Raw genomic sequence first — 1,153,433 nt, forward strand, 5'->3', positions numbered from 1 at the left:
CATTAATCAGTTGTTGGAATGTGTGTGCAAATCTGTTAAGTTGGAAAAATTGAAGAACGTTTTCGTCTACTGTTATGCATGTTGCAGCTGTTTGCGTTCTGTATTCATTACATTATGTCTACTTTGCTGTGACCAGTTTATACTGTTTTGTGACTAAATAAAAGCAAACTTGCAAAATTTCCGTTTGTTGTTTTAATTCTGGACACCAGTGTACATTTGGTTCAGAAGACTTACAACCACAACCCTCAACCACTTCTGTTTGTTCCTGCGCCACCACAAATAGTACGAAATTATTATAACTGTAGATTACTTCGAATAAGTGTGGGAAAGCCTCTAACTGCGTAGCCCTGTGATGCAAATATTTGGATGGTTTGTAGGACGATTTCAAGCCTCCAAGTCTCCTGCAAATGAGCTGCCATTTTGTCTCTAATGACGACGATGTCGACGGGTAGCTGTAATACACGTGCTTTGATTAGAATCTGGAAATAAAACTGCACAAGCAGGATTCAATGCAACGTTTTATTGCTACGAATAAATGCACTGACTGGTACTTCAGCTATTGTTTTTCACTTTTGAGTTTTCATGCTGCATCGTTTTCCTCTTGTCATTAGAACTCACTAGCAGCAGACGGAAATTCAATAGACCTGTCTTGATTAACGTGCCTGGCGTCGTGACAGCTCCTGAAACATTTTAACATGTTTAAGTTCAGATGACGTTCCAGAAGTGATTATTACACCTTACATATAAGGTAAGGAAATCTGATATCATGGGAGCATACAACGGAAGGAGCAAGGAAGATGTCAAAAGTAGACTAGCACATGCAAAGAGGGCATTCCTGACCAAAGAAATCTACTGATATTGAACATCGATCTTGATTTGATGAAGTAATTTTTAAGAATGAAGTTCGGATCACAGTATTGGATGGTAGTGAATCGAAGACTGCGGGAAACCGGAAAAAAGAGGAAATGGTATAAATGGATGACTAGACAGACTGATAAGATAAGGAGTTGGGAGTTTTCCGCAGTATCGGCGAAGAGAGAAAGAAGTGGTAAACACTGACAAGAAGAAAGGACAGGGTGATAGGACATGTCTTAATACATCAGGGAGTAATCTCCGTGGTACTAGAAGGAGCTGCAGAGGGAATAACCATGGGTGTCCGCAAGGGGGAGGGGCGGGGGCGGGCCAGAGGGGGCAGTTCCGCCTAGAATTTGGAGTACAGAGTATATTCAATTCTGCGGGCTATCAGAATTTTTGTACCGCCTGTAAAATATAGTTCTTGTGGCTTGACACGTATCGATACTGACGTAAAAAAGGGCAATATTAGAATCCTGCCCCCGCTTCCCTACCCCCTCCTTCTCCCACCTCACCACCTCTCTCCTGGATAAATTTTTGGTTACGCTCGGAAGCCAAGGTTTAGAATACATCTAACAACCAACTGAGAAAATAGGATGCAAGTTAAAATTTGAGATGACGAGACTGGCACAAGAAAAGAGCTCTTGGTAGGCCGAATTAAACGAGTTGGAGGTCTGATGACGCAAGAAAAAGTAAATTACTCAGCTAATATTCATTCACGTTGGAACCCTGATTTCATTGATAATATCAGTGAATTCAGTCGTGCGTCAAACCTAAATTTTTATCTAGGTAAAGTTTTTGGATGACGAATAAAGAAAAGGTCCATAAGCTGGAGTACTTCGCCATTCAGCTATTGATTTTCAATTTCAGTGCTACAATCATTATAGCACAGATAAAAAGTTTATGTGTATTGTCACTGAACGTAACATAACGTTTAAAAGAAGAGAAACTTAAAACAGTTGTAACTATATCGAACCAGACCCAAAAAGTTTCTACATTTTTGTGTTACATACCAAATGCTCTTTGTACAAGGACACTGGAACAACTACTATGGGATTTTGTGAACATGGTCAGTATGATCAACTACTTTAACACTCCCAGACTTCTTTCTGTGGGATAAACGAAGAGCATGGTATGCACTGCGCCTGCTACTTCTTTTGGATTAATTCAGCACAAACCTTACATACCTAAAACAATTATAAATCTCTTTTACGGAACTGAAGTGAATGCATGTGATATACCCTGAAGATCATAAAAAAACCTGTTGATTTAAAATATTGATAACCTTGTGTGAATGCTCTGAAAAGCTAATCATTTGCATATCACAGCATCTTCTACCTGTCGGCTAAATTTCACGTCTGTAGCACGTCATCTTCGTGGTGTAGCAATTTTAATGGCCAGTAGTGTATTTGAACGTCTGTCCTCCAGAGTGAGGCTCCAACGTCTTAGCCACAGCGCCACATTCTTCGGCAACACAACAGAGACCGAAAAAAGACTTTAATATGGAAATCCCTCCTCTCGAATTTCGTATGTCAGAGGAAACGTGGAAAGACAATTGTTATTTTTGAATTAGTTTCTAAACTACTTAACTGAAAAAGCATAATAAGGTTTTGTAGCCACCTGCAAAAACAAAGGCGTCGTTATAATATTTATTTGGACATGCCATATTAAGTAAAAAAAAAAAAACTATCACATGGTAACTTACCTCCACTGTAACACACTTCACAAGTGCATACGCCTTCTCGCAGGTGTCTGTCTCAACTGAAAAAAGAAGTATATAATCATATTAAAACAAACGTAATCCTTACGGAACAACGATAAACAGTGCACTTTTTTTAACTTATTAAATTGCTCTTTCATGTCATACTTCTGGGGTAGGTAAATTTCTAAGCGCACCCTGCCACACAGCAAATGATTTTACATTTTTTATCACTAACAATAAAAAATGATGACGATCCCATCTGGGAGCGAAATGGGTAATTGTTGTTGTGTCAGTACTTTTGGAGACTTTAAAGAGTACAGCACAGAGGCTAAGGCTGTTTCAAGTACACATGTCCTTACGAGGATTTTCTACTTCCTATCACAACATACATGCGCTTGGGTGAGAACTCTCTATGAGGATAGTCATAAGGTTTTATTTATCACTTCAAAAATCAAAACCTTAGTGACAGTGTTACTTCTTCTCTGATATTCATTGTAACATATTTTTCTCGGAGCGCTTGGTGGAGACTTTGACTGTAGAAGTCTGCATTTTGGCCGTTCAGAAAGTGTTCCACGTCGAAAATTACCTCGTCGTCTTTCTGGAACTGACTGCCTCGTACGAGGAGAGAGGAAGAAGTCAGAGGATGTCATGTCAGTAGAACACGAGGGATGAGACAAAATTAGATAGCCCAAAGAAACAACATGTATGTGTCCTCTGTAAAATGAGCCGAGGTGTTGCTTGTGGAACAAAAACTGTCTCTTGGACAGCTTCCCGCCGTATCTCGACCAGAGGACCTCCCGTAATCTCGTCAAGAGATTTCGGTAGTTGCATTCCTGTAGCGGTTTGCCCCTTACGAACATCATCTGTTAGCATACATAACACCATAGCAGCATCACATTGCCAGATGATGGTTGTATCTTTACCTTTTACGACTATGATGAATCATGCCCATTGCTTTGCTCCTTTAGCACTCGTCCATGGTGTTCATGCGACTAAAGAAGTCATCTGGACTGGCCTGACACAACCGCAGTATTTCCGCTGATAGCTTGGTTCGATTTTTTTTTATCCGTGTGTCAGGTTACAGTTGTGGGTGTCATTGTGGATGTCAGAATGACTCGCTTCAGTTGATCTCAGACAGTCAGATTGCTCCCCTGTGCGGGGTGTGGCAGTGTCGTGCTGGAGGGCGTCACTGCTAGCGATGTGAGCTTCCTCGCCTCGCGTCGCCTCGCGTCGCCTCGCCTCACACTAGAGGCACCATTCCTATCCCCGTCCCGACTTGTCCCGTCTTTGTAGTGGAAAGATATCGGAAAATATGTACCTAATGAAACAAGAGTGTCCATAGAAAATACGGCACCTTGGTGCTGTAACTCATACAAGGTGAGAAACGCTTTGTTCATCTGACAAGCTATTAAATGAAACTGTGGTCTGCATTTAACTCTGCTTACGATAATATTCTCTGCTGACATACACGAGTAACAAAACATTTCGATCACAAGTAACACACATAATGAAAAAAGTATTAACAGTTGACAAGGGTCACTATGAACCCTACACGTGAATACTTCGACATGGATTGGATAATTCAAGTGGATGGGATACAGCTGGACTCTACATATGATTTATCGGTATTTAAATCTGTAATGATCGTTCACTGATTTTCCATGTCAGCCGGAAGGAAGAAAGAATTACACATGCAACTAGCACTCTTGACTGATGGTGATGAATCTGTCGATGCTCGTGAAAGTATTTGATTATGAAATGTAGCTAGCCATAACAGCATGTCGCTAAATTCACGTGCATTCTCGCACCCTGCTCGCCAGCACTGCTTTTTCTCTCCATGCTCAGCTCTCTGACGTGTGACGTAAGGTCGCTTTGTGATCTGTTGCAGAATGCAACACATCAGGTGAAGTGTCTCACTCAAGTGTTCTCAGTCGATAACTGAAGTCTTCCCTCTATAGAGCTGCTTGATGTCGTGTCGTGTGTCCTTCCCGACGAATCACTTAAGTCTGTCCTCAACTGAGAGCAGATACCAATTATCCTCTCTGTTCTCAATCGATATCCGAATTTATTGTGCAAGTCTGCAGAATTCGAAGGCGCCAATAGCCAGGAAATCATATATCTGTTAGCACATCAAAAATCTCCCCTCCATGCTAAACTTCACTCGTTACACGCGTGGTCTTGGAGCTCATAAACTATTCTTTTTCTCGCTCACTGCCCGCGCTTTTCGATGTCTCAGCAAACGCAGACTCCTCCACACAAGCACTTCTTAAAATTTGTCATTTTGGGACCCACTTGGCAGTATGTGTATGACGCCACCCACCCGCATATGGCTAGGAAGGAAAAGAAAATCTTTCACGAAGCTGGCGAACCACTTTCCACTGCATAGCAAAATGTCTGCCTGTTTCTGCCCATCACATAGCGTTCTTGGAAATCAAATCCTCAGCATAAAATTCTTTTGAAGTTTGTTTGGCCTGCATGCCTTTCATTGTGAAAATTGCGATTTGAAAACTGCGATATCATACAGAGTGCAGATGTTCGCACATCACATTAAGCACTTCTGTGGCTGCAGGCATGGACCCACGTCACTCGTGCAAAGCATTATGCAAAACCGGCAGTAAGGCACGTGGTCGTCGCCAGTTCCTGACAATAGCGAGGCCTGGTGTCCAGTACCTGCTTCCTCGTGGTCGCTGTGGCTTAATCTGCTCATTCGCACCAACCTCCGCCCCCTCCTGCTTAGCGGGTCTCCTACCTGTCGGACGGTGTGTGGGCACACTGCGACTGCATTGCAGACCCAATCTGTGCCCAGTTATGTGGCAGTTTTCACCATGTCAAAACAGAAGGTAAGAGTGTGGCATGGCAGGTAGAGGTCGGGTTGGCTGGTAGCAGTGCTCTGGTGGAGCCGATGCATCCGGACCCTGGGCCTGAATGCTATAAAATAATACACCACAAAGGCGAACATGTCAGGGCAAGCCTGCTCAGTGGAGGGGTGGGAGTGGGGGTGGTGCCGGGGGGGGGGGGGGGGGGGGTCGGTTGGCCAGCTGATGCGCTTGTGAATAGGCAGCGTTACACAGTCTGCTGAAAAAAACGGCTCTCAGCTCATATGCGGTTGTTGTAACACTGGATCACTGGCCTGGTCCATCCAATTTGGCAAAAATGGTTCAAATGGCTCTGAGCACTATGGGACTTAACATCTATGGTTATCAGTCCCCTAGAACTTAGAACTACTTAAACCTAACTAACCTAAGGACATCGCACAACACCCAGCCATCACGAGGCAGAGAAAATCCCTGACCCCGCCGGGAATCGAACCCGGGAACCCGGGCGCGGGAAGCGAGAACGCTACCGCACGACCGCGAGCTGCGGGCATCCAATTTGGCTCATCATGCACTCAAATGCACTGAAATTCATGCAAGACCTTCACCAGGAAAAGGTATTAATATGGAGTTACGTGGCTTCGTATGCCAATCACTGATTTAATTAATTACAACTATTCATTTAAAGATGAGAATTTAGTTTAGACAGTACTGATTATCAGTCAAATTATGATTTGCATACGAGACAGGCTGCCAAGTGTCATGAGCAGTTGTGGAACCCAGAACAACTCCCATAAAAATATATTCTAGCACACACACACACACACACACACACACACACACACACATCATCAACGAAATTTATGGCATCCGAGTTACACTTTATCATCCAAGAATTGAAAGCTTCTGTTTAATGTCAGGACAGAGTAAATGATCAGCTGAATTGGGAACATAAGTCATTATTTGGAAGGGACAGATATCCTGACGTTCCTTCGAGATGATAAATACGATATCTGTATCGGGAAGATCAGGCTGAGATGTGAACACAAATAATGTTTAACATCAATTCTTATTTCATGTGGAAAGAAAGCGTGTTGTCGACATATTACCGGAATGAACCGAGTTCCAGCTAGCTAATTCATATGTGTAAATGAACATAGCATTTTATTTGAAGTTCATAGTGGTCTTCAGTTGACAGTGGTTAAAAACAAAAGTATAATTTATGGTTGTATTGTACACAAAACTTGCTATTATTCAACAGTTAGATGAAACTGGCGTAACTGTGTAATATCAAAGCTCATGTAAAATAACGGAAAGGCAACCATTCACCAATAGGGAACTGATGTGTGGAGCATCGTAACACAAAACAATTTTCGAGGTATTGCTCTTTTGCTAGTAAGGGTACACACATTCACACAAATAACTACACAGACACGCAAACATACACTCTTGCGACAGCCTCGCTGCTGCGGCGGCAGTGTGGGTTTGTGTGTCTGTGTAGTCGTTTGTGTGAATGTGTGAATGTGCACTAGCCACACATGTTATGAGTTCATTCAATGTACTGACGATATTTTAACTTAAGAGTCTGATTAAGCTAGAGCGGATCTACTGCAGATTGCCTAAAATGGACAAGCAGGTTCATTCGTTGTCTCCCAAACTTCTATCACAATTTATTTGCACTTTTTCGTGTCTTCAGTCTTCTTATTGGTTTGATACGGTGCGCAAGAATTCTTCTCCCGTGTCCAAGTCTTCATCTCATTACTTGCTCCGAACGTCCTCCATTATTTGAAGGATATTCCAATCTCTGTCTTCCCCTAAAATTTTTACCATCTAGACCTCCTTTAGTTTCACGGAATTTATTCCTCTGCATCTTAAATCCCTTCACCCTGTCCCTTCTTATAAATGTTTCCCACAGTTTCCTCTCCTTTCCGATTCTACAGAAAATTTCTTCATTTCTTATCAGTCTACACAATTTTCAACATTCTACTGTAGTACTCCATCTCAAACTCCTCGGCTGATACGGTTTCTTATTTTATCACAGTCCATTATTCGCTTCCATACAATGTTCTGCTCGAAAATCACGTTCTAAGAAACGTGCCCATTAAATTAAGTTCTGTGTTTGAGGTTAGGCTTCTTTGGTCCAGGAATGCCCTCTTTGCCTGTGGTAGCCTGCTTTTTATGTCCTTTCTTCGTCCGTCATACGTTATTTTGCTTTCAAGGCAGCAGAATTCCTTTACTTCGTCTACTTCTTGGTCTAAACTTCGATGTTCAATTTATGGCTAGTCAAATTTCTGCTACTTCCCGATATTTTCATCTTTATTCGGTTTACTGCTTTCATTAGGCTGCTCATTCATTCCATTCAAAATGTCCTGCAATTCTTCTTCACTTTCACTGACGATAGAAATGTCATCAGCGAACCTTATCATTTCATTCCCATTCCTGAACCTACCTTTTATTTGCATCATTGCTTCCTCGATGTATAGATTGAATATTAGGTGTGAAAGGCTGCATCCTTGTCTCACACACTTTTTAATCCGAACACTTCATTCTTGGTCTTCCAGTTTTATTGTTCCCTCTTGGTTCCTGTACATATTGCATATTATCCGTCTTTCCCTGCTGCTCGCATTTATTTTCTGAGAATTTCGAACATGTTGCACCATTTTACATTGCTGAACGATTTTTCTATGTCGACAGATCTTACGAACGTGTCTTGCATCCATTACCAGCTCTACGTCAAAACTCCATCTGTCGTACCTATTACCTATCCTGAGGCCAATCTGATCGCCGTCAAACGGATCCTCAGTTTTCTTCTCCGTTCCACTGTATAATATTCTTGTCAGCAACTTAGGCGTATGAGCTGTTAAGCTGATTGTGCGATACTTCTCACACTTATCTGCTCTTACTATCTTCAGGGGTTGTGTGACATTTTTCCTAAAGTCCAATGGTATGTCTCCAACTCTTAGTTTAAAAACCATCTTGAATAGTCATTAACTGCTATTTCACCCAATGCCTGTCGGAAACATCCGCCTTCCACCATTTTTGATAGAAAGTCTCCCACAGCCCTGATTCTAATACTAGATATCCTATGTTTACATATCGATTCCTATTTCTTCTTATATTTAACAAGATAAGTCCTTTCTCTCGTAGAGGCCTTCTGTGTCCTCTTTTTCTCTTATCTGCCTTTGTTTTTAATTTCGCTGATAGTTGTTTTGACTTTTGTATATGCTGACTCCCTCCTTCCACAGACCTTCTCTTTTTCGATTTCTTCTCATCACTCCTGCAACGATTTCGCCTTGGCTTCCATGTAGCTCCTGCGTATTTTATTCCAAAATGACTTATATTTATGTATTCCTGTCTTATCATAAATATTTTGGTACTTCACTGTTTCATGGATCAGTTAGGGTGTTTCTTCTGTCAAAAATGGTTTCTTCGCAGTTACCTTTTTTGGAGCTACGTCTACGTTACAAACGACTGTGATTACCCTTTAAGAGAAGTTCATCGCTCTTTAACTGAATTGTCTACTGCGATGTTCATTATCGTACCAACTACAACATTAGAGACCTTCAAGCGGATCTCATCATTCCCGATTACATCAGTTTTGCACTGGCCATCAATGCCATACGATCATTTCATTTCATTTCTAAACTCAGTTACTCTTTCTCTTTCTCATTCCTACTACCAAGGTAATACCTACAGCTTTCCAGTCACCCACGATTGTATGATTTTCATCTGCCTTTAATACTAAATCACTTGTTCAGTCTCATCATATACTCTCTATCTCCCCATCTTCTGCTTGTGACGTCGGCACTGATACCTGTGTCACTGTTGCTGGTGCAAACTGCTATCAGTTCTGATGAGAATAATTCTATCTCTGAACTGTTCGCAGTTACTCACTCACTGCCCTATTCTTTTGTTCATAAAGATCACTCTTCCTGTTACACACTTTTATGTTGCTGTTGATATTACCGTACAGTCGTCTGATTAGAAATCCCTATCTTGTTTGCATTTCAATTCACAATTTCGATATAGCTGAAAAGTCTCCCCCATTAACGATCTTTACTTTCACTGTATACGTTCGTTGAGGTTAAAGCATAATATCATTTGTAGAAACGAGCACTGTCGGAGGCTTACCTCTTCCTGGGACACACATGTCGATCAGCTCGCCGTGGCCGTCTACAGCTGTACCGTCGTGGCTGGCGAGGAACACAGCTTTAGTGACGTCACTGTTGATGGTCCCCTTGTCGTCCATCTGAACAAAAATGAGACCTGTCACACAATATTTAAGTACACACGAAGGCTATTCAGAAGATCGACCACGTTTTCATGCAATATAGGAACTAGTGTGGAGAACGGAAGAATCGCTTCATTGACTCATGCAGCAGGTCAGTGTGTTTAGAGCTGTGGTTGTGAGAAAGCCACATATCTATATTTCGCCTATAGCAAGTGTTGAAGATGGGCACTGCTACTGAAAATATCGTCATTGTGGAATTCATTCTGTAATACCCAGTCTAGTGACAAATTTTGTATCAGAGGTGAGACTGGCAATCGATCCTCAAGAACAGAAATTAAACTTTTTTGTAAGCTAGCAGCTGTGCACGAAATATAGGATTTATTTATTAGTAATTAATAGTATTGTTTTTTGTATCATTCTGAACCTGGAGAAGAGGTCATTATTCCTGAAATTCTGGTTCTATTTCGATTAAGATGCAGTAACTCACTGCCCGCTATCCACTCGGAGCACGTATTGATCTCACTGCGGACTTCTAGACTAAACCAAGCACAACTGATTTCAGCAAAGTGTACGTGCCTGAAGATGGCGTTGTCGCAAAGCCGAAACTAGTAGTGAAGTAAATAAAAAAAAGGACTCTTAAGTACAGCTGGAGGAATTGCATTTTTAATAAAAATTAACAAGCCACAACTGATAATAGAATTTAAGTCAATTTACAAACGTTTAGCAGTTACAGTGTGTCAACATATTCTTGTGCAGTGGACTAATTCTGTTGTACATGTTTAAATTTTTTAAAGTTCTCTACCAGACAAGTTCAGGACAGAGAAGGTTAGTTCTGGGACAGTGTGCCAATCTGAATGTCAACAAGACGTACCGCCAATGAAACATCCGTCAGGGCATGAGGCGATCATTCCCACACTACCTTAGGTCGAGGCAGATAGGAAGGCAAACATTGCTGTGCTACATAACAAGGCACCGTGAGATAACGGTACGTAACTTCACCACCCAAGCGCTACTACAAAATCAAAAGTAGGCAGGAAGAACCGAACATGGCGATCCACAACAGTTATAGAACTGACGGGTCCGATGAAAGAGGGAAAATGAGCTCATACACTTAGAGCCACGACATCACAGGTGCTGGCTCAGCCCTTTAAGTAGCGAGGCTTATAACACATTCTGTCGTGCTGCCAGAGAGAATGACAGTCTATTGAGTTTCAGTGAAACCACGTCAAGGCAATCGATGGGGGCGAGCCTTCTGCTTGCTTGCTGACTTCAATACCAAAATGCAGCCAAGATGATGCACACCACAGCCTAGATCATTGTAGATGAGGAGACTGGTGTGCAGCCAACCTTCCTACACTGCAGGTGATCGCGGTGATCGCTTCCATTTTGAGGCGTGGCATGTCCGTGTAGGCCCCTGGCCGACCCGTGAACGTCTCGTGCCGTCTTGGCTGAAACATGGTGGATGATCAGGGCCCAGTCCACGACAACCGACATTCTGGGCCACAGTCGTCAGCCTCCACCTGAGCACGCTAAAGGACGTCCATGTGAGTGCAGAGGTGGAAGCCGTGGCACTGGGTCGTGGAACGTCTCCTCCGCTGCTGCCAGCACAGCACGCGGCCGTGACACGGACCTGCCGGAGGGAAATCGTGACTCACTGACGAGTCATCAACACTCTTTACGGTTCACACCTTTACGCATGGACGACGACCGCAGCACTGAAGGCACCTGTATGCTTTACTCGATAAATAAATGTTATTGCCGGTACCACAGTGTCACTGACACCTCCCGGCGTGTAATGGACTACTTGTACACACTCCGTGCTCGATCTCTTGTTGAAAACATATCCCTAGCAACAATATTCCTGATATTAGGTATTATTATGTTTCATCTTTTTAATTTCTGAGCAATTGTACGAGGCGTGATTTTTTGCATGGTACCTGACCACGTTGGGAAACAGGGTAACGACATGGCCGAAAAAACCGCCAAGGAAGTATGTTGGGATAGTGCTGTCCATCAATGTCACATCCCGTTGCACGCCACATCTCATTGTATGACAGATACGTCATGTGTCAGTGGGAGCCTGAATGGTTGCAGGTGACAGACAACAAACTGCGGTCTCTCAAATCGACCACAAACTCTTGACTGACTTAATGTCAGCCTCGCCGCTGGGAGGAGGTTTTGCTTACCGGATTGCGCATCAGGCATAGCCTTTCACACATGGCTTCCTCCTCTAGTGGGAACATCCACCACTCTGTGACACTTTCACTTCAGCATATTGTGGCTACGTGTGTCCTATATACTGATATCAGGGCAGTCTGCCGACCATCCTCGCAGATACCGATACCAGTGTCACAAGAGTGGTGAAATTTTGTGAACTATCAGGCCTCATCCCTAAACTGGTGGGGAAGGGCGCCAGCCTTTAATACGTTATAAACGGCTCTGCATGCGTGGACAGCCTCTTCCCCACCAATGATATTTGCATGCTTTTCCTCAGGGCGCTGATGACACTGATGTCTAGCGCCCCCTCAACCCAAATCATCATCATCACCATCATTCACTTCTCGCCTTTATGACGTCTCAAAGTCTGCTAGGATACTTTCAATGACGTCTCTAAAATCTGTGGAGGAATGAAGAACCGAAACCACAGAAGGTAGTGATGTTTGACGGTGGATACGACGATCTGTCTGATCCTAAAGGTGTTCCATTTGGTTCAGGTTGAGACAATGGGCACCGTAATCTATTTCAGGAATGTTATTGTCCACGAACCGTTGCCTCACAGATGCTGCTTTGTGACAGGGAGCATTGTTAGTTGATCAGTCATCATCTACACACTGTTTCTCTACTAAATACAGTACATAATTCTGTGAAATGTGTCCATATCCTGAGCATTTAGCGTTTCAACATAGGATTAAACACCCAACCGGTTGCACATAAATGGTAGGTACATTGACCTAGGTTTCGGCACCTACTAGGTGTGTCTTCATTAGAACAAATGTTGCTAAATCCTATAAAATAATGTATAGGAAGTGAGGTATGACCAAAACACATTAACCAAGATGACAATTTTCATGACGCATTAAGATTACTTACGTAAAATAACTTGGGTAAAAAGCAATAGTCAGAATCTGAAGCAGCTATGCTCCTGTCAAAAGTGAAATATAACTATCTAGCCTTTGGCACGTGTGTCCAGGTGGGAACAACATCAGACTTATCGGCCCAGTGGCTTACATTGCTGCCACGAGAACAATACGAGTTGTGCCGCTTATCAGGCGCGGACAGTAACATGTGCACATTTAAACCATTATAACAGATATTCTTATGGGAATGAGGAAGCATTTTTCTAATCAGCCATTCATTGTGCAGTCTCTGTACCTTTGTCATCTGACAAGCTTAATGAAGAGATGAACATAATAAAAACTACTGCAGTTAATAACGACTATGATCCCATGTTAGTTGACAAAATTTTCAAAGTTAAAATTGACGTTCAAGTGACCACTTTAGGCAGCAATGCTATTCCTAACAGTAACGAGCATAACAATGTTTTGCCGATACCGTTTATAGGTTCTAATTCGTATAAAATCTGTCGTCTTCTAATTGAAAAATGTGTCTTCAAAGTTGCCTTTTCCACGAACAATAACTTGCAAAAAAATCTCATCCTAAGTCTCAAGTGCACAGTTGCTCCGATAGACAATTCAGGAGTGTATAAAATCACTTGTAATACGTGTCCTGTTTATAATGTAAGAAAAACTGGAAGGTCTTTTAACTTCAGGTACAAGGAACATTTGTTGGAAAAAAAAGAGGCACTAATGTACTCAATTCCACTTTTTCTGATCATCTGCTAATTTTCGGAGACAAACCGAAACGCGTTGAACAAATTTCAATTTTACGTAGAGAAAAGAAAGGTCATAGACTCGATGTACTCGAAGAGCTAGAGATTTTCAAGCCTATTTCTAAAATTGATGAACAGTTACAACTAAGTAACAGAAATTTTTTCAATTTTTTCAAGCCACTATTCTCGGAATTTTGATTCCTCTATTTATACTGTATTTTCCCTAATTTTGGTTTCGAAACATTATTTTCGCCTGATCTCATAGATATGTACTGCTGAAGTAACCTTCATGCAAATATTTTCTGTATTATAGAAATGTTTTTAAAAATTTTCTGTGTCATTCTGTCCTTTACGTAATAGTAATTTCTATAAAGCCTAACAAATGGCTCTATTATACTTAATCTGCTTGACTGCTGTGTATTTTCAAAAAGACATTCAGCTCCCTTTATATTTTCTTTTTAAAATTAACTGCCTTTTTTTAAAGCTATTTCTGTTACAATTTTTGAATTGGGCACATGTTAGATGTTGTGATAGACGGCGCAAGTTGAATTGTTTTCGTGACAGCTGTGTAAGCCACTAGGGCGATCGGTCTGATGTTCCCAGCTGGGCACACGCGGAAAAAGCTAGAACGTTATATTTCATTTTTTACAGGAGCATAGCTGCTGAAAATTCTGACTATTGCTTTTTACCAAAGTAATTTGATGAAAGTAACCTTTGTGCGTCATGAAAATTGTCGTCTTGGTTAATGTGTTTTTGATCGTACCGCATTTCCTATGTATAATTTTATAGGATTTAGCAACATTTATTTTAATGAAGACACCCCTAGTAGGTGCCGAAACCTAGGTCAATATACCTACCATTAATGTGCAACCGGTTGGCTGTTTAATTCTAGGCTAAAATTAGTATACGGTCGCTGAATAGGAGCCATGTTTAAAAATGTAGTATTCAGCGTTTTTTATTTATTTGTTTTTTATTTTTCAGCGCAGTAAGGTGACCTCCCCGTAATCACGAAAAAGACAGTCATACAGTGACACAATCTTCTCTGTACTGTTGGCACTGCACATGATAGCAGGTAATGTCTTCCACGCATTCGCCAAACACAAACACTTTCATACAGGGTACAGCGCTATTCATCGCTCCAAATCACTGGGCAGTCATCCACTGTCCAGTGATTTCGTTCTTTACAGCACCTCGAGTGTCTCTTGGCACTGAGTTCAGAAATGTGCTCGATTATTTAGCTGGACTGCTGTATTTGGAACTCGCAAATGATTTCTTCAGTTGATTTCATGTGACTTTATAAACCACCCTCCGCACTGCTTTACGATCCCTGTCCGTCAGTACACGATGACTGTCTAGTCTTCCTTTAGCTGTGGTTATTTCTTTGCGTCTCCACAATAACACCACCAACAGTTGAAATAGGTGGTTTTAGAAGCTTTGAAACGTCCATGATGGATTTGTTAGTCAGATGAAATCCAGCAACTAGTCAACGTTCAGTCACTGAGCGCTCTTGATTGATTCTATGTACTGTTATTGCTTCTCTGCTAACAACACAGTATTTCTCACATCCATTTACTCAGGACGGTCCGTCGCTCTCGTATCGCGCATTACATAGGGATGACGAGAAACGTCGAATCCGATATTGTAATTTATGTTTTAAACTATTTACCACATCATTATTTTGCAATTAATTTCCTTTAGTAGTAACTGAATCAATCGTTGTCCTACACATTTGTGGTTCCAGTATTCATTCCAATCTTTTAGATAATTTACTATTAAAATGTAGTAATTCAAATTTATTTTTTATTTTGTATCTAAAGAGAAACATTTTGTGGTTTGAACTTTTGCTTTTGGGTAGAAGTACAAATATCAGACATTTTCGTGTTGTTAACAGTTATACGTCTTCGTGTTTTTTGCTTCCGCTCTTGCTTTTTATTGTATGTGTTTTCTTGTCTCTTTTGGGAGCTGTGTTCATACACCTGTGTATTTTAATAATGTGATCTGTGATATTTACGTATATATGTGTAGCTGTCTGTGAAATGCGAGCCACTATAAGGTAGGCTTACACCAACCGTAACACAGCAGGAATTTCTCATTGGTCGATTGTTAATATAGACTGAGTAATTAGAATATGACATCTGGACGATGAGGGAAACTTGTGTCTACTTCCTGAAATCTGTCGTATTGCAGCATTCTAAATTCGTGGCTGAAGTTACTTGATCTTTCAGTTAGTTCTAGACGTTATTACGGTTCATATATGTTTACTGCGTTCGATTGGAAAGAATTCACATTGTATATTCGTACGAGTCTTATCATGTAATAATGATTAATAGTGATGGATAATGCTTGGAATGGGAATTTCAAGATTATGTTAAACATGAATACTGGAACCAGAAATGTGTAGGACAACGAATGATTCAGATACTACTAAAGGACGTTTGTTGCAAAATAATGATCTGGTAAATACTTTAAAACAGAAATACAATACCGGATTCGAAGTTTCCCGTCATCCCTAAGTATCATATATTAATAGTGAAGGATAATGCTTATCTCGTTACTCACATGTTTATTGGTGGGAACTGTACGATTACAGTGTCTTAAGTCATGGTTTGAAAATGGACGTGAGTGTCCGAAACTAGTCACCACAAATAAATGACTGTTATCCCACCTGTGACGGATATTAAAGGAACTAATTTGGTAATAGAAGTAAGTGTGGTGGAGCTAGAAAGTACAGAGGGAGATCAAGGCTACACTTGTATTTGTAATACCGTTTAATATTACTAAGATAAGCATTGGACTGGTAGAAGCTAATAGGATCACGACACACCTCAATAGGTATTCCGATACAGTTTGATATTACAGTGATAACCACTGCACTGGTAGAAACTAATAGCATCACTACATCATCTCAGTAGTGATTGCAACTCCATTTAGTATTACAGTGACAAACGTGGACCAGCAAAAACTAATAGATCACCTCAATATTTACAGCAGTACCATCTGAAATTTGTGAGTACCGCTCGAGTGTTTGGAAACCGTACCAGGTCGCATTGTAGGAAGACATCGAAGCAATTCAGAGGCGGGCTGCTAGATTTGTTACCAGGAGGTTCGAGTAACACGTCATTGTTACGGAGATGCTTCAGGAACTCAAATGGGATTCTCTGGAGGGAAGGTGACGTTCTTTCTGTGAAACACTGTTGAGAAAAATTAGAGAACCGGCATTTGAAGCTGACTGGCGAATGATTCTGCTGCCGCCAACACACACTGCGCACAAAGGCCCCGAAGATTCGAGAAATTAGGGCTCATGCGAAGGCATATAGACAGCCATTTTTCCCTTGCTCCATTTGCGAGTGGAACGGAAAAGGAAATGACTAGTGTTGGTACAGGGTACCCTCTGCCACTCACTGTACGGTGGCTTCCGAAATACTTTGTAAATGTAGATGTAGTGATGAACACTGGACTAACAGAAGTTAATACCACCATGACTTCACCTCATTAGTGATTGCAGTAGCATTTGATATTACAGTGATAAACACTGGGTCAGTAGAAGCTGATAGCGCTACATCAGCTCAATAGTACTTGCAATAATATTTTATATTAAAATATAAACATTGGGTCAGAAGAAGCTAATAGCATATCAACAACACCTCAGCACAGATTGCAGTACCATTTGATATTACAATGACAAACATTGGACCGGAAAAAGTTAAGAATCACGACATCTCCTCAATAGTACTAGCAATATCATGAGATATTACAATGATAAGCACTGAACAGAAAGAAGCTAATAGCTTCAGGACATCACCTCCATAGTTATCGCAATACCAATTGATATTACAGTGATAAACACTGTTATTGACTTTCCTAACTTCATGAAAGCCATAAGAAATTTCATTTGATTTTTCTCCTGTATTCAGATGACTGTCTTGAAACCACTGACGATTTTTGGGGTCTACTGCAGAATATAGCTGCCTCATCGGAAGTTTTGTCCTATACATTCACCATGAAAGAAAATTCATGTTTATACGAGTTTTTTTTTAGTTGTTAAGAAGATTTCCTTAACGAATACATAAGAAGTGGGATACGGAAGTACTAAGAAATGACGATATACACTTGAAGTTCTCGAAGGCTATAGATACAGCAATAAGGAACAGAAAGCTATTGAGAGAGATGGGTAATATAAAATATGTACAAAGCCGAGAGGACTTAAAGCTGCACATCGAAAAAGCAACGATGATAATAAAAGAAAGGTTCAGGAGTCGAAAATCAAAATCCAAGGTGAAATGATATCAGTATATGATTCGCTCGTGACATTGCAATTCTGAGTGATAGTGAAGAAGAATTACGTAATCTGTTAAATGGAATGAACAGTCTAATGAGAGTAAATATAAGACAGACGAAAGTAATAGGAAATAGCATAAATGAGAACAGCGAAAAACTTAACATCATGATTGAGGGTCAGGAAGTAGAAGAAGTTAAGGAATTCTACTATCAAGGCTGCAATATAACCAATGTCGTACACTGCATGGAGAACATCAAAAGCAGACTAGCGCTAGCAAAAAGCGCATTCATGGTTAAGAGGCCTTCATTTGAGGAAGAAATTTCTGAGAACTTACATTTGGAACACTGCATTCTATGGCTCTGAGCACTATGGGACTTAGCTGCTGAGGTCATCAGTCCCCTAGAACTTAGAACTACTTAAACCTAACTAACCTAAGGACATCACACACATCCATGCCCGAGGCAGGATTCGAACCTGCGACCGTAGCGGTCGCGCGGTTCCGGACTGTAGCGCCTAGAACCGCTCGGCCACCCTGGCCGGCCTGCATTCTATGGTAGTGAAATATGGACTGTGGGAAATTCGGAACAGAAGATAATCGAAGCATTTTAAATATTAAAAATTAGATGGACTGATAAGGTGAGAACGAGGAGGTTCTGCGCAGTATCTGAGAGGAGAATATGTGCAAAATAGTGACAACGAGAAGAGATAGGATGATAGGACATCTGTTAAGGCATCGGTTAATGACTTCCCTAGCACTAGAGGGAGCTGCATAGGGCAAAAAATGTAGAGGAAGACGGAGACTGGAATACATCCAGCAAATAATTGAGTACGTAGACTGCAAGTGCTTCTCTGAGATGAAGACGTTGGCACAGGAAAGGAATTCGTGCAAAAAGAAAAAGAAAAAAAAAAAAAAAGACATATGCTATTCACTTACCGCGCCTGTCTGCAGTAGCACGCACTCGAAGAAGCACTGGAAAAGAAGGAAACCTCAAGTTTATTCGTGAAATATGCTGGCCACTAGTCTGTGACTCTCAGACGAAACAGCTAAAAGAGAAACTCACCTTCGCCACCAGATCTTTCTCGTCGTCAAGAGACCCAGTGGTGAACACGCTGTCCCAGCTTTCTGTAATGTAAAACAAAATTACTACTGTTATCTTTACAACTATAACCTTAAAGCCTAACACGCTATTTCCTTACTGAAAGGAGCTTAGTCTGTATATTTAATACGTTTAAAAACTTGTTGCATTATAATTTAAAGATTGCTTTTGCCGGATCCTCTATTAGGGTCCACTGATGTGTAGCTAGACTCTGGCATTTGTACAAAAATTCTAAGGTGAACTGCACGTTTTAATACTATGGAATGGTTTGCAAAGGTTACAAGCGAGTAAATACCGTTTTATATGATCTACTGCAGATTAAAATTGTATGACAGACTTGAACTCAGATCAACATATCTGCTTTCTGCGGACATTACAGTACAATAACACAATCCGTGCACACCTCAGGGATTCACTAAAAGTTACAATTTGTCACTTACATCTCTCAGTAACTTCCACACTCCTGCAAGCTACCGCTAGAGCACCTGTTGAGCTTTCAAAGTATGGTAACAAACAAGGGACAACCGAAATTTGAGGCGAACATGAACAGTGGAGCGCGTACCGGTAGTGCAATTGGTAACACAAAAATAATCTTGTGAGCGTCTACACTAATTCACGTAGAGTCTATCACCAAATCTCTGTAGGACCTTTATGTTAGTCAATTCATTGTGTCCCCATCATAAGTGCTTTTAATGTTAAAAATAATTTAGCTCTTTCTGTGTCATTTCCGATAGTAAATGGATTCTGAAAGTTTGTTTTCAATTGAAGGAGCTCTCAGCAAAAGACTAGGAAGAGTAACACAAAAAAATGGTATTTTCAGCAAGTAATCCCGTTTAGCCTTAAGCTGGGAGATTATGGGTTCTAAAGAGCTTTAGCTAGATTATTGTAAGCGTACTTACTCTGAGATAAGAAGTACGTGTCGTTGCACTCGTTCACGGCCGCCTTTAGCTGGTTTTTGGTGAAAGTCTCTCCTGCTCTACAAATGCCATCCTGAAATGTCAACCGGAGAAGTACAGTTTAGTTATTGTACAGGACGCTGAAGTGTTTCGAAATGATGAACTTAACAGCTTTCATTGGAGCATAACAAAGTTAAAACGTCAATGGGCAAAAAAAAAGTTTGCCTTAGCTTACGACCTGCGTCTCTCCATCAAGTCATTGTTGGAAATTATGTTTTCTTTGGCTAATTAGTTAATGAGTTCTTGGAGGTCTGCTCCTTCTTCAAAACTAAATAAACGGGATCTGCTCCTTCTGCAAAACTAAATAAAAGGCAGTTTGTTTTTATATCATACTGCATAACGACACCGCAAGCAGACAAAACACGACTACACACAGCTGCGGTTGTCAACAATGTGAACACTAAAAACACTTCACTAACACACAACTAATATATGTACTTTTTTTTGTCATCAGTCTTCTGAGTGGTTTGATGCGGACCGTCACGAATTCCGCTCCTGTGCCAACCTCTTCATCTCAGAGCAGCACTTGCAACCTACGTCCTCAATTCTTAGCTCGACATATTCAGTTCTCTGTATTCCTCTACAATTTTTGACCTCTACAGCTCCCTCTGCTACCATGAATGTCATTCCCTCATGTCTTAACAGATGTCATATCATTTTGTCTCTTCTCTTTATCAGTGTTTTACACATATTCTTTTCCTCTCCGATTCTGCGCAGAACCTCCTCAATATTTAGCTTATCAGTCCAACTAACTTTCAAAATTTGTCTGTAGCACCACATCTCAAATGCTTCAATTCTCCTCAGTTCCGGTTTTCCCCACAATTCATGTTTCACTACGATATAATGCTGTACTCCAAACGTCCATTCTCAGAAATTTCTTCCTCAAATTAAGGTCTATGTTTGATTTTCTCTGGACCAGGAATGACCTTTTGCCATTGCTAGTATGCTTTTGATGTCATCCTTACTCCGGCCGTCACGCGGCTCGTGATCTTGTGGCTAGCGCTGCTGCCTCTGGACCACGGAGTACCGGGTTCGATTCCCGTCCGGGTTGGGGATTTTTTCTGGCCGGGGACTTGATGTTTGTGTTGTCCTCATCATTTCATCATCATAATCATCACCATCATCATTTGTGACAGTGGACTGTGTAGAAAATTGGACTGGTTTGTGTTGTCCTCATCATTTCATCATCATAATCATCACCATCATCATTTGTGACAGTGGACTGCGTAAAAAATTGGACTGTGTAAGAACTGGGACTTCGTACAGGCGTTGATGACCACGAAGTTGAGCTCCGCACAAACCAAACATCCGTCCGTCATTCGTTATTTTAGTACCTAGGTAGCAGTATTCCTTAACTTCATCTACTTCGAGACCATCAATGCTGTTCTCATTTCTGCTACTTCTCATTACTTTCGTATTTCTTCTATTTAATCTCAATCAATATTCTGTACTCATTATATTGTTCATTCCATTCAGCAGATTATGTAATTCTTCTTCACTTTCACTCAGGATAGCAATTTCGTCAGTGAATCGTATCATTGATACCCTTTCCATCTTGAATTTTAATTCCATTCCTGAATCTTTCTTTTATTTCCATCGTTGCTTCTTCGATGTACACACTGAACAGCAGGGGCGAAAGACTAAATCCTTGTCTTACACCATTTTTAATCCGAGCACTTCGTTCTTGGTCGTCCGCTATTATTATTCCCTCTTGGTTTTCGTACATATTGTATATTACCAGTCTCTCCCTACATCTTACCCCTTTTTTCTCAGAACTCATAACATCTTGCACCGTTTTACATTGACGAGCGCTATTTCTAGGTCGATAAATTCTATGAACGTGTCTTGATTTTTCTTTAGTCTTGCTTCCATTATCAGTCGCATGGTCAGAATTGCCTCACTCGTGTCTTCACGTTTTCTAAAGCCAAATTGATCGTCATCTAGCACATCCTCAGTTTTCTTTTACATTCTTCAACTTGGCCGTATGAGCTGTTTAGCTGATTTTGCAATAATTCTCGCACTTGTCAGGTCTCTCAGTCCCGAAGACTGAGTCGATGATATTTTTTTGGAAAGTCGTATGGTATGTTGCCGGACTCATACAACGTGGTTGCTTTATTGCCACTTCCCCCAATGATTTTAGAAATTCTGATTGAGTGTTATCTATTCATTCTGCCTTATTTGACCTTAAATCCTCGAAAGTACTTTTAAATTCTGATTCTAATAGTGGATCCCCTATCTCTTCTAAATCGACTCCTGTGTCTTCTATCACATCAAATCTTCCCCCTCACAGAGGCTTTCACTGTATTCTTTCCACCTATCCGCTCTCTCCTCTGCATTTAACACTGGAATTCCCGTTGCACTCTTATCAACCTTCGTTTTAATGTCACTGAAGGTTGTTTTGACTTTCGTGTATGCTGAGTCTGTCCTTCTGACAATCATTTCTTTTCGATGTCTTCACATCCTGCAGCCATTTCATCTTAGCTTCGCTGCACTTCCTATTTATTTCATTCCTCAATGACTTGTATTTCTACATTCATGAGTTTCCTGGAACATTTTTCTACTTCCTTCTTCCATTGATCAACTGAAGTATTTCTTCTGTTACCCATGGTTTCTTCGCAGTTACCTTCCTTGTTCCTATAGTTTTCTTTCCAACTTCTGTGATGGCCCTTTTTAGGGATGTCCATTCCTCTTCAACTCTACTGCCTACTGAGCTATTTCTTTTTGCTGTATCTATAGCCTTAGAGAACTTATAGCGTATCCGTCATTCCTTAGTACTTCCGTATCCCGATTATTTGCGTATTGATTGTTCCTGATTAATGTTTTAAACTTCAGCCTACTCTTCATCACTACTGTATTGTTATCTGAATCTATATCTGCTCCTGGGTACTCCTTACAATCCGGTATCTGATTTCGGGATCTCTGTCGGACCATGATGTAATCTAGCTGAAATCTTTCAGTATCGACCCGGCTCTTTCCAAGTACACCTCCGCCTCTTGTGATTCTTGAACACAGTAATCGCTATTACTAGCTGGATTTTATTACAGAACTCAATTAGTCTTTCTCTCTCATTCCTTGTCCCAAGCCCATATTCTCTGTAACCTTTTCTTCTTCCCCTACAACTGCATTACAGTCTCCCATGACTATTAGATTTTCATCTCCCTTTACATACCGTGTTATCCTTTCAATATCTTCATATACTTTCTCTGTCTCTTCATCTTCAGCTTGCGGCGTCGGCATGTATAACTGAGGTATCGTTGTCGGTATTGGTTTGCTGTCGATTCTGATAAGAACAACCCTACCACTGAACTGTTCACAGTAACACACTCTCTGCCCTACATTCCCGTTCATAACGAGTCCTCTACCGTTATACCATTTTCTGCCGCTGTTGATATTAAAATATATTCATCTGACCAGAAATCCTTGTCTTCTTTCCATTGCACTTTCCTGATCCCTACTATATCTTGATTGAGCCTTTGCATTTCCCTTTTCAGATTTTCTAGTTTCGCTACCATATTCAATCTTCTGACATTCCATGCCCCGACTCGTGGAACGTTATTCTTTCGTTGATTTTTCAGTCTTCTTCTCATGGTCACCTGCCCTTTGGCAATACGTTCCCGGAGATCCGAAGGGGGACTATTCTGGAATCTTTTGCTAATGGAGAGATCATCATCATGACACTTCTTCAATTACAGGCCACATGTCCTGTGGATACACGTCACGTGTCTTTAATGCAGTGATTTCCGTTGCCTTGTGCATCCTCATGCCGTTGATCATTGCTGATTCTACCACCTTTAGGGGCAATTTCCCACTCATAGGACAAGAGAGTGCCCTGAACTTCTGTCCACTCCTCCGACCTCTTGATAAGGCCGTTGGAAGAGTGAGGGTGACTTCTTACGCCGGGAGTATTCGGTCGCCAATGCTGATTATTAATCAAAATTTAAGCAGTGACGCGATTCGAACCCGTGACACGAGGACGTTTTGATTAGTGATCAAAGACGCTACCCCTAGACCACGGGGGTAAAAAATTTGAAATAAAGCAATGCGAAAGTGAAGCCTGTAAGTGAATCTGTGTGTCGTCAGATAATACAGTCTCAAAAATCGTAAGTAGGACCTTTCGCAACTTATGCTTCAAAAACTTGTTTCACACCTGACACTTAGAGAATAACGGGAAGACTGTAATGAAGTAAGATACCTGGAAATATTACAAATCATATTACACTATAAATACATTGGCGGAAGGAATCGCAATACAAAATGTTCAAGTATGTGTGAATTCCTAAGGGACCAAAACTGCTGAGGTCATCGGTCCCTAGACTTACAAACTACTTAAACTAACTTAACCTAATTTATGCTAAGAACAACACACACACCTACGCCCGAGGGAGGACTCGAACCTCCTGCGGGATGGGCCGTTCAATTCATTGCCAAGGCACCTCAAACCGCGCCGCTACTCCGCGCGGAGAATCGCAATAACAAAAAAATAATGTAGAGCAATGAAATTGCAGGAATACATTTGTCTAGCTGACATATTTAAGTTGTTAATATTGCAAGATCATAGATTAATGTAAGCACGAGATAAGCCATTGAAAATGTGTTATGCTGGTACATTAATACCTGATGTAACCGCCAGGATGTTGAATGCAAGGATGCAGACCTGCATGGGTTGTGTTGTACAGGTGCCGAATGTCAGCTTCTGCAATCGAGCTCCATACCTGTTATACTTGTTCAGTCAATACAGGGGCGGTTAATGTGTTTGTGGATGACGCTGTAGTTGTACGGTGATGTCCCATATCTTCTCGATTTGAGACAAATCTGATGATCGAGCAAGCCAAGGCAACATTTCGACAGTCTGTAGAGCGTATTCGGTTACAACAGCAGTAAGTGGGCGAGCATTATCCTTTTGGGATAAGGTGCCTGGAATGCTGTTCGTGAATGGCCGCACAAGAGGTGTAATTACCAGACTGACGCACAGATTTGTAGTCCGGGTGCGTGGGATAAGCCCGAGAGTGTTTCTGCTGTCATACGAAATCGCACCCCAAACCATAAATCTAGGTATAGGTCCAGTGTGTAGATAGGTTGGTGGCATGACGTCAACGGAACTCTTCGCATCCAACACAGGGCCATCACTGGCACCAAGGTAGAAACAGCTTTGATCAGAAAGCGGAACAGACCTCCACCCTGCACTCCAATGATCTCTCACTTGACAATGCTGAAGTCGCAATTGGCATTCAGTGTAAGGCACGCTACAGGGAGCTGTTCTTCATATCATTGTGGTACCAACTGCTGCTCAAACTGCTGCTGCAGACGCAGCACCAGTTCGATGAGCTGCAGCCATACATCGAACTCGATGATCTCTCCTCTCGATAATGCCACGTGACCGTCCGCAGCTCGGTCTTCTTGCGACCGCACATTCCCGTGACCACCTCTGCCAGCAATGATATACAGTGGCTACATTCCTGCCAAGTCTTTCTGCAATATCTTCAAAGAAATATCCAGCTTCTCATAGTCCTATAACACGACCTCTTTCAAACTCAGTGAGATACGGATAATGGCGTCCTTATAGCCTTAAAGGAATCCTTCGCCAACATCAACTCACCTCGTCGAATCTCAAATATAACAAACACTCACGACCGTTACGGCGTGTTTTTAAAGCAAACCTGATTTACGTACTCGTAATGGCGCTACTAGCGCCACTCTGATGCAGGTGGCTCAAAATCTGAATACACTTCATGTTTCAAATGTAGAGACACGCCTACCAACTCCTTCTTGGCTGCGATTTCTGTCCGTCAGAGTATAACAAAGATGTATTACAGGCACAGAGGATGATTCATAAATAAAACGCTTCTGTGGTATAAAATAAACAATTTTATATTTAGTGACATAGAGGGAGCTCATCTCCAGGTAGATAATCGGTACACAAGCGACAGAATGTACTACTTAATACGTTCCAAAACGCCGTGTATCTTCATCTACATGGATACTCTGCAAATCACATTTAAGTGCCTGGCCGAGGGTTCATCGAACCACCTTCACAATTCTCTGTATATTCCAATCTCGTATAACGCGCGGAAAGAATAAACACCTATATCTTTCCGTACGAGCTCTGATTTCCCTTATTTTACCGTGGTGATCGTTCCGCCCTATGTAGGTCGGTGTCAACAAAATATTTTCGCATTCGGAGGAGAAAGTTCGTGACTGTAATTTCGTGAGAAGATTCCGTCCCAACGAAAAACGCCTTTCTTTTAATGATTTCCAGCCCAAATCCCGTATCATTTCTGTGACATTCTCTCTCATATTTCGCGGTAATACAAAACGTGCTCCCTTTCTTTGAACTTTTTCGATGTACTCCGTCAGTCCTACCTGGTAAGGATCCCACACCGCGCAGCGGTATTCTAAAAGAGGACGGACAAGAGTAGTGTTGGTAGTCTCCTTCGTAGGTCTTACATTTTCTAAGTGTTCTGCCAATAAAACGCAGCCTTTGGTTAGCCTTCCCCACAACATTTTCTATGTGTTCTTTCCAATTTAAGTTGTTCGTAATTGTAATACCGAGATATTTAGTTGAATTTACGACTTTTAGATTAGACTGGTTTATCGTGTAACCGAAGTTTAACGAGCTCCTTTTCGTACTCATGTGGATGACGTCACACTTTTCGTTATTTAGGGTCAACTGCCACTTTTCTCACCATTCAGATATTTTTTCTAAATCGTTTTGCAGTTTGTTTTGATCTTATGATGACTTTATTAGTCGATAAACGACAGTGTCATCTGCAAACAACCGAAGAAGGCTGCTCAGATTGTCTCCCAAATCGTTCATATAGATAAGGAAACGGGATTCTTCCGGGGCTGTCACGTCGTGTTATATTGGTTATAGATAGGTAGGGTCAAGTGCTTTATACAGCCCTTGGGATAAGGACCATTTGCATACCAACAGAAGGACCGTCTCAGTGTCACTATGCTGCAGTACAGGGTCAAAGTATGAATATTACACACTTCTACCTTTAATTGCAAACATTTTAGTTTAGGCTTTACCGTGACTGTTATTTACATTAAATTAAACAACAAGTTTACTGTTACCAGTCAATGTCTATTTATCTCCACGGCGCGTTTCAAAGGTTTAAACTTCCATCATCAGATGGATTTACATTTGTTAGTATGACATTTGTGTGTGTTGTAATACGATTTTTTTTTGTAGGAACTTATGGCACTCTCTCCAGTGCTCACAGGTTCCTTTAACTGTCGTAGCACATCACATGTATGACAGTGTACATGTGGTGTGTTACGACAGTGAAAGGAACCTGTGACAGCTTAAGACAGTGCCACAAGTTCCTACAAAAAATTCGTAACACAGCACACACAAATGTCATACTAACAAACGTAAATCCACCTGATGATGGAGGTTTAAATCTTTGAAAAGCGTCGTGGAGATAAATAGACATTGACTGGTAACAGTAAACTTGTTGTTTCATTTAATTAACACTTCTACCTGCTTAGACAAATGGAGCAAATCACATTGTGATATACAGTGGGTCTTACGGGACATATAGAGGTACGATTAGTTCATTGGCAGTACCACAGAAACACCAAAGAAAGCGCGTTTTGCCACTTTTTCGTACTAAAACTGAGCCGCAGTATCCAAGATCACTACGCACAGTGAATGGATGTAGTTTTTACAACATATTCTTAAGATCCCGATGTCGAACAAACTTGAAAATTTTCTCGACGTTTTTATGCGTTTCCGAAATATGGAGCTGCAAATTTACCCTACCTGTACACGTAAAATCTGGGGTGATGCCAAAACGTAGTTTACAAAGTGACGTAGCATGGAGAAATGTTCTGTAAAGGATCTCCGTAATCATCAGAGAGCGAGCTACAGTTAGGGGAATTTGTGGGAGTGAGACGTGAGTTGCATGTTAAAAAGAATGCTAATTCGTTCACAGGCCAAAAGTTTTGGCATCATTTTTAAAGGTGCTGAGGAAGTTAGAATGACGCAGCTGGTAATCCGTCTTTCAGAGCCTTTCAATAAGGAGCATATTCACGTTATTGTTGGTAATTATAATAACATATTTGCTGTTTTCTATCAAATATGTGAAGAATAATCGTTAGTAAACAGTTGTTAGTGGAAACTCATGTAAAGAAAAATTAGTAATTCTCTGCAGCATTTGTAAAATTCAACTTTCTGTGTTAATGGAGTACCGGAAATGTTAAAATTTCGTGTAATGACAATTTCAGGAATACTCAGAGCTCGAGGTTACCCTCTCGGACTAAGAAAAATGAGGAAAATTAACTAATCTCCTTCTACAATTTTTAAAACATGTGTACAAAATTAAAATTTCTCAGTAACGTTTGTGTTAGATACCCACAACAACATTTTTTTATTAATTAAACTTTTCAATATTTCTGATTTTTTGATTTTTGCAATATAGGAGTAGGCTATAATTTCTTTATCCGACGTCAGTTTCTCGTAATCGAGCAATCTGAAATTCACAAAGATGAAACAATCGTAATAATTCAAATCTGGATAACAGGGTTGATGAGCCGTGGAATTGGCTGTCGGCAGTGGCAATTACAGACGCGTATACTGGGCACTTGTTCCAGTGAAATACAATTCTTATTCAATAAAGATGTATTCAATAAAGATAAATTAATTTACAGGGCATCCAAAAATAATTAGTTACAAACTAATAAGAGCAACATAAAGCAAAATTGAGACGTAATAAAAAATATATAACGTAAACGGACACTGGTCGCTTTCAGGTATCGCGGGAACTATTTTACGTAGTAAGTAATGCCGCCCGTATTTTAATTCGGAGAGAGAGAGTTTGCATACATTAAAAGAGTGGCGGCGAGCGCTACAGCACGGCCGTAATTTTCAAGTAAATGAGACTGTGGCACTAATTCCGTGGTCCTGCCGTGCTAGACGCGTCCGGTTTGCTCGTATCGTGAGATGTTAGCTCTATATCAACTACATATATACTCAGGAAGAAACTGTACAATGCTTGGCGGGGGTACATCGCACCAGTATTATTGATTTTCTTTCCTATTCCATTTGCCTTATGAATCAGAGGCAGATCACTGTTATGTGCATTTATACGTCTCGTACTCTCTCTCGTTTTCATGATCCTCATATATATATATATATATATATATATATATATATATATATATATTCCCTAAAGGTACACAACAGGGTTTAGCGAGAACTAGGCCTTCTGTCTTCCAGGCATTCTCATTTAAATTTCCTCAACACCTCTATTATTCATGGGAAATATCCCAACCTGTTACTATCCTTGTAGCGCATCTCAGAATTTGTTCTTTGTCTGTTGTCATGCCAACTTGATAAGGATTCTAAACAATGGAACAATAGAATTGACCGTACTACTTTCTCGAATGCAGTGGATTTCTCCAGAGAAATAAAGAGAGAGATTTCTATTCGTCTTTCCTACTACAGATTTACGTCGTCACCCCATTCAATATCTCTTCTTGGTTTTGTCCATAGATACATATTCAGTTTAACGTGCTCAAGTTCACCACTAATCTTATTATTGGATAAGATCAGGTTCTGTCTTTTTGTTATATGACCCATTTATCCACGTTTGATGAGAGATGCCTATCACAATCATCAAGTCGAAATTTTGTTAATATCTTTCTGCAATTCTTTACTTTCGTACAACGACGATACTCCCCAGTGCAGTTCCATCAGCTGGTAAACTTATGGTGCTGCTCATCCTATGTGGAAAATCGCTTATGTCTATTGTGAATGTTACCGTAAAATGGTTTGAGTAGAAACAGTATTCAATTGACAATTTTTAAAATAAGTATGAGAAGAAAAATTATGTGTACCTAATTGTAAACTCGTAATTACATTTGAGACCTGATTTATGCTTTCAGAACACAAAAAATAAAAACTCCGTATTCCTATTCATCCTGCTGAGAGCGATGAATAGGTACAACAGTATTAATGCTATTATTTTTTTCTGTTTATTGCCTTTGGGGTGAATAGGGCCATATCAATAACTGTTTTGGACCTAGGAGAATAAGAAACAAAACTTATCTGTTTGAAAAAGCTTTTTATTTAATGCAATAGGAAATTGAGTGAATTGTTGTTTCTACTCGTTTTTTAAACAAAGTTATGTCTGTATTTACATTGTTGTAATATTAAATTTATGAACTTGATTTGTTTGTTCATACTTTAAGTCAGTGACATCATGTTTAAAAATTATGTCTTTGAATCTACAAGTCGTACCCCTAGAAGAAATGAAGGGCTTTCGAACATCATCTCCTTAAATAATAAATGACTTCTCATCCGTTGGAATAAACGTATTTAGTCGGCCATGATTTTTTAAAAAAATATCAACATAACCTTTACCATATAAATAACAAATTTCATACCGAAAAATCGAAAAGACTGCTAACTTTTTGCACATGCTTTGTCCATAGCGTAATCTCCTGGATTGAGAAAAATGCCAGATGGTTCTTCGTTTCCATCAAATTCTTCGCCTTCTTCTGAAGAAACAGCGACGATTATGGTTTCTGTTCACCCCACAAATTACGGAAACACTACCCCACATTAGCCGAAACACAAGTCAAAATGAAGTGTACTTCAAAAGTAAACGTTTGCTTAGTGAAACGGAATTGCAAATTTGTTTTCCACGTACTTAAATTAAAACAACACCATTTAGATTGGTACTTACAGATAAAGTTCGAAGTAAGCAAAGTCAGCACCCTATCTGACGTTTGTCATATAGTACAAAAAACGTCGACTTGTAGTGTTGTCAAGTTTGATATTCATAGTCTCCTCGTTAGATTTGTTCACTACCAAACTAAACAAATCTTTGAATGATATTCCCATATGCCTTCCGACTCGGTAGGAAATAACAGTAAGTGTCGTTACTATTCTCCCCATTGTTTCTATTCACCGCATTTTAACGTAGAAGTCGTACTGCACACCTCTTCCTTCCCTGTGGAACATTCGCAGTCCAATAAAGCGTACTGGACTCTGTTAATGAAGCATCCCTCCAGTCAACAACAGATCTGAGTAATTGTAGCAATCGTATTAATGTGAGGTACAGCGTCGAACATATACGAAGACGCAATCGACCTCTTCACAACGATCTGTGATTTGCAAGATGTTTTGTCTCCAGGGTGTCGTAATTTCTGAGCTTACAATACGCTCTAAGGTACTGGAACGGTCGGACATCAACGATACTGGTCTCTAACTCTGCGCATGCAGTACATTGAGGTCACAAAAGTCATGGGACAGCGAGATACACATATACAGATGGCAGTAGTTTCGCGTACAAAGGGTATAAAAGGGCAGTACATTGGCGGACCTCTCATTTGCACTCAGATGATTCATGCGAAAAGTTTCCCGACGGGATTATGACCGCACGACGGAAATTTGCAGGCGTTGAACTCGGAATGGCAGTTGGGGCTACACGCACGAGACATTCCATTTTGGAAATTGTTAGGGAATCAAATATTCCGAGATCCACAATGTGAGAAGTGTGTCGAGAATACTAAATTTCAGGTATTATCTCTCACCACGGACAGCACAGTAGCCGATGACCTTCAGTTAACGACTGACATTCAGCGCCGTATAGGTAGAGTTGTCAGTTCAAAAAAAATGGTTCAAATGGCTCTGAGCACTATGGGACTCAACTGCTGTGGTCATAAGTCCCCTAGAACTTAGAACTACTTAAACCTAACTAACCTAAGGACATCACACAACACCCAGCCATCACGAGGCAGAGAAAATCCCTGACCCCGCCGGGAATCGAACCCGGGAACCCGGGCGTGGGAAGCGAGAACGCTACCGCACGACCACGAGATGCGGGCAGAGTTGTCAGTGCTAGCAGACAAACAACACTGCGTGAAACAACCGCAGAAATCAATGCAGGACGTACGACGAACGTATCCGTTAGGACAACGTGCGAAATTCGGCTTTAATGGGTTATGGCAGCAGACGACCGATTGCGAAACTCTTTGCTAACAACACGATATGGTCTATAACGCTTCTCCTTGGTTCGTGACCGTATCGGTTGGAACCTATACGAGTAGAAAACCGTGACCTGATCAGATCATTTGGTAAGAGCTGATGGTAGGGTTCGAGTGTAGTGCAGACCCCAGGAAGCCATGAACCGAAGTTGTCAACAAGACACTATGCAAGCTGGTGTCGGATCCATTATGGGGTAGGTTGTGGTTACACGGAATGTGCTGCGTCCTCTCGTCCAACTGAACCGATCGTTGGCTGCAAATGGTTATGTTCGGCTACTTGGAGACAATTTGCAGGCATTCATGGCCTTGTTCCCAAACAACGATGTAATTTTTGTGGATGAAAATGCGGCTTGTCGCCGGGCCACGATTCTTGTGTTGTCTAGTTAATTGTAAATGTTTTTTCGTAACATCATTTTGGCCACTGATGTTAAGGAAGAATGTTTACAATTGACTGTATAGTAAGTATTCATTACGATTTGATGATGCTGAGATCGAAACACGTCAATAAGGAGTAAAGAATGAAAAAAAGGGCTAAGTGACCAAAAAAGAGTAATTTATTAGTTCATTCATTGACCTGAGATGTGATTTTGCCTCAAGTGTAGTTATTAAGGCCTTACATGGCCAATAATGTCGAAAAGCGATCTTAATTTTCTAAATAACTTTATTTGTCTAGATCTTGGGTTATAAAATGACATGACTTGTTTCGATTGTGCTAGCAATCATCTTCAGATCTAAAACAGACAGAAAAAGACTGTTAGTAAAAAAGTTATATCTACTTACAATACGTACAATACCAGCCGAAAAATTCTTCTATACGAGCATAAAAAAGGCGAATAGGCTCCTGTTTATTAAAAGACATTGACTGATAAGTGGTGTTCCAGCTGCCTCATTCTACCTTCCTCTGCACCTTTAAAAATTTCGCCAAAAGTCTGGCATGCGAACATATTCCTGCTCTTTTTAACACGCAACTCACTTCTCACTCCCGCACACCCATTAGCCCATTGCTGTAAGTCGCTTATACTCATCCACTCCCACCTGCCCATTCTCACTCACTCATTGAGCCGAACTCATTGTCATTATCTCTTTGTGTCTCTCTGTGACTGTGCCCTGTTTCACGTTCTGTCCTTCTCATACTTTCTCAGCTGACTGTTACTGTCTCCTTCTTGCTCTCTCTTACTGCTACTATTTCATTTATTCCTTCCACTGCTTCTGTCTCTTTTTGCTGTCACTATCGCTCTCCTCCTTGTTGTCATTATTATAGACTCTGCCTCTCATTATCATTCGCTTTCACCTACTTCCTCTTACTCTGTCCCTTTACTTAGGCTCCTTGTCACCGTCCGCTCGGCTCCCCCCCGTCGGAGGTTCGAATCCTCCCTCGGGCATATGTGTGTTTGTGTGTGTAGTCCTTAGCGTAACTTTGTTTAAGTTAGATTATATAGTGTGTAAGTTTAGGTCCCGATGACCTCAGCAGTTTGGCCCCATAGAACCTACCACAAATTTCCAAATTTTATCTCTCTCCTACTGACCCTCACTCCTTCACTCTTTTCCTTTCTGTCGCTGTGAACTATGTCCGACTGCCACCGTGTCCTCTTTCACTCTCACTGCCATTGTCTCTCCTTTCTATACCACTATAACTGTCTACTTTTTTCCATTATTTATTACCCCTATGAACCACGGACCTTGCCGTTGGTGTGGAGTCTTGCGTGCTTCAATGATACAGATAGGCGTACCGTAGGTGCAACGACAACGGAGGGGTATCTGTTGAGAGGTCAGTCAAACGTATGGTTCCTGAAGAGGGGCAGTAGCCTTTTCAGTAGTTGCAGGGCAACAGTCTGGATGATTGATTGATCTGCCCTTGTAACACTAACCAAAATAGCCTTGCTGTTCTGGTACTGCGAACGGCTGAAAGCAAGGGGAAACTACAGCTGTAATTTTTCCTGAGGGCATGCAGCTTTACTGTATGATTAAATGACGATGGCGTCCTCTTGGGCAAAATATACCGGAGGTAAAATAGTCCCCCATTCGGATCTCCGGGCGCGGACTACTCAAGAGGGCGTTGTTATCAGGAGAAAGAAAACTGGCGTTCTACGGATCGGAGCGAGGAATGTCAGAGCCCTTAACCGGGCAGGTAGGTTAGAAAATTTAAAAAGGGAAATGGATAGGTTAAAGTTAGATAGAATTAGTGAAGTTCGGTGGCAGGAGGAGCAAGACTTTTGGTCAGGTGAATACAGTGTTATAAATACAAAATCAAATAGGGGTAATGCAGGAGTAGGTTTAATAATGAATAAAAAAATAGGAGTACCGGTAAGCTACTACAAACAGCATAGTGAACGCATTATTGTGGGCAAGATAGACACGAAGCCCACGCCTACTACAGTAGTACAAGTTTATATGCCAACTAGCTCTGCAGACGATGAAGAAATTGGTGAAATGTATGATTAGATAAAAGAAATTATTCAGGTAGTGAAGGGAGATGAAAATTTAATAGTCATGGGTGACTGGAATTCGACAGTAGGAAAAGGGAGAGAAGGAAAGGTAGTAGGTGAATATAGATTGGGGCTAAGAAATGAAAGAGGAAGCCGCCTGGTAGAATTTTGCACAGAGCATAACTTAATCATAGCTAACACTTGGTTTAAGAATCATGAAAGAAGGTTGTATACATGGAAGAAACCTGGAAATACTAAAAGGTATCAGATACGTTATATAATAGTATGACAGAGATTTAGGAACCAGGTTTTAAATTGTAAGACTCTTCCAGGGGCAGATGTGGACTCTGACCACAATCTATTGGTTATGAACTGTAGATTAAAACTGAATAAACTGCAAAAAGGTGGGAATTTAAGGAGATGGGACCTGGATAAACTGACTAAACTAGAGGTTGTGCAGAGTTTCAGGGAGGGCATAAGGGAACAATTGACAGGAATGGGGGAAAGAAATACAGCAGAAGAAGAATGGGTAGCTTTGAGGGATGAAGTAGTGAAGGCAGCAGAGGATCAAGTAGGTAAAAAGACGAGGGCTAGTAGAAACCCTTGGGTAACAGAAGAAATATTGAATTTAATTGATGAAAGGAGAAAATATAAAAATGCAGTAAATGAAGCAGGCAAAAAGGAATACAAACGTCTCAAAAATGATATCGACAGGAAGTGCAAAATGGCTAAGCAGGGATGGCTAGAGGACAAATGTAAGGATGTAGAGGCTTATCTCACTAGGAGGTAAGATAGATACTGCCTACAGAAAAATTAAAGAGACCTTTGGAGAAAGGAGAACCACTTGCATGAATATCAAGAGCATTGATGCAAACCCAGTTCTAAGCATAGAAGGGAAAGCAGAAAGGTGGAAGGAGTATATAGAGGGTCTATACAAGGGCGATGTACGTGAGGAAAATATTATGGAATAATATAAAGATGAAGTGGGAGATATGATACTGCGTGAAGAGTTTGACAGAGCACTGAAAGACCTGAGTCGAAACAAGGCCCCCGGAGTAGACAACATTCCATTAGAACTACTGACAGCCTTGGGAGAGCCAGTCCTGACAAAACTCTACCATCTGGTGAGCAAGATGTATGAGACAGGCGAAATACCCTCAGACTTCAAGAAGAATATAATAATTCCAATTCCAAAGAAAACAGGTGTTGACAGAAGTGAACATTACCGAACTGTCAGTTTAATAAGTCACACATACTAACGCGAATTCTTTACAGACGAATGGAAAAACTGATAGAAGCCGACCTCGGGGAAGATCAGTTTGGATTCCGTAGAAATGTTGGAACACGTGAGGCAATACTGACCCTACGACTTATCTTAGAAGAAAGATTCAGGAAGGGCAAACCTACGTTTCTAGCATTTGTAGACTTAGAGAAAGCTTTTGACAATGTTGATTGGAATACTCTCTTTCAAATTCTGAAGGTGGCAGGGGAAAACTACAGGGTTAGAAAGGCTATTTACAATTTGTACAGAAACCAGATGGCAGTTATAAGAGTCGAGGGGTATGAAAGGGAAGCAGTGGTTGGGAAAGGAGTGAGACAGGGATGTAGCCTATCCCCGACGTTATGCAATCTGTATATTGAGCACGCAATAAGGGAAACAAAAGAAAAGTTCGGAGTAGGTATTAAAGTCCACGGAGAAGAAATAAAATAACTTTGACGTTCGCCGATGACATTGTAATTCTGTCAGAGACAGCAAAGGGCTTGGAAGAGGAGTTGAACGTAATGGACAGTGTCTTGAAAGGAGGGTATAAGATGAACATCAACAAAAGCAAAACGAGGATAATGGAATGTAGTCGAATTAAGTCGGGTGATGCTGAGGGAACTAGATTAGGAAATGAGACACTTAAAGTAGTAAAGGAGTTTTGCTATTTGGGGAACAAAATAACTGATGATTGTCGAAGTAGAGAGAATGGCAAGGAAAGCGTTTCTGAAGAAGAGAAATTTGTTAACATCGAGTATTGATTTAAGTTTCAGGAAGTCGTTTCTAAAAGTATTTGTATGGAGTGTCGCCATGTATGGAGGTGAAACATGGACAATAAATAGTTTAGACAAGAAGAGAATAGAAGCTTTCGAAATGTGATGCTACAGAAGAATGCTGAAGATTAGATGGGTAGATCACATAACTAATGAGGAGGTATTGAATAGAATTGGGGAGAAGAGGAGCTTGTGGCACAACTCGACTAGAAGAAGGGATCGGTTGGTAGGACATGTTCTGAGACATCGAGGGATCACCATTTTAGTATTGGAGGTCATCGTGGAGGGTAAAAATCGTAGAGGGAGACCAAGAGATGAATACACTAAGCAGATTCAGAAGGATGTACGCTGCAGTAGATACTGGGAGATGAAGAAGTTTGCACAGGATAGCGTAGCATGGAGAGCTGCATCAAACCAGTCTCAGGACTGAAGACAACAACAACAACAACAGTTACTTTTTCGTCTGTCTCCTTCTCTCTCAGCATATAAAAAAGTGCGAATATGTTCAAATGTTTTGAGAAAATTTTAAAGTTGCTGAGGAAGATAAAATGAGACAGTTGGTACACTACTTTTGAGTAAGAGTTTTTTAATAATCAGGAGTGTAATCCCCTTTTTTTGTTCCCACAGGTGCATTTTTTCCTCTGGTTCCTTTCTTTTCCCTTCTACAACAGGGCATCCCACTCATATGAAAAGAACTTAATGGGTCAGTAATATTTTGACGATTTTCTTTTGTGAAACTGAAATAACGGAAGACTATATTATGATCTCACACCTCAGACCGGATTTTATGTGCACAAAAATATTGCATGTGCATCAATACAGCAGAAATGTAAGCTTCCAAAAACCCTTCTGATGATGATGGAGACATTTTACAACATTTTTCCCTGTGCTACGTCACTTCATGAACTACGTGTTTGCCTCATAGCGGATTTAACGTGCGTATCTTACGTGTACCAGTAAGTTAAGGTTGAACCTCTGTATCTCGGAATTATGTATTCCGCATTTTCTCGGGAATCGCCAGTGAACTAAATGGTGCATGCATAAGACCTCTTAAGGAGCACTGTAGACCACATCAAATGCAAAAAGAACCAACTGATTTGCTCCAGTTGTCTAAGCTGGAGGAAGTGTGTAATATTCATAATTTGACTTTGTACTGTAGGATGGTTACAGTAAGACGATCCTGATGGTGGGAATGCAAATGGTCGCTGATACAAGGACTATCCAAAGCAATTGAGCCTACGTTTATGTCACCAACAGAGCCCGGGGTATGAGCCCGCGGAAAAATGTCGTTTCCATGCACGGCGTTTTGGAACATATTGGTAGCTCGTACCGTCGCGTGTGCACCAATAAAAAGAGTGTACATGTCATTCGTTGAACAATCAAGTTCTAACATGGAGACCATATGCCTATCGGACTTTTTGCAAAAACAGACATAATGTCTGATGGGATAACCGCAATCAGTGGTTTTACAATGTTGGTTATAATCCGTTTTGATTGCAAAATGTTTATTCACATGACCGGTTTCGGTTCCTCTAGAACCACTTTTAGATCTGCAAGATGGATTAAAAGTAACATTGTAAAATCGGACTTTTGTAACATTTTAGATATATGGGACGCGGGGTTCAGGACTGAAATATCAATCTTTCAGAGCGTTTCGATACAACTGTCAAAAATTCTCGAGAAAGTCGACTTCAAAGTTTTCGGAACTTCTTTAATGAGCTAAAATAATCTAGTGTCTTTGATGAGCAGAGTGCCTCTTTGATAAAGTGCTCTCTTGTAATGTGGGTAGACTGCGTTTCATACCAGGCGGACTTAAATTTTTAAACAGAGGTACATGTACTACGAACATTTCCGTGAATCGCAAAGTACATGAAAAAATGTTGGTAGCGCTCCATGCTGGTAATCGCTGGACGAGTTTAGTTTAAATACAACATTCATCAAATATATGCTGATTAACAAATATCTGTCATTAGTTTGGAAATGTATGTTTATTATTTCTAAACACGTATCGCACACAAAACTTCAGTTTTCATTGCAAACTAAAATTCTTAAACGATTTTTTATAAATTAAGATCATTTAAATAAAAAAAAAAACATTACAACTTAATTTTTTCATGTGTATGTAGTTTATGCTTCAAATAAATACTCGTAGAACTCGTACAAAAATTTGAAACTGGAACTGGAAATCGACCCAGCCTACGTGGCAGGCGAACAGTCTACCACAATACCACATTTTTTAAAAAAAGATATATGTTTTTATTCAGCAAGAGGTATTACAAAACTTTTACATTTACTTTGAATGAAACTTTTAAACAAGATGTACAAATGGTGAGAAATTTTCTCTTTCACATTTTCTCTATAGTGGGGGCGAGTTAAGTAAAATGGAAAGAAGACGAAGACCTCTTCACAGACGACTTACTGCAAAAAGGCAATATCAATGTAATTTTTCTAAGAAGTTTCACCAAAATGTTCATATTTTTTAATTCCACAAGTATTTAACGTTACAAAAGTAAGCACTCTTGTGTTTCCATGCTAATACATACGTATTATAAAAATGGATATGTGTGTGTGTATGTATGTGCGTGTGTGTGTGTGTGTGTGTACCTTACTGACAGGTAACAATCGCTTGGGGGGGGGGGGGGGGAAGAGGAGGAGGGGGAGGGGTAAGAACCACCTATCTATGAAAGGGGTGGCGTGGAAAAAGAAGCGTACCCCACGACGCGTGAATTTCCCGACTTTATTCGCTCAGTATTTGAGAATGAGAGCACTTAGCGACTTGCAAATAAACTTTACACGTAATTTCAAATCTTTACGAAATTTCTTCTCCATAACGATCCCAACAAAACGATGAAAGGAAAAAGGATTATCGCTTAGTACTTTTCCGCTGTTCATGCCTCTGAGGCATGACGTTATAATTTATTACTTCTTTACTACTAACTATATTCGCGATACATTTTTCAGACGGTATTCACATATAGCATTGAATGTAACTGCATAATTATATCAGTGTACGACAAGTAGTTCAGGAGATATGACGTCATAAAGAGATACGTGAAAAACTGCCGCATCGCGCATGACGTTTAAATTTATTCGTTCTTTGCTACTAACTCTATTCGAAATAAATTTCAAACAATGTATCCGCATATCTCGCTGAATATATCTACAAAATTATATCATCTTCGGTCCCAAGTACCTATTAAAAGTGGAAGAAAGCTATTATTGTGTTGACTGCTTTGTGTTAATGGTAGTTAGTCATGAACGACGCTCAAAACATTTTCTGAAACCATTGTGAACGTTTTGTAGATAGTGCCATATTTTATATCTCAGGACTTAAGCAGGACAATTCTACAAAGAAATTTGTAAGTTCAGGGTTGCTTCATGTAAAAAAAAGCAATCATTTGCTTTATTCATGTACCTCATATTTGCTTTAGGTTTCAAAATAGGTCAAGATACACATTTGTTATCAAACCTTTCAACAATTAAAAATACTTAAGCAATATTACTATAGCTGAATTTTTCAAAGCATTGTTGCTTTGCCTGAATTTACCACATGGATCAGTGTTTAAGTTAGCATTGCTTGTCCTAATTTAATTTTATTTCTTGTGGAATGTGTAAATTAATTTACGTTGGTGTTGAAGCAAAGGAACACTTTGCACTGCTGACACTGTACAAAGCTGATGCCCCTACAGCCTTCAGCATGATGATCACCTCATCATATGAACATGACTGTCAAACCTGGTAATCAAGCTAAAAAATATACGAGGGTTGCACTGCTTTTTTTTCTCATCCGAAAACAACGCTACGAATGCGAAACGTTACGTATATATTATTTCAAGTCTCCTGAGTGAGCGCGACAAGTTTTCTTCACTTCAGACAGATAGCATAGCTGCAGGACAGTTTCAAAATGGCGTCTGTAGGTGATGCACGTTACAAGCAACGTGCCGTCATTGAATCTCTCACTGCAGAGAAAGAAACTGTGGGGAATATTCACAAACGCATGTGCAAAATCTATGGAGCTCCTGCTGACGACAGAAGCACAGTTAGTCGCTGGGAACGGCCATCAGAAGGTGGTTCGACCGAGCTCCACGATTTGCAGCGGTCGGGGAGACCATCCACAGCTGTCACACCCGACACACCTGACCTAGCCCCCTCGGACTTCCACTTGTTTGGGCCATTGAAGGATGCCATTCGTGGAAGACATTTTGAGGACTATGGGAAGGTGATTCACACAATGAAGCACTGGCTCCGCCTACAGGACAAAGATTGGTACCGACAGGGCATACACGCCCTTGTTTCACACTGGGGAAAGGCCATACAACGCGATGGTGATTACGTGGAAAAATAGGATGTGTAGATAAAACACCATTCTTTCGTGTGTGTAATTCTCATTATGTTCAATAAAGAATTGCTGAAGAACAAAATGCGGTGCATTGCTTTCTGGGCAACCCTCGTATAACCCAACTTCACAGTTAGTTTGGTTTGGCCTTCAATTTTGACGATTTTGCTCCACTTTGGTGTTTGAGTAACTTCTGACTGCCGGAGATTTTCTCACTGTCCCTAACAGTGTGCTCAGCTTACTGACAGTAAGAGTATTTATGAGTGTATTTCGCTTTGCTTCCTTGGATGTTGTTTTCATTTTCATTCAGAACTGTTGAAGTTTCAGTCGACTGTCGTTGCTATGTAGCACGATGAGTTATTCAATTTCTTGTGGCGTTGGATTCAGGTGGTCTGTTACATGTGGTTGATGTGAATGTTATACCACAGCTTGCACTTGATTTATTGCTTCCATCTCAAGTACGGTCAGTAAATTCATTACTGTATCAGACTTCTACTTTCTCGGGGACTGTGATGGTTTTCCACCACCTTCTCCTTCTTCTGAGTTCAAAGTTTCCTTTCCCAGTGGTCGCGTTTTCTTCTTCTGAGGATTGTTTATAGTGAGATGATACTACATTCCAGTTTATGGGCCACTAACTTTTCGACAAATTCCCGCGTCAACCACTGTTATACTGTTTTCTTAGGTAGTAGTTACGGGTTGGAACTGAGTGTTCTTTCCACTTACGTCACTACCAGTCTCTTCATCTAGTGATGCTTTTCTTGTTTCTTTACTCAAAGGAGGGAAGTCGTCAAATAAGACACTCAATTTTGGTGGCTCCTCTATTATCCTGTACATTAACGGCAGGTCTCATATCTTATAGTTGTTGTCTGGTACGCTGTTTTAGTATATTGTTCAAAACAAAGACCCACTGCGGACACTTTTCGCGAAGGTACGCTGGCTCGTTACACAAACGACAGATAGGATTCTGTTCTGAGGTGATAACATGTGCCATGCAACCAGATCTGGGATAGAAACTCTAATAAACAACTGCACTGACCTGATGCCATTGTAACACTGATTCTTGTACGTACTGGACCAGCTTTCAAATGGAAAGTTTTGAAACTGGCCATATTTTGAAAGAACCTGTACTAAATCATTATTTCTTAGTTCTGTCTGCAATACAAATGTCAACCAGACGAAAACAGACGCAAAATACCCAACATTGGCGATTTTTTACAGAAGCACGAAATTTATCGCGGACTTCAATGCGATATGCCTATAACAGTTTCCACAACGAAACTTTGTTTCGAAACCTGGCAGAAAATCCAAAGAGATTCTGGGCGTATGTGAAGTATGTTAGCGGCAAGAAACAATCAATGCCTTCTCTGCACGATAGCAATGGAGATACTATCGGAGACAGTGCTGCCAAAGCAGAGTTACTAAACACAACCTTCCGAAATGCCTTCACAAAAGAAGACGAAGTAAATATTTCAGAATTCGAATCGATAACAGCTGCCAACATGAGTATCGTAGAAGTAAATGTCCTCGGAGAAGTGAAGCAACTTAAATCACTTAATAAAAGCAAGTCTTCTGGCCCAGGCTGTATAGCAATTAGGTTCCTTTAGGAGTAAGATGATGCATTAGCTCCATACTTAACAATCATATACAACCGTTCGCTCGACGAAAGATCCGTACCCAAAGACTGGAAAATTGCACAGGTCACACCAATATTCAAGAAAGGTAGTAGGAATAATCCACTAAATTACAGACAATATCGTTAACGTCGATATGCAGCAGAATTTTAAAACATATATTGTGTTCGAACACTATGAATTACCTCGAAGAAAACGGTGTATTGACACACAGTCAGCATGGGTTTAGAAAACATCGTGTTTGTGAAACACAACTATCTCTTAATTCACATGAAGTGTTAAGTGCTATTGACAAGGGATTTCGGATTGATTCCGGAATTCTGTATTTCCGGAAGGCTTTTGACTGAATGTGACTGAATTTGTGATTTCCTATCAGAGAGGTCACAGTTCGTAGTAACTGACGGAAAGTCATCGAATAAAACAGAAGTGATTTCTGGCGTTCCCCAAGGTAGTGTTATAGGCCCTTTGCTGTTCCTTATCTATATAAACGATTTTGGAGACAATCTAAGCAGCCGTCTTAGGTTGTTTGCAGATGACGCTGTCGTTTATCGACTAATTGAGTCATCAGAAGACCAAAACAAACTACAAAACGATTTAGAAGTAATATCGGAATGGTGCGAAAAGTGGCAGTTGAACCTAAGTAACGAAAAGTGTGAGGCCATCCACATGAGTGCTAAAAGGAACTCGTTAAACTAGATATTACAATAACGAACAACTTAAATTGGAAGGAACACATAGAAAATATTGTGGGGAAGGCTAACTAAAGACTGCGTTTTATTGGCAGGACACTTAGAAAATGTAACAGACCTACTAAGGAGACTGCCTACACTACGCTTGTCCGTCCTCTTTTAAGATACTGCTGCGCGGTGTGGTATCCTTATCAGATAGGACTGACGAAGTACATCGAATAAGTTCAAAGAAGGGCAGCACGTTTTGTATTATCGCGAAATATGGGAGAGGGTGTCACAGAAATGATACAGGATTTGGGCTGGACACCATTAACAGAAAGGCGTTTTTCGTTGCGACGGAATCTTCTCACGAAACTCCGATCACCAACTTTCTCCTCCGAATGCAAAAATATTGCGTTGACACCGACGTACATATGGAGGAACGATCACCAAAATAAAATAAGGGAAATCAGAGCTCGTACGGAAAGATACAGGTGTTCATTCTTTCCACACGCTATACGAGATTGGAATAATAGAGAATTGTGAAGGTGGTTCTATGAACCCTCTGTCAGGCACTTAAATGTGATTTGCAGAGTATCCATGTAGATGTAGAAGCTCCACACACGTTATGTCACGTTCTTCGAAAATATGTTCCAGTACAAAAAATGCCATATCGAATCGGCAGCTGTAACTATTAAAATTATTTGGAGACGTCATAAAATATGCCATATTATCTGCTAAAATGTAACGATATACACACATCAAAAAAAGTTTTGCATCACCTCGTTTCCGAGAGTTCCGGAACCTGTACAGAACATTGGAATAGAGATCAACATAAACATCATTTCCGACCCTTTTATTGCTCATGAAAAGGACACATTGCATGTTGTACCACCTTACAGCGAGACCTTCAGAGGTTGTGCTCCAGATTGCTGTACACAGCGGTACCTCTAGTACCCAGTTGTCGTCCTCTTGCACTGATGCAAGCCTGTATTTGTCGTTGCACACTATCCACAACTTCATCAAGGCACTGTTGGTCCAAATTGTCCCACTCCTCAACGGCGATTCGGCGTAGATCCTTCAGAGTGGTTGGTAGGTCACGTCGTCCATAAACAGCCCTTTTCCATCTATCCCAGGCATGTTCGATAGGGTTCATGTCTGGCCACTCTAGTCGAGCGATGTCGTTATGCTGAAGGATCGCATTCACAAAATGTGCGAATTGTCGTCCATGAAGACGAATGATCGGCAATATGCTGCCGATAAGGTTGCACAATCGGTCGGAGGATGGCATTCACATATCGTAATGCCGTTACGGCTTGACCACCAGCGGCGTACGTCAGCCCCACATAATGCCACCCCACAACGTCATGGAACCTCCAGCTTGTTGCACTCGCTGGACAGTGTGTCTAAGGCGTTCAGCCTGACCGGATTGTCTCCAGACACGTCTCTGACGATTGTCTCGTTGAAAGCATATTCGACACTCATCGGCTAAGAGAACGTGATGCCAATCCTGAGCGGTCCATTCAGCATGTTGTTCCCATCTGTACAGCGCTGCATGGTGTCATGGTTGCAAAGATGGACCTCGCTGTGGACGTCGGGAGTGAAGTTGCGCATCATGCAGCCTATTGCCCACAGTTTGAGTCGTAACACGATTTCCTGTGGCTGCACGAAAAGCATTATTCAAAATGGTGGCGTTGCTGTCAGGGTGCCTCCGAGCCACAATCCGTAGGTGGTGGTCATCCACCGCAGTAGTAGCTCTTGGGCGGCCTGAGCGAGGTATGTCATCTACAGTTCCTGTCTCTCTGTACCTCCTCCATGTCCGAAGAACATTACTTTGGTTCACTCCGAGACGCCCGGACTTTTCCCTTGTCGAGAGCCCGTCCTGGCAGAAAGTAACAATGCGGACGCGATCGAACCGCGGTATTGACCGTCTAGGCATGGTTGAACTACAGACAACACGAGCCGTGTACCTCCTTCCTCGTGGAATGACTGGAACTGATCGGCTGTCAGATCTCGTCTAATAGCGCTGCTCATGCATAGTTGTTTACATCATTTGGCGGATTTAGTGACATTTCTGAACAGTCAAAGGGACTGTGATAAAATATTCACATTCAACGTCTATCTTCGTCTATCTGGGAACCGAGGTGATGCAAACTTTTTTGATTTGTGTACTTGGTATAGCCTGTCTTTTCTGCCCTATCCTGTATCTAATAATCAGTTTCAGCTGCTCTATTCGCCACACGCTTATGCATAACGTTGAACACACTGTCAGATTATCAAGCTATCTTAGTATGTTATCGATAAAATCGACAATGGAGATTCGTCATGCAAATCACATATACACTGCATTATTCAGTACCATTGCATTTCAAAAGCCTCTGCTCATTCCGTGTCTGAAGTACTTATGGTCCACGTTTCACTTGTATATAAGTCTACGCTCTATACAGATATCTTCAGAAAAGACTTCCTAATACCTAAATTTATGTTCGGCGTTTTTCGGATATGATTTTTGTGCCACAGGCATTTTATATTTTTCCGCCAATGTCAGTAATATTGCTGCCCAAGGCACAAAATTCATCGACTGCTCTCGGTGGCTCATTGTCTAATCGAATTTCCTCGCTATCGTCTGATTTAATTTGACTGTTTACAGTTATCTTTCTTTTCGTTTTGTTGATTTCCGTCTTGTAAATTCTTTTGAAAACACTGTCCATTCCATTCAACTCACCTACCATGTCCATTTCTGTATCTGACAGAACTGCAGTATCATTACCAATCTCTAAGTTTCTTCTGTTTTTCCTGAATTTTAGTTCCCTCACCAAATTTCGCTTTGATTTCAAATGGTTCAAATGGCAGCACTATGGGACTTAACAGCTGAGGTCATCAGTCCCCTACAACTTAGAACTACTTAAACCTAACTAACCTAAGGACATCACACACATCCATGCCCGAGGCAGGATTAGAACCTGCGACCGTAGCAGTCGCGCGGTTCCGGACTGAAGCGCCTAGAACCTCTCGGCCACCACGGCCGCCATTCGCTTTGGTTTCTTATACTACTTGCTCAATGTACAGATTTAATAACATCACCTGACTCACTCCCCTCTCATCCACTAGGGAGTTTAGGTGGGAAGTTCGAGCAGCTAGTGGGTCGGTACTGAATCGAACTGAGGAAAAAAGAACTTTGTGCTACACCATCTTGAGTAAAAGAAGGCATCCGTTGATGGTACACATAAGAGGAATAAAGGCATAAAGTGATCGTTAGCTTCGTGATAGAGGGAATTGTGGGTGTTAAAAATTATTGAGAGAGAGAGAGAGAGAGAGAGAGCGGAAGCACTGAATGGAGTAAACAGATGTAAATGCTTGTAGATTGAAGCGGCTTCCACAGGATGGACTAGCATGGGGAGCTGTACGAACCCAGTCTTCGGACTGAAGACCACAACAACAACATCTCTACAAAATATTCTGCTACGCCAAAAAAGACTTTCCTCTACGTGTTTGTAAATAAAAAAAAAAGGTTCAAATGGCTCTGAGCACTATGGGACAACTTCTGAGGTCATCAATTCCCTAGAACTTAGAACTACTTAAACCTAACTCACCTAAGGACATGACAAACATCCATCCCCGAGGCAGGATTCGAACCTGCGACCGTAGCGGTCTCGCGGTTCCAGACTGAAGTGCCTAGAATCGCTCGTCCACTCCGGCCGGCTGTAAATAGTCGTTTAAGGTGTTAACATTAAAAAATTTCGGAACCATTAAAGGCATCGGGATTCACACAGATGAATTATAAAAATGTGTAAACGACACGTATTGTCTTATAATAGCAACAATAATAAGAGAAATATTTTTTTATGGCTACAGTTCCAGCTCGCCCTGCAATACCCTGTTTACGGTGCTCCCTTTGTGTTGTTTTGGAGCCGACATGGTTCGCGGGTGTGACATTCTGTTCTGTAGTGACTTTTGCTGCCATCGTCCTCTCAGTTTTCGTCACAATCCTCTTCAACGACCATTTGTCCCGACCACTCAACACACACTGGCATCCGCGTTGTGACTGAGTGCTCCCCTGGTATGCGATGTAAATTTTCAAATGATGCCTCTCGAAACACGGAGCGCTTTGTCTGCCTTGGTTACGGAAGCACCCATCATACGAGTGCCAACAGTGTGCCCAAGTTCGAATTCATGTAGCTCCGAGACATGCAGCCAACGCGACACAGAACACTGTCCTGGTCCCCAATATCATCTGCATTTATATTTATGTTCAAACAGGAATTCCTTGCCGTGTTCCCACGTTTTTGTTCAATCCTTATTTATAGCAGCGCACTATTCTGCGCAAATGATGTTTTAAGTATGTATATATTTTTCTGATTAAAGACACCTCGTAAGACGTGTAATACAGTGAAGCGCCAAAGAAACTGGTATACTCGTAGGCATGCGTACTCAATTACTGAGATATGGAAACAGGCGAATACGGCGCTGTGGTCGGCAACGCCTATACAAGACAACAAGTGTCTGGCGCAATTGTTGGATCGGTTACTGCTGCTACAATGGCAGTGAGTTTGAACGTGGTGTTACAGTCGGCGCAAGAGCGATGGGACACAGCATCTCAGAGGTAGCGATAAAGTGGGGATTTTCCCGTAGGACCATTTCACTAGTGTACCGTGAATATCAGCAATCCGGTAAAACATCAAATCGCTGGCATCGCTGCGGCCAGAAGAAGATCCTCCAAGAACGGGGCCAACGACAACTAAAGAGAATCTTTCAATTTTACAGAAGTGCAACCCTTCTGCAAATTGCTGCAGATTTCAGTGCTAGTCCACCAACAAAAAGCGTGCGAACCAGCCAGCGGAACATCATAGATACGGGCTTTCGGAACCGAAGGCCCACTCGTGTACCTCTTACACGACACAAAGCCTTACGCCTGTCCTGGGCCCGTCGACACCGACGTTGGACTGTTGATAACTGGAAACATGTTGCCTGGTCGGACGAGTCTCGTTTCGCATTGTATCGAGCGGATGGACGTGTACGGGTATGGAGACAACCTCATGAATCCGTGGACCCTGCATGTCAGCAGGGGAGTGATCAAGGTGGTGGAGGCTCTGTAATGGTATGAGCAGTGTGCAGTTGGAGTGAATTGGGACCCATGATAAGTCTAGGTACGACTCTGATAGGTGAAACGTACGTAAGCATCCTGTCTGATCGCCTGCATCCATTCATGTCTTTTGCCATTGGGCAATTTCAGCAAGACAATGTGACAACCTAAAAGTCCAGAGTTGCTACAAAGTGGCTCTAGGAACACTCTTCTGAGTTTCAACGCTTCCGTTGGCCACCACAGATATGAACTTTATTGAACACATATGTGATGTCTTGCAACGTCCTGCTCAGAATAGATCTCCACCCCCTCGTACTCTGACGAATTTATGCATAATCCTGCAGGATTCATGGTGTCAATTCCCTCCAGCACCACTTCAGACATGAGCCAAGTCCATGACACGTCATGTTGTGGGACTTCTGCATACTCGCGGGGGCCCCTACACAGATCTGTCAGTTTCTTTGGCTCTTCGGTATAGTTGCACACTGAAACAATAGAATATATGCAATCTATCGCATATGGAATAAAGTCTCAAAAATACTTACGAATACGACTGCACCCAACAGCAGAGTAACTGTAAAGAATCGGACAGAAAATGTCATGGTAGCGTCCTAACGTCCCGTCGTCCCCAAACAATTGGAAATCCGTGGAGGTGCATCCTTTATTTGAAGGATATCTGCCCGCGCAGGCACTAGTCGTTCCCACTGATTATCTGTCGGCGCTGTTCAGAGAGCTTCCGTTGCGCCAGTCTTTACAAAATTGCCACCCAAATCGCCGTCGCATGACTAGAACTGCGTCGTTTAGCTACTTTTGTGTCACGTATGCTGGGAAACACGATACGGAAATAGCCCTATTCGCAATGCTAGAGCAGTAGACGATGACGAATAACTTTGTTACTCGTCCTCTTACAAAAAGTCTGGTAATGGATTGCGAAGGCCATCCTCGAAATTTACCTGCTATTTACCCCCACCATACGGCGTCGGCAACGGCATATATCAGCAGAAAGTCTGGGCATGTTCGCAGGCACTGCAGACGCTCTGCTACAACTGTGTGAGGAGGGAAGCACTCGGGTCACAGGTAAGACCGGGAACAGGACTGTGGGACCATCGGCTCTGGACAGGGTAGGGCACGGCATGGTCGATGTACGACGTAAGCAATATGTAATTTGTACCTGTTCTGCAAATGTAAGACATAAAACATATTAAAAGGAAGGTCAGCGTTGGTCGCAATATTGATGTTTTATTGATAGCAGAATCGATTTTCGGTCACACAGTGATCATCTTCGGTGCTGTACACATTCAATAAACAATAAAACATCAATATTATGACCAACGCTGACCTTCCTTTTAATATAACATATATGGTCGTGGTGCACACAGCACTCCATGGAGTCGCCAATCAATAAAACATATTGTTGTTTTGACCATGAGTTCGAAGACTGGTTTGATGGAGATCTCCAATGTTAGTATATCCAGCGCAAGTATCTTCACCTCTGAATAACTATTGCAACCTACAGCCATTTGAACGCGCTTACTGCGATGAAGCCTTGATCACTCCTTTCGTAAAGTTTCGCCATAAAGTTTTGTTTCTCCAGTTCTATTCAGTAATACCTGATTTGTTATTCGATCTACCCATCTCACGTTCAACATTCTTCTGTAGCACCACACTTCAAAAGCTTCTGTCCTCTTCTTGCGTGATCTGTATGTCGTCAACGTTTCCTTTCCGTACAAGGCTATATCTTCCTGCAGTTCTGTTATTTATTGTGAATGATTGGGTTTAACTGTAGGAATGCCAACCTTCAGTTGCCGAGCACTAATGTTCCGTAATAACATCAGTTCTGCTAATGTTGCTCGGGTGAACCGATCGTAATTGGGACCTAACAAAAAAAGTTCCCGAATATTGTCACTGTAGGAAGTGGTACTGGGGACCTAAAACATGTGATCTGACTGCGTTTATGTGATCGAACTCCCTACAACAGTAAAATTCCAACGCTCGGAACGTGAAACAATTCTAACGAGTAATCCACATCAATTCAAAGAAATTATTCTTCCTACTACACACATCAAGCATTAAATAAACAGAAAATTGCACTGCACTGCAATTAATTGAAAATAACTCAAAATATTGTAACGCAAATCCTCTCAATATGCAAAGGAAAAGTGCTGAACACAAAATTCTGTGTACATTCTCCCAATAACAATACATTCACTGTCCCCGTGCAAATAGTTAACTATCTTTAAATGCAAGTCAGGCAATGTCAACATAAATTATTCTGACCTGGTGCAATAAAAGTTTTACGTCAGTCGGTGACGAGCACGAAACTGTGACTGGCGTGTACAAAGTTTTAATCAAATATTCTTTTGGCGCGGCGATTGCATCCATGGAGTCTGTCCTATGCGACTCACTGCTTTCTCGCCTCCACAGCTTAGGCATTCTTCGCCCAGATACTCGCCTTCCGGGTTGTGATGTAGCGCGGTGCCTCGTAAATTCAACATATTCCAGATTTTCAAAAACATAAGTAATAAAATGATTTTTCCCCATCTTGCAGCCCTTATCCCACCACTTAGCAAACACTTTTAACACATCGTCCTAGCTTTTTATTGTAGGTTATTTTACCAGAAGAATAAAAAAGCGAATGTACTGCCCATAAATTCCGACCGTTACCGCTTTCAGAAAAGAATTCCTGAACCTTAATTTCATGTTTTCTTTTCCAGATATTCTTCTTTTGCTACTTTCAGTCTATCCGTTATATCCCCTCTGTTATTTTGCTGTCCAAATAAAAGGACTAATCTACTACTTTTGGTGTCTTACCTAATATGATTCTATCGTCACCACCTGATTTAATTCACCTGCATTGTGTTGATGTTCATATTATAAACTCTTTCTAAGACATTTTCCATTTCGTTAAACTGATCTTCCGAGTCTTTTGCTATCTGTGATTGGGTTGAGATGTTACTTCAAAATCTCAAAGTTTTTATTTCTTTGTTGTTTATATGCAGAATGAAGTGACAAATGAAAATTTATATCACGACTGGGATTTTTTTTATCTCATTTTTTTCCGTTTTATTTGTTCCGAGCGGACGTCTAATGACGCTTGTTCAAGTTCATCATTGATCCATTAAACTCAGTTATTTTTTTATTAAAGAGGGCAACTAACCCTCTGACCGAATGTGCTGAGCAACCGTGCCGGCAGGATTCGAACCCAGGTCTACTGCTCAGTAGGTAGATGTGCTAAGCACTGTTGCTTTGCACAGCGCACGGGCTATCTAGCACGCCTATCCCCGTGAATCCAATTTCCCTTTCACGCCTCAACCGATCTGGTGTTCCTCCTAAACTTGAACAGCATTCCAGAGGCTCTCCCATTGTATTGTATGGGAATAGCACCTCAGCATCGAACGGAACAGAGGAAGAAGGGGGGGGGGGGGGGCGTGCTTTAATCAAATGAAACTATACCGTTCCAGAGACGTTTTCAATTCTCAAACGTCTGTATTGTGAATATTTCTGAGACTTGAAAAGGTCTCCAAAATATATACGAATATGCATATATGCACAGATGCCTAAGTTCTGACAAGGTTTCTGGTTATGCACAGATGTCTAAGATATGAAAAGGTTTCTGTGGCCATATACGAATATGCATATATGCGTATACACAACATAGATGTTTGAGACTTAAGGTCTCTGGAACAATATAGTTTCATTTGATTTTTTATTTCTTCTCCCTGATCTTTCATTCCTTTTACAAAGTTCTCCTTAGTTTCCTTTACTGCTTGCTCAGTGTCTTAACTGCCTGAATAGGTGATAGGCTACAACACTATCTCACTTGCTTCTCGGCTACTGCTTCTTTTTATTATGTCCTTTGACTTTCATAATAGCAATCTTGACTCTGTAGAAGTTGTGGACAATCCTTAGTTCCCCGTCTTTTACCACAGTTTCAAAAACTGCATTCAAATCAGCTTCCTCTATATGTGCAATTGCTATAAATGTAAGTTTGCCCTTCTTCGACCTTTTTACTATAAGTCGTAAGATCATTATTTCCTTGGGTTTCCTAGATTTCTCCGGAAGCGAAAGTGATCTGCACGAGTTAGGCTTCTACAGTTTTTCTTCGACCTTTTTACTATAAGTCGTAAGATCATTATTTCCTTGGGTTTCCTAGATTTCTCCGGAAGCGAAAGTGATCTGCACGAGTTAGGCTTCTACAGTTTTTCTGTATCCTGTCGGTATTTTGAAATCATTCCTTTTAAATTGATAGCTCGGTAATATTCGCACTTGTCTTCTTTGGAATAGGAACGATTATATTCTCCTTGATGAAGATTATTTCGCCAGTCTCACACATTTTGCATACAAGATAAAATAGTTTTGTCCTGGCTGGTTCTCCTAAGGATCTAAATAATTCTAAGGGAATACCGTCTACTCCAGCTGCGTTGTTTGGAATTAGGTACCGGTATTCCCACATGTGTCTTTCAGTGCTCTGTTAAATTCTTCTCGAAATATCGTGTTTCCCATATCGTCGTCATCTTGTTCCTTTTCTTTTTCTACAATACTATCTTGAAGTTCGTTTCCGGAAACATAGGCATTTATAACTGTTGCTAAACCAATAAGGAACTAGTAACTACTATTTATCTGCTAATCAGAATGAGTAGCTAGTATTTATCTGCCAATCAGAATGAATAAATGAAAGAAGGCAAAGCACCTAATTTTCTCCTTCCGGGACAGCCATAAATATGTCGACCGATTCTTCCTGCGCTAATATCCGTATTCTCAATGGTATTTCAATATTTGTCATTCCTTCAACGCCGAATCAGGTGACGATTACCAATACCGGAATATCATATCACGCGTCCAACTAGCAGGTCCCTTCTTTTAGAGAAAGCCTTCTGTACCCTTTTTGCATTGGCTATTCGTTCTAATGCATATTAATTTCGTATTTATCTATTCACATAACTATGTTTTCATTGTAACGAAAACAAATCCCTTCTTCTTTTGGTGTTTTTACTATGCAGGATTCAATTTCCCACAATGGTAGGAGATATATGTTTGGAATCGGAAACTTCTTATTTTATCTGTGTGCTTTTGATAATAGCAGTTCTCACTGTTGACGAATTCTTTTACCGTTTCTTCAATCTGCTCCTCGATCGTCCACATATCTACAGCCTTTTTCCTCTTAGGCGAAGAACTACAGACATTTCCCAAATTTGTTGTTTAACAGGCCGTGTTTATCGTTATATTTTTATTCCACATAAGTTTGATATTTTGTTGTTCTTAACACAAATTCTGTCTTAATCGAGGTGTACATCGCACTTGTGTAGCTTTTTACCCCTAATTTAATTTTGGCGATAAGGGTGTACGGTATCGGACCTTGGCGTTACTGTTATGTGTTAACAATAACTTTTGCTCCCGTTGAGAAGGTTTCGTTCATTTCTATCATGTCCTCTTAGATATAGACATTGAACAGAATTTTCAATAAGGTTAAACTTTCTTTAAACCCTTTACAGTATGAACGAATTACTTAAGACACTACACTTATTTTACTTTCATTTCCGTGAATGTTACACATAGGTCGTCTATCTTTGCATTTCGGTTTCATTCTTTTCACCTCTGTTTATACTGTTATTACATTTAGCTAACATTTAATCAATTCATTTCAGGTTCCGCAGTTACAGCTTGTTTGAAACAGCAGCTGTACTAGAAGTCATGACGCAATGAGTCGTCATTGAAAACTTAGGCTGAAGAATGGGGAGAAATTCAGAGAAAACTCGCTCGAATCGTCGCAGGTTTGTTAAGTTAGAGCGATAGCGGTACAGTAATTTTCTGATGCTTTCAATGGCAGGAAGTGTAAGCAAGACACTTTGCAGGCAGAAACTGTCGTAATACGAGTAAAAAAGATACGAGTCAAAAACCGTACAGTTCTTCCTAAATCAAATTAATGTAATAATGATGTTTGTTAGATTAGATAGAGTCGGACATTTGTAGACGTAAGAACGGCGAATGGGATAGGAAACGGGGAACGGCATCAGTAATCCACGCAACACATAATTAAAATGTAGATGTGACTTTGCGTAATCGATAACGGCTTTCTTCAGTGATCAGTATACTTCTCTCAACAGCTACTGGCCGAAGGAATTCCATCAGTTCCATTCGTAGTGTCTGTTGCAAATTGGAGAGAACTAAGTTATCAACTTACTTATTTAAACTATAAGAAATAGAACGATGCATGTGAACTGCGGACCGAGACGGCTGATCAGCTAATCGCCTTATCGGCTAAACCGTTAATCGGCCCTGGACTGTCGCTGTCGAAACTTGTGAAGTCATTTTACTCACGTTCGCGAAACACGTAGTTCTGCTCATGCACTCACTTTTATTCACTTTGATTTACTCGCAATTCGTGCAGGTGTGTCACATTCGCGCTTCATCGTGTTCTACATAGGGAAAGTACAGAGAAGGAAGAAGAGTTTTTACGGAAGCAGATGGAAGACTTGAGGAAAGGAATCATCGAGCGGTTCGGTTTTGTTAAGAGTTAGCTTCAAATTTTTGCCCCAAGAACTGAAGAAGAAGAAACCGTACGACTTATTTTTGACTGGCGTTCTATGAGAGACAACCAGCCAATCTCATCGTGGTGTCTCCAGGGTAATGCTAACCGGCTGACTACTCCCCTGTCCGCCGTTCACATGACCCCAGTTTACCCCTGTCCGCAGTTCACAAGTTGTGAAGGGAGAAACTGGATCAGCCTCGATATAGTGAAGTTGCATAATGTTTAAAAACCAGTGCTTTGGCATCTTCTTCAGGTCAATTTCTTGACTTAATGGCCAAGGCGCACTGTTTCAGAGCTCGGTCCAATAAGTGCTCAGATAGTCTGTCAGATCCCAGTGCACTAGGACTGGCACCTGTTTTCCTAATTAGCAATGCTCTTCAAAACATTTCCGTTTTTAGGATTCTCCCTACATTCAATAAAAAAAATTCCCAATAACTTGATCGGAGTCAGTGGATTAGATTTACTTTAAATTTATTTCTGCGTCATTGTATCCCAGACAAAAACACATACTGTGTGTGTAACTAACTGTAGCTGTCCATTGCTTTACACGAGCTGTAGGTCTCGCAGGCATTGAATTAACAGTGTTACTATGCAGTACATGCTACAGCAGACATAAAAATAAGTGTCTTTTGTGTCTGTACTGGTATTTGACGAATATTTTAGAAAATGAGAGAAAAATGGAAAAGCATTTTTAGGAAACGAGCTAAAACTTCTGACGTCCGTTGTGGCGACAATCCCATCACTAGATTACGCTTGACGTTATATATGCGGCTCTTTAAAACTCCATTTTGACAATTTCAATTCAAATTAATTTCTTGATCTTAACTTTCCGGCAGTTTAATATCTGTCACAGTGTTACTTCTGTATCTGATCTTTCATTGATAACACGAAGTATTGTACCATACCCAAATTATATATGTTTTACAATATGTTTTCATAGCTGGAATTTCTTTGTCTATGCAGAAAGACTTCCAGGTTATGTATGTCTTGAGCAGAGATTGCCAGTTAATCCTACAAATCAATAAATGTAATGTAATGCACAAAACAGATGAAGAGATCCGAAAAGCTTGAGAAAACTGTCAGTGACTGGAATCAGTTACAACTACAGATATCTAAAAGTTTCTTTCCAGAGTGTTTTAAGTTGCCACAATAAAATAAATGTCACCATGGAGAAGGCAGATGCGAGTCTCATATTCATTGGCCTATTCACACATGATAGGGATCGCCATCTAAACACTTACCTACAAAAATCGGAGAGCACACGTTCCCTAATGAGTCAAAAAACACACTATTTCTCCAACGGCCACAATGCTAAAGTTAGAGAAATTCTGGCTCGTTCAGAAGGGAAGCGACAGTCTTTATTTTGATAAAATTCTCTCGAGTTTCCAGCCACATCAAGTGGTTTAAAATGCACAAGTTTTCGGCGGAGTACTCTTCGGTCATTGTCAAGTGGCGACTGTTTATAGGTTGCTGCTACCTTCCTTATATAGCCGCGCTGCCTCCTTTGATGTCACTTGTGCCCGTTCCAATGCCGTAATACAGGGTAATGTTTTCGTTGCGCGCATGCCTCGCCCACTTCAGTCTTCCGATGGCTGGGTCCCAAGCCGTACTTAGGTGTAGGCCGCTGTCTTTAGTGTGGGTGTTGTCACAAATTTTTCTCTCGATCGGTTCTTAAATTGCTTTATCTCAGAAACTGCTAGTCAGTATAAATGATATTTTTTAGAATGCAATACGATGTCCGTCTTCTAAAGCATGCTCCGCTACTGCTGATTTCTCGGGGTACCGGAGGCGAAAGCATATCTCTTGTTGTACATGGCGCTGTTCAATAGTACTCACAGTGTGTCCAGCCTAAAATTGTCCACACCCACATGGTATGTTATGTACTCCTGGCGTTCTGAGGCCTACATTGTCTTTTACAGGCTTCATGCGTTGTTGAATTTTTGTTGGAGCCCTGAAGACAAAATCGATTTATGCCTCTTTAGGAGCCGGTTAATCTTTCCTGCTACTGAGCCACAGGACGGAAAAAACACCAGCTTCTTCGAGTCGTCCTCTGGGTCCTTCCGCTTTGTGTTTTTGGAAAGAAGGCTTGCGAAATCTGCTCGTTGTCATTGCCGGTTTCGTTGAATACTTTCCGTAACTGCTCAGTTTCTTTGTCAGGTTTTCAGCGTCTGAGGAGGCTTTCTCTCGGTAATCGAGGGACCTCAGAACAGAACGTTTCAGTGACGGACGGTGATAGCAGTTAGCGTGCAGATAGCGGTCTGTGTCGGCTGTGGGCTGAGACACTCCTTTGCTTTATGGCAGACGAGGACGTCAAGAAAGGCAAGGCAGCATCGGTCCCTACCTCCATCGCGAAAATGATGTTGCTACGGATGTTGTTGATGTGGTCCAAGAATTCTCTCAGCTTTTCTCCTCCATGGGATCAGACAACGAACGTGTCATCGACGTAACGAAAAAAGCAACTTGCAGGAGCTGTTTCCAGGGCAATGTCCACAAAGCGCTCCATAAACACGCTGGCTATAACTGGAACTAATGGGCTCTCCATTACACAAAAAATAGAGTGACGTCAGAGTATGTTTAAATAAATCCACAACAGTGTCATCAAATTAAGTTGGAGAGCAGATTTATGGAAACTTAGATGGGAACACATGTTGATAACAGCACCACATCAAAGCTGATCATAATATCTCCTTCTCCAAGACGCAGGCATTAAATTTCACCGACGCGGAGTAAGTAGACTGGCCACATGTTTCCAGAGTCTGTAAGTCGCCGACCCAGTGGTGCTCACGATGAGACATAGAGGTTTGTTCTCTGGAGGAGCATACAATGTAGGTGGTTGAGAGGCCCGAGGGAGGAGGTTTTAATGGCATTCTCTTCCAGTGAAGACCTCTTGAGAAGCTCTGACCTCTTCCTCATTACCTGGGTGTTACGTTCCTTGATAATTTTTTATATGCCAACTTTGCGATAAAAGTGATAATACAGACGATCTACGGAACACGTACCTAACGACCCAATTGTCATACACCAACAGCTGATTACTCATAATAAAAAAGTATTTCCCAGCAGAAGGCCAGAAAAAAAAACCCGCTATCGTTTTAGAGACAATGACTAAAAACACGGCGTGTACATGCAACAACAGTATTGGTAACGTAGGGCGATTAGTAAGTACCCATCGAGAGGCAGGTCATCACAGACGGAGCAACAGTCGGGCAGATATAGGGAAAGGAATCGGCAGTATCCATTCACCTTAATCGATTTTTGGAAATCTCTGAAAACCTGTGGAGTATCTCAAACGGGTTTCAACTCGAACGCAAGCCCGATGACATAACCACACCACCATCTCTCTCGGTACTCTATCGGAGTGTGGAGGAACATCTGTCAACAATGCACGAATCAGGAACTCTGTCATCGGGTCAAACGAGAAGACCGAGCGATCGTCATTTAATGGATATTATGTCATGTTACCGTGATTTTAAGTGCCGAACATGCTACAGTAAGATAAACTTCAGTAGATGTGGCAATTAAATGATGCAGTTTATGTAGTGATGAGTCAACTATTTCACGATGTTACTTTACATCCATCGGGATGCGTGTATTAATTTCTTATACTTATTCCTGCTGAAAGGTAATGCCACCAAGTTTTTAATTCTGTTCTCAATAATGATTGATATACATATTATGCGATCGACAGTTTCGCTTCGCTGACACAAGTCGCAACTTCTGCCGTTTGAGAGGATTTGCCATTCAGCAGTTGTGGTACTGTAAGTTAGGTAAACTCATTCGACACGGCAAAGGCGTACACATTGGATGGCAAAAATAAGTTTTGAATTGTCCTGACTTCAAAAACCCACAAAATCAACAATGATATCGATTGCTGGTTGTCCTGAAGCCAAAATGACATAAAAAGCAACAGTGAAATCGGTTTTTAACTGTCGTGATACTGGCACAAGATATTTGCAGTATGTCGTCCACTGCTTTCTGCCACAAGCTGAAATCCAGAAAGAGCTTGTTCCGCAACAGATCGGAATGTCCCAGGTGACACGTTCAGAATACGCTGCGCATTGCGTGCCTTTAATTCAGCTACATTTGTAATCGGAGCACGGAACACAGCATCTTTCAGATAACCTCACAGCCAGATGTCACACGGATTGAGATCAGGTTATCTGGACGACCAGGCTGTAAGAAAATGACGGCTGATAATTATAACTTTCCACATCCACGCTGTTTAAGGGCTGGAATGACGTTAGTGCGCAAAAGATTCTTATAGCGTTTACCAGTCAGGCAACGTGATCAGTACGACCCATCTCCTCGAAAAAAGTAAGGAACAGCCGTGTACCCCGCGTCTTTTATTTCTCATATTGTGGTGCAAACAGCGCCATCTACTGGTAAAATTTTTGTTAAATCTTTTTTTTGTTTGTTTCCATAACGTTTCCCCTTAACATAAATATGTCGGTGCATGACAAATAATGGGCTGTAATTGAGTTCCGAAGAGTTCGTCGACACATGGAGTACCCTATCCTTCACGTGACAATGTCAGGGGCACACGCGACCACTCCTTCGTTCGGGGTCCACTGTTATCGATCATCTTGTTTCCAAAACTTAAAGGACACCTTGGAGGACTTGATAGTGGCGGTTGCAAGCAGAGGTGAGGTTTTGGTTCTGTCAGCAAAATCAAGCATTCTACGGTTACTTTATTAACAAACGTCTTTCATTGGCAGAAATGGGCCTCTGGTCTGGGTGACTGTGTTGAGAAATAAACATGTAAACAAGAAGGATAGAGAGTAGGATTTTAATAACGGCTGTTTTACTTAAAAAGCTTTGAGAGTTTTCAGATAGAGACTACGGAGGTACTACTTTCTAGCTCGTCTCTGTTCATTCATTGAAGAAAACAACACACGGAACTCAAAAATCAATGTTTTGGTGAAGAACGTCTTAAAACTCTACTAAACATGGGTTACAATGTTCTGATACTTTTTCCATATAAACGTACAGTAGGCCGAACACTAGATGTGACTACAGAGCTCTCTCATTTCTGATCCTACCATTACGCTCAGCAGTTTAATTATGGAAACAAATAACAATGAACTGACCTGTGTAACCAAGCAACTGAGAAGGCCGTACGCTCTGCCACACAAGTCAGGTTCATCTTAAATGAGAACAAGGTGATCGAAATCGAGAAAAAAATTCAAAGCGTGAGTCTTGTAAAAAAGAGAACAAAGTAGTGTCCATATAGCCTGCCTAATAACAGGAAAACCTAGGAACAATGTAGGATCTATCTGAAGGACCTGTATATGGCAAGTGGCTGCATCCTTATATCCTGATTAATAAACACAGAAATACAGGTATACTTACTATTTATATTTCTATATGTTTCTGTAGTAGGCAACGGCCTTGCCGCAGTGGATACACCGGTTCACGTCAGACCACCGAAGTTAAGCGCTGTCGGGCTTGGACCGGCACTTGCATGGGTGACCATCCAGGCTGCCATGCACTGTTGCCAATTTTCGGGGTGCACTCAGCCTCGTGATGCCAACTGAGGAGCTACTCGACCGATTAGTAGCGGCTTCGGTCAAAGAAAACCATCATAACGACCAGAAGAGCGGTGTGCTGACCACACGCCCCTCCTATCCACATCCTCATTGAGGATGACACGGCGGTCGAATGGTCCCGATGGGCCACTTGTGGCCTGAAGACGGAGTGTGTGTGTATATATCTGTAGTAACTTCAAGGAGGAAAGTGAATTGACTAGATTTATAGCAGATTTCTGTAGGGTATGTTTTCCATGACAAGAGATTAAAGTTAGTTTAGTACGCTACTTCTATAAACATGTAAATACACCCGTTTGGGAAGAATTAAGGTCTCCGGAAAAAATTGTCTGAAGGACTCACTTTCATCCTGACTCACTTTCACTCCCGAAATTTGGCGATGAATACGTTAGCCACATGGTACAAAATTCAGTTTAAGATCTAACTGTAGTTGTTATTGAAATTTCAGTTCAGATGAAAATAAGAGGCAATCCTTTTTACCCTACTACAAATCTTTTTATTGCACTGCAGAGAATACAATACTGTCCATTAAAATTGATACACCAAGAAGAAATGCACATGATAAACGGGTATTCATTGGACAAATATATTATACTAGAATTGACATATGATTACATTTTCACGAAATTTGGGTGCATAGATCCTGAGAAACCAGTACCCAGAACAACCACCTCTGGCCGTAATAACGCGCTTGATACGCTTGGGCATTGAGTCAGAGCTTGGATGGCGTGTACAGGTACAGCTGCCAATGCACCTTCAACACGATACCACAGTTCATCAAGAGTAGTGACTGGCGTATTGTGACGAGCCAGTTGCCCGGCCACCACTGACCAGACGTTTTCAATTGGTGAGAGATTGGAGAATGTGCTGGCCAGGGTAGCAGTCGAACATTTTCTGTATCCAGAAAGGCCCGTAAAGGACCTGCAACATGCGGTCGTGCATTATCCTGCTGAAATGTAGGGTTTCGCAGGGATCAAATGAAGGGTAGAGCCACGGGTCGTAACACATCTGAAATGTAACGTCCACTGTTCAAAGTGCCGACAATGCGAACAGAGGTGACCGAGACGTGTAAGGAATGGTACCCCATACCATCACGCCGGGTGATACGCCAGTATGGCGATGACGAATATACGCTTCCAATGTGTGTTCATCGCGATGTCGCCAAACACGGATGCGACCATCATGATTCTGTAAACGCAACCTGGATTCATCCGAGAAAATGACGTTTTGCCATACGTGCACGCAGGTTCGTCGTTGAGTACACCATCACAGGCGCTCCTGTCTGTGATGCAGCGTCAAGGGTAACCGCAGCCACGGTCTCCGAGCTGGTAGTCCATGCTGCTGTAAACGACGTCGAACTGTTCGTGCAGATGGTTGTTGTCTTGCAAACGTCCCCATCTGTTGACTCAGGGATCAAGACGTGGCTGCACGATCCGTTACAGCCATGCGGATACGATGCCTGTCATCTCGACTGCTAGTGATACGAGGCAATTAGGATCCAGCACGGCGTTCCGTATTATCCTCCTGAACCCACCGATTCCATATTCTGCTAACAATCATTGGATCTCGACCAACGCGAGCAGCAATGTCGCGATACGATAAACCGCAATCGCGATAGGCTACAATCCGACCTTTATCAAAGTCGGCAACGTGATGGTACGCATTTCTCCTCCTTACACGAGGCATCACAACAACGTTTCACCAGGCAACGCCGGTCAACTGCTGTTTGTGTATGAGAAATCGGTTGGAAACTTTCCTCATGTCAGCACGTTGTAAGTGTCGCCACCGGCGTCAACCTTGTGTTAATGCTCTGAAAAGCTAATCATTTGCATATCACAGCATCTTCTTCCTGTTGATTGAATTTCGCATCTGTAGCACGTCATCTTCGTGATGTAGCAATTTTAATGGGCAGTAGTGTATTTGCAGAAACTCTTACATTTAATGTGTTAGGTTAATTTATGATTGGAAGTAGCACTGCAATACACCAGAAGTATTTAACTGTCATACGTTAAGTAAATGCTCATCACATGGTGAATGTGGCTGTCCAACCGTTTCCACCACGCGTTAAAACACGTTTAGTGAACGTTATTCAAAAGTTGCTGCTGTAAACAACAAATTTTCTGGTAAGTTAACACATATCGACAGCCTATTCGCGAGCCGACAGAGAGGGTGCTTCGCCCACACTCATCTGCTGAAAAACCCACATCCTATATATTTAGCTTAGCCTCCGACTACCGACGAAGCACGTAAGCCTTTCCCTCTTGATGCAGTTCCACAACAGCCGTTCATCAGCTCTGTATCTCTTTTCTTAAGTTTTTCCTTGTCCTTCGTGTAATTATTTATGTGCTGTCCATACATTACTAAGACACAAAATTTATTATATCTGTAAATTAAATACGGTAAGAGTAACGTACTTTTCGATGTGACACACTCCAAAAATTCTTACGCCTGAAGTTCTTTAGCTAATAAGTGATAACCTCACACATGACTCACTTTAAGATAATCCACTATGCAAGTTGCTTGTATTCTAAACATTTTTATCTACGTCCCGTTCTGAGTCCAGTGAAGAATGCCAAATAAGGTAGTGATGACAGATTTTGCATTTGCACACCAGTTTCTGGCAGTTAAATTCCTCTTAAATTTGGACTTGCTAATTAGTATTATCCTCCAACAATTTAGACCTTTGTAAAATGTCTCTCGTTCCTTCATTGCTACACATGAGCTTCTGAAGCTATAGACTCTGAACACCATTTGTGAGCTATCTTTTCTGTTGGTCAGAATTTCTGGCTTAAAAAGAATCACTGCTTTAACAATCATAATAGCGGTCTAAATCACGCAATCAGCATATTGCTATCGCGTCAATCCTCCTCTGACAATACCATTTACCAGTAAGTTAGATGTGTGAGCTCCTACCATGCCTCTAGCTCTGCTTTCCACCATCACACGGAATGTCGAAGTTTAATGGATCTCTAAAGCTCATATCGCCACCGAATCTTATGTCTCGTATCTTTAAGGGAGGTAACCGCTACTGACTAGATTAACCCTATGATCAATTGTATTATACTATGTCCCTATTAGGACAAACTTCAGACTGTCGATATCGAGAGGATAGTATTAGTGAAATTTTTCAGTGTAAAATCCGTGAAAATAAAAGTAAGGATAAAATAAATCTAGGGCACCAAAATGTAAAAGATTTGAAACAACTTAAATAAACTGCTTTGTTTAGATTAAGTGCAGCCTGCGAATGATACAGGTATGTAACTACTTTTTAAAAACTGTATAAAAACTGAAACAGGATGCTGAAAGTGGGTGGAAATAGCTTTGCTTCTATTTACTTTAGATCAAGCATGAATAGAGAAGGCATTATTATTCATATTAGGGATGAATTTAAAAAGCATTGTTATACTGGAGTCTTTCAGTGATCGGCATTTTGAAGAACTTCGCAGAAACGCACCACAAGGATTCTGTTAGTAATTTTGAGCTACTGGTGAAAGAAATGAATGATTTATTAATACTTCTGCTTAACTTCTAAATAGATCATATTTTAAGTTTTTATAGGCCATAGTTATTTCAATCATACAAGTCTCCCTTGCCATTTCATTATATCTGTTTACAAATCGTGACCAGTGCCATCACAATCATACACATTGTTAATGATACCACTTACTTTGAAAAATTATGGTAACAATCACATACATAACAGTCCCACTGATCATTATGTTCAAATAATGAAATTTAATATCATGAAATATGACATTAAATCAATGAGAAGAGAAAAAAACAAAGCAAACAGCAACAGAGAAGTGTTAGATGTACATAATAGAAAAAAAGTAATGACTGGAGAGAGGTATGCAAAAGGCCAATGTGAATGAAAAATATAGTACATTATGTAACAGTCGTATGCTGTTTCTTCTTTGAAACACATAGTTTTAAGTCAATTAAAAGATCCTAAATTATGGGCTACGAAAGGTACCATGACGCCATGCAAACTTAGTAGAGTCGGTTTCGACATTAATGTTCATTTTTATCACAGGTCTAGATAACATTACAAAATGTATTATAGAATTTGAATATATAAATCACAGTATCGAATATTACGTCTTTCGCAGAAATCTTAACTCCTCTACCAACAAAACAAAACTGCTGCAAATATAATAAAAATACTACTGGAAAAGAAATCTGGGAAATAAAAAATGATAAACGGATTACAGATCAGCCTGAACTTGCAGACACATCCAGTAATGTTTCTCTGAGAGTTCCATATAATTTAGGGTTGAACAGATTGTCAGGTAATGACATACAACTGAGAAGAGCATATCACAATAAGTTTGCTGTAAATAAGCTGTGTCTAACATCTCCCAAATACCTCAAATTAGTGTGTTATGTATTCTAACACCAGGGATTTGTAATATATCAGCTGATATTATGAAGCTTTTATAGTGATATTGTCCACAGAAGACTTAATTATGTTGTTCTCAAGCCACCTCAAAAAGAGGAAATATTCTTTAGTAAAGAGAAAACATATTTTCAAATAATTTTGAGTAGGACATGTACACTGAATATAGCAAAACACCGTCAGCACAAGCAGAATAGATTTTCAAAATTACTGTCAAGTGAACGGAACATGTTCTGTACGAAAACTTTTATTTTAACATCAATAGATTATTTTTCGCCATTAGAAATTTTTGTTATTTAGCTAAATGTAAGGACAGTGGTTGCAGAAGACATAACGGCAACCTACAGTGAACGAATTACAAGATGAATATTGCGTTTTCAGAGAAACTACGTTGCAGACCTTACAAACGTGACACAATAAAACCAAACACATCATAAAAGTTATTACAATGACACGACCTCTTTGCAGATGTAAACATGACTCTACAACAAATATTCAAAAAGTAACAACTGTTTTGAAAAGTTATACGTGTTTTCGAGTGCTCGGCGGAATTTTACCTTTGAAAAAGATGGATCAAAGAGTTTGCAATAAACTGAAAACTGTTTTGAATTGTAAATATTAAACCTGGCAATAGAAGTTAATAACGATTATACCACTGGAGCGATCACATTGTATGAAGTATAGAATGAAAGATGATGGTATGAACAAACACCATAATAGACGACATTTCAAATTCTGCACATGTATGTACAGACATGAGCAAATGATTTTATAAAAGTTAGATATGCAAATGTGCTACAGCCACTCATCCTCCACAAGCGACACACAGTCTGAAGGAAGTATGAGTTACCTACTTCCTCACCTAATCGTCCCAGACTATGAGTACGTACACTTAACTTATAGATATAATTTAAGTGATTATTTATGTAAGCGACCAGTAATAAATGTTATATTAAATAACTAAGAAGGTGCAAATAACAAAAAGTAAAATACAAGAACAAAAGTATAGGTACCTAGAGGACGAAACGACGCTCCTTCTTCAAGCTGGCAATATGTATCAGGTGTGATCAAAGAGTAATGAGGATTTTTTTTATTTCGTGGCCTTTATATATCCGATTATTAAGATATTTGATCGTTTTGATTCATATGTTCTTGATGTATGTTGGCATTTTTAGCTGTTTTGAATATTTAGTTTATTGTTGTCAGTCGAAAAGTTATAAGTGTTTTCGAGTGCTCGGCGAAGTTTTACCTTTGAAAAACATGGATCAAAGAGTTTGCATTAAATTGAAAACTGGAATAAAGTGCAGCACGGCATTTGAAATGTTGACTGCTACTTTTGACGAATCTGCTATGAGTAAGACAAGAGTTTGTGCGTGGTATAAACGTTTCAAAGAGGGTCGTGAAGACGATGAACACAACAAGAGCCCTGAACGCCCCAGCACATCAATTACTGATGACTCCGTGGTAGAAGTAAAGAAAATGGTTCTGGAAAATTACCGAATCGCCATCAGAGAAGATGTTGATGATGTGAACATATCCTTGGGCTCATGCAAAGCTATGTTTTCTGATATTTTGGGCATGAAACGTGTAGCGGTAAAGTTTGTTCGAAAATTGTTGGATTCCGACTAAAAACGACGTTGCGTAGACATCACTCAGAAATTTTTACGTGAAGTCGACAACGATTCAGAACTTGGAAAGAAGATTATAACAAGTTACGGAGCGTGGGTGTACGATTATAACTTCGAAACCAAGGCCCAAACTTCGCAATGGAAAGTGCCTGAAGGGCCAAGACCAAAAAAAATCGACAAGTTCCGTAGTGTGTGAAGGTTCTTCTCACTGTCATCTTCGATTACAGTGGGATAGTGCGTCAAGAGTTCCTACCTTATGGCCGTACGGTCAAAAAGGATTGCTTCATGGAAGTTAAGAGCCGTTTGCGTGAACCAATTCGAAGAAAATGACCAGAATTGTTGCAAATCCGCTCGTGGAAACTGGATCATGGAATGCTTCCGATCATATCTGAATGTTTGTTCGTCATCTTTTGGCAAAAGACAAAACAGTTATGTTGTCTCAGCTACAGTATTTGCCGGACGGGGCCACAAGGGGCCTCCTGAAGAGAACCATGAAAGGACATTGTTTTGCCACCACTGATGAGACAAAAGCTGAATCGCCGAAGAATTACTTTGAAGGGGACAAAGTTGCTGAATAAATGAAAATTTTTTAAGAAAAGAAAAAATTACCTTTACTTTTTGACCACACCTTGTATTTGATACTTTTAACGTATTTATGAATATCGCTAATAACAAGTAATTCTGTGTTGTATTTGTAATGAGACAGTGGAAAATGATCATAATAATTGTAAATATACTCTAGTAATATGTATATATATGAAATTAACGTTCGTTGTGGTGTTGGTCGTTGTTTTAATATTTCACACTGATTCAGTAATGTGTAAGGTATCAGAAAGTATTTAATGGCGAGCAGTAATGTCAATGTGGTCTTTCGTCTTTCATATGTGGTCGGTGGTGTTTGTCCGTTTGAGGCTGTATCTGGAGTTTATTCAGCGGCAGTGGAGACAGCTAAAAAATATGGATAGCTGTCTATGATTAAACATAAAATAACATTGAAGAGTGTAGGTAGGACTTATTTTTGGTTGAGTGCAGGCTCTTACTTTAGCTATTCACTGGATAGAATATTTGATGGCACTTTCTGTGTCTGAGTGCCAATATGAACCTTAACTTCATTTGTATGGGAACTGAAGCAGCTGAGAAGTTTAACTATTTTGCTGCATTTTCTACTGACAATCTTATTTGATGGACGTGCTTGCTTGTTTGCACAGTGATTATGTGGCATAATGTTATTGAGTTGAATGTTGCAATTTATATTGAGAAACTGTGCTGTAGGACTTTAAGTTTATGCTTTCGAATTTCGTGGTCAATGAACTTTTAAACGAGCTTGAAACGTATGTTTTCCATTTACAACATCGTCTGCTGCAGTACATTAATTTTTAGTTATCTTTCTTTTCATTTGAATCTCTATTTGTGGAACGGTACGAATCGCAACGTATGAATTACTTGCAAAGAGTCATTATTCTGTTTCCACATTATTAATCCCACGGGATTTTACTCCATGACTTATTAACCTGATGATTCTGTAAAACACCGCAAAACACGATTTTTTTGGTATTTGGATTATTGCATTCTTGTTAAAGTCTGACTGTTGTTTCGCCTATCTCATATATCACGTGTACCTAGTAGGAAGCTCTGTCGTGGTTGGTTCTGCTTAGGACCTTAATAATGCCGAATGTGTGTCGTCTGTTCCCGACGTCTTGTTTGGATGTAGGTCTCAGTCAAGTTATTCACTTAGTATCACAACCTCCATTTCATCTTCATTCACTTCTTTTTTTTCTTTTATATTATCTTCAGGCTTTCTTCCTGAATCTATTCCTTATATATATTTCTTCTTCTTTTAATCTGTAGTATAAAGGTCGTTTCAGTTAAAGGACTTTGTCTCAGTGTTGCAATTTTCATCGACTTTAGTGTCGTATCTTTAATTATGTCAGTAATTGAATATATCAGCATCATTACTGTTCGTTAAAACTGAGTGGTCAAAATACAAGTGTATTATTCCGTGACAGTTTCTTTTATCATGTGCCCATTAATGTAAAAAAAAACAAAAAAGTAGAACTTTATCATTTCTTTGCCATTTACGGATTTTTATTTATAAACTTATTCCACATATATTTAAAGTAATAGCATACATACTTAGTGCTGCTAATACTACATAGGACCTGCTTCGGTCAAAAAAAGGAGTATGTTCTTAATCTGACTAGTTTTGTAGTTTTTACGTTGAGGCAAGACTTTTTGGACCATTAGAGTAATTAACTACATCATAAATTTTGGGCCAACATTGGCTGATTCAAATTTACACTGTGCAGAAACTGTACTTACCCCGTGTAATGGGCAAAGTTCTGTTGCAGTTCGCTATAACTTCAGGAATGTTAACCTTCGCAGCTGCTTCTTCTGCTCTGGACATTGGACACTACAACAGGATATCGACATCATAAGCGTCTCCTCTAACGATCAATAAACACATTCTTCAAGAATTTGTTATTCATTTAGACGTTAAAATAACTAGGAAAAAGCTAGGTGAGCACTAGACAAGTTAAATGACATTTATTAGTGTGTTTTTGGTAACAGCCGAGTTGTTGTTTCCTTGTTTTGCACCCTATTTCGACGACACAGGCGTGGCGAGTTTTGGCGTTATTCGAACCTGCTGACTGGACTGCAGCCAGGCAACGAGTACACACAACGATGCAATTCTCAGAAGCCTAAGAACACAACTGGGTTGTCGTCTAAATATTGGGCAAAAAAGAGGGAAACGACAACGTTGCTGTATACCTGTCAATCAGTAAGGCCGAGAAATCCTGGGAGATAATATGAAATCCCCCAATCGGATCTCCGAGCAGGGACTACTCAGGACGACGTCGTTGTCTGGAGAAACAAAACTGGGGTTCTACGGATCGGAGCGTGGAATGTCAGATCCCTTAATCGGGCAGGTAGGTTAGAAAATTTAAAAAGGGAAATGGATAAGTTACAATTAGATATATTGGGAAGTAGTGCAGTTCGATGGCTTGGGGGAACAAGCCTAATGGTCAGGTGAATATAGGGTTATAAATACAAAATCAAATAGGGGTAATGCAGGAGTATGTTTAATAATGAATAAAAAAAATAGAAGCATAGCGAACGCATTATTATAGGCAAGATATGCACGAAGCCCACGCCTGCGACAGTTGTACAACTTTGTATGCCAACTAGCTACGCAGATGAAGAGATTGAAGAAATGTACGATGAGGTAAAAGAAATTATTCAGACAGTGAAGGGAAACAAAAATTTAATAGTCATGGGTGACTGGAATTCGATAGTAGGAAAATGAGGAGAAGGAAAAGTAGTAGGTGAATATGGAATGAGGGTAAGGAATGAAAGAGGATGCCGCCTAGTGGAATTTTGCACAGAGCATAACTTAATCATAGCTAACACTTGGTTTGAGAATCATGAAAGAAGATTGTATACATGGAAGGGACCTGGAGACACTGGAAGCTTTCAGACAGATTGATTAATGGCAAGACAGAGATTTAGGAACCAGGTTTTAAACTGTAAGACATATCCAGTGGCGGATGTAGACTCTAACCAAATTCTATTGGTTATGAACAGTAGATTAAAACTGAAGAACTGCAAAAAGTCGGGAATTTAAGGAAATGGGATATGGATAAACCGAAAGAACCAGAGGTTGAGGAGAGTTTCCGATAATGCGTTAGGGAACGACTGACAAAAATGGACGAAAGTAATATAGTAGAAGAAGAGTGTGTAGCTTTGAGATATGAATTAGGTCAGGCAGCCCAGGATCAAGTAGGAACAAAGACAAGGGCTAGTAGAAGTCCTTGGGTAACAGAAGAGATATTGAATTTAATTGATGAAAGGAGAAAATATAAAAATGGAGTAAATAAAGCAGGCAAAAAGGAATACAAACGTCTCAAAAATGAGATCGACATGACGTGCAAACTGACTAAGCAGGGGTGGCTAGAGGCCAAATGTAAGAACGAAGAGGCGTATATCACTAGGGGTAAGATAGATACTGCCTACATGAAAATTAAAGAGACCTTTGGAAAAAAGAAAACCACTTGTATGAATATCAAGAGCTCAGAGGGGAAAACCAGTTCTAACCAAAGAAGGGAAAGCAGAAAGGTCGAAGGAGCTTTTAGAGGGTCTATACAAGGGCGATGTACTTGACGGCAATCTTATGGAAATGGAAGAGGACGTAGATGAAGATGAAATAGGAGATATGATACTACGTGAAGAGTTTGACAGAGCACTGAAAGATCTAAGTCGAAACAAGGCCCCAGGAGTAGAGAACATTCCATTAGAACTACTGATAGCCTTGGGGGAGCCAGCCCTGACAAAACTCTATCATCTGGTGAGCAAGATGTATGGCACAGGCGAAATACCCTCAGACTTCAAGAAGAATATAATAATTCCAATCCCAAAGGAAGCAGGTGTTGACAGATGTGAAAATTATCGAACTATCAGTTTAATAAGTCACTGCTACAAAATTCTAACACGAATTCTTTACAGACGAATGGAAAAACTGGTAGAAGCCGACCTCGGGGAAGATCAGTTTGGATTCCCTAGAAATGTAACAACACATGAGGCGATACTGACACTACGACTTATCTTAGAAAATAGATGAAGGAAAGGGAAACCTACGTTTCTAGCATTTGTAGACTTAAAGAAGGCTTTTGACAATGTTGTCTGGAACACTCTATTTCAAATTCTGAAGGTGTCAGGGGTCCAATACAGGGAGCGAAAGGCTATTATAACTTTTACGGAAACCAGACGGCATTTATAAGAGTCGAGGGGCATGAAAGAAGCAGTGGTTGTGAAGGGAGTGAGACGGGGTTGTACCCTATCCACGATGCTATTCTACCTACATATTGAGCTAGCAGTAAAGGAATCAAAAGAAAAATTTGGAGTAGGAATTAAAATTCATGGAGAAGAAATAAAAACATTGAGGTTTACCGATGACAGTGTAATTCTGTCAGAGACGGGGAAGGACCTGGAAGAGCAGTTGAACGGAATGGACAGTGTCTTGGAAGGAGGATATACGATGAACATCAACAAAACCAAATGAGGATAATGCAATGCAGTCGAATTAAATTAGGTGATGCTGAGGGAATTAGATTAGGAAATGAGACACTTAAAGTAGTAAAGGAGTTTTGCTATTTGGGGAGCAAAATAACTGATGATGGTCGAAGTAGAGACGATATAAAATGTAGACTGGCAATGGCAAGGAAAGCTTTTCTGAAGAAGAGAAATTTGTTAACATCCAGTATAGATTTAAGCTTCAGTAAGTCTTTTCTGAAAGTATTTGTATGGAGTGCAGCCATGTATGGAGGTGAAACATGGACGATAAATACACTCCTGGAAATTGAAATAAGAACACCGTGAATTCATTGTCCCAGGAAGGGGAAACCTTATTGACACATTCCTGGGGTCAGATACATCACATGATCACACTGACAGAACCACAGGCACATAGACACAGGCAACAGAGCATGCACAATGTCGGCACTAGTACAGTGTATATCCACCTTTCGCAGCAATGCAGGCTGCTATTCTCCCATGGAGACGATCGTAGAGATGCTGGATGTAGTCCTGTGGAACGGCTTGCCATGCCATTTCCACCTGGCGCCTCAGTTGGACCAGCGTTCGTGCTGGACGTGCAGACCGCGTGAGACGACGCTTCATCCAGTCCCAAACATGCTCAATGGGGGACAGATCCGGAGATCTTGCTGGCCAGGGTAGTTGACCTACACCTTCTAGAGCACGTTGGGTGGCACGGGATACATGCAGACGTGCATTGTCCTGTTGGAACAGCAAGTTCCCTTGCCGGTCTAGGAATGGTAGAACGATGGGTTCGATGACGGTTTGGATGTACCGTGCACTATTCAGTGTCCCCTCGACGATCACCAGTGGTGTACGGCCAGTGTAGGAGATCGCTCCCCACACCATGATGCCAGGTGTTGGCCCTGTGTGCCTCGGTCGTATGCAGTCCTGATTGTGGCGCTCACCTGCACGGCGCCAAACACGCATACGACCATCATTGGCACCAAGGCAGAAGCGACTCTCATCGCTGAAGACGACACGTCTCCATTCGTCCCTCCATTCACGCCTGTCGCGACACCACTGGAGGCGGGCTGCACGATGTTGGGGCGTGAGCGGAACACGGCCAAACGGTGTGCGGGACCGTAGCCCAGCTTCATGGAGACGGTTGCGAATGGTCCTCGCCGATGCCCCAGGAGCAACAGTGTCCCTAATTTGCTGGGAAGTGGCGGTGCGGTCCCCTACAGCACTGCGTAGGATCCTACGGTCTTGGCGTGCGTCCGTGCGTCGCTGCGGTCCGGTCCCAGGTCGACGGGCACGTGCACCTTCCGCCGACCACTGGCGACAACATCGATGTACTGTGGAGACCTCACGCCCCACGTGTTGAGCAATTCGGCGGTACGTCCACCCGGCCTCCCGCATGCCCACTATACGCTCTCGCTCAAAGTCCGTCAACTGCACATACGGTTCACGTCCACGCTGTCGCGGCATGCTACCAGTGTTAAAGACTGCGATGGAGCTCCGTATGCCACGGCAAACTGGCTGACACTGACGGCGGCGGTGCACAAATGCTGCGCAGCTAGCGCCATTCGACGGCCAACACCGCGGTTCCTGGTGTGTCCGCTGTGCCGTGCGTGTGATCATTGCTTGTACAGCCCTCTCGCAGTGTCCGGAGCAAGTATGGTGGGTCTGACACACCGGTGTCAATGTGTTCTTTTTTCCATTTCCAGGAGTGTAGTTTGGACAAGGAGAGAATACAAACTTTCGAAATGTAGTGCTACAAAAGATTGCTGAAGATTAGATGGGTAGATCACGTAACTAATGGGGAGTTACTGAACAGAATTTGGGGAGAGGAGGAATTTGTGGGACAACTTGACAAGAAGGGACCGGTTGGTAGGACATGTTCTGAGGCATCAAGGGATCACCAATTTAGTACTGAAGGTCAGTGTGAAGGGTAAAACTCGTAGGGGGAGACCAAGAGATGAATACACTAAGCAGATTCAGAAGGATGTCGGTTGCAGTAGGTACAGGGAGATGAAGAAGCTTGCAGAGGATAGAGTAGCATGGAGAGTTGCATCAAACCAGTCTCAGGACTGAAGACAACAAGAACAACAACAACAACAGCATGAGGCACTTATTTTTTTGTCGTTTGCTTTTCCTGTAGGTGCGTTTTCTGTATTTTTCACAATGACGGGCAACACTTTAACAACGGAGTTTCAATCATCCGTCCATCGATACATGATATGCTAAGTATGAGACAATAAACGCTGCGTTTCCCATCTGCGCACTGGCGTCATTTTTCACAGGTAAGAAAGATCAGCCGGCCGAAGTGGCCGAGCGGTTCTAGGCGCTACAATCTGCCTCGGACATGGATGTGTGTGATGTCCTTAGGTTAGTTAGGTTTAAGTAGTTTTAAGTTTTAGGGGACTGATGACATCAGAAGAAGTTAAGTCCCATAGTGCTCAGAGCCATTTCAACCATTTGAAGAAAGATGAGTTCCGAATACTTGTGTGGCGCTTTATATATGTTCAATGTTAAATCTCGGAGATCAGAAACGCAGTTCTTCAATAAATTTGAATTTTTATTTATTTTTTTATTTTTTGTTAAATTTCTCCATCCCTCTCAACAAAATCTTACATAGATCTCGTCTCTTGTCTCTCCCTCTTCAATCAGTAGCTCAGATCTTGTGTAAAATCTGAATTAAAGAACATACAACGTGCAATATATAGTTTTAAGAAGTCGACAATCTCACAATATCCCATTAATTTAAAATCTTGAACTTCGCAGCCGTCAGAAAGTGTAGTATTATGAGATACAATGGGAATCTTACAGTTAACCATTCACACATCAAAAGTTCGTTCAAGCCTTTACGTAGGTTTCGATGAATATAGACCTGTCTTCCTCAGAAGAAGTAATAGCACCTAAAAATAGGGTGCATTACAAGCAGTACATGTAAGGCACGTGTGCAGCAAAATGAAAGCTAAAAATTACATATATTGGAAATACGTTTTCGTGTCACATATTGCGTGAAAAGAGAAACGAAGTCGAAAATCTTAGCCAACAGTAAAAAGTATCTATACAAATTGTGTGGCATAGCCATAAGGCTTAGTCAACAGTAAAAAATGATCCACGTACAATCTAAGACAAATATGCATCATACATATCAACAGTCAACTAACAAAACAAAAGGGACAAGCCCGCCGGAAACTTATGCTCATGTGGGCTCATATGAGAAGCGGTGCCGACCACAAAAGACACCTGATATGTTAATAAAATTACATAAAATATCAATACAGAAAGAGTAACATAGTAAAACTTACAAAAAAGAATATAAATCTACGCAAACGGGATCATATTTACGACGAACATTAAAGTAGGATAATGACAGGTGGCGTTTTTGAGTAAGATAACATCTGGAAACAGCGTGGAAAACGCGGTGCAGCTGCTGTGGCAACTTAAGAACGGGCCGAAAGCCATCAAAAAACTTTCTGTTTTCAAGCTGTAATTGATCATTAAGAATAATGCCGCTATAACTGAAATCGTGCTTAAAAATTCGAAATTCTGCCAGCAAGTCCAACCTACAATCCTTCTCTTCCCTACGCAAAATAACCGTGTCTTCCAATTTAATAGTGGAATGAGTACATTGTAAAGCCATGAGCATAAGTAGACCCATGAACGTCACCACCTAGTTTACCCAATAAATGTTCTCCCAATCTAACTTTTACTGCTCTTCCTATCTGCTTTATATAGAAACAAGCACAGTCACTGCACCTTATTTTATAGACGCCATAATGAGAAGTAGTTCGTCAATACGCTTTAAGGCGTGAATAAATTTTTTCCAGGAGTTTTGTTTGTTGGAAACGAAACATGACAGGTACATTTCTTAGTAAGAAGGCGGCTAATCTTGTATGAAATGTTCCCTACACACGGTATGGAAAAGAAATTCCCTATCTCTTTACTATTTCCCAATTTGTAGCCTCCTAGAGTGGACTATTTTTTAGCAATTTTATTATCAAATATTCGGTTTACTAATTGCGGTTATTATTGGCTGTAGTTTTAATCAGATTTATCTCTTCCCGAAAATTCTCACGGGATAGCGGAGTAAGCAAAGCATGATGAAAATTAGAATGGAAAACGGCCAATATGTGTGCTTGGCGGTAAGCCGTATCAACCAGGGGTAGTGTTATGTGAACAAATTTAGTTACGAACGATTCTGAAGTTAATTTTATCGCTCTTTATACACAAAATAAGATAGGAATGTCAGTTCACTAATTCCTTTCTATTGTTCTTTAGCGAACACTGTTTATATCTGTCGAAACCTAAGTAAAGGTCTGAATACACGTTCGACGTCCAAGTGGTTGGCTGTATGATTTCCATTGTCCTCTGTTAACTGTGTACACGTTATAGAGGCTGAGACATCCAAAGAGAATACATATATCGTGGTGTAATTTTTGCTTAGCTATCGTGAACCATGCGACAAATTTTATGAAGCGTACCAGTAATTTTTAATCTTTATAGCTACCGAATTTAGAGAGTGACTTTGCTTTTTTTATTGGAATCATAGGATTTTTCTACGGTGTTGTGAAAGAGGTTTGGAAGAGGAGCGATGTTACTTGTATGATACGTGATCAAATAACAAGATAACAGTGCCACAATAAACTGTCCTGTAACTCACGTAAGACCCGTGTGTTTACATGTGTGCTTTTGGCCATCAATCCATGTTTTACTATTGTAGCGATCAGACTGCTTGAGAAGCTATCATTTCACAATAGATATGACAACGGAATGCGTGGATATGCTTTTCATTTACGGCGAATGTCCCTGAAATGAAGCTGCAGTGTTATATTTCCCCACACTGTAACACCCGTACCACGAAAACAATCACGTTTGAGAATTTTCCTCTGTGTATTATGTGTTACCACCTTTCGCAAATGTGAGGGTACGGCCAGCACTGTCGAGCATGATCTTTTTGGTGGTGCAGGTGTTATGGTGTGCGGAGACTAACGTTCCGTGGTCGTGCTGACCTCCAGATCCTTGTATCGGGTGCACTCGCCAGTTAATGTTATCGTGACACTGTACTCCTTCTCCTGTGTGTATTTTGAGCGGGACATTCGTCAGTGCATCGAACTGCATAGGCGGAGGAGCTCTTGGAAAATGAGGATACTAGGCGAATGGACTGGCCGCCCATTTCTCCGATTTAAATCCCATAGAGCACGTGGGTGATCTTCTTGGGAGACATATTGCAGCCTGTCCATATACAGCAACGAGCTTCGAGTTGTCAACAACGCTGGTGGAGGAATGGAACGCCCTACCGCAAGAATTTCTTACCAACCTTGTGGTCAGTATGGGACCAGGTTACAGAACATGCAATGCCGTCTGTGCTCATCACAAATCTTATTAGGAACCATGTACTATCCATGGGACCATCACAACTCAGGATGACTTTAGTGTAATGACTGTCTTTGAATAAAAGTATCATTCCTGTCCGTCTTAGTGCTTATTTCTTTCCGCTACTGTACTATCCTGTAACAGTTCTGTGTATGGTCCGTGTTTCATCGATCTATGTTACCTGGTAGCGACACATCATGCGAGTCACTTGCGTTCTTAAGTTTTGCGTATCACGCTGTATAAGCGAAGCAGGGACGAATAACGAATCATACTTGCTACGATAAAACTCTAAAATACTACGTCCGAGCAGGCCTCATAATTCCCAACGGTAACGACCGACCGCCGTGTCATCCTCACCTGACAGGCGTCACTGGATGGGGAGATGGAGGGGTAGTGTGTGGTCAACACACTGCTCACCCTGCCATTTTCAGTTTTCGTGACTGGAGCCGCTACTCCTCAATCAAATAGCTCCTCAGTTGGCCTCAGAAGGGCTGAGCGCATCCCCCTTGCCAACAGCGCTCAGCGGACCCAGACGGCCACCCATCCAAGTGCTAGCCGTGTCCGATTTGGTGATCTGACTGGAACAGTTGTCACCACTGAGGCTAGGCCATTGGCGCCTAGCTACGATACAGGCAGAAAATGGAGAAATCCATCGGTATAAGCGGCTTTGAGCATCTGTAGGAAGTGGTTGAAGGACCATGAAACCACATGTCCACATCTCATCACAGATTGGAGGCTTGTCTGCTTTGTAAAGTACGATAGGTGGCGATCTGTGGTAGATCTGTTGACAGCGTGCAATGCTGGTACAGGAACAAGTGTTTCGGAGCACGTCATTCAGTGCACTTTGTTGTCCGCACACAGGACCTCTATGTGCACCTATGATGACCTACTGATATCGTCAGTTCTGATAGCGATTTGTGCAGGATCATCGAGACTGGACCTTGGATCAATGGAAATGTGTTGCCTGATCGATGGTCAAGACCGGATACACTATTACCCAGGCGAAAAGCTGCTCGAAACCGGACCATGCTACGGCCGCAGGTCCGTTGGGGTGGAGTTATATTATGGAGGATATTATAGTAGTGATAGAAGGCACCATGACCTCTGTGGACTACATGAACATTACTGTGGGCCAGCTGCATTCCTTCATCCTAGGCGCCTTCCTCAACAACAATAGTGCCACGCAGTAACTGTCCGTGTCACAACGCCAGATTCGTGTTAAAAGGGTTTCAGGATAATTACAGTCACATCGATGTTTTGGCCACCTGTATCACCCAATCTGAACCGAATGGAACACCTGGGACGCTGCCAAGCAGGCCGGCTTCTGTGGCCGAGCGGTTCTAGGCGCTTCAGTCCGGAACAGCGATGCTGCTACGGTCGCAGGTTAGAATCCTACCTCGGGCATGGATGTGTCTGATGTCTTTAATTTAGTTAGGTTTAAGTACTAAGTCTAGGGGACTGATGACCTCAGATGTTAAGTCCCATAGTGCTTAGAGCCATTTGAACCATCTGATTTGAGCTGCCAAGCAGCAATCCCGTTCCTACAATCCACTGGCCGGGAATTTATGGGAATTGTGCGACCTATGTGTCCACGTCTGATGCAACATATTTCCGAAAACCTATCAAAGTTTTGTAGAGTCCATACCATGCAGAATTACTGTTCTATTGCCTTCCTAAGGTGCACTGTTAAGCAATTTCTCGTAATGTTTTAGATCACCAGTGCACTCGTATATGGGGTCGCCTGTCTTAGGTTCTTCGTCCCGTATAACTTTTTGAATGGTCTTAAGTTGTTGTAAATATGAAAGATTATTGCAAATAATCGGCTACCAGTCCGGAACGCGATTGTCTGTGCAGGAAAGATTGACTCGATCGCCGGGAGGGACGCTACCTGCATTGGCTGAACAACAATGACGCAACAACAAATCCTCCAGAAATGTTCACCACTGCCAAGCTGTTAAACGCTGCATTATTCCACTCGATGCTGTGTGTGAAAGACTAATAACATCGTGCAACAGTGAAAATACATTAAACTAGCTGATTCTCATGCATTCCACTGTGCTGACTACAAATATCAGAAGGAAAACTGGAACTTAGCTCCGGTTTTTGATTTACGGTGAAAAATATAAAAACTTAGTTTCCAGCACTCGTGTAACTGTTACATAGGACAAGAGCGAAACAATCAAATAACCTCTGGTCATATCATTTCAATACCTTAATTGCACAGAAAAGTGATTGTAATTTGTCCTTAAGATTAGTTCTAAAGGGATTTTTACCCAACTGTCTTTTTCTTCTTTTTTAAAGAAAATGAACCATGGATGCGAAGCATAAAAGTAACTGAAGGAAAATTCACAAAAGTGAGTGAATCAAAGGTTGAAGAACGTATCTTCATAGTCCACAGATTCGAAACTTTTTCACTGAAAAGCAGTTTGCTCAAATGTTACATGGCGATGAGAAGTCTACCTCGGAAAGTTTTAAAAACGTCACTTTCAATTTATTACGAAATAAGAGAGCATAAAATTATAAGGAGCTTGTGAGTGAACTGTTGTCATGTTTTGAAAGTCTTTCTGTAATGTGTGTGAGAATACTATTCCTTCAGACCCACCTCGACTGAAAATAGCGCAGCACGTTCTGACGAACTGGACGAGCGATTTCTTTAGAATATTTGCAGTCATGCAGTCTTGACAGACGAGGCCTGGGCTGTTGCCTGGGGTGCTCCACACGTAGCTTTTAAGCGCAAGTCAAGCGGAAACGCAGAAATAATTTATAGTTAGTTCAAAAGCTCTTCAAAATATTAGGTTACAATACTGATAACGGTAAAAGTGTTTATATTACTGAATATGTGCTCTAGTGGGACTCTCTTCATTATGAATTAATGGACTGTTTGTACCTATTTAGCAAATTCTATAAGAAACCATAAAAACACGGAAAGTTATTAGTTAGTTTTGGTTTAAATTAGCGATTCTGTGAGTTGATGTTAATCATTGTTTACCACTACAAGGCATTTAACATCATCCGGCTGATTTTGTATATCAGGGATTCACAATTATTTACAAATTTCTTATACTGAATGATACTTGGGTATATTCCTACTTAAAATAATATATCTGAAGCCAGAGATAAGTAGTTATTTTACTGGTTATTTTTCATCATATAAATGCAGAAATCCTAAATTTAAGTGTTCTACAAAATTTCAATGAAAGTTTGTTGCACATTGTAACTGGTAATTGCAAAGGCAAATAAAAGAATTAAAGCCACGATCTTCCTAAACAATTGTTTGAATTGTGATTTTCAGAATATTTATTGATGTTTCATAAAGGCTGAAACTGGCTAGCTGTGTTTGGGGAAAAATGTAGACAAATATTACCAACTGCTGGTAGTTTTCTTTACTGGACCATCTAGATCAATTCACTGCAACGAAAATATCTGAGAGAGAGACATCCAGGTTTTTATTGTTTTTCAGAACTAACTAATAATTTGAGTTATTAAAAATTTAATAATCTCGATCGCAGTAAAACAATACAAGTCGCTGTTTATCTTCCAGCCAGCGACATCAAATCTTGAAGAGAAAAAAAAAAGAAGAGAAACGGTAATGTTTGTCTTCGTATAGATGGATCTCTCCTGAGCCACTTTCTAAGACGGGATTGGTTTCGTTATTAGCGAAAATTGTAGTTTTTTGTCAATTAATATTGTCAAAAATATCGTATAAACTACACATTTTATCGCTACTGATACTGTTTAGTCAGCTTTCGATTTTTACTCGTTAATTCCGTGAATTTACATTACCTCGACGAACACGTTTGAGAAATCGAGGACACTAAAAAGGACGTATGGGTGAAACTTATGAAACCGGTAGTGATAGTAAACGAAGAACTCCTTTTCCATACCTGAGCTGTAACAAGATTTATGGTACTAGTTCGCTGAACGATAAAGAAGGAATGAAGCGCTATCAACGTGAGTGTGACATGAGGTATGTGAGGCTGGGGTTAACGGACTGCAGCGATAAAGATGAAACATAACTGCGGCTATGTTCTACACTACGACTGTCTCACAAATATTTTCAAGTAATGAGATAGAATGAAAACATAATATTCAGACGTGACTGGTGGTTTTATGGTATGGTTACCTTTCTTTGTCAGCAGGAGGGCGCTCTCTGAATTTGAAAAATATAATGTTCTTACTAGAGAAGTTTTATTTGCTCACACTGGAGTAAATATATATGCAGACAAGTAGTTTCGGAAATTTAAATTCCAGTCTTCAGACCATGAGCACAGAACACCCATTGCGCCACTCAATGTAGTCATAAACATATTTCAGAGCATTTTGCTGAAGAAGACTCACCGTTGTAACGTCATATATACAGTAAAAGCATACTTGTGCTAAAATATATTTAGTTCACAGGGATTGCTTACTGTGACATTACATTGCCGTCGTCTTCAACGAGTTACTCCCAAATATGTGTATGCTCAGTTCCCTATACTGAGTGACACAATGGTTGATGTATGTAGATGATCTGAATATGGCAATTTCAAATGCCGAAACTAGTTGTCTGTAAATGTATTTATAGCGACGTGCGGAAATAGAACTTTTGTAGTAAGAACATTACATTTTCCAGTTTTACGATAGCCTGTTAGAACGAATCTGCGAGACTGTCGTACATTCGGCACCGATCTCTTGAGAAACGAAACATGTTGTAGGACTGGACGAGAATCGAAGGAGGAATTCGTCGCGTCACCCCAACATTCGCCTTAAGTGAACTATGAAATCCACTGAAAACACATGAAGAGTTATCACATTACCAAAGAAGGTACGAACTGACAAATGGTAACATTGCAATTGAGTGAAGCAGGCTGGAGGAAATACGAAGATTGCCTTCAGAAAAGCCAGGAACATAATAATGTTAACTCGTACTTGGTAATATAACTGACATATAAAGGCAAATCTGGATACTTTGATGGTATTTGTAGCTGAAGAAAAGTCGCTATAAAATTTAAGCTGAATAAGATGATGGAAACTGTCCTAGCAGCCTCTTATTGTTAGAGGGCCCGCAGAACCGATCCGCAAGATGGGTTGCTGACTCCCCTTTCAGGAGCGCAGAGAGAAACATCACCAGCGGACAGAAACAATAACAGACTTTCCAAATAAACACGGGACTACTTGGCCAGGCAACATGTGACAGTGTTCCACCAATCGGAACTCATATGACTGATGTAGCCCTCCGCCGACCTGGCTTTATACGCACTCCTAGACCGTCAGACCGGCAATGTTTACCAACACTTACGAACAGCTCCGGCCAGTACTTACGCCGGCCTAGCATTGTATTCACTCGCTGTAGCATTGTAGTAGCATGTTGTATTTCGTATTGTGTAGAATAGATTTTGGTTAGTACTTTTCTTTCATTGTCTTATTTCCTTATTTGGTTTTTACCACAAGAGTTGTGTGTTTTTTTGTCATTCTTGCGTTTAAAACTAAATGTATGCCAAGAAGGCGTTTTCTTCTTTAATTATAATAAAGTGTGTTCAAATTGACTGTTAGTTCTGCCGAACGCAGGACACAACAGAAACCTTAGAGTAGGGTGAGATACAGAAACCATCAATTGTCCAAGTCATCCGCTATCAAGTGGGAGTAACAGGGATGGAACTACGATAAATGCGTGTTTGTGTCATAGGTATTGTAAGACATATTGAAACTTCTCACCACTTATATGTTCCAGGCCAAAGAAAAAATGGAGTGGAAAAGAAGATCCAGAAAAAGAATCAATGTGAAAAAGAGGATGGGGCAAAGAGGGCCAGATATTAACGCTGATGTTCATGGATGACGCATCACCTACAGCAGATAGTGTGAGTAAGGAAGTCATATCAGAAATGACGAGTGGATAACCCATTTCGCTCAAGATATGTTTCGAGGATGAGTTACGGTATATAGAAACGAAAGTTGCCAAAAGTAGCAGGATGCTAGAGAGCAACTTATTAAACATAAAATCTGCGAAAGACATAACAGTAAAGTAAGTGAAATAATAGTCCTACAATCCACAACTCGGCTAAATCAAGAGATACTAGAAACAGCTTTCAACAAAAAGTATCTACTGCCTTTACACATTAATGGGCTAAAAAGTAGATTTAATACCATCTGGTGACTTTGCGGACACGGGCGGTGGTAAGGATATAAGCGGAGCAGAGACATCTACATCTATATATACATGGTTACTCTGCAATTTACACTTAAGTGCCTGGAAGAGGGTTCACCGAACCATTTTCATATTACTTCTCTACCATTCCACTCTCGAATGGCGCGTGGTAAAAAGGAACACCTAAATCTTTCCATTCGAGCCTGATTTATCTTTTTATTATGATGATCGTTTCTCCCTACGTAGGTGGGTGTCAACAAAACATTGTAGCCTTCGGAAGAGAAAGTTTGAAATTTCGTAAATAGATCTCGCCGCAAAGAAAACCGCCTTTGTTTGAGTGACTGCCACCCCAACTCGCGTATCATGTCAGTGTCACACTCATCCATATTGCGCGATAACACGAAACGGGCTGCCCTTCTTTACACCTTTTCGATATCCTTCGTCAGTCCTAACTGGTAAGGATCCCAAACTGTGCAGCAACATTCCAGCATAGGACGGACAAGTGTAATGTAGGCTGTCTCTTTAGTGGGTTTGTCGTATCTTCTAAGCGCTCTACCAGCAAAGCGTAGTCTTCGTTTCGCCTTCCCCACAATATTATCTATGTGGTCTTTCCAGTTTAAGTTGCTCGTAATTGTAATTCCTAGGTATTTAGTCGAATTGACAGCCCTTAGATTTGTGCGATTTATCTTATACCCAAAATTTATCGGATTTCGTTTAGTACCCATGTGGATGACCTCGCACTTTTCTTTGTTTAGTGCCAATTGCCAATTGCCACCATACAGAAATTCTCTGTAGATCATTTTGTAATTGGACTTGATCGTCTCATGATTTTACTACACGGTAAATTACAGCATCATCTGCAAACAATCTAAGGGGGCTGCTCAGATTATCACCTAGATCATTTATGTAAATCAGGAACAGCAGAGGGCCTATGACACTACCTTGCGGAACGCCAGATATCACGAACGGAAAATCATTCTAGCAACAATACGGACGGCAAATGGAGTCCACTGACATAAACGTCTTTGACAAAGGACAGACTATTATGGATCGATGCCTGGAAATTGCGTGAAACTAATCGGCTATTCGCGTACAACCATCGTGAGAATCTATCGAAACTGAAGTAAGGTGAGATGTTGGACGTTGACACCCCAACACGCAATTTGGATTTCGGAGGCTTGACTGCTCCGTAAAGAGGTACAGTGAGCGGTGCGTGACAGATGTGACGACGGAGCTTAATGCTGGTCTAGGTACAAGTGCCTCGGAGCACACTGTACAGCACACATTGTTCAAGACAGGGCTCCGCAACAGACGACGCCTACGTGTTTCCACGAAGACCCAATGAAAACTACATCAACGACTGCAGTAGACACTGGATTGTCCAGACCAGTGGAAACGTGTCGTCTGTTCGTATAACTCTCGTTTCATGTTACGCCAGGTCGATAGTCGTGTCCAGATACGCCAGCATCCAGACAAACGGCTGTTCAAAACATTCACCGCGCCACGACGTAGACAGCATTATACCGGGTGATCAAAAAGTCAGTATGAATTTGAAAACTTAACAAACCACGGAATAATGTAGATAGAGAGGTACAAATTGACACACATGCTTGGAATGACATGGAGCTTTATTAGAACCGAAAGAAGGTTCACAAAATGTCCGACAGATGGCGCTGGACAGCAAAACTGCTGTTACAGAATCGCATCATCTCCAGCCTGGCTGATAAACACCTGCTGGAACGTACGATGTTTATGCAGGATCCCGCTCCACCCCATATTGCCAGACGCGTGAAAGATCCCTTGCACGCGTCGTTTGGTGATGATCGTGTGCTCAGCCGCCACTTTCGTCATGCTTGGCCTCCCAGGTCCCGACCTCAGTCCGTGCGATTATTGGCTTTGGGGTTACCTGAAGTCGCAAGTGTATCGTGATCGACCGACATCTCTAGGGATGCTCAAAATCCGACGCCAAATGCCTCACCATAACTCCGGACATGCTTTACAGTCCTCGACTACAGCTATTGTTGAGGAATGATGGTGGACATATTGAGCATTTCCTGTAAAGAACATCTTTGCTTTGTCTTACTTTGTTATGCTAATTATTGCTATTCTGATCAGATGAAGCGCCATCTGTCGGACATTTTTTGAACTTTGTATTTTTTGTGTTCTAATGAAACCCCATGTCATTCCAAGCAAGCGTGTGAATTTGTACCTCTCTATCTACATTATTCCGCGATTTATTCAGTTTCCGAACGTACACTGTCTTTTTGATCACCCGGTACCTTGGCAGTGCTCACCCGCGCTTGCCAGGGGCCTGACCTTCTAACTGAGGGCACTGTATCAGTTACGGACTACATGAACATCACTGGGACACTTATGTTCTCCGATGGCGCTGGAATCTTCCAGCAGGCTGACTACCCACGTAAGAAGGTCAGAATCGTGGTACAGTGTGTTGAGGAGCGTGACAGTGGACGTGAGATGATGGCTTGATCACGAAATTCGAATGATCTGAACCCGATGCAATACAACTAGGGCGCTATCTGGCGCCGGCTCCGCTTCTACAAAACATCGCCCGCAATTTTCGGGAACTGCGTCACCTATGTTTAATAATCAGATGTGAAATACCACTGGAAATTTTCCAAGAACATGATAAATCCATGTGATGTATTGCGTTGCAAAGATGGACCATTGTGCTATTAAGAAGGTGATGACAACGTATTCTTCCACGTGTAGCGTGAGTCAGGTAAGACGTAACATCCCTTGTAATTAGCGACTGGCTCAAGATCAGGTTTTCGGCACATGATAGTATCTCCACAGACCGGCACACAATGTTGCACGATTGATCGTTTAAACCAGAATCAGTATGCTTTTTAAAAAAAAAATGGGTCGTTGTGCTTTTATTAAGGACGTTAAAAACTCTAGGAAACACGCGTAAAGTGGCATAATGCTTGATAATGTTGAACTTTGCGTTAAAGTATTGGAGAAATGTGTTAAAACTGTTGTGGCGTAAACACCGCCAAATCGGCCTTCCGCAAGACTGAACCATAGTATCATTTGATGCCTGTTTATTAGCCCTCGTATCGTGCCACGCTTTCACCAACAGATCTTCCGAATCCTACACCTACACGCTCTTCACATCCTATGTCAATGAAACTTCAGCCACTTTGCTCCTACCTGATAAAGATATCTGCCAAGGGATCTAACCATCCTTCCAGATCTAACAGAACACTCTCTCCACATATCAACGCTCCTCTCCACCTCCATCCCCATCCCTTCTCACATCCCTCCCTCCCTTTACAAATGCTTGTTTCGGTGCCTCCCTCTCCAAATCTTCTATCCCACATCCCTTCCAATACACTCTTCCTTCAGTAACCCTACCGGTCATTACATGCGACTCCAGTAAAGGGAAATGCTCCGTTTATGTGAAGACTACTGTTAACTGATTGTATTTTAAGAAGGCAGCAACGTTTTACATAAAATCTGCAATTTACAGCCATCCCGTTTTAGTAAATGCAAGGAATCTCCATATTTTATATTTTTAATATCTGTATTGAAACCGTGTCTGTATGTCTATTAATACTTTCTACTGAAGAGCGGCCAGCTCTCCCTCGACCTGTTGAGCGAGGGAATAGAATGACGACAGAAAGAACGAAAACCAGAGATGTAGTCCCCATAACGAGCCATGCTTCAAAGGCGATTGAAACGACAGTTTCAATTGTGTTTTAGTTTCGAAGTAATGCTGCCTAGTGCAACCACTTTAGTAATTCTCCGGCTTATTCATCATGTGCAAACATTTATGAATTTTGCTTCAAAATTTATGTTGGGTCGGACATTCGGCTTGATCCTGATATCTTGTTTGATTCACGCATCAGAGTTGATCAGTCAAAGTGCTAGATTACGCCAGACGGTGTGGCCGAGCGGTCTAGGCGCTTCAGTCTGGAACCCTGCGACCACTACGGTCGCAGGTTCGAATCCTGCTTCGGGCATGAATGTGTGTGATGTCGTTAGTTCAGTTAGGTTTAAGTAGTCCTAAGTTCTAGGGGACTGATGACCTCAGATGTTAAGTCCCATAGTGCTCAGAGCCACTTGAACCATTTTTTTGCTAGATTACGAGATGGCCTGTGCAAGTTACATAATCTGGTATCTGTTCGGATATTATTATTGAAGAAACATATATATTTAGTACAACCGTGCAGCAGAGCGTAGAAGTTTTAGTGTGTAGTTTGTTAGTGCTCCCGAAATGACTTTATGCATATTTCAGCATAAAGTTCAAGCGAATGTTGCACCTTTCGTTCTGCAAAATAGTGGCAAGTTCAAGTGCATAGCGATCATGCACCCTTCTCTCAAAGTGCCTCACAAAGGTTCAATAGTATTGAGATCTGGTAACTGCAATGGCCAGAGGAGATGTGACAACTGATCCTCATTCTCAAAAAACCAGTACTGGACTATTAGAGCTGTGTGAACAGAGGCCCTGTCTTCTTGGAACATAGCATCACCATTGGGTAACAAACACTGTACTCTGGGATGGATCTGATCAACCAAAGTGATCGCATAATACCTGGCAGTAATCTGACGAAGCAGAGTAATCTTGATAACCATGGAACCATGATACGACTACGCAAATCATCATGGAACCTCCGCCGTGTTTCCCTCTTGGGATGTAAAATTGGTCAGAAGTTGGAAACAGTGTGAGACAAGACTCGTCTGTATCACGTCATCTTCGTGGTGTAGAAATTTTAATGGCCAGTAGTGTAGTTACAGAAGCCCTAAGCATTTCCCCACGTTCTAATTATCTCCGTCATGGTGAACTTATAACTGCACACAACACTATTCTGACCATGGCAGACATTTGCAACGTGTTGAGGACGCTGTACAAGTGCCGTTCGTGATCAAATACAACAGCACAACCTAAAGGCTTGGCTAACATCTGTATATACGAGGGCAGTTCAATAAGTAATGCAACACATTTTTTTTCTGAAACAGGGGTTGTTTTATTCAGCATTGAAATACACCAGGTTATTCCCCAATCTTTTAGCTACACAACACTATTTTTCAACGTAATCTCCATTCAATGCTACGGCCTTACGCCACCTTGAAATGAGGGCCTGTATGCCTGCACGGTACCATTCCACTGGTCGATGTCGGAGCCAACGTCGTACTGCATCAATAACTTCTTCATCATCCGCGTAGTGCCTCCCACGGATTGCGTCCTTCATTGGGCCAAACATATGGAAATCCGACGGTGCGAGATCGGGGCTGTAGGGTGCATGAGGAAGAACAGTCCACTGAAGTTTTGTGAGCTCCTCTCGGGTGCGAAGACTTGTGTGAGGTCTTGCGTTGGCATGAAGAAGGAGAAGTTCGTTCAGATTTTTGTGCCTACGAACACGTTGAAGTCGTTTCTTCAATTTCTGAAGAGTAGCACAATACACTTCAGAGTTGATCGTTTGACCATGGGGAAGGACATCGAACAGAATAACCCCTTCAGCGTCCCAGAAGACTGTAACCATGACTTTACCGGCTGAGGGTATGGCTTTAAACTTTTTCTTGGTAGGGGAGTGGGTGTGGCGCCACTCCATTGGATGCCGTTTTGTTTCAAGTTCGAAGTGATGAACCCACGTTTCATCGCCTGTAACAATCTTTGACAAGAAATTGTCACCCTCAGCCACATGACGAGCAAGCAATTCCGCACAGATGGTTCTCCTTTGCTCTTTATGGTGTTCGGTTAGACAACGAGGGACCCAGCGGGAACAAACCTTTGAATATCCCAACTGGTGAACAATTGTGACAGCACTACCAACAGAGATGTCAAGTTGAGCACTGAGTTGTTTGATGGTGATCCGTTGATCATCTCGAACGAGTGTGTTCGCACGCTCCGCCATTGCAGAAGTCACAGCTGTGCACGGCCGGCCCGCACGCGGGAGATCAGACAGTCTTGCTTGACCTTGCGACGATGATGACACACGCTTTGCCCAACGACTCACCGTGCTTTTCTCCACTGCCAGATCACCGTAGACATTCTGCAAGCGCCTATGAATATCTGAGATGCCCTGGTTTTCCGCCAAAAGAAACTCGATCACTGCCCGTTGTTTGCAACGCACATCCGTTACAGACGCCATTTTAACAGCTCCGTACAGCGCTGCCACCTGTCGGAAGTCAATGAAACTATACGAGACGAAGCGGGAATGTTTGAAAATATTCCACAAGAAATTTCCGGTTTTTTCAACCAAAATTGGCCGAGAAAAAAAAGTGTTGCATTACTTATTGAACTGCCCTCGTACGTTCTAGCATGAATTTCTTGGGGTGTCTGTATATTTTTTGTCCAACCCCTGTACATTTCAGACAAATTCATTCAGAAAAGAGTTAAATTTATATTCGATGTTAATATGTCCTGTTAACATACGCTTTTCTTGCATTATACGTAAGACTGGAGTGTTCTTCGATATTTTACGTTCATTTCATCAGAACATGGCTTACTTACTGACAGCGACTTGTACCAGCACGGACATTACGGCGACGCAAGCGGCCAGCACCCGCATGGTGGTCCCCCAACATTTACCAGTTCGCAGCACAGGTGCGGTACGGCCTCTCATGTTTATGGCCACAGAGTTTCAAAAGAATCCTTTTCTCCTGCTGCTACCTTGCGTTACAGGCAATTTACTATACAAGCAGCACTTCGGCGAACCAAATTAGAATGCTTTGTTACGCGTATTGTTGCCCTATGGCTCGTGACCCACTCTGGCCGTACGGCACGGGTACACTTTGAGCTGCGCCTCTGACAATACGCAACCTTAAATATGTATACACCATTTTACGCAATCTATTAATCGGGAAGCAGGAATCTGGAATTTCCTCCTTTTCCGAAGCTCTCTCGATTTTATATAATTCTCTGAAAATTGATTGCGGATTTTGGATGTGAGTAGGCAACAAAGGAAATTGAGTTAAAGTTAATAGCTTATCAAAGTGGTGGAACATATTGTGTTTACTTCCTCAGTTTATTGACTCAGCTTTGTTTGTTGATTGTTGTTATGATTTCAGAAATTGCACTGAGCACGCTAGGGGTACAGTCCAATGACCCTTGTAATTCGACAAGTGAGTGTCAAATATCTTTCAGTACTCACTGTAAATTTTCCAGTGCATGGGGTCGCTCCGTTAGTTCCCATCGGATATTCGTAGCACAGAAAGGCCTTCACAATAAGCATCCAGTGGTATGTGATTGCAGGCAGAAGGCGCCTGAATCACTTCTTTCAGAATAAGTAAACAATAACTGTGAGCGTGTGGGTGCTACTCTGTCATTCTGCAAAACGGATTGATCTGAGATGTAACCTTTACCCTGTGGCTCCCGCAAGATGCAATTTCCACCCCCACACTATTACAGAAGTCAGACGCTCCTAACGTTCTAAAGAGAAATGCCTGAAAAACTTTCAGCAATAAATATCTTCTGGAGTCGCCCGCTGTAAGGAAATGACACAAAAATTCACAAAATTTCTCACGTAACTAGTGGGATACTTGGGTACTGGAGTAGTGCTAGTTAGTGTACGAAAAACATGACACTAACGAAAATTATTATTTATTTTGCAGGAATTTTGAGAAATCACAATGGCACTTTTAGTTATGAACTGAACAAGTTATTTCTGGGTTCTTTTCGGAATGTGAAGTTACCTCTTAAGGATAGGATTCGCTAATGAAATTTCTATACAGAGTTTAAGATTGTTATTGACTTGGCAGAATGGCTGAGAGCCGTGCCTACTCAACTTCAATAATTATCCGTTAGAATGTTGCTAGGTACGGTCTCTTCCATTACTCCTTCAGCTCAAGGCGTCAGGAATATCGTCTGTCAATCAGCATTGCTCTTCTAAAACGGCAGAATGACGTTTCGTTTAAGGCGACCAATCCAGAAATCTGTAGCATCGGCGTTTGGCGTTTGCTGTCTCCCTGTGAAAACCTCTGAAACTGCGTTCTATGTTTGTAAAGAACGCGTAGGCTGGGCGCTCCCACACAATGTAGCGGAATTTGCTTTTAAGCCTAACACGGTGTTGTTCTCCCCTTTCACTTGGGCAAACGTCATCCGCTCCACAGGCGGCCAAGGTTGACTCGTCCTCTGAAGGGACCGGCCTCCTGGCATGCAGTCTGCCTCTCTCGAACTATAAGCCCCTGTGACCGTCGTGTCTGGAATGTATGTATGTATGCCAGCCTCAAGTATTTCAACCATGGTGTACTTATTTATTATTTGCGTATCGTCTACATGAATTCATACAACACTAACTTTATCTTATCGAGTTTGGGTTCGAATGAAGCGTCTTGATGTGCGGAATATGATTGTGACAGCAGAATATGTAAGCAATGAAAGTCAGGAAGCCATGACGTCTTAGATAGCAAATGTGGTAGGTAGAATGGCGGATTGTAATATGTGCCTCTTGGTCCAGAGTCTATATGATCAAAAGGATCCGGACACCACTAAAAACATACGTTCTTCATATTAGGCGCATTGTGCTGCCCCCTACTGCCAGGTACTACACATCAGCGACCTCAGTAGTCATCAGACATCGTCATGCAGCAGAATGGGGCACTCTGCGGAGCTCACGGATTTCAAACGTGGTGAGGTGATTGGGTGTCACTTGTGTCATACATCTGTACGCGAGATTTCCACACTCCTAAACATCCCTAGGTCCACTGTTTCCAATGTGAAGTGGAAACATGAAGGGACACGTACAGCACAAAAGCATAGAGGCCGACCTCGTCCGTTGATTGAGACAGACTGCTGGCAGTTGAAGAGGTCGTAATATGTAATAGAGAGACATTTACCCAGACCATCACACAGGAATTCCAAACTGCATCAGGATCCACTGCAAGTACTATGACAATTAGGCGGGAGGTGAGAAATCCTGCATTTCATGGTCGAGCGGCTGCTCATAAGCCACACATCACGCTGGTAAATGCCAGACGACGCCTTGCTTGGTGTAAGGATGGTAAACATTGGACGATTGAGCAGCGGAAAAACGCTGTGTGGAGTTACGAATCACGGTATACAATGTGGCGATCCGATGGCAGGGTGTGGATATGGCGAATGCCCGATGAACGTCATCTGCCAAAAATAAAATTCGGAGGTGGTGGTGATATGTTGTGGTCGTGTTATTCATGGAGATGGCTTGCAATCCTTGTTGGTTTGCGTGGAACTATCACAGCGCAGGCCTACATTGATGTTTTAAACACCTTCTTGCTTCGATTGTTGAAGAGCAATTCGAGGATGGCGACTGCATCTTTCAACACGATCGAGCACCTGTTCGTAATGCACGGCCTGCGGCGAGGTGGTTAGACGACAATAACATCCCTGTAATAGACTGGCCTGCACACTCCTCACTTGAATCTTATAGAACAGCTTTGTGATCAGAATGAGATTTTCACTCTGCAGTGGAGTGTACGCTGATATGAAACTTCCTGGCAGATTAAAACTGTGTGCCCGACCGAGACTCTAACACGGGACCTTCGCCTTTCGCGGGCAAGTGCTCTACCATCTGAGCTACCCAAGCACGACTCACGCCCCGTCCTCACAGCTTTACTTCTGCCAGTACCTCGTCTCATACCTTCCAAACTTTACAGAAGCTCTCCTGCGAATCTTGCAGAACTAGCACTCCTGAAAGACAGCGTATTGCGGAGACATGGCTTAGCCACAGCCTAGGGGATGTTTCCAGAATGAGATTTTCACTCTGCAATGGAGTGTGCACTGTTATGAAACTTCCTGACAGATTAAAACTGTATGCCAGATCGAGACTCGAACTCGGGAACTTTGCCTTTCTCGGGCAAGTTCTCTAGCTCTGCAAGGTTCACAGGAAAGCGTCTGTAAAGTTTGTAAGGTAGGAGACGATGTACTGGCAGAAGTTAAGCTATGAGGACGGGACGTGAGTCGTTCTTGGGTAGCTCAGATGGTAGAGCACTTGCCCACGAAAGGCAAAGGTCCTGAGTTCGAGTCTCGGTCCGGCACACACTTTTAATCTGCCAGGAAGTTTCAGCTTTGTGATGTTTTGCAACGCCGACTTCGTGCCAGGCCTCACCGGCCGACGTCGATACCTCTCCTCAGTGCAGCACTCCGTGAAGAATGGGCTGCCATTCCCCAAGAAACCTTCCAGCACCTGATTCACCTTGTGCCTACGAGAGTGGAAGCTGTCATCAAGGCTAAGGGTGGGCCAACACCATACTGAATTCGAGCATTACCGATGGAGGGCGCCACGAAGTTGTAAGTCGTTTTCAGCCGGGTGTCCGGATTCCTTTGATCATATAGTGTATCTTGGATTTATTGGAAAGTGGAAGCATTATATCAAATTGTAGCTCCACTTATAAGCTCACCTATCAAAACATTCGTTTCCCCTTTAAAAGACCTCACTGGTCTCTGAAGCACTTAAGATGGCGTGTAACTAGTACAAGGCAGTCATATAACCCTCTACTGGTGACGTAACTCATGGCAGTGAAGTGCTGCCAGTCGGTTGTATAGAAAAAGCGCAGTGACGTAGATCGACGTGGAGCCATGACAGAACGTAGAAATAAGCTGTCCAAGCTGTCGTGATCGTTATTATCGAGAGTGATGTGACGCTTGGCCTCCTTTGTCACCCGGCTCTATTCTTCTCTGTCGATCACTTTCCTTCTCCTATTCCTGACCCCCACTGCTTTGAGGTCCTCCTCCTTATCGTGGAGCCATCTTTTCCTGCGTCTTCCTCTTTTCCTTGTCCCTTCGGGCCAACTCTTAACACGTCGCGTATCTGTCATTGTTTATACTCGGCAAGCCCATCTTATTCTTGCCCCCTTGCTTTTCACTAGAGTATTCGTCTGTTCAAAAACTGTCTGTACCTCTGTGTTTGTCATTACTTTCCAACTCCCTTCATTTCTATCAGCCCCAAATATCTTTCTCAAAATCTTCCTTTCCCATCTCCATAATCAGCCTTCCTTCTTTTGTGATACCCAGCCTTCCTACCCATACATTACTCTATAGTGAATTATATTTGAGTTTTTGTGCTCTGACTAACATTTCTGGACTAGAATATATTCTGCAAGAACTAATAACACCGATTTCCACTTACCATCTTTACTTGAATATCTGCTGTTATTATCGAACCTCGATATTTAAACTTTTCCACTATTTAGTACTCTCTCCAATTTTTGTTGTTGAGGTTTTTCCTATATTCCCACTACGATCGCTCAACATCACTCTGTTTTACCTGCACTGCCGGAAAAATATTAGTACGCCCTTCTAGATGTTTCCTGTTCACTCAAGGTTAATGGATGCAACAGTGCGTATAGAGGACATGAAATGATTACATTTAAAATCAACAGCACAAGTGGTTCTGAGGTACCAGGAACGTGGCGTAACCTTCATGAATTGCAATGTAGGCGCCGACTGTGGCATCCAGTCGATCGTAGAGGTAGCTAATATTCGGCCCGTCATACCCCACATGTGCTCGACTGGAGACAAATCCGGAGATCGTGCGGACCAGGGAAGCTGCTGCGCGTCTTGCAGAGCACGGTGAGTTTCACTGGGTGTGTGTGGGCGAACATTCTCTTGTTGGAACAACTCATCACCTTCCTGTTGCAAGAACGACAAAGGAAAGGGTCTAACAACATTCTGCAAGCAACGAGTGCTGGTTAGCATCCCCTTCAGGTGTACAAGAGTTGTAGCTTATCGCAAAACCTTAAGCACCAGTGTGTCTTGGACGAATGTGCTCTAGGCGACAGTACTTACCAGGTCTATGATGTACGTGCAAACGACCATCACTTGTGTGCAGGCAGAATCTGCTTTCATCGCTGAAGACCACAGTGCGTCAGCCCAAGGCATTTCGAGCCGTGCACGTCGATGCTGTGGCGTCAGTGGAAGATGAGCCAGAGATGTTCGTGCCCGTAGTCCCACTGACAATAAATGGCTTGCAGCAGTTCGCGTTGACACAAATGGGCCTCGTATCTCTGCTGTGGTAGCTGTATAATTTCAGTTAGCCCTACAATATGATGATCCTGCCGGCCGTCTGTGCTGCGTGTGCAGACCCTCTTCTGTGGTTGTGAGAATGTTCAGTATCGTTGCACAGCTGACGCAGCATGTCCAACTTGTGTGGCAATCTTCCGAAAAGACCATCCTGCCACTCGGAAGTCCACAATTTGACACGTTTCAAACTCGCTCAGTTGACTGTAGCAAACACGAATGCACCTCCATGGCATGGTTGCGTGCTTAGTACACACGTTTGCACCCCAATGACACTTCTGGTTGTAAGCGTTCCCTGTGAAAAGTTAGAGACAGATGGCGCTCTGATAGCTATACCACTACGCTATGTGTTGGTGGACAACGTTGAAGCCATTATCAATACCTTTACTATCCCCCAGGTGGCATATGCCGTCATAGTATCAAAATCGACGTCTTCCCAGGTGTCCTAATTTGTATGTGTTCACTTACAGTCCTATCGCGCTGATGCTTCCAATGTAGTGCAATTATCGAATGAATAAGTTTTTTTTTTGTCATCAGTCTACTGACTGACTGGTTTGATGCGGCCCGCCACGAATTCCTTTCCTGTGCTAACCTCTTCTTCTCAGAGTAGCACTTGCAACCAACGTCCTCAATTATTTGCTTGACGTATTCCAATCTCTGTCTTCCTCTACAGTTTTTGCCCTCTACAGCTCCCTCTAGTACCATGGAAGTCATTCCCTCATGTCTTAGCAGATGTCCTATCATCCTGTCCCTTCTCCTTATCAGTGTTTTCCACATATTCCTTTCCTCTCCGATTCTGCGTAGAACCTCCTCATTCCTTACCTTATCAGTCCACCTAATTTTCAACATTCGTCTATAGCACAACATCTCAAATGCTTCGATTCTCTTCTGTTCCTTAACTTCATTGACTTCGTGACCATCAATCCTGATGTTAAGTTTCCCGCTGTTCTCATTACTACTACTTCTCATTACCTTCGTCTTTCTCCGATATACTCTCAAACCATACTGTGTACTCATTAGACTGTTCATTCCGTTCAGCAGATCATTTAATTCTTCTTCACTTTCACTCAGGATAGCAATGTCATCAGCGAATCGTATCATTGATATCCTTTCACCTTGTATTTTAATTCCACTCCTGAACCTTTCTTTTATTTCCATCATTGCTTCCTCGATGTACAGGTTGAAGAATAGGGGCGAAAGACTACAGCCTTGTCTTACACCCTTCTTAATACGAACACTTCGTTCTTGATCGTCCACTCTTATTATTCCCTCTTGGTTGTTGTACATATTGTATATGACCCGTCTCTCCCTATAGCTTACCCCTACTTTTTTCAGAATCTTGAAGAGCTTGCACAATTTTATATTGTCGAACGCTTTTTCCAGGTCGACAAATCCTATGAAAGTGTCCTGATTTTTCTTTAGTCTTACTTCCATTATTAGCCGTAACGTCAGAATTGCCTCTCTCGTCCCTTTACTTTTCCTAAAGCCAAACTGATCGTCACCTAGCGGATTTTCAATTTTCTGTTCCATTTATCTGTATATTATTCTTGTAAGCAGCTTCGATGCATGAGCTGTTAAGCTGATTGTGCGATAATTCTCGCACTTGTCAGCTCTTGCCGTCTTTGGAATTGTGTGGATGATGCTTTTCCGAAAGTCAGATGGTATGTCGCCAGACTCATATATTCTACACACCAACGTGAATAGTCGTTTTGTTGCCACTTCCTCCAATGATTTTAGAAATTCTGATGGAATGTTATCTATCCCTTCTGCCTTATTTGACCGTAAGTCTTCCAAAGCTCTTTTAAATTCCGATTCTAATACTGGATCCCTACTGGATCCCCTATCTCTTCTAAATCGACTCCTGTTTCTTCTTCTATCACATCAGACAAATCTTCACCCTCATAGAGGCTTTCAATGTATTCTTTCCACCTATCTGCTCTCTCGTCTGCATTTAACAGTGGAATTCCCGTTGCACTCTTAATGTTACCACCGTTGCTTTTAATGTCACCAAAGGTTGTTTTGACTTTCCTGTATGCTGAGTCTGTCCTTCCGACACTCATATCTTTTTCGATGTCTTCACATTTTTCCTGGAGCCATTTCGTCTTAGCTTCCCTGCACTTCCTATTTATTTCATTCCTCAGCGACTTGTATCTCTGTATTCCTGATTTTCCCGGAACATGTTTGTACTTCCTCCTTTCATCACTGAAGAAGTATGAAGGCAAAATCCAAGACCATTCCAAAATCTGGTAGTGGAACAGCCAGATAGAACCACCCAACCGATAAACCTTGCTATAATTAACATTTTATTTCAGAAAACCAGGCGATATTACGATGAGTTTAGTTATAAAAACAGAAAAGTGGGCAAACCAAATTACTGACCAACAGTGACATTTACAATATCCGGAAGTCAACAGCCCATTGTAACCTCCTCGATTGAACTGCAACATTATCTGGAGAAACGTACACATCGTTACCTCACGTCGGTTGTCAAATATAAATGGTCCATCATCATCAACGACAAATCTTCAACTGATTAAGAACTCCACAAAATGCACCCCAGTCAGACCGGCCACGGCATTATTTGTTGAAATATTGACACATTAATCCAAAGATCTATTTGTGTACACGCAGGTTGCGACAATAAAAGAAAAATGACTGACTGAAAGCGTCATTGTCTATCATACAGATGATTATACTTTTCCAATTATTGTCACTTTAAAAAGATAAAATAATAAAATGGCGTCTGATGTTGTAATCAGAGCTAAAACATCCTAAAAATGGTCGTAGGTGCAGAAACTCTAAATAATATTTTCATTTCATTTATTTATTTATTTATTTAACCTGATCTTGCTTGGCCAAGCAAGTCCTCTCTTACGCCAGACGGGAGTTTTACCATTTTTACCTAATAATTTCCTTCAATTTTAATTTGATAAATAGTATTAAAATGATTTTAGCGTCTGAAATGCCAGTGCGACTAAATAATACTGATAGTGAACTGTCGTTGTTGTTGATGTTGTTGTTGTGGTCTTCAGTCCTGAGACTGGTTTGATGCAGCTCTCCATGCTAGTCTATCCTGTGCAAGCCTCTTCATCTCCCAGTACCTACTGCAGCCTACATCCTTCTGAATCTGCTTAGTGTATTCATCTCTTGGTCTCCCTCTACGATTTTTACCCTCCACGATGACCTCCAATACTAAATTGGTGATCGTTCGATGTCTCAGAACATGTCCTACCAACTGATCCCTTCTTCTAGTCAAGTTGTGTCACAAGCTCCTCTTCTCCCCAATTCTATTCAATACCTCCTCATTAGTTATGTGATCTACCCATCTAATCTTCACCATTCTTCTGTAGCACCACATTTCGAAAGCTTCTATTCTCTTCTTGTCTAAACTATTTATCGTGCACGTTTCACTTCCATACATGGCTACTCTCCATACAAATACTTTCAGAAACGGCTTCCTGACATTTAAATCTACACTCGATGTTAACAAATTTTTCTTCTTCAGAAACGCTTTCCTTTCCATTGCCAGTCAACATTTTATATCCTCTCTACTTCGACCATCATCAGTTATTTTGCTCCCCAAATAGCAAAACTCCTTTACTACTTTAAGTGTCTCATTTCCTAATCTAATTCCCTCAGCATCACCTAATTTAATTCGACTACATTCCATTATCGTCGTTTTGCTTTTGTTGATGTTCATCTTATACCTTCCTTTCAAGACACTGTCCATTCCGTTCAAATGCTTTTCCAAGTCCTTTGCTGTCTCTGACAGAATTACAATGGCATCGGCGAACCTCAAAGTTTTTATTTCTTCTCCATGGATTTTAATACCCACTCCAAATTTTTCTTTTGTTTCCTTTACTGCTTGTTCAATATACAGATTGAATAACATCGGGGACAGGCTACAACCCTGTCTCACTCCCTTCCCAACCACTGCTTCCCTTTCATGCCCCTCGACTCTTATAACTGCCATCTGGTTTCTGTACAAATTGTAAATAGCCTTTCGCTCCCTGTATTTTACGCCTGCCACCTTCAGAATTTGAAAGAGAGTATTCCAATCAACATTGTCAAAAGCTTTCTGTAAGTCTACAAATGCTAGAAACCTAGGTTTGCCTTTCCTTAATCTTTCTTCTAAGATAAGTCGTAGGGTCAGTATTGCCTCACATGTTCCAGCATTTCTACGGAATCCAAACTGATCTTCCCCGAGGTCGGCTTCTATCAGTTTTTCCATTCGTCTGTAAAGTATTCGCGTTAGTATTTTGCAGCTGTGACTTATTAAACTGGTAGTTCGGTAATTTTCACATCTGTCAACACCTGCTTTCTTTGGGATTGGAATTATTATATTTTTCTTGAAGTCTGAGGGTATTTCGCCTGTCTCATACGTCTTGCTCACCAGATGGTAGAGTTTTGTCAGGACTGGCTCTTCCAAGGCTCTCAGTAGTACTAATGGAATGTTGTCTAATCCGGGGGCCTTGTTTAGACTCAGATCTTTCGGTGCTCTGTCAAACTCTTCATTTCAACTTCATCTAATCCTCTTCCATTTCCATAATATTGTCTTCAAGTACATCGCCCTTGTATAGACCCTCTATATACTCCTTCCGCCTTTCTGCTTTCCCTTCTTTGCTTAGAACTGGGTTTCCATCAAAGCTCTTGATATTCATGCAAGTGGTTCTCCTTTCTCCAAAGGTCTCTTTAATTTTCCTGTAGGCAGTATCTATCTTACCTCCTAGTGAGATAAGCCTCTACATCCTTACATTTGTCCTCTAGCCATCCCTGCTTAGCCATTTTGCACTTCCTGTCGATCTCATTTTTGAGTCGTTTGTATTCCTTTCTGCCTGCTTCATTTACTGCATTTTTATATTTTCTCCTTTCATCAATTGAATTCAATATTTCTCCTGTTACCTAAGGGTTTCTACTAGCCCTCGTCTTTTTACCTATTTGTTCCTCTGCTGCCTTCACTACTTCATCCCTCAAAGCTACCCATTCTTCTTCTACTGTATTTCTTTCTCCCATTCCTGACAATTGTTCCCTTATGCTCTCCCTGAAATCCTGTACAACCTCTGGTTCTTTCAGTTTATCCAATTCCATCTCCTTAAATTCCTACCTTTTTGCAGTTTCTTCAGTTTTAATCTACAGTTCATAACTAATAGATTGTGGTCAAAGTCCACATCTGCCCCTGGAAATGTCTTACAATTTAAAACCTGGTTCCTAAATCTCTGTCTTACCATTATATAATGTATCTGGTATCTTCTAGTATCTCCGGGGTTCTTCCATGTATACAACCTTCTTTCATGATTCTGGAACTAAGTGTTAGCTATGCTTAAGTTATGCTCTGCGCAAAATTCTACCAGGCGGCTTCCTCTTCCATTTCTTAGCTTCAATCCATATTCACCTACTATGTTTCCTTCTCCCCCTCTTCCTACTCTCGAATTCCAGTCACCCATGATTATTAAATTTTCGTCTCCCTTCACTATCTGAATAATTTCTTTTATTTCATCATACATTTCATCAAATTTCTTTGTCATCTACAGAGCTAGTTCGCATATAAACTTGTACTACTGTAGTAGGCGTGGTCTTCGTGTCTATCTTGGCCACAATAATGCGTTCACTATGCTGTTTGTAGTAGCTTACCCGTACTCCTGTTTTTTATTCATTATTAAACCTACTCCTGCATTACCCGTATTTGATTTTGTATTTATAACCCTGTATTCACCTGACCAAAAGTCTTGTTCCTCCTGCCACCGAACTTCACTAATTCCCACTATATTTAACTTCAACCTATCCATTTCTCTTTTTAAATTTTCTAACCTACCTGCCCGATTAAGGGATCTGACATTCCACGCTCCGATTCGTAGAACACCAGTTTTCTTTCTCCTGATAACGACGTCCCCTTGAGTAATCACCATCCGGAGATCCGAGTGGGGGACTATTTTACCTCCGGAATACTTTGCCCAAGAGGAGGCCATCATCATTTAATCATACAGTAAAGCTGCATGCCCTCGGGAAAAATTACGGCTGTAGTTTCCCCTTGCTTTCAGCCGTTCGCAGTACCAGAACAGCAAGGCCATTTTGGTTAGTGTTTCAAGGCCAGATTAGTCAATCATCCAGACTGTTGCCCCTGCAACTACTGAGAAGGCTGCTGCCCCTCTTCAGGAACCACACGTTTGTCTGGCTTCTCAACAGATACCCCTCCGTTGTGGTTGCACCTATGGTACGGCTATCTGTATCGTTGAGGCACGCAAGCCTCCCCACAAACGGGAAGGTCCATGGTTCATGGGGGGGGGGGGGGGGGGGAATAATAAAGTTAACACTGGCAGTACCTGTACTGGAGATGTTAATCACTTCTCTCATATAATGCGGAAGGTTATTCCAGCGTTAGGTTCCTGCTATTGAGAAGGACTTCAGGAAAGAGGCTGAACAATGGATTGGGACTGAAAGGATTTGGTCTGTTAGGAATGGGTGTTTCTCTCATGTTGTTCCAGTTAGAGCGTTTAGGGTGAGGAGAGAGATTAGCGGAAGTGTTCCGTGATACAAAAGTAGAGAAGACGAGGGCATGGAAATCTCTACGCTTGTCAGCATGCAGTCAGGATAGCTGTGCATATGATTGTGAAATATGATCAAAGAGTCGCATCATCGCAGGTATAATGAAGATAGGCATTAATAACCAGTTCTTGGCAGTGTGACCTTTCCTGAGAAAGGTCTTGCGGAATAACATCGCTGTAATCAATAATTGGGAGGATAAGTGCCCTTCCGAAAAGGCCTCGAAAGGTACCGACCGTTTGCAGTGTCATCCTCAGCCAAGAGACGTCACTGGATTCCGATATGGAGGGGCATGTGGTCAACACAACTCGCTCCCGGCCATTGGCAGTTTTCACCACTGGAGCCGCTACTTCTCGGATAAGTAGCTCCTCAGTTGTGTTCGCAAGAGCTGAACGCACCCCGCTTGCCAACAGCTCTCGGGGATCCCGACGGTTACCCATCCAAGTGCTACATAGTACGACAGCTGATCTGACTGGAAATGATGGCAAGATCCTTGGCAAAGTATAAGTGTACAAGTTTCTGTTTCAAGCCAAGAGGGAATATACCTAACTACAATAAAGTTTAACGAATAAAGCTTATTGTTGATCAAGTCACAAAAAAGTTCGTAGACTGATGACAAACTGCTACGTGATTAAGTGAACTGAACTCGAGTCCCCAATACAGCGGTTGGCGAAAACAGTAACCAAATAAAATAAATTGTAAATAGCTGGAAAACAGAAGTGGTGTTCACAGCTAAAATTAAGCGTAACTGAATTCCACACTAACAGGAGTAAATGGTATTCTAATTGACACACGGTGTGTTAACCCTTAGTGCAAATCAGTTACGAAAAATAAGTAAAGTTCCCACTGGAAAGCTGACTTGAGAATCAGTCTCAGCGTAACAAACTCTAACCCGGCTTCAAGTGCTGCCAAAATGGCAGTTCTTCTGAACAAGTGGCAGAAATAAAAGTCCTGACCACTGCAGATTATCTCTAATTACCCACTGAACTAAATATTTCACATTGTCACGACCGACGATGTGAAAAATTCCTATCATCAAAAAGACTGCAGCTGATCACTGCTCAGATAAGCTTAGGTCTTCACTCTCCAACTCTGTACCAAACATTGTGGAAGATGGTCACCGATCTTTTAAGGCCTCGGCTCTCCATTGGAAATCCAACACTCTACATTGCTTAATGTCTTCCTGCTGTCATCAGCCTCGCTTTCAACTTTTTACATGTAAATACAGTTGCAGAGCAGACGTGCTGCAAATAAGTCCATTATTTTGAATGCAACTTTACCCTTCCTATTTGAAAAAGTCATATAAACTACACTTTTTCACATAAATGACGGGTCTGTCGCTTAGATTTTCGAGTTTTTTTAGGTTCAAGCCCTGATGCAGAAATGCGTGTGTAAAACGAGTTTGCACCTTGAAATAGTTTGTTATCGGCATTAGGCTGGGTTTCCAATGTTGGCCAATTTTTAACTTCACTTACTTCCGCCAATTTCTGTGGATTACTATACGTTATGATCTTCCATCGATCTCGTCCATTATACGGACACCTGTTGACAAGCGGGATGCACTCAGCCGTCGCTAGGCAAACTGAGGAGCCACTTGATTGAGAAGTAGCGGCTCCGGTCTCGCAAACTCACACACGGCTGGGAGAGTCGTGTGTTGATTACAAGCCCCTCCATATCCGCATCCAGTGACCCTTGTAAGCTGAGGATGACACGGAAGCCGGTCGGTACCGTTGGGCCTTCCAAGGCCTGTTCGAAAGGAGTTTAGTTTTAGATAGCACTCGTGGATGAAAGGATACTGAGTGACAGTCTGGAGGACCTTTCCAGAATAAAATTTTCATTCTGCAAACGAATGTGGAGATTAAAATTTTGTGTGCCCGACCGAGACATAAGTCAGTTTTAGTGTGCCAAGAAGTTTCGTATCGCCGCGCATTACTAACCAGGGTAAAAATTTCATTCTGGATTAGAACCTACAGAAATAACTATCCAAACGTTAGTAGTCCTTGAGTACGAGAAACTGATTCGTCTATTGAATCATATTAAATGTTTCATATAACAGTAATAGAATACAGTAGAAAACACAAATTTGTTTCATCCAAAAAGTAAAAGAAGACATAAGATCACAATGTCAACTGCCGAAAGTCGGCGCTGAAACATTTATTTTCCCATTGTCTCCATTTCTGCATCCTCAGTTGCAATAGCAGCTCGATATAATGAGAGCTACAGCAAGGGAAACAATAAATCTTTCATATCCTGAAGATCAGTGGTTCTACATTTACACAAATGGTTCATTAATGGAAACAGAGAGATACGTTGACGTACGACTATTTTTTTCTGTCAATGTTTAGATCCACATAACTCAAATTTTGAAGTGAAGTTGAAGCCATTAGAACTGCAAGAAATCAGCTAACTATCTATGAGCACACATTCGACAGAGAAGTTATCAACACACAGGTTCCAAAAATGTTTCAAGTGAAAAAAGTCCAAGAAACAATTTCATGTCTACAACATAAAAACTAGACAAGTACTACCCGGTGGCTACCATCTTACGGTGGATTACAGGGTAAAGAGAAACCAGGTTTTCTAGACAAAAATGGCACAAGAATGACACTGAACGTCTAACATGCCGTGTTTTGCAGGGAAACGCATTGTTAACAAGACACTTCAAGAAGAATTAAAACGATCCAATAAAATTTCATGTGAGGGAAGGATCTGGAAAACCCTCATGGACGACTCGGTAGTACCTCGTGGACGAAGAAGAGAAGCTGTTGCCACACTGTTAAGCTACCCATCTGCATAAGATCTCGAGCCTGCCGTCTCCAATATGTGTTCTGTGTCACAAGATTGACTCGATCATGAACGAAGAACATTTAAAAGAGTGTACAAAATTTAGTGACTGTAATTAAGGTTTAGCAAAATTGTATTTGGAGTTAAGAAGGCGAATAACAATAAGTCAAGTGCCAGAACATTAAAATAATAATAATAGTTATAATAATAATAGTGAGAATAACGTTTGTCCAATGACTATCTCATCATACATTAAGTGACGAGGTAAGAGATGCCGCAATTATTTTTTATTTTGTGCGTGTGTAGCGCTTCAGGATATTTTAGTAATGGGGGAAATGAGAAATGAAAGTTCTGTGCAGATTTGACAGCGACTGCGGGAAGGAAAGGCCCGGAGGATTGCAGGCGGGACTCTCTCTCCGTTGCAGCAGATCACCTCATCGGTACGATGTTAACATCTCCTCGACGAACGTAATCAGACAAATGCAATCAGACGAAATGTAATCAGATCCTGCAGGCTTAAAGGCCGCCCTCCTATTCACGACTTTCACCAGCTCTTGCAACTAGCATTCAGTGACTCATTGGCTGTCTCTAACATAAGTGCCAGTTAAAGTTTTCGTTTTATCTGTCTGTGAGCTGCCAGTTTGTTCACCGATAGTTTGGCGCACACTTTCTCAGCTATCGACTGACTTTCTCCCTGCTTTCGATCGAGTTAATGGTACTGTGCATAAGGCACTGAATCAGTATTTACCAGGAGACGTATTTTTGTCAGCTCATTGTGACTTAGGTACTTTGTGGGTTCTCCACATCACTTCACAGGACGTGCCATGGTCACTTCTTTTCGTTACACTTCTCTAGCTGCAGAACTGGTTTGCCCGGTGTAGTGCGGCAAATAATGAGAAGAGGGAGACATGAGAACAGCGAGAAGCTTATCACCATATTTGGTGATCACAAAGTTGACGACGTTAAGTAATTCTGCTACCTAGGCAGCAAGATAACCGATGACGGTCGGAACAAGTAGGAATAAGCAAACTGACAATAACAAAAAGGGCATTCGTGGCCAAGAGAAGTATGCTAGTATCAAAACTAAGTCTTAATCTGAGGAAGAAATTTACGAGAATATGTCAAAAATCCGCCTTAGTTGCGAAATGTTTCTGGTCTCCTTCCGAAGCATAAAATAAACTAATACATGCCAGAATAAGTCACGGTCAAACATAAAAAGCTAAAGTACCGTGTTATCATGTCAAGCTACGTTACTTAGCTGAGCAACAGCCCCGGCCCCACTTCGTGGAAAGCGGTCGGTTAGCCGCGGACGCTATGTTGGAGCTGACTGTGGCACGCGGATATGTGCCGAGCTGTTCCTCAGCTAAGTAACGTAGCTTGACGTGGTACCACGGTACTTTAGCTTTTTATGTTTGACCGTGCCTTATTCTGGCATGTATTAGTTTATTTTATGCTTCTGAAGAAGGCTAGATTACTCTAGCTGAAACCTGGGTAAAGACCAGAAACATTTCGCAACTGAGGCGGATTTTTTACACATTAATTTATCACAGTTGCTGACAGGGCTGCAACATGTTAAAAATTTATGAGAATGTACATCTGGAGCACAGCATTGGATGTTAGTGAGACATTGACTGTGGGAGAACCGAAACAGAAGAGAATCGAGGCCTTTGAGACGTGGTTTTACAGAAGAATGTTGAAAATTAGGTGGACTGATAAGGAATCCGGATGTTCTCCGGAGAATCAGCGATGAAAGGAGTATACCGAAAACACCGACAAGCATAAGGGACAGGATCATGTGACATGTTTTAAGAAATCAGAGAATAACTTCCGTGATACATGGTATCAGCAATGTTGCCTCTATAGCCGTCCATAATAGCGAATGTGTTGCTGGTGCATGATTTTATGCACGAACTGATCTCTCGATTACGCCCTATAAATGTTCGATGGGATTCATGTAGGGCGATGTAGATGGCCAAATCATTCGCACGAATTGTCCACAATGTTCTTCAAACCAATCGAGAACAATTGTGATCCTGTGACATGGCTCATTGTCATACATGAAAACTTCAGCGTTGTTCGGGAAGTCCATGAATGGCTGCGAATGGTCTCCGAGTAGCCGTATATAAACATTTCCAGCCAATGATCAGTTCAGTTGAGCCACAGGACCCAATCCATTCCACGAAAACACAACCCATACCATTATGGAGTCGCCATCAGCTTGCACAGTGCCTTTTTGACTACTTGGGTCCGTGGGTATGTGTGGTTTGCGCCATAGTCGAACCCTACCGTCAGATCTTACCAACTAAAATCGGGGCTCATCTGACAAGGCCGCGGTTTATGCAGTCGCCTAGGGTCCAACCGAAATGGTCACGAGTCCATAAGAGGCGCTGCAGGCGATGTCGTGCTGTTAGCATAGGATAGCCAGTTAACGCCGAATTTCATCGCACTGTCGTCCTACGTCCCACATTGATTTCTGCTTTTATTCCGCACAGTGTTGGTTGTATGTTAACACTGACAGCTCTATGCAAACGCCGCAACTCTAGATCATTAAGTGAAGGCCGTCGGCAACTACATTGCCTATGGTGAGAGGTTATGCCTGAAATTTGGTATTCTCGGTACAGTCTACACTGTGGATTTCGAAATATTGGATTCCCTAATGATTTCCGAAATGGAATGTCCTATTTGTCTAGGTCAAACTACCTTTCCGCGTTCAAATTGTGTTGATTCCCGTCGGGCGGCCTAATTACGTCGGAAGCCACTTCACATGAATGACATAAGTACGAATGACACTTTCGCTAATGCATTGCCCTTTTACACATTTTGTACACGATACTACTGCCCTCTGTATATGTGCATACTGCTATCCCATGGCTTTTGTTACCTCAGTGTAAACAGGACGGATAGTCACAGGTATTTGGTGTCGGTGCATGGAGAGAGTACACCGCCACGTAAAGTGCTCTTGCAACACGGCCACGCTCGTCCCCGTGAGAAGCAGAGAACCACTGCTGCCATCACCGCAATGGGTTTTCAGATACTGCCCCACCCACCGTATTCTACTAACTCGGTTCCTTTAACTTCTACAGGCCTCCCTCGGACTAATTTTCTAGTCTGTTCCACCCACCGCAGGACAGTTGCTTGCAGTTCCTGGAAGTCTGCGAAATGATGTCCATGCAGAGGTTACTTCATAGCGCCGAATAGATGGTAATCAGAAGGGGTAATATCAGGACAATGCGGTTGTTGTGGCATTACACGGAACGTCATTTCAGCGATAACAGCCGGGATTTTTCAACTCATATGGGGAAGAGTGAGACAGGGTTGTAGCCTCTCCCCGATGTTATTCAATCTGTATTCGGAGTAGGTATTAAAATTCATGGAGAAGAAGTAAAAACTTTGAGGTTCGCCGACGACATTGTAATTCTGTCAGAGACAGCAAAAGACTTGGAAGAGCAGTTGAACGGAATGGACAGTGTCTTGAAAGGAGGATATAAGATGAACATCAACAAAAGCAAAACGAGGATAATGGAATGTAGTCAAATTAAATCGGGTGATGCTGAGGGAATTAGATTAGGAAATAAGACGCTTAAAGTAGTAAAGGAGTTTTGTTATTTAGGAAGTAAAATAACTGATGATGCTCGAAGTAGAGAGGATATAAAATGTAGACTGGCAATGGCAAGGAAATCGTTTCTGAAGAAGAGAAATTTGTTAACATCGAGTATAGATTTAAGTGTCAGGAAGTTGTTTCTGAAAGTATTTGTATGGAGTGTAGCCATGTATGGAAGTGAAACATGGATGATAACTAGTTTGGACAAGAAGAGAATAGAAGCTTTCGAAATGTGGTGCTACAGAAGAATGCTGAAGATAAGGTGGGTAGATCACGTAACTAATGAGGAGGTATTGAATAAGATTGGGGAGAAGAGAAATTTGTGGCACAACTTGACTAGAAGAGGGGATCGGTTGGTACGACACGTTTTGAGGCATCAAGGGATCACAAATTTAGCATTGGAGGGCAGCGTGGAGGGTAAAAATTGTAGAGGGAGACCAAGAGATGAATACACTAAGCAGATTCAGAAGGATGTAGGTTGCAGTAGGTACTGGGAGATGAAGAAGCTTGCACAGGATAGAATAGCATGGAGAGCTGCATCAAATCAGTCTCAGGACTGAAGACCACAACAACAATGGGGAAGAGCATTGTCGTGTCGCAAGAGCTCTTCTCGTGACGGTGCGCACTGCCACCAGTTGCCTGTGAATATCCGCAGTTTTTAAAACCTCCTTTCACAGAAACCATGCCGTTCAGTTCTGCCCTTGATGATCACATTGGAAGTTGTCCGCTCACGCAATGACAGCAGTTGCAGATATTATACATCTAGTGTTGGTGCTGCTACCTACGGTTAAACCAAAGTACTACATATTTGCAACTGCAGTGGTGAATCAATGATGGAAAAAAGTAATGTGTAAATCAGTATCGAACTTCCGTACTATTTAGGGGAAGAACTGAATACGATACTAGGCGCTACAATCTGGAACCTCGCGACCGCTACGGTCGCAGGTTCGAATCCTGCCTCAGGCATGGATGTGTGTGATGTCCCTAGGTTAGTTAGGTTTAAGTAGTTCTAGGTTTTAGGGGACTGATGACCTGAGAAGTTAAGTCCCATAGTTCTCAGAACCATTTGAACCAACTGAATACGACAGTGGAGAAGATTGTATGTCGTAGGTCAGGCCGTAATCAGTTGGCAGAAGTAGTAAGTTGACGTTCAGCTTCTTTCTTCCGTTACTAAAAATACTTAGTGCTAGTACCACCAGTCAGCCGGTCAGTGTGGCAGAGCGGTGCTAGGCGCTTCAATCTGGAACCTCGCGACCGCTACGGTCGCAAGTTCGAATCCTGCCTCGGGCATGGATGTGTGTGATGTCCTTAGGTTAGTTAGGTTTAAGTATTTGTAAGTTCTAGGGGACTGATGACCTCAGATGTTAAGTCCCATAGTGCTCAGAGCCATTTTTGAACCACCAGTAAGTCTGAATAAGTTCCATCATGATGGTTTTGGCGTGATAAGATCTGCCTTAAAGGAAGGGTTACTACTTTCCTCATTTCTAGTCATATAAGTATTTTCTTTTTGTTATTATGTGACGCGGTTGAATATGTCCAGAAGGTTTAAACATTTCTGATGTGTAGATATTTCGACAGAAATAGTAGACAAGGGCTGAATAGCTTCATAGAATGTGTGTGAAACAGAGTGGCAGCTATTTTGTCTAAACGCTTTGTTAGGGCAACTGCCCACAGCCTATGGCTAATCCAATTCTCGTCATATTCTTCGTCACACCAGCGTTGCGAGCCAGCGTCATAACGACCCCAGTGGCTACATAAGGCGTAACTGCACAAATTACCGTCAATTTGTTGAAGACTCCGAGAGATCTGACGGTCTTAGTAGCGTAAAATTAATTTTTAGGTCTCAAATCGTACTTTGCTATTTGGATGGGAAAAACTTATACTGAGTATCTAATCGCTCACTTCCCACTCGACTTGTTACGAGTATAATTTTACAGAAACAAGCCTTCGGCAGTGTCCTGTGGAAGTTTTTAAAAATACATCATTGATTTGGGGCTTTATTTTTACCTACGACATTACTGAATGCAATGTGATCTACGATAGTTACATATATTACGTTTTCTATAAAAGAAAAAATAATCAAGTTTAATATCTTTTACACTTCCATCTATATACTGCGAATCACTGTGACGTGGTAAATCCCTCTGCACCAGTTACTAGGGCTTTTTACCGTTCTATTCACATATGGACCACAGGAAGAATGATTGCTTAAATGCTTCTGTGAGTACTGTCTTCTTAAACCATATGGGAGAGAAACGTATTCCTAGATCCATCACTGAAAGCTGGTTCTAAAAGCTATCTGTGTAGGTCCTCACGGTATAGTGTGCGTCTATATTCAAGTGTCTGCCAGTCCAGTTCTTTCAGCCTCTTCGTGACTCTTCCCGATGGATCGAACAAGCCTGTAAACATTCGTGTTGCCCGTCTCTGAATACGTTCATTATCTTTTGTGAGTCCTACATGTTACGGGTTCCACACAACTGAACAATATTCTAGGATGAATCGAACGACTGTTTTGTAGACTGTTTACGCTGTATTTGTAGTGCATATTGTAGTTCTTCTAGTTCCTTTTCCATCTTCTGTATGGTGCTAGTGTGAATTTGAAATGTGTATGTGATTTTTTGCCCTGTGTCATCATTCCATTTCACGTCCCTACAAATTTTTACACTCAGGTATTTGAATGGGTTGACCAATTGCAACTGTGGCTCATTGATATTCCAATCATAGGATGTATTAAACCGGGGACCTAGAAACGACGGTGAGGCCTCTTCCCGCCTTAGCCCTCAGTGGTTCACAACCCCACAACAGGCACAGCAGTCCACCCACCTCACTGCAGCCCCACACCGAACACAGGGTTATTGTGTGGTTCGGCCCCAGTGGAACCCCCCGGGAACGTCTCATACCAGATGAGTGTAACGCCAATGTTTGCGTGGTAGAATAGTTATGGTGTACGCGTATGTGAAAACGGTGTTTGCGCAGCAGTCGCCGACACAGACAATCATAGGATACTTGTTTTATTTTTTTGTTTTGTTTTGTAAAGTGCACCATTTTACATTTCTGAGCATTTAAATAAAGTTGCCAACTTTTCACTACTTTGAAATCTTATCAAAATCTGACAAATTGAATGCGCAGCTTCTTTCAGACAGTACATCATTGTAAAGAATTGCATCTCCTGCGAAAAGTTTGAGGTTACTGCTAATATTTTCTGCGCGGTCATTAATATACTGATTTGCAGGTGAGATAACTGTACTCTCACTACTGATAGGAATACAGTTGTGTTGCAAGGTACAACATATTTTATCATGAATCATAAAATGTATTAGCTACTTTAAGTTTTTAAATATGTTGCTGTGTCGTAAATAAAGTGAAATAGCAATTTAACAAATTTTTTGCGCGAGTGACATTCATTATCATAGCTGGGCATCTCTGACATATTCTGAGTCGTGGTCACCTTTGTGCTCATACGGCAAAGACTACCAAATCCACCGGTAGTCTCTCAGCCGTTAGGTGTAAAACCCAATGGGACTCGGGGCAAGTAAGGCTAGTAACCTGCTTCCCTGGTACTTTAAATATGATGCTGGCAACAATCAGAGCAAAATGCCTCGGACCTTTGGAGGTGACGGAGTCCCACCTCTAACTGACAAACCAGGGGCTCCTAAGTTACGACTTGGAAAACAAATGGTAGTGAGATGGGGAGCTATTAATATCAATGGGGGCTACTCTGGGAAGAAGGTAGAGCTGGCAGAGGCTGTAAGTAAGATGGGGCTGGACGTTTTAGCTGTTAGTGACATTCGGGTAAGGGGTGAGAAAGAAGAGGAAGTGGGAGAATACAAGGTCTACCTGTCAGGAGTCAAAGCAGGAATAACACAATGGGGTGTAGGGCTTTACATCAGGAAAGAAATGGAACCCAGCGTAGTTGCAATAAGGTATGTAGACGAACGACTGATGTGGATAGATTTGACAGTGTCTAGCAATAAAATTAGGATTGTGTCAGTATATTCGCATTGTGAAGGGACAGATCAAGGTAAGATGGATCTTCTTCATGAGGCACTCACTGACGTAGTTATTAGAGTAAAGGACAAGGACAGTGTTCTGCTCATGGGTGATTTTAACGCCAGGATTGGAAATCGAACAGAAGGGTATGAAAAGGTTATGGGTAAATTTGGAGAGGATATGGAGGCCAACAGGGACGGGAAACAACTCTTAGATTTCTGTGCCAGTATGGGCTTAGTAATCACAAACTCCTTTTTTAAACATATGAACATTCACCGGTATACTTGGGAAGGCAGGGGAACCAGATATGGCATTGACTATATAATAACAGATCAGGAATTCAGGAAGGCTGTGAGGGACACACGTGTATTCAGGGGATTCTTTGATGACACTGATCATTATTTAATCTGCAGTGAAATTAGGATTGTGAGGTCGAAAGTGCAGGAGGTCAGGTCCATATGTAGGAGGATAAGAGTGGAGAAACTTCAGGATGAGGAAATCAGGCACAAGTACATAACAGAGATCTCAGAAAGGTACCAGTTAGTTGAATGTAGTAAATTACAGTCATTGGAAAAGGAATGGACAAGGTACAGGGACACAGTACTAGAAGTGGCTAAAGAATGTTTTGGAACAGTAGTGTGTAAAAGTAGGATGAAGCAAACAGCTTGGTGGAATGACACAGTCAAGGCAGCCTGTAAAAGGAAAAAGAAAGCGTATCAAAAATGGCTACATACTAGAACTCAGGTAGACAGAGATAGTTATGTTGAAGAAAGAAACAAAGCCAAACAGATAATTGCAGCATCGAAGAAGAAATCTTGGGAAGACTTTGGAAACAGGTTGGAGACTATGGGTCAAGCTGCTGGTAAACCATTCTGGAGTGTAATTAGCAGTCTTAGAAAGGGAGGTAAGAAGGAAATGACAAGTATTTTGGACAGGTCAGGAAAACTGCTGGTGAATCCTGTGGATGCCTTGGGCAGATGGAGGGAATATTTTGAAGAGTTGTTCAATGTAGGTGAAAATGCGATCAGTAATGTTTCACATTTCGAGGTAGAATGGGATAGGAGTGATGATGGAAATAGGATCACATTTGAGGAAGTGGAGAAATTGGTCAATAGATTGCAGTGCAATAAAGCAGCTGGGGTGGATGAAATTAAGTCAGAACTCATCAAATACAGTGGAATGTCAGGTCTTAAATGGCTACACAGGATAATTGAAATGGCCTGGGAGTCGGGACAGGTTCCATCAGACTGGACAAAAGCAGTAATCACACCAATGGGAGAAGCAAGGTTACCCAAGAGACTCATGGGTTCAGCAGTAGAGGGTAGGAGGAGTCGGGGCAGACCAAGGAGAAGGTACCTGGATTCGGTTAAGAGTGATTTTGAAGTAATAGGTTTAACATCAGAAGAGGCACCAATGTTAGCACTGAATAGGGGATTATGGAGGAATTTTATAAGGGGGGCTATGCTCCAGACTGAACGCTGAAAGGCATAATCAGTCTTAAATGATGATGATGATGATGAGGTGACCAAAATTTTCGTGAAGAGTCACTATAGGCACAGTATGGCTGTGCTCTTTATTTCTTTTGAAATTCAAGTGTATTACTTCTAGTGGATGGTGTCTAAATGAGCCTCTTCATAATGTTTCAATAAATTTCGTCATTTTATATGTCGTTTAGCACCCTATACTTTCAGTACATTCAGTAAACATACCAGGACTAAAAATCAGCAGCTGAGTATGCCCCAATCAGGCACAACTGCATACATTCGCTGAATTCGTATTTATCCTATGTCTATTTTACATCCATGTATTGATTTATTACGTATCTGTGCTTCGTAACCTTCCCCGGACTTAATTACAGTGTACTTATATTGTGCCGTAATCCTTCTTTTCCACTTCTGCCATCTTAGAATGAGTGAGTGAATGATTATGTGTATTGAGTTTTCGTAATGTCTGGTGGCGGGCAAACTTCTTGTCTGCTACTGTGGCAGTTTAGCCAACACTGGCGTAAGCTTAGAGAGTGGTGAGGGGGTTTCTTTCCCGTCTGGTCGAGGCGCTATTGTGCCTACGTCGGCAAGGAGTGGTAAGGGTGTTATCTTACTACTTCAGCTACTTGTGTGTGGAGCCCGTATTGGTCATGGTGCTTGGCACTCGATCACGGTACTTTGAAGAGAGAGGTTGATTGTGGCAGCTCGTTTGAAATATTAAGTACGGTAAGTGCGTCTGATCAAGTCTTAAGCTTCGTTTCTAGATTCAGACCTATATAATCACCCAGAGTTTCATTCGGAATGGGGAGTGGTAGATTTTACTGGTAATTATTTTGTACAGCCACAACTTGAAAAGTATGGGCGTGGTGTGCGAACTCTGCTTTGTCTCAATTAGACTTCGTGTTTCCCAGTGTGAATGTGTGTGCGCTTGTGTTTTTTTAATACAATTTATTCTTCTGTTTCCTGAGTGTTCCGTAATTTCCATCTGTTACTGCACATGCTCTTGTTTGTCCAATTTCACGTGTTCCTTGTTGGTTTGGAGAATCTTCAGTTCTCGGAATCTGTTTCATCTTGCAATTGTTCCGCCATAATGTACTTATGTGGGTAATATCTTCCACGGATTGAATGACTTTTCAGAAGTTATATATAGACCTTCATAATCACGCAGAGTATTTCATTCGGAATGAGGAGTGGTAGATATCACTGGTAGTCATTTTGTGCAGCCAGAACTTCGAAACGTAGGAGGGTGGTGTGCGATCTCTGCTTTGGTCAATTAGACTTCGTGTTTCCCAGTGCGAATGTGCGTGTGCTTGTGTTTTTTTAATACAGTTTTTTCTTCTGTTTCCTGAGTTTCGTGAGTGTTGTGTAATTCCCATCTGTTAGTGCACATGCCTTTGTTTGTCAAATTCCATGTGTTCTTGATGGTTTGGAGAATCTTCAGTTCTCGGAATCTGTCTTATCTTGCAATTGTTCCGCCATAATTTACTTATGTGGGTAAATCCTTCCACGGATTGAACGACTTTTCGGAAGTTTTATACAGTCTCATTTTGTGAGGCTGTAGCCACGTGACTGAAAAACGAACCAGCCTTCAGCTCGTTGGTTTTCCGTGCTTGTCCTATTTGTGTCGGGCTTAAAATAGATTGCCTTCTTGTGGATGTTACGTTTTACATGCAATCTGATCTCCTGATAGTAATTTTCGTTCAGTTTCAAGGCTTGAGTTTTCAGCGCTTTACGTTAGGCTATTGGAGCAAACCTTTTGTCGACTCTATGTGTTTGTGGTTCCTTTTCTACCTTCTGTGTGGTGTTAGTGTGAATTTGAAGCGTGTATGTGATTTTTTGCTCTTAGGTAGTCTCTATTTTATGAGACCGTAATGATTTACAAGCCCATCAGGCAAGGTATCTGATTATTGGTTGCATTATTTAAGGTAGGTACCAGCAACCATTATGCTTTTATATAAATGTAAAGTGCTTTTACAATTTGAAAACATAGAATAAATGTACAGACCAGTGTAAGTTCAATCTCACAACCAATGCTTTATCCCGCATATTCCAATCTCTGTTTCACAGGATGCATTCTGCAGCTTTTGTCACTTGCGCAATTCATGGTGGTCTATTTATTTAATTGCTTATCAGATAAAATTTTAGAAGTATGTTAGAGGCCGTTCACCGCTCAGAAACAATCACCTATACGACTGAATCGTGCACATTACTCTAGACATGTCTGCCTTCTTCCAGAACTGGACACAAAGTCTCCAGAATCGCTCCCTTAAGCTTTGCACTCGAAAAGTCCCGGTCTCCACTTGACTCCAGCAGTGTTCCGCCACTCCCAAATCTCATTGGCTGACGGCCATTTCCACTAAAAATACATCGTTCTCAAGCTCTACAGATATGATTTGACTCTCTTGACAACGTTCATTCATTAAACTATTGTATCGTAACAACATAAAATAAAAGTTTTAAAAATTCGGTTACACTCAGATAGTTTGCAATAATTATACATAAAGGTTTGTCCGTAATTAATAAACACGCCAATGTAAGAGCTTAAGTGCGCTCACGATGAATGACAACAGATTGCCTTTAGTATACCATTTAAACAATTGTTTATGACCCCTTGACTGAAATGTCCTACGGTTCTCTGTTCAATTGTGGTGTCCGCTAAAACATGGGATCGACCATTTTAAAATTACTACAGTTTTTTAAATAGTATTTGAAATCAACATTAATATAAACTTTCTGGCAAAGCAGTAAATTGTTCATTCTATAAATACACGAATACGACAAATTGTGAGGTATTCACTGTGTGTTCATTTGCTGTGTAACTATGGGGAATACGATGTTCTGACGAACATTTCCACAATGAAACGCATATAAAAGACGTCGTAAATCAATAAATAAAATAGATACAGATATGTAGCTTTAAGGTATGGTAGGTGTAGTGCAATACTATCATTTAAGATATCGCATGTTGAAATCGCATGAAGCGATTGAAAGTTGTCAGTTCAGAGTTTCATTGTGTAAATGTTTGTTCACTGTGAAATACTAACCTCTGATTTTTAAAGTTATTGGAATAATTGTCGTGTCATTGGATCGCGTCATTTATATGAGATCGCAAATGTATTCATATCTGCATTAATATTTGATGTGAGTTGTTGTCGAATCACAAAGAGCTGTAACAACCATCTTCAAGACTGTCAAACACTCTGCGATTTCCTGGAGCATATTCTGCACAAATGCAATACGAACATCAGTCGTCCAAATTCTCAGCTCTGCGCTTTACCCGTTTCCGGTGAAGTGCTGATTTCCTCTGCACCTGAGTTTGCCCACAGCCGTGCAACAAATTCATCTCTCCTCAATACCAGCCTTAGGTGTACGAATAATTCGGCCACATACTCTTATTGTTACAAATGGAGCCCATATACGTAAGCAGTATGAATGGACCGTGCATATGTTTTACATGCAATCTCTTTTGCAGTTTCTTAGCACGTTTACGAAGAATCGCAGCATACCATTTTTTTTATCCACAACTACGTCACTCATGGCATCACAAGTGCGGCTATCAGGTGTTGACAGCTGCAGTGATTTTTATTTGCGGGGGAAAATTTGTAGGCAAAATTCACTTTTTATTTTTGTTTTGCGTTGTATTTTTCGAATCCCGTCTCATCCGTAAGTGTCTGGGGACTCATTTTTGTGCCGGCCTTAGCTTTAACATAAGACAAAAATTTCAATTGTGGAACAAGTCCTGTGTTAATACAAATTGTTCCAAATGATTCATTCAATCTCACAACACTGTATCTTTTACGTGTAGGGAAACAGAAACTTATAGTCGTTCTGGATAGTTACTCCTAGATACATTACGGTAGATGCTATTTGCAACAATATGTCAACAATGGTGTAGTTGTAAAGTAGTAGATTTCTTTTCTATGTCCGTAAAATATGTTACATTTACTTACTTTAAGGGTCAAACTTCAGGGATTGCGCCGTTCATCAGCCTTCTGCAGGTCATTCTGCAAATCGCTGCTGTCTTCTGGCCTTGCTACTTTCTTATATACAACCACATCATCTGCTAACAGTCTTAAGGAGCTTCCTACGCTGTCTGCTACATCATTTATGTACAATGTAAACAGCAACGGTTCTATCACATTTTATTGAGGTATTATCTTTAAATCTGTCGATTTTTTTTCCGTCCAGAGTGATCTGTACTATTCTACCTGCAAGAAAGTCTTGAATTCAATCGCAAATCTCATCCGATACTCGGTAGTTCGTATTTTCTCAATAAATGGCATTTCGGGAACACCTGAGGCCGTTGTCTACTGCTCCATGGATCTCCTGGAGGAACAGGACAAGCCGAGGTCTATGTTTGTGAAACCTACGGTGACTTTTATTCTCTACAAGGGTCATAATACTTGAGCATAAAACGTATTTCATAATTCTGTAACAGATTAACATCGACGCTATAGGCCTACAATTATGTGTATCTATCCTACGACCCGTCCCGTCTCGGGAATGACCTGCGCGTTTTTCCAGTCGCTATGTGCCCTTCGTTGCTCCAGCGATCTACGATAAACTGCTACTAGAAGGAGAGCGAGTTGTTTCGTATAATCTTTGTAGGATCGTAAAGCTGTCTCATCTGGTCATGGTGCCTTTCCACTGCTAATCGATCGTAGTTGCTTTTCTATACCGCGATCAGCTATCTCAGTATCTGCCATTTCGACGTTTGTATGATAGTTGAAAGGAGGCACAGTGTTGCGATCTTATGCGGTGAAACAATTTCGGAAGATCGAATTCAGTATTTCGGCCGGATTTCTCTTTCCTTCCGTTTCGGTGCCAATATGGTCACAGTGAATAAATAGACGATTTCGAACCACTTACTTATTTTATGTAAGACCAAAACCTCTTAAGGGTCTTACACATATCGACTGACAATTTTACTATAAAAGATATTACATTTTTCTCTCAGTGCACTGTTTACGTTCATTTTCGCTTCTTACAGCTTTTGTTTATCAGCTAGGTTTTGGCATCTCTTGACCATGTGATAAGGCTCTCCTTGTTTACGTAGCAGTTTTAAGTCTGTTGAATCCCTTAAGACCTTGTTCGGAACATAGTTTTGTAAGATACATCGAACAGTTGATTTTTTCCATCTGTGCTCCACATTTTCGTCCTCACCACTAAATATTTGATGCTGGCTACTCAGATACTCTGCACTCTGTATCATGTTACTCTAGCTGAGCAAAAATTGTTACGGCAGGAAACTAAGTTAGGAGCAATAAGGTACTGGTACCCAATTAAGAGAAGTCCACAATTAACATTCAGTTTATTTACGCAAATGCAATTAAAAAATACTGACACTAAAATTTTCCAGAGTCCCTTAAAAAGGCGTGAAAAAATATTTACAACGCTGTAATAATGCAACTAAATAATTTCCTTTCTTAAATTTACAATAATATAATTACTAATGTGGAGGCAGTAATCTAAAGTTTACTCTCCTTTAAAAGGTAACAGTGTCATCTTGTGTTAGTTAACAGTTTGAAACCAATATTATACACTTCCAGCTCTTAAGCCCGCGGGAACGTGGTATTATTACTCTCAGTGCGCAATTAATTCCAGGACCATCAATAAAATGTTACAATTACAAAAAACCTATAGCGCAAGTAGTGTTATGCCAAAGTACCAGAATTATCATAGAGGACGTGGGAGTGGTGGCACCGCTAACATCTGGTCCGGTACTCGGTAGCTTGTATGTGTTGCACTAAACGGCAATGCGAGAATACGAAATCAATCTGAGCGCCGTTGCATACAGCTCTGTGGATCCCATGGAGGAACAGGACGAGCTAAGGTTCCCGAAAGTACAGAGTCAGTTTAATCTTTACACAATGCAGTCGAAGCCCACATAGGTTTTCATTAAACACCAGGCAATCCGTTACTGACAGTATTCTTTAAGCAATACCACAGCTCGCTTTGTACCTACACACTTACACAGTTAAGAATTAGAGTGACAAGAATTAAAACATTCGTGGACACACTGAAACACGTATGTAACGCAGCAGCGATGGCGAGGCATTGTAGCATCTGTGACCAGAGAGTATGCGCTTGACCGCGCGAGTGTTGCGAGCGGTTCTCAGTCAGTAGTAGTCTTTGCGAGTTAGTTGTCGCTATGCAGTGCAGTACAGTCTGTCGTTGCGAGTCTGTCAGTGGTAAAAATTTATTTATTGTAATTATTCTCCAACAAGTTCCCCAATAATAATTTTTATTTCAAAAGCATTTTTTCAAAAAATTTAGTTTTTTATTGAACTCAAGATTTCGTTGCACTTCCCATTTCATTCCACTTCTTTTGAAGAAAAATTTCACTAGAATCAAAAAAAAAAACAGAATATTATTATTTGCAACGCAGTTCCTCCAAGCGGTGCGCAACAACAAGAGCAGATATGTGACATCCATTTATTCCGAGGTAAGACTTTAATTCTGATTGTTTTACACAGGGCCAAAGACCGATATTTCGGTTTAATTGAATTTTTTTGTCACTGAATGGACTTTAATTTTTTGAAGGATTTATATTTGAGTCAGATTGCGAATTTCACATTTTTTGTTGCCATGGTCAGTACATTTCATTGTGGGCAGGTTACGCATAGAGCCATGTCCATCAGCATTTCTACTTAGTATCGTCCTTTTCTTTTAAAATTTTTGTAGGGAGGTTACACTTGGCTCCCATTTGTATTGAGTATTGTCATTTTCATTCCTTTTAAAATTACGGTGGGGAGGTTACACTTGGCGACACCCAGTCCAGGATCGTATTTCGTTGAGAGTCTTTTGAGCGACAGTCAGATATCTGCTCTTATTTGCTTAGATAATTAGGATTTGGCGCAACGCTTTTAATAATATTGTGACTTTCTTTCTACAGGTCAACGGCAATTTGCTGCTTTGTTGTATTTGTGTGTTGCTTTTGCATTGTGCTTATTTGTTTTGTGAAAAATTTTGACTATTGTAAAAATGCCGCGAAAGACTGTGAATAGTGTATCGCGAAGTATTGTGAATGAAATTACCGACTTAAACAACGTGACCGATAGTAATTGTGATACGCAACGTAATGATGACAATCCTGCGTTCACTAACAATCAGTGCATTCCAACCACTAATGATGACTTTCACCTTAATGATGAACAAACGAACTCAATTGTCTCGTCTGTTAACTTGACGACAATTGATGACGCAGAATGCTCTATGGTAATGAGCGCTGCCGAGCTTAACACACCCGATTTGGAAAATTTAAGTGACGAACAGACGAATTTGTCTAATGAAAGTGATCAGGATACACAAAGTACGACGGATTTATTTAATTCCGGAACAGTGTCTGACAATGTACATCCGACTGATAAACGTTTTTGTAAATTACAGAATGACCAAATGGTCACACAAAACGCGACAATTGTAGATACACCATCAAACAGTAGTGAGAATAAAGTAGGTAATGTTACTTTGGAACAATTTATGACAATAATGCTACAGTCTAAGAACAAAAATGACGAAAATTTCAAACACTTAAATGAAAAACTTGACAATAATGACAAAAAACAAGACAAACTTAGTGAACAGGTCCGACAACAGAGTGAAAATTTCAAACAACTTAGGGAACAGAACAGACAGCTTAGTGAACAAATTAGAGACGTTGCCGCGCAGTGCCATGACACTAAGGAACAGTTGCGCGTGGAAATTGAGGCTTGTTCACGAAAAAATAGCGAAGAAATAAAGTCTGTTGCGCAAGAATTAAGGGAAATGCAGACAGCCGCAACAGAAACACTCAGAGACGAAATTAGCGAAGTCGCCAAACAGTGCTCTGAAAAAGCTACACAATTACGGGACGAGTTTAGAGCAATGACGGTAGAACTTTCGCGCACTATGGACGCAAAGATAGACGCGAAATTCGAACAGCAGAACACTCAGATTAACGAGCGCTTTAATCAGCACATACAGAACAGTGATACGCGTTTCCGCAAATTTATTCAAGATCAAAACAAAGTAAAACGACAAGTCATGGAATCAATCACTGCACAAAGACAAGAGGACAAACGTAAAATATTCGCGAAAGCGAAGACGTATGTAGACAATAATATTACTACAGTGTCCGACAAAATTAATACCATAGAACAATTGAACGCGGGATTACGGGATGAAATTTCTGACCTTAAATCAAAAACAGATACACACACAGTAAATATTCAAACAGTGACAGACAGATTCGAACAATTAGATCTAACACAGGATTGCGATGTCATCAAAGCTGATGTTAAAAAACTGAGCGAAACTAAGCGCAAGTTGCAAAAACAGATTAATGCGTCTGATTCTAAAACCGATGATCAGGTTAAAATACTGACTGAAAAATATGATGAATTGGCCAGTCGTATTGATGTTATCGAAAATACTAATGACAATAAATCAGACGATACTGCACCGGTTTCATTTAACCAAACACCTGAATTTCAAAATTTACAGCAGACAATTAATGAGATCGATTCGTCTAATAACACGTTGCATAGAAAATTGTCGAATTTACAACAAGAAGTAACAGAATTAAAAACTATTTCAGTCACCAATAACACATCACAACAGACGCCACTTTATGAACATTTGTCAGACTTACGCAGCGTGTATAATGTGAGCAATTTACAGCAACTACGCGACTTAAAATCCGAAAAGCCACGCGACTTAAAATCTGAAAAACTACGTAACTTGAAGTACGAAATGACACAGACAAACAAATTCACACACAAACCTGAACGTGTTATCAAATTCAGTGACGAGAACGTTGATTATAAGGAATTTGCATTTGTGAGAAAATGTAAGGAATTTAATAATGGCAGAACACAGATACATGATTTGCATTGTATACGACAATTTATTTTTGTACTTTCACCGCTATTACCTGTAATGCAGAAGCTAGCTTTGAACCTGATGCGACAATTTGGTATTGCATTTTTATCAGCATTGCCTATAATGCAGAAATTAGAATTAGCAAGAATTCAGCGATTTGCTTTTGGAATTTTACCGCTATTGCGTGCAACGCAAAAGCTAAAATTTAGTTGCAGTGCGTAATTGACCTCAGGGGATTCATTACGCTTTAATGAATATGTGCCGTAGCGAGCATAGGGCCCCGAGCTGTAGTAGTGCTGTTTCATCTTTAGTTTTCTGCACTGCTGCCTTTTCTTCTACTATCCTTTATATCTATCAAAACTGCTCTTTAACTATTGCTCTACTTAGAATTAAGAAAAATGACTAAAGAAAACCCGATGTGACAATCTTTTACCGAATGTGACAATTTTCAGTAGGCACTCCCGTAATGACAACTACCGCCGTAAATTTAATAACAGATAAAATTGTAATCATCAGTATCGTCAAAATTTTCAGCAATAGGAACCATATTTTTGTAACAATAGATGTTTTTCACCACAACAGCATGAAAGTAAGCCGCTTAGCATACCTAACCAACAATGCAGTCTACAAGGTCAACCAAACTTTAATGTTTCGCCGCGTGCACGTATAGTTCCAGCTCCAACAAATAGTAACGCATGGCAGCAAAGAAATAACTACGTACAGACAACACACCATTTCAACTCGTATCGGAATGCGCCGTATAGAAATTACTATCATGACAGACGTAAAAAGAATGATGAGCACAATTTTCAGCGTACATTTCATAACAGTCGATCCTTTCAGCAGCAAGAACATCAGCAACAACAAATAATCATGAATGAAACAGACAATAGGTGTCATCCATAGTGTAACACGTCAGTAAGAAATAACAGAACAGTTCATATAGTGGATATGCCACAACATTCTACCGTAAATAATAACACGTACGATAAATTTTAACCAGATACAGCACAGATTGCATATTACAGTAACGCAAACATTACTTTTGACACGCAGAATTTTGTTCACGAGAATGTTATTTGAAACATGCTTTGTTGAATGCACCACTATTATCGCACCCAGATCTTACTAGAAATTTTTTCCATTGCCACCGACAGTTCTAATACCGCTTTAGGAGTACACATTTTTCAGGAAATTGAAGAAGATGGTTCTACAGTAATTAAAAACATCGCATTTGCAAGCCGCATTCTGTCACCTGCTGAACGAAATTATTCTGTTACAGAATTGGAAACATTATGTGTTGTATGGGCTTTCACGAGATTTAGGCACTTTCTTTATGGCAGACATACCACTGTTTACACAGATCACAGAGCGATACAATTTTTACTTTCAGCTAAATTCACTCACGACAGATTGAGCAGATGGAAACTGTATTTACAGGAATTTAATTTTACGATTGTTCACATTCCCGGCACACAAAATGTTATAGCAGACGCACTATCGCGTTCTCTCGGTAACAATCAGCAAGACTAGCAACCAACTTCTGCAAAACAAATTTCAGTGTCATGTACATTCAGCAAGTTGCATTTGAAAATTTTATTTCATCGTCATTACAGGACATAGCGCAAGAACAAAATAAAGACAATGTGTGGAAAGAAATTTAACAGCTTTGGCAAGATAAGAATAATGTTACGATTAGAAACCACTACACTGTACGCAATGACATTCTGTTTCGCCGCTCTCATCCTGACAACAACAATTGGTTATTATGCATTCCTGACGAACTGGTTAACAAACTAATTTGGTACACTCATTTAAGTTACGCACATTACGGAGCACGAAAATGTTTTCTTATACTGAGACAGAACTGTTATTTTGCCAACATGGAGAAACGTATACGACGAGTTTTAGCGTCTTGTAAAATTTGCCAGAAAGCTAAATCAGACACCACTTCACATATTCCTCCTTTATATCCCATTATACCTGTGAAATTAAGACACATGGCCGCTGTAGATATTTTTGGTCCGATTCCCAGAACTAACAGAGGTTTTTGCTACATATTTGTCGCTGTTGAGCTCACTTCAAAATTTGTTACTTTCACTCCATTACGCAAAGCTACTGCTAAAACTGTTTCAAATGCATTTATAAAACATTTTCTATCTCATGTAGGGCATGTAATGAAAGTAATTTCCGACAATGGATCACAATTTCGTAGTAGTGTATGGACACGCATGTTACGAGCTAGAAACATTTCTCCGATTTATATATCCAAGTACCATGCTTCTTCGAACCCCTGTGAAAGATTAATGAAGGAAATTGGTAAACTGTGTAGAATATACTGCCACAAAAGACATATTGATTGGGATACACACATACTCTCATTCCAAGATGTAGTTAATTCCATTCCAAATGAATCCACTATGCTATCTCCGACTGTTATACTGAAAAACGTTGAACCACCGAACAAAATTAAAGAATTAATAGAATTTCCCAAAAGTCGTCGCCTACGACATCATGAAATAATTGACATTGCGCTGAACAACATCAAACGTGCCGCAGAGCGCCGGAGAAGACAGCAAAAACAGGTTTGTACACGCCGCGTCTTTCACGTTGGACAGAAGATACTAGTACGTACACACTATTTATCCAGCAAATTAAAAGGTAAGTGCAGTAAATTTGAACTTCTATACGCAGGTCCATATCGGATTCGCAGCATCCCTCACCCCAATGTTGTACACGTCGAAACTTTGAGAACCAGAAAATCGAAAGGCAATCACCATATCTCAAACATTAAACCGTTTATTGAGTGAAACCACTGTATGATTCAACACACTATGATGCCATTTACTAATGCAATTATTTCACGTGACTAATTACTGATGATTATCGTATTTTTTCTTGGCAAGTGCCCGGCAAGGTAAGGTTAGCAGGTCGCTCTTCTTGTCGTTACACATCAGACCGTGCATATTTTTCCAGATGAATTTACACATTTATGACTATTTTTGCAATTATATTTATGTGACTACTTATTGATGATTATCGTGTTTTTTCTTGGCAAGTGCCCGGCAAGGTAAGGTTAGCAGGTCGCTTTTCTTGTCGTTACACATCAGACCGTGCACATTTTCCATTTTTTTGTGTATATGACTGTACTCCAGTTTTGTTTGTATGCACTATGAAATAGTTAAGATATAACACACACCAGTCGACTTTGACATTTTTTGTTGCCATATGACACCTCAAGATCGTGAATGTTTAACATTTTTTTTGCTACTGCATTGTATTATTCTGTGTATATCTTTGTTTTTGAACACTGTCAATGTTTTTGACATATTACGTTTTCTGTCATGTTATGCTGTAGGGTTAATTATGTTACCATAAACCAGTCATTATCTAGTGGGTATATGATTTAAATGCAGGACATTAATCTTCGTTCATCAATTTCAGAAAGGAATGATGATTCTAAGAAATAAATTTAACATAAATGGGAATTTCACCTACGGAATAAACGAAAGGAGATGCAATAACTTTATGAGGAAGAGTAAATGGATCAGGATTAACAAACATTAACAAGAATATACTATACTCATCACAGAATAGCAGTCTTAACTAATTTTTTCTTTCAGAATACAAGGTGATTGATGCAGGCTGTCAGAGAGAACTACACATCTTAGTTTTAGTGATGAAATATGCTAGAGATAAGGAATAGTTATGTAATGAGTAATGAAGTGATTTTTTGCAGATGATAGTGAATACTGATGAATAATGATGAAGGAAATGGTATTATGAATAATGAAGTTTTTCTTTACAGGTGATGATAATGGTGAAGTTATGATGATATGGATAATGAAGTTTTTCTTTACAGATGAGGATAATGTTGAAGTTATGTATTTATGCTATGTAGTTATTTAAGTATTTGTTGCAGTTTGCTTTGACAGCAGGTGTTACATTGCATAGTAGGATGACTGAAAGTTTTGGAAAGGACAGCTATGGAACACATTTTTATACACACTTCACTGCCTGTTAATTCGAAGTTCACTACTTTTCAGCATAGTGTGCGTTTCTTCTTTCAGGTCAATAATCCGTTTTTGTATTTTTTCCAGGAGAAGTTTTTCATGACACTTACTAAACCTGTTACTTATTATACCTGTTCTAGTACTTGCATTTTTATATTTTTACCCATTTGTGTCTATCGTTTATAAATGTGATCACATGTACTGCCTTGTTACATAATCTTGCTACAGCTGACTCATGACGAATGACGTTACCTATCCTCATTTGCAGCAATAGGTCAAAAGCAAAAAGTATTATGCCTCAGCAATTAATTATCGATCCCAACGCAATGCATTGCTACCAAAAAAATGTATTACCAGTCCCACATAATGTCACTAGTTTATGATAATTCTGAATAATACTGATCAACTCTGAATAGCATGTCACTTGAGTAATGACCTCTTAATGAGACTATATTCAAAATAATGCTTTGTCACTAGCTAATAACTGCCACTGTCTATTATAATGATACTACGTATAATGCCTGTGATTATTAATGATTTGCCTGTAATTAACTGATTTTAATAATGACTTTGTAATGGTCTGAATACTACTGAAGGAGGAACACTGTTTATTGTAATGTTACCACTTATAATGCTTGTGATTACTAATGATTTGACTGTAATTAACTGATTTTAATAATGCCTTTGTAATGATCTGAATACTACTGAATGAGGAACACTGTTTATTGTAATGAGTACTTGTAATGCCCATGATTATTAATGCTATGACTGTAATTAACTGATTTTTAATAATGACTTCGTAATAATCTGAATAATACTGAATGATGATTTTATTCAATACTTGCTGGCCACTGAGTGCCAATAATTAATGTCACTCCACGAATTGTTATTAATTATGCCATTGATTAGCTCTTGTTTCCAATGTTGATACTTTGTTGTTGGAAATGAATGTGACTGTTTCATAATGCTTTGTAATTAGGAAAAGACTAATGATTCTTAATAGATTGGAATGACACATAATTAATTAACTATGGTACTGTTTAATAATGCTTTGTAATTAATTAAGGCTAATATTTCTTACTATATCGAAATGACAAATGATTAATTAATTAACTGTAATTAGACAAATGATTAATTAACGACAAATGATTAATTAACTGTAATTAGACAAATGATTAATTAACGACAAATGATTAATTAACTGTAATTATACAAATGATTAATTAACTGTAATTAGACAAATGATTAATTAATGACAAATGATTAATTAACTGTAATTAGGAAAAGGCTAATGATTCTTAATTATACTCTGTAACTGGAAAAGAATGCGATTATTTAATAATGCTTTGTAACTAGGAAAAGAAGATTACTGATTCTATGTAAAACAATTAATGAACATTTTTCTGTAATACTACATACATGGTACAGAAATGTTCAATAACTGGGCTATGAATGCCGCACACTACTACTGTAATTGACAATATTATGTGACTTAATGTCCTTCACCTTATGAGCTGACTACCCTGAATTACTGCAATGTCCATTTGTCCTGTTTATCCTAATGATCATGGAGCACTATCTTTGGTTTTGCACTAATTCTACGTTGGTGTGCCTTGTAAGAGTGTGGTGTTGACACGACATGCTGTCCACCACCATGAGCGATGAAGACATTATTATGGTCCCACTGTTTGGTGTACCTAATGTACTGCCAAAATGAAAACATGGAACATTACTACGACAGTTCAGTGTCTTGGCTACACTGATAAATTCTGATGGGAAAAGAACTTCAAGTTGTGTCACTTGGTGTTGTACTTCTGTGGAAAGATATGGACTTTCAGAGCAGCTGTGTGCAATCTAAAGTGCTACAACCATGATGCAATCCTTCCCTTTCCTATCCTGATTCTTGCCACATAGTTCATAGGTTATACATTTTTCGATTCGCTGAATGCGAATACACTTATGTCACTTGTCAATATAATATTTTTGCCAGTCTGTTCATTTGTTCTGAATATGCTAAAGAATATTTTCAGTGCCTGTGCACTTTATTATCTGTCAAATAATTTGTATATATTTTTCTGATTTGTTACTATGTTTTGTACTCACATTTTGTCTTTGTCTGATATATTTTGTACTTAGTGCGTGTGCACAACATTTACTTTATGTACTACATCTAATTATTCTTGCCAGTCTGTTTATTTGTTCTGCATATGCTAAAGAATTTTTTCAGTGCCTGTGCACTTTGTTATCTGTCAAATAATTTGTATATACTTTTCTGATTTGCTACTATGTTTTGTATTCACATTTTGTCTTTGTCTGGTATATTTTGTACTGAGTGCGTGTGCACAACATTTAAATATTCTGTAAGTTGTAGAATTTTGTTAATTAAAGAAAAATTTTGCCGCGCTTGGCAAGTCCAAATGACTCACCATCGCTGCCAAATTTTTGCCCCCCCAGTGGAGGGTTATGAAACACGTATGTAACGCAGCAGCGATGGCGAGGCATTGTAGCATCTGTGACCAGAGAGTATGCGCTTGACCGCGCGAGTGTTGCGAGCGGTTCTCAGTCAGTAGTAGTCTTTGCGAGTTAGTTGTCGCTATGCAGTGCAGTACAGTCTGTCGTTGCGAGTCTGTCAGTGGTAGTCGTTGCGAGTCTGTCAGTCTGTCGTTGCGAGTCTGTCAGTTCAGTCGTTGCGAGTCTGTAGCTCGGTTTAGTCGTCATGCAGAGCGGTCGGTCAGTAGTAGCAGCCCAGTGCGGTTGTGTGATGTAGGCGGTCGGCAACACTGGTCAAGATGGTGAATAAGGTATACCATTAATTAATATAATCATTAGATAATGTAAAAATTTATTTATTGTAATTATTCTCCAACAAGTTCCCCAATAATAATTTTTATTTCAAAAGCATTTTTTCAAAAAATTTAGTTTTTTATTGAACTCAAGATTTCGTTGCACTTCCCATTTCATTCCACTTCTTTTGAAGAAAAATTTCACTAGAATCAAAAAAAAAAACAGAATATTATTATTTGCAATGCAGTTCCTCCAAGCGGTGCGCAACAACAAGAGCAGATATGTGACATCCATTTATTCCGAGGTAAGACTTTAATTCTGATTGTTTTACACAGGGCCAAAGACCGATATTTCGGTTTAATTGAATTTTTTTGTCACTGAATGGACTTTAATTTTTTGAAGGATTTATATTTGAGTCAGATTGCGAATTTCACATTTTTTGTTGCCATGGTCAGTACATTTCATTGTGGGCAGGTTACGCATAGAGCCATGTCCATCAGCATTTCTAATTAGTATCGTCCTTTTCTTTTAAAATTTTTGTAGGGAGGTTACACTTGGCTCCCATTTGTATTGAGTATTGTCATTTTCATTCCTTTTAAAATTACGGTGGGGAGGTTACAACACTAATCCAACTAGAAGCAATCACTCACAGCTTCCCCAATGAGCCATTCTTATAACTTTATAGGAATTTTAATTTATACGACCAAAAGGCCCATCCCAACCAGTATCTCAAGATAAAAGGGAGCCAACAAAAATCAGTTGAGCTGTTGCTAATGTTCGCCGGAATCAGAATTCTGAAGTAAAGAGGCGCTTATCAGGAAACTTACACTTAACGTATAAATATGTGATGTATATAAATTGAAACATGTGTACAGCTGATCCAGTATCAGTTTTTCTGGTAGTAACCTATTATTTAAGTTTAACAGGGCCAGTATAGGCTTTAAGGTAGAACCTACAATTTTTTTTTTTTTTTTTTTACTTCGAATCACCCATCTCTGGGGTACGTCAGAACAATCACTTCTTAGATGCTTGTCCTCTCTTTTTCTCCCAATAGTTTTCACTCTCTCTAATCTCTTCTTTCTTTCCTCCTCTGATATCTGAATCGGTTTCCTGGTGTTGATCTTAACTTGGAACCTCTTAGTTTTGTCTTTGGTCACGGTCTTGACTGTACGATTCAGAACAAGTCAAAGATTTTCAAAGATTTGCTTATTAGTCTGTCGGGATTCATTTGCAGTATGTGTCCATAGTAATCAATCCTCCTTTTCCTCGTGGTTTCCGAGAGTCTCTCCGACATTGCGTGGAGGGCTTCGTTTCTATAGAAACTTTATTTCTTATTTTGGAATTTGAGACCCATGATTTTCCTCAAAATTTTCCTCTCCTTCATTTCCAATTTCTCCATTTGTCCCTTCCTCCCCATGACTAGTGTCTGCTTAGATTGCTTCCGTCTTAATTACTGTGTTATAATCCCTTACTTTGGTGTACCAAGAGAGGGCTTTCTAATTGTATGTGTTTTTTCTGGAAAGCTAGTTCCATTTTGCTCCTTCTGGCTTCAATTGCTTTCTCTTCAAGGTTGTTCCATCCAATCCATTCCCCTAGGTGCTTGAAACTGCTGACTACCTCTATTTTTTGAGCTCCTATTTTAATTCTCTTAGGAGTATCTAGTATATTCGTCATAATCTCTTCTCGTAAGAAATGTTAAATCCTAATTTCCCTGCCTTCTCTTGTAACTCAGCGATTTTTTCTTTAGCTTCCTCCATGTCGTCAGCAAGTGCCAAACACTTAATGGTGTTTCCTCGTCTCGTTCTTGCATTCCATTCTCTCACAACTTTTTCGAGTGCACAGTTAAACAGCAGGGGTGAGACACCATCCCCTTGTCAGATCCCTGTTCTGATCTCAAAAGGTTCCGATAGTTCACCCATGAATCAGACTTTAGAGGACGTATTCGTTAGCGTCTTCTTGATGATGTTTAGAGTTTTCCCATCCAAGCTAAGCTCACCCAAAATATTGAACAACGACTCTCAGTCTACGGAATTGTAAGCTTTCTGAAAGTCTACAAAAGTCACTGTATACGGTTTCGCCTTCTGCTTCTGATATGCTAAAACGTTTCTGAGGTTTAAGATCTGTTCAGGGCAGTATCTTCCTTTCCCAAACCGTACTTGATACTCCCCAGTTCGGTAATCCAACTGAGATTACGTTCTTTGTAGTAAAGCTCTGGACAATATCTTGTAGGTCACATCCACCAGGGAAATCCCTCTGTAGTTGTTGGACCTTTTATGTGAAGAGGGTGTATGAGGGCCATTTTCCATTCCTCTGGAATGATTCCTTTCTTCCATATCTCCTAGTTTTACTAGCATACTTCCGTAATTCGGCTGTTATCTGATTTTCCCCTGATGCCTTGAAGTTTTCCATATGTTTTAGTATTGCCTGGCTCTCACTTACAGATGGGGGTTTAGGGTCTGGGTTGGATGATGACTTCGGTCCACCATAGAACGCCATCTCTTGGTGTGGTTCCTCGCAGTTTAGAAGTTCCAAGAAGTATTTTGCTAGTATCTTACAGTTACAACTGTTACTATACGCCATGTTCCCTTTTTTGTCCTGAACGAGAGTTGGGGGTTCATATCTGCTTAGCTTCTCCCTGAAGATCCGACAATACTTTCTAATGTTCTTCTTAGCAAAGTGGTCATTTACCTTCCTGAGCAGTTGGTCTTCTTGGGCCTTCTTAAGTTTCTTGATTTCCTTGGACACCATCTTTCTAGTTTGCACAAAGTGATACCAGGCACTCTCGTCCTTTTTTGGTGCCAGATGTGCCACGCCTTCTTCCTCAGATCAAGTAGTCTATTACTCATCGTTCCACCACCTGTGCTTCTTCATCCTGGTAACAGGACCAAGCTGCTCTGCCTTGGTTATAAGACTCTTCTTCATCTGATTCCAGTCCTGGTCTTCTAGTTCGCTGGTTAACTTGCCACATTCCTCTTTCCTCTGATTTATTTTCTCTGGTTTAAATCTCCTTGGTGCAAGGTTTTTTTCTGTGAAAGTTACTCTTGGGGATGATCTTCAGTTTCACTTTAGATAGGTAGTGGTCAGAGTCGAGGTTGGCCCCTCTGAGAACCCTAACATTTTGGATTTCCTTACGAAATTTCCGCTTTATCGCAACATGATATAACTGGAATTCTCCCAGGAAATGGTTAGGTGAAATCCACGTCTTCTGCTTTCTTGGCAATTGCTTAAATGTAGTTGACTTCAGGACCGAACAGTGCGCCTTGCATAATTCGATGAGCCTGATATCATTTTGGTTTGTCCTGTTATGTGCCGGGTATATATGCCTGAACCTTTTCTCTCCCACCACTTGGGCCTTAAAATCCCCTAGAAGGATGACGTTATGTTTTTCGGAGATCTTTTGCATCGTGTTGTGTAGTTTGTTCCAGAATAGTTCCACCTTCTCCATATTCTTTTTGTTGTCAATGTTAATAGGGACGTGAACGTTTACAATGGTATATCAATTGTTGGTCGACTTAAACGTGAGTGTGGATAGCCTTTCAGAGGTAGATGAAAACTGATAATGGAGCCTAATACTTTCTTGTCAATTACGAAATCTGTCCCTAGGTTGTGAAAATTTTTCATAACTCTTGTCCCCGTCTTCCCCTTAAGTATAATTCTCCCGATTCAAAGCTGTCCTCATCCAACAACCTGGTCTCTTGCACAGCTGTAATGATGAATCTATCTTCATTTAATATGCCTGTTAGAGTCTTGTGTTTCCCCACTTTCAAAAGTGAATTTGCATTAAAAGTTGCTAAGTTGTTTGCTTTCCTGTATTGTATTTTGTTTGAGGTTCCATGACGCTCCGATTCGTCTTTGCGTGACATTGCCGACTCCCCAGAATCGGAATGTCTGCTTGCGCACTTATGTGTGGTGGGTTGACCACCTGGGGTAATTAGTTGCACATCACACTTTTCCATGATTGATAATTTTTTGAGTTCTGAGGCTGACTTCTAGAGCCACCTTTTATTGCCACCGAGGTTCTTAACCGCGAAGGATTATTCACAGCCGTCCCTTACATGGAGTCAGACGCTCACCAAAGACCGCCCAATTTGAGAACAGTCGCTTTTGGATTTTGATTTGATTTTTAATTAATGGTTAACTCCACTAGGCTCTTCCGCTATCTCTGTCGTTGGAAATCATATTCGTCTTCCACCTTCGAGACCGTTGACCAGGTTTCATCTAGCAACATTAGGCAGGGGTCCCATTTTTTTTAACGAGGTGTTACAGCTCACCCTCCTCCTTCCACATCACTTGGGAGATGAGGCCCCGGGCTTGTACCGGCAATGTCGGAGTTAAGCTACCATCTATCGTAAGCTTGTTTTTTTTAAATATAAAGTCAGTAAGACATGTCCACGGGTGCCTCACAAAACAATAACTTAGGAGATTAAACAGCACTAAACTTTTTTTGCCTATCTCACTCAAATTTGCAGCAGAATAGATTAACTGCGACGCTTCGGCCCCCTGTTAGCTGGTTAATAATTATGAATTCAGTAAACGTATATACCTTATTACGCCGTGGATGTTCTAGTCCAGGCAAGAATTCAGTATTTGCAATGCTCCAATGGCACCCAGTGTGCCACCGCATTTGCGACTGAGCTTCAAGGCCGGAAAGAAGAGAAATACTCCCGTCAGTCATGTACAATGGTTGCCACTGTGACATACATAAAGAGAAATTACTCCACCAATTAATTACTAAGAAAATCAAAACATAAAATTTATAATTCTGATGCTTCAGAAAGTGACAAGCAGAATTTTCAAGCAAGCACCCACAAATGTATTATGAGTGTTCCTGCCTGTGCACAATCCTTCGATTTTCAAAATACCTATGATGCAAAACTGTGACGCCAACTCAGTAGGAATAGAAAAATCAAGTGTGGAGCACATTACTCCACAACTTAATCAAATACAAAACTTTTACACCATACTGACCTAAACGCACGAGAGAGCGAAGCGATTAGAAACGGGCGTCGGCTTGCTTTATCAACTGGTGGAGCCTCACAAGCAGACAAAAATATCACGTTCACCCCAGACACAGCTAAAAAATATGAATCACAAAGTAATTCGGAAATGTCGCAGCTAATTATCAGCACAAAATTGTTTTTCAGGCACCTGTCAGCAGCATCGATATACAGAAATGAATGGCACACACTATGTTATCTTGCAATACATTTCTTCACCACCAGTTTCGATCATGTACTATTTTCATAGTTCTAGCACAAAAACTGAAACAAAATGAAAACTGTTAATCTCAATACAAAATATATTTTCATGATAATTATTAATTGGAAAGAGTTAAGTGTACTTACGAAAAATATCTATTGTGACAACTTCACAAGACATACATACTATTTAGCCAGGAAAGTATAATCCATTACTAACTTGAAAACGTAAGAAAATTGATACTTAACGCCGTATTGCAGGCTTAACCAAACAGCAAACAAAACTGAAAACACGAAAACATATGAGAGCAGCAAGTACACCGCACCACTGCTCAGGCACAACAAGACCCAGTATGTTAACACAAAAAAGTTGGTGAAAGAAGCTAAAAGCCAAAGTCAAAGATACTAGGTCGAAGACCACATAATTGTACACTGTAGTACATTCACAGAGATATACACATGCACGCAAATTACAATAAAAGAAATACAATAAAAGAACATACAGTTATGTAAGGGTTTTCCTCTTTTCCAGTACAGTATTATGCAATATAATAGTCACATGTTACTATTGTAATGTCACACGATATTAAAATGTCGCATGATGAAAACAAACCAATCTTTTGGTGGAAACCACCACATATGAAAATATACATAGACATGTACAATATTATACAACAGTCACATTATGCTATTGGCATGTCACATGATAGTACAATGTCACATGATATAACGTACTTAATATGGTTAAATCGTAGTTCCTTGGCGTGGCCTGACCTTGTCATGTATCAGACACCCTTTTCCCAACTCTGTACAGTTTTTACATGTGCATTGTACATAAATTTTTATAAACTGGCCCCTTTCTTGTGACATCATTGTTAGCTGTGACAGCAGCTTCTATCTAAATCTTGTTTGCACATCTAGCAGGCTGCCACTTCTGTTGGTATCTAAATAATGTGTTAAGAGAGAGTTTGTTTACTACGTCACATTCATGCTAAGATACTACAGTACAGTAAGTATGTACCTTTTCTGTTATTAGGGACTTAATACTACAAAGGTTTAATAATTGTTTGTCTTGGATACAAGGGTTTTATATTACTCACACCTCAACTCCCACATTGTCTTTTCCAACATTTACATTTCTATGATGTAGGAGTGTTTTAGCTACTATTAATATGTATTTTGCATTGTCACACACATGGCACAAATATTGAATAATATATATATATATATATATATATATATATATATATACGTTGGAATAGAACACTGAGGCGTCTCTGCGACCCCCGCCCCCCTCCTTTTTAACCCTTTCAGATCCTCTGGCTACTGGCTACAACTGTGTACATTAAGTTTTACTGTGTCTTAGCTGCAACAGAAGCATTTTTTCTCAATGTAAACTTGAGGAACACATTTGTTAATGTTCAACCATTTCATCATCTGCAAGTACTGCCACCTGTTGGGCGTCACTATAATATCAGTAAGTCAATGTAGCAGTGTGCAGCACCAGACTACACGGATGTGGATGGCTTGCTACGTTCCACTGTATAATTGAATATTGTTATTGTTGTTTTGCTTGGTAATTATTGAATGATCATTTTACAGTTTATTAAATAGAGAATATTTCGTAATTAGTTACTTTAGTGCATAAAATGAAATCAAGCATACAAAATGTTTTTAAAATGGGTGCATATGTTTCTATAAATCATATATCTAAAATCGTTAAAAAGTCACCTAAGAGCTTTACCACATAAGGAAAAGTTTTCCTTTATCCAGAAAAAATTCAGGTCGGAAACGGATAAGGTATTACAATTTTATGATGCAAGAATAATTTCACAGGTAGTGTCATCCAGTTACGATCACCTATGTAGCCGTCCGTTCTGGCCGAGCGGTTCTAGGCGCTTCAGACAGGTTTGAATCCTGCCTCGGGCATGGATGTGTGTGCTGTCCTTAGGTTTAAGTAGTTCTAAGTCTAGGGGACTGAAGACCTCAGATGTTAAGCCCATAGTGCTTAGAGCCATTGGAATCACATATCTTCTGATTGTTAAATTCACTGTTAGGTTTTTCATACCGGTGATGTTGGATTATATAAGGTGTATTGGGCATATGCTACGTTCAGATTACGGGTGAATCAGTTGAAATCGGTTAGAGATTCATAGTGGGGTCACACATGTTGTAATAAAATGAGGACGTGATGCTGGAATTGTTTTGGCTGTTTTTTAGTTTTTATGCTGTTGTTTTTAGTCGTATTGCCTCTTATAACGTTTTGCATGCCTATGTATGCTTTTCTTATGGTATAGTTCTCACCAAATGATTGGTTTGTAGTTATTTGACTCTGTAATAGCACTAGACTTTGTAATAGTATCATGTGATTATAGTATTACATTATACTGTATGATTTTTCTCATTTTGTGTTCTTGAACGTGGGTAGCACACTGGAGTCGCATCTGGCAGCTGCAATCCCGCGTCCGGCCATCCTGATTCAGGTTTTCCGTGACTGCAGTTACGCGAGCGTCGAGGGTCGACAGAACTCGTCTGTCAGTGTCCATCCACCATCTCTATGAAAGAGTCGAAACCGGTCACTCACACCAATGAAAAAAATTGCGATCAAGATGGTTTTAAATTTTAATTTTATCAAATTAGCCAGTCTGTTTCTTCCTATATTATTTAGGTGCCCGCTTATAAAATAATTTGGAACAATATTGTTTTATCTGTATACGCCATATATACTTGCATCTTAGGATTTGTTTTTAATGTATGTTACTGTTGCCCACCTTGGAGATAAGATTACCTTATTACTATGGGGCAAATAGTTGTTGTTTATGAACTCATTATGGAAGTTTGAATGCAGACATTCACTGCATTTGTATGTGCTCTGGTAGTCTAAATTACTATTTAACGAGACAAAGATTTGGCACTCAAAATCGTGTGCGACCAGTTGTCGGTTATAGCATTTGATAATGTAGTTCGGAAACAAAATGTGCTACAAATAAGCATATTTGACGACTGATGGCGTAACGTTCTCAGTACCAATTCATGAGATAGTTGTATGGTGGCTACACAACAGAAACAAAGTTTGATTAAAAGCCTACACCTCCAGACAAACTCCACTCTCATTTCATAGTCAGCAGGATGGAATTTCTTCTGTGTTACGACCCTGATTTAAGTTTCAACTTAAGCTTGATAACTATTTGTGGTAAAAAGTTTAAAATGTCTATGGCTATCTCAAAAATGCATGTAGTAACCTTTAAACAAATTTATAATAACAAACTGACAGTTGCTCAAACCTAAAACAGCATTCACATAAATCCCCTTTAACAAAAGAACTTGAAATACACAACAAATTACAGCGGGACCCCCTTACCATAAGCTTTGTAATTACTTAACTCAAGACCAAATCTGCAGCATTAAAATTCATCCGTTACTACCTCAGTGGGATTATGGAGCCGTACTCTTGCTATCTTATTTTATTTTACACGTCGTTCTAGCGCATACTTCCTGGCAATACATTAAACACATCATTAAATTGATGCGATAAGACGTGATTAAGAAATCAGTCACTATTGGTCCCACACATGCAAACAAATAATGGGCCCCACCAGAGCAAACGCAATTACAACGTTGTAACATGAACAGTTAAAACAAACAAATGACCAGCCACGAAATAGAGGAACTAATGGTGCCCCACAAGAGCAGAGTGAGTTACAGTTTTGCAAGATGAACAACTACAGCAAACAGATAGGCAAGTACTCAATAATAGTTACTCAGCTTCACGTGGAGCTATCCAGAACTCGTGTGTAAATGCAACCAGGATGCAAGCAGCGAGAGTGTAGTGACAGCTGTACAGACATCCACTCGTTGCTCTAACCGCCGATCTACTTCGGGCAACACCAGTATTGTGCAACCGAAGCGCTCTTGCATGCAAAGGTGGAGCTCCTTTCCAAATTACGGCTTCCCAAACAACGGCTCTCAACTATAACTAAAACACCGACTCTCAACTATAACTAAGCCGCGCTGACATATCGGGTGCGGCCAAGTCGTTTTCCGCCACATACGAGCACGTGGACTGCTCCCAGTACTGCGCCTCGCTCGCCACCTTTCTCGTGCCGCTGCTAAATCGGGACTCTTTCGCTGCTCGATCCACAAAGGTGCTGTTGAAGTACCATGCACTGCGAAATAAATGTAGGCCAAGTGTGAAATTAATATCTGTGTTAAAAATTCGTTGTTAAAGGGTAGGATACTTTATTAGTTTTTGCAACTACCTATTGGGTATAAATAAAGTTCAAAAACTAAAATATGTGTTTATGTATGTAAGATACACAACCAAGTTATTTTTTTCAATACGAAGCACCCTAAGGCAGTATTTTTCACACCTTTAAGGAAAGTATGGTTGGTTGACAGTGTCAGCCACGCGACCACTGACGTTACAAAAACTGACGTGACAATTCTAGGGTCATGAAAATCTTCTGTTTACTGTGGTTACTCCTTCGCTGATCATTTCTACTCTTGTCCAGCTTTCATATGACGACAGCTGTCGCACCACTCAGTAGTCCGCTTCTTACTGTTGTGTACAAAGTCTTACGTAACATGCCTGAGCCATTATGAGCTGCTACCCAACGTCATACAGAATGCAGCAGATGGCAGCGTGCATGTGTCACAAGATTAGCAGTCCTCCGGGAAGAAAGAAGTTACACGCTGACTTCAGTGTCTCACCCAGCCCTAGCCAGGAAAAAAAATTGAAATTTTTACAACCCAAAACGGCCGGCCGCTGTGGCCGAGCGGTTCTACGCGCTTCAGTCCGGAACCGCGCTGCTGCTGCTACGGTGGCAGGTTGGAATCCTGCCTAGGGGCATGGCTGTGTGTGATGTCCTTAGGTTAGTTACGTTTAAATAAGTTATAAGTCCAGGGGACTGATGACCTCAGATGTTAAGTCCTATAGTGCTTAGAGCCATTTGAACAACCCACAACGAACTCAAAGGAAATGATGCAGCAAAAGATGCAGGGCAGGGCATCGGGCATAAAACCAGACATACATTTATCAAACGGTTCTCAACGAAACGAAGGACAATCTAAACAATGATTTAAATTTGTTTCTCGCTACTGTGAGTCGAGCGGCTTGGTCAGTATACCATAACGCCTATGGCAGTTCCTGCTATGAAAACTTTCTTTGATGGAAACGTCTGATAAGTACTCTCGTTGAAACCTTGACAGGTAGGTGAGAAGCAGTGCATTATGGTCACTTACCTTTTTCACTAGTGTAAAATTCGTGCCCTCTAATCTTGAATAACGTAAGGGATTACTGATCATGTACATCATTACATTTCGATCACAGTGCATTCTACTGTACACAATATTAAACTCGTCAAGTGAAGCAAAAATTTGTAGCAAGTCATCTGATATCCTACTGGCTTTTAGCAATGCGCCTGGCTGCTCTCGTTAGATACGACTCGTCTTTCCTCCTGCTCGACATTGACTGAAGGATATTTGTGTGCGAGGACGAGAAAATTACTTTTAGTACATTTCACATCTCTTTATTTCGTTGTGGGTAAATACAGTTGCCGTGCAGCAGTGAGTGTCAGAATGGTTTGCGTGGTCCGCTGGTGGTGGCGGCGTTCCACGCGTGCTGTGATGGGCTGCGCTGATGGTTGCCTGAGTGTGGTCTCAGTGAGAGCTTCCTAGCCTCGCCAGTTTCTGAAACACAAGCCACAAATTCATTTCAACAGAGTTTTTTAGAGTAGAGAATCATTGCAAAGCTTGAAAAACTAGTATGATCAATCGTGCCATCAAGCTGAGCAGGCTGAACTAAAAACTACAAAATGTGCAACAATAAAGTTTATGACTAAACAGCACACCGTGAGCTCGGAATTGGCAGTAACAAAGTACACCGTATTAGAAAATATAAATACATTCGCGAATGGATCACTGAAAATTTTAACAATTAGGAAGCCTGAGAACCTGTAATTATGAAAATAGAAAACGAATTTCACTTTAAAAAAATTAGACAAAAATTACATTTCCTGTAACTGCAAAATCCGACGTTATAGAATAGTGATCAAACTAGAAAGACTCTTCTTGTCAGAGACACATGCTTTTCGACACAAAATGTCAACAAGTGAATTGGAAGTAAAAGAACTAAGAAATGAGAAAAATTTAAGGACCGAAATAAGTGATGGAATATGTCATCCAAAACCCTATGCAGAAACCTACAGTTCAAACACTAAATCAGAGTTACAATGCGTATCCTAACGGCTCAGCTAAATGGAAGCACAGAGAAAATGGATCCAAACTGTATAACCCATCGGAATCACACATTTTTGAAAAATAAGTTTGCTAGATCGAATTGATAAGAAACTAGGATCGCCAAATTTAAATGACCGAGATTCAATCAGGGAAGTCAACCACGTGATTTGGAGGAAGAACAGAGGAGGAGCAAAAAAGACACATGGGTGCAGCAACGGGGACACACTCACTTGTTGACGTCAAAGAATATTGGTCTAAAACCACCGCCAACAGGTATCGATTTCGCGTGACCTGGACGGCTCATTCGCTAACAATGAAGAATAAACAAATAGTACAGTAGTAGTATTGCTACAAAAGAAACTAGATTGCCCGCGTTTGCTATCTCTTTCTGGTTCTTCCAAGACTTCTTTTTCTATGTGGCGCATATTTCATTGTTTGTAGTGGTAATCGCCTCTTCAACATTCTTTTCACGAGGTCCACTTACTTTTATATTCATACGTTGTTCAATTGGCTCAACGTTTATCTCTTTGCCAATATCTTAGTTTTTATTTTATATAAAATCGTCCATCTTGTCATAGTTCTTAGGAACGTTGTTACAGACGCTTGAGTCTTAGTTCTCTAACGTTTATTAAAAGCCCAAGCACAATTGACGTAGAATAGCACAGGAACTGTCATAATTTTATAAAATTTATTATCATTTCTTTTTCCAGCTTATTTTTTAAAGTATGGTTCACTGTACCACATACCCAAATATTAGATTTTACCACTTTTATCAACAACTCGATCTTATAGATACTTGAAACTTAGTGCTTGCTCTATTATCTTGTCATGAATGACAATTTTTAATCTTACATGTTCGGCTATTTGGTCTATTATCTTGTCATACATCACAATTTTTGGCCTTATGTTCGACTCCCCTAAATGCTGTCACTTTTGTCTTGTCGCTAGAGACCTTCATATTATATTCCCGGCACAGTAAGCTTAGTTCGTGGACAGTGGTTTACCGTTCATCTTCTTCATCAAATGTAATTAATTGGTTATCAGCAAATAGACTATGTGTGTTCCGTATGATATTTTTAAAATAGTTTGAACTAAAAATTACTACTTTCTCAAGAGATCGTGAATTTATATATGTGCAGGATGTCCCAGGAGGAATGGTCAATATTTAGGTGTATGACAGGAACTCTCATTTGCAGCGAAAAACTTCATATTGACATATGTACAATTCCGAATGCATTCGCGTAGAAAGGTGATCCACTCATCGGAGTCATATGAACTTACCTCTTTAACTAAACAGCTGACGAGACCGTACGCTCTTTCACAGAAATCAGTTTCACCTGAAACAGAAATGAGACAATCGAATTACATAGAAGTTGCCATGATTTATAAGAAACGTTTTATTTGTGCTCAGAAACTGACGAAAACAGAGATCCAATTGAAATGGTAATGCACCAAATTAAAATATAAATGAAAATAAAAGATGCACACTACTAGAATATTTATTCAAAAAGTAAAGGATATTTCCGGAAACGAACATGGCTATTCCCTGAAGCGAAGAGTTACCACAGTTTTTTTTTTTTTTTTTTAATGGTTCAAATGGCTCTGAGCACTATGGGACTCAACTGCTGTGGTCATAAGTCCCCTAGAACTTAGAACTACTTAAACCTAACTAACCTAAGGACAGCACACAACACCCAGCCATCACGAGGCAGAGAAAATCCCTGACCCCGCCGGGAATCGAACCCGGGAACCCGGGCGTGGGAAGCGAGAACGCTACCGCACGACCACGAGATGCGGGCTTTTTTTTTAATAACATACCTAGGGATCTAGAATATTTCTCCACTTAGACATTTCGAACATTTTACAATTTGTCTTGTCTCCACATATGCTTAATTAAGCCCTCCACATTTCATTGCGTAACCTAATGATTCAACTGGTCCATAATACCGTCCCTGAGTGTTTATTAATAACATGTTCTTTGAGTTTTGGAACGAGCTGATCGTCCGCACAGGCTAGATCTGGGCTGCAGGGAACGTGGTTAAATATTTCACAATCGAGTCGGTTCTTAGCAGAATAATTTATACATTATGAATGAAACACACACAACACTGGTATAACATTCTACAATATTTATTATTAGTTACACGAACCTGTAGCACATACTATGCTGGATGGACCATTGATCGAGACTGGGCCAAATATCTCACGAAAAAAGCGCCAAACGAAACTTTTCTAGCTTGAAGGGGGAAACCAGATGGCGCTATGGTTGGCCCGCTAAATGGCGCTGCCATAGGTCAAACGGATATCAACTGCTTTTTTAAAGTAGGAACCCCCATTTTTATTACATTTTCGTGTAGTACGTAAAGATATATGAGTGTTTTAGTTGGACCACTTTTTTCGCTTTGTGATAGATGGCGCTGTAATAGTCACAAACATATGGCTCAGTATTTTAGACGAACGGTTGGTAACAGGTGGGTTTTTAAAATTAAAATACAGAACGTAGGTACGTTTGAACATTTTATTTCGGTTGTTCCAATGTGGTACCTGTACCTTTGTGAACTTATCACTTCTGAGAACGCATGCTGTTACAGCGTGATTACCTGTAAATACCACATTAATGCAATAAATGCTCAAAATGATGTCCGTCAACCTCAGTGCATTTGGCAATACGTGTAACGACATTCCTCTCAACAGCAAGTAGTTCGTATTCCGTAATGTTCGCACATGCATTGACAAGGCGCTGACGCATGTTGTCAGGTGTTGTCGGTGGATCACGATAGCAAATATACTTCACCTTTCCCCACAGAAAGAAATCCGGGGATGTCAGATCCTGTGATCGTGTGGGTCATGGTATGGTGCTTCGACGACAAATCCACCTGTCATGAAATATGCTATTCAATACCGGTTCATCCGCACGCGAGCTATGTGCTGGACATCCATCATGTTGGAAGTACATCGCCATTCTGTCATGCAGTGAAACATCTTGTAGTAACATCAGTAGAACATTACGTAGGAAATCAGAATACATTGCACCATTTAGATTGCCATCGGTAAAATGGGGGCCAATTATCCTTCTTCCCATAATGCCGCACCATACATTAACCCGGCAAGGTCGCTGATGTTCCACTTGTCGCAGCCATCGTGGATTTTCCGTTGCCCAATGGTGAATATTTACGTTATCGCTGTTGTGCATAGAAATATGGTACGGATGAAATCGGTGTTGATGTAGCATTCTCAACACCGACGTTTTTGAGATTCCTGATTCTCGCACAGTTTGTCTGCTACTGATGTGCGGATTAGCCACGCAGCAGCTAAAACACCTACTTGGGCATCATCATTTGTTGCAGGTCGTCGTTGACATTTCACATGTGGCTAAACACTTCCTGTTTCCTTAATAACGTAACTATCCGGCGAACGGTCCTGACACTTGGATGATGTCATCTAGGATACCGAGCAGCATACATAGCACATGCCTGTTGGGCATTTTGATCGCAATAGCCACAGATCAACTCGATATCGACCATTTCCGCAATTGATCCATTTTAACACGGGTAATGTATCACGAAGCAAATACCGTCCTCACTGACGTTATGTTACGTGATACCACGTACTTACACGTTTTTGACTATTACCGCGCCATCTGTCACAAAGCGAAAAAAGTGGTCCAACTAAAACATTCATATTTATTTACGTACTACACGAATATGTAATAAAAATGGGGGTTCCTATTTAAAAAACGTAGTTGATATCCGTTCGACCTATGGCAATGCCATCTAGCGGGCCAACCATAGCGCCATCTGGTTTCCCCCTTCAAGCTAGACGAGTTTCGTTCTCTGTAGTTTTTTTGTTTGATGCTTATTTCGTGAGATATTTGGCCCGGTCACTATCAATGGACCACCCTGTATACGACAGTCTGACAGGGCGATACGTATCCGCTTGAAGGAACACCACAGAAATTGAAAACTAAAAAAAAGGAGACTAGTTTTGCAGACCACATGCTTAAGGAAGACTATAGTTACAAAGTGAAACATGAAGTACTACATCGCATCCATAAAGGAATGAAGATGAACTATCTCGAAACAAAGGAAATTAATAAACACTTGTCCATCAACACAAGCTTAGTACTGAATGACCAGAGACAGTTCCCTTACTCGCCAGATACTACTCGTAACCCCATTCAAGCCATGTTGTAAATTATCCCTCTTAATTATATACCCCGTTTCCTTTATTTCAGTTACTACAATTTTTCTCGTTGTGTTCAAAAAATTTTACTTTGTATGATCACAGCTACTTCACTCAGCTGTTTAATATCACCATTATATCCTATGTGTTTTAATTTATGGTGGATTAAAGACACGATTATTTTCTTCAGCCATACCTTTGGAACATGTCACGAAAGTCTATGGCTGAAATATTTTCTCTATGTACAACTGTTGTTATTTGTCTACAGTTCATTAGTTAATGTGTCACCACTATTTTATCTTAGTTAAATAATTTTACATCGTATTTAGACTGAAATAAGTCCGCTTCTTTTTTCCTAATTCTAACATTAAAATTTTTCCTTTCTGTAAATGGAGATACTCTGTACATGCTGTGGTTTAAAATGTTTGATTCAACAAAATTTCACTGCACACATATTTATCTTTGTACCTGAAGATGGCTTCACAGCCAAAAACCGGTTCGTCTAAGAAATAAGGTTTATTGTAGAATATTACACCAGTGTTGTGAGTGTATCATTTATAGCTTGCTGCTCTGTTAAACAGAAGTCGTAGAATGTCAGCAAACAGTGCTGGAATTAGGGAAACACTGAGCAGATACGAGCAGGTGAAAATTTTCTGTCCTTTGTCAAAAAGAATTTGATACTTGAAAATTTAGTTAGAATGATGTGCCTGAGAGGTCATGGAAGTTCTGGTGATTTATAGAACAAGAGCAAAGTCGTAGTTACCGAAATTATTTACATAGTGGGTAGATTTTATTACATCGTACGTATGTAGGTTGGAACAAAAATATACTGACATTTCGAGGGGTTGTAGTGTTTTCGAGCACAAGTAGAGGCCAGGAACCCACCGCCACAAAAGTTATCCAACTATGCATTTTTTGATGCGGCCTAACAAAAATTCCCCTCCTGAACCAACCTCTTCATCTCAGAGCAACACTTGCACCCTACGTCCTCAATTATTTGTTGGATGTATTCCAATCTATGGTTCTTTATTCCACGATTCTGCGGAGTACCTCATCATTTCTCATCTTGTCAGTCCACCTAATGTTCGACATCCTTCTGTAACACCAGATCCCAAATGCTTTGATTCTTTTCTTTTCCGTTTTTCCCACTGTCCATGATACACTGGCATTCAATACTTTGATCCAAACGTATAGTGTCGGATATTTTCTCTTCGAATAAAGGGCTATGTTTGTAACTAGTAGTCTTCTCTTGACGAAGAATGCTCTCTTTGCCTGTACTAATATGCTTTTTAAGTCCTACTTTCATCGTCCATCATAAGTTATTTTACATCCAAGCTCGCAGAATTCCTGAACTTTGTCTACATCGTGGTCACCAGTTTTCTGTTACTTCAGATTAATTTCATGTTTTTTCGCTTTACTCTCAATCCAAATTCTGAAAACATTAGACTTCATGCCACTCAAGAAATCCTGTAATTTTTCTTCACTTTCACTATTTCAAGAATGTCAGCGAATCTTATCGTTGATACCCTTTCACCTTGAATTTTAACTATACTCTTGAATCTTTCTTTTTTTATTAGTCGCATTGCTTCTTTGACGTATAAAGTGAACTGTTGAGATGAAAAACCACATTCCTGTTATACACACTTCTTAATCCGTTCATTTCGTTGTTGATATTTCAGTCTTATTATTCCCTATCAGTTCTTGTAAGTACAGTATATTACCCGTCTTTCCCTAGTTCTTACTCCTACTTTCCTCAGGTTCCTTGCAACGTTTTACATTGTCCAGCGCTTTTCCTGCGTCGAAAAATCCTATTTTGATTACAGATTCCATTATCAGGCACCAGGATCAGAACTGAGTCTCTAGTGCCTTTACTTCCCCTAAAACCAAAGTGAATGCCATCTAACAGGTCCTCAGTTTTGTTTTTCCCCCTTTTCAGCTACAGCTGCTTCTGTAGTGATTCAAGGACAGTTTACGCGCTCCAGAATGAGATTTCCACTCTACAGCGGAGTGTGCGCTGATATGAAACCTCCTGGCAGATTAAAACTGTGTGCCGGACCGAGACTCGAACTCGGGACCTTTGCCTTCCGTGGGCAAGTGCGCTACCAACTGAGCTACCCAAGCACTACTCAGGGCTCGTCCTCAGAGCTTTACTTCTGCCAGTACCTCTCCTGCGTAGGAGAGCTTCTGTAAAGTTTGGAAGGTAGGAGACGAGGTACTGGCAGAAGTAAAGCTGTGAGGATTAAGTCGTGATTGGGTAGTTCAGTTGGTAGAGCACTTGCCCGCGAAAGGCAAAGGTCCCGAGTTCGAGTCTCGGTCCGGCACACAGTTTTAATCTGCCAGGAAGTTTCAGTTTACGTGCTATTATTAGCTGAAATTTAATCAGAAATTAGTGTTTTCCCTCTTTCCTTCTAACGACGCCATACTCTGCTATAGCTCTGTTTTCTTTTCCTTCTGCAACTACCACGTTCCAGTCCCCCATTATTATTAGCTAGTTAACCACTTTTGTGTTCCACAGATCATTTGATCGAGCTCTTTTATCGACATAATGTCGAACGACTCAGTTTACAGGACATGTATCCAAGATTAGTGCTAATATTAATATTCATTATTTTTTAGTGCTACTCATGCAACTACACTTAAAAACAAAATCCTTTTTTTACTTTTTAACTTGTTTTGCTACCTGCCAGACATTTTATGTGGTTAAGCAAATTTTTGTTGCTGATAATTGAACTCCTTTCTGAACCACTGATAGCTTTAATGATGGACAATAATGGTCATTAGATTTTCATTTCCTTGAATTGCCCGTTCAATAGCCTCATATTCTCTTTCTTTTTAACATTTGAGTGACGTCCGCACGTATATGCATACCTCAACTGTAGTTGATGACTTCGTTTTACTGTTTATTCTGATAAGAACAACCTTATTTATGAATTTGTTCACAGTAACTCACTCTCAGCCCCATCTTCCTATACATAAAGAATCCTACTGCCGGCGTCGGTGGCAGAGGGGTTCTAGGCGCTTCAGTCCGGAACCGCGCTGCTGCTACGGTCGCATGGTCGAATCCTGCCTCGGGCATGGATGTGTGTGATGTCCTTAGGTTACTTAGGTTTAAGTAGTTCTAAGTTCTGGGGACTGATGACCTCAGATATTAAGTCCCATAGTGCTCAGAGCCATTTGAACCATTTTTGAATCCTACTCCCGTTTTACCATTTTCTGCTGCTGTTGACGTTACCCTTCATTCGTCTTGCTAGAAACACTGTATGTAGACTGAGTCTCTGCATTTTTCTTTTCAGATTTTGTGGCTTCCCTACCATGTTCAAACTTCCGACATTCCACGCTCCTACTTTCGTTAGTTACTCCACCTTTTTCTCATGATTACTCTCTCTGAGATCCGAATGGGGAACTAATCAGGAATCTTTTGCGAGTGGAAAGCTTGTCGTGACACTTTTTGAATTACAGGACACGTGTGAAAACACATTATATGTCTCTGAAGCGGTGATTTCCGCAGCGTTCTGCATCCTCATGCCGTTGATCACTGCTGATTCTTCCTCTTTTTGCGGCAGTCCTCTACTCCAAAAGGAAGATACTGCCCTGAAATTCTGTCCACTAAAGTGCGTTTAAGCTGCAGAGGAAAAAGCACCTGTTAGGCCATCGCTTTTCAGGAAAACTTTAGTTGTACCACTGACAGCCGTCATTGTGGTTAGTGGAATGTTATTCACATAGGAGTGGATGCAATAGACGCAACCTTCTGAACACATTAAGGTTCATTGGGAGGAGTCCCCCACCGATCTGTCAAGGATGATTTACGTTTGCTGCCGGAGTGGTGTCTTATTTCCGGGGGTACCCCTATAACTTCCTTTCAGAGCATTGGTCACTACTCTAAGTGAGTCAATCAAGACAACCCGTAGATACCGATGAAGTTTGGTGATGTATTTTTGCTATCTCATCGCCTCTCTCCCTTCTGCCCCCCTCCCCCCTCTCTCACACTTTGTCTGTAGAAACATGTTTGAAGAGATTGTAAAGGAGAACGTGAAGTGATCGGTATCTCACCTCTGCCAGCGACGCAGTTGTCGACCATTTCACTGAGGCCCTCGATGTTAGTCTCGTTAGGGAAACGGCGAGTCATCACTTTGATCAGGTCGACATCGAAGTCACCTTCCGAATCGATCTGTAAAAAGACAAAAAGGTTGTACAATATGAAACTAGAAAAACGTAAGGTTTACAAGATGAATGATTTGAATTGGTTGTATGTGAAATGTCACTCCTTCGCATCGTTCTCTACGTTCCTGCAAATCGATCTTGTCATAACTTTGAAAGGAAGTAAAATACAAATATTCATATAAAAGTCTTTGTTTGAATCTGTTTACCAGAGACATGTAGCCTGTTCTCTAAGTGTGCTCAGCTCATCGGGTGAGAAAACAATCGTTAAAAGATTGCACCGATTTAATGATCCTTTTCCCTCTAACTCCAAGGACCGATGACTTTGTAGTGTAGTCCACTTAAACTCCATGTATCACCACAATCCAATCCGAGGTGGTAGTGCGTATCCAATGGCAACGTTCTCGACGAGGCTTAAACTCTAATCTTCCTTCTTTTTGCTGTAGGTTGTGAATTAAATCGGATTCCAATCCTGTACATAAGTTTTCTCTGTGCGAGCCTCTAAAGGGTAGAATAATCGTTACATAGGGAGTATTTAGTCCATGACACATTCATCTGGCGCATGTCAAATTTCTGTCTTGGTGTATCAATTAACGGAATGAACAACTCAACAATTCACACTGCTAAGGTTCAAGCCTGGAACACCGACAAAGTATAATTGATAGAGGATTAACTTACACCGTGGACTCTTAAGGCTACAAGCAATCGAAGAAGAAATGAAAGATTAAGGTTTAACATCTCGATGATGTGGTGATTAGACACATATCTCAAGTTCGCGTTGCACTGTGACGAGAAGGAAATCGGTCGTAAGTTTAAATGGAACCATCCGGCGGATTTCTTAAGTGATTTAAAGAAACTATGTGGAATATAAACGTGGGAAGCTAGGAAGAAAATTCTACCCAGTCATCCAGAATAGCAGTATCTCATAACTCTGCCACCTAGCTCGCTCATTCAGATCACAATCTGTAAGACTCATATACGGGATCTGTACTAAAGAGGTTTTACGTGTGATTCTGAGGCATTTCGTGACGTGCTGTTTCGATCTACGGCTGAAGGGCCGGATTACAATTGAGGATATATGCTCATTCGAGGAGATGCAAGACGATCGAGCAGCCAAAGGAAGAAAATTACTGCTATGACAAGATTACGTTGTAATATCAAGTGGTTGTGTTGTATATGCAGAAGTGTGCTGAGGAATGGGTGTTGGTATGGCTTATAATATTATAATATATGTATATAATATTATAATATATAATATACATATTAGTGTAGGGTTGTCAGCAATGTATAATACCTGTTGTTCGGTCGTATACAACACTCGTATACCCTTGGTTAAAAGTTGTCATGAAACGCTGATGTCTTTAGTTACAGTGATTAATGTTTACAGCTACCAACACTCCTGTTGATGGGTGATCTCATTGTCACACCAAATTACATCCACCGGAAACAGGAAACGTGCCGCAATTGTAATGAGAGGCAATGCAGTCTATCAAAGCATGTTGAGTCGTTTAGTCAAAGCATGTTGAGTAGCCTGTCGGGGTGACCGAGCGGTTCTAGGCGCCACAGACTGGAAGCGCGCGACCGCTACGATCGCAGGTTCCAATCCTTCCTCGGGCATGGATGTGTGTCATGTCCTTAGGTTAGTTAGGTTTAAGTAGTTCTAAGTTCCAGGGGACTGATGACCTCAGTAGTTGAGTCCCATAGTACTCAGAGCCATTTGAACCATGTTGAGTAGTTTGTCTGTCAGTACACCCCTGACAGAAACGGTGAATCATCCAGAATACATGGTCGGATGTCACTGTAACTTCGAACATATAAACACTATCGGTGGCTATGTAATTAATTAAAGTTGCGTTTCTCTCTGGATGGCTGAGCCCCCATCAGAGTGCATTTGGGTTGTTCGTGTTCAGCGTTCAGTCGAGTCGGCCCTAGATGACTCCTGACAGGTTCGAATCCTGCCACGGGCATGGATGTGTGTGATGTCCTTAGGTTAGTTAGATTTAATTAGTTCTAAGTTCTAGGGGACTGATGACCTTAGCAGTTAAGTCCCATAGTGCTCAGAGCCGTTTTGACTCCTGACAGCTTGCAGCGCTGTTGCCAGCTTTCAGCTGCGAAGTGCTAACGGCTGCAGGCTGAAACAGTAGCCGTCTACTGTAACGACAATGAGGCGTCGCCACAGAGGCATTTACACAATCGCATTACGTTATTGGTTGAGGTAGGCCCGCGAAGCTTCCGCACCCAACCCTGCCGCAACTGACAGGAACTAACTTACGACGAAACATCCACAGGGCTGGTAGTGAATATAAAGGGCGTGAAGCTCAGATGTTGATTGATCACGTTAAGGGCATGTGTAGCCATGTGAGACAGCTTTATCAGCAGTTTGAAAGAGGCCTCACTATGTGTCTCCATTTGGCCCACTGGTAGAATATCTACGTCTGGGGGGCATTCAGATGTGACAATGATTCGATGTTGGACTGCACTGGAATGTGAGAATAGGCAATGTTCCAGTTGACAACGTCTGACCACCGCAAGCGGAAATACTGTGCACCAAGCATATCATAACTCCATCATATCTGTGTCTGCCATCCGAAAACATGTAATGGACCCTCTATAACATTCAGTGTCATTCCAAACCATTAATGGGCGACTAGCGTCAGCCATACTAGCGAATTACAGGCCTACCCTTAAAACCACAACAAAAACGGCTGCGTTTGGAGTGGTTCCTTGACTGGGAACCATGGACTGCTTATGCAAGACGTCGTATTTTGTTCAGCGGGAATCGCCGTTCTGCTGTACCACGGATCTTCGGCGGTTTTGACGGCGGTCTGCAGAGAGGTCCCCTTCTTCCAATGTTATGGGGAGATACAGCGGCATTACTCCTGGAGTCTGGCGTACGGAGCCATCGGCTATGGCTTTAAGTCACGGCTGTTAGTGAGGGAACTCTCGACGGGAGCAATCGTACGTCACGGTCATCCTACGCCCTCAAGTATTGCCTCTCGTGCGACAGTATTGTGTTGCCATTTTTCACCAGGGTAGCTACAAAATCTAAAAAGGGAAATGCAAAGTCTCAATCTGGATATAGTAGGGGTCAGTGATGTGAAATGGAAAGAAGACAAGGATTTCTGGCCAGATGAGTATAGGGTAATATCAACAGCAGCAGAAAATGGTATAACTGTGGAGGATTCGTTATGAATAGGAAGGTACGGCAGACACTGTGTGTCACTGTGAACAATTCAGTGATAGGGTTGTTCTTAAAAGAATCGACAACAGACCAACATTGTCAACGATAGGTTAGGTATGCATGCGGACGTCGCGAGCTGAAGATGAAGAGATAGAGAAAGTATATGAGGATATGGAAAGGATAATACAGTACGTAAAGGAAGATGAAAATCTAATAGTAATGGGGGATTGGAATGTAGTTGTAGGGGGAGACGTAGGAAAAGAGGTTAGAGAAGAATATGGGATTGGTAGTAGGAATGAGAGAGGAGAAAGACTATTTCAGTTCTGTAATAGCGAGTGTGCTGTTCATAGATAAAAAAAGGTAACTGCGAAGAAACCATGGGTAAAAGGACTGACTCATATAAGAAATTCAAAATAACCTTCGGTGAAATTAAAAGCAAGGGTGGTAAAATTTAGAGTCCAACGGGAATTCCACTGTTAAATACAGAGGAGAGAGCGGATAGGTGGAAAGAATACATTGAAAGCCTATATGAGGGAGAAGATTTGTCTTATGTGATAGAAGAAGAAACAGGAGTCGATGTAGAAGAGATACGGTATCCAGTATTAGAATCAGAATTATAGTGCGATTTGGAGGACTTAACATCAAATACGGCAGAAGAGATGGATAACATTCCATCAGAATTTCTAAAATCATTGGGGCAGGGGCAACCGAACGACTATTCGCGTTGGTGTGTGGAATGTGTGTGTCTGGCGACATATCATTTGATTTGCGGAAAAAATATCATCCACACAATTCCGAAGACTGCAAGAGCTGGCAAGTGCGAGAATTATCAGACAATCAGCTTAACAGCTCATGTATGCAAGTTGCTGACAAGAATAATAAACAGAAGAATGGAAAAGAAAAATGAGAATGTGTTAGATGACGATCAGTTTGAATTTAGAAAAGGTAAAGGCACGAGTGAAGCAATTGTGAGATTGCGGTTGAAAATGGAAGCAAGACTAAAAAAAATTAAGACACGTTCATTGGATCTGTTGACTGGATAAAGCATTCGACAGTGTATATTGGTGCAAAATGTTCGTAATTTTGCGAAAAGTAGATGTATGATACAAGGAGAGACGTGTAATATACAACATGTACAAGAGCCAAGAGGAAATAATAAGAGTGGACGACCAAGAACGGATTAAAAAGGGTGTAGCTTTGCGCCCCTACTGTTCAATCTGTACATGGAAGAAATAATAATGGAAATAAAAGAAAGGTTCAAGAGTAGAATTAAAATTCAAGGTGAAAGGTAGTCAAAGATAAGATTCGCTGATGACGTTGAAGAAGAATTATATAATATATAATGGACTGAACAATCTAATGAGAACAAAATATGGGTTGAGAGTAAATCGAAGAAAGACGAAAGCAATGGGAAGTAGCAGAAATGAGAACAGCGAGAAACTTAACATTAGGAGCGATGGTCATGAAGTAGATGAAGTTAAGGAATTCTGCTACCTTGCAGCAAAATAACCAACGACGGACGGAGCAAGAAGGACATCAAAAGCAGACTAGTACTGCCAAAAAGGGCGTTCCTGCCCATGAGAAGCCTACTGATACCAAAAATTGACCTTAATTTGAGGAAGAAATTACTGAGTATTTATGTTTGGAGCAAAACATTGTCCGGTAGTGAAACATGAATTGTGGGAAAACCAGAATAGAAGAAAGTCGAAGCATCTGAGATGTGGTGCTACAGACGACTGTTGAAAATTAGGTGGACTGATAAGGTAAGGAATGAGGATGAGGATGTCCTGAGCAGAATCGTAGAGGAAAGGAATATGTAGAAAACACTGATAAGGGCAAGGGACAGGACTATAGGACGTCTGTTAAGACATCGGGGAATTACTTCCATGGTACTAGAGGGAGCTGCGCTAAGTTCTATGTTCATTTTGTAGGATAGACTGTTATAGGGCGCCCATGTACGTAACTTGTCTGTGGTAATTCAGCACTGAACGGTCACCGATGAGAGACATGCTAGTATGTCTTAGAGTGCAATATCAGACGTACCATGCCTAATAAGGCACTGTGGTGCTGACATCAACTTTAGGGTACACTTCTTTACCAGACGAATTTCACGTGTAAAATTGGAATTACTGATGAAGGGCGGGAGTATTTAAAGGCAGCTTTCATAAGAAGGAGTAGTCACAGCAGAAAGAGATATCATCTTTCGTCATAGTCCTAAGCTGATATTCGGTTTACATTTCAGCATAGTTGTATCTCTTCATTTACGCCCCAAAGTTTCAAATTTTTCTGCAGTTCATAGGCACTTCAATTAAACTGGCTTCTCACGTAACACTGACCTGATAGTAATGAATGAGAGAAAGTGACTGGCGAAGTGTTTTGTCAACTGGAGAGGAATGGGGAGAAAGTTGCACATATGCTTGGGTAAGGTACTATCGCAGTATCCCTTAGAAGCCATTTATGGAAACCAGGAAAAGGTTTCATAAAGATTGTGATGGAAGTAATAGTGTGCAAGCATGAATTCCCTTTATTTCATCAGAGCACAATCAGTTTCACCTTCTTGGTCGATGTCAAGAGCCTTAAAACGTAAAGATATAAGTGATTACAAAAGTTCGTTTTAGCTGGATGGGGATCTGATCCTATAAAATTTAGCGTCGAAATGGACACTATCTCATGAAGACCCCAGACGCCTTTCTAATTAGAGGTTTTAACGTAATTAGCAGCGTGACAGTATACATAATCTTTATAGTGCGATTATACGTGTATTTGTGACGCAATGCTTCACTATTTTCTCTATCGGGCTATTGAAGATTACAGTCCAGTCGGAACACGCATAGCCGTAGCAATACTTGGACCGGTTTTGATTGTAATGAACTTTAACAACCTATATAACGTAATTAAATCCTGTATTCAGAAAATACCCGATGTTTTATTAATGAACTAGTATTTGTTTAAAATTTTAATCGCATGTTTTAACACAGTAATGATGTTCAGTAAGTTTTTAGGTTTTGTAGCGTTTTCCTTTACTCTTTCTGTTGTTTTATCCATTAGTGCAGATACTGGTATGATAAAAAGAACATTACTTGTAGTAGCTGCAGCCGTTCGCATTTTCATTTGAGTAAAATGACAGCGGATAGTCAATCAATTGCATCACGTTTCATTTATTCAAGTCCTGTTCCACCAACCTCCTGTCAGTATCTGCGGGGATACACATTGCTAAATTGTTCCGTGTGTATTCAGATCTGTTTTCTGTTGACTGTTCGGGACTAAGTAGCATAAATATTTATTATTCCATAATTTTAGCTGGTAAAGATGATTTTATTATTCGTACCGATTGCTCTCTGATGTTCTCGCTGGGTCTGTAATGATTTCATAAACTTCCAGGTAAAAAGATTATATTTATTTTCCCATATTTCTTTATTTCTGTATGTGACATATCCTGAATTGAAAGCCCCTGTTAACCTTCCGTATGCACACTTTTTGAACTTGAATATACCTACGCATGTTAAGAAGCGTCTGTATTTCCCGAATCAGGAAATAATGTCCACCCTGAGACGTGTACTACAAACATGAAAGACATGTATGATGGTGTAAGACGATGAAACTACCCGTAGAAGAAACGTCTTTAAAGAAATACTTCCAAGCACGGGACAAGCGATGTCGTCTGAGAATACTGCGCTACAAACGACAACAAAGGTGTGCGTCTTTTAGACTTCATATTGCAAATAGATATCTAAATGCACTAATAATCTTGGAAATGGGAGCCTTCCGTACATGAATAAAATGAACCACTTTAGTTTGAAGAAGAATGAAGGATTTAATGAGAGCGGCAAAACACTTACCTCACCGGACCTGTCCGTCAGGCAGTGTATGTAGCACTGAAACAAAGCATGCCGTTGTGATTCTTCGTTAATTATAAAAATAAAACAATGTATTTATGGATTCAAGGAAAAAAAACCAAAAATTAGCTCACCTTAGCCACGTAGTCGTTCTCGTTTTGCAGTCTGCCGTGGGAGAAAAAGTAGTTCAGAGTAACTGAAAAAGCGGGAAAATTGTTAATTGGTTTCAAGTATGTCACACTACACAGACAGATAAAAGATGGATACTGAATCAGAATTTTAAACTGTAGGTCAAATATTCTGAGTTCGATGTTAGTCAAAAAAACTACGTCCCGTGGTAGTGAAGTTGGAGTTAGTAAAAGAAAAAATTGTCCCTGGATACTTAAGTTTACCCCTCCCTACCGTAAATACGAATGCTTGCGTAAGGTATGTGTGTAACATTCGTTTGTATCATCACAGCAGTCCTTCCTAAAGTCAGATATGATGCGACCGGATAGACGACGTGATTTTCGCACGATTTGTGTACTTCATCTGTTTCTTAGTCACTGGCCTCCTCAGTACTTCTGCTCACGCATCAAATACATATCTTCATTCCGCAACTGCACTCATATTCATAAATTAAGGATAAGACAGATGCATGGTGAAACAATGCTCTGGTGGGCGGTTTCCGGGTTTAAATCACCTCGGGGTGTGACCACACGGTGCATTTGACCTGCGGTCGTTGTACGGTGGCGCTGGCAGCAGTCCACATACGCAGAGGTGTGTTGGTGCATGTCAGAGTACGGTGCAGCGAGTAAGTGGGCACACGTTTTCAGACGTGCTAATGGTGACTGTGGGTTGAAAATGGCTCAAAGAATACATACTGATGTCGTTATGAGGGCTAGAATACTATGGCGACTGGAGGCTGGTCAAAGAGCAGGTCGTAGCACGGGCCCTCCATGTGATCTCACGATTATGGCAACGATTACAGCAGACAGGAAACGTGTCCAGGCGCTACAGTACGGGACGTCCACAGTGTACAACACCGCAAGAAGATCGGTATCTCACCATCAGTGCCCGCAGACGGCCGCGGAGTACTGCAGGTAGCCTTGCTCGGGACCTTACCACAGCCACTGGGTCTCCAGACACACAGTCTACAGACGACTGAACAGACATGGTTTATTCGCCCGGAGACCTACAAGGTGCATTCCACTGACCCCTGGTCACAGGAGACCCCGTAAGGCCTGATGTCAAGAACACAGTACATGGTCATTGGAACAGTGGTCCCCGGTTATGTTCACGGATGAGTCCAGCTATAGTCTGAACAGTGATTCTCGCCGGGTTTTCACCTGGCGTGAACCAGGAACCAGATACCAACCCCTTAATGTCCTTGAAAGGGAACTGTACGGAGGTCGTGGTTTGATGGTTGGGGTGAGATTATGGTTGGTGCACGTACACCCCTGCATGTCTTTGACAGAGGAACTGTAACAGGTCAGGTGTATCGGGACGTCATTTTGCACCAGTATGTCTGCCTTTTCAGCGGTGCAGTGCGTCCGACTTTCCTCCTGATGGATGATAACGCACGGCCTCGCGAGTTTCCATCTTGGAGGAGTACCTTCAGACAGAAAATATCAGGCGAATTGGGTGGCCTGCCTGTTCTCCAGACCTAAACCCCATCGAGCACGTCTAGGATGCTCTCAGTCGACGTATCGCTGCACGTCTTCAAACCCCTATGACACTTCAGGAGCTCCGACAGGCACTGGTGCAAGAATGGGAAGCTATACCCCAGCAGCTGCTCGACCACCTGATCCAGAGCATGCCAACCCGTTGTGCGGCCTGTGTACATGTGCATGGTGATCATATCCCATATTGGCGTCGGGGTACATGCACAGGAAACCGAGGCGTGTTGTAGCACATGTGATTTGGGACGGTTTTCTCAACTTATCACCAATACCGTGGAGTTACAGATCTGTGTCTTGTGTGCTCCCTATGTGCCTATGCTATTAGCGCAAGTTTTGTGTAGCGCCACATTGTGTGGCACCACATTCTGCAATTATCCTTAATTTATGAGCATGAGTGTATGTATTAACGAAAGTATGAATGGCGATCATGCAAATGTAGGCGTGGAAGGACTCAATGTGTACAAAAAAAGTGAGCCTAGGCTTCAGTTTAGAATGGCACTTCTCCTCCAACACTCAGCATTTCTCCTACAGTGCCTGCCCGTAACCCCCACCACTACCGCTCTCTCCACGACCTTCCAGCCAACTGCGCCGGCCGCGTTACACTGCGCGGACTGTACGAATGCAGGCAGCTTCGTCCGTCGCTGGGGCAGTAGCGGGGTATTCAGACATTTCGATGGCGCTTGGTGGCTCTAGTAAGTGACCTCAACTGCAACTGCCCTGGCATGTTTTAAAGCTATCCATGCGCCCATGCTAGGCTTGTCGAACCAGTCGGACTTTGAATCGGTATCCGCTGTATGCCGTATGCCTACCTATGTTTTTCCTGCTGCAGGCCGCCGCTGAGTGGGACGAGCATTGAACCAATACTCTCGTAATCACCGAGACGCAGGACGCCAGCTATCTCCCGACGCTCGCTTCGACTGGGCGAAATACAGCCACGTCACCAACAGCGTAACAACATTCGGCCCCTGTATGCCAACCACAGTGCTCGTGACGCCGATTCTTGCCAACGTGAGCCGCCAGAAAGCCACCTGAGCAGGCCCAGGAAATGATTTCTAAGCGGCGACCTACACTACAAATAACTGAAGACGTACATGACTGTGTAAGGCGGTGAAAATACCTGTAAAAGAAACATCTTTAGGAAAGTACTTCCAAGCAAGCGACAACATAGACTTCATTCATCGACACTAGCTCGCAGCAACGGACGCGGGTTCACGCCTGTACCAACTATAGCTTGCTGGAGTAATAGAGTTTGCATCTACGCCATTTTTCTCGCTGCAGCCACTTTAAACTCTGACTGACTTCCGTTGCGTTTGCAAAACCCAATGAAGCCAGAGTGTCCACGTGGAAGTGCCATCGCCGTCCTCATAGAAGAACGGTTCTCCCTGCCCCCCCCCCCCTCCCCCCCCACCGCCCTAGTCCCTGTAGCGGTCATTGCACTCCCTGATTCCTGACCCTCTAATTTTTTTTCCCCCACCACACCGCTACAATAGACAATAGAACATAACCTCCTTTTGCGCCTAACAACTGTGGAATAAATTACCCTGATAAGTATCTTATCCAAAAATTACACTGCACCTAAGAGAAGACTTAAGTTATGTCTGTTAATCCCTTAAAGCCGTGTGCCACGAATTCACATCATACCAATTCGACACCAGTAAATGGTACATTGAATGATATTTTCACTGTGCAGCGGAGTGTGCGCTGATAGTAACTTCGCGGCGGATTAAAACTGTATGCCGCACCGAGACTCGGACTCGGGACCTTGGCCTTTCGTGGGGAATTGCTCTACCAACTGAGCTACCCAAGCACGACTCACGCCCCCTCCTCACAGCTTTACTTCTGCCAGTACCTCGTCTCCTACCTTCCAAACTTTACACAAGCTCTCCTACGAATCTTGCAGAACTAGCACTCCTAAAAGAATGGATATTGTGGAGACATGGCTTAGCCACAGCCTGGGTGATGTTTGCAGACTGAGATTTTTACTCTGCAGCGGAGTGTGTGGTAGAGCACTTGCCCGCGAAAGGCAAAGTTCCCGAGTTCGAGTCTCGATCTGGCATACAGTTTTAATCTGCCAGGAAGTTTCATATCAGCGCACACTCCGCTGCAGAGTGAAAATCTCATTCTGGAAAACTCCCCCAGGCTGCGGCTAAGACATGTCTCCGCAATATCCTTTCTTTCAGGATGCTAGTTCTACAAGGTTCGAAGGAGAGCTTTTGTAAAGTTTGTAAGGTAGGAGACGATGTACTGGCAGAAGTAAAGTTGTAAGGATGGGGCGTGAGTCGTGCTTGGGTAGCTCAGTTGGTAGAGCACTTGCCCGCGAAAGGCAAAGGTCTCGTGTTCGAGTCTCGGTTCGGCACACAGTTTTAATCTGCCAGCAAGTTTTATAAATGGTACATTAATTGTGTTTGAGAGCTAGTGACGTTATGTATACTCGAAGCAACTAACGTTTCTGAAATGTGCAACCATTTCACGAGTGTTTCGGATAATTCTCGAGCGCCTTGCATTTCATATGCCTTTGTTCACGGCACCTGTGCTCACGAGTCCGCCCCTGTTAGCTGAGTGGTCAGCGCTGCGGAATGCCAAGCCATGGGGCCTGAGTTCGATTCCCGGCTGGGGCAGGAGATTTTCTCCGCTCAGGGACTGTGTGTTGTTATCATCATTTCATCCCCATCTCCGACTCAAAACTCGCCCAATGTGGCGTCGAATGCAATAAGTACTTGCCTTCGGCGGCCGAACTTCACCGGGGGGGGGGGGGGGGGGGGGGGGGGCCCAGGCCTACAATGCCGTACGCTCATTTCCATTTGTGCTCACGTGCAGTTATCGTAGTTGTTTCAAGAATTACAGTTAGATGTATAAATGCCTTCAGTTCTGAAAATGGTTTGTTTCTTCGACACTACTGGACATTAAAATTGCTACTCCACGAAGATGACGTGCAACAGACACGAAATTTAACCTACAGGAAGAACATGCTGTGATATGCAAATGATTAGCTTTTCAGAGCATTCACACAACTTGCTGACATGAGAAAAGTTTCCAACCGATTTCTCATACACAAACAGCAGTTGACCGGCGTTGCCTGGTGAAACGTTGTTGTGATGCCTCGTGTAAGGAGGAGAAATGCGTACAATCACGTTTCCGACTTTGATAAAGGTCGGATTGTAGCCTATCGCGATTGCGGTTTATCGTATCGCGACATTGCTCCTCGCGTTGGTCGAAATCGAACGACTGTTAGCAGAATAGGGAATCGGTGGGTTCAGGAGGGTAATATGGAACGCCGTGATGGATCCCAACGGCCTCGTATCACTAGCAGTGGAGATGACAGGCATCTTATCCGCTGTAACGGATCGTGTAGCCACGTCTCGATCCCTGAGTCAACAGATGGGGACGTTTGCAAGACAACAACCATCTGCACGACGACGTTTGCAGCAGCATGGACTGTCAGCTCGGAGACCATGGCTGCGGTTACCCTTGACGCTGCATCACAGACAGGAGCGCCTGCGATGGTGTACTCAACGACAAGCCTGGGTGCACGAATGGCAAAATGTCATTTTTTCGGATGAATCCAGGTTCTGTTTACAGCATCATAATGGTCGCATCCGTGTTTGGCGGCATCGCGGTGAACGCACATTGGAAGCGTGTATTCGTCATCGCCATACTGGTGTATCACCCAGCGTGATGGTATGAGGTGGCATTGATTACACGTCTCGGTCAGCTCTTGTTCGCATTGATGGCACTTTTAACAGTGGACGTTACATTTCAGATGTGTTACGACCCGTGGCTCTACCCTTCATTCGATCCCTGCGAATCCCTACATTTCAGCAGGGTAATGCACGAACGCTTGTTGCATGTCCTGTACGGGCGTTTCTGGATGCAGAAAATGTTCGACTGCTGCCCTGGCCAGCACATTCTCCAGATCTCTCACCAATTGTAAACGTCTAGTCAGTGGTGGCCGAGCAACTGGCTCGTCACAATACGTCAGTCACTACTCTTGATGAACTGTGGTATCGTGTTGAAGCTGCATGGGCAGCTGTACCTATACACGCCATCCAAGCTCTGTTTGACTCAATGCCCAGGCGTATGAAGGCCGTTATTATGGCCAGAGGTGGTTGTTCTGGGTACTGATTTCTCAGGAGCTATGCACCCAAATTGCGTGAAAATTTAATCGCATGTCAGTTCTGGTATGATATATTTGTCTCATGAATACCTGTTTATCATCTGCATTTCTTCTTGGTGTAGCAATTTTAAAGGCCAGTAGTGTATATTGTCTGTGACGTGTCATAAATCACTTTTTGCCGCGCGGAGTGGCTGCGTGGTTAGAGGCGTCATGTCCCTGATTTTGTGGCCATTCCCGCCGGAGGTTCGAGTTCTCCCTCGGGCATGGGTGTCTGTGATGTTCTTAGTATAAGTCAGTTTAAGTAGTGAGCAAGTCTAGGGACCGACGACCTCAGCAGTTTGGTCCCTTGGGAATTCACACACATTTACTTTAGATCACATTTTGGTCTAATAAACTAGTTGTTCGCGCAGGTGAATCCAAATATACTGTTTTTGTAAAATACGCATCATTAGATATTTGTCTGTCTTCGTGGGGGCGAGCTGGAGATGAAAACAAGTGAAGTGAAAGCAAATAATTCCGTTAAGTTGTAGCACCAAAACGCTTGAGTGAAGAATCGTGTTCTTAATATATATACTTTAATTTATACTTTAATTTATTAGAAAATACCAATAATTCATACGAACATCCGACCTCGACATTGTTTTGTGTGATTATATTTCTATTTTACTGCGATGTGGACTTTTAATGAACTGCTAGTACTCTGAGGCTTTTATTTTAATAGCAGTCCCCGAGGTTTTATGCACCACGAAATGCAAATGGACATTTCAAAGCTCACGTACCATCTTCGAAGAGAGCCTTTCACAGTTTCAAATTCCCCGTAACAAACAAAATGATCTAACAGAATTCAAATGCAGAATAACGGAGACATGAAAAAATGAGAGGTACGACGACAGCCAGTTTAGAGGGCTAACTACTATGCAAGGGGTATCGGGGGCCAACAAAACCTCCCGTCTACCAGAACTGACACATTCGGTCGTTGGCGTCAGGTTACGGACACAAGGAAAAGATGTGAAAGACCGAAGTGTAAAGGACTGACAGTCTTCATCGTTAGCAAGAGTAACATTAATCTGTTTCTGAGAATTTCACGAATATGGTTATATTTTTTAATTAACAAATATACAACCAAGTATTTTTAAATTTTAATCATGTAAATCCTATCTATGTATCGTCAAAATGCTAAATAAAGATCTTTTGCTGAATCGGTTATTATTACTGTCCAATTACTCAAATACTTTTTATCGCAAATATGTGACATTCCATGACAGGTATAACATTTCTTATCTTATCTTGTGTACTCTGTAACGCTTCCTTGCTGGTTACAAGCAGAAACTTATTCAGGTATTAAGGGATTACATCGCCACAGCTTCCCTCTCGGCGTATTCCAACCGTTTTTCTTTTTTTTTTTCTGTCCAACAGGGAACCAATATTTCAGTCACACTGTAAACTATGTGTGCTTTTCTCATCCCTCTGTATTTCTGTTTTCTTCCCTTTATGTCATTTGATAATCATATCCCATTATTTCTCCCTGCCTGTTTGACCAGTCGACTTAATATCATACTTTCATTCCTTCTGTTCTGTTCTCCCATGTTTCTACCGGAAGTCATTATAACTTTGAACACGAACATTATGAGAAAATTGCTTAATACTGTTAGTGCGAGTGACATGTGTTACAAACTGTAGTGTTAATTCACTAATGATGCCTGGTTAAATGTGAGAAAGAGCCTCAAGGCCCCTATCTTACGAAGTGAAAGAAATGCATAAATAAATAAGCGCTCATTACAAGCATTAGGCAAGAAAACAAATCCTAACAAAAAATATATCACAGTCAAAACTCAACCGGACATTGCTGCTGTTATACCAGTTTCGATTGGACTGTCTTCTTCAGTATCCCTAAGATGACATTTATGAAGCGTTGCATTACAAGTACACGTAAGTTTTTGCTGTACTGATAAAGACACAAATACTTTGCTAACCTACATGAAATGTAAAACATTATTCCACGGAGTGAATCTTGATACTTGATCTAATGCTGCAAAGTGTGTCGTGCGTCATCATTCAGACGAGGATCCTACAAGAAAACTGATTGGAGCTAGTCGTTAACAAATCATCAAAGGGACAGATGTAGCTGTCGGAGCGCTTACAATATGGCTTCCATGCACGACTACTCGTGCAAGTATAATTGCACTATTGTTATTTTTAGTCACGACATAGCTTATGGTTTCATTCCGTTTTTGTCAGGTGTTCTGTCGCATTTACATCAATGAGATATAAGTGATGGGCATACATCCCACATGAATATACGTGAATAAGGTAACCAAATGAATTACCATACACAGTAAGTCTCAATTGCAATAAATAACATCTGGAAAAACTGTTGTGGGTATGTTTAAGCCATGGTTTTCATTCACATTTCAATTACTGCATTTTAGTTTCTCCCCTTTCTCGCTTCCCCGTCGGTTTATTTTGAAACATAGTGAGATTAGGGAGTAACTCCCCCTTTCCAGCAGTTCTAATTTTTGTTTTTCAAAATTTCATTGTTTGAATCAGTTTAAGCCAATAGCCCTCTACAGTTCATTAATCGCTCCTACGTCTTCAAAGAACTTTTCTATATTCTCTGTCTTCATTATGACATAAAATATACTAAACTCCCTCCATTCATTTGCCATCCTGCCATTATCGCTTATTTTCATTTTCACTCCCCAACGTTTTCGATAGATCCTTGGCATGGACCCTCATTCTCGGGGTTACCCATTGGTATAGCACAGTGATCTCGCCCAAAGCCAAGAAGCGATTCTTTTTGGTGGTGTAGCTCTCAGAGGCACTCTGGGTTGTTCTCTGTGTGAGACACCTCTGCGCATCTCTGTGAGTCGCGGCTCATATGAAAGGGGGAAGGGGGCGATAGGGGAGTTTGATGGGGCCGGCGCGATGCCTCCTTGATCACGGAGGCTAAAATGGTTGAAACGGCTCTGAGCAGTATGGGACTTAACAGCTGTGGTCATTAGTCCCCTAGAACTTAGAACTACTTAAACCTAACTAACCTAAGGACATCACACACATCCATGCCCGAGGCAGGATTCGAACCTGCGACCGTAGCAGTCGCGCGTTTCCGGACTGAGGGCCTAGAACCGCTAGACCACCGCGGCCGGCGATCACGGACGCATTTGGGAATCGCAGTATGAACATACTCAACGCTGGGAAATCAGCGATTGATGCGTATATCTGTTCCTCTGTTGCTTGCGCATTGTCATATGTGGGCGATGTCAACGTCCTACCTTTCTTCCTGACGAGTATCACCCACGTCTGTGTGGCCTTGATCAAACTGTTGGCACAATTTCACTACGGCTGGACACATTAGTCCATACACCACCAGAATGTCAGGGTGATTGTGTGTACAATTTAGACCTACATCTGCATTTACCCCTAGATGAATACTCCGCAAATCACGCTTAAGTGCCTGTCAGATCGTTCGTCCAACCACCTTTACAATAATTCCCTATTATTTCATTCTCGAAGAGTACGAGGAACAGAGGAACACCTATATCTATCCGTGCGAGCTCTGATTTCCCTTATTTTATTAAGACAAACGTTTCTCCCTATGTACGCCTGCGTCAGCAAAATATTTTCGTATTCGGAGGAGAACGTCCATGACTGAAATTGCGTGGAAAGATCCCGCCGCAACGAGTAACCTCATTGTGTTAGTGATGTCCACCCCTAATCCTGTATCATGTCCGTGACAGTCTCTTCCCCACTTTTGATAAAACTGAACGTGCTGCCTTTCTTTGCGCTTTCTCTGTGTACTCCCGTAATCCTATCTGGCAACGATCCCACATCGCGCAGCAGTACACCTAAGACGACAGACAAGCATAGTGCAGGCAGTCTCTTTAGTAGATCTGTTACTTTCTAAGTGTTCTGCTAATAAAACGGAATCTACGGTTTGCCTCCCCGCTGCATTTTCTGTGTGTTCTTCCCCTATTTAAGTTGTTCGTAATTGTTATTCCTTGGTATTTAGACGAATTTACGGCCTTTAGATTCGAATGATTTATTGTATAACCAAATTCTAACCGATTCCTTTTAACATTCATGTCGATGGCCCCACACTTTTCATCATTGAGGGCCAATTGTCAATTTTCGCACCCTTCTGATATCTTTTCTAAATTGTACTGCAATTTCTTTTACTCTTATGACGACTTTTCTAGACGATAAACGACAGCATCATCCGAACAAGTAAAGACGGTTGCTGACCCACGGAAACGGTACTCTGCTACGTACTTCAACTTTAGATTATGTTTCCAGTTGTCGCGCCATTTCACCCGCACACTGTGATGCACCTGCTATCTGTAACGCAGCAAAACCGTGGATACAGGAAGCGAAGAGCCTGTACCTCTAGAGGAGAATACTCCTCCACTCTTCTTGCATAATGGTCTTAGGGTAAGACGACATGTTAACTTACTTTTTGAAGTCCTCTTGTATATTAGAATCTTTAAACATGCGGATTGTTATAATCTAAAAATAGTTATCGAAAAAATTTGTATGTTACTATCAACTGAATGTTGCCTGCACATTTCTTACTAACTATCTACGAAAAGACCTATGACTGTGGGGAAAAAAGCTAGGTCTGAATAATACTCAGCAGTTACTTTTCTTGGTGTTGCAACGTGTTTTACACTAAAGAGCCAAAGAAAGTGGTAAAACTGACCAATATCGTGTAGGGGCCTCGCGGGAACGCAAAAGTGCCGTAACACGACGTGGTACGGACACGACTAATGTCTGAAATAGTGCTGGAGGGAATTAGCACTATTAATCCTGAAGGACTGTCCGTAAATCTGTAAGAGTAAGGGGTGAAGGGGGGGGGGGGGAGGGTGGAGATCTCTTCTGAACAGCTCGTTGCTAGACGTCCCTGATATGCGCAATAATGTTTATGTCTGGGGAGCTTGGTAGCCAGCGGAAGTGTTTCAACTCAGAAGAGTGTTCCCGGAGCTACTCTGAAGCGATTCTGGATGTGTGGGGTGTCGCATTGCCCTTATCGAATTGCCCAAGTCTGTCGGAGTGCACAATGGACATGAATGGATGCGGGTGATCAGACAGAATGATTACGTATGTGTCACCTGTCAAAGAGGTGTCGAAACGTATCATGGGTTCCATGTCGCTCCAACTGCACACACCCCACACCCTTTTTGAACAGTCCCCTACTGACATGCAGGGTCCATGGCTCCATGTCGCTCATGTCGGCACCAATGACTCCTGCCGTCTGGGTTCAGAGGTCATCCTCAGTTCGTACAGGCGGTTGGCGGAATTGGTGAAGGCGGAAAGCCTAGCTCGCGGGGTGGAATCAGAGCTAACTATTTATAGTATCGTTCCCAGAACCGATCGCGGTCCTCTGGTTTGGAGTCTAGTGGAAGGCTTAAACCAGAGGCTCAGACGATTCTGCGGAGATCTGGGGTGCAAATTTCTCGACCTCCGCTATCAGGTGGAGAAATGTAGGGTCCCCCTGAATAGGTTAAGCGTGCACTACACGCCGGAAGCGGCTACAAGGGTAGCGGAGTACGTGTGGAGTGCAAATGGGGGTTTTTTAGGTTAGAGAATTCCCTCCCTAGGCCCGACAAGACGTCTCCTGAGACACGGCGAGGTAGGAGTAGGCAAAATGCAACAGGGAATAACAATATTAATATGCTAATGGTAAACTGCAGGAGCGTCTATAGAAAGGTCCCAGAACTGATCTCATTAATAAACGGTCACAGCGCCCATATGGTACTAGGGACAGAAAGTTGGCTGAAACCAGAAGTAAACAGTAATGAAATCCTAAACTCAGATTCTAATGTATACCGCAGAGACAGGCTGGACAGTGAAGGGGGAGGCGTGTTTATAGCGATAAGAAGTGCAATAGTATCGAAGGGAATCGACGGAGATCCGAAATGTGAAATGATTTGGGTGAAGGTCACGGTTAAAGCAGGCTCAGACATGGTAATTGGATGTCTCTATAGGCCCCCTGGCTCAGCAACTGTTGTGGCTGAGCACCTGAAGGATAATTTGGAAAATATTTCGAGTAGATTTCCCCACCATGTTATAGTTCTGGGTGGAGATTTTAATTTGCCGGATATAGAGTGGGAGACTCAAACGTTCATAACGGGTGGCAGGGACAAGAGAATCCAGTGAAATTTTTTTTAAGTGCTTTATCTGAAAATTACCTTGAGCAGTTAAACAGAGAACCGACTCGTGGCGATAACATATTAGACCTTCTGGTGATAAACAGACCCCAACTATTTGAAACAGTTAACGCAGAACAGGGAATCAGCGATCATAAAGCGGTTACGGCATCGATGATTTCAGCCGTAACTAGAAATATTAAAAAAGGTAGGAAGATTTTTCTGTTTAGCAAAAGTGACAAAAAGCATATTACAGAGTACTTGACGGTTCAACACAAAAGTTTTGTCTCAAGTACAGATAGTGTTGAGGATCAGTGGACAAAGTGCAAAGCCATCGTACAATATGCATTAGATGAGTATGTGCCAAGCATGCGCGGCCCGCTTCTGCTGCAGAGCGCGCCAAATTAGATAGGGGGCGCAGTATTAGCCTTCTCCACTGCGCAGGCGCCGCCGCGCCAATTTTCGGTATGTATAGAACGACGCGCACCAGTAATCTTCAGTCTCGTACTGACCTGAAGATGGCTGCATGTTTGTTAGCCGAAATATCGTGCCAAGATGTCAGCGTGATCCAGCTGCAAGCCCGAAATATGATGGACCAAGATCGTAAGATGGAAAAGAGTCACTGTGGTACAACAACAGAGTTAGAAAACTGCTGCGGAAGCAAAGGGAACTTCACAGCAAGCATAAACATAGCCAAAGCCTTGCAGACAAACAAAAATTACGCGAAGCGAAATGTAATGTGAGGAGAGCTATGCGAGAGGCGTTCAGTGAATTCGAAAGTAAAGTTCTATGTACTGACATGGCAGAAAATCCTAAGAAATTTTGGTCTTATGTCAAAGCGGTAGGTGGATCAAAACAAAATGTCCAGACACTCTGTGAACAAAATGGTACTCAAACAGAGGATGACAAACTAAAGGCCGAAATACTAAATGTCTTTTTCCAAAGCTGTTTCACAGAGGGAGACTGCACTGTAGTTCCTTCCCTAGATTGTCGTACAGGTGACAAAATGGTAGATATCGAAATAGACGACAGAGCGATAGAGAAACAATTAAAATCGCTCAAAAGAGGAAAGGCCGCTGGACCTGATTGGATACCAGTTCGATTTTACACCGAGAACGCGAAGGAACTTGCCCCCCTTCCTGCAGAGATGTTCCGTAGGTCTCTAGAAGAGCGTAGCGTTCCAAAGGATTGAAAAAGGGCACAGGTCATCCCCGTTTTCAAGAAGGGACGTCGAACAGATGTGCAGAACTATAGACCTATATCTCTAACGTCGATCAGTTGTAGAATTTTGGAACACGTATTATGTTCGAGTATAATGACTTTTCGGGAGACTAGAAATCTACTCTGTAGGAATCAGCATGGGTTTCGAAAAAGACAGTCGTGTGAAACCCAGCTCGCGCTATTCGTCCACGAGACTCAGAGGGCTATAGACACGGGTTCCCAGGTAGATGCCGTGTTTCTTGATTTCCGCAAGGCGTTCGATACAGTTCCCCACAGTCGTTTAATGAAGTAAGAGCATATGGACTATCAGACCAATTGTGTGATTGGATCGATTAGTACCTAGATAACAGAACGCAGCATGTTATTCTCAATGGAGAGAAGTCTTCCGAAGTAAGAGTGATTTCAGGTGTGCCGCAGGGGAGTGTCATAGGACCGTTGCTATTCACAATATACATAAATGACCTGGTGGATGTCATCGGAAGTTCAGTGAGGCTTTTTGCAGATGATGCTGTGGTGTATCGAGAGGTTTTAACAATGGAAAATTGTACTGAAATGCAGGAGGATCTGCGGCGAATTGACGCATGGTGCAGGGAATGGCAATTCAATCTCAATGTAGACAAGAGTAATAGAAAGATAGATCCCTTATCATTTAGCTACAAAATAGCAGGTCAGCAACTGGAAGCAGTTAGTTCCACAAATTATCTGGGAGTACGCGTTAGGAGTGGTTTAAAATGGAATGACCATATAAAGTTGATCGTCTTTAAAGCAGATGCCTGACTGAGATTCATTGGAAGAATCATAAGGAAATGCAATCCGAGAACAAAGGAAGTAGGTTACAGTACGCTTGTTCGCCCACTGCTTGAATACTACTCAGCAGTGTGGGATCCGTACCACATAGGATTGATAGAAGAGGTAGAGAAGATCAAACGGAGAGCAGCGCGCTTCGTTACAGGATCATTTAGTAATCGCGAAAGCGTTACGGAGATGATAGATAAACTCCAGTGGAAGACTGCAGGAGAGACGCTCAGTAGCTCGGTACGGGCTTTTGTTAAAGTTTCGAGAACATACCTTCACTGAAGAGTCAAGCAGTATATTGCTCCCTCCTACGTATATCTCGCGAAGAGACCATGAGGATAAAATCAGAGAAATTAGAGCCACACAGGAGCATACCGACAATCCTTTTTTCTGCGAACAATACGAGACTGGAATAGAAGGGAGAACCGATAGAGGTACTCAGGGTACCCTCCGCCACACACCGTCAGGTGGCTTGCGGAGTATGGATGTAGATGTACATGTAGATTTAGATACCCGTACACGTCCATGTGCTCGATACAATTTGAAACGAGGCTCGTCCGACCAGGCAACATGTTTCCAGTCATCAACACTCCAATGACGGTGTAGACGGGCCCAGGCGAGGCGTAAAGCTTTGTGTCGTGAAGTCATCAAGGGTACACGACTGGACCTTCGTCTCCGAAAACCCATATCGATGGTGTTTTGGTGAATCGTTCGCACGCTGACACTTGTTGATGGCCCAGCATTGAAATCTGGCGCAATTTGCGGAAGGGCTACACTTCTGTAACGTCTAACGGTTCTCTTCAGTCGTCCGTCGTTAGACCCGTTCTTGCAGGATCTTTTTTCGGCCGCAGCGATGTCGGAGATTTGATGTTTTACCGGATTCCTGATATTCACGGTACACTCATGAAATGGCCGTACGGGAAAATCCCAACTTCATCACTACCTCGGACATGCTGTGTCCCATCGCTCATGAGCTGAGTATAACACCACGTTCATACTCACTTAAATCCTGATAACCTGCCATTGTAACAGCAATAACTGATCTAACAGCCGCGCCAGACACTTTTTGTGTGACATAGGCACTGCCGACCATACCGCCGTATTCTGCCTCTTTAGATGTCTTTGTATATGGATACGCTTGCCTATTCCAAATTCTTTGGCACTTCAGTGTAAATCGGCGATACGAAATGGTGAATAAAACAGTTTTTAGGCCAGCGGAAGCGACTAGCAATAAGTAAGAATGAGACGTACTCATTTTATGGTTGGAAAAGTCGTGTGATATAATTGATGGGCTAGTGAAAGTTGTTGTAGAAACGTAGATGAAACACAGTACCTGACGGAATGACCAATGGCCAGATTGCTTTCACGTATTCTAAAATCGACAATTTGTCTTGAAAAGTGACTGTATTTACCCTTAGGAATGGGGAAAGTCTCGTTGCATTCCTCGAATAGCTCAGGAAGGTTAATCTTCGCAGCTGCCTCCTCAGCCCGAGACATTGACTCCTGAAAGAATAAAAGTTAGTAAGAAAAATGCCGGCGAGCATCACTGCAGAAAAAAACAGGATATAAAATAGAGAAATCATATGCGATAGAATGCAGATAGAACTACTTTTCCAAGACAGGAACTAAGTCGAAAGAAAGAACAAATGAAATTTTGCAAAGACGTACAATTAAATTGTGGGCCATTCTTACGGTTTATGTAGCATACCGACACTTCTTGCAAATACAGTTTATTTCTATCATTTCTAACCTTAGTGTTCTCGCAGGTATATCTTGTGGTTGTGGTATATTATGTTAAGGTTTTAAGAATATTCTGAATATTATAATGACTACAAATTTTTAAACACCTCCATATTTTCTGTTATTTATTAACATCGAATGCAAAAACTATTTAACTATTGATAATGTCTTTCAAAGTGTTGTCTTACCAGTAAGCTGTAGTCAGGCTTCGTTTCGCGTACCAGGCTAGTGAATGTATCTCTTATGCTCAGATTTACATTTTAATTATCCCCCTCTACAAATTATAAAACACCTTCATGTTTTCTGTTTTCTATTAACATCGAATGCAATAACTATTTATCCATTGACAATGTCTTTCAAGGTGTTGTCTTAGCTATAGCCTGCAGTCAGGTTCCATTTCGGGTACCGGACTAGTGAATATATCTTGTATGTGCAGATTTACATTTTAATTATCCCTCTTTGTATTTTCTGTACCACTCCTGTATTATTTAATTTCTACACACATTTCTCCTGTTGAGTCTTTTAATTATCTTGCACCATCTTGGAGAACTGTAACAATGTGTAAAAAATTATGCTGATATGTTACCCCCTTATTCAGGACAATGTCTCCACGTTAATGTCAAGTCTTCCTTCAACAGATAACTCTCAAAGACACAGAATAAAACCCACACCCACACCTACATTTTGATAACCCACGTTTATTCTTGTATTGGTTTATAACCATTCTTCCAAGTTTTGTAGTTCCTGTAAACGCTACATAGAAGCAAATATTTCATTCATGAAAAGCAGCTGGTGTATGGTGACGCTGTCGAAAAGGAAATGAATGTCGTGTAGTGGCCGAAAACCACTTCCAAGGTGTCAGCAAGTTAGAATTCTCATCCAGTGTGGGATATACTCCGTTACTGCAAAACCATCAGCTAACAAACTGTGGGGTTTGGTGGTCATTTAGAAAGATGATAACTTGGTATGCACATGGTCTGTGTTCGATCTCCATTTGAGGTGATGAACTTTAATATGTACGAAGAGACCATCTTCACCTCTGATATTGCCAAATGAATAAAATAGGGTAGCGCTGTGGTTCAAAATACACATTACACGTGATTTTCCTTCACTACCGACAGAAGCAGGGTCGGTCGAGTTTGGGCCATAGTAGATGCGGAATAGCAACAAATAGAAGCAATGCCACCAATAAACTTTCAAACACTGGAAAATTTAATTTTAATTGGTTAATGAATCATCATGTAATGTCGCTGGGCATTTTTTCCTGAGATGTTGATAATTTTGGTACTAGAGTGCCCTTTGAACTCGAATGTCTTTTTCAGTGGTATTTAACCCCTTTTCGGGACTATACAACTTCACTACTTCATTGTTTCTCCATGACTGCAAACTCGTCAAGGTCTCCACGTAAACATGTTTTTGAGCTCGAATCCTGGCCTGCCACAAAACATTTTTCTTGTAATTTCTAACGTGTACACACCTAACTGCTCCAGAAAAATAATTTATGAGCGCAAAGACTGGTGATCAAGAATTTTACATTATCACCTCTCCTTCTCTTACCGGCAAAATAGTAGCAGTGAAAATTTCATCCAGCACCAGAATTCGAACCCGAGGCGGGTAAAAGTCCCATTAATGTTCGATCACGTTATTGGTGATAAATCTTTGGAAACAGTAATAACCGTAAGACAGGAATAACAAGCCGGAGGGACCTAAGTGTAAAGACCACATAAAACTAACTGTAGGAGAAAAAGATACCTATGTGAGATTCACTGAAGGAAGCTTACGGAAATGTAATTTATCCGCCAAAGAAGTGGACAACAAAGCACCTGCAAGACCGGTTCTTGAGTTTAAGGGTTGGCTACTGTGGATGTTAAGATTGTCAATAAAATTCATCAGGGTATGTGACCGTATTGTCAGTACGTGAAAATTATCCGTTTCAGCCACTGCAGCAAATGGCTTCCCTCAAGGTGTTGTACTGACTGCTAAATGGAAAAACTTAGTTTCTTATATACTAGTGGAAAAGAGTATTTTCGTATTCTGGTAGGATACTGAGGATGGGGAAGAGGGGTGTTAGACATCCTTTATTGGTGTTGCGTTATTTCTTGTCAGTGATGAAAACAGACAAGAAATAAACCCACCCCTCCTCTTAATCCTTAATACCCTATCAGATTACGAAAACAACCTCTTCCACTAGTATATAGGAACTTTAGTTTCTTTCTCATTCAGCACAACTGCCTGAAGAGGCCATTTCCAACAGTCATCGAAACGTTAGAGAATTTTACATATTGTCCTGTCACATAGCTTGAAGAATTTTGTTAATGATTCCTGAGTATTTGGTCATCTGGCTAAGATTCATGCAAGGCTGAATTAGAAGAATAGAGAATCTCCGACTTACAACTACACGTTTCGTCACTGGATCGTTGGATGGTGAGAGAGCGTTACGGAGATGCTCAAAAAACTCCAGTGACACAAGAGTGTCGTCCTGATTCACGGAGAGGTTTAGAATTGAAATGTTGCGAGCATGCGTTGCAAGAAGAGTCATACGTCTCCGGTATTACTCGCAACAACATAATGAGAGAAATCAGTGCACATGTGGATGTTTATCGATAGTCGTTTCATCCCGAGCACTAACCAGGAATGAAACATGGAAGGCGCAGAATCTAGTGGTATTAGAAGTAGCCTCGGCAACACGCCGTTAAGCTGACTTGGGGAGTATAGATACTGGTGTGGAATTCTCACATCATTTTGATGTGCTCAATGCATCAAGTGGGATGAGAGGAAATAAAACACTGGTAAAACGTGCTTAAAACGTGCTTACATTCAAGTTGTGAAATACATATACTGAATAAAATTTTTTCGAAATAATCTGAGACTTGTCTAGATCGCTAGAAGAACTAGACAGATGAATCCCAACTGATTTTATACAAAAGATGTCATAACAATACGCTGGTGTTTACTACCAAAACTGATTGAGAGGTCGTGCAGACTTACTGATATCTCGGCCGCCACCAGAAAGCCTAATCCAGCGACACAAACCACCAGGAGAGTTTTCATGGCGGACTCCCTGCACAGCCGGTTGACACTCCAGCGTCCTAAGCGTTGCAGAAACCACAGTGGCACATTCTGGGCCCTAGTTATGTTCGTCGGAATAACGTGTCCGTTTTTTTCCGAGCCGTCACCTTGCTTCACGGGCAATTTGCGATCCGCCCATTATGGCCATGTGACCTATTTGGACTTCTCCCCTGTTGCTGTAATCGCGCACAGACTGTTGGACATGGACAATAAGGGGCAGTTTGCGGCACGCGCTGCGGATGTACGTGGGCGCTCTTTCGGGAGAAATGGAGGGTAATTTCAGCCAGTTACAAATTTAGTACACTGAGGCTGAAAGACTGGGCAGATCGTAGAATGTTACAGATTGCAGACTGGCCGGAACCCAGAGCCCTTTCGGGAATGGCTCAGGGTTTTAAATTGTGCATCATTTCCTAGTGGCTGATCACATGCTGAATACACGTTTCGTTTCTTGCCATAATTCGTCTGCATCCGTTCCGTCATTAGTGCCTGAAAAGGAAAACTGTTAAGTATTGTTTCCGGCGAGGAATATGTTGGATGATACATAAACTTTTATCTCAACAAACAGGATGCTTATAACTTAATCGTAATATTTACTTCCGAACTTAAAATGACTTGAGAATAAAGCTGTTTTATTTGTACTAGTGCTGGCTGTGTGTGGTAATGTTATGTTAAAAAATATTAGATTGCTGCACAAATTCTTAGCATTTTTATTTTGCTTTTAGGTATTTCAATTGCTACGGTCTTATTTATGGATTGTCATTTTTTATTTGTTGTTCACTGCTGCTGTTTGAGTTTACATATTGTCGTTTTGCCATTTGAAGATTGTGAGTGGACTGTGGACGCCATAAGATTGAGTGCCAAGTGGAGAAATCGGAACATTCCCAATATATTCTTTTGTTTGAATTCAATAGAGGGATGATAGCAGTGGAAGTTGAGAGACTTGCACCGTTTGTGGGGATAATGCCACTGGACGGAGCAAGACAAGAAAATGGTTTTCTCATTTTAAGGAGGTAATTTTGAGTAGTGAGTACGATACGAAAATGATGCTGCTGGTCATAGGAATTACGCAATCTGATGCTAATCTCGCAGCAAGAGTAGGGCCTATAATGCCATCATGAAATATCTATCTACGAGGAATTCATCAAAGCGGATAATGTATTGCTGAATCAGTCTGTTGCTGTGTATGCAGAATAACTTTCCTGGAAAAACAGATTTATATCCTTCAAAAGAGACCAATTTCAAAACGACAGTGTTAGTTTCATTAAGTATTTTATTCACGTTATAAACCATGTATCAAAGCATAAGTGTAAAAAAGTAATAAAAAAACGGAAGTGTACCCGCCTAGTCTCTATGGATTACCCAAGGTGCACAAACCAAAGATTCCTTTGAGGCCTACTGCGAGAGTAGCAGAGTCTCCCTCCCAGGAATTAGCTAGACACCTCGCCTCATTACTGCAGCCTCAAGTTGGAGGAACTGACAGTCATATGCGTATCATTTCCTTGACAAATTAAAAGAAATGCACGTGGGCCAAGGTAATATCCTTGTTAGTTTTGATGTAGTTATTTATCATGATTCCAGTGAACGAAGCTACCTCATGTACAGTGGATATTTTTTCAGCAGATGTTGTGGTGTTATTCAGACAGTTTGACTGGGTGCATGGGCAATCCTCTTAATTCGGTTGTGGCCAATTTTTTTATGGAGAACTTTGAACAACGGGCGTTGCAGGCTCCTAATAAAAGACCAGTGACATCGATGACACTATCGTAAAATGGACCAAGGTGCAGAGAAACTGGGCGCCTTCCCGATACATCTCAACAGCACCAGTCCAAAAATACGATTTACTGTGGAGACGGAGAGTAAGGGCCAACTTAATTTCCTGGATGTGTCGGTTACCAAGCGGAGGGACGGGACGTTGGGATATAGGGTATACAGAAAAGTCACGTACACTGACCTTTACCTGCACAAAGATTCTAACCACCACCCTAGGCAGAAACATTGGTGGATAGGGTGCGGAAAACTTTCGAACCGACTTTTTTAAAAGATGACCTAGAACATCATCGGTCGACGTTCGAGAAGAATAGTTATTGGATCAAGGAGACAGATCTAGGGAGAGAATCAGGATCGACAAGGAACGATGGCCGCCCATATGGAAAGTTTTCCTTCCGTTCATCAGTACGATTAGGGATCGCATAGGAAAAATGTTGCAAGTATGGTGTGAAAACTACCTTCAGACCAACCATGAAGACAAAAGAATGTCTAAGATCGGCAGATGATTGACGACGTCCTTTGGCTGCACGGGGTCTACATAAAGTTCTTTGTAATCGGGGTTATAGGTACCACAAAAAGAAGTCTGGTTGAACGCGAGAGGAATTGCCTCCTGGGACATACGTATAAATCAGCTGTAGTGGAACATCATCACCAAAAGGGTTATCATGAAATAAAATTCACTGAGGAGTATCATATCGAAAACACCGCATTATCATCCACATATGTATAGAGAGGCTATTGAGATTTATAAACAATAATTGTAACAGAGAAGAGAAAAGTGTTAAATTAGATAAAATTTGGAAGTCAACATTGCAACGTAAGATTGACGATCGATTACTTTCAGTCCAGAATGTTGGTACTACTTAATATAATCTCGTAGCCGACGCCATGTGATGAACTGTGGTGCCTTCTACACTGCCCATATATTCCTCGCCCCCTCGAGTTCTGGTTACAATTCGCCATTTCATCTCTGAAGACGTCTTCCGCAGTCGGAGAGGAAACGGTATCAGAAAGTCTTATACATCGAGCACTGCCTGTTAGACCCGAAGTTTAAAGTGATGTCAATACCAGCCGTGAAAGCTTACACAGTTTGATAAAAACATTGTTATCCTGGTGTCCAGATTGTAGTTCTCAGAAATTTTTTCCGAGTAAACAATTCTGGATGTTGCGTCTTGCAAGGCTGCTTTTTGTTGTCTGCCTCAAGAAACACTCTGTGTCTTACAAACAAGGGATATATAGGAAGGAAACGTGACAGAACTTCGACCAACATCCGACTTCGTTCGCGGGTGTGATCGAAAGTTTTTAATCGTGTAAAATATATGGAATATTTTCTCCCTGTATCTCAACCTACAGCGCAAAGATGCTTAGTATATGGAGCAATATGCTACACAGCAAAATAATGGCACAATCAAGAAACGGGTAAATGACCTGTCTAGGAAGGCAATGCAATCCTAACTAACAAAGCAGAAGAGTTCTGCCAGTTGGGAAACAGGACACGCGTTGTGACAAACATCTACAAGATCTTTGCAAATAAACAGCAAGCAAATGGTCGATGTATGTAAATGATTTTCTTAACTAAAGAAGCAAGCAAATGGTTGTGGTACTTGAATTATTTTCTTAATGAAAGCAATGAATCATATAAAAATTGGAACAAAAATGGCGAAAAGAAACGCCACAATCTGAATACGACCGTCTGCTGTAATTATGGAGAGATTATCACTGAGAAATCCACTGGCAGTGTTGTCAGAGTTGTCCGCAGGTTAACATGTAGAGGGGGAAGCAGCATCAAAGAGAAAGGGAAAAAACTGCAAGGAAAAGCTGGATACAAGTATTAAAACAACTTATTTAATAAGTCTGGAAAACAACACTAACAAAATTTGCAGGAAGGGATAAGATTAAAATAATACTCGATCTTTAATCATATCTGAAAATAGCTATAAGTACGTGAATATTTTTGAAGTTTTCCGAAACAGCTGTAATCCTAAGAATGCTGAAAGTGAAGAAGTGTGCCGCGTGCGATTAGCCGAGCGGTCGCCGGCACGGTAGCTCAGCGTGTTCGGTCAGAGAGCTGCGTGCTCTCTGTAACAAAAAAACTGAGTCAAGGCATCAACGATCAACTTGAACGGATGTCTTGTGACGTCCGCCCAGGCCAAACGCAACGAACAATACCGAACAAAATGAAAAAAAAAAGTGGTTTAAGGCGCTGCAGTCATGGACTGTGCGGCTGGTGCCGGCGGAGGTTCGAGTCCTCCCTCGGGCATGGATGTGTGTGTTTGTCCTTAGGATAATTTAGGTTAAGTAGTGTGCAAACTTAGGGACTGATGACCTTAGCAGTCAAGTCCCATAAGATTTCACACACATTTGAACAATTCTTTTTTTGGAGAAGTATCAGGCCAATTTTATGTGTGATCAAAACGTCTGCTATAAATACTTAAATGGTGACTACAGGGAAAAGAATTTAAAGAGAAATGGATGAAGAACAGTTCGAATATAGAAATGGCAATGACGCAAAGAACGTGACTGGTTTATGAACGATGTTTTATGAAAGATATCTTGCTGAAGACAAGTGCACGTAGGATTCCATTTTTCGAAGTACTTTCTAAGATTGAGGAGGATAAAACTTATGGAGACGATAGTTGACATTAAAATCAATTGCTCACAGATTATTAGGTCATTTCTAAATCGTATACGTACAGTACATGAAGATCTTCATCTTCATTATCACATGGAAAAAAAATGAGAAAAGAAGAGTACGACAATATTTATTCAGTACTTGCGATGTAGTCACAAGAGAAATAAAAAAGAACAAAAAATAAGAACAACAATGGCTTCAAGGTTAAGCAACTTGGGAAATAGTTGAATGAACCTTTCATGTGGATAAAAGTGTAATACCCATACTGCTGAAACACGGACACCACAAAGATGTGATAACATCATCAGAACGTTTGAGAAGTGAGTCTGGATGAAGCTAGAAGTAGTTGACTGGAAAGAATAGCGAATGAAACAGTATTAGAAAGTGTATTGAGGTGAGGCAAATACTAAGAACGATTAAGCGTAGGAAAAGAAATTAGTTCAGTCAGTTAATCAGAACAGGCAGTTTGTTAAAGAAGTATGGTTAAGAAGAAACAGTGAATGGGGTAAAAAATGAAAAAAACTCCGTGTAAGTTGAGTAGGACTCGCCCACCGAGGGTTCCGTGCAATCTTTTTACATATATAGATAGTTCAACCATCGCGGGAACTGAGAGTGTTGGTATCGATACCGGCAAGATATACGTCTACCCATTCCTGAGAAAAAGAGGTCTTAAGGACAGTTAGATAATAAATGAGAAAAAATTATTTTTTCGTGTGGTATGGTTAAAAATGATAGATTTTAGAATATTTTGCCTTGCTTTTACTGTGAAACTTTGCTTTTACTGTGAAATTTTGCTTTTACTGTGAATCTTTGCTTCTACTGTGAAACTTTGCTTCGTGCCAAATTTCATGATTCTAGGTCAACGGGAAGTATCCTACAGTTTTTGAAGGATTGAGTTTACGAGTATCAAAATTTTTGACATACAAATAGTCGTAGCTTTTGATTGCATTGACTTAGAATTTTAATTAATCACACCGCTAAGGGTCGATAGAACTAATATGCTACGTAAATTTCAGTTTGATACGTTCATGAGAAAAGGGGTCTTAACAGTGTGACCCATACATAGACAGTTGGATAACAAATGATCAAAAAAATTTCTTATAATTTCCTATAATTTCAAATCAACTATTTTAGGATTTTTTCCTTTAGTTGTTCTGTAAAATGTCGCTTCTTGAGAAATACCCTATAGGTGTCGATGAGTGAGTTTGCATGTATAAAAATGTGTGACATAAATGGCCGTACCCTTTCACTGTTTAGACTTAGAAGCTAACATTAATTACACCGCCAAGGGACCAAAGACCTTAGTAGGCGATATAAATTTTAACTTCAAACGTCTTCCCGTTCTTGAGAAAGGAAAGGTCCTTAACAGAGAGACGGACACACAGACAGGTGCATAACAAATGACCAAACATTTTTGTGTGTGTTATATTTACAAATTAACAATTTTCGTATTTTTTCCTTTAGATGTACTGTGAAACCGCGCTTGTTGCCAAATTTCACGATTCTTGGCCAACAGGAAGTATCCCATAGGTTAAGATGAGTTTACGAGCATCAAAATACTCGTATGGCTGTATCTTTTGAATGTATGAAGATAGAAACTACAATTCTTTTCCACTGCCAAGGGAAAGCTGACCTTTGTGTGTGGCACAAATTTCAATTACATACGGTTACATATTCCTGAGGATAAAGGTTTTTTTACGCTCTGCCGGACTGATAGATGGACAACAAAGTGATTCTATAAGGGTTTCGTTTCCACCGAATGAAGTGCGGAACACTGAAGAGTGTGAGAAAGGAGACCGTATTGACTGACATTAAGATAAATTATTTAATACTGTGAAACAGAAAAGGAAAAATGAAGAACACCTAAAAACGGCTTACCTCGTGGTGAAATACTTGTCGTAAGGAAATTACGTCCATAAGTAGCAAAGATAAACTACTACCTACTGCAAAGTGTACGCCAACAATGTAATGGCTGATGAGAGTTCCTCACTGAAAAATTTCTCACTTGTTTCCACACTTACGCAAAGAGCAAAAAAAGAATGGCCACACAGATGTTGCGAATTAAAGTAGGTTATTTTTAAAGATCAAACAATGAGAAACAAAAGTAGACTGATTCCATAGCTCATTGATAGAGGCCACTAGCCAAGGGAAAGCTGACCTTTGTGTGTGGCACAAATTTCAATTACATACGGTTACATATTCCTGAGGATAAAGGTTTTTTACGCTCTGCCGGACAGATAGATGGTCTAGGGGTAGCGTCTTTGATTCATAATCAAAACGTCTACGGCCCCGGGTTCGATCCCCGCCACTGCCTAAATTTTGATAAATAATGAGCATTGGCGGCCGAAGCCTTCCGACATAAGAAGTCAGCCTCATTCTGCCAATGGCCTTGTCAAAGAGGGCGGAGGAGCGGATAGAGGTTCAGGGCACTCTCTTGTCCTAGGGGTGGGAAATTGCCCCTAAAGGCGGAAGAATCAGCAATGATCAACGACATGAGGATGCAGAAGGCAATGGAAACCACTGCATTAAAGACACGTAACGTGTATCCACAGGACACGTGGCCTGTAATTGAAGAAGTGTCATGATGATCTCTCCATTGGCAAAGATTCCGGAATAGTCCCCCATTCGGATCTCCGGGAGGGGACTGCCAAGGGGGAGGTTACCATGAGAAAAAGATTGAATAATCAACGAAAAGATAACGTTCTACGAGTCGGGGCGTGGAATGCCAGAAGCTTGAACGTGGTAGGGAAACCAGAAAATCTGAAAAGGGAAATGCAAAGGCTCAATCTAGATATAGTAGGGGTCAGTGAAGTGAAGTGGAAGGAAGACAAGGATTTCTGGTCAGATGAGTATCGGGTAATATCAACAGCAGAAAATGGTATAACAGTTGTAGGATTCGTTATGAATAGGAAGGTAGGGCAGAGGGTGTGTTACTGTGAACAGTTCAGTGACCGGGTTGTTCTAATCAGAATCGACAGCAGACCAACACCGACAACGATAGTTCAGGTATACAAGCCGACGTCGCAAGCTGAAGATTAACAGATAGAGAAAGTGTATGAGGATATTGAAAGGGTAATGCAGTATGTAAAGGGGGACGAAAAGCTAAGAGTCATGGGCGACTGGAATACAGTTGTAGGGGAAGGAGTAGAAGAAAAAGTTACAGGAGAATATGGGCTTGGGACGAGGAATGAAAGAGGAGAAAGACCAATTGAGTTCTGTAACAAGTTTCAGCTAGTAATAGCGAATACCCTGTTCAAGAATCACAAGAGGAGGACGTATACTTGGAAAAGGCCGGGAGATACGGGAAGATTTCAATTAGATTACATCATGGTCAGACAGAGATTCCGAAATCAGATACTGGACTGTAAGGCGTACCCAGGAGCAGATATAGACTCAGATCACAATATAGTAGTGATGAAGAGTAGCCTGAAGTTCAAGACATTAGTCAGGAAGAATCAATACGAAAAGAAGTGGGATACGGAAGTACTAAGGAATGACGAGATACGTTTGAAGTTCTCTAACGCTACAGATACAGCAATAAGGAATAGCGTAGTAGGCAGTACAGTTGAAGAGGAATGTACATCTCTAAAAAGGGCCATCGCAGAAGTTGGGAATGAAAACATAGGTACAAAGAAGATAGCTGCGAAGAAACCATGGGTAACAGAAGAAATACTTCAGTTGATTGATGAAAGGAGGAAGTACAAACATGTTCCGGGAAAATCAGGAATACAGAAATACAAGTCGCTGAGGAATGAAATAAATAGGAAATGCAGGGAAGCTAAGACGAAATGGCTGCAGGAAAAATGTGAAGACATCGAAAAAGATATGATTGTCGGAAGGACAGACTCAGCATACAGGAAAGTCAAAACAACCTTTGGTGGTGACATTAAAAGCAACGTTAGTAACATTAAGAGTGCAACGGGAATTCCATTGTTAAATGCGGAGGAGAGAGCAGATAGGTGGAAAGAATACATTGAAAGCCTCTATGAGGGTGAAGATTTGTCTAATGTGATAGAAGAAGAAACAGGAGTCGATTTAGAAGAGATAGGGGATCCAGTATTAGAATCGGAATTTAAAAGAGCTTTGGAGGACTTACGGTCAAATAAGGCAGAAGGGATAGATAACATTCCATCAGAATTTCTAAAATCATTGGGGGAAGTGGCAACAAAACGACTATTCACGTTGGTGTGTAGAATATATGAGTCTGGCGACATACCATATGACTTTCGGAAAAGCATCATCCACACAATTCTGAGGACGGCAAGAGCTGACAAGTGCGAGAATTATCGCACAATCAGCTTAACAGCTCATGCATCAAAGCTGCTTACAAGAATAATATACAGAAGAATGGAAAAGAAAATTGAGAATGCGCTAGGTGACGATCAGTTTGGCTTTAGGAAAAGTAAAGGGACGAGAGAGGCAATTCTGACGTTACGGCTAATAATGGAAGCAAGGCTAAAGAAAAATCAAGACACTTTCATAGGATTTGTCGACCTGGAAAAAGCGTTCGACAATATAAAATGGTGCAAGCTGTTCGAGATTCTGAAAAAAGTAGGGGTAAGCTATAGGGAGAGACGGGTCATATACAACATGTACAACAACCAAGAGGGAATAATAAGAGTGGACGATCAAGAACGAAGTGCTCGTATTAAGAAGGGTGTAAGACAAGACCGTAGCCTTTCGCCCCTACTCTTCAATCTGTACATCGAGGAAGCAATGATGGAAATAAAAGAAAGGTTCAGGAGTGGAATTAAAATACAAGGTGAAAGGATATCAATGATACGATTCGCTGATGACATTGCTATCCTGAGTGAAAGTGAAGAAGAATTAAATGATCTGCTGAACGGAATGAACAGTCTAATGAGTACACAGTATGGTTTGAGAGTAAATCGGAGAAAGACGAAGGTAATGAGAAGTAGTAGAAATGAGAACAGCGAGAAACTTAACATCATGATTGATGGTCACGAAGTCAATGAAGTTAAGGAATTCTGCTACCTAGGCAGTAAAATAACCAATGACGGACGGAGCAAGGAGGACATCAAAGCAGACTCGCTATGGCAAAAAAGACATTTCTGGCCAAGAGAAGTCTACTAATATCAAATACCGGCCTTAATTTGAGGAAGAAATTCCTGAGGATGTACGTCTGGAGTACAGCATTGTATGGTAGTGAAACATGGACTGTGGGAAAACCGGAACAGAAGAGAATCGAAGCATTTGAGATGTGGTGCTATAGACGAATGTTGATAATTAGGTGGACTGATAAGGTAAGGAATGAGGAGGTTCTACGCACAATCGGAGAGGAAAGGAATATGTGGAAAACACTGATAAGGAGAAGGGACAGGATGATAGGACATCTGCTAAGACATGAGGGAATGACTTCCATGGTACTAGAGGGAGCTGTAGAGGGCAAAAACTCTAGAGGAAGACAGAGATTGGAATACGTCAAGCAAATAATTGAGGACGTAGGTTGCAAGTGCTACTCTGAGATGAAGAGGTTACCACAGGAAAGGAATTCGTGGCGGCCCGCATCAAACCAATCAGTAGACTGATGACCAGAAAAAAAAAGCATATGTGATTGGCAGCAACTTTTACTAGGCACCTATTGTATCATAATGTCGGCGTAAGTGTTTTCTATGCGGAGGAACCGGTTTTGATTCCCGGTATTGCTAAGACTTTTCCTTGGTGGGAGGACTGGGAAGGGGTGCAGTTAGTCCCTTGATGGCAGCTGAGGAGTTACTTGGTTGGGAAGTAGTGTCTCCGCGGTCTGGAAAGTCGGCAAAACGACCAGGAGAGCGGTGTGCTGACCCCATACCCCTCGACACCACATCCACATAACGCCAAAGGCAGAAGAAGGCACGGCACGGCGGCCGGTCAACATTCCTTTAGCCTTCAAGGCCTGGACGAGGAGCTCGTTTTTATTACATTAGAGTATCCGTGACATTTTGGGAGATTTCAGCAACGATGTGTGATGTAGAATGATGTAGTGTTGAAAACGCTAGGGAGTTACAGAATAGCAATTTCTATGAGGAAAGACAAGAATGATGGAACATATCTCTTTGATGTACTGTGAAAATACTTCAGACAGGTACTTGAGTCGTGGCGGCTCGCTCAGAGACGATCTCCCACCGACAGCAGACTCTTTGGTCGGCTGCTGATTCGCAGGCAGCGAGGTCGGGTAGCTCGCAAGAACGAAATTAGGCGGAGGCCGGTGGAGTGGAGCCATAATCTGACGAGAGATTTTTTGAAGGTCTGTGTTGTTCTGGGTCTGGCAGTACATTGCTGCCATCATCATTCTTGAACCGTGTATTTGTCGCATGCTGCCTTACATGCAAGATTCTATTTATTTCGGCCTTTCCTCTGGCCGATCTTTAAAGAAATGAAGATTATTATTTCGGAAACCAAGGTATTACATATCCCTGCCCTCTTTAATCTATTCGATGTGACCACCTTGTCCTGATCTTTCACCTCTTGTTGGTGCGAGAGCGAGATAGCCTCTCAATTACGATTGGAGCTTTGCTGCCTCGCCGAAACTGTAATATTTTTAAGCATGATGGGCCATTGTTCTCAAGATCGCATGTGAGTGGTTTTAATTTAAGCCTTAGAGCGCTCGTTTGCATGAGGAATTTATGTCTATTTGTCCACTGAGCCCGCTAAGTCTCCGCCGTGTCCCACGCCACCATGCGGTTTTGCAGGTAGATGTCCAGTGCGTATTATTTACCTGTCTGCTTGCTGGAAAGAGAGACGCAAACTTTAAGCTAGTAGAGTTTCTCACTTCTCCCAGTTTCTAAATTTTGCTGAATGCAGGTCAATAGGTACTAAAGTGACTGAATTTGACCTTAGAAGGTTATTTATCTTCTTTACTGTTAGTTTTATGGAACAATGTAGGATGGCTTTAAATTTTTTTCTTATTTTCAGATATGGGTCACTTAAAAGTTTTAGTGAGTTCTTTCAGTTTTCTTATTAATCAGTTGCTCTTATTAATTGCTGGTATTTGTTATTTATGAAATAAGGACCTATTTGTATTTTTATCAAACGATGAATGTTGTTGAAGAGAAAGCCCCTGGAGTATGCATACACTCACGTCCGAGCCGCTTTTATTTGTCCCACCCTATACTTTTTCATTTCGTTGTTACATTTCAAACTGTTCTACTATGCGTGTCTTGTCAGCAATGTTTGAATGATATATATTAATTGGTAGTTAAATCCAATAAGTCTTGAAATGGCTGAATATTCTTCTCGTTGTGGAATGATGCACTGTCTTCATAAGGTGCTTATTGAATGGGATTGTTTAGTGATAAAGCTGAATATACATATGTATATACAGGGTGTCCCATTTATCTTGACCACCAAAAATAACTGTTTGTCCAGATGAAAATTACAAAATGTTTCAAGCAAATGTTCTTTAGCCGCCAGGAAGACATCAATCAGAATGATTGCCTTCGTTGTAGCTTTGCTTTTTACAAAGATGAACAGTGGTAAGACTTTTTTAAATGCCACCCTGTATTTTTTATTCGGTAATTCATTTCCTCTCCTAAAGACCTATTCAAAAATGTATCACAGTGTACAATACAGTGAAACACAAATTTATTAATTAAATAACACAACACTGACTTTGAAGCCGGGATCACAAACTCGTCCACATCTACATCTAGATCCATACTCCGCAAGCCACCTGATGGTGTGTGGCGGAGGCTACCCTGAGTACCTCTATCGGTTCTCCCTTCTATTCCAGTCTCGTATTGTTCGTGGAAAGAAGGATTGTCGATATGCTTCTGTGTGGGCTCTAATCTCTCTGATTTTATCGTCATGGTCTCTTCGCGAGATATACGTAGGAGGGAACAATATACTGCTTGACTCTTCGGTGAAGGTATGTTCTCGAAACTTTAACAAAAGCCCGTACCGAGCTACTGAGCGTCTCTGCTGCAGAGTCTTCGACTGGAGTTTATCTATCATCTCCGTAACGCTTTGGCGATTACTAAATGATCCTGTAACGAAGCGCGCTGCTCTACGTTGGATCTCCGTAACGCTTTGGCGATTACTAAATGATCCTGTAACGAAGCGCGCTGCTCTACGTTGGATCTTCTCTATCTCTTCTATCAACCCTATCTGGTACGGATCCCACACTGCTGAGCAGTATTCAAGCAGTGGGCGAACAAGCGTACTGTAACCTACTTCCTTTGTTTTCGGATTGCATTTCCTTAGGATTCTTCCAATGAAGCTCAGTCTGGCATCTGCTTTACCGACGATCAACTTTATATGATCATTCCATTTTAAATCACTCCTAATGCGTACTCCCAGATAATTTATGGAATTAACTGCTTCCAGTTGCTGACCTGCTATTTTGTAGCTAAATGAGAAGGGATCTATCTTTCTATGTATTCGCAGCACATTACAATTGTCTACATTGAGATTGAATTACCATTCCCTGCACCATGCGTCAATTCGTTGCAGATCCTCCTGCATTTCAGTACAATTTTCCATTGTTACAACCTCTCGATACACCACAGCATCATCTGAAAAGCCTCAGTGAACTTCCGATGTCATTCACCAGGTCATTTTTGTATATTGTGAATAACACGGTCCTATGACACTCCACTACGGCACACCTGAAATCACTCTTACTTCGGAAGACTTCTCTCCATTGAGAATGACATGCTGAGTTCTGTTATCTAGGAACTCCTCAATCCAATCACACAATTGGTCTGATAGTCCATATGCTCTTACTTAGTTCATTAAACGACTGTGGGAAACTGTATCGAACGCCTTGCGGAAGTCAAGAAACACGGCATCTACCTGTGAACCCGTGTCTATGGTCCTCTGAGTCTCGTGGACGAATAGCGCGAGCTGGGTTTCACACGACCGTCTTTTTCGAAACCCATGCTGATTCCTACAGAGTAGATTTCTAGTCTCCAGAAAAGTCATTATACTCGAACATAATACGTGTTCCAAAATTCTACAACTGATCGACGTTAGAGATATAGGTCAACTTGATGGAGTTGTCAGAAAACAAAGGAAAACCAAGTAAAAACATAACACAGAACTGACTTTGACTCTCCTGTACCATTGCCCAGGAGTAGAACATTCAAAGGTGCTCAAAGTGATGACCTTGAACACCGATAAACTGGTGCACTCGTTGAATGTAAGAATTATATACTGCTTCCAGTATTCCGTGCTGTAGAGAATTACAAGTAAGCATGATACGTTCCTGCATGTCCTCTGGAGTTGTTGGAATATCGCGATAGACAACGTTTTTAACGCACCCCCGAAGATAAAAAGTCCAGAGGATTTAAATCAGGAGACCTAGCAGGTCAAGTAACTGTTCCTCCTCGATCAATTCATCTGGCAGGATACCTCCGTTTCAAAACATGACGCGCAAGCAAGGCATTATGTGCTGGACATCCATCGTGTTGATACTACATAAGCTTTCTGGTTGTTAGCGGCACTTCATCCAGAACAGGAGGAAGAATTCGTCTGAGGAAGTTGGCATACGCTGTGCCGTTTAGACTACCATTGATGAAATAGCAGCCAATAATTGTAGTACCAGGCATCCCACACCAGACATTATCTCTCAATTGACGCTGATGTTCCAACTGTCTAAGCCAGCGTGGGTTGTCGCTGGGCCAATAACGCATGTTCATTGTATTTACTTGTCCTTTGTTTGAGAAAGATCATTCATCGGTAAATAGAACATAGGAGAACAAGTTCGGGTTGGCGAGGATTTGCTGCTGTGCCCACTGACAGAACTGTACACGATTCTGAAAATCATTCCGATGCAATTCTTGATGTAGGTGTACATAGTAAGGGTGGAACTGGTGACGTGTAAGAATACGTTGTACACTGGTTTTAGGAATGCAAATCTCGTGTTCAGTCTGTCGTGTGCTCACATGTGGATTCACAGCAACGGAAGCGAGAACAGTTAACTTCCACAGCTTTGTCTGTGCGAGTGCTACGACGATTGCGTTTTCGGTGGTTGAAACTTCTCGTTTCCTGAATTGTCGCAACAAGACGAGGAAACATCCGACCGGAAGGTGGGTTCTTGTCAGGATATCGCTCTCTGTTCAGTTCCTCTCCCTGCGCAACATTTTGACTGCCTTCAACAACAACAACAATAACAACAATAAAAGAAACGTTATGTCGATGCAGTTTGTAGGAAGGACAGCCTTTACTGTATGCCTACTCTATACAACAGTATTTAAAAGGACTAAACCACTGTACTAAATGTACCCATACATAAGAAAACAGTATTGCAATTAATGTTCTGCTAACTTACATTCCCCATAGATGAGTAGCATTTCTACCTTGTCCTCGTTGGTGTACATTCTACTCACACAAGTCTTCAACTGACAATGCTTGACGAAATGACGGGTGTGCATTCTGCTTATTTTTACATTTGTCCTCTGTAAACGTCAGCACGTGGATGTGTTCCATTACCCCGAGTAACTGCACTAAGCGCTGGGAGCGTCAACGTCAGTGTTGTGTCATGTAATTAATAACGGTGTGTTTCAGTGAATGGTACACTGTGACACACTTTTGAGTAGGTCCTTAGGAGAGGAAATAAGTTACCGAATAAAAAATACAGGACGCCATTTAAAAAAGTCATACCACTGTTCACATCTTTGTAAAAAACAAAGCTACAACGGAGCCAATCATGCTGATTGATATCCCCATGACGGCTAAAGAACATTTGCTTGATAAATTTTGTAATTTGCATCTGCACAAACAGTTATTTAGGGTGGTCAAGATAAATGGTACACCCTGTATAGGTGTCTCTCCCAAGAGTCGTCAGATGCATTTTTTCTCGTGTTTCAGCGGATATTTACACTTCAGTTTTTGGAGTGCGTAGCTGCAGTCAGCCCAAACAGACACTGATCATCGAGTCTTTCATGCGGCGCCCGTGGTGACGGAAAGCCTCGGTTTGTTTCCTGTTTAAAAAAAGAAACTGCGACGCGCCACCGTTGTGTAAAGATTTGCTCAAAAGTTCCTTATAGTGTACTTATAAATATTTAGGGACTGTTTTGGGGATCTACCTGCTTATTCAGGTAGTGAAGGGAGACGAAAATTTAATAGTCATGGGTGACTGGAATTCGTCAGTAGGAAAAGGGAGAGAAGGAAACATAGTAGTTGAATATGGATTGGGGGGAAGGAATGAAAGAGGAAGCCGCCTTGTAGAATTTTGCACAGAGCATAGCTAACACTTGGTTCAAGAATCATAAAAGAAGGTTGTATACATGGAAGAATCCTGGAGATACAAGAAGGTATCAGATAGATTATATAATGGTAAGGCAGAGATTTAGGAACCAGGTTTTAAATTGTAAGACACTTCCTGGGGCAGATGTGAATTCTGACCACAATCTATTGGTTATGAACTGCAGATTGAAACTGAAGAAACTGCAAAAAGGTGAGAATATAAGGAGATGGGACCTGGATAAACTGAAAGAACCAGAAGTTGTAGAGAGTTTCAGGGAGAGCATAAGGGAACAATTGACAGGAATGGGGGAAAGAAATACAGTAGAAGAAGAATGGGTAGCTCTGAGGGATGAAGTAGTGAAGGCAGCAGACGATCAAGTAGGTAAAAAGACGAGGGCTAGTAGAAATCCTTGGGTAACAGAAGAAATATTGAATTTAATTGATGAAAGAAGAAAATATAAAAATGCAGTAAATGAAGCAGGCAAAAAGGAATACAAACGTCTCAAAAATGAGATCGACAGGAAGTGCAAAATGGCTAAGCAGGGATGGCTAGAGGACAAATGTAAGGATGTAGAGGCCTGTCTCACTAGGGGTAAGATAGATACTGCCTACAGGAAAATTAAAGAGACCTTTGGAGAGAAGAGAACCACTTGTATGAATATCAAGAGCTCAGATGGCAACCCAGTTCTAAGCAAAGAAGGGAAGGCAGAAAAGTGGAAGGAGTATATAGAGGGTTTATACAAGGGCGATGTACTTGTTTACAATATTATGGAAATGGAAGAGGATGTAGATGAAGACGAAATAGGAGAGAAGATACTGCGTGAAGAGTTTGACAGAGCACTGAAAGACCTGAGTCGAAACAAGGCCCCGGGAGTAGACAACATTCCATTAGAACTACTGATGGCCTCGGGAGAGCCAGTCATGACAAAACTCTACCATCTGGTGAGCACGATGTATGAGACAGGCGAAATACCCTCAGACTTCAAGAAGAATATAATAATTCCAATCCCAAAGAAAACAGATGTTGACAGATGTGAAAATTACCGAACTATCAGTTTACTAAGTCACAGCTGCAAAATACTAACGCTAATTCTTTACAGACGAATGGAAAAACTGGTAGAAGCCGACCTCGGGGAAGATCGGTTTGGATTCCGTAGAAATGTTGGAACACGTGCGGCAGTACTGACCTTACGACTTATCTTAGAAGAAAGATTAAGGTAAGGCAAACCTACGTTTCTAGAATTTGTAGACTTAGAGAAAGCTTTTGACAATGTTAACTGGAATACTCTCTTTCAAATTCTGAAGGTGGCAGGGGTGAAATACAGAGAGCGAAAGGCTATTTACAATTTGTACAGAAACCAGATGGCAGTTATAAGAGTCGAGGGGCATGAAAGGGAAGCAGTGGTTGGGAAAGGAGTGAGACAGTGTTGTAGCCTCTCCCCGATGTTATTCAATCTGTATATTGAGCAAGCAGTAAAGGAAACAAAATAAAAATTCGGAGTAGGTATTAAAATTCATGGACAAGAAGTAAAAACTCTGAGGTTCGCCGATGACATTGTAATTCTGTCAGAGACAGCAAAGGACTTGGAAGAGCAGTTGAACGGAATGGACAGTGTCTTGAAAGGAGGATATAAGATGAACAAAAGCAAAACGAGGATAATGGAATGTAGTCAAATTAAGTCGGGTGATGCTGAGGGAATTAGATTAGGAAATGAGACGCTTAAAGTAGTAAAGGAGTTTTGCTATTTAGGGAGTAAAATAACTGATGATGGTCGAAGTAGAGAGGATATAAAATGTAGACTGGTAATGGCAAGGAAATCGTTTCTGAAGAAGAGAAATTTGTTAACATCGAGTATAGATTTAAGTGTCAGGAAGTCGTTTCTGAAAGTATTTGTATGGAGTGTAGCCATGTATGGAAGTGAAACATGGACGATAACTAGTTTGGACAAGAAGAGAATAGAAGCTTTCGAAATGTGGTGCTACAAAAGAATGCTGAAGATAAGGTGGGTAGGTCACGTAACTAATGAGGAGGTATTGAATAGGATTGGGGAGAAGAGAAGTTTGTGGCACAACTTGAATAGAAGAAGGGATCGGTTGGTAGGACATGTTTTGAGGCATCAAGGGATCACAAATTTAGCATTGGAGGGCACCGTGGAGGGTAAAAATCGTAGAAGGAGTCCAAGAGATGAATACACTAAGCAGATTCAGAAGGATGTAGGTTGCAGTAGGTACTGGGAGATGAAGAAGCTTGCACAGGATAGAGTAGCATGGAGAGCTGCATCAAACCAGTCTCAGGACTGAAGACCACAACAACAACACCTGCTTATAAATATTTAGTGACTGTTTTGGGCATCTACCTGCTTTTTGTCAAATCATTTAAACCAGCCCCACGCCCTCCCATTGTTAGATTTAAATTGGGAGTAGGGTACCAACTTTTTAACCCTCACCTCCAAAGACCTACTGGACTATGAGCTCATAAGCAGATAATATTGTAGAGGTATGCGACAGTATATAACGGTAGCTGCTGAAAAAGATGCTCTTCTAAACAACAGTCCATACGAGCAAACCAGTTTTATGCGGCCTGAAGGAGCGTTGTATTTATTGTTTGGCAACTTCGAGGAGCGTAGAGTTGGTTACGAGGGGGGTACCGGGATGTCATAGGCGTGATCACCCTGACGGATGTGTGTTTTTTGGCTGTGTTCGTATCGTGGCTAGTCTCATCTCCATGGTGGAAGATTACAGTGGCTTTCCTGTCGTACAGAGTGCGTTTTTACGTTACGTTGTTACATTTTGTTTCTACGACACTCGAAGTTGCTTACTGGAACATTTGCTCTGATATTCCGTGTGTATGAGTTTTACTTATTGGAATATTTTACTGACCTGTAATTCTTATCAAGTCTTCTTGAAAGGAGGAGGCCACTGTAACTCAGACTGATGTTTAAAGGAACTTTAAATTGTAATTTCCGAGCACGTCTGAAGCATGAGCCACGAATTAATGTCGTAAATTCTATCCTGTGCACAATTATTTTAGTGGGATGAAATGCCATATTTGGATTGGCTTTGGTTTGCTATGTCGCCACTAAATTATGTAACGTGTCTAATGTGGCCTTATTCATTAATGTATATTTAATGGTTGATTAATCATATTTCCCTTAAGAAAATTTCAGCCTTAAATTAAAATTATTCTAGGTTATGTTTTGCCGTAGTGGCTGAATGATATGTGCTTATTACAATACAGTTGCTCACGTAGGAACCAGTCCGTTTCAGCATACACTGTGTACCACTGCCTCAAACTGCCTTCGCAGAGTTGACTTTATTATGAGGTGCTGAGCCTATTGCAGAAGTGTTTCTAATCCTCCACCACATACAATGTGAGATAAAAATTCATTATTTTAGTTGTAATTTCGTTTTAAAGCTTAAAGTATAAAAAATTTAAAGGATTCCTTGGTGTTTGCGGGGTCTGCTGAGGCTGTTAGATCGTTATTTTCCTTCTAAAGGAGATAATTCACGATCTCTTGGAGTGCCTGGATTCAGACTATACACTGAAGAGCCAAGGAAACTGATATAGGCATGCGTACTCAATTACGGAGATATGTAGATAGACAGAATACGGCGCTGCGGTCGGCAAAGCCTATAAAAGACAAGTGATATTACAATAAAATGAAAACCCTTACCTGCTTACAGGCGTTGACATACGTCAATGGGGACAAATGAAAATGTATGCCCCGACCGGGACTCGAATGCGGGATCTGCTTACATGGCAGACGCTCTATCCATCTGAGCCACCGAGAACACAGAAGATAGCGCGACTGCAGGGATTTACCTCTGGCACGCCTCCCGCAAAACCCATATTCTCAACGTATTGTCCTGCACTACATTCGTAGTGCTCCCGCCCATTATACTCATTACTCGCGGCGCGTTGCCGATTCCCGTAAGAGTTCGGGCACTGTTTGTGCATTCGCACAGAAGAAGAAGATGGTCAAGTGGCCGGTGAGGCTGAACTGTATATATACTATGATGGTACTGTTCTTTCGGACGTCCGAAAGAACAGATACCATCTTAATATATATATTTAACGAGTGTATTGTGAATATCAGGAATCGAGTGAAACATCAAATATCCGCCTGCATGATCGTGACCATTGTAATATCATTCTAACGAGCTGCATGGTCACCGATGGTATCTGTTCTTTCGGACCATTTCACGAGTATATCGTGAATATCAGGAATCCGGTGAAACATCAAATCTCCGCCTGCAAGAACGTGACCAACGACGACTGAAGAGAATCGTTCAGCGTGACAGAAGGACAACCCTTCTGCAAATTGCAGCAAATTTCAATGCTGAGCCATCAACATGTGTCAGTATGCGAACCATTCAACGAAACATCATTGATATGGGATTTCGGGGCCAAGGCCTACTCGTGATGACTACTCGACACAAAGCTTTATGCTCGCCTAAGCCCGTCGACATCGAAATTGGACTGCTGAAGACTGGAACATGTTGCCTAGTCGGACGAGTCTCGTGTATATTAGGGCAATTGTTCTCCACTGCAGTAACGCCTCATTGAGATTTCTCTAAGAGGATCGTCAGTGACGGGGTTCGTATGAAATCCGCCTACTCAACCTGAGGCTGTCGGCCAAGCTGGTCCCGCTAGTGCGCTGTCCTGGTGTTAAAGCACGACTGCTGTGCCCTCTCTCTTGCCGCGGCATTCTGCGTTGGCCGTGGCGTGTAACCAGCCATAGTCCCGCTCACCTACATTGCCGATGAGTTACCGTGTTTAGGACATATCGGTTTTCTAGGTACTCCTCAGGGATTGCTGAAGTCTCTGGTAATTAATCTGCTTAAGTGGGCCCTCAGTCATTCTTTTTGCCGTTCTGTTACAGCTAAGTTCGTTTTTAGTAAATTAATGTACGTGGGTATTTTCCCTAAGTCAGGGGAATTGAATTTAATTACTACAATGTAAGTTACTATTCATTAAAATCAAACCGAAAGTTTCTATTTTAAATACTTTCTTAAAGGACGGATCATGTCTGTTGTTAATTGAAAGTAAGTTTTGAAATCTGTGCTGTGCATTATTGGGTGTTGTGTGTTCATGTTATCCAGGACCATTTGCATGTTGGTAATCCATCAGATCTAAGATACTGCTCGTGTTAAAATTCTTAATCATTGGTACTATAAATGCTTATAATTTTTTTAGAAGTAATTTGTTACTTTTGGTAATTGCTCTGTATGGCACAGTGTATTTCTTACCTTATATTAAATGTTATGAAAAGTTTATGTTATTTGTAACCAAGAGTGATTCATAAATTATGTGTATTAAACCGCTGAATCAAGCATTTGAAATCCCTAAGGCCTAGTCTTTCCCGTAAAGTCTTGTGGCCACTTAAGAGGCCATAATTTCCCATTTTACTGTACAAAGGGAAATTATCCCCTGGGCAAATGCTCATGTCCTTTCACAAAACTGATGAAGCATGTGTATCGGTTATGTCCACAAGAGGGTGGGGGGTGGGGTGGGGGGGTGAAATTTGGTGTGGCATGATCCACATGATGTACAATGGTACAAAACAGGAAATATTAATAAGATCATAAAGCTCCCCACAGAATATGACCCAGGCTGTTTTACAGTGGGTTTGAAACGATTGCCTAACACGAAATTGTTGCTTTTATTTGTTATAGGTACCTATAAGACTATTTGTCATATTTTGAATATCACTACCAACCTAAGTTGAAAAATTTGTTACCTACTTACTTTTTAGAACAGACGCCTTTGTGTGATTTTTGAAATAAAGATCAATTTGTTATCTTCCACTGTTCGTAAAGAATTTTTTACGCTGCATATGATTACCGGAAAATTTTGTTACCTGTAGGATTTTTAAAAAATCTGAAAATTGACCGATACTGGAATTTTGAGTATTCCAGCTGATGCGAAGTAATCGTTCAGTGCTGTTTATTTAATGTTGCAATGTTGTTATGAAATAAATGTATTTTTTTTCCCTGAAACTAAGTTGAAAAAGTATTTTCTTTTCCTAGAACAGTGAATTACTAGCAAATGTTTAAGTGGAAAGGATTTTCTGGCGAGTCAGTGAGAGGTGCAAATATGCCGTTCCTTTCAGGCTCAAATGAGTAATGGCACAGTCTCACCCCACATGAGATTGTGATTAAAATAGGAAAACCTTCTTACTCACAGGATTTAAAAATCTGAAAATCGACAGATATTGCAATTTTGTATATTCTAACTGATTCAATGTAATGATTCAGTGGTGTTTATTTTATGGTTCAATGTTATCCTTAAATAAATGTCATTTTTGCTCCTGAAATTAGGTTGAAAAATAATTTTTTCCCGCTCCTGCCAGTAGGCTCAAATGAGTATTGGCCCAGTCTCGAGCTACGTGCTGGATGAATATGTTCCACCAGAAAAAGCTGTATTCTCCTGCCCCCCCTCCTCTCCCCACGCCATATAAAAATTTCTTTGACCCAGGTCCTGCAAGAGGATTTGTGTAGCAATGTTGTAAGAAAATGTGAAAGTCATACAATTATTTACACGGAATCCGTGTAAGAAGAACCGTAAAATATAGCAGATTCTCACCCCATTTGACGGTATACAATTCACTATCAAACCGGACACTTTTGCCGAGAAAGATAAGGTAACGGCGGGTACAGAGAACATCCAGTTTATTGAGTAACGGTGCGTCACTCATGAATGCACGTTTGATCCCTTTTCTGCTAAAAATCTAAAAGCGAGGGAAACAGTGTGCATCTGATAGAACAACTTGTTTCCACTACAGTCATTTAAGCCTTCTAACGTGCGACTGTCTGGTACCACAGAACAAGGTTAAACAAACTGATGGCATCGGTTGGTAGTTCGTGGTAGGAATCACGGTGGATCACCAAAAACTGTAGTAAGATAAAGGCTGTTTTCAGGTTGGATTTACCCTTTGTTCGTGTCACCTTAAACAATGAACTGACATGTGCTTTGTTTGATTCACACAGCTATACTTCTTAGCTTGATTATCAATGGTATTTTAAGTATTGTGTGTACTGTATGTATTGAACCGGGGACCTAGAAACGACGCTTCATCCCGCCGTAGCTCTCTTACTCACAACGCCACTACAGGCCACAGGCGTCCACCCTCCCAGCTGCCACCCCACACCAAACCCAGGGTTATTGTTCGGTTCGTCCTCCATACCAGACGAGTGTAACCCCAGGTTTTTTGCGTGGTAGGGTAATTATGGTGTACGCGGGCGTGGAGACAATGTTTGCTCAGCGATCGCCGACACAGTATAACTGAGGCGGAATAAGGGGAACGAGCCCGCATTTGCCGAGGCGGATGGTAAACCGCCTTAAAAACCATCCACAGACTGGCACACCGGACACTAATCCGCCGGGAAACAGCGCGTTAGACAGCGCGGCTACCCGAGTGGGCCTATTTTAAGTATGCTCGCATTTGTAAATTTATTTACTTGGTTTTCAAGTAATGCCCTACTGTCAACAGGCAATTTCTGCCTATGTCATGAGAAGTCCGTCTCATGGGTAGTCGTTGGAATGTCATTATCCATTGCCGTGTTCTATACCTTCATAGCCGAGTCCGTTACACTGACAGACAGTTATTTTCAAGTTCCAGCGCAATGAAATATATTCGTTGTAAAGTCGTCATTACATACAAGGTGTCTATAACGTTCAAGATAAAATTGTTTCTCTTAACGTGGCTCATCTGAACGAATTAAAAACCAAGCAGTTGGTTAAATTACTTTATTAGTTTCTTGATGCCGCTACCAACGAATAACGGATCATGAAGTACCAGATTTAGCTTATGGATCAAATTCAAGTTCATCAAGCACCCCACCATTACCACAACCACTATGATAGTAAATTAAGGAACTGATTCCAGCTGCTGTACTAATTTTCACCAGACTTTACACGGGGCCATCTGGATATATACACAGCAATCATGAGAATTAAGGGGCATCAAATCTGGGAGAATTTAAACTTAAGGAAATTGGTCAGTCAGTGTCAGGACTGTGGGATGGCCAAGCCTAACAGAATACCGGTCGAGGTTTTCTACATTCTACCCATGAAGACAGACCCATGATGAGCCATTTTTCGATGATCTGGGACTCCTTACCCACACAAAAAACAGTTATAGGTACGTATTCGCTGTGATTGACGCATTACCCCGTTTTGTTTGGTTTGTTCCGAGTATGGAAATGACTTCAAGAATTATTGTCCAGCATATGGCAGAAATACAAGGGTTGTCCAGAAAGTAAGTTCTTATCGGTGGGGAAATGGAAACCACAGTGATAACCAGAAACGTTTTATTTGCAACAGTTAGGTACACCTTCCACCTACTTCTCTACTGTGGTGTGTGTACTGTAAGACCTTCGGTACACACACCATCAGATTATTTGACTTGTCGCTCTAACAAAGTAGGCGAATGTCAGCAATATGTCTCGTGGTCTTATCGTGGCGTGTTTATCTTCTGCCGTTAGATCAGACGATAGAAATGCCACTTGCACGCTTAGAGTAGCAGATTGACGGTGACCAACTTTAAACAGAACTTGATTAATTTTCACACACATTTATTAAAATAGTAACAAGCATAAACCTTACGTAACTTGATTCTGGATGCTATTTACAATTGACAGTCTGAAGTTCCTTTGGTCTTGGTACGTTAATCTTATTCTCACATATCTCTGATACTTGACAAAAGTGTCTATACATTTATCTTCATGGCTATGTACAGGAATATGGTAATCTTATTAGGCGTAGACTGAAACTTGACTATAGACTGGTACAGACTAATGCAGACTGGTACGGACTGGTGCAGACAAATGTAGACTGACTAATCGAAGGTCTGTAAACTTGTGCGTTCAGGTATCATTGCGCGAGTGTGATCCGTGAGGAGAAAAGGTTCTACATTAGCAGCAATCTCATTGGCTGCGTTACATATTAATACGCGGATCGGCGGAAGCAGAATTTGGTCCGTCTCTAAGGCAGCGCCATCTTGTAGTGCGGAGATGGACGAGCGCTGCACCTGCACTGTTGTGCTTAGCGAGGCGCGCTCTAGTGGGAAAGCTGTGTACGCGCTGACTATGCGGTACTGTGTGCACAACATCTACATAGTTGCTGCTCTAGCTTCGAGTGTTATCGTAGTGTTGTATCAGCTTACCAGTATCCTCGTCCTAAAAAGCAGCTGCCTGTGCTTTTGGCCAGCTCGTTCTCTGTGGAAAAATTTTGAGCAGAGATGAGACTCAGGGGGAGCAAATTACGGACTGTATTGTGGGATCAAACACTTCTCATCGGAAACGCTGCAGGTGCATCTTCATTGTTCGTGCAGTGTGCGGCCGAGAATTGGCATGAAGAAGGAACTGCTTGACAGTTGTGTTATGTGGGCTGCATGACACAGGCGAAATCTCTAACCAGGCCATCATACTTGGCAGGAGACGCTATACCCTACGCATCTTTACGTGCTCACTGTTCACTCAAAACTGAAAAGAGCGACGCGACACGATCGACGGGATACTGCCCAACACATCTGTGCAAAACTTTACCATATTTTCCCAGTGGTTTCCATTTCGCGACCGATAGCAGCTTAATTTCTGGACAACCCTAGTATTTTCTGTTTTTAGGCTACTCAGGGTTCTGGTAAGCGACAATGCTTGCATCTTATTTTTCAAGGGAATTTAAAAAATTGTTATGTTACTGTATTTTCTCATATTGTGACCACACTTTATTTCCTGCAGCCATATTTTGCCGAATGATTCAACTGTTATTTTGAATTAGCCCTTACTAAATTCCATGTTCAAGCCCAGGTAAAGTGGGACGATTCTATGAACTAGCTTAATTTTGCCTTTAATACTGCAGGTCATAAAACATATGGGACAATTCCCACTAAGTCGATTTTTTCGTATCGTATTAGCTCACCTATATCTAGACTATAGTCGACAAATGGCATTCTTCCTGAAATTATTCAACCTAATACGATTATAGAAAACTGGCAAACTGGAAACAACGATATTCGCATCGCTCAGCAGAGGGAGGTTGCTAGTTATAACATGGGGAGGCACCCGACCTCATTTGTAAAAAACTTTTGGGCACATAGTAAGTGTAGTCAGAAGATTTCAACTAAGAAGCAAACTTCCAACACTTCATGTGAGTAGATGCAAGATTGTGGAACTGTGAGCCAAAAATCGAAAGCATGAAACACCAGGCCTTATTGCAGGTCTGATTAGGGGAAATGAAGTGCTCATACTCGTTTTTCATCCTTGATGGGCTGAAGACTGAATGCATTGTAGGTACTGATTTTATAAGAGAAGGGACGAAATAATCGACCTCTTTGCTGGACAGCTGAATGCAGGAGTAGGTTGTCAAGGCGTCACCTTGGATTTGGTCATTGTAGCATGGAAAGTATTGTCAAGTGAAGGTGAGATATCATCAAGCTCACAGGTCATCACCTGCAGTATGATATCAATGTGTTTGCAGGTTCTGCGCATAACATTCGTCTAAAAGTTGAAGAATCCGATTGTCTCCATGCCACACAAGTCTGATTTAGGGCAGTTACTAAAAGCCTATGTTAGTGTTTGGGGAATGCCCTGGAATTATCTATGAATGTAAGCTTGATGTTTACCCAGATCAAACCCACTGACATGCCTCTCACAGACTGGTCTGGATCAAGCGACTAGTGATCTCGAAGAAGACGTGAAATATAAATTTAAGACTCAAAATACAAACAAAGGTTGCTAATTCATTACATCCTTAATTGTGACAGCTAACTTATCTAGAATCTGGAAGATTTATATTGGCTATGCCCCTGTCAAGATTTGAAACAGTTACACCAATAACATTTGGACAGACAGGGGACTGTATATGTGTTGTACAGGATGTGGATATAGTTCGTATAGTTATCTCTATGTACACGTTTTATCAGTACATGTTCATCTATACTGCACACGCACACGTTTTGTTCCATTGGTATTGGCTATAAGGTGAGATGTGTCACATGTGAGACCTTAATTTTCTATTGAAATCACATTACAGTCACATTGCAGTGATATCTGGTACTGAGCATTTACTACATCTACATCTACATACATAATCCGCAAGCCACCTGACGGTGTGTGGCGGAGGGTACTTTGAGTACCTCCATCGGTTCTCCCTTCTATTCCAGTCTCGTATTGTTCGTGGAAAGAAAGGTTGTCGGTATGCCTCTGTGCCTCTGTGCCTCTCTGATTTTATCCCCATGGTCTCTTCGCAAGATAAAAGTAGGAGGGAGCAATATACTGCTTGACTCGTCGGTGAAGGTATGTCCTCGAAACTTCAACAAAAGCCCGTACCTAGCTACTGAGCGTCTCTCTTGTAGTCTTCCACTGGAGTTTATCTATCATCTCCGTAACGCTTTCGCGATTACTAAATGACCCTGTAACAAAGCGCGCTGCTCTCCGTTGGATCTTCTCTATCTCTTCTATCAACCCTATCTGGTACAGATCCCACACTGGTGAGTAGTATTCAGGCAGTGGGCGAACAAGTATACTGTAACCTACTTCCTTTGTTTTCGGACTGCATTTACTTAGGATTCTTGCAATGAAATTTTGATGACCATACGTACATTTACTACTCACATAGTTGGATCACAAGCTGTCGTGTCTTTGTATGACGGTTTTGGTTGGTGGCGAGAAAGCAGGTTAGTTGTTCTGATGAGATGCACAAGCACAACCACCCTCTTGTTTCCATATACCGCAAACTCCCTCTTATTGCAACACGTTTTATTTAGACAGATGTGATGGCTCTGTGCAGTAATTAAACGTGTTCATGAAGGAAAGTTACATATTCGCTCTGTAATACAGGTCACTTGTGGACTGTATGCGTACATCAGTCATCCAAGATGGAGCAAGATCATTTATAATTATTTGTTTATTCCTTATTTAGCTGGACCACTCGTCAGACAAACCACATATACCAAAGATATTACAAAACATTCCCAACAATAATAGTAATAACACTAACGACAGAAAGAATAACAGTAAAGGGTATTTATAACAATAATTGGCTTATCAGATTTGATTCCATGATTAGTATTATCAGAAGCGGAATGGGTCAAGGAAGAGGAGAAAATTAAAATGACAATGACAGTCAGTGTTGGGAAAGAACAGAATTTATATAGAGAACTCTGCCAACTAAGGGAAAAGGGTAGGGGAAAGTTCTGGAGGTGTGGGGCTGTAGAGAGTGGGCTGCATAGAATGTGGGAGAGATGACTTTTGTGATAGAAGGTGACCATTAGCTGTCTTTTTGAGTTTGTAAGGTATTTAATTTTTCCGATATTTTGAGGAAGATTGTCACAAAGTCGGGTTTCTCGAACAGGAAATGATTTTGTTGAGAACGAGCATTTCTGTTATGGTGTTTAGACAGTACTGTAGAGTTGGAGACAAATAAGAGGGAATACAGTAACTGAAAAGATGAGAGAGTTTGATAGTCTCTAGGCTTACTGGCAAGTAGCCATGATAATTGTTCGTAGGCGAGTGTAATATGTTCGAAAAAGCGTATGTCACAAGTGTATTATACAAAAGCACTCAACGTCAGTTTCATCCTACGTGAGCCTTCGCATGAATGACCTCAGTCAATAGCATCACCATAGTCATGTATCGGGAGCATTAGTCTCTGAACTAGCTTCGTTTTAAGCTTGAAAGGAAACACTTTTTTATATTTCTGTAGTGAGAGAGGTGAGGTGACACATTCCTACAGACTGCAGTTGCGTGTTTAGTCCAGTCTGAGTAATGGTCCAGAAAAATCCCCCAGTTCTTTGCAGAAGAAGAGATCATTTCTGTGCTTTATAGGATTAATGGTGGAAGAGCTTCTCTGAACTGAGGGTTGGTAAGTTTTTGTGAGCGACTAAGATTGCTTGCGTTTAGAAGTTTCAAACCTACGCTACACGCAAAATGTGTAAATAATCGACATTTATACGCTGGATGGCTGTACACAAGTATCTTGAACTTGCACCTAAATATAACTGAATGTCGTCAGTGTATAGGTGATGTTTTCAGTACGAGAGAATAGTTTACACATCATTAACGCATAATGAGAAGAGTAATGGGTCCAACACTGATCCCTGTGGGACCCCTGATGCTACATCTCTCCATTGTACCAATTTTTTCTCCGAATCACTACACACTGTTGGCGAGGTGTAAGATATGAGTGGAACCACTGTAGAGCACTTAAAGAAAAATTTTTTCTTCGATTTTAGCGAGTAGAATGTCGAAGTCGACAGTGTCAAAAGCTTTGCTGATATCCAAAAAGCACATAATAATAGTGTGTTGTTTCTTCACAGCTTATTTCAGTTCGTCAGTCACTTTATTTAGAGCAGAGCTGTTTTGTGAGAAATGGGACTGGTATTTGAATGCAAATGAGCCTGTAGGCGAGAGGGTAACAGTTCAAAGAACTCCTGATAACGGCTGTTGGGAAGATTCTGGAGGTCAGAGAATGGTTACAATTATGTTATTTTGGGCAGTAGAGGATCGAAGAGAAAACCGATCAATTGCACTGTTATGCCCTGTTTTTGTGCTTTGGAGTTGATGAACGTAATCGCGCAATTGAGTTCTTGACTGTGTTCGACGTTACCGGCAGCAGAAAATACTTTCGTTGTGCGAACCATTGATGCTTCAAGTGACTCTGTGGTTTGCACCCTTGTGTATTGATCAAGTAAAGATGAAATACACGCTTAGATCCTCAGTAGCAATTAGAGGATCACTTGCAGATTTGAGTTTGCGTTTATCTAGACCACATAGATTTTTCCGCGGGTTGCTGGGTTTGCGAAAGTCATCACTTGGGAGGTTGGCATACCTGAGCTTTTAGGTGCTCAAAGATTGATTAACTCGGCTGCAAAGTTGCTTGTAGGTGAGATGATTATCAGAGGTAAGGTGCCTTTTGTATGTCCTCAGTGCTGTATGTCTGATACTCATTAGGTGCGTGAAGTGGTTTGTAAGTCATGGTGCAGGTTTTCCCGTTCATCGAATAAATTATTGAGTCTCTAAAGTAAGATAACACATTATCATATTTTCTGCTGTGGGTCCCAGGAAATATCAAAAGTATCATCTGTAAGCTGAGACACTGACGTCCGGTTACTTTAGACAAAAGGGCATCAAGGCGTTCTCCATCAAGAAACTGTTGACTGCCTCTCCAAGAGGAGCATTACGGAAAGTCAGTTCTGTCCAACTCAAATCCCATATGAGAATTTCAACTCGATGGTCACGAAAGCTGCTCGTCATGACTGGAAGTGCGAGCAGCACGTGTTCCACCACTATAAGCGAGACCATACAACGGGACGTATCTCCGCGGCCATGGTTCACCTCGGTGAAGTTTAGTAGAAGTCATGTGACCTCTCTGATGCGCATGAGCTGAGACATGGGTGCTTCCCCACCAAACTGTACTGATTGAAAATCATCGCTTCTGCTTACAGTGATCAGGAAACAACTGGCGGATCCGAACCACGTCGTATTGACACGTAGCAAGGACTCGAGCGACACGTGGTCTTGGTCAAACAATTGTTTTGAGGTCTACTCCCTCCCTACAAATGTAATTGCTTTACTTCACCGGTTTGATATACAAAGGTTTCACTTGCTCGCAAACTATCCAGCGCTGACCTGTAAATTGTATGGATGTAGTCCTCCCATTGAACCAACCCAGTCCGAAAACTGGGACATCTGTTTGTGGTTTTAACTTGAGTTAAGAACTATCTTTGCAAACGACGCCGTTGTCCAGATTTTAATTGTAAGTTTCTGTGGATGTCACTCTCTTTGGGAACCGACATGGTTCGAACGCTGGTCGTAATATTGTGTGTGTGTGTTTTTTTTAAATTTATGCAAGAAACTTATCACTGTTTATCACATTCTTATCATTGTTCTACTGTGAAAATTGCACGAATGTTAACTTGGCACTGTTGTCACTATCGCTGGTTGCATGGTTTTTACTTTTCATTAAGAGCTTATCTTGAAAGCAGATGGCAGTTATAAGAGCCGAGGGACATGAAAGGGAAGCAGTGGTTGGGAAGGGAGTGAGACAGGGTTGTAGCCTATCCCCGATGTTATTCAATCTGTATATTGAGCAAACAGTAAAGGAAACAAAAGAAAAATTTGGAGTAGGTATTAAAATCCATGGAGAAGAAATTAAAACTTTGAGGTTCGCCGATGAGATTGTAATTCTGTCAGAGACAGCAAAAGACCTGGAAGAGCAGCTGAACGGAATGGACAGTGTCTTGAAAGGAGGATATAAGATGAACGAGGATAATGAAATGTAGTCGAATTAAGTCGGGTGATGCTGAGGGAATTAGATTAGGATATGAGACACTTATATTTAAGGAGTTTTGCTATTTGGGGAGCAAAATAACTGATAATAGTCGAATTGGAGAGGATATGAAATGTAGACTGGCAATGGCAAGGGCAGCGCGGAGGGTAAAAATCGTTGAGGGAGACCAAGAGATGAATACACTAAACAGATTCAGAAGGATGTAGGTTGCAGTAGGTACTAGGAGATGAAGAAGCTTGCACAAGATGGAGTGGCGTGGAGAGGTGCATCAAACCAGTCTCTGGACTGAAGACCGTCACAACAACAACTTTTCATTAAGGGCTTATGTTTAGAAATCGAACTCTTTTTTTGTTTTTCTGCTGTGGAAATTGCAGTTATGTTAATGTGACACTTTAGTAGCTACAGTTGGCGGTGTAGCTTCGCTGCCCTATGCCAAAATAAATAAATAAATAAGTGATGGTCCGGATTGTCTCGAGTACTGCGGTGGAGGGAGTCGGTAACGGCTCGCACGTCGAGGTTTGATGTATCGGAGTTGTGCAGCGCGGCCGCCGCCAGTCTGCAGTCGAGCTCGCCGCTGAGTGCTGGGATGCCGGCCGGCGCGGCCTCCTCCTCCGAGAACGGCTGAACTCTTGCGCCGCTGACGTCATACGTGGTGGCATCGCTGCACGCTCCTCGTCGTCTTAGCACTACCATTATTTTAAAGTTACACACGCAGCAGTCCAAAGGAATTGAGCTGAGCATGGTTCACAACAGCAGCACTGCTAAAGAATCCCTTCACACTTCGAATAAACTGGCGAGATGTACGGAGCACTGTTCAGTCTCTAGGCACCACCTCACATACGAATATAAGTGAATTTAAGGGCCCCATACACGAGCGACTGATCGCAGCGATCCGTCGCATGGGCAGTCGATAGCTTGTAGATGGCACGTGTGTGGACAGATTGTAGTGATCGATCGCTGATGGCTGATCGCATGGAAGTCGCAGGCAATCTGATGGATCGCGTGTGATTCGTACTTGCAATGTGGCTGCCTGGTTATCAGGAATGTACGGTAATATGGCTAGACTCTTTTCTCTAACTAGTAAGTGTGGTTGCGCAATTTTATTCCGTTTCGCTTTGCCCTCGTTGAGTAAGAACTTTACGATAGAATTTATAATCATTCGGTGAAGTGGTTACCGGAGTTGCCATTTATGTAGAATTGGTAGGAAGTTCATGACAATAGTCGCGTTATAATGGGCTCCATCCTATGATTTTAATTTATTTAGGATGTAATTACAGGCAATATTAAAGTTTTTAACTTCTAAATGTAATGACATGCGAACTGCAGCGTTAAAGAGGACTTTAAATGTTCAGAGTAAATATAATATACAGCTACTCTCAAGTCGCTTGTCATTTCATATCTGTGCGAACTCCAAGTTAAAATCTGTTGCCCAGTTAATTTGTGTTATCTATTTAAGTAGTGCACTCTGATTTGGAGCTTGGATCTCAAATTCTCTAAATTATTTTTCTGGGTCAGGGCAACATTACACATGCAAGCAGTTTCACAAATGTCATACAACAAAGACAGAGCCATTTGAAATGGAATATCGATAACGCAGTCGTGGTTATATACGTTTTTGAAAATTTTTGTCATATGTTGTAAGCTTCTTGTCAGTACATATTACGATTATGTTTTGTGTGCTTAGCCTGTCAGTTAGGTACACTCAGTAACTACAACACTTGCTGCTGTGGTGTTACTAATTTGTAAAACCTTCATTTTGCTTGTACGGTGATTTGGTGTAAGACAACACTTACAGTATTAAATATGTGAGTGTCTGTGGCTATATTGCCATCTACATGTACAAAACTCGGTACGTTGTTGATTCATTTTGCCTGCGAGGCTAACAGACGTAAATTAATACTATATTTCAGTGTGAGTGTGATTAGTTGATTAGTTTTAAGTACTTTGTACTTTCCCTCGTTCATTGTCTTTTACCTGATATTTTTTAAGTGATATCTAGGAACCTCTGTTTGATGTCTTAAGTGCTAAGGTCTCGATGAAGAACAAATGAACAAATGTAATTAATGTCAACTTTAGGACAGCTGTACCATAGGGGCCCAAACAGCAACTATTTTTGTGAAATAACAATTTTATTTTCGCTCATGAAGATATCTTTGAAATTATAGGCGAAGAGGATTGTTTAATTTCAGTTCTCAGATGTTTTTCTTAACTGATACGCTAGTATTTTTGCCTGTGCCTTCACTTCTTCTGGCGTAGGCCTCCAGTGAACAACAAAAACGTTCTTGGTACCTGGTCTGTCTTTTTATTGTACGCCTATTTAATTTTCCTAAAGGTCAAGAACACTGTCATTTACATTAAATAATTGTTAGTAGCATCCAACAAGGAAGTTATTTAATGATTCATGCAAAACTAAGGACTTGTCTTAACTATTTAGTAGAAAGAGGTCACCCTACAAGCACGGATTATTGACTAATGTTTCTTAAGATTAGGTTACGTTTCTGTTTGTAATAACACTTGTGGCTGTTCATGTAATATACTGCTGCGACAGAGACGGAGCCCACTAAAGTAACATTAACAAAAATATTTCTCCTCACAGATACAGTCAGTGTTATTAAACGATCTGCATCTTCAGTGAGGCTACTTATCATTATTTGATACATGTGTAGCAAAGGTTCAATTGAAAATTTCGGCAGTAGTTCACCTGAATGGAAACTTTTTACTAACTGAAAACTTATATATTTTCAATTAATTATGAGAATTTTTATTTATAATTTACATTTTTATTAATCTGTGGATGCCACAGACACCAGAGAATATGTGGCTGATTGTGATTTAAATACAAGTTACACAGTGTGGATTGAGTACTGTGTTCAGAATATTCAGTTAGGATTTAGTTTTGTTAGAGATGATGTGTAAATTGTGGTCTCGTAGTTAAACCGGATTCGAGACCACGGCTTTCCAAAATTTTAACGGCCATCCTCTGCATTCATCCTAGGTAATGGCACTGAGACATTCTAAAATGTTCAGGGTTATCAACACTTCAATATCCGGTGAGTTTGGCAACAATGTAAGACTTTCATCACACATGAAGCTCACTAATCTCAATTTTTAAAATATTGGCTATGACACTGAAACGAATTTATTATCATTGCTGATGTACTGTTTTATATGCTGAAGTATAAAATATTCTATACAGTTAAATTATCCCACCTGAAGTGCCGGCTGTAACTAACGAGTGGTAAATCGGATGTGTTAGCGGACGAGCAATAAATCATAAAATCATTTACAGACAGTGGTAAGTCAGGTGTGCTAGTGGACGAGCAATAAATCATAAAATCATTTACAATCAACGAATTCTTCCCTATGTCTGATGGAGATGCCTGACATGTTGTAACGCGCTAACCAGTACTCATAAGTTTTTAGTACATTCGCTGTTCGCTTCTGTGGGCAGCAAGCTTATAAACAGATGGGCCCCATTGTTGATGGACAACACAGCTATGTGTTGAGGTTATTCTTGAGTGCACCAGCGGATAAGCTAATTAATTTAACAAATCCACCTCCAGCGCCGCATGTTGGTCACACTGTTCAGTACATTTTTTCGTTTCTGATTGTGCATGTCATAGAATAACATAAGCAAATGTGGAAATCTTATGAATTCTGAAAGGTGTTAATGCTTCCTCCCGTAAATTATTTTACTACATTCATCGAGGTTGTTTTCGTCTCAGCTAATACAATTTATTACTGTGTTATGTCTATAATTATATTTCTTAGTGAACTGAATCATTACTTTCGTTCCTCGTGCATTTGTATGTTTGTTGTTTCATTCAGTACAGAGTATTAGGCAAGGAGCATCTGAAATGCGCAATGGAAGAATTTCTTCGCAGAAATTAATTTCCTACATATAGTTTGCCTTGGATATTAATTTAGAATTTAGTACAAAACTTATTTGTATCATATGATCATAAGAATCAGTAACGCCGCTCAGAAAATAGCGTGTCACTCAGAAAAGGGTTATAAATTTCACTATTTTAATGCACAGTCGCATTCCTTGTTGTTTTTGGAAGTTACGCCACATTGTATGTGTGTGTGTGTGTGTGTGTGTGTATGTGTGTGTGTGGTGTAACTATGTTGATAGACATATTTTCCTGGGAGAAAAATGTGAACTCTTGGTTGCTGTCAAACAAAGAAAACTCATTATTACTTTTTAAAAGTATTTTTTATTACTATTTTGTGCTTGATACATCAGGCGCAGCTGTGATCAAAGAAAAGTGTAATGGCATTCTTTTTAATTACTTGGCTACCTATTTCCTGCCAAAATGTGTGTTCAACTGGAGTGATGCATTCTTGATAATTCCTGAAACAAGTTCATTAACAGATGTTATAGAGAAAATTTCTTCTCTATATAACCTTCAGATTCAATATTACCTAAATAAGTATTTACAAAGTACATACATTAATATTAATGGTGTGTTCCTAGGTATACAGCCGAGTTGTTGTTTGTATTACAAGGGAAAGAACAGCTGGTCTGTATATCCAGAATCACACCACTGATCAGTCACACGCGGATAATGTGCGATATCACAATACACGGGTTATGTTTATAGATATGATTTTCAAAATAATTATTTTTGCATTATCTAATCTTATCTTATATGTTTCAGTGGAAAGCATATGTGTTTTACGCTACTTGCATATTGTGTCTGACAAAATCGTATCACGATGTTATACTGTTTACTATGGCAAATGTACTTAAGCATGGACTGTCTCTGTGACATTACATTATTACTAACATATACTTCCCTATATGATATTTCCTTCGGAGATGCGTACACAATGCTATATTTACCACACATATGGCAAAGCTATTTGTAGGATAGTTTTTCTTTTATCAATTGCTTGTTCAGAAGATATAAAAAGGTTCCCTATCTCAGGACAGATGAACGGATCAGGAGAATAATGAGGTGGCCGTTGTTGCACATGTAACGATCTGGGGTGCAACTAAAATAATTCCTTAATGACGAGTTGAGTCATGAACATCTAGATACTGGGATTTAAGTTTAGAGATAAAAATGCGTATAAAACTAACATCATTGAATAAACTTCAAGGACAGTCTGGTTTAGATTTACTGTAATAGACAACTGTTCTGAGCATTCCTCAACAGTTATTGTGCGTATTGGCTGCCCTTGTCGCTTACAGCGGCCTGTAGATTTCCCAAAGTCAGTAGTCTACATGATCTCTAAGATCTCAAAATCGGGGAAACTGATTTTATTTCACTACAATTTCTGAAATGTATTATTAAACGTATTCATTAATCTACAAAATGTCAATTTCGTTCTTTAAGCATGGTACACATTGTTAAGATTATCCAGTCGATGTTACATACGAAAAAGAAAAATCTTTCAGACAAATAGAAGGTACAGTTTAAGAAATCTATTCAAAGCAGATAATTGTGGAATATTTCCGTGTTTGAAATTTGCGATTTTCCCCAATTTTCAGCAGGTTCCTCTGAATGTGAGGTACACAAACTGATTCGACCTTCAAGTTTGTTTAAAATGCTCGTAACCTGAAGAACATTTCTGAGTGCAATTGCTAGTACATTACGTATGGGACTCCCTGCCTTTGTATCATGAAAAGTTTAGTGCGGGAAATGTCTCACTGAGAGATATTTCGAAAAAGTATCAGGGACACATGACATATCTTACTACGAAGTCTGCCGCTACATCACAGTGTCAACTTCAAACTAGTCTTTATACGCCACTGTATAAAACTTACACAGTTAATAGTCAAGGGTACCTTGAGAAGTTTTAGTTACGCTATAGGCAGCAAGAAGTCTTGCAACCGAAATGAAACGATTTACTGGCAAACATCGTTTAAAATGCTCTGATGATTACCACTATAACATATTATCATTAGTTTAGCCTTTGTATGGTGTTATATCGTTACCTGCAGCACATACAAGGCGAAATTAATGGGCTGACCACAGCCTTAATCGTACATTACACTGCAAATGTGTAAGTACTGCAATACTATACCAATACATTTCCTTGGGGATTATTAATTACAATAATCGGTTCGCTGTGACCAGTACCACGAACCGTCGTCAAAGTTACACTGTGCTGCATGAAAGCGGTTATACTAAATATATTGATATTACGAAATAACATATGTTATAAATATTAACCAAGTAACTTAAATACGTTGCAGCATGGAATTAATAATACATAAGAAAAATAGTACGAGTTGAATCTTAAGTAGTTAGAAACATTTTGTTATTCCTGGTTGGTTAGACGGAAAGAAAGAAGAAATAGGTTTTAGTTACCTCAGTCATGATGCACTTAACGATAGCGTATGCCCTTTCACAAAGGTCGACCTCACCTGAAACATGAATGTACTAATTAAAGAACTTTCCTTATTATTTGCGAGGAAAAATACCTATGAATCTACAGATACATATTTCACAAACACGTGAAAATTGTTCACTGGATAGTAGTGATCGTAGGCGAGTTTAGTGACTCGTTCTGAGGTACAGCATTCGTACTTGAGAAAATCTTTATATTCACATAATTACTGAAAACTATTTAAACTTGTGTTGTTGTTTAGAAACAGTCGCCGGTTTTCTTTGAATTCGTTTATTAACTGTCATGACACATTTTGGATCTAGCGCATCTGATGAACTATTATAAATGCAAAAAATTTTACAGAAACGCAAAATTCATATAAAAGGCAGTTCTAAACGAACAACATTCAAGAACAATCAGGTTTTTTTATACAGAAATAAATAGCGTTTTAGATACAAACACATGAGACTCATGAGTCTGTGACTTTGTCTTTATATACTGTCACTACCAATATGTAAAATAACAGGTATCACCAATAGTTGCACTTTCAATCCTGGCTGTTGAAATAGCAGACAAGCAATGGCCAGCACCAACGTGTGGGCCGGGAGGAAGGCTCGGCCACATTAGGTGATGTAACAGTGTCAATGCACGTTTGAACAGCGCACCACAGATTCGTGTCAAAAGCAAGTATTACACTTAAAATTTTAAGAGGCAATTGCCAAAAGTAAGTGTCAGTATACAAAATATTTAAAAATTGCTTCCCTACATACGGGCAAATATCTTATCTTTCTTATAAAAATTCATGTTTTCATAAAGCCAGCGTATAAAATTATTTAGAAGGCTTTTTGTTTGTATACACATCTAAAATTGTCACGATATAGCCAAAAGAAAACTGTTAGAATACTAGATGGTTAAGTAAATTAACATAAAAACACATTTTCATTTTTATTACAAAACAGAAGTTCTTAACTTTTATAGGAAGCTTTCTTTCCCGTAAAATTTCTAACATAACATCTGTTACTTTTGTATGTTTACAACTGGTCCTCAGATGACGGGTTAAATCCGAAACGCTTCATGATGGTTAATAAACAATTTCATAGAAAACGGGCTACTGTTTTTAAGCAACCTCACAGTGTTTTTAAATTCTTTTCAATAATTATATTCATAATCGTTACGTGCCTCTACAAGGACTTTCAATCTGATTTAGATTTTATATTCACATTCGCTATGAAATAAATTGTCACACACAAACAAGGTGCAAAATTTTAACTGGCGTGAAAGCACACTATGTAATGGCAAAGTAGTCTCGATTTCGAAGATATTACCACATCCAGAAGCGTTGAAAAGTGATAGTTTGGTGACCCCAAAACAAGACGATAAGGAAATAAGGATAGGCAAGCTACGTAGAACTCTGCGTTATACAGGCAGCAGATCTCAAACACAATGCCTTCCTCACCAATATAGTGGCACAGTTCTGTACCCATTACAGTACTTTCACCATACTTTATCAGTGTACGAGCCGCATTTTATTTTAAATGGTGGTGATGAATTGATGAACTAATCGGTTTTCAGTGTTACTTATCAAATAAGACAAATCTGCATGAAAACTTCCATATAAGATTCTCTCGTGTCGTCTACTTTAAATCAATGAGTGTATTGGGCAAACAAAGATCTTTAACAGTTCCACTGCATTTAATAACGATGAATGAAATTGCTAACCGGAAATTGCAAAGAAATATTTATCAGGTACTAATTTTTAGATAGAGGACAAAGAATAGTGATGCGGGAGGCTCTGACATGTGGGTCACCGATTTTGGTTAAGTTTTATGAGGACGCTCTATATTGAAAATAAAGAGACACATGTCCCGGATTTTTGCTAGACATATCTTAGTTTTTGAAAAAGTTGATGACGGAAAATTATATTTCCAGTGCTATACATCAAAAGAGAGTCAAAAACCGAACATTTTCATCAATACAATATGGGATCCAAAGTAAATAATATTTAACGTTTTTGTGTTTTCATGCTGTAGCTTGGATAACCATCAATCAGTGTCTCTCATAGCGCGGTCGGTGGTCGAGCGGGTAAAGCGTTAGACTACCAAGTCGGCTGCCAATATTCGATTCTCGGTTGCGGCATTATTTTAGATACGATATTTTTTTCCGTGTATCAGATAATATTCTCGTAATCGGAATACTTTTCTTTGCCTTTTTCTGAAGTAAAACATCGGGAGGTGTAATTAATATTCAAAAAAGTATATCTCACAATGTACTGAGTTATTTTCTTCGTGATGCATACTACAACAATACATCTAAAGTACTGTGTGTTATTGTATAAGCCTAACTGATCGTCTGTTCGTGAGCGTTCTCACATTCAGTGGGGTGAAACTTATCATACACCAAGCAAAACATAAATATTCCTCCCGTCATGCCGCGTACGTGAACGAAATTTCACCGCGTTGACATGTTTTCTGATACATTGTTTGTGAAAAACATATCTGATTCACGTTGGTAAAAATAGACTGGGTGCGTAACAAGCATATACAAGCATATCTTGAAAGACAGGCGTGAACAACCGGCTATGGAGTAACGCTTAAATTTTGATAGCATCCGACCTATCTTGGAATTATCTGCTCTGTTGTGATGTCACACGATTTTGAAGAAGAGCGATGAAATTCTTTACTTGTCAGAAAAATGAAGCGTCACATGGTTGACACAGAAAGGTACGTCTCTGGAGTATAATTTTCACGGAGCAGGTCGGCTGGGCGTCATCACGTCCGAAAGTCCTATCTAGCGCCCCATGTATCATGATGAAGGTAAGCGCCAATACATTGTGTATATTTAGTTGATTATTAATTACACCTCCAGCTTTTTGCTAAAAAATAAGTAAATAAAAGTAAGTAAAACAAAATAAAAGGAAATAATACTCTGATAATGGGAATAGCGTTATCAAAAGTCGACAAAAATATCGAATAAAAGAAAGCCACCCTCAAGAATCGAATACGGACCATCAGTTTGGTAGTCTAATGCCTTGATCGCTCGATCGCCGATTTCGCTCTGCTAAACGCAGACTGCATGTGGGTACCCAAGTTACAGCACGAAACGCAAAAACGGTAATAACTCGAATTTTGTTAACGCTAGATCCAATATTAATAAAAAATGTTTGTTTTTAGATACTCTTTCGACGTATAACACAGAAAACACGATTTTCCGTCATAAAATTGACCTCGATTTATTTTCAAAACGTAGGAAGTGTGTACGAAAAATTTTCAGTATGGAATGTCCTTGAAAAACATGGTTAAAATCGTTGACCCAAGTGTCATCCCCTTCCCTTGTGAAAAATCTTCCCGGCACAACCACGTTCACATCAGAATAATATATTAACTGCTCCAGACGATGCTCGAAGTAATAAGCCACAAATATGTTTTGCCCTGTTTAAAAAAAATGAACCAGAAAGGTTCACTGTTTTGTTTGCTTTTATGACCATGAAATAACTGTGACTAACGATTTTTCCCCCTTGTTGTTTCACCCTGTCGCAGACTACATGTGGTTCGAGCAGGCTCCCAGCAGTAGCATCTACACCTGCTCTTCTGGGATTTACAATACGCAGAAGCGGCGTTAACATAACCAAATGCTTTCAAAATACAGATAGCTCGTTATGAATCTTTCAAAAGATAATATAAACAAGTTTTATTAATTTACTGAAAGCCGGCCAGTGTGGCCAAGCGGTTCTAGACGCTTCAGTCCGGAAACGCGCTGCTGCTACGGTCGCAGGTTCGAATCCTGCGTCGGGCATGGATGGGTGTGGTGTCCTTAGGTTAGTTATGTTTAAGTAGTTCTAAGTCTAGAGGACTAATGACCTCAGATGTTAAGTCCCATACTACTCAGAGCCATTTGAACCATTTTTTTTTAGCGAAAGTAACTGATGGTTTGTGTTGAGTTCACGTTGTTGGTGGAGGGTGATGAGTACTACCAGGGAGTAAGGATGGAAACGAAATATGATAATGTAATTTTATATGTGAAATAGATGTGGTATTCGGTGACAGATATTGTGGATTTTATAATAGAATTTGTTTTGTGATTGGCCCCTAATCAAAATTGAGCGATAAGAGAGAAAAGGACTGAATACGTTAAATGTCCTTACGTGAAGATGACAGTGGTAGTGGGTTGAGTCTTAAAGATATTAGGACAGGTTCATGGTCATGTAAGAGATGCTGGTTACAGTTTGGCTGGGCAGGACTGGACATGTGGAGATTGTATTGTATCAGCATGAAAGAGTGTGCTGGCGCAAAGCGAGACACTAAGTGGGTTAGGGAGTAAGGAGAAAGTGGTAGAGTGGTTGGTGTCAGCTTTGTGGGAATCGTAAAAAATATTTAGGTAATCGGGTATGCCAGTGTAGGTGAGAAGAGGCATTTTATAAGTTGCTAAACGATTTTGGATTGTTTTGGGGGAAGAGACCAAACAGCGTGGTCATCGGTCTCGTCGGATTAGGGAAGGACGGGAAAGGAAGTCGTCCGTGCCCTGTCAAAGGAACCATCCCAGCATTTGCCTGGAGCGATTTAGGGAAATCACGGAAAACCTAAATCAGGATGGCCGGACGCGGGATTGAACCGTCGTCCTCCCGAATGCGAGTCCAGTGTGCTAAGCTAAACGATTTGTGTAGGGAATGTAAATGCATACAAGGCGGTTAAAGATTTACAGTGATGGAATTCTGGGGTGAACAGACATGCTGACGAGGGATATAATCGCCTAGTTAGGTGACTTCGTGCTTAGGATGTTGTGGATTTCCTGTCCGATGACTGATAGGTTGAATTATGGATAAATAAAGCCATTTTCACCCACTTTAAATGAGGTGAATCTAAAGCGTCTACTTAGAGGTCTTTATAAACAGATTTCGAAAGCAGCTGCAGTAATTACGTTCTAGAAAATAGCATCTAATTTGCTAGCCAGCACTGCCAAAAATATGGTAATAATAACTAAGTGAAGCACAATTTGTCGTGCTGTTTCACACTTTTAATTACTAAACTTTAATTTCTGTAATAATTTGTTAGAAATGACTGTGTTCCACAGACGAATCCTAATTTTTTTTTATATCGGCTTACGTCCATCTTGATGACGTCAACCTGTTATCTTTACACTCTTGTGAGTCCGATAGAACAGCAACAGCTCTAATATTGTCACATGCATTCGCAATCTTAGTCTTAACTGCTGTCATCAATAACATAGTAGCGAAATGAACAACAATTATTGTCATTCCACCCATGCAGCTGAGTGTAGAGAGTTGAATCAGTTACAGTTTCATCAACTCTTGCATCAAGAAGAAGCGCTGTTGACTTACTCCTCTGTGCGACACAGGTGTAGGTTGTCTCGTCGAGGTGTGCGAGATTGGGGCTGTTGGGGAAGCCCTGAAGTACCATCTTCAGGAGATCTTTGTCGAAAGCTCCATCTGCATGCATCTGAAACGTCGAGAAATATTGTTACACGTTGTTCTGCAAAACATTGACAATATGTTCGCAAAAAATGTAAGGCTGTTGACGCTACTGTATTACGCGTTACAAAAACAGTCCACTATCCTGAAAGTCCAAATCTTGATACACTCTTATATCTGACGAATTTTTATTGGTGTGTAGAACCAGATAAATAAAATTAACGCACATTATCGTTTGCTGCGATATTACAGTTTTCTCATGATCATAAGACAGCACGTGAATGATCTGAAAGGCAAGACATATGGTATAAAGTTAAGACAGACAGGGGAAAGTTCTTATTTGTCGCTGTTACCGACAGCTGCACTTCCTTATCAGTAGCTTTGTTATGATGACTGACGGTGAGTAATTAAGCTACTGCCCGTCAATAACGTCGGCTGCCTTCGCGAGTCTGCCTGTTTGGGCTCGTGATGGGCTCCCTGCTTTCCTCCCTCCAAAGCTGTGCCAATGCGCGATGCGTTGACATGCGAGGCGTCGCTGCGGAGCAGTGCGTACTGGTGTGTGACTTGCGTCGCGTCTATGCATCGTGCTATTGAGTAGCATCATTGTACCATGTCTTTATTATGCAACAAATAGTGCACAAGTATGGATTAAACACACAGAAGATTGTGCAAACACTGTATTCAACGTTTTGAATCATATCACGTGATGAAGATCAAAAGCAAAGAGTGAATACTTTTTTCGAATAGTAAATATTTTTTCCCCCGATTCACGTAATGTTCTTCAAATCAATAAGTATCTTGTACTCAACACTTTATAAAGTAGCCTGTATTCTTCCTAAGGACTCAAGCTGCTTCCATACCAAAACCATCGCAATCTGTTCAGTGGGTTAGTCGTGCAAATGTGGGGCATCTATAATATTACTGTGGATAAGACATACAATTACGATATCGTTTTCCGTGATCCGATTTGTATGAAATAAAACCTATCCGGTGACCAAAGCTATGCTCAAGTTACCTGTGAAAACTCCATGAAAATCCCTCTAGTTGTTTTGTAGATTAGCGTGTCCAAACAGAGAAACAGATACGATAGTTTTAGATAAAACTTTAAATCACGATAACATGATCCCATTTTTGGTGAAATAAAGCTTACACGGTGTACCATGGTATGTTCAAGGCATCTGCGAAAACCCAAGAAAATTCGTCTAGTAGTTTTAGAGAAGAGTGTTGAGAAAGATACGACAGTTTTTCATATTTGTTATTAATACAGATACAGACAGAAGATAGATATTTGTACATTAATTGTTATAGTATTGTAACTACATCTGCATCTACATACATATTCCGCAATCCACCATACGGTGCGTGGCGGAGGGTACCTCACACCACAACTAGCATCTTCTCTCCCCGTTCCATTCCCAAACAGAACGAGGGAAAAATTACTGCCTATATCCCTCTGTACGAGCCCTAATCTCTCTTATCTTAGTGGTCTTTTCGCGAAATGTAAGTTGGGGGCAGTAAAATTGTACTGCAGTCAGCCTCAAACGCTGGGTCTCTAAATTTACTCAGTAACGATTCACGAAAAGAACGCCTCCTTTCCTCTAGAGACTCCCACCCGAGTTCCTGAAGCATTTCCGTAACACTCGCGTGATGATAAAACCTACCAGTAACAAATCTAGCAGCCTGTCTCTGAATTCCGTCTATGTCCTCCCTCAATCCGGCCTGATAGGGATCCCAAACGCTCGAGCAGTACTCAAGAATAGGTCGTATTAGTGTTTTATAAGCGGTCTCTTTTAGAGATGAACCACATCTTCCCAAAATTCTACCAATGAACCGAAGACGACTATCCGCCTTCCACACAACTGCCATTAAATGCTTGTCCCACTTCATATCGCTGTGCGATGTTACGCCCAAATATTTAATCGACGTGACTGTGTCAAGCGCTACACTACTAATGGAGTATTCAAACATTACAGGATTCTTTTCCTATTCATCTGCATTAATTTACATTTATCTATATTTAGAGTTAGTTGCCGTTCTTTACACCAATCACAAATCCTGTCCAAGTCATCTTGTATTCTCCTACAGTCACTCAACGACGCCACCTTCCCGTACACCACAGCATCATCAGCAAACAGCCGCACATTGCTATCCACCCTATCCAAAAGATCATTTATGTAGATAGAAAACAACAGCGGACCTACCACACTTCCATGGGGCACTCCAGATGATACCCTCACCTCCGATGAACACTCATCATCAAGAACAACTTACTGGGTTCTATTACTCAAGAAGTCTTCGAACCACTCACATACTTGGGAACCAATCCCATATGCTGGTACCTTAGTTAGGAGTCTGCAGTGGGGCACCGAGTCAAACGCTTTCCGGAAGTCAAGGAATATGGCATCCGCCTGATACCCTTCATCCATGGTTCGCAAGATATCATGTGAAAAAAGGGCGAGTTGCGTTTCGCAGGAGAGATGCTTTCTAAAGCCGTGCTGATGCGTGGACAGCAACTTCTCTGTCTCAAGGAAATTCATTATATTCGAACTGAGAATATGTTCGAGAATCCTGCAACAAACCGATGTTAAGGATATTGGTCTGTAATTTTGAGGATCCGTCCTTCTACCCTTCTTATATACAGGCGTCACCTGCGCTTTTTTCCAGTCGCTCGGGACTTTACGTTGGGCAAGAGATTCGCGATAAATGCAAGCTAAGTAAGGAGCCAATGCAGTAGAGTACTCTCTCTAAAACCGAATTGGAATCCCATCAGGACCTGGCGATTTATTTATTTTCAACCCATTCAGCTGCTTCACAACCCCAGGGATGTCTATTACTGTGTCCTCCATACGGGAATCTGTACGAGACTCAAACGGCGGTATGTTTGTACGATCCTCCTTTGTGAAAGATTTCTCAAATGCTAAATTTAAAATTTCAGCTTTCGTTTTGCTGTCTTCCGTTGCCAGGCCAGACTGATCAGTGAGTGACTGGATGGAAGCCTTCGACCCACTTACCTACGAAGGCTATCCACAAAGTACATTACGTTTTGGAATTAAAAATAAATAAAGTATTGGAAAATTCTTTTATTATATACAGATGAAAGCCACACTTCAATACTACTTTTCTACATAAGTGCCAGTTAAATTAAGGCACTTATCGTAGCGCTGGACGAGCTTGGAAATTCCTTCGTCGTAAAATTCGGCCGCCTGCCCCTTCAACCACGTGGTTACCTCTTCTTGAAGCTGTGCGTCGTCATCAAAACGCTGCATAGCCAACCACTTCTTCATTGCTGGGAATAAGTGGAAGTCGCTCGATGCCAGGGCGGGACTGTACGGCGGATGAGGAAACAACTTCCACTTAAAAGATTCGAGAACTTCACGAGTGGCATTTGCCGCGTGGGCCCGGGCGTTGTCGTGACTCAGCAAGATCTTTGAGCCCAACTTTCCCCTGCGCTTGTTTTGTATTGCTCTTCTGAGGTTGTGCAGAGTTTGGCAATACCTTTGAAAGTTTATTGTAGTGCCTCTTTCCAGGAAATCCACAAAAATCACACCTTTTCTGTCCCAAAAGACAGTCGCCATCACCTTCCTTGCCGACAATGTCTGCATGCATTTCTTGGGTTTTTGGGGGGAATTTCTGTGCCCCCACTGCATTGACTGCAATTTTGTCTCGCAGTTCACATGCTTAACCCATGTTTCGTCACCAGTAACGATGCGATCGAGTAATGAGTCGCCATCTTTCTCGTAAGCGTCCAAAAACGTTAACGCTGCAGCCATTCACTGATTTTTGTGAATCTCTGTCAAGATTTTTGGTATCCATCTTGCACAAAACTTGTGGTAACCACGCTTTTCGGTAATGATTTCGTGCAACAAACTTTGTGAAATTTGTGGAAAACTCATAGAGTGTTCCGTTATTGTGAAATTACGGTTTTCACGGACAACGGCATCGACTTTTTCGACAAGTTCGGCAGTCACTATGCTGGGTCTTCCACTTCGCTCTTCGTCGTGAACGTTAGTTCGGCCATTTTCAAATTTTATGACCCATTGACGCACTCCACCTTCAGTGATTATGTTGTCCCCATACACTTCACAAAGTTGCCGATAGATTTCTATCGGTGTACAGATTTTTGCAGTCAGAAACCTTATTACAGCACGCACTTCACACTTCGCAGCATTTTCAATTAACGCTGACATTTCAAATTGTCACAGTAACTCAACGGAGTACAGCACGAACCTCTCACTAGCACGGCGGAATACTATGACACCAAGATGGCCGCGCTAGCCCCGCCCCTAACCGACACAAACGAAAACGCAATGTACTTTGTGGATAGCCCACGTATTTTACGTAAGACCAGAATTTCCTTGGGTTTTCAGCAAGATCTTTTGCTAAGGTATGACGGTGGTAGTGGTTGAATGCTTCGCGCATCGCTATTTTTACAGCAGCACGAATCTCTACTAACTTTTGCCTGTCCTCATTCTCCTGATCTTTCTTGTACCGCGAGTGCAACTGTCTTTGCTTCCTGAGCATTCTCCGAATTGCGCTGTTAAACCACGGTGTGTCTTTTCCGTCCATAACCCACTTTTTCGGTACATATTTCTCCAATGCGTGATCTACAATGTGTTTAAAATTTGCCCATATTTCTTCCATGTCCATCGTACCGGAAGTGAATGAAGTCGATTCATTTATTAAGTGGAATGCTAGCAACTGCTTATCTGCTCTTTCTAGTAAGAATACTCTCCTAGCCTTCTTGAGCGACTTTTTAACTTTCGTAACCATAGTCGTAATGACAACATCATGATCATTAATCCCTGTCTCAACACTGACACCGTCGATGAGGTCTGGTCTGTTCGTGGCTACCAGATCTAAAATATTTCCATTACGCGTTGGCTGTCGATTTAGCTGCTCAAGACAGTTTTCAGGTAATGTGTTCAAAAGTAATTCACACAGCGGCTTGTCTGTACCACCTGTAATGAATCCATAGACATCCCAGTCTATACTAGGTAGGTTGAAGTCGCCTCCGACTAATATAGCGTGATCCGGGTACTTCTGCGATACAGAATGTAGACTCCCTTTGAATGATTCTAGAACTGTCACGGCGGAACCTGGTGGCCGGTAATAACACCCCACAATTATTTTTATTTCCCCTAGCCCTGTTAAACGTGTCCAGATAACTTCACAATCACACTCTACTTCCACCTCAGTAGACACAATATTTTTGTCAACTGCAATGAAGACACCACCTCCTACGGTGTCTAATCTGTCTTTCCGATACACGTTCCAACCCTAACTAAATATTTCAGAACTTCCTATCTCAGGGTTCAACCAGGTCTCAGTCCCCAGTATAATTTCCGCGCCACACGCTTCCTGGAGGGCAGTAAATACAGGAACTTTATTCCGAACACTCTGAAAATTTACTGCTAATACCTTGATAGCAGAAGTGTCTTTACACTGAGCGCGTACTGATTTCCCTGCCTGCACGTCGACTGGCGAGTGTTCATCAGGACACCTCGCACTACTGCCTAGCCTAAAAAACCCCCATGTGCACGCCACAAGTACTCTGCTACCCGACTAGCCGCTTCCTTTGTCTAGTGCACTATGCCGCTATTATGCATCGGTGACTTTTATTACAGTTTTTCAGATCCGAACTGTACGCATGTGGTTGCTATGGGTCACACGAAAGCCTTATAATGCAAAACTAAAGATAAACGTCACACGGATTAAGGAATGAAGAGCTGTAAGATACGCTAACCGCAGCGGGAGATTGAATAAATATAGAAACGTTTTTCAATGGAATATTGCTCTCTAATAGGCTAGGATGACTTAACTTCAAATTAACAGAAATACCAATTTCTGTTGCTGACTGATGTGAAAATTACGCAGCATAAAAAACTCCCCGATTACAAAGTAACGTGCAGCGGACAGTAGAAGGAGCAGAGTGGTGGGGGGCGCGTCGTTAAGTAGCTGCCTACGTGACGTTTTCAGTGTACGCCATGGCGTGGTCTGGTGAACATCGTGCCTTCGTAGTGGAAGATTTTATTCAAAATGGCGAATCGCCTATTAATACTCAACGTGCTTTTCTCGTTCGCTTTGCGCTCGGACGACGGGACCCTGTTCCCGATAAGAAAACAATTTATTCTTGGGTTGCTAACTTTCGTGAGACAGGTTCCGCATTAAAAAGGAAACCACCTGGACGACCACGGACTGCAACAGGCCCCGGAAATGTTGATGCAGTTAGAGCTTCAGTTCAACAATCTCCTCTACGATCCGCTAAAAAGCATGCGGCAGCATTACGGATATCTGATCGAAGTGTGAGAAGAATCTTGCATCGAGATCTTAAAATGCATCCTTACAAAATTGTAACTACGCAGGAACTGAGTGAACGAGACTGTGGTGTCCGTGTAAGTTTGTGCCAAGACCTTCTTCGGAACATTCGTCCCAACGATATTGTGATTTTTTCTGATGAAGCACACTTTCACCTTGCCGGAACAGTGAACAGCCAAAATTGCAGGTACTGGTGTGAACACAATCCCCAAGAACTTCATCAACGACCACTTCATAGCCCTAAAGTAACAGTATGGTGTGCTGTTTACAATTCCGGAGTGATCGGTCCTTACTTTTTCGAAGAAAATGACAGGAATTTAACCGTCAACAGTGAACGCTATTGTGCCATGCTCCGCGACTTTCTTCAACCGCAACTAAGGGAGCTTTTTGGTGAAATAGAGAACGCGTGGTTCCAGCAAGATGGTGCTACTGCCCACACAGCGCGGCAGTCACTGGCATTGGTGAAGGAAATGTTTCCTGGACATGTGATCTCGTTCCGTGGAGACATTGGCTGGCCCCCACGATCGCCGGACTTAACGCCCTGTGATTTCTTTCTTTGGGGCTATTTAAAAGCAAAAGTTTATGAACAACGTCCACAATCTTTACGAGCCCTGAAAGAAGCAATTACACAAGAAGTTGAAGCTATTCCACCTGAAATGACTCAAAGAGTAATGAATAACTTCAGGGAAAGACTCAAACAGTGTGTCGACAGTGCAGGAAGCCATTTAAGGGATGTTTTATTTAAAAAGTAAGACCATAAGAGTATTTTCTAAAATGGCATAATATGTACTTTTATTTAGTATAAATAAAATTGTTCTACCTTATTTGGTTTTGTTTTTATTAGCTTTCCTTAAAGGGGAGGTTTTTCTGCCGGACCTTGTAAATTCTGGTTGCAAAATACTGACACGATTCCTTACAAAAGAAGAGGAGAAATCGTAGAAGCTGTCCTCGTGGAAGATCATTTTTGATTTTGGAGACATGTAGGAAGACGCCAGACAATACTAGCCCTACGACTGACGTTAGAAGATAGGTTAAGGAAAGGCAGACCTACGTTTATAGTATTTGTAGACTTACAGAAAGCTTTTGACATTGTTGACTAGAATACTGTCTTTGAAATTCTGTAGGTAATAGGAGTAAAGGACAGGGAGCGAAACACTACTTACAACAGAAACCAGACGGCAGTCATAAGCGTTGAGGCCATGAAAGAGAAGCAGTGGTTGAGAAGTGGGTGAGACAGGGTTGTTATCTATGGCCAATTTTATTCAATCTGACATTGAACAAGCATTAAAGGAAACCACAGAAAAATTTGGAGTAGTAATTAGAGTCCAAGGAGAAGAAATAAAAACTTGGAGGTTTGCCGATGACATTGTAATTCTATCAGAGACAAAAAAGGACTTGGGAGAATAGTTGAAAGAAATAGAAAGTGACTTGAAAGACAGGTTCGAACGGCTCTGAGCACTATGCGACTTAACATCTGAGGTCATACGTCCCATAGAACTTAGAACTACTTAAACCTGACTAAGGACATCACACACATCCATGCCCGAGGCAGGATTCAAACCTGCGCCAGTAGCGGTCGCGCGGTTCCAGACTGGAGCGCCTAGAACCACTCGGCCACACCGTTCAAAGGCGGGCATCAGATGAACATCAACAGAAGCAAAATAAGGACAATGGAATTTAGTCGGATTAAATCAGGTGATGATGAAGGAATTAAATTAAGAAAAGAGTAACCTAAGGTAATAGATAGGTTTTGCAATTTGGGCAGCAAAGTAAATGATTACGGCGGAAGTAGAGAGGATATAAAACGTAGGCTGCCAACAGCTAGAAAAGTATTTCTGAAAAAGATAAATTTGTTAACATTTAGTGCTGTGCAGTCTTTTCTGAAGGTATTTGTCTGAAGTGTAATCATGTACAAAAGTGAAACATGGACGACAAACAAGAAGAGAATAGAAGATTTTGAAGTGTGGTGCTATAGAAGAATGCTAAAGATCAGATGAGTAGATCACGTAACTAATGAGGAGGTACTGAATAAAAGTGCGGAGAAAAGAAATTTTTGGAACAAAGACTAAAAGATAGTACACATTCTGTGTTGACAGTACAACAGTACATATTCTGACACATCAAGGGATCGCCACTTTAGTATATTGGAGAGAAATGTGTGTGTATGAGAGGTGGGTGAGGGGGGGTGAGGGAAGGGGAGGGGGGTAAAAATCATGGAGGGGGACCAAAAGATAAATGCAGTAATGAGATTCAGAAGGACGTAGGTTGCAGTAGTTATTCGAAGATGAAAAGCTTTGCACAGGATAGAGTAGCATGGAGAGCTGCATCAAACCAGTCTCGAACTAAAGACCGCAACAGCAATTACTGTTTCTGTCCCTGACTGCTGACTGAACTCCAGCTAGAATAGTGGCTACCGTTGTTGTTTCTGTTGTAAATAGCAATATCCACATTTAGCAATATTCACCTTATTTTAATCCTTATTTATCGGAAAGACATCTGCAAGGAACGCTCTAAATTCACGTCACTGAATGTGAGGATGTTGAAAGCCACTATTATTTTGCAGTGAAACTGTGTTATATTGAGAGAAATGCCCTGTACAGACGTTCCATATGTACTTACCGCTCCTGTTCTATCCAGTAAGCAGTAAAACCAACACTGAAACAGAAATATTTTTGTCTATTAACGAAACAGTCATGGAGGTGATATACAACAGTTAATGTTTATCAGGATGAGGGCAACAATTTGGGGAGACTATAGCATACACTCTTTACAGTAAAATAGTTCTTACCTATATTTTAAGTAAGAAATGAATTGAAAAATTAGGTAAGGACACTTAACAATGAGAAACCGACTGATGATGGTGATTTAACCTATAACATTCAGGTTTGCGCCAACATTTTCATTCTCCTTCAACATTCAGGATAAATCATTAGTTGTGAGATCTGATATAAGCCGTCTGGTTGAACTGGTTTTTAATTTGGATACAGTTTTTTTCCCTGACTATATCACTCGCCATTAATTAAAACTTCTGGGCTGAATTGCCGTGGACCATATATAGAACTTCTTGTCCTTCCTGACGTTTCGTTGCCTACTGCGGGCATCTTCTGAGGTGAGTCGGCGACTGGCTGCTAGGCGCTGGAGGTCCCGCTTATATAGAGCGCTTAGATGGCGCCACCACTCGTCACGTGCTTTAGACTTTAAAACTATCTCTGGCTATTGCCATCTCTCTCGATTACAGATAATCGAAGTCGAAAGCACGTGACGAGTGGTGGCGCCATCTAAGCGCTGTATATAAGCGGGACCTCCAGCGCCTAGCAGCCACCATCATCGTCATCGCCGCCGTCGCCTTCGCCTTCACCGTCACCGTCACCATCTCCGGCGCCGACTCCAGCCCCGGGACCTGCCCCTCCCCGCCACCTTCCCGTTGTTCCCGTCCCCCACACCTCCTCCTCCGCCGTCAAGCGCCCCTGTGGCACTCCTGCTTCCTCTGCTTCCAAAAAGGCTGCGCCTCGTCATCCTTCCCCCACCCATGATGCCATGGAAGTCTCCCCGCCTGTCCCTGCCCCCTCATCCTCCTCCTCTCTCCCTTCCTCCTACCGCTACCTCCTCTCCCGTCCTGATCCCTCTCTCCTTGAAGCCCGGAACCTCACCCTCTTCCTTCGCCAGCATTGTCCTGGTGCCCCCATCTCCCTCCTCACTCCTCGCCGCGATTCGGTCCTCATCTCCTCCCCCAGCCCAACCCTCCACACCTACCTCCTTTCCCGCATCCCTGTCACCCGCTTTGGCCCTCATGCCTCTCTCACCCCAGCTCCTTCACCACCTCTCTCCCGCCAACCCCAACCTCCGCGTCGCCCGCCAACTCTCACCGCCGTGATCACTCGGCTTAGTCCAGTGATCACGGAGGAGGAGGTGTTGGCGGAGCTCCAGGCGCATCCCCATTTGGAGGTGCGTGCGGTTCGCCGCATACATAACGCTGCCGGCCCCACCCGCCTTATGCGGGTTTTTTCTGAGCACGCCCCCTCCATTGACCGTCTCCTGAAGGAGGGTGCCCTCCTTTTTAACCAGCGGTACAAGGTCGACCCCTCCCGTTCCCCTCGTCAATCCCTGCGCTGCCAGAGGTGTCTGCGCTATAACGCGCACCCCACAGCTGAGTGCCGCGAGGCCCCCACCTGCCCGCATTGTCGGCAAGCGCACTTCCTCAGGCAGTGCCCTAACCTCCAATCCCCTCCTTCCTGCAATACCTGCAATCTCCCCCATCCCACCTACTCCCAAAAGTGTAAAGCCCGACCCCCTCCAACCACTCCTGAACTCACCATCCCTGTCCGTCCCCTGGACGCCCCCACCCCTCCTGGCAATTCCCTTCGTCCCCCCCCCTACCGCTGAGGACATCATCAGGTTCCTTACCATCGTCCTCCAGAATGTTCATCCCTTTCAGCGCCCACACACCCTCCAACAGATCTCCCTCGCCGCCCGTTCCATATTCCAACTCAAGATGTACGCCACCTACTCCAACAACCAGGCCCATTTCACCTTCTCCCGCCTCGACACCCTCGTCTAAATCCCTATCATGGCGCGACAGCAACGTATCCTTTTCAACAACATCCGCTCCCTACCCGCCAACAGGAACCTCTTCCTGCACACCCTTGCCACCCACCGCGTGGATGCCTTCCTCCTTAATGAAACCTTCCTCCAACCCCACCACACCATTCACACTTCGCCCTACCTCCTCCACCGCTCCGATAATCCCCTCCCAATTGCGCGTGGCGGAGTTGCCATTGGTCACCACCGCCAGATCCCCGTTCGGCTCCAACCTCTCCTTCCCGACCCCACCGAACACCTGATCCTTAGTCTCTTCTTCCCCGGCCTTACCGTTACCTGCGCCACCATCTATGTCCGCCCCCATGCTCCTATTCCCTTCGACTTCCTCTCCCACGTCGATCGTACCTTTTCCTCCTACGTGATCGCCGCCGACCTCAACATCCATAGTCGTTCCGCTGCCCAGTTACGGCGATGGCATCGGTTCCTCTCCACCCTTCAAGGTGACCTCGTCCCCATCCCCCGGCATACCCATCCTGAATCCAACTCCACTCCTGATGTTATCCTCTCCTCCCCCAACCTCCTTGGCCGCATAACGGTGGATGTCCTGGAGCCTATTGGTAGCGACCATCTCCCTGTCCTCCTCAGCGTTTCAGACGGTCGTCGCCCTCGCCCCGACCCTCATACTGACCCTCCCCCTAAGTATGTCCATGACTATTCCCGAGCCGACTGGAATGCCTACCGGGATACCCTTTCCACCCAGGTCGATAGCCGCCCTCTCACCTACCACCACCCTGACGATGTCACCCATGCCGCCTCCTTTCTCCAGCAGACCTTGTCTGAGGCCGTGGAGGCCCACGTTCCTACTGTCGCCATCCACCCCCACCGTCCTACCTTACCCCCACAGGCCGTTCTCCTCCTCCGTGAATCCCGTCGTCTCTACCGTGTCTTCCTCCGCACGCGTGACCCGGACACACTACGACGCCACCGGCAACTCCAGCGACACGTTCGTAATTTGCTTGCGGCTAAGAAACGCCGGGACTGGCGACAGACATGCACCCGTTTAAATGCAACCCTACCAATCAACTCGTCCAAGTTCTGGTCGGCCTTCCGTCGCCTTACCGGAAATAAACCCTCCCCCTACTACCCTCTTCTCCACGATGATCACCCCTTCCCTGACACCCTTAGTAAGGCCAATCACTTTGCCTCCTACCTCCGATGTCTTCTCCATCCCCGACGATCCCCAGTTCGATTACTCCCTCTTCCCGGATATCCGCGATCGAACTGACACCTCTGTCCCTCCCCTCGCTCCTGGTTTCCAGTACTTGGACAACATTACACACACGGAACTCAATGCCCCTATCACTACACAGGATCTCATTGTTACACTCCGCACCAAACGCAACACCGCTCCTGGTCACGATCGTGTCACCTACCGTCACCTTCGTGAAGCTCCTGTCTCTTTCCTCTCCACCCTGGCCAGGCTCTACAATGTAGTCCTGTCCACCGGTTACTACCCCGACCTGTGGAAAACCTCCCGTATCCTCATGTTCCTTAAACCTGGCAAACCGCCGTCCGCCGTCTCCTCCTACCATCCCATCAGCCTTACCTCGGTCTTCAGCAAGGTCCTGGAATCTATCCTCACCCGTCGCATCCACCAGCATCTCCGCCAGCACCGCCTCCTTCCCGTCACTCAGTGTGGCTTTCGGCCGTCCTTCTCTTCCGACGACCTTCTCCTTCACCTCACTCATCTCCTTTCCGAACAGCTTAATTCCCGCCGCTCCGCAATCTTCCTCTCCCTGGACCTCGAACGTGCATATGACCGCGTATGGCATTCCGGTCTCCTCTTCAAGCTCCAAACCTTCGCCCTTCCCATTAACTACGTCCGTCTGATCGGCTCCTTTCTCTCCCGCCGTCCTTCCTATGTCACCATCCATAACACCGATTCCTACACCTTTTTCCCCTCCGCCGGTGTGCCCCAAGGCTCCGTCCTCTCCCCCCTTCTGTACCTGTTGTACACGGCGGACATGCCGCCGCCGTCACCCCCCGTCCACCTTCTCCAGTTTGCCGATGACACCGCCCTCCTTGCCCTTGCCCCCACCCTACAGCGCTCCCAACGCCTTCTCCAATCCCATCTTGACCGGTTCACCACTTGGTGCAACCAGTGGTTGCTCAAGGTCAATCCCTCCAAAACCCAGGCGATCATTGTAGGCAAAACCACCCCTTCCTTCCGCCTCCTTGATTTCTATCTCACCGTCTATGGCCGTCCTATCGCCCTCACTCCCACCCTTAAGTACCTTGGCGTCACCCTCGACCGTCGCCTCTCCTGGACTCCCCATCTCCAGACAATCCAAGCCAAGGCACGTTCCCGACTCCGTCTCGTCAAGCTCCTTTCCGGCCGCACGTGGGGTCTGGACCCCTCCACAATCCTCCACACCTATAAATCCCTCATCCGCCCTATCCTTTGTTACGCCCATCCAGCCCGGATCTCCGCCCCCCCTACCTTCTATAAATCCCTCCAAATCCTTCAACGCCATGCTCTCCGCCTTGCCTATCGCATCCGTCTCCCCTCCCCCACGCGGATCCTGTATGATCTCATCCCCTTCCCCCACCTCCTCCTTTTCCTTGAAAGGATACGTATCCTGTACACCTCACGTAAACTTGATCCTCCTCACCCGCTCGTTTCCCCGATCCTCTCCCACCCCCGCCCGCTGCCGCGCCTGTATTCCCACGTCCCACCCGGTCTCCATCTCTCCACCCTCCTTACCCTCTCCCAAGGTGGCTTCCGCCAGCTCCCCCTCCCTGATGATGTCCTCGTCCCCTCCATCTACCCCTCTTATCAACTTTGATCCTCCCCCCCTACCTCCTATGTCCTCTCCTTTAATCACCCTCCCTCCCTCCCTTCCCTTCCCTCCTCTTTCCTATCCCCCCTCCCTCCTCCCCTCTCCACCGGGCTTCCCCTCCCCCTTCCTCCCTCCCCCTCTCTCCTTTGCCCATGGCATCTCTGCTCCCCCCTCTCCCATTCCCCTTCCCATTCCTCCTCCTCCACCTCCTCTCTTGGCAGGTCCCCGGACTCGTACACGCTCAGTGAACATTCGCGCGCCGGAGATCATCGCCGTCAGTGTTTCGTGTGTGTGCCTTCGTTTGTGTGTAGTGTTGTTCGCCGTCACGCCCCCACCGTTCACGTGCCGTCGCCATCATCCATGTTCTGTGCATCGTGTCGCCCAATGTTAGTGATGTTTCTCATCCAGCGTGAACGGCTACATGTTTTTTCGATTTTTAGTGTCTACATTTTTTTTTGCCCACCGTTATTACTGTCTACTCTGTGCCACCTTTCTGTACTACTTGTTGTATCACTCAAGGCTGAAGAGCGGCGTATTGTGCTGCTGCCAGCCCGCCTTTGTATAAGGTGTTAAAAATCACAATAAAGAAAAAAAAAAAAACAAAAAAAAAAAAAACGCCTAGCAGCCAGTCGCCGACTCACCTCATAAGATGTTGCCTGCAGTAGGTAACGAAATGTCAGGAAGGAGAAGAAGTTCTATATATGGACCACGGAAATTCAGCCCGGAAGTTTTAATTAATGAAGACGCCGGCCGTGAAAACTTACATGTTATGATATATCACTCGCCTTCACTTGTACAGAATGTGCTAGTATGGCGTTGCTAATCTCTTGGATTAAAACGATAAAGTTATAGAGCGGCATCTAACGTGCTAAAAACCGCAAAAGACCGGTGCTTCTTGTTAGGGTACTGAAAGACGAAACACCGTTAGGTATCACTGTCTCGTCGATGATGACGTCATTAGAGACGTGGCAAAAACTCATCTCACATTGATGCGGGGGGGGATTGGCCTTGCCCTTCTCAAAAGATCCTTTCCGACAAACACATTTATCATAAATAAATACTATGGAAACCAAAATTTGTGTGGGCAGACAGGGATTTGAACGATGTCCTTTCCGAATGCGAGTCCAGCGCCTTACCACTGCGACGTCCTTCTTGGTAGTTCTATCACTGCGTGAAACGGTATTTAAGGCTTTTACGGGTTCAGTTCCTTCATTTCTTATGCACAATGATTACAGCACATAATACCTACTGATATAACAGTGGCTTTTGAAAGCTAAGGCATTAATTGCCAGAAACGTATATTTAAAAGTAGATTCTCATTCATACGAAATTTTAAAGTTACTCTATTTTTGTGCTCTCATTTTCAAAGTAACTGGTAATAGTAACATCATTTTAATTAGTGTTAGCCTAATGGATTGATATCCCGCTTATTGTAATACCAATATTCAGAGAACTAGAATCACGTACATTTCTGTGTGTTAGTAACTGAAAGACTAATGAGCAAAGGAAATCCAGAATTTCCCACCAAGGTTTGGATTGCACTATTTCTCGCGACAATGTAGAGCAGAATTTGACTATGAACAATTTTAACAGGCTCAGATACCCTTGTGGTCGTTCCAATGCCAGGTTACAAAAGTGGAGTTAACCCGTAGATATTTTAAGGGAAAAATGTAAAACGCGAAGCCTACTAAAGAAGTAGGAAAACTCTAGTCTGAAGTTCCTTCGACGACAAATTCGTTAGAGGCAGAACGCAACTGCTGATATACAAAGGTTGGAAAAGGAAATCTATTGTGTCCTACTGAAAGAAACCAACTCGTAATGTTAATCGATTTAGCGATACCACGGAAAATATAAATTTGTATGGCTGGAAGTGTTGATTTGAACCTTGTTTCTTCAAAATGCGAGTCAAGTAACTTAACCACAGTGAGACATGGTTCAAATACAGAATAAAAGTTAATACTGGTGATGAATAAACGAACAGGTCAGTAAGTTTGTAGCTGCTTGAATTGTTTCCTTCCACAAAGGTTCCTACGTATAGAGCCTAAAGAAACGAGACTAGGTAACCGTTGTTTATCCTAGATTTGTTTGTATGTATTCTACACAGTTACGAACACGACAGTTCCATAAAGTATTTGCTGCTATATCCGAAGCATTATATGAATCTCTACAACTTGCCTTTTGCTGGTATTTGCTCTCATCTATCACGTGACCGTCACTGAGAAGATTATCCCAGCATCCTGGAAAACATAAGACGTGTTAATAAATTTCAATCCTTTCACTAAAATTTCTAGAATAGCCAACACATTTATTTCGTTTACAAAAACCTTCCTTTCTTTCCACAGTCATTCGTGTAATTTACTGACAGGTTCAAAGATTTAACTTCATTTTCTTTAGTAAGTTTTACAATAATTTTCAATTAAATCATACAAAAAATTTCATAGTGTTTCCCAAGTCTGGCAACATCGATTATCATTTATTTGCAATACACGTATTGTACCAATTAATAAAATAGTCGAGATCGCAAAAATCACTTATTTAAAAATGATGACTGGTTTCGGCTTGTATGTTGCCCATCTTCAGATCCAACACACCACATGGATGCAGCCGGCGGTGCACGAAACAGTTGCATGAACCCACAGCAGCTGTTAGCAGCAGAAAGCGACTGTGACACGACGCAACTGTTCCGTGAACCAGCGGCTGCATCCATGTGGTGCGTTAGACCTGAAGATGACCAGCATAAAAGTCGAAACTGTGCATCATTTTTAAATAAATGATTACTGCCATCTCTGCTGTTTTATTCATTGATAATTTATAATAGATCTGTCAAATCTCCAAAACATGTTACTTAAAATTATAATCGTTGTAACTGTTGCCTTTACAACCAGAGAAAGGTAGGTAGAATCTATGAACAACAAAATACATTACGGATCTCCTCGTCCCTGTGAGCTACAGAAACGTCTGCCCAACACCGCACAGTATTCTACATCCGTCCATAACCGACAAGTGTCTGTGTGAATGCTGTAACTGGTCAATCTTGTTTTCGTGGTCCCTAAGTAGGCAATACGCTGGCGGCTGCAGTGTATTGCTACAGTCTTCACCAAACAGTGATTCTTTACATTTTGTAAATAAGGTTCAGCGCAATAGTTGGCGCCTATCTTGAAATTTCCGCTAATTTAGCTTTTTCAGCATTTCCGTGACGCTTTCCCGTAGATCAGACAAACCTGTTACCGTTCGTGCTGTCGTTCTTGCCTCTACCCTGCCTCTACATATGGGTTCCACGCAGTTGTAAAACATTCGAAAACAGAGTTTGCTTTGTAGATTAGTAGCATTTTCGCAGCATCCTACCAATGAATTGAAGTCTGATATCTGTTGAACCTACAATCATCCACCTCTACATATTGTTAGACTTAGATATTTATGTGAGCTAACCACTTAAATTTGTGACCATTTATATTACAGGCAGTTACAAAGTCGTTTCGACTTTTCTGCAGACGTTTCGCTAGGAAGTTGTTACGTATCCTCCACACAGTCTCGAAATCTCCGCATGCGATTTCCATATTTCTGGAGGCCGGAAGAAAGATATTATTGGCCATCGATGGGCTTCGGACGAAGAGGCCCACACCTGTTTACAATCATGGTTCCATAGGCAACCGCAAACATTTTCCCGTGAAGGTGTTGACCGTGTTGCCTCAGTGGGATAAGTGTATTAGCAGTTATGGCGACTACTTTTGAAGTAACGAACAGTTTAATTACTTTTGTCCATGTCACTCATATTCATCTGACTGCAACTTACAATAAAGGAGCAAGTACTGAGAAAGCCACTACATAATAAATCTTCACTATCACAAAACCCCACAACGTCATCTTAATCAATACGATAATGGAAGTGAAGTATAGGTGCGTGCAATGACGGTTCCATAGGTAACCACAAACATTTTTCCGTGAAGGCGTTGACCGTGTTGCCTCAGTGGGGTAAGTGTATTAGCAGTTATGGCGACTACTTTGGCGGTAACGAACAGCTTAATTACTTTTTTCCATCTCACTCATATTCATTTGACTACAGGTACTGAGAAAGCCACTACATAATAAATTTTCACTATCGCAAAACCCCGCAACGTCATCTTAATCAATACGATGATGGAGGTGAAGTAAGTTAGCTATAGGTGTGTGCAAACGTCATCGTCATTGCAGATATTATGTAAACGGCAATGAAGTTCACTGAAATTATATAAAAGTATTAAAATAGTTTCAGCGTATTTTAGTATCACTGCCTGCCTAAGAAATCGGTATTTGTTTTTGTCGAGAGCGCAGGGTACCATTGCTAGTGAGTCGTGACTGGGCTTTTGCCACAAATATTGCCGACTCTTGGTCTACAAAAAGGACAACTGCGGCTTTGCCAAAACGGCTGAAACCCTCATCTTACAAGTTGTGTCTTTCATATCAGTCTTCATCAGCAAAGGTATCGCCATGAACTGTTAAAAGAGTATTATCTGCGTTCGTTGCTTCTGTCGCCGAGGTAATAATCAACCATGCCACAACGGTTGTGGTCACAAGAAACGTGGCCTGAATCACAATTCATTGAACATTCTAATTGTGAAGGACGCATAAACTGTAACAAAAATTCGTGAGTGGAGATACTTTCGTTCGTGTACGTCGCGAGACAACAAGCAGCTGCTCCCGAAAGGGGTACTCGTACGCTCATGAAAGTTTCGGGAGTGTCGTTCGGGTGAAATGATAATAATTACCAGAAATGGTGTCGGCCATGAGAGGCAAAACTAAATATCTGGTCTAAATATCCCAAATATTTTAATGACTTTCAAAAAGTCGAGATGCTAGTAAATGAGTAATGTGAACATCTGAAAATAGGTTGTAATGCATCGCAAAATGACCATTGTGGTTGAAGTGATAATTACAATTTATGATCATTGTATTACTAAGAGGACATTGCAGCCTACATAAATGTGTGTGACTGGTAGAATGTACACTACTGGCCATTAACATTGCTACACAAATAAGAAATGTTATACGAGAACTGACATGTGATTACATTTTCACGCAATTTGGGTGCATAGATCCTGAGAAATCAGTACCCAGAACAACCACCACTGGCCGTAATAACGGCCTTGATACACCTGGGCATTGAGTCAAACAGAGCTTGGATGGCGTGTACAGGTACAGCTGCCCATGCAGCTTCAACACGATACCACAGTTAATCAAGAGTAGTGACTGGCGTATTGTGACAAGCCAATTGCTCGGCCACCATTGACCAGACGTTTTCAGTTGGTGAGAGATCTGGAGAATGTGCTGGCTAGGGCAGCAGTCGAACATTTTCTGTATCCAGAATGACCCGTACAGGAACTGCAACATGCGGTCCTGCATTATCCTGCTGAAATGTAGGGTTTCGCAGGGATCGAATGAAGGGTAGAGCCACGGGTCGTAACACATCTGAAATGTAACGTCCACTGTTCAAAGTGCCGTCAATGCGAACAAGAGGTGACCGAGACGTGTAACCAAAGGCACCCCATACCATCACGCCGCGTGATACGCCAGTATGGCGATGCCGAATACACGCTTCCAATGTGCGTTCCCTGCGATGTCGTCAAACACGGATGCGACCATCATGATGCTTTAAACAGAACCTGGATTCATCCGAAAAATTGACGTTTTGCCATTCGTGCACCCAGGTTCGTCGTTGAGTACACCATCGCAGGAGCTCCTGTCTGTGATGCAGCGTCAAGGGTAACCGCAGTCATCGTCTTCGAGTTGATAGTCCATGCTACTGCAAACGTCGTCGAACTGTTCGTGCAGATGGTTGTTGTCTTGCAAACGTCCCCATCTGTTGACTCAGGGATCGAAACGTGGCTGCACGATCCGTTACAGCGATGCGTATAAGATGCCTGTCATCTCGACTGCTAGTGATACGAGGCCGTTGGGATCCAGCACGGCGTTCCGTATTACCCTCCTGAACCCACCGATTACATATTCTGCTAACAGTCATTGGATCTCGACCAGCGCGAGCAGCAATGTCGCGATACGATAAATGGCAATCGCGATAGGCTACAATCCGACCTTTATCAAAGTCGGAAACGTTATGGTACGAATTTCTCCTCCTTACACGAGGCATCACAACAACGTTTCACCAGGCAACGCCGGTCAACTGCTGTTTGTGTATGAGAAATCGGTTGGAAACTATCCTCATGTCAGCACGTTGTAGGTGTCACCACCGGCGTCAACCTTGTGTGAATGCTCTGAAAAGCTAATAATTGCATATCATAGCATCTTCTTCCTGTCGGGTAAATTTCGCGTCTGTAGCACGTCATCCTCGTGGTGTAGCAATTTTAATGGCCAGTAGCGTACTTAGATCTTTGCCAAGTACTGAGATGGTAATTGTGTGCGTTGTCCCCCGAATTGCAGATAATTAAGCATACAGTTAGTGGATTAAACTGTAGTTGATGGCTGCGGCAGTGAAAAAACAAGTGTCGAGGCGAAAAACAGATATGTGCGATCAGTGATCTAGGCATACAGTCGTTGAATATTGCAATGCATGAGCTTATATTGCATATTATTATCTGTATGTGAGACTTTGTGAACTGTGGGCGCAGGGTTACCTGCCCACTATGCTTTTAACCCCTGGGCCACTTACATTAGTTTAAGTCTAATTTGGTGCTACCTCTATAACATGGGCTAGCCTGGTAGATAATGGGTCTGGACCACTTCACTGCATTCCCATCTCATGAGCAGCTCAGTCCACGTCCATATCTCTGAAGATGCTGCCTGAGTTACAGGAAAACACTTGCATTGTCAATATTCGCAGCACTGCAAGTCATGATTTTTGATCGTATCCAAAGTACTGTTTTAAAAATTTTGTATTCCTTGTATTCGTGCTAAAATTTTTAAACTCTCGAAATACTTTGGACTCATACGTCATGTTGCTTTAAGAAAATCCATTTATAGCGGATGATCAAAAAGTTTCCATTTGAAGGTCGCACTAACCCGCACGCTACATGTTGGTGCCTATACATGTCTGCATCAGAGTTGCGCGGGGTTGCATACACGCTGCAGTAACGCCCACAAACTGAAATTTTTTGATCGCCCCTTACATTTTCAAAACAGTTACGCTTGGTTGCATACACGCTGCAGTAACGCCCACAAGCTGAAATTTTTTGATCGTCCCTTATATTTTCAAACCAGTCCTTTCCCCACAACTTCACCCACCTATGAGTTCCACACTTACACTCCTGGAAATGGAAAAAAGAACACATTGACACCGGTGTGTCAGACCCACCATACTTGCTCCGGACACTGCGAGAGGGCTGTACAAGCAATGATCACACGCACGGCACAGCGGACACACCAGGAACCGCGGTGTTGGCCGTCGAATGGCGCTAGCTGCGCAGCATTTGTGCACCGCCGCCGTCAGTGTCAGCCAGTTTGCCGTGGCATACGGAGCTCCATCGCAGTCTTTAACACTGGTAGCATGCCGCGACAGCGTGGAGGTGAACCGTATGTGCAGTTGACGGACTTTGAGCGAGGGCGTATAGTGGGCATGCGGGAGGCCGGGTGGACGTACCGCCGAATTGCTCAACACGTGGGGCGTGAGGTCTCCACAGTACATCGATGTTGTCGCCAGTGGTCGGCGGAAGGTACACGTGCCCGTCGACCTGGGACCGGACCGCAGCGACGCACGGATGCACGCCAAGACCGTAGGATCCTACGCAGTGCCGTAGGGGACCGCACCGCCACTTCCCAGCAAATTAGGGACACTGTTGCTCCTGGGGTATCGGCGAGGACCATTCGCAACCGTCTCCATGAAGCTGGGCTACGGTCCCGCACACCGTTAGGCTGTCTTCCGCTCACGCCCCAACATCGTGCAGCCCGCCTCCAGTGGTGTCGCGACAGGCGTGAATGGAGGGACGAATGGAGACGTGTCGTCTTCAGCGATGAGAGTCGCTTCTGCCTTGGTGCCAATGATGGTCGTATGCGTGTTTGGCGCCGTGCGGGTGAGCGCCACAATCAGGACTGCATACGACCGAGGCACACAGGGCCAACACCCGGCATCATGGTGTGGGGAGCGATCTCCTACACTGGCCGTACACCACTGGTGATCGTCGAGGGGACACTGAATAGTGCACGGTACATCCAAACCGTCATCGAACCCATCGTTCTACCATTCCTAGACCGGCAAGGGAACTTGCTGTTCCAACAGGACAATGCACGTCCGCATGTATCCCGTGCCACCCAATGTGTTCTAGAAGGTGTAAGTCAACTACCCTGGCCAGCAAGATCTCCGGATCTGTCCCCCATTGAGCATGTTTGGGACTGGATGAAGCGTCGTCTCACGCGGTCTGCACGACCAGCACGAACGCTGGTCCAACTGAAGCGCCAGGTGGAAATGGCATGGCAAGCCGTTCCACAGGACTACATCCAGCATCTCTACGATCGTCTCCATGGGAGAATAGCAGCCTGCATTGCTGCGAAAGGTGGATATACACTGTACTAGTGCCGACATTGTGCATGCTCTGTTGCCTGTGTCTATGTGCCTGTGGTTCTGTCAGTGTGATCATGTGATGTATCTGACCCCAGGAATGTGTCAATAAAGTTTCCCCTTCCTGGGACAATGAATTCACGGTGTTCTTATTTCAATTTCCAGGAGTGTATATTAAACACACCTCCTTCTCCCCCTCTCTACATCTACTTCTTCCTCCATTTGTAGGCCCAACTCATCCTCCAACCTCTATCTCCTCCTCCCCACTCATTCTATGTCTTTATCTTCTCCTCCCCCTCTCTTTGTCCATTTTCTCCACATCCTCTCTCTGACCATATCTTCCTCAATTCTGACCATAAGCTTCTGCCCTATCTCTTTTCATCTCTCCCTCCCTCTATTTCTTTTTCACCTATCCACTATTCCTCCATCTTCCACCTGCTTCTCCCCGTCCACCCCTCTCTCTGGCCCTTTCCTGATCCCCCTCACTCTGTCCATCTTCTCCTAAATCCATTTTAACCTGTCCCCAGTCAAACTCGTCAGCATGTGCAGTGCTTGTAATCAAGTTCAATATAGCAGACTGATACTACTCCCACAACAAGCCTGTCATGAAGGACTATGTAGATGCCTGGTAAACCATTTCTTGCCCCTGATATGTTGGCTGCCTGCAAAGCTGATTGATTTGGCAGCCTGATACTATTCCCACACTATATGCCTGTCATGCAGGGTAGCCAATATGCCAAGGGGCTGGAAAAACTCGCTGCCTGCAAAGATGGTTGATTTGGCAGGCCGATGCCATTCCCAAAGAATTTTCCTCTCATGCAGGGCAGCCTATATGTGAGGGGCTGGAAAAATTCCTCTTCACCAGTATTCCATGCCACAGTCTGGAAAACGCCTTTTCGCCATTATCATTGCCCCTATTGTAGCTAGGAGGTTACAAAACCCACAGTGCTGATACTCACAAGGCCTGCTGTTTCTGTGACAGATGTGGTTGAAGTCGTTCAAGGGGTTTGGGAGGAGGTCCTGGTCGTACCTAAACACAGTCTTCACAGCCTCATATCTGACTAATGTTTTTCGAGATTCGTGTTAAGAGCTCAAGTTTTTGTCACGTACATTCCTACTTAAAACAACACTCAGTTCATTCAGATAAATCCTAGAGATATGATCACATTTTTCGATATGTGTTGAATCCATAAAGCCAAGACCAGCGACTCATTTGGGGCCCTGTCGTTATCATGCCCCAGCTGTCACGAATATTTGAATGGTACTAGCACAAACTGTCATCCTTTCTCTTTAAAACAAGGATGAAATGAGTGGCTTTTAAATTATTTGCAAAGTTATTAAGGTTAGAAATTACACTGACAAAAACTGATACCCAATTGGGTCTGATTGTCTCTCCACATCTGGCATCGATTTTATATAGACATTGAAGGCCAATACATACTCCCCTACTCATTCTGCTCATTTTTCTTCTTCTCCTTCAATTCATAGGTAATGAATTGAAGCTTGAAGAGTCTTCCACAATAAAACACGAAAATGCGTGATGTACTGTATGATTCTGTGATGATGGAGATGGGTAAATATATCAATCTGAGGTAAGAGAGCCTTGTGCAGAGACGATCGAATCGAAAGTTATAAACGAAAAGCTATCTGATACCTCTGACACTGGAATATATGTAGCGCTACTGATGTTTCAAGATTGTAGGGTAGGCAACGTCGAGAGACGGACCAAATAAGAAAAAAATTTCAAGTAAATATGGACTCCAAAATGCATACTTCAAGCGCTGTGAGCACTTGTTCATCTCTGATAGCTTGAAACACATCTTTTTTACTGCAGAAGTGCTTATAGTTCTTAAGGTAGGCATTTTAGAGCCCGTATTTACTGTACAAATGTTCATGTTTTGGTCCACACTATCTCCTCCAAAAATATAGAAACCGAAGAGCTTTCAAATGGTTCAAATGGATCTGAGCACTATGGGACTTAACATCTGTGGTCATCAGTCCCCTAGAACTTAGAACTGCTTAAACCTAACTAACCTAAGGACACCACACACATCCATGTCCGAGGCAGGATTCGAACCTGCGGCCGTAGCGGTCAAGCGAGTCCAGACTGAAGCACCTGGAACCGCATGGCCACACCGGCCGGCAAAGAGCTGTCAGTAGAAGAGATGTGTTTCAAGTATTTACTTGACAGTTTTTTCTCATTTTGGTTCGTAGTAGCACCTTTGTATGTTGCCTACCCTACAATCTTAACAGAAACAGTATCAGTATGAGTATCCACTGTTAGAAGTGTGAGAACGATTTGCGCCTATAACTTTGGAGTCGGCGTTTCCGGATCTGGGTCCCTTACCTCAAATTGATACATTTACCTTTCTCCACCAATACTGAAAGTCTATAACATCATCACAGAATCACCCTATACATTCAAAATGTAGCAAATATTACGCCTATGATGTGGACGGCGATTAAAGAGACAAATATTTGTTCTCTTACGCATCGGCTTTCAAGCCACTAAACGCTCATCATCAATGTCTACTTTACAAAAATAATATTTTGAAAACCACGTGCTCATTGTTGCCAAGTTATTGTGGTGTCGTAGAATCTACAAGCATTAATTCTGAACTGATACTGAGTGACATACATTCGTTGATCCCTCCCTCTCACTATCAATTTAAGATCAACTAGAAGCATTCGATATAGATCTAACAGACTGCTTCAGATCGAAACTTCTTTGTTCATGACAGTCCTAATTTACTTTGCGCTTTTGGTTGCCTTTTTAGAAACCATACCTAAAATTACATTTGTTGAAAATCAGACCCACCTCTTATTCGTAGTGATATAATGAGTCTCTTCAGGGATACACTCCCAAACTAATCCCACGAAGGCTCATATCAGAGAACTGCTCAAACTATTTTAACACCTTAAAAAAAGCCTTTTGTAGCATTTGAGGTATCTCAGTCAAAGCAGGAGGTTTAAAATACCTCAATTCAAATAACTGCTTTAACCTAAAAGACTTTGATTTAATATTGATTATTAGAAACAATGATAAATTTGAATCGAATACTTTGAAAATATTTCGTCTTGCTCCCCAAAACAAAGGCAGTCATTTGATATGCATAACAACAATATTCTGTTTAGTTTTTATTTTGTCACTTTTGAAAAGATTCATGTTTTTATGTATTTTTACCTCTGCTACCCTCATGGAAACCCATTCCAGTCCACACATTACATCATGATTTTCATGCAGACAGCACTGGCGATCGGTGAAGGAATTTAATTTTATTATGAAGTACTACATTTTGCTTGAAGTCGAGTTAAAAGCAACTTGTAATCATGAGGTATAGCTGCGTCGACGTCAAAACCCGACATTTTAAAAAATCCTGTCGCAGATGAAGGACAGAGTGACCAGTAGTGGTGGATCTGACAGCAACAGGGGAGTCTGACACATACGGGTACTGTTTGGGGACAGCTGTAGGCAATGGTACCGTGGCATTTGTTTTTGTTGGTGCTGGAAATTAAGAATAAAAACCACAAATAAAGTGAACTTTTTCTTCCTCATTGATATCACCATACCACTCTGCCATCAAATGAAGCCGTGCACGTGTAATCCCGAACGAAACTATATTAACCAAGCAGAGCATAGCGACAGGATCTGTGGATTTGGGTATATGCTAATGGTCTCGATTTAATGCCAGAAAATAAACATAGGTAGAACTTCGTGCATTTGAAATACTGTGAATCTATGCTCATCTGTTATAGATGGGTTAATTGAGCCTTTTCATTAGAGACCACAGCGGTTTGGATTTTCATAGATTGTAACAAAATCTCGGGCGATGTACTCTCGGTTCGAAAAATTTGTGTTTCTGTAAATAATAACTTCTGGTGATGAGTTCGCAGCGGCTTTAAAGCTATCGCGTGGGAGAATAAATATTTCAAGATAAGAAACTGGGACTTGTTTCATCTTCGCATATCTTGTTTTCAGTATATTAAGGATATTTAACACAAGTTGTGCATGCTGGCAGACAAAATCTGGATCTATGAAATGCAGTCATATCTCCAGAACAGAGAATGAAAGAAGCACACACATCATTTTAAGTTGAGGAACAGTAACAAGGCACACAACCATGACGTTTTCCCAGACGCAGCACAGAGATGAACCTAGTGGAGGCTGAGACCCTGGTAGCTATTTTTTTTTCTAAAACCTCGCAATGAATAAGAGTTATAAAAGTGCCTGGACATCATTTGATGGCCCAATATCCGGAAAGATCTGTAGATTCCTAAGCAACCTAAGCTGCCTACAGCTAAGATAAAAAGTATTCTTTGAAATGTTAAAGACAATTTAAGTCTCGGTAAGACGGGACTGTGTCGCATTCTATGCGAATTTGCCATGTCTTACTTGGGAAGACTATCAGAAAAGCCCAGGAGAGATGCAAGAAACATTAGCGACGTACCCGACTTGCAACAACCAAGAAAATCAGCTGTCGTCGACCACTGCCTGGAATATACGAACGAAATCAAATACGACGAGCCCAGTATAGTGCTGCAAACGCCATGTTTTTGTAACAGCATAGGTATTGTATTTTATTGAACTGGGGACCTAGAAACGACGGAGAGGCTTCGTCCTCGCCGTAGCCCTCAGTGGGTTCACAACCCCACAACAGGCTGCAGCAGTCCACTTACACCACCGCCGCTACACACCGAACCCAGGGTTATGACAGCATAGGTAAGGAGTCCGTCGAAATAAAGCTATCAGGAAACCTAATAAACTGGGACAGAGCTTTCAGTTGAAACAGAGCTTGGGAAACGGCACTCAGTTTAAGATCTCGCAGGCCATCACATCTACTAGAGCCGGAAAACACTGAAAGAAGAATACGGAATATCACGAGCTCTGAAAAACGAAAGACTGTCAAAGGGCGTAGTTGGCATCGGGAATGGAACTCGCCTACAAGGCGTGAGACCAACAATATTTCACAACCTGTCCAGACAGCGAGTACACGAAACAGCACAAAACCTGAAGAAGACTGTTGGGTCGGTCGTTGAAATATTGTGCATAAAACGGCAGAGCACCCACAAGCACAATATTAGCATTGTTTTCTGGATGTTGGAAGTACATGTATTGATCAGTGAGAACGTGGTGGCCATCTACTTAATGTCCACATTTGGCACGGATAACAGCGGTGACGCGTCTTGGCATGGAGCAATCTGACCTTCGTAAGTCGCTGGAGGGAGTTGGCACCACATCTGCACACACAAGTCACCTAATTCCCATAAAGTCCGGGGAGTGGGGTGATGAGCTCTGACGTCACATTCAGTCACATCTCAGATGTGTTCCATCGGGTTCAGATCTGGCGAACTGGAGTGCCAGCACATCAACTGGAACTTGCAACTGTGTTCCTTGAACCACTCCATCACACATCTGGCCTTGTGAAAAAGGGCATCATCTTGTTGAAAAATGCTGCTGCCGTGGGGAAACATAAAGGGGTACAAGTGGTATTCAGCCAGTGTACGATACCCCTTGGCCGCCATGGTGCCTTGAAGGAACTCAACTGGACCAATGGATGTCCACGTGAATGTTCCCGGAGCATAATGGAGCCGCCATCCCGCAGTACAGGTGTCAAGCAGCTGTTCCCTGGAAAACGACGGAATCGCATCCTCCCATTGGCATGATGAAGAAGGTATCAGGATTCATCAGATCATGCAACGCTCTGTTACTGCAGCAATGTCCAGTGCCGATCGTCACGTGCCCATTTCAGTCGTAGTTGACGATGTCGTAATGTTAACAGTGACACATGCATGGGTCGTCGACTCCGGAAGCCCATAGTTAGGAGTGTTCGGTGAACTGTGTATTCAGACACATTTCTACTCTGCCCATTATCAAATTCTGATGCAAGTTCCGCCACAGTTCACCACCTGTACTGTTATACTAATCTGCCCAGCCTATGACGCCCGACACTGACGTGGAATGGCCGTCTAACCCCTCGACATCTGGACGTCGTTTCACCACGGTGTCGCCACGTGTTGAGGACACTCACTACAGTACTCCTCGAACATCCGAAAAGTCGTGCGGTTTCCGTGTTGAGCCTCTGCGCCATCACAATCTGCTCTCAGTCAAACTGAGATAGATCTCGCACCTTCCTCATTCTGCACACGGACTGAAAGCTCTTGACACTACACACACTGTTTGACTAGCAGTCATTCTTCGTCAGGTAACGCTGTTATCGTCTGGACGGGGTTATATTGACAGCAGGTCGGTGCTCATAGCGTTCTGGCTGAGAAGTGTATATTTGCGTGACAGGGGCCTGGAATGTGGTACGTAAACAAATTTATTTTCTTGATAAGTAATTATTCTTTTTCTCCCTTATTTCCCGACAGTTTTACTGTTTTCTTCCTTGTTAATTAAGCATCCATATCCTGCAAGGTATTTAGACATTTTAAACTTATGTGAATATATGAAGTGTTTTGTATTTGCAGTATTTTGTGCAACGTATTATCTATTCTATTTTCTAGACCAGACTAAAAAACAGCAAATAAATAAGTAAAATATATGTGCTAGTGCAACCCTAAGCGTTTGGTTGTTTGTGCAGATACAATGAACTCGCGGTTCTGCGTTAGTGTCAATCTCATATGCAGTGTTCTCAGGTTACTTACTCCATCCTAATTTGAAAGTAGCGTTACACTCCGCCATCGTGGCCGGGATGTCAGTATTAGGCAACATCTCGTCACCCTTGGTCGGCTGCTACAAAAAGAAGAGAAAATAATGATAGTCATCACTAAAAATAAAAGTACAGGGTAAAAATTGTTGAACCATATGAAAAAACGGAAATTAGTTACTAATTACGGCGTGCACACACTTTATTCAACATGTAGACGTCACTGCAGATATCAAGACTTGGATTGTGACATGTTCGATTTGCCTGTCATCATTGGCGATAATGTGGCGCAAACTAATAGCGAAATTCTGCGTGACCCTCCGAAGTGTCGGAACATCGATGCTGTCGATGACCTCCTGAATGACTGTTTTTAACTCAGTGGTCGTTTTGGTGTTATTGCTGTAGATCTTGTCTTTAATATAGCCCCACAATAAAGGAGTCGCGTGTGTTCAGATCCGGAGAATAAGGGTGTTTACCTGTTGCTTTCGCACATACAGGCAGGTATGAATATCCAACGAGTGTATTTCACTCTGCCTACAAAGCCCGACTTCCGCCTGCTACTGCATTTAGCACTGTTGTCACAACAAGGGGAACTTCACGTAACCGCTCGCTGCATGTGCCTTTATTAACTTTTTTGTCATAACGTAGACAATTCCTTGGTAGATTTTGTAGTTTCTATGATGATTCTTTGTCTTTTTTGTGTATTAACGGTCTTAAGATGACCAATGACATGTTGCTGCAATGTGTAAATGCACAGATGTAACGATTGCATCGTAAAGAGAAACGTCATATGTACAGAACATGTGTGACGCTCAGCACTGAAATTAAGAATGTGAAAAAGTGTGATTTATTCACAAACATAAATCTGTTTACAATATGTGTGTGGTTTCTACACTCCTGGAAATGGAGAAAAGAACACATTGACACCGGTGTGTCAGACCCACCATACTTGCTCCGGACACTGCGAGAGGGCTGTACAAGCAATGATCACACGCACGGCACAGCGGACACACCAGGAACCGCGGTGTTGGCCGTCGAATGGCGCTAGCTGCGCAGCATTTGTGCACCGCCGCCGTCAGTGTCAGCCAGTTTGCCGTGGCATACGGAGCTCCATCGCAGTCTTTAACACTGGTAGCATGCCGCGACAGCGTGGACGTGAACCGTATGTGCAGTTGACGGACTTTGAGCGAGGGCGTATAGTGGGCATGCGGGAGGCCGGGTGGACGTACCGCCGAATTGCTCAACACGTGGGGCGTGACGTCTCCACAGTACATCGATGTTGTCGCCAGTGGTCGGCGGAAGGTACACGTGCCCGTCGACCTGGGACCGGACCGCAGCGACGCACGGATGCACGCCAAGACCGTAGGATCCTACGCAGTGCCGTAGGGGACCGCACCGCCACTTCCCAGCAAATTAGGGACACTGTTGCTCCTGGGGTATCGGCGAGGACCATTCGCAACCGTCTCCATGAAGCTGGGCTACGGTCCCGCACACCGTTAGGCTGTCTTCCGCTCACGCCCCAACATCGTGCAGCCCGCCTCCAGTGGTGTCGCGACAGGCGTGAATGGAGGGACGAATGGAGACGTGTCGTCTTCAGCGATGAGAGTCGCTTCTGCCTTGGTGCCAATGATGGTCGTATGCGTGTTTGGCGCCGTGCAGGTGAGCGCCACAATCAGGACTGCATACGACCGAGGCACACAGGGCCAACACCCGGCATCATGGTGTGGGGAGCGATCTCCTACACTGGCCGTACACCACTGGTGATCGTCGAGGGGACACTGAATAGTGCACGGTACATCCAAACCGTCATCGAACCCATCGTTCTACCATTCCTAGACCGGCAAGGGAACTTGCTGTTCCAACAGGACAATGCACGTCCGCATGTATCCCGTGCCACCCAACGTGTTCTAGAAGGTGTAAGTCAACTACCCTGGCCAGCAAGATCTCCGGATCTGTCCCCCATTGAGCATGTTTGGGACTGGATGAAGCGTCGTCTCACGCGGTCTGCACGACCAGCACGAACGCTGGTCCAACTGAAGCGCCAGGTGGAAATGGCATGGCAAGCCGTTCCACAGGACTACATCCAGCATCTCTACGATCGTCTCCATGGGAGAATAGCAGCCTGCATTGCTGCGAAAGGTGGATATACACTGTACTAGTGCCGACATTGTGCATGCTCTGTTGCCTGTGTCTATGTGCCTGTGGTTCTGTCAGTGTGATCATGTGATGTATCTGACCCCAGGAATGTGTCAATAAAGTTTCCCCTTCCTGGGACAATGAATTCACGGTGTTCTTATTTCAATTTCCAGGAGTGTAGTTCTAGAGAACCAAGTCGACCACAACTACAAATCGCAGATAACTGCAACTTACTGCTGGAGCAGACGATATGCTGCGGACCAAAACATGTATGTAACTGAAAATATTAGTCATGTGAAGACGGGCACGGTGGCCCTAAAGCGGTTATGGCGTTGGAATGAATCATTTTAAAAGTATTTGTGCTTGGTTTCGTGATTCACCAACTACAAGAACAGTGCTGGAGACACCACGATTACAAATTCATGTCCTACAATATCCAAAAAGCTCCAAACCCTTTGAAAATTAAAAATAATCTTAATGATAACATGGTTTATACAGCCTGAGGATACTCACAAGCAAAGCCGCTGCAATTAGCAGCCACACGGCAACGCAGCAAGTAAACAGTGTCTTCATTGTTGTGAGGTCCAGCGTCAGTCAGCCGTGGGAGAGTGGCGGAGCAAGCTGCGTCGGCCACCGCCTGCTGCCGCCCTTTATACCGCAGTGACAGCGTCGGCCTCCCTTCTGACGTATTCTGCGGGCCGCCTGTACAGTTCCAGTTGCGTAACGGGCAGCCGGCGATCCGAACGGCCGCTCCAGGTCGAAGCCAATTTTCTAGTCCGTGGCGTGCGTCTGCGCTCCTGTGCGCACGAGCCACGGAAATGACGGACGCGGCACAAAGGCCGGTCGGGGAACTGCGATGCGCATCGGGCATTTTGCATTATTACCAGCGCTACTGACCACTAGTTACGCCAGCGCTCGGCAATTATAAGAGCATGTTCACAGTTAAATTCAGACTTTGAGGAAGCAAATTTTTTCTCGCCCGCCTGATGAGATTGCTTGACTACGAAGAGCAAATTTTCTGTGGGAATGTTCCTATGGTATCGCTATCCAGAAAGTTCTGTCCCGACCACTAGTTCGCGGCCAGTCCAGTCAGAGCAGGCGCACTGCGGCAGCCAATTGCAACTACGACGCTAAGTGTACGTCAGAGCAGAGTAATACGGACACACTGAAGCCTACTGAAAACAGGTACCACATTGCAACGTATGTTGCTCTGTTTGTTAGTAATGCACTAGTATTAGAACCGGGTGGATCGATTCAGTCAGTGGACATACGAGTACATTTAGAAATGAAATGGCTCTGAGCACTATGGGACTTAACAATTGAGGTCATCAGTCCCCTAGAACTTACAACTACTTAAACCTAACTAACCTAAGGACATCACACACATCCATGCCCGAGGCAGCATTCGAACCTGCGACCGTAGCAGTCGCGCGGTTCCGGACTGAAGCGACTAGAACCGCTCGGCCATCGCGGCCGGCAGTACATCTAGATCTACGTAGCATAAACCGGATATATTTTGACCGATTTTCGGGTTTTAATGTGATTCTCATGTCTGTTTTTTAAGAATGGAAACGTGGTCTAAGTAGGCCATCTACATCTACATACGTACGCCGTTAGCCACCAAGCGGTGTGTGGCGAAGGGCACAATTCGTGCCGGCCGGTGTGGCCGTGCGGTTCTAGGCGCTTCAGTTTGGAACCGCGTGACCGCTACGGTCGCAGGTTCGAATCCTGCCTCGGGCATGGATGTGTTATGTGTGTGATGTCCGTAGGTTAGTTAGGTTTAAGTGGTTGTAAGTTCTAGGGGACTGATGACCTCAAATGTTAAGTCCCACTGCCTGAAAACCTCAGTACGAGCTCTTATTTCCCTTATCTTTGAATGGTGATCATCGCACGATTTGAACGTTGGTGGTAATAATACATGCCTTACATCCTCGGCGACGATCGGATTTCGGAATTTAGTGAGCAGCCCCTTCCGTTTAGCGCGTCGTATATCTGCAAGTGTGTCTCACTTCAAAATTTATATGATATTTGTAACGCTCTCGCGATGGCTAAATATACCAGTCACGAATCTTTCCGCTCTTCTTTGGATCTTCTCAATCTCTTGAATCAGACCCAACTGGTAAGGGTTCCATACAGAAGAAGAATACTCTAAGACTTGGCGAACTAACGTATTGTATGCTATTTACTTTGTTGAAGGAGTGCATCGCTTCAGGATTCTACCAATAAAACGCAATCTATAGTTTGGCTTACCCGTTGCTTTTGTAATCTGATCATTCTATTTGAGATCATTCCGAACAGTCACGCCCAGATACTTGACGGATGTTACCGCTTCCAAAGACTGGGCATTTTTTTTGTACTCGTACATTAATGGACATTTTCGCCTTGTTATACGCAGTAGGCTACACTTACTAATATTGAGAGGTAACTGCTAGTCATTACATACGCATCTATTTTCTGAAAATCCTCATTGATTTGTTCACAACTTTCGTGTGATACTACTTTCCTGTAGACTACAGCATCAACGGAAAACAGTCTAATGCAGCTGTCAATACCGTCAACCAGATCGTTTATGTAAATCTGTGCAATCGTCCATCTTCCACCTTGGGTCATTTACAAGCGCGTATCTTAACCTTCCAGCTTCATTTCCCATTGTAATACATCGATTGTACATATGGACAGGAATATGTTTTACTTCTATGCGTATGTAGCACAGCCCTTACTTCAAACAACAGCAACAACTTGCACTTGGTCTTGTAGAGCAATCCCATACTTGTAAACGAACCAGAGTCCGTCAAGTATTCTGATGCAGGTACGACAAACGGAATTATTAGACAATAAAGCTGGAAGCGTGCCTTATTTACCAATCGCGTGACCTAGAAGAAAATTCCGCTGCGGCATTGACTAGAAATCCGAAGGTAAGGCGTTACTTATTCATAGTGAGATGTACATCACGTTCGAAGAAGCACGACATCAAATCCGACATGTCAGGAAATAGTTTACCAGTATCATTCTGTAATCACTGGCACCGCTTGAGAGACGTGTTCCTTATTCATGCTTCATCTCGCACGTTTCGATTGTTATTCGCTTTGTAGGTCTGTAATGTCGAGAAGCTGTGTTTCCGCAGTCGTACTGAAATGGGATCTTTGCTTTCTGGTTCTTTCGATCAAATGTCTTCACAGCTGGTAGATGATAGAAACTCATTCGCTGGAAGACAAGGAAATTACCTCCTCAGTATTATTAATAGTAAAATGAATATCCATTATCAATAATAATAGTTGTTACAGGATTCACACTGCAGTTCGTAATCTAGTACTTTCACAGGCGGATTAAAATACCTTTTGTAATTGTAATGTAACTTTTTTTCGCACAAAAAATACAGACTCACTTTTTTCCTGATACTATAAAAATTCGTTCAAATAAAATAAGAACTAAGTTGAACAAGTTTTCACCACTTGGTACGCCAGAAGGTGCGAATACGTCCCAGGCGCATGATCATTACCAGGACTGTACATAATGTATATAAGCCTAATAGAAAGGGAACTAACATTTCTTCGCACAACAGCGCTGTAATACAAAGGAACAATAAACATACAAAATTGTTTTGATGTCCATCTCCATAAAGACGTATATACCGGTTGGTTTTAATTAAAGCGCAGTTATCCGCGGAGATCCAGTGTGGACTGTATTATAGAACGGTAGCGAAGTTTGGTTGATATGTCATGCCTTAATGCGGAATCGATTGACGCTGAAGAAAAATTTCTAGTTTTGGTCACCCGTAGCAAATCTGGCGCTGTACACTGTATGTCGGTATGACATCCACACTTGCAGTAGACAAACCATAACCTGAATGAATAGTAAGGTTATCGAGAAGAAACCGGGCGCAGTTAGTGGAACTGCAACAACTACGCCGGTCGGTGTGGCCGAACGGTTCTAAGCGCATCAGTCTGGAACCGCGCGACCGCTACGGTCACAGGTTCGAATCCTGCTTCGGGCATGGATGTGTGTGATGTCCTTAGGTTAGTCAGGTTTAAGTAGTTCTAAGTCTAGGGGACTGATGACCTCAGATGTAAAGTCCCATAGTGCTCAGAGCCGTTTGAACCATTTTTTGCAGCAACTACAGTGCTGCATTGAGAGAGCATCGACGATTGAATGGTCTGAGAAGACGCCCGATCTCATTAAATGGTTTAAAGAAGGTGGTAATAAATTCGTAAACAAGGATGAGCATGTTGTGGTATCTGGAAGGCGTCCTATCGTGGTGGAAGCTACTAACGAGGTTGCTGTTGCTGTAACTAACCGTGCAGTACTTGCCCTGGGTAGTGCTAATGTTCGTGTAGTCTCACGATAATTTTCCCTCCGATTGCCAACTGTTTTACATCGGTAACCATACAAGATCCAAACGGTGCAGCAACTGGAACTTCATGATGTGCAACAACGTTTCTGCTACGAATCTGAATGTGATGACACGTGGATAGGCAATATTCTATGGTGAGACGAGGCACATTTTAAACTACAGGGTGAAGTGAATACAAAGAACTTCAGAATTTGGGATGCTGCTAAATCGCTTATTGTGCGCGAAGAGCCACTGCACTCGCCACATGTGACACCATGATGCGAATTCACAAGCACCTTGTTCTCGGTCCGTTCTTCGTTGAAGTGAATACAAACCTCCTTGTACAGCACGTGATTCCCGCTTTGGTAGAGCATGAGTGTGTGGAAACCAGTGTTTTCATACAAGGTGGGGAAATCTGCTTAATGTAGTCAGAGGCTACTGAGGTGTGGCCTCAGTTGCTGGGACTGCAGTCATGTGTGTGTGGGTTGCGTTTGCGCGCGTGTGTGTATGTGTGTCTGCCGTCTATTTTTTACTTAGGCCTTATTTGTGGCAGTCTTTTGGTTCGCGCCTATCTGCGACTCAGCATCTCCGCTATATAGTGAGTGGCAACTTTCCTTTCCATTATATTGTCATATTCCATCCTGGATTTTCCACTGTTTGATAAGTGCCACTCTGATGCATTTGTCATGTCTGAATATGCGGCTGATAAAGCTTATGGCGTAACGTTTGCAAACAATAAGGTTATCGGCCTTATGAAACACGATGTGAATTGGTCGCATATTATGGAATTTGTAGGCTTTAGAACAAAAATGTGCACATAGTGTACAGTGACAGATGCTACCCACAGGCAGGCAAAGGGTGTTCATTTTGCGTTGTTTAGTTCTCAAAGTCCAAAGTCGATGATTGCTTGCAATGCCTGTGCAGTGGCGTGGCTGCTTCTTTGCATATGATGTGTCAATTTATCATTCAATTGCAGGACCTTGTGATCCATATTGCAGTGCAGCTGATAGTCGACTTGCTGTGCCGTGATGAGCAACAGGTCATTTGTGAGGACAGACTCAAATCCCTGCCATACTCACACTTTTCACTTGATTGGTAGAGAGAGAGAGAGAGAGAGAGAGAGAGAGAGTTGATGTATTTACTTGTTGTATATGTAGTGAAAATGTATGTTTATATATGGAATAGTATTATCCATTTGCCATAGTGTACCTCATTCGATAGCATTCCGTCAAGTATTTCTTGTTTCCCTTGTAAAAAAATTCTCTCTATCATTGAAATGTAGCACAGAACATCGCGGGACAATGTGATTCATTTTGTATTGCAGTTGATAGCCGATTTGCTCTGCCATGATGAGCAAATGCTGTCTTCAAGAAAAAAAAATTACAATTGAAAACTTACGTAGTGCCCATGTAAATCAGTTGTAAAATTCCAGCGCTGTAAACTTTTTTAAAAACTATTATAGAAACAGACTATGTTGAATCTTTTTAATGTGATATTAGTTTTGGTCAACATTATTATTATTATTATTATTATTATTATTAGCGAATGTCCCCATTGCAGAACGATAAGCAGGTAATTTTTCAATCTTTCTTAGGGTTCTTCTTATTTTCCCAGTATTTCCTCGTTTTCTCTCCGAAGGCGTTCTTTCTGTGTTCAGTCCACTTTGGACGGTATGGTTTTGCTCTCATCTCTGGAATAAACTTCCAATTATCAATTCTGCTTCTGAATGTATTCCTGTCTGGTGCGTTTGTTACCTCAATTTTTGCTTTTGTCAAATCCTTCTTAACTTCAGTTAACGAAGGTATTGATGCTTTAGGGGAGTCACACAGTTCAATAGATGTTTAGTTAGTCTGTTTCCCGATTATCTGCCTATGTGATACTTTTTCTGCTGTATCGATGGTTTGCAATCTGTATCCATCTTGTATGTATGATGGTCCCAGAATTTTTCTAATAATCTATCTCTCTACTTTCTTAATTTCTTACAAATCTGGTTTTCTATTCAATGAGAGCGTTTCACTTGCATATGTGACTGTCGATTTAATTCCTGTGTTGTAGAGTCTGCTTTAGTGCCTTTTGATCGTCATTTTTGTTATACAAAACTGAAACAAGTCCAGACGCTTTCTTGATTTTCTGCACTGTGTTTTTTGTCCTATTTTTTTCAAATCCTGTTGGTTCAATAATTTCACCGAGGTACTTAAAGTGTTTCGCTCTGTTGATTTCAACATAATTTGCTTTAAGTTTCGGAATATCTAAATTGGAATAAATTAATTCAGTCTTCTTGAGGGAGATTTGCAGACCAACCTACTCTGCACATTCTTTGAGCATATCGCTTTGCTTGACTGCTGTTCCTTTACTGTCGGTTAGAATCGCTTAGTCACAAGCAAATGCTAAGTATGGAAAGTTCAATTTTCACTGACCTCTTCCTAATTCGACTGGCTTCCAAAAGTTTTGTTTTCTTAGTTCCATTTCACATTCTTTCACTACTCTGGCTAAACTAAGTTGAATAATAGTGGCGAGATCCCATTCCTTGTCTTACTTCTATTTTAACTAAGAACGGTTTACAAATTTCATCTATGAATTTAATTTTTGATTTGCTTTCTGACAGTGTTTGTACGATCAGTTTTCGAGTTTTGGTGTCTAGTTCGCGTTCTTCTATAATATTGCATAGCGATTGTCTATCTATAGAATTGTGTGCTTTTCTATAATCAAGAAATGTGCAGACTATTAGTTTCAACGTGATTCCTTTAATTTTTAAAATAGTTTCAAGATTAAAGATCTGTTCTGGGCACGATCTATTAGGTCGAAAGCTTGTTTGGTAATTTGATACTGTATCTTCTAACTGTTCTTGTGCCCTCTTCAGAAGACAAATTTTGTAAGTGACCAGAAAAAGTGTTATGCTTCTGTAGCTGTTTACATCTGATCTCTCTTTTTTGTGCAGTGAACGAATAAGTGCACATTTCCAGTCCTCTGAAATTTTTTTCGGATGATTTGAGTGATCTCTTTTAAGGATTTTGGACCAAGGTTCTTGAGTTGTTCAGCTACACTTCCATCTTCTCCCGAAGACTTATTATTTCTGAGCTTTTTAATGTGACTAAAAATTTCCTCTTGAGTTGGCGGTAGTGAAGTTTCATTAATGTGTTTTGATAGTAATCTGGGGAATCTCATACTTAGTTGTGAGCAATTTAGAAGCTGTGGGAAATATTTGGCTAATTCTTGGCAATTTTCTTTGTTAGTTAATGCCAGCTTTCCATTTCCCTTATAATTATTGGAAATAGTTGCTTGGAGTTGTTAAAACAACCTGGTGTTGGATGAGAATTGCAATTTCATCACTAGTGTTACAGTTTTCTGAAGCAAATATTCCTGGCATATGATTCACTCATCGCATTGAACTGGAGCTATTATATCAAGTGAATTCATTGCGTGGTTTCCAGCCTATTGATTTAAGTAATGCCTCCATGTTGTCACATTGTGCTTGCACTGCAAAGTAGTGTACTGAAGGCTGTGTGCATTAGTTTTATGTCTGACATCCACTCTACTGTGAGTGTTACTAGAATGAACACATTGCGATTTCTTCAACTGAAAAGTCAGGACGCATATTAAACTCAAAACATTCTGGACTATCATTGGAAGGTACATTGGCAGGCTCCTCAACAGTTTTAAATTCTTGTCTCACTGTGGGGAAGAATCCATAAATTTTGTAAATCAGTCTCTCATTGAGATATAAATGTGTTACTATACTACAGTCTACACAAATTATGCTAATGGTAGTATATCACTGGTTGTGTCGACTCATAGAACTTACCAGAATTCTTCTCCAAAAGTTGACCCATTCAGAAAACTGATAGTGGTTCTGTTTAATCTTCCTGGCTACATTTTATTGTTATTTCTGTCATTTTTATTTTCATTTTAAATTTTGTAATATTTGAATATAACTCAAGCCCCTCAACAGACGATTTTATAATTGAAGTTAGATCGCCAGTATCGTAAGAGCTAGGTAGTATTTCCACAAATTCTTGGCCACTTCACAGACGCAGATTATTGTTCACCTTAGTGACATTAGGAATGTTAATGTGTATTTCCAAACCAATTAATGCAATACACCATTTCTCTTTTTACTTGCGAAAAGTATTTCACATGTAGAACTAATGATAGTTCATATAAAATCAGAGAATACGACACTGCATTTAAGCCCCAATTGATGCAGCGATATGGCTGCTGTTTTTTTTTTTTTTTTTTTAATCTGGTTATTCGGAGGAATGTGAGGTGGAAACAGATAAATATCAGGGTCTTGCTAGCGTTGAAAATTGTGGAGCATGAGGTTATTGGTAAACTAACAGTGTACTTGTGGCAGACACAAGTTTCCAAATGAATCAAAGTAGTAGATTATTTTTAACATGTGCAGCTCAGTGAGTTCCAAATCCTCCTTTAACATTTAGATTTACAACCCTCCATTCTCTAATTTCCACACTGTCTTAGACATCATATTCCATACAAACATTACACAAAATCTTGGAATGTGGAATTACTTGAAGAATTTAACCAGATCTGTATAAGTGATCTGTCAGACAGTTTCTTTTTTTTTATGAGCAATTCATGCCTCTTCTCGTGTTGTTGTAAATGTTGTCCTTTCCCAGTAGTGACAGATTCCATCATCCTGTTGGGTTCTTTAGTCAAGATGTTTTTGTGCAATTTGTGTATTTTTTGCTGTATGGGCTATGGCTGATACTCCTCTGGCTAATGATCCATAGCTGTAACTCCCATAATTCCTGGAATTGGGAATGTGATATTCCACCCAGTGTGTTAGGTAAAGGTTAAACATGTGACTGTTGAAAGTGTTGTTTCAGCCTTCTTCTTTTTATTTCTTTCTGTTTCAGGAAACTTTTAATTGCTGATGGTAATGATAGGACGCAATTTTTTGCATATTCTTGGGTTTTCATCTGCTTCTTAAGTGTTTGATGAGTGGTGCTCATAACTTAACATAAACTGATCTCAGCATTCAACTTAAGTTTCCTGAACATTACTTCACAACTTGAAAATGTCACAATATATTTATCTATTCCTGTGTTTCTCCATATACATATTTGCTTGACTTCATCAACTACATTTCGATATGCAGCTTGATGATCCGCTAAATCTTTACACCCAGAATTTGTGATATCATGTTCTTTGGAAACTTCATACAGCAAACTAATTCCCACATCATTGTTTGCCAGCTGCTTCTTCAGCTTTCTTCCTGGCATCTGGTAGTTACATGAGATAGTGTTTAATTTTACCAGTTGCTTGTCAAGAATACTGCCATTACCATGTATGATGGACATCCTAACAGAGACATTATACTATTGCATGTTTGGAGATTTTGTGGGCCTTGTTGTATACCTCATCTTAAATATCCACTCAGATACTGTCCAATGAAGAGAAGCCTAGACATTTAACCAATACCTTATTCCCCAATCTTCTTATGACATGCTCTCTGTAATTCTCCTAAGTAAAAACTATATGCTGCTTCAGTTCAATATTCACCCTTCAAGATGTAAGTTTTAGGGTTTGGAACTTTAAATAACGCTGGTAACCAGTTTACAGGTACGGTTTCTCAAATACTATCTTGTATTTTGGACTATGTCCTAAATCACCCACATTAAATTTCTGCTTGTGTCAATCTACCGTTTAATACAGGTGTATACTGGATTTAGAAGCTCATTATCACAAACGTCAATTCGTTTAATTTTCGTTGTTCGATATATGGTCCAGTCAAATTGGCCAATTTTTTATGGAAGAGTATCTGTCGATTTTTATGATGAACAAAGATGAAAATGTGTCCACATATGGGGTTTTAGCATTCTATTCAAACATTTCATGATATTTGCCTTCAAGTGGGAGAATGTTGAGTAGTGGTACTCCATACCACTCAAACAGTGGCTTGAAGTGGTTATTGTAAAACACACCAACATGATTGGTTTGGAGGTTTACAGGGCATCGATTCGTTCTCATCTGCAGCAAATATTCAGACACCCATGCAATTTCCTTTCTAGTCTTTGCTTTCAAAGGCAGAGCCCAGGCAAATATTGTGTACATATGAATGTCCATTAAAATATTTTTGAAACCTTTATTTGTTTATGAATATTGTTTCATACAAACAAGATCTACCTGTGTAAATCATCCAAATGTTGAATTATAACACACCAGCATGAGAACATTTTGTGTGCGCGTTTTTGGAGTTCTTGAACCACTATCTCCAGAATTATTTAATAATGCATCGTTGTCACACCTCTCGCAATGATTAATATGATTTTGTTCGTGTGAACAATGGCTCATGCTGTTAGCAGTTATAACCATTCTATTGTTTCACTGGAGTTATCATTATATATATATATATATATATATATATATATATATATATATATTGTGGAGATAGGTAGTTCATTTATTTATGATGAATGTCAATACCTTGTCCAGCACTATGACTACTGGCTAGCACAGGTTTAATGATATTTTCAGATTACTTGCTGTTCAGGGTTTTCATTTGTCCATCTGGGCTGTTGGTATTCCCATGTACATTTGTCATACATAATATTTTAGTGTATATTTCTATATCTTTCTGAATGTACTTGTTAAGGTTTGATGTTTTTAAGGTATGATAGTCCAACTATACTAATGTTACCAGTCCTGATTTGCCCCAGATAGCCTTCCACGCCTCAATAACTTTGCATTTTATCGTGATAATGTTGTTGTCTTGGAGGTACAACTTATGTACTCTCAGACTGGCGGACTTAACGGATATTAGTTTTTTTTTACTGTTCTATCTCAGCTCCATGTTCGTGGATTCTTTCATTGATTTCCTCCATCGGGAGGGATATGTACAATTCATCTTCTATAGCTATTCACTTGATAAAATTGTCCAATTGCTATAATGTTGTTGACTCTTCTTGATTTACTCAATGTTCCCTTCGATGTAGAGTTAACATTGCTGGATTCTGTCATTCATTTGTTCCAACCCGGATTCATACATCTTCCTTTTTGTAGCTGCTGCCTTGATAAGGCTACCCAGTTCCATTAATTTTGTATGGTACAGTTACATACTGGTGCACTATGTTTTAAAATACAGTCTATAGATGTTTAGATGTATCGCCCATAATTAAATTTCCTTGGTTCATCAGTTACCAGAAACCCATTAGCTGTGTGATTCATTTCCTACGTGTGGTTGATAAATGTGTTTTAATTTCATACTCTCTTGTTTGGAAGCTATTTTTCACTAGCTGTTTTGGAATCCTGTAGAGATGTCAGAGATTGGAATAAATACAGCAAATAATTGAGGAGGTAGGTTGCAAGTGTTACTCTGAGAAGAAGAGGAAGCATAGACAATAATATGAAAGTGCTGGATAGGGCGCCAAAGGGACAGTTACTGAACTTACTGGAAGAAATGGAGATGTGCCAGGAAACGACAACCGGTATTACTGCTGAATGAACAGAATGAGTTCAATCTAACTGCTTGTTTGGATGTGTTCAGAGACCTACTGGTTTGAGTAGCGTAGAGTACTTCAGCGGATTGACGTGCGCCGGCCTCCGATGACGAGGAGACTGTGCCTTCCTCGGTAAGCTCCAGCACAGGAAAACAAGGATACCACCACATGTCGCCACCGAGACCACACGCTGGATATAATATCGACTATCGGTTTTTGACTTCTAACGTACAGTTACTATTTTACTAATTGTACTACAATTACGTTTATGCTAACTGATCTGTCAGTCTGGAATTTTTTTTAGATATTTTATTTTATTGTTACTCTTTTTATACTAGCTTTTATGTAAGTTGTATGTTTTACCTAGTCAGGCTAGTGGCTTTATTATATTAGTACTTATACTTTTTATGGTATTTTAAAGTAAGTATCCAATCTCCCATCAGTATACGTTTTATTGTCCGACGCTCGTTTTGTTATGGGAAAAATTAAAAAAATGTAACTAATGACTGTGCATGCCGCAATTTAATCATCACATTGGCGACACTGGTTTAGTATGCGCTCTAGCTACAGTACCCTCTGCTGGCATTAGTTCCTCGTATAAATACCAGACGCAGTTCGTGTATTACCAGCAAGTACCATGTACTCACGTGTTTAACTTGACGATGATTTGCGTCAGAATATTTTAATCGTATGTATGGCTGCTATACGTGGGCATAAACATTTTATACTTGTATACTTTTGCATTTTACGTACCACTAGGACTTGGTAGATTTAACGTTAATTAATTGAACCTGTCACCCACACAGTACTTACTTTTGTAACAGATCTGAAGATGGCAGTAGCCAAAACCGGTAATAAAGTGTAAGAAATCTGTGTGATCAAGACGGACTTGTAAGAATAAAGTGCCAAAAAATGATTGCGGACTCATTTGCAGACTTCATGTCTTCAATGAATGACCAGAAGTCATTGCCTTCTTTCCATGCCACTTCACTGACGCCCACTAAATCTTGACTGAGCCTTATCATTTCCCTTTTCACGTTTTCCAGCTTCCCTATCACGTTCACAGTCTTGACAGCCTACGCCCCGACTAGTAGAACGTTATCCTTTCGTTGGTTATCGACCGACACTCCGCTGCAGAGTGAAAATCTCATTCTGGAATTTGTTTATTGTAATAAACAATCAGTTTTTCCGTGCCAGTCAGACATTGGTGACAATCCTTACGTTAGTGTCACGATGACATAAAGCTCCAGTGGCGGGAGCAGTGGGTACGCAGCGTCTCCTGTGGAGCTCTGACTGACCCCGTGATGCCATCACGTGGTGGCCACGATTGCAGCGGCTGCGTTACCAGAAGGTGGATGTCCACCCCAACAGGAATGAGCTCATTAGTGGAGGATCATACGTGTCGTGTCAGCAGTGACTGGTGAGGCGGCAGACGTGAGAGGACAGAAGTTCCAACGTCTGTCGGCAGGTCAGCCACTCAGGACACTACCCCCTCAACGACGACTGGGTGTACCTGTAGGCAACCAAGATTCCATAGTAAGTATAGTTGCCTATAACACCAGAGAGACACCTCAGATTTCTTCAACTTACACACCAAAGCACAAAATTCTTACAAATAACGAGTAGAATGAGGGGTGTAACACACGCAACAGCTCCCCTTAAAAAGTAACAGTGCATGCGCGAGACTGACATTTTAAATTTAAAACCAGTATTTCATCTTGCAAGTGAGCAGCTAGATTCATCCAATTAACTTTATCACTTAACTTGCTGTTATAATCAATCCCAATTATGTTTTTCTTGCATTGTTGTTAAGGGCGCAATTACACTACTGGCCATTAAAATTGCTACACCACGAAGATGACGTGCTACAGAGGATAAATTTAACCGACAGGAAAAAGATGCTGTGATATGCAAATGATTAGCTTTTCAGAGTATTCATACAAGGTTGGCTCCGGTGGCGACACCTACAACGTGCTGTCATGAGGAACGTTTTCAACCGATTTCTCATACCTGTTCCTCTAGTCGCCATCCAAGCTCTGTTTGACTGAATTCCGAGGCGTATCAAGGTCGTTATTACGGCCAGAGGTGGTTGTTCTGGGCACTGATTTCTCAGGAACTATGCACCCAAATTGCGTGAAAATGTAATCACATGTCAGTTCTAGTAAAATATATTGGTCCAATGAATACCCGTTTATCATCTGCACTTCTTCTTGGTGTAGCAATTTTAATGGCCAGTGGTGTAAATTTTGATCTGACAAATAGTTGCATGTAGCATATTGTTTTACTGTTTTGTCATTTGTTGTTTGATTGAAGCTTGTATGTCTTTTCCTTTTGTTTTCACCATCTGCTTTATTGATAGTACCCAAGAAGGTTATAATCGTTAATAGCTGACGAAGTAACACATTTGAATAAAATATTGTTGGCTTTATACGTCCACTAGCTCTCAGCTGAGTGGTCCTTGGCCGTTTAGTGGTAACTGACCACAGGTTTGTTGCTGGCCCCTTCTCAGCCGTGGCAAAAGCTGTGATGTCTCTGTCTCTCGATTCATCACCATAATACTACGGGGATATAGCATTGGAAATGGTTCATGCAAGGATTAGTAGTTGTTGATAGTTTTGCTGTCTAACCATACTATATGAAAAACTAAGGAAATTCTCGGAAGATCAGTACCTTCCATGATAACATCAAGATGGTGATGATGGTCGAGAAAGAGGGTGTCATGTCAATCCTTTGGGTTCTGGTGCATCGAAAATTCGATGAACGTCTCAGCGATAATGTAACTGTAATGATCTACCATCTCTATGTTAGAAAGATAGCCTGTCAGAAGGACGTAAATAATGGTGGTTCCTAGTAATTGGAATAAATGTCCTTGCCCCTTCTTTTCGCATTTCTAAGTTTTGTATTTACTGATCCGTTTTTGATTTTGATTGTCTTGTAATACTGATTTCAATGCTTTGACTAAAATTTATGTAATGAGCTATTTCGATTTTTTTATTTCCTGTGTTAAATTCCGTATTGCAAATACGGCCTTTTTACTACAGTTTTATTCCTTGAGTAACAATTTTCTTATCTATAAATGAAATAGGAAGGCTAACTACAAGTAAAGTATTGTTCTATGTACGATGTCGAGCTGCCAATGCGATAGGGGCACTGTTGGCTTTACGGAATGACAGGATACTCTGTCCTAATTTTAATAGGTGTGTCTCCCAGCTTTACTACGTTTTTGCTACGTGAAATTGTAAATATCTTGCCTCCTATCGTACTACTAAGTTTCATACCACAGATCTGATAATGGGGTTCTCAGAAACGCGCCATGTGATGAAAATAAAGTTAATTTTGCAATCTAGACAGTTTTTTTACCATTTAGTTACAATACGGTCGCTGATCTGAGAAGCTTTTTATCTAAAGTGTTTTATTGTTCGTCTCAGATTCAGCGACTATGAACATAAGGGAAGAGACTTTCACGTGGATATTTTGTTGCTGGCGTGGAGGAAAAAGTCATCAAGAATGGTCACATTCGTGGGAGATGTCACAACAGTCCAAAGGAAGCTGCAATACGGCCGCAATACAGCCGAGTATTCTGCGAAAAACCTGGTTCTCCCAAGTCAAGTTATCTAGGCGCCATACCTCTGTCATAACGCCCATCCGACTGGGTCACGGCTGTTACCCTTCACGTCTGTATAGGACGAACAGCCATCTCCATACTGCGAAGACCACCCAACTGAAACCGCAGACATCAATCATGTGATAAGTATGTTCACGTTTTGACAGAATGACAGACAACACCGCAAGTTTCTTAAGGCCTTCATCAGAGCAGGAATCCCCCAACCTACATCTGTGACGGACCTGTTTCGACAGCTGACCACGACGGAATGTGTAAGCGTTATTCAGTTTCTGAGAGAAGCGGATTTCCAGTTATAAGTTAGACTCAAAGGTTCCAGCGAAAGAAGTTGTGATATTTGCACTGTGTTGAGTGCGTGACTATACAGACTCTACCCTATGTACATATAATCGGGTGATGCTGCGGGAATTAGATTAGGAAATGAGAGGCTTAAAGTAGTAAATGAGTTTTGCTATTTGGGGAGCAAAATAACTGATGATGGTCGAAGTAGAGAGGATATAAAATCTACACTGGCAATGCCAAGGAAAGCATTTCTGAAGAAGAGAAATTTGTTATCATCGAGTATAGATTTAAGTGTCAGGAAGTCGTTTCTGAAAGTATTTGTATGGAGTGTGGCCATGTATGGAAGTGAAACGCGGACGATAAATAGTTTAGACAAGAAGATAATAGAAGCTTTCGAAATGTGATGCTACAGAAGAATGCTGAAGATTAGATGGGTAGATGACATAACTAATGTGGAGGTACTGAATGGAACTGGAGAGAAGAGAAATTTGTGGCACAACTTGTCTAGGAGAAGGGATCGGTTGGTGGGGCATATTCTGAGGTATCAAGGGATCACCAGTTCAGTATTGGAGGGCAGCGTGGAGGGTAAAAATCGTAGGCCTGCTGAGGTCATAAGTCCCCTAGAACTTAGAACTACTTAAACCTAACCAACCTAAGGACAACACACACATCCATGCCCGAGGCAGGATTCGAAACTGCGACCGCAGTGGTCGCGCGGTTCCAGACTGTAGCGCCAGAACCGCTCGGCCACCAGCGGCCGGAAGTCACCAACATTTCGCTACTGTTCGAAACCATATAAAAACACCAAGTATGGTACTAATCCTCGCAATCGGAGACCAACTGAAAACTACAGAAAAACCATAGCAATCACAAAAGAATTAAAGGACTGTGGCGCAGCAGGCAATACACAGTTCCGAACGAAAAGTGAAAACAGGAACGGGTCGCGCTGTCTGTTAGATGACAATAACGTTAAACTGTTCGATGGAAACAAGATCGCCAGCTACATGGTGAGTTGGGGAAACAGTATTAATTTTTTGCAAAAAGAAATTCTGAATAATGCTTAGGATGGTAGAATTTCACCACACAAGAATTTGTATTACAGTTTTCACCTGTACGTATCTATTCAAAACCACCATGCGACTGTTTTGTAATTTTTAATGTGGCAGTTAGGCATGGACTTTGTATGGAGAAAATAAGGAAGTAACCTATTAGCATGTTTGAGACCTAATAGAACCATCTGGTTCGTGTTATTCGTTTCCTTTTTTTCGTTTGTAATTATCGACAGGTAGAGGAATAGATGAACTACATACGTAACTAAATTACAAGTGATGTACCTCAATATTTATACAACGAACGAGGAGCTGTGACTTGTTAAGTATAGTTTTTACGTTTGTTTACTTCATGAGCTTTTTCTTATGTGAAAATATGATGAATGGTGAAGGAGAGTTGAGCTTAATACGATCTGTTATCGAGTGTTTCAATGGGTACCACCTAGAACTGTTTTGGTAGGTTGAGAAATGGGTCAGTGACAACAGTGTGGAATTTTTATGGCATGCACCCGAAGCTTACTACATCGTGCGGACTGGCCAATTAGATGGCATTCGCCTGGTGACTTTTTTCGAAAGTAGGGGATAAAATTATGCAACATTTTGGGAGACGTTGTGGCTTAGCTGTGTGCTGGCACGTAACAGTGGTTGGATGCAGACTGTAGCATGGAGACAGAGTGAATCGCATACTCACAGCTCTACCTCTCGTATTCCGCTGTGGAGGCCACACCCTCTAGCGAACAGAACGCCTGCTGTTGCTGGGACATAATTAACTCTGTCGAGCTTGGTTTGCTCCTGTTGCCTGTGAACAAAGAGGTTAAGCTTCGTCAAGCGATACCCATGTTTATCAAGGTAAAAACAAATGTAAACAAATCCAAGAAATTTCAAAACTGATTTTCAAAATTTTCAATACTGATCGTTTAGTTTGTCAGTCAAACTAAATCTAATCATTTCTTTGAGAACTCTACAGGCTTAAAGTACACAAAACGTTGCTTATAACGTTATTATGACATAAAATTAGATGTTATATCTACAGTAAGTAGTTCACTCTATATGTTATGTGCAGGACACCTAGGCAGTCTAAGCGGTATTTCAAATTTTTATTTTGTTTCTGAATTTTTCTTTGATATTCTGCAATATTCAAGCGCAATTCGTTGGGGCCTACGTGGCTAGTAGCATCGTCGCTCTAGCAAAGGCTGTAGGTGTCTGTGAAACTTGTTAATGAAGCCACTGTGCAGCGGTGTAGGAAGCCAGTAGAGGGCGTGGGAGAGATATCACTTATTGGGTTGAGATTTTCACTCTGCAGCGGAGTGTGCGCTGATATGAAACTTCCTGGCACATTAAAACTGTGTGCCCGACCGAGACTCGAACTCGGGACCTTTGCCTTTCGCGGGCAAGTGCTCTACCATCTGAGCTACCGAAGCACGACTCACGCCCGGTCCTCACAGCTTTATTTCTGCCACTATCTCGTCTCCTACCTTCCAAACTTTACAGAACCTCTCTGGAAGGTAGGAGACGAGATACTGGCAGAAGTAAAGCTGTGAGGACCGAGCGTGAGACGTGCTTCGGTAGCTCAGATGGTAGAGCATTTGACCGCGAAAGGCAAGGGCCCGAGTTCGAGTCTCGGTCGGGCACACAGTTTTAATCTGCCAGGAAGTTTCACTTGTTGGATCCCGGCTGCCCCGTGGACCATACAATTCGAACTGGACTGTCGCTCTCTCTGGCACCGGCTTTCAGTTTGGAGTGACGTGAATTCTTTTATATGTTCCTCGTTTTTCGGATTTTGTTCCGACACCCAGATTATTGTCTTCGCATGAATATCATGACTGGCTCTCTATCGACCTGGACGCAATGCAGAAACTCCCTTCGGTTGGCCGGATCCTTGCTTACCCGGGCCACCGAACCTTGCGACTGGACGCAGTTATACGCTGTACACCTGTGGAGTGACCGCGTAAACGGTTTGTGGTACAGCACATAGGCATTTCGTCCTTTGGTCTTAAAGATGTTTTTATTTAGTACTGCTTTGACAGTCTTACAAGTCGCACAATTCTTACTATTTTCTGAAGCATATGTTCAGAAAATTTGCATCCCACGATCACGCTCTTTGCTACATTCGCTGTTCTCTCTCTCTCTCTGTCCCTCTCTCTCTCTCTCTCTCTCTCTCTCTCTCTCCCCCCCCCCCCCCCCCGCCCCCCCTCTCTCTCTCTCTCAGTGTTGCTCTTCCTCTGTGTAGGCAATAGATCTCTATACACTCTGCGGTAAAGAAGTCTGACGTCTGTGGTAGACAGAAGCGATGGGATGTCTTCCAATTTCAGTAACTGACTAAGTGGGATACTTGTTGTGTATTTCCGTCGCTGGAAGGAGAGCGCAATTTGGTTAATATCCGTTTACTCTCTGCGCACCCAGTATGACAAAATCCCCCCCTCCAGGTATTTAAAGACCAGTAAACTCAGGATTCTGCAAAGAATCGAAGACCTTTTTATGAAGCAGCTTCAAACTCAGATTATTTCTCAAACGAGTTGATGTGTTAAATATTTCGCGTTGAACATGTAAGCGAGTAAAAGTTTAGAAAGTTTGCTGAAAGTCGCTAAGTGCTCTCATTATAAAACACTGGTTGAATGTAAGTTTCGATAATTGTCGCTCCATTTTAAGCAAAAGGAAGTTTTTCGTTCATGTCAATGTCTATGACGTCATAAGTCCTGAACCGTGGCCTACGAAAAATACAGTTCTCAGCACATGGCCGTGTGACGACAGCAATGTAGTGTTTGTGGCCAACGATAAATGGTTACCAAAGCCCATAGACATATGTATGTTTGTGTGAAAGCCCTAAGGTCAATTCTTTGACATTCTAGCAACAACAAGCTTTTAGCAAAGATCTTTGATAAAAGTTAGGGTGAGACCACATGTCGCTTAGCTTGCTTTAGTGCATTTTATAAAATGACGAATTATATTGGCTGCGTGTATACCACTACGAGGTGCATTCAAGTTCTAAGGCCTCCGATTTTTTTTCTAATTAACTACTCTTCCGAAGTCGATGAAAGTGGCGTTACTTCTCGACGTAATCGCCCTGCAGACGTACACATTTTTCACAACGCTGACACCGTGATTCCATGGCAGCGGCGAAGGCTTCTTTAGGAGTCTGTTTTGACCGCTGTAAAATCGCTGAGGCAATAGCAGCACGGCTGGTGAATGTGCGGCCATGGAGAGTGTCTTTCATTGTTGGAAAAAGCCAAACGTCACTAGGAGCCAGGACAGATGAGTAGGGAGCATGAGGAATCACTCCAAAGTTGTTATCACGAAGAAACTGTTGCGTAACGTTAGCTCGATGTGCGGGTGCGTTGTCTTGGTGAAACAGCATACGTGCAGCCCTTCCCGGACGTTTTTGTTGCAGTGGAGGTAGGAATTTGTTCTTCAAAACATTTTCGTAGGATGCACCTGTTACCGTAGTGCCCTTTGGAGCGCAATGGGTAAGGATTACGCCCTCGCTGTCCCAGAACATGGACACCATCATTTTTTCAGCACTGGCGGTTACCCGAAATTTTTTTGGTGGCGGTGAATCTGTGTGCTTCCATTGAGCTGACTGGGGCTTTGTTTCTGGATTGAAAAATGGCATCCACGTCTCATCCATTGTCACAACCGACGAAAAGAAAGTCCCATTCATGCTGTCGTTGCGCGTCAACATTGTTTGGCAACATGCCACATGGGCAGCCATGTGGTCGTCCGTCAGCATTCGTGGCACCCACCTGGATGACACTTTTCGCATTTTCAGGTCGTCACGCAGGATTGTGTGCACAGAACCCACAGAAATGCCAACTCTGGAGGCGATCTGTTCAACAGTCATTCGGCGATCCCCCAAAACAATTCTCTCCACTTTCTCGATCATGTCGTCAGACCGGCTGGTGCGAGCCCGAGGTTGTTTTGGTTTGTTGTCACACAATATGTTATGCCTTCATTAAACTGTCGCACCCACGAACGCACTTTCGGCACATCCATAACTCCATCACCACATGTCTCCTTCAACTGTCGATGAATTTCAATTGGTTTCTCACCACGCAAATTCAGAAAACAAATGATTGCACGCTGTTCAAGTAAGGAAAACGTCGCCATTTTAAGTATTTAAAACAGTTCTCATTCTCGCCACTGGTGGTAAAATTCCATCTTCCGTACGGTGCTGCCATCTCTGGGACGTATTGACAATGAACGCAGCCTCATTTTAAAACAATGCGCATGTTTCTATCTCTTTCCAGTCCGGAGAAAAAAAATCGGAGGGCTTAGAACTTGAATGCACCTCGTATAGTGACTACTGCGTAGCATGAAAAATACGAAATTCTTCAAAGTACAAAGTATGCTGGCTACAAAAATCTTACAAGAAAATAGCTGCAACAATCAGCTGTACTCGAATTTGCTGCATTGTGGAATTTGTTAAGCTTACATATAAAAATAAAGGATGTGGAGGGGGTGGAGATGTGAAAAACCAACGATGTTAACAGTATACATAAGTGAAATAAATGTGTTTATTTGTACTTCAAATAATCTAACATAACTTTCATGAATTCCTGATTCAGTGATTTATGTATTGGTTCATATGTTTCTGGAATAATATGTAAAATGGTACGTTGTGCGATCAGAGTACTATACTGAAAGCTGGAATAGCTTTCATCTGCTGCTAAAAATCATAAATTAGCCATGAGACCTTATTTAAACAAAACAGCATCCACGAGGTAAAGAACGAAACACAGCACCAGTTACGAATTTTTCTACGATTTGCACAACGCTTTAAGAGCATTTATTCTCAGGACCAAGTACAAATATTTTCATAGGCGTTTTATGCGATGTTTCGGAAAATCGCTCAAAAGAAATCTGTTCGACTGCAATTGACTACAATAACAACTACAGGGCAACAGAGTCAGAACACACATATAAACACCACATAAAATTTCTATATGGCTATTTCCTTTTGATAATGAGAATAAATTCTCTAATAGGGTCATATTAAGCGTAATAAAATACGTAACTAGGGCAGTGTTTCATTATGAAGATCATGAATATCACAGCTGCAGGCTTTCGATTAGGACGAACGAAATGATGAGATTTCTTTTCTTAAATGAGTATTGTGTGTGTAAATATGAACAGTCACTTTCTTGAGGGCAAACTGAAATTTTTCTTTGCTCATTCTCAAATTATTTTCGTTGTTCTTTGTGCTCGCATTGTAGGTCACGAATCAACATTTCGAACTTCTCCACTCGCTATCCACGGTTTCACCCACAAACATTTACATTTCTGTCTTTTCCAGGAATGTGCTCGCCACTAATATATGCCGTTTTTAACTGTTTGGCATCCGTTCCCGAGCAACTATGATGAAAAATTTTACAATCGTGTAATAGCTCCAGTGAAGGAACCCTAGTTTGGTCAAAAACGTTTCAAAAAATCTTTGACAAAGGGTGCGTTTGTATCGGCCCTCTGTTAACACCACACTAGTAACGTTATACAGACGTGCGCATAGGCTTGTATTAACGTAGGCCACGTCATGAACTGTGCGTCTTAGATTGATACAATTTTGTAGATAAATTTACTGGTATATGTCGATATTGTCTGAAAGATGTGTAGTGAAGAAGTGCTAACTTCTCGCCCGATCCTGAAATTTCACTCCATGAACAGCGAAAATGTTATAAGCGATAGATTAATTTTAAAATTTTGTGGGGGACATCATCGAGGAAAGTTTCGTAAAGGTTTGAAATTATGTGTAGAGTTTATTGGAAGTGCTCTTATTTTCAAATGTTGGACAAAGATGAAGCAATTTTCGTGCCACGAGTTAACACTGCCGCAAGACATATGCACAGTTTCTAAATTTAATACTTAAGTTGTTGTGTTAAAGCTTTCATTTAAGATTATAATACGTAATGAGTAGATTATGACAGCATTTTAATTTTTAAAATTCTTTCAATAATTCTATGAAACACAGAAAATCGAATGTATGTTGCCTGTGGAAGCCAAAAGACAGGCATCCTGCAACAAGGACCATACAGCGCTTTATCCGTTTAGCAAAATCGCGAATTACGAGATGCAGTCCTTGTAATACCATTAAGAAATGATATTTCTTTTTGTCGTGAGTACACACTTATTTCCCTTACAAAATGATCCGAAGTCAAAGTGAGATTATTTTTAATCGAACTGCTCAGTGTGCGTCTTTCTTACTGTTGCGCTAAGCTGAGAAAATTATTTATTGTTCGTTTTGTCATTTGGTATTCGTTGGTTTGGTTAACTGCACAACGGTGCAGCCGAATGCAATGAGATGCGAATACTAAGAGCGCAGTTAAGATCCTTATACTGCAAATTACATTTTACACGAGACTTTCATTTGAGGTTTCTCATAGTGGTTGTTCACAAGCACAAAACTGTTGCTAAGCTAGAGTACTCGGGATTTGAAGACGTTAATTAACTTTTAAACAAATTATGAGGGGCATACAATAAGTAATGAAACACATTTTTTTGTCTGCCGTTTTCGATTGAAGAAATGCGAAATTTGTTGTGGGACACCGTGGAGCACTCCCGTTTCAACCCCTAGACTGAGTTTCGTGAAGTTTCGATAGGTGGCGGCACTACAAGCAGCCTTCAAAATGGCGTCTGTAATGGAGGTGTGTCGCAAGCAGAGAGGTGTCGCTGAGCTTCTTTTGGTGAAAAACTCGAGCGTCGTGGATATATATAGAGGCTTGCAGAAGAACTAAGGAGACGTGAGAGTGAACAAAAGAACGGTGGGTCGTTGGGCGAAGCGTGTGTCATTATCGCAACGATGTCGTCGAAACCTGTCCGATCTCCTGTGTGCCAGTTAGCCGCGCACAGCTGTGCCTCCTGCACTGTTGGAACGTGCGGACACTCTCATTCGAGCAGATCGACGGATAACAAGGAAACACCTCGCTGCTCAAATGGACGTATCTGTTGGTATTGTCGACATACGCGCCGACCAGTTACAGTACTCAAAGGTGTGAACCTGTTCGGTTCCTCACCGCCTAACGGAACGCCATAAAAAGCGACGAAGGGCCGTCTCTGCGGAACTGCTTGAGCGGATCGTGACCGTTTTTTGTCAAACATCGTCACAGACGATGAAACATACGTTCATATCTCCTGACTGGAAAAAGTCAATACATGGAGTGGTGCCGCACCATCTCTTCCCCGATAAAAGTTGGAGCCGCACCCTCATTCATAACGATGGTCTTCTGGGACTCTGAAGAGGTTAATCTGTTTGACGTCTTCCTTCATGATGCAATGATCAACTCTGAATTGTGTTGAGCTACCCTCAGGAAATTGGTAAGATCTACTACTTCTCCATGACAACGCAAGTCCTCACATATGTATGCTTACACGAGAGGAACTCAAAGAACTCCATCGGACTCTTCTTCCTTGTTCACCTTACCGCCCGGATCTCACACCTTGCGATTTCTATCTGTTTGGTCGAATGAAGGACGTACCCAGTGGGAAGCAGGTGATGGTGCGCTTATTGACGCAGCTGGACGTTCGCTCTGACATCGGCCAGCGGAGTGGTACCATGCGTACATACAGGCCCTCCTGCAAGGAGGCCAACGGCCGTCACATTGAATGGATATTAGACCGAAGAATAGTTTTTTTGCCCAAAAGCGTGGGTAATAATATAGTGCACTGGAATCTCCAATAAAACCAACCTGCCTCCAGAAAAAAAAGTTGTTGAATTACTTATTGAACGCCTCTCAAAAATTTCAGACTTTTTAAAAAGGTGAACTATTGCAGTAGCTTGAGATTCTACTTCATTAAGGAGTGATTCCAGAGTTCCTGCTTTCCATGAGTACGCCGTACGGACTGAATGGAAAGCAAAGACCCTGTTTCGCGTATAAACAATACATGCTGTGTTTGCCTGACCCGACCCTGCACAGCTGTGACGTCGTTTCTGCTCCACGTGAGTGCCAACTGAACTGTATGGAACAACTTTTCTTGAGGAGAGAAACATTGGAAACTGTACTTAACAACTTGCCTCTAGAAGAAAAACGTTGAAAATTGTCTGGAATAACTTTCCCGGAGAGAACCTTTAAAATTTAGCTCTGAATTGCACACCGAAAGTCCTGTCTCTCTAGTTATTCGGAAATGGATGATTAATGATGTTAAGTTCAAATGTGTGTAAAATGTTATGGGACTTAACTGCTAAGGTCATCAGTCCCTAAGCTTACACACTACTTAACTTAAATTATCCCAAAGATAAACACACACACCCATCCCCGAGGGAGGACTCGAACCTCCACCGGGACGAGCCGCACAGTCCATGACTGCAGCGCCTTAGACCGCTCCGCTAATCCCGCGCGAGAATGGTTTAAAGTTGCTTGATGAAAAGATGATAGGTATTCAAACTGACAACGCTGTGAAAAGTTTGTACCCAGAATAATGGTAGCGTTAAATTTAAGCAGAACGATTGTTCTATGAGGATAGCAGCAATAACATACGCAGCTCATGGCTTGCAATTTGCGAGTGTGTGCAGTTTACTATTCTATCTGCCACTTGAAAAGATCAGAGAAGTGCTTAGTTTTTACGAGAGGGTCCACATTGTCAGAGAAGAAGTGTGGTCAGAAGACTTTTGTCTTTGGAAGCTCAAAGGTAATCGATTACCGGAACTAGAAATACTAAAGCACACACGCTCTTATGTGACTTTGTGAGGTCATACGGCATATGGTGTGTTTGAAAACCAATCCCCTCCCCTGCAAATGCTCCATAAGCAATTCGACGTTTCCACTGAATACCTGAGAGAAAATTGTGACTGTAGACGCACTGTACATTGAGGTCATCCTGGAGCAGTGGCGTATGCAGCTCTTCTGTCAGAGTGGAAGCACACCAGGAACTGGCAGTGGGAGGAATATCAATGAGGAAATTACATAATCCACCGCCGACCAGCAAAAGAACCGAACGGAGCGCAATAAAACTGATGCTAGAACTAAATCGACAGACAAACACGCTATCAGTGTCACACACATGATGAGGAACACCGGGATGGGCCTGTGGAAATGGAAGAGCATGGGGTGATGGCAGCAAGCATTACTGAAACCGCTGCCGCAGATCAAGACAATATAATGGAGAGCAGACACTCAAAGTGTGTCAATCTACGAAGTTTCTGTCGTCGTCACGATCAACGTACACGTTCTGGAACATAAGAATGTGCCTCTGGAAGTGGAGGAGGATGAGAAGGTGGCAAATGTTAGTAACTGCAAAAAACAGTTCACGATTATTGAAAGTAAGTATTCTGAATGAGCAAAAAAGAAATGCCACGATGAATCTGTGACCCACGAGAGGATCGTGCTGGAGAAATCCGTGGGAAACGGACGCGCTCCCCAAAATCTACTCTACACTGCGATAATCTTCACAGTCCTCGTTGTGAATGTGCATTGTACAAAACAGATACGGAAAGCATCAAAAGATCTGAGAAGAGAAGTCCTAATTCCATTCTCTAAAATAAAAAGAAAACATGCAAGGAAAAAGAAGAACAATGAAATTGGGCCAATCTCTGTGTTTAACGCAAAAGCTGCAAGAAAAGACTGGGGAGCGAAGTACTGTATCCCGGTCAGACGAGACACCGAACACACTGGGTGAAGCCCAACTTCGACTGTGCAGTAGAAAGTCATGATACTATGACGTAGAATGATACCGATAGTATTGAAATAGCTTGTGTTATGCACCGAGATGAGTGAAACTAAAATGAATATGTGATACAATTTTTCTATTTAATGTAAGCACATCATAGAGGCTGTTAAGTATGGGTAATAAAATGTTTCAGATATGTTAAATTGAATTTAAGGAGCCCTTTTTTGGTAAAGAGTAACCACAATTTGCACTGTTGCTTTTGACTATTAAACATTATTTCTTTTAGTTCCTAAGGCTCCGTATTATCCTTAAGAGGACGTAAGAATTCTAATGCTCTACATTTTTCCGCTCATTCTAAAAAGGAAACGAGTGTTCCATATTTTGTAATCTACAATCTAAGCATGCCCCATTGTTTAAATGTATTTACAGATAATGAACATTTAAATAATAACATATGCCATAAATAACTAGTTCAAAATGTTTACTTGGTTTCGGCTGTGTGATTTTCTTATGCCTGCAAAAGTTGTATGCAGCAATACTTGTTTGAGTATCCTAAAATGTAGGTAACCTTTTTAAAAATTGAAAAAAAAATGAGGTCAGCACATCTGACTGCAATGCTGGGGTTGTGGGTTCTACTACTGGTCCTTCCAGGCAGTTTTCCTGCGTGGGAAGTCTAAAGTTTGGCCTCGTTGTGCTAAGTGAGGAGCTACTTGAGTAAGAAGACGCAGCCATCAATCTTGGAAAGACGACAACGGACGAGAGAGCTGTGAGCTGCCCCATGCCACTCCTTGCCTGATCCGAATGACGTCACATGACAGAGAATGGCGCGATGGCTGGTCGGAATCACACGATCCTCTGAGCCTGATCATGTAGTCACGAGCAGTTTAGTTTTTAGTGCACTTGACATCACTCTCTTTCGTGTTCTTGGAAATGGGGGCAGGAGCGCAGGAAGTATCAGCTCTTACAGTCGGTATCACGCAGCCCTCTGTGCCTGACCAAGGAATTAATTTCGTTTTTAGCTGACTTGACGTGAACGTTTAACGTTCATCACTGTGCATGCAAGTGGGGATCAGGAGAACGTATCGGCCCTTACCAGAGAGCATACGATTTCTGGCACTTACCGGATACCAGGCTTGCTGTGTCTGCTAAGCCCTCTTCTGCAGCTACAGGCTCTGCTGCTGACCACTGCTCATTTTTCGAAACCCTTTCATCGGACTTCCTGTGAACATGAGAAATATACTTCAGCACAGAACTAGCCAGCACTGGCACTACCGTCATACACTTTTACAGCTTCTACTACAGTGGATACTCTAGGAATTAAGCAATGAGATTCATGATCATTAGAATTCTACTGCCGACGAAAGTGCTATGCGGCCTTTTTAGTGTAGCATGTTCCTAGACAAGTTTTCCTACGATTTTCGCCTCTTGTTCTCAGTCAAATGTGAATAGTACTGAGAGAAATTTACATAGGTGTGTATGTTATTCTCAGCCGTATACCGGCTACGTCGGCATCCAGCATTACACCTGCAGGCTGCGGGTAGTCTGCTTCATTGCAGGGGGCGTTTCTCTTTCCGCAGACTATTATCACAAGTGCATCAAATGTTAATACCCAGCCACGATATTGTTTCCCTTGGTCTCCCGTGGCTGTTATCAGAAACATGCAGTGATGTTATGCTAAACAAGTACGGTGGCGACACATGACACTGAGAATGCTTTCAGGATACTTGTGCATATACTATCAAGTTGTTTAGTGTGTCCTCGTGAAATATCACAACAAAAACTCATGATAATCCGAAGCGTCCTATATTCCAGGTGCAATAATATTGTGGTCGGCTAATTTGGACGCTCTACTTCTGATAATCTCTTGACACAATGGTCACCAACAAGCTCAACTAGGGGACGCGAGCATCGCTAACATGCGCGCGCTCATCGGTAACATCGGTGCTGCAACAGGAGGACTAGACCGCCTCCACGAGCCACGTTCCCGTGAAGCGCCCTCGGATATCCCTCCTCTGCACCACTTCGCGACATCGCTCCAGCAGCCACCGGGGATGGAACTTAGCTAGTGAGCCCAGAGGTGATCATCGCGAACGGCGTTGTGTTGTCTCATATCTGATCAGGACGATCTTTTTCGTTGCGTTATTTCTAAATCTGTATTATGTTGATTTGAGCTGCGTCGGCTCCCTTTCCTTTTACAAATTGCGCGCTTCATCCGCTTGAGTTCGCAGCCGCAGTATAGAATGCGCAATTTCAATAGGGGGCGTGGGGGTGGTGATGCAATCGGGGAAACGAAGCGTTGCTGTGGGGAGTGGCGAGCTGGGACCGGTGGAACTTGTGAGGCGTCGTCCTCCTCACTCGGTATCAAGGAGGTCTCGTGGCTGGAATTTGCGTCGCGGCATACTGATTTTGGGCAATGGGAAGTTTGTGTGTGCACAACGGAGTGTAGAGCTCATTCAAATCTGAATTGACTAATTTGCTGTGTGGTAGTCTAGCTGCGCTTGGTAGTTGATTCGCGACCACGGAATTAAGCCACCTTGTTGCTTGCTCGCCTAGTGTGAATTTTTCCTCCGAGAAACCCACTTCCTGTCAGAAAGGCAAGATCGAACTTTTACAAGAGCGTGATTGTCCTGGCCGTGTAAGATAATCACTGCCCCTCCAGTCTCGTTTCCGTTATCTTTGTAAATCGGAGAGGAACTGTGTAAATTTCTAGCTGTTTAGGTTTCTAGTGCATGCTCAGCAGTACTTCTTGAATTATTTTTCTATTCTACCATCTTTTGTGATACCCACAGTTCTGAGCGCTGAAACATACAGTGTTGAAAGTGTGGTGGGGCCTTCTATCTGTTCCAGCGTTACCGACGGTGTCGTACGCCACCCTGTGGGACTCTTCGACCGTAGTGCCTTCGCAGCTCTGCTTCTACACGCCACGCCACCCTCCACCATCTTCGCCGCGGAGGTCACCTCTCCCCATATTATGTAATTGTAATCTGTTAACACATATAATCGCGGTTTTCCTCAGTCTACAGGTCTAAGCGGTCAGTGCAGGTCGCTACTCGTAAACTTTATTACGTAGTTGTAATCTGGCAGCCCTTTCACGTAACCGCTGTTTTTCTCATTCTAAGGGCCTAAGCGGTCAATTACTCTACGTCAGTTGGTTACTCCTTGTTTTAACAGTGTAATATGTTTCTAAACTTGGCTAAGTTTTTTTAATTACTGTGGGGAGCTACTCCTGTTGTAAACTGTTCTTCCTTTGGTTTAGTAAGTTATTAAATGTCGCAGTCCCCCCTCCCCCATTTTCTTTTTATGTCCAGGCCTGTAACGGCACTGGCTTCAGGTACCTCGAGCTTCGTTTGGCCACTTTTGACTGTATCTCGTAGGCACGGTGCCTAGATGCCAGCAGTTTCTTTTTGGTTATTCTTTATTTTGTCAGGTCATCGACCTGCTGGGTTCTAGTTATTGTCTTTGTGTTACCAGTCAATCTTGTAAGAGCAAAAGCATATAATCCGCATTGCGTGGCTTAAACCTCATGCTTAAGGGATTTATACCTGCCGAATATTTTCGCCGTGCGTTGTTAACTGTGAACCATTTCGTACGGGGTAGAGTTCCTTAGACTGAACGTTTTCTTTTATTGAAAGATAAGGTCACAGCGCAAAATATGAAATTTGTTTCTTCACTCACTAAGGTTACCCACAGCACCGGAATTTTTCTTCCTAGAGATACACAGGCTACATCTAGTCCTGAATTTCATATTTCTTATTCTTTTTTTTTTTTTTTAATTCTAAAATCCAGACCATTGCGTGTTTCCTTTATGGGTCAGCCCAGTGGGCAAGTTCGTAACGTTATTGTCAAAAAGTAATGGAAACTTGTATTTAATTTATTTACGCCTGTTACTATTTTCTCGAGCTGTGCCCTTTGTTCGTATAGTCTGTGGTTTTAATGATCATAACATTTGGACGTGACTTGACATTAAAGATTTCCAGATTATGAACTTGTCTATAAGAAGTTACGATTTCATACAATGCCTTGTTTGGTTTTAAAAGTATTGTTGATACCCAAACTGTTGTTTCCTTCTTACTTGTAGTTTAAAGTGAATGTTGCCGATCTCAGAAATTGTTTCTCTTTGTTTATATACAGTGTTTTTCATTGGTAATAAAGTTTGTCAGTTGGTGAATTATGTGTACCTAAAGCCCCGGCTCAGTCCTTTCGCGGGTTTGACATTGTTTAAGAAGCACTGTTCAAGGTGGCACTTCATGAGGTGTGCATAACAGTGAGATACTGTAATAAAGGATTCTGGCATAATACCTGGGAATCATCATTCGTGAGTAAAAAATTACTTGCGTGTCTCAAAAAGAGGGCAGGAATCTCTTATCGCGAATAAAATTTTATTTGTGTATCTCACGGAACTACACCATGGCCGCAACCACAAAAGGAAGATAATAATTTCATAAGTTTTGCCGTATGAATACTACCTTCGGATCTAGCCACCATGCCTGCAGCTACCAAATGGTTGCGATGGCACTTAACCTAGAGCTATTCACTTCGAATCCTGATGGACAGATTTGCTCGACAGATCATGGTATGTAGCGCAGCACACGGCTTCGTCATTGGACTGTATGGCCGTGCCCTATTTTCAGTCCCCTTGCTCTCTGCTGAGACATGTGGAATCACCGGCTAGAACGACGTTGTTGGTGATTCGCTCGTCAGATAGCGTGGCGTCGTTCCCTGTCCAGCAATAGTCTGGATGATGTAAGTGCACCAATGATAGAACTAGCCGTGCCGCAGGTGCAGTTACAACAGAGGTGCATCAGTGGACAGGCCAGACTAATCCGTGGTTCCTGAAGAGGGCTGCAACCTTTTCAGTAGCTGCAGGAGCAACAGCATGGACGGCGAATATGGTCTTGTAACGTTAGCCAATATGGCCTTGCATACTTAGTATTAGGGGAAACTACAGCGGTAATTTTTTTCAGCGATATACAGCTATACTGTACGTCTTGACAGTGATAGCACTATTTCGGGGAAAATATTTCGAAGGTAAAATAGTCCCACATTTATTTCTCTGAGCGGCGACTTCTCAGGAGGACGTCTTCATCAGGAAAATAAAGCTAGTGTTCGAAGGGTCGAAAGAGTGGAATGTTAGATCCCTTAATTAGATAGGTAGCTTAGAGAATTTAGAAAGGCTGTTGTAAGGAGCAGTGGAAATTAGTGAACTGCAGTGGCAGGCGGAATAGACTTCTGGTAAGGTAATCAAATTGTAATATAGAAGCAAGGCTAACAATCAATTAGGAATATGGCTAAGGTACTATGAAGAGAATGGTGAACTTAGTATTGTATCTAAGAGAAAAACAAAGCCAACACCCACCACAATGCTACAATTCTATGTGCTAGATAGCAAATTACACAGTTAAGGGAGACGAAAATTGAGTTGCTATGGGTGACTTGAATTCGGAAGTAGGAAAAGGAAGAGAAAAAGGAATAGTAGGAGAACATGCACTGGAGGGTAGGGGGGGTAGGAGGAATGACAAAGGTACTTGCCTAGCAGAATTTTGCACTGAACATAATTTAATACTTGCCAACAGTTGGTTAAAGAACGAGATGGAAGGTTGCAAATGCGGAAGACATCTGGGGACACTGAAAGGTTTAAGACTGATTATATAACGGTACCATATAATAGAGATTTTGAGATCAGTTTTTAAACTGTAAGACTGATGTGGACCCTGACCATAATTTACTCGGTGTGAAAAACAGAACTAAACTGAATCAATTGAAAAAATACAGGAAATTAAGAAGATGGGATCTGGATAAACTGAAGGAATGAGAAGCTTCTGAGTTTCAGAGGGAGCATTAGGTAACGGTCAACTGAAAAAAAGGAAAAGGAATGCAATAGAAGACGAATGGATATCTTAGAGAGATGAAATAGTGAAGGCAGCGGATGCTATAATAAGTAGAATGACTAGGACCAACAGAAATCCCTGAATAACACAGAAGATATTGAATTTAAATGACAAAAGGAAGAAATATAAAAGTACAGCAAAGCAGGCGAACGTCTAAAGAAGGAGACTGATAGAAAGTGCAATTTAGGTAAGCTGGAATAGCTTTAGAACAAACGCAAGGCATTAAAGCATGGATGGCTAGGGATAAGATAGGTGCCAACTACAGAAAAATTAAAGAAATCTGCAAAGAAAATAGAGTAGCTGTATGAATATCAGGAGCTCAGATGGAAAAACAGTACTAAGCAAAGAAAGGAAAGCTGACTGATGAAAGTAATATGTAGACGGTCTAAATAAGGGGAAGAAATATGAGAAAAACATTATAGGAAGAGTAACGAAAGTAGGAGAAAGAAAGAAGGCCCCTAGAGTAGAGGACATTTTCTGACAATTATTCTCATCCCCGCGAGAACCAACCATGAGAAAATTAGTCCACCTGATGGGAAGATATGAGACAAGTGAAGTAGCCTCAGACGTCGCGAAAAATAATTCCAGATCCAAAGAAGGCAAGAGCTCACAGTTGTGAATACTACCGGATGATCAGTTTTATAAGTAATGGTTGCAAAATATTAACACGAATTCTTCTCGGAAGAATGTAAAAACTGAGGGAAGCCGACTTCGGAAAAGATTAATTTGGATTCCGGAGAAATGTAGGAACACACGAGGCAATGCTGAGCATACAACTTCTCTTAGAAGACAGGTCAAGAAAAGACAAACCTACGCTTACAGCATTAGTATCAAAGTTGACTGGGATACTATTTTTTAAATTATGAACGAAGCAGGGATAAAATACAGGGACGGAAAGGCTATCTACAACTTGTACAGAAACCAGATGGCAATTATAAGAGTCGAGGGGCAAGGGAAGGAATCAGTGGTTGAGAAGAGAGTGAAACAGGGTTGTAGCCCATCACAGATGTTATTCAATCTCTAAAATGAGCAAACAGTGAAGGAAACCAAAGAAGAATTTAGAGTAGGAATTGAAAGTCCCAGAGAGAAGAAATAATGACGTTGAGGTCTCCCCATGGCATTATAATTCTCTCAGGGACAGCGAAGGATCTGGGAGAGAAGTTGTACGGAATGGACAGGGTCTTGAAAGGAGGATATTAAATAAACATCGACAAAAGCAAAACAAATATAATGGAATCTATTCGAATTAAATCAAGACATGGTGATAAATTTTGCTATTTGGCCAGTTAAAATTTATGATGGGCGATGTAGAGATGATATAAAATGCAGACTGGCAGCAGCAAGAAAAGCATTTCTGAAAAAGAGAAATTTGCTGACACAGATTATAAATTTATGTGTTAGGAGGTTTGTTCTGAATGTCTGGAGTGTAGCCTTGTATGGAAGTGAAATACATATAATAAACAGTTCAGACAAGAAGAGAATAGAAGCTTTTGAAACGCGGTGCAACAGAAATTCTGTTGCACTACTTGATTAAAAAAGAATATAGGTTGATAGGGCACTGTTGCAAATGCCGGCTACCCCTGCATGATACATGCCTTCCCACATCGCTGCGTTCCGGGTTGCCGGCCACACAGGCATCGCAAGGAGCAGTGGCAGTGCAACGGCAGCTCAGGTTCGGCGAAGGAACTACTCCCGCAAACACCAGTCAGAGACTACTAGGATATCATCCGGCCAGGAAAGCCAACCGGCGAAGAGCTCGCCATCTCCGTAAGCGGCAGCCAACCACGTGGACTCCAGTGTAGTCACCCGCATGCTTCTATAATCGGCGACCCAGGTTTGCAGAGACGGGAAAGCGAGAGGGAGTGGGGCAGTCTCATCATGGAGTCGAATCCTGGAGCTGCATCCCGGCCAGCAGTTTTCAGCAGATGACACGTTGATGAATTGTTACTTTTAGCGCGTGCCAGAAGTCGAGATTTGCTAGAAAATAAATGTGGCAAATGCCTTGGAATCCTGCATGAGCGGTGCTCGCAGGTGCGATTGGAGGTAACTCAATGACATATATGTTATTTAAAGGAAGACTTATTAGGAATCCATGGATTAAAATAGATCAGGAGATAGTTGGAAGGCATACCATCAATGTATTTACGTGTATACCTGGAGGAACACTGGAATTCTATTCCCACAAAGAAATTGTAGCAAGGAAAGGAATTCTTTAACGAAAAAAATATTAATATGGGACAAAGGAGGTTTCGTTTGCCACTGAGTGTAATTAGTCTGGTCCACGAGTACTTACCTGGCCATGGGATATATCCTACATATATCTAAAGGACTGGTAAAACGGCAACGACCATATGTGACTGTGGCGAAATCGAAAACCCAGATGTCCCCTAGTTCAAGATATAGCAAGGACAGCTAGACAGTCTTTAAGAGATAAAACTGTTTGCGATATCATCAGAGAAAAAAAAGAGAAAAAAAAACAACAACAACATACATCACAGAAGAGACGAGTAGGGTCTGTATACGAGCCTAGGAATGTGAACGAAGCCCCATAGCTCTAAGACCACGTGGGGTCGTAACGGAGTAAATGAAAGACGGTGGTCACAAGTATACCCAAGAAGACCGCGATCAGTTTGTGAAATATAAGTGATACGTTTTCACCCATTGGTATGCTTTCTGCGTGTAGCGAAATATTGATGGACCCGACGATATCGCCGCTTTAGTACGGAACGTAGAGAGGAACTATATGTTCTACTAAATTGTACGTGTGTCCATCTTAGACTACAATAAAGACAAATACTGATCATTTTTAACCATAGTAGAAATATTGAAACATTAGTATCGTCACAACAATAACATAATTTTTAGTAGTAGTAGTAGTAGTAGCATTTGCAGAAAAATAAAATAAAATCTAGCTCGTAGTCGTAATATTAACGACGTTTTACTTGTACTTGTAACACTATCGCTCTTTGCTATCGAAGCAGCAGTGTATGGCATTTTAACAGTAGTAATAGCAATAGGTGTAATGATAGTAATAATTAGATGGCTACCTAAAAGTCAGAGTAATACTAGGAGAAACAAATAAAGACAAGAAAAATTATTATTACAATGTAAACTTAATTCATGTTCATATAAAAAAAGGATAAGAAAAATATATTACCACGAAAATTCATGCACATGTAAATCTGTTGTAATAGTCCATTGTTGTAAACGAGAAAGTGAACTATCTAAAAAAAGTTCTTCAGTCATCGGGGATTAAGTGGTATGCCATCCTGGAATACAACATAGTATGGTGACGGACTCATTAGTATAACCAGGGCAGTCAAATACTGTATCGTTATTTGGACCTATCCTTAGGCAGAGATTGTATTTCTGGAAGTACTGCTCACTTGTTTTAGAGTTGCTATCATTACATTTGTGAATTATAATAAACTAGGCTTTTCTGGACTCAGACAGATTTATTGTGTAGGTCTTTCAGAACACTGCACTGACACTGTCATTCAAAGTGACGTAGCTCAACAGCTGTGAGAGCACGTCACAACAGGTACATTAATGTAGCATTGGAGAGAAGTTGGAACGTGGAGGGTTGTAAAAATTGTAGAGGAAGGCCAAGACATGAATACAGTAAACAGATTCAAATGGCTGCAGGTTGCAGTAGCTGCACACGATATACTAATATGGAGAGCTGCATAAAACAAACCTTGAAAGAAGATCACAACAAAAATAACAATTAAATAAACATAATCAAACGTAGCCCGTGACTAGATGAAGTATTTGTAAATGCCTAGAGATGACATGAATTAAAACTAAAAATGAGAAGCTACAACGAGTCTTACCAGTCCTGGTAGAACCACCACCACCACAGGCACCTGGAACGTAAAAATTTAAAAATTAGGCTGGAGTGATACAATCCGCAAAGTGTAATGCTGTAAACACAACACATTCAGCCTCGCGTCTGTGTGTGTGATGTTTCCAGCGAAGCTGTCTGTGTGCGCAGGCGAACCGCCTGGCTACCTCTGTTCTGGTGTAGGCCATGTCGTTTCTGTGTGGGTGTGTGGGCGGTGGAACCCGCCTGCCTCCTGCGTCATAACGGAGCAGCTCCTGCAGTAGAGGGCCCCTCGCCTCCCTAGCCGGCGGCTGCTCAGACACTAGGAGGGACCTACACACCTCCCAAACCATTCATCTTGCTGAACGTTAACTGTTGTTTACTGATATTTCTCAACGTATAGGATGTGGAAATTTAGTGATTTACAATTTTGTTACTAAACCGGACGCACTCATCCAAATCGTGACCCGCTGACAATCGTACGCCACAAGCACTGCCTACTGGTGGATCCCCCTCAGAGAGAACGAATCTCACGCGCAAAAGCCTGTGAGCGAGCGCCTTGTACAAAGGCAAGGGGCAGGGATAGTGTTTTGGCAGAGTGCATGGTACGAGCCGCACCGGGAAGATGACGTCAATGATGTCGTCCCTTAGTGCCAGCCACTCCTCTCGCCAGAGAGGCAGAATTCTGCAGGGATATCAGAGCCATACAAAAGGACTTCAGTCTGTGCCACAGTAGCTGTCCTGAGAAAACTGGTGTCTTAGCTGCGTTAACCAGGATTATCCATTATTGATGCAACTGAAACTGCGGTTTGAAAGCTATTCTAAAGATGAAGACCCATTAAATAATTTTCATTTGTATCACAACTATTCACTCTCGCAAATTCCTTATTCACGAAAACTGCTCTTTGCGGTAACGTATAAAAGGATGTTCACTCTGATTGACCTTCAAATACAAATCTCTAACCATCATCACGATTTCACGTCATTGAGTAGCACGTTATATGAATATAACAATCAATAAAGTTCATATCTCAAGTGATCAGGCAACTAAAATAACATTACGCACAGCCTGTTTCTGATTTACGTTTCCTAAAAAACAGGAGCAGAGGTAATTTTAACTGGACTATTTCCAGGTACCTCTTTTACTTTCGTTTCTAATTGTGTCCAAAGACATTCAAGACATTATAAACACTACTGTGACGTATTGACGCTACATTCAAACACTCTTATTAAATAATCTACGATGTTAGATCTCTCAAAAGACGACTTTGCAAAAGCGTTTCTGCTAACTGGCTATATATCCGACGGCATCATCACAAATTTGACTACCAAGGCAGAGCAGGCATTAACCACCCAAGTCATAGAACTACTCATAGAATTACTCCTATAGCAACACACTGCGTTATACTGAAAGGACAATTCTTCGAAATTTAGCGTTGTTTACAGCTTTCTGTGTGCGAGAATGATTGTAATCTTCTTTCAACAAGTCCGCGCTCTTTCCCTCGAAACCAGCTGGTACAGCCCGCCTCTCGTGGTCGTGCGATAGCGTTCTCGCTTCCCACGGCCTGGTTCCCGGGTTCGATTCCAGGCGGGGTCAGGGATTTTCTCTGCCTCGTGATGGCTGGGTGTTGTGTGCTGTCCTTAGGTTAGTTAGGTTTAAGTAGTTCTAAGTTCTAGGGGACTGATGACAGTAGATGTTAAGTCCCATAGTGCTCAGAGCCCTTTGAACCCCCCCAGCTGGTACATGCATGGGTGAATGATGGATTTGAGTTTAGGATGCATGACATCTGGGTCATTAGAACCCATACAGGTTTTGCTGTCGTATGATAATGGTGCTTATGTGTTTTGATATGAGACACATATCTACAGTTTCACAGGAAGATTCTAAAAAGTAAATAATTACTGACTCTTGATTGCAAGTTGTACAAAATAAACGTAAAAATATTCGATCAAAAACGAAAAAAGCCGGCCGAAGTGTCCGTGCGGTTCTAGGCGCTGCAGTCTGGAACCGTGTGACCGATACGGTCGCAGGTTCGAATCCTGCCTCGGGCATGGATGTGTGTGATGTCCTTAGGTTAGTTAGGTTTAACTAGTTCTAGGTTCTGGGGGACTAATGACCTCAGAAGTTGAGTCCCATATTGCTCAGAGCCATTTTTTGAAAAACGCAAAAACATTTAAAGGCTATTGTACATTCGCTATTGAATGGAACATATTAACGAGCTATTCCGAAGAACATTAAAATACTGTAGATGTACTAACAGTCTAGGCAAGAGACCAGATAACATGCAGAACATAAAGTTTCTCTCTCTCTTTTTTTTTTTTTTTTTTTTTTTTTTTTTTTTTTTTTTTTTTTACATTCATTTCATGGCTGCATGAAATAGATGGTAGGTCACTTCCAGACAAATTTCGGCTCTTTTTTCTGAATACAGAATGCAATCAGCCGAAATGTGGCCAGTTTAACTCGTATGTCACAATAACCACTAATCGACGAATTTTTTGTTGGAGGCCGTCATGTGTAATGGGGCAGTGCTCTACACATGGTCTTGTTAGTTCTACTCCTTTCCACGATAGTGACTGGAATAATATCTGCCTCGGCTTTGTAGTAGGCTTCACGCGGCGTAGCTCATTGGTTTGTGTCTCCAGCCATTCGTTCTTCTGCTGATACATAAGCGTTCTTCAAAGGTGCGAGGTGGTTGCGTGTCATGTAGTGTCACCACGGGTTACCACGGACAGCATTTCCAGCGTACTCGCATGTGATTAATATCTATTTAACGTGACGCTTGGAACGGAGCATGTTATGATATTTCGAGCGATTTTCTTCATTTGGACACATTTTCTCAACACTCGAAGAGTACTAAGGGTCTGAGGACTATGGGACTTAACATCTGAGGTCATCAGTCCCCTAGAACTTAGAACTACTTAAACCTAACTAACCTAAGGACATCGCATACATCCATGCCCGAGGCAGGATCCGAACCTTCCATCGTAGCGGTCGCGCGGAAAATTGCTAACTGTGTAAGACGCAGTCTCTGTTAAATCAATTTCTTGGTACCATTTCAGTGAAATACTACAGCAGATTGACAGATTCTGAGGTGACAGTCATGCATCAGAATTTACTCTGACGTCAATAGGAGATCTTTTGATTTGTTATGTGATGTGGAAAACATGCGATAGCTGTAAAGAAGGTTTTGATATAAGTTTTCTTCACCAAGGCAACAATTAACTTTTATATAGTGTTTTCTGTATTAAACTATCGTAACAAAATGTTACCACTGTAATATTTTTTACGTCGACATAAAAATGGTGCTTCCTAACAAAGGTAATCGCTAACAAAACATTACTCACTAAAAAATAGCTTTATGATGGTAACATGAATTTCTTCAGATATATTAGGGCATCGGAGCAGGTTTTACAAAAAAGAAAAAAAAATGTTTTGCATTACAAGTTGGCGATTTGCACTAGTAGACTAGAGGACAAAACAATCAGGATTTCAATCGGAACAGCACACAGTTGTGTTGCACCGAATACGATGGGTGACTATAAAGTTTTAATCTTCACCACGAAAAAGATATCGTTGCGTAACTAATATTTTTATACGTACATGTCTGGAATCTTGGTGCACGTTGAAATCCTCGCTCTCCAGTTCCGTCGTACACCAGTAGCGAAACCAAAATAAAATGACGCAGCGCATTTCCATTATGATTTCATTCATTTGTGATGCGGGGATTTCAATGTGTGCCTACATTAAGAGATGTACCTATAAAAAATCAGTTTCGTAATTTTATTTTTTCGCGTTAATGATTAAAACTTTACGACTACCTACGTCTGTCTGGTATACTCTGAGTGCGATTTTGATATAGCATACTACGCATTCGCTCGGAATTGTTTTAACGAAAGAGAGAGAGAGAGAGAGAAAGAGAGATAGAGAGAGAGGGAGAGAGAGAGAGAGAGAGAGAGAGAGAGAGAGAGGGAGAGAGAGAAAGAGAGAGAGAGAGAGAGAGGGGGGAGAGAATAGGTTGCAAGAGAGAAAATCAAGCAAGGATAATTATTATAACCCGAAGCGGAATTTTACTACAAAATTGCGCTAAAAGAGCAACTGTACAATTAGATAACTACAAATCTACATTCAACTACAAATCAAATTTTAAGTTTCTTACAGATTCGATTTATAACTACTGCCAAGTGTCTAGAAAACTAAGAACATATTGATAACTGCAATCATTGTTAACAAAGCTATTTCGAAATAGAAAGTGTAATGCAACCCATTTCTGTTCAACACGTCAAGTACTGTTTAAGAACTGAGCAACAGCAGATGCAACTTACCAACCCATGATGGAATATATAACGAATATAGCGATAGCGGAAGCGCCGGCAGCATCCATGATCGATAATTTACAGCTGACTAGTTACTCTTTGATATACATATTGTTATCTCTGCCGCGCGGTGACTAATCTCAACCTGCATGTAAATAAGAGACTGATAACAGCCATTGACTATATCACCTTCATAAGTGGCACAGACCTACAATAACGTTACTTTTAACCCATTTCTATTGCACAGTATAATATAAAACATTGTAAGTACATGAGTATTAAAAAACCGCGAACTTGCTGTATCTACTATTATCCTCATATTATGTTTTTTTGTAATATGTCTTTGCAGGCGCTTGGAAATGGCAAAAAAGCTGACATCGCAATAGCACAATAAAATACTTGCAGCTATAAGCGAACTTGACATCATTAACAAAAGAGAATTGAAGATTACCGCTCCCCAGGATATGTGCCAAGGTCACATTGTGAATCCTGATACCATTCGAAAACCGTAGAAGACGTCGTGTCGAATAGATAACCTGTCTGAGCACGATGTAGCTATAGTGATAAGTACAAAATCATTATAATATCATAGGCTTTTTAAGATAAAACAATTATTTTAATGTTCAAAAATACGACGAGTAAAAGTACATCATCCGATAAGCACCAATAACAACCAATAAACTAAGAGTTTCTATAATGTGACTTCGCAACTTTCAAAGAGTATTAATACATATAGTGACATTGAAAACGGAAGTACTTTCAATATCGGGCAATATTTTATGTTGTACTGTATGTACCATGAAGTAGACACAATATCAATTTCTGTTATCACCAGCAACTTTGAAAATAGTAACCATTTGGTCAGAATGTCTTCTGCTTGTTTGCTGGTTGATACGTGATTTCACTCTAAACTCCTGTTCATTAACTAGCCGACGAATGTAAAAGATACCTTGTCTGTTTGGCTTTATATAGCTTTCAAAATCCTGATCGGTGAAAAATTTGCTAGCACTTTTGTTATCAGTTTGCAGAATAAAACTGAAGATTCATCGACAGTTACAATTTTTTTCAGAAGTCGATCTAACCTTGTAAGTGATTTGGAAGCCTCACTTGCAGCCACATATTCTGTCTCCATCGAAGTAAGAGCAACAGACTGCTTTAATTTACCATTGCCCATAATTATTCCTCTGTGAAAATTGAGTATAAAGCCAACTCTTGATTGGCTTGTGCATTTACTCCCACCGTGATCAGCATCACTGTACGCTTCGACATATCAGTCTCCATTGTACTCAAACGTAATGCCATCTGAAATTGTTAATTTAAGATAACTGAGTATTAGTCTGGGCAATGCAGAAAGTATCTGTGTTGGTAAGTTCTCCACCCTCGATGCAACGTTAACAGCGTATCTTAAGTCTGATCTTGTACCCTGCATTGAATATATCAAACTTCCGACTATTTCTTGATGGATTTCAGAGTTTTAAAAGGAGATGACTCATCCAGTATTCATCGTGGTTCAATTGGTAAATCTCTCTAGAATTGTCTCCACATATGCTGTCTGATTTACTTGAATGTAGTTGTCAAATTTCTTGATTTGCAAGCACTGGTAGTAATCGACATTTTCTACCGTTATATCAAACGTGTTTCGAACTGGTCAATAAATTTAGTTATTACGTCAACAGAGCCCAATCCATAAATATAAAAAATCAGTACCAGGCTTTTAGTACAGAAGAAAAACGGATCTGAATAGCTCTCCCGTAAATTACATTCACTGAGAAATTTAACGAGACATTCATACCAGTATTTTGAGGCTTGCTTTAAACCGTACAGGCTCTTCAGCAATTTACATACACGCACTGTACCATCATGATAGTTCAAAAAATGGTTCAAATGGCTCTGAGCACTATGGGACTTAACTTCTGAGGTCATCAGTCCCCTAGAACTTAGAACTACTTAAACCTAACTAACCTAAGAACATGACACACGTCCATGCCAGAAGCAGGATTCGAACCTGCGACCGTAGCGGTCGCGCTGTTCCAGACTGTAGCGCCTAGAACACCCCGGCCGGCATCATTATAGTCCTGTGGTCAATACATGTAAATTTCCTCCTTCCAAATATCCCCGTCTATGTATATACACATACATATTCGGCAAGCTACCGAAAGGTGTTTAGCAGAGGTATCTTGTACCACTACTACTCATTTTTTTCCTGTTCCACTCGCAAAATAGTGCGAGCGGAAAACGCTGTCTAAATGCCTCCGTATGGGCCCTAATTTCTCTTATCTTCGTGGTCCTCACGCGAAATGTACGTTGGCTGCAGTAGAATCGTTGTGCAGGTAGCTTCATTGAAAGTTCTCTAAATTTTCTCAATAGTTTTTGGCGAGAAGGTCGTCCTCACTCGACGGAGTCTCATCTGAGTTCACGAAGCATCTACGTAATACTCTCGTTCCAATTGAAGCTACCGTTAATAAATCTAGCAGTCCATCTCTGAATTGTCTCAATGTCTCCCGTTAGTCCGATATGGTCCGGATCCCAAGCATTCGAGCAATACTCAAGAATGGGTCACACCAATATTCTGTATGTGATCTCTTTTATAAATGAGCTAAACTTTTCTGAAATTCTTCCATTAAACCGAAGTTGACCATTCGCCTTTGACTATCAAGCAGCACACCACTAATGCTGTATTCGAACGTTGGTGATTGTTTTCCTTACTCATCTGCATTAACATATTTTTCTGCGTTTAGAGGGAGCTACCGTTCATCATACCGACCGTCTTGAATCCTCGAGAAGTAACTCAACGTCGACATCTTCCCGTACTCCACATCCTGATCAGGAAACAGCCGTATACTGCTGCTTACTCTGTTCGTTAGATCATTTATGCATACAGGGAGTAAGAGCGGTTCTGTCACACTTGCCTGACGAACTCTTGATGACACCATTGAGAAAAGAAATCTCTACGTCAAACTGCTTTACACGCCAATCATATCGAATTGCAGCACTCAATAGAGCTCTCACAGTCCCTTATTTTCCTACAAGGCTAAAAGGGTCAGCATAATTTAGTAGAAATCTTTGGGTAACCCTTTTGCCACCAAACGGGCCTTTAGTCGAACCAATATATTATAAATCGGCTTCGAGTCGCCATATTTGTTTTAGTTTCATAAATCAGTTTTTCTGTTTTACTCTTCTAATTTATCTATGCCTCCGTCGCTTCCTTCCATTCGTCAGAATTTTTGGACTCCAATGCTTCACAGTGACATAGTGCTTTCTTCATATTTAACAGTTAAAATAAACTGTTTTCCTTTGTCTTCATTCCTTGCTCCTAACTTACTTTTAACTTGGCCGTCAGCGTCACAAGTGAGCGCTAACATCCGCGTTGCTTGTAACTGGATCTTGAAATTGTTGACGCTCCTCGTAAAAATCAACATTTTTCTCGTCGAGTTCCTGTAGCAGTTTCCTTTTCATCTAAATCATAGTCAACGCTACTTGTAATCTCTTGAGTCACTGGCTTCTATAACAGTTTGTAGCTATATTATATATCTTTAAATACACTGACACACCTTTTTTCAGCAAAATAAAATCGGGTTCCATAATCATATAACCCACCACATCCCTTTTTGAAGCTTCAGCACCAAACTTCTTCAGTTTTTGCGTGGAAATTCCGCGCGTAACATTCCTTTCAAATGCCATCAAATTGTCAAAACGCTCTTACTTCTTCAAGAATATTTCAACTGAATTTTCACCTTCAATTTTCTAGGTACTAAATCGATTCAGAGTGTCTCTTACAGCCAGAATTGCCGCACTCCATACTGCTTGTGGAAGGTTTTCACTAGAGCAGAGACAAGAACATGACATTTTACATATGATCTTATTATATCGCTCAGTAATTTCGTTATGGCGAGGAGTGTGTGTTACGAAACACAGTAACGTCAGTTTGGGTCCTTACAATTTCAGTGAAGAATGGTAAATTTTCTTTAATTTCATTTTTATGTCACAAAAGGTTTTTTAACTCGAAACTGGAAAAGTCCTCTTCATAAATATCGAAATACCGAAGGCACTGTAAATTATCCTTTTTTTCCGTCGGTCTGAAAATCTCAGCGTGGACTAATTATCCAGGTTCAGTAAATTTCTGCATTCTTACTCCAATCGCCAGTCGATGATGTTTACCAAAGATGCACACCTCATAAACGCTGCTACTAATGGTTGTGTTTGTACAAAGATCCTTCAGAAACCGATGCACATGTTTGTATTGATGACACATTCACATGTCATCTCTGTACGGTGTCACCAGTTTCAGCAATAACACAAGACTTTTGTAGAATAACAACTTTGAAAGCCAAATGGAAAGCTCATTTTCACAAATGCATGCACCAACAGTAATAGCAATATTGTTTTCGAAAAGTACAGACGATTTGCCATTATATTGAGTTATTTGATCAGTTTCTTTGTGTACAGCATTCTTAACAGAAAATAAGTTACAAGATGCATGTTAACAAAACCAGACACCTTCAAAATATCGTTTTGTCCATTTATAAGAGGCGGTTCTAGGCGCTACAATTTGGAACTGCGCCACCGCTACGGTCGCAGGTTCGAATCCTGCCTCGGGCATGGATGTGTGTGATGTCCTTAGGTTAGTTAGGTTTAAGTAGTTCTAAGTTCTAGGGGACTGATGACCTCAGAAGTTAAGTCCCATTGTGCTCAGAGCCATTTGAACCATTTTATAAGAGATGTTCAAAAAGAAACGAGTCGGAGGCATAATTACAGAAACCAGTACCTGTATGTTAGAAATATTGACCCTGGCTGTTGAGACGTTTATCCTACTGTGATACAATGTGGTGAATGGCTGTCTCCTAAAATTCCCAGTTGTGCGACATAAACCAGTTCCGCACGTACAGCTGGACGTCGTCCGAGGTGAATCGTTTGCCCCTCAGAGCCTTTTTAAGGGGACCAAAAATGGCGTTATCACAGCGAAAGAGGTCCGGACTGTATGGAGGGTGGCCGAGAACCTCCCATTTCAAGTCCACCTGTACGTGCGGAACTGGTTAACATCGCGGCCCCGGGAATTTTATGAGACAGCCATTCATCACCCTGTGTCACAGTGGGACAAGTGTCTCAACAGCCAGGGTCAGTACTTCTAACATACTGGTACTGGTTTCTGTAATTATGCCTCCGGCTCGTTTCTTTTTGAACGCTCCTTATATATCCACTAAATACCCTCACATTAATTCGACCAGTAGGAAATACTTTACTTGGGAAAAGAATCTGGCACTATCCATCTTTCGTGGAATTTCAAATGGCTAATAAGCGTGTGACGGACATGATATGTCATGACATGATGTGGTGAATCATTGTCAATGTATCACACAACACTATCCAATTTGTTTATATCTGTAGAAGGAATGCTGCTTCACACCATTAAAAGTTTCTTCTCGATAATCGAAGTATTTGTACTGCTGCAATTTCTTGAGCGTCCCGCCGACGTTACACAAGTAGACAACATAGCACAGTCTTTTGTTTTTTCTATGCTAGGACACTCGTTTGATCGCTAGCTCTTTTTCTGCATCCAAAGCAACACAAACCTGTATTACATTGTTGTGATAAGGGACCTCCTTTGCTTCATGAAAAACATTTTCTATCTTGATTGCTTTTGTAGTGAGATACTTTGGTGCATTTACTTCAGACATTGTTATATTATTCGTCTTGCTGTTTGTTTTCAGAATAATTTGCCTTCATTTGCCACATTATTGCAGTAGTTAACATTTTCATCATTACGATCTATTAATTTCGACTCATTTTTATACCGCTTTTCTAACTGATTGTATGTTACCTCTTCCGCAGCTACATCGCGCCAGTGTGAAATAATTAAGTTTTTATGTCATAGTTTAGTATTCGTATCTATTTCAATACAACCTGCATATATGTTTGACATGCGCTGTTCAGTTTTTGTGCGTACTCTGGCTTTCGTGCTGGTCAAATATGCTATGTTAGCTGTGATTCAGAAACGCACATGACTGTCGGTCTTAGCACAATCTGTGATCGCCGGTCGAGCGGTTTTACCTAGTCTCTTAGGTAAAGCACTTAGCAGAAAGGGCGCGAGGAAGAAAGGTCCCTAGCTCACTTTTTCTGGAGCCCAAAACGCTACCTATGTTAGACGCTGCCGCATGCACGCGCGCGCGCTCTTATGTGTGTGTGTGTGTGTGTGTGTGTGTGTGTGTGTGTGTGTGTGTGTGAGAGAGAGAGAGAGAGAGAGAGAGAGAGAGAGAGAGAGAGGGGGGGGGATATTTAACTTTAAAATATTTTTGTCATTACATATCTTCTCTCAATTTAATTATTGGGATCACACATTGTAAACTGATTCAACCAAGTCATCACACATCCTTGCTCATTTGTCATATAAATGCTATGCTTGGGAACGTTTTATTATGACGGTTTTCGATATACGTAATATGTCATATATTAGCCAGCTAGGACGTTGTTCGGAGCCTCTTGTCATATTGGTGTGTGTGTGTGTGTGTGTGTGTGTGTGTGTGTGTGTGTGTGTGTGTTGATACGATATTATCATGGATGGTTGTCGGCCCGCATGGCAAAAAGCTCAGTGTTGGCTCGCTAATTTACGGAATATTACGTAAATCGAAATGAAACATAATTAAACGTTGCCAAGCACAAACTATGCGTGAAAAATGAGCAACGAAATATAATGACTACTTGGCTGAAGGCCACGTGAACGTGAAACTAGCCTCACAGAAGAAAACATTGTAATTATCAGTTTGAAGGATCAGTTTACTGAATGGCATTCTAATACTTAAACTGAGAGGAGATATGTAATGACAAAAAATTTTGAAGCTGATGCTCTCTCTAACTCACACTCGCGAACAAACTCATCATGGTTTGGGATTTGTTACGTTGAAATGTGTAGTGTGATCGAAACTTCCTGGACAGGAAATTCTTGGTAAATTTGAGATTTTGCGTATCCGTCGTGATTATAGAGCACCAAGTCCTATGTTTTACCAGGCAATGATAATGGAGACCAGAGAAGCAGCGGTTACGAAATAAGGATGTTCTCTGATATTACATAAAAATTATGGTTGTGTGTGTTTCGAGGTATTGTTATTTAGTTGTGGTTATTTAAGTTACTATGGGAAATCGCGGACATCATGGCGAGTATTATGTAGAAAATGACAGAGCGTCTAAAAGCGGTATTTATGGGATTACATGTCTGTTGTGTCCCATGTAAGCAGTTGTTCGAGGTACGTCTGAATTCATCTACAATATAAAGATCGACGTTGTGAGTTTGTTTCTAGAATAAGATGTCCTTTGTTCCCGAATGTCCGAATGCACTCTTTCCCCGAGGGAATGCAGCTGTACTGCATGGTTAAATGATGATGGCATCCTCGTAGGTAAAATATTCCGGAGGACTTGACCCACCAACCACTCTGAGGGATCTACGCCGAATCGCCATTGAGAAGTGGGACAATCTGGACCAACAGTGCCTTGAACTTGCGGATAGTATGCCACGACGAATACAGGCATGCATCAATGCAAGAGGAAGAGTTACTGGGTATTAGAGGTACCCATGTGTGCAGCATTCTGGACCACCATCTCTGATGCTCTCGCGGTATGGTGGTACAACATGCAATGTGTGGTTTTCATGAGCAATAAAAAGGGCGGAAATGATTTTTATGTTTATCTTCATTCCAATTTTCTGCACAGGTTCCGAAACTCTCGGAACGACGTGATGCAAAACTTTTTTGGATGTGTGTATAAAATCTCTCTCTTGCACCTCTATGTTCCAATGTGAAGAAACTGCAACGAGAGTACATACAGGTAAGTGTCAACTGTCCGTTAATTCTGCAAGGATGCTAGAATTTTTACTAATTCGCCTCACTGCTTTTCACACTTGCAGATCAGAGTTTGAACAGGATTTTCCCTGATATCAGTCGGGACATTACCGATTGCTTGCATTATATGAATAGCCGTGGTCCTAAAAGGGAAAAAGAGAATGGGCGACCAGTACTCGCTAGTTTCGACATCGCAGGACATCACGTGACTTTGTGCGGAATTATGCTATTCTATTGCAATGTGCCCTCATTGTATGCTGATTATTTGTTGTTCCGAATGACAATACGTGAAATCCTAAATTACGTTCGTGTTTCAGTATTTTTGGTTCCTGCAACTTCAGTATACGTTTCTGCTAATATATAAATGAGTATTGGTCAGTTTGAAACAAGAAGAGGACAACATGTAATCTTCCCAACTTCAAAGGATGTGTATTTGTAATATGTGAAAAATGCAACATGAACCTTTGCTTGGATAAGGAAAACTGCTAGCATTTATTCCACATCTGACTGAAGTACGCTAAAGTGTACTGAAGAGACCCATTATTTTGAAAATTTTATTTCTTACACTTCATTTTTTCACAAGATTTTGTAAAGATACTATAACAAGATTTCTATTTGTCTCCACTTATATTTGGGTATTGGCAAATGTAATCAGATACACATACTTTTGGTTGTATAGAAAACGACAAATGAGAATTTTTCAAAAACATGGAGTATTTTTTAAACATTTTTCATCTATCCTTCGACGAACACGGCACAAGAAAGTAATTATTAGCTTCCATTTATTAAAAGCACTGAATGAAGCGTTAAAGTGTGGTTAAATATAGTTACATGGAGAGGAAGGGTTTATTGTCTCGTGAAATCTGAAACGTTATCCGCTACTGCACTTTAATTTAAATGACACTAAATTATTTCCGTTACGTTTAAGTATTCATTATAGTCGGATATATATTCAATGTCAGTTCAATGTGCGTGTATATTATAAGTCGTTACAATTACATAGATATTATCAGTTCACTGCGAATATACGTTCATTATCAGACCGTTCCATATTTATATTCAGCATTAGTCACATGTGCTATCCAATATTAGTCAGATGTGATTTTGTATTCAGTATCAGTCAACATGTTCATTTGTAATCAGTATCAGTCAAGTGTATCTCTATATTCAACATTATTCAAAGGTACTCATGAATTCAGTGAGACAGGATTCTCATGGTTTATGTAAAACCACTTCGAACCACTATGGCTTTCACAAGTAACGCAAATATAGTCAAAGTCTTCCTGTAAAGTTTGCAAAAATCACTCATTTTGGTCACCGTCGTCGGTTGTCTTGCTTAAGAAAGAAGGTTAAATCTATACGTCGTCAGATTTGGGTAAAAAATTTTGCAAACCACTGGATGCTTCCCACGCCATATTACGAAACTTTTGTAGAAGCAAATCAGTCTTTTAGGCCGCGTGAATACCGTAAATTTTATGTTGTTTATCCCAAATATCTTTAGTAGTTTTGCATTCACCAACGTGAAACAAAGGCTCTGTGTCGAGTGGCAAAGTAAGGCGTTTCTTTGCTTTTCCATTAGCCTCCGTATATGCAGCGTGACTGTTATCGCAATTGTGAGCATTTTATTCAGGTTTAATTAACTCAGGACTAAAGATCTCATAATCTTCGTCGCATTTTAAAATGGTCTTCATAACAACCCCGTGGGTTGTCAAAGTTTCTTAGGCAGTCAGTTTTTCAGAATGTTGCTGTCCATCCTACATCGTTGCGTGTTTTTCACTTCCTCAGTGTCGAACTACAGTGCTCTCTCACCTTCTCTCGGAAGAAATTACGCCTCGTCTGGAAGCGGTGATGAACTCAGCATCCCATAACCTCAAGAGGGGATCAGCAGTCTGGCTCAAGTCGACTAGCTTTATAAGATGATCGCAAGAGCTCCCACCCATCACTGAAAGGTGTGGTGCAGAGATAAGACACAAGCCTTGTATTTGTGATCAAAAGTCAGATACCAGACTGGTTATCCTCACTTGAGTTTATCGTAATTTCACGCCACGTGAATAATGGGAAACTTCCCAATCTCAATACGCGCACCCGGGTGCGTCATGCTCAACGTTATGATCTCGAGTCTAATAGCGTGTTCTTCTACCATCGTTGCACAAAGTTCTATGGACTGTACCAGGATCTGAGAAGCGGCCGAGGCCGGGTCCATCAGATCCTCACCTTTAACGAACTGTCAGTTACTAATTTCGGTGCTGCCACCGTATGACACCCATGTATCCCGGAAATCTCAAAAATATGGATTAAACATCAACAGGAGTTCATCACAGTATTCTGGATCCTACCCTTGTGGTATGTACCTTTAACAGGAGAAAATTGACTGAAGTCAACTACACACTGCATTGACATGAATGAAATGCTACATGCCAGTTTTTTAGAACACTTGAAGAGGAGCGATTGGTGCAGTGGAAGCCTGCTGGGCCCATTACCGAAAGATCCGTGGATCAAAGGATTGCTGTGCTACCATTGATGAGAAAAATTTTCCATCACCATTGGCTTGTGGAGTGGAAGTGTCTGGGCGTTATATGAGTGCAAATAGGTCACACACTTCAATATTTATTGTTGAAGTGTGTTGAACTATAACCAGAATACTATTACAGGCTATAAAAGTGACTGATGTAATAAGAAAGAACAAAAATAGAATATGCTTAAAGGCTAAAATTTAGACAATACAATTGAAATGGCATGGAACATGGATTTGGGGTGATAAACTCCTCTACATACGTAGTACGAATATTGTACACATTTATTTTACCTCTGGTATACGATTATATAAACAATAATGAACAATTAAGTTCGTGAGAACTGCAGTGATTGACTTAACAGAGAACAAGTTAAGCTGAAAAAATTATTGCTTTTGAATATTTCAGAAAATATTTCTCTTTTATATTTTTGCCACATCTGAATTTTTAAATCTTGTGAGTATTAAAAACTTTAACGAAATTTACAGGTGTTAAAAAATATTACCTCAATGAAATATCGTACGCACACCTAGACAACTAAAATACTACCAGATTTAATCCAGATATAAAAGAGAGCTGAAAATAAACGAGTAAGCCAACATAAGACGAATGTTAGAGATTTTCAGAGTGCCGAAGAAAGGAGCTCAAAGATAAAAGGAAAGTGAGGGTGATACACAGTTTCTATAAGAACGAGGTGGCTGTGACTAGACATTTTCATCAGAAGCAAGAACCAAAATTAGACAAGGATGTGATCTTTCTACTCGTATACTCAATGCTGGGTCCAGGAAGCTGTAGACCAAGTTCGTGAAACTGCTAAGGCGCAGACCAAAATTAATGAGCAGGAGACAGGCATCCTGCGTTGTGCAAAGAAGATTTAGAGAAGATTCCAGCAGAATGGAAAGGATTTTCTATAACCAGTATGGTATGAGAATTAACAAGCAAAAGACAAAAGCAATGATATGTATTAATAACATAAACGTTTAAGAATAAGATTTGGAAAAGAGAAGCTAGAGATGATAAAGGAATTTAAATATTTGGAAATCAGGATTGCAAGGGATGATAGAAGCCAGAAAGAAATTGTGAGCAGAATACAACAGCCCAAAACTGAATTTAATTTAAGAAATAACTTACTCACCAGCAAGAAAATCAGTCTGGAAATAAGGAAATGGGTTATGAAACCTTTTGTCTGAGATTTTGTGCTACAGAAGGCTGATGAAGATCAGCTAGAGAGAGGGACAAACTCGTAGGACACATTTTAAGATACAACACATCATTGTAACAGTAACAGACGGCGATGTTGAAGAAAGGAATCGCAGAGGACGACCAAGGTTGATACATACTGTAGATTATGAATGACGTGCGATGCACTAGATAACCGGAAATGAAGAATTAGGCAGACAGAAGAGGGGAATGGCGTATTGCCGCAAACCAGCCTCAGGGTTGAACACTAAAGAAAGAGAAGACTACCAGAGACGAGCTCAACTCACGCATCACACACTTGCTTGATTCTGCTCATATTCTCCAACACACGGAGGATATAAAAAGATGACAAATTGCAAATTGTTCACGATTCTTCGATCTTGGATCAGTGATCTTAAAGGAAGAGAACTATGCTCATTTATCGCAAGAGTGCTTCAAAGATAACAGACAATTGGAAATACCAATGTTCTGTATCAGTTTTAACGCCTGATCAAAAGCAAACACGAACAGAATAATTTTAAAGGATTTAAAATTTACACTTAAGCGTAATTATACCAAGTGATGAAGGGACTAATAGATGTGTATTTTTACGAATGTCTTAGGAATAACCCAGCACATTTTGAGTACCAGGGCTGCTGATCCACACTGAGAAAACGGGCCAACATAATGGCCGCTAGTGAAAGCTAAACAGAACTATCCGCAAGAACTCAAGAGCAATTTTCAGCAACATGCTCTCGGTAACAGAACAGAGATTTTCACAAATCACATCCGACACTTAATCACATGCAAGACAAGTTGTTTATCATTTGTTTCTTCGGTGGTCCTTGGTGAAATGAGGAAAACTGGCAGGACAACATCGACCAACCAAGGCAGCAGGAATGAGAGCCGTGCCGACTCAGACAACGCAAACCCTCGACCGTGAAGGCACAGGTAAGCAGAAATTATTCAAATGGCGTAGGCACACATTTCACAGTAAAGGATTGTCAACCGCAATATGCTATCTTTGCGTCACTCACAGCTATCCCTCAACATATGACATTGTCACGCCTCTCGTATGACCTACCAGGCCTGGTAAGAACGCTTTACACGAACTACGCTAATGCACTTTGGTAACAGTTCTATCTGCAACAGAGAATTACAACACTAATCATTTACGTACTCGCCGACTGTGTGTGCGTTTAGGAAGTTACATCGACATCTGACCATGTCTTCTAGGTGCTTCCCTCTTTTTGCTAGGCGGCGTACGTATTACTCTACTGGCCATTAAAATTGCTACACCAAGAAGAAATGAAGATGATAAACGGGTATTCATCGGACAAATATATTATACTACAAATGACATGTGATTACATTCTCACGCAGTTTGGGTGCATAAATCCTGAGAAATCAGTACCTAGAACAACCACATCTGACCGTAATAACGGCCTTGATACGCCTGGGCATTGAGCCAAACAGAGCATGGATGGCGTGCCCATACAGCTTCAACTCGATACCACAGTTCATCAAGAGTAGTGACTGGCGTATTGTGACGAGCCAGTTGCTCGGCCACCATTGATCACACGTTATCAATTGGTGAGAGATCTGGTGAATATGCTGGCTAGGGCTGCAGTCGAACATTTTCTGTGTCCAGAAAGGCCCGTACAAGACCTTGCAACATTCGGTCGTGCATTATCCTGCTGAAATGTAGGGTTTCGCAAGGATCGAATGGAGGGTAGAGCCACGGGTCGTAACACATCTGAAATGTAACGTCCACTGTTCAGTGACGTCAATGCGAACAAGAGGTGACCGAGACGTGTAACCAATGGCACCCCATACCATCACGCCGGGTGATACGCCAGTATGGCGATGGCCAATACACGCTTCCAATGTGCGTTCACCACGATGTCGCCAAACACGGATTCGATCACCATGATGCTGTAAACAGAAGCTGGATTCATCCGAAAAAAATGACGTTTTGCCATTTGTGCACCTAGGTTCGTCGCTGAGTACACCATCACAGGCGCTCCTGTCTGTGATGCAGCATCAAGGGTCTCCGAGCTGATAGTCCATGCTGCTGCAAACGTCAAATGGTTCAAATGGCTCTGAGCACTATGGGACTTAACTGCTGAGGTCATCAGTCGCCTAGAACTTAGAACTACTGAAACCTAACTAACCTAAGGACATCACATACATCCATACCCGAGGCAGGATTCGAACCTGCGACTGTAGCGGTCGCGCGGTTCCAGACTGTAGGTCCTAGAACCGCTCGGCGACAAGGGTCGGCGCTGCAAACGTCGTCGAACTGTTCGTACAGATGGTTGTTGTCTTGCAGACGTTGACTCAGGGATCGAGACGTGGCTGCACGATCCGTTACAGACATGCGGATAAAATGCCTTTCATCTCGACTGCTAGTGATACGAGGCCGTTGGGATCCAGCACGGCGTTCCGTATTATCCTCCTGAACCCACCGATTCCATATTCTGCTAACAACCATTGGATCTCGCCCATCGCGAACAGCAATTTCGCGATTAGATAAAACGGAACCGCGATAGGCTACAATCCGACCTTTATCAAAGTCGGAAACGTAATGGTACGAATTTCTCGTCCTTACACGAGGCATCACAACAACGTTTCATCAGGCAACGCCGGTCAACTGTTGTTTGTGTATGAGAAATAGGTTGGAAACTTTCCTCATGTCAGCACGTTGTAAGTGTCGCCACTGGCGCCAACCTTGTATGAATGCTCTGAAAAGCTAATCATCTGCATATCACAGCATCTTCTTCCTGTCGGTTAAATTCCGCGTGTATAGCACGTCATATTCGTGGTGTAGCAATTTTAATGGCCAGTAGTGTATGTTCTAGGTTACGCATGCTTTATAACGGGCCCAGTTAAAGCGTATGTTGTAATCGCAGCTGAAAGTGCAGCTAGATCAGAAGACCGACTAATCGCTAATGTGGTGGAACTGTAACACGTCTGGATTCTCCTGAGCTGTGAGATTACTTCGTTCATCAGGCGAGCGTCTGCTTTACGACGAGTCTTCTCGAGAGCGCTGGGGCGTGGTTGACAACCTTACATAACGCAGCTACAGGCCAGGCTGCTGTGATTCGTCCCAGTCAAGGACTGCGGCCTCACCGGTTGCTGAACCTGACCTGTCCAGCCGGTGCCTCGCACGCACACACACACACACACACACACACACACACACACACACACATGTGTACTTACTCGGGCATTGCTGGATCGGGCGTGGTCCATCGGCACAGTTAAGGCCAACCAGGGCCAACCGGACCCTGCGACATTACTTTTGTGTATACTCGGTGTGCCACCGGCGACGCTGTACCGTTGTCTAGTTGCTTAAATATAGCACTTCAGTCCATTACAAATAAATTACTAATGGAGGGTCTTTCACTTACAGGTGAGCCGATTCAAACTAGACGACGCTGTGTAAGAGTGTGAAGTAGCCAAAACATACCTGTATACATGGATCGATTAGTCAAACATACTGATAAAACGGTCTTTCGAAACAAATTAATCTCTATTTCTGTTCCTAAGTTATTTCTTGTGCTTCACGTGGTTTACTGAAGTAGTGAGTTCATTTACTGCTATGAGTGTATAGACCGTCCGTCTGGAAAAGTCTGAGATTGATCTTATTGCTGACGTATAAGCGATGTCGGCGCAGTAGCTATGTTGCCAGGTTGGACTGACAACTGCAAACAATAGATGTGTATTCCACCAGTCAGTTATCAGCAGGTGTTGTTAGGTAATAAACCTGGGGCCTTAGTGTGCTAACGTTGTTGTCACAAATCTCTAAACCAAGTGTTCAAGACATTATCCGGAATGTTTTGAAGAAAAGGAAAGTGTGTGCAACGTGTATCCCGCACACCTCGAGTCAAGAAAAGAAAACAACGAGACGTGAACACCTGTCACGATTTGACTGAAAAGCGAAACGCAATTATTCTGTTGAAAAACTAGTCACACGTGACGAGACTTAGTGTTACCAGTACGATCATACCACTAAAGGACAAAGTGCAGAAATCACATGAAGAGTCAACGTTCTGACGACATACGTGTAGTGGGCGTTCAGAGCGGGGCTCATGAGAAATATACTCGCTCCCCGCCAGAGACGGCTGATGTGACTCGTTAAGACCTGCAGTGTCACATAATGTGACGTACGCGCCGCAGCCTGTCTTTCTTATGGACGTCGATACAGGTCAGTACAACGCACGAGATGAACACCATCCCAAAGAAGGACTTTTCTGGCAGTTGCACGTGGCTGTGTGAAAGTTCTGTGCGTTGTCCTTAACTGTGGGGAGGGGAGGGGGGAGGGGAGGGAGAGACTGTCAAAGGCACCTGAAGCATTAAGCTCACCATCTCAACGTTTCTCTATTTCTTATTTTCCAGTATTCAAACTTTTTCGAGTGACCAGGGTATAAATTACACAAACGATTACGACGGCGCACATCATAAACTTTATAAAAGTTTGAATGTCATTGGTTTCCCGAGCATCAAAAACCTTAGAGAGAAAGTGTAAATCGATTACGAACGATGAAGCTTGTTTATTTTTGACGCAGCAGATTTTTATGACAATCAGATCCGGTTTCGGCCCACAACAGCCATCTTCGGATACTAGAATAGGGGAAACTGTAAAAATATTAAAACCAGAAAAATAGTTTTACTTGTGGACTTGTGAGTTAAGTAACGTGCAATTAAAACACATGTGGATCATACAATGAGTAATGGACGGCATAATGTTCTACAACTAGGTGTAATTTTCCATCCCTACTCTTTGCATTAGATGCATGCTTCCTCTATTAGACAAATCTTTAACTGCAACAACTGTAAAATATGCCAAATTTATATTAAAAATTATTTGTAAAATGTCAAAGTAGAATATATGTCACTCAAGTAGCAAAACCAATTTTAAAACAGAGTGAGATCTTTATATAAAAGGAAGCAAAAGAGCGATCGTTATGGTACACATTTTCGATGGCTATGGCTCTGCTTTCGGGCTGCTAGATGTGTACACTAGTGACCATAAGCTCACAGGAGATTACAAATTATTTGATGCTTTCGTAATGGAATATTATTACCAAAAAGAAATTTATATACTCGACAGTACCATCTGAAATTAAGTCTTCTACATTTCTACCCTTCAAGCCACCTTACGGTGAGCGACGGAGGGTACTATGAGAACCACTCAGCCCTCCCCTCTTACCTGCTTATTTCGTGAAAGGTTCGCCAGGTACGACTGTTGGACCATACGACCCAGAATTTATCTGATTCGTGGTTATTTTATAAGATGTGTGTGGGAGCAAGAAATATCATGCATGACTCCTCTTGGAACGGAAGGTCTCTAGATTTAAACTGGACACCAATCAAGGAAGACAAGGCCATCCTAGTGGTGTCTGCCGGACGAGCGATATACTGGGTGAGGCAACAGTCTGGACACAGCACTACACAAGTCATGCAGTGTGTGGAATCATAACGGCGTCTGATATGGTGTGTCTGTAGAAGGTGGCACAGCTTATAGGAGCAATGGCGACAGCGGCGGCCATCTTTAAATGCGCCATCTTGGATTTTAATTACGTCTTTCAAACGGGAAGGAGTCATTTGGCACCTCATTTCCAACTGCGTCTTTCTCGGGAATACACATGCGAGATCATTTGTACGAGATGCATTCAAGTTCTAAGGCCTCCGAATTTTTTTCTCCGGACTGGAAAGAGATAGCACCATGCGCATTGTTTTAAAATGAGGCCGCATTCATTGTCAGTACGTCCCAGAGATGGCAGCACCGTGCTGCAGATGGAATTTTACAGCCAGTGGCGAGAAAGAGAATTGTTTTAAATACTTAAAATGGCGACGTTTTCCTTACTTGAACAGCGTGCAATCATTCGTTTTCTGAATTTGCGTGTTATGAAACCAATTGAAATTCATCGACAGTTGAAGGAGACATGTGGTGATGGAGTTATGGATGTGTCGAAAGTGCATTCGTGGGTGCGACAGTTTAATGAAGGCAGAACATCGTGTGACAACAAACCGAAACATGATCGAGAAAGTGGAGAGAATTGTTTTGGGGGATCGCCGAATGACTGTTGAACAGATCGCCTCCATAGTTGGCATTTCTGTGGGTTCTGTGCACACAATCCTGCATGACGACCTGAAAATGCAAAAAGTGTCATCCAGGTGGGTGCCACGAATGCTGACGGACGACCACATGGCTGCCCGTGTGACATGTTGCCAAGCAATGTTGACGCGCAACGACAGCATGAATGGGACTTTCTTTTCGTCGGTTGTGACAATGGATGAGACGCGGATGCCATTTTTCAATCCAGAAACAAAGCGCCAGTCAGTTCAATGGAAGCACACAGATTCATCGCCACCAAAATAAATTTCCGGTAACCGCCAGTGCTGAAAAAATGATGGTGTCCATGTTCTGGGACAGCGAGGGCGTAATCCTTACCCATTGCGTTCCAAAGGGCACTACGGTAACAGATGCATCCTACGAAAATGTTTTGAAGAACAAATTCCTTCCTGCACTGCAACAAAAACATCCGGGAAGGGCTGCACGTGTGCTGTTTCACCAAGACAACGCACCCGCACATCGAGCTAACGTTACGCAACAGTTTCTTCGTGATAACAACATTGAAGTGATTCCTCATGCTCCCTACTCACCTGACCTGGCTCCTAGTGACTTTTGGCTTTTTCCAACAATGAGAGACACTCTCCGTGGCCGCACATTCACCAGCCGTGCTACTATTGCCTCAGCGATTTTCTAGTGGTCAAAACAGACTCCTAAAGAAGCCTTCGCCGCTGGCATGGAATCATGGCGTCAGCATTGCGAAAAATGTGTACGTCTGCAGGGCGATTACGTCGAGAAATAACGCCAGTTTCATCGATTTTGGGTGAGTAGTTAATTAGAAAAAAAATCAGAGGACTTAGAACTTGAATGCACTTCGTAAAGTATATTTGTGTAGGGGTTATGACCTGTTAAAGTTTGAAATTGCTAAGGAGTGATCAGTCCTGTTTATTGCCGGACATGATACACAATGGCACTTACACAGCAGGAATGCTTTGAGATTGTGTTAATGACTGGTGGACGAAGTACCCGAGTGATTGCTGCTGACTTCAGTGTCCAGCATCCTGACAGAAATGACATGTCACATATGACAGTATCCAAGTTATTTGACAAATTTCGTTCAGCAGGTTCTCTGGTTGACAAGCCACACAGTGGGCGTTGAAGAACAGCCACCGAAGAGGAGACTGCAACAGCAATTGTTACATCGTTTGCGAAAAGTCCTCATCGCAGTACACGTTGGTAATCAGCGATATCCGTGTCAATCGGCGTTCAATCCTACGTGTATTGCACACTCACCAATGGCAGCCATACAAGTTGCAGTTGCAACATCAACTCTCGGAGGATGACGCTGATCGGCGTGTGCAGTTTACAGAATGAGCTCTTGGTCAGACTTCATACGACAGGTGCTGTTCAGCGACGAAGCCAGTTTTTATGTGCAAGGAGGGGTAAACAAAGAGAATCATCGTTACTGGTTAGATGAAAACCCCAATGGGTGGATCCGTGTAAAGATGCTTGTGGTGAAAAAGTGATGGTTTGGCGTGGGTCCGCTGTTTATTGATGAAACGTTGAAAGGGGAGAGAGACCTTAACATTCTCCAAGAGTAAGTATTTCCAACGCAGATTTACTTCCCAATCTCCTTCCAACAAGACGGTGCACCTCCCCACTATGCTACTGAAGTCAAACAGCTTCTGGATGAACAGTATGGAGGTCACTGGATAGGTAGAAAGTCTTCTATCGAAAGGCCAACACACTCGCCTGATCTTACACCTTTTGACTTTTATCTGCATGGATATTTCAAAACAATTGTGTATGAGGTAAAAATCAACAATGTAGCCCATCTTTGCCGGAGTAACGGAGGTCATTATGAGGATATGCGATAGTGCCGACTCTGGCAAGCGCCCTAAACTGAGCAGGTCATAACTCTTCCACAAAAAAAATAGATTTCACAAGGGTATCCCTGAGAAAGAGGCAGTACAAAATGATGTGCCACATGATCCCTTCCCTTTTTAACACGTAACTCAACTCGCCGTAGCTCCTATAAGCTGTGCCCCACCTACAGATAGCCCACACCCCATACCAAACGCCATTATGATTCCTCACACCATTCGACTTTGAGCAGGGGTGTATCCAGGCTTTTGCCTCCCCCTTTGTGTTACTAACCTACTATCCCGGAACTCACTACCAATTACTCTCTCTCTATCTAACGTCCCTCATGGATAACAAAACTTCGATATTCAGGGTTACGCGTAATTATTGACCAAATTTAAAAACTTAAAATGGTGTGATAATTCAATCATTAAGAGGTATAATTTTAATGTTAAAAGTTTAACATTATATGACAAGTAATGCAATTAGAAACCATGTGTTTTTTTGAGCAGCGTAACTGAGGCCGTGCAAATAGATGGATTCTATGCAACCAGTATTTGGGAACAGCAGTACGTGGCGAATTCCGACTAACTTTACAGGCAGTTTCAAATTTTTACAAAAGTTTTCTCGCTGATATTTCCCCACAAAGCAACGAAAGGAAAAAGGTTTATAGGTTACTAAATTTTCTTTGTTCATGCAGTCAAAACTTCAGCATCACGCATGACGTTTTAATTCATTACTTACTTACTATTAACTCCATTCGAAACATACGCTACGTGATCAAAAGTATCAGGACACCCCCCAAAAAATAGGTTTTTCATATTAGATGCGTTGTGCTGCCACCTACTGCCAGGTACTCCATATCAGTGACCTCAGTAGTCATTAGACATCGTGAGAGAGCACAATGGGGCGCTCCACTGGACTCACGGACGTCGATATCATAAGTCTGTACACGAGATTTACACACTCCTAAACATCCCTAGGTCCACTGTTTCCTATGTGACAGTGAAGTGGAAAAGTGAAGGGACACGTGCAGTACAAAGGCATACAGGCCGACCAAATGGTTCAAAATGGTTAAAATGGCTCTAAGTACTACAGGACTTAACAACTGAGGCCATCAGTCCCCTAAACGTAGAACTACTTAAACCTGACTAACCTAAGGACATCAAACACATCCATGCCCGAGGCAGGATTCGAACCTGCGATCGTAGCAGCCGCGTGGTTCTTGACTGAAGCGCCTAGAACCGCTCGGCCACTGCGGGCGGCATTCAGCCCGACCTCGTCTGTTGACTGACAGAGACTGCCGCCAGTTGAAGATGGTCAGAATGTGTAATAGGCAGGCATCTAGCCAGAGCGTCACATAGTAATTCCAAATTGCATCAGGATCCACTGCAAGTACTATGACAGTTGTGCGGGAGGTGAGAAAACTTGGATTTCATGGTAGATCGGCTGCTCATAAGGCATACATCACGCCGGTAAATGCCAAACGACAGCGCGCTTGGTGTAAGGAGCGTGAACATTGGACGACTGAACAGTGGAAGAACATTCTGTGAAGTGACGAATCACGGTACACAATGTGCCGATACGATGGCAGGGTCTGGGTATGGCGAATGCCCGGTGAACGTCAACTGCCAGCGTGTGTAGTGCCAACAGTAAAATTCGGAGACGGTTGCGTTGTGGTGTGGTCATGTTTTTCATGGAGGCGGCTTGCACCCCTTATTATTTGTCGTGGCACTATCACTGTACAGGCCTACATTGATGTTTTAAGCACCCCCTTGGTTCCCACTGTTGAAGAGCAATTCGGAGGTGATGATTGCATCTTTCAACACGAGTGGTTACACGACAATAACATCCCTGTGATGGACTTCCCTGCACAGAGTCCTGACCTGAATCCCATAGAAAACTTTTGGGATGTTTTGCAAAGGCGACTTAGTGCCAGGCCCCACCGACCGACATCGATACCTCTCTTCAGTGCAGCACTCCGTGGAGAATGGGTTGCCATTCCCCAAGAAACCTTCCAGAACCTGGTAGAACGTACGCCTGCGAGAGTGGAAACTGTCATCAAGGCTAAGGAAGGGCCAACATCATACTGAATTCCAACATTACCGATGGAGGGCGCCACGAACTTGTAATTTTTATCCAGGTGTCCCGATAGTTTTGATCACATAGTGTAGTTTTCAGATCGTATCCCCGTGTATCACTGTCTGTAGGTCCAAAATTATATCGTATGCGAAACGTAGTTCAGCAGATATTATGTCATATAAATTTAAGTGCATGAGAAACTGCTTCTTTGCTCAAAATGGAGCCTAAATTACCCAGATATATATTCATGTAATCTCTCATAATGAGAGCACTTAAGGCTTCCAACAAAGTCTGAGCATAATTTCAAACCTTTCCTGAACTTTTCCTCGCTTAACTGCTTAAAGGCAAATATTTAACACATCAACTCATTCATAAAGCAAGCAGATATTTAAAGGAGTTTTATACATGGAAGTTCGATTCTTTAATAAATCGAGGCTTTATTAGTACTAATTAAACGGTTAAACGACGCATGTGTAAGTTATTTCCATAGTGGCTAACATTTTCTTAGGATGCTTCCAATGAATTCCAAGCACGGCATCTCTTTTCCTTAGTATCAGATATACGTAACCTTTGCACTACTGGTCGTTTTGAACGGATACTTTCAGACATTTTTGCTACTGGTACTGTTCACAGCGATTTATTCATGTTGGGTGTCCACTGCCAGTTCCTTCACCAGGCGTGGATTCTTCGCACGTCTTCTTGCACTTGATTATAGTGCCGTAGAGCTGTAACTTTTCATCTACAAGTACATAACGTCATACTGCGCAAACCGCCAAATGGCTTGTTGGGGAGAATACTTTTGGTACCACTAACCCATTTCACATTCCCTGTTCTAGTCGCAACTGGCGCGTGGGAAGAATGTCCGAGGATAAGACCCAGTGTTAGCTGTAATTTCTCGGATTTTCTCGTCGTGGTAATTTCACGAAATGTGTGTGGAAGGAAGTAATATTTTGTCCGACTCCTCCCGGAAAGTCATTTCACGAGACGGATGTAGGGGGAAGTATTATTTTGTACGACTCTTCCCGGAAAGTACCCTCTAGAAATTTCAATACTGGACCTCTCCGTCGTGCACAACTCCTACATTATAGCGTCTACCACTGGAGTTCGTTGACCTTCTGTGCAACGCTCTCGTGCGAACGAGACGATAAACAATCTTATGACGAGACACGCCGCTCTTCATTGTATCTTCTCTATCTCTTCTATCACTTCTATTTGGTGAGTATTACCTATTGATGAACAATACTCAAGAATCAGCCGAACAGGCGTCTTATAAGCCAATTCCTTCGTGAATGAGTAGCATTTTCGCAAGATTCTTCCACTGAATCTCAGTCTGGTATGATCTTTACCTACTATTTCTTTTATGTGGTCATTCCACTTAAGGTCGCTCTGAATAGTTACTTCTAGATATTTTACGGTGGATAATGTCTCCCGCAGTTCGTCACTAATAGTGTAGTTATGCAGTAGTGGACTTCTTTTGCTGTGTATGTGCAGTATATTACGTTTATTTGCGTTTAGGGTCAGCTGCCAGAGCCTACATCATTCATCAGTCCACTGAAGTGCATCCCGCAAATCGATATTGTCTTCTGGCGTTGCCAATTCGTTATAGATAACATCATCATCTGCAACAGTTAGAAAGAGTATCCGACTCTTCCAACTAGATCATTTACATACACTGTGAATAGTAAGAGCCCCATCACACTCCCTTGAGGTACTCAGGTAATTACTTTCACATCTGTCGATCTTTTTCCGTTAAGAACGATGTGTTGAGTTCTGTCTGCAAGGAAGTCTTGAATATAGTCGCAATTCTGGCCCGATACTCGGTGGGCTCGTATTTTTTTTTTCACTAAATGGCAGTGCGGGACTGTCTCACATGCCTTCCTGAAGTCAAGAAACACCGTAACATTCCGGGCGCCATTGTCTGCAGCGATATATACCTTTTGGACTACCCTAATGGGTTTTTCTATCGGAAACCTCTTTCACAATACGCTTCCAATCACAGGAAGTCTCTACATACAACGAACTGCGTCTTCTTCTTCTTTCGTTGACGTTTACCTCGTCCAGTACGGGCTCCTCTGTACTTGAGATATACCAATTTTTTTTTTTTTTAAATTCAACTTTTAGGCCATCAGTTAACTTAAGGGAAGGAAATCTTTGGCGCCACCGGTCTGTGAATTATGTAATCTTTGTTCTGTGTGTGATCGGATGTTAATTGATTATGTATCGCATTTTCTGAAGCGAACTTTCTTTTTAAATTATTGGCTTTCTGAACAAGCCCATACAGCCATCTGAACATTGGAAATAATATACTACAGTTTGTTTTGACATTTCAGAGTATATATTAGTTTAAGTCGTACTGTGCTACGAAGTTACATTGGTTGAACAAAGGACAGGTTCCGATATAAAACAAATTTGCATCCACATTATGCTGAAACAAGTAAACAAGACGAAAATGTAACATAGGGTACACCTAGGTAGTAAACTATAAAAATCCTACTGGTAACATAATAAGAAATGAGAAATCGCCGCTGGTCCGCGTTTGGAGTATTCCCAGTTCAATCCATATTAATGACTGTGCATCTAAATTAGAATTAAATGCTATTTTGTATGCCCTGTAAGAATTGTTTCAAAAACTGTGGATAGAGAATTGATATCTGTGCAGGTCGATAAGTACCATCTAAACAGAACATGAGAACAGTATACAAGAACCAGAGATGGATATTACAACCATACGTATAGGTTCATGAGTATTCATACACATACATATAGGCGGTACATAGAGAAATATATGTATAGGGTGAGCGTTCCATATCCTGCTGAGTAGCTCGTACGAATATATTCTGTTATTGCGGTTTGGTGTTTCCCTGTCATTAGAATTAGCAAGAACATTAGATTGGCAGCACAGGGAGGTGTATCTGCATGTTACACTGTTGACGAACTCGTAAAGTATTTTATACGTTGCCGTATCTTTTGGATGCTAACAAGGTTAGGAGGTTGCTTGGGAACTGATGACCACAGCCCGTAGATTACTTGCAAGTACATTTATGTGATACATGTTTCGAGGACATTGTAGGAGCATGTGGTTTGGATTTTCTTCCTCTCCACAAACACAACGAGGGTAAGCTCTTACGTTCAGCCGACAGATTTTGTTGAACGTCTAGTGTTTAAATTTCAGCCGTGCCACTGCGGCTGAAAGTGGGGGCCAGCCTGGCATTCTCCTAGACGAGCGTGGTAAACTGCCTAAAAGCCATAGTCGTGCTGGGCGGTTCACAGCAGGAACGGTCAATCTGCCGCGCAGATTCGATAACGGTCGGGCTCATCTGCAGTCTTAGCGCACTTCTTTAGGTCTCTCTGTATCTACAAGCACGAACAGCACTCAGTCTAATGCGTCAGCTGACTCGAAGTGTCATTTTAAGATCGACCGTATTGACAAGAAGATTTACAGCATAGGAATCTGCTGAGCGATTTGATATACACTACATCAAAGCCTATCAAACATTATACAGCAATCCTTAGACACAAAACATCGGAGGTCTCTCTTGTCGCCATAGCTCATGGTCAATAAAAACAGCTGATACTGCAGCCAGTAAAGTAATTATGAATACAAGAAATGAACTTCCTATACGATTTCGCGATAATTCTGAATATTTTGTGAATAATACCATGTAGATCACTTATTAAAATTTCTTCGTTTAATACGACGTTTAGGCTATTGCCATCTTCAAACGTCAAAAAGCACAGAAGTTATAGATGAAGGTTCGGTGTCTAATTAAGTACAGTTTTTAGTGCTGTATCAGGACCAACTTTTTGGTATCTGATGATGGCAGCAGCTAAAACGTAGTAAGTGAAGAAATTTTAATAAGCGATCTAAACGGTGCTCTTAAGCACCTCAGGGCAATGTAGCAGAACTGAGAATTGCTTTGTTGGAGGCAACTGTGTGGGCTATATCGAGATAGTCTCTGCACGATCGACTTGGCCTCTAGGTGTCCATTACGAACAGCGGCACAAGAGTGCAGCTCCGTGATGTCTAAAGGAGGAGTGCAAGAGAACTCCTGGCGCTTTCCACGCACAAGTTCAGGTTGCTCATGACGCCTGACGATCGTCTAGGAGAATGTCGGTGGAGCCAGATACCAATGCAGATCATAGCCATGCAGTACAACTGGTTCATGCGATGGTAGATCAGTAATGTTACTGGCCAGCATGAGGTACGGATGTAGGACACCTCTCATCAATACAGAAGGTGAATTGAGGGTTGTGCTCAAGCAGGACGAGATTCTCCATACTGTCGTCGAGCCCTATAAGCACCATTTGCCACATGAATTTGTCTTTAAATTAATATGGTAGTAGTAGTAGTACCATAGTTCATGAACACTTCGCTGCCACTTCGTGGACAACTTCCTAAAAGAGATAGGAGCCAAACGAAGGGAATGACCTGCGTTATCTGCTCACATGAGCCCGACTTAGCATACTTGTAACCATCTCAAACTTGCAGGGCGTTGTTGCTGGAACCCTTATCAAAAAAATGTTCAAACGTGTGTGAAATCTTATGGGACTTAACTGCTAAGGTCATCAGTCCCTAAGCTTACACACTACCTAACGTAAATTATCCTAAGGACAAACACACACACCCATGTCCGAGGGAGGACTCGAACCTACGCCGGGACCAACCCTTATCAGAAGCTGGGTTAGCCATTCAGCGTTGGGCAGGCATGAGCACCGACTAGAATGTGCCCAGCAAGCTAAGAAGGATCCAAGCATGTTATAGTGCACAGGATTGAGTAACGAGGTATTGAGTGTTATGCGGCAACAGATTTTGATTTCGCAGTTGAGCACTCTTGGACAGACTATCTTACAGTATTTTTGTTGTTTTTTGTTTATTTGTTTCTTAAGGCTTATTCTTTCACCTCGCTGCTGCATGTGAATCTAAACTCATACACAGGAGAAACAAAACTTTTTGTCAGCAGTTTACAACATGATGGGTAAACAAAATTACAGAGTATAAGATGCTAATCACTACATTACGTCTGTACAAGATGCCCAAAGCATTTAGTGTCAAATAGGTAAAGACCGTAAAGGACCATAAACTGAGTATTTTGCAATGATGATCGGAAATGACCTTTCTTTCAGGTACTAAGTCTTGAAAGAGAAATATGTGAAAGCACATGTATTCAGCTGACCACATCAGGAAGGACAGCAAATAAATTTCACTTACTGTGCGATACCGTATAGTAGGAAGAGTACATTTCAAAATTTGTAGCTGATATAAGGGTACACTGGTTGTGAAATTTAGTACACGTAGCTGCCACGACAGCAGTGATGTTCTGTGCCGGCTTGGAATCAAGCGAGCTTGCATAAAAGATGCGGGCAAGCCATAGAGCGCAAATTCTATTACAAAGGTCGTCTGTCGGCAAACTTTGACCAGACGTTTTCGAAGAATCAGAAAGCTGGAGAATGTGCTGGGCAGGATAACAATCCAACGCCCCCTGTATCAAAGTAACTCAGGCTAGCACAAGCAACATGCGGTCTTTTTGAAATATTAAAAGGCGGAGTCAGAAATATAATTCCAGGTATGCAAACTACCAGCTGTCGATACCGGAAGTGATCGTTTCATGCATCCAAAGGAACCTTATACCATTACTCCAGGTGCGGAGTCCGTAATTCAGTATGGATTGCAGTCAGGTATTAATAAAGGCCACACTATTCCTCTTTCCACACAGATAGACGAACGGCGGGTGCCGGCACTGCACTGTTTGGGGGAGGGATAAAATTGTGGTAACACCCCGGGAAATGGATGGGTGAACGTAAATGAAGATGTTATGCAAGCCTGCAGATTGCTCTGTTGTACACTCCTGGAAATTGAAATAAGAACACCGTGAATTCATTGTCCCAGGAAGGGGAAACTTTATTGACACATTCCTGGGGTCAGATACATCACATGATCACACTGACAGAACCACAGGCACATAGACACAGGCAACAGAGCATGCACAATGTCGGCACTAGTAGAGTGTATATCCACCTTTCGCAGCAATGCAGGCTGCTATTCTCACATGGAGACAATCGTAGAGATGCTGGATGTAGTCCTGTGGAACGGCTTGCCATGCCATTTCCACCTGGCGCCTCAGTTGGACCAGCGTTCGTGCTGGACGTGCAGACCGCGTGAGACGACTCTTCATCCAGTCCCAAACATGCTCAATGGGGGACAGATCCGGAGATCTTGCTGGGCAGGGTAGTTGACTTACACCTTCTAGAGCACGTTGGGTGGCACGGGATACATGCGGACGTGCATTGTCCTGTTGGAACAGCAAGTTCCCTTGCCGGTCTAGGAATGGTAGAACGATGGGTTCGATGACGGTTTGGATGTACCGTGCACTATTCAGTGTCCCCTCGACGATCACCAGTGGTGTACGGCCAGTGTAGGAGATCGCTCCCCACACTATGATGCCGGGTGTTGGCCCTGTGTGCCTCGGTCGTATGCAGTCCTGATTGTGGCGCTCACCTGCACGGCGCCAAACACGCATACGACCATCATTGGCACCAAGGCAGAAGCGACTCTCATCGCTGAAGACGACACGTCTCCATTCGTCCCTCCATTCACGCCTGTCGCGACACCACTGGAGGCGGGCTGCACGATGTTGGGGCGTGAGCGGAAGACGGCCTAACGGTGTGCGGGACCGTAGCCCAGCTTCATGGAGACGGTTGCGAATGGTCCTCGCCGATACCCCAGGAGCAACAGTGTCCCTAATTTGCTGGGAAGTGGCGGTGCGGTCCCCTACGGCACTGCGTAGGATCCTACGGTCTTGGCGTGCATCCGTGCGTCGCTGCGGTCCGGTCCCAGGTCGACGGGCACGTGCACCTTCCGCCGACCACTGGCGACAACATCGATGTACTGTGGAGACCTCACGCCCCACGTGTTGAGCAATTCGGCGGTACGTCCACCCGGCCTCCCGCATGCCCACTATACGCCCTCGCTCAAAGTCCGTCAACTGCACATACGGTTCACGTCCACGCTGTCGCGGCATGCTACCAGTGTTAAAGACTGCGATGGACCTCCGTATGCCACGGCAAACTGGCTGACACTGACGGCGGCGGTGCACAAATGCTGCGCAGCTAGCGCCATTCGACGGCCAACACCGCGGTTCCTGGTGTGTCCGCTGTGCCGTGCGTGTGATCATTGCTTGTACAGCCCTCTCGCAGTGTCCGGAGCAAGTATGGTGGGTCTGACACACCGGTGTCAATGTGTTCTTTTTTCCATTTCCAGGAGTGTATTTGACCACGAACGGCACCCGTGCAGTGTCCTCAAAACGTCGCAAGTGTCAGTCGTGGTCAGGACAGTGTGGTTGTGGCTGCAGTTACTTCGAACATGGGCAAATATTTGGTGCTCAAATTGAACCTGGAAGTCAAGCAAGGCAGGATTCGGTTGCAGTTGTGGACGGGGCCGTAATCAGTCACTATTGGTTTCCTATTGCAATTACACACATTATTTTAAACGGTAATTCCAGACTCAATAATAAATAAGGATAGCACACGTTATTAATGAAAGAATAAACAACTGTAATTAATAGTGCTTTCAGTGCGTTACAATTTACCAAATGAGCATAAAATAGCATAAAATACAGACACAGCAAATAATGTTTTAAAAACAAGCCAATGTGATCTCAATAAGAATTTGAAGGCAAGTAACCACAGTCACGGCTGAAGGCCTTTAACGCCAAGAACGGCAACCATAAAAAAATTTAACAAACACACTGTAAAACAGCAATGCAATAGCAAAGTCTAATTTAAAAAGACAGGTAACTGATCACCAAATGGGCGAGACAAAATGATGATAAACTTGATAGCACAACCATTTAAACCTGCTGTAACGCCGAGAATGGCAATTATATAAAAAATTTAAATACATACAGTAAAACAGCAAATACAACACCAAAAGTTAATTTAAAAGGACAAGCAACTGATCACCAAACAGGTGAGACAATATGATGGTAAACTTGGTAGCACAATCATTTAAACCTGCTGTTACGCCAAGAATGGCAATTATATAAAAAATTTTAGAAACATACAATAAAACAGCAAATACAATAATAAAACACCAGTCACAGACGGTGGACCAGAAATCGACCTCTGAGTAGGTCCGGCAAAAAAAACAAAAAACACTTTCTCGAGCGATGAGGTAGGCAACCAAGAGTTGCATTCACTTCACAAGACGGTAACTCAGACTAGTGGCAGTTTAACAAATGACTAATGATAATCTTGCTGAGGCTGATATCCAATAAACGAAATGCAAATATGTAAAAATATGCCAAAGCCGGAATCGGCGGTCTGGACTCCGCCCGCAGAATACTGTGCTTAGAGCGCCCGGAAAGGAATGACTACCACCAGAGTAGAAGAATCGACAACCATCCTACAATCAAGAAAGCTGTCAAAACTATATGCCTCACTGGACAGCAGCGGCAAGGCGAGGAAACGTACACTGCCGTTACATACACTAACCCCCAGGTCAGGTAAGTGGGGCATTAGTGGCCACAAGGCAGGAAAAATACCGCTGGTTGAACTTAACAAATAGTAACCAACTGAACGCAATAAATAGTAATTAGAAGTCCGGGAAAGCTAATCAGATCTGCCTTCCCCAAGCACTCCACTCGCTGCTCTTTGCCTTGGCAACACTAAGAGCAGCAACACGAACCCAAATGTCTGGAGAATCGCAAGATCTCACAATGGTGGAGGTTTCTCTACTTGAATCCAAGTGTATTCAACTTAAAGCTTGCAGGATCCGGTTTACGACGAGGTCGTGCTCTCTCGTCACCACAGGCCTTCGATCTGGCAGTTCATGCGTGCCGCCAGCGGTCCCGGCGTGTTCTGGCACTGCGGACCTGGCTCCTCCCGAGTCACCAACCGAACTGCTCACTGACACGACCTGGACGAATCACGACGTCGCCCCAAAGATAAGGCCACATTACTACATATCGATAACCACCGCTGCTGCCACTAGTGGACAGACAATGCTTGCGAAACCAAGTAGCGCCAGTCAACATGAGAAGAAGAGAAAAAATTGCAACCATGTCGTCTAAACGATACGATCTGCCCTCCAACAGGGGACGGAAACCTACAAACGTCACCAACGCGAGCCGCAGCATGGCTCACATATATTATTGAACAGTTATTTGAAGAGGCCCGTATCGGCGATTATACCATATACAGGGAAAGTGGAAAAACGTAATCCGCCAAACAACACGGAAGAAATTGTGTGTTGAAAGACCGTGACAGAAGGTCATTGAAGAGAACAGTGGCACAAAATTAGAGGACGACAGCTGCAGAAACTGCAGGACTGAATGTTGCACTCGCGAACCCTATTTGAAGCGACCTCCATAGGTTGTGAATTGCAGGGTGAGCTGGAATTCTGAAATCATATATCAGTAACGCAAATGTCAGTAACCCGAAAACGTGGTGCCGAAACCATAAAGCATGGTATGTTTAGCAACGGAAGAAATTCATTTGGTCGGATGAGTGTTGTTTCTCCTTGTTTTCAAATTCTTGCCGAGTTTAAATCCTAAGTGTGATGATTTGGGCTGCCATATCGCAGTGTCTCATTAACCCTATGGCTACTCTGCAGGGTCCCATTATTGCCAAAATTATGTGACCTTTTCGCCTGATCAGGTCCATCCCATGGTGCAATGTTTGTTTCCTCATGGTGTGTTCTACGAAGATATGGCCCCTGTTACACAGCTTGCATCATCCAGGAGCAGGAGTATGAACTGTCGTATGTTCCCTGGCCCACACAGTCAATATTATTAAGCGTTTGTGATCTACTTTGGAGGAAACGGAGAATGAACGCTGTCTATCATCGTTAGCTGAAGTTGATACTAATTTACAGGAAGAATGATATAATATACACTTGAAACAATATAGGACTTCATTCCGAGACGATTTGTACTTGAGTGCCAGAGGTTTTCCTGTACCGAATTAAGCACTGTAGTGTTTTATAATTTGATGTTTCCGTATTTTTGTCCACCCCCTGTACGTTCGGAAGAGCATCCACCACAATACAATTCAGGTCTCCGAGCTGGAGACCACTCGCATTGTCGTTAATACGTCAAAGCTATGAGACACGTTTATGACAGCATGCCGAGCACAGTCTCATCATTGGTATCCCAATGATATCGAAGCCTTACTGGTGATTCAAGCAACAAGCATATCACATGGCGCTCAAGACTTACGAATCCCAGCGTGGAGCGTCACCTGCACATCGCAGAAAGACAAGAAATCAGTGGTGGAAGTGAACGACATACCATACTCCCCAAGAACAGAGTGCAGCCGGATATCATCGATGTCGCCATCCAACAAACTCAACGAATGCGTCCGCTATATTATGGTAAAAGGATCAGCAGTGAGCCAAATGAGAAAACAAACACTGTAGCTCATGCCTTTGCTGCAAATATGGCACCTATAAATGATCCAGTGGGTGAAACGCCTATCGCATATGTGTCTAAGCGACTCCCAACTTGCGGTGAGAGATGAGGAGATAGGAGAAACATCAGCTGAAGAGGTCACTCCGGTACTTTACAACTTCAACACCAGGCTGCCTGGCTCTCCCAACGACGTCAGTAATGCCCTAATGGAAGCAGCAGCAGCTATACCTCTCATCAGCACATTCAACAACATTTTCTGGAACTGTCACTATCCTCTAGAATTAGGGGCCACACCAAAGACCCGTACACCTTAAGAAGCTACGGCGTCACGTCACTTCCGAGGAAACACTACCCGAGAAGCAGTTTCAGCAGCTCCTGCATTTACTGGAAGAAGCCTTCGACGCCTTGGAGAGCCGCAAGTATTTCGGGGAAGCGCTTCTCAACGTTTTCAGTGCTTTCGAGAGTGTGTGTAATGAAAACCTCTGGTTCAAGTTACTTGAGCGTGAGATACCAGTTTCACATGTCCACTTTATCTGCTCGTATCTCGACGATAGGATCTTCCATGTGCGAGTTGAGATTGGACTGTTCACAGTTCGCCGTATCTGTGCTGATGTGCCGTAGGACTTGTTACGTCGTAAAGTCAGTGCCAAAACGTCAGTCGGGAACGACAGAGGAGCCTATGAGGAAAGGTCAGCCAATCGCACACCGACCGACCTCCCTCCAGGACGACAACACGACAGCAGCAGCCCCTAGGTGAAGACGACATAAGCGCCTCCCCTGACTGATGGACCCCACTTCGAGAGCAGCGTCAACGTTAGCTACTCTATGAAGCACAGACTTGTGTTTGTTTATTCTGAAGAAGACTGATTATTTTGAATATGCCCTTTTCTTGGGACACATCTGTCAAAGTTTATTGTATTGTCTTGTTGTAATAAAACCCTTTAATATGAGTTTTCATTGTTTGTCTACCGATCCGAGCATGCAGGATTCCTAGACACAACAGGGCTGCATCCTTGATCCATCCTTTACGAGTCTGCACTCTTCACAGCTGACGCACCTAAAACCAACTGCGTAAAAGTCGCGAGGTACGCTGATAATACAGCGATTTGCAGCCACAGCATGGAAGACAACACTCTTGTACGCAGACTGCAGCTTGCTTCTGGCGAACTATGTATACATAGTCCACAGTTCTCACGTCTCACAAATAGATTCGAGACGTCAGTAATAAAGCCAGAAAGCTATAACCAATGCTGAATCCGTCTGCTACTTCTGTTTCCATTCATATTGTACAGAGAGTTGCTCTACTTGCACTGAAGTACGCTGCCGTCGTCTGGCATCAAGCCACCATGCGCTGAGGTTGTCCCTGCGCCTACCAAGGACCTTTCCAACAGCTCAGCTGCATGAAATGGTTGAGACCCCACATCTAAGGGACAGTTTTAGAGCAGCTGCCCGCATCTTATACGTGAAAACAAACACACCGGTCGCAACAACGCGAACATTCGGGTGCTAGGGCGAATAATTTAGCTTAGCGTCTACATAGGATTGCGACGACAGATAACTGTATGGGCAGCTGCTACCGAGTCTAGGCCAGATGGATAAACCAGAGGATACTAGTAGCTGATGTAGGTTTAAAACTCAACAAATAATAAACTGAAGAGCCAAAGAAACTGGTACACCTGACTAATATCGTGTAGGGCCCTCGGGACTACGCAGAAGTGCCACAGCACGACGTGGGATGGACTTGACTAATGTCTGAAGTAGTGCCGGAGGGAACTGACACCATGAATTCCGCAGGGCTGCCTATAAATCCGTAAGAGTACAAGGGGGTGGAGATCTATTGTGCGGAACACGTTGCAAGGCATCCCAGATATGCTTAATATTCTGGGGAATATGGTGGTCAGTGGAACTATTTAAACTCATAACAGGGTTCCTGGCGCCACTCTGTACCAGTTATGGACGTAGTGGGTGACGCGTTGTCCTACTGGAATTGCCCAAGTCCGTCGGTATGCACAATGGACATGAGTGGATACAGGTGATCGGACAGGATGCTTACGTACGTGTCACCTGTCAGAGTTGTATCTAGACGTCTTAAGGGTCCCATATCACTCCAACTGCACACTCCCCTCACCATTACAAAGCCTCCACCAGCTTGAACAGTCCACTGCTGGCATGCAGGGTCCATGGATTCAAGAGGTTGTTTCCAAATCCGTAGATATCCATCAGCTCGATAAAATTTGAAACGAGACTCGTCCGACCAGGCGACATGTTTCCAGTCATCAACAGTCCAACGTCGGTGTTGACGGACCCAGGAGAGGCGTAAAACTTTGTGTTGTGCAGTCATCAAGAGCACACGAGCGGGCCTTTGGCTCCGAAAGCCCATATTTTTTCGAATGATTCGCACGCTGACATTTGTTGATGGCCCAGCATTGCTCTTCAGACGTCGTTGGTCCCGTTCTTGCAGGATCTTTTTTCGGCAGCAGTGATGTCGGAGATTTGATGTTTTACACTTGTGAAATGGTCGTAAGGGAACATCCCCACTTCATCGCTACCTCCGAGATGCTGTGTCCCATCGCTCATATGCCGACTATAAAACCACGTTCAAACTCACTTAAATCTTAATAATCTTAGCAACAGTAACAACTGCGCCAGACACTTGTTGTCTTATGAATGTGTTGCCGAGCGCAGCGCCGTTTCCTGCCTGATTATATATTTTTGCATCTGAACACGCATGCCTTTACCTGTTTCTCTGGCGCTTCAGTGTAAGATATGTAGTCAAAAATAGACAGAGAATTATACATAGCTTCGTGAAGGTAGGCCACATGCTTGCATATGTGGGCCTCAGTGGAGTATTCGCTTCGCTATTGCTTTTTAAAATAGTAGTGCTTTATAAGTCTCGCTCAAGTGGATAAACTGGAATGCTGAGCCATAATAAATGTCTCTTTCAGTTCTGCAAGGTTCGCTGGAGGGCTTCTGTGAAATTTGGAAGGTAGGAGACGAGATATTGGCAGAAGTGAAGCTGTGAGGGCGGGGTGTGAGTCGTGCTTCAGTAGCTCAGTCGGTAGAGCACTTACCCTCGAAAGGCAAAGGTCCCGAATTCGAGTCTCGGTCCGGCACACAGTTTTAATCTGCCGGGAAGTTTCGTCTCTTTTAGTGGTTTGTCCCCAAACGAAATTGATTCATAGATGGTAAAAGGTTTATTATCAGTATTATCTTCCATTTTCAGTAGTTAAAAATGTGTGACTGCTTTTAAACATCTCTTAAAGACAAGCATCTTTATTAATAGTCCACACCAGGAAGCAACGACAACGTTATCGAGGGAACTTATGATATAGTTATTAGAAGACTACCGAACAACAGGAAATTAAAATAATGACCAGGTGCGAGTGTGACTTGCGCTCTGAGGGTTCAGTACAGACTTAATTATATATCTAGGCAGTTAGTCCATTCTGGGTATCGAGGACCTCGACGTTTGTTACCTGTTGTCGAGACTGATAGCCGCTAGAAATCGGTGTTAGGGATTTCAGGACCTTCCAGAATGTTTTAATTTCGAGTTTGAATTCGCATGAGAAATGACAAAAGAATTGTTTTGCTTCGTGTGATACAACTACAAATTGACAGTTTTCTGAGATTTTCCTTTACTTGTGCTTTGAAAGCTCGCTTCTTCGCAAATTTTATGATTCTAGGTCAACCGGAAGTACTATGGAAGTTTTCATGAGTGAATGTGCGAGTATCAAAACATCTGGCATAAATTGTCGCATCTTTGACTGCATTGACTTACAATCTCGAATTCCTTATGTCACCGAAGACCCATAGCCCTCGGTACGTGACATAAATTTCATACTTCTTGCCAAATTTCAAGATTCTAGGACATCGGGAAGTACCCTGTAGGTTTTGATCAGAGTGTTTGTGAGTAGGAAAATATGAGACATAAATGGCCGAGGCTCTTGTTAACCTTGATTTAGAAGCTTACGTTTATTATGCTGCCAAGGGGTCATTGACCTTAGTATGCGAAATAAATTTCAACGTGAGGCGTCAACTCGTTCCTGAGAAAACGGAGTCTTAACAGACGGTCAAACTAACAGACGAACAGTCTGATAACAAATTACAAAACTAATTTTTTTCATGTGATATAATTAAAAACTGGCAGTTTTTCTTTGGTTGCGCTGTAAAACATTGCTTCTTCCCAAATTTTATGATTGTAGGTCAGAGGGAAGTGGCCTATAGGTTTAGAGTTTGCGACTATGAAAAAATGTGACATAAATGGCCCTATATTTTCATGGCAACCACTTAGAAGCTTCAATTTTGCGCACCACCAGGAAACCGTAGACATTAGTTAGTGACATAAATTTCAGATTGGTACATCTACTCTTTCCTAAGAAGAAGAACAATCGGACAGACAGACAGACACATGGACAATAAAATGATCCTTTAAGGATTCAATTTTTACCTGTTGAGGTATGAAACCCCAATAATCGAAATAAGTGACTCCATAAACATATCAGAAAAAAGCCTTCCGTACATTTTACATGAAAATTTTGCTACGAGAAAGCTTTCATCCCCCTCTCCCCCTTCCCCCACACTTTGTCAAGATTGTTTCGATTACGCTATAGACATTTCCGGGGTTAGACGTCCACCATGAAATTGCGAACTAACCCCATGGGACAACATATTTTTGGAACCCTGAAGAAAGACTCTTTGGACGAAGAGGTGAACGCCTGGGTACAATTTTGAACCTCTAGGCGAGCACAAAGATTTTTCATGAAGACACTGATGGTCCTGCCCCACAGTGAGACAAATTTATTAACAGTTATGACAGTTACTTTTAAAGTAATAAACAATGTGCTTACTTTTTTGTATATGTCTCGTTTTCATTTGGCTGCCCCTTATAAATGATTAGAGTTGCAATTCTCTCTGACAAGTAGAATAGCCATCACAGTGCATAGTGTTGCTCGTGTTTGGTGTTGTGATTAGGCGTGGTGGAGTATCTATGGGTCGTGAAGTGCTTCAGTTGTTAAGTGAACACTGTGAAGAGGCAACGTACTCCTGTGAGGTGGTGTTAACAGCATCTGGCGTAGTTTGGAAGTGGCCTCACTGTGGGTCTCCGTATAGCCAGGAGGACGAATCGTGTAATATCCAGGTTTCTGGGGCATTTGAATGTGACAGTGACCCGATGTTGTACAGCATGCAAAGCTGAAGGCAGGCACATTCGTCGTCAAGACTGTTGCCGACCACGTTTGACCATCTCAAGGGAGACCCGCCTTATTGTGCAGCCAAGCACATCGCAACGAGTTCACATCTGTGTCTGCCATCCGAGAACGAACAATGGGACTCCCTGCAACATTCGTCGTCATCCCACACCATTAGGCGGAGACTAGCAGAAGCCGAACTATAGGAACTGCCATCCAATGCGTAGGATACTGTTAATATTGCAAGAGAAACGGCTGCATTTCTCGTGGTGCCGCGACTGGAAAGCGTACACTGCTGATGAAAGGCGTCACATTGTGTTCAGCGGTGAACCAGCCACTGCCTTGGATGACCATCGTCGGCAAGCATGTTGGTGACCTGGGGAGACGTCTCATTCATCCTCTGTTTTGGAGGGGCACAGCGTTTTTCTTTGTGGCGCCATGGTGTGAGGGGTCGTCGGGTATGACTTGAGCCGACGGCTGGTAATGATTGAAAGAACTGTGGTGGCACATCGGTGCATCGCAGACACCCTGTGTCACCTCCCATGAGGCAACGTGGTGCCATTTTTCAATAGGAGCTTGCTCGTCCGTGCATCACAAACGCCACTGTGGACTGTCTCGAGGCGCTGAGCTCTGCCCGTGGCCCGCAGAATTCCCTGATGTGTTCCCGACGTAACGTGTGTGGGACCATCTCAGCAGTCAGCTTCGTCCCAGTTCGAGCATCCGGAATATCAAGGACTGATTACAACAGCTGCCGGCCAGGACACAACGGTTATATGACACAGTGCACACAGCGGGGCCAGAGGATGTGCAACATCACACTGGTAAGTGGACCTATACAAGTTCTTTGTCAATCGTACTAGGTTTTATGATAACTGAAATAATGTCACATACCTTCTCAATCCGTCAAGTTTCATTAGGTTTGCTTCTTCCCTGCTGGATGATTCAGTTTCTTTTAAATCTTGCCTCTACAAAGTTTTAATGGACCTTATTCCTAGCCCTTCTCTTTCGAATTTGTCACTTCCACACGTCTGTACGAAGTAGTATTACTTTTATTATCGTGTAAATTTTCATGAATTTTTCACCGAAAATTGAGAATAGCTTGGGGCAACGAATAGTCACTATTTCATAAAAATGTAGTAAATAAATATCGTGATCTAACGTTTTCTCTAAAACCGTTGTCTGTGTGTTTGGCTGTTAACCTCAGAAACTACTAGAATTTGCATGGGGTTTACACAGGTAATTTGAGCATAGCTAGGGGAATCACAATGGCTTTATTTCCAAATAACCTGATCATGGGAAAGAATATCGTAAGTTAGAATTATCTAAAATGGTCTACTCAGATTAGCAGTTCGGATGTTTAATGGTCACACCGTAGTATATCAAAGAAGCAAGAGATGACGCTGGCAGTTTCGTAACAGGCGGCATCAAAGAGCGAATTGCTTTCGGAAGTTGTCGTCAGCGACAGTATTAAGCACAACAGTTGTATACATATGAATACAAAATAACACTGTTTACTTGGCTAGTATATATGGATATACTGATTTCACTTTTTTCGTTAAAAGCTTAACGCCACTGCTTTGCTTCTTTCGGTAAGTTTTATTTATATTGCACTGCCACAAAAAAAAAAAAAAAAAAAAAAAAAAAAAAAAAAAATAGTAGACCTGGAAAGACAACGTTGATTTCGACGCTATGAGGGCAATACCACCTGATAATAGAAGTACCGATAATCGTTTCAATATCGTCCGCAAACAGATAACGTAATGGCGCTTTCTACCAGAGCACCATCTGTGTCTACCCTTTAGTAGGGAATGCTCTCACCCAGAACACTCAGTGTGATGCAAACGTGTGAAAAAAGCAGACAACCATTCCACAAGGACACATGCTTCCTACAGCCAACTGAGTGAGTTTGAGAGAAGTCAAATTGTATTCTTCCGAGTAGCGGGATGGCCCTTTTGGGAGAGCTGCCACACAAATTCGATATGCTGCGTCAGTTGTTCAGTGATGCTGGAATCAGTGCCCTAGTGAAATTCTCACACCCATAGACGAGGTTCTAGATGTCCACACAGCACAGACTCACGCCAGGAAGTGGAAGGTGGCGTGTTGTTCGAACAGGATAATGCTCGCCCACACACTGCCCGTGGAACTCAACGTGCTCCGCAAGACGTGCAGCAACAATCCCCAGACTTGTCTCCAATCGAGCGTGTGTGGTATATGATGATACGAGAAGTGACTCGTGCGACTCGTCAAACAACAACTTTTATAGAAACACGTGAACAGGTCGAGCAGGCATGGTATAACGTTTCCCAGGACAGTGTTCGCCATCTGTAGAATTGGCTTGGCGCTGCTGCTGAAAAATGGTGTCGTGTATCTGTGTCACCATGAGGTACAGTGCAGCATTCAATGAAAGTTGCTTGGCCTGATAAAATAATTTGAAACGTCTGCTCCAACTCCCTGAGCGCCCTTCAATCTCTGCAACACATGTAGTCCAGGACATCCCTTTTATCGTACGTCCGACCTTTGTATCGGCACAGTGAGTGTACTAATGTGTACAAACTTAACTTACCACTTAGTGTGCAAATGCACAAAGCATCTGAACTGTCTTCAAGCCCAGGGTGTCAAACGGACATTCTAAACAAATATGACGCTGGCTCTGTAAGGCACCTAATATCAGGTGCGGATAGTGACAAAATTCATTATAAATGCTGCTGTCATGTACCCAGAATGCATGAATTAATAAAAGCGAAAGTTTGGGGTCTATTCTAGAAAGACAACACAGTTATTCCCTTTTTTATTCTACATATAATTTATTAACTGTTACTTTCAGGGGTCAAGTGATAACCAACAATCATGTTCAATTACTTTTCACACTCAGTAACAAAATATTTAATTCTTGTACATATTGAAATGACGATTATTAAAATTGTTATCTCTACACATGAAAATTTTTTATCACAGGAAAGAATGATTATTAAAAATCCTCATCAGCTCATTTAAATCTATGTTGTCGTAGCTGGTCAATGCACTTAGTTGGTGGAGAATAAATTTACTTTCAGAAACAATGAAAAAACTCTCATGTACTCAATGTGAGGATAGTTTAGTATCCTAGGTTTTGATATTCAATGGTCAAAGTGTAGGCAAGTTGGAGTGAGCAAAATCTAGACTCAACATTTACTCTGGCCTAATGCGCAGTGGTACTTAACCAAGAGGCATCTGCAATGGCGTTGTCTCCATGCTGGATCTGAAACGCTAGTTCCCTACTCTGGCCTCGACTGAATTCACTCAACTTTCTTGCGTTCTGTAGAACGTTAATCTTTCCCTAGTCGAACTAATGGCTATTGCACACTCGCTATGGGTTGGTGTGACATGCACAATCACTTTGCCTACAAAATTCCTGCAGGAATAATTATTTGCTATCTGTCACCATGATACATGAAGCGTATCGTCCTCACTTTGCAGAAAGCAAAGCTCTCAACGCCCTCGCTTATTTCCACACACTTGTGCAGTCCACCATGAGATGAGAGAGAGAGACAGAGAGAAAGAGAGAGATAGAAATTTTAGGTCTCAAAATGCTTTTGTATAATTAGGATCACCCCACCATGTCGTGTCTTCATCACCAAATATGACTTCTGCCAATCACTATCTTGCTAGAGGTGAATACATTTTCATTTTTCTTGCTGGATCGCTGCCTTATCCCTCTTAATGACTTGCAGCCACTTAGCCTCTGTCTCAGACTTATTTACGTTAAATGGAATAATGTATTGTTCTGGCATGATTCCTTTCTGTGCTGAAGCCCCCCGTTCTCTTGCTAAATGGGAGTTCTACGATGTCATTAACCACCTGCTCAGTTCATCTACAAAACGCGTTTAACTTTAACTCGTTTGTTCATGCCAGTCCATATATTGGTAGATATTGTTTTGTTAGTTGTCGGTACATGAGGTTAACTGAACTGCAGTAGCCTTTTGTTGATATAATATAATTATTATTTTCTGAGGATCTCATACTGTGTCGTACTGTTGTTATAGATCAGGTTCATATAATGTCTGTAAAATCCAGACACCTTACACCTTCTTCACTTACTAAGCCTCAAGGAGGAGGTATCTTCCCGCTGAGTGCCTAGGCGCATAGGTATTGAGGGGAATGGAAGACTAAATGGAGGAGCCAAGGAGGAGTGTAAAGATCCTCAGTTAGTTCAGTGGGCCATCCCCCTCCATGCTATCGCCTCGCTGTTGATGTGCAGTTTTATGCAGTGATGAGAAAAAGAGTAGCTGTAAGTGACAATAAGCTGCAGCCACTAAAGTTCACAACGTGGGCATTGCGTACCTCCTTCCCACACATACAAGCGAGATGAGGTCGTCCATACTCGTCTTTGTGTAGACCACAGCATCATGATGCAGCGATACGATCAAATGGCTCTAAGCACTATGGGACTTAGCATCTGAGGTCATCAGTCCGCTAGACATAGAACTAATTAAACGTAACTATCCTAAGGACATCACACACGTCCACGCTCGAGGCAGGATTCGAACCTGCGACCGTAGCTGCAGCATGGTTCAGGACTGAAGCGCCTAGAACCACTCGGCCACATCGGCCGGCAGGGATAGGACCCTCAAATGTATGGTGTTTCTGGTGTACAGATTACTGTGCACCACATGTTACTAGACTGTGTTTCATTTTCAGGCCAGAGGGCAGTGGCGGATTTGCCAACGGATCTGCCCTCTATTCAAATTGACGTTTAAATGAATAGAGTTAGAGTTTTAAGATTCTGTGACATGTCCAACTTATTTCCTAAAATTTTAGGGAGATGTTCTTAATGGCTTACCCATGCTTTTTTATAAGTGGTCAGCCAGTCACATTTCCCTGTGCTGTTATCTTGTCTCCTCTGTTGTTTTCTTTACGTTTTAATCCCTGGTTTAGCGTCTTTGACACTTACGACGTATGAGGTAGAGTATGTCAACACGAGTGAGGTGGGAGTTAGCAAGTGTCATTTTTAGCCCTCATTTTTTTCTCTATTTGTCAGGGCACTGGTAACTTCGTCGTTGAGCGCCTGTAAACTCCAAACACACACACACACACACACACACACACACACACTTAAAACTTTGAGGGCACATCTTTTCTGTTGTTCCTTCATGCTTGTTGCGACATGTTGTCGGCTGCTTTGCCTGGCCCGTTGAGATATTATGAGTGACCCTTGGACTTGGACTGCAAGCTACACTTTTGTGCTCAGGTCTGTGAGGCCTCTTTTTCCGCAGGTGGCCGGCGCAAGTCTGGCAGCGATCAAACGAGAACAATGCAACATCGAACCGCCGAGGCCAGCCGGCCGCCGATCCGGCACGCCCCTCTGATGAAGGTCCAAATTGCCACGGCGTCCATCATGCGGTCGCACTGCTCTTATTGATTACCGAAATGCTCCATCATAACTGCGTAACACGGTGTGAGCTGGTTGGTACACAGTAGGTCTGTCTGTTGCAGCATTCAACAGCTGTTTTTTTTCATTGTATTTGCTGTTATAGAACTGCTACTACTTTTACTTGGACTAAATAGGTTTACTATGTTCTTACGAAACCGAAAGAGACTGATTTTACACTAAAACAAAACAGGTCAATGAGTTACGTTCTCCCACACTGGCGTTTTTCACATCTTACCATCTCTGGGTGTATTTACTATTTCAATAGTGGTGAAGTTTTTGTCATTTGTCATTTGTGAACTAAAAGTTACTTTTCTGATGTAACGCTGAAACTTTGACTGTTAATTAACAACTGTGGCCGAAACATCGCAACCTCTGAACATCGATAGACTATCAGAATTTCCATTCAGGATGGACTGAAAATGAGCGCTCTGACTCATTAGCGGGAAAGTAAGCATTCATGCTCAAACCTGTGAAGAGTACTCCGGAGCTACGAAATCTGGCACAGACAAAGTACTGTGTGAATGCACTGGTGGCAAAATATTGTGCACTGGAGAGCAGCGCGCAAAATTCACGAGCCGAGTCTGACGTCACCGTTTTCCGACACGTCATCTGTCGCAGAGAACGCTTTGGGAATATAATATCGCCCCTTTCTGACGCGCAAAAGGCTCCTCAGACACTGTCATAAAACAATTTATTAATTCACCAATCTTACTATTGAAATGAAGCGGTTTACCAATGTCATTGCGTTAGTAATTTAATCTACATAGCTGTTAGACCTAATATCTTCTATACTAGTCTTTCCCAGGCTCTAACACTTGTGGGTAAAATGCTTAAACGACCCAGAGATTCGCTACGAAATTCCTGGGGTACATATCCCAAACGTCCTTCTTTTTCAGTTTCCAGTGCTAGGTTAACTATTCCTGCATGACGTAGCAGGTCTTTCACTAACCATTCCCCTCCTTTGATAAGGCTTCTGAATCTAATTGTGTATTACGTCTCCAGTTCAGATTGTATTTGTCAGATATATATTTTTTAATTCTCTTCGAAAGAACATTTAAAATGGTTCGTTTTGTCTTCTTCGGGTTTTTGGTGGTCCAGCTTTAAGTCCCACACACTCAAGTGCACCTGACATACGCTGTGAAGAACTTCTTCCTTTCCTTACTGTCGTCAAGAAATTGTGGGAGAGGTAAGTGGGTGGGGCTGTGTGCTTGAAATACATAACACGTTTAAATAAATTTTTACTAACAATTCAGTTAATTAGAGTGCTTAGCAGAATTAAAGCACAAAGAAGAAGCAGAGCGCTCAGTTCTACTTGATACAATGTAAGACAAATAAAACGACACACCTTGAAGGAATTATCCGAATGTAACGGAAATATGTAGATATGACGTACTTGTACATGCAAACTGTTGTGACTTGGCAAGACAGCCAAGCCACTATGATTGGTAGCCGAAAGGCACGCGTTAAGCTCACGCAGGCTGGCGTGAGGTCTGGAACATTAAGGGAATTTATAGTAGCAAATAAAGTACGTAGCTGATGGAATACTTAACTTTAATTCATAATTGGTGAACATCGGTCTGACGGTAGTTGCATCACACGATAAATAGCAAAACATAATGGAGCCTTGCTAGGTCGTAGCAAATGACGTAGCTTAAGGCTATACTAACTATCGTCTCGGCAAATGAGAGCGTAATTTGTCAGTGAACCATTGCTAGCAACGTCGGCTGTACAACTGGGGCGAGTGCTAGGAAGTCTCTCTAGACCTGCCGTCGGTCTGCAATCACTGACAGTAGCGACACGCGGGTCCGACGTATACTAGCGGACCGCGACCGATTTAAAGGCTACCACCTAGCAAGTGTGGTGTCTGGCGGTGACAGCACACAAACAAATGATTAAAATTTCAGAAAAATTTGATGATTTATTTATTTGTTTGTCTTCACATGTATATCAGATATACCGATTTTCGTCGTCCCATATTGGATAATTCCTTCGAGTGTGTCTTTTCTTTTCTTGGAATATGCATTCACTTAATTTCTAACACAACATGACAACACGGTAAAATTCCTGTCCCTCAGACAGACGTAACTTTACAGTAGCAAGGACGACACTAAACAATTGGCAACCATATCATTTTTTTTATTTGCAGCATGTTGGATTAATAACAGGGCAGGAACTTGTGTTAACCAGTTTGATGAGGAAAACAGCAAACGTTGCGAATTCAGTTCTTTTTATTTAACTGATGTCCGCTTTAGGTCGTATCATGGAATACACCGTTTTTTTCTGTTTGGATGATTTGAGAAAAGGGTTCTGATATCCGGATACAGTTCTTACGTAAAAAAAGAACAGAATTCTTCAAATGATTCAAATGGCTCTGAGCACTATGGGACTCAACTGCTGTGGTCATAAGTCCCCTAAACCTTAGAACTACTTAAACCTAACTAACCTAAGGACATCACACACATCCATGCCCGAGGCAGGATTCGAATCTGCGACCGTAGCGGTCGTGTGGTTCCAGACTGTAGCGCCTTTAACCGCTCGGCCACTCTGGCCGGCCCTGAATTCTTCACCTTTGTCTGTTTTTTACATCAAAGTCTACCTATAATGACTGTACATGCTGGAAGAAATGATAAAATAAAATGTTAGGAATGTTTGTCAGGACACAATACCGAAAATAAGCCAACCAGAGGTGACATGCAAAAGTTCCAACTAAAAAAAAGCCGATAATCAACAAAAGATAATAATAGTAAGTAGATAATTAGAGTACGCGGAGCCAGCCAACCCACTGCTGGAAAAAGGACCAAATAAGTCGAATCAATAGAGTAATTCAAAAGAAAGCCGCTGTTTATACATCAGAAACGTAAATCAACTAAACACAATTGACAAAAAATAAGGTATACCCCAGGGATCTTTGTCGCCTGGAATCTTCTCCTACTGAAATTTATTTCCGGTAACAAGACAAGGCCTTGCAGCGGCCCCATCTTTATAACAGAGCAAATGGCACAGCTATAAACTAAAACCAACCAGGAACAGTCGTCTGAACACTCGTGCTTCCGCCAAGAACAACCGGTACGCCACTCTTCTTGTGCACCTTCATTAAAGAGCATATACCATGTTTCATCTCTTCTTGTGGCTTGTCTGAGCATAGACTCCACGCACCATCCACTTCCCCGGTACAGGAACCTACACTTCGTATATGCTCAGACTGCATTTAATCTTGTCTGTCTATACAGCTGACCCCTGGAATCTGGTTTCACAGGACAGAGCGGATCAGATTGTGGAAAGGGGCCAAGGAAAATTACTGTTAGTTATACAAGAACACACTCAATTTTTTTCCTTAAACTAATGCACAGTTTTCTCCTTAAAACAACAAAGATCAGTTCAGGGCTCCTCCAGAATGAGTATAAATGATTGCTTTTAAAACGCCGGGATTTAGGGTACATAAGGCCTTCCTTAAGTAAAATTACAATATCTTCTCGGCTAAAGGCCGAAATAATATTTCAGATCAGCTAAAAGCCAAGCATTTACAAATTCCGGCTAAAGGGCATATTAAGGAAAATTCAAGTTAATTCTTCGGATGAAAGCCCAATTAAAAAAATTCCTTTACATAATAAAAGAGAGACTTTAAAGATAAGCCTTTACACAGCACAACAGAAAAACATCTTAAGAAAACTTGAAGTATCTTGTCGGCTGAAGGCCCAAGCAATTACTCAAGAATAATCAAAGACAACCTTAGAATAAACATTTACAGAACACGGCTGAAGGCCGTTTCAAGAATTCAGAATAATTAAAGAGAAACCTTACAGACAAGTATTTACATATTAAAGTCACAGATTCTGAAACAAACGCGGTTGAAAGCCTAAACACAGAGCAACAAGAATTGTAAATGAAACACTGCAAAAGGCCTAATCTTAAGGTTGTTATGAAGTTCGGCTGAAGGCTATGTACTAAACATAAAACAGACAATATCAATACGCAGCTGAAGGCCTGGTACAATATCTACGACCAAATAGAAAGACAATGACAAACAACAAACAGTGGTGCTCAGAAGTGCTCCAAGGGTCGGCCTGAGGAGGAAACCCTAACCACAGTTTGGGTGAGACAGACAGCCTAGCGTAACAATAAACAATCGGGTTGCAGCACGACGTACGGATAGCTGACAAACCAACAACCACCTAATTAATTCCCTTCACCCGACCAACGTCACGACAACCGAAAATACGAGAGAGGCGAAGATACCAGCTGCACAACGTCTTAAAATATTGGCGTCTAAATACAGCCAAGGCAGAATAACCACTCAAAAATGTGAACAACGCAACCGACTGACCGCCTGCAGCGCGCAGGCAGCATTAAAATAGCTGCTTAGTCAAACCTCACAAACTACACACGATTCCACGAAACACTTCAACAAACAACTCGAACAATACTAAAACCAGTGACTGTAGAACAACAAGCACGAATCACAAGTGGACACACACGGAGAACCCAGAAGCGGTCGGCGACCAAATACACGTCGTCCGATGAGACCACCGAACGAACGACCAACCTAGGTCGTGCCCACTCAAGTCATGTGTGTCGGCAACTGTCAGGCGAGTCATGGCTGTCCGGACCTCACTGCTGCTCCGTCCCAACTCCCTTGATGTCTGTTCGCAACTCGGACACACGACGAACCGGAGACACTGGATCTGACCCATGCAGAGGGAACACCGACCCATTAGCCACCCGACATCTCTGCACAAGGAAGGAACCGACCCAAGCCTCGCAAGATGGATTGTAGAAGCGGTCAGAAGACCACATACGCGTCACCCGATGAGGCGACCGACCGAACGACCAACCAACGGTCGTCCCTACTCAAGTCTCCGTCCGTCGGACAGTGCATGTTTGTCGCCAGCGGTCGGCGAGTACTGGCTGTGCAGACCTTACTGGAGCTCCATCCCTACTGAACTCACGACACACGACGACCCGGAAATACTAGCGGTCGCTCTAAAGGTAGTACCGCAGTGCTCCTATCGATAAGCGCTCCTCCTGCCACTCACGGGCAGGCAAGCCAGCAACTCAGTGACGCCAGTAAATCGAATAGGAAACGGGACGACATTACTGCAAAGACATGACGTCAAGCAATAAACGGCACGAACACGAGCCGTGCTCGGCTCAGCCCTGTCTCGGCTGCCCGTTTGGTGTGCTTCCACGACAATCGTCCTCTGTAGCTTCCTGTCCCCATGACGACAGCGGCCGCAAGTCCTCCACACTCACACACCCAGGGCCATTATCACTGGCCGCCAGCAGCCAATCACCATCTGCCTTCCCAAGTGCTTCTGCTCACAGCCAAATGCCCTGAACCACCCACTCCGGACATAATGAAAACTGGATGGCGCACCACCCACGTTTTGGCGACGCATTCAGTTACTTGTCCTGCCGCTGCTGCCCACGGTGCAACAGCGCTGACTCCAAGTTGTTGCCACTTTCTTGCCGCGCACCAGTCTACCTTCCGCTGTCACTTCATACGGCTACTTCTCGCCTCGCTGTGACACTACTACATTCCAGTTTGGCAAATTCACAGCACGGTATCAGTATCCGATAACTGACTCGTCCATTCCATGTCTCTTTTGGCTCACCATTCTTCTGATTTATTCGATGCGTCCCGACATGAATTCCTCCCTCCTGCCAACCTCATCATCTCACTTGCTCCCTAGGCCCTTAGTTATTTGTGGATGTAATCCAGTCTCTCTCTCTCTCTTACAGTTTTTACCCTCTACAGCTTCATCTAGTACCAAGGAAGTTATTCTTCAATGTGTTAACACATGTCTTTCATCTTGTCCCTTCTTCATATGTATCTTTCCTTGCCGATTATTGGGAGAACCTCCTCAGTCCTTATCTTATCAATCACCCGATTTTAAACATTCTTCTGTAGTGCCACGTCTCAAACGTTTTGACTATTTTCTGATTTTCCCACTGTCCATGATTCACTACCTTACAATACTGTGCTATAAACGTACATTCTAAGAAATTTCGTCAACTCATTAAGGATGATGTTTGATACTAGCTGGGTTCACTTGGCCAGGAATGCCCTTTTTGCCTGTACCAGTCTCCTATTTATGTCCTTCTCGCTTCGACCGTCATTTTCCAAGGTAACAGATTTCCTTCAGTTCATTTGCTTCATAGCCCCCAATGTTCACGTTAAGTTTAATTCTAATCTCATTTCTGCTACTCCTCATTACGTCAGTCTTTCTTCAGATTATTCTCGGTCCTATTCAATATTCATTACATCGTTGAGTCCATTTAGCATATGCTCTAATTATTCTTCACTTACACTGGGGATAGTGTAAGCTTTCTACAAAATGTATCCATAAATGAAAATACCATATATATATATATATATATATATATATATATATATATATATATATATATATATATATATATGTGTGTGTGTGTGTGTGTGTGTGTGTGTATGCATGTGAACAATGTTATGAAACAAAACTTATCTAAGTGAAATGCTGAATTTGAAATAATGAAAATAAATTTAATTAAATCCCAAAAGAAACTAATAGTCTACTTAGTGAAAACTATTTAACGTTAACTCAGCATTGAAGTACGTTACGAAGGTTGGCTAAATAAAGTGCAGAGTTTGACTTGAAATAACCACGAAATAAAATATTCCTCAACTCGGTAGAAAATAATTATTTGATATTACCGACACTATTCACTATAAATTAATCTGCTTAATAAGCACAATACCTGAAATTTCTGACAGTGCTCTGTTTGTTCACAAGAATGCAAAGTGAGACCTGCCCTGAAATAAAAGTAGCTTACCTCTTCCTCAACATGCTATTTTATGTCAGACGTACTGATGTTCTCGAAAGCAAATTGAAGTGAAAAATAAATCTAATTAAATCCCAAGAGAAACTAATAGTATACGTAGTGAAAACTATTCAGCTGTATCTCAGTACCGAAGTACGTTATAAAAGTAAAGGAAAAAAATAAACTATTCACTACAGAAACTGTTTTTACTAGTCAGAAACAATCTGCAGTTTCGTGTGGCGTAAGGTGCAATGCACACGTGTCAAAATATTCAAAACTTTACTAACATTGATGGGGGTAGCCTTTATTTTAAAGAAAAGCGTTTTTGAAAAATTAAACTCTGATTATTGACAAAAGGGACTGTAAACATAAGAAGATACTAACAACTACGAAATTATCTCATTACAAAAATTAGAGACATTTAAACCAGTTTCGTTATTTGTGGCATAATGAAAACAAAGAGATCAAATTAACATTAATAATGAATTTTATTAGTTATCTAACGGACAAATATTTCCTTCAATTAGTTGTTCTGATAAACAATCATTTAATTCCAGCGGTTGCATTGGTTACCTTGAGAAACTCCTCCAAAAATCTTCTCCATCAACAAAACCAACAACATACGTTTACAAACAACTTTTCATCTCACTTTATTATTGAGATTTCAGATAATTTCTCCGAAATTCACAAATATGAGATCTCTTTCTCTGCAAACTCAACTGCTCGCTACTATGTCTCAAATAAGAATACCCCAGGGCAGCACAACTGACTGGCGACCAAGCGTACCACAGGTACACACAGAGTCAAGGATCTAATTGACCGCTCGTGAAGCGCGCTAATGCATCTTTGTCCCTGTACGGTAAAGGCGAATTATTTATAATGGCACAAAACATATGAATACCTTACAATACTAATGTCAACAGTGAATCCTACCACTGATACCCATCCACCCTGAATTGTAATCTCACCCTTGATTTTTATATCCGTCATTGTTTCTTCGACATATAGATCGAACAGTAGGGGTCAAAGACTTCATCCCCGTCTTACTCTCTTTTTAAGCCGTGCACTTCAGTCTTGGTCTCGCAGTCTTATTCATTCTAGTACATACTGCGGTGTTATCCGTCTGTACCTGCAGTTTACCACTGTTTTCTTAGACTTTATAACACTTTGCACCATTCTACATTATCGAAAACTTTTTCGACGCCCACACATCCTACGACCGTGTCTTGTGTTTTTCTTAGTCTTGTCTTCTTTATCAACCGCAAAGTCAGAACTACCTCTCTGGTACCTTTACTTTTACTAAAGTCAAACTGATCTTCACCTGACTCATCCTTAATTTTCTTATCTATTCTCCAGTACAATATTTTTGTCAGCAACTTAGAGGAAGAGCTGTTAGGCTGTTTTTTTTTTTCAGATAGTGTCAGGGTACATAAATTCTGCACATCAGTTCGAATAGTCGCTTGCTTGCCACTTCCCCCAATGATTTTAGAAATTCCGAATGAACATTGTCTAGCCCCTCTGCCGTACTTGAACATAAGCCTTCCAATACTTTACAAAACACTTATGAATCTCTTACGTCTTACGTATTGACCCCAATTTCTGTCTTCCTCTCCTGGGGAAATTCAATGTACTCTTACCACCTGGCTGATCTCTCCTCCGCATAGTGGCATTTAAATGGCACTCTTAATGTCACTCCCTTGCTTTTGATTTCACCGAATGCTGTTTTCACATTTCTGTGTGCTGAATGAGTTCTTTTGAGAACCATTTCTTTTTCAATTTCTCCACATTTTTCCTACCGCAATTTTACCTATGTATTTCCTATTTATTTCATTCCTTAATGACATATACTTCCGTATTCCTGAAATGACCTGATGCACTTTTGTCCTGTTTTCTTCGGTCGAATAGCCGAAATGTTTCCTCTGTTGCTCACGGTTACCTTCCTTGTACCTACATTTGTATGTGAAATTTCTATAATTGCCTTTTTTAGATAAAATCATTCGTCTTCACCTGAACTGCCTACTTTAGTGTTCATTATCACAGTATGTATAGCCTCAGAGTACTTCAAACGATTCCTACCATTTTCTTGACGGGACGACCACAACTGTAATTCATTGACAATGATAAAACCCTCTACAGCTGTAAAAAATTTTTATTTCCGAAAAGGAAAACACTACCCGCTTTTGGTACGTATGTTCCGTCTTCAGTAGCATCTGGAAAATATTAAATGAATAATAATATCTATCCCCTACTTAAGACAATCAAAGCTAAACAGAACCAGCAGATATTATTAGAAAAAAACCATATACATACATTAAAATGTGAGTCCGAAAAGGTTGCATAGCTTAGATTAAAATATGGAAACGAATGCTCCAAGTCAGCTGCAACAAAGTATGTTTTTTTTTAATATTTTACACGACAAACCTATTTCCGCTTATTGCCGCTATCAAGGGAAGCGACGACCGTACTGCATCTGTAGTGAAGTCTTCCTGTTATGTCTATAATTGTTCTTGTAGTTACGAAACGTAAAAATACGTTGCTGTCAGATATTTTGACACTTCAGTTTTGACAGTTCTCTACTATGATATTTACAAGTATAGAGGGTGAAAACTGAGTGGGAAGACACGGATTGGAATACATCTAGGAAGTAAGTTAGTTGTTAGGGTGGAAGTGCTTCTTTGAGATGAAGTAGTTGACACAGGAGAGGAACTTGTGTGTGGTAGCACCGATCCAATCAGATGACTGATGACACAAAAAAAAGATGCTAACCCTAGATACTGTATCTGGTTGCACTTAAATACTAATTATTTGTTTATCGAAGCAGGTAGTAGATTTCGCACGAATTAGACGCTTGTTTCATGTCGCCCTCACGTTACTGCAATTTTAATAGCCAGTACCGCATGTCCATTTGACGGGTAAGGCCTCTTCATTTTCCAATTAAGCAACCAATAATTGTTTCATATTTTGTATTTTAACTATGTTAAACGTGATATGTATTTCGGACAACCATTTGAAAATGACTCACAGCCAAAACTGAGCAATGGTAAATGCAAAATAAAAGACTGCTTCTATCCGCTGGCTTCCATTGCTGCAGAGGTTATCATTTGGCAAATTTTTGATTGCAATGCATCCTACTGCACCAAAAATATGTGAATTACAATGTAATTTTCGTACTTGCATAGGTAACACTTGTAATCAACGCTTGGTCGTAGTGGCTGGATATCGGCTACCCCTGCTGATGCTACATCGGCTTAACCAAAGGGAAGGACTTCCATGTTCACTCCTTGTATGCAAATCGATTGAACTCTGCTCTCTGCACTGTTCACATCTGCTTGTGTTCTGTTTTTCTGTGGCAAAAAATGAGATCCCGATCGACATTCACCAAAATGACGGCCGAAAACTATGGAAAGTCCACACCCGGCCCGCCCGGCCTAACAGATCACAAGTGTTTCCATCGGAGTTTGTCTCACTGCGTTCATAAGAAAGATGGCACTCTACGCGACACTCTATACGAGCAGCTGGTGTAAGTTAGAATTTGATACCCTAAATTAGTATCTGAAACTCCTTGTACCGCGAGTCGATCCTGGCAGACGTTGCACTATTCTGAAAAGAGAGTCAAATAATATCAAATTCTGCGCCATTCGTGGTAAAATTAATTCTACCATGGCTTTAATATTTTTGTTCGTCCAAATCGACTGTTGCTGACTTGATTCTGAAGCCACTTATTTCGGCACTTTTTTGAAAGTACGAAATGTAAATAGAAATTTCAGCAGAGTGTGATATTTCATTTCACTACAAGGGCAATGAAGGAACTTGTGCCTTTGCACTTCGGAAGGGAGCAATCGGTAAATAGTAGAAACGAGATGGTGTGTTTATTTTCCACATATAGCTCCTGTAGAAAAACCGCCTAAAGGATGTTACAGAGAAACTGTGCCCGAGTCTTTCCTGATGTTCCAAACAGTACTGCATAATAGCATAATGCGACCAAGGGACGTGACAGATAGCCTGGACAACGCGCTAACAGTGTTAGGTGAATATAATGCTACTGCCAAACACTCACGGTCAAGAGGACCTAACATAGGAATTACCGTTTAACCGAATGCAGGTGTCTGCAAATTTTGCAGACAAGGCAACTGTGAGAGAGCAAATCGGGAAAGTTTACTGTGCAGAATAGGAAACACATGATGGTTCACGGAAAGGCGAAGATAGACACACTGTGTGTCTGAAAGTGGCAGTGAAATAGTGGGGAACAACTGAGTGGTGAGAGAACGGGAATAAAATGAAGGAAAACTGTGGTTCAACGTCCCGTCAACAACGACTTCATTGGAATTGGAGCTCGAGTTCGAAGAGATTAGGAAAGCAGCCACGTCTTTCAAAGAAATCATGTCACCATTTTAGTTAAGTGATTCAGAAAAATACAGATAAACTAAATCAGGTTGGTCGAAAGGGATTTAACCTGCCAGTCACTCGAATGTGAATCAAATGTACTCTTAAACACTGTGCGACATCATCCTTGTGCGACACCGGAAGACGACACGAGTAAAGCTATAAACAAGCGGAGATTGGGACAGTGACTAGAAGTCCAACGAACACAATGGTTAGTCACTAAATTAATCAACTAAAGGCTTTTACCCGAATGATACGACTGTGATTCGATGTAAAGTACTGTGAAGCAGTCTCGTGTGGTGTGGATGGAAGGGTGTAGCCGACTTCATGCGAAGTAACTTACTTCGTCTTTGTTAGCAGACTGGAGACAGCGCTGGGATAGCGTTAACAAATGGGGAAAAAACCAGATCAACAGTGTTTTGCTTACTGGACACAGTGCAACGTGACGATATTTATTGTAATCTGCGATGTCACAATCCATTTGATTCACTGACAAACAATTAACAACTAATTCTGTACATGTAAGATGACAAATAATCTAACCGTGAACTCATAAGACAGATATGGAGTTGTATTAGAACAAAGCACGACCTAGACGAGCCGTATCTCTGATCTCCATCAGCGATCGGCTAGTTTATCTTTTTTATTTACGGCTAGTGATCTTTGTGAAAGAGGTGAGTGACAGCAGGGGGTCTTTGGAGCGATGTGCAGTAGAGACTCGAGCCTTGGCTGTCAATACGAACGGTGATGCAGTAAGTTCTGCACTGGCTTGGCACGTCATAGCAGGTAGGTGGCACGTTGTGTGCTTTTAGCGGGAAGCAGTAGCCTGTTTGGGGAAGTAAACACGCCCGGCCTTGCTGGAGAGGAACGAGTAAGCCGTACGCCGCAGCTTGTGGAGGTTTCAGTACGAGATGTTGGCACGGTGCATCGTGCTAGTTGCAACCCGTAAGGAATTGTGGAATGACGGCCTCGACGTTTGCGTGAGACGCACAGGCGGGATTGGTTAGAGGCTATCCATTCCGGTTTTGCTAGATCAGCATTGGAATCAGCACCCTGCTGCTACGGTGAGCGTGATTTTTTGCTTTTGCAGACTACTGCAAAAGTGTGCGCCACCTCCTAAAGATTCTTTCGCTACCGTCAGCAGTTCTAGTCAGGCTTTACGCAATTTGAATTGCCTGATTGTACTTATTGATCTGATCTATGTGTAGGCTCGATCTACCCTTCCCTATATTAAGATATTTTATGCTGTAACAACTTCACGGAGAGAGTGTTTACTGTGTATGATTTGTCTGGTGTGTTGGTATCTCACGTATGTTTGTTTAATTGGCCGCTGGGGCCGCGAACTTGAGTTTCAGTAACAAGATGTTTCCTTGCAGTGCCAACTTATTAACGTGGGGCCAGCATAATTCATTTTAGGTTCTCATTTCTGTTTTTGTATTTAATTGTCAGTACCTGCTGCTAATTGAAAGTTTTAGTCTGTTGTAGACTTGGGGTGGTTAGCCAGTCGGTTGTAGTGTACCGGGTAGGTCATGTATGAGCGAAATATGAAGGAGCTCGCAATGCCTCTGCGACGTGGTTGTCGTCGCCGTTGGCAGCGCACTGTTCCTGTGTACAAGTCATTGGAAGCAATAGACATTGACCTTGCTGGCCAATTCAATAAGCAACAGCCTATTGGTGGTCCAGATGTATTTCGCGGACTGACAATGCAGTTCACGTGTGATGTATCAGCTGTGTTTGGAGGCAGTGCATGGCTGACCTTGGCTATTGTATGGGGAACCATGCAGACTATGGTGGCCTTGAAGCTTTCCCTCAATCAAACATTTTGCCTTGAAAGACTTGGAGTATAGCGGAGAGTACAGGCCTATTAGCGAAGGTTCCCTGTGGTACTTTGGTGCCAGACAAGCCGTTTAATTTGTTTACAAGAAGAAAGAAGAAGCTGAATGCAGACGAGTATTTGTTTATTTGGGCCAAAGTAGGCAACAACAATTGTAAAATAAAAATTTCTGGTGACCGTATGTTGTTCTACAGACAACAAAAATTCGTTATCTGTCTAAAGCACTGCTTTCCGGGCGGACAGGCGTGCTGGTCCCCGCCACGAATCCGCCCGGCGGATTAGTGTCGAGGTCCGGTGTGCCGGCCAGTCTGTGGATGGTTTTTAAGGCGGTTTTCCATCTGCCTAGGCGAATGCGGGCTGATTCCCGTTATTCCGCCTCAGTTACACTATCTCGGCGATTGATGAGCAAACACATTCTCCACGTACGTGTACACCATAATTACTCTGTCACGCAAACATTGCGGTTCCACTAGTGTGAGACTTCCCCGGGCGGGGGAATGTCGATTGGAGGCCAAACCGCACAATAATTCTGGGTTCGGTGTGAGGCGGCGGTGGGCTGAGTGGACTGCTGTATGCTGTAGTCTGTTGTGGGGTTGCGTATCACTGAGTGCTACTGCGGTGACGAAGCCTCTCCGTCGATTCTAGGTCCCCAGTGCCATACAATACAGTACAATAAAATTTAGAGTTGAGAGCCAAATCTTCATTTATTTTATTGCCTATTATCTGTGGAAATTTTAAGGTCTGCGTGTTAATGTAATTCCTTTGCTAAACCTTTTGCTTATGTTTAAAGCGTCTTGTTAATTATCCAGCCAAATAACTTGTTGTCGTATAGCGTATGTTTAAGATAGCCCCTCAGGTCTGTTTCAAACTTAACTTTTCAAGTACTTGTTAATTATTGACTTTAATTAGCTCTTCAGGCATCATTGGTGGCGTTGCTATTTCTTAAAATCAGCCCTTAAGACGTTATTGGCTGTTGTTTGCTGGTCCTTAAAATCAGCCCTTCTGGCGTTTTGCGTTGGGAATTTGTTGTATTACGTCTTAGGTTTTTTTTATGTTAGACCTTTAGGCTGTGTGTGAAAAATTTTATCTGGATAGGTTGTTACTAGCGTTTTAAAAAAACTCGCAAATTGTTAAAGCACTAGTTTGTACTGTCAAGGCTAACTTAATGTTAAATGAAGCCTGTCTTACCTACCCGTCAACTATGTGTAAATCAACATAAACCGACCCAGTCCTTCCTTAGGTTATTTGGGCGTGTGGCACCGGTTTAGATACCGTCCGCGTCTGTCACTAGAAAACGAAATTACTGAAAGAGTATTTCGTTCATAGTTGAGATATGTGAGAAAATATGGTGCAGCACATGGTAAGCGTCGCAACTGACCGAGAAACGCTATACCAGGGCGTCAGTTGTAAATATATATCCCTGGAGGTGACGCAAAGCAATGGCAGAAAGAGAAAATAGGCGGCACCAGAGGTGAACAGAGCAAAAGACAGACAAGAGGGGTGACGTATAATTTTGTGAAGAAATAGTGAGATAATTAACCGTGTGAGATAGAATGGCGAAACTGTGGAATATAAAGTACTTGAACAAGTTTAATTGTGTCAAGGTGCAACATAATGAGTGAACACGATGCAGTAGGTAATAGAAGTTGAAGATAATATGAGGTGTCATAATATAGAAGTAGTAATTTATAATATAAAAGGGAGGAGTGCAGGTCTCTTTTATTTTAATAAAACATTTGTCTATAGAATTTTGGTATCAACGATGCCACGGCATAGTTTCAAAGGTTGGCACTACCACGAGACACCGACGACAGCGCCCTCTAGCTGGTGCTGTGCAGCTCTACGAGCATCGCGACTGCTTCAGCCCATTTCATCAGGTGCAGCCAGCCAGGACACTACGCTTCAGCATCGCACCTCATTCCAAGTTATGTATTCTTATTGCTTGAGTAAAGGGGATTTAAATTCATTCAGCAGTACTGACGTGTTTTACCTTTTCCTGATCCAACCCACGTGACGGGACACAAAAAGAATTACATCAAGAAAGGATCGACGCAGTTAAACAGAGCGCTATCACGTCTTAAGATAACAAAGAATTGAACTTTACTGGATGAAGGCAGAACTCTTGTTCAGATGGAGAAGTCGACCAGGAATCTCAGTGATCTGCATGTCGCAGAGGTTTTAACTAACTATCCTTCCAGTCATATTCAGTTAATAATTCAACTGAAAGTATATATAAAGGGTGAATGTTAATAGAACAGACGAACGGCAGGGTCGGATTCCTGACTGGAAATGGAGGAAAAAAGGTCCCATGAACATGTTCCCAGAAATGCTTCGTTGTCACGGTAGACAGTGCAAACGAATTAAAGCTTCTCTGACCATGTGCAGTGACTGACGCAGCATACTGCAAGAAGCAGATGGTCCGGTGTTAATGTAGGGAATAAGCCGAGATGATGTTTGTGAACGGCGAAGCAAACATAAACGGTAGAGAAGCAGCAAGGCTTTACCAAAACAAGAACCCTCACGGACACCAACCACATCACACAACATTTCAAGCTCTTTTCGTGTGTTTGTGTGGTCATGGATCCTTTTAGACAGACATCTCGGCTTGTTCCCGACATGAACACCAGACCATCTGCTACTTACAGTGCGCTGCGTGAATCACACAGCCTACAACACACAAGGAACACACGGCACGTGACTAGAGAAACTTTCGTTCGTTAGCGCCATCTACTGTAGCAACGAAGTATTTCCGAACCTTATTTTCCTCCATTTGCAGTCAGTTACCCGTCCCTGCAGTTTCTCAGTTTTATTAATGTTCACCCTGTGTGTGATGTAGTTGTTCCTTTTTGTGTGTTTCCTTCTCAGTAATTAGTTAATCCCTTTGTTCCTCTAACTTTTTGCGTACGGTTTGTTCTGGGAATTCATGTATAGTTAATCATCTTTCTATAGTTCAGTGAACCGATAATCGAACGGCAGATCTTTCAGAATGAAGTTGTCGCACGGCCTAAGACAGTATGTCAGGTTGACAGCCCATATCTCACGGAATTTTGAATGTAATGTGGTATTGGTGACCCTTACGTGTAATACTTATGAAACAAAAGGGTCATACTGGCACTTTATCAGTGAAGCATGTGATTGATGTCTCATTTGGGAGGTGGTGTTGGAAGAAAGAAAGATTACGGAAACCTCCTGTCAATGAGCATGTCACTGGTAAACACACACTTGCGTTAGAGAGGGGTAGGAAGGAAATTGGTTGCGTCCTTTCGAGGGAACCAAACTAGATTTTTCATTCGGTAATCAGTTTGCATTATAATGTTCAGAAATCAGCTCTGTTCCTTTCAAGGGAATCTAGTCGGAATTTGATTTAAGTGACTTAGGAAGACTACGATGAACCTGTATCTGGATGGCCGCATGGTGAACTGAATCGCCATGCCCAGAATATGTGTCCCATGTACTAGTTTTGCAGCACCGCGCTCGGTGAGTTCTGTATGAGATGGGTACAGATATCCGTCGTAAAAGAAAGCCACGAATACCACAGGGCAAATATGTATACCATTGTTAATATTTTCGCCCATTCCTCATCAGTTACTGCTTCAGTTATGTTGTATGTCAGTGAGATGCATTATTCTTGGGTAAAATGTGTGCCGGAATGTCTTAAGTGGATGTGAGCAAAAGACAGTTGTTACCTAAGTGATAAACCTGATGTATAACGTCACTTGCAAGTCAGTAAAGCTGTTGTTAGCCTGATGGTTGGTTTGAACACAGCTCTGCTTTACTAGGGGTTTTAGGCCTGTTTGTGATGGTACGCCGTTGCCTCCCTACGACTTATTATAGGACGTGTTACAGTTTGACGTGGCATACGAAACACAGGGCACCTCCACATTTTCCACATTAACAAACATTGCAGGGGCACGTAAAAATTCTAGAAATAATGAGGAATGGAACCCAAAACGTTGGACTCTGTAGTGTGGAACTTTACCTTTGAGCTACCGATATAAAGCATTTGTCGTTATGGCAATAAAACAAGTTATAGATTTAGTGACAAGGAAAAAACTTCTATTTTATCACTAACCGCAAACTGAACATGCATTTCAATAGAAAATATTGAAATTATCATGATATTGAAACAGCGCATATACATGGTGTTCCGCAACTATTCGTTCAAATTAATACAGCCTGCAGAGAACATTAAAATAAATTTATTTATATAAGGTACATACGGTCCCTGGGGGCAATTTATGGTGCTGGGACGATCTACACAGAAGTTAGTTAGGATGCTAACGGTAAACCTGTCATATTCACTGGAACTACTCGAATGCGCGAACATTTGCCTGTATGCACGCAGCACATCGTCGGACCGTTGAACATTGACAAGATGCCTAGCACTTCCACAATGGTACCAGCAGGGACCGCAATTCTAGCGACGAGGTCTTCTTCTGCTTCCCAACGGTTTCGTTCACCAGCTGCTTTATGTGCCCTCAAAGGAAGAAATTCAGACACGTGAGATCAGGGGCACTGAGTGGCCAGGCCTCAGGGCAACCTCAGCTGGTCCATCGATTCCCTAAAGTGGCACCCGGATGATTCCTCACAGCAATGCTGAAATGGGCTCGCGCCCCATCGTGCTGCAAGCACAACCTTTGTCTAATATGGTAATATATGTCTCACGAAGATGCGACATTTCTGTCCGTTCAGGTGTAATGCAAGAATGTCTGATCCAATCAACGTATCACAAAGAAAGCAGGCACACACATTAACGAAGAAATCGCTACTATTCGGCACGAGGTCGAGTACTGCGTGGATTCACATGTGCCCAAACATGCAAACTGTGGGTATTGAAACAGCCTTCACGAGTAAACAGCGCCTCTTCGGTGTACAGGACCTCGGCCGGAAATAAGATGCGTAGGGAAACACCATGTTGGAAACTGCATGTGTTTGGGGGAGTTCTTGATCATGCTAGCGCTGCCACACACTGAAGATAGAAGGGATGCTGCTGGTCATGTAACATATTCCACACAAGGCTCTGTCGGACGCAGATATCTGCATTACGTCGTGTCTTCAACATGTCTCAGAATCTCGTGTTCCATTTCGGGAATTTGATTCCAACCTGTATAATGCATACAGGGTAATACAGTACGTAAAGGAGATGAAAATGTAATAGTCGTGGGGGACTGGAATGCGGTTGTAGGGGAAATAATAGCAGAAAAGGTTACAGAAGAATATGGGTTTGGGACAAGGAATGAGAGAGGAGAAACACTAATTGCGTTCTGTGATAAATTTCAGCTAGTAATAGTGAATATTCTGTTCAAGAATTACAAGAGAAAGAGGTATACTTGGGAAAGGCCATGTAGATGGGAAGATTTCAGTTAGATTGCATCACGGTCAGACGGATTCCGAAATCAGATACTGGATTGTAAGACGTGCCCAGGAGCAGATACAGACTCAGATCACAATTTAGTACTGACAAAGAATTGCCTGAAGTTTAACACATTAATCAGCAAGAATCAATGCGCAAAGAAATGGGAGACGGAAGTACTAAGAAATTACGAGATCTAAAGCTATACTGACAGCAATAAGAAATAGTTTAGTAGGCAGTACAGTTGAAGAAGAATGGACACCTCTAACAGGGCCATTACAGAAGTTGGGAAGGAAACTGCGAAGAAACCATGGGTAACAAAAGAAATGCTCCGATTGATAGATGAAAGGAGGAAGCACAAAAATGTTCTGGGAGACTCAGGAATACAGAAATACAAGTCGCTGAGGAATGAAATAAATAGGAAATGCAGGGAAGCTAAGACGAAATGATTGCAGGAAAAATGATTGTCGGAAGGGCTGACCCAGCATACAGGAAAGTCAAAACAACCTTCGGTGACATTAAAAGCAACGGTGGTAACGTTAAGAGTGCACAGGGTATTCCACTATTAAAAGCAGAGGAGAGAGCGAATAGATGGAAGGAATACCTTGAAAGCCTCTATGAAGGGGAAGATCTGTCTAATGTGATAGAAGAAGAAACAGGAGTAGATTTAGAAGCGGTAGGGAATCCAGTATTAGAATCAGAATTTAAAAGAGCTTTGTATGACTTAAGATCAAATAAGGCAGAAGGGATATATAACATTCCATCAGAATTTCTAAAGTCACTGGGGGAAGTAGCAACAAAACGACTATTCACGTTGATATGTAGAATGGATGAGTCTGGCGATATACCGTCTGACGTCCGGAAAAATTCATTCACACAGCTCCGTAGACTGCAAGAGCTGACTAGAGAGAGAATTGTCCCGCAATCAGCTTAACAGCTCATGCATCCCAGTTGCTGACAAGAATAATAAGGAATGGAAAAGAAAATTGAAGATGTGTTAGATGACGCCAGATTGGCTCTAGAAAAGGTAAATGCACCAGAGTGGCAATTCTGACACTGCACTTGATAATGGAAGCAAGAGTAAACAAAAATGAAGACAGGTTCATATGATTTGTCCACTTGGAAAACGCATTCGACAATGTAAAATGGTACCAAATGTTCGAAATTCTGAGAAAAATAGGGGTAAGCTGTAGGGAGAGACGGGTAATATACAATATGTACAAGAGCCACGAGGAAATAATAAGAGTGGACGACCAAGAACGAAGAGCTCAGATTAAAAAGGGTGTAAAACAGGGATGTAGTGTTTCGCCCCTGCTGTTCAAACTGTACGTTGAAGAATCAATGATGGAAGGTTCAGGAGTGGAATTAAAATTCAAGGTGAAAGGATATCAGTGACATGATTCGCTGATGATATTGCTATCCTGAGTGAAAGTGAAGAAAAATTACATAATCTGCTGAATGGAATGAACAATCTAATGAGCACAGAACATGTACTCAGATTAAATCGAAGGAAGACGAAAGTAATGAGAAGTAGCAGAAATGAGAACAGAAAGAAAAAATCAGGTTCGATGGCCACGAAATAGATAAAGTTAAGGAATTCTGCTACCTAGGCAGTAAAATAACCAATGAAAGACGGAGCAAAGAGGACATCAAAAGCAGACTAGCAATGACAAAAATGATATCCCTAGCATAGAGAAGTCTACTAATATCAAATATCGGCCTTAATTTGAGGAAGAAATTACTGACAATGTACGTCTGGAGCACAGCAGTGTATGGTAGTGGAACACGGACAGTGGGAAAACCGAAACAGAAGTGAATCGAAGCATTTGAGATGTTGCGCTACAGACTAATGCTTAAAATTTGGCAGAGATAAGGAGGTTCTGTGCAAAATCGGAGAGGAAAGGAATATGTGGGAAAAACTAACAAGGATAAAATGATAGGTAATCTGCTAAGACATGATGAAATTACTTCCATGGTACTAGAGGGAGCTGTAGAGGGCAAAAACTGTAGGGAAAGGCAGAGATTGGAATACATCCAGCAAATAATTGAGGACGTAGGTTGTTGTTCTGAGATGAAGAGGGTGGCACAGGAGAGGAATTCGTGGCGGGCCACATCAAACTACTCAGACGAGTGATGATCCAAAAATAAATAAATAAATACATAAATAAAAATGCATATTTGTGCGGAAAGCGCTGTCGACACTCTTACACCGCAACTTTGTCCATTTCCATTGACAGACCCGTATACAAGAAGCATTCAGCTAATTGAGCGTACATCAACAGCCCCACTGTTGTAACAAGGCGGTGATGCTTAGGACTGAATCGGTGTGTTTATAAGGAGGCCACCGTCCTCGTCACAAGGCGGTGATCCTTGCGAATGGATCGACGTGTTTACAAGCAGACCTCAGAACCAACCATCCATACACAGGACAGTTTTGAATGTCGGTACACGTTCACACTCAAGATATTCAACAGTTTCAGTACAACCTGTATACTTCTGTTTAGTGCTGTAGCCCATCTAGTTTAAAAGGGCATCCAATAAATTCCGGAAAAGTAAGAATGCTTTTGTACTGATCTAACAACACAAAGACGATTCCTTTCCCTTTGGGGACCATTGACAGCTGTTGCTGTGTGGACTTGTTCACTTATCTACCAAGTGGAGAATTTATGCTGTCAGATGTGAACTCTTAGAAATGTTTTAAAGCACCACTGTTGATTGCCGAGCAGAGGCTGTATTCGACAGCCTTGTTATTAAGTCAGAGATTTTCTGGGGAGTTTTGGTTGTTGCCTTTGCACCGGATAAGCAATGACTGTAAAGCAGATTTATAACTGGATATGTGTTGAACTACCATTATGGCAATATTGATGTGGTTTTGAACCTAGCACTTTTAAGATTTAAATTTCTTGGTCACTTGATTTGGCTGCAGCCCCCGATGTGTTCGTAATCTATTTTCTGCACATTCAGTTGAAATTGTACCACCGCATAGGGATTTCTTTGACTGCTTGCTTAGGCTGAGATTATGTTTGGCAGGACCCAACCTGTTGCTTAGTTGTCCGGGGGAGCGGGGGGGGGGGGGGGGGGGGTTCTGGGCTTAGGTATGTTCGCGTGATTTGTTGTGCACGCGTTTGGGGTGCCCGTAATTTAATATTTAGTAATGTATGTCCTTTGCTCTAGGTACCTACGATGAACTTGATTGCTTGTGGGCCTTGTACTGCCATACGCGGGCGTGAGTGTTCGAGTCCGTTCGGAGCTGCTTCACACGCTCGTGGTCTATTGGTACACTGATTGTCCCTCTAGCGGCTGTCGAGCGGCCGCACTAGCGAGTCATTATGACTGTTTACCGTTGTGTGCGACGATGTTATCGGAGCCCTCTCCGTGAACGGAATTCCTATAGAAGATAAATTGTGCTCGTTTTGCGCTACCTCTCAAAGTCTTTGACGCAACTTTGGAGTGTTTACTTTAATAGCTTCTGCTCTCCAAGCGGTCACTAAATTCTATGTTAAAGGGAAGGGTTTACAGTTTACAATATTACCGCCCTTCGGGTTTTATAGTGAGACTGGTATATTTTTTACTGTTGTATTTTTGTATTTCTAAAATAAAAAAGCTTCATATATTAATGCTTTCCTAAAAATGTTGGTGGTGACGAATAGTTTCTTCCCTGGTATTCACTAAGACTGGGGGCCTCTTGGACACGCTAAAAGCGATTATCACGTATTGTTCCAGATTGTTTTAATAAGCAGTGATCTCATTTTCCTGGGTCGAGTTCTTGCCCTTTATTGCCACCATCTTTTTCCTTGTAGGGGCTCGTTATTTGTTGTAAATAAATTTTGGGAATCTTCATCATTCGTTTGACCCTATGTGAATTGCTAAAATTATTATTAATTGGTTCACGTGAAATGAAGGGCTCATTACTGATCTCTTGCCGCCCAAGCGGTTGTTTTTAAAGTCATGCAAACAAATTCTGAAGTTCCTTTAAATTATTGCTTTACTATCTGAAAGCTCTATATCGTCGGATTGTTGTTTTAAAATCGTAAACTTTGTTTGAATTTAGAGAAATTTTATATCTTTGTGAAAATTCATTCTTTTAATTCTGAAACTGTATACGAATAAATCATTTTGTTTCCATTAAATGGTGAACGACTATACAAAATGCAGGGGTCGAATCCCTCCACTAAAATTCTTATTGGCGATTTTGGGGCACCGAGTTTTTCCCATATCAAATGGGTCTGCGATATCCACAGTAAGCATAAGACTGTAGCAGTGTCTGTCCACCAGACTGCAATACACTGACATTCTTACTTCTGCATTCAGGTTAAGTGGGAAAGGCGACTCAAGACCGTAATCTTATCAAAAGTATTGTTCTCCTCTACAAAGAAGAAATACGGAAATACTGTAGTTCTCTTGGTAGCCATAATTAGTAATATGTCTTAGAAACGTTCGCAAAGGGGCAACTAATTACTAAGATAAATTTTAATATTCATGAACACCAGTACAGAAGTTCGTATAAAGACTCATTCTCTCGGCTACGATGCAAAATCAAAACCTCTTTCTACACTGTGACACCAGTCGTATTACAATTGTCAAAATATATGGAGTTTGTGTACACCATTTCTTGTGCCGAGATACACTGATTGTGACGGAACATGTATCTCTGCTACAGTGCCAAGTGTATATCGCACAAAATATCTTCTAAACGACTGCTCAATATCAAGTGGTCGCTGTTGAAGAGTAGCAACTGTCGATGTACACTTTTTCTTTTATTTGTCGTTATTTCATTTCCTACGAAGGGGCAGACTGGTAGCGGACAAAGCCGCTCGTCAGTCAAAGGTTCTACGTATTTAAAAGACGTTTTCAAATTCATAAAAATAGATGACAACAAATGATGCTTTCTAAAATACATAGGTGGACAATTTTAGTGATATTAAAAACGTTTTAGATGATTTCCCATTACACTTAATTTGTAATAACTGATCACAATGTTTAAGTTGCTGTAGTATAATGCAGATGGTGGAGCATAAAAATGATCATGCTGGCGGCGATAAGTATGACTATAGGGATTTGTGGAACCGTAGTTAGCGACTAAATGTCATTCAGGAGAGGAAGAGAGGGTTGACGAAAATGAAAGCATAGTATGGGGTGAAGCGTTCTTAATAAGGCTGGAACGGAGAGTATATCTTGGGATGGAGGGATAGGTTTCATTCTTGACTGAAGATCCGACAGGAAAGGAAGGATAGAGCATGAATGTACGTGGAATGTGGGATATGAAGCAAAGAGATTGGTGTATAGGATATTAGAGTTGTGATTAGTGAATAGGATATTGGCTGCCGGGACTGGGTATTGCCGTTAATGTATTAGGTCCAAAGGTTAAAGAAGACAAAAAGGTGTGGAAAGTGGATGGGATGGTATGATGTGCGAAGGTTGGCGGTCGAGGAAGGCGAGGTGGAGTGCATACGTTTCCCGGATTTTAAGAGATTTCTAGAATTTAGGGGAGCTGGAGATCCAGGCAATGCAGATGAGACATTTATCGGTGAGGATAGTGAAAGAAGAATGTAGACGCAAGGTGCTGCCTGTTTTATGAGTTTTAGGCAGTTTCGGATTTTTGTTTTGGATGGTTAGCAAGTGTTCATCACATATAACTTGTATATCAAGGGTTATTCCTAAATTATTTACTGTGTTAGTCAGGGAGAAGCGTTCGATTTAGATGGAGAGATGGAAATTATTGTTCGAGCGGCTACCCCCGTCAGTGGTTCGAATCCTCCCTTGGGCATGGGTGTATGTGATACCCTTAGCGTAAGTTAGTTTAAGTTAGATTAAGTAGTGTGTAGCAGTCGTTTAGAAGATATTTTGTGCGATATACACTTGGCACTTACCAAAAATTTCCAAAATTTGGAAATTAGGATGAGAGAAACGCCAGTTGGTGCAACCAAGTAAAATGTAGCGGTTTTTCTGTGGATTTACTTGAAGTTCAACGTGTTACACCGCTCGATCAGAAGATTCAAGTGACTTTGAAGGGAGGCACGGGAGATGGAGAGAGTGTGGTACTACGTACATACACGATCCTTTGGTCGTTTTATTAAGGATCATCCGGAATCGCGCATAGGCGATTGCGTTGCTTGGGTGCTTGGGTGTCTGGAGTACCCCCACTCCCTCTTCCCCACCCACCCTCACCCATTGTTAATTCAGCCGTGATCTTCTGCTTCAGATCACCGTTGGGGAATCCAGCCGTGATCTTCTGCTTCAAATCACCGTTGCTGGCGCGGGGCGTCGTGACTGGCATGCAAACCAAAACTGAGAGCTATGTGGATCCTCCTGTGTGTTGCGGCGGAGCTGTAGTTGAAAGTTCAAATGGCAGCGTAGAAGGTTTCCAGGCCGTATTTAACTAAGTCGCTAGTAATGTGCGAATATGGCCCCTTTCACCACACAGGATATACTTTATATTTTCTCGTACATCGTGCAGCATCTTGTGTGAGGCGATGATTGTTACAGCAGAGTTACCTAGTTGGCCCGCCCATATCTGGAGATGTAATGACGAGACAGGGCTGTCCAATTTACGACGCGTTTTGTCGGAATCGGAAAATTATCTTCGGATGTTGAAGCTCACCTGGCTTGCTATTAGAATTGGATACAACGCATTCTCTGTGGACCAGAATGAAAGTAACCAATAAACTTATACTACGACATCCTTGTTCTTCGCTGAATAATCGTACGGCTGACAGTCCGTTACTCGTGTTTTTCTCACCGAGTCGAGGTGCGGCCGTCGTGGGCATCCCCCTCGATTCGCAGCGCGCAGCGGACCTGACCGGTAGTCGCTGACCGAACGCAGACTTTCTCCGCGAAAGCCGAGCCTACTCGACCGGAAATCTCGATTATTTTCAGCGGATTCAGATCTGGGAATTGGCAATCGAGTTAGTCGCCGCAACTTGGAGGTCTGATATTATCAGCATCGCTTGCAGTGAATGATTAGGCAGTATTACATACGAGTTTCTAATTAAACAGATTTCTAATCTCATCATTCACGAAAGTTACTTCCCACAGGAGCTTATGCAGAGGCTCAATCTGATATAAATAAAGCTCTTGGACGTTTGAAACCAACAATGAATGCTGAACGCTAACTCAAAGCTTTCCACCACGTCTTTTTTATCGCGTTTATTGCTTATCCTCTTCAAAAACCTTTTCATCCGGTTTTGTGTTTGGTGCATAACCTGTCATCCAATTGTGCTTCTCTTTAGTTCCAGAACCACTCCGCCGTGGAGTGTGTGCTGATCTGAAATTTTCCTGCAGAGTAAAACTTCGTGCTTGGATAGCCCAGGTGGTAAAGGCACAGATCGCAGTATCGACTCTCTACAGTTGTAATCTGCCAGCAAGTCTCAGATCAGCACAAACTCTGCTGCAGAGTGAATATTCCTTCCGAAAACAATCCCCCAAGCTACGCATAGGAGATGAGGTACAAGAAGTGAAGCTGTATAGGTGGGTCGCGAGTCGTGCTTGGGAAACTAAGTTGCTGGAGCACGTGCCTGCCTAGACAAAAATCCCAAGTTCAACTCACAGTCTGCTTCACTGATTTAATCTATTAGGAAGTTTTAACGAATTTTTTATGTTAAAAATAGACTGCGGTTGATGATGAGGCAGCGGTCACTCGGGTGGTCCCATTTTAGAAATACCTAATTTAGGAGTTACTGGGTGTTTTTAAATGTTTTGGTTTCAGTTCTAAATCTAATTTTGTTGTACTGTCTCTTGAGGATAACGCCAAGTAAACGACTTAGAAATACCACTTTGTCTTGACATTTCACCAGCACAGCGTGCCATAAGTACTTAAGCTGCAGCTTAGGTTGGCCCTGAGTTCTGATATTTGCCAAGCTGCAAGAGATGCTTTGGGTCTTGCGATTATTGCTTACACTCTCAAATCACCAGTGTCGTTAAACGTTTTCATTACGGCTGTCAGCAAAGAAAAGATCTCTTTCACATTACATTTCTAGCCCCCAGTGTTGGGCATGGCAATGGTAGAGATTCACTGAAAGAGTGGTACTTGGCCAAACAAAAAGATGCCATTATTTAATGTAACTACTCGCCCAATAACTTTTCTTCTAATCAAAAAGAAGACACTAGTCTTTAGATGCATTTCTATGTGAAGTGCATCGAGTTAGTGGCACTACTTTTCTACTTACGATTTCGTACTTATTGTACTGAGATACCAAAACTTTTCTTTTGCGGAATTATTAGGCTTAATTCCTTAATATACAGGGTTTCCATAATTAAAGTTCCAATTTCAAAACGCTGTAGAAGGAGAACTACTTCCCAGAATTTGAACAGCAAGTGATTGACCTAGGTGGACAAAAATAGAGAAAATTTATCAATAGATAGCGCTTAAGCGTCTTAACGTAAATGGGGTCGACTAAAAATGACAGATGAATCGCAATATGGTGGCTATGGCTTGAGTTGCACATTAAACCACCAGTACTGTTCAGTGTCCATTACTGGACAGGTTTGGCGTTAAACAGTTGTAGCCAAGATAAGGTCGTACAAAATCGGGTGGGAAAAGTTAGTTTTTAATGGTTCTGAGGAAACCGCTTAAAAAGTAAAACGACATCGGTTTTTAACTGTTCTATGGCTAAAAACCATGTAATAAGTAAAATGGCAACGGTTTTTAATTGTCCTGGAACCAGAAATCACATAAAAAGCGACATGTCGTCTGTGTGTATCGTAAGACTGGTGCAAGACATGTTCAGTATGCAGTCCACCGTTTCATGTCACAAGTTGAAATCGAGAAACAGTATACTCCACAACAGACTGGATTGTCTCGGAGTCATGTTCAGAATACGTTGCGTAATGTGTGCCTTCAGATTAGCTACGTTCGTAACTGGCGCACTGAACACATTTTGAGATAACGCCACAGCCAGAAGTCACAAGAATTAAGATCCGGTCATCTGGACTGCCAGTCTGTAGGGAAATGACGGCTCATAATTCTAGCATTTCCGAAATGTCTCTGCGGTAGCCGCTTCATTGGCTGTGCAATGTGCGGTGGAACTCCATAAAAATTATTCACCCCCGCACATCCGCGTTGTTGAATGCCTGGAATGAAGCTGGTGCGCAAAAGATTGTCATAGCCCTTACCAGTAAAGGTAAGGGCAATAGGAAGCGCAGTTCGTCTCGTCGAAAAAATACGGCCCGGGTTCTGGTTGATATGTGTGCGGATTTACCGTTACCCATGTTCTGCAGTTCTGAGTATTAACATGTCTTTGGAAATGGAAATGGGCTTTATCTCTCCACAGAAAGTTCCATGTCCATTGACTGACCAATGCGAGAAAGAAATTCCAGAGTGAAAGTTTATCGTGCTGGCAGATCATCAAAAAGCAGCTCCTGAACATGAGTGATTTTGTATGGACATCAATGTAGGATGTTTCGTCTGATTCTATGTGCCGTGCTCGCAGGCGTGACCTCTCCTGCAATGCTGTGGCCACGGGTTCGACAGACGTCGGATCAAGTGCTTTCCTCCCTCTGCCACACTGCACTTTAAAAGACATCGTCATTTCGAATTTTGTAAACATTTCCTCCAGATCCTTAGCAGACATCATACCAACGCCTTTTTTTCATACCCTAGGGAGTCCTGCCGGCCGGTGTGGCCGTGCGGTCCAGGCGCTGCAGTCTGGAACCGCGTGACCGCTACGGTTGCAGGTTCGAGTCCTGCCTCGGGCATGGATGTGTGTGATGTCCTTGGGTTAGTTAGGTTTAAGTAGTTCTAAGTTCTAGGGGACTGATGACCACAGCAGTTAAGTCCCATAGTGCTCAGAGCCATTTGAACCTAGGGAGTCCGGAACTTCTGCAGGCCTAGTGGCGCACAGTCACCGTACTTGCAAAAGACCTTTACCAGCAGCGTGGTATCTTTCATGGAGTCAGTAATGTTGAATGTCTCTGACGCAAATTGAGGAACAGCCGTGTGCCGCGCGTCCTTTGGTATGCATATTCTGACGCTTACAGCTCCAGCTAATGATCCATTTACTTAAATTATTTTTGTTCCATGACGCTTCCCCTTTGCGTCAATAATAAGCTGTATAAATTTGACTTCATTCTGAGCTGTGGTTCTCTTTCTACAGCGTTCTGAAGCTGGAACTTTAATCAAGTACACCCTGTACATTTTTTAAATGTTTTCTAGCTCTATTACATAACTCGTTGGACACACCGCATTTAATTATATTCAGACGAAATTTCAGGTTGTTAAATGAAAGAAAGTGGTGTTAATAGTCTGAGATACAACGAGATTTTTGTACTTGTCAAATTTAATTCTTAGGACACTTGACCAAAAAATTGCAAATTTTAAAATTTTACTTTTTTTTCGATAGATCATTGTGGACCTCCACGTCACAGTAGGAACAACAAGACGTGTTTGTACCTTCGTCAGCTACCTACTAAGACATTAGACAATCTACGAGAGTTGTTGCAAACAGAATGAACGAATTATGAGAATTCAGCTTCATCTATTATGTAAATAACATTTATGTATCTTAGTTTACAACTGTTTAAAATGTTTCAGCACCTAAGTGCCTTCATCAGTTGGTAATTTTATTCAACTTCGTGAAATGCAAACGCATCATAAGCACAAAATTGTTCTAAAGAAATTTAGGCTAAAGATATTTAATATCTGATGTGGCTGTCACCTTATTTTCTACATTGGTAGTTTCTGTAGAGTTCTCTTAACATTATTGTATATTGGTAGCTTGTAGCAACTTAATAATGTTACTGTGAGTTTGGTTGGCGAATTAGCGAATCGCATAACCTCTAACGATAAATTTATTGCACCAAAATAATATGCGATTGTTTATAGTTAGTTTCAAAGTAACCGTCCTCATCTTTATGCCCCTGTGTTAAACACAGACACACGATACATGATTTTGAGGAACTTCACTAGCACGCTATACTTTTACACTTCAGAAACCACAACGTTTGTATTTGTGCTGTGTGTCTAGTTCCTGTTGATTTCACTTGTTTGCATTTAAGTTTGGCATTATTTCTTTTGACTTCCTCTTTCCCTCTGTGTGTGTATGTGTGAAGAGGAGGAGGGTGGGGTGTTTCTTCTGTAGTTTCTTTAACGTTTAGTGTGTTAAATAATCTGCCATTGTTGTTGTATAAAAACTGTTTTCATTATGCTAGTACCATCTGTATGTGAAAATTTTCTTCTACTTTTCTGATATAGGCTGTTGCTGGATTCTAGTGTATGTATATTTTAGTTAGTTGGCTGTTGTGGCTGTTAAATAGTCAGTAAATGTGCTATGGGAGCTATTACTTGTTAGTATTCTGAATACCTTGCATTGAATCTCGTGTATGTTTGCATTCAGGACATCATTCGGAGCATTGACCATGGAATTTCTAGTTTGTCACGTCTCTAATGATCTCTACATCGACGGGACCTTAAAACCTAATCTTACTTTCCTTCTTCCTCGTTACGTCACTGCCCGTGAGAGAAAAGCTACCATTTAAGATTATAATTTTGGCTCTATATGCTTAGCTTCGCTTTGACAACTTGATGATGCATATTCCATATCATCGATTTGAGTACCACATACTCCACATGAGGTTGACGGCAGATGACTTCATGCAGGTGCAACAACTTCCATGGTTATAACTGTAGCTTCACCTGTCACTTTAGAGGTTTCATATCAAAAAACTCACATGCTAAATACGGAATTATCAGTGGTGTATTCCGATAAATAAGAAAGTTTACGTTGAATACAGTATCTGGAGGTAAATTTCGCAGCAGTAGTGTAAGAGTTCGAAAATAAGTGCAATTACGTCTTCGCGCGCTAATTTAGTGTATCGAAGTACAGCCCGCCAAACAAGTTAACGGGTGGAGTCAGTCCCCGACTAACTGTATCAGGATATTTCCATCCTACGCAGATCAGGGCAAGTGTTCAGCAGCCATTACCTTGGCCGGTGATTCTAACCTTCAGCAGTGAGGTAGTTTGCACTCTGCTTGTATTGAACGAAAACGCTGACTGTATCAAATTGACACATTACTAGTGGACTTTTGTAATACTCAATAGTAATCAGAACGTAAAAGCCGAGAACCCTGAAATTCAGGCAAAGACGCTTAGTAGAAAAATTGAATCCATAACGTCGTTTTCCTTTATCTCCACAGGGCTACGTAAGATCATAGTATTTTAGTACATATTTGTCTCTTACACTTGAGCTTTTGAGGTTAAAAGGTAAACTGTGTGATAAACCAACCTAAACATAGACTGTGTGTGGTTTGCGTACTGTAAGACCTTCGGTACACACACCATCAGATTGTTTGACTTCCGCTCTAGCGGAGTAGGCGAGTGTCAGCAATATGTCTCGTGGTCTTATCGTGGCGTGTTTATCTTCTGCCGTTAGGTCAGACGATAGAAATGCCACTTGCATGCTTAGAGTAGCAGATTGACGTTGACCAACTTTAAACAGAACTTGATTAATTTTCACACACATTTATTAAAACAATAAAAATCATAAACCTTACTTAACTTGATTCTGGATGCTATTTAAAATTGATAATCTGAAGTGCCTCTGGTCTTCGTACGTTAATCTTATTCTCACATATCTCTGATACTTGACAAAGTGTCTATACATTTCTCTTCATGGCTGTGTACAGGAATATGATAATCTTATTAGGCGCAGACTGAAACTTGACTACAGACTAAGGCAGACTGACTAATCGGAGGTCTGTACACTCGTTATAATACCTCGAGCGTTCAATTATCACTGCGCGAGTGTGATCCGCGAGGAGAAAATGTTCTACGTTAGCAGCAATCTCATTGGCTGCATTACATATTAATACGCGGATCGGCGGAAGCAGAATTTGGCCCGTCTTTAAGGCAGCGCCATCTCGTAATGCGGAGACGGACGAGCGCTGCGCCTGCGCTGTTGTGCTTAGCGGGGTGCGCTCTAGTGGGAAAGTTGTGTACGCGCTGACTACGCGGAACTATGTACACAACACTGTGTTCATTCCTACTTAGAATGCCGCTGGTGCCAGTTATTGTCATTTCCTGCACCTCGGCATCTACAGAACCAACACGTAATATAATAGCTAATAATTTTACCGGGGCTGTTGATTTGCATGACACAGTAGTCCTCAGAACAAATATCAACCGATGTATATTCTATTTTCTAATGGCAAGTTGTACTAGATATTAAATGAATCTACACACAAAGACACCCTACCACCCCCCCCCCCCCCTTCCAATAATCCGAACATCCGAATGGGACGGAAATTGGCACATGTATCGGTAAACAAATGACTATAGTTTCAAAAAGATTAGATGAGCTATTCAAGAGAAAGAGCTTCACAAGCTGATCAAGATCAAGCCAGAAAGAAGTGGTACACCTCTGACCCTTATACGAGCAGTTATTCTACTAGGCACTGATTGAAAGAATTGTTGGATGTCCTCCTGAGGGAAATTCTGTCCAACTGGCGCATTAGATCGTCTAAATCTCCAGCTTGTTCGAGGGCGCTGCCCATAATGCTCCAAACGTTCCCAATTGGAGAGAGATCCTGCGAACGTGCTGGCCAAGGGAGGGTATGGAAAGCACGAAGACAAGCAGTAGAAACTCTTGTCGCGCGCGGGCGTGCATTATCGTGCTTAAATGTACGCTCAGGCGGTACCATAAAGCCAAGCAGAAGCAACACTTGCCGTGTGCGTGCGCTTATTATCTTGCTTAAATGTGAACCCAGGATGGCATGAAGGACAAAAAACTGGTCTTGGAGTATCCTATACGTACCGTTGCGCTGTAAAGATGCCCCGGCTTACAGCTGAGAAAAGAAATGGCACCCAAGACCATTATTCCTGTTTGTCGAGCCGTACAGTGAGCGACAGTAGGGTTGGTGTTCCACCGCTGTCTGGAGTGTCTCCAAACACGTCGGGAATCTCATTGACTGGAGCAGAAATGGCTTCACTGGTGACTCTCGCTTTTAACTGAGCCCCGTTGACTAGCGAAAACGTGTCTTGAGACGCCCCTGACATCGAAGGAACACCAACCTGACATACGGCTCGACAACCAGGAGGGAGGATCCGAAATGCCACTTCATTTCATAGCAGGACACTTTCGCTGTCTTGCGCGGCACCCTTGCAGCGCAGCGATCCGTCGACTATATTCCACACCCCGTTTTGTTGCCCTTCATGGCAAGCCATCCTCTCCTTGCATATCAGCAAGATAATTCTCTCCTGCACACGGCGAGACCTTCTACTGCTTGTCTTCCCTCTTGCCAAATTCTACCTTGGCCAGCGAGTTCGCCGGATCTCTCCCAGATAGAGAAAGGTTGGAGCATTATGCGCAGGGTCCTCCAACTAACTCGGGATTCTGACGATCTACTGAGCCAATTGGACAGAATTTAGCACGATATTCTTAGGAGGACATCCAGCAACTCCGCCAATCTGTGCCAAGTCGAATAACGGCAGGTATAAAAACCCAGTCTGGACCAACGCGTTATTTACTTGCTCAAGTCGTCAAGAACTTTCTCTTGAATAAATTACCCATCTCTTCTGAAATAGTAATCATTTGTTTGTCTGTACGTGTACGTTACATTTAGCGTTTTCGTCTCATTCGCATAATTCCTTCATGGCGCTTCGTTTCTTCTTACTTTGTTTTTTTCTTTTATTTCATATGATCACCATGACATTTATAGAAGGCACTGTGGTCAGGTTCACATGGTTCAAATGGCTCCCCTAGAACTTAGAACTACTTAAACCTAATTAACCTAAGCACATCATACACATCCATGCCCGAGGCAAGATTCAAACCGGCGACCGTAGCAGTCGCGCGGTTCCGGACTGAGCGCCTAGAACCACTCGGCCACCACGGCCGGCCACTGTGGTCAGGAAAATATAAAATACAGACGACTATCTCTCAGCGACGTTGCAGCAAGTCATTTGAAGAGGTGTGCAGCATAACCAAGAAAGAGAAGACGTCCAACCAACTCACCAAATCAGAGCTCAACGAACAAGAGAAGAAAAAGAGCACGTCGTCCAATTGTTGACGTATGCTGTTATGGTGTAGGACATCGTCCAGAACACCTTTCTGCCAAAGGAAAATGCGAACTGAGCATAAAAAGCTGTTCATAAACGCAACGGGTCATTTCGTCTTAAAAAGTATAAAGAATGATTTAAGGATTTTCGTGTACTATACGTCGAAAGTTAGCATGTATTAACCTCAAAATTAAATGTTTTTTATTTCGGTCTTCGATTACAAAATGAATTCTTTAGACGATGACCGGTTTCAGTCCGTAATGACCATTTTTTACACCATGCCCTATAGTGATTAGGCCACGATGGCATCGTCCACACAGTCATTATAACGACTGTCATTATAATGAATGTCGCAGTTGGTGAACCACAAAATTATTCTGCTATAACATAAAAATTCAAAATTTCAAAATCTAATGTGTATTTTGTAAAATGTATGCGCTTTTAGTTGAAAGAAAAACGTGAATTGTCAAAAGACAAAATGCTTATTCTTTTTTTTCACCAGCTAAACCAGCGTCCCAATCATTCCAACAGGTATCATTTCAAAAATCGTACAGCAAATTATGTTTGAAATTCTTATTTACTGTGACCTAAAGACCACATAATTAGAAAAATCATATATATCTCTCCAGAATATCTGGTTCTCCTCAGTATATTCATATTGTGATCTGATCGCTATAGACAAGGGTCAGTAATTCTTATCTTGTTACTCATTTAACAAAGGTGATCGGTCAGGGCTGTTTACAAAAGCCACGGATAATCTAAACTGCAAATGTCCAATTTTTTTTCAGTATTATAGTACTGTAGAATGATTCATAGTTTGCAGGCTCCTGATTATCCGACATACGAGGCGTGTTTTTTACGTAAGTACCGTTTTGAAATTTAAAAAAGACGTGCTAAGATATCTCAATAATTTTATTTTTACATGAAAGCCTGTACCTTAATCTACGCACTGACGCCATTACAGTGTGATTCTTCCTTGTTTACGTTGTGTACTGAGTGTTTAAGATGCCTCCGATAATCGTGAGTCCCGCTGACTGTGAAGTACGGGCTGTTATAAGATTTCTTAATGCTAAAGGCCTAAAAGCGATCGATATCCATCGTGAGATCTGTGCAGGTTACGGAGAAAACATTATGAGTGATGGAATGGTAAGAAAGTGGGTGAGAGCATTTAAAGATGGCCGCACAAATGTGCATGATGAACAACAGAGTGGGCGTCCTTCGGCCGTTAATGAAAGTTTGATGCAGGAAATGGACAATAAGGTGAGAGAAAACAGACACCTTACGATTTCCTCTTTGCGGGATGACTTTCCTAATGTTTCTCGTTGTGTTTTGTATGGCATTGTGACCGAGCACTTGAATTACCGAAAATTGTGCGCACTGTGGGTACCGAAAATGTTGACGGATGTGCACAAAACCAAACGTTTAGAAAGTGCATTGACTTTCCTTGAGCGGTACCACAACGACGCTGATGATTTCTTAAGCCAAATTGTTACGGGCGATGAAACATGAGTGGCCTACGTCACAGCAGAATCAAAGCAACAGTCCATGGAAGTTGAGCAAGGGCATCGCTGCAAGACAATGCCCGTCCTCATGTGGCGAATCATCGATGGGAAACTCTAGATCATCCTCCGTACAGCCCCGATCTTGCGCCCAGTGACTACCATGTGTTCCTGCACTTGGGCGGTCAGCGTCTTCAAGACGATGACGAAGTCAAAACGGTGGTGATACAGTGGTTAACACGTCAGGCGGCAGACGTCTATGAGGAGGGAATTCAAAAACTGGTACAACGTTGTGACAAGTGCCTCAATATTGACAGAAATTATGTAGAAAAGTAGATTAAGGTACAGGCTTTGATGTAAAAATAAAATTATTGAGATATCTTAGCACGTCTTTTTTTAATTTCAAAACGGTGCTTACTTAAAAATACACGCCTCGTAACAATGTCAGCAGAAATATTTCAGCAACTGACAGCTAGTAACTCGATACGAATATTTGCGAGCCTTGGCAGTAGGATTGCAGCCCGGGAGTAAAGTAAACGCGTAATTTAAACGACAGCTGGTTGGTACCACGACAGGCGTGACTGGCCGAGAAACGCGTGACTCAACTGGACGTGCTGGTTCCAGCGGCACTGCCCAGCTAACCGGTCGCGATCGTGGCGTCGGCATCTGCTGTAACGGACGCTGCAATCTTCATTACGACCAGAGAGGCCGACGAGGCGTTGCGCCAGACGCCGGTCCGCCTGCCGCCTGATAAACGGTCAGGTTTTGGACGCGTCCTTGACAGGTTAGCGGCCGGTCTGTTCTGCAGCTGGTCCGGTGCGTCCAGCCGCCGGTGATGAAATTTGTTTGGTTCCAGACCGGTTATCTTTAGAGTGAGCAAGGCCTGTGCAACTTGCGGCGGGGAACATCGTAAACAGAGCCACGATCGCAGACGCTCTTTTCAAGGGAGCGTCTTGGACAGCGACGTAGAACAGGATTCTGTGGGTGGAGATCAATACCGTTATATTTGTTATACGAGGCTGTGGCCTTCCCGTAAGAAACATTGTCGAATAACCGTTTCTCTTACTGTGGATACCACAGCTTCTCTAGCGTCTGCTCCAGCAACAAAAATATTTTTTTCATTGTTGTTATACACTGATGTGACAAAAGGCAAGGAACAGAGACGCACGTGTACAGATGGAGGTAGTATCGCGTATACGAGGTATAAAGGGCAGTGCATTGGCGTAGCCGTCATTCGTACTCGGGTGATTCATGTGAAATCGCTTAAGACGTGATTATGGCCGCATTGTGGGAACAGACTTTGAATGCGGAATGACGGCTATAGCTAGACGCCTGCAACATCAAGTTTCGGAAATCGTTAGGCAATCAATATTCCGAGATCCAGAGAATCAAGTGCGTTATGAGAACACCGATTTTCAGGAATTACCTCTCACCATGGAGAATGCAGTGAGCGGCGGCCTTCACTTAACGACCGAGAGTAGCGCCTTTGCGTAGAGTTGACAGAGCTAACTGACAACTGCGTAAAATAAGCGCAAAGATCAATGTGGGACGTACGACGACATATCCGTTTGCACAGTGCGGTTAAATTTGACGTTGATGCTCTACGTCAGCAGACGACCGACGAGAGTGTCTTTGCTAACAGGACACCGCCTGCAGCGTCTCTCCTGGGCTCGTGACCTTGTCGGTTGGACCCTAGCCTATTGGAAAACAGTGTGCTCATCTGACCATGCCACGATTTTCCAGTTTCAGTTGGTAAGAGGTGATGGTAGGGTTGTAGCGTAGCTCAGACTCTACTAAGGTATGAAGCCAGATTGTGAACAAGGCACTGTGCAAAATGGTGTGGGCTTTGGTTACGTGGGATGGACTGTGCCCTCTGGTCCAACTGAAACGACCACTGACTGGAAATGGTTATGTTCCGTTATTTGTTCCCAAACAACAATTGGATTTTTATGCGCCATGTCACCAGGCCACAATTGCTTACGATTGGCTTGAAGAACGTATTGGACAACTCGAGCGAAAGATTTGCCCATCCTGATCGCTCGATGATGATGATGTTTGGTCTGTGGGGCGCTCGACTGCACGGTTATCAGCGCCCATACAAATTCCCAACCTTTGCTCAGCCCAATCTCGCCACTTTTATGAATGATGGCCGGCCGGAGTGGCCGAGTGGTTAAAGGCGCTACAGTCTGGAACCGCACGACCGCTACAGTCGCAGGTTCGAATCCTGCCTCGGGCGTGGATGTGTGTGATGTCCTTAGCTTAGTTAGGTTTAAGTAGTTCTAAGTTCTAGGGGACTTATGACCACAGCAGTTGAGTCCCATAGTGTTCAGAGCCATTTGAACCATTATGAGTGATGATGAAACGATGAGGACAACACAAACTCCCAACTATCTCGAGGAAGGTGAAAATCCCTGACCCCGCCGGGAATCGGACCCGAGACCCCGTGCTCGGGAAGCGAGAACGCGCCCGCGAGACCACGACCTGCGGACCTGATCGCTCGACATGAATCCTATCACGAAATTTATGGGACATAATCAAGAGGCCAGTTCCAACACAAAATCCTGTAATGGCAATACTTTCGCAATTATAAACGAATATAGAGACTGCGTGGCTCAATATTTCTGCATGGGACTTCCAACAACTTGTTGAGCCCCTGCCTACGCTGGTAAAACAAGGTCCGATAGGTACCCGTGACTTTTTTCGCCGCATTCTACGCTGTCTAATAGAAAATAGTGGACATTGATGTGGATTCTTTCCGCATTTCACCTTTATGACAGGTTGAGTGCTGAGAAAACTTTCAGTGAGGTAGCTGAACATCTGCGGAGCAATGGCAGCCCATTTTTGCTCAAGATCCGAAACCAACGAAGTTAGTCAAGTGGGACTCTGGGGATTGGTGCGAAAAGGACGTTATAACTCATCCCAAAGGTTTTCCATTGGGTTCAGTTCGGAATTTTGGGCTGACCAGTCCATTTCAGAAACGTTATGGTCCACAAATCATTACCTCACAGATGCTACTTTAAGACAGAGTCATGATTGTACAAACACAAATTGTCTGTACGCTGTACACTGTGCTGTAACAGGCGTTCGAAATCTCCCCCATGTAGCGTTTTCTTAAGCGCAGTAAGAGGACCATGGCCCAATCACGAAAAACACGCCCATACCGCAACACTACCTCCTCGGTACTTCGCTGTTGGCACTACACACGGTAGCAGATAACGCTCTCCAGGTATTCGCCAAATCCATCAATCAGGTTGGTATAGGATATACAGTGATTCGTCAGTTCAGACCACTCGTTTTCAGTCATCCGCTGTCCTGCGACGTCGCTCTTTATGACATCTCAGTAGTCGCTTAGCAGTGACTACAGAAATGCGCGGCTTGTGAAGAGCTGCTCGACCGTTATACTCACCACTGACACTGTGCTAGCTGGACTACTGGTAGTAGAGCTGGGTAGTTCGCGAACGAACAGGTGCAAAGGAGCGGTTCACCAAGATGAACGAAAGGACCGAGGAACGAATTCCAAGGAACGATCGGTTCATAGTTCACTTTGGTTGCGGCGGTCTACTAATAGTTCCCAGGAACGAGGTACGATCGGTTCATAGTTCACTTCGGTCGCGGCGGTCTACTTATAGTTCCCGGGAACGAGGAACGGTCGGTTCATGGTTCACTAGTTCACTTCGGTCGCGGCGGTCAATTCAGCAGTTCTCGTTCCAACCTCGGTTGCGTGCTCGTCTCAGTCTCGGTCTCCCTCGCCCGCACCCGTCGTTCTTCGCATGACCACCTGTCTCAGTTCCACTGCCGACTGCTCCTAGTTAGTTCAGTATCCAGTTGTTAGTTTCGTTCACTGCGCTCGCCCATTTCACATGTGTTCCAAACTGTTCTTGCACTTGGTTCTGGCTATTCAGCGTCCACTACCGGTAATCAAAAGTTATTTTATAGTTACGCAAATTACATAAAAATGACGTTGTATCTAATAGGTACGTCTTTTCAGGTAACAAAATGGCGTATCAGCCCACTTCATTATATCGATGAACAGCACAAGACATAAAAAGGCAATTTTTTTTGTTTTTCATATATTTTTTGGTTTCATCGACTTTATTTAGCAACTAACTTTCAATAATTTGCTTAATTTTTAGTGTAAGAAAATTCATATAAAACGATTTTCATGAACCTTTCATATACAAAACATTACATTTAAGAAGGCTCTAATTATTTTTAAGTTTGGTTGTTTCCAATTTGCTTTACCTGCTAGTTTGGTTTCTTTCACAAAAAAAGTGGGTTGTGGATCATTTTAACTCAGTAGGAAAAGCGGTGCTTCTCCATTTGCAAAGACATAAATTGCCATAAAATCGTATTTACTTATTATCTCAAAAACATTTGTTCAGAAGGAGCTTTCAAACCAAAAACTTTATTACTGCGAACTTTATTATTATTATTATTATTATTATTATTATTATTGCTGCATTAACTTTAATAATGCAACATAAAAACCTAATTTTTACTAAGCGTGTGACACAAGTATGATGAGAAAACCACATTTTATTTTATTCTTCCATAAAATCTCTACTTCGCTTACGAACTCAGAGACAACGTGAAGTATATATAGGGTGTAAACGATTATTAACGTAGCATAGCTTTGTAGTGGAAGTTGAAACGAAGAATTTTATACAAGAGACTTGTGGTCTATTAAGTTGGGAAACAGCCACCAACAGGTTTACAAGGCTACATGAGCTATAGCCCATGCGCGTCGCGTGAGATTTTCATGTTCTCTTCTCCAGCTCTTTACAATCGTCATCGATTGTTTCGCAATTGTTGCTTGCATTAGCTTGTTATTTCTTCACTGCCTAATTATTACATGTTTGTCTGTTTGTTGTATTTGCTCGTAACGGGCAACACATCGTCCGTAATTCGCGAGCAGTCTGTACCCGGGGCCGCTTTTCCATGCACCACCCTATATTATTCCCCTGCGATCAGCCACACAAGTCTGTGTATTTTATTTCGCTTTGCCAACCCTTTGCTTTATGTTTTAACTTTCCACAATTTTCCGCCGTTTTACAATTTAAGTCACCGTTTTATCGCCTGCTGTTATTGTTTCTTATCTTCTTTCTTACGTTTTAAAAAGGCTGTAGGCTGCAGAGCAGCGTAATAAGCTGCTGCCAGCCCGCCCCCTTCGGGAGGAATCGAAATTCAATAAAGGAAAAAAAAAAAATGATTCACACAACGCTACAGTTGGCTAAACGAGAGGTTCTGCAGAATCACCGAAATTACTTCTAAAAGTGTGTAATAATTCTGTAATGAATAAAAACTCTATACTCCATGGTGGAGGCAAATGCCCCTTCTTGGTGCCATCCATCCGTCAGTCACCTACACTACTAGTTTTCAGTTTTTCGTAAGAACCATATACCAAGCACAAATGAACGGTGAACGAGTAAAAATGAACGGTTCCCAAAAAAGAACGATCAGCAGTGAACTAGTTCCCAAGGATGCACGAGTTTGCTCATCTCTAACTGGTAGCGCTTTGAAACTCGCGAGTGGTTCCTTCCGCTGATTTCGTGTCATTCTTATATCTACCCTCCGCAATCCCTGTTGGTCAGGACATGAAGTCTGTCTGGTGCTGGTTTAGCTGCGACTGTTCCTCCTCGTTTCTGTTCCAAGGTCACAACAGTTGACTTGGGCAACTTTAGAGATTTCTAGATTTGTTACTCGGATGACATCTAATGACTAGCCCACGTCTGAAATCTGAATTCTCTTGGCCCACCCATTCTACTATTACTGCTTCTCCCCTCACAGCAAAATATTCCTCGTCACCTTTTATACGGTTCGATCCGCCTCTAATGACATCTAGTGGTCAATTCCGAATTGCATGGATCTGTCTGAATACTTTTGATCACGTAGGGCATTAGCCCCATCATCCTACGTGTGTATGGCCTATCGGCTGTACAAATATTCCACTCATATCCGAATGATTTTAAAATGCAGAAGATCGGCGCAGTACAATTAAAAAGATTTATCACTTTTTTATTTATATAAAGATAGTAACCGTTCTCGAATGAACAGATACCATTGATGACTGTGGAGCATCTCTAGAATAAATGATAATTAATTGAAACCCTATACTGCCGACAGGTGTTGTTGATATACCTCGATGGAGACAGCTGAAAAACGGTCGGGGCACATATTTTCAGCTGTTCCCATCGAGGTATATCAACAACACCTGTCGGCTGCTGAGGGTTTCGATTAACTATCATTTACTCTTTTCGTAGTGTTGGCAGAGGAGCCAACGCCGTGTTACTAGAGGAGGCCGAAATGCACGCGTTTTAGCTCACACTGGCTGGCGTGAGGAGGGATGAACTATACTGACATGAGGTCTGGAACATGACAAGGAATGAGTATTCCGAAAGCGGACGTAATTAGTTTCATACTTAACTTTAATCCATTAATGATGAACGTCGCTCTTGACGGTACATGAGTCACAATATTATCTGTTCAGAAGACATAGTAACTGAATATGGAGCCTAAGGTCGTAGCAAATGACGTAGCTGAAGACTATTTGCTCTCGGCAAATGAGAGCGTATGTAGTCAGTGAACCATTGCTAGCAAAGTCGGCTGTACAACTGGGATGAGTGCTAGGAAGTTTCTAGACTGGACCTACCGTGTGGCGGCGCTCGGTCTGCAATCACTGATAGTGGCGACACGCGGGTCCGACGTATACTAACGGACCGCGGCAGATTTAAAGCCTACCACCTAGCAAGTGTGGTGTCTGGCGGTGAAACCACATTTTTCATTCTTGGTTTTAAGATTTTTACGACTCTACATTTATGTTTTATGTATTGCGAAGCTGGTAAAGTGACGAAATCCACAAACTTCTTGCGCCTTTTCCGTTCAACATATGAAACTTCACGTCTGTGATCGTTGTGCTCGTAGTACCATATTTGTGCTGAAGTCTTATCTGGAAGGAAATTGCATTCTGTAATCTGGCAACATTTTTATGTGGCGTTGATTAATACCGTCCAAGGAGTCTAAATTAGCTAATCGCATACGAAAAGAATTTATTTAAAATAAAAAATAAACTGACTAAGGAAACCGATTTCTTTCAAGATATGAAAAGATGATTTTAACTGATGATGTTAATGAACGAAAACTGTTGGATTCATTTTACTTTTAAATAAAATATAAAATTAAAAGTACTGCGCAGAAACCTTATTTTTAAAGGCGTCTGGTGGGTTGTTATGTGGCGTTGAAGAAAGGGGGGGATCGAGAGTTAGAGCTTTTGTAATCAATCTTTTGACTGCTTAGCTTTGATGCGGCCCATCACGAACTCTCTCCTGTGAAAAACTTTGAATTTAAGTGTAGCATTTGCATCCAAAGTTTTCAGTTATTTGTTGCTATTCCCATCTGTCTTCCGCTACAATTTTTACTCTCTAGAACGCCGTCATCTACAAGTTACTACTTCATGTCTTAAGACACGTTCAGTCACACTATCCCTTCTTCTTGTCAATCTTTTCGACATGTTCAGCTACTCACCTATTCTGCGGAGAACATCCTCATTCCTTATCTCAACACTCCAGCTATTTTCCAACATCCTTCTGAAGCGCCACATCTAAACCGCTTCGATTCTCTTCTGTTGCCACAGTGTGTGATCCACTATCATACATTACTGGGCTGCAAACGTACATTCTCAGAATTTCTTCCTCAACTGGAAGCCTATATTTAGTACCAGTAATTTTTCTTGGCCAGCAATGCCCTCTTTGCCGGCTAGGGTCTGCATTTTATATCCCTCTTGCTTCGTCCGTAATGTTATTTTGCTCACAAGGTAGCAGAATTTCCTCACTTCAGGTACTCCCAGAACCAGAATTTTGATGTTAAATGTATCATTAATCTCATTCCTACTACATCACGTTAGTTTAACCTTTATTTGGTTCACTATCAACCTATAACGTGTGCTCGTTTAGACAGTTAATACCATTCAACATTTCCTGCAATTGTCGCTCGCTTACACTGATAATAGATTTTCACTGAGGGAGCATACTGCAATTGGAAATTAGAGGGAAACAGTATTCTTGGAGTCGACGCTGCTGGTGATGTAGTGTATGGAGGTGTTCACTGTTGAGCAGGAGAGTCATGAATACGGTGAGGTTGTAAAGCGTCTTTGTGGGAGAGGACAAACGGATTCGGATGGATGACAGACTGCAGGCGTCCAGGGATTTGGAATGAGTGATAGATGTTGAGATGTGCCTTAATTTGCGGAAAATAGATAAAACAAAGAAACCTTTTCTGTTCAGCGCAACACTGGGCTGCTATCTACGTTTCTCAAAAATGGTTCAAATGGCTCTAAGCACTATGGGACTTAACATCTGAGGTCATCAGTCCCCCTGGATTTAGAACTACTTAAACCGAGCTAACCTAAGGACATCACACACATCCATGCCCGAGGCAGGATTCGAACCTGCAGCCGTAGCAGCAGCGCGGTTTCGGACTGAAGCACCTAGAACAACTCGGCCACAGCTGCCGATTATCTACGTTTCTGCTGAAAATATTTCTTCTAAGCCAACGCTTAGTTTGAAGAGTTATATGTAACTTTTCATGAGACGGCTAAGTATTTCTAAGTTTTCACCTGTTTTACTCTCATTCACCACGTCTACTTAAATTAATGTGGAATATAATTACCAGCAAGAACAAAGAAGAATTTAATATCGTCATTCCCTCTTTTTATTAATTATTTTTTCCTTCTGAAAGTAAAATTGTCTGTTAGTTAATTAGTACTTCGCTGTTTTTAAATAAAATTCTTTATGTATTTGAACATACAGAGTGTAACGGCGTAAGTGCAGATATTTTTGTATGTGGTACATTAATATTTACAAACATCAGTGTGTTGGTTTCTTTTTCTTTGTGTCGAACAGTCTTCCCACAAACATGTCACTAACTTTACGATCTGATGTTTTCTACATGTCCTTAAATGGACTACGCTTGTCAGTGTAGGCTTACCGTATTGCGTCCATATGTCCATACTGCAACACCTGATCTTCTGCCCAGGGGAACGAACATATGCATTAATGACATTCTCTTGTCACATGTACTTGAAGCTTAAGACGAACGACTAGTAATAGCTATAATTATTACTCTGCATATGACATAGCTACTGATATGTTGATCAGTCACCAACAGATATATTTGCACTTATACCTGGTGCGCCCTGTACAAGAACTGCACGGATAATAAACATGTTGTAGTTGCTTTCGAAAACTATTGGACCAGAGCATACAGATTCTATCCCTCTCCGGCACTGAAATTCATACGCTATTCTTTGATCACGAAAGGGAAAATATTTCGTTCGTGTGCTGATCGTACAGTGTTCTAATCTAGCGTGAAAGTTTAGTTCAGTGCACACGCCGCTTCATAGAGAAAGTTTCGCTCTAGTTATTGTATTAATGGAAGCTATTCGATGAGAATTTTATCATCTTACTGATCACAATGAATAGAATCTATCGTTTTAACACCAGAGAAGTGTATTAGATGAAAATCTACTTTTTCTGTCTACCTCCTAGTGTGTTAAGATTACAAATATCTGACTGTCTTAAATCTTTTCGGGGACTTTGAAGGAATCATCGTGACGAAATTCTGCGACACACTCGCCCACTCACAGATCTCTGATGATACACGGGTACCTCTAAAGCTGAGGCTTGAGGCGTTTTAACTGGAATATTGGTATAATTACACATACTCAAATCACATTGTAGTAGTGATGAAGAGTACTCTCAAGTTTAAGAGATAAGTCAGGAAATACGGAAATGTTAAGGAATGAATAGATACACTTGAAGTTCTCTAAGACTATAGACACCATAATAAGGGAGAGCTCAGGGGGCAGTACGGTTGAAGAGGAATGGACATCTCTAAAAAGTGCAGTCACAGTGAAAAAAAAAACATAGGTGCAAAAAGGGATAACTGCGAAGAAACCATGGGTAACAGAAGAAATGTTTCAGTTGATCTATGAAAGAATGAATCACTTGTAAATTCAGCAATACAGAAGTACAAGTCGCTGAGAAATGAAACAAGCAGGAAGTGCAGGGAATCTAAGACGAAATGGCTGCATGAAAAATGTGAAGAAATCGGAAAACAAATTATTGTCGGAAGGGCTGACTCCGCGTACAGCAAAGTCAAAACAACTTTTAGTGAAGTTAAAAGCAAGGCTGGTAACATTAAGAGTACAACGGGAATTCCACAAATCCAGAGGGGAGAGCGGATAGGTGGAAAACGTACATTGAAGGTCTCTATGAGGGGAACATTTGTCTGATGTGATAGATCAAGAGACGGGAGTAGATATAGAAGAAATAGGGGACCCGGTACTAGAATCAGAATTTAAAAGAGCGTTGGTAGAAAAGATTTAAAAATCCAGAAGGGACAGATAAAATTCCTTCAGAATTTGTAAAATCCTTGTGGGAAGTGTCAACAAAACGGCTATTCACGTTTGTGTGTAGAATGTATGAGTCTAGCGATATACCATTTGACTTTCGACAAACTATCATCCGCAGAATTCCGAAGACTGCAACAGCCGACGTGTGCGAGAATTATCGCACAATCAGCTTAATAGCTCATGCATCCAAGTTGCTGCTAAGAATAACATACAAGAGAATGGAGAAGAAAATTGAGGGTGTGCTAGATGACGATTAGTTTGGCGTCAGGAAAGTTAAAGCACTAGAGAGGCAATTCTGAAGTTTCGGTTCATAATGAAACAAAACTAAATAAAAGTGAAGACAAGTTATAGGATTTGTCGACATGTCAGATGGTGCAAGATGTTGGAAATTCTGAGGAAAATACGGTAATATACATCAAGTACAAGAACAAGAGGGAATAACAAGAGTGAGCGACCAAGAACGAATTGCCCGGATTAAAAAGACTGTAATAGAGGGATTTAGAGTTCATCCATACTGTTCAGTCTGTACACCGAAGAAGCGATGATTAAAATAAAAGACAGGTTCAGGAGTGGAATTAAAATTCAAGGTGAAAGGATATTAACGATACGATTAGCTGATGACATTGCTATCCTCAGTGAAAGTAAAGAAGATTTAAGTTTTCTTCTGAATGGAATGAACATACAGAGTTTAGATTAAGAGTAAGTGGAAGGAATTAATGACAAGTAGCAGAAATGAGAACAGCAAGAAACTTACGACTAGAGCACGCGCGCAGGCTATATGTGTAGCTGGCTGGTTCAAATGGCTCTGAGCACTATGGGACTTAACAGCTGTGGTCATCAGTCCCCTTGAACTTAGAACTACTTAAACCTAACTAACCTAAGGACATCACACACATCCATGCCCGAGGCAGGATTCGAACCTGCGACCGTAGCAGTCGCGCGGTTCCGGACTGCGCGCCTAGAACCGCGAGACCACCACGGCCGGCTATATGTGTAGCCCAACGAGTAAAACATTCGTTTATTTTCAACAACTGGCGCACTACAATTCCGTCGTTTAGTGTAGTCATCAGATATGAATCCCAGTTCTCGCTAATAGCGTGCCGACTCCCGCGGCGCAAAGACGTGTAAATAAATCGTCGTTGTAGTCTGTCGCCTACGTCTGTAGCCTGCGTGATCGTTCGTAGAAGTTAAATCTCTGACTGCGTAAGTTGTGAAACTGAGGTAAATATGATAAAATTACTGTAATAAATACTACAAAAGCATTGCCCATTTTGTATTTCTGTCGTTTATGTGTATTTTTGCAGTTAGTTATTTCTTATTCTTTATAATTTTTTAGATGGCGGGTTACATAAATAAGATGGACAAACAGATTCAGAGATGGCGCTGGAGAATGACGAAGATGGTGGCGTTTTGTGCGAACAGGAGGTGGAAGAAGGGCACATGGAACAAAATGCCCCGCCTGTGTCTCATCATAAGTCTGGTGAACAGGAAGGCGAGCAAATTTTTCAAATGGCTCTGAGCACTATGGGACTTAACATCAGAGGTCATCAGTCCCCTAGAACAGAACTACTTAAACCTAACTAACCTAAGGACAGCACACACATCCATGCCCGAGGCAGGATTCGACCCTGCGACCGTAGCGGCCGCGCGGTTCCAGACTGTAGCGCCTAGAACCGTTCGGTCACTCCGGCCGGCGAAGGCGAGCAAGCCGATGCAGATGAAGATACGCATCTGTCGGCTTTGGCTACCTTTCAATCTTGTTAATGGCACAAAATGGAGAAAGTTCCCACTACGCACTTCAAGAACCATATCTCACAACATTTTGGCTCTACCATCAGGTTCAATAGGTTTGTCTAAAAACGCTAAAACAGCGATTCTATTATTTCTGCTACTTTTCGACGGTAATGTTTGGAACATTCTCGTTGATTCGACAAACATTTACATTGGCACCATAAAAACAAATATCGAAGAGACAGAGAAGCATCTCACACTGACCTGGTATAAATCAAGGCGCTTACGGGTATTTTATTAGTAATTGGAACTTACCATGCAGGGAGGAGGAATCTAAAGGACTTTTGTGATAACTCCAGAGGTACTGGTATTGCATTAGTATATGCAACTATGTCAGAGAGTACATTCCGATTTCTGCTGCGATCTCTCGGCTTTGATGAAGGAAGAGATAGGCAGACTCGTCAAGCAAACGACCGATTGGCAGCAACAGAGCAAATTACTAACAGAATGTTTCAAAACTGTAAGATATATTACACTCCAAGCGAAAATCTTACAATTGATGAGCAGTTAGTCGCTTTCAAGGGACGCTGATGTACATGCGAAACAAACCAGCCAAGTTCGGTATAAAGATCATTATGATGGTGGACGTCAAGTATCCATATGCATATAATTTTGAGATTTACGTAGGCACGCAACCAGAGGGACCATTTAGAGAATCAAATAAAGTATCTTATATCGTCCATCGAATTCTGAGTCCATTATATGGCCTGCGATGCGATATCACTATGGATAACTGGTTTAGTAGTCTGCCTGCAGGCAAATAACCGTTTACTCACAAGATTACGGCCGTAGGAACACTAAGAAAGAATTAACCAGAGATACCTGAATCGTTCAAAACAACACAAAACCGAGAAATAAACGAATCAATTGTCGGCTTTCAATCTGATTGCACGCTAATCAGTTATGTGCAGTCCGCCCCCTGTAGCTGAGTGGTCAGCGCTACAGAATGTCAATCCTATGGGCTCGGGTTCGATTCCCGGCTGGGTCGGAGATTTTTCTCCGCTCAGGGACTGGGTGTTGTGTCGTTCTCATCATCATTTCATCCCGATCGACGTACAAGTTACCGAAGAGGCGTCAAATAGAAGCATCCGGCGAAAGGTCTACCCGACGGGAGGCCCTAGTCACACACTTGCTAGTTATGTGCTAAAGCGAAATAAAGTAGTTTTATTGTTACCTACATTTCACAATGATAACAAAATCGATGCTGCTAGTGGTGATACTAGAAAACCAGAATTCATCACATTTTATAAGCAAACAAAGTGTGGCGTCGATATTTTTGATGAAATGTGTAGACAATACGACGTTGCTCGAAACAGTTGCCGATTACCTCTCACACTGTTTTACAATTTTATCAATATGGTGGGCATAAGTGGTCTTGTGATATATCAGATGAACAACTCTGAAACGCAGGTCGTCCGCTGTCACTACCTACGAGAAGCTGGATTCGCAGTAGCAAGACCTACCGAGCGTCTAATATCGCAGCAAAACATACCCAGAGCTATCAAACTGAAAAGCAGACCACTCCTTGGACTACCAGAACAACCCATCACCCTGTTGACGTACTCATGGAGGAGCTGGCCGTTGTTCTTTTTGTAGCGCGATCGCATCACTCATAAACAGAGCAGCAGATGTGCGACACGCACTTGTAGCGATCATCAGGCTGTCTTATGCCTTAAATGTTTGCCAACTGAGTGAAGATGATCGTGAAAATTGTTAATTGGTTCCATTAGACGATCAGAAATCAGGAAACCAACATGTATTACTTTTGAAATTAAAATTATGTGAACATCATCAAAGCCGGTGGTTGAACATTGATATTTAAAGAGTTTACGATAGTTGAAAAGTAAAATTTTATTTGTGAAGGTGATAAAAATAAAGAAGTTTGCTACATATACAAGGTGTTTTCTTTAAACTATGTCCCAATTTCTTGTTAGACTATGTATGTAGACGGGGGTGCGCTCAAGGATTGTTTATGGAGGCGTACACTCCAGTGTTAACATCAGGATTGCTGGTCACAAGGTAGATGAAGTTAAGGAATTCTACTACCTAGGCAGCAAAATTATGAAGGAAAGAAGAAGTAAGGTGGATATCAGAGCAGACTAGCACTGGTAGAAAGGGCATTGAAGGCCAAGATAAGTCTACTAATATCAAACATGCGACTTAATTTGAGGAACAAATACCTGAGAATGTACACTTTGAGCAGAGTATTGTATGGTAGAGATACATGTGCTGAGGGAAACCCAGAACAAAAGTGAATCGAAGCATTTGAGATGTGGCGCTACATACGAATGTTGCAAATTAGGTGGACTGATGAGATAAGAAATGAGGAGGTTCTGTGCAGAATCGGAAAGGAATATGTGGAAAACACTGATAAGGAGAAGGGGCAGGATGACGGGACATCTGTCAAGACATCAGGGAATGACTTCCATGGTACTAGAGGGGCAGAGATTGTAATACATTCAGCAAATAATTGAGGACACTCTGCTATGAAGAGGTCAGCACAGGAGAAGAATTCGTGACGGGTCGCATCAATCCCGTCAGAAGACTAAGAACTTAACTAAATAAAGGACTGATGTGACATGTGAATTTTGTTGCAGGGCATAGGACATATATTATCTTTTCGTACTCTCTTCAACGAAGAGGACATTTTGTGCCGTCAAAGAAATGTAGATCGTCAATCACAGATTATTTTCTTTGGGAGCGGGGATGAGCAATACGTGTTTCAGGCGCAGTGCTCTGCTGATCGCCAAAGTCTCGCCATTGCTCGGTCCTTCTCGGAACTGCTCGGCACAGCGTGTTATTCCACTTAGAAGTGCGATACGATGCTATTTCTTTGACGTTTGATGCGACATTGTTCTGTCAGCACGACTTTATTCAAATCTATAGAACTGAGGTGTCAGCGCCGTTTGTCCTTTCCTATTTGTTCATGGTACCTTCAGGAAGTTCACAGGTGCAGTGGGTTACACAAGAAGAGGCACTCTAGCGAGCTTTCGTCACAAGCCATTAAAAATTACTGGGTACCACAGAAGGATGAGGAATCGCAATATGTATTACGCAGTAGCATAATCGACAGGTACCTTAAATTTCCTACGGAACGGCTTTACAACACCATGCAGAAAGGTGGTAAAGATTTAACTGTCAATGAAAGAGTAAGAAATTACTATCGGTAGATTATTTGTTCGGGATTCATTGTTTTGAACATCAAGAAGTGTTTTGTTATAAATTTGCAGACATGGATCACGTCAAGAAATTAGTGGTACGAATAGCAAATTTTCTGAAGTTGCACACATCATTGTACCGTCAGTTACAGTAGTTTTTGATGGAACTGAATGAAGATTATGGAGGCATTAAAGATTACTGCAAAACTACGTTGGTTAAGTGAAGGAGCATGAACATTTTTTAGATTAAGACCAGCGACTGTTGCATTTCTGAATGAAAAGGAATAGCAGGAACGAAAATTAGAATGTATGAAATGAATTGCACACTTCTCATTTTAAGGGGACGTTATTGCACACTACCTCCAGTAATAAGTTGAAAGATGAGAAATAACGTATTTCTGATTTGATGGGAACGCATTTATAAAGAAAATCGCGTAGTGAAAGGGACAACTTCTGACAAAAATCCCTGTCCACTTACTTAACCTCACTGTTGGCAAAGAAGGATTTTTTACTTATGTTACGAAATAAGTCTCGATTGTGCGGCGAAAGTCCGCGAAACTGTCTCTTTCCGTTTGCCGACAGTTCATATATATATAATGCCAAAATAATAATGAAAAGCTATTATGTTTGTGGTCTGTGTTGTTGAGAATTGCAACCAAGCCACATGCAAGCAACTGAGTGAACTTTGAGATCTGGAGCGTTCGAGTTACCCCCCATCTTTCTCCTCTTTCCCCTCTTCTCACTCAGACAGCGTGGGGGAGTGTGCACTCGGGTGACAGAATACTGTACGCACTCCCCACGTGTGGAGGGGTCTTGGCCGTCCCTACCCTAGAGAATAAGCATACCAAATTTTTCTGCAGTTTTTACAAAGAATTCTCACTGCTATTACTGGTGATGTGCTTCAGGTGCTACGCCTATGTAGAGTGTGTTCTCTCATTTTGAACTGTTCTGATGTGTTCAACACATCTACACAGCTTCCTGACAGGTATTCCGAAGCAATTCCTCGAAATTAGTCTAGTAAACAATTAGAGGAATATCCAGTGCTAACAGACGGATTTTGACTGCACTTATCTACACGGTAAACAGAACTCCAACTGACAGAGAAAATGGAAACAAATATTAAAAATATTAAGGATGGACGATTTCATGCAGTATCATTTCTTAAAGTATTTGAGTAACAGCGAGTCAAACTTAAATAATTACAACCACAGCAATAGTAAATATAATATACAAAAAGTATTTACTTGTATCTCAACAGGCATTCGAATACGGTTAGTGAATATTTCTTTGTAGAATACTTGTACCAAGTTATATAAGCGGAAAATTCACATTAAAATAATACTATGTTTAATAAGATTCTTTATTGTCAAGACTTCATGTGGTACAAAAGCTTCAGTTTTAAAAATAATTAGTGCTCACACTGCAAAATATTTGTGTCTGCTATTTTCGAAAGCCTTCAAAGGCATTTGGTGTACATTATCTACGTTACTTATACATCTGCAGTGAGATTAAAATAAATACTAATTTCTAGTCATGTATAAATATTAACAACCTCTGGAGATTTCAATCTCCACACAACATACGCACAAACTCTTCAGAATATAAAAACTTCCAACAGTTCCTTACTTTATAAACTTTTTTTTCCACAAATACCGCATCTTTTTAACCTTAACAGTTCTACAAATCAAAGTTCACTAATGTAATTTTGATATAAGAGACAGTCTTTTATGTATACACTAACCAAATTCATTGGAGGGTGTATATCCTTGTTAGCTTCATTTACCATTTCAACCCTACGCCGTAGATCCTTCCTTGGTCTACTTTGGTTGAAAACGAAACAAAGCAATAACATAACATCACACGTCATTCAGATAAAATAGGGCATCTAATCTATTAAGAAACACACTGAATCTCGGGTCATTTCCGTTAAGGTGGACGGATTACAGATTTTTTTAAGTTTAAGCTATGGTTCATAAACAAAAGTGTGTATTGCACTTCGTAAGCGTGTTCCTACCTGTCGGATATACTATAGTGTGTGCTTTGTATGTGTGTATGATTGTGTGTGTGTGTGTGTGTGTGTGTGTGTGTGTGTGTGTGTGTATGTTTGTGCGTGTGTGTGTGTGTGTGTGTGTGTGTGTGTGTGTGTGTGTGTGTGTGTGTGTGTGTGTTTGTGTGTGTGTGTCTGTGTGTGCTTTGAGAGAGAGAGAGAGAGAAAACTTATGTGTCTTGTGAATTCGGTTGCGAAATCCGACAGAAATGAAAAGTTATTACAGGTACTGACAGTTCAGCAAATAAATTCGGAAGGTAGGTTATAGAGATTAGATTATAGAGATTAAAGCTTGTCTGCGTAACAGCTTTCCCTTCAATAAAACTGAGACAATAGATTCCCAAACTAATTGTACTGGCTAACGAAATCCCGCAAGATACACCAACATGGCTTACTTAGGGCCGTTAAAACTGGTAGATAGACGCTTCCTCAACATTATTTTTATCAAGGCATTTGTTGAATGTAATGTGTACAGCTATCACTGAGAGCAGCTGCCGCTGCAAGTGGGATGTCAGAAAATGAGTAAGTATGTCTTGCAAAATGTTTGTTTTCTTTTGTTACTTGTTGGTGTTCTTGCCCTCTTGCAAGGAAACTACTCAACAACCATGCTGACACGGTAAACTTTCTAGATAAATTCACAAGTATGCAGTGTGGTTGATGAAGTTGTGCGCATTTGCTGAAGTGGCTGATCAGGTATCTCAGATCCTATGCCGCTATGTTGAAGACTGACAAATGTTGTCTTCAAAGAAAAATGTTGACGATAGAAAATTTTTTGAAGCATGCGAAGTTTTTAGTGGCAGTTCCTCGGAAAAAAAACCGTTACAAGTTACGTTGCAGCTCCTAGTTTGTGGTGGAAGATTAGATTTTCGCAGTGTTCCGTCAAGAACGGGCAACCTTTGTTTGATATTACAAAAAAGGCAATAGACGAAATCAACCACATGCTCGACTCGAAATGAGACCGCTTGGAGGCCGGTGACCTTTATTACAGAAATGAGTGTGCTGGTCACATACTGGTTTATTGAAATTTATGACTTGTTTCAGTTTTGTAGCCATCAGCTGATTCAACGGATTTAGAAGCATGTAGCCGCGTAATCAATGGATGAACAAACCGTGGGGCTGCTATGCTCCTTAAATCTGATCATGAATTTTAATTAATATAATACGTGAACCAGTCAATGATTTTGTAATTTAATCCAGATGCTGGACACTTCATCCAAATTAAAGCAGCAGGCGAAACGAGATAGATGTAATAATAACGGGTGAATATACTCTAATGTATGGCTGTCGAAAGACAGAGTCGGACTGTGTAGCATTGTGACCAAATAATGAGAAAGACAAATAGTACAGTACACCTGCTTGTATATTACACGAAGAAGATCAGTGTCGCAAAGCTAAAAAAATTCGAAATGATGCATTGCCAACCTTACATTTGTATATGAAATACCAATAACAGAGAAAAACGATGTCCTTCGCACGTACGAGTAACGAATGAAACTGTTGCTGTAAATATTCTTTAATGGTGTCTTTCATTCTGAAAAAGAACCATCAGCACATTCGTTTGCCTATCCCATCTCGATGGCAGATAGCACTCGGTTGCGCTGTGGTCCCAGTTCGATGCTACATTGCTAGTACCTGCTACGCCGGCACTGCAGTCTTATTAGAATTGCTTGTTAGCTGACATTTCACCTCTTGGAATTTAATTGTTACAATCAGAGCTCGTAATGTCACACTCGAAACATCTGTCGTTGCCAGCGAACAAAAGAAAGTGTCCGAGCACTTGCACATCACGAGCATGGTTAAAAAGGACCTTCTGCTCGTGCCAGTCCAGTTTCTGTTAGCCAAGTCTTAACGCTGACGCAACTGACAACAGATGTGGCAGTGCTGAAGCTCGAAGTCACAGACAAAATGTAAGGAGTACTTGAAGGCACTCGCCGCAGTGGCTGCTGGGGCTGTCTCATTTAATAGAAATCGCAAGTACTCGATCTGAACCGACAGCTTTCCCTCCCGTTTCCAATTTAGCGTGAATTCGTTGGCAGACACCACAATTCAACAGGTCATCTGATTTATGTACGAAAGGAGACGTGGCACGAGAAGTTAACTGCACACGAAACAAAAGTCAGCATAGTGAAGACAAGACAGAAAGCGACAACGGTGCAATTTACAATATCTGTATTCTGGGTTGATGTTGGTAGCGTCCCAAAACCAGTAAATATCGTTCATTAGTCGCAAGAAGTCTAGTGGCTTTTTCAGTCGATCCTGATTAATTTGCAACACAATTCGTGCACGAATGTTAGCAGAGTTATCACTTGGCCCGACGTTTGTTTCTTAAAGGATATCACTGTCACCTTTGGCCCTAAAGCTATTAATAAAACACACTACTTGCAGTTTTATCGTGTGTCATGTGAAAACTTTAAGGAATCATCAGCAGGTTCACACGCTGGGCATTTAACGTTGCTGCCATGTTTTAGATAAATCACATCAATCCACTACACTGGGTGTTTCAAAGTGTTTGCGGCAGACGTCTCGAGGTGATAGATCACGTTATGGTGAACAACTTTTGTTTGAGAAAATGTTCGCTAGGTGTCCCTTAGCATACGCCGGCCCTGGGATTAAGAGATTTCACGGAACTAGTAACGTATACTATTCACGTGTGCCGCATGCTACCCACCCCAATAAATTGACAGAACGATTTTCAACCAGAAAACCTTAAGAATGGGTCTCTGTAAGCAAAGGAAAATATCTTATATGTTTTTTTATTCCAGTCTTTGATAACAATCCTCAGATCATTTTTACACCATTATGGCCTTATCACTTTAGGACATGGTGTAAAAAAAGATCTGAGGATGGTCATTACGGACTGAAACCGGCTATCGTCTAAAGAATTCATATTGTGATGAAAGACTGGAATAAAAAATATTTGACAGTATTGGATCACTGTTTGTATACGCGACCATCTCGCAGTTGGGGAAAATATCTTAAAAGCGAACCGGGAACTTTAATTTTGCTGGGGGCTACATATGATGCCCATTAAAGCTTTTTATATGACTGTGAAACCGAGTCATGCTAAGTTAATAAGTTTCTTTTTGTACTGGAGCGATGGATCATTCTCTGAAGCGCGTAAAGTTTTCATAACAAGTAGATTTTGTTTCTTAACGACATGAAGCCATTTGAGAGTATACTCAGTTTTTCTTGCTACACATATCAGCCACAACACCGATCGTCTTCCTGGAGTGTGTCTTTTATGGTTTTAATCAGAGTACAGCTGGAGTAGTTACGCCGTCAGTCATACCTCGGTACCTTGTCGTAGAGCACTTGTCCGGGAAAGGTAAAGGTGTTGGGTTCACTAAGGTGACAAGTCATAGGATGGCAATATGCAACTATACGTACGGCGGTAGTATCTCGTACAAGGTACAAAATTGCAGAGTACGGCTGGAGTGGTGCCTTGTCTCAGAGTAAAAGTTGTTAACATAGCGTAAGGTACCGCAAACACTACATTTTGCAGGTCTCTGGTGCTATAGATATGAATAAATGTACATGGTATGGAGTGAAAATGCTGGTGATGAGCAGCACTAGACTATCGTGAGAAATGTCTTTGGAGAAAGAGCGAGTTATTGTCTCATGTTACGTAGTGCACACGCAGCCGTCTACTGAACAGGACACTGGTGCCCGCGGAGGTCGCAGTCCTTAGTACCAGGAGCGCCACGTCCGCCTGGCGAGCCAGCGCGTCTTGATCATGTCGGCGCCCTTCTCGGCGATCATGACGGTGGGCGCGTTGGTGTTGCCCGAGGTGACCTTGGGCATGACGGAGGCGTCGACGACGCGCAGCTTGTCCACGCCGTGCACGCGCAGCTGCGCGTCGACGACGGCGCCGGCGTCGCCCGGCGGGCCCATGCGGCACGAGCCCGCCTGGTGGTTCTCGGGCGCCGTCTGCCGGCGCACGGCGCACTCCCAGTACGCGTCGCAGCCGAACGTGAAGTTCTCGCAGCCGGGCACGGGCGTGCGGTCCAGCCGGAAGCCGTAGCGCCGCAGCGCCGGCGTCTCCGACAGCCGGATGGCGAAGCGGATGCCGTCGACGAGCGCCGCCACGTCGTCCGGGTGGGTGAGGTAGCGCGCGCTGATGGCCGGCGCTGCGAGGGGGTCGGCACTGCGCAGGCGCAGCACGCCGCGGCTCTTGGGGTGCAGGTACGCCGGGATGATCTGGATAGAGCGCATCGGCGCCGTGCCGTTGGCGCCCTCCGAAGCGCGCTCGCCCACCTGCCAACGAAACAGACACGTGATACACAAACAATGGTTCAAATGGCTCTAAGCACTACGGGACTTAACTTCTGAGGTCATCAGTTCCCTAGAACTTAGAACTACTTAAACCTATCCTAAGGACGTCACATACATCCATGCCCGAAGCTGGATTCGAACCTGTGACCGTAGTGGTCGCGCGGTTCCAGTCTGTAGCGCCCAGAACCGCTCGGCAACCCCGGCCGGCACTTAATACACAAACGTTGGCTTTCTGGCGCTGGAAACTACTGCTGTGGTAACTAGCAGGGGTTATGTTGGGCGTCAAAAATGGTTCAAATGGCTCTAAACACTGTGGGACTTAACATCTGTCACCAGTCCCCTAGACTTAGAACTACGTAAATCTAACTAACCTAAGGACATCACACACATCCGTGCCCGAGGCAGGATTCGAAACTGCGGCCCCAGCAGCAGCACGGTTCTGGACTGAAGCGCCTAGAACCAGTCGGCCACAGCGGCCGGCTGATGCCGGGCGTCAGTCGTGTCTGGTTTGCTTAGTCTGTAGAGCACTTGCCTCGGAAAGGTAAAGGTGTTGGGTTCAAGTCCCGGTCCAAAACGCAATATTACACCGACGTGACAAAAGTCGTGGGATAGCAATATGCAACTATACAGATGGCGGTAGTATCGCGTAAAAGGTACAAAATTGTAGTGGATTGAGAGAGCTGTCGTTTGTACTCTGGTTGAGCCGTAGTAAAGTCAGCTTTGAAAAGCACGCCGCTGCGCGTACCGTGAAGCAGTCGCCCTCCGTTTTCTGACGGTGGCGCCTTTGTCGAAATTCGGTGTCTCCCTCTAGCGGGAACGGCGAAAAGTGGGCTGTTCGCGTCGCTTTAAGTAGTGGCTGTATGGGCTCTCGAGGAGAGTTGGCAGTCGGGGCATCAAGAAGCGACTTCTCTGCCGGTGCTAGAGGGACAGCACGCAGACGGCGGCATCAGCGTAAGCGACGCGAGCAGCGGCTCCGTGGTATGGGGCGTTAACTGCTCGTCGCGAAACGAATCTTCCTGAGCGTGGGTCCGCAAGGGGCCTATCTGCAGTTCGGCTGTACGCTGTCGACCGGCGAGGAGGTTCTGAAAATCGGCGCGCCTTCCTGCGTCCGTTGAAACGGCTAGCAGCGGGAGGCTCGGCAGAGTATTTGGAAGTGCTGCGTTGGTTCAGTCCTGGGAGTCGTAACGCACCAGAAGTTGAGTATTGATTGTTAAAAGATTTTATGAAATTTAATTAAATTCAATTTACTTATTCTTGTTAATTATACCAGTCGTAATTTTAGGGGGGTTTCCCGCCATTTATTCTCGTCTGCCCACCCGCGGGAAGTTGGTAATATTAGAAAGGGTGGTCTGTTTGTCCCCTTTTGAAGACGAAAAGGGGAGGGGGGGGGGGGGGGAATCAGAGAAAATCTGTGGTTCGGATCGCTTCTTTCCCCTCCCAGCTTACCTACGAGTTTATTCGACTGTTAGCCTCTGCCATATCTGTGAAAGTCTAAGGCACCAAAGACTGTACTGTTTAAATGCAAGGCACTAAGACCTGATCCATTCTCTCGCCTGCCATAACAAGTATTACTAGACTCCCGCGCAAAAGGTACTCTAAAAAAGAAGAAAAATTCCTGTTGGCTCGTGCTAAGAACTAGTCAACTGTATAACTAATTCCTGCTCATCTGTAAGCTGTAACTTACGTAAATTTGTGTTTATGTATATTTGGCTATAATCAATCAAGGTTGTTAATGTACGCCGTAGTGGATTTTTTATATTGTTTCTACTCAGCAAAAACTGTTGTGTGTTTTTCCAGTTCAATACCTTTTAATGCTTTTACTCAACGTGCTTATGTGTTTTATACAGGTAGTTGGATATTAGTGTGTTTTCTTGCCCTTTCATTATGGGTAGAAATTGTTGCCTTGAAAGGAGAATGTTGTAAAAGTTAGCAAGTCCTACCTGGCGAGCGTGTGTGTTTGCCGTAAGTTAACTGGCAGAAATTTGTAAAATATGTTTTTTATATGTTGTTGTTGTTGTCTTTAGTCCTGAGACTGGTTTGATGCAGCTCTCCATGCTACTCTATCCTGTGCAAGCTTCTTCATCTCCCAGTGGTTACTGCAACCTACATCCTTCTGATTCTGCTTAGTGTATTCATCTCTTGGTCTCCCTCTACGAATTTTTTCCCTCCACGCTGCCCTCCAATGCTAAATTTGTGATCCCTTGATGCCTCAGAGCATGTCCTACCAACCGGTCCCTTCTTCTTGTCAAGTTGTGCCACAAACTCCTCTTCTCCCCACTTCTATTCAGTACCTCCTCATTAGTTATGTGATCTACCCATCTAATTTTCAGCATTCTTCCGTAGCACCACATTTCGAAAGCTTCTATTCTCTTCTTGTCCAAACTATTTATCGTCCATGTTTCACTTCCATACATGGCTACACTCCATACAAATACTTTCAGAAAAGACTTCCTGACACTTAAATCTATACAAATTTCTCTTATTCAGAAATGCTTTCCTTGGCATTGCCAGTCTACATTTTATATCCTCTCTACTTCGACCATCATCAGTTATTTTGCTCCCCAAATAGAAAAACTCCTTCACTAAGTGTCTCATTTCCTAATTCCCGCAGCATCACCCGACTTAATTCGACTACATTCCATTATCCTCGTTTTGCTTTTGTTGATGTTCATCTTATATCCTCCTTTCAAGACACTGTCCATTTCGTTCAACAGCTCTTCCAAGTCCTTTCCTGTCTCTGACAGAATTACAATGTCATCGTCGAATCTCAACGTTTTTATTTCTTCTCCATGGACTTTAATACCTACTCCAAATTTTTCTTTTGTTTCCTTTACTGCTTGCTCAATATACAGATTGAATGACATCGGGGACAGGCTACAACCCTGTCTCACTCCCTTCCTAACCGATGCTTCCCTTTCATGCCCCTCGACTCTTATAACTGCCATCTGGTTTCTGTACAAATTGTAAATAGCTTTTCGCTCCCTGTATTTTACCCCTGCCACCTTTAGAATTTGAAAGAGAGTATTCCATTCAACATTGTCAAAAGCTTTCTCCAAGTCTGCAAACGTCAGAAATGTAGGTTTGCCTTTTCTTAATCTAGCTTCTAAGATAAGTCGTAGGGTCAGTATTGCCTCACGTGTTCCAAACTTTCTGCGGAATCCAAACTGATCTTCCCCGAGGTCAGCTCCTACTAGTTTTTCCATTCGTCTGTAAAGAAGTCGCGTTAGTATTTTGCAGCTCTGACTTATTAAACTGGTAGTTCGGTAATTTTCACATTCGTCAACAGCTGCTTTCTTTGGGATTGAAATTATCATATTCTTCTTGAAGTCTGAGGGTATTTCGCCTGTCTCATACATCTTGCTAACCAGATGGTAGAGTTTTGTCAGGACTGGCTCTCCCAAGACTGTCAGCAGTTCTAATTGAATGTTGTCTACTCCCGGGGTCTTGTTTCGACTCAGGTCTTTCAGTGTTCTGTCAAACTCTTCACGCAGTATCGTATCTCCCATTTCATCTTCATCTACATCCTCCTCCATTTCCATAATGTTGTCCTCAAGTACATCGCCCATGTATAGACCATCTATATACTCCTTCCACATTTCTGGTTTCCCTTCTTTGCTCAGAACTGGGTTTTCATCTGAGCTCTTGATATTCATACAAGTGGCTCTCTTTTCTCCAAAAGTCTCTTTAATTTTCCGGTAGGCAGTATCTATCTTACCCCTAGTGAAATAAGCCTCTACATCCTTACATTTGTCCTCTAGCCATCTCTGCTTAACCATTTTACACTTCCTGTCGATTTCATTTTTGAGACGTTTGTATTCCTTTTTGCCTGCTTCACTTGCTGCCTTTTTATATTTTATCCTTTCATCAATTAAATTCAATATTTCTTCTGTTACCCAAGGATTTCTACTAGCCCTCGTCTTTTTACCTACTTGATCCTCTGCTGCTTTCACTACTTCATCCCTCAGAGCTACCTATTCTTCTTCTACTGTATTTCTTTCCACCATTAGTGTCAATTGTTCCCTTATGCTCTCCCTGAAACTCTGTACAACCTCTGGTTTAGTCATTTTATCCAGTTCCCATCTCCTTAAATTCCCTCCTTTTTGCAGTTTCTTCAGTTTTAATCTACAGTTCATAACCAATAGATTGTGGTCAGAGTCCACATCTGCCCCTGGAAATGTCTTACTATTTAAAACCTGGTTCCTAAATCTCTGTCTTACCATTATATAATTTGTCTCATACCTTCTAGTATCTCCAGGATTCTTCCATGTATACAACCTTCTTTTATGATTCTTGAACCAAGTGTTAGCTATGATTAAGTTATGCTCTGTGCAAAATTCTACCAGACGGCTTCCTCTTTCATTTCTCTCCCCCAATCCATATTCACCCACTATGTTTCCTCCTCTCCCTTTTCCTACTCTCGAATTCCAGTCACCCATGACTATTAAATTTTCGTCTCCCTTCACTACCTGAATAATTTCTTTTGTCTCATCATACATTTCATCAATTTCTTCATCGCCGGCCGCGGTGGTCTAGCGTTCTAGGCGCTCAGTCCGGAACCGCGCGACTGCTACGGTCGCAGGTTCGAATCCTGCCTCGGGCATAGGTGTGTGTGATGTCCTTAAGTTAGTTAGGTTTAAGTAGTTCTAAGTTATAGGGGACTGATGACCACAGATGTTAAGTCCCATAGTGCTCAGAGCCATTTGAACCATTTGAACCAATTTCTTCATCATCTGCAGAGCTAGTTGGCATATAAACTTGTACTACTGTAGTAGGCATGGGCTTCGTGTCTATCTTGGCCACAATAATGCGTTCACTATGCTGTTGGTGGTAGCTTACCTGCACTCCTATTTTTTATTCATTATTAAATCTACTCCTGCATTACCCCTATTTGATTTTGTATTTATAACCCTGTATTCATCTGCCCACGGTAGCTGAGTGGTCAGCGCGACGGACTGTCAATCCTAAGGGACCGGGTTCGATTCCCGGCTGGTCGGTCATTTTCTCCGCTCAGGGACTTGGTGTTGTGTTGTCCTAATAATCATCATTTCATCCCCATCGCCGCGCAAGTCGCCGAAGTGGCGTCAAATCGAAAGACTTGCACTAGGCAAGCGGTCTAGCCGACGGTAGGCCCTCGTCACACGCCATTATTATATTACCTGAACAAAAGTCTTGTTCCTTCTGCCAGCGAACTTCTCTAATTCCCACTATATCTAACTTCAACCTATCCATTTCCATTTTTAAATTTTCTAACCTACCTGCCCGATTAAGGGATCTGACATCCCACGCTCCGATCCGTAGAGTGCCAGTTTTCTTTCTCCTGATAAGGACGTCCTCCTGAGTAGTCCCGGCCCGGAGATCCGAATGGGGGACTATTTTACCTCCGGAATATTTTACCCAAGAGGACGCCATCATCATTTAACCATACAGTAAAGCTGCATGCCCTCGGGAAAAATTACGGTTGTAGTTTCCTCTTGCTTTCAGCCGTTCGCAATACCAGCACAGCAAGGCCGTTTTGGTTAGTGTTACAAGGCCAGATCAGTCAATCATCCAGACTGTTGCCCCTGCAACTACTGAAAAGGCTGCTGCCCCTCTTCAGGAACCACACTTTTGTCTGGCCTCTCAACAGATACCCCTCCGTTGTTGTTGCACCTACGATACAGCTATCTGTATCGCTGAGGCACGCAAGCCTCCCCACCAACGGCAAGGTCCATGGTTCATGGGGGTAGGTTTTTTCTATATATTTAATGTATTAACTGTGAATGTCCCCCCGTGTGCATGACTCATGCGTTTCAGTTTTTCTATTTTGAGAACATTTGTAAACAGGATTGTCTTTATATGTTGCAGACAAGTTAGATTCTGCGCCATTTAATGAATGGAGTGAAATTCACCTGTAATTTAGCTGAGCTAGAAATATTATACAGCTTTTTATAATAATTTAATAATTTAACAGTCCTTTCGTATCGTAAATTGTGACTTATTTGTTAAATGATTGGTGTTTTTTTTAAAAAAGAATATCGTAAAGTCTTATACCAAATTTGAATAAAGACTGTTACAGACAATTGTGTGTAATTTCACCAGTTATTCCTTGGCAACTACTTTCTCTTTACATTTTGTCTATTGATTGAGATTAATAACGTTTGGTTGACCAGTAGCAATTTTACGGTTGACTGACAGAAGTCGTGGGATAGCAATATGCAACTATACAGATGGCGGTAGTATCGCGTACAAGGTACGAAATTGTAGTCCATTGAGGGAGCTGTCATTTGTACTCTGGTGATTCATATGAAAACGTTTCAAGGTCATTATGGCCGCACAACGGAAATTATCACACTCTGAACGCGGAATGGTAGCTGGAGCTACAGGCATGAGACATTCCGTTTCCAAAATCGTTAGGGGAATCAATATTCCGAGAGCCACAGTGTCAAGAGTGTGCCGAGAATGCCAGGTTTCTGGCATTACTTCTCACCATGGATAACGCAGTGGACTATGGCCTTCACTTAAGCATCGAGAACAGAAGCGTTTGCGTAAGAGTAGTGAGTCCTGACAGACAAGCTGCGTGGAATAATCGCAGAGATCAATCAGGGGCGCACGACGAGCATGTCTGCTAGGACACTGTGGCGAAATTTTGCGTTAAAAGGTTGTGGCAGCAGACGAACAAGGCGCATACCTTTGCTAACAGCACGACATCGCCTGCAGCGACTCTCCTGGGCTCCTGATCATATCGATTGGACCCTAGACGACTGCAAAACCGTGGCCTGGTCAAACGAGTCCCAATTTCCATTTGTACGAGCTGAGGACAGGTTCGACTGTGGTGCAGACCCCACGAAGCAAACGATCCAAGTCGTCAACAAGGCACTGCGAAAGCTCATGGCGGCTAGTGGCTCCATTGCAGTTTGGACTGTGTTTACATGGAATGGACTGGGTCCTCTGGTCCAACTGAACCAATCATTGATTGGAAATGGTTATGTTCGAAAACCTGGAGACTATCTGCAGACATTCATGGACCTCATATTCGCAAATAAGGATAGAAGTTATATGGACACCATCTCCGCCGATCACAATTGTTCACGATTGGTTTGAAGAACATTCGGCACAATGTGAGCAAGCGATATGAATGCCATCGAACATTTATGTGACATAATCGAGAGGTTAGTTCTCGCAGAAGATTCTGCATCGACAATACTTTCACCCTTTCACCTTTATGGATGGCTCAATATTACTGCAGGGAACTTAGAACGAGTCGTTGAGTCCATACCATGTCAAGTTGCAGTACTACACTGGGCAAAAGGAATACCAAGACAATATTAGGAAGTATCCCCACATCAGTATAATGTGCCATGAGTGTCCACGTTTGTATTTATATCATGTAATTAGTTCACATGGAACTCTTTGAATGGATAGACAGCAGCTTGTCCCTCATTTGCTTTGTGTAATGGATCAACCACATCATGGTTTTGGTCAAAGATTATGTATGCCTCACGGCTCAACGTGACAGATTGATTTAACGTCCTCTCCAGAGTAATATGGCATAAATCAGGGATGAATCAAATAGTTGCCGTGGAAAGTCCTTTTTTTTCTCGAAAAGACATTCGCTAGAGATCAAGATGAGATATCGGTACAATTATTTGTCAAATCTGTTAAATGTATGTGGAGTGTGTGTGTGAAATATATCTGACATAAATGTCTGTCTACCTACTTAGAAAGATAAAGAGGCTCTGTAATGCATGCCAGGCAGAGCTAGCAAATAATTAAAACACTAAATAGTAAGATAGTTCATTGGTACACCCAGAGGGTATCCAACGAGAAAACCAGAGCAGTATACGGGAAAGTAGCGTACAGAAAGCATAAATAGTTTATAGACGAAAACTCATCTTTTCGTTGGCCATTGGTTTAGTCAGCATTTAGCTTCAAAGCTTTTTTGTTTACAGGAATAACGTTCGGAAACCTCCTGCTCGGAAACCTCCTGTGGACCCAAAAAGTAGCTGCAAACAGCTGTCGGAATAAGCTTCTTTAGAAAGGAAATTTATGAGATCTAGTGTAAATTTAAGTACAAGAAAGAATGTTTTGAAGGTATTAGTGTGGACTGTCGGCTGATACAGATGTGAAAGGTGGACGATACGCAGTTCCCACAAGAAGAGAATAGAGGATTTTGAAATGTGCTGTTACAAAAGAATGCTGAACAGTAGATGAATAGATAGAACAGCCAATGGGAAAGTACTGAACTTAACTGGGAAAAAGTAAATTGATGATACAACGAGACTAAAAGAAGGGATCGGTTGATAAGACACATCCTAAGACAGAAAGAGATCCTCAGTTTGGTGAGGGAGGGAAGTGTGAGGACGGGAGAGGCAATAATTGTAGATGGAGAAAGAGAGATGGATGTAAGTATCAGTAGGTACTCAAAGATCAGTGGCCATGCACTGGCTGGTGTGAAGAACTGCACCAAAAGAGTATTTGAACAGAGGATGACAAAAAAAAAAAAAAAAAAAAAAAACAAGACTGGACACCACCTGACATTCTGCATCTTGTACGACAATACCTAACAGAAACATTTCATGAGTGTTGGATTCGATGATAAAGTGCAGTAGCAAAACCATCGCATTCTCCTATTCTTCGATTGCTGTCTACCGACTACGTATTGAGCACTGGTGTATTCCAGAATGATTGACAGCGAGCACACGTTACAGAATCATATGTCCCAAGCGTGTGACCAAATTCAAGGACTGCCGGGTGTTCGTGATTTTTTGCAGAGATGAAAGATGTGAAAGAATGAGCATCTCGAATAATGTCATCAAACTGATGCCTATTTTAGGACAGTGGCCGAACTTTTACGTCCAGTACACACTATCTCTTGTAAGAACACCTTGTATGTTTATCTGACCATATTTTGATTTTAGCAGGTGTTCCTGCACCCACCTGCATATTTTAATTGACTAATTATCTTAAAAACAATTCTCAGAGTGCAAAATGACGCAGTGAATGAGAGTTGCTCTAGAGGCCTAATATGCCATCATCCTCTAAACTACATTACACTACAAAATATTTATCCGCAACCAAGGATAATATTAACAGAATATAAAGTCCACTATAGTTGCGAGAAAGTTCGTGTTTATTGCACGACCGGTTTCGAAGCCTCAGGTTTCATCTTCAGGTACCACCAAATAATTATGGAAACATAACTGTGGGCCGGACGGGCCAGTCAGTCACGGAGGAACAAAACAATGTCAAACAATGGAGTGGGAGAGCAGGACCATCAACCTCAGCGCCTGCTTCGACAGCACTAGTGCTGTCCTGCACTATCATGCGTCTGTTTGATGTGACTGAATGACCTCACCGCCACACATTTATGTTTTCATATTTATTTAGTGGCACGTGAAGATGATACCTCAGGCTTCGAAACCGGTCGTGCAATAAATAAGAATTTGCCTGCAACTGAAGCGGATTTTTCACACTATTAATGTGTTACAGTAGACTGTAGAATGGAACGAACAGTTAAATAAGTGCAGAATATGAACTGGAGTAGACTAGAGAAAGACGCCAGTAACGAGGAGCTACAGAAATAAGAAAACTAATATAAGCATTGGTGACCGCGAAGTAGGCGAAGAAATAAAAATAAAAATACAGCAAATAAAACTAAAACAAGAAATGACGGGAGAAGCAAGGACAACGTAAAAAGAAGACCAGCAAAGGCAAAGAGGGCATTCCTGGGCGGGAGAATTATATTTGTGTCAGATATCAGCCACAATTTGAGGCAGAAATTTTGTGAGATTGTACGTTCCAAGTACAGAATTGTGTGGCAGTGAATCGTAGACGTCAGGAAAACTGGGAAGAAAGAGAATCGAGGAGTTAGAGATGCTGTGCTCCAGATGGGTGTTGAAAATTAGATGGGCTGACGAACTACGAAATGAAGAGGTTCACTACACAACCAGTGAGGAAATAAAACGTGGAATTAACTCACAAGAATTAGGGGCAGCATGACAATCAATGCTTGCACGACGCGACTGTGGCGGCCGCCACGCGACCGCGGGTCACGTTTCAGATGGTCCACTGCCGAGCTGACGAGATATACTGGCCGTGCAATGAATTGTGACGTCACACTAGTCGACTTGTCCACCACACTTCGTAAACGCACAGCTCCGTGCAGGGTTGAAAAGGTATCCAATAAGGGTCTTAATTTTGTCGTGTGCTATCGAGAACGTGTATGCATTTAAACACGCACTCAAGAATTATTAAACTCGTCTGAAATAACGACTCCTTCCTCTCCGGAGACGGCTGCTGGCACTCGTAAAACCTGTAGTGTCAGATGCAGTGACGCACGTGCCACAAACTGTTCTTAGCCAGACGTTCTTAGCGCAGGCACAGTGCTGGCGAGTTGAACAGCTCATACGTGGCCCACGCACATAGCTGCCTCCACTGTAACAGCAACGCCAGGCCAGCATACGTACATCAAATAGCTACACGACGGTACCACGCCAATCATGCTGTGCAATGCCGCAGTAGGCTCATCGACAGCGGGCATAGTCCTTCGCCGAAAGGGGCTTTATAAGTGCATTCAGCTGTTCATTCCTGCCGCCCCCCCTCCCCCCCACCCCCAAATTCTATAAGTCCCTCCAGATCCTCGAGCGCCATGCATTCCGCCTCGCCTTCTGCATACGCCTCCTGTCGCCAGCGCCGATGCTCTACGACCTGATTCCTTTCTCCGATCTGCTCCTAATCCTCGAACATATCCGCGTCCTCTACACCTCCCGCCGCCTTGATCCCCCTCATCCATTGGGTGCTCCTCTCCTCTGCAACCCCCGCCCTCTGCCGCGCCTTCACCGTTGTGTCCACCCTACCCTCCACCTCTACACCTTTTATCTCCTTTCCCAAGGTGGCTTCCATCGACTCTGCCACCCAGATGATGCCCCTCTATTTATCCCTCCTATCAGCTCTGATCCTCACCTCCCCCACCCTTCCTCTGTCCTTTTTCTGGGCTCCCTCTCCCCCCCCACCGTCCATCCTGTTTTTTCTCCACCTACCCTCTGGCTCATTTCTCCCCCCCCCCCCCTGAGTCCTATTGCATTCCCCTCTCTGCCCTACCCCATCTTCTGAGTGCTCTACCTCCATCGGTTCCCCCCCCCCCACTTCATTTCCTCTCCTCCCCCTTTTTCTTTCCCCTCATCTGTCCAGATTTCCCTCCCCCTCATTTGCTGTTGGCTGTGATGTGTCAACGTCATGTCAACTTTTTAGTGCAGGGTTTCAAGTGAGTGTTAAGTGTTGTGCATCGTTTCCAAAGTGTTGCGAACGGAAATCATACTGTCGCTGGGTGTAATTTTTATATCTCTTGTGAACAGAAACCAGACTGTTGCCGTGTTTTTTTAATTGTCAGTCTATTATTTTATTTATTAGCATCGCCAACCCTTTGTTTTATGTTTTAATTTCCACAATTTTCCGCCATTTTACAATTTAAGTCACCGTTTTTATCGCCTGCTTTTATTGTTTCTTATCACCTTCTCATGTTTTAAAAATACTGTACGCTGAAATGCGGCGTACTAAGATGCCGCCAGCCCGCCCCCTTCGGGGGGAATCGAAACTGAATAAAGGGAAAAAAAAAATCATTCCTGCAGTTTCGACTTGAACTTCGCTGATACCACGATGCCACACCATTGGACCGCCATCATAAGGGTTTCGACCAGGTTCTACACCTACATCTACATGATTACTCTGCAATTCACATTTAAGTGCTTGGCAGAGGGTTCATCGAACCACAATCATACTATCTCTCTACCATTCCACTCCCGAACAGCGCACGGGAAAAACGAACACCTACACCTTTCTGTTCGAGCTCTGATTTCTCTTATTTCATTTTGATGATCATTCCTACCTATGTAGGTTATGCTCAACAAAATATTTTCGCATTCGGAAGAGAAAGTTGGTGACTGAAATTTCGTAAATAGATCTCGCCGCGACGAAAAACGTCTTTGCTTTAATGACTTCCATCCCAACTCGCGTATCATATCTGCCACACTCTCTCCCCTATTACGTAATAATACAAAACGAGCTGCCCTTTTTTGCACCCTTTCGATGTCCTCCGTCAATCCCACCTGGTAAGGTACCCACACCGTGCAGCAATATTCTAACAGAGGACGAACGATTGTAGTGTAAGCTGTCTCTTTAGTAGACTTTTTGCATCTTCTAAGTGTCCTGCCAATGAAACGCAACCTTTGGCTCGCCTTCCCCGCAATATTATCTATGTGGTCTTTCCAGCTGAAGTTTTTCGTAATTTTAACACCCAGGTACTTAGTTGAATTGACAGCCTTGAGAATTGTGCTATTTATCGAGTAATCGAAATCCAACGGGTTTCTTTTGGAACTCATGTGGATCACCTCACACTTTTCGTTATTTAGCGTCAACTGCCACCTGCCACACCATACAGCAATCTTTTCTAAATCGCTTTGCAACTGTTACTGGTCTTCGGATGACCTTACTAGACGGTAAATTACAGCATCATCTGCGAACAACCTAAGAGAACTGCTCAGATTGTCACCCAGGTCATTTATATAGATCAGGAACAGCAGAGGTCCCAGGACGCTTCCCTGGGGAACACCTGATATCACTTCAGTTTTACTCGATGATTTGCCGTCTATTACTAAGAACTGCGACCTTCTTGACAGGAAATCACGAATCCAGTCGCATAACTGAGACGATACCCCATAGGCCCGCAGCTTGATTAGAAGTCGCTTGTGAGGAACGGTGTCAAAAGCTTTCCGGAAATCTAGAAATACGGAATCAACTTGAGATCCCCTGTCGATAGCGGCCATGACTTCGTGCGAATAAAGAGCTAGCTGCGTAGCAGAAGAACGATGTTTTCTGAAACCATGCTGATTACGTATCAATAGATCGTTCCCTTCGAGGTGATTCATAATGTTTGAATATAATATATGCTCCAAAACCCTACTTCAAACCGACGTCAATGATATAGGTCTGTAGTTCGATGGATTACTCCTACTACCCTTCTTAAACACTGGTGCGACATGCGCAATTTTCCAATCTGTAGGTACAGATCTATCGGTGAGCGAGCGGTTGTATATGATTGCTAAGTAGGGAGCTATTGTATCAGCGTAATCTGAAAGGAACCTAATTGGTATACAATCTGAACCTGAAGACTTGCCCGTATCAAGCGATTTGAGGTTCTGGGACTGCGAAAGCGAATCTGCTTCACGACAATCCAACATCTGTGGCATCCATGTGCTCTGCTGATAGCCATCTCACTGGCTGCTCTACACTATTTCTCTGTTTTCGATTTTTCCCTTGTTGTGGAATAAACTCGTTGCCATCTCAAACCTACTGTTATTTGTTGTTCCTCATCCACGGACGCAACACAAGTGATACTCTGTGATGGAGAGGTTTGCACAAGAGAGGAAATCATCTTGGGCCACATGTCACAAGACTGACGACCAAAAAAACAAAGAGGAGGTACAGTAGCCCGTATGAGTAGTAACACTGACCTGTCCGGTGCGCGCGCAGTTGGCGAGGTACCCGCCGAAGAAGTACTGCAGGTCGGGGTTGTCTTCGGAGGGGCTGGCGAAGCGCGAGTTGACGAAGGCGGTGACCTCCGAGATGCCGGTGCCGGACATGAGCCCGTCGCGGAAGAGCAGGTACTCCATGGCGGTGGCCCAGTTGAGCGCCTGCGTGTCCGTGTCGTTGATGAAAAAGTTGACGAAGAAGGCGACGTGGTTGTGCAGGTTGCGGCCAACGCCCGGCAGGTGGTGCACCGGCTGGACGCCCACGGCGCGCAGCTCCTCCGCCGGGCCCACGCCCGACAGCAGCAGCAGCTGCGGCGAGTTGACCGCGCCACCGCACAGGATCACCTGCCCAACAGCACCTACCTAAGTACTACCTTCACTATCCGGCGCGTACCACATACGAGGATATCAACGCAACACGGACAAACTCCACCACTGGTGATGCACTCTTCGGCCCTCCGTTCCTGACGAAATGCTATTATTGGGAGAAAGCTTCATTTGTCTGATTACTGGAGAAGAATTTCCTTTAAGTTTCTCATTCCTAGACTATGTGTACCAGACAGTGTGCGCCAGACTGTGTGTGCCATGTGCTTCCTCAGGGTCTCGTGGAATGAGTTCAGATAACTGTTTACATATGAAGTCTTCACGGGTTGTCAGCCGAGTAGCATCGTCGTCACGTAGCAACCTTTCGATGGAATGCGTCTCCATCATCTTCAGGCGAAGGTATATCGTCGGTGGCGGGCTTATATCCAGCAGAGATATAAGCCTGCAACCGACGATATCCCAACACTTCGCCTGAAGATGATGGAGACGCATTCCATCGAAAGGTTGCTACGAGACGACGATGCTACTCGGCTGACAACCCGCGAAGATTTCATATATGAAATTCGCCGAGAAAGCCTGCACTCGCATATAACTCTTCTGTTAATAGGAACGATAGGAACGTTAATCACATGTGCCTCGTTTGTGGTATGGAAGGGTTATTCTGAGATACGTATTTTAGTAAGGATGGTAGTAGGAAATGGCGGTCTTAAATTCTTAGGAAGAAGTCGTGGAGACGGGAGCTGCTGACGGCTCGTCCTACAATGACAGTGAGGCAAGATAGGGCCCTTATGAGATAATGAGCGACATACTGAACGAAACTTCACGAATTTCTGTAGTATTAACTGACGTATATGCATAATCAAATGTTCACCTTCCATTGCTGATGGCAGATCGGAAGATGCACCTTCGGCTAGGAAAACGTCAGAGAAATCGTTGAACGAGCGTCAGCCGACATTCCCAAGACAAAAGTCAATAGGTAATACGACGAAAACGGCCACGAAAGCCTCAAAAATATTTTGATATGCTGTCTGGCATTTCTTTTTCCATTGTAACTTCCACCATTTCTGGAGTGTATGTTCGCTGTATAGTTTTTACAGAGAGTAGAATAATATATAAGTGTTTATTCGAAACATGCAATTTGCGTGTAATATCTATTTCAACGTTCGTTTTTAACAAAACAATTAATAATGCTAGCGAATGGATAATATTAAACCTGGAAGAGCGTACTTGTTAAAGGACACTGTGATTGAGCCTGCGGTATATAAAACCCCAGTATCTATTAACTTTTAAAAACTACAGTTTTCCTGCACTTCAACAATAGTTTAAGGAAAGTTTAACCACTTTATTCTCATTTTTACAAGAAAATAAATTTAATTTAAGGAAATAGAAATGAGCTGTGGGCGTCATTGGCCGGGCGGTGCCTTAAGGGGCAGCTCCGGCCGCCTTGGTGCAGATCTTATTACATTCGACGCCACATTGGGCGACCTGCGCGACGGATGGGGATGAAATTATGATGAAGACAACACAACACCCAGCCCTGAACGGAGAAAATCCCCGACCCAGCGGGGAATCGAACCCGGGCCCGTAGGATGGCAATCCGTCGTGCTGATCACCTTTTTTCCGTTGTTGATCATTGTGTTTGGTCGTTGCGGACGTCACATCACCCCGCTCAACTTCGTTTGTTGATCCTTCCACTCAGTTTTTTATTAGAGAGGCCAACCGGCTCTCTGACCGAACACGCTGAGGTAGCGTGGCGCCACCACTCAGCTATCGGGGCGGACAATTTAAGGATGAACAGATACATACAAGCAAAATTTTTCAGCTTCTTGGTTACGAAGGATTAAAACTATAGAACCAATTTAATCGATAATGGCGATAATAATCATCCAGTTAAATTTATTAATAAAACAAAGAAGTTACAGATTGGCCTTAGCCAGATAGTTTCTTACTACTGTGTTTGGCTGTATGCACTGGTAGTATATCTGTACTCTGTGTTCATCACAGCTGCTTCTGTCACATGAAGTGCTGGTGTTCTTTGGTTTTTTTTATTACCATTTTTGCTGGCGCAGGAGTTGCGTCTTCTTGGCATGGTTTTTCTGCTGTCATCCTGCGTGTCGGAAACGCACACCTGATCACGGAACATGCAATTGGGTGCAGCCAACTCCTTACCAACTATCGATCAACAACATATTGGCTTCTCAGGGCAGCGCTACCAATCTAGCTTACATGCTGTCCGTCATTTGCTGCAGTTAAAAATACGTGTAATTAAGAAAGGAAATGTGGCTGGGGTGCAGTAGACCCCAGCGTCTGTCCCCAGGGTTAACTACCGCGCAATTTTACCCACTCTCAACGCGTGAACTTGCGCCGTACTACGCGACTGCGGCATGAATGTCGATGTGTTAATATACCTCAAGAACGAAATACATAGCAGTACGTGGTGGTATAAAGATAAACTTCGTAAGGTTATCATTACCTGAGATATAGAGTATTTTCGCGAACACAAAATTTTATACGAAAATAACGTAAAGCTGCGTTGTACAGCTGTTAATGCGAGAACAACTACCCAACTGTAGCAAAAGAGACCCAGTCACAACAGCTGTTTCGTTCCTATGAAAATAGACAAACGCTATTATTATTAAAAACCAAGATATAGTTTTGTTTTTGTAAAGTGTCCGCCTTGAACAAAACACAACTTTTCATCTTTTCTTTTATCTGCCAGACATGTTTCACTGAAGTTTCGGCATCATTAGAGGGATTTTTTATCTTTCTTCTTACCGGGGGTGACTTGGATATTTTAATAACGTAAAATACACACAGGAGTGAAATGAGGACGGAGACTTTCATCACGACAGAGCGTCGCCTTCGCTCAACCTCTTATCCGCAGTTTGACGTAAGGGGCATTGTACATACCACGTATCGCGGTGGCATCATGAGTCGTGACATTGATGGACTGGCAGTGCCTTCAACCGAGAGCTTTTTATGTTCTCTCCGGCGTCACTGGTGCCGCTACACGCCGCCATAACGATGTAACAATTACTTAATGTGCAGTACGTATTTAGCACGCGAGTGTAAAGAAAGAATAAGGCATTTGATAATTATAGTATGTCGGCGAGAAGCGTTGTGATGCTTTAATTAGAAAGTTTTGTAAAGACATTATATATAGAGAAACCAATTAGGCTGCTATAACGTTTCCATTGAGCTCGTATAAGATCATTTCGAGCCCCATACTAATTTTCAAGTTATCTGCAAAACATTCTGAAACAAACATTTTTATGTACATTTTCGTGACTTGCAAATTATGTTACGATTTTGAATTATTTACATCCTTAGCACATGGTTCCTGCTGATTCTGTAGAAATGTTGTTATAGGGGGAGATGTATTAACCTTCAGTTTATGCAAGGACTGCGCACTCTTTTTGAGATGGTCTATTATTATTGTATTTGAAACCTTCTTTCGACAGCTTTTAACGATATAGTATAGTTACATTTCTGGATTGTTATTCTACGGGTTTGCAAGATGTTACTATCTTTGGAAATCTTTGTTCTCTTCATTGGTACTATGATTACGTCTCGGTTATCGGTCTGTGGATTTGCATGATTTCGTTATCTTTGTTTTGTTTACTTGTGTGTTATCTGTGGTTAATTTATTTACTCATGATCGATTTCGATGATTTCAATTACGTTGTCGATATAGTTTTCATGTTTTAATTCATTTTGTAAATTTAATATTTTGAAGTGATATTTGTGCGCATGAGTGTATATTTCTATTTGTACCAGAAGATTTAGTTTCGGGCCCTTCGATGCTATGTATTACATATCTATGGCGCGTCCTAATTAGTTTACACGGTGATTTTCCGTTCCCAACAAAATCTTGAATACACATAGTGAATTAAAACATAAAAACTACGTCGACAAATTTATTGAAACCATCGAAATCGATCACTGGTAAATAAATTAAGCAAACATAACAGCACCAGTAAACAAAACAAGGATGACAAAATCATATAAATCCACATATTAATAACCGAGACGTTATCATAGTACCAATAAACAGAAAAAAAGTTTATATCTACTCGCAAACCCATGAAATAAATCGGAGAAGTAACGATAATTCCAGTAAACAAAACAAAGATTGTAACAGTTGACAAATCAGTAGGAAGGAGAAATATACTGCTTGACTCCTCGTTGAAGGTATGTTCTCGAAACTTCAACAAAAGCCCGTACCGAGCCACTGAGCGTCTCTCCTGCAGAGTCTTCCACTGGAGTTTATCTATCATCTCTGTAACGATTTCGCGATTACTAAATGATCCTGTAACGAAGCGCGCTGCTCTCCGTTGGATCTTCTCTATCTCTTCTATCAACCCTACCTGGTACGGATTCCACACTGCTGAACAGTATTCACGAAGTGGGCGAACAAGCGTACGGTATCCTCCTTCCTTTGTTTTCGGATTGCATTTCCTTAGGATTCTTCCAATGAATCTCAGTCTGGCATCTGCAACAACATCGTGCAGTATATGCATAAAGGGAGGGTTAGTACAATCTCCACCTATAATAACATTTCGACAGCACCAGCAATAACGATGTGCTACGGATGTAAGTAATTCAGGATTGTAAAATAATTTGTAAGTCACAAAAATGTTTGTTTCAGGACTGAATTTTTTGCAAATAGCGTTAAAAAGACCATGGGGTTCGAAATGACCTCACAGCAATGAGAACAGCTCAACAAAAATTATAGCAGCGTAATTGGTTTTTCAATACATAATGTCCTTACAAGATATATACAATGCTGCAGACCACGAGAAATAGAAATGCGAGAGAGTTATTGAAACAGTGACAACTGTAATATAGTATAGCGTTCCTAAGAAAAAATACATGGAGTAATAGCTTTATTTTTACACTGTCTGTACTGAAATCTGCCTGAACTTCCCAATGTTGCAGTTGTGGGTGTCAACCTTTCAGTCACCTAGATGTTCCCCTACTAAGCGAAGGGCCTCAAGAAATGTCTTTAATAACACCAGAGAAGAAATTAATGGTACCAGTTTGGATTAACAACAACAGTCTTCACAAAACATATGAAGTACATATACCTGAACATTTCTGGTATCTCAAATGCAGATTTTTCAGCGCTCATTTAACTTTAGGACTCTGTATCTCAGAATGAACAAAAATGGACCTGTACCACTACTGAAATAAGACCTTCATATGATACAGGTAAAAGCATAGTAACGATCACAGAAGTACCAAGATGAATGAATCATTATGTTCTTGCTTCCTACGTTAGTTATTAGGGCCAGAGACGGACAGCGTATGTTGGTACGGAGGGAATGTGTCCAGGCGGCACTGACCTCGCTGCGGGCGAAGATGCGGTCTCGGCGGCCCGTGTCGCCGCGGATGACCTCGACGCCGTAGGCCTCTCGCGACGACTCGTTGATGAGGACCCTGGTGACGGTCGTGTTGAGCATGATGTGCAGGTTGGGCCTGTTGCGGTTGGGCCGCAGGAACGCCTTGGCCGTCGACAGCCGGCTGCCGTTGCGCGAGGTCGTCTGCGCAATGGCGAAGCCCGTGTGGAAGGCGCCGTTCAGGTCGCGAACCTGGAACCCCAGCTCGCGGCCAGCCTGCGAACACAAATTTTCGTTGTTCGTCAATTCATCCTAAGGTTATCTTTACAACCATAACACACCTGTCAACTTAAAAATTTAATGAACCTTCCTGGCAGTTTTAATCTGCCAGGAAGTTTCATATCAGCGCACACTCCGCGGCAGAGTGAAAATCTCATTCTGGAAACATCCCCCAGGCTGTGGTTAAGCCATGTCTCCGCAGTATCCTTTCTTTCAGGAGTGCTAGTTCTGCAAGGTTCGCAGGAGAGCTTCTGTAAAGTTTGGAAGGTAGGAGACGAGATACGGGCAGAAGTAAAGCTGTGAGGAGCGGCTGTGAGTCGTTCTCGGTAGCTCAGATGGTAGAGCACTTGCCCGCGAAAGGCAAAGGTCCCGAGTTCGAGTCTTGGTCGGGCACACAGTTTTAATCTGCCAGGAAGTTTCATATCAGCGGACACTCCGCTGCAGAGTGAAAATCTCATTCTGTTAAAAATTTAATAATTATAGGTTAATTAATTCATACATCAGGTGCATGTTAGTTATTTACTGCTCTAGTTTCGTAAGGTATTTTTACGCTCCGTGCACTGCCCATTTCTACACAGGTTTTTACAATCAGGTTAGCTCGTTGTGCCGTAAATGATACTACACTATTCATTCATCTCTCATACACATTTGCGTTGCACACGTCACGTTTATTAAAATTCACGGTAAATGATGACAGCCAAAACAGTTGCAGGGTAAAAATATTTTAAATTCTTGACCACGGTTTCGGTATATCTAAATATACCTTCATCAGAAATTACATCCTGCAAATGCAGATTCATAAAACAATTGTGCCAAAGGCGTCAATTGTTTTATGAATCTCCATTGCAGGATGTAATTTGTGTATTTTACTTCTGATGAAGGTATAATTAGATACACTGAAACCGTGGTCAGGAATTTTAATAAATCTTTACCCTGCAACTGTTTTGGCTGTCATCATTTACCGTGAAGAATTTCAACAGTTTCTGTTTCAGTCATGTTTAAAGTCCTGACTTATTAAAATTACCTGAAGTTCTTAGCTCGAAGTGAGCCACTGCGTTCAATGGATCGAAGTCAAGATTTCCTCCACAATGTTCGCCGTAGACTTGGATGAAATGGTGGGTTTACCAAGAATGTCCGTTCGAACACGGTTTCAATAGGCCGCAAGATTTTCAACCGTAATATTTCCATCCCTGCTACGCTAACCACATCATGTAAACACTCAATTCCTAAAATCATCACGACTGTGACGATAACTCTGTCTTGGAATTACTCTGTTCGTGTTTTCCCACTTATCTGTCTGGTAAAAATGTCGATGTCTCTCCATAAAGAAGAAAGATGCTGAACAACATTAAAGATTACATATCCATCACAGATTTTGGAGGTATACTGTAAAAAGTATGATGTTGAATGACAAAGGTACTTACTGCTAACGTTCGTTACACTTCTTGGGTCTCCATTCTTCTGTGGCTCAGTATCACACAGTCCGTGTTTGAAAACAGGGTCAAACGCCTGGTGTTCGATTCCCACACCGTATCAGGATATTTTCTGAGACTTATCGCTTCTTTCACTTCTAACAATGAATTATATGCGACGTAAATGAAATCTGCTAAAATTCACATTGATTCGGAGATCTCGTTAACTGGTAGGCCCCTCCATATAACTGACTGGAAAAGGCTAGGAAATATCACTTTCAATTGCACTATGAGCAGTAATACACTCCGATGTTCAAACAAACCTTTGGACTGACTACTACATTTATCAGATTTCGCTACCTAAATAATCCATTAACGTACATCGTGTACGGTATAATTTCCTTCTTTAACATGTTGGCTTTAATAATCCCCTCGGGCAAGTCATTTTTTAGTTTCATTCATTCGTGAAAAACTCTCTTTTGAGAGGATACAAAAATAAGAAATCTATTTTTGTAGAATCACGTCTGCACATTAGTAGGCATAAAGCGGAGCGAATTACGGGAGCAGTTGGCTAAATAAGCTGTTCGTGACGCGTATTTTTTATGCTATCATTGTCAAAGAAGCCTTTTTCAAAGTATTGTATGTGGTATGTGTCATACTAAACACATCCTTGATCCATCAGATATTGAAAACAATTTTAGTTCGGCTACCATAAAACTACCACTGTAAATAAAAACATAATTTAAATATTAACCTTATGGGCAGTCAAATATCTGATTAATACATATAAAGTGTAAAGATATACATTGTTGTTGCAGTTGTTGTCTTCAGTCCGAATGCTGGTTTGATGTACCTATCCACGCTCTCTACCCTCTGCATGTCTTGTCAACTATTGCAACCCTCATTCATCTGAACTTGCTTGCGGTATTCCATTCTCTGGTCTCCCCACATTTCCCTTCAGTACTACATTTGTGTTTCTTTGATATCTCAGAATGTGTCCTGTCAACCGATCCCGAATTATAGTCAAGTTGTGCGACAAACTGCTTTTTCCCACTCAGTACCTTCTCATTAGTTACACGATTTACCCACTTAATCTTCAGCATTCTTCTACAGCATCACATTTCAAATTTTTCTATTTTCTTCTTGTCTAAAATGTTCCTCGTACGCGGTTCACTTGCGTGCAAGGTTAAATGTCCACCCACATGTTGCCAGGTTTGTTTCGACAACGCTGCAGAACTTTCGCTGGGTAGCCCTTACACATCCTCCATGCCGTCTGGATCCCTCCACATACGATTTACACATTTTTGGAGCCCCGACGTCGAGTTGCTTTGGACGAAGAGGTGCATGCGTGGGTGGAATCATGGTTCCGTAGGCAATTCCAAACATTTTTCGGCGAAGGCATTGGCCGTTTTGTTTCACAGTAATACTTTAGCTCACATCAGTCAGTGAATCCAAAGATCGCAGTAGCGTGGCCCGATGTTTGGTGGCTCTCCAGGCGAGGAGATTTGACCGGCACAAACCTTGACAGAATCAGCGGGTGGAATCGGATGGAGCATTTACAGGGTGTGAGGCTGGTTTACCTTCGCTGTCTGAAGCTTGCAGAGCACAGACCTCATCCCGCGAAGATGGTGTTTTTGGTTGGCTGTGGTGCTGATGGGACTCTGGAAATTCGTTTATGCGAGAGTGTGGAGATCGGTAGAGCCATTTCGCTACCGGTTCATCAAATATTTTGATGAGATTCTTTCTGTAACTTTTGCGCCTCGTTTTGTAGTCGTAGTGCTGCGACTAGTTTCTCCTTCCCTGAAGGTCTGCTGCGTCTGTTGTTTAGGGGTGTTCATCCCGAAAGAACTGAAGTTTTACTTAATGGAAGCGACTCCGTTTCATCACAGACGTTGGCAGTACCTGTTTGTGAAGTATGTGGAAGTTGCGTGGTCTGTGTTACAGAGATAATGGAGGTATATTCATCAGAACTGCCTGTTTAAATTGGTCATGTTGCCGTGGACCATGTTGAGGGCTGAACTGTCTTTTTTCTTCCTTTTAAGCACAATGAAGTCTAACTTAATCAGATTGTCTTTCGGAGTAATCATTTTAGTTAAGCACTTGTAAAACATTTTAGTGGGGTGAGTCTAACTTAATCAGAGTGCCTTTTCACTGTAATTATTTTAATTATCTGTGAAACATTTTGGTGGGGTTGTTAGTTGACCCTCCCTGAGCTTTTCTATAGTAAATTCTGCTAAAACGATATGTACCGTTCCACTATAGTTATTATGGGCAGCCTATCAAACGAAGTTTGACATCTGAGATTCGGTTGCTTAGCTATTTGAAGTTTACGTTAGTAAGAGTTACCTGATCGTTGCTTATAGCTAGTGTCTTCTGCAAAACATGTTAGAAGTCAGTGAGTTTGAATTTTCCTCCATTTCAAAAGAATGTGCAATGATTGTCCTGCTGCATAATTAGTACAAGTTATTGTTTACCAGTTAATTTTGGGGGCACGTAAGTCTTAGTGGTTTTCTCCCAGTTGTCAAGCGCTTTGTTGCTTATCGCCATATTCGCTGATTGTGTAGATGTTTGTTCATTTAATTATGTTTGGCTCTAAATATGTGCCGCTCTTTGTAAGCAGTCCACTGTTACTATTTCCTAAGCTTAGTTCTTAGTGTGTTGTAGTTCACGTTGTACGGGACCCGCCCCATCCACCAGCACACCCGTGGGTGGCGAGTTCACACCGCCCATCCTATCCGTCGGGTTATCATGCCTGTCGCGGTGGTGAATTGTATCTTTATAACATCTCCTGGTTCTGAACTTATGTCACCAACGGACGTGACGCATTGCTTATGGTACTATTGTTGTTAACAAATCTGCGGCAATCATTTCAGATATTATATTTAAAAGTCAATTGAAAATTTTTGTAAATGTTATGGTTTCGATTATTAATATGCAGCTTGGCTGACTTTAGATACCTATCAATGTTTGATAAATTGCTTAGTTTCTTAATTTTTTTAAAAGATCTTTTGCTGACGTCAATTGCTGATCTAATTTTCTAGTTAATATTCGAGAAGCTGTTTAAGTTCTTACTTGTTATCAAAAGCTATTCTACAGATGTCATAAGTTGTTAACTTTTATTTAAATAAAAGATAGTGCATGTTGTCAACTGTGAATGCTGTTTTCTTGCCTCCTGGTCCAGACCTACCGCTCAACAGCGTGTTAAGCTGCTTTAGTGTACCTACGCCCGTTTCAATAATAAACATTTTCATCTTGGGGTTGAAGCTCTTTTTTTCATTGTTTGCTTTAACAATACGTATATACACTCCTGGAAATTGAAATAAGAACACCGTGAATTCATTGTCCCAGGAAGGGGAAACTTTATTGACACATTCCTGGGGTCAGATACATCACATGATCACACTGACAGAACCACAGGCACATAGACACAGGCAACAGAGCATGCACAATGTCGGCACTAGCACAGTGTATATCCACCTTTCGCAGCAATGCAGGCTGCTATTCTCCTATGGAGACGATCGTAGAGATGCTGGATGTAGTCTCGTGGAACGGCTTGCCATGCCATTTCCACCTGGCGCCTCAGTTGGACCAGCGTTCGTGCTGGACGTGCAGACCGCGTGAGACGACGCTTCATCCAGTCCCAAACATGCTCAATGGGGGACAGATCCGGAGATCTTGCTGGCCAGGGTAGTTGACTTACACCTTCTAGAGCACGTTGGGTGGCACGGGATACATGCGGACGTGCATTGTCCTGTTGGAACAGCAAGTTCCCTTGCCGGTCTAGGAATGGTAGAACGATGGGTTCGACGACGGTTTGGATGTACCGTGCACTATTCAGTGTCCCCTCGACGATCACCAGTGGTGTACGGCCAGTGTAGGAGATCGCTCCCCACACCATGATGCCGGGTGTTGGCCCTGTGTGCCTCGGTCGTATGCAGTCCTGATTGTGGCGCTCACCTGCACAGCGCCAAACACGCATACGACCATCATTGGCACCAAGGCAGAAGCGACTCTCATCGCTGAAGACGACACGTCTCCATTCGTCCCTCCATTCACGCCTGTCGCGACACGACTGGAGGCGGGCTGCACGATGTTGGGGCGTGAGTGGAAGACGGCCTAACGGTGTGCAGGACCGTAGCCCAGCTTCATGGAGACGGTTGCGAATGGTCCTCGCCGATACCCCAGGAGCAACAGTGTCCCTAATTTGCTGGGAAGTGGCGGTACGGTCCCCTACGGCACTGCGTAGGATCCTACGGTCTTGGCGTGCATCCGTGCGTCGCTGCGGTCCGGTCCCAGGTCGATGGGCACGTGCACCTTCCGCCGACCACTGGCGACAACATCGATGTACTGTTGAGACCTCACGCCCCACGTGTTGAGCAATTCGGCGGTACGTCCACCCGGCCTCCCGCATGCCCACTATACGCACTCGCTCAAAGTCCGTCAACTGCACATACGGTTCACGTCCACGCTGTCGCGGCATGCTACCAGTGTTAAAGACTGCGATGGAGCTCCGTATGCCACGGAAAACTGGCTGACACTGACGGCGTCGGTGCACAAATGCTGCGCAGCTAGCGCCATTCGACGGCCAACACCGCGGTTCCTGGTGTGTCCGCTGTGCCGTGCGTGTGATCATTGCTTGTACAGCCCTCTCGCAGTGTCCGGAGCAAGTATGGTGGGTCTGACACACCGGTGTCAATGTGTTCTTTTTTCCATTTCCAGGAGTGTATTTGGATAGGGTCCACCTTCAGCAAAACACAATTTTGTTTTGTAACCCAAACATGTTTCACTGCAGCTGCAGCATCTTCAGTGGGCTTTTATTTTTCAGCTGTTAGACATAAAGAGTGTTCTTCATTGTTTGTATACATGAACCTATTAGTTTTTAAATCGTAAATACAGATATTTAAAAAAAACACTTAAATTATGAATTGATACCTTTTTACCACATGGTGTGGTTTTTCTGATGTGGAACAAAACGGTCACTGCAGAAACACAACAAATCAGGAAAACCACACCATGTGGTAAAAAGGTATCAATTCATAATTTAAGTGTTTTTTTTCAAATATCTGTAATTACGATTTAAAAACTAATAGCTACATTGATACAGACAGCAAAGAACGCTCTTTATCTTTAACAGATGAAAAATAAAAGCCCACAGAAGATGATGCAACTACAGTGAAAGATGTTTGGGTTAAAAAACAAAATTGTGTTTTGCTAAAGGCGGACGATATCCAAAACCATACGTAAATAAACATTTTACTTACTTTTTTCCATGTGCCTCGTTTTCCTTTGATTCCCTTTATACCTCTAGGAAACATTTCCTAACAGTCAAATTTTTATCCGATGTTTAAAAAATTTCCCATCTTTCTGGCCATTGTTGCCCTACATTTAATATCCTCTCTAATTCAGCGATTATCAGTTAATTTGCTGCCCAAAGAGCAAAACTTACGTACAACTTTTAGGTCTCACTACCGAATCTAGTTCCCTCAGCGCTTCTGATTTAATTCGACTACATTCCATTACCGATAAGTTGAATCAAAAGCACGACTGGGTAACGCGGCGCATGGGTTAAAACACTGGAATCGCAAGTGCAGAAATCGGGACTTAATTTACCTTTAAAAAAGGAAGATCAGATTTTGAGGTCAAGTCGTCGACATTATAATTAGAGAAGCAACACAAGCCTGGAGTGGGGAACGAAATCGGAATTGCCGTTTCAAAGGAACCCTCACAGCATTTTCCTTAAATGATTTCGGGAGATCACGGGAAATCCAGCTCTGTGTCCCCTGGTGGCGATTTGAACTGACATCGTTCTGAATACGAGTCGTGACGTAACCCCAGTGCCACCTCGCTCGTAGTTCCATATCGGACCATCAAGATTAAGGTTTTCTGTGGTTTCCTTAAGTCTGTTAAGGACAAATCACGGACGTTTCTTGGAACGGGTCACGCCTTTCGGCACTTCCACAACTATATCTTGCAATCCGTCCAACTTCGTCGACGGGGTGCAAAGCCCTAGTCTACCTTCCTTCCTTATCTTGGTCTGTCGAATGCTGGCAGAACATTTTAAAAAGTAGGCAGAAGATCGCCGGTTACGACAGCCACTCTTCTTACTAGCGTACAAAAGAAGGTTCTGAAGAGTTTCTTTTTGGTTCCGGCCACATGTGATCGTATTTGATTTCAGGTCTTCTGTCTTCCTGATGACTACTAGGAATCTCCTTGCTTTCTTATGTTCCGACATCTGTGGCGTTGAAACTCATTTCTGAGCGAGAAGCACTTTTGACATTTCGAAGAAGTCTCTTTTTCTATGAGTGGAATATTAATCTTGAAACGTTTTTGACAGGCTGAAACTGAGGAATGGGTCGGGACTCGAACTTAGCTCCTTGCCCTTCGAACGGAATTTTTTTAGCGAGTTACTCGTCCGGGCAGGACATTATAGGTCGTTACAGTGTCGGCTGTTTTAATCCATCAACAGAGAGCTTGTCTACATTTAGTGGAACCTTGGAGGCATCCTGATTTTCTGTTATCGTTGTTTTAATGTACATGCAAGCTCCATTATCGTTCAGCGTACGCAAATGAATGCTGCTACCAAATATTAATAATCACAAGTTATTAATAGATAAGCGTTTCTTACTTGTAAAATGTACTACCATCTTGAGAATGGGCGCTGATGATCACGTTATTAAGCGCCCAACAATTTTGAACCGATCCACCCATGGACATCAATGTTTGATTCATGCCATATAACCATTCAGGCAACAGCCCTATTTTCTGTATATGAAAATTTCAGTTCCATGTTTCTACTTCTTTGTAGCTATTCTCTGTCTGGTACATCAGTTGCAATGCTGGGAACAGTTAAATGAAAGACGTTACATGGACTTGTTTTCCCAACCAATTTCTGTTCTCTCAGCCATTACAAATGTATGTCGTGATGATTTCATAGCAATATCATAACCGAATATCTGTATCATTTCCGTCGAACTGAGCTGGCGTTCAAGATTAACCAACTTTGTTCCTAATTTTTGTCAGGCAGTGTCTAGCAGCATTTTTTTCTGTTTTAGAAAGCCATATCAACGGATATGGTCGAAGCAGGGGCATAATGAATGTGGACTGGCAATTCCAAGAAAAGAAGAGAAATTTGTCAACATTTAGTATAGATTTAACGATCAGGAAGTCTTTTCTGAAAGTATTTGTATGAACCGTAGCCATGTATGGAAGTAAAACATGGACGATAAAAAGTTTAGACAAGAAAAGAATAGAAGATTTTCAAATGTGGTGGTACGGAAGAATGCTAAAGATTAGGTGGGTAGATCACGAAGCCAATGAGGAGTTACTGAATAAAATTGGGGAGCAGAGAAATCTGTGGCACAATATGACTACAAGAAGGAATTGGTCATAGGACACATTCTGAAGCATCAAGGGATCATCAGCTTAGCACTGGAGGAAAGCGCGGAGGTTAAAAATCGTAGACGAACACCAAGAGATGAACGCAGTACGTAGATTCATAGGGATGTAGGCTGCAGTAGTTACTCGGAAATGAAGAGGCTTGCGCAGGATAGAGTTGCATGGAGAGCTGCATCGAACCAGTCTTTGAACTGAAGACAACAACACTGACGTATGCATTGTCGGTTGTCACCAAGTCAGTGTTATCTGATGCATGATATCTATGAAGCTGGATTTTCATTAGTGATGAGTATTCCAGTTATAGACAATTTAATTCAAAGAAGCTCGAGAACACTTTAATGAACTACCTGCACCACCTGAGGATTACGGGTCCCATTCGCAATGTTTTTCTAGCTTCTTATATTGGATTACTATGCCTTAGTCTTTTTATGTGTCAAATATAGAAGAGTTTATAATTTCCGCAGTGGCAACCTTCCGTCAACTAGTATCGTTCCTTACTTGCGACGGAGTCTCTTCTGGAAAGACGCCAGTGCCTATATTTCTTAGGTTAGAAAGGGGAAGCTTGTCCACTGGCTGCGGAAAGGAAACAACCGCAGGCACAACTGGAGGAAAGAATCGATCTGAGGTTGGCGTTTTTATGAAAGCAGAAGTGGGAAGTAGTCATCCATTCGTGACGCTCTAGGCTCTGTTGGTGCAGGAAGTGTCTGCAAAGTACCGCAGGAATGAATTTAATACCGTATGCCACTATGCTATAAAATCTGACCGGAATCACTGTGAGCGTTGTGTGTACAAATACGAATGTCTCCAAACAACGCATTCCCTTTCCCGACACGGGGTGGACTATGTTTTAAACAGAATTACCTATGACATAGTTTTGAAGGAAGTCGGTTTCGCGCAAATCGCTTACGATTTCTTGAGGTAGCAATTGTTTATCTCTATTCTGAATAAAAAATATATACAATGCTAAGATTAAATATTGCTGCCTCGAACTACAGCTTCGCAGTTCTGAGAAATGAAGAAAAGATAAAGATCTTTGTAGACCATTCCGCTGTTCAGGACTGAATCGTAATAAACGACAAAAAATAAGAAAAAAGAGTTCGGGCACTTCGCTCACAAAAAGTTTTATGAACTTACGTATACCATCACTCAGTCGAAGAACCGTATTTTAACTGTTCACATGAAGCCGATATAATTTCGTGCATCTCGTCACTTATCGCAGAGATCATGTTAATAGACATCTAAAATGACATAAGAAGGTAAGAAGCAGGACCAGGACATGGAGTTCTGCATAAGCTATCTAGGTGACCATTACTCTGTCACAGTAAGCTTCCTGAACTCACAAATTTTCATTCACTCTCGATGATTTCACCCGAATTTCCGAACATTTATGCGCAGAGGGAAAGGCACCAACGCAGGTAACGGTAGAGGAGAATCAGGACCTTAAATTTCATGAGAGAACCACAGAGTGACAAGAGAATTTGTCACTTCAGGAGATGTGAATGTAAAGTCTGTTGTAGAAACGAATAAATACTATCCGTCTCTCGAAGCTGATATTTATTGTTGTTTCCGACCAACAACATTTCATCTACGAGGGTTGGAGCTTTAATAGTGGCAACTATTTATTTACAGTTCGTACAAAATAGATACCTGTTTCAAAGTTTTACTGACCTTCAGAGTAGTCACCAGCATTGTGTACAACCCGTTGCCAGCGATGTGGAAGTCGTAGGATACTCTTAGCAGTGCCGGTTGTGTTGACAGTTCGAGAGGCGCGGTCTATTGCCCGACGAATTTGTAGCAGTTCTGAAGCAAATGCCGTGAAGTGTTTCCTTCAATTGAGAGATCGAGATGAACTTACGAGGGCTTAAGTCAGGGGAGTGCAGTAGGTGGTATAGCACTTAGTAGCCCCATCAATCAAACAAATCAGTAACATTTGCCTTTCGCGGGCAAGCGCTCTACCGACTGAGCTACCCTAGCACGACTCACGCCCTGTCCTCACAGCTTTAATTGCGCCAGTTAGCGTGAGCAGCTGCGAAACGAGAGGACCTTGGTTCAAGTATTCCCTCGAGTGAAAAGTTTACTTTCTTTATTTTCGCAAAGTTATGGTCTGTCCGTTCGTTCATTGACATCTCTGTTCACTGTAATAAGTTTAGTGTCTAAGTTTTGCGACGGCACCGCAAAACCGTGCGATTAGTAGACGAAAGGACGTGCCTCTCCAATGGGAACCGAAAACATTTGATCGCAAGGTCATAGGTCAACCGATTCCTCCACAGGAAAACACATCTGATATATTCTATACGACACTGGTGACGGCATGTGCGTCACATGACAGGAATATGTTGTCGACCCACCTAACTTGTACACTTGGTGAATGGGTAAAAAGATTCTTCTACCTTGCCCGATTTAGGTTTTCTTGTGGATGTGATAATCACTCCCAAAAAAGTGATGAAAACATAAGAGTTTGTCACATAAACTGCAACAAATGAGTGCAACAGTTTCAAAGTCGTGTGTTTCGATGTTTGTTTAGGTGTAGCGTCCCCATACTACGGCGCAGTTACCTCGCATAGGACGGACTGACGGACAGATAATAATTGTCTGAAAATAAAAAATCAAACTTTTCACTCGAGGGAAGACTTGAACCAAGGTCCTCTCGTTTCGCAGCTGCTCACGCTAACCACGGGACCAGAGCGCTCCTAACCGGACATTATCCTATTTGTTTTATATCATGCTCATGGACTACTCAGTTTGTATATTTTGCTTAATTTTTTCATAGTTCCACCCAACTTCTTCCTGTTTTCTCGTTTGATCTGTGTTCAGTTTTTCAAGGCCTATCCACAGTGCCAACTTATAACTAAATCTGAGGGGGGTGCGATGGGGAGGTTCCCTTGTCAGTCTTATGCACGTCGTGTGAAACTAGTGGGATTTCGTTTTTACGACAGTCAAAGATTCGCATGAGTTCCAACAGGCCTCGCCGTTTTGAGGAAGGCATTCATTGACGAGAGAAAGGAAAGTCTAAAAATGGAGATTGTAAGCTCTTTCTGATTCAAAATTGAAAAAAAAAACACATATTTCAGTGCCTGCCATGAAACAAATTTTCGTGTGAGACATTGGATCTACATTTCAAGCGTTATGGGGGCTAGATCACAATTGGTCCATATTATAATTCCGCTCTACGATGAAATGCACGTTTTAAGCAAGTTCTCTGACACCCTACACCATTGCGCCGAATTACGTTTCGAACCTGGTCTCTTGGCTTACTTGAACAATACTCATGTCAGCTGAGTGATCCGGGATAAGTCTGATGACCCGAACTTGCAAGGAGGCAAGCTCTTTGTTCGAGAATGAAGCACTGCTTGTCGACAAAGGCAATTAATTTGTCACGTTATTTCCCGTAGAATATGACTTAGATAGATTGATCATTTCCTTGATCAGTCATTATACTGTCATTTAAATACTGACGCTAGTGATAAGGAATTGTGATTTTTTTTTTTTTGCCCTCTTCAATACTAAGAAGATGTATGCGAATATAATGGATGCACATACGATCCCTTTCTCTGTAACTCTCTAATTTATACAGACTGCAAACGATAGTTATTTTCTATTAGTGATATTCTGTAAGAGAGTGACTTGCAAGAGTAAGATTTGTGAACTAGGTTCTCCTATCACCTGTATTCTGTGTAATTCGTTACTGCATTTGTGTATCGCTGATTCTATGTTGTTACAACTTGGTATCTATTGTTTGATTGGTTTAAAGTGGGGTTTATATTCTCTGCACCGTTTACATGCCTTGTTTTTGTTTCGTGTTATGCCATATCCCTCCAGTTGACATAGAATTACGCAAATTCAGAGCAACATAAGCGAGGAGTACTCCTTCTTTGAGTTCTCCAACGATACACTATTTTTCAGTTTGATGTAGGTAATAGTGGGTACCATTTATCTCTTAAATTTACATCTTAATGCATATCTTTGTAGCTAAGACCACTTGTTAAGCATACCTTATTACATCTGTGGGGAAAATGCTTAGTGTTTCCGCACTAACCCACAAGTACTGGTAAGGTGAGTAATCAGAGGTGATTAATAGATACAGGTCTCCTATTAGGTAATGTTTCATTCGTGCCATTCACACATGCAGGCAACTGACAAGACACACGACTATCTGCATACGAAAATTTCATTTCTGTTTCGCCTTCTTCCTACCATTTTCTAGTCGGGTTCATCAGTTATAGGATCGAGAACAGTTAAAAAAAATGTAGCTTGTATTTTCTTTCTCAACAAGTCTATGTAACCTGATGTAATATTTCTGTTATTTTTCCAGATGTATTGTTATTATTTCATAGCAACGTTATGGCCGAACTTCTATTTTTGGCAAAATGAGATGGCGTTTAATTTCTCGGTACTGCTTTATCGCAGGAAGGCTATCCAACTTGCTTCCGTCATTTTATGGGTCAGTGTCTCGCCCCATTTGCAATTAATCCTAGCTTGCAATTCATCCAGAGCGAACATCTCGCACCCCTCGCCTGATTAGAACTGTAGGGGCGGCGTTTTCTCACGAAAGGAGAAGGTCTGTGATCGAGCACCGATTCGGCACATTATTTTAATCTGGATACAGAAAACGCAGAATTATACAGCAGTGTTGTAGTCCGCCGTGTAACAGACGTTTCAGTATTGCGATATAACTGAATAACGTAGTGGCAGTATTGCAAAGCAGGTTTCTGGGAAGATCGTGGTCCTATTTCAAATGGTTCAAATGGCTCTGAGCACTTTGGGACTTAACATCTGAGGTCATCAGTCCCCTAGAACTTAGAACTGCTAACCTAAGGACATCACACACATCTATGCCCGAGGCAGGATTCGAACCTGCTACCGTAGCAGTCGCGCGGTTCCGGACTGAAGCGCCTAGAACCGCTCGGCCAGCGGGTCCTATTTCCCTCCTGTCTAATTTCATTATCCACACCGTCCCCACATCACTGTAAAGGTGTACGGTATGCACTCATCTGACGTCATCTCATCTAATGCTGCTGATCGCATGACAGTTCCATCATTGGTAATTTCTGTGGCCTACTCCCGTTACCTCGACTTGCGTCTGAGTGGGAAAAGAAACGTCACTAGTTTCATAATCCGGAATTTAGCAGAGAAAGGTTAAGCACGGTTAGTTCAGCCCTCCTGTCAGTCAACCTTCATGCTCCACTAAATGTAATTGGGTGCACTATTTCTTGTTTTATTGCATGTCAGAAGGCAACAGAGGTGACCATTCAGACTATTAGCCGACGTGTTGAAACAGTCATTCTTTGCATTACTCGTTCCCAGCCAATCAGTGTAGAAACTTTCTCTGTACTGCCACTGTTTGTTTTTCTTTTAGTGGACGCATTAGCAACGGCCACCGCAACCGCAGTGACGCAAAACCGTTACCGAGCAGTACTGTTAAATTTAACGACGACTTGTGAGGCTTCTCAGAATGCAGCATCTCTCTGTTGATGTTAAACACCTTTCGGATACGGGTCAAATTTCAAGATCCTACACTGGAAACTTTTATGTTATTGCTTGACGCAAAGAATAAAGAAGAAAGCACTTTCCTGAAAGATGTTGGTGTCACGTTACAAGGCAGTCAGAAGCCTATATGCATTTCACGAAAAGGAAAATCATCCTGATACAGTGCCCCTGCAACAGCTTATCAAATTGGGAGAAGTCTAAGTCATGTTCACCAAATAAATGAGTTCCTCAACCCGCACTTACCCTTCGTCACACTATATAATGAAGTTAATACCACTGTTGCTACAACGGGACCAGTAAAAATGCCGCACCAGTAGAGGGCAGAAATGCATTTTGTCGATTTCGATGGACTTCGGAAACTGGAACTTTGGAAATTTGTGGTAAGTTCTATGGGACCAAACTGCTAAGGTCATCGGTCCCTAGGCTTACACACTACTTAATCTAACTTAAAACACTAAGGACATCACAAACACCCATGCCCAAGGGAGGACTCAAACCTCCGACGGAGGTGGCCGCGCGAACCGCGGCATGGCGGCCCAGACCTCGCGACAATGATGAATTTCGGCTCAGCACTTGAGAGCAACTCCAAACTAACTACTGTGAAATAGTTTAGATCACTATAATTCCTTTTCGTTTCTTAGGGAAAACTATGTCAAAGGATAACACACGAACTAAATTTCTACCATTCGGGACATATGACTTTAAAATAATGAAATTTATGCATATTACGTCCTCAATTACGTAGCCGTAAATGTTACCGTAGACAAGGAAGAAAAAGTGCTCAGCCGATGTGGCTGCGGACTATACGTGTTTGATTCTCGTTGCAGGCCGTATATTTTTCTGGCTTTTCTCGCAAAATATAATGTTCTCTTTTAAGGAATGTGAAAATAAAAAGCTGACCAAAAATGTTACGCAGTTATCGTCGAAATCTGTCTCTCTTTCCGTCTCTTTAACTACAATACTTTTATTGGCAGTCATGTGAGACGTTATCGCACTGTAAATATTAACTAATATTTGAGTGCACACGTATATGGAAGAAAAGAATTTCCTTAGGAAAATTGCCACAGATCACACCAAACGGCACAGACTGCGTGTAAAGCATGTACACACTGGATTATTGTAGTTAAAGTAACAATATATAAATTTCGCGACAATAAACAAGAATTGCAAGTGGCGCGATTCCAATCCACGCAAAGTTTCACACGGTGTGTCACTACCAAGTAACATACCACGATGAAACTTGGACCACACATAGATAGAACTGTTACAATATAGTGCTGAAGGTAACTGAAAGGAATAGGCCTTAAGACGACCAGAAATGACGCTTTTGTGTATGCAGTCTGAAGCGGCGACTGAATATTTATATCAAGGCTGGCTGTCGAACTTGGGTTCCCTGCTTACAAGGCTGATGGGTTAGCCACTAACCCATCTTGAAACAGCGGTTCGCATCACTGCACAGATTGCCCTGGAAACCGCACCCCCCGCCCCCTCCTCGATCCAAACTCTCACTACCGCACCGGTCTACTTCAAGATTCCACTCTGAAATTGTGTCACTTCATTTGCAGAAATGACACTTCTATCCAAAGACAATATTTACTGAAATTACCGTGACTTGTAAAGCTCCCCTGGATATTACAAGCTGCGGTATATGATTCTTAATAGGGTGTGTGATTACCATGGAATGCAGCGCATTCTCTGCAACGTGCTTCCGCGCTTGTCAGAACGAAGGAATTGTTCATTCTTGGCTTCGGTGACGTACCTTGCTGCCTGCTCGCAGGTCACTTACCCATGGGTACGCGTGAGCTTGACTTTCCATATTGCCCGGCGCGGCCGCCATGCATATATGATACTTTTTAATGAATTGTTAGCACGTCAGAATTTAGCTTTAATGCTCTGAAACTGGTTATGGATTTAATAAATAAATTCTCATTACTGCTGCATCGGATTCTTAGTTTACTCAATTGCGGATGTCCACCACATCAAATACTTTGAACAAGTCGTGAAGTGTAAAATGTCGCAATTCCTCCATAGTCACATCGCAGGTGACTGCATTGCCCTTCAATATAGCGCCACTAATATCAGTGTGGCTGACGGTGGTTTGTTGTGAAATATTGGGAATTGATAATCCATTTGCCTTACACACACACTGCTCATTCAATATCTCTTACTGCCTGTAACACTGATTTTCGACAATTGCTTCCCAACATCAAAATAGTACAGCATCCTTTACTTTCCGTATAACTTCGACGCCAGTGGTTTGGCGCACACTGTAATGACTCCATGCTCATGCAAATACTATTATTCATGACTACAGTGAAACATGGCGTATGTTGTCGTTTCGTATATGTGTCTCCACAACAGAATATGACAGAAAGAATCAATGTAGTTTAAACCTGGAGACTGTTACAGGTCAGTTTTTCGGAACAGTCACAAAAAACCATGCAAAGTCGCATAAATTCATGGTACAATTGTTTCCTCAACCTCAATAATTACTTATAGTCGGAGGAATGAATTGATGTCAAACTTATGAGTGACTGTCAGTTTCTGCAGTAAACTAAAACACATTTGCATGCTGGTTGGAAATAAGAGAATTTTTTTGAAGCGCGCTGATTGACACGGATGCAAAGCTAAGTGCCAGAACGTTCAGGGACTATACTCAGTCCTTCTTGGGAGGCCGGTGAGGTGAGGCAGTCATTGCGACACCCCGGCCCAACACGCACTTTTGTGACACCTAAAGGCGCTGCCATGCAGACAGACAGTTACAACATCCTGTATCGACCACTTGCGCAAATTTTTTTAGGTGGTGGAGTAAGGGGGAATATTTAGAAAAAGGCACTGTTGACAGCCAAACCTAGAAAGCCGGCTTTTGGGATTGACGCTCGAGATGCTATATTGCAGGTGAAAACAGAGCCCCAAACTAGGCTGTGAGACGCCACTGAACATGTAGCTCTTACTAAAAACTCTGTTTAAGGATGCGAGCGCTATGGGCGTTAGTCCATCTAAACTTTTTTCAGATTTGTAGAGAAGCTCGATAGTGTCAGATGGCAGCTGTCTCATTGGCCGAAGAGAGAGACAGGAATAGCAAGGAATGACTTTTCTCAGAGGAAAACGATAGAAAGGAACTCATTGCTTAACCAAGTGAAACATAGCTCATAGAATGGGACCTGTGCTGTTTGTGGAGCATTTTGGTCGGTCGAACCTTGAATGATTCAGAGGCCAGCCAATAAAATCAAGCATGATTTTTTTTAAAAAAAGAAAAATACGTCGCAAGCGGGGTTTCTTTGTCAGGCGCTCTTACATAGGAAACTGTTTACTTCACTTCTTCTTCTTGCTTGTTATTCAGCTTTAGATCTTGTCATTTCACCTCTCTTCTTGGAGCACTGCTGCTACTCAGCGAACTTCATCAGCTTCAGCCACCAGCAGATGCAGATGTAATACATCTGGAGGACTTCGAAAATTTTCTGGCCATCCAACACAGGCGAAGGAGAGAGGGCAGGTGCTGCCATTGTTTGAGGTCGCTGTACCTCAGTCAACGCCAGCTACACTGTTGTGAGACTGAGTCGCTACTGCGTGAGATGTGGCGAATTTCGAGTCAGTTTACAATTTTATAGTTTCAGAGCCTCACTCTGAAGATTTGCGTTGTCAAGTCATGAACAGTTTGCTGACAAAATCCACAACAGGTGAGACGTATTACCTTCAATAACTCTGCATATTACCTTTAATAGTTCTATGTATTCCTTCAGATGGTATATTGTACGTTAGCCAGTTTCACGACAATTACTCATTACTTCACGATTCATCCTCAGTTTCCTCACCTGACCCATGTGCTAGATTCATAGATTCAACGATCTGCGTTCACACAGGGTACCGTTATTAAATGTTTACTAAGATGCGGCCACAGGATCCCATTATTGTGTTCGAAGAATTAATTATCAAATATCTGGACATCAGTTTCCTTAATTTTTAACTGTCTAACTTTTGATATGCTAATATTTCCAAGTAATTATAATGCATGTATCAGCTGACATATTGATCAAACCTTCCCCAGCAAGGTGCCTTACAAGATAAAATATAGCAGACGGGGCAGAAATATTCGGAAGCAAATCGACAGTGGCCTCACTGGCTGAACCAACTCGGCATTCGCCTATACTGGTTTATCGAATGCTTGTGTTCACGACGTTTTGCATCCAGTAACGTTATCAGATTCGGAAAGGCCCAGTACGACAGCCATCGAGAACGTAAGGACATTTCTAATTGTGTTTGGTGAACATTCGGCTGTGGCATCTTTCGTAATGACACGTGGGTCTTAGCTCAAGTATATTTCAACTAGGTCTGAAAGATCTGAACTTCTTCGAGGTGGTGGCAGAAAAGATGCTAGTGTTAAGAGCTGATACAAAGACAGCCTTATGAAATTTTTCGTTAACTTATAGTCACCTGTAAACAGAGTACAGACAAAATGTTAAAATACTGTTGGCAATGCTTTATTCTTAAATAACAATACTTGCTGCTCTAGTTCCTGTCTTTGATAATTCGTTGCAATTCGTCGATTTTTTTATTTTATTCATTATTCTTCAAAGTTACCACCTCTTCAATTACTTGTACACATTCTAATCTCTGGCCTCTCCAGCTACTTCCTCTAAAGCTCCCTCTTGTTCCATGAGAGTTATTCTCTGATGTCTTCACACATTTGCTGTCTTGCTATCCTTTCTTGTATTTACTGTTTTCCACATGTTCCTTTTCTCAGCAGTTCTGTGAAGAATCTCGTCGTTTCTTATGTCCGCTTAACTTTCAGCATCATTCTCCATCTCCAACATTTCGATACTCTCTTTTCCGATTTCCCCACAGTCCAAGTATAACTTCAATACAATGCTGTGATCCAGATGCACATCAACGGAATTTTTTTTCTCAGATCAGGGTTTATGTTTTAAACTACTAGACATGTTTTGGCGAACATGCTCACTTCACCTGTGATAGTTTGCTTCTATATCCTGCTCACTTGGTCACGTTTTATTTGATTTTGAGGTAGTACAATTTTTTTCAGTTTGTCTGCTAACTTGTCCCTACTTTTTATGTTACTTTTGTTTGTTGATGATATCATTTTTGCTCCTCCTCTACAGTTTCGTCTCTGTGATCAATGATCTAGCAAAAAGTTATATTCGTCTTCCCAGCCTGCCAATAGCTCATCATCAGCACAAAATCCGTCCCTTCATTCCTTCATCTATGGAAACTGCAACTACGTAGTAAAGACAAAATTCGAATCAATTTGGATATCGTGATGAAAGAAGCATTTTATTTCTTGAAGCAGGAACTGTTCTATGTAATAGTTCTAATTAACACATTTTAAGTATATTAAAGATCTCAGCAAATGAAGGTTGTAATGTTGAAACTTCAAGTTCTTATTTTGTTATTCCGATAAACTCTATTATAACAACACGTTTTCTCGTTTACCACACCAACATCTACTTACCAAATGCTCAATTTTCGAATATATTGCTTCCTTGCTCTTAAGTACATGTTCGGTCTCTACACAACAGCTAAAATTTTGCCGAATCGCTGATACTTTATCATCTCCTACGCAAAATGCTCTGAAAAGTGTGCGTATTCATTGATACTGAGACACTCTGAAACTGACCGATCGGCCCATCGGAATGTATACCTAGCAAATGTCCTATGTTGGTGGTATCTCAGCTCCACTGCTAATGCAGCGATTATATGCAAATCATTTAAGTTCGACACCGCCAAATTATGCTGAGCGTAAGTAATTCATGAGCCAGACTTTTCTCACCCCATTTTTGTCTGATTTCTTTGTAGCTGGTATACTTTACTTGTAATGCAACATACAAAACTCGTAATTTTCGGTGCTCAGTGGAATACTCTTGTTGAACACGATAACTTGCATTCTTATTAACTTGTGTATTCATTACAACATTTAATGCTAGTCCATTGTGCGGACCAATCACTTAGTCACATAGAGATTTTCATAACCACAACAAGCAAGTGGCACATGGCGCACAGTGATGGGAAAAGAGTTACATAGCAAGTACCGTCAGTTTCTAATAACAGTACTCTGTGTTTCTTTTCACAAATGTTTCTTTAACAATGTTGTGGGTAAACGGCTAGCTTGCGTCCACGAACTATTGTGTGTACCGGGTGTCTCTCTTAAGAATCGTCAAGTATACTTTCTTCTGTCTTTTGGCAGATATATGCTGCTTCGCTTTTGAAATTGTGTAGCTGGCGTCAGTCCAAACGATTACTGCTCGCCATGTCTTTCATGCGACGCCAAGTGTCAACAGAAAGCGACGATTTGCGTGCCATTACAAAAAATTAACTCGGAATTTTACCTGTTTATTTGACAGAGCGTTCCCGAATTAGTCTAGTCCAATATTTAGATTGTCGATACATATTAACAGGGACTGTATACCACGAAGAATAACCAGTAATCCAACAGTGACTAAGTAGCGTTGCTGCATGGCAATAGCATTCATCGCGGGCCACTGCAGTGATGGCGCTGCTGGGGTACTGGTTATTCTTCGTGTTTTACTGTCCTTGTTAGTACCTATCGACAAAGTAAGTATTGGGCTAGGCTAACCTGGGACCGCTCTATAGGAGCACGTGTAATTATGCTCTAAAATCACTTTGTCTCTATCGGGAAACAAACTGACGCTTTCCGTTGACACTGGCGTCGCTTGAAAGATGTGATTATTACTATTTGTTTGGACTGACTCCAGCTACAGAATGCTAAAACAAAAGTGCAAATATCTGCTGAAACACCAGTGAATATGCGCCTGACGACTGTTAGGAAGGACACCCTGTGTGTATTGAAGTGTATATTCTCGTCTGTTCTGTCGAGCATTGCTTCAGTCTGTTGTACCGCATCCTTATTTTTTGTGGATAATTTCGTAATGTATAGCAGCATCTTGTTCTACGAAGAATTTATGGATTACTGAACTGCAAGAACACAGGTTTTATGCGTTTGGGGGAAGGTTACGGAGATGGATGCGCAGGTTATAAACATAGATGTGACTGTGATGGAGCTGAAATAAGTCACGGCAAACCAGAACAGAAAAGGTGGAAGGTGTCATGAAGAAAATTCCGCTGCTCGGAGGGCTAAAGCCAAATACAACTAATTTTAAATTACGGATATGTGTCTGTTCTACCACTCATCGAGGTTATTTATCTGTAAATCTCTGCGTGTCTATACAATCGATTTCTAAAGATTAACGTATCTAATGACTAGAAATACAAGTCGCTGAAAAAGCAATACCGTGAAAGGGACAATCGGTAGCAACATATTTACAAGAGCCATAAATGAGACATCATTTGACAAAAAGCTAAACTTTGTTTAAAAAAATATACGTACACACGTTACCACTGGAGTACTTACATAGTCATATTTTCCAACACAAAAACTACTTTGCTGCGTTGTATGTTTTTCCCTTATTCACCATCGGTGTGCCATTGTGGAGTATCAATGAAGTGGTTAAAACATAAGAAAATTGAATGATATGCTTTCTTGACAAAGGCTACATTATTTACAGTCTATCCACACAGTAGCTGTCCAATAACAAAAACCACAGCGGTTACCTTAGCAACTGATTCAACAGAAATATCAACTTCGTAATTAGATCTTTGCCACGCATATGTTAAATCTGTATCTCGGAGCAATGGAAGTTGGTTGTTTTTAACAGACTGAAGACGGATGACGAGATATCTGCCATGTAACGTGACCTGCAATCTTAGAAATTCAATAAGACGCCAGGCTAAGATTTTTTACTATATAAGAGAATTTTTGTATGTTAAAGGTATTGCTTCATCGGTGACTTGAGTTTATATTGTCTTTTATTTGCTTAACGTTTAACCTTTACAGTATCAGGGCGGCTACTTAGAGCCCACCTCTTAAAACTTTGAAAAAATATTTATTGATTTTAATGATTCATTATAAAGATTCCGTAACTGCTTCAACTTTTACAATAACCTTAACCGACAAATTGAGCTCTCAGTAGAGAACACGACTTTTCACTATGATTGTCGTATTCATATTTTGATGTTCAAGACCGTTCCTACACACCTATAGATCTTTAAAATGTATGTTGTGAATGAAGGTCAATGACAATTAATGAAATTTGTGTTTTTTAAAACTTTTTATGGTGGTCATAAAGTACTCATCATTCATACTTCCCCTTATCCCCCCACCCCCACCCGCAACCCCTGGCGCTGTATGAGGTAGTACATGATTATGCAAAATACGTTGGTACCGCTAGCGTTAAACGTCAACTGTACACAAATGCCAAATGCGAAACGTTGTAGATTAATGAACTTTATGATCAACAGGGCAGAACAGCTTCATATAAATAACCTTTATTATACGTCTATGGTCACAGATTTTTTTTCGACAGATGATCAAATCTAATTATGCAAATCATATCTTTTTTTAAATTTAAATATCTGCCATCTAATACTGAACGCAGAGTTACAACTTTGACCTTCAAGTGCCCCTGTTTCTCAAAAAATCAAACTAGTCCTCTACTAATCTATTTCCGATTTTCATTCCATTGTTCGATAAAGTACTTTTGTGACTATTTTTGACGAATATGATACTAAACTGATTGTGTGGAAATTTTCACGCCTTTATGGGAAGCATAATAATTATACTTTTTCGAAAATCTGATGCACCTGCTTAAGTTTCATTGACGAGCGTGTATCATTCTTGCCCCACCACTTGGGGCGATTCCCTTTAGAGTATTATTTCCATCTTCTCACACTGTTTCGACATCCCTAATCATTTTTGTTCTTGTTCTAATCTCCTTAAAGTTATTTTTAATGTGTCGACGTGCTTGTTTCAGTTTTGTTTATATTTCGTGACAACTTTCCTCCATCTTTTCTTCTTTAACATTTCTACAATCGCAACTAATTTAATTTTTCAGTGACTTACTCGGATGTTATTGTTACTCACTTTCAGCTTCTACATTTCTGTCTTTTCTTTTTTTAAGTTGCTTAATACGTGGTAGGCACCTTTATTTTGGATTGCACTGTGGCTAATTTTTTGAGCTGTTACCTGCAGTTTTAATCTCACAGAGATCCTTAACGTTCAGAAGTGTCTTCATTTTTCTGTTGCGTTGGAAATGGAGTTTTATCAGAATAATAGGCATCTTATTTGATAATTATTTTAAACTTATTTTAAAAAGTATGTATTTTTGGATGTACCTTTGCTCTTAAATGACCTTATTATTTTCAAATTGTAGATGTGCGAATAAACTTAAGTACCTCAGGAAATGGTTTAATTAAAAAGTACCATAAACATGACTCCTTATCCTCTCGAGACATGTTCTTTTACAAGGTTCCAGGTTTATAATTAACGTTAGCTGTACAAAAGCGAGTAAAGCAACGTGTACTGTTGTTCAGTGCTAAAGAAAAGAGTGCAGGAGATCTAATAGTAATACGGTATGTGATTTCTACCACACTTTCATTACATTGAGGAATAAGCACTGCGGAAGAAGTTTGTATTTGATCAGACAACAGATACTCCTGATACGGAATGCAGTCAGTTGTATGAGAAGATCATATCTATGTCTGTAGCCGAGGAAATGAAGGATGTGCCGTACCTTGAGCTGGAGATTACATCCGAAGCATAGCATGACTTGCAGGGAGGCAAGCTCTTTCTTCGAGAATGAAGCATTGCTTGTCGACAAAGGCAATTAATTTGTCACTTTATCTCCCTTAGAATATCACTTAGAAAGATTAATCATCTTCTTGGTCAGCCATTCTACTGTCACTTACATACTGACGCTACTGATAAGGAAGAGTATTATTTTTTTTCTCCTTCTTCGGTTCTAAGAATATGTCTGCGAGTATAGTGCATGCACATAGTGCAAACGATAGTTCTTTTTTCTTAATGATATTTTGTAAGAGAGAGACTTGCAAGAGTAAGATTTCTGAACTAGGTCCTCCTATCTCCTGAACTCTGTGTATTTCTTTACTGCATTTATGTATCGCTGATTCTATGTTGTTACAACTTTGTATCTATTGTTGAACGGGCTTAAAGTGTGGTTTATGTTCTTAGTATCGTTTACATGCCTTATCTTTCTTTCGTGTTATGCCATATCCATCATCCCTCCAGTTCACACAGTATTACGCAAGTTCAGAGCAACATAAGCGTAGAATATTCCCTGTTCTTCTTCTCCAACGATACACTATTTTGCAGTTTAATGTAAATAATCAGATATAGTGCGTATCATTTTTCTCTTAGACAATTATTTTATTTATTTTCTAATGCACATGTTTGCAGCAAAGACCACGTGTTAAGCATACCTTAATTACATAAATGGGGACAATACATAGTGTTTTTGCACTAACGTACAAGTACTGAATCAGTTAGTAGGTAGATGTTGCTTTGCTTCCGAAACTTCGGTGTTCCTTTCCATTTGGTGTTGACTACACGTCAGGCTGTATTAATCAGTTGAACTCATTCACTTGATTACATGATAGGGCGACACTAAAGTCGACGAAACTGTTCCAGTCGTTTCTGAGAGCTTTAGGAGACAACCACATCACTGTACCCGTACTGCACTTTACCGACGCTGTGATTTGTCGGCCAAGGAGGCGTCCTAGTTGCCTTGAGCCTTTAGATGAGACAGGAAAAGCGATTCCAAATGCCATTGCCCGACCAGACGTGGTTGGGTTGCCCCCATGTCATGTTTCTGTTCTTTTTGCGGGAATAGATATTTCAACAATGAAACTGCTAATCGAAGGCAGCTAATAAATTGTGCAGCTTTGAGGTATGGGAGAAATGAAAAATATGTTGAAATGCATTCATAGAGAAATACTTACCTTTTAGTGTGAGAAAAGTGGGTGCAGGATTTCTTACTGTGGAGAAAATCCTCTTGTTCCAGCATGACTGGAGCTCCAGCTCTTTCCAATGTTGATGTCTTTGAGGCACAATGGATCCGATGTGTGCTAGCGGCTTCGCCTGCTTTGACATCGCATCCTACGATACCCAGTAGAACTTTCTGAAATTGCTGCAGGGGTATGAAGCTTGTAATGAGGCTCTACACGATCACCTGCTTTCAGGCCTTTAGATAACTGTGATTATGTGCAACTATTAGCCCTTCTAACGCACATTTCATCCGAATAACTCACTAATGACACGTTAAAATAAATGACCATAATCACGTTGAGCGCCACAGCTGACACTAATGTCAATGATGAATAAAAACCACCTCAGTCATATTATTACACATTTATTGTGTTACGATCGGTTTCGTTCGTTGAATGTCATGACGTTAGTACAACTAACAGACGTTAGTACAACTAACTGCAGATGTTCAGCGAACGAAACCGGCCGTAACACAATAAGTGTGTTTTAACACAGCCGAGGTAGTTTCTATTAATCATTAAAATTAATACGTTCTTTAATCAAACATGATCATCTGTTTGTAGCCTACAGTTGATTAACTTTTGTGAGCATGAGCCTGAAACCCTATGTATATGTGCGTGAAGAAACCAGTCATTTCGACTATCGCAAGGGGCGATCAAAAGGTTTCCGTTAGAAGACTGCACAGCCTACAATCGGCATGCCAATCAGAAGAAATCGCAGTGAGCATTGAGGCAATCATCCCAACGATGCACCATGTTGTATGTATCCGTTTTGTTAACTTCAGTGTCCAGGTGCGTGAAGAAGTCCGTAACAACCTTCTGCACAATCTAGTCCGACAGGAATCTTCGACCCTTCAAGATGTTTTTTAAGGGACCAGATGCCTGAGAATCGCATTAGGAGAGAACAGGACTATAGGCGTAATTTCTGCAATACGAAATTTGCGATTTGGGGACGCTTCACGCACCATTCCACGAATGTGCTTTTAGGCATACATGTTGTCCCATTGATATTTTTCACTGTCCGATGGATGTCTACCGGTGCCTGTCCTGCGGCAGCCAATAAAATTTGGAAATTTGTGGTAGGTCTTATGGGACCAAACTGCTGAGGTCATTGGTTCCTAAGCCTACACACTATTTAATCTAACTTAAACTAACTTACACTATGAACAACACACACACTCATACCCAAGGGAGGACTCGAACCTCCGACTGGGAGATCCGCACGGACCGTGACAAGGCGCCCGAGACCGCGCGGCTACCCCGCGCGGCAGCCAAGAAAATAATAACAGCACTTTGGTCCTGTTTGGATGCATTTGGTAATAACGCCGCCATACTTCATGTTTCTGCATTTACCTCACGCACGCCGTAAAAACACGAATGCCACAATAAAGTCTTGCTCAAGCGTCGGTGCTTATATTCCAGTATCGAAGTCGCGCTACGATGCATATAAGCTGCAACAACGCAATCAGTCGGAAACTTTTTGAGTAGCCTTATATACTGGTGTCTCCTTACGCGACACTGAACAACCTGAAAATTAACGACGTGCTGGAATTAGTAATGTCGATCCTTATGTAAAAAAAAAGTTCAAATGGCTCTGAGCACTATGGGACTTAACTTCTGAGGTCATCAGTCCCCTAGAACTTGTTCTTTATGTAGTTCGAGTTACAGTGTGAGAAAGCATTCAAGTAATATCACTGTAGTCTCAAGTAGATAGTATTCGGCAGCTTAGGTAAAGTCGTTCGTAGAGATAATAATGCTGTGAAGTACAGCTTGTGTTGTTGGCATAAAAGAAATTATCAGGGAAGTAATATAATCGGCAGTCCTTTTTGGTGTGAGAAAGAAGGCGTGATGCAGTAACAACAAATGTTGCTAATAAATAATTTGATTGATAAGATGAAAATCAGAGCTGGGCGCTAAAAATGGGAGGACACACCCTAAGCAACGAAAAAATAGTGAATGATGGTGGAGACTGCGTCATACTCTTGCTGGAGGACACTTGTTTACGATCATGGGAACAAGCAATGACAGTCACGTGGAGATCCGGTCCGATCCTGTAGACATGCTGTGTTGTACACGCAGCCGTTGTGGCTCAATTTACCGCCGTACACAGTCCGGCAATGAAATGCACTGCAGCACTCCTCTAAAATGTCTGATAATGTTCCGTTTGTTTCAAAGTAAAATCCTGAACAACGGAATGATTACACCATAGCAGTAACAACTGGAATCTTCTTAGAAAATTAATACTTCAAGTGCGAGAGTCGCAAATTGTTGACATATTTCATTGGCACTTTTGCGCTATATTCAGTCTCATGCGTATTTTCGTATTATAATCAAGTACAGCTCATGACGATTAAGGGTTGTGAATATCTTCCAATCCTTCGTTTCCAGTTCAAACATGACGCGAGTTCAACACCAAGAAAATTTCATTCGTTTACTCCACTGCGAAAAACTTCTAAGCCAATTTCGTTCTGCCTTAATCTGAAGACAAATCAGGTAATGAGGCAATATTTACTTTAGGGATAAATTACTCGCTCGTAGCAAATAGGGAAATATTCAAAGTTTAGTCGCATGAAAACTATACTGTCCCTGGTTTCCACCCAACATTTTGTAGAGAAAAATACCATGCAATTCTCGAGCAGTCACATTCCAACGTTCCACTTTCGACTGCAATGAAAAAATGACTACAAATAGAGGCTGCCGTGCTACGCCAATTATTTCCTCGAGACCTGCACAAGGTACACGCAATTAGACTGGTTTATCAACTGGGCCATGTCAACTTCCTGAGGCACGCTACATGCCGCTCAGTGTAGCGAAACGAGACCTAGCAGCGACCACAACTTTCTAACGAGCCGATGAGACGCCGCAATCGAGAAGTTATTTTGAAATATGATACGACAGAGCAGGTTCAAGAAACGTTCGTGGTCGGAAGATATGAAGATGGTTCCGAGTGCAGGTGCTGTTACTCAGTCACCTTTAACTTCGTCAAGATTTTTGGCAATAATTTATATTACGGAAATCGCAGAACGTATCATGAGTTGGGTCACAACTATGTTTCCGCGCGTGCGCACGTGTGTGTGTGTGTGTGTGTGTGTGTGTGTGTGTGTGTGTGACAGAGAGAGAGAGAGAGGAAGAGAGAGAGAGGGAGAGAGAGAGAGGGAGAGAGAGCGAGAGACAGAGAGAGTGGGGAGAGAGATAGAGAGGGAGGGAGAGGGAGAGACGGTAAGGATTTTTTAGTTAGTATCAATACTTTTCCGCCACGCATTTTACAGTGACTTGCGGGCTACACATATATGAGTCTGCAGATTTAGAGTAGGCTGCTCCTGATTTTTTGAGTCACCCTTCTTCTGATGGATTGATGCGGACCATCACAAGTTCCTCTCTTGTACCAACATTTTTTCATCTCAGAGTAGCGCCTCCAACATACGTCCTCCAATATTTGCTGGAGATACTCCAATCTCTGCCTTATTTTGCCGTTTTTACTCTCAGCAATTCGCTCTAGTTATTCCCTGACGTCTTAACACATCTACTATCATTCTATCCCTTCTTTTTGTCAGTGTTTTCCATTTATCTCTCTGCTCTCCGATTATGCAGAGAACATCCTTATTCCTTATCTACTCAGTCCACCTAACTTTCAACATTATTTAAATACTTCGAATCCCTTCTGTTGCAGTTTTCCTACAGTCCACATATTACTATCACAAAATGCTGTGCTCTAAACGTACATTCTCAGAAATTTCTTCTTCATATTAAGTCCAGTATCTGATATTAACAAACTTCTCTTGGATAGGAATGCTCTTTTAGCCAGTTATAATCTGCTTTTCATATCCTTCTTGCCCTGTCCGTCCTGGATTATTTTGATGCTTAGGTAGGAGAACTCCTTAACTCCGTCTAATTCATGATCTCTAATTATGACGTTTTCTCACTGTTCTCATTTCTTCTACTTCTCATTACTTTCGTCTTTCTTCGATTTACTCTCAATCCGTATTCTGTACTCATTAGACTGTTTATTCCGTTCAATAGATCCTGTAATTCCTTTTCGCTTTCACTGAGGATAGCAATGTCATCAGCGAATCTTATCACTCATATCATTTTACTCTGAATTTTATTCCACTCTTGAGCATTTAATTTGTTCCCGTCATTGTTTCTTCGATGTATACACCGAACATTAGGGGCGAAATAGTGCCCCCCTGTATTATCCCTTTTTTAATTCGACCCCTTCGTTCTCGGCCTCCCACCCTTATTGTTCCCTCTTGGTTCTCATAGATATTGTGTGTTAACCATCTTTGACTATACCTTGCCCCTATTTTTGTCAGCATTTTTAATATCTTGTACCATTTTTAACTGTCGAACGCTTTTTCTAGGTCACCAAATCCTTTGAACGTGTCTTAATTTTTCTTTAGTCTTGCTTCCACTCACAACCGCAAAGACAGAACTGCCTCTCTGGTACTATTACTCATCGTAAAGCGAAACTGATTGTCATGAAAGATATGAGCTAGCTGCTGAGAAATGATTCGAAGAGACTAAACATGCAAGGTAATGGAAATGGAAATGCCGTCGGGTAGACCGTTCACCTGGTGCAACTGTTTCAAGTTGACGCCACTTCGTCGACTTGCGTGTCGATTGGGATGAATTGACCAGTTCCTGAGCGGAGAATATCTCCGACCCAGCCAGGAATTGAACGCGGGCCGTTAGGTATGACATTCCGTCGCGTCGACCAATCAGCTACCACGGGCGGACAACATGCAAGGTGATGAGTCTCTTATTCCCCTCCCCTACCCACCGCCTACCCCCATCCTTCACGAAATCTGGGTACCTCTTATATCTGCGTCTAGAGCTAATTGCATGTGATAGTGTCAGAATGTTTTTTAAATGTTTGCATAACGCGTATCCGAGGCGGGACGTATCGAAATGTAGCGTGTGGCATTAAACGATAAATGTTGTCTGTAAAGACTGAAACGTGTAATACACATTTTACCAAATAACACACGATATTTTTTCATGGGAAAGATAGGGTATCTCTGGGTCGGCGCACTCGTGCATCTGACGTTACGTTGCACCCTATACTGGGAAAGTAGGGTTCGATTGCCACATAAGCACCGACTTATTCCTCTGACTTTGGCACGTGGTGTGTAGGTTTCATTCATACTAAATGTGTTAAGAGCTTCCTTGGAAAGATGTCCAAGCCCTTCAGATTGTTGCGACAGCACTCAGATGTGCTCAAGCATAAACAGTAAAAAGAAGTGACAATGGTAGTTTCTAATATAAAAAATACGCTAGACGCGTAGGAGATGAGTGTTTTCATTTTCCTGTATGAAATAACCATGTCGTAATTTCTTCGAAGAAAGGTCGCAACATAAGTTATTCAGAAGTTGCGTTTTAGTGGAAAAAGACCAGGCTAATAATTCTTGTTGCATTATCTGATATCCACACACACACACACACACACACACACACACACACACAAACATACCTGTTTCGACATCACGCACATGTTCTTAACGTAACAGATGTAGATTTGCAGAGCTCAAATGTAGGTTGTTACCGAGCGAGGTGGCGCAGTGGTTAGACACTGGACTCGCATTCGGGAGGACGACGGTTCAATCACGCGTCCGGCCATCCTGATTTAGGTTTCCGTGATTTCCCTAAATCGCTCCAGGCAAATGCCGGGATGGTTCCTTTGAAAGGGCACGGCCGACTTCCTTCCCCGTACTTCCCTAATCCGACGAGACCGATGACCTCGCTGTCTGGTCTCCTTCCCCGAAACAACCAACCAACCAACCAACCAATCGGTTGTTTTGCGAGTTTACGTAACCCGAGAAGTGCAACCATACTGCGTCAACATCATGGATGGACTACAACAGACATTTATAGGACTGACGTCGATCAACAGTATGTTGTTGCCATCTACCAAAACTAAGGTTCGGTAGCTTTGGTACAGCACATAGATGTAATAAAATGGTAGAATTACCGGCAGTATTGGTAGAATTGGTAGAGAAAGAAACGTAAATGAATGTGAATGGGAGCCAACCACATCGCTTTGTTTTTTTTTTTTGGTTGTTTGTTTATTACATAATTAGAACCGCATATCATTCGGTGTTGCTCCTTTGCGTATTTTATGTCCTTATAGAACATAAACTTCATTTTTTTTTAGTAATGAAAATTAGTTGATTGGTAACGTCTGCATTTACATATAACCAAAGTAATTACTTTTGATGCAAATACAGTCTACATGCACAAACATAAAAAGATACATAATTATTGTAGTTGTTTTATACTCAATGGCAACAGTTTCCTGTTATTATAGATAAATGTAAAAGTTGTTTATGAATAACAGAAACCTGTTTTGCGTGAGTATTGAAGCGATGTTTATATATTTTTGTTTTGCTGGGATTTATATTTTACCCTTCTGTTGAGGAAACTGTGTTTTATAGCTTTTTATGATCTGTATTGTTTTCTTTATTTTTACTACAACATCGCTCTGTTTTAAGTTACAAATTTACAATTTTCGAATAAAACCTGAACATTGACAATTTCAATTTTGCTATAAACACTTTTTTAATTTTAAGTAACAGATAGGAGGATAACTATGAAGAACACAAATGTTCCGTAGGTTACCTAGTCCTCGGTCGGTTTCTAGTCGGTTGACCGCTTCCGGTTTTAGGCAGATATAGTAAGGCACTGACCGCTCATTGAAAGGAAGTGATCATTACAAAGTAACACTCGATAGGCAAGCAACACACCTAATGCACAGCCATTGCGGATACGGCCTTAACTGGCCAAAAGCAGTCTACGTTCACTTACAGAAGCCTACGATGGTTTTTCCAACTCTCTAACGGTACCTAGTTTGCTCACAATTAGTTATTTTGTTGGATATCAGTTTGTTTTTGCGTATATCTCTGTTAGTAGATGGAGAGATACATAAGTTTGAAGCCCTAGGACGCTAAGAATTTCTCGGAGTTCTTCCCACGGCCGCTCATAAGTCTTGTAGTTTTAAGTTACAAATTTACAATTTTCGAATAAAACCTGAACATTGACAATTTCAATTTTGCTATAAACACTTTTTTTAATTTTAAGTAACAGATAGGAGGATAACTATGAAGAACACAAATGTTCCGTAGGTTACCTAGTCCTCGGTCGGTTTCTAGTCGGTTGACCGCTTCCGGTTTTAGGCAAATATAGTAAGGCACTGACCGCTCATTGAAAGGAAGTGATCATTACGAAGTAACACTCGATAGGCAAGCAACACACCTAATGCACAGCCATTGCGGATACGGCCTTAACTGGCCAAAAGCAGTCTACGTTCACTTACAGAAGCCTACGATGGTTTTTCCAACTCTCTAACGGTACCTAGTTTGCTCACAATTAGTTATTTTGTTGGATATCAGTTTGTTTTTGCGTATATCTCTGTTAGTAGATGGAGAGATACATAAGTTTGAAGCCCTAGGACGCTAAGAATTTCTCGGAGTTCTTCCCACGGCCGCTCATAAGTCTTGTAGTTCGGTTAATGCCGATACGCGATAACCAACGTCCGGGGAACGGATGGGAGCATTCGCGGTGGTTACTGTTTGCCTTCGCGATACCGGTCGCTGCACAAGATCGGCCAAAGCGAAAGTTGCCTTAGCGATTAAGCTCTCCCTATTCCTGTTACTTCGTGAGCTCATGGGTGTGAGAGCAAAGCCGCTTTATTTGTAAGCATTTTCGGAAGCTGAACTTCCTGCTCTCTACTATTTCTTTAACTGTAACGGCCGTTAATTTGAAGACCTGATAACATTAACCTATTTGCGTTTTCAGCAGCGGCGTCCTGAAATTTCTCCTGAGCCGTAATTTTAATCTTGGTGCTAGTTGTGGAAAAGCGGCTGTTTAACCTCTCGATAGCGTGGCATGGTGCACAATAACCGCCGGCCACTGTGGGTTCTAGGAGCTTCAGTCTGGAATCGCGCGACCGCTACGGTCGCAGGTTCGAATCCTGCCTTGGGCATGGATATGTATGGTGTCTTTAGGTTAGTTAGGTTTAAGTAGTTCTACGTTCTAGAGGACTGATGACCTCAGATATTAAGTCCCATAGGGCTCAGAGCCATTTTTTGCAAAATAACCTATAAGTTTTACGTAATGAATTCAAATTAAGCCAAAGTTTTTTTTTCATTTTTAGTAATGCTTAACGAAATTTTATGCGTTTGGTATTGAGAAGAACCAAGCAAATCCTCTGTTAGATCTGACCTTTTTTTGACTGACCCTGGTTTCTTTTTTTCCACGCAGCTCCTACTTGGCCTGTCTTTCTGTTTGTTTATTGGTTTGTGCAGTATTTGACCAGTAACTGTATAATCTATTCACAGTTTTAGTCTGTTACAGATTTGTGTAATGCCTTATCTGACCAGAGCGGCTGTTAGCTTGCTTCGGCAGGCGGGCCTGGCCGTTGTACCTCGAGCCGTTGTGTCGAAATTCGTCTTGGCGGCAAAGTTACCGCTGCTCCGTAATGAGCCTGTATAATTTAATCAGATGATTTATGCACTGCATGATTGTATTCAGCTCAGATTTTGGTGATTCACGTTTGAATAATTCCTTTACCAATTTATTTAATTCCAAAGTTTTAAGAGGTAAAAATTTTAATTCGTACATGTTTCTATCAAGTTATTTAATTCCAATTTTTATGTTAATTTTTTTCAATATGTCACATCAATTAATTTCACGTTTTCGAAATAAAATGATGACCTTGAAATAAAGATACTCTCGTCTGGCTGAGTTAGTGTAAAGTTATAGAATAGAACCTCTAAAGATGTGTTTTGGTACTAATTCCTTCTGATGGTACATTGCTTGCTACTTTTTTTAATTAAAAAAGTAAATTCGTCTTTCCCGCGCGCCACTCGAGAGTAGAACGGTAGAGAGACAGCTTGAAGGTGGTTCATTAAAACCCTCTGCCACACACTTTGTTGTGAATAGCACATTAATCACGTAGAGGTAGACGTAAACATCTTTTGCTGTATAGTTTTATTAAATAAATTTTTATCATTGTTATTGAACTGTGAATGATTCTGTTGTCATTTTTCCCTTGTACAATTATATTTTTTTATTCTTATTTGAAAAGTAAAAATTCGCATTTCTTTTCTCTGATGTGTGTGACCAAGGGGCCACTGTTACGTCGGCGATTGCTGCGCAAACATTGGTCGCCACGCACGCGTACACCATAATTCCTCTACCATGCGAACATCGGGGTTACACTCGTCTGGTATGAGATTACCCGATGGGGAGGGCGCAGGGGAGTGTTCCACTGGGGGCCGAACCGCACAATAACCCTGAGATCGGTGCAGGGCGGTGGTGAGGTGGGTGGACCTCTGTGGTCTGTTGTGGGGCTGCGAACCATTGAGGGCGACGACGGGACGAAGCCTCTCCATCGTTTCCAGGTCTTCCATTCAATACACAATACACAAGGGGCCACTGTCGTTTGCTCAGTTTTCTTCCTTGAAAATGTCTTCATCTTGGCAAATTGGTCTGTGACGGCTCTTTGTCGCTCTAAGGACAGTATAGGTGAATAGTTGCTGTTAAGGGAGAAAATGTCTCATCTGCTCTTTACGTAAAATGACTGGAGGAGTAGCTATAAAGACTCACTTCAAACATTACGAGAGGAAGGTACAGAAGTAACAAATGTTTACAACGTAAATACACTACAAACACGAGTTGTCGTCCGACAGTTGTGATCCTTTCTAATGATACATGATTCGTGTACACAACTGCGGCGTTCTAGGATACGATCAGAGAGCTATCAGCGTTATTTCTCCGTTCATTTAAGTAAACAGTGGGCAGCAATGGTCACATTACAAGCCACTGAGAACTTATGTTTACTTCTTGTAAGATTGACGTGTTTTACTGCTGCTGATATGTGATGCTGATTATGTGAAACGATTTTGCTTATTGTCCAGCAATAAAGTAAGTTCACGTTAAAGACATGTACTGTGCGCAAAAATATTTATAATGTAGATTGTACTATTGTTTTAAATGGGTATTTGACGAGTCTGGAAGATTCGTCTTTGTCGTATGTGTGAATTCGAGTAGGAGGAATTAATTGTAATGTGGATAAAATATATGCTCACTATCAAAATATTTTCTGTTGTTACTAGCTAATAATTTTCATTTTTCCGTAATACAAACACAGTACTAGTGCTACCATTTGACAAAAATAGAGAATAATCTCGAGTTAAAATCTGCAGATTCGCTCTCTGGTGGACTGCGGTTCAATACCTGACTGCTATTATAGAATTAGGTTTTACATTCCCTAAACCTTTTAATGCAAATTCTGGGATGGTGCCTTTGGAAAGGATTGTATTCTGTCCCTATTGACCTCAATGTCGACTGGACGCTAAGCCCTTTTCTTCCTTCCTTCCAGTGTCTCTGATTTCCTTTCTGCTCAATGCGGGCTGGTTTTCCTCCTTCCCTTCTATAATACACATTGAAACAGGTGATTTTGTATACACTTCCATTCATCCGCTACTTTTTTCTTTCTTCTTGAACACTTTGTAGTAGAAAAGTAGATTAGAAGGCCATTGAATAAGATGTCTATTCCGCCAGACAATTTCGTAATTAATGGCAACACAGGTGATATCTTGGTAAGCTTTCGTGAAAATTTCTTGATACTTGTTCTTATAGTTCCTAATTTTGCCAGCTAACTCTACAGCATAGTATCAACGCTTATGAATGTTAAGGACTATGCTTTCCTTGTATCACAGGAAACAGCGGTGTAAAGCGCAATTGATATTTACATTTGAAGGTATACTGAAACGGATAGTGATCTTCTTGAGCAGGATAACAAAAACAAACTAGATCGCAACAATTATTTATTTATTCTGGCAAAAATTTCCTGTCAAGCACGACCATCTTCAGACCAGTAATTCCTAGGTGACGCTGGGAGCCGGTACACGGACCTGCCGTACGTATCGAAAGTTGTTGACTGCTATCTTTCTGTACGTACAGCAGTTATATGTACTAGCTCCACACATCACGAAGGGGTTATGGATCCGAAGGTTATCATTTTTGACGGAAGCCAGTCACCAGAATAATTAAACGATAGTTGAAGTCGAGACCCATAGTTTGTTGTATTTATATTTGACTCATCAGCAAACCATAGAAACTTATTGCGTTCCGTTGTTTGTGTGTCCCGAACGATGGCGGTTTTAACACACTGAAATTCGCATTCGAGAACAGTGGAGCTGACGTCGTGTTGAGGTAATTTTGTTTTACTTCTATCTTTTTTATAATTCACGGACGTTTACCAGGATGGAAGATCCACCTACATTCTTGTTAGTTGAAGCTTGTAATTCGTCCCTAATGTTCCTTCTTCCAGAGGCCCACGAGTGACGTACCTGCAGTATGGAGTGTGAGAGAGGCGGGTGGTACGGGAACTGGGTGACTGTGAGGTAGCCGCCGACGCCGTGGTAGCCGGGGTCCATCAAGTGCGCCTGCAGGTTGTCCTCCGACTTGAGGAAGTATGGCAGCACCTCCTGGTAGCCCCAGCCGGGGTTGCCGAACGCCGCCCACTCGTCATAGTCCTTCCTGCTGCCGCGCATGTACATCATGCCGTTGAGCACGCTAGTGCCGCCCAGCACCTGCAAAATAAGCACCACAACGTCACATCACGCCATGTCAATTCACGTACATGTGTTACAATATAGCACATATATCATGCCATTGAGCACGCTAGTGCCGCGCAGGACCTACAAATTAAGCACCACAACGTCACATCACGTCACGTCACGTCACGTCACGTACATGTGTTACAATACAGCATGTACATAATGCCGTTGAGCACGCTTGTGTCGCCCAGTACCTGCAAATTAATCACCACAACGTCACATCACGTCACGTAACATCACGTCACGTACATGTGTCACAATACCGCTCAACATGCTAGTGTCGTCCACGACCTGCCGGAAAAGCATCACAACGTCACCTCATGTCACGTACCTGTGATACAATATAGCATATGCATGGGATGGGCAAAAATACACAAAAGATACAGCACAGTTTAGGAAAATCTTTGGCATCTAAAACAGCTTCCAGTCCAATTGGAGTGGATACATACAGGCCCTGCACGGTTTTAAAGGGAAGCCTATAACATTCTTCCTGCAAAGTAGTGCATAGTTCAGGAAATGATGGAGGTGGATGACGGAAGTAGACCGCAAAGGCTCAATAACATTGGTATCTCATGACAGTGATGGGCAGGGGCGATGTGACAGTTCATCCTTATAAAATACTCCTGGACGTTGCGAGATGCGTGAACAGGGGTCTTGCAACAAACACTGTACCGTGGGATGATCAGCGAAAATGGTCACATAATAGTTGGCAGTAATGCAATCTTGGAGGGTGACAACGGGGCCCAAAGAATGGTACAGCCCAAAAAATCACCGAAGCCAAGCCATATTTCACCCCTGGGACGTAAACTCGGCCAGGAGTTGGAAACAGTGTGAAAAAAGACTCATCCGACCAAAAGACTTTCTTCTGTTGCTCCATAGCCAAGGTTTTGTTGCTTCGACACCACGATTTCTTCTCACGAGAATTTGCATCATGGATGAGTAGTTTTGTAATTCCAGCTCGCTTTATAGTTCCTTGCTTATGAAGACACTTGCATGGGTGCTGACAGGGTTAGCAAGAACAGTACTCAGCTCTGCACTGATTATTGCAGCTGCTGTTTCTCTATATTTTGTCACAATCCTCTTCAATGGCTGTCTGTCACGGCTACTCAACACGCGCTGAGTTGTGATAGGATTCATGTCTTGCCGGTTTCTCTGTGTGGTATAAATCTTCGGTACGGTGCCTCCTGAAGCATCAAACACTTCCGCTACCTTGTTTACGGAAGCACCCACCATACGAACACAAACAATTTACCCACGTCCGAATGCACTCACAATTACACAGGAGACAGTCCTGACCATGGGTGACAGTTGTAACGTATTGAGGACGGTGCATAACTGCCGTCTGTGGTCAAATACAGCAGTACAAACTTCATTTTTGGCTAGCGTCTGCGCTTGGTGTAAGGAGCGTCAACACTGGACGATTGAACAGTGAAAAAACGCTGTGTGGAGTGGCGAATCAAGGTACACAATGTGGCGATCCGATGGCAGGGTGTGTGTATGGCGACTGCCCGGTGAACATCATCTGCCATCGTGTGTATTGCCAATAGTAAAATTACGAGGCGGTGGTGTTATGGTGTGGTCCTGTTTTTCATGAAAGGGGCTTGCAGCCCTTGTTGTTTTGCGTGGCACTATCACAGCACAGGCCTACATTGATGTTTTAAGCACCTTCTTGCTTCCCATTGTTGAAGAGCAATTCGGAGATGGGGATTGCATCTTTCAACACGATCACATGTTCATAATGCACGGCCTGTGGCGGAGTGATTACACGACAATTACATTCCTGTAATGGACTGGCCTGCACAAATTCCTGACCTGAATCCTACAGAACAGTATTGGGATGTTTTGGAATGCCGACTTTGTGCCAGGCCTCACCAACTGTCATCGGTACCTCTCCTCAGTGCAGCACTCCGTGAAGAATGGGCTGCCATTCCCCAAGAAACCTTCCAGCACCTGACTGAACGTATGCCTGCGAGAGTGGAAGCTGTCATCTAGGGTAAGGGGTGGGCCAACACCATATTGAGTTCCAGCATTACCGGTGGAGGGCGCCACGAACTTTTAAGTCATTTTCATCCAGGTATCCGGGTACTTTTGATCACATAATATAAGTGTGAACACAAACAATTGTGCTTAAGCGATAAATGGAGTCTCGTTACGTTTCCTTTCGAATTGTTACCTATTAATTTTACTGCACGACGGCTAATTCAGTTACTTAAGCAGAAGTGAATGAGTTAAACATCTGAACTGAAACGTCGCAGAAAGGAAATGTTACGTTTACGGACGTGGAATCCTGTTCATACTATTATGTACTCACTCCCCTCTACGAATACTAAAAGTTTGTAACGGGAATTTCCGAACACCCTGTATATACAAATTGCGTATACATTTCACTGTTTTTGAAATTGCTTGTAACATGTGAAAAACTGGTGACGTTTTATTTCCGGCCCTATACCTTTCTGAATGTGGCCATCTGACACCTCTGCTTTATTTTTAGTTACAAAATGTGTCGTTCAGATGTGACTTTTTTTCATATGTATGTGTTTCAATAAAACTTTTCCGGATGTGTGAACGCGTCATCATGTGGTATAAAACTACCGACGTTTCAGATGAGGTTTCAGAATTCGTAAGATTTGCGATATGGGATTGCTACTTTACATAATTAAATCCTTAAACATTCAGTTGAAAATGACAGGGAATCCTGTCATATTGTGATGACAGGATCAAGGGAGAAGGATATCATCATCGAATCCAATAGTGAAAATCAAGCACCAACGACTAAACACTGGTTATCCTGGTAGATCATGTGTGGATAAGAATCCTACGTCAAGATCGCAAATTTCCTTTGATGATTACCTGTTTCGGCTCATTACTGAGCTACCTTAAGAGCAATCTAAAATGTTGTTTAGTGTGTAACACTCATTACGCATCATCGTATTTTTCTTAGAGTTAAGTCACCCTAGTTAAATAAAAAAATTCTAAAGTGAAAATCGCAGTTGTTTAAGTAAGATTTCAGTAAAAAGTAAATAAGTAAAAATTAAAAATACGACGATATGTAACGTGTATCACACACAGAACATAGATTTATATTGATCTAAATGACTCAGTAATGAGCCGAAACCGGTAATCAGGAAAGGAAATTTGCGATGTTGACGTAAGACTTTTATCCACACTTGTTTAAAATCAACAGATGCCCATTGACAATGTCAAAGAATAACGTATGCTGACAAATGCCGCTTGGAATAAACGTTGACAGTTTCATCACATCATCACATCCCCGAGCAATTTTGCTGTACAGGATTCCTGTGGCGGAAGCCTACATGGTGCATGCACTGTTTGTGTGCACGTGCATGCCTTTGTGTGTGTGTGTGTGTGTGTGTGTGTGTGTGTGTGTGTGTGTGTGTGTGTGTGTGTGTGTTGTAATACCACGAATTATTCCGTCCTGTATCAAGATATGATTTCACACTCTCCAAAAAGCAGACTTCACCACCTTGGGCAAGACGCTCACGCAAGTGCAGTGTTTAGAGTTGCTTTGCGTACGACAGCTTTTACTTTCCTTTCCCCGCCACCACAGGGCGTGGTACTACCCGAACTCGTCCGATGCTGGTGCCGGCTCGTCTGAGGCACTTATTACAGCTTCCCAGTGATTTACAACAGGCCGCAGGCAACCGCAAAGTAACGAGCCCGACACGCGACGTGAACGATGCCCCACGCCATCCTCACTTCCACGCCTATTTTGCTACACTACTCTCCCACATTAGAAACCAGTTTCTGTTGACATCTAAATACGCCCTACGTTTCCATCTACATACACCTTAAGCTCTATCCCATTCACGTACTGATCTAGGGAAATACGACTATATGTCTCTAATCTCCTTTATTCTGATGATCCTCACGCGAGATACACGATGTTAGCAGCAGAAGAGTTGTTCAGTCCTCCTCGAATACAGATGTTCTAAATCAACACAATAGGGTTTCGTGAGAACTTCGTTATTCTTTCAAGGTTTCTCATTTATGTTCCTCACGAACTTTTACGATCCTAGCAGCGAATTTATGAATCCGATATCTGCTGTCACGTCTACTTGATAAGGTTTCCAAACACTAATTCAAAGCTCTGGAATTTATCAGAATAGTATCTAGTGCACTATTTCCTTTACGTCTACATATACATGGTGGTCCATTGATCTTGACCGGGCCAAATATCTCACGAAATAAGCGTCAAACGAAGAAACTACAAACTTGTCTAGCTTGAAGGGGGAAACCAGATGGTGCTATGGTTGGCGCCCTAGATGGCGCTGCCATAGGTCAAACGGAAATCAACTGGGTTTTTATTTTAAATAGGAACCCCCACTTTTTACTACATATTCGTGTAGTACGTAAAGAAATATGAGTGTTTTAGTTGGACCACATTTTTCGCTTTGTCATAGATGGCGCTGTAATAGTCACAAACATATGGCTCACAATTTTAGACGAACAGTTGGTAACAGGTAGGTTTTTTACAATTAAAATACAGAACGTAGGTACGTTTGAACATTTTATTTTGGTTGTTCCAATGTGATACATGTACCTTTGTGAATTTATCATATCCGAGAACGCATGCTGTTACAGCGTGATTACCTGTAAATACCACATTAATGCAATAAATGCTCAAAATGATGTCCGTCAACCTCAATGCATTTGGCAATACGTGTAGCGACATTCCTCTCAACAGCGAGTAGATCGCCTTCAGTAATGTTTGCACATGCATTGACAATACGCTGAGACATGTTGTCAGGCGCTGTCGGTGGATCACGATAGCAAATATCGTTCAACTTTCTCCAGAGAAAGAAATCCAGGGACGTCAGATTCGGTGAACGTGCGGGCCATGGTATGGTGCTTCGACAACCAATCCACCTGTCATGAAATATGCTATTCAATACCGCTTCAACCGCACGCGAGGTATGTGCCGGACATCCATCATGTTGGAAGTACATCGCCATTCTGTCATACAGTGAAACATCTTGTAGTAACATCGGTAGAACATTACGTAGGAAATCAGCATACATTGCGCCATGTAGATTGCCATCGATAAAATGGGGGCCAATTATCCTTCCTCCAATAATGCCGCACCATACATTAACCCGCCAAGGTCGCTGATGTTCCACTTGCCGCAGCCATCGTGGATTTTCCGTTGCCCAATAGTGCATATTATGCCGGTTTACGTTACCGCTTTTGCTTCGTCGCTAAATAGAACGCGTGCAAAAAATCTATCATCGTGCTGTAATTTCTCTTCTGTCCAGTGTCAGAACTGTACACGACATTCAAAGTCGTCGCTGCAATTCCTGGTGCATAGAAATATGGTACGGGTGCAATCGATGTTGCTGTAGCATTCTCAACACCGACGTTTTTGCGATTTCAGATTCTCGCGCAATTTGTCTGCTACTGATGTGCGGATTAGCCGCAACAGCAGCTAATACAACTACTAGGACATCATCATTTGTTGCACATCGTAGTTGACGTTTAGCATGTGGCTGAACACTTCCTGTTTCCTTAAATAACGTAACTATTCGGCGAACGGTTCGGACACTTGGATGATGTCGTCCAGGATACCGAGCAGCATACATAGCACAAGCCCGTTGGGAATTTTGGTCACAATAGCCATACATCAACACGATATCGACCTTTTCCGCAGTTGGTAAACGGTCCATTTTAACACGGGTAATGTATCACGAAGCAAATACTGTCCGCACTGGCGGAATGTTACGTGATACCACGTACTGATACGTTTGTGACTATTACCGCGCCATTATCACAAAGCGAAAAAAGTGGTCCAACTAAAACATACATATTTCTTTACGTACTACACGAATATGTAATAAAAAATGGAGGTTCCTATTTTTAAAAAAAACGCAGTTGGTATCCGTTTGACCTATGGCAGCGCCATCTAGCGGGCCAACCATAGCGCCATCTGGTTTCCCCCTTCAAGCTAAACGAGTTTCTTCCTTTGTAGTTTTTTCGTTTGATGCCTATTTCGTGAGATATTTGGCCCGGTCACTATCAATGGACCACCCTATATACACCGCAAGTCATGTTACAGTGTGTTATGTAGGGCATTTTCGATATGCCTAATTTCTATAATTTTCACGTTCTGGAAATTTCGCAAGACGTTTGTGAGACGAAATACCCGAACGCATACTTTCGGAATTTCAATAGTAAACCCCTCAAACCTCTCCACGACGCACAACACCTCTCTTGTAGTGTCCGTCATTGGGGGGGTGTTTTATTTTATTTTTTAAAACATCTCCATAATGCTCTCGAGCCGTCAAACATGCTCATGATGAAACGTGCCGCTCTTCATTGGATCCTGTCTCTCACTTCTGTTACTGCACCCCGGTAAGCGTCCCTGACTCGAGAACAATAGTCGGCTGAACAAGTGTTTTGTCGGCCACTTCTTTCATGGACGAATTAAATTTGCATTAGATTCTTCCTATGACACGCCCGGATAGCCTAACGTGTTAGTGTGAGATTCGGGACTGGGAGGCACGCCAGATTGGGTCCGGCAGATTAACGACGAGGGCCGGTGTGCCGGCCAGACTGGATGTGGTTTTCTTCTTACGGTTTCCCACATCCCATTTTCTTAGGTGAATACCGCACTGATACCCAAGGTCGCCACAGTTACACGGTTCGCAAACATTTAGAAAACTTAAGCTCTGTTTGACATTGCTAACACCACATGCTGGTAGTTAGGGTGCACATGTTCCGTCCCTGGTGGATCAGGGTTGTGACAGGAAGGACATCAGCCCAGTCCTTAAACTGCGCCCGAACAGGTCTCGGAAAGCCCAACGGTAGCGACCGGCCGCCGTGTCATCCTCAGCCCATAGGCGTCACTGGATGCGGATATGGAGAGGCATGCGGTCAGCACACCGCTCTCCCGGCCGTGTCAGTTTTCGTGACCGGAGCCTCTACTTGTCATTCAAGCAGCTTCTCAATTGGACCCCAAGGGCTGAGTGCATCCCGCTTGCCGACAGCACTCGGTAGGCCAGGACGGAGACCGATCCAAGTGCTAGACAAACCCGACAGCTCTTAATTTCGGTGATCTGACGGTAGCCGGTACTACTACTCCGGCAAGGCCGATGGCACCCATCAAAGTAACCATCCAAATCCATTAAACTACCATGCCGATCCTGCACCAATACGGGACAAAGGCACAAGAAAAAGAAGATGAAGATTCTTCGTATTCACCATATCCTGGCATCTGCTTTCCCTACTCTTCCTTTTATATGGCTATTCACTTTAGACAGCTCGGGATGATTCCTCCTACGTATTTTACCTTATCTACTGTTTGCAGTATGTTGTCACTAGTTTTCACTAAATTTCAACAACCAGCTACAGAAGGAGAAATTCACGAAATTTCAACCACCAACTACTTTACGGTAAATTGTCATCATAATGAAGTAAGAGAAATCGGAGCTTGTACAGAAAGATTTAAGTATTTATTTTTCTCCATCGCTGTTATGGAGTGGAACGGTAGAGAAGTTGTCTAAAGGTGGTTTCAAGAACCCTATGCCAGTCACTTAAGTGTGCATTGTAGAGCAATAATGATGTATAGCCGCACAGGTACACTGCACTTTTCCAGAACCCTCAAACCTAAATTACTCATTCAATCGTTCATATCGATTCTTCTTTCTGCTCTTACACATAAATGAAAACATTCCAGACGTTCAAATGAAACTCTATGATTCCTGAGGAATTTTCATATCTTAAATTTCTATGATATATGTAGACTGTAGCGACGAATGAAAATTTGTACCACGGCCAGGTTTGAGCCGGCCGTTGTGGCCGAGCGGTTCTAGGCGCTTCACTCTGCTACGGTCGCACGTTCGAATCCTGCCTCGGGCATGGATGTGTGTGATGTCCTTAGGTCAGTTAGGTTTAAGGAGTTCTAAGTTCTAGGGGACTGATGACCTCAGCAGTTAAGTCCCATAGTGCTCAGAGCCAAAATTTAAAGAGAATTGACGTTACTTACACAAGGTGGAATATTTATCGAATATTTCTGCGTTATGTCCAATGGCGTTATTTTCCAGTAAACAACAGAGTCGTTAGCGAACAATCTGATACCGCTGATAACCCCAACTAATAAACTCTTTACGTATATTGAGAACATCGGCAACGGCTTATGCTTTATTATTATTCCTTTCGAACATTCAACATTGTAACCTGTGAAATTTTTTTGTATACAAATGATGAACTAAGACATTTTAATTACTCATATTTTGAACACCACTGTTGACAACCGGGACGGTTGCGTACGTGCTGATCACTTATTAAATCTTGAAGACACAATGCGAAATTGAAGGTTCTCATTGCTGTTAAATACAAGTAAACGGTGTGTTCTTTCCGTTATTCTCCAGACCAGGACCAGTTAATGTCAGACAGAACGATGAGAATGATCGCGCGAAGAAGAACTGATGAACCGTTATCACCGCTTTTGGGTTGCTATTAGCAACAGTCCACTTGCCGTTAAAGTTAATTTTATCAGTCCATTTTGAGTACGGCACATCATAACAATATTTGAGATGAAATTAATACACAACACCGTGTGAACATCAGAGCTCAATTAATGCCACCAAGGTTCTACTTGACATGATGCTATATATTATTCTGGTATTCTGATAACAGGACATACTCGAAACACTTTAATACAACATGTTGAAAAGAAATCGGTCGGAAGTTTTGTGAAATGACTCTTCTAACAGTAGAGATAAATCCGATTAGGGTAACATTAGACGCATCACGTTTGCTGTACATGATTTCGACCATCATTCAAAGGCCAGTCAAATGTTTCTCTAAGCTATTTTTTTCAGACTTTTAGATAAATCATTTCACAAAATATTTGGCAGCTTTTATTTGAATTTCTTTTTAAATTTTCATATTTTGTTCAGAAAGTTTTATCTTATTGAAACATTTGCTGTCGTAGCGTCTTCTGTCCTCGAAATGTCCTGGATTTAGGATTTGACAGGAAGGAAACCATTTCGACAGTTAAATATCACACAAATGCCACTTGTCGTATACTGTGTAGCAATGGAGGTGACTCCCACCACTAGTGAGGCTTCCGGGCTGAAAATCGTAGAATGTTTGACACGTACTGTGAAGGTTGTGGGCCGTCATCTGAGATTGAGCTGAAATTTGTGCAGTTTGGGCACGAATGCGAAAAGATAGACACGAAAAGATTCACTTCATTACGGTGTCTGCTGTAATCGAAATGCCCTAAATTTAGTACCTGATTTGAAGGAAGCGCTTTTGACTGTTAAATATCACCAACGTACCTTTCTCTGCTCGAAATACTGTATCTAGGCCTTGCACAGGTGCACTTTTTGACACTTCATTTACATAGCTAGCAGCAGCTGTTTGTGATATACATGTTTTTCTTCTAATCAGTAATTAAGTTTTCCTTAATGACCCTGACTACTTTCAACACATTACTTTTTTTTTCGGAACTAGAATCCACTGCTATCCAATTTGTCCATTTCCCGCTCTTCGTTTGATTATGAAAATCTGGTAAAGAAACCGTGGAGTCCACTTTTCCCTCCGGTGAAACATTTGATCAAAATTGCTGTTTTAACAGCAAACTATCTCTCGCTATTAGCGACCTAAGACCAACGCGTGCTCACGTATTCACGTAATGGTCGCTAAACTGCTGCGTGACATTGTCGGAAGTTGAACGTACGAGGAAGGTGGAGAAGTGGATGTTCAGTGTTTCACAGTATGTAGCGGTTGAAAGATGAAAACAGGTTAGAAAGTAAGGGGGGATGACGCCAAATCTATCGGGTTAGGAGGCAAATTTGTTGGTCAGCATCGAGCTTCTACTACGAAATATTCGGGCATAAAAATGCTGCCACAAGCAAATCAATTCGGACGTCGTGTTTTTAGCGGGAATGGCAAAAACTTGTTTTGTTTGTTGGGTAAAAACGCTTCACCGAGAGACCCACTTCAGGTGCAGAGTCCAGTACCGGCGTGACAGCTGCTGACTCCGTGCCAATTGGCGGAATCTGAACTGCTGTTAATGCGGCTGCGTTCCTCGAATAGACGGAGAACTCTCTCCGACATAAAAATGTATAATTTGGCGGAACGACTAAGTCGTTTGAGAGCGCACTGGAGAAGGGGCCGTTTCGCTTTCGCTTTGCGGCCTCTAACCATTCCTCATTCTTTCAAGACAAGGATGGACTTGCTGTACAGGGACGCTGGGGCATGCACTTTGCACGTCGTGAATTTTGTTTGGTGTTGAGATATTTCCAAGTTGGCAAAACAACTGCTCGAGAAAGCAAGGGTCCGAGTTCTAGTGACCACACAGCACAATATTTTAATCTAACAAACCGTGTCATACATTGTAATTTTCAGAAGACGGAGATTCCTTTTCTTATAAAAAATACCTGAAATGCAGGGGAATCATGAAAACTATCGCATATCTGTGTACCGGAAATGAAGGACTACCTTTGTGGGAGGAACAATTGGTAGATGCAGAGGACGCGAAAAAAAAGACGCTAAAATATTCTTTCGTTTCTTTTGTGAAGTGCATGCACTGCCTAACAAAACAAGTGAAGTTCCCAGAAGCATTGGTTGGATGTCAGTGCGACCTTGTAACCGTACACATAACCGTACACGCCATCGAAAATGTGTTTAGAGTTGCAATTCTCTATAACTGGCAGAACGGCCTCCAGAGCGGATTCGTGTTGTTCGTACATACTGCTCTTAACAGGCCTGGTAGGGAATATAAGTGGCGTGAATAGCGTCAGGTGTTGCGTGGTCACTAAGAACGACACAGCTGTGCGGCATACCCATGAGAGAGAGCGTTATCAGCGCCTGACAGAGCTTGACAGGCGCCTATTGCGGGTCTCCTTTTGGCCAGCAGGTAGAATCGTAGAGTACCTGGATTTATAAAAAAAATAGTTCAAATGGCTCTGAGCACTATGCGACTTAACATCTAATGTCATCAGTCGCCTAGAACTTAGAACTAATTAAACCTAACTAACCTAAGGACATCACACACTATGCCCGAGGCCGGATTCGAACCTGCGAATGTAGCGGTCGCTCGGTTCCAGACTATAGCGCCTAGAACCGCACGGCCACTCCGGCCGGCTGGATTTATAGGATATTCAGATGTATCACCAGCTCGATGTTGGACTGCGTGGAAAAGTGACAACAGGTATACTCGTTGTGACGTTTTCGGTCGACTGCGACAGACCGCCACAAAGAAGGAGCGCCGTATTACATCCATATCTGTACTTGCCATCCTAGAACAAGCAAAAGACTCCGTACAACAGTCTGTGACAGGCCACATCATTGGTCCGAGAACAACAGCAGGCTGACTGGGGAATCACCGAACCATGCCGTTTAAAATACAACACATACGGCAGTGCTGTAACCGCGAAGCTTGGACTGCTGAGGGATGGCATCGCATTGTGTTCAGCGATGAATCGCCGTTGTGCATTACCCCGGACGATCATCATCAGCTAGTCCTTTGGAGACCTAAAGAGAGGTCCCATCCTTTCGATGTATGGGAGAGGTGCAGAGATCATAGTGTTGGGAGCCATCGGGTGTGACCTCCGGTTACGGTTGGCAGTGACCGAAGGAACTCTGACGACACAATGGTACGTGACAGACATCCCGTGTTACAGTATCTGGCGCCATTTTGCAACAGTATGATGATCCTTCGCACATGTCACATGTCTCTATGAACTGTCTTTTGTGATGTTAAAGTACTCCCGTGGCCAGCAAGATCAGCAGATCTGTTTCCGACAGAACATCCGTGGTACCTCGGACGTCAAGAACCACTTAGTACGTCTGCGTGCCATCTTGCCTGAGGAAAGCATACAGTGACCTTATGGCACCCTTCCCAACCCAATCAGTGCGATAGTCCAGGCCATAGGGGATGCAACGTCATATTGATAAGTGATCTATAACAGTATTTGTAATCAGTACAATAATATCACATAGCATCTCAGCCTGTAAAGTTTTATTGCGTTTAGTTTCTTCCCCATTGCTGGGTGCTTTTTTTCCAGCCCGTGTATATTATAACGTTGTTCCATAGGAATCGCATGAAATACTCATCTCCGGTTCTTTAGTTAGGTGTAATGAGGAAGTGGCAACAAAACGACTGTTCGCAGTGGTGTACATAATGTATGCTTCTGGCAATATACCCTTTGACTTTCAGAAAAATATCATCCACACAATTCCGAAGATTGCAAGAGCCAACAAGTGCGAAAATTATCGCACAGTCAGCTTAACAGCTCATGCACCCAAGTTGCTGACAAGAATAATATACAGAAGAATGCAAAGGAAGATTGAGAATGTGCTAGACGACGATCAGTTTGGTTCTAGTAACGTTAAAGGCACCACAGTGGCAATTATGTAGTTCCGATTGGTAACGGAAGCAAGACTAAAGAAACATCGAGCCACGTTCATAGGATTTGTCGACCTGGAAAAGGTTTTAGACAACGTCAAATGGTGTAAGATGTTCGAAAGACCGAGAAAAACAGTGGTAGACTGTAGGGAAGCACGGGTAATATACAATATCTACAAGAAACAGGAAAGAACAATAAGATTGGAAGAACAAGAACGAGGTGCTCGGATTAAAGTGGATGTAAGACTTTCGTCCCTATTGTGCGTCGAGGAAGCAATGAAGAAAATAAAGGAAAGCTTGAAGAGTGGAATTAAAATTCGAGATGAAAAGATATTATTCGTTGGTGACGCAGCTACCCTCACTGAAAGTGAGGAAGACTGAGAGTAAATTGAAGAAAGACGAAACTAACTGGAAGCAGAAGAAATGAGAATAGCGAGAAGCTTAACATTGGGACTGGTGATCACGATGAAGTTTAGCAATTCTGCTACCTAGTCAGCAAAATAACCAATGACGGACGGAGCAAGAAGGACATAAACAGCAGACTAGCGCTGGCAAAATGGACATTCTTGGCAAAAGCGATTACTATTAATATCAAACACAGGCCGTAATTTGAGAAGAAAATTCGGAGAACGTACATTGGGATCTCTTTATTGTATGGTAGTGAAACACAGACTGTGGGAAACCGGAAAAGAAGCGAATCAAAGCACTTGAGACGTGATGCTATGAAAGAATGTTGAAAATTAGGTGGATGATAGGGAAAGGAATGAGGGGATGCTCCGGTGTATCGGGCAGGAAAGAAATATTTGGAAAACACTGACAAGAAAAAGGGACTGGATTGTAGGACATCCGTTAAGACAACACGGAACAACTGCCATGAGGAATCGGTATAGGGTAAGAACCATAGAGGAAAAGAGAGATTGGAGTACATCCAACGAATAACGACGTACGTTCCAAGTAGTGCTACTCTGAGGTTGGCATAGGAAAAAATTCGTGGCGAACGGCATCAAACCAGCCAGAACAAGGATGACTCCAGGAAAAAAAGTATTTCACAATTCCTACGAAAGACTTCTACAGAGGGGACCTAATAGTTAAAGTTTTGGTAAGCCTTGTCCAGAAATGTACCGCTTGGCGATAAAATAAGTCTGAAGATCGGATCATTTTGAAACTACCTGCTTCACGGTACGCACACAAATTGAGGAGATGGTTCTGTCGTTTGTCGTAATTTTCGTCCGACTACATCAACGGCTGCGAGAAACTGGTACTTTCGCTAGTAGAACTGTTGACTGTGCTGCGCCACAGACGCGCCGCACTCCTTGACTTTGAAGCCTACGGTTTCATTACGGAGAAGAGAACCCGTGATGAGTACTCTAAACATAGTCCTCGCTATGGTCTCCTGTGGAGCACATGGGTGAGAGCTCATTGCGCGCGTACCGTGAAGCAAGAGATTTGCAAACTTATTATATCCAAATGGTACATTTCCAGACATGAATTCCTCATCAAAACTTCCCTTATGATTCCACGGGGTTACTAAGTAAATCAATGGCCGCTTTTCTGTTCGACAAAAGTTGTGAAGTTTTCGCAAAGATGTTTTTCCTGATATTGTTCATAACACGTCAGAAATTATCTGTATCATCAGTGAAATACTTATTGTGTATATTGTGTATATCCCTCCGCCACACACCGTCAGGTCGCTTTCGGATGTAGATATATTTTACTTATTTTGCTTTCCGGCAGATGGTTGAATCCATTTCTACTCGGCACCGTATTCCTCATTCAGTAATTTGTCCATGACTGTCATTCTTAGCTTTTGCTTGTCAACTTTAGCTTGCACTCTCCGTCTCCTCGTCTGTCCCACCTAGCATACCTTCCTCGTTCTGCACCATAAAGTTATCGCGGCTCCCCACGGAGGTATTTTCCGCGATCGTATAGCGAGTAACAAGAAGCGCTACTCTGAATTGTAACGCAACCACACTTGGTCACGTGACAATGTTAGTTCCAGTTGCAACCAGACAATCACATCGCGTTGCCAAGTAAGTTGTCGAGATAAATACAGCATTAATTCCAGAGGAAATCATGAGCTACCTCCAAAACAATTCAAGGAGTTATTTTCTCTTCAGGATAATGACTGCCACAATTTGTGTCGTTAGCAGTATAAACACTGTCCGAAAATATAGTATCTTGACTGACGTGAGGTACCGCGTAGCGAAGGAAGCATTAATAAATAGCAATATTACACCTACCGGCCTGACTTCGTCATTCCCATAAACTACAAGTAACAGAAGGTTATGGGCGGATGTTTCTGTCGAAACACCTGGCCTTTTATGCCACGTACTTCGAACCTCGCAAACTCATTCTCGAAGGTGCTTCTCGTTGACACACAATCATGAAAGTCGGCAAGAAACAAGGTTTCAAAGTTCAAGTAAAGGAAGAACACCGAAAATTAATAATTTTGGTTTGATGCGGCGCACGACGAATTTCACTCCTGTGGCAAACTTTTCATCTCAGAGCAGCAATTGAAACCTACGAAGGGAGTTATTTGTTGCACATATTCCAATCTATGTCTTTCTCTACCTTTTCTACCCTCTAAAGCTCCCTTTAGCACCATAGAAGTTATTTCTTGATGTCTTAACAGATATCCTCTTATTTCGTCATTTATCAGTGTTTTGTGGTGTCACTCCTGTCTACATAACGGCAGGAAACTATCAAAAGGGACACCACCAGCAGTCGACCAATGGTGTAAACGCCCAGAAGATGACCCCTACGTGGGGTTAAAACTGGTTGGCGGTATAATAATAATACATGCGATTAAGACTGTTTGTGAATAATTGATGGACCCTAAGCCCCAGTGCTTTAGGTGCCAAGCTGAAGGTCCTGTGGCTAAATACCGCCGCGATGCGTGAAGTGCGCAGGCGCGATCCAGACCCGCGCCTGTAACAGGCGACGAGATGAGGCGCCAACTTGTGCTCGCTGCGGAGGGCCACATGTAAGAAACTGGCGTGGGTGCCCGGTCTTTACCAGCGGTCGCTACGCTAAAGACAAGGCGCAAACCGAGGAGGAACGACGGAGTCGTAAGAGCCCACACAGCTCCCACGACCCGCAGGCGGCCGGAATACCGCGCCAGTGAGAGTGGCCCGGGGGAGCGGCCGCCGGCGGTAGCACAGCAGGCGCCGCAAGTGCGGGAGATGCGCTCCATGCTGGCGGCCGCGGCGGAGGAGGCGATTGCGGCCTTCAGAGGCGCCTTGGACGCAGATAGGGCAGCTTTTAAGGCCACCCCGTCTGCAGAGACTGAGGAGGCGTGCAGCCAACTGCGGCAATTGCGCTCGCAGCTGGCGCACTTCTGTGCGGGCGTCACAGGTGAAGAGAAGACACCTGCCGGCGCTCCCCTTGTGGAGCAGCCGGCAGAAAAACACAGAGCGACGGACGCGCCGAAGAAGAAAACGGGTGCCGCCGCAAGAACGCCCAAGGCCATCGATTGCGAGCAGTGCTCGGACGAGTGGGCTACCAGAGCGAACAGGACGCTCAAGGATACCTACTACGTCGTCCGACACGCAGAGAAGACTCAACCGCGGCCCTCACCGAGCCTGTCAGCGCAGCCAACGAGTGAGGAGTGGTGCCGCTACGCGACCACACATGTCCGAGCGCTTGGCTTCGACGCTCGCACACTAGACATCGATGGGCGACTAGGGTCTTCCCCCGCGCCAAGTCACCAGTGACACAGCGCGACAGGGGGCTCTCACAGACCAAACCGTAGTACAGCTGATCTCTTATGACGAACATATGGCTTGACATGGTATCCGCTTGCATGATACCCACTTCTAACTTAACCCATCCTTGCATGACCTGTCGCAGTCAGCAAGATTCCGCTACTGCTCTTACTACTCAGCCTAACTATTGCAGAGGTTTTCTTCCACTGGCGCTTGCACTGGCACTTTTTTCCCCTCTGCCCTTGAAACCCCTACCCTTCCTCCAACTTTCGACCAAATCTGTCTCCAGATGAGCGCGTATTAATGGTTAACCTTAACCATACGTACGCAAACATCGCAGTACCCACATCCTGCGAGGCCTCACTTCAACCCTTATGCAGAGATTGTAGTAAACGTTTTGTGTTGGCCATCGTGCCGGTGTGGGCGTGGAGGGGCTCCATCTCCGAAGAAAACTGCATATTCTCCTGTAACCTTTACCTCTACTCCTTCCCCTACAACAGCATTCCAGCCCTCATGACTTTAAGATTTTCGTCTCCCTTTGCGTACTGTGTACCCTTTCAATATCCTCAGACACCTTCTCTGTCTCTTCATCTTCATCTTGTAACTTCAGCATGTATGCTGAACTATCGTTGTCGGTTTTCGTTTGCTGTCGATTCTGATAAGAGCAACACTCTCACTGAACTGTTCATAGTAGCACACTATCTGCCCTGCCTTCCTATTCATAACGAATGCTACTCCCATTGTACCATTTTCTGCTGGTGCTGTTGATATTACCCTACACTCATAGGACCAGAAATCCTTGTCTTCTTTCCACTTCACTTCACTGACCCCTACTATATCTAGATTGAGCCTTTGCATTTCCGTTTTCAGATTTTCTAGTTTCCCTACCACACCCCGACTCGTAGAACGTTATCCTTCCGTTTAATATTCAATCTTTTTCCCATGGTCACCTACGCCTTAGGAGTGTACTCCCGCATTACATCAGTGTTTACTTCTTTTGCGGACTAATAATTATAGCTATTAGGAACAGCAAGTGCTAGGTAGGTTAGTACCTCCAACTACATGTGGAGACAGCAAGCCATTAGTACTTATCTTCCCCTGACGAGCAGGCTTGGTGTTGAAATGTGGAAACGTGGACGCAGAACTGGTAGTCTACACCGCCAGGCGCAGTCCACTGATAGACATGAAGTTACAAACACGCAGAAACATCAGTTCGTGACAGGTTTGTAGGAAGCTATTAACTGCAGAGAAAAAGCAACTAACACAGCGAAGTGAGTGAACAATAAGACACAATGATTAAGGTATCTGCACTGATACTCCTTATGTGTGGTTCCTTAATATATACAAACTTCGGTGTGTTGGCTCATTTCCGTCTGTGTCGAACAGTCTTCCAACAAACACATCACAAATGTTACGGCCTGATGTTTTCTGCATTGTCGACTGCACCTGTGTGTGGACTACGCCTGGCAGTACAAACTTGCCATTTTGTGACACATATCATGTGGGCATATCTCAAGTCGGTGGCGCACGATAAAGCGCGCCGCAGTTACTTAGAAAACGAGTTTCTCCGCCTGGAGGACACCAGCGTGCCGACCTCGGGTGAGTCCTCCAGGCGTTTTGTCGCGGGTTCGCCTCCTGACAACGTCGCGTACCCGAGACGTGCTTGCGCAGTGCACGCCCCGTACTGCATCCGTGTCGCATTTGACTGCTGCTCCCTTCAGCAAAAAAATGGTTCAAATGGCTCTGAGCACTATGGGACTTAACTTCTGAGGTCATTAGTCCCCTAGAACTACTTAAACCTAACTGACCTAAGGACACCACATACATCCATGCCCGAGGCAGGATTCGAACCAGCGACCGTAGCGGTCGCGCGGTTCCAGACTGTAGCGCCTAGAACCGCTCGGCCACCCCGGCCGGCCTCCCTTCAGCAATCTGCATGACAGCACACGGTTGGAGATGCATATCTTCGCTCTCCATTCTTGTCTTCGCATGCTTCGATGCGCAGTCAAAATAACTCGGTGTTCAATATCTACGCATACACTGAGATGGCGCAGTGGTAAGACACTGGAATCACACTCACGGGGCTGGCTGCTAGAATCCCCATCCGCTCATACAGATTTAGATCTTCCGAGGTCTCTTGAAGAAATACAGCAACCAACCACTAATATAGCTTCATTTCATCTGCATCTACATTATACTCCGCAAGCAGTCTAATCGTGTGTGGCGGAGGGTAGTTTTCGTACCACTATCTGATCTCTCCAACCCTGTTCCACTCACGAATAGTGTGTTGGAAGAATGATTGTCGGTAAGCCTCTGTATTTCTCGATTTTCTCCTCGTGGTCAACACGCAAGATGTACGTTGGAGGGGGGGGGGGGGGGGGTTGTAATATGTTGTCCGACTCCTCCTGGAAAGTGATGTTCCGAAATCTCAATAGTAAATCTCTCCGTGATGCACAACGCATCTCCTCCTCTCTGCCAGTGGAGTTTGTTTAGGATCTGCGTAACGCTCTCTCGCCAGCTAAACGATCTTGTGATGAAACGCACCGCTCTTAATTGGATCTCCTCTGTCCTACTTGATAGGGATCCCAGATAGATGAACAATACTCGAGAATCGGGCGAACAAGATCCTTATAAGCCACTTCTTTCGTGGATGAGTTACATTTCTTTAAGATTTTTCCAATGTGTCTGGTGTCTGTCTCTCTCACTATCTGTTTTACGTGGTCATCCCACTTAAGATCGCTTCTTTTTCTATGTACGCGCAATAATATTTATTTACGTTCAGGGTCAGCTGCCAGAGGCTGCACCATTCATCAGGTAGTTCTGTAAATTTTTACTATCTTCTGGCGTTGGTACTTTCGTATAGACAACTGCATCACCCGCGAATAGTCTTAAAGAGCATCCGACGTTTTCCACTAGATCATTTACATATATTGTAAACAGCAACGGTCCTATCACCCTTTCCTGTGTTACTCAGGATGTTATGTTACCTTTACATCTGTCTATTCCTGCCGAGACACGTTTCGGGCTTTCACCCATCTTCAGCCTGACCGAAAAATGTGAAACACGCAGAAGACATGGTTGAATGTAAATGTAACTTAGTGCTCATGTAGAAAACTGGCGGGTATGTAGATATCTTAGAGTTTCGGTTATCTGTGACAGAAGGGCCACCAGAGTGCATTAGTGCTATTCACGTTTGGTGTTGATATCAGACCTAGTAGGATGAATACCGTCAGATGATTGCTATGAACGACACGGAGACGTCGCATAACCGTATGAGACAGCAATATCAACCGTTGATAGAATTTAAAAAGCGTCTCACTGTGGGTGGGTGGCTGGGTGGTCGAATCATGAAATATCCACATTTGTGGAGCAATCGGATGTGATAGCAACACAACGTTAGACTGTTCGAAAACATTAGCGCAGGCATACTCGTCATCAAGATTCCGGTCCACCAGGTCTTATCACACAAGGGAAGATGGCCGTATTGTGTACCAAGTAGGTCGTAGTCCCTTCACTTTTGTCCCTGCCAGCTGAGAACTAACAGTGGACTCATGCCTATACTGTGTGTCACCCCGCACTATTTGTCGCAGACTAGCAGCAGCCGCACCACGTAATTAGTTTCGCGCGTATTCTGACGATAACACCACAACACAAACGGCTGCGTCTGGGGTGGTGCCGGACTGAGTCACACTATGTTCACCCTTGAATCGAGGATATGCACTGCACTGGATGACCATCGTCGGCAAATATGACGGCGACCTGGGGAGAAGTCCGACTCCTCCAATGTTTTGGGAGGCTACAGAGACTCGTGGCGTCTTCATGTGGGAGCCGTCAGGGTGACTTCAGGTCGCTGATGGTAGTGACTGAGGGGACTCTGAAATCTAAACGGTACGTCAGGACAAATCCTCATCACTGTGCAATTTTTCTACATGACAATATTTGTCCGAACATGACATGTGTCTCCATGAATTGTCTGATGAGGTACTCTTGCAGCCAGCAAGGTCCCCAGATCTGTCCCCGACAGAACATGAATGGCACCGTATCAAACGTCAACTCCGTACGACTACACTACTGGCCATTAAAATTGCTACACCACGAAGATGACGTGCTACAGACGCGAAATTTAACCGACAGGAAGAAGATACTGTGATATGCAAATGATCAGCTTTTCAGAGCATTCACACGAGGATGGCGCCGGTGGCGGCACCTACAACGTGCTGGCATGAGGAAAGTTTCCAACCGATTTCTCATACACAAACAGCAGGTGACCGGCGTTGCCTGGTGAAACGTTGTTATGATGCCTCGTGTAAGGAGGAGAAACGCGTACCATCACGTTTCCGACTTTGATAATGGTCGGATTGTAGCCTTTCGCGATTGCGGTTTATCGTATCGTGACATTCCTGCTAGCGTTGGTCGAGATCCAATGACTGCTAGCAGAATATGTAATTGGTGGGTTCAGGAGGGTAATACGGAACGGCGTGCTGGATCCCAACGGCGTCGTATCACTAGCAGTCGAGATGACAGGCATCTTATCCGCATGGCTGTAACGGTTCGTGCAGCCATGTCTCGATCCCTCAGTCAACAGTTGGGGGACGTTTGCAAGACAACAACCATCTGCACGAACAGTTCGACGACGTTTCCAGCAGCATGGACTATCACCTCGGAGACCATGGCTGCGGTTACCCTTGACGCTGCATCACAGAGAGGAGCGCCTGTGATTACTCAACGACGAACCTGAATGCACGAATGGCAAAACGTCATTTTTTCGGATGAATCCAGGTTCTGTTTACAGCATCATGATGGTCGAATCTGTGTTTGGCGACATCGCGGTGAACGCACATTGGAAGCGTGTGTTCGTCATCGCCGTACTGGCATATCAGTTCTAGTATAATATATTTGTCCAATGAATACCAGTTTATCATCTGCTTTTCTTCTTGGTGCAGCAATTTTAATGGCCAGTGGTGTTCTATCATCCAGGCTATCAAGGACCAGCTATAATAGTTGTGGGCCAGCTCCTCTCAAGGGAGAACAGGACGACTTTATGATAACCTTACCGTTCGAATCACTGCACTCACATAGACCAGTGGGGAGTGCCACTTCGTACTAATAAGTCGGCTCATGCTGCCAAGTCCGTTGTAAATTAGACTCGATTTTATAATCCCTGGGATAACGTCATGCATTCTCGTAAGCCTCGAAGTTTCATTCCGTGTACACCTCTGGTTCTAGGTGCTTTACATTTTTTGTCAGGGTGTACACGTTCGTTAATATATTTTTACTGACTGCATCTTGAACATAGCTGCTGCCTTTCACACTGTAACTCTTAAGTCCTTTTCCACATTTATATGGACAGCATAAACACTTTTAGCAATGGCCGCGTCGCTGATTTGTGGACGAAAATCCGGAATGCATGTTGGCATAAGTACAGATATATGAAAAGTGGCTGGTTGTCGTATTTCATCAAACTATTGTTGTACAAAGTGAAAGTGCCCTGTAAACCAGAAATACAGGATACTGGTTACTTAACATTGGTTCCTGTTATGACAGCATACGAGGCTGGATTCCTCCGAATTTACGTTGATCAAGGAGCCTGAAGTTAGTGTAATGGAACACTGGAATTGGTTGCTTAACTGAATAAAATGCATAACAGACGGCTGCAGGTGTTTTAATTATCACTTCATTCTTTCAGGAACGAACTCAGTGTATTCAGTTTAATTCATATAAGGGTTCAGTTATATGCACTGAAATGAGTTTCCTATAAGAGTAAGATTAATTTCAGTACAATTCAGTAACTCACAAACATTGTCTTGGATGCAAATTTCAGTTAGTCACTTTCATTAAGCAGTAATTTACAAGCATTCTCATAAACGTAGGTACCAACCACCGACGGCACTTGCAGCTGATTCTAATTTTGAAACTGATGCATGTGAAATGTCTCAATATCTAATTAAAAATGGGCATAATTTATTAGACCAACTCTAGCAGTATCCTAAAATGCAGTGTACACTGCTGGCCACTAAAGGTGCAACATCACCAATGTGGCAGGCACAAAAGTGAAATGGCATGAAGTGCGGTTGCGCTGAAACTCTAAATCATTTGCATATCGAAGAGCGTAATACACCTCATGCCTACTTGAAGTCTGTTGCACACCGTCGTCTTGGTACTGCTGTCTTTCTGGCTGGCAGCGTAGTTTAAGGGTTCGTATATGAAGAATGTTGCTGTAAGATTAAGCAGCCGTACCCCCTTTTAAGTTGAAAAGTGGTAATGCAATGACTATTTATCGAAACGTTGTGCAGTTTCTACATGAAATTGTATGATATAGTGAAAATTCATGTGAAGTATGTGAGCTTCAGTGGAACATAATATACCAGATATAGCTTCTCCATGCGGGCCTGGGAACCGTGATGCTCTCAATGGACTCTTGGAGAAGTGAGCTGTGAACAAGGCCATTGTTGGGAGGAAATCGGCCACGCAGTCCGCCGGTGACTGTATGAGGGGCAATCGAAAAGTTTTCCGTTTGAGGCCGTTGCTGCAGCGTATATGCAACCCACCGCGACTACGGTGGGGATATAAAAGCACCTACATACAGGCACGGGGATTTATGGCCTTCTAACGGTAACTTTCTAATCTCCACTTCGCCTTCTTACTGTTCACTTTAAATAATAGGCATTTGCCAGTTACTTCCAATTTTTTTGGTTCCAGTCATGACGCTTCTGACAGGTTCGCTGGACCACCGTTATCCCCTCAGGTTGTTAGTCCATCTCAGATGGGTATCTGAGCCCAACGCCTTCAATTTTTTGTTCTATTTCTGATCTTTGTCGTCCTCTAAAAGTTGAATTTTTTCCTGCATATTGGTCGTTTAGCTCATCGATGATATCTGCTAAAATCTTGATAGGTATTTCGATGGGATAAGCTTCTGCCATTCAAAAGACAGGCAAGCCAAAATATCGAGCGTCTCCGGTGAATACGCAGATTGCGCACCGACGAGCTTTTCAAATGCGAGTGAAAAAAAGAAAAAAAAATGAATGAAGCATTATAAGATATCCTACATATTTGTTTGGCTGGAACTGCAGAAAACACACACAATCCCGAAACACTTTTCACTCGCATCTCATTGTTATCTAAAAGCAGAAGGTGCGTCTGAAAAATATGGTGTCTGGTCTCAGAAAGTAAAAGAAACAAGAGTTACACACTAAATACCTTTACTGGCCTTCAAAGTAATTAACATCAGCTACAACACACTTCTGACATCGGTTACAAAGCCATCGGAGATTATTTTCTGATACCAATCACCGAACTTTTCGGCCGCACCCTGTAATACGCGTGCAATTAGTAAGCCACATTGGTCTCTTTTCGAAACATAAAACAGTCATTCGATATGTGATGGAATGAAATGACTGCGGTGATATATCTCTTCACAAACACAAACAACGTACACACGTATCGAGGTCAGCGTTCATCACTTTGTAGAGTAACCCTTACTAAAATGCCGTTGGAGGGTACTGACACTTACAGTGCTACAGTATTGTCGGTTCTGTGCTAATCGACACGCAGTATACTAGCTGGTAATAAAACCAAAGTAGGTTACGTCATCACTAATGGTACAGTGCGGAGAACTCCTATTCCTTATTCCGTCCCGTTCTAGGGGAGGGGGGAGTGAAGGGGGTCGGCCATACCTCCCAGCGAGAATGTGAGGCCTCTAATGGATCGGCTCCGTTTGCTGTGTTGCTTCACGGTCGTCAGCTTTCCATTACCTCCTGTCTGTTGTTGTGGTTGAACAATCCCCAGCAGCCTATTGTATGTAGCACGTGCACCTGCGTTACGCGGCAGCTCTAAGAAGATCGTACCACAAAAAGCATTTCCTCTTGCCCGATGTGACAAAGTGGCATGGAACGACAAAAGACGGTGGGATTCGTGGTCCACACAGGCCTCCACCATTCACTGGCGATAAATCATTGCAGTAGCTCGTACTGCTCAAATATCAGTACAGGAGTGTTGCAGTTTGCAGCGATACAATGTCAAACGCAGCTTCTCGGGTTCTAAATATCCTCTCAGATATCGGTTAACGTAATGATCAGAGTCACTGCAATTCAAAGCGTAGAGAGGAAAACAACACTTTTTTTAGAGAAAAAGGAAATGTGTTGCGAAAGTCAGCAGCACTGCTTATTACACTACAAAACAGCTTTAATTTATGATTTCATGTTCCAGGAGGAGGCGCACGTTTTTAATAAACATTTCCCCTTCTGTCAGTATCTTTCCGTTAACAATCTACAGACTTGTGAAAAGGAAAAACTTCAATACCTTAAACGGAACTTTTCACAAACTTCACAGGACGTGGCCCTTACATAAACGAACAATAATATTATAATTCAGCTTGCGATTTCACATAAGTGCGGTACGTATCTGACACATAGAAATTTTATTTCCACCTTTATTCGCAAAACTTTTACGGCTTTGATCGGCAGGTGAATGTTGGTAGCGGATCCGTAAAGTCTGCGTAGTGTTGTCGTAGTATTTTGAGTGTCTGTCCCAGTATTACCTCGTGTTGGGAGCCACGCTGGCGAAGCTATTTTACTGAGAGATCACCCAATTAGAAAATTAGTGACAGCCTGCAATGTGGACTGAAACTCTTACCGTTGGCGAGGCTGAACTTATTTCGTACATTATACAGCTTAAGCTATTGCGAGACGCTACATTGTACGCTACAGATCTGACGTAACGACATCTAGGATTGTTTATCATTGTTCGTATTTCTTTCTTTGTGGCCTAACCCTACATCAGCTTTCCAAGCTTCATACTATATTAATATTAAAAATTCTTCTAAAAAACAGATGTTTTTGTTAACAGACTTGGTTTGGTGATCGACACTGTGCATTGTTTTCCTACAACTTCAGTGCAAAATATTCTTTTCCTAAGGCCATGAGAATACTCGGTGCAGAAGTTAGAGGTTGTAAGGGGTATAAGTGCAGATATTTCTATTTGTGACTGAGGAAGGTGTACTGAACAACATTACATCGTATTTACCTCATTTGCGGACTCTTCATTATAGCTATTAAACTTGTATGCTTTTAATTTGGCTAGTACCTCCAAATACATGTGGCAAGATTAGAATTATAAGACAATGGTAGACTACACTAAATAAGCGTAGAGTACGGTATTTTTCGTTACAGTTTTGGTCAGTGAACATGGTAACCATATTACGTGTACGTTAGGTGTGTTGCATACCTGTCGGGATTTACCTCATCTAGATCGACTTGGTTACATAAAAGCGATCAGGTAATTCTTGTCACTTATAAAATGAAATTAATGTTTTGTAAAGCTATAAAATACACACGGGTCTAACACTGAACGACATAGGGTCGTAATTATGCGCAAAACAATCGGTCTAAACACGAAAAGAAGTCGTCGGCTCCCAATTTCTGTCACGTATTCATTTTTTTTTAATTCCCTATCATTGCTACCAATAGTACAGATGATCCTGCCTTACTACGTCATTTATGACTATAGGTTTGGTACACTGCAGTTCTAGGCAAGAGCAAGTCATTAATGCTTATTTTCCCTACGCACCAGGTCGGGTGCTGAAGTGTAAAAATGGTTCAAATGGCTCTGAGCACTATGGGACTCAACATCTATGGTCATCAGTCCCTTAGAACTACTTAAACCTAACTAACCTAAGGACATCACACAACACCCAGTCATCACGAGGCAGAGAAAATCCCTGACCCCGCCGGGAATCGAACCCGGGAACCCGGGCGCGGGAAGCGAGAACGCTACCGCACGACCACGAGCTGCGGACTGCTGAAGTGTAAATACTAGACGCAAAACTGTTAGTCAATACTGACAAATGTAGTTAAGGTCGTAAAGTTTATGATGTGTTTGTGGGAAGAATTCGATGTACAGAAAAAACAACCAATACATACAAAAATGTCTGTACTTATACCCGTTACACACTTTATTTCCATTATCGAGGCAAATTTGTGCTCTTCCCGGTGTTATGATTGTGGTATGAACAGTCTTTATTAATCCCTGTACCAACTTACTGCTTCATTGACACCTGTAAGATAGACTACGCTGGTTTTCCCTTTGGGTGGAGTGGGATCTTTTTGTGTTCCTACTCTTAAAAGAATTCGTGGGCAGATTACTTGTACAGCCACAACAACTAATGACGTTGTTAAGTATCTATTTCTATACGGAAACTTCTACTTCATACATCGTACATCTTTATATCGTAGTCTGTTGTTTTGCGTGTGCCGCAATATGTATCGGATGGAATCTGTGGAAGAGACAGTTATGTAGCATACGCTGCATCGGGTTCGGTTTGATCATAAGAGCTCTTTTAAGACATTCGTTCGCTGCCATTGTTCTGCTAGCTGTGGTTAGTTCACCTTCAGTAGTAATCGCAGTGTGGGAACTGTATGGGCAAGGTCCGATTTATTCCGCACACACCTACTGATGTGAAACGCTTTAGAAAAACATTCACTGTCTGTTCCGGCCAGATGTTCATCGGACCGTGCAAGGCTAAAGCGCCGCCCGACTTTCGGTGCAAATTCGCGATTCCATGTACCTCTGGAACGCTGTCTCGCGTCTTGAACACACTGAACGATGTTGGAGCTACCGTTTTGATGTTATTTTATTACATTGACACCAGTAAAATAACATCAAAACGACGGCTGTAAGCGTTTCGTTTTATCACATAAGTGAGCGGCCGAAGATTCGGAGGTCATCATCATCTAGGATGAACATACAAAGAACAAAGTTGGGGGTGGTTCGGTAGCACCGTTAGGAGCAGTCCGCCATAAATCCCTTATTAGTGCACACCTCTCAGAGTAGTACTTACACCCACGTTCTCAATTTTCTGTTGGATGTTTTCCAACCTCCGTATTACCCTATAGTTTTAACCCTCTATAGCTCCCTCTAGTACTATGGAAGTTATTAGCTGATGTCGTATAGCAAAGTCTTATCATCATGTCCTTTTTCTTGTCAGTGTTTCCCATACGTTTATTTTTTACTGATTCAGCGGAGAACCCTCTCATTCCCTATTTTATCAGTCCACCTAATTTTCGATATCCTTTAGTAGCACACATCTTAAGTGTCAATTCTCTTCTTATCCCGTTTTTCCACAGTCCAATATTCATAATTACACAATGCTCCGCTCTGAACGTCAATCGCAGAAGTGTCTTTTCAAAGCTAGGCCTATCATCTCTTGATTGGGAATGGTATCTTTGTCTTTTCTAATCTACTTTTTATGTCCTTCTAGCTTCACCCACCATGTTTTCATTTTGCTTACAAGGTATCGGAATTCCTTAACTTCGTCTATTCGTGGTCACCTGTTTTGAAGCCTATTCTAATATCAGTACTGCTACTTCTCATTCTTTTAGTTTTATGTACGTATGTACTCTAAGTCCATATTCAGAGCGCTTAAGACTTGCATTTCTCTCAGCTAATCCCGCTCTACTTTCCCTGAGGATAGCAACGTCGGGTTGGTATCTTATCACTGACTTTTTGCACCCTGAATTTTGCTCTCTCTTGAATCCACCTTTATTTCTATCACTGCTTTTCGATGTATAGATTGAACTGTAGAGACAACACTTTTTAAACCTAGTACTTGGTTTTCCATTCTTGGTTCTTGTACATTTTATGTGTCTGTCTTTCCTCATAGCTTACACCAGTTTCCTGAGACTATCAACAGCTTGCACGATTTTATACTGTTCAACATTTTAGGTCAGTAAATCCTATGAGGGTGTCTTGATTTTCCTTATCTTGCTTCCACTGTCAAGCACAATATCAGAACTGCCTTTCTGTTGCCTTTAGCTTTCCCAGAGACATACTGATCGTCATCTAACAAATCCCTAATTTTCTTTTCCATTATTCTGTATAGGTGGATGCATGAGCTATTAGGCTGGTTTGCCATAGTCTTGGCATTTACCTGCCCTTGATCGGAATTGTGAAGAAAATATTTTTCAGAAAGGCCTCATACCAACTTCAACAGTAGTTTGGTGGCCACTTACCACAATGATTTTAGAAGTATCAAAAGAATGTTGTCTATTCCCTCTGCAAATTTTCCTTACTTCTGTTAAACCCAGACTGTACTGTTGGATCACTTAGGTCTTTCATATTGCATCCCGTTTCTTCTGTCAAGTGATTAGACAAGTCCTCCCCCTCGTAGAGTCCTTAGTGTACTCTCTCCACCTTCGTGCACTCTCCTCTGTATTTGACAGAGGAATTCCCATTGCACTCTTAATGTTGATGCCCTTCCTTGCAATTGCACCAAAGGTATTTTTTTACTTTTTTAATACGCTGAACCAGTTCTCCGATGACCCTTTCGCCTTGGCTTAGTGCGCTTCCTTTTATTGCATTCCTAAGTGATCTGTATTGTCGTACTCTTGTCTTTCCCTGACCGTGTTCGTACCTCATCGATCAGTTTTAGTACTTCTTCTGTTACGCAAGGTTTTCTCTGACTTAACTTCCTTTTACCTATGTTTTGCCCTTTTCAGTGATCCCTCTTATAGTGAACTATCACAATATCCATATCCTTGGAGAACGCGTCTAACCATTCCACAGCATTTCGGTATCTCACTTCTTAGCCCACTGATTTTTCCGGACGAGGCTCTTATACCTCATCTTCTTCTTCATTGTGGTCCAAATCTATATCTACTCTTAGTTACGCCCTACAAGTCAATATCTCATTTCAAAATATCTGTCTGACCTTGATATAATCCAATGGAATCTTGCTGTGTCTCTGGGTCTTTTCTATGTATACCTGCACCTCTTGTGAATTTTGAACGGTATCTTGCTATTACTAGCGAAATCTATTCCTACAGCTAAGCCTATATTTCCATACTACAGCGTTACAATGCTCCATAATTATTACACTATAATTTCTTGCTGCATACTGAGTTACCTGTTCAGTATGTAGTATACTTTCACCACCTCATTATCTTCCTTGTGCCGTTATCATGTGTATATAAACTATTGTTCTTGGCGTTGGTTTTGAGATCCGAATTGGGGAGGGAGGGGGGCGGAGGGTTGGGACTAATTTGGAATCTTTTACCAATGGATAGAACAATCATCACTATGGGTGACACGTCATGTTGATACTCTACATGTTCTTACTGCATTGCTATCTACGTCTTCAAGCCGCTAATTAAGGCTGATTCTTGCATCTTTTCGGGGTAGTTTCCCATGTCAAGGGCAGAAGGTTGTCAGAAACTGCTCCACCCTACGTGACTAGGCACTTGGCAGAACGAGAATGATACGTTTTGACGAAAGTCTTTGGCCGCCATTCCTGATGAAATTTATTGAAAATTTAAGCAGTGGCTGGGATGGAACTTAGGACGTAGGACCTTTTGATATTAGACATAGACACTACCGTTAGACAATGGGGGGCCATTTGCGTGCTTAGTAAACGTATTTTACTGAAAACAGCGGTCTTCACGTCAGGTGTTCAAAAATTTCACTTCATCTCCAGTAAGGATAAAATTAGGGAGATTAGTGCTAATATACTATCTTACAAGAAATAATTTTTCTTTTGTTCAGTTGCTAGTGGAACACGTTATTTAATGATTGAAATGGTACTAAGTACATTCTCCTGAACTCTACACAGTGGCTTGTGTAATGTTGACGCAGATGTGACAAAACTATATTCTGTGCAACTAAGAACATAATATCATCAAAACATCCTAACTTGCATTGCTCAATAATGGTAATCACAACTTAATTGCAGTTGGTTTTTTTCTGGAGTTAATTTTATTCGAGGAAATACAAACAATTCAGTCAACAGCTTGTATACTTAATCACCTTGCGAAGGTTTGGTAGCTTAAAAGAAGCGAATGCTAACTATTGGTGACACAATTAAATGAAGAACATTCGAAATATGATATCTTGATATTTGTTGAGTATCGCTCATCCAGGTGTCGTTGCTGCTTGAAGTTATATTAAAATATGTAGTTAATTTAGAGAGATCGCCTTCAGTAGTTGTAGTAATATTCATTTAAACCTCGACCACTTTCGAGATTTTAAAATCCCATATTCAGGTGCATTTGATAATACACTGAAGAGCCAAAGAAACTGGTACACCTGCCTAATATCGTGTAGGATCCCTGCGAGCACGCAGAAGTGCCGCAACACGACGTGGCGTGGACTCGAGTAATGTCTGAAGTAGTGCTGGAAGGAACTGACACTATGAATACTGCAGGGCTGTCCGTAAATCCGTTGGAGGGGTTCGAGATTTCTTCTGAACAGCACGTTGCAAGGCATCCCAGATATGCTTTCGTGGGCAGTGGAAGTGTTTAAGCTCAAAAGGGTGTTTCTGGAGTCACTCTGCAGCAATTCGGGACGTGTGGGGTGTCGCACTGTCCTGCTGGAATTGCTTAAGTCCGTCGGAATGCACAATGGCCTTTAATGGATGCATGCCATCAGAGAGGATGCTTACGCACGTGTCACTCGTCAGAGTCGTATCTAGACGTATCAGGCATCCAATATTATTCCAAACGCACGCGCCCTACACCATTACAGAGCCTCCATCAGCTTGCACAGTCCCATGCCGACATGCAGGGTCCATGGATTCATGAGGTAGTCTCCAAACCCGTACACGTCCATCCACTCGATACAATTCGAAACGAGACTCGTCCGCCCAGGCAACATGTTTCCAATCATCAACAGTTCAAATGGCTCTGGGCACTATCGGACTAAACATCTGAGGTCATCAGTACCCTAGACTTAGAACTACTTAAACCTAACTAACCTAAGGACATCACAAACATCCATGCCCTAGGCAGGATTCGAACCTGCGACCGTAGCAGCTGCCTGGTTCCGGACTGAACCACCTAGAACTGCTCGGCCACCACGGCCGGCAATCATCAACAGTCCAATGTCGGTGTTGACTGGCCCAGGCGAGGCTTAAAGCTTTGTGTCGTGCTGTCATCAAGGGTACACGAGTGTGTTTTCGGCTCTGGAAGCCCATATCAATGATGTTTCGTTGAATGGTTTGCACGCTGACACTTGTTGATGGCCCAGTATTGTAATCTGCAGCAATTTTCGGAAAGCTTGCACTTCTGTCACGTGGAATGATTACCTTCAGTCATCGTTGGTCCCGTTCTTGCAGGATCTTTTTCCGGCCGCAGCGGTGCCGGTGATTTGATGTTTTACCGGATTCCTTGATATTCACGGTACACTCGTGAATTGGTCGTACGCTCAAGCGCCGACAAAAACACCACGTTCAAATTCACTTAAACCTTGATAATCTGCCATTGCAGCAACAGTAACCGATCTAACAACGGCGCCAGACACTTGTTGTCTTATACAGGGTGTTACAAAAAGGTACGGCCAAACTTTCAGGAAGCATTCCTCACACGCAAAGAAAGAAAATATGTTATGTGGACATGTGTCCGGAAACGCTTACTTTCCATGTTAGAGCTCATTTTATTACTTCTCTTCAAATCACATTAATCATGGAATGGAAACACACAGCAACAGAACGTACCAGCGTGACTTCACTTTGTTACAGGAAATGTTCAAAATGTCCTCCGTTAGCGAGGATACATGCATCCACCCTCCGTCGCATGGAATCCCTGATGCGCTGATGCAGCCCTGGAGAATGGCGTATTGTATCACAGCCGTCCACAATACGAGCACGAAGAGTCTCTACATTTGGTTCGTGGTTGCGTAGACAAGGGCTTTCAAATGCCCCCATAAATGAAAGTCAAGAGGGTTGAGGTCAGGAGAGCGTGGAGGCCATGGAAATGGTACGCCTCTACCAATCCATCGGTCACCGAATCTGTTGTCGAGAAGCGTACGAACACTTCGACTGAAATGTGCAGGAGCTCCATCGTGCATGAACCACATGTTGTGTCGTACTTGTAAAGGCACATGTTCTAGCAGCACAGGTAGAGTATCCCGTATGAAATCATGATAACGTGCTCCATTGAGCGTAGGTGGACGAAACTAAAATGAGCTCTAACATGGAAATTAAGCGTTTCCGGACACATGTCCACATAACAGCTTTTCTTTATTTGTGTGTGAGGAATGTTTCCTGAAAGTTTGGCCGTACCTTTTTGTAACACCCTGTATAGGCGTTGCTCTATTTGAACATGCATGCCTACACCAGTTTCTCGGGCGCTTCAGTGTACGTCACATGCGGTCGAGCCAGTCAGTACAAGAGCTCCGGTCACTGCTTGCTGGCGGAAACTTTCCACCGCTGGGCAGCCGCACTGTAGGAACGCCAATCAGCGCGCTTCCAGGCCTCCGGTGTGGCCCTCCACGCAGGAGTGGTTGGCTTTCATACCGTGCGGCTGCCCAGCGGCAGACAGGTTCCGCTATCATGCAGTGATTGGAACTCTGCTCTGACTGGCCGGACCGCATGTGATGTATTACCAAATACTGTAACTTCTTACGTCTGAAGATGGGATTTTATAAATATTAGTACAACTGAAGCGGATCTCTCTAAATTAATTATCATGCATGTGGGTGTCCTACGTACCAGATCTTGTGGACTGAAAGATGGACATTCATATCAGTTCACGAAATGCGATTGAATGAGTTGCTTCTATTATTGAAGAACTTGGCGTCTCCTTTGATAAACCTTATCCATAAACGCCGTTCTACAAATCGAGTTAGTCTGCCGTACACCATTAGAAGTATCGTTGCTGTGTCTGAAGAAACCTTGCTACGAAACATTCATTCGTAGAGCGTGGTTTAAGTGAAAGTATCAATTATGAAAAGTGCTACGGTCTTCAGAGGAAACCGGCCAAATGTCTTTATATTCACTATCACTACTTTCCAACAACAAAGCTTTGCGTGTCGCTGTCAAAGCGAGAGTAGGTTCTCTGAGCCAGTACGCAGCTCTTAGTCTAGTGGCTAGCGTTGCTGCCTCTGGATCCCGGGATCCCGGCTTCGACTGCCAGCATCGTCGGGGATTTTCTCTGTTTGTGTTTGTGTTGTCCTCATCATCTCATTATCATTCGGGCAGCGACGGGACTGGGAAGGGAAAGATTGGAACTTATAAGGTCGCTGATGACCACGATGTTGAGCGTCCCACACTCCAACATCAACATCATCTGTGACCCAGAGCGACAGCTCGACAAGTAAGCACTGGCTCCCATCTGCTCCAAGCAAATCACTATGGAGTCACTTGTTACAATAACCTAACTGTTTTCGTACGAGTTCCTTCTCGGCAATGGTGTTAAGTATTTATTGTGCGTGTACATGCATTCGTTGTTGTTGTGGTCTTCAGTCTAGCTTAGTGGTGTTCATTTCATAACCCCTTTCCGAGATACCGCCCATCTGTTCAGCTGATCTTCCAATTCCTTTAGACGGTACCACCATCTTCCTTGAGTGTAATCGCGTAGCAGTATGGACGGGATAGGATACCTGTAAGATGCTCCTTCTAGCAGCAGTTTATCGTAGGTCAGTGGAGTGACGAAGAGTACAAGGCGACTGAAAAAAAGCGCAGGTCATTCCCGTTTGTAAGAAGGGACGTAGAACAAACGAACATTATTATTACGGCCATATCGCTGACGTCAGTCTGTTGTAGAATTATGGAACAGTTTTATGCTAATGTATGACAACGTTTCTGGAGGACGAAAATCTCTGTAGATATCTTCATGGATTCTGCAAACAGAGATCTGGCGAAACTCAGCTCGTTCTGTTCCTCCGTGAGATCCATAGAGCTGTATACAACAGCATTTAGGTTGATTCTGTGTTCGTTGACTTTACCGTCCCGCACTGTCGCTTACTAAAAAAAGTTAGTGGGACAGAACCATTACTGAAACATCCTACCAGATTAAAATTCTGTACCGGACCGGCACTCGAACCAAGGACCTTTGCTTTTTGGGGGTGAGTGCTCTACCGACTGAGCTACGCATAAAAGATCCACGACCAGCCTTCACAGCTTTACTTCCCGCCAGTGCCTCATCTTCTACTTTCCAAACTTCACAAAATTTCTCCTACACAGTTTATATGCTAATACATGTCATTTATTCCTGAATTTCACTATTCTTCAAACAATTCGTTTTATGAAATGATAATTAAATAGACACCCTAGCTGCAAGCAGGCGTTGATACACTTCATTGAGGACATGTTGAAAATGTGTGCCCCGACCGGGACTCGAACCCGGGATCTCCTGCTTACATGGCAGACGCTCTATCCATCTGAGCCACCGCCTGCTTGCAGCTAGGGTGTCTATTTAATTATCATTTCATTTCTAGCAAAGCTGCATGGTCATCCACGGTAACTGTTCTTTCGGGAACAGATACTACCGTCATATATATAGTTAAAAATTCGTTTTATGATGAGAAATATAAGCCTTTTCATTCAGTTGTGATTCACACTGTTGTTACCTAATGTAGCAGCACTACAATTATTTTTGACGAAAGTATGAAAACACTGAGAACTTCTCGTAATAGTATTACAGATGCCTTGATGGCGTCTCTCTTTCATTACTGTACATTAAATAACACTTGGACTTTGCGTTTGAGGTGAGTTCTATGACTCAAGGTTGCAGTGTACGGAGTATTTCGAAAGGTTCCCCTCTATTCACGAAACTACGTTATGCATGAATATAGAAACTTGGGGTAATTGTTTACTTACTCATAGAGCAAGGAAACTGCTATTTTCAAATATCTATCCGATTTCACAAGGTTATATCTATTACATGTGTGTACGTTTACGTTTTTATAACTACGTCTAGGATCAAATTTTTGAGTTATCTTTCACAAAGATTTAATGCGCCCTCCACCAGACGCGCGCCAAACATCCGGAGAACAGTCAAACTCATCAAATACTTTTGTGAGGACTTCTGGAGTTAGTGCCGGTATTACTGTTCCTATGCGGCATCGCATTTCACTCTCAGTTGTTGCAAGGGGAGGCACGTAGACGAAGTCATTCACAAAATCCCTCAAAACGAAAGCACATACCGCGGGATTGGAGGTCAGTAGTGCGATACGAGATCTGTACGCGCCTTACGCTGGACGAGTTGTTGAGTCGTCCTCTCGATGAAAATCACACCGCACAGTGCAACTGAACTGCGCCTCTTGAAACAGAGAACGCAGAACGCTGTGTTGTTGACGTAACGACGCACTCTGCGGCCTAGCTCAGCCAGGGACACACCTACCGGCAACCACATGAACCAGTTGCTTACAGCTGGCGCCACAGTAAATTTATTGTTTTGATGCGCTAGCCAACATTTACTCCACATTTCTATCTTCTTTCACACACGAGGTACAGTCTTGTGAAACCGGATTTTGGTGTTACACTTCGCCAGCCGACCGCTCCCGCTACCAAAAGACAGCCATTGATTCGATGTTATGTCGTATATCGTGGAAGCACGCGGATGTGGGTGAATAGGAAGGCAGTACTACAACCATAACAATGGGGAGAGCCAAAATACGACTGCTTAATTGCGATATATTCTGCTTTCAAAATTTACAAGGAAACAGAAAACGACTTTTCCCTTCGTCATTTGTCCTTTTCAATCTGCCTCCCACGAATTCCTTTCCTGGGATAACTTATCCATCTCAGAGGAGCACTTGCAACATTCGTCACAATTATTTGTAAGATATTTTCCAGTATCTGTTTACTATACAGTGTTTAACTTCTACAGAGCAATCAAGTACTATAGAAGTTTTCCCCTGATGTCGTAATACATGTTCTATCATCCTTCTTTTTGTCCGTGTTTTACGTGTGTTCCTTTCTTTGCCCATTCTACGAAGAACCTCCTCATTCCTTATCTTATCAGTACACCTAACTTTCAACATTCTTCTGTACTACCACGTTTCAAATGCTTCGATTCCTTTCTGTTCCGGTTTTCCCGATGTCCACTTAATCCTGTGCTGCAGACGCAAGTTCTCAACAGTATCTTGCTCGAATTAAGGCCTATGCTTCATACTAGTAGACTTCTGTTGCCTAGGAATGCCTTTTTTGCTAGAACTACTTTTTATGTCATCATTGGTATGTCTGTCGTGGGTTATTTTGCTTCCAGGATAGCACAAGTCCTTACCTCCGTCTACTTCGTAATCGCCAGTTTCGATGTTAAGCTTGTTTCTCACTATTTTCATTTTTGCTCCTTCTCATTATTTTCTTCGTTATACTCTCTAACCATAATCCGTGCTCATTAGACTATTGCATTCAACAGATCCTTAATTTTCTTCAACCTCACTAAGGATATCAATATCATCACTGAATCCTATTTGATAGCCTTTAACCCTGAATTTTAATCTTACTGCTGAAACCTTCTTTTATTTCTGTCATTACTTCTTCGTCGAACAGATTCAACGGCAGGAGCGAAACGGCTGCGTCCCTGTCTTAAACCCTTTTTAATCAGAGCACCTCTTCGTTGGTCGTGCATTCTTACTGTACCCTTTTGGTTCTTGTACATATTGTATATTACCCGTCGGTCCCTATAGTTTACCCATAATTTTCTCAGAACTTCGAAGATCTTACGCTATTTGACATTGTCGAACTGTTTTTCTCGATGATCGATGAATCCTATGATCTTGATTTTTCTTAGGCCTTACTCCCAGTATGAACCACAACGTCAGAACCACGTCTCTGGTGCCTTTACCTGCACTGAAAACAAACTGATCGTCATTCAACAGATCCTCAGTTTTCAATTTTTCTGTATATTATTCTTGTCAGCATCTTGAATGCGTGAGCTTTTACGCTGATGGGGCGATAGTTTTCGCACTTATCTGCCCCTGCTGGAGTCAGCTGGAATGTCGACAGCCTGATAGGTTCTACACGCCAACTGAATAGTCTTCTGTTGCCACTTTCTACATGGTTTTACAAATTCCGGTGGAATGATATCTATCCCTTCCGCCCTTTTTAAATTCTGATTCTAATACTGGTTCCACTATCTTTTCCACGTCGACTCCTGTTTCTTCTTCTATCAAGTCACTAGACAAAACCTCCCATTCATAGAAGTCTTCAATCTACTCTTTCCACTTACCCGTTCACTCCTCTTCATTTAACAGAGCAATTACTATTGCAATCTTGGTGTTATCATCCTTGCTTTTAATTTCACCGAAGGTTGTATTGATCTTTTTGTATGCTGAGTCAGTCATGCCGGAGATAATTTTTTCACATTTTAATGCAGCCATTTCTCCTTAACTTCCCTGTACTGCCCATTTATTTCATTCTAGGGTGATTTACATTGCTGTATTCCTGTCTTTTCCTGAATATTTTTGTACTTCTTTCGATGGTCAGTTGAAGTATTTATTGGCAGTTACCTTCCTAATACCGACGTTTCTCTGTGATTACACTTTTCAGATACGTCCACTGTTCTTCAGCTGCTCTGTCTGCTGCGTTGTTCCTTATCGAAGCGTTATCTACATCTTTAGGGAGCTTCAAACGCGTCTCATTATTCTTTAGTGCTTCAGTACCCCGCTTACTTCCACACTGATTCTTTCGAAGATTAAGCACTAAAATTTGGAGGTGAAAGTGCGTAATTTCGTAAGTATTGAACCATCAGATGAAATAAAAGTTACAAAAATGTAAAACTCTATGAGTGTGAGACGAGCGAGAGAGAGAAATTATAACAATGAGGAGCCTATAAGACGTAATGTTACTTATAATCCGTCTTGATTGCAAAATGTTTATTCATATGACCGGTTTCGGTTCATCTAGAACCATCTTCAGATCTGATACTTTGGTTACAGGAGTAACCCGTCCAAATACAGCAACTTTCACATGCTACGTCACATCGCATATTTCTGTATTTGTACGGGTTACCCCAGATCTGTAACGCACCATTACCTGGCTGGTCCTAACGACCAGCTGCCTCCCAGGAATGTATCCTCGTGCACGTGGCGTCCTTCTGCAAACTAAGGAGCTTCTCTACCGTTCACCGCCACCATGGTGACTAACAATAATTATAATTTGAAAGATAATGCCTTAAAATTAAACTAGCCCAAAATTACTTCTGTATAGAGAGAAAAATTTTAAGCAATTTCCGTCTCCACTCCTGTCTTAGGAACATATGCAACATGTTTGTTTAAATTTTAATTTGTAGCTTAATTCACTAATAAAGGAAATGTGGTATCACAGGATGAATATTTTTCAACTATTGTGGATTGTTTCTACATCTACATCTGCATCACTCAGCAATTTTTTACACTTAAATACATGGTATAGGTTTTACCGAAAAACTTTCGCACTATCCCTGAACTTTTCCACTCCTGAACAGCGTGCGGGGAAAAGAATACATAATTCCCGTGCGAGCCTAATTTCTCTTATTGTATTACGGTGATCAGATCTCGCTACGTCGGTGGGCGTCAAAAATATTTTCGAGTTCGGAGGAAAAAGTTGGCGGTTGAAATTTCGTGAAACGATCTCACCGCAACGAAACACGCCTTTTTGTTAATGATTGCCACCGCAACACGCGTACCATATTCGTGACCCTTTCTCCTCTGTTTCATGCTAGTACTAAACGAAATTTTTCTTCGTCAGTCCTATGTGGTAAGCATACCAAATGCACAGCAATGCTACAGAAGGAAACGGACATCCGTAGTGAATGGAGTATCTGTAAGAGATCTGTTGCATCTTCGTGTTTTGACAATAAAACGCAGTCTTTGGTTCCCCTTCCCCACAAGATCATCTACATGATGATGTCTGTTTAAGTTGTTCGTAAATATAATTTCTAGATATTTACTTAAACCGACAACCCTGGAACTTGTGTGCTGCATCTGTAACTGAAGCTTGATGTACTTTTTTTACGCTGTTTTCCGGGTCAATTTTGACTTTCCGCACTATGTAACTATCTTCACCAAATATTTTCCATTTTTAAAATTGTGACTGGTGTTATGATTTTATCAGTCGGTAAAGGACTGCAACAGCTACAAAAAATCTAAGAGTCTTGCTCAGATCGTTTCCTAAACCGTTTATAGAGATAAACAAAACGCAGAGGTCCTATAACATTGCCTTACCAGGTATAATTTCTATTTTACTAACTGACAGCTACTACGAATTTTGGCCTTTCTGGCACTAAATCATTAATCGCGTCGCACAAATGAGACAGTACCCCATAGCCACGCAGTTTGGTTAGAAGATTGTGAGGAACTGTGTCAAAAGCCTTCTAGAAATGCAGATATATGAAATCAACTTCACATTCTCTGTTAATATCACCCATTACTTCCTGGGAATAACAAAGCTACTCCGAGGTAATTAATTACGTTAGAACACAATATCTGCTCCAAAACCCTACTGTAAATCGATGTCAGTGTATGGGGCTGTAATTCAGCTGATTACCCCTATTTCCTTTCTCGAGCATTGTTGTGATTGTGCAAGTTTCGTCTTTTAGTAGAGTTGTACACGCTTGCTAAGTATTGCGCTAATATGTCAGCGTCCTCCAAAAGGAGCGTAATTGGCATGCAATGTGCACCGGAGGACTCACGATTCAAATTCCTTCGCTGCACCAAGGATATCGACTTCCATTTGCCCACATACCTATCATAAGTTGAGATTTGCTGAAGAAAGATCAGTTCCATAATCATCATTCAGTAATTTCCAAAAAGATTCCTGTTTTCACTCATACAGTTTCTCTTGATGTGACAGATAAGGTTTTCCAGGTCTCCGACGTCGCACTTATCAATAGTCTCGTTAAGGGGCAACGACCTCTCTTCGGACCGGGAAATGCGAGAGGTTCTCTGGCATCGTGGTCGGCCGCGAGGGAGGGTTGATTAACTGGAATGGGAGAAGCCAGAAACGCGAGGTTCGAGAAGTGGGTCGTGAGTCGAGAGATTTGGTCGGGAAAAAGTGATGCGCTCGGAGCCCTTCTCAAGCAGAAGGATCAATGTTTTATCGGAAAATGCAATAGCTGAGTTTGTGGCGACGTAAGAACCTGTGAATCCAACCTATTAATCAAGGTATAATTGTACTGTGCCTCTGTCGAGAGGTTATTGAAGAAGCCTCCTGCTACTGTTTATCTCTTTATCTCTGTTGTCTTCTGAAAGACAAGACTCCCATCTGTGGTTCGGAGACAAGATGCTGAATTTAATAGTGGTAGGTCCTTTGCAATATGTCCATGGTAATTTAAAAAGATTACTAAAGGTATCCTAATAAGGCGCCAGAATAAGAGACTGGTGTTTCTCCATTACTTATTGTAACAGTCTGACGCTACTGAGCACGTTACAGGTGCTCGCATATTATTTATGAAGCTAATGAAACGTTGTTCCCAATGTATAACACTTGCCTGTTGCAGGTTAATGGAACCAGTGTCTAAGACCTAAGTGAGCATTGATTTAAATCAATTGGGAAAGTTGAAAAATGGTGCCACACCGGGATTCGAAAGCGGGTCTTCTGTTTACTAGGCAGATGCTCTGACCATTGAGCATTCTGGACACAGTGGTCATCCCAAGGGCACGAACTGCCCAAGCACGCCTCCCGTCAGAGCCAAATTCTGAACTTACCCACGCACAAGAAATATAGTGCCCCTTGCCCATTATCTTCATTACTCGCGTCATTTCGTCAATTCCCGTAATAGTTCGAATCGGATGTGCATCTGCACTGGAGATATATATTATATAGTGTGTGTGTGTGATGTCTGTTCTTTCGGACATGCTGGGTTTGAAGGGAGGCATGCTAGGGTATCACAATGACAACTACGTCTGGATGGCTCAATGATCAGAGCATCTGCCTAGTAATCAGGAGCCCCCCAGTTTGAATTCCGGTCCGGCGCGAATTTTCAACTTTCTCCATTGGTTTAAATCAATGCCAACTCGCATTCAATGTCTCTAATTCCTTTGTGTCTTAATCATAACGGTTACTGGATCAAAATGGTGTCTATTCTTTCGGATATGTCCGAAAGAACAGACACCACATATATACATGTAATGTTGCTTCCGTGAAAAGAGAAAACGCCATATACACATTCTATACTGCTGAATTATTCGACGAGATACTGGCAGCAGTTGAGGCGTGTTGCAAGGGAAGCATTACTTTGTATCCAATTTAGATTTCCGTATTTCTGTAAATGATGTTGTAAAAAGTGTTCACCTACTAGTTGGTTCAAATGGCTCTGAGTACTATGGGACGTAACATCTGAGGTCATCAGTCCCCTAGAACTTAGAACTACTTAAACCTGACTAAACTAAGGACACCACACACATCCATGCCCGAGGCAGGATTCGGACCCGCGACCGTAGCAGCAGCGCGGTTCCTGACTGAAGAGCCCAGAATCGCTCGGTCATAGCGGCCGCCTATCTAATAGTGTCTAACCTGGTTCTGAAGAGTAGTGGGTTCCATGATAATTGTATGATTGATAGGGGCGATGAATCAATATTTTATTATCGTTTTATAACAGTAGTAAGTCCGGATTTTTTATATGTTGTTTTTAACAAGTCTTGTCTATCAAACGTCCTGTTAAGTCTTTATCAGAAGGTATATTACGGACGTTAAAGTTGTAATGGGATTTGGATAAGAATTGGCTGCAGCAGTTCAATTTTTAGTAGCTTTATCCTTTTAGCCATTCTTATAACTTGCAGCCAGTAAGTTGTATTGATCATGCTATTTATACTACTGTGTAACTTGATCAATAAATTTGACTTCGTATTGTATACCCAGTCAATCGACTGCATAAGTAATCACTTCAGTTCCAGTTGTGAGATTCCGTAACAGTGGCGGAGCGGCGACTCACCTTGCCCCTGGGCCACGAGCAGCGGCGCTCGTTCTCGTTGAGGCAGGCCATCTCCTCGGGCTCGGTGCGGAAGTTCCAGTCGATGCTGCTGCCGATGAAGTTGAGGAACATGGACGGCACCTGCGCGCCCGTCGGCTCGTCCAGCCCGGCCTCGATCAGCAGCACGTTCCAGTGCGGGATCTCCGACAGCCGCGCCGCCACCACAGAGCCCGCGCTGCCGCCGCCCACCACCTGGCGACGGGCACACGTCAGCGAAGCCGCTCTGCCGCTGGCGGGACACTCTATGCTAAGTACAGTCATCAAGGATCACCTTTTGGACTTTATAGGTCTTCTTACTTCTCCGAACGCGATTGTATAGTGATTAACGTACTGGTCCCGCATTCGGGAGGACGACGGTTCATATCTGCGTCCGGCCATCTTGATTTGGAATTTCCTGCTTTACCTAAATTGCTTCCGGCAAATGCCGAGATAGTTTCTTTAAAAGGGCATGGCCGATATCCTTCCCCCATCAGTTGGGACCGATAACCTCGCCCAAATCAACCAATCTTCTTACTTCCTGTGTTTGCCAAGTAAAATTGGGGAGAAGTTCCGCAGTCTGCAAGACACTGTCTGATTATTTCTGTTTCATCCAAAAATTTGACCGCTCTCTAAGCTACCTTCCGTGGGTTTTACTGTTTTCAGAAAAACATTAAGACACGTTAAAATCTTTTCGAGAAGTTGAAATAAGTGACACTTCAACACGAAAAGTTGTCTACTTCGCACATTTTCATACACTTATGTCGTATGGTATCATTTTCTGGGGTAATTCTTCTGATTCTAAAAGTGTATTTTTGGCTCAAAAACGGGCTGTTCGAGCTATGTGTGGTGTTAGTTCGAGAACCTCTTGTCGACCCCTATTCAATAGTCTGGGAATTCTGACATTGCCCTCACACTATATATTTTAATTAATGTCGTTTGTTGTTAGCAATATTAGCCTATTCCCAAGAGTTAGCAGCTTTCACTCAGTTAATACTAGTCAGAAATCAAATCTGCATGTGGAATGTACTTCCTTGACTCTTGTGCTGAAAGGAGTGCAGTATTCTGCTGCATCCATTTTCAATAAGCTACCACAAGAACTCAAAAATCTTAGCAGTACCCCAAACTCTTTTAAGTCTAAACTGAAGAGGTTCCTCATGGCGCACTCCTTCTATTCTGTCGAGGAGCTCCTGGAGGAGCTAAAAAATTAAGCAAATTCCAGTGTTACGTTGTGATTTTCTTTATTTAAACTTAAGACTTATCGCTTGAATATGTTTTTTTATATTTCATTTTATCTGATTCTACTATCGTGTTATAATTCCATGTATTGACTCGTTCCATGACCATGGAGACTTCTCCTTAATCTGGTCCTACGGAACAAAAATAAACAAATAAATAAATATATTTCGACTTGAATCTATTTACATGTGCTAAGGAGCAGTAAGTAGACGTTAAATATCACGTTTGTTTACATGAACTTGCCCCAGAGTTGACGCATTAAACGTTGTACGTTTATGCTGTGCTGTAAATAAGATCTAGGATACTCTTTTGGAAATATTATATACAGTTGTCCACATACCTCAAATTACTAAACTCCTCCCGAACAGGCCATGAAAGCCCAACGTTACCGACGGCCGCCGTGTCATTCTCAGCCCACAGGCGTCACTGGATACGGATATGGTGGGGATGTGGTCAGCACACCGCTCTCCCGGCCGTATGTCAGTATCCGAGACCGGAGCCGATACTTCTTAATCAAGTAGCTGCTCAGTTTGCCTCACAAGAGCTGAGTGCATCCCGCTTGCCAACAGCGCTCTGCAGACTGGAGGGTCGCCCATCCAAGTGCTACCCTAGCTTCACAGCACTTAATTTCGATGTTACAACTGCGGCAAGGCCGTTGGCCATACCCCAAATATATTATTACATTGTATTCTACAGCTTATCATCTGTTCTTCATCCATTTCAGACTGAAAACCTCTGTATTGCGTTACTTGCGTCTTACTTCCGTTGCTGATTCTATGCTCTTACTTCCCTTGTTTCAGACGTGTTAAAACAAATATTTCTTATGCTAACACAGTATTTTTATTTATTTTTTCGTCTGCAGTTCGTGGTCTAGCGGCCATCGTTGCTGCCTCTGGATCACGCGATCCCGGGTTCGATTTCCGGCCGCGTGGGGGATTCTCTCCGCCCGGGGACTGGGTGTCTGTGTAGTCGTCATTTCACCCATCGTTTGGGAAACTAGCAAGACTGGACAGTGACAAGATTGGGCATTTGAACGGGCGCTGATAACCACGCAGTCGAGCGCCCCACAAACCACATATCATCATCGCCGTTTATAACTGTTACACATGAACCTCACATACTTCTTCGCCGATGTCATGATTGCATTTAGGTTGGTGGCCATCAGTTTCAGCACGTTTTGTAAGATACAGTACAAATGGTACTTCCATTGTTTCAAAGATGGTGTTTGCAGTTAACTTCAACTAACTAATACACTACTGGCCATTAAAATTGCTACACCACGTAGATGACGTGCTACAGACGTGAAATTTAACCGACAGGAAGAAGATGCTGTGATATGTAAATTATTAGCTTTTCAGAGCATTCACACAAGGTTGGCGCCGGTGGCGACACCTGCAACGCGCTGACATGAGGAAAGTTTCCAACCGATGTCTCATACACAAGCAGCAGTTGACCGGCGTTGCCTGGTGAAACGCTGTTGTGATGCCTCGTGTAAGGACGAGAAATGCGTACCATCACTTTTCCGACTTTGATAAAGGTCGGATTGTAGCCTATCACGATTGCCGTTTATCATATCGCGACATTGCTGCTCGCGTTGGTCGAGATCCAATGACTGTCAGCAGAAACAAGCATCTTATCCGCATGGCTGTAACGGATCGTGCAGCCACGTCTCGATCCCAGAGTCAACAGATGGGGTCGTTTGCAAGACAACAACCATATGCACGAACAGTTCGACGACGTTTGCAGCAGCATGGACTATCAGCTCGGAGACCATGGCTGCGGTTACCCTTGACGCTCCATCACAGTAGCGCCTGCGATGGTGTACTCAACGACGAACCTGGGTGCACGAATGGCAAAACGTCATTTTTTCGGATGAATCCAGGTTCTGTTTACAGCATCATGATGGTCGCATCCGTGTTTGGCGACATCGCGGTGAACGCACCTTGGAAGCGTGTGTTCGTCATAGCCATACTGGCGTAACACCTGGCGTGATGGTATGGGGTGCCATTGGTTACACGTCTCGGTCACAACATTGACGGCACTTTGAACAGTGGACATTACATTTCAGATGTGTTACGACCCCTGCCTCTACCCTACATTCGATCCCTGCGAAATCCTACATGTAAGCAGGATAATGCACGACCGCATGTTCCAGGTCCTGTACGGGTCTTTCTGGATACTGAAAATGTTCGACTGCTGCCCTGGTCAGCACATTCTCCAGATCTCTCACCAACTGAAAACGTCTGGTCAATGGTGGCCGAGCAACTGGCTCGTCACAATACGCCAGTCACTTCTCTTGATGAACTGTGGTATCGTGTTGAAGCTGAATGGACAGCTCTATTTGACTCAATGCCCAGGCATATCAAAGCCGTTATTACGGCTAGAGGTGGTTGTTCTGGGTGCTGATTTCTCAGTATCTATGCACCCAAATTTCGTGAAAATGTAATCAAATGTCAGTTCTAGTATAACATATCTGTCCAATTACCCGTTTATCATCTGCATTTCTTCTTGGTGTAGCAATCTTAATGGCCAGTAGCGTACAAATAAAAATGCACTACACGTTAGTGTGATTTTATTCCTATTATCTCCTTAAGCTGGCTTCTCCAACCCCAGGTTATCTGCTTCGTTCAGAAGAGCATCCTCCGTTAAATTTTTGCACGCTCTTACAAAACACCATGTATGAAAATACGTATCCGATCTGACGTGTAAGTCGTATACGGTAGGGACTAGAGGAAATAGATGTAGTTTCGCAGGCGGTCTTCCTGCTGAGGATATTGATACGAATACCTACACATATGGATAGACACTTACTATAGAGACTCGATAACTTTCAGGAAGCGAACGCGTAATAAAGCAACAGGTAATGGTGCAAGAACGTACCACGAAATCGTACTCGACGTCCTGTCGCCGCCGACTGGTGGGTCGGCCGCAGGGGTCCTCGAGGTCGCACTGCGAGCGGATGAAGACCTCGAGCAGCCCCATGAAGAGCATGAAGCTGGAGCCGCCGCACGTGGACGCCAGCGTGGGGCCCGGCGGCTGCGACACGGGGCAGTTGCAGTTCATCTGCGGGTCACACAGAGCGGCACAGGTTAGCACCCAGCAGGCAGTACGGAAACAAAGCGTCACCAGTGGATTGGCTGCAAGGCTACTAAATTGTTGTATAAAACGGACATTTGACCATGACCTCCTTCTTCGTTTAAAAACCCAAAGATTTGTGTGCTTGTTTTTAAAAGTCATTTGTCGTGTAGTGGAATTCATGACATGCTCTACACATGAGACGTGGCCATTATTTAAGTGATGACAGTTGTGACGTTATGGCATAAACTACAACAATTAAAAAAAAAATTGGCATCTCCTCGGTTCCGAGAGTTCCGGAATAGAGATCAACACAAACACCATTTCCGCCCTTTTTATTGCTCATGAAAACTACATATTGCATGTTGTACCATCATACAGCGAGACGTTCAGAGGTGTTGGTCCAGATTTCTGTACACATCGGTACCTTAACACACAGTAGCAAGTCCTCTTGCATTGAGTCGGCCGGTGTGGCCGAGCGGTTCTAGGCACTTCAGTCTGGAACCGCGCGACCGCTATGGTCGCAGGTTGGAATCCTGTCTCGGGCATGGATGTGTGTGATGTCCTCAGGTTCTAAGTTCTAGGGGACTGATGACCTCAGATGATAAGTCCCATAGTGTTCAGAGCCATTTGAACCTCTTGCATTGATGCATGCCTATATGCTTCGTGACATACCATCCACAAGTTCATCAAGGCACTGTTGGTCCAGATTGTCCCACTTCTCAACGGCGATTCGGCGTAGATCCCTCGGAGTGGTTGGTGGGTCACGTCGTCCATAAACAGCCCTTTTAAATCTATCCCATGCATGTTCGATAGGGTTCATGTCTGGAGAAAATGCTGGCTACTCTAGTCGAGCGATGTCGTTATCCTGAAAGAACTCATTCATAAGATGTGCACGATGGGGGCGCGAATTGTCGTCCATGAAGACGAATGCTTCTCCATTATGCTGCCGATATGGTTGCACTATCGGTCGGAGGACGGCATTCACGTATCGTACAGCCGTTACGGCGTCTTCCATGACCACCAGCGGCGTATGTCGGCCCCACATAATGCCACCCCAAAACATCAGGGAACCTCCACGTTGCTGCACTCGCTGGGCAGAGTGTCTGGCTGAAGGCATATGCGACATTCATCGGTGAAGAGAACGTGATGCCAATCCTAAGCAGTCCATTCGGAATGTTTTGGGCCCATCTGTAGCGCGCTGCATGATGTCGTGTTTGCAAAGATGGACCTCGCCATGGACTTCGGGAGTGAAGTTGAGCATCATGCAGCCTATTTCTCACAGTTTGAGTCGTAACACGACGTCCTGTGGCTGCACGAAAAGCATTATTCAACATGGTGGCAATGCTGTCGGGGTTCCTCCGAGACATAATTCGTAGGTAGTGGTTATCCACTGCGGTAGTAGCCCTTCAGCGGCCTGAGCGAGGCATGTCATCGACAATTTCTGTCTTTCTGTATTTCACCCCTATCCGAACAACTTCGTTTTGGATCACTCCGAGACGGCTGGACACTTGTAGCCCTTGGGCGGCCTGAGCGAGGCATGTCATCGACAGTTTCTTTCTGTATTTCTTCCATGTCCGGACAACATCGCTTTGGATTACTCCGAGGCGCCTGGACACTTCCCTTTTTGAGGGCTCTTCCTGGCACAAAGTAACAAGGCTGACGGGATCGGACCACGGTACTGGCCGTCTAGTCATTGATGAACTACAGACGGCACGAGCCGTGTACCCCCTTCCTGGTAGAATGACTGGAACTGATCGGCTGTCAGATTCCCTCCGTCCAAAAGGCGCTGTTCATGCATGGTTTTTTTACAACTTTGGGAGGGGTTTAGTGACATCTCTGAACAATCAAAGGGACTGTGCCTGTGATAAAATATCCAGTCAAAGTGTATCTTAAGGAGTTTTGGGAACTGGGGTGAGGAAGATTTTTTCTGATGTGTGTATTTCAGCCCTGATCCGTGAAGATGATCTGTGACTGAAATCAGTCGATACTTGGGTTATTAAATAACAAGGCAGCTGATAGTCAAACAGGCATTTTGTACATTGCTTGACGGCTGTTAATAGTCATCTTCCAAAAACAGTCACTAAGTTGGTATTTTATGAATTTGAATAGACCGTATTTATTCAGAAACCATCAAAATCGGGGGCTGGGATTCACGTTAATATGAAATTCATTAAAGTAAATTAATAAGATATGGAACAGATCCCCCATGGTGCACACCGTTGCAGAAACAACGGTAAAAGCATGCCACATTTAATATCCAGGACTGGTGACGCTTTTACAGACAGTCGAAGTTTAGTGTAGACTTCAGAGCAGGATGCTTTTAATTGGTTGCACAACGAAACTCCAGCCTCGAGAGCTGGCATTAAACCCAGAGAGGTTTTGGTCTTATGTAAACTACAAGGTGGTTATAACTCAACTTGCGATACTAGAGAATGCCCCCATGTAAAACGAGTGGCCGTAGGCTAATGAAACCTTGTGGAAACATTTCTAAGGAGATGCGGAAGACTAACAAATAAACTATTGAAAAAAATTCTTCTAATTTCTTCATGAGAGGGGAGCATTTGTTAACTGCGTACAATGTTCACGTTCCAGGTTACAAACGTTGCTTAGTGTGGCGACCATACGCATCTACGACAGCCTGCAACCGCGCTCGAGATACTATATCACAATCGTCCCCTTTTCGAACGGCGGACCATGAATCTTCAGCTGTCGTGAAATCGTGCACTGTTCGAAGATGGCAGATTGTGTCCAGCATTCTGAGGCATCGTAACGATAAGTTCTTCAACAATATACGACGCAGTTGACCATCGGCGTCTCGCAGGAGCACTTAGCAAAAGGCCAGCTAATTTTAACTTACTTACCATGTTCGTCAACTCTGGTGCGGAAAGAGGACGTCTCTGCACTGCTTTACTGCGTCGATACTCGCTAATAGCAGCAGCACTGTTGCTGTTGTTTTGGTATAGCAGCTTCAAGAGTAAAGCCCTGCTCACCTTTTCAGACCGACGTTGACTACCTACCACTATAACGCACACTGATGCTTGTGTTTCAACTCTATGTCACCGTTATCAGTACCGGCACCTAACGGCAAGTCATGGCACTAACGCTACTAAGAACGCAAATACTGCAGCGCACAGCCTCTATACCATTTCTAAAAGCTGTGTACCCATACCGTAAATAGTTTTTCGTTTACATTGGCTCAAGTAGCGGAAGTGGTAACCAGCAGCAAGACACAATCAATAACCGCGCAATAGCAATGGTAATGGTGCCACAAAAGCAGAATTACTGAAATCTTGTCACCAAAGAAGACGCAGTAAATATACAAGAAGTCTTATCGCAAACAGCTGTCAACATGATTCGTCTGGAAGGCAGTCCAACTTACATGGCTTGTTCCTGGGGCAGATGATGTAAGTTGGATAGCCTATCTCAAGGAGCATGAAATAGTTTCTGAGACAGTTTTGTTTTGCCCATACTGGACAACTGCTCAATCGACGAAAGACTAGAAAGTTGCGCTGGCCATACCAATACGTAAGAAAAGAATTAGAGGCAATTCGCAGAATTATAGACCTATCAGTGACATCGATCAGTAGTTAGATCTTGGTACATACATTCTGCGTTCTAACATTACTCAATATCTCTAAGAAAACGCTTTATTGACACATAAACAGCACGGATTCAGAAAATATAATGAGTGCGAGCGGTCATGGGATCGCAAGTTTATTCCGTATTTCTAGATTTCCAAAACCCGTCCCTCACAAGCGGCTAGCCTGTGAAATATCGTCTCAGATGTACGATACGTCAGTTCCTGACAAAAAGGTCACAGTTTGTAGTAAATGGTCTGAAGTTATCTAGTGAATGCGAATTTATACCTGGACTTCCACAAGGAAGCGTTACAGACCCTCTGCTGTTTTTAATCTACATACAGAGTTATTGAACTATATAAAATAAAATTGTCATAATTTCTGAACGGTTTGCGTTAGGACGTTAAAACTGCACGATTGGCCGCGGGGCATGATGGGAATTAGTATGCGTGTGCATAGTTTGGTTTAGCGACGAGGCCCGCTTTCATTTCGATGGGTTCGTCAATAAGAAAAATTGGCGCGTTTGGGGGACTGAGAATCCGCATTTTGCGATCGAGAAGTCTCTTCACACTCAACGGGTGACTGTGTTGTGTGCAATGTACAGTCACGAAATAATCGGTGCGATATTCCTTGATGGCACAGTGACTATCGAACGGTATGTGAAGGGTTAGAAGCTGATTTCATTCTCATTATCCAATGCGACCCTGATTTCGACAGGATGTGGTTCATACAAGACAGAGCTCGACCCCATCGACGCAGGAGAGTATTTGATGTCCTGAAGGAGCACTTTGGCGACAGCATTCTGGCTCTGGGGTACTCAGAGGCCACTGGCAAGGGCCTCGATTGGCCGCCATGTTCTCCGGATCTGAACACATGTGGACTATATTAAAGACAAGTGCACAGCAATAACTCCAAAACCATTTCTGAGTTCAAAACAGTCATTCAGGAGGTCATTGAGGACATCGATACTCTGACACGTCAGCGGGTCATGCAGAATTTTGCTATTCGTCTGCGCCAATGATGGCAGGCATATCGTACACGTCATAACCTAAATTAGAATATTTGTAGCGACGTTTACATGTTGAATAAAATGTGTGCACATCTTAGTTTGTAACTAATTTACGTTTTCTTCATATAGTTCAATAATTTGTTACCCTGTAAGTGATCTAGGAGAAAATCTAATCAGCGCTCTTTGATCGTTTGCAGAGGGAGATATCCTTTTCCGACTGTTAAAATGGTTGTACGATCAACTGAAATAAAATGAAAATATTTAGAAAGATTAGAAAATATTGTGGGGAAGGCAAACCAAAGACTGGCTATTCCTGGGGAAAACTGAGGAGATTGAACAAATGTTCTGAAGAACTGACTACACTGTGCTTGTCCGTCTTCTTCCGGAGTACTGCTGCGCATTATAGCGTCCTTAACTGATAAGGTTGCCGAATGATACTGGAAAAGATCAATGAGAGTTCAAGTTGTCCTTTCACAGAACATGAAGAGAATGTCGCGAATATGACAAGCCAGTAGGGAAGGCGATCATCAGAAGCGTTTTCCGTTACGTCGAAATCTTTGAAAATTTTAGTCACCAATGTTCTCCAAATGCCAGAATATGTTGCTAAGTCTCATCTAAATAAACAGGAGTTACCGTCGTAATAAAATAAGGAAAATCAGAGCTCACGTAGAAAGATTTAGATCTTCACTTTTCTGACGTGCTATTCTAGATATGAATGTCTGAGAAACAATATGAAAGGTGTTATGTGCAGCATCTGTCAGATACTTGTGGGACTTTCAGAGTAATATTGTATATTTAGAAATGTTCTCTGTTCAGCTTGAAAATGTCTAAAAAGTTAAAATAACAGTAGTAAATTTTATGAATACTACATTTAAACGTAACAATGATGACTTACTAAAAATATAGCAAGTACGTTCTACTGGGTGCTGATAGGCCTGTCACGTTTTTGGGACTATACGGTGTTGTGAACCCTTCAACTTCTGTTTCACTATGTAAGCGGAGCTTGTGTTTGACTTAAGGATAGAACTGCTTTTATATCGGTGCAGACGTGCACTTGACATCAGATGGCCTGTAAGGATGAAGTTATAATACACAGAAATCGATAGCATTGTAAGTTAACGCTCATTATTACAGTGCAGCAGACTGGAGACAATTATGTTGATCAATCTGCCTGCAGCTGTGCCTCCCTTCCCCGTCATTTTAATTACTCAATTGCTGATAGATTCCGTAAAGGGATGTTCTGTTCTGAGGTTCCAGTTATACCATATTGACGAACAACAAATACTCACCGCAGAGAGACAAATGTTTGGAACATGGTATCTTATATACATTTTGTTCTCATTCAGTTAGCAACTGTGCTGTCACATAAAATTAGTTGGTAATGTTTGAAATCCGTTGGTAATGAATTGCTATGTGACACCGCACAAGTCAAAAGTTTCCAGTAGAACAACTTTTGCAAATAATTTGTATTACAAGCGAGCCCATTTCGTTTCAGGTAGACGTAAAATTGGTCTGTCAAGGTACTCTTTGAGGTTTACGTTTAATTGACATTGAAGATTTTATAGAGAGACTGTCTTACGAGGTCGGGAGAAGAAGTCGGTGGTATTAAGCAGTCTATCATAAATCTGAAATGATTTAGAGAAATAGTTATCCGGACCAATTACAGTGAATGTCCAGCGATTTTTGAAATAGATCTTCCACAGGCAGACAGTGCTCTGTACACAGATCACATAGCGTTTTATTCGCTGCTCCAAGCCACTAGATGGAAATCTGTAAAGATCTGATTATAACTAATTTGCAAAGTATTCCCCCACTTAAGTATCCAGAGACATTTAGCATTTCTTTCTTCAGTACTTACCGCTGCAGGAAAATGTTGTTGCGCCATGAATTCTGCACTTTAGATAAATTTCTTTGTGGGCTTCTCTTGTTCCGGACGAACGCTCTTGACATAACACTCGATTTGTGAGTCACTTATTAGTATCTGATAATGAGACTCGTCTTGAAATCGATTTTACATCGATATAACAACAATGAAAGTGATTCAGCTACGTGAAAAGGGACATTCTTCCCCAAAATAAATTAAACAACCGCTAAGCCCATATGGATACCCTACACATAAAGAACTCTGCGGAATAAAACAAAAGAAAAGAAAAGAGACAGGAGTGGCTACCTCCACTCTCTCATTAGGCTAGAATCAATCTTTCCAGCTATATGCATTTTTAAGACACAATGGACGTTGTCTTTAGATTTTTGTTGGTATTGTCATCTTTCGTGCACAGATGAAACATTAAAACAAAACTTTGAACCTCTTCTCTACTGAAGGTTTTAGGGTATTGATACCATCTCCTTGAACCCGCTTTAGTTTGGGATCGTGTATAGATATTACGGAGAGTAAGAAAGATAGCTTCAGCATAAATCAGAATAGCAGTTTATATGAACTTCTAATGGAACACACGAAGTCTGTAATAACATCATATGCTTTTCTGACAGGAGCTGAACAGGAACTTGATGGATAACATTAAATCCGTAAATGCATTCTGTAAGTAGCAGTGCAAGTTACGAGTGTGGAAACTATACGGTGCCACATTCGGTAATTAGAACACTACCAGAGCAGTTTGTGGGAGTTGAGGAAAATCGTCACTCTCACTCGCGAACCTGCAGTGTGACTTCATTCTTGTTTCTCTCAGGACTGCTGGCGTCATATTCTCAGCTTTTCACTCTCGTGAGTGAACGTAATGAGAAAGCTTGTCCAGTCACGGAAGCCTAGCGTAAGTTAAACAAGTCTTCTGGGACTTAAGTTGTTTCGTGCTACAGCTGCGAATATGTCGAATGGAATTTGTAGAGCAGTAACTGTAGTTTGCGTGACACTCCGCGCTTTCCCTCGTAGTCAAATTCATGTGGGCACCAAAGCCGTTCTACTGGAGACCTGATAAACCATACGGCGTTTCTTCTTTTTTGTAGCTTCTACCCGTGCACGCTTGACTTATGTTAAAATTCGCAGACGCCGTTTCGTTTCTCATTTATATAATCGTCATGTTTGTCATCTAATTTTATCTCTTTGCTCGGGATTGACATTCGACAGGAGCGGGCTTAAATTCCTCGTTCTACCACGCTGATTCTGATTTTTTGTATCCTAAATCACTTACGGTGAAAGTCTGCTTGTCTCTTTAAACAGGCTTTCAACTTCTCTTACACTTTTCCAATGAAGCTGAATGCAAAGAACTCAGACGTCGATGAGACAGTTGCTAATTTTCCTTACTTCCTTCTGGTTCATCTAAGAGTATTGCCGCGTGTAGTAATTGAAATAACATGCCTTTGAAACACACTGAACTTTGCCTAACGAAATTAATAGTTTTTTGTACCGGAATGTCAATTTTCCTTTTCTTGTATAAATATTAATACAACAAATAGCGTACATGTCTCCAAGTAAGCAGTAGCCCTCAGCTAACGCTAAAAACTTAAACTTAGACGAAAACTGAAATAGAAAGAAGGGAAATCAACGACAAGGAGTGGAACATATGTCAAGAAGATAGACCATGCTCCTCAGGAAGTGGAGTGCTTACGGCAAAAAGCAGAAATATTGAATATAGTAAGGCCCAAAATGAATCCAACTGCTGTGTACGATTTTAATTGACGCCAGATTCAAAGTCAACCTGATTTCGGTAGGGTGGCTATACATTGACACGCCCCTCCTATCCACATCCTCCACCGAGGATGACACGGCGGTCGGATAGTCCCCGTAGGCCACTCGCGGCCTGAAGACGTTATGTGTTCAAAAGTACGCGGACACCTACAAATGTACATTAATATGTCGCCTTTATGACGGCTTGAAATCTACTGGGGACATATTCAATGAGGTATCTGAATGTCTGTGGAAGAACGACGGCAAATTCTTCCTCCAGCTCCATCACTGACATATGCTCTAACTTAGAGGAGATTATCGTCATTGGACGATCTTAAGCAAATGGTGAAATATTTGGACAGGATTTATACTTGGTGTAATGAATGTCAGCCCACTATAAATTATGTACATGCAATAAAATACCTATAACGGAGACAAGAACCTAAATTATTGGATTAGAAGATTAATAGTAATCATTTAGACCACTTCATTTCGTTTAAATGTTTAGAAGCGATACTAAGAAGTTATAAGAAATTAGATGAAGATGTAAAATCAATTATAGGGGAAAACAAACTGAAGAAATGGGTTAGTATGAAAAGGTTTTGGGAAAATATAGTGCAACTGTATCAGAAATCACATACGGGTCGATAGTGTCCACATTTCTTGAGAACTGTTCTACCTGAAGTCTACCGAATCCAGAAACGTGCCGCCAGAACCATAACTGATAATTATAGACCGTGTGAAAGTGCAGTACAGATGCTTGGCGAACTTCACTGGAAATCGCTGCAAGACAGGTGATGTTGCCTCGAAACCCTGTTCCATACACATGTATGAACACTTGCCGTCCATTCTGACGCCGTCGTTCACCTTGTGCAGTAATCATGAGAATATGATGAGGAAGATTAGTGCGCATAGAGAAGCACAAAGTCATTGCCCCTTCGCTCAAGACGCAAAACGCAAAAAGAATAACAAAAGCTAATCCTGGTACGAAGTACCCTCCACCAAATATTGTACAGTCACTTGCGGAGTATATATTTGTAGATATAGAATTTCTGTCTTAAGATCACATTGAAATGGGTAATTTGCCTGTTGCACTAGGCCACTGAACACAGCAGTACATAAGGAGATATCGTTTACGTTATGAAATTGCCGTGAAGTAGACTGCTTCTCGTCAGGTTTCCCTATGCCTCCCAGCATTATGGAAGATTTTAGATTTCTTGCTTCTGCTGCTTCACTTTGATTCAGCTAGTTATTCATTCAAGCTGACTAACAATCGCAGTCTCCAAGTGCACCCCGTACAAGCCTCTCCACCACAGAAGAAGAGGAAATTAAGCCCGTTATCAGCACGTCTGAGAAATTTTTGAACTCGCCAAAAAAGAAAATTGCTGCAAACATAAGATGTGGTGTAACATGTCACTCCGGCAGTGTGATGTGTAGCCCCATGTTCACCTACCAGACGAAAGACGGTCGCGATCATTAAACTATATAGTATTTCGATGATTAGAAAGAGGTCGCTGTTTGGAGGTTTTGTCTGTTTTTCATGTGGTGGGTTAACGGATAGACGCTGTATCACCACGAATTGGGGGTTGCATGGGCTTTGCATAACATCCGTGAGTCGACGTCGCGGCTTGATGTGCCGTGTTGCACAACCAAGTAAAAGAACGCGCCGTCACACTGCGGAGTGGTGTCACGGCACAACAGAATGTACAGATAAGCATTCGTCTAATGTCAGATTCAAATGTCAGATCTCAAGATGGTGATACAAGCACTGTTCCCTCTTGTGAAACGATGTAACTTAAGATGCTGTACATTGGAATAAAATATGCAGAGGTAGTATATGAACAAATTATTTTCATTTGCAGAAACACAAGATTTGGTGAAGTTTTTCAAGTTTCAGCACTAGCACAACTGCTGCGGGAATGAAGTTCGTCAAGTTCAGAGCTTTAAAACAACAACAAATTTGATTCTGAAAACGTATATCCACTCACTGCTCTGCAAAGCTTAAGGACGAGATAGATAAAGTAACACAATATATTAGCTACTCGGTTGAAATGAGTTTTGCCAGAGGTCTCCCACTCGCACACTTAATGCTAGACAACCCATGGCCTGAGATCAGGATCACTATAACGCCAACTGGGGCTGGCCACTCAACTCAGGTGGTTGAACGAACAGAAAAAGACAGTAAGTCTCAATCAGCGACCAGGTACAGTGTGCTGTAGTAATGATCTTCATTACAACAAGGCCTGGTGACAACGTTTGGGGAAAAATCATCGTGAAAGGAGAAAGTGTGAAGAGTGTAGCCCAGAAGTTTGGTATTTTTCACAGCTTTTTTTTTCACGCGCATGGATGCCATCTCCAATGACAGGCACAGCAAAAGACCGTTGCATTGTGCAACAGGCAAGAAGGTACCCACATCAAACAGTGCTTGCAATTACATCCATTTTTAGCAGGACTGCAATATACGGAACCTCACGGTTTACAGTGGCACTGATACTGCATGGCGTGGTCTCTTTGCCCTACGACCAGTACGTCGTGCTCCGTTGGCACCTTCACATCTGCGGCACGGTTTGCGCTGTTCGCGAAGATCATAGGGACCCGACAAACGAGGAGTAGGATCGCGTGTTGTTCTCGGATAAGAATCTGGACGTACCCTCATATGGCATGAAGTGGGAACACGTAATGCACCCAGGAATATTTACGAACGTGATCGTCTTGATGGTCCAGTTGTTATTAAGTGGGGAGGCATAATGTTGCGTGGTCATGTTGACCTACAGATCTCTGAACACGGTACACTCAAAGGTCAACGGTATTGTGACACTATAATCCTTCCCCATTTGGTTTTTTCCAGGGGGAGATTTGCCTTGACTTCATTCTTATGGACGACAATGACCGATCGCGTCCAAAAGCGGAGATAGAGCAGCTCTTGGAACGAGGGGATATTCAATGAATGAAATGGTCTACCCCCGACATAAATGTCATCGAGCACGAGTGGGTGTGTGTGTAAAACGTACTGCAGCACATCCATATCCACCACTGACTGTGCAGAAGTTGTCGACCGTGCTGGTGCATGCATAGAATGCTTCACCACACGAACTCCTTACCAGCAATGTGATCAGCAAAGGAGCACGTTGCAGAGTATACATTATAGTCCCTGGTGATCAATAAGACGCCCTTCACTTTTTATATATCCTTTAAAACCTGAATTTGACAAACATTACTTCTGTTACGGTGTAAAGTCAAGCGCCGGCACTCCAGTCGCGGACGATAGAGAAGAGGTGGCTGTGAGAAGACGTCAGCCAATCGCACGCTGACCACCCCTCTCCAGGACGACAACGCGACAACAGCGGCCCCTGTATGAGAAGGACATAAGCGCCTCGATCGACTGGCGACGCCCAGTAGTAGCCTCAAGACTAGGCACTTGTATAGAAGCGTCAATACTAGTTACTTTGCTTGTACATTCTATGTGGCTCAGACTTGTAATTGTTTGTACTAAACATTATTTAGTATGTCGCCCTTTGCTTGCGACACATCTGTGTAATTGTCAAAGTTATGTATTCTCTCTTTTCGTTTTGTAATAAAACTCATTCCACCAACTGCGACATAATCGCGTAAAACTCATTAATACGATTTGTTAGAATGTTTTACGCAGACTTCCTAGACACGCAATATTTGACGACAAGGCTAGACATAATAATTGACGACGAGCACGGAGACAACAGCTTCAAAACTAAAATTGTTTTTCAGAAAAGTAAGTCCAGGAGAAGTAACATCAAACACTAGTGAAAGGTTCACTTGGCTTCTTAAAGCGGCGTCAGTGTTCAGAGGCGCTGGTGAGTGTCATAAAATCATACGAGGGCCGCTCGGAAAGTGAAGTTCGACTAACCGCGAAATGGAAATCACAGTGGAAATCGAAAACGTTTTATTTGTAAAAATATGATGCACGTACTAGCTACTTCTCTAGATAGTCACCAATGTAAGTTGCTTTGTACGAGCTTGCCCATACCCTCGCTATAGAAGGCAGCCGCGTACGCTTTCCGCCAATTCTCTACTCTGGTGGGCAGTTTGTTATCTGAGTCAAAATGTTGTCTTCAGCGTCAGCCTTTCATATGAGCAGAGATGTACGTCAAAGGAATCAAGTCCGGGATGAAAGGTGGGCGATCAAACATTTCCCATCGGAAACGCTGCTGGACAGCCTCATTGCCCCTGCAGCGTGCGGCCGACAACTGTCAGGAAGAAGGAAAAGCATGACTATGTGGAATCCCATGAAGTCAGGCGAAACATCACAGGGGACACCCACACTCGGCTGGAGACACCATTGTTGTAAGCACCATTGCGTGCTCACAGTGTGCTCATAACTGTGAAGAAGAACGTGATGCGATCTACAGGTATATTACAGACACTGCCCAACACATCTGTGCAAAGCTTCATTGGATTTTTCACTGTCTTTTCCGTTTTCGACCTATCAGACCTTACTTGCCGAAAAGGTGGCGTGCGTGGGTCGTCGGCCTCAGCGGCCCTTCATTAGGAGTGTTCGTTGTACTGTGTGCTCAGACACATTTGTACTCTGGCCAGCATCAAAGTTTGATGGCAGTTTCACCACAGCTCGCCGCCTGTCCTGTTTTACCACTTCGCCCAGCTTACGACGTCCGACATGTGTAACTGGGGGATGGCTGCCCATTCCATGATGCCTGGATGCGGTTTCGGTCCATCACAGTCTGCCCTCTGTCGAACTCAGATAGGTCGCGCGTTCCCCATTCTACACATGGACAGCATGTTCACTGATACTACATGCACCGTGCGTGTGTCTGGCTGACAATCATTCCTCGCCAGATGACTCTGCTATCGCCTGGATGGGTTTAATCGATAACAGATGGTCGACTCCTACTAGTAGTTCTAAAACTTACATCGTTCTCTCCAGTCCAACTGAGTGTAGACCTAAAGCACTGGTCAATTTCGCAAAGGTCTTCCCTTCATTATCCCTCCTACTCACTGTTTATGTTGGTTCCACTTGTGCAAAGCATGTCTGTCCGCATCCAATGCGGCAACTTGCAGAAGACATTGCCTAACACCAATGGCCAGAGAGAGAGGGCCAAATTGCAGGACGGCGTATGCAGCTGCGACAGTACACAGCAGAGAGCTGGAGGAGAAACTCCGGCCTCGGGCTGCCGTAAACGCATCTCGTAACCGACGCGACGCCTGCGCGACATCCAGCTGCAGGCCACCACACCTGCAGAGGATTACATGCGGCCGCTTGCGAAACAGGCAGCCTTCTCGTTTTCCTCAAAGTGCGGAATGAGGAGAAAACTGCGAAGCATTTGACAGCGACGAAATGTTAAATCAGGTCTATAGCAGATAATTCAACACCTTAGCCTCCTGTTTCGTAGATCTTGCAGAATTAAATATAGGCTTATGAATCATATATTTCATCTTCATCTACATCCTCTTCCATTTCCATAATATTGTCCTCAAGTACATTGCCGTAGTATAGACCCCCTATATACTCCTTCCACCTTTCTGCTTTTCCTTCTTTGCTTAGAACTGGGTTTCCATCTGAGCTCTTGATATTCATACAAGTGGTTCTCTTTTCTCCAAATGTCTCTTTAATTTTCCTGTAGGCAGTATCTATCTTACCCCTAGTGATGTATGCCTATACATTCTTACATTTGTCCTCTAGCCATCCCTGCTTAGCCATTTTGCACTTCCTGTCGATCTCATTTTTGAGACGTTTGTATTCCTTTTTGCCTGCTACATTTACTGAATTTTTATATTTTCTTCTTTCATCAATTAAATTCAGTATTTCTTCTGTTACCCAAGGATTTCTACTAGCCCTCGTCTTTTTACCTACTTGATCCTGTGCTGCCTTCACTACTTCATTACTCAAAGCTTATGTAATTATGGTATAACAATGTAAATACTCGGGAAAATACAATTTTAGGCATATTATCAGTAGAGTAAGTGGTCCAAATTTTGGCAGAGTTCTGAATTTTGACTAGCTAGATCGTTGGTACTGAGGCGTGCTGCAGCCTAGGGGAAAGAATGTAAAACAGACCTCGTCAATTGTTCTATAAACCGCCACAACAGCAGTTTTTGTCTTTACGAATAGTGTTCTGTCTAGTATGTCTTGTTAAGGGTAATCATAGCTTTAAGTTCACCTTTAGGATTAACAACTACTATTTCTCATTATTATGTAATTAACGTAAATTTTACTTGTAGTATTGGTCTAAATTAGTATGCTCTAATTTGAGCTATAGCCGGATTTTGGACCGCTTCCTCAATACGCCTAAGGTATACCGTTTTCGTTTTAGAACGCGAATAACAAAGCCGAAACTTATATTGCAGGGAAAGTAAAGAAATGGAATTAAACAGCTATGACGAAGCCGATATGAGCAGTCAGAGATAAAGCTATGGGGATCAACTCCTCAAGAGCTTCCATCCAATTCAGCTAGCACCCTTAAACGAGAGCCACGCCTTGGTAATGAGAATCGCTTCGTGCCCTGACAGGGATTATTGCTGTCGGTGAAGCAGGTAAGAGCAAACCCTGAGAAGGGAAGTGCACGCAATGGACACTTGAAACCGGGCACCTCAGGAAAGGCAATTATTCACAGCGTCACCTACAGCTAAGTTGCACGTCTTCAACTGGCCAAACAACACGGAAAGTGGACAGTAGGTTGAAAGGTGTGTGTTTAGAAATTTTTCTTGTTTTGGATGTCTGGAGTCGCGCCCGTAAAGTTTTAATTGCTTTGGCACGCGAACGCAGCCTCGGCAGGGACGTTACGCTGCACAGACGTAAGTTAGAGGTGATCTTTGCTCTGCGAAGATGCGTGCCAGATTTACTTGTTGAGAGGAGACAGACACTTCAGGTTTGGTGTTAGATGTGAACAGTCGAATTTTGGTTTATTAGCAATAAGTAGTAAACAATGGACAATTTTGGGAATTATACTATGGATTAATAAAGGATTTATTGTGTAAAGAAAAAGAATTGATTTTTAGTTTGGTACGATTACGTTCTTTGTGAAGAATGAATTGCAGGTAATGGTTAACTTTGTTTTATTTGTGGCAGCGGTTTGATAATGCAGCATACTTGGTTCGCCAGACATCCGGAATCTTTTCTTTTCTTTTTAGGATTTATCAATCAGTGTGAGACAAATGGATTTAAGAATTAGATTTCTGAATTTTGCTGACGGAAATATTATACATCTGAAGTTTAATCTATGTAATTCTTGGATTATGTGATTTCGAGCTTAACTGTTGTCGAAATAACATTGAATGTTACTAAGTCAAATGATACGAGATTGATGTTGAGTTCATTTAACTCAGAGACATTTTCCACATCCAAAGAGTTAATTATTTATCAAAAATTGTGAACCAAGAATGATAGGATTCAACATTTGTATATCTCAGTAGTTAAATTTTGCAAGTCTGTTATACAAGACCGCTCAAGCTACGGTAGCAGTTTGCACAGCGTCATCCAATGCGAGCCAGGTAGGCCAAAATGGTCTACGAGACAGATTCCTTCTGCAATTAAATTTCACAGGAACCAACTTTAGTTTCAAAGTAATCAGTTCCTCATTAAAATTCGTAGTCAGATTTTGTGGCAAGTTTCAGAAAGGGCATGATTTTTTTTAGAATTCTCACAGAGTTCTCTATGAATTCTCGCAGTTGAGTTTTGTCATCAACACAGCGTTACGCAGTTATCAGCAGTAAGGTCTGGTATGCCCACCACTTTAAACATGAAGCCCAAAGTTTAGCATCTCACAGACTATTTAAATTAAAAACGCACAGTCAACGTTACAGATACGCTTGTACTAAAATAAATTCAAACAGATTACCTTCAAGGTGACTGGAAGCTTCCGACGAGTCTCGATTCTGCCTTTGTCTTGCTAGACGCTGAGTACACCCAGGGCCCAATGAGGCGCTTAACTCGGAGTATGTGAAAGGTCTAGTTGATGCCGGAGGTGGAATAAGAACCATGATATTTACTTCATGGTACTTGATAAATTGTGGCCCTGTCTTCTAGGTCTTCATGATGAGTACGCTACGGAGAGTCCCGTTTCCCAAGACGACAGCAGCCTAGTTTAAGCGCTGCTTGCATACGTTTCTAGTTTGCCGAACCCTCAGGCAACCTGTGGTATCCCGACTGGACCAGATCACTCGATGTCAGTCCCATTGAAAATGTATGGCGCTATATGGATGCGATAGTCAGCATCCCCACAGTTTAGGAGCTTTAGCTTCAGCTAGAAACGGTATACCTGAAAACGCTTTTGGACCCCCCTCCTCGCCTATTTCAAGCCGTTATCGAATCTAGAGGCGGTATTATGCAATATTAGCGTGACATCTTCTGAGGGAGACTAAATTTTCGTTCAGTGTGCCTATTGAACTGTTTCGCACGACCTGTAAAATCTCACAGTAGGAGGTGAACGGGTCAGTTATTTTCATGTACCAAAAATTGTCAACTGCAGAAATGTCCATCTAGAGGACCTAGTAAGATGTCAGTCTGCTCTGTGCAAATAGTTACTAATTTCCATCAATATCTACATCTACATGAGAATCCAGGCAGAAGTTTCAACTAACCGCCCTCAAGCTATTTCTTTACCGGTCCCCACTCGAACAGCGAGCGGGAAAAACGAACACTTAAATCTTTCTGTGCGAGTTCTGATTTATCTTATTTTATTCGAATGATCGTTTCTCCGTAGGTAAGTGGGTGCAAACGAGATGTTTTCACATTTGAAGGAAAAATTGGGTAATTGAAATCTCATGAGAAAATCCTATCGCAACTAAACACGCCATTGTTTTAATGATTATCATCCCAATTCGCCTGTCATATTCGTGACTCTCCCCTATTTCGCGATAATACGAAACGAACTGCCCTACTTTCAACTTTTTCAGTGTCCTCCGTCAGTCCCATCTGATGCAGATGCCACGCCGGACACCAGTACTTCCGAAGCGGGCGGACAAACGTGTAAGCAGTCCGTTCCGTAGGCCTGGTGCATTATCTATGTGTTCTGCTTTCTCCACAACATCATTTATGTGACCATTCCAATTTCAATTATTCCTAATTGTAATTACTAAGTATTTAGTTTATTTTACAGCCTTTAGGAATGCGTGATCTATCGTGTAACTCAAATTCAGCGGATTCCTTTTGGAACTCATGTGGATGACTGCACACTTTTAGTTATTCTGAGTCATTTGCCACCATGTAGTTATCTCATCTAAGAGATTAAGTCATCATCTGATGACTTAACACGACGATAATTGACACCATGATCTCCAGACAATCTAAGAGGACTGCTCAGATTGTCTCCTAAATAGTTTATGTTGATTAGGAACAGCATAAGCCTTAAACTCATCCTTGGGGAACACAAAGTATTACTTCTGTTTTACATCATGACTTTCCGTCAATTACTACTGTCCGTGACCTTTCTGATGCGAAATCGGGAACCCATTCGCACAACCGAGGCGATGCTCCGTAAGCATCCAATTTAGTTAGAAGTCGCTTGTGAAGGACGCTGTTAAAAGCCAACATAAAATACATCAAGTTTTAGCGAAGAAGAGCAACGTGGAAAACTTGAAATATAAAGGCTAAATGCAGGTAATATATGTGTATTTAATTACAGGGTGATTATAATTAAAGTTAAAATTTCAAAACACTGTAGAAATAACACCACTGGTCAGAAATGACATCAAATTGCAACGGAATATTATCGGAGAAGGGAGAAAACGTATGGCAAAAGAAAAAGAAATAGTGTGAAAACTGATTAATAGATGGCGCTGTATGTGTCATAATACCTAAAAGAAATCGCCTGTCATTCGCACGTTCCATTAAAGTTGATATAAACACGCCAGGTACACGGCTTTTCCTCTCTTCGCGTTTGCGACGTTCGCCATGACTCTCTCAATGCCAGAACGCGCTCTGCTTGTAATGCTGTATTACAAGAATGATGACTGTGCACAGGTCGCTCTGCGGAAGTTCCGGACACTGAAGGGTTTGAGAAGGGTCTGGAAAAAATGATTCGAAAAGACGGGTTCTTTTGGTGTGCAAGCTGCTTTAGGGAGGAAACGAATTGATTCGACGTTGCACATACCCGGCAGCACGGCATGTAAACTCCAACGAAACATCTTTCTTTGCTATCCATTCAAAATTACTCATGTGCACGACTTGCTTCCTGTTGACCTGCCAGCATGAGAGACTTTGCTTTAGAATATCTTGCTCGCGTGGTAGTGGCAGATATTGTGGACGGACGAAGTCCACTTGCATCTGACAGAATATGTTCAAAATGGTTCAAATGGCTCTGAGCACTATGGGACTTAACACCTGTGTCATCAGTCCCCTAGAACTTAGAATTACTTAAACCTAACTAACCTAAAGACATCACACACATCCATACCCGAGGCAGGATTCGAACCTGCGACCGTAGCGGTTGCGCGGTTCCACACTGAAGCGCCTAGAACCGCTCGGCCACTCCGGACGGCTGACAGAATAAGTGAATACACAGAATCGTCGAAAATGGCAAACGAAAATCCACACGCAAAACAACCAGTACCACTTCATCATGAAAAGGTCACTGTGTAGTGCGGGTTTATGGCATCATTTATCATAGGGCCGTATGTTTTCGAAGAGACAGTTGCTCCCGGTCCTGTTACCTGCACTGTCACTGGTATGTGATATTAGTATCTTTTGCCCAACCACATGATTCCAGCTCTCCAACAACGTGGACGTGTGGATGAGATCATTTTTATGGAAGATGGCGTACCTTCGCACATTGCAAATGCAGTTAAACAGCTGCTGAAGCGCCATTTCGGAAATGCTACAATTATCAGCCACCATTTCCCTACAGCCTGGCCGTCCCGATCACCTGATCTTAATCCGTGTGACTCCTGGCTGTGGGGCTATCTGAAACATGTCGTGTTAAATGTTCCTACTGCAAACATAGCGAGCAGGCCGCAGTGGCCGAGCGGTTCTAGGCGCTTCAGCCTGTGCGACCACTACGGTCGCAGGTTCGAATCATGGATGTGTGTGATGTCCTTAGGTTAGTTAGATTTAAGTAGTTCTAATTTCTATTGGACTGATGACCTCATATGTTAAGTCCCATAGTGCTGAGAGCCATTTGAACTTTTTTTTCCCAAAAGTCAGCTGCATTGAAGGCACGAATTGCGCAACACATCCTGAACGTGACCCCAGAAACACTTTGATCAGTTGTGGAACGCTGTTTCCCGATTTCAAGTTATTGCAGAACATGTTATGCACCAGTCACACAGAAATTAATAATTCGATTTGATTTTGATTCATGCTTTTTAAGCGGTTTTTGGCCTCAGGACAATTAAAAACCGACTTTAGTGATGCTTTTTATGCAGTTTTTGGCCTCATGTCAATTAAAACCGGTTTTTCTCATCCGATGTCATACGACCTTGCCTTGGTGGATCGGCTTAAGTAACTAACAGCATCACACCTATACACCCATCCACACTGAGTAGTACAGTTTGCTTAACGTCAAACCTACACCTTAGGCATTGTTGTATGATTCATTTGTCATTTGTAGTCGAACACTAATTAACTGCGATGCTTACAGCGCCATCTATTTCTACATTTTGTAAGTATTTATTTTTCTTCTGCCATACGTTTTCCCCTTCTCCGATAATATTCCGTTGCACTTTGACGTCACTCTAACCAGTGGTGTTAATTCTAGAGCAGTTTCAAAGTTTAACTTTCATTATAATACGGATACAGAAAGTCTATGATTCAGTGGGAGATTCCTTCACATGGAGTTGGAGCATGAGGAAGGTAGACGCTATTGCCTGCTTTAGTATTCTAATTAGAAGTGTGAGCTCTAAAAAATGGCTCAGTCTTTCACCATCAAAAAGTAGACCCTTTATCCGTCAGACGCCAGCATGTGCGTGTACGTGTGATCATTGTAGAAAGTCTTGGAGCATCGTTAGAAGGCGAGGGTTGCCGTCCACCTTCCTAATATGGAATCGCGCGTGAGAAGCGCGGCTCGTTACGTGATCCGTGAGCGCCTACTCTCCGGTTGCATCGATATATGGTCCGAGGGCTGGAAACGGAGTGTCCAATAGACACACGCTAGAAATCAGTAAGCATTGCCATGGATGGCTACACAAAGCAAGCATAGTTGCCTGCATATTTAAATCGGTAATTTCGCGTGGAATGATATAAACTGATAAGCTAAATGTTATGACCAATGCCCACCGCGACGCTGGAAGACGCCTGGTGGCGTTGCGAGCACGTGATGAGGTGGCAAATGCATGTAAGTGAAACAGACAAGAACAGGGGATCACCTTTGGGAAGATATGGGCTGCGAATAAGGAAACACATTCAGATAAGACACTTTGACAAAGGGCGTATTATTATTATGCATAGCCTGTGAACGAGTGTCTCGAAAACGGCGAAGCTAGTCCAATGCTCACGTGCTGCTGCAGTGATCTACGGAAAGAGGTAGGACAGAGAAACTAGGCGCTAAATGGTTGGACTTCCAAGACACTTCTCAGAACGTGGGTTTCGGAGGCTTGTCGTCACTGTAAAGTAGGAGAGATGGCGATCTGTAGCGTCTGTGCCGAATGAGCACAATGCTGGTGCACGCACAAGTGTTTCGGAGCACGCCGTTCTCCGTACATTGTTGAACATGGAGTTCCGCAGCAGACCACCCCTACGCATGTTGACCCAACGACATCGTCAATTACGATGACCGTGGGCACGGGACCATCGGGATTCGACAGTCGATCGATGGAAGCTTGTCAGCTCTTCGGGTGAATCACACTTTTGCTGCACGAGGTCTATAGTCATCTGTACAAACGTCGTCATCGATGTGAACGAATGGCCGCTCAAAGCGTACACGACGCCACGCACGCCGACTGGTGGCTCAAAGTGGTTCAAATGGCTCTGAGCACTATGCGACTTAACTTCTGAAGTCATCAGTCCCCTATAACTTAGAACTAGTTAAGCCTAACCAACCTAAGGACATCACACACATACATGCCCGAGGCAGGATTCGAACCTGCGACCGTAGCGGTCGCGCGGTTCCAGACTGAAGCGCCGACTGGTGGGAGCAGTATCATGCTAAGGGAGACATTCTCCTGCGCTTGCATGAGACCTGTGGTAGTAATCGAAGACACGCCGGCGGCTGCGAACCACTTGCATCCCTTCATACTTGAGATCTTCCCCGGCGATGATATCTTGTTTCAGCAGTATAACTGTCCGTGTCTGGGAGCCAGAACCCTGCTACACTGGCCTGAGGAGCATTATAGTGAACTCATCTTGACGTCTCGGCGATCAAATTCCCCCGATGTAAATTCTACGGAACCCATCTGTGTTGGTATCGGATGCCGTCGCCGCGTACGCAGATCAGCGGCCCGTTATTTAAACGAATTACATGACATGTGCGTTGATATCTAATGACACATATCTCCACAAACCTACCAACAAGCTGTCGGATCCCTAATACGTAGAATCAACTATGTATTTCGTTACAATGACGGACGAACAAGCTATTAAGCAGGTGGTCATAATGTTTGGCTCATCAGTGTACATGCCTCTTTCTGCTAGGATTTAGTCAACAGTAAGATACACATCGGTTTCACCACGAAGCCTGTAGCTCACATATTTGGACAAAGTTTTACACTCAGTTAAGGAGTTAAGACAAAACATTCAAGCTACTCTCAATGTGTTGAGGAATATGAACAGCAATGCCACTTTTCAGCAGACACCTAGGGATGGTGGGCTTCCATAAAATGAAGCATATTGTGACAAGCTCTAGAGGAAGTTTTCAGATCAATAAACTGAAAAGAAAAGAAGGAATGCCTTTTGCTGAAGACATTGCCTCAAGTACAGATAGGCTTCGAAAGCGTATGGGAGGAATTAATACGGCACGTTTGAAAACAACCCTGAAAACTAGTTCTAATAAGAGTACAATGTATAATGAACACATTGACAAGAAAACTGTTCCGTTTAACATCGATCCCAAGGAAGTACGTGGTAGGTCGTTATTTAATACAACGATAGGGTGGGTAGAAAAATAAACGGAACAGTAGAAGTCCTGGAGTGCCGTGGCTAAAATAGATTTTTCAATTCTAATTTCTGATGAGTCTGGAAAGTAGAGTACTTAATGGGTATTTTCTCTGTTGACTTGTGGTAGTGAGATGAGAACTCTTAAGTATCAAAACTATGAAAAAGCTGAAAAATGGTTAGCGCACAAAGAAACAATGTATTTTGGGAATTATTAGGAGTGCAGGAAAACAAACGGACCAGGGAACAGGTTGAAGTACAAGATGTACTCATAACAGCAAGACTTAAGATCCAGATGATGAACAGATGAAAGGTGAATGACATTAAAAGACATGGCTGCTAAAAACTGGAGACATGTAAGGGATGGAAAAACCTGACGAGGGCATTATGCAACAATGGTTGCCGAATGAATGATGATGCTGATGCTGATGATGATGATGACGTTGACTGGTCGGTGACAACCTCTCCACCGGAATTGAACTACTGCTCTACTGCTCTGAGCGATTGAAACGTACGTTAACGAGCGCTTTCATATTTAACATTATTTATTCTTAGCTAACTGGACTGATTCACTGTAGTGTATCGCTCATACACATTATGATCAATACAAGTCGCGTTTCAAATAGCACTGCAGTTGTCGACGTAACGCGTCGGCACTCAGTCACTTCACGTCGCGTCACAGATTCACTTCGAAAATGTTTGACACGTGACGGTGCGATGGTGTTCTGCAACTGGTAGACGGAATGCACCTGGTGCAACTGTGATTTGAATCATTTCGATCTAATGAAGAATTTGGTCTATCTAGAATCGAGAACTTTTGCGGTGGTTAGTTACTCTATAGGCCGTACAGGATGAAACGTGAGGCATCGTAGGCTGTATATTGACGAAAGTGATGCAAAGACACACTTTCAGTACCTGAGTAACTAAAGTAATCGGGCGTCACATTTGAAAATGCTCTATCAGTCAATAGTTCATTTGGACATGTTCACTACAGGCTACACTTTTGTGAACTGCCAACGGCAGAGCTGTGCTGAAATTCACTAATTCCTGTTTTGAAGGTCAAAGTAATTAATAGAGATATCCAAACACTGACATTTGTATCTTAACATCATCATTTTCGCAGTCAGTATCATCATCATACTCATCACAATAGAGGTTGTACTGTGCTTGATATTCTTACGTCAGCATTTCAGTCCGCAAATCTCTTTCTGATTCTAGTCGCCACCCTCTTAAGCCTTGTGCATGGCAAGATCTACTCGTTATTTTCCGAGATGATGATAATTTTGTTCTTTCTCTTTTTCATGGTGACAAATATAACAGAGCGCCTGTTGGCTATATCTTCCTTCATTACATGCCCGTTCCACTGAAATTGCCTTTGTTCTAATATTTCGAATATTTCGTGCATACTAGCTTTTATGTTCATACGATTTCTTATTTAACCAGTACTACTACATACAATACTAGTATCCGGTAGTCCATTTCCAACGCATCGAGCTTATAACGTATCTGCAGAATGTTTCAGATTTCCGCTGCAGCGACGTTACCAGAGTCTGAACGGCCATGCTGCACCTGTAAACCATTTATCACAGGAAACATACTTTGTGGTCATTTGTCCGTGAAGCAGAGGGAAGGCAGCATGATTAAAGTGTAGCATCCTGCCTAGGACGAGGGCATAAGTCACGGAACACAAGATCCGAAGTGAATAGAGACGGTCCGAAAAGTGACCGTGACTTTTCCAAACGAACCATTCCGGCGTTCGACGTAATAACTTTAAGGAAAAAACCTGGGAAACTAGATGGACTTGTGAATTTACTTGCACAACGGTATTTGAGAGTCTTAATAGCAATAGCACCTGCCTCGGTGGTCTGTGAAGCAGTGGAACTGTAATGAACACGCCAAACGGCTTGGAGTGGCGTACAGTAGCAGTGAAATTGGAGGGATATTGTGATGGTTCTGACTGTTACTTCTTGCTTGGTGTATAACTGTTAGTTCTGTCGAATGCAATGTGTTTATAATTATATTTTACATAACGGTGCACCTGGAGCACTGTATTTTTACCAGCAGGTGTTCATTCTTTCCGCGCGCTATACGAAATTGGAATAATAGAGGATTGTGAAGGTGGTCCGATGAACCCTTTGCCAGGCACTTAAATGTGATTTGCAGAGTATCCATGTAGATGTAGATGTAGATGGTTAACTTCCAGTCCATTAAATGTGCACCGTGGTTCGGCAGCGAGCTTTACTCGACTGACCGGGACGAAACCCATATTTTAATTCCACTAAATATCTTTTGGATGTACCAGAACGTTGACTGCGTGCCAAATAGATCTGTCTTCCCACAAAACATAATTAAAGAAGAGGTACAATATGTTCACAACGTTTTCCGACAAAAAAGCGCAGTTCAGCCCATTGTCTGAGATACTGCGTTGACGATAAACGTTTGTGTTCAGTTAATAATGAACTCGTAAACTACGATTGTGGTTCAGCGTCAGATGTAGAGTAGTAGAGTATTTCAGAATAAACGACATTTTGTGCCGGGCCGGGAATCGAACCCGGATTTCCCGCTTATCGCGAGAGGTCTGCTTAAACAATTTTTTTCCTACAGTTGGTCGGGGCGGACGTCATATGACACCTGCTCTAGTTATAGTTCGCTCCACTTAGGCTTTTAGAGCACGCTCCCAGGAGCGGCCCAAATCTTCATTTGCCCTCGTGTCTGCTGTCCTTTGTTTTGATACTACGAAATATTCTACAGCTGATGCGGAGCCATAATCGCAGAAAGTAGCGACCACTTCATCATGGTTTGACAATGATCTTTACTCGACTGGCTGGGACGAAACCCATACTTGAATCCCAATGATTACCTTTTGGATGAATTAGAACGTTGAGTGAGTACCAAATAGATCCCCTGCTACCACAAACTATAAATAAGGGGGCGAAATCTGTTCACAATGTTTTCCTGGAGAAAAACGTAAACATATTCCACTTTGATTGAATTTTCCTATTTTGAGAAGACCGAAGAACGAATTGTTTTATTTGAAAAAACATTTAACAGCCAAGGTCGCATAAATATTTAAAACAATAGATTTCGACAGACTCTGCTGTCATATTCAGGTCTCAAAAAATCTTTTTATGGTGAAACGTGTTCCTGTTAAGTTGGACCTCTTCCATATGACAACTTGGCTTGAGTTTCTACGTAAAATAAACACGTTTCATAACAAAAACATTTTGTAAGAGCTCAAGATGACAGCAAAGTCTGTCAAAACCTTCGTTTTAAATAAAGAAATATTTGTGCGATCTTGGCTGTTGAATGTTTTTGGTAAATATTACGCTTTGTAAAATTATGCATTAAGCCTTCCCCGTAGATTTAATTCTATAAATATCAGAATAAGGTGTTCGGAATCTCTATGGATTGCATCGAACGAACAGCAGTGGGTGCTGGTGACTTTTGACCACGTACAGTAGATTGGTTTTTCCCTTTATAAGAAGTGAGGGAATAACGTGGCAACTCATTCAACTACAGCGGGTCTGGAACGACCCGTGAATGAGAAACGCAAGTCATTCCGCACGATAGAGTGGTCCTCGTGGCCCTCGCCGTTTGCACACCAAGATGAGGCTGCATCTCCAGCCTCCTCAGTCGTGACCAAGAAGTTCTAGCAAAGCAAACAGCACGTGATGCTGCCCTCTCGTCAGATGCAGTGGGATAGTTACGCAAAGTTTTCATTCTTAAGCTTTGCGGCAGCACCTGTACAAATGTATGTTGCAGACTTGTGGGCTCTTCAGTGTTTTCCAAATTCCCCTACTTCTGAACAAGATTATACAGGCTTGAATAAAGATCTTTTGCTTTGTTTGTAGCCACGTGATTGCTTCAAAAGTATTTATTTGTAGATGTCTCATTAAACTTCGAACAACATGTTGTGGCATTTATGCCACATGGGCCCAACATTTATTCCTACATATCACTGTAGGCTGCAGTGTATAGACCGAGGCTGCATCAATAGTCGGTAGTCGGTAACTGATCTCACATCAAGCGACGACAGATAGTCACGTAGTGTGGGAACATGGAACGTTTGAGAGGTTTCCTATGAAGGAGCGATAGAGAGCAACCAAAAAAATGTTCAAATGTGTGTGTAATCTTATGGGACTCAACTGCTAAGGTCATCAGTCCCTAAGCTTACACACTACTTAACCTAAATTATCCTAAGGACAAACACACACACCGATGCCCGAGTGAAGATTCGAACCTCCGTCGGGACCAGCCGCACAGTACATGACTGCAGCGCCTTAGACCGCTCGAGAGAGCAACCGTTCGGACGGTGTGTCAAGAATGAGATTTTCACTCTGCAGCGGAGTGTGCGCAGATATGAAACTTCCTGACAGATTAAAACTGTGTGCCGAACCGAGACTCGAACTCGGGACCTTTGCCTTTCGCGGGCAATTTTCTTTTGTGGGTTATTGTTAAATCTTGACTTCCAACCGTACCAGTAGTCTTGCCTGCACTGAGAACGATCTTCTAATAATTTCAATAATTTAAATAATTTTTATGAGAAAATTTAGTTGTTTTAAGATGAGATGGACAAATCAGAAGCGAGCAGGAGGAGACAGACGCGAAACTGTGCTTAAGCGTCTGCAGGAGTTGAGATCGGGGCTGAAAGGTGTAAAGCCAGTGATGGGACATTGTGTGACACTGAAATGTTTCGTGTGATATTACCGGAAGATATATAAGCTAAATATTTCAGCATATTGCGTCCAATGAGACTGTTATTCACAGTTTTCAGGAAATATTTCAGGTTTCAAAATTTACTTTTACTGGCTCTGTGCGTCTGGAGGCTGTTCACGGCAAAGTTTCAATAAATTTGGAGAGGCATTTGTGGAATCCTAAGTCCGTGCCCGTTCTTTTATTTTGGCTGGGTCATAATTTAGAATTTTATTTTTCATGACTGTTCGTCGATGCTCCACTCAGTATAGGAGCAACGAACTCGCGACCTACTGAGAAGAAGACTCTAATTGGGATATTAATATCTACAAGCCGCAACCACGAGGCATCTATAGAAGACTCCATGTGAGCTAAAACACCTCCAGATAATCAGTGAAGATACAGGGCGTAAATACAGATTAGTGTTACGGACTCTAATTTCATAGCGTCCATGTTATCTCCATGTAACCGAAACGGTGAAATTCAGTGCCGGCTCGTGTAATGTGTGGAAGCGGAAGGCTGCATACCGATTTTAGACAGTATCTAGTATGCACTAAGTCCATACCCCGAAGACAGCCGTCTAGGTGATAAAAAGACACAGTAATCTGCTGTTTACATCACTTTTCACTGCTTGTTTTCTCTATTTTTCAACGTATTTGTGTTATAATGTCCCGCAGCTTTAAGCCAGATGACGCAACGGTAGATAGGGTAGGAAGGAAGGGCAGAGAGTGAGTTACTGAGAAAACTTTAGTAATAGTATTACTCTCATCTGCACCAACAGCAAACCAGCACCAACAACTATAGTTCAGGTATACATGTCGACGTCACAAGCAGAAGATTAATAGGTTGAGAAAGTATATGAGGACAATAAATGTACTGTATTAGTATTAGACTAATACTAGACTGTGTAAAGGGAGATGGTAATCCAATAATCATGGAGAGTGGAACGTTGTAATAGGGGAGGGAACAGAAGACAGTGTTGCTAGAGATTATCAGCTAGGTAGTAGGAATGTGAGAGGAGAGAGCCTAAATAAGTTCCGCATAAATTTTGAGCTAATAATAGTGAATATACTGTTTAAAAAACGAAAAAGAAAGAGACACGGGAAGATCCAGTTGGATTGTACCGAGGAACCGATAGAAGCTCAGATCAAATTTAGTGATAATGAGGAGCAGACTGAAGTTTAAGAGACTCGCCCAAAAGAAACACCATGTAAAGAAGTAGGAAACTAAAATACCAGGGAATGATGAGCTACAATTAAGTTTTCTTAACGGTGTAGAAACTGCGATACTGAAAACCATGGCAGGTTACTCATTTGAAAAGGAACGAACATCTCTAAAAAGGACAGTTACAGAAGTTGGATGACAAATAGAGATGTGGAGAAAGTAACTACGAAGAAACCTTGGAAAACAAAACAAAAAAAAAAGAAAAGAGAAAAGAGAAAAGAAATACATCATGTGACAAAAGAAGAAACTACAAACATGTTCATGAAAAGTCACAAACACAGCAAAACAAGCCGCTAATGAATGAAATAAATGGGAAGTGCAGGGAAGCTAAAGCTAAATGATAAAGGTAAAAATATGAAGGAACGGAAAAAGTAAATGGTCTCTGGAAGGAGTGTTTCAGCATATAGAAATGTCGAAACAACCTTTGGCGAAATTGAAAGCAATGGAAAGTCCACTGATAAACACAGATGAAAGAGCGGATGGGTGAGAAAGGTAAACAATGGCCACTACTGTGGGGAGGAACTGTCTGATAACATGACAGAAGAAGAAATGGTAGTCGATATGGAAGATGAAAATTTATGAAAATTAAGATATGAGCTGAACAAAGAAGTTGTACCCATATCCACAAATAAATATCAAAATACTTTTAAACTGCTAGGGAGGGTAGTTAATTATACCATAAAGGCAACTCATTTGCCCTTTTCCTCTCTAGCAGTTTAATAGATCCAAACGAACCGTTTTTTGCACCTTATTTTAAAACACGGCAATTACGATTTTTCTGCAGTAGGATGTGAGTATGTCATTTATTCTAATCTAATCTCTTGTTGGCATCTTAATATCACAGCATAAACAACATAGTGCACCTCTTAAGCACTAATTAATAGAAATTTTTAAATACAGGGTAAATCACCTAAAACGTTCACCACAAACATTTATTGTGTAAATCATGGAATACTTCTAGATAAGCTCAAATACTGTGGTATGAATGGGACAGTGCTCAAAAGGTTTAAATCATACCTAACTGGAAGAGTGCAGGAAGCTGAAATAAGCAGTTCTCATAATATGCAAAAAACTGATGATTTCTCAAACTGAGGAACAATCAAGAATAGGGTGCCACAAGGTTCAGTCTTGGGTCCTCTGCTGTTCTTAATGTATATTAATGACTTGCCATTCTATATTCACGAAGATGCAAAGCTGGTACTTTTTGCCGATGATACAAGTATAGCTATCACACCCAACAGACAAGAATTAATTGGTGAAATTGTAAACGACGTTTTTCAGAAAATCATTAAGTGGTTCTCTGCAAATGGGCTCTCATTAAACTTTGACAAAACACTGTATATACAGTTCCACACAGTAAATGGAATGACATCATTAATAAATATAGACTTCGATCAGAAATCGGTAGCTAAGGTAGAATATTCAAAATTTCTAGGCACATGCATTGATGAGGGATTGAACTGGGAAAACACACTGAGAATCTGCTGAAACGTTGAGTTCAGCTACTTATGCTATTAGGGTAATTGCAAATTTTGGCGATATACATCTCAGTAAATTAGCTTACCACTCCTATTTTCATTCTCTGCTTTCATATGGCATCATATTCTGTGGCAACTCATCATTGAGTAAAAGAGTGTTCATTGCACAAAAGTGTGTAATCAGAATAATTGCTGGAGCTCATCCAAGATCATCCTTCAGACACTTATTTAAAGAGCTAGAGATCTTCACTGTAGGCTCACAATATACATATTCAATTACGAAATTTGTTATTAACAATCCGAACGAATTCAAAAGTAATAGCAGTGTACATGGCAACAACACTAGGAGAAAGGGTGATCTTCACTACTCAAGGTTAAATCCAACTTTGGCTCAGATTAGATTAGATTAGACTTACTTTCATTCCAATTGATCTGTAGTGAGGAGGTCCTCCAGGATGTGGAACATGTCAGAAAAGCAACAATACATGATAAATATTTACAACTAAAACAAATAAGCTAATGTACCATTCCACAGGTCCCAAGTGGAATGATCGTAATTTTTTGATGAACACAATATGAAAGTCATTTTACAAATACTAATACACTGAATTTAAAATAAAAAAGTTTTTTATTTATTTATAAGGTAATAAACATGTAATACAACTACTATAATACTTATTTACAGTGAACACATTACTGCACTGAAATGGTGCAGAAGTTAGATTGTACTTACACACACACACACACACACACACATTTACAATGAACACATTACTGCACTGAAATTGCACAGAAGTTATATATATATATATATATATATATATATATATATATATATATATATATATACAAATCAATTGGTTTTACTGAGAAATTCATCAATGGAGTAGAAGGAGTTGGCCACCAATAAATCCTTTAGGCTCCTCTTAAACTGAATTTCATTGGTTGTTAAGTTTTTTATGGCTGCTGGCAAGTTATTGAAAATGTGTGTTCCTGAATAATGCACACCTTTTTGTACAAGACTAAGTGACTTTAAATCCTTGTGAAGATTATTCTTATTTCTAGTATTGATTCCATGAATTGAGCTGTTGGTTTGAAAAAGGGACATATTTTTAATGACAAATTTCATTAAGGAATAAATATATTGGGAAGCAGTAGTTAGTATCCCTATTTCCCTAAACAGGCTTCTGCAGGATGGTCTTGAGTTCACACCACATATAACTCTTACTGCACGTTTTTTTGCCTGGAAAACTTTAGCTTCGCTTGATGAATTACCCCAAAAAATAATCCCATATGACATTATGGAATGAAAGTAAGCATAGTATGCCAGCTTTTTCATTTTTATATCCCCTATGTCTGACAAAATTCGCACTGCAAACAGAGATTTGTTAAGACGCTTCAGCAGTTCTGTGGTGTGCTCCTCCCAGTTGAATTTATTATCAAGCTTTAATCCCAAGAATTTGACACTGTCCACTTCTTCCATCTTCTTGTCATTTTATGTTAGACATATACTCGTGGGACACCCCTTACAAGTTCTGCACTGCATGTAGTGTGTTTTTTCAAAGTTTAGTGACAAAGAATTGGCTAGGAACCAGTGATTAATGTCCACAAACATTTTATTAGCTGATCTTTCTAAGACTACTCTTGATTTGCTATTTATTCCAATGTTTGTATCATCGGCATCTGGTAATGTTACTGATGAAAGGTGATTGATATACACAAGAAAAAGTAAGGGCCCCAAAATGGAACCTTGTGGGACCCCACATATAATTAGTTCCCAGCTGGATGATGCCTGGTAGCTTGATAGATGTCTCTTTCCTAATAACACCCTTTGTTTCCTGCCAGAGATATAAGATTTGAACCATTTTGCAGCATTTCCTGTTACACTATAATACTCTAATTTACTTAAAAGGATATTGTGATTTACACAGTCAAATGCCTTTGACAGATCACAAAATATACCAGTTACCTGCAATTTTTTGTCTAATGAATTAAGCACACTTTCACTGTAAGTGTAGATAGCCTTCTGAATATCAGAACGTTTTAGAAATCCAAACTGTGACTTTGACAGTATGTTATTTGAGATAAGATGGGAAATTAAAGAATTTCTTAATGGCAACTCCTTCTACTCATTAGATGAATTTTTGGATATACTAAGTGGGTAATTGCCCCAGCTCCCACAAAAAAATTAAAAATATTGTCATGTAATATTTTGTGTAATGTAGTATCTTGTATAGACACCTTTTATTAACCTGACACGTTCCACATCATTACCAAGTGTCGTATTCATGATCTATGGAACAAGTACTAATATAATCTGATCTGAGGAAACTGAAAGTGCCGTTTTCACAGAATATATTGATATCAGAAACTCGTATTGTTGGCCAATAAACAGCTTGTAATAATACTTACAAACTGTATTTTTGTGCAAATATACGCTTTTTTAGAAGGAACAATACCTGTTGACATTAACAAACTAAAAGTAGGGTAAACTGTAATATCAGTGATGTTCGTTGCAGGATTCTAGTGAGAGTTGTTTACGAGGTACCGTATTTTGATAAATTTGTACACCGATATTTGTCCATGTCATTCGACCTCCATAGTTGCCAGGTACGATGTTGTTATAGTTGCTTATAGTGTGCTTGTGTGTGCCTTGAGTGCAGTGCGACTTGCTTGTCAGTTAGTGTGTGACAGTTGAAGCAGTAATCGAGAGCGGACGATGGGATTTACCAAAACAGAACAAACCGACATGTTCGTAGCGTATGGAGACTGTAGGAAGAATGTAGTTTGTTCTTGTAACGTGTACGCGACAAGATATTCCAGTAGGCGTCAACCATCTCGGCAAATGACCTGCGCATTCTCCATCGACATAGATTCCATCCCTGTCATATCTCTTTCCATCAAGAGCAGCATAGAAACGCTTTTGAGAATCGTGTTAACTTCTGTACCTGGGCATTAAGATAAGTACTCCACATGTGTCCTGTATCTTGCTTAATGATGGTTCAAATCAAATGGCCCTGAGCACTATGGGACTTAACATCTGTGCTCATCAGTCCCATAGAATTTAGAACTACTTCAACCTAACTAACCTAAGGACACCACACGCATCCATGCCCGAGGCAGGATTCGATCCTGCGACCGTACCGGTCGCGCGGTTCCAGACTGTAGCGCCTAGAACCGCTCGGCCACCCCGGCCGGCTCATCACTAAATAAACCGCCGAAACATGCACTGTTGATCTGTTGACAATAATCGTTGGCTTCGTCAGATGGAACGTCAGCACCCATGAGGTGTAAACTGGTGTGGGATAGTGAACCATTTTTGGTAGACGGAACGCTGAACACACACAAGCATCGCACCCACCTAACAGGCCACCTTCCGCGGACGCTAGAAGACGTTCCTCTGCAGACTAAACAGTATCTGTGGTACCAACATGATGGCTGTCCAGCCCATAGTACAGGAAGTACTATTGCATGACTTCACGGATCTTTGGATTTGACGCAGAGCTCAATACCTTGACCGGCCCGTTCTCCAGATTTGACGCCTGTAGACTTTTTTCTGTGGGGAAGCTTTTAACGACGCTGTCTACGAGGACATACCAACCACGCACGATGAAATGCAGTGACACTGCAGCCTGCTCAGATGTTGCCGCTAAAATGCATGTACAGCAGACGTTCCATACCAGACTGGAAGCGTGTATTGCTGCTGACGGTATAATTTTGAACACAACCTGTGATGCTCAGTTGCCTTGATACTGGTCAGAATCCACATAACCAGTGTATGCACTTTTGTTCTTCTTTATGTGTTGGAACTTTTCAGAATATATCTCGTAAACGACTAGCACTAGAATTCTGCAACAAACACCAATGCCATTCTAAACACAGCCTACTCTTAGTTTGTTATTGTCAGTGGGCATTGTAGCATTTAAATAGTGTGTGTTTGCTTAAAAATACACTTCCTAAGTGTTATTAAAATCTTCTGACTGGCTAACAACATGAGACCCTGACTACTAAGCCATTCAATTCCGCTTTCCATTTTCGCAATATCTGCGGTGCAAGTTTTAGGTGATTCACCCTGTATATGTCATGGACCTTGCAGAGATGGAGCGGCTTGCATGCATCAATGACATAGATAGATCTGCAGACGCATACATAATCGAGGGGTTTTCCAGAGTGGCTGAACATGGGCAGCAGCCTTTTCAGTAGTTACAGGAACAGCATTCTGGATGAGTGACTGATCCGGCCTTACAACATTAGCCAACATGGCCTTGTAGTGCTGGTGCTGTGAATGGCTGAAACATAGGTAAACCTACACTTTTTATCCGAGAACGTGCAGCTCTGTTGTATATGTCAATGATGATGGCATCCTTTTTTGTAAAATATTCCGGAGATAAAATAATCCCCCATTCGCATCTCCAAGGAAGAGACTACTCAGGAGGACGTCATCAGGAATAACAAAACCTACATGGATCGGAGCGTGGAATATGAGATATCTTAATCGAAGAAGCAGCTTTGAGAATTTAAAAACGGAAATAAACAGACTGAAATTAGACATAGTAGGAATTGGTAAAGCGTTGTGGTAGGAAAAAGAGGACTTCTGATTAGGTCAGTAGAGGTCTACCAACACAAAAGCAAACAGATGTAATGGGGAGTAGGACCAACAACGAATAAGAAAATAGGAGATACTACTAAGAACAGCATAGCGAATGCATTATCGTATCCAAGAGCACCCACCCCAGTCGTACAAATTTATACGTAACTAGCTCCACAGGTGACGAAGAGATTGAAGGAAAGTATGATGAGATAACAAGAAATTTTTCAGGTAATTAAGAGCAACGAGATTTTAACTATAATGGGTGACAAATTCGATAGTAGGAAAACATTTTCATTGGCTGTGATCCAGCAACTGTACGCTATTTAATTACAGAATGTATATACAATCACTTCGGTTTCACAAAATTTTTGTCATTGATCATGGTTTCGATTGCACTAGGGCAATCTTCATCAGAATAAAAAGTTATATGAAATACATGTAATCACACTATGGTTGCTCAGGCGTTTTTAAACATGGTGTGATTACATGTATTCCATGAAACTTTTAATTCTGATGAAGATTGTCCTAGTGCAATCTTAACCATTCGTAGTGGCTATATATACATCCTATAATCAAATAGTAGGAAAATGAAGGACGGAGTGGGAGAAAAGATCACATTCTCTCCAGGGATAACCATTTGAGTTCCAAAGCATCTCCGTAACAAGTGTTGTTCGAACCTACCGATTACAAATCTAGCAGCCAGCCTCTGAATTCAGAATTATATTTTCACTTTGCAGCGGAGTGTGCGCTGATATGAAACTTCCTGGCAGATTAAAACTGTATGCCGGACCGAGACTCGAACCGCGGACCTTTTCCTTTCGCGGGCAAGTGCTCTACCAACTGAGCTACCCAAGCACGACTCACGCTCCGTCCTCACAGCTTCTGCCAGTACCTCGTCTCCTACCTTTCAAACTTTACAGAAGCTCTCCTGCGAACCCTGCAGAACTAGCACAGTGCTTGGGTGGCTCAGTTGGTAGAGCTCTTGCCCGCGAAAGGCAAAGGTCCCGAGGTCGAGTCTCGGTCCGGCACACAGTTTTAATCTGCCAGGAAGTTTCAGCCTCTGAATTGCTACGATGTTTTTCTTCAGTCCGACCTGGTGTGTGGATCGCAAACATTCCAGCAGTACTCAAGAATAGGTCGCACAAGCATTCTATATGCTGTCTCCTTTACAGGTGAACCGCTCTTCCCCAAAATTCTCCTAATAAACCGAAGTCTACCATTCGCCTTCCCCACCACACGTCTCACATGCTCGTTTCATCTCAAATCGCTTTCAACGTTTCGCCCAACACTGCTTCCATACAATTTTTCTCTGGATTTTCCATTAATTCGACTTGGTAATAATTTAAACTTATTGGACAACTATCAATAGTCGGTCAGACAATCGGTTTGTAATGGAGGAAATACGCCTCCTTAGTACACTGGTGTTCAAAACTTTAGAACGAAAGTAATTTTCGCATTTTGTGTTACTCCCATGTAATAGCTCAATGAAACTTGGTACAGGCATAGAAAGAGCTGCTACAGCGTAGTACAGAAGGTAACTGAAAGAAATATGGAATATTTAGAATGAAGTCATCCATAAAAATATGTCAGGACCGAACGCGACCCTGAAAAGACGCACTTTGGCAAGGAGTACAGTGTACAATAATACTGATAGGTGACGGTACAGTGTTCAAGTGTTTTGTGGCCAGTAATCCCATTTAATATTATATGTTATGATGTATAACACATGGACCATTAAAACGATCGTGTTCGATAATGCTGTACGTACCCTCATATGATGAGGGGTGGAAACACGTAATGCCCAGGTATTATGGTGTGCAAAGGCATAATTTACATGGGCGTACAGTCATCGGTCAACATTGCTCCCACGCTGTACCCTTTACCCAAGGGCATCTTTTCAAGAATCCATTCGATCCTATTTTCATTTTTATGGATGAGATGCTGTAGAAGGATTGTTAAAAATCCCCGTCCGATCATCCGGTTTAGCTTTTGATGCAATGAATGCTTCAAAACGATACGTTTCTCAGTTGGCATTGCCTTTTATGTGGTTATTAATCCTACGACTGGTTTGATGTGGCCCGCCACGAATTCTTCTTCTGAGCCAAACCCATCTGAGCGTTGCACTTGCGCGGAACGCATTACTTGCTGGATGTATTCCAAACTCTGCCTTCCCCTACGGTTTCTGCTACCTACGACAGTGCAGGTGGAGGGGCTCTTGGAGCGAGAAGATATGCAGCGAACTGACTGGAGCACCCGTTCCCCCGACTTAAATCCCATCGAACACGCGTGGAAGCGTTGGAGAGACGTACTGAAGCACGTCACACGTGCAGCAACGTCCGTCCAACAGCTGTAAACCGCGCTACCATAATAATTCCTTACTAAGCTTGTGGTCAGCATGGGAACATATTACACAGCATGTATTGACGTCCGTGGTGCTCACATACTGTATTAAGAACAATCATGAATCGCAGTGTAAACATTGTATTTGAATGAAACTGTCATTTATGCTCGTCTCACTGCATATTTTTTTCAGCTACTGTATTCTAGCAGCTCTTCCTACGTATGATCCAAGTTTCATCGAGCTATGTTACTGGGCAATGACACCTGCGAACGTTACTGTCGCCTTTACGTTTTGCACAGAAGTATATTTATTCAGTAGAATCCAATGAGACTTTGGCTTTCCTCACACACACTTTCATAAGTGCGTTTCACGCTAAATTACTGACGTTGCACACCCTGGTAGGCGCCTAATTCCAGTAATTGATCGCTTATTCAATAATGAAAGGTTATTCTCATTTCATTGTACACACAACAAAGGTGGACGTTGACTTTGGATATTGTATCACAAACAAACTCCCTTTGACTGTTCAGAGATGTCACTAATCCAACCCAAAGATGTAAACAACCATGTTTGAGCAACGCCTTTTAGATGGAGGGGGTCCAATAGCCAATCAGTTCCAGTCATTCCACCAGGAAGGAGGTGCACGGCTCGTGTTGTCTAGTTAAACCATGCCTAGACGGACAATACCGCGGTTCGATTGCGTACGCATTGTTACTTTGTGCCAGGAAGGGCTCTCAACGAGGTAAGTGTCCAGGCGTCTCGGAGTAAACCAAAGCGATGTTGTTCGGACATGGAGGAGATACGCCGGCCTTTGTGCCCGAGCAGCTGAAGGCGCTTCAGTCCGGAACCGCGCTGTTGCTACGGTCGCAGTTTCGAATACTGCCTCGGGCATGGATGTGTGTGATGTCCTTAGGTTAGTTAGGTTTAAGTAGTTCTGTCTAGGGGACTCATGACCTCAGATGTTAAGTTCCACAGTGCTCAGAGGCATTTGAACCATTTTTGAGAGACATGCCTCGCTCAGGCCGCCCAAGGGCTACTACTGCAGTGAATGATAGCTACCTACGGATTATGGCTCGGAGGAACCCTGACATCAACACCACCATGTTGAACAATGCTTTCGTGCAGCCAGAGGGCGTCGTGTTACGACTCAAACTGTGCACAATAGGCTGCATGATGCGCAACCACTACACCATGTAGCGCGGTGCAGATGGGCCCAACTACATGCCGAATAACCCTCAGGATTGGCATCACGTTTCCTACACCGATGAGTGTCGCGTCTGCCTTCAAACAGACAACCGTCGGAGACGTTTTTGGAGGCAAACCATTCAGGCTGAACGCCTTAGACACAGTGCCCAGCGAGAGCAACAAGGTGGAGGTTCCCTGCTGAATTCGATGGCATTATGTGGGGCTACGTACGCCAATGGTGGTCATGGAAGGCGCTGTAATGGCTGTACCATACGTGACTGCCATGCTCCGACCGATGATGCAACCATATCGGCAGGATATTGGCGAGGTATTCGTCTACATGGATGACAATTAGCACCACCATCGTGCACATCTTGTGAGTGAGTTCCTTTAGGATAACGACATCGCTGGACAAGCGTAGTCAGCATCTTCTCCAGACAAGAACCCTATCGCACATACCTGGGATAGATTGAAAAGAGTTGTTTATGGAATACGTGACCCACCAACCACTATGAGGGATCTACGCCAAAACGCCATTGAGGAGAGGGACAATCTGGACCAACAGTGCCTTGATGAACTTGTAGCTAGTACGCCCCGATGAATACAGGCAAGCATCAATGCAAGAGGACGTGCTACTGGGTATTAGAGGTAGCGGTGTGTCAGAAATCTGGACCAGAAGCTCTCGGAACCGAGGTGATTCAAAACTTTTTTTGATGTGTGTATTTGATTATCTTGATAGCCATCTGATGCGCTTCGCGACAATATTTTCATGTCTTCTAACATTTCGCATCTATTTCCTGCACGTACGTGCTGGGAACAGCAACTTCCACAGTAAACTACTAATTATGAAAATTTATTCCTTATCATCCGGAGATAGTATCAGCCGACTTGTTCCTATGTTGTTGTTGTTGTAGTCTTCAGCTAGAGACTAGTTTGATGCAGCTCTACATGCTACTCTATCCTATTCAAGGCTCCTCATCTCCCAGTACCTACTGAAACCTACATCCTTCTGAATCTCCTTAGTGTATTCATCTCTTCGTCTCCTTCTACGATTTTTATTCTCCACGGTGCCCTACAGTACTTTATGCCTCAAAATATGCTCTACCAACCGATCCCTTCTTCGAGTCAAGTTGTACCACAAATTTCTCTTCTCTCCAGTTCCATTCAGTACCTCCTCGTTAGTTATGTGATCTACCCATCTAATCTTCAGCATTCTTCTGTAGCACCACATTTCGAAAGCTTCTATTCTCTTCTTGTCTAGACCATTTATCGTCCATTTTTCACTTCCATACATGGCTACACTCCATACAAATACTTTCAGAAACGACTTCCTGACACTTAAATCCATACTCGATGTTAACAAATTTCTCTTCTTCAGGAACGTTTTCCTTGCCATTGCCAGTCTACATTTTATATGCTCTCTACTTCGACCATCGTCAGTTATTTTGCTCCCCAAATAGAAAAATTCCTTCACTACTTTAAGTGTCTCATTTCCTAATTCTCGCAGAATCACCCGACTTAATTCGACTACAATCCATTATCCTCGCTTTGTTTTTGCTGGTATTCATCTTATACCCTCTTTTCAAGACACTGTCCGTTCCGTTCAACTGCTCTTCCAAACCCTTTGCTGTCTCTGACAGATTTACAATGTCATCGCCAAACCTCAAAGTTCTTATTTCTTCTCCATGGATTTTAATACCTACTCCGAACTTTTCTTTCGTTTCCTTTACTGCTTGCTAATTATACAGATTGAATAGCATCGGGGAGAGGCTACAACCCTGTCTCACTCCCTTCCCAACCACTGCTTCCCTTTCATGTCCCTCGACTCTTATAGCTGCCATCTGGTTTCTGTACAAATTATAAATAGCTTTACGCTCCCTGTATTTTACCCCTGCCACCTTCAGAATTTGAAAGAGAGTCTTCCAGTCAACAGTCAACATTGTCAAAAGCTTTCTCTAAGTCTACAAATGCTAGAAACGTAGGTTTGCCTTTGCTTAATCTTTCTTCTAAGATAAGTCGTAGGGTCAGTATTGCCTCACGTGTTCCAACATTTCTACGGAATCCAAACTGATCTTCCCCGAGGTCGTCTTCTACCAGTTTTTCCATTCGTCTGTAAACAATTCGTGTTAGTATTTTGCAGCCATGGCTTATTAAAGTGATAGTTCGATAATTTTCAGATCTGTCAACATTTGATTTCTTTGGGATTGGATGGTTCAAATGGCTCTGAGCACTATGGGACTTAACTTCTGAGGTCATCAGTCCCCTAGAACTTGGAACTACTTAAACCTAACTAAGGACATCACACACATCCATGCCCGAGGCAGGATTGGAACCTGCGACCGTAGCGGTCACGCGGTTCCAGACTGTAGCGCCTAGTACCGCTCGGCCACTCCGGCCGGCTTGGGATTGGAATTATTATATTCTTCTTGAAATCTGAGGGTATTTCGCCTGTCTCATACATCTCGCTCACAAGATGGTAGAGTTTTGTTAGGCCTAAGTCTGTCAGTAGTTCTAATGGAATGTTGTCTACTCCCGGGGCCTTGTTTCGACTTAGATCTTTCAGTGCTCTGTCAAACTCTTCACGCAGTATCATATCTCCTATTTCATCTTCATCTACATTCTCTTCCATTTCTATAATATTGTACTCAAGAACATCGCCCTTGTATAGATCCTCTATATACTCCTCCCACCTTTCTGCTTTCCCATCTTTGCTTAGCACTGGGTTTCCATCTGAGCTCTCGATATTCATGCAGGTGGTTCTTTTTTCTTCAAAGGTCTCTTTAATTTTCCTGTAGGCAGTATCTAATCTTACCCCTAGTGATATGTTCCTCTAGCCATCCCTGCTTAGCCATTTTGCACTTCCTGGCGATCTCATTTTTGAGACTTTTGTATTCCTTTTTGCCTTCTTCATTTACTGCACTTTTATATTTTCTCCTTTCACCAATTAAATTCAATATCTCTTCTGTTACCCAAGGATTTCTATTAGCCCTCCTCTTTTTACCTACTTGATCCTCTACTCCTAGTACGCAGTAAACTCTCACAACAAGCTGAGATATAAAGCCCAACCGCTTTTCACGACTCTTCCATTGTCCCCACTGGCGAAGTAGGCCATGAAGTTTCCGAACATATTTCTCGGATCTCCGCTGCGTGAAAGGCACGAGCTTCTGTGCTGCTTTGCATACGTCCATTACGCAAGGAGTGGTCAGTCGCCTTTAGTGGAATCAGTGGAGCAGAAAATCACGCACGATGGATGTTCCCTCCTCCTGCAGAGGTTCGCTAACGTGCCTGCTGGCGGTCTGAGTCGTATAATATTACGCAAGGTTCCGTGGTGGATGGTGGGACATCGTAAAGAAATGATAACAGAGTGCTGGTGGAGAGTAAAGGAACTGCGGCGTTAAATGGTGTCGTAAGTTAAATGAAGCAGATCTTAATCTGGAAAAGTTTTTCAGTTTGCTCTTAATTTGACTACACCGAAACATAGGTCTCTTCCCGCTAATTTAGTCAGCGAATTTCTTGAAACACCTTCCATTTCTTTGTTTAATTGTAAACAGGGAGCCAACTGAATTAATCTTAGTGTTAAGACTTTATTTTTCGTTTCCAAAATATTTTCTTGCGTGTACAGAGAGACGTTTAATGTCAAAATTGTTTTACAAAAGAGATTAATCTTTATTTTTTTACTGTTTATCTCTATGTGTAAGCGTGTTTTACAGTATACTAGCTGATTACCAGGCATTGTCGGGTGTGTATTTATTCCAGTCGTCTATTAGTCTCACTTACCCCCTCTCTCTGTTCATTCTGCCCTTAAGCCCTTCCACAACTCCCACTCTTTATTCATCACCCCAGACCCGCCTTTGTGTCCCTCTCCTCCTCCCCCCCCCCCCTCTCAGAGTCGATCTGCTTCCTGCTTCTCCCTCTCTCTCCATCTGTTCCTTCCCATTCTATTTCTTCACCCTCTGTCCATCTCCTTCCGCCCTTCTAATTCAGTTTCCTTCTCTTTGTCTATCTCCTCTTCTCCACTCACTGTGCATACCCTCCTTTTGTTCATCTCCTCCTTTTTGCTTTCCCTGTCCTCCCTTCTCACTTCCCCCTCACCCCGTGTCCATTTCTTTCTTCCCCCTATCTGTGCCTACATCCTACTTTCCCCTCGCTGTCTGACCATCTCCACATCCCCCCCCCCCCTCCCTTTCTTTCCTCACCTTATCCCACACAGCACAGCAGGAGGCTGTTGATTCTCACCCCAGAAATTTCTTTCTCGATTTTAACTGATTTACGTACCGAACTAATTTTCGTTCCAGGGTTTAGGATGAGTTTTTTACCTTTGTTCGAGTATGCACATATCAGATATATTTCACATATATTTTACATATTCCACACGTATTTGTACATACATTTCATCTGTATCTCCAGCGAATTTCGTCTTGTTGTTTCATTTTCATGCAGCTTGATGTTTATAACGCCATATCTCCTCAACTATGTGCTGTACTCATTTTGCAGGTCCATCCAGTGGTATACGTGGCCGCTGTCTGCGAAATATGTTCCGAATAGAGTCAGCAGCAAAACAATAATAAATTAAAAGATCATGCTTGATGTGGCAGTTTTCCACACATGTGAGAATTTGTGACTCATATCGCCGGGAATTTGTGTAGTATAATGATATACTTTTCTAGGTAAATTCAGACATATATGGATGCTGTCTAATAAACGTGTTGCGAATAGAGTTAGCAGTACGAAAGAAGTAATAAATTAAAACGCAATAATGATACCGCAATTTTTCGTGCATCTCTTAAACTATGTGTCGTACAGTGATATATTCTTGTAGGCACATTGAGCGGCAGATGTGGATACTGTCTGCGAGAAGTGTAGCAAGTACAGTTAGTAGCACATTGCAAGAAACCAGCATTCTTCAAAGTTTCTTTTTCTTCTGTGGTGCAGCAACATTTGCGGGAACGGAAACATACAGTTGAAATCAGCGTAGTCCTACCAGCACATGACTTTCTGCTCGTATCAATGTTACAAGAACACATCTAAAACGCACGTTGTACTATTTTCTGTATGTCGTACATGTGTGCATGTATAAACTTGACTGTGTTGAATGAACAGAAAATAAATAATGTACATTAAATGTGTTCTATCTTGGAAACCATTCGCAATAGGATGTATTCATTGAGACGCCCTGCTAAACCCACTGGACAGGACAGGTAGTTGGAATTGTGGAAAGGGGCCAAAATGAGCGGCTGTCAGTTACACTCGAACACATACAACTTTATTTATTTGACCAAACATTACAGTACAATTTCTTGAACTTTGTTATCGGCTGAATGCGACACACCACTAATTTAAAAAAGAAACGGCTAAAAGCCATAACTCAAAATTCAGACGCCAAAGAGAATATTTAGAAGGCCGAAAGCATCACGTAAGTAAGTTCCATAATTTGGCCGAAGGCCCAACAAATCTAACACTTGAAAGGCAAACAAGTTTAACTTAAAGACGGTGGAAGGCCCATGATTTAAAACTCAAGATAAAATTAAATTAAAAAAAAACACAAGGCAGAAGTCTTTATCTACAATTAGACTGAAGGCCCCAAACAGTCTGATGCTTGAAAGACAAGAACTTTAATTTAAAAACGGCTGAAAGCCCATGACTCAAAACACAACTAAAATAATTTTAGTAGGCAGAAGGCCCAAGGCCTTCTCTTTAAACAAGATTTTATTCAGGCTGAAGGCCCCAACAATCTAACACTTGACTAGTAACGAAGTTAATTTTAAAGCGGCTGAAGGTGCATGACTTAAAACACAAAAACAATTCAACTTTAATTGAAAACCATCGGCTATGAGCCATACAAATACACACAACAGACAATAAGAAAAGAGAGTGCAGCTAACGGCACTCAGAAGCATCGAGGGTCGGCCAGCACTTGAAATACTAACATTCACTTAGGTGAGACAGGCAGTCGGCCCAACCATCCTCAATCCGACGGCAACCCAACCGACAGACCGTCAACAGTCCAATGCTCAAGGTGAGTTCCTCTCCACATTTGCACCAAGGTTCCGCTGCGCACTTGCACCAAAATTCCAACGATGCCGACAGCAGAGACTGTGGATCCAAACAAGAACGGATCCCAGACAACCCATAAGGGGTGGACGACCCGAAAACCCACAAAGTTTAATCAAACGACCGACTAACTCAGAGGCAGTACGCCGACAGCACTTAAATAAACTTGTCAGTGAAAACCACATAACTACACACAGCCCCGCGAACATCTGCAAGAGGACTAGACGATGCTCACGGCGGTGACTATGCAATAACGAGGGCGAACCACGAGTCGGCGCACACAGCCAAACTATCAGCAATCTCCGGCCAAATACACGTCGCCTAACAAGACGACCGACAGACGATCAACAAAGGTCGTCCTCACTGAAAACATGTGTGTCGGCAGTCGTCGGGGAAGTGACTTTCCTGACGCTGTATGCCCTACTGCTGCTACTTCGCGACTGCGCCAACTGGCCAACTGGCCAACTGCTACGCATCAGCACCGAAACAGCACTAAAGACTGGGTAGTCGACATCACAAGCTACACAGACTATCCCAAACACTTGGACGAATAACGGGACCAATGGTAAAAGCAGTGACTATGCAGTGACGAGAACGAACCAAGAGTTGATACACACACATATCGCCAACCCATAAACGATCGGCGATCAATCACGTCGTTCGGTAAGACGACCAACCGACGATCAACCAAGACCGTCCCTATTGAAATCATGTGTGTCGGCAACGGTCGGGCGAGTCATGGCTATCCGAACCTCACCGCCGTCCCAAACGTCCGACTTCCAGGTCCGAACTCTACTGCTCTCATGTTGCAACTCACTCCTAGATACGAACTCCCCTCCCAACACACGACAACCGGGAAGTAATAGCAGTCCAGCAAAGATCATACGACGGGGCATATATCGATAAGCGCTGCTGCTGCCGCTCACGGGCAGGCAAGGCAGAAACTGAGTAACACCAGTAATTGAATTAACAAAACGAGATAAAAAAAAGGAGAGAGATCGCACGACCACGAGCCACGCACTGCTCAGTTATGTGCGTATGACGCGTTTTGCTTCAAGTGCTCGTTCCTGCCATGCTGTATCCCTGAATATTGACCATTCCTCCTGGGATCCCCCGTATACAAAGGCTCCGTCTGTGAACAGGCGCCGGCTGGAGTGGCTGAGGGGTTCTAGGCGCTTCGGTCTGGAACCGCGTGACCGCTACGGTCGCAGGTTCCAATCCTGCCTCTGGCATGGATGTGTGTGATGTTCTTAGGTTAGTTAGGTTGAAGTAGTTCTAGGGGACTGATGACCACAGCAGTTAAGTCCGATAGCGCTCAGAACCATTTTTTTGTGAACAGGCTCTTGGAGCTTCCGACTCCATCCAGCGAACCGGGTGTACCTTGCATAGTAAAGGCCTTACGACTGCCGTTATATTTCAAGATACACTGTTTGCTACAATACTCAGATGGCAACACCGTACTCAACTTTAATGTCTGTTACCGGAATTTATCTCATGTTTTATAACTTTTCCCCAAATCTCTGTCAACCAGTTGACGTGCCCATTGGAAGTACGCGAAAATTCATTGCTAGAATGAGGAAGGACAGAAACATCACTTCCCTATGTTACGTCATCCTTAATAACGCAGAGCCATCGATCGAAGGAGTATCGCTTGGGTAATTCCAGGCGTCGTAATAATTTTTTTCGAGAGCACTTGCAGCTACCTGCCTCGGGTTCCGTACCGGTAGGAACTACTTTGCTCGCGGCACTGAAAGCCCGACAGTAGAAAGCCGCCGCTGTTATCGTAGCCCGACAAAGTGCCCTGCGTAGTGGGAGGCGCTCGCGTAACAGGAGCACCAGTCCACAGTCCGAGGCGGGAGGGCAGTGGAGTCGGACCTTCTCCTTTCCCGAGTTACGTCGTTCACTGCAAGTGTCACCTTTCCGTAGGGCCATTCAGGGATATATACGAGGGTCGTTCCGAAAGTAATGCCTCGTACTTTTGTTCCTGGAAACAACAGGAAATATATAAATTATAACAGCGCAGCTAGGTAGAGCAGTATTTCAGCTACAGACAGTCATTTCTCCGCATAGTCACCACCATTCGTTATGCACTTTTGCCAAGGATGAACCAGAGACTGCATGCCGCGCTTGTATAAATCGAAACCAGCTGAGACAGGCCACTTCCCTGCAGCTTTGACAACAGCATCCGAGTATTGAAAATGTTTGCCACGTAGTCCCTCTTTCAGAGGCGCAAAGAGGGGAAGTTTGAAGGTGTTAATTCGAAACTGTACGGTGTATAGGGTAAGGACAGTATAGCGGAATTTTGCAGTGAATTCCATTATCGCAAAACTGGCGTGGGGTCTGACGTTATGTTGCAGCTGAAAGTTGGTCTTCTTCTCTGGCCTTACCCTTGAACTTTTGGCTTTTAGCTAAATCAGTATCGTCTTGCAGTGTGCTGAATTGACAGTTTCTCGAGGCTCCAGGACATCCAAAACATGTCCCAGAAGACTGTGCACATCACTTTGCCTGCCGAGCGCTGTGTCTTAAATTTCTTCTTTGACGGACGATTCGCATGTCGCCATACCATGGACTGTGTTTTGGATTTCGGCTCGTAATGGTGACACCACGCCTCATCTCCGGTGGCGACGCTTTTCAGAAAACTGTCACCTTCAGCTTCATATTGGTCCAGCAGGTCCCGACAAGTTACTTCCATTCGATGAGTTTTTTGTTCTTCTGTAATCATCTACAGAACTCATCTCGCAAGGACTTTGCGAGAACCAAGATGTTCCAAGATTGTTTCCAAGACATTACAGCCAACATTCCGCTTTGCACACAAATGGTTCAAATGGCTCTGAGCACTATGCCCGGCCGGCCTTTACACACAACTCTGGTCTTTATCCGCCGATAGCCACGGTGAGTTGATCAGACGCTTTTCATTGGAAGGCATGACAGCCGTGCAGCATCGATCGGGCTTGTCATGTACACCCTTTTCACCACCTTGAAAATGCCGTACCCATCACCTCACTTTGCTCACGTGCATAGTATCGTCTCCACACACCTTTAGCAAGCGTCACTGGATTTCCAATCGGTGCAATTTCTTCAGCAGGGAGGAATTCAAGCCGGCTGCTGTGGCCGAGCGGTTCTACGCACTTCAGTGCGGAACCGCGCTGCTGCTACGGAGCAGGTTCGAATCCTCGGGCATGGATGTGTGTGATGTGCTTAGGTTGGTTAGGTTTAAGTAGTTCGAAGTCTAGGGTACTGATGACCTCAGATGTTCCCATAGTGCCAAGAGCCATTTGAACCATTTGAGGAATTCAATACACATCGCAGTTTTTACGCGTGTCCATATCATACTTTGTTTTGGAACGCTCCTCTGCTGGCGCCAACTACCGCAGAACAACGGAACCAGCTGCAAATGAAAGAGGAGTAGTACACAAACCACATCTGGCGCAGACGTCTGCAGTCACCATAGAAAAATAGGAGGCTTTACTTTTGGAACGACCCTCATGGGCTCAATAGAAGTGTTCCAGCTCGATGGTACCGACGTAACATACATATGAGGATGCATTTTTCCGCGGAGACATTTATAGATAAATTTTTAACACGTCAGATTTATTTGAAAACTGAAACTTTCAACGACTCCTTCTGCTGTCGTCATCAGTATTTATGGAGTTACGTACCGTGCTGGCAAGCCGAGTGGTAATTTCGTATTTAGTTGACCAAATTATACCATGATGACGTTGTAACTTTCGTATGTTGCTCGAGAATATTAGTGTCTGTGTAGAAGGACCATTAGCAGCGACACTGATTCCGTTAGATGGTGGAAAACGTAGTCCAGCCTTGAGCGTCCGTTTCCATAAAACACTAACGGTGCAGCCACTGTCCTAGCTGAAGTTCTATCACAGCCTGATTTAAATTGTTTTTTTTTTGATGAAGTAATCCCAGTAAGCAGATGTGTGGGACCTGATTTACGTTTCAAAAGACACAACATTGTTTTTGAGGCCGTATTCGACAACATCAGGTTTTTCGAAATAGTGATGTTTAATGTGGTATCGGTGCTCTGTGCATCGACCTGAAAACACAAGTATTGGCTGACCAATGTAACTGCTACCACACGTCGTTTTATAACTTCCAGGAGCATTGAGAGCAAGACTGTCTTTTAATGAAGGCAGCACCGCTTCAATTTCCTTGAATGAATTGCAAACGGATTAAATTCTATTTTGGCCAGGATTCCGAATATTATGCTTCTTGTATAGTTCCGAAGAAAGAAGGCAACGCTATACAAGTAGGCTGACAATCTTGTGATGATGGAATATATCTGTGAATTCGTTTCATTGAGATTGTTGTCTTAATATCTCGTTCACTGTAGCCGTCCTTCCGACTCAACCGTGGGGCGAGACGTACCAATTGTCTCTTTCCCTTTCACTATTCCCGTTGTGAATAGTCTGTGGGACGAACGATCGTAGAACCCTCCGTATGAGCTCTAAGGCCCCTAATTTTACCTCAATGATCTTTCCGTGAGACGTACGTGGTACGAATCAATGCAATTCAAGACAAAAAAAGAAGAAGACACACCACGAACCAGCTGCATAAATTCGCCACAAATTGATATTCGCACAGGTATAGACGGAAAACGCAGAACTGTAAAGTTCAGCGGCCGATGTATGAATGGATGGTGCTGCAGCGAAGTTTCACTGCGCAGCTGGCAAGGATACTAAACAAGCTAGACAGTAACTAAGCCGCTCAGACAGACGCGTGAACAATATAAGCAGAAGTCTGCATTTGAGACGGGATGTGTACTTGGGCTCAAAAAAGCCGGTTGCAGTAATCGGCGAATCGCTCGACATTTGAATAGGAGCGATGCCACTACGGGCTCAAAGAAGCCAGCTGGAGTAAATGTGTAGAATCTCTAGACATTTGAATAGGAGCGATACCACTGTTCGATAATGCTGGCAGGAATGAGTGAAACATCGTCGAACACTGCGTCAGGAAAGAATCGGTCACCCTAGAGAGGCGACAGAACGAGAGGAGCGAACAATCGTCAGAGAGGCGTTTAGAGCTCCAGATTCATTATTAATTCGGAGCCGACGTGCAAATGGTGCTTCAGTGACCACAAGAAACATTAATAGGTGACATACGAAAAGCTGGCTTCGATCACGGCGCCCCTTGCGCCGACAACCATTGACCTCTGTACACCAACAAACCCGTTTGCTATGGTGTCGGGCGTATTCGGTCTCGAATTTGGACACATTCGCTCTCGAATCTCATTGAGTGGAGTAGAATTGTCGTCAGTTATAAGATACGCTTCGAACTGAGCTACGGTGAACAGCGGAGGCGTGTTCTGGAGAAGCCACGGGCGGCGGTGGGATGGGATGGGGTGGGATGGGATATCACGTCGCCCACCATACCATCCGACAGCCAGGATAGCGGTCTGGGGCGCGATTTTATTTCATAGCAGGAGCCGCTTGGTTGTCATCCGCGCCACCCTTACAGCACAGCGGAACGTCAACAATATTATAGACTTTGTTTTGTTGTCCTTCATGGCAAGCTATCCTGGGGTTACATTTAAGAAAGAAAAAGAGATATTACTATGTTTAGGACGTTTCCCATCGACCCATATACGTTATCTCACATTTCTAGCTGCTTCTCTCACACAAATAATAAAAATTCAGAAATTCAGGGTCGCCACCAACCCCAGCCCTTCCTAACCATTTAGAAAAACAGGGAGCTGGAAAATTATTAGTTTAATTACTTTAATAATTTAATTACAAGTATGCAAATTTATTAAGTAGCGAGATAAATAGCACGAAGCAACTTGACTAATTCAGGATTGGAAATCGAAGTAAGAGGGTAAGATCAACTCCACAGATCTTATCTGTCACGTAGATTATTAATTGTATCTAACTATTTGGCTGCATATTCTACCTACACATAACTGGTGCTTGACTAGGAATATTTAAGTAAGAACTACGTGAGAATGTAACAGAGCACAATTTAACTACAGCAAGGAGAAACGCAGAAAACGGGGGTGGGAGACAATGATACTATCATCTCCTCTGCATTCATACCATTAAAATATCTCAGTGAGATTCACATTACGATTCTATGTGTGCACTATTCTGGACAGAGGTTTCACCAATGCACGAGGTTGTGCGATAATTATTCAACATACTAACTGTGTCTGCTGCTTCCAAACGGCCGACCTAGAGCACGTGGTGCATTCCGAATCAAACTCTTGTGCTGCTTTGTAGAAAGCGCACGAAAGAACAGATATTCTTGCAGAAATTATAGCTCATTAAATAAGCAAACTATAAAATAAAGCCTATTGCGCTGCCGTGGTGGACCAGAAGGGTAACTGATTACCAAATACGCGGCACAAATTCGACACATAAAGACAAAAGCAAATTCCACAAAATATAAGGTTAAAAATCATACTCGTTTCGAAAGAGTATTACACCCACGTACGGTTGAAGGGATCCTAACCAGTTTTTCCTAATCATATTTACCGTTTGAAATTCTACTTCATCGTTGTTCAAAATGGACAAAGCAACTTCCACACTTTAACTCACCCAAAAATCGCCTATTTCAAGCAATGTAATTATGGCATATTCGGAAAAATAACTGCTTTCACACGCTTCAGATAAGCTGAAGTTCTTAAGCATTTCAACAGTTAAAGATAGTGAAGTCCTAACTCAACCTGCTTCCTATCGCCTGAAACCCCCTTAAGAGCTACGATCCGTACTCACCAAGCGTTCACCGAAGAATGCCCCTTTCTCTTTCGAGATAACCTAGCTCCCCGTGCAGCGGAAGCTACCAGAGGGGTAGCCCTCCGTCACCAGCCTCACACACAAAAACAGCCTTCGACTAAGATGGGTAAATCTCTCTGTTCAGGTATTGGAAACCTAAGTTGGTCATCCTGTACTCTCCTTCGAATGAGAAGCAACATCGTCTACTCCCAGCAGACGATGACCAACTCAGCGTTTCCCACAAAACAAAACCGAAACCTCACATTAAAACACACATATAATATTCAATAGGCCTTATTTGAGTGCTCAGTCTTTCTGGAAGAGTTCATGAGTTGAGCTAAAATCAGGTAGTAAAGTGAATAAGTAGTACCGAATTCGACAAGCGTCTTATGAGATGACTTCACAGAGTCGTTTCATTGTCTTTGTGCTTGACGAATCCTGCCGTCACCAGCAAGGTCGTGGGATCCCTCCCCAACTGAGAACGTTTGAGCAATATGGGCAGGGCCCTTCAACCAGCTTCGTATTTTGACAGAATTTGGTACGATATCTCTCAGGAGCACATCCAACAACTCCATCAATCTGTGCCAAACCGAATAACTACTTCCGTCGGGCCACAGATGGACCAACGAGCTATTGACTTTCGCAGTCTGTGAATGTCTTTCTGTTGAGTAAGTTAACCATTTTTTCTGAAACTGTAACAATTTATTTGCCTGTATCTGTTCATCACATCAACTGAACTCCGTCCCATTCGGATAATTCCTTCCAAATTCGTCCTTTTTTTCCCTTAGAATGTTTATTAGTTGACCCTTTTGTAAACTATATGTGATGCAAAACGCCTCTCTTGTAGAGTCTGCCACAGGAGTTGGACGAGAACCTCAGTCATGTTTTCGCACTTATTAAATGGACGTGTATCTAAGCGTGCTGCCTTACTTTGGATCTTGTCTATTTCCTCTATCAGTCATAATAGGTACAGATCCCAGACTGACGGCCAATTTTCAAGGTACTGGTCAAAGTAGGGCTTCATAAGTTACATTCCTTGAGGTCTGATTACACTTCCTGAGGATTCTCTGCAAACAATCTGAGCCTGGCATCTGCTTTATATGTGGTTGGTTCTATATCGTTGCACCAAAAATATTTTCAAATGTGTGAGAATTCCTAAGGGACCAAACTGCTGAGGTCATGGGTCCCTACGCTTACACACTAACTTATACTAACTTATGCTAAGAACAGCACACACCCATGTCCGAGGGAGGACTCGAACCTACGGCAGGACGGGCCGCTCAATCCGTGACATGGCGCCTCAAATCGCTTGGCTACTCCGCGCGGCTTAAATATTGGAAATTAGTGGTGAGTTCCTATGGGACCAAATTGCTGAGGTCATCGGTCCATTGGCTTACAGACTACTTAATCTAACTTAAACTAACTTACGCTAAGGGGAACATACACACCCACGCCCCGAGGCGAGGGAGGACTCGTACCTGTGACGGGTGGGGAGGGGGGGGGGGTGAGTTGGGGGAGCCGCGGGAACCGTGGCAAGACGCCTGAGATCACGCACCTACACCGCGCGGCATGGTCACTCCATATTCCCAGAAATTTAGTGGTTGTTCTCATACAATAACGTGTCTTGTATAAGTTTATGTGCAACTCGTTACATTAGTTTATGTTGAGGATCAGCTACGAGTCCCAGCAGCAAGCGTCGATCCTCTGCAGGTTTTCCAGCATTTCGTTAGAATTTTTCAGCGTTTCGGCTTCTCTGTATACAACGGAACATCTGCGTAAAGCATCATGGAACTATACGTATCCGGCCGGGGTGGCCGAGCGGTTCAAGGCGCTACAGTCTGGAACTGCGCGACCGCTTCGGTCGCAAGTTCGAATCCTGCCTCGGGCATGAGTGTGTGTGATGTTTTTAGGTTAGTTAGGTTTAAGTAGTTCTAAGTTCTAGGGGACTGTTGAACTCAGATGTTAAGTCCCATAGTGGTCAGAGCCATTTGAAGTATTAGAAGCAGAATTTAGAAAAGCTTTGAAAGACTTAAAACCGGTGCGGAAAGTGACAACAACATGATTATTGACGTCGATGAGTAGAATGTATGGCATAGGCGACATTCCATCAGACTTTGGGGAAAGCATCACCCACACAATTCCCTAGATTGAAAAAGCCAATAATAGCGAGAATCAACGCACAATCTGGTTAACAGCTCATTCTTTGAAATTGCAAAGAAGAACAACACAAAGAAAAATAGAAAAGAAATTTTAGGATGTGTTAGATGACGCCCAGTTTGGCTTTGAGAAAGATAAAGTTGCAAGAGAACCGTTCTGTCTTTCTCATTGATGATGGGAACAAGAACGAAGAAAAATCAAGATACGCTCATCTAGAAGGAACGCTGGACTATTGAAAAGATGGAAGATGTTCGAAATTATGAGAAAAATAGTTATAAGCTGCAGTTAAAATAAAAATAAAAGTGGGAGAGCAAGAACAGAGTGCACGGATTAGAAAGTTTGTAAGACAGGGATACAGTCTTCCGTCCCTGCCTTACAATCCATACATCGAAGAAGCAATGACCAATATAAATGAGAGGATGAAGAATGGGATTCAGAATGAGAGTTAAAGATGTTTTGCTGATGACATTGCAATAATCAGTGAAGATGAAAAGAATTGTAGGATCTCTGTTAATCCATCATGGGCCGGGGATATCAGTTAGTCAAATAATTACCAATGAAATTCGGCAACAGCTGTGTAATTGAGATGTTATTTCATTTTGACTGCCAGTTTCGGCATTCCAATATGCCATCTTCAGGACCCATGTGCATCTCGTTTATTTTCGAGAGATGCTTATTGGGCTTGAAGAATGCCGAAACTGGTAATCAAAATAAAATGACAACTCAATTATATATCTATTGGAGAATTTCATTGATAATTACACGATAAGTTGAAAAAAATGAACAGCCTAATAAATAAAGAATATGGGTTGAGAGTAATCCGGAAAACTGGAAAAAGACTTAAGTAATCAGAAGCAGCAGAAATGAGAATAAGGATGAAAATAACATCATGGCTGGCGATCACGAAGTACACTAAATTAAGGAATTCTGTTACCTTGAAAGCAACGTAACCCAGAACGGACAGAGCAAGGAGGACATAAAAAGCGGACTGGCATAGAAAAAGAGTGCAGTCCTGGCCAAGAGATTTTACTAGCAAGAAACACAGTCCTTGCGAAAGATGTATCTTAGAAAGTACCTTTGGAGCTCAGCACTGTGAATCACTGGCAGTGAGAAAACTGGAACAGGAAAGAATCGAAACGCTTGGGATGTTGTGCTGCAGAAGAATGTTAGGTGGAATAATAAGATAAAGAATAAGGGAATTCTCCACAGAATCGGGAAGAAGTGAACATACGCAAAGAAATGTAAGAAGAGGGGACGGGGTGATACGTCATGTCTAAAGGTATCAAGGATTGACCTACCTGGTACCAGGGGGAACTTCAGGGGGTATAATACTGTAGGGGAAGAAAGACGTTGCAATACATCCAGCAGATAATTTAGAGCACAGGAAGAAAGTGTTACTGTGAATTGAAGAGGTTGGCGCAGGAGGTAAATTCGTGGCCGGCCACAGCGAATCAGTCAGACAACTGATGTAAAAAAAAGTGGTTTAAACTATACCTTCCAAAACATGTCTAAATCATCAATCGTTAACGAGAGGTTTATAAAATGTTTGTGCCGCGGTTGAGTGCGTAGTGTGTGCGTATTGTTTTCATTTGAACGTTTTTTGCTTTCTTCCAATAATCCATCAGGACACAAGATAAACTTATCTGTAGCTAGCATAATTGTAAGTGCTAAACTCAATCACGCTCTACCGCTTCAACTGTTCATACATTAACTTCTTTTTGTTGAGAAGCACATTCGTATATCACATAAAATGAGGCTATTCGCATAAATATTCTTGTTCGTTACAAGAATAGATGACACGGTACTGGTGATTCTGACAGTACCAAACTCACCGGTTTCCACAACGCCTGTCTGTGCCACTGGCACGAACCCGTCCAGGTGACAGCAGAGTCAATTGGTGAGAAATGACTGCTAGTCGGACGCCAGTCGCGGTGGCCGAGCGGTTCTAGACGCTTCAGTCCAGAACCGCGAGACTTCTACGGTCGCAGGTTCGAATCCAGCCTCGGGCATGGATGTGTGTGATGTCCTTAGGTTAGTTAGGTTTGAGTAGTTCTAAGTTCTAGGGGACTGATGACCTCCGATGTTAAGTCCCATACTGCTCAGAGCCATTTGAACCATTTGAGCTAGTCAGACACAGTGCACACAGTATCGGCGAGTACGCTGTGGGGAGCTGCGCGATCTATCTGAGTTTGAGATAGGACAGATTACGATGGCCCAGAGGTTCGGGACTAGCATTTCGGAAATTGCCAGACGTATCGGGGGTTCGAGGAGTGCTGTGGTGAGTGTCTTCAACACATGGCGAAACCAAGGTGAAACTATGTCCAGACATCGTGAGGCTGGGCAGCCACTGCTCATTACGGATGTCGGACGTCATAGGCTGGACAGACTGGTAAAACAGGACAGGCGGCGAACTGTCGCGGTACTAACATCGGACTTTAATGCTGGGTTGAAAACAAGGGTGTCTGAACGCACAGTGCACCAAACACTCCTAACTATGGACCTCCGCAAGCGACGACCCATGCACGTGCCAGTGTTAACACCAGGACAAGGAAATCCACAGAAGGACAGGGAACTAGATAACCGTTTCCTGTTGATTGGCGCCACCTTTATCTCCAGGACAAGGCCGTAGATCAAGGTGAAAATACAAAATCGGGTGCGTGAGCATCGGCACTGCGGGTTGGCGCAGTGGAAGAGCGTTGCATGGTTTGATGAATCCCGACACCTCCTTTGTCATGCCAATGGGAGGGTGTATTCCGTACCCTTCCGGGAGAGCAGCTGCCTGACACTTTTACTGTGGACCGGAGACAATCTGGCGGCGGCTCCATTCTGCCCTGGTAAATATTCGTGTATGCTTCCGTGGATCCAACGGAGCTCGTGCAAGGCACCATGACGGCCAAGGAGTGTCGTACATTGGTTGCGGACGACGTACACCCCTCCATGACGATCAAGTTTCCCGGGGGCAGTGCATTTTTTAATAACGTGCTATGTCACAAGGCCAGGAGTTCGATGGAGTGTTTCGAGGAACATGATGGAGAGTTCCAGATGATGTGCTGGCCTCCTAGATCGCCAGTTCTGAATCCGATCGAACACATCTGGGGTGCGATTGAACGTGGCGCCAAAGCTCATCGCCTCGCTCCACGGAATTTATGGGAATTGGGTGACTTCTGTGAGCAGAAGTGGTGCCAGCACACTCCAGCGACCAACCAAGGCCTCATTGCTTCGCCAAAAGTTGACATCTCTGCTATTAGGAAGCTGGTCATAACGTTCTGGCTGCCCAGTGTGTCGCTCGGTAGCGAGCGACACCTGCTTCGCATTCGCGCGCCTCTGGCGGGCTGCGTGCCCTGTGACGGACTTTCGCTTTCTCGCCGCAGGCGCCAACGCAAGCAGCGTGTCCGCGCGGTGACAAGCACCACAGCTGCCGGCCGTCACACCGTGCGACCGCCCCAGCTCACACCCCCACCTACTACACCACTTTTTCCCACAATGACAAGACTCTCGATGATGGACCGAATTATTTCGACTTCACACAAACCAGATTTGAGCTAGCACATTCTGCATTTTACCACAAGTAGTTGCAAGCATTCGGCTTGCCTGTCTAACACGTCTAGACCACTTCATTATGGCGACGGTGAACGGGCAGCGGGTGGAGAGGCGGGGGGAGGGGTGTTTTTAGGGGCCAGTTAACGAAATCCGGGGGCCACGTATAAGTTGTGACTGCTGCGTATGGGCCGGTGTCGTAAAGCAGCGCCGTTTTCCTCGTATAACGGCAGCGCGCCAGTTCGACAGCCAATGACTGCGGCTAATTGTTGACCTCATTAGAGAGGAGAGAGGGAGAGCTGATCGCAGGAATGTACCCGGGGGCGAAGCGCTCACACACGCACTGACTGCATTGCTCACCACCCCTGGTCCACATAGCACCTGCTAATTGCTTCAGCATTAGGACACTAATTATTTAGTGAAAATGGTCTGACTGGCGAAACGACTACGTACACACGATGATAGAATCTGTCCTGTTTCTTATGATTTCTCCAACACATTAAGCAATTTAACAGGTTATTCTTCTGTCTTACGCGATTGCTGACAAGTAGAACAATGCATGTCTAGATGGTCTTCAGTCCGGAGACTGGTTTAATGCAGCTCTCTATGCTACTCTATCCTGTGCAAGCTTATTCATCTCCCAGTACCTACTGCAACCTACATCCTTCTGAATCTGTTTAGTGTATTCATCTCTTGGTCTCCCTCTACGGTTATTAACCTCCACGCTGCCCTCCAATACTAAATTAGTGACCCCTTGATGCCTCAGAACATGTCCTACCAACCAATCCTTTCTTCTAGTCAAGTAGTGCCACAAATTTCTCTTCTCCCCAATTCTGTTCAGTAACTCCTCATTAGTTACGTGATTTACGAATCTAATCTTCAGCATTCTTCTGTAGCACCACATTTCGAAAGCTTCTATTCGCTTCTTGTCTAAACTATGTTTCACTTCCATACATTGCTGCACTCCATACCAATACTTTCAGAAACGACTTTCTGGCACTTAAACCTTATATTGGATGCTAACAAACGTCTCTCCCTGAGAAACGCTTTCCTTACCACTGCCGGTCTACATTTTATAACCTCGCTACTTCGACCATCATCAGTTAATTTGCTCGCCAAATAGGAAAACTCATCTACTACTTAAGTGTCTCATTTCCTAATCTAATTCCCTCAGTATCATCTGATTTAATTCGACTACATTCCATTATCCTCCTTTTCCTTTTGTTGACGTTCATCTTATATCCTCCTTTCAAGATACTGTCCATTCCGTTCAACTGCTCTTCCAGGTCCTTTGCTGCCGGAATTACGTTGCCATCTGCAAAACTCAAAGCTTTTATTTCTTCTCCATCGATTTTAATTCCTACAGCGAATTTTTCTTTTGTTTCCTTTACTGCTTGCTCAATATACAGGTTGAATAACATCATGGATAGGCTACAACCCTGTCTCACTCCCTTCCCACCGCTTACGTTTCATGCCCCTCGACTCTTTATAACTGTCATCTAGTTTCTGTGCAAATTGTAAATAACCTTTCGTTCCCTGTGTTTGACCCCTGCCACCTTCAGAATTTGAAGGAGAGTATCCCAGCCAACATTGTCAAAAGCTTTCTCTAAGTCTACAAATGATAGAAACGTAGGTTTGTCTTTCCTTAATCTATCTCCAAGATAAGTCGTAGGGTCAGTATTGCCTCACGTGTTCCAATACATCTACGGAATCAAAACCGATCTTCTCCGAGGTCGGCTTCTACCAATTTTTCCATTCGTCTGTAAAGAACTCGTGTTAGTATTTTGCAACCATGAATTATTAAACTGATATTCGGTAATTTTCACACCTGTTTACACCTGCTTTCTTTGGCACTGAAATTATTATATGATTCTTCTAGTCTGGGGGTATTTCGTCTGTCTCATACATCTTGCTCAGCAGATGGTAGAGTTTTGCCAGGGCTGACTCTCCCAAGGCTGTCAGTATCTCTAACGACTTCCGAGGCCTTGTTTCGACTTAGGTCTTTCAGTGCTCTGTCAAGCTCTTCACGCAGTATCATATCTCTCATTTCATCTTCGTCTACATTCTCTTCCATTTCGATAATATTATTGTCAAGTACCTCGCCCTTGTGTAGACCCTCTATATACTCCTTCCACCTTTCCGCTTTCCCTTCTTTCCATAGAACAGCGTTTCCATCTGAGCTCTTGATATCCATACAAGTGGTTCTCTTTTCTCCAAAGGTCTCTTTAATTTTCCTGTAGGCAGTATCTATCTTATCCCTAGTGAGATAAGCCTCTACATCCTTACATTTGTCCTCTAGTCATTCCTGCTTAGCCATGTTGCACTTGCTGTCGATCTCATTTTTGATACGCTTGTATTCATTTTTAACTGCTTCATTTACTGCATTTTTATATTTTCTCCTTTCATCAAATTCAGTATCTCTTCTGTTAACCAATGATTTCTACTAGTCCTCGTTTTTTTACCTACTTGATCCTCTGCTGCCTTCATTGTTTCATCTCTCAAAGCTACCCATTCTTCTTCTACTGTTTCCTTCCCCCATTCTTGTCAATCGTTACCTAATGCTCTCTCTGAATCTCTCTATAACCACGGGTTCTTTCAGTTTATCCAGGTCCCATCTCCTTAAATTCCCACTTTTTTGCAGTTTCCTCTGTTTTAGTCTACAGTTCATAACCAGTAGATTGTGGTCAGAGTCCACATCTGCCCCTAGAAATGTCTTACATTTTAAAACCTGGTTCCTAAATCTCTGTCTTGCCATTACATAACACAGCTCTACAAAATAAATTTATTTTTTCGTTGCCAGGGAAGTTTGAACGAAAATGTGATATTGTTATGATACTCATTCCGAGTATATTTGTACTTTTTCCAAATTGGCTCTGGTTTTTGAGATATAGGTTATTTGTGGAAATGGGAGTTTTATGTGGATAATATCGACTGCAGGGTCCATATATGGTGTAATGTATTTGCTACCTGTTTCTTTATTAAACAATTGTGCTCAGGGAGTGCATCTGTGTGGTTGAGGATTACATCATGCAAACATCACACTGTCAGCATGTGTTCAGTCCTGTTGTGCGGTGCGTGTGTTGAAGATATTGAGGGTTGTGGAGATTTGAATTCGGCGGTACTCGACATTCATTTGTTGGCCGAGGTAATCCCCGCAACAGCCGATAGGTAGCGTTCAGTGTAAACAAGAAAAATGGCGATGGTCGAAAGTCACACACATGTGCAGTGCAGCTTCAAGGAGATAGAACCTTCTCATCGTGACGTAGCAAATAAGAGGTGAGTATTCATCTCACACAAAACAATTAATGATGTTTGTGGGATGTGATTGACATGCAAATACAAGAAAGTTCTGCATAATATGTAGTATTTGTGCAATTTTGTTTTAGGAAAACATGAGTTCTTCACGCCGTCTTTGCGTGAACCATCCAGATGAGTTCTGCTACATTTGTGGTGAATACGTTCTTCAAAAGAACAGGAAGAATATCACTCCTTTTGTGAAGGAAGCGTATCTGGCATATTTCGAAATTAAACTTGGAGATCAAGACAAGGCGTGGGCACCCCATAAAGTTTGTAAATGCTGTGTGGAGTGCTTACGGCAGTGGACAAAACGAAAAAGGAAAAGCTTAAACTATGGTATGGCGAGAGCAGAAGAACCATACAGATGATTGCTATTTTTGCATTGTTAATGTGAAAGGTTTTAATAGATTCAAAAAACGAAAGTGGGAATATCCCGATTTGGAGTCAGCAAGAAGACCGGTGGTGCACAGCAACGATGTTCCTGTACCAACCTTCACAACATTACCCACGCTAACATCATCAGATGACGATGTGCTCGTCGAGAAATGTACAAGTAGTGGTTCGGAATACGAAGGACGTGAGACACAACCCCAGCAGTTCGACCAGAAGGAGCTCAGTGACTTGATACGAGAACTCAATCTTTCAAAGCAAGCATCAGAACTCTTAGCATCCAGGCTTAAGGAAAAGAACTGTCTTCATCCAAGTGTTAAAATAACAGTTTACCGGACGAGAGAAGAAAACCTTCTTCCATACTTCAACCAAGAAGAGGTTATAGTGTATTGCAGCAATACACCTGGACTTTTACTTCAATTGGGGCTGCCGGAATATAGACCAGAGGACTGGCGTCTCTTCATAGACAGTTTCACTAGAAGTTTAAAATGTGTTCTCCTACACAATGGCAATCGTTACGCATCTATTCCAATTGCCCACTCAACAAAACTTTGTGAAGCATATGCTAACATCAAGATGGTTCTGCAGAAAATTCAGTATATGCAGCACCAGTGGTTGATTTGTGTTGATTTGAAAATGGTGAACTTCTTGCTTGGACAACAAAGTGGATACACAAAGCACCCATGTTTTATCTGCATGTGGGATAGTAGGGCAAAGCACGAACATTGGAAGCAGAAAACATGGCCTCCAAGGGAACATACGGCTGTTGGTGAAGCAAACATCATTAATGAACCTCTGGTTAGTAGGGACAAGATTGTTCATGCACCATTACATATTAAGTTAGGACTAATGAAGCAATTCACCAAAGCTTTAGACAGAAATGGTAATTGCTTCACATACATCTGCAATACGTTCCCTGGACTCAGTAGTGAAAAACTTAAGGCAGGAATATTTGATGGTCCTCAAATTCGCAGGCTCATCAACGATACCAATTTTACAAGTGTCATGACTGTCACTGAAGCATCGGCCTGGAACAGTTTTGTCGCTGTTGTAAAATGTTTTTTGGGCAATCATAAAGCTCCCAATTACGAGGAACTGCTCAAAAACATGCTCACTAACTTTCAAGACTTAGGAGCTAACATGAGCATAAAATTGCACTTCCTTCACAGCCACTTGGATCGATTTCCTCGTAATCTAGGTGATTTCAGTGAGGAACAAGGAGAGCGGTTTCATCAAGATATGAAAGGAATAGAGGAAAGATATAAAGGAAGATGGGACGGGCATATGATGGCAGATTATTGCTGGAATCTGCAACGTGACTGTTCTGAAGAGACCTATAAAAGGAAAGCGTGCAGGAAGCGGTTCGTCATGGACGGAAAATGATATACTTATAGAGAAACTTTTCAATTATGTTTTACACGTGGACAAATGCCTATCAGGTTTTCATAGAAGCTATTTATAAAGATTATTTTCTTTTTTTCATTGTAGTTTGTAGCGCTCGAGTTCAGTATTAGCAATTTTTTCTAATTTTTTGAATAAATCATGCATTATCTCAAAAACTAGAGCCCAACTGCATAAATGGTTGCTATATTCGTCCTCAGCACCACTAACCCATCCTAAAGCCACTCAAATATCCTTGGCAAGAAAATGAGTGTAGACCAGTGTAATCTATCTGAGATCTTCAAGTGTCTCCAGGCCTCTTCCATGTATACAACCTTCTCCCATGATTCTTGAACCTAGTGTCAGCTATGATTAGGTTATGCTCTGTGCAAATTTCTACCAGAAGGCTTCCTTTTCATTTATTACCACCATTCCATATTCACCTACTACATTTTCTTCTTTTCCTTTCCTTCTATAGAATTCCAGTTCCCCATGGTTATTAAATTTTCGTTTCCCTTCACTATCTGAATAATTTCTTTTATTTCATCATACATTTCATCAATCTCTTCGTCATCTGCGGAGCTATTTGGCATATAAACTTGTACTACTGTGGTTGGCGTGGGCTTTGTGTCTATCTTGGCTGTAATAATGCGTTCACTTTGCTGTTCGGACTTCAGAGTACACGAAACGATATGTATACTTAACCTCAGAGTTTATTTTTGTCTCACATCTTTAGGGAACACCATACTGATGTAAAGCGAAAGTTGTTTCAGAAACTGCGTTTTAGAGTCCACATTTACTTGATTATTTTGCTTCAAATGATAGTTCCTGCCTACTCCTGCATATTGAGCGTTCCTCCTGGGATAGCCTGTAGATATAGTATTCGTGGTGTATTTACTTAGAGACATGGAACAGTAATTAAGCAGCATCACTCCATCTCACGTAAGTAGAATGTAAGCTCTCGCTGGGTAGTGTACAAGAATACAGTAGAATCACTTTCTTTCCACACGAGATTTCATTAAGCAAAATTCTTCAATGCGACCAAAATCTCGTCAGCCATCCAAGGAGAACCGCTACGATCCTGTTAGTTAACGGTTTATCACGTCAAGACTTCTTTTCTTTGTGTCATCAGTCTTCTGACTGGTTTGATGCTCCCCGCCACGAATTCCTCTCGTCTGCCATCCCTTTCGAGTAGCGCTTGCAACCTACCTCCTCAATTATGTATTTCAGTCTCTGTCTACCTCTACGTTTTTTACCCTCTACAACTCCGGAAATGCCCGCCCCCTCATTCCTTATCAGTTCACCTAATTTTCAAAATTCTTCCGTAGCATCACATCTCAAATGCTTTGATTCTCTACTTTTCCAGTTTTCCCACAGTCCACTTGTCATTACAAAGCTCCAAACGTCCATTCTCAGAAATTTGTTGAATTAAGGCATATGTTTCATATTAGTAGACTTCTCTTCGTCAGGAATGCCCTTTTTGGCAGTACCAGTCCACGTTTTATGTCCTCATTGCTCCGTCCGTCACTGGTTATTTTGCTACCTAGGTAGCATAATTCCTTAACTTCACCTACTTCATGATCAGAAATCCTGTTCTTAAGTTTGTCGCTGTCCTCGTTTCTGCTACTTCTCATCACTTTCGTCTTTCATCGATTTACTCTCAGTCCATATTTTTTACTCACTAGACCGTTCATTCCAACCAGCATATCCTGTAATTCTTCTTCACTTTCAGTAGGACAGCAACGTCATCAGCGAATCTGATCGTTGATATCCTTTCACCTTGAATTTTAATCCCACTCTTTAATCTTTCTTTATTTTAATCATTGCTTCTTCGATGTATAGAATGAACAGTAAGAGCGAAAGGCTACTTCCCTTCCCTACATAGTTTTTTTTTTTAATCCAAGCACTTCGTTCTCGGTCTTCCACTCTTATTATTCACTGTTCGTCCTTGTACATACTATATATTACTAATTTTTCCCTACAGCTTACACCTATTTTTCTCAGAATTTAGTACATCTTGCACCATTGAATACTGTCGAACACATTTTCCAGGTCGAAAAACTTGAGTGCCGCGCGGTTAGAGGCGCCATGTCACGGATTGCACGGCCCCTCCCACTGGAGGTTCGAGACCTTTCTTGGGCACGTGTGTGTGTGTGTGTGTGGGTTCGTGTGTCGTTCTTAGCTTAAGTTAGTTTAAGTAAGGTGACATGTATCGAGACTAGAAAATAGTGGTATGTAATCTAATGTATATGCCATATAGGTTATGCCATGAGTTTAACTTTTTATAGTATAGCCTGACCATGTACGTCTTGTATTTTTACCTTTGATAATGGCTAGGCACTTGCCGAAACCTGGATTTGCCAAATGAAACTTACAAAAGAAGGACGACTGATCGCTGTGCTCTATAATTTACAAATAATATCACAGTGGCTGAGTACTAATGGAAGGTAACCTGATGAATTAAGTATCTCAGTGAGAATTACATCGTCTGATTAATAATTTCTTGAGTAGGTCTCAGAAATGAGTTGAAAATAATGGCAGGCAGTTCCCGGATCTCCTTATGTGACATGGATGAGTACAAAATTTATTTGCTTATATTTTAAATATAGTCATGACATACCGCAGCAGTAGACGGACGATACGGCATATGATAGCCAGTAGCCGGCAACGGAGCGCTCACTGCCTGGCATCTACTGCGCCGCACAGGTGGTCATCAGATAAATGGAACACCCTGTATTAGGAGAAGAAATAGAATTTATTCGGCCGCACGCCCGAAATTTATTGGATCCGGCTTACCCGTATCTGCCAGCCAAACAAAGTTCTATACGATACCCAGCCGACATATACCCGCTGTCGCTGCTGTGCACTATATCTTACACCCTCTATGCCTTCATATCAACTACAAATTCGATGGTTGCTCTGCTGTAGTCTTTACTTAACATGCAAAATTTTGTGATTTGCTGTCGTTCCTGCTGTTGCTATTTCGTACCACTGCGAATCTGATTCCGAAAGCTGCGGGAGTGTTTCTTTGGAGAACGAGAAGCCGGTTGCCACAGCAGAGCGATCGGCGCGCCAGCGGATGCTCCCAGATGCGGAGTGGGGGTGGATTCGCCACTGTGGCGCAACCGGCCGTCAGAGGCCGCCGTTGCGCCAGGCAGAGGCGGAGGGAGATGCCACGAGGATAGCGGCCGCGACCCACCGGGGGCCTCGCATTGAGAAACACGCGGCCGGTAGCTCGGGTAGAGCTTGGGAATCCTCCCCATCTCCGCTGCCGGCTGCACGACCGCCGGGATCGCAGTCACGACCGCCGGCGGGCCGAGCTCCTCTCATCGGAGGCCGCGATGTGCTCAAGTCCGTTGTACGGACGCAGTAATATCATATGTATTCCGTAGATGGTGGGTAAACTGGACAATGAAAGGTTGCGAGAAGACAATGACATCTTCTGAAACGACTTAATCGGTCATTCCTAAGAAGCTGCTTCTTACTGTGTTCCCTGAGGGATATCGTACTCGTCCCTTCCGAATTTCCAAAGTCTACATCTCTGCATCTACATCTACATCCATACTCCGCAAGCCACCTGACGGTGTGTGGTGGAGCGTACCTTGTGTACCTATATCGGTTCTCCCTTCTATTCCAGTCTCGTATTGTTCGTGGAAAGAAAGATTGTCGGTATGCCTCTGTGTGGGCTCTAATCTCTCCGGTTTTATCCTCATGGTCTCTTCGTGAAATATACGTAGGAGGGAGCAATATACTGCTTGACTACTCGGTGAAGGTATGTTCTCGAATATTAAAAAACTAAAAACCCGCCTCGATTCAGATAAAAGCACCTAGTGTTAACCTAGGTTTCGGCGTAGATAACTACACCTTCTTCAGAGCAACAATAATACCCACAAGTGCCTAAGAAGACCTTTGTCAATGATTAAAAGAACATTGACAGAGGTCTTCTTAGGAACGTGTGGGTTTCATTGTTGTTCTGAAGAAGGTGTAGTTATCTATGCCGAAACCTAGGTTAACACTAGGTGCTTTTTTCGCAATCGAGGCGGGTTTTTAGTTTTTTAATATATTAACCAACGATTGCTGACGCGCTGCGATGTTGAAGGTTCTTACGTTCTCGAAACTTCAACAAAAGCCCGTACCGAGCTACTGAGCGTCTCTCCTGCAGAGTCTTCCACTGGAGTTTATCTTTCATCTCCGTAACGCTTTCGCGATTACTAAATGGTCCTGTAACGAAGCGCGCTGCTCTCCGTTGGATCTTCTCTATCTCTTCTATCAACCCTATCTGGTACGGATCCCACACTACTGAGGAGTATTCAAGCAGTGGGCGAACAAGTGTGCTGTAACCTACTGCCTTTGTTTTCGGATTGCATTTCCTTAGGATTCTTCCAATGAATCTCAGTCTGGCATCTGCTTTACCGACGATCAACTTTATATCATCATTCCGTTTTAAATCACTCCTAGTGCTTACTCCCAGATAATTTACGGAATTAACTGCTTCCAGTTGCTGACCTGCTATATTGTACCTAAATGATACAGGATCTTTCTTTCTATGTATTCGCAGCACATTACACTTGTCTACATTGAGATTCAATTGCCATTCCCTGCATTTCAGTACAATTTTCCATTGTTACAACCTCTCGATATACCACAGCATCATCCGCAAAAACCTTCAGTGAACTCCCGATGTTATCCACAAGGTCATTTACGTATATTGTGAATAACAACGGCCCTACGACACTCCCCTGCGGCACACCTGAAATCACTCTTACTTCGGAAGACTTCTCTCCATTGAGAATGACATGCTGCATCATTGAGGGAAGTGGCAATCGAACGACTTTTCAAGTTGGTATGTAGAATCTTTGAGACTGGAGACACGCCGCCAGAGTTTCGAAAACATATGATCCATACTAACCCGAAAGAAAGAAGGACAGTTAAGTACGAGAACTATCGCACAGTCAGCTTAAAAGCTCGTGCTTTGAAGTTGCTGACAAGATTAATATACAGAAGGATGCAAAAGAAAACTGTGTGGCAGATAACCAGTTTGGGTTTTAAGAAAGGCAAAGGCAACAGAGGAATTTCTGACGTCGTGCTTGATAATAGAAGCAAGAAAAATCAAGACGCCTTCATAGGATTTGTTGACCCATAAAAAGCATTCGACTATGTAAAATGGTGCAAAATGTTCAAAAGTCCGATAAAAATATGTGCAATATGTAGAAGAAGCTAGTGAGAACAATAAAAGTAGAAGACCCAGAAAGAAGAAATCTGGTTAAAAAAGTGTGAAAGACAGGTATGCTGTGTTTCTCCCCTACAATATACGTATTTTTTTACATTGAAAGAGTAATGAAGGAAGAAAAGAAATGTTGAAGAGTGGCATAAAAATTCAGAGGAAAAGGCTATCAATGTTAAGAGTCACTCTTTATTCTGCTATCCACAGTGAAACTGAAGAAGAAATGCATGTCTCTTCAATTGAATAATGTCTAATGAGTATGTACTGAGAGTAGTTCTTTTAAGATTTTACCAAGCGCAATGTGTCCAAGGTATTAAACTGTTAAATAAAGCTATCAATTGCGTAGTGATAATTTGATGTGTACTACAATGTATTTGCATATGGTGCACTGACAACTGTTCATGGGATTGTGACAGCCCTTGTTTGAGCATACGGTGATGTGGTCCGTCGGCTGCCACTCTCGTGAACAGATTGATAGCAAATGAAAGAAGGGCGGACAGTAGTGGGTACTAGGAGAAAGAGGATTAGCAATAAACGTATCATCAAAATTGTGAACCACGAAGTAAAAGGAGTGAAGGAATTCTGCTATCTTGGAAACAAATAACTCGTCACAGATGAAGCAAAGAAGATATAACAAGCAGACTAGCATAGGCAATCCTCAGTCGAAATAAGTCCCCGTACGAAACATAAACCTTAATATGACGAATGGCAAGTTATTGGAAACGTTTGTTTCTAACTAATGGACACCTTATTAGATCAAAGAAAGCGACTTTAAATTTGAGTCGCGTGCGATTCGCGTTGATGCCGTTCATAGCTTGGCATCTTCTAGTAGCGATAGTGGCGTCTCGTTTTCTTAGTGTGTTCACTGGCGCCACTAAGTTTGCTCGCCTTGTCTCTCCGCGAGTGGCAGCAGCAGCGCTTATCGATAGCGCGTACTGTGGTACCATCTTTGGGGCGGCGTCAAGTATTTCCGGGTCGTCGAGCGAGTTGAGTTTGGACGGAGCAGCAGTGAGGTCCAGACAGCCAGTACGCGCCCGACGGCTGGCGACACACAGGCACTGTCCGACGGAAGGATGTGGTCGCGAGAGTGCACGACCACGTCAAGGACCGGATTCAACGAGTTTCAGTTGAATTGACCTTGTTAGTACAACTTAAACTTGTGTGTGTGTGTGTGTGTGTATCTGCCCGTCGAAGCGACCTCATGGCAATAAGCTGTCAGTAGACGATTTATACTGGGATATTTCCGCGCCTGACTTGAGTTGGGAAGACCGTTGGTTGGTCGATCGGTTGGTCGCCACAGCGGACGACGAGCATTTGGTCTTCCGACCGCTTCTGACTTCTCTGTGTCTGTGCCGACTTATAATTCGTCCGTGTTGTTTCACAGTGATTTTAGCATTGTGAGTTGTTTGTGGAATTGTTTTACCGGATCCATGAGAATCTTGTGGTTTGGAATAAGCAGTTATTTGAATGCTGTCTGCGTACTGGATTTGGTGGAGAGTTGCGACCGGAGATGAGTTCGGTTGGGGCGCAGCAGCGAGCAGGTCCGTGCAGCGCGATGGGCAAGCTGGGGCCACTGGCGGCGTGCTGCCACGGCCAGATTGAGGAGGGGTAGCTGCGAGAGCGACGACTTTGTTGCACATCGAACCCTGGACGTTTAAGTTCAGTGAAGAGTTAACTGCTAATTCAACCTCGGCTGTTCTGAGATCTCGCATTTGGTTGGCGGGTTGTTGCTCCCAGGACTGCTGAGCCTGGCGGCAACGAGTGAAGTGTTTCGAGGCCCTGAAATATTGCAGCCGTCTTTCTCTATTTCTTATTCATCAGTGAATTTAGTATTATTCTTATTAGTGATGTGCAACCAGCGTTATTTTCGGCCTTGTGGCCGCTAACGCCCCAGGTACCTGCCCTGCAGGTTAGCCAACGTTTCCGGCAATGCACCTTTCCTCGTGGTGCTTATGCTGTCCGACACAGCGTGTAGTTCGATAGCTTCTTGTATTGTACTGCGCTTTTTTTTTTTTTTTTTTTTTTAGGGGGAGGGGAGGTCTTCGTTGGTTCTAAGGCTTCCTTCGGCGTTGGGTGTTTTCTGAAGACGTAGTGCTGTCTGTCTCTTCGTCCTTGCCTAAAAATATTCCATCGTTGTACAAGTGATCGGACATTAGGCGGATTAGTTAGTCGGTCGGTCAGCGCTTCAGCTGCCAATAGTTGAGTGCCATCGGGTTACGTGAGTACAACTCTTGGCTGCCTGTCTCACCTTACCTTATGTTTGAGTTACCTTCCAAGGCCAATCCTTGGAACAATTGCTGAGAACCTCTTGGCCTGACTCCTTAGATTGTGATGTTGTTTTAAGGGTATTTGTAATTTTCTAATTATTGTTGGTATGGCCTTCAGCCGAGCAATAATTTCACTTCTTTCGTGATAAGGCCTTCAGCCGTGTTACAGTAAGTTTTTTTAGCAAACTTGTTTTAAAAGCAAGGTATTTATATTGAAAGTGCTATTTGGAATTGTTCTTTTCACCTCTAATTCAGGCCTTCAGTCGTTTGTTATTTGAAGTTGTTTGTGGCCTTCAGCCGAGTAATAATTTCACTTCTTTTATGATAAAGTCTTCAACCGTGTCACATTTTGTTTTAAAACGAAGTATTTATCTTAATATGTGCTATCTGGAATTGTTCTTCTGACTTCTAATTCAGACCTTCAGCCGTTTGTTGTTTGAGGTTATTGTTGGTGGCCTTCGGCCCCAAAATTGTGGAATTTTTTGTGTGATAAGGCCTTCAGCCGTCATACAGTCAGTTGTGTTTTTTAAGAGATTGTTTTAAAATTTTAATTTCTTTAAATAAAGTTTATGTATTTGTTGTGCAACCGAGACTAACTGATTACGGCCCCATCCTGAGAAACCAGCTCTCTAAATTATTGTGTAGATTATTCTTATTTCTATTATTGGTTCAATGAACTGAGCTTCTGGATTGAGAACGGTATAAATACTTTGAGGAGCAGCAGTTAGTATCCCCAGATCCCTGATTAGGCCGCCGCAGGATGATGTTGAATTCACATCACATATAATTCCTAACGCACGCCTCTGCTCCGGATCGTAGAACGTTGCTGCGTATTACTAAGTCGGATTTTTGACTGATTTAAATTCTGCTGTCCGTCCAGGAGGAGAAATCCAGAAGGTGTGTCACATGTACTTTTCGTGACAGGACAATGGAGAAAGGGATATTTGTGTAGCCACTGTTGTTTCCAGCGAATGACTCGTTCAAGGACTTACTCCAGAGGACGACTACTACTATCAGCCACGTTCGCTACCTAACAGTAAGGAAAACGTTGAATATGTTTTGATTAACAGTTACTAATATGGAACGTCGGTACTTACAAATCGAGGGTACGGATCAAATATCCTGTATGAAGTGATATCTTAAGACAATAAGAAGGCGTCAGAGCGCAAAAATGGAAAATTTAACTTCAGTTTCCCATCGATGAAACCTCCACAGAGCATAAACGCGGAATAGAACAGAAAGAGGAAGTCTTTAAAGGAACCATTCCTGAATTCGCGTTAAGGGAATTGGGAGATTAACGGCTTTCATATAGTTCCTGGTTTTGGAAACAAAGATATCAATATTTTATCATGAATGGAAATAAAATGAACCGCCTCCAACGTTCGTAGTCAGAAATCAAACCCCTCGTCTCGGTGTGTTAATGTGGAACTGTTTTCACCTGAAGATGCTGTTTTAATGCAGCGAAACTGGTTGTGACAATCAAAGATATCTTGCTGCTCATTTTATTCGCATTTATTATGCAGTTTAAAGGCTGTAGCTGTCCGTATTGCAAAGTTCTGTGTGCTCAATATTTTAATACATTTTTCATTTTTCCATTCAGTATCTTGTGGCATAATTTTCGGGAATCTCTGACAATTTAACAAAGTAAAACTATAACAAAGAAACTCTTTAATTATCCTAAATCGCATTCGGGAGGACGATGGTTCAATCCCGCGTCCGTCCATCCTAATTTAGATTTCCCGTGATTTAGGGAAACTACGGAAACCTAAATCACTTCAAACAAATGCCGGGATGGTTCCTCTGAAAGGGCACGGCCGACTTCCTTCCCCATCATTCCCTAATCTGACGGGACCGATGAACTCGCTGTTTGGTCCCCTCCCCCAGATCAACCAACCGAACCTTACGTTCAAAAACACAGGTGTTTACTACGACCGACATGACACTGGGGTGACTCCACTGTAGAGGTTCGTTGCCGCTCGCAGTCCGCTGTCAACAACACTCTCCTCGGCTCACAGCCAAGTCCCTTGCCAATGGCCATAGCCGCAAGATATCACCGATTCCGCCAGAGGAAGGAAACACCGTGTCTGGCCAGCGACACAGTGATCCAGAGTAGTGTTGACTTAATTATGAAAACAAAATCGTGCCACCTAAGCACAATGCATATCCCCAAATAGGACTTAAATTCAAGGGCCCTCTCGAAGCGATTCAGTTTGAGGGGAGTGTTTCTGGGAAGACGTACTGAAATTTTCAACTGATTCTAACCATGGTCAGTTGGGTACACGTAAACAGATAGCCCAGGGTATTCCATTCGGTATTTGCCCGCCCTCTGATTGAGATTGATCCGACGTCTACATTTTGACTGTAGGGCTGGACATTAGGTTGGAGGATGTTGTGCTGATACTTCACAGTCCTTAAATTACCCTCGGTAGCGATGAAAAGCGTCCGATTTGCGCAATGATATCGAACGAAATTAAAAAGTTCCCACTCAACAAAAACTCTATAATCCATCGTTAAATAACAAATACCTGTTGAACACTTGAGATGACATGTCTGAGTGGTGCTTTGGTACGTGTCGTCTCCACACCCTTCAGGCGTCAGACAAAATCTGCATCTGTCAATGAGGAGAACGTGATGCCATTGATCCAGGTTCCACGCTCGATGTTACCTTGCACGCCTTCTTATCAGTCCACGGTGTTAGTGGCTGTGTACTGTTATGGTAAAGGAATCCTGGAGACAAGCTGAATTTTTGGAGGCGGTTGTGTACTGTCTGGGTCGACACAGCCAATCCACCTCCCTCCAAATGGTAGCACGTGATTCTGTTATGCTATTTAAGTGGTGGCAAAGAACTTGAAACTATAAGCCTATGTATCAGTACGACCTTGCACCTCCTCTGGCCCCAAAGTATGCATTTATTCGGTTGGATATGGTACCATAAAGCCATTTTATCCTCCCTTGAGGCAAGCTGTCCCACAGCTATTGTAACTGGTCCTTGAGATCCTGGATACTCGTACTGGAACGGAGTATTCGTCCGAGCTTGTCCAAGGTTGTCCAACAGCGGACAGATACGGGGATCTTGCTGGTCGCGGGTCTTTTCAGTATCGCACAGGTTAAGAAAGAGACACTGCCATGTGCGGACGAGCATTCTCGTGTCGCAAAATGGCGCCACGATACTGTCGTATAAGAGGTAACATATGAGGACGCAGGAAATCTCTAACGAACTGTTATGTCACCAGAGTTTCCTCAACCACTACTAGCCGTCACCTGGTCATATCCGAGGGATTCTTGCAGTATGATAATAGGAGTAGCGCACCTGTGGCTCCCAAAGCATTACAAGTATGGGACCTCTGTCCAGGTACCGCCATATTCGCCTGCTCTGTTCAGCCAGCGTAATGCAGAACCACGAGTCTTCATGGAACACTAAGGGATGACATTCATCAGTAATCCACGCTTCCTGATGACAGCACCACTCCAGCCACAGCTTTGGTGTTAACAGCAGTCTACGCACGTGACGGTAATTCCTAGGGGCGGTGCTGCTAGTCTTCGACCAGTGGTACGGCATGGTACACAGTGTACCATCCCAGATGGCAGGCGCATATGTCAAGGGTCTACAATGTCGTGTTTAGTGGTCAAAAGTGGTCGATCTGAACCTTGATGACGAGACTGTCTGGCCTTACATTCACAAGCAGTCCAGCATCAATCACTGTTACATTCGCATGCCCCACAGATCTGGGTACTGCACGATTCGACCAGCCGCCGAAATAGAGATCCACAATGAGGCCCTTTTCAAACATTACAACGTGCAGATAACGCTGGGGTACGTCGCATGTCCGTTTCCTTCACAGTAAACACTAATTTGATGTTGTTTACGCCTATTGTCTACCGTACCACACATAGTAACAAAGCTGATCACGATCAACACAAATCCACTCTACATGTCAGGTGGTACTGCAACTATCATCATTTACATACCCGCTGATGGTGCCTGCAAGTACGAAGTTACGTTGGTTTCCGACCATGTTCACCTTGTCAGGAAGTCTATTAGTCTCAAAATAACTTAGACGCGTAAATTGTAGGTAGCAGTCATCAGGACGTGTCGCTGTCCGCTGGTGAACACAAACGAGGCAATCTTCGCCATTTTAGGTCTGACGATAGCGTTTGACTGTTTGAATTGTGCTCTGTGGTGCACTCCATCCCGGCCTACGCGAAGAGTGCGATCAGTCGGTATTATCAGTTTGGGCCTATGGCAGTGGACAGCGCAACAGCCAGTGTTATTCTATGGGAAATGGAGGGTGAGAATCGGGAATAACTAGCAGATAATGGAAAGTGAACAAAAGTATCAGAATTGAATGGACTGTAACACGTGATGGAAATGAAGTGGAGGTGAGCGGCACATATACCTGAGCAATGGATGGTAAATTGACATCTCCGCCATACATGCGCTTCTTTATCTTCTGATGAAGTGTTAAAGACAAGTCGTCATCCCTTCCCTTTGATAACTTGTTAGGTAGACACGTGTTATTGAAATGTCGTATTAAAGGAGTTGCTGAGTGAAGGAATTTACGATGAACGTGAGGAAAATTATTTTATTAATTCCTTTGAAAATCTGTGTCACGTTGAGCAACGAGCCACCACGCTCTATTTCAAGCCAGTGGATTGTCTACCTGTCGAGGCTGGCAATGTAATAATAGTCCGGCAACGTGGAATATGCACAAGCTGTCGCCGAGCAAACGAAAAATTTCTTGACCGAAGTGAAACTGTAACATCCGCCAGGCCACTATAATAGATATATATCCGTGACTGAATCTCATTTAGAGAAGGGAGACATAGATGATACAAGGCGCGATGTGTGTAACTTTTTTTCCGTATAAAGTGATTTTATTCAGGTAGTTCATCGTTTTTCTTGACATATTATAAGGATATGAGTCACTGCGTAATGATTAATTTACTGATTTACTGTCTAGTGGAACTTTTCTTTCCATTTAACGAATACCGATTCAAGAACGGAAGTTCCTGATTGTGACGGATTACTCTTTGCATTATTATACGCGCTGAGTGGTGGAACTTTGAATATAGATATTTAAAGGAATAAGCCAGAATACGCAGTCAAATACAAATTTAGAACTCGAGTAGGATTTTATGAATGCTTATCCCGAGTCAGTTTAGTAGAAGTGACACTATATGAAAGTGATCGCTCGAGAACTCAATCTTTCAGGTCTATAAGTAAGAAGAACCACAACAATGTGTGTAACAGCAGCTGCAAGTCGAAAGGAAGCCTTGAAACAACAGAGGATGACGCATGGTGTTCAGCATGATTACGGCACAGTACTCTTAATCGGGAACTCTCACTCCAGTTTCTCCCACTTTTACGTGCCAAATGCTGCTGAAAATTTCTTCGAAAGCTGTAATATGATTACTCCTAATCGTAGTAGTACCAACTAGCAATCCCGACTTTAGCTCCGGATGCAGGTTACGCTGTCTACGGGAAAAGTCATACGTATTGAATAATCTAAGTGGCTATTCCGATAACGTTCAGTGCGTAAGATATGAAGAAAACTAGGAACAAGAAATAATTTGCAAATCTGAACACAAGTCGGCATGCATTATTTTAGGTCTGTAGATTCTGAAGTTTTAGAAATGCACTTTTTTGGAGTTAGATTAATAATACTCTGAATTTTTTTCCTTCCCTTGGGTCATAACTTGCTTGAATGTTTACTGCCTCTCCTTAAAGACCATATCGTTCATTTACCTATTTCAGCTGCTCATCTCTTGAACGACGTTTCTCAACTCTCGTGAGGCTGTCCTCGTTAGTTTTCTCTCATATTTTTTCTAACGCTGTCTGGTCGGGCCAACTTCTTCAGCTCCTGTGGCGACTAAAGACTTGTTTAGCAGAATCAATACAATGTGCTTCGTCACAGTCACTTCTTTGTTTAAAGTTTGATGTTCCGCCGATACCAAGGTCCAAACAAGAGGATCCGTTAAAGAAGTAAGAGAAACGAACCGTGACTTCGTTCTAACCGAACCGGAATTCGTGTTCAGTGATTCAGTAAAACCAACCGAATTCACAGTGAGCTGGCCTGGATTTAAATGTCCTTCCCCTGAGTTCTACTTCACTCACGTTTCTTCCCTTGGAAAATTTATTTCGGGTTGGTGATTTGCTATATAACTGTTTTTCATTTCCTTATGTAACATCATCTGTCATTTCCTCAGTGCAGTGTAAAGGAAATTAAAGAATTTCCTCCAGAATAGATGCTACAACCTAGCGCCCCTCCTTCTTTCTTGGGCCATCACTTTGTAGTTCATCACTCCTTTCGCCTGCTACGCATTTTATTCGCAACGACCTATTTTGACGTAGGTCCCATTACAATAGTTTCTCAGACGATGGCTGTTAAAGATTTGACGCTACTTTATCAGTCTGCATGCGCGGTGCGAAAGAAATGAGCGGGTTGCATAGTGGTCAAAAGTACAATTCTGAATTTCTGCGCCCCGTGTTCCAACGCAATCTTACGTGTTTTTTTTTTTATTATCTCTCGTTGTTGCGGAAGTATGTCACACCAATATTTTTTTTGACAGGCTGAATTACAATAGAATTTTTTTGAAAAGAGGTAATTATTTCAAATCTAATTAAAAACAGACATTGCCATCACAAATCTTATATAAATTTATATTATTAACAGTAACTGAAAATGAAAAACATGTAAATTCTAGTATTTCAATTTCCTAATACGACGGGTTGTTTTCCTATGAAGTAAAAATACCGAAGTGTTCATTAAAGCTAATACCGCTAAACCGTAGACCATTCGTGTCAACCCAGCGATGTATACACTTACCGAGATGTGAAGAATTATATTAAGATGGTATCTGTTCTTTCTGACATGTCCGAAAGAACAGATACCATCTTCATATAGATAATGCTTACCGGCCAATGTTCTTCTTCAATGCAGATGCACTCACATTCCCCGAACTCTTACGGGAGTCGGTAGATTGACTGCCGCGAGTAATCACTATAGTGGGCAGGGGCACTACGAATGTGGTGTTTGGACAGTAAGTTGGAAACGTGGGTCTTATGGGGAGCGTGCCAGAGATAAACACCTGCAGTCGCACTATCCTCTACGTCCTCGGTGGCTCAGGCGGATATCGCGTCTGCCAAATAACAGTAGATCCCGGGTTCGATTCGAGTCCTGGACACGGTACACATTTTCAACTGTCCTCGTTGATATTTATCAACGCCTGTAAGCAGCTTAACATCTGGATTTCATTGTAATTTCAATTTCATGTGAAGAATTGTATTTGTTTATTACAGAAATTTTACGCTTTCATATCACCGCAAAGGAAAATCACAAATAGAAGCGAAACAATTGAGACACTGATTTAAGAAATTATACTGAAATGAAGTCGCAAAATTACGAACTTTACTTCTAGTAAATATGTAGAAGAGATATGATGAATAGGTAATATTACAGAGAAATTCATAGCTGATATAAAGCCGAAGCAACCTGTTATCCCCCAAAATGCCTTACATCTATATATAATGCCAGTCAATGATATTTCGTGCAAGAACTGCGTTTAAACCGCACTTTATGACTTCAAGCAAAAGAAATACCGAGTCGCTTAGCATTCAATAAAGGCTATGACACACTCCTATACAACAATGCCAGTGATAGGTATCAGTGGTTTTCTGTTTAAGCAACTTTACGCATGTCTTTAGGACCCTCAAGGCAAATTAGCACCAAAAACTAAAAGATGGTTTGTTAAGCTACAAAAATCTTGCAATCGGCGTAGCAAAACCTGGAAAAATGGAAGAAAATAATTTTCAGTCTTACATCCAAACCGTCTTCTTACTACTTGCAGCAAATGATTCATTGCTTATTTGGGCTGTTGGAGTGGAGATATCTGTCTTTAGGAGGACGACGAAAAGATTCAGTCAGTCAATAAAGAAACTTTTCGAGACTGTAAAGCATGTTTTCCGGAAATTGTCGGACAATATTATTTCAGGCAGATCTTTGTCACTTTAGGCATATCAGCGGAACAATGTTGTTAAACTTCAGTCACTTATGCATTGTCTGTATCCATCAACAGGTTTTACGAATTTGAACGCTATGTACGCATCTCAGCATACAGAACAATGTCCACGTCCCTTTCTTACTCCACTGTCTGAATGAAACCAGTAATTAATGTGACGCACCTAAATGCGTGAATTTTACTTTCCTCAGGTGTGGCTAGTGTAAGGAAATTAATTGTTTTCGTCATCCAACAGCCACTTCGCAGTTTTTGATGACTATTGGAAATAATCAAGCAACTGTTTCATTGTTAGTAAAACATACATGATTCGATAATTATCGTAACAGCTGTGCTACAGAAATAATTATAAAGTATTTCATTCAACATATTAAAGTCTGGATTGATGGAAGTCTTTTGCGATGTAACGTCATACACTGTCTTCATTTTCTTTCCTGTGTTAGTCACTTGTGTAATAATTACACCTGCAACAGTTTAACTGACGATGCGAACTGCAAATTAATCCAAAAATAATGATCTGAGACATTTTAGCACAGTTTAATAGCTTAAAATTCGCATGCGTGCAGCTTGGACTTCGAGCTACGTAGCGCTACATTCTTTTGTCTTGTCTGCGTCTGCTTATTCCCCGGATCACGTGCTAGGCAGGAAGGCCTGTATGAAGCGCTGTTATAAGTGGTTGTCCGTGCGTCAAAAATGAGTAACATTTTTTAAAGAACTTGCAGTGCGCCTTCGAAGCTAACAATCTGACAGTGCATTTCTTTCGGTATGTTCTTCCTGTATGAAAAATTACAGGTTAGGTTTCGAAATGTTGGATTGGACCATTCCTTGTCTGTTGTACGCTCTCGTATTTTGTTGTGTGTGGATCCGCGCAGTGACTATGTAAATTAAATTTGTAGTGTTTTATTTTTTCCTTTTTTGGGGGGCCGCCAGAAATCAAACCGTTCTACTTCTCTAATTTGGCTGCTTGTGGTCCTTCGCTTGACTGCGATTTGGTTGCTCATTAAAATGCTTGGTGACGCCATCAATCTGCTTCACAGTCTATATTATTTTAAATTATCTGCTTACGATGATTATGCATATTAGTGCAACAGCAATTCCCTTTGGCTGCTTCTCAGCCGAGTATGTAAAGCTGTAAAATATTAATACTATTTTTCTTGTCTATGCGAGTGATGTTTTTTGGTGCACAAGTCTGCTTCACAGACGTGTAAGTCATTCCAAAATTTCTAGCTTCTATGACTGTGCAAACTAGAATTATAACAATTGTTTCTGCCTGATTTTGAGCAGGCCGCTGTGGCCGAGCGGTTCTAGGTGCTTCAGTCCGAAACCACACCGGCTGCTGCGGTCGCAGGTTCGAACCCTGCCTCGGGCATGGATGTGTGTGATGTCCTTAGCTTAGTTAGGTTTAAGTAGTTCTAAGTCTAGGGGACTGATGACCTCAGATGTTAAGTCCCATAGTGCTTAGAGCCATTTTGCCTGGTTTTGAGCTGTATATGCAAAAATTTTTCTAAATTACGTAATTCTTATATGTATGTGTCATGTTATTTGCTGATATCTTACTTCCAGTGTCAGCTGACGGCCGAAGCGTATAACAGAAACAATTGTTCGACAACATTTTTGATAAATTTTTGGGTATTCAGCTCAACATAAGGATTTGTTTTAAAACTTGGCCTCTGTGGGGAACGAGTATTACTTATTTTTGTAACTTAAAAATTGTCGCCTGGAATAAAACAACAAATAATTTTACTTCAGACATTATTTCATTCTCGCTTAGCACCTTACAACTCCGAGATCCTAGGTCCAAAATGTTCAAATGTGTGTGAATTCCTAAAGGACCAAACTGCTGAGGTCATCGGTCCCTAGACTTACACACTACTTAACCTAACTTATGCTAAGAACAGCACACACCCCCATGTCCGAGGGAGGACTCGAACCTCCGGCGGGAGAGGCTGTGCAGTCCGAGACATGACGCCCTAAACCACGCGGCCACCCCGCGCGGCCGATCCTAGGTCTCTGAACTGTTATAGACCTAGCATAAGTTCCCGTAAACGTTAATGAAGTATTTTGTTATTCCGTTGCCTACGTGCCAACGGCCTTGCCGCAGTGGTAACACCGGTTCCCGTCAGATCATCGAAGCGCTGTCGGGCCGGGTAGCACTTGGATGGGTGACCACCGATCTGCCGAGAGCTGTTGACAAGCGGGGTGCACTCAGCCCTTGTGAGGCAAACTGAGAAGCTACTTGATTTAGAAGTAGTGGCTCCGGTCACGTAAATTGACATACAGCTGGGAGAGCGGTGTGCTGAGTCTTGAAAAGGTCTCTGGAACCACATAATTTCATGAAACGATAAATATTTAGAACCCACCACAGTGGTGTAGGAGAAGAGGAGACGAACAATTTAACATCAGACACTTGTGGTCTATCAAGGTAGGAAATAGTCTCAAATTGGCGTACAAAACTCACCTAAGCAACTAATCATGCGGGCCTCGCGAGGTTTTTAGTCCTCTCATCCTCTTATGCCACCGACTTTCGTTAACATTAGCAAGTTACGAGGGCTACTCGGAAAGTGATGCCTGCGGGCTCAGGATGACACGGCGGCAGGTCGGTACTGTTGGGCCTTCCAAGGCCTGTTCGGAGGGAGTTATTGCCTACGTGATCAAAAGGCACAGTACTATGTATGACTGGTGCTTAGCAACATTTAGATTCTGTGATAGTGACAAAATACAAAAAGGTATGTCACATCAAAAGAACCTCACCTTATGCGTGGGCGACTGTGGCTGCCGTCTCATTTCTGCCGTTGGCAGGCCGCAGTTTTTTGCTCCGCAGTTACATAAACGCCGCCGCCAGGGGACCGTGTCGGTTCTTTCCGAACGCCGGGAGGAAGGAAACAGTCAGCGGTAGGCTTGTAATTTCACGCCGGTTATTGTACGCCGCTAGTTGTGACGCGTCACCAAACAGCGTCGCCGGGCTCAACTGTTATAAGTCCCAGACAAGCGGCAGCGAGAAGCGTTCGGGGTCACCAGCTGCAGGTGCTAGCTACTTGCAGCCGCAAGCCTACGGTGACTGCCCCCATATACACTTCGATCGCGTGGAGAAACGTTTACTAGAAAATAGTGTACGCTATAATATGGTTCCCAAAGTACAATTCTGTACTAAACAAAAATTACCCAACTCATTCCTGCATATGGACGATATCTATGTGCTAACTAAGGAAACGGTGACAGGTACAGAACACCATGGGGCAGTGAAAACCTAAACTGCATGAATCCAGCTAATCCTCATCAATTCCGTAGCTCTAATTGTTATTTTCAAACGTTTTCACCCTTAAAGGAGGAAAGACGAAATTAGTTGCCAACGTATGCATACAACCGGATAGTGTAATAAAATTATTATTCAGTGCTTGGATCATGTCTGTTCATAAAAGGAAACTTTAAATTTTGAGACCTTTTCTTACGTTTCATTTTGTGTATACAGTGCGTAAATGATAAATGATGTATGTGTGCATACTAAAGCTACGAATGAAAATTTACGTCAAGGCCAAGATGTAAACCTAGGTCACCTGCTCCCTAGGCCGATGCCCTAACCACTGCGCCACACTGGCACAGTGGCTTTGAGTAACTGCACTGACTACTTCAGCAGGCTTCCCTCCTCGTATTCCTCCTCACTCCAAATTTCCATACACGCCTCAGCCCATTCGGTGTCCCCCCTAAACTCGTACAACACTACAGGGGCTCTCACTTGTATGATAATAGCACCTCAACATAGAACGAAAGGTATTCGAGTTTGGGGAAATACCAAGTGAGCTGAGGTGTGAATTGGAATTTGGGTTAAGGGGGAAGGCGTGCTAGGGTAGTTACAAAGCCGCTGCACCCAGGTTATCGCATCTGCGTTGAGAGCAGGAGACCCTGGTTTATACCCTGGCCTTGGCACAAATTTTCATTTGCCACTTCAGTCTGCATGTACACATCATAGATGTTTGAGACTTGAAAAGGTATTTGGAACCATATAATTACATAAAATGATAAATATTCACAACCCACTACAGTGGTGTAGGAGAAGACAGCAATTTAATATCAGACACTTGCGGTGTATCAAGGCAGTAAAGAGTCTCAAATTGGCCTACAAAACTCATCTAAGCAACAGCTCATGCGCGCCTCGCGAGATTTCTAATCCTCTCACCCTCTTATGCCACCGGATTTCGTTAACACTAACAAGTTACGAGGGTTATTCAGAAAGTAAGGTTCGATCGAGCGCGAAATGAAAACCACAGTGAAAATCCGCTGCAGCTTTGCACAGATGTGTTGGGCAGTGTCTCTAGTACGACTGTCGATCGCGTCACGTCAGTCTTTGCAGTTCTAAGTTCACAGTGAGCACGTAAAGATGCATAGAAATTAATGTCTCCCGCCAAGTGCGAAGTTCTGGGGAGGGTTTCGCCTGATTTCATGCAACCCGCAAAACGTAATTGTCATACATTCCCTTCTTCGTGATATTCTCGGCCGCAGTCTGCAGGGGCAATGAAGATACTCCAGCAGCACTTTTGATGGGAAGTATCTGATCACCCACAATACAGCCCATAATTGGCTCTGATTATGGAAACAGCGAGCTGCAGACCAATGTAGAGAACTGGTGGAAAGCACAGGCAGCTACTTTCTATGAGCAGGGTATTGTAAATTTGGTATGATAATAACACAAATGTCTGAGTCAGAGCAGCAATTATGCAGGGAAGTAGCTATAAAGTGTAACTGTTGCAAATAAAACTTTTTTATTTTCACAGCGGTTTCCATTTCACGACCAATAGGACCTTACTTTCTAAATGGTCCTCGTACCTTTCCTGAGAGGATAATGAAAGAATTTGTTAATTTAGCAGTGCTAAAATTCACAAAGCTGTGAGGTAAAATTTACATGAACGTCAGTTTTACAATGTGTGAGTGTACGGCTAAATCAGTGGCATAAGAGGGTGGGAGGTGTGTTTGTAAAACACGGCGTATGTATTTATGGTCGAGTAATGTCTCTGCAGTGCATTTCTTACACCTACAAGTGAATAACATTACCGTACCATTGACAACCTGCATCTAGGGACTTCCATGCAATGCAGTATCGTGTTGCGTGGTTTTTTTTTTTTTTTTTTTTCACTTCAGTTTAGAACAACGAATAATCATTCTTCTCAGCATGTTTCTGGAATGAATCACAACGTGAATATTGTACATTATTTAGTCCCAAAAAATGTACAAGTACAAAGAAATTGTATAAATATGAAGTACACATATCGAATTCTAGCATACCTGTAATTTCGAGATTGGTAGAACGTACGTTTGACTTTCTTTGCAGTGCGCCCCCTGTTGTAAGACAGACACACAATTGGCTGATATTGTTTAGCTATGTGAAATAGAAGACCTTCATCCCGACAGACCGTTTCAGAAAACGCTCAGTGGAGAAACATATGGAACTGAAAAAGTTTACCGTGAGTGTTTCCCTATCCGGCAAACCGGAGTGTGCGTATCATCTGTTGAAGTATGGGCAGCAGTTGCACGGCATCACTGATCTGCTTACTGGGCCACAATTGCGATTCTCTGCCTACACATTGGATGCAAACTCCTAGTGCTGAAATCTCCTCAGTACAAGATATAATACAAGATTTCTGGTTTGCTTACTAATCAGTAACAGAAATTCGACTCCAGAATTCTCGTATAAAGAGTCGTTTCTGTGTCTGTGTGTGTGTGTGTGTGTGTGTGTGTGTGTGTGTGTGTGTGTGTGTGTGTGACTCCAAAGAGAGGAAAGAAATCGTCACATGAGTGACAGAATAACAACTCTGTCATGACTTCACATGCTCCCTGTATCGAAAGCAACACTTCGCAAAATCTAACAGCCAGATTCTCCACTGTGATTATCATCAGCGATTTCTCTAGCTCGATTCCCTGGTGGAAATGTCTTTGACCAATCCTGACAGGGATGTGTTCTCGATCGATCCTCGGAGGGGTTCTCGGTCACGTCGTACTTTGCTCCCTCCTTCTGCGTTTGCACTCGGACGACGAATGTCAGCGGCTGATACGAAACATTATCTCCCTCTACATGAGACATGAATCTTCCGGCCATTCACCTGAAGCTCTTACTCCTTCCATAAGATTTTCTGGAAGGTTGCATTTCCTCTCCTACATCAAAAACACATCTTTGCTTCAAGAGGAGATGCGTGTTCCAGCTCTTCCTGTAGAAGATTCCACGGAGGTCAACTAGTGATCAACGTCTGTGACCTGCGCATTCCTTCACAGTAAAAGATACCCTTTCACTTCTTCTGCCTCTGATGCTTTTTCTCCAGGTAAGCTATTCTAAAGGTATTTTCGCCCCTCCAGACAGCAACCTCCTTTCTGCTCTGTCCGAACTATGAGGATTATGCCGCTTCCAGCATCGTAAAAGGACGCCGCCTTGCTCTGCTCTCTCTCTCTCAGGGCAGTAAAAGTCTGCAGCTACAGAACACGGCAGTCTCCTTCCAGCCCTGGCCAGGGACTGTGTTTGTGTTGTCCTCATCATTTCATCATCATCATCATCTTCTTCTTCTTCTTCTTCTTTTTGACAATGGTTAGATTGGACTATGTAAAAATTGGGACTTTGTACGCGCGCTGATGACCGCGCAGTTGAGCGCCCCACAAACCAAACATCATCATCATCATCTCCAGAATGACATTTTCACGCTGCAGAGGAGTGTGCGCTGATATGAACCTTCCTGGTAGATTAAAACTGTGTGCCGGACCGAGACTCGAACTCGGGACCTTTGCCTTTCGCGGGCAAGTTACCTAAGCACGACTGACGACCCGTCCTCACAGCTTGAAAGGTATGGGACGAGGTACTGGCAGAATTGAAGCCGTGAGGATTGGTCGAGCTTGCGTAGCTCAGGTGGTAGAGCACTTTCCCGCCAAAGACAAAGGTCCTGAGTTCGAGTATCGGTCCGGCACAGAGTTTGTATCTGCCAGGAAGTTTCATCATCATCATCTCTAACATGTTGTTTTGTAGGACGGGCAACCACAGCCAAATTTCGACATTTTTTCGAAGAAAATTCTGCACTGGCTGTATGAATGATTTTTATTGAATCTGCGACCGGTTCCGCACCACTTATCGGTGCATCCTCAGGCAATATACGCTATTTATAACATAGTAACGTTGAACATCGCCCTGTAGCCACTCCCCACTATTCACGTCCAATATACCGTCATCTGGTGAAGAAATTTTTTTGTTTTTAAATGATGGGAGCGGCAATGACTGTGCAAGTTGAGAGGAGCGTATATTGCCTGAGGATGCACCGATAAGTGGTGTGAAACCGGTCGCAGATTTAATAAAAATCATTCATTCAGCCAGTGTGGAATTTTCTTTGAAAAAAAGCATCATCTCTTCCCAGCCCCTCTTTAGCCGATACTGGCTTCTGAGGAATGTGTGGACCACTTTACCTTTTCCATCAGTACTCAGTCCTAATTAACTCCAACACATTCAGTACTACAGAAATTGTTAGGAGGTGTTGCTAGCCAGTATCAGCTAATTAAATGATTAATAATCAGATTCTGCATCATAAAAAAAATTCCTAAATTAAATATAAGTCTATCAGAAGATTAAATGTAGGGGAGCAAAATCTTGTCTTACAGAGAGTATTCAAAATCTGTCGCGCCGTGCATGCACGGTGGTGCAAGTGCCCTTTATAGACCAGTTTTAGATTGTTCCCACCTTAATAAACCACAAGTTTCTTGTATCAAATTGTTCGTTTCAACTTCCCCATCACCACTGTTGTACATCGTAAACAGTTATTATTTACACTATGTGTTGTTGTTGTCTTCAGTCCTGAGACTGGTTTAATGCAGCTCTCCATGCTACTCTATCCTGTGCAAGCCTCTTCATCTCCCAGTACCTGCTGCAGCCTACATCCTTCTGAATCTGCTTAGTGTATTCATCTCTTGGTCTCCACGATTTTTACCCTCCACGCTGCCCTCCAGTACTAAATTGATGATCCCTTGATGCCTCAGAACATTCTTCTAGTCAACTTTTGGTACAAACTCCTCTTCTCCCCAATTCTATGCAATACCTCCTCATTAGTTATGTGATCTACCCATCTAATCTTCAGCATTCTTCTGTAGCACCACATTTCAAAAGCTTCTATTCTCTTCTTGTCTAAACTATTTATCGTGCATGTTTCACTTCCATACATGGCTACACTCCATACAAATACTTTTAGAAACCCTGACACTTAAATCTATACTCGATGTTAACAAATTTCTCTTCTTCAGAAACGCTTTCCTTGCCATTGCCAGTCTACATTTTATATCCTGTCTACTTCGACCATCATCAGTTATTTTGCTCCCCAAATAGAAAAACTCCTTCACTACTTTGTCTCATTTCCTAATTCCCGCAGCATCACCCGACTTAATTCGATTACATTCCATTATCCTCGTTTTGCTTTTGTTGATGTTCATTTTATACCCTCCTTTCAAGACACTGTCCATTCCTTTCTACTGCTCTTCCAAGTCCTTTGCTGTCTCTGATAGAATTATAATGTCATCGGCGAACCTCAAAGTTTTTATTTCTTCTCCATGGATTTTAATACCTACTCCGAACTTTTCTTTTGTTTCCTTTACTGCTTGCTCAATATACAGATTGAATAGCATCGGGGAGAGGCTACAACCCTGTCTCACTCCCTTCCCAACCACTGCTTCCCTTTCATGTCCCTCGACTCTTATAACTGCCGTCTGGTTTCTGTACAAATTGCAAATAGCCTTTCGCTCCCTGTATTTCACCCCTGCCACCTTCAGAATTTGAAAGAGAGTATTCCAGTCAGCATTGTCAAAAGCTTTCTCTAAGTCTACAAATGCTAGAAACTTAGGTTTGCCTTTCCTTAAACTTTCTTCTAAGATAAGTCGCAGGGTCAGTATTGCCTCACGTGTTCCAACATTTCCACATTTTGCAGCTGTTACTTATTAAACTGATAGTTCGGTAATTTTCACATCTGTCAACACCTGCTTTCTTTGGGATTGGAATTATTGTATTATTCTTGAAGTCTGAGGGTATTTCGCCTGTCTCATACATCTTGCTCACTAGCTGGTAGAGTTTCGTCAGGACTGGCTCTCCCAAGCCTGTCAGTAGTTCTAATGGAATGTTGTCTACTCCCGGGGCCTTGTTTCGACTTAGGTATAGTTTAGTATTCGACAGTGGTTCGGACTGTACGGGGAACGCACCAGAGATACTCGGACTACGTATTCCGGCCGCGGCTTGGCCCACGTCGTCGCTGCCGCAGTCGTAAGCACGTCATGCGCAGCCGGCCGCTGACTTGAGAATGCCGGTAAATAATGTGGCCCGGCTGCCCCCTAGCCCCAGTCTCTCACTAGTCTTTGAGGGCTTTTGTTACGCGCCGCAGTGAAGTTTCGACCTTTCCTACACTGCGTTTGTGATTTGGATTGCTCCCTGGAGGACATGCTTAAAATGAGTTCGCTACGCTCCAGACTTGTTTTTTGTTAGCCGTTCACTTCGACCACATGAACAGCCTACTTTTTCCACAGGTCTCTGCGTTACCGACAGTGCGAGTGATCGTAAACTGTGTTCCAGCTACACACAATAGTACAGAAAATATGTAATTACATTAATTTGTATTAAAATTTCATGTATTTCGTTTTAATGGTGCAGGCAGGCTGATGTACTTTGTAGAATAATTAACACAACTGTCAACGAGTGACATAATTGTCTCTGGTGAAATAGTCACTGCCTGAAAGCAATAATGTAAAATAAAACAAAAGCTGACTGTGAAAAAGCGAGATGCGACTCTGAGATTGTAAGGAAATCTTCTTACTTCTATTTACTTCAATAATGTTCTCTCTCGTTTACTTCCGCCGGCCGCTGTGGTCGAACAGAACTAGGCACTTCAGTCCGGAACCACGCGGCTGCTACGGTCGCAGGTTCGAATCCTGCTTCGGGCATGGACGTGTGTGATATCCTTTAGTTAGTTATGTTTACGTAGTTTTAAGTCTAGGGGACTGACGACCTCAGGTGTTAAGTCCCATAGTGCTTAGAGCCATTTGAACCATTTACTTCCCTTAAGACTTACAAGTTTTCCTTTCCGTCCAGATCGTTCTTATCACATTTCAGCAGTTTTTGGCCGATTTACCCAGAGTCCAACTTTCACTTCCATAGAGCAGCGAACCCGTATAAATGATTTCATAGCGGATTTTCTGACACTTGTATTCATACGTTTGTTGGTTAAAATGTTTTCCTTAGTCATAAATGTCTGTTTTGCCAATGTAGTCGTTCTCTTCACTCCCAATAAGTATCTATTGTTCTTTGCTGTTACACTAACGAGGTGAATACTTTCACACGATCAATTCTGACGTCATCAATTTTCTTTTGGTTTTTATTTATCAGATATTTACTTTATTTTCCATTTGTTCACGTTTAATTCACTCCGACAACACGTTTGTCCCGAATTCACTTAGTGAGCGCAAGGGTGTTGTGAAGATATTCATCAAACCTAAGTAGCAGATGCTACAAGAAAGGCGTTATGGATTACGTAGACGTTTTACTGTTGAAATTACAAGAGCATAGCTTTAAGCATACTACTTCCTCCAACATATATCTTTTTCGAAAAGAGCGCAACTAGAAAGTAAGAGAATTTACAGATCGTACAGAGATTTGCAGTCAGTCAGCATTGAGACCGTTAGGCACCAGCTGTCAGACGTGTCATATACACTGGCTCAAAAAAATCACAACGCCATGAAGCAGTTGTGCGACGTAAACGAATGTCGGTAGGCGTGTTTCTGCGCCTGAAAGATGATGTCTGTTCAAATTTCGCGCAGCGCGGGGTAGCCGCGCGGTCTTAGGCGCCTTGCCACAGTTCGAGCGGCTCGCCCCCTCGGAGGTTCGAGTCCTCCCTCGGGCATGGGTGTGTGTTGTCCTTAGCGTAAGTTACTTTTAGATTACGTAGTGTGTAAGCTTAGGGACCGATGTCCTCAACAGTTTGGTCACATTGGAACCTACCACAAATTTCAATTTCCACGAAATGTCATGGCTCTACGTTAATTATTTTTGGTGTTGCACCTTACTTCCGACAATTTGTTTTCCACAACATCTTTTGGGACTACGTTATCACATTCTCAAGTGCTTAAAGCTTCTATGTCTTTGGGAACCGTCAACAAGTCAGCAGCACACATGCACTTGATAACGGGATAATGTAGTCCTGAAACATGTAGTGGTAAATATACCACACTTTTGACACCTGGTGCGTAACATCCTCAGTACTGGTACACGGGACGGCTGTTCGATGACTTCACAGAAGATTGCAGTCAGTCGTTCTCCACAAACACCGATAGCGAATGGAACAAAAATGATGCGCAATTACAAAGCTAAAAGAAACACCGTCCGCTGTACAGTGAAGGTAGCTGGCGGAGTGTGGATGCAGTTGTCGATGCAGATGGAGATGTAGATAGCTGAAAACAGAGGCAGTATCCGAGCACGCTTGCAGTTCGGAATATCTTCCTACAGTCCCAGCGGATGCCTGCACGCTACTCACTGACTGTGGTGGTGTTTCACTCTGCATTTAAAGCACGCATCGTTACTCAACGCATTGAAATTCGGATCGAATAACTACTCCTCCGACAACTCCTCAATCCTGGCGTGATAGAAATTAGTCGCAGGCAAACTGCGTAGGCAGGAAGTGAATTCGAGCGTAAGAGCCCTCCATCACGGAAGTCACGGAACCTGTCGGAGATAAAGGCAGCAAGAGTGGAATGAATGCATTGCACGGTATGACATTGCGAATCCTTGACACTGTGAAAAGGAAAGGCAATGAAAGACCACTGAGAACAATGTGGAGTAAGGAACAAAGCTTCGATCTCTTGCAGTGCATTTCAGTCCAAGTCTTTAAAGAGGGAAATCTGCAACTAAGTAGCACAGTCTGGCCCTAGTTCTTCGACGAAAACCTGGTGAATTGCAGAGAATTCAACTGGTTAGTTTTGCTTCATAAAGAAATAAAACAAGGAAATCTTTCCAGTACACAAATCATTTTCCGGTAAGAGATGGAATTGATACTTTGGCCATCATTCTCCTTTCCTACTTTAGGGAACCGTACCTCAACATGGAAAAACGGAACCATTAGTACGACTGTTGTCTGACTCTCTGTCCCACCGTAAAGAACACTTTTTTCCAGGATCTTCTGGAATTATCAAGTTCAATGTTATGTTTCATTTTAATGTCTATGGCCCTTTGGCGGTGTAAAAAAATTAAGCTTCTAAATCAATAGAATCAGATGATTCAGCCATTTATGTCACATATTTTGATATTCGCAAACTCAATCATCAAAACCTATATGTACTTCTTGTTGACGCAGAATCATGAAATACGACAAGAGTCAAGATTTCACAGTACAAGTAAACTAAAAGTGCCTGAAAGTGTTAAATTGTAACTACATCACATAAAAATATCTTTTTGCCATTAGAATACACGTTGCATTCACGATCCGTCAAATGCATAACAGACAAACATTACAGCATGCAAACGTAAAATATAAGTTGTAATCATGTTTCAGCAACTACACAAAATTTATTTTATTAAATCTTGTGTGTCTGCATCCATAAATTGAAGCCTCCTGCTCGCTTCTGTTTCTATGTCTGGATTAGTCTGCAGAACTTCTGTAGAGATTTTGACACAATCTTGGAATTCACGTAATCGATATCTTGCCAGTATCTATTTCGAAAACAGGTAAAAATCATTGGGATTCTCGATTCCCAAGATAGATAAACTATATATAAATATATATAATTTAAGTTTGCGACGAACCCTCAGCACTCAAGTCCGACTCGCATTTGGCCACTTTTTTTGGCTGCGCCACGATTGGTTAGTTGAACATGCTAGTCGCCGAGTAGTTTTACCAAATGACGCTGCCTTGTGATGACTCGGTACCTTTCGAATATGTGATGGTGCGCTTAAAATTAATGCTTCCGAATTTTTATGTAAAAACTCTTAAAACATTTCAGCAAAACAAGCTTTATTAACATTCTACATCTTCACTCTTCATTTCTACGCATTTTTTTTTTTCTCAACACAAACACAATAGCAACGAACACATTTCTCCCAGCGAGCGACCACTTTGTTGATATCGTCACAGTAGAATGTATGTTGATGACACTACAACATTACCTCTGCTTACACCACTTCGTCACTGTCATAGTGATGTCCTCGAAGGTGTTCTTTAAGTTTCGGAGACAGCTGAAAATCGGATGGGGCCAAGTCGGAACTGTATGGAGGACGATCGATGACAGTGAACTGAAGGATTGTTGCAGATGTCGCAGAGCTCGTATGTGGTCATACTGGAGGAGAGGTCGAAGTCAAAACACTATTCACAACACGCTGTTTCTCACGCACCGACATACACTCATGCTCGTAAATTAAGGATACTGCTGATACATAGTGAAACAATGCTGTGGTGGGCGTTTTGTGGCTTTAAATCACCTCGGGGTATGACCATGCGGTGCATTTGACCTGCAGTCATCGCACGGTGGTGGTGGCAGTAGTCTACATATGCAGAGGTGTGTTGGTGTATGTCAGCGAGTAAGGGTGCAGATGTTTTCAGACTGTGTGTTTAAAATGGCTCAAAGAAATATGATGACGTTATGAGGGGTAGAATACTAGGGCGGTTGGAGGCTGGTCAAACACAGCAGGTCACAGCACGGGCCCTCTGGATGCCACAAAGTGTGATCTCACGATTGTGGCAACAATTCCAGCAGACAGGAAACGTGTCCAGGCGCTACAGTACGAGACGTCCACAGTGTACAACACCACAAGAAGACCGATATCTCACCATCAATGCTCGCAGACGGCCACGGAGTACTGCAGGTAGCCACGCTCGGGACCTTACCGCAGCCACTGGAACAGTTGTCTCCAGACATACAGGCTACAGACGACTGAACAGACATGGTTTATTCGCTCGGAGATCTGCAAGACCCATTCCACTGACGCCTGGTCACAGGAGAGCCCGTAAAGCATGGTGTCAAGAACACAGTAGATGGTCATTGGAACAGTGGCCCCTGGTCATGTTCACAGACGAGTCCAGGTATAGTCTGAACAGTGATTCTCACCGGGTTTTCATCTGGCGTGAAGCAGTAACCAGATACCAACCCCTTAATGTCCTTGAAACGAACTGTATGGAGATCGTGGTTTGATGGTGTGGGGTGGGATTATGATTGGTGCACGTACACCCCTCCATGTCTTCGACAGAGGAACTGTAACAGGTCAGGTGTATCGTGAACTCATTTTGCACCAGTATGTCCGCCTTTTCAGGGGTGCAGTGGGTCCCACCTTTCTCCTGATGGATGATAACGCACGGCTCCACCGAGATGTCATCGTGGAGGAGTACCTTGAAAGATATCCTATGAATGGAGTGGCCTGCCTATTCTCCAGACCTAAACCTCATCGAGTACGGCTGGGATGCTCCCGGTCGACGTATGGCTGCACGTCTTCAAACTCCTACGACACTTCAGCAGCTCCAACAGGCACTCAGGCACTGGTGCATGAATGGGAGGCTATACCCCAGCAGCTGCTCGACCACCTGATCCAGAGTATGCCAACCCGTTGTGCGGCCTGTGAACGTGTGCACGGTGATCATATCCCATATTGATATGTGGATACATGCGCAGGAAACAGTGGCGTTTTGTAGCACATGGGTTTCGGACGGTTTTCTCAACTTATCATCAACACCGTGAACTTACAGATCTGTGTCGTGTGTGCACCCTGTGGGCCTATGCTATTAGCGCCACACATTCTGCAGTTATCCTTAATTTGTGAGCATTGGTGTTGTTACTATACACAGCGTCATGTTACATTACAATTCGCACATCTCTAACGGCAGAATGAAGGTGTTGAATGTTTATGACACTTGGTTTATTTAAAAGGCTTTAAAACTTTTCAGATAAAAATTTCGGGGGCATTCTTCTCTGGACGCCGTCCTACAACACATCGATTACCACAATATATGCTTGAAGATGAATCGTCTGTCGTTCGCAGTCAATTAGACATAGTTAATCTAATTCGAGATAATAATAATAAAACAGAATAAATGGATGTATTCATTGCAATATATATATATGTTATATTGGCTCACTCAGAAGGTCATGTGTTACCATTGGTGAAATCTCTGGCGAACGATAGAACTATTCCCTACGAGTGTCAAATTCAATCTCGGAAAAATCTCGAGAATATAATTTCTGAAAACGGACCATATTAATTGTTCTCAGCGTCATTGTTGTTACTTGAAAAAGTTCTTCACTTTACTGAGATTCTCTAACTTCCTAGCGATAACTGCAGGAGCTAGGTACTGTACTAGCTAAGAATTATTTTGAACGTAATTTTATACTGATTGAAGGACTAAATCTGTTCTCGACACTACCAAAGGCGTCTCATAGTCAAAACTGAGCTAATGCTCCGCTTCCAATGAGACCTCTGCACAGCATACGTGTAGCAGCCGGGAGAAAACTTGAAATGGGACTTGTTACAGCAAAACCCGTTTATCTCGTACTCCTAGATACATCTACGGCAGCGTAAAAGCAGAAATGCGCTATTTACTTAGACTACCTGGAGAGAAAGCGATTTCTTGCGGGCACTCGATATAGAAAAGCCTGGCTAATAGCCTTGTTAACGTGCTTTAGGTGACCTGATTCACTTCAGCTTATATCCCCGCGCAAGATGGTGACTCATTCCCGGAAAAACAAGTACGTTGGCACTAATGGCCATGAAGGGTCGCATTCACCACTTTCTATCATCATAAATCTACAGGTTTTCACAAACTGAATAAAAAATATTTAGGTATATATCATACGTATTTCATCTATCTGCGTTAATCGAAAATGAGAGCAGAAAAAACTCACTAAGCGAGTGCTATCAATATTTAAAGCCGATAACATATTTGGCATAACTTTGTGAGTCGTTTACTTAAAAAAGTTTACCAAACCGACAACATCAAACTATTATTATGTAGTATAACCAATTTTCAGTTGGATCGTCATCTTCGAGACCTTGTTGAAAAGTAATATGTCCGAATTTTTTTTGTGAAAACTCTTAAAGCTTATCAAATGAAATTCAACGTTGTTAACATTTTACATCTTTAATTCCTAATGTCTTCATATTTGCAGTCAACTGCCGGTAGAGGACTCCGAATTGTAGCATGTAATCTGGCACTGTATAATAAAACTTTGCCGGTGCGTGGGAATGAGAGTGCTGTAAGCAAGTTTCGAATTCCATGAGTTCGTCCACACATGGAGCACCTTCTCCTTCAGCGTAGCAGTGCCAGACAACATACGAGGGCTGCAACATCAGTGACAATCGGACGCCTTGAGATCACTGCCATCGCTTATCCTCCATACAGTCCCGACTTTGACCCATACGATTTTCGTCTGTTTCCAGAGCTTAAAAAACATCTTCGAGGACTTCACCGGTGAAGCAGTGCGACCAGAGCTGAGGTTGTAGCTCCGTCAATAAACATTCCACAGCGGCGGTATCACCAAAATGGTCGGTCGTTGGGAGAAGTGTATTCGTCACCAGGACGGCTATGTCGAAAAATAAACACGCAGACATGAAGAATAAAGTTGTAGAATGTCAACAGAGTCTCTTTTTTTTTAAAAAAGATTTAAGAGTTTTCAAGTAAAAAAACTCGGAAGTATAACTTTTCAGCACGCCGTCGTACTTCAAATCATGTAACTACCATAATACACTCCTGGAAATGGAAAAAAGAACACATTGACACCGGTGTGTCAGACCCACCATACTTGCTCCGGACACTGCGAGAGGGCTGTACAAGCAATGATCACACGCACGGCACAGCGGACACACCAGGAACAGCGGTGTTGGCCGTCGAACGGCGCTAGCTGCGCAGCATTTGTGCACCGCCGCCGTCAGTGTCAGCCAGTTTGCCGTGGCATACGGAGCTCCATCGCAGTCTTTAACACTGGTAGCATGCCACGACAGCGTGGACGTGAACCGTATGTGCAGTTGACGGACTTTGAGCGAGGGCGTATAGTGGGCATGCGGGAGGCCGGGTGGACGTACCGCCGAATTGCTCAACACGTGGGGCGTGAGGTCTCCACAGTACATCGATGTTGTCGCCAGTGGTCGGCGGAAGGTGCACGTGCCCGTCGACCTGGGACCGGACCGCAGCGACGCACGGATGCACCCCAAGACCGTAGGATCCTACGCAGTGCCGTAGGGGACCGCACCGCCACTTCCCAGCAAATTAGGGACACTGTTGCTCCTGGGGTATCGGCGAGGACCATTCGCAACCGTCTCCATGAAGCTGGGCTACCGTCCCGCACACCGTTAGGCCGTCTTCCGCTCACGCTCCAACATCGTGCAGCCCACCTCCAGTGGTGTCGCGACAGGCGTGAATGGAGGGACGAATGGAGACGTGTCGTCTTCAGCGATGAGAGTCGCTTCTGCCTTGGTGCCAATGATGGTCGTATGCGTGTTTGGCGCCGTGCAGGTGAGCGCCACAATCAGGACTGCATACGACCGAGGCACACAGGGCCAACACCCGGCATCATGGTGTGGGGACCGATCTCCTACACTGGCCGTACACCACTGGTGATCGTCGAGGGGACACTGAACAGTGCACGGTACATCCAAACCGTCATCGAACCCATCGTTCTACCATTCCTAGACCGGCAAGGGAACTTGCTGTTCCAACAGGACAATGCACGTCCGCATGTATCCCGTGCCACCCAACGTGCTCTAGAAGGTGTAAGTCAACTACCCTGGCCAGCAAGATCTCCGGATCTGTCCCCCATTGAGCATGTTTGGGACTGGATGAAGCGTCGTCTCACGCGGTCTGCATGTCCAGCACGAACGCTGGTCCAACTGAGGCGCCAGGTGGAAATGGCATGGCAAGCCGTTCCACAGGACTACATCCAGCATCTCTACGATCGTCTCCATGGGAGAATAGCAGCCTGCATTGCTGCGAAAGGTGGGTATACACTGTACTAGTGCCGACATTGTGCATGCTCTGTTGCCTGTGTCTATGTGCCTGTGGTTCTGTCAGTGTGATCATGTGATGTATCTGACCCCAGGAATGTGTCAATAAAGTTTCCCCTTCCTGGGACAATGAATTCACGGTGTTCTTATTTCAATTTCCAGGAGTGTAGTATATCAGCAAATACTTGTATCTGTGAACACTTGCTACGTTGTATCCAATTGCGACGTTGCTTGCATTTGTAAAGGAAACACACGGGATAGAACAATGTTCCTGCAAGACGTGTGAAGGTTTTCTTTGACTGTCACTCCAGTCCTAAGTTGCCTTCGATCATTCGTAGCTAGCTGTGCGACTTTTCAGAAATGTCTTACGCGTCTTCTACAGACTATCTGTCTCGTAACAGAAGGAACATTCTGCACTGGAACAGTGTCACCTAACGATAAATGACGTTCGTGGTAGTAGATCATCCGTGACCATTAGAGCTCTACAACATTGTCATATAATGAGTTTTGGCAACGACAAGGTTCAGTGATGCTTCGTTTTATGCGTACCGTTGGTAAAAAAAAAAAAGTCTGACGTGTAAGATTCCAATCGAAAGTATCCTATTTGGCTGGACACCTTAATGTTTTAACACAGTGTAAGGGATCGAAACCATGTTTTCGGAAAGTGACTGTACGAGAAGAGGAGACGGTAGGCAAAGAGTAAAGAATATTATCGCATAGTTACCGTTCGTAGCTACGATATACACTAAACACAGTAATTTCCTTCTTTGAACGAGACTCGACAGCCAATGATGGAGTGTGGCAGTAATTTTGCGGTCAGGCCTGTAGCTTTTGCTCAAGACATCACAGCACTTCACTGTGATGGGGCGTGTGCGTACAACGCCGCTGTCCCTGTCCTTAAAGTCAGCTTCGAATCTGATCACAGTATCTCCACGTAGATAATTGTTCCTATCCTCTCAACAAGGAAGTGTTCTTAGCAGAAGGGGCTTGGGAAAACTATTTAAAACATCTATATATATTTAGGTTGAAGAGAACAAAATTTCTAGAAACAAATAGAGACTCGAAAAGCTTGATGTAACGGTACAGCGTGGTATTAATACAGTAGTGGCCAATTGCGACCATCTTGCCTTGTCTTGTCCGATTCTCATATATTCAGGCGAAAAGTAGGAACGCCAATTAACGAGCGTCTTTTCAAAGTATGGTTAGTATTTCGCTACGTTAGGTTGAGTAATTTATTGTATTAGTCAATAATAATAGCAAAGGGAGTCTCTCTCAGAGTGGCAGTTCTTTATTCATGGGAATCATTGCAATAGGATAATGAATGAACCACTCAGAGAGTGGGAATTCTTTGTTCGTGGGAATCCTGGTAAAGGGACGATGATTGGCCTAGGTTGACGTGAGGGTGCTAATGCTAGAGACACAGATTATTTGTCCGAAAACAGATTTTATTCTTGGCACATAAGCGACGTCAGCACTTTAACTACGGCGGTAGCTTGAACTAACAACCGTGAACAACAGATGAACATTCGACGAGTCCGTTGTGAGCAGACAGTATGAAGTAGTGACGTGCGGCCGTAGTATGTCAACTTTATTGTGACGCATATTACAATAGACTAAGACGTTCACCAGAATGTTCTGAAGAAGAGAAAACTTCCGCATAGTTTCACTTCCGAAGAAAAACAACAAAGCATGAAAGCCTGCAGCGACTTGTAAGAAATGCATTACACGGCCAATTAGATTCTGCAAAAAATCGTCCCAGATTAGGAGAGAAGGTTATCGATACAAACCCATCATAAAACGACAAAGTACAGAAATTTACATGAAGGATGAACGTGCGAATTGAACGGCGTCCTGAAGCAATTATTTTTAAGACAGTTTCGCTGGGCATAATGAACGTTATGTGGGTGTGGAGAGAGGTGAGGAGAGGGGGTGGGTAGGTGAGAGAGAAGAGATTATATACAACACCTGAAGCATTAAAACCACCGTCATAAGTCCCTCTTTCTTATTAATCCAATCTGGAAACATTTTTGCCGCAGGAGGTGCAACCAAAAATTTTCCACAATATTAACCGGTAAGTGGAATGTCACCAGCATAAGAGTCAAACGATAGCATTTAACCGGAGGAAAATTGATTTGGTATTTTATTTTGTCTAAGACACATGTATGAAAAGCATTCTATGTTTTCATATCGATATATTTATTGAGTCGTATTTGCAAATTATGGATAATGTGTGACTTATTCTATGAATAAAGGGTGATTCCGACCGTAGATACGTGATAGTAATTTTAAGCAAGAACTCAAATATTTATAACTTGACTGATGTGATAACGTCATTTTAAGTAAATATGAAAAAGAATGTATTAAGACACAAAAGTGACAAGCAAGCATGTTCTGTAGTCAAACGTATCCGTCGTTTGTATAAGGGCCAACTTTTAGTACTTGTTAATTTATGTTAGAAAACCAATGATCATTTAGCGGGATGTAGTCGTTAAGCTGTCGATGATGTGATTGCTGTCGATCGGTAGATAGGAAGTACACTGAATAGCCAAAGAAACCGGTACAGCTGCCTAATATCGTGTAGCGCCCCAGCGAGTACGGAGAGGTACCGCGGCACAACGTGGTATGCACTCGACTAATGTCTGAAATAGTGCTGGAAGGAATCCTGCAGTACTGTCCATAAATCCGGAAGAGTACGAGGGGATGGAGATCTCTACTGAACAGCACCTTGCAAGGCATTTCAGATATGTTCAGTAATGTTCATGTCTGTGGAGTTTGGTGGCTAGCGGAAGTGTTTAAACTCAGAAGAGTATTCCTGGAGCCAATATTTAGCAATTCCGGACTTGTGAAGCGTCGCATTGTCCTGCTTGAATTGCCCATGTCCGTTGGAATGCACAACGAACATGAATGGATGCAGGTGATCAAACAGGATTACGTGTCACCTGCCGGAGTCGTGTTTAGACGTATCATTCCAATTGCACAAGACCCACACCATTACAGAGCCTCCACCAGCTTGAACAATCCCCTATTGACATACAAGGTCCATGGACTCATGAGGTTGTGTCCATACCCGTACACGTCCATTAATTCGATACAATACGAAAAGAGACTCATCCGACCACGCAACATGTTTCCAATCATCAACAACCCAATGTCGGTGTTGACGGGCCCAGGTGAGGCGTAAAGCTTTGTGTCGTGCAGTCATCAAGGGTACACGAGTGGACCTTCGGCTCGGAAAACCCACATCGGTGATGTATCGTTGCATGGTTCGCACGCTGACACTTGTTGATGCCCAGCATTGAAGTCTGCAGCAGTTTGTGGAAGGGTTTCACTCCTGTCACGTTGAACGATTCTCTTCAGTTGTCATTGGTCCTGTTCTTGCAGAGTCTTTTATAGGGTCGCGAGATCTGATGTTCACAGTACACTCGTGAAATGGCCGTACGGGAAAATCCCGAGTTCATCGCTTCCTCGGAGATGCTGTGTCCCATCGCTCGTGCGCCGACTATAACGCCACGTTGAAACTCATTTAAATCTTGATAACCTGCCACTGTAGCAGCAGTAACCGATCTAACAACTGTGCTGACTCTTGTCGTATATAGGTGTTGCCGAACGCAGCGCCATATTCTGCCTCTTTACATGTCTGTATCTGAATACGCATGCCAGTACCAGTTTATTTGGCGCTTCAGTGTATCTCAGAGTTGCTTTATCCTCTAACAAAAAATGGTTCAAATGGCTGTGAGCACTATGGGACTTAACAGCTGTGGTCATCAGTCCCCTAGAACTTAGAACTACTTAAACCTAAGTAACCTAAGGACATCACACACATCCATGCCCGAGGCAGGATTCGAACCTGCGACCGTAGCGGTCGCGCGGTTTCACTCTGTAGCGCCCAGAACCGCTCGGCCACCCCGGCTGGCACTTGATACACAAACGTAGGCTTTCTGGCGCTGGAAACTACTGCTGTGGTAACTAGTAGGGGTTATGTTGGGCGTCAAAAATGGTTCAAATGGCTCTAAACACTATGGGACTTAACATCTGAGGTCATCAGTCCCCTGGACTTAGAACTACGTAAACCTAACTAACCTAAGGACATCACACACATCCGTGCCCCAGGCAGGATTCGAAACTGCGACCCTAGCAGCAGCACGGTTCTAGACTGAAGCGCCTAGAACCAGTCGACCACACCGGCCGGCCTATCCTCTAACAGTTACAGAAACAGCCATACGTAGTAGAATGGCGAGCTGTGTAGCGCTCAGGTGCAACTGAGTTAAGGCTATCTCCAACAGGCGGCACGCAAGGCAAGACCTGTTTTATTTTCCAAGTCGACATCCATCTGTTAAAGACGGATGCAAGCCGACACATTGTTCCACTCAAGACAGTATCGTACAGTATGGCCGGCCGAAGTGGCCGTGCGGTTAAAGGCGCTGCAGTCTGGAACCGCAAGACCGCTGCGGTCGCAGGTTCGAATCCTGCCTCGGGCATGGATGTTTGTGATGGCCTTAGGTTAGTTAGGTTTAACTAGTTCTAAGTTCTAGGGGACTAATGACCTCAGCAGTTGAGTCCCATAGTGCTCAGAGCCATTTGAACCATTTTTCGTACAGTATGAAGTTAGCATCAACAGTACTGTACGGACTCATCAGTGTCTCAGGACAGCATCAGGACTCATCCGGAGTCGCCGTCTAGAAGAGCCAAACTTGACGTTCTGAACGCGATCTTGGTTGTCATTCAGTGCATTCAGGACTGGAGCAGAGTCAAAGACGGCTCAGTACAAGTCAACACTGAACTGCAGCCACGCACCATCTTCGTATTAGAGTTCAGTATTTGTAAGATTTCAATAAATAACTTACTGTATGTGGTTGCTTATCTGTGTTCCACAAATTTTGCCATGGATGTTGCTTAACACTGTTTGTCGTTTTCCCTGCGAGCAACTACTTCCCGTGTTAGAGTATTCTCTTTGAGCCATATAATTCTGACATCGACAGCAGTTGGTGATAAAACATGAAAACAGTTACCACGTTGCGAAACACTCGTTTAGACTTAATGAAACGTGTCTGCGGAACTGAGAACGCCCACGTTAGTTGTGAGCTCCTGCATATACACCTACCACCACCAATCAGTGGTCAGGTCACATCAACTCGCTGTCTAATCGCTATCCGGTTTTTAAAGTGCCACAGGTTTCATACAATGTGCGCGCACGTTCCATAGTCTATAATGCTCAGAAACCAGTTAGTAACAACGTTATCAACGATTCTGCAAGTACCTTGTCAGGCAGTATCCAGCAGAGACACCGCTCACGTGTTTAAAGGTGTGTCCCCCCCCCCTCCCCCAACTCAGACTCTTGAACGCGGCTCGCGTAGCGAAAGGTCAGGGTCCGGTGACAGGCGACCGCTGCTGCCACATACGGCCGCTGTCTGCGTCACCTTTACGTGGCTCTTCAGATAGCTTACCTTCGAATCGTGGAAACTTATAGTCTCATGATTTCATATGATACGGAACTCTCAGCTGACAAGACAGGCTTAAACAATTATCTTCCAGTTTTCAGAGCGAGATTTTCCCCCTGCAGCGGAGTGTGCGCTGATATGAAACTTCCTGGCAGATTAAAACTGTGTGTCGGACCGAGACTCGAACTCGGGCCCTTTGCCTTTCGCGGGCAAGTGCTCTAACGTTCCCAGGTTCGAGTCTCGGTCCGGCACACAGTTTTAATCTGCCAGGAAGTTTTACCTTCCGGTTTTGTTAGTGAAATCTTTTCCCAAAATATTCGGAAAAGTAGTCGCACACTTAAGTGGAAACAATTTACTTACAGTATCACAGTTTGGACTATAGAAGGGTCGCTCGACTCAGAAAGCTATTTATACATCCACTCATCAAACAGCACAGGTTTTAAATAATAATATATCGCCAGATGGTATTTTGTGATCTTTTCAAGGTGTTTGTGCAGATCATGTTACTCTCATAGAAACACTCAAGTTTTATGGACTTTATAGCCTTACGCACAGCTGGTTTGAATCATATTCAACAGAGAGAATGCAAAAAAGGTTATTATCAACAATTCAGTGTCGGAAAGGCAGAAAATTTTAGTGCTGGCGGAAAAAAATCACAAAGGGAGTCCCACAGAGTTCAATTTTAGTTCCACTCCTGTCCCTTGTATATGTGAATGACCTTCCATTTAACATCCAGGAAGCAAAATTGGTACGTTCTGCAGACGATACTAGAGTTATAATAAATCTCATTAGAGAGACTGGTGAATGCTATTTTCCAAGGAATTAAGTGTTTCTCTGGAAATGTCTCTCAATTTGGAAAGAAAAAGTGTGTGTGAATTTCTAAGGGACCAAACTGCTGAAGTCATCGGTCCCTAGACTTACACACTAATTAATTTACGCGAAGAACAACACACGCACCCAAGCCCGAGGAAACATCTGAACAAGGAATTTCGAAAAAGTTATTTTTTTCGACTAGTCTGGGTACATCACTGTAACGTGCATTAAAAGCTTTAGAACTTTTATTGGAAGGTTCAACGGTATTAATTAAGAAATAACAAGTTCATGCCGATCAAAATCCAAGTGAATCGCTTGGGTAGGTTTACCTGTAAGTCATTTTGCTAGACGGTAAATGACATCATATGCAAACAGCCTAAGAGAGAGGCTCAGTTCGTCTCATAAAAGCTAGTTTTTCGCGCCTCTCAATGTTTATAGCGTCATATCTCCTGAACTACGTATGTACCGTACAATGATATTAATTTTGGAGGTACATTCGGTGATACTCAGCGATATATTTACATACTGTCAGCAAAGTATCAGTAGTAAAGAAGTAATTAAGTGAAGCGTCATGATTATTGCTGAAGTTTGACTGCAGAAACAACGAAAATGTAGTAAGCGATATATTTTTTTCCTTTTTTTTGTAGGGGATGTCAGTGAGAGAAGTTTTCGTAAAGGTTTGAAGTTACGTATAAACTTCGTCGCAAGCCACTAAGTGCTCTCATACCCAAATACTAGATGAATGGCCGAGCGGTTCTAGGCGCTTCAGTGCGGAACCGTGCTGCATCCACGGTCGCAGGTTCGAATCCTGACTCGGGCATGGATGTGAGTGATGACTTTAGGTTAGTTAGGTGTAAGTAGTTCTAAGTCTAGGGGCACTGATGACCTCAGATGTTAAGTCCCATAATGCTTAGAGCCATTTGAACCATCTGAACTAGATGAATGAATTCAGATTATCAGATTTACGTTGCCTCATGACAAACACACAGTTTCCAACTATAATACGTGTCTTAATGAGGTTCATATTTTTAAATTCTGTCTATAATCACCCGAAATATCCAATTTTTATTGGCCCTACGCTGCAACTGGTACCAGCTTCAGAGTTCTGGTATCCGGGACGCCGCTTTAGTTAATGTAGATACCAGAAAGGATGTAACTGAGGGGCGCAACTCTTGTCCGCTAAGCAGACTCGGTGAACCGACAAACTGCGTTTCTCCCCGAAGTCGTCTGGAAAGCTTCCCCGCAGTTGATGCGGCTAATGCGACGTCACAGGCGTTACTCGTTCGCAGGTCGTAACTAAAGTGCAGCACTGCGCTCCGTGAACAAAGGGGCGGGAGAGATCGACGGAGAAACCGACAAAACACTGTTCCCATTTTCTAGAGAATTCTTTGCAAGTACTCCAAGTACTGAGCTACTTAAAAGGAGTTACTCTGGGTTGTATAAAGAGAAACTTCGATTCAAAACGATCTGTTGGACTAATGTAATCCCTGCAGCGATTACTGGAAGGTGTGACAAGGGAGGGGGGGGGGGGGAGGGCGTCTAACTCTGTTACTCGCTCCTGTGAACGGGAACGCGTTATGCAGATCTTGGTGCCTCTCGCGTCCATCTAGAAAAGGTAACAATTTTACCATTTTATATTTCTAGTTTTTACTGAGGTTAAAGAAGGCGATGTTGGCTGATATATTTGACGATGCCCTTTGGCTACACTGACTAAAGGATTCTTCGAAGAAATGCCAAATTAAGGTATTTGCTCTTTCAATTGTTGATCTGTTTATACGTGCTTATAGGCTATCCAAGTTTTCACGACGCGATGGCGATTCTTAAATAGATATATTTGTTCTCTGTTCTCGATGTAGATAACCTGAAGATGCCTAAATAAGGCAAAACGCGTCGTTGAAAAATAAAAAAATAAAATTGCAACTAAGACTGTTTTTAAGCAATACTGTTAAGCCCTGGTTTGCTGTATGCCACATATGGATTGGAAGAATTTCTATTATTATGCAGAACCGTGAACGAGTATCTCGAAAACGGTGAAGCTGGTCGAACGGTTACTTGCTACTGTAGTGAGCATCTATAGAAAGAGGTAAGCAATAAATGGTTGGACACTCATGACTCTTCACAGTACTTGAAGTTCGGAAGCTTATCTGGTCTGAAAAGTAGGACAGATGGCGATCTGTGGCATCTCTCCCGAAAGAGCGCAACGCTGGTGCACGCACAAGTGTTTCGGAGCACACAGTTCGTCGTACTTTGTTGAACACGGAGTTCCTCAGCAGACCACCCCTACATGTACACATGTTGACCCAACGCCATCGTCAATTACGACTGCAGTGGGCAAGAGACCATCGGGATTCGACCGCCGGCCAATGTAAACGTGTCGGTATTTCAGGTGAACCACATTTTCGTACACTAAGTCGTCGGTCGCCTCCACAGATGGCTCATCGAGGTGAACGTCGGCTCGAAACGTGCAGCGCGCCTCGGGTGCAGGCTGATGGAGCGGTGGTTTGCTATGGGAGACACTATTCTTTGCTTCAATGGGATCTGTGGTAGTAATCGAAGAGAAGCTGACAGCTGCGAACCATCAGCATCCCTTCATGCTTGATGTCTTTCCCGCGGAGATATAACATTTCGACAGTATAATTGTCGGTGTATTGGAGTCAGAACCTTGCTATAGTGCTTTAAGGAGCATTATAGTGAACCCGCGTTGATGTCTTGACGACCAAATTCGCCTGACGTAAATTTTATGGAACAGATCTGGAATGGTATCGGGCGCCATCTCCGTGTACGCAAATCAGCTGCTCGTTATTTAGGGGAATGTCGTAATCTTTGCGTAGCCATCTAATGCCACATACCTCCACAAACCTACCAACAAACTGTCGGATCCCTGATACGTAGGGTCAGTGATTTCTTTCCAAAGATGGACAAACAAGTTATTAAGCAGGTAGTTACAATGTTTTGGCTGATTAGTGTATCTTCCTCACAAACAAATTTTGCAGCTCATCGCGCCAGCATATTCAGCATCTGAGAAAACGTATCCGGACACCCTGTGTAATGCGCATTTGACCACTAGATGTGACGAGACGCAGATCCATCAACATAAAAGGAGGCGGGAACTGCTGTATTGTTAGCAGACAAGAGATGGGTGAGTCAACAAGGCTCAGTGGATTAGTAATTGGATGTCACCTGAGTAAAGCTGCCTTAGTGACTGCTGGGTATATGACAAGTGGAAATGTGAACGAACAGCCAGAGATAAGCCAATATCAAGACGAGGCATTTACTACCGAACAAGGACCGTCGAGTATTGTTAATAAAAATACATGAATACATCGGATGGGATCAGTCACGAGTTCCAAAGTGCTGCCAGCAATGCAGGTATCACAATGACTGTGCGCCGGGAGTTAAAAATAATGGGGTTCAATAATCGAGCATCTCCTGTTAATAGATACAATTCAGTAGACAGGATAAAGTGACGCTTGGCGTGCTGTAAAGAACGACGCCATTGGACAGTGGGTGGCCTGGGCACGAGTGCTTTGGAATGATGAAGTACGCTGTACCCTGCAGAAGTCCGATGAAGGGTCCTAAGTTTCGCGAATACTAGGATAATGTTATCTGCTACCATGTGTAGTGTCAACAGAGAGATACAGAGGAGGTAACGTAATGACAAGGGGATGTTTTTCGTGGTTAGGGTGTGGTCCATTTATTGCGCTCATGGATACGCTAAACGTGGAAGGATAGGAACACATCCTACAGCGTTGTGCGCTGCGTACAGTACGGGAACAGTTCGCGTACGAGGGCTATTGGTGTCAGCATATCAGTGCACTCCGTCATGAGAAAATAACATTCTTGAAATGGTCTGGTCTGCACCGAGTCCCAACCTGAACCCAATGGATCACGTTTCGGATGAATTATAACGTCGATTCCGCTTCAGACCCGAGAGTCCATCACTACCTCTTCTGGTTTTAGCTCTTGACGAATAATGGGTGCCCACAGACTTACAGACAACACGTTGAAAATGTCATCGAGTAGAGTTCAAACCGTCATAATGGCGAAGGCAGGATACGCTCCATATTAACGACCACTGAGAGGTGTCCAGATACTTTTGATCAGATAGTGTACGTGTAAAATGGTTACATTATTATCGACTTTGGTTGCAGCAACCGATCATCAGATCTATGTCGAGTACAAGACGAACCCGTCAGTTTCTATATGCTGATGTACATGCCACGTCATTCCACTTATGTAAATTTGCTTACAGAAACTGACGCATTGGTCTCGTAGCCGGCAATTCAGATACGAAAATGCCTAGATACAGGGTGTACATAAAGTCTGGGAACAGTTTCAATTATTTATTGCAGAGGAATCAAACATTGTACAGATATCATACATGTGTCATTTTGAAGAGAAACCTTGAAAGTTTTTTTTTTTCTCATGTACACAGCCACAGCGTAGTTTGGTTATTTTCCGATAGTCAGCGCTCGTCGCAAACGTAGCAGGTTCAGGTGCTGAGCGAGCTTTCTGTGTGTTGTTCGACAAAAGCAAGTGTGCTACAGTCGTTCAACGGATGTTTAGAACCAAGTACGGTAAGAAGCCACCAACAAGGAAGCCCATTTACCACTGGCACAACAAATTCGTTACGACAGGTTGCTTGTGCCCGGTAAAGATTCGCGGGCGTCCGAGTGTGAGTGAAGTGAATGTGGACCGCGTACGAGAGACATTCATAAGAAGTCCAAACAAAACGGTGCGTCGTGCATCCCGTCAACTCGGCCCCGGGAGAGAATACGGGAAGCGACTGCCACAGTCTACGACGATGCCATGCTGGGACTGGTATGGCAAGAATTCGATAACTGTATTGACGTCTGCAGGGTTACTCATGGTTCGCATATCGAATGTTTGTAAAAGAAACTAACTTTCAGAGTTTCTCTTCAAAATGCAATATGTATGACATCTGTACAATGTTTAGTTCTTGAGCAATAAATAATTGAAAGTGTTCCCGGACTTTTGTACACCCTGTAGTTCTGAAATCGGTAACAAGTTAACAATTTTGTGAACGCTTTACAGTCAACGAAATTTGTTGTACAACCTTGATCGCGAATTTTCTCGAAAAAGTGGCACAATGCACAAGGAATTTACACTGCAAAATAAATTTGAAGAAATCTTCCAGGACCTGCACTAAAAAACTACTTAAACTTTTAGAGCGGCCGTCACGACATTAAACATCTCAAGGTCACACCTGCTCATTGCAGTCCGCCGGTGTTAAGCGCAGTAATTCGCCCATCTCATAGCTTTGATGCCTCATTTAGGTGCCGGAGGTCAGTGTCGGCTGCATGCTCAGTGTCTCCGTGCGATATGGTGAGTTCATGTGCCGTTTCAGTCTTCCATAGAATGCTGCATTCTCGTATATTTGGTAGTGACCGAAATGCAGGAACAATGGTCGGTCGGAGTGTGTGAAGGGCTAAAATACATTCGAAAACAATCCAGAATGGTCGTATCGAACGTACTGATCCGGCAAACTTGAAGAAGACAGGAATAATTTAAATCCTGCGCTACTTCATGAAATGAGAATAAAACCTTATGGGCCTGCCGTTGTGGCCGAGCGGTTCTAGGCGCTTCAGTCCCGAACCGCGCTGCTGCTACGGTCGTAGGTTCGAATCCTGCCTCGGGCATGGATGTGTGTGATGTCCTTAGGTTAGTTAGGTTTACGTAGTTCTAAGTCTAGGGGACTGATGACCTCAAATGTTAAGTCCCATAGTGCTTAGAGCCGTTTGAACCATTTGAAACCTTATGGTATTTCCGAATAGACTGCATTTCGTTTTAACAGTGCGGTAACGTCGGCAGAATCTCTAGATGTGAGCTCTTGTTTTGATTCTCCAAGAAAGGGAGATAAATTAAAACAGAAAAATTTATAAAAAGTCGATACTACGACAGAGGAGAACATCCGGAAGCTAAAAAAATGCAGAATGATCTAGTGAAAAAATTAATTATTCTGGCCCAGAGACCTCTGTTCTCCCCCACTTGGTTTTTGATTCCAAAAATTTTTGGTGGTTGGTAGAGACACAGCACCAGAAGAACGAAGTTTTGTCTAAAATGCACTTACTAAGTGTTGTAGTATATTTCGATATAACTTTGGTCTCACGAAAACACACGAAAAATACATTTTGCCCAATTTCAACACACATATTGGTGTGAAAGTGCCTAAAGCAATTTTTATGTAGCGTGTATCTGTGATTTGGGTGATAGGTACAGTGACGAAGGGTCTGCAAGAGGTGGAAGTACAAAATTTTCAAGATGAAGGGATAATATCCATTGTATTAAGGCGAGCCGTATGAACTAAAATCCCGGTGACAGCATACAACTACAAGCTCTCGTAAATAAGAACCGTTCATACGTAATAATGATGTATCAGATGTTATCAAAATTAATTTCGTAGTTTTCTTAAAACTTTCTCGATAGAAGTTTCTACAAGGTCCAACAGAACGCAAATTCATCAGCAACATTTTTCGTTACGCAGGTGGAAAAGTTTCACACATCTATTTTATCTCGGAATACTTTTATGTTTTCACGATAAAATACCTATCCCATGCAACTTTGAGAACGTTCATATATTATTTTCAGACCACATATGTCAGTGGTTCTGTGTTTCCGACAGGCTGAAGAAAAACCGATTTTTCTTCAGGTTTCCTTCTGTCGTTAGTTTGTTTTTTTTTTTTTTTTTTTTTTTTTTTTGAGCACTTGGTAATAATTTTCTTTTGGAAAATACTCCATCTGTAGAACAATACGAACGTCTAACATTTTTTTCGGAATTATCAGTAACTGGCAATGCTGTAGGACGGTGAGATGACCTTGAGGTGGCGACTTTCATGATGGCCGCTGTAGTGAGGTGCCGGAACACATAAGTCGGCAGGGATTCGAGGCAGAACAATGATGGCAGCTAGTGCAGCATCTCAACGTTTCTAGAGCTCGCGCAAGGCACAGCCGTCTGTACGTGCTAATGTCTGTCAGCCAGGGTGCACGAGCGCCACAACTCTCAACGGCTTCAGAAGAGCCGCTGCGACATGGGTTGCCTCACCTCGGGACGCCGTGGAAGAAGGCCAGATTCTTGGCTCAGTGAATGGCCGCCCATCTGCCCACTGCGTTGCGCAGGCCTTGTCCCGGTATGCCGGCGCGCCTCCAGGGATGAGACGTACAGCCTCCGTAACGCAAGCACTCACTGTCGGAGTAGTCTCTGTACCTAATGCCACACGTGGGGAACCGGCCTTCATCCTACAACTGAAACACTTTTTTCAATTACTCCTCGTCTTAGGGGACATAATGAGGATGACTGGAAGTCTTCTTTTCTCTGGGAGAACACTGGAAAAGAAGGAAGGGTCTGGAGACAAGATAGGATACGAGAATACAATGTCACTTCTTCTTGAGTGATACCCAAAAGTTTTGTGTGGGTTAGCTAAGTAAATAGAAATAAACGGCTTTCGCAGTTGTGTACCACGTACTTGGACTAGTAAGAAGGATCGGTGGCTGAAGCATTAAATGTATGATCTGAGAGGAAGAGCGCTGAAACACTTTTCGGACTATCATGTGCCTAGGAACAATACCCTGTTCAAATTTGAAAGGGTTGCAGCGGGGAAAATAGTGTCACTACCGTATCTAATGGTCTACGTGCTGAATTGTTACTCTCCTACACCCCAGTAATTAGTAAGTGCAATTAAATTGAGAAGTATTACAAAAAGCCAGTAGCAAGTTTAAACATTTTGAAAACCAAGCTATTGGCAATTGACAGAAATTTCCGTTTTCGAGACAGGAAAAGTTGTTGAGAAATTAGAGAAACTCAGTTCACTTGCACATATGTCTTCCATGGTGAAAAGTCGTTCTTATCAAGGTACAATACGGTGCACGGTTGGTGAAGTACAGCTAAACCGTCCACACGTTACGAACTTCTTTTAAAAATATACTGAATATGACAACCATAATGATATGTGGCTAAACAATTTATACCTTGTAAGACATGGAAAGCGAGACACGACGAAGGAATAGTCCGAGTGAGACGGCAATCGATAGATGTACATGTACTAACAACTGATTACAATTTCAGAAAAATTGGATGCTTTATTCAAGAGAAAGAGCTTCACAAATTGAGTAAGACAATAACCACCTCTGGCTCTTAAGCAAGCACAAGCGGTTATTCAGCTTGGCATTTATAGAGTTATATGTCCTCGGAGTCTTTCGCGACGGCGTACATAAATAAAACGTTCTCGGTTTATCCAGCCGCGCCAATTCGAACAAAATCCTCGAGCTTTCGATGACCATCTCCGCCACCGTCGTCAGGACGGAGCTATTGCCCAGTAGTTTCAAACGTAGCGCCTGCCCCTGGCACCACCTGACGTCACCGGTGCTGCCGCGGGCAATAGCTCCGCTAGGTGCTCGGGTCGACATAGGCGCGCGCGCCACATTGGGTCTATCTGATTGGCTGCTGCTGATTTCATCATGCTTATATAAGCGTGAAACCGTAGCAGCCCCTGGCGACGATGGTGGAGATGGTCATCGAAAGCTCGAGGATTTTATTCGAATCGACGCGGCATTGATAGAGTTGTTGGGTGTCCCCCTGGGGCATATCATGCTAAATTCTGTCCAGTTGGCCCGTTAGGCAGCCAAAATCCAGATCTGGATCCCTGACCATAATACTCCAAACCTTCACAATTGGGGAGAGATTCTGAAACGAAAAGAAATGGCGCCCATCGGTGTCCTTGACATCTCCATAAGCGTCTTCGCTAGTCATCGGGGCTCAATTCGAAGCGGTATTTATCACTCAGTCCAAGTCTAATCCTGTTAACGAGATTCCAGGCAGAAGACGTGCCTGGAGACGTCCCAGACATCGGAGGAGTGCCAACATGATTGTCACCCGTCAAGTGTAATAGTCTGGGATGCCATTTCATTTTAAATCTTAACCACTTTGGTTGTCTAATTTTTAACAATGAAATTCGCCAAACAGCCATGCAATATATTGGCATACGGTGTCCATATGTTTCTGGAAGTCGTGCATTCGTAGCTCAAGTGCTTCTTTTGAAGGCTTGACTACAACTGTACGCCAACATCGATTGTTTTTGCGAGGTGCATTATGGGACCTGAAGATGTCATAGTGAATTGCCGAAACTGGTAGCAAAACTAAAACAAAATAAAATAACAAGCCGGCCGCTGTGGCCGAGCGGTTCTAGCCGATTCAGTCCGGAACCGCGCTGCTCCTACGATCGCAAGTTCGAATCCTGCCTCGGGCATGGATGTGTGTGATGTCCTTAGGTTGGTTTAGTTTAAGTAGTTCTAAGTCTATGCAACTGATGACCTCAGACGTTAAGTCCCATAAAGCTTAGAGCCATTTGAAACATTTTTAAAATAACATCTCCAGTGCACAACTGTTTGACGAATTTCATTGTTGACTGTTTGACCAGCCACTGTCTGATGCCCACAATCAATCGCCGGAGGCCTTTAGTTGTAATCCGCGGCACCCTTACAGTAAACAGATATGTCGACGTTATTGTAGGTTCCATTTTGTTGCCCTTAAAGGCAAGCCATACTGGGCTTACATTTTAGCAAGATAATGTTCGACCACGGTGAGATTTTCTACTGGTTGTCTTCGTACTTGATAGGTCCTACTCGTCCAGCAAGGTCGCCGGATCTCTGTCCAACTGAGAACGTTTAGAACATTGTGGGCAGGGCTCTCCTCTATCTAGCTCTAGATTTTGACGATCTGACACGCCAATTGGACAGAATTTGGCACTATATCCCTCGGGAGGATATCTAACAACTCCAACAACGCCAATCCGAAAAACTGAATGTGCTTTCTCTTGAATAAATCATACAATTTTTATGATATTGTAATCATTTGTTTATCTGTACTGGAAATCACATCTAAAGATTTCCGTCCCATTCGGATAATTCCTTCGTGTTGAGTCGCTTTTTCTTGTCTCAGAGAGCATCTACAAATTGGCTTAAATATATTACAGAGCACTTTAATATTCAGAACACGCAATGTTTACAAACGCTGCACAAACGTGTCTCATAACAACAAAAGAAGAGAAAAATACCGGGAACTTCTTGTGGCGATATCTAGCGCGCGGTCTTTAACGTGATTCTAATATTGGTCACGAGACTGAAAGACTAGAGCAATCATGTGTTACTAGGTATACTACCCTCCGGGTGCAACATTCTCCTCTTCACTCAGGTATGCGAGAAAATGCAGCAAACGACTGGACTTGTAGATAAGAATGGGAATGGGTACCGGTATAGTTCCTGAGAACGTAGTGAATCAATGAGAGAAGACGAGTGCACACATGCTACAAAAGAGTCGTTGCAGCGAACTGTAGCTGAAGTGATGATTTCCATTTATGGAAAGAACCGCTGTGACAAGCCTGCGTATGAGTGCATAAGGCGAACTGTTGATGTTCGGTGTAGCAGTAACGCTTGCAACCCCATCGCTGGAGACCGCGTAAAATCAACTTTAAGGGAAATAAGTGGAACAACAACAGATCCTAAATGACAATTAAACTACGTTAAGAGTCTTAAAGGGTTTCAAAAAGACCTCACCGTCCTACTACCAATTGCTGTTAATAAATACTTGTTTATTTACAACACGTTTCAATTGACAGATTATCATCAGGTATCTTAAAGCACTTCAATCAGTGTACATGGCGACCCTAAACGTATGGAGCCATATAGCATGAAATCCAGATCAGCGGCGCTAATGAAATGTTCCAGTCCAAAAATATTCGAGACTGGATTATTAAAAAATAAAGTTAAGACGGTAGTTTTAATGCTTGCGTTTTAGATTGTCTCTCCTAAGACGAATGGTACACACAGAAGGTTCATATTAACAAAGGAAACTGTTAGGAAGGTTCTTCTCTGAGATGCTGTTCAACTCGCACGCTACATTAGCTTGGATGTCAATTATGTGTTCTAGGCATTGACCCTTCATGTGAATTTCTGTGCGTCGTCTTTTTATGGTAAGTTCGTATTGATAGCATGAAGTCTCACTACCCGCGATGATTTTTTCGAGAGCATAATTGTCCGCATTTTGCACTCCAATGATGTCGCGGCAGGCGTCCACACTTCGTTGTTTTTTTTGTTTTTTTTTGGGGGGGGGGGGGGGGGGGGAATTCAATGTGTGCGGGTAATACTTTGCACACACTTTTCTCTTTTTCAAAACGTTCTGGAGACTGTCGTCAATACTTTGCGGTAGAGCTATGACCTTTTTTTAGACACTTACCAGTTGCATGGCCTCACCTTCACAATGCACATTAACTTTTTTGTGTTTCGTCTTCTTTTTTGTGGCCAAAGGAAGTCTATTTTCATTAGTGGCACACTATTCTTCAAAAGATTGAGCACTTATTTAACAAGTGAGAGAGTTAGGCCATTTCTTATCCCTTTTACGTTTTTCTTCAGTTTCTTCGACAGAATTAGAGGTCCTTAATATGTGATTATAATGTTTCGTATCTGTGTATCTGCTACTTCAGTTGTATGTGATTATTTTACATGCTCTAATCTCTGTCTGAATCTTCTAACTTTTCCCTCTTTATTGGTATTACGCCGTCATAGACAGTACACGGAACCCTAATCTTTTTTCCTCCTTTGTTCACCAAAATTGTATACAACGTGACAACCGACGAAGATTCAGGCAAAGATATGAAGGTAGCTGGCCACTTCATTCATATGTCGCAAGAGATCGAGTGAACTGGCGTTTCGAGACACGGACAACTTGCTGAAGGGAGAAACCGCCTGAATCAGTGAGAAGAAGAACGTCAGTAGGACGAGAGGAAGGAATGCAACTTGGTGATGTTCACGTTTGTGTCCCAGCAATCCACAAATGTAACCAAGTCCCTGTATGTTACTTTGCCTTTTGACACAACCATACCTTCTCAACTAGACTGCGGTTACATTCAGTGCACGCTTCAACGGGTTCACTTCGACACGAGGAAACCGTTGACCGTGACGCGCATGTTTCGAAATCCTCCCAGCACAGCATTCAGTTTACCTCACGGACCTACCCGGTAACGATCAAACAGCGTAGCTGCTTCATGTAAGACCAGATGTTCGAGGAGCAATAATGGCTAACTTTCTTGATTCACTTTGAATATCAGTAACTATAATCCATTTCTGCACATACAATGGATAATACGTTGCCTGTAATCGCAATTCTCAAGCGTTTATCGTCGAATAAGTAACATTTATTCCCTTTCCTTGCAGTAATGACACTGCGAATTGTATCCATCTGTTCTGTGATCGTGACAAAACGCTTCGCAATGAATTTCTTCTGACATGTTTCTGCATAATTTTCCCCTTCATGAAAGATTCCATTCTTCTGTTCCGTTCTGACAACTGCATATAATGTTACATAGAACTTTGTGACGCAGGCAGCCACAGCCGTCAAACTTCACAATGAATGGATGTATGGATGTAAAATGAACCGCAAGACAGCTGTAATTTGTGACTTCTTTACTGTCACAGCCGGTTTTAACTGCACTAAAACTGCATCCTCAGGTGAAAACATTGTCACATTAGAGCACCAAGATGCTCCCAACGTTCTTACAACAAAAATCAAATCCCTAATGAAGGGAAGTTGTCAAAATGAACAAAACACGGCATCTGGGTGAACAGTGCGGCGCACCACCCCGGGGACTGGTTGTTTGTATTGTCCTCATCATTTCATCATCATCCTCATCATTCGTGGCAGTGACTAGATTGGACTGTGAAAAAACTGGGGCTTTGGACGGGTACTGATGACCGCGCTGTTGAGTGCCCCACAGACCAAACATCATCATCATTATCGTCAACATAATTGAAACAGGGCACAGGGGCGAATTGTGCGCCACCCCACTATTCGCCTCGATGCCCTTTTTTGTTTATTTTGACGACTTTCTACCTTCAGGGGTTTAATTCCTGAGTACGAACGTTCGAAGCATCTTGGTGCGTTAATGTGATGCTGTTTTCCCCTAAAAATACTGTTTCAATGCAGTGAAACCGATTGTGAAAATAAAGTATTCGCCAATTAAAGATGCCTTGCGGTTCATTTTACTTCTATTCTCTTTGCATATATGATTTTTTTCCGATGTGTAATTTTCATTTCAAGATCTTCAAGTTTGATTCTATAGTAACTGTGTCACACCTTTTTACGAACTTCGTCAGTATTTTTGTTTTATTTAATAAAATTGCAGCCACATTTTACATTTACATATTTACATATTCATTTATAGATTTCACTCTTTTACTGCACGGTTCCATGTGATATCGTTCACAGGCTTCGTTATGAAGTTCACACACACACACATGTTGTGGTTGGGCCGTGATAAGTTTCGTTTTTGCAATTTAGATGGCGAAAGCCGTGAATAGATGATCTAGTGACGACATGTCGCCGTTCGAAGTTTGGTGCTGTCCATGAGCGATTCGTCATTGCTTCGGTGCCATAGAACTCCGGTCATACTTTTTCTCGTTTATCCTCCATGAACTTCAGCTGATTTCTGGAAGCCAGGGTGTGTGGCATCATATATCGAAGTTTGATGTCTTCAATTAGGAATGTCTCTCTCGCTAGCAGGTACACTGGTCTAGATCTTGGTTTCTTTGAGAGACCTAGTGCTCTTTTTAGATAAGTCAATTTTACCTTTTCTAGCGTTTATAGATTTTTTTTCTGTCAGCTCGTCCCATGGAACATCCATCCCGTAGGCCAGGATTGGCAAGATTTTTTTCTTGAATAATTTCATGGCCGCTTCTAGACTATGGGGATGTTTTGATGTCCTGTATTACAATTATTGTTTGGGCTGCACATTCTGTTGTATGTTTTGTGAAGCATCTGGTCGTTGGTTGCCGTGTCACCCCTAGGTATTTAAAATCTGATGAGATTTTGATTTTTTGTCCTCTGATGCTGAATTCCTCACTCTTGTGTGTCTTGTCTCCTTTTCTGAAAATCACCGTTTCGGTCTTTGTTATGTTTATGTGTAGTTTGTGTTCATTGCACCATTTATCTATTTTCTCAATGATTTTCTGCAGCTTCAGTATATCTGTTGATGTCGTCAGCCTTTGCATAAATGTATACATCTTCTTCATTTTCTCCAATTCGCAGTACTTCTCCAGTGGCATGAATGTACAGCAAAGGGCTGATAGGGCCACCCTGTAAGACTCCGTTCGATTACAAAATGAGGTTCGAAAAAGAGAAGTTGTCTGATATTGTGATTAAGTTGTATTCGAGGCTACAACTTGATTATTCTTGCCCATACGCTATCTTCTCCCATTGAGTTTTCCAGTTTTCGGACTATGAAATCTCTTTCCAGTAAGTCAAAGGCTTTGGCAAAATCTGTGAACACTGTGTAGAAAATTTGTTTCTTTTGTAGCGCTTCGTCGATGTTGTTTAGAAGCAGCCTGACTGCTGTAAGTGTTGATCTTCCAGATCTGAAGCCCATTTGTGGTTCTGGGATGTAACTGTCCACCCAGGCTTTGATTTTTTGTGTAATTATCTTTGAAAACACCTTGCACTGTGTATTTTCTGGGGTTATGCCTCTGTACTTTGTGTCCGTTGGGTCTCGTCTACCTTCGTAGAGAACGTTTATTATCGAGTGTATCCACTGGGTCTTCCTTCTTCCAAGTTCTAGACATTTGTTGAATAGTTTGATCCATATGTGTTGGATAGCCTCTTTCGCATGTTCATTATATATATTATCGGGTCCTGCTGCTTTCTTGTTCTTCAGTATTTTTGTTACTTGTTTTATATCTTCTTCATTTACAGGTTCCCATACATTGTCTTTTTTCTTTGTTTGATGTTGTTTCTCTTTCTTTGGGAGTGTTTGGAGTCCTCATTTTTTCAATACCTTACTGAAGTGGTCTTCCCATTCCTTCATGTCTATATTTGGTGTATGAGTCTGTCTTCTTGGTCTTACTGCTATGTATGGGTCTTTCTCTGCTTCATCTGCTTCTCTTTTTTGCTTCTGTTTCTATGTATTCTTCTTTCTTTCCTTCCATTAGTTTTTTGTAGATTGTTCTCTCTTCTGCGAATAGTTTGCATGTTTCATCGTTGTGCTGCTTTCTTAATCTGTGGAGCGTTCTTAAAACAGTGTTCCTTTTGCTATAGCATTCTGCATCGAACCATCTTTTTGCCATCCTTTGAATTTGTTTGTATCACTGAATTTTTTAGGAGGTCTTCTGTTTTGTCTGTTGCTTCCTCTATTTAAGTTTGTATTTGTGTTATTTGTTCTTGGTGATTTATTATTTTTATTTATCTATATTTCTGTGTGTGATTTGGTGGGTCTTTCTTGCTGGTGGTGGGGTGACATTATTTATTTTTATCTTCATTGAAATGTGCTTTCGTATAGGAGTGATGGAGTCCTGCCATATTGGTTGAATACTTCCTTTTATTTCTCCTCTTGTTAATGCGATATCAATGGTGCTTTTTTCCATTATGGCATATATATGTAGGTATTTGTCTATTGTTCAGTAGGGTGAAACCGTTTTCTTCTAGGGCTTCAACTACTTGTTTTATAGCTCTCCGTGTCTATTCTGCAGTTGAGAACGCCTGCAATAATGGTGAGTTTGCTGTCGCATTGTTTTATGAGTGTGACTATCTCGTCAATTATTTTTACTACATTTGTGTGCAGTTGGAAATAGGCTGCAGTTATATCTATGTTTGATGCGTGTACTAGCATACTATTTTCTTGTTTTATGATAGTTTTGTTGGGGGTCATCCAGAGCTTCAGTAGGGTAGATATTCCTCCCTTCTTTGCCATTAGGTGATAATTGTACAAATCTTTATGTTGCTAGATGTCTATCAGGAAGGTTTCTGTTAGAATTGCAAGATCCGAGTTTTGCAGAATGTCTGTTGGTATTAGATTAAGAGCACTTTTTATTCTCTCTGTTTTCCAGAACACGCCTTTTATTTCTTGTTCTTCTGGTTTTCTTCTTGGTTTCGCTGAGCTCTGCTCCCTCGTCCATTGACATTCTTGGGAACGGAAAGCGATGTACTTTTATGTTTTCAGGTCAGAATTCTGGTTCTTGTGAATTCTGGTTCTAGTGTGATTTGTAGTCTTCACACGGAATGCCTACTTTGAAAGCTTTTTTGTCGCCCAAAATGCGCAGTTCTTCACACTCTAGCTGTCCCAGTATTCCGTTCTTGTTGAGGTATTTCGGTACTGTGTCAGTTATGATGGTTCTCTTTAAGTTACCCTTATATTGCCACGTTGTTTTTCTGCTGCTTGCATTTCTTCATTATGGTTTTATTATTACTCTAGTTTCTTCTCCTGTGCCAGCTCCTCCCTACGACACTATTCCAAGATGGTCCCTCTAGTTCATTAACCTAATTTCGGGTTTCATCATGTTGCTTATGTGCATTGATTTGGACTTGTGGTTGATTTTGTTGCTGGAACAGAAGATTTCTGTATATTGTCGTTCCTCCTGGTTCAACTTTGTTGTTATGCTTAGTTTGTATGTTGCTTCCATCAGTTTTGGTTTTCTCTGGTTCTAAGTGACTTTCCTCTTCTAGAGTTTTCTTTATTTGCTACTGCATTCGTCAGTATTTATGACAACGATGTCTTTTTGGTTGCTTTTTAAATGTTTTCCTACCGTCTTTTTCTCTTAGCGGATGATGTTCACGTTATTTCTCAGCTAACTATGGCGATGGCTAGGTTTCACATCTTGTCGATTATATGAGTTTTCTTTCTTTTATTGAAGCGTTGGAATATTGTTTCACTTATCCAGCATACGATATTTCTCTTGTACATAGTTTCTCTGGCTATTAGTTTCTTGTTCTCTTAATTATCCTCCACTTCAGTACATTTTAAGTCTCCGCTATTGCAATACTTCCTACCCTTTTGTTTATTCCATTGATCACAACTCATTTCTTACCTTGAAGGTTTTTTTTTGTACTGTGACTATCATTTCACAGTTTAGCAATACATTCTGGTCTTCTCATGCTACATCAAGAATTGAATTAACAGTTTCACCTGAACAGATTTTCAGCGGGACTCCTGCTTCCTAAATTTCGTCAGAACTGATGCACAGTATCCATGCTGTCATGTTTGATCAAGCACAGCTCTTAAATATTGGCCAGACACCGCTACTATGTAGCTCACGCAATTCCATACGAATATACACATATGGGTACAATATCAAATTTCCGAGTTCTGCCATAAAAATTTTCCCCGCTCTTCTGGGCCAACTTTCAGCTGATCCACTAAACACACTGGAATGGCAGCGACGGTTTCTGCACTTCTGTGGAAATTATGGCGTTTTGGATCTGTCAGTAATGGGTGTCAGTTGATGATACACATTAAATGCTGATGTGTCTAAGAACAGTTTCGTAATCTATAATTTAGAGGAAGAGGAATGGGAAGAATTAGTTGGACGGAATAAGTTGAGGATGAAAATGAGAAACTCAGCTTACGCAGAAACCTTGTGTGTAAACAAAAAATGTGTAAGATTTAAAATTTCAAGACACGTGGCTTCCACATGATGCTAAAAGTTTCGAGACTGAAAAACGAAACACAGCTGATTCCAGGAACTCTCGAACGGGAATGTTGTCTCCGTATCAAAACGTTGCAACTGTAGGGCAGGTGGTGAGAAGCTCATTAGGGATTTGGGCGGCTGACAGCAGCGTTTGGAAAGGAGCCAGCCTTCTTGCCAGGTTTTTTGCTAAGAGCGCCAGCCGACACGGCTGCGGCTCACAGCAGAAACACCAACTGGGCCGGCTCGGTCTCGCGTGGGTGCGACCAGCGCTTCTTGCTGCACGGGGGACCCCGCGTTATGCAATGGCGCGGTCATTCAGCGATTGCACTTCATTTCTGTCAAATCGCGTTTATCTTACGTGCAGGAATTTTACGCTTCGTACTATAAAATGTGTCAGGCGTAGTGCGTCGTCCCCTGGATGGTGACAAAATAGTGAAGACGTTTTCCGACAGAGCGCACTGCGCAAGCGCTCTGTGTCAGGCATTGCAGGGCAACAGCTTCTGGACGAGTTTAAAGAGACGTACGCTGAATTCTGGTGATGCAGCTCCTCGATGTGAATAACAGCAGTTCGTCGATCATATGAATGGTGTCCATCCCAACATTAAATTTACTGTCGAGATAGAGAAGCACGGCAAGCTACCATTCTTAGGTGTTTTGGTTGAGCGGAAGGCAGGAGGCCAGCTTGGTCATTCAGTGTACCGGAAACCAACACACACTGATCGGTACTTGAACGCCAATAGTTTCCACCATCCTGTACACAAGATAGCTGTCCCGAACACGTTGGTTCATAGAGCCAAGATTATCTCTGACGAAGGCCACCTACAGTCTGAATTGCAGAACTTAATACGTGTTTTCGGGGAAAATGGATACAGCAAAAGAGACATCGCAAACGCATTCAAGGGCCGCCGATGAAAGACAGCTGGTGAATCAATAGAAGAGGCCAAACGGACTGTATTCCTGCCATACTGTGGAGCAACTAGCAGTAAGTTAGGACGTCTGCTGCAGAAACATGGGCTAAGACCAGTGTTCCGGCCCGCCCCCAGGATACGAGATATGTTGCGCCCTGTTAAAGACGACATTGCTCTTCGAGTGTCTCGTGTGTATGGTGTACCCTGTGAATGTGGTAGCATGTGCATTGGACAGACAATTCGCACGGTTTCGGAGCGTTGTACTGAGCACAAGCGCCACATAAAACAAAGGGAGCTTGACAAGTCGGCCATAATGGAGCATTGCCTAGCATACGGACATAAAATACAGTTCGAAAATACAAAAGTGTTGGCTCATGCGTCTACATATTAGGACTCCGTTATGAAGGAAGCGGATGAGATTCGCTTAAACTACAACAATTTCAACAGAGTCCAGGGATACACACTCAGCAAGGAATGGGGACGGGCGTTGGACATCGAAAGAAAGCAGAGACAGATGCGCGACGCGGGAGCTGCAGTTTCTAACGTGGCGCCTGCCCCTGGCGCCACCTGAAGTCACCGGTGCTGCCTCGGGCAATAGCTCCGCTAGCTGCCCGTGTCGACCTAGGCGCGCGCGCCACGTTGGATCGGTCTGATTGGCTGCTGATGATGTCATCATGCCTATACAAGTGAGAGACCGTAACAGCCCCGGCAGTCAGTGAACTCCTGACGACGATAGCGGAGATTTTATTCAAATTGACGCGGCTGGAAAACCGTGAACGTTTTATTCATGTATGCCGTCGCGAAAGACTCCGAGGACACATAATTCCTGGATGTCTTGCAAAGCTCGTGCGCAAAATGACTACAAAGTGAGTCAAAAAGCTACATGTGGGTTTCAGTCGGGAGTAACACGAACTGTTAATTAACGCAGTGTCAAACACATGTCCACGATAAGATGTATGTTATGCCCCGTTAAAGACGATATAGGTCTTTGAGTTTCAGGCGCGAATGTGGTGGTGTTTACACAGCACAGACCATTCGCACTGTTGCCGAGCGCTGTGCAGAGCATTCACGGCATATCAGACAAAGGGAACTTGGCTAAACATTGCCTAGAACATGGGCATACAATACATGTTGAAAAAACGATAGTTTTGGCTCAAACAACGTCATACTGGGATTCTGTTATTAAAGTAACGACCGAAACTAGAATTAACAGGAACAATTGTAACAGAGACAAGATGGCATGGGGGTGGACTCTGAACGAAAGCAGGGAAGTATGCTTGACGCTTGCAGGGAAGCGGGAGCGGCAGCTTCAAACGTGGCCCCGACCGCTGGCACCGAGGCCCACGAGGAAGACAGACCGCGGCACGCACGTCACAGCTCAAGACACTACGGGTCTTATGAGTGCCAGCAGTCGTCTTCGTCGGGGAACGAGGAACTATTTCAGACGAATTTAATAGTTCCTGACTGCTCGTTTAAATGCATACAAGCTCTCGACAGCACACGACAATGTTAAGACCTTTAGAAAAAATGGTTCAAATGGCTCTCAGCACTATGGGACTTAACATCTTAGGTCATCAGTCCCCTAGAACTTAGAACTACTTAAACCTAACTAACCTAAGGACGTCACACACATCCATGCCCGAGGCAGGATTCGAACCTGCGACCGTAGCAGTCCCGCGGTTCCAGACTGCAGCGCCAGAACCGCACGGCCACCACGGCCGGCAAGACCTTTAGAGGGTACCTTTTCAGTTACATAGTGATTTCCCGCGGACCGTGTACGGAGCTGAGCGTTCGCGACAAGTGGCGGACAAGACGACTAGTGTGACATCACGCGCTCACTGCAGGGCCCGTGTATCTCGCAGGCTCCGGGTCGCACCATGTGACGTCACTCGGTCCCGCACAGAGACGGAGTTGCTAGGTGGTGCCTAACTAGCTTTCCACGCAAGCGCCACTGCAGTCCTCCCTAGAAGGTTCCAGACGCTGATAGTACTTCTATATAGTCAAAACACAGCAGCAGCCGTGACAGTAAGCGATCTCATCACCTGTCGACGATTGCGGAGACAGCTATCGAAAGCTCGAGTGTTTTTTTCGAATTGACGTGGCTGTTAAACCGAGAGGATTTTATTGTATTTTTCTTCGTTCCTAACTATGTTTTCCTTTCATCATTCATCAGTCCGCATTGGTGCTTCTTAGCTTTTGGGTAGACTGACCGTAATAATGAAGAAGCGCTTCGCCGTTCTCGTTTGTATATGTATTTATTTTATTTTATTTATTGCTGTTAGAACTGAGTGTTGCGACTCTAAGGCGTGTAGATGTCGGTATATATGCGACAGCATGCGGTACCAATATGTTCATGGGCAGTTCCTGAGGAAACACGAAATAAATGTTTTTCGCCGTCGGCAGCAGATATCTAAGCAACTAACAGTAGCAAATTGCTCAAATTTTAATGGTATATTCTCGAGGCACTCATCTAGAGGTGCAATCTTCCATTTTTCAAAAATCTTTATTCGTTATCGAGAAAGACCCCGAAAAATAGGGTTTTTGGGTATCAAAACCGAGCCAGGGATTCCAAGGCGGCTATGCAATGCAAATAGCTGAAAGTTTTACAATATATTCCTGAGATTACGATCTCGAATAATCTTGAAAATATTCTTGACATCTTAACCCGTCTACGATCTACCTGTACACGTAAAATATGTACGTAAAACCCGGAATGAGTAGAAAAAGTACTTTAAAAAGCGACGTAGCACAAAAAATACCCTGCAAAGTGTCTTATTATCATAAGACTAGTTCTCAAAAACTCATGTTGTAATACTGAAGCACATTCTAAATTTTTTTTCATCTAAAATCCGGTACGAGGCATAAAATTAGTTTTGCATTATTTATATTTGACATAAGTATCCTCAAAATTTTACTGATCAATGAAGTTCTTGCCGTATGAGTGACATGTGCTGCTGTAGTAAGGAAAAGAAGGGACTCAATGGAAAAATGCTCCTACCAGAGCACAAAAAAGGCGGACCGGCTCCTGTTTGTTAAAAGATTAACTGGTAAGTGGGGTCCTGTTTCCTCATTCTAGCTTCCTTAGCACCTTTAAAACATTTTCCAAATATTTTGGCATGCGAAAATATTCGCACTTTTCATACTGAGAGAGAAGAAATAGTGTCAATGGAAATTAGATTGTAAATAAAAACAGGAAGATAGAAGGCAGTCTTTGTGGTATAGAAGAGCGGAGACAATGGCAGTGTTAGAGAAAAAGAGGGACACAGTTGCAGGTGAATATACTTGATTGTGACTGAACAGTGCTAGAGAAAGGAGACAGCACCGTGAAAGAGGAATAAACAGAAGGATAACGTGGAAGTCGCTGACTGCCAGTGGTAATTAGAATGTCTATGACAATGAAAATGAGGAAATGAGATGAAACAGCAGTGAGAAGGAATGGTTGAGATATTAGCAGTAAGAGGGAGCAAGAGGGAGACAGTGATGGTGAGAGGAGACAGTAATAGTTGGACAGAAGGAGACAGTGTGCGAGACAGGAGGTTCTAAAAGTTAGAGAGACACAAAGAGATAATGACAATGAGTCGCGCTGAATGAGTGGGTCAGACTAACTAGTGAGTTTTGGAAGCTTGTGGGTGTGAGAGGCGAGCTGCATATAAAAAATATGCGAATATGTTTGCATGCCAAATATTTTGGAAAAACTGTTAAAGACTGAGGTAGCTGGTACCGCACTTTTCAGTCAGTGTTTTTAAACAGGAGAATATTCGCTTTTTTGCGCGCTGGTTTCTGTACCTTCCATATTTATTTAAATATGTCGATGAATATTCACTAGGGTACGGAACTAAAGGACGAAGTTAGCTTTCGCATGATGGAGGAGGAGGCGTACTTTGAGAAGGCCCAGAAACACAGAAAGATTCCAACTGGGTTACATCATGGCCAGACAGGGATTACGAAATCTGATATTAGACAGTAAGGCAGATATACACGCGAGGTTGTTCTCCTGCTGCTGCTGCCGCTCTTGTACCCATACGATACAAATCCCTCTGATCTTGACCCATTTACTGTGTAGCGACTTGGATACCATGAACCTCATCGACATCGATACCATCTCCATAGTCCTTTGGCAGAAGAGTTAAGTAACATTCATCCTTTGGTATCTTGGCCAACTCCGTACAAGTATGAATTATCCAGTCCGTTCCTCCTTTGTGTTTGGTAAAATTACAATCAGTCGCCATATATTCAGGTATCACAGCCAATGTATCGGCTGCGATTCGAGAATCTGCTGAACTTCATCATTAGACGAGCGCAGAGGAGCACAATCGTCAGGCTTACTGGGTCCTTCACTGCAACACCTATCGAGACTATACTGGTAGATAAGGTGTAGGCTCTTCAGGGAATACAGTGACTTCAAGAGGGAGAAGACCTTATAATATTCGACACTAGACTTCGTCAGCGTATAGATGATCACATCTCACATCTATATAAGAAAAATTGAGGCCAAAGACAACATTTCCTGGAACTGATAGTCGAGAACAATTATGTCAAGTTGAAGTAATTTCACTCAATCTTCCGGTTTCAGTGTTTATGCTCTATAAAGAGAAATATGTGGCCATTTAGCTACAACGCAGTACAATGCACTTTGCAGTGTGATTGGAAACTTCCTACGGCCTCGGTCTTTTTCGGTTTTGTGATTGTCCACTGACGTTGGTATCAGATGGTGCGACTGAGAACATTTGTCTAATCTTGCTAATGGCATCACAGCCTTACACCTGCCTCGACCTTGCTCGCGAGTGGGAATTCCCTTACATTCACTGCGAAATTCATAACACCTGATGCATAAATAACTGTTACATACGTTCTCCGAGACGTATCGCACAAATCCTTTCTCCGTACGAGAGACTGAAGAGGAAACAGCGAACTATTGCAGGCCTAGAATGTTTGCTTACATATTCAACTGCTAGTTATTTGGATCAGGTTATGTTTGCTGTAGATTGTTACAACAGGTCTTTCACATTTACGAGGAGGAGTTGGAAAAATAAGTTTCCCCTATCGACTGTGGGCAGAGTTGTGTGATATGGGCGAAAGACGACATGGCAGGTGAACACGCTCGTGCAAGACACCGATACACCATTGGGTACAGGTCGTTCAGCCTAGAACAGCTCGTGCGTTACCATGAATCGGTCAATGATCCTCTGCTTCGGAATGCGACGGGGGAAGAAACGTGGGTCCACAATTACAAACCCGAATCGAAGGCCGTATCCATGGAGTGGAAACATCCATCATCACCTCTCCGAAAGTTCAAAAGCACCCCGTCAGCAGGTAAAGTGCTGCTCACCGTTTTCTGGGACGCCAAAGGAGTTTTGCTGCTGGACTTTCTGGAGGATGCAACCATCAATGCTGCAGGTATTGTGCCACTCTGTCGAAATTGAAAGAGGTGATTCGGAAAAAGCGGCCTGGCCTTCTCAGATTAGGCGTTCTACTGTTGAATGACAATGCGAGACCACACACGGCGACAGCAACGGAAAACCATACTGCAACTCTTGGTTGGGAGCGCCCACACCATCCACCTTACAGTCCGGATCTCGCACCAAGTGACGTCCATCTGTTTCCTGCTTTGAAGAAGACTCTCGGCGGAAGGCGCTTTAAAAGTAATGCTGACGTCAAACAAGCCGTTCAACGCTTCTTCCGTATGCAATGCCCTGAATTTTTATTGGAAGGCTTTTTGAAGCTTATAAAGAGGTATGACAAATGTCTCAATGTACTTGCAAATTATGTAGAAAAATAAAGATATGTCTTATCTTTAATGTCTCATTCTCTTTTATTTCCCTTTCACACACACAACTCTGACCACAGTCGACAAGAGAAACTTATTTTCCAACTCCCCCATGTAAGTTACTCAACTGCAGTCCAAAACTGTTAGCAAAGAGTCAGCACATCTGGTCTCGGACCGTTTTATACCTGAATCGAATGGCATCGTAGTTGCATCATTTTTCATGCTTCATTGTAGGTTTCCTTTCATACCCTCCATTTCCCCGTAATGCGTTAGTGTGCAATGATAGCACCCATTCCTTCTAAAATTCCCGTGCATGTCATAAATTTAGCGACATTAAATAGTACGTATACTGTAGTACAAAACAACAAAAAATAGATTAAAACTAAGGTCCGAAAGAAAGAAGAATCAATAGAAAATAGGTACATAAGGTTGGTTTATCACCCATATTCATTCCGCTTCTCCTGTCAACCATAAAGCTTTCAAAATCACGAAAAGTTTCCATAATTCGCATTATAAACTCAAAACGTCTTGGGTCCCGGGTTAGCTCTCAGCCATTGCTTCAAATCTGAATAAAAGTCATCAGCAACAGACTAAAGATTTCCTTTACAAAGAGTCACCATCATTCTGGCAATGGCCTTGCCAAAGTGGGAGGAGGAGTTTCAGAGCATTCTCTTGCACCTGGGGTATGAAAATGCCCCAAGAAAACTCAGAAGAATCAATAGCGTTCAACAACAGGAGGATGCACAAAGCTATGGAAACCAATATAGTCGAAAAATGTGTAGCATAGGCCATGTGGCCTGGAATTGAAGAAGTATTGAAAGGTTCTCTGAGTTTGGACGGGGTACGAGAAGTAACACTTACCAGTTCAGGGCTAACTAAAGGTGCTTAGACGAACTGGGGTTTTACACATGGCGACCCTGGATGTGATGAAACAACTCAATGGAGTGGCTCCGTAAAACTATTGCCAGTGACGGTGTGTTACGGACACTTTCCATGTCTTCTTTCACTGAATGTTTCTCGCACTCCCTCGAGGAGGCTGAGCAGTACTCGTTAGATGAGATTATACATGTTTGACGCCAGTGTGGGCTGCCGTTTGTGAACGTTACCCAATGATCAAGTTGAAATTTCACTTCATAATTAAATACTGTAGATGTATGTTCCCTCCTTTCTGAGTGTTAGTGGGTATGTATGGCCTTAGAATGAATGATTAGTTTCTTGTGTGTGTTGAAGTTATTGGTAATAGTAATTAGTATTGGTGGTGGATACAGAGTCGTCTGCCAAGAGCAGACGGTAAGCTTGTCTTCTGCTCTGGTGCAGAATGGCCAACTTTGTCTCTCAGTCTCTCCGTTCTGGACTGAGAGATCTATCCCTTTCAAGCTTCAGGTTGGTCGAGGACTAGGTTGGCCTCTGACTAGTTTCGGCTTGGACAGGGTGCAAGAAGTAAAACTTACCAGTTCACGGCTAAGTAAAGGTCCTTAGACGAATTGGGGTTTTACAGTATCATGATGATCTCTGCACTGACAAAATATCCTGGATTAGTTCCGCATTCTGATCTCCGGGAGGGCCTGGCAGTGAGGAGATAACATGAAAAAAGCACTGAATAACCAACGAAAGAGTAACATCCTACGAGTCGAAGCGTAAAATGTCAGAAATCTGAATATGGTACAGAAGCTAGAAAATATGAAAATATAAATTAGAAGGCTCAATTTCGATGAGGTCGGGACCAATGAAATGAAACGGACAGAAGCTAAGAATTTCTGGTCAAACGAATATATGGTAATATCATCATCAGCAGACAATGCTATAACGGGAGTAGGATACATTATGAATAGGAAGCTAGGACAGAGAGCGAGCTACTGTGTGACGGCAGTATTCTGATCAGAACTGACAGCAAACCAACATCATCAGTTGAGGTAGACATGTTGAAGTCACAAGCAAAAGATTAAGAGATAGAGTTGGCCAATTTCAGCGCACTGAACGCGTAACACAGTATATAAATAGAGATGGCAACCCAACAGTTAACGGGCATTGGAGGTAGTAGGAGAAGGAATAGAGTTACAGGGGAATATGGGGTTGCTTACAGAAATGAGAGATTAGAAATTTAACTGAGTTCAGTAACACATTTCAACTAGGAACAGCTAATACTGTGTTCAAAATGGAGGAGGAGGCGCACTTCGATAAGGCCCAGAAACACAGGAAGATTAAAACTGGGTTACATCATGGTCAGACAGGGCTTACGAAATCCGATATTAGATAGTAAGGCAGATATAGACAAGGATCACAATTTAATAATGATGAGGAGTAGGAGGAAGAAACAGTGTGCTAAGAAGTCGGCTGCTGAAGTAATGATGAATGAACAGCTTCGTTGAAACGGTACAGATACTGCCATAACCCGACAGTAAGCAGTTCAGGTGAAGAGGAATGGACATATCTAAAGACAGTAACCACAGAAGTTGGAAGGACAAACGTAAATATGAGAAAGGAGACTACGAAGAATCCTTGGGTAACACAAGAAATACTTCAGCTGATCAAAGAAAAAAGTATGTTCAAAAACATTCAGGAGACCATAGGATTACGGCAGTAAGAGTCAATTAGGAACGAAATAAATAGGTGGTACTGCAGAGCAGTGTGTAAGACACTATATTGACGATCAACAGCCACAATGACTTAAGAATGAGCTCGCAAATTGCTGTTATGTTTCCTTATCAGCTACAGAATATTTGAAAACAAATGAAAATTTTTGCTTGACCGGGACTCGAACTCGGATTTCCTGCTCGTCACGAGCGATCATCTTAACCACTTTTTTTTAATTCAACAGAAAAAATGGATAGCTTACATTGAATGACATAAATAAGGTGACAGATAACTGTAGTCATAAATTACAGCATTTATAGAAAGAGGAATGATATTCAGGCTTCGGTTATCCGATCACGCTTACAGGAGCACCCCAAATCTCCATTTGTTGTATTGTCTGTTCTCTCTTGTCCCGGAACAAGTTTTCATTTGTTATGAAATATTCTACAGCTGATGCGACACCGTAATCCCATTTCACGAGTTCACTCTTTATTGAATGTGGCTGTTGATCGTCAACACAGTGTCTTAGACACTGTACTGCAGTATTTCGTGCCACAGCAGGGAAATGAGAGAAAACAGTGTCTCACCCTGTGTGGGAATTACGGAAATATAGCGCTAGCGCAGGGTATAATAGACGCCAGGACAAATGTAGATTTGGGCCGAAGCTAGAGGCGTGCACAGATAGCTGAAGTTGTTAAGGCGACCTCTCGTGACAAGCGGGAACACCTGGTTCGAGTCCCCCTCAGGCAGAAGTTTCCATTTTTTCAGAAATATTCTGTAGCTGATGCGGAATCATAATAGAAATTTGTGAGTTCATTCTGAGGAGGAAGCGCAGGAAATGAAGGTGGAATGGTCACAGGAAATATGTGAAGAAATCTAAACGGTCATCAGGACTAATTCAGCTTACAAAAAAGTCAAGACAATCATCGATGAAGTTAAAAGCAAGGAATGTCAACTTCAAAAGGGCAGTTGGTTTCCACTTTCAAAAACAGTGGAGAGATGAGACAGATGGACAAAGTGCATAGAAGGCCTTTCCGAGGAAGTGGAACTATCTGAAGACGCGATAGAAGAAATGGGAGTCGAAATGGAAGACATAGAGGATTCAGTATTAGAGTGAAACAGAGAAGACTTGCAAGGAAAAATTCAGAAGGGGTACGCAGCCTTCCTTCTGAATTTCGAAGAGCACTGGGAGAAGTGGCAACAAACCGAATATTCATGTTGAAGTCTGGAAGAATGGATATATGACAGCGAAACTGAAGAAAAATCACGACACTTAAATGAGATTTATCCATCTGGAAAAGAAGTTCGAATATATAAAATGCTGCAGACGTGAGAAATTTTGAGAAAAATTGGAATAAGCTACAAGGAAAAACGGGTAATGTACAATTTGTACAGAAACCAGAAGGAGCAATAAGAACTTAAGACGAAGTACTCAAATGAAGTGTGCTTAGGGCAGGGATTTCGTCTTTCGCCGACTGCTGTCACTCTGTATACCGAAGGGGCAATGAAGGAAATAAAAGGAAGGTTCAAGATTGGGATTAAAAATCAGAGCTAAGATAAGATACGCTTATGACATTGATATCCTCCGTGAATGCAGGAACTATAACATGACTTGTTGAATAGCATGAACAATCTAAAGAGCACAGAAACGTATTGAGATTAAGCTGACGAAGCACGCAAGTAATGAGGGGAAGATGATATGAGATTAGCTTTAATTTTAACAGCAAAACTGGTGACCACGTAGTAGACGAAGTTAAGGAAATTCTGCTACGATGGAAACAAGAAATACATGACAGACTAAACAAGGAGTACACATAAAGTAGACTGGCACAGACAGAGTATGTATTCTTGGTCAAAAGAATTATGCTAGCATCAAACATTGGCTTTAATTTCAGGAAGAAATTTCTGAGAATGTACGTTTGGGGTACAGCATTGTGTGGTAGTGAAACACCGACTGTGGGAAAACCATGAAAGCAGAGAATCGAAGCGTTTGAGATGTGGCGCTATTGAAGGATGTTGAAAATTAGATTAACAGATAAGATAAGAAACGAAGATGGGTCTCTGCAGAATTAGTGAAGAAAATAATATGTTGATAACACTGACAAGGTGAGGGAACAGGATGACAGATCATGTCTTAAGATATCAGGGGATAACTTCTATAGCCCTAGGGGGACGTGTAGAGGGTAAAAGCTGTAGGGTAAGACGTATATTGGAATACATCCAAAACATAATTGAGGATATAGAGTGGTGAGATGAAAAGGTCAGCACCGGAGAGGAATTCGTGACGGGAAGAGGAATCCGAGGTGGACGGTATCAAATCAGACAGAAGATTTATGACTAAAAAAAAGAGGGTAGGACAGCATTTACATTGCGTCTTGGCTGACGAAACTAAACAAAAAAGAACGAACGAAGCTTAAAATTTAGCTTCTGTTCGACGTCGAGATAACAGTGCAAAAATATAATTGGAGCATTTCAGCTTGTCGCGTCTACCCCGGCAGTGTACCTTACATAGGCTAGGAGAATCCACTCTATGTCTTGGAGTATTTTCAGGTATACAGAACCTTCCTGTGGAAAAGCTGTGATTAATGTGTCATTTTGATCTATGAAGGGCTATTCACGAAAAAGAAACGGGGCCCCTAATTGAGTGGATGTTTTACAGTGTTGTTGGACTGAAATATCGTAGCGCAAAATGATTACGTTTTCCAACAATATTTCTTCCATCATTTCGCTAAAACAGAAGTAGTAAGAGTTAGCATAATAATTTTTTACTGCAATTAAGGCTTAGTGTCGGTGCTTGGTTGTGTTAATTCACTAAAGTTATAGCAACTGAGCATATTCTGACTTTTTTCTGTGTGTGTGTGTGTGTGTGTGTGTGTGTGTGTGTGTGTGTGTGTGTGTGTGTGTGTTTGTGTGTGCGCGTGTGTGTGTATGTGTGTTTGTGTGTGTTTGTTAGTGGTCTTCGTCTGCGAGGAGTAGTGAAAGTTTCAAATATATGAAGTGCTTTTGTCACTGCTTTCAGCAAAATGAGGAAACTTTGAAAGTTATCCTTTTGGAATGTTTTCTACGCATATTATCGAAAGATTTTAGACGAAATCAAGGAACATATTTAACTCGAGTTAGAAAACTGTCGGAGGAAGAAGTCGTCGACGTCGTCGCGGAAACAATCAGGAAGCCACAAAAACTAGTCTTCAAACTAAGATCGCGAAAGCTTGGATAATTCATCAGTTTCGCGCAATTTCACGAAATCGACTAAGTCTTCTTGTCAACAGCCTCGGTGTATCCTAAAAATATTCTTATCTAATACCGTAAACAACTGACAGGAAGCATCCACTCATACGGTTACCTAGTAACTGGATGGGTTAGGACAAGAGCGAGAATTTTTAAACAATTTTACTGTTTGCTCGTAACTTATGAGAAACAGGTAAAAGGAATACATAAGGCGGCTTGCAACATTTTCCATTGTATGAAATAAGTGCTTCTTGAAACAAATTCAGTAATTCCTTTTTCGTTTGGTATGTGGCTTAAATTACAAAAGAGGGATAGTCTGGTATCAATGGCGTACGTCTCATTGCAATTGATGTAGTTGTACTTCTAATGACGAGTCGCTAATTTCTGACAAACGAAACCTACATCAACATTTACGACTATGGGAATGGTTGTAAAGTGGATAACAATAGGTAATTTTCGCAGTGCCATATTTATTTGGTCATCGGTATGATGCGACCTGCCAACGCTTCCTCTCTTGGGTCAATCTTTTGATCTTAGAATAGCACGTACACCCAGAGTGTTCCAATATTTGTTGGGTATGTTCCAGTCTATCTAAAGATACTATTTTTGCTCTCTGCGGCCCTCTAGTACCATCTAAGTTACAGACCGAGGTCTTAACACTTGCCCTACCGTCCTGCTCCTTCTTCTATTTCTTTCCATATATTCCTTTCTCCGAAAATTGTACGGAGTACTTTATTTCTTATCAGACCTCTTAATTTCCAACAACGTTCTGTAATACCACATCTCAAACGCTTCGATACGCTTCTTTTTCTGTTCTGTCACAGTCACTGATTCAACAGAAGCACTACCGTTCTCTCAATATACATTCCCAGGAATTTCTTCCCCAAAAGAAGTTTTGTTTGCTACTGGATACTTACTAGTGACGGATGCCGGTGTTACACTGTTCTTATGTCCTTTTTGCTTCCTCCGTAAGGTTTTATTTTATATTGAAGTTAGGAGAATTCCTTCCCTCAGCTCGCAATGTGGCTCTAATTTCGATATCAAGTTCATCGGTAATCCCATACCTGATAGTTCTATTTACTCTTTCTTTGGTTTATTGTAAGGCCTGGGCTAGCACTTGGATGAGTGACCATCCGGTCTGCCGAGCGCAGAGGCAAACTGAAGAGCTGCTTAACTGAGAAGTAGCGGCTCCGGCCACGTAACCTGACATAAGGCCGAGAGCGGTGTGCTGACCACATGCCCCTCCATATCCGCATCCAGTGATGCCTGTGGGTTGAAGACAACACGGCGGTCGGTCGTACCGTTGGACCTTCATGGCGTGCTCGGGTGGAATTTAGTTTAGGTATTTGGTTTATTCTAATCGATATTATGGGCTCAGAAGGTTATTTACTCCATTCAACAGGTCCAGTAATTCCTCTTCACTTTCAGTGAGGATGACAATGTCATCAGCGGGTTTTATAACTGTTATAATTTCACTCCTACTTTTTATTCGATTGATGAACCACTCTCATTCATCTTGACTACAGCGAGGAAACTCAGAAGGGCTCTGTTTCTAAATGATGGTGAAAATTGACAAAACTCAGTACTCTGCAGTGTGGTATGCGCTGATATGAAGCTCTCCTGGCAGATTACAGCTACGTGCTTGACCGAGACTCGAACCCGGCGTCTTTTCCTTTCGCGGACAAAAGTTATGCTGACTGAGGCATCTCGGCACGACTCGCAGTTCGTGCATCTACATCTGCTTTTATACTCCACAAGCTACCTCTGGGTGTATGGCAAAGGGTACTTAGTGCACCACTCTCACTTCCCACCTTGTCCTATTCCAGCTGCGAAAACGTGGGCTCGAATCTCTCTGATCTTCATCTTCTCACAAGATATACATAGGAGGAACCAGTATACTGTTACACTCTTCTAGGAACGTATGCTCTCAGAACTTTAACAGTAAACCACAGCGTAATGTAGAACGCCTCTCTTGCAGCCTTTGCCAATGGGGTAAGCTGAATATCTCCGTGACACTTTCACGCTCACTTAATGAACTCGTAAAGAAACGTGCTGCTCTTCTGTGAATCTTCTCTATTTCCTCCATCAATCCTGTCTGGTACGGTTCCCACACTACAGAGCAATACTGAAGCATTGGTCGAATCTTCTCTATTTCCTCCATCAATCCTGTCTGGTACGGTTCCCAGACTACAGAGCAATACTGAAGCATTGATCGAATGAGTGTTTCGTAAGCTCTCTTCTTAGTTGATGAACAGCATTTCTTAAAGATATAAACGTGGATTCCTCCAATGAATCTCCGTCTGGCAACTGCCTTACCCATGATTAATTTTATGTGGTAGTTCCACTCGGTAGATATTTTATGGAACTAATTGCTCCCAGTGATTGTTCTGCAACCGTTAAATTACACAATAATGGGTCTTTCTGCCTATATGCACACAGTACGTTGTGTACGTTTGAGGTCAGTTGCCAGACCCTGCACAATAAGTCGATCCTTTGCAGGTCTTTCTGCACTTTGCTACAGCTTTCCAGCTTCCAGTGATCTAGACATCAGAGCTGATGAAGAAGTTCTGCTGATTATTTGTCAGAAGACTTCAACAGCAATTTTCTGAAATTACTGTAAAAATACGTAAATGTAAATTTCACGGCCAGAAATACGCTTATAAAAATATTTCGAAATATCATGATGTTTCCTACTGCGTTTCTCGGAGAAATCCGAAGTTTCGTCACCATTTACGGAGAACATCGTCAGTATGTTGTAGTTTGTATGAATGTCAGATTCATACTCTGATACGTTGCCAGGGTGTGAATCTGAGTGCGAATAGGACGTTGTATGTTATTTGATCCACGATGGATCGTGTTGAACTCCGTTTTTATTGTTGAATTGACGCTTTGGAAGAGAAATCAAAACAAATCATTTACGTTTCCATAGAAAGCTGTAATATATCGTCATGACCTGTCTCGAGTCATTACGCCCGTCTTCACTGTCTGCTGGAGTGAGAAGTCTGGATGGCCATCCATCCCCGAGATTGATCCTGTTAATAAATACCATTCGGAAGGAATTTATTACATGCCAGCACTGGGTATCACCATCTACCTTCCCTTCATCCCTAAAAACCAAGATACCGTATAACAAAGCATAGTATCCACACGACACAGTTACACACGAGTCAGATAGCAGTAAAAGACAGCGAACCACCTCCTCTTTGGCTTTGCTCAGGACGGCAATACGGGAGTCTGATATGTGTGGACCATGCGATGAAGTAGGAGGCCGACAGTGTTCAATGACGATAGACAGTTCCTAATGCTGAAACGCAAGAAAGTGGGAAGACGCCGCCAGCGAACTGCTTCGACCGACCATAGCGCATTGTCTAAAGCGGAAAGCGTGCAAACTATAAATCACGACAGTGAAAGATCGTCAAGTGCATTACGGAAGGAAACTGGAAATCGGAGAAAACACTTCCTCCGCAAGGAAGATTGACAATTCCCACGAGGCTTACATAACTCGCACCGAGAAGGTGGCGCTTTAGTTAGCATTCGGGAGGGTGACGGTTCGAACCCGCGTCCGGCCATCCTGATTTAGGTTTTCCGTGACTTCCCTAAATCGCTTGAGGCAAATGCCGGGATGGTTCATTTGAAAGGGCACTGCCGACTTCCTTCCCCATGATGGGACTGGTGACCTCGCTGTTTGGTCCTCTCCCACCAAAGCAACCAAACCAACCAACGTAACTCGCAAAGACCTTTGTCACCTAAATGAAATTCGTCTCTCTCGATATTCAAGAGCAGAGAATCATATCATAGAACAGAAGAAAGTCATAACAGCCTACTTTCGCATTATACGATAATGGCGGACATTTTAAGTTTCCCCATCGATCCCGATCTTCTGAGGACCACTCACCAGTAATTTTATGTTGCCTAATTTAATTACGTCCTAAAACTGCACTGCCTGGCTTTCTTTTGTTTGCTTTATTTCACATTATTTCATGGCATCCTGCTCCATCATCATAATTACGAGCCTGAAAATTGAAGTACTTAAATCGAAAATAAACCAAATCTACAGTGCCATTCCGTCTATAGGCAGTGTCAGCACCCCCATAATAAAAGCACTCCGTCTTCAGGCCACGAGCGGCCTACCGGGACCATCCGATCGCCGTGTCATCCTCGGTGGAGGATGCAGATAGGAGGGGCGTGGGGTCAGCACACCGCTCTCCCGGTTGTACGACGGTATTCTTGACCGAAGCCCCTACTATTCGGTCGAGTACCTCCTCAATTAGCATCACGAGGCTGGGTACACCCCGAAAAATGGCAACAGCGCATGGCGGCCTGGATGGTCACCCATCCAAGCGCCGACCACGCCCGACAGCGCTTAACTTCGGTGGTCTCACGAGAACCGGTGTATCCACTACGGCAAGGCCGTTACCCACCCCCATAATGGTGCGATGGAATGTGATACAGTTCGGGTAATTTTGTAGTGTTGCAGTGGTTTTAATTTGTGTCTGATGTGGTCTGTGAATGATATCAAAATCTACAGACGGCTGCCCTCGGTAGACATACAGTCTCATTTTTTAATTGATTTACTTCGGTCACATCTGGTGATGGAACAATACAACCCGACATTCTGAACGTGAAATAAAATAATGAAGTCGATACAGTTCACTGAGAGGAGTCAATTTACTCAGACAACATGTTGATCAGCTTAGTTCCGTTACAGAAAACCTTAGAATTAATACACTACGCGATATGGTGCAGTGGTTAGCACACTGGACTCGAATTCGAGAGAACGGCGATTCAAATCTCTGCCCGAGCATACAGTCTTAGGTTTACGGTGATTTCCGTAAATAGCTTCAGTAAAATCCATGAATGGTTTCCTTGCAGGGGGAAGATCGATTTTCTTCTTCTTTCCCTAGTCCAAGCTTGTGTTCTGCCTCGTCGTCGACAGTACGTTAAACTCTAATCTTACTTTCCTTCGGATCACTGGCATGTGCTGACTCAGTTTCAAGTCCTGCGTACAGCGGCCGTAAGTGACGTAAACACTATTGATCAGAACGTGTTCTGTTACAGAGCGAAACCGGTTATCATTCTTTTGTGACATTAATATTGCGACCATGTTCAGGTACACACGCCGACTTCAGAAGCGGAAGATAGGGAGGTAGAGATTATACATGGGGATATTAAATGGGTAATTCAGTATGTAATCGGAGATGATAATCTAATTGTCATAGAATATTGGAACTTGGTTACAGAGGAAGACAGAGCTACGCGGGAACTCGGGCTTAGTAATAGGAACGAAAGCGGAGAAATTGCCTAGATGTCCGTGGCCAGAAAAAATTGAAAACTACATTTCGACTACAGCTCCAGTGGCCTTCTTCAGGGTCACCAGTAGAGCCAGAAGAAGGCCATCATAGCTATGGACGAAACGTTGGTTCTCAAGTATACCTTTTTTACATTATGACGCAGTGCCACACTCAGGAAAGCTTTATTTTAAGTCTAACTGAGTAATTCAATAAATCTCCTGATGTATGTGTCATACAAAGATATAAATATGCATGTGTATTGCCGGCAGGAGTGGCCGAGCGGTTCTAGGCGCTTCAGTCCGGAACCGCGCGACTGCTACGGTCGCAGGTTCGAATCCTGCCTCGGGCATGGATGTGTGTGATATCCATAGGTTAGTTAGGTTTAAGTAGTTCTAAGTTCTAGGGGATTGGTGACCTCAGATGTTAAGTCCCATAGTGCTGAGAGCCATTTGAACCAATTCAATAAATTTCAGATGGTAATAGGGAGTACTTGGAAACAGAGACTCTTGTAGATTACGGCTGGACTACGCCATTGTTAAAGTGAGATTCCGAAATAAAATATTGTGTAGTAAGGCGTACCCAGGAGCAGATATGGTCTCGGAGCACAATTTAATAACGATGAAGAGTAGACGTAAGGATCCACACGCAAATAAATGGGATACTGAAATACTGAGAAATGATATCAATTTGAAGATCTCTGTGGCTACAGATATTGCGATAATGAATTCCACATAAGACGTTTCAGTAGAAGAGGAATGGACAACTCTAAAAAACGGCTTTCACAGAACCGGTATGAATGTTTCACGGAGAGATTCGGAGCAGGAGGAGGAGCAGGAGATAAGTTTTCAACGTCCCGTCGACGTCGAGGTCATCAGAGACGGAGCAGAAGCTTGGATTAGGGAAAGATGGAGAAGGAAAGTGGCAGTACTCTTTCGAAGGAACCATTCCGGCATTTGCCTAAAGCGATTTAGGGAAATCACGGAAAACCTAAATCAGGATGCCCGGACGCTTGTCTGAACCGAGTCCATTGTTCTAACCACTGCCCTACCCAGCTTCGTTTGTACTGTTCCAGGGAACGTAGGTCAGATGATAATGCAATATCGAAAAATTGTCAAATCTTTACATCGAAGCTACCGCCACAACTTTATCTTCTTGTTGTACGACAGCTTCATGTGGTGAGAGATGGAAAGTGAACACGACAAATCATGAATCGAATGTGAGTACCCAACCACACTGCTCATTTAAAATGTCCAGTGCTTCCTAAATAACAGGTATATTGTTTCACTCACAGAAGTTGAACTCCTAGATACCATTCTAATCACCATCTTGGAAATCGAAATATATTACGAAGAATGGCGAAATATTTGGTTCTAAACATTGTTGCTGCAGGTTTCACATTCAGCAATATAAGCTGTGGCCTCAGGTTCCACCTAAGTACTACCTTGTAACCGCCACGTAGTCGGAAAGAAAACAGCCAAACCTTTGTGATAATCAAGATTATAAACTCCTTCGCCGCCCGCTTTACTCGCGTCAATTTAAGCTGCGCTATTACGTCCCAACCTAACTACAGACACCGGAAATCGGAGAAAAACTGCTAATATTTGCTACAACAAAAATTAGAAGATTAAGTGGTTCTCAATGACTGCAGTGTACTGTCACCAAATTTGCTAGAACGAACTATAACGTATCACAAACGGAAGAGCAGTTAACACGTTAAGTGCACTTTAGCCTCTTCCACTACTTTTCTCCCGTTAACGTTCTTGATTTGTATGTAACGTCTCAACATTGTTTTTAATAGTGGCACCGTGATGGCCTGTTTTTATTCCATTGTCTTTTTTTACATACTGATATCCAAATCTGAAGATGGTTCTTACAAGTTGAAACTGATAATGAACTGATGTTTGAGATCAACTTCCGGGATTAAAGACAATTAAAACCAATATCTCCTGGCTCCCAATATCTCCCGGCTCGCTTTTTCTCTTCATTGCGACGATGTCGCAACTTACAGTTACTGTTCCTTTGTATACCGTCGATGTGATGATGCCCTTATCATTAGACCCTGCAATACAAGCTTTTGTAAGTCCCGTTCTTTCCAAACCTCTTCTGGGAATGAGATGAAACGTGAAAGGGACAGGTTACAATGTCTGTATCAGTATCAGCATTTCCTCTGTAATCTCGCCGGACTCGGCCGCTGCTCGAGTGGGCACCGAATCCCGTGATTAGGCGAACGTCCTTAAATGGAGGGAGAGGGAACCACACAGATTCGTGGAAGGAAAGGGCGGCGCGGATCGTAATGTTGGCTGCGAGACGACGAGCTCTCCGACGTTTCCAAACGGATGTCAGTCTCTGTCTGCCCTAGAAGCCAGGTGCCGCTCCGCCTGTAACGACCGGGGTTGCCCGCTGACCGCTACGACCACTCAAGGACACGGGGCGCACCGCAGAACAGAATCCCATTCACCGACACGCGGAAGCGGAACACGCTGCACAAGTCACACGTGCCGCGGCTTAACCGCCACGTTATCTTGCGTATCCTGCCGCTGGATGGTCCTATCAACGTCCTTTACAGGTGGCCATAATCGACAGACAGTTACCGCTGAGGTACGTTTTTCTTTATTAATTCACTAGCTGAGTTAGCAGGATACGTATTTAATTCAATTCCCTTCCGCTTCCATCTTATTCCACCCCTCATTCTATCCATTACTCTTCCTCCATCTTATCCCTCTGTCTGTCCTCTTTTCTTTCTATGCCCATCTCCTCCCATCTCTCTCCTGTCCATCATTTCCCCTTCCTTTTCTCTGTCCATCACCTCCTACCTCTCTGTCTACGTCGTACAGTGACATAATTTTATAGGTACTTTCAGAGGCATATGAAGATACTGTCTGCTAAATGTATTATAAAAAGAGTTAGTAGCAAAGAATTAATAAATTTAAACGTCACGCCGTCAAGCCTGATGCTACAGTTTTACTACATGAACAGTTTACTGCATGCACAGCAAAAACGTAGTAAATGATAAAGCTTTTTGCTTTCAATATTTTGCTGGGGGTTGTTAGGAAGAAAATGTTTCGTAATGGTTTGATATTTTACATAAAATTTGATGCAAGTCACTAAGTGCTGTTCTAAAATACTGGGTACCTCATGTAGCAGTTGTAAGTATGCAAAGTCTACAGTACGCAAAAAATAGTTTAGAATTATCTATTGAACACATTGTATTCATTACGGTTGACCATATCACGCAGCGCATATCAACTAAGAAAACCATTTTCACAAATATGATAAAGTTCAAAAGTCAATGAGTAAATAGTTTTCACAAAGAGCAAATATTTTTCTCTAATTCACGTAATGGTTTTTAAAATCAGTACGTATTCTGTGCTGCACACTTTATAAAGGAGCCTACGTTCTTGCTCAGGGTTCAAGCTATCTCATTACCAAATTTTATCGAAATCTGTTGACCGTGTTAGTGATGACAAATGTTAACCACATGCATGATACGTCAGTTTTTCATACATCTCAGAGTTTACGACGTCTTATGTCCTAAACTATGATAGTAGGTGGTTCTTATCCCGACAGCAATCATTGCCTGACGGATACGTGTACCAGCTTTTGGCTAAAAACGGTCCACTTATTTAGGAGGATATGTGGAACATACATACACCCATTCACGCATTCCTTTTTATAATACGTATGAATTACTTACGGTATCACACTAAATAAAGCGAGTCAGCGCGACTTGTTGCTCTTCATCCCTTGGCTACCATAAAGAAACATATTTACAACAGTAAAAACGAATACTTTAAGCTTAATCATGTGATGTGGGCTTACTTACAAAGAACAAGCGCCCAGGTAGACAATTGGCAGTTATCACCAAAAACATAAAAAGACACATCCTTGTTAATCAAGACAGTTGTAATTAAATCAATCACACAATACAACATGACGTCTGAGTGCTAGATGAACTGGCAGCTGTCCTACAGCTTATAAGTAACAAGTCTTAAATCACAAAGTGTGATCGCTCTCCTTGTGTCTGACAGTATAAATTTCTACACCCAGATGGATCACAAAAAAATGGTTCAAATGGCTCTGACCACTATGGGACTTAACATCTTAGAACTACTTAAACCTAACTAACCTAAGGACATCACACACATCCATGCCCAAGGCAGGATCCGAACCTGCGACCGTAGCAGCCGCGCGGTTCCGGACTGAGCGCCTGAACCGTTAGACCACCGCGGCCGGCGATGGATCACAACTTGGACAACTTCCCAAACGCACAAATCACAGTAAAAGTCTATGACTGCTGGATACCAGGTCCTGCAGTTAAAGTGGAGGTCAAGGTTGCAGAGCGTTGCTGACGACGGTCTGCTGGCGGCTCCTAATCAGCGATGAATGTGACTCTATTCAGGCCGTGTTTGGCTTGTACTAGGTCATGGTTTGGCTCTAGAACTACTGGCTGTGTGCACACTTCAGAGAGGTCATCCTTGGTCGTGTCACCAAATTGAACTGGTCCTTGGCGGCCCCATAAATACGTCGTCAACGGAATCGTCTCTCAGAGGACGCTTGATTTGTGGAGGTAAGATAGTGCGCGCAAGTGCAGTGCTTTTGACGGAGATATTCGCACCGCTGCCGGTAAGGTTGCCAACTCCCGTTGATATCCTAGACTGTATATATCAACGAAACAGTATTCCATTACGGCACGTATGTTAAAACTACCACACTACGTCACCACTGAAGATGCTTCGATAACAAACGAAGCGAAACGCGTCTGACAACAAAACAAATAACCTTTATTTAGTCGCAAAGAGAGAAGAGACCACAATTCAAATTTCGCGACTAACAAACGACAGAGGATACATAAAATAGTCATTCGCCGTGTTAAAGTTTCAGAAACATCAGTATACATGGCGGTCCATTGATCGTGACCGGGCCAGATATCTCACGAAATAAGCGTCGAACGAAAAAACTACAAAGAACCGAACTTGACTAGCTTGAAGGGGGGAACCAGATGGCGCTATGGTTGGCCCGCTAGATGGCGCTGCCATAGGACAAACGGATATCAACTGCGTTTTTCAAAATAGGAACCCCCATTTTTTATTACATATTCGTGTAGTAAGTAAAGAAATATGAATGTTTATTTGCACCACTATTTTCGCTTTGTGATAGATGGTGCGGTAATAGTCACAAACATATGGCTCACAATTTTAGACGAACAGTTGGTAACAGGTAGGTTTTTTAAATTAAAATAAAGAACGTAGCTACGTTTGAACATTTTATTTCGGTTGTTCCAATGTGATACATGTTACTTTGTGAACTTATCATTTCTGAGAAAGCCGGTTGTTACAGCGTGATTACCTGTAAATACCACATTAATGCAATAAATGCTCAAAATGATGTCCGTCAACCTCAATGCATTTGGCAATACGTGTAACGACATTCCTCTCAACAGCAAGTAGTTCTGCTTCCATAATGTTCGCACATGCATTGACAATGCGCTGACGCATGTTGTCAGGCGTTGTCGGTGGATCACAATGGCAAATATCCTTCAACTTTTCCCACAGAAAGAAATCCGGAGACGTCAGATCCGGCGAAAGTGCGGGCCATGGTATGGTGCTTCGACGGCCATTCCACCTGTCTTGAAATATGCTATTCAATATCGCTTCAACCGCACGCGAGCTATGTACCGGACATCCATCATGCTGGAAGTACATCGCCATTCTGTCATGCAGTGAAACATCTTGTAGTGACATCGGTAGAACATTATGTAGAAGACCAGCATACATTAAACCGTTTAAATTGCTATCGATAAAATGGAGGCCTATTATCCTTCCTCCCATAATGCCGTACGATACATTAATCTGCCAAGGTCGCTGATGTTCCTCTTGTCGCAGCCATCGTGGATTTTCCGTTGCCCAATAGTGCATATTATGCCGGTTTACATTACCGTTGTTGGTGAATGACGCTTCGTCGCTGAATAGAACGCGTGCAAAAAATCTGTCATCGTCCCGTAATTTCTCTTGTGCCCAGTGGCAGAACTGTACACGACGTTGAAAGTCGTCGCCATGCAATTCCTGGTGGATAGAAATATGGTACGGGTGCAATCGATGTTGATGTAGCATTCTCAGCACCCACGTGTTTGAGATTCCCGATTTTCGCACAATTTGTCTGCTACTCATGTGTGGATTAGCCGCGACAGCAGCTAAAACACGTACTTGGGCATCATCATTTGTTGCAGGTCGTGGTTGACGTTTCAGATGTGGCTGAACACTTCCTGTTTCCTTAAATAACGTAACTATCCGGCGAACGGTCCGGACACTTGCATGATGTCGTACAGGATACCGAGCAGCATACATAGCACACGCCCGTTGGGCATTTTGAATACAATAGCCATACATCAACACGATATCGACCTTCTCCGCAATTGGTAAACGGTCAATTTCAACACGGGTAATGTATCACGAAGCAAATACCGTCAGCACTGGCGGAATGCTAAGTGATACCACGTACTTATACGTTTGTGACTATTACAGCGCCATCAATCACAAAGCGAAAAAAGTGGTCCATCTAAAACATTTATTTTTCTTTACGTACTACACGAATATGTAATAAAAAATAGGGGTTTCTATTTTAAAAAACGCAGTTGATACCCCGTTTGACCTATGGCAGCGCCATCTAGCGGGCAAGCCATAGCGCCATCTGGTTTCCTCCTTCAAGCTAGACGAGTTTCGTTCTTTGTATTTTTCGCTTGATGCTTATTTCGTTAGATATTTGGCCCGGTCACTATCAATGGACCACCCTGTATATTGACAAAGGCATCATAAAAATGGAGGAAGAAAATAAATAAAATTATCAAACTATCAAAATACAAAGTAGCCTTCAAAATATACATAGACAACGATATCATTAATATACATTCGAAAGTCGCCTTCACATTTAAAACACAGCTGCTGATAAGTTACACATGTCCATACATATATGTATCAAAATGTGTAATTGGCACTGATACTAATCGAAGACTAGGTAATGATGTCCTTTGGCATCTCTTCCCTTTACCCTTCTAGTCTCCTGTATAATTTTGTGCATACTTGTCCAACAAGCGTTAGATGTCAGACTGTTGTGTAGTTGTCACAAACGTCCTGTATTATGTTGGGTGGTTATATCGCCCTGGTTAGTCACCAGATCAGGTAAGGCCAGTTTGTCCTGATACCTCATTCGCTGAGGTACTACGTTCCGTTCGGAGGCAACAGGTTCCCCACTCGAGCTCTTTGGTTATGACCCAGTGGAGAAGCTCCAGCGGTTACGGCCATCGCATGACGACAGCATAAGAAGGCAGTTGAAATTGGCCGGCCGGGGAGGCCGAGCGGTTCTAGGCGCTACTGTCTGGAACCGCGCGACCGCTACGGTCGCAGGTTCGAATCCTGCCTCGGGCATGGATGTATGTGAGGTTAGTTAGGTTTAAGTAGTTCTAAGTTCTGGGGGACTGATGACCTCAGATGTTAAGTCCCATAGTGCTCAGAGCCATTAGTTGAAATTGGTGATCAGCCAATATGGTAACGAGAAGCGCCCCTGACCAACAGCGATCGTTGGCCCGCTACTCCAGGCCCGTTTTGTTGCGCAATGCCGTAAACTGTTTCACTACGTAGCTGCTCACGAAGGATCCGTAATGCTGCTCCAGCAATACTCGAGCGTGCCACAGATGCCGCCTTACATCAATTTCGTTCTCATCCCAGGCTCGCTGCTCGACCGATTCAGGTCAAGTCGTGAACACGACGTTAACAGCAGATTGGCTGGAGCTTGAGGTTGAGGGAGAGTCAACGACCGCCCACGCTGAACATGACTCAGTCGTGAAGGACTGTAAACAGACCAAATTAAAATTGAGTTTATTATAAAATATTTCATTTCTCTTGATGAGTTATTCTTTCTCAATTCTAACGCCTTTCAGTTCAGTAAACTTTCTTCAGTGTTTCCTCCTGTCTTTTAAAAAACTTAATTTCTCCAACTCTGAAATGTTTTTCGTCTATGGCCTCTTTATTCGGCAAAAAAACAAATTTTAACGAACAGTTTACTAAACTCTGCAGAGGGAAAATAGTCGACAGTGAGGAAAATATGCAAATTAGGATCAATAAAGTACCATCAAGCTATCCTAAGTGTTTTTGTTCTGATTACGATTTTGGAATTCGTTTAGTAATTTATACAGGAAGGAGATGAACCATGAGTTTAAATCGTTTCCTTACTAGACATTCAAAAACATTATGAAATGAGAATTTCCAGCAGCTATTTTATCTGATGTAAGAACCTTTTTTCCTCTAATAACCACAGCATTGTATCCATTTCTATCATCCATGACATAGCGTCGCAAAACCTCAGAGAGCGGTAAGATACTAAACTCATATTCGAAAGGGTGGAAGTTCAAAAATCATCGTCCAAACAACCAGATTTCAAGTTTTGCATATCCTTAAACATCTGAGATTGTTCCTTTGAGAGGGTATGGCCAGTTTCCTTACCCATTCATCCCCAATTCGATCTCGTGGCGTCTTAAAAATCTCCCTGTCGAAGGGCTGTTAGACCCCAATCTTGCTTATTTCCCTAAAAATCTCAATTGTGTTCTAGGACTTCTGTTATTGGACTGTGTTCAAAAAAAGAGCAGACGCGTCTCTTTGCTCAATAACATAAACTACATCACGTATTCTCCGCTCATGGACATGTAACGCTGTTCCAATAATCGTAAACACTGTCGTTTGGTTGATACCCAACAATATTTTGGAAAAGGCTCTTACTGTCAATGGTTTACTGCTTTTTAAACAACTTGTTGGCTCTGTTTTGTAATGAAAAAGATTTTTTGAAAAAGAATGAGCCGGCCACTGTGGCCGATCTGTTCTAGGCGCTTCAGTCCCGAACCACGCTACCGCTGCGATCGCAGGTTCGAATCCTGCCTCGCGCATGGATGTGTGTGATGTCCTTAGGGTAGTTAGGTTTAAGTAGTTCTAAGTCTAGGGGACTGAAGACCTCAGATGTTAAGTCCCATATTGCTTAGAGCCATTGAAACCTTTTTTTTAAAAAAAGAATGTGTCAAATGTATTATTTCTGTCGCTATGATATCCAGAATTTATTTCCTACAAGAATAAAACTTTTTTGATCACTTATTTTTTGGAAATAAGAAGGGCGTTCAGTAAGTAAAGGAACACTTTTTATTTATTTTTGAAAGCTGGTTAGTATTATTCAGGATTCGAATACAACTTATTATTTCCCACTATTTTCGCTACAGAACCCTACTAATCAACATAACCTCCGTTCAGTGCGACGACATTCCGTCACCTTACTGGGAGAGCCTGTGTGCTCGCATGTTACCACTCTAGTAGTCAACGTCGGAGCCAACGTGTTGCTGCATCAACAACCTGCCCATCATCCATGTACCGCTTTCCGCGGAGCGCATCTTTCATTGGGTCAAACAGATGGACGAACTTCCATCATGCTGGAATAATTGTAGGACCGCAACTTCTGTTAGTCAGGACAACGATTAACCAGCCAAAGTTGAATATTTTACTTTTTTTATTTACTCGTTGACTACTTTCGGGGCCCGGACCCATTTTAAAATAGTAACAGATAGTCATAATGGTACCTCCGAAAATACAAAACACGTTTCAAAAAGTATGTACGTACGTAGTACAAATGAACAGTTACAGTGCATACAGATATCTGTATGGAGCCCGGCGCGAAATCGAGTAAGTAAAACAAAAGAAATTAGTAACGCTGGCTGGTTTTTCGTTGCACCAAACAGGTGGGCGTCGGAAGGTGTGAGATCAGGTCTGCAGAGTGGATGAGGGAGACCAGTTTTCTGAGCTCCTCTCAGGTGCGCAGACTTATATGGGGCCTTTATTGTCAAGGAGAAGGAGAAGTTCTTTTAGATTCTTGTGGCGACAACCACACTGTAGTCGTTTCTTCGTTTCCTCAGGGTAGCCCCATAAACTTCAGAGTTGACCGTTCAGCCATGAGAAATGACATCACAATAGCTCCTTCAGAGTCTGGGGAGCCCGTCGCCTTGACTATACCGGATAAGGCTGCTTCTTCGAACTTTTTCTTTGGAGAAGAGTTGGTGTGGTGCCATCCAATGGATTGCCGTTTTGTTTCCAGTTCGAATTGATGAACCCATGGTTCATCGCATGTGACGTGTTCGAAAAAAATTGTTGCAACCAGCACCGTAACGCGCAAGGAATTCCACGCAGGTAGTTCTTCGTTGCTCTTTATCGTCTTTAGTTATACGGCGAGGAACCCAGTCCACACACATCTTTAGTACCGCACCTGTTGGACGAGTATGTCAGCACTACCAACAGAGCCTTTCGGTTATGCAGCGAGGTGTTTGATTGTGCTCTGTCGATTACCTACAATGAGAATGTCAGCGTTTTCCAACAGTGCAGGAGTCACATCTATATGCGACCGGCACGTGGGATTTCGGACGCGTTTGCACGACCTTGTTGCGATGATAATAAGACCCCTCGCTCAACGAGTCACCGTGATTTTGCACTGCCTGGTCTCCGAAGACATTCTGCAAGCGCCTATGAATATCTGCGATGCTCTTATTTTCCGCCAAAAGAAATTCAGCAACACCTCTCTGCTTCGAATGCACCTCCGTTACAGACGCCATTCTCAAGGTTACATACAGCGGCGCCACCGATAGAAGCTGAAGCAGAAATCTTCCACGATATCCTACAATAAACCTCGCATTCTTTTCTACCGAAATTGGAAGAGAAGAAAATGCATTACTTACTGAAGGCACCTGTTAGTAGCAAGCAGCTGAGTATATGCTGTTCAGGATGTCATATCAATACACATGTTTGTGGTTTGGTAGTTGGATTCACAAGAGCAACTTGTTCATCGATACTACCGCTCTCCTATCCAATATTTTGTCGGCCATGTATCCAGGTGTCAATCTAAGGAACATCGAGGGCCCTCGAGATTACCACTGCTTACGCAGCCACAATAAATTTCAATGCACTGCTCGCAGCCTGTCCCATGAGACAGAGATGAGTACTAATTAAGTATTTTCGGCTATTCCTCCAGTGATTTCCCCCGAAGGAATTACTGCTTTACCAACACCTGTGATTAACTTTTTCATAAAAGAGATGTAGAAGACCTGTTTTAGGCAATCGTCAAAAAACGACAGACACGATTCCTACGAAGTCAGGCAAAAATTGAAACAGATTTGTGATACTTGAATGACTTAGTTCTGACTTCCACATTATGTTTACAGATTCTTACGATCAGCTTCTAGGGAAAAAAACACATTATTCCACCTCTCTACGCGTAAATATTGTCGCATGTCTCCCCAGTCATCCTATCTGAAAGTTGTCCGTAGTCACGAAAAGCAAATAGTTGGTCGGGTTTTTGCAAGAGTTTCGAATACATATCAGCAAAAAGATTATTGTGCAACAAAATGCAGATCTTTCTAATGACGAATTTATTGACAGAAACGTGAGATAGTACACAGGATGTTTCAGGAGTATTAACAAATATTTTACACTACTGGCCATTAAAATTGCTACACCAAGAAGAAATGCAGATGATAAACGGGTATTCATTGGACAAATGTATTATACTAGAACTGACATGTGATTACATTTTCACGCAATTTGGGTGCATATATCCTGAGAAATCAGTACACAGAACAACCACCTCTGGCCGCAATAACGGCCTTCATACGCCTGGGCATTGAGTCAAACAGAACTTGGATGGCGTGTACAGGTACAGTTTCCCATGCAGCTTCAACACGATACCACAGTTCATCAAGAGTAGTGACTGGCGTATTGTGACGAGCCAGTTGCTCGGCCACCATCAACCAGACGTTTTCAGTTGGTGAGAGATCTGGAGAATGTGCTGGCCATGGCAGCAGTCGAACATTTTCTGTTTCCAGAAAGGCCCCTACAGGACCTGCAGCATGCGGTCGTGCATTATCCTGCTGAAAAGTAGGCTTTCGCAGGGATCGAATGAAGGGTAGAGCCACAGGTCGTAACAAATCTGAAATGTAACGTCCACTGTTCAAAGTGCCGTCAATGCGAACAAGAGGTGACGGGGACGTGTAACCAATGGCACCTCATACCATCACGCCGGGTGATACGCCACTATGGCATGACGAATACACGCTTCCAATGTGCGTTCACCGCGATGTCGCCAAACACGGATGCGACCATCATGATGCTGTAAACAGAATCAGGATTCATCCGAAACAATGGCGTTTTGCCATTCGTGCACCCAGGTTCATCGTTGAGTACACCCTCGCAGGCGCTCCTGTCTGTGATGCAGCGTCAAGGGTAATCGCAGCCACGGTCTTCGAGCTGATAGTCCATGGTGCTGCAAACGTCGTCGAACTGTTCGTGCAGATGGTTGTTGTCTTGCAAACGTCCCCATCTGTAGACCCTGGGATCGAGACGTGGCTGCACGATCAGTTACAGCCATGCGGATATGATGCCTGTCATCTCGACTGCTAGTGATACGGGGCCGTTGAGATCGAGCACGGCGTTCTGTGTTACCCTCCTGAACCCACCGATTCCATATTCTGCTAACAGTCATGGATCTCGACCAACACAAGCAGCAATGTCGCGATACGGTAATCCGCAATCGCGATAGGCTACAATACGACCTTTATCAAAGTCGGAAACGTGATGGTACGCATTTCTCCTGCTTACGCGAGGGATCACAACAACTTTTCACCAGGCAACGCCGGTCAACTACTGTTTGTGTATGAGAAATCGGTTGGAAACTTTCCTCATGTCAGCTCGTTGTAGGTGTCGCCACCGGCGCCAACCTTGTGTGAATGCTCTGAAAAGCTAATCATTTGCATATCACAGCATCTTCTTCCTGTCTGTTAAATTTCACGTCTGTAGCACGTCATCTTCGTGGTGTAGCAATCTTAATGGCCAGTAGTGTAGAAGTTATTAGTAGGGACTAATAAGAATAAAATTTCCTTGTGTGTCCAATTTTTCACTGATTGTAAAGAGACCTAGCTGCAAAGATATGTTTCCATTGAACCTGTTGGTGCATCAGTTTTGTTGGTTTACCTCATGGAACGTAAGTTTCATTTTGAAGTCCAAGTTGATAAGTTGTATTTGATTGTACATAAATACATTTCTTAACTATGACGGACCATCTTTTAATTACACCTCTTCTGTTATCGCATCGTCTTATAGCGCCCCTCCTTGAAAACAAGAACTCAGCGTTATAGGAAGAGTCTTCTTCAGCCTTAAGGATGACCTTTCAGTGTGATGGGGTTTCTGCATATTCTAGTTGTCAAGCATTACCTAAACCTAACATTCCCCGGAACACTCGTCGCCGAAAACGGTCACTTTACGTTTTTTGGCCACCATGGTTTGGATTTTTTTCCCTATCGGGTAAAAGCTTCAGCGCATATTTATTTTTCATTTAAGTTGCAATTAAAATTAATAAAAGCGCAGTTGTCGCGTTTATCTGATTTCAAGGATATCAAATCAGTATTAAAACTACGGAACCTGCCACACAATGACGCATATGTTCGGAGAGAAATTAGTATCGACTTCTGCGTGCGGGTCAGCCTTATGGAGGCTGTCCGTAAAGAAATTGAAAACAGGAGAACTGACCTTTCGCATAATGACTAAAGCTGTCCTCATTACAGAATGACAAGACCGACTCAGAAGAGCAACATTTCGTATTGTCAGCAAAACTCGAAGGAGCGATGTGAAGTCGTAGGCAGGCTTTATGTAAATGAACTTTGAACATTTGCCTTTCCTTAAAATATTCTGTGAGCATTTCTTTAGGTTAATTTCTAACAGCTTTATCTCCGTAATAAACAAAAATTGGACATACATTATGTTAAATTAGTCTCTACCACCACCTCTTAACATTTGTACTTTTACTCCGGAAACTTCCTGTATTTCCTTACTGTTGCCTAATTAGCTATTTCTGAACTTCTTACAATGTCCAAGCGACAGTCCCCTTTTTCCTGGTAGACGTTTGCCACACGCTTCGTCTTCTACAACTCTAAGGCCCCTTCATTTTGTACTTTACGTGCCCACTTGCAGAACATTCAACGCACGCGGCGCGTAAAGCACGCCTAATAACTGCTCCGTATCTTTTTATGACCATAATTTAAGCGCTTGCAGCGTACGAGGAAACGTTTGTAGTGCTCAGTCTAGAGAGTCATATTTTTAGTAAGGTGACGATGCTGTTCACGAACTTCCTGAGTACGACTCGATAATATGACAAGACTGGGCTCACTTACCTTTAAAGACCGCTGTTACGATTCTCAGTCTTCGTCAGCGGCCGGTTATTGCCATGCGTTGTTCCTGTAAAGAAGGAGGGGGTCACTTAAATCACAAGTACTAAACATGATTATTCAGGATATTACTTAAAAGAATTGTAATCTCATACTGGAAACCAAGAACGACATCAAATGATGCATCGGTGAATGCGACTTCTCATATCCAGATTTCAATATTACTACATTGTGTATCTGCTTTAAAGTATTTTCTGTAGGTAGAGTCTGGGAGCTTGCAGATACCTATCGAAAATCGTCTTGTTCTATCATGAAACGGTGTAAAAAACCACTAAACTTCTTAGCAGTTCCGACTGTCATAATAAATCATCAGGAAAAGGAAATTTTTCATTCACTTCGGCGATGTGCCAGTTTCATCAGAACTATACAGCCGTACGTTGCACACACCCGCAAAGGTTGACTGTGTAACGTTACGAGGCGTAAGAAAGCATCTGAAAATGCTACATCCTCGAAATCAGCCGATCGTGAGAAATAAATGGCCGTGATCGTAAGACAGCCAAGGTGGAACATGGAATTTTCTTTTAATAAATGCGTGACTTGAGCGCGCGATATGCTAAGAACTTAACAAATAACATTTAGACATTCTACAGAGGAATCCATGAGCATTACTGATACACAAGATTAGTGAAAATAAAACAGAAAATTGTACTAACGAAGTAGATGAAGAAACATTTCCGTCTAGCTTTTTTCCATTTTCTTCATTTTGAGTAATAATTATCTTTGAATGACTGTAGGACGATCAGGATACAGGATGATTTCGACAGAATTTCTATTTGGTGTGATAAATGGCGGTTTGTTCTAATGTAAGTTAATGCAGATAAGTGGGAAGAACAACCCTATAAAGTTCGAATGCAGTATTATTGATCTGCTGCTTGACAAAGTCACACCGATTAAGTACCTAGACCCAAAGTTGCAAAGTGATATGAAAGTAAAAAGCACGTAAGGCTATTAGTATGGAAGGCGAGTGGTTGGCAGAGATTTAGGAAAATATTGATCGTCTGCAAATCGCGTATAGAGCGCTTGTGAGAGTACCGTTCGAGATTCACAAGCTGCGACATCGTCACGTAAAAACAGTGACCCGTATACGTAATAAGTTTCCTTTAATTTACGTCTGTGGTCACAAATTTATAGTTAACAGATTACCGGTTTCGGTCTTTAATGACCATCATCAGATCTGTTCCATAAAAACGAAGTCCTAATGTACTGCAGCCATAGTGGCATCGTCAAATGTTAAATGGAACATTTGACGATGCCACTATGGCTGCAGTACATTAGGACTTTGTTTTTATGGAACAGATCTGATGATAGTCATTAAAGACCGAAACCGGTAACCTGTTAACTATAAATTTGTGACCATAGACGTAAATTAAAGGAAACTTATTACTGTTCGATTGTTTGGGGTACCCACCATGTAGGATCAGAAGAACGCATCGAAACAATTCAGAGGCGGGCAGCCTTATTTTGTTATCGGTAGATTCGACCAACACACTGGTGTTACAGAAATGCTTCGTGAACTCAAATGGGAATCCCTGCAGGGAAGACGACTTTTTTTTCACGAAACACTATTGAGAAATTTTAGATAACAGTCATCTACAGCTGACTGCAAAACGATTCCACAGCTGTCAACGAACATTTCTCGTAAAGGCGGTGAAGCGTAGAGAAATTAGGGCTCGCACGGGCGCATACAGACAGTAGTTTTGTCCCTCGCTCCATCTGCGAGTTGTATGGTAAAGGAATTGGCTAGCAGTGGTCCGTGGTACCCACCTCCGTACACTATACGGTGGCTTACAGAGTTTGTGTGTGTGTAAATGTAGATGTAGCTGTACTTCTCAACCATTATTCTTTTACGTAGCTTCATCTTTACTGTAAGCAGAAATTTTTATCTACGCATACGCATGACGCCCAGTGAATTAAAAAATCGTTAACGCGCGTCCTAGTCTTCACAGTAATATTTCACATCACTAATTTTCAATATTTGTTGGCGGTAAAGCTGGGTTCGAAGTCTGATCATTCTGATTATAACAACAGCGCGATGGACCAACTGTAGATATATATCCTCTCATGGCTTTCATGATTTCAGGGACACCAATCAACGACTAGCATTCTACTAAAATATGTTACTGTAAGGTATTTGAAAATTTTTGTCATTCGGAAATGAAGGAGCATCTTGTACGTATTAAGGTGTACCGCAGGAGCATGGATGATCGTTCACAAAATCCAAAACGCGTATCCGCAACAGTCGACTCTGTACATTCGCAGTGCGTGTGCAGGATCGGGTTCCAGCGGAAGGATAGAATATAAGTCAGAAACAAATCATCTGCGTAGAAAAGTCCGCAGTAACATCTGCACAGGCCGAGACAATGACTCCTATTTCGAGGAAAGTGCATAATGTTCATTATCCTATTTTCTTGTTTCAAATGGTGCATGGTAGAACTACAGTCGGTTATTAAGTGTTGTCTAGGGAACGGAGAAAATCAGTTATTGAATTTTATGACGATTTTAGCAAGTGACCATACAAAATAGTTTCCTTTTTTTTCACTTGTTCTTCCTCAAATGAGGTGAAGCTATGGGTATATGAGAATCCAACGATATACACTCAAATTTTACCAAATATCAGACGTAAGTGTCGAGGTCATGGCACTGGACACAATCGTAACATCATTGTAAAATATGTCCTGCATCAACATTTCGTGTTAAACAGTAACCCTGATTTAAAGAATCGAACATTTGATCTTAGTTTTAACGAAAATCGCATTTTTCATGTATCTCACTATTTATTACATGATATCTCCTGATGAATGTGTCGAACAAAGATATAAACGTGCATGTGTATTCAGTGGTATATAAGGATAGTGTCTGAAAAACATGTTGATGATAGAGTTAGTAGAAGAGAAGTAATAAATTAAAACGTCATCCCTTATGTTGAAGTTTACTCCATAAAAATTGAACGTGTAATAATTCCATCATTTTTCGGGAGTGTCACAGAGTAAAATGTTCGTAAAGATTTAAATTTATGTGTGACATTGTCTGGATGCCGCTACGTGCACTCGTTCTCAAATATCGGGTGGTTACAGCGTGACCCAGGTCACGTACGCAGTTTATAACATTAAAACTTGACTTACTGTGTAAAATTATACCTCTTCATTAGCAAATTTAAATAAGATCTATAACAAACAGATAGGCAACCAGCAACTGGGATCTTGTGAGCGTTATCCATACGGATCAATTGCACCAAGCTAAAAATCATTGAACACTGAATGACTCCCTCGTTGCGCTCGTTGACCCGCTATAGGAAATTCCACATTCGCAGCACACGAGATGTGTCACCTTACGAAAGATACTTCATCGAAAAAGCGTAAGATCGAACTAAAAAGTGACCTGTTTTAATATGATGGCGTTATCCTTTACCCTCTCCTCCAGACACCACAATGTGGTTTGTAGTGTTAGATGTACAAATAAAGAAATAAAAGCATGCATTAAGAGCAGAATGATTTGCAGCACTTCCAATTTAGCTCTGGCTTCGTGTTCATTTATTTCTGGTCGCGTGATGCATCGCACAATAAAAGCAGTAATGTATTAATTGTCTACTGGTCAGAGCTTAAACAAATGTTGTCTCCCCATATAGTTTGACGAAAGCAATGAAATACTCACGGACTTTTTATTCGAATCTAATTCAGCCACTGAGGATTTTGCACGGCTCTCGAACAGCAGTCTTTATTAGGGTTTAACGTCCCGGCGGCGACTAGCTCATTAGAGCAAAGCTTGAGTTGAGGAAGTATCGAAAAGAAAATCGAAGACGCCCATTCGAAGTAACCTTACCGGCATTCACTTTAGGCATTTTATGGAAATCACGCAAAACTTAAATCTGCATTGCGAAAGGAAATTTTTAATTCTCGTCTTCCCAAAACGATTCTACTAAGTCACCTTCCTTCGGGCAAATACAATACAGTCTTTCTTATTCACTAGTTTCAGATTCCCGTGCAGCATAAAGTAGAACGGTTTCTTTTTTTCTTTGGATTTGTTGTCTTGAATGCAAAATCTATCAACTTGAGGTTTACTATACACTGCAGAATGCCTTTGGTTTTTGCTTAAAGTAGGGTGTACTCCAGTCAAATTCTTTCTCAAGTCTACGCTGTGTAATAACGCCAATACGTAAGATCATATACGAGCTTAACAATTTCCTTCCGTTGAAGTGGCATTACTTATGCTTCCAAATTTTTGTTGTATTTTACCAATTCTTTTCATGATTTTGCTCGAATTTTTCGTCGATTGACCAATCTGAGATGTGATGCTTAAATTAGCAATTCTCATACAGGATATAGTTTTTGATATATTTTGCCTCTCTGCCTCAGCCCGAATCAAGATTTTCTGTTCTAAAATATCTCGAACGGTTCTCTTCAGATCTTTTCGAGTTGCCTTTTGATTCTGACTTCTGCGTAAACATAGGCACCAAATACAAAATCAAAACAAAAAAGACCTATTCGAATGGCTCCCACTACTCGAACCATACTACCCAATCGGGGATATGAAGGAAAACGTTGCGCCGTATCAACAGAAATGGAAATATTCGTTTAAATTTTTTAGTACGTGATCTAGAATAACTACTCATACGCTAGTGTACTTAGTTATCATTGTTTCCTACCCATCTTAGTACAGTGGGACACCAAAAGCAAGACAAGAAATCATCTTGCAAGCACAGAGACAAAGTAAATAAAATTCAACCAGCTTAATAACATTGATTGTAGTCTGTTGTTTGCACATAGCAGACTAACCATGTGGCTACATGCCACTGCCTGCCACCTAGAAACGCTCAGTAGGACGAAATACCCTTCGCGTCGGACTATCCATCTACCCCTTATCTCACCATCAACTCTTCACCGTTGTTGTTGTTGTGGTCTTCAGTCCTGAGACTGGTTTGATGCTGCTCTCCATGCTACTCTATCCTGTGCAAGCTTTTTCATCTCCCTACTGCAACCTACATCCTTCTGAATCTGCTTAGTGTATTCATCTCTTGGTCTCCCTCTACGATTTTTACCCTCCACGCTGCCCTCCAATACTAAATTGGTGATCCCTTGATGCCTCAGAACATGTCCTACCAACCGATCCCTTCTTCTGGTCAAGTTGTGCCACAAACTTCTCTCCTCCCCAATCCTATTCAATACCTCCTCATTAGTTATGTGATCTACCCATCTAATCTTCAGCATTCTTCTGTAGCACCACATTTCGAAAGCTTCTATTCTCTTCTTGTCCATGTTTCACTTCCATACATGGCTACACTCCATACGAATACTTTCAGAAATGACTTCCTGACACTTAAATCAATACTGGATGTTAACAAATTTCTCTTCTTCAGAAACGCTTTCCTTGCCATTGCCAGCCTACATTTTATATCCTCTCTACTTCGACCATCATCAGTTATTTTGCTCCCCAAATAGCAAAACTCCTTTACTACTTTAAGTGCCTCATTTCCTAATCTAATTCCCTCAGCATCACCCGACTTAATTAGACTACATTCCATTATCCTTGTTTTGCTTTTGTTGATGTTCATCTTATATCCTCCTTTCAAGACACTGTCCATTCCATTCAACTGCTCTTCCAAGTCCTTTGCTGTCTCTGACAGAATTACAATGTCATCGGCGAACCTCAAAGTTTTTATTTCTTCTCCATGAATTTTAATACCTACCCCGAATTTTTCTTTTGTTTCCTTTACTGCTTGCTCAATATACAGATTGAACAACATCGGGGAGAGGCTACAACCCTGTCTTACTCCCTTCCCAACCACTGCTTCCCTTTCATGTCCCTCGACTCTTATAACTGCCATCTGGTTTCTGTACAAATTGTAAATAGCCTTTCGCTCCCTGTATTTTACCCCTGCCACCTTTAGAATTTGAAAGAGAGTATTCCAGTCAACATTGTCAAAAGCTTTCTCTAAGTCTATCTTCACCGTTATCCATCTTAAATTTACCCAATGGGAATTCGGTTTCTCTAATGCCATTTCGATTCATTGGAAAGAACCAAGCATTCTACAACATCCTGGGTTGCCTATTTGGGTGGGAAATGGAAAAAAAGAACATTTCTGAAGAATATTAGAATCTTTTTACTGTCTGCATTCGTGGTTTTTGTGTTGTGACGTGCGCTTTTTCGATTAATGACTGTTTCACTAGAATGACAACCATCACAGTGTAGTTGTGTTCATCGCTGCTGGTCTTCTCGTTGCTCCTGAGACTGTTGGTTGTTATTCAACGTCAGCCGAACGTCTGCGACTTGGCATTCACGCCGCTGGCGACCCGGACATTCACCGACCATCAGGGTTCCGCCACGGCCTTGACACGTTTGTCGTCGTCCGCAGAACTTTACCGTTAGTATTTGCACGCTATGGGTTGGCGTTTTCAGAGCATCTTTTCAGTGATATCAGCTCCAAAGAAGAGTAACACGAATACAAACCAAGTTATTCGATTTGTGTAACATCGCAAATCACTGTAAATTGCCAAGTGCCCCATTGTTTGTAGTTGAGACGGTCGACTCATATCTGTGGTTAATGGCAAGGCAATGTATATGGCACCTTTCCACCTGTGTTAGTAATGATTACGTTCTCTACTGTACCTACACTGACGATCAAAGGACATTATGATCACTATTGATGATTACAATATCTGTGTTTATAAGTGTCTGTATTTTCATACTACAATGTTCATCAAACATGCATGCATGTCTGCTGTTCTGACGATTACACCTGTGGTAATTATTATAAAATGAAGTCGCAGTTCGCGAATCTGGATAGACGTCCCTGTGTGGGAATCACAAAATGTGCGAAAGTAAGGACTGTGGACTCCGTGACATATGGAAGTTTAGATCGGTCTTGAAGGCGGGCTCGGATACTTAAAGTGGTTCATGTGACCGCTCTCGACAAGCGGGAAATCCAGCTTGGAGTCCCGGTATGACACAAATCTTCTTATGTCGCAAACAGCCGGCATCAATCCGGATTCGTGAAATGAGAATCCATTTCGTATCTTTATAACTACTGGCCAGCGCAAGATTGTGTGCCACCTTATGGTGTTTTAGTCACCTGACGTTTGAAGGAAAGTGTATATGCAGAGCAGGCACGAATGGATTATCACTCTGGGAACGCTACGGGCCGCAAATAAGAAATCCACAATACAAATGGCAGATCGTTATGACTCGGCGCATGAGAACGAGCATTTCGGCCGCTCGTGTCTACTGTCGTGAGTATCTATGGATTGTCGTTGAAGTATGGTTGAACCAAGAGTAGTCAACAAGGTGTTGGATGTCCATTCCTCGTCACCGAATGCAGACGTCGGAGGCTTGCCTTCTCTGTAAAGGACAGGCGGTGATCTGTGGCAGATCTGACGTCACAGTACAATGCTGGTGTTTCGGAGCCCGTTATTGAACATGGGACTCCGAACCAGTCGATGTCTCCCAAGTTGAACCAAGACAAATCCACTTACAATTTCAGAGGGTACAGGATCGTCGAGATTGGCCTGTGGATCAATGGTAGCGTATTACTGGTCGGATGTGCATTTTTCTTGTTATTTCCGAACGATGGCCGTGTCCGGATACACCGACATCCAGACGAAATGCTGGTGAAAACACACAGCGTGCCAAGGAAGCAGTCTGGTAGGGGTATCGTGCTGAGGGGGACATTCACCTGTGCTTTCATGCGACAGGTAACAGTAATCGAAGGCACCTTGACAGTTGTGGACTACGCGACATTATTGTGGTTCAAGTGTATCATTTCATATTTGCTGTCTTCCACGACGGAGATGGCATCTTCTGACAGGATAACTTGCTGTCTCACAAGACCAGAATCGTATTGGAGTGGCTTTAGAAGCGTCACAGTGAACTAATGTTCATATCTCACCAACTGCGACATATTCGCGTACACAAACTGTCAAATGTTTTTTATTCCAGTCTCTGATCACAATATCAGTTCTTTAGACGAAGACCTGTTTCATTCCCTAAGTCTTTTTTTTTTGCACCATGTCCTAAAGTGATAAGGCCATAATGGAATCATCAAAACATATAAATATAATGCTGTGCTGATTATATTAATATGTTTTGACGATGCCAATATGGCCTTATCACTTTAGGTGATGGTGTAAAAAAGATCTGAGGATGATCATTACGGACTGAAACCGGTCAACGTCTAAAGAATTGATATTGTGATAAGAGACTGGAATAAAAAACATTCAATGTTCGTGTGTGGCCACCAGCTTAGCCTCATTTGCCCCGATGACACACGTCTGCTCTGTTCACACAAACCACCGTGCCGAAATTTTCTGGAATTTCGTGACCTGCACGTAGACATCTGGTACCACATACCTCCGGAAACTTACCAAAGACTTCTAGAATCCATACTATGCAGAATTTTGGCTGTATTTCTCTCGGAAGGTGAACCAAAAAAATGTCTTGTGACTAGGGCCTCCCGTCGGGTAGACCGTTCGCCGGGTGCATGTCTTTCGATTTGACCCCATTTCGGCGACTTGCTCGTCGATGGCGATGAAATGATGATGATGATTAGGACAACACAACACCCAGTCTATGCGCGGAGAAAAATCTCCAACCAAGCCGAGAATCGAATCAGGTCCCTTAGGATTGAGATTCTGTCGCACTCACCTTTTTTTTCATTTTGTTCGGTATTGTTCGTTGCGTTTGGTCTGGGCGGACGTCACAAGACATCGGTTCAAGTTGATCGTTGATTTCTTTACTCAGTTTTTTTATTACAGAAGGCGAGCAGCCCTCTGACCACCACTCAGTAACCGGGGTCGGACGGAAAGTGAACCACTATGCTATTAAGCATATGATTATTATCTTTACGTTCTTCACTGTATGTCAGGTGAAAGTCATTCCCACAATTGCTCACTTAACTTTCGGGGATAGTGTAGGAAACCTACTATGTTGTTGACGAGGTCATAGTGTAGGTGGTTTCCCATTGCCTAGCATCCACCAAAACAGTATGTAGCTGAGAATTCAACAGCAATGACGCTCCTCCGCTCGTTGATGACGTAAATTTCACACCTGGATACCTCTGTATCGAAGGACACCGCTACGTAACGTCCGCCTACGGACGCGGGTGTTTGTTCAAACAGAAATACTTGTTCAGCTCCAACCCGTCCTTCGCTTCCAGATTAGCATCTTCGCCTAAGCAGCAGAGGATTCGTGTTCGCCGGCCGGTGTGGCCGAGCGGTTCTAGGCGCTTCAGTCTGGAACCGCGCGACCGTTACAGTCGCAGGTTCGAATCATGCCTCGGGCATGGATGTGTGTGTGGTGTCCTTAGGTTTAAGTAGTTATAAGTCTAGGGGCCTGATGACCTCAGATGTTAAGTCCCATAGTGCTCAGAGCCATTTTAACCATTTCTTTTTATTCGTGTTCGCGATATCTGCCTCCGGTCTTACGATTTCTGGATGTCTTCCATGTATACCACACTGTACATGGAATGGACTTCAAAATAGTTTGGAAAAGGGAAACAGACGCATGACTATCAAGCATAGACGGAAGTAATTACGGCACTGTATCCGTTGCATCAGACGAAATTACATGGCAAGAATCTTATCGTTGTAATTAATCTGACGGTTGTGACAAACATTACGTGCCTGCACTCCGTTTCTGGTAAGGTGCCATTCGACCCACTGAGTATAATCAAATTCATTGACTAAGTTTCAGTTGTCCCCGGACAGATCGCCATTTGACATCAGTATAGGCTGAACATACGAAAATAATTTTTGAACGAATTGAGTTAAAATTTCAAATAAACTGGACAACAAAGAGAGTTTGGACTTCAAGCAATTTGAACAAACATCAACATTAGTGTTGCACGGTCTTACTTCACGAAACACTGAGGAAAGACCTGAGCCGACAGAGATGGTCCAAGAATTGGTTAAGAGACTGGACGCACGTTCTGAAGGAGTGAGGTTCAATTTTCTGTGCAGAGTTTACTTTCCTGTGGCTTCCCTAGCTGGATTAAGGCGACTTCCATGATTTTTAATTTCAAAAAGCCACTGCCATTTTCCTTCATCATCTTTTTTTCCTTAGGCGCTTGTGCTCTGTCTCTGATGACTGAGACGCGCACGAGATGATATACCCTAACAGGAAAAAGAAATGATACAATTTGTTGATAATAACGTGAAAGAAGAATCTTAACCCAACGCTACATTTTACTGACTTGACTTTAAAAAAAAATCAGAAAGTGGAACCTAAAGCAATAATCGGTTACAGTCTCTCCTATTCCCTCCACCTGAAATCAATCATCATTAATGCGACCTACAAACAACAATACGATTACGAACAATATGCGACAAGTTAATTCTTCGTACAGATCGGGATTCGCACCCTTATGCCAGTCTTTCGCGGGAATGTGCTACCAATAGCTTTTCCCAGGCATGCATAGCGGTCCGACTGAAGAATTGAACAAATCGCACGTCCCTCCCCAAATCATCCTAAGTTTCCAGTCTTGCTGTACTACCGTGTTACATGACTGCATCCCAGATGTTGTTGGGGTTTCGTTGGTCCTTCCGCCGTATCTTTTCTCTCACTAGCGTTAGTCCAACAGTGCCTCGAGAAAGCGTCTATGGAGATTGGAAGGAAGCTAGGAAAAGCATACTCGGACGTGGCAACTGGTAACACACTGTCTACTAAATGCAGGTGCTACAGTTCGAATCTTGGTTAGATACACAGATTCAGTTTTCCACAACGTATATTTCACCAAAGAGTTCAACAAAAATATCACCTCAGCGTGGGTATGTTTACAAATTAGTTAAAATAGGCTGTAAAGGAATTACCGATTCGAATTTCTGATAACAATATACTGTTTAACTTTAGATAAACAACGAATGGAAGAGTTTCGTAGAGAAAGTTCGAAAGTAAGCCCGAAAATTAATTGTAATAAGACTAAAATGAGGTACAAAGGACACATCGAAAAGGAAAAAGTAATAAAACTAATCGTAATGTTTTAATGTTTAGTGCAATTTGAAAGAAAATGAATGTGAAAGGAACAGTGGATGGTAAGATTAGAATAACAGTTTCTAGAATAGGGAAGAGGCTACTTGAACATTTGACAAAGAATCTCCGAAAACTTGGAAATGTGGAGAATAAGAACGTCAACGGCACTCGACGATGAGAAATTATAAGGCAGGTAATGTAGGATGTTGGTTGAAATAGGTTGTTGTTGTTGTTGTTATTGTCCTCTTCAGTCCAACAACTAGTTTGATTCGCTCTCCATGATACGCTGTTCTGTGAAAGCCTCTTCACCCTCTAGTAGCTATTGCAACCTACATCCTTCTGAATCTGCATACTGTATTCATCTCTTACACTCCCTCTACGATTCTTAGCCTCCACACTTCTCTTAAGTCCTAAATTGGTGATCCCTTGGCGGCTTGTGTCCTATCAACCGATCCATTCTTTTAATCAAGTTCTGTCACAAATTTCTTTTCTCCTCAGTTATACTGAGTAGATCCTCATTAGTTAAGTGATCTACCCTTCTAATCTCCAGCATTCTTCTGTAGCGCCACATTTCAACGCTTCTATTTTCTTGTTGTCTTTACTGTTTATTGTCATAGTTCCACTTTCATAAATGACTACACTCCACGCAAATAGCTACAGAAAGGACATCGTAACACTGACATCTACATTCGATGTTAACAGATTTCTCTTCTTCAGAAACTCTTTTCTTCTCATTTGGTTTCTGCATCTTATATCCACTATTTCAACCATTATCAGTCACTTTTCTGCCCAAACAACAAACTCATCTGCTTTAAAAGTCTCGTTTCCCCTAATCTGATGCCCTCAACATCACCTAATTCATCCTGTTTTGCTTTTGTTGGTATCCATCTTATATTCTCGTTTAAAGACGCTGTCCATTCCTTTAACCACTCTTCCAATTACTTTGCTCTCTTTTGACACTTATGTCTGTTGTAGTACCTTTCCATCACTGGGTTACGCATGCCCCTATCATTCATCCCACAGTCATCTAAATCAATGCAAACATAACGCATGGCATGTATTTGCATTACACACTACATGTAAACATCACAGTCATCTTCATCCAGGAGACACATTCATATTTCACAGGAAATGTGCCACAATCCGAGAAACAATAAATCATATTCAGAGTGATTGCCTCCAGCGTCATGCGTTTTTTGTGTTAAGCTTATTCACGATTTGCAAATATTTATGATTTTTTACCTTCCTTCCTGGTAGTTTACTTGGTTAGAAGTAGTCTCGTAGTAGTAACGTACTAGCACCGTAATAGCCTCAAAAATACAGGATGATTCAAAAAGAAAGAACTGATTTCAAGTGTTTATTCCAGACAAGCTATGAAAGCTACAAACACATTGCGTATGTCACTGGATAGAGGACGGCCGGCCGGAGTGGCCGAGCGGTTCTAGGCGCTACAGTCTGGAACTGCGCGACCACTACGGTCGCTGGTTCGAATCTTGCCTCGGGCATGGATGTGTGTGATGTCCTTAGGTTAGTTAGGTTTAACTACTAAGTTCTAGGGGACTGATGACCTCAGAAGTCCCATGGTGCTTAGAGCCATTTGAACCATATTTTGGATAGAGGACGATTCAAAGTTTTATGTCCGCATAGATACTACTCTTACACTCAACATGAGCACTTGATGAATATCTAAAGTGTAGTTCATTACATTCCACATACGAATCAACAGGTCCCTTTTTATTGAATCGACAGCTTCAACAATTCGATTTCTCGTGTCTTGCTGAGTAGCTGCCGTAAGTACCCCCGCAGAACAAAATCGCAAGGTGTGAGGTCTTGTGAACTGGGAGGCCAAACCAATGAACAAGAACTTGTTGTCCACCTCTTGCAATACCAAGTTTTGGGATGGTGTTGTTAAGATAACGCCACACCTCAACGTGCAAACGAGGTGGATCGTTGGAATCTTTGTAGAGTTGAGGAAACAACCAGTTTTCCAACATGTGCAGGTGTAACATTCCTGTCACAGTTTCCATAAACTTTGTAAACAGAAACGGCACAAAACACATTCAGTTTCGGCAAGTCTAATGTTTGCTTTACCCGGTAAATGGAAGGTCGATTCATCGGAAAATATGAGTGGCTCGGAAAAAGTGTCCTCTGCCATATCCTAGAGAATTTAAAAGCAAAATTCGTATCTTCTTTTATGGTCGCTGGGACGCAAAAGTTGCAGTAGTGCAACTTTTAAAGCTTCATATGCAGCCGCCGTTTCAGAACACGGCACACCGTTGAAGTTTCTCGCCTCCCAGTCTTGTAGACGTCCAAGGTTTCCGTGTTAACGCAGCTAGGATAGTCTCGGCATTTTCATCAGACGTGCGTGGCCGGCCAGTGCTCTTCCCCTTCTGTATGCAACCAGCTTCCAGGAATTTCGTATGTCAGTCACACATCTACTTGTGCAGAGAATGTTTCTTGCTGAATCGACGGCGGAATCCACGTCGCACTTGCACAATGGACAGATTTCGCGCAAAAGCTGAATGAAGCGAAAATGAGAGTAAGGAGAGCAATGAGAGAAGCGTTCAATGATTTAAAAGTAAGACGTTGTCAACCGACCTGAGTAAAACCCCAAAGAGATTTTGGTCGTATGTAAAATCAGTAAGTGGGTCAAAATCACCTATTCCTTCTCTCAGCGACCTCACCTGCACAGAAACGGAAGATAACAGAGAGAAGACCGAAATACTGAATTCAGTCTTCAGAAGTTGTTTCACCGTGGAAGATCGGAACACTATCCCTCCTTCCAATCGTCGTGCGAACGTCGAAATGGTATATATAAAGAGATAACCGATCGCGGAACTGAAAAGCAGCTACAATCGCTTAGCAGTGGAAAAGCTTTAGGACCAGATGAGATACCTATAAGATTCTATAAAGATTATGTGCAAGAACTTGCTCCCCGTCTAGCAGTAATTTATCGTAGATCTCTTGAGCAACGAAAGGTACTTAACGACTGGAGAAAAGCACAGGTCATTCCCGTTTTTAAGAAAGGCTGTAAGACAGGTCCACAAAATTATAGACGTATATCATTGACTCATTGACGTCAATCTGTTGTAGAACTGAGGAACATATTTTATGCTCAAGAATTATGACGTTCTTTGAAAATGAACAACTCCTCTATAAAAATCAACATAGATTTCGCAAACAGAGATCCTCCGAAACTCAGCTCGCTGTTCCTCCATGAGATCCTCAGCGTAATGGGCAACGGCGCTCAGGCTGATGCCGTGCTCCTTGATTTCAGTAAGGCATTTGACACCGTCCCGCATTGCCGTTTAATGAAAAAAGATAAAAAAACGAGCTTACGGAGTATTGGAGCACACCTGCGATTGGATTCGAGACTTTCTTGCATACAGAATTCAACACGTCGCTCTTAACGGAACTAAATCGACAAACGTAAAGGTAATATCCGGAGTACCACTGGGAAGTGTGGTAGCACCGTTGCTGCTCACAAGATACATAAATGATCTAGTAGAAAGCGTCATTTGCTCTTTAAGGCTGTTCGCAGATGATGCAGTTGTTTATAGCAAAGTAGAAACGCCAGAAGATAGTAAGAATCTGCAGAACGACCTGCAGAGAATATGTAAATGAATGTAACATTGCGCATACATAAGAAAAGAAATCCACTACTGGTACAGCTACACTATTGATGAGAAACAGCTGGAGACAGCGTCTGCCGTAAAAAATCTAGACGTAATTATCCAGAGCGACCTTAACTGGAATGCCCATATAAAACAGATAGTGGGAAAAGCAGACACACCACTCAGATTCATGGGAAGAATCTTAAGGAAATTTAACTCATCCACGAAGAAAGTGGCTCTCGCCCGATCCTTGAGTACTCTTCATCTATCTAGGATCCCTGTAAGGTAGGGCTGATAGAGGAGATGGAGACGATCCAACGAAGAGCCGCGCGTTTCAACACGGGATTGTTTAGCTGTCGAGAGGGCGTTATGGAGATGCTAAACAAACTCCACTGGCAGGCGTTACAAGAGAGACGTTGTGCGTCACAGAGAGATTTACTATTGAAACTTCGGGACAACACCTTTCAGGAGGGGTCAAACGACATATTACTTCCCCCTCCCCCCCCCCCCCCCCCCCCACACACACACATACATCTCACGTATTGACCACGAGGAGAAAATTCGAGAAATTAGAGTCAATACAGAGGCTTACCGATAATCATTCTTCCCACGCACTATTCGCAAGTGGAACAGGGTTGGAGAGATAAGATAGTGGTACCAAAAGTACTCTGCGCCACAAACCACTAGGTGGCTTGCGGAGTTGATGTAGATGTAGATGAAATTCCAACTCACAAAATGATTTCTCTTGTGGTGTAGTTGCCGTGTTTCTGCAGACAAACAACAGCATAGCTGTGTCAAAACTTTGACCTTTCCTCTATCCAGTGACATGCTCAAAATGGTTCAAATGGCTCTGAGCACTATGGGACTTAACTGCTGAGGTCATCAGTCCCCTAGAATTTGGAACTACTTAAACCTAACTAACCTAAGGACATCATGTACATCCATGCCCGAGGCAGGATTCGAACCTGCGACCGTAGCGGTCGCGCGGTTCCAGACTGTAGCGCCTAGAACCGCTCGGCCACTCTGGCCGGCTGACATGCTCAGTTTGCTTCTATTTTTTTAATGTTTTTCTGTGATAAAATCATTACGAACTGAGTGTAGTACAAAGCGCACGCTCCTGAGAGTAGGCAGGTGGACGCCGTTAGTGAACACGTGCGTTTGGCTGAGCTCAGGAGGCCACGCCCGGACTGGGTACCGCGCCACGCCCGCTGGCTATTCCTATTAGCGGACTCGATCTAGGCCTAGTTCACCTCGCTCTTCTAGTTCCACGTTCATGACACACCCACTTATCAGACTTATGTAAAAGAAGTTTGATAGTGTTCTTATTCCATTCACTTTATGTGCTTTGCAGCTATTTAAATGGTGTTTGCTTGTTTAAGGTTACAGCTGAACCATCGACGTACCCCTGTGGATATCAGAAGGATTTCTACCGAATGGCCTTACAGGTAATAAAATTGCTCCCGATAGATTTTGCTACTCCCGCTGGCATTCGTAAAGGCCACTAATCAACACATATACAGCTAATTTTACCAAACGTTAAAAAAAATTCACTTCCCATCATCTCTAAAGTCTGTCCTCCGCAAATCATTTGTGTAATGTTCGGCATGCATGCGGCACTTAACATATCTCTCAGTTCTGGTACTGTATCGGTTACGTAACGAAATCAAGTTGCGTCGTGGTTGGGTTTTAACGTGAAACTGCAAAGGTATTCGAATCCAATAGCACTAAGTCAAATAAAGCACTGTGGAGTCCTGGCTGTTTATCCTGTTGATAATCTCTTTACTTTATAGCGTTAAAGCACCGTTGACGTATCGAAACACGCAAATATACAGCAGAAAGTTCTTTCACACAAGGTACATAGTTATAACGTTTCCTCGGCCTCATAAAGGGAATTCTATAGTATTAGTCCTCGAACACAAGGGAATTTTGTCGCGTCACTATTTTGTACTCTGTTGCCCCTGTACGCTTTCTAATGTAATCTTAACTGTATCAATTATGTTGTCGCCTTGGTCTTTCCTTATCTCCTGGAACCCAGAAAAGCAGCTTCCTCCCCCATCTACCATCCATTTGTTTGGGCACGTTCCTCTCCCACCACCGTACTTGTATTTGTAACTGTATCTAGATCAAGTAATGATCCGCCCTCGATCGCTTTCCTTCTTGTATGAACTTAACAATTTTAAAAGTTTCGGCATCAGAATCTGTCAGATAAGACAGTAGAAGCAACTATCTTACAGAGCATAGTGTTCTTTTCAACTCTTAGTACACGCACCATAAAAAATTTCAGTATCGAGGTGCTGATGACTCCGGTTATGCATATATCGGTGTATCTGGTTCTTTATACGAGGGTTATTCGGAAAGTAAGAAACGATAGGTCGCGAATTGGAAACCACAGTGAAAATCCGATGAAGTTTTGCTCAGGTGTGTTGGGCATTGTCTCTAGTATGCCCGTCGATCGTGTTACGTCGTTCTTTTTAGTTCTGAGCACACAGGGAGCACATAAAGATACCTAGGACAATAGTGTCTCCCACCAAGTACGAGGGCCTGGTGAGAAATTTCACCTGAAGCTATGCAGCCAACATTACACAACTGTCAAGGGTTTTCTTCTTCAAGACAATTCTCAACCGCATTCTGCAGCGGCAATGAAGATGCTCCTGCATCCTTTTCAATTGCAAATGTTTGATTACCCACAATACAGCCCGTAATTGTCTCCCTCTGAGTTTCACACTTCGGCACAGACAACGAGCTGTAGGCCAGCGTAGAGAATTGGCAGAAAGCACTGGCAGCTGCCTTCTATAACGAAAGTATTGGAAAGTTGGTACAACGCTACGACAAACGTCTAAGTCGGATCGGCGACTATAGAGATAAGTAGCTGGAATTTGTAGCTAACTGTTGCAAATAAAACAGTTTTGATTTTCACTGTGGTTTCCATTTCGAGTCCTATCGTTCCTTACTTCCCGAATAGCCCTTGTATATGAGGTGTATAGCTACCTGAAGATAACATTAATAAGATGCCGAATCTGATCGTGTAAATAAAACAACTTATGAAAACATACGGCTGTTTGGTGATTTATCTTTGTTAAATATCTGACCGACTGCAGTCCCAACTTCACTATGGATGGGCAAGGCGATTCACGATTGGTCGATAACTGAACGTGCGACTGATTTGTCTTTCACTGTACCCATTCTGGTGAAAGGTGGCTTCGAGATGGGGTAACTAAGATGACAAACTCCTGTGGTTTGAGATAACGTGAAACCTACAAGCAAAGGAGCAGCCTTTACAGTTTACTATCTGATACAGCGTAACGTAGACTCAGTGCTGACTCGACAAAAGTGTTGAGAGGAGAACTAATAGTCTCCTGAAGAAATGTTTCTAGTCGAAAGAGCCTATCAGGGGTCTTTTATTGTGTTACCGAAGACGTAATGTGTCCTTTTACCTAAAAATTTGTGATGTTGGTTTAAAGCTGAAACACGTAAAACTGCAAATTTTATACAACAGAAAAGGTATCAAGACGAATCAGTACATTGCTTCGTCCAATTATGATCGCGGACTCTTTTAATGATTTTGTCATTCATTGGCATAAATAGCTACCACTACCTCTCCACTCTGTTCCGTAATCATTTTGTTTGTTTCTTATGTCTTACAGGTAGTTCTCGACACTCATATTTCCACTGATCGCTGAACAAGCATAAGATTTTATTGAAAATGGAAATACGTACTGATTGTCAACTTTTTTTTGAGAAATTGGAAGCTTAGTTTTGAAAATTAGTAATTAATAAAAATAATTGACTAACAAAGAATTTTTTTCTGGATCGAATAACTATAGCTTTGAAAACTAATTTTATCAATGAGTCCAAGGCCATTTCCAATCTTCTATTTAAATAGTACATCCACCGTTAACGTTTAACTTCTGAGGCATCGCATTTTGAACAAATCCGTTCTTTGCCGGTATTTACATGCAATTCTTTCCGCTACTGTTTAATCTACACGTTCAATGCAAAAACTTTCCTAGTTCTACGCAAATATTTGGTTTCAATGGCGATCAGTTGTTAAAGAAAGTTTTCCTCACTTGCAGCAAACCGCATTTGATGTCATCCCTTGTTCTAATTATTCTACGTCTTCTGAATGCTCACTCGCCTCACAATCGTAAGTGAAGCTGTAGCTGCAAATACCGCATTATGACGGAATCACGACGCGTCACTGCAGCCCCTCGGGAAAACGGCCTTTCTCCTTTTCCTTGACACCGATGTCGCATCGGTCGCCCGTGGCAAAGACCAGCCGGCTCCATTTGCTACAGCACCGAACCGCTTTCTCTGCTCAAACTAATGGCCGCCTGGCAAAATGGAAACGGCGTTCGGTGACGGGCAGGATGACCCTAGGTGAGCGACACCCACTTCCGCCACGTGTCGGCACGGCGTGCGTGACATTTCGCGTGATGAATATTCATTGGACTCTGTTCGCTGTCGCTTCTTCATGTTTTTTCCTGTCATGCCTTTTGACTACTCTGACGCCTCCTCTATCTCTTCTTAACGCACGTTATACTTTTTTTTTTTAGCAAAAATGTCACGTTATGAAAGATGAGCTTTCTTAGGGAGCACACAAACTTTTAACTGAAATTGCAGCACAATCTGAGAACATTCCTTGTCGATAAATGCAGTACGAACCAAACTCGTCTGATACGAAGAGCGTCTGTTAAGTTTTTTGCCAGACCAAAGAAAATATTTTTGTACAAATGTTTTCATTATTTCTCAAAATATTCTTTCTTGAAAATTAGATGCTTTTGCAGACCTTCGAACCCAAACAAAGTTGTCGATAATCAGAAAATGCGAACAGGACAGCATATATTGGAGTCCTACACTTTTGTTAGTGGAATGACGACGCAGGCTCTGTTCTTGATAACACAGGCAGCAGATATCGTTTGTAGGATACTGAGGAACCGTAGTACTATACGCAAAAATATTGGTAACAAAACATCCATGTTTACTAGACTTTTTTGCTTCGAGTGACCGTTTCTGTCATATCCCTGAATAGTAGCCATTTCTCCTCTGACAAAACGTAGATTGTCCACATAATGTTTCAGATTATACCCACATAAATCGTCAATGTAAGTCATAGTTGCAGACCTCCATCCACAATGGTTATACTGAGTGTAAACTAATTTTTACAATTAGCCAAGAACGACGTCTGCAACTGCATATCTTCTCCGTAACAAACTGTACAAAGCATCTCGCAGGATACTTCGTAATATGAACCATTTTATTCCCTGTGCCATACCAGCATTGAGAGAGGTTATGATGACTGTGTAAGTGTCCAAGGTCTGTCGTCGAATTCTCGTGATCCTGGTGCAAGACATATGATGGTGGATGTAAGACTGTCGCGGAACCGGACCACTAAATGTCGGCTAATACCGGCTGTCTTAATTTAACCGACAACTGCCAAAGATTCTTTTTTGATTTCCTCAGTCATCTCGGTTACACATATTTATGGCGTATGGCGGACTATTAATAACCTTGTAACTGAGCTAAAATCGCGATTTATGCGACCTATTTACAGATGCATTTCATTTTCTCAGAACCCTTCCAACAAAACTAGTCTTCCATTGGCCTTCATAGAGCTCGTTTTATGTGTTTCTCACATTTTATGTCGCCTGTTGCTATTAACCAGCAAACGCTTGGTTCTCTAAGGAATCGAGCGACTCTCATCTATAAAACAGCTTGAAACGTAGGAGTGCTTTAAAAATGAGTAAATCATTTACATATTTGCTTTTCAGAACGTAAGCAAAAAAGGACAGTTCAAATCCACGTCCAGCCATCCTGATTTAGATTTTCTGTGATTTCCCTAAATGCTTGAGGCAATTGCCTGGATGGTTCCGTTGAAGGGGCACACAGCTGGCTTCCTTCCTACGTCCTTCCCTAATCCAGTGGGACCGATGTCCTCGTCAACCGAGAAAAAGATTAGCGAGTGTTTAAGCTTAGAGTTTGTCGGAAGTCGGCATGGGCTATCATTATGAAATACTGGATGAACTGAACTTGCACTCAGTTTTAAGCAACAGCTAGTTTTTTACAGTAATATAATTTAGCAGGAGAATTAAGAGATGTATAAAGATACTACATGCAAAATTTGTTGACAATACAGTTTGTAGTAGAGAAATAATAAATGTAAACGTCATGCCTAACGCTGAAACTTTACTGTGCGTCATTTTAAGCAAAAGCTAGCTTTTCGCCTATCTAAAATGTTTATGATGTCAAATCTCATGAGCTATGTGTCGTACAATGATATAATCTTGCAGGTATATTCAATTATACATGTGGATTCTGTCTGAAACATGTCTTGCGAGCAGTATTAGAAGTAAAGAAGTAATAAGTTAACAAGTCATGCATGATGCTGAAGTTTTACTAGGTGTGAGCAGCAAGGAATAAGTTTTTGACCTTTAATTACTTTGCTGTGAGTATCGGAGGGGATAGGTTTATAAGAGTTTGAAAGTGTAGTATTTACATGTGGATTCCAACACACGAGCGTTGTAAAGTTAGCAGTGGACTTGCAAGTTTCCGTTAGACAACGACGGCGGTCAGCCGGGGTCTCCCGGACCCAATGACCCAATGGCGCGTACCCACTCGGCCACGCCTCTAGCAGCTCTGTACTACGAGCGTCCTCTGCCTCTGCGACATAGGACGGTCGGCGGCAGTCAATCAACCCAGTTGCACTTGGAGCCTCTTTGGTACGACACCATCGTCTGTGCTTAGTACAGGGAGTTTCTTCCTTGTTAACAATGGGATAGTTGGACTCTGTTTATTTGTAATGGGACTTCGTAAGCTTGGAGAATTACATGAATCTTCTGTTCACTTAAGCTAATCATTTATGCTGCTCTCCAGCTTTTTACGAAGACAGTTGTCACACCACTCTGTATCCTACTCACTGTTGTGTATGAAGACCCGTACAACAGAAATAATGTTTAAAGTTTGTTACAAGTCGCTAAGTGTTCCCACTGTCTAATACAACGTGAATAAAACCAGATATTTACGCACTGTTAGTTATGCTATCTCAAGGCAAGCACACAATTTGTAACTGTAATACTTGTCTTATTATGTTAAGCTTGTTACTTCAGATAATCTACAGATGTTTGCCAGTAATCTTGCAATCAGTAATCGGCTTATTCCCATTAGATAACCGTTTGAGCTAAGGCGAACCACATCATAGTGAGGAAGTATCTTATGTTGTCTGAAAAATACACTACTGGCCATTAAAATTGCTACACCACGAAGATGACGTGCTACAGACGCGAAATTTAACCGACAGGAAGAAGATGCTGTGATATGCAAATGATTAGCTTTTCAGAGCATTCACACAAGATTGGCGCCGGTGGCGACACCTACAACATGCTGACATGAGAAAAGTTTCCAACCGATTTCTCTTACACAAACAGTAGTCGACCGGCGTTGCCTGGTGAAACGTTGTTGTGATGCCTCGTAGAAGGAGGAGAAATGCGTCGGATTGTAGCCTATTGCGATTGCGGTTTATCGTATCGCGACATTGCTGCTCGCTTTGGTCGAGATCCAATGACTGTTAGCAGAATATGGAATCGGTGAGTTCAGGAGGGTAATACGGAACACCGTGCTGGATCACAACGGCATCGTATCACTAGCAGTCGAGATGACAGGCATCTTATCCGAATGGCTGTATCGGATCGTGCAGCCACGTCTCGATCCCTGAGTCAACAGATGGGGTCGTTTACAAGACAACAACCATCTGTAGGAACAGTTCAACGACGTTTGCAGCAACATGGACTATCAGCTCGGAGACGTTGGCTGCGGTTACCCTTGACGCTGCGTCACAGACAGGAGCGCCTGCGATGGTAAACTCAACGACGAACTTGGGTGCACGAATCGAAAAACGTAATTTTTTCGGGTGAATCCAGGTTCTGTTTACAGCATCATGATGGTCGCATCCGTGTTTGTCGACATCGCGGTGAGCGCGCATTGGAAGCGTGTATTCGTCATCGCCATACTGGTGTATCACCCGGCATGATGGTATGGGGTGCCATTGGTTACACGTCTCGGTCACCTCTTGTTCGCATTGACGGCACTTTGAACAGTGGACGTTACGTTTCAGATGTGTTACGATCCGTGACTCTACCCTTCAATCGATCCCTGCAAAACCCTACATTTCAGCAGGATAATGCACGGCCGCATGTTGCAGGTCCTGTACGGGCCTTTCTGTATACAGAAAATGTTCGACTGCTGCGCTGGCCAGCACATTCTCCAGACCTCTCACCAATTGAAAACGTCTGGTCAATGGTGGCCGAGCAACTGGCTCGTCACAATACGCCAGTCACGATGAACTGTGGTATTGTGCTCAAGCTGCATGGGCAACTGTACCTGTACACGCCATTCAAGCTCTGACTCAATGCCCAGGCCGTTATTACGGCCAGAGGTGGTTGTTCTGGGTACCGATTTCTCAGGATCTATGCACTCAAATTGCGTGAAAATGTAATCACATGTCAGTTCTAGTATATTTATGCAATGAATACCCGTTTATCGTCTGCATTTCTTCTTGGTGTAGCAATTTTAATGGCCAGTAGCGTTAAAGTGTTATCAAGACATAAGAAAAGTTATTAGAAGTAAACATAAGGCTACTAAACTAGCAGTTTTATACCATGAAGCACGGAGAGTTGGAGGTAAACTTGGAATGTGATCGTGTTCTTTGCTGTACAGCTGGAAGCTGGGATCAGGTCCTTATTAAGGTCGATTACTCGGCTTTGCCCGCTGGTGCAGAATGCGGCAAGGCTCATAAACTGATGGCTGGTTTTCTGCTCCCGACAGGCAGCTGCGTTGCGACATGGCGTCGCTGTGCTAGAGCGGCCACCAAATCAGTTTCCGACTCACTGCCCAGACCAGTTATACGCTGTGAAAATCCAACGTCAGTCCAGTCGAGCATTGTATCTAATAACTCTCGAAGCGTAGGAATTAGATATTAGCCGGTGCAAAAGTAATAAAAATTTCCGTGTATATTAGTGGTTCCTAATCTTTCTGATACCATTATCCCCGAGCGTAATCAGATCCCCTTCTACCTTCACAATCACCAAAATTAATGCCTAACTGAACTTCCAAACGAAATTGTTTCATTGAACAGTTTTGTTTTTAAAATGATGAAAGATAAATAATATTTAGTTTTTGTAAGTGTTTTATTAAACCAGTGAGGCATTAGACAGCTGTCATTGCTCCTCTCCCTCCCCAGCGACACTTGATTCATCCACTTGCTGCACCCGCATTTGAAATAAAGCAAGTTAAAATGTGTCCACTGTACTTACTGTTCGTAAAGCACTTGACTGCAGGGCTCCTTACTTCTCAAATGACGGAAATTAGAGGACTTCAGGTTGCAAATGCTTTTTTGTCTGGCCACTGCCAAATAATAATAATGGGAATAACGGTGTATGTGTTGGCCCTACAGCAATTTAGTAGCAGTTACATTGTTGCTTGTGCGTTGTGCTGTCAGTTAGTTCAAGGGTTTAATAGTGAAGCCATACCAGTTACGTCCCAGATTGAATGGGGAAAGAGCGGTGGTTTCCAATGTTCGCGTTATAGTTATTACAATATTTACGCGCAATCATTATTATAGCACAGAAGATTTCACGATTTCTGCATTGAAGTTAATCACCGACATTGAACCATTGGTCTTCAGTCACACGGGTATGCAAAACATTAGGTCGACTGTAACTTTCGGATGATATGTCACAGCCAGGTAACACAGTGCGATGGAACTTGGACCATACGGGGGAAGAACTGCTACAGTACAGAAGGTACGCAACGAGAACAGAAATGACTTTTATTCAAAGACAATAATTACACTGAAGTCGCCGCGATTTATGGTCCTACTTTGGATAACACCAAAGGCGGGACATGGTTCTTAATAGAATGTGTGATCACCACGGGCGGGCGACAATGCATGCTCTGCGCCGTGGTTGCATGCTGGCCACAGGGTTGGTAAGGAGTGTTTGTGGTAGGTCGTTTCATTCCTTCAACAGTGCAGTCGACAACTACAGAATGGTCGTTGGTGCATGTGGACACGGTGCAGTACGACTCCCCAACTCATCCCACACATGCTCGTTGGGATTTAAGTTGGGGGGGGGGGGGTGGAGGACAGGAGAGGGGGGAATGGGACAGGCCAGTCCATTCACTGAATATCATCTCGTTCCAAGAGTTCATCCACCTGCGTTGTTCGATGCGATCGCCCATTGTCATCAGAGCCAAGTAAACCACTGAAAAGCCGGCCGGTGTGGCCGTGCGGTTCTAGACGCTTCAGTCTGGAACCGCGTGACCACTACGGTCGCAGGTTCGAATCCTGCCTCGGGCATGGATGTGTGTGATGTCCTTAGGTTAGTTAGGTTTAAGTAGTTCTAAGTTCTAGGGGACTGATGACTACAGATGTTAAGTCCCATAGTACTCAGAGCCAAACCACCGAAAAGACGCTCATGAGGAATAAATACTGTGTCACAATAATACTGACCGTTGGGTATTCCTTGGTCAAGGATCTGGTGGTCAGTACGCCCATGCAACATTGTGCCTCTCCACAACGTAACAACTGGATCACCAAAACGATCATGTGCGACATTGTACCTAGCTGCATTACGTGCTCCCACATCTCGCCATATAAGGGTACGTCCAGCATTGTCCAACGTGATCGGTTTGGTGGTACAGGTATTATGATGTGGGAAGGTATCCGGGTGGCCAGCGCTGGAACATGCGTTGCTGACGAAGTTACCGCACAACTTACTAAGAACCATTTCCCACCCTTTGGATTGTCCACGGGACTGTCATAAGTTGCGGCGACTTCAATGCAATTTCTGCCTTTGAAAAAAAGCGTCATCTCTGTGCGTCTGATTGTGTATTTGTTTCAGTTACCGGTACTGCAGCAGTTCCAAATTTCCACGAATGCGTGACGTGTAGCTGCCAAGTAACATTTACTTTGCAGTTACATGTCATTCCAGAGTTACTTTCATCCTTAAGTTTCGACTACCAGCGGTACGTCACAACGACATCATATTTTACGGCAAATCTGTGCAGCTACAAAAAGCGTTCTTAGCCAGAGAATGAAGACCACAACGATCAACAGTGTCATTTTTCGTTGTGCAAGACATTGGTTAAGCGTCTCGGAATTCTATCAGCTAAACTGACAATCTGCAGTTAATAACGTGATCTCATTCACAAAGAACTGCAAGAATCATTCAGTCAGTCCTAGGAAGAAAGATGATTTGTTCTTGGATAAAACTGTACAGAAATCGTTGCAGAGCTTTGCAGGTACCATTTTAAATAGTCATCTTCCATAAGTGAGATATGTAGGTAAAACTCCCAGATTCTCGAATCCAAGTTGCTAGGTTTTCGTGCGACACATTTCTTTCATTCTGCGCTGATGGCCTCGCTGTTGAGCGCTCTATACATATCACCACGACCATCTTTCATTCTGTACTGGAGTTCCTCACTGATAGAGGTTCTAAAGTTAACACTTTTAGCAGTAATGATAAAGTTTGCTGTAGCGTATTTTTTCGTATTTCTTCACTTATCAATGGCTTTTTTTATCAATTTCTTACATATCATTCTCTGTATAGTGTAATGGTTCATTTTTATCACCGAATAGATTTGCTTCAGGTATTCCTGAGAAAAATAGTAAAAACACAAAGATAAAAAATCCTGAATTTCATTTGGGCCACAAATCTTGCGTGCTTCCATATACTGTGCGTTAGAAGGCTATACAGCAAATGAGCTGAATTAACATTAATGTTACCTGTAATATGAACTGTGTCGTATATTTATAGTATGGAGTCTATAGTATGGTCGGCTCGTCAGCGAATGTCTCAGCTCTTAGTACGGACGTTCCTATGGGTAGCAAGAAACATCAGCCACGCCCATCCATCACATCTTAGAGTACAGCTCCGGCAGGTATGTAATTCAGAAAGAGATGCGTGGTATTTTCTATACATCTGTAAACACTTTGTGGCAGCATTGAGACGCGTAAGTCGCTTGTGGATATCATCTTTTTAAAAGTATTGCAACTTCACTGGTGCATATCGCTTCAGTATTCTGGGTCATTTCAGTTACATTTATTTCATAAACAAAAGCAGGCAGTACACACTCTTGGGAGGTGGCTGAAATGTTATCACGTCAAGGGAGCGGATTCCGGGACAACATGTGTGTACCGTCGAGTTTCGGCAGCAAAGCTTTCCTCGAGACACGGGTGGCAGTCTTGAGAGATTCCCAGGGCATGCTTGCCGGATTCTGAAACAGCGGAAGCAAGGGTACCTAAGACCGAAGAGCCCGCTTAGGCTAAGACAAGTACTTATTCGGCGTGGATGTCAACCTTTTTCGTTTTCCTGACACGTGAGAAAGTTCGTACAATCCCAATGGAATTTCTGTGCATCTAATCCTGTCTATTGCCCTCCCTTCTAGACACAAGATGTCTACGACCATCAATAGTAAAAGACATTTGTGTCTCAGTACAAACCTAATAAATTTTTATGCGTATTTGTATGTGTCTCATCGTTCCCTTCGATTTAAAGCTTCAAGGATGATTAGTCACATTGGTACAAGTATGCTATCATCCCTTACACGGAGTTCAGGCTGAGTTCTTACCATTCACTTTGTGGCTTTTGACTCATCCTGAATTTGCCGCTTAAAATTAATGTAAGTGTCGCTTTTGCTGATTGCGCGAGGTGTTAGTTTCATGTTTCAGAGTTCGCATACTGAGCAACTAGCATTTAACTGGTTCTTTATGCATCTTGTATGCGGAATGCATTGCGCTATTTCTCTTGTTAATTTGAAAATCGAGTTGCGCCGATGATATCTGATTTTATTCAATCAAGTCCTACACAATTAGTTTCAGTTTTTCATTATAGTTTTTCAGTGCTTTTTTTAATTTAAAAGAGTAACATGACAGTACGATATCAAATTGGCTATTAAATTTGCGTTTGGTAACTGTGAAATCGACTTCCACTTACGAACCGCACTTTCTAAAACTCCTCCCACGATTATGTGGCTCTTATTTAACAAATAACTGTATGATTAAACCATTTTTAAACCACTGCAGGCCGTCAGTTTTACTTTGCAAGATGACTAAGTTGTTGTTTCAGTGTGGCGGGGATTCCGTTGTGCACAATGGTGATCATGTGAGGAATGACACGAAACTTGCAAATATGTTGATTGAGGTGACAAGTGGGTAGGGATTGTACGTTTTCACTTAGAGTTCAAACCAGTTTTATTTATAGTTCATATCAGTTACTACTGCAGATTAGTAGCAGGCTCTTAGTTCAGAATGACATTTTGCATCCCTAGTGAATGTTGTACAGTTTGTTCTTCCGTGATATATGCATTTCTTGCAAATGAATAACGTGTATCAGCGTTTCACCTTATACCAGAAGCTGGAAAATTCCATGCTTCTTCCAACATATAAATGCAGGGAAACTGCTTACGTGCTTCATTATTCTTATTCCAGCTTTCTGTTTTCTGGTCCTGTGTACCTTCCCCAGAATGTGATGTCATACCTTACTAATAAATGTACCCTACTGAAGTGCATGGCCGTAACTGTTTCAGCGGTAGTTTTACTGCTACTAATTCTGAATACGTAACTCATTTATGCTAGTTATGAATTTATGGATTTTCTTCAACATAAATCTAAAGAAACAAAAGTCAGTTGATGGCGTAACTTCTGCGCTTTCAAGTAACCAATGCAATTACAGTTTACACGCACAAACATAGAAAATATATAATTATTCTTGTTGTTTTGTGCTCAACAGAACGTTCTTCATCACGATCAAAGACAAAAGTTTCCTATTATTACTGATACATGCGAAAGTTGTTTAAGAGAGACATGTTTTATAAATGTTCAACCAAATATTGAAGCGATGTTTGATGTATATTGTTTTGCGGCCTTTTTTATTTACTTTTCTTATGAGGAAATAGCGTTTTCTAGCCGTATATGATCAAACTGTATTACTTATTTTTACTATCACAACCCTCTGTTACAAATAAACAATTTTGGAATAAAAGCTGAATGAAACATTCGCCTTTTAAATTTTGGTACAAATACTGCTGATTGTTAAGTAACAGACAGGAGAATAACTGTGGAGAACAAAAATGTTCCGTAGGTTACATGGCCATTTATACAGCATATCCTCAGTTTCTTGACTGTTCACCGCTTCCGGGTTTCACGGGAAATTTAGTAAGACACTGATCGCATTGGTTAAGAAAGCTATCGTAATGAGATAACGTCCGATAGAATGCAACACATCCAACGTACTCGTTGACCAAAGCTGCTAGCAAAACTGCCGAAGTCTATCTACGGTAGTTTTACAGCTCTAGCTGTGCTGCTTTTTTACTGTGTTGCGTATGAAATTCATGAGTACTGTTTTGCGGGAATTTACTTTTATTCTGTTTGTGGTAAAGCAGTCGGATACTTTTTTGTGATATCTTTTACAGATAATGAACAATAGCTGGATTTAATGAGTTCCACAGTACCTTCCGCTGTCGATTAAGTTCTTCACGAACGCTCTCATGCGTCATTGAGAGTGTTTTCCTCGATTTTAGGTAAGTTATAAATTTATTTCCCATCTGGTAAGTGGCTCGCGCTGCGTAGCCATCACCTAAGCGTATCTGTGTGGCGCGTGATAATGGCGAGTAAACGACCGTGGGGGCACGTGAGTAACGTCTGAATGTTTCCGAGCCACATGTGAGCAGACACGTGTGTATGGCGCGGACCGAGCGCCGTGGCCCAGTTGCGACTCCGTTTCCAGAGAAAGGCCGGCTGGAGTCCCGACACAGGAGCCACGCAAGTTCACGGCCGCCGTGAATGCTGCCCCAAACGAGTTTCAGCAGGTGCGGCCCAAAATTGGCGTACCGTGTGTGCGCTATCTGGCACGCGCTCCGAAAAATGAAAACCTCTGGCGGCTATTACGTGCCTCACGTTACCAGCCGACACGTAAGCGTAACTCGTCTCACGAATTAGCCGCCAACGGAACTTGATCAACAGGCGAGCATTGACGAGCTCTCGGCAGCTTACACCTGCATCAGTGCTTTAAGGGTCGACCACTATTTTAGAAAGTCTGTGCTAAAGACTTTCAGATAAGATCAGAGTGTTTATGGTCGATAAACGTATCTCTCATGGTCCAATATCCAGACTGAGAGATTGCACCTTTACCAACCATCTAACGTTGAGGAATACCGTGATTCTAAAATTCTCATACTAGTCGTGATCAAAAGGCCCTTGGAACGGGAAGTCAGCAAGGGAAGATCGGTGCGAAAACTATCCCATAATCAACTTCACATTTCATGCATCGAAACTGCTGTCAAGAATAATAAACGCAAGAATGGGAAAGAAAATAGCCTTTAGAAAATTTAAAGGGAGCAGAGAGGCAGTTCTGCCTTTACGCTTGATAATGGAAACAGAAAAAATGAAAATCAAGGTACACAATCTGAAAAAGGTGGTCGACAATGTAAAATGGTGCAAGATGTTCTAAATTCGGCCGGCCGCTGTGGCTGAGCGGTTCTATGCGCTTCAGTCCGGAATCGCGCTGCTGCTACGATCGCAGGTTCGAATCCTGCCTCGGGCATGGATGTGTGTGATGTCCTTAGGTTAGTTAGGTTTAAATAGTTCTAGGGGAATGATGATCTCAGATGTTAAATCCCATAATGCTTAGAGCCATTTGAACCATTTTGTTCGAAATTCTGAGAAACATAGGAGTAAAACTACAGGGAAAGAAGAGTGATGTACAATATATACAAGAACCGAGAACAAGAACGAAGTGCTCGGAATACAAGGGTGTAAGGCAGGGACACAATCTTTCAACACAGCTGTTCAATCTATGCGTCGATGAAGCAATCCCGAATATAAGAGAAAGGTTCAAGAATGGAATTAAAATTCAGGGTGAAAGTATATCAGTGACAAGATTCGCTGATGACTGCTATCCTTACTGAAAGTGTAGATGAATTACAGAATCTGTTGACCAGAATGGTCAATTAGTACAGAATATGGATTAACAGTAAACCGAAAAAAGATAAAAGTAATGAGAGGTAGCACAAATGAAGACAGCGAGAAACTTAACATTAAAATTGGTGGTCACGAAGTAGAGGAAGTTAAGGAATTCTGTTGTATTGGAAGCAAAATAACTGATTTGCGGACGAACCAAGGACGACATAAAAAGCAGATTAGCTTTGTCAAAGATGGCATTCCTGGCAGAGAGAATTCCACTGGAGTTGTACATAGGCCTTAATCTGAGGAAGAAATTTCTGATAATGTATGTCTGGAACACAACATTGTGTCGTAGTGAATTACAGACAGTGGGAAAATTGCGACAGAGGAGAATAGAAGTGTCTGAGATGTGATGCCGCAAAAGAATGTTGAAAATGGACTGATAAGGAATGAGGATGTTCTCCGCAGAATCGGCGAAGAAAGGAACCTTTGTAAAACACTGACAAGAAGAAGAAACAGAATGACAGGACATGTGTTAAGGTATCAGTAAATAACCTCCATGGTACTACAGGGAACTGTAGAGCCAAAAACTGTAGGGGAAGACAGTGATTGGAATACATCCAGAAAATAACGGAGGACTTAGGTTGCAAATGATACTCTGAAATGAAGACGTTGGCGCAGGATAGGAACTCTTGGCGGGCCATATCAAACCATTCTGAAAATTGATGACTGAAAAAGAAAGGGGATACCCACCGTTCTCTTAGTGCTATCCCATTCTGTCCTCCAACAGTATCTTTCTGGATCTGCGACGCCCATCGTCCACCATGACACCTCCCAGTTATTCAATTTACTTTTATTCCCCTACCATCCCTCATTCCCGTATCAACTTGACCTTGTTCATTGTTCTGCCGGATTCTCCATTTCTTTAATTTTTTCTACTATTCAGCTACTGTCTCCGCCATTATACAGCCAAGTTCGAAAAGCTTTTTTTTCTGCATATCGACTGGTATCTTTCCTCTATAAAATACGGCGTTGTATTTTACACATGTCTGGTGTCCAAGTTTGAAAGCTTGTAGTGTGTTGTGTAGTGTAGGTGTAACTGATAACATCCAGTGGACGAATCAGTATCAGAAACCACTTTCTCCGATTACATTAAATTACATTTACTTTCATTCCAATTGATCCATAGTGAGGATCCAGGATGTAGAACATGTCAGGAAAACAATAATACATGACAAATATTTAAAACTCAAACAAATAAACTAATGTGCCATTCCATAGGTCCCAAGTGGAATGAACGTCATTTTTTCTAATGAACACTATATGAAAGAATCATTTTACAAATTCTAATGCACTGAATTTAATATTGTTCCTGAATAATGCACACCTTTTTGTGCAAGAGTAAGTGACTTTAAATCCTTGTGAAGATTATTCCGATTCAGTACCGAGTAATCTATGAATTTATGATAATACTCAGAACTTATCAGTACTACTTCCTCTCTCGATGGTAGTAGGGACTTTGCCGACAACCCACTTTGTTATTTATCTTTTCTACAGGGCGGTCAGAAAAAGTCTGAAAATGTTTTAAGAGTTTAGCAGGAAAGGTTGTGCTGAGAAATAATTTTTAAGGAAAAAAGAAAAAATCGATACGTTGCGCTGTTTCCGAACTAATTATATTTGAAGTTAGCCAATCAGGTCGTTGCAGCAAGTTCAAGCAACCTGTCAGAGACTGTGCCGTCGAACGTGTTCTTTATTAGATTTCCTCAGACAAGACCAACTTAGCTTTTGCTCAACTGCCATAAACGTACCACTTCCGAAAAAGGCATATTTTCACTGCTAACGAACATTTCATTAAGTGGTAACTCACGGACTCACAGATGTTTGTGCATTATGCCAATTTAGCGCGTACAAGTGCATCGGCTAACGTCAGTGTTAACTAAATCTGAAACGGTGCAATGTATCCAATTTTTTTCTTGATCTATTTTGAAACACTATTACATGTTTTCAGACTAACTGACCACACTGTATAGACTCACTGTAATTGAATAAAGTAAATGAACGTTGACGTTCACCCTGCTTTTAGAGATGGTCCTGTTCGGAAAACGAAAGGAAATGAACGAATCTGAAATCCTTTAGGAGGTTTTCCACGATGTACCGGCTGATCAAAAAGTCAGTATAAATTTGAAAACTCAATAAATCACGGAATTATGTAGATATAGAGGTAAAAATTGACACACATGCTTGGAATGACATAGGGTTTTACATGGGGTTTTCTTAGAACCAAAAAAAAAAAGAACACAAAAGTTCAAAAAATGTCCTACAGATGGCGCTTCATCTGATCAGAATAGCACTAATTAGCATAACAAAGTAAGATAAAGCAAAGATGATGCTCTTTACAGGAAATGCTCAATATGTCCACCATCATTCCTCAACAATAGCTGTAGTCGAGGAATAATGTTGTGAACAGTACTGTAAAGCATGCCCGGAGTTATGGTGAGGCATTGGCGTCGGATGTTGTCTTTCAGCATCTCTAGAGATGTCGGTCGATCACGATACACTTGCGACTTCAGGTAACCCCAAAGCCAATAATCGCACGGACTGAGGTCTGTGGACCTGGGAGGCCAAGCATGACGAAAGTGGCGGCTGAGCACACGATCATCACCAAACGACGCGCGCAAGAGATCTTTCACACGTCTACCGATATGGAGTGGAGCGCCATCCTGCATAAACATCGTACGTTCCAGCAGGTGTTTATCAATCAGGCTGCAGATGATGCGATTCTGTAACATATCGGCGTGCCTCTCACCCGTCACGGTAGCAGTTACAAAAGCAGAATCACGCATTTCCTCGAAGAAAAAAGGTCCGATAATGGTAGATGCGGTAAATCCAGCCCATACCGTGACTTTCTCGTCGTGCAACGGAGTTTCCACGACAGTACTAGGATTTTCGGTAGCCCAAATTCTGCAGTTGTGGGCGTTGACAGACCCTCGGAGCGTGAAATGAGCTTCGTCGGTCCACAACACGTTACTCAACCAATCGTCATCTTCCGCCATCTTTTGAAACGCCCACACCGCAAATGCCATCCGCTTCAGTAAATCGCCAGATAACAGTTCATGATGCCGATGGATTTTGTACTGATAGCATCGGATGGTACGTCTAAGTGCCAACCAAACAGAAGTGTATGGAATGCCGGTGCGACGTGCGACTGCACGGGCGTTGACTTCCCCGCGCATAATCGAACCCGCTACAGTCTCCATTTCTTCCTGAACTGTCTCAGCAGCATTACTCCTTGTGCTCGGTCGGCCACTACGGGGTCTATCGTCTAAACAACCCGTGGCATCTCATCACAGATGCATTTGTCAACTGACCTTTATCCGTTCGAATCCCTTTCCTATGCGACAGGATCGTAACGCTGAACTAGCACATTCCCCATTCTGATAATACAGCTTCACTAAAAGCGCCTTTTCAGGTAACGTCAACATGCTGCGACTGCTGACGCATCTAATTCTCTCTCTCATTACAGCTCCCTTTATACACGATTGTCATGCGCAGTCACTGACGTTTTGCTGTCCAGCGCCATCTGTCGGACGTTTGTGAACTTTTTGTTTTGTTTTGTTCTAATAAAACCCAATGTCATTCCAAGCACGTGTGTCAATTTTTACCTCTCTATCTACATTATTCCGTGGTTTATTAAGTTTTCAAATTTATACTAACTTTTTGATCACCCGGTATATTCACATGTTCCTAGTGAGGATCAAGATCCGGATGACTGTATGAATGAACATTTTTACGTTTCAGAGGAGGATCCAGTGACAGTGATATCATTAGATCTGTAAAGAAGCGTACGGTGGCAGTCTTTTCAGGAGAGTGCAACAATAACGGTGAACGTGAGTCTTCTCTTATGAAAGAATCGTATTGTCATAATGTTAATAGTCTATCAATACTTCTATAAGAATTTTGTAAATTGTTATACATTGCCTACTATTACTGTATCTTTTTACTTGTGAGACAGTTTCATTTGGTCTAAGTGGACTTAGTGTTGTTTTTAAATTCGATGGAACTGCTTGTTGCGAGCAGTGGACATCAGCGATATAGGAAGAACATTTAAAGTACTGCAACATTGTCTATCGCATAACCAATCTTACATTCGTCTACATAAACTCTGCACAGTTATGAAGGGCAAACAATAATGTTACAATAATTATATATACGAGAAATTGCAGGTACTTACTTGCTTATTAGCACCCTAGCGGTTAATTCATCTAACTAGGAATCGAATTTCACAACACTCGACTGTCCTTGTAGCGGTACTCTAGTAGGATTACAGCCATTGCATGTGTAATAAGTGCTATAGAGCTCTAGCTCATCAGTACATCCCGAACTAGGAAATCTTCAAACGACCTTGTAGCGGTACTGGTATTTCGCATTCGCTACGCGTCTATAATGCTGAAAGTTCAAGTTATGAAAGACGCGCAGCAGCTAGTATCTAAGGTTAATGTCACCTCTACTGAGATGGCTCATTAACCCGAGTGTTAACGGTTTAGATTGTGTATACTTTCTTTCATTTTATTCTTGTTTTATTTTAACTTAAATAGTATGATTTCAAACATTTGAAACTTGCTATACAACTCTGGAGACACGTTGGATAATATTACGTACTCTAAGAAGATATTCTTACCGATTGACAGCACATAACATGGATCTTCGTAGAACTCCCTTTCATTAATATATTTTGGTCTCGTTCTTATTCAGATGCATATTTATTAGCATATTGCCTAAATGGCAATAATCTTGGGAGATGTTACAAAATACTACCGACTGTTTCGTATATGTATCCTTCAAACTACATAAGCCATTTCCATAATGTGAATAATTGAACGATGGTTATGAAATGCAGACCGTGTACGGTCGCTGTTAGAAGAGAGGACGGAAAACCATCTAGACAATGGTTGTACTCCATCGACCGCATAAAAAAAATAAACCTGACGGTATGCGAATATCACTCGCTCACTGAGCGTTCCGTACAGAATTAATTATTTATATTTATATGGTCCAGCCATCCTAGAAATCAGGAATCTCAACCATTTTTGCCTCTTATCGATACTGATACTGACAAGATATTGGCCCAGGAATTCCAAGACCGTATCAAAATCTCTAAAGTAGCTCTCCAGACTAGCAGGGACATACAAAAAGAAGCGAGAGAAAATTTAATAAGACTTTTTTATTTACTTACTAAAACATGACTGACTCTTACCTTTTATGTTGCATGCACTAATGTTCGTCTATTATGCTTTAGACGGGTGATGAATGAAATGTGGGCTCCAATGGCAAAAAAATATTTTTTAGGTGATATGGTTACAATTTAACAAGTTTCAGACGTTTTACTTTACTTGCGTGTGAAACCTTGCTTCTTGACGAACTTCATGATTCTTGAAAATTACCGAACTATCAGTTTAATAAGTCACAGCTGCAAAATACTAACGCGAATTATTTACAGACAAATGGAAAAACTGGTAGAAGCCAACCTCGGGGAAGATCAGTTTGGATTCCGTATAAATGTTGGAACACGTGAGACAATACTGACCCTACGACTTATCGTAGAAGAAAGATTAAGGAAAGGCAAACCTACATTTCTAGTATTTGTAGACTTAGAAAAAGCTTTTGACAATGTTGACTGGAATACTCTCTTTCAAATTCTGAAGGTGGCAGGGGTAAAATACAGGGAGCGAAAGGCTATTTACAATTTGTACAGAAACCAGATGGCACTTATAAGAGTCGATGGACATGAAAGGGAAGCAGTGGTTGGGAAGGGAGTGAGACAGAGTTGTAGCCTCTCCCCGATGCTATTCAATCTGTATATTGAGCAAGCAGTAAAGGAAACAAAAGAAAAATTCGGAGTAGGTATTAAAATCCATGGAGAAGAATTAAAAATTTTTAGGTTCGCCGATGACATTGTAATTCTGCCAGAGACAGTAAAGGACTTGGATGAGCAGTTGAACGGAATGGACAGTGTTCTGAAAGGAGGGTATAAGATGAACATCAACAAAAGCAAAACAAGGATAATGGAATGTAGTCGAATTAAGTCGGGTGATGCTGAGGGAATTAGATTAGGAAATGAGACACTTAAAGTAGTAAAGGAGTTTTGCTATTTGGGGAGCAAAATAACTGATGATGGTCGAAGTAGAGAGGATATAAAATGTAGACTGGCAATGGCAAGGAAGAGAAATTTGTTAAGATCGAGTATAGATTTAAGTGTCAGGAAGTCGTTTCTGAAAGTATTTGTATGGAGTGTAGCCATGTTTGGAAGTGAAACATGGACGATAAATAGTTTAGACAAGAAGAGAATAGAAACTTTCGAAATGTGGTGGTACAGAAGAATGCTGAAGATTAGATGGGTAGATCACATAACTAATGACGAGGTATTGAATAGAATTGGGGAGAAGAGGAGTTTGTGGCACAACTTGACTAGAAGAAGGGATCGGTTGGTAGGACATGTTCTGAGGCATCAAGGGATCACCAATTTAGTACTGGAGGGCAGCGTGGAGAGTAAAAATCGTAGAGGGAGACCAAGAGATGAAAACACAAAGCAGATTTAGAAGGATGTAGGCTGCAGTAGGTACTGGGAGATGAAGAAGCTTGCACAGGTTAGAGTAGCATGGAGAGCTGCATGAAACCAGTCTCACGACTGAAGACAACAACAACAACATGTCAAAGGGAAACATCCTATATGGTTCGATGAGTGAGTTTTCGAGTATAAAAATATGTTACGTAAACGGCGGTATCTTTTGACTGCATTGATGTAGAAGCTTACAAGTTTTACATTGCCAAGAGATCATAGACCTTAATTCGTGACATAAATTTGAACTTGAACGTCTAGTCCTTACTGAGAAGAAGGTTCTTGACAGACAAACGGACGGACGGATAGACGGACAAAGAAGCGATTCTATTAGGGTTTCGTTGTTATAGATTGAGGCATGGAACCTTAAAAAGATGTAATCGCCTAATAAAAACATATGTAATGTGATAATGGTTGTTTGAAGAAGAAATCAGTGTCAAGATCGATGTTGATTTAGATATCTTTACATGTACATTGGAAATCAATGTAAAGTGCTTGACAGAAGGTACATGACTCTTTTTCCTATTGTGTATCTAAGCTAGTGGAATAACTGATGTTATATACGACGTGAATACTAAACGTAGTACCGGCTAAGTGAAAACCTGTACCGTTTACTTGTCGTTGTGGTCTTCAAATCTGGTTTGATGCAGTTCCCCACTTCAATCCATCCTGTGTAAGTCTCTTTATCTCTGTATATTGTATCTACATTTACATCTACGCCTACATCTACATGATTATTCTGCGCTTCACAATTAAGTGCCTGGCAGAGGGTTCATCGGACCGCCTTCAAGCTATTTCTCTCCCGTTCCACTCCCGGACAGCGCACGAGAAAGAAAGAGTTATATCTTTCCTTACGAGCTCTGATTTCTCTTATTTTATTGTGATGGTAGGTTGGCACCAACAAAATATTTTCACACTATGAGAACAACGTTTCTCCGTGAGAAGGTCCTGCCATAATTAAAATCGTCTTTGCTTTAATGATTACTACCCCATTTCGCGTATCATGTCAGTGGCACCCTCTCCTATGTTTCCCAATAGTACAAAACGAGCTGCCCTTCTTCGAACCTTATCGATGTCTTCCGTCAATCGTATCTCATACGGATCTCACGCCACGCAGCAGTACTCCAGAAGAAGGCGGATGAGTGTAGTGTAAGCAGTCTCTTTAGTAGACCTGTTACATTTTCTAAGTGTTATGCCAAAAAATCGATATCTTTGGTCTGCTTTCCCCACATTACCTACGTGATTGTTCTAATTTAAATTATTCCTAACTGTAATTATTTGTGTGTTTTATGGGTAACTGAAATTAAATGGTTTCCTTTTAGTTCTCATGTGGATGGCTTCACTTTTCGCACCATACAGATACCTTGTCTAATTGTTTTGATCATCTGATGACTTTAGAAGACAGTAAATGACAGCATCATTTGCAAACAATTTAAGAGGTCTGTCCGAAATCGTTTATGTAGATGAGGAAGGGGGCCTGTAACACTTCTAGTGGAACGCCAGATATTGCTTCTGTTTTACTCAATTACTTTCCGTCAGTTACTACGAATTGTGACAATTCTGGTGGGGAATCACAATACTCCATAGGCACGCAATTTCATGAGAAGTCGCCTGTGAAGCCCGGTGTCAAAAGCCTTCTGGAAATTAAAAATGATACAATCAGTTTGACATACGCTGTCGTGAGAATAAAGAGCCAGTTGAGCTTTATAAGAAAGATATTTTCTGACTACTCGTTGGCTATTTGTCAATAAATCGCTCTTTTAGAGGTACCCGATAATGTTCGAAAACACTATACGTTCCAACGTCCTGCAAATCGACGTTAGCAGTAAGGAATTCAGCGAAATACTCCCTTTTCCTTTCTGCGGTATACGTGTGAGCGGTGCATCTTTCCAATCTTCAGATAGGGATCTTTGACGAGCGAGCGGTTGTGTACGTGTGATTTCTAAGTACGGGGCTATTGTTATCAGCATACTCTGAAAGGAGCATGACTGGTATACAGTCTGGACCGGAGCCCTTGTCTTTATGAAGTGATTTTAGCTCCTTCCCTACACCAACGATATCCACTTCTAATTTACTCACGTTGGCAGTTGTTATTGATTCGAATTCATAAATACAAATATTTACTTCATCTTCTTTGGTGAAGGACAAAAATGGTCCAAATGACTCTGAGCACTATGGGACTTAACATCTGAGGTCATCAGTCCCCTAGACTTAGAACTACTTAAACCTAACTAACCTAGGGACAGCACACATATCCATGTCTGAGACAGGATTCGAAGCTGCGACCTTAGGAGCAGCGCGGTTCCGGACTGAATCGCCTAGAACCGTTCGGCTTGGTGAAGGAATTTCAGAAAAGTGTATTTAGTAACTCTGCTTTCGTAGCACTGTCTCCGTAACATCACTATTGTTATCGCGCAGTGAGGGTATTGATTCTGTCTTCCCACTGGTGTACTTTACATAGAACCAGAATTTCTTTGGATTTTGTGTTAGAGTTCGTTGTGAAAACTATTATAAGCATCTCGCATTGATGTCCGAGCTAAATTTTTAGCTTCTGTGTAACTTTGCCAAACTTGAAAATTCTTTGAAATTTGGATTGCTTTTTTCGTTGCTTCTGCAACTACGTTCTGACCTAGTTTGTGTGCCATGGGGGAACATCACCATCTCTTATTAGCTTATTTGGTATATATCAATTTTCCTCGGTACTATTTCTTTGAATTTAAACCACATCTGGGCTGCACTTAACATATTCTGAATAGAAGGAGAGCAGACTCTCTCTTAGCAAGGCGTCAAGCTAATTCTTTTTTTTTAATAGCTGCATTTTGCGTCCATTTTTGGTGGGTTTTGATGTTACGGTATTTAGTATCGCTACATCCGCTTGACGTTGCTTACTACAGTCATTTCTTAGTTTCTGTCTACAATTTTTACTCCCCAAATCCCTCCCACTGCCCTCTCTCCCCATAACTGGTGCCTCCGATTTCACTCCGTCAACAGAACCTTTCTTGTACTCTAGTTGTGACTTAAGTGTTTTGTCTGTCTTCTTCGGAATTCAAATCAGCAGCGATTCTGCGTGGCATGGATTCAGCAAGTCCTTGGTAAGTTTTCAGAGGTATGTGTTTCGATTCGGCAGTGCAATATTAGAAGAACTAAACATTTGTAGGATACTGAACGTGGGTGCTAAACTGGAGACTGAAGCAACAGCAAGCTCTCTGAAGGGCATTGTCCTGCAAACGGAACTATCCGCTCACTGTTTCCATATGCTTCCGTTTTTCCCTTTCCCTTCTACGGTCTACAGCGGTCCTCATCTTAAGTATACGGAACTAGCGTGCTATAAGTAAGGATGTAATGAAGAGAGTGGCTTTCAAACAACTTTAGCGGAAATAATTTTCTTCACACTAGGCAGAGTAAATTTCTATTATTTCTGGCAGCTCCAGTTACATGCAGCTGAGAAGAGAATGGTGGAAGTGTGTGCAGTAAAACGAGACAGGATACTAGTTAACAGTTAAGCAGGGCTATCGTTAGCACGTGTGCTTTGAGGGTTTAGTTGTGGTTTTCACTTTCGTCTGCTTGTGTTCACGCCGTAGTGATGTGATGGAGAAGGAAATGGGAATTAGTATGGATGGCATTCAGGACCCGCTATTAGAGTTTTACAGAGCTTCGGAACTCTTACGATTAAATAAAGCGGGCGTAGATGATATTGCTTCAGACTCTCTAAAATGATTGGAGGAAGTGACAACCAAACGACCGTTCAAACTCATTTGTGGAATCTATTGAATCTGGAGACTACCGTCAACCTTTTGCGCAAATGTCGTCCATACATTTCCCATGATAGCAAGGGAAAATAGTGCAAGAATTATCGCACTATCAGCTTAAAAACTGATGCAGCCAAGTTGCTGATAATAATACTGTAGAGAAGAATTTGAGCCCACTGTGCCTGAATCAGAATCTGTTATCAGCATCTATTTTCCGAGGGTCCAGTTACACTACACTCCGTCACGTTACACGCTAGAATTCGAAGCTCTCTAGCGATAGATGGTTGCAACTTGCGAAAGCAAAGCCGGAAAGACGACAAAGCAATATGCATGACATGTAATACCTCAATCGATAATGAGAACAAATTACAAATTTCGGAGGCATTCCTTTTCAGCACACCCTCATAGATAACAAATGAATCTGTGTCGAGCCACCAGATATCCCTAAATAACTTCCAAAACTGATCTGTAAGGTTCATACTTACTGTGTATGGAGTTGAGCAATAGATCCGCTTTGTATAACGTCTTTACAACGGTTCATCCCTGACTCCTACGTTCGTGAAAACTTTCATACCCTTTCTATATTCATTAGTTTCTGAATCAGATGGTATACTCTCCTTAATTTGTAGCTACATCTCTTGTATAGAGAATGCCTATGACGTTTCGTTCTGAGTGTGATGTGGATATCTGACTTCAACTTTCCGAGATTTCCTTAAAACAGTGCATGTCTTGCGGGTGTCTCCGTTGTCATTACGATACCTCTACATTTGTCACAAGTTGCGACAAAGTCGCGGATTAAAACAGTAAACCTGGAAATGGAGAATGAATTTCTTTTATCTCCTCAAGTGACGACGAAACTTATGATCCTTAAACTACTGTTTCGCTCAGCCAAGACCATCTTCAGGTCACAAATAATAAATAAGAGAGGTAAAAGTTCTACTCTTTTGTATTTATAGTGTGCAGAGTTCCTTACAACTGCAGGTACTTTTGGTACCATTAAAATTTGCTTCTTATTAGCTCCATGGCGGCCGCCACATGAGATAGAAATTATTTTTACTTTCGTGATCATTTCACAAGAAATATTAGGAAAAAAATATCGATGTTTTACTGTTTGCTAGGATGGGCCTTGGTGTAATTTTAATGGTGAAGCAGAACGACATTATTGTGACATCTGCCACTGAAGTATGAACATCTCCTTGGATCTCTTTGCACTTCCTAAACGAACCCGTGGCGAAATGTACAACTTTACTTACGATTTTAATTTTCTTTATTAACACATTTCACAAGGTTCTTGTACTGACAATATTCAAGGGCTGGCTGGACGAGATATTCGTAAACTACCTCTTTTGTTGGTGAAGTGTATATATTATTTCGTTGCTCCCCTTTACATCTCTCTAGATACAAACTCTTACAGATATTTCGGTTGCAGTGTTCCTAATGACTGATCGCCAATTGTGTACTGAATCAATAATGTGCATATCCAAATGTTCATGCGTGGTTTAAAATGATGCTTTGCGATGTAACCAGTTCACCCATTACCAGAATCTGCCTGTAAAATATAATTGCACACATTATCTGATCATCATCAATTTAAGCCTCCCTGCAAAGTCTCGTGGAATAATGGAACCTGGTAGGGAAGAACGTTGTACCTGTAGGATGGTAGAACTAGCAACAAATGATGGTTTTTGGTTGATTTTAGAATCCCATGGAGCAATGGCACACTAGAGACCACCGTAAGCAGTTTCTGCAATTTTCTGCAGTTTGTGTTGTTGCTAGAAATCATGTTATATTCTATGCTGTATTTTCAAATATTTTGAGTTATACAGATTTAAGTGCTGTGTAATATATTAAAACTCTTTGGAATATATTGTTAATACTACAGTAAAAATATTTTATGGCGAGTAAAATTCTACGTATTTTTGAAATTGGTTATATAACATGTGTACAGTCGTTATTCGTTCACCATTTGCACCTTTAAACAGAAGGTCTTTCACCAGTAAACTGGTGGCTTCCACCCCTGCAGCAACGCATCAGAGCTCGCGGTCGTCATTTGTGAGATTACACAGCTCCTAATCAGAAGTTAGTTATTTTGAGTTCCTAGTGTACATTTTAGTTCAAGTTCTTAGATTTCTTGCGTGCTTATGTATTTATCACACAGATTTTCGTGTTTTAATCACTGTCAAGTGTATATTTCCGCTGTCTTTAGTATGCAAGGGAATTGTGATTGCTGCGCTGAGATGCGAGCTGATATGGTGAGCCTGCACTCACAGCTCCAGGCAGCACTGCCTTCGGTCATGCATCTCTGAGTGTAGCTGTTACCAGTGGGCGTTATTGAGATAGAGAGGTGGGTTACGAGAAACGTCTAGCACGTACAAAATGCGGATGCACATGTCGATGTAGTTGTTCATCTAGAAAACAAAAGAAAATTATCCAGTCACACAACAGAAATCTGAAACAAAAATTAATGTTTCATGGGCATCCACAGAATCCGAACAATGAGATTTATCCGCAACCTTCTCATATACTCAGGATTCAACAAATCAAAAAAACATTTTAAAGGACAGATAAATTCCTTGGGACTTCTAGGCAGAAACGATACAGACAAAAAAATTAACATATAACAAAATCTGATCGAGAACATAACTGTAAATCAAAGAGGAACAAAATGAAGTCCAGGAAAGAAGGGAATTTATATACAAAAATAAGGTTTGCTTGGAAACTCCAATAGGTACATTGTACCTTTATTATTAATTATTATTGTTATTAGTCTTAGTATTAAGACCTCATCAATAAATTACATATTCTGTCGATGTACTCTTTACAAAAGAAAGCATAAGTTGAGTAATTAGAAGCGCCAAGTCGTAAACAGTTGATATGTTAGAACTATGCTGATGGATATGAATGTTAAGAATACAGATGACGTGAAAGAACTCAAGGATTATTTGTGATCGATATGATGCAAGACATACTGTCTTCTCTTCAAAATGATACCATAATTTGTCTAAGATTCAGATTTATGTCAAAAATTATTGCGCAGTGGGATCCCAAGTAAACGATTCCTAGATGTCAAACAGTTTCCTCAATATTTATTGCCATGAAGAGAACAGAAAGTAATCATGTACATAAGGGTAAGACAGCAACCAAATGCGAAAAGAAAGTAAACGGAATGTAAATTTATCTTCACTGTGTGCTATAAAAAGTGGTTTCTCTTTCTTGCTTACTGTCTCCTGCCTAGTTTCCATGACAACTATTAATCACAGAACATTTTTGAAATTTAATACCACGAAGTAGTAAGAAAAAGATGGTTCTTGTTCCAATTTCAAAAATAATGGCTACCATTTCTCAAAGTTCAAAAAATACAGTGTGGATATTTCAGGTTGTTCCAAGCACATTATTTGTGAGATAATCGCCCCATTTCTGCACACCTGTGACATTTATAAACCTTACGGAATAAGCTACAAGACAAGTCATAAATGCAAGATGTTAACTTCTGAAAAGATTCATGACATCGTGAAAGTGAACAGTCTTTTCGTCATGAAAACGTGGAGAAATATAGCTTACAGGCAAGAAAAAAAGGAAACTGTGAAGTTCCGTACATGTTCGTCGGAACAAATAAGCTTAATTTCATATCCATCTAAGTTAGACCCACTCTCGTCGGATTCTACTGTGGTTCCTACCACCAAGATCTCTGCGTGGAAACATTCGCTATAGCGATAGTTCAGGATTTCAGAAAAGGAAGTAAAGTGATAAGTTTGTTAGTGTGACCATCTTCCGAGCAGGTGTTAAAATGAGTTATTATTGGTTTTCCGTCTTCGGCTCACTGCAGTTTAATTACAGAGAACTACACCAGACCCAGTTCAATTTTATTTATAAAGCATCTTCCGTGGTTATTCCGCAAATTGGATATATATTTTTGTACATTTTTGGTTGTTAAAAACAGCGTTTTCTTTGCAAAGCTGGTGTGCAAGTTACTTAGTGTTTCCCTACGTATTCTCCTTCTTCCATCCTTGCTAGCAGCGGTTGATATCGAAAGACTTCGATTCACTTACACACTTAGCAGTTTTTGCCATTCTACTGCATTTATTGTGCTACATTATTTTCATTTCACTTTTGTAAATTGAACTGAAGCTATGTGTGTTTCTCGCTCTGCACAGAAACGTATTTCTGTTCGTCTGTCTGTTCGTTTGTTTTCGTTCACATTGTGAATGTTGCCAACCTGTGGACCTACATTTGTATTTGTGTGTGCGCATGTGTGTATGCGAGTTAGTGTAAATTACTGAAAATATATTGTATGTTACGTATAGAGGTAAGAGGAGGTGGGGGAAGGGGGTTGATAGCAAGTTTTTTTTGGGGAGGGGGGAGGGTGGGAGTCGGGGATTGGCCTGGATGGTGATATGGTAGTGACAAATGGGGCCTGTATTTATATATGTACGTTTAAGTTTATATTAAGTGGTCAATCAGTTTAAAGGGTGTTTGGTTTGGCAAGTTCGTCAGATCATTTGCGAATTGTTTCTTTTCTGTTACGGTTTTTTTGAATGTGGTAGTTTTCTTGTAAGGTGAGGAGGTGTTTTTTGCTGTTGTTTATCCTTATGATTTCCATGTCTGTATCTCTTGTGATAATTTTATGTTGGTGTTGGTGTAAGTGTTCCGTAAAAGTTGAATGATTTGTCCTATACTTCCTTGCTCTTACATGTTCGTTGTATCTGGTGTCAAATGTCCTGGTTTGACCTACGTACCTTCCATCACCTTATTTCCATTCCAGTTAATATATTCCTGATTTCTCATACAGACCGGTTTTTCCTTTTGTTTTTGTGAAGTAGTTCTGAATTGAATTGTTGGTTTGGCGGGCTATTTTTATGCCTTGTTTTTTGAAAATTTGGATATTGTGTATGTATAATTGTGGTGGTATGTCATTTTGCACCATCTTTTGTTTTCCATTTCTTTCACACTATGTGTTGTCCCTGTTCTTGCGTTTCGTGTGTTTGCGTGTGTGTGTGCTTCTGTCCTTGTGACAACTGGGTGTTCGTTCTTTTGTCTTTCTTGATTTTATTTTTAAGCTTTGTTATTAAGTTCTCTTGTAACCCATTGTTTGTTGCTATTTGTATTATGGTATTCATTTCTTTTTTGTAATTGTCTGCATCTAATAGTACTGTGTTTAGTCTGTGGAGCATGTATCAAAGTGCTGCCCGCTTTTGAGAACTGTGTTGTTCCGATATATCAAGTACAATTGTGACTGTTGTCGGTTTTCGGTATATATTAGATGTGTACTGGTTGTTTTGAATCTTTATGGTGATTTAGAAGAAGTTTGACTATTTTGCTCTTTCTATATTGTAAAATGTGCTTCATCATGAAGAGGGTTTATGTCTAACTGGTCCATTTTTTATTTGGCGCTATTTTGTTAAATAAGATTTGCTCGCCTCCTAATTCTTTGCCAACTAGTTCATGAAATCGAGAGCAGCGTTCCGTATATTTGGTGTACCAAATGGTGAAATTCTGGAAGGATAATATCAACAGCAACATCCTCTGCGCCTTTGTGCGTAACATTATGATAAAACCTGATTTTACTATGGGAAAAGCCGTCACTAGAACTGGAACACCTGCAGCCCAACTTTCTAATACGGCAAATTAAACACCCCGTTTGTACTGAGCACCATATGAAAGTTGCCGGGCTGAGTACAACGTCAAGTACCTGAGGAACTCAATATTCGTATCTCGGATACAGATCCACTGATTTCTACTCCCTGAGGGCAGATTAAGGAGAATTTAAAAAAATAAAATGCTAAATGTTTAAAATTTGTTCTCCAGATTTCTGTAGGGCATGATTTTATAATCCAAATACGCTATCAAAGGAGTCCACAAAGAAATTAATGGATCCCTGTCCTCTTTCTTCGATCTTATCGATTAATGGGTCTTACCTTAATTTTAACTCGGGGTTTCCGTTGCAGGAATGCCGAAAACATATCTGAATTTTATAAACCATCATCTGTTAGACACACTTTGTTAGATGAAGACCTCCTATAGACTTTTCTATACATTACCATCTTTAGCTACAATCATTCGTATTACCTCTTAATGTACTCTAATATGTACTCTAATATACCCAATGTTCATCAGGTCGTGTGCACCGTGTATTATTATGTTTTAGAAACCAACAAAAAACGTCCTTCGTTTGCCTGATTGCACATTCTTCCCACTGTCGATATATTTTCATTACAAGCACAATTACGTATTCCAATCGTTATACCCTCTCATCCATTTGTTTATTTTTCAGTCTCTTCAAATAATTGTCAATATCACTCGATAAGCACACATCGCTGCCGTGATACAAAGCTGGTAACACGGATTATAAAATTTCTATTTCAGCGAGATTGGAATCTTGGTTTTGAAATGCTATAATGTTACGACTTCCGTTAGCTTTCATCATTATAGTGAGAAATTCAGAACGGTGTCACGCAAAACCGAAACAGTTTTCAACAACTCCAGGAAATATTTCAGATGAATAAACTGGGCAAATGCAAAAAGTATAGCTGTTAGCGTAACATATGTTTACCACCCTTGTTTTGGTAATGATCATTCTGCAAGCCTTCATAAATCTGATCCCGTGTTATACCTCTTAGAGACTCCGATTACAAGCCATCAAAAATGAAAATTTAGTTATTTTTTTATATCTGTGCGTACAAGAAGGATTAGACGAAATAAATTTGCGTGGCCGGTAAAAACCAGCACACGGAAGATGTATTAGACGTTGTTTGGCTTTCGGATTTCACAGGTCCGTTCGATTGTAGCCTGAGCGAGCTACCTCTTCGCTACGATAGTCAGGAGCAATTCTATCACGGAAACACCCGCTGTTAATGGAGCAGTTCACTATTTAATGACAATTTCAGTAGAATTTTATTTCCTTCGTTCGAGGAAGTAAGTTATTAGCCGTATGAATGTATACATAACGAAAAGAGTTATTAATCTGCCCCGTGCCAGGTACGCGGCGGGCAGCAGAAGGAGAGAGTGGCTGAGGGACACTTCAGCTGGGAAGCCAAGCGGACCGCTCGCTGGGAAACGTAGAGGAGCGTTTGGCAGGCTCGTATAGAACAACACTGACCGAAGTGCTGTGGTTGAGAAAAGTCTTGATATCTCTGTATCTAGCCGTAAGGAAGAGAGGTGCACAGTATTGTTTCAAAAACGGCGAATAAGATAAAGTAGAAGAGATACTGGGAAGAATATCCACATCGAATAAGGAAATAAAGGCACGCATTGACAGAGAATGGCAGGAAAACTGTGTCAGGGTAGAAACAGGGAGCACACCAGTTCCTTCCTAGCACAAAAGGGAGGTCCAGAATGTCATTCTGTACTTCTCTGCGACAAAGAGAGCTATACACTACCCATATCCAACAACTTACTGAACCACCGACACTGTAGAATAGTTGCAAAAATTTTTAACAAATGCACCGACGGAAAAGTGGCAACACCAAAAAGCAGTTAATGTAGAGTAATGATATTTCGGGAGTACATTTGTCTAGATAACATATTTAAGTGATGAACACAGCAACAACTCTGGTTAATGTAAGCGCAAAATAAATCGTTGCAAATGTGAATTGCTGATACGTTAATAACCGTTGTAACTGTCAGAATGTCGAACGCAAGCACGCAAACGTGCATGTATTGTGTTGTACAGGCGTCAGATGTGAGCTTGTGGGATGGAGTTTCATGTCTGTTGCATTTGATCCGTCAGTACAGGGACGCTTAATGCTAGTTGTGGATGACGCTTGAGTAATCGTACCGAAGATGTCCCATATGTGCTCGATTGGAGACAGATCTGATCGAGCAGGCCAAGGCAACATGTCGACATTCTATTACAACAACGGTATGTGAACGTGCGTTATCCATTTGGAAAGCGTCCCTGGCATGCTGTTCGTGAGTGGTGGTACAACAAGTCGAATCACCAGACTGAAGTACAAATTTTAAGTTGGGTGCCTGAGATAACCACGAGAGTGCTCTTGTTGTTATAGGAAATCGAACCCCAAACCATTACTCAAGGTGTAGGTCAAGGGCGTCTACCACGCAGACAGGTTGGTTTGCCGGCCCTCAACAGGCTTCATTCTAACCAACACGCGGCCATCACTGGCACGGAGGCAGAACCAGCTTTCATCGGAAAACACAACAGACCTACACCCCACTCTCCAATGACCTATCACTTAACACTACTGAAATTGCAAATGGCAGTGGTTTGGGGACAGTGAAATGCACGCTAGAGGGCGTCTGGCTCGTAGCTGTCCTTGAAGTAACCGATTTGTAACAGTTCTTTGTCTCACTGTGGTTCCAACTGATGCTCAGATTGCTGCTGTACGATGCGCCGGAGCCATAAGCTGAACACGATGGTCTTTTCTCTCCCGGTTGTGTCATGTGGCCGTCTGGTGTCTGGTCTTCCTTCGGTGGCACATTCCCACGACCACGGTTGCCAGCACTCATGTTCACTGGCTATACTCCGGCCAAGTCTTTCTGCAGTATTAACAGAAGGAACATCCACCTCCTCGTAGCCCCATTACGCGACCTTGTTCAAACTCAGTGAGGTGTTGATCACGGCGTATTTGTCGCCTTAAAGGCATTCTTGAGTAATATCAACTTATCACGACGAATCTCAAAGGTAACTTAAACTCACGACCGTTACACTGTGTATTTAAAGCAAACTAGACTTGCATCCTCATAGTGGCACTGCTAGTGCCACTCTAATGCAACTAACATGAAATTTGAATAAATATAGTCTTCGAGATGTAGACACACGGCTATCAGCTTTAGTTTATGTCACAAAATTCCTTCTTGGTATTGCGATTTTTTCCATCAGTGTATTTCATAACGGTGACTTTAATATGGACCTAAATTAAAGGTTACGTAGCCAGAAGTAATAATAAATTTACTCTTTCTGTATTGTAAGCACTAACAAAAGAGACTGTTAGAAACGTCATCTCTGAATACTAGAATAAAGACCTGCAAATAAACGAGGTAACGGGAACTTTTTAATTTCGCGTGATTTATACATCCAATTCAATTATTTTTATCTTGTTGAGGGGGATGGATTTGAGGGAAGAGACCAAACAGTGACGCCATAGGTCTCGCCGGATTAGGGAAGGATGGGGAAGGAAGTCGACCGTGCCCTGTCAAAGGAACCATCTTGGCATTTGCCTGAAGCGATTTAGGGAAATCACGGAAAACCTAAATCTGGATGGTCGGACGCGGTATTGAACCGTCCTCCTCCCGAATGCGAGTCCAGTATGCTAACCACTGCGCCACCTCGCTCGGTTTTTATCTTGTTGGTACACATGTATATGTTTGCATATACAGTTTTTTGAATATTTAGTTTATTATTGACGGTCGAAAAGACTAAAAGTTTTTTTTCCGAGCGCTCGACGAATTTTTACTTTCGAAAAAGATGTATCAAAGAGCTTTCATTTAAATTTTGCTTGAAACTGGAATAAAGTGCAGCACCACGTACGAAATATTGACTGTGGCTTTTGGCGAATCTTTTATGAGTAAGAAAAGAGTTTGAGTGGTGTAGACGTTTCAAAGAGGGTCGAGAAGACGTTGAAGATGACGACCGCCCTGGACGCCCTAGCACATCAATTTCTGACGACAGTCTGGAAGAAGTAAATAAAACGATTCTGGAAAGTAGCTGTATCATAATCAGAGAGACTGCATATCCTATGTCCCATAATGACGATTTTTTCAGATGCATCAGTATTTCGGTCTCACCTGTGTCATCCACCTTTTCGATACCAGAGTGACAGGACAGATGGCTTCGATTCCTTTACTGATTTTAGTCCAAACCTTCTTACAATTTTCTCTCAAGTCGGTAGAATCTTAGTTTATAATTTGTTGACCGCTTCACACATAGATCATCTTACGCTAATTATAGATTTTTTGTTTGTTAGTGGCTACGTTTAAATTTGTAGTGAAATTCTCTTTTCGTTTATAACACATTTCTGACACGTTTGTCGAACGACGGCATGTCTTCGCTATTCCTCACAACCTTACAGCACATCCGCGGTTAAGGCGCACTACAACACTATTGAAATCTGAAAGATGATGTACACTCAAATATCCCGCCAGTCGCGTAAGAGTGGTGCTAATAGCGCCACTAAGAGAATGTAAATCATAGAATGTAAATCAGTCTGGTGACTCGACGTGTCGTACTGCCATTCATGAACAGCATTCCAGGGGATTTTTCCAACAGGATAACACTCGCCTCCATACCACTGTTGTAACCCAAATGCTCTACAGAGTGTCGGCATGTTGTCTTGAGCTGCTCGTTCAGATGTGTCTGCAATCCAGCACATATGGGATATCATCGGACGATAATTCCAGCGTCATCCACAAACAGGGTTAATGGACCAAGCGGAACAAGCACCAAACTCCATTCCATAAACTGCACCTCTACAACAAAATGCATGCACGTCTGCATGCCTGCAATTAACATCCTGTTGGTTACACCGGCTACTAATGTACCGGCATTTTATGTTTTCATTGACTTCTCTTGCGGTTAATTTAACCTCTGATCTTGCCACGTAAATCGCTTAAATATAATAATAATAATAATAATTTTACATTTTCATTGACTTCTCTTGCGGTTAATTTAACCTCTGCTCTTGCCACGTAAATCGCTTAAATATGTTACCTGCACAAATTGATTTTAGAAGTTTCATTATTATACATTATTATCATTATTATTACCAGTGCTGCGATTGTTTTCCTGCCAGTGTATTTCTTTCGCCGATCTACCTCTTTCAGTGACGGGGATGGTATTCATTCTTGTGTGATATTAGAATGTGTGTTACAGGGCCTGTCAAGTGAATTCCCTATTCCAAAAGACCCTAAAGTGCACACAATACGTTCTCTGATACACTAGTAGAGGCTTCTTACGGGTAGTGCACATGTTACCTTTTATGGTGTATCATAAAATTCTACACCCGACTGCAAAGGGCGGCAGATACACATTTTAGATCGTCACAGGATCGATGAGCCTCTGGTTTATGTCTTCTACTCAGTTCCAAACCAGGCTACCGCGAACATTTCTGAAAACAGTGCTGCGAAGGCTAGCTCTGCTAGCACCCCGCGAGCGAGGCTATCTTCTTCAAAGCAGCCGCACGCTTGTAGTAACCGAGGACGGTTTCTGAAGCCAGACAGCAGGCGTTATTCGTGCGGACACGGTCCACATCCTCCACATCCGACAGGTATTCCCCTCATTAGCGACCGGCCTGCAATGCCCCTAAGAGGCTCCATCACCCGCCTAAAGTTGCAGTTCCCAACGACAGGCATTCCCAACTTCTGCTCTTGGCCGTACTTCTGAGGAAGATCGGTCATGATCCCAACAGGTGAGGCATCACATAGCAGTAACTCATACCTTCTTTTCAGGCGTAAGGGAACAGCAGGTTGGCAGTACCCACTTTCGGCTTCCACCCAGAGAGTCGCGATCCTGTTTGCCATTTACCGTCAGGTAAATGTCGAGCGACCACGACGAGCGAGTCGGAAGGCTGTGCGACGCGGAGAATCTCAGGAGACGATATAGGTTCCAGAGGTGTCAAAGTATTCATCTCAGTGCCCCAACGCCACCGCAGCCCTGTCAGCACAATGAATTCTGTCTATTGTGGCCATAACAGCGTCAAGGTGCTCACATGTCCAGTTCCCCATAGAATCGAATGCAATAGCTGCACTCCCTATCCAGTTTTAATAAACGTTCGTTTATATCACAAAGAATATATGCTGAGGTGACCAAAGTTACAGATACCGATGATAGTAGCATCGCGTACACAATGTATAAAAGGGCAGTGCAGTGCGGAGCTGTCATTTGTATTCAGGTGATTTACGTGAAAACATTTCCGACGTGATTATGACCGCACGACGTGAATTAACACTCTGAAAACGGGATGGTAGTTAGAGACATTGTATTTCCGAAATCGTTAGGGAATTCAATATTTCGAGATCCATAGCGTCAATAGTGTGCCAAGGATACCAAATTTCAGGTGTTACCTCTCTCCATGGACTATGCAGTAGCCAACGGCCTTCACTTAAGTGGCATTTGCGTAGTGTTGTGTGCTAATAGGCAAGCAACACTGCATGAAATAGGCGCTGAAAATAATTTGGGACGAACGACGAAAGTATCTGTTAGGACAATGCGGCGAAATTTGGCGTTAATGGCCTATGACAGCAGACGACTGACGTAAGTGCCTTTGCTAACAGCACGACATCGCCTGCAGCGACTCTCCTGGGCTCGTCACCATATCGGTTGGACCCTAGCCGACTGCGAAACAGTGACTTGGTCCATAATTTACTACATTTCTGCAGTTCATAACCAATGAGAGCTGATAGTACAGTTCGTATGTGGCGCAGACCCCGCCAGCCTTATATCCAAGCTTTCAACTAGGCACTGTACAAGCTGGGGGTGGCTCCATAATGGTGTGAGCTGTGTCTACATGGTATGGACTGGGTTGGTTCAAATGGCTCTGAGCCCTATGGGACTTAACTTCTAAGGTCATCAGTCCCCTAGAACTTAGAACTACTTAAACCTAACTAACCTAAGGACATCACACACATCCATGCCCGAGGCAGGATTCGAATCTGCGACCGTAGCGGCCGCGTGGCTCCAGACTGCAGCGCCTTTAACCGTTTGGCCACCGCGGCCGGCTATGGACTGGGTCCTTTAGTCCAACTGAACTGGTCGTTGACTGAAAATGGTTATGTTCGGTTATTTGGAGACCATTTGCAGCTATTCGTGGACTACATTTTCGGAAACAACGATGGCAACGATGGAATTTTTATGGATGGCAATGCGCTGTGTCACCGGACCACAATTATTTGCGATTGGTTTGAGGAACTTCCTCACAATTCGAGCGAATGATCTGGCCACTCAGTTCGCCCGACTTGAATTCCATCGAACATTCATGGGACACAATAGTGTGGTCAGTGCGTACACAGACTCCTGCACCGGCAATACTTCCGCAATAATGGGCGGCACTGTATTTCTACATGGGATTTCCAACGACTTGTTGAGTGCATGCCACTTCGTTTTGCTGCACTACGCCGCTCAAAAGATCAAATGCGATATTAGCAGGTATCCCATGACTTTTGTCACCTCATTGTGTCACTGATGAAGCAGTCGCTGGACGCTAGTTAAGGTATGGACTCTACCCTATTTCTGATTTTTGCTACACCCCAAAAGTAAGCGCACACATTGCAAATGCACGTCAGTTTACGCAAAAACTCAGAACAAGTTAGTATAGCCTAGCGAACACATATATAGGTACAATTTAATTCTTCTCATAGGCACGTGAGAAAAAGAACTAAACTAAACGCCGTGTATAAACAGAAACTCTACTGCTCATGATGTCTGCTGAACTGCGAAGGAAAGTGCATGCACTAGTCACTTGGAGTCTGTAATATCGCTAAAGACCATTATCCACAGCGCAACATGGTACTGTGATGCGTTGAGCGTGTTTTTCGTCCTTGACTTGGTTCAAAAAATGGTTCAAATGGATCTAAGCACTATGGGACTTAACATCTGAGGTCATCAATCACCTAGACGTACAACTACTTAAACCTAACTAACCTACGGACATCACACACATCCATGCCCGAGGCAGGATTCGAACCTGCGACCGTAGCAACAGCGCGGTTCCAGACCGTAACGCCTAGAACCGCTCGGCCACAGCGGCCGGACCTTGACTTGGTTCCACTTAATCATGTTACCAAGATACTGAACAAATTATGTATAACATTATTGGTGCCCAGTGTTGCTCTTTTTTCTACATCTTCACTACGAGTATTTTGTGAATTCTTTCAAAAATAGCCATTCGCCTTCGGTTGCATACTTTACACCTGTTTCAATCGTTGCCAAATATCCCATCTCCTTAATTTACTGTCCTTGTGCAGTTCGTAATAAATAAATTACGGTGAGAGTCCAGATCTGCTCCTGGAAATATTATGCAATGTGAAATCTCTAGACTACCATTACATAACAAGTCTGAAATATTCCTGTGTCTCCAAGTCTCTTCCATAAGTACAACATTCGTTCATGATTCTTTGCTAGCAATGATTAAATTACGCCCCGTGCAAACTCTACCACGTGGCTTCCCCTTTCATTCTTTTCCTCCAGCCGGTATTCTATTATTTTCTCTCTCTTTTTTTTGCTCTTTTCTGTTTCTGGTCTTGTGTTACAATGATATTTTCGTCTGTCTTAACGATTTGAAAAATTTATTTACTGCCATCATATATCCTTTCAATCTCTCCGTCATCTGCGCAGCTAGTAGGGGAATAAACTTGTACTATGGTGCCTGGTGTTGGCTTTGTGTCGACCTTACCTACTATAATGCGTTCACTATGCTATTCATAGTACCTTACCAATCTTACCCATATACCGATTTTATTACTCGTTATTACAAATACTGCTGCATAGATTCTATTTGGCTTTTTATTGACAACGCTGTATTCAGTAATCAGACCACCTGTATTTTCTGCTACCGCAGTTCACTAATTATTAACGTACTATATTTACTATTAAAAACAGTCTTGATCACGATTTATTTATCAATAAATATTTTTATTTGAGTAGTGATTCTCCAACAGAAAGAGGTTCCTTCTCAATGGTCTGAAGATGACCACAGTAGTGGTCGAAACCGGTCACCTTGATAAATAAATCGTGATAAAGACTATTTTTAATAGTAAATATTTGTAATACATTGATTACTGCCACTCCCATAATGTATTCAAAAGTAATTAACGTACTATGTTTTATTAGTTAAAATTTCTTCGAGCAAATCGCAAATCTGTGAAGATACTTCGTGATCCCTCTGTCAGCCGGATCCCTTGTGCTTTTCGACGGAGGTTGGGTTGGGTTGGATTGTTTGGGGGAAGAGACCAAACAGCGAGGTTATCGGTCTCATTGATTACACTATCATAAAAGGAGATGAGCTTCAAAAATGGTTCAAATGGCTCTAAGCACTATGGGACTTAACATCTACATCTACATATCTACATCTACATACATTCTCCGCAGTCCACCATACGGTGTGTGGCGGAGGGTACCTCGTACCACAACTAGCATCTTCTCTCCCTGTTCCACTCCCAAACAGAACGAGGGAAAAATGAATGCCTATATGCCTCTGTACGAGCCCTAATCTCTCTTATCTTGTGGTCTTTCCGCGAAAGTAAGTTGGCGGCAGTAAAATTGTGCTGCAGTCAGCATCAAATGCTGGTTCTCTAAATATCCTCAGTAGCGATTCACGAAAAGAACGCCTCCTTTCCTCTAGAGACTCCCACCCGAGTTCCTGAAGCATTTCCGTTGCACTCGTGTGATGATCAAACCTACCAGTAACAAATCTAGCAACCCGCCTATGAATTGCTTCTATGTCCTCCCTCAATCCGACCTGATAGGGAACCCAAACGTTCCAGCAGTACTCAAGAATAGGTCGGATTAGAGTTTTATAAGCGGTCTCCTTTACAGATGATCCACATCTTCCCAAGATTCTACCAATGAACCGAAGACGACTACCCGCCTTCCCCACAACTGACATTACGTGCTTGTCCCACTTCATATCGCTCCGCAATGTTACGCCCAAATATTTAATCGACGTGACTGTGTCAAGCGCTACACTACTAATGGAGTAGAGAAGGACGGGGAAGGAAGTCGGCCGTGTCCTTTCAAAGGAACCATCCTGGCATTTGCCTGGAGCGGTTTAGGGAAATCACGGAAAACCTAAATCAGGATGGCCGGACGCGGGAGGAGGTCGTCTGTCTGTGTACACTTGGTTTCACCACATCCTTTCCATTAATGTCTGTAATGGTATACTGAAAAAAAAAAAAAGAGCTCGGTTTTGCAGAACCACTCAACCAGAGCCCGGCTTCATACAGTATCCTGTTTCAGAGAATGAGTGGAACGCTGCTATTCAGTTGTTCCGGTTTCCCGTGTCACGCATTACGAAACACTCAGCGACCGCAGCATATAGACAGAATGGAGCCGTCGCTCTTTGCCTCTGCATGTGCCACGGATACCGGCTGCAGTGAGTGGATCCGCCGCACGACGTATTATGCACGCCCCGTCGGAGCGATGCGCTACTCACGCCGCCCTTGACCCACTGCTGTTCAGCGCGAGCGGCGGCGATCGCTGTGACGTGGCCCTGCAGCCGCCACAGTGCGAAAAGCGGCTTTCCAAAGTGCCCCTTCAGCTCCGCGACGCGTCGCGCGCCACTTTCCCTTTTTCAGCCGCCTGTCAGCGACCTCCTGCTAGGATACGCCACTCACAGAGCCAGTCGCGTAACGCTCGCTATGGCGGAAGCCGAGCAACCTTTGTAACGGATCTTCGCGTGCGGCAGCAGGCCGAAGGTCACCCACCCGCTGCTGGTGCGGATCGACGCCTCTGGTGAATCGGAAATTGCAGCAGTCTGCACCTGCGCTCATTTCAGTCGGAAAAAAAAAAAATCCTCACTAAATGTCGAAACGTCTTAATCAGAGGAAACGTAAATGTCAAGTCCTTGTTACGACCTCAGGCTTATAACACGCTTCTTATAACTACGTTTTCTTTCGCAAGGGGCTAAGCTAATTATATTCTGTTAATGAGGTAGTGTCGTTAATCTAATAATACTCACTACTCTGCAAAGCATACAAATCAAAAGAATAGCAGCCGCGAGCATATGCCACAGTAAGGCTGCGTAGCACCGCCTCTGGTCTCGATAATATGAAGAGTATGTCTTTCTTTCTGTTTTTTTTTTCTTTCTTTCTTTCAACATTCGATCAGTGGATAAATCAAAATCACAGCGAAAATCCTATAAATCGTTGGTCAGATGTGTTTCTAGTACGTCCATCGATCGTGTGACATTTCAATTCTGACCGCACTATGAGCAGGTATAGACGCCTGGAACCACAGTGTCTCGCAAAGTGTAAAGTGTGTACTGTCGTTTGATTTCTTCATACTGAGGGGTTCCGTTTCATTTCATGCATCCCACATAAAATATCTATCATGCGTGACAGCAAATTGGATACAGTAAGTGGCCGGCCGGCGTGGCCGAGCGGTTCCAGGCGCTACAGTCTGGAACCGCGCGCCCGCTACGGTCGCAGGTTCAAATCCTGCCTCGGGCATGGATGTGTGTGATGTCCTTAGGTTGGTTAGGTTTAAGTAGTTCTAAGTTCTAGGGGACGGATGACCTGAGAAGTTGTCCCCTGGTGTTCAGAGCCATTTGAACAGTTTTTTTAATACAGTAAGCGGAAATGTTCTTGGCGCAGGCAGTGAGGGAAGGATGGATGCAAGTGACAAGCGAAGATCTATCGTTCAGCTAGTGGGCCACGCGATTCGAGAAAATCGTCTACCAAGGAAAATTTAGAACAAGTGAAGAGGCGTGTTGCCATCAGACATTTTCCTTCTTCATGGCAAGGCTCGGCCGCACGCTGCATCTGCAGCAAAGACACTCATGCGGCGTTTTCGATGGGAAATGTTTGATCAAGCACCATAAAACGCGGATTTGGTTCCCTCTGACTTTCATCTCTTTGCTCACATAAACCGCTGGCTATGATAGTATTTTGGCACAGACAACGAGCCGCAGACAAGCGTAGAGAATAGAAAAGTTAGCTTAATAAGGGTGTATCCTTTTGAGATATTAAGCATTTTATTACATTGCCTGCAACATTATCAAAACAGAGATATTTCGCGTTTTATTAGGTTGCCTGTAACATTATCAAAATATATAAGAATCAGAAAATGTTTTATGAATTAGGTCATGTAGGTACTGCATTAACTTCATGCAAATGTGTGACATAATAGTTGGTCATTATTGTGGAAAGCTTTCACAGTAAAACTAAATACCAACACGTTCATTAAAGCTTCTACATAATGTCAAACTCATTATTTTCTTTTACTTCATTTCCAATGTGTGATTTCAAATTTTGATTAACGGCACGGTGAATGGACACATTATCGCTCGGTTTAGCAGCTTTTATGTGGCAACCATTAGGATACTTAGCTTCCAGAATAGCGTCATTTATTTTCTGTGCCTTACGTTTGCTATTTTCCAGAGTTATGGTAGTATAGTGGCTTATATCACTGTATGTGAACCGTAAATTGATTACGAAACCTTCCTGGAATCTTAGAACAGATGGAACAGGTGATGACTTTCGGTAGTCCACGCTTATACCAAAAGAGTTTTCTTTCTGATAGCTTTTATTAATAAACTAGCACAATCCTCTTTTTTTTTGTATTTTCACTACGGTGAACGGTTTGTTTTTCCTTGCATTTCCGAACGAGTTTGCCCATTCTTGAGGGATGCAAATGTATTGTGTACTTTGCTGTAACTTTTCAATCTGCATTACAAGACAAACAAAAATTATCTACATGTTCGTCACTCATAACAGAACTATCACTGTCAGCCCTGTTGATAATGAATACAAGGTATAATGGTGCTATCCCATTGTTCGAACACGTAATAGGTATCAAAGAGGTGAGGGATACTACTTTATTCCACCCAGAAACTTGAGACTACTTCGTAATGTCTGTTATCCTTTTTTAATATTTACATGGAGCTATCCTACGCTCTGACAGTTCAATAAACGGACGCCGATAGTTCAATTTACAAAACTGAGGAATACCCACTTATTCCACCAAGCCCATCAACTAACGGAAAGCACAATCAGCTGCCTTCTACGACGAGGGTACTGGGAAGTTGGTATAACGCTGCAACTGTCTACGTCGGAGCGGCGACTACGTAGAGAAGTAGTTGGAAAGAGTAGATAAGTCTTGCAAATAAACCATTTTTTAATTTTCACTGAGGTTTCCATTTCGCGACCGATGGGACCTTGAAACAAAAAATAGACTCGTAACTTCAATTATTTGCGAGGAAGAGCTTCCACTAGTTTCTGCATGCAACCACATTCGGCTGAGGTCACTCCGCGTGGTAATCACACTACGGGGATTTAGTTGCTATGTTTCATCCGAAGTGCAACACAGTGTGTGGATGTTAGTCAAACCAGATACATAGGCGTGAGCTCTGTGAAAGCTGCTGTGTCCGCAGTATAATCATGAAGACGTAGAAAAAAATGGCAAAAACTAGCGGTTTTTTTTCACGGTGTTCTAATTGAAAGACTCCAAATCATGGTATGAAAGCTACGTCATGGTACTAGAAACACCTCAAACATTACAAAACCATCTTCCATCAAAATACCAATCAGACGCTGCATGTTAAACGACTCATTGCGCTTTCGGAGCACTGGACGCCTTGCGTCAATTGCAAAGAGGCAAAAATCTACAATCGTACTAGCGGATCAGCTAATTCCCGATTTCTTTGTTGTTTGGCCCGATGAGGATGTGGAATTCATGAACCATTGTTATCAATAGCCTTTTGCGAGATTCCCTGCTCCAAGTATCCGCTGCACGCATTTCTCTTAGCAATGTTCAGTCATAAACTAGTTGAGATGGACTTCTATTCACTGGAAGTACCAATTTCTGTCATGTCTGAAACCGATTGTAACCCATAAGGCGTGACATTATGATAATGATATAGCTTTAAATGCGATCAATTTAGATTAGGCTTTACCGTGGCTGTTATTGACATTAGATGAAACAACAAGCTTACTGTTAGCAGTCACTGTTGACTGGTAACAGTAAACTTGTTGTTTCATTTAATAATAATAATGATTTAGATTAAAGGCTGCACAAATGTCAAACTCTATCTTGTACAATAAACAGAACACCTCACTGTAAAACTCGAAAAGACGTAAAATTTTCATAATACTATAGCGATACTATTACTGCTGTATGAAAGCAAGAGTATTACAGAAAGAAAAATGACAATTAAATACAAGAAACAGATATGATATTCTTGAGGACAATGAAGGGCTGCACAAGAAGAATTTTCTTTTTGCAAAGTATGTATAAGTTCGAAATGAGTTAAATATACATGTTCATAATGAGGAAATGACTGAATTCAGAGGTGGATGAAAACGAGCACGGGAGATAAAAGAGTGACTGAAAACGTCTTGAACTACAACCTAAAAAGGAAGTAGAGACATAGATCATACAGGAAAACGATCGACATAATTTTATGAAGATGGAACAGGCATGTATGTAATCAATATATGTAAGACGATGACTCCCGTTACTTTTATTAGTATCGATTGATTGGAATTTTGGCAAAATTTGCAAGCAATATTTTGCATTGAGTGGGTTTCACTCTCTGTTCACTTTAATTTCTCGTATTCTCCCTAAGCAGCAGAGCTTACTATTAAATGTATGTCTCGCATTTTTCCACGCCAGATCTCATAATCTGTTCGTTGTCGCTGGAATTTCTACAGTATCTTCAGCACCGAGGAAAAACGAAAGAAAGGAATAAACTTTTAACAAGTTTCATATTTCCTTAATATGTTTGTTAACTAAATGAAATGAAATTACAGTTTTATTTCTGTTAAACAGAATTGGTATAGAACGAATTTTTTTGTTAATCTTTAAAAACTGCTTCACTCGTGTTGCCAGACATTTATGAATACCTTCAACCGAATTCTATTCCTTTCGATTATCGTCAGGCAGCTTTTAGTTCTCGCCAAAGGCCTTGCAGCAGTGGTAACACCGGTTCCCATCAAATCACCGAAGTTAAGCGCTGTCTGGCTGGGCTAGCACTTGGGTGGGTGACCATCCACTCTGCCGAGCGCTGTCGGCAAGTAGGGTGCACTCAGCCCTTGTGAGGCAAACTGAGGAGCTACTTGATTGAGAAGTAGCGGCTCCGGTCTCGTAAACTGACATACGGCCGGGAGAGCGGCGAGCTGACCACATACCCTTCCATATTCGCATTCGATGACGCCTGTGGGCTGAGGATGACACGGCGGCCGGTCGGTACTGGTGGGCCTTCCAATGTCTGTTCGGACGGAATTTAGTTTAGTTTTTAGCTATCAATTCTCACATTTTCTCTCCGATGACCCATACATAGGTGTAATTGCACTAAAACACTCAACGAAAAAAGATAAAAGGAAAAGAAATACGTAGTTGCTTCACACGGAACGGCTAGCGGCGTAAAATGCCTAACGAAAAGACTAAAGCACCCAGAACAAACGGTGCGATGTCGGTATAATTTCCTACACTCACACACCATCGGCGGATACGTAAATGATAAGTGTTGCAATTCTCGGAACAGACATAACAGCTACCAGAGTACATTAGTGTTGTTTGCTGGCTTCATTTCGTTCTCCCCTAGTGGGTGCTTCACTTACTAGGGCTATTCGGAAAGTAAGGGGCGATAGGTCACGAAATGGAAACCACAGTGAAAATCAAAACCGTTTTGTTTGCAACAGTTAGCTACAACTTCCAGCTACTTATCTCCATAGTTGCCGATCCGACTTAGACGTTTGTCTTAGCGTTTTATCAACTTTCCAGTACCCTCTTTATAGAAGGCAGACGCCAGTGCTTTCCGCCAATTCTCTACGCTGGCCTACAGCTCGTTGTCTGTGCCAAAATGTTGTCTTCATACCCAACGGTTCATGTGACCAGAGGTGAAACTCAGAGAGAGACAATTACGGACTGTATTGTGGGTAATCACACATTTCCAACTGAAAACGATGCAGGAGCATCTTTATTACCCCTGCAGAATGCGGCTGAGAATTGTCTTGAAGAGGAAAACCCTCGACAGTTATATAAGGTTGGCTGCATAGCTTCAGGCGAAATTTCCCACCAGGCCCTCGTACTTGGCGAGAGACACTATTGTTCTAGGTATTTTAAAGTGATCCCTGTGTGCTCATAACTAAAAAGAACGATGTAATGCGATCGATACGCATATTAGAGACACTGCCCAACACATCTGTGCAAAACTTCATCAGATTTTTGCTGTGGTTTCCATTTCGCGACCGATCGTTCCTTACTTTCCGAATAGCCCTAGTATTTTTTGTCAGGCTGTGTGTGTGTGTGTGTGTGTGTGTGTGTGTGTGTGTGTGTGTGTGTGTGTGTCGAAACTCTCGACCCTGGAAAAGACGGTTCCAACAGATTTTTTTTCTTTATAATCTGAAATGTTGAAAACGAATTAACGTAAGTCTGTTTATTGGTGGTAAACTAATGTACACTGTGCAACATCATTTTCATAACCGTGACTACTCCGTCTGAATAAACCAAAAAGTACACACCTATAAGCTGTTATTATTGACTAACTACATTCTCACCACTCTACAACTTGAGCATGTGTCCTGCGAAAAGCACTCTCTTTTCTCGTCTGGTGCTTCTCTCATCTCTTTCGCTAATATAGAGTTGTACTATTTTTCCCGAGTTATCGAAAGCTGTCAGTCCTCTCTGTATCACCAAGCTCTGTGTTCAGGTAATGAGGGCGACCACTTTTTTTTTTTTTTTTAAATTTTGAGTCCAGCTGTTTTTGTACGAAGGGCTTTCAATGAGTAAGGCAACACAGTTTTTTTCTAAAAGCGGGTTTGATTCATTCAGGATTCCAATACACGATATTGTTCCCCAATTTTTAAACCCCAATTTTCAACATAATTTCCGTTTAATGCGATGGCTTTACGGCACTATATTAGGAGAGCCTGTGTCATAGTCTGGTACCATTTTACTGGTCGACTTCGTAGCCTACGTCGCGCTGCATCATTCACCGTGCTGCTTTCTGCGAACTGCATCCTATGGGCTAAACAGATGGAAGTCTGAAGGTGCGACATCCGGGCTGTAGAGAGGATGAGGAAAAACAGCCGAATGAAGTTTCTTAAACTCCTCACGGATGCGCAAACTTGGGTGAGTACTTGTCATGCAGAAGAAGTTCTTTGAATTTTTGAGACGACGAAGACGAAGAAGTTGAAATTCCCTCAGAGCTGATGGTTGCACCATGAGGGAAGACATCAAACAGAATAACGCACTCACGTGAGTGAGATCGCATAGGTTTTGTGCGATTTGTTGCGATGACGACAGACGCCTCGCCCAGTGACTCATCGTGTTTTTGTTCACTGACAGGTCGCCGTAGACATTCTGCAAGCACCTATGAAAATCTGTGATGCTCTGGCTCTGCGCCAAAAGAAATTCTGGACTGCTCTCTGTTTCGAACGCACCTCCGGTACACCAGTTTGAAACCTATGTGTAGCGCCGCCAGCTGTCGGAACTTCATGCAACTATAGAGACTGAAGAGGGAATATTCCACGATGTCCCATTATAAAGTCTGCATTTTTTCCACCGAAATTGGCTGAGAAAACGAAGCGTATTGCATTACTTACTGAACGCGCCTCGTATATTTCTCTTCTCAGTAGCTGTGTTAGTGAATCTAAAGAGGATCGTGCGATAGTTGGCGAATCCGAGGCAGTTCATATAGCCACCGATTTTGATTCCTGCAGTTCATACGTAGTTGCGAGGCTCTTTCTTGTCTTTTTCCTGTTCGGGGATATCTTACCAAGAGCACAATTGAAGAGAACCGGAAGTAACCCATCATTCTGTCTGGCCCTGGTTTAACATGAAACTGCTTGGAGAGCTCAAGAGCATGTACACTAATAGAGTAAAAAGTAAGTTTGATATATGGCTTTCTTATTTCTTGGTGGTGAAAGTGAACCCCTTTTTGCTGTTAGTGATTTCCGTCTAAAACGTTCTCTCTCGAGTTACGATACAATCGTAGGATTCGCTTTAATCGATTTAGAGAAGCGTCGGCCGTAAGGGAATTTCAACATCGGTCTTCCTGACTGAGTCCAGTATCGTAATCAGAGGTGACCTCGCTAACTCTCTTCCAGACCACTAGATAGCTAGAGACTCACCCGTTGGGCAGCATATCTTCAACCAGCGAGCTGTCGGAGAAGATCTGGGCGGCCTCCAGAGGATGTGGACATCACAAAGAAGACGGATGCTGCCAATGTGCTGATGGAGGTCGCCGCGATCTTAACAGGAGCAGAGAGTGCGGTTCTGGAGAGCCTTGGAACATCCTATCGTCCCTGATCCTTCTTGCATCATACGTGTACGTCCGCAGCGTGGGAGAAAGGAACAGGTAGGCAGGCGCCCAGTAACCATATGTCAGAGCCAGAGGAAGGAACGGTAGCATAAATTTGTAACAAGCAGACTACGGTAATAACCGCGACAAGTTCTTCCAAATTTAAGGGTTTTTCGATGTTTACTGTTTTTACGATACGGCTGAATCATAATGAATTGTGAGTTTTGTTTCTCGTTTTGCTTAAATTGTTTTGTTAGTAGACAGGTATGTTGTCGTTAGTATAACATCATTAAGCATAAGATCCATACAAGCAAAGTTAGCATTGGGAAGATTCTATGTAAGACGAGTGGTGACCGATAAAATTCGATCGTAACATGAATGACTTATGTGCGGGCAGAACAATACTAGAAACGCATAACATTCCAGTCATGGTCAGCACGTCCGGCGTATGTTCTTTCGCAGCAGGTGACACTCTCTGCCCAGTTTCAATGGGCTTCGTTCTGGTAAACGATCGGGACATTGTAACACATTTGAACATTACGATAACTGTTGCAGGTGGTAGTCGTGAGCGTGGTTCTCTGTACTACTAAGTAAAGTTATCTCCAATAACGGTGGAAACGCCAGTATTTCGCACAATATAGAGATCAAACATCCAAAGGCATTTTAGTAAAACTTCTATTAAACTGTTTGTTCTCTTCAAGTCTCGTAAAATACACCGCCTGACACCAAAAAGGTGAAGCTTCCAGAAGACATGTTAGGATACCACGTAGAGTAATTTCGTACGTGTACACACCATCGGGAGGCGTGCAAATGATTAAGAGTTTCAATTCTCTGTGACGCGTAGAATGGCGTATTAGTGTTGTTAGTGTTGAGTGTGGTTACCAGGTCTGACAAGATCATAAAGGCCGTGAAGGACTTGGAGATACCACATATTCCTGTGAGGCGGTGTTATGAGCATCTGAAAACGTTTGAGGTTGCTACATTCTGGGCTTCAATTTGGCAAGCAGGCCAGATCCTAAAATATCCAGATTTGTGGTGCATTTTGGATATGACATTGGCGCGATTTTGGACTACATTGGGACGTGGGGGCAGCCATACTCTTCAAAATTCCAGTCGACCACGTCTGACCATCACAAGGGAAGAACTTCGGATTGTGCACCAAGCGCATCGTAGCTCATTCACATTTTCGCCTGTCAACCGAGAACAAGTAATGGGCAGCCTGGAACATTCTATATCATTCCCCACTCTTGCTCAGAGACCATAGCCAGGCGACCCAGAGACTTAATGTGTCATGCGTCTGCTGCCGTTAACAGCACAAAACAAACCGCTGTGTCTGAAATGGTACTTTCACCGGGAAGTACGGACTGCTGATGGTTGGGACTGTGTTCAGCGATGAATCGTTGTTATGCGCCACCCCAGATCAGCATCGTCAGCGTATATAGCGGCAATCAGCGGAGATATTCCACTATTTCAACGTTTTCGAGAGGCATAGTTCAGTTACTGCAGAGGTCATGGTACGAGAAGCCATTAAGCGTGACTTCAGGTCGCGGTTGGTAGTGATTGAGGGGGCTCTGACAAAGTACGTCATTTACATCCCACATCCACGTATGTTAACTCTCATCCGACCGTATCATGGTGTCATTTTTCAACAGGATAATGCTCGTTGACACGGCACGTATTTACCCGTAAACTGTCTGCGTGATACAGAGGTACTCCAGTGACCAGCACGATCTACACGTCCGTCTCCGATAGCACATGTGTGAGATCAGCTCGAACGTCAACTCCATCCCAATGACAGTGTCCAGGATATGAAGGATCAATTACAGCAGTTGTATGGCTGCTGGCCTCAGGAGAGGATCAAACACGTTCATGATACCCTTCCCAATTCGTTCAGGTTGACTCCAGGCGTTGTTATACGAATAAGTGGGCTCATACTTCAAAGTTCTTTGCAAGCCTGACTCGTGTTTGCAAGCACAGAACTATTTTCATATATATATATATATATATATATATATATATATATATATATATATATATATATTCGGATGGTATATTTCTTAATTACAAAGTTACTTTTGCATGAGCCGAATTGTTGAGTAAAGAAATTTATTGCACAAGTTGATGTTAAGAAGGGATGAAAATGTAGGAGGTAAAAATTGTAGGCAGACAGGCCAAGGCTAGAAGATAGTAAGCATACTGAAGTCGTCGCAGTTTTCAGTAGTTATGCACAGATGAAGATGCTTTCAACAACAGTAATGTTTATCATATTCAGTACTAGTATCAGAGCTTAACAGAGGTATGCATGGGACCAAATAACGCGGATGGCATACACGACATTCTTTCAGAGTTTCAAAAATCATTTACGGAAGTGGCATGAAAAAGACTATTCAAGCTGATTTGTAGGATATATGGGCCTGAAGAGATACCATCGGCTTTTTCCGAAATGTAGCGTTTGCTAACCAAACGTAGTCCACCAGCGTTTTAATTTGAGGAAGAAATTTTTGAGAATGTACGTCTGGAGCACAGAACTGTAGGAAGGACAGATAAGTGTGAGAAGTATCGCACAATTAGCTTAACATCTCATGAATCCAAGTTGCTGAGAACTGTAATATACAGAAAAATGGAAAAAGAAATTGATTGTTGGATGAGCATCAGTATGGGAAGGTAAAGGCAGCAGAGAGACAAAGGTAACACGATGCAGTGTTTAAATGAGAATAGCGAGAAAGTAACATCAAATGTTGGTGCCACGAAGCAGACGAAGTGAATAACAATGTTTGAAGGATGACGGAAGGACATAAAAAGCAGACTAGTTCAGACAAATATGGCGTTTTCTAACCAAACGCAGTCCACCAGCGTTTTAATTTGAGGAAGAAATTTCTGAGAATGTACGTCTGGAGCACAGAACTGTATGAAAGTGAGTCATTTACTGTGGAACAATTGGGAAATAAAAGGCTCGAAAAGTTTGCGATGTGGTGCTATAGAAGGATGATGAGAATGAGGTAGACCGACAAGACAAGAAATGCAGAGGTTCTCCAAAGGGTCGGTGCGGAGAGGAACATGTGGAAACAGAAGAAGGGATACGATGACTAGGACGTGTGTTGAGATATCACAGAAAAACTTGCATGCCAGTCTGCACGGAGATGTTGGCACAGGTGAGGAGTTCGTGGCGGGCACACCAAACCAGGCACAAGACTGTCAGGGGAAAAAAAAAAATTCCATTAGTTAAGTAGAGATTAATAGGTTTGCAGAACAACAATAACAAGAACGAAGTTTATCCAATATTGATTGTGCGCAATACCGCGGAATGTTAACGACTGCTGGTCACTAGGGCTGTACAAAATACATGGAAACACTGCGAGGAAGGCATACACGGACATATAGATGCTACCCATCCCTGCAAGTTGCGCTGTTGTATTTGACCGGTAGCAACTCCTGTGCAACGTCTTCAACACGTTGCAAATGTCAATCGTCGTCAGAACAGTGTCCTGTGTAGTTGGAGTGCATCACAGCGTAGCAAAGTGAACTCGGAAAATTGTTGGCGCTCGTATGGTAGGAGCTTCCGTAAGCAAGGGAGCCGCAGTGTTTGGTAGTTCAATAGTCACCTTATGAAAGGTTTATGCCACATACTGAAAAAGCGGAAACACATCATCTGCTAGGTCGCTAGACGGGTAAGAGATCGTGTTGAGTGGTCGAGACATACGGTCATTGAAGGGACGACAATAAGAGGACGGCAGCTGCAAAATGCACTGCAGAACTGCATGTCGCACTGGCGAACCTTGTCAGCACCAAAACATGGAGTTCCATAAGTTGGAAACTGCAGGGCGAAGTCAGATTCCAAAACCACACACCACTAGTGCAAATGCCAGTAACAGGAAACCGTGGCCCTGAAGCCATAAAATCTGAACTAGAGAGCACTGAAAGACAGGTATTTGGTCGGATGAGTCTTGTTTCACGCTGTTTACAGCTGTTGGCTGAGTTTACTTTCAAAGAGTGAAATATGGCTGGAGTTCGGTGCTGATTTGGGCAACCATATTGTGGTATTCCATTGGTCTAATGTAGGGCTTCCCAACCTGTGGTCCGCGGACCCCTTAGGGGTCCGCCGGCTGATTCTAGGGGGGCCGCGGCCACCTTCGACCGTGTAAAATAATGAGTAAAATTATTGAATAAAAATGTGAAAATCAAATTCATCACTATTTTTTTCGTGTGAAAAACATGTGTACTTTTACTTCAGGTTGTATCCCCAAGCAGCCTTTGAGAACGTATACACAGTTTAGTGCCGGAGAATGCGGCTTCTCTGATCGACTGGTTAGCAACAATACGGGGGTCGTTTGTGCGCCGGCTCACGACGGTAGATGCGCTGAAACCTTTTAGGCATGCGCGGAGCGAGTTTGTCGACCAATCACAGCGTTCGCTGGCACGTATGCAGCCCCAAGCATCATTAAATGTCAAACTTGCTTTGTCAGTGCACTACCTATTTCATAGTCGATTTTTGACCAGTTTATTACTTCAAACATGGATCGGTGGCTGAAGTCAGGATCACTGAAGAAGGGTGCAGTTTCTCCATTGCCTTCACAACAAGGGAAGTTTCCAGTTGAAATGAATGAGGAGGGAGGACGACCAAAGGAAGACTTTACATACATTTGAAAATTTTTCTTCGGATTTCACGAAAAACCACATACACACACACACTCACACACACATGCACACGCACACGACTGTTGCGAAATATGGATGCTCCTTACACAACAGTAGTCAAATAGTGGAAGCGAACAGACCATAATCGGCAGCTTGTCAACAGCGAACAGTTTGGACGTGACGTTGATTGCTCTTGGAGGAAGACAGCTCCACCATGTGAAATTTCAATTACCAAGTAACTTTAATCAGGCTATAGTGTGATGAACAAAGGGAGTAAATCCACTAGTAAGTTAATTTCAAGTTGTTTTCATTCATCTCTAAACCAAATACTATTGATACTTCGTGGTGGCGGTGGGGGGGGGGGGGGGTCATTGGGAACATCGCACTTGCATTAAGAAGCTTTCAGTTCCCATGGGTTTCGCTCTGAAATTTAAAGTTACTGTGCTCTTCACTGACTAGGGTCCGCCATGGATTTTCGACTGAAGAAGGGGACCGCCAGCTGAAAAGGGTGGGAAGCCCTGGTCTAATGGATACTTTGCGAGATCGTATTATTGCCAGGAACTATGTGGCCATTTTGGCAAATCATCTCCACTCCATGGTACAATGTTTCTTCTGCATTGGTGATGAGGTGTTCGAAAATGACAGGCTCGTATCGTCCAGAACTGATTTTGTGAGCAGGAGGCTGAATTTTCGCACCTCGCCTGATCACTACGGACACCAGATCACAAAACTGTTGAGTCTTTGTGGTGTACTTTGGAGAGGAGGGTGCTAGATCGCTATCCACCTCCAGCTTTGTTAGCTGAACTTGCCACTATCTGGCAGGAAGAGTGGTACAATATTCCATTGAAAACACTGAAGCGCCAAAGAAACTGTTGTAGACATGCGTACTCAAATACAGAGGTGTGTAAATAGGCAGAATACAGCGCTGCGGTCGGCAACGCCTATATCAGAGAACAAATGTCTCGCGCAGTTGTTAGAACGGTTACTGCTGCTACAATGGCAGGTTATTAAGATTTAAGTAAATTTGAACGTGGTGATATAATCGGCACAAGAGCGATGGGACACAGCATCTACGCAGTAGCGAGGAAGTGGTGATTTTGCCGAACTATCCGGTAAAACATCAAACCTCCGATATATCTGCGGCCGGAAAAAGATCCTGCATGAACGGGACCAATGACGTTTGAAGAGAACCGCTCAACCTGACAGAATTGCAACGCTTCCGCAGATTTCTGCAGATTTCAATGCTGGGCATCAACAAGTGCCAGCGTGTGAACCATTCAACGAAACATCATCGATAGGGGCTTTCGGAGCTGAAAGCTCATTCGTGTACCCTCAATGACTGCACGACTCAAAGCTTTACGCCTCACCTGGGCCCCTCAACACCGACATTGGACTGTTGATGACTGGAAACACGTTGCCTGGTCGGACGAGTCTCGCTTGAAATTATATCGAGCGGATCGACGTGTATGGGTATGGAGACGAGGTCGTGAGTCCATGGACTCTGCATGTCAGCGTGTGCAGTTGGAGTGATCTACATCTACATCTACATTTATACTCCGCAAGCCACCCAACGGTGTGTGGCGGAGGGCACTTTACGTGCCACTGTCATTACCTCCCTTTCGCGGGAAGAACGACCACCGGAAAGCCTCCGTGCGCGCTCGAATCTCTCTAATTTTACATTCTCGATCACCTCGGGAAGTATAAGTAGGAGGAGGCAATATATTCGATACCTCATCCAGAAACGCACCCTCTTGAAACCTGGACAGCAAGCTACACCGCGATGCAGAGCGCCTCTCTTGCGGAGTCTGCCACTTGAGTTTGCTAAACATCTCCGTAACGCTGTCCCGCTTACCAAACAACCCTGTGACTAAACGCGCCGCTCTTCTTTGGATCTTCGGTACCTCCTCTGTCAACCCGACATGGTATGGATCCCACACTGATGAGCAGTAAGTATAGGTTGAACGAGTGTTTTGTAAGCCACCTCCTTTGTTGATGGACTACATTTTCTAAGGACTCTCCCAAAGAATCTCAACCTGGTACCCGCCTTACCAACAATTAATTTATATGATCATTCCACTTCAAATCGTTCCGCATGCATACTCCCAGATATTTTACAGAAGTAACTGCTACCAGTGTTTGTTGCGCTATCATATAATCATACAATAAAGGATCCTTCTTTCTATGTATTCGCAATACATTACATTTGTCTATGTTAAGGGTCAGTTGCCACTCCCTGCACCAAGTGCCTATCCGCTGCAGATATTCCTGCATTTCGCTGCAATTTTCTAATGCTGCAACTTCTTGGATACTACAGCATCATCCGTGAAAAGCCGCATAGAACTTCCTACACTATCTACTAGGTCAATTATAGATATTGTGAAAAGCAATGGGACCCCTGACACTTCTAGACACGACACTGTCTGATCACCTGCATTCATTCAAGTCCATTATGCATTCCGATGGACATGGGCAATGCGACACTTCAGACGTCCAGAATTGCTGCAGAGTGACTCCAGGAACACTATTCTGAGTTTGACACTTCCGCTTGCCACCAAACTCCCCAGACATGAACATTACTGAGAATGCCTTGCTACTTGCGGTTCAGAGAAGATATCCGCCCACTCGTACTCTTACGGATTTATGGGCCTCGTAGGATTCATGGTGTCAATTCCCTCCAGCACTACTTCAGACATTAGTCGAGTCCATGCCACGTCGTTTTGCTGCACTTCTGCATGCTCGTGCAGGCCCTACACAATATTAGGCAGGTTTACAAGTTTCTTTGGCTCTTCATTGTGTATGTGTGCATTCTAAGACGACTTCAACCTGCTTTGAAGGCGATCATTTTTCCTACACCGTATTAGACATGGTAAGGTGTAACGTTTTTGGTGTTTCCACAATTTTGTCCACTCCCCAGTGTAAATTGAGGATGGGTCAGGGTGGAGAGTAATGAAATTTCACTTGTCCTGTAAAGAAACCGGGTCGGAGTGGAGCAAGTGAGAGTGGTGACGGGTGCGCTTCCTGCGATGACGCCCGTGGGAGACGCGCCAGAGGCAGCGAGGTGTGGCGGTGCGCGGCACGCTATGCACGTAATTGCGCGCCGGCCGCCGTCTTCCCAAGTCTGGGGCCGCCTCATTCACAGGCCCGCCGTGCGGCTACAACACGGCTCCGTGTCGTGTTGCTCGCAGCGAATACCGCCCCGGGCGCCATCCACCAGAGCCCTGGCCCGCTGCGAACACGCCATTGTCAGTTTCCGTACAACAGGAAATCGCCGCAAGTTTCACGCAAAATAATAGCGTACCGGAAGCGGTGGACACGCCACAACTCTATTCCCTATATTCCCCGTGAGAAAGTGTTGGTACCGGCCGCAGTGGCCATGCGGTTCTGGGCGCTCAGTCCGGAACCGCGCGACTGCTACGGTCGCAGGTTCGAATCCTGCCTCGGGCATGGATGTGTGTGATGTCCTTAGATTATTTAGGTTTGAGTAGTTCTAAGTTCTAGGGTACTGATGACCTCAGATGTTGAGTCTTATAGTGCTCAGAGCCACTTGAATAATTTTTGAACATCTGATGTCATCAATACCCTAGAACTTAGAACTACTTAAACCTAACTAATCTAAGGACATCACATCCATCCATGCCTGAGGCAGGATTCGAACCTGCGACCGTAGCAGTCGTGCGGTTCCGGACTGAAGAGCCTAGATCCGCTCGGCCACCGCGGCCGGCCTGAAATAAGACAAAGACGCCCACTTTAAGAGCTGTGAGCACTTGTCCATCTTCGCTCATCTGAAACACACCTCTCCTCTTTTCCTAGGACGACTGAAATAAGACGTGTTGGTCTCTATGAAACACACCTCTCCTCTGTCTAGGGAAAGACTGAAATCCATTGTTGGGTCTCTATAAAAAGCATGACTCCACGAGTATCAGTAACAACCGTCCAGTGCCAATCTACAGACAATTTTTTAAAAATTTTAAGAAGGTAGTGTACTCCAGACTTGAAACCCACCCGCGTAATAACGGTACACTTAGCCAATTACACTCTGGATTTCACAAGCGCCATTCTACGGCGTCAGTCATTTTCTGAGCACTTATTGAAATCTTGAAATATCACCATTTGCAATCTTCTGCGACTTATAGATTTAATTTTGTCAGTCATAATATTTCATTTCATCTACATCTACATGGATACTCTGAAAATCACACTTAAGTGCCTGGCAGGGTGTTCATCGAACCACCTTCACAGTAATTCTCGATTACTCTAATCTCAAATAGAGCGCGGAAAAAGTGGAAACATAAATATTTCTGTGGGAGCTCTGATTTCCCTTATTTTATTATGATAATCGTTCCTCCCCATGTAGGTTGGTGTCAAAAAAAATACTTTCGCATTTGGAGGAGAAACTCGCTAACTGAAATACCGCCAGAAGATCCTGCCGCAAGGAAAAACGCTTTTAATGATGCCCACCCCAAATCCTGTATTATTTCAGTGACACTCTCTCCCCTATTTCGCGATAATACAAAACGTGATCCTCTTGTTTGAACCCCATTAATCCTATCTGGTTAGGATCCTAGACCACGCAGCAGTACTCCAAAAAGAGGTCGGACAAGCATAGTGAAGTCTCCTCCAGTAGATCTGTTATATTTTCCAAATGTTCTGCCAATAAAACGCAGTCTTTGGTTTGACTTCTCCACAATATTTCGTATGTGTTCTTTCCAATTAACGTTGTTCGTAAATGTAATTCCTAGGTATTTAGTTGAATGTACAGCCTTTAGATTTGACTGATTTATCGTATAACCGAAGTTTAACGGATTTCTCACACTTTTCATTAATTTTGGTCGCTTGCCAATTTTCGTGCCATACAGATATTTTTTCTAAATCGTTTTTCAGTTTGTTTTGACCGTGATGACTTTACCAGACGATAAACGACAGCATCATATGAAAACAACCTAAGACGATCCTGAGATTCTCTCCTAAATCGTTTATATAGTAATAAATAATAGCTGAGGGCCCATAACACTACCTTGGGGGATGCCAAAATCACTTCTGTTTTACTCGATGGCTTTCCGTCAGTTACTAAGAATGTGACCTCTGAGGCAGGAAATCACGAATCCAGTCACATAACAGACAATATTCCGTAAGTACTCAATTTAAAGAATACGTACTTCAGCAAATACTCGGTTTAGTTCGTATTTAAGAAACAGAATGCAGATAATAGAATGGCCTTTTATTCTAGTGTACCTTGCTTTATATTTTTCATTCGCATGAAAAATATAAAGTTATTTTTGCCACTTTTACAAACCAATATAAGAGCGTCATCTTTGAACATGATGCTATTCTTAGAAAGTATAAGAGTGTACATAATGAAATATGGCAATTTATTACTCATAACTTTATAATGGAGTGTTGTGCTCAAAAATAATAGAACTCAAAATTAGTTAGTTTCACTCTAAAAAAATCCCAAATCATTCCCAAATTGGCCTCCTTCAAAGTTCGAGCGGTCCAAATGCCAGCATCCCGTCGAATATTCTGGCGGAGCGTCAAAGTAACCCTCATTGTATTGCACTTTCTTTTGAGTTTTAGTTTGGTGTTTCATGCGCTCTTTTCCCACCCTCTGTACTTCGTTACGAACCATCATCTGTTTCCTAGGTGAGCTCTTTGGAACACTTGCACATCGGACGTCGTGGCATTTCGGTTTTATCGTACATGACCTTCCTTTGGGCAGTTGCTTGAAATTAAAAAAATTATTCTGCGCTGTTACGGCGCAATAGGAGAAGGATTTGTTGAAGATACTAGTTCCTCATTTTGTTCCGTCTGATGTTCACATCAGGAGCATCATTAGGAGTTGTCGTGGGTTGGCCTTTATGTGCCACATCCTGAGTAGAAGCATTGTCACTTTCAAAATGGCCCGTAACAATAACATCTGTGTGGTGTTCGTTAAACAAAGGCGCTCAAAAGAATCAAGCTCACATTCTTTGAATCCATTAACTGTGTAACAGATTCAAGCTGCTTTGCAACAAGCAGTCGCTCAATAGACGCTCAACACATGATGTCATCAAACTGTCTCATTCATATTGCCCCAGTCTGGTACGCTAAAATTTGATTTTCGGAGTAGAATAACAGGAACAGAACAAACATGAGTAGTGGCTGTGATACACATATTGTGTGAGTAGTCACATATAGCAAAGAATAATCAGTCTACTTTGTTATTCCACAACAGATCATTCTGAATGCTTTGAAAATTAAAGCCCATCACGCTATGTACACTACAGTTACCTGCTAGATGTGGTTTTTCTTCTTTTAAATCCAAACGACAAGTGGCCAAATATATATATATATATATATATATATATATATATATATATATATATATATATATATATATATATATAGTTTCTGCTGTAATTGACACTTTATTAACACGTTATAATTACATCATGACGTGCTCATTTCGGCAAGTTTTGCCATTTTCAGGTGACTCTGCAAAATTATCCTTACAACTTAAGAATTTAATAATTTTAAAACTATACTAGATGTTCACAAATGGTTTTCAACATGTGATAACTCATCAAGTCTTTTTACCTACCAAGTGATGCAATTTTGACGCAAATTGACGTTGAAAACCTTATAAAGTGTGGAAAGCATCTGGTGCATCGAACCAAGGTTAGAGACCTACAGGACACGAAGGCACGCATTCGCAATGCGTTTGAACATGTCACCGTGGAGATCATGAATGGTACGTGGAGATAACTGGAATTCCGGATAGACATTATCCGGGCCACTAAGGGTGTACACGTTGATGTATATTATAAATGAGAAAACAAAGCTTTACCAGTTATCTTATAACATGTTATTTTCTAGTATGGTTTCAAAGTCTTAAACTGTAAACATACCCTGTATATTGCTTACGCCTATGTTGGTAGTTGTTTGTTCTACAACGTATGTCACGGAATATTATTATGCTACATGATTATATAGCTTATGTCCATGTTAATGGTTCTTTAGTTTATGTTTCATTACAGTATAATACAAAGTATGCAGCTTACGTACATGTTTCTAGTTGTTTACTTTATGTTTCAGATGTTGAGAGGTGTATTAAACTATTGAATCGTGAAGAGTCTTTAAGACTGTATCTCAAATTTTGTGCTATTGCTAATTTTTGTATCTGTCATAACAGCACTTACTTCTGTTCGTGATCACGTTTGAAATAGCAGTTATAAATGTTTGACAGCTTTCTCCAGTGATGTTTTCATGTTGACAATAAATATCACTCGCAGAAAATCGGCGAAAAACGTATATTACAATATTTGTAAAACTGTAGCTTCTTTTTACTTCTCGTTCAAAGATATTTATAATGAGTATTCTACTGTTTTATATGTGTCGTGTAACGTTGTAAATTTATCATTTTTCTTTTAGAATATCAGCGAAATTTTGGAGAAATGTTTATGTTTAAGTTCTGTCTGTTCATTAAGAACTCTTATGTCCTTTAGATACCCTATGTAGAATTTTATTGAATTTTCTGTTTTGTCTGCCTTGGGGTTTTTGGTTTTGTAGTTGAACGTAAAATGTAGATTTCTCTCACAGTCCAGGACGTATTCCTTGAACCTTATTCTGAAATTACTACCTGTTTATCAGACGTAAAATATGCTACAATAATAGAAGAGATCTTGTAAATTCAGGAATTTGAGAAAATAGGGATTTTGGCTTTTCCTGGTTATATATTTGTTCTCAAATTAATACTGGTATGAAATGCCAGTTTTAATTTCGTCTTTATAAATAGACCAGTTTTCTTGAAATCTGGCCACTGTATGGTGGTGTGACGTAGGCACCGGCAAGAAACTCGCTTTCACGCCTCGAGATAGGAATTCTCTCGTAGCGGCCTTCTGTTACACTGCAGGCTACCTACAACCAACCAGAGTCAACTTGGTCTGCACCAACAAGTAGGTAGTGGTGTGCCGCAAGGCCTCCATTTACTGCGAAACATAAATGGCTCACCACTCGTACGAAATAATGAGTGCTATCGACTCGTTCCTCTCTCTTTAGGATTATTTACGTACATCTGTCAGTGTTTTTGGCTTTTTGTACTGTTCATATAGTTCGAGTACCATTGTGGGTTTGAAATCATTCTGCTGTGCTATGTACTGCAATGATTATGTTTCCTTCTGCACTGCACCATTGTCAAGTGATACAGTTGTGATTCTGTTGATCAATGGTCTGAAGAAGGCGTATTTATGCGAATTTTGATAACAGTGGCGTTTGTTTATGATTATGTCTGATGTGGTGGGTTACCTGTATGTTTCAAATCTGTGGTAGTTGTTACCGTTGCTTATTGTTAACTATCGGAAGTTTGTCGACTTGTTTCTTTCTACTTCAGTTCTGAATTTCATTTCATGGTGCAAGTTATTTAATTGTTAATGGATTATTTGTATGTCGTCGTTACCGCTTAGCTGTATTAGGATGTCGTTTACTTACCTAAATACGAAAAATATGTCCTTCGACCTAATAGGCACTTGGGGCCTTCATAAAGACAAAAGTGATCCTATTTGTCAGTCACCTGGTAGCGATGTAGTTCGTGCCCATACTTTTACATATTTTGTGATACGTCATGAACTTGAGGGTAGCATTACAAAGTAAAAGATTAGATTGATAGCCTGGTAAAAATCCAAGATAAAAATTTTTGTTTCGTAAAGAACTCACCTTGCTTCTAGACATAATGTCCTTTGAAGGATACGCAGTTGCTTCAGCGATTTTCCGTCTTTTTCATCCCATCGAGATTAATAGGTTCTGTCCAATTCCGCAAAATACTCGTTGACTGAAACTATCACTTCCTCATTTGATGAAAATTTCTTTCCAACAAGCCAAAGTCTCAAGTAAGGGAACAGAAAGAAGTCACTTGGGGCTAAGTGTGGTGAATTGGTTGCATGAGCAACCGATTCAAAGTCCCATTCATGTGCTTTTGCCATTGTTACCGCTGATACGTGAGATGATACATTATCTTCTGAAACAGCCTTTTGTGTGTGTCAACCTTTAATAGGGTCCAGTTATGGTTCTGCCTTTCTCAAAGTAATCGATGAGGGTTATTCCTTGAGAATTCCAAAAACCAGTGGCCATCATCTCATCAGTGGACAATATGGTCTTTGTCTTCTTTGGTGTACTTTCAACAGCCCTTGTTCATTTTTTCACCTGCCGCTTAGACTGTGAAGTGGCGTGGATCCAAGTTTCATAATCATGTCACAAATCGGCGCAAAAAAGTCTTGCGGACTGAAACATTGGTAGCTATTGTGTTGAAATGTTGTGCCGGACGCAATTTTGGTCGACCGCAAGCAATCGCGGCCTACACCGCGTACACAGCTTCTTCATACCCGATTCTCCCAACTGGGATGCCTACAGTTTCAGCAATCTCACGAATTTTCATACGGCGGTCTTGCATTACCGTATCATGGACCTTGTCAATGGTTTCCTTTGTGGTGACGTCAGTTGTAGTCATCGGTGCTTGTCTGACTTGTTAAATCCATTATTCTAATAGCAAATGCTCTTCACCCATGATGCAGATTCTGTTTTGATTTGTCCGGCAGCCCAGCCATGCAAATGAAAACGTTTAATAACAGCGCAAAACTCGTTTTCCTCCATTTTCAGTCGCAGTCGACACATTGGCCAATTCCGACGGTTATCAACAATGAACTTTAATGCTGTACATTATTGAAATTCTTTATACGATCCTTGGAATAATCAAGCTTGCCAATCATGAAGGCGCAACAAAAATGTTCCATTGTTTCGTGGAAAATTATCATACTTATCCTATTACCCTGCTACATGAAAACAAGCTGAAGGGAGATCTAAAAAGAAAAAAAGGCTCTGAGCACTGTGGGACTCAACTGCTGAGGTCATTAGTCCCCTAGAACTTAAAACTAGTTAAACCTAACTAACCTAAGGACATCACAAACATCCATGCCCGAGGCAGGATTCGAACCTGCTACCCGGTTCCAGACTGCAGCGCCTTTAACCGCACGGCCACTTCGGCCGGCGGAGATCTAAACCGCAGATAAAGATTGTGTTTGTGTTACTGGGTATACCTAAGCACTTAATCCTCGCGTTGGGCTTTCTCCGAGGTACGCAGCCTCTCCGGCTAGCCGAAACGCGGAGAAAGCAGAAGAAAGGACCTGCTTTACATCGGAACAAAGAAAGGAAGAGGCACGGGGAGCTTTGATTCCTCGCAGCTCAGAGCCGTCGGGTAAGAAGCGGAGCGGCGTCCCGCTGCGGCGGTTGTTTTCGGCCAAGTGGTGGCGCTCTCGTCGGCGTGTCTTCACGCTGGTCGCCTGGGAAGCCGACAACAGCCTCCGGGGGCAGCCTGCAGAACGCAGCCGCAAGAAACACGCGTTCACGCCTCCAGGAAGGAATTCAGTCGTAGTGGTCTTCTGTGACGCTGCGGGCCAACGACTGTCAACCAAACAGAACTTGGCCTGCACCAGCCTGTAGGTAATCGTGTCGTACAAGGCCTTCACACCATTACTCTGAGACACAGCTCGCTTTTTATTCGCACGAAGTAATCAATGCGACAGTATATCTCAAACTGATTCCATATTTCTACATTATCAGAAGTATTTTGACCCCATTTCTCACAAGTGGTATCTAATCATACTGCTTGCCTCTCTCTTTTTAGCTACGCGACTGTAGCCGGCCGAAGTGGCCGAGCGGTTCTTGGCGCTACAGTCTGGAACCGCGCGACTGCTACGGTCGCAGGTTCGAATCCTGCCTCGGGCATGGATGTGTGTGATGTCCTTAGGTTAATTAGGTTTAAGAAGTTCTAAGTTATAGGGGACTGATGACCTCAGAAATTAAGTCCCATAGTGCTCATAGCCATTTGAACCATTTTGATTAAAATTCTTCTGGGTACTTGCCGCGTCATTGCTAAGAACTAACAATAATAATAAAGTAAAATCGACGTTTCGGCCGAATGGCAACGGCCTTCCTCATAATACATAATTACAACACCAGAAAAGAGCAGTCATTACTTCACGTTATGCTTGTCTTTAGCACCAAAACGTGAGCGCAACGCTGCCGTCAATATTATCCAATGGTATAAAGCAAAGTTAAATTTGAAATCACTCTGAAAAAGCTTCTCCTTCTATTTCTTAGGAGAATTTGTATTTTTGTAATGTGTACGATCTGGTGGGTGGAAATTATCAACTTACATCTGTAAACAGCTAACTTGTGGAAGTAATTTGCATCTCTAGTCGATCACTTGCAAGATATTTTGTGTGGAACAGGTACTAATTAGTAACTATTGGTGAAAAACGCCACTATGAATCATCCAGTTGTAACAGAAAAGTTTACGTAATTGCCCTAAAGAGGCACCACAACCAACTCCAATACTACTCACAATGTTTCTCCTCATCAACTCCTCACAGCACCCACACCCTGCCTAGCTGATCTTTTCGACCTGCCACATCCTCCAAAAACCCCTACCAACACTCCACGAAATCCAGAACCGAAACAATCCTACAACACTGTTGTTAACCTCTCCACCAAAATCCTCAGTGCCACAGGAGTTCAGTCCTATCCACATTCAGCCCTACCCCCAGGTTTAATCATGTTGTACTTGTGAAAGACCTACTCTCTTTCTCCTACTTTCTTCAGTGGAAAACTTTTTTTGCCATCAAACCCTTCGAAGTAAACCCAATCCCATGCTAACACTGAAACCTGCGTGTCACAGTTCGTACCAGCATCCAACCTTGAATCTCTCACACTCCCACCTAACCACTTCCTGGTCACCATCCACGGATTCATAATTTCCAATCTGGTCTCACCATCCTTCCCCAGGTCCCTCGATAAGAACAACAACCTTTCAGCAGAAGAAAGGACTGCCGTAAACGTCCTAAAAACGGATCCTGACCTGATCATCCTTCCGGCAGACAAAGGTTTCACCACTGTTATGATGAACCGAAGTGACTACATGGCAGAGGGTCTAAGCTAGTTGTCCGACACATCCTTAGTAGTTTGCGATTAATACTCACCGTCATTTTAATCCCCAGCAGTTTCTTGCCAGAAGTGATTCCTCCATTGTTAGATGAACTACATTTGAAAGTCACACCACATGTGCCTCGACCAGGCACTAACGTCCCAACAATTTTTTCGACTCTTAGTTCTAACCATACGTTGCGTCTTATTTTTTATGTGCACTTATGTTTTCGGTCTTGAGAAACCGTTGCAAACACCTTTGGTATTTTTCTTTGCATTCATCCACATATTATCTTCTTCCTCAAGACGCAATGTTTGTCAACAAGGAATTTTGTTGTGGATCAGAGCTTATTTACTTCTTAGCTCTTTCTTTGATCGAGACGGTTGTGCCAACCTTGAACCTCTCACACTCGCACCTAACCATTTCCTGGTCACCTTCCAAGAATTCATAACTTCCATATCTGGCATTCATTCTTTTCTTGAGCTCCGTTTGCTGTTCTGGGTACACTTTTCTTCACCTCCGTTTGCTGTTCTGGATACTTCAACAACTCATTAATTAATTGTCAATATCAATGTTCTCAAACAGCGAGTAACTGAGATGTTATTTTATTTTATTTTGAAGGCTACCAGTTTCGGCATTCCGTATGCCATCTTCAGCATCCATATGCATCTCTCCATGTAAACGATTACGTCAATATAGTGCCATAGATTCCTGGATGTCGTGAATTCAATCGTTTCACTAGTGCTTCGTTCTAAGACTTGATAGCAACTCTATAATGTGTGTACGAGTACAGGTTTTGATGCAGAAACGTCGGCATATGGATGTTTGGATCGGGCTCTGATTCGCGAGCGGCTAGCCAAAGCGGTTAGAACGACCGCTTGCATAAAACGGGAAATCCGGGTTCGAGGCCCTGTCCGGCGCAAATTTTCTCTGTCGTCATTCTCTTATACAGCTGGTTGATCGTATTCGCAACTGTCAACCCATCTTGTACCATATTGTTCCTTTCATTCTAGTTAAAATATCATCTTGGTACAAGTGTTGCTTTCCTGGCTTTTTTCTGGAGTGTAGATGAGTAATCATCTCCGCTGCTGATTTCCCTGCTGCACTGCTATGAGAAGACGAAGGTCACACTGAATAACAGCAGAGTGCGGTAGGCGGATCTGTGCTGCATCGGACCTTAACCCTCAGCCTACTGAGAGCGGACTTGCTCCTGGAACGATGACGTCAGGCGCGCATATCCCTAGAGACCAACGACCGCAGGCCTGCGGTGACGGCAAACCCGCCTCAGACGTACGATGTACGCGGAGGCGACTGGCGCTGAGATCTTGTCTCCTCGCGTCGCCCTTCGAGACTCATTTCACCGAGAGCAGGAAACGGCGGGCGGTGGTTTTGCGCAAACCGCCGGGCTCGTCCACTTTCTTCGCAGCGACCGCCTCTTCGCCGCCTCTGCCCCTATTAGCGCTCGTCTGCTTCCCCTTTCACTCGGCACGAGCCTTTGGCAGGGTCACGTCGATTCTCGACCCACGGAGGCGACTGCTCGTGACTTACCTTCAGCCTTTCCCCCCACTCCACCCCTCTTCACCAACCAAACCATGTCAGGCGGCTGGCGCCTTACTCTTCCGCATCAGCTTTAAGTAGATTTTCCATTTGCTTTGACATAATGTTCAGAAAAATACGACGATAATATGACAATTAACATCTCACACTATATGCTGAACAGGTTCGAAAGGTACTTGAAAAACAGACACCAATGTGTAGGGACGAAAAGTTGTCCAGGAAGAATGTTCTCCAAGTTGTGTTACAGGGCCCCACTGTTATCTTCCTCGTATGTCAGTGATGCCTAGTCAGTTCCGTCCTGTAAATATCATTTCTATTTACCTAGGTGCAAGACCAAAAGATATCAATACTGCAATCGTCTTAAGGTCTGATGGTCTTTCAGTGCTAAGACGGGCGCTTTAATTAAATTCAGAAAAGCGGCAAATAATCTTAGCATCCCATGAAAAATTAATAATTCCAGACAACTGTTCAAAAACTATATATATATATATATATATATATATATATATATAATCATTTGTTCAGAATCGTATGCCTCTGAAAATTGTTGAAGATTGCTTTGAAATTTTTTCACAACGTTGCATTCTAATACAAGCGTATTTTTAGTCACCTGTTCCCTTAATATATGAAGTATAATATACATATGTGTAACTGAGATTTCTGTAACATCGTATCCCTATTACTAAATTTATAAACAATAGTTTACATGTATCAAAAATTATAAAAATTTATAAAAATACAGACGTAATCCAATGCAACGTTGCGTAAGAATTTCAATGCACTCTGTTTAAATCATCTACATTTTTTACATAAGTATAAATGTACATGTTCGTTTTTCAAAATCTCAGACCTCCGAAAGTCCTTCATGGCACTGCTTTGAAATTTAGACTCAGCGTTAAATTCTAACACGGACGCGTTTTTAGGTACCTAATTCTTCAACATATGTGTATTTTTAATACGTATAATATATAAATATATAGAATATACAAAGAGACAAAGTGTTTACAAAAATCTCAAAATTTACCTTCCTGATTTACTTCACGCTACTTTACACGCTACTATAACATACTTTTTAATATATATACATATATAGGAAAGTTGTATTTCTGGCTTGTTAGTTCATGATTACAATACTACTACAGAATCTGAATTTGCAATAACAATAAACAAGATTCAACGCCACAGAGGGGGAAGAGGAGATGGACACAAGGGTGGCAGGAAATGGACGTAGAAAACAGAAATAAAGGCAGCCGACCGCGGTGGCCAAGCCGTTCCAGGCACTTCAGTCCGGAACCGTGCTACTGCTACGGTCGCAGTTTCGAATCCTACCTCGGGCATGGATGTGTTTGATGTCCTTAGGTTAGTTAGGTTTAAGTAGTTCTAAGTTCTAGGGGACTGATGACCTCAGATGTTAAGTTCAAAAATGGCTCTGAGCACTATGGGACTTAACTGCTGCGGTCATCAGTCCCCTAGAACTTAGAACTACTTAAACCTAACTAACCTAAGGCCATCACACACATCCATGCCCGAGGCAGGATTCGAACCTGCGACCGTAGCGGGCGCGCAGTTTCAGACTGAAGCGCCTAGAACCGCTCGGCCACACTGGCCGGCTCGCTGTAGATGTTCCATCGCGTTTTCGCATCACATCAGTCGGCTTGGGCAGCAATAGAATAGCACAAATGTCCCTGATGGATCTGTTAGGTGACATCCAAAGACTAATCAACTTTCGAAGCCACTGACGTCTGCCGACCTACCCATTTTGCTGTTACTGCTTTTCTACCGACAACACAATACTCCCCGCCTCCCTTCATACTAGCTGGTCCGGCATTCGTGACTAGTGGTCAGTTCTACAGTACAGAGGCGTGACCCGACACTTTTGATGAGACTATGTAGTCTGCTACAAGCACTTGTTTCAGACACTGACTTTCAAAAATAACGTAATATATTTGTTGCTGAAGTGTGATCATTGCTTGTACAGCCCTCTCGCAGTGTCCGGAGCAAGTATGGTGGGTCTGACACACATGGCGCTATCCAGCTATTTTATTGATCTTTTGCAACAGAGGAAACCTCCACGAAGGTACATAAGTAATAGAATGACGATAGTTGATAGTGATTACGCGAATAGTTCGACCAGCAGTAATTGTGTGGGAGGTGACATCTCTTACATCCAATGCAAGGAAACTTCGTGCATTATAGGGCTCCAAATCTGGTCAAACACATTGTTCACAGTGTGCCTCATTCTGATTTGTGTGTGAGCATGGGTACAATCGTTTAATAACTCAATGCCAGATAGATATCTTAAAATTAGATTCTATAGTGTCCATGACAGTTTCTGGCAGAGGCTGGTTATGTGTATAAACGTGGAAATCCTTGGTGTCTATTGTATTTACACAAACCGTCTAGTCCCTTTGATGATACCCAAGTAATGTTCATCATTTGTAGACAGGGTGTATTACACTCTACACTTTAGAATGCTTATCCTATGCAACACTCTTCATTTAAGTTTTTCAGAGGAAAGCTTTTGTCCTTTCACTAAACTGCGCCTACAAATCCTTCTGGTTCCTCTAAGTATTCGTCTTCCTCTCATTAACAACTACTGTCGTTACTTACCATATAATTCCAAGAACTGAGAAAATATTTTCTTCGTTGTAAATAGCTTAGGATATGCATTCTAAAGTGTAGAGTATAATACACCCTGTCTACAAATGATGAAAATTTACATAAATATCATCAAAGTGGCTAGACAGTCTTTCCAAGGGTAGGGATCTCATCGAAGTATTGAAAATGCAAATACTGTTATCATAATATGTTCTTTTCCTACATAATTGTCATTTGTTGCAGCACTCCACGCTATTTTATCCGGTATAAGCCGCTTCATCTTTGTGCAACTGTTGCAGCCAATATCCAATTCAAGCTGTTTACTGTATTTGCGCCTTGGTCTCCCTCCACAAATTTTACTTCCTGCATTTTCTACCTTTACGGAATAGACGTTACCTTGATGCCTCAGGATGCATCCCGTCAAATGATTATTTCTTTCAGTCAAATTACGCCATAAATTTCTGTTTTCCCAATTCGATTCAGTATCTCTGACAAGGGGAAGGCCTCAGACACGGCCAACCGATTCGGCTCAAATTTGGCAGGTCGCTTGTGTACAACCTAAAATGAAGAACTCTACGTTCTTTTGCGTCAACACCCCCTCAATTTTGAGAAAATTACCCCTGAAAGTTATGACGAGCAATCGACTCAAAATTGGAGGGATCGATAGATAATTGTAAACAGAGCATATTTCATCATCAGGTATGGGGCCCGAAAACGCACACTTTTCCAGAAATCGAGGTAAGAAACTTTTACGACTGCCGCTTCTGTATCCACATGGTCAACGAATTTCGCTGACAGCGCTGATAGCGCAACGGCCAATGTAACTGCCTGAGAATCGGAAAAGTCGGGTTCGAATCTCGAAGAAACCGAGCGGCAGTTATTCTTTTCGTTTGTATTTTTCCATATCTCAATTGATAGGGATAGGAGGGTTAATAAGGTAAGTAAATCAATAAGGAATGATAATAATAAGGTAGGCAAACAAATTTCCCAAACGCCGTGTGTTAGTAAAGTATTAAGCGTTTAAGCCTTGTCGCATGAGAACAACTCTGAGTAAGAGTGCTGCGAATTCCTCACGATGGATCACAGATAGCCAACCGCTCGACGCTTGTTCACAGCGAAGCACGGGACAGAATGCACGCGGGGAGAGTTACGTTGTCCCGGTTGCCTCTTCGTCATATCATAGTTGTGAACCTGGAAGAGTGAAGCTGTCCAGCACGAGCCTTATAGAAGTCAATCGGAAAGAGTTGTTTTCCGTCATTAGGCTGCCGCGAACCTCGCGGATACATGTAGTGATTTTTTCATGGTTAATGCGTCGAATGAAATACGCTTTGTGAATGAAAACAGTATTCTTCCGTATGTGACATATGACGAGTACTGTATGTAGTTTGTAGTAATTAGCTCGTCTGTTTATGCCGTAGTAACTAGTTATTGTTTGTTGTGGCATATCTTTCAGGTGCGTAATCTGAATAATGGAGGATGTACACCCTTAGACTAGCGCTTTAATATATAGTTGGGAGCCTGTCACAGACGATGGCAAGCGGGAACTTACAGACGCTGAGTTTTGGTTTGTAAAAGTGTTGCAAGACAGATGCATTATCAATGCACTACTGGAAGCAGGCAGTTCTGTTTCTCGGCGTTCCAGATTGATAAGAGCGGCTATCGTCGAACGATTTTTAGAGCTGACGAACGAAATGACTTTTGTTGATACTGAAGTACTGTACCATGAAGACGAAGCAGAAGGTGATTCAGTGGAAGATATTCCGACTAGTGAATCGCAAAATGGTCATAACACTTTGAAAATCTCCACGTCACTGGGAACATGTGCATCATCTGTTCCAGATGAGTATTACGAACCGGTTACTAAACGATTGAACTACGGCGCTATGCCCCTTGAAGTAAAAGTAAAGACGGTAATGCTAGCCAGGAATCATCCAAATTGGATCTTACAAACACTGCAAACGAATGGAGCAAGAACAGCTCTGAAAAGGAAGAAGGACTTGTAATTATGGGTAAGTGATGTCGTTAAAGGAGGGACAAGATGCGACAAATACCAGGTGTTAAATAAGTGGATATACGACCGATTTGTCGGATCTCGTTGTCGTAACGGGAATGTAACAACGAGAATACTTCAGGAGTGGGCTGCAGGTGCAGCTCTTCAATATACGCCCAACAAGGATTTTACGTTTGCTGCATCATTATCTTGGGCAAGAAATTTCAAATCGGATTATAAAATTCGTCAACAGCACGTCACTAACTCCGTCTCTCATAAGGAGGTACAAAACATAGAAGATATACAGAAAGTGACGGCTCTTTCCAGCACGCAAACGGCGCCACTTATGACCGGTTTTAATCATGATTATATGATCAACACCGATCAAACAGGATGCGAGTATCGGGTGAACATTCGACGCACGTTATCGTATAAGGGATGAAAACGAACTGTTGTCGCAGTTGCCAGTAAAAACAAACTAACACATTCGTACACGGCGCAATATGCCATCACAGCCTCTGGAGAAGTGTTGCCTAAGGTTTCCCTGTGTTTACAAGAAACGAATGCTATATTTGGTCTTCGGATTATAGAAGAGGTCAATCGTTTAAACGACTCGTTGAAAAATGCTTACATTACCTGCGCCAAATACGGAAAACTGACGAATGCTATTTACAGAACATTTCTTGAGAATGTTTTAAAAACACACGTTTCTGATAACAAGTTTTGTCTAATATTGGATTCCTGGAGTGGACGAATTAATACTATAGTATGTAACACAATGTTTATAGATGGCGAGAGTCAGCCGACGTGCACAGTAAAAGTACTACCGCCAAACTGCACACCTGTGTACCAGCCGTGTGATGTTTATTTCTAATGCCAGGTTAAAACCTTTATTTCCAGGCTTCGGAATTGCAGTGCGCTTCTGGAAATCCAGCGGAAATTGCACAACCGCACGAATGCAATAACTATTCACAGCATAATTCATAACCAACTTTCAGCACCGATCTTTCAGGCAATGATATCGTATGCGTGGCACACAACAAAATTAATTCACAAAAAAGACATATTTTTAAATGGAAACTAAGTTTGTTTTCCGCCGACTCGGAAGGAACAGTGTAGCTGTCGAAAGATTGTATTCATTAGATGTTCTTGGTGTTGTGATTGTTTCGAATGTTTATATGACAAGTACCATCCATCTAGTTGATCGAAGAAAAGTCAGGACACGTTACAGTGACTGGAAGAGCCACTGTTAAGTGACCTGGAGTAACATTTTAGTTGCTTACTATCCCAAGAGGTTTGAGAAATTTATTTGTCTACCTTATTATTATCATTCCTTATTGATTCACTTGCCTTATTAACCCTCCTATCCCTATCGATTGAGATATGGAAAAATACAAAGTAAAAGAAGTACATCCGCTAGGTTTCTTTGAGATTCGAACCCTGGTTTTCCGATTCCCAGCCGGTTATCTTGGCCATTGCGCTATCGGTGCTGTCGCCGAAAAGCGTTGACCACGTGGGTACAGAAGCGGCAGCCGTAAAAGTTTCTTACCTCGATTTCTGGAAAAGTATGTGTTTTCGGAGCCCATAACTGATGATGAAAAATGCTCTATTTATAATTATCTATCGATCCCTCCAATTTTGAGTCGATTGCTCGTCATAAGCTTTAGGGGCGATTTTCTCAAAAACGCGGGGGTGTTGACCCAAAATATCTTAGATTCCTTCGTTTTAGGTTGTACACAAGCGACCTGCCAAATTTGAGCCGAATCGGTTGGCCGTGTCTGAGGCCTTCCCCTTGTGAGCCAAAATGGTTGCGGTTGTTTGTCTTCTTCTCATGTTGACTGGCGCCACTTGGTTTTCGCAAGCGTTGCCTGTCCGCTAGTGACAGCAGCGGCGGTTATCGATATGAAGTAACTGTGGCCCTGTCTTTGGGGCGACGTCGTTGTTCTTCTGGGTCGTGTCAGTGTGCAGTTCGGTTGGGGACTCAGGAGGAGCCAGGTCCGCGCAGTGCGGGAACACACCCGGACCGCTGGCGAAGCCATGGACTGCCGGACTGAAGGCCTGTGGTCACGAGGGTGCATTTGGAATCAAGTAGAGAAATCTCCACTATTGTGAGATCTTGCGATTCTCCAGTGACTTGGGCTGGTGTTGCTGCTCATATAGAGTTGCTGGGGCGAAAAGCAGCGAGTGGAGTGCTTGGGGAAGGCGGATGTGATTAGCTGTCCTGGATTTCTAATTACTACTTATTGCGTTCAGTTTGTTACCATTTGTTAAGGTCAACCAGCGGTATTTTCCCTGCCTCGTAGGCGCTAGCGCCCCAGTTACCTGCCCTGGGGGTTAGTGTATGTAACGGGAGCGTACGTTTCCTCTCCTTGCTACTGCTGTCAGGTGATGCGTGTAGTTTTGACAGCTTTCTTGATTGTAGGTTGGTTGGCGATTCTTTTACTCTGGTAGTATTGATTCCTTTCTCTTTCTGGACGCTCTAAGCACAGTATTCTGTAGACGGAGCCCAGACTGCCGGTTCCGGCTTTGGCGTATTTTTACATCTTTGCATTTGGTTTATTGGATGTCGGGTAGCCTCAGCTAAATTATCATTACTCATTCGTTAGACTGCCACTAGTCTGAGTTACCATCTTTTGAAGTGAATGCAACTCTTGGCTGTCTATCTCATCGCTCGCAAAAGTGTTTTTTGCCAGACCTACTCAGAGGACGATTCCTGGTGCACCGTCCTTGACTGGCCCTTGTGTTTTATTATTTTACTTGCTGTTTTATTGTACGTTTCTAAAATTTTTTATATAATTGTCATTCTTGCCGTTACAGCTTTAAATGGTTGTGCTACCAAGTTTACCATCATTTTGTCTCACCTGTTTGGTGATCAGTTGCTCGTCCTTTTAAATTAATCTTTGCTGTTGTATTTGCTGTTTTACTGTATGTTTCTTTAATTTTTATATAATTGCCATTCTTGGCGTTACAGCAGGCTTAAGTGGTTGTACTACCAAGTTTATCATCATTTTATCTCACGCATTTGGTGATCAGTAGCCTGTCTTTTTTATAATTAACCTTTGCTATTGCATTGCTGTTTACATTGTGTTTGTTCAAATGGTTCAAATGGCTCTGAGCACTATGGGACTTAACATCTGTGGTCATCAGTCACCCAGAACTTAGAACTACTTAAACCTAACTAACCTAAGGACATTACACACATCCATGCCCGAGGCAGGATTCGAACCTGCGACCGCATTGTGTTTGTTAATTTCTTTTTTATAACTGCCGTTCTTGGCGTTAAAGGCCTTCAGCCGTGACTGTGGTTACTTGCCTTAAAATTCTAATTAAGATCACATTGGCTTGTTTTTAAATCATTATTTGCTGTGTCTGTATTTTGCGGTCATTTGGTAAATTGTAACGCACTGAAAGCACTATTAATTACACAGTTGTTTATTCTTTCATTAATAACGTGTGATATGTTTATTCATTGCTGAGTCTGGAATTACCGTTTTAAAATAAATGTGAGTAATTTCAAAAGGGAACCAATAGTAACTGATTACGGCCCCGTTCCACAATCGTAACCGAATCCTGCCTTCCTTGACTACCAGGTTTCAGCCTCTTTTATTTACTCATCTTCAGCATTATTCTGTAGCGCCATATTTCAAAAGCCTGTCTTCTTATCTGGACTGTTTATCATCTAGGTTTCACTTCTGTAGTGAACAAAAACCTTCAGAAAAAACTTATTAGCACTTAAACTTTTATCAGACTTGCAGTGTACTACAGCATATAAATTTAAATGTTTTGTCATAGAGTCTTAATAACAACTAAAAAAAAAAGTTAGTACCATTCGATGTATGTGAGGAAGTTGTTTCAATCTCTCCAGTTGGAAAAATTATCATTCTTCAGTTGCTGCCTGCGTACTTCAAGACGAAATAGTTCACGCGTCCAGCGGATACAATGTTTCAGCAAGTGATCATTCTGCCATCATGAAAGGACTGCGCCCCCCCCCCCCCCCCGCCTCCGTCCACGCCCCTCTTTCCTTCCAACGCCACCCAACGATATGCAGTTCTATCCGCCATGCCCAAATAAGCGTGCTGGTTGTGCGGCACCTCTGCTGTTCCTCCTCCTGCCCTGAAGTCAGTTAGTTTGTTGTTTGATATCTCCTCCCTTCTTCTTAATCAGACTAACTGCGGGTTTCCAAACCCAAGACATAGCCACTATCAAGACTGATCAGCGATTCCCTTATTCTTTAATGACACTGTCCCACGAGTTAGGCGTCTCTATCACAGCCTTAGTATGGTCGTAACCCATTCAGTGTAAATCGTGAGACAATGTTCCGCGATGGCCGACTTGTTAGGCTGCTGTAATCTGGTGTGGTGGTGGTGTTCTTGGCAGCGTTCTGCGACACTGGCAGGGTATCTTGATACGTCCCGTAGTCCGATGTATTTCACACTACCTTGCAATGCGGATAGTTTTTCTGGCGGGTGGAAGACTATCTTCGTGCTACCGTAAAATTCGTCATATCGTCCTAGATGATGAGCCACAAAAAGGAATAAACGCAATGGCCGCGTACTCCTGACATTCTCTTCTATTTCCAGAGAGTGTAGGACGTAGAACTCTTCTAATCTGCCAATAAGTGCAGCCGTTTTAGTGGAAAGTATCAATCGGCTCATGGCCAAGTGCATTTTAAGGCCTATTGGACGCTCATATGTGGGCTTAGTCCCTCCGTTAGGTTGAAATCAGATTGTAATTACATTCGATAACCTCTGAAAAAGTACTGTAAGAGAGGTAGAACACTGGCTCAGCTGAAGAAGAATGAGAAACATTTACTGAAGGTGGCTTTACAAGAAGAAATGTGAGCTATTAAAAAAAGTAAAAAAAGGAAAACACCCACAGACAGCCGGCCGAGCGGTTCTAGGGGCTTCAGTCCGGAACAGCGCTGCTGCTACAGTCGCAGATTCGATTCCTGCCTCGGGCATGGATGTGAGTGATGTCCTTAGGTTTAAGTAGTTCTATGTCTAGGGGACTGATGACTTCCGATGTTAAGTCCCATAGTGCCTAGAGCCATTTGAACCACATACACAGACAACATAAAAGGAAATGTTTTATTTACAGTCTCCTCCAACAGGTAACTATTACCATACCTACAGTGCCAGTTGAGAAATTTGCGGCAACTTCCTGCACGTGACAAGAGCCGGAAGACCATGATGAAGCGCCAACTCAACGGCGTATATTATATTAACTGCTAGACACCTAAAACTCATTGCACTGAGCCACGTATTTCTCACGTAGCCAAAACGTGTGGCAATAGGTTCTGTTAATTCGGTGCTTGGACCTCGCGTGTTCCAGAACAGATGAATTAGTGCCTTGTCGGTTATGAAATCCCAAGCGGAAACCGCACGACCGTTATTAAGTAGGATAGCTTCCCGACAGCTACTCTATGTACCAACACCGTTACGCTAATTGCTTTTCGAAATAAATGATCGATGACGTTGAAACTTGAGTTGCCCTCAACACCGGCAAGTTTTAATGTCGATAGTTTCGTGGGTCGTCTATGTGTGCCGTAATTTACGCCCAGCATAGACATCTTCCGCTGCGGCTCTCGCAAGACGATTATGCAAACGTCCCAGGCAACACTCTCTCTGTTCACAAGGAACGGGCGTGTATGATGGCACTTGCGTGCGCAGCGCAACGCGAGAGTTACGTTGCTACTAAATGTAGCGCAACGGCGTCATTAAGAGCAGCAGAGGAAGTCTGGCATCGTGTGAGAAGGAGCTGAAGAAATGTAGTATTATTACACTGAACTGTGCTATTAGCACACTGTAAGGAAATATTTTAACGACTTTTCAGGCATCATTTCTTCACTCAGATGTCAGGCAAATCATTTACTTCTTCAGACTTAAAAACCTCTATCAGAAATTACTTGCTTCATCTCTGCCTCAAAATACATATTTTGCCAACCATTCCACACATCTCTGTTTCTCGCTCTCAATCACTCCCTCTTGACTACCAATCAAAATTTGGAATACCCTAGAGCAATTTTTTATAGCTGCTATTTTTCCCTCGTCAATACCCACCAAAATTATTAGGCGTTTCTAACATTATAAAACGGCAGTATTTTCTTCAGTACACTACTGGCCATTAAAATTGCTACACCAAGAAGAAATGCAGGTGATAAACGAATATATTGTACTAGAACTGACATGTGATTACATTTTCAAGCATTTTTGGTGCATAGATCCTGAGAAATCAGTACCCAGAACAACCACCTCTGGCCATAATAGCGCCCTTGACACGCCTGAGCATTGAGTCAAACAGAGCTTGGATGGCGTGTGCAGGTACAGCTGCCCATGCAGCTTCAACACGATACCACAGTTCATCAAGAGTAGTGACTGTTGTATTGTGACGAGCCAGTTGCTCGGCCACCATTGACCAGACGTTTTCAATTGGTGAGAAAGCTGGAGAATGTGCTGGCCAGGGCAGCAGTTGAACATTCTCCGTATCCAGAAGGGCCCGTACAGGACCTGCAACATGTAATCGTGCATTATCTTGCTGAAATATATGGGATCGAATGAAGGATAGAGCGACGGGTCGTAACACATCTGAAATGTAACTTCCACTGTTCAAAGTGCCGTCAATGCGAACAAGAGGTGGCCGAGACGTGTAAACAACGTCACCCCAAGTCATCACGCTTGGTGATACGCTAGAATCGCGATGACGAATACACGCTTCCAATGTGCGTTCAGCGTGATGTCGCCAAACACGGATGCGACCATCACGATGCTGTAAACAGAACCTGTATTCATCCGAAAAAATGACGTTTTGCCATTCGTGCACCCAGGTTCATCGTGGACTACACCATCGCAGGCGATCCTGTCTGTGATGCAGCGTCAAGGGTAACTGCAGCCACGGTCTCCGAGCTGATAGTCCATTCTGTTGCAAACGTCGTCGAACTGTTCGTACAGATGGTTGTTGTCTTGCAAACATCCCCATCTGTTGACTCAGGGATCAACACGTGGCTGCACGATCCGTTACAGCCATGCGGATGAGATGCCTGTCATCTGGATTGCTACTGATACGAGGCCGTTGGGATCCAGCACGTATTGCCCTCCTGAACCCACCGATTCCATATTCTGCTAACAGTCATTGGATATCGACCAACGCGAGCAGCAATGTCGCGATACGGTAAACCGCAGTCGTGATAGGGTGCAATCCGACCTTTATCAAAGTCGGAGACGTGATGGTACGCATTTCTCCTCGTTTCACCAGGGAACGCCGGTCAACTGCTGTTTGTGTATGAGAAATCGGTTGGAAACTTTCCTCATGCCAGCGCGTTGTAGGTGTCGGCACCGGCGCCAACCTTGCGTGAATGCTCTGAAAAGCTAATCATTTGCATATCACAGCATCTTCTTCCTGTCGGTTAAATTTCGCGTCTGTAGCACGTCATCTTCGTGGTGTAGCAATTTCATTGGCCAGTAGTGTATATAAAGTGCCTCGAGAGGGAATGTGTACTGCTGTTCAAGGACTTGAGCCATTTGAGCGGAGTCGCGTCATGGGCCTGCGGGAGTCTGGATGGAAGTACTGACTAACCGTTCCACATCTTGGGCACAATGTATCAATGGTACGTCGCTGCTTTCATTAAAGGTCTGTGGAACATTCCCACACCTGTAGACCAGGTTCGGGTTGTCCACATAGTATAGAGACACGTTAAGATCGATGCGAAATTTGCGAACAGCAGTGGCCGACCGAACATCCCCCAGGGACGAAGTACGGGAGCATATTGCAGCTGGTGTTTCACCAGGGACCACTGCGAAGCATCCGCAGGACTAATACCCCGTGTCCCCCCCAGTCAGGATACCACTGACACCATTACACCTCCAAGCACAGGTACTGAGATGTGGGATGGCACTCTGTTTTCTTCAGTGATGAGAAGAGTTTCTGTCTGTGATGGATTTACACCTGTACGGCGTAGTACAGCTTGTGGGGTACATTCGTCCCCGACACACAGGTACCACCCCAGATTTCTGGTGTAGCGTCAAAAAAAAAAAAAAAAAAAAATGGTTCAAATGGCTCTGAGCACTATGGGACTTAACATCTATGGTCATCAGTCCCCTAGAACTTAGAACTACTTAAACCTAACTAACCTAAGGACAGCACACAACACCCAGTCCTCACGAGGCAGAGAAAATCCCTGACCCCGCCGGGAATCGAACCCGGGAACCCGGGCGTGGGAAGCGAGAATGCTACCGCACGACCACGAGCTGCGGACGTGTAGCGTCACAAATAACGGTCACATTCGGTGTTTCTATGGAATAAAGACCCGCTACATTTCACAGACTGTTACTCTACTGCTATTTCGACAGAAAGGTGAGGCCCATTTTCATCACGTCTGCATAAGGCTGTTGCAACACGAAGTGCTCTTCGTGGAGTACAACAACAGCCCTGACCAGGAAGATCACCAAATGTCTTGCCAACTGAACTCAGATGGAGCTTGGTGTAGCTGTAACTTACTTGTTCTCCAGATCCAGCAAGGACCATTGACGAACTGCAACAAAAGATGCAGGACGTTTAAGGAGAATATATGGCAGGATGCCATTCGTCACCATTATGGTCGTTTGCACGAGAGAAAGTACGCTTCTTTGCCGCCACTGGGTATTGATGCTGCTGTAGGGGCACTCTTTGCTGTGACATGGGTGTTTCCTTTGGTTCTAATTTGTTATGATGTACTCCTATTTATACCTTCACGTCACTTTTCAAGAAAATATTCTTGTTTTTGAGGGTGTTGCAGCTTTTTTTGGCAGTGTATTTATTCATTTGTATTGGTTGCCCTGTTCCATTTAATTCGGTAGAATATTCATTTAATGTATTAAACATTCCGCAGCAGGCTGCATAAAAGCGGACTGAAGGGGAAAAAATGTGTACTCCCTAAACAAGCGGTCCGCGCAGCTGTTGCCTCGCAGACTGGCGTGCTCGGGCTTTGCGCAGCTTTCTCCCGTGAAAACTCAGCGGCCGCACTCGTCAGCGGCTGCCAAACAGCGGTGTGGGACGTGTGAGTGGGGGAGGGCAGTGGGTTCCCACCGCTGCCGCTTCTCACGGCGCCACCAGCGTCATGAAGCTCCCGCTGACAGCTCTGGCCAGGTGACTGCGACTTCCCTGCTGTTGACACAATGTCAGGCAGCAGACCGCGGAGTCACATTTTTATGATCACCTACAAGAATACAGAGCTGCGCAAGCACCTGGGCCAGCTTCCCAGTCACATTAATGTGGTGACACGTGAGCAGCCTGAGTAACCACCTTTTGCAGCGCGAAATGTGCCGGAAGAGAGTCACTGAGGTTCTGTTTGGTATATACATGGATGTGGGGCCATACCGACTCGAGTGGCGTGACCAGCTGCTTATGTTTCTCGGTTGAGGATCCATGCAGCGTACAGCTCTATCGGAGCTGATTCTCGATGTGGTTTAAATCCGGGGAGTTTGGTGGCAAGCGAAGAACAGGAAACTTATCCTGGTGCTCTTTGAACCTCGCACTTACATTGGGAGCTACGTGACAAGTTGCATTGCCCTTCTGATATATGCCATCATGCCTAGAAATAACAAACAGCAGGTAGGAGTGGACATCGTCTCCAAAGGTAGATGCGTATTTATATTGATCCATTGTGCTTTCCAGACTGACAAGATAACCCAGGATATGCCACGAAAGTGTTCCCCAGATCATGCATGGTGTTAGCCTTCAGAAGTTCCACGCCGTATACGCCAATAACAATCTGTCCGCTGGAGCACAAAACGTGATTCATCTGAAAAGGCCACCTGTCGCCACTTAGCAGATGTTCAGCTGCGATACTGGCGTGCAAATTTCGCCCTTTGTCGCCGATGAATGGCAGTCAGCATCGGTGCATGGAGACACTACTGGTAGACCCCAGGTTCATCTGGGTGATCAGTTGCTCAGCAGTGGCACGTCTTTTATCCATACGCATCTACTCACACGTCGTTCACCCTTGTCACCTATGGCTTAGGGTGCACCACAGTTACTTTGGAGAGCGCTATTTGTCATCTACCTATAGCATCATTTTGTCACGCGCTATATAGGAGGCGGCAAGCGAACAGCTTACAAGCTTATCCCTCTCGGAAATAACTCCACTTTTGGCCCAAAAGCCAATGGTCATACCATTTTGGACATCAGATAAGATATTCGTTTTTCCGCATTACATTAACGACTCCACTGTTCAGCGCGCCGCCGACACACTTTACATACCCTTCATTGCTGGTGCTGCCGTCTGTAAGTTGTTTATACACACTGACATCGAACATAGGCGCTGGTCATAATAATGTGACTGGACCGTTTATCTCACCGAGGAAACGGAAAATCCTCAAAGACTTATCTAGGTGTCAACAGAAACTCTCCCTCAAGTCTGCGAAAACCCAGCTAATAATTAAGCAATAAATGTGAATATTCATTTCGTCACTGAAATCTTATTCTAACAGTCCACAACCATTCTGTCCACCTGATAATCGATAATGAACTAACGTGGAATCCGTTTTTACCAACGTCATAAATAACGGCCACAATATCCTTGAAGTACTAACCAACAGAGCGTTGTAAGCATCTTAATGTAAATATTGGCGGCTTCAAATGATAGATGATTACAATATAAGAGTTATAATTGTGTATTACACCAGCCGTACCATATCGGTTGGGAGAATCGGTGCTTAATTGTCCTGAAATCGGAAGTATAAAAAGCAAAATCACACAGGTTTTTAATTGTTCTGGGGCCAAACACCCCATAAAAAGAAAAAATACATCTGTTTCTAAGTGAAGGAAGACATCGTCTTCTGCCACAAGTTGAAATCGAGAAAAAGCATGTTCCACAACAGATCGGAGTGTCTCGGAGTGTCGCGCGGGATTAGCCGAGCGGTCTGGGGCGCTGCAGTCACGGACAGTGGGGCTGGTACTGGCGGAGGTTCGAGTCCTCCCTCGGGCATGGGTGTGTGTGTTTGTCCTTAGGATAATGTAGGTTAAGTAGTGTGTAAGCTTAGAGACTGATGACCTTAGTGGTTAAGTCCCATAAGATTTCACACACATTTTGAACATTTGTCTCGGGGTCGCATTCAGAATGCGTTGCGCAATTCGTGCCTTCTAGTGAGCCACGTTCGTAATCAGATAACCCCAAAGCCAGAATTCACAAGGATTAAGATCAGGTGTAGGGAAAAGACAGCTGATATTGCTAGCATTTCCGTAACGTCTGTGCAGCAACCTCTTCACTGGCTGTTAAACGTGCGGAGGAGCGCCATCTTGCATAAAGTGATCCTACACGCTCATCCGCGCTCTTAATGGGCTGGAGCGTCATTGGTACGCAAAAGTCTAATAGTGTCCACAGGTAAGAAGGTATGCAGGACTCACCTCGGCGAGAAAATACGGCCCTACGATAAAAGCTGACGTCAACCCGCACCATTGCAGAATGAAATGGTATCGGTTGTTGTGTGTGCGGATTTTCCGTTACCCATATTCTTCAAGTCTGCGTATTGACAAGTCCTTGTAGATGGAAGTGGACTTCGTCTGTCCACAGAATGGTCCATGGCCATTCAGTGTCCACATCCATGCGAGCAAGAAATTCCAGAGCGAACGTTTGTCGTGCTGGAAAGTCAGCAAGAAGCAACTCCTGAACATGCCTGATTTTCTACTGAGAGAAATGCAGGAAGTTTCATTGGATATTATGAACTGTGCTTGCAGGCGTGTCCATTGTCCGGCCAATTCTCCGTGCACTGCTTGTTTGCACACTACCGCCCAACGCCTCCTGCAGTGCTGTGGCCACGTTTTCGACAGACGTCGGATCACCTGCTTTCCTCTCTCTGTTATAGTGTACTTCAAAAATTGGCTCTGAGCACTACGGGACTTAACTTCTGAGGTCATCAGTCCACTAGAACTTAGAACTACTTAAACCTAGCTAACCTAAGGACAGCCCGAGACAGGATTCGAACCTGCGACCGCAGCGGTCGCGCGGTTCCAAACTGTACCCGGCCGGCGCACTTCAAAAGAACTTTTCTTTTCGAATTTTGTAATCACTTACTCCAGAGCCTTAGCAGACATTGGATCAATGCGTTTCTTCATACCCTCGCGCGTCCGCTACCAGAGCACAATCACCTTTTTTTGTAAAAGAGCTTTACCAGCAATTTCTTGTAAGAGAGGTTTACTAGCAGCGCACGATCCTTTGTGGACACACATGTTGGGCGCCTCGGGCGCTAACTCTTGGTGTGCAATTCTAACGCTCAGCCTCGCGGAGTCGCTACGCAGCTTGAGGCCACTTGTCACGGATTGCGCGGCCCCTCCCGCTGGAGGTTCGAGTCCTCCCTCGTGCATGGGTGTGTGTGTGTGTGTCGTTCTTAGCATAAGTTAGTTTAAGCAGTGTGTACGTCTAAGGGCCGATGACCTCAGCAGTTTGGTCCCTTAGGCATTCACACACTTAAAATCTAACGCTCACGGCGCGATCTATTGTTCGAATTTTTTTGTTCCATGACGGTTCACTTGCGTTAATAAAATGCTGTTCAGATTTGGTGTTACTCTGAGCAGTGGTTGTCTTTCTACAGGTTTTGAAATCGGAGCATTAAATATGGACTTCACTTTTCGCGTGACGTGTCCGCAAAGCCACGATGCGACATTAATCTCGCGGTGGTTAGTGTTCGTAATCTTTCGGCGCATCAGAATCTGACACGCCATCTGTAACTGAGAGGGAAGTTTCTGACTAAAAAAACCTTTTCTTGCAAAAATAGTCTTGCTCCAAATGGTAATTGTTGTGTATATATTGATAGGGTCAATATGACGCAAAAATAAATCCTTTTACTAAGTCGTCTAAGCATCTTTATGGGATCTGCTTCCGCGCTGCCAAGTATTTAATTTCAAATAATAATGAATGTATTGTCAAATTGTAAGTTATTTGTATTACTGCTCCCTTGAAATCCTCCTGGTAGAGAGTTCTGAGTTTCTCAGATGTTGAATTGTTGTAACGAAGTTCGTGAATAATCACCAGGGAATAATCACCATGGAACACATTTTGCTAACTGAGGTTGCGACAGAAACGATGATGAATGCTTCTGATACTGAAGACGCGGTTTCTCAAAGCGAAGATCGTAATATTAGTGTCGTGATGAATACTAGAGCCTTCTACTAGCTGTATACAAATATTCCATCAAAAAATCATGCTGTGTGTTCGTAGCAATGTATATAATTCGAACATATATATTTGGAACACGTATATATTTGGAACACGAGCTCGCCAGTGAACTATGAGGTCAGGATGTAACTTGTGAAAACATTTTACTTCTTACTATTCGGAACTGCTAAAAATATAGTTACAATATAATGAATTATAGAGACCAACTACTGGAAAGGTCCTATTTCTTCATTTTACTTTGCGAATGATAGTGATTAAATATAACCCAAAGAAAACAAATTTTACCTATTTCTCACAAGTAGACGATTTGTAATAGTTTCCATATAACAAGTTCGTTACCTGTTTCAAGTGCAGGATAGAGCTCGCGCACTATTTGTCAGCTCCCCGATGACGGTATGGACCCGTTGCCCAACGAGCCTCACTGGTCTCCTCCTGTCGGCATATACGCCGGTCTCACTGTCAGCCCCAGTGATGATCTCGGATGTTCCGGACCAGTTCCACTATATAAGATACTTCTTTCTTGAACTGAGTTATCTACGCCTCACCTTACCAAGACAGCTTTTACTCAAGACAAAGACAGTATACAATGTCCTCCAATTAGGTCGTCCACCTAACCCGATTGAACAAAGGTTCCCCCAGGTTGACTGGCGTCATGTATGGCGAACGGTGTTCGCTTGTTACCTTGACACGGATGTTCAATCTGTCTGGTACCTAATTGTCAATGGTAAGCAAATCAACCAATCTCGCCTTCATCGTATCCACCTCGCCCCATCACCTCTATGTTCCACGTGTGGAGTGCTAGACAATGACGAACATCGGTTTGTTTGCGGACCGGCGGCGGAGGTTTGGCAATTGATTCGTCGTATTGTGGCTTCTCTAACGCGGGACCTGCCGGATCGGATTACTCCCCTTTCATTATTATTTCCGGAACGTGACTATTTTCCTCGGACAAAGGCCAATGCTGTGAATTGGATTCGCGGACATGCCATTCACTACCTATTTGGACAAACTGTAGACTCTGTACTCGATTTTTGGACATACCTCAATGACCGTCATTATGTCGTTGTCCGTCACCCAAAATACAGACAATTTTTCTCGAACTTCCTTGGGAGTGCTTTCCACGATCCACCTCGCAGCTGGATTGTGTTAAGCCAAGAGAGAAGAAGGTTTCCTGTTTGAACCAATGAACATTTCTGAACAATTGAGTGGAACACATCAATTTCGAGAAGACGTGACTCAACATATTCGCAGCGGGGCGCAGAAGACCCCTGATCAATTACACAACAAAAATAAACAAAAAAAATAAAAAAAAATAAAAAATAAAATTCAGGAAAAGGAAGATTTTGTTTTGTTTGTAAGGATAGTCCCAACCTTGAATTCCCATACTTCCCCTGGTATATAGGCAGCTCTCTCGGGTAGGTTTAGTCAGGAGCCAACGCCTGAAGTGGACCAAGCGTGATACGTGTAGTAATCTTTCACAAATGAAAAGTAATAATCGGGTTTCGAACGCGGGGTGCAAAATTAATAAACCGCAACGTTAACCACTGTGTCACATTTTCATCTACTTATTTCGCCAGGTGAGAGGCGTATATAGTACATGGAAAGTATTTCGAAAACTCTTACCGTCGTTTTGTCAGAAGTGATCGAGTAGTTACGGATAAGCCGAGACACCTGTTAGCTTATTTTGAACGCTCTTCTACTGAGTGACAGCAATTGCCGTGTTCTCCTCATCAGTTGTGAGCAGTCACTGTTAAGGGGCTCCGGAAAGGCTCAAAATCATGAAAAGTTCAATTTTTACTTTTTTGCGTTTTCTGAACCTGCAGACTATTACCTTTTAATAGATATATAATTTATTCAATTTCGAAGACTACAACTATTTATAATTATTTTTTTTAAATGTGTTCTACATGGGCGTGACCCACTGTGGCGCTGTTAAACTGCTGTCAAATGGTGTTATTATTAACGTCCGTGTTCATCAGGTACATTTTAGTGATGTGAGATAAAGTATGTGTTGTGGCTAACCTGTGATGGTTCAATATATGTCGCTGGTGTGATTGTCGATTGTTTCATGTTTATTTACTCTGTCGTTATCTCGAAAATATTCGTAATTAATTCTGTTTCTTGAGTCTCTGTTTTGTTGAAGTATAATAATGAGTAAAAATAAGTTATTAGAAATCCTCTGAAGGCTTTTAAGAAAAGGAGAAATGTTGGAAAGCCAAAGGTATGTGTTATTACTGTAAACAATAAAGACGATATCCAAGTGAGTGAACCTAACCTCTCAAGTACACCTGCCCATAGCAGTCAAAGTGGGAAAGAAAATACTTCACAGAAGAAGCTTGGTTCAATGAGTGAAAACTATGAATGTTTTATGGGCGAATCGGATGTGAATGAAATATTTGATATGTCGGTTCTCAAAGGAATTTTTTCAAACTGTGTAAGACGTATTCATTGTAGTGAAGTTGGTCTGGAACTCTCCATAATAAAGCACGTAGGACTTGCTAGTGAAATACAACTGAAATGTCATAAGTGTTCATACATGACCACCCTTTGGAACAGTGTTGCAGTAACTGCAACTGAAGAAAATGGTAGCAAAATCTACGAACACAACAACGAGCGATGCTTGCTTTAGACAAGGAACGCCTTCGGGCTGTAGACAGGGCTGTAAAGAGTCTAGAAACACAAGCAAGAGTAAACAGGAGGAGGCACAAGAGGAAGCTGGAGGAGGAGTTTGCAGAGGATGAAGATAATCCGTCCTATGGACCTGGAATGCACTAAAAAGTTAATCCAATCTTTGTCGCTCGATTCCCAAAACTTTTATTTTCTCATTCTAATTACATGTTTTCTAAGGATCTTCCAAACATATTTGTTTCAAACTTTCAGTAAATGTTACACAGTACCTTCTGCATAATTTAACACAGCCTTTTTCCAAAAAACTGTATATTTTTGAATATATAAATAAAAAATTGCAAAAAAATTTTGTGAATTTTCATTACAATTCAAAAAAAAAAAAAATCTTCTTTAATAACTGAACTAAAATTTTGTAAAATCCCTGTGTTAAGTTGTAGCCCATATTCCAATAAATAATCTGTAAAAAGTTCAACTTCCTACCTCAAATACTTTGTGAGGAAAGATGTATCTTATTAGCGTTATTTTAACATTGCAAGTATAGGGCGTTCCGGAGCCCCTTAAGTTAGTGGACGTGCGACCGTAGTGTGTTAACGTAGCTGTGGCGCAATGGAGCAACATCTCTAAATGAAGTGTTAAAGACGTTCTCCAGAACGTTTTGAAAAAGAGAAATCTGTTGCAAAGCGTGCCCCACACCCCTTAGCTCTTGAACAAAGCGCGGTTCGATTGAAATGCTATACGCGGACAATTCTTTTCTGAAAATAATATGAACCAACCAAAAACCGACAAAGTGTAAAATGGGTCTCTGATTGTTAGCCAAGATCGAAGAATGTTGAACAAAATCCCAAACAATTTTTCTGACAGTTTCGCATGTATGAACAATCTGTGTATTGTACTCAAGTAAAACATCTGAAACATTAAAAGCACCGCCTTAATGTTCTATTTTTTTTATTAGTCCAATCTCGAAAATTTTCAGACTGAATGGTTTGTACACACATGCTTCTTTAACTTACAAACGCATTAGGTTCAAATGGTGCAAATGGCTCTGAGCACTATGGGACTTAACATCCGAGGTCATCACTTCCCTAGACTTTTAAACCTAACTAACCTAAGGACAACACACACATCCATGCCCGAGGCAGGATTTGAATCTGCAACCTTAGCAGCAGCGCGGTTCCGGACTGAAGCGCCTAGAACCGCCCGGCCTCAGCGGCCGGCTAACGCATTAGGTAAAAAATATAAAAAACGCTGTAGTAATAAGATAATTATTTTAAAAAATTTGAAGCTAAACACAGGGACACTAATTCTCCAATTCCTCAATAATTGAATTTCTAGGAATCGAAACCTTTCTAGGAATTTCTTTTCCATGCTGCACCCAATTTTAACAGTATACCCGTGTAGCAAATTCGAGCAGAGCGGTAGAATTTAAGTATGAAATTGTTCTACCCGAAGTGACGTAAGTATCTATTTATATTCATTATCTTTCTGGAGAGACCGGAAACGCAAGACGACTTTTGCGTACTTCCCACTTCACGCACGAGGCCGAGGAAATTTCGGTGCCACGAGTGACAAGGACGCGACGCTACACGCTGCCTTTGTTTCGGTCGCACTTTCTCGCCCGTGAGCATGCGTGCGCTTTTCGTGCCTCGTTACTCCACGCGCGATGAGAGCTGCTCGTATGCTTCGCTGCGCGCGACGGTAAACACCGCTGAGTGCTCTTCAAGTGCACGCGCGACAGACACCGCTGGCGGAACACCTGCTGTCGCCTTCGCTCCCGCATTAACACCTTCTTTTGTTATTATGGACGCTGTTTCGACTGGTCTAATTGTGACATCCGCGATCGTAACAATAAGGAGTGACACACGCATCATCCATATCTCATCAAAAGTTCATCAGCAAACGCAAACCTCCTCCTGCACTTCTTGATGCTGTCCAGCCACTCTCAAAAAGTAGAAGATGGGAAAGCGTTCATAGCATACCGGCAGTCCAGTAACACAGAACAAGACACTCCCTGAAAAAAAAAAAGAAAAATAGGGACCATCTGGAAGACATAGTCGGATTTCAATGTAACTTCGTACACGCACAAACCATCGGCGAGTATGTAAATCATTCGAGTTCGAAATCTCAGTGACTGGTAGAACGACCACAAGACTGCAGTACTGCCTTTCGTGTGTAACGTTGTTACCAGTTCCGCCGCCCGCCCCCGGTAGCTGAGTGGTCAGCCGGCACGGTAGCTCAGCGTGTTCGGTCAGAAGGTTACGTGCCCTCTGTAATAAAAAAACTGAGTAAATCGATCAACAAAGAACTTCAATGGATGTCTTACGACGTCCGCCCCGAGCAGATACAACGAACAAAAAAAAGCGAACAAAATGAGATTAAAAAACAGTGGTCAGAGCGACAGAATGTCAATCCTAAGGGCCCGGGTTCGATTCCTGGCTGAGTCGGAGATTTTCTCCGCTTAAGGAGTGGGTGTTGTTTTGTCCTAATCATCATTATTTCATCCCTATCGACACACAAGTCGCCGAAGTGGCGTCAAATCGAAAGTCTTGCACCCGGCGAACGGTCTCCCCGACAGGAGGCCCTAGTCACACGACATTTACAAAAATGGTTCAAATGGCTCTGAGCACTATGGGACTTAACATGTATGGTCATTAGTCCCCTAGAACTTAGAACTACTTAAACCTGACTAACCTAAGGACATCACACAACACCCAGTCATCACGAGGCAGAGAAAATGCCTGACCCCGCCGGGAATCGAACCCGGGAACCCGGGCCCGGGAAGCGAGAACGCTACCGCTCGACCACGAGCTGCGGACCGACATTTACATCTGCAGGGTATACGACGGCGTGAGCATCGTCAGAAATTAAGCGATCGCTGAAGAACTCGGAGATGCCACGCACTAGTCAGAGACAGCGTTATCAGCACGTGACAAAATTTGAAACGGGCCTCTTTGAGTCTGACAGGTCGAATCGTGCAATATCCACATTAGAAGGGATAAATTTTATCTTCTTATGGTCACTGATTATAAAGTGAAAAAATTATTTTATTAAAATTATTATTCAGTGTTTGTTCCATAACATTTTCATTTGTTAATAGGTATGAATCTCAACACAGCAAAACAAAAGTGTGGTGCTAGCGAGATTTGAACCAGCGTCTTCACAATTACAAACCTATCACTCTGCGCGCCTTTTCTTTGCCGAAATATGAAAATTAACAGATTTTGTTGTTAATAATGAAAGAGCAATAGCTGCAGAATGCCTTGAAGTTCATCTACTTCAAGCTCTCTGTCCAACGTGGCAGGCACAAAGTCGGTACATGTAGGATTTCAGGCTGTCGCCGTAGTTTATTTACCTAGAAATTAGTTCTCCTCCTTTCGATAACAATAAATACGCACTCCGTCATCAGGCCACGACTAGCCCATCGAGACCATCCGACCGCCGTGTCATCCTCAGTTGAGGACGCGGATAGGAGGGGCGTGTGGTCAGCACACCGCTCTCCCGGTCGTTATGATGGTATTCTTGACCGAAGCCGCTACTACTCGGTCGAGAAGCTCCTCAATTGTCACCCCGAAAATGACAACAGCGCACGGCGGCCAGGATGGTCACCCATCCAAGTGCTCGCCACGCCCGACGACGATTAACTTCGGTGATCTGACGGGAACCGGTGTATCCACTCCAGCAAGGCCGTTGCGATAAAATAATAGGTAATTCTGAAACCAATGACGAATTCGTAATTAAACTATAAATGTTTCATCCTGCTAAATATGAAGAAAATCAAAGAGGTCCATTCCGTAAGCTCTCCTTGTAAGTGATAACGTAGTCGTAGGTTAGTACAACTAAATAAAGCTAGCACAGAAAATACGAGGGACATTCAATAGCTAATGCAACATATTTTTTTGGCCAATTTTGGCTGAAAAATCCGGTATTTGCTGTAGGAAATCTAGCCATATTCCCGCTTCAGCCACTATAGTTTTAAGAGCTTCCGACAGATTGTGGCGCTGTACGTAGCGTCCAAAGTGGCATCTATAAAGGAGGTACGTTCCTAACAGAGAGCTATCACTGAGTTTCCTGGACGAAAAACCAAAGCATTGTAGATATTCATAGGCGCTTGCAGAATCTACGGAGACCTGGAAGCTAACAAAAGCCCGAGGCGTCTGTCATCATCGCAACAACGTCGCGTAGACATGTCCGATCTTCACCCTACACCCCCGATATCACGCCCTCCAATTTGTACGACCCAGTGAAGGATGCTCTCCGCGGGAAGCAGTACGTGGATGATGGGAGCTATGGATGCAGCAAGATGTTGACAACGACGTCGACCAGTAGAGAGTTCCCAAGCGCGTAACGTGGCTTTAGGCAGTGGCACTGGATGGAGATTATGTTGAAAATTAGGGTTTTGTAGTTAAAAGAGGGGGGAATAATATGGTATATTGCAATCCTGAATAAAAACCAGCTTTCAGAAAACAAAAACGTGTTGCCTTACTTATTCACCACCCCTTGAACTTCATGCGCCTTATGATAGGCAATCCAAGTTACAGCTACTGTCCTTGACGCGAATAATGTAAGATTGACTGTCTACGTTAAGGTGCCCGAAATATTTTTCAGGCAGCTTTTTTTTTGTCCACCCTGTAAACATTAGAGGTTTGTGAAGTGCATCATTTTATATTTCTGAACATTTCAAGCTGGTTACTAATCCTTGAACTAGATTGAAATCTTATCTAGATCTGAACATCTGTGCAGATTGTTTCATATTGCACTTCATTATACTGCATCATCTGCCAATAGTTAATTTCTCCGCAATACACTTTCTTACAGGAGTGTGGAGTGCTTCTCCCCCAAGATATACAGGTGAATTTCTGTAAATTTCGGAAATACGGAATAGCAGTGGAAAATCTTTCGCATTGCCCGCGAAAGGGAAGATATTGGGTTCGAGGCCCATTCCAGCAAACAGTTCTGTAAACTGCCAGGAAGTTTAATTCCAGGCTCCCCGAGCAACGGCGTTACACTTTCTTTCACGCTACTGGCGATCCGGCCCGGCTTCGCACCAAGTCCAGGCGACTTGGCTGGAGCAGCGTATTTCGTTTGCACGGCCACGAATAAAATTCAGATAATAATGCTAAGTAAATGAATATCATCACTTTCTTATAACTTACCCGATGTAAGCAACGCACGGCAGGAAATTTGTAAAGAGGCATAAATGTTATGAATTCCATATAAAGTTGGTGTTTGGAGTGACTTCCCATGGCAATGATGGGAACACATCGTGACATAAGCAATAAGTTTACAAACAATGTAAATATGCGAATCACGGGTTTATTTGTGTGTGAATTATTCAATAGGTACCAGAGGCTGAGGTGGCAAAAATAAATCAGTAAATGGCTGTGAGCACTATGGGACTTAACTTCTGGGATCATCAGTCCCCTAGAACTTAGAACTACTTAAACCTAACTAACCTAAGGACATCACACACATCCATGCCCGAAGCAGGATTCAAACCTGCGACCGTAGCGGTCGCGCAGTTCCAGACTGTAGCGCCTAGAACCGCTCGGCCACAACGGCCGGCAAATAAGTAAATCCGTGATGCATTGTTGACACTCATTGCCACAATTCTTTGTCGTAGACGCTTTCTGGTATACATCGTCGCCCTGCCGTGTCCACACCTAGGTTTGATTGAAGGAAAGCAGATAGCTGTGTCCCATGCTGCGTTTTACTTTATATATACAGAATTGTAAACAACAGACTTTGGATTTTTTTCTGTTAGTTGTTCTGAAACTACTGCTGAAAGAACGTACTCTATGTAAAAGAAGCAAATTTGCTGAAGTAAATTTTCGAAAAACATTTTATTTGAAGCATGAAAAATAAAGCACAACATATTTTGGATTAGCATGTATTTTCACTATGCAGTTGTTCTCAAACGGTTGCAGAGGCACTATCGGTTAAAATTATTTTATTTCAGACTGTACGTCTCACATTACATGATGATTTGGTTATCTCTTCGTTACTGGTCATGTTTATTTACATACCTGAAAGACGAGTATTCCCATTGTGCGAAGTAGTTGCATTGAACTAAAAGCGCGAATTGCTACTGGAAATCTGAGGGAGCAGAAATCGGCCGTCTGAAATCGTTGTAATATTTCGTAATGCGCCCCTCAACCATCTGTAGAAGTATTTCGAAATTATGTGTATTCATCCGGAAGAAAATTGTTTGAATCCCACTCAATAAGATCGTTTCCATATCTTTACGATGTTTAAAAGGGCCTAAATCTCTTTCTCACCAGTAGAGATTAGTTATCAGTCTTCTGTATAATTTGAAAGTTTTTTAACAAATGATATCTTTCGCCTCACCACGCAGATAATGGTCTTCGTAATCTATATTTGAGTCAAGAAAAGCAAGAAGCTGAAATTTGAGTCATAAGCTGAGCTGCTGTAAAACTTACTGAAAGCTGTGTCCCATGCTGCGTTTTACTTTATATATACAGAATTGTAAACAACAGACTTTGGATTTTTTTCTGTTAGTTGTTCTGAAACTACTGCTTGTCCTTAACCAGTTATCCAACAGGGAAAAGCGGAGAGCTACAGTGAAGCATGAATCCGGGCCACACTTCGCTTCTGGCGAATCCTCAAATCATTGAGAAGTCAATGCTAGGATAAAAGGAAGAATGAAAAAAAGTTTATCAACCGACATTTCTAGTCCTACGCAAACGCTTTACCACTAGACCACAGTAGCTGATGCGAATTTAGTCACGCTTTCTGCTCGCTCAAGCACTGTTGCTCCCTCGAGTCATGGCGTCTGTTCGCTTGGTGGCAATGGCGTCGCTTTCACATCTTAACTTTCATTCACCACAAGTCAGAAAATCCTCACTAAATATTTATAAATAGTATTAGGTCTACAACTTTGCTTCCGCCGTTTTGCAATAGACGGCAGTAGCGGCAAGTGGGGTTCAGGTGGTTGGTCATAGGTGTAATACAATAAGCTTAGGCATCTGTAAAAACAATGCCATAAAAACATTAGCCGATTTGTGATTGCATCAGAAGGTTATTCTCGATTAAGTACGTCAACTTACGTACCCATTTCTCGCCATTTGCGGGATGCTTTAATTTTCTGGCTTAACGTGAAGAAATCTGCGACTGTGGTACTTAAAAAAGCTGGGTAAGACCAATGTTGAGGGAACTGTCAGTGGAAAAACGCGCAGAGAATGTTTTCAATGTCTTAAAACGGTGATTTTGATGTTGAAGACCGGCATGACGGTGGAAGAGAACGTTTTCGTAGCTACTGAAACAGACGAAGACAGTCACAGGACATCATTATCGAAAGCAATTGATGCGTTAGAGCCCAGCAGTGAAACACAAACGGCCACAATACAGCGATAGACACGTAAAGGTAACTTTGCAGCAAGTCAGTGCCCTACCTCATGTCGCAAAACCCATCAAAATATACATGGAAACGTTGAAATGAGAAGTCCTATTCTTCCCGCCATATTCTCCATACGTTGCTCTCTCTGACTACCACCTATTTCGATCAGTGGCATACAGTCTGGCTGATCAGCACTTCCGATCATATGAACAAGTGCAACATTGAATCGATTCACGGATCCCCACAAAAGACGCCCAGTTCTTCCGCCACGGGATTCGTATTCTATCCGAATGACGGGAGATTGTAGTGGTCAGCGATGGGCAATACTATAGATCATCATTTTTTTGTAAATTTTTTTGTAACTTTTTCACTATAAAGCCCTGAACTTCGGCAGAAAACGGAGGAAGCAAAGTTGTAGCCCGAGTATACAAAAATCTTCCTCGTGAATCACTGTACCTATTAATCAAAATTGTATCAAAATCCCTGTAGCAGTTCCTGAGATTAGCATGCACACACACAGACGGATACGAGGGGGTGACTTCAGTTTATATAGGAAAGAGAAGAGATCCGGTCTGTTACTGTGATATCAGCACGTCCCTTAATACCCACGACGTCTGCCTCTGTGCCTACTCGAAAATGTCAGGAAATCCTGCAGCGATAGTACAGAACTGGTTGCACCACCGTCTTACGAGCGATTGCCTTTAAGACTATTCGCAAATGATGTAGTTATTTATACCAAAATAGCAACGCCAGAAGATAGTAAGAATTTGCAGAACGACCTACAGAGAACTGATGAATGGGCAGACTTTGGCAACTGACGCTGAACGTAAATAAATGGAACATACTGCCCATACATAGGAAAAGAAATCCACTACTGTACAGCTACACTATTGATGACAAACAGCTGGAGACAACGCCTGCCGTAAAATATCTAGACATAACTATCCAGAGCGACCTTAAGTGGAATGATCATATAAAACAAATAGTGGGAAAAGCAGACACCAGAGACAGATTCATCGGAAGAATCTTTGGGAAATGTAATTCATCCACGAAAGAAGTGACTTATAAGACGCTTGTTCGCCCGATTCTTGAGTATTGTTCATCTGTCTGGGATCCCTGTCAGGTAGGATTTATAGAGGAGACAGAGAAGATCCAACGAAGAGCGGCGCGTTTCGTCACGGGTTCGTTTAGATGGCGAGAGAGTGCTACGGAGATAAACAAACTCCACTGGCAGACGACAAGCATCACGGAGAGATTTACTATTGAAATTTCAGGGCAGCACTTTTCAGGAAGAGTCAGACAACATATTACTTTCACCCACATACATCTCGACTATTGACCACGAGGAGAAAATTCGAGAAATTAGAGACAGTACAGAGCGTTACTGACAATCATTCTTCCCCACGCACTTTTCGCGAGTGGAACAGGGTTGGAAGGATCAGATAGTGGTACCGTAAGTACATTCCGCCACACACCATTAGGTGGCTTGCGGAGTATGATGTAGATGTAGATGCCTTTACAGATGCGCTGCACTTTCCTTTCAATGAATCTAAGCTGAGTTATCGGTCGGTAAAAGATGAAAGCGAAAACAAATGGCACCCGCGGGCCAAATGAAAGCCTCATACTTTCGAGAGTTGCACGATCGCTATTTGACGGTGCAGGGGTGGGAGGGGCAGACCTGACCCCTAGCTCATGCTGAGTCACTGCGGCCGGAGGACACATGCGGAAGTGCAGCCAGGCGAGGTTCTCGCTTGCTGTCAGTCAACAGGAGCTTGCAATAAAATAAATAAATGAATAAATAAATAATTGTCACACAGTTGGTGCAGAGCTGGAACCAGACTGTCACGTGACGCTGCACCACTAAGGAGAGTCATGGTGTGCGCCTGTCGGTTGCGTGGAATTAGCGTAGTAAGATGGGTCCATGTGGACACGTCAGAGAAGGGCAGAAAGGAGCTCTTGCGTATAAGATTACCAGGTTTTCGGAGTTAGGTGGACGTGTCCGATGTCTGGCTTTTCACTGTCGTGTATGGTCAAATATATGCCAAGTTGTTGATTAGCGACTCCATGGAGTGTTCTGTGCACCACGACCAGATAACGGATATAATTGGTAGGACAAAGAGCATTGGTCGTATTTTTTTTGTTTTATTATCCGCAAGATCGATTTTCGGTCACTTAGTGACCATCCTCAGTGCTGTAATATACAATTAAAATTTGTAGGCACTAGTATCAACAAGCTTAGAGCGATCACATAAATGTGCAGGATTACAAGAGATGGTAGAAGTCGGAAAGAAATTGTTAGCAGAATACAAGACGCCAAAATTGCACTTAATCTGAGGAAGAACTTATTCACTAGCAAGAATATCAGTCTGGAAATAAAAAGATCTGGAGGAGGTTCTCAGCACAACAGAAAGAAATTTTTGCAGTCAGCTTGGTATGAGAAGAAGCAGGCAAAAGACTAATGTGGTGGTATGCACTGCAGAAGAAGAGTATGAACCTTTAAGAATAAGAATTGGAAGAGAGGAGCCAGAAATGGTAGAGGAATTTACATATTTTGGAAGAAGGATTACAAGAGATAGTATAAGTCGGTAAGAAATTGTGAGCAGAATACAACGCACCAAAATTGCACTTGAGGAAGAACTTACTCACTAGCAAGAATGTCAGTCTGGAAATAACGAAACGGATTATGAAAGCATTTATTTGAAGGGTGGACCTATACGGGTGTGAAATTTGGACAACGGGAAAACAAGAGAGAAAGCTAGAAGCGTTGGAGATTTGGTGCAGCAGGAAAATGATGAACATTAGAGAGCTGAGAAGAGCAGAAGAAACCAGGTATCTGTGGAGACACATCCAAATAAGAAGAGACAAACTTGTAGCACACATTTTGAGACGCAATAACATCTTTGGAACTAGACGAGGAGCAGTTCTTGGGGGAAATAATCTCCTGGACGACCAAGAATGTCATACGTGCTGCAGATTATGAATGATGTGGGATGCGTCACATACGGAGATTTGAAGAGGAAGGCAGACAAAAGAAGGGAACGGCGTACTGCAGCAAACCAACCTCAGAGGCTGGACACTAAAAAGAGAGATAGCTATTCTTATGTCTGTGTCCTATGATTTTCTTCGTAGGCTGAACGAGCCTGACACGCAATGACACAACTACGCTATGCGAAGAGCAAGAGACGTGCGATCAGACAATGTCAACCTTCCTGTGCAGAGACACGCGAACGAGTGTTGGTCTCTGGCGTGCTTTCTCTGTTCCAATATTATTTCTTCATAAATCTAATTAAAATGACCAGAGTTATTGAATTTCTTTTTGTTTTCTGTTCCTGAAGAATGGATAACTTTATTTTCTTTAGCGAAGAACTTCAGTTTGACACCAAGAAGTGTGAGCAATGAAGACAGCTGATCCCTTATATGCACCCATAATAGCCAAATTACAAGACTGTTTACTGTTTTTTTTTTTTTTAGTTCGAGCACGTTTAAGGTTGGATTTTCGGAAACTGTCTGTAACTGATTGTTAATAAACGATTCGTGGACCTGCCAACCTTAATTGTACCACACGCGTTGTAAGGAGTGTGTCACAACTCTGAATTAGATACGTCCCACTTAACGCTATTATTTCCATTGTATAAGCACTCAGATATTGATAGTAACAGTCTGAGGGCGAAATATGGGAGCGCGGTTCTAAGCATTGTTGCGAGACGAGGTCTGTCTGCGAGAGTGGAAGCAGAAGTGTCGCTCGAGAGCTCGGAGACACAAGACGTGTCACGCTGCCCTCACGTCGCTGATGGCAGATCTTGCCACAACCAAGACCTGATTTCATATATACAGCCAGGACAGATTTAGATGGCTTAACTACGCTTGGAGAAGGAATTCAAGGTAAAATTAGCAAAAGCAATTGCACGGTTAGGCTCGTGATTGTTAGTCCAGGTTTGCAATAATCTCATGTTTTGCTTGTCAGTGAAAGAAGCCTCCTTATCCTCCAAATAATAATAATTATTCTCCACATCTAAATGATATGCTGTGGTTTCTGAATATTAATGCAGTTTTGAAACTGAAATAATTTGTTAATTTGGCACTCATCCATTATTGACACATACGTCATTGGTCATAGTCATAATTAATTTTTGTTGATGGTGATTCTGAAGTTTTAAATAGACTTAAATAATGAAGTCTACCTTCCCAAAAGTTATTTAGTAGTTATCAGGACCCAAGCATTGCTGGCTGGCCGGTGTGGCCAAGCGGTTAAAGGCGTTACAGTCTGGAACCGCGTGGCCGCTACGGTCGCAGGTTCGAATCCTGCCTCGGGCATGGGTGTGTGTGATGTCCTTAGGTTAGTTAGGTTTAAGTAGTTCTAAGTTCTAGGGGACTGATGACCTTAGAAGTTAAGTCCCATAGTGCTCAGAGCCATTTGAACCATTTTGAACCCAAGCATTGCTATAAGCCACATGGAAAAAGGCAGCCATATAAAGAGGTGAGTGCGAAACGAATAATGCAATAGATGAATTTGGGACGGCTCTATTGACTGGTCACGAAAAATTTCGTTTTGAAAATGATTTTGTTTGTGAAGAGAAACAGTCCGACGCCTTCCCTCGAGCAGTTTTTGTTTGTACTTACTACAGGCATGCCTTGCAAAAACGATACTGCGAACATCCGAAACACCAGAGAAAATGCGTCTGAGGACCCGTGAAAGCGGGTTGGTATAGAGAGAGAGAGAGAGAGAGAGAGAGAGAGAGAGAGAGAGAGAGGGAGGGAGGGAGAGATAGAGAGAGAGAGAGAAGAGTGTGTGTGTGTGTGTGTGTGTGTGTGTATGTGTGCAGAAATGCAGGCTGAGGTTACACTATTGTTTGCTAGAAATGTTGCGGCTGCGCTCCCGAAACGCGGAGATATTGGCCTGGGTTTCGTGCATAAACATCAAACACTACTTCCTGGTATGTCTACTTACAAAGTAAGACAAGAGCATTAATTTTTCCATGTTAATTACTGTTGAGCTCTGTGGCAGTGGATTAAATTACTTGAAGAAGTATAGCACCCAGACACTGACACACCACAAGATGTCATGTACTCTAGTCCAGTAAATTCCGTTGCACAAGTCAGATTCTGTATCACTTGAAAATTCTTGTTCAAAAACGCAGTCAGGTAGCTTAGGTATTCATGGTTACTGGTTCATTTGTTCTTGTAGTTTTCCATATTCAAATACGCAGTCAGATAGCTTATCCAAATATTTGTTTCATGTAACGATCTGTTGAGGGCTTAAATGACAGTGAAACTGACACTCATACAACACACACACATTGTTATACAGGTTAGATTTAGTCGCTGCTGCTGCGAATCTGTTCTATATATTCCGTTTACTGACATCTCAGGTTGCTTATCGAGTCGAGTTTCACAGACGACCGTAGGCAATGTTCGCTTTAGCTACGTTACGAATTTGTTGCATATACGTTACAGCGTCCAGTGCAAGACAGGCCCGAGCGCCGCGCGGGATTAGCCGAGCGGTCTAGCCGCTGCAGTCATGGACTGCGCGGCTGGTACCGGCGGTGGTTCGAGTCCTCCCTCGCGCATGGGTGTGTGTGTTTGTCCTTAGGATAATTTAGGCTAAGTTGTGTGTAAGCTTAGGGACTGATGACCTTAGCAGTTAGCCCCATAAGATTTCAGGCCCGAGCGCATGTTACGTGTTACCAAATACAATAATGTCATACACCTAAAAATGGGGCTTTAAAATCCCGAAACCGTTTGTGGTTTGAATAAATATTAATACAACAGAAGTGGATCTCTGTAAATTAATTAACATGCCTCTCAGTTTTAAATCTTGTGCTAGAGGCTGGCCTACACGACATTTACGTGGTGGCTCCTCTGGGGTTACTGACTTTTTTGTCGATCGTGCTTACATTGTTTATGTCTACACACAACACCGGTCAGGATGCCAGGAACAGACATCTCGCGAGACGAGGAGAACAATTGGGACGCTCTGCATTTCACTATGTCCACTAATTTGCACACAAAGGGACGCACCCGACCAAGACCGAAATTGTGACTTGAGAAAGACTCCCTGAGCAAAATACGAGAAGAGAGATTCGGGAAACGGAAGTTATGGATCTTCTAACAATGCCGAGCTGGAGAGACGAACACTATATTATTTTACACACTTCAAATTAGTTAACACCGCTTAAATAAATCTTGAAAACACTAACATTTTATCATTCAATTGCATCGCTGATGCGATTGGCGGCTGACGCTACAGATCAGACTTTATTAATAATTATAGTACATGGTTACATCACCAGTTACAGTTACATTCTCAGCATGTACACCAAGTCCTTTCATCCATACATGTACTTTTTCATCATTACTAACTTTACGACAAGAGTGGGTATACAATGTAAAAGGCATATTACATTATACATAACTAGGTCTAGATTGGGTCTTAGCATCTATTCCAGAATGCCAGGTCTTATAAGCGATGACATCTCGGTCGGCGAATGATTCCAATCCAGGTAGAGACGCATTCTCACATCGGACAATGGTCAGAGTAAACCAAGACCCAATCTAGACCTACTTACATTGTATACCCGCTCCTGTCGGTAATGATGAAAAAAATGCATGTATGGATGAAAGGACTTGGTGTACTTGCTGAGAATGTAATTGTAATTGGTGATGTAACCCTGACAGGTTTTGTATCAGTAAAATTTCTGTTCACCTGTGTTGTGAACAGAAATACTAAGAGAAAAAAAAGCTTCGTCTCCTGATTCTTCAGCTAACACTGGCGCGATTCAGCATCAATGTGATTCTATTTTGTATGTTTTTCATCGGTGCATTTCTAAACATTCTCCACTCCTAACCTGAAGAATTACAGCAACCTGTGTCTGGGTGCTATACTTCTTCAAGTAATTTAATCCACTGCCACAGAGCTCAACAGTAATTAACATGGAAAAATTAATGCTCTTGTCTTACTTTGTAAGTAGACATACCAGGAAGTAGTGTTTGATGTTTATGCACGAAACCCAGGCCAATATCTCCGCGTTTCGGGAGCGCAGCCGCAACATTTCTAGCAAACAATAGTGTAACCTCAGCCTGCATTTCTGCACACATACACACACACACACACACACACACACACACACTCTTCTCTCTCTCTCTCTATCTCTCCCTCCCTCCTCTCTCTCTCTCTCTCTCTCTCTCTCTCTCTCTCTCTCTCTCTCTCTCTCTATACCAACCCGCTTTCACGGGTCCTCAGACGCATTTTCTCTGGTGTTTCGGATGTTCGCAGTATCGTTTTTGCAAGGCATGCCTGTAGTAAGTACAAACAAAAACTGCTCGAGGGAAGGCGTCGGACTGTTTCTCTTCACAAACAAAATCATTTTCAAAACGAAATTTTTCGTGACCAGTCAATAGAGCCGTCCCAAATTCATCTATTGCATTATTCGTTTTATCGATAACACGGAAGCACGAAGAATAGTAACCAGTACTCCAGCAACTACAGAGCAGCGCTTCTGTAGCAGTCGTTCTTCGTGTTTTACTGGCCCTGTTACCACACATAAATAAAACGAATATCGCACTAGACTAACTTGCGACCGCTCTCTCAAATGGACACGGAAAATTCCACTTAAAAAACTATTTTGTTTGTAACGAGAAAGAAACCAATGTTGTCCATCGACGCTGAGCGTCGTATGAAATACCTGATGAACCATGTCCATTTGGGCTGACTCCAGCTATACGTTGCAAAAATGAAACTGAAAACGTCTACCAAAACACCATAGACAATGTGCCTAACGACTCTTAGGACAGACACCGTATATATAAGACGACGGATATGAAAGTTCACGTCATGGCTCCATGTATTTCAATGCCTCGTCATTAACAACACTGGTCCTTATACTCTAGTGCGATAATAGGCAGACGTGCGAGACTACACCTTCATCTAGAAGAACTAGTTCCTTCAGAGACTGGCTGCCTCGTCACATAATGTGTGATTCTAATTTTAGGACCACTTTACTTCAGAAAACCAGAAGAGTATCGTTTGCCAAAACCATAAAAGGCAATTATTTATGGAAGAGACACAGAAAAGCATAATTCCAGGTAAAAAAAAATTATTTATGTCACTGTGCTGTCTCTTACACTGCGATACGTTGTTTTGCCCCTCGGGTCCCCTCTTCAATAAATGAACGCTTTGTGCATTAAAGATATGCAGCTGCCAGGGGCCACCAAACTATGGTAAAGCCATATAGTGCCTAGTTTTGTTTATTCAGCAGGAACCACTAAACTTGTACGAGGAACATCATATTTCCACTTCGGTTGCAGTATGTCGAAATATATTATTCATTTTCCCTGACGATTATATTGTGTCTAGGTATGTGATAGTGCAGCTATTCAGATGAACGGACTTTCTTTAATCGTAGGTAATAGTGCTTCTTTGAGAAAAGTATGAGATTGCAATTTTTCGTGTACCTTGTGTAGTCTAGATGCAAGTGGTTGATACCGCCAGAGTGTTATATTTGTGCAGCAGGTAATAGAAAAAGGAACAGGCATAAACCCTTAACATCTTGCGACTCGCTATGGTACGTGAAAGCTTAATGTCGTCATCAGTCGGACGCCGTGTAGAGTTTTAAGTGGCCACAATCCATGAACCTTCTTCGTCTTTTAATGAGACTGGGTTCTGTAACTGACCTGTTTCAAGGCATCCACTGATTCCTGTCTCGAGAATATATTTCATACGATGTCTTGTTCGCCAAGATAGTATTCACCGTTCACAACGGGAGGGTAAACATCTGGGACATAGATACACCTATTAGAAGCATGGCGTACTCATTTCATACACAGATAGTATAATTTCGATTTGTAGAAAGATTCTGATGGTTATTTATTTTGTTGTCTTACCCAGGTTAAACAGTTATGTAAGCAAACCTATTGTCAGTTTTCTTCATAACTTTCCTCCATTACGAGAGCTGTCACTCACGTTTTTACAAAAACGACGGAAGAAGACCATTTTTGTACAATTTTTGTACTCTTACTCAAAATATTTTCCTATTCATACATTTTTGCATGCCTTAGAGCTAATTTTTTTAAAAGCTGGTCACTCTTATCCACTATATTTCCTCAACTTCCAATATTTCTGCCGTATATCTTTCGCCCATTTTTAGAGTGAGCCGACGGACTGAAACTCCAGTGCTCGTTTCACCGTTCAATCCATAGACACACAAACGCCAGAGACACATCGTCAGGAAACAGTATCCTATGCATAAATTGAATCTGTGGCTACGCGGTCGATCCATGCTACGATATCGATATATTGTTAGCAGCACAATTACGACGTCATTGCGAGCTTATTAAAGAAAGCGCTGGATTGCATGATTTGTCTAGGTTTAAACGTCCCTGTTTATTAAACTCTTCCTCAAATGAATTGTAACTCTTACTCTTTGTCGCCGTTCAGTGTCTCTGGTGTTTGTGTATCTATGGTGCAAAACGATGAAAGGTGTAGAAGGACTCAAAAGCTTCCTGAGGTGAAGAAACTCGCTCTCCAGTCACGTTGTGTTTGACATAAGGGAACAAAAACAAATCGCTACGTGACAAAGTAAACACGGACAATGACAAATTCATATTTGGTTTTCCTACGTCTTTTGATCAATTATTTGACGTGCTGACGTCAGCTGGCAGTGACCTACTCAAGAATGATGCGACGTATTAGGCTGCTTTACCTCATTTTATCGGTACTGCAAGTGGCAAACGAATGGTTGTGTACTCTTCAGCATTGTTTTGGATGCTTTAAAGCAATGACCAAGAAATGTCGAGTGTAAAGAAAGAAACAAGCGATAATTTTCTTGGAATTTCTTCGCAAACGTACAATTTGTTGGTTTAAGTTCATCTTGGAAACCGAAACAGTTGATTCTTGCTTTGTCGTACGAGCATTTTTACTCACACTGCTACTTCAGACACTCTCATATTTTGAATACTATTTGACATATTAAAACGGTCATTTGTTAGGTAACTATGATGTGAAAACAGGTACTGTATGTGTGAAACCCTGGTCTAATGTAAGACAGGAAGTAAATATATTCAAGTATCGTCTCCTGGTATGATTTCGCATTTTATCGGCAATTTTTTAGCATTTTCTTGCTGTAACTGACTGGAATAAATGGCAAAAGACTCATTAACCTGAGATTTGCAGACGATATAGTACTCTTACCCAATAATACGATAAAACTTGCAATCCTCTAAAACATAAATCTGTCTAGAATAAATATTACGCACAGAAACTGGGAAGCCTCAAACAGATAATATTGAACAACAGGGGACAGTTAATTAATACCCAAGGAGACTTGAAATTTTCCTAGGAATCAAGCTAGGTAAGAGGGCCTGTAGAAGAAACGCAGCCGTTTTTACATCTAATATGTCAATAAACTTTAAAAAAAGTCGTTTTCGAAATGTGGGTTCTTCCCGTGCTAATACACTGAAGCGCCAAAGAAGCTGGTAAAGGCATGCGTTTTCAAATACAGAGATATGTAAACAGGCAGAACACGGCCCTGCGGCGCAGTTTATACATCGGTTACTGCTGCTTCAATGGCAGGTTATGAAGATTGAAGTGAGTTTGAATCTGGTGTTATAGTCGGCGCACGAGCGAAGGGACACAGCTTCTCTAGCGATGAAGTGGGGATTTTCCCGTACGATCGTTTCACTAGTGTACCGTGAATATCAAGAATCCGTTAAAACATCATATCTCCGACATCGCTACGACCGGAAAAAAGATCCTGCAAGAACAGGACCAACGGCGACTGGAGAGAAGCGTTCAATGTGTCAGAAGTGCAGCCCTTCCTCAAATTACTGCAGATTTCAGTGCTGGGCCATCAAGTGCCAGAGTGTGAACCATTCAACGAAACATCATCGATATGGGCTTTCGGACCGAAAACCCACTCGTGTACCCTTGATGACTGCACGACCTAAAGCTTTACGCCTCGCCTGGGCCACTCAAAGTCGACATGGGACTGTTGATGACTGGAAACATGTTGACTTGTCGGATGAGTCTAGTTTCAAATTGTATCGAGCGGATGGACGTGTGCGATTATGGAGACAACCTTATGAATCCGTGGACCCTGCATATAAGCAGGGGACTGTTCAAGCTGGTGGAGGCTCTGCATTGGCGCGGGGTATGTGCAGTTGGAGTGACATACATCTAGATACGTACGTAAGCAATCTTTCGGATCACCTGCATCCATTCACGTCCCTTGTGCATTCCGACGCTTTGGGCAATTACAGCAACAGAATGCGACACCCCACACGTCCAGAATTTCTGCAGAGTGGCTCCAGGAACATTCTTCTGAGTTTAAGGACTTCCGCTGCCCACCAAACTCGCTAGACATGAACATTATTGAGCATGGATTACTCCCACGTGCTGTTCGGAAGAGATCTCCACCCCCTCGCACTCTTGTGGATATCTGTACAGAGCTGCAGGATTCATGGTGTCAGTTCCCTCCAGCACTGCTTCAAACGTTAGTCGAGTCCATATCACGTCGCGTTCTACGTGCTTGCAGGAGCCCTACACGATGTTAGACAAGTGTACCGTTTTGCGGCTCTTCGGTGTATATGGTAGTGAAACCTGGATTTTAAATGGGTTAAAAAAAACAAAAAAAAGCTTCGAACACCTCAGAAAGCTATAGAAACATCACTCCTTGGTAACACTAAGGAATATCCTAAAAGGATATAATAGCAATAACAGGAATTCAGGACGCTGTGGAAAGGGTAAAAGCTCTAAATTGGAAGTGAGCAGGATATATCGCAAGAAGAAATGACGGAAGGCGGACAAGAGCAGTACTAGAGTTCCAGAGAAAGGCGAAGACCGCAAAGCAGACCACACACCCGTTGAGGTAGAGAACCGAAGAAAGCCGCAGATTTCAACTGGCAGAGGAGCGAGAGACATGACACACGGACACTTTTTGGAACAATGGCCAATTTTAGTTGAACTTCACGAAATACGTCGCTGAAGGGACCATGACTAAGAGGGCATTCTGCAAATCAGTTGTAAAGTCTTTTATCAAGGTAATTTGTTACCAAAAGACGAGCGAAGCGAGGCCCTGTTGTTAGGCCCCTTCAAAAATAGTGAAAATCAGACAATTTCTGAGCTGTCATTCTTTTAATAATAATGACAAATAATTTTAAAACAATAATAATGTCAAAACTCAGTACCGCTGTATAGCGCTCATTTGTAAAACTTAAGATCCGAAAACTGCTCGGGACTCTTTTGAGGATATCCTTGCATAGTAGCGCTACTCTGTGTTAATCACTCTATCTGTGGCAATCAGTGTATTTTTAGGCGGCCGCCAACAGAATCAAAGCGTGCCCCTTGCGACCGCTCTGCCGAGTAATCGCCGCTCAGCGGGAAAACAATTATCCTTCAGTCAAGGGACGCAGGCGACAATGGACCATTTTCCAGCCCAGCGGTCGCAACAGGCGCCCGGTGGCTAATGGCAGGGGCTGCTCCCGTCGCTTGGCCGACCGACCGTGCAGCAGGAACCAGCCAGCTCCACAGGGGATCCACTGACTGCTCTGCACGAGCACCGAGCTCTTCCACGTTCATATGGTGACTCTACGAGGGTTTTCTCTAACCACGCACACAATTTCGGTACTGTAGCTGGTCTCGGTTATAATTAGGGCACTTGGTTCACTAACATCTCTGAGTCTGACTGCAAATAATGAGTTATTTCAATAGAATTCTTTATTTACAGAAGTTATCCGGACACCTGCCGGTAGACATTAATATGGATGGCGCCGATCCTTCACCTTTGTGACGGGCTGAACTCCGCTGGGGACGTCTCCAGTGAGATGCCTATCGAGGAACGAGAGCCAGTTCTTCCTAAAGAACCAGAAAAGGTGGGCAGGAGGAAGGCCTTGTGATCGGTGGCAGGGAGGGAGGGGCGGGGGGGGGGGGGGGGAGGCTACAGGGAAAGGACATCCGCCTACCCCTTAAATAAACAACGTCACATGATACCGACTCTGCGCAGATTCGGGCCTAAGGCACACGAAAAAGCAGTGTATGATCGTACGTTCGTTAGTTCAAATGGCTCTCAGCACTATGGGACTCAACATCTGTCATCAGTCCTCTAGACTTTGAACTACTTAAACCTGACTAACCTAAGGCCATCACATACACCCATGCCCAAGGCAGGATTCGAACTGCGACCGTAGCAGCAGCGCGGTTCTGGACTGAAGCGCCTAGAAGCGCTCGGCCACAGCGGCCGGCCGTTCGTTAGTAGTCGACAATGTAGGATACTGTCAGGAACATGGACATGAGATTAACCTCGAAACGAATTGATACAAATTCTGAACTCGGGTTGGTTCGACAAACGTCACTGTGATGTTCATCTTCCTTACTTTAATTTTTCAAACACAATATAAATTCCGCGCCCCGATTATTTCGAGTGTCGTCAGTGGATCAAGTGTTTATAACAGATTTCGTTCTTCTGGTCTTCATTCCGAAGGTCTATTCACTTCAGATGTTCCTGAAAACGTTTACAGTATATTCTTTCTTCATCTCGATGAATAATCTTTTGTCATTGGTGTATTGAGTACAGATACATCGGTATAACTTTCCTTTTTCAAGTGTAGCTGTACTGAGTTCTCCTGTTGATACCCTAGATCTCGATGAGACGAATTCAACCACGTTTTTACTCTCTGAAATCTGATAGGTACAGTCGAAGAAATTACTATATTTAGAACTTAAGACATCTCTTTTTTGAACATCTATTTCTCTCTAATGGGGAAATTTGCGACTATCATAGTCAAGAGCATGGAAAAATCTTACAGCCATGTGTTGAGCTGTCGTTTTGAAACATACCAAATTATCAAACGGTATGGTAACACAGGACATAATAGAGTAAAAATAAAATAAAGAAGTTTCGTGAAAATGACTTCCATAGGTGCTTGCGGTTGTTGTTATTGTGGTTTAAGGTTGAAAGCGCTACATCTCGTTGATTATCAAGTTATACAGTATAGTGATTTCGGTGTTCCGAGTTTCATTTTTCGCGTATCGAATATGCTTTCCTGTTACATTATTCTGCAGAATTGTATCACACTCAACGTTGGGCACAAAGCAGCTTGCTCGTAAAAGAAATGTAAATGTTGAGGGACTAGGGCCTCCGGTCGGGCAGACCGTTCGCCGGGTGCAAGTTTTTCGATTTGACGCCACTTCGGCGACTTGCGCGTCGATGGGGATGAAATGATGATGATTAGGACAACACAACACTCTGTCGCTGAGCGGAGAAAATCCCCGACCCAGCCGGGAATCGAACCCGGGCCCTTAGGATTGACATTGTCGAGCCGCCCACCTTTTTTTAAATTTTGTTCGATGTAGTTCGTTGTGTTATGGTCTGGGCGGACGTCACAAGACATCCGTTCGAGTTAATCGTTGATTCTTTGCCGGCATCCATTCAGCTACCGTGGGCGGACAGCTTGCTGGTGAATGTAATGAGTTTCACTCCTTAACCCAGTTTGTTTCCTTGTAAGTACATAAGAAAACTGAAATTTGCACACATCACATGTTGAAAGTCATGATTCATACATCATCCGATTACTTATTATTATTATAATTATTAAACACAAATGATAATCGAACATCGGCTAACATGTATTTGTTAAATATGCAATTTCCATTAGGATCCTTCAAGCAGAGTGAACATTGTGATTTTTCTGTCTCCTTTCCTCCACTCACGACTTTCAAAATGTGAGGAATAAAGTGCCAGAAGTTTGCAGACTAATACACTGGTGCGCACTGGGACACACATATTAGCAGTGGTATTTGTCACTTCATATTTGATGGTTGCTCTTGCTAGTGACATGTATAAAACTGAGACCCAAGTCTGTACCGGTATTCGAACCCGTTACCTCTGCTTTCAGACGCATTGTAGCTATCCAGAGGCCACAACCGAGTGAGATGGAGCAGTGGTTAGCACACTGGACTCGCATTCGGGAGGATGATACAAAACCGCATCCGGCTATACAGATATAGGTTTTCCGTGATTTCTTTAATCACTCTAGGTAAATGCCGGGAAGTTGCTTTTAAAGCACACAGCCGATTTCCTGCCCCATGTTTTCCTTATCCGAGCTGTTTTCTATTTTATTACTTCGTCCCGTATTTTATTCACATTGGGCACATGGCAACCGCCTCAGATACAAACACACGTACTTCAAAACAAATTATAGCTATAGTTGCATAAACTTATTTGTAGCCAGAGTGCATTCTGCTCGCTAGCCTGTTCTCAGATGGTCACACAACAGTTGTCTGGCTAAGGATGAAATACATTCAGAACATCTGAGAATGGTCTACGGATGAAATCCGGCAGTAGTGAGAGATTTATGAATATGAATCTGTAATTTACTCAAATCTGCGTTTATTTTCCCGACCTTAGGCGTAACGAAAGAATAACGGACAACAGGAAGAACATTAAGACGAGACATCGGTAACTGAGCTGTGTTCATAGTTCCGAGGGCCGGCCAAAGCAACTACGCTAGAGCTACATCTGCAATGTGGCTGTTCTAATTCTCATTCGAGTAGCAGGTTGCATTAACCTCATTTCGAGCCGTACATCAAGCAAAAACCTGTAGACTCGGTGACGGTCCGAAAACAGTCGAATTAGACCAAGGTTGCTGTTTACGCAACTGAGAACCTGCCTTTCGCATACGCACGCAAAAAACCTGCGGTGCCGAATGAACTGTGACCGCAGGTAACTGTCGGCGAGTACACTCGGTAACTTTTCTAAGCTGTTAGGATTGTGGAATAAAGATGCCCAAGATGAGGTACATTTTTTTTAAACTGATGTTAAAAATCTAAAAGTAATTGCAATTTTTTAAATCATGGTAATAATATGTTACATTATTTAATTTTACCAAGTATTTTTCATGTTTGCAATAATAAATTTTCAGCATAATTATTAAATCTTCGCGAACACAGAATTTCACAGAAATGAGGGAAAGGTTTTCTAATATGATATATTAAACATATTTTTTGTTACTGAATAATATGACGTATGATTATACACTTTTACCTTCATTGATTTATCTTATTCTTCACTCATTTCATACGATAACATTTCGTGCACTGCACCGATTTTTTTCCGTGTTTGTCATCAGAAAGGCGTCCTCTACAGAACACGCACTGCTCGTCACTTTCGTCACCGCTGTCTGAATCAACAGCCCAGCAAGATAGGCATCGGTTGCAGAGTCACTAGACGATTTTCTACTTTACGTTTGGAATATTTTCATTCTCTTCCCATATAACTTTTCACCTGATTTATTCTTAGCTTCGGTTGCTGGTTTCTTCTGTTTCAATTCTTGCAATCGCTTCACATAGGGAGATGACGCCATTAACTCAGCTGAGCTCGAATGTGATGTTACTTGAACGACCGGATGTCCAGATGGATATGCTATGCGTGGAAGAGGTCTGACGGCTGTAGAGCTTACAGCTTGACCAGCGTCACTACGACTAGCTTCATTTTTGTCTTTGGCATCGCTTTCTTGAGGAGAGTCAACATGGAGATGAACTGAAAAATCATGCTCTCCAGCTAATTTTTCGTTGCCCAGGATGAGACTCGTTTCCCCGAAGGCTCGGTTGCAAGCTCTGTTATAAGCTGCCCCAAATAACTTAACTATTAATGATGGGTGACAGCATGACCTTAGTTATTTGCTAGCCATGCTAGCATAGTAGTTTTTCAAGGGCCCCATAAATCCCACATCAAACGGTTGCATTTTATGCGTTGAGGTGGCAAATATACCCTATGAATATTGTTTTTGTTCTGGCGTAACCACAAGCGCCGGAACGAAGATGAAGACCGCAAGACCAGAGAAGGCGGTGAGGCGACGTCAGCCAATAGTCCGCTGATACGGACCGCGCCGCGATAGGCGCGACCTCTGCAAGAAGTGAATATAAGCGCCGCTCCTACCTGCCTCGGGCGGACATTAGTGGACAGTATTCGCAGAGTATCAGCACGGCCTAGGAGAGAGTGCTACGATAGTAGTCAGGAGTGGTCTGTATCAATTGCTTACTTGGACATTGTCTGTAGCGAAGGACATCGCTGTTTGCATGTCGCCCATCACTTTCGACACGTGATGCAAATACAAGTTAAGTATTGTCAATGTTCTTAGATGTAATGAAACTGTTAATATTATTTGATTGAATTGTTGTATAGAATTCCGAGAACGCAGCATCCTTTGGCCACCTTGTATGAGACGAGTGAGCAAGACCCCACAGTTTTGACGTTCTTTATATAACACATAGAGATTCTGCTTCTGGATATAATATCCATCAAGAATCAAAATGACAGGGTCATCTGATGATGGCTTTATGTATCTCACAAAATGATCAATCCACTGAGTAAAAATATGAGCGTGTATCCAGCCATTTGGATGACAAGCTGATATTCGTCCTGCAAGTGCACCGTCTGTCAATTCCTGCTTCATATTCTTCCAAGGGAAAACGAGTAGTGCGAGACAGATGGGTTTATACAAGTCATAACTGTGACGAGATTGCCCTTTCTGCGGAAGTCAAGGCGTAACTTGTCTCTTCCCTTGTTTGTGCTGCACAGACGTCAATCCGATTTCATTAACATTGAAGACTCGATGTGTGTTACGTTTTCTTTAGATAACACAGATTAGTAAGTATCCTAAAGTCCCGCCAGATTTTCTGCAGCAAAAACTTTAACTCTTGCTGCTGAGAGATCCTGATTTCGTTGATAAAATGGTATGTCTCTTAAGGGAAGCTTGGAACTATTTATTGGCTGTTGAAAACTCTTCTCAATTGAAAAGATTCTTCGACCTTTTACTGACAACTAACCGCAAGCCCAGGCTTGTTATATTTTAATATTTAAAAACATAAAATCATTCTTCCATTGCAGGGAACAAGGCACCAGTTAATCTTCCATTTGAGATGAAAGAACAGGCTTTCTACCAACATGAACCCCTACCAACTCTCCACGCGTAAAAATTTCATTCTTCACATAATTTTCCAATCTACATTTTGCTGTAGTAGAAAGTTTCGAGGCTTTTAAGTGCGCCATGTCTCGATTCCTCACATATGTAATGGTACAAATCATGGCTTCTCTATCCCACGTTTTCCTTCTAGGTAACGACGCCATCTACAAGGAATAAATATAATAAACGAAAATAGTCGTCGAAACACTTCATCTTTTCTGATTTTATCTGTTACGTTATTTTTTGTAACTAATGGGAGCTGAGTAACTCGAATTTGGAGGAATATTCATAATCTTATGATCAAATTGTGTCTTAACAGATAGGACTGAAAAATCTGCCAAGCTTAACTCAAGGAACTATTCAACGTAATCCTCATTTATGGTAATTTAATAAAAAAATAAACGCCAGTGTTATTACTTGATTATAACGAATGATAAAATGTTGTCTTGCCATTTTATTGTATATGCACAACAAATTGTGAGAGAACGACTTCCCCAATACGCATATTTGGATTCCCAAGCGATCACATGTTGCAAGAGTCAAGCTCATGCTAACTACGTTCGCTGGAAAATGAATCTGTCAATAACTATAGGTCTTTTCATCCAAGGGACAACAATAGAAGAGTTCAGAACTATCCACTCACCTCTGAGTATAAATTTTTACTTAGCACCGATATCAGAAAATTTCAAACGTTATACCTATTGTAACAGCCTCTATGCAATCTGTCCAGCTCAACAATAGCATCCTCGTCACTGCTTTGTCCTCGGACATGCTGGACCTGTTTAAGAAACTCTCCATCACAGTTCAGCACCTGCTATGAGCAAAGTCGAGAGAACTATACAATAGGCACCTTTGCTCAACAGTTTTACGTTTATTGATCGAGATCAAGTTGTTAAGGCACTGGACTGTTATACGTTATGAGCCGTGCGTTCAATCTGGCGTAATTCTGGTGTAGGTGGCGGTTCGCCTAGATAACTTCAAATAGCTTCTCAAATTTGCTTCCTATGCGTATTTTCAATCACAGACGCTCTGCAAAGATTGTGCCGAATAATCGAGCTTTGAAACCATGATTGTCTTTCAGACTGTCAGTAGGATGCTGTGAGGACCCAATTTTAAGTGCCTGTTAACGGCTGGCCTATCAGGAACGAACCTGGCGTGTGCCCTAGTGGGAATGTTCGGTCTGTAAATGTGTGCCTATTAGGTTCATACTGACAGGTTTGACATAGCAGTATTTTCATAACTTTAGTGTCCACTTAGCTATGTTGAGTCGTTACGTTCGTTGTTCTGAGTTGGGCGAATTCCCTAGCACGGTACAGAATTGAGTTAACGTAACCCATCCGAATATTAGGGCATTTGTATTCATCACGTTCCTGTTTAGTGAGCTCATTTCAACATTTCCTTATACATATAGAATTCTTCTTCTTTAATAGCCTACCAGACAAAACATGGGAAGAACCTAGAAGGGGAGAAGAAACCAAAATGATGCTTTACGATTGAGAGGGAACGTGATGTTATTTCGGTGATTGCAGAATCAAGTGAAGTTTTCAAAGTATTTGACAATGTGAGCCCACTTCCCAGTGTGACGTTGGTAAGGGCATCATAAAGCCTTGGCAACCTCTCCTGATGCAACCTGGTTCACAACTGTTGTAACAAATACTTGGTATCCTGGACACTAGCATCAGGACGGAGTTGTCCGACCTGATCCCAAGCAAGTACTGTCTGGAACATATCTGGGAATCTTGCTTGTTACTAGAGTACCTCAGCATCATGCAGACCATAGAGATACGTATCACGTGAGAACGAACATTTTCCTATTGAAAAATGACACCATGATGCCTGTCACATGAGAGGTCATACACGAGGATGCAGGATGTCTATGACATACCTGTGACTTGAAGTCATACCCGATGGGTCCCCGCACCATGACTGCTGTACCTATCGAAAACATTGAAAGATTGGGACTTCTCCCCAAGTCAGCGCCATTATCGCCGAAGATGGTCGTCAGGTGTAGAGCAGAACCGTGGTTCACAGCTGAACACAATGCCTCCTCGTCATGGCACCCCTCCAAACGCAGCCGTTTGTGTTGTGGTGTTAGCGACAGACCCCGGGTAAGATGGTATTTACTCAATCCGCTACTGCTCGTCTGCTACCTATGGTGCAGGATGACACAGAGCGATGGCAAGCGCAGATATGAATGGTTCCGGATGTGCTTAGTGCACATTACGGCAATCCTCCATTCTAGTGGTCAGACGTGGTTGACCGGAAACTTGACGAGTACGTCTGCCGTCAGCTTCCCATGAAATCCAGCTTCAGGACATTGTCACGTATGAATGGCCTACACATTTGGATATTGCCTGATTTGACAGGCAGAATGTAGAGACCAAAAGTGAGGACTCTTTCAAACTCTAAAATAATTTTGTGAATTTGCGATAAGATCTTATGGGACCAAACTGCTTAGGCTATCGGTCCCTAAGCTTACACACTACTTAATCTAAACTCATGCTTATAAATTAAGGATAACTGAAGAATGTGGTGCCACACAACGTGGCACTACACAAAACTGGAGCTAATAGTATAGGCACATAGGGAACACAGATCTGAAGGTCCACGGTATTGGTGGTAAGTTGAGAAAACCGTCCCGAAACACATGTGCTACAAAACGCCACTGTTTCCTGCACGTGTACCCCGACGTCAATATGGGATATGATCACCATGCACATGTACACAGCCCGCACAACGGGTTGGCATACTCTGGATCAGGTGGTCCAGTAGCTGCTGGGGTATAGCCTCACATTCTTACATCAGTGCCTATCGGAGCTAGGGGTTTGAAGACGTGCAGCGATATGTCGACCGAGAGCATTCCAGACGTGCTCAATGCGGTTTAGGTCTGGAGAACAGGCAGGCCACTCCATTCGCCTAATATCTTCTGTTTCAAGGTACTCCTCCGTGAAGGCAGCTCGACGGGGCGGTGCGTTATCATCCATCAGGAGGAAGGTGGGACTTACTACACCCCTGAAAAGACGGAAATACTGGTGCAAAGTGACGTCCCGATACACCTGACCTGTTACAGTTCCTCTCTCTAAGACATGCAGGGATGTACGTGCACCAATCATAATCCCAGCCCACACCAACAAACCACGGCCCCCATACAGGTCCCTTTCAAGGATATTAAGGGGTTGATGTCTGGTTCTTGGTTCACTCCAGATGAAAATCCGGCGAGAATCACTCTTCCGACTATACCTGGACTCTTCCGTGAACATAACCTGGGACCCAATGACCATGTACTGTGTTCTTGACACCAGGCTTTACGGGCTCTCCTGTGACCAGGGGTCAGTGGAATGCACCTTGCAGGTCTCCGGGCCAATAAACCATGTCTGTTCAGTCATCTGTAGACTGTGTGTCTGGAGACAACTGCTCCAGTGGCTGCGGTAAGGTCCCGGGCAAGGCTACCTGCAGTACTCCGTGGCCGTCTGCGGGCACTGATGGAGAGATATCGGTCTTCTTGTGGTGTTGTACGCTGTGGACGTCCAGTACTGTACCGCCTGGACACGTTTCCTGTCTGCTGGAATCGTTGCCATAATCCTGAGATCACGGAAGGCCCATGCTATGACCTGCTATTTGTGACCAGCTTCCAGTCGACCTAGTATTCTACTACTCATAACTTCATCAATATGTGTTCTTTGAGCCATTTTCAACACCCAGTCACTATTAGCACATCTGAAAACATCTGCACACTTACTCGCTGCACCGTTCTCTGACATGCACCAACACACCTCTGCGTATGTGGACTGCTTCCAGCGCTACCGTGCGACGAACGCAGATCAAATGCACCGCATGGTCATTCCCCGAGGTGATTTAAACCCGCAAACCGCCCACCAGAGCGTTGTTTCACCATGTATCAGCTTTACCCTTAATTTATCAGCATGAGTGTAACTTACCCTACGCTATGGACAACACAAACACCCATGCCCGAGGGAGGATTGAACTTCGGTTGGGGGGGGAGCTGCGCGGACCGTGACGAGACGCCCAAGACCCGCGGCTACCCCGCGCGACTTTCAGACTCTATCACGAGCCGATAATGCTTCTCACTCAAATCTTCCACAGTTATCACTCTGTTCTGACACTGTTCACGTCCCTTATGCACCCTACCAGGAATAACACTAACGCAGTCTGATGACTATTCTACGTGTCAAGGAGAAATGAAACTCTTAATCATTTACATACTTGCCGATTACGAGAATGTGCATTTTGTTGCGTCAACATCCATTATGTCTTCTGGGTGCTTCACTTTTTCTGTCAGGCACTGTACCAGTACTTCACACGCAGTGATTCACTGTACCTCGTGTTTCAGTCACGGATGTTGTGTGCCTCATGGCGGCCATAATTATGCTTTAAATCAAATTGTACATTTTCTAATTGAAATATTCTAAGCTCACACGTGATCCCTTGCCGATATTTTCAAATTCCGATATCTTTACGGCCGATCTGCATTTTGCAATCGGCATGGAATTATACTTAATATTCTTTCTCCTTACAGCAGAGATACCAGTTTTCCTGACCTGCTATTGCAGTAAACATGTATGTTTCAAAACCGCTGTAAGCTTAATGTTTGACTGTTTTCTTTGCATGTCATCAAAGCCAAGACAGTAAGTTGGGCTCTGAGCACTATGCGACTTAACTTCTGAGGTCATCAGTCGCCTAGAACTTAGAACTAATTAAACCTAACTAAACTAAGGACATCACACACATCCATACCCGAGGCAGGATTCGAACCTGCGACCGTAGTGGTCGCTCGATTCCATACTGTAGCGCCTAGAAACGCACGGCCACTCCGGCCGGCCAAGGCGGTAAGTCTGCAGTTTAAGCTGCAGAGGGAGCTGACCGTTCATCACTTTATTTATCACTTGATTACTCTGGATTTCGACATAGAATGATTATGGTCACAGATTGGTTGGTTGGTTGGTTTGGGGAAGGAGACCAGACAGTAAGGTCATCGGTCTTATCGGATTAGGGAAGGACGGGGAAGGAAGTCGGCCGTGCCCTTTGAAAGGAACCATCCCGGCATTTGCCTGGAGCGATTTAGGGAAATCACTGAAAACCTAAATCAGGATGGCCGGACGCGGGATTGAACCGTCGTCCTCCCGAATGCGAGTCCAGCGTCTAACCACTGCGCCACCTCGCTCGGTATATGGTCACAGAGTGGACCAAGCATGCCCACGGAAGATATCTTGGCTTCAAGCTTAGTTACTTAAAAATTACTACTGTTAAAGCATGTGCTTATCACAACTTAGTATGTTCATATAAATCAATAAAGTGTTTACTTTGGATTATTATTACTTTGTGCAAGGCGAACATTGTGTAAAGTCATTTAACAGTCTTGAAGACAACTCACACAGAGAATGAATGAATGGTTGGCAGACGAAGTACAGGAACAAGAATTAGTAATATCCAGGGTGCACGCCCGACAGACGATGGAATATGCGATCCGCCGGGAAACTTCAAGAAACTACCCCAGCTGTCCTGTTGTTCTACTTCTTTAAAAATGTGATCAGCCAGCGTCATTATACGATATACAGAAGAGGGCTTTTATTCAAGGCATATTTCAGGATACAATGATGCAAGTAACCATAAACTGAAAAGAAGGCAAGTATACCGTAAGACTAAAAATTATTGCTACGGAGATGTGTTGTCTTCCACTGTGTGACTCGTTTTTAATCCTAAACGTGCAGAAAAGTACTTTACTGCAGGTTGTAAAATCTTTAATACTTTGAAGGAAATACATAATTGCCCTCAACCTGAAGGCGACCTGAACATTTCGCTACCTTACTATCGATTATGCCAACGGAGATGATACACAATTTCCATGTTTCAACCCGCGAAGCCATTTAAGAGCGAGCTATAGTTTTTGCCGACTTCACTTTTAAAAATCATTGAGAAATAACGTCACATAAAAAATAAAATAAAAAATAAAAATAAAAACCTAGAGCATTTTAAGATCGAAATCCAGACAATTTACCTCAGGCATTACATAAGAGTCTTACACCACATTTAAACGTAAAACTCAACATGTGAAACTATGGTTATATATGTATGTAAGTGGTTGCACATTATTAAACGCCCGCCAGTGCTGTTTTTCCCATAAATTAGCAGATTATAAAACCAATGTCTGCTCAATTGACGCACTTTTATTAATATACAGCACCATAGAATTTCCGAATGTTCTAGCGATTCTAGTAGCTGGAGTCAATTTTTTTAACCCTCTCTTTCGAATTCTTGGGGTGATATTTCCATAGAAGTTTTCATCCCCTAACACATGCTTCTTCATTTCTAAGTCAAGTACCAATTTTCATAGATTTAACTTTAAAAATAATTTATCATAACCAATTATTTTCGTAAAAAATTTCACTCCTTATTTCAGCTCCTTAGGGATTGAGTTTCCAAAAAAAAAACCTAACACATATTTTTTCTGTTTCTAACCGAGAAGCCAAATACAAATTTTCGTAAACTTAGCTTCAAAAATGTTTACATAATGAAGTATTTCCACAAAAACATCCATTCTCCATTAGGGGCTGAACTTCCAAGAACACTGAAACATGTTTTCTTTTATCTCTGACCTCGAAGTCAAATAAAATTTTCCATTTTTTTCAAAATTCTCTTATAATCAAATATTTTCATAAAACTTTTCATCCTTCATTTCCCAACTTTAGGGGTTGAATTCCCAAGAACACTGAAAAATGTATCTTTTTTACTTCCAACCGAGAAGTTAAATATTAATCTTAACAGATGTAGCTTTAAAAATGCTTTAGTAGTTCTTCAATAATGATTTACTTTTTAAAAAATGCACCCGCTATTGCACCCCCTTAGCGGTTGAATTTCGGAAATTGCTGAAACATATATTTTTTATTTTTTGACTGAGAAACCAAATACCAATTTTTGTGGTTCTAGCTTCAAAATAGCAACATATTTTCAAAAAAGGCCCTTCATTCCCTATTTAACCCGCTACTGGCTGGGAGATGATTAGTGACTCAGTCAGTTGGGATACAGAGGTAACAGTACAGGGAGAAAAATGATACAAGACCAGAGACCAGTTTGTTACAATACGCTGTGCAGAGCTATCCAATCTTGTCCTTCAGTTTTAACGCTAATCTTAGATTCAGCACATGCTGTTTTCTGTTCTACTACGAAGACATGCAGAATACTTTGCTTTCATAATCGTGTAGTCTGTGAAGACTTTCCCCGTCGTCCATGTTCTTGCTGATACTCAATTCTAGTCCAGTATTCAGCACCATCATAATAAAAAGCCGATTCAGTCACCGCATTGTCGCATTCTGTCCACGTAATCAGCCATAGCACGTCTCTGTACCCTTGACCTCACATTCTACGCTATTTATATCGTGCGCGTTGGTCCGTATAGGAAGATAGTCCTCGTGTCGATCCCCGTAACTGTTCTTTATCGCAGTCTGGAACCGCAAGACCGCTACGGTCGCAGCTTCGAATCCTGCCTCGGGCATGGATGTTTGTGATGTCCTTAGGTTAGTTAGGTTTAACTAGTTCTAAGTTCTAGGGGACTAATGACCTCAGCAGTTGAGTCCCATAGTGCTCAGAGCCATTTGAACCATTTTTTGTTCTTTATCACAGAAAGGCGGCGTTGCGCTGCACTTTGATCTCATTCATCGCGCTGCCAGCACTATACAGACACATACGTAAGCAGGAAGGCGAGGCTGCGCAGAAGTAATAAAACCGCCCACTTACCTTAACGATGCGGGAAGGTCGCTCGTCGACCCTATGTTTTCTGCCTGCAAAATATAAACAACATTTACACACTAGCAAAGAAATAAAACCACTTAATTGAAGTACATCATAAACTAACAGCGCGATGACCAAGCAGCTAGAACGAGAAAAAAAGTAATTGTTTCTGCAGCAATTGCAATTGCAAGCAGCTTCACTTGACAGTAAAAAATGTACGTAATTGAATTAGTTCCATCGCCGGTTAGGACGTTGGACTCGTGAGAATACGAGATGGATTTCAAATTCCCGTTACACCTTCTGCCTTACAGGTATCCTTTATCTACTTCGGGCGAACAATGGAGTGGTTACGTCCCTGCGATTACTTGTTCTCTGTATCTTCATTTAATCCGTACTTGTGCCCACAACTGACGACTACGCTGTCGATGTAATTTTTTACTCTGGCTTGTCTTTAGAGCAATGTAGACTTCCTAGTCAATTATTTTCTCGAGTTGTGAGTTACGTAACAGGATCATCTTGCAGCCTTAAAAAAAAAATGGCTCTGAGCACTATGGGACTTAACATCTGTGGTCATCAGTCCCCTAGAACTTAGAATTACTTAAACTTAACTAACCTAAGGGCATCACACACATCCATGTCCGAGGCAGGATTCGAACCTGTGACCGTAGCGGTCCCGCGGATCCAGACTGAAGCGCATAGAACCGCACGGCCACACCGGCCGGCCTTGCAGCCTTGACAAGACTTTTATTCGTTAGCCCGTATAACAACGACGTGTAGAAAACTTGCGGAGTCGTTGGTTCAGATGACGCAGTTATTTGCCGGATAACGCGTAAAGATTTCATTTCACCGCGGTGGCCGTGCGGTTCTAGGCGCTGCAGTCCGGAACCACGGGACTGCTACGGCGCAGGTTCGAATCCTGCCTCGGACATGGATGTGTGTGATGTCCTTAGGTTAGTTAGGTTTAAGTAGTTCTAAGTTCTAGGGGACTGATGACCTAAGATGTTAAGCCCCATAGTGCTCAGAGCCATTTGAACCATTTTTTTCTGGCTTTCCTTTCTGCTCACTCGATAATTAGTGCGCTGGCATATAAAGTGAACGCTGGCCTAGGTCCTTTTATTGAGCCATGACCGAATTCATGGTCCATGATTGTCCAAATCAATCTTGGACTTTGTCTGCGCCGACTGTATTATGAATGTTCGTTTCTCTTCCCTAATACCCGTACACGTCGCGAAAGAGGAATTGGTGTTCTCTGCTATTCAGAGCTTGTCAATTATTATCTTGTATTATTCACATAAGCTTGGCTGAGAACAAGAAACAGAATTGCAATGCTGCGACAACTAAATATACCGCAGTTCTGGGAAGTAACTTGCAAAATGTGTAACACCAGAACCAGAGTATGTAAACGGTTGTGTAGATGAAGTTCTGGAACTAATCGAAATAGGAAAAGCAGTAGCGGATATTCCAGCATAGTCAAATATGTATTTTCACACAGGCATAGAGCACAACAGGAAGTACATCAGACGGCAAGGCAAAGGACTGAAGGTAGAAAAGCTGGATTTTTTTCCTTACTTGGACTTTTATGCACAGTATGAGGACTCACATCCATCATTTCTCTGACTGGTTTGACGCGGCCCGTCACGAATTCGTTTCTTTTGCCGACCTCTTAATCTCAGATTACCACGTGCCCCTAAAGTCCCCAGTTATTTGCTGGATATATTTCAGTCTGCCTTCCTGTGCAGTTTTTACCCTCTACGGCTATCTCTTGTACCACGGAAGTTATACCCAGATGTCTAAACTTACGTTCTATCATCCTGCCCCTTCTTTCTTTGCCGACTCTACGGAGAATCACCTAATTTCTTATCCGTCCACTGAATTTCCCAATATCCTTCTACAGCAGAACATCTCAGACATTTAGATTCTCTACTTTCCGGTTTTCCCACGGCACCTGATTAACTTCCATACAGTGTCGTGATGCAATTTGCAGAAATTTCTTCCTCAGATTAAGCCGAACGTTTAATACTAGCAGAATCTTCTTCTTTAGGCATGCCCTATTTTCCTGTGCTAATCTGTTTTGTATGTTCTTGCTTCTTCCGTCATGCGCCATTTTACTTCCAAGGTAGGAGAATTCCATAACTTCGTCTACATCGTTGTTACCAATTTTGTTATTAAGTTTATCGCTAATCTCATTTCTGCTACTCCTCGTTAATCTCACCTTTTTCAGTTTACTTTCCATCTATATTCCGTAGCCATTAGACTGTTCATTCCATTCAGAAGTCCTGCAAGTCTTCTCATATTTACCGAAATGGCGAACCAGTCTGTTATTTCAGTCATTGCTTCTCCGACGTATAGACTGATCGGGGAGGGGGGGGGGGGGGGGGGCAAACCGACATTCCTGTCTTGCACCCTTTCCGAACCAAGAAATTTGTTCTCACTCGTCCGTTCTTATTGTTCCGTATTGGTTCTTGAACATATTCTGCATTTCTCGTTTTTATCTATAGCTTACTCCCATTTTTCTCAAAGTTTTCAACATCTTGCGTCATTTCACGCTGTTCAAACTTTTTATAGGTCGACAAGTCCTTTTTCTTATGTCTTGCTTTCAGTATCAAGCACGACGTCACAACTTCCTGTCTCGTGGGTTTAACTTTCTTGTAGGCGAAGTGATCGAGATCAAATAGATCTTCAATTTTCTTTTCCAGTCTTCTGTATATTGTTCTTGTCAGCAACTAGGGTGCAAAAGCTGTTAAACTGATCATAAAATAATTCTCACACTTATCTGCTATATTCGAGATTGTGAGAAAGATTTTTGTTTGAAAGTATGATAGTATGCCTCCAGTCTCACTGAGTCTACTACCAACTTGAGTAGACGTTTGGTTGCTACGTCCTCCCATAATTTTAGAAATTAAAAAGAAATGTTATAAGTCTCTTCAGTCCTAGTTCGGTGCAAGTCTCCCAAAACTGTGTCAATCTTTTACTCTAGTACTGGATCCAAATATAGACTCCAGTTTTTTTTCTGTCAGTTCATTAGAAAATTCCTCCACCTTATTTCATTCCTAAGTGACTTATATTTCGTATTCCTGTTTTCTCTAAATATTCTTGTACTTCCATCTTTTGTCGATTACTTGAATTTTTTTTTCTTTTACTGTAGGTTTCTTCGCCGTTACCTTTCTTGTACCTACGAGTATGTTTGTTCAATTTCTCTGATTTCCTTTTTGGAGATGACAATTTTCTCTTATGAATGACGGCTGTACACAGCCAGATATACTTTGCGCGTGACCCTTTGCTGCGAAATTTCTGAAGATGCTCGCGTCTGTCGAGTAAAAGACGACAATAAAGGAAAGTTGTACGCAACTTGTAGCTGTCCCACAATTTTTCAGTTCTGTTTATTTCAACGACTGACTTAATCAGAACCAGACAGTTTCGGGTCCAGAAAGGATCTCAAATGGTTCAAATGGCTCTGAGCATTATTGGGACAACTGCTGAGCTCATCAGTCCCCAAGAACTTAGAAATACGTAAACGTAACTAATCTAAGGACATCACACACATCCATGCCCGAGGCAGGATTCGAAGACTGTAGCGCCCAGAACCGCTCGACTACTCCGACCGGCAGAAAGGATCTCACAAAGTCGACTTAATCAGCTCTCAAAACATTCGTCAGAAGATGTAAATCGTCAGCTGGTCTAGATATTCAGAAATATATATTGTGAAACAGTGACTTGGACAAGTCTGGTACGTTGCTATCGTGTTGAAAAGGTGACGCTATTTAAATTCAAGCACAGTCAGTGACGCGCCATAACATGAATGGCAGACGCGTGAGTCTTTATTTGCAGTAGTAAGCGTTTATGATCCTCATTTCTAGCCTAAAACCACTGATTGTTCATCTAGATCGAAAAAATTATGTTTGGAGATGTCTTCGCAGATACAAATTTGTTTTTTCTCTAAACGTAGTGAGAAATAAATTACAAGAGATAGTAAAAATTACTTCAACAATCTGAAGTCCCACCATTATTTACAGTGATCGTAACACGAAAGCTTGAATAGTGTTAATTTATTCGCATATACTTAGCCGTGGTGTGCGCTTCTTTTATAACCATGGTAATTGTTTATTTCTGCTGCATAGAAGCTGAGATAGTGTGTAGCTGCGCGGGGTAGCCACTCGGTCTTGGGCGCGTTGCCACGGCTCGCGTGGACCCCCCTCGGAGCTCGGAGGTTCGAGTCATCCATCGGGCATGGGCGTGTGTGTTGTCCGTCCCCCCCCCCCCCCCCCCCCTGATCAGTATATATGGTCTATACGTCGGAGAAGCAATGACTGAAATAACAGACTGGTTCGCCATTTCGGTAAATGTGAGAAGAATTACAGGACTTTGGAATGGAATGAACAGTCTAATGACTACAGAGTATAGATGGAAAGTAAACCGAAAAAGGTGAGATTAACGAGGAGTAGCAGAAATGAGATTAGCGATAAACTTAACTGCTGAGGTCATTGGTCCTTAGGCGTGCACCCTATTTAATCTAATAGGGTATACGCCTAAGGACCAATGACCTCAGCAGTTTGATCATAGAGGAACCACAAATTTCCAGATGGTGTATAGAAATGGAGAGAGGACCTGGGTATTGGAAATAGTAAAAGGAACTGATCCATCAGAATTAACTGTCCACAACACGACTTCAGAGTCTCCCTTCGCAAGTAGCTTTGAACAGTTTCGTAACAACAAATATACATAGCGGATCTGAACACAAAATGTTTCACAGAAGTTGCTTCCCAGGATTTTACTGAGGCATGTTTCGTCGTTCCCAAAGCTCGGGCGGGGGGGAATTAATTTGAGGGATGTTTGATAAGTAAAGCAACACAATTTAATTTGCAAAATGCAGAGTTTGTTGTGGGATATACCATAGAATATTCCATCTTCAGCTCCTACAGTTCATGAAGTTCCGACAGGTTTTGGTGATGTACGTAGTCTTCGAAGTGGTGTTTGTAACGGAGGCGCCTTCGAAGCAATGAGGTGTTACCTCTGTAACGGAGGGTTTGTTTTGGCGGAAAACCAGAGCATCGCAGATATTCATAGGGTCTTGCAGAATGTCAACGGAGGCCTGGCAGTGAACAAAAGCACGGTGAGTCGTTGTGGGAAGCATCTGTCGTCAGTGCAGCAAAGTGGCACAAACCCGTACGATCTCTGAAGGAAACTGATTAAACGATTGCAGAGCGTTCGTCGCCACAAAAATTCAAACGAACTTCTTCCCCATGAAAAGGCAAGGTTCACACAAGCCTACGTACCCGAGAGGAGCTCACACAACTTCACTGGACCATTCTTCCTCATCCACCCTACAGCCTGGATCTCACACCTTCCAACTTCCATCTGCAACGATGGATGCACTCCGTGGGAAGCAGTACCGGCATGATGTGGTGGTTACTGATGCAGCAAGACCTTAGCCCCGACGTCTACCAGTAGAGTGGTACCATGCGGGCATACGGGCCATCCCACGAAAGTGGCTCATAGCCGTGCCATTGAACGGAAATTATGTTGTAAAAAAATGGTTCAATTGGCTCTGAGCACTATGGGACTTAACTTCTAGGGTCATCAGTCCCCTAGAACTTAGAACTACTTAAACCTAACTAACCTAAGGACATGACACACACCCATGCCCGAGGCAGGATTCGAGCCTGCGACCGTAGCGGTCGCGTGGTTCCAGACTGTAGCACCTAGAACTGCTCGGCCATCCCGGCCGGCATTGTGTTGTAAAATAGGGTTTCGTAGCCAATAGAGTGAGAAGAAACAAGGTGTACTGGAATCCTGAATGAAACCACTCCGCTTTCAGAGAAAAGGTATTGCTTTACTTACTGGAATTATAGGACGACAAGACCTTGGCAGAGTTCTGAAGGCGTGTGGCACCAGACGTCCACGAACAGTTCTCGCTTTTCCAGTACATTACGGGCCGGCGATTTGTGGGCTGACAGCTACCAAGATGTGTTCCATTGGCTTCAGATGAGGCAAATTTTGTGGCCAAGATGTGAGTCACTATCACGGATCTCAAAGCATTGTAGTACTATTCTGGCCTAGTGATACAAACAGTTTTCCTGCTAGAACAAAATATAACCGTCGAGGAACATAAATGGATGCAGGGGGCCTATAATAATGCTCCTGTAGTCCACATATGATGCGTTCAATTATCACCACAACTCCCACGGAAACCATGTTAAACGTTCCCGATAACATAATACCGCTACCACCCGTCTGCGTCCATAGCGCTGCGCATGGTTCAAATGACTCTGAGCACTATGGGACTTAACTTCTGAGGTCATCAGTCCCCTAGAACTTAGAACTACTTAAACCTAACTAACCTAAGGACATGACACACATCCATGCCCGAGGCAGGATTCGAACCTGCGACCGTAGCGGTCGCGCGGTTCCAGACTGTAGCGCCTAGAACCGCTCTGCCACTCCGGCCGGCCGCTGCGCGTGTTTCGAGCAGCTGTTCGCGTGTATGGCTGCGCATCCGCACACGGCCATTGTGCTGGTGTAAGTGAGAAAGCGGCTCAGACGACCAGGTGATAGGTTTTGATTGACTTACGGTCCAGTTTCTATGGTCCCGTGCCCACTGGATTAGCAGGTACGACGTTCTTGGGTTAACATTGGATCACGTGGCTTGTGGAGCATACAGTTCAACACTGTGCGCTGAACGTTATACAGCGTGCACCAGCATTGCACTTTGTCGTCAGATCTGCCACAGATGTCCGCCTATCCTGTTTTAAATAGCATATCCGTATTTGACCCCTGTTTTGATCTCTCAAAAATCTAGCTTCCGATGTCTTTACTTTCCAAATTTATTTTATTTTCCCATACCGGTTTTGGATGTTTTCACGTCCTTCTGTATTATGTGTACATTCACACTGTATAAAAGAAATAGGAACAGGCTATCATATTTCAGCGGAATGCTTTAGAAAACCCAATTTCTATGTCTCATGGGATATCGATTAGTTTCTCTTGCAGTAAGTAACCTTCTTATATACATATACCGAAACATGGCCTTCATACTTCAGTAAAATTGATTAGAAGGGCCGCGCGGGATTAGCCGAGCGGTCTAAGGCGCTGCAGTCATGGACTTTGCGACTGGTCCCGGCGGAGGTTCGAGTCCTCCCTCGGGCATGGGTGTGTGTGTTTGTCCTTAGGATAATTTAGGTAAAGTATTGTGTAAGCTTAGGGACTAGTGACCTTAGAAGTTAAGTCCCATAAGATTTCACACACATTTGAACATTTTTTGATTAGAGGGGTGTATATCCTGGTTTCTGTCTACAATGAAAGTAGTATCTCTGAAACCAAGTTGAAATGGTTCGTCAATGGAACTCGCCCAAAGCTGAAAGTTATAGCCAACTAAACATCAATAGCTTCGCCATTCATACTTCAACAACAATTCATCCTCTGCTACCGCGTCTATACTATCAACCGTGGGTTGAGTCATTTCTTCTAAATAAACTGGGAAAGGTCAATGAACAATAAATCACAGCCATACGCTTTTTACATCACTTCGCCTGCACTCTGTCAATCGGTCTTTCAATCGCGAGCGGCAGGGTCCCCTTATCTATGACATTCATCTTCCAGTTTCGCAGCTAACCGCTTTTCAAGGAGCCGGACTTGTTCGCCAGCCATTGTTCACCATCGTTGTCTGAGAAAGAATGCGAGTTTACATTGAACTTATCCGGCTGCCGGTAGGAACTTTCTTTACACTAACGTCACAGTCAGTACGCATTCGTTTACTGAGTTTTTCCTAAATTTGCAGATACCAATATCAATGAACTCTGAGCGAAGCTGAATACACATGTCAGGCTCCTTTTAATTCTACGTTTTCTGCAAGAGGTAAGTAGAAAATTCCTCTGAAGTTTTCACTGAAACCTTTCGAATGTCACTTTTAGTCATAAATGAAACTTTCCGACAAAGCCTGTATTCACAGTTAGGTATTTTCCCTGGCCAGGTGTGATATAATATATAATTCTGTTGGACTTGTAATTTCTCTATACCGTGTATATTTTTACGTCTATTGCAGCTCTGATAATTCAAAGTTATGTAGTTAGAATACCGACATTTCAAAATGATACACCTAGAAATTTAGAGCCACTATGAATGGTTCGTTTGTTCCAAGGAAGCCGTGTTACTCCTGGAAACCAAAATAAGAAGTTTTGGTCAATAATGATCTTCCAGTTGTGTCATTTCTACATTCCGGGGATACAGAATTTTCGCTTGGTTAAAATGGCTCTTGCTGTTAGCACATCGAGCCAACGTCCTAACATTCTTAATAAACGTTGCGTATTTCTACAAATAAAAAAAAATACATTCAAAGTCATTCAGGTAAATTGAAAGATATGGAAAATTAATATTACATTTTGCTTCTAAAAAGTCAAAACAGAATCTTCTACTTGTCCTTAAGCGAAAATGAGCTGAACATTAAAGCAACAGATTGGGTCCACTTGATTTCGGTAATGCGTGTCTCTCTCACAGAGAAAGAATAAAACGTAATAGAAAGAGGGAGAGCACAAATCAACTGAATTTGAAGCCATATTACTCAAGAATATAGATTTCTTCGAGTTACAACTGTTTCAATGTTTTAATTTTTGTATAGAATTTTTATCCTACGCTAATCAGTTGCTCCATCCGTGTATTACTCAGCGTTATTCTAGGAGTGTGTGCGTTGGGACTTTTGGGTGCTCAACATCGAGGTCATCAGCGCCCGTTATTCTAGGATGTGCCACACTTTTCCCCTCTCTGCCGTCCTTCCTACGACAGTACTAACTATTCGTAGATAAAGAAGACTTCTGCCATTACATCCCTTTTTCATTTTGTGTAACCTCAAAGCCTGCAACATTGTATTTGGAGTATGTCCAAGTTGTTTTCTCTCCATGTAAATTAAGTTTTAGACATTGCCTCAGGTAGGTATTCAGTTGTGGAACATAACTTTCGGAGATGAAAGTGTCCGTTTGACCAAACAGAGAAGACTAAATATTTTGTGTAAGAAGAATACGTATCTTCATCTCTCCCTCCCTCCCTCTCTCTCTCTTTCCTGTAGGGCAAGCGTTTCCTGTGACCTAACTACGATTGTGGGTGGTTAAATGATACTGCAGCTAATTATTAGTCGAAGAATGAAATGCTGTACTCACATTTTCTCTCATCCTCTCAGGCGTACGTATAAGCAATGCATTTCTGATGTACTCTCAAGAACAAGAATCAGACCGACCTTTCGTAAACATTAAGTAAACAAACATTAAGTTGTTTTCCTAAACCAAATTAATGACACAGATACTAGAAAGTGGTGATTCTTATCATCCTTCGGTAGTGGTCATTACGGATACACTAATGGTACAATAATGAGACCGTCCTTGTATTCCTGCTACAAGTGTTCAATTCTATATTAATGTTCAATTCTATACTAACCATTCTGTTGCCTTCATTAATTCTCTCTTTTAAATGATCTAACACCTTATTCTCAGGCACACGCCTTCTCATGCCGTCTTTTCAACACATATATATTTTCAACGTTTGTTCCAGTAAAAGATAGAACGCATAATGTTTCCCTCGGAGGGTGGGCCAATACGACAGTAGTTGTGCCCATACTATATTCCTTATTTTCTGCATCATATATTCACCACCTCCTTTGTCTGACCTTATAGTCTTTTCAACCATTTACTTGTCAACACTTGATTGTAGCGGAATTTCTCTCGACTGATTCGAACTCTAAAGCATACCTGTATCAGGTGCGAATAATTAATCCTAATTTTAGCTGAAATGTTTTACAAATTCTGATGAGAAGGAGAAATACCTCAGTTGAGTTTTTGTTTCGGACTGATTATAGTTTCTACTGCAGTGAAAGAGATAATGAATTGTAATTTATTCTAACGCTATTGTTAATATACGAATCGCTTTACTATCTATAGATGCTGTACAGGTGACTACGTTTAACTTCTTTGCTTGTGGAGCGTTATGAGAGAGGCAGTTTAGAGTAAAAGACAATATTTCATTATATTGCCTAATTGCCGAAGGCAAATAAAGGTCTCACCAGTTCTCACGCGAACAGATTTCACAGGAGTTAAAAAAGTGGACCCAGTTTTTATTGCATTTTTACATTATTATTGCTCCAAACTATGTCGTACGGCGGACTTTGTAACATTTCGCGCCAGCCCGATATGTGGAGAAGGACAGCAACTTGTTGGTAGCAGTTGATCCGGTCCGTTGCAGAGGTCAGTAGAATTCTGCTGCAGCGGTGCCAAGTAGAGAGTGGTTCCATTAAATCGTTCCGCTATGCTGGATACATCGCCACAAAACTCGGTTTCAGCATGACCTGTGCAAGGCGAGCATCTGAAAGGTGAAGTCGGAATAATTCTTATCCACGACAAGTTGCGCTTTCGTTGAAACTCGTTAAATGTATGAAAACTGGGTTTCCCAGCAGCGAAACAAAACTCTTAACTTGGCTTGCAGCACTTCATTGCATTCGGTACGAGCAACAGTTTTTCGGCTCTCAAAAATTTGAAGCTAGCTATAGAATCTTTGTTTTTCTTTTTTTCACTGCACTTTTTACGTAATAACTGCAGGAAAGCCACCAACTAAAGGATACTTCAGACCGAGAATAGCAACAGATCCCTCTCTCTCGTGGTTTTTCTGATAAGCAAGATGCGTTTCGTCAGTTCTCTTTTCCAAACGCAATTATTTCTGCATCATAGAGACGATGTTTTCTCAATCATTAATTTGTATATTTTGTGTACAGAAAAAGAGATATTCCTTAAAAGCGCCCAAGACGTATATTAGGTCAGAGCCACAAATGTGAAAAATCGTTCCAGAACCGTTACTGAACAACTAAACATGTTAAGCTTGTCCGTTATGGAAGTTTTAGAATACTTTGACTGTATTTTAACTGAATATGCTGAATATAAATACAGATGACTGCGACCAGTCACTTACAAAATATTTGTTTACTTCCGTTAACTAGTTTTCAGGTCTTTTAAGGCTCATCTTCAAAAGAGGCATGAAGAGGTCACACAATCTTGTTTGTGGCTCGTTGCTAGGTACTGGAGTTGACATCTATGTGACAAAAAGATAAGAAACTCTTAAATGTATCTCCTTGTCTTGATATGTCTGGATATCAACTTAGAATTGCCAACATTTTTTTCTCATCGCCGATACTGCCCCGGATATCTGTATTTATATTCATCTAAACATGTGCACTTTAGAGATTATGTGACCACATGCAAAAGTTACATTTTATTTTAAAAAAATTACATCGACGTGAACACTGCTTATTCTGCCTAGTTTAGACGGAAGTATTTAATTATTTGTTTTTACATTTAGATTAAGAATGACAAATTTTAAATGATATTTACTGAATAATTTCAGTCTTTATACCACTGTCCAGTTATTTTTTATTTTAATAAACGTCTCAACATTCCAGTAAATCAAGTTAACGACGGACACAATTTATTACTGTCGGTAGGGTTTCGGAAGCTAGTTCTCGTAGTAATTGGCGGTTATACCACAATGCAGGAATGTCTGGAGCTTATGCTCTCATGAGTGCTCGGTATCTTTTTTCGTGATACGTAAGTGGTGATGCTTCTTTTGTGCAATTACTAGGAGTAGATGTCTACGACGGTAGTTTGGACAGATATTTTATGTTGATCGTAAACAGTGGCATGGGAGAGGAGGAATCTTTGGAATAGTGTCGAACTCGGACACTGTACTTCTAGTCCCCACCCAACGACCCTACAGTGAAGCCGCATCACATCGACAGACATCAACATACACAGGTAATCTTCAATCATTGACCAGCAATCGTCTTCCTCATGTCAGCCCCAATTTTTGAAGCAATCTAGAATAGTAGTTAAGAAACACGTATACGGAGAGCATACGACTTTTCGATCTACAAAAAGCATTCTACAACGTAAAATGTTTCATGACTGAAATTTTCGATAGAAAGGTATAAGATGTAGAGAAAGATGGGTAACCTACAATATGAAGAAGCACCGAGAACGAACGATATGACTGGAACATCAAGAGAAAAGCGTTCGGATTAAAAAGAACGAACGATAGCTATGTTCTTTCATACTACTATCGAAACTTCTACATCGTACAGGTAATGCTGTAATTTAATGAAAGGTTACGGTTTGGGATTAAAATTGAGGGTAAAAGGATGTCAATGATAAGATTCGTTGATAATGCTGCTATCCTCGATGAATATAAGAAAGAATTACAAGTCCTGATAAATAGAATGAACAGTCTAATGAGCACATAAAATGGACTGAAAGTAAAATAAAGAAATATGAAAGCAATGAGAAGTAGCAGAAATGAGATTATCAATAAACTAACCAGAATGGCGAGGGTGGGGCGGGGGAAAGGCGACGGCACATGGGACGACATGAAGGAGTCCTGCTACCTTGTAAGCAAAATAACATATGACAGACGAAGTATGGAGATTATAAGAAGTAATCTAGCACAGCCTAAGAGAGCATTCTTCAGTCAAGTCTGGTAATATCGTCGCCCTTATTTTTAGGAAGTTTTTGAGATAGTAGGTCTGGAGCTCAGCATTGTTCGGAAATGACTTATGGACTCCCCTAAAAAAAAGGTGAAAGATAGTTGAAGAGATCCTAAAAAATACGTGAACTCATAAGAAGTGTGGATGTTCTCCGTGAAAATGGAATACGTGCAAACCACTGACTTGAAGAATGAAAAGGACGATAGCACATGTGGTGCGATAACAGGTAATACCCTCATGGGTACAAGAGCGAACCGTAGTGAACAGAAACGGTAGAGCAAGACAGAGACTGAAACACTTACGGCAAATAATTGAGAACGTTGGACGAAAGTGCCACTCTGAACACCATTTAGTTGTAGTTGGCAAATGGTAGGAAGTAATGGCAAGCTGCATCAGAGTTATCTGGAAATTTTTTTTTCCTTTATTGTTATCTCATCCGCTCCCCCCCCCCCCTCCCGCCCCCCCACCGCTCCGCCCCCCCGCAATGTGTCAGCGGTACAGGCAACCCGCTCTTCAACCAATGGCCCAATGAAAAAAGTAAAGTGGATGAAAAAAAAACAAGAAAGAGATAGCGAAGACATAAACACCGAACTTTTTAAATGTGAAAAATAAAATGGAAGTTCTGAGATATATGACTGATGAATTTTTGCAGTAGTAGTTAAGAACAGTAATAATAACAAGTAAAATGAACTATAATAAGCGCACATTTGAAACATATTGTTGAAACTGATAAGTAAAAGAAGCACTTTCCTATCACTAGAAATGGGAAGGACCAGCCACAGGATAGCGAGTCAGTTGTTCAAATGGAAAGGTTGGCGAATGTGGTAGTACAAGGAAGAATAGAGGACTGGTGCACTGCAGCGATGAGGTAGGAGGGTTATTGGGTTATAAGGTGTGGTGAAGTAGAGGTGGTAAGTGGTGACCTAATAGTTGTCGGGAAAAACGGGGTGGAAAAAAGGGTGAAGGGGAAAAAGGTAAAGAAATGTGGGGAGGAGAGGGAGAGGAAGCCTCGATAAAGTGAGCTGGGCAGCGTGGGGTAAATGTCAGGTCGGACTTCATGATCTGGAGGGGCGCATGGTTGAAGTTTCAATGGTAGAGCATGTGGAGAGTGTGGAGGGTTGGTGGGATCTGTTGGTAAAGATGCGGCAGAATATGAGGATTGGAAAATAGAGCAGAAACGATAGGATTATTGGAGTCGAGTTTGCGGATGGTGTAGATTGTTCTCTGTGAGTGAGGAGAGCTGGGAATGTGATGAGTAGGTAAAGGACCTTTGTGTGGAATATAAATGGATGCGGAATGCGAGGCGGATTGCATGGCGTTCGAAAATCTGCAGGAGTGGATGTCCATGCAACATTCGCATAGCAAAGGATGGAGCATATGAAGGATATTGGACAGGTGTAGTCCCCTGTGTGGCCAGTTAGTAGTTTTAGTAATGTTAGTCTGTTGGATGGTTAATACGTTAGGTTTCCACGTTAGTTGCTGGACGAAGTTTAGTCAAGGTATTTTAGTGTGTGAACTGGATGGGTCGGCCATAAATGGTGAGGTTGAAGCCGTGGAGACGGGAAGTGTGGGTAGTGTGTCCTATAATTTTTGCCTGGGTTTTGAAGGTAGCCATTGGTTACACTAGGAAGTAAACTAATTGAGATGGGTTTGGAGGGTTAGTTGGGATTTCTGGCGTGTCGATAGACGGCGAGGAAAGCGGTGTTATCGGCATACTCAAGGAGGTGAATGGGAGGAGGTGGTTTGGGCTTGTCAGCAGTGTATAAGACATAAGAGGGGGAAGAGAATGGAACCTTGGGACAGTCCAGTAGTGCGATGAAATGTACGCGAGTTGATGTCGTTAACAGTGACGTAGGATGAACAACTGGAGAGGAAGGTCGCAATAAGGCAGACATAATTGATGGGAAGTGCATAAACCAGGAGTTTGAAAAGGAGACCAGAATGCCATACGAGGTCGTGTGTCTTTTCTAGGTCAAGGGAAACAAAGATGGCGGGTTTACGGCTGTTGAGCTGTTGGAACAGGAGATGGGTGAGGTTCAGGAGATCACCATCAACAGAGAACGAGGGAGGGAGCTACACTGTGTAATATGAAGCAGATGACGTTGGTGGATATGGCAATAGATGTGACAGGAGACGATGGACTCAAAGACCTTGTGTTATTAATGTATCTAAAACATGTCAAGCAAAATGAGACCTGTCGAAGTATAGACCTTCCTAGATCGGTATCGAACCGTCATTTCTCAGAGACTCAACCTAAACAGTTGATCTACACTCCTGGAAATTGAAATAAGAACACCGTGAATTCATTGTCCCAGGAAGGGGAAACTTTATTGACACATTCCTGGGGTCAGATACATCACATGATCACACTGACAGAACCACAGGCACATAGACACAGGCGACAGAGCATGCACAATGTCGGCACTAGTACAGTGTATATCCACCTTTCGCAGCAATGCAGGCTGCTATTCCCCCATGGAGACGATCGTAGAGATGCTGGATGTAGTCCTGTGGAACGGCTTGCCATACCATTTCCACCTGGCGCCTCAGTTGGACCAGCGTTCGTGCTGGACGTGCAGACCGCGTGAGACGACGCTTCATCCAGTCCCAAACATGCTCAATGGGGGACAGATCCGGAGATCTTGCTGGCCAGGGTAGTTGACTTACACCTTCTAGAGCACGTTGGGTGGCACGGGATACATGCGGACGTGCATTGTCCTGTTGGAACAGCAAGTTCCCTTGCCGGTCTAGGAATGGTAGAACGATGGGTTCGATGACGGTTTGGATGTACCGTGCACTATTCAGTGTCCCCTCGACGATCACCAGTGGTGTACGGCCAGTGTAGGAGATCGCTCCCCACACCATGATGCCGGGTGTTGGCCCTGTGTGCCTCGGTCGTATGCAGTCCTGATTGTGGTGCTCACCTGCACGGCGCCAAACACGCATACGACCATCATTGGCACCAAGGCAGAAGCGACTCTCATCGCTGAAGACGACACGTCTCCATTCGTCCCTCCATTCACGCCTGTCGCGACACCACTGGAGGCGGGATGCACGATGTTGGGGCGTGAGCGGAAGACGGCCTAACGGTGTGCGGGACCGTAGCCCAGCTTCATGGAGACGGTTGCGAATGGTCCTCGCCGATACCCCAGGAGCAACAGTGTCCCTAATTTGCTGGGAAGTGGCGGTGCGGTCCCCTACGGCACTGCGTAGGATCCTACGGTCTTGGCGTGCATCCGTGCGTCGCTGCGGTCCGGTCCCAGGTCGACGGGCACGTGCACCTTCCGCCGACCACTGGCGACAACATCGATGTACTGTGGAGACCTCACGCCCCACGTGTTGAGCAATTCGGCGGTACGACCACCCGGCCTCCAGCATGCCCACTATACGCCCTCGCACAAAGTCCGTCAACTGCACATACGGTTCACGTCCACGCTGTCGCGGCATGCTACCAGTGTTAAAGACTGCGATGGAGCTCCGTATGCCACGGCAAACTGGCTGACACTGACGGCGGCGGTGCTCAAATGCTGCGCAGCTAGCGCCATTCGACGGCCAACACCGCGGTTCCTGGTGTGTCCGCTGTGCCGTGCGTGTGATCATTGCTTGTACAGCCCTCTCGCAGTGTCCGGAGCAAGTATGGTGGGTCTGACACACCGGTGTCAATGTGTTCTTTTTTCCATTTCCAGGAGTGTATATAATGGATGACTGAGTGTAGCAGAGGGGAGCAGAGGGAGCTGAGTTGTAGAGCAGAGCTGCAGGCAGAGTGGCGTGGCTGTCTGCAAGTAACTGTGGTCACCGAGAGAAGGCTTCGAGCCGATCAGTGCGGTACATCTGGGCAGTGACACACTCAGCGAGGGGAGCAGTGGACTGTAGTTGGTGACGAGGCGGACAGCGCGGGGACGCAAGTTGTGTCCATTAGTTGCTCGACTACCTTATACCACCTAGCGTGGACTGGCAAGGCATCAGCGAGGACAGAGAAACATGCAGATGAAGCTTCACTAACTGCTAAGGCAGATGGTATGTGAATACGGGGAATCGTAAGATTTAGCAACCAGTGAAGCGACGTTTCTGCCACGTTATTTTGCTCGCTAACGTGGTTAAAGTGTATTCAATACAGTTAAAATCTAACCGTCAAGAAAGAAGGCCTCTTTCCCTCTATCTGATGATTGCTAATTTGATAAGCTATATTCAGCTCTGCTGCCTTGTTCATGTAAAGTGAGAGAGAAAGGACATTGTCTGAAGTTTAAAAAACATACTGGTCAAATAGGTGGGTTGCACTTCGTAAGTAAATTGGTTGTAATTAACAGGTTTAAGTTAAATGCTGAGTCTGTGTTTTTTGCGGTTTTTAATTGGGTATATACAGGGTGGTCCATTGATCGTGACCAGGCGAAATATCTCACAAAACAAGCGTCAAACGAAAAAACTACAAAGAACGAAACTTGTCTAGCTTGAAGGGGGAAACCAGATGGCGCTATGGTTCGCCCGCTAGATGTCGCGGCCATAGGTCAAACGGATATCAACTGAGTTGTTTTTTGTTTTTTTTTTTTTTTAGATAGGAACCCCCATTTCTTATTACATATTCTTGTAGTACGTAAAGAAATATGAATGTTTTAGTTGGACCACTTCTTTGCTTTGTGAGAGATGGCGCTGTAATAGCCACAAACATATGGCTCACAATTTTAGACGAACAGTTGGTAACATGTAGGTTTTTTAAATTAAAATACAGAACGTACGTATGTTTGAACATTTTATTTCGGTTGTTCCAATGTGATACACGTGCCTATGTGAACTTATCATTTCTGAGAATGCATGTTGTTACAGCGTGATTACCTGTAAATACCACATTAATGCAATAAATGCTCAAAATGATGTCCGTCAACCTCAATGCATTTGGCAATACCTGTAACGACATTACTCTCAACAGCAAGTAGTTCGCCTTCCGTGATGTTCGCACATGCATTGACAATGCGCTGACGCATGTTGTCAGGCGTTGTCGGAGGATCACGATAGCAAATATCCTTCAACCTTCCCCACAGAAAGAAATTCGGGGATGTCAAATCCGGTGGACGTGCGTGCCATAAAATGGTGCGTCGATGACTAATCCACCTGTCATGAAATATGCTGTTCAATACCGCTTCAACCGCAGGCGAGCTATGCGCCGGACATCCATCATGTTGGAAGTACATCGCCATTCTGTCATGCAGTGAAACATCTTGTAGTAACATCGGTAGAACATTAAGTACGAAATCAGCTTACATTGCACCATTTAGATTGCCATCAATAAAATGAGGGCCAATTATTCTTCCTCCCATTATGTCGCACCATACATTAACCCTTCAAGGTCGCTGATGTTCGACTTGCCGCAGCCATCGTGGATTTTCCGTTGCCCAATAGTGCATATTTTGCCGGTTTACGTTACCGCTGTTGGTGAATGACGCTTCGTCGCTAAATAGAAGGCGTGCAAAAATTCTGTCATCGTCCCGTAATTTCTCTTGTGCCCAGTGGCTGAAATGATCACGACGTTCAACGTCGTCACTATGCAATTCCCGGTGCATAGAAATATGGTACGGGTGCAATCGATGCTGATTTAGCATTCTCAACACCGACGTTTTTGCGATTCCCGATTCTCGCGCAATTTGTCTGCTACTGATGTGCGGATTAGCCGCGACAGCAGTTAAATCACCAACTTGTGCATCATAATTTGTTGCAGGTCGTGGTTGACGTTTCATATGTGGCTGAACACTTCCTGTTTCCTTAACTAACATAACTATCTGGCGAACGGTCCGGACACTTGGATGATGTCGTCCAGGATACCGAGCAGCATACATAGCACACGCCCGTTGGGCATTTTGATCACAATAGCCATACGTCAATACGATATCGGCCTTTTTCGCAATTGGTAAACGGTCCATTTTAACACGGGTAATTTATCACGAAGCAAATACCGTCCGCACTGGCGGAATGTTACGTGATACCGCGTACTTATACGTTAGTGACTATTACAGCGCCATCTATCACAAAGCGAAAAAAGTGGTGCAACTAAAACATTCATATTTCTTTACGTATTACACGAATATGTAATAAAAATTGAGATATCTATTTTAAAAAAACGCAGTTCATATCCGTTTGACCTATGGAAGCGCCATTTAGCGGGCCAATCATAGCGCCATCTGGTTTCCCCCTTCAAGCTAGACGAGTTTCGTTCTTTGTAGTTTTTCGTGAGATATTTGTCCCTGTCAGTATCAATGGAGCACCCTGTACAATAAAATTTCCAGGTTCACTCCTTGTGAGGCAGTTGTTTTATTCTGTAAACATCTAAGTAACGTCAGATTACCAATCTGTTGGTTGGTAATCTTCAATGACAAGTATGAGCCCTATGCTGGAGAACCAGTCGGTACGGCCAGCCTACTGACCCGTCAAGAATTTTGGCACGCACTCTTTCGGTAGGCCCGGCAGACAGGCTAATTTATGTAGCGGCTGGTGAAGTAGCCCACGCCTTCCTGGGCCCGCCTTTGCGTAACGCCGGTGCCAGCAGCAGCAGCAACAGCAGCCGCCGTTGCGCCACACAATGGTAATCTGCCGGGCGCGGTCCTTCTCTCCGGCCGCGTCCGAAATAAGACTCACCCAAGTAGCTCTGCTGGCTGGCTCCGGCTGCGTTCACAGACAACTCGTGCCACTCCTGTGTAGCAGCGGATCTGTAGTCTGCATACCGAAGTTCATAAAAATGGTTCAAATGGCTCTGAGCACTATGGGACTTAACAGCTTTGGTCATCAGTCCCCTAGAACTTAGAACTACTTAAACCTAACTAACCTAAGGGCATCACAAACATCCATGCCCGAGGCAGGATTCGAACCTGCGACCGTAGCAGTCGCGCGGTTCCGGACTGCGCGCCTAGAACCGCGAGACCACCGCGGCTGGCCCGAAGTTCATAGCTGCCATTATCAGGCACCCTTGTCTCGCGTTTTATACAACTGTTTTCTATTCTATGAAAGCTCCGATTATAATCAATAAGTGAAACAGGTAAAATCATCATCATCATCATCATGATCATCATCATCATTAGCGCAACCGCCCTCTGTGAGCCTTGGTCTACAGAAGATTATTCCATTCCTCCCCATTTAGCGCCGAACTCCTCTCATTTTGAATTGCAGTATTCCTTATGCCCTCTCTGATCCCTTCTTCCTACCTTACCTTTGGTCTTCCTGCTCTCCTGTTCCTTCAGGCACTACGCCGAATATCTTCTTAATCACTATGTCGTTTGATGTCATTAAGTCCCCATTCCAAGCTTTTACTCCTAATGGAGTTGACAGAGTCTGGTTCATTAAATACTAAACTCCGCCCGAACAGCCACCGAACAGCCATGAAGGCCCTATGGTACCGATCAATCGCCGTACCTTCCTCAGCCCACAGATGTCACTGTATGCGAATATGGAGGGTCATGTGGTCAGCACACCGCTATCCCGGCCGTTGTCAGTTTTCGTGAGCAGGGCCACTGCTTCCCAGTCAAGTAACTCCTCAATTAGACTCACAAGAGCTGAGTACACTCCACCTGCCAACAGCACTCGGAAGACTGGACTCGGCAGACCGGACAGTCACCCATTCACGTGATAGCCCCGACCAACAGCTGTTAACGTCAGTGATCTGACGGGAGTCCGTGTTACCACTATGGCAAGGTCGTTGGCTGGCTCATTACATATATTACATAATTCATAGTCGAATCTCGTCCTGCAGACACAATTTTCTTCTGCAGGCACAAGAACTTGCCTCAAGAGCTTTTTTCTTATCGAATATACCCTGTTACTTTGAACTAAATTTTATTAATGTCAGCACCATATGTTAGCACCGGTCTGTGTTGCAGTATGGCGGGACATGGTGCAGATTCAGTTTGTGAAGAACCACACCTTTTTTTAGGAAGGAGTGGGGAGGGGGGAGTAGAAAGGGATGTTAGGTGGTGATTGCCAATCATCCTACTCTGTTCTGCATTCTGCGCACCCTCTGAACAGTACACATCCCATAAGTAGAAGCAGAGAAAGGATTTGTAACGCAACACGTGAGTACTTCACATTTCCAGAGTATTCTGGGCCTGCAAATTGTTATTATATTACGTTTGTAGTAATGACCAAGACCATATTAAGACATGGGAGTGGGGAACTCGTCTTCCCGTATTTGTGCTTGTGTCACAGAAAGGATACTGCTCCCACGAAACTTTTCTCAGATGTGTAAGAGTTATGGAGAAGCATCAGTAGCTATAGGGTTCAGTTTCATACAGAGCGCTTAATTTCAGTACTCAGATTTTCAGTCACAGCTTAATATAGTACACTTAATTACTACTACAATAACAGTAATCATGGACCTATTGGACAAGCCGATAAACTTAATCACCAAATTAATGTATTAATATCAATTTTTTCAGCTTCCTGCACCCATAGATGCGTTGCCTAGGTGAAGGACCATCGGATGGTAAGGGCTGCTCATTTTTAATATTTCCCGATCAGTTAAATTGAGAAAGCCACAAGACAGAGTAAATCACCACCGCCAATGGAGGGTAAAGCTGTGACAATGCCAGCCACTTGTGCTGTCGAGGCGTCAGCAAAATCATTAGATGAACGTCGGCCGAAGAAGCCGAGACAGGAGCCAACAGGCAGTTTGTCAACAAGTGGCCACGAAAGCCTTAACAATTTTGTAAATCGGTAAGGTTCGAAACCGTTGCGTTGAAATTTCCGCTACACACACACCACACCGCATATGTGGACTAGTTTCTCCTGCAGTCGCTGTTTTGACACCACGGTAGTTCCCCAACCGAACCGTTAGGATGCGTCTCCAGCCCAAACACGCAGGGATCGTCTTCGCCGACAGCCTTTATAAAGTTGGTCGTGGCCGCCTTGTCTCGGTCCGCGCGGCTCCCCCCGTCGGAGGTTCGAGTCCACCCTCAGGCAAGGGTGTGTGTGTGTGTGTTGTCCTTAGCGTAAGTTAGTTTAAGTTGGATTTAGTGCGTAAGCTTAGGGATCGATGACCTCAGCAGTTTGGTTCCATAAGACCTTACCACAAATTTCGAAAAAAAAAGTTGGCCGTAGGAACTATATTCTTTCGGAGTAAGCATATTGATGTGCGTGTCCTAGTCCGAAAACTGTGCAGCGTCGCTCTCCGTTCCCCGTTCCATGGCAGACTTTAGAAGGTATCACTTCCTTACAGGTATTAGCCACCATATTTATTTGATATGAACTGGCTTCCATCACCTTGGAAGCAGTCTTGTTTGCCATATCAGTAGCAGCAGGCCGTTCTGCGATAGTATCGCTTACCCTTATGTGGCTTGCACCGCCAGCTTCCGGTATCACATGCATTCAGCGATGCTGCCGTGGTAAGAATTGGCGCGCTGCCCCACTCGCTACCCCGTCCCACACCGCTTGTGTCGCTATCCGATAATTCTCATTGGTAAACCATATTCTTTTTTCATATTTACCTCCTATAGTTCATCTTATTTCAATGAAAATAACTTTCTAGGGATTGGACGACCTCGTGTTATTAACTTTTCCTACGGAAGCATACTGGCGAGTAATCCGTAGTTGGGGCTTGATTTCGTTCCACAGTGTAACAAAGCAACATCGCATTTAATATGTTATTTGATTATCAACACACAATGATGCTCGAATTGCTTGTCTGTTACTTTTTTGTAGCTCCCCTCTATCCCTCTATTTATTTCCTTTTTTTCTTCTACTTCTTCAACTCATGTGTTAGGCAAACTGCCTGTTACGGTACTCCATCCCTTGTATAGTCTCCCTACATTTCTTCTTCCAATGCATTTATAATTGAGAGCCTTCCCCGGAGCCTTTCTCCACCAATGTGGTTCTACTCGTTCCGTCCATTTTCTCCTATTTAATTGTTTCGTTTAGGCTGTACATTCCTAAATCTTTCCTAATGTCCTCATTTATTTTAAGACCTTATTTTATACAGTTGGTACTAATGGGATGATGACGCGAATATACCAGCCTCTCTCAACCAACTGTGGTGTCTCTTGTCTAGCAACGAGGCTCTGACGGACGATTACCTGGCGGTATAACCATAACACCCAGCACAGAGGACATGGCAGCCCCGTAGACAGCCTTACCGTCGATGGGCCGATATTCCATTCAGGGACTCAATAGACGTACTTGCAGCATTCAGTCCAGTTTACTTTTTGTTTCCAAAATCATTTATTCTGGCAATAGAAATACATGTTGTACGAGAAAAGTGCAATGTTTCTACCGTCAGTGGACAGAAGGTTTGTAGCAAGGCTTTCTTTCCGCTGCTTATGGGGAAACTACAAGTCAGGACAGCCGATTAGGTACTTAATTTACATATCTTCAAAATAACAACATGACCCTCCATTGAAACCAATGTCCACTGAACGCCCACTACATGTTCTATGGATTTGTGAGGTGAATTTAGAAACGTACTCTATAATTCATTCACGGCATTAGGCGTGGCCATGAGACATTTGTCACGCGAGGCCTCCTGTCAGCGACCGAATTTCTCTTTAGCCTCGTTGCGTGGGCCCCCTCCATCTCTTCTCAACGGACAATGAGCAAGCGCGACAGTAGTTACGTCGCTGTTTCGCACGCGGAGCCGCAATCAGCAGTGCAAATACCTAGTGACGTGGTGCAGCTGTTAAGAAACTTAAGTCGAAATCTCGGAGGTACCGTGTTCAAATTCTCGTCCGACCATCCACGTTTAGGTTTGCTTGTTTTTTTTTTTTTTTAAATAATTGAAGCAAAAGGCCATTGATGTTTTCCCTATCAGTATTTCCCGTTTCCGAGCTTGCGCTACGACAAAGCCATGAAGTTAGAATTTGAAGCCATTTGACATAAGTAACACAGACCAAACCCTAGATACCAATGTATACAGAAAACCAACACATACTGACACAGTCATTAATAAATCTTCCACACATCCCAACTCACATAAACAAGCTGCATTCAGATCCTTCTTAAACAGAGCACACCTGTTACAATATTGATGTACACATCATGATATACACTGTTTATTTTACATATTTCTAAGCTATTGCTGGGGCTAGAGTCAAACGACTGTCATGTGGTGTATCTTTTATTCTAAGAGTACTGTAGCGAAACTGGAAAAGAAATGTGAATTTTTTAAGTCTGTTATTTCATTCAGGATTTCGTTATCCCCTATGTGGTCATGGATGAATATTTCCATTTCATCAAAGACGTCAATTTTACAATTGTCACTTAATGCTGCCGACTGTGAGACAGAAATGAGCACTATCAAATATATTGCACATAATAATGGCTATCACGAACATGAAGTAGACACACTATCACAATGCACAATTAAAAATAACAACAAACAATGTGACACAGCTTCCTCACACAACATCCAAGAACACAAGTATATAACGTTACCATATTTAGGTGTCGCATCAGACAAAATAGCCAAGCTCTTTAAAAACACAGACGTCAGGATCACCTTTGCTACCAACAACTACTTAAAAGAGAAACTGATACATGACATCTCACATCCCACAGAGAAACTTAACAAAGCAGTAATTTATAAAATTACATGCAGTCATTGCAACAAATATTACATTGGCCAAACGGGATGAAATTTTAAAACCCGCTTTAAAGAACACATTGACTGTTCCAGACTTAGCAAACCTAATAAATCAGCTGTAGCGAAACGTATAAATGAAACAGGACACACTGTTAACAATAGACAACGATCTAAAAGTACTACATAATTTAGAAAAGACCTGGAAAGTGGGCATCTTGGAAGAAATGGAAATATTCATCAATGGCCACAAGGGGAATAACGAGATCCTGAATGAAATGAAAGACTTCAAAAATTCACACATCTTTTCCAATTGCACTACATTACTCTTATAATAAAAGGTACGTAACATGACAATCGTTTGACTCTAGCCCCAGCAATAGCTTAGAAATATGTAAAATAAATAGTTTATAACATGATGCGTACATCAATATTGTAACAGGTGCTCAATTTGTAATGTATTTCGCCAACCTACATCTGTTATACTATATCAATACTTGCAGAAGACATGTAAACATCTGACACCACATACATCGACAAATCGATAGTGAAATCGAAACCAGCTGTAATTCGACCACCATCTTGTCCTCTGCACTACAGATTTGTTTTTGCGAACATGTTCCAAGTTACTGTTACTGTTACTGTTATGAGCAGCGATCAAGAAAGCAAAGAGAGCCGCGGAAATGGAAACACCTCAACGCATCACAAAGAGACTGCCACGCCAGAAGAACAGAGTGAGTGACTGTTACAAAACATTTTCATGCAAACATCAGTCCAGATCCCAAAGTGACATCGCCTCTCACTAACTTTTTTCTTTTTCCACAGGACAACCACAGCTCTTATGAAAAGACTATGTAACATCAGTATGACTTTATTATCAAATTGTTTTCGTAATGCCATTTAGCCTGAAGATGAAGTAGTCCCTCGAAACATGTCGTTAAATAAATAAGCAATAGAACAGTTAACAAAGTTTGTGACTGGCAGTGGTAATTAAAAAAAAACCTTTACTGGATCTACTAACTTGTGCGTAGGCGGTACATTAATTCTCTAACCTTCTTTCGGTAGCACAATAAGGATATAAAATTTTGCTATGGAAGAGCAACATTCGACGTATGTGTTGATCAAATTTGGGGAAACCTCACTAGCGTGAGGTAATAGAATGGCACGTTACTATTCAACCTACTAAGCATTTAACTTTCTTGAAGCAACGTAACTTAGGACGACGTATACCCCTTAAGATTCTTCGAACTCCGAATAGAGCACTGTCTAATGATCCATGAATTCCTGCTATGGTGAGATGCCTGCTTATGGTTTATGCCTATCATTATGCTATGACTGAGTTTCACAGAGAATCGAACAGTTCTGATGAGTTCTTCACTTCTCTCGCAAATTTTTTGGTATTTTCCCTGATACCTTGTTTCTCAAGAGTGTGTGTATCTATTTATCATTCTGCATCACGGTGTGATTTACCGTTAAATTTCTTAGAGCGTACGTTCCTAGAGGAGTCAACCAGCATATATCTCGGAAAAAGACCACTAAGGTAAAATTAGAGAAATTCGAGGTCAGTCCGTGGCTTACCAACAATCGTTTTTCCCACGAGCCATTCGGAACTGAAACAGAAAAGGGGGGGGGGAGTGGCAGTGGGACACAATGTACTCTCCACCTCTCACCGTAAGCCCTCTTGGGAAGTACGAGTGTGGATATACACTCCTGGAAATTGAAATAAGAACACCGTGAATTCATTGTCCCAGGAAGGGGAAACTTTATTGACGCACTCCTGGGGTCAGATACATCACATGATCACACTGACAGAACCACAGGCACATAGACACAGGCAACAGAGCATGCACAATGTCGGCACTAGTACAGTGTATATCCACCTTTCGCAGCAATGCAGGCTGCTATTCTCCCATGGAGACGATCGTAGAGATGCTTGATGTAGTCCTGTCGAACGGCTTGCCATGCCATTTCCACCTGGCGCCTCAGTTGGACCAGCGTTCGTGCTGGACGTGCAGACCGCGTGAGACGACGCTTCATCCAGTCCCAAACATGCTCAATGGGGGACAGATCCGGAGATCTTGCTGGCCAGGGTAGTTGACTTACACGTTCTAGAGCACGTTGGGTGGCACGGGATACATGCGGACGTGCATTGTCCTGTTGGAACAGCAAGTTCCCTTGCCGGTCTAGGAATGGTAGAACGATGGGTTCGATGACGGTTTGGATGTACCGTGCACTATTCAGCGTCCCCTCGACGATCACCAGTGGTGTACGGCCAGTGTAGGAGATCGCTCCCCACACCATGATGCCGGGTGTTGGCCCTGTGTGCCTCGGTCGTATGCAGTCCTGATTGTGGCGCTCACCTGCACGGTGCCAAACACGCATACGACCATCATTGGCACCAAGGCAGAAGCGACTCTCATCACTGAAGACGACACGTCTCCATTCGTCCCTCCATTCACGCCTGCCGCGACACCACTGGAGGCGGGCTGCACGATGTTGGGGCGTGAGCGGAAGACGGCCGAACGGTGTGCGGGACCGTAGCCCAGCTTCATGGAGACGGTTGCGAATGGTCCTCGCCGATACCCCAGGAGCAACAGTGTCCCTAATTTGCTGGGAAGTGGCGGTGCGGTCCCCTACGGCACTGCGTAGGATCCTTCGGTCTTGGCGTGCATCCGTGCGTCGCTGCGGTCCGGTCCCTGGTCGACGGGCACGTGCACCTTCCGTCGACCACTGGCGACAACATCGATGTACTCTGGAGACCTCACGCCCCACGTGTTGAGCAATTCGGCGGTACGTCCACCCGGCCACCCGCATGCCCACTATACGCCCTCGCTCAAAGTCCGTCAACTGCACATACGGTTCACGTCCACGCTGTCGCGGCATGCTACCAGTGTTAAAGACTGCGATGGAGCTCCGTATGCCACGGCAAACTGGCTGACACTGACGGCGGCGGTGCACAAATGCTGCGCAGCTAGCGCCATTCGACGGCCAACACCGCGGTTCCTGGTGTGTCCGCTGTGCCGTGCGTGTGATCATTGCTTGTACAGCCCTCTCGCAGTGTCCGGAGCAAGTATGGTGGGTCTGACACACCGGTGTCAATGTGTTCTTTTTTCCATTTCCAGGAGTGTAGATGTAGATCATTCAGATTATAGTAAGACAAGCACTCCATAAATTTATTGTTTTGTTCACCATGATTAATATTGAAAGTTCTTAGCAGATTAGATCTTTGTGCCTGATAGGGAATCGAACTTGAAATGTAGCCTTTCTATTAGGAGTACTAGTCCAGAGAGGAATGAAAGATTTTATGAAATTTCGGAAGCAGGAGAGGTCTTGGCCGAACTGCAGGCTCTGAGGCGGAGCCGTGACTCGTGCTGTGTTATGGCTTTTATTTTTTCGTACTTGCTAGCTAATAACAAGACTACGTAAGTGGCAATACAGTAATGTTTTCCTCGAGTGCGTTCAGAGATTATGTACAGAAAACAAAAGATTAGTAAGACATGGAGGGCGGCATTAAATTAGACGACTAATTTATTTTTGATTAAAATTAAGAAATTCGTATTTAGTGACCAAAGACTGATCAAAAGAAGAACCTACTAGTCATCAATCCCAAGGAGCCATCTCATATTCTGGGGCATATATTCTGTCGTCAAATCACGGAAGTTAAAGAAGTTGTAATTAATTCGCTACTAGACTTGCTGGTTATCCGTTGTTGACGTTAGCGTCTTCTTCAGTCCGGAGACTGGTTTGATGGAGCTCTGTACGCTACTCTATCCTGTGAAAATCTCGTCATCTCCGAATAACTACTGCAACCCACATAGTGTCACGTTAGTGGAAACGTGTTAGTAGTGTGAACATAACGTATGTCAGAGAAAGTATCGTTTAGCAACAATCTGCTGCATTCCTTTCGTCACCTTCATCTCATATCAAATGGCTGAGCATGATTCTCGTGACAATTAGGTCTAGAAGGGTCTTTCTGTCACCGCTGTACCCTGTTGTTAGTAGTAATGTTTTCTGATTGAAAATTGTAAAAGAATAATAAATCACAATGTTCAAACCGTATAAATATTTCGGCATTCTGTACTCCGGTCTGGGAAAGGTACGCCAGAACGAAAGGTGTCATCTAGAAGAATGAGTGTCTCTTTAGACCCTCGGAGTGGTCCTCTCTCTTCGTGAATACGTATGAACGTGACTTTGAAGGCCTGACTATTGTTCTATACTGTGTGGAACAATAGCGGCTGTCACCGCGGGAAAAGGCAAACATTTCGCTGTCAGTCACAGTAACGAGCCAAAAAGACCACCTACGCTGGTGGCAAGCTTGCTACATCCAGGATGTGTGGCGCCTCTTCCAAACATGTGGAGTAGCAGATTCTTCCAATAATAGCGGCTGTCACCGCGGGACAAGGCAAACATTTCGCTGTCAGTCACAGTAACGAGCCAAAAAGACCACCTACGCTGGTGGCAAGCTTGCTACATCCAGGATGTGTGGCGCCTCTTCCAAACATGTGGAGTAGCAGATTCTTCCAATGTTCAGTATGATGTTCTCTGATTTGGATACAATGACGTTTCTGTCGTAGTGGAGACCACTTTGTGATTGATATTCCCTTCTGAATTAATCATTGTCTCTCCCGATCATTAAAAAATTGTCATAGCGGTTTTCTCAGTGTCTTTCGTCAGCAATCTCATGTACTGCGGAGATGGCCCAGTACGGCAATTTCTGTTGATGTTTAGCGTGACTGTGCCAATGAATATCTAATACAAAAATATATTTTAACTGCACGATAAATTTATTGAATGATATCAGTTTGCCACAAATGTTGTTATTGTTAACCATTAAACCATTGTGTTGTTTCATATTATTCACTGATTGTGAGACATAGTTCCAGATGTGCAGCCGTTCTTAAGTGTCTCCAATACGCAACAGATACAGCAGAATGAAAATGCAAAGCATAGTGTAGCTACTGGTTGATAAAATCTTCTCGGGTTTACAGCAGAGTCAATGTGTTGATCTCCAGCAACCTTTCAGCAAGTTTCTTACTTGCCATCTTCACCTGAAGGTGGCAAGTAAGAAACTTGCTGGAGAACATTGACTCGGCTGTCAACCCGAGAAGATTTTATCATCGAGATTCGCCGAGAAAGCCTGTATTCTCATATAACCACTGGTTGTTTATTCGACAGAATATAAAGAGAACTTAAATACACATGTTTAGGTTACTGTCAGCGTGATTCTCTATGTCAGACGATTTTCCGAAGCGGAGCATGATTGGTCTTACAATAGACAACAGAATAAAATACACACGAATTAAGGAAAGTTAAAAACGGAAAGTATGCAGAAAAAGAGGACATGGTAAAATAAAATTGAATTTTTCGATTAAGCTGAGACAAGTGAGAGCTATCCGCTCTCGATCGATAGATGCATCTCCGCAGGTTGTCAAAAGAGGACAGGAGGAAGGTTAGGGGCATAGAGGCGCGAACGTGCGCGTAGTGTCTCTGGCGATGGAGCTCTTGGAGCGGTAACAGGCTGCAGCTGGCTGTGTGAGTGCGGTGCTATTGGAAAGAACGCTCAGCCGTTTTTCCGGGTTTGGCCTAGTCCAGGAGAGATCTAGGGCAGTGTGGAGTGCAGTAAGCAACAGGGCTCTCAAGGAACTCTGTAGCGCAAGGTCGCAAGTTCAGTCTTTAGTAAGAGGCGTCTGAAAGCGGTTAACAGTTATTACAGGAAAAATATTTGCTGCTTATGACTCACCATGGTCATCAGGAGGCAGACAGAAAATGAGTATCCGGCATGTGCAGAGGTCAACTTTCCATGGAAAGTATGTGTTACACTTCATAAAACGGACATCGTCGACATTTAGGAAATGTTGAAAACAAACTAGTAACTTACGCCATGAACACCGAGTGAAAAACAGCTCCCCACAATGATCGCAAAGCTTCACATCATCAATATCGATGGCGAACTCCCTGGGAATTACAAACCGTGTAGGACGTTCAGGTGGGTATCCACTCTTTAACAATGGATATAGAATTATATTTGTGTAATGAGATGAAAAGAACTGATGGAATGTGATGGCATGCAGCCGAATGCGAAACAGTCTGTCGTGGAACTTATGATGAAACTGGCTAACATTTAAGGCTTAGTTGCAGAAAGTGCGATAATATGTTTTGTAGGCACGGAAAAAACAAACATCCAGTGACCGAATTTTGTCCAGTGGCCCCATGTGGTATGAATTGCAACGTCACAGACTTTTCAGGGAGCATAGTTTGCTCTAAAGGAGTATGATTTGTGTACACAAACCAGGAATCAAGCAAAAGGAAGTTATTTTGACCAGCTATTGCCCAAAAGCAGTGCTTATACCATAGTTCTCTTACTCCCAGTCTTGCTTGCTGTGAAGTAAATGTTCCTTACCACCCATGCAAATCATGCACACGAGAAAGAATCGTAAAGATACAGCACCTACAACTTCTCGCAGCACAGTAAATAAATTTCCAGCCAATGTACCATACAGATTAAAAGTCGGCATAAATGTGTACGAATACGTTAAGGCGTTGATGTTACTTGATCTTGATACAACTCTCTTAGTACATCTAGTTTCCAGCGTTCCTTTCACACGAATTTCTCCTTCAAATCTTGATTGGCCGGAGTTGGAAACAAATTTCTTACTGAACGATAGGATAAGTTCGTTTATTTCATCTCCAAATTTTCGGGTCGATTCTGCTGTTTGCTGTGCATCGTCCGAGTCGACGCTTTGTTTCAGATTTCATTATGTTATGTCTTCCAGTTCTATAGCACTACCACGCGGGATTAGCCGAGCGGTCTAGGCGCTGCAGTCATGGACTGTGCGGTTGGTCCCGGCGGAGGTTCGAGTCCTCCCTCCGGCATGGGTGTGTGTGTTTGTCCTTAGGATAATTTAGGTTAAGTAGTGTGTAAGCTTAGGGATTGATGACCTTAGCAGTTAATTCCCATAAGATTTCACACACATTTTTTTTTCTATAGCACTGGCTGAAGTTGTGTAAGTATCAACTGCTTTCCTTGAAATTACTGTAATCTGTACCGCGAGCAATTTGATGTATGTAACGTAGTAGATCACTATCATGCACATCTTGTAAATTGTTCTGAGCATTTTTTAAATGCGCAAACACCAGTTTTTGTAAAAAGTGCTTCTTGTCCTTCCTCTAACATCCGTAGTTTTTGTTACGTACTACACTACCATATTCCTGAGGACTTATTCGAAATCGGTTCTTAACTTTTTTTTTTTTACTATGTACCTATTTATGTTTGGTACCCGCCCATTGGACAATGGTTGTCGTTTACTACGTTTCACTGGAGAAGGAATTTATGGCTCCCTGTCCGACATGGATGATGAACTACAAGGCTTCACACCTCTTTCAGCATCACATTCACTTGTTTAGCACGTATAAAAAAAGAATGGTTCAAATGGCTCTGAGCACTATGGGACTTAACATCTATGGTCATCAGTCCCCTAGAACTTTGAACTACTTAAACCTAACTAACCTAGGACATCACACAACACCCAGTCATCACGAGGCAGAGAAAATCCCTGACCCCGCCGGGAATCGAACCCGGGAACCCGGGCGCGGCAAGCGAGAACGCTACCGCAGGACCACGAGCTGCGGACAAGCACGTATCGTCATCATTGTAATCCTCATGTGCATTGTCCGCGCAGTGGAACATATACGACACCACAGGTTCCAAGACTCACCTTGCATAAACGCTAATATTTCATTTGCCTCTCTTTCCTCACTCTGCGAAATTTCTTGGGTTGCTTTCTGAAGAAATGTCACCTTCGGCAACCGTTGTTGTAGATACAATTATACGTTTTCTTTGTTTATGTTGGGATTGCTCTGCTTCATATCAAAATCACTAGCAGTGTAGCACTGTTATGAGTTATCGTCGATTAAGCATTTCAACTACATTTCGTAGCCTAATGCAGTCCTCACCATTGGTTACCTCCAGTCCCGCCCCCTGCTGTCATTAGCAGCCAATATTGTGGTTGCATGGTAGACAATATGTGGGGTGTCGTGTGCTGTAAACATCATTGGCGTTTGGGACCTTGCACTCAAGAGGTCCCTTGTCTGTCTCCCGTCTAGAGGAGTGAATTCTTCGGGAGGGTTCGCCAGCCAGAGGCATAGCGGACGGAATTACCTCTACAGCGCTATGCTTTGGAAGCAGCCGTTGCAAAACAGGCACTGCGTCTGGCTGTAGTTTCTGCTACCATATCTGACTTGCTTACTTGGTACAGATTGCGTCTGTGTTAGAATGGTGAGCTTCTGCTATATTTGTTACAAAAAGGTATCCTGTTTGTTGTACGGAGTCTGCCAGTCTATATCATCCTGGCTTCCAATTTTTCTATTGAAGAGTGCAACGCCGTATAAGCTCTGTTTAAAGTGCAATATCAAATAATATGTGTTCCTCTGCTTAACACGTATTTGAAAGCGTAGGTTGTCATTTATCAAACCATGCTGGGTGGGGGGGGGGGGGAGGGGGGGGAAGTGGAGGGTACTGTTGTCATGAAGTTATACTAATGATTAATCTCTGCTTCCTTGTTTTGGCCTGTAAATTATCTGAGCTGTTGGAAAACGGTTTCAAGCAAGCTGGTCTTCATTCAGTAGTAGCTGTTGTGAAGTATGTCATAGATTGTAGTCAAGTTTTAACTACTTTCGGTGTTGCAGCTAGGATGGATTGTTTCATTGTATGTGGGTGTCAACTCTGTTTGTGCTTATGGTTATTTCGTGTGTTACAGGTGGCTTATTTACTGTACTGAAACTATAAGCGCGTTCTTGGAGGCAGTGGCGTCCACTATAGAACACGAAGGTGGTCCGTTCTGACGACATTGCCGTTAGGTCTACACTTTTTACATGAGAACTTGCATGGCTGCGAAATTAGCCGCCACGCTCGCGTGATTTCACAATACCCATTTTTTTTTCTCTGGGAGTTTGTGGAAGACTTCGTCTGTGTGCGTCCACTTCCGGCTGCTTCGGGAGCTGTGTGAAACCGCATAGAAATACCAGTGAATGAAGTGCCTCTACAAGGTGTGATTCTGTGATGATGTTAACGATTTTGAACGTGATGCCGAAGGGTTTCGTAAAGATTTGAAATTATGTGAAAATTTTGCTGGAAGACGGTAGGTGCTCTCGTTCCCAAATACTGGATAAATATAGTCTGGATAATCTCCGTGCAATGAGCTACACTGCCTCAAGATATACAGTGTAATTCCGTGATGATGTTGCAAACTTGTAAGGATTATGGAGAAGGATAAATGTATTAATTAGAGGAAAGGGACACTGCTCCGGAAACGGCCGACTCGACACTTATAAGCGGAACATGAGAACTGGCATGAATGCGAAATTAGCCCCCACGCTGGCGTGATCTCACAATACCCATTTTTTTCTCTGGGAGTTTGTGGAAGACTTCGCCTTTGGCAGTGGAATATACGATCAGGTATTGATGTTGCTAGGATTATAGGGTAGGCTCCTTTCGGAGGTAGTAGAGGATCAAAATAAGAAAATATATCCTTCAAGTAAGGGCTCTAAAATGCACACCTTAAGGTCTATGGGCACTTGTTCATTTTGTTTGACAGTAACGAAAATGAATAAACGCTCATTGCTCTTAATGTATACATTTCATGGCTCATATTTATCACACCTTTTTTCCTTGTTGTGGTCCATATTGCCAACTAATAAAACGTGTAAACCAAAGAGCTTGCAGTACAAGAGATGTGCTACATCAGAATATCGAAGTTGAACAAGTGCTCAATTAGAATGAGATTTTCACTCTGCAGCGGAGTGTGCGCTGATATGAAACTTCCTGGCAGATTAAAACTGTGTGCCCGACCGAGACTCGAACTCGGGACCTTTGCCTTTCGCGGGCAAGTGCTCTACCAACTGAGCTACCGAAGCACGACTCACGCCCGGTACTCACAGCTTTACTTCTGCCAGTACCTCGTCTCCTACCTTCCAAACTTTACAGAAGCTCTCCTGCGAACCTTAGTAGATGAAAATACACAGTACAATCACCAACAAACTTTACATATTCACATGTACCTTTGCCTTTGATCCACACAAATACAGTTTCATTAGTTGATAACTTACGTCTACCACGTGTATATAAGGTAAAATGAGAGGGTGACATATAGGTAGATTTTCCAAAATTTTTATTAGCATTTTCAGTAACATGATAAGTCCTATATGCGATGATATCACGGTCGACAAAGCTCTCAAGTCCACTTACATTTGGAACACCAGAACCACCTCGTACAATAGCAACTGTCAACCATCTGTTGCCATGTGTGAAGGAATCATTAATGTCAATGCTGAAGTTCAATCTGCATCCACAGAAGACTGATGGTCCATCAAGTAAGGAGTGTGCAGCAACAGATTTTATAGTATTCTTCTTTTTGTCAGCTGCTGATGTAGTCATTTCAACATCTTCTATCGTTTTATACATTGTATATCGTGAACGTCGACGATATCTTCTGTAGGGCATCTTGGCAGCGTTCAAAGCAGTTGCCTGTGCAGCAACAGCAGCGCGAATGATCCGCTGCGCGGCGATCGCTCGCTTATATACACTCCTGGAAATTGAAATAAGAACACCGTGAATTCATTGTCCCAGGAAGGGGAAACTTTATTGACACATTCCTGGGGTCAGATACATCACATGATCACACTGACAGAACCACAGGCACATAGACACAGGCAACAGAGCATGCACAATGTCGGCACTAGTACAGTGTATATCCACCTTTCGCAGCAATGCAGGCTGCTATTCTCCCATGGAGACGATCGTAGAGATGCTGGATGTAGTCCTGTGGAACGGCTTGCCATGCCATTTCCACCTGGCGCCTCAGTTGGACCAGCGTTCGTGCTGGACGTGCAGAACGCGTGAGACGACGCTTCATCCAGTCCCAAACATGCTCAATGGGGGACAGATCCGGAGATCTTGCTGGCCAGGGTAGTTGACTTACACCTTCTAGAGCACGTTGGGTGGCACGGGATACATGCGGACGTGCATTGTCCTGTTGGAACAGCAAGTTCCCTTGCCGGTCTAGGAATGGTAGAACGATGGGTTCGATGACGGTTTGGATGTACCGTGCACTATTCAGTGCCCCTCGACGATCACCAGTGGTGTACGGCCAGTGTAGGAGATCGCTCCCCACACCATGATGCCGGGTGTTGGCCCTGTGTGCCTCGGTCGTATGCAGTCCTGATTGTGGCGCTCACCTGCACGGCGCCAAACACGCATACGACCATCATTGGCACCAAGGCAGAAGCGACTCTCATCGCTGAAGACGACACGTCTCCATTCGTCCCTCCATTCACGCCTGTCGCGACACCACTGGAGGCGGGCTGCACGATGTTGGGGCGTAAGCGGAAGACGGCCTAACGGTGTGCGAGACCGTAGCCCAGCTTCATGGAGACGGTTGCGAATGGTCCTCGCCGATACCCCAGGAGCAACAGTGTCCCTAATTTGCTGGGAAGTGGCGGTGCGGTCCCCTACGGCACTGCGTAGGATCCTACGGTCTTGGCGTGCATCCGTGCGTCGCTGCGGTCCGGTCCCAGGTCGACGGGCACGTGCACCTTCCGCCGACCACTGGCGACAACATCGATGTACTGTGGAGACCTCACGCCCCACGTGTTGAGCAATTCGGCGGTACGTCCACCCGGCCTCCCGCATGCCCACTATACGCCCTCGCTCAAAGTCCGTCAACTGCACATACGGTTCACGTCCACGCTGTCGCGGCATGCTACCAGTGTTAAAGACTGCGATGGAGCTCCGTATGCCACGGCAAACTGGCTGACACTGACGGCGGCGGTGCACAAATGCTGCACAGCTAGCGCCATTCGACGGCCAACACCACGGTTCCTGGTGTGTCCGCTGTGCCGTGCGTGTGATCATTGCTTGTACAGCCCTCTCGCAGTGTCCGGAGCAAGTATGGTGGGTCTGACACACCGGTGTCAATGTGTTCTTTTTTCCATTTCCAGGAGTGTAGTTGCGCAATGATATCGTCGACGTTCACGATATACAATGTATAAAACGATAGAAGATGTTGAAATGACTACATCAGCAGATCACAAAAAGAAGAATACTATAAAATCTGTTGCTGCACACTCCTTACTTGATGGACCATCAGTCTTCTGTGTATGCAGATTGAACTTCAGCATTGACATTAATGATTCCTTCACACATGGCAACGGATGGTTGACAGTTGCTATTGTACGAGGTGGTTCTGGTGTTCCAAATGTAAGTGGACTTGAGAGCTTTGTCGACCGTGATATCATCGCATATAGGACTTATCATGTTACTGAAAATGCTTCTGTAAAGTTTGGAAGGTAAGAGACGAGGTACTGGCAGAAGTAAAGCTGTGAGTACCGGGCGTGAGTCGTGCTTCGGTAGCTCAGTTGGTAGAGCACTTGCCCGCGAAAGGCAAAGGTCCCGAGTTCGAGTCTCGGTCGGGCACACAGTTTTAATCTGCCAGGAAGTTTCAAGTGCTCAATTGCTCTTAAGGCATGCACTTTAGAGCTCATGTTTTCCTTGTTTTGTCCCATACAACCAACTTTGAAAGTTGCCTACCCTACAATCTTAGCAAAAACAGTAGCAATACATGTATTCCAATGTCAGAGATATAAAAAAGATTTTCAGTTATAGCTTTCGACTCGGTTGTTTCAGTATCAGGGTATCTTACATCAGATTGGTACATGTAACATTGTGTGTCAGCCCTGAACATTTTTAACGTCTACACGGAATAGTCCTATATGCAGGGTATAACAAAAGTGTGCGGCACAAATTGCAAATTGCAGGTCATATTCCTCAGATGTAGGCGAAGAAATCATGTTTTATGAACATGGGCCTGGAAACGCTTTGTCTCCGTGTTAGACCTCATGAGTCATGTAAAAACACACACGAATAGAACGCAGCAGCAACTCTTTCTCACAGTAGATGTTCAACATACCTTCCGTGGACATTGATATACGCGTCAAACCGCTGTCGTAATGAATCTCGGATGCGCTGATGTATCCCTGGAGTATTGCGTATGGTTTCGCAGCCTTCCATAATACGGCTACCGAGACACTGAACTTCTTGTGCTTGGGTTCCAAACACAATGGCTTTCAAATACTCCTACATATAAAAATCCAGTGGCTTAAGGTCCGGATAGCGTGGAGGTCAGACAACTGGTCCATCTCTATCTATTCATCTGTCACCGAATCTGTTATTTAAAAGCCGACAGACGTTAACAGCTATATTGGGAGGTGCTCCACGCTGTAAATGGGATGGATACACCTGACCCTCGTCTAACACTCGCCAGACAATCATGCGGTCAACTTTCAGTGTTGCAGCTCCATGTCTTGTACCGCAGCGCGAAGTGGCCGCACGGTCTAGGGCGCACTGTCACGGATTGCGCTGCCCCTCCCACCGGAGGTTCGAGTCCTCCCTCGGGCACGAGTGTGTGTGTTGTTCTTAGCATTAGTTAGTTTAAGTAGTGTGTAAGTCTAGTGACCGATGACCTCAGCAGTTTGGTCCTTTAGGAATTCACACACATTTGAACATTTGTCTTGTACTGACGCTAGGGTCGTTGTCAACTGCATGAAGAATTGCAGCCTCCCTTTACGGTGTCCTCGTCCTTCTAGGTCTCCCACGGTCGCCAGTATCAGGCTTAAGTGCCCCATGTTCCCTAATACGACAGTCAGTGGCTTCGAACGTTTTCCAGCCGGCGTACCTTCGTCCTGGAAATCTCGCCCGGTACAGATGTTGAGCGCGAGGCCATTGCCGTCAGCTAATCCATACATCAAATGGACATATTCCATCTGTCCGTCTGTGTACACTGCTATTGCACGAGCCAAGTCTGTGATTAATTCTACGTAGTAAACTGCGCTTGCAACTCTCGTACTGATCGTTGGAACAATTGATGTTGCCTGTAACCAAGCAATGACGTACGTCGCATAGCAACAGGGACATGTAAAACAACACTGGTGACGCACAGTGTAACGAGCCGTCACCAAGACTGCGTGCTCCCCATGATTCTAACGTTCTGTTCTTGTGCGTTTCTCATCACTAATGACTTGGAGGAAATAAGTTGTAACATGGAAACAAAGCGTTTCAGACCCATGTTCGTATAACATAATTTCTTCGTCCACATGTGAGATATGTGTCCTGCAATTTGTGCCTTACATTTTTGTTACACCCTGTATATACTATCGAAACATTTGTACTAGTAGAGTCATCTGAGTGTTGAGTCCAGTGGAAGGGAGCAGGACGCAAGCCTCCCGCAAGCAGGTAGTAGGACTCAAGCCTGCCGAACAAGTTAAGTACATGCAGGTCGCAGCCCCGAGCCCTTCGTGCTTCTTCGTGTGGTTGTTTGTGGGCTAAGGTTTTTGTCTACAGCAAATCGCTTCACAGTAAACATATCCTCTGAGTAGAACGGGAAAGAAAAGGCAGTTTCAGAAAGGTAACACTTTGGGATTCCAACATTTGTTAAAACGTCGTGTAGTGTTATGGTCTTACAACATTAGGTTTGGATTTTGTGGTAAGTTTTATGGGACCAAACTTCTGAGGTCATCTGTCCCTTGGCTTATACGCTACGTAGCCTGAATTAAACTAACGTACTCTAAGGACAACACACACACCCATGCCCAAGGGAGGACTCGAACCTCCCACGGGGTGAGCCACACGAATCGCGGCAAAGCGCCCTAAACCGCACGGCTATCCCGCACGGCAACATTAAGAACTGCAAAAGTTTCGTTAAAGCTGCCTCAATTGAAGACACCTATGTGCTCGAGAACCAAGGCGATCACAACCATGCAGAAATAGTTGGTGATAAAATAGTTTGTGAACCGAAGAGAAAACCTACAGAATAGAGAGAACCTACATATACTCGTAATCAACTAAAGGTAGAACACACGGAAGAGATAACCACTAAAGATATCGACGGCTTTCGTAAATCCACTCACAAAGCTAGACTGAAAATTCTGCTAAAATTACGAGCACGTATTCAAAATTTCGTGTTGTTCTGAACATATTTAGCGTGAAAACTACAGATAAGGTGGATTTGTTGTTACATAATAATGCCCACAAGAACGCTGTATTTTTCTATGAAGCTGAAAACCTCAAAATACTTAGTGTCACACAATAGATGTTGATGGAACTTTCAAATATTGCTCAAATTTTTTTGTCAACTAGACCTACGGGCTTGTTAACGGCCATTATATTCCAATGACTTTTTTTGTTGAACGATAACAAATGTTCACCTTATCAGCAAGTTTTTTTTTCAACAGTTGTCAATAAATGTGATAATGTATGTCAAATTATCACCATCAACAATATATTCATAGTGGAAGAAACGTAATGAAAGCTGGAAGTGGTGTGGCCCAGTATAAGAATCCAAGGTTGTAGGTTTCATCTGACACAGAGCTGGTAACAAAAGATACAAACGTTGGACTTGCATATAGTTACTATTCCAGGAATGAAAACGGAAAGGCTCTGTTTTACACATTTGGTGTTCCAGTGCTGGACTTAATGTTTGAAAAACTATAAACATTCTGCGAATAGTGAGTAGATACAGAAAAATGCACTCTTTCCTTCATACATGTGGACATAACTTTGTCACAGAAACCACCAGTGTTTGCGAAATTTCCCACAGCAAATACAATATTCAGTTCTATTCCTGCAGTCCAGGCATGTACAGATTTCTTGAGATACTGAAGCAAATTCAACTCGACCTCAAAATTGCAAACAACGCCTCAAACAACGAGAAGACGGAAAAGTCCGGATTTAAAATTCATGAAATAGCAGGTGGCAAACTTCAAAGATGGAAATATTACAGGACTGCAATGAATGAAATTAATTTCCTCTAAAGTACAGCCTGAGACCCCCTCCCTGTGGTGCACCCTGGGTAATGCTAAACGAACTGGTTCAGAAACCACTAATTCATATTTAAGCAATATCAGGATAATCAGAGTCGTTCTTCCTTATTACTTATGATAGGAAAATATTTTACGGCTCCGACTACAAGTATGTATGTTACTACTTGCTTTGAACGGGAGGATAGGGTTCCTTCCTGACCGCGGGAAGCTGGAGCCATGCGGCCCGGCAAAGGACCCATCGATCTTTTGTGAAACGTAAATCAATGCTTTGACCGTAAATGTAACTGTAAAAAGTACGTATGTGCTTGAAAGCAAATGATATACCCTCGTCAAATCGGATGAAGTCTTTGTAGTCATATGCCTAAATCAGAATGTACCTCAAGTCTTCTTAGTCCATTCAAATCGTAACAGCCTTTTTGGAACGCCCCGTGTTGTATCTTTGAAGAGCCTGCCAAGCAGTGTACACATCAGGCGCTGCTTGTAAATCGTTTTTGACAATCGCCTGTGAACATGTACGCTGCCTGAACCTTAGTACAAACGTTGGAGGAATTTCTCGAGTTGCAACGTCACGGCTCGGGAAAAACCGGTTGAGACCGCTAGTGCGTCTTCTGCTCGCCGGCTTTGTTATGGAGAACGTGCTCTGTCATCGCCGAGTGCGCTTCTTGCGGCCTGTCGGGCTTGACCGGTCGGTGGTCCCGCGGTGGCGTGGGCGGAAGCAGGCCGCCGAGTTGTCGGTGGCATCTGGTTCACGCCGCCTGTGGGGGCGCCGAGCGAACGGCCGCCGCAAGGTCATTGCCGCGCAGGGCGACGCGGCTCTCGCAGGCCGTTCACTCGCAGCTGCAGACCGCCGCGGGATCTCCGGTACCAGGAAAGTTGTATGCAGGGTACAAATGTGACGAGGGAGAGAGGAGACGGAAGCCAATGCGCTCGAGTACCTGATTGTGCTGGCGGAAACCATATGATCTGCCATCAAGCACTTCAAAGCCCGAGTTTTTGAAGGGTATATGGAGGAGGAATAGCACCCGTGATGTGGAGAAATGGAGAAAAGTTCAAGTGGATCTTAATTGCCAGCAACATCCAGATAACCTGCTGGTTTGAAACTTCCTGGCAGATTAAAACTGTGTGCCGGACCGAGACTCGAACTCGTCGAACTCCCGAGTTCGAGTCTCGGTTCGGCACACAACCTGCCAGGAAGTTTCAGCGCATACTCCGCTGCAGAGTGAAAATCTCATTCTGGAAACATCCCTCAGGCTGTGGCTAAGCCATGTCTCCGCAGTATCCTTTCTTTCAGGAGTGCTAGTTCTGCAAGGTTCGGAGGAAAGCTTCTGTAAAGTTTGGAAGGTAGGAGGCGAGGTACTGGCAGAAGCTGTGAGGACGGGGCGTGAGTCGTGCTTGGATAGCTCAGTTGGTGGACCTGATCCTTCTTGTCAGATCAGGACATGAAGTGCGTCAAGCTGTTGAACATCTAGACTCTTACGGGACGGCGGCAGGCAGTGTCGTTAACATGACGAAATCCAAAATTATGCACATTGGACGGGATCTGGAAGACGTACCGGGACCGTTTCAGACGGTAGAATCGCTGAGATGTCTGGGGGATCACATTTACCCGTTGACTACGGCGGTCAGCGGCGGTGAGTTCTCGGCGGCTTCTGCAGAATGTTCGTCTGACGATACGCAACAACTCACTGAGGGCCTTTGACATGATCCAACGTGTGGCATACACTAACGTTCACATAGCGTCACGACTGCCCCATTTAGCGCAGATCCTACCAATACCGAAGGGTATTGCAGACCGCCTCATGGCTGCCTTTGGTTACTATGTTAGTACTGGGATGTTATTTAAGATCAAATATGACACGTTAACGCTACAGTTCCGGAACGGTGGCCTCAACCTCACAAACGTGAGAAACAAAGCTCTGGCGCTTTACATTGGCAACAACGAAAGCATACCATAACGTCAGCTCTGATAGAAGTACTTGTTCCGCCTTCGTACGAACCCCCTATTGCGGTGGGCAATATTTCGCCTTCTCTTGCACACATTGCCTCATTTCTTGTTGATTACAGTCATGTTCGTCTGAAAGTACCTTCGACGAGAATGCTCACGACTAGGGAGATTTATAGGTGCTTGATGGATCACAATGGCCGCAACATAATGGAATTCAAATACCAGTCGAGAACGTGGAACCACATTTGGTGTGCAGTGCATACTTCATTACTGTCAGCAGCAGCGAGATCGTTGTGGTATATTCTTACAAACCGTAAACTTGTGACCAGGAGTCGATTACATACAGTTCGTATGGTCGATTCTCCTCTTTGCACAAAATGTGGACTGTTAACAACGGAAGAACATGGTTTAGTGTGTGGCGCAGCGAGGGACGTCTGGATGCTGACGCGTCGAATACTGGCTTCCTTCGGCGCACTAACTACACAGAAATCACATCGGATGTACTTTTTCTACCGGAAAAGACCTTTATTTCCCAAACAAAAGACGTATGCGGTCAATTGGATCGCTGGGCATGCGAAGAAATATTTATATTCGTACGATATCAAGTCCGTGATGGATTATTGTATGTATTTACAAGAACAACACGAGCTCATACGGAGTCATACGAAATACAGGACTTACTTTTCCAATTTTTTAGGGAGTGTTTTTCACAATCCGCCCAACAGCTGGGGTGTCCCAGATCTGAGAAGACTCCTGCAGCAGAACGACTAGAGACATTACTGGGAGGTTCAATTATATTGGCATATAGCATACTGAGAAGAAAACTGACCCCTACCTGATAGCGCCAGTTATGACTGGATTGTGTTAACGTGAAAAAAAAACGTCAAAAAACACACACAACGATGGCAAATACCGAAACCGCCTCAGACAATGGTCCTTCGAATTGTCGACGCAGGAGAAATACATGCCGTCCACAATGGCAGAAATGGTCAAGATTATATGGCTTTCTGCCAGATTTATGATGCGACACCGCGTGCAGCAGGGATTGTGATGCAGATGATAACTTCATTTTCACTCCCGCCCGTGACTAGGATTGTCATTTACTTTCTTCATGTTACAAAAAAAAGAAATAAAAGAGGGCGGCCTTTACGTTGATTTTATGGTTTCCAAATTGTTTTTGCTGTCTCGATACATTTCTTCTTCCTAGGACAGCACAACAGTACAAATAAAGATTGTTTTTTGCCCTGCCTTCCTGTTCCAAAAAAAAGAAAAAAAAAGTGGTTCCGTTGTTGGACCATAAAGCGGAGGAACCGCGATTTTATTTTTATTTTATTTTTTCTTTAAAAAAAAGTGGTAACGTGTTTGCCCATCATGCAGCGGGCCCGGGTTTGATTCCCCGCCGGGATGGAGGTTTTCTCCGCTCCTGGACTGGGTGTTGTGCTGCCCTCCCCATCACCACCGGCACACAAGTCGCCCAGTGTGGCACCACCTGAAATAATACTTGCAACTCGGCGACCGAACTTCACCAGCTGGGGCTTCCCGGCCAACAATACCACAGGTCATTTCATTTTTCATTACTTTACATTAATTTTTTTTTTTGCTCTTGCGATTTTTTTTCGTTGGTGTGGTTCAAATGGCTCTGAGGAATAAAAAAATAAAAAATAAAAAAATAAAAAAAAAACAAAAAATAAAAAGTTAGTGGAGCACTTGCTCGCGAAAGGCATAGGTCTCGAGTTCGAGTCTCTGTCCGGCACACAGTTTTAATCTACCAGGAAGTTTTTATATCAGCGCACACTCCGCTGCAGAGTGAAAATCTCATTCTGGGAACCTGCTGTTTTCTTTCATACATCCGGCTCGTATAGTGTATCTCTCAGTTTCAATTAAAAAAAAACATTAGGCGAACTAATATAATTGATACCGGGGATTGTAAGTGAACTATCGGCAAAAAATGTAAAGTAATTCACAAGATTTGGTCCACATGTCTAAAAATGAGTGTCCCTCGATGAACAATTGTGTGTGTTCCTCGAGAGGTGTCCAGATCCGCGTGCCTCTTTTAAAGTCCAAAGAAGTCGTGATACTCTTGCAGTTAGCTCCAGCTGATCGTGGAACATGCCAATTGTTGCATGTCTGAAAGTTGTACGACACTGCAGTAAAGAAAAATCTAAAGTCCAACAGAAACAGAAAGTCTGCCGTTATGGTGTCAAGACGACGTCCAGGAGTCGTGCAATTTTTGCCAAATCCAGATAACTGCCCATAACAATTTCCATATAACATATCCGGAGTAGTATAACAGGAAATCTAAAAAAAGTGTGAAGATTTTCGGACTGGGAGACTGAAAGATGTGAGGAGAGGGAATTGGTAAGCAGCTGTAGCGTGGTCGTGCTAGATTAGTTGATGCTTGATTGCCGAACAATCGCTCGGAGCACTCACTTCCTTTAAATATCTGGGAGTATGCGTACGGAGGTCCGTCACCGAGAGGTCAGCGAATATGTTATCGGAGGACCCGGTTTCACTTCCCGGGACACTAGGGATTTTCCTCGACGGGAGGACTGGAATGGGCACTCAGCCTGAATTATAAATTCCGACAACGGCTGGGAGAAGGGATTGCTGACCCCACGTCCCTCCATTCTGCACCCAAATGATCCTATTGTCGTAGTTGACCTGGTGGTCGATCGGCCTCGATGTCCGTTTGCGACCAGAGCGGCGAAGCTTTGCGTTCGGAGCTATTAAAATGGAAGGGCAGCACAAAACTAATCGCAGGAAAGCAGATGCCACACTGGGTTTCACTTTGAGAATCCTCTGCTAGTGGGCCTGGCATCCTTAACTGATACGAGAGATAGAGAAAACAGATAAGATCCTAGAGTCCTAGAAGAACACAGATTCAAGCAGTAAATGCGGAAGTGTCCTCCAATGAGGAGCTGCGAAAGAGTCACAAAGGAATTACAGCGTTTGCTGCGATTGGGCCTTGATTTAAATCAATGGCGAAAGTTGAAAATCTGTGCCGGACTGGGATTCATATCAGAATTAGGCAGAAGCAATGACTACTGACCCCTCCGGACACAGTGGTCCTGTCAGACCCAAATCCTCAACTTATCCTTACACTACTAATGTAGAGCCCCGTGTCCATTGTCCACATCAGTCACGGCATTTTGCCCATTCTGAACTGAAATGGTGCTTGCGAGCCGCGCGGTTTGAGGCGCCATGTAAGGATTGCGCGGTCCCTCCCGCCCGAGGTTCAAGTACTATACATATTGCAAAAGACACGGTGTGGCTTAGTGTTAAAGAGTCAACCAATATATTACTATACATATATCTCACGATAAGATCGTGGAGATAAAATTAGAGATTCGAGACAAGTAAACGCTCTCTCTGTTGTCGTCGTTCCCTAAGAGTTTCACGTGGGTACGTAGCGTTATTGTGTTTATAGCTGTTTTTATAGAAACTAATCGGGGCTGTGTAGCGGTTTACGTACTGCATTCATACTCAGGTGGAATAAAATTCAAATCTCCACAAGACACCGACAGATTATCCGTGGATGCGCTGAGGTGCTTGAAAGGAATGCTCGAACGATTCCAAAGAAACATTCCTTCCGCATCCGTTCAGAAACCGAGATTGTGGTACGTCACAAATGATTTCGTCGTCGACGGAACGTGAAACGTAAATCTTCTATTTTGTTTCTACAGAGCTCATCGCTACACATACTAGTGCTGTGTGTCGTAAATACTTTTTCCGATTTTAGTTCAATTTTTTAAACATTTTAGTTACATAGCTACTACAACGGAGTTTCAAGATTAATATTCACAATGTCTGAAATAGAGTCATGCCTTTTTAACTTAAATAAGGAAGAAAAGATAAAATCTTTATTGTCTAGTGAGCGCTGCTCTTTGAATAAACATGAATGATGGTGTAAAATGGCAGGAAGACATAAGAAGGTGAAGTGACAACCGGTAGAGAATCACTTTCTTGAAACACCCGCCCATTAGTACACGTAGCGACCTGGCTGAAAATATGAATAGACCCTGTGGCGCAAACCGTTTCACCGCGGAGGCATTGTCCGTGGCACAGGATGATAATGATTTGACGCTCGACGTACCTCTACACTATGACGTAATTAAATGACCCCGCGGTTCTGTCGTGTGAACACAGCGTGGCATAAAGGGCCATAAAGCAGCAATAAACTTACTTCGCCAGCAGCCGTTCTATTACGGTAGGAAACTTCGTGTGGAATTTCTGACAGCAACAGGCGACAGAGGAAGTTTAGCAGCGAATGTCACAAATGCACTGCATTTTAACGAACATTGTGGTTATTAATTTTATACATTGTAATGGAACAGATCAGCGACCCTATTTTTAGCACAAACCGAAACACGCGATACTCAATCTGGAACAATCGGAGTACTCGATACGAACACTGGAGTACCCGACACAACTGAACAACTAGGTTATTCTATGTACAAAAATACTTAAGAAATTATATAAATTTTGTTTGTCTTTATTTGAACAAATTACAGAAACATTTTTCACTTACGTAGAAATATATTAAAATGAAGAATGATAATGTATATCAAAATGTGAAAAATTATGTTTATTTTAATTTTGAAAGAACCATCTGAAATTAATTACATCTTTTGTTGTTACTACTTGATTAAATACGAGTACTAGATTATAATCTGAGGAACTTCTGCAATGTAAATATTATAAAACGTTACTGAATTATAAATTATACGAGGGTAAGTCAATTATTATCGGCAAAGTAGTTATAAAATTTTATTATAATCAAATTGGAAACTTACACGAACATCATTTTTCGACATAGTCTCCTTGCGTTTCAACGCACTTGGTCCATCGTTGCACGAGCTTCCTGATTCCCTCATAAAAGCAGGTTCTCGGTTGAGCTGCGAGCCAGGAATACACCACTTCTTTCACTGCTTCGTCCGAGGGAAATCGACGGCCCCTTAATGCGTGTTTGAGTGGATCAAACAAGTGATAGTCAGAAGGGGCAGGACCGGGGCTATATGGAGGATGATCCAGTACTTAAAATTTGGGTTTTTTGGAGCGTTTCAGCAGTGTGGGCAGCAGTATGCGGACGGGCATTATCGTGCAACAACACACCTTTTAACAGCAGTCCCCGGCGTTTGCTTCGTATTGCAGGTTTTAGCCTGGCAGTAAGCATTTCACTATAACGTACACTGTTTATGGTTGTGCCCCTTTCCCCACAATGTACCAGCACTGGACCTTGTGCGTCCCAAAAAACCGTAAGCATCAGTTTTCCTGCGGACGGTTGGGTCTCAAACTTTTCCTTGCACGGCGAATTTGGATGTTTCCATTCCATACTCTACCGTTTACTCTCCGGCTCGTAATGATGGATCCATGTTTCGTCACCTGTAATGATCCTGTCTAAGAAGTTGTCCCATTCGTTACCATAGCGATCCAAATGTTTTTTGCAGATATCCAAGCGCGTTTGATTATGCAACTGTGTGAGTTGTTTTGGAACGCATCTTGCACAAACTTTATGAAACCCAAGTCTGTTGTGGATGATTTCATAGGCAGAACCGTGGCTAATTTGCCGACGATGTGCCACTTCGTCAATAGTTAATCGTTTGTCTAAGAGAATCATTTCACGTGAACGCTCAATGGTTTCTTCATTTGTGGCGGTAAACGGTCGTCTGGGTCCTTCATCGTGCGTAACACTTGTGCGACCATTTCGGAATTTTTCAATCCATTCGTAGACACTCCGTTGCGGAAGAATACTGTTACCGTATTGTACCGAAAGTATTCGATGAATTTCGGCCCCTGATACGCCTTCCGAGTACAAAAAACGGACGACGGTTTAATACCCTGTCCGGCCATCCTGATTTAGGTTTTTCCATGATTTCCCTAAATCGCTCCGGGCAAATGCCGGGATGGTTCCTTTGAAAGGGCACGGCCGACTTCCTTCTCTATTCTTCCTTAATCCGATGAGACGTTGCTCTTCTTTGCTACAAGTAGACAGCGGAGCAGCCATGATTAACACAGCACGGCAGCGATAACGAAACTAACCTAGCAGCTTGAAAATTGCAAAGGTATAACAACAAATAAACAAAGGATGCGTCATCAACGTAATACGACAGTACTACCAAAATAAACAAAAATATAACTAAATTGCGGATAATAAATGACTTACCCTCGTATCTTTTGGTGCAATGGTTTGTGTGGTTGCGCAGCACAGACTCTTCCAGCGTCGTCAGTCAAGTCTGAATGATGAAGAACGAAGTGGCAGACCATCTAATTACGAAAAACTGGGATTCACAAGAGAAGTAGGGGCCCTGGTGCTCGAAGATCGGCAATAGTGGAAAAACTTATAATTAGTCTTGGATTAGTTTTCACAGTCATTCAGAAAACCCAACGAACGAGGCAGGAACAGAAACTTTGCAACTGTTTGAGGCCAATCAAGGTGACTTCTCCAGCCACCCAGTCACCATGGATGGCTGGTGATTGGATCATTTTGACGCTGAGATAAAGGAGCAAAGCAAACAGAGGTATCATGTGAATTCACAACCGAAGAATAAAAACCCCGTCAGGCAAGGTCATGAAGTTGGGAGTGTCACGGTGGTAATGCAAACAGATTATGCTCATAAAGGGCAGATCGTCACAGGAGTATATTACAGAAATCTCTGGGAAGCTACCGAGTGAGGTAGCGCAGTGCAGCACACTGGACTCGCATTCATAAGGACAGTGGTTCAGATCCACGTCCGGCCAATTTAAATTTCCCGCGATTCCACTAAATCACTCCAGGCAAATGCCGAGATGGTTCCTTTGAATATGACAAGGCCGATATCCTTCTCCATCCTGTCCTAATTTGAACTTGTGCACCGTTTCTAATGACCTCTTTGGGGCTCTCAAGAAGAATCGTCGCGGTACGCTGTCCGAGGTTGTGCATATTCCATGACAAGAGCACAGCTCATCCTGCATAGGACGCGGTCACGCGAGCTGCTCGTCTGACCCATCGATGAAATTTTGCCTCATTCCCCCAGCCCCCTTTTCCTTTAACATCTCACCTAGCGACATGTTCATCTTTTCTCGGATGATGAAACCATTTCCAGAAATACGACATTGTGATTTCGGAGGCGCAATGTTTCTCGAACAGACAAACTGCATACTTCTAAAACCAACGTCATCCATCGCAGGACAAAAAGTGTCACATTGAAGGGTGAACACATAGAAAAGGACTAACTGCATTAGCAGATTTCATGGTCACAGCTCTATGTATTCGAAGTGACAATTAAAACTTCGTCATTACCCTTCATAAATATCCATCACACGATTACACCTTCAACATTTACGAAGAAGCGAGACAAGCAAGATGCATCGCAATGGATGTACCACTTATCCACTTATTACCAGATTGATTCATGCTTGGGGTATAATATAATTCTGATCCTAAACCCGTGAGCCTTGTGACATCCTGTGAACAAAAATATTAGGGGGGGGGGGGGGGAGGAAGAAGGTAGTTTTTGCTGGTAAAGTTGATCGATAGCTCACGATGTTGTTGTTGGCGAGTTGTATGCGGCCCTTCATACGCTTTTACAATTTGCTGTAATATGCGATACGCCTGTCATGAACCATTATTGCCATTATCAGTGATGGTCTTACACGAAACGAGATATCCACAAAACATTCTTGAAATAAGACAGTCTTGGTTCAAGAATTTCATCAACTGCTCCGTTCCCGTTCGACCTTATTAAGGCGATGTGTCAGATCGATGTGGCCGCCATCAAATGTGTAGATTCCATGTTTCCTGTCCATCCTTGGGTCGATTGTCACAGCGGCAACCACTAGTTATCGTAAATGCCTATCTCCAACAAAGCAGATGGCTCTGATTCATCTGTCCCTTGTTCCACCAATCAGGGCCAACTCTGTAAACAGCGAGGGGAACATAACGTATTGGAAATAAAGATCACTCAGAAACTCCTCTAACCCATTAATAGAATTCTCGCTAAAATCAGAATGTTTCGCTTTGCTGCAGCTAGTTTTGTTGGCGTACTTTCGAAGAGTCGGAAAACCGTCGAAAGTGGCCATGATACTCTGTATCTCTCTAATTTATCTGGGTTTCTCAGAATTATTAAACAAAAATCTCCAGAGCGTGTAAGGGGGCCTTCCGTGCTCTGTTTACGTGATATATCAACAGTGCCATCTTGTAGTCCCTAATGACTGACAAGTGCGCAGCATGGGGGCTTGACTGTGATTTCAAACTCTATACCTACCCGAACTTTCTTTGTGCTTACGTAACAGTGCTATTTCTTTAGTTCGTTCACCGATAATAAAATAAAGAAATCAGTTCACATCAAGATAGGAATCATTTTCTATGATACTATTGGAACGACTTCTGTACAAGCAACAGCTGTTGCGATTCGCTTGAAGTCGTCGAGGGAAAGCACACAAAATCTCAACTCCGATTTTCAGAGGGGAATTGAAATCGAGTAATAAGACCTGCTAGAAATTGCAGCAGCTAGTCTTTAAAATTTTCCAGACATAAAAATCGACGAGAATATAAAACCACGCATACGGAAAGCGAAGGAATGAGTCTCCTCCATGTCTCGCCTAGAGGGCTCGTTCTTAGCGAAGAACGGCTCAGTTTGTCGAACAAGCAGCAATACACTGCTTGACAAAAACAGTGGAGCACACAGAAGGCACGGTCTGGTTCAAATGGTTCAAATGGCTCTGAGCACTATGGGACTCAACTTCTGAGGTCATCAGTCCCCTAGAACTACTTAAACCTAACTAACCTAAGGACATCACACACATCGTTGCCCGAGGCAGGATTCGAACCTACGACCGTAGCGGTCGCGCGGTTCCAGACTGTAGCGCCTAGAACCGCTCGGACACTCCTGCCGGCAAGACACGGTCTGATGTCAAAGTAATTTCGCACACGTACGCTGGTATGTAAATTACTGAATACATTAAATGTATTCGCAACTGCGACTGTTGACAACCATCAGCTGTAGAATGGAATGACGACAATCATAATTTGTGACGGACCAGTGCTCAATCCCGGATTTCCCGGCCATGCGTGCATGTCCAAAGGAACTTTTCATCGTAATTCAGAATAACACAGACACTGCAATATCGTATTTATCCGCCGACACCGGGAATATTCATAACGGATGGCCGGCCGCAGTGGCCGAGCGGTTCTAGGCACTTCAGTCTGGAACCGCGCGACCGGTACGGTCGCAGGTTCGAATCCTGCTTCGGGCATGGATGTGTGTGATGTCCTTAGGTTAGTTAGATTTAACTAGTTCTAAGTTCTAGGGGACTGACGACCTCAGAAATTAAGTCCCATACTGCTCAGAGCCATAATGGATGTACGAGTACAGGCTGTAGGCGCATTGTTGACACGATATGGAAGTTTGAGTGTGGCCGTGAGCCATATGGTAAGGCGAGCACGCGCGATAAGCGAAAAATGTCCACAAATTTTCAATGTTGTCACTCCATTCTACAGCGGAAGGTTGTTCATATTCGCAATTGCGAATTCGTTTAATGTATTTCGTAATGGCTTTAGTAGCCGCAGTGGCTGTTCCTTTGGTCATACGTGCATGTCCAAAGGAACTTGGCATCGTAATTCAGAATAACACAGGCACTGCAGTATCGCAAATAATTAGAGCTACAGTTCTGTGAGACTGGTGAAATGGCCCTGAGACAGCATTAATGTTGTTTGCATTCACTGTTGTAACCAGGACTGGTGGGTTATGTAAGAGGCGTGAACAACGTCAGCTTTTGAGTGTTCGCTTTGGAAGAGATGCCGCATTCTCTTGTGAGACAGTGTTACCAGCACCTGACAGTTTGATAAGGTTTGTGGGTTTTCATTCGGAAGGCTGACTGAATCCTACATTAACCAGATTTATGGGACATTCGAATGTGCCAGTGGCCCGATGGTGGACTGCATGGGAACGTGAGGACAAGCATAGTCGTAGACAAAGTCCAGGTTGCCAGCGGAGAACATTCTGGAATATGAACAGTAGCCAGACTAGGGAATCACTGTCCCATACGTAGGCTGCCGTTAACACCACGACACAAACGACTGCGACTGGATTAGTACCGTGACTGGAAAGTATGGACTCTTTATGAATGGCATTGCATTGTGTTCAGCGACGAACCACGGTTCTGCACTACCTCGGATGCCTATTGTCAGCAAGTTGAGGAGAAATCCTAGTGTCTTGGAGATGGACAGCGGTACTTCTCCTGACCTCTTGGCGTGGGGAGCCATCGGGTATGAGTTCAGATCACGGCTGGTGCTCATTGAAAGTACTCTGATGACACAGCGATAAGTCACGGATACCCTCCCTCCTCATTTGTTACTCCTCGTGTGACGGTATCGTGGGGCCATTTTTCGACAGCACGATCTTCGTCTACATTTGGTACGTACCTCTATACGTGATGTTGAGGCATTCCCGTGGTCAGCAAGATTCCCAGCTCTGTCCCCGAGCCGGCCGAAGTGGCCGCGCGCTTCTGGCGCTGCAGTCTGGAACCGCGAGACCGCTACGGTCGCAGGTTCGAATCCTGCCTCGGGCATGAATGTGTGTGATGTCCTTAGGTTAGTTAGGTTTAAGTAGTTCTGAGTTCTAGGGGACTAATGACCTCAGCAGTTGAGTCCCATAGTGCTCAGAGCCATTTTTCTGTCCCCGACGGAAGATATTTGGAGCCAACTCGGACGTAAGCTCTGTACTAGTGTAAAATGTACAGTATACTGAAGACCAGATACAACAGTCGTGCTCCAGCTTGCCTCAGGAGACGATAGAACGGCTCTATCACCAAATAAGTGCATGTATTTAGACAAGAGATGAATTGCGTGCTTGTGGAATATCGTCTCAGTTATGTGACAGGATTTGTGATTTCCTGTCAGAGAAGTCACAGTTCGTAGTAATTGACGGAAAGCCATCGAGTAAAACTGAAGTGATATCTGGCGTTTCCCAAGGTAGTGATATAGGCCCTTTGCTGTTCCTTATCTATATAAACGATTTCGTTCCCCAACGTAGTGTTATAGGCCCATTGCTGTTCCTTACATAAACGATTTTGGAGACAATCTGAGCAGCTGTCTTGGGTTGTTTGCAGATGAAGCTGTCGTTTATCGACTAATAAAGTCATCAGAAGATCAAAACAAAGTGAAAAACCATTTAGAAAAGATATCTGAATGGCGTGAAAAGTGGCGTTTGACCTTAAATAACGAAAAGTGTTAGGTCATCCACATGAGTGCTAAAAGGAACTCGTCAAACTTCGGTTAGACGATAAATCAGACTAACCTAAAAGCCGTAAATTCAACTAAATACCTAGGTATTACAATTACGAACAACTTAAATTGGAAGGAACACATAGAATACGTTGTGGGGAAGGCTAACCAAAGACTGCGTTTTATTGGCAGGACATTTAGAAAATGTAACAGATCTACTAAGGAGACTGCCTACACTACGCTTGTCCTTCCTCTTTTAGAATGCTGCTGCGCGCTGTGGGATCCTTACCCTATAAGACTGACGGAGTACACCGAAAAAGTTCAAATAAAGGCAGCACGTTTTGTATTATCGCTAAATATGGGAGAGAGTGTCACAGAAATGATACAGGATTTGGGCTGGAAATCATGAAAAGAAAGGCGTTTTTCGTTGCGACGTAATCTTCTCACGAAATTCCAATCACCAACTTTCTCCTCCGAATGCGAAAATATTTTGTTGACACCGACCTACATACGGAGGAACGATCACCACGATAAAATAAGGGAAATCAGAGCTCGTACGGAAAGATATAGGTGTTCATTCCTTCCGCGCTCTATACGAGATTGGAATAATAGAGGATTGTGAAGGTGGTTCGATGAACCCTCTGCCAGGCACTTGAATGTGATTTGCAGAGTATCCATGTAGATGTAGATGTAGATACTGAGAAGTAGGCTCACTTTGCTAAGTTCTTTATGAATCGGACTAGAATTTGTTATCACTGAAATAACATCACACACCCTCTCAACACGTGAAGCTTCGATCCTTTCCTCCGTTTTCTCCTTCCCTTTTGGGTACTTCACTTTTTTCTTTTCTTTTTTTCCAGACAGTGTATATCGTCCGCAACCTTTCAGATGAACCACCCGGCAACCTTCTCGACGAAATCGTGTAACTACAATAAGAATTTTTGACATTGTGCAGCCCTGTCAGCAACTGCCATAATTGACCATGTAACACGTCAGCCTCAGTTGCAAATAGAAACCAAACGTTACCCTGGTTTCAGCCAAAATAATTTGGCCTTCTTCAGAAGTTTGTCACTCGCTTCTGAAGAAGGCCAAATTATTTTGGCTGAAACCAGGGTAAAGTTTGGTTTCTACTTGGAACTGAGGCTGACTTGTTACATGTTTAACTGCAATAACACGCTAAGCTGTGGCTAAGCCATGTATCCGCAATATCCTTTCTTTCAGGAGTGCTAGTTGTGCAATGTTCGCAGGGGAGTTTGGAAGGTAGGAGACGAGATACTGGCAGGAGTAAAGCTGTGAGGACGGGTCGTGAGCCGTGCTTGGGTAGTTCAGTTGATAGAGCACTTGCCCGCGAAAGGCAAAGGTCCCGAGTTCGAGTCTCGGTCCAGCACACAGTTTTAATCTGCCAGGAAGTTTCAACATTGTATATGTTAAAGTGATTACAAAATGAGGTAGTCTAACTACAACGGAAAATTTTCTACTTATGCATCTCGACAAAAGCAAATTAACATTATAAAACGTTATTTATGTTTCTGCAGAACTGTGCAACACCTAAGGTAAGCCGCGCGGTCTGAGGCGCTGCAGTCATGGACTGTGCAGCTGGCCCCGGTGGAGGTTCGAATCCTCCCTCGGGCGTGGGTGTGTGTGTTTGTCCTTAGGATAATTTAGGTTAAGTAGTGTGTAAGCTTAGGGACTGATGACCTTATCAGTTAAGTCCCATAAGATTTCACACACATTGGAACAACACCTAAGGTAAACTCGACAAAATTTGGTAAACACAGTGGACGTTAGGCATACGCAACACCCGTAACAGTGCATGAGAGTGTGGAAACTGTGGAACGCTTGAACTATTTTCAGACAACAGTAGCCGGTAGCTGAGAAGTCACGATGACATTTAAGCTCATTTTCACTCGAATGCCATTATAAAACCTTCAACAAAGATACTACATTACTGCCAGGTGTATTTGGAATCGTCACGTTACTACCAAGAACAAGTTCATTATACTTGCACATACATACGTTATCCTTAGAATTTATCTTCTCATGCTGCGATAGAGGAAACTATTCAAAGAAAATTATTAGAGACATTCATATATTAAAAGTATGTGAGTAAAATTACTTTGATTTTACACTATAGGCTGAAATATCATACAATTTGCAGAAAAAAATGTTTGTTCGATACAATATTGTTTCACCAAATCTCAGCAATAAAATCGACTGAAAACATACACAACTGAATGTACACGATAACACTACAAGCAAAAATCTTCCGGCAAAAATGGATTCGGAAAGGAGATAACTGAAAATCCGGTTATGTACCGCCTCTGACTTTAGCATATTGTTCTAGTTAGTAAAAAATGGATTTGAAAGGCAAAGTATTCTATTAATTTCACATCTGATTAGGTTCAAATTTCACCCATTGGCTTTATTAGGAAGAAATACACCCTTTCAGTAAGTAACACGTTACAATTTAAAGTGTATTTGCACCTGTCAAGGTCGTTCCACGTGTTGTCCTTGTATTTGGATGTAATAGTGCACTCGTCTCTACAGTGATTTGCAAATTCTTTCAAACAAGCTAAATCACATCGCAAATCTTGACAAGACGGTAAATTCGATCTTCCACTTCTTCATCATGAACGGGGAATGCTGCTCACATTTAAGACGACTCAAGACAGAAAAATCCTGATGATTGAGGTCACGTGACCTTGGAGATCAAGGTACAGGCCGCGCTCGATCTAGCCATCTGAAATCAAATTGGTGCGTTTTCGGGCAGAAAAATTTGCCTGTGCGTTGTCATGCGTCTACCACCTTCGCCAACCATGCACCATGCGTAAAATCTGATCCCAATAAGATGGAGACGTCATCCAAAAATTTTAGATTTCAGATAAATTTGTGTAAACTAGGAGAACTTTGAACAGAAAATTTAATCATAGCTAACACTTGGTTTAAGAATCATGAAAGAAGGTTGTATACGTGGAAGAGACCTGGACACACCGGAAGGTTTCAGATTGATCAGGTTCTGACGGGTGTGAAGACAGAGATTTCTGAATAATACACTTAAAGCAGTAGGCGAATTTTGTTTTTTGGGAAGCAGAATAACTGGTAACTGCCGAAGCAGGGCGGATATAAGATTTAAACTGGCAGTGGAAAGATTTATGTGTCGGGAAGTCCTTTCTGATAGTCTTGAAAGTCTTTTCGGGTTTGCTGCCGGATCCTAAAATCAACTTGACTCGATATTTCGGCGATCCAACTGTTCGCCATCTTCAGGAAATGCTGCTTCTGCTGATGAGTCCCGCTGAGAACTGACGCAAGATTGCAATTCGACGTCCTATATAGGCCACCGTTCAGTACACGGCGCATGCGCCGCCCATCACGGTTTCTGACTTCCAAAACAGGGAGGTGGCGCCGCCCTTAGTGAAACACTGCTGGCAACGATATATCGCAATCAAGGCCGCATCGAAGAACGTTCAGTTTTGATGCGAGATAATACAGGATTCCACGTTTTGCTAAGAGGAAACCCATTGTCCCTGTTGATTAAATTATCAGCCAACCTAATTTCGATCGCCTCTTTGTACACACTATTCCAAAAACCGGAAATGTTGGCAATTATAACAGTTTCCTCAAATTTCATTTTATGTCTCTCATTCAGGCAGTGTTCTGCTACGGCCGATTTTTCCGGCTGTTGTAGCCACGTGTGACGGCGATGTTCCACACACCTGTCATTCACTGTGCGAATATAACGGCCAACGTAAGCTTTCCCACATTGACACGGGATTTTGTACACCCCGGGTTTCTTAAGTCCCAAATCATCCTTCACAGAGCCGAGCAGAGCCCTAATCTTAGAGGGTGGACGGAACACACTCTTAATGTTAAAACTCCTTAAAATTCGTCCAGTCTTAAACGATAAGCCTCCAGCATAAGGAAGAAAGGCCACAGATCTATGTTCCTCTTCGGACACCTCCGGAGACGGTCCAAATTCCATAGCCCGACGAATCTGTTTCTCGGTGTATCCATTTTCCTTAAAAACAGTCATCAAATGCTCAAGTTCTTGGGTTAAGCTGTCTGCGTCGGAAATGGCATATGCTCTCCGTACCAAAGTCCTAAGGACGCCACTACGTTGGTGTGGTGGATGACAACTCTTAGGGTGCAGATACAAATCTGTGTGTGTCGGCTTTCGGTGAACACTGTGTCCCAAAGTTCCATCTGGTTTTTTATAAACCATAACGTCTAAAAATGGAAGCATCCCATCATTTATCATCTGCTCTCAGTCCATTTGTTGGCAAATGTGAACACCATATATCCAGTTCGGTGGATTTTATTCGACGATTGGGATCTTTGAAGTTGAGTCCTTCAGATCTGTTAGTGAGTTACGATGTGGTATCCCTTTTTACACGAGTTCCTCTGGAAGAGTCCCTTAGTTTGATCAGTGAAAAACTGGATGAAGAGCGGGTGAAGCTTTGTCGTCATGTGCTGACCTCCACGTATTTTTTATTTAACGGTTACATTTTTGAACGGTATGACGGAGTGGCTATGGGTAGTCCTTTGTCACCCATAGTCGCCAATTTATTTATGGAGGACTTCGAGGCTATGGCACTGAGGACTTCAGCTTTGCAACCAACGTGCTTCTGGAGATACGTGGACGATACCTTCTTCGTATGGCCGCATGGACGTGATGCTCTTAACAGGTTTTTGGACCACTTCAACTGTCTTCATCCCCGTATCAAATTTACTATGGAGGTTGAAAATGATGGGATGCTTCCATTTTTAGACGTTATGGTTTATAAAAAACCAGATGGAACTTTGGGACACAGTGTTCACCGAAAGCCGACACACACAGATTTGTATCTGCACACTAAGAGTTGTCATCCACCACACCAACGTAGTGGCGTCCTTAGGACTTTGGTACGGAGAGCATATGCCATTTCCGACGCAGACAGCTTAACCCAAGAACTTGAGCATTTGATGACTGTTTTTAAGGAAAATGGATACACCGAGAAACAGATTCGTCGGGCTATGGAATTTGGACCGTCTCCGGAGGTGTCCGAAGAGGAACATAGATCTGTGGCCTTTCTTCCTTATGCTGGAGGCTTATCGTTTAAGATTGGACGAATTTTAAGGAGTTTTAACATTAAGAGTGTGTTCCGTCCACCCTCTAAGATTAGGGCTCTGCTCGGCTCTGTGAAGGATGATTTGGGACTTAAGAAACCCGGGGTGTACAAAATCCCGTGTCAATGTAGGAAAGCTTACGTTGGCCGTTCTATTCGCACAGTGAATGACAGGTGTGTGGAACATCGCCGTCACACGAGGCTACAACAGCCGGAAAAATCGGCCGTAGCAGAACACTGCCTGAATGAGAGACATAAAATGAAATTTGAGGAAACTGTTATAATTGCCAACATTTCCGGTTTTTGGAATAGTGTGTACAAAGAGGCGATCGAAATTAGGTTGGCTGATAATTTAATCAACAGGGACAATGGGTTTCCTCTTAGCAAAACGTGGAATCCTGTATTATCTCGCATCAAAACTGAACGTTCTTCGATGCGGCCTTGATTGCGATATATCGTTGCCAGCAGTGTTTCACTAAGGGCGGCGCCACCTCCCTGTTTTGGAAGTCAGAAACCGTGATGGGCGGCGCATGCGCCGTGTACTGAACGGTGGCCTATATAGGACGTCGAATTGCAATCTTGCGTCAGTTCTCAGCGGGACTCATCAGCAGAAGCAGCATTTCCTGAAGATGGCGAACAGTTGGATCGCCGAAATATCGAGTCAAGTTGATTTTAGGATCCGGCAGCAAACCCGAAAAGACTTTCAAGATTTATTACGCCGGGAAAGCCTACGTAGTCACACCTTTCTGATAGTATTTGTATGGAGTTAGTCATGTATGGAAGTGAACCGTGGACGATAAGCCGTTTAGACAAGGCGAGAATAGAAGGTTTTGTGATTTGTGATGTGGTGCTGCAGAAAAATGCTAAAGATTATATGGGTAGATCACGTAAGTAATGAGGAGATACTGAATAGAATTGGGGAAAAGAGAAATTTGTGGTAAAATCTGACCAAAAGAAGGGATCGGTTGGTAAAACATTTTCTAAGGCGTCAAGGGATCAGCAATATAGTACTGGAAGGTAAGCGTGGTGGGTAAAAATCGTAGATGGAGACCAAAAGATGAATACAGTAAACAGATTCAGAAGGATTCTTTCGACTGAATACCACAATAACAACAACAACAACAACAACTAGGAGAATATTTCTACTGAATTCAATGACCGTTCGTAATCGCGTAGTCACTATTATCTGAGCTATGTTTTCCGCAGAGTTTTTGCTGCTGTTATCACCCACGCATATTTTCGCTGTTAATTATTATATATCCTGCATTAGTGACTGGGCAAGGCCAAGTAGTTTATTTATATAGTGTAAAGTTATGAACGTTATCAAATCTCGCAGAGTTCTTTGATGCGCTACCAGAATGTAACTTAGAAATTGTAAGTTAGCACCCACAGTAAGTAATACGGTGATAGTCTTAATCTCGAGTTCAGCAGCTATCGATCAGTTGTACGTTCACATGGCTTACTTGAATCTAGAAGAACTGCAACGAAACTAAATTAGTTGTTTCTAATCAGTCGTGTTTTTGCCAAATTTACTTGACTTTTTTAAAAATATTTCCTACTCAGATAGAGCTGCTAATGATTTGTAATTTAGTTTATAGCCAGAATAAAATGCCTCCGCACAATTTTCTCGCAAATATAAATACAGGAAGCGAAAACAATATCTTCAAATTGTTACAAGCGTAAATAAAAGGTATAAGCATAAACTTTGTGTGTTGGCTATTTATGATTATTTGTTTAATTGTTTCGATTATTTGTTTACTTGTTTCTGCTATTTGTATTCCTAATTTCCATCTCATGTCAACATTTCTCAGTTTGAAATTATCCCAACAAAGTAAACTTAAGCATGAGAGATACCGTGGTCAACAGACGATAACTCCTACGACACTGTAGCAGTCGTTAAATTTATTGTAGATCGGATAGCGAAGTCTCACATTGTGGAAGAAACGGTACACATTCCGTGAAAGCGGCTTTGCATATTTTTCATGTTCTACAGGTGGAACCAGTGTCCAAGACTTCTCCCACATGCGCTGACAAGTAAGAACCTTTTCAAGACGTTACTCGGTGACGTCCGACACGTACGCGTAGTTCACTCGCAAAGTTGCGGCTCCTGGGGCAGGTGCGGTGTTTTCCCGATAATTTGACTTGCATTACGGCGCATTCTGTTCCGCGGTCGGGCGCCGCTTGTTAAGTGCAGACCTGGGCTGCACGATCGACCTTGGTACCGGGAAATGCCTACTCCTCGACTCGCTTCGATTCCGTTGTTTGTAAATCCACGACTTGGCAACTCTGCATTCGGTGATAAATGTCGCCGAACAGCAGCAACGAAGAATGTTCACTATGAACTTCCTGGGTATTTCAAATAATGTATAAGTGAATATCTTTTATTATGTACCGCAGCATGTGTTCAAACAAGAAATAAAATATAGGAATTTATGTAACTTTTAGAAGCCATTTTCAAACGTAAGTTCGGTTTACTACGTACACTAGTTCCAGGAAATTTATACAGAACAAGTTGTTGGACTATACTGCGTTACAAATCCCGTATCCACAGCCAGGGTCATGCGGTAGGCCTAGAAGGAATTTTTATTATCGGTGCTTGTTGGCAAGAGCAGAGAATAACCAGTAATTAATAGCCTGCACTTTAACGAGGTGCTCTGCCAGTTCAAAAATGGCTCTGAGCACTATGGGACTTAACATCTTAGGTCATCAGTGCCCTAGAACTTAGAACTACTTAAACCTAACTAACCTAAGGACATGACACACATCCATGCCCGAGGCAGGATTCGAACCTGCGACCGTAGCAGTCCCACGGTTCCGGACTGCAGCGCCTAGAACCGCACGGCCACCGCGGCCGGCGATCTGCCAGTCAAATGAGCATGTAACGCTATGCGATCCCCATGCCGCTACTTAAAAAGAAGGAAGGAAATTGTAACTTAATGTCCTGTCGACAGCGGAATCATTAAGAATGAAGCACAAGCTCGGATTACGAAAGCATGGTGAAGGAAATCGGTCGGGCCCTTTCAAAAAAAAAAAAAAAAAAAAAAAAAAAAAAAAAAAAAAAAAAAAAAAAAAAAAAAAACTTCTAGCTTTTGTGAGCTGTGCTCCGTCTCTGTGCCGTTGACAGGTTGGCGTTGCGTATTCTGAATGTGACCTCTCGTTTTCTTAGTGCGTTCACTGGCGCCTCTGCATTTGCTCGCTTTGTCTGTCCGTGAGTGGCAGCAGCGGCGTTTATCGATAGCGAGTACTGTGGTACTATCTTTGGAGCGACCTCAAGTATTTCCGGGTCGTCGTGTGTCGAAGTCAGTTGGAACGGAGCTGCAATGAGGTCCGACAGTGCCAGTACTCGCCGAGGGATGGAAGGATGTGGTCGCGAGAATGTACAACCACGTAGAGGTCCGGATTCAGCGAGTTTAAGTTGAAAGGATCGTTATATTCGAGTAGTGCAACTTTCACTTGTATGTGGGTCGGTCCGTCGAGTGACCTCAAGCCATCAAGCTGTCAGATGGCGGTTTTATACTCCGACGTTTCCCTTGCCTGACTTGATTGGCAACGACCGATGGTTGGTCGTCCGGTCGGTCGTCTCAGTGGACGACGATTCTGTGCTCTTAGCGTTCATGTCTACGTGCAGTTCGTCTTGTTGCTGTATAGTGACTGTTTTAGCATTGTTTGAGTTGTTTGTGAATTGTCTTTTGCGGTTCCATGTGCATCTAGTCAGATTTTGATCAGGCTCTTTGGTCTTAACCCTGTTTGCGCACTAGGATTTGGTGGATCCAACTTGTGTAAATAAATGCTTGGAATTTGACGATATTAACTGTTATTCTATCGTGGTATTAGTTATCGCATCTTAGGTGGACTTTTCGAGTCTGCTAGTCGGCGTTTAAGCTGTCCCTAGTTTGAGTTGCCATCCTCTTAAGTGAACATAGCTCTTGGCTGCCTGTCTCACCGCGTACGCAGCAGTAGGTACTTTTTCTCAGGTCGATCCTTCGAGCACTGTCTATGGATCACTCCCTTCTTTATTTAGTCTGATTGTGACAATTGCTTAACAAGAATATTTTGTTTAAAATATTCCTATCGCTTGTGGCCTTCAGCCGACAAATAATTTAAATTCTTCTTAATAAGGCCTTCAGCCGCCAATGTAGCTTGTGTTGCAGTCAAAATTTTCTTTTTAAATTATTGTTTTTAAAAAATTATTTCCTTAAATAAAGCGTATGTGTTTACTGTGCAACCAACGGTAACTGATTAGGCCCCATCCACACCAAATCCTGCCTTCCCTAAGTCCCACGTCTCAATTTGCCTGGAATAATTTAGGGAAATCACAGAAAATCTAAATCTTGGACACGGATTTGAACCAAGGAATGTGTCAACCATCTAGGACCAGTTTCTTACAGGTCGACAGACCCTATGAAGTTATCACCATTTTTCTTATGTCTTACCTTTGTTATCAACCTCAGCTTCAGACCTCTCTGGTTCCTTCACGTTTCCTAAAACATAACTGACCGTCATTCAACATCTGTAATTTGAGCGTGCTCTGTTAAGCGAAAATGGCTGATAGTTCTTGCATTTTTATGTCACTTTAATTTCGGGCGCGTCTGTAATATATTTTTCCGGAAATGTGATAGCACTCCCGGCATCCTAACGGAAGTATCGCCTCGTGTGGCTCAAGTCGTGCTACCTTACGCTTTGCTTCGAGCGACCAATCAGATAATTCTTACACCACTGCTAACCTATGTGTCCTCTGAATGCTCGTGAACAGAAGCGCACCTATGGTGCATTGGCTTCTGCGACTCCTAATGACTGGGGATTTCTGGATGGTGCAGCTACTCTCCGGTTGTCACGCACATAAAAAAATAAGTCATTTGTTTCACTATGATCAGTCTATCTCCTATTAAAATCGTTTCTACTCGAATGAACCATTTTAGCATTCCCTGAAATGACACAGATAAATTACCACACCTCTAAATTAGACAAATTGAACCCCACTTATCCATCACAGTAATCTAGTATGTTACCAGTAAATTCGCAGTTTATTATGTGTTACATGCACGAACCCAAGCGGCAAAACTTTTTAGCACTGCTGAAACGTTATCCATTCCTGGATGTCATTAATGGATTAATAAATAATGGATTAATAAATGGATTACTGTGCTTGTGAATGTACAGGGTGGGGCAAATAAAAGTGGCCCGGACGAATATATACGATTAGAGATGAATGTATGCATATGTTACAGTCAAAACCCGTTTCTGGTTAGAACGCGCTCTTACTAGTTAAAACTAGTTTTTACTGAGCCACTTCGTCAAAACGCGTTTTACCTAGTTTAAACTAGTTTTAACTGACTTTCGCTTTTGACCAGCAGTAAATTCAAGTTGTAACTAAGGCTATCAGTATTAACTAGTTTCAACTAGTAAGAACGCGTTCTAACTAAAAACGGGTTTTGACTGTAACATATACATTACAAATCACAGTTTATATCTTTGTAAGCAGTTTGTTGACGAAACAGGCCAAAAGAATGAAGATGGCTTCAGATTCAATACACGCCGCCTCTGCAGAAGTCAGTGACATTTTAACTACACCGATTCCTGTTATCGACAGAGCAAAAGGAGTTCTCCCCAATATTACTGGAGTTGTTCTTCAGAAAGATGAACAGGGCTTGCACAAGATTGGAACGAAATATGGGATACCCGACAAATTGTATTGCAGGTATGTATTTCTGAATTGATTTCAATAATTAAGGACAAATGTCAAACATATTCATTACTTCACTGATTTAATGCTCTGAAAATGCTGCTAACTATTCAAGTAATTAATTTATATTTTAAGTTTTAATACTTACACTGTAATATATTTTATAATATGTACTAAGTACCTAACCACCTTTCAAACAAGCTAATTAAAAGTTCTCTTCCAGATCTGAATTCGACGTATCCAAAGAGAAATTCTTGCTGCTGGAAGACGTGCCAGAGTCAAAGGTATCATTAAGAATTGCTGCCAAGATAGGAGCCTTAGGATCAGGACAAGGATTTGTTCGCTGTGTGTGTAAGAAGGCATGATTTCAGAAAGATGCTTTTGTAGGAAAACAAAAAAACATTTGTAACTCAAAATGTCACGACAGTTTGCCTTGCAGCAACAAATAATCAAAATTTTATTGTTAAATTTTTTGGTACATTTCTCTCTTATTAAGACTGTAGCAGCTTGTGTCAAATGTATGAGTAATTAATATTCTTTTATTGTTTCCACTTTCGTAACTAATACTGTTAATATGGCTCTGTAATGTCCTTAAAATGTTTCTTCAGTGTATGGTTATTTTTGTATTGCTGTAGTTAATATTAATGACTTACATGTATGATCAATATTATCAATAAATATTGCATTGCACAATACAAAAATGCTGTTTTTTATTTCAATCAACACGTAGTTGCTCTTAATTTTAATATTTGCTCCTAAATAATTTAATAAAAACTAGTTCTGTCTAGTTTAGTTAGAACGCGTTCTTACTAGTTGAGACTAGTTGATACTGATAGCCTTAGTTACAACTAGAATTTACAGCTGGTCAAAAGCGAAAGTCAATTAAAACTAGGTTAACTAGGCAAAACGCGTTTTGACGAAGTGGCTCAACATAAACTAGTTTTAACTAGTAAGAAGGCGTTCTAACTAAAAAAGGGTTTTGACTGTAACACATATAATTACACCGTGTGACGCGCACGCATCGTGTACTCCTGCCACGTGATCCACACCGGTTCAAAGTGTAGTGCATGCTTTGTCTGAGTGGAGCAGTGCAAAGCGAGTGATGGTTCAGTGGAGCATCGGGTGTTCGTTGTGGAAAGTTACGTGACAACAAAGTCGGGATAACGGTGTGATCAATTGCTTGCTGAGAAGTTTAATGGTGTCAGAGTGCCAGCAAAGAGAGCCATGCATCGCTCAGTCCGAAAATGGCGTCATACAGGATCTGTTTTGAACAAGGAAAAAAAAAATCCGAAAAGTACCCACACACCAGGAAATGTGACTGCAGTTCACCAGAAAATGCTTAAGAGTCCTACAAATCGACCCGACGCCTGTCATAAGAGACCGGCATATCTTGTCGATCACGCGGTCGAATACTCCACCTGTACCCGAACGTGCATTCCCCTACCGTTGCTCACGCATTAAAACTATCTGCTGCTTCTCAGCGCCTCCAGTTTTGAAAGTGGCCGTTCACTGAGATAACAATGGATGGTTTGCACATGGATCTGTTATTTATGTCTGATGAAGCCCGGTTTCACATGAGCAGTTTTGTCAACTCACAGAACCACACGTTCTGAGCAGCGGGGCATCCGCGTAACTTCCAGAAAACTTCATGATTAGAGGGTTGGGGATTGACTTTCAGTGTCTGCACGCAGCATTATTGGACCCATCTTCTTTCATCAGACGCTGATTTCGGCGGGTGACATCGCCAAAATTTGGAAACCATTTGTGGCAGCATTAACGGAAGACGAAAAGATCTACAGTTATTTCCAACAGTATGGAGCAACTGCCCATACAGCTGGCCGAACCTTGGAGCACATTTACACGGTCTTAACAACTGATAGAGTTAATAGCAGGTCGCTGCCCTAGCTGGCCACTCAGGTCACCTGAACTTTCAGTGTGCGATTACTTTGTATGGGAAGCCCTCAAGTCGTGTATCACAACAAACCTCATAGTGTGGAAGAACTGCAGTAGAACATTTCGGATGAGACTGCAGCAGTTCCAGCAGTTTAGCTTAGATCCGCCTCCAGTAACTTGCTAACTGGGGCTCAAAAGTGCCAAAAGATGAGTGGTGGTCACTTTCAGCATCTGCTAGAGTTAGGTTAGGACTGTTATTTCTTTTCCTCTACTGTGTTTCTCTGTACCCTGGAACTCTGTTCTCCGGGCCACTTATATTTGCCTCACCCTGTACAAACGGTGAAGACAATTGTTAACTCCCTGTATTCAAGCAGTATGAATGTGAATATTTTAACGTCTTCCCTAAACGGTAACTGAGCTTCATATTTATGCACATATTGTTCAAAAGATCCGTACTTTGTGTCAAATTGATGTGATATGAAGAAGAAAACCAAAAGTCACACTTTATTACCTAGCGACTGCAGAAATGCAGTCGAGAGAAGAGATTGTGCTCTTTCTGAAACTGAGATATTATTACCTCATACCGTCTCTGTTAGGCGCTGACTGAAGTCTTTAAGCTCTTGTTGAGTAAATCCTAAAATAAATAAGGTCAATGGAGGAACCTGTTATGCGCCGTTAGTAATGGCTTAGTGAACTTTGTTTTGCACTTTTCTATACATTTATGTATTATATTTATAACTATATGCATTTTCGCGTTTCTCTTACTTTCTTGTACTTAGATAATTGTGGAATGAAATAATGTAACGAAGACTCAGCGCATAGTCTTCACCTGCGAAATAGAGCGGAAAGTGGCTCTCCGTATACAGTGGACAAACGGCGTACAAGCTACAAGCAAGGCTGTATACAACCTTACGTTCATAATATATTACAAATTTAATCACAGAAAATGTTGATCCACGATTTACTTTCAGTCAACAGCAAACTTCAAAAAACGCAAACCAAAATCACCACAGGGCATTTATGCGATATTGGTGCCAAATACTGCTGCAGCATATAGAATCACAAAGCAAACAACACCCAGCAGAAGCTATAAACACTTCCGTGCTAAGTGTTCAGCTTGTATCTAAGAGCAAAAATACTGTTTTCTTAACTGTATGATGTTCTAAAAGTTCTACTTGCACCTGTCAATGCGAATTATCTAATTTCGTGCTGGCCCACGACTCCTTGTATCTGTAAGGGTAGCATAAAAGTGTGTAAATGATCAATGAATATGAGCAGAAGACTAAATTCTTTCATGCAGCCAGCATCAGTATCACAAATTACGCAAAAAATACTCGCTGAGCTACCGAATAACATCTCACAGCCATATTCAGAAGTAGTTACTTCCTTAAATCTGCACTGACGTCTGTATATATTCTGCAAGCCATCTTACCGTGTATGACTGTGGGTACTTGGTATTCTATGATTTGCTCGCTTTCCCGTTACATTCACAATCGGTGCAGGAGGAACATGACTGTCGGCAAGCCTGGTATGAACTCTAAATTCTTATATATTACCATCAAGGTCATTCCGCGAGATGTACGTGAGAGAAAGTAACAAGTTGCCTGACAACTGTGATGTAAAATATGTCTCTTTTTAGGATCTGGCACTGTAGTTGGATAATTATCTATGACACACACTCACTGAACCTGCGACCCGTCTCAAAATACCCTGAGCTATTTAGAATCCTATCTCCTCTGTTAAACCTACACTGTAAGGACGCCAAGTATGAATGAAATTTTATATATTGCCTCCTTCTAGGGTGAGTCTTCCAATGAATCTTATTCTGGTATCTTCCTTTTACCACCCATATGTGGTTGTTCAGTCCCGCCACACAGTTGTGACTGTTTCCAATTAATGATCGCTATGTAACAGTAGTGAATTTTTTCACGTGTTTAGTTCAATGTTATTCAGCGTTATATACCAATCCGTGAATCAACCCCCGATTCCCTGCTGGTTTTCCATCTCATTGCAACGATATTCTTTGCGGCTTCCCCACTTACAACAGAAACATTCTCCAACAGTCTAAAAAAGATTCCGAAGTTGTCTATCATTTGTACAGTTTCAGTCTTTGTGACGAACATCAATTGATGATAGATAACGTCATGCGAACAACTTCTGCTAGAGGCAAAATGTTCACTGAAATTCGCAGCGACGCTAGTATTCACTGGATCATGGATCACGAGATTCCACCAAACTAGCAGTGTCTACTAACCAGGTGTGCAGCATAACACCTACTACAGTAAAGTGATATAGTGATTTCAACAAGAAAACCATGAGAAAGAGTGTCTCTAAGCGGAGAAAGATATTTTAGAAGCGAATGAAAAGATTCAGTTTTGATAAGCGTATCGCCTTTGACGCAGAGCTGATGACTGGATGATAGTCATCACACATTGCACACGAATGCCGCAGAGTGATTCCGACCTGTCTCTCCCAGGGACATACCAAGTCTTGAATGACGTCTAGCGTCGCCGAGCATCGTCAGTGAACAAAAGTTGTCCCGATGACGTGGTCTACCACCCCTAGAAGTTTAAAACACTTTGTGTACGTCGTAAACAGTAAAAGTCCTACAACACTCGTAGCTGAAGCTAAGTTCAGAGTTGAAAATGCTAAATGTTACATTTAGATTTTATAAACCGAATTCACTAACGATATACACTACTTCGCGATTGCTGGGGAAAATCGTTGTTCATAGATCTTGCGAGAACCCCCCACTTATACTAAACCTCCAGAAATATCTCTGTTTAGCCGCTACGTCCGTAGATGGTGGTATAAAGGGCGTACAGTATAAATGACCACACTTTCCCACCTGTTTCACGATATTAGTCCAGTCCGTCCTTGAACTGACTTAGTGAGTTGCGGCGTAGAAATTCTTCCTACCTATTATGTGGAGATGCTCTCGTTTTATGTCCCCTTGTTGAGTCGTAGCAGCGCCGTCGGACTCTGCAATACTACCGTCTATGTTTTACGTAATAAAACGGAAGTCCTGCCGACTATGGTGCACAGTCTGTGGCTTGAGCGTACAATCGGTATAGTTCGCATAAGATAATATATCTTTGGTTATGCCACAGTTATTCATTTGTTTATTAATACATGGGTTATTCGGAAAGTAAGGAACGATCGGTCGCGAAATGGAAAATACTGTGAAAATCTGATGAAGCTTTGCATAGATGCTTTGGGCACTGTGTCTACTACACTCGTCGATGGCATCATGTCGTTCTCTTCAGTTCTGAGCTCACAGTGAGAACGTAAAGATGGCTACAAATTAGCGTCTCCCGCCAAGTATGAGGGCCTGGCGAAAGGTTTCGCCTGAAACTATGCAATCCACATAACATAACTGTCACGCAGTTCGTTGTACACGACAATTCTCGTCCGCAGTCTGCAGGGGCAATGAAGATGCTCCTGCAGCGTTTTCGATGGGAAGTGTTTGATCAGCCACAATACAGTCCGTAATTGGCTACCCCTGAGGTTCATCTTTGCTAAAATGAGCAACACAGACAACGAGCTGCAGTCCAGAGTAGAAAATTGTATCAAAAAGCACTGATGGATGTCTTCTATAACGAGGGAATTGAAAAGCTGGTACAACGCTACGACAGATGTCTAAGTCCGAGCGGTGACTGTGTAGAGAAGTAGCTGGAAGGTGTAGCTAACCGTTGCAAATACATAGGTTTTGATTTTCACTGTGGTTTCCATTTTGCGACCTTTCGTTCCTTACTTTCCGAACAGCTCTCGTATTAACGTTTCCTGGCATTGTGAAATGACTGAAAGATGGTATTTATGACTCCTCCTGCTGTCTGGGTGGCAAAACGTAACTTTTGCTGACCAATATTTGTTAATAACAGTTACTTGATTCGCGTCAGAAGAAATTTACTTTTCCTATGAATCTCTTTGTTGACGTCACGAGGGATTTCCCCATCGACACATCATCCCCTTGGCTCTGCTGGCCAGCTTGGGAACCTACCGTTCGCTTCTTACTCCGTACATATTTTACTTTACGCATGTGAAATACTAAAACAGGAAATAAAGTGAAAGGCACTCTTATCTGCAAATAAGGGGTAACTTACAATCTTTCGCTAAGAGATAACAGTGTCAAGATACTGTCTGAGGCTGTTGACAGGTCAGCACTTGGTGGTACACAAAACAACATCCGAGCTCACTCAATAAGAAAAACTCGAGTTTATGTTATTACATCATGTGTAATGAAATGGGACTGCGGCAGGTCGAAGACTTGAAGAAAACAAATATCAACAGCCGTAATTTTATTAAATAATTTTATTTGACCTATGCTATTATTGGACCACTGATCCAACTGGTTTCCATAGACTTCTAAAAACTTCAGTCGACGTGGACCTTTTACATTTTTAACGACAACTGCCAGCCAAGACAATGAAGCACCGAAGCAGGTGGCTAAAGAAAATTATTAAATAAAAATATGGCTGTTGGTATCTATTTTCTTCGAGAAATATTCGAAGTTGTCCGGGATTCCATCAAACTGTTGTTAGCTGATGTTGTAATTTTCATCGTAAAACGGTGTAGCAGCCATAGCGCTAGCAAGTATGGTCAAGACTATAGAGGAACTCGAACTGAAAGATATGAGCGTAACTAGACGCATTTCGAATGTACTATCTGAGAAGCTGAAGCACTATATAACCTAGTCTTCCTTTCGGAGGTACTGGGAGAGCTCATTACGCGTTCTCCACCAGAGACCCAGAACGCGAAGTTCCATCGGCGGTTTGGTGCTGTTTGCCCAGATTCCAACTCCATATATCTCCTTTTCTTCGATGTACTACTGCACTTCTGCTCAAATCAGTGAGTCTTGCTCCGGATCGCCTGATCAAACTTCTTATCTCAACGCAAACTTGCGTCCAAACATTTTCAGTAGCCCTTATTCGGGGGCTATATTCAACGACAGGCTTAAAGTTTAAGTAAAGTTGTAGGGACAACTGGTATTACATGGCTCGCCTCTGCTAACTACTGTCCGAAGCGTTTTCTAGTCTATATAACAGAGTCATTTGTTCTGACTTGCTTGCGTGATAACGACCAGCCTCCAATCTCCTTCCCCACACAACGACCTCTTGAAATACTTGCAAAGTTTCTCGTGAATGTTTTTGAAACTGACGATAGAAGCCCAAAATACTAAATATTGTATGAGCATTGAACCATCTTAACGTTTCTCCGTAACTGGAAGTAAAAGTTGAATGCTGAAGTGAAACAATTTGAACTACTCATCGTGAACAGCACACCAAGCCACAATGAAATACTATTCCACCTTAGACATTTTTTAAAGTCTTTCTACTGGTTTGATCTGACCAACCACGATCACCTCTCTTGTTATAGGTTCTTCTTCTTAAATTAACAACTCCACCCAGCATTCTCAGTTATAAGGGGCGTTCTAAAAGACATGAGCTGGAGGCATAGTTACAGATACCAGTACCCGTATGTTAAAAGTATTGACCCTGCTGGCTGTTGAGATACTTGTCCCACTGTGACACAAGGCGGTGAATAGCTGTCTCATAAATTTCCCAGGGCTGCGATGTTAACCAGTTCCACATGTACAGCTGGACGTCGTCGTCCGAGGTGAAACGTTTGCCCCTCAGAGCCTTTTTGAGGGGACCAAATATGGCGTAATCACAGGGAGAGAGGTCCGGACTGTATGGAGGGTGGCCGAGAACCTCCCTTTTGAATTTCTGCAGGAGTGACGCCCATAGGTGAGATTTCCTGGTCGTTCTGATTTCATCGTTGGCTAAGGGTGATCAAGGTTTGCGAGTAACGCTGGCCATTCACTGTTGTCCTGTACTGCAGGAAGTGAATCAGTAGGGGGCCAGGTGGTCAAAGAGGAACGTCAGCGTAACCTTTCCTGTATTCGGGTAGATAACTTTTTTTATCGTGGTGGTGGTGACCCCGGATACTTCCACTGGAGACTTTGTCGTTTTGATTCTGGTTCGAAATGATGACGCCATGACTCATCTCCAGCCACCACTCGTGCCTAGAACGCATTCCCTTCCCGAGCATGTCGCTGCAGATGAGCAAGGCAGTGGACCATTCGACATGCTTCTGGCGTGGTTGAAGACTGTGGGGCACCCATTGGGCACACACTTTGCGCATGTGCAGTCGTTCCTTCATGATGGTGTGAACACTTCCGACACTCAATCCAACCACGGCGGCTATGGCTTTGTCACTCGGCGGTCCTGGGTAATGAGTGCACCCACCAACTGGACGATGTCATCGGTAATGCAGTGTGGTGCTCCAGGCCGTGCATCATCGGCTAACAACATCCGTCCTTCCCTGAAGCGCTTGTACTACGCCTTGACTCTTGCATGGGGCATGCGGTGTTCGCCGTACATTTGTGACATTCGTCGATGAATGTCCGTTTCTCCTACTCCTTCCGCTGTCAGAGAACGAAGAAAACCTCTTTGCTCTTCTTTCGACGCCTTCATGTCACTCTTTACAATGAGACTGGCAGCGTTGGGCGATTGAAGCATGGTGCTGCTAGCTCTATTTAGTCACGCGGCGTGCCCTCTTGCGACGGGCTGTGAACTTCCACGCTCTGGTCGGAACCACACTTCGTTATACACGCCACGATATTACCCTCCTGTCATTGGTTTGCGCTTTTTTTTTTTTTTAACGCCCGTTATAATTTTTGTATTTAGGTCTCCTTCTAGTAACATGTTACTACTTCTCTGGCTTCTTAACTACCCTTATTTCACATTATCTGATGAAAAGTATCTGGACACCCTTACATAATGCGGGATTGACCACTAGATATCACGAAAGAGACAAACTGAGGTGTGGTATATTGTGTTATCAGTAGAGTAGCAGAATGGGTCGGTAAGGAGAGCTTAGTGACTTAGAAAGTGGGCTAGTCATTGGTCGTTGTGGTGTCACCGCCAGACACCACACTTGCTAGGTGGTAGCTTAAATCGGCCGCGGTCCATTTAGTACATGTCGGACCCGCGTGTCGCCACTGTGTGATCGCAGACCTAGCGCCACCACAAGGCAGGTCTCGAGATACGGACGAGCACTCGCCCCAGTTGTACGGACGACATTGCTAGCGACAATACGGACGAAGCCTTCCTCTCATTTGCCGAGAGACAGTTAGAATAGCCTTCTGCTAAGTCCATGGCTATGACCTAGCAAGGCGCCATTAGCCTTACCTAGTTTGAGAATTATCGTATAAATGTCTCAAGAAGAACTTTGTAAACCAACAAAGAGTAAAGTTAAGTATATTCCAAAGCTACGTATTTTCTTTATAGCAGTCATAACGTATCTTGTTCCAGACTTGACGCCAGTCGGCGTGTGTGTACGCGTGCCTTTCGGCTCCCTTCTCAGTGTGGCGTAACTAGCTTGTTACGCCACAACAGTCGTCATGTGAGTAACAAATTCATCACGCATATGTTAACCCAATCCGGCTCTTGGTAATTTAATTCTGAAGTGAAAACGCGAACAACCACACCTAAATCAAGATCAGGAAGACTCAAGTATAGATGGACAAAGACCACAGAGCATGACATAAGCGGAAAGAATCAGTTGAGGGTTTCATAGTGGTACCATAATTAAAGCTAGCACAGCAACTGTGCATATGGAGTTAAAAACAATAGGGTACAATGGTCGAGCGGCTCATCATAATCCATACATTTCTGTAGACAGTGCAAAGTAATGGTTGAGGCGATGTGAAGAGCGGACGCACTGGACAATGGATGACTCGACAAGACTTATTTGGAGAGATGGATCACGCTATTCCCTGTGGCAATCCGACAGAAGGACTTGGGTTTGGCAAATGCCTGTAGAACGTTACTTGCCATCATGTGTAATACCTGAAGTGAAGTACGGAGTATGTGATGTTGTGGTATGGGGTATTTTTCGAGGTCGTCCCTTTATTGTACTTAAGAAAACGCTCAATGTGAAAGGCTATGACTACATTTTACTGTAATGTGTTCCGCGTACAGTTGAAGAACAGTTTAGGGACGATGGTAGTATCAACATGACAGAACAGTCTTTTATAAGGCATCATTTTGAGGCAATGGTTTGCGGACAGTAACAACTGGCCCGCCCAGCGTCTCGACCTGAACCGAACTAATTTCTTTACTATGAACTTATTTATGATACATTTCAGAGACACCAGAACCTACGGGAGAAAATGGGCGTGATACTGGGAATGAGAGAGGTGAAAGCCTAATTGAGTTCTGCAATAAATTTCAGCTAGTAATAGAGAATACTCTCTTCAAGAATCACAAGGGGAGGAAGTATGTTGGAAACAAGGCGGGAGATACGGGAAGATTTCACTTACATTACATCATGGTCAGAAAGAGATCCAAAAATCGATTACGGGATTGTAAGACGTACCCTGGAGCACATATGGACTCAGATCACAATTTAATAGTGATGAAGTTGGCTGAAATTCAAGAGACCAGTCAGGAAGAATGATTGCGCAAAGAAGTGGGATACGGAAGAACTAAGGAACGTGAGATGCACTTGAAGTTTTCGAAGACTATAGATACTGCGATAATGAATAGCTTACTAGGTAGTACAGTTGAGGAGGAATGGATATCCCTAAAAATGGCAATCACAGAAGTAAGAAAGGAAAACATAGGTACAAATTAGGTAACTGTGAAGAAATCGTGGGTAACAGAAGAAAAACTTCACTTGTCGATGAACGAAGGTAGTACAAAACTGTTCAGGGAAGTTCAGGAATACAAAAAACACAAGTCACTTAGGAATGGCAGGTCGCTGTGGCCGAGCGTTTCTAGGTCCGAAACCACGCGGCTGCTACAGTCGCAAGTTCTGATCCTGCCTCAGGCATGGATGTGTGCGATGCCCTTAGGTTAGCTAGGTTTAAGTAGTTCTAGTTCTAGGAGACTGATGACCGCAGATGTTAGAAAAAATGTCCCATAGTGCTTAGAGCCATTTGAACCATTTTGAACTTGGGAATGAAATAAATGAGAAGTGCAGGGAAGCTAAGGCGAAATGGCTGCGTGAAACATGTGAAGTAATCGAAAAAGAAATGATTGTCAGCATGCAAAAAAATCAAAACAACCTCCGATGGAATTAAAAGCAAGGGTAGGAATCGTAAGAGTGCAATGGGAATTCGACCGTCAAATGGAGAGGAGAGTTCAAAAATGGCTCTGAGCACTATGGGACTTAACAGCTGTGGTCATCAGTCCCCTAGAACTTAGAACTACTTAAACCTAACAAACCTAAGGACATCACACACATCCATGCCCGAGGCAGGATTCGGACCTGCGACCGTAGCAGTCGCGCGGTTGCGGACTGCGCGCCTAGAACCGCGAGACCACCGCGGCCGGCGGAGAGGAGAGAGCTGATAGGTGGAAAGAGTACAATGAAGGCCTCTGTGACAGCGAAAACTTGTCTGATGATGTGATAGAAGAAGAAACAGAAGTTGATGTAGAAGAGATGGGGGATCCAGTATTATAATCACAAGCTAGAAGAGCTTTGGAAGACTTAAGATTGAATAAGAGAGAAGGATAGATAAGATTCCATCAGAAGTTCTAAAATCATGGAGAAAAAGGCAAAAGAACGACTATTCATATTGATATGTGGAATATATGAATCTGGCGATATACCATCTGACTTTCAGAGAAACATCATAACATCGTCCACACAATTCCGAAGATCGCAAGAGTAGACAATTGCGAGAATTATCGCAAAATCAGCTTAGCACCTCATGCATCCAAGATGCTGACAAGGATAATATACTGGCTAACAGAAAAGAAAATACAGGATGTGTTAAATGACGATCAGTTTGGCTTTAGGGAGGAGAAAGGCATCAGAGAGCCGCTTCTAACGCTGCAGCTTATAATGGAAGCAAGGTTAACGAGAAATCAAGACACGTCCATAGGGTCTGAAAAAACGTTCGACAGTGTTGAATGGTGTAAGATGTTCGAAATTCCGAGAAAAATAGGTAAGCTTTGGGAAAAGACGGGTATTATACAATATGTACAAGAACCAACAGGAAGGAATAAGACTGGAAAACCATGAACGAAGTGCTCGGTTTGAAAACGATGTAACACAAAGAAGGTAATGAGAAGTAGCAGAAATGAGAATAGCGAGAAACTAAACATCAGTATTGACGGTCACGAAGTAGGTGATGTTAAGCAATTCTGCTACCTAGCAGCAAAATAAACCATGACGGACGGAGCAGGGAGGACATAAAAAGCAGATTAGCATTGGCTAAGAAGGCATTGCTGGCCAAGAGAAGTCTGTTAGTACCAAACATAGGCCTTAATTTGAGGAAGAAATTTGTGAGAATGTACTTTTGGAGCACAATATTGTACGGTAGTAAAACATGGACTGTGGAAAAGCCACAACATAAGAGAATCGAAGCGTTTGAGATGTGTGCTACAGTAGAATGCTAAAAGTTAAATGGACTGATAAGGTAAGGAATGAGTAGGTTCCTCAGAGAATTGGTGAGGAGAGGAATATATGGGAAATACTGATAAGAAGAAGGAACTAAATGGTAGAACATCTGTTAAGATATCACAAAATACCTTCCTTGGTACTAGAGGGAACTGTGGAGGTTAAAACTGTAGGGGAAGACAGAGGTTGGAATACATCCCGCAAATAATCTGAGAATGTAGGTTGTAAGAGCTTCTCTGAGATGAAGAGATTGGCACAGGAAAGGAATTTGTGGTGGGCTGCATCAAACCATTCAGGAGACTGAAGACTCAAAAAAAAATAAAATAAAAAAAGGCACATGTATACTGCATGTACCTGTAAAGGTATAACATTGGACAGTTGTACAATACATAGTTCAGGACATACGACGTCAGAACGTTTCGCTGCCCGAGAATGCAAATACAGGGCGAAATTCAATTTACAAATAGATGAAATGTGCGTACAAATACGCGTGAAATAAGTTAAATATGTGTGAAATATATTTGACATGTGCGTACGTGAGCAAAGCCACGGCGAAAAACCCTCATCCTGAACCTGTGGAACGATTTCAACCAAATTTGGTCACATATTAGGTACAGTTCGGAAAGAAATACTGTAAGGGTAAAAGCCACCAGCCTCCTGCTGCGATGAGTGTGATAACGTGGAGAAGAAAGAGAAGGTACAACGATGGGGAGACAGGCACAGACAGGACGAGATGGGCAGAGATGGGGAGCCGGAAATGGACAGAGAGAGGCGAGAGGAGAAGATGGACAGAGGAAAGAGGAGATGGAAAGAGACAGAGGGAGGAAGAGGGCAGCAGAGGAATACGAGAGGTGGGGATGAAGAGGAGAGGAGGAAATGGAGACAAGTTGAGGAGACCGCGCGAAGTGGCGCAGTGGCTAGCAAACTGGACTCGCATTCGGGAGGACGACGGTTCAATCCCGCGTCCGGCAATCTTGATTTAGGTTTTCCGTGATTTCCCTAAATCACTCCAGGCAAATGCTGGGATGGTTCCTTTTAAAGGGCACGGCCGACTTCCTTCCCCATCCTTCCCTAATCCGATGAGACCGATGACCTCGCTGTTTGGTCTCTTCCCCCAAAACTACCCAACAAGTTGAGGAGATAGACAGGCAGAGGGCAGAGAAGGACACAAAGAGAAAAGGGAAGAAGACGAACATTAATCAGGGAAGAGGAAATGGGCAGAGAGAGGAAGGAGATAGACAGAGAGAGGGGTAAGAGGAAAAAAACAATGAGTGGGGGCTGGAGGAGGTAAGCATAGAGAGGGATGGTGGAGATGGACAGAGAGAGGGGAAGGTGAAGGTGGACAGGGAGGAGATGGATTTATAGAAGATTTAAATAAGTACTCGGGTAACGCATGGTCTCAGCTAGTTATAGCTCGCGGACTCATTCAAAAAGTTTACTACCTTCATTAGCTAGATGTAGAATGTGAAGCACCTCTCGCGTAGAAATTTCAGATCACATGCTACATTTCACTATGTCCTCGGTATGATCCTATTATAGGACAGCTAGACGTCAGACCTATTATGGTTGTAGAGGCGCCAGTGGTCAACTTAAGCTGAGTACAGTGCCACCACTGATTAAACAGCTACAAACGATACAAAAAGTTTGATGTCACTGTTGCAAAAACCTACCGAATAAACAAATTTGTATGTTCGTTATGTAGGTCGTATGAAGGTGCACTGAGGACACACAAGATTCGTATATAGCAAAGCTGGTGAAAACGAAGAGGCGTACCGTATCTGCGCAAAACGTTTCACAACCTGCTACTGCTTCGGTCATTTACTTTTTCCCCGTCAATTTCACGAGGGTTACACAGTGTCTGTTAGATGTTCGATTCGCTCAAAACCATCGTAGCGCCGGCTTTCACTAGCTTCCTTCCTATCCTACGTGAAACTAAGAAAGTATGGCCTACTAATCACAGAACTGGAATATAGAGTAAAGCAAAGAAAGAAGAAAACAAGCGTCCAGAGCTCAGCGATGTATGGAATTGAGTCATGGACTCTGAGAGCACCGGAAAGAGGGGAACAGAACGATTGACATGTTGTGCTGAAAACTGACTGAAAAGATGACAAATGAGAACATTTTCGTCAGAAACAGAAAGGAAAGGAATACATGGAAGGTGCTAACCAGAAGAATGACAGGTTTATAGGGCATGGGTTAAGACATGAGAAAATACTTTCCATGGCACTAGAGGAAGCCGAAGAGGAGAAAAAATAAAGGAGAAGACAGAGACTGGATCAAATACATCAAATAGAGCGGGACTTTGAGATTAAGTGATTGACTCAAGAAAATGTGGCACCAAACCAGACAAAACATTGTTGCTGAAAAAGAATAAAACATGACCTCCGATCTTCAGTGTATCTTGAGAGAGTGGGTCATAGGTCATGGCTTTACCATCCTAAAATGTTCCTGAACGTGATATTTGTGGTGGGTGTTGAGTCATTGTACGGGTGGGCGTCGTAAACAAGTATGAACGCAACTGAATGTTCTCGTATTTTGCCCAACGAAGTCGAACTACAATGGGCAGATTTCTCAAACTGCCGGCTCTGACATGCTGAGCACTGAAATGTTCAGAGAAATGATTTTATGTAGTACAACGCTAACTGAGTAGAATGGTCCCTGACTCAATTTTCATGAACCACAAACAGCACAGTAACTTCCAAGACGATGATCATTTCAAAGGAGATTAATCTCTTTGGTCATGAAAAAGTTGTCTTACTCAAACGTAACCTTCGGAGGATGGAAGGACAAACTGGAACTTGCGAATGAAGTCGAGTAAGAAGTGAAACAATATTCCTACGGAACTCCACAACGATTTTGTGGAATGTACCCGGCCATATTCAGCTAGTACATTACAACCGAATGAGGACTTGTTGTTACGTTCGTTGGCATGTATCTGAGAATGAAGACTTTTATCATAAGCTACTGTAGCGAATACACTTTTCTGGAATTGGTTACACATGGGAATTCCTATCGTAATGCGCAAGTAAATCCGGCATGTGTAGATAATCTTTTGGCGTCCCGATACCTACGTTAACAAAAACTGAAATGCAGTTTATGATTATTTACTAACTTATATAAATAATATGTAAAAAACGTTTGCTGTCGTTTATATAAATATCAGAAAAACACATGATTTATGGACTTGTGTATGACATGCTTGAAGGCAATTTTTCCGTTGTCACAGATGCGGGCAACACTGTCTAGCTTTAATAGTTAATTGTACTTCCTCTTCATTGATACTGGGAACACAATAAACGAGAGAAAACAGGAAAGAACCCGGACACCATGTTCACAAATAAAAGATAATAAAAGATATATGACATCTTTTTATTCTAACTAGTATATATGTCAAACTATAAAATAAGAATAAATTATTTTTCTTGTGAGTAGTTATATGCTTTCAAATACGCATAGAGGGCCAAGTTCCAGAACCACAAACAGTCCACCAGGATTAATTAATGACAAATAAATCTCTTCTTAGAATAACTTATTTATAATTCGGCTCGAGGAATATTGGAAGCGTTTGTAGTTGTCACCACTGGGAAGATTTGTGCATCAAGTGAATTAACTGCAACAGTAAAATGATTTACTTATGTAGCTTCGCTGTTAAATTGAACGTTAGATAGACTTATATTTGTGCGATTAATGTTCTCAATTATTTGCTGCCGGATGGCTTACTGGACTGAATTCAGATCAAGGATTAAACTTATAGACCGCAACAATTCGGTGAAAGTTAAAACCGAGTTTTCCTCGGCACCTGCGCCTGATCTTATTAATTCGTTATAGGTAAGGCATTAGGTATACCCCAAACCAACGTAAAGTGAGTATTGATACGTACCTACAGAAAATCATGGCATAATTTCTAAAAACCACTTCTATTTTTCAAATATTTTACGTCAGCTATTTGCATGTGCTTTTTGTTTAATTTTGATGTCCTCAAATTAATCTCAAAACGCATAGCGTTCATGGAGATACTGCAATACACCAAATTCTTTGCGTGGAGGATCCCCTTGGTTAATAACGTTTTTCTGGATCACTCATGACCTTCAACAACGAAACGTCGTGTCAGTTTCTTGTGAGGTACACGCTTATCAGTAGGCGGGTAGATGTAAGACCCGTCTGTACAGGTGTAAATGTCGCTGGAGAGTCGAACACGATGTTCTAACGTTTAAGAATATCTATCGACGCACTTCATATTGTGCTAACACTTGGAAATGTTGCACACGCCGAAATGGTTATTGTGAACTACATTACTCTAGTAATGAGCCAGGAAGGACACGTTTTCGCTTTTCTTAAACACTGTACAGAAAGATCCGTACCCAAAGACTGGAAAGTTGCACAGGTCACATCAATTATCAAAAAAGGTAGGACGAGAAATCCACTAAACTACAGGCGCATATCGATAACGTCGATATGTAGCAGGATTTTAGAACATATATTGTGTTCGAGCATTATGAATTACCTCGAAGGAAGCGGTCTATTGACACACAGCCATCATGGGTTTAGAAAACATCGTTCCTGTGAAACACAACTATCTCTTTATTCACATGAAGTGTTGAGTGCTATTGACAAGGGATTTCAGATCGATTCCGTATTTTTGCATTCCCGGAAGGTTTTTGACACTGCACCACACAAGCGACTCGTATACAAAATTGCGCGCTTATGGAATGTCGTCTCAGTTATGTGACTGGGTTTGTGATTTGCTATCAGAGAGGTCACAATTCGTAGTAACTGACGGAAAGTCATCGAGTAAAACAGAAGTGATTTCTGGCGTTCCCCAAGGTAGTGTTATAGGTCCTTTGGTGTTTCTTATCTATATAAACGATTTGGGAGACAGTCTGAGCAGCCGTCTTCGGTTGTTTGGAGATGACGCTGTCGTTTATCGACTAATAAAGTCATCAGAAGATCAAAACAAACTGCAAAACGATTTAGAAAAAAATTTCTGAATGGTGCGAAAAGTGGCAGTTGACCCTGAACAACGAAAAGTGTGAGGTCATCCACATGAGTGCAAAAAGGAACTCGTTAAACTTCGGTCTAATCTAAAAGCCGTAAATTCAAGTAAATACCTCGGTACTACAATTACGAACAACTTAAATTGGAAGGGACACATAGAAAATGTTGTGGGGAAGGCTAACAAAAGACTGCGTTTTATTTGCAGGACATTTAGAAAATGTAACAGATCTACTAAGGAGACTGCCTACACTACGCTTGTCCGTCCTCTTTTAGAATTCTGCTGCGCGGTGTGGGATCCTGACCACATAGGACTGACGGAGTACATCGAAAAAGTTCAAATAAAGGCAGCATGTTTTGTATTATCGTGAAATATGGGAGAGAGTGTCAGGGAATTGATACAAGATTTGGGCTGGAAATCGTTAAAAGAAAGGCGTTTTTCGTTGCGACGGAATCTTGTCACGAAATTCCAGTCACCAACTTTCTCCTCCGAATGCGAAAATATTTTGTTGACACCGACCTTCATAGGGAGGAACGATCACCACGATAAAATAAGGGAAATCAGAGCTCGTACGGAAATATATAGGTGTTCATTCTTTCCACACGCTATATGAGATTGGAATAATGGAGAGTTGTGAAGGTGGTTCGATGAACCCTCTGCCAGGCACTTAAATGTGATTTGCAGAGTATCCAGATGTAGTTTGCAGAGCGTACACGCCGCGAGCTACAGAGATTGAAACGTTGGCGTATATTAGACACCCTGGCAATACTAACTTGTCGTAGTATCAGAAATGTGTTGGGCCAGATCAAGTCGTTGGTTCAGCACGCCGCTTCGCTAAAAATCATTGTAAAATCAACATCTCAGTCAGCAGCAAACTTGAGAGGAATTCGCGTTTAAAGTGTCGGCTGCAGAGCCGTACACACACGTGGCCTCGCAGCCGGCTGACAACTGTGACTCACCCGTGCGGCGGCGGCGTCTGCTCTGCGTGGTGCACGCTGGATGCGGTCCGCGGACACACTGCCGACCAGACGTTCATTCCAGCTCCTGCTCCAGGTGCCGCCCCCCTCCCCGCCCTTCACAGCCCCCACCTGACGCGGCACGCGCGCAACCTTGCACTCTGCGTGCTGCCGCCTTCCGCTGCAGACACAGCCACCGACAGGACCTCTCCGCCACGGCCCGTAGTATTGCCACTCTGCGGCCACGTTAAGCTTAGGGCCTAATCTCACTAGGACGCTACAGCAGGTCTGCTGGCTACTCTGCTGGTATCGTTCAGGTCTGGTAGTACAAGACTCCTGCAGATAAGGCAAAGGAATACCTTCAGTCGAGAAGCTTCGTGTGGAAGTACGAATTAAAGAGAGAATGCAGAAACAGAAGCTCTGGGTACATCCATCCATTTGAGATAGCGACATCTACATCTACATCTACATATATACACCGCAATCCACCATACGGTACGTGGCGGAGGGTACCTCGTACCACCACTAGCATCTTCTCTCCCTGTTCCACTCCCAAACAGAACGAGGGAAAAACGACTGCCAATATGCCTCTGTACGAGCCCTAATCTCTCTTATCTTGTCTTTGTGGTCTTTCCGCGAAATATAAGTTGGCGGCATTAAAATTGTACTGCAGTCAGCCTCAACTGCTGGTGCTCTAAATTTCCTCAGTAGCGATTCACTAAAAGAACGCCTCCTTTCCTCCAGAGACTCCCACCCGCGTTCCTGAAGCATTTCCGTAACACGCGCGTGATGATCAAACCTAACAGTAACAATTCTAGCAGCCCGCCTCTGAATTGCTTCTATGTCCTCCCTCAATCCGACCTGATAGGGATCCTAACCGCTCGAGCAGTACTCAAGAATAGGTGTTTTATAAGCGGTCTCCTTTACAGATGAACCACATCTTCCCAAAATTCTACCAATGAACCGAAGACGACTATCCGCCTTCCCCACAACTGCCATTACATGCTTGTCCCACTTCACATCGCTCCGCAATGTTACGCCCAAATATTTAGTCGACGTGACTATGTCAAGCGCTACACTACTGATGGAGTATTCATACATTACGGGATTCTTATTCCTATTCATCTGCATTAATTTACATTTATCTATATTTAGAGTTAGCTGCCATTCTTTACACCAATCGCAAATCCTGTCCAAGTCATCTTGTATTCTCCTACAGTCACTCAACGACGACACCTTCCCGTACACCACAGCATCATCAGTAAACAGCCCTATCCACCCTATCCAAAAGATCATTTATGTAGATAGAAAACAACAGCGGACCTACCACACTTCCCTGTGGCACTCCAGATGGTACCCTCACCTCCGATGAACATTCACCAGGCTATTTTAGATACTGTATAATGATTTAAGAAATTAGAGTGCTAAATTTATCGTTCTTCCCTGTGGCACTCCAGATGATACCCTCACCTCCGATGAACACTCACCAGGCTATTTTAGATACTGTATAATCATTTAAGAAGTTAGAGTGGTAAATTTATCGTTCTCATGAGGACGCCAATGTGTTCAATTGACGAGTCAGTGAAGATCTCCCGAGATTAAATGACTGAAAAGGACACTGTTTTAAGGAAGGTACACTGAGACGACAAAGGTCAGGGAAGAGCGATACTCACATATACAGTTGGCGGTAGTATGGCGTACACAAGGCATAAAAGGTCAGTGCACTGGCGGAGCTGTCATTTGTACTTAGGTCAGTTATTTGAAAATGTCTCCGATGTGGTTATGGCAACACGATGGCAATTAACAGACTTTGAACGCGAATGGTAGCTGGAGCTAGACGTACAGTACGACGAGATCCACAGTGCTAAGAGATATTACCTCTCAACAGGGACAACTCAGTGTTCAACAGCCTCCACGTAATGACCGGGAGTAGCGGCGTTTTCGTAGAGTTGCCAGTACTAACAGACAAGCAACACTGCATGAAATAACCGCAGAACTCAATGTGGGACGTACGACGAACGTATTCCTTATGATTGTGCGGGGAAATTCGGCGTTAATGCAGCATACGGCGCTGCACGTGCCTTTGCTAACAGCGCGACATCGCTTGCACCGTCTATCCTGAGACAGTGACGATATCGGCTGGACCCCAGACGACTGAAAACCGTGGCCTGGTCAGATGAATCGCGATTTCAGGTGATAAGAGCTCACGATAGGGTACGAGTGTGGCCCTGACCCCAGGAAGACAATGTGCAAGTTGGTGGCGGCTCCATAATGGTGTGCGCTGTGATTACATCGACATTACCTAGAAATCTTTGTTGATCCATTATAGACTGTGGGACAACGGCTGGCATGTATTTCTTGATGCAATAATTTACCAACAGCCGTATGTATTTGTAGAAATTTATTTTATGAACTTCTTGGTGACCAGGCAACACAGAGTTGTTGCATAGCGATTTGATTCACGCATACAGTTATATGGCTCCTTGCGTGTATAGCGATTTTACGACGATGACGTGTGGGACGTGGAGATGGCATCAATGTAATTCCGAAACTGGTAGTACATAAGAAGTTTATAAAATAAATTTCTACAATACATACGGCTGTTGATAAATTATTGCATCCAGAATTACCTAGGAATGGTTGTTTTCGGCTACTTGGAGCCCTTTGAAGCAATTCATAGACTTCATGTTCCCAAACAAAGATGGAATTTTCGTGCTCGACAGCACGTCATGTCACCAGGTCGACAGTTAGAGCTAATTATTTGGCCACCGAGATCACCCGACATGAATCCCATCGAAGCGAAAAGTGTTTTACTACGTTATTTGTGGAAAATACTTGTTACAGTTACGTGTGCATCACAACACCTCAGCATTATGAGGAGAATGGAAGTGCTTGCCACACGGAAACGTAAGTAAAAATGAATATAGGGGCGAAAACATCGCGACCAACAAAATTACATTCTAGAAGATAGGTTAACTCTCAGCAAAAAACTTCCTCATCAGCATCGTTTGGTTGCAGATGACAAGCTACCTGGCGGACGTCACACCCACCAATTTTAACTGCAAACATGGCCAACACAGGGAGCTGCAAATCAAAACGATGAATAAATCATCCAAGAAAGATATTCTACTATCATTTTCCATTTCAATGGCGAACTGGCTTTTTGGATTAATTTTGTTTACATGATAAAAGAATTCGTCCAAAGCCTTTCTACCGTGGGGCCAAACTATAAATGTATCATCTACAAACCGATACCAGCGAGATGGTTTCTTATTTTCTTTGTCCAGAGCACATTGTTCAAATTTATCTATATAGAAATCAGCGATCGCAGGACCTAATGGGTTACCCATTGCTACACCGTCAAGTTGCTCATAAAATTCATCGTCCCTCTGGAAGTGACTCGATGAAAGCCAATGTCTAAAAAGAGCAATCAAATCTCCTGGGAAAATATCCATTATGAAAATCATAACTTCGTTGACTGGAATCATAGTGAATAAGGACACTATGTCAAAACTTACAAGAAAATTTTCAGGATCTAGAATTAGCCCTTCAAGTTTCTCAATAAAATGACGCGAGTCTTTTATATATGAGTCAGTTTTCCCAGTACATGGTTGTAAACGAGTTGCGAGATATCTCGCTATTTCGTACGTGGGAGAGTTGATGCCACTAACTATGGGTCTCAAAGAAAAATCTATTTTATGAATTTTGGGTACACCATACAATCTAGGACACATAGCTTCACTCTTCTGCAAAGCTCTTTTATCTTCTTTTCGAACAGAGGTAGATGACTTAATCAGACTATTTGTTTTCCTCAGTACGCTGGCTGTAGGGTCCTTCGTAAGTTTTTTGCACTGTCCTGAGGTTAAAAGGTTCAAAATTTTGCTTCGATAATCCCCTATATTCATAGCAACAGTAGCATTCGCTATATCAGCAGGAAGAACCACTATCTTTTTATCTGCATTTAAATCTCTGAGAGCCTTCCTCTCGTCTTTTGTTAAATTACTTTCGAAAGGTTTACTGTGACATAAGACCCTGGTGGTTTCGATCCGAATTGCATTTGCAGTTTCCTTGGGGAGTTTTCGTATACCTGCTTCTATATTCGCAATAATATCTTCAACTGGTACTCTGTTAGGTGATACAACGTAGTTTCCTCCTCCTGCAAGAACGGAAACCTCATCTTGATATAACACTCTCTTCGACTTGTTAGCAACAGTATGAGACATCACCGTATTGCTTGTAGCTGCTACATTATCCACGGCTATGTAGAGAAGCCGTTGAAATTTATAAGCATAAGAATAACTTTAACAGAAAAGTGGAGGCAATGAAACTCAGCGACATATGGGCAGTAGCTCTGCAGAATCACTGGACAATTTTATCTTTGACAACACGACAATCGATAGTTAACCCCGAACTGCTCTAGTGGGGTCCCAGAGAACCCCAGATGATAGAATACAATACATAGTACGTGAACGGAACAACAGATGGCACCTGTGTTCTTTGTAATCCTCAGTGAAGTGTTGCCTTTTAACGCGGAGTGTTGAAAGTGGTGTGTTGAGTATTATTGTCTGAGATTTAAAAAAAAAGAGGTCTCAGAATATCCCACCAGAGTATTAACGTAAGTTGTTTTTGACTATTTCAATTAGTGTTTTACGCGACTGGAATCTTAGAGTACTTCGAAAGCAGCACACTTTCCATTATAACGTTAATTGTTAAGGTTATGTGAGTATGAATGCATTATTTTTCAGAATGGCATCATTGAAGTCAGTAACAGATGAGGAGTCGGAAAGAATAGTGAATGATCCTGCGTTTTTGCAATCTGATGAGGAAACCACACCAGATGAGAATGAATATATACTAAGTGATCATGATTCCACCTCTGAAGCTACATCAGAAAGTAGTTGTGAAGAATCAGATGAAAGGCGTGTATTAGACCTTCCGCTGACAAATATTTTTTTGGAAAAAAGTAGTGCTACAAGAGGTCAAAAGAAGCTCCTCCTACAACTCGTACCCATGCTCACAATTTAGTTAGTCATCTTCCAGGTGGTAAACGTGAAGCAAAAACGATTGATTCAACTGACATATTATCTGCTTGGGAACTGTTCATTATTGAAGCTTTATTGCAAATTATACTCACCAATACAAATGTCAAGATACATGACACGTCAAACAAATACAGAGCTCCTAAGCCAGCGTTCATGAAGCCGCTAGATATAATAGAACTGAGAGCATTTCTGGGTCTGCTTTATTTATCTGGAGTAATGAAATCCAATCACGAAAATGTTGTTGGACCTTTTGCTAATATTGGAACTGGTCGTGATGTGTTTCGAGCCACTATGAGCATTCAGAAATTTTTATTCATTTTGTCTTGTTTGCGATTCGATTGTGCTGCTACAAGAGATGCTAGGAAGGCTGATGACAGACTTGTGGCTATTTGATTGATTGATTGATTTATTGAGCACCCATTTTATCATGTACAATGATATGGGATTTGTCATGTGTAACATACAGAAAAATATGAATAACAACATATTATGTAAAAAATATCAATGAACAAATCTGAATTATATATATAGGCAAAAACAATTATAGCTTACATGATATAAATTTGTAACGATATAGGACACAAATAAGTTACATATATTCTGTTTATAACGGACAGCAACAAGAAACAATGATTATAACACTCTATATTGTCAAATTAATTAATTTTTGTGTGTTCATAAAAGAGTCTACCCCCCAACACAAGTCTGTATATGAGTGAATAATAAGATAGGTGAAGGCACGCTATCTTTCTGAAGAATTCATGTATTCACTAACACTGTAAAAACTATTATTAATTAACATTCTTTTGAGTTCACTTTTAAAACTGCTCAGCTTCTGAATCCTTTTAATTTTTAAGGGAAGAGCACTATAGAGAATTTTCGGGTGGTATATTGCACTCTTGTTGTACTGGGCTTTCTTATGCACTTCTCTGTGAAAGTCATTACTCTGTCTTGTTGTATATTCATGGAACTCACTGTTTAAAAAAGAAAACAGGGGGTGAGACTTCAGAAAGCATATACTTTCATAGATGTAAATTGATGGAAGAGTCATGGTTTTATATTCCTTGATAAATTCCCTACATGGATCTCTAGGTGCAGCACCTTTTATGATCCTTATCGCTTGTTTTTGAATAATAAAAGAGCGTTTTGCCTGACTTGAATTGCCCCAAAATATAAACAGCATATCGCAAAAGACTATGCATAATATGTACACACTACTGTTTGATCACTGCAGCAGATTTTGAGCGTTCTAAATACATAGCAACATTTACTTAATTTTTTATTGAGCACATCTATATGCTTGTCCCACTTTAGATGCTCATCTAACCAAATTCCTAAGAATTTTGTATTTGGCGTTTGTAGTATATTCTGTTGGCCTAGCTTCACAGTTGTATTGGGCTTCACATTATTTGACACATGTCTGTAATTCATCCATAATGTTTTTTTCTCATTCACAAATAAACCGTTGTCCCTGAACCATTTACTTGCTTCAAATGTTGTTGTTTCAATTTTCCTGTTAAGGTCAGTCTCATTCTGAGCTTTAATAAAGACACTTGTATCATCAGCAAAAAGTACACAATCAGCTTATGTTAAATAGTTTGGCAAGCCATTTATAAAGCTCAAGAACAACAGGGGTCCCAACACCGAACCTTGGGGCACCACATAACTAACTTACTTATAACCAGAAAAGTATGACTTTCCATCATGAACTATTTCTACTTTCTGGCATCTGCCAGATAAGTATGACTTAAACCATGCATGAGCAGTTCCACGGACTCCATAGCAACTAAGTTTTCGGAGATGTGTGGGCACTCTTTATAGACAAATGTCAAAAGTATTATACTCCAGGAACGTACGTGACAATCGATGAAATGTTAGTACCCTTTCGTGGTAGGTGCAAATTGCGCATGTACATGCCCAAGAAGCCGGCCAAATATGGCCTCAAAGTTATGTGCCTTTGTGACTCACGAACATTCTATTTATGCAATGCATTTGTTTACACAGGAAAAGGGACAAATAAAAGTACATTATCAATCCCAACACAGGATGTTTTGAAATTAATAACACCAATTGAGGGAAGCAATAGACATGTGACAGTAGACAATTTGTTAATCTCACTTGAACTTTGTGATCAACTTGAAGCCAAAAAGTTGACTGTCTTAGGCACTCTAAAGCAAAATAAACCGCAGATCCCAGAAGAATTCAAACCAAACAGAAAGCGCCCAGTAGAATCTGCATTATTTGGGCATAACGAAGGAAAGACAATTTGTTCTTATGTTCCTCGGAAAGGTCGAGCTGTTGTATTGCTTTCATCTATGCATCACGATCAGAAAATTAGTACTCAACAGAAAAAACCTGAAATGATCATTGATTACAATACCACAAAAGGAGGAGTGGACGCACTGGACCAAATGTGCGCCAACTATTCGTTATCACGGCCAGCATGCAGATGGTCAATGTCTGTATTTTATGCCATTCTAAACATAGTAGCAGTCAATGCTGCTGTCTTGCTTCAGTGCACCAAACAACTTGATGAAACAAATGATTAAAGCAAGAGAATTGCTACAAAAGCTTGGAATGGATTTAGTAAAGCTCCATATACAACGTCAAGATGTCCGACCCCTTTCTCGTGAACTGAGAGACGTTGTTGTTAAACTTGGTGGTACTCCTCTTACCTCAACATCTTCAGAGCCACAACCCATGAGTAAAGCAAGATGCTACATGTGCGCAAGAAATGTAGACAAGAAAACCAAAATAGTGTGTGAAAAATGCCCAAAACATGTTTGCCTCAACCACAGATTTTCAGTGTGCCAAAATTGTTTGTAATCATATCTCAAATATATAAAAATGTTTATAATATTCAGTGATAAAAGTGCAATTCAAAATAAAATTTCCTTAAATTACAGTATCGTTTTTCTTATTGGGATACTCTGAGACCCCACTAGAGTATTAGTGTATGAGCATATCACTAGAGTAGTTAAGGGTTAAGTTTTGACAAGAATTATCTCTGCACATCACGTGTTACTTCGACCACGCCCCCTTTCCTACAGTATATATGTCGCTCTCGGACGTCCGAGCAGTTAGTCGGCAAGACTCAGCGGAGGAGCGCCTCTGAAGATGTCCTGCTCAGCCCTGGACGAAACGTCAGGAACAGAAGAGTTTCTTGGACCACGACCTCACATCCCGAAAGATTTACCAGCAGCTACATGTGGGATGGCTGCTGCGGAGCCTTGTGTTCAACAATAAGAGCTGAACGGTGTGCTCCTAAACACTTGTGTCTCCACCAATATTGTACCATATCATCAGATCTGCCATATATACCTGCCTATCCTAGTTCACAGAGTGGGCAAGCTTCTGAACTTGTAATGTACCCTTTGTTTGCAGGCAAGAGCGCATTTTACTTTATATCCAGTTTTGCTATGTCACATACGTGAAGTGAATATCTCAGCGCTGCAGTACTTATGGAGTAAAGAGCGAGCGATATTTCCCACGCTGGCTAGCAAAAGCGGTTGGCCATCTGGCGCTGACAGAGCCAGTGGGATGAGTTGACGATGCAGAAATCCCTCGTGACGTCAGCAATTACATACGTAGAGAAAGTACATTTATTCTAGCTCGAATCAAGTAATTGTTATTCATAAATATCTGCCACCCAGACATTAGTGGAGTCTACAGATCATAAGTACTAAATAAATGAATAACTTGGGGATACCAAAGGTTTTATACGATCTGATTGTAAGCTCAAGTTACAAACTGTACGCCACGGTCGGCAGTCGTCGATAGGATGCCTTTCGGTCAAGTCATGTGGTAGACCATGCTCTTTTACCATTAATAGTTAGCTTCCAATCTGTGTGAACAAGTTAATTTTACGGTGTTACTTAAATAAATTATTTGAAAAAAAAAAACTTGCTGCTGCTTCATTACGAAAATGGCTCTGAGCACTATGGGACTTAACATCTTAGGTCATCAGTCCCCTAGAACTTGGAACTACTTAAACCTAACTAACCTAAGGACATCACACACATCCATGCCCGAGGCAGGATTCGAACCTGCGACCGTAGCAGTCCCGCGGTTCCGGACTGCAGCGCCTAGAACCGCAAGACCACCGCGGCCGGCTGCTTTATTACGTAAAACATAGACAGTAGTATTGCACTTTCAGAATGTGGGGTGCTGCTACGGCTCTGCAGCTACGAAAGTATCTTCAAATAACAGATAGGAAGAAATCGTACGCCGCAACTCATTAAGTCAGCTCAAGGATGGGCTGGCTTTATTATCGCAAAACTCGGCTGGGAAAGTGTGGCCGGTTATACTGCACGTACCACCATTTACACTGAGACATTTCTGGTGGTTTAATATGAGCTGTGGGTGTGGGGGAGGGGGAGGGGCGGGGTGTCTTATAAACTCCATGTTCTGTCGTTAGGTATGGACGTGTAGCAACATACTTCATTGTTCTTCACGTTCCACAGACGCTAACGACAATAGCACGTTAAGAGCCCACCAACTTCGTCGTTCCAAAGATGCTCGTTCCCAGGCTCTGGACTTACCTATCTGCCTTTTGTCGAAGTCACTTAAGGCAATGAATTTCATCATTTTCGGTCCGTATCTTCATTATAAAGGTTTCCCGTTCGTTTCTGCTCCGTTTACACTTTTCTGGGCGCGTCATTGGTCCAGTTAGCACCCCCAGCTTCCGTTCAGTCCCGCGATGGGCAATAATTTTGGCTCATGAGTGTATTATGAGCATCGGGTGAAGCGTAGAATAGAACTTCTTCGAAATCTGGTTGCTTTGCGAGACCTCATCATTAATGAGTGACGTCAGCAGGCTATGGCATAAATGAAGACGTTTTTGTACTCTTTGCCTCGGTGTACTGAGACTGCTAAAAGAGTTACAGGCGGCGCCACAACGTACACGGTACAGTCACGTTAATGTGACCATCACGTATGTTCGATGTCAAAATGCAGTAACTACTCACAGACGGCAACACTAGCGGTGGAGGGAATATAAAGCGAGTCAGGGCGGCGCGGGAAATGCGCAGTCTCTATCGTAATCCGGAAACGGTGCGATTTATTTGACACCCAAAAGAACCTGATCATTCGCTTTTCGGTCAAGGTTGGAAACATTTCAGAAACGGTTGTTTGTAAATTCTTCGCGTGACGCCGTGGTTAAAGTATGGCAAAATGGCACCATTCAAAACCGGCTCCGAGACAGCTATTCTGCACAATCAGGCATAAATGAAGTGGTGAAAGACGGTTGCAGAGGTGTTAACGGGCGAACAGGCGTGCAACTCTTGCGCAACTAACCGCCCAGATGAACTAATGGACTACCAACAGTGTCTCCTCAACGTCCGTTCAGAGAACTTTGCTGCATATAGACCTCCACAGCAGATGCCTAGTTCATGCAAAGAGGTTGACTGCTGTTCGCAGCTGGACATTGGTTGGTTTGGGGGAAGTTGTGTGTGTGTGTGTGTGTTTGTATGTGTGTGTGTGTGTGTGTGTGTGTGTGTATGTGTGTGTGTTTGTTTGGATCGTATGGGGGCTCAACAGCGAAGGCAGCTGGACGTCCACTGAGTGACGACAAGGGACCTTTCCGATAAACCACGTTTGGTGCTCATCCGACAGATGGCCGTTGGTGTGTACGGCATGAAACATCTGAAGGCTTCTACATCTACACGGATACTCTGCACATTACACTCAAGTGCCTGTCAGAGAGTTTACAAGGGATGGAGCGTTATGATCTGGGGAACGTTTTCGTGGCATTCCCTTGGTGATCTCTTCATTCCGGAAGGCACAATGAATCGTCATAAGTATGCATCTACACTTGGGGAGTGTGTCAACTGGATAATGTAGCGTGTCACACAGCTCGCAGTCTACGTGAATAGTTCGAAGACTACCATAATGAGTTTGCCCTACTCCCCTGGCTACCAAAAATCCCGCATTTAATCCCAGTAGAGAACCTATTCGCGTCATGGATCCTCAGCAGAGAATCCTAATGCCGCTGGCCTTGGCATTGGAGTCAGCGTGGCTGTCGGTACCTCACTGAGTCTCATCCTCAACACCTCGCAGCAGTCCACGCTCCAAAGGGTGGTTATTCCATTCATGTGACTGACATTATCGTAGCGTGATATCTCTCGTGGCTGGGGACTAAGTGTTGTGCTTACCTATGCCGGTCGCACAGACGATCTTACAGTTTTCACTTGGTGGTTGCCTGGTAAAGTTTTCGAATACCGAAGTTTTATCTACAACGTTAAATTACTATCCACGGCTATATAGAGAAGCTATTGAAATCTATAAACCTCACGATAATTTTAATAGGAAAGAGGAGGCTATGAAACTTAGCGATATATGGACAGTGGCTCTACAAAATTGCTAACAATTTTTATCTTCGACAAGGTGGTAATCGATAGTCAACCTTATCTTTGCTATGGATTATCACTGCTCATCACGTGTCACCTGAACCACGCCCCCTTTCTCACAATATGTAAGTCGCTCTCAGACACCCGACCAGTCAGTCGGAAAGACTCAGCCTAGCAGCGCCTCTGAGGAAGTCCAGCGCAGTCCTGGACGAAACGTAAGGAGCAGAAAAGTTCTTGGACCACGACCTCACATCCCGGAAAGTATATCAACAGCCATGTCACCCGGTCGTGAAAGCCTTCATTCTACAACGTTTCAAAGCTCTGAATGTGGAAGTTTTCCCAGTGCCGCCTGTAATGGAGCTACAGACTCGGAAAGTGGTAGACAGAAGGAACGATACTACCCGTTGCAACACAGTGTAGGGTAGATTCAGAATTATTTCGGCACATAAGGGTAGTTTAATTTCAGGAGACGCATAAACTTAGATATGCAGGAAATATCAGCCAGCATGGGTAATTCAGAAAGACGAACTGGTTCCCCAGGGTTCTCTCTCATTTGTATGTATGCGTTGCAGAAGGACTTTGACACCAGTTCCAGTAATTAACGTAACATGTGTCAATATGAGATGATAACTGAGTTGCACTTTGCAGCCATTTGTTGGAAAAGACCTGTAAAGTGAAAGTGACAATGTAGCTAAATAAGAACCGATTTTATTTTAAGTTTATTGGTTTTCGATACGTGACAATTAACCCATCTCAATAACGGAAAGACAATACGATTTTCTATTAGAAACGATTTCCATCTCATTTAACACAGTACGAAAGTAAGGACAGCGCAACACCCAGTCCCCAAGCGGAGAAGAATCTCCGACCCTCCGAGAATCGAACCCGGGCCCCTTCGGGTGGCAATATGCCACGCTGACCCCACAGCTACCGAGGCGGACCGGTAACGATCTTTTAATTTACTTTCACCCGCACCATTCCCTTTCCCGGTAGTTGCCATTAGATGTATCCAGGAAACGTATGTTCAAATGACGCTTTCCCTTCAGAATGGTCTATATGGAAAAGGTTAAAGATTCACTGGGGAGGACTGTCGAAGAGGAGTTCTACATTTATAGCGTTTGAAGACTTAGAGACTCCTATTAACAATGTTGACTGGACTGCGGGGAAGTTATCAAGGATAAAATACAGAGATCGAAAGGTTACCTACAACTTATACTGAAACTTGACAGACATGAAAGGGGAGCAGTATTTGAGAAGATAGTCAGATAGTGTTGTAGCCTCTACTCGATGTTACTTGGTCGTTACATTAAGCAAGGAAATCAAGAAGATATTTAGAAAGGGAATTTAAATTCAGAGAGAAAAAAAATAAATATTTTGAAATATGTTAATGACGTTGTAATTATGTGAGAGGCAGCAAAGCATTTGGAAGATCACTTGAACTGAATGGATGGTGTCATGAAGAGGTTATTATATAAACATCGACAACAGTAAAACAAATGTAATAGAATACAGCGTAGTTAAATCAAGTAATGCTGCAAAAGTTTTAAGTTTTAGGGCTTCTTTTATGAGGTTATTTCTATCGGTGTAGCTTCATACGGAAATGAAATGTGAACGATAAACATTTCAGACAAGAGGATAGCAGCTTTTGAAACATAATGCTACAGAAGAATGCTGTAAATTACGTCGGTCGACAGAATAACTGAAGAGGTGGTTCTAAATCGATTTGAGAAAAAAGAAATTAATGACACTACCTGACTAAGAGAAGGCAACAAGGAATTTTCGAGTAGATGATGGAAGTGTGGGGCCAATAGTTGTAGACGGAGAGTGAAGTTTGATCACAGAAAGCTGATTCAAATGGATTTATAAAATAGATACAGATGCAAAATACATACAGATGCAAACAGTATATTAAATTACTTGTTTCGATTACTTGTCGTAATCACCTTCAGATAAAAAATTAATTAAAACAAAACGGTGATATATGACTTCTACTGTAGATGAGATAGATTGAAAACATATAGAACTTAAATTTTTTACATCTTACCTGACAACGCAGATAACACGTACTGAAAACTTTTAAAGTTGAAAATTCTTAAAACTGGTACCTGATGAATCATGAGCTGCGAAATTTCGAAAGTCTTCAAAAGGAACATAGCCGAAGCCGTAAAATAATCTTATCAGCGCAATAGGACACCTGTGACAACATTCCGCGACATCTAGCGTTTTACTAACACCGAGTGTGCATCAAACAGGCCAATCATTCAACTTCCTCCTTTCCCTAACCATCGCTGCAGACGCATGGGTCTGTGCGATGCTTAGTGGATTTAATAAAATGCTGGATGCCACGTAATGTTGTCACAAGCCTATTATTGAGCTGTTAATATTATTTTACACCAATGACTATATTCTTTTTGAAGAGTTTTGATTTTTCACAACTCATGACTAAATCAGTTAGCAATTTTAAGAATTTTAAATATTGCCAGCCCATGATATTTGCATACTCTGGTCCATTTTCAAAATTTTTGAACTATAAATACACTCCTGGAAATGGAAAAAAGAACACATTGACACCGGTGTGTCAGACCCACCATACTTGCTCCGGACACTGCGAGAGGGCTGTACAAGCAATGATCACACGCACAGCACAGCGGACACACCAGGAACCGCGGTGTTGGCCGTCGAATGGCGCTAGCTGCGCAGCATTTGTGCACCGCCGCCGTCAGTGTCAGCCAGTTTGCCGTGGCATACGGAGCTCCATCGCAGTCTTTAACACTGGTAGCATGCCGCGACAGCGTGGACGTGAACCGTATGTGCAGTTGACGGACTTTGAGCGAGGGCGTATAGTGGGCATGCGGGAGGCCGGGTGGACGTACCGCCGAATTGCTCAACACGTGGGGCGTGAGGTCTCCACAGTACATCGATGTTGTCGCCAGTGGTCGGCGGAAGGTGCACGTGCCCGTCGACCTGGGACCGGGCCGCAGCGACGCACGGATGCACGCCAAGACCGTAGGATCCTACGCAGTGCCGTAGGGGACCGCACCGCCACTTCCCAGCAAATTAGGGACACTGTTGCTCCTGGGGTATCGGCGAGGACCATTCGCAACCGTCTCCATGAAGCTGGGCTACTGTCCCGCACACCGTTAGGCCGTCTTCCGCTCACGCCCCAACATCGTGCAGCCCGCCTCCAGTGGTGTCGCGACAGGCGTGAATGGAGGGACGAATGGAGACGTGTCGTCTTCAGCGATGAGAGTCGCTTCTGCCTTGGTGCCAATGATGGTCGTATGCGTGTTTGGCGCCGTGCAGGTGAGCGCCACAATCAGGACTGCATACGACCGAGGCACACAGGGCCAACACCCGGCATCATGGTGTGGGGAGCGATCTCCTACACTGGCCGTACACCACTGGTGATCGTCGAGGGGACACTGAATAGTGCACGGTACATCCAAACCGTCATCGAACCCATCGTTCTACCATTCCTAGACCGGCAAGGGAACTTGCTGTTCCAACAGGACAATGCACGTCCGCATGTATCCCGTGCCACCCAACGTGCTCTAGAAGGTGTAAGTCAACTACCCTGGCCAGCAAGATCTCCGGATCTGTCCCCCATGGAGCATGTTTGAGTCTGGATGAAGCGTCGTCTCACGCGGTCTGCACGTCCAGCACGAACGCTGGTCCAACTGAGGCGCCAGGTGGAAATGGCATGGCAAGCCGTTCCACAGGACTACATCCAGCATCTCTACGATCGTCTACATGGGAGAATAGCAGCCTGCATTGCTGCGAAAGGTGGATATACACTGTACTAGTGCCGACATTGTGCATGCTCTGTTGCCTGTGTCTATGTGCCTGTGGTTCTGTCAGTGTGATCATGTGATGTATCTGACCCCAGGAATGTGTCAATAAAGTTTCCCCTTCCTGGGACAATGAATTCACGGTGTTCCTATTTCAATTTCCAGGAGTGTATTTTCAATCTACAGCGAGTGATGTTAATTTTCGGACATCATGAGATTTTTTGTTTGGTAGCATCATAACATTTTACTTAACAAAATCAAAGAAAAAACATAATCAAGTTTCATATTAAGTTGTAAATAACAGCATAAACTTTATTAAAATAACTAACAGAAATTCTTTAATAAAACAATGTAATAAAACGCGATCGTACTTTCAAACTACTTTTGTATTCGGACATTTTTCAGAACTAATTATTTAATACAAATTTATGTGAAAAATGTAGTCTTAAATAGCTCGTCAGATACGATTCTGTTGTTTCACGTCTTTCAAACGTTGTAGTATACTGCTAATGGACTTTTTCAGAAAGACTGTCCCATTCTTCTTTTAACCGACGCTTTATGTGGAAGATATTGTTTTTTTTTCCTAATACCTAGCTCTTGTTCTTCCCACACATTCTCAGTAGGATTGAAGTCTGGTGATGCAGAAAGTGATTTCAAGACTTTCGGGGAACTGTACAAGAAATATTTCAGCACAATGCGAGCGTTATGTTTCGCATCATTTTCCTGATAAAACGTGAGTGTTTGATATTCCCATTTTTCCAGCACTTTTCCGTAAATTGTTTTTCAATGTATTCACACAGCCATATTCGTCCATAATACTGTCGATGAACACCAATTCGCCCAGTGCAAATGTGGGCACAAGAACGCTGCTACCTCCTAGCTTTGCAGTTAACTTAACATTTGTCGCTTTGAATTCGTCATTCTTCTTCCGCTACAATACCCTTCGACCACCCGATCAAAAAACGTTAAATTTACTTTCTTCGGTAAACATGACGTCATTCCATCATGTTTCTTCCCTCGTAATAAAATCTTTAGCAAACTACAATCTCTTCTTTGGATTTGTTCATTCACATACGGTTTCTTTCTTGCCATTCTTCCATTGTAGACACAATCTTTGAATGTTCTGCGAATCGTTTCAGGATGTACTTTCTTTACAGTCTCGTTTCGAACCTCACTTGCTAATTTCGGTGCAGAGAGTGTAGGATCCTTCTTTATGTTTAGTACCATCTTGTCACATCCAACTTCTTTGGTTGGGCCTTTGAGGTACAGAGTCTATATGATCCTCGTTTTTGAATCGTCTGTCAACATCTGCCACAGTACTGAGCACACAGTGTTGAACATGGCAGAAACTTGTCTATATGAATTACTTTTCGCGTAATGAAAAATACAAATTGTCTTATGCCTGATATTAGTTTAGATGGCGCTGTGTCGTCTGGACAGTCGACCGCGCTTATAATCAAACGCTGCCTTCTAACCCAGAGTATATAACTTGGTGTGAACGATCAAAACAAGTGCTCTACTCTGAAATGACCGAATAATAAAGTAACGTAAGAATCGAACAGTGTTTTATTTTAAATCGTATTATTTAACTACTATTATAAGTTCTGTAAAAAAGTTGTTACTTACAGGACATCGATCTTAATACAATGACGGAAAAATTTGCAACACTGAAGTATAATTAACATAGAGTAATGAAATGTCGGGAATAAAATTGTCTCGCTAACATCTGTAAGTAATTAACATGGCAATATCAAGATTTCATGTAAGAGGGAGATAAGCCATTGCAAATGTGAAACGCTGGTACATTAAAAACCGATGTAACTGCCAGAATGTTCAGATGGTTCAAATGGCTCTGAGCACTATGGGACTCAACTGCTGAGGTCATTAGTCCCCTAGAACTTAGAACTAGGTAAACCTAACTAACCTAAGGACATCACAAACATCCATGCCCGAGGCAGGATTCGAACCTGCGACCGTAGCGGTCTTGCGGTTCCAGATTGCAGCGCCTTTAACCGCACGGCCACTTCGGCCGGCTGCCAGAATGTTGAATGCAAGTATGCAGACGTGCATGGATTGTGTTGTACAGGTGCCGGATGTCAGTTTGTGGGATGGAGTTCCATGCTTGTTGCACCTGGTCGGTCAAGACATGGACGTTTAATGCTGTTTGATGATGACGCTGTAGTTGTCGTCCGATGCTCGATTGGAGATAGATCTGTTAATAGAGCAGGCTAAGGCAACATGTCCTCACTCGCTAGAGCACGTTTGGTTACAGCAGCGGTATGTGTGCGAGCGTTATTCTGTTGGAAATCATTCTCTGGAGCGCTATTCAAGAATAGCAGCAGGTCTAACCAATTTTGAAGTCAGGGTGCGTTGGATAACCGCAAGAATTCTTCTGCTGTCATGCGAAATCGCAACCTAGATGGCAATTCCAGTTGGGGATCTCGCGTGTCTAGTACGCAGACAGATTGTTTTCCGGTCCTCAATCGGCCTCCTTCTAACCAGCACACGGTCATCACTAGCACCAAGGCAGAACCTTTTTTTTTTTTTTTTTTTTTTTTTTTTTTTTTTTTTTTTTTTTTTTGCCAGAAAACACAACAGAACTCCAGCCTGCCCTCTAGTGAGCTGTCGCTTGACAGCACTGTAGTGCAAATGGCGGTAGTTTGGGGTCAATGGAATGCACGACACAAAGCGTCTGTCTGTCCTTGTAGTAACCTATTTGTAACAGTTCGTTGTGTCAACTGCTGCTCAGGCTGCTGCTACAGCTGCTGTATATCACACCAGAGCCATACGTCGAACACGACGGTCCTTTTCTCCACAGTGCCACGTGGCTGTGCGGAGCCTGGTCTTCATGCGACCAACCGTATGTTCTGCATCTACATCTACATTTATGCTCCGCAAGCCACCCAACGGTGTGTGGCGGAGGACACTTTACGTGCCACTGTCATTACCTCCCTTTCCTGTTCCAGTCGCGTATGGTTCGCGGGAAGAACGACTGCCGGAAAGCCTCCATGCACCCTCGAATCTCTCTAATTTTACATTCGTGATCCTCTCGGGAGGTATAAGTAGGGGGAAGCAATATATTCGATACCTCATCCAGAAACGCATCCTCTCGGAACCTGGACAGCAAGCTACACCGCGATGCAGAGCGCCTCTCTTGCAGAGTCTGCCACTTGAGTTTGCTAAACATCTCCGTAACGCTGTCACGCTTACCTAATAACACTGTGACGAAACGGGCCGCTCTTCTTTGGATCTTATCTCCTCCGTCAACCCGACCTGGTACGGATCCCACACTGATGAGCAATACTCAAGTATAGGTCGAACGAGTGTTATGTGAGCCACCTCCTTTGTTGATGGACTACATTTTCTAAGGACTCTCCCAATGAATCTCGACCTGGTAGCCGCCTTACCGACAATTAATTTTATATGATCATTCCACTTCAGACTGTTCCGCACGCATACTCCCAGATATTTTACAGAAGTAACTGCTACCAGTGTTTGTTCCGCTATCATATAATCATACAATAAAGGATCCTTATTTCTATGTATTCGCAATACATTACATTTGTCTGTGTTAAGGGTCAGTTGCCGCTCCCTGCACCAAGTGCCTATCCGCTGCAGATCTTCCTGCATTTCGCTGCAATTTTCTAATGGTGCAACTTCTCTGTATACTACAGCATCATCAGCGAAAAGCCGCATGGAACTTCCGACACTATCTACTAGGTCATTTATATATATTGTGAAAAGCAATGGCTCCATAACACTCCCCTGTGGCACACCAGAGGTTACTTTAACGTCTGTAGACATTTCTCCATTGAGAACAACATGCTGTGTTCTGTTTGCTAAAAACTCTTCAATCCAGCCACACAGCTGGTCTGATATTCCGTAGGCTCTTACTTTGTTTATCAGACGACAGTGGGCAACTGTATCGAACGCCTTCCGGAAGTCAAGGAAAATGGCATCTATCTGGGAGCCTGTATCTAATATTTTCTGGGTCTCATGAACAATCGATGTTGATTCCTACAGAGTACATTCTGGGTTTCCAGAGACGACATGATACGCGTGCAAAAAACATGTTCTAAAATTCTACAACGGATTGACGTCAGAGACATAGGTCTATAGTTTTGCGCATGTGCTCGACGACCCGTCTTGAAAACAGGACTACCTGTGCTATTTTCCAATCATTTGTAACCTTCCGTTCCTCTATAGAATTGCGGTACACGGCTGTTAGAAGGGGGCAAGTTCATTCGCGTAGTCTGTGTAGAATGGAATTGGTATATCGTCAGGTCCAGTGGATTTTCCTCTGTAGAGTGATTTCAGTTGCTTCTCTATTCCTTGGACACTTATTTCGATGTCAGCCATTTTTTCGTTCGTGCGAGGATTTAGAGAAGGAACTGCAGTGCGGTCTTCCTCTTTGAAACAGCTTTGGAAAAAGGTGTTTAGTATTTCAGCTTTACGCATGTCATCATCTGTTTCAATGTCATTATCATCCCAGAGTGTCTGGATATGCTGTTTCGATCCACTTACTGATTTAACGTAAGACCATAACTTTCTGGGATTTTCTGTCAAGTCGGTACATAGAATTTTACTTTCGAATTCACTGAACGCTTCACGCATAGCCCACCTTACGCTAACTTTGACATCGTTTAACTTCTGTTTGCCTGAGAGGTTTTGGCTGCGTTTAAATTTTCAGTGAAGCTCTCTTTGCTTTCGCAGCAGTTTCCTAACTTTGTTGTTGAACCACGGTGTGTTTTTCCCGTCCCTCACAGTGTTCTCGTGACCATAGTTGTCAGGAATCATATGCAGTGGCTAAGCTAGTGCCAAATCTCTGTGTGCAGTATCCCAGAACGAACATCTCGTGGCCTTTTTACATTATCTCGTTCGAACTCAGTGAGGTGTTTATAGTGGGGTCTTTGTCACCTAAAAGGCATTTTTGACTGACATCAGCTCACCACGCCCAATGTGAAAGGTAATTAACATTCACGAGCATTGGTGCGTGAATGTAAAGCAAACCTCATTTTCATCCTCTTACGCGTCTGACGTGAAATTTGAATAAACATCATCTTTCAGATGTAGAAGCACGCCTACCAACTTTCGTTTATGTCACACAACTCCTTCTTGTATCTGCGATTTCTTTTCCGTCAGTGAATAACACTTTATGTTTTTATTTTGTTTTATTAAGGATAAATCTATGTTGCTACAAAGTAAAAATCTTATAGTGTCAGAATATTAACGATATTCACTGTGTGTCATATGCAGAAGCACTGAAGGTGATCGTTATGTGTTATCGAAACTAGTTCAAATGGCTCTGAGCACTATGCGACTTAACTTCTGAGGTCATCAGTCGCCTAGAACTTAGAACTAATTAAACCTAACTAACCTAAGGACATCACACACATCCATGTCCGAGGCAGGATTCGAACCTGCGACCGTAGCGGTCGCTCGGTTCCAGACTGTAGCGCCTAGAACCGCACGGCCACTCCGGCCGGCTCGAAACTAGTTATCAAGTGTGACTGTTTGTAACGGAGACTATTATAATAAAGGTTTTTAAAATGTTTAATTCTTGCGGAATAGTTCGATAATAAACCCTAAGTCGTCCACTATCAAATCGATGTAGGTTGCTGTAGTTATGTAGAGATGAAGGATAGACTAGCAGTTTTCGGACAGAAAATAACAACGGTAACTATTATTATTCTTAGTATCGTTTTAATCATATTGGAATCCAAACGGACTCGTATGAGCAGCGATTGTTGCTTATAGACAATGGAGGAAAGAACAGCAGTCGACCGTGAAATCCGTCGTTTTATTACAGCAGTTCTAGATTTCAGCTATTACTTAGTCATCTTTAGTGCTCAAAATATCAAAACGGGAGAGTCAGGAACAAATATAAGACAGTTGACAACGTACTGGGCCCAAAGAGGGCACACAACTTTTTATCGTACTATTTTCATTCCTTTATTTTACTTCTTCCTTTGCGCGACTGGCTAGCTTCATACCTTTCCACAATGCAATGCTGCTTTATTCCACATGTTTATGCTGTAAATGCACAGATGGAGCTAATGTAATTTTGCCAGTTGTAGGAGTTTATCTTCTGCCCAGAGAGGGCACATCACTTTTATCGTATTCTTTTCATTCTTCTACATTTTAATTATTTTGGTATATTATTTTAATATTGTAATCTTCGTGTTATATGCAGTTGTAAATGGATCCGCTTCCATTTGTTCGTAAAGAAAAAACCTAGATACGTGGCACCACATGCCTCTGACGTCAGATTTTCTTTCTGTTCAACCAAGTAAGCAATGGCTTCACTTCAGGTTAGAGTCCTGTAAGCTCTACGCCACCAATATTGTTTACTACCTGACACTTCAGATTAATGTTATATGGTATGTAACTGTGTGGTGTTTAGTCTGCACTTACGAAGCGTTGTCAGCCGTCTCATATTTGTTTTCATTCTCCTGTTTTGTAATTTTTAACTCTGATGATAATCATGTAATAGTTGAAATTTAGATCTACTGTAATAAAACGACGGATTTCGCTAAAAAGAAAAGGTTCAAATGGCTCTAAGCACTATGGCATTTAACATCTGAGGTCATCGGTCCCCTAAACTTAGAACTACTTAAACCTAACTAACCTAAGGACATCACACACAGCCATATCCGAGGCCGGATGCTAACCTGCGACCGTAGCAGCAGCGCGGTTCCGGACTGAAGCGCCTAGAACCGCTCGGCACAGCGGCCGGCTACTTCGCGATCAATTGTTGTTCTTTACTCTGTTGTCGTCTATTATTACCATTATTATTAGAAGCAGCAACAGTAGTAATAGTACCGCTAGTATTAACATTGTGCGTTCTTAGTATGGTTATTTCCATTTTCATTTGATAAATTGAAATCACTTTTAATTCCTTTAATATCATTGCATTATCAAATTATTGTAATTTCACAAGTAACTATGATTCGAAAAGTACTGTATCTGTAAATATTTGGCCCTATGTAAGAGGGGTCCTAACCTGATCTGGTAAAATAAGTAAGTAAATAAGGAAAATAATTAATAAATATTGTAGGGAGTAGACTGTAATAAGCAAGCTCAAAAGCATAAATAATAGGGAAGTTCAAAAGGATGTAGACTGCAGTAGTTATGCAGCGTTGAAGAGGTTGTGCACAGCACAGACTAGCTTCGAGAGCTGAGTCAAACCACTCTTCGGAGTGAAACCGCAGCAACAGATTACGGAATGGTCTGCATCTTCTCTACAATGAAAAGAACGCCGTGTGTATGGGTGTCTTCTACAATGCACGTTGTCTCGTATTTGCGAATACGGTAAACAGCTTCCTTGGAGATGTGGTTCCCTTCTCGACGTTCGACCGACTGCTCCCGGAAGCAGTGCCGTTCTTGCCAAACTAGGACGCAGGGCCTCGGCAATGCGGGTACGTAACCCGAGAACCGGGGGACGGTCCTGCTCCTCGTCTTCAGCGTAGCAGGTCGTCCGTCGCAGATGCTGTAACACTTTTGTACACTGCAGGTGCTCCACATTCGGCACTGAAAAGTGGTTCATCTTCTCTCCAAATGGACGGCACGGTGCCTCCGGGGTCAGAACAGGTATATTCTTGACAGGATGGCAAAATGCAGTTTACCGACCACCTACCTTCTCAGTGCATTTTCCCTCTCCTGACTTAAAATTTTATTTAACTTGTCCTGTGAGGAAAGAGCCACACGCCAACCGTTTCAAGAGTTTTAATACTCAGCCATTCAACCAGGAAGTACTTCCATGAATTTACTTGAGTTACATTTTTACCAAAATACTGTTTTACTATGTAATGTAATGCTTTACTTATCTTAAGCTTTCAGTCTCTCCCTTAGCCGTACTCAGTGGTTGAATCAAAAGAGCATTGGATGCAAAAGATCTGGTCTCAGGACCGAATCTTCCACATTTTTGTAACTCAGCTCAGATGATAATTAATTTCGCGCTGGATTAGCCGAGCGGTCTTAGGCGCTACAGACACGGACTGTGCGGCTGGTCCCGGCGGAGGTTCGAGTCCTCCCTCGGGCATAGGTGTGTGGTGTTTGTCCTTAGGGTAATTTAGGTTAAGTAGTGTGTAAGCTTAGGGACTGATGACCTTAGCAGTCCCATAAGATTTCACAAACATTTTCTTCAGCTCCATCAATAGCAATCTCGTCGTAGACGGGGCGCTACTTGTTTTCCACTTACCCCGATTTCTCAAAGGGCTCCTCTTTACACCCATCACAAGCAGGAATTTCATAAACACATTAGAATTTACTTTCGCATTGTGTCTTGAAATTCGCATCTGCTTATGATCTATCAATAAAATAAATTTCATCCATTCCACCTTGAGCACAGATAGAATATTTATTTCACTGTCAGATTCAGGTTGCCAGCCCTGTTTCAAATAGATCAGCCCTGCATCAGCGTATGCGTAAAATAACTGTTTCCTAGACTAGTAGAAAGATGATTTTGAAGAAACCTGTAATAGCCAAGATCGCTTTCAGTACTGTTTATTCCTGATGATAGTTTCAACAGTTAAGACTGTAATCTTATGATCTTCAAAAATCCTTTTGTTATACTTCCTGTTCCATTGTGACATTACAGTGGATAGGATGTAGCACATTCCACACAGGTTTGTTAAAAATGAACGCGGGCTTTTCACAAATAAAAACAATATATTTCAAAAGCACTTTGTACAACTAGCGATGTACACACACATTACATTCCAGTAATGCTTGTTAGATACTGAGTTGCGTGGCAGTGCGAATTGGTGCACATGTTTACGTCTGCATGATGAGTTAATTACATCAAGGATCCACATTTTTGGAAGTACTCAGTTGATCTGCAGGAAACATCTGCACTGCCGAAGTTGAAAAAGAAAATCACGAAATGCAGCCAGCACATACTTTTTAACAAAGTATCTATTGCAAATAATATTACGCCAAAGTATACAAGAATTAACATCATAGATACAGAGCACATTGAAGTCAGTTGAACTGTCTACTTCGAAGAATGTGGATCCATCCTGTATTTGACTCGTTATGTAAACGTAAAAATGTGCACAAATGTACATTGTTACACAGTTGGACGTCTAACAAGCATCTGAGGAATTTTATGCGTATGGTGTCATGTATCATATATAAATATAATTTTGTACCATAGATAATATTGGCATAGAAACAAGACAAGCAGAGATACACTCTTCAACTGATGAATTTTTATATATTCACCTGTTTGTCTCAATAAGTGATAGGAAGTCGGACGTACTACGAGTTCCATCGAGTTAATATTGTTAAAAAATGTGTATTCCAATCGTACATTAAAAAGTGTTATAGAAAGTTATCAGAATAGCAAAGTTTATTCGCCCAGTCTTATTCTGTTCATTGTTCGGCGGCGTGGCGAGAATTCTGCATCGACAGGATCGAAGTCAGCAAGAAGAATTTGCGTGAGCAGAGGAGGGGCGATCCGGAACCAATATTGTCATACCAATCTCTATGCAAGAAAAGGATGGACGTAAATTTACTAATGTTAATCTAATAATGTATTGAATATTGAAGGTCTGTTGATATTAATGCCAACTAGTTCACTCAGCGTATGAGTACTTTCGAATTTCTTTCAATTATTCTTCTAAAATTTCTTTTTTAATTATTTAAGCAACAATTTTTAATCAGTTTCCATTATATATTATATTTTATGCACCCCACCCCTCCCCAATTTCCTATTCCCCTCAGAAACTATTCGATGGACTTCCTAGTTACACAAGGTGCTTTCTAATGGTATTGTTTTTATTCACGACAAACCTGTTTTTATTTTTAACAGACCTGTGTGAAATGTGCTACTTACTATCCGTTGTAATGTCAACATGGCAAGGGTGATACACGATATATAACGACACGTTTTTTGAAAACCAGAAGATGACAGTCTTAACTGTTCAAAGCGGTCATCAGGAATCAACAGCATTGAAAACGATCTTGGTTATTAAAAAGCGACAGAGGCCCCTCCTTTCAATCTCTAATTATGAAAAACTTCAGTCAAAGCTGATTTTGTTTTTCACACTAGATAAGGAGTACCTTTGCACTTTTTGTGTCGTTCGCCCGCTGTTGAAGTACGTCTCCTCTTTTTAAGAACCGGATGTTCTGAATAAGGGTAATCAGAAACAGTTGTTTATATTTCAGCAACTTTAGTTGCTCGACATTCTACACAATAGCACAAGCATTTCATGCACTTTAGTACCATTCAGCGTGGGCACCGGTAGTATCTCGACAGATATCGAAACGGCACTCCACTGCACACCACATCCTCATAAGTATGACACAGGTGACGGCCTCTGTTGCGGCGTAGATTCGTTGTCTCAGATCTACCAGATCTGCAACCCTTGACCCATGCACAGAAATCCAGTGGAGTCAGAGCGGGAGACCGAGAAGGGCTATGCAATGGGACCCCCATGCGATTCAGCGCCGTTCGTGACATGGAGAGTGTCTGTATAGATTGCGTAATCACCAAACAATATAAAATGACGAGTTCTTTCGTTATAAGGATTTGTTTGTGTATACCTCTAGCTCGGACACCGGTTTGTTCTTGATCCGAAAAGAACCAAGACCTGTGTGCATACTACAAAAATTACCAGCAATTTAAAAGAGTTAACAGTCAATTATCTGTTGTTGTTGTTGTGGTCTTCAGTCCTGAGACTGGTTTGATGCAGCTCTCCATGCTATCCTGTGCAAGCTCCTTCATGTCACAGTACCTACTGCAGCCTACATCCTTCTGAATCTGCTTAGTGTATTCATCTCTTGGTCTCGCTCTACGATTTTTACCCTCCACGCTGCCCTCCAATGCTAAATTTGTGATCCCTTGATGCCTTAGGACATCTCCTACCAGCCGATCCCTTCTTCTAGTCAAGTTGTGCCACAAACTTCTCTTCTCCCCAATCCTATTCAATACCCACCTAATCTTCAACATTCTTCTGTAGCACCACATTTCGAAAGCTTCTATTCTCTTCTTGTCCAAACTATTTATCGTCCATGTTTCACTTCCATACATGGCTACATATAAATACTCTCTGAAACGACTTCCTGACACATAAATCTATACTCGATGTTAACAAATTTCTTTCTTCAGAAACGCTTTCCTTTTCATTGCCAGTCTACATTTTATACCCTCTCTACTTCGACCATCATCAGTTATTTTGCTCCCCAAATAGCAAAACTCCTTTACTACTTTAAGCGTCTTATTTCCTAACCAAATTCCCTCAGCATCAGCCGACTTAATTCGATACATTCCATTATCCTTGTTTTGCTTTTGTCGATGTTCATCTTATATCCTCCTTTCAAGACACTGTCCATTCCATTCAACTGCTCTTCCAAGTCCTTTGCTGTCTCTGACAGAATTACAACGTCATCGGCCAACCTCGAAGTTTTTATTTCTTCTCCCTGGATTTTAATACCTACTCCGAATTTTTCTTTTGTTTCCTTTACTGCTTGCTCAATATACAGATTGAATAACATCGGGGAGAGGCTACAACCCTGTCACACTCCCTTCCCAACCACTGCTTCCCTTTCATGCCCCTCGACTCTTATAACGGCCATCTGGTTTCAGTACAAATTGTAAATAGCCTTTCGCTCCCTGTATTTTACCCCTGCCACCTTTAGAATTTGAAAGAGAGTATTCCAGTCAACATTTTCAAAAGCTTTCTCTAAGTCTACAAATGCTAGAAACGTAGGTTTGCCTTTCCTTAATCTAGCTTCTAAGATAAGTCGTGAGGTCAGTATTGCCTCACGTGTTCCAACATTTCTACGGAATCCAAACTGATCTTCCCCGAGGTCGGCTTCTATCAGTTTTTCCATTCGTCTGTAAATAATTCGCGTTTGTATTTTGCAGCTGTGACTTATTAAACTGATAGTTCGGTAATTTTCACATCTGTCAACACTTGCTTTCTTTGGGATTGGAATTATTATATTCTTCTTGACGTCTGAGGGTATTTCGCCTGTCTCGTACATCTTGCTCACCAGATGGAAGAGTTTTGTCAGGACTGGCTCTCCCAAGGCCGTCAGTAGTCCTAATGGGTATGTTGTCTACTCCCGGGGCCTTGTTTCGACTCAGGTCTTTCAGTGCTCTGTCAAATTCTTCACGCAGTATCGTATCTCCCATTTCATCTTCATCTACATCCTCTTCCATTTCCATAACATTGTCCTCAAGTACATCGCCCTTGTATAGACCCTCTATATACTCCTTCCAATTATCAAGGACTGAAAAAGTGGAGCAAAGGCATAAACAGTTAATTTTTCATCATATTCCTGGTGCAATGTTAACTCACATGGAAAGTGTAGATGTCTTGATTGACACAGTGTGATGAAACTGTAAAAGTAAAGTATTTAGCCCGAGGTCGAACGGAATTTCTGGTCAGAACCCCTGCGACCGTTTCAAAGAACACTTCTTTAAAAAATCTCTTCTTCCAGGATTGCATTTCACGGGAAAAATGACCCGCTCTTCTTGATGAATCTTCTCTCACATGATCACATAACATCTTCTAAATTACTACTGTGCGACCAGTTCTTTGTCAAGAACTTTCGCCGGCTCTCTGTAACTTGAACTACACAGTTTCCAATACGTTTCTGTCAATGCCGATAAATGTCTTCCAGTCAGGATGACGTTTGTTCAGAAATATTCCCAGTGTATGTGATTTGATTTACATGCAATATATACTGCTGCACCACACATCGTATATACACCATGTGATCAAAAGTATCCAGACACCTCGAAAAACATAGGTTTTTCACATTAGGTGCATTGTGCTGCCACATACTGCCAGGTACTCCATATCAGCGACCTCAGTAGTCATTAGACATCGTAAGAGTGCAGAATGGGGTGCTCTGCAGAACTCACGGACTTCGAACATGGTCAGGTGATTGGGTGTCACTTGTCTCATACGTCTGTACGCGAGGTTTCCACACTCCTAAACATTCTTAGGTACACTGTTTCCAATGTTACAGTGAAGTGGAAACACGAAGGGATACGTACAGCACAAAAGCGTACAGGCCGACCTCGTCTGTTGACTGACAGAGGCCACCTACAGTTGAAGAGGGTCGTAATGTGTAATAGGCAGACATCTATCCAGACCATCACACAGGAATTCCAAACTGCATCGGGATCGACTGCAAGTACTATGACAGTTAGGCGGGGGGTGAGAGAACTTGGATTTCATGATCGAGGGGGTGCTCATAAGCCACACATCACGCCAGTAAATGCCAAAGGACGCCTCGCTTGGTGTAAGAAGCGTAGACATTGGACGGTTGAACACTGGAAAAACGTTGTGTGGAATGACGAATCGTGGTACACAATGTGTCGATCCGATGGCAGGGTGTGGGTATGGCAAATACCCGGTGAACGTCATCTGACAGCTTTTTTAGTGCCAACAGTAAAATTCGGAGGCGGTGGTGTTATGGTGTGGTCGTCTTTTTCATGGAGGGGCCATTCACCCCTTGTTGTTTTGCGTGGTACTATCACAGCACAGGCCTACGTTGATGTTTTAAGCACCTTCTTGCTTCCCACGGTTGAACAGCAATTCAGGGATGGGGATTGCATCTTTCAACACGATCGAGCACCTGTTCATAATTCACGGCCTGTGGCGGAGTGGTTACACGACAGTAACATCCCTGTGATGGATTGGCTTGCACACTGTCCTGACCTGAATCCTATAGAACACGTTTGGGACGTTTTGGAACGTCGACTTCGTGCCAGGCCTCACCGACCGACATCTTTACCTCTCCTCAGTACAGCATTCCGTGAAGAATGGGCTGCCATTTCCCAAGAAACCTTCCAGCACTTGATTGAATGTATGCCTGCGAGTGTGGAAGCTGTCATCACGGCTAAGGGTAGGCCAAAACCATATTGAATTCCAGTATTACCAATGGAGGGTGCCATGAACTCGTAAATCATTTTCAGCCAGTTGTCGGGATACTTTTGATCACATAGTGTTTGTCTAAAAGTTCTTTTAACGAGTAATGTTGCATCGCCTACAACCAGTGATAAACTATAAAGAACGGGACTTTCCGTCCCGATCTCATATTTCCGAGAAAAGCCAACTGAAGACATCACCATAGTGACTTCACCATAGTGTTTACATCCAAATAACGATGAAGGGAGGTAGTTATCGCGGATGTTCGAGTTTTCTTCCAAGTGGAGGATTGTCACACGCTAGAGGTCTGTATGTTAATATCCTCCGTAGAGAAATTCAACATTGACAGCAACTTCTTCTCACAATCACTGTGACTACATTCATTGACAGTGTAATGTGTATTAATTCACATTTAGTCTGAACCGAACAGTGCTGGATTTAATACTGATCTTTCAGTTTTTTTAAAATCTAGGTATGCTTCTTTGAAAACGATGTAGTAACGTTCGCACATGATGATTCGTTTATTCTGTCACCTTTTGAAACCAAATACCGTAAACACGAGGATTTTTCTCAGGGTTCCCTTCCTTTTCATAGGTTCCCTAGAGTTTAAGTCTGGTCTGTGTGACAAAAATTGCGAAAATTTTGCCAAGTTTGTGTTTCTTTGTATTCTTCATAATACCTCGGAAATTTCTGCCTAAAAACACATTTGTACATATAGTTAAAGGTACGGTTATTGTGTGCATTTTGCTTCTTCTTCTTTGGGCAGATTCTTCAGCACCCCTGTGGAAAGCATCAAATCCATCCTTCAGTTATCTACACACAATCGAATTACTCAGGTAAAACATGTTTCTTGCACGATTCGTCACCATATCCGTCCGCACTGTCACTTATTCCTCTTTCCCATTGTCACTAAATTTAATTATGTCAAAACAGTTCCTTGCCACTGATCGTAAAGCCATTTTCTGCGAGCGCTTTCCGTGGTTGCTCTATTGGAACAAGTGGAACTGAATGCAGAATTGCGAATCGAGTTTTCACTGGTGACGAAAGTTGGTTTTTCCGGTATAAACCAGAGGCGAAACGTCAAAGTTTGCAATGATGGTTGAAGGAATAGTCAATGCCAGAGAAAGCCCCCATGTGAAAGCCCCCATGTCAAAGTCAAAGGTAAAATGCATTACTGGGTGTTTCTTTGTCTTCATGGGCCAGACAGTAAACCAAAACTACTAAAAATAAATTCTCGAAAGATTTCGAAAACAGGTCCGTCGCGTACGTCCACACAGTGCTGACAAGTGCATCATGCAGCACGGTAACGCACCGCCCCAACTGCATACTTTAGGCAGTTTTTGACGTCAGACTCCATTTCTGTGCTACCACAACCTCCTTATTCACTGGAAATGGCCACGGTAATTTTTTTATACGTAAAAGTGGTCACTCGTTAAAGGGCATCAAATCAGCTGTAACAAGCAAGGGCTTATGCTGGAGTACCAGAAGATGAGTACCAGAAATGTTTCCAAGAATGGAAACACCGATGGAGTATGCCTAATCATGAGCTGGCACAACAGAGTTACTTTGAAGCTGTATGAGTGCAGTTGATTAAAAAGGTTAAGTATTAGGGTTTTTTTTCCTAACTAGAGTCATTATTTGCTGTCGCACCTTTAGAGGGCAACTTAATCCAACTGTTTACTGACATGTATGTATAATACTGAACAATATGATTAGTTAATTTAAAGGGGAAGGCAGAACCAATATTAAGATTAACAGTGATATCACAGACTCAAATATTTTATTTGCCATACTTCGTAAAATTTTATACTGTAGTTTGACAAAAGTAGTTGTTCCGGCACCACAAATTGAAAGAATGAAACGAAAAGAAATAGAAATAATAGGACGCAAAAGTTAGAAGTGTAAGTTGAAATAACTGTGCATATTAGCACGAAACGACTGTTAATATAGCACACAACGTAGATGTATCAGGCATTTGTTTGTTATGAAACATAAGGATGTAAAAACATTTAACTCGGCATGCATTGCTCATTCAAGACTTTATACAGCCTCAAATATTCATTTCATATTATTTAGCCCTAATCTCAAAATAATCAGTTCAGGATCCGCTACCAGCACTAAAGATCTGGGACACCCTGCAGGCAAAACCATAGGAAGAAGAGAATAATAGCGTCTACTGCAGAAATGGACACCAAAGCTTCACTACTGCAAACGGTTTCAAGCAGACACCGAGGCTGAGCAAAAAATAAAGAGACTTACAGAGGATAGACTAGCTTGAAGGTCCGCTTCCGACCAGCCCTCAGAAAGAAGACCACATCACAATAACTTATGTGGTAACGCCGTTTTTGTTTAAGTAACGTAAAATCTTATTTCCTTTGTGATAAACAGGGCCAGGGACTCGACCACTGAACAGAAAAAGTGTGAGTAAATAAAGATAGAGTATTTTTCTCCATATATCCACAGTGAGAAGATCTTCAGTAAAAAACTGGATGACTAATTTGTCACAAACCATATACAGGGTGTTTCAAAAATGACCGGTATATTTGAAACGGCAATAAAAACTAAACGAGCAGCGATAGAAATACACCGTTTGTTGCAATATGCTTGGGACAACAGTACATTTTCAGGCGGACAAACTTTCGAAATTACAGTAGTTACAATTTTCAACAACAGATGGCGCTGCCAGTGATGTGAAAGTGTTAGAAGACAACGCAGTCTGTGGGTGCGCCATTCTGTACATCGTCGTTCTGCTGTAAGCGTGTGCTGTTCACAACGTGCAAGTGTGCTGTGGACAACATGGTTTATTCCTTAGAACAGAGGATTTTTCTGGTGTTGGAATTCCACCGCCTAGAACACAGTGTTGCTGCAACAAGACGAAGTTTTCAACGGAGGTTTAATGTCACCAAAGGACCGAAAAGCGATACAATAAAGGATCTGTTTGAAAAATTTCAACGGACTGGGAACGTGACGGATGAACGTGCTGGAAAGGTTGGGCGACCGTGTACGGCAACCACAGAGGGCAACGCGCAGCTAGTGCAGCAGGTGATCCAACAGCGGCCTCGGGTTTCCGTTCGCCGTGTTGCAGCTGCGGTCCAAATGACGCCAACGTTCACGTATCGTCTCATGCGCCAGAGTTTACACCTCTATCCATACAAAATTCAAACGCGGCAACCCCTCAGCGCCGCTACCATTGCTGCACGAGAGACATTCGCTAACGATATAGTGCACAGGATTGATGACGGCGATATGCATGTGGGCAGCATTTGGTTTACTGACGAAGCTTATTTTTACCTGGACGGCTTCGTCAATAAACAGAACTGGCGCGTATGGGGAACCGAAAAGCCCCATGTTGCAGTCCCATCATCCCTGCATCCTCAAAAAGTACTGGTCTGGGCCGCCATTTCTTCCAAAGGAATCATTGGCCCATTTTTCAGATCCGAAACGATTACTGCATCACGCTATCTGGACATTCTTCGTGAATTTGTGGCGGTACAAACTGCCTTAGACGACACTGCGAACACCTCGTGGTTTATGCAAGATGGTGCCCGGCCACATCGCACGGCCGACTACTTTAATTTCCTGAATGAATATTTCGATGATCGTGTGATTGCTTTGGGCTATCTGAAACATACAGGAGGCGGCGTGGATTGGCCTCCCTATTCGCCAGACATGAACCCCTGTGACTTCTTTCTGTGGGGGCACTTCAAAGACCAGGTGTACCGCCAGAATCCAGAAACAATTGAACAGCTGAAGCAGTACATCTCATCTGCATGTGAAGCCATTCCGCCAGACACGTTGTCAAAGGTTTCGGGTAATTTCATTCAGAGACTACGCCATATTATTGCTACGCATGGTGGATATGTGGAAAATATCGTACTATAGAGTTTCCCAGACTGCAGCGCCATCTGTTGTTGACAATTGTAACTACTGTAATTTCGAAAGTTTGTCTGCCTGAAAATGTACTGTTGTCCCAAGCATATTGCAACAAACGGTGTATTTCTATCGCTGCTCGTTTAGTTTTTATTACCGTTTCAAATATACCGGTCATTTTTGAAACGCCCTGTAAATGAATGAAGCACCGAAGTGCGTGTGATAATTCTTAGATACTGTGACCAAGCATCGTCAAACGGAAAATCAGTTTGTAACACTTACTCGACACATATTTTACGTTCATTTCACATCATTTGATATTAATAGTAATAACATTCTAAGACATAAAAAACAACGCACCACGAAGAAATTATCCGAATGCGACGGAAACCAGCGGATCTGATGTGCATGCACAGACAAACAAATGATTACAATTTCAGAAAAAATTGGTGATTTACTCAAGATAAAGAGCTTCGCAAACTGAGCAAGTCAATAATGCGTTGGTTCGCCACTGGCCCTTACGTAAACAATAATTCGGCTTGGTGTTGATTACCGGAGTTGTTGGGTGTTCTCCTGAGCGATGTAGTGCTAAATACTGACCAACTGTTGCGTTAGATGGTCAAAATCCCGAGATGGTTGGGGGGCGCTGCCCATGATGCTCCGAACGTTCTCAATTAGGGAGACGTGCGATGACCTTGTTGGCCCGGGTTGGGTTTGGCAGGCACGAAGACAACCAGTAGAAATTCTCGCCACGTGCGGGCGATCATTGTCTTGCTTAAATGTAAGCCCAGGATGGTTTGCCATGGGGGGCAACAAAGCAAGGCGTAGAATACCGTCAACGTACGATTGTACTACAAGAGTGCCATGGATGACTACCAAATGGGACCTGGTTGTTGAGCCGTACGGTGGGTGAGAGTCCCACGGCTGTCTGTGGTGTCAACTCTTCGCTAGTCACAGTTCGAAGCGAGACTCATCGCTGAAGACGATTATACTCCATTCAATGAGGTTCCAGACCGAAAACGTCCCGGATCACGGTGGGATATACGGTCCGACAAGCAGTATTGATGGTCTGGAGTGCTACTCCATTTCATAGGGATCCGCCTTTGGTGGTCATCCGCGACATCTGTACAGCACGGCGGTACGTCGATAACACACTGCGCCCCGTTTTGTTGCTGAGTCGTGGGACTTAGGGAAAGCAGAAAAAAGGGTGGATGGGGCCTAAACAGTTACCGTTGGATGCACAGTAAACATATACACTTTACTTAAGGAAATTTTTTTTAAAACAATCATTTTTTTAAAAAAAAATTGACTGCAACACAGGCTACAATGACGGTTGAAGGACTTACTAAGAAAGAATTCAAATATATTTGTCGGCTGAAGGCCACGAGCGACACTTCAGGACAACTAACGGCTGAAGGCTCGAGTAACAAATGAGGAAGACAATTACACGTTAAAAATAGTAAAATAATTTTATAAACAATCTTTTTTTTAAAGAAAATTGACTGTAACACAAGCTACACTGTTGGCTGAAGGCCTTATTAAGAAGAATTCAAATTATTTCTTGGCTGAAGGAAACAGGCAATAGGAGTAATATAAACAAAACATTATTTTTAAACAATTGACACAATAAGACCCAATAAAACAAAGGGAGTGATCCACAGATAGGGCTCCAAGGATCGACCTGAGAAAAGTCCCTACAGCTGTGTAAGCGATGAGACAGGCAGCCAAGAGTTATGCTCACCTAACAGGATGGCATCTCAAACTAGGGGTAGCTTAAACGCCGATCAATCCTCTTACCAAATACACGTAACGTGTGATAACCAGTACAACGTTGGAATAATTCAAGCGATGGCGAAGTGACAGACAGCACTGCGTCTTCAGAATCCGGTGTTTAAAACATCGAAAGGCAGAAGGAACCACAACAACAACCAAGCTGGACAAAGGAAACCACAGTCCACACCACAATCAAGGGCGCTGTCGAACTACACGTCATGCAGGACAGCATCGGCAAGACGAGGAAAAGTACACTGTCGCAAAAATACGCTAACCTCCAGGGCAGGTTCAGATGGTTCAAATGGCTCTGAGCACTATGCGACTTAACTTCTGAGGTCATCAGTCGCCTAGAACTTAGAACTAATTAAACCTAACTAACCTAAGGACATCACACACATCCATGCCCGAGGCAGGATTCGAACCTGCGACCGTAGCGGTCACGCGGTTCCAGACTGAAGCGCCTTTAACCGCACGGCCACACTGGCCGGCTCCAGGGCAGGTAACTGGGGCGTTGGCGGCCACTAGGCAGTAAAATATCGCTGGTTGGACTTCACCAAATAATAACACAAATTCAAAATTTAATAAAAGGCAGTAGAAAACGGCTAATAGATTCCACCATCTCGACATGCTCCACTTGCTGCTGTTCATCTCATGGCGACCCTCGAGCAGCAATGCATAAACAAACTAAGCGATCGCAAAAACGGAGGTTTCACTACTGGAATAATGTTCACTCAACTCAACGTCCTGGGTCCTGTGCACAACGAGGTTGTGGCCCTAGCGACTACAGCTCCTCGATCCGGCAATGCCTGTATGCCGCCAGCGGTCCCAGCATGTCCATGCTCTGCCAGACCTCTGCTGCTCCGTCCGAACCGAACTACCGACACAACCAACCCGGAAAACACTTCCTGTCTTTCCTAAGATAGTACGGGTACTAGATATCGATAAACGCTGCTGCTGCCACTCATGGACAGACAACGCTAGCAAACGTAGCGGAAGAAGAAAACGAGCCGCCACTAATCCTATTACACGATTCCAACCTACTAACGCGAACCGCACGCGGCTCAGTTGCACTTCATGACAAATCATCCTGGACTTACATTTTAGCAAGATAATGTCCACATACACACGGCGAGAGTATCTACTGTTGGTTATCTTGCTCGCCAAACCATACCTTCGCCAGGAAGGTTGCCGGATCTCTCCCCAGTTGGGAACGTTTGGAGTATTTTATGGCAAACAGAAGATATTGGCAGGCATTCTTCCTCAGTTGCCATAACTACGTTCAATATTCTCTATAGCTCCCATGCTGCTTCAGTCACAAATACAGCAACTGAGCAGAACGTAGGAGCAAATGTTATATGTAGTGAAGGGCATAAAATTGACCTGCTATCAGTTATAACCAGTGCCGTCTGCATCTAGTGGGTACAGAATACCCGATGGATAGAAAAATAAAAATAAGCCTTAATGAAAAATCGCAGCCTTGTATTTGTAAATAGTAAAGAGCTGCCAGGAAACACTATAGATCTCTTAACGAAATATGTCTAATTAAATAATTTTATTTGTATTATGGACCACTGACGGTGTCTAGTATAATTAGATGAAACAGCAAAAAATTAACATTTGCCTATAAAAGACGGAAATTTTCTTAAAAGAAAGAAATTCTTCAAGGTATTTATTTGGAGCATTTTCATATACACCTGCGTATCTACATCCACATACATGCTCAGAAAGGCACCTTACGGTGCGTGGCGGAGGGTACCTTGTACCAAAACTAGTCATTCTCTTTTGTGTTTAACTCGCTAATGGACGGTGGAAAAACATTCCATACGCCTTCAACCGAGCTCTAACTTTCTTTACCTTGTCTTCCTGGTTCTTATATGTGCTGTACGTTGGCGGCAATAGAATCGTTCTGCAGTCAGAATCAAATGCTTAATTTCCTCGGGGAATTCCTATTTTAATTCTCAGAGAATTTCCGTATTGCTCTCGGGTTGATCGAATCTCTGGTCAAAAATTTAGCAGCATGTTTCCGACCTGCAGTAATAATTTTTTTAAATTTGACATGAAGTTAAGAATGGGTCTGATTTATAGACGAGCTACTCTTCTCTGAAGTTCTACCAATAAAACAGTCCACCATTCGTCTTCCATATCACCGACTTTATGTGTTCCTTCCATTTATCTCCTTTTGCAGCGTAACTCCTAGATATTCAACTGCAGTGTCTGCGTCAAGCAAGACACCACTAATATAATATTCGTTCATCAACGGATTTTTGCATGCATTAATTTGCATTTATCTGTATTTAGAGCAAGTTGCCATTAATCACACTAAAGAGGAATTCTGTCAGACTCATTATGTATCAATCTACAGTCACACATCGACGACGACTTCTCGTCCTTCATCAGCAGTCACAGGTTGCTCCTAGGTTGTATTTATACAGAGGACAAAAGCGGTCCGATCATGCATCCCTGGGGCACTTTTAACGAAAGACGTCAGATCTGAAAATCTATTCCGTATGATCGGATATTCTTTAACACTATGCTTTCGGGAAATATAGGTCAGCCTGTTGCCCTTCATTCATGATTCGCAGAATATTGTGCGAGAAAAGGGCAAGCTTAGTGTGGAACTAGTGAGGCTGAATGAATCCCTGTTGCTTTATGCGCACAAGTTTTTGTGTCTCATACAGTGTTTGTAAAGAGCGGATTCGGGGAAACAGGAAAAGAAAAAGAATCAATACAGGCGTGGATGGGATCTAGAAAAAAATTCTGGACTGAAATTAAACCAATGAACTACTAGTAACGGAAATTAAAAACACACTGATGAATTTGTTTCAGATATGAAAAACTGGATTAATTGTACACCCAGCTCGACTTAAGAGCTTCGTTATAAACATCTTAGAAGGAGAAAACGAAACGAAACCAACAAGCAGGCCCAGAAAACCCGTATAGCAAAGTGTTATCAGTCAAATGAACAGTAGCGGCTACAACGAAAGATAAATATGTAGAGAGACAGAGGAAAGGAAGGAAGAAAGATAAGGGTTTAATGTTCCGTCGACATCGAATTCGTTAGACACGGATGTTTCAAAAAGGGAGTAGGAGATCGCCGCTGCCGTTCTCAGAGGAACTATTCTGGCATTTTCCTGGAGTGATTTATGGAAATCAGGGGGCCGGCTGAAGTGGCCGATTGGTTCTAGTCGCTACAGTCTGGAACGTCTGGAACCGCGCGACCGCTACGGTCGCAGATTCGAATCCTGCTTCGGGCATGGATGTGTGTGATGTCCTTAGGTTAAGAAACTTCCTGGCAGATTAAAACTGTGTGACAGACCGAGACAAGAACTCGGGACCTTTTCCTTTCGCGGGCAAGTGCTCGACCAACTAAGCTACCCAAGTACGGCTCGCGCCCCGTCCTCACAGCTTTACTTCTGCCAGTACCTAGTCTCCTACCTTCCAAACTTTACATAAGCTCTCCTGCGAACCTGCAGAACTAGCACTCCTGAAAGAAAGTCTGGCACACAGTTTTAATCTGCCAGGAAGTTTCATATCAGCGCACACTCCGCTGCAGAGTGAAAATCTTATTCTAGAAACATCCCCCAGGTTGTGGCTAAGCCGTGTCTCCGCAATATCCTTTCTCTCAGGAGTGCTAGTTCTGCAGGTTCGCAGGAGAGCTTCTGTAAAGTTTGGAAGGTAGGAGACGAGGTACTGGCAGAAGTAAAGCTGTGAGGACGGGGCGTGAGCCGTGCTTGGGTAGCTCTGTTGGAGGAGCACTTGCCTGTGAAAGGCAAAGATCCCGAGTTCGAGTCTCGGTCTGGCACACAGTTTTAATCTGCCGGGAAGTTTCATATCAGCGCACACTCCGCTGCAGAGTGAAAATCTCATTCTGGGTCGTTAGGTAAGTTAGGTCTAAGTAGTTCTAAGTTCTAGGGGCCTGATGACCTCAGACGTTAAGCCCCATAGTGTTCAGAGCCATTTGAACCATTTTTGAAATCAGGTGAATCCTAAAGCTGGATGATCGGACTCGGATTTCAACCGTCGTCTTCGTGAATACGAGAGTACAGTAGACTAACCATTGCGCCACTACGATCGTTAGTGATGAAGAAGAATGGCAGCATCAACAAGGCGTTGTCTTTGAGGTAGGATGATGATAAAAGAAATAGTAATTCTACGACGGTATCTTACACAATCGTGTTGTTTCTTTCCGTCAGAAGCACGTGTTCACGACGGAAGAAGTGTTACCAGCAACTGCAAGTGCCGAAGGCTGTTTACGGCGACGCAAGCAGTTCCGCGGGCCCACCGCCTTGACCCGGCGGCGCATCAGATGCGGCGGGCAGCCGGTGTTCCCCAACTGCCGGGAAGCGTTACCGCAGCCTAGCGCCGCTGCCGGCTGGCAGTCGCTGCCCGCTGTCGCAACCGCCGGCCATCGACTTCTGCACGCCCTGCCTCGCCTGCTGCCGTTGCTCCACACGCGACGCTCTTGCGCGAGAATCCTTCGCCACACCTCAGGATGCCCCAGCGTGCACGCAACCTGCTACCGTGTCGGCGCCACTCAGTTTGCGTGGGCTGCGTGTTACATCCGACACGATCTGTCTCACCAGGAAAGTATATACCTACCGGCTCACTGATTTCGCTCGTTTTTCATACGACTGCAGAACATACTATAATCCGTTCATCGTAAGAATAAACCTGATGTAAACATTGAACTATGTATTTGTGCCATTCCTCTGGCGCGTTGCGTATCAGGCACTATCGATAGCGTCTTGTATTTCTGTTTCCGTCTGGTTCGGTCTGCGCAGGCGCTGAGGCTGCTGCTGCCCTCTGGAGCGTTTTTCGCGGGCGGCCGCGCGCGCGCTCGGCTCGGCAGTTGGATTCGCACCGAGCTGGCGGTATTTTGCCTTCCGCCCCGGCACGGAGGCGTGGTCTCGTTGTTGGCGGGCCTCGTTGATTTGGGCATTGGGCGGTGTGGCGTGTTGATGATGTTGTGTCGTGGACAACTGATGGATTCTCGCACGAGATCGCTCGAGGTTCTCAGCCTCTGAAAAGGGTGCCACGATATCGCTTGGGTTTCCACACCCAGGAGTTGTAAGGGCTGCAGGGCAGGTTTTCTGTGTGTTTGCTCTGTCCGATCTGCGTGGCAGGGTTCGTTTCACCTTACTTCACCTTACTTCAGCTGTTGTTTGTATTTTCTGCGTGATTCCATTTTAGCCGGAGTCTGGGTGTCGAGTTTTCTGCTGGTGTGTACCCGGTCGTCGCCCCTGTTTTCCCGCCCAGGGGGCAGCCGTATCTGTTGGTGCGAATTATTTAGCAGTGTGTGTTTTGCGTGGACCCGGTGTGCTCACGCGCCCTGATTCTGAGTTGAAATTACTGTGGTCAGGCTGGCTCGGTTTCTGGAGTGTGTGTTATTGCTTTTCTGGCTTGCTGGGGACTGCGCGCGCACCTGTTCTGTTTGTGATGTGGCAGCAGTCTGACATTTTTATGTGTGCTTGTTAAGTTGCTAGCAATTCCTTTTAGCCTTGTATTTAATTATTTTATTTAAATTGCTGAGCATTGTCATTTGTCTGTTCTTTTATTTATTTGTTGTGCCAGTTATCCCTATGATGATGTCATACCATGGTATCTATCAACCTTATTTGGCTACTTGGGCTCTGGTGCAATATTGCCGGTTCTATCCCGGATTTGTCATTAATTGAGAGCTTTTTATACTGTATTTTTAGTAGTATGTTTGGCAAGTGCACTTGCGTATGGTATTTATTGTGTTTACCCCTCCCACCCCCCTCCTTCTTACTCCTTCGTGTAAACTGATTTTGGCAAGATTGCTAGGCGGCCTGTGTTATTACCTATGTAAGTTTGCCCGCTGCTGTAGTCGTAACATCTTTTGACCGGCAAACGGCCCATATTGGCGAAAGTTTGAATGTGTTTTGCGCTGTTCATGTTGGGCCTTGCCGTACATATATTTAGTCATGTACGTGTTGTTGTGTTAAGGATTTTAGGGCATTTTTTACTCAGATACCTGTTGAAAATTTTATCACTCTTTTAAAGAAAGTATAGGAAGGAGTAACTTCAGCTGAAAATTTAATTGTAAATTATCCATTTGTGCTTCACGTTTAAAAATTTAACTGTATTAGGTGAAAGTATGTAGTTTAATGCACAACGATTATTTGTTAATGCATCAAATTGTAAACAGTTTTCAAATTTCTCTGTTTACCTGTGGTAGCCTATATAACATGTTTATTACCTCATATTGTAAGCAGCTTGATTTATTTGTGTCACTGTAATTTGTAAGCCACAGTGTAATTTATTACAATTAATAGGTTGTTCTGGGGAAATAAACATGTCCCCTTTTCATTAACCGAATCCCATCCAAATCGTCCGCTGTGTATTCTACCGCGGTTGCTGGAACCTCACTGGATTTCCGTTTCACGTGGGACTGCGGGCAAGCTGTCTCAAGTAGTACGATAATAATAAGGGTACGTTTTCTGCTGTCCGTTATCCGCACATCCAATTAGCGATATTACGGTGGTCTAGGGGTAGCGCCTTTGATTCATAATCAAAACGTCTTCGGTCCCGGGTTCGATCCCCGCCACTGCCTAAATTTTGATAAATAATCAGCATTGGCAGCCGAAGACTTCCGGCATAAGAAGTCAGCCTCATTCTGCCAACGGCCTTGTCAAACAGGGCGGAGGAGCGGATAGAGGTTCAGGCGTGGGAAATTGCCCCTAAAGGCGGAAGAATCAGCAATGATCAACGACATGAGGATGCAGAAGGCAATGGAAACCACTGCATTAAAGACACGTAACGTGTATCCACAGGACATGTGGCCTGTAATTGAAGAAGTGTCATGATGATCTCTCCATTGGGAAAAGATTCCGGAATAGTCCCCCATTCGGATCTCCGGGAGGGGACTGCCAAGGGGGAGGTTACCATGAGAAAAAGATTGAATAATCAATGAAAGGACAACGTTCTACGAGTCGGGGCGTGGAATGTCAGATGCTTGAACGTGGTACGGAAACTAGAAAATCTGAAAAGGGAAATGCAAAGGCTCAATCTAGATATAGTAGGGGTCAGTGAAGTGAAGTGGAAGGAAGACGGGGATTTCTGGTCAGATGAGTATCGGGTAATATCAACAGCAGCAGAAAATGGTATAACAGGTGTAGGATTCGTTATGAATAGGAAGGTAGGGCAGAGGGTGTGTTACTGTGAACAGTTCAGTGACCGGGTTGTTCTAATCAGAATCGACAGCAGACCAACACCGACAACGATAGTTCAGGTATACATGCCGACGTCGCAAGCTGAAGATGAACAGATAGAGAAAGTGTATGAGGATATTGAAAGGGTAATGCAGTATGTAAAGGGGGACGAAAATCTAATAGTCATGGAATGCAGTTGTAGGGGAAGGAGTAGAAGAAAAGGTTACAGGAGAATATGGGCTTGGGACGAGGAATGAAAGAGGAGAAAGACTAATTGAGTTCTGTAACAAGTTTCAGCTAGTAATAGCGAATACCTTGTTCAAGAATCACAAGAGGAGGAGGTATACTTGGAAAAGGCCGGGAGATACGGGAAGATTTCAATTAGATTACATCATGGTCAGACAGAGATTGCGAAATCAGATACTGGATTGTAAGGCGTACCCAGGAGCAGATATAGACTCAGATCACAATATAGTAGTGATGAAGAGTAAGCTGAAGTTCGACATTAGTCAGCAAGAATCAATACGCAAAGAAGTGGGATACGGAAGTACTAAGGAATGACTAGATATGTTTGAAGTTCTCTAACGCTATAGATACAGCAATAAGGAATAGCGCAGTAGGCAGTACAGTTGAAGAGGAATGGACATCTCTAAAACGGGCCATCACAGAAGTTGGGAAGGAAAGCATAGGTGCAAAGAAGGTGGCCGCGAAGAAACCATGGGTAACAGAAGAAATACTTCAGTTGATTGATGAAAGGAGGAAGTACAAAAATCTTCCGGGAAAATCAGGAATACAGAAATACAAGTCGCTGAGGAATGAAATAAATAGGAAGTGCAGGGAAGCTAAGAAGAAATGGCTGCAGGAAAAATGTGAAGACATCGAAAAAGATATGATTGTTGGAAGGACAGACTCAGCATACAGGAAAGTCAAAACAACCTTTGGTGACATTAACAGCAACGGTGGTAACATTAAGAGTGCAACGGGAATTCCACTATTAAATGCAGAGGAGAGATAGGTGGAAAGAATACATTGAAAGCCTCTATGAGGGTGAAGATTTGTCTGATGTGATAGAAGAAGAAACAGGAGTCGATTTAGAAGAGATAGGGGATCCAGTATTAGAATCGGAATTTAAAAGAGCTTTGGACGACTTACGGTCAAATAAGGCAGAAGGGATAGATAACATTCCATCAGAATTTCTAAAATCATTGGGGGAAGTGGCAACAAAACGACTATTCACGTTGGTGTGTAGAATATATGAGTCTGGCGACATACCATCTGACTTTCGGAAAAGCATCATCCACACAATTCCGAAGACGGCAAGAGCTGACAAGTGCGAGAATTATCACACAATCAGCTTAAAAGCTCATCCATCGAAGCTGCTTACAAGAATAATATACAGAAGAATGGAAAAGAAAATTGAGAATGCGCTAGGTGACGATCAGTTTGGCTTTAGGAAAAGTAAACGGACGAGAGAGGCAATTCTGACGTTACGGCTAATAATGGATCAAGGCTAAAGAAAAATCAAGACACTTTCATAGGATTTGTCGACCTGGAAAAAGCGTCCGGCAATAGAAAATGGTGCAAGCTGTTCGAGATTCTGAAAAAAGTTTGGGTAAGCTATAGGGAGAGACGGATCATATACAATATGTGCAACAACCAAGAGGGAATAATAAGAGTGGACGATCAAGAACGAAGTGCTCGTATTAAGAAGGGTGTAAGACAAGGCTGTAGCCTTTCGCCCCTACTCTTCAATCAGTACGTCGAGGAAGCAATGATGGAAATAAAAGAAAGGTTCAGGAGTGGGATTAAAACACAAGGTGAAAGGATATCAATGATACGATTCGCTGATGACATTGCTATCCTGAGTGAAAGTGAAGATGAATTAAATGATCTGCTGAACGGAATGAACAGTCTAATGAGTACACAGTATGGTTTGAGAGTAAATCGGAGAAAGACGAAGGTAATGAGAAGCAATATAAATGAGAACAGCGAGAAACTTAACATCAGGATTGATGGTCACGAAGTCAATGAAGTTAAGGAATTCTGCTACCTAGGCAGTAAAATAACCAATGACAGACGGAGCAAGGAGGACATCAAAAGCAAATTCGCTATGGCAAAAAAGGCATTTCTGGCCAAGAGAAGTCTACTAATATCAAATACCGGCCTTCATTTGAGGAAGAAATTTCTGAGGATGTACGTCTGGAGTGCAGCATTGTATGGTAGTGAAACATGGACTGTGGGAAAACCGGAACAGAAGAGGATCGAAGTATTTGGGATGTGGTGCTATAGACGAATATCGAAAATTAGGTGGACTGATAAGGTAAGGATTGTGGAGGTTCTATGCAGAATCCGAGAGGAAAGGAATATGTGGAAAACACTGATAAGGAGAAGGGACAGGATGATAGGACATCTGCTAAGACATGAGGGAATGACTTCCATGGTACTAGAGGGAGCTGTAGAGGGCAAAAACTGTAGAGGAAGACAGAGATTGGAATAAATCAAGCAAATAATTGAGGACGTAGGTTGCAAGTGCTTCTCGGAGTTGAAGAGGTTAGCACAGGAAAGGAAATCGTGGTGGGCCGCATCAAACCAGTCAGTAGACTGATGACAAAAAAAAAAAAACCGGACAACAGCTTCACCGCCGCATTGAACTTGGGCAGCACTGACCGGTCAGCTGGTATAGCTAGCCTGGAGTGACGTGGCCAGCTGCAGTTCACACGTAAAAAGAGACAGGCAGAGGAGCAATACAGCTTTGAATGTCATTTAATTTTTAACCAAAATGAAATAATACATCGCAACTTTCACATAATACGCTCCTTAGACGAAAACCGCAACTCGTTATCATTTTTAGCTAACGTACTATTGTAATTAAAAACAAAAATGATGAAAATACCTGACTGAAACACAGGGTAATTTTTCGGCATAACCTGTGTGTAACGTAAGAGAGTGTTGAAGGATTTCACAGTATAGTTAAATATTGAAGCCACTGACGGTATTACTTACAGTCAATCGTCTGGTAATCTCTTAGCTCCTTACTTATCCGAATCCGAGAAATACATTAAGTTCTGGAAGCGACACGTGCTACGTTGTTAACGAACCATCAACTACAGAATCCACGAAACAAACCAGGCGCAGCATTTTCTCTTCTTTTATGACGAGTCGTTCTATATCCCGCCAGCGGTCGGCAGTGACGTGTGATAAAGCTGCGTGAGTTAGTTCCAGCCGGCCTGATTGGCGGAGCGGTTCTAGGCGCCACAGTCTGGAATCGGGCGTCCGCTACGGTCGCAGGTTAGAATCTTGCCTCGGGCATGGATGTGTGTGATGTCCTTAGATTAATTAGGTTTAAGTAGTTCTAAGTTCTAGGGGACTGATGACCTCAGAAGGTAAATCCCATAGTGCTCAGAGCCATTTGAACCATTTTGTTGGCACCAGTACATCTGGTAGCATAACAGTCTTGTTACTTCACGGGCCAAATCCCGCAGCTTCGCTCCAGATCACTACTGTCGGGTTCATATTGTAATGGTGCAGTAGCAAATGTAAAAATGCAGCATTTGTATGATGTGCTCGATGCTGTGAAAATGATTGTTTCTCGTGTTTCTACGGTACTTATCTACCTCTGCGGTATAAAACGATGGACATAGTCCAACTAAAGAGGATTTGGTTATTCATTTTTTCCTTACAAAATTAAATTGTTATGTTTTCTTAATTTAAACAACTTTTATGAACAGTCTTTCATAAACCTTCGATAATTAAGAATTTCTATTTGAAATGGAAACAGGAATTTCACGTCCAATACGTAACTAGAAACAAGAAGACGTACATTACTCATAAAAAATTATGATGACTTTTATAATTACGAGATGTAGGTATTTCAAATTGATCGACAAAAAAAGAGCGACATATGGGAGATTTGAACCAACGCACGAGCAACCGTGTCGATTTTAATCCGTTCAAGTTCGTTGTTGATCCTTTCACTCAGTTTTTTTATTACAGAGGCCAACCAGCTCTCTGACTGAACACGATGAGCTACCGTGCCGGCAGATCTCGATACCCTACCGACTACGCTACATGTGCAGTGAGGGATTGTTAGTCAACTGCGTTTTATACACTGCTAGAAAAACTTCAAAGACGATTATTTCCTTAAATTTATGAAAAACATTAAGAGCAGCCTATTTCTCAGTAATTTTTCAATAGTGTTCCACGCGCATGCTTCAGTACGGAACAGAAAGCAGCCTCAGTCATTTTCATACTACGTATTAACAGCGTGACAATCAGAGCACAGCGCTGCAGAATCTGTGACTGTACACGGTTTTTGAAATAAAAACTACGTAGCTAAAGCGTGATTAAGAAAAACGTTTATGGCTGTTAATACATTTGAATAACTTAAAGTTTCATTTAACGTAACTTAGTAATAATACATCTAATACATAAGTAGGACCTACTTCCAAGAGCGTAACAACACCAGTGTACGTGTGCTACGGCTACTGGCCAATCATCTCGTTTGTTTTTGTTTACACCAGGTTTATTCTTACGATGAGCGGATTATAGGAGACTCACAACAATCGGATTATGTTGCGAGGGCAGGGGTGGAGAAGAGTTTGTACCTCATTAACTCAGACGAATTTTGCATGAGGACGAGACATGCACTCGACCCCCTCCTTACTTTTTTTTTTTTTTTTTCATCAGCCTACTGACTGGTTTGATGCGGCCCGCCACGAGTTCCTTTCCTGTGCTAACCTCTTCATCTCCGAGTAGCACTTGCAACCTACGTCCTCAATTATTTGCTTGACGTATTCCAATCTCTGTCTTCCTCTACAGTTTTTGCCCTCTACAGCTCCCTCTAGTACCATGGAAGTCATTCTCTCATGTCTTAGCAGATGTCCTATCATCCTGTCCCTTCTCCTTATCAGTGTTTTCCACATATTCCTTTCCTCTCCGATTCTGCGTAGAACCTCCTCATTCCTTACCTTATCAGTCCACCTAATTTTCAACATTCGTCTATAGCACTACATCTCAAATGCTTCGATTCTCTTCTGTTGCGGATTTCCCACATTCCATGTTTCACTACCATACAATGCTGTCCTCCAAACATACATCCTCAGAAATTTCTTCCTCAAATTAAGGCCGGTAATTGACATTAGTAGACTTCACTTGGCCAGAAATGCCTTTTTTGCCATAGCGAGTCTGCTTTTGATGTCCTCCTTGCTCCGTCTGTCATTGGTTATTTTACTGCCTAGGTAGCAGAATTCCTTAACTTCATTGACTTCGTGACCATCAATCCTGATGTTAAGTTTCTCGCTGTTCTCATTTCTACTACTTCTCATTACCTTCGTCTTTCTCCGATTTACTCTCAAACCATACCGTGTACTCATTAGACTGTTCATTCCGTTCAGCAGATCATTTAATTCTTCTTCACTTTCACTCAGGATAGCAATGTCATCAGCGAATCGTATCATTGATATCCTTTCACCTTGTATTTTAATTCCACTCCTGAACCTTTCTTTTATTTCCATCATTGCTTCCTCGAAGTACAGATTGAAGAGTAGGGGCGAAAGGCTACAGCCTTGTCTTACACCCTTCTCAATACGAGCACTTCGTTCTTGATCGTCCACTCTTATTATTCCCTCTTGGTTGTTATAGATATTGTATACTACCCGTCTCTCCCTATAGCTTACCCCAACTTTTTTCAGATTCTCGAACAGCTTGCACCATTTTATGTTGTCGAACGCTTTTTCCAGGTCGACAAATTCTATGAAAGTGTCTTGATTTTTCTTTAGCCTTGCTTCCATTATATAGCCGTAACGTCAGAATTGCCTCTCTCGTCCCTTTACTTTTCCTAAAGCCAAACTGATCGTCACCTAGCGCATTCTCAATTTTCTTTTCCATTCTTCTGTATATTATTCTTGTAAGACGCTTCGATGCATGAGCTTTTAAGTTGATTGTGTGATAATTCTCGCACTTGTCAGCTCTTGCCGTCTTCGGAATTGTGTGGATGATGCTTTTCCGAAAGTCAGATGGTATGTCGCCAGACTCATATATTCTACACACCAACGTGAATAGTCGTTTTGTTGCCACTTCCCCCAATGATTTTAGAAATTCTGATGGAATGTTATCTATCCCTTCTGCCTTATTTGACCGTAAGTCGTCCAAAGCTCTTTTAAATTCCGATTCTAATACTGGATCCCCTATCTCTTCTAAATCGACTCCTGTTTCTTCTTCTATCACATCAGACAAATCTTCACCCTCATAGAGGCTTTCAATGTATTCTTTCCACCTATCTCTCCTCTGCATTTAATAGTGGAATTCCCGTTGCACTCTTAATGTTACCACCGTTGCTGTTAATGTCACCAAAGGTTGTTTTGACTTTCCTGTATGCTGAGTCTGTCCTTCCAACAATCATATCTTTTTCGATGTCTTCACATTTTTCCTGCAGCCATTTCTTCTTAGCTTCCCTGCACTTCCTATTTATTTCATTCCTCAGCGACTTGTATTTCTGTATTCCTGATTTTCCCGGAAGATTTTTGTACTTCCTCCTTTCATCAATCAACTGAAGTATTTCTTCTGTTACCCATGGTTTCTTCGCGGCCACCTTCTTTGCACCTATGCTTTCCTTCCCAACTTCTGTGATGGCCCGTTTTAGAGATGTCCATTCCTCTTCAACTGTACTGCCTACTGCGCTATTCCTTATTGCTGTATCTATAGCGTTAGAGAACTTCAAACATATCTAGTCATTCCTTAGTACTTCCGTATCCCACTTCTTTGCGTATTGATTCTTGCTGACTAATGTCGAACTTCAGCTTACTCTTCATCACTACTATATTGTGATCTGAGTCTATATCTGCTCCTGGGTACGCCTTACAATCCAGTATCTGATTTCGCAATCTCTGTCTGACCATGATGTAATCTAATTGAAATCTTCCCGTATCTCCCGGCCTTTTCCAAGTATACCTCCTCCTCTTGTGATTCTTGAACAAGGTATTCGCTATTACTAGCTGAAACTTGTTACAGAACTCAATTAGTCTTTCTCCTCTTTCATTCCTCGTCCCAAGCCCATATTCTCCTGTAACCTTTTCTTCTACTCCTTCCCCTACAACTGCATTCCATGACTATTAGATTTTCGTCCCCCTTTACATACTGCATTACCCTTTCAATATCCTCATACACTTTCTCTATCTGTTCATCTTCAGCTTGCGACGTCGGCATGTATACCTGAACTATCGTTGTCGGTGTTGGTCTGCTGTCGATTCTGATTAGAACAACCCGGTCACTGAACTGTTCACAGTAACACATCCTCTGCCCTACCTTCCTATTCATAACGAATCCTACACCTGTTATACCATTTTCTGCTGCTGTTGATATTACCCGATACTCATCTGACCAGAAATCCCCGTCTTCCTTCCACTTCACTTCACTGACCCCTACTATATCTAGATTGAGCCTTTGCATTTCCCTTTTCAGATTTTCTAGTTTCCGTACCACGTTCAAGCATCTGACATTCCACGCCCCGACTCGTAGAACGTTGTCCTTTCATTGATTATTCAATCTTTTTCTCATGGTAACCTCCCCCTTGGCAGTCCCCTCCCGGAGATCCGAATGGGGGACTATTCCGGAATCTTTTCCCAATGGAGAGATCATCATGACACTTCTTCAATTACAGGCCACATGTCCTGTGGATACACGTTACGTGTCTTTAATGCAGTGGTTTCCATTGCCTTCTGCATCCTCATGTCGTTGATCATTGCTGATTCTTCCGCCTTTAGGGGCAATTTCCCACCCCTGAACCTCTATCCGCTCCTCCGCCCTGTTTGACAAGGCCGTTGGCAGAATGAGGCTGACTTCTTATGCCGGAAGTCTTCGGCTGCCAATGCTGATTATTTATCAAAATTTAGGCAGTGGCGGGGATCGAACCCAGGACTGAAGAAGTTTTGATTATGAATCAAAGGCGCTACCCCTAGACCACGGGTACTCCTTACCTAGCATTTAATTAATTATACACACAATGGTAACGGAAGAAAGTGATGGTGGACCCTGCTAGTTGGTAAATCAAGGAGTTCACACTCATAATAATGTAATAAAAATCGTAATCTACTCAAAGACAGAGAACTTTGTCATAATAAACAACAGGAAATTGGATTCTGCACATATCTAAGAAATGATATGGGGATTAAATATTACAATGAGATTTATTAAACATCAGAACACAAATGCACATGATTGTCGACACAAACAGTACGTTAAAGGATAGGGTATACTGAACTATTATGAGAACATGAGTTGGATCGATGCAATAGATTCACGATAATGACTGGAGGTCCTAATGAATCAAATATTAATCACCCGACTATATAGCAGTATCGCAATTAGTAGTGAGGGCTCAAATGGGATCACATGGAGAAACTAGCAAGGTGGACTTGTAGCAAAGCGAGCGCGCCTGGTGCTGAGGGATTCAGTATAAAATTTATAAGGTCCTACAATGCTGAAGCCGCAAAATACTGAACCAGTACTGAAATGTGCAGCACGTCGTCGGTATGCAGCGACCTGATGATGTAGGCGCCGACTTCTGCCGTGTAGCGACTCTGTGTCAACCCCTGGCCGCGAAGGCTGTCCGAGAATTCTAAGTTCTTCCGAAAACGAGCGACCAAGTCGCAAGACCGTCCGACCCCGAGGAAGATCAGATCCCGTATCACCTCTGTGATGCGACGCAAGAACGAAGCCAGCATTTCTCAACTCCCTACTCTCCTCGAAAACCGCGCTTCAGTATTCAGTTCTGATTCCAAAATTCCCCCACACTGTCTCAGAACATCATTCGCGCCAATAGTGAGCATTCCCTCCAATTTCGAGCAGGGCTTTATGACATCAACTAGCCTCAGTTTAAGTTGACCAACCATGCCTCTGCTATTCAGCTGAGGACAGTGAACTTGCCATTGGACCGCCTGCGAAAACAACCTGCCTAGACCACCGGCCATCCAGTGCCGGACAGTCGCACTCAGCAGGGCACAGTCCACAAGTATTCTCAGAATCATGAGGACAATGCAGTCAGTCGGTGCCAGGAATCTTCGTTCCGGACGCGCCAGAACGGTAAACACATAAATTGCGGCGACACTCAGACGTCTCGCAGGTCGTTTCACCCTGCATACAATAGTTGAAAATCGACCGACGTCAGTTGTTCCGCCAGGCGCTTAAGCCCATTGTACGAACCTCCTCAGAATTCAGAAAAGTGCAGCCCCCAACCGGAAACGCAGTGTGCCGCGTCCTACGATGCTCGCCTCGCCCAGGCCACCCACGGTAGTGAAACAACATGTTTAGGAATCAAGTGAAAAGTATTTTTTGAGCTCTCAGTACAAATACTCTTATTACAATAACCTTATTCGATCTGTTACTACCGTGCAATAACATAGAACATTAATAAAATTGATAAAAATGAGAGGAGACATGCAGAAGAGGGCATGGACCCTCTCAATGTATTCTTTTGTATTTATGGTGCTACAGTGTAATCACCAGTGTGTATAGTACCAAGCCACACACAGTGAGATGACCAAAGTCGTGGGATACCTCCTAATATCGTGTCGGACTTCCTTTTGCCCTGCATGGTGCATGGCATGGACTGAACAAGTCGTTGGAATTCTCCTGCTGAAACATTGTGCTATGCCGCCTTTATACCCATCCATAATTGCGAAAGTGTTGCGGGTGCAGGATACTGTGTACGATTTGACCTGTCGACTATATGGCATAAATGTACGATGGGATTCATGCCACGCGACCTAGACTGCCAAATCATTCGCTTGAACTATCCAGAATGTTCTTCAAAGGAATCGCGGACAATTATGGTCCTGTGTCAATTCCCTCGTTGTTTGTGAGCATCATGAATGGTAGCAGATGGTCTCCAAATGGCCGAACGTAGTCATTGCCAGTCATTTATCGGTTCTGTTGGACCAGGCGACCCAGTCCGTTCCATGTAAACACAGGCCACACCATTATGGAGCCACCACCAAGTGCCTTTTGAACAACTTGGTTCAGGCTCCTCGCGGTCGGCGCTACATTCGAGCCCTGCCATGAACTCTTAGCCACTGAAATCGAGTCTCATCTGACCAGCCAACTTTGATTCCATAAGAAATTGTTGTGCACAGTCGCAATCAGTCGCAAACCTATCAGTTTTTATTACTATTGCATATGTAGATTTCGGCTACAAACAGCCATCTTCGGTACCAAAATACAAGGAACTTACAGAAACAGAATTAATTTACTTTAAATAGAGCATTAAATAAAAGACTATATTATCCACCAGCAGCTATTCATTCTCGTCAACATACCATTTGAGTTACAATCCAACAGACTCATGGCAGTCCATGCCACTATACGATCTTAGTGGGGTGTAGGCAGGAGGAAACTGAGGCGGTTATTTACAACAAATACAGCAGCCTTAATTTACTTAATTTCCGTCATATATTATAAGTAAAGCACTCTATGTTACAAGTTTCATTTCAGTACAATAGTTTAAAACATTTTTTTATATTTAATATCTAAAATAAACAAGCATAATTGCATATCACTTTAAAATGTTCAAGAAATGCCAACTTACAACATGCATGCACATATCTTAGCGGTGAAACGATCAACTAAAAGCTAGGTAAAGGAATATTAAGAGGCTCATACAATTCTCTTGTGCAAAACTGTTACATCACTTTAGAAATAAAGAATTAAAAGGACTTTGTTGTAGAACGTTCCGACGAAATACAGTTACATATCAACTCGAAATTCATCAAAAGCTAAAACCTAGCGTAGTTACTCATACCATAATGGTTAAATTATTCACTAAATATTTAATATGAAAGACCTTAGAAAACATTTTTATGAAGATCTGCTAACATCATAGTAAAATAATGAAGAACAACATGACAAGGCTGATTTAACCAGGTAAATTTAATGAAACATACAAATGCCTTCTATTGACGTAATATTTCACACATAAACATACAGTATGCTGTAGCTGCAACTGCGCTACGCACTTTGCTGAAACGCGATTACACAAACTGTCATTATACCTAGTCTTAAAAGCTAAAAAATGAATAGTGATTAATTTTTTGGTGGTAAAATAGCTGTAGCATTGGAAAGTACGAAGAAAATGGAAAAAAAGGTCCACTAATAATAAGTTATGTTCTCACATACTACACTACTGGCCATTAAAATTGCTACACCACGAAGATGACGTGCTACATACGGGAAATTTAAACAACAGGAAGGAGATACTGTGATATGAACATGATTACTTTTTCAGAGCATTAATACAAGGTTGGCACCGGTGGCGCCACCTACAACGTACTGACATGAGGAAAGTTTCCAACCGATTTCTCATATACAAACAGCAGTTGACCGGCGTTGCCTGGTGAAACGTTGTTGTTATGCCTCGTGTAAGGAGGAGAAATGCGTACCATCACGCTTCCGACTTTGATAAAGGTCGGATTGTAGCCTACCACGATTGCAGTTTATCGTATCGCGACATTGCTGCTCGTGTTGGTCGAGATCCAATGACTGTTAGCAGAATATGGAACTGGTGGGTTCAGGAGGTTAATACGGAACGCCGTGCTGGATCCCAACGGCCTCGTATTAGTAGCAGTCGAGATGACAGGCATCTTATCCCCATGGCTGTAACGGATCGTGCAGCCACGTCTCGATCCCTGAGTCAACAGATGGGGACGTTTGCAAGACAACAACCATCTGCACGAACAGTTCGACGACGTTTGCAGCAGCATGGACTATCAGCTCGGAGACTATGGCTGCGGTTACCCTTGACGCTGCATCACAGACAGGAGCGCCTGCGATGGTGTACTCAACGATGAACCTGGGTGCACGAATGGCAAAACGTCATTTTTTCGGATGAATCCAGGTTCTGTTTACAGGATCATGATGGTCGCATCCGTGTTTGGTGACATCGCGGTGAACGCGAATTGGAGGCGTGTATTCGTCATCTCCATACTGGCGTATCACCCGGCGAAATGGTACGGAGTGCCATTGGTTATACGTCTCGGTCACCTCGTGTTCGCATTGACGGCACTTTGAACAGTGGACGTTACATTTCAGATGTGTTACGAACCGTAGCTCTACCCTTCATTTGATCCCTGCGAAACCCTACATTTGAGCAGGATAATGCACGACTGCATGTTGCAGGTCCTGTACGGGCCTTTCGGGATACAGAAAATGTTCGACTTCTGCCCTGGCCAGCACATTCTCCAGATCTCTCACCAACTGAAAACGTCTGGTCAATGGTGGCCGAGCAACTGGCTCGTCGCAATACGCCAGTCACTACTCTTGATGAACTGTGGTATCGTGTTGAAGCTACATGGACAGCTGTACCTATACACGCCATCCAAGCTCCGTTTGACTCAATTCCCAGGCGTATCAAGTCCGTTATTACGGCCAGAGGTGGTTGTTCTGGGTACTGATTTCTCAGAATCTATGCACCCAAATTGCGTGAAACTGTAATCACATGTCAGTTCTAGTATATAATATATTTGTCCAATGAATTCCCGTTTATCATCTGCATTTCTTCTTGGTGTAGCAATTTTAACGGCCAGTAGTGTAATAAGAAATGCCAAGAAAGGAAGGAAAATATATTTGCTTAACAAGAGTGATAGGGCACAAATCGCAGAATATCTGAGTGACCACCATCAAACGTTCATTTCTGAGGAAGAGGATGTGGAACAAAAATGGAAAAAATTCAGAAACATCGTCCAGTACGCCTTAGATAAGTTCTTACCGACTAAGGTCCAAAGCGAGGGGAAAGATCCACCGTGGTATAACAATCATGTACGAAAGGTACTACGGAAACAAAGAAAGCTTCATCATAGGTTTAAGAGTAGTCGAATCATAGCTGATAAGGAAAAGCTGAACGAAGCGAAAAAGAGCGTAAAGAGAGCAATGAGAGAAGCATTCAACGAATTCGAACATAAAACATTGGCAAACAATCTAAACAAGAACCCTAAAAAGTTTTGGTCATATGTAAAATCGGTAAGCGGATCTAAATCCCCTATTCAGTCACTCGTTGACCACGATGGCACCGAAACAGAGGACGACCGAAGAAAGGCAGAAATACTGAATTCAGTGTTCCGAAACTGTTTCACTGCGGAAAATCGTAACACGGTCCCTGACTTCAGCCGTCGCACGGACGCCAAAATGGAAAATATTGAAATAAACGATATCGGAATTGAAAAACAACTGCTATCACTTAGTAGCGGAAAAGCATCCGGACCAGACGAGATACCCTTAAGATTCTACAGTGATTATGCTAAAGAACTTGCCCCCTTTCTATCAGCAATTTATCGCAGATCGCTGGAAGAACGTAAAGTACCTAGCGACTGGAAGAATGCGCAGGTCGTTCCCATTTTCAAGAAGGGTCATAAATCAGATGCGAATAATTATAGGCCTATTTCGCTTACGTCAATCTGTTGTAGAATAATGGAACATGTTTTGTGTTCTCGTATTATGACGTTATTAGATAATACAAATCTCCTTCATCATAACCAACATGGATTCCGCAAACAGAGATCATGTGAAACTCAGCTCGCCCTATTTGCCCAAGAAATTCACAGTGCCGTAGACACTGGCGAGCAGATTGATGCCGTATTCCTGGACTTCAGGAAGGCATTTGATACGGTTCCGCACTTACGTTTAGTGAAAAAAATACGAGCTTACGGAATATCGGACCAGGTTTGTGATTGGATTCAGGATTTCCTAGAAGAAAGAACACAACATGTCATTCTTAACGGTTCAAAATCTGCAGATGTAGAGGTAATTTCGGGAGTACCACAGGGAAGCGTGATAGGGCCTTTATTGTTTACAATATACATAAATGACTTAGTTGACAACATCGGTAGCTCCGTGAGGCTATTTGCAGATGACACGGTTGTCTACAAGAAAGTAGCAACATCAGAAGACTCGTACGTACTCCAGGAGGACCTGCAGAGGATTAATGCATGGTGCGACAGCTGGCAGCTTTCCCTAAACGTAGATAATTGTAGTATAATGCGCATACATAGGGGCAGAAATCCATTAGGACCTGCAGAGGATTAATGCATGGTGCGACAGCTGGCAGCTTTCCCTAAACGTAGATAATTGTAGTATAATGCGCATACATAGGGGCAGAAATCCATTCCAGTACGATTATGCCATAGGTGGTAAATCATTGGAAGCGGTAACGACCGTAAAATACTTAGGAGTTACTATCCGGAGCGATCTGAAGTGGAATGATCACGTAAAACAAATAGTGGGAAAAGCAGGCGCCAGGTTGAGATTCATAGGAAGAATTCTAAGAAAATGTGACTCATCGACGAAAGAAGTAGCTTACAAAACGCTTGTTCGTCCGATTCTTGACTATTGCTCATCAGTATGGGACCCTTACCAGGTTGGATTAATAGAAGAGATAGACATGATCCAGCGAAAAGCAGCGCGATTCGTCATGGGGACATTTAGTCAGCGCGAGAGCATTACGGAGATGCTGAACAAGCTCCAGTGGCGGACACTTCAAGAAAGGCGTTACGCAATACGGAGAGGTTTATTATCGAAATTACGAGAGAGCACATTCCGGGAAGAGATGGGCAACATATTACTACCGCCCACATATATCTCGCGTAATGATCACAACGAAAAGATCCGAGAAATTAGAGCAAATACGGAGACTTACAAGCAGTCGTTCTTCCCACGCACAATTCGTGAATGGAACAGGGAAGGGGGGATCAGATAGTGGTACAATAAGTACCCTCCGCCACACACCGTAAGGTGGCTCGCGGAGTATAGATGTAGATGTAGTAGATGTAGTGTACTAGTGTACTAGTATTGTCTTTTTAAAGGTGGGTCGAAAATCCCATTTAGCCCCACAGATACCTCCATTTATCCTAAAAATTCCGTACACCTTACCACCACTGCTGAAGATAACATCAAATTCATGACAGACGTCCTCCAAAACTTTCATCCATTCCCGCATCCATATATCCATCAACGTATCTCGATCGCTACCCGCTCTGTCTTTCATCTCAACACCTAAGCCACCTACTCCCACAACCAGGTCCACTTCCTCTTCACCCACCTCGATACCCTAGTTCGTCTAGTCCTCACCCACACTCACACACCACTATTAATTTCCTTGTAATAGCGCGACAGTACTACAAAATCTTGTACCACAACATCCTCTCCCTATGCACCAATAAATATCTTTTAATGCATACTGTTCCCAACAAAATGTTCATCATTTATCGTTAATTTAACGGTTCTCCAACCATTTCACTCCATCTGAACCTCTCCCTATATCCTTCACTTCACAGATAACCTCCTTCCCCTGGACACAGTCGAAGTTGCAGTTGACCTCCATAGGAATATCCCCTTTGGTCACAATCTTTTCACAACACTTCCACCGAACACATTTTCCTAAACCTCTTTTTCCACACCATAGCCACCACCTGGACAACCATCTATAACTGATCTAATCGCACTATCCTCTATGACTTCCTCGCCACATAGATCGTACGTTTTGCACCTTTATTATTGCCACTGACCTCAACATGTGAGCTAGATCTCCTGCAGAACTTCAGCGGTGGCGTCAGTTTACTGGCTCCCTACAAGGTGACATTGTTCCCATAAAACACCACACCCATCCTGAAAGGAACCTCATTGGATGCCCAATGCGGAAGTCCTCGATACGATCGAAAGTAGACACCTACCTGTACCCTCCACCGTCACGTCCACACAATGGCATCCCCGTGCACCCTATCCCACACTCCATAGAAGAGTTATACAAGACTATCTCAGACGGTTAGGGACGCGTGCTGGGACTCCAGATTAGAAGCCACCTCCTGACCTACGAACATATTGATAATATTGCTTACGCTGCAAGGTCTTCCTGCAGAAGACATTGTCAGATGCTATATCCACAGACATTCTTACGAAGACCATGTATCGTCACCGCCCGTCCTCCCCCCCCCCCCCCCCCACCCCCACCCACTCTCTTACCCAGAAGCACTACTTCTCCTTCTAGAATCCTTTTAATGATCCATTGCATAGGTTTTAGTGGATCGATTCACCACTCAGATATGAGCAAGCATGTTGTAAATTGGCATTTCTTGAATATTTCAAACTCATATGCAAATACGCTTGTTGTTTTCATACAATAAAAAATAAAAAAGGGAGGTAAACTACTGTGATGAAGTCAAACTCTGTTAGTTAATTTTTAACATAGAGGGTGTTACTTTCACTACATGACGTAAACTAAGGCTGCTGTGCTTGTTGTAAATCGCGTCAGTTTTTTGCCTATATACCAGTAAGATCATATAATGACATTTACTGCCGCGAATTTGTTGGATTGTAACTCAGATGGTATGTTGACCAGAATGGATAGCTGCTGTTGGATAACCTGGTATTTTACTTATTGTTCTATTTAAAGTAAATTAATTCTGATTATGTAATTACCTTCTATTTTAGCACTGAAGAGAGATGTTTCTAGCCGAAATCTAGGTATGGAAATAAAAAGTAATGGGATCGCAACTGACTGCAGTGTGCCTCTCCTTCCTCATCTAACCAGGTTACGGTTTTCTAGTCCTGTAGGGACCAATCGACATGGTCAGGAACCCAGGAGGGACGCGGTACGTGATATCTTGGTGTTACCAAAGCAACTCGCGTCGGTCGTCTGCTACCATAGTCCCTTAACGCCAGATTTCGCCCCACTGTCTTTCGAATACATTCACCATACGTACCGCACTGATTTAGGCCGTTATTTCGCGCAGTGTTGCTTGTCTGTTAGCACCAACAACTCTACACAAACGGCGCTGCTCTCGGTCGTTAAGTGGAGGCCCTCGGTCACTGCGTCCTCTGTGGTGAGAGGTCATGCCTGAAACTGATGTTCTCGGCTCACACTTGACACTGCGGATCTCCAAATATTGAATTCCCCAACGATTTCCGAAATGTAATGTCTTATTGCTCTAGCTCCAACTACCATTCCGCGTTCAAAGTCTATTAACGCCTGTCGTGTGGCCATAACCAAGTCGGAAAACTTTCCACGTGAACCACCTGTATATAAATGTATGCTTTGCCAATGCACTATTCTTTTATACCTTTTGTACACGATACTACCGTTCTCCGTTCATGTCGCTATTCCATGATCTTTGTCACCTCAGTGGAGACCCAGAAAGCTTGTAAGTACACATGTTGTTGAAACTATCTTAAGCAGTCCGAAGTTCATTTATTCACATGCGGCTAAAACGACTTTGCTCTGTTACGAACTGAGCTGTAGACAGCTTAAGGTCGTTTTCACAAAATATGCATATGGAACCCATCTGGATCTACATGACGCGCTAATAAACACCCTCATGATGGCAATACTGTAGCTGAAGTCTCTGCACTAAAATACTGTTTATTATGCACCTGACTGCTGTTTTCATCCATGAGTATAATTTGATATGTGTTAATTAGCATATATTTGATGAAATTTGTATTTGAATGATGTAATTATCGAAATGAACAGAAAAACAGAAACAAACCATTACCGAAATGTGACTTAATTCCGCGATCCAACGATTACCATTTTCGAACGCTACCGATTTTAGTTTTCATCTTTATGTAAATGCTTGAACAAGTACCAATGTTTAGGAATTTGCACTTGCCGGGAATTAAACCGAGGTGAGCCACCCGTTAGGCGAACATTCTACTAAACAGCCTGTTGAATATTTATTCTTTCTTTAGGGAATTAAATGCGCTCGTAAAACTTAAAAGTCGATATCTCGAGAATTTTTGAGAGTTGCTTCCAACGCTTTGGTTGATTAATGTTTAAGTCTTGAATTTCACATACCAGAAATACAAAAAAATTGCAAAAATCCGATTGCCGTGTCATATCCTTGTTAGATGTAATCCTCGGGAGTGGTAGCTATGACTAGCCATGACTGGACAAGCGAAATACTCGTAGACTTCAAGAAGAATGTAACAATTCCAACTCCACGTGTGAATACGACCGAACCGTCGTTCTAATAAGTCATAGTGTATCTAACCGTTTCAATAATGAATGTCAGTCTCAAGAATTATCCATTGTATGAACTGTCGTCATTTTTGTCTGAAATGAAAAGACATGCCCATTATTATATATTAAAGCTTTCTTACTTAGTTGATGCTATTCCTGGGCTTGTTGTCTTCTTTTCATGTGTATGATGGTTTCGAATACGAAGAAATCATAATTTTCCAGGAGTGCAAATTTCGTTGAGTCACTAACTACGAAATAAAGAAATTGTTCACGCTTTTAAATTTTATATTCTGGAACTTGATTGGTTGACAAACTTGACCAGCATCGGCTTCCAAACTTTAACTCTTTATAAAACACAAATGTTTCTTACGACTCCACGCGACTCCTTTCTAAAACAACTCTTCCAGACAACTGTGGTAAAGAAAGTTGAATAATGTACGTGAGTGGCAAAGACATTATATGGACTCACTGTTACATATTGGACAAAATTGTACAGATTTACGTGTTGAAACTTCGAAATTATCCTATTCACAAGAAATATCAACAGCAAAGTATCAATATAGTTTTGTATGACCTTCCTTACTTGTAAATCACCTTGGTATCAGATAGTTCATAGTGTGTGTTAGACTTGATACGTCACAGTGGTCACAAAATACTGACATGAGTTATTTGCAGAAGAATCTAAAAATTAAAAAACGCCGACCTCGGGGAAGATCAGTTTGATACTGATACTGAGAATTACCTTTTTTTCAGTCATCGGTCTTCGACTGGTTTGATCAGGCCGGTCACGAATTCCTCTCCTGTGCCAACCTCTTACTCTCAGAGTAGCACATGCAACCTACGATCTCAATTATTTGCTTCCATATATTAGTTTCCTCTCCGATTCTCCGCAGAACATCCTCATTCCTTTTCTTATCAACACACCCGATTTTCAACATTTGTCTATAACACATCTCAAATGCTTCGATTGTCTTTTGTCCCGGTTTCCCCAACGTCCATGTTCACTACCATACAGTGCTTTGCCCCAAACGTATATTCTCAGAAATTTCTTCCTCAAATTTAGGTCTATGTTTGATACTAGTAAATTTCTCTTGCCCAAGAATGCCCTTTTTGCCATTGCTAATCTGCTTTTGATGTTTTTGGTTATTATACTGCCTAGGTAGCAGAATTCCTTAGCTTCGTGGCCATCTTCCTGATGTTCTCATTTCTGCTACTTCTTATAACTTTCGTCTTTCTTTTATTTACTAACAATCCTGTATCTTGTACTCATGAGACTGTTCATTCCATTCAGCAGATCATATAATACTTCTTCAGGTTCACACAGGATAGGAATGTTGTCAGCGAATCGTATCATTAACATCCTTTCACTTTAAATATTAATTCCACTCCGGAACCTTTCTTTTATTTCCATCATTGCTTCTTCGATGTACAGATTGAACACTATGGGTGAAAGACTACACCCCTGTCTTACACTATTTTTAATCCGAGCACTTCGTTCTCAGTCGTCCACTCTTCGTGTTCCCTCTTGGCCCTTGCACATATTGTTTATTACGCGTCTCTTCCTATAGCTTACCCCTATTTTTCTGAGACCATCGATCATCTCGCACCTCATCTTGCATTGTAGAACGCTTTTTCCCGGTCGACAAATCGTATGAAAGTCTCTTGATTTTCCTTTAGCCTTGTTTCCATTATCAACTGCAAGATCAGAATTGCCTCTCTGGTGCGTCTACCTATCCTAAAGCCAAACTGATCATCTAAGACAACCTCAATTTTCTTTTCCGTTCTTCTGTATATTATTCTAACCTAAATTTTTTTTCCATTCTTCTGTATATTCTTCTTCTCAGAAACCTGGATGAATGAGCTGTTAAGCTAATTGTGCGATAATTCTCGCACTTGTCAGCTCTTGCAGTCTTCGGAACTGTGCGCATGATATTTTTACGAAAGTCAGACGGTATGTCGCCAGAGTCATACGTACGACACACCAACGTGAATAGTCGTTTTGTTTCCACTTGCCTCAATGATTCTAGAAAAATCATCCCTTCCCCCTTATTTGATTTAAATTCCTCAAACGCGTGTAATCATTCATCAGTACGGTGTATTGTCCATCTTTCCTCCACACTGATTCTTCTGGATCTCTTAAACGTCAGTCTGTTCTTCATCATCACTAAATTGTATTCTGAGTCCACATCTGCTCCTGGGTATGCCTTATATTGCAATATCTGATTTCGGAATCTTGACGTAATCAGGATGGAATCTAGGTCCTCGTCGTCATTTTCTTATTGTACCTCAATTAGATTCATATCCCGCAGTGAACTGAATTGTTCCTTTACGATGAAATATGATTCGTTGTAACATTACAACTGTTTGATAGCGTATAAAAAATTCGGTTGGTGCACAGTGGGTGGGGACTTCTAATCTCCCGCCGTCGACTATGATCACAGTCGTACCAGCAACGGCTGCCAGAGGCCGTCGCCCGTTGACATCGACCGACAGCTTGGTTATAGTGCGTCCGATCTTCTTCGTCACTTTTCTGCGGTATGTGCTTGGGCATGAGTCCTGCACTGCCGGTTTTGATGTTAAAACCACGCCAAACGCATGTGAAAGAGTTGTATCTGTCTCGGGAAGAACGTGCCGAATACTATGTACTTTTTCCTCAGATACTGGAACAAACAAACATGTTTTACAAAAATATGAGAATTAATAGAGGAACTTTCTCTGGCATACTGAAGTTTTTGGTGGTGATGCTGGAAGGTAATCCAGATTCAGAAAATTCGATTCAATGGAAGAGAGGCTAGTGGTGACTACTCGGCAATTTTGTTATTCATTCTAACTCATTGTTCAAAAACTGAGTTTCTCTGTATCTGATATTAGAGTACTCTTCAGTATAGCATCTCACACTAAGCCTAGTGAGATAACATAATGACCAGGATACAGTTTTTTAAGTGAATTTGTTCGCAAATCATCTGCATCATTCAATTTTTGTAATCACTTAACTGCTAGAGAGTAATTTTTTGTGTAATCAGTTGAGTACAAGAGGGTAATTTTAATTTCCATGTGATCGTTACTTGTGATTTGCAATTAAGTAGTAATTTCAGACAATAGAGTACGAGATATATTCTTTTAATTACGTTACCCATCCGCAAGGTGGCACAGAGTTCTTACTTCTTCTTCCAAATTTACTTCTCACAATACATGTTTCGCATGTGCGAACGTTGATCAGTTCGACAGAATAATATAAATTGATTTTAATTTCGCCGAGATTTATACGAATTCCGTAGTTTCTGGAGTTGAGATCAATTGCGCTGCATTTACCGGCGTACTGATTGGCAGAGATCGGCCGTTTTCGGCCGATGCCGGATGTCGGTGGAACATCCCGGTGTCGGTGCCACTTTAACCACAGCCTTAGATGGTTGCGGTAACGTTCTGTGGACATCTGGCTGTCTCGTATGGTATTCTACAGGATTGTAAAACTTTAAACTTATGTTTCTCGAAAACACTGGAGAACCACTTCATACAAGCACAGCATTCGTTATATATAAATTATTCTTGAGATCTATTGTCCGAAGACCAGTTTGAATGCAGCTTTCCGTACTAGCCTATCCTGTGCAAGCCTCTTCAACTCTGAATAACTGCTGCAGCCTACATATATTTGAACCTGTTTACTGTGCTCAAGCCTTGATCTCCCTCTGAAATATTTATTCCCCCCCGCCACATTCTACAAATTTCTTCCATTAGCAACTTAACGATTCCTTGAATCCTCATGATGTGTCGTATCAACAGATCCATTTAGAAAAACTGCGCAATAAATTTCCTTTTTTTCTCGTTTCGACTCAGTACCCCCTCATTTGTTATTTTAATCTTCAGCATTCTTCTATGCATCTCAGAAGCTGCTATGCTTTTCTGAGTTGCCTACCGTCGAATTTCACTTCCTTAGAAGGCTGCACCCCAGTTAAATGCCCCCAAAAAGATTTCCTTACTCTTAAATCATATTAAATGTCACCACAATCGTCTTTTTCAGAAATGCTTTTTCTGTTATTGCCAGTCTGCGTTTTATACACTGAAACGCCCAAAAAACTGGTATAGTCCCTCGTCTTCTGATGCAAAGATATGTAAACAGACAGACTACGGCACTGCGGTCGGCAACCCTTATACAAGACAATAAGTGTCTGGCACAATTCTTAGATCGGTTACTGCTGTTACAATGGCAGCTTATCAAGATTTAAGTAAGTTTGACCGTAGTGTTATAGTCGGGGCAAGAACGATGGGACACAGCATTTCCGAAGTAGCCAAGAAGTGCGGATTTCACAAGTGTACTGTCAATATCCCCATCAATATCAGGAATCCTGTAAAACTTCAAATCTCTGACATCGCTGCGGTCGGAAAAAGATTCTGTCGGAACTGGACCAACGACGACTGAAGAGAATCGTTCATCGCTACAGAAGTGCAGTCCTCCCGCAAATTTCTGTAGATTTCAACGCTGGGCGATCAGAAAGTGTCAGCGTGCGAACCATTCAACGAAACATCATCGATATGGGCTTTTGGAGCCGAAGGCCCACTCGTGAACCGTTGATGACGGCACGACACAAAGCTTTATGCCTCGGCTGGGCCCGTTAACACCGGTATTGGACTGTTGCTAATTGGAAACACGTTGCCTGGTTGGACAAGTCTCGTTTCAAATTGCATCGAGCGGACGGACGTGTACGGGTATGGAGACCTCATGAATACATGGACTCTGCATGTCAACAGGCGAGTGTTCAATCTGATGGAGGCTCTGTAACGGTGCAGGGCGTGTGCAGTTGGAGTGATACGTCTAGATACGACTGTGACAGGTGACACACACATAAGTATCCTGCCTGATTTCTTGCATCCATTCATGTCCATTATGCATTGCAACGGCCTTGGGCAATTCCAGCAGGACAATGCTACGGCCCACACGTCCCCCTCGTACACTTACGGATTTATGGACAGCTCTGCAGGATTCACGGTGTCATTTCCCTCCAGCACTACTTCAGACATTAGTCGATTCCATGCTACGTCGTGTTTCGGCACTTCTGCGTGCTCAATAATATTCATGTCTGGAGAGTTTGGCGGCCATCGGAAGTGTTTGAAATCAGAAGAGTGTTTCTGGAGCCACTGTGTAGCAATTCTGGACTTGTGGGGTGTCGCATTGTCACGGCAGATACGACCTCATCTGTAGCGTAACTTCTCTCCACCAGGCTTCGTCCGACTACTCTGAACAACTGTTCGCTCGCTACTATTCGCAATAATAATATCTGAGACTCAGAGTTTGTGTATGCACACCACAGGGGAACAAATGGCCAACTTTCCAAAGAAATATTAACGTCCAACTTTCAACATTTCATCTGAATTTCCAAAATCATTGCAGGAAGCGGCTACCAAATGATTTTCCAAGTTGGTGAGTAGAATATATGAGATTGGAGACGAACCATCAGATTTTCGGAAAAATATCATCCATTCGGTTACGAAGATAGAAAGAGCAGATAATGGCGGGGACTAACGCACAGTCAGCTCATGCAACCAAGCTTCTGCCATGAATAACACAGAAGAATGGAAAAGAAACTTGACTTTCAAAGTGAAAAAGAACAAACTACTCTGATTAAAAAAGGTGTAAGACAGGGATAATTTTGCTTCCACCGTTCAATCTATACACTGAAGAAGCAATGATAGAAATAAAAGGAAGGTTCAAGAGTAGGAGTAAAATCCAGGGTCAAAGGATATCGATAATAAGATAATAAGGCAACTGAACCGTGTTTTTAATTTCAAATAATATTCTTAAAATTTTGTTTTATTTACTAGCGATTCATCAAGAACATTAACACATTTAATCACACTATGTGAGCGTGGAAGTTGTTGCCAGGGAGTAACTGAGGAAATCACAATTAAGTTGCTTTTAACAAATGGGTATTTTATTCCTAAAAACTATTTTTTAAGAAACAGATTTAAAATTATAAGCAGGAAGCACCCTCTAAATATCAAGTTACAATTTATTCAGAGGCAGAGAGAAAAACATTTTTTAATGTACCAGCTTTCGGGCAGAGAACCTTGCCGCTCCCTTTTGACACGGCCGTGGTCACGATCGCTCACAACAACCTATGAAAGACTACACAGGTGCAAATCTGCAACACACCAGATTCCCTTAAAGTAAAAGTTTTAACAATTCACACAAGCACACAAGCTATGCTCCCCACAGGAGGGATAGAAATGGTACAAAACACTAAAATTAAAAGATTAACTTGCCACCGAAGGTGCAACTACACTTTAACTTTTAAGAAAGGTCTTACGGTGGAAGGGTGGCAACTTTGTGTACTAAAATGACCATTTCAATAAAAGCCCATGAAATGCAATCTTACATAAAATTATACAAGGTTGGCCAAGCATGCTCTACAGTACACATATACCGCCTCTCAAGATGATAGGCAAGATAAAAATATATTTCAGGAATTAGGCCGTTACACTTCAAGCAATAAATTCCTCAACACACCGAATCGGACAAACATGACAGAGGCAGCTATTAACGTACGGCAGATTGATACGGAGATTACCGAACAACCCGAACCGCAGGTTGCTCTAACCCACTCCTACGCCACAAGGGAAAAACGGACCACCCAACTCATAAATAACCACCTTCCCGCGGGTGGGCAAACGGAGATGAATGATGGGACTACCCCAAAACAAAGCGGCTGGTGACCTCACCAAGAAAACAAGTAGAATTTAACAAGTAAATGAAACAACACATCACCAATCACATAACTTCTAGTAAACTGCGATTTCTTGCGAAGACCTGGCGCAGCACCCCCAAAACGCTCTCCCGAACCGCCCGCTGGCAGCCGCTTCAACGGACGCAAGAAGGCGCGCCGATCTTCAGTCTCACGGCGTCACAGCTCGCACCGGCCAGACCGATGTCGTGGTTTGACTCCTGTTGCTCTCGTGTCGGCCGCGAAGCCACTACCCCTCGCTATACGGCGCGGCCCACTGGCTGCCACGTAGCGACCTCACATGCGCCGACGCTCAAGGCGGAAAAGACATCTGTGTCTCAGTGCGCGACCGACCAACCGATCGATCCAACCGCCAATGACCGTTGTCTGAGCAACTCGAGCAGAGTGGCGGCCTAACGCGCAGACTCAGATGCAGGAACTCAGCCCCCGACCGGGCGACCACTCGTTGGAGTACTCTCACTGCGCCACAAATTCGGAGGAGAGACAGACTAGCAAGCTGGGGACGAGAGACTGACCCCAGACTGACTCCAGACTCACCCAGACTGACCAAGTGGCGAGCTCATAGCGCCCCTTAAATGCACGTGAACAGGCTACCTTTCCCCTTTCCAACCAGAGGGAGACACCAAAGCTGCGATTGCCACAGCGACGGCACCGCCAGAAACGGAGGGCGACTGCTTCACACAACGCGCTGCGGCGCGCTCTTCTAAACAGTAATTTTTACCACTTCCCAGCAATGCGTACGGAATATGGACTAAGAGTAAACGGGAAAAAGACAAAATGAGAAGTAGCAGAAAAGAGAACGGCTAGAAGCTTAACATCAAAATTGATCTTCATGATGTTCAGGAAGTTAAGGAACATATGACGGACGAAGCAAGCAGGAAAGTAGGACATAAAAAACAGACTAGCGCAGGCGAAGCGGGTGTTCTTGACTGATACAAGTCTACAGGTATCAAATAATAGCTTCAATTTGAGGAAGAGTCCACTCCGATAGCTGAGTGGTCAGGGTGACAGATTGCCGCCCTATGGGCCCGTGATCGATTCCCGGCTGAGTCGGAGATTTCCTCCGCTCAGGGACTGGGTGTTGTGCTGTCTTCATCATTTCATCCCCAACTGGCACGCAGGTCGCCCAGTGTGGCGTAGAATGTAATAAGACCCACACCAAGGCTGCCGGACCTGCCCCGCAATGGGCCTCCCGGCCAATGACGCCAAACGCTCATTTCCATTTGAGGAAGAAACTTCTGAGACTGTATGTTTGGACACAGCATTGTACGGTAGTGCAACATGGACAGTGGGAAAACCAGAACAGAACTGATGCAGCCGGTGTGGCCGTGCGGTTCTAGGCGCTTCGCTCTGGAACCGCGTGACCGCTATGGTCACAGGTTCGAATCCTGCCTCGGGCATGGATGTGTGTGATGTCCTTAGGTTGGTTAGGTTTAAGTAGTTCTAAGTTCTAGGGGTCTGATGACCTCAGAAGTTAAGTCTCATAGTGCTCAGAGCCATTTCAACCATTTTTGAAGTGGCTGAGCAGTAGCAATTTTTGACGGAAACTATGCGTAATTCAATGTAGTTGCGAATAATGGCGCTGTCAACTGATTTAGTTACGAGAGAGTGAAGAGTAATCCAGTCCTGACGTGATGATATTTCTCTCTGTTCCTGAAATAATGAGAAGCATACTGCAGTCATAAATTTTTTACTTGATAAAAGTGTACCTCTTAAGGATGACACGGCAATGAGTATCACAGTAGTACGATCCAGCTCACCCGTCTTCATCTTTAAAGACTGCATAGCACAAAATTTGATTCGATGTTGTAGCGATACAAATGTTTGATTAAGAAAAAAACTGACGAGACTCGAACGGAGAACTTTTCAGTTTCAGCCGCTGCTTAACGTCTGGCGCTTTCTTATGGTATTTCAGTTGTTGCTGTGGTTATTGTTGTGGTCTTCAGTATTAAGACTGCTTTGATGCAGCTATTCACGCTAATTCATCCTATGCAAGCCTCTTCGTGTCTACATAGCATCTGTAAACTCCATCCAGTCGAACCTAATTAGTTCAAATGTATGCGTCTCTCTACGTCATCCCCCTGCAATGGTTTTTTATTTACGTGACCACTACGGCGCTCCAACCCCAGTTCTCGATACCAGTATATCGTACTACTTTTCTGCGAAGTAACAGACATATTTTTGTGACAACGTTCACATTTGGTTTTATTAATGTATGTGTACTCCGATGTATCGATATATTACAGTGATATGGTTCTTGTGTGTATTCATTTCTGTGAGACTGTCATAATCTTTGACCTACTTGTAACCGTTTTGGCGCGAATGCGCACAGAGCAGTCTTTGTTTCACTTTGCAGAAGTTAAGTTGTTATTTCGCTTTGTAAAAGAACAGTCAAGTCTTGTGTTTGGTTAAAGTGGAAATTAAATATATGAAGATTGATACAAAACTGTTTTCTTGATGATGTGAAAATTAAGATGTATATGTGAATTTACAAGAAGTTTAATCAAAAGGTGGATCGTGAACACCAAGTCAAAAATTATTTCTACCATACCATTGTTCTGATCTGGGATTGTTTGATCATTAAGAAGATCCTGAAAAACGTATTTGTTAGGTCTTCAAATACTGCTAAAATACAGATCTGGATCTTCTAGCAGTCAAAGTGGAATCACCCTAGAATCAACAAGATGAGCCATAACAACTTCGACGAAATCTACGTGAGGATCCATTCAAGATAAGTGCCAAAATTAATAACTTTTTTACCATGACTTCATTATTTCCACCCACAGTCAATAACTTTGTTGTTGCCCGATAAAGCGAACATATGCTGCGTGAGCAACATTATTAATCTGATTTCTAACCTACTTTGCAAGTGGTGGTATTGTTAGACCCCACCCCGCCCTCCCCCTTCTTCTCACTCCGCACACATACTTCCCTCCGTGACCAAACTGACGATTCCTTGATGCCTCTGTGTCTGTCTTATCAACCGATCCCACCTTTTAGCCAAATTGTGCCACAAATTTCTTTCCCTCCACTCCTATTTGGACCTAATCATTAGTTATTCGATCTGTCCACCTAATTTTTAACCCACCTCTATAGCACAGTCTTTCAAAAGCTTCTATTGGTAGTATTCAAAAGGCTCATGAAAGTTTCCATCTCAATATCTCCAAAACGAGAAACGCAGTGTGCACTACAGTAATATTAAAGAAGAGCAGAACCTGTGTCTCGTTGGGCACGGACTTCCCTTGCCAGTCGCAGTATTTCAGAAAGATTTTGCTCTTTGTTGTCGTTCGAGCCCACTCGCCCCTATATCAGCAAGATACCTAAATCGATCCGCAGTGGATCTTGTACGGCTTGTGGACGTCAACTCGGTTCCACTTCCAGTACGCAAGGTGTCAAGAAACGTTTACAACAGTTGTGGACCTGCTTGCCTTAGGAGAGGATGCAACTGCTTTGTGGCAGCCTTTTCCAGCCGAATTAGTCCATGTATCCAGGCCAGAACGGGTTCAACGCCAGTGGGGTCACACTGTAAAGTTATTCTTGTAATCACTGCTGTAACGTCGCATGCCTTCTCAACCTTCTAGCTGCTCCAATTTTCTTTTCTGGTAGGGTATTTGCTTTAAAAATGGGGGAAAAATTAAGTAGTTTAAACAACTAGCAACCGGCCGAGGTGGCCGAGAAGTTCTAGGCGCTAAAGTCTGGAACCGCGCGACCGCTACGGTCGCAGGTTCGATTCCTGCCTCGGGCATGGATGTGTGTGATGTCCTTAGGTTAGTTAGGTTTAAGTAGTTCTAAGTTCTAGGGGACTGATGACCTTAGAAGTTAAGTCCCATAGTGCTCAGAGCCATTTAAACAGCTAGCATATCAAAATACGCTTAAGGAAACGAGGCAGTGAAAAAATGTCAAAAAATTATTTTTTTAAAGTTATACCCCAGTTCTTCCTGAACATGAATATTATGGCTTTTGCGTGTTTGGTGTACAGTGGCAGGAAAGAGAGAGCATTTCCTAAATAGCGACATCTCGCATTTTGTAAATTCAGCTATGTTTAGCCCTGCCGCAGCAATCTTTCTTTGTCGTTGATCGATTCTTTGACCACTGCTTTTCAGTTTCAGTGCTATGCGAATGAAGGTAAATTGGACGTCAGCGTTCTGTTTACGTTCACTCATCGTAATGATCTGGAGGAGACGAGTGATTTCATTAAGTAATCTTATTTTGTTTATAGTTGTATTTTATCCGCATAGATCGTAAGTAGGGGCACAATAATATGAAGAAATGCTAGTAATTTAGAAGACATGAGGAAAGCGAAATGTGCCACTTTCTTTCAGAAGATTGCAGCAGATGAGGACGTTTGTCATTCTCTCAGCCCAAAGAGCCTCGAGTCTTGGCGTAAACATCAGAGAGCTAGAGTAACTGGTATCGACAAAAACTACTCTCTACCAAATGTGAATTGCAGATAATACAAAACCTGTCAATAGATGCTTAGCTAGCGATATCTTATTTGCTAAATGCACCCATGGGAGAACTCAAAATTCCAACGGAAGTTTCAAAAACTGTGTGTGGGAACACTTGCATGAAGCAGTAAACTGGTGTTATGGACACAATGTTTTCAGTGATGCGTCAGTCAGCAGGCTGAAAATTTTCAGTGCTATGAGCATGGAACATGCGCTTCTATCAATTAACCAACTAAGCGTACACGAAGCTGTCAAAAGTGACCTACAAATGACAGAAAAGCCAGAACTGAAAAGAGAGCTTCCAGACGTAAGCTGGAGGATACAGAAACCCTCAACGATAACACCTACAGATCTGGCGGGTTTTGACTTGGAATGTAGGTTGAACAGATTAGTATCAAAAACTTCAAATGCATTTTCCAGGCAGTATGAAACTTTTTGCTTTACATATAATTTTATCTACAACTAATCCATCTATTTCGATGAAATTTGATACAGAGATTAATTACATCACTTCAATTAAAATGTACAAAAATCATGGCAATCAAATAACAGTTGCGACTAATGTTTAGATATTTATTTTTAAGTGCCTGCTATTTAGGTCACATACTTTTCTGTTCATTTCTACTTTGAAAACAAGACTCCTGTCCTACATGGTCCAGTCACAATAATGTGGTCACAGTCTATGTTCGACGTCACCGTTCAATAACCACTCACAGACTGCAGATGGCAGTTCTGGCAGTGGAGTGTATATAAATCTTGTAGGAGTAGGAGGAGGAGTGGGGGAGCGGAAACGATGCAGTCATGTGGAAACGGAGCGTTTCAGTTTGACCACAGGATCCAGTCCATTCCATGTAAACACGACCCACACCATTATGAAGACACCACCAGCTTGCACAATGCCTTGCTGACAACTGGGGTCCATAGCTTCATGGAGTCTGCGCCACACTCGAACCTTACTATCAGCTCTTATCACCTTAAATACTGACTCATCTCACCCGCCCACGGTTGTAGGATCCTACATGGTCAGGAGCCCAGGAGAGGCGCTGCAGGCGATGTCACGCTATTAGCAAAGGCACTCATTTCGGTATTCTGCAAACATAGGCCACTAACGCCAGATTTCGCCGCACTGTCCTTATGGACAAGTTCGTCGTACGTCGCATTTTGATTTCTGTAGTCATTTAACGCATTGTTGCTTGTCTGTTACCACTAACAACACTATGCAAACGCCGCTGATCTCTGGTCCTTAATTGAAGGCCGTCGGCCTCTACATTGCCTTTGGTGAGAGGTAATGCCTGAAATTTAGTATTGTAGGTACACTCTTGGCACTGTGGATCTCATGATATTGAATTCTCTAACGATTTCCGAAATGTCCCATGCGTCCAATTATCACTCCGCGTTCGAAGTCTGTCAGTCCCCGTCGTGCTGTCACAATCACGTCGGAAACCTTTTCACATGAGTCACCTGGATGCAAACGACAACTCCGCCAATGTCTTGGCCTTTTATAATTTGGGTACGCGGCACTACTGCCATCTGTATATGTGTGTATCGCTATCCTATGCCTTCGTTACTTGTGAGTAAGCCATGATCGAGGCGCTCTCGAATTCCGGCACGTGCTGGCATACGTTACTTCTTACACGAGGCATAACACGATCTTCTCACAGTAACGAACATACGAAAGTTAGTGAAAAAGTAACGTCTCCAATTTGTTCTGTTTGTCAAGAATTTCAAATGCAACAACACAGACTGAAAACCACAACATTAACGATTAATTTATGTCCGTTTGCACAGTTTTTGTCCATATTTTAACAAGCGCATGTATTCCGTCAACTTAAAACACAAGCCATTGACGCTCGAACGTTTTCACGGTTACCACATCTTTGAAGTGAATCCCTCGATGAACTTCTTATAGCGGCGCGAACAGTTGGAAGTCTGATGGTGCCAAGCCAGAGCTGTATTGGGGCTGACGCCGACGCAAGATTTCCCACCTAATTTTCTCAGCTACTTCAGTGGTGTGACGACTGGTGTGTGGTATTGCACGACCACATCCGCCAGAGCTTTTATTCGACGAGCTCGCTGGATACATATTTTAAGCTGTTATAGAACTCTGACGTATTGGATAGAATTTACTGCCCGTTTCTGCTCCAGAAAATCACCCATTATCACTCTCTCTGTGTGACAATTCTGTAGCATTAAATTTCCCTGCTAATCACACAGTTCTTAAATTTTTCTTCTTCTGTGAGTTTCTGTGATGCCATTCTACTGACAGCCTCTTTGATCTGGTTCAGAAAAATGAATCCATTTTTCGTCTCCAGTCTCAATTTTTTTCAGAACCCCCTCTCCCTCCAAACGGAAGTGGTGCAAGAGCTGGGAGGCAACTCTTCTTCTTGTCTCTTTATTCTGGTCGATTAACGTTGCTGGTACCGAATTTGCATATACGATTGAGCATCCCAGTTCAGTGTCTCTTCAGTTTTGTTACAGCAACGTATCCTTTGTCCAACAGTGATGACATACACTGCTGCATCACTGTACACATTTTTGAGTCTTTCACGAACGAGCGTTCCATCTTCTTCATTCAAGAATTCTATCACAGAACGCTGTCAAAAACAACATTGATGTCAGCCATTTTGCAGGCGACTGCAGTAATGGCATCTGTTGGCGCAGAAATTTACTACTTCAGTGAACTGGAGGAGAAGCTTTGTGGAATAGCGCAAAATTAAAATTTTTCACTCAACAAAGTTTATTTAAGGAGAAGGACAAGGAAACATTACTTCTTGGCCTAAACTCGTACAAATGCAATTTCTGAATAAGTAACCCTCTGTCGTTCATTCTGTACACAATGAATACGACGTTTCTCCTGTGTACGTTTTATGGTTGCGCTGAAATGCTAATCATTTGCATATCCAAGCTTTTAGCAAGTACACTTCATTCCAATTTGGCGTTTATCTTAAGCCGTCTTCATTTTGTTGCAACTGTTATGGCCAACAATGTACGTGGAAGCATCTATGCTGTCGCCATGCACTTTTTCACTGAAACCACGCCGTGACATCCGGCCCTTTCCTCGTTTCCTTGTCTCCTCTCTGAAAGGGAAACGTCACGCGTCCGTCCTTCATACAAATGTGCCCAGTCACTCCATGAAAACAGAAATGTTTTCCCAACAGATGTACGGCTTGAGTACAAAGATATATAGAAGTTTTAAATACCCTCTGTAAACCTTTTCTTATGTACCAAATGTATGATTGTACATAAGCCACGAAGATGGGGGTTTAACGTACCACAACCACCGCAAACATTCGAAGCAGAGCATAGGTTCAGAGCTGATAAGGTGGCTTTACAAAATTTGTTTTAACTCATTAAAAGCAATATATTTTTGCGGGTTTTACGCTACAGATCTTTGGTATATAAAAAAAGAAGTTATATTCTAAAATGCCAAGGTATGCTATTAAGATAACAAGGCCTATTCCCTACCGGTTTCGAACTTCTTATCATTTTCAGTTCGCGAGGACGATCAGAAGACCGAAACCGATAGTAATTAAAGAATTTTCTAACATTAGTTAGTGGTGGTTTTAAAATATTACCTTTTTCCAAAATTAGCTAAGGATTATGCAGCCATCCGGTTGCAAATAACTGTTTGGTACAATGACGTAGGTTTCGACACCTACTAAAGGGTCTTCATCAGAATGAAATTTTGATAAACCGTAAAATTACAGTGCGAAAAAGCAATGGTCAGAAATTAGAACAGCTACGCTCAAGTCCAAAATAAAATAAAACTTGAGCACAGCTCCTCTAATATCTGCTCATTCCTTTTTCGCAATGTAATTTTATGTTTATCAAAATTTCATTCCGATGAAGACACCCTTAGTGCGTGTCGAAACCAGTGTCAGTGTACCAATCAGTTACTTGCAACCGGTTGGCCGCACAATCCTATGTTGAAACTAGTATACGGTTGCTGAGTAGCAGCCATGTTTAGAACTCTATTGTTTCCAGATGATTATGCAGTTATCTGCAACGATGTACTATCTGAAAAAATGTTGCAAATATATCCAGCTAATTCTTGATAATATTTGAAAATGCTACAGAGATTGGCAGCTTGCTTTAAACGTACAGAAATAGGCGACTGTACACTTCACAAAATACAAAAAAAGCCGTAGTTTCCCTATGACTCCAATACCAATGAGTAGCTACTAAATTCAGTGCAGTCAGTCCTGAGTGTAACAATTTTAAGGAATAGAACGATCACACAGTCTCAGGTAAGGCAGTTAGCAGACGTTGATTCGTTTGTAGGACGCTAGGAAAATGCAATTATAGCACAAAAGAGACTGCTTACAAAACATCGTGTTACCCATTCAAGAGCACGGTTGCAGTGTGTGGTATTTATACTATACAGTACTAACAGGTGATACTGAACAACGCATACAAAAAAAAAAAAGAAAAACAGCACGGATGGTTGCATGTTTGTTTGACCAGTGGGAGAGATGTTGAAAAGACTGAACAGGTAGATACGTGAAAATAAGTGAAAACTATCCCGTGAGAGCCTGGTTGCTAAGTTTCGCGTTCAAATGGTTCAATGGCTCTGAGCATTATGGGACTTAGCATCTGAGGTCATCAGTCCCCTAGAACTTAGAACTACTTAAACCTAACTAACTTGAGGAGAGCACACACATCCGTGCCCGAGGCAGTATTCGAACGTACGACCTTAGAAGTCGCGTGGTTCCGGACTGAAGCGTCTAGAAATGAGGAGTATAGGAGTATACTATAAACCCTTTCGTATAGCTCCCATATCGGTCGCGAACACAAGGTTAGTCTCATTACTACACTCACGAGGCGTTTACGAAAGTATTCCTCCCGCGAGCCATATGCGAATGGCAGTGGAGGATGCTAATACCTGGTATAGTGCGCTTCACAATGGTTGGCAGAATACAGACATAGAGATTGCAGATATACTCTGCCCGACAAAATTACTACATCTTGAACGACGACGTCTATTTTGATCCGATAACGATGAAGGATGTACTGATAACGGTTTCGACGTTGCATAGTGGCGTAGCTACCAGAGCGCGTTCTGTGTCTACCATGTAATACTGAATGTTTACAGCCACAAGGCTCGGTTTGGAGCAAACGTGTGAAGCAAGCAGGCAAACAAGCCACATGGACGCACTCGTGCTTTCTGCAGCCAAATAAGCGAAAGGCCAAATTGTGGCCTTCCGAGCAGCGAGATGGTCCTTCGGAGAATGGCCACACAAGCTGGACGTGTTGCGTCAGTTTTGCGACGGTGCTGAACATTCTCACACCCGTAGACGATGTTCTGGACGTCCACGCAGCACAGGCGCCCGACTGGATTGTCGTATTGTAAGGGCAACAGTGGCATATCGTGCAGCTTTCACAGCACACTTAAGAGGGCTTCTGAACCCAGACGTTCAACGCGGTTACGAACCGGTTATTAGTCCGCCTTCCACTCACGGCACAGCTTTGAAGTGCACGGCCCGACTGGTGCCGTCAGAGGATCACTTGCAATATATACAGGACATAAAATCCCGTCTGAGACCTGCGATCATTTTTATGTTAATAATTGGCAACCAATGCTGTACAATCGCAATAAAGTCATGTTCAATTGACTCTTTTATTGGAACATGTTATGCTTTTCGCGATTACACCCATCTTCAGACAAACTTCAACTCCTTCCTAACCAACCAGGCGTACACCCTTGACAACTCAAAGAAAGTGTCCAATAACAAATGACTATAACTGCGACAAAAGCATGAGTTGTCAAGGGTGTACGCCTGGTTGGATAGGAAGGAGTTGAAGTTTATGATGTCTGAAGATGGATGTAATCCCGAAACGCGTAACATGTTCTAATAAAAAAGGCAATTGACCATCTCATGACTTTATTGCGATTGTACAGCATTGGTTGCCAATTATTATGATCATTTGCAAGATGGAATGGCGCGCCTTGGTGCACTTCAGTGCGCCTTGGTGCGATGAAAGCAGATTCCACCTGAACAAAAGTGACGGCCATTTCCGCGTACGACGAAGACATGGTGAGCACGGCCTCTTAGAGCGACTTCGTCCAACACACACTGGTCCCACCCCACGCCTTGTGCTCTGGGGTGCAATAAGCTACAACTCTCGTTCACCTTTCGTAACTGGAGTAGACGCGAGCCAGCGCTCGATACGTGCAGAATGGTCTCCGTTCTTTTGTCGTTCTTGCAAGAGGAAGGTGATGTGTTTTAACAACAGGTTAACGCTCGAAAACAGACTCCGCTTCAAATTCAGCGTGCTCTACAAGACGTCCAGCAAGTTCCCTGGCCAGAACGATCTCCGGACTTGTCTCCAATCCAATATGTGTGGGATATTATGGGACGAGGAGTGACTCGTACATCTCATCAACCAACAACTCTTACAGAACTATGTAACAGGTGGATCAGGCGTGGTATAACGAATCCCAAGGTAGTGTATGATCGACTGGATGACAGAGTTAGCGCCTGCATTGTCGTCCTTGGAGGCTACACCGCATACTCATATGAGTGTCTCAGCGTAGGTCGATACCTGTTACCTCAGAACCGCTTTTGCTACTGATCTTTAAATGTAATCATTTTATGCACTCCACATGCACTGTTGCAACAATAAATCCTTAGTGAACTGGAATCCTTTAAAAGGGTGTACTAAGTTTTTCTGGTATTGTAGATAAACAGAAATAACAGAACAGCATTAGATGATGCAACGGATGCTTGAACCCCATTACTAAGAGTCGAATGCGTTACCACTGTACCATCTCGCACCATGTTTCCATTTAATGAAAACAAACTTAATTCAAATATTTATAACAGAGAGGAATAAAAATGTTAATTGTACCTTTATAGTTCCAGCCCGTATCAATAGCTTCTGGAGCGACTGTAGCGGTAAATGCCATGCCTTACATAACTTGCACTCCCGAGCAATAGGATTAGCGACAGCGTTCCTTTCGGCACCATGAATGAAATAGTTAGGCTTGTCACGTACTTCGAGTGTCGTCAGAACCTGTCCCGGAATTCAGCGTGACTGTGGTGAGGACGACGTGCAAGAAGACGCAGACAGTCACACAGGACAGTCCATTATAGAGGTTCTGCAGGTGGTGGGTTTTTCGTGTACCGCGCATCGACTGAGAAAAAACTGCCACCAGCGTAGTCAACCGTCGAGGGCAGCAAAGTGTTTATTGTACAGATCGCCTTCTACTGCCGAGAATTGTGACAGTCGTGCAGCAGCCTGTTACTCGCCACTTCAGTGCCAGACAACAAGCGTATCAAGTAGAAGCACCCGCCATCATTGGGTACTGAAGCCACCGCACGACATTTGTACCTCTGCTTAGCGTATAGTCAGTTCCACAAGAAAGTTTACGCCATCATTTTAAATGCAACGTCAGCAGCGACGTCTCAGGTAGTGGTCTCGAATTTGTAATCAAATCGCATTTGCACAGTGTGTAGATAAACAGTGTGAGAGTTCAATATTTTATTTTGTCGGTTGCAGTTTAAAAAGAGTGCAAAATATCTGAAGCCTCACTTACTTACATTTATTTATTCATCAGAAATACCGTCTGAGGTCCGTTAAGAAGCTATTTGGTTCGAACGAGGCAAACTGGGTGCTGCAAGAGGATAACATTGCAGCCGTCTCTGTACAGCGCGGAAACAAGACAATGTGATGTCCACGATGGATTGGCCTATACGCCTCCGGATGCAAACCCGATCGAAAATATTTGGTCCTATATTAAGATTAAGCTTAATGGACAGCTAGTATATAGCTTGAAGCAGCTGTCATATCACAGAACGATTTGGAGATCGTCACCGAGAGAATATGTAGAAAATCTCGTGAAAAGCATGCAAAAAAGGTACCAAGTTATAATCGATAATGGTGGCAACTGATTAACTATTAGGTAACTGTGCAATTAGTAACAACATGTATTTTCGTACAAACAGATATTGGAGTCATAGGGAAACTATGGCTTTTTTTATATTTTGTGAAGTGTACAGTCACATATTTCTGTACGTGTAAAGCAAGTTGCCAATCTCTGTACCATTTTCAAATATTATCAAGAATTAGCTGGATGTATTTGCAATATTTTTTCGAATAGTACATCGTTACAGATAACTGCATTTGGAAAAAATACAGTTCTAAACATGAGTGTTTTTCAGCAACCGTATACTAGTTTCCAAATTGGATTATGTGGCCAAACGGTTGCAAGTAACTGATTGGTACATTGACACTTGTTTCGACACGTACTAAGGGTGTCTTCATCAGAATGAAATTTTGATAAACCATAAGATTACATTGCGAAAAAGCAATGGTCAGGAATTAGAGGAGCTATGCTCAAGTTTTATTTTATTTGTGACTTGAGCGTAACTGTTCTAATTACTGACCATTGCTTTTTCGCACTGTAATTTTACGGTTTATCAAAATTTCATTCTGATGAAGACCCTTTAGTAGGTGTCGAAACCTAGGTCATTGTACCAAACAGTTATATGCAACTGGATGGCTGTATAATCCTAAGCTGATCCGTGAAAAAGGTAATATTTTAAAACCACCACTAACTAATGTTAAAATATTATTGTAGAACCGACTGTACGTCAAAAAGCACAGAGATTACTATGGGTCCTAGACCACAGTTTTTTCAAGCTAGATTGAAGCAAAAAGGCCGCCGATGGCAGGAAAGGCTGACCACTTCTATAGCCGCATCCCAAGGGTGACTGCTGCTCAACTAGGGTTGTATCTCGCTGTCATCCAAAGAGTTTAATTTTGTTTTAGTAGAGTCTATGTCGCTCTTTCGATTAAACTATCGGCTAAGATCAGCAGTTATAATTCTGTTTGTTAATAGCTCAGTTGACTCCTTTGCTATTATTACCAGGAATTATAGTTAATGGCATAGGCACTCTCAAGTAAATTGAGATAATCATTTAAAGTTTGTGCTTACTACAGCCACTGTCAGGATAATTAATTGGCGTACATTTTACTACTAATCAACTTAAAGCTCTTTGTCTTTCAGAAATTATAGAGTAATTCATCTTGACTTCATCGTAATATTTCACGTCGGAGACTAACGAACTACTCCAGCTTCGCTCCGTATTTGCTTTTCAGCTTTCTTTCTTTATTAGCAAATATTTCTCCGGTAAGTAGTTTTCAAAATATCTTGGTTTTAGTGTTTCTGAGAATAAACCACCATACAAACACTGTGGTTCGGCCGAAAAATTATCCAGCATCTCCTCGGCAGGAAAATAGCGCCAGGAGATCACTGCCGTCATGCCTCTGGACAGTGCATCAAACAAACGTTAAGGCTTACACATTTCACAGCATTTACTCAATCATCTTAATGTAACAGATTCGTTAATCCTGTAGTGAACATGTAGTATCACATCCGTGCAAGTGATCTATTTGGATCAAAGACTCATTACAACTGCAAGACATGGGTTATCTCTAACTCGTGATGTAAAAACTCTGTGGATATAATGTGGAACAGTACGTGTACTATGAACTTTCTTACTTCTGATTTAGAATTGTGGAAAGTAGGATAGCATCGGAACTGTGATTAGCGGCGTTGTTGTAAGCTGCCCTTTTGAATATTGAATGTAATTAGACTAATTATGCTAACATTTCATCTCATACAAGAGGATGATATACCCTGAAATGTAACTATGAAGATCGTTTATGGGAAAATGTAATTTCATGAGAGGAAAAGGTATGTTAGAGTCTTTGATTATTTTATCTTCTCCTTTGTCTGTGGCTCGGAACATTGTTTGGTGTGTTGTAACCCGTAGGGAACTTTGTATCCTGGAAAAACAGTAGAGCCTGCACCACGGTGGTTTAAGCTCTATTTCTAGAGATTCATGCTGCAGAGTGACAACGTCATAGCCCGTAACGCGGTTTCCCCACGACGTATCGTTGTGCCTCTGACTATTTTAAGAATTTTCAGAGTCGATTATCACCGGAATTCTACAGAGCCATAGAAATTTTATTGCAGGTGCTGACTTCAACATCGAGAGACAGATGTATACATTTATAAACTGTAACTGTCATCATTTGGTCTTATAGACTTGAGAAACTAGTATACGGTTGCTGAGTAACAGCCATGTCTATTAGGAATTAAACGTATACCTGGGAGTATGGGAGACATTCGTGTTAAAATATTGGGGAAGCCACTTCTCTCGTCCAAATGTTCCCGTTCAAATAGCTAGATATTAAAGTTTTAAACATGGCTGCTAAGTTCAGTGACCGTTTATAAATTAAACGAAATAAGCCCTCGGTCACAAAAATGCTCGTTGTGATTTAATTTGAGACAAAGTTCGATCCAGTCCATTCATCGAATATCCTCTCGTTCCAAGAGTTCCTCCATCTACGCTATTCGATGCGGACACACATGGGGAAGGAATACGATGTCGCAATAACGTTGGCCGGTGAGAGTACATTGTTCAAAGATTTATTATTATTTATTATTATTATTAAAAATTATGCCTCCCCACATCATAATACATGAACCGCCAAAGCGATCACGTTCGACAACCCTCAACGCGATGTACCGATACACTGTACAAAATATTAAACCGTGCGACGACAAGTCAGATACAAAACGAAGTAAAATGAAAATTGTAAGAAAAACTCTGAGAATTCGAGTGCAATTAGCTGTCATAACGGCAATTTATAATGAAACGAAATAATGGTACAAGCAGGCTCTATAAGATAACTGTGTATGATCTTTGTGGTGATTAATTGTTCTTTTACTCGCTGGCGAAAGAAACAAAAAGACCACTGTTATTATTCACTCTCTATTCTAGTCTCGAAGCTAACGCACGCTACGGCGGCCATTATGTACCGTAAGTTGTAAACTTTAAATAATATATTGTCATTTATGTTGATTGTGCATTTTTCTTTCATGTGATAAGTGACCTTCATGCGGAAGTAAAAATATTACTTGTAAGGTTTTCAGCACGTCGTATAAACAACAATAACGGTCGAACAATCGACCATTCTTGGCAGAGATCTTGCGTAGGAATAATTTCATTAGAATTTCATTGCGTTCCGTCATCAACGGATGCTGTAAAATACTCGCACCGTAATTATTAAGGAAAAGAAAGTGAATGGTTCAAATGGTTCAAATAGCTCTAAGCACTGTGGGACTTAACATCTGAGATCATCAGTCCCCTAGACTTAGAACTACTTAGACCTAACTAACCTAAGGACATCACACACATCCATGCCCGAGGCAGGATTCGAACCTGTGGTCGTAGCAGCCGCTTGGTTCCGGACTGAAGCGCTTAGAACCGCTCGGCTACAGCGGCCGGCAGAAAGTGAATATATTAATTTATATCGTATTAAGGTAAAAACTAAGAACATTCAGTTAAGTTCAGATATTGGCCGCTTCTCAGCAAGACGAAGATTATTACGTTTTTTTAAAAAAGGGAAATAGTTTCTTTCATCAAAAGATTTAATTAAATTTCACTACAGTAAAGATATCCTGCAACAAATAACGTCATAACACGAAATACAATCCCTGAGATTGTGTTTACGTTTTTTTTTTTTTTTGTCAGTATGAACACTCCACGTAGACATCAGTTTTAACAAGTTTTAAAAGCGCCTCGCGCAATCCTGTACTAACAAGGCGGTGAGTCGCGCGCTGTAAATAATCAGAGCTAGGAGAACTATTTTACGAAAGTATAGATTCCGATCCCCCATACTATCATGATTCTTTCTTGTGTCCGCTCCTTTTAGCAAGGAGAGCATAGAGCGTGACTACAGTGTGACCAGAGTGCGCCTAGATGTGGAGACGCTCAACTAGGCAGCCGGTACGTGGGGTGAATAACAAAAGAAGAGAATCTTGCGGTTTCGCTTTTGCGACAACGGTACGGGACGGCCGCCAGCGGAAAGTGAAATTCGCTAGTCGGTACGCGCCCGCGTTCCGCGTTACGCCGACGAAATCCCGCCTCCGCCGCCAAGGAAACGCTCTAGCACTAGCCAGCACTGATCGCCACAAGAAAAGGCAAACTCTCAGTCGGTCACGTTTAGAGACCATCGTAAGGGGCATTGCCTCACACTTGCCTCTGTCGAGCCTTGAATAAACGTTAAGCGGTTTCTCTGATGCTCCCAGCTGCAGCGTTCGTTCACGCCTGATGCTCCCCGTTTATGTGTCGTAACAATATGCTATTACTCTTTAATAGGTGGTTTCGAGTGCCTGTGTAGGTGTTGTGCGAAGAGAAGAGTTGTAAAACTGCTATAGGCTACCGTAGATTATTGCAAGGAAACGTACACTACTGTAATTTTCCTAGTAGCTTTGTGTCAGTTAAGCTCGTACCCGCGTTACCTGCACGTTGGGTATGTTGCATACATAGCGGGCGTTTTGTCATAATTCTTTATATAGGCGATCACTGTCTTACTAGATTGCTCTAAAAACCGGAAGCGGTAAACCGTCTAGAAACTGAGGATATATAAAGAGCCGTGGACCTGCGGAACATTTTTGTTCTACATAGTTATCCTCCGGTCTGATACTTAAAAGTAAACAGTATTTATAGAAAAATTGAAATTATCAATGTTTAATTCATGTTTTATTCCAAAATTATTGATTGTGACTTAAAACTGACCAATGTAGTAGTAAAAATAAATAAAACAGTACAGATTTGTCTTACAGTGCTAGGAAACGCAATTTGCTCAACAAAAAGGTAAATAAAGCGCAAACACAAAACATAAATATATCAGACCGCTTCAATACTTCGTCGAACTTATATAAAACGTGTTTCTGTTATTCATAGGCAACTTTCGCATTTTTCGATAATAACAGTAAATTCTTACCTTTGATCATAATGAAAAATATTCTGCTGAGCACAATATAACAACAATAAATACACGTAGTTTTTATGTTTCTGCTTATAAACTGTATTTGCATCAAAAATAATTTCTTTGATTACATAAAGTGCAATTTATATTCTGTAAGGACAAACAATACACACTCGAATAACGCTAAATGTTGTGTAGTTCTAATTATCTGCAAAACAAACACGACCAACAAAACAAACAAAAAAGATAAGTCGTCGTTCGTAGTTTCTCTCTTACATCTGCGTCCACGTGGACATTCTGCAAATCACACTTCGTTCGATGCCTGCCAAAGGGTTCATCGAACCACCTTCGCAATAATTCTCAATCATTCCACTCTCGAACAGCGCGCGGAAAAAAAAACAATCACCTAAATCTTCCCGTGCTAGCTCTGATTTCCCTTATTTCAATAGATGATTGATTCTCCCTTCGTAGGTTGGTCTCAACAAAATATTCTCGCATTCTGAGGAGAAAGTTGGTGATCGAAATTTCTTGAGAAGATCCGCCGCGACAAACCGGCTTTGTTTTAATGATGTCCACCCCAAATCCTGTATCATGTCCGTGACACTTTCTCGCCTACTTCTTGATAATACACAACGTATTGCTCTTCTTTGAACTTTCTCCAGGTTCTCGATAATTCTATCTGGTAATGATCCCACACCGCGCAGCATTACTCCAAAAGAGGACGCAGAAGCGTAGTGTAGGCAGTCTGTTTAGTCTATCTGTTGCATCTTGTAAGTTTTCTGCCAATAAATAGCAGTCTTTCGTTCGCCTTTCCCTCAACACTTTCTATGTGTTCTTTCCAATTTAAGTTGTTCGTAATTATAATTCCTAGGTATTTAGCTCAATTTACTTTCTTTTTATTTGATTGATTATCGCATAACCGAAGTATAACAGATTCCTTTTAGCACTCGTATGGACGACCCCACACTTTTCATTATCTAGGGTCAATTCTCAATTTTCGCGCAATATCGATAGTTTATTTAAATTGTTTTGTAATTGTTTTTGATCTTCTGATGACTTTACGAGACGATAAACGACATCATCTTCCACAACAACCTAATGCGACTGTTCAGATTGTCTCCTAAATCGTTTACGTAGATACGGATCAGCAGTGGGCCTATAACACTACCTTGGGGCACTCCAGAAAGAGCTGCTGTTTCACATCATGACTTTCCATCAGTTACTACGAACCGCAGCCTCTCTGACAGTAAATCACGAATACAGTTGCATAATTGAGACGATATTCCATACGCACGTAATCTGATAAGAAGTCGCTTATGAGATACAGTGTCAAAAGCCTTCTAGAAATCTAGACATACGGAATCAATTTCAAACGCCTTGTCACCAGCACTCAACGCTTCTTGTGAATAATGAACTAATTATGTTTCACAAGATCTATGTTTTCTAAATACATAGTGTGTCAATAGGCCGTTCTCTAAGAGGTAATTTATAATGTTCGAGCACAATATATGTTCCAGAATCCTGCTGCTTATCGACGATAATAATATGGACCTGTAATTTAGTGGAGTACTCCTGTTGTCTTTCTTGAATATTCTTGTGACCTATGCCACTTCCTCTCTTTGGGTATGGATGTTTCGTCGATCGAGCGGTTGTATGGGATTGCTTGGTATGGAGCTATTGCATCAGCATACTCTGAAAGAAACCTAATTGATATACAGTCTAAACCATGACTTGCATTTATTAAATGATTTAAGTTGCTTCACTACTCCGAAGATATCTAAATTACCCATGGTGGCAGCTGTTCTTGATTCGACTTCTAGAATATTTACTTCGTTTTCTTTGGTGAAGGAATTTCGGAGCGCTATCTTTAAAAACTCAGCTCTAGCAACACTGTTATCGATAGTGTTTCCATTACTTTCGTGCAGAGAAGGCACTGATTGTGTCTTGTCGGTAGCATAATTTACATGCGACCAGAATCTTTGGATTTTCTGCCAAGTTTCAAGAGAAAGCTTCATTGTGAAACCTATTATAAGCATCTCACATTGAAGACCGCTCTAAATTACGAGCTTCTATAAAAGGTCTCCGATCTTGGGAATTTTGCGTACGTTTGAATTTGTCATCCTTTTTCCGCTGTTTCTACGACAGTGTTCTTACCTGTTTTGTGTGCCAACGGGATCAAGTCCGTCGTTTGTTAATTTATTTGGTATAAATCTCTCAGGTGGTGTCGATACTACTTATTTGAATTCAAGCCACATCTGGTCTACACTTACATTGTTAATTTACGAGGAGTGGAGACAGTCTCTCAGGAAGACGTCAAGTGAATTTTTATCTGCTTTTATGAAGAGGTACATTTTTCGTTTATTTTTGGAGGATCTGGGAGTTACGGTACTGTCTCGCTACGACAACCCTATGGCCACTAATCCCTGTAGCCATTATTAGCTCAGGTTTAATTGTAGCTAAGAGGTCAAGTGTTTTCACAGCATTTTACTATTCAAGTGGACTCAGGAAGTAAGAGCTCGAAATAGTACTCACAAAATGCGTTTAGCGCAATTTCGAATGATGATTGTTGCATACCTCCTGATTTAAACATGTATTTTCGCCATCATATCGAGCGTAAATTTAACTCACCATCAACTATAATTATGTTTGAAATTAGTGTCTAGTTTTCCTTGAACCTTTTAGCAATTGTATCATCGGAGTTGGGCGTCGGTAAAAGTATCCATTTATTATTTTATTCAAGTTGCCAAGACTGACCTCTAACCATACTAACTCACAGGAACTATCTAGTTCAATTTTGCTACAAAATGAACTATGTTTAACAGCAACAAACATGCCACCGCCATCTGTATTTAGCCTATCCCTTCTTATGACCGGTAGATCCTTCTCAAAAATTTCTACTGAACTTATCTTCGACTTTAGTCAGCTTTCAGTGCCTGTAACGATTTGAGCATCGGTGCTTTTCATTAGCAGCTTAGAGCTCTGGTAATTTCGCAACACAGCTACGACAATTTACAACTGTTATACAGATGGTTCTTAGATCTACGTTCTTACTGTGTTCGATCTGGACCCTTTGAGAATGAAGTCCTCTAACTTAAAACTGAGCGAGCTGGCGCAGTGGTTAGCACACTGGACTCGCATTCTGGAGTACGACGGTTCAAACCCGTGTCCGGCCATCCTGACATAGGTCTTCCACAATTTCCTTAGATGGCGTCAGGCAAATGCCAGTATTGTTCCTTTGAAAGGACACAGCCAAATTCCTTCTCCATTCTTTCCTAATCCAGTGGGACCAATGACTTCGCTATTTGGTCCCCTTCCCCAAATCAACCAACTAATCAGTCGTTAAAAACCGTCCAGTTCACGCAACACAGCCCCTGCTACCCGCGCAGCCGTCTCCTGCGTGTTATGGACTCCTGACCTACATTGCGGAACGCGAAACCCCACCACTCCATGGCTCAAGTCGAGGAATCGCAGCCTAAAAAGTCGCAGAACGGTCTGAGCCTCTGATTCAGCCCCTCACTCTGTAGAGGCCCGCAGTCGGTGTTGTCGACTATGCTCCAAATTGCGAGCTGTGCTTTCGTCTCATAAGCAAGACTGCCCGCCTTCACCACTTCCGGTAACCGCTCGAAATCAGAGAAAATCTCTTCCGGTCCAAAGGGAGACACATCAATGGTACCGACGTGAACCACCATCTGCGGTTGGTTGCAACCTTTGCTCTTCATGGCCTTCCGAAGGACCCGTTCCACACCTGGAATGACTCCACCGGTATTCACACGGTGTGCACACTGGTTTTATTCTCCTCCTCGGCAGCCATGTCTCTAAGGGGCCCCTTAACGAGTCTAACATTGGAGGTCTCAACTAGCAATAATGCATCTTTGCCCAGATCTGGTAGGCTGAGAGGTTTCCTCTGAAAAGGGACAAACGAGTGTCTCTGGCTGAGGGATGGTGTCAGCTATCCAGGGGGAGGGGGGGGGGGGGGAGGCCTTTCGTTTCTCCCTCCCCCCGGACCCGCCCGAGAAGATGACCACTAATGACTAATAAACTTTTTCCTGTAGTGTTTTGAAGAGAAATAGAAGTCCGATTATATATTATCCGGGTCACTAATGGTGAGGACACTGATGTGTATGAATGTGGTTCACATGTTGAAAAGTATTTTTTAATATCTAATTTTGTTTTGAAGATATTAAAATTCTTTTCCCGTTTCAGTCTATTGTAGCCTAGTTCTCCGTTTTACACTCTCAACGGTCCGTGCTTCTTTCACTTTATTCCTACCTTCCATCACCAATAAAATACAGTTAGAGTCTACATCTATACCCGCGAACGTTTTGCTGTTCAAAATTTGATTTCTAAATATCTATTTCCATTCTATAATCTAAAACCTTCTCGCGCCTCCATGTATCTGAAATGTATCATGCCGTCTCTCATATCAGCAGTGACGAATTCCTACTCTGTGCAGAATTATACCGGGGAGATTCCCCTTTTATTCCTTTCCCTCGTACATGTTCTATTATTTTTCTTTCTCTTCATTTCCTACTGTCGAATCCCACTCTTCTATCAAGAATTTTCGTCTCCCTTAGTAAATTAAATCATTTATATTCTCTCATAATACATTTTTCTTCGGAGCTTGTATTTATGTACAAATGTACAGTATTTCTGCGGTAGGTCTTGGCTTTGAGTCCATCTTGCATTCGATAATACGTGTATTGTTCCCCACATAGCAGTTCATCCGCATTTCTGTTTTATGGCTCATTTCACACAAGCGAGCAATAAACCAGGCAAGACTCTACGTAGTTCGTACCACAAACCTGTACATTATATTTTTTCAAACTATACAAAGTACGCATCATGATCGTCGATTTGAAAGTACAGAGACAAGAAAAAATGCAAAAGAATATTCCGAATGCTCAATTTCCTTCTGCATCCTTACTTTTTTTCATTTAGAGCTATTAATGGTAATTATGACCGTATTTCTGCATTTCACTTTCGATCCTGTCTTCAGAATCCTTCTACATGGCATAAATCTCATTTCCGCACTCTGGACCTTAGTGTAGTTTCTTTGGGAAAAAAAAGACAAGTTTGATTTCCATGCATTACAACAGGGTTGTAATTTCAGAAGTATGATTTTCCTTAGTTTCTTTCGTATGTTTCGTTTAATAGTTCGACGTATTTAAGCCCTATATCACGTAAATACTATTTTGTTCTTGAAAATTAGAAGAGAAATAAATCAAAAAATTGCTTGCTGAACAACACTCGTACGTAATATCGCTCGGAAACCGACAAAGATTGTCAGGTTTAAAATCTTAAAACTAATTAGGAGAGGATACAAAAGTAATATTCAGTCTAACACCAAGGGCCTAAATTATGATACCGGCAGGAAGTTAACGGCAGGAAGTTAACAGGCGCACCATTGAAGTATGTTTTATGCCTGTAAGTATATATCCAATCGGACAGCAATGTCAGCCAGGTATTGTCAATGTATTGCCTGTTATAACAGTTTCAGTAACGTAACAATGCATATAACAACGAGAAGGCGGCCGCTGTGGCAGAGCGGTTCTAGGCGCTTCAGTCCGGAACCGCGCAGCTGCTACGGTCACAGGTTCGAATCCTGCCTCGGGTATGGATATGTGTAATGTCCTTAGGTTAGTTAGGTTTAAGTTGTTCTAAGTCCAGGGGACTAATGACCTCCGATGTTAAGTCCCACAGTGCTTAGAGCCATTTGAACCATTTTTGAACAACGAGAAAGGTAGAACAATAATTTATTCTCCAAATTAACAAACAGAGACATTGTCTCAATAGGCGTCTTCTTCAGAAATATTCAACCCAGTGTACGCTCGTAAACGGATGCATCGTGACAAAACCTTAGACAGGCGAAATGTGCTGCTCAGAACAGGGAAAACAAATGGCAACAGCAGTATGTAAAAGCAAATACCAAACGTCTGGGGCCATTTAATAATCGACGAAGCAAATCCTTGACAGATATTTTATGGTGAGAGCTGTTTCCAGTCTGATAATAATTCTCTGTGAAAGACAAAGTAATGGTAGAGCATTATTTTCAAAAGATAATTTTGAAGCAAAGTTGTCAGTTTAAAGGTAGTATTTCGTATTCAAATAATAACAATATAGAAGACAGCTTACAGACAGCTGCAAAGGAAGTGAGCAAAGACAGTGAGATATATCCAATTACTGGGTTATACAGCTTCGTTGTTGAACACTATATTAACTCTTCAGAAATAAAAATATGTGATTCGAAAATGCAAAGTAAACTTCAAACAGTTACACGCACCATCATATAACCGAAGCATATTCTTAGCAGAATAACCTCAGTTATAAACCACGATGGAACCAGTCGAATGTTCTTTGTAAACGTCTTGCAGCACTCATTTTTAGATGCGGTATGACGGTACATCTGCCTTCTTTAGACTTGTAAGTAGTATCTTCTGGAACTACTTCTGTAGCAAGTCTAATATTTGATCATCATCTTCTCCGTCTGCACGTATTAGGCTGTACCTGTTGCGCTTACTTTATAGAGATCAGTCCAAATCTTTCATCCTGACTCTAGGTCTCTCTTTGTTTGTTCGTCCTGTTGGTTTATATCACTAAACTATATTTGGTAGTTGGGCATCCTACTGATGTCCTCTTTGTTTCCATCTGCGCCCTTCATGTCTTTCCACTTAGAAAAAATGGCACTACTGATCTTATTCCTGAATTTACTTTCGACCTTGTTTTCAGTATCTTCTTACATGTGTGATAAATCTCATTTTCGTACTCTGAACCTCAATGTATCTTTCTTCTTTACAAAAATCTAGCTTGCGTTTCAATAGTTTAGAACAGGGAATAGCAGCGTTTTATAAAATTTAAAATTTCGGAATTGTACCTTTCCTTTCTTTCTTCTATAAGTTTCTTTTAGTAGTACCATGTATTAAGTCAAATTTCACTAACAGTTTCGTCTTTGTGTGATATGTTGCATACTTAGGGTTTGAAATATATTACTTAAACTTATATAATTCTTACATTTTTGATCACAATTTTGTTTTCCCATGATACACCATCACTTTTATATTGTTGTCAAATGACTGCGAGTTGCATGAAGTACACATTCTTAGTAGTAGATACGCTTTTGTTTTGTGCACGTAGTCCAGGTGTCAGGACTTGGGAGTGGGCGTCCAAGGCTGAAAGTTGAATGATAAAACAGGAAAGTCGGTAAAATAAAAAGAATAAGTTACAGTGTATGTGATACGAAGGGCGAGCCTAAAGCAGGAAATTACTAGTGTAGGCCAATCTAGGAGGTCGAACAAACTGAAGGAAGTGGGCAACGAGAAGGGAGGCGGTTCATGTTAAGTTCTGTTGATGGCCGGTCGTGGGGCACAGAGCCAGAGTCTCCGACTCCCAAGGAACACGTCCGTTCTACACACACACACACACACACACACACACACACACACACACACACACACACACACACTGTGTGTGTGTAAAGCACAAGCGACGTCAGCACTGGAACTAAACTGAAGCTGACAGACATTATAAAACTAATTAATGATCATCCATCAACCGTGAAAGAAGGATACGAATATTCTTAAATCCAAAAGCACCCTTTTGTTTTACACCAAACGGGGGCATTCTGACAACTCCCTCAAACAAGCTTCCTGGTATTGCAGCTGTAATAGCCAACTATGTATAAAGACAGGGGTGATGAAACAAACTCTTTAGTTTTCTTATTCTACTGTCTGGAAAATTCTGTCAGTTTTAACCTACAGATTTCTGACCATGACTTTCTTGATAAAAGCAAACAAGTGGTGGTTGGACTCGCTCTCTAAAGGTTCCATACAAATTTAACTGTGTACATAGACAGTAGTAATAATTCCGTGTGACTGTGTGGCGTGGTGCAAGTCTTCTTATTGGACGCAACTTGGGCTACTTGGTTCCAAACCTACACCAGTTATTCCAACTGGGGCAGAGGGACCTAGAGTTTGATGTGGAATCCAAACCTCGTGTTGTTTTTGGCGACTCTTCACATCGTTGAGAGGTGAAGACTAGGTGCGACCCAGATTCGATTCCGTTTTTCCCACCTGTTTCTTCGTCGTTATGTTGTCACTGGTTTTTTGCATGACAGCTTTAAAATTCTACCGCTCAGATCTTCACTCAGTTCTTTTATTGTCGAAAGTGGCCAGTCCCCTGACCGAACACGCTGAGGTCCCATACCTTCTCCACTAAACCACCAGGCACGAGTTCGGAAGTATTTAAATACGTTACATATAAGCCGTATTTTTTGATTCCATTGACTTAGAAGCGTACGTTTCTTTCACCGTTAAGTGACAATAGATCTTAATATTTGACATAAATTTCAACGTGGCACTTGTACCCCGGTAGCTAAGTGGTCACCGCGACCGAACGTTAATCCTAAGGGCCCGGGTTCGTTTCCCGGCTGGGTCGGAGATTTTCTCCGCTCAGGGACTGGGTGTTGTGTTGTCCTAATCATCATCATTTCATCCCCATCGACGCGCAAGTCGCCGAAGTGGCGTCAAATCGAAAGACTTGCACCAGGCGAACGGTCTACCCGACGGGAGGCCCTAGCCACACGACATTTTTTTAACCCTTTCCTGAGAAAAGGGTATTTAACAGACGAACAGACATACAGACGGACAACAAATGGAAAGAATATTGTTACAAATCAATAATTTTAGGATTTTTTGCTTTTCTTGTGCTGCGAAACCTTACTTCTTGTCAAATTTCATGATTCTAGGTCAACGTGAAGTGCCCTTTAGCTTTTGATGAGTGAGTTTGCGAGAATCGAAATGTGTGACATAAAAGGCCGCATCTTCTGACTGCATTGACATATAACCTTAAATGTTTCACTCTCCCATGTGACAGTAGACCTTGAGAAGTGATATACACTGAAGTGACAAAAGTCATTTGATACTCCTGACACGTGTCGGAACTCCTTTTGATCGACCTAGTGCAGCAACTCCATGTGGCATGGACTCAATAATTCGTTGGAAGCCCCTGCAGAAATATTGAACCAAGCTGCCTCTACAGCCATCCATAAGTGTGAAAGTGTTGCCGCTGCCGAATTTTGTACACAAACTGACCTCTCGATTGTGGCCCATAAACATTCGATGCCTCGCCTCGGGCGATCTGGATAGGCAAATCATTCGCTCGAATTGTTCAGAATGTTCTTCAAACCAGACGCGAACAGTCGTGGCCCAGTGACATGCGGCATCGTTGCTTGTGAACATGTAGTCCATGAATGGCAGCAAATGGTCTCCAAGCAGTCGAACATAACAACTTCCAGTGAATGATCGGTTCAGTTGTACTAGAGACCCTGTCCGCTCCATGTAAACACAGCTCACACCATTATGAAACCATCATAAAGTTACAACTTGGGTCAATGGCTTCGTGGGGTTTGTGCCACACTCGAACTCTACCACCCGTTCTTAGTCACTGAAATCGATACTCATTTGACCACACCACGGTTTTCCAGTCTTGTAGGGTCAAACTAACACAATCAGGAGCTCACGAGAGGCGCCGCGGGCAATTTAGTGCTGTTAGCAAAGGCACTCGCATCGGTTGTCCGGTGCCATAGCCCTTTAATGCCAAATATCGCCGCACTGTCCTAACGGGTATGTTCGTCGTACGTGCGGTTCATTTGGACTAGAGACCCTGTCTAGTCCATGTAAACACAGCCCACACCATTATGAAGCCATCATAAACTTACAATTTGGGTCAATGGCTTCGTGGGATCTGTGCCACACTCAAACTCTACCATCAGTTCTTAGTCACTGAAATGGAGACTAAATTGACCACAACACGTTTCTCCAGTCTTCTAGGTTCCAAATAACACGATCAGGAGCTCAGGAGAGGCGATGTGGGCGATTTCGTGTTGTTAACAAAGGCACTCGCACCGGTCATACGGTGCATAGCCCTTTAATGCCATATTTCTCCACACTGTCCTAACTTCGTCGTAAACGCCAAACTGATTTCCATCGTTATATCAAGCAGTGCTTCTTGTCTATTGGCACTGATAACTTTACGCAAACGCCGCTGCGGTCGGTCGTTAAGTGAAGCCGTTCGCCACTTCGTTGTCCGTGCTGATAGGTAATGCCTGAAATCTGGTATTCTTGGCGCACACTTGAACTGTGGCTCTCGGAATAGTGAGCACTCTAACGATTTCCGAAATGAAATGTCCCATTTGTACAGCTGAAATTACCATTCTGCGTTCAGAGTCTGTTAATTCCCGTCGTGCGCCCATAATCACATCGGAAACCATTTCTCATGAATCTCATTTGTCATGAAGTGACAGCTCTGCCAATGCGTTGGCCTTTTATACGAGGGCTATTCGCAAAATAAGGAACCATAGGTCGCGAAATGGAAACCACAGTGAAAATCAAAACTGTTTTATTTGCAACGATTGGCTACACCTTCCAGCTACTTCTCTACACAGTCGCCACACAGGCTGAGGCATCTGTCGTAGCGTTGTACCAACTTTTCAGTTCCCTCGTTATAGAAGATAGCTGACAGTGCGTTTCAACAATTTCCTTCTCTGGATTGTAGCTCGTTGTCTGTGTCAAGCCGTTCATTTGAGCAGAGATGAACCTCAGGGTTAGCCAATTATGGACTGTATTGTGGGTGATCAAACACTTCCCGTTGAAAACGCTGCAGGAGTATCTTCATTGCCCCTGCAGATTGCGGCAGAGAGTTCTCGTGTATAAGGAACTGCATGACAGTTATGTTATGTGGATTGCATAGCTTCAGGCGAAATCTTTCGCGGGGCTCTCATACTTGGTAGGAGACGCTAATTTCTGGCCATCTTTACGTTCTCACTGTGAGCTCAGAACTGAAAAGAGCGACATGATGCGATCGACAGGCATACTAGACACAGTGCCCAATGAATGTGTGCGAAGCTTAACTGTATTTTCCATTTCGTGACCAATTGTTCCTTACTTTCCGAATAACATTCATACCTTGTGTATGCGATGCTATCGCCATCTGTATATATGTACGTCGATATCTCATAACTTTTCTCACTTCAGTGTAAAATCAACTTGATATCTCTATCTGTTCCTGAGGATAATGGGTCTTAACAGTCAGTCAGATAGAAATACAGGAAAGACAGACAGACGGACAATGAAGGGATCTTATTAGGGTGCCCATTTATACCGTTGACATATCGAATCCTAAATTGAGCAATGCAAAATTTAGTTTTAAGAAAAATATTTGGATGCATAAGAGACCATACTAGTAATGTTTTGAGAATATTATATAATAATGAAACTTATAATTTGCATAAATAACTAGATACCGTGACTAAATCTTTAGCTCAAATGAAAGGGGTGAGTCATCATTACACCAAGGGACAGGACTATCAAGAGAGCGACGGAATAATTTTTCACCGGGAGACACTGTCTCGGACACCCACATACAAAAAAAACTAGATAATATTCAAAGCGATTTGGTAAAATTAGGAGAGGACAGAGACTGGAAACTATTCTTGAGGTCAGAACGAAGGGCCTCAAGGTTCTTCATTGCGCAGCGAAGGACCTTCGGGGATTTTTCAGTGTAGTAGTTACAGCAATATCATTTACAAAATGTTCTGAGTATTAAATTTATAAATATAGATTTTTTTTCAAACGTGCTAAGAGTTGAAAGCTAAGAGTCACTCACTGTCTTACGAAATCTTGTTTCTTCTAATTTTCTAGATAATTCGTTGAATTACCTTCACTTTTTCTGCTGTTGGGTGATCTTTGCTTGCCCCTAGCTGACATCCGCTGCGTAATGATGTGCAGTAGTTGCGTGTCCTTCTCTTTACGTCTGTGGTTTCCTCGCTTCAATGAAGTCCGTTCCACTATTCTCATGGAGAAGCCTTTTCATTGCTACAGTGAGGAAGCAATTACAAATATTTTACATTTGCCGTTTACTACTGGACTGTTGTAATCGTACCGTGTAATGTTTCTTAATGATGGTAACAGCACTGGAAGGTTACCGTAACGGTACTAACTTAATATTTCGTTTCAGGATCTCATCTTCTTTTACTTGGAGAAGGGAGAGTACCAGCGCATAAAAGTCTGATGCAAGAACCTACACTGTGGTAGAAAAAGCAACGGCGTTTTCTCAAGTTCCGAATAAATGAGATATGCGATATTCATTCCTTTGATCCCAGTCTATATTTGTCTAATTCCAGATAAAGTTGTGAAATTGCAACAAAAATATCTGAAACCCAAAAGAACAGTATACTGTGTGTTTCGTCAACTTGATTTTTGCAGCGTAGAAACCAATTGCAACGACTGGGAAACCGGAAATTCTTACAAAACCGAAATAAGTTCAACGTTGTGACTGGTATCATCAGACACAGAGACACCATTAATAATTACCATTATCCTGTCGCTTATTAGACGAGACTGTCTACTAAAATGCAGATCGCATTTTGGGCCGACAACATCAAATCTGCCGCTAGATAGAAATTTCATATTGACTTTATGTACTATGTTCCCATCCATATGCCAGGTATGACAGGACGCTGTTAGGACAATACACCACTGCAAACTAACAGTCAGCTAAACATTTATCGAACTAAATGCTTAAGGAATATTTTCAGTGAAACTGCTGTCCTAACTACAAATCTGGTCTAAGGGTTAGCTGCCCTCTGCAATAAAAAAAAAGAAAAAACCTGAGTGAATGAATCATCAATGAACTTGAACGGGCGTAATGGGACGTCCAACCCGAAAAAATTGCAACGAACAATATCGAACAAAACTAAGACTTAAAAAAAAGAAGAAGTCACCCTCATTCTGCCAACGGCCTAGTCAAAAAGGGCGGAGCAGCTGACAGGTGCTCAGGGCACCCTCTTGTCCTTGGGGTGGGAAACTACCCCTAAAGGCAGAAGAATCAGCAATGATCAACAGCATGAGGATGCAGAAAGCAACGGAAAACACTGCATTAAAGACACATAACGAGTATCCACAGGGCATGTGACCTGCAGTTAAAAAAGTGTCATGATGTTCTCTCCATTGGCAAAATATTCCGGAATAGTCCCCCATTCGGATCTCAGGGAAGGGATGGCCAAGACGGAGGTGACCATGAGAGCAAGATTGAATAACCAACGAAAGGCTAACGTTCTACATGTTGGGGCGTGGAATGTCAGAAGCTTGAACTTGATAGTGAAACTAGAACACCTGAAAAGGGAAATGCAATGCAATGCAATGCAATGCAGTACAATGCAATGTATTTTGCACCAAATCATTTTGTGCTATTGTTACATGAAAGTCACGTGTAAATAATTTTTCAATAATTTTTCAATAATAATCTTTCGTATAAGGATAACATATGACAGTCATTCATCTGAATTTAAAGTTTTAACTAATTTCTCGTATCCATAGTAATGCCATTTATCGTAAATAAAAACAGTTGTTTTTCATACATAACAAAATCTAGTGGCCAGCATTGCACTGGGCTGTGCTAGAAAAATTTCTTATAGGAACAGATATATGCGCGTTATCCGGCGACGTAATTGAGGTAAGAATCTTCAGTTTATTCAGAATGACTTTTCAGGGCCATGACGCAGCATAGCTGATGTCTGGATTTTCCAGTTTAGATTCACAGTCGGTTAATTATTGAAAGGTTATATATATATGAGTCACATTTTCATTGGGAGGTTAGTCAGATGTTTATTGCGAGGTTACGGAAATAAATAAACTGTTGGGAGGTTACAAGGTTCAGGAGCGGAATTAATACTCAAGGTGATATGGTATCAGTGATACGATTGGCTGATGACATTGCTATCGTGAGTGAAAGTGAAGAACAATTACATGATCTGCTGAATGGAATGGACAGGCTAATGATTACGGAATATGGACTGAGAGTAAATCGAAGAAAGACGTAAGTAATGAGAAGTAGCAGAACTGAGAACAGCGAGAAACTTAACATCAGGATTGATGGCCACGAAGTAGGTGAAGTTAAATAATTCTGCTACCTAGGGAGCAAAATAATCACTGACGGACGCAGCAAGGGGGACATCAAAAGCAGACTAGCACTGTCAAAAATGGCATTCGTGGCCAAGAGAAGTCTTCTAGTATGAACCATAAGTTTTCATTTGAATAAAAACTTTCTGAGAATGTGCGTCTGGAGCACAGCCTTGTATGGTACTGAAACATGAACTGTGGGAAAACCGGAACAGAAGAGAATCTAAGTATTTGAGATTTAGTGTTATTATAGACAAATGTTGAAAATAAGGTGGACTGCTAAGGTAAGGAATGAGGGGGTTCTGCGCAGAATCGGAGAGGAAAGGAATCTGCGGAAAACACTGACAAGGAGAAGGAACAGAATGATAGAACATCCGTTAAGACATCATGGACTGACTTCCATGGTATTAGAGGGAGCTCTAGAGGGCAAAAACTATAGAAGAGGACAGAGATTGGTATAGTACAGTAAATAATTGAGGACGGAGGTTGAAGGTGATGTTCTGAGGATAAGCGGCTGGCACAGGAAAAAAATTCTGTGTGCTCCTGATTACTTGCAATTCATCTCTGTTGCCGCACAGTGACTGGTGTTAGTATTATTTGAGTTGCTTGTGTTACTGTTTTTGGGTGGATTGTGAAGGTGTCCAACCAATAGGAGTCCTACTGGGATAGACAGGGCAATTGTTGCGCCAAGTTGTTAAACCATTTTCGTTTTTAGTTGTGTTTTGTGTTACATTGCCGATCCAATGTGGTGTCCATTAGTTCTAGCGTCACAGGGAGACAGCTGTCATGTATCGGACACTGTGAACTGATGAATGCCCTATATTCATTTTTGAATAAACAGTCAGTCTTAATGTTGTCCCAGTACTGGATTTGTGGAGGAAACTTGTATTTACCTTGGATTAATCTTGTGTTTAAATGTTTGTAAGTATATATACACTCCTGGAAATTGAAATAAGAACACCGTGAATTCATTGTCCCAGGAAGGGAAAACTTTATTGACACATTCCTGGGGTCAGATACATCACATGATTACACTGACAGAACCACAGGCACATAGACACAGGCAACAGAGCATGCACAATGTCGGCACTAGTACAGTGTATATCCACCTTTCGCAGCAATGCAGGCTGCTATTCTCCCATGGAGACGATCGTAGAGATGCTGGATGTAGTCCTGTGGAACGGCTTGCCATGCCATTTCCACCTGGCGCCTCAGTTGGACCAGCGTTCGTGCTGGACGTGCAGACCGCGTGAGACGACGCTTCATCCAGTCCCAAACATGCTCAATGGGGGACAGATCCGGAGATCTTGCTGGCCAGGGTAGTTGACTTACACCTTCTAGAGCACGTTGGGTGGCACGGGATACATGCGGACGTGCATTGTCCTGTTGGAACAGCAAGTTCCCTTGCCGGTCTAGGAATGGTAGAACGATGGGTTCGATGACGGTTTGGATGTACCGTGCACTATTCAGTGTCCCCTCGACGATCACCAGTGGTGTACGGCCAGTGTAGGAGATCGCTCCCCACACCATGATGCCGGGTGTTGGCCCTGTGTGCCTCGGTCGTATGCAGTCCTGATTGTGGCGCTCACCTGCACGGCGCCAAACATGCATACGACCATCATTGGCACCAAGACAGAAGCGACTCTCATCGCTGAAGACGACACGTCTCCATTCGTCCCTCCATTCAAGCCTGTCGCGACACCACTGGAGGCGGGCTGCACGATGTTGGGGCGTGAGCGGAAGACAGCCTAACGGTGTGCGGGACCGTAGCCCAGCTTCATGGAGACGGTTGCGAATGGTCCTCGCCGATACCCCAGGAGCAACAGTGTCCCTAATTTGCTGGGAAGTGGCGGTGCGGTCCCCTACGGCACTGCGTAGGATCCTACGGTCTTGGCGTGCATCCGTGCGTCGCTGCGGTCCGGTCCCAGGTCGACGGGCACGTGCACCTTCCGCCGACCACTGGCGACAACATCGATGTACTGTGGAGACCTCACGCCCCACGTGTTGAGCAATTCGGCGGTACGTCCACCCGGCCTCCCGCATGCCCACTATACGCCCTCGCTCAGAGTCCGTCAACTGCACATACGGTTCACGTCCACGCTGTCGCAGCATGCTACCAGTGTTAAAGACTGCGATGGAGCTCCGTATGCCACGGCAAACTGGCTGACACTGACGGCGGCGGTGCACAAATGCTGCGCAGCTAGCGCCATTCGACGGCCAACACCGCGGTTCCTGGTGTGTCCGCTGTGCCGTGTGTGTGATCATTGCTTGTACAGCCTTCTCGCAGTGTCCGGAGCAAGTATGGTGGGTCTGACACACCGGTGTCAATGTGTTCTTTTTTCCATTTCCAGGAGTGTATTTTCAGAGTTCTGGGGAACAAATAATAGTTTTATTGCAGTTATCTGTGATTATTTCTTGGGTTTAAATGTTATAAACTTATTTAAGTGTTTTTCACTAAAAAATAAAAAGAGAGATGGGGGAACAAATTATCAGAAGGTTCAAATTGTGAATTGAATTGGTCTTGTGTTTTATGTAATTACTGTATAATTGTTACGAAGTACGAAAAAAGTAGTGAAAGTTATTAACTGGTGATTCTGTATGAAGGTCACGTCCGACATCCACGTTTCTAATCTGAGCTCGCCTTGTGCAATACTTCAATTAATCTTCAAAATTAGATTCCAGCCGACATTTCTTTTTCATTGCCTACTATACCAGCCTCGGTGACTGTCCCCCCTAGCACAGAAATGCCCTTACAATCCTGTGTCTGTCGCTCGGGCATGTTTTGAGGAGCCGTCTGCCTGGATGACTGTTTTCAAAAATGGTTCAAATGGCTCTAAGCAGTATGGGACTTAACATCTGAGGTCATCAGTCCCCTAGACTTACAACTACTTAAACCTAACTAACCTAAGAACATCACACACATCCATGCCCCAGGCAGGACTCGAACCTGCGACCGTAACAGCAGCGCGGTTCCGGATTGAAGCGCCTAGAACCTCTCGGACACAGCGGCCGGCGATCGTCTCGATAATCCTGCTCCCACTACAGCTGTAACAGGGGATGTCGTTGGGTCAACTTGGGAACACACAGTTTTATCTACTGCGGGGAGCCATGTTCAACAATGTGTGCTAAAAGGTGTGCTCCGATACAATTGTGCCTGCACCAGCATTGATTTGTGTCGTCAGGTATGCCCATCCTGATTTTCGTAGCGAACAAACCTTCGACCTTCCCTTTCTGTGATGAGGCGTCGACATCCAACATCTTGCCTGTACTCACACTTTCACCATCCTTCAAACAGTTCCCGTACATCCTCACAACAGTAGCACGCGAACAGCCGACGGTTTCGCCATTTACGAGACGCTCATTGCCAGGAGCTGGGCTGTAACAGACCACTGTTAAAGTCGCTTATGTCTGTGAATTTCCCCATTTACAGTCAGCACCGACACTAGTATGATTTCCCACTCGTCTCTGCTCCGCGTGTGTACTTTCCTTATCTGTGTATGTCACATGACAGAGATGCATTGAAAACTTCAAACGGCTGTCATCGTAATAGTCGAACAACAAAAGTGCAAGACTAACGAAATCAGACTTATACACAGGACACCGACAGTGAAAAGTCGTGCTGCTAAAAGACTTCCCACGTGCCTGCGTATCTAGGGTACACCACGAGAACTTGTGTTTCCGAAATGCAACAACTATCAAGATGTAATGAGGGAGAGCTTGTTGACGACAGAAGTATTTGGAGCTGCAATAGCAGCCGGCCGGTGTGGCTGGGCGGTTCTAGGCGCTTCAGTCTAGAACCACGCGACCGCAACGGTCGCAGGTTCGAATCCTGCCTCGGGCATGGATGTGTGTGATGTCCTTAGATTAGTTAGGTTTAAGCAGTTCTAAGTTTTAGGGGACTGATGACCTCAGATGTTAAGTCCCATAGTACTCAGAGCCATTTAAACCTTCTTTTTTTTTGCGATAGCTGGTAGACAAGACAAGACACAATGCAGAAAATCAGCCACTAGCTACAGACTACCTTTACATTCCCATATTACACACGTGCTCCGTCTATGACTCGGCACAATCCGTTCAGTTTGAAGATTTAAAATAGTTCTATCCACAGTCTAATGAAAAGTGTCCGGATATACCCATGTAGAGCACAGTGACTTAGAACGTGAACCAGTCATTGGATGTCACATGAGCAACACATCCATCACTGGTATTTCAACTATTCTTAAGCTGCCTAAGTCGACTATTGGTGATGTGATTAACCAATTAACCACTGCTAAAACACGACCAGACACACCTCCAGTTCTGCCGGGCACGGAACCTGGACCACTGTGAAAGGTGCTTGTAAAAAATTGCATACAATCATCGAAGGAATCACTCGTGAGTTCCAGAGAGCTGCCAGCAATCAGTCTTGCACAATGACTTGGCGTAGGGAGGTAAAAAGAATGAGATTCAATGGTCGAGCAGCTTTTCTTTTTTTTTGTCATCAGTCTTCTGACTGGTTTGCTCCGGCCCATGACGAATTCCTCTCCTGTGACAAACGTTTCATCTCAGAGTTGCGCTTGAAACCCACGAACGCAATTATTTGCTGGATGTATTCCAACCTCTGTCTTCCTCTACAGTTTCTACCCTCTAAAGCTCCCTCTAGTACCATGGAAGATATTACCTTATGTCTTAGTATATTCTCCCATTCTGTTCCTTCTTCTTGCCGGCGTTTCCCATATATTCCTCTCCTCGACTATTCTTTGGAGAACCTTCTCACTCCTTAACTTATCAGTACACAAAATGTTCAGCATTCGTACCACCGCATCTCAAATGCTTCAATTCTCGTCTGATCCGCCTTTCCCACAGTCCACATTTCACTACCATACAATGCTATGCTCCATTCGTATGAGTGCGTTCCTCAGATCAAGGCTTATGTTTGATACTAGTAGATTTCTCTTGGCTAGGAATGCCCTTTCTTTGCCAGTGCTACGCCCTCGTTGCTCCTTCCGTCATTGGTTTTTTGCTGCCTAGGTAGCTTCGTCATCCCCAGCTTTGATGTTAAATTTCTCGCTATTCTCATATGTGCTGCCTTTCATTATTTTACAATTACATCAATACCATTAGCTGCTGACGGACGTTGATATACATCAACGGGGACAGTTGAAATTGTGCGCCCCGGCCGGGACTCGAACCTGGGATCTCCTGCTTACATGGCAGACGCTCTATCCATCTGAGCCACCGAGGGCACAGAGGATACTCCGGCTGCAGGGACTGATGGCCAGCGCGCTCCCCGTGAGACCTACATCCTCAAGTTATAGTCCACACGCTACATTCGTAGTGCCCCTGCCATTATATCCATTACTCGCGGCAGACAATCTAACGTGTCCGAAAGAACAGGTGCCATCTTCATATCTCATTACTTTCGTCTTTCTTCGATTGACTCTCAGTCCATAGTCTGTATTCATTTGACTGCTCATTCCACTCAATAGATCCTGTAATTCTTCTTCACATTCACAGAGGATAAAAATATGATTAGTGAACATTATCGTTGATAACCTTTCACGCTGAATTTTAATCCCAATCTTGACCCTTTCTTTTATTTCTGTCACTGCTTCTTCCAACTATAGATTGAACATAGGGGTGAAAGATTACATCAATGTCTTTTACCCTTTTTATTCTGAGCAATTCGGTCTTTGTTTTCGCCTCTTGTTCCGTCTTGGTTCTTGTACACATTGTATATCACTCGTTGTTTCCTATAGCTTACCTCTATTTTCCTCAGAATTATCATTGCACTTACATTGTTGAACGCTTTTCCCAGGTTGACCTATCCTAAAGACGTTCTTCATTTTTCTTGAGTCTTGCTTCCATTGTCAGTCGCAACGTCAGCACTGCTACTCTGGTGCCTTTACCTATACTAAAGCCAAACTAATCGTCATCTAAAAGCTACTAAATTTTCTTTCCATTCTTCTGTGTATTATTCTTGTCAAATGGTTCAAATGGTTCTGAGCACTATGGGACTTAACAGCTAAGGTCATCAGTCTCCTAGACTTAGAACTACTTTAACCTAACTAACGTAAGGACATCACACACGTCCATGCCGGAGGCAGGATTCGAACCTGCAACCGTAGCAGCAGCGCGATTCCAGAATGGAGCGCCTAGAACCGCTCGGCTACAACGGCCGGCTATTCTTGTCAGCATCTTGGAGGTGCATGAGGTGCATGGTGCATGGTGTTAAACTGATTGTGCAATAATTCTCCCACTTGTCGACTCTTACAATCTTGAGAATTGTGTAGATGATGTTTTTTCGAAAGCCTAATGGTATCACCAGTCTGCTACATTCGGCACAGCAGAGTGAATAATTGTTCTGTTGTTACCCCCCCACCCCTCCCCCCAATGATTTTAGAAATTGTGATGGAATGTTATCTAACACTTCTACCCTATCTGGTCTTAAGACTTCCAAAGCTCTTTTAAGCTCTGATTCTAATAATGGACCTCCTATTTCTTCCCTGTGCATCATGGTTCTTCTTCTGTCACGTCATCACACAACAGACAAGTCCTCCCCCTCATAGAGGCCTTAAATGTACTCTTTCCACATGTCTGTTCTCTCCTCTGTATTTAGTAGAGAAATTCACATTGCACTCTTAACGTTAGCGCCATTGCATTTAAATTCACCGATGGTTTTTTTGATTTTTTTGGCTGCTGAGTCAGTACTTACAATAATCATTTCTTTCTCATTTTCTTAACTTTTTCATACAGTTATTTCACCTTAGTTTCCCCGCTCTACCAGTTTACTTCCTCAAAGTGCACTCCTTTGTGTACTCAGCCAGAACCAAAATTTGAGATGGCGTAACGAGCGACGTCAGAGAACAGTGGATAACTGGAAACCAGCAATTTGGAGTGAGTCAACGTCCTTGGCACAGTGGTAACACCAGTTCCCGCCAGATCACCGAAGTTAAGCGCTGTCGGGCGTAGGCAGCACTTGGATGGGTGACCTTCTGGGTCTGCCAAGTGCTGTTGGCAGGCGAGGTACACAGCTCTTTGAGGCCAATTGAGGGGCTACTTGATTGAGAAGTAGCAGCACCGGTCACAAAAGTTGACAATGGCCGGGAGAGAGGTGTGCTGAGCACATGCTGTTCCATATATGCATCCAGTTGTACTTAAGGGCTGAGATCGACACGGCGGCTGGTCGGTACCGTTGGGTCTTCAAGGCCTGCTCGTATGGTGCTTCTTTTTTAAAAAAAAATTTGGAGTGATAAATCACGCCATACAATGAAAGTGTCTGGGTTTGGCGAAATACATTAAATTCAGAAGGATACAAACACATTTTACAGCACACGTGCTGCATGCAGCAGAGAAACATTTCGAGACTACGATTATGTGTGTCAGCATGTCAGTGTACCTTGTCATAAAGCAGCATCTGTGAGGCAATTGTTTGTGGACGATAACATTCCCAAGGTAGACTGACCTGCTCGGTGTCTTCACCTGAACACAATTTGACACCTCTAGGATGAGTCAGCACATCGGCTTCGCTATAGACCCGAGCGTCCGTCATCACAACTTTCTGTAGGTTCGGCTATCGATCAAAAATCGATTGTCATTCCTCCACAGACATTCACGCCCTCTGACTGATAGTGACCCTGTCAGATGTCAAGCTATAATAAAGATGAAGAATGGACACAGTCCGTATTTAATGTCTGTTAATTGGAGTAAGAATACTTTTGATCATGTGCTTTATATCTGCGCAGTAATTTTCACAAATTATGAGGTAAACGAAAGGGAAAAATATTATCACTGTCGTGATCACACTTTCAAAAGTATACACTTAAAACAATTCCATAAGTTAGAGTATTAAGCACTCTACAGTGGCTGATCAATTCTTTTCATTAAATCGGACATCTCACCTTTCTACTTCAATTAAGCTTGAATATGTTTGACTACAGGTCATAGTTGATCGGGAAAAAATTAGGAGAGACGGAGAGGACCGCAGTTCTGAGTGTTAACTGAATATCACTTTCTGGTGTAGCGTGAACGCGTGTGTTGTCGACAGCAGTGGCAGCTATCGGAGCAGTGAATCTATTCTAAATCTCTCTCGACTGTTAAACACCAGTCTGATACATTTCCTATATCTTCGGTGAAGCTGAGACCACTAGTTGTTCCCTAGGTAAGTTAATTGGCATGGTACATGCTATTTGGCTGGAATAACGCGTACATCGTTGTCCTCAAATCGCTCACAAGTGTTAATAGTCAGTGCTCGGCGTAATTCTCTGTGCTAGGAGACTTTGTAGTTTAACTCCGTACGAGTTCAGACGAGCCTATGAACAACTGTTCGCATAATGACTCTTGCAATAATCTCAGCGCAGTGCGAGTTGCCTTGCTCAAACACTCGACACTTTGCTGCAAGAAAGAGGTGAATTACTCTGTCTGCAATTTGCGTATATCAAAGCTAGTAGCCACACATTTTCTTTCTGGCCAATCAGAGCATTAGTACTTGTTACAACTCCATACACTAGAGTTTTCGTGGCCTATCACAGGCATCGTTTCTTTCGTAGGGCAAAGTTTAACTTCCGCTATGTAATACTGAGATAATCAACTTCTTCTTTCATGTAAGTTTTAACACAGGTGGCTACAGTGAGTCACCAATGTTTTGCGTTGAGATCCTCTAGATGTTTATCTGGTTTCTTCCGACATGTTCCTACAGAAATGCTTTCCGAAGGGTTGTCGTTAAAACGCAGGGACAAGGGCTGCTTTTGTCAGCGGCCTAGGCAGTAGCTCCGGCGTCTCATTCTGTCCGCTAGGTATCCTGCTGTGAAAGTTTCAGCCAAACGCGGGATCGACATTCCATTGTAAAAATTCTGCTTCCCTCATAACTGTGCCTCATAGCTCGGGTCTGTGTGCAATTACTAGTGTTAATGGTTTATTTTCACAAAATGTCGGTTTATTTATTCGCTTTGTCTATCAATAAAATTCGTACATTTCCCCATAACTATGTTGTATCACATCGAGTTAACCCAAATTGTTTCAGGAATTCAATGTAAGGTGTGTTTTCACATCTCACCACCCTTCAGCGATAATTTTTGTAGTGAAGTTAAACAATGGTTGATGCATTGTCTAAGTCAGTCAAAAATTATAATTTTTCTCAAGCATCGAATACTGCTCAGACACTTGCTCCAATCCTTCTTCTATTTAATTGTATTGGCTTGTATATTTTAATTTTTAACATAGTTAACTTTGTTAATGAATTTATTGTCTCCCTTAAGTGAAGACTATAATTTTTCTTATGAATATTGATATAAATTTCTGTTTCTTATTAATTTAAATATGTTGTTTATATTTTAGACTTTGTATTGGATATAATACTATTTTCACAACCACTTACTATTTAAATCAGCTCAAAAAATTAAATGACATTATACACAATAGAAAAAAGGAATGCATACATTTCATTGTCCGTTTTACAAAAATTATGATTCTAACAACTAATATAAGCATAAAAAAATTTTTGGCTAATCCTAATCATGCCAAAACTTTAAAACTTTGTATTAACAATTTATGTAAAATTCAGAAGTATTATACTCGCAAACAGTGTTCATACACACATATTATTTTTTTTAAAAATATTATGCTGACAGACTATGTGGTTTTTAAGAAATGTTGCATTGATATTTATGCATCAACAAAATTTTAAAATATTACTCATAGACAGAAAATCAACTTTAAAAAAATGTTAAGACACAATATACACGAAGAAGTTTTCTTTTTAACATATTGTTTAATTAATGTTGTTGTTGTGGTCTTCAGTCCTGAGACTGGTTTGATGCAGCTCTCCATGCTACTCTATCCTGTGCAATCTTCTTCATTTCCCAGTACCTACTGCAACCTACATCCTTCTGAATCTGCTTAGTGTATTCATCTCTTGGTCTCCCTCTACGATTTTTACCCTCCACGCTGTTCTCCAATACTAAATTGGTGATCCCTTGATGCCTCAGAACATGTCCTACCAACCGATCCCTTCTTCTGGTCAAGTTGTGCCACAAACTTCTCTTCTCCCCAATCCTATTCAATACTTCACCATTAGTTATGTGATCTACCCATCTAATCTTCAACATTCTTCTGTAGCACCACATTTCGAAAGCTTCTATTCTCTTCTTGTCCAAACTAGTTATCGTCCACGTTTCACTTCCATGCATGGCTGCACTCCATACAAATACTTTCAGAAACGACTTCCTGACACTTAAATCTATACTCGATGTTAACAAATTTCCCTTCTTCAGAAACGCTTTCCTTGCCATTGCCAGTCTACATTTTATATCATCTCTACTTCGACCATCATCAGTTATTTTGCTCCCCAAATAGCAAAACTCCTTTACAACATTAAGTGTCTCATTTCCTAATCTAATTCCCTCAGCATCACCCGACTTAATTCGACTACATTTCATTATCCTCATTTTGCTTTTGTTGGTTGTTTAATTAATATAAGTTCATAAAACATTTCTTTAGAAAATGTCTCTCTAGTATTATTCATGAAAAAAAGATTTTGAAAAGACTGTTATACAGTTCTTATTCAGACACTTACACATATTATATAGAGAGATGAATCGACATGAATACATCGAACTCCTATGTTAATTGTTCCGCTCTTTGCAGCTTTTTCGCTGTCTCACACTGATCTTTACCTAATTTCGACCACTATTTTCACATGATGTCTACGAATGTTCTTGTGTGAGGTTGGCGACGGATGTCTTTGCACGAAACTGAGGGACTTGTATGGGATGTTTGTTGGCAAACCTTTGGGTGGGCAACGTTTCTCTTCATCGAATTTTGCAAGAGGATGTTGCTGTAGTTTGGTGTGGCCCTCATAATAATGTGGAGCTTTTAGTGCAGAGTATCATGGAGTACTGGGTTTAAAAACGTGTATTTTTCTTCTCAAGACATTGCTTAAGGTATTTATATTTTTATGGCACTTCACAGACAACTAGTTTACAATAGGACAGATATTTGGAAAGGAGCATCTTAAAATATTTTTGCCCATCTTCTCTCTTCAACATCAGTCTTGGAAATCTTCATCTTCTGTTCTTCCAAGCATCTTCCTTTCATCAGACTGGAATTTTGCTTCTTCTCTGGGCAGGATATGGGGAATTATTGGTTACTAGTTTTATCCGGCATTGATTGACTGACTTTCCTTGAGCTCTGTAGTTCAATATGGTATCAGCCTGGTGGCGACAGTAAGATTCTACATGTAATTTTTTGCGAAATTGTCCTCTGCCAAGCCAGGCTTTCGACGAGGTGTTTTCAAAAAAATGTTCAAATGTGTGTGAAATCTTATGGGACTTAACTGCTAAGGCATCAGTCCCTAAGCTTACACACTATTTAACCTAAATTATCCTACGGACAAACACACACACCCATGCCCGAGGGAGGACTCGAACCTCCACCGGGACCAGCTGCACAGTCCATGACTGCAGCGCCCTAGATCTCTCGGCTAATCCTGCGCTGCGAGGTATTTTCTTTTTACTATGTGCTTGCTGCTGTTTCGTTTATTATGGCCTGTCATTCTCTGCAGTCCTTCCGACTTGAGTATCAGTCGAAAGTGAATTTTCGCAAGCCTTCGACCCAACATCTAACTTCTACTGCTCATTCAGCCTCCTTGTATTTTCTTTAGCATGGCAAGGTTTCTACTGAAGTTTGGTACAAGGGTTGCCTTGATTATAAATCGCCATCCTTCTCATGCCCTTGATGGCGTCTCCGCATCGTAGAAAATCGTTGATCTCATCCATTCACGTGCCATATACATTTTCAGTTGTTGTCTGCCGCCTCATCATGGGCAGTTGACAATTGTTTCTTGCAGGAGGTCTGAGTACAAAAATCTTTTATTTTACTTTAAGCCTAAAGCCTAATTTACGCCTCTTAGGAAAATTCTTTACATTTCTCTATCAGGCTCCAATTCGTTCTTGATATCTTAAGCTAATGAGACTCCTTATGTTCGTTACGTGTGGTGTCGTGGTGTGACATGTTAGTGTGCCATGCCATTATATCAGTTTCACCTTTGCAAACTCTACATATCAGTGTTAGTTGCTACATATAAGAATGTAAGGTATATTGTGTATTGAACCGGAGACCTGGAAACGATGGAGAGGCTTCGTTCCGCCACGGCCCTCAGTGGTTAACAACCCTGGGAACATCTCATACCAGATGAGTGTAGCCGCAAAAGTTTGCGTGGTAGAGTAATTATGGTGTATGTGTTCATGGAGACAGTGTTTGCAGAGCAATCGCCGACATAGTGTAACTGTGGCGGAATAAGGGGAGCCAGCCAGCATTCTCCGAGGCAGATGGAAAACCGCCTAAAAAAATGCAGGCTGGTCGGCACACCGGACCTCGACATTAATCTACCAGTCCCTGGCACGCCTTCCCGCTCAGGAAGCAGTGCGTTAGACTGCGCGGCTAGCCGAGCGGGCTAGAATTTAAGATACTTCTCGTTTTCCCTCCTCTGACTCTTCTATTCCTCAGACTCCTGGTCACGTCCTTCTTTGATATTATTTACTGAAGCCTATAAGTGATTATTCATCATACCTTTTAATATGGCTTACATGATGAAGTCCTAAACTTTTACCTATCTCATTCTATGCTCGGTTCTTTCTGTCTTTACCACTTTGTTTGAGTGGTGGAACATCATTCCTTAGGTCTGGAAAGCTCTTACTCTTCTACCTATGTTTGATGATGTACATCCCCGACTCAAAGAAAAGTTTAATGCTCCCATATATGACGCTACCTTTTTCCATGTTTACGACAGCTCGTCTTTTACTCAGAAAATCCGCACCTATTATCATGTCCACCGTTAATTTCGGTATTATAACAAAACTGGCTTCTACCTTTTGACCTTGCACGAAAGAGTTAACCTTGTTTTTTTACTGACACCCGCAGCATGAACCCTTCACTTTAATCTTTTCCATTTTCAATATCGATACTTCTTCATTAGCATTGCATAGGTTAAATGATTTCTGCGAAATCGCGGTTAGCTCGCTTCCGCTATCAATGACTAAATTAATTGTCAATTTTGCTACCATGGCCTTCACAACTGCTTGAATCTCGACCGGTTCGCTCTGTTCTGCGTCATCTCCCTGCATAAAAGCATCCTCTATTGACTCATATGTGAGTCGTTTCAGGATTTTTACCCGTGAATTCGAACCTTCTGTCGGATATGCCTCCAGCACTATTTCTCTCTCTTCCACAACTTCTTCTACGCATTTAACTTCGTCTTCCCTCAGCTCAACTACATCTTCCTCTTCTTTTTTCGTGGAAACTCCCAAATAATCGCATTTAAATACCCTTATTGTATCTGTAACTTCCATAATTGGGTTCTGTGCCCAATTGTAATTTATTTTCAATCTCCATCGACTGCGCATTATCCTCCTTGAGTTCGATTTCCCTGGTCTCAGCCTCAAACAACTCTGCAATTCTAATTACTTCGTCCCTATTCTCTTCTCCCATTGTGCCTGCCCCTGTTTGTTCGTTTTCTTCGTCAGTATCCTCCCAATTTATTCCTTCTCGACAAGTTGTTGTTTTACTGCCTTCGTTTGATCCCTGCGATCCTGTTTCCTCATTTGTTACCTGTCGTGACAAAATGTTTAATTCTATCGACGGTACGTTATCCTCTTGGAATCGGCTCTCCCTAGTTTCCATATTAAATTACTCTGCAATTCTAATTACTTTACCTCTTAATTCGACTTCCGTTATACTTGTTTCATTTTGTTCCGGTAGTCCGTTTTCTGCGAAATCCTCCCAACTAATACCTGTCCAACCTGATGTTTGCGGTATCTCGACTCCTTTCGGTCTCTGTAGTATCGTTTCTTCATCTTTCACCTCTCTTGATAACGTGTACATTTCTCTCGTTACGTTGCTGCTGCTTGCTTGGGTAGGTACGCTACTCTCCTTGACTTGGGCGGTCTCTCGTCAATTCGTAAGTTTATCGGGGTTTGGTGGCCTAATCTCCATGTCTTCTTTCGGTCCTTCCTGTCTTTGTTCGACTTGTCGATACAGGTTCTTTTGCTGGAAATCTGTCGCCCTGTTTGTCCTCCAATACCCGTTGCGATTACCGTTATTCTCCCTGTAGAAATTATTGCCATTCCTGGGTGGATAACCATTGACATTTCTCTGTTGGATTCTATTGTCATTTCTCAGCGCGAAGTTATTACACGGTCCGTAATAGCTGACATTCCTTCGTGCGGCCTCTGGCTCATTTAGCGGTCTTTCATTCACGTTTTCACCCGGGTTTCAGTTTTTTCTTGCCTCATCTTCCGAGAATATGAATTCTAATTCTCTCAAAATTCCTTTGAAGGCTTCCACGTCATTGCCTCCTAGCCCTACCAGTGACTGTTGATATTTTAGTGGCAGATTCATGGTACACAATTTAATCAATTCTCCATCGCTGTTTGGCACATCCAAACATTGTTTTTCTTTGCCATTGCTTCGAAAAGTTTTACAGGGCTCTTCTCTCCGCAATTATCGAAGTATGAATTTTGTAGTCATACTCCACTCTATTCTGCGCTTCACGTGACCAGTAGCGTGAGAGAAACGTACCTCTGAAATCTTCATATTATCGACATGTAGCTGCTACGTTTTGCATCGTTTCTGCTACTGTTCCACACATATGGGCACATATAAAGTCTAATTTGTGTGCTAATGTCTAATGTTCTGGTAGTCCTACTCTGAACTGATCAATGAAGGTTCGTGGATGCAGTGGGTTTCCTTCATGGAAATGCTGAAGCGTCCTTACAGTGAGGAAATGATCGTTGTCTTACCTCGTCATGATACCGTACGAAATTCGAGTCCTCACTTCTCCTGTTCCCGATCATTTCACGTGTCAGTCTATCAGGTAGTGGTAAATCTATTGGATATTGCCCACTGTAACGTTCGCGTAAGTCTTGCATGATATCGTTGTAATGGAAACCAATGACTTTCTTCCCATCGGCTCAGTGCGAGTGTTGGTATGCTTTAAGCTACAACCTTCGCCCCCTTGCTTTTCCCTGTCACATATTAGGTCTGTGTCTTGCCTGTCTAATCTTGCCGCTTCATCATGTGGTCCTAATTGTTTCGAAAAGTATGCTTGCGGTACCCGATGTCTTCGTGGGGCCGTCTGCTCTTCGAAAGTTTCGAAACGTGCCTGTGGCATCGCAGGTTGTCCGCTATCACCGTAACTTCTTCTCCGCTCGTGACTGGAACTGTATTTGCGTGAAATGTTTTCTCATTCCTTGCGAAATTTATTGCCTCTGTGTTGGTGTTATTGACTCGGAAGGTGTTACGGATTCAGAGCTTGTATGATATGATCACTTCGCTCTTGTATAGTTCCCAACAGTTCTCCTCTGAGTTTTTCGAATTGGTTCTTCGTTTAAGCTTCTATTCTCACGATGAGAGTAGCGTACCTCTTGAGAATCGCTTTCGAGATACGTTTTTGCAACACACTATCTTCAACTATTTGTCGTGATGTGCCCGCTGCTTAGCGTGTAATTGTATTAAACTGTCTGGTTACCTTTGCAAGTCCACAGTGAGTATCATCAGGTAATGCTTTGTCATCAAGTAATGTTTTGACGTCGTCACGATATGTTTTAATTTCACCCTGAGTGTCGTCATGCAACGTTTTTATTTCGGTCTTGGTGTCATCCCGCAATGTATGGACATCGACTTGGACCTTGTCAATATCTGTTCTTAATTGCTTGTAACCTATTATTAAATTTTTGATCACATCTGCGGATTCTTTAGCGCCTTCCTCAATGTGATTTAACTGTTGTTTGATCTCATGCAGCTGTTTCGCTGTTCACGTCCTCTGCTGACGTATCTGTTGTTGCAGTTGTTTCGTTGTTTCTGCATTCTGATCATGTATTTGTTGCTGTGTATCGCTGTTTCCGCTCTCTGCTCACGTATATGTTGTTTTATCTCTCTGTTTTGTATCGTTTGTTGCGCGTGAATTGCTGGAGAATTTCTGACAAATTCATGAGTCCTACTACCTCTTCTTCGAACGCTCTTTGTTCTGCGTTTAAATTCTCGTGCCACTGACTGCAGTGAACCATGCGGTGACACCTTTCGACATTTTCAGGTAACTATTCGTTTAACATATCGAGTTAACCGCAATTTCCAGGAATTCAGTGTAAGGTGTGTTATTGTTTGACGCCTTACAGGATCGCCTTAAGTGTTTAAAGAATCGTCATTCAATTTAAAGCTTTTGAAGCAACTGCAGCATGCAGTAGCCAGTTCAGCAGCTAAACCGAGAAAGTACAATTTCCTGCAAGGCAATGCACCACTCCGCTGCTCCCTAACTGTACCACAATATTGTGAGAAACATTCCGCGGACATAAAGGTACCTGATGTTAGGCTCACGTCTCAGTGATCTCATTCATTTCCAGAACACCTGGGACGCCATTCAATGAAATGCATACGTTTTAACCAAAGTTCAACCTAACTCTACCACATGCACGGCGATTTCGTGATCATGATTCGTGATTGTACCACAAGACTTGCGATGTCTCATTGAGCTCATGACGACAGGACGCGCAGCTGGCATTTGGAATAAAGTGAGTTGCAAGGCAATGCGTCAAAACGTACAAGTGTCTCCAAGGTGCAAGCATGTGTTACCGAGGAACTAATAAAATTGAAATGTTAGATTTCATCTAAATATTTTGTTATCAGTCATTACCTTAATGTTAATATGGCGTTTAGTTCATCTAATGTGTCTCGTGACAGGTTTCAACAGGCGCCTCTCCATGGCGTCCTATTCTGACGTCTTGCGTCATGTGCTTGTATGTTCGTCCATTTACAACTCCTGTTCACTTCCTTCCTTTTCATCTCATTCCTTCCACTTCACCTACTCAGGGTAGTCAGAAATAGCCTCAGAAGCTTGTAAGGGTGCTGCATTGTAGGTAGTACTGACATACAACTGAGACGGAAAAATTCGATACGTTGCGTCGTTTCTGAGTAAATTAGAACTTAAAGTAGCCAATCAGGCTGTTGAGCCTACAAATTCAAGCTGCCCGCCAGAGACGATGTCGCCAAACGTGTTCTTCATTTGGTTTCTTAGGCCTGAACAAGAGAGCGATACAAAAATCGGACATGGGACAGTAGTAAGGATCGAACCCGAATCAAAAACTGAGCAGTCTAGAAAGGTGGTAGACTTCGGTTCATTGGTAGAAAACTGGAAAAATGCAATCACTCTACAAAGAAGATTACTTGGAAATCACCTGTGCGTTTTATTCAGAATATTCCTCAATACTACGGATAGTATCATGTGATACTGAACATCTACATTGAAGTGCAGCACGAAAGCTCACAGGTTTGTTTGACCCAAGGGGGATCGACAAGGATGAGAAAGTGATATTGGCAGACCCCTGTGACAGACACCAAATATCTCACGAAAGCCTACTTACAAAGTTTCAAGAACCAGTATGGAAACTTCAAAACAAGAACAAATAAAAATTAAAAAAATAAATAAATAAAAAAGTTGAGCGTTCTTCGTACCGGTGCCGTAGGGACCTCAAACTCGAAGACACGATTAGAGTAACGCACAGAGGCATTTAGGTAATCATATTTTCCGCGCTCCATGTCTAAATGTAAGGGAAAAAACTCTATGTTGCAGTACAATCAGAAGTATCGTTTGCAGCACTTCTCAGCTGTTCGCAGACTATGAAAGTAGATTTATATGTAAAAGAGCACGCTCTAATTATTAACTCAAAAATACAAAATCCGTCACTGACTCACCAAGAATGTAGCTCCCATCAGAACACCAGAAGGCTTGAGAGCAATGAACAAGTTCTCGCATGGCAGCAGGAAAGAGACATCTGTTCAGTTCTCGTGTAAGTCTTATTCAGCTGTCATCTAAATACTGTAATTCGTCTGTTGTATTTAAAGAACGAATTTGGAATCTACCGCAGCACCTTTCAATTTACGTAAAAATGCCTCTAAAAGGGGCGTTCGCACTCTGCCCGACACCTGTAGATTACAAATAAGAGGCGACGACTTGATCCGATGCTTCCTCATTCCCTTTTTCATTACAACGACCAGTCAGGAACTGGCTATTTCGATTCCCCGATCTTTGGGGCTACACTAGCCAAAGATGTTCTGAACAACACTTTTCCATGCACATTCTACACTCCTGGAAATGGAAAAAAGAACACATTGACACCGGTGTGTCAGACCCACCATACTTGCTCCGGACACTGCGAGAGGGCTGTACAAGCAATGATCACACGCACGGCACAGCGGACACACCAGGAACCGCGGTGTTGGCCGTCGAACGGCGCTAGCTGCGCAGCATTTGTGCACCGCCGCCGTCAGTGTCAGCCAGTTTGCCGTGGCATACGGAGCTCCATCGCAGTCTTTAACACTGGTAGCATGCCGCGACAGCGTGGACGTGAACCGTATGTGCAGTTGACGGACTTTGAGCGAGGGCGTATAGTGGGCATGCGGGAGGCCGGGTGGACGTACCGCCGAATTGCTCAACACGTGGGGCGTGAGGTCTCCACAGTACATCGATGTTGTCGCCAGTGGTCGGCGGAAGATGCACGTGCCCGTCGACCTGGGACCGGACCGCAGCGACGCACGGATGCACGCCAAGACCGTAGGATCCTACACAGTGCCGTAGGGGACCGCACCGCCACTTCCCAGCAAATTAGGGACACTGTTTCTCCTGGGGTATCGGCGAGGACCATTCGCAAACCGTCTCCATGAAGCTGAGCTACGGTCCCGCACATCGTTAGGCCGTCTTCCGCTCACGCCCCAACATCGTGCAGCCCGCCTCCAGTGGTGTCGCGACAGGCGTGAATGGAGGGACGAATGGAGACGTATCGTCTTCAGCGATGAGAGTCGCTTCTGCCTTGGTGCCAATGATGGTCGTATGCGTGTTTGGCGCCGTGCAGGTGAGCGCCACAATCAGGACTGCATACGACCGAGGCACACACGGCCAACACCCGGCATCATGGTGTGGGGAGCGATCTCCTACACTGGCCGTACACCACTGGTGATCGTCGAGGGGACACTGAATAGTGCACGGAACATCCAAACCGTCATCGAACCCATCGTTCCACAGGACTACATCCAGCATCTCTACGATCGTCTCCATGGGAGAATAGCAGCCTGCATTGCTGCGAAAGGTGGATATACACTGTACTAGTGCCGACATTGTGCATGCTCTGTTGCCTGTGTCTATGTCCCTGTGGTTCTGTCAGTATGATCATGTGATGTATCTGACCCCAGGAATGTGTCAATAAAGTTTCCCCTTCCTGGGACAATGAATTCACGGTGTTCTTATTTCAATTTCCAGGAGTGTAATACCTGGCTATGCGAGGATAAACTCAAATAGGAAAACGTGCTTCTGAAACACGTGACATAATCGAAGGATATACGAATACCTCTCTGCTAGAGATAAATATAAAAAATGATCACTACAGAACCCAAGCAAGAGTTTTAGAAATTGTTATCAACAAACATTAAATGAAACTAAAAGCTGCTGATCACAATGTATTTTATAGCTTTTCACTTAGATTTTAGACAAGAATTTCGATTTCACTCAACAAAAGATGAAAATAAAAAGATGATAATCGATTTTTTTCGCATAACCTCAACCAGTGTGACCCTAAAAAGGATGGCACAAACAATGGTATTCCACGGAACAGACTGTCCAGACATACACTACCTGATAAAAAATAGAATTACCCAGAAGGGGAGGAGGAAATGAAACTTCTCTGGTTTGGAGGGTGTGTGATTTAATTTCAGTGATTAAAAAATCGAATCCAATTTTCAAAGAAACTCTGTGCAAGATGCGTCCACTGACTCGATTGGGAAGGGAGTCATAAAGGCGTTGTTCCGTCTCCCGAGACAAGCGCGCCTAACAAGTCCTGGATACTGGCGCTGGGATGGAGTTCACGTCGGGGCTAGTCCCGCACATGTTGTATTGGGAACAGATCTGCGGATCTTGCTGGCCACGGGACTAGCTCAACATCGTACAGACAGTTCATAGAGACAAGTGCCACGTGTGGACGAGATTTGTCCTGTTGAAAAATAGCACCGCGATACTGTCTGACGAGGGATAGCACATGAGGACGCTGGATGTCTGTGACGTACCGTAGTGGCAGTCAAAGTTCCGTCAGTCACTACCACGTGTGACCTGAAGTCCTACCCTATGGCACCACACCATGACGTTAGGAATAATCCAGTTGTGCCTCTCCAAAATATTAGAAGAATAGCACCTTTCATCCGGACGCCTCCATACTCGGCGATGATGCTCCTCTGGGACGTTGCTGAATCGCAATTCACCGCTGACGGTATTCACTGGCAGTACATGCTTCTCAGTCACGGCACCACATCGGATCCAGCCGTTTGTGTTGTGGTGTTAACGGCAGCCTACTACTGGAACGATAATTTCTTAGTCAAGCCACCGCTGGTCTCCAGGATGACACGGAATCTTGCAGAGAGTCCATTACTTGTCATTGGATGGCTGGAGAAGATGTGCTTTGTGCACAGTAGGCGATCCTCCCTTTTGGTGGTCAGATGTGGTCGACTGGAAACTTGACTACGCGTATACCAGCCTTCAAGTTTGCAAGTTGTCCAATATTGGTCGACTGTCACATCCGAATGCTCCACTAATCTGGCTATTGCACGACTCGACCACCCAGCTAAGTGGAGACTCATAATGAGGCCCCTTTGAAATTCTGTCAGGTGTCTTGATAACGACTTCTGACGAGGGCATCTCCCCGTGCTTTAAGTGATCACTAAATATCTGACGCTCTTACATACACTAAGGCGTAATACTAGAACTAAACACGAATAACACTAATTCTTTCTGGTGGCCTATCTTCCTGTCACAGAGAAATGCAACTTTGAATCATGTACATACCTACCGATGGTGTGAAGGTGTACAAAGTTATAGTGACATCCCACCATATTTTCTGGATGCTTCACTTTTTCCCTAAGGCACTATGTGTCAGATAACTTATTTGTGAAAAAACATCAGACAAAATTTGAGTTATAGTTGCCATAGATTTAATTAAGATTGCCCCCTTTTATCTTCTTATGAATGCATGAAAAAACGTTTTTTTGGGATAAATAATTTTACTGCATCTCAAATTATTTATTTTTAAAATGTATACGCTTTTACATATGTCTGATTCAATTCAGGTGACCTTTCTTCTCTGATATTTTTTCTTCTTTAATGATGGTACCACAATAACATAATTATTGATGGATTCAACAGATTTAGTTTATAAAAATCGCTGACCACTCTTTTTTGTTTCAAATAATTGAACATATACAATGCGTGGGGAGATAAATCAGGCGTTTTAGGATAGTGAAATATTAACTCCATATTTGCCTCAGTCAAACGACCAACTGATTACCGTATCGTGAGACAGTTGGTTTTGTCACGATCAAAGACGATGCTCCGTCTTGGGCTTTTTTCCTGATTTGATCGACAGCTTGTGACATTAATTCTTCAGACCTTTCCAATATCACTGCGATTTGTCAAGGAAACAAGTCATTATTCTTGGAAATGATATACACACATCAAAAAAAGTTTTGCATCACTTCGGTTCCGATAGTCCTGGAATCTGCACAGAAAACTGGAATAGAGATCAACATAAACATCATTTCCGCCCTTTTTATGGCTCATGAAAACCACACATTGCATGTTGGACCACCATACAGCGAGACCTTCAGAGGTACTGGTCCAGATTGCTGTACACACCGATACCTGTAATACTCAGTAGCACGTCCTCTAGCATTGATGAATGTCTGTATTCGTCGTGGCATACTATCCACAAGTTCATCGAGGCCCTATCGGTTCAGATTGTCCCACTTCTCAACGGCGATTCGGCGTACATACCTCAGAGTGGTTGGTGTGTCACATCGTCCATAAACAGCCCTTTTCAACCTATCCCAGGCGTGTTCGATAAGCTTCATGTCTGGAGAACATGCTGGCCACGCTAGTCGAGAAATGTCGTTATCCTGAAGGAAGCCATTCGCAAGATGTGCACGATGGGGGTGACGCCGATATGGTTCCACTATCGGTCGGAGGATGGCATTCACGCATCGTACAGCCGATACGGCGCCTTCCATGATCACCAGCGGCGTATGTCGGCCCCACATAATGCCACCCCAAAACAGCAGGGAACTTCTACCTCGCTGCACTCGCTGGACAATGTGTCTAAGGCGTTCAACCTGACCGGGTTGCCTCCAAAAATGTCTCCGACGATTGACTGGTTGAAGACATATGCGACACTCATCGGTCAAGAGAACATGATGCCAATGCTGAGCGGTGCATTCGGCATGTTGTTAGGTCCATCTGTAACGTGCTGCATGATGTCGCGGTTGCAAAGATGGACCTCGCCATCGACGTCGGGACTGAAGTTGCGCATCATGCAGCCTATTGCGCACAGTTTGAGTTGTAACACGACGTCCTAGTGCTGCATGAAAAGCATTATTCAACATGGTGGCGTTGTTGTCAGGGTTCCTCCAAGCTATAATCCGTAGGTGACGGTCGTCCACTGCAGTAGCAGCCCTTGGGCGGCCTGAGGTAGGCATGACATCGACAGTTCCTGTCTCTCTATATCTCCTACATATCCGAACAATATCGCTTTGGTTCCCTCCGAGACGCCTGGACACTTCCCTTGTTGAGAGCCCTTCCTGGCACAAAGTAACAATGCGGACGCGATCGAACCGCGGTATCGACCGTTTAGGCATGGCTGAACTATAGACAACACGAGCCGTGTACCTCCTTCCTCGTGGAATGACTGGAAGTGATCGCCTGTCCGACCCCTTCGGCTAATAGAATTTGCTGACGCACGGTTTTTTACATCTTTGGGCAGGTTTAGTGACATCTCTGAACAGTCAAAGGGACTGTGTCTGTGATAGAATATCCACAGTCAACGTCTATCTTCAGGAGCTCTGGGAACTAGGGTGATGCAAAACATTTTTTGATGTGTATATATGAGAAAAAGTACCACCACAGCTGTATCTTGGTATTGTCTCAGACGACTAGTTTCGGAGCACATTACTGCCATTCTCATGCCGCACCGCTGCCAAAAGAGTGTTGGAATTTTTTGGCGCATTTATTGTGGAGTCTTTGTTATTAGCACACGTGGGCTAGCTCTTCCCAGGAGTCAATGAATTGGAGACAAAACGGTGTCGAGGAGAGACTCCCGAGGAAAGCTAGCCATCATGTAGCAGTAAAAAGGACTCCACAGTAAATGCGCCAACGAATTATAACACTCTTTTGACGGTGATGGGGCTTGAGGGTGGCGGTAATATGCCGCCAAAACTAATCGTGTGAGACAATAAAGACATTCTCAGGATACAACCATGGTGATAGTTTTTCACATATATATCGTCAGCTGAAGTCCATCGTCTACGCAGTATGATGGACATCCACCATTTCTTGGAAATGCTTCATGAACAAAACAGTTTTGTTGGTTGCGGTTCATCTTGTAACCCCGTACAGTTGACTGATCCCTACTTTCCGGCACGTACGAGTACATCAAAGTTTCGTCTCCTGTAACGGTGTACGGACTGTGTGTTTCTTAGATCGAATATTTTGAAGAATTCCTTTCGCTAGGTGCCAATAGCGTGGTATTGAGCTTCGGTCAAATTGTGTGGAATCCATCTTTTTCGTACATACTGCTGACATGTTATCGAATGTACTGCAGTCATCGATGGGCTTCAGAATGTCTCTGTCTCACCACTGTCTCACATCATCAATCGTTTTGCAACATCCACCGAATTTCGGTCGACTATAAGATAGTCATTGGTGCCGTAAGCGTAACGGCGATTACATTCTGCTCACTATTTTTAAACTGTCTATTTTAAGGTGATCCATTACCAAATCTGTATTACTAATCAGCTAAAGCGGTCACACATTTCAGTTGCAGACAGCCTAACGGCATCCAAGGGGCAACAAAATCTGATTTTCGTGTATTTACTCACTGAATAACAATTTAAAATGCTCTTAGGGAGCTTATCACAATAAGTCAAGGATTAAGGTTCATTTGGCTCTGAGCACTATGGGACTTAACATCTGAGCTCATCAGTCCCCTAGAACTTAGAACTATTTACACCTAACTAACCTAAGGACATCACACACATCCATGCCCGAGGCAGGATTCGAACCTGCGACCGTAGCGGTCGCGCGGGTCCAGACTGAAGCGCCTAGAACCGCTCGGCCACACCGGCCAGCATCAAGGATTAAAGTTAAAAACTTTTTATATACAGGATTGGGTTGTTTTGAGAATCAGCCTTCCGCAAGCACAATTTCCTTATTTTTGTATTTACCCAGACATGTTTCGACACCTATGTATCATCTTCTGTGGGTCAAACTATTATTTCGAAACTTGATCTGAGCAGACACTTCTGGCTCCATTCTTGTGTGTTTCTTCAGAAGTAGTGTTGTGTGGTTGGAGAGAGAGGGCTCACTGTAGGCCCAAGAACCGTCCTGTCTTGAATTTATTGTATAGTTTCGTGCGAAATATTTGGCTTGGCTTTGAGATACTCATTTTACCAAGGTTTGAAGCTCCTTGACAAAAATAAACAAACACCAACAACACAATATATTACCATGGCCAATACGGAGTGGGAAACCCATTGCCATTAAAAAAACAGTTTCCAGTCGTCTAGGAATGAATAAATACTGGTCGTGCACGGATTTCAAGAGAATACTATAGTATTATTCCGTCAAAATATTGGTTCCAATAACTATAATGCAGGTGGATGGAGATCACGTACACTTCTCTCCAAGGTTCGTAAGCGATAGAGAACAATATTGATGACCGGTGACTCTGGTCGCCAGGGAAAATGGTTCGAATCATCCCCGGGCTCACAAAAAAAGCTGTGTGAACAAGGCATCCTGTTGTTTTGGAACACCGCTGGGGAACAAACATTGTACAATGGGAGAGACCTGATCGTCCAGAATGGTCACATAATCCTCGGCAGAAAATCGACATCGCAGAGTAATCGTCAGCTGTGTGGAACACCATGATGTGGCTGCCAAATCATCACCGGACACCCGACATATGTCACTCTTAGGACGTGAACTCAGCCCGAATTCGGAAAAAGTGTGGAACAAGACGCGTCCCACTAAAGGACTTTTTTCCATGTTGATGCCAGACCACGTTTCCTCGCTATGAGCATTTGCATCTCTGCAGTTGCAGTGCACTTCACAGCTTCTGAAGCTCTCTACGTGTTGTTCTGGCGCTCGCAGAGTTATGGAGTGGTACATTCCGCTCTGTAGTGATTTTTGCAGCTGTCGTCCTATTTTCCGTCACAATATTTTAGTGCCCTTCGGTCACGATCGCTCAACACACACTTCAGTCCACGTTATGACTTAGCGTATGACGTTTTTCGACTTTTTCTGTATGCAGTGTAACTCTTCAACCCAGTGCCTCTTGAAACACCAAACACTTTGGTCACTTTCGCATCTACAGTATGAGTACCAACAATTTGTCCACGTTTGAACTTACTTAGCTCCGACATCATGCAGTCACAACTAGTCTGACTCACTGACAATTGGAACGTATTGAGAAAGTTGCACAGACACCGTTCGTGGTCAGATACAGCGGCCCAACTTGCAGGCTTGGCTAGCATCATCATTTATGTCCAAACATGCATTTCTGCCGGTGTTTCCATATTTTTGTCCAACTCCCGTACCTTTACGTACCATGACTCACGGCGGAAAATTACCCACACAATACTCATCCAGTATTGGGAAATGAGAGCACGTGATGACTTCCAACACTCTTTACACATTATCTCAAATGTTTAAGAACCATTTTCTCGTTCACACCACTCACAAAATTATAGAAGGATTTATCGCTTGCTGCATTTTCGCTTTTCAAATAGAAGAACTTCAGCATCACACATGATGTTTTCATTTTTACTTCCTTAATACTAACTCTACCCGAAAAGGGGAAGACTTCCGTTTGGTGGTAGAATATTGGGTGCAGGTAAATTTGTCCTAAGTTCCTGTGAGACCAAACTGCTGAGGTCATCGGTCCCTAGTATTACATACTACTTAATCTAACTGAAACTAGCTTGCGCTAAGGACAAAACACACAACCTTGTTCAAGGGAGTACTCGAACCTCTTTGGAGGGAGCCGCACGGACCGTGGCAAGGCGCCTAAGAACACGCGGCTGGAATATTGGGAAAACGCCATCAGACTACAAAGCAAATAGCTTATAAATCTCTCGTGAGGTCCGCACTAGATTATTAGTGTGGGGCCCGTGCCAAATAGAACTGACAGGAGATACTGAACATAAACAAAGAAGGAGAGTACTAATGGTCACGGGTTTGTTTGTTGGTGGGAGAGTCTCACAGAGACGCTGAACAAATTTAACTGGCAGAGTCTTGATCATAGACGTAAACTATCGCTAGAAAGGACATTATGAAGTTACAAGAACCGGCTTCAAATGGTGACTCTAGAAATATACTACAACCCAGTACGTGTCGCCCCTGTAGAGACCGCTAGAACAAGGTTGCATTAATTACAGTGCACATGGAGGCATTTAAACTGTCACTTTTCCCGTGCTCCATACTTTAATGGAGAAGGAAAAAACCGTAATAACTGGTACAATGAGAGGTATCCGCTGCCCTGTACTTCACAGTGGTTTGGAGAGAATAGATGTAGATGTAGATAGCACCGTACAACACATAGATAGTTCGGGAGATATGACAATATAAACAATGAGATGCATGAAAAACCTGGTATGTAGGAGTGTAAATTATCCAGATCATACTCATTGAATGTTTGATAATTACAGAACCTAACGAGTTGCAGCTAAATAAACCAACGTTATTAGAGCTTAGCTCCCTCAACCATACAGCTTTTGCGTGGTTAATGACAAATACTTAAAACATTAACTTGTAAATAATCAGACGTTATAAGTTGTTTTATACAAGAGGGTGCGATTCTTTAAAGATTCAGGGGTGGGGTGGGCGAGCTACTGATATTGACGAAATGGATTCGAGACATTTTTGTGAGTTAGACCTTCATAAAAGTCGCTAGGAATAATCTTTCTGATACTTTAACGAATATTTTGTATCTCGCAAATCTGTATCTTTCAATGCCCACAGTTAACAAACACTTTGTGATCGACAATTATTTTCACTACAAAAAGTGACAAATTTTGAAACAGTAGAAAAGGTAGATGTATCTTTAGGAAAATGCGATTAAGGGTCAGTTATTCGGAAGATCCAAGAACGATAAGGCTGGTGAAATTTTTTTTCTGCATGAATTGCGCGCCGTAAATTCACATTCCAGGCGAATCAAGAAGCCACTAATAAAGTAGAAAGTGAATCGTATTAGTCAGGTATTTAAGGCAATTTGCAGTTCCAACGTGATAATGCGTCACGACACGGAAAGCTACTGGCATCTGTAAGCAAAGCCTAATGCAATGACCACGAGAAAATAGAAAGGTACTTTTCCGAGATAATTTACAGTTAACACAAGAGATGCCATGAAAATTAAGTTATGAAAAGGGGAAAAGTAAACTGTGAGAAAGTTCCATTCTCCTATACGTGCAATGCTGACTTCACACGACTAGGAACATGCGGAAATATCCAGTTTGGAAACGAGTTCACTCATGGCACAAGAGTTTCTCTCATAAGGCTGGTGCGGCAGCTCTGCTTTTTCCCTCTCTGCTTTGTAAACTTTCATCTGTAAAACATTTATTCTAAATCTGACCCTGTTTGTTTCTTCTTTGACATATTCAGCCAACTGAGTGATTTAGTCAACCGTCCTACACTAACATTCAAAGAAATTGTTCTCTTTCTTGTTTCTGTTATACGTGGTGTTATCTGATCTATTTCAACAAAGACCATAGTTTATAACTACCTGACATTTTAGTAGAATCAGTACTTTGTTTGCAAATCTTCTTTCCAATGTATTTAATTTAGATGACTTGTAAAGCAATACTAGGCTTTTATGTCCAAATAGCCATTACAGTGTTGTGATACTGTCATTTGTACAGTCTCGTGCACTAATTTGGTTCGGTTTACATGTTACAGGTTACTCTACAATATTACTGCCGTTTACATATTCTCTCTTTATTAGCTTTACCATTTGATACTGTGGATGATCCCCCCCCCCTCCCCCCCCCCCTCCCCCCCCCCCCCCCACAAGAATTTGAATTTCGATATAAACACAACTGAGGGACCAGTGGTTGACTACATAAATTAAAAAATAAGTTCCAAACATTTTAGTTCATACTTGGTGCAACTCCTTGACAGACAGACATTTCTGTTGGCTGAATTTCAGACATCGACTTGTTTCGTGTTCTCGTTACTCTTATTTGGGTTTCAGCAGAGCGGCACGCACTCTACAATTATTCCTCATAAAAGCTCTTAATATTCGGATCTAAACCACTCTGTAGGGAGTCCGAAGAAAAGATACGCAGACTGACGCCAAATAAATTAATGGCTGTTTGGGCTGACAGATAGATTCAATTTGCGTGTCCAGACCAGAGCCGAGAGTTCGCGGTTAAAAGCATTGTGCGCTCTCGTGACCAGGCTGTCGCACTCCAAAACAAACGCCGGTTTTCCCCCGCGGCTGGAGAACGTCGTTATCTTTCTGGGAAGTGACCTCACGTGAGCGCCGAGAGAACGCAGTGCCATTAAAAGTGAGCGATGGTGTAAAAAGGTGTCTCACCGTGAGAGCAGCGGACACTGAGCTGAATTCTGAAAGCGAGTCGCGCACTCAGACTTCTCGCAAGACGGCAAAGTGTCATAAGCACTTGCAGCACTGTTGCTCTTTTTCTCATACTTGCAAAAATGGTTCAAATGGCTCTGAGCACTATGGGACTCAACATCTGAGGTCATCAGTCTCCTAGAACTTAGAACTACTTAAACCGAACTAACCTGGGGACATCACACACATCCATACCCGAGGCAGGATTCGAACCTGCGACCGTAGCAGTCACGCGGTTCCGGACTGAAGTGCCTAGAACCGCACGGCCACCACGGCCGGCTCTCACACTTGCAACCGACCACGAAGCCCAGTATTTATTCTATCCATGAGTTCTAAAAATGACCATAATGGGCCGATAAGCCTTCAGTCTGGAGCAGTAACGTGACACGTAATCTCATTAAAACCTTACATTTAGGACAATAATGAGTTTCAGTTACTTGTGATATTAACTGACGACCATCTCTCAACGACTGGAGAGCGATTCGACAGTAATATTACAATCGAAAGAGCTTAGTTTGGTTTTGTGTTCCAATACGGTGGTTGTTTTGGTTTCCCACCAGTCTTCCTCCGATATTTCGGTCCATGTGACTCAATGGTTGATAATCTGGAAATGATTTTCTCACCCGCAGCTACAATCTCTGTTTTTCTGAATCAACTGGGGGAGACCTTAATCATAATCAACTTCATTAGACTTCAGATCATGAAGATGGACACCAAGCCGATGTGATCTGACTACTGTAATATCATTGGTGTAGAAAGAACCTCACTGAACATCGTACACATTTCAGCTATTCTTTATTCGTCCACTGAGCTTCCCACAATAACATTATACAACAAAGGTACATACTTAAAAAGAAAAAGAAAATCATGCTTGATGATATGTAATCAGTCTAAGGACAAGTTTCGCAAGGATTTTTACATACTTTACGTGCGAGCAGTTGTAGTTAGACGTGGTCTTGGTTACGGTATATTGATAATTTTTACTTTATGGACCGTCTGACTACAACTGAATGAAACACACTTTTTATGCAATACGCGTTTCGCCTTTATTTTCTGCAAGGCATCTTCAGTGGCCTGGAATATGTATATACTTCCGCTATTTAGTTTACGGTTCTGTCAATGTACCTACAGGTTATAAAAAGTTTTTTTTGCTGTTTTGTATTACGCTCCTGTTCCATTTTGGTGTTGTTCCTCTTCTTATAAATGCAAATTCGCGGTTTTTTTTTAGATTTCATGGCACTAGGAACTGAACACTTGTTTTGATGCTATGTTTTGGTTTTTGTTGCCGACTGTCAGATGTTAAAGCCAAAGATCGAATGGTTGTTGTCGAGCGGTTCTAGGCGCTTCTGTCTGGAACCGCTCGACCGCTACGGTCGCAGGTTCGAATCCTGCCTCGGGCATGGATGTGTGTGATGTCCTTAGGTTGGTTAGGTTTAACTAGTTCTACGTTCTGGGGACTGATGACCTCCGATATTAAGTCCCATAGTGCTCAGAGCCACTTGAACCAAAGATCGAATGTTATTGCCAACTTTCGAGTGCAATTGTTGAAGTATCTGTGATCTGTTTGTGTATACATTTTTTTTGGGGGGCTGTGTGTGTGTGTGTGTGTGTGTGTGTGTGTGTGTGTGTGAGTGAGTGTGTGTGTATGTGTGTGTGTGTGTGTGTCTGTCTCTCTGTCTGTCTGCCTGTGTGTCTACGTGTGTGTGTCCAGAAGGTGAAGGGAGGGGGAGAGATTTTTCTTTTTTTTCTGGTTGTGTGAGAGTAACAATTTTTATCTTATTTCTTTTATTAAGTGTAGTAGGGAACCTGTGTTGATGTGTGGAAGTTTTCTTGCATTTGTATAAGATGTTTTTCATGGTTGCTTATTCTCATTGATTTAATTTCTTGTTCCATGTTTGTAGGATAGTGGTTATGGTGTTTTAAATGTTCTGCAAATTTATAATGCTTTGTATCATACTTCCAACAACTGAATGTTCTCGGTATTGTGTTTCAAAATTCCTGCATGTCATGCCTATGTATACTGCATCACAAGTTTGACATTCAAGTTTATATATTCCTGACAGCTGCAATTTGTCCCTCTTGGTGGCTGGTTGCGTTAGGTGTGACTGTAGAGTTTGCCCAGTCTTATATGCTATTCGGAAGCTCTGTCTCTTTAGGATGTTTGCAACTCTGTGTGTTAATTTATGTGTGTAAGTCATGGTGTACCATCTGGTTCTTTTCTGTGTGGTGTTGTCATTGTGTGTGTTTGTTGAGTGTGTAAGTTTGCAGCTTGTGAGTTCTCTTGTGTTCTGGAAATGTTGCGTTTGTTTTGCATTTGTGTTTTTATTTTTTGATTGAGCCTGTATTCTACATGTGTGTCATACCCATTGTTCCTAGCTATTTGTGTGATTGCGCTCATTTCTTTTTCGTAGTTTCTCTTGTTGAGTGGAATTCTGTTTAATCTATGTAACATATGTCTTAATGCTGCAGGTTTCTGGTTGTGGGGATGGTTAGAAGTGTCTGTTGCTATCGGCTTTCTAAAGATGTTAAATGTATATTTGCCGTTTTCTTTTTTTACTATAATGTCAAGAAAATTTATTTGATTTTCTTTTTCAAGTGTGAATTTTATGTTCTGATGAGCTTTGTTGATTTCCAAGTGGAGTTTATCTATTTTTTCACTTGGCTCATCTACCAGACAAATGATGTCACCCACATATCTGTATCAATATATGAATTTGAAACTCTCATTTGTGGTTATCTTTTCAAACATCTGATTTTCTATAAGGCTGATGAAAATGTTTGCTAATGTTCCTGATATTGGGAATCCCATGGGCAGTCCATCACTTTGTAGATAATATTCATTCTCAAACAGAAAGTAGTTGTGTTCAGTTGTCAATATGAGCATATTTGTTATTTCTTTTATTGCTATGAGGTTGCTGTGGGATGAGTGATTTTTTTCTATGATTTCTATTGTTTCTGTGATAGGGATAGAGATATACATATTTTCTATGTCGAATGAAATCAGTGGCGCTGTGTGGTGCCTGTATGTTCTGTATGTGTTCTATTAGGTTTCCTGTGTTTATCACTGTTCAGTTGTTTTCTACTTTAAAGTGTTTTATAATAAACTTCTGGAGATGTTTGGCTATGTGGTATTTTGGAGCTTTCTTGAAGTTGATAACAGCTCTCATTGACATTCCATCTTTATGTACCTTTGGTTGACTGCAGAGAGTTGATGCTCGTGGATTTTTCTGTGTTATGTAGTATTTCTGTTTGTCTGTCAGAGTGTGTTCAATGTTTTTCAGTGTTCGTTTCAGGTTTGCCTGGAATCATATAGTTGGATCTGACTTCAGATTTTGTATGGCGTTGATATTTATGTATTCCTTGGTTTTTGTAATGTATTGCTCTTTGGCCACGACTACTGTTACATTTCCCTTGTCTGCTCTTGTTATTAATATGTTGTTTGTTAACGTTTGTTTTAACCTTCTCATGGTGGCTGCTTCTGTTTGGTTGTCTGTATTGTGTGTCTGCTGTGTTTTGTTATGCATTTTATTTCTTCTAGGTCTCTTTTCAGTCCTATGTTTATTCCACAATTATTTTGTTCTTCACTTATAACGATGTGTTCAGTTTCTACTATGAGATTTTCTATGTATTAGTTGTTTACTTTGCTATTGGTGCAGTGTTTCAAACCCTTTTCCTAAGAGCATTTTTTCGTTTTCGTGTAGTTCTGACTCTGATAAGTTAACTAAATGCGGTTTCACGTTTAAAATGTAAATTTATTTTTGTTTCTTTTTTACTGTTAATTTCAATATCTTCTGTTAATGCTTGTTTTGTAAATGTTTCTCTGCCGCGTGTGTGTGATGTGTTCAGTTATCTGTATTAGTGCCATGAGAACTGTGGAGTTTCCTATGTTTTGTGCCAGTTCTAGATAAGTCTCAGAGCATCTTGTTTAGATAATGTTTTTTCGAATATAGCATCTAAATTTCATTTAGTATCCAAAGTCGTTTTTCAATTGATTTCGACTTTTGTGCCACTGTAGAACTGCTTTTTAGCCTTTACATTAATGTAACTTGGAATTAAATTGTTCTTTTTGCATGTTTTGTTGAATTTTATGTGGTGTCTCATATGTATTATCTTGAACCTGCTGTACATGTTGACAGGGAATGCTTCATTGTTACTGATATAGAATGAAACAACGAGATAACTTTTACCAGTCACAATTTTTTACAATAGGTGGACGACACTATAAACATACTACCATGCCTAATACAGAACAGATAACCGTCCGGATTCCTGTATGGTTTTCAAGGGAATCTTATACCACCCTTCCTGCAAAATACTGGCAAGTTCAGGTGAACATAATGAAGGTGGATAGAGATCACAGACCACTCTCTCCAAAGTTGGCCACAAATACTGAATGATGTTGAGATATGATAACTGTGGTGGCCAGGGTAGATGGCACAGTTCATCCTTGTGCTGATTCAACCAGTCCTGGACAATGCTACCTAAGTGAACGGGGGCCTTGTCCTCTTGGAACAAAGCATCACCATTGGAGAACAAAAGTTGTACCATGGGATGCACCTGATCAGCCAAAACGGTCACACAGTACTTGAAAGTAACGCGGCCTTAGCCTTGGAACAAAGCATCACAACTGGAGAACAAAACTTGTACCATGAGACGCACCTGATCGGACAAAACGGTTACACAGTACTTGAAAGTAACGCGGCCTTAGCCGGCCAGTGTGGCCGAACGTTTCTAGGCGCTGCAGTCTGGAACTGCGCGACCGCTACGATCGCAGGTTCGAATCCTGCCTCGGGCATGGATGTGTGTGATGTCCCGAGTTTAGTAAGGTTTAAGTAGTTCTAAGTTCTAGGGGACCGATGACCTCAGATGTTAAGTCCCATAGTGCGCAGAGCCATTTGAACCATTTGAGGACATTACACAGATGCCGCTTGTGGTCAAATACAACAACGCAGCCTGCAGGCTTGGTTTCTTTTCTTTTTTTTTTTTTTTTTTTTTTTTTTTAGTCTCTTCATCTGAGTAGCATTTGCAGCCTACGTCTTCAATTATTTGCTGGATTTATCCCACTTTCTGTCCTTCTCTATAGCTTTTGTACTCTACAGCCTCCTCTAGTACCAAGGAAGTTATTCGCTGGTGTCTTAATAGATGTCGTGTTATAATGTCCCTTCTCCTTATCAGTGTTTTCCCCATATTCCTTCCTTCTCCGATTCTGCGCAGAATCTCCTCATTCATTAGCTTATCAGTCCACATAATTATCAACATTCGTCTGTAGCACCACATCTCAAATGCTGTTCTGGTTTTTCCACAGTCCATGTTTCACTACCATACGTACATTTTCAGAAATTTCTTTCTCAAACTAAGGCCTATGATTGATACTAGTAGACTTCCCTTGGCCAGAAATGCCCTTTCCGCCAGTGCTAGTCTGCTTTAGATGTCCAGCTTGCTTCGCCCGTCTTGGTTATTTTGCTGCCTAGGCAGCAGAAATTTTTAACTTCCTCTGCTTCGTGACCATCAATCCTGATGTTAAGATTCTTTTTTTTTTGCTACTTCTCATTTATTTCGTCTTTCTTCGATTTACTCTCAATCCATACTCTGTACGCATTAGACTGTTCATTCCATTCCGCAAATCACTAATTATTCTTCGCTTTCACTCAGGATAGAAATGTTATCATAGATATCCTTTTGCCTTGAATTTTAATTCCGTTCCTGAACCCTTCTTTTATTTCCACCATTGCTTCTTCAGTGTACAGACTGAATAGTAGGGGTGAAAGACTACATCCCTGTCTTACACCCTTTTCAATCTGAGCACTTCGGTCCTGGTCGTTCATTCTTATTATTCCCTCTTGGCACTTGTACACATTGTACATTACCCGTCTCACCCATTAGCTTACCCTCATTTTTCTCAGAATTTCGAATATCTTGCTCCATTTTACATTGTCGAACGCTTTTTCTAGGCAACAAATTATATGAACGTGTCGAAGATCCGAATGGGGGACTATTTTACCTCCGGAATATTTTACCCAAGAGGACGACATCATCATTTAATCATACAATAAAGCTACATGCCCTCGGGAAAAATTACGGCTGTAGTTTGCCCTTGCTTTCAGCCGTTCGCAGTACCAGAACAACAAGGCCACTTTGGTTGGTGTTACAAGGCCAGATCAGTCAATCATCCAGACTTTTGCCCCTGCAAGCACGCAAGCCTCCCCACCAACGGCAAGGTCCATGGTTCATGGGGCGGAGGGGGGGGGGGGGATATACATGGTATGGTAAATTATTTTAAGATCTTAAAATGTTTTTAATAACTGTTAAAAACTTTTACATGAAAATATCAAAATCTTAGTACTCACATAACTCAAACATTAGAGCAGAAAATCTCGGAACTTTGTACCCAACATTCTTTGTCCGTCAGAATAAAATACTGCTAAAAGAAAGTATATCATAGAATAAAACAGTCGGATTCCAATATAGTGGATGGGTCCCAAACAAATCATACCATAGTAATCCACTGGTAACGTGAAAATAAGTGAAAAACTATTAATTTTGGGCCAGAATGAAAACCCAAGAAGCGGTTTCCACAAAATGTACGGATGTTCTACCTGGACGAAATTTGATTTGTTTAGGACCCATCCACTACTATACTGGAATCCGGCTATTTTATTCTCTGATGTACCGGTGCCGCCTTTTAGCCGTGTTTTATTCTGACGGACAACAAATGTTGGGTAGAAAGTTCCGAGCTTTATCGGTCTAATGATTTAGTTATGTGAGTACTAGCATTTTGATATTCTCTTGTAGAATTTTTTATAAGTTATCAAAAAGTTTTTAAAATCTTAAAATAATTTACCACTCCAGTATTTATCTCAGGGTTGTTATTCCTTCCGGATTTTACAAGAGGCTGAAAATAGCGCTACAATTGCAAGGTTCTTTTATTTAGAACTCGACCGGTTTCGGGCTCTTATATTCCCATCTTCTTTGGTGTCGTAACTTGGTGCTGTGACTCCGAGCTCCGCGGTGAGCTACCAGCGAGCGGTCGGATTCACAGCACCAAGTTACGACAACTGAAGATGGACGTATCCTAAATAAAAAACCTTACAACTGTAGCGGTATTTTCAACCCCTGGTATAATGCTCAGTAGCGGATGTTCCTCCAACAGTATCCTTCTGCATTTATTGTTATACAGATGTTCACCTGAAGTCCTAGCTTTTAGTGATTCAATAATAAAGGACTAAACACAGCTGAAGTAGTTTATTAATACCCAAGATGGCTATAAAATATGTTCATGTCCTTTCATATTTAGTGTTAAGCGCAGTGTGGGAACCATACTCCATCCACAACAAACACCTCCATGCCGCAACACTACCTCCGCTGTACTTCATTATTGCCACTACACAGGTTGGCGGGTACTGTTCTCCAGGCGTCAACTAAGCTCAAACTGTACCATTCGGATTGTCACAGGATAAGGCGTGATTCATCTTTTCAGTCATTCGCTTCTCATCATCCAGTGGTGTTGCTCTTTATAAAACCTCCAGCGTCACTTATCACTGACTACAGAAATCTGCGTCTTGTAAGGAGCTGCTCGACCACAGAACCTGATTTTTTTGGAAGCTTTCGTAAACTCATTCTGCTAGCTCGACTGTTGGTAGAATTTTGGAATTCCCGCTTGGTTTCTTCCACTGATTTCATGCGGTTTTTTACAACCGTCCTCTGCAGTGCCCGACGACTGCCGCCCGTCTGTACGTTAGGTCTATCTGGTCTTAGTACAATCCTGGTTGTTCCTCATTATTTCCATTTCACAGTCAGGTCAGCGACGATAACCTGGGCAGCTTCAGAGGGGTTGAAATATCACTGATTGAACTGTACTCAGGTGACATCCAGTGAGCAGGACATCTTCAATATCACTGAGCTCTCCTGACGGACCCATTCTTCTGTTACTGCTCCTCCACAGACAACACAATACTGCCGCCTTCTTTTATACCGGTGGGTCCGCCTCTCGTGACATCTGGTGGTCAATTCCGCATTACAGATGGGTGTCCGGATACTTTTGATCAGATAGTCTACTTAACCAAATTATGAGGCTGGATTGTGAATCCTACCTGGATAAATCAATCGACAAGACCGTTATCTCCGAAACGAAAGATTCTGAATTTCTACGCTCCCTCTGGTTTAAGCTGTCTGAGCATTAAAAATGTTATTTTTTTTGTTCCTCTCAAAATACAGAGATCGCTGAGTTACAGGCACTTAGATTGTAATAGACTGACGGAAAAAAATCGCAACAGCAAAAAATGATAAATGCAGAGTAATGAACTTTCAGGAATACATTAGTCTAGGTAACATTTTTAAGAAATAGACATTGCAAGGTCACAGCTTAAGGCAACAGCGAGATAAGTCATTGCAAATGTGAAATGCTGGTATACTACTGGCCATTACAATTGCTACACCAAGAAGGAATGCAGATGATAAACGGGTATTCATTGGACAAATATATTATACTAGAACTGATATGTGATTACATTTTCACGCAATTTGGGTGCATAGATCCTGAGAAATCGGTGCCGGCCGGGCTGGCCGTGCGGTTCTAGGCGCTTCAGTCTGGAACCGCGTGGCCGCTACGGTCGCAGGTTCGAATCCTGCCTTGCGCATGGATGTGTGTAATGTCCTTGGGTTAGTTAGGTATAAGTAGTTCTAAGTTCTAGGGGATAGATGACCTCAGATGTTAAGTCCCATAGTGCTCAGAGCCATTTGAACCATTTGAAAAATCGGTACCCAGAACAACCAACTCTGGCCGTAACAACGGCCTTGATACGCCTGGGCATTGAGTCAAACAGAGCTTGGATGGCGTGTACAGGTACAGCTGCCCAAGCAGCTTCAACACGATACCACAGTTCATCAAGAGTAGTGACTGGCGTATTGTGACGAGCCAGTGGCCCGGCCGCCATTGACCAGACGTTTTCAATTGGTGAGAGATTGGAGAATGTGCTGGCCGGGGTAGCAGTCGAATATTTTCTGTATGCAGAAAGGCCCGTAAAGGACCTGCAACATGCGGTCGTGCATCATCCTGCTGAAATGTAGGGTTTCGCAGAGATCGAATGAAAGGTAGAGACGTGTAACCAATGGCACCCCATACCATCACGCCGGGTGATACGCCAGTATGGCGATGACGAATACACGCTTCCAAAGTGCGTTCACCGCGATGTCGCCAAACACGGATGCGACCATCATGATGCTGTAAACAGAGCCTGGATTCATCCGTAAAAATGACGTTTTGCCTTTCGTGCACCCAGGTTTGAGTACACCATCGCAGGCGCTCCTGTCTATAATGCAGCGTCAAGGGTAACCGCAGCCATGGTCTCCGAGCTGATAGTTGATGCTGCTGCAAAAGTCGTCGAACTGTTCGTGCAAATGGTTGTTGTCTTGCAAACGTCTCCATCTGTTGACTCAGGGATCGAGACGTGCCTGCACGATCTGTTATAGCCATGCGGGTATGATGCCTGTCATCTCGACTGCTAGTGATACGAGGCCGTTGGGATCCAGCACGGCGTTCCGTATTGCCCTCCTGAACCCACCGATTCCATATTCTGCTAACAGTCGTTGCATCTCGACCAACGAGAGCAGCAATGTCGCGATACGATAAACCGCAATCGCAATAGGCTACACTCCAACCTTTATTAAAGTCGGAAACGTGATGGTACGCATTTCTCCTCCTTACACGAGACATCACAACAGCTTTTCACCAGGCAACGCCGGTCAACTGCTGCTTGTGTATGAGAAATCGGTTGGAAACTTTCCTCATGTCGACACTATGTGGAGCTTGTTGAGTTACAACAGCACTATATGGGTGGCGTTAACCCGTTGAAAAACACTCCCTGGAACGCTGTTCATGGATGACAGCACAACAGGTCGAAACAGCAGATTGACCTACAAATTTGTAGAGTGTGGTATAACCACAAGAGTGCTCCTACTGTCATACGAAATCGCGTCCAGGTGTAGGTCCAGTATGTCTAGCACGCAGACAGGTTGGTTGCAGGCCCTCAATTAGCCTCCTTACCAACACTAGGACATCACTGGCACCGAGGACAACCAGCTTTCATTAGAAAACACAACAAACCTCCACCCTGCCCTCCAATGAACTTTCGCTTGACACCACTGAAGTCGCCAATGGCGGTACTTTGGGCCAGTCGAATGCACGTTGCAGGGCATCTGGCACGGAGCTGTCCTTGATATAACCGATTTGTAACGTGGTGCCAAACAGCTGCTCAAATAGTTACAGCAGATGCAGTATGACGAGCAATAGCCTTACGCCTAACACGATGGTCTTCCTACTACATAGCACCACATGGCCGTCCCGCGCGTGATTAGCCGAGCGGTCTAAGGCGCTGCAGTCATGGACTGTGTGGCTGATCCCGGCGGAGGTTCGAGTCCTCCCTCGGGCTTGGGTGTGTATGTTTGTCCTTAGGATAATTTAGGTTAAGTAGTGTGTACGCCTAGGGATTGATGACCTTAGCAGTTAAGCCCCATAAGAAACTTCCTGGCAGATTAAAACTGTGTGCCGGACCGAGACTCGAACTCGGGACATTTGCCTTTCGCGGGCAGGCTGTGGCTAAACCATGCCTCCGCAATATCCTTTATTTCAGGAATGCACAAGTTCGGCAGGGTTCGCAGGAGAGCTTCTGTAAAGTTTGGAATTAGGAGGCTAGGTACTGGCAGAAGTAAAGCTGTGAGGACGGGGCGTGAGTCGTGCTTGGGTAGCTCAGTTGGTAGAGCACTTGCCCGCGAAAGGCAAAGGTCCCGAGTTCGAGTCTCGGTCCGGCACACAGTTTTAATCTGCCAGGAAGTTTCATATCAGCGCACACGCTGCTGCAGAGTGAAAATCTCTTTCAAGTCTCATAAGATTTCACACACATTTGAACATTTTTAATGTGGCCGTCTGGAGCCCGGTCTTCTTGCGACCGTACACTCTCGTGACCACCGCTACCACAATCATGTACTGTGGCTACATTCCAGCCAAATATTCCTGCAATATCGCAGAAGGAACTCCAATCTCTCGTAGCTCTATTACATGCCTTCATTCAAACTCAGTGTGATGTTGATAATGGGGGCTTTATCGCCTTAGAGGCATTCTTGACTAACATCACCTCACGAAGTCCAATCTCAAATGTAATAATACTCACTATCATTACAGCGAGTATTTAAGGCAAATCTGATTTCCATCCTCACAGTGACGATACTAGCGAAACTCTTATGCAACTGGCGCGAAATCTGAACCGATATCTTCTTTAACGTGTAGAAACACACCTACAACTTTCGTTTATGTCGCACAACCCCTTGGCGCTGTGACTTTTTTCCTTCAGTATGTTTAATGACCGTGTCCCTACATCACACGCACGTTTCTCCTCGGCACTTACCTTCTCTTTAATGCAGCCACCAACTTTATGATCAGACCTGTAATTGATCAATTAATAACAAGTTGGGGGATCATTCATGTAGTTAAGTCCACAAGTATCTGGTAAAGATAAACTTATATTCCGCCAGGGATTGTATACAGTGTGTCCCAGGAGTAATCGTGGGTATTCAGAAATATGACTACAAAGATTATTCGAAGCGAAATACTAGTGTAAACATGGGCCCCAAAATGCATAATACGGGAGCTATGAGGACCTCTTCATCTTAGATACTGCAAAACATGTCTTAAAGGCTGTGAGCATTTGAGCACTGGAAGAAATGTTTCATGGCAGCAAAGATGAGCAAGTGCTCATAGCTCTTAAGGTATGCACTTTGGAGCCCATGTTTACTGGTCTTTTTTTTGTTTTGGTCTATACTACCAAAAAACTGGTTCAAATGGCTCTGAGCACTATGGGACTTAACATCTCTGGTCATCAGTCCCCTAGAACTTAGAACTACTTAAACCTAACTAACCTAAGGACATCACACACATCCATGCCCGAGGCAGGATTCGAACCTGCGATCGTAGCAGTCGCGCGGTTCCGGACTGAGCGCCTGAACCGCTAGACCACCGCAGCCGGCTCTATACTACCACTTCTTAAAATATGGAAAGCAAACAGTTTGCAGTAGAAGGAATTTGTTTCACTGTATCGAAGATGAAGAAGTGCTCGTGTCTCTTACGGTACGCATTTTAGAGCTCTTGTTTACTGGGCTTATCTGCTTCGAATGATCGTTGTTGTCACATCCCTGATTATTGACCATTGCTCCTGGAACAACCAGTACATAGGAGCGGTACTGTTCGCAAACTGTGCAGCAGTGTGACCCATAGTGTAATTTAATCATTCATCACGGCATCGGTACAAAAATTGCGCAGAAAGTTAATAGTGTAATGCTGAGATTTTGATGTAATTACGGGAGATTCCAGCAACATCTCTAATGCTTCAACATGATCTCACTTTCTTGGTGTGAATGTAGTAGTGGAGAAGACGTTAACCGCGTTTCCTTCTGCTGAGACAGGGGACGAGGGGGAGAGATTAGGTTTAACGTCCCGTCATCAATGAGGTCATTAAAGACGGAGTGTAAGCTCGGATTAGAGAGACTGTAGAAAGAAAGCGGCAGTACCCTTTCGAAGGAACCATCCTGGCATTTGTTGGCCATAAACGATTTAGGTAAATCACGGAAAAGCTAAATCAGGGTGGCCGGACGCAGGCTTGAACCGTCGTCTTCCCAAATGCGAGTCCAGTGTGCTGTGAAAGTAGATACTAAGAAACTACAATACTGAGGCAGCATCTGATGTCCTCTGGCAATGCCTTATCAAAATGGACAAGTCTGATTCGTGTCATCAATACTCCATTCAGATGAATGCCGTATTTTATTGTTGTTAGATCATGAACTCAATATGAAGCTAAATGAACGTAACTGGTAACTGCTGTTTTTTAACAGTTTCAGGATGTTACACATTTCAGTATTGAAATATTTGCAGGCTGACTTTATGGTTGACGTCCAAAAGTGATCAGTAAATAAAAGGGAAACTACCACCAACACTTCAGCCACAATGGTCTGTTTACAATACCTTGCCACCTATTGACTTGCTGCTCGTTTACTATCACCCTGATCATTTAAAGTCTCTCCCTGGATAGTCAGTTCTGGTTTTGATGGCTTATAATTAATATTGATTCACACTAACCATCCTGTCGATCACTTTCAAGAGTGTGCGTGTAACCGATTCGCAACGCGGTTTGCTTTTGATCTCGCGACAATATACACGAACGAAAGTATCTTCGCTCGTGAATTCTAGTTACACACAATTTATAGGTCTCTCTCGGTAAGAATGTTCATCAAATGAAGTAAATTTCAACGTTTCTTGATTCTGTAATCGTCGCTGCATGGCTAATTATAGCCTCGAAAAAACGTCACATGACCAACGAATACGGAAGGTGCAGTTTTCATTGTAATTTATAGATTATTTGGGTGGTGAACATTGATGTCAAAACCTACGACTATAGTGAAGGGTGGCAAGGATTGGAGTTCTGTAGGCCAGGGGTCCGACAATATTCGCGGCATCCACAAACAATGTCTAATGCACCACTCTAAAAATCGCTCCCCGTGCTCTCGGAGAGGAAACTATTAGTTCTGAGGCAGCCAGTAGCACTACTGTGCGCTTACACTAGCACATAGAACTCTGTTAGAAGTTAGTCATTCCGGATAAGACATATCTTTGCAGTAGTGTATTTACGCAAGTGCTCGTCCACCAAAGTATCCTGGAGCGCTTCTGTTAAATTTGGAAAGTAACAGAGATATATCAAAACTGCAGTGTTGAGAGCGGGCCGTGAATTGTGCTTGTAGCTCAGTCGGTAACAGCGTTGCCGGCGAAATATTTTAGTCCCAGTCCCAGTCCCGCACAAAATTTTAATCTGTCACGTGGTCCTTTGGCAACAGCGTTTCCGATAATGAAGTACCACACACAGCAGCTGCAAGTAATTAGGACCAAAACCATACCTGATAGCTGTACTCAACTTACTTTCTTACAGTGTTATTACCAGAGGAGCACTAGTGCATACGGAAAACATAGATATGGGACATGGTCTTCTTGAAACGAAAGTCGTGTAATCCGTCTGGAGTTTTTCGGAGAAATTATGTGAAATCTAAAACAAACTGATGGAACGGTTGCTCTCATGATACTCCGGAACGTGAGCCCCTGTGTCTTAACAGCGATGGTCGAGTAAATGTGTACAAATCAGAAAATGTCAAACAACAAGGCATATTGCAAGTAATACAAATGGAAGCTAGTGAACTGCGCACTGAGGAAGTACGTGCACTACATAGTTTGAGAAGTGAAACCACAATCACCTCCGTCTCCAGCTATGATAAGCATCATACGGCTCCGCCCCTTTACACTGACAGGCATTTGCATGTTAGCTCTTGCGACAGGTCACGGAGCAGTTTTGTTAACGGGCCACATACATTAGGTTAAGCTGTTGAAAATAAAGATTACACAATCGTTACAGAGAACTGTGTGAGCCATGCGGAAAGTCCTCTTAGCAATGGCTGCCCGAATTGGTATTGGAGAGAGCAAGGACACCGGAAACGTGTTCACATTGTTACTACTTTGTACAGTTGTGCTGAAATGTTAATCATTTCCACGTCCAAGTTGTAGTACTTAATGATAATTTGCTGTTCTCTGCGTGCGCCCATCAAGATATTGTAATTTTTTTAAGGGCCGATAGCGTAGTAATGGACTCATACTCCACAAATAAGGATGGAGTGGTTGCCTACTTCATCTGTTCTTTCATGAGTAGGAAACCACTTTGCCGCCGTCGTTCGGGAAAACATTCGATAGAGTACCTCTCAGCCGTCCAGAATACTACCAGAACATCGGAAAAGAAATGCGACTGGGCTCACGCAACAGACCTCGGAGCTGTTTTAATAACACGGCGCAAACAATAGACACAGAAATATTCTGAGCTCAAACATTATGAAATAGAGTCTCACGAAGAAACAGGCTGGATTCAGTAGGAAACCCGTGGAACGCCGCTTGCTTAATTCACACGCGATTGCTTGAGAAATGTAGAAGCGTGGGAACAGGTGGATACCGTCTTTCTAGATTCCCTAATGTATTCTAGATAATATGGTAGATGGAGTATCTTTCTAGGTATGTGAACGGTTAGGCGAATTTTTGACCAATACTATCCTGAAAGTTATAATGGTTGGCAAATATTCAATAGGAACTAAAGCAGCATCAAGTGTGTCTCAAAGAAGTGTAATAGAACTTCTTATAAAGTTTGGTTTATTTCTTGACACCATAATTTTTAATGACACAATCATAACCAGTTTCGGCCATAGTGGCCATTTTCAGACGCTACAAAGAATGCTAGAATCTTCCTAGCAAATGTAAACACACCTCGCAGCCTGAAAAAGAGTGCCAGAATGTCATGCAGTCAGTATCGTTTCTTCTAAGCTTATGGACAGTGGTGTAAATCTCTAGCAGCCAGAAGTGGAGCGCCATCAGCCGTCGGAAATTTGTTCAATAATTATGACTCCTTTGCTTCTTTTATTGGAAAGATCTTATTCTGTTCTTAAGTATGCTTTTATTGATTTAACGAACTGTGATTCTCACATCTGATTGGTATATTATTGTTACATTTGTCATATTTTATAAAAAAATAAAGAGTTCCTCGGCAGGCTGCAAGGAACCACGCAATGTCTACTGGCTGCCGTGTCATCCTATGCCTTGCAGCGTCAAGCGGATGGGGTATAGAGTTGCATGTGGTCATCACATCTCTCTCCCGGCCGTTTTGCAGACTTTTCAGACATTGGAGCCGCTGCTGCTCGGTCAAGTAGCTCCTCAGCCTGCATCACGAGGCTGAGTGCACCCGTACTTGCTCTTCCACCAAGCAAACACCCTTGACAGTACCGGGAATCGAATCCGGGGCCTCCGCACGGCAGCCATCTATGCTGACCGCTCAGGGGAGCTATCGTCATATTTTATGGTTTTCAAAATGCTTAGCTCAGAAGCAACCCTGGTAAAAATATTGTTACTTGCTTTAAGATTGTAATAGGTTTTTTAATTTTTTGGGCCATCTGAAGATAGCCATTGTGACCAAAACCGATTATTGTGTCGTAAGAGTGATTGTGTCAAGAAACAAACAAAAATTTATAATAAATCAGTCATTTTCTTCCCAAGAACCTCTTATGTTCTGAGTATACATACTTGACTTATCAGACAGAGTTAACAGCGTTATATTTTCCACTGAAATATTGCTTTGGATGATCGTAAGGAAATGCAGAAAGACATGCACAGATATTTACCGTGGTGTAATGGACTGCATCCCAGTACGTCAATGATTTGTTCAGTCAGCTCGCGAATGTTCCAGAAATGAATGACAAGCTACAGAAAGGGATTGTGCGTCGAGGAAAGGATTACTGTCAGAACTCACAGCACCCATTATCCGATATTAACCCTGTTCCCTCCTGAATCACAATTCACTCATGGTGACCTAAAGGGTAAACCCTGAGAAATTTTCTCACATACAGGGGGGTTGCAATAGTCTTTTCTACGGCTCACCACCCGCTAATGGACCAAAGGTGGGTGGGGGTGGGGGGTGAAATCATTCTGGTGCACTGAGTACCGTCTGCCACAAACACTGATAAGCCATGAAACTTCCTGGCAGATTAAAACTGTGTGCCCGACCGAGACTCGAACTCGGGACCTTTGCCTTTCGCGGGCAAGTGCTCTACCAACTGAGCTACCGAAGCACGACTCACGCCCGGTACTCACAGCTCCACTTCTGCCAGTACCTCGTCTCCTACCATCCAAACTTTACAGAAGCTCTCCTGCGAACCTTGCACAACTAGCACTCCTGAAAGAAAGGATACTGCGGAGACATGGCTTAGCCACAGCCTGGGGGATGTTTCCAGAATGAGAATTTTCACTCTGCAGCTGAGTGTGCGCTGAGATGAAACTTCCTGGCAGATTAAAACTGTGTGCCCGACCGAGACTCGAACTCGGGACCTTTGCCTTTCGCGGGCAAGTGCTCTACCATCTGAGCTACCGAAGTACGACTCACGCCCGGTACTCACAGCTCTACTTCTGCCAGTACCTCGTCTCCTAGAGCACTTGCCCGCGAAAGGCAAAGGTCCCGAGTTCGAGTCTCGGTCGGGCACACAGTTTTAATCTGCCAGGAAGTTTCATATCAGCGCACACTCCGCTGCAGAGTGAAAATCTCATACTGATAAGCCAAAACATTAGGACTACTGCCAAACGCGACGCTGGATGCTACCTGGTGGCGTTATAGGCACGTGACTCGGTAACGTATGTAAACGGAACCGACAGGAACGGGGGATCACCCTAGCGAAGATATGAACTGCAAATGGGGAAATCCATTGAGATAAGTCACTTTGACAAAAGGCAGATTATTATTACGCAGAGCCTGCGAACGGGTATCTCGGAAACGGCGAAGCTGGTCGAATTTTTAATTGCTACTGTCGTGAGCACCTACAGTGAAACCAGCACTACGCGGTAAATGGTTGGACGTCCACGACTCTTCACAGAACGTGGGGGTTTGGAGGCTTGTCTGACCTGTAAAGTAGGATAGATGGCGATCCGTGACGTCTCTGCCTTAAGAGCACAATGCTGGGCAACGCACAAGTTTTCGGAGTATATGGTTCATCCTCAGCAGACCACCACTACGTTTTCACATGTTAACACCAACGACATCGTCAATTACGATTGCAAAGGGCACTTGACTATCGAGATTCTACCGGTGATCAATGGAAGCGTGGCGGCTCTTAGAATGAATCACATTTATGCTCCACTGGGTCTATGGTCGTCTCCACAAACGCCGTCATCGAGGTCAACTGCGGCTCGAAACGTGCAGCGCCCCACTGACGCAGGCTGGTGGGACCAGTATTATGCTGTGGGAGACATTCTGCTGCGCTTGCATGGGACCTGTGGTAGTAATCGAAGACAGCTGTGAACCCCCCGCAAACCATCATGCTTCACACCTTCCCCAACGACGATCTCGTTGTTCAGAAGTATAATTGTCCGTGTCTCGAAACCAGAGCCATGGTGTAGTGGTTTCAGGAGCATTATAGTTGATTGGCGCTGGTGTCTCGGCCATCAAATTAGCCTGATGTAAGGCCTATGGAGCCCATCTGGGTCGCTAATGGGCGCCATAACCGCGTACTAAAATCAGAGGCACGTTATGTACGCGAATTACATGACCTATGCGTAGACACAGACTGTTACATATCTTCACAAACCCACCAACAGACTGTCGGGTCCCTGATACGTACAATCAGTGATGTATTTCGTTACAATGACGGAAAAACAAGATATTAAGACGAGGTCATAATTTATTGTACATTACAACAGCCTTTCTAAGGACCTGTAAAGGGCACCACTCCTTGTATAACAGACGTTCCTCGTGTCATGTCCAACGTAACTGTAGCGACCTTTTGCTCTATTACGAGGCTACATCGAAAACAAAATTAAACGCACACATCACAAATTAACAGAAGTTTAACATTATCTCTACACGACGCTATTTCAAATGAAAACCTTAATTATTAATTATCATGCATATGATATGTGTGAAAATTTACAGTATAACTTTATTTTTCTACGTAGCCCCTGTGATGTGCAACGCTCACATACCATCACTTCGAAAGTGCATGACTACCACGTGAGGCTGTGGTTGCAGGCACTCGTGCAAGGTGGTTTGCAACACTTCATTCTTCTGAAATCCTTGCTTCTCAGCCGTTTTTGCAACAGTCGGAACTCAAGAAAGTGACTCAGCTCCAGGTGTGAGGAATAAGGTTGGTCTCGAAATTCAAATTTAATATCCTGTATTGCTGCTGCGCTTGAACGAGCAATATGGGGATTATTATTGCTTTGTTTCAAACAAACGCCGGCAATAAGAAGTCCCCGTCCTGTTTGCAGGGCGACAGTGATTTCGTAGCAGATTTGAGTAGGAATTACTGGTCACTGTTAATCCCCTTCCGAGGTAATGCTCCAAAATTACTCGTTGTGCATTGAAAAAGAGCGTCAGCATGAGGTTTCCTGCCTATGGTTGGGTGCGATTTTTTTGTTTTGGCGAACAGTTATGGCGCCATTCCTTGTTCAGTCTTTTGTTTCAGGTTGCTGATACTGCGTCCATATTTCATGTCCTGGTTCAATTCTGATAGGAAACCCGTTACCTTGCGACGATCTCTCAATTGAGTAGGCAGCACACTTGACACCCACCTCCTGAGCATTTAGAGAATCACAGTACGTCATAGACAATACCGTGTGCTGAACCAACACTAATTTCGAAAACAGTGGTTATTTTGTTTACAGTAATACGGCCGTTTTCTTTCACAAGCTTATCTACTGCGGCAATCTTTTCGTCCATCACTAAACGGTGTGTTTGGCCCGGTAGCGGCACTTCTGCCACATAACTTAAGCCTCTTTTAAACACTCTGCAGCGCTCGTACACTTGATACATGGACATACGGATCAACGTATTCCTCTTTCACCCTGCGATGCATCTGCTTAAGAGCTTCACAAATACTAACAGCTGATCCAGTGCGTTGCAAGTCGACGATGGGGCGACCATCTTTGCACTGCTATAGCTTCCTTTTATGTGACGCAGCAACAGGCTGCCAGCTGTTAGACATTTATCGACACACAAGTATATCCGTTACCACCTGCCAAATCAGCTATAAAACGTTTTAGAATTCCGTATCATTTTTAAGGTTTTCATTTGAATTACCGTCATATAAAAATACAGTAGTCAAAAAGAAAGTTGAACATTGCTTTATTGTCAATACTGGAAATAACAGAAACTAAAACTGAGTTTGTTCTGTTAGGTACAGTCCCAAGAAAACAAAAATAAGGAATATAAGCACATTTCCACTTGATAAACACAAACAAACAGAACCTTACAAAACGTTCCACTGCAGCCGGCCGGTGTGACCGTGTGGCTCTAGGCGCTTCAGTCTGGAACCGCGTGACCGCTACGATCGCAGGTTCGAATCCTGCCTCGGGCATGGATGTGTGTGATGTCCTTAGGTTAGTTAGGTTTAAGTAGTTCTAAGTTCTAGGGGACTGATGACCACAGATGTTAAGTCCCGTAGTGCTCAGAGCCATTTGAACCATTTTTTTGTTCCAGTGCAAACACTACAGTTTCTGCTTCAGTGGTTCACGGGAGTCGCGTTGGTAATGTTGCGGAAAGTGCACAATATTTCGACGAGAGAGCTGCTCGTCATCTTCAGGTGCTTACTGACGTGTTTCTGCAATGGCTCACCAACACACAGGGCGAAACGAAATTCGCGCACTCAGGCGTCGCAGCGCGACTCCCCACATGCCAGCGATAAAAAAATGTTTGTCACAAAATTTCGTCCGGCCAATACATCCCTTAGAAAAAGGACTTTAAAGAGTCGCAATCTGGCAACACTGTAACCACATGTATGGTAACTATCTCTGTATACAAATATTAACAGTGATGTACAGTTGGTGCAGTAGAAAACAGTTTTGGGTTAGCATGCATGAGGTCGATGGTTCGATCCTGAATTGAGGTATATGTTTTTTATTCAGTAAATGTATTCCAGGTGGTACGGTATCTGGCACTTGGAAATTACAATCGTGGAAATGGAAGATTGGTCAGCTTTGGGGGGTTGGGTTGGTTGGGCGAGGAGACCAGACAGAGAGGTCATCGGTCTCATCGGATTAGGGAAGGACGTGGAAGGAAGTCGACCGTGCCCCTTCAAGGGAACTATTCCGGCATTTGCTTTGAGCGATTTAGGGAAATCACGGAAAACCTAAATCAGGATGGCCGGACGCGGGATTGAACCGTCGTCCGCCTGAATGCGAGTCCAGTGTGTTAACCACTGCGCCACCTCACAAACCGTGACTGTGGCTATAACCTTAGCAAGGCTTGGGAACCAGCGATTGGGTTAATCAAGAGTAAATCGAGCAAACGTATAGTTGTGACGACCACGGCGGACAGAGTCATCACACCGACGTCATCTCAGACGCCGTCACAATCTGTTCCACCGCGCGACCGTGGCGCGGGGCGCGGACGGTGGAGGGAGTGCGCCGCGGGCGGTGGGTATTCAAATCGCGACCGAACCCAACAAAATCTGTCGGCTGAAGAGCGGCATACTAAGCTGCTGCCAGCCCGCCCCCTTCGGGGGGAATTGAAATTCAAAAAAAAAAAAAAAAAAAAAAAAAAAAGACCGAACCCAGTTCCCCCTGAGCAGCCATAGCGTACGTATCTCCGTGCCGGCACGTTCACAGGAGCACAGTCCGTCAGTTCACCTGATGATGGCGACATATATGATCGCCGAAATGTTGTGCCCGTTGGACATTGTAGACCGGCAGTACACCCGTGGATATTTTGATCATTATTATTATTATTATTATTCTATCGATGGAATTATGGAAACATGACGTCTATTACCATTAGGGAAACAGTGTAATTCTAAACCGAACATATCACAATTAGCAGTGTCGGGATGAATTATGCAGAACAATATCTGTCAGACGGATGATGCGCGTTATGTGGAACACTGCGCAGGACTGACGGGGTGTTTATACTGCATGCGCTGCCCACCAGACAGGGCCTAGTTACAGGTGGAGTAACGCGCCCGTCAGAGACGCCATTGTACATCCGTACACGTATCTAATTTTCTCGTTGTAAACCTCTAAACCAGTGTGGCAGACGTACGGCACACACAAACTATGAAAATGTGGATATGCTTCTAGTCCTTGGTGCATCTGATAACTGGGCTGGTTTTACTGTTCGTGAATATGCTGCTAGACATCCTCGTAGACACCATCCAGATAAAAATGTGTTTCGTCGCCTGCAACTACGCCTTCAGGAGTTATGTTCTCACGCCGGCCGAAGTGGCCGTGCGGTTAAAGGCGCTGCAGTCTGGAACCGCAAGACCGCTACGGTCGCAGGTTCGAATCCTGCCTCGGGCATGGATGTTTGTGATGTCCTTAGGTTAGTTAGGTTTAACTAGTTCTAAGTTCTAGGGGACTAATGACCTCAGCAGTTGAGTCCCATAGTGCTCAGAGCCATTTGAACCATTTTTTTAGTTATGTTCTCTCTTTCCCCCATCGCGTGACGGAGGTCGTCCACGGACTCGCTGTACTCCAGCTACTGAGGGAGCTATTCTGGAGATCATACACTAAGAACCTCAGCGTAGCAAGACATCTGCGTGTCTCGCAATGCATGATCGTTAACGTGCTGCACGAACACGGGCTGCACCCCTATCATTATTCTTTCACGCAACACCTGCATCCTGCAGATCGCCATCAGCGGATGCAGTTCTGTGAATGGTTCCAACAACAAGAGGAAGTCAACAATGACTTCGTGAACACTGTAATATGGTCGGACGAAGCAGCATTCACTCGTGAGGGTGTCTTCAATATGCACAATGTCCACCATTGGTGTAAGGTTAACCCACATGTCACGCGCGATCGTGGTTATCAGGTTCGCTATGGTAATAATGTCTGGGCCGGAATATTGGATGACAGGTGTTTGGGCCCCTACATGTTGCTTGACCGGTTGACTGCCCGAAGGTATCATGCATTCCTCTCAAAATTTCTGCCTGATGCGCTGAAAGTTGTTCCACTACATGTTCGCCAGATGATATGGTTCCAACATGATGGTGCACCTCCACACTCTGGAATTAATGTGCGACAGTATTTGGACAGATAATTTCCGGGCAAATGGCTTGGACATGGAGGTCCAGCTGTATGGCCTCCGCGTTTACCTGACATAAATAACCCGGATTTCTTCCTATGGTCACACCTGAAGGAGCACGTGTACTCTACTCCGCTGACAAATGTGGGAGAACTGGTAACGCGTGTTCATGCATCTCTGCTGCGAATGGTCCAGAGCTGTATGATCCGGCGGTTGCGCTATGCTGGACGTGCAGGGACGTCGGTTTGAGCATCTGTTGTTCTGAGAACAACGTATTCTGATGTGACGTCCATGCAGTCATTAATATGGACATTATTACTGTCACTAGTTGCTAATGTGCAACATCTGAGCACTCATATTATATGTAATAGAAATGACAAGTAGATGTTGTATTATTGTACTGTGCTATCATCTTTAGCATCTCGAAACTGATACTGTTTTTGTAGTTACTCTGTTTATGGCAAGTCATTTGTTTCATCTATTTATTTCTTATATGTTTGCGTTACAAAATGTTCCATATTTAGGAAACTTGTGACCTAAGAAACGGTATATATTACAGTACGAAATGTCAGAAAGAGATTAACAAATAAAAAAAATGCTCCCCAACCGAGGATCGAACCATCGACCTCCTGCAAGCTAGCCCACAACTCTATCCACTGCACAAACTATACAGCATGCGTGAATTTATCTGACAGATATGGTTTCCATGTGGTTACAGTGTTGCCAGATTGCCACTCTTTTATGTCTTTTTTTCTGTCGGATGAAATTTTGTAAGAGACTTTTCTTTATCATTGACATGTGAGGAGTCGCGCTGCGAAGCCCGAGTGCGCGAATTTCGCTTCACCCTGTATAGGCTGACTCGCTAGAAGAGAGCAGGCGCCAGGGATTAAGGCTATCACCACAGAACAACAAGAAAAGAGAAGCGCAACTCCCGTGTTAAAAGAGGGCAACAGTGACGGATAGCAGCGCCTCTAGTGGTATGGAGATGAACTAGAAAAGGATAAACAATGCGGGTTGCATCCCTCCTATCTTACGTACACTTTTTTTTTTTTTAATTTTCTTATCTCAGTTTTCTGGGCGTGCTATGTAATTATTTTGGCTAGCATCACAATAAAATAATTTAAACACAGCTATAGCACACTGCAATACAGCAGTGACAACCTATTATTCAGGAATATTTATAGTTCTATTTAGCTGCAACAATTCTATTTAGCTTCAGCTATTTAAGCTAGAAGCTTGTTTCGACTTATTGTCAGTTTCAAGTGTTGCGCCTAGTTTTTATGACGCACAAAACATCCTGGAGCTCTTATATGTTGATAGAAATCAATGTAAGTGTGTCAGTTTACAAGTCTATTCTTGACGTTTGCGTCTGACAGTTGCTGCTTCTATGATTTTTTCTTGAGCAGCAACTGACAGGCGCAAACATCAAGAATAGACTTGTAAGCTGACACACTTATATGATTCCTATCAACATATAAGAGCTCCAGGACGTTTTGTGCGTTACAAAAACTAGACGCAGCACTTGAAACAGACAGTAAGTCGAAACAAGCTTGTAGTCTAAATAACTGTTACAAGCTAAATAAAAATAATTGCATATAAATTGGACCACAAATATTCCTGAATAATGTCATACTTTGGCATCTTATAAGCTGTGGGGTCAATGGAAGAAAGAAACTATTATTAAGAGAATAATCGGCAGTTAAAGAGGTTCAATTAGGAAATGTTTGTCACAATGTTAATGAATGAAGAACTCTAAAATTTGTTACAACTATGTTTCAGGACTGTAATTTCTGAGTAAACGTGCACTACTGACCATTAATTACTTGGAAAAGTTCCTACATCTTACAACTGTAAACGCTTCAACACAAAAAAGAAATCAATATTAAGTACCAAAAATAGGAAAGGCGGATAAAAACAGTGAAATGAAAACAAAACTTACTTTTTATTTGCTAAGCACACAATAAAATTTCACTATGAGCAACAGTTTCACTTGATTTACTACTGATATTAACAATTTCACATGGAACACCTGCCACATGTTTTGGAAACTCACCCCTGTTTAGCCTATGCCTAGTTTTATTCATAAAATCTTTCTCGAAAAAATGATCTTCACAAACAAAATAAGTTGCACAATTCACATCAGGTCAATGTTTACAAACACTTTTCCGCTTCAGAAGCAATCCTTGAAGTAATTTTGGAAACCTGTTGAAATGCTTGTTCCTAACTTTCTCCGTTGAACCGACGTAATATCCAAATGAACAGCCAGGGAATTTACAGGAGTATTTCTACGTCAATTTGTTGTGTTTAATATTCTGATAAACATAAAATTCTTCATCAAATAAAACTACTACTGACATATCAAAGTTATTTAAGTAAGCAAACAGAAATCACACAGCTTCATTCACGACAGAAGAGAATACATTTCATTTATAGGCTACGAGATTATTTACTGAAAATTAAATGTCTTACCTTAGGATTAATTGCGGTCATTTTATCTGCAGGAAATCTCTTCAGTTCCACAGTGAACTTTATGAAATTTAAAGTAATAAACCTGTTTATAATGAAGATGAGTAGTGTGCAAATATGAAACGTGTACAAAGACGACTGTAACCGTGGACTTCAGTACAGAGCAAGATGATATAATATCAATAACCGCCATTGAACAGTTCTCATTGGTCAATTGCAGCTTCGTTTGACCCATAGCGCCTCTAGTGGTCTGGAAGGAACTACCTGGCTTGTTGCCTCTTCTCCCATATAGCTTTCACCCCCGTGGGTATAACGTCATCGTAGACGGATCATAGAACACGGCGACGTCCAGTGCCCTCTGCCGTAGAAACGGGCCACGAGCTTCTCATTCGCGATGGGGGATAAGTGCGGCCGCAAATAGTTGCCCAGCACGCGTGCGGGCAGTGTTGGCGCCCAGTTTTAATGTGCGGTCTTTGATTCTCCGTCCGTGTTGACCCGGATTCGTTCGACTGCGTCCGACTATGCCTTAGCACCGCCAGTGCTGGTTCCCGTGCCTTGCTGAGTTGAAATCCCGTATCTCTATTGATCAGGTCGTTACCTATACGAATTTCGACTGCTTCTTTAATGATGGAGTCCCAGTACTTGGAAGCGGACGAAAGGATCTGTCTCTCCGTAGTTCATGCTGTGCCCCGTGTCAACACAGTGTTCAGCCACTGCAGACTTTTCTGGCTGACCCAGTCTGGTGTCGTGTCGCGTCTATGTTCAACACATCTATCCTTAACACTTGGACACGTCTGGCCAGTGTATGATTTCCCACAGTAGCCGAGATTTTATATATCCCTGGTCTCCGTAGACCTAGGTCGTTTTTAACAGAACACAGCATAGTTTGCACACGAGCTAGAGTGCGGAAGACACATTTTATTTGATGTTTTTTGAGTAGACTGCCAATATTAAAGGACACGCCACCAACGTACGGTAGTAAAACCATCTTCTTGGAGTTCCCTGTTTCTTCTGGCTGTTCTTGAGCTTTAGTGCGTTCAGCTTTAAATGCACTACGAATCTGTTTATCAGAGTACTCGTTTTGTACAACTACAGAGCGCAGATGGTTAAGCTCTGCTAATAAGTTCCCTGCGTCAGAGATAGTTCTAGCCCTATGAACGAGAGTCCGCAACACGTCACTGCTTGGAGATGGCTAATGACGGTTCGCAGGTCGTAGATATACGTCAGTGTGAGTCGATTTGCGAAACTCACTGTGACCCAAGGAACCATCTTCTTTTCTGTGGACCAAAACATCAAGAAACGGCAGGTCTCCATTTCCCTCCACTTCCATAGTGAAGCAAATCCTGGAATGGAGGGAGTTAAGGTGTTCCAGAAATGCAGGAAGCGTTGATACTACGTCTGGCCAAACTACAAAAGTGTCGGCCACATATCTCCATAAACATTTAGGTTTCAACGCCGCTGACTGAAGTGCTTTTCCCTCGAAGTCTTCCACAAATAGGTTAGCTAGTATGGGAGACAAATAGCTATCCATAGCAACACAGTATGCTCAAAATATTGTTCGTTAAATAATAAGGATGTCGAGGTAAGAACATGTTTGAATAGATGTAAGATGTCCTCTTCCAAACTAGTTCCTGTAAGTTGTAATGAATCCACAAAGGGTACTCGTGTGAACAAAGAAACCACATCAAAACTCACCAAAATGTCATTTGGTTCGAGAAAGTCTTCAGTCGTTGTATAAAATCTTCTGAGTTTCGAATGTGATGTTCACATTTGCCTACCTGTGGGCTTAGAAGAGAGGCCAGATGTTTTGCCAGGTAATATGTTTCGGCTCCTGCATTGCTCACGGTGGGACGAAGAGGAACCCCTTCCTTCTGGATCTTAGGCAGCCCATAAAGTCGTAGTGGAATTGGCACTTTTTCCCTCGTCGAGAATGAGAAGCGTGTGATTCGTCCACGATGACGTTACAGCCTTAACCCTTGGCGCCTGCGCTAGTCTAGCGAGTCAGCGTATATTTTGGCGAGCCATTGCAGCATCACGTCAGTAAACACCTGAAGATGACGAGCGGCTGCCTCCTCAAAATCTCGTGTAGCTTTCACAACATTATCCGAGGTGACGCCCGTGAACCATTGTAACACATACTACGTCGGGAAAGTCTTAAACAGCACTACAGTATCCCACTGTCATCTCGCATAACAAATTATTTATGAACCAAGTAGCCCTTCTCGTAATTGGGCCGTTTTTGGATGTAATTAGTCACTCTTCTTGACAAATGGTCCAGATAAGGCAAGCCACTCGTTTTTAGAGTGGCCCCTGCATTCTCCTCGCACCTGAAATTTGGAGAATATGGAGGCCATTCCATCCGACTTTTTTCTATGTTGCACCAGGAAGGTGTTCACAAGATGTGATTGTGGGGGCATGCATTGTCGACCATCAGCTTGAATCCCGATTCAATATGTTCACCAAATAGAGCCATAATGCGTGCAAAGTTGTCATCCCAATACTTCGCACCAGCCATCCTCCCCTGTTTTGACACAAGGGATGTCCTGCGGGAGTACATGTTTCCGGCCGAGAACGTGACTGAACCGCCTTGATAATGGTGGCGGTCTATGATACAGTTTGGGTGTAAACATTGCCGTCTTTGCCTCCACACACGAATATCAGTATTGTCAGGGTGGAGACTGTTTCGGTTCTCACCAGGAAAAAGCATTGCGTCCCACGACTGCCTAGACCACAAAGACTGGTTTCGTTCCCATGCGACGCGAGCCCATCTCTGAACCCGATTTAGAGGAATAGGCTTGAGAGGTCTTCTGGCACGTAAACCCTGTTCATGGAGGCTATTTGGTATCATTTGTGTTGACATTTGCACTCCCGTAGCTGTCTGGAACTGGTGCTGTAGGCTTATAGCATTGTGCTGCGGGCTTCTGATAGCTACTACACGCAGATATCGGTCCCGCACGGCCATCTCTGCGACGATCCTCAACTGGTCCTGTCACTGGAAAGTCGTGATAGATTATACATCACTCTGACGCACAGCTGCTTTTGCTGCGACGTCCACCTGTCTCATTTTATGCTCCGTTAGATCGATAAAACATATCCTCTGATCGTACGTTACTGTTGCCCGAACCATCTTGAAGCAATACATCTCTCTTAATGTCTTAATGCCACGCAGCACAAGTACTGCAATGTTTACAGCTGACTTGGTTACCATACACTGCAGATACTGCCCACCCACGGTAGAAATGTGGACTGTTTCCGTAGCATTACATTACAAACAAACCAATATATTGATATCAACGTATTTATGGATCGCAGTGTTCAATATTAAAATTTCGGCAGTATGCAACATTTATTTTCCACACTATATTTCAGAATCTAAATACACTGTCAGATACACAAGTTCACAATCATCCAAGGAGAAAAATGTGTGCTCTGACTTCCGTTGACATTCAGATAACGGTTGTTCTTTCTAGTCTCTTATTCTCGTCTCTATAGAATATCCTCGTCCCTCTGTGGAGTACATGCAGTTCTAAACTTCCTGGCAGATTAAAACTGTGTACCTGACCGAGATTCTAACTCTGGACCTTGCCATCTGCGGGCAAATGCTCTACAAACTTCTGTGAAGTTTGAAAGGTTGGAGACGATGTACTGGCGGAAGTAGTGAGCACGGGTCCTGAGTCGTGCTTGCGTACCTCAGTTGGCAGCCGTCACGGTAGTTCAGCGTCTTCGATCAGAGGGTTAGCCGCCCTCTGGAATAAAAAAAATAAAAAAAAACTAATTGATCAGCGCTGAACTTGAACAAGCGTCATGGGACGTCCGCCCCGAACAAGTAGAACGAACAATAACGAGCACAATGAGATCAAAAAAAAAGTTGGTAGAGCAATTGCCAGCTAAAGGCAAGTTCCCGAGGTCAAGTCTCGATCCGGCACACAGTTTTAATCTGGCAGGAAGTATCATATCAGGGCACGCTTTACTGCAGAGTGAAAATCGCATTCTGGATACATACGGTTCGTGTCCTTAAAAGTCAAACGGCTTGTCGCGTAATGAACTATTTTCTCCAAATCACGTATCTGTCGCTGCACCTGCAATATGACTCGGAATAATCCCATCCGAAAATGTTACTTCGAATGGCCTGTTGTAAATTTTCATCACTGTTTCTTGTGATATCGTTCCCAGTAAACAGCCCGAACGAGATGGCACGTTTTATTTGCATCTGGAAGAAAGTGTGAGTGAAATTCCCGTATTGACATCCTGAGTTAGGTGTGCGCTGTTTTCCTAAAATCGAGTGCACTTGGTCCCTATTACCAGCCTCACGCATCACGAACTTGTGAGCTGTCTCTGATAGTCTCACTGTTGAAGGGGCATTAAATCTCTAACTGTAATAACTGTAAACAAAAGATAACCATTACCTTCTTGAACGAGAGATGAGTATTAGCGGCAATCGCGGTCCCCGCGGAAATCTTAGAGGCGCATCTTAAGACTGCCTCCCAAAGAAATAAGAGAAATAACCACGTGTTTTAGACCAATAATGGTTTTGGTGCGCTCCATTGTATCTAGAAGTTTGTAGAAGTAATTTATCAGTTCTATGCTCGTTTAAAGTACACGACACCGAGAGAGGAGGACAAATTACGCAGTGTGAGTTTGCTAAATGGGGTGCAGTTGCAAGAAACCATCCACAAAAGCGTAAGGAGCATAAACGGTCATTTGGACATATGGCGGGAAACGCGCGATGACTACGTCACAGGGTACTCAATACTTTATCGTGACTATACCGTACAAGGCAAAACACGATATGTTGTGAAGAGACCACAATTAGACAAGGTGTTCGAAGCGGCCCCAAAGGGCCTCTAAGTGTATGTGAACACGATTCAGCAGCGACTGACGTACACCTTCAAGTGTGCATTTTACGAGCGAATGACGTCACAGACATCGTGAATGCGCTGCCCCATTCACTGCATGTCCGTAACTGGCTCTGCATACTACTTCTTTCAGGTGCCCCACAGGTCGGAATCTGAAGACTTAAGGTCCGGCAGGCGGGCAGGCAGTGTGACTGGGTCACCTCGTCCGATACATCGGCCATAATAGATGCCGAGATGTCTCAGAACGGAAATGCAGAAATGCGCCATCATGTGGTAGCCACATAACCTTTCGTACCACGAAAGCCACGTCTTCAGCAGGGCATGCAGAAGTGCAGATTTGCCTCGCCATTGAGGCGCTATGGAAGGATGACTAGTTCAACGAGACAGGTGGCAAAAACCCGCGATCACAAATTAAGTCTGAACTGGTGCTGACGGTTCGCTGCCATAATACCTCCGGGATGGCCCCTAGTCCACAGGTAGGTTGACGATACCACCCCCTTGTAAAGATAGTCTCGTTTGTAAATAGAATGGATGCTGCTGTTTCATGGTAACACACGTCCCTAAATCGCAAATATCGTCCTATGCGATTATCACGTATTCTGGCCCTAAAATGGCCTTGAAGGATCGACGATTCCTGTCAGACAAGAATGAGCAGCAGGCAGTTGCGGACTTCTTCTCGCAGCAGAACACAGTGTTTTACCAAACGTGTATCTTCAACCTGTGGGTCGGTGGGAAGACTGCTTCAGTGTTAACGGCGATTTTTCCTGATTGGTATACCGATCCTACACTGTACGGTTTTCGTCTGTAGACTTTTTGATCGCTCCATATATTTATGACTCAAATTTCATTGCCACTGACACATCATGCAAATGTTGCCTTCGTCCTTTAGTTTTATACAGCAGCGTATACTGTTAAAACCACTATAACCATCTCAGACAATATTGTTTCACGTCAACATTATAAACCGTAAACTGTGTCCGGTCAGAGTTACCCTCTGTTGGCACGTCGCCTTGCGGAGAACAGAAATATCAATTAAGAAAAAAATGACAGCCCAGGTTTCATAACTCCCAACGTCATACGAGCTTACTTCTTTTTGGGTGGTGCTCGTCCACGGTGGGCAATTTGAGGCGGCCGGTTTGCTTCGTGCTCGGCCAGACCTCGACCGCAAGGCCAGCCCTCTGACTCCGCACGGAGCCCCACGAAGCTGCCAGCCAGTCGCGGCTTTTAATTTGGACACCGGCTCTGAGCCCCGGCCTAATTGCGACCATTAGTCCGTCAGCAGGCCGCGCCCTAGCGGCGGCAGCCGGCAATTTCCTGCACAGAGTGTAGTAGGCGTCCGCCTCTCTTTTGTCCAGATGACGCACAAGCCGTCTGTGGAATAACTCACACAATCCGATCTGAAATTACCACCCTTAAGTACAGGTCTCGGTATCCGAGGCATAAATTTCATATTCTGGCTGATCAGCGTTCATTGATACACATCATGTGAGGATGCTAGTGCCGATAACATTTTACATTTACGTTTCACGCTGAAGAAATGCAGTGATGAAATGGAAAGTGTTCCACTATGAAGCAGCAGTGTGATTGGAAGGAGAGATATTCCACATTATGCAAGGTACCATTTCCTTAGTTTCTGTTTGTCCAAGTATGTTTCAGCACTTTTTGTTCTATTTCAGTACATTTTTTATTGTTTAGTCTGAAATTATTGTCATATGGTAACATTAAATTTCATCTCAAGCAGAGTGTATATGTGCATGTCCAGGATCTCCTCCCACATCCCTGTTCTGATTTCAACTACGTTTGGCACAAAGAGACCAGGTTTCAAAAGTATGAATGCTGTGTTGCTTATAGCCTCACTGCTCCAATAGGAGCAGGGTCACAGAAAATAACGTTTTTTGAGCTCCTGGCATATAGGCTGTCTTGCGTGACAGGCATGTTGTGTGGCTCTTTATAGGGCAACCTACATGTCAGGGGGAAGAAACAGTTCTCCAGTTCCCAACATGTAGGCTACCATGCATGCCAAGCATGTTGTATTGGAGTAGTACTGGCCTATTTTATCCACATACTTAGCATGGTGACATGTATGTCAGAGTGAAATAAATGATTTTAAGGCCCCTGATGAGTAATCTATCCTGTATGTGTTGTAGGAGTAATATTGGTCAGCTTTGTTGAACTATACTGTGGGCGCTAGAAGTGCTGATGAGTTTGGCTGGTGATGGGTTGAGGTGGGTGAAACAGGGGACAGACAGTGTGAGGGAGAGAGGTAATGGACAGAGGGGAGGATGTGGAGATGCATGAGGCAGGTGGAAAATGTAGTGAGGTGGTGGGCAGGTAGAGAAGGAGAAGGGAGAGATGGAAAGAGAGAAGGGGAGAAGGATATAACCAGAGTGGGGGAGGAGGAAGATCTGACCAGAGAGAGGGAGGTGGAGGAAATGGACAAGGAGGGGGAAAAGAGGAGATGAAAAGTCAGAGAGATTCACAAGGAGCAGAGAGAGGTGAGAAGATGAGGTCGACAGACAGAGGGAGAAGGAAGTGGAGAAAGAGAGCCAGGTAAAAGCTGGTATATATATGAAGACATGTGCACAAACATGGACTAACCCATGTATGTGAACTGTCGAAACTGACATTGATATCACTCCTACATCTCACTTAGCAGTGAGACCAATGTCAATTTTGATAGTTCCTGTGCCCAGCAACATATGGCAACACTGCTCTCTAAGGTTTTATAGAAGTTACATAACTGAGAAACGAAATAGTTTATCTCTATGCTGTGGCTACAATAAGCTTAGAATACTGGTTTGTAAAACATATATTTCTCTATGCTGTGGCTACAATAAGCTTAGAATACTGGTTTGTAAAACAAATATTTATATTGATTTACACTCAAATCTAATGACACTAACAAGTTATTTTGCTCTGTTAGTTTTAAGCTTATCATCAGCAAACAACATAACTGTTCCTGTCCCTCTGTTTTTCATCCATTTCAGAGAGAAAATCATATTATTTAGCGTGTTACTTACGGTGTTTGATTCCTTGCTGTTGTTTCCCGCTATTTTCGATGTGTTGTGACACATATTTCCTTTCTTAACGCAAATTTTGAGGCATACTGTGTAAGTAGGCTGTTTAGGTTTTTATATTGGTAACGCCACGTAGCACTCTGTATGAAAATCACTGGCTGTGCTTTGTGCAGTCTGTGGCTAGCTTGCATTGTTGTCGGCCATTGTAGTGTTGGGCAGCTGGATGTTATCAGTGCGTAGCGTTGCGCAGTTGGAGGTGAGCCGCCAGCAGAGAGAAATGGCGGAGTTTTGAAATTCGTAAGACTGGATGCCATGAACTGATATATATATATATATATATATATATATATATATATATATATATATATATATATAATGACTTTTGAACCCTATTGGGGTAAATACATTGTTTGTTCTGTATCAAAATCTTTCATTTGCTAACTATGCCTATCAGTAGTTAGTGCCTTCCGTAGTTTGAATCTTTTATTTAGCTGGCAGTAGTGGCGCTCGCTGTATTGCAGTAGTTCGAGTAATGAAGATTTTTGTGAGGTAAGTGATTTGTGAAAGGCATAGGTTAATGTTAGTCGGGGCCATTCTTTTGCAGGGATTTTTGAAAGTCAGATTGCGTTGCGCTAAAAATATTGTGTGTCAGTTTAAGCACAGTCATTTATAATTGTTCAAAGGGGACGTTTCATATGGCGACCCTGCCAAGATACCTCACTGGAATCTTCTGATTTTTTTTCTTGTAGTTTGTGTAATTAGTGTAGATTTTGTTTATTCCTAGCACGTAATTGTAGAGAGAATCTCCTTTGTAGTTGCAGTCTTTCATTGTTGTACAGTAAAACAGGTGTGGCACGCATGTAAATTTGCACCAAGTATTTCGCAGCTGCACTTGCAATTAACTAGATATTATTTTCAGTGCTATGTTAATGTGTTTTCTTATTTTTGCTCTTCAAATTGTGCTTGTCTGTGTTATTGTGTGAAATATTGTGACAGTTATGGCGTGTGAAAAACGTAATACTAGGCTCCAAAGTAAACTGAGAAATGGCAGTGAAGGAAATGGCAGTGAAGACGAATGCAGTGTGTTAGCGCCACCATGTAATGAATTAATTAATGTTCAACATAGTAATTTTGTAATTGTGCATAGGGAAATGGAGCGGGCGCCAAAAAATGGTGTAGACAGTGAAAGAATTTGTGAACAGGGAAGCATTATCGATCGATTGGTCGGCAACAGCACGCCTCAGGAATCGGGAATGACAGGACACAATCTCGCAAATACTGCAGATTCAGGTTTTGGGTCCTCACCGTTTTCTCAAATAAGTCAAGACACATTTTCTGCTTGTCAAAATGTGAATGTTGCCGGTGCAACTTCACTGCCGAAAAGCACTGAGGAACATGTTTCAGACACCAGTGCATTGTTATTACAGTTAATGCAACAAATGGGACAAAGGCTACAAAAGTTAGACACAACGCTTGAACAAAATCAGAAACAAATGGGACAAAATCTTCAAAAGTTAGACGCAATGGAACAAAATCTTCAAACGTTAGACACAATGGAACAACACCAGAGACAAACACAGCAACAGTTAGACACAATGGAACAAAATCAGAGATAAACACAGCAAAAGCTTCAAAAGTTATACACCACACTTGAACAAACACGTGAAGATTTAACTACTGAGTTACATAACATTGAATCGAAATGTCAAAAAGTTTGTAATGACGTAAAACACAAATTTGTGAGCATTTCCAACCTATTTTTTCACGTCATGAAAATGCATTACAGAATCATGAAGCAGCCATAAAAGAACTGCAAACTATTGTTCATGAAAATCACGACACCTTGCAAGCTAAAGTTGACTCAGTTGCATCTACCGATTCGGTTACACAACTTGCAAAAACTCAGGAAAACTTAAAGGACGCAGTAGAAACGATTTCAACACAAATGGACACTCTGAAACTTGGTTCAGAAAAACACACAGAGGAAATAATTTCACTATCGGATAAAGTAGCCGAACTTTCAGATCAGTTCACTAACTTATCTACAAAGGTGGATGATGATCTGAATGACACAAGACCTGTAGCCTTCACGGACACTGAAGAGTATGAGCAAATTAGAAAATTCAATCAAAATCAAAATCAAATCAATACAATGTACGAAAGAGTAATACGGGAAGTATAAGATCAGTTGGCACAAGTAATACAAGAATTACATATTTCAGGGGACACTCGCACTCCAGTACAGGAAGAGGGAAATAGAAATACGGAACAACCACAAAATAATAACACAGGACACTTCGGAAATTATGAAAGAAATTGGCAAGGCGCATTGAATTTTGATATGGAACCGCCGAAACGAAGTAACAGTGAGCGACGTGCGACTCGCCGACATGATGATTTTGACTGTAAGCTGTTCATTACTACACGTAAATTCAAAACATTTAAGAATTCTGACAACAACATTCATCCACAAGCATGGCTTCATCAATTCATTGTTTTCCTCCCAACTGGTCATTGGGGCACAGGTTAGAATTTGTGTGTGGCTACTTGGAGAATGAACGAGCTGTAAGAATGCGATAGGTCATTCACGATTGTCACAGTGAAGGAGAATTTTATCATGCCTTCCTCTCAGCGTACTGGTCTCAAGCTACACAAGACCGAGTAAAACATAGCATCATAATGATGAAACGTTTCGAACAATCTGAATTCTCCAGTCTTGTGAAATATTTTGAAGAAATGTTGCACAAGAATCAGTACCTGTCAAACCCTTACAGTCCCTCAGAACTCATCCGCATTTGCTTAATCAAATTACCTGAGCATTTACGACATATTATTTTGGCAGGACGTTGCAAAGACGACATTGAAGCTTTTAAGGGACTGTTACAAGAATTGGAAATTGACACTGACAATCGCGGAATGCGAAAACAGGAACACAGCAATTACAGGTCACATCCGTCGCAATTCCGCGATGAAATAAATAATAACTGGACATGACAAGGCTATTCTCACAACACAAATCGTGACCAAAACAGACACCACCCATATGATAACCGTTGGCAGATCAGTAATAATTACAGAGAAAGATTGCATTTCCATAGTAATGAATATGACAGAGACAATAATAGAAACAGACAATATGGCAACCAGAACTATTATTATCACGGGAGACAGAATAACTTCAGACGCAACAGTTCAGCGTGCAGTTACGATTCAGGGAGAAATTCTCCACCACGTGACCGACAAGAAAGAAACTGTGGAATCTACCGACATGACGACAGACGATATGATTGTAACGACAGAGCTGAATTGCATCAGAACTGGCGGGATTCAAAAAGAGCAGGGCCCTCTCGACAAGGTGAATTTGTTGAAGTTAGGTCTCCAAATCCCAATAACGACGCGCGCCAACAAAGACACAATAGGGAATGACTCATACCGCTGGCAGCCACAAAACGTACTTATGAAACTGACGATGCAGCTGCCGTAGCTAGTAATTACGTAAAAATGGAAGACATTAGGGACATCTTACTCCAGGAACACGACGTAAATCATAACAACATTGCATATCCTGTGATTCACATTACTGTAAATGACGTAAAATTTACGGCAATACTTGACTCTGGCAGTCCCATTTCAGTAATTAGTGAAACAGCTTTTAGCAGATGCAACAAATCGAACGATTGCCCCACACTTCCGTTACGTAAGATTAAATTACAAGGTGCAATCGTTGGAAAAAGTGTAGATGTACGCCAACAAACCAACTTAGAATTCTTTTGTCAAGTCCACAGCTTCTCTAAGAACTTTCTTATTGTTCCATTATTGTCGACGGAAATTATATTGGGAGTAGACTTTTTGAATGAATACAAAGCAATCTTAACCTTTCACGATGCTGAAATAAGTTTAGAGAAAATAGGTAAGTAAATAGCTTTGAAATTTGAAGATTGGCTCTCAAACCATGACGAGGAAATTAATCGGCTTTACCTTCTGTTAGACAACAGTTCGGAATTTTCTACGGAACTAGACACTAACAATCACTCTGCAAGTACTGACAGGGATGATATCGATGGCACATTTGATACTAATGAGTTAATTCAGAATAAAATTCAAACAATTGAGAATTGTAATGACACTGATAGGCAAGACCTTTTTGAGATTTTACAAGCACATTCCACAGTTTTTACTCACAAAACAGGAACAATCAAGGGATTTCAATACCAATTTCTTGTTCGTGAGCGTACTAAATTTTGTGTTAGACCATACATAATTCCAGCACATTATAGGTACCGTGTTAGAACAGAAATACAATCTATGCTTGACGAGGGCATTATTGAGCCTGCAGTAAGCTCATACAACAATCCATTACATGTTGTTGAGAAGAAAATGGATAGGACTTGTCTTAGATTCGAGACAAATCAATACTATCATTATTTCCGAAACAGACAGGCCGCAAACGATGGAAGAACTTCTTCAAAATTTTAATGATGTAAAAGTGTTGTCTTCCATTGATCTCAGATCCAGCTTTTATCAGATCGAACTTCATCCAGAATGTAGAAAATACACAGCTTTCCTTTGTTTCGGCGTTTGTTATCAGTTTCGGAAACTTCCTTTTGGTTTGAACATTTCTTCGGCAGCATTCATTCGCGGGCTAAATTCCATATTACCTGAGTTCTTAAAACGTGACATCACCTTATATATGGACGATATTCTGATAGCAGAAGCGTTATGTGAACAACACAATCGCATCCTCAACAGCGTTTTTACAGAATCTGAAATTATACTTAACTTGGAAAAGTCTTAATTTGGTAGCACAAAGGTGAAGTTTTTGGGACATGTTATTTCTTCTGAAGACATTCAGCCGGATCCTGAAAAGTTAGAAGCAATCAGAGCCATTCCAGTTCCATCCACAAAAAAACAAGTCCGCAGTTTTCTGGGTCTCGTAAATTTTTACCATCGTTTTCTGTATATACAAATTCTAGTTACACCAAAACTTTGTTCTCTAACTGGAAAAAAATACTATTTGGAACTGGGACGAACAAGCACAGTTGGAATTCAATTCTTTGAAAGAAGCGTTACTTAACGCGCCAATACTAGCTCATCCAGGTCTGTCACAAGATTTCTGCCTTAGCACGGATTCTTCTAAAGTCGGTCTTGGTGCCCATTTATTTCAAGAAGCCATAGAAAATGACACTACTGTTCAGAAAACCATTGCTTTTGCTAGCCGAGTGCTAACAAAATCTGAAAAAAATTATTCCGTTGCTGAATCAGAAGCTTTAGCTATCGTTTGGGCATTTAACAAATTCCGTTTCTTTCTTTCTGGCAAGCACGTAAAAGTATAAAGTGATCATCGTGCATTACAATTTCTTATGTCTTCAAAATCAAATCATGACAGGTTAAAACGTTGGGCATTGCTTCTGCAAGAATTCCACTTCACAATAGTCTACATTCCCGGCAAGGAGAACATTGTTGCGGACGCACTGTCACGCGCACCGGCTGGGCTTCAGAAAAATAACATAAGCTTGAGATAAATTCCAGTATTCCTTACCGACGTATACCACATGATAATTGCGTTGAAGTTGAAACTCTGCGTACTAGGAAGAGTAAAGGTTTACACCACATTTCACATGTAAAACCGTTTATTGAAAGATAATCTGCTTTTTAACTTTGTCTTTGCCATATAACTTTTCACTTTACAAACAGCTTTGTCAGACTTAGAATCTGTTAACATGCAACAATGTTTGAAGTTAAATATCCAGTCAAGAACCAAGAGAACTTATTTAAACAGAAATTACGAATGCATGGTTAGAGTGAACAGAGGACGCGGTGTTATTGTGTGTGTACATTCTTGCTTGTTAATTGCACAATTACGTAACGACTATAAGGCTTACATACTTAGAACAAATGCTGCTAATAAGATTTTAATGCAACATTTTGGTTTAGTTGAAAAAACATTCTTTATTTGAAGCACTTTCTGTGAGATTAAAGATGACATAGTATTTGGTTTCTTTGACAGCTACATGATTATATCACAACGCTACTAATGTGTGACACAATTTACATTGTTGCTTTTGTGGTGTTTCTGTTTTATATCAGCACAGTATTTCTTAATTACTCTGGAAAGTAAAACATGTTTTAGTAGCAATTTTTGTGATATAGCTAAAATGAAACTGCCTTTTCCGTGGCACAACAATACGTTACATTATAGTACTTTCTTGATCATGGTAAGGTACGTAATAACTACAATATCTATACGCAAAGCATTTCACTTTAGTTTATGATGAAGTAAGTACATTGACTTCAGCAGAACTTTGCTTACAGAGGACGATAACTACGACACTTCCACAGAGATTATCTTACAACAAGACGCACAGTTTAGCGCTACAGTACACGTATTTGAGTGATCGATTTTGTACTTAAAACATTTATTTTTAAAGATTTTTGAATTACAATTATATAAAGGTTTTCCGTGATACATTTCATTCCATTGCTGTAATCTGTAACACCTGAGGGTATAATTACATTAATCCTCAGGGGGGTACACGCTTACTTTGTGTACCATGTGTTTGGCAAGCACAAGGAGCCCTAGCTAATATGGTATTTGCTTATACAACTTTACACATCGGTACCATATTTCTCTAACACATAAATTACACGGCTATCTGATCATTTAACTGGGAGAGACAAACATTTATTTTACTACATCAGTGACAGATGTTTACGTAATTACACAGTTGAATAACTTCACACTTATGAAACTGTATTTTGTCTGTACTTTGTGAACTGTTCATATTTTTTCGGAACCATTCTGATACTATGAGAGCTTTGAATGATGTATTTGGCAAGGGAGCATGATTTTAGAGTATGTTTGAGGTAGATGACACTATTGAAATGAGCAGATAATTTTTTTTAGGTTTTGACATTATTGCAGAAAGCTACGACGTTTTTGAGATTTGACTGAGGTGTTATGATGTTATTTTTACGACGACGATGTGTATTATGCTGTTGAGATATGTTTATGATCAATAAGATGATGGTACCGTATATGGAGAATTTGATTATGCTACGTATTTATTTTGATGAAATATTGAAGAAGTGTCGACGAATACATATATGAATAATGAGTAGTGGTTAGGGACTCTGATTTGTGGAAAAGAATGTTGGAAACCAAGAATCGTACTTTAAGAGTTATGAAATGTGTGTAAATGCGCGAATGTATCACAATGCCGACAAAAACTTTTTGAACACTGTTATACTCATAGGATTTTGTTTCTACACATTTGCAAAGCAAATTCTCGACCTGTGAAATTTTTTATGAGACTGTCACTGTAATGCAAACTGGTTTCGTAAATATTTCAGTAAGAAAGTTAAGTGACCACCTTCATGTAATGAGTTGTGGGCACCCAGCTGTGCAACAGTCGCCTGGAAAAAAGCCATTAGTGTGTGCCTTTCAGAGGCACAGGTGGAGAAAAAAAAATGGGAGCCATTATCCTCGCTATTGACATTCCTTTGTAGAAAGCATCGCCAATACGACACGCTCAGACTTGAAAACATATGATAACACTGTGGAGCTCTTAATTTATGATATTTACTGAAATGCCTAATGAAATGATGAGAAATATTTTTATGTCTATACACCTGATTATGACTACTGTCTTTCTAGTTGAGAGATTTTTTTACTACCCTATGAAATGCCATTCGGAGTAGGTATTAAAATTAATGGAGAAGAAGTAAAAACTTTGACGTTCGCCGATGACATTGTAATTCTGTCAGAGACAGCAAAGTACTTGGAAGAGCAGTTGAACGGAATGGACAGTGTCTTGAAAGGAGGATATAAGATGAACATCAACAAAAGCAAAACGAGGATAATGGAATGTAGTCAAATTAAATTGGGTGATGCTGAGGGGATTAGATTAGGAAATGAGACACTTAAAGTAGTAAAGGAGTTTTGCTATTTAGGGAGTAAAATAACTGATGATGGTCGAAGTAGAGAGGATATAAAATGTAGACTGGCAATGGCAAGGAAATCGTTTCTGAAGAAGAGAAATTTGTTAACATAGAGTATAGATTTAAGTGTCACGAAGTCGTTTCTGAAAGTATTTGTATGGAGTGTAGCCATGTATGGAAGTGAAACATGGACGATAACCAGTTTGGACAAGAAGAGAATAGAAGCTTTCGAAATGTGGTGCTACAGAAGAATGCTGAAGATAAGGTGGGTAGATCACGTAACTAATGAGGAGGTATTGAACAGGATTGGGGAGAAGAGAAGTTTGTGGCACAACTTGACTAGAAGAAGGGATCGGTTGGTAGGACATGTTTTGAGGCATCGAGGGATCACAAATTTAGCATTGGAGGGCAGTGTGGAGGGTAAAAATCGTAGAGGGAGACCAAGAGATCAGTACACTAAGCAGATTCAGAAGCATGTAGTTTGCAGTAGGTACTGGGAGATGAAGAAGCTTGCACGGGATAGAGTAGCATGGAGAGCTGCATCAAACCAGTCTCAGGACTGAAGACCACAACAACAACAACATGAAATGCCATATGGCTAATGAATGATGTTTCATGCCTTCCTTTGTACATATTTGCTCATTTTCTGTAATATCTAGTTTCTAGCTGCACTGCAGCATTGGTTATTATAAAATTTAATAGATTTACTAATATCACTATTTTCTGTCTACAGACCCAGTAAAGAATACGTTTATGATGTACTTTCCTAGAAAAGAGCACAAATAGACATTTCCCTTCACAGGAATTGCATAAATAATTTTTTAATGGTAACTTTCTTGCAGAGTAAGTTTTTGTGATGCATCGCTCTAGTGTTAAGATGTGACATAGGTATTAAACATGGCCATTTTTACTGTAATATTTTTTCTGCTTGAGCTTTGTCATGTTTAGATATAAGTTATTGCATTTGCTGCTGCTGTTTGCCAGGTGTAATGTTACTGAATTTGACTTTGTATTACTCTGTTAAGCCAGTTTTACTACGGATTTAGTTTTCTTGTTTGCTGCACATTGCCTTATATTAGTTGTAATATTGCATTTGCTATGCCAATTTGAATTTTTGTCATTGCTGTTTGTGTTAATTTGTTATGTGCTGCTGCATTGTCTCGTCCCTTAGTTTAGCATCTGAGCTCAGTAGATTTAAGTTAGCTTAAGAGGGGGTAGACTATATAAGAGAGTGAGTTGCGATGAATTGGAAGAAATGCATTGAGAAGTCATACAAAAAAAGTACAGAAAGCAGGTATAGATAGGACTTTTTGGAAATAATGAAGAACGAACGGAGATCTCCGAGAAGTAAAGAAAGTTTTGTTTGCAAAATACTGCAGTAAAAGAAAGCCCGTTCTTTCCTTGTGTTATCCCACTATGCGTTTGTGTTCCCTTGTGTATTTGTGTTTTTCCTGTCTTTATGTGTTTAGCTGAGGTTGTTCTGTTGTAGAATTTTTCTAATACTATGTTATCTACTTTGTAAAGATATTTAGACATTATTTGTTCTGTTTTGTTTTAATGCTCATGTGTGAAGGTGATGTTTCAAAAGTTATTCTGATCTTTTATGTATTTACTTATGTCATACTTCCTGTAACACTGATGTATATGTTTATTTCTATTGTTTTGAAAAGCCTGTATTACTACAAATGTTATCTGTACTGTTATGTTCTTTAATGATGTCTTTTGTACCTTTGTAATTGTATTCTTATATTGTAAATTTATAATTGTATAGACACCAGTCCTTCAAATTAAGTATCATTTCACTGCACACGTTTCTGTTGTTCATAATATATGCACAGTATGTGAGAAGTTGGGACTGTTAGTGCTTGCACGTGTGTTGATAATTCAGCAGGGGGATTGGATAACAGCATTGCTGGTTCTAAGGACATTACAAAAAATAATTTTGTGAGTGCACAAGTGGTGGTTTATGGACTTGCTATATTGTCCGCAAGAGTCTTCGATGGTGATTGTGCACCTGCACAGTCGCAACAGATGGTTGCTGGCCGTGTCTACAAGGACTACAGTGGGTCTGCATCTTTGATGGCCCACCAATACCATTATTTCTACAAGGACCGCAGTGGGTCTGCACCTCTGATGGCCCACCAATACCGTAATCTCTACCAGGACTGCAGTGGGTCTGCTCTGTGATGACCTACCTACCAGTATTCTTCAAAACTTCGACTGACTCTGCTGTGGGTTTGCTCTGTTATGGATCATTACCTGTCTGCATGTAAAGAGTCAGCACTGTCTTTCCGTTGGAAGGACAACACTACTTCTTCAAGACTGCATGGAAATCCCCTACTTCTGTGTGCATTTTCTTTCACTAATGAGACTTTGAGAAAAACATTGCAATTTTACTCTGATGAACGATCAGGACTGTCTTTATGAACTGTGAGAAAATTTTAGCTTTTGACCAACATTGTTTCAATACGTGTGTGCATTTGATTTCTCTGTTATTGTAATTGTGAAAAAATTTTAACAAATATGTATTGGCCAGTGCCCAAAACAATTTGTAAATTTTTTTGTGGGGAGCGTGGGGGCTATGTAAGTAGGCTGTTTAGGTTTTTATATTGGTAACGCCACGTAGCGCTCTGTATGAAAATCACTGGCTGTGCTGTGTGCAGTCTGTGGCTAGTTTGCATTGTTGTCCGCCATTGTAGTGTTGGGCAGCTGGATGTTATCAGCGCGTAGCGTTGCGCAGTTGGAGGTGAGCCGCCAGCAGTGGTGGATGTGGGGAAAGAAATGGCAGAGTTTTGAAATTTGTAAGACTGGATGCCATGAACTGATTTATATATATATATATATATATATATATATATATATATATATATATATATATATATTACGACTTTTGAACACTATTGAGGTAAATACATTGTTTGTTCTGTATCAAAATCTTTCATTTGCTAACTATGCCTATCAGTAGTTAGTGCCTTCCGTAGTTTGAATCTTTTATTTAGCTGGCAGTAGTGGCGCTCGCTGTATTGCAGTAGTTCGAGTAACGAAGATTTTTGTGAGGTAAGTGATTTGTGAAAGGCATAGGTTAATGTTAGTCAGGGCCATTCTTTTGCAGGGATTTTTGAAAGTCAGATTGCGTTGCGCTAAAAATATTGTGTGTCAGTTTAAGCACAGTCATGTATAATTGTTCAAAGGGGACGTTTCAACTGACGCTTTTTTATTTATTCTCTCACAAGAGGACAAGATTTCAGTCGTCATCTAGCGTCTTACTGCAGCCATATGATGTTCATTTCTTTCCTTGTGCGTTTATTTGAAAGGCGACGCGCGACTTTCAATGTGTTACTGAAATTCGGGATATCTACTGCTTGATGTACCTGTCTGTCTAATGGCAGTGAATAATAAAGACAGCAACTATTTCAACGCATTCAAAATAGCGGTAAACAAGGCTGCAGGAACAAAAATCGTAATAACATGCTAAATAACGTGATTTTCGGCATGAAACGGTTGAAAAACTTGGGAATAGAAACCGTTTTGTTGTTTACGGATGACGAGGTATAAAAAGTATGTTTTTTGTTAGCAAAGAATAACTTATTAGCATAATGTAAGGCACATGTGAAAGTATATAAATATTTGTTTTCCAAACTAGTATTCTAGGCTTAATTTTCGCCTTAGCATAAAAATGCAATATTCCCTGTCCCATTTATATAACTTTTCATTAACTATAAATGTAAACCAACGCAAAAAAATTGTGAAACTCAGATGTTAGGAAATCATAATACACTCCAAGATAAATAAAAGAAAAACGACGCACAGGTCTTCGCTGATCATCGGTATTGAGGTCAATGAGATTCCACGCCGAAGTCGCTTCTAGAAATGCCCGCCACCACTGGGATACCAGCCATACGGCCCGACCACGATGAGTGATGTCTGAGGTGCCATTTTGTTTCATACCAGAATCCATATGGTTGTCATCTGAGGCAGTCTCATAACTCAACGGTACATCAACGATATTCTACACATCTTTTTATTCTTTTCATGGCAAGCCAGCCTACGCTTTGTTACTGACCTAACGGTTGCTATTTGCGTATCCGCTCTTCCAAACAACGCCGCATACAAGCAAACCAGTTACGACTTTGCCTGATGTTGTTCATACCTTAGGTACTTGGGCTATGTTTGACTCTTTTTGAAAAAGAAAAGCTCAATGTAGTCATAAGGTCGAGCTGCGCACCTCGGCTTTTATGCCCCATAGCTAATTCGCTGCAGTCAAATCGTCTACACATTGGCTGGAATTGCAAGTTAATAAAATACAAAGACATAGAAAATGAAAGTTAAATTAATAATTTAATAAAGAGGGTTCTGTTCTATGATCTGTAAAATATGTAGACGGAAGAGAGTTATGGTGAATAATGTTTATTCAAGAAAGGACATCTCAAATAAACAGGAAGTGGTCCTATGATATCCAGTTAAAATGCAGACAGAAAATACGCTTATCAAACGCAGTAAGGTTACGTCGAGAGAATTGCAAGATTGGTAGCAAAATCCTTGAAATAAATAGTCATCAAAGATACGCAAAAACTAACACCATTTCATAATTAGAATACACGAAATAGTTCAGAGTTGAATATGATGATTCACAAATTAACACATGTGATGCAAAGAATATTAGCACATTTTCTGCCTATTCTCAGTTCTGTAAATCAAGTGACAAAAGTTAGTCCTATTCTGGAGCGAATTCAGACCCCTTGAAATATATAGTCCCTTTTGGTCGTTCGCCTTCCAGATTCTATCACTTCACACTATACCACAGACAGGTCTGTCTTCTTCCAGAATGAACATCCACGTGTTCACTTCAAGATCTAACCGAAAAGAGTCCACAAAAGTTACAGTCCACAGCAGCTGTTAGCTGCCCTGGATCTATCAGCTATAACTTCCAAGACACACATTTTACCGCCGTCAGTGTTTTCTTCCAACACAAAAGTGAAAGTTCCATAATCGCTCCCCTGAGCTCTTCACTCGTTAAGTCCCAGTCTCCGCTTGACTCCCATAGCGTTCCGCTACTGTCCGCTTCTGTCTGTCTACTGAAGTCCTTCCTCACATGCTACACACATGATATGACTCATTTTGACCACTTTACCACACTAAACTAATATATTACAACAATATTTAAGTAAAGAAATGTTATAAATGGTTCAAATGGCTATGAGCACTATGGGACTTAACTTATGAGGTCATCAGTCCCCTAGAACTTAGAACTACTTAAACCTAACTAACCTAAGGACATCACACACATCCATGCCCGAGGCAGGATTCGAAACTGCGACCGTAGCGGTCCCGCGGTTCCAGACTGAAGCGCCTCTAACCGCTCGACCACTCCGGCCGGCAGAAATTTTATAAACATTTGGTGACACTCAGACCGTTCACAATAAATATATGTAGAGGTTTGTCCATAATTAAGTAAGCCAGTATCCTTCCACAAGTGTATTCATAATAAGTGATATCGAATTGTCGATAAATATTACTTACAAAATTATTTATGCCTTCCTGACAAAAGGTTCTCTTTTTAAGTGCGGTGTCCCCTAATCCAAGCGATTGACCACTTTTAAATTAGCACAGGTTTTTTAATAGCGCTTAAAGTCAACATTTAAATAAAGTTACTGATAGAACATTATATTGTTCATTAGATGAAAACACAAATATGGCAAAACATGAGGTATTGATGCTGTATTCATTTGCTGTGTAAATTTGGAGAATACGATGTTCTAACAAAGATTTTCATAATGAAAGGTCATAGAAGACATCATAAAATAGATACAGATGAATGGCTTTCAATGACGGCAGCTATTGTGTGATGCTATCGTCTGGGATATCGTTTTTTGAAATAGCATGGAGGGTCTAAAATTTGTTAATTAAGAGGATCCTTGTGAAAATGTTGATTTGCTGCGTGACTTTAGCTTCTGTAGTTTTAATGACACTGAAATAGTGTTGTTTCGTTGGATGTGGCTCATTCATCTGAGATCGCCGATGTACTAAAATTAGCATTAATATTTGACTGTAAATTTCCATACACTCTCAGAAAGCTGTAAAAAGTCATCTTTCAGATTGTCTGACATTCCGTCATGTTTTGGAGCATTGGCTGTGCACAAAGGCCACGCGAGTGATAGCCATCGGTATTCCCAGTTTTGAGATTTAGCCGTTTCTTGTGATGCTCCTCTTCCCTGTATCTAGCTGGCTAAAACCTGTCAACTAGTCAAACTCGCCGGAGCGCACCCTGTGCCCTAGGCCCATTAGCGTCCAGCCGTGTAACAAATCCCTCCCTCCTCATTGTCAGGCCTAGAAGGACGAATAACTCGCCTACATACTCGTAAAATTACGGCTTACATTTCAGCAAGATAATGCCTATCCACACATGGCGATACTTTCTACTGCTTATTTTCGTGCTTGCCAAACCCGTTGTTGGCAGGCAAGATCGCTGGATGTATCACAAATTGATAACGTGTGGAGCAATATGGGCAGGATCCTGCAACTATCTCGGGATTTTGACGATCTAACGCGCCGATAGGACATAATTTGGCATGATATCCCTAAAGAAGACGGTGACAACCCTACCAATCAGTGTTAAGCCGAATAATTGCCTGCATAAAGGCCAGAGGTGGACCAATACATTACTGATTCGCTCTATTTGTGAAGTTCTTTCTTTTGTATAAATCATTCCCTTTTTCTGAAACTGTAATCATTGTCTGTAGATGTACATCATATCTACCGTTTTCCGTCCCATTTGCATAATTCTTTCGTGGCGCTTCTTTTTTTATCTTAGTTTATTTCAAAACCAACCCGATATTTATTAAACTTCGTGGACAACATCATCACACAGCTGATAGTAACTGATTAAATTTTCAATCCCTTCAGAACTGTCATTAACATCAGTGTGCAATCACCTCCACCCCGCGCTGTACGAATACACTCTTCTGTTTGTTATGGCATGGAGGAAAACGCCTTCCAGATGTCATCCTTAGGAAATTCTTTTCATGCGTGAAATACATACCGTGTCATTCTATGAAGATTAGTGGTTGCAGGCTTGTACAAAAAGTATACATCTTCCGATCTCATCCTAGACTTACTCTGTGCGTGACAAATCTGAGGTCTAGAAAGACCAGTCTAGGGTGCATGCACTCCTCAAAGTGTTTGTAGTGTGAACTGCTTTTCGGGGTTTCTGCATTGTCTTGCAAGAATATGCCATTTGGTACTCTGGTCATGAAGTGTGTGGCTACAATAATTAACCTTTCTGGCCACATATTGACGATCGTTCAGCTGCGCTTCAACAATTACCAGATCACTTCTCTCGACATACCCAATAACTCTCGACATCATGATTCAAGGAATTGAAGAGGTGTAGGTCTCGAGAACCGCCGCTTCTTGTGGATATTCATCAGGTCATCTAAGGATAGTTGCCGCCGTTGTGAACACAGAATTTCTCTCAGTTTTCCGGTTGATTGTATCTTTATCGTGGTTTTGTGTCAACGGTGAACGACCCTTGACAACAACAGATTTCACCCCAGCTTCCAGTAATCTGTTTCCGACGGTTCATGGTGACATATCCCATGTTACATCTATCCTTGTATTTCAGCTCTTGAGGTGCTCGAAGTGTGGGCGAACCCTTGAAATTTGTGCTATCGGTTTTCTGTGGTTCTCTCACGCACCGATATAACTGCGTTACACAGCGTCACTTAACACACTTCACCTGGGAGCCCGGTAAAGTCAACCGAGGAATATGGATGACATGTAATACCTCAACCGATATTCAGAAAGGATTAAGTTACTTTCCAGCACACCCTCGTATTTTTACTCCGGAATTTTTGTCAGGTCTGCAGAATAGTTATATCATTGAAACTGTCTCTTACATACCTGCTACTCTTGTGTAAAGCATGTCATTGCTTGGTTTGAAAAAGATCTAATCTAGTGAATGTTTTATTTTTAAGGTCTCGTTTCTCAGTCGGTAAAAACGGAACCCTTATAGTATCATTGTGTTGTCAATCTATCTGTCTCTATGTCTGCTCGACTGTTAAAAACCCTTTTTATTAGTAACGGGTAGACGTAGCTAGTTGAAATATTTGTCACGTGCTATGGTCATACTCAATCGGGTATGTTGAAAGGTTAAGTTCCTAACCCAATACAATCAAAAAACACGGCCGTTTGTGTTACATATTTTGATACACGCAAACTTATCAAAATCTGTAGCGTATTTCCGTTATGCGGAACTACCGTCTCTCAAACAAAAGCAGAGAATTAATTACTTTATTTTTATCCAGAAATAAGACTGCAAGTACACAAATGTTCCTTCACGCATCGCATAACGTAATTTATATGAATAATATCGCAACAATAGATCTGAAAGAGGTCGAGATTAACTTCAGTAACTCGTGCACAGATCAATACTGCTATGAAAATAATGTGAGCGTCTGGCGCTCATTATCACCTCTGCATCCCAATGAAGTTACACCCTAGAAATGCACCTGGTTGTATTTATTATTTAAGTGCATTATTATACACTTACGTACAGAGGAGCCATAGAGATTTATAAAACATCACAATAACTTTGACAAGAAAGCAGAAGGCTTAAATTTACATAAGATATGGCGTTCGACTTTGTACCAGCGATGTGACAATCGATTACCTTTGATCGAGAGTATTAACGTTTGTCAGAGACAGTTTTACTACCGACATCACGTGACCAGTAGTGGCGCCCTCTATGCGCTCTATATAAACGGGACCTCCACGGCCTGGCACCCAGTCGTTGGCTCACCTCGGAATATATTGTCCGCAGTGGCAACGAAACGCCAGGAGGAAGAATTTCTGCTGTTCGACCACGGTCTCTTAGCCCGGAATTTTTAATTAATGAAGACGCCTGCCGTGAAAGCCTACACGTTATCGTGAAAGAAATCGTGTTCAAAAAATGGTTCAAATGGCTCTGAGCACTATGGGACTTAACATCTGAGGTCATCAGTCTCCTAGAACTTAGAACTACTTAAACCTAACTAACCTAAGGACATCACACACATCCATGCCCGAGGCAGGATTCGAACCTGCGACCGTAGCGGTCACGCGGTTCCAGACTGAAGCGCCTAGAACCGCTCGGCCACCCAGGCAGGCAATCGTGTTCATAAACGAAAAGTTAAGAAAATTTACACATAAATTCAATATACAATGTACGTATAAAATATTAAAATTGTGATTTCTGTATTCAAACTACATTGTCTTACTTGGATCACTCAGTAGGACACAAAGTGCTTAAATAGGCAGCAACCATCTTGGATCGGCACTGTGTGATCTCAGGCCTAGTTGTGTCGGATTGCGGCCCGGTGGTCGCCGTGCGCTAAGGCGACAGTTTTCTCGGTATTGAGTTTCAGACTTGTAATTTTTTTCGCCGAGCTTTGTGATCTTGACTTAGAATATTTTTCGTGTCACCTGCATTCCCGGACTTGGGACTTTTGGCCAGGATGCTTAATTTGCCGAGTTTATTTCAACATTTAGGATACCTTAGAGGTCGTTCTGACTTGAAACATTTTTCGTATTGTCTGGCATTCGTGGACTTGACTTTCTGTGGATACTCAGCGAGTTGAGAAAATTGCCGAAATTCGTAGGATGGGTTTGCAATATTTTCCTGGTGAGAAAGAGCTGGACTACTATCGTGTTGAGCCAAATTAGCGGACTTTGATTTTATTTCGAGGTGTAGTACGTGCTCAGTCAGCTAGACTTTTAATTTATTGATAACTGAGGCAGTGGATATCGTCCTACCTTTTGTGATCTATTCTGAATATTAACCGTGCAGTCATGATAGCTACCGCGTAAGTTAAGCCCTTGGTATCAAAATCTGATTTTGACACAATACCATTTAGTGTGAAAGATAAAAATAAATTGGTTTATTCACTGAAACATTTCGTGTGTGTTGGTGCTTTAGTCAGAAACCCTTGCGTGTACTTTACATAACCAAAATTAAAATTTATTAACTACGAACAGTGGATTTATGCGATGAGTATTTGAAGGGCTTATTTCAATAGTGGTACAAGTCCATTTTTGTTCATTGTGAAATACAGAGTCCTAAAGTTAAATGAGCGCTGAAAAATCTGCAATTGAGATACCAGAAATATGGCTTCTTGCTATAGATGAACCTTTCGTCCTGTTTGTTTGGATCATTAATTGCAGAAGCATTATAGGCAGAAAAGTGGAGGTAGTGGACTTGTACCTCAATTGAAATAAGCCCTTAATTTATGCTGGCCCCCATGGGCGGTAGCGAAACGAGGTATCTTGAAGTCGAGCTATACACTGGGGAGGCCCTCTGATTATTGTAACGGTTGTAACAGTTTCTTCATATCGTTCTTTATTATGTTGCGTACCGGACATTATTCGTGCGGAACGCACGTGGGGGCTCAGAGCTGAATCATATACTTCACAGACTGAATAAACAGCGAACAAGAGACAATCCGCGAACTCTAATCCTTTTTGTTGCATTATCATAAACCGTCTTAAGACTGTAATTTAGCAACATTATGCACCGCCCAGTCGCACTGTAGGGTACTTAAAGATCTTGATTTCGCAACATGTGATATGGTTTTAGACTTGAATATATCTTATGAGGGCATGTAGTGATCTGGGACCGGTAAAAATTCTTTCATTTACGTCTGTGGGTAATTTTTTAGAAGATTTGTTCCAACTTGCTATGTACTTTAGCTCATCAATAGACTTGAAGTTGCCTGTACAATCATGAAATTTGAGGAGAAGCTAGGTTTTACACTACAAGGAAAGGAAAAATTCGGAAAATTGTTGATGAAATAATTATATCGCACGAACATTCGTTATCAGACTGCCTGTTTGTCCGTCTCCCATGGCGGTAATAATAAACATTAGCTTCTAAATCAATGCAAAGAAAAAATGTGCACATTTATGTCATACATTTTGTTACTTGAGAACTCAAGTCATGAAAACCTGTAGGGTACTTCCTATTGGTATAGAATCACGAAATTTGGCAAGAAGAAAATTTTCACAATACAAGTAAAGAGAAAAATTGTTAATTTATAATTATATCAAACGAAGAAAATATTTCTTTATTCGTTTGTCATCTGATTTCTAAATTGAAATTAAAAGATTCTCGAACGTCTTGAATCCCCCGGACCGAAATCTTGCCTGCGTTGATGTCAATGACAAAAATCAACATTCCGTATTCCCGGAGTGGATAAATTGTCTACAAACATAATTGAGTTTGTACGGAACCCTTTGTGCGTCAGTCCTACTGGCACCTGGCCAGTATTTTCCCACTGTCGCCTTGATTGTTATACGTCGATCTTCAACCATTGCGCATCCACTTGTCTTGCGATTCCTGCTTTTTCACTGGGAGATGGTCTGCCACAGTGGACAATGGAACGTATCACGGCATTTAAACATCTTGATTTCACAGCATGTGATATGGTTTTAGACTTGAATGTATCTATGAGGGCATGTAGGTATCTGGAACCAGAAAAAATTCTTTCATTTACGTCTGTGGATATTTGGTTGGAAGTTTTGTACCAACTTGCTAGGAACTTTAACTCATCAACGGACTTGAACTTGTCTGCTTCAACTTTGACGCTGTCTTACGAATATTTAATTCTGCCTATTGTATATGTTTTTTTTTATTGCTGATCAGCCTTGGTTTACTTGGAGGTATGGCGAACCTTTTGTACATCTCCCCAGGGTCTTGTGCACTCTCATTTAACCCGCTTAACTTAAAGAAAATTCATCTATGAACATGGTGCTCAGTGGATGAGAAAACCGTCAGTCAGATAGATCATTTAATTATAAAGATGCAACATAGGCATGTAGTGAAATATGTCGTAGCTCGAAGGCGAATGGAGTGTTGGACGAGCCATTTCTTGTGGCAAGCAGAACTAGACCTAGAAAAGATCAGGTTTGGTAACAAAAAAAATGATGGAAACCAGGATATGACGTGGCAAAACTAAAAAAGTGAGAGAAAACGTAAAGAGTTTGAATTAGAAATAAACAACCGTTTCGCTGTAGTATAAAACGCAGATGAAGTAGAAGATCAGACAATGAATACAGCCGTTACGGACGCTGGGTGGTTAACAGAAGGAGGAAAAAATTAATTGCTTAACTGTATTTCCTCAAGGTGGGAATTAAAACTTCATTACTACCCCGCGTTAGCAACTGCCTCGTCTTTAACGACCATGTAGTCGACGGTGTGACAAGCGCTTCAATACGTCTCCTTTTTCCTAGTTTGCCTATTATACTTTATAATACTGGAGAACATAAGTGTGACAGTCAATGGAAGGCAGGATTCGCTTACGATTTTGGATGGGGTCGTAATCAGTTACTATTGGTTGCCTTTTACAGTTACATACAATTTATTTAAAACCAGTAATTCCAGACTCAACAATAAATAAAAATACCACACGTTATTAATGAAGGAATAAACAACTGTGTAAATAATAGTGTTTTCAGTGAGTTACAATTTAGCAAATCATCATTAAATACAGATACAGCAGGTAATGTTTTAAAAGCAAGCCACTGTGATCTGGGCAGAAGGTCTTACAGGCCAGGAATGGCAATAAATTAAGAATTGCTTAAATATCGCTGCAACTTACAAATTAGGTATTGAAATATTAAACATAAGTCGCCACAAACACAGCAGAAGGCATCAGACGCCAGGAATGGCAGTAAATAAGGTTTTAAGGCTTGCTGCTAAAATACAAATTCCAAATTAGAATTTTCAAGCAAATGACCACAATCACGGCTGCAGGCCTTACACTCCAGGAACGGCAATAATACAACAAAATTTAAAAACCTGCAGTGGAACAGCAAATACAGTAGCAAAGGTTAATTAAAAAACAAGCAACTGATCACCAAATCGGTGAACACAAATGTCTTACAAGAACCAGGGGGCCACAGACTGTGCTCCAGGAATCGACCTCTGAGAAGGTCCAGCAACAAACACTTTTGTGAACAATGATAGACAGCCAAGAGTTGCATTCACTTCACAAGATGGTAACTCAGAGTAGTGGCAGTCTAACGAATGACTAATGATAATCTTGCTGAAGCTGGCTGATGTCTGATAAACTAAATGAAATGGTGGGACAATACGCCAAAGCCGGAACCGGAAGTCTGCACCTCATCCCGTGAATACTGTGTTTAGAGCGTCCGGAACGAGAAAGGAACCACTATCACCAGAATAGATGAATCACCCCTGCTCTTTGCCTCGGCGACACTGTGAGCAGAAAGACGCACCAAAGTCACTGGAGAATCGGGAGATATCACAATGGTGGAGGTTCCTCTACTGGGATTGCAATGCACTCATCTTAAAGCTTGCTGGATCCGGTTTACGACGAAGTCGTGCACCCTCGTGATCACAGCCCTTCCATGCGGCAGACCACGCGTGCCCCCAGCGGTCCCGTCGTGTTCTCGCACAGTGTGGACCTGGCTCCTCCTGAGTCCCCAATCGAACTCCCCACCCACACGACCCGGAAAAACGACGACGTCGCCCCAAAGATAGGGCAACAGTTACTACATATCGATAACCACCGCTGCTGCCACTAACGGACAGGCAACGCTTGAGAAATCGAGAGGCGCCAGTCAACACGAGAAGAATACAAACAACCGCAACCATGTCAACTAAATGATACCGTCTGCCCTCAAACAGAGGGGAGGAACGTACAAACAGCACCAACGCGGGCCGCAGCAAGGCTCAGTAAGAATTCATCGTTGTGGAAACTGTGCAACTGGAAAGTGAGGTAAGAGCTAGTACGGATGATACAGGAACTTTCGCCGTGTGTAATTCTACGTTGCGGCGGTGGCAGAGCTTCCGGGACGGGGCCTGGTCTGCGGGCGGCCGCAGGCTGGGCTTCCCAGAAGGGGCCGGCCACGCCCTGGAAGACCGCCGCCGCACCCAATACACGCGGCCGCTCCTGCTGCCGTTCCCTACCCGAATGTCGGCCTTCAATTTGCCCCACAGGCATGCCGCACGCACCGTCACAATGGGGAAAAGCGACCACCAATGCACATTGTCGGTACCTTTCTCCAATTACGTGTCTCTCCTTGGAGCAACGCTCCTCCTCGAGGAGTAAAGGAGAAGTTGCGAAGAGTGGCGGCCGCTACTTCGAAACAATGGCTGTGCGTTTCTCGTAAATTAAATGAGTACTCAGGAGGAATAGCCATTTGTTTTGCAGCTGGCAGTCGTCTGACTTGATGGAGCCCGCCAAGAGTTCCTCTCTTGTGCTAACTTCTTCATCACAGAATAGGACCTTCTTAATCTCAACGGACAAAATATTGGTCACCCCCTTGAAGCAGCTAACTACTCGGTTTTGACCGCTGTAGTTGGTGCAGAAGTGGTACCAGACAGTCATGTAGCCCACTACCGGTGACGTAATTATGCGTGTGAAGTGGTTTGTGCAGGGGGTTGAAAGAAGTATGGAAACACCAAAAACGCAGCATATTACCACAGCTGATAAAAAAGGAAATGTTCCAAATACTCGACCTAGACGGGCCAATCGGGACCGATTAAACGCCATGTCATCCCGCCATATCATCGTCTGCCAGTGGCATCATCGCATGTAATATAGAGGCTCTTCCGATTTCGGACCTTCCAGTCAAAATGGTTCAAACGGCTCTCAGTACTATGGGACTTAACTTCTGAGGTCATCAGTCCCCTAGAACTTAGAACAACTTAAACCTAACTAACCTAAGGACATCACACACATCCATGCCCGAGGCAGGATTCGAACCTGCGACCGTAGCGGTCGCGCGGCTCGAGACTGATGTGCCTAGAACCGCTCAGCCAAATAGGCCGGCCACCTTCCAGTCCTCCCACCTTCCTGTCAATAACAGGAGTGGAACCCAGGTCCCTAACATGCCAATAAACCGCGCTGACCACTCAGATACTAGGGGGTACCCAAGAAAACAGGAACTATTTTTTAAAAGCTATGTATTTTCAAATTGTTTACGTAACATCTTTATTCCCTTCAAAATATTCTCCATTACAACTAATATATTTGTGACACAGGTGCTTCCAAATTTTTTGCAATCATCCTTAGAAATGGCTAACAGCTCCTCCCTCGTTTTCTTCTTGGCTTCTTCAATGTTGTCAAATCAGTGTCCTTTCATGCCCCTTTTCATGCTTGGAAATAAGGAAACGTCGCACGGAGCCAGGTCATGCGAGTATTGTGCGTGGGGCAGAGAAAGCATGCCATTTTTAGCCAAAAACTCTCTAACAGAGTTGGCTGCGTGTGAACGCGCGTTGTCGTGGTGGAAGACTTTTCCGTAAAATTCGCTGAACCGCGCTCCAAGATAACAGTGAAAGACGTTGTCTGCTTTTTGTTGGCGTATCAAGGCGTACTGTATAACATGTCTACTAAGCATATTGCAGCACTCTCAGCCAGGTATCACACCGTAAGAACAGAGGCCCTAAAAGGATTCTAACCGACAAGGACTCGTGTCGAGTGACACGCATTGTCAATGACAGTCGGTTTCAAACCAGACAGGAATTCCTGTTGTCCCTGTATGCACGTCCATTTGCACCACTTTCCGAGAGGAGTTTGCAAAGGGAACTTCAGGCAACGCACATTTGTAGTCGAGCACCTCGCGAAAAGCCTCTGCTCACAGTGGCACATAGGCGGAACAACACATAAACTGAGCGATGTCTGACTAAACGCGTGTAGCGTTGTCGACTGCTTTTCGAATGACGACTGCACCGACCGCTCAACGGAGCGCCAAACCTACACTGCGTAGAATGTGTAGTTTTAAGTCGGAGGTGACTGTGCGAAATCTTGAGTTTTTTTATCCGTACCATGACATTGGCGAATTCATTCGAGTTTCTGTCAACGCAGACCAGGACGTTTATTTTAACATTTTTGGTTTCCCTTGCTTCTACACCTCCGTGATGAGTGTGCTATGGATACTCCCGTCTTCCAAGATGCATGCTTACTTTCACACGCACTATCGCTCCTCGACTAGTCTGCTTAATTACCCGAGCTTCTTCCCGTAGGAAATGGCCTGCACTACTCCCAACAATCAGCAATCAGCATCCCCGCAATTTTGTAGCACTAGTGCAGTGTATATATTTGACAATGTCTGTAAAGTTCGATGCAACATTCCTTCGGACATACATGCATGTCGGAAAGAACAGAGACTGCTGATGATGTTTAGCCGGATTAAAGCATAAACATCTTGGAAACTGAGAATACGGTACCACCACAGCTAATCAGTTTACTGGAAACAAATGAAAATTTGTGTTGGACCGGACTCGAACCCGTATTTCCTGCTTTACCATGTAAGTCTCTCGTTGTAAGGGAATCACGAGCACTGTGGGAAGCAGATACTGGGACAATGGAAGTTTGCGGCTGCCTATGATGAGAAGCAATTCAGGTGACCGCTCGTAAAAAGCGGGAAATCTGGGTTCGACTTCCAGTTATGTGTTGTAACTCTGTCTTGGGCACGTTTTTTTTTTTTTTTTTTTTTTTGGCAATTTACGGCTCTTTGACTTTGTAACACATTTTCTATCATTCCGTTCTTTCTTCTTATCGCTGTTCTCCACATATTGCTTTCGTCACCGTGTCTGCCAGGAACCTCCGCGTTCCTTACCTTATCAGTCCACAAGATTTTCCTTTGCCGGAACCCCATCTCAAATGTTTCGATTCTTTTCTCCGACTTTTCCACAGTCCACAGCTCACTTCCAAAAATCATGCGCTCCAGATTTACATTCTCAGAAACTCCTTTCTCAAGTTGAGGTCGATGTTTGTTACTAGTACATTCCTTTAGTGAGGAAGGTCCTCTTTCTCTGCGTTAGTCTCCTTTCTATGTCCTCCTTCATTCGTCTGAAACGCTTTTGCATCCAAGGTAGCAGAATTCCTTTAGTTCATTTACAACTTGCTCCCAAATTTTTATTTTAACTTCGTCGCTAATCTCACTTCTAGTGCTTCTTATTACTTGAATATTTATTTCATTTACTGCAAATCCATATTCTGTGATCAGTAGACCATTCAGCCAATGTAACAGCGCCTGACCTCTTCCTCACTTTCACTGTGTACGCCAATATCCTCACCTAAGACACCGAAATACCTAGAGCTGACACTATCTTATTTAGAGCTACATCTCAACATCTCCTCCTTAATGAAAGCACTAGTTGATAAGGCGAATTTGGCAATGGTTCCTTTCAATTCATAAAGTGCAGCGAGTTTAATCTTTAATCGGATGAAATCGAAGGTGTCCACCGGAAATTCTGTTACCTACTTAAGCGTGAAATAGGAAAAGTGGCTATGTAAATCTCGTTCTTGGTAGCACCTAAAAAGTAAAATACAAAGCTCCAGCGAGAAAGTACATTAACGTTGTCAAATATCCAAACGCAAAAAGCTATTTTTGAAATTGCAGTTTCATCTTCATCTCCACATGTCCACTGAATAGGACATTCTGCAAAATCGTGAAATTCCTTCGACAGTGTAGAAATCAAATGGTTTTCCCATGTTCAACTATATTCTCTTTTTTTGCTGAACTTGTGTACGTCTTGGAATGTCTAGAACAGCTGGACTTCAGAAAATTGACAACTGCTTCATGAAAATGATAATTTCTTGCTCCTTGCTCAACAACTTAAATAGCATAATAAAACTGCGGAAACCGGGAAGGGATAACATCGCTGTGTTCTATCATGAGCTGCAATTATTGAATGTATGTTGTAATGAAAGAGCAGCGAAGGAGACCTACTACGCAGCAGCACTTGAAAATCATTTTGTCTCACTTGTGAAAGTGTGGGAACCACATACGTACCACAGAATATTTCAGGCTTGAGTAGCGATATTCCTTGAAGAGGGACAGAGCTCTATACAATTAAGTCAACGGAAAGTTGTGGTAACATCTTCTTGTGCAATTCTAATTAGTAGGCACCGTGGAATTAGCAAAAATTAATTAAATACGATCCATTGATTCGTGTGCGTGTGTGTGTGCGTGTGCGCGTGTGTGCGTGTGCGTGTGTGTGTGTGTGAGTGTGAGGGCTAAAGCACGCGCGCGCGGTAGCATGCGTGAGAGAAATGGCATTGGGAGTGGTAATGTGGATGTGAGGGAGAGAGAGAGAGGGAGAGGAAGTGGGGGAGGGGGTGGGAGAGGGGGGTAGAGTGGAAAAGGGGTGGGAGGAGAGGGAAAATTAGGAGAGGGGGAGAGAGAAGGGGAGGGTGAGGGTCAGAGACAGTGACAGCTTTTGAGTACTATGTTGTTCGGTGAAAATAACTTCTCAGTTAATCAAGTAGACCAGTTGCAATGAAAGCTGCCATTTTCTGGAATACAGCATGTAACATATCTGTTTTTTCCATGAAGTTCTTCCTAATTTCAGAATTTATTCACCGTTGGGATTCCCTTAATCTCAATATAGCATTTATGACGTTTCAGTGACTGTATACCATTTCCACCGCTACATTGCATTCAGGGCATTTTTAAGAGCCTCCTAATCGTTCCACAGAACGGCAAAAATGCATATTTTTTGTGTCCTTTAGGCTCAGCTATTGTCATTTTCGGCGATAGCGGCTAAGATTTTAAAAGAGCGAATTCGTTTCTTGACGAATCGCTTACTCAGTTTATCTACAAATCTCGCGAACTTCATGTTGAACACCACTTGGTATGTTAGCCAAAGAGACTCCCTGGGAGTAGTACAAGAATCCAAAAATAAAGTCCTTCGTAAATATCTATATGGCATCAGCACTGTTGTTTCTAGCCCTCATAGTGATAATACGTTCTTCTGTTTTAGGTTCTGCCCCATGTTGCCATTGTGAAAGGCTGCCGAATTATACTTTCTGCTATTGTTCAAATGTGTGTGAAATTTTATGGGACTTAACTGCTAAGATCATCAGTCCCTAATGTTACACACTACTGAGCCTAAATTATCCTAACCACAAACACACCCACCCATGCCAGAGGCAGGACTCGAACCTCCGTCGGGACCAGCCGCACAGTCCATGACTGCAGCGCCTCAGACCGCTCGGCTAATCCCGCGCGGCCTTTCTCCTTTTCCTTCGTTTTTTTCGGTGATGACATTTGTCATTGTACTGTGATTTCTTTTATCCAGTATCCAATATTCAAGGAAAATGGCTAAAAAGCCAGATAAATTCCGCCAGTCATTTCACTTAATACACGCAAGACGAAGCCGTCCAAGGAGGACGCGTAGAAGTGTTGCGTTTTGCCGTTCTGTGGCTCAGCAACAGGGAAGCCGGCTCTAATGAGGCATAAAATCTATTCCGTCCAGCAAACATTAGATAAATCATGTGGCCAATGAAAGATGATGTAGGCCTCAAAACGCCAGCGATGTACAGAATACTACGTGCGCGTGGACAATTCAGAGTTGGACAGATGTGCGCACATTTGACCAGCGCCATATAGAAGACGAATAGTATTTCCTCCTACTACACGCAGGAATATCAGAGATAGCAGAACATGCTCTGAAACAGACACCGAATTGCATTCGACGAGACATGAATTACTAAACGGACAATTGGTTTATGCAATAGCATTATAACGAAGCGATAGGATTGGACATTGTGGCGGACTTTTGAGCCGATAGCAGCAGAAGCCAGCATAAACTTTGATATCTACTTGATCCTCAATGATGATGTCTGGCAACTCACATACCAGCAGTTTGTCTCACAGAACATCCCAGAACATAAACGAACATGACCCTGAACCATCGACCTCACAGGCTGTGATAGATCCCAGGAGAGGGGGGCGTATGCTCTGCTTACCTACTCTCCCCTTTGACAGGAGATTCAGACAATGTCGTTAGGTTACGATCATCCTGCAAATCAAAATGCCAGTTATTACTTTACAATGTAAATATCTTTCTCAAAGTGTATCTAATATTAGCAACTACAGCTCGTGCAACATTTGTAATGAAATGAGTCTCTCGTGCAGGTGCAACTACTTTCATTTCACTTTATCCAATCTCATCTCTTTTCTCTCATACAGTTGTACCACACTAATCCGATGACTATGTTAACATATTTGACATATAAAACGTGTGATGTGCACTCAATTTAGAATTCCCCAACTAATCTCAAGACGAAAGAGTCTGTGGTTTGGTAATATCATTAGTTTTCAGGGGTTTGTTTCATACATATCAATATCTCTGGTGTATGCTTGTCAGTTGTTACCCTACAATGGCCTAGTAAGTACATTCTTAGTGGAAGAATAACTACCTTCTTGCTTGTAAATATGTCAGCTGAAGAGATACTGTAGAAATATTCATATCTGAAAAAAGAAAACAGATTAGTACGTCAATCATTAAGGGCAGACTGGTTTTTTAAATCGATCATAACAATCCCTACAGCACGATGGTAGCTTAAATGAATACTGCAAGCGGTAGTGAGTAAACACAACTTGTGGAATGTTAAAAGTGGTAGGAAAGTGTTTTAGATGGAATCAGTCTGTCACAAAGAATTTATTTTCGAAAGCCGATGAAACTGAAAAACACGAGGGAAGGCCGTTCGCCGAACAAAGCGTTTCTCTGACCGTGAAAAGTAGAATACCTCACTCCTGAAACTTGCACATAGTATCCCTGCCTTAGACTGTGCAGATGTACCGAGTTCATGTAACCTATCACTGACATGGAGGCTGAAAACACCAGCCATACAGGAATCCGATAACATCTCCGTGAATGTTGAAATGCTGACTTTTGAGACGGCTTGTTTCAGCAGACGGCGACTTTTGTAGGACCTGCTGTGACTATGGAATAATCCTGCTGTGGTTAGAATATAATCACCCAGTAATGGAAGTGAGGGTGTCAACAGTTCAAGTATGACCCCCAGATAACAGTGAAAGTATTCGCTTATCAATATCAAAAAAGTGAAATTTCCCTAAAATGGCCATAGTTCACCGCAGAAGAGTTTTCAGTCCTCCAAGAACACTCTTTCTCGAGTTTTTTGGGTTAGCATAGAGCGAGGTGGTGCAGTGGATAGCACATTGGACTCGCATTCGGAAGGAAGACGGTTCCAATCCCCACACTGCCATTTACATTTAGGTTATCAGTGATTATCAGTAATTTCCGTAAATCACTCCAGGCAAATGCCGGGATGGTACTTTTGAAAGGATACAGCGGATTTCCACCCCCACGCTCTCGAACCTTAGCTCGTGCTCCATCTCCGATGAGGTTACTGTCGGCTGGACTTTAAACTCCAACATCTTTTTAGCTTGCTTAATCGTAAGATCACATGAAATATTCTTTTTATTTAAAACTACCACTTTCAACAGACTATGCTGTTATCTTCAGGTCTTAAAATCATTTTGCTGTGCAAATCCACTATAAAATTTGAATTCGCACTGTTTAGCACTTGTAACCAGTTGTGCTAATGTGCACCATGTTTGACTGCTGCAACACGCGACTGTGAGCGATATGTATATGGATATGGCCTTTTGGACAATGTGCTTTATGTTTTAAATCTTTTAGCGCTGTCAAACCTTTTATAATGCGCTATTTTAATCCACGTGACATCGTGTGCGTAAGGTCAGCGCAAAACGAAGATGTTTTACAACAAAAAGATTTTTAAGACCTGTAGATGACAGCATAGTCTGTTGAAACAGGTTGTCTTAAATAAAAAAAATATTGTATGCGATCTTGGCTGTTGAATGGTTTTTAACAATTGAACAGATCGCCCTTCAGTTATTTCCAAATAGGCAAACTCAATCAATCGTAAGATGAATTTCTATGACGCAGGGGAAAATTTATTTTACACACAGATTCTATCCAGACTGCTGTTAGTGGAGGAAGGAGCACAGCCATTGAGAATTCCTGCCTCTGAGGCAAAAGCCAGTCTACGAGTTAGGGAGGCACTGATTTGCTGCAAGGGCTAATGTTGAACAACTTTCTGGGTTGGTCCAGAGCTATTTTGGCGAATCGCTCTTCAAGTTCCGCTAAATGAGCTAGACTGATATGACGCCCTGTGAGACAGCAGGTAAGAGAGTTGTGACAGATTCTGATGGAATGAACTGACTTACCTTGGAATGTTACTGTGGAATTTCGCATTGATTCAGTACAGGATAAAGGTTTTTTAGCTGCAAGTCAGTGGGACTATTATCACTATTATCCTGAGTGCTAAGGAAACTCCAAGGAAACAATTTAGAGCTTAAATGGCGTTCTTAGAGGTGTATAATTTTCGGCCCATTGGACAGATCATGGAATGCCTGTGAATTTAACCAGACAGCAGATTGGTCCAAAATACAGCAGCTCAGATCAAAAACGGTGAGGTAGGAGTTGTGACTGCAATACGTTATGTGACTCATGAACCTTACCAGAACATTTTCTCAAGTACAGAAATTTGTGGGATTGATCTAACTCCACCAACACTGTTGCTATTAGCAATAATTACACAGGACAACGATGGAAAAACTTTTTTGCTGAAAATACCTTATTCTTATGTTTTTATGCTGGTAAATCTCAATACGATACTTAAATAACTGTATTACCCACCACTTCTTCATATTTTGCAGTTACATTTATTAAATTAAGCGATTTATAAAGAATTTAACATCTTCTATATAGTTAAAATAATTTTAAAAAGAGGTGTAATGAATGTAGATGACGTTGGTAGCACTGCTGAAAAACATTTGCTGGCAGAAAAGGTCGATTCTATTTTTGTGTTACCAGATGGTGTTTTGTTTACTGTCAACCTAACCTCACTTTCCCGTTTCCTGTACATGCGCTCAGTACAATGTCTAATCGTGGTTGTAAAAACTCTACTGACAGTTTTTGTTACATTTGTGGTGAACTTGTGATTAAAAAACATCAAAGCAACATTACAGACTTTGTGAAAAAGGTTTGTCTATCATACTAAACGTGTAGTAAGGCACTTATCAGAACCAAAATACCTTAATATAGTGGTTCCACATGGTAGCATATTAGGACCAATACTATTCCTGATATACATCAATGACTTTCCCAGTAGTGTTACTCATGGTGCAAAAATTCTCTTCACTGAAGACAGCAATATTATAGTCACTGAGAAAACAAGAGAACTCCCCGCAGAGAAAGCAAATGAAACTCTCAAGGAAGTTCACGATTGGTCAATAAGCAATAAAGTGACATTGAACATAAAGAAAACTAATGCCATGAATTTCAATTTGAAGATGGAAAATGACAATATTAAATTAAACATGGATGGCACCTCTATAACTGTGTAACTTTGCAAAGTTTCTAGGAATGAGTATTGATTCTCAGTTGAAGTGGTGTGAACACACAAACGTACTTGCAAATAAAATGTCATCAGCACGTTATGCCCTTAGAATCCTATCACCAGTGTGTAACATGCAGTGTCTTTTAGTTGTATACTACTCATATGTACACTCAGTTCTTATCCATGGCATTCTGTTTTGGGGAGCAAATGCACAAAATATGAACGCAATTTTCAAATTCCAGAAAGGAGCCATAAGAACAATAACCAAAAGTAGTAGTCGAACTCATTGTAAAGATCTGTTCAAAACACTGGGGATGTTAACTGCACCATATGAATACATTTACGAGTCAGTTGTACACATCAGAAATAACATTGGTAATTACTGCACAAACAGCTCTGTCCATGACCCTGGAACAAGAACTAGACTAAACTTACATTTACCAAGGAAAAAAAAGAGATAAAACTCAAAACATGCAATACATTTTATACATTGAAGGATTACATAGTTAAGAGAGAGTATGGGTTTGCTAAAAAAAATTACACAAATAAATAATAATAATGATTATATAACATCCAACATTCCATATAACACCTTCACACTATGTTTTTTTCCTTCTTTTTCCTTTTCTATAAATACATACTTCCAAGCTATGCATCGCACAATACTAACACCGCTTCCTCTTTCTGAGCTCAGCATCTCACTCTTTATAGAGGGATGCTGACTCAGTTTTTCAGGATAGCAAATGGAAAGTTGTGGTACAGGAAATGGCCCAGAGAACAGTGTGTGTGTGTGTGTGTGTGTGTGTGTGTAGTGAGTGAAGTGTTACGAAACAATGTGTGTATAGTGTGTGCAGTGACTGATAATGAAATATGAGTGAACAATGTGGCATTACATTATTTAATAAGTTATTTGTAAAAAAATATTGTATACTAGGAGCAAATCTAATGATTGTCTCTAACTAGAAGTCTGTAAATGTGTGTGTATACGAATTAGCTTATTTTAAATTGGTCTAAACCTGTAAATACTTTGACATATTCTATATCCTTGTAAAAAATAGGTCTACAGATGCATAAAGCTACTAGTACTACTACTACTACTTTGGATCTAAACTTTGTGATCAAGATAAATCTTGGCCGCCAAATAAGGTATGTTATGTGTGTGTTGAAGATCTGAGAAAATGCTCCAAAAGGGAGAAAAAGCCTTTAGATTTGCTGTTCCTATATTATGGAGGGAGCCAATAAATCATTCCGATGGTTGCTGCTTTTGCAGTGTTGATATTACTGGACATAATTCGAAAACAAAAGAAGGTAATAAGCTACCCTAACCTCCCGTCCGTCATCCGACCAGTAGGGCTTGGTGTACATTTTCCGCTTCCTGAACCACCAGATGATTTAAATTCTACTCGACAGAAGTATTTTCTGATGTACAATTTGATTTAGATGGACCAGATGATGATGAATTCCATTATAATACAGAAAGTCTAGAGCCCAAACTGTTTACTCAGACCGAGCTTAACGATTGGTTTAGGGATCTGGGCTTAACGAAAGAAAAAGCTGAATTGCTTGGCTCTAGATTAAAAGAAAAGAACTTATCGGCAGTTGGAACCAGCATATACATGTATAAAAAGAGAGCAGTAATTTTCCAAGTTTTTTCAACAAGAAGGTGATTTAGTGTACTGCTCAGACATTCCAGGTCTGATAAATGAGTTTGGTATTGAATACAGAAAGGAGGACTGGAGGCTGTTTATTGATTCATCCAAAACTAGTTTAAAGGCTGTTTTATTACACAATGGTAACATCTATGCATCTATAACTGTTGGCCATTCTGTATATATGAAAGAAAGCTATGAAAACCTAAAAATAGCTAAATAAAATAGGCTATTCTGCTCATGATTGGATGACATGTGGCGAGCTAAAAGTAACATGCATGCTCCTTGGTCAGCAAGGTGGCTTTACCAAATTTCAATGTTTCTTGTGTGAATGGGACAGTAGGGCTAGGGATCAACACTGCTGCAGAAAGAACTGGCCTGTGAGGGAATCTTTAAAACCTGGTGAGAACATTCTACGCAAAAACCTTGTAGATCCAAAAAAAACGTACACCTACCACTTCTACATATGAGGTTAGGCCTAATGAAACAGTTTGTAAAGGCTTTGCCTAAAGATGGAACATGTTTCAAGTATCTCTGCCAAAAGTTTCCACACTTTTCAGAAGCTAAACTAAAAGAAGGCGTCTTTGTCGGACCTGATGTTAGAAAATTGATGTTTGATGTTAACTTTGAATCCACAATGACCTTAAATGAGAAGGAAGCATGCGTATCATTCAGGCAAGTCGTTACAAAGTTCTTAGGACATGAAAAGATCCAGAATATTTTTATTATAACTACAATGTTAAAGAAGTTTAAAACTTTAGGATGTTTAATGAGCCTGAAAGTTCACTTTTTGACCAGACACCTTGATTACTTCCCGGAAAATATGGGAGACGCTAGTGAGGAGCAAACAGAGCGTTTTCACCAGGACATTAAAATGATGGAAAAACGCTAGCAAGGCCACTGGAACACCAACATGACGGGGACTACTGATGGTCACTTCACCGAGAAGTTCATCGTAGAAATAGCTACACAAGAAGCTTCAATGAAGGAGGAGAAAGAAAATACAAATCAATTCCAGCTAGCAAGAGAAACCTCTATTAACACATAGCATCGTTTTAAGTAGGTTACTGTAAATACAAACCATGCTTACGTTGTAACAATGTGTTTCATTAATTTCTCCGTTTACCGTGTAACATAGGATTTTTATACGTACTATATAATAAAAAGCATTTTGCTCGAAAACGATGGGTTATACAAAAATACTAAGGCTAGATTTGGATTCAGCTCACAAAAATCTATAAATATCAGCTATCAAAGTAAAAAATGTTTTTCAAAAATTTTTTAGTTGGCCTATGTTATTATTCCTATGAAAACATTCTTTGATTTTTATCGAGAATATCATAGGGATCAAAAATTACAAAGTTTCGTCAATCGAGTGAAGTTTACATGGAGAAAGCCGTCGTTAACTCTACAGTGCTGGTACACTCTAAAGCCGAAGAAACTGGTACACCTGCCCAATATTGTGTAGGGCCCCCGCGAGCACGCGGAAGTGCTGCAACACGGCGTGGCATGGTGTCGACTATTGTCTGAAGTAGTGCAGGAAGGAACTGACACCATGAATCCTGCAGGGCTGTCCATAAATCTGTAGGACTACGGATGGTGAAGATCTCTTCTGAACAGAGCGTTGCAAGGCATCCCCGATATGACCAATAATGTTCATGTCTGGGGAGTGTGGTGACCAGCGGAATTGTTTAAAATCAGTGGAGTTTCCTGGATCTGCTCTGTAGCAATTATGGACGTGTGGAGTGCCTAATTGTCCTGCTGGGACTGCCCAAGTCCGTCGGAAAGCACAGTGGGCATGAATGAATGCAGGTAATCAGACAGGATGCTTACGTACGTGCCACATGCCGGAGTCGTATCAGGGGTCTCATATCATTCCAACTGCACACCCCCCACACTATCACAGAGCCTCCGCCAGATTAAACAGTCCTCTGCTGATACGCAGGGTCCATGGATTCATGAGGTTCTCTCTGTTCCCGTACACGTCCATCCGCAGAATACAATTTGTAACGAGACTCGTCTAATCAGGCAACTTGTTTCCAGTCATCAGTAGTCCAATGTCGGTGTTGAAGGGCCCAGGCGAGGCGTAAAGCTTTGTGTCGTGCAATCATCAAGGGTACATGTCTGGGCCTTCGGCTTCGAAAGCCCGTATCGATGATGTTTCGTTGAATGGTTCGCACGCTGACACTTGTTGATGTCTCAGCACTGAAATCTGCAGCAGTTTGCGGAAGCGCTATACCTGTGTCACGTTGAACGATTGTCTTCAGTCGTCTTTGGTCCCTTTCTTGCAGGATCTTTTTCCGGTCTCAGCGATGACGGAGATTTGATGTTTTACCGGATTCCTGATATTCACAGTACATTCGTGAAATGGTAGTACGGGAAATTCCCCACTTCATCGCTACCACGAACTGTGTCCCATCGGTCGTGCGCCGACTATAACACCATGTTCAGACTCTCTTAAATCTTGATAACCTGCCATTGTAGTAGCAGTAAAGGATCTGACAACTGTGCCAGACACTTTTTGTCTTACATAGCGTTGCCAACCACAGCGCCGTATTCTGCCTGTTTGCATATCTCTGTATTTGAATACACATGCCTATACCAGTTTCTTTAGCGCTTCAGTGTATAACAGCTTTGTCTTACACGCAGTGCCCCTACATGCACGCAGCCCGAGAAACTGCCGTGGCAGTGCTGTAGCTGCGACAAGGAGGTCTGCACTTCGTACCGTAAGGCCTGAAGTGTTCAACAAACGCGCGTGATACTCTGGTGACCCACAGAGCCTCCTGTATTTCATGAGAAAGCAAGGCAATCTGACGAGCAGATCAATGTCTTTCCCTGAGTGAGAATCATACGATCTGCATGGAGCACTGTTGGACGTAGACACAAGGACGTATGGAAGTTTGGGTTGGCCCTGTAGGTGTGCTCGGGTGTCGAGGCGGTTTTGGCAACCGTTCGCATAAAGCGGGAAATGCAAGTTCAAGTCCCGGTCACGCTCAAATTTTCATATATTCCTAGTAAATCGTATAGCCCTCCAAAATCATATTCGTAAATTGTGAAAGCATTTGATCATTAAAAATCATCCTGATAACTTACTTGATGATCAAACTGATTTAAGAAATACAACATTTGTTTTTATAATTTCCAGTCTCTTTTACGTGCGAATGACAGTAATATGCCATAAAGCCGCATTACCTTTCCCATCCGATGTGGGTGTACTGTCCTAAAATTTTGTATCGAAACGTGCGTAGCTTGCTTTACGTACGACGGTTTTATTTGGTAACATGGAAGAATCACAAGATTTACCACTTTTTATTTTCATCTTTATTTTATTTATTTTTAGAAACTCTTATCTTATACTACGTATTTTACCAGCTCTTCATGAATGCTGTGTATCAAATTTTATAGTCCTTCCGATATTTTCTACTGTATTGCAGTTTTATATACATAATAACGACGGAGAAGTATGCGAACTGCCATACATTTTATTTTTGTAAATTAGTTTTTTCCTCCAGATCTCATTTTATATTTAGAATGTGTCATGTATTATCTAATCTTTGCAGTTCATTATTATAATGTGTAATTACCTTTACATTTTCCTCTATAGCATTTAAGCACTTTGGAAATTATTATAATATATACAAACTTTTTATAGAACATCAATTCCTTTATTAGGGGATGATAAAAAGACATATCCTGTATTTTCGAGTTAGCGTCTTCTGATGTATCGTCCAAATTGTTGTGCTGTATCACTGGCGAGCATTTTATGACTCCTTCCGCCATTCAACTACAGCACCATTTAGAAAGCTACACTCCTGGAAATTGAAATAAGAACACCGTGAATTCATTGTCCCAGGAAGGGGAAACTTTATTGACACATTCCTGGGGTCAGATACATCACATGATCACACTGACAGAACCACAGGCACATAGACACAGGCAACAGAGCATGCACAATGTCGGCACTAGTACAGTGTATAGCCACCTTTCGCAGCAATGCAGGCTGCTATTCTCCCATGGAGACGATCGTAGAGATGCTGGATGTAGTCCTGTGGAACGGCTTGCCATGCCATTTCCACCTGGCGCCTCAGTTGGACCAGCGTTCGTGCTGGACGTGCAGACCGCGTGAGACGACGCTTCATCCTGTCCCAAACATGCTCAATGGGGGACAGATCCGGAGATCTTGCTGGCCAGGGTAGTTGACTTACACCTTCTAGAGCACGTTGGGTGGCACGGGATACATGCGGACGTGCATTGTCCTGTTGGAACAGCAAGTTCCCTTGCCGGTATAGGAATGGTAGAACGATGGGTTCGATGACGGTTTGGATGTACCGTGCACTATTCAGTGTCCCCTCGACGATCACCAGTGGTGTACGGCCAGTGTAGGAGATCGCTCCCCACACCATGATGCCGGGTGTTGGCCCTGTGTGCCTCGGTCGTATGCAGTCCTGATTGTGGTGCTCACCTGCACGGCGCCAAACACGCATACGACCATCATTGGCACCACGGCAGAAGCGACTCTCATCGCTGAAGACGACACGTCTCCATTCGTCCCTCCATTCACGCCTGTCGCGACACCACTGGAGGCGGGCTGCACGATGTTGGGGCGTGAGCGGAAGACGGCCTAACGGTGTGCGGGACCGTAGCCCAGCTTCATGGAGACGGTTGCGAATGGTCCTCGCCGATACCCCAGGAGCAACAGTGTCCCTAATTTTCTGGGAAGTGGCGGTGCGGTCCCCTACGGCACTGCGTAGGATCCTACGGTCTTGGCGTGCATCCGTGCGTCGCTGCGGTCCGGTCCCAGCTCGACGGGCACGTGCACCTTCCGCCGACCACTGGCGACAACATCGATGTACTGTGGAGACCTCACGCCCCACGTGTTGAGCAATTCGGCGGTACGTCCACCCGGCCTCCCGCATGCCCACTATACGCCCTCGCTACAAGTCCGTCAACTGCACATACAGTTCACGTCCACGCTGTCGCGGCATGCTACCAGTGTTAAAGACTGCGATGGAGCTCCGTATGCCACGGCAAACTGGCTGACACTGACGGCGGCGGTGCACAAATGCTGCGCAGCTAGCGCCATTCGACGGCCAACACCGCGGTTCCTGGTGTGTCCGCTGTGCCGTGCGTGTGATCATTGCTTGTACAGCCCTCTCGCAGTGTCCGGAGCAAGTATGGTGGGTCTGACACACCGGTGTCAATGTGTTCTTTTTTCCATTTCCAGGAGTGTATATATTGTGAACAGATGCAAAAACATGTTATGATATGAAGCTTAAAATTGTTATAACTGGAATGTGCTGACAGTCTAGGTGCTTCAGTCTGGAACCGCGCGACCGCTACGGTCGCAGGTTCGAACCCTGCCTCGGTCATGGATGTGTCTTATGTCCTTAGGTTAGTTAGGTTTAAGTAGTTCTATGTTCTAGGGGAGTGATAAACACAGCTGTTAAGTCCCATGGTGCTCAGAGCCATTTTTTTGCCGACAGTCTGACATGTGAATATGTTTTAGCGCCAACGGCCTTAGTTCACATGTAAACGGTGTGTTAGAACATTGATTTGTAGCGATTTACGTGAAGGATGTTAACATTGATAAGAGTCCACTTAATTTGCATCATTTCACGATGTACATAGTTTGTCACTCGTTTGATGTTGCTGTACTTCTACAGCGAAAAGGCTTATTTTTAACTGTGACATATATACATTTCGGAGAATTTTGAAGTTCTCCATTTTTGTGCTGTACTAGTGTTTACATGAATGTTTGTGTAGTTCTGTATACCCGTTGCTTCGTTTTTGTATTATTTTAGTTTTTGTAGTACGACTTGAAATATATAACATCACATAAACTCGAGCGAGTGGTGTGAGGAAAATCGAGTGAAAGCAATAATCAGAGGCATGTAATACAAGATTTGGATTCATACAAAGTTTGCAGGGGTGGAGAAATGTGGGAAAAGTTATAATGCAATGTCTGTAAATAATGTAGGAATAGAAATCTGTAACGTTTGTTTAGACTAGTCTCACGATTCTTGATTTGTACCACTTACAGATGTTTGGAAAATTAAGTGTAGTGTGTGTATTTTTAGAATAATTGGTTCAAATGGCTCTGAGCACTATGGAACTTAACTTCTGAGGTCATCAGTCCCCTAGAACTTAGAACTACTTAAACCTAACTAACCTAAGGACATCACACACATCCATGCCCGAGGCAGGATTCGAACCTGCGACCGTAGCAGTCGTGCGGTTCCGGACTGAGCACCTAGAACCGCTAGACCACCGCGGCCGGCTCGAATAATTCCCAGTCTTTAAAACAAATACTAAGATTGACAACCTGCGGTTAATAATGAAATAAGTTTGTCACTTGCTGTTTAGGTTATAATAAATAAAACCTCAAAAGTGGTTCAATTCAGGTAATTCTTCCCTATTATTTCTTTAACTCAACAACGTTTTTCGAGTATATGATTATTCGCATTCATGTCTTATGAAATAATCTTTACTCCCATAGACTTTATAAATGTGGAAGTTTATACAATTATGATATGTATTACTGAGTTGTATATTTGCAATGTCCACGTCCTGTGACGTGTGAGCCTACAACACTTCGTCGTCAAGAGGTAGTTCCTCTGTCCTTTTCCATACCTGCTCACGACAGTAGCACACTAACCGTTCCCAGCTTCACCCTTTCGCAAGATGTTCGTCGTCAGGCCATATCTTTTTTTTTTCTCTCTCTCTCTCGTTCTCCACTTCTGGGAGTGGAGATGGCTTTCCGAGATCCGGCCATTTAAGAGTCGCGTTTCTATTCAGCCAATTTTGACACGAAATGTGAGTGGAGCAAATGGGGGATTCCGATTGGGAATAAATGGGAAGGGTTTACCATTTCCGGCATATACCTTAAAACCAAAGGAAACTTTTCGAAAACCTTTGTTGTAACCGGAGGCTTGGAACCATATTACTTTATTTCTAAGACAACATCCTTCGCTAAGGATGTTGTCCCAATTAAAATGGTGTATATGTGCCAGGAGCGTAAGTGTTGTATATGTGTGTGTATGTTCGCCCCGATAGCTGAATGGTCAGCGTGACGGACTGCCATCCTCAGGGACTCGGTGTCGACTCCCAGCTCGGTCAGGGGTTTTCTCCACTCAGGGACTAGGCGCCGACCCGGCGCACAGGTAGCCCAATGTGGCGTAGAATGTAATAAGACCTGCACCAAGGTGGCCGGACCTGTTCAGGAAGGGGCATCCCAGCCAATGATGCCAAATGCTCATTTCCATTTCCATGTGTGTGTATATGTTACTGTAAATTGTGAAGTGTTGTTGTGACGCCGACTATTCACCATTTGTCTCCGCTCCAGTTATATATATTTCTTACCGCGTCACGTCAATCACCAGAGTATCCCGCACATTTGTTGAATACTTCAGGCCTTCCGGTACAATGTGTACAGCTCCTTGCCGTAGCTACACCACTACCACAGTAGTTTCTCGGGATGCGTGCATTTAGGGGCAGGCACGTTCAAGGCTGATTGGTTATACAAGCATTGCCGTATTAACGGCAGCTTTCTCCATGCAAACCTTACTTAATTTTCTTTTTTTTACTGAACTTTCATATTCGTACAAACGCTCTGGTAAGAAACATGAGTGACATAAAAACATATCACAGTCACAACTCTTACATCACCGATCTAGAGCCAAACTGTTTTCTGCTTAAAATCGCGGACATTCCATGGTCTGCCCAATGGACAGAAAACTATACGCCTCAGGCAACTCCATTTAATCTCCAAGGAGTTTCCTTGCAGCTTCCTTAACACTCACGAAATAAAAATTCGTGTAACAGAGAGAAGTGAGAGCCACTCACCTGTGGCAAAACACTGTGTCTTGCACAGAAACAATGCTGACTTCACTGTAACAATCCAAGTCAACATAGTTCGTTTCACCAAAATCTGTCCATAACTCTTTTACCCGCTCTCACAGCGTGCCATATTAGTCTGTCTCATTTGGAGAAACCTGAAGAGCGATTCACCTAAATAAGTGCGTAGCAACTCAGAAAGTTGTTTAATATTTGCCCTTGTAGCGCATCAGGGCCTCGCTAACTGGTTAATTACTTCGCCTCAGGAATAGGAATTTCCCTTAGCTCTGCTCCCACCTTCTCTGACTGCACTTTGGCTATAATCTGCGGGTAGAAATGGCAATTTTGCAAAATTTTCCCCTGAATTATTTAAATCCTTCTGACGATTAATGAAGCTAAACAAAGGAAGATTATAGTTTAACGTTTTGTCGACAGCATGGTCATTAGAGGCGGAGCACAAGCTTGTAGTAGAGAGGAGTTGGGATGGAAATCAGCTGTATTCTTTTAAAGGAACTGTCCCACCATTTGACTTAACCGATTTGGGGAAATCACGAATAACCTAAATCAGGGTAACAGGGCGGGGATTTGAACCGTCGTCCTTCCGAATGCGAGTCCAGTGTGCTATCCATTGTCCCACCTCGCTCTGTGCCAACTCGAAAAAGACGAGCAAGAGTGTTCTTGGAGTACTGAAAACACTTCCGTGGTGGACTATGATCACTTTACGGAAACTGCATTAGATTTTCTAATGAGAAGTGCTTTGGGCACGACAGTAGTTACTTTCACTGTCAACTGGTCGTTGTACTTGAACAGTCGATGCCCTCACTTCTATTATGGGTGAATTACTTCCTAACCACAGCAAGTTGCAGACCTAGTGTGGGAAAGACCTACACAAGACGACGTCTACCGAGACAATCCGAGTCCAAAGTCAGAATTTCAACATTAACAGAGATCGCATCGAGCTCCTGTATGGCTGGTATTTTCAGCCTCCACGTCAATGATAGGTTACATGAACTTGGTACATCTTCGCAATCTACGGCAGGGATACTATCTGTAAGCTTAAGGAGTGAGGTATTCTACCTTTCATGGTCAGAGAATCGCTTTGTTCGGCGAAAGATCTCCTTTGTCATCCCTCGTGCTTTTCAGTCTCAACTGCTTTCGAAAATAACTTCTTTGTGTCAGACTGGTTCCATCTAAAACATCTTCCTACAGTTTTTAACATTTCACACATACTATTTACTCATTGCCACCTAAAGTGTGGAGGAACTATTACCATCTATTAAAAAAAAAGTCTATTCTTAATTACTGACGTGCAAATCTAATTTCTTTTTTTCCCCTTCAGTTAACAATATTTCTACTGCATCTCGTCAGTTGATATAATTACAGGCTAGAAAGTAGTTAAGATTGTAAAACAAACAAACTACGTAGTGTTCCGATACGATTCGAATTACTAGACCATTGTCGCACAACAACTGACCGTACCGATAGATATTAACGTCCATGAAACAAATCCTTGAAAACTAATGGTGTTCACAAAGCAGAGAGTCTTTGTTTAGGCAGGAAATCACTCGTTTTATATGTAAAATGTGTTAGCACAGACATCCGATTAGTGTGGCACCATTTGTATGCGACAAAAATAGGTTAAGTGCAATGAAAATAGTTGCAACTGCACGAGAGACTCATTTCATTACAAATGTTACACGAGCTGTAATTGCTAATATTAGACACACTTTGAGAAATGTATTTACATCGTAAAGTAATAACTTGCTTTATGATATGAAGGATGATCGAAATACACTCCTGGAAATGGAAAAAAGAACACATTGACACCGGTGTGTCAGACCCACCATACTTGCTCCGGACACTGCGAGAGGGCTGTACAAGCAATGATCACACGCACGGCACAGCGGACACACTAGGAACCGCGGTGTTGGCCGTCGAATGGCGCTAGCTGCGCAGCATTTGTGCACCGCCGCCGTCAGTGTCAGCCAGTTCGCCGTGGCATACGGAGCTCCATCGCAGTCTTTAACACTGGTAGCATGCCGCGACAGCGTGGACGTGAACCGTATGTGCAGTTGACGGACTTTGAGCGAGGGCGTGTAGTGGGCATGCGGGAGGCCGGGTGGACGTACCGCCGAATTGCTCAACACGTGGGGCGTGAGGTCTCCACAGTACATCGATGTTGTCGCCAGTGGTCGGCGGAAGGTGCACGTGCCCGTCGACCTGGGACCGGACCGCAGCGACGCACGGATGCACGCCAAGACCGTAGGATCCTACGCAGTGCCGTAGGGGACCGCACCGCCACTTCCCAGCAAATTAGGGACACTGTTGCTCCTGGGGTATCGGCGAGGACCATTCGCAACCGTCTCCATGAAGCTGGGCTACGGTCCCGCACACCGTTAGGCCGTCTTCTGCTCACGCCCCAACATCGTGCAGCCCGCCTCCAGTGGTGTCGCGACAGGCGTGAATGGAGGGACGAATGGAGACGTGTCGTCTTCAGCGATGAGAGTCGCTTCTGCCTTGGTGCCAATGATGGTCGTATGCGTGTTTGGCGCCGTGCAGGTGAGCACCACAATCAGGACTGCATACGACCAAGGCACACAGGGCCAACACCCGACATCATGGTGTGGGGAGCGATCTCCTACACTGGCCGTACACCACTGGTGATCGACGAGGGGACACTGAATAGTGCACGGTACATCCAAACCGTCATCGAACCCATTGTTCTACCATTCCTATACCGGCAAGGGAACTTGCTGTTCCAACAGGACAATGCACGTCCGCATGTATCCCGTGCCACCCAACGTGCTCTAGAAGGTGTAAGTCAACTACCCTGGCCAGCAAGATCTCCGGATCTGTCCCCCATTGAGCATGTTTGGGACAGGATGAAGCGTCGTCTCACGCGGTCTGCACGTCCAGCACGAACGCTGGTCCAACTGAGGCGCCAGGTGGAAATGGCATGGCAAGCCGTTCCACAGGACTACATCCAGCATCTCTACGATCGTCTCCATGGGAGAATAGCAGCCTGCATTGCTGCGAAAGGTGGCTATACACTGTACTAGTGCCGACATTGTGCATGCTCTGTTGCCTGTGTCTATGTGCCTGTGGTTCTGTCAGTGTGATCATGTGATGTATCTGACCCCAGGAATGTGTCAATAAAGTTTCCCCTTCCTGGGACAATGAATTCACGGTGTTCTTATTTCAATTTCCAGGAGTGTATAACGGCATTGCCTGAATCTTCTGTCGAAGGGGAGACTACGTGAGGACAGCATATTCTCCTCTGCTGGGATCCGTCACAACCCGTGACGTGGATGCTTCCTTTGTGTTCTGGGATGTTTGGGATATTCTGTAGGACAAACTGCTGCTATGTAACTTGCCAGATATTATCATTAACGATCAAGTCGATGTCAAAATTTATGATTTCTTCTGCTGTTACTGGCTCTAAATTACGCCACAATGACCTATTCTATCGCTTCGTTGAAATGCTATTGCGTAAACCAATTGTCCATTTACTAACTCAAACCTCGTCGAATGCAATTCGGTATCTGTTTCAGAGCATGTTCTTCTACCTCTGATTTTCGGGCGTGTCGTAGGAGGAAACACTACTCGTCTATCTGGCGCTGGTCTAATGTGCGCACGTCTGTCCAACTTAAAATTGTCACATGCACATGGCATTCAGCACAGCGCTTGAGTTGCAGCCATTTCTCTTGTATACTGGAGTCTGGATCAAAGAAACCACAGTACAACGGCAGAAGTCGTTGCAGACGTAAAACACGGAAAGCAGAGAGGATAATTCATTTACCTTTCACAACACAAAAGTGGGGCAGAAACTAAAACAGATGCATGCTACGTTATCAACACGATGGCTAGAAAAATTTACACGGGTGCCATGTCGATACTTAAGAAAGAATTTAATTTTGCGACCTTTCACCATTGTCACTATATATTCCTTTCGCTAACATAGCAAGTCTTACTGAAAATGAAGTTCTCAAGATTCCTTTTTAAACTGCACAGGAAATTCGTCGACGAACGAGATCATCATTCAAAATACGAGCATCTGTGCCAAATATGACAATAGCTGAGCACAGAGGACGCGAAGAAATGTGCGTTTTTATCGTTCTGTGACTCAGTGACAGGAAAGATTAGCATTCTCTTAAAGACGCATAAGATCGATGCAGACTTCAGGTCCCCAGCAAAAGTTCAACATCTCATGTGGCCTATGAAGGATGATATAGTCTTGGGGACACCAGTGGTATACGTAATACTTTGTGGCGTGGACCGCTTTAGGTTGGACAGACTACACGCAATACTGAATAGCGCTTTAGAGAAGAAGAGAGGTATTTTGACCTACCGTATCCTGAGAAATCAGCGGTAGCAGAACAACGTTGTCTGAAAAACGAGACCAAAATTCATTGGACGAGATATCTATTACTAAACGGGCAAATGTTTTCCAGGATATCGTTATAAAAGAAGCGATCGAGATAAAAGATTTGACAACAGTCTTAGTAAAAGAGATCTTCTGCTAAGCACAGCGCGGGACCCGCGGTTCTACTCATACATCTACATTTATACTCCGCAAGCCACCCAACGGTGTGTGGCGGAGGGCACTTTACGTGCCACTGTCATTACCTCCCTTTCCTGTTCCAGTCGCGTATGGTTCGCGGGAAGAACGACTGCCGGAAAGCCTCCGTGCACGGAGGGGAGCCAGCAATGGTCCCTCACTTTGCAGAACATGGAATGAGCAGCACTGGCAGACTTTGAGACAGGCCGAAGGACTACTTCTTATAGCTCTTTGGGAGCCCATAATAAGGTATAATCAAGTATTAAAGCAAATCTGAATACATTTGTGATTTCAGAAAAGTGACAATAATATTTTTAATACCTTTAAAACTGCGGAAGTCAATATTTCACAGTAAATAAACATTTCCACAAAGAACCTCTGAATTAACAATTTTTAAACGCTTCATCCGATTTCAACCAACGACATCTCAGATGATAGCATTGCACGATAGGTACCATCCCAGAAAGCTAATCTTCTTTATCTATCTTATTTATTGACTTACGAAGTTTTTATATTTTTTTATTATGCAAACATTGGTTAGAGTGTCATATTCTCCACATTTACACAGAAAATGAATATAGCGTGTATACCTCACAAATTTCCGTTTTTCTGCAGTTATTTAATGAACAGTTTACTATTATGCCAGAAACTTGATGTAAATGATGACTGTAAGTGCTATTAAAAAAAGTGGAAAATCCAATGTGTTAGCGAACATCACAAGTGAAAAGAGCACCAAAAGACACTTCCGTCAATAAGGCATAAATAATTGTTTAACAACATTTAACGACAGTTCATTGTCATTTAACGTGAGCACACTTGCGTAAGAATACTAGCTTATTTCTTAATGCAGAAAACTATATTTACATTTATTGTGACTGGATGTTTATAACATTTCTTTACTTAAATATTGTTGGAATATATTAGTTTAGTCCAGGAATTGGTCGAGTTATGCAAAACAGTATACAGGGTCGGTCGCTATGAAATCTAGGGCGCACGGGCACCAGAATTCAGAGAAATTCCAAGGGCGCAAAATTACGAATATTTTGACTTAATACATTTTCTCTCAATGCAAAATGTTCAGGTTTACGAAGAGAACCACAGTTCATTACACCCCAAGTCACGGATTGCACAGTATGATAGGGTACTACCCGAGTCATGGTGACTAGTATACAAATTTGTCTGTGGATACCTGGAAGGTTCAATAGCAAAGCACATAAGCAGCCTGACAGTAATATGCCGCAGATACAGGGAATTTTTAGAGGCTTTCCTAAACACCTAATGGTCACAGCACATCCAAGAACGGATTAAACAGGAGATTATGTTAGGGAAGGAATAAAAAGCATCGGGTAGTCACAGTCCAGTAAGCTTTTTCGAGACACTTGTCAACAAGAATCGTTACCTCGATGAACCATGTAGTTATAAGGAGTTAATGTGAGACTGCTACATGAAACTGACGTTGAAGTACCACGAACTGCTCATTGGCAAATGTAAAGACACAATAGGGTCATTCAAGAGCGCTCCTTTGTCAAGGAAGCATAAAACCCGAGTGACCGAATGAGACATAGTGAACAAAATTCGCAAGGTGCATCTCGAGGCAATAATGACGGGCAAAATACAAACAGAAACATGGCAACAGGAAATCAGTATCGAGGCCAAAGATTTATTAATGAACCTCGGTGGAATGAAAGAATTAGAAGGGGAACGTATAGCGGAATCTTTCATGGAAATGGAAATAGCGACAGAAGGGAAATTCAAAATTCTAACCGCTTCTTGCAGCCTGTCTGAAACTCAGGACAAGCTGGGAATAATGGAGGGAGTGGTAGGTGAATTCCCAACCTAGAATGACCTAGTGGAAATCAGACCACATAATGCCACAAACAGAAATCGCAGCAGAATCCGCGTAGGAATTGACAGTCGGCTGCTGCGACCTCATTATGTAATTTAGTGTTAAAAATCACTTGTTTCCAATTAATTTACATAGTCATTTAGCGTATTGTTCTTTATTTGTTCGTACTTGCACGTTTTGGATGATTTATTATTATAATTAGAGAATAAGATCTTCTCCTGTAACATCTGATCAATGAGTTTGGTCTTAATAGTTTTCTGTCCATCATTTTCACTCTGATAATTTAATGCAAATTTGTGACGTACTGATATTCTCTCATGTTTCTCTGATAGAACTTTATTTCATGGATAGAAATGTGCCGATTTCTCGCAGGAAACATCTCGGATTCAGGACAAAAATGGTTGGTTCAACACTTGAACATTGCTGTATTAGTAGCGTGTCAAGCCATAGCAAAGGTATGTGTTCAAAACAACGCGAAAATTGCATTTTTCGGCGCAGGAGTAATTGCACAAGTCTTGGAGACACAATTCTTCTCAGAATTCATTGTAGAATGTAGTAATGGTTTGGCTTTTCAGTTGATATTGTGTGCATTGCCGGTGAGACGTATGCACGGTCTATTCCACCATTCAGAGTGAGGAGGCTATAGTGGTCCCACAGAAGTTCATCTGTGATCAAATAGTGGATCTCGACGTGATATCACTGATAGCGGTGAGGGTATCTTGCGAGACGTGCATGAGTTGTCCACGCCAGAGGCGTTTTGACTTTCGAGTGTGGTTATTTTTCTCACTGTGGTCCGATCAGCGTTATCGCCAGTGGGCGATGTGTTCTCTTTGATGGCTTTCGAGTGTGGTTACACTTATTCAACTCGGTGCGATGTTTGTCGCTGGAGGTACTTTCTCGCCTGTAGTTATCGCTTACGGGTTATTGCCAGGAGTGCGATGATGTTCGTCTTTGTGGTCTTTCAATTGTGATCACCAGTGCCAGACGTGCGTCATTGGCAAAGATTTGTATTACATGGGGGGAGCACATGGAGTGGAAGTCACGGTAAAAGTTTGTAGGTGGATAGGAAGGAAATGGAGGATGGGACCAGATGAAAACGGAAGACACTAATCGTTATGCATTAAAACTTATTAATAAGACCTGATATTTTTATGTCATCTATTAAGTGATGACAGCTGTATGTCGATTTTTGATAGTTATTAATCAGTTTCAAAGGGAAACGTGAATTCGTGCCAATGTCTGATCTATACTGACAGCACAGAGAGGAGTGGACAGATGGCAGTGAGCAGTATTGGATCCAGATTCTGCACCAGATATCCGCATCAGCGTCACCAGCCAATGAGCTTGCATCAGTAGAAGCATCAAAGTCCAGAATGTGATAAATCAGAAAGAATTAAAGGTAGCCAAACTTGGTAAAGGGTAGAACAATTAGAAGTTAGTGTTGCATGGTGTCAGAGGCTTGAAGTATGAATGTTCAGGCTGTGCTAACTTAGCCTAGTGGCGTGCATGAGGGGTGTAGGGAAACTAACATGACACTGACATACACAACAGCAACGGCTTCACGACCAGAAAATTATTGTTTAGGTGTCTTTTTAGGTAAGAGATTAATTTCTTGTTGTTTCGTTCCTTATTCTAATGAAAGACAACAACAAGGCACTTTTTTCCTCCATTAATAATACTGTTAAGTTTAATGACCATCAGATCATATATTTGTTATGATTTTCTATGTACATGTTTTTGTGAACATTTATTGTAAAAACACGCCAGTAAACTATGTACTAATGACTGTGCAGAGCACTACAGCAGTCCAAACGACAACTGAGTGGAAGACTGCGACTGGACATGGCTCAGCACAGTGCAGGTGACCATATCACAATATGGCAGGCAGGGCTCAGATGCCACAGTGAGACCCTGGGCATGGATGACAGCATGACTCACAGCAGTGCGACGTCCCACATCGAGAGACCACTGACGTAATGTCACCACAGGGGTGCCTTGCCTGCAGCCAGCAGGTAACAGGGGCTCACCCCTGACGTCATGCGACTATTTTTCTGCAAACGACCGATACCCCCCCCCCCCCCCGACTCTTTGGCGACAGTGCAGGTAGCCAGCGGACGTGATGATACAGGGACAGCTCCAGGGCGAAAGAGGTATGGATGCAGTCCTGTTTGTCCCTTTGTGCCAATGGAGAATGAAAGCAATCCCATGGAGCCTTGCCTGCAGCCAGTAGGTAACGGAGGCTTGCCCCATATTTCAATCAACAACCTGGATCAGTGAAAGCAAACCCAGGGGTGCCTCACCTGCAGCCAGCAGGTAACGGAGGCTCACCTCAGACATTGTGCAACCACCTGGAACCACCGCTGTCTGATGCAGGACTCTTGAATGACACGACCTAGATGTAACACCACTGCTGACCACAAAGGAGAGGCTGGACAGTGTTGGACCAAGCGACTGATGTCTCTGAGCACTTTCCACGACACTGACAACTGCTGCTTGCTGGAAGACTGTCTTCAACAAGAGCAGCCATATGTCACCTGTGGCTGACCCATCTCTGGTTTGTCAATAGTCCAGATGCCTACCTATTGCTACCATAGACTGCAGATGTACCCTGACACCACTGCTACCACTGATTATGTTACATAAAGGGGTACCCCTTCTCTTAGCACCAACTAATCCACTACACCTGCCACACTTAGCCTGTTACACACCTCTTGAGTGTATTACTGTGCTTATATGTCTGTCTAATGTTAATTTTTGAACTCCCTAAAGACCTTTGAGAAGGGAGCAGTAGGAGACTTAAACATGTTTTGTATTATAATATCTTATTTCTGTGTGCCTTTTTGTATTTATTTTATTAGATTAAAGATAATCTTTTTAAGGGGCAACACCAATTTTAGATGTGTGCTGGGGTAAAAAGTCACTCTCATCTAAAATCTAAGATTGACAAAAGCTCACACACAACAAATACACTAAGATTCAAATAACCTTTTGAAATTGAGTTATGTATTTATTTTGTCTTTGTCATTTATGTAAAATCTCACTAATTACACGTATCATTTACATTTCCTTTATCTTCTGTTAACACCATTTACTCTGTTGCACTAACAGAACTAGTTCTGCTGAATGCTTGGATGGAATTTGTCATGTTATTGTCTCTAAGGACGAGTGAGTCATTGTGAATACTTGGGCAGGCATAACAAAATCTCTCACACAGAGAATGTTCAATGCTCAACGATATTGTATCGTAGTTAGGGAAACCAATCGTCTCCGACCTCAGTTTCTATGTGAATGGGTTAGTTAAATGTCTCTATGACCATTTCACCATTCAATAATTGTATTTACAGTCAGGGCTGTATGTCAAAGGCCTGAGTGTTCACAGGAGGAATTATAACATCCAGCAAATCACAAAAGTTTTGCAGGCATGCAGCACTGTGTGAGTGTATGACCCATAGTTGAATGAGGGCAAGAAGGGTGTGGCTTTTCTTTTTTTTTTTTTTTTTTGGTTTTGGTTGGCAAAGCTGTCATGGTCCGGCATGTTAATCTCAAGGATCCAGTTAGAGTGTCATAATTTTTTCCGCACCATATCACACAAACCTCTTTATTGAAGTGTGACACTCCCCATCTCCCCATGCAGAAATTATTCGGTAACAGGGTGGTAGTGAGAGCTGGCAGGCAACTCTCTCATCTTAAATACCCTGATGGTCTGATCAATAGCCATATTTTAGGTCATGATTTCCTTGTTCCCCAATACTACACTTGACATGTTTGGCTTACGATTTTTTTACATGAGGAAATTGTGAGCAGGATTTTATTGTAACTGCATGTGTACCCTGTAGAGAACTTGTACCTGAGGGGTTGTAGTGGAGGCAATGGAGAACAGGGAGAAAGATGGGTTGTGGGTCATAAATGTTGTGTCCAGCTACCAGGCTGTGCGAGTGATTCAAGGAAGTAGCGCTCTGTGAATTTTAACTGCAGAGGGACCTTGGGCCATGGCACTCCTCTCTCGCCACTTAGGGTCAGAGTAGGAGGGCATCAGCTCGCAAAACATTTTACTTGGGCCGGGTAACAGTCCACTGTGAAGGTGGCCAGATGCCAGAAAGTGGGAGGAGGAAGCCATTTAAGAGAGACAGCTGTAATCTGGCCTTTGGTTCAAATTGCTCTGAGCACTATGGGCCTTAACTGCTGAGGTCATCAGTGCCCTAGAACTTAGAAATACTTAAACCTAACCAACCTAAGGACATCACACACATCCATGCACGAGGCAGGGGTCGAAACTGCGACCGCAGCGGTCGCGCGGTTCCAGATGACCTTTGGTGTAAACGACAGGACAGTCATAAAACAATCAGCATTCTCATGTCAGAAGCTGGGACAATACGATTAGAGCAGCTGGCGCATGTGTTTAGCGGAGGCAAGACTGCAATTCCCCTGATGTCAGGAAGTCGCCAGGTTCTTTTAGCAAACGAAAAAAAATATATATATTTCGAAGGCACAACTGTCTGAGAAGCTTAACAGCCTTCATTCAGAAATTGGAAATGGTCGGCCTGGAAAGATTAGATCTCTTTATAAATGAGGGACTGTGGTCCCATGAGGTAGACCTTTTTGCCAAACCATGGACATGCTTACGGTGAGAACTACGCCTCCCTAGTCTAAAACCTTCTTTTTTCAGACAAGAGATATTTTGAGTCCCTGATTGGCTCCCCTCAGGACATGCAAAGCAGGGACTTGCTCCTCCAGCTTGAGAACCCCGATGCTGTCTCTGGATTTGCTTCCAGACCAGAAGAACAGTCAAGAGGGGAATATTCAATGAGTGGCAGTTCGATTGGTTTGTACAAAGTGGAGGCGGTTTTTTCCCTGCTAATTCAGCGCACGTATGAGGCCTGATGGAAGGTGTTTGTGATTCTTTGGTTTCTTCATCTTCTGGTCCTCCCCTGGTACAGGACTTCAGATCTTTCCCTACTGTCTGAGACTGGGGTTCGACTAAGAGCCATTGGCAGTTTCCAGCTGCACCTACTGTGTAACTGCATATCATCTCAGACATATCGTGAATCATGAGGGTGAACTTATTCGTCCTGAGTCGGTCGTCTGACGTTTAACAGTCCCAGCATGCGCGATCGTGCCTGTCAGTCAAATTGGTGGGCCAAGAAGGCGAATGGATGCACCTCACACTGAAATCTGCCGGGATTTCAGGGCTCTGATAGGGAATTTTCCCACATTCTAATGATCAGAACGCCAGTCCGCGTAGTTTGCAAGTTTTAGTGGACACGTCAGAACATTACGGCTGCCGCTGCGAGCCGCCCTCGCCCACAGTGTGTCGTTTTCTGCTGCTGCCTGAATCAAAGTGAAAGGGTAAACTATTGATGACCAGGCGTAGGGTTGTTAAATGATATTCACAGCTCCCTGTTCTTCGAGAACCATAGTTTGCGACGTACCTGGTCGTAGTTGATTCCATTTGAATAGAATTTGGCCTCACAGTGAATTCACGTACACAAAGTCTGATTGCAAAAACAGACATAATGTATGATAGGATAGCAGCAATCAATGAATTTCACAATGCTACTTATAATCCGTCTTGATTGCAAAATTTTTATTCATGTGGCCGGTTTCGGTTCATCTAGATCCATCTTCAGATCTGTAACGATAATGATACTGGTTTACTATTTCACGAATAAAACAAGTGGCCGTAGCGAACGGATATACGTGTAAGCACGTGATGAATACTTAAAAGAAGATAAGTAAGAGGCAAATGAAACAAATAGAAGTCAGGTAGCGGTTAAGAGGAACAACAAGAAAAATATGGTGTTCTCACTTACAGTGGAAGAATTACAGGTAAGATTGAAAGATGCGTTCTTAATTCCGACGTTAAAATAGGGTTCCGAATAAATAACACGCTAAAATTGAAGCTCCGGCACAAAATGTGTAATAGTGGGAATAAATTTCAGGATTCAGGTGTATATAAGATCAAATGTAATGACTGCTGTAAACAATATATACGGCAGACTGGCAGGAACTCACTCAGTCACGAACATTGAACAATATTTAGACGTCCTGCATAGAGCTCATAAGGGACGGTTTCTTAACATTTTGGAAGAAATTGAAACCACCAAAAGAAAGATCCGGATTTAATCCTCAACGAGCAAAGCAAGTTCAATCATAACGCCTATTTTAGTATTTATGACGACTTCCTAAGATGACAACTGTTGCGTGTGGAGGTCCAGGCCGAGGGATGAGAGATGGTGCGTGATGGAGAACCTGGAAGATGCGTGCAGCTCCTGGTGTCGTTGACGGGGCCCTCCTGCGCGGCCCTCTTGCCCACGACGGTGGACGTCAGACAACTGAGCGGATCGCGTCACAACACCGAAACGGCGGGAACCACAGAAGCATACCTTGGTGGAAAACAAGTCTACGCCAGCGCCATAGATATATAAATCGCCCTATGTTTTTAGATCGTATAAAAATTATAATTTTACTGTGTTTTTTTTAATTTTGATAAGTACAGAATTATCAGGTACGTTCTGGTACATTTGATGTTGATTAGATAGGAAAAAAAATTTGCATTCCTGAAATAGTAAATGAGTATCATTATCATTACAGATCTGAAGATGGTTCTAGATGACCCGAAACCGGTCATACGAATAAAAATTTTGCAATCAAGACGGATTATTAGTAATATTGTAAAGTCTGATTGCTTTGTAAAATGGATTAATTCAGGGGAGAATTTGTATAGCTTCCACCCCAATGAATGCTATGCCAATCAAGCACTATTCCTTTCCTGATTTATGTTTTTTTCTTCTAAGATTATCAGCTCGATTGTAGTTATCAAAGGATGAATAAAATCTTGTCATTATTTTTGTAAACTTAAATACGCCACTGTTCATATTCATAGTTCCGCCGCCATTCACTGTTTTTATTTTATTGTGATACATGGATACACCAGCAATTCAGAATGCAGTCGTACTAGTTAACTTGACGATTAGTTTAAGTTCTGAAAGTGACCACAGACTAAGGGAACAAAAATCCCATGAGTAAATTCACTAATTTCATTTATAGAAGTTAAGGGTGTAGCTCATAATTTGAAGATTTTTTGAGAAGATAATATTTTTCTATATGTAAAGATAATAACATTTAGCGTCACTTGGAGATATATTTATGTTAAAGCAAGCAACGGCTTGCAATGTCAACTAAGTAGCTCCCACTATCCCCCAAGTCAAACGTTTCTGATAAGACTGAGGCAATGCTTTCGCCCGCTGCTGCAGCTTTCGTCATCAGGTGTAAGGCAGTTTCTTTCATCATCGGTTGACAGTTGGCAAGAAAGCGTTTTAGGTTAATAGAGAAGTTGTTGCTGTGTGCTTGCGGGAAGGCAGCATAGACTGCAAACTTGGGGGAATGGCGTGAATGCATTAATCGGCCATACTAAATATAAATCAAAGTTAGAAGGAGGTTGATAACCGTTCGTCTTTGGTAATAACTTACAAGCGTCTGTTCGGCATCGAAAGGTTCCTTCTAGGAGGACCAAGTCTATGATCAGTGCCAGTCATCAGTATTTGTCGTTAAGCAGTCAAAGGAATGACAGCTCTTAGTGAAATAGAGTAGACAAAAAATAATTCTCAAGGAATAGAGTAAAAAACATGGATCATGCTATTACATCATCATCATCATCATTTAAGACTGATTATGCCTTTCAGCGTTCAGTCTGGAGCATAGCCATCTTATAAAATTCCTCAATGATCCCCTATTCAGTGCTAACATTGGTGCCTCTTCTGATGTTAAACCTATTACTTCAAAATCATTCTTAACCGAATGCAGGTACCTTCTCCTTGGTCTGCCCCGACTCCTCCTACCCTCTACTGCTGATCCCATGAGTCTCTTGGGTAACCTTGCTTCTCCCATATGTGTAACATGACCCCACCATCTAAGCCTGTTCGCCCTGACTGCTACATCTATAAAGTTCATTCCCAGTTTTTCTTTGATTTCCTCATTGTGGACACCCTCCTGCCATTGTTCCCGTCTACTAGTACCTGCAATCATCCTAGCTACTTTCATATCCGTAACCTCAACCTTGTTGATAAGGTAACCTGAATCCACCCAGCTTTCGCTCCCACACAACAAATTTGGTCGAAAGATTGAACGGTGCATAGATAGCTTAGTCTTGGTACTGACTTCCTTCTTGCAGAAGAGAGTAGATCGTAGCTGAGCGCTCACTGCATTAGCTTTGCTACACCTCGCTTCCAGTTCTTTTACTATGTTGCCATCCTGTGAGAATATGCATCCTAAGTACTTGAAACCGTCCACCTGTTCTAACTTTGTTCCTCCTATTTGGCACTCAATCCGTTTATATTTCTTTCCCACTGACATTACTCTCGTTTTGGAGATGCTAATCTTCGTACCATAGTCCTTACATTTCTGATCTAGCTCTGAAATATTACTTTGCAAACTTTCAATCGAATCTGCCATCACAACTAAGTCATCCGCATATGCAACACTGCTTATTTTATGTTCACATATCTTAATCTCACCCAGCCAATCTATTGTTTTCAACATATGATCCATAAATAATATGAACAACAGTGGAGAGAGGTTGCAGCCTTGTCTTACCCCTGAAACCACTCGGAACCATGAACTCAATTTACCGTCAACTCTAACTGCTGCCTGACTATCCATGTAAAGACATTTAATTGCTTGCAAAAGTTTGCCTCCTATTCCATAATCTCGTAGAACAGACAATAACTTCCTCCTAGAAACCCGGTCATATGCCTTTTCTATATCTATAAAGCATAGATACAATTCCCTGTTCCATTCATAACACTTCTCCATTATTTGTCGCAAGCTAAAGATCTGGTCCTGAAAACCTCTAAGAGGCCTAAACCCACACTGATTTTCATCCAATTGGTCCTCAACTAATACTCGCACTTTCCTTTCAACAATACCTGAGAAGATTTTACCCACAACGCTGATTAAAGACATACCTCTGGAGTTGTTACAATCTTTTCTGTTTCCATGTTTAAAGATTGGTGTGATTACTGCTTTTGTCCAGTCTGATGGAACCTGTCCCGACTCCCAGGCCATTTCAATTATCCTGTGTAGCCATTTAAGACCTGTCATTCCACTGTATTTGATGAGTTCCGACTTAATTTCATCCACCCCAGCTGCTTTATTGCACTGCAATCTATTGACCAGATTCTCCACTTCCTCAAATGTGATCCTATTTCCATCTTCATTCCTATCCCATTCTACCCCGAAATCTGAAACATTACTGATCGTATTTTCACCTACATTGAGCAACTCTTCAAAATATTCCCACCATCTGCCCAAGGGATCCACAGGATTCACCAGCAGTTTTCCTGACCTGTCCAAAATACTTGTCATTTCCTTCTTACCTCCCTTTCGAAGACTGCTAATTACACTCCAGAATGGTTTTCCAGCAGCTTGACCCATAGTCTCCAACTTGTTTCCAAAGTATTTCCAAGATTTCGTCTTGGATGCTGCAATTATCTGTTTGGCTTTGTTTCTTTCTTCAACATAACTATCTCTGTCTACATGAGTTCTAGTATGTAGCCATTTTGGATACGCCTTCTTTTTCCTTTTACAGGCTGCCTTGACTGTGTCATTCCACCAAGCTGTTTACTTCATCCTACTTTTACACACTACTGTTCCAAGGCATTCTTTAGCCACTTCTAGTACTGTGTCCCTGTACCTTGTCCATTCCTTTTCCAATGACTGTAATTGACTACATTCAACTAACTGGTACCTTTCTGAGATCGCTGTTACTTACTTGTGCCTGATTTCCTTATCCTGAAGTTTCTCCACTCTTATCCTCCTACATATGGACCTGACCTCCTGCACTTTCGGCCTCACAATCCCAATTTCACTGCAGATTAAATAATGATCAGGGTCATCAAAGAATCCCCTGTATACACGTGTGTCCCTCACAGCCTTCCTGAATTCCTGATCTGTTATTATATAGTCAATGACAGATCTGGTTCCCCGGCCTTCCCAAGTATACCGGTGAATGTTCTTATGTTTAGAAAAGGAGTTTGTGATTACTAAGCCCATACTGGCACAAAAACCAGGAGTTGTTTCCCGTTCCTGGTGGCCTCCATATCCTCTCCAAATGTACCCATAACCTTTTCACACCCTTCTGTTCGATTTCCAATCCTGTCATTAAAATCACCCATGAGGAGAACACTGTCCTTGTCCTTTACTCTAACAACTACATCACTGAGTGCCTCATAAAAACTATCCATCTTATCTTGATCTGTCCCTTCACAATGCGAATATACTGACACAATCCTAATTTTCTTGCTAGACACTGTCAAATCTATCCACATCAGTCGTTCGTTTACATACCTTATTGCAACTACGCTGGGTTCCATTTCTTTCCTGATGTAAAGCCCTACACCCCATTCTGCTATTCCTGCTTTGACTCCTGACAGGTAGCCCTTGTATTCTCCCACTTCCTCTTCTTTCTCACCCCTTACCCGAATGTCACTAACAGCTAAAACGTCCAGCCCCATATTACTTGCAGCCTCTGCCAGCTCTACCTTCTTCCCAGAGTAGCCCCCATTGATATTAATAGCTCCCCATCTTATTACCATTTGTTTGCCAAGTCGTATCTTAGGAGTCCCTGGTTTGTCAGTTAGAGGTGGGACTCCGTCACCTCCAAAGGTCCGAGGCATTTTGCTCTAATTGTTGCCAGCATCATATTTAAAGTACCAGGGAAGCAGGTTGCTAGCCTTACTTGCCCTGAGTCCCATTGAGTTTTACCCTTAACTGTTGAGGGACTAACCGGTGGATTTGGTAGTCTTTGCCGTATGAGCACAAAGGTGACCACGACTCAGAATATGTCCGAGATGCCCAGCCTTATTCCAAAGTAGCTGGTATCCCGACTGTCGGGACCACTTACTTGGCCACTCATACGTTGCCCGTGGTTAATGAACTAGGACATGACTACAGGAACCCACACCATGAACCATGCTATTACATTTGTAGTAAATTTCAGGAGATGTTAAATTACATAAATACCATTCCTGTGGGATCCGAACACATGCTTTGTCTATAAAGACACCGTCACTAGTAAGATTCAAAATTCAGTTTTCCTTCCTTCTTTCAGTTATGCACGTGTAACAAAACAGAGTAGCTAAAAAGCAATTTAATGTATAGTGAGTGCATTAAATGTATTTGAAATGTGGAAATTTGTGGTAAGCTCTTATGGGACCGAACTGTTGAGGTCATCGGACCCTAAGCTTACGCACTAATTAATCTAATTTAAACTAACTTACGATAACAACAACACACACACCCATGCCCTAGAGAGGACTCGAACCTCCGACGGGGGGAGCCGCGCGAATCGTGACAAGACGCCCCAGACCGCACCGCTACCCCCCGCTGTTTAAATTTATTTGAGAGAGTAATAATAATACAATAAAGTTGCAAGCGGGCGCCATTTAAAACTGCAGGTTTGAATAAGATGTTATGATTCCTGTTTTTCCGAAGCGACTTTACGTGCAGCGCGCTCGCTTTGGGCGGTTTCGATAGTAGGGAAAGTCACCTTTTACACGCACCTGACCTCTTTCGCCTTTGAGCTTCAGCACGGTTCGATTTTCGTTTTAGTGTACCACTGTCTATAGTCTAGGCCGAAGACTTAGAAGGCAACTTCCTATGAAAACCCGCAACACCACCAAATTATGTGTGCGACTGGAAAATTCAGCTTTAGAGGTGGTAATCATCTTCCAACACGTATTCTGAAGTGAAATTCTGTCAAAACCTGCTGTTTTGAATGATGGTTTGATATACAGGGTGGAGCAGAGGCAACGCATGTTTTTTGAACCGCTAGTACGCGGCGACGAGAGGGAGTATTCACTTTGAATGAATGTTTGGCAGACTGCCCATACAATGCAGTTTCATTCGCTATGGAGCGTTGGAGCATAGAGCATCGTGTATTTGTTTCTAAAGTACTGCTCGACGACAATGATTCCGTAGTCACAGTGCAACCTCTTTTCCGTCAAAATTTTAGACTTGGACGTCGAGGTGCAGTGCCTCATCGAAATATTGTACTCCGATGGGTTGCAGCGTTTGGAAGTACTGGATCTGTGGTGAAAAAGAAACCACCAGGTCTTCCCCGTTCGGTTCGTACGCCGAAACGGCAGTTCTTGCTGGTCCGAAACGATCGGCTGGACGACAGGCTGTAGCGCTGGGTATGTCACGTCGTTCGCTTCACCGCACGTTACATGATGATCTTAAGTTTCACCCGTACAAGATGATGATCGTCCATCAGCTTAGTGATGGGGATTTTATGCAGCGCAGAGAGTTTTGTCGCGTAATGGACGAAATTTTTACGGAAGATGCAGATGCTAGTCTTCATGAGTGATGAAACACATTTCATGTAGACGGTTACGTCAATGCTCAAAATTGTCAGTATTGGGCGCTGGAGAACCCACATGAATTACACCAAAACCTCTCCACAGTTTAAAAGTAACAGTGTGGTGCTGCATTTCAAAGATTGGGGTGTTGGACTCTATTTTTTTGAAGAGGAAGGAACTGCCGTTACTGTGACATCAGCGAGAGACGTTAAAATGTTAGACAACTTTCTTCGTCCAGAACATGAAGGGCGTCAAGTGAACATGAGAGGGATATGGTTTCAGCAGGACTGTGCCACAGCTAACACGGCGAGAGCATCCATGGCTTGTGGTTCGACGGATGTTCCCAGCACGTGTTATTTCGAGATATGGTAATGTTTACTGGACCCCTCGCTCACCCGATTTGTCGATATGCGACTTCTATTTGTGGGGATATTTAAAAACCAAGGTCTACATGAACAAGCCTTGCACAATCGATGACTGAAGAATTCCATTCGTCAGGAAATTGAAGCCGTGCGGAATAAAATGTTGGAGAAAGCCATGCGTAACTTTCGGTAGAGGATCCAAATTTGTATTCAATAAGAAGGACGTCATCTCCAAGACATTATTTTTCAAACCTAATTAAAGTATGTATATTTAAAAACTGCATCAAAAAATCTACCACTTAATGCTTGTTTTTATTATTTTCATCAAACCGTGTCCCAGTCATTCAATAGTGAAAAACATGCGTTTCCTCTGCTCGAACCTGTACATTGTTGGGTTGATCTCACGGGGGCATTAAGTGTTCAAATGTTTGCAAACCAAGTAGAAATTGCTAAAATGACTGAGAAGATGCCCAAGCCTTTTATTATGAAGAATTTTAAATTTGTATATCCCTATCTTCATCACTATTTGCTATTATCAATAACTTTCATTATGTTGGTCAAAGACTTAAGTGGAGCGGCCTTCAGCTTCGATAACAATATTCTTCCAGAGTCATTTGCAAAAATATCACTTAGCTTGTTAAGGAACAAATAGAGAGACTTGGATAATGTACCTTCTTTTGTCTTGTGGACTGCATATCATGGTAGAGGTCAGGGGTAATCAATTGTTCTCGCGCTAAGGTCTATATTAAAAATGATTAACAATCACCTAGAAAACTATGTGTTATAAATAAATTCCTCATTTACAACATGCAGTATAAATCAGTTTTGCGACGAATTTTTCTACTTTTTCAAGTCCTAGCTGTACCTCAGAGCGAAGCCAGTGCAGATATTTCGTGCTACGTTGAATTCTCCACCAAGGTAAAGCTTTCGTTAACCTGTATGGAGCCATCCCAAAGAACAAAAATCTGATCCCAACACAGATCGGTTAGAAGACTCATTACTTTTTATGTGAATCCTCTAATTTTTGTCTTTATAAGCTTTACAAAAACTGCTCGACATTGGTCCTAAATCAAGTATACATGTAACCAGCAGGCAGGAGCGGGAAAATGGAGCGACAGCTGTCATTGCACTATGCTGCATGAGTGACTAGCTGGGTACTTCCGGCGAGACGGAGGCAGTGGTTTCGGCGGCTGCGGCAGCGCTCGTCGTCAGGTAAGCGTCACTCGACTCGCCACCGCAGCGGGGTGTCCTGGTTGTCGAGCAGGCGGCTCTGCTCCACCAGGCGCCTGGAAGGCTGCTGCCCGCGCGCCAGGCCGCGCAGCTCCTGCTGCGCCCTGCGCCGGTCCGCCGCCTCCGCCATCTGCTTGCGCCGCGTCTCAGCGTCCGGCGTCGCGATGCCCTCGTTGCCCGCGCACCACTTGCAGCAGCACAGGCCCATGTGCTGTCACCCGCCAGCGCCACTGTGCCCTGTAAATAACAAACACCTCTTCAACGAGTTAATCACTTCAGCTGCTCCTTCTCAACAAGTAAAGGCTTGTTCGAAGTACCACCAGTGTTTCAGACAACGACTGCACGTAAAGTACAATGTTGTTGTTGTTGTTGTGGTCTTCAGTCCTGAGACTGGTTAGATGCAGCTCTCCATGCTACTCTATCCTGTGCGAGCTTCTTCATCTCCCAGTACCTACTGCAGCCTACATCCTTCTGAATCTGCTTAGTGTATTCATCTCTTGGTTTCCCTCTACCATTTTTACCCTCCACACTGCCCTCCAATGCTAAATTTGTGATCCCCAAATGCCTCAGAATGTGTCTTACCAACCGATCCCTTCTTCTAGTCAAGTTGCGCCACAAACACCTCTTCTCCCCAATCCTATTCAATACTTCCTCATTAGTTATGTGATCTACCCATCTAATCTTCAGCATTCTTCTGTAGCACCACATTTCGAAAGCTTCTATTCTCTTCTTGTCTAAACTATTTATCGTCCATGCTTCACTTCCATACATGGGTACACTCCATACAAATACTTTCAGGAACGACTTCCTGACACTTAAATCAATACTCGATGTTAACAAATTTCTCTTCTTCAGAAACGCTTTCCTTGCCATTGCCAGTCTACATTTTATATCCTCTACTTCGACGATCATCAGTTATTTTATTCCCCAAATAGCAAAACTCCTTTACTACTTTATGTGTCTCATTTCCTAATCTAATTCCCTCAGCATCACCCGACTTAATTCGACTACATTCCATTATCCCCGTTTTGTTTTTGTTGATGTTCATCTTATCCCTCCTTCCATGATACTGTTCATTCTGTCCATCTGCTCTTCCAAGTCCTTTGCTGTCTCTGACAGAATTACAATGTCATCGGTGAACCTCAAAGTTTTTATTTTTTCTCCATGGATTTTAATAACTACTCCGAACTTTTCTTTTGTTTCCTTTACTGCTTGCTCAATATACAGATTGAATAGCATCGGGGAGAGGCTGTCTCACTCACTTCCCAACCACTGCTTCCCTTTCATGTCCCTCGACTCTTATAACTGCCATCTGGTTTCTGTACAAATTCTAAATAGCCTTTCTCTCCCTGGATTTTACCCCTGCCACCTTCAGAATTTGAAAGAGAGTATTCCAGTCAAAGTACAACACATACATAAAATGAAGACATATTAGTCGACAGAGCATCTCTACAATTTTTAAGCAACATTACGGGGGCCAGTATGCCTCTACAGGGTGGTCCATTGATAGTGACTGGGCCAAATATCTCACGACATAAGCGTCAAACGAAAAAACTACAAAGAACGAAACTCGTCTAGCTTGAAGGGGGCAACCAGATGGCGCTATGGTTGGCCCGGTAGATGGCGCTGCCATAGGTCAAATGGATATCAACTGAGTTTTTTTTTTTATAGCAACCTCTATTTTTATTACATATTCGTGTAGTACGTAAAGAAATATGAACGTTTTAGTTGGGCCACTTTTTTCGCTTTGTGATAGATGGCGCTGTAATAGTCACAAACATATGGCTCACAATTTTACACGAACAGTTGGTAACAGGTAGGTTTTTTTTAAAATTAAAATACAGAACGTAGGTACGTTCGATCATTTTATTTCGGTTGTTCCAATGTGATACATGTACCTTTGTGAACTTACCATTTCTGACAACGCATGATGTTACAGCGTGATTACCTGTAAATACCACATTAATGCAATAAATGCTCAAAATGAAGTCCGTCAACATCATTGCATTTGGCAATACGTGCAACGACATTCCTCTCGACAGCGAATAGTTCGCCTTTCGTAATGTCCGCACATGTATTGACAATGCACTGATGCAGGCGTTGTCGGTGGATCACGATTGCAAATGTCCTTCAACTTTCCCCACAGAAAGAAAACCGGGGACGTCAGATCCGGTGAAAATGCGGGCCATAGTATGGTGCTTCGACGACCAATCGACCTGTCATGAAATATGCTGTTCAATACCGCTTCAACCGCACGCGAGCTATGTGCCGGACATCCATCATGTTGGAAGTACATCGCCATTCTGTCATGCAGTGAAATATCTTGTAGTAATATCGGTAGAACATTACGTAGGAAATCAGCATACATTGCACCATTTAGATTAGCATCGATAAAATGGGGGCCAATTATCCTTCCTCCCATAAAGCCGCATCATACATTAACCCGCCAAGGTCGCTAATCTTCCACTTGTCGCAGCCATCGTGGATATTCCGTTGCTCAATATTGCATATTATGCCGGTTTACGTTACCGCTGTTGGTGAATGACGCTTCGTCGCTAAATAGAACGCGTGCAAAAAATCTGTCATCGTCCCGTAATTTCTCTTGTGCCCAGTGGCAGAATTGTACACGACGTTCAAAGTCGTCGCCATGGAATTCCTGATGCATAGGAATATGGTACGGGTGCAATCGATGTTGATGTAGCATTCTCAACACCGGCGTTTTTAAGATTCCCGATTCTCGCGCAATTTGTCTCCTACTGATGTGCGGATTAGCCGCGACAGCAGCTAAAACACCTACTTGGATATCATCATTTGTTGCAGGTCGTAGTTGACGTTTCACATGTGGCTGAACACTTCCTGTTTCCTTAAATAACGTAACTATCCGGCGATCGGTCCGGACACTTGGATGATGTCGTCCAGGATACCGAGCAGCACCCATAGCGCACGCCTGTTGGGCATTTGGATCACAATAGCCATACATCAACACGATATCGACCTTTTACGCAATTGGTAAACGGTCCATTTTAACACGGGTAATGTATCACGAAGCAAATACCGTCCGCACTGGCGGAATGTTACGTGATACCACGTACTTATACGTTTGTGACTATTACAGCGCCATATATCACAAAGCGAAAAAAGTGGCCCAACTAAAACATTCATATTTCTTTACGTACTACACGAATATGTAAAATGGTGGTTTCTATTTAAAAAATGCAGTTGATATCCGTTTGACGTATGGCAGCGCCATCTAGAGGGCCAACCATAGCGCCATCTGGTTTCCCCCTTCAAGCTAGACGAGTTTCGTTTTTTGTAGTTTTTTCGTTTGATGCCTATTTCGTGAGATATTTTACACTGTCACTATCAGTGGATCACCCTGAATACCATTGACACGCAGCAAACGTCAATACCTACACTCTAAGACAAAGAACACGCCGCACAACGAAGGGCTTATCCGAATGGCACAGAAACCGGCAAATGCGATGTACACGTACAGACAAACAGATTACAATTTCAGAAATATTGGATGATACACTCACGAGAAAGAGCTTCACAAATTGAACAAGTCTATTGGATCACTTCTCACCCTTACGCAAGCAATTATCAGGCCTAGCATTGATTTATAGAACTGTTGGATGTTCTCCTGAGCGATACAGTGCCAAACGCTCTCCAATTGGCGCGTTATACCGTCAAGTTCCCGAAATGTTCGGAGTGCCATGCCCATAATGCTCCAAACATTCTCAGTTGTGGAGAGATTGGGCGGCCTTGCTGACCAAGGTGGGGTTTGACAACTACGAAGACAAACAGTAGAAACTCTCGCCGCGTACGGGAGGGCATTATCTTGCTGAAATGTAACTTCAGGATGGCTTGTCATAAAGGGCAACAAAACAGGGTGTAGGACATAGTCTACGCATCGCTATACTGTAATTGTGCTGTCGAAGACAACAAAGGAATCCTGCTATGAAAATAAATGGCACCTCAGACCACCACGATTGCTTCTAGCGCCATATGGTGGTCGACAGTCAGGTTGGGATCCATCACTGTCCAGAGGGTCTCCAGACACGTCTTCGGCCTGGAATCTCTTTGACTAAAGTAGAACTGCCTTCTGTGATGAGTATCGCTTCGAAATGAGCCTCGATAACTCGCGACCGCAGGTCTGTAGATGCCCTGGACAGTGGAGGTATGCCAAGGTCAGGTCGCCGGATCTCTCCCCTATTGAGAAAGTTTGGAGCATAACGTGCAGCACCCTCCGACCGTATAGGGATTTTGAGGATCTAACGCACACCAGTTGATCGGAATTTGGCTCGATATCTTTCAGGAGGACATACAACAAAATCTATCAACCAGTGCCAAGCCGAATAACTGCTTGCATAAGGGCCAGAGGTGGAGCAACGCGTTATGACTTGCTCAATTTATGAAACTGTTTCTCTTTAATAAATCACCCATTTTTTCGGAAATTATAATCATTTGCTTGTCTGTAGATGTACATCACATCTACCGATTACCCTTCTAATTTGATTAGTCCTTTGTGGTGTGTCGCTTTTCTTTTTGTCTTAGAGTGTATTTACAGTTCATAGAAGTAACTTACATGATTTTGCTGGAAAGATATGATAGTAGCCTGTTTTGAAAATCTGTTTTTGGGATGTCTATCCGCAGGTGTGAACTAATTCGATGAGAGAACACTGAACGGATGATCTGTCTACGTGTTTTGACACGCCTGCTCTCTAGTGCGAATCTGCCGTGGCGGGTATAGCGAATTGAAACTGAGACTTGGAGAAATGGTCTGATGTGTGTCATATTTCTGCACGTCTTGTAGTTTTCGTGCAATCGTCTTCTCAAACCTTGGAGTTACACTGTTTGATTGAAAGCATCCAGACATCTACCACTGGACATTAATACAGATGGTGCCCGCACTTCATCTTTGTGAGGGCTTGAACGATACTGGGGACACTTTCAATGAGGTGTCTGGGCTCCTGGCATGGGAGGAATGGCAGCCCATTCTTCCTCAAGAGCCGAAACTAGGAAAGGCAAGGTTGTTGTACGCTAGTACATGGAGCGAAGTCCACATTCTGTCGCGTCCAAAAGGTGTTCCATTGGGTTCAGGACCCTGGGCAGACCAGTCCATTTGAAGAATATAATCGTCCACAGGTCACTGCCTCACCGATGCTGCTTTATGACAGGGGACATTCTCATGCTCATAGAAATAATCAACGTCTCCAAACAGTTCCTCTACCGTTCGCAATGCACAGTGTTTTGAATCAAGTTAAGTGTCGCATAGTAGTGACTACAGAAATGTGTGGCCTATAAGAAGCTGCTCGACCACTGTACTCTATCTTTTTAACTCCCTACCCACAATCATTGTGCCACCTGGACTGCTGGTGGGATTTCGAATTTCACGAGTTATTCCTTTCGTTGATGGCATGCTATGTTTTACAATAACCGTCAGTAATGCTCGATTGTCCCTGCCCTGTCCGTGGTCGTCCTTTCACGTTTCCACTTCCAAATCGTATCACCAACAGTTGACTTGGACAACTTTGGAGGTGCTGAAGTTTCCCTTATGGATTTGCTGCTCAGGCGACATTCAATGTGGAGGCCACGTTCGAAGGCCTTGATCACTTTTGACCGAGTCCTGTTATTGCTTCCTACTGACGACATCACGCTCCCCGCCTCCTTTTATACTGGCGAGTACTCCTATCTTGTCATTTAGTGGTCGCTTCTGCGTTACGTAGGTGTGAACGGATACTTTTGATCAGATAACGGACATATGAATAACCGCCTACAAGGATGAAGCATCTAGAAATCAGTACCATCTCAATAAAACAACATTTAGAATACTATACTTTCTGAGATAGTAAATCATATCTCTGGTCTAGCAGACTTGCTACACCAAAGACACATACTCACTGACTTCGATTTCATAGAAGAAGACGAAATGTATCATTGTACCTAGGGATATTCTCTTAGCGAAAGGCGAATATTGGTTACGGGCGATTAAGTCGCCATTTTGTGTAAAGACAATACAAAAAAATGTTATATTCTAGCGAGCATTACAAACGGCACTAATCTTATTATTGTGTTATCCTGGAAATTTACTAATAATGGGGACTGATGTTACAGTGTAAATACCTCATATTGGTTCCAACGACGACAATAAAAGAGCGGATGCATAAAGAAAGAACATCATTGTAATATACCATCTTTTTAAAAATAAATTGTTATCTTTAGTGCCAGATTTTCAATACCCTTCTGTAAGTGTTATGATTTTTTGTCAAAGTTAAAATTTCACAATTCCGCTTCATTGCGTGCCCAGGCAGAAGATTCATGACAGTAAATTTCCTGTTCTTGACATTATCGAACTCCCATGTACACTTCAAGGCAGTCCGCATCCGGTATCTGAGTGGTCAGCGCGACGGAATGTCAATCCTAAGGGCCCGGGTTCGATTCCCGGCTGGGTCGGAGATTTTCTAAGCACAGGGAATGGGAGTTGTCTTGTCCTAATCATCATTATTTCAGCCCCATCGACGCGCAAGTCGCCGAAGTGGCGTCACATCGAAATACTTGCAACTGGCGAACGGTCTACCGGACGGGAGGCCCTAGTGACACGACATTTACGTTTACTTCAAGGGGGAAAAAAGACCTGAACCAAAAGGAATATTTAACAGAAGGTAACGGAAACCACTGCATGTGATGTACATGTACAGACAAACAAATGATTGCAATTTCAGAAGAACAGGCTGATAACGCGTCGGTCCCCCTCCAGCGCTTATGCAAGCAGTCATTCCGCTTGGTATTGATTGATAGAGTTGTTAGATGTCCTCCTGAGAGACGTCATGCTAAATTCCGTCGAACTAGTGCGATAGCTCGTCAAAAAGCCGAGCTGGTTGGACGGCCCCGCTCATATGGTCCAAACGTTCACAATTTGAGAGAGATCCGGCGACCTTTCTTGGCGAAGGCAGGGTTTGGTAAGCACGAAGATAACCAGTACAAACTCTAGCCGTGTGCGGGCAGGCATTACCTTGCTGAAACGTAAATACAGGATGGCTTATCATGAAGAGCAACAAAATGGGGCTTACAACATCATCAACGTACCTCTCTGCTGTAAGTGTACCGCGGTGACAACAAAAGGCGTCCTGCTATAAAATGAAATGGCACCCCACACCATCACTCCTGCTGCCGGACCGTATGGCAGGCGACATTCAGGTTGGTATCCCACCGCTGTCTGGGGCGTCTCCAGACATTTCTTCGCTAGTCGTCGGGGCTCAGTTCGAAGCAGGACTCATGACTTAACACAATTCTACTCCAGTCAATAATATTCCAGGTCGAATGTGCCCGACAGCATTGCAAAGGGGCTTGTTAATGTACAAAGCCTATGTTAGATGTCGCAAGGGGTTCCAAGAGCTAAGCCTCCTTTCTTTGCGCCGCATATTAACGGTCGTTGTGGCCAATGAAGCACCAGTTGCATCTCGGATCGATGATAATGATGAATCGGGGCCTGTGAGTGCATCTGTGACGATTGCTCGGTCCTCAAATAAATTCGTCTTTCTAAATCCACCGCTTCCTTCTTGGCGCTGTGTTCGGCAATGGTTCATACATTCCTGCCAACATCGTCGAATAGTGGCGTCGCTCATATTGAAATATCGAGCGATCCGCCGATTACTCCAACTGGCTTATACGGTCTCAAATGTTGACATCTGGGTATATAGTTAACTCGCTTGACTGTGCAGCTGAGTACAAGAAATGAAATTCGCAAAGAGTTTATGCCCTGGTATCGACACGTGTCATGTTTACTATCCTTGCCAACTGCCCGGCGAAACAGATTTGCAGCATCACACATTCATCCATTAGCCACAGAAGTTAACAGTTTTGCATTTCCCTTCGATACCTGTATGAATGTCAGTTTGTGACCAATTTCCATAACTCTTTCGTGGTGCGTAGCTTTTTTTTCTTAGAGTGCATAAAACAGTTTCAAATTGCTGATTAATTTACAAATGGGTTAATGTGTTAAACATTTGATGGTAATCATATATGCTAGAAGAAGTTCAGAAAAGAATCGAAGTTTGTTGGCTGTTGCTAAGCGCTCTTGTTATCAAACACTAGATGTGTATTTTCTGTGTTATTTACGCTACTTTTTAAACAAAAGATAGTTCCAGAATGAAATTTTCACCCTGCAGCGAAGTGTGCACTGATATGAAACTTCCTGGTAGATTAAAACTGTGTGCCGGACCGAAACTCGAACTCGGGACCTTTGCCTGTCGCGGGCAAGCGCTCTATCAACTGAGCCACCCAAATACGACTCAGACCCCCTCCTCACAGCTTTAATTCCAAACTTCGCAGAAGCTCTTCTGCATACCTTGCAGAACTAGCACTCCTGGAAGAAAGGTCCCGAGTTCGAGTCTCAGTTAGGCACACAGTTTTAATCTGCCAGGAAGTTTCAAAAGATAGTTGTTCATGTACCTCACTGTTTAATACTTCATATCTTCTGAAATATCTGTTGTAAACTGATATAATTTTGCAGGTGAATTCAGTGGTATATGCAGATATTGATAGCAAAAATGAGTTGTGCACAATATTAGAAGTAAAGAAGTAATAAAATAAAACGCCATGCATGATGCGGTAGTTTTTCTGCATGAACAGTGAAAATAATAAGTATTTTTTTCCTTATTGTGGGAGGCGTCAGCGAGAAAATGTTTCTTAAAGGTTTGAAATTCTGTATAAAGGCTGTTGACAAGTCAGTACGTGTTGTCATTCTCAAATACTGAATGAATATAGTCTGGGTATTTGCGCGCCTTCACTTACGGTGCGATAACACATACAAAGAGTTTCTAACTGTAATACTTGTCTTCATGCGTTAAACTTGTAATGTAAGATTATACTTCAAAAACGACAGTATTTTAAATTTTTAGGTTCGGTCAACAGTTACATGAAACACTGAAAATAAAAAGTTTGTTGCTTCTGGAAGCCGTTAGATTGGCAACCTGCTACTGGAACCGTGCACCAAGAGGGGTGAACCAGATTGAAAGAATTAGGAATATTAGAGTTTGCACCTCTTTCATTTTGTGAACAGTTCACGATACCGAAACGAAGTGGTAGTACGTAGTGAACACGTAATATTGTTGCTTGTTTAATCCACGTAGTTTTTGTATCATCCTGGATGGTGAAGCAAGTGTTTTTTTATGATAATATATGCAGCAGCGCTGACAGTCTCATGGCTGAGGAGTTCTAAACTACAGACATACGCGTACAGCACACGAAAGGTCGTGAACAGAGCGTGCATGGGTGACATAACGTTGCTAATATTAGAGTTGAAACTTTTTCAAAAGTATTCGAGTAACGTGTTGAAATTGAAAAACAAGGCGTCCAGAATGGGCTATTGCGGTGTAAACACCACCACGTTGGGTTTCCACGCCCGATTGCCTTGTTGTATGAAGACCTTTCATTGAATCAAGCCTTTCCACACTCTACTTGTCTCCACAAAAACTGCTCACTTAACACGAGTACGTACATACATTTGAAATAGTTTTCCTAAGCTCCTTCCGGCATGCTAGAAGTTAGGAAATAGTTCCAGTCCCATCAGTCGTAGCTGACTTTGTGCCTCTTTCGTAGAAAATAAAGCGAAGAGGAACTATGTTTAATCTTACTACTGTGGGCCTATCTTGTTGCTGGGTACAACGGCGGAACGTGGCATGAGACCCATTTTTCCAGTGTTTACACAGCAACAGCTGATCCCGACGTCCTAATCTTTCATTTTTTGTAAATTTTTTTCGACTTTATGTGCAAAGTTTGAACGTCAGCTTTTATAAGCGTTACATTACGGTACTCCCTTTTCTAGAGAGGCTGACAATAAAAGCCAAGTGAATTAAACATGCCCATCTGCGTAATAACATTTTCCGAAAACCTCGTTTCGATATCTTGAACGGTTCGCGAAATAAAAGAGGTACAATCTTGAAGTTATTCCCTAAGCAAACACTAATGAAATACATCATAATCAATTCATCAAAGTGTGTGGTGAGTGCTGATTTCCACAGCTACAACAATAGAGAAAATGTTATTTACTACTCATTACTCAATACGTGGTTCAAAAACGGAATTCAAAATGCAGCAACAAATATCTTTGGTAGTTTACCACATAATATAGAGTATCTGGCTGCAAGCAAATCAAAATTTAAATCTAACGTAAAATCATTTCTACTGCTCAGTTTTTTCTCATCCATAGATCAGTATTTAATTAAAAATTGATACCAAGTGTCCTAAAGAAAACAGTCTTCAGTGTAATGGAAAAATGTAATGGAACATTATAATCGTATGTGAAACAAAACTTTATTAAAGTAAAAGACTTTTAATGCCTAAAAAAAAGTAAAAAACTTTTAATGTCTAGACCGCAATTTTCCTAATACAATTGAGGTGCGATAACTAGTTCCGTTTGTTATCTTCAACCATCTTCAGACTGTTCAAAACGTAAAAAAATGGTGAATATGAATTGGAAAGCATCATTAGCTGTAGTCAAGCAGTGACTTGCGTTCGTAAATACCAAGACAGTGACAGTATATAGTTTAAAAACATCACCGTGAGCATGAACCATGGACCTTGCCGTTGGTGGGTGGCTTGCGTGCCTCAGCGATACAGATAGCCGTACCGTAGGTGCAACCACAACGGAGGGGTATCTGTTGAGAGGCCAGACAAACGTGTGGTTTCTGAAGAGGGGCAGCAGCCTTTTCAGTAGTTGCAAGGGCAACAGTCTGGATGATTGACTGACCTGGCCTTCTAACAATAACCAAAACGGCCTTGCTGTGCTGGTACTGCGAACGGCTGAAAGCAAGGGGAAACTACAGCCGTAATTTTTCCCGAGGGCATGCAGCTTTACTGTATGATTACATGATGATGGCGTCCTCTTGGGTAAAATATTCCGGAGGTAAAATAGTCCCCCATTCGGATCTCCGGATGGGGACTACTCAAGAGGATGTCGTTAGCAGGAGAAAGAAAACTGGCGTTCTACGGATCGGAGCGTGGAATGTCAGATCCCTTAATCGGGCAGGTAGGTTAGAAAATTTAAAAAGGGAATTTGATAGGTTGAAGTTAGATATAGTGGGAATTAGTGAGGTTCGGTGGCAGGAGGAACAAGACTTCTGGTCAGGTGACTACAGGGTTATAAACACAAAATCAAATAGGGGTAATGCAGGAGTAGGTTTAATAATGAATAGGAAAATAGGAATGCGGGTAAGCTACTACAAACAGCACAGTGAACGCATTATTGTGGCCAAGATAGATACGAAGCCCACACCTACTACAGTAGTACAAGTTTATATGCCAACTAGCTCTGCAGATAACGAAGAAATTGAAGAAAAGTATGATGAAATAAAAGAAATTATTCAGATAGTGAAGGGAGACGAAAATTTAATAGTCATGGGTGACTGGAATTCGAGTGTAGGAAAAGGGAGAGAAGAAAACATAGTCGGTGAATATGGATTGGGGCTAAGAAATGAAAGAGGAAGCCGCCTGGTAGAATTTTGCACAGAGCACAACTTAATCATAGCTAACACTTGGTTTAAGAATCATGAAAGAAGGTTGTATACATGGAAGAACCCTGGAGATACTAAAAGGTATCAGATAGATTATATAATGGTAAGACAGAGATTTAGGAACCAGGTTTTAAATTGTAAGACATTTCCAGGGGCAGATGTGGACTCTGACCACACTCTATTGGTTATGACCTATAGATTAAAACTGAAGAAACTGCAAAAAGGTGGGAATTTAAGGAGATGGGACCTGGAAAAACTGAAAGAACCAGAAGTTGTACAGAGTTTCAGGGAGAGCATAAGGGAGCAATTGACAGGAATGGGGGAAATAAATACAGTAGAAGAAGAATGGGTAGCTTTGAGGGATGAAGTAGTGAAGGCAGCAGAGGATCAAGTAGGTAAAAAGACGAGGGCTTGTAGAAATCCTTGGGTAACAGAAGAAATATTGAATTTAATTGATGAAAGGAGAAAATATAAAAATGCAGTAAATGAAGCAGGCAAAAAGGAATACAAACGTCTCAAAAATGAGATCGACAGGAAGTGCAAAATGGCTAAGCAGGGATGGCTAGAGGACAAATGTAAGGATGTAGAGGCTTATCTCACTAGGGGTAAGATAGATACTGCCTACAGGAAAATTAAAGAGACCTTTGGAGATGAGAGAGACTTGTATGAATATCAAGAGCTCAGATGGAAATCCAGTTCTAAGCAAAGAAGGGAAAGCAGAAAGGTGGAAGGAGTATATAGATGGTCTATACAAGGGCGATGTGCTTGAGGACAATATTATGGAAATGGAAGAGGATGTAGATGAAGATGAAATGGGAGATACGATACTTCGTGAAGAGTTTGACAGAGCACTGAAAGACCTGAGTCGAAACAAGACCCCCGGAGTAGACAACATTCCATTGGAACTACTGACGGCCTTGGGAGAGCCAGCCCTGACAAAACTCTACCATCTTCTGAGCAAGATGTATGAAACAGGCGAAATACCCTCAGACTTCAAGAAGAATATAATAATTCCAATCCCAAAGAAAGCAGGTGTTGACAGATGTGAAAATTACCGAACTATCAGTTTAATAAGTCACAGCTGCAAAATACTAACGCGAATTCTTTACAGACGAATGGAAAAACTAGTAGAAGCCAACCTCGGGGAAGATCAGTTTGGATTCCGTAGAAACACTGGAACACGTGAGGCAATACTGACCTTACGTCTTATCTTAGAAGAAAGATTAAGGAAAGGCAAACCTACGTTTCTAGCATTTGTAGACTTAGAGAAAGCTTTTGACAATGTTGACTGGAATACTCTCTTTCAAATTCTAAAGGTGGCAGGTGTAAAATACAGGGAGCGAAAGGCTATTTACAATTTGTACAGAAACCAGATGGCAGTTATAAGAGTCGAGGGACATGAAAGGGAAGCAGTGGTTGGGAAGGGAGTATGACAGGGTTGTAGCCTCTCCCCGATGTTGTTCAATCTGTATACTGAGCAAGCAGTAAAGGAAACAAAAAAAAAAATTCGGAGTAAGTATTAAAATTCATGGAGAAGAAGTAAAAACTTTGAGGTTCGCCGATGACATTGTAATTCTGTCAGAGACAGCAAAGGACTTGGAAGTGCAGTTGAATGGAATGGACAGTGTCTTGAAAGGAAGATATAAGATGAACATCAACAAAAGCAAAACGAAGATAATGGAATGTAGTCGAATTAAGTCGGGTGATGCTGAGGGAATTAGATTAGGAAATGAGACACTTAAAGTAGTACAGGAGTTTTGCTACTTGGGGAGCAAAATAACTGATGATGGTCGAAGTAGGGAGGATATAAAATGTAGACTGGCAATGGCAAGGAAAGCTTTTCTGAAGAAGAGAAATTTGTTAACATCGAGTATTGATTTAAGTGTCAGGAAGTCATTTCTGAAAGTATTTGTATGGCGTGTAGCCATGTATGGAAGTGAAACATGGACGATAAGTAGTTTGGACAAGATGAGAATAGAAGCATTCGAAATGTGGTGCTACAGAAGAATGCTGAAGATTAGATGGAAAGATAACATAACTAATGAGGAAGTATTGAATAGGATTGGGGAGAAGAGAAGTTTGTGGCACAACCTGACCAGAAGACGGGATCGGTTGGTAGGACATGTTCTGAGGCATCAAGGGATCACCAATTTAGTACTGGAGGGCAGCGTGGGGGGTAAAAATCGTAGAGGGAGACCAAGAGATGAATACACTAAGCAGATTCAGAAGCATGTAGATTGCAGTAGGTACTGGGAGATGAAGAAGCTTGCACAGGATAGAGTAGCATGGAGAGCTGCATCAAACCAGTCTCAGGACTGAAGACCACAACAACAACAACAACCGTGAGCAAGCCACGCGGTAGACCGTAATGTCGCAGGATGACGGTACTCATGAAGGAAAATGTACAGGTTGCATGAGTAAAAGCTGCATCACAAGCTTATTATTTGCAATTGTACAGCAGGTACTATAGCGAGACCAATAAATGCAACGGTTGCAAAAATTATCAGCTTTTGTTTATACTGTTCTCATATTAACACCCGCTGTATAGCTGCGAATAATGAGCTTTTGATGCAACTTTCAGTCATGCAATATGGACATTTTCCTTCATTATTACCTTCATCCTCCGAGATTACGGTCTACACCCAGGCTTGTCGACAGTGATGTTTTTAAACTTTATACTGTCACTGTCTTGGTATTTAAGAATGCACGTCACTGCCTGACTGTAGCTAATGATGCTTTACAATGCATATTCATCACTTTTTTACGCTTTGAATGGTCTGAAGATGGTTAAAGATAGCAACCGAAACTAGTCATCGTATTTTAATTGCAATAGGAAAATTGCGGTCTAGACATTTAAGCTTTTTCACTTTACGTTTGTTTTATTTCATAAACTACATTAAGATCGCCGTCCCCCCCATTACAATGACAAGCTTCACTAATTTTATAATGGATTATGTAATTAATTGACTGTCTATAGAGTCGAGTATGCACTGGCAACTACTGAGAATCTATTTTGTCTACTTCTTTGTGAGAAGGCCTTGAGAAAATATTTGTCATATTACATTATTTATTGATAGGAATTATGTCATACATGTTAGACAGTTTGATTCCAAACCACACTTATAGAGCATTTGCAATCTCAAATATAATCTCTGTTGATTCAGATCACAGCCAACATCCTGTTGCTGTATTTTGTGGTTTATGTACAGCTATCGAACTTGTGGACCATGACACTTCAGTAGAGATACTCGCCACTATTGAGTTAGGGAACCACTGTTTAGCAGGATTACGTCATACCTTGACGACAATCTACAGAAAACTACTAAAACAAAGGAAATATCTATCACTATTCTAAAGTATAAGTCACGGTGTACCAGAGACAGTATACAGGAACGTATCCTGTTCTTTATAACCCAGCTCTCCACAACATACTGTATCGGCACTTGTTCTTGCAAACGATATTTTCCAGTTCAGATCAGGTAAGAACCTAATCTGCGGTTTGAGCTTTCTTAGGAGAAATGTGTTAGGGCAAACCATTAAAATTAAAGGGAAACTCAAATCATCTGGGATCTGTTGAAAATTAAAATAATCAAGGTTAGCTTCAGCACTTCAAATTGGAAGATAATACAAAACTAGTCAATATTAATATCACGTCACAAAACCGAAAATTTTAGTCTGAAACGTTTGTTGGTACGTTACTCTGTGATGCTAATATCTTGAAAAACAACTTAATGGTGCTGACATATTAAACAAAACTTTAAAAGAAACAAACAAAAGAGTGCATAAAGAGAGAATTAGTAAAAAAAAAACAAAGGGTGTAATAAAACAGGTATATGGAACAACCACAACCCGACTGCCAACACGAAAAACCGTAAAAAGGAGATACAAATCAATTATATTATCACTAACAAAAGAGACAATGGAAATATAACAGCAAACATGAGCTACAAACAGTGTACATAAATAAAAAAAAAACAAGGAATACATCAATGCTGACGTTATCCTAACACTGAAAGGAATCAAGCTACACGATTACAGACAAATATAAAATAATACTCACTTACCCACAAACAAAAACACAGAGATATCCACAAGTACCAACATACAACTAAACGAAACTAAACTCCGAACATGCCTTGGAAGGCCCAACGGTACCGATCGGCCGCCGTGTCATCCTCAGCCTACAGGCGTCACTGGATGCGGATATGGAGGGGCACGTGGTCAGCACACCGCTCTCCCGGCCTTATGGCAGTATAGGAGACCGGAGCCGCTACTTCTCAATCAAGTAGCTTCTGAGTTTGCCTCACAAGGGTTGAGTGTACCCCGCTTGCCAACAGCGCTTGGCACCCATCCAAGTGCTAGCCTATCCCGACAGCGCTTAACTCCGGTTATGTGACGGCAGCCGGTGTTACCACTGCGGAAGGCCGTTGGCACTAACATTCAACATCCAAAAAAAATAAAAAATACGAATACATTTTAGCATTGTAGCTAGTAAGAAACTTCAGGAATATCTCATTCTATTACATGCCGTAATATGTCAAAATGCTACTTACGAAACAGAAAGTTATATAACAATATGGAACACAAGGGAACTAAGAGAACAAACAGAGAAAGGGTGTGCAAATCATCCTAACTGTGAGAGCACTGCAAATCACAGAAAAAAAAAAACATTACACAGTTAGGTGCACACAGAACAAAAACAGAAATAGCCATGAGCTCAGAGTGACAATAAAATAGAATTACTTTCAGTTTCATAATGAATAACATATGAAAAATGGTGGGACCCCATAAACCCCCGATATCAGTAAAAATGTCCAATACATTCAAAAAACGTTTAGAAAATAAAATCTCTGAAAAAGTAGTAACACAGGAACATACAAAAGCATAAAGAAACAAAGGAAAGAATAGATAAACATTCCACAGAAATAACACAGCACACTTGAACACATGTTAGCTGAGATGGTGGAGAAGAAACAAATGATCTGTCTTGACACAGTAAGGACAAATAAAATCGATAATTACTGTTTCGACAAAGAGAGAGAATCTGCAGGCATGTAATAAAACTAAATATACGCTGCATCCAGTCATCTCTGAAACCATAACAAGCTGCACTGAGTCTCATTTTCTGTAGAGTAAATGCGACACGACACAACAAGAGATATTATGAGAAGGATACGAAAATGACGTAACAAACAGCTGTGAACAATGGTTATGACACACAAGCAGGCTTGTACAATCGATCGTTCATGAAAGTGAATGTCTGACATGGTGAGGCAGCGGTAACCAGTAGCCTTACCTCGATCACTGCCAGGGCCAGATGCCACTGCATACAAGAGGCTGGTTCTTTCACCGTCACAGCCTGACACTATACTCCCACCCTATAGCTTGATTCCCCGCTGCCGACTACAACTCAGGAACTATAACTCAGCAACGGGAAACAAACGGCTAGCAAATCGGAATATTCACGGATTAGCAGACAACGGGTTTTGATAAAAGAAATGAACATGACAGAGGAAAAATGCTGAGCAGAAAGAGAGGGAGCACAATGATAAGAGCTCCATCAACCTAGCGCAATAAATATCCAGACATATGAAAAAATACTGGTAAAGTCTCAAATAACAAGGATTTTAAAATATGTAAAAAAATTGCCACATACAATCTCTGTTACTGTACAAAACAGATACTGCATTCTACTGATTCGTGGAAATTATTTACCATAAGAACTATTCACAAATGTAAATTATGGTTTGTTTCTACCACAAACAATGTAGTTGGTTCTACAATCGTCATTCATTATTGACCATAACTAATCTAAGGAATTTAAAAACATTGGATACACTGGATTACACAGGGTGATTCAAAAAGAATACCACAACTTTAAAAATGTGTATTTAATGAAAGAAACATAATATAACCTTCTGTTATACATCATTACAAAGAGTATTTAAAAAGGTTTTTTTCACTCAAAAACAAGTTCAGAGATGTTCAATATGGCCCCCTCCAGACACATGAGCAATATCAACCCGATACTCCAACTCGTTCCACACTCTCTGTAGCATATCAGGCGTAACAGTTTGGATAGCTGCTGTTATTTCTCGTTTCAAATCATCAATGGTGGCTGGGAGAGGTGGCCGAAACACCATATCCTTAACATACCCCCACAAGAAAAAATCGCATGGGGTAAGATCAGGGCTTCTTGGAGGCCAGTGATGAAGTGCTCTGTCACGGGCTGCCTGGCGGCCGATCCATCCAATTTCAGACGATAAGGTTTCATAACTAACCTTTTTCGTAGGACTCTCCATACAGTTGATTGTGGAATTTGCAGCTCTCTGCTAGCTCTGCGAGTCGATTTTCCTGGGCTGCGAACAAATGCTTGCTGGATGCGTGCTACATTTTCATCACTCGTTCTCGGCCGTCCAGAACTTTTCCCTTTGCAAAAACACCCATTCTCTGTAAACTGTTTATACCAACGTTTAATACACCAACTATCAGGAGGTTTAACACCATACTTCGTTCGAAATGCACGCTGAACAACTGTCGTCGATTCACTTCTGCCGTACTCAATAACACAAAAAGCTTTCTGTTGAGCGGTCGCCATCTTAGCATCAACTGACGCTGACGCCTAGTCAACAACGCCTCAAGCGAACAAATGTACAACTAAATGAAACTTTATAGCTCCCTTAATTCGCCGACAGATAGTGCTTAGCTCTGCCTTTCGTCGTTGCAGAGTTTTAAATTCCTAAAGTTGGGGTATTCTTTTTGAATCACCCTGTATTTTCACAAACCTCTGAGCTTCTGAAGTCGTTCGACAGAGCACAGGTGAGCCTGGAAAACTTGAGAATTTTCATGGAGACGAAACTCTAGCTATCGGTTCGTTATCTGGCTTGGCCACGAGATCCATCCCTTGATCTGTAGTGGTTTCAGCGGCGTAGAAAAACTAATAAATTCGCAACACAGTTGCTAACACTAACGTTCTGAAATCAGTGGCTGAATCCTTGAATTGATTTTCTGTGCTACTCAAAACCTGATACACATGTGCACTGGTCTGTATCAGCAAACAGTCCAAAACAGACGACCTAAGCTCATGGTTACTCTACAAGTGCTTTCTGTCCATAACAACATGCCTCCAGCCCGATCTACCTCGTACAAAGTGCAGGCATAGAGTGCGATCGATGCTAGGCGCACTCAGTTACATCAGCTTAGCCTTCTTTAAAAAAAATAGAAAAAAAGAAACACCTCTAAAGTGCAGGCTGCCAATCCTGCAACGGCGATGGCGTCCACCTCACCCCTCCAGTTATAAACTGGACTAGGTAGCCACTGTTGTAGCAGTAACTGTTGCAACTACTGAAAGTGAGGGAGAGAAGTCGCAGTTAAGTTCCCACGATTAAGTGGACAATTGCTGATTTTTATTAGCTGCTTTCTTGCAGATTTTAATTAATTATTCAGTGACTAATGGCATCGAATCGAAACTTTGGACAGCGATTTCTGTACCTGGGGATGTTACTGAAAGATTAATGCAATAAGGTTAGTTAGGTAAAATTCGACTATAAAATTTAACTGCATCTAGCCTAGTTAAAATATCCTAATTTGAATTATATGCCAAAATTTCATTATTTTTTCAGTTAACTGATATTATTATCGATAGATTTATTTGTAACATTTTTAAAAGATAGCTCTCAATATTTGAGATGCTACAACTGCCCCTATGAAAAAGACATGAGAGAATAATTTACCAGTTACTTAATTCTAACGCAACAATATATATGTATAAAACAAGAAACGCGGACAGATACAAAAAAAATTAAATACACTACACAAAGTGTAAGAATTTATCTACTGTTTCTTAATAAGGCTCTCTTACTCGTTGTCATGAATCAAGCCAAGAATACACGTCCTGATTTTCTAGCACCCTAGAAACACAAGACACAAATCTTCAAGAGTATGCACAGAAATAAGTTGGGTAGACTGTCGCGGCAGTTGGCACTTTCATGGGCCGACCAAATGAGTAGGCAGAACAATGTGGCGGTTTTTGATGTCATGCCAGTCACCCCCACCTTCAGCCATGTCGACCGTAGTTGCCTCTGACAGCAGCTGCGGGCGACGACATCAGTCCAGTCTCTGATGTCGAAACCTTCCTCTAGAAAATCTGTCAACTTTTTATAGTCAGTGAGCTATATGCGACATAATTCTTTGCAGAGTCAGTCAGAAAAATGTCTCATTACCCCTGTCATTGCTAGAGGCAACTGGGATATTTTCATGTTGAGGGGGACTTTTTTCCATCCTCCCTCGAATTTTGACAGACAATTGAGACAGTTATTTTCATCGACGTTCTGCCCTCCTTACTACGTAAACTTGAATTCAAACTATCTCCTTCGTTTTCTTTTTTCTTCCCTCTCTCTCCTTACTCTGCACTTACTCTTCACAACAGCAATTTCCGTACAGCAACCTGCAACTGGGGGACCAACATCCACAAGCTATCTCAAGCTAGTATTAAATATTCTGAAAAAAATATTCGCTCACTCATTATGACCATCTCTACTATCATTTAGAAATAAAACCAGTGATATCTCTTACGTATACATCTGCTTCAGTCTACTGCAGTTCACATCACATACACACATCAAAAAAGTTTTGCATCACTTCGGTTCCGAGAGTTCCGGAATCTGCACAGAAAATTGGAATAGATATCAACATAAACGTCATTTCCGCCCTTTTAATTGCTCATGAAAACAAAAAAACAAAAAAAGAATGTTCAAATGTGTGTGAAATCTTATGGGACTTAACTGCTAAGGTCATCAGTCCCTAAGCTTACACACTACTTAATCTAAATTATCCTAAGGACATACACACACATCCATGCCCAAAGGAGGACTCGAACCTCCGCTGGGACCAGCCGCACAGTCCATGACTGCAGCGCTTTGGACCGCTCGGCTAATCCCGCGCGGCCATGAAAATCACACATTGCATGTTGTATCACCATACATCGACACCTTCAGAAGTGGTGGTCCTAATTGTTGTACACACCGGTACTTCTGACACCCAGTAGCACGTCCTCTTGCATTGACGCATGCCTGTATTCGTCGTGGTATTCTATCCACAAGTCATCAAGGCACTGTTGGTGCAGATTATCCCATCCTCAACGGCGATTCGGCGTGGATCCCTCAGAGTGGTTGGTGGGTCACGTCATCCATAAACAGCTCTTTTCAATCTATCCCCGGCATGTTCGATAGCGTTCGTGCCTGGAGAACGATGTTAATTGTCCTCCATGAAGACGAATGCCTCGCCAATATGCTGCCGATGTGTTGCACTATCGGTTGGAAGTTGGCGTTCAGGCATCGTACAGCCGTTACGGCACCTTCCATGACCACCAGCGGCGTCGTCGGCCCCACGTAATGCCACCCCAAAACAGCAGGGAATCTCCGCCTTGCTGGACAGTGTGACTAAGGCGTTCAGCCTGACAGGGGTGGCTCTAAAGACGTCTCCGACAACACTCATCGGAGAAGAGAACGTGATGCCAACCCTGAGCGGTCCATTCCGCATGTTGTTGGGCCCATCTGTACCGCGCTGCATGGTGTTGTGGTTGTAAAGGTGGACCTCGCCATGACATTGGGAGTGAAGCTACGCATCAGCAGCCTATTGCGCACTGTTTGAGTCGTAACACGACGTCCTGTGGCTGCACGAAAAGCATTATTCAACATGGTGGCGTTGCTGTCAGGGTTCTTCCGAGCCATAATCCGTAGGTAGCGGTCATCCACTGCAGTAGTAGCCATTGGGTGGCCTGAGCGAGGCATGTCATCGGCAGTTCCTGTCTCTTTGTATCTCTTCCATGGCCGAACAACATCGCTTTGATTCACTCCGAGACGCCTGAACACTTACCTTGATGAGAGCCCTTCCTGGCACAAAGCAACAATGCGGGCGGGATCGAACCGCGGTATTGGCCGTCTAGGCATGGTTGAATTACAAACAACACGAGCCGTGTAGCTCCTTCATGTTGGAATGACTGGAACTGATCGGCTGTCGGACTCCCTCCGTCTAATAGGTGCTGCTCATGCATGGTTGTTTACATCTTTGGGCGGGTTTAGTGACATTTCTGAACAGTCAAAGAGACTGTGTCTGTGATACAATATCCACAATCTTCAGGAGTTCTGGGAACTGGGGTGATGTAAAATTGTTTGATGTGTAATAGAGTTAAGCATGCTTAACTAGGCCTGGCTATATTTATGTAGTTTTTAACCTGGATGACACTTGACGGCCACTTATTGTTCAACTCCATTTTACCATATTAATTAATTTCCCCAAGCAATACAGGTTGACTTAGTTGTCATATTTAGCCCATAACCCAAAAACTTTACAGTTACCATTATCAGAAATGTTAATACTACTGAAATTACAGCTCTCCGTGCTAGTCTATCCTCTTCATCTGTAACCTATATCCATTTGCACCTAATTATTGTATTGCTCTCTTTGTCTTCCTTTAGAGTTTTACCTCTCCCACATTACGCTCTAGTACTAAACTGATGATCCCTTGAAGACTCAGAATGTCTTATCAGCCAGTCCCTTCTTTTAATCAAGTTATGCCACAAATTTCATTTTCCCCCCAGCTACGATGTGCCTCCTGGTTAGTTACGCGATCTACCCGTCTAATCTTCAGCACTATTCTATAGACCACACTTCAAAAGCTTCTATTCTCTTCCTGCCTGAACCGTTCATCGTCCACGTTTCACTTTTGTACAAGGCTACACTACTAAGAAACACCATCAGAAAATACTTCCTGACACTCACATTTAAATTCCATGTAAACAATTTCTCTTCCTCAGCAACGATTTTCTTCCCGTAGCCAGTCTACATTTCATATCCTCGCTGCTTCGGCTATGATCAGTTATTTTACTGCCCAAACTGCAAAATTCATCTACTACTTTTAGTATCTTGTTTCCTAATCTAATTCACACAGCATCACTTGATGCAATTTGACTACATTCCATTACCTTTGTTTTGCTTTTGTTGATGTTCATCTTATATCCTCCTTTCAAGATACTGTCCACTCCATTCAATTGCTTTTCCAAGTTATTTGTTGTCTCTGACAGAAATACAATCTCATCAGCAAGGCTCAAAGTTTTTATTTCTTATCCCTGAATTTTAATTCCCTTTCCAAATATCTCCTTGGTTTCCTTTACTGCTTGTTCGTTGTACAGGCTGCATAGCATTGGAGATAGGCTACGAATCTGCCTCACTCCCTTCGTAACCATTGCTTCACTTTCTTGCCCTTCCACGCTTCTAACGCTGCCTGATTTCTGTACAAGTTATAAATAACCTTTCACTCTCTATGTTTCACACTTCCTATCTTTTGAATAAAAAAGGTATATTCCAATCAACATTATAACTCTGCCTGATTTCTGTACAAGTTATTTATAACCTTTATTATTATTTATAACCTTTCGTTCCCTGCATTTTATCCCTGCTCTCTTCAGTGTTGCAAAGAGTGTATTCCAGTCAACATTGTCATAAGGTTTCTCCAAGACTACAACTGCTATAAACATAGCTTTGCCTTTCCTTAATCTATCTTCTAACAGAAGTTGTTGGGTCGGTATTGCCTCGCGTGTTCTTCCATTTCTATAGAATCCAAACTGATCTTTCCTGAGCGCAGCTTCTACGAGTTCTTCCATTCTTCTCTAAATAATTCCTATCAGTATTTTGCAACAGTGGCCTAATATTAAACTGATAGTTCAAGTTATATTCACACCTGTCAGCTTCTTTCTTCGGAATTGGAATTATTACTTTCTTCTTGAAGTCTGAGGATATTTCGCCTGTCTCATACATCTTGCACACCAAATGGAACAGTTTTAACTTGGCTGGCTCTTCCAAGGTTATCAGTGGTTCAGACACAATGTCGTATGCTCCCAGGCCCTTGTTTCGTCCCGCTCAGCTCTATAATATTGCCTTCATCTCCCTTGTATAGAAACTCTGTAAGGTAGCTTACAAAATCCTCGTACTTGGACATTGCTCGTCATTCTGAGATTGACAGAGAAAACGGAGAAGATACAAAGCAGAGCAGTGCGTTTCAATTTGTAAATGCGAAACCTGCAACGGATTCGTTCTGTATCATCGTGTGGTTTACTGTTAAAGTTTTGTAAGCGAACGTTCCTGAAAGAGTCAACAAATATATCACGCGAAAAGACAGTGAAGGTAAAATTAGAGACATTTGAGTTCACATAGAGACTTACCAACAATTTTCCTTCTCGCGAACCTTTCGCGACTAGAACAGGAGGGAAGAGATTAGTTGTTAACGTCCTATCGAGAACGAGCTCGTTAGAAACGGAGCACAAGCTCGGAGTAGAGAAGGACTGGGAAGAAAAGTGGCCGTGCTGTTTCGAAGGAACTATCCCGGTATTTACCTTAAACCATTTAGGGAAATCACGGAAAACCTAAATCAAGATGGCTGGACGCGTGTTTGAGCCGTCGTCCTCCCGAATGGAGCGTAGCGTGTTAACCACCGCGCTATGCCGGTCGACTAGAACAGAAAAAGGAAAAAACGACAATCGTAAACAAAATACCCTTCGACACACACCGTAAGTTGGCTTGCGGAATGTAGAAGCAGATGTAAATGTAAATGTAGATGTATATATGACGTACTAAATCGATTTCATTTATTACGTAGCTTATGTAATAGCTAAGATTGTAGGGCAAGAAAACACAACCAAAGTGCAGTTTACATGCCGATGGGTAGGAACAGGGAACACCTATAATGCTCTGCAGATTACTTCGTGCAGTGCATCACTGATATACGTGGGTCTAGGTTTCCCCAAAACGATGGAGGCCCAGCTCACTTTTCGTCTAGATAGCTTTAACTTTTGTAAGTGGCTGAACCAGCCTCAGGTATGCTTCTATTGGTTACAGAAGCAGTCCGTATAGCTTATCAGAAAAATTTACATGCAACGTCACAGGAACCTGTTCTGAGAATGGTTGTTGTGGAAGCGAAATCGGAAAATTTAAAAAAATTAAAAATCTTTCTTACAACAGGTGATGACGAATCTTCTGCGAGGGCAATATGTCAGCGTTTGCAAACGTGGCATAGCTTGCAGTGAATACCTACGTCAGACGTAATGTGAAAGTGAACAGGAAAAAGAACTGTTTCGCGTCCAGTTCGTTCAGCTGATCTAATCGCACTTGAGTTCTTGTTGTAGGGTCGTATGAAAAGCCTTGCTGTCGAGACAACTACGGAGACTAAAGAGGATCTCCTGGAAAGAATCATTGCTGCCGCTGATCGTTCGAGCAACACGACCGAACATGGGGCTTTGATGCTGTACCAGAATAGAAGCAGAGGGAAGTATTTTTGAATAACTGTTGTGAATGAGGCACCTTATACACGCTGTGCACATAAATGAAATTATTTTTAATTTCGTCTACTTGTAGTTTTGCAATCGTCAGTATACCAATCGAACATTTTAAACTTTCTCATTTACACTAGTTCCTTCAGCTCAGTCGCTGAACTGCTGGAGGTCCCTATCTCAAACTGATATGTTTTCCTTTCACTATTATCCCTGAAGTTTGTATTATCATTATGAAAACACCCTGTACATCCCTTCCACACTTTACACAAACTGCCAGCTTTAAATATTCCGAATTTGACAGCCGATTGAGGAATAGAAAGGCTAGAAACCAAGCAAAAAATGTGCAGATACTGTATTATAATTAGACTGGCACATATATTTTTCGTCATTGTCTGTAATATGTCCCTTATTGTTAACTGGTGACAGCTATTCTAGATGTCAAACCCATTGTCACAGACCGGAGTTTCACACCACTGTGGTTCATTAAAATAAAAAACCTCTGCATCGTTGAGGAAATGGCACAATTACTACATAAATCAGTCGCAGGAACTATTCCAGTCTTATAGTACTGGTTGTATGTATTTAGTTTCCAGATTAATTATTGATATTTTACGATAGAAAATACTTAGGAACGGAAAACAAGAAAGAATCTTTTTACAGTAGTAGTATGAATGTTGCCGTCAACAATGTGGGCTTCGAATTATAACTGTAATTTTTTCATGGAATCCAAGAGTTATTCGCGTAACGATAGTCACTCTACATTAGTGCAAAAGCATTAACTTACCTACTCTGAGCACACAATTAAATATTTTTGGACCAAGGTGGATGCAGCGCACTTCTGAAACTTGTGAGTCTTCAGTCGGCCAAATCTATTACAGTGGACTTGGGCTTGTAACCCCAGCGTCCGAATAACTTGAGTGTAATTGCAGCGCGACACCTTAGCTACTTATTCATCCAAAATTCTATTGAAAAAGTAGACTTTTATCGTAAAAATATCCAATAGTACTCAACACGTACGGAAATAACAACACTACGCCTCCCATCGCACAGCTGTTTATTCCTGAAAAAATATGTCTTTGAAAACAATTGCTAGCACACAATCAGGTAACACTTGCTTCACAACACTTCGCGGAAACGTGACCTCATTTTCACGTCACACGCAATACGACGACGCGTCATCGGCTGTAGACATCCGTTAGCGTTCGATACGGGCCTCCCACGAGACTGCATGCGCGGTTACCAGGAATCTATTAAAATACGTCATTCTTGGTATGATTTATTGTAATTATTGCTGTAACACAATGTCATATAATGATTTATCGGCGGTTGATGCTTTCATATAAGAGCGCTCTCTCAGAAGTGAGTTATTATCATCAATAATTGACAAATTAAGCATGAAAGACGCTTGACTTATAATTTGCAGTTTGAATTTTCAAAGCAAAAGAGCACTGAAAGTTTGTCACAAACACGTCTCCATTGTCATTAAATGTCACATCAACGACATAAGCCTTCAAGATAGAATGTAATAACTAAGGCAGGAGATAAATAATACAGAATTAAGTTGTTGAATAATGGGTAATGTCGTTGTTTGTGCAATCGAGAGCGGTGGGTTCGCATCCTGTCATATACAACTTTTATTCCATGTTAGAGTTGTTAACACGTTCTGGGACTTTTCTATGAACGTAATACAAGTATGTTCTGCAACATTCAATGTTATTTGCACTCGGCTTGATCTGAGAACGAAGAATGAAATAAATACTTAGCAATTTCCAAGTATGTGGTTAGGCAGGTACCAAAAAGGACAGCTTAAATTGCTGCGACTGAAACAAGCAACAAAAAGATTTATATTCTCCCTTCTCACACATATTTGGCTGTTCATTTCCGAATATGTGGAGCGTTCCAAGTACGTGGTTATGCAGGATCCTAAGAGGACAGATTAAATTGCTGCGAGTGAAACGAGGAGCATTAACATTCATACTACCCTTGTCACAAATATTTTGCTGTTTATCTATGAATTTGTGACTATTTCCGAGTGTATGGTTAGGCAAGAATCTAAGAGCACAGCTTAAATTACTGTGACTGAAAGGAGCAACAATAAAATTCATATTCTTCTATCTCACAAATATTTGGCTCTTTATTTCCGAATATCTGCCGCCTTTCGAGTGTATGGTAAGGCAGAAACCTAAGAGGGCGGTTGAAATTGCTGCGAGTGAAACGAACAGCAGTAACATTCACATTCTTGTCACAGATTTTTCACTGTTTATTTACGACTCTGTGGCGACTTTTGAGTGTGTGGATAGGCAGGAACCTAAGAGGACAGTTTAATTGCTCCGAGTGAAACTAGGAACGTTAACATTCATATTCTCCCTTGTCACAAAAATTTCGCTGTTTATTCACGAAGGTGTAACGATTTCCTAATCTGTGGTTAAGCAAGAATCTAAGGGTACAACTTAAATTTCTGCGACTGAAACAATCAAAACTAAAATTCTGCGCGGTGTAGCCGCGCGGTCTAGGCGCCTGCCATGGTTCTCGCAACTCCCCCTGTCGGAGGCTCGAGTCCTCCCTCGGACATGGGTGTGTGTCTTGTCCTTAGCGTAAGTTAGTTAGCGTAAGTAGTTAGTAAGTAAGTTTTTAGTTAAGTCAAAATGACGTCACGTCTGTGGGAAGTACTGTGAAACGAGCATTACCCCACTGAATCCGGTGTGAAACACGGTGCGAAAGGACTGCCATCTTTGGTTTCGTTTCAGTTTTAAACCAGATATTGTCATCCACATTTCTACCACAATCTGTGTTTCTATTATGCCACCAGTGATCTGTATTCAACACGATTTGTGACAAAAATATTGTTGCTCAGTTCAGTTGCAGCAATTTAAGCTGCCTCTTAGGTTCCTGCTTAACCACTCACTCCGAAATCGCCACATATTCGGAATAAAACATCCACATATTTATTTCAGCCTTCGTTCTCTAGTCAGGCGAAAATATTAAATAACATCGGCTATCGCAGTACATATTTGTATACATTCATATGGAAGTCCCAAAATGTGTTAATAACACTAACATAAGAAAAATATTACGAGTAGCATGTAGCAGGATGCGAACCTACAACTTTTAGCTCAGTACACCACATTACCCGTTCCACTACGGCTAGTCGTTTCATTTTCGTCTTATGCCTCCGTATCTTGAAGGGTTATATAGTTGGTGAGTTATTAACTGACATTTAATGACAAGTGTGAAGTGTTTGTGATACATTTTCAATGCGCTGTTTCTTTGAAACGGTGTACTGTGTGTTAAAATACAAAGCAGCTAAATATGCCAGTATGAATATGACGCCTGCTGTATCGATTGTCGATTTGCCACATCGATTGTCAAAAATACGTTACGTTTGTAGAAAGTGTTAAGAGACAAGTGTTAACAATAATAACATCGTATATTGTTTGCATGCATTAGTTGTCTATTACATTTTGAGTATTTTGCGCAATGCGGGGAGCTGTAGTTCGACAACTGAGAAATGAATAAAATATAGTAAGAAACTTCCCTGGTAAAAAAGACAAAGTTAGATCGAATGTGTCTTTTTATATCAATATGTGTGGATTGAAACTTCCCATAATTAGCGTAGCTTTCGGTTATTTTAGTACGCCCATCTATTTAAGATGAAAATACTATCAGATTGTTGCAGGGAAGTACATCATTCGCTGTTATAGTATCTCCCACTTCCCCCCTCCGCCCCATATCTTTATTTATTACTTATCCATTACAACATAAACAAAACGCTACACTGTATAGGTCTACATCTAACATGTCATACATTGGTTTCCATAAGTAAACGGAAGTTTTCAAAAACAATGATAAGTAAGAAAAGCTAAGTGTAGGATATGAAGCAAGCTAGTCAAAGCGTGGAACACATTTCAGAATTTAAATAAAACCTAAAACCACATTTTGATACAAATAATTTACTTTTGATCTTAGAACATGTGTCAAATGGTTCTGTTGTGAACAGCACAAATGCCATCAACACGGAAAATGTGCTTACCAGAAGCAACAATGCAGCCCGTGGTATGGTCAGCAATGTATGTGATGCATAACGGAGGGAACGCTTGATATACGTCTCCGAAGTACGTACGACGTTTTCCTTTGTACTACCACATGTACAAACAAAATTTTTAGAAGTACCGTAGTCAACTTAGCACCACCCTTTTACACAAAGAAAAGCTCTCATGCCTACGAGGATAACAGGATAATAAAAACGAACACTGCCTGAAGGAATTAAAACGGTACATGTAATAAAAATATATAATTAAACGTCCCGTAGAAGATCATTAGATGATGTTTGGTTTGTGGGGCGCTCAACTGCGCGGTTATCAGCGCCCGTACAAATTCCCAACCTTTACTCAGCCCAATCTCGCCACTTTCATGAATGATGATGAAATGATACCGGCCGGTGTGGCCGAGCGGCTCTAGGCACTTCACTCTGGAGCCGCGCGACCGCTACGATCGCAGGTTCGAATCCTGCCTCGGGCGTGGATGTGTGTGATGTCCTTACGCTAGTCAGGTTTAAGTAGTTCTAAGTTCTATGGGACTGATGACCTCATATGTTAAGTCCCATAGTGCTCAGAGCCATTTGGACCATTTTGGATGAAATGATGAGGACAACACAAACACCCAGCCATCTCGAGGCAGGTGAAAATCTCTGACCCCGCTGGGAATTGAATCCGGGACCCCGTGATCGGGAAGCGAGAACGCAACCGCGAGACCACGAGCTGCGGACTAAGATCATTAGAGAAAGAGCGGAAGGTCGGAGCTGGACAAGGATGGGACAGGAAATCGTCTGTGTACTCAAAGGAACTAACCTGGCATTAACAAGAAGCTGTTTAAGGGAATCACGGAAAACCTACATCTAGTTGGACGGACGGGGATTTGAACCGTCGTCCTCCGAATACAAACCAAGTGTGCCACCCCTCTCCACTGTTACTCGGCTACATACAGAAAACATAAGCAGGCTGAGGCGCTGGGGTGCTATTGTTTTGCTTGTTATTTTGCATGTTTTTCTTTGTGCATCAGTGGTGTGGCAGCAACATTCTTAGAGTTTAGAGTCAGCTGCTTTCTGTTTACTGCCAATCTGTTGTTTTTGTGAATTTTCTCTACTTTATGGAAACCACTGTGCTTTAATAAGGCGGAAGAAGCGGTAAAACAATATCAAATATAAGTTTACCCGGGACTTACTCATTGTCTTGTCTTATTAAATTCTCTTTCTCCCCTGTCTCTTTCTTCCATTGTGTGTATCTGTGTGTGTGTGTGTGTGTGTGTGTGTGTGTGTGTGTGTGTGTGTGTGGAAGGACGAAAATTCAATCGCCGTTTTCATTTGGGGTTGTCATTTGAAGTTGACAGTTGTCCTCTTTTTCTTGGAAAGGGCATCCTTTAATCAGCATTCGCATCGTCACACCTTTTTTGATATGGCAATGTCCTTTATACACATTTATACACATCTTTTGAGTCATCAGTCTTCTGACTGGTTTGATGCGGTCCGCGACGACTTCCTCTCCTGTGCCAATTTCTCATCTTGGAATAGCAACTGCAACCTTACGGAAGTTATTTCCTAATGTCTTATCAGATACACTATCAACCTGCTCCTTCTTCTTGCCAGTGTTTCCCACATACTTCTTTTCTTGACGATTCTGTGGACAGCCTCCTCATTCCTTACGTTATCAGTCCACCTAATTTTCAACATTCTTTTGTAGCACCACATCTCAAACGCTTCGAGTCTCCTCTTTTCCCTTTTTCCCACTGCCCATGTGTCACTATCATACAATACTGTGCTCCACATATAAATTTTTAGAAATGTCTTCCTCAAATTATACAAAATATGATCAAAAGTATCCCCCCTCCCTCCCCAGATGTCACTCCAATCGGACCCGCCAGTATAAAAGGAGGCAGGAGTGAGTACTGTGAAGTCAGCAGAGAAGCAGTTATAGCACAACAGATCAGTCAGCAAAGCTCAGTTACTATGAACGTGGGCTAGTCATTGGATGTCACCAGAGTAACAAATCCATCAATATAGTTTCAAGCCTTCTAAAACTTCCGAAGTCAACTACTGGTGATGTGACTGTGAAGCGGGAACGCGAAAGAATAACCATAGCTAAATCAAGACTAAGCACACCTCATTTACTGACGAGCAGGAACCGTCAAGCACGGCGGAGAGTGGTCGTAAAAAATGGCATGGCAAAAGCCGTAGGAATTATCAGAGTTCCGAAGCGCTACCAAGCTCTTCACATAGCGTAGCCAGTTAAAAAGAATTTGGTTCAGTGGTCGAGCAAATCCTCACAAGCCATACACACCTGTAGTGAAAACTAAGCTACGCTTGAGCTGGTGTAGAAAGCGATGCCACTGGACATCGCATGATTGGAAACAAGTAATTTGGAATCATCAATCGCGCCCTACACTGTGGCATTGGGAGGGGTTCGGGTTTTGCGAATACCTGGATAGCGTTAGCTGCCAGCTGCGTAGTGCCAACAGTGAAGTCTGGTGGAGGTGGGGCTACGATATGGAGCAGTTCGTCTTGATTAGGATGTGGTCCCCTTATTGTGCTTAAGAAAACACATACCGCGCATGAATAGGAACACATTTATGTACCAGTGCCAAACAACGCTTGATGTCGTGTGACGGTCGACGCTACTGAACGGTGTATGGCTGGAAACGAGTTATTTGCGGTGATGAATCACGCTATACTCTGTGGAAATCCGATGGAAGGATTTGGCGACTACTCAAGACAACGTTACCCGCCATCACGTACAGTGCCAACAGTGAAGTACGGAGGAGATGAATTTAAGGTATGGGCGTGTTTCCCGTTATCAGGGTGTGATATCCTCACTGTGCTTAAGGAAGCATATGAACACATTGTTCTGTGTACTGCGGACAGTAGAAGATCATTTCGGAGACGGTGACTGTTTGTACCAGCATGACAATGCACCCTGTCATTAAGCAATATGTTTAAGGGAAAGGGTGTAGACAATAATATTTATGAAATGGAATGGCCTATCTCGATCCAGTGGAACGTCGACTTCGCTCGAGGCGCATGCTTCTAACATCACTACATTGCGGCTCTTGGGGAAGAACGGGCTGCCAAACCTCCTCAGACAATCAGACAGCTGATTAAAAGTGTACCTACAGAATTCGTTATAAAGGCTAAGGGTGGGTACACTACATATTACTGTCCACTAATAGATGTCTGGATACTTCTGATCAGATTGTGTATATCTGACTAGCCTGATCGAAGCCTAGATACGGACATCCTTGATTCCTGAATTTCACAGGAGCGAGTACCAATAACCTCAGCAATCTCCCGGTGCAGCCAATTGGCGATCGCGAGCACATAGCACCGGGTTGTGTTTGGTCCGTGTTCACTTGCGCTTCGTCGATTGTCGGGCTTTAAGTGAATCATCAAAGTAAGTAAACGCGCTCTCCATTCCTCGCCCACTAATCGTTGTTTACATTTGTTGTTTGTCTATGATGAAGCAGTACGACAAGGCGAAATAATATCTCTTGCAGCTGAATTATTGTAAGTTGACAGTTGGTAGTTCCACTTGGCAATCCCTTCATCATTCCCTCTCCTACATGGATTTTTCGCATTTCCACTATTTTGACTCGACAGACTTGGTAACCCTACATCCATTACTTTCTTGCCTGCTGTAACTTGCCAACGCCTAGATTCTGCACCATACGCAGACAGGCTGTAGAAACTGAAACGGTCCCACTGGCTATACATATCGACAATATATCCAGTTGCAGGTCCGTTTTTCACTTTTCTGTTCATGACTATCTCGGAACTAACACCACCTAGATTAGTTTAAACATGAACTAAGGCATAAACTGTTTGAAATATAACAAACGGTCAACCACTATTGGCTCCAAGTTCCAATATGACCACTCTACGTAGGCTTGTGTGCCGAAAAATTTTTTGTCGGAATCTGCAACCTTGTTTCAGTTCAGACTGCCTATCTAACAGCTTCCAGAGGTAATAAAATTTTAATTTGCAATATTTTGTGTAATTATTAACCGAATATGAAATTTAAAATGCTGTTAATCTACACAGTAAGAATCTTCAGTTAAAATTTTAACATGATTAGACAAGTATTACGGTTAGAAACTGTTTGTTTTCCTTGAGGCAGCCTAACAGAAGACGCGCAAATATGCTAGCTTTAAACATCCAGTATTTGAGAGTGAGAGCGCTTAGTGACTTCCTTCAAACTTTCCACATAATTTCAAGTTTTTATGAAACTTTTTTTCGTTGATACCCCCCACCCCCATAAAATAATTAAAGAAAAAAACTTTATCGCTTACTACATTTTGGCTGTTCATACTGTAAGACTTCAGCATTAGATATGACGTTTTAATTTATTATTTCTGCACTACGACTTTATTCGCAACACAGATTGCAGACAGATCCACGTATATTATTGAATTGCAATATTATATCTTTGCGCGACTCATAGTTCAGGACACATGATGTCATAAACATTCAGATGCTTGAAAAATTGCTTTTGCTTAAAATGGATCCCAGATTACATTACTCCAGTGTTTCACAACGAGAGCACTTAGATATTTACAACAAAATTTAAGCATAATTTAAAGCCTTTTAGTCCCGTATATGCTTAACGTCAAATATTTGACTATTATTTCATTTTTAAGGCAATCAGTCGTTTGAAACTGTTTTATACATGGGAGTTCGACACTTTCGATTGTTTTATTTATTTATTCAGCCTGATCTGATTAGGGCCATCAGGCCCCCTCTTGCATCGGACCAGAATTTCACACGTACAGCACCTTTTCGACATCATTGTTACCTAAGAAATAATTTCAATATGACAAATAGTATTAAAATGATTTGAGTGTCTATAGCGACAATGAGAGTCAGTAATGTTGACTATGAACTAATAAAGTTAATGCCGGCAGCACTTTTGCTATTCCTGCCATTAATAATTATAGTAGTAAATAACAATAATAATAATAATAATAATAAGCATGAAAAGTCACATAATAATAATACTAACAATAATAATGATAATAATAATAGTGACGATAATAACCATAATAATATGGACAGATATAAAAAGAATTTATAGGTGTACAAAATAGAGCTTTTTTGATATAGCGACTTCTGCACAAAGGATATTTAGGGAGATTGTACCAGCTAAAAACACTGGGAAATGATGAAGATCTGGTCGGAAATAAGGATGTACAGGGGCAGTGGTAATCATTATTGTTGCTTTAGTAGATATGTCACTAACTGTCTTCTGTGGCTGGAGATGTAATTCATTTCTCTATATAATGCAGCAAGTTATTCCACAGTGGGGATTCCTGCTACTGAGAAAGACTTCGAGAAAGTGGCTGAACTGTGGAGAAAGGATTTTTCTCTGATATGGCTCATGTTTCTGCCATATTCTTCAGACAAGAGATTTAAGGTAGAGAACAGATATGAGGAACAGTGTACGTTTCTAAGACAATAAAGAAGACAGAGGTTATGGAAAGCTGGGCTTGTCTGCACGCAGACAAGACAGCTGTGCATATGATGGTGAAATATGATCAAAGAGTCGAACATAAAAGATATAACGAATACATGCGTTCTTAACCAGATCCTGGTACCATGAGCAATACTGAGAAAGACCTTGCAGTATAAATTCTCTGTAATCAATAGTTGAAAGTAAAAGTATTTGTACGAGCTTCTTAATCAGGTCAAGTAGAAAGAGCCTTATATATTTTTGCAGGCCTGCACATTCCAGTTTATATTTTCATCTGTTATTACTCCCAGACTCTTTGCAGAGGAGAAAAGTTAAAATTTGTCCCACTTCGATTTAAAGGTGGCAGGTATTCCGGATATTTCACGCTAATGAGCCTAGGATGACCAACCAGCACCACTTGAGTTTTGCTGGTTTACCAAAAATCAGCAGTAGTTTCAACACTTCGTAAAGAGAGCGCGGTTATATTGTATGCTACATTTTCTTGCTGTGTCTTCTCACACACATAATCATCTTGTGAATGTTGCAGTTCTTTCCGTGCTTATCACTCTAACAATCAATTTCATCCAAACCCAGCTAAAATCCAACTTTGTGCGTTTCATCTCAACCACAGTCAGGCACGTCGCAAATTTACCCTCACATGGCAAGGTATACAATTAGCTAATACGACCCACAGGAAATACTTGGGAGCCGCTCTAGAGCGTACCCTGACGCACAAGCAGTGATGTGAGAGTACGAGAATGAAGGTGGAAGCCACAAATAGTATCCTCCGCAAGATCAGGGGTATTGCGTGGGGTTCTCGACCACAAACCCTGAGAACGACGGCAACAGCAACATGTTACAGTGCTGCAGACAACGCGTGCGCAGACTGGTACAGCAAACAAAATTGAGAAGACACCACACAAAACGTGTAGGCTTGTTACAGGTGTTTGAAACCTATGCCACTTGTAGAAGTTTCATCAAGACAATCTCAGTGTTGCAAACATGAACAGCTAAAGCAAGAAAACGATTGTGGATCTCTGGACTTGAGAATAACTTGACATTCCCACCCCCTTCGTGAACCTTCCGTACGGCATGAACAGAACTGGATCCAGTGGAAATGCTCAACCATCTTCGATCTAGAGTTAGAAGATCCAGAAATAATCTTCAGAGGTACCGCTACCGTGAGGATACTAGTAACTGACCTGACAATTATGCTCTGCATCTTGCGCGGAAGATGATTTGCTCGCAACTCCTAGCGCAACTGATGTTTCAAGATTTTTGGGCAACAACAGTGTAGCTTAATAATTCTTTCTGTCTTTTGTTTTTAATTGTATTATATGGTACTTCCTTCTCACTCGAATAAATAATTAAATAAATAACCAACTCATTGAAATAAAATGAGAATAAAAAATAACTGACGTGAAGCAGTCAAAGTAATTAAAGTGAACCACAAATTTATTTGCGTACCTTTCGGTAGAAGCGTATGAAAGTAAATAAATAAATAAATAAAACCGGGTCACAACACTCACTTTCAACACACTACTCTCCAAGGAAGCTAACTACAGTACATCAGACTGTTACATTTATTTACAAATTTCGTGGTATGAGAGAAAACAGAATCATGGCACAATTAATACAGTATTCTGAGAAACTGTATGCTAATTTATGAAAAAGTCATAAATGGATATAGAACGTTGCTCGTTTAATAAACCGTTCACAGATTCCCCAATTTCACAAACGAGAGGTGTTTTCTACAATTTCAATTGCTACATTTCTTTCTGCAAGCGTATGTACCGTACCAAAGCTACCTCTTTAATCTACTGAAATAACTTTCTTCGCTTTCCTGTGACTGAAGAAAATGTTGGTAAAATTTAACGCTTTTACAGAATGGTCAGCATATATAATTTTTTTTTCGACATACCTTCAGTTAGTCAGGTTTTCAAAGTTACAGGGAGTAGAAGAAGGTTTCCAAAAAATCCGCAAACACGTTTCTCCACCTACAAATAAAATGGCTTTCTGACTAGCTCAGGTGTAATGTACATGTAACATCCACCACTATGCGAAAACACACATAGCTATCTGTTGCATGTTAATCAGGTATTCTAGGAAGTTATGCTAAAGCAATGCAGTAATCATTAATGTCAGAAAATTATTATTATTATTATTATCATTATATTAAAACTTTTTATTGTTATTATCATTAACTGCTAGATAACGGTGACAATTTAAAAGTAGGAGTGATGGATTGGAGGGGGCGGGGTGAGAGAGGTGCTGAGAAAGTAAAAAAAATTAACCTTTCGAATACCCAACTCTAGATACGCGCCTGTTTACGAAATTCTGGAGTAGGTGCATGTCCAGCAGTTAATGCCAATATACTGCTGCCGATGATGATAAGACAACCGCCCATTCACTTAAACGTTATCTTTCTCCCATTATATTTATGTATGCACCGGGAATTGTGAATATAAAATAACAGTGAGGAATCGTATTTCCTTTCATGTGTATGTATAACTATATGAGATGTTACGTTCAATACAAAGGCAACTTTCGTAATTAAAACACGTTCCATCTACAACGCAAACTTTGCCTAGAAGATCAAGTGTATGACAAAGAAGTCTCCCTCAAATAATGTATATTCTTTGACTGAGTCCATAGATAAAATGCGTCATGCATAGCTCAAGGACCGTTGTTCTCTGTGGACAACGTGCTCGAAACGGCATGAGACAACTGCCAGAACTTGAAGCCTCTGAGTGCGTAGAAGCGGCGGGCAGAAAGATGGCACCGCGATACACAGAACTCCACAAGATGGTGGAGATAAGGCGCAACGGCAGTAGGGCGCAAGAGAACGACACGGACTGCTACGTGATCCACGAAACTGACTTCGAGGCGTCAGATGTCGACTGGGAGCAAGACAGAGGGTCAGCCAGTGGAAGAAGCAGTCCCAGGGAAGTTCGAAGATTGCCACAGACAAACTACATTTCACAGGTAAGAACATACACAAGTTCTCCCTTTTTATGACACCGAGCGGAATGATGCAGTGGTTAGGGCAATGGACTCGAATTTTTGAGACCAACGATTCTGTTTCCCGTTCGGACATTCAGATTTAGGTTTCCAATGATTTGCCTAAATCTCTTCAAGCAAATGCCAGTACGACTCCTTTGGAAAGGGTACGGAAGATTTCCTTCCGCAGCCTTTATTAATCCGAGCTTTTGCTCCGTCTCTAATGACCACGCTGTCGACGGGACGTTAAATTCTAATCTTCCTTCCATTTTACTAATGTCATACGCTGCCATACAGGACAGTGTTCATCTTTGGTTACACAGTCTACCTAACACCAGCACAGGTACTCGAAACTCTATCTTTGTCTTACACAGAAATTGCTCTACAGTCTTAACCATGCGTGCAGTTTTCACTGATTGGTTCAAAGTTCAAACTGTCATTTTTATCCTTCTTTCCTTTTCTATGTCACCACAAAGGCTTTCTTATTAGCCTTGATGACTAGTAGTACCAGTGTGCTTTGGTTTAGTCGTGGACAGCTGGTGGATCCTAAAATCGACTTCTTTCCCTGCAGTACGGTTTATAATGAAATAAACCTTTTGAATAAGCTGAATCTCGGTCGAGTTAACTACCCGATACAAGCCACCGGCTTTGAGCGGTGTTGTGAAAACAACTCAAATTTCCCGTCAAACTTCCTTCAACGGATTTTATGTTTTTCACATTCTTTACTTAACTGAACAGCTCAAATGGCGACGACTGGTCACTGATGCCTTTCGCATTTTATTGACTAGATAGCCGTTAACTTCTCCCAAAATTTTTTATTATTTATACACAATGATTACTGAGCTTGTACTTAATTTCACATACAATAGTTTAACTTATGTTAACTGTTCTTGATACATTACACTTTGCGTTTTTCATTTCTTTACTTTTTATTAATTTTTTGTGTACAGTTTCAACGAAGCCTTTTCAGAACAACTAAACGTTCATAATAAGGTGGCACCATTGAAGAAATGATATCTTATATTGGGCGTCAGTCACCTTGTAAAATAAATTAGTTTTATTGGTTCTCTATTATCACTGGCTGACGCTGCATGGACGTTTATTTAAAATTATAGCTTACATTAAGTTGGGTTGTTCCTGATTCTAATCTTAACGCTCAAACGTGAAGATGGTACCTCAGTAGTGGCTGCCTAGAAGGGCAACCAAATTTTCCTTGTTGTATTCCTTTCTACTTTTGATAATTCTTACTGCATGTATCGTACTGGGATGCTAAATGGTCACTCGTACTAAATATTCATAATGTACACCGATACACGCCTTTGATAGGCCTTGAGTACGTGGAAAAACTCGAAATACCCCATTCACCATATAAGCATCATTGAAGTGGTGAAGGTACTGTTTGCCAGCGGATGTTTTCATGGGACGAAATGGCGATCTCTACTTTCAGCAATACAGTGCACCACCCACCCCGTGAATAATAATGTAATGGCGTGTGACGAGGGCCTCCCGTCGGGTAGACCGCTCGCCTGGTGCAAGTCTTTCGATTTGACGCCACTTTGGCGACTTGCGTGCCGCTCGAGGAGCCTCACTTCCGTCCTATGGGGCACACCTGAGAAGCCATAGAGCAAGATATGTGTATCTTAGAGGCAACTACATCCCATGGGTGGCAGAAGCGCTCATGCATCAAGATGGCTCCCTAACTCTCGTGAAGTTATTCATAGTAACATAGCACTGCCATTGTCGTTAGGACGAAGGAGTGGTGGAGGTAGGAGTCTTCGACTCGATTGCTCATGAGTGTAGAGCATTGTCGTACATTTATGCCTACCATACACAAATATTATGACGAACACTAGAAAACAAGAAACACAAAACACCTCTAACATTTCAGGAAGAAAAAATTTCCAAGAAGCACACGCAATCCTAAATTAAATGATAAGCTCTTTTGCAAATCTCCATTACATTCATTCGTATTGATACGAAAGGCCTATCGGAATTTCGATACCACTCGTATAATCTCCAAGAACCTACTTTTAACAACTCACTTTAAAGGAAAACTACCGGTCGTCCAGATCTGTCGTAAAGAAATCCTTCCTTCTATCTGTAAATTATCGATAACGATTTGCCTTCTGCACTTCACTTTGATATGTGAAGACCGCGTCACTCGGCTTTTCCGCCTCTCCATCCATAACTACCGATCTCTTCCTTCTTGTTGCTCTTCCTTCTCCGTACTAACCTACGCTCCGCCGGCCCATACCAGCCTAACATCGACTGCCGGTGCTCTGGCCAGGCTCGCATGGACTGACACACTGCTTTAACTTTTTTACATTTTATTGATTGTCCCATAAACATCTATAAAACTGAGCTTCCATTTGCCACTTGGCTCCCTTCTACTCTGTAGCGGTGTCAGATCCTACCATGGGAATTTCCCGATGCAGCTGTAGTTCAAAACCCACAAATATTACTTTTCAAAAGGAAAATAACACTTATCAGTTAACAACACACAGCAGTTTGGTGACCACAAATAGTCTAGGAGCTGCGGGGCCGCTATGGCTCCTTAACTAGTCCAGGTATCGTGAAGGCTTCTTAGCAAACATTACTGTAAAGGGGTTTATTTTTCTGTGTCCGGCGTTCCCTAGACTCTTGCACTTTAGTCCGCACATATGTCTGTCGTCCTGCTTCGCCATGTTGCTGTACAATACACGCATGGTACTGTCTCTCTTTCACTGGAACGATTACGCAGGCAGATGTTATTCTCCTAGTGAATTAGGTGGAGCCGCCACCCATAGCAGATCTACACCCATTAGCCTTTAAACAAAGAACGATAGGTACTGAAACGAAACATGCCATCCATTAAAGGCACCCTACTTGATGCATCACAATGTCTCAAAAAAATGTTCAAATGTGTGTGAAATCTTATGGGACTTAAGTGCTAAGGTCATCAGTCCCTAAGCTTACACAATACTTAACCTAAATTATCCTAAGGACAAACACACACACCCATGCCCGAGGGAGGACTCGAACCTCCGCCGGGACCAGCCGCACAGTCCTTGACTGCAGCGCCCATAGACCGCTCGGCTAATGCCGCGCGGCACACAATGTCTCCACGGAAACTGCTGAGCGAGGTTGTGCAGTGGTTAGCGCACTACTCGCATTCGGAAGGAAGACGGTTCAAACCCCTGTCTGGCCATCCTGATTTAACTTTTACGTGATTTCCCTAAGTCGCTTCGTGAAAATGTCGGGATGGTTCCTTTAAACGGGCACGGCCGATTACCTTCCTCATCTTTCCCTAATCCGAGCTTGCGCTCCGTCCCTAATGACATCATTGTCGGCGGGACGTTAAACACTAATCTCCTCGGCTCCAAAGAGGTTGTGCAGTAGGAGCGGGTAAGAAATCACGGCTCTTTCACAAATGACAAGTCACTGTTTGCGCAATAACAACTTTTTAGTGCCCGTCTGTGATTTCAGTCACAACTGAAAGTCACAAGCAGCATCTAAAAGTAGCATTGTAACATGCAACTCCATGTGGCATCTTTTGGCCGAAGTTCGAACTTTTTCCTAAGAACCAGGTGTCACGCTTCAGACATGTTCACACGATATCTCTTTCCTCGTCAGCAATCGCTGACGCACGGGAACAGAAGCGCAAACAAAACAAGAACGCACGTACGGATGAGTGTTTTCATGCCCACGCATCACTTTATTATTAAAGCGGCGATGCGTCCATTTCTTTGCCCGGCCATTTGTGCTGCGTTTATTATGATGAAAGGTGGCAGAAAATGAAAACACAAGCGGACTATGGGTAAAACAATACCTACATTACAGAGATAAGAGAAAACAAAGTGACAACGATATTTTGTTCGTAATTTTCAGAAAGACTTCACAGCGAGATTTAAAATTTTCTTATTGGGAGACTACAGCGATAGGGCTGGTAGTTTTATTTCGATAGCTGGCAATCGGAAAGTTATACGCGCATACCATTTTGAACTCAAATTTAAAACAGTGCATTTCGGTTATTATTTCTGTACCTGAGAATACTTACGCGAGGTTCTTACAAGGGAACTTCCCCATCGCACCCCCCTCAGATTTAGTTATAAATTGGCACAGTGGATAGGCCTTGAAAAACTGAACACACATCAATCGAGAAAACAGGAAGAAGTTGTGTGGAACTATGAAAAAATAAGCGAAATACACAAACTGAGTAGTCCATGTCCAAGCATGGAGAGTGTGAGCTTAGGAGCGCCGTGGTCCCGTGGTTAGCGTGAGCAGGTGCGGAACGGGAAGTCCTTGGTTCAAGTCTTGCCTTGAGTAGTTTAATTTTTTATTTTCAGTTTATGTGACAAACTCTTATGTTTTCATCACTTTTTTGGGAGTGATTATCACATCCACAAGAAAACTTAAATCGGGCAAGTAGAAGAATCTTTTTACCCATTCGCCGAGTGTACAAGTTAGGTGGGTTGACAACATATTCCTGTCATGTGACGCACATGCCGTCAACAGTGTCGTATAGAATTATCAGACGTGTTTTTCTGTGGAGGAATCGGTTGACCTATGACCTTGTGAACAAATGTTTTCTGTTCCCATTGGAAAGGCACGTCCTTTCGTCTACTAATCGCACGGTTTTGCGGTGCGGTCGCAAAACACAGACACTAAACCTATTACAGTGAAGAGAGACGTCAATGAACTAACGGACAGATCATAACTATGAGAAAATAAAAAAAAGCAAATTTTCCACTCGAGCGAAGACTTGAACCAAGGACCTCTCGTTCCGCAGCTGCTCACGCTAACCACGGGACCACGGCGCTCCTGAGCTCGTATTATCTTTGATGTTGCCTTGTGCATGGACTACTCAGTTTGTATATTTTGCTTGTTTTTTCATAGTTCCACACAACTTTTTCCTGTTTTCTCGATTGATCTGTGTTCAGTTTTTCAAGGCCTATCCACTGTGCCAATTTATAACTAAATCTGAGGGGGGTGCGATGGGGAGGTTCCCTTGTTAGTCGTTCTGCAAAGGTTAATTTATCTTTTGATAAGTCCTTTGTATTTTATTTTGTAAATGCTGTTTACACAACTTCAGCCAAGAGAGACTCGTATTCGCCAAATTCGGTGATGCCGTAGACCAGAGAGTCAACTACAACGGAGATTTTGTTTCCTTATTTCGTACTTTTTGCCTGATCAGTGATTTTCATTTCAATTTCTAGTACTTAGCTGAGGAGCTCCACCTATCTCATCTTTTCTTTTGTCCAGATGTAGCGATCCTCAATTGATGTGCTATTAAGTTGCCATACCGTGAATATTTGTCCACAGCTTTCGTAGGCACTTTACATAAATTTGAGACTTCTTATTCTCTGTATTCCTATTTCGAAACTGATCTAATTGTTTACAGTGACATGGTTCGAGACTTGATGTTCAGTGCACCACATCTCATATTTTTATTCAAATAATCTTTGGAAGCAACATTCCACATGACTCTTTGTCTGTAATCATCTATGAATATCCACATGCTTTCTTTGGAATCGACGCACATTATTGGACATAAATCACCTTAAAGCATAACTAGAACACGCCTATCTCTGCTAAGCAGTGCAAGAGATTGCCACCGAGCCCTGGAAGCAATGCACTTTTAAGCATTGCCTTCTTTTCGAGGAAATTACGCGTGCAAGAATGAGCTGTTGGATATGCAAGCACTTGAGCAGTGCTGAACAGAGAAAAGGCATCGCGTGGACGCACCTCATCGACTCAGGATATGATTTAAGTAGCAACTACAAATGGCAATTAAGCATTATAACATTCAACCCCGTGTATCACCTGTTGTGTGTATTTCAAGCACTGCACTCAAACTGTTCCCGATGTCCCGTTTTGATTGGAAGATTCGTACTTGCCACGTTTCTAACTTGCATATAATCAGCCTTAGAAACGTAATCAAACCCTTGCAACAAAAGTAACTGTTACGTAGTGGACCGCCTCCCTCCCTTCTGCATTTTTCATAAATTGTGTGTGATAGGTATGTACCTAATGAGCATCAACATGCTCGTTGTAGACTTGTTGAATATCTAAATATAGAATTTCAGGATTTACTTTACAGTTTTAGTTTTTATGGCGGGAAGTCCGTAAATGCGTTAAATATGGTGCGAATGTAAACATAAATGCTATGCTAAAGGTCATTCTATTACCGAAACCTATATTGCGCGTTCACATTCGTTAGCCCCGCCAACTCACAACCAACTCACCTTCCAGTCCAACTTACACGTCGGCATATACTACGGATCAGTGTGTCACCTCAAACAAGATTTCCGAGCGGGAGAGAGCAATATTACTCTAGGCCAGTCTTTTAGCAATAACAACATTGCAGAAATTTTGGGGTATGGAACGGTTTTTACAAGGGGAGAATGTAATTTTCATTATTCACTCACAGTGTATTTCAAGTATACATTTATCATCCCTTTCAAATCGCATTATAACTGCGGTGACATGCGGTTCAAATACTCAGACTGCACACTTATATTATCAGTTACGGCTCTTTTAAGCTTCGTGCATGGCTGTGTGGTCTTACGCGTCTTGTGACGGTCCGCGCGGCTTCCCCGCCCCCCTCCCCCCCCCCCTCCCCCACCGGTCGGAGGTTGGAGTCCTCCCTCGGGCATGGGTGTGTGTGTTGTCCATAGCGTAAGTTAGATTAAGTAGTGTTTAAGCTTAAGGACCGATGACCTAAGCAGTTTGGTCGCATAAGATCTTACCACAAATTTACAATTTACAAGCGTCGAATTCTTCCAAAGTTGCCGCTCGGAGTGGCCGAGCGGTTAGAGGCGCCATGTAATGGATTGCACGACTCCTCCGGCCGGAGGTTCGAGTACTCCCTCGGGCATGGGTGTGCGTGTTGTTCTTATCATAAGTTAGTTTAAGTAGTGTGTAAGTCTAGGGACCGATGACCTCAGCAGGAATTCACACATATTTCTTCCAGAGTTGTCTTCAATGTTCACGATTTTTTCTCTGAGATGTGGGTGGATACGTAGGGCAACCAGTAATCAAAGTTGAAACTGCACCTGAAAAATCACGAGGATTACTATTTTTTTCTGTTATTACTGCTGATTGGTCAGCGGTGCTGACTGCTACACGGAGGACCAGGGTTCGATTACCAGTTCTGCCAGAGTGACCGAGCGGTTCTAGGCGCTACAGTCTGGAACCACAATCCTACCTCGTGCATGGATGTGTGTGATGTCCTTAGGTTAGTTAGGTTTAAGTAGTTCTAAGTTCTAGGGGACTGATGACCTCAGAAGTTAAGTCCCATAGTGCTCAGAGCCATTTGAACCAGTTCTGGCAGGGATTTTTCATCGGTGGGATGTCTGAAACGAGATGTACCCAGCTTCATGACGCCGACTGAGGGGCTCCTTGATAAAGTAACAGCGGCTCCAGATCATGGAAACTGACAATGGCCGGGAGAGCGGTGTGCTGACCCCGCGCACCTCGAAGGCGCATCCAATGAGGTCATTGCCGAAGGATGACACGGCAGTCGTTAGGTAACGATGGCCCATGGAGGGCCTGTGCACGGAGTTTACGTTTACTATTACTAATTGCTAGCGACGTAATTCACAGTGTACAGCCGCTAGCATTTCCAGTAACGAAAGTAGATAAATGGGGGGATTCCTTCAAACGCTATAAAACGGCCTCACTTAAGTTTATTCACGAACTTAGAAAGTAACCTTTCTTGTGACGGTGATGGTCCAAGGGAATAATGCTAACTTCTCCAGTTCTACCGTCGATGATTTTTTTGAATTATCTCTTTATATCGAATGACTGGAGTATTCTAAACACGAACTCGCACTGTGTAGCAATAATTATGTTACGATCCCAACAACGCCCTATTCATATATTCACACTTGTTTCATTACTACAAAATTTAAAGCCATAAGAAGAAAAAAATGTAAACTATACATATTACAGGCTGTTTTGTTTCGGCGAAATTTTCTCTATGGACTTAACAATACCATCTCACGTAATTTTTTGCTGATGGGTTACTGGAAATGTCAACTTTAGCTCCAGAGAAGTAATCGCCTTTACAAACGAGTACATATCACTTGGATGCATGGGAACAGTTCACCTGGCCAGATATACCAGTTAGCAGATATACTTGCAAGTGTCTGTTAGTTGTGACTAATCACTTGTGAATTGTGACCTGTCACGTATCTAGAGTAATAAATCGCAGAAGCAACGTTTTAACGTTGGTGGAGTGCGGGGGGGGGGGGGGGGGGGGGGTTGCAATTTGTGAATTCGCAAAATATGATTGTAAACTGTGACAAATTCCAACTAAAATAACTGTTACCGAAAAACAGCATTCACGAAAATCACTGGTATCGGAGTCCGCCCTGATAACTGAATGGTCAGCGTGACGGACTGCCGTCCTAAGGGGCCCGGGTTCGATTTCCGGCTGGCTCGGGGATTTTCTCCGCTCCGGGACTGGGTGTTGTGTTGTCTTCATCATCATCATTTCATCCCCATCCGGCGCGCAGGTCGCCCAATGTGGCGTCGAATGTAGTAAGTAAGACCTGCACCAAGGCGGCCGGTCCTGCCCCGGCAGGGGCCTCCCGACCAAGGCCGCCAAACACTCATTTCCATTTCCACTGATATCGGAAAGTCACAATTTAGCTCATCGCTACAGTATCTAGCATCCCTTTGGACTTAACACTTATAGAGAGTGTCTATTGTGATTAATGACATCGTTGTGTGTAAATTCTTTTCGTGGACGGCGTGTTTTCTAAGACTGTTGTGGAGACATATACAGATGTTGAACAAAAATATGGGAAAGCCACGATTAATGCATGCTTGAAGATAAATGTGGACGCTAGTGAAACCTGCGGGCTGCGCTTTTGTATTTGACGACGAACGGCACCTGTACAAAGTTCTCAATGTGTTGCAGTGCCAGCCGTGGTCAGAACAGTGTCCTGTGTAGTTGTGAGTGCGTTATGTCAGAGCTAACTGAATACGAGCGAGGGCTCATTGTTGGTAATTGTATGATGGGTGCTTTCCTAGACAAGGTAGGCGAAGTGATTGGTGTTTCAATAGGCACCGTATCGAAGATTTATTCCCTGAAAGGAAAAACTGGAAAACAGCATTCGATATGCTACAACGCGGACGACAGTGTGTGTTGAGTGATCGTTACAGACGGCCATTGAAGAGGATAGTGACGAAAAATAAGAGGACGACAGCTGGAAAAGTCACTGAAAAACTGAACTTCGCACTAGCGCACCCTTTCAGCACCAAAAAAAAAAAACATAAAGGCAGCAGGGAACTGCAGGGCGATCTGGAACTCCAAAACGGTCATCAGTGAAGCAAATGCCTGTAACAGGAAAAACGTGGCGCCGAAGCCGTAAAATCAGGACTATGGAGCAATGGAAGGAAGTTATTTGGTCAGATGAATCTTGTTTCACACTGTTTCCAACCTCTGGCCGAGTTTACGTCCCAGAGCGAAACATGGTGGGGTTCGGTAATGATTTGTGCCGCCATATTGTGGCATTCTGTGGAACCCATCGTTACTCTGCAAGGTCATAATATTGTCCAGGACTATGTGAGCATTTTGGCAGATCAATTGCATCCCATGATATAATGTTTATTCCCCAATGGTGGTGCTTCGTTAGAAGACGACAGGGCCTCTGTTTACACAGCTCGCGTCATCCAGTGCTGGTTTTGTAAGCGTGAGGATGAATTACCGCATCTGCCCTGGCCACCATGAACACCAGACCTCAATATTATTGAGCCGTTGTGGACTGCTTTGGAGAGATGGGTGCATAGTTACTCCATGATCATTATCTGAAATTGCCACTATGATCCAGGAAGAATGGTATATGATAACCTTGAAAAATAGGACCTTCAAATAGGACCTGTATTTATCCATTTCGAGATGACTGGAAGTGTTTGGAATGCCATCGGTTTCCCTATACCGCATTACGCATGATAATGAGTCCTGTTTTTGGTTTTTCCGCATTTTTGTCCACCCCCTGTATACCGGATGGACAAAACTGTTATACCGGAGCCAAGGTACCCCTGAGGGTCGGCAACCCATATTACACCTCAGAGGAGGAGGTTGTCTATGTCCAAGGCGTACCAAAATCACCATGGTAAACACCGGATATTTACGTACAATATAATGGAAACAGACCTACCGATAACTACTTCCTGCAGGGGGAGCTCAAGCCACGGCCTGCAGGAAGTATCACTGGCTGGAGACAGCTATTTAGGGACGAGAACCAGCCCTGAAGTTCAGTTCATGGCGGATACCGACCTCGTGTTCTGTGACCATTGAAGATTATGTTCCCGTCTTGGAATTGGACTGTTACTAGTGTGTTAGTGTGTTATCATGAACCTTTGTGAAATATTAAAAGTGAAGTTTTGTTTGCCTCAATTAGGAGACTTTTAATGTCTTCATTATTGTTACCTTTCGTTATTATGTTCAGTCATCAACCTTGTGAACTTACATCAATAAAAGTTGTGTTTGTGAAAAATTGCAAATTGTCAATCACAACAAAAACAATACAAGCACCTGTGAAAGAAGCTGTTGGCTCTCCTTTTGCATGACTTACGTGGGATGGACAGACACAAGCCATGCCCCACAGTCGGAGGATGACTATTCGCTCCTCCTGCAAAATGTCTATGGGGGAGTATACCAACTGCACAGCCTGACCTGGAAATTGCTTGACAAAATATCAGTTATATTCAGACGAGGTAACTGAGGGGCCATGTGAGTATTGTGCTTCACCTTGGTGCTTCCTGACCCAAGAGCATTAAATTCTTAGTACATTCGTCGTCTATCAGGAAATACAGTTTGCAGCGCTAAGTGAGGATTGTCGCCCAGAATACTGACAGAATCCCGCCCTCCAACCCGCCCATGCAGGATGACAGGTAGGCAAAAACCACGGTTCGGCATCGTGCCCCACAAACATCGCTAAACCTTCGAAACACTTCATAGTAAGTCGGAGACAGCTGACGATATAGGCTTCTCCTCGTATTTTCCAAACGCAAACAAATTCCCCAATGAGGAAATATATGTATGCTTACATCAGTTTCAGCAAGGCACTGAACAGTGTAACCAATGGTTTTCAAATACAGCGCTCTACCGTGACTGCCTGTGTATGCATTTCAAAACAATTTAGTTTTATCTACTCGGACGAGAGTTGAATGAAAACTAATACACTCACCTTCGTAACTCCATAGCAAATGGCAACACTGGTATGTGGCAGGCACATAACTGTTCAGTAGACTCTCCTATACAGTTTCAATTGGCCGCTTGCCTTAGCAGTGAATGGTGGTGTTGTTACAATGTAAAGAGTGGAGCCCTGCGCAGTGCGTTTCAAGCGACCTACTGACACTGTTTCTTACAGCAGAAGGTGTTATTCCAAGGGCAATTCACAGAGAGTGGTTTTGCCGGAGTGAGCACTGTGCATCGTTGACCAGTTAAGTTTCAGGAGGGCATCAAACAACACTACCAATCAATGCCAAGCTGACTAACTGTTTGGGTAAAGAGCATGGGTGGACCAACGCGTTATTGGCTTGCTCAGTTTGCGAAGCTCTTCCTTTTCAATAAATCATCCAACATTTCTGAAATTGTAATCATTTGTTTGTCTTTACACGTACATCGCACATACGTATTTCCGTCGCATTCGGATAATTCCTTCGTGGTGCATCTTTTTTTTTTTTTTCTAGCCAACAGTGGGAATGTAAGAAATTATTTGCCCTGATTGTAATAAGTTTTATGTTGGTCAGTCAGGTAGACACATAGCAATTAGGATGGATGAACGTGAACACAGTTGACGATTGCAGATGTATGACTCCGTATTTGCTGAGCGTGTATTGGGAGGGGCCACAGCTACCAGCCATGGTCCCGCGCCCTCCTCTTGCCAAACAAAGGCCATAATCTTAACTTGTTGCAAGCCCTAGGAATCAACAAACACCTATCCCATAGCCCTGATTTAATATTAAGTGACCGAACGCAGCTCAATATTTCTCCTGCACCAATATTCACTAAATCCTCACAGTATTCCAATGCTTCCCACATTGTATGTTCCTTTCTATTCCTCCATTTATTTGTATCATTGTGATTATCTACGTTCTTAATTTATAATGCTGTTACAGTTGTCAGTTCTATCCTTTACTCTATTTCTATGTCACTTTTCCATATATAATATCTCTTCAAGCTATTGTTTAACACTCCCGTCAGCTAATAATTTTATTTTCTTGCGACTCTTAATCTAATTGAAATTGTTATTTAGGCACTTTTTCGAGTTTAGTGTTAATTTTTTCCTGATCTGCTCCCTTAAATTTATTTACTGTTCAAGTTTTAGCTTTATTATCCACTCCACTGGCGAACATGGCATTTACTCCGTGCTTGTGCCTCAATCTAGATGAGTAACATCTTATCGAATGTTATTTACAAATATTTTAACTTCTTTGATGATGATAGTTAAATCCTGATGCTAGCTTTGTACGCCGAAAACCGTTTAACTTAATAAATTAATTCTGTAGAACATAGACAATCTTGTGTATTTCATTTATAAATTACGAATGTTGTTCTACTAAGAAGTGACGGAAGAATCAGTTAACATTGTCCTACTACTTGTCAGTGTTTTTCATATGTTTTTTCCTTTGTCGATTCTGCGGAGAACTTTGTGATTCCTTGTAAATCCACCTTCTACAGCAGCACATCTCGAACCCTTCTATACTCGCCTTTTCCGGTTTTTCTCCACTTTATGTATCACTACCACACACTGCTGTGTTCTAAACGTACGTTCTCAGAAACTTCTTCCTTCAATTAAGACCGATGTCTAGTACTAGCAGAATTGTCTTGACCAGGAATTCCCTCTTTGCCTGTCCCGGTCTGCTTTCTGTATCCTCTCTGCTTCGTATATCATTTGTTATTTCGCTTCTAAGGTGGGATAGTTCCTTCACTTCCTCTACAAGTTGTTAAGTCTATCGCGAACCTCAATGCTGCTATTCCTCATTACTTCCACCTACCTTCGGCTTACTGTCAATCAACGGCGTGTGCCCATTAGATTATTCATTCCATTCAACAGGTCCAGCGGTTCTTTCAGCCACGTTCATTGAGGATATTACTGCCATCAGTGAATCTTATCACTGTTATTCTTTCGCCCTAAGGTTTATTCCGCTCTTAAAGTTTTCTTTTCTTCCACCATAGCTTCTTTAGTGTATATGTAGGTCTGTTGTGACGAAAGACCCTGCCTTACGTCCTTTTTTAATCCGAGCACTTCCTTCTTGGTCTTCCTGTCTGACTGTTCCAACTTGTTTCTTGTACATATTGCATACAATCAGGAAAAATGCTCCCATCGGACCAAAAAAAGGTGAATATGCCCCTGTTTAAAAGACCGTTGACTCGAAAGAGGGGTCCACCTGCCTCATTGTACCTTCCTGAGCACCTTTAAAAATTTTCCCAAAAATTTTAGCTTGCGAACATATTAGAGATGTTTTTAACTTGCAACTCAAGTCTCACTCCCACAACTCCCCGACTGTAACTCGCTCACAGCTCTGTCCATCGTTGTAAGTCGTTCGTACCCATCCACTCCCACTTCCCCATTCCTACTCATTCATTCAGCCCAGCTCATTGTCATGATCTCTTTGTGTCCCTCTGTCACTGTCTTCTGTCTCACAGCCAATGTCTCTTTCGTTCTCTCCTGCCGCTACTGTCTTCTCTCACTTCATTGTATCCCTCTTGCTCTCTTTTACTGCTAATGTCTCATTCCTTCCTTTTTACTGCTGCTGCCTCTTCTCACTATCATCATCTCTCTCTTCCTCGTTGTCATTGTCAAAGACTCTGTCTCTCATTATCATTGGCTCTCACCCACTTCAATTTTCTCCCTCTCTTTATTCCTCTCCCACTGTCTCCTTCCCTCTTTTCCTAGCACTGCTCTGCCATTGTCAACCATGTTCCACGGCCACTGTGTCCCTCTCTTTCTCTCACAGTCGGCCGCTGTGACCGAGTGGTTTTAGGTGCTTCAGTCCGGAACCGAGTTTCTGCTACGGTCGCATATTCAAATCCTGCCTCGGGCATGGATGTGTATGATGTCCTTAGGTTATTTAGGTTTAAGTAGTTCTGTGTTCTAGGGGACTGATGACCTCAGATGTTAGGTCCCATAGTGCTTAGAGTCATTTGAACCATTTTCTCTCTCAAACTGCCATTGTCTCCTTCGTTATTTCTGTGCCATTAGCGCTGCTTACTATCTTCAGTATTTATTTGTTTTTCATCTCTTTCCCACTGGCACTGTCTCTTTCTCTCTTAGCATAAAAGAGCGTAGATATGTTCGCATGGCATTTTTGGCAAAATTTTTAAGCGTGCTGAGGAAGGTACAATGCAGCAGTTGGTACTCTATTTTTCACAGTCTTTTAAAGAGGAGCATATTCAACTTTTTTGTGCTCTGATAGGAGCATTTTTTGTGCTGGTCCCTTCTTTTCGCTTGTTACAGCACGGCATGTCACTAATATTAAAAGAACTTCGTGGGTCAGTAAGATTTCGATACTTTACTTATGTGAAATCGAAATAACAGAAAACTAGTTCTACATCTGAGACTGGATTTTACATGCACAAATATTTTGCATGTGCTTCAGTACTACAACATAGGGTTCCCGGAACCGTCACGGTGTAACGCAGACACTTTGCAATATGTTTCTCCCTCCTAAGTCAGTTTATACACTGTGTTTCCGTCTCAGATCAGATTTTACGTCCAGACCGGATTTTACGCCAGTATTTTACATGTACAAACACTCTGAAGCTCTGTATATTGGAAACGGATAAAGATATTGAGAAAGTTCTTAAGGCTGCTGGAGATCTGGATCTGAGGAATATCTCGTAAAAATTGCATCCATTTGCTGTGCATAGTCGTCTAGGAATCTGCGGCTCGGTTTTGGTACGAAAAAATTGTAAAATAAAAGCATTTTTGGGGATTTTCTAAAGAACCGTCGATAAACTAATGGTGCCTCCGTAAGCCTTTTAAGGCCTACTGTGGACCACATCAAATAGAAAAAGAACCAACCCATTTTCTTCATTTGCCTAAGCAGGAGGGAGTGTTCAATTTTCATACTTTGACACTGAATTGCAGATAGTGACACTAGCACAGCGAGTGTTCAAAACACTTGACCGCATCTATCTACCACCGATAGAAGCCGAGGTATGAGCCCTTGAAAAATCCTGTTTTCATGCGCGGCGTTTTGGGATATACACAGTGTGTCCTAGTTCCGTTAAGACTGCTTATGTGAAATTCCAAATTGCAGTACTATCTCGAGGTGAGTTGTGGTGTTACGGCCCCTCAAGTTTCAACAACAGCTACGTAAAAGACCAAAGCTCTGGTATGTCTACAGCAGGCTTCCTGGTCGCAAATTTCCGAGACTCATCACAAAAATGCGGCGTAGCAGTGAGGCAACATCAAGTTTTGTGTTTGTGGGCGATGAGTCACTAAATTTGACCCGAATATTGAGAAGCAGGTACCTATTTGCTCCTCGACGCCAACGCCCCAGCCTTCAAGGCGAAGATCGTGTGCGAGTGTTGGGCCACCAACCGGATGACAGTCCTAGATCACATGCCGTATTTGCTGAATTTGGCCCCAGCCAACTTTTGGTTGTTGCCCAAGTTGAAGCTGGCAATGAAACGATACCATTACGATGGAACTAAGAGCATCCAAGAAAATTGTACTTCAGTACTAAATGCAGTAGAAAAAAGGACTACCGAGCAACGTGGCGCATTGGTTAACACTCGCATTCGGCAAGACGACTGTTCAAACCCCGTCCGAGCATCCTGATTTAGGTTTTCCATGACTTCCCTAAATCGCTTCAGGCAAATGCCGGAACGGTTACTTTGAAAGGGTACGGCCGACTTCCTTCCCCAGCCTTCCCTAGTCCGATGGGATCGATGACCTCGCTGTTTGGTGCACTCCCCCCGAATCAACCAAACCAACCAACCAAATAAGGACGGCAATGACTATTTCAAAACACTTTTAAAACGATTTCAGCTGTGCATTGTTTCAGGGGAAATTGTGAATATATATATTGATTTAGTTAACATATTGCGTGTTTTTTTTTTTTTTCGTAGCCTCAGTCCTAACGGAACTGGGGCACACTGTGTATCTACATCTACATCTACATGATTACTCTGCAATTCACACTTAAGTGCCTGGCAGAGGGTTCATCGAACCATTTTCATACTACTTCCCTATCATTCCACTCTCGAATTTCACGTGGGAGAAAGGAACACCTAAATCTTTCCGTTCGAGCTCTGATTTCTCTTATTTTGTTAAGATGATCATTTCTTCCTACGTAGGTGGGTGTCAACAAAATATTTTCGCATTCGGAAGAGAAAGTTGGTGATTGAAATTTCGTAAATAGATCTCGCCGGAAAGAAAACCGCCTTTGTTTCAGTGATTGCCACCCCAACTCGCGTATCATATCAGTGACACTCTCACCGCTATTACGCGGTAACACGAAACGAGCTGCCCTTCTTTGCACTTTTTCGATGTCCTCCGTCAATCCTACCTGGTAAGGATCCCACACCGCGCAGCAATATTCCAGCAGAGGACGGACAAGTGTAATGTAGGCTGTCTCTTTAGTGGGTTTGTCGCATCTTCTAAGTGATCTTCCGACAAAGTGCAGTCTTTGTTTCGCCTTCCCCACAGTATTATCTATGTGGTTTTTCCAATTTAAGTTGCTCGTAATTGTAATTCCTATGTATTTAGACGAATTGACAGCCCTTAGGTTTGTGCGATTTACCGTATACCCAAAATTTATCGGATTTCTTTTAGTACCCATGTGGATGACCTCGCACTTTTTTTTGTTTAGTTTCGCACCATACAGAAATTCTCTCTAGATCATTTTGTGATTGGAATTGATCGTCTGATGATTTTACTAGACTGTAAATTACAGAGTCATCTGCAACCAGTCTAAGAGGGATGCTGAGATTATCACCTAGATCATTTATGTAAATCAGGAACAGCAGAGGGCCTATGACACTAATGCGGAACACCAGATATCACTTCTGTTCTTCTCGATGATTTAGCGTCTATCACTACGAACTGTGACCTCTCTGAGAGAAAATCACAAATCCAGTCACACAACTGATACGATACTCCATATGTACGCAATTTGATTAATAGTCGCTTGTGAGGAACGGTATCAAAAGCCTTCTGGAAATCTAGGAATATGGAATCGATCTGGGATCCCTTGTCGACAGCACTCATTACTTCACGGGAATAAAGAGCTAGCTGTGTTGCACAAGAACGATATTTTCTGTATCAGTGTTGGTTATGTATCAATAAGTCATTTTCTTCAAGTTGATTCATAATGTTCGATTACAGTATACGCTCCAAAATCCTACTGCAAATTGAGGTCAGTGATATGTTGTTGTTGTTGTTGTTGTTGTGGTCTTCAGTCCTGAGACTGGTTTGATGCAGCTCTCCATGATATTCTGTCCTGTACAAGCTTCTTCATCTCCCAGTACTTACTGCAACCTACATCCTTCTGAATCTGCTTAGTTATTCATCTCTTGGTCTCCCTCTACGATTTTTACCCTCCACGCTGCCCTCCAGTGTTACATTTGTGATCCCCTGATGCCTCAGAACATGTCCTACCAACTGGTCCCTTCTTCTTGTCAAGTTGTGCCAGAAACTCCTCTTCTCCCCAATTCTATTCAATACCTCCTCATTAGTTATGTGATCTACCCATCTAATCTTCAGCATTCTTCTGTAGCACCACATTTCAAAAGCTTCTATTCTCTTCTTGTCCAAACTATTTATCGTCCATGTTTCACTTCCATTCATGGCTACACTCCATACAAATACTTTCAGAAACTTCCTGACACTTAAATCTGTACTCTATGTTAACAAATTTCTGTTTTTCAGAAACGCTTTCCTCGCCATTGCCAGTCTACATTTTATATCCTCTCTACTTCGACCATCATCAGTTAATTTGCTCCCCAAATAGCAAAACTCCTTTACTAATTTAAGTGTCTCATTTCCTAATCTAATTCCCTCAGCATCACCCGACTTAATTCGACTACATTCCACTACGCTCGTTTTGCTTTTGTTGATGTCAGTGATATAGAGTCTGTAATTCAAGTAGAGCATGCTGTAGCATGTGTACCAATTTTCTGTGTTTCCCTACAGCTGTCTCCTTTCTTCTTCTTTTCCTCTTCGCGGATGGATCACTTAGGACCACGCGTAATCAACATTTATTGGCCTTCCTTCTCGCCCAGTATTCCTTCATAAACAACGAATGGGCTAGCTTTCGTTGCGTAGACCACGTATGTCGGTTCGTTTTTCTCTCTTGTTCTTCAAAACCCCGTGTGTTTGTGATTTTTCTGATTTCATTTCTATCATGTAGATTTAGAGACCCTAATTCTCTCAGGTCTTTTTCTGTCTGTTTGTAGCAGTTCGGTCTTGTAGTTTTGTTCTTTAAAAATGTATGGATTTTGTGAGTTAACCTGTTTGAGTCCATTCTTTCTAAATGCCCCATGTATTGTATTCTTCTCATGCGCATTGTGTCTGTTATTTTGGAGATATTTTTATATATTTCTGCATTGGGTTTTGGATAATGCACACCATCCTTAGTTCTTCGTCCTAGGATTTTCCTCATTATTTTACGTTCTTTCACTTCTAATTCCTCTTCTAGTGTTCTGTGTTGAAGGTTTAGTGTCTCAGATGCGTAGAGACCTTCGGGTTTAATTACTGTTGTGTAGTGTCGTATTTTGCAGTTCCACGAGAGACTCTTTTTGTTTGGATAAGAATATACAGCCTACAGTTGCAGGTTAACTTTATCGTTTACTTAGGTTTCAACGTTAGTAATAACGTCTTCTTCAGAACCTGCAAAAAGTTAATATTCTAATGTGCTAGTAAATTATACTAGATATGGTCATCCTACAGGATGCAACGTGTAATACTTACATAAAATATTATTTAAATGTTTGCCTAAAACAAGCCATGTCCTAAGTCAACTTAATAAAACTTGATGCATAACCGTAAGGTTTTGTCGCTTATATTAAACAAGCTGTAGCAAATTCACTTTAAGCCCGTTGTATGGGCCTCGTCGTGTGACTAGAGACTGCAGACAGCGAGGGCTTCGCGGTGTGCCTCACAGAGGGCGGCGCGCATGCGCGAGACCTATAGAATCAAACTCTTTATTCTGCACGCGTCAGATAACATTTTTGCTATGAATTAATTTTATGCTTTACTATTGTAAGTTAATTACAGTATCCAGCATGACTACGTTTTACATTCTACTACAGAGCCTTATAAACTGACCAACAAATCTCGTATGAACATCTGTAGGAAAGGTTCTGAAGAAGACATTATTACTAACGTTTAACCCTAGGTAAACGATAAAGTAATCCTGCAACTGTAGGCTGTATATTCTTACACAAACAACATCAGTTGCTGTCGCTGCATAAAATGTTAAAAATTACTCTTTTTGTTGCAAATGGTTTTTGTTAACTGAAACGCCGTCTCCATTTTCTAGACTCTTGATCTGACAAATTTCTTTTCATTACAATTTTCTGCAATCCATTCAGCTAAATATTTAAATTATTTAAATTCTTTTACTCGAGAGATGTAGTTATTACCAATGTTGAGATCAGAAGGTGCGTCTTTGATGTCAGTCATAAATTTTGTTTTTTCAAATGAAATTTGTAATCCTTGTTTTGCTGCCTGCTCTTGTAATTATTCTAGCTGTTTCTGTGCATCGGTAATGTCTTGTGCGATCAGTGCCATGTCATCAGCAAATGCTGAACAGTCTAATTCTATGCCCTTACGTCTTGGTCCCAGTCTGTGTGCTGGTGCACCTGCTTTTCTCCATTCTCTAACCACTTATTCAAGAGCGCAATTGAAGAGCACTGGAGACAGTACATCCCCTTGTCGCACTCAGCTGACTCCTATTACACTACTGGCCATTAAAATAGCTACACCATGAAGATGACGTGCTACAGACGAGAAATTTAACCGACAGGAAGAAGATGCTGTGATATGCAAATGATTAGCTTTTCAGGGTATTCACACAAGGTTGGCACCGGTGGCGACACCTACAACGTGCTGACATGAGGAAAGTTTCCAAATGATTTCTCATACACAAACAGCAGTTGACCGGTGTTGCCTAGTGAAATGTTGTGATGCCTCGTCTAAGGAGGAGAAATGCGTATCATCACGTTTCCGACTTCGATAAAGGTGTGATTGTAGCCCGTCGCGATTGCGGTTTATCGTATCGCGACATTGCTGCTCGCGTTGGGCGAGATCCATTGACTTAGCAGAATATGGAATCGGTGGGTTCAGTAGGGTAATACGGGAATACCTTGCTGGATCCCAAAGGCCTCGTATCGCTAGCAGTCGAGATGACACGCATCTTATCCGCATGACTGTAACGGATCGTGTAGCCACGTCTCGATCCCTGAGTCAGCAGATGGGCACGTTTGCAAGACAACAACCATCTGCACGAACAGTTCGACGTCGATTGCAGCAACATGGACTATCAGCTCGGAGGCCATGGCTGCGGTTACCCTTGACGCTGCATCACAGACAGGAGCGCCTGCGATGGTGTACTCAACGACGAACCTGGGTGCACGAATGGAAAAACGTCATTTTCTCGGAAGAATCCAGGTTCTGTTCACAGCATCATGATGGTCGCATCCGTGTTTGGCGACATCGTGGTGATACTGGCGTATCACCCAGCGTGATGGTATGGGGTGCCATTGGTTACACGTCTCGGTCACCTCTTGTTCGAATTGACGGCACTTTGAACAGTGGACGTTACATTTCAGATGTGTTACGACCCGTGGCTCTAAGCTTCATTCGATCCCTGCGAAAACCTACATTTCAGGAGGATAATGCACGACCGCATGTTGCAGGTCCTGTACGGGCCTTTCTGGATACAGAAGATGTTCGACTGCTGCCCTGGCCAGCACATTCTCTAGATCTCCCACCAATTGAAAACGTCTGGTCAATGGTGGCTGAGCAACTGGCTCGTCACAATATGCCAGTCACTACTCTTGATGAACTGTGGTATCGTGTTGAAGCTGCATGGGCAGCTGTACCTGTACACGCCATCCAAGCTCTGTTTGGCTCAATGCTCAGGCGTATCAAGGCCGTTATTACGGCCAGAGGTGGTTGTTCTGGGTACTGATTTGTCAGTATCTGTAATCCCAAATTGCGTGAAAATGTAATCACATGTCAGTTCTAGTATAATATATTTGTCCAATGAATACCCGTTCATCATCTGCATTTCTTGCTGGTGTAGCAATTTTAATGGCCAGTAGTGTATTATCGGAATTTCTGTAGAATGTAAGGGCGCTGCCTGCTTGCAGGTACCGCGCTGCAGCAAGCTGGTGTGGCGGCGCGAACCGGCGCAGAGCTCGGTGCCGCTGCTGTGCCTGATGGGCGACTCTCAGCTGCGGCCGCCGCTGCTGCCCAAGTGCGTGGCGTCGGTGGAGGCTTTGCCGGGCCTGCGCGCCGAGCAGCTCACGTGGATCATCGAGTCGCGCGGCCGCGCGCACAGCCCGCCGCCCGTCGTCATGCTGCACGTGGGCGGCAACAACCTGGCCACGGACAGCTGCCAGCTGCTGGTGGCCCGGCTCGTCGACCTGGTGCACGTGGCCAGGGCCGCCTTCCCCGGCTCCGTCGTCTTCATCAACGGCGTGCTGCGCCGGCCCGACTCCAGCCCCGCGCTCGTCAGCCGGGTCAACGCGCTCGTGCGCCAGCACTGCGACCGCTCGCGCGCCGTCTTCGTCGACACCAACAAGTTCATCTACGAGCCGCACTTCGACAGGGACGGCGTCCACCTCAACGCCGACGGCCGCATCGCCCTCTACAGGATGATCGCGCGCGTCATGGACATCGTGCTCAAGTGACGGCTCGTTTACAGCAGTACGCGCCCTCCGAGCAGCGAACTACACGCCGACACAGCGAGCTACGTCCCTACTCTGCCAGAAAGCTTGATCACCATTATCGTACATTTGGTAGAGCCATCAAAGCTTCAGATCGTTTGGAATCAACCGAGTACTAAAACACACTACAACCGCACGAAACATATTGCATCAAATCCTCTGCTTCACTCGAAAGTTAATTTAAAATTTTCAAGAAACGACTTAGACAAAACAAGGATATCAGATTTCTCATTTTATTAACAGCGCTTCCCCAGAACCATGAATTCAACATGTCAGTGAGTCCGAAAATGCAACATCTTTTACAAAACAACTGGGCACAACTGCGAACTTATTCCTTGTCTTTTGCACTAACGCCACATGCCCCCCACTTCCCTTACATTGCAGTAGAAGCAGTTCCTGACTTACACCTTAAAATTTAAGTGCAGTCGTTTCCAGCAAAATGGACGGTAGAATTTTTTGTGTAAAAGCTCGTGGCACTCGAGATTACAGAGTAGCAAGAGACCTGAGCACACTTCTAGCAAAATTTAGTCACGTCAATGAACACCACTCTGAGCTCAAATCATTGCTGCTACTTTATCAGTGCGGAAAAGGTCGACATTGGTGAATGTCTTAATACAGTGCAAGGAAGCCATTTTACCCTCCCTATTAATAAGCATGCTTTCTCGCAACCGTGAGATCAAAAGGTTAACCAATTTCAAATACATTTTTCATACCTCTGAATCAGATATTAAGTGTTCAGTTAAACTTATCTTTGAACTGTCCGCGCCAGCGCAAGTATTTCAGCCTTCCCCCACAATATACGTCAGTACAAAACGAAGCTTACACCTCAAAGTTAAACTACTGTAATTCCCAATTTAATTTATCCAAGTAAATGTTTTATACAATAAGAACTATATGGTATCGGGGCTGCAGAATGCCAAAAGACCTGTATATATTTATAGTGAAATTTCCTTCATCGCATGTAATATAGTAATATAGTAATATCTTACATCTGCAAAAAATTGTATTTCTAGTATCACACAGTGGCATAACAGAGATCGAAATTTTTTCTGTATGATGTCTTTGGTGCTCACCAAGACAGAGCGTGGAAAACATGTACTACAAAATGTGCACAAGACTTACCAAGCCATATATCAACATAAATATGAACCATAACATACAATATACATGCATGAGTCATTTTGTATGTAAAATATTATTTTCTGTCATGCAGTAGTTATGAGAAAGTCACATGCATAAATTATACAATTTTATCATAATCGTTCTTTATATTTCAGGATAAAAAATTACTCTCCTACAAGTCTAGAATGCTATGGAATAAACTGTCATTAGTCTACTGTTACATATACTAACGTCAAAATAAAAAATACAAATTAAACGTACGAACTTCGATGGAATTCTTTTACTCTCTTTGAAGTACACTGTTGGCCGTTAAAACTGGAACACCATGAAGGTAACATGAGACAAATGTCAAATTGGCTCGATATGTACTACATGCATCCATTTGCAAGTGATCAGAATTTCAGGGTCACTGCAGAGAGTAGATGGGCCATCTGCCTTGTGTATGTAGCGAAAGGTTGGGCAATTAGTTCCTCATTCAGACATCGTATTTTAAAGTTATTTCTAAGAAGATTTGTTACAGTACTGGCACTTAAAACTGCTACACCAAGAAGAAATGCAGATGATAAACGGATATTCATTGGACAAATATATTACACTAGAATTGACATGTGATTACATTTTCACGCAATTTGGGCGCATAGATCCTGAGAAATCGCTACCCAGAACAACCACCTCTGGCCGTAATGACGGCCTTGATACGCCTGGGCATTGAGTCAAACAGAGCTTGGATGGCGTGCACAGGTACAACGGCCCATACAGCTTCAACACGATACCACAGTTCATCAAGAGTAGTGACTGGCATATTGTGACAAGCCAGTTGCTCGGCCACCATTGACCAGACGTTTTCACTTGGTGAGAGATCTGGAGAATGTGCTGGCCAGGGCAGCAGTCGAACATTTTCTGTATCCAGAAAGGCCCGTACAGAACCTGCAACATGCGGTCGTGTATTATCCTGCTGAAATGTAGGGTTTCGCAGGGTTCGAATGAAGGGTAGAGCCACGGGTCGTAACACTTCTGAAATGTAACGTCCACTGTTCAAAGTGCCGTCAATGCGAACAAGAGGTGACCGAGACGTGTAACCTATGGCACCTCATACCATCAGGTCGGATGATACGCCAGTATGGCGATGACGAATACACGCTTCCAATGTGCGTTCACGGCGATGTCGCCAAACACGGATGCGACCATCATGATGCTGTAAACAGAACCTGGATTCATCCGAAAAAATGACTTTTGCCATTCGTGCACCCTGGTTCGTCGCTGAGTACACCATAGCAGGTTGGTGGCTGCTGCAAACGACGTCGAACTGTTCGTGCAGATGGTTGTTGTCTTGCAAACGTCCCCATCTGTTGACTCAGGGATCGAGACGTGGCTGCACGATCCGTTACAGCCTTGCGGATAAGATGCCTGTCATCTCGACTGCTAGTGATACGAGGCCGTTGGGATCCAGCACGGCGTTCCGTATTACCCTCTTGAGTCCACCGATTCCATATTCTGCTGACAGTCATTGGATCTCGACCAACGCGAGCAGCAGCGTCGCGCAATGATAAACCGCAATCGCGATAGGCTACAATCCGACCTTTATCCAAGTCGGAAACGTGATGGTACGCATTTCTCCTCCTTACACGAGGCATCACAACAACGTTTCACCAGGCAATGCCGGTCAACTGTTGTTTGTGTATGAGAAACCGGTTGAAAATTTTGCTCGTCTCAGCACGTTGTAGGTGTCGCCACCGGCGCCAACCTTGTGTGAATGCTCTGAAAACCTAATCATTTGCATATCACAACATCTTCTTCCTGTCGGTTAAATTTCGCGTCTGTAGCACGTCATCTTCGTGGTGTAGCAATTTTAGCGACCAGTAGTGTATATCTCGTGTCAGAAAGAGGCATATTTATCAACTTGTGTCGAAATTCGGCAGCAGCAGGATTGTCGACGTTCGAGAAAGCAGTTTATTGTTCCGCAAAAATGCGAATATGGAGTCGATGGGTTCAGGAGGTCGAAACTCAGTTTGATGGAGGAGTTCGGCTGCTCCTGCAACTGCGAGGGTTGCCCAGAAAGTAATGTAACGCATTTTTTTCTAAGCCGAAAACAATACTACGAATGCGAAACGTTATGTGCATATTATTTGAAGTCTCCTGAGTGAGCGCGCCAAATCTCTGTCACTTCGAACAAATAGCGTATCTGCAGGACAGTTTCAAAATGGCGTCTGTAGGTGATGTACTCTTCAAGCAATGTGCCGTCATTGAAGCTCTCACTTCAGAGAAAGAAACTGTGGAGAATATTCAAAAACGCTTATTCAAAGTCTATGGAGCATCTGCTGTCGACAGAAGTACAGTTAGTCACTGGGCATGGAGGGTGAGGTCCTCAGAAGGCGGTTCGGCGGAGCTCCACGATTTGCAACGGTCGGGGAGACCAACCATGGCTGTCATACCTGACATGTTGCAGCGAGATGATGTTTTCATTCGTGAGAACAGACGCATTCGTGGAAGACATTTTGAGGACAATGAGGAGTGATTTACACAGTTAAGCACTGGCTCCGCCACCAGGATGAGGATTGGTATCAACAGGGCGTACACACCTTCATTTTGCACTGGAGGTAGGCTGTAAAATGGGATGGAGATTACATGGAAGAATAGGGTGTGTAGATGAAACACCATTCTTTCATTTGTGTAATTCTCATTATGCGCAATAAAGAATTGTTGAAGAAAAAAAAAGTGTGGTGCATTACTTTCTGGGCAACGCTTGTAGCACCCTATAGACACATATGAGGCGTCTTGTATCAAAACTGGCTGAGTCACAGAAGGCATATTTTTCAATATGGATGAAAAATCTCTAGAGAAAAAATAATGATGGTCACAAACATTTTTCTTTCTTAGTTACATCCTCAATGGTTTAATATTTAAGTACCATTGTTTTATGAAATCTGATTATTCATGAACCCATTTTTTGTTAATTCTGAGTTGGCCATTTTTGTAGTGATTTTATATAACTTTACTCTTTTCTGTAACGCTGGACTGCTCTTAAATTCCCGAATCTCGTGAAAAAAGCAGTGAAATGAAAATAAAGTGGCAATGTGATTATTTTTTTATAGCAACAGAAAAAGCATTTCTACATAAATTGGATAAAAGAACAACAGAAAACTGAGGAAAATACAAAATAGGATTTCTCTCACTAAGAGTCTATTGTTCACGTCTTAGATCCTGAACATAACAAAAAAGATATGATCTGCAAATAACCAAGAATGTTAAAAAAATCGTTACCCGTTTCGCTAGCTGATATTACTGTTTCATAAAACTGCAATGACTGAAGGTTTTTCCATATTGGGCCAAAGAATTACTGCAGAAGATTTTTTTGTCTTTTGTTTTGAAGACTGGAAGAGGCATGCTTATGATCAATGTAGGAGGAACAATATACACGTTACATTTCACAATAATGACAAAATATTAGCATAGAGGAAATATTATCCCTTTCGCACCAGTTACAGAAAGAGGCACACAAATACGGAAATGAGTGCTGAAGACGGGTGTTCTCAACCCACAAATGAAATATTATGATTTCAAAGAATATACACTATAGTGAATTATTTTGCATACAGGTATGGTTACATTGTTGCGTAATCTAAAAATACAAGATCCCAGACAAAAATGCTACGACATGAAGGTTGGTCATTCTTTGACATGGCCATTAGGAATTCAATGAACTCACTACCTGCAAGACTTGACCCAATATGTTACACAACCAAGAGTTCAGTGCTCTGTAACACAAAGAGATGGCTAATTTTGATTCATATTCTTGTTTCACCTGATAGTGATATACTTCTACTCTAAAGTAATAACTTGAATTTATTTTGGAAAAATTTGTGATTTGGCCAGTTTTGGTACTAGACGCCTTATATATTGTTCACTCAGCCATGCATGATCGTAGAGCTATATCACGTTCCTTAAGTCAAAAAATGGGTTTGTTTGCAGAAAGACAAGTAGCTTATCGAGAAGGACAGTGCGACGAAGTCTAGAGCACCACGGACTGGCTGGCACAGCAACCACTATTGCGGCTTCCCTCACTGCGGCACCCAGCATTTCCAGACTGAGTTTTCGAAATTCCCCCATAGCAGGCAAAAAAATTCCCCAATATGACACCATTTTGCAGACTTTACATCATGTACCTTAAACCTACCTATTCCTTTCAACTAATGTTTGTTAACTCTCTTAGGCACTCGAAGAGCTGGAATTATGAATTCAGGGCTGTAAAACTACAGCTCACATCAGAAAACTATAGTAAATGAACTTTTTTTTAAATTTGTAAATAAACCAATGGCCTGTCAAGAAAAACAAAGAAATCTGCTCTAGGGATGCCACATTTGCTTTCTTCATGCTTCTGTTGATTTAGCATTAGCACACCATCTATATCTCACTTCGCAATTCGACGCCTCTATCCACTACATTCTGTGGACACACAAAATCCTTTATTTACACCTCCTGAGGGCTCTTAACTACCGAATTCTCCTTACCTTACACTTAATTATAGACGTACAAAGACCGACACAATGTCTGGAGATTCTCAATATTTGAAACAACATTTGTTTATAGGACATACTTTATACTATAAAATCCATCAAATACAAGATTAAGCTAAAATGGCAATACTTTGTACTCTAAGGATCTGCATTTTCACTGGTGGGTAGTAAAATTGCAGTCCTATGAAAGCACCACATAACAAGCATCAGATTGGCTTCATGTGAGCTAAAAGATTGGATATGCAAATGATTAGCATTTCAGTGCAACCAAACAAAGTAGGTAAGGTAACAACATTTACATTTTGTATGTAAGGAAAGCCTACACAGTGGTTTCTCATTCAGAAATTGCATTTGAATGTTTGTTGTTCTATATGTTTTCTGCTCGCTTTGGCTGGAATCCCACAACATCAGGTGAATGATGAATCAATGAGTTTATTAAGGCGATATTCAGTGTGATAAATGAGCTCAGTCACCCCCTGAGACTAGCATAGGCCTACAAGAGGATGGAAACATTGTTTGACCAGCCTTCAACCATGCATAATCATTCATCAAAATCACATACCGTGAGTTAGGAATTAGGCTTGTTTATAGCAAGGTAAGTTTCCATGCAGTCAGTACAACGATGTCTGGAACACAATGGGTTGTTAACACAGCAACCATTTTTGTGGCTTTCCTTGACATGGTCACAGAGAGAGGTGCACTGATAGTTAAGGTCCCAATGTCAATATTAGACACAGGAGTGACACCAAATCATCTTTTTTGCATAAGTCCTAGTTCTGCATACAGCATTTTGATGGATATATCAATGTGTTGGGGCTCCAAGCAGAAGGAACACTGCCAGACTATATCATGATCATCATACTGGTTCAGCACCTGGCATGATGGTATGGGCTGCCATTAGGTACAAACACAATCAGCTCTGTTCTGTATATTTGATGATCTGGAAAGTAGCAGTTACATTTCCAATACATTAAAGCCAATGGCTTTGCACAACTCCAAGATTTCTGTAGTGTTATCATTCAACGAGATAACTCAATACCCTTGCTGTCTTAATATTCTGTAGCACAGAGGGCCTTTGACTACTGTCCTGGTCAGCATGATTTCCAGACTGCTCGCTCATTAAACACATCTGGTAATGAGTTGCCAATAGACTGGCACACCACTACTCACCATCCACTAGATTTTGCACCCCGTATACCTCCAAATCAGATACAAATTCTCCAAATACACAGTATCTGCACAATAAAATTTCATTTTTTAACATTTTGTTGTTATTTATTCATTTGCCAGAAGCTCTTGGCCAGTTTTAAAAATTTAGGTCAACAATTTTTTGCTTTTTTTAAAATTTTTCTTTTTTTTAATATTATCATGAGGCATTCAAGTTGTTATTAAACTTGGATTTGTCTGTGGTGCTAAAAAACAGTAACCAATTTTATCTCTGTAATCTAATTGTAATATTATTTACCCTGTCTTGCAAGATGTTTTTTGAGAATGATAAGAGCTTCCACATTAAATAGTGGTTCTTGATGTTAATAAATTATTGTTAAAATTTTGTATGCTTGCATTGGCCAAGCACCTTGCCACTAACCCTATCAGCTCCCTGCCACCTCAGTGGTAGCAGAGCACAGTTATGTTACAGTGGCCAGGCTGTGATCTCATTTAAGGAAAAGTAAATTTTGCTGTGTATTGCATATTTTATTTTAGTTTCAAGTAATTGTGAAATCACAGTCAGCCATGGATCGGAGAGGAGTCCTGCTGATCTCATACCTGACTAAGAAGCAGCTGAAGTACATGTAGCCTATATGGGGTGTGGAAGCTGAAGGCACCATGGCCGAGCAGTCAACACTTGTGGGAAGCACTGGGCTCCAGCCTAATTGTTACAGCAGACACCATTGATAAGTTCGAATGGTTCAAATAGCTCTAAGCACTATGGGACTTAACATCTGAGGTCATCAGTCCTCTAGAATTAGAACTACTTAAGCCTAACTAACCTAAAGACATCACACACATTCATGCCCGAGGCAGGATTCAAACCTGTGACCATAGTAGCAGTGTGGTTCTGGACTGAAGCACCTAGAACCACTCAGCCACAGTGGCCAGCAATAAGGTAAGTGATGCTTGTTCTTTAAGAGGCTGCCTCCTGGCAGGTGTGCAAGTCAGCACTGAGCTATTACAGGGAAGTGACTCTATGTGAGCCTAGGTGTTTAGGATCCAAGCTCAAATGAATCACCTAGCTAATCGAGACTAAGATGTAATCTTAGTGAACACTGAGCCTAAACAAGAGTCCTCTATTGAAGAATTGTGCAACAAGGTTATTTGATTACAACTTGAGGGTAGTTGTTGAACTGGCAGGAGAATGTGAGGTGGGAGGACTGTTTGATTCCTGAGCAGGTAAGTCATCCATAAACAGACAAGTCAGAGACTGGGGCCATGAAGAAGATCAATGTAAGATTGCAAGTAAGAATTGGCACACATAAAATATTTAGAACTGATGGTCACAGAATAATTAACCAAACCAATACTTCCAAAATGCAATACATCATGTTTTTCATTTACCATTTAATCTGGGCCATCAATTCAGCATTTATGTTACAGTGGCGACTGAAACTAGGACTGTAATTGTAAAAATATTTTCCCATATGTATAATGTTATTCAAAAATATGTACATTTTATGACTATCTTTTTCATGTAACCATACAACACGAATAAAACTTATATGCTTTACATTGTCAAGCAAGTTAGGGGCACTCTAGATTAATGCAGAAGTAGAAGTACTACTTCAGACAGCCAAGACTGCTATTGTACAGCATTTATTGCCATCATGTAGTTTCAGAAAACTTAAGTTGCCATCATCAGCATAAATCAACATCTTCTGCAGTACATTTAACTGAATCTTGACCAAATGCATCGTATACCATATCACAAAACAATATTTCATCAAGATGGAAACAATAGTACATCAGCAAGTTAAGCATAAAGTAACTATTACAGTACATAAAACAATGTACATATTGAACTGATTATAGGAGTTCACATTCATACATTAGCAGAATGAAGACTCATGTCTTCATTCAGTGAGTCTTCATTCTGCTAATGTATGAATATGAGCTAGTATAATCAGTGTAATTTGTACATTGTTTAATGTACTAGTTATTTTATGCTTGACTTGCTGTTTTACAGATCTGATGATGACAACGTAGTTTGCAGAACCCTGTCATCACAATAAATGCAGTGCAATAGCTATCTTCGCAATTCACAGTAGTACTTCTGTTTCTGCATAAAATAAAATGATAAAGTACAAGGCCCTGGTAAAATACAGAATATAAAAATCTGTTGAAATAACAAAGCTATCACCTACAACAAAAACAACATAAGGCATTGTTTCACTCATTCCACAGTAATGGTAAATGCCAGCTTCCATACCAGTACAATTCATTTATTTGAATCCTTTTTTGTAAGGATATTTGATAATTTCCAAAATTTGTAATTAATATACAATTATTTTACATTTTGTACAACAGCCACAAGATGCCGGATGTTCGTAATTAGGAACACACAGTTTGCAGTACTGGAAGTGATCTGCAACTGTTTTCAACTATTTATTGACTGTTAAGGTGTGCTACATACAAATGCCATCTTAGACTTTTTCATACATTCATAGCAATATGATCAGCTGCATCTTTGACAAATTTTTCTTGTACAGTAATATGGTCAGGATGAGAACTCAACATACCATAATGTACCGGTACTCAATAAATGCAGAAAATGTATCAGATCAAATACCTGTGGGCAAATTCACCAGTGAAAAAGTAGATGGTTTTCCCACTTCAGCAAGTGAGGTAAATTCACCTACTGCTGGTCTATTGTTACAACACCTGATCTTGTTATGTATAGCTCACATGAATTAAAAACTGCAATAGGTTATGGCTAAAGTGCTTATTACTAGACATCAAAGATATGATATATGAAACATAAAATAAGTACTACAATTCAAAACAAAGATCATTTGGCTAGTCAGAATGTACACATTACTGAAGAGGATAAAGAGTAAATGGAACAGTCAACTGAAATATTTATTGAGCAGGACACTTCAGTACAGATACTTATGACCAATTTGGAATAAACACAGAAAAACTTAACACAATATTTGCCTCAGCTGAAGAAGTGTGGACAAACTCAGCTTAGTTCACAGATAGATGACATGAAAAAGTAATGAAATGCTGTTAAGGAACAAGTAAGGAATGGTATGTGCCATGCAGTTGGGACTAGTGACGTTTGTCACAGTTCAATGTATCAAAACTTGTATACTGACGAAGTACAGGATTTCCATAATTAAAGCTTCAGTTTCAAACAGTTGTCAAAAGAGAACCACTGCTCACAATGACATCAAATTTGAACAGTATATTTTTGACACATGGGGAAACATCTTGCAAAACGGTGACTAAGCACCAGTAGTCCTGCAGAAATTCTGGACTCTCAAGGGTATGAAAAATGGCATTGGTCCATCATCTGCTAAGGGACTGGAGAAACTGATGACAAAATTCAAAAACACATGTTCTTTTGAAGTGCAATGTGGCAGAGAGAGGAAAGCAATTGATCTGTCTTCTGGAGCAACAGCAGTAGCTCCAGTTAGACATCTTACAGCAGTTTCTGCGGTTGCTAACGGACAAAGTTGATGAAAAGGATGCACTACCACAACAGCTTCAGAGTCCTTGGCTGTCCGATTCTTTCCCATGTCCACCGTCGTTCCCCCCATTTAATGATGCTAACAAAGACGGCTGAAACAATATTTAATGGCTTTTCAAGTCACGGATGACTCCTTGCAGCAGTCATTGTTCTTGTCTTGGGCCTCCCCAGACTCATTCTTTCTTCTCTGCAAGTTGGCACTGTTGCCCGATCCTGTGGCTCTCTCTTTCCAGGAGGTATGCCTTTTGCTGACAAACTATTATTCACAATGCTACCATGTGCTCGCCTCACAGCTGGGGATCCATCAGTACCATAAACAACCTGGTCAATCATATCATTCCTGGGTCACGGACTTGCAGGGCCTCAGCCATTGATGTGATTTTACACGCACCAAGCAGCAGCGTAAAACTTCGTATAAGGACTCTCTGATCCGGGATGTGGTGGTTCAGCTGGCTCCCGATCCTGAGGTCAGCACTGCTGCGTTAAAGCTAGATAACCCCTCGTTGGAAGAGATTCTCTGCATTGGCCACTAGTTTGAGATTGCTCGGGGAGCTAACGAGCGTCCCAGGGCGCAACCGCAAGTGACGGTGATCAATGCATCTTGGTGGGTTCTGCCCTCATGAAATCAACGGGGCCAGCGCTGTTGGGACTCCTCATTGTCCGACATCTCTATGGCATCGGCGCCGCTGGTCACGCGGCCCACTTCCATCTTACCCACAGTGCTTTACCACACATTCTTGAGCTGATTGTCCCCACCACTGGAAAATGTGACAAGGAGGCCCACAACTGATCAGTTTGTCATAGTCGCTCGACTCATTCCAGTCCTGACCCTCATGGGCCTCAAGATACTGTACATGCTCTGCAATCGGTCGTTCCACTGGATGATCCATCAGCACAGACGCTTTTCCTCACACTCTGCCTTTTCACTGAGGATGACAGTTTTTAGTTTGACACTGGGGCCACTGTCTCACTGATTAATATGGTGACATATGCCCGACGGATCTACTGAGTTGCCACCTCTCTCTTGGTGTTTGGTCACTTACGGCGATGGTTCCATTCCCCTACGTGGGCAGTTAGTCATCCAGGTGATGTACAAACATGTTCCCTGGCTTTTTACCCAATTTGTTGTTGACCATCTGTTGGCTTTAAATATTTTGGTCCTGGATGCATTTCAACTGTTTGGCTTTTCAATTTCTGATGAAGGTAAGATCTTTTCTACGGCTGTTCCTTTTCAGGACTTGTACGATCTGTACTCAGCTTTTGCATCATTGTTTGTACGGATCTCAGATGTGCAGTCAAGCGGGAACTTGATCGGCTCCAGGCTGCTGGCGTTCTGGAGCATGTGACATACAGTGCCTGGACGACACCAATGGTGGTCATACGGAAACCCAATGGGTTCCTTCAGCTGTGTGGGGACTTTGGGGCTACTGTCAGTGCTCAGTCCCCCGTAGACACTTACTCCATTCCCCAACAGGAAGACCTTCTCACCAAGCTTGCCAGGAGAGAGTACTTTTCAAAGATCAGCCTGGCTGAGGCATACCACAAGTTATCCATGGATGCCAATTCCCAGAACGTCTTGGTTATCAACACACCCTTCGAATTATACAAGTACAAGCACCTTCCCTTTGGGGTCTCTTAGGTGCTGGCCACTTTCCAGCATTCCTGGAGCAGCTTACGCATCCTATCCCCACCTGTGTGAATTATCTGGATGACATCTTGGTCACCGGGCATTTCTGTCAGGAACATTTGCAAAACCTCAGTGCCTTATTTTATGCTCTGCAATATGAAGGTTTATGCTGTCAGCTGGACAAGTGTTGTTTTTTTTCAACCGCAAGTGGAATACTTAGGCCACTGGCTTAGAAAAGATGGCATTTGCCCTTTAGGTCATAACGTCGTGGCCATTGAGACCCTTCCTCATCCCAAGGACTTATCTGAACTCCAGGTGTTTTTGGGCAAGGTTAATTATTACTTAAAGTTCTTACCCCAGGCCACCTCTGTTGCTCAACCCCTCAATCACTTGCATTGCAAAGGGGTTACTTTTGATTGGTCTCCTGCCTGTGACCAGGCTTTCTCTGTTTAAAGGCAATGCTGAAGTCTGCCCCTTGCCTTACTCCCTTCTATCCGGACCGCCCCTTGGTTGTGGTGGCTGATGCGTCGGCATATGGCATTCGGGGCGGTCCTCATGCATTGTAATGCTGATGGTTCGGAACAGCCCATCGCTTATGATCTAAGACATTGACCCTGGCACAACGGAACTACTCCCAGATTGAAAAGGATGCCCTGGCGATAGTGTTCCCCATCCAAAAATTTCACACCTATCTCTTTGGGGCAAAGTTCACCCTTCTGACAGACCATAAACCCTTAGTTATGCTTTTTGGACCCCCTCTCACCTTCCAGAGCAGATGGCTCAATGTCTCCAGTGCTGGGCGTTATGCTTACACCATCTGGTATAAGCCCACCGCCCACCATGCTAATATGGACACTTTGTCGTGTCTCCCAGCAAGCCTCGATCTGACCAACAGGAGGTCCTCTGCTTTCGCATTGATTCCACCCGCTGAGATGTGCTGGACGGTCTACCTCTTATGGCTGCTCACATTGCCATGGCTACACACCGAGACCCTATCTTGCGGCAGGATCTCTGCTAAATGGTCCACGGGTGGCCCTCCAATATTACTCTTCGGATGCAGACTGACTTCAGTCCCTGGTGCCATCTGTCCCACATGGTCGATGATGTCCTTCTGTTGGCCATGGAGTCAGATGCCCATTGGATGGTCATCCATCTGGATTTGTGGCATCAAGTGCTCAGTTTGTTGCACCACGGGCACTGGGATATGTCCCGCATTAAAATTTTGGCTCACCTGCATGTGTACTGACCTGGCATCGATGGCGAAATTCACCACCTGGTCCATGGGTGCATTGTGTGTGTGTGTCACCAGGCAAGCCCGCCTCAATCGTTCGCACCCTGGCCTCTGTCTCGCCGGCCCTGGGATCGCAACCATCTCGATTTAGCGGGCCCATTTTTTGGGTCCATGTGCCTACTCCAAATACTCATATGTCATCCCTATGGTGTCTGCCACCATGGAGGCCACTCTCATGGCCCAGGCCCAGGTTCTCACCATTGAGGGCCTGCCTCACACACTGGTCTCTGATAATGGCTCCCAATTCATGGCATCCTCCATCCACAACTTCTGTCAGGTTCACTGTATCTAACATGTCCATAGCCCACCTCACACGGTGGAGAGGCTTGTCCACACATTTAAACCACAGTTGACGAAGGCAGTCAAAACATCTCCCACCACTACGGCTCTCACCCTGTTCTTGAGCACCTATAGCACCACGCCAATTGATGGACGTAGTCCGGCGGAGCTCCCCCATGGGCGACACCTGTGGACCCTGCTCCATTTGCTGATGCCATCCTCCTCCTCCCACCCCTGCTTCCAGCCCTCTCAGCGTTACACCTCAGTGCAGCCATGTGGACCCATGCAGATGGGAGCAAGGTGGGTTGGGCGCCCGCCACACTCATCGCGGCCCATGGGCGGCATGTGACATCAGTGCGGACATTGAAAGGGTTGGAGCACCGCCATCATAACCAGCTCTGCCCGTGTACCTCCGCAGGACTCCTGCTGCTGCCTCCGCCTCCACTGCCTCCTTCAGGTACAGACGTGGTCCTTGAGTCCACTGCCCCCCGGCTGCTGCCTCCCCGCAAGACTGGCACCGGCCCTCCCTGCCACCAGGTGGATTAGCAGCTCCCTCCATCACCCTGGCCTCTGAGTCAGCCATCATGGGCACCTCAGACGTCCCTTCCTCTCCGTCAATGGTGGTTGACGAGCCTGGGTCTTCTCCCATCTGCTGACCACCGCGGACCCATCAGGGGCGTTTCTGCCCCTATGTGCAAGTTTCAGGAGGGAGGGATCTGGTACTGAGTGCTGTGGGTTTTGAATCCACACCACACAGCATGGACCTCGATTACCACTAGAGGTCGCTCCGTAAGCTGTGGCTGCACGTGCTCCTGGCCCGCATATAATGTGAGCACACCACTGTGGAGCATGTGGTCCCAGCAGCCAATAGCTATGTACCTTATCATGCATTTAAGTGGCTGCCTCTCACTCAGTGAGGCAGTCTGATATTTCCATGAGTCTCTCGATTACTCGCTTACAGACATTGTGTTGACCTTGCTTGTTTCCTTGTCTGAGTAGATGTTGTTGATTTCGTGAGGTTTTTGCTTGTGACACCATTGCTTCTTGCATATGGCTGTTCTGGGTATCTTTCTCAGTCATCTGTCATTGTGTGTTTCCATCCTTTCCCATTCGTCTGTCTTGTTGTTTGCAGACTGCTCCCATTCGGTCCTGCCATGCTCTTTGTTCACGGTCACCCCGCGACCGTTCAGGTCGCAGTTACAAGAGGTAGTTCACAACATGATATGATCCCAACATACGAGGTGCGGCTAGAAAAAAACCGGACTGATGCAGGAAAAAACATTTATTTACAATTATTTACAATTTCATGTTATCTCCTTCAATGTACTCTCCTCCTCGGTCTCTACACCGCTCCATACGAATTTTCCACTGTTCAGAGCAATGCTGCAGATCATTTTCGGTAAGTCCATACATTACTTCCGTCGCTTTTTCTTTTACTGCTTCAACAGTCTCAAATCTAGTTCCTTTCAAAGCTGACTTGACTTTAGGGAAAAGAAAAAAGTCACAGGGGGCCAAATCAGGTGAGTAGGGTGGATGATCTAAGATGGGAATGTTGTGTTTTGCCAAAAACGTCTTCACTGACAACGCACTGTAAGCTGGGGCATTGTCTTGGTGAAGAATCCATGACTTTTTTCTTCACAAATCGTTCCGTTTTCTCCGTACTCGCTCACGTAGGGTAGCCAGGACGCTAATGTAGTAATGCTGATTCACTGTTTGTCCCTCTGGTACCCAATCAATGTGCACAATCCCTTTGATGTCAAAAAAAACCATCATCATTGCCTTGAATTTCGATTTTGACATTCGTGCTTTTTTTTGTCGTGGAGAACCAGGAGTTTTCCAATGCATCGATTGGCGTTTAGTTTCGGGATCGTAAA

General features: G+C 42.5%; 4 protein-coding genes and 1 non-coding gene across 6 annotated transcripts; all 5 read right to left on the reverse strand.

Annotated features, from left to right (window-relative positions):
• Positions 1–500: 500 nt before the first annotated feature.
• On the reverse strand, positions 501–48,602 carry LOC124711906. The gene is made up of 7 exons (XM_047242158.1): positions 48,477–48,602; positions 19,703–19,793; positions 18,768–18,829; positions 18,641–18,676; positions 9,499–9,616; positions 2,558–2,613; positions 501–680 (listed from the first exon to the last, which is right to left on the reverse strand). Exons 1-7 carry the CDS (start codon positions 48,531–48,533, stop codon positions 654–656), a joined length of 447 nt encoding a protein of 148 aa, XP_047098114.1. The 5' UTR covers positions 48,534–48,602; the 3' UTR covers positions 501–653.
• Positions 48,603–139,291: 90,689 nt separating this feature from the next.
• On the reverse strand, positions 139,292–174,158 carry LOC124711995. The gene is made up of 7 exons (XM_047242281.1): positions 174,036–174,158; positions 170,720–170,810; positions 155,508–155,569; positions 155,377–155,412; positions 148,249–148,366; positions 141,298–141,353; positions 139,292–139,467 (listed from the first exon to the last, which is right to left on the reverse strand). The coding sequence occupies exons 1-7, from the start codon at positions 174,096–174,098 to the stop codon at positions 139,438–139,440; spliced, it is 456 nt and encodes a 151-aa protein (XP_047098237.1). The 5' UTR covers positions 174,099–174,158; the 3' UTR covers positions 139,292–139,437.
• Positions 174,159–209,201: 35,043 nt separating this feature from the next.
• LOC124711993 lies at positions 209,202–248,391 on the reverse strand. The gene is made up of 7 exons (XM_047242279.1): positions 248,234–248,391; positions 245,583–245,670; positions 232,628–232,689; positions 225,693–225,728; positions 216,669–216,786; positions 211,315–211,370; positions 209,202–209,348 (listed from the first exon to the last, which is right to left on the reverse strand). The coding sequence occupies exons 1-7, from the start codon at positions 248,291–248,293 to the stop codon at positions 209,319–209,321; spliced, it is 450 nt and encodes a 149-aa protein (XP_047098235.1). The 5' UTR covers positions 248,294–248,391; the 3' UTR covers positions 209,202–209,318.
• A 133,810-nt stretch (positions 248,392–382,201) lies between these two features.
• LOC124711211 (glucose dehydrogenase [FAD, quinone]) lies at positions 382,202–858,476 on the reverse strand. 2 transcript variants are annotated; one of them, XM_047241158.1, is made up of 9 exons: positions 858,407–858,476; positions 776,302–776,345; positions 639,889–639,952; positions 489,224–489,406; positions 485,090–485,320; positions 443,121–443,363; positions 406,331–406,600; positions 400,644–401,006; positions 382,202–387,138 (listed from the first exon to the last, which is right to left on the reverse strand). In XM_047241158.1, the coding sequence occupies exons 4-9, from the start codon at positions 489,404–489,406 to the stop codon at positions 386,569–386,571; spliced, it is 1,860 nt and encodes a 619-aa protein (XP_047097114.1). In that variant the 5' UTR covers positions 639,889–639,952; positions 776,302–776,345; positions 858,407–858,476; the 3' UTR covers positions 382,202–386,568. The 2 variants fall into 2 exon arrangements, with proteins under 2 accessions (XP_047097114.1, XP_047097115.1); XM_047241159.1 differs by lacking the exon at positions 776,302–776,345 and having other exon boundaries at positions 858,407–858,456.
• Positions 858,477–961,352: 102,876 nt separating this feature from the next.
• Trnat-ugu lies at positions 961,353–961,427 on the reverse strand. The gene has a single exon. It is a non-coding gene; the product is annotated as a tRNA-Thr (tRNA).
• Between the last annotated feature and the right edge of the window lie 192,006 nt (positions 961,428–1,153,433).

The sequence above is a fragment of the Schistocerca piceifrons genome, chromosome 8 (genome assembly GCF_021461385.2).
Source record: "Schistocerca piceifrons isolate TAMUIC-IGC-003096 chromosome 8, iqSchPice1.1, whole genome shotgun sequence".
NCBI classification, from domain to species: Eukaryota; Metazoa; Arthropoda; class Insecta; order Orthoptera; family Acrididae; genus Schistocerca; species Schistocerca piceifrons.

Excerpts from the sequence above, each read along its gene's own strand:
- LOC124711906 (XM_047242158.1), bottom strand. The coding sequence starts at position 48,533 with ATGACATTTTCTGTCCGATTCTTTACAGTTACTCTGCTGTTGGGTGCA. Across the intron at positions 18,830-19,702 it reads CACGTACTTCTTATCTCAGA|AAAGCTGGGACAGCGTGTTC; the intron begins GTAAGTACGCTT and ends TTTACATTACAG. Across the intron at positions 681-2,557 it reads TGAAGTGTGTTACAGTGGAG|GAGCTGTCACGACGCCAGGC; the intron begins GTAAGTTACCAT and ends AAAATGTTTCAG.
- LOC124711995 (XM_047242281.1), bottom strand. The coding sequence starts at position 174,098 with ATGAAAACTCTCCTGGTGGTTTGTGTCGCTGGATTAGGCTTTCTGGTG. Across the intron at positions 148,367-155,376 it reads TGACGGACAGGTCCGGTGAG|ATCGATTCGGAAGGTGACTT; the intron begins GTAAGTGTTTTG and ends GTCTTTTTACAG. Across the intron at positions 139,468-141,297 it reads TCAGCTGTTTAGTTAAAGAG|AAACTGGCGAGGCTAGGAAG; the intron begins GTAAGTTCATAT and ends CTTGTGTTTCAG.
- LOC124711993 (XM_047242279.1), bottom strand. The coding sequence starts at position 248,293 with ATGAAGACACTGTTTACTTGCTGCGTTGCCGTGTGGCTGCTAATTGCA. Across the intron at positions 245,671-248,233 it reads TAATTGCAGCGGCTTTGCTT|CAGCCGACCAAGGGTGACGA; the intron begins GTGAGTATCCTC and ends TTCTTTTTGTAG. Across the intron at positions 232,690-245,582 it reads TACTTTCAAATTAGGATGGA|GATGCTGGGATAATCTTCTC; the intron begins GTAAGTAACCTG and ends TATGTTTTCCAG.
- LOC124711211 (XM_047241158.1), bottom strand. The coding sequence starts at position 489,406 with ATGAACTGCAACTGCCCCGTGTCGCAGCCGCCGGGCCCCACGCTGGCG. Across the intron at positions 401,007-406,330 it reads GCATCTTCGCCCGCAGCGAG|GTGATCCTGTGCGGTGGCGC; the intron begins GTCAGTGCCGCC and ends GCTGTTGGGCAG. Across the intron at positions 387,139-400,643 it reads ACTGCGCGCGCACCGGACAG|GTGGGCGAGCGCGCTTCGGA; the intron begins GTCAGTGTTACT and ends TTTCGTTGGCAG.